Source organism: Sporothrix schenckii (assembly GCF_000961545.1).
Source record: "Sporothrix schenckii 1099-18 chromosome Unknown Cont47, whole genome shotgun sequence".
In the NCBI taxonomy this organism is placed as follows: Eukaryota; Fungi; Ascomycota; class Sordariomycetes; order Ophiostomatales; family Ophiostomataceae; genus Sporothrix; species Sporothrix schenckii.
In genome coordinates, this window is record NW_015971148.1 from 960398 (window position 1) to 2030291 (window position 1069894).

General features: G+C 55.3%; 330 protein-coding genes and 1 non-coding gene across 331 annotated transcripts in view; 190 read left to right on the top strand and 141 right to left on the bottom strand.

Moving 5' to 3' along the window:
• Nucleotides 1-8451: 8451 nt before the first annotated feature.
• On the top strand, nucleotides 8452-9883 carry SPSK_03341 (uncharacterized protein; the record flags this gene model as incomplete). Its single annotated transcript, XM_016730179.1, has 2 exons — nucleotides 8452-9502; nucleotides 9663-9883. 2 exons carry the CDS (start codon nucleotides 8452-8454, stop codon nucleotides 9881-9883), a joined length of 1272 nt encoding a protein of 423 aa, XP_016584899.1.
• A 325-nt stretch (nucleotides 9884-10208) lies between these two features.
• On the bottom strand, nucleotides 10209-10778 carry SPSK_03658 (uncharacterized protein; the record flags this gene model as incomplete). Its single annotated transcript, XM_016730493.1, has 1 exon — nucleotides 10209-10778. One exon carries the CDS (start codon nucleotides 10776-10778, stop codon nucleotides 10209-10211), a length of 570 nt encoding a protein of 189 aa, XP_016584900.1.
• Nucleotides 10779-10780: 2 nt separating this feature from the next.
• On the bottom strand, nucleotides 10781-13981 carry SPSK_02999 (structural maintenance of chromosome 2; the record flags this gene model as incomplete). The annotated part of the gene is made up of 4 exons (XM_016729844.1): nucleotides 10781-13561; nucleotides 13659-13779; nucleotides 13847-13902; nucleotides 13955-13981. The coding sequence occupies 4 exons, from the start codon at nucleotides 13979-13981 to the stop codon at nucleotides 10781-10783; spliced, it is 2985 nt and encodes a 994-aa protein (XP_016584901.1).
• A 612-nt stretch (nucleotides 13982-14593) lies between these two features.
• Nucleotides 14594-16742, top strand: SPSK_03132 (uncharacterized protein; the record flags this gene model as incomplete). Its single annotated transcript, XM_016729973.1, has 2 exons — nucleotides 14594-14982; nucleotides 15053-16742. The coding sequence occupies 2 exons, from the start codon at nucleotides 14594-14596 to the stop codon at nucleotides 16740-16742; spliced, it is 2079 nt and encodes a 692-aa protein (XP_016584902.1).
• A 1029-nt stretch (nucleotides 16743-17771) lies between these two features.
• Nucleotides 17772-18932, top strand: SPSK_03443 (uncharacterized protein; the record flags this gene model as incomplete). Its single annotated transcript, XM_016730281.1, has 2 exons — nucleotides 17772-18222; nucleotides 18280-18932. The coding sequence occupies 2 exons, from the start codon at nucleotides 17772-17774 to the stop codon at nucleotides 18930-18932; spliced, it is 1104 nt and encodes a 367-aa protein (XP_016584903.1).
• An 830-nt stretch (nucleotides 18933-19762) lies between these two features.
• Nucleotides 19763-20129, bottom strand: SPSK_03738 (uncharacterized protein; the record flags this gene model as incomplete). Its single annotated transcript, XM_016730572.1, has 2 exons — nucleotides 19763-19874; nucleotides 19918-20129. 2 exons carry the CDS (start codon nucleotides 20127-20129, stop codon nucleotides 19763-19765), a joined length of 324 nt encoding a protein of 107 aa, XP_016584904.1.
• Nucleotides 20130-20303: 174 nt separating this feature from the next.
• SPSK_03184 (peptidoglycan-binding protein) lies at nucleotides 20304-22235 on the top strand (the record flags this gene model as incomplete). The annotated part of the gene is made up of 1 exon (XM_016730025.1): nucleotides 20304-22235. The coding sequence occupies one exon, from the start codon at nucleotides 20304-20306 to the stop codon at nucleotides 22233-22235; it is 1932 nt and encodes a 643-aa protein (XP_016584905.1).
• Nucleotides 22236-22851: 616 nt separating this feature from the next.
• Nucleotides 22852-24034, top strand: SPSK_03434 (protein arv1; the record flags this gene model as incomplete). Its single annotated transcript, XM_016730272.1, has 2 exons — nucleotides 22852-23094; nucleotides 23165-24034. The coding sequence occupies 2 exons, from the start codon at nucleotides 22852-22854 to the stop codon at nucleotides 24032-24034; spliced, it is 1113 nt and encodes a 370-aa protein (XP_016584906.1).
• Nucleotides 24035-24626: 592 nt separating this feature from the next.
• SPSK_03682 (V-type H+-transporting ATPase subunit H) lies at nucleotides 24627-25116 on the bottom strand (the record flags this gene model as incomplete). The annotated part of the gene is made up of 3 exons (XM_016730517.1): nucleotides 24627-24759; nucleotides 24829-24912; nucleotides 25010-25116. 3 exons carry the CDS (start codon nucleotides 25114-25116, stop codon nucleotides 24627-24629), a joined length of 324 nt encoding a protein of 107 aa, XP_016584907.1.
• A 754-nt stretch (nucleotides 25117-25870) lies between these two features.
• SPSK_03487 (uncharacterized protein) lies at nucleotides 25871-26908 on the bottom strand (the record flags this gene model as incomplete). Its single annotated transcript, XM_016730325.1, has 3 exons — nucleotides 25871-26102; nucleotides 26168-26666; nucleotides 26770-26908. The coding sequence occupies 3 exons, from the start codon at nucleotides 26906-26908 to the stop codon at nucleotides 25871-25873; spliced, it is 870 nt and encodes a 289-aa protein (XP_016584908.1).
• A 1486-nt stretch (nucleotides 26909-28394) lies between these two features.
• Nucleotides 28395-31780, top strand: SPSK_02983 (solute carrier family 25 (mitochondrial carrier protein), member 16; the record flags this gene model as incomplete). The annotated part of the gene is made up of 4 exons (XM_016729828.1): nucleotides 28395-28408; nucleotides 28470-29040; nucleotides 29117-31574; nucleotides 31659-31780. The coding sequence occupies 4 exons, from the start codon at nucleotides 28395-28397 to the stop codon at nucleotides 31778-31780; spliced, it is 3165 nt and encodes a 1054-aa protein (XP_016584909.1).
• Nucleotides 31781-32947: 1167 nt separating this feature from the next.
• On the top strand, nucleotides 32948-33739 carry SPSK_03588 (uncharacterized protein; the record flags this gene model as incomplete). The annotated part of the gene is made up of 1 exon (XM_016730425.1): nucleotides 32948-33739. The coding sequence occupies one exon, from the start codon at nucleotides 32948-32950 to the stop codon at nucleotides 33737-33739; it is 792 nt and encodes a 263-aa protein (XP_016584910.1).
• A 429-nt stretch (nucleotides 33740-34168) lies between these two features.
• Nucleotides 34169-37608, bottom strand: SPSK_02981 (uncharacterized protein; the record flags this gene model as incomplete). Its single annotated transcript, XM_016729826.1, has 3 exons — nucleotides 34169-35101; nucleotides 35181-37107; nucleotides 37193-37608. The coding sequence occupies 3 exons, from the start codon at nucleotides 37606-37608 to the stop codon at nucleotides 34169-34171; spliced, it is 3276 nt and encodes a 1091-aa protein (XP_016584911.1).
• A 2449-nt stretch (nucleotides 37609-40057) lies between these two features.
• On the bottom strand, nucleotides 40058-42155 carry SPSK_03146 (MFS multidrug transporter; the record flags this gene model as incomplete). Its single annotated transcript, XM_016729987.1, has 6 exons — nucleotides 40058-40745; nucleotides 40809-41333; nucleotides 41415-41454; nucleotides 41523-41581; nucleotides 41664-41973; nucleotides 42050-42155. 6 exons carry the CDS (start codon nucleotides 42153-42155, stop codon nucleotides 40058-40060), a joined length of 1728 nt encoding a protein of 575 aa, XP_016584912.1.
• Nucleotides 42156-44459: 2304 nt separating this feature from the next.
• Nucleotides 44460-44749, bottom strand: SPSK_03777 (uncharacterized protein; the record flags this gene model as incomplete). Its single annotated transcript, XM_016730611.1, has 2 exons — nucleotides 44460-44604; nucleotides 44649-44749. The coding sequence occupies 2 exons, from the start codon at nucleotides 44747-44749 to the stop codon at nucleotides 44460-44462; spliced, it is 246 nt and encodes an 81-aa protein (XP_016584913.1).
• A 4741-nt stretch (nucleotides 44750-49490) lies between these two features.
• SPSK_03807 (uncharacterized protein) lies at nucleotides 49491-49733 on the top strand (the record flags this gene model as incomplete). Its single annotated transcript, XM_016730640.1, has 1 exon — nucleotides 49491-49733. One exon carries the CDS (start codon nucleotides 49491-49493, stop codon nucleotides 49731-49733), a length of 243 nt encoding a protein of 80 aa, XP_016584914.1.
• Nucleotides 49734-50181: 448 nt separating this feature from the next.
• On the bottom strand, nucleotides 50182-50424 carry SPSK_10544 (uncharacterized protein; the record flags this gene model as incomplete). Its single annotated transcript, XM_016736917.1, has 1 exon — nucleotides 50182-50424. The coding sequence occupies one exon, from the start codon at nucleotides 50422-50424 to the stop codon at nucleotides 50182-50184; it is 243 nt and encodes an 80-aa protein (XP_016584915.1).
• A 6033-nt stretch (nucleotides 50425-56457) lies between these two features.
• SPSK_03462 (uncharacterized protein) lies at nucleotides 56458-57557 on the top strand (the record flags this gene model as incomplete). Its single annotated transcript, XM_016730300.1, has 4 exons — nucleotides 56458-56621; nucleotides 56753-56868; nucleotides 56932-56953; nucleotides 57017-57557. The coding sequence occupies 4 exons, from the start codon at nucleotides 56458-56460 to the stop codon at nucleotides 57555-57557; spliced, it is 843 nt and encodes a 280-aa protein (XP_016584916.1).
• A 536-nt stretch (nucleotides 57558-58093) lies between these two features.
• SPSK_03381 (uncharacterized protein) lies at nucleotides 58094-59433 on the top strand (the record flags this gene model as incomplete). Its single annotated transcript, XM_016730219.1, has 4 exons — nucleotides 58094-58155; nucleotides 58240-58334; nucleotides 58410-59278; nucleotides 59350-59433. The coding sequence occupies 4 exons, from the start codon at nucleotides 58094-58096 to the stop codon at nucleotides 59431-59433; spliced, it is 1110 nt and encodes a 369-aa protein (XP_016584917.1).
• Nucleotides 59434-59950: 517 nt separating this feature from the next.
• Nucleotides 59951-62603, top strand: SPSK_03051 (uncharacterized protein; the record flags this gene model as incomplete). Its single annotated transcript, XM_016729894.1, has 4 exons — nucleotides 59951-60383; nucleotides 60442-61221; nucleotides 61294-61393; nucleotides 61466-62603. The coding sequence occupies 4 exons, from the start codon at nucleotides 59951-59953 to the stop codon at nucleotides 62601-62603; spliced, it is 2451 nt and encodes an 816-aa protein (XP_016584918.1).
• A 255-nt stretch (nucleotides 62604-62858) lies between these two features.
• SPSK_03294 (GRF zinc finger family protein) lies at nucleotides 62859-64430 on the bottom strand (the record flags this gene model as incomplete). Its single annotated transcript, XM_016730132.1, has 1 exon — nucleotides 62859-64430. The coding sequence occupies one exon, from the start codon at nucleotides 64428-64430 to the stop codon at nucleotides 62859-62861; it is 1572 nt and encodes a 523-aa protein (XP_016584919.1).
• Nucleotides 64431-65014: 584 nt separating this feature from the next.
• SPSK_02986 (origin recognition complex subunit 4) lies at nucleotides 65015-68397 on the top strand (the record flags this gene model as incomplete). The annotated part of the gene is made up of 3 exons (XM_016729831.1): nucleotides 65015-66766; nucleotides 66857-67018; nucleotides 67081-68397. The coding sequence occupies 3 exons, from the start codon at nucleotides 65015-65017 to the stop codon at nucleotides 68395-68397; spliced, it is 3231 nt and encodes a 1076-aa protein (XP_016584920.1).
• Nucleotides 68398-79159: 10762 nt separating this feature from the next.
• SPSK_03789 (uncharacterized protein) lies at nucleotides 79160-79426 on the bottom strand (the record flags this gene model as incomplete). Its single annotated transcript, XM_016730623.1, has 1 exon — nucleotides 79160-79426. The coding sequence occupies one exon, from the start codon at nucleotides 79424-79426 to the stop codon at nucleotides 79160-79162; it is 267 nt and encodes an 88-aa protein (XP_016584921.1).
• A 1071-nt stretch (nucleotides 79427-80497) lies between these two features.
• SPSK_03097 (developmental regulator flbA) lies at nucleotides 80498-82853 on the top strand (the record flags this gene model as incomplete). The annotated part of the gene is made up of 2 exons (XM_016729938.1): nucleotides 80498-81307; nucleotides 81390-82853. The coding sequence occupies 2 exons, from the start codon at nucleotides 80498-80500 to the stop codon at nucleotides 82851-82853; spliced, it is 2274 nt and encodes a 757-aa protein (XP_016584922.1).
• Nucleotides 82854-84077: 1224 nt separating this feature from the next.
• SPSK_03142 (uncharacterized protein) lies at nucleotides 84078-86189 on the bottom strand (the record flags this gene model as incomplete). The annotated part of the gene is made up of 1 exon (XM_016729983.1): nucleotides 84078-86189. The coding sequence occupies one exon, from the start codon at nucleotides 86187-86189 to the stop codon at nucleotides 84078-84080; it is 2112 nt and encodes a 703-aa protein (XP_016584923.1).
• Nucleotides 86190-88054: 1865 nt separating this feature from the next.
• On the bottom strand, nucleotides 88055-89441 carry SPSK_03365 (parafibromin; the record flags this gene model as incomplete). The annotated part of the gene is made up of 2 exons (XM_016730203.1): nucleotides 88055-88735; nucleotides 88842-89441. 2 exons carry the CDS (start codon nucleotides 89439-89441, stop codon nucleotides 88055-88057), a joined length of 1281 nt encoding a protein of 426 aa, XP_016584924.1.
• An 813-nt stretch (nucleotides 89442-90254) lies between these two features.
• On the bottom strand, nucleotides 90255-91766 carry SPSK_03320 (essential nuclear protein 1; the record flags this gene model as incomplete). The annotated part of the gene is made up of 1 exon (XM_016730158.1): nucleotides 90255-91766. One exon carries the CDS (start codon nucleotides 91764-91766, stop codon nucleotides 90255-90257), a length of 1512 nt encoding a protein of 503 aa, XP_016584925.1.
• Nucleotides 91767-92244: 478 nt separating this feature from the next.
• On the top strand, nucleotides 92245-93477 carry SPSK_03421 (uncharacterized protein; the record flags this gene model as incomplete). The annotated part of the gene is made up of 3 exons (XM_016730259.1): nucleotides 92245-92265; nucleotides 92344-92613; nucleotides 92671-93477. 3 exons carry the CDS (start codon nucleotides 92245-92247, stop codon nucleotides 93475-93477), a joined length of 1098 nt encoding a protein of 365 aa, XP_016584926.1.
• A 3589-nt stretch (nucleotides 93478-97066) lies between these two features.
• Nucleotides 97067-97362, bottom strand: SPSK_10543 (uncharacterized protein; the record flags this gene model as incomplete). Its single annotated transcript, XM_016736916.1, has 2 exons — nucleotides 97067-97232; nucleotides 97265-97362. 2 exons carry the CDS (start codon nucleotides 97360-97362, stop codon nucleotides 97067-97069), a joined length of 264 nt encoding a protein of 87 aa, XP_016584927.1.
• Nucleotides 97363-98213: 851 nt separating this feature from the next.
• On the top strand, nucleotides 98214-100081 carry SPSK_03205 (MFS transporter, PHS family, inorganic phosphate transporter; the record flags this gene model as incomplete). Its single annotated transcript, XM_016730046.1, has 3 exons — nucleotides 98214-98594; nucleotides 98683-98861; nucleotides 98914-100081. 3 exons carry the CDS (start codon nucleotides 98214-98216, stop codon nucleotides 100079-100081), a joined length of 1728 nt encoding a protein of 575 aa, XP_016584928.1.
• Nucleotides 100082-101071: 990 nt separating this feature from the next.
• Nucleotides 101072-102220, bottom strand: SPSK_03445 (solute carrier family 25 (mitochondrial carrier protein), member 16; the record flags this gene model as incomplete). Its single annotated transcript, XM_016730283.1, has 1 exon — nucleotides 101072-102220. The coding sequence occupies one exon, from the start codon at nucleotides 102218-102220 to the stop codon at nucleotides 101072-101074; it is 1149 nt and encodes a 382-aa protein (XP_016584929.1).
• Nucleotides 102221-103422: 1202 nt separating this feature from the next.
• SPSK_03441 (MT-a70 family protein) lies at nucleotides 103423-104586 on the top strand (the record flags this gene model as incomplete). The annotated part of the gene is made up of 1 exon (XM_016730279.1): nucleotides 103423-104586. One exon carries the CDS (start codon nucleotides 103423-103425, stop codon nucleotides 104584-104586), a length of 1164 nt encoding a protein of 387 aa, XP_016584930.1.
• Nucleotides 104587-104793: 207 nt separating this feature from the next.
• Nucleotides 104794-105571, bottom strand: SPSK_03595 (mitochondrial ribosomal protein; the record flags this gene model as incomplete). Its single annotated transcript, XM_016730432.1, has 2 exons — nucleotides 104794-105418; nucleotides 105486-105571. 2 exons carry the CDS (start codon nucleotides 105569-105571, stop codon nucleotides 104794-104796), a joined length of 711 nt encoding a protein of 236 aa, XP_016584931.1.
• A 604-nt stretch (nucleotides 105572-106175) lies between these two features.
• SPSK_02951 (uncharacterized protein) lies at nucleotides 106176-110044 on the bottom strand (the record flags this gene model as incomplete). Its single annotated transcript, XM_016729797.1, has 2 exons — nucleotides 106176-109821; nucleotides 109893-110044. The coding sequence occupies 2 exons, from the start codon at nucleotides 110042-110044 to the stop codon at nucleotides 106176-106178; spliced, it is 3798 nt and encodes a 1265-aa protein (XP_016584932.1).
• A 2909-nt stretch (nucleotides 110045-112953) lies between these two features.
• On the top strand, nucleotides 112954-114429 carry SPSK_03329 (salicylate hydroxylase; the record flags this gene model as incomplete). The annotated part of the gene is made up of 1 exon (XM_016730167.1): nucleotides 112954-114429. One exon carries the CDS (start codon nucleotides 112954-112956, stop codon nucleotides 114427-114429), a length of 1476 nt encoding a protein of 491 aa, XP_016584933.1.
• A 343-nt stretch (nucleotides 114430-114772) lies between these two features.
• Nucleotides 114773-115162, bottom strand: SPSK_03727 (uncharacterized protein; the record flags this gene model as incomplete). The annotated part of the gene is made up of 1 exon (XM_016730561.1): nucleotides 114773-115162. The coding sequence occupies one exon, from the start codon at nucleotides 115160-115162 to the stop codon at nucleotides 114773-114775; it is 390 nt and encodes a 129-aa protein (XP_016584934.1).
• Nucleotides 115163-117473: 2311 nt separating this feature from the next.
• SPSK_03757 (uncharacterized protein) lies at nucleotides 117474-117796 on the bottom strand (the record flags this gene model as incomplete). The annotated part of the gene is made up of 2 exons (XM_016730591.1): nucleotides 117474-117563; nucleotides 117602-117796. 2 exons carry the CDS (start codon nucleotides 117794-117796, stop codon nucleotides 117474-117476), a joined length of 285 nt encoding a protein of 94 aa, XP_016584935.1.
• A 174-nt stretch (nucleotides 117797-117970) lies between these two features.
• Nucleotides 117971-118798, top strand: SPSK_03569 (2,5-diamino-6-(ribosylamino)-pyrimidinone 5'-phosphate reductase; the record flags this gene model as incomplete). The annotated part of the gene is made up of 1 exon (XM_016730406.1): nucleotides 117971-118798. The coding sequence occupies one exon, from the start codon at nucleotides 117971-117973 to the stop codon at nucleotides 118796-118798; it is 828 nt and encodes a 275-aa protein (XP_016584936.1).
• A 288-nt stretch (nucleotides 118799-119086) lies between these two features.
• SPSK_03216 (purine-cytosine permease) lies at nucleotides 119087-120910 on the bottom strand (the record flags this gene model as incomplete). Its single annotated transcript, XM_016730057.1, has 4 exons — nucleotides 119087-119783; nucleotides 119866-120264; nucleotides 120336-120503; nucleotides 120576-120910. The coding sequence occupies 4 exons, from the start codon at nucleotides 120908-120910 to the stop codon at nucleotides 119087-119089; spliced, it is 1599 nt and encodes a 532-aa protein (XP_016584937.1).
• A 1411-nt stretch (nucleotides 120911-122321) lies between these two features.
• On the bottom strand, nucleotides 122322-122609 carry SPSK_03779 (uncharacterized protein; the record flags this gene model as incomplete). The annotated part of the gene is made up of 1 exon (XM_016730613.1): nucleotides 122322-122609. The coding sequence occupies one exon, from the start codon at nucleotides 122607-122609 to the stop codon at nucleotides 122322-122324; it is 288 nt and encodes a 95-aa protein (XP_016584938.1).
• Nucleotides 122610-131880: 9271 nt separating this feature from the next.
• SPSK_03310 (uncharacterized protein) lies at nucleotides 131881-133419 on the top strand (the record flags this gene model as incomplete). Its single annotated transcript, XM_016730148.1, has 1 exon — nucleotides 131881-133419. The coding sequence occupies one exon, from the start codon at nucleotides 131881-131883 to the stop codon at nucleotides 133417-133419; it is 1539 nt and encodes a 512-aa protein (XP_016584939.1).
• A 253-nt stretch (nucleotides 133420-133672) lies between these two features.
• On the top strand, nucleotides 133673-134770 carry SPSK_03463 (uncharacterized protein; the record flags this gene model as incomplete). Its single annotated transcript, XM_016730301.1, has 1 exon — nucleotides 133673-134770. One exon carries the CDS (start codon nucleotides 133673-133675, stop codon nucleotides 134768-134770), a length of 1098 nt encoding a protein of 365 aa, XP_016584940.1.
• A 694-nt stretch (nucleotides 134771-135464) lies between these two features.
• On the bottom strand, nucleotides 135465-143935 carry SPSK_02910 (uncharacterized protein; the record flags this gene model as incomplete). The annotated part of the gene is made up of 2 exons (XM_016729758.1): nucleotides 135465-143695; nucleotides 143722-143935. The coding sequence occupies 2 exons, from the start codon at nucleotides 143933-143935 to the stop codon at nucleotides 135465-135467; spliced, it is 8445 nt and encodes a 2814-aa protein (XP_016584941.1).
• A 351-nt stretch (nucleotides 143936-144286) lies between these two features.
• On the bottom strand, nucleotides 144287-144685 carry SPSK_03719 (uncharacterized protein; the record flags this gene model as incomplete). Its single annotated transcript, XM_016730553.1, has 1 exon — nucleotides 144287-144685. One exon carries the CDS (start codon nucleotides 144683-144685, stop codon nucleotides 144287-144289), a length of 399 nt encoding a protein of 132 aa, XP_016584942.1.
• A 4268-nt stretch (nucleotides 144686-148953) lies between these two features.
• Nucleotides 148954-151099, top strand: SPSK_03134 (NADPH-ferrihemoprotein reductase; the record flags this gene model as incomplete). Its single annotated transcript, XM_016729975.1, has 2 exons — nucleotides 148954-151014; nucleotides 151082-151099. 2 exons carry the CDS (start codon nucleotides 148954-148956, stop codon nucleotides 151097-151099), a joined length of 2079 nt encoding a protein of 692 aa, XP_016584943.1.
• Nucleotides 151100-153895: 2796 nt separating this feature from the next.
• On the top strand, nucleotides 153896-156014 carry SPSK_03140 (RNA-binding protein; the record flags this gene model as incomplete). Its single annotated transcript, XM_016729981.1, has 7 exons — nucleotides 153896-154803; nucleotides 154868-154958; nucleotides 155018-155107; nucleotides 155172-155263; nucleotides 155347-155607; nucleotides 155715-155795; nucleotides 155864-156014. The coding sequence occupies 7 exons, from the start codon at nucleotides 153896-153898 to the stop codon at nucleotides 156012-156014; spliced, it is 1674 nt and encodes a 557-aa protein (XP_016584944.1).
• A 583-nt stretch (nucleotides 156015-156597) lies between these two features.
• On the bottom strand, nucleotides 156598-157937 carry SPSK_03382 (RIO kinase 2; the record flags this gene model as incomplete). The annotated part of the gene is made up of 2 exons (XM_016730220.1): nucleotides 156598-157797; nucleotides 157875-157937. 2 exons carry the CDS (start codon nucleotides 157935-157937, stop codon nucleotides 156598-156600), a joined length of 1263 nt encoding a protein of 420 aa, XP_016584945.1.
• An 818-nt stretch (nucleotides 157938-158755) lies between these two features.
• SPSK_03017 (26S proteasome regulatory subunit N1) lies at nucleotides 158756-161732 on the top strand (the record flags this gene model as incomplete). The annotated part of the gene is made up of 4 exons (XM_016729862.1): nucleotides 158756-158906; nucleotides 159017-159084; nucleotides 159176-161647; nucleotides 161706-161732. The coding sequence occupies 4 exons, from the start codon at nucleotides 158756-158758 to the stop codon at nucleotides 161730-161732; spliced, it is 2718 nt and encodes a 905-aa protein (XP_016584946.1).
• Nucleotides 161733-162167: 435 nt separating this feature from the next.
• SPSK_03079 (DNA mismatch repair protein MLH1) lies at nucleotides 162168-164642 on the bottom strand (the record flags this gene model as incomplete). The annotated part of the gene is made up of 3 exons (XM_016729922.1): nucleotides 162168-164234; nucleotides 164309-164488; nucleotides 164547-164642. The coding sequence occupies 3 exons, from the start codon at nucleotides 164640-164642 to the stop codon at nucleotides 162168-162170; spliced, it is 2343 nt and encodes a 780-aa protein (XP_016584947.1).
• A 1277-nt stretch (nucleotides 164643-165919) lies between these two features.
• Nucleotides 165920-168314, bottom strand: SPSK_03089 (c6 zinc finger domain containing protein; the record flags this gene model as incomplete). The annotated part of the gene is made up of 2 exons (XM_016729930.1): nucleotides 165920-167153; nucleotides 167566-168314. The coding sequence occupies 2 exons, from the start codon at nucleotides 168312-168314 to the stop codon at nucleotides 165920-165922; spliced, it is 1983 nt and encodes a 660-aa protein (XP_016584948.1).
• A 9268-nt stretch (nucleotides 168315-177582) lies between these two features.
• Nucleotides 177583-177888, bottom strand: SPSK_03765 (uncharacterized protein; the record flags this gene model as incomplete). Its single annotated transcript, XM_016730599.1, has 1 exon — nucleotides 177583-177888. One exon carries the CDS (start codon nucleotides 177886-177888, stop codon nucleotides 177583-177585), a length of 306 nt encoding a protein of 101 aa, XP_016584949.1.
• A 4113-nt stretch (nucleotides 177889-182001) lies between these two features.
• On the bottom strand, nucleotides 182002-182313 carry SPSK_03762 (uncharacterized protein; the record flags this gene model as incomplete). The annotated part of the gene is made up of 1 exon (XM_016730596.1): nucleotides 182002-182313. The coding sequence occupies one exon, from the start codon at nucleotides 182311-182313 to the stop codon at nucleotides 182002-182004; it is 312 nt and encodes a 103-aa protein (XP_016584950.1).
• Nucleotides 182314-184277: 1964 nt separating this feature from the next.
• On the top strand, nucleotides 184278-184553 carry SPSK_03783 (uncharacterized protein; the record flags this gene model as incomplete). Its single annotated transcript, XM_016730617.1, has 1 exon — nucleotides 184278-184553. The coding sequence occupies one exon, from the start codon at nucleotides 184278-184280 to the stop codon at nucleotides 184551-184553; it is 276 nt and encodes a 91-aa protein (XP_016584951.1).
• Nucleotides 184554-188616: 4063 nt separating this feature from the next.
• On the bottom strand, nucleotides 188617-191709 carry SPSK_03006 (ATP-dependent Lon protease; the record flags this gene model as incomplete). The annotated part of the gene is made up of 2 exons (XM_016729851.1): nucleotides 188617-188874; nucleotides 188968-191709. The coding sequence occupies 2 exons, from the start codon at nucleotides 191707-191709 to the stop codon at nucleotides 188617-188619; spliced, it is 3000 nt and encodes a 999-aa protein (XP_016584952.1).
• Nucleotides 191710-192580: 871 nt separating this feature from the next.
• On the top strand, nucleotides 192581-193559 carry SPSK_03513 (replication factor A2; the record flags this gene model as incomplete). The annotated part of the gene is made up of 3 exons (XM_016730351.1): nucleotides 192581-192584; nucleotides 192638-192747; nucleotides 192819-193559. 3 exons carry the CDS (start codon nucleotides 192581-192583, stop codon nucleotides 193557-193559), a joined length of 855 nt encoding a protein of 284 aa, XP_016584953.1.
• Nucleotides 193560-194014: 455 nt separating this feature from the next.
• On the bottom strand, nucleotides 194015-194891 carry SPSK_03554 (uncharacterized protein; the record flags this gene model as incomplete). Its single annotated transcript, XM_016730392.1, has 2 exons — nucleotides 194015-194200; nucleotides 194259-194891. The coding sequence occupies 2 exons, from the start codon at nucleotides 194889-194891 to the stop codon at nucleotides 194015-194017; spliced, it is 819 nt and encodes a 272-aa protein (XP_016584954.1).
• A 1289-nt stretch (nucleotides 194892-196180) lies between these two features.
• Nucleotides 196181-196537, top strand: SPSK_03741 (uncharacterized protein; the record flags this gene model as incomplete). Its single annotated transcript, XM_016730575.1, has 1 exon — nucleotides 196181-196537. One exon carries the CDS (start codon nucleotides 196181-196183, stop codon nucleotides 196535-196537), a length of 357 nt encoding a protein of 118 aa, XP_016584955.1.
• A 653-nt stretch (nucleotides 196538-197190) lies between these two features.
• On the bottom strand, nucleotides 197191-198276 carry SPSK_03467 (isopentenyl-diphosphate delta-isomerase; the record flags this gene model as incomplete). Its single annotated transcript, XM_016730305.1, has 3 exons — nucleotides 197191-197423; nucleotides 197482-197820; nucleotides 197919-198276. 3 exons carry the CDS (start codon nucleotides 198274-198276, stop codon nucleotides 197191-197193), a joined length of 930 nt encoding a protein of 309 aa, XP_016584956.1.
• A 589-nt stretch (nucleotides 198277-198865) lies between these two features.
• SPSK_02966 (nucleolar pre-ribosomal-associated protein 1) lies at nucleotides 198866-202580 on the top strand (the record flags this gene model as incomplete). The annotated part of the gene is made up of 2 exons (XM_016729812.1): nucleotides 198866-199019; nucleotides 199081-202580. The coding sequence occupies 2 exons, from the start codon at nucleotides 198866-198868 to the stop codon at nucleotides 202578-202580; spliced, it is 3654 nt and encodes a 1217-aa protein (XP_016584957.1).
• Nucleotides 202581-203778: 1198 nt separating this feature from the next.
• On the top strand, nucleotides 203779-204175 carry SPSK_03722 (uncharacterized protein; the record flags this gene model as incomplete). The annotated part of the gene is made up of 2 exons (XM_016730556.1): nucleotides 203779-203876; nucleotides 203947-204175. The coding sequence occupies 2 exons, from the start codon at nucleotides 203779-203781 to the stop codon at nucleotides 204173-204175; spliced, it is 327 nt and encodes a 108-aa protein (XP_016584958.1).
• A 32-nt stretch (nucleotides 204176-204207) lies between these two features.
• SPSK_03013 (uncharacterized protein) lies at nucleotides 204208-207207 on the top strand (the record flags this gene model as incomplete). Its single annotated transcript, XM_016729858.1, has 1 exon — nucleotides 204208-207207. One exon carries the CDS (start codon nucleotides 204208-204210, stop codon nucleotides 207205-207207), a length of 3000 nt encoding a protein of 999 aa, XP_016584959.1.
• A 774-nt stretch (nucleotides 207208-207981) lies between these two features.
• SPSK_03004 (syntaxin-binding protein 1) lies at nucleotides 207982-211100 on the bottom strand (the record flags this gene model as incomplete). The annotated part of the gene is made up of 5 exons (XM_016729849.1): nucleotides 207982-210005; nucleotides 210078-210165; nucleotides 210306-210343; nucleotides 210407-210591; nucleotides 210706-211100. 5 exons carry the CDS (start codon nucleotides 211098-211100, stop codon nucleotides 207982-207984), a joined length of 2730 nt encoding a protein of 909 aa, XP_016584960.1.
• Nucleotides 211101-211456: 356 nt separating this feature from the next.
• On the bottom strand, nucleotides 211457-213626 carry SPSK_03127 (multidrug resistance protein, MATE family; the record flags this gene model as incomplete). The annotated part of the gene is made up of 2 exons (XM_016729968.1): nucleotides 211457-212658; nucleotides 212732-213626. 2 exons carry the CDS (start codon nucleotides 213624-213626, stop codon nucleotides 211457-211459), a joined length of 2097 nt encoding a protein of 698 aa, XP_016584961.1.
• A 1581-nt stretch (nucleotides 213627-215207) lies between these two features.
• On the top strand, nucleotides 215208-216200 carry SPSK_03506 (uncharacterized protein; the record flags this gene model as incomplete). Its single annotated transcript, XM_016730344.1, has 5 exons — nucleotides 215208-215576; nucleotides 215660-215687; nucleotides 215756-215935; nucleotides 215999-216060; nucleotides 216123-216200. The coding sequence occupies 5 exons, from the start codon at nucleotides 215208-215210 to the stop codon at nucleotides 216198-216200; spliced, it is 717 nt and encodes a 238-aa protein (XP_016584962.1).
• A 397-nt stretch (nucleotides 216201-216597) lies between these two features.
• SPSK_03111 (uncharacterized protein) lies at nucleotides 216598-218890 on the bottom strand (the record flags this gene model as incomplete). The annotated part of the gene is made up of 2 exons (XM_016729952.1): nucleotides 216598-217430; nucleotides 217501-218890. The coding sequence occupies 2 exons, from the start codon at nucleotides 218888-218890 to the stop codon at nucleotides 216598-216600; spliced, it is 2223 nt and encodes a 740-aa protein (XP_016584963.1).
• Nucleotides 218891-219539: 649 nt separating this feature from the next.
• On the top strand, nucleotides 219540-220717 carry SPSK_03436 (SWR1-complex protein 5; the record flags this gene model as incomplete). The annotated part of the gene is made up of 2 exons (XM_016730274.1): nucleotides 219540-219859; nucleotides 219922-220717. 2 exons carry the CDS (start codon nucleotides 219540-219542, stop codon nucleotides 220715-220717), a joined length of 1116 nt encoding a protein of 371 aa, XP_016584964.1.
• Nucleotides 220718-221532: 815 nt separating this feature from the next.
• SPSK_03522 (thioredoxin) lies at nucleotides 221533-222493 on the top strand (the record flags this gene model as incomplete). Its single annotated transcript, XM_016730360.1, has 3 exons — nucleotides 221533-221566; nucleotides 221696-221774; nucleotides 221854-222493. The coding sequence occupies 3 exons, from the start codon at nucleotides 221533-221535 to the stop codon at nucleotides 222491-222493; spliced, it is 753 nt and encodes a 250-aa protein (XP_016584965.1).
• A 691-nt stretch (nucleotides 222494-223184) lies between these two features.
• SPSK_02990 (uncharacterized protein) lies at nucleotides 223185-226498 on the bottom strand (the record flags this gene model as incomplete). The annotated part of the gene is made up of 5 exons (XM_016729835.1): nucleotides 223185-224009; nucleotides 224092-224411; nucleotides 224491-225508; nucleotides 225604-225873; nucleotides 225971-226498. The coding sequence occupies 5 exons, from the start codon at nucleotides 226496-226498 to the stop codon at nucleotides 223185-223187; spliced, it is 2961 nt and encodes a 986-aa protein (XP_016584966.1).
• A 3581-nt stretch (nucleotides 226499-230079) lies between these two features.
• On the top strand, nucleotides 230080-230772 carry SPSK_03620 (uncharacterized protein; the record flags this gene model as incomplete). The annotated part of the gene is made up of 1 exon (XM_016730457.1): nucleotides 230080-230772. The coding sequence occupies one exon, from the start codon at nucleotides 230080-230082 to the stop codon at nucleotides 230770-230772; it is 693 nt and encodes a 230-aa protein (XP_016584967.1).
• Nucleotides 230773-231930: 1158 nt separating this feature from the next.
• On the bottom strand, nucleotides 231931-234684 carry SPSK_03039 (uncharacterized protein; the record flags this gene model as incomplete). Its single annotated transcript, XM_016729883.1, has 1 exon — nucleotides 231931-234684. One exon carries the CDS (start codon nucleotides 234682-234684, stop codon nucleotides 231931-231933), a length of 2754 nt encoding a protein of 917 aa, XP_016584968.1.
• Nucleotides 234685-236021: 1337 nt separating this feature from the next.
• SPSK_10529 (pyrimidine nucleotidase) lies at nucleotides 236022-236690 on the top strand (the record flags this gene model as incomplete). The annotated part of the gene is made up of 2 exons (XM_016736906.1): nucleotides 236022-236463; nucleotides 236521-236690. The coding sequence occupies 2 exons, from the start codon at nucleotides 236022-236024 to the stop codon at nucleotides 236688-236690; spliced, it is 612 nt and encodes a 203-aa protein (XP_016584969.1).
• A 284-nt stretch (nucleotides 236691-236974) lies between these two features.
• On the bottom strand, nucleotides 236975-237599 carry SPSK_03641 (mediator of RNA polymerase II transcription subunit 21; the record flags this gene model as incomplete). The annotated part of the gene is made up of 3 exons (XM_016730476.1): nucleotides 236975-237234; nucleotides 237303-237426; nucleotides 237543-237599. The coding sequence occupies 3 exons, from the start codon at nucleotides 237597-237599 to the stop codon at nucleotides 236975-236977; spliced, it is 441 nt and encodes a 146-aa protein (XP_016584970.1).
• Nucleotides 237600-237903: 304 nt separating this feature from the next.
• Nucleotides 237904-238155, bottom strand: SPSK_03800 (uncharacterized protein; the record flags this gene model as incomplete). Its single annotated transcript, XM_016730634.1, has 1 exon — nucleotides 237904-238155. The coding sequence occupies one exon, from the start codon at nucleotides 238153-238155 to the stop codon at nucleotides 237904-237906; it is 252 nt and encodes an 83-aa protein (XP_016584971.1).
• A 311-nt stretch (nucleotides 238156-238466) lies between these two features.
• On the top strand, nucleotides 238467-243084 carry SPSK_02934 (actin cytoskeleton-regulatory complex protein pan1; the record flags this gene model as incomplete). Its single annotated transcript, XM_016729782.1, has 3 exons — nucleotides 238467-239185; nucleotides 239283-241790; nucleotides 241857-243084. The coding sequence occupies 3 exons, from the start codon at nucleotides 238467-238469 to the stop codon at nucleotides 243082-243084; spliced, it is 4455 nt and encodes a 1484-aa protein (XP_016584972.1).
• Nucleotides 243085-250157: 7073 nt separating this feature from the next.
• On the top strand, nucleotides 250158-252701 carry SPSK_03068 (forkhead transcription factor HCM1; the record flags this gene model as incomplete). Its single annotated transcript, XM_016729911.1, has 1 exon — nucleotides 250158-252701. One exon carries the CDS (start codon nucleotides 250158-250160, stop codon nucleotides 252699-252701), a length of 2544 nt encoding a protein of 847 aa, XP_016584973.1.
• A 1219-nt stretch (nucleotides 252702-253920) lies between these two features.
• SPSK_03603 (uncharacterized protein) lies at nucleotides 253921-254684 on the bottom strand (the record flags this gene model as incomplete). The annotated part of the gene is made up of 3 exons (XM_016730440.1): nucleotides 253921-254108; nucleotides 254188-254532; nucleotides 254612-254684. 3 exons carry the CDS (start codon nucleotides 254682-254684, stop codon nucleotides 253921-253923), a joined length of 606 nt encoding a protein of 201 aa, XP_016584974.1.
• A 1055-nt stretch (nucleotides 254685-255739) lies between these two features.
• Nucleotides 255740-257629, top strand: SPSK_03198 (peroxin-3; the record flags this gene model as incomplete). The annotated part of the gene is made up of 3 exons (XM_016730039.1): nucleotides 255740-255897; nucleotides 255986-256389; nucleotides 256467-257629. The coding sequence occupies 3 exons, from the start codon at nucleotides 255740-255742 to the stop codon at nucleotides 257627-257629; spliced, it is 1725 nt and encodes a 574-aa protein (XP_016584975.1).
• A 319-nt stretch (nucleotides 257630-257948) lies between these two features.
• On the bottom strand, nucleotides 257949-258482 carry SPSK_03665 (Sybindin-like family protein; the record flags this gene model as incomplete). Its single annotated transcript, XM_016730500.1, has 2 exons — nucleotides 257949-258373; nucleotides 258446-258482. The coding sequence occupies 2 exons, from the start codon at nucleotides 258480-258482 to the stop codon at nucleotides 257949-257951; spliced, it is 462 nt and encodes a 153-aa protein (XP_016584976.1).
• A 1178-nt stretch (nucleotides 258483-259660) lies between these two features.
• SPSK_03044 (calcium/calmodulin-dependent protein kinase kinase) lies at nucleotides 259661-262356 on the top strand (the record flags this gene model as incomplete). The annotated part of the gene is made up of 7 exons (XM_016729888.1): nucleotides 259661-259863; nucleotides 260245-260323; nucleotides 260392-260541; nucleotides 260601-260997; nucleotides 261078-261490; nucleotides 261561-261698; nucleotides 261760-262356. 7 exons carry the CDS (start codon nucleotides 259661-259663, stop codon nucleotides 262354-262356), a joined length of 1977 nt encoding a protein of 658 aa, XP_016584977.1.
• Nucleotides 262357-270644: 8288 nt separating this feature from the next.
• On the top strand, nucleotides 270645-272530 carry SPSK_03201 (protein-serine/threonineeeee kinase; the record flags this gene model as incomplete). Its single annotated transcript, XM_016730042.1, has 2 exons — nucleotides 270645-272336; nucleotides 272399-272530. The coding sequence occupies 2 exons, from the start codon at nucleotides 270645-270647 to the stop codon at nucleotides 272528-272530; spliced, it is 1824 nt and encodes a 607-aa protein (XP_016584978.1).
• Nucleotides 272531-274100: 1570 nt separating this feature from the next.
• On the bottom strand, nucleotides 274101-275655 carry SPSK_03297 (uncharacterized protein; the record flags this gene model as incomplete). Its single annotated transcript, XM_016730135.1, has 2 exons — nucleotides 274101-275268; nucleotides 275372-275655. The coding sequence occupies 2 exons, from the start codon at nucleotides 275653-275655 to the stop codon at nucleotides 274101-274103; spliced, it is 1452 nt and encodes a 483-aa protein (XP_016584979.1).
• An 8351-nt stretch (nucleotides 275656-284006) lies between these two features.
• SPSK_03796 (uncharacterized protein) lies at nucleotides 284007-284266 on the top strand (the record flags this gene model as incomplete). Its single annotated transcript, XM_016730630.1, has 2 exons — nucleotides 284007-284189; nucleotides 284213-284266. 2 exons carry the CDS (start codon nucleotides 284007-284009, stop codon nucleotides 284264-284266), a joined length of 237 nt encoding a protein of 78 aa, XP_016584980.1.
• A 25-nt stretch (nucleotides 284267-284291) lies between these two features.
• On the top strand, nucleotides 284292-284731 carry SPSK_03699 (DNA-directed RNA polymerases I and III subunit RPAC2; the record flags this gene model as incomplete). Its single annotated transcript, XM_016730534.1, has 3 exons — nucleotides 284292-284389; nucleotides 284473-284549; nucleotides 284613-284731. The coding sequence occupies 3 exons, from the start codon at nucleotides 284292-284294 to the stop codon at nucleotides 284729-284731; spliced, it is 294 nt and encodes a 97-aa protein (XP_016584981.1).
• A 428-nt stretch (nucleotides 284732-285159) lies between these two features.
• Nucleotides 285160-285465, bottom strand: SPSK_03766 (NADH dehydrogenase (ubiquinone) 1 alpha subcomplex 6; the record flags this gene model as incomplete). Its single annotated transcript, XM_016730600.1, has 1 exon — nucleotides 285160-285465. The coding sequence occupies one exon, from the start codon at nucleotides 285463-285465 to the stop codon at nucleotides 285160-285162; it is 306 nt and encodes a 101-aa protein (XP_016584982.1).
• A 184-nt stretch (nucleotides 285466-285649) lies between these two features.
• On the bottom strand, nucleotides 285650-285967 carry SPSK_03759 (uncharacterized protein; the record flags this gene model as incomplete). Its single annotated transcript, XM_016730593.1, has 1 exon — nucleotides 285650-285967. One exon carries the CDS (start codon nucleotides 285965-285967, stop codon nucleotides 285650-285652), a length of 318 nt encoding a protein of 105 aa, XP_016584983.1.
• A 369-nt stretch (nucleotides 285968-286336) lies between these two features.
• Nucleotides 286337-286868, top strand: SPSK_03666 (bud site selection protein 31; the record flags this gene model as incomplete). The annotated part of the gene is made up of 2 exons (XM_016730501.1): nucleotides 286337-286639; nucleotides 286671-286868. The coding sequence occupies 2 exons, from the start codon at nucleotides 286337-286339 to the stop codon at nucleotides 286866-286868; spliced, it is 501 nt and encodes a 166-aa protein (XP_016584984.1).
• A 303-nt stretch (nucleotides 286869-287171) lies between these two features.
• On the bottom strand, nucleotides 287172-288224 carry SPSK_03485 (c2h2 type zinc finger domain containing protein; the record flags this gene model as incomplete). Its single annotated transcript, XM_016730323.1, has 2 exons — nucleotides 287172-287714; nucleotides 287784-288224. 2 exons carry the CDS (start codon nucleotides 288222-288224, stop codon nucleotides 287172-287174), a joined length of 984 nt encoding a protein of 327 aa, XP_016584985.1.
• A 1145-nt stretch (nucleotides 288225-289369) lies between these two features.
• SPSK_03720 (uncharacterized protein) lies at nucleotides 289370-289768 on the bottom strand (the record flags this gene model as incomplete). Its single annotated transcript, XM_016730554.1, has 1 exon — nucleotides 289370-289768. The coding sequence occupies one exon, from the start codon at nucleotides 289766-289768 to the stop codon at nucleotides 289370-289372; it is 399 nt and encodes a 132-aa protein (XP_016584986.1).
• A 207-nt stretch (nucleotides 289769-289975) lies between these two features.
• On the top strand, nucleotides 289976-294007 carry SPSK_02943 (SNF2 family DNA-dependent ATPase; the record flags this gene model as incomplete). Its single annotated transcript, XM_016729790.1, has 3 exons — nucleotides 289976-290018; nucleotides 290243-290923; nucleotides 290997-294007. The coding sequence occupies 3 exons, from the start codon at nucleotides 289976-289978 to the stop codon at nucleotides 294005-294007; spliced, it is 3735 nt and encodes a 1244-aa protein (XP_016584987.1).
• An 889-nt stretch (nucleotides 294008-294896) lies between these two features.
• SPSK_03322 (stearoyl-CoA desaturase (delta-9 desaturase)) lies at nucleotides 294897-296402 on the bottom strand (the record flags this gene model as incomplete). Its single annotated transcript, XM_016730160.1, has 2 exons — nucleotides 294897-296032; nucleotides 296126-296402. The coding sequence occupies 2 exons, from the start codon at nucleotides 296400-296402 to the stop codon at nucleotides 294897-294899; spliced, it is 1413 nt and encodes a 470-aa protein (XP_016584988.1).
• Nucleotides 296403-299682: 3280 nt separating this feature from the next.
• Nucleotides 299683-302864, bottom strand: SPSK_03000 (Protein kinase domain-containing protein; the record flags this gene model as incomplete). Its single annotated transcript, XM_016729845.1, has 2 exons — nucleotides 299683-301533; nucleotides 301602-302864. The coding sequence occupies 2 exons, from the start codon at nucleotides 302862-302864 to the stop codon at nucleotides 299683-299685; spliced, it is 3114 nt and encodes a 1037-aa protein (XP_016584989.1).
• Nucleotides 302865-307077: 4213 nt separating this feature from the next.
• SPSK_02974 (Lon-like ATP-dependent protease) lies at nucleotides 307078-310705 on the bottom strand (the record flags this gene model as incomplete). Its single annotated transcript, XM_016729820.1, has 2 exons — nucleotides 307078-307242; nucleotides 307316-310705. The coding sequence occupies 2 exons, from the start codon at nucleotides 310703-310705 to the stop codon at nucleotides 307078-307080; spliced, it is 3555 nt and encodes a 1184-aa protein (XP_016584990.1).
• A 1407-nt stretch (nucleotides 310706-312112) lies between these two features.
• Nucleotides 312113-312733, top strand: SPSK_03643 (uncharacterized protein; the record flags this gene model as incomplete). The annotated part of the gene is made up of 1 exon (XM_016730478.1): nucleotides 312113-312733. The coding sequence occupies one exon, from the start codon at nucleotides 312113-312115 to the stop codon at nucleotides 312731-312733; it is 621 nt and encodes a 206-aa protein (XP_016584991.1).
• A 328-nt stretch (nucleotides 312734-313061) lies between these two features.
• SPSK_03559 (uncharacterized protein) lies at nucleotides 313062-313919 on the bottom strand (the record flags this gene model as incomplete). Its single annotated transcript, XM_016730397.1, has 1 exon — nucleotides 313062-313919. One exon carries the CDS (start codon nucleotides 313917-313919, stop codon nucleotides 313062-313064), a length of 858 nt encoding a protein of 285 aa, XP_016584992.1.
• A 759-nt stretch (nucleotides 313920-314678) lies between these two features.
• SPSK_03213 (uncharacterized protein) lies at nucleotides 314679-316513 on the bottom strand (the record flags this gene model as incomplete). Its single annotated transcript, XM_016730054.1, has 4 exons — nucleotides 314679-314897; nucleotides 314961-315712; nucleotides 315785-316271; nucleotides 316409-316513. The coding sequence occupies 4 exons, from the start codon at nucleotides 316511-316513 to the stop codon at nucleotides 314679-314681; spliced, it is 1563 nt and encodes a 520-aa protein (XP_016584993.1).
• A 1083-nt stretch (nucleotides 316514-317596) lies between these two features.
• On the bottom strand, nucleotides 317597-319520 carry SPSK_03188 (alpha-glucosidase; the record flags this gene model as incomplete). The annotated part of the gene is made up of 2 exons (XM_016730029.1): nucleotides 317597-318917; nucleotides 318991-319520. 2 exons carry the CDS (start codon nucleotides 319518-319520, stop codon nucleotides 317597-317599), a joined length of 1851 nt encoding a protein of 616 aa, XP_016584994.1.
• Nucleotides 319521-320784: 1264 nt separating this feature from the next.
• Nucleotides 320785-321900, bottom strand: SPSK_03455 (g-patch domain containing protein; the record flags this gene model as incomplete). The annotated part of the gene is made up of 1 exon (XM_016730293.1): nucleotides 320785-321900. The coding sequence occupies one exon, from the start codon at nucleotides 321898-321900 to the stop codon at nucleotides 320785-320787; it is 1116 nt and encodes a 371-aa protein (XP_016584995.1).
• Nucleotides 321901-322808: 908 nt separating this feature from the next.
• Nucleotides 322809-327974, top strand: SPSK_02926 (uncharacterized protein; the record flags this gene model as incomplete). Its single annotated transcript, XM_016729774.1, has 4 exons — nucleotides 322809-322870; nucleotides 322948-323100; nucleotides 323201-326225; nucleotides 326289-327974. The coding sequence occupies 4 exons, from the start codon at nucleotides 322809-322811 to the stop codon at nucleotides 327972-327974; spliced, it is 4926 nt and encodes a 1641-aa protein (XP_016584996.1).
• Nucleotides 327975-328421: 447 nt separating this feature from the next.
• SPSK_03202 (protein MAK11) lies at nucleotides 328422-330302 on the top strand (the record flags this gene model as incomplete). The annotated part of the gene is made up of 1 exon (XM_016730043.1): nucleotides 328422-330302. One exon carries the CDS (start codon nucleotides 328422-328424, stop codon nucleotides 330300-330302), a length of 1881 nt encoding a protein of 626 aa, XP_016584997.1.
• A 1722-nt stretch (nucleotides 330303-332024) lies between these two features.
• SPSK_10546 (uncharacterized protein) lies at nucleotides 332025-332249 on the bottom strand (the record flags this gene model as incomplete). Its single annotated transcript, XM_016736918.1, has 1 exon — nucleotides 332025-332249. One exon carries the CDS (start codon nucleotides 332247-332249, stop codon nucleotides 332025-332027), a length of 225 nt encoding a protein of 74 aa, XP_016584998.1.
• A 267-nt stretch (nucleotides 332250-332516) lies between these two features.
• On the top strand, nucleotides 332517-334000 carry SPSK_03327 (uncharacterized protein; the record flags this gene model as incomplete). Its single annotated transcript, XM_016730165.1, has 2 exons — nucleotides 332517-333515; nucleotides 333581-334000. 2 exons carry the CDS (start codon nucleotides 332517-332519, stop codon nucleotides 333998-334000), a joined length of 1419 nt encoding a protein of 472 aa, XP_016584999.1.
• Nucleotides 334001-334666: 666 nt separating this feature from the next.
• Nucleotides 334667-337607, bottom strand: SPSK_03022 (THO complex subunit 1; the record flags this gene model as incomplete). The annotated part of the gene is made up of 4 exons (XM_016729866.1): nucleotides 334667-335155; nucleotides 335219-336340; nucleotides 336369-337277; nucleotides 337350-337607. 4 exons carry the CDS (start codon nucleotides 337605-337607, stop codon nucleotides 334667-334669), a joined length of 2778 nt encoding a protein of 925 aa, XP_016585000.1.
• A 351-nt stretch (nucleotides 337608-337958) lies between these two features.
• On the top strand, nucleotides 337959-342997 carry SPSK_02928 (intron-binding protein aquarius; the record flags this gene model as incomplete). The annotated part of the gene is made up of 4 exons (XM_016729776.1): nucleotides 337959-338521; nucleotides 338620-339927; nucleotides 339989-342333; nucleotides 342432-342997. 4 exons carry the CDS (start codon nucleotides 337959-337961, stop codon nucleotides 342995-342997), a joined length of 4782 nt encoding a protein of 1593 aa, XP_016585001.1.
• A 2110-nt stretch (nucleotides 342998-345107) lies between these two features.
• On the bottom strand, nucleotides 345108-345776 carry SPSK_10534 (uncharacterized protein; the record flags this gene model as incomplete). Its single annotated transcript, XM_016736910.1, has 1 exon — nucleotides 345108-345776. The coding sequence occupies one exon, from the start codon at nucleotides 345774-345776 to the stop codon at nucleotides 345108-345110; it is 669 nt and encodes a 222-aa protein (XP_016585002.1).
• A 1961-nt stretch (nucleotides 345777-347737) lies between these two features.
• Nucleotides 347738-353265, top strand: SPSK_02921 (translation initiation factor 4G; the record flags this gene model as incomplete). The annotated part of the gene is made up of 3 exons (XM_016729769.1): nucleotides 347738-348424; nucleotides 348510-353068; nucleotides 353166-353265. 3 exons carry the CDS (start codon nucleotides 347738-347740, stop codon nucleotides 353263-353265), a joined length of 5346 nt encoding a protein of 1781 aa, XP_016585003.1.
• Nucleotides 353266-354877: 1612 nt separating this feature from the next.
• SPSK_10504 (DNA polymerase alpha subunit A) lies at nucleotides 354878-359734 on the bottom strand (the record flags this gene model as incomplete). The annotated part of the gene is made up of 4 exons (XM_016736892.1): nucleotides 354878-356749; nucleotides 356817-358126; nucleotides 358199-359261; nucleotides 359306-359734. 4 exons carry the CDS (start codon nucleotides 359732-359734, stop codon nucleotides 354878-354880), a joined length of 4674 nt encoding a protein of 1557 aa, XP_016585004.1.
• Nucleotides 359735-360533: 799 nt separating this feature from the next.
• On the top strand, nucleotides 360534-362837 carry SPSK_03108 (uncharacterized protein; the record flags this gene model as incomplete). Its single annotated transcript, XM_016729949.1, has 1 exon — nucleotides 360534-362837. The coding sequence occupies one exon, from the start codon at nucleotides 360534-360536 to the stop codon at nucleotides 362835-362837; it is 2304 nt and encodes a 767-aa protein (XP_016585005.1).
• A 758-nt stretch (nucleotides 362838-363595) lies between these two features.
• On the top strand, nucleotides 363596-364810 carry SPSK_03426 (uncharacterized protein; the record flags this gene model as incomplete). The annotated part of the gene is made up of 3 exons (XM_016730264.1): nucleotides 363596-363677; nucleotides 363709-363824; nucleotides 363893-364810. The coding sequence occupies 3 exons, from the start codon at nucleotides 363596-363598 to the stop codon at nucleotides 364808-364810; spliced, it is 1116 nt and encodes a 371-aa protein (XP_016585006.1).
• Nucleotides 364811-365683: 873 nt separating this feature from the next.
• SPSK_03567 (coupling of ubiquitin conjugation to ER degradation protein 1) lies at nucleotides 365684-366514 on the top strand (the record flags this gene model as incomplete). Its single annotated transcript, XM_016730405.1, has 2 exons — nucleotides 365684-366025; nucleotides 366119-366514. The coding sequence occupies 2 exons, from the start codon at nucleotides 365684-365686 to the stop codon at nucleotides 366512-366514; spliced, it is 738 nt and encodes a 245-aa protein (XP_016585007.1).
• Nucleotides 366515-367085: 571 nt separating this feature from the next.
• Nucleotides 367086-368158, bottom strand: SPSK_03474 (U2 small nuclear ribonucleoprotein A'; the record flags this gene model as incomplete). Its single annotated transcript, XM_016730312.1, has 4 exons — nucleotides 367086-367334; nucleotides 367400-367795; nucleotides 367858-367898; nucleotides 368080-368158. The coding sequence occupies 4 exons, from the start codon at nucleotides 368156-368158 to the stop codon at nucleotides 367086-367088; spliced, it is 765 nt and encodes a 254-aa protein (XP_016585008.1).
• Nucleotides 368159-368850: 692 nt separating this feature from the next.
• Nucleotides 368851-369666, bottom strand: SPSK_03574 (uncharacterized protein; the record flags this gene model as incomplete). Its single annotated transcript, XM_016730411.1, has 1 exon — nucleotides 368851-369666. One exon carries the CDS (start codon nucleotides 369664-369666, stop codon nucleotides 368851-368853), a length of 816 nt encoding a protein of 271 aa, XP_016585009.1.
• Nucleotides 369667-369712: 46 nt separating this feature from the next.
• SPSK_02998 (homeobox and c2h2 transcription factor) lies at nucleotides 369713-372916 on the bottom strand (the record flags this gene model as incomplete). Its single annotated transcript, XM_016729843.1, has 1 exon — nucleotides 369713-372916. One exon carries the CDS (start codon nucleotides 372914-372916, stop codon nucleotides 369713-369715), a length of 3204 nt encoding a protein of 1067 aa, XP_016585010.1.
• An 861-nt stretch (nucleotides 372917-373777) lies between these two features.
• On the top strand, nucleotides 373778-374083 carry SPSK_03767 (uncharacterized protein; the record flags this gene model as incomplete). The annotated part of the gene is made up of 1 exon (XM_016730601.1): nucleotides 373778-374083. One exon carries the CDS (start codon nucleotides 373778-373780, stop codon nucleotides 374081-374083), a length of 306 nt encoding a protein of 101 aa, XP_016585011.1.
• A 3431-nt stretch (nucleotides 374084-377514) lies between these two features.
• SPSK_03318 (uncharacterized protein) lies at nucleotides 377515-379029 on the top strand (the record flags this gene model as incomplete). Its single annotated transcript, XM_016730156.1, has 2 exons — nucleotides 377515-377755; nucleotides 377819-379029. The coding sequence occupies 2 exons, from the start codon at nucleotides 377515-377517 to the stop codon at nucleotides 379027-379029; spliced, it is 1452 nt and encodes a 483-aa protein (XP_016585012.1).
• A 1473-nt stretch (nucleotides 379030-380502) lies between these two features.
• SPSK_03199 (methylenetetrahydrofolate reductase (NADPH)) lies at nucleotides 380503-382389 on the top strand (the record flags this gene model as incomplete). The annotated part of the gene is made up of 1 exon (XM_016730040.1): nucleotides 380503-382389. One exon carries the CDS (start codon nucleotides 380503-380505, stop codon nucleotides 382387-382389), a length of 1887 nt encoding a protein of 628 aa, XP_016585013.1.
• Nucleotides 382390-383339: 950 nt separating this feature from the next.
• Nucleotides 383340-385845, bottom strand: SPSK_03073 (uncharacterized protein; the record flags this gene model as incomplete). The annotated part of the gene is made up of 3 exons (XM_016729916.1): nucleotides 383340-385507; nucleotides 385573-385703; nucleotides 385772-385845. The coding sequence occupies 3 exons, from the start codon at nucleotides 385843-385845 to the stop codon at nucleotides 383340-383342; spliced, it is 2373 nt and encodes a 790-aa protein (XP_016585014.1).
• Nucleotides 385846-386699: 854 nt separating this feature from the next.
• On the bottom strand, nucleotides 386700-389675 carry SPSK_03018 (elongation factor 2; the record flags this gene model as incomplete). The annotated part of the gene is made up of 3 exons (XM_016729863.1): nucleotides 386700-386717; nucleotides 386813-389321; nucleotides 389668-389675. 3 exons carry the CDS (start codon nucleotides 389673-389675, stop codon nucleotides 386700-386702), a joined length of 2535 nt encoding a protein of 844 aa, XP_016585015.1.
• A 1435-nt stretch (nucleotides 389676-391110) lies between these two features.
• SPSK_02908 (uncharacterized protein) lies at nucleotides 391111-401847 on the bottom strand (the record flags this gene model as incomplete). The annotated part of the gene is made up of 1 exon (XM_016729756.1): nucleotides 391111-401847. The coding sequence occupies one exon, from the start codon at nucleotides 401845-401847 to the stop codon at nucleotides 391111-391113; it is 10737 nt and encodes a 3578-aa protein (XP_016585016.1).
• A 1299-nt stretch (nucleotides 401848-403146) lies between these two features.
• SPSK_03115 (uncharacterized protein) lies at nucleotides 403147-405402 on the top strand (the record flags this gene model as incomplete). The annotated part of the gene is made up of 5 exons (XM_016729956.1): nucleotides 403147-403235; nucleotides 403309-403326; nucleotides 403385-403438; nucleotides 403501-403588; nucleotides 403660-405402. The coding sequence occupies 5 exons, from the start codon at nucleotides 403147-403149 to the stop codon at nucleotides 405400-405402; spliced, it is 1992 nt and encodes a 663-aa protein (XP_016585017.1).
• Nucleotides 405403-411193: 5791 nt separating this feature from the next.
• On the top strand, nucleotides 411194-414577 carry SPSK_02985 (uncharacterized protein; the record flags this gene model as incomplete). The annotated part of the gene is made up of 1 exon (XM_016729830.1): nucleotides 411194-414577. One exon carries the CDS (start codon nucleotides 411194-411196, stop codon nucleotides 414575-414577), a length of 3384 nt encoding a protein of 1127 aa, XP_016585018.1.
• A 911-nt stretch (nucleotides 414578-415488) lies between these two features.
• On the top strand, nucleotides 415489-416409 carry SPSK_03545 (translation initiation factor 3 subunit G; the record flags this gene model as incomplete). Its single annotated transcript, XM_016730383.1, has 1 exon — nucleotides 415489-416409. One exon carries the CDS (start codon nucleotides 415489-415491, stop codon nucleotides 416407-416409), a length of 921 nt encoding a protein of 306 aa, XP_016585019.1.
• Nucleotides 416410-416688: 279 nt separating this feature from the next.
• SPSK_03311 (uncharacterized protein) lies at nucleotides 416689-418227 on the bottom strand (the record flags this gene model as incomplete). Its single annotated transcript, XM_016730149.1, has 1 exon — nucleotides 416689-418227. The coding sequence occupies one exon, from the start codon at nucleotides 418225-418227 to the stop codon at nucleotides 416689-416691; it is 1539 nt and encodes a 512-aa protein (XP_016585020.1).
• Nucleotides 418228-420356: 2129 nt separating this feature from the next.
• SPSK_02993 (phosphatidylethanolamine N-methyltransferase) lies at nucleotides 420357-423599 on the top strand (the record flags this gene model as incomplete). The annotated part of the gene is made up of 3 exons (XM_016729838.1): nucleotides 420357-420543; nucleotides 420717-423499; nucleotides 423570-423599. The coding sequence occupies 3 exons, from the start codon at nucleotides 420357-420359 to the stop codon at nucleotides 423597-423599; spliced, it is 3000 nt and encodes a 999-aa protein (XP_016585021.1).
• Nucleotides 423600-426606: 3007 nt separating this feature from the next.
• SPSK_03005 (glucosyll hydrolase, family 92 protein) lies at nucleotides 426607-429713 on the top strand (the record flags this gene model as incomplete). The annotated part of the gene is made up of 3 exons (XM_016729850.1): nucleotides 426607-426696; nucleotides 426773-427804; nucleotides 427872-429713. 3 exons carry the CDS (start codon nucleotides 426607-426609, stop codon nucleotides 429711-429713), a joined length of 2964 nt encoding a protein of 987 aa, XP_016585022.1.
• Nucleotides 429714-430199: 486 nt separating this feature from the next.
• Nucleotides 430200-431607, top strand: SPSK_03357 (uncharacterized protein; the record flags this gene model as incomplete). The annotated part of the gene is made up of 2 exons (XM_016730195.1): nucleotides 430200-430253; nucleotides 430333-431607. The coding sequence occupies 2 exons, from the start codon at nucleotides 430200-430202 to the stop codon at nucleotides 431605-431607; spliced, it is 1329 nt and encodes a 442-aa protein (XP_016585023.1).
• A 456-nt stretch (nucleotides 431608-432063) lies between these two features.
• Nucleotides 432064-434907, bottom strand: SPSK_03029 (uncharacterized protein; the record flags this gene model as incomplete). Its single annotated transcript, XM_016729873.1, has 3 exons — nucleotides 432064-432148; nucleotides 432222-434633; nucleotides 434876-434907. 3 exons carry the CDS (start codon nucleotides 434905-434907, stop codon nucleotides 432064-432066), a joined length of 2529 nt encoding a protein of 842 aa, XP_016585024.1.
• Nucleotides 434908-436634: 1727 nt separating this feature from the next.
• Nucleotides 436635-438723, top strand: SPSK_03148 (molecular chaperone DnaK; the record flags this gene model as incomplete). Its single annotated transcript, XM_016729989.1, has 2 exons — nucleotides 436635-436661; nucleotides 436729-438723. The coding sequence occupies 2 exons, from the start codon at nucleotides 436635-436637 to the stop codon at nucleotides 438721-438723; spliced, it is 2022 nt and encodes a 673-aa protein (XP_016585025.1).
• A 603-nt stretch (nucleotides 438724-439326) lies between these two features.
• On the top strand, nucleotides 439327-441746 carry SPSK_03084 (uncharacterized protein; the record flags this gene model as incomplete). Its single annotated transcript, XM_016729925.1, has 4 exons — nucleotides 439327-439353; nucleotides 439491-440964; nucleotides 441004-441292; nucleotides 441353-441746. The coding sequence occupies 4 exons, from the start codon at nucleotides 439327-439329 to the stop codon at nucleotides 441744-441746; spliced, it is 2184 nt and encodes a 727-aa protein (XP_016585026.1).
• An 832-nt stretch (nucleotides 441747-442578) lies between these two features.
• Nucleotides 442579-446298, top strand: SPSK_02964 (uncharacterized protein; the record flags this gene model as incomplete). Its single annotated transcript, XM_016729810.1, has 1 exon — nucleotides 442579-446298. The coding sequence occupies one exon, from the start codon at nucleotides 442579-442581 to the stop codon at nucleotides 446296-446298; it is 3720 nt and encodes a 1239-aa protein (XP_016585027.1).
• Nucleotides 446299-446650: 352 nt separating this feature from the next.
• Nucleotides 446651-449594, bottom strand: SPSK_03021 (uncharacterized protein; the record flags this gene model as incomplete). The annotated part of the gene is made up of 2 exons (XM_016729865.1): nucleotides 446651-449119; nucleotides 449190-449594. The coding sequence occupies 2 exons, from the start codon at nucleotides 449592-449594 to the stop codon at nucleotides 446651-446653; spliced, it is 2874 nt and encodes a 957-aa protein (XP_016585028.1).
• Nucleotides 449595-451544: 1950 nt separating this feature from the next.
• Nucleotides 451545-452216, top strand: SPSK_03627 (uncharacterized protein; the record flags this gene model as incomplete). Its single annotated transcript, XM_016730464.1, has 1 exon — nucleotides 451545-452216. The coding sequence occupies one exon, from the start codon at nucleotides 451545-451547 to the stop codon at nucleotides 452214-452216; it is 672 nt and encodes a 223-aa protein (XP_016585029.1).
• A 618-nt stretch (nucleotides 452217-452834) lies between these two features.
• Nucleotides 452835-456871, bottom strand: SPSK_02942 (RhoGAP group protein; the record flags this gene model as incomplete). The annotated part of the gene is made up of 5 exons (XM_016729789.1): nucleotides 452835-452981; nucleotides 453044-453177; nucleotides 453243-455276; nucleotides 455358-456689; nucleotides 456766-456871. The coding sequence occupies 5 exons, from the start codon at nucleotides 456869-456871 to the stop codon at nucleotides 452835-452837; spliced, it is 3753 nt and encodes a 1250-aa protein (XP_016585030.1).
• Nucleotides 456872-457497: 626 nt separating this feature from the next.
• On the top strand, nucleotides 457498-457854 carry SPSK_03742 (uncharacterized protein; the record flags this gene model as incomplete). The annotated part of the gene is made up of 2 exons (XM_016730576.1): nucleotides 457498-457600; nucleotides 457631-457854. 2 exons carry the CDS (start codon nucleotides 457498-457500, stop codon nucleotides 457852-457854), a joined length of 327 nt encoding a protein of 108 aa, XP_016585031.1.
• Nucleotides 457855-460812: 2958 nt separating this feature from the next.
• On the top strand, nucleotides 460813-462022 carry SPSK_03427 (saccharopine dehydrogenase (NAD+, L-lysine forming); the record flags this gene model as incomplete). The annotated part of the gene is made up of 2 exons (XM_016730265.1): nucleotides 460813-460873; nucleotides 460959-462022. The coding sequence occupies 2 exons, from the start codon at nucleotides 460813-460815 to the stop codon at nucleotides 462020-462022; spliced, it is 1125 nt and encodes a 374-aa protein (XP_016585032.1).
• A 1939-nt stretch (nucleotides 462023-463961) lies between these two features.
• SPSK_02969 (HEAT repeat containing protein) lies at nucleotides 463962-467609 on the bottom strand (the record flags this gene model as incomplete). Its single annotated transcript, XM_016729815.1, has 1 exon — nucleotides 463962-467609. The coding sequence occupies one exon, from the start codon at nucleotides 467607-467609 to the stop codon at nucleotides 463962-463964; it is 3648 nt and encodes a 1215-aa protein (XP_016585033.1).
• Nucleotides 467610-467707: 98 nt separating this feature from the next.
• Nucleotides 467708-467980, top strand: SPSK_03786 (uncharacterized protein; the record flags this gene model as incomplete). The annotated part of the gene is made up of 1 exon (XM_016730620.1): nucleotides 467708-467980. The coding sequence occupies one exon, from the start codon at nucleotides 467708-467710 to the stop codon at nucleotides 467978-467980; it is 273 nt and encodes a 90-aa protein (XP_016585034.1).
• A 734-nt stretch (nucleotides 467981-468714) lies between these two features.
• Nucleotides 468715-469647, top strand: SPSK_03534 (PBSP domain protein; the record flags this gene model as incomplete). Its single annotated transcript, XM_016730372.1, has 1 exon — nucleotides 468715-469647. The coding sequence occupies one exon, from the start codon at nucleotides 468715-468717 to the stop codon at nucleotides 469645-469647; it is 933 nt and encodes a 310-aa protein (XP_016585035.1).
• A 396-nt stretch (nucleotides 469648-470043) lies between these two features.
• SPSK_03024 (uncharacterized protein) lies at nucleotides 470044-472974 on the top strand (the record flags this gene model as incomplete). Its single annotated transcript, XM_016729868.1, has 1 exon — nucleotides 470044-472974. The coding sequence occupies one exon, from the start codon at nucleotides 470044-470046 to the stop codon at nucleotides 472972-472974; it is 2931 nt and encodes a 976-aa protein (XP_016585036.1).
• Nucleotides 472975-473222: 248 nt separating this feature from the next.
• Nucleotides 473223-474148, bottom strand: SPSK_03540 (enoyl-CoA hydratase; the record flags this gene model as incomplete). Its single annotated transcript, XM_016730378.1, has 2 exons — nucleotides 473223-473856; nucleotides 473949-474148. The coding sequence occupies 2 exons, from the start codon at nucleotides 474146-474148 to the stop codon at nucleotides 473223-473225; spliced, it is 834 nt and encodes a 277-aa protein (XP_016585037.1).
• A 919-nt stretch (nucleotides 474149-475067) lies between these two features.
• Nucleotides 475068-478889, top strand: SPSK_02954 (uncharacterized protein; the record flags this gene model as incomplete). Its single annotated transcript, XM_016729800.1, has 3 exons — nucleotides 475068-475719; nucleotides 475747-476540; nucleotides 476583-478889. 3 exons carry the CDS (start codon nucleotides 475068-475070, stop codon nucleotides 478887-478889), a joined length of 3753 nt encoding a protein of 1250 aa, XP_016585038.1.
• A 488-nt stretch (nucleotides 478890-479377) lies between these two features.
• On the bottom strand, nucleotides 479378-481858 carry SPSK_03078 (solute carrier family 36 (proton-coupled amino acid transporter); the record flags this gene model as incomplete). Its single annotated transcript, XM_016729921.1, has 1 exon — nucleotides 479378-481858. The coding sequence occupies one exon, from the start codon at nucleotides 481856-481858 to the stop codon at nucleotides 479378-479380; it is 2481 nt and encodes an 826-aa protein (XP_016585039.1).
• Nucleotides 481859-482642: 784 nt separating this feature from the next.
• On the bottom strand, nucleotides 482643-484554 carry SPSK_03192 (major facilitator superfamily MFS-1; the record flags this gene model as incomplete). The annotated part of the gene is made up of 2 exons (XM_016730033.1): nucleotides 482643-482755; nucleotides 482823-484554. 2 exons carry the CDS (start codon nucleotides 484552-484554, stop codon nucleotides 482643-482645), a joined length of 1845 nt encoding a protein of 614 aa, XP_016585040.1.
• A 3762-nt stretch (nucleotides 484555-488316) lies between these two features.
• SPSK_03669 (zinc finger protein) lies at nucleotides 488317-488838 on the top strand (the record flags this gene model as incomplete). Its single annotated transcript, XM_016730504.1, has 3 exons — nucleotides 488317-488321; nucleotides 488413-488456; nucleotides 488519-488838. The coding sequence occupies 3 exons, from the start codon at nucleotides 488317-488319 to the stop codon at nucleotides 488836-488838; spliced, it is 369 nt and encodes a 122-aa protein (XP_016585041.1).
• Nucleotides 488839-489225: 387 nt separating this feature from the next.
• Nucleotides 489226-490420, bottom strand: SPSK_03431 (20S proteasome subunit alpha 4; the record flags this gene model as incomplete). The annotated part of the gene is made up of 3 exons (XM_016730269.1): nucleotides 489226-489580; nucleotides 489667-490186; nucleotides 490390-490420. 3 exons carry the CDS (start codon nucleotides 490418-490420, stop codon nucleotides 489226-489228), a joined length of 906 nt encoding a protein of 301 aa, XP_016585042.1.
• A 783-nt stretch (nucleotides 490421-491203) lies between these two features.
• Nucleotides 491204-492971, top strand: SPSK_03231 (D-lactate dehydrogenase 2, mitochondrial precursor; the record flags this gene model as incomplete). The annotated part of the gene is made up of 2 exons (XM_016730072.1): nucleotides 491204-492850; nucleotides 492939-492971. The coding sequence occupies 2 exons, from the start codon at nucleotides 491204-491206 to the stop codon at nucleotides 492969-492971; spliced, it is 1680 nt and encodes a 559-aa protein (XP_016585043.1).
• A 1290-nt stretch (nucleotides 492972-494261) lies between these two features.
• On the top strand, nucleotides 494262-494537 carry SPSK_03784 (uncharacterized protein; the record flags this gene model as incomplete). Its single annotated transcript, XM_016730618.1, has 1 exon — nucleotides 494262-494537. The coding sequence occupies one exon, from the start codon at nucleotides 494262-494264 to the stop codon at nucleotides 494535-494537; it is 276 nt and encodes a 91-aa protein (XP_016585044.1).
• A 3221-nt stretch (nucleotides 494538-497758) lies between these two features.
• SPSK_03074 (uncharacterized protein) lies at nucleotides 497759-500264 on the top strand (the record flags this gene model as incomplete). The annotated part of the gene is made up of 5 exons (XM_016729917.1): nucleotides 497759-497862; nucleotides 497929-498109; nucleotides 498222-499122; nucleotides 499168-499289; nucleotides 499350-500264. The coding sequence occupies 5 exons, from the start codon at nucleotides 497759-497761 to the stop codon at nucleotides 500262-500264; spliced, it is 2223 nt and encodes a 740-aa protein (XP_016585045.1).
• A 748-nt stretch (nucleotides 500265-501012) lies between these two features.
• SPSK_03281 (uncharacterized protein) lies at nucleotides 501013-502623 on the top strand (the record flags this gene model as incomplete). Its single annotated transcript, XM_016730120.1, has 1 exon — nucleotides 501013-502623. The coding sequence occupies one exon, from the start codon at nucleotides 501013-501015 to the stop codon at nucleotides 502621-502623; it is 1611 nt and encodes a 536-aa protein (XP_016585046.1).
• Nucleotides 502624-505431: 2808 nt separating this feature from the next.
• Nucleotides 505432-508377, top strand: SPSK_03020 (uncharacterized protein; the record flags this gene model as incomplete). Its single annotated transcript, XM_016729864.1, has 1 exon — nucleotides 505432-508377. One exon carries the CDS (start codon nucleotides 505432-505434, stop codon nucleotides 508375-508377), a length of 2946 nt encoding a protein of 981 aa, XP_016585047.1.
• Nucleotides 508378-508984: 607 nt separating this feature from the next.
• SPSK_03065 (uncharacterized protein) lies at nucleotides 508985-511551 on the bottom strand (the record flags this gene model as incomplete). The annotated part of the gene is made up of 3 exons (XM_016729908.1): nucleotides 508985-509161; nucleotides 509227-511123; nucleotides 511187-511551. 3 exons carry the CDS (start codon nucleotides 511549-511551, stop codon nucleotides 508985-508987), a joined length of 2439 nt encoding a protein of 812 aa, XP_016585048.1.
• Nucleotides 511552-513416: 1865 nt separating this feature from the next.
• SPSK_03150 (triacylglycerol lipase) lies at nucleotides 513417-515493 on the top strand (the record flags this gene model as incomplete). Its single annotated transcript, XM_016729991.1, has 2 exons — nucleotides 513417-513638; nucleotides 513712-515493. The coding sequence occupies 2 exons, from the start codon at nucleotides 513417-513419 to the stop codon at nucleotides 515491-515493; spliced, it is 2004 nt and encodes a 667-aa protein (XP_016585049.1).
• Nucleotides 515494-516231: 738 nt separating this feature from the next.
• Nucleotides 516232-519708, top strand: SPSK_02980 (uncharacterized protein; the record flags this gene model as incomplete). Its single annotated transcript, XM_016729825.1, has 1 exon — nucleotides 516232-519708. The coding sequence occupies one exon, from the start codon at nucleotides 516232-516234 to the stop codon at nucleotides 519706-519708; it is 3477 nt and encodes a 1158-aa protein (XP_016585050.1).
• Nucleotides 519709-520341: 633 nt separating this feature from the next.
• Nucleotides 520342-522381, bottom strand: SPSK_03158 (uncharacterized protein; the record flags this gene model as incomplete). Its single annotated transcript, XM_016729999.1, has 1 exon — nucleotides 520342-522381. The coding sequence occupies one exon, from the start codon at nucleotides 522379-522381 to the stop codon at nucleotides 520342-520344; it is 2040 nt and encodes a 679-aa protein (XP_016585051.1).
• A 2217-nt stretch (nucleotides 522382-524598) lies between these two features.
• SPSK_03787 (uncharacterized protein) lies at nucleotides 524599-524871 on the top strand (the record flags this gene model as incomplete). Its single annotated transcript, XM_016730621.1, has 1 exon — nucleotides 524599-524871. The coding sequence occupies one exon, from the start codon at nucleotides 524599-524601 to the stop codon at nucleotides 524869-524871; it is 273 nt and encodes a 90-aa protein (XP_016585052.1).
• Nucleotides 524872-527173: 2302 nt separating this feature from the next.
• On the bottom strand, nucleotides 527174-528414 carry SPSK_03419 (glycoside hydrolase, family 16; the record flags this gene model as incomplete). The annotated part of the gene is made up of 2 exons (XM_016730257.1): nucleotides 527174-527827; nucleotides 527899-528414. 2 exons carry the CDS (start codon nucleotides 528412-528414, stop codon nucleotides 527174-527176), a joined length of 1170 nt encoding a protein of 389 aa, XP_016585053.1.
• A 4670-nt stretch (nucleotides 528415-533084) lies between these two features.
• On the bottom strand, nucleotides 533085-535693 carry SPSK_03058 (C2H2 finger domain protein; the record flags this gene model as incomplete). Its single annotated transcript, XM_016729901.1, has 3 exons — nucleotides 533085-533226; nucleotides 533298-535464; nucleotides 535525-535693. The coding sequence occupies 3 exons, from the start codon at nucleotides 535691-535693 to the stop codon at nucleotides 533085-533087; spliced, it is 2478 nt and encodes an 825-aa protein (XP_016585054.1).
• An 8113-nt stretch (nucleotides 535694-543806) lies between these two features.
• On the top strand, nucleotides 543807-544100 carry SPSK_03771 (uncharacterized protein; the record flags this gene model as incomplete). Its single annotated transcript, XM_016730605.1, has 1 exon — nucleotides 543807-544100. The coding sequence occupies one exon, from the start codon at nucleotides 543807-543809 to the stop codon at nucleotides 544098-544100; it is 294 nt and encodes a 97-aa protein (XP_016585055.1).
• Nucleotides 544101-545678: 1578 nt separating this feature from the next.
• SPSK_03752 (uncharacterized protein) lies at nucleotides 545679-546008 on the top strand (the record flags this gene model as incomplete). Its single annotated transcript, XM_016730586.1, has 1 exon — nucleotides 545679-546008. The coding sequence occupies one exon, from the start codon at nucleotides 545679-545681 to the stop codon at nucleotides 546006-546008; it is 330 nt and encodes a 109-aa protein (XP_016585056.1).
• A 4604-nt stretch (nucleotides 546009-550612) lies between these two features.
• SPSK_02953 (CDC25 protein) lies at nucleotides 550613-554443 on the top strand (the record flags this gene model as incomplete). Its single annotated transcript, XM_016729799.1, has 4 exons — nucleotides 550613-551272; nucleotides 551392-553770; nucleotides 553845-554332; nucleotides 554416-554443. 4 exons carry the CDS (start codon nucleotides 550613-550615, stop codon nucleotides 554441-554443), a joined length of 3555 nt encoding a protein of 1184 aa, XP_016585057.1.
• An 851-nt stretch (nucleotides 554444-555294) lies between these two features.
• On the top strand, nucleotides 555295-556725 carry SPSK_03344 (coiled-coil domain-containing protein 130; the record flags this gene model as incomplete). Its single annotated transcript, XM_016730182.1, has 1 exon — nucleotides 555295-556725. The coding sequence occupies one exon, from the start codon at nucleotides 555295-555297 to the stop codon at nucleotides 556723-556725; it is 1431 nt and encodes a 476-aa protein (XP_016585058.1).
• A 531-nt stretch (nucleotides 556726-557256) lies between these two features.
• Nucleotides 557257-558199, bottom strand: SPSK_03531 (ubiquitin-conjugating enzyme E2 H; the record flags this gene model as incomplete). The annotated part of the gene is made up of 3 exons (XM_016730369.1): nucleotides 557257-557396; nucleotides 557464-557798; nucleotides 558024-558199. 3 exons carry the CDS (start codon nucleotides 558197-558199, stop codon nucleotides 557257-557259), a joined length of 651 nt encoding a protein of 216 aa, XP_016585059.1.
• Nucleotides 558200-558351: 152 nt separating this feature from the next.
• On the top strand, nucleotides 558352-558678 carry SPSK_03753 (uncharacterized protein; the record flags this gene model as incomplete). Its single annotated transcript, XM_016730587.1, has 1 exon — nucleotides 558352-558678. The coding sequence occupies one exon, from the start codon at nucleotides 558352-558354 to the stop codon at nucleotides 558676-558678; it is 327 nt and encodes a 108-aa protein (XP_016585060.1).
• A 1376-nt stretch (nucleotides 558679-560054) lies between these two features.
• Nucleotides 560055-565230, top strand: SPSK_02925 (endoribonuclease Dicer; the record flags this gene model as incomplete). Its single annotated transcript, XM_016729773.1, has 3 exons — nucleotides 560055-560637; nucleotides 560710-563405; nucleotides 563479-565230. The coding sequence occupies 3 exons, from the start codon at nucleotides 560055-560057 to the stop codon at nucleotides 565228-565230; spliced, it is 5031 nt and encodes a 1676-aa protein (XP_016585061.1).
• Nucleotides 565231-565641: 411 nt separating this feature from the next.
• On the bottom strand, nucleotides 565642-566832 carry SPSK_03432 (uncharacterized protein; the record flags this gene model as incomplete). Its single annotated transcript, XM_016730270.1, has 1 exon — nucleotides 565642-566832. One exon carries the CDS (start codon nucleotides 566830-566832, stop codon nucleotides 565642-565644), a length of 1191 nt encoding a protein of 396 aa, XP_016585062.1.
• A 73-nt stretch (nucleotides 566833-566905) lies between these two features.
• Nucleotides 566906-568249, bottom strand: SPSK_03379 (uncharacterized protein; the record flags this gene model as incomplete). The annotated part of the gene is made up of 2 exons (XM_016730217.1): nucleotides 566906-568083; nucleotides 568141-568249. The coding sequence occupies 2 exons, from the start codon at nucleotides 568247-568249 to the stop codon at nucleotides 566906-566908; spliced, it is 1287 nt and encodes a 428-aa protein (XP_016585063.1).
• A 6490-nt stretch (nucleotides 568250-574739) lies between these two features.
• Nucleotides 574740-575259, top strand: SPSK_03670 (uncharacterized protein; the record flags this gene model as incomplete). Its single annotated transcript, XM_016730505.1, has 2 exons — nucleotides 574740-574824; nucleotides 574898-575259. 2 exons carry the CDS (start codon nucleotides 574740-574742, stop codon nucleotides 575257-575259), a joined length of 447 nt encoding a protein of 148 aa, XP_016585064.1.
• A 389-nt stretch (nucleotides 575260-575648) lies between these two features.
• Nucleotides 575649-576452, bottom strand: SPSK_03582 (ubiquitin carboxyl-terminal hydrolase L3; the record flags this gene model as incomplete). Its single annotated transcript, XM_016730419.1, has 1 exon — nucleotides 575649-576452. One exon carries the CDS (start codon nucleotides 576450-576452, stop codon nucleotides 575649-575651), a length of 804 nt encoding a protein of 267 aa, XP_016585065.1.
• Nucleotides 576453-579502: 3050 nt separating this feature from the next.
• Nucleotides 579503-581461, top strand: SPSK_03177 (uncharacterized protein; the record flags this gene model as incomplete). Its single annotated transcript, XM_016730018.1, has 1 exon — nucleotides 579503-581461. The coding sequence occupies one exon, from the start codon at nucleotides 579503-579505 to the stop codon at nucleotides 581459-581461; it is 1959 nt and encodes a 652-aa protein (XP_016585066.1).
• A 5857-nt stretch (nucleotides 581462-587318) lies between these two features.
• On the top strand, nucleotides 587319-588482 carry SPSK_03442 (chitinase; the record flags this gene model as incomplete). Its single annotated transcript, XM_016730280.1, has 2 exons — nucleotides 587319-587492; nucleotides 587580-588482. 2 exons carry the CDS (start codon nucleotides 587319-587321, stop codon nucleotides 588480-588482), a joined length of 1077 nt encoding a protein of 358 aa, XP_016585067.1.
• Nucleotides 588483-591007: 2525 nt separating this feature from the next.
• On the top strand, nucleotides 591008-593807 carry SPSK_03032 (uncharacterized protein; the record flags this gene model as incomplete). The annotated part of the gene is made up of 2 exons (XM_016729876.1): nucleotides 591008-591050; nucleotides 591127-593807. The coding sequence occupies 2 exons, from the start codon at nucleotides 591008-591010 to the stop codon at nucleotides 593805-593807; spliced, it is 2724 nt and encodes a 907-aa protein (XP_016585068.1).
• A 958-nt stretch (nucleotides 593808-594765) lies between these two features.
• Nucleotides 594766-597005, top strand: SPSK_03121 (heat shock 70kDa protein 1/8; the record flags this gene model as incomplete). Its single annotated transcript, XM_016729962.1, has 4 exons — nucleotides 594766-594808; nucleotides 594967-595144; nucleotides 595220-596290; nucleotides 596453-597005. 4 exons carry the CDS (start codon nucleotides 594766-594768, stop codon nucleotides 597003-597005), a joined length of 1845 nt encoding a protein of 614 aa, XP_016585069.1.
• A 547-nt stretch (nucleotides 597006-597552) lies between these two features.
• On the bottom strand, nucleotides 597553-598296 carry SPSK_03606 (uncharacterized protein; the record flags this gene model as incomplete). Its single annotated transcript, XM_016730443.1, has 2 exons — nucleotides 597553-598190; nucleotides 598242-598296. 2 exons carry the CDS (start codon nucleotides 598294-598296, stop codon nucleotides 597553-597555), a joined length of 693 nt encoding a protein of 230 aa, XP_016585070.1.
• Nucleotides 598297-599861: 1565 nt separating this feature from the next.
• On the bottom strand, nucleotides 599862-603421 carry SPSK_10508 (transcription elongation factor SPT5; the record flags this gene model as incomplete). The annotated part of the gene is made up of 2 exons (XM_016736894.1): nucleotides 599862-602867; nucleotides 602942-603421. 2 exons carry the CDS (start codon nucleotides 603419-603421, stop codon nucleotides 599862-599864), a joined length of 3486 nt encoding a protein of 1161 aa, XP_016585071.1.
• Nucleotides 603422-604110: 689 nt separating this feature from the next.
• Nucleotides 604111-604622, top strand: SPSK_03673 (uncharacterized protein; the record flags this gene model as incomplete). Its single annotated transcript, XM_016730508.1, has 2 exons — nucleotides 604111-604177; nucleotides 604240-604622. The coding sequence occupies 2 exons, from the start codon at nucleotides 604111-604113 to the stop codon at nucleotides 604620-604622; spliced, it is 450 nt and encodes a 149-aa protein (XP_016585072.1).
• A 2-nt stretch (nucleotides 604623-604624) lies between these two features.
• SPSK_03761 (uncharacterized protein) lies at nucleotides 604625-604939 on the top strand (the record flags this gene model as incomplete). The annotated part of the gene is made up of 1 exon (XM_016730595.1): nucleotides 604625-604939. The coding sequence occupies one exon, from the start codon at nucleotides 604625-604627 to the stop codon at nucleotides 604937-604939; it is 315 nt and encodes a 104-aa protein (XP_016585073.1).
• A 2197-nt stretch (nucleotides 604940-607136) lies between these two features.
• On the top strand, nucleotides 607137-608649 carry SPSK_03319 (WD repeat-containing protein 68; the record flags this gene model as incomplete). Its single annotated transcript, XM_016730157.1, has 2 exons — nucleotides 607137-607995; nucleotides 608075-608649. The coding sequence occupies 2 exons, from the start codon at nucleotides 607137-607139 to the stop codon at nucleotides 608647-608649; spliced, it is 1434 nt and encodes a 477-aa protein (XP_016585074.1).
• A 290-nt stretch (nucleotides 608650-608939) lies between these two features.
• On the bottom strand, nucleotides 608940-610155 carry SPSK_03424 (NADPH2:quinone reductase; the record flags this gene model as incomplete). Its single annotated transcript, XM_016730262.1, has 2 exons — nucleotides 608940-609875; nucleotides 609940-610155. 2 exons carry the CDS (start codon nucleotides 610153-610155, stop codon nucleotides 608940-608942), a joined length of 1152 nt encoding a protein of 383 aa, XP_016585075.1.
• A 926-nt stretch (nucleotides 610156-611081) lies between these two features.
• SPSK_03249 (pyruvate kinase) lies at nucleotides 611082-612771 on the bottom strand (the record flags this gene model as incomplete). The annotated part of the gene is made up of 2 exons (XM_016730089.1): nucleotides 611082-612249; nucleotides 612356-612771. 2 exons carry the CDS (start codon nucleotides 612769-612771, stop codon nucleotides 611082-611084), a joined length of 1584 nt encoding a protein of 527 aa, XP_016585076.1.
• Nucleotides 612772-614810: 2039 nt separating this feature from the next.
• SPSK_03729 (uncharacterized protein) lies at nucleotides 614811-615191 on the top strand (the record flags this gene model as incomplete). The annotated part of the gene is made up of 2 exons (XM_016730563.1): nucleotides 614811-614944; nucleotides 615047-615191. The coding sequence occupies 2 exons, from the start codon at nucleotides 614811-614813 to the stop codon at nucleotides 615189-615191; spliced, it is 279 nt and encodes a 92-aa protein (XP_016585077.1).
• Nucleotides 615192-616122: 931 nt separating this feature from the next.
• Nucleotides 616123-618423, bottom strand: SPSK_03110 (uncharacterized protein; the record flags this gene model as incomplete). The annotated part of the gene is made up of 1 exon (XM_016729951.1): nucleotides 616123-618423. The coding sequence occupies one exon, from the start codon at nucleotides 618421-618423 to the stop codon at nucleotides 616123-616125; it is 2301 nt and encodes a 766-aa protein (XP_016585078.1).
• A 786-nt stretch (nucleotides 618424-619209) lies between these two features.
• SPSK_02949 (DNA mismatch repair protein MSH6) lies at nucleotides 619210-623094 on the top strand (the record flags this gene model as incomplete). Its single annotated transcript, XM_016729795.1, has 3 exons — nucleotides 619210-619638; nucleotides 619732-619897; nucleotides 619961-623094. 3 exons carry the CDS (start codon nucleotides 619210-619212, stop codon nucleotides 623092-623094), a joined length of 3729 nt encoding a protein of 1242 aa, XP_016585079.1.
• Nucleotides 623095-627507: 4413 nt separating this feature from the next.
• Nucleotides 627508-631137, top strand: SPSK_02973 (uncharacterized protein; the record flags this gene model as incomplete). The annotated part of the gene is made up of 1 exon (XM_016729819.1): nucleotides 627508-631137. The coding sequence occupies one exon, from the start codon at nucleotides 627508-627510 to the stop codon at nucleotides 631135-631137; it is 3630 nt and encodes a 1209-aa protein (XP_016585080.1).
• A 2640-nt stretch (nucleotides 631138-633777) lies between these two features.
• On the top strand, nucleotides 633778-635619 carry SPSK_03212 (Major Facilitator Superfamily protein; the record flags this gene model as incomplete). Its single annotated transcript, XM_016730053.1, has 1 exon — nucleotides 633778-635619. One exon carries the CDS (start codon nucleotides 633778-633780, stop codon nucleotides 635617-635619), a length of 1842 nt encoding a protein of 613 aa, XP_016585081.1.
• Nucleotides 635620-638493: 2874 nt separating this feature from the next.
• SPSK_03479 (uncharacterized protein) lies at nucleotides 638494-639555 on the top strand (the record flags this gene model as incomplete). The annotated part of the gene is made up of 1 exon (XM_016730317.1): nucleotides 638494-639555. The coding sequence occupies one exon, from the start codon at nucleotides 638494-638496 to the stop codon at nucleotides 639553-639555; it is 1062 nt and encodes a 353-aa protein (XP_016585082.1).
• Nucleotides 639556-640211: 656 nt separating this feature from the next.
• SPSK_03659 (uncharacterized protein) lies at nucleotides 640212-640781 on the top strand (the record flags this gene model as incomplete). The annotated part of the gene is made up of 1 exon (XM_016730494.1): nucleotides 640212-640781. One exon carries the CDS (start codon nucleotides 640212-640214, stop codon nucleotides 640779-640781), a length of 570 nt encoding a protein of 189 aa, XP_016585083.1.
• Nucleotides 640782-641132: 351 nt separating this feature from the next.
• Nucleotides 641133-641426, top strand: SPSK_03772 (uncharacterized protein; the record flags this gene model as incomplete). The annotated part of the gene is made up of 1 exon (XM_016730606.1): nucleotides 641133-641426. One exon carries the CDS (start codon nucleotides 641133-641135, stop codon nucleotides 641424-641426), a length of 294 nt encoding a protein of 97 aa, XP_016585084.1.
• Nucleotides 641427-643741: 2315 nt separating this feature from the next.
• On the top strand, nucleotides 643742-645051 carry SPSK_03395 (4-hydroxyphenylpyruvate dioxygenase; the record flags this gene model as incomplete). Its single annotated transcript, XM_016730233.1, has 2 exons — nucleotides 643742-644308; nucleotides 644368-645051. The coding sequence occupies 2 exons, from the start codon at nucleotides 643742-643744 to the stop codon at nucleotides 645049-645051; spliced, it is 1251 nt and encodes a 416-aa protein (XP_016585085.1).
• Nucleotides 645052-647011: 1960 nt separating this feature from the next.
• On the top strand, nucleotides 647012-648095 carry SPSK_03468 (uncharacterized protein; the record flags this gene model as incomplete). The annotated part of the gene is made up of 2 exons (XM_016730306.1): nucleotides 647012-647030; nucleotides 647122-648095. 2 exons carry the CDS (start codon nucleotides 647012-647014, stop codon nucleotides 648093-648095), a joined length of 993 nt encoding a protein of 330 aa, XP_016585086.1.
• A 177-nt stretch (nucleotides 648096-648272) lies between these two features.
• Nucleotides 648273-649583, bottom strand: SPSK_03394 (WD repeat protein; the record flags this gene model as incomplete). Its single annotated transcript, XM_016730232.1, has 1 exon — nucleotides 648273-649583. The coding sequence occupies one exon, from the start codon at nucleotides 649581-649583 to the stop codon at nucleotides 648273-648275; it is 1311 nt and encodes a 436-aa protein (XP_016585087.1).
• A 743-nt stretch (nucleotides 649584-650326) lies between these two features.
• SPSK_10522 (uncharacterized protein) lies at nucleotides 650327-652049 on the top strand (the record flags this gene model as incomplete). Its single annotated transcript, XM_016736901.1, has 3 exons — nucleotides 650327-650625; nucleotides 650699-651896; nucleotides 651918-652049. The coding sequence occupies 3 exons, from the start codon at nucleotides 650327-650329 to the stop codon at nucleotides 652047-652049; spliced, it is 1629 nt and encodes a 542-aa protein (XP_016585088.1).
• Nucleotides 652050-652450: 401 nt separating this feature from the next.
• Nucleotides 652451-652963, top strand: SPSK_03672 (uncharacterized protein; the record flags this gene model as incomplete). Its single annotated transcript, XM_016730507.1, has 1 exon — nucleotides 652451-652963. The coding sequence occupies one exon, from the start codon at nucleotides 652451-652453 to the stop codon at nucleotides 652961-652963; it is 513 nt and encodes a 170-aa protein (XP_016585089.1).
• Nucleotides 652964-653300: 337 nt separating this feature from the next.
• Nucleotides 653301-653694, bottom strand: SPSK_03725 (uncharacterized protein; the record flags this gene model as incomplete). The annotated part of the gene is made up of 2 exons (XM_016730559.1): nucleotides 653301-653425; nucleotides 653532-653694. The coding sequence occupies 2 exons, from the start codon at nucleotides 653692-653694 to the stop codon at nucleotides 653301-653303; spliced, it is 288 nt and encodes a 95-aa protein (XP_016585090.1).
• A 4878-nt stretch (nucleotides 653695-658572) lies between these two features.
• On the top strand, nucleotides 658573-660375 carry SPSK_03222 (nucleobase:cation symporter-2, NCS2 family; the record flags this gene model as incomplete). Its single annotated transcript, XM_016730063.1, has 1 exon — nucleotides 658573-660375. One exon carries the CDS (start codon nucleotides 658573-658575, stop codon nucleotides 660373-660375), a length of 1803 nt encoding a protein of 600 aa, XP_016585091.1.
• A 715-nt stretch (nucleotides 660376-661090) lies between these two features.
• Nucleotides 661091-662089, top strand: SPSK_03500 (uncharacterized protein; the record flags this gene model as incomplete). Its single annotated transcript, XM_016730338.1, has 1 exon — nucleotides 661091-662089. The coding sequence occupies one exon, from the start codon at nucleotides 661091-661093 to the stop codon at nucleotides 662087-662089; it is 999 nt and encodes a 332-aa protein (XP_016585092.1).
• A 1064-nt stretch (nucleotides 662090-663153) lies between these two features.
• SPSK_02959 (uncharacterized protein) lies at nucleotides 663154-666920 on the top strand (the record flags this gene model as incomplete). The annotated part of the gene is made up of 3 exons (XM_016729805.1): nucleotides 663154-664564; nucleotides 664631-664779; nucleotides 664824-666920. The coding sequence occupies 3 exons, from the start codon at nucleotides 663154-663156 to the stop codon at nucleotides 666918-666920; spliced, it is 3657 nt and encodes a 1218-aa protein (XP_016585093.1).
• A 758-nt stretch (nucleotides 666921-667678) lies between these two features.
• Nucleotides 667679-669358, bottom strand: SPSK_03254 (uncharacterized protein; the record flags this gene model as incomplete). The annotated part of the gene is made up of 1 exon (XM_016730094.1): nucleotides 667679-669358. The coding sequence occupies one exon, from the start codon at nucleotides 669356-669358 to the stop codon at nucleotides 667679-667681; it is 1680 nt and encodes a 559-aa protein (XP_016585094.1).
• A 1466-nt stretch (nucleotides 669359-670824) lies between these two features.
• On the bottom strand, nucleotides 670825-672805 carry SPSK_03169 (glucoamylase; the record flags this gene model as incomplete). Its single annotated transcript, XM_016730010.1, has 2 exons — nucleotides 670825-672506; nucleotides 672580-672805. The coding sequence occupies 2 exons, from the start codon at nucleotides 672803-672805 to the stop codon at nucleotides 670825-670827; spliced, it is 1908 nt and encodes a 635-aa protein (XP_016585095.1).
• A 1329-nt stretch (nucleotides 672806-674134) lies between these two features.
• Nucleotides 674135-674725, top strand: SPSK_03651 (uncharacterized protein; the record flags this gene model as incomplete). The annotated part of the gene is made up of 1 exon (XM_016730486.1): nucleotides 674135-674725. The coding sequence occupies one exon, from the start codon at nucleotides 674135-674137 to the stop codon at nucleotides 674723-674725; it is 591 nt and encodes a 196-aa protein (XP_016585096.1).
• A 627-nt stretch (nucleotides 674726-675352) lies between these two features.
• Nucleotides 675353-677206, top strand: SPSK_03210 (alpha-amylase; the record flags this gene model as incomplete). The annotated part of the gene is made up of 1 exon (XM_016730051.1): nucleotides 675353-677206. One exon carries the CDS (start codon nucleotides 675353-675355, stop codon nucleotides 677204-677206), a length of 1854 nt encoding a protein of 617 aa, XP_016585097.1.
• A 193-nt stretch (nucleotides 677207-677399) lies between these two features.
• On the bottom strand, nucleotides 677400-678371 carry SPSK_03519 (short chain dehydrogenase/reductase; the record flags this gene model as incomplete). Its single annotated transcript, XM_016730357.1, has 2 exons — nucleotides 677400-677857; nucleotides 677972-678371. 2 exons carry the CDS (start codon nucleotides 678369-678371, stop codon nucleotides 677400-677402), a joined length of 858 nt encoding a protein of 285 aa, XP_016585098.1.
• A 1158-nt stretch (nucleotides 678372-679529) lies between these two features.
• SPSK_03120 (feruloyl esterase) lies at nucleotides 679530-681779 on the top strand (the record flags this gene model as incomplete). Its single annotated transcript, XM_016729961.1, has 1 exon — nucleotides 679530-681779. One exon carries the CDS (start codon nucleotides 679530-679532, stop codon nucleotides 681777-681779), a length of 2250 nt encoding a protein of 749 aa, XP_016585099.1.
• Nucleotides 681780-682035: 256 nt separating this feature from the next.
• SPSK_03775 (uncharacterized protein) lies at nucleotides 682036-682326 on the top strand (the record flags this gene model as incomplete). The annotated part of the gene is made up of 1 exon (XM_016730609.1): nucleotides 682036-682326. One exon carries the CDS (start codon nucleotides 682036-682038, stop codon nucleotides 682324-682326), a length of 291 nt encoding a protein of 96 aa, XP_016585100.1.
• Nucleotides 682327-683248: 922 nt separating this feature from the next.
• SPSK_03618 (uncharacterized protein) lies at nucleotides 683249-683943 on the bottom strand (the record flags this gene model as incomplete). The annotated part of the gene is made up of 2 exons (XM_016730455.1): nucleotides 683249-683827; nucleotides 683890-683943. 2 exons carry the CDS (start codon nucleotides 683941-683943, stop codon nucleotides 683249-683251), a joined length of 633 nt encoding a protein of 210 aa, XP_016585101.1.
• Nucleotides 683944-685902: 1959 nt separating this feature from the next.
• Nucleotides 685903-686712, top strand: SPSK_03577 (esterase; the record flags this gene model as incomplete). The annotated part of the gene is made up of 1 exon (XM_016730414.1): nucleotides 685903-686712. The coding sequence occupies one exon, from the start codon at nucleotides 685903-685905 to the stop codon at nucleotides 686710-686712; it is 810 nt and encodes a 269-aa protein (XP_016585102.1).
• A 281-nt stretch (nucleotides 686713-686993) lies between these two features.
• Nucleotides 686994-689542, top strand: SPSK_03067 (bacterial alpha-L-rhamnosidase domain protein; the record flags this gene model as incomplete). Its single annotated transcript, XM_016729910.1, has 3 exons — nucleotides 686994-688006; nucleotides 688071-688110; nucleotides 688175-689542. 3 exons carry the CDS (start codon nucleotides 686994-686996, stop codon nucleotides 689540-689542), a joined length of 2421 nt encoding a protein of 806 aa, XP_016585103.1.
• A 203-nt stretch (nucleotides 689543-689745) lies between these two features.
• Nucleotides 689746-691788, bottom strand: SPSK_03157 (Amidase family protein; the record flags this gene model as incomplete). Its single annotated transcript, XM_016729998.1, has 3 exons — nucleotides 689746-691528; nucleotides 691597-691674; nucleotides 691733-691788. The coding sequence occupies 3 exons, from the start codon at nucleotides 691786-691788 to the stop codon at nucleotides 689746-689748; spliced, it is 1917 nt and encodes a 638-aa protein (XP_016585104.1).
• Nucleotides 691789-693617: 1829 nt separating this feature from the next.
• On the top strand, nucleotides 693618-694872 carry SPSK_03412 (uncharacterized protein; the record flags this gene model as incomplete). Its single annotated transcript, XM_016730250.1, has 2 exons — nucleotides 693618-693719; nucleotides 693784-694872. The coding sequence occupies 2 exons, from the start codon at nucleotides 693618-693620 to the stop codon at nucleotides 694870-694872; spliced, it is 1191 nt and encodes a 396-aa protein (XP_016585105.1).
• A 2057-nt stretch (nucleotides 694873-696929) lies between these two features.
• Nucleotides 696930-699860, top strand: SPSK_03025 (C6 transcription factor; the record flags this gene model as incomplete). Its single annotated transcript, XM_016729869.1, has 3 exons — nucleotides 696930-697048; nucleotides 697219-699604; nucleotides 699690-699860. The coding sequence occupies 3 exons, from the start codon at nucleotides 696930-696932 to the stop codon at nucleotides 699858-699860; spliced, it is 2676 nt and encodes an 891-aa protein (XP_016585106.1).
• Nucleotides 699861-702853: 2993 nt separating this feature from the next.
• On the top strand, nucleotides 702854-703828 carry SPSK_03515 (uncharacterized protein; the record flags this gene model as incomplete). The annotated part of the gene is made up of 1 exon (XM_016730353.1): nucleotides 702854-703828. One exon carries the CDS (start codon nucleotides 702854-702856, stop codon nucleotides 703826-703828), a length of 975 nt encoding a protein of 324 aa, XP_016585107.1.
• A 441-nt stretch (nucleotides 703829-704269) lies between these two features.
• Nucleotides 704270-704908, bottom strand: SPSK_03636 (uncharacterized protein; the record flags this gene model as incomplete). Its single annotated transcript, XM_016730471.1, has 1 exon — nucleotides 704270-704908. The coding sequence occupies one exon, from the start codon at nucleotides 704906-704908 to the stop codon at nucleotides 704270-704272; it is 639 nt and encodes a 212-aa protein (XP_016585108.1).
• A 2938-nt stretch (nucleotides 704909-707846) lies between these two features.
• Nucleotides 707847-708092, bottom strand: SPSK_10992 (RTA1 domain protein; the record flags this gene model as incomplete). Its single annotated transcript, XM_016737213.1, has 1 exon — nucleotides 707847-708092. The coding sequence occupies one exon, from the start codon at nucleotides 708090-708092 to the stop codon at nucleotides 707847-707849; it is 246 nt and encodes an 81-aa protein (XP_016585109.1).
• A 37-nt stretch (nucleotides 708093-708129) lies between these two features.
• On the top strand, nucleotides 708130-710055 carry SPSK_03186 (uncharacterized protein; the record flags this gene model as incomplete). Its single annotated transcript, XM_016730027.1, has 1 exon — nucleotides 708130-710055. The coding sequence occupies one exon, from the start codon at nucleotides 708130-708132 to the stop codon at nucleotides 710053-710055; it is 1926 nt and encodes a 641-aa protein (XP_016585110.1).
• A 2214-nt stretch (nucleotides 710056-712269) lies between these two features.
• Nucleotides 712270-713550, top strand: SPSK_03401 (branched-chain amino acid aminotransferase; the record flags this gene model as incomplete). The annotated part of the gene is made up of 1 exon (XM_016730239.1): nucleotides 712270-713550. One exon carries the CDS (start codon nucleotides 712270-712272, stop codon nucleotides 713548-713550), a length of 1281 nt encoding a protein of 426 aa, XP_016585111.1.
• A 740-nt stretch (nucleotides 713551-714290) lies between these two features.
• On the bottom strand, nucleotides 714291-714689 carry SPSK_03721 (NADH:ubiquinone oxidoreductase 11.6kD subunit; the record flags this gene model as incomplete). The annotated part of the gene is made up of 2 exons (XM_016730555.1): nucleotides 714291-714375; nucleotides 714436-714689. The coding sequence occupies 2 exons, from the start codon at nucleotides 714687-714689 to the stop codon at nucleotides 714291-714293; spliced, it is 339 nt and encodes a 112-aa protein (XP_016585112.1).
• A 1216-nt stretch (nucleotides 714690-715905) lies between these two features.
• Nucleotides 715906-717288, top strand: SPSK_03367 (pantetheine-phosphate adenylyltransferase family protein; the record flags this gene model as incomplete). The annotated part of the gene is made up of 1 exon (XM_016730205.1): nucleotides 715906-717288. One exon carries the CDS (start codon nucleotides 715906-715908, stop codon nucleotides 717286-717288), a length of 1383 nt encoding a protein of 460 aa, XP_016585113.1.
• Nucleotides 717289-717799: 511 nt separating this feature from the next.
• SPSK_02975 (DNA replication ATP-dependent helicase Dna2) lies at nucleotides 717800-721400 on the bottom strand (the record flags this gene model as incomplete). The annotated part of the gene is made up of 2 exons (XM_016729821.1): nucleotides 717800-720856; nucleotides 720939-721400. 2 exons carry the CDS (start codon nucleotides 721398-721400, stop codon nucleotides 717800-717802), a joined length of 3519 nt encoding a protein of 1172 aa, XP_016585114.1.
• A 311-nt stretch (nucleotides 721401-721711) lies between these two features.
• On the bottom strand, nucleotides 721712-723833 carry SPSK_03139 (uncharacterized protein; the record flags this gene model as incomplete). Its single annotated transcript, XM_016729980.1, has 2 exons — nucleotides 721712-723754; nucleotides 723819-723833. The coding sequence occupies 2 exons, from the start codon at nucleotides 723831-723833 to the stop codon at nucleotides 721712-721714; spliced, it is 2058 nt and encodes a 685-aa protein (XP_016585115.1).
• Nucleotides 723834-724449: 616 nt separating this feature from the next.
• On the top strand, nucleotides 724450-725715 carry SPSK_03406 (uncharacterized protein; the record flags this gene model as incomplete). The annotated part of the gene is made up of 1 exon (XM_016730244.1): nucleotides 724450-725715. The coding sequence occupies one exon, from the start codon at nucleotides 724450-724452 to the stop codon at nucleotides 725713-725715; it is 1266 nt and encodes a 421-aa protein (XP_016585116.1).
• Nucleotides 725716-726305: 590 nt separating this feature from the next.
• Nucleotides 726306-727280, top strand: SPSK_03516 (2OG-Fe(II) oxygenase family oxidoreductase; the record flags this gene model as incomplete). Its single annotated transcript, XM_016730354.1, has 1 exon — nucleotides 726306-727280. The coding sequence occupies one exon, from the start codon at nucleotides 726306-726308 to the stop codon at nucleotides 727278-727280; it is 975 nt and encodes a 324-aa protein (XP_016585117.1).
• Nucleotides 727281-728683: 1403 nt separating this feature from the next.
• On the top strand, nucleotides 728684-728917 carry SPSK_03810 (uncharacterized protein; the record flags this gene model as incomplete). Its single annotated transcript, XM_016730642.1, has 1 exon — nucleotides 728684-728917. One exon carries the CDS (start codon nucleotides 728684-728686, stop codon nucleotides 728915-728917), a length of 234 nt encoding a protein of 77 aa, XP_016585118.1.
• An 8081-nt stretch (nucleotides 728918-736998) lies between these two features.
• Nucleotides 736999-738183, top strand: SPSK_03433 (uncharacterized protein; the record flags this gene model as incomplete). The annotated part of the gene is made up of 1 exon (XM_016730271.1): nucleotides 736999-738183. The coding sequence occupies one exon, from the start codon at nucleotides 736999-737001 to the stop codon at nucleotides 738181-738183; it is 1185 nt and encodes a 394-aa protein (XP_016585119.1).
• A 2993-nt stretch (nucleotides 738184-741176) lies between these two features.
• Nucleotides 741177-743366, top strand: SPSK_03125 (tyrosinase precursor; the record flags this gene model as incomplete). The annotated part of the gene is made up of 3 exons (XM_016729966.1): nucleotides 741177-741400; nucleotides 741465-741624; nucleotides 741690-743366. 3 exons carry the CDS (start codon nucleotides 741177-741179, stop codon nucleotides 743364-743366), a joined length of 2061 nt encoding a protein of 686 aa, XP_016585120.1.
• A 5896-nt stretch (nucleotides 743367-749262) lies between these two features.
• On the top strand, nucleotides 749263-752251 carry SPSK_03015 (c6 zinc finger domain containing protein; the record flags this gene model as incomplete). Its single annotated transcript, XM_016729860.1, has 2 exons — nucleotides 749263-749660; nucleotides 750310-752251. 2 exons carry the CDS (start codon nucleotides 749263-749265, stop codon nucleotides 752249-752251), a joined length of 2340 nt encoding a protein of 779 aa, XP_016585121.1.
• Nucleotides 752252-755113: 2862 nt separating this feature from the next.
• SPSK_03507 (carbohydrate-binding protein family 6 protein) lies at nucleotides 755114-756106 on the top strand (the record flags this gene model as incomplete). Its single annotated transcript, XM_016730345.1, has 1 exon — nucleotides 755114-756106. One exon carries the CDS (start codon nucleotides 755114-755116, stop codon nucleotides 756104-756106), a length of 993 nt encoding a protein of 330 aa, XP_016585122.1.
• Nucleotides 756107-756514: 408 nt separating this feature from the next.
• SPSK_03052 (mitochondrial ATP-dependent RNA helicase) lies at nucleotides 756515-759155 on the bottom strand (the record flags this gene model as incomplete). The annotated part of the gene is made up of 2 exons (XM_016729895.1): nucleotides 756515-758944; nucleotides 759051-759155. 2 exons carry the CDS (start codon nucleotides 759153-759155, stop codon nucleotides 756515-756517), a joined length of 2535 nt encoding a protein of 844 aa, XP_016585123.1.
• Nucleotides 759156-759773: 618 nt separating this feature from the next.
• Nucleotides 759774-761427, bottom strand: SPSK_03263 (MFS transporter (Mch2); the record flags this gene model as incomplete). Its single annotated transcript, XM_016730103.1, has 4 exons — nucleotides 759774-760351; nucleotides 760419-760731; nucleotides 760963-761213; nucleotides 761268-761427. The coding sequence occupies 4 exons, from the start codon at nucleotides 761425-761427 to the stop codon at nucleotides 759774-759776; spliced, it is 1302 nt and encodes a 433-aa protein (XP_016585124.1).
• A 1674-nt stretch (nucleotides 761428-763101) lies between these two features.
• On the top strand, nucleotides 763102-766137 carry SPSK_03010 (fungal transcriptional regulatory protein; the record flags this gene model as incomplete). The annotated part of the gene is made up of 3 exons (XM_016729855.1): nucleotides 763102-763676; nucleotides 763750-764373; nucleotides 764448-766137. 3 exons carry the CDS (start codon nucleotides 763102-763104, stop codon nucleotides 766135-766137), a joined length of 2889 nt encoding a protein of 962 aa, XP_016585125.1.
• Nucleotides 766138-767417: 1280 nt separating this feature from the next.
• Nucleotides 767418-768963, top strand: SPSK_03305 (glutamate-1-semialdehyde 2,1-aminomutase; the record flags this gene model as incomplete). Its single annotated transcript, XM_016730143.1, has 2 exons — nucleotides 767418-768218; nucleotides 768307-768963. 2 exons carry the CDS (start codon nucleotides 767418-767420, stop codon nucleotides 768961-768963), a joined length of 1458 nt encoding a protein of 485 aa, XP_016585126.1.
• A 2261-nt stretch (nucleotides 768964-771224) lies between these two features.
• Nucleotides 771225-772922, top strand: SPSK_03247 (general amino acid permease AGP3; the record flags this gene model as incomplete). The annotated part of the gene is made up of 1 exon (XM_016730087.1): nucleotides 771225-772922. One exon carries the CDS (start codon nucleotides 771225-771227, stop codon nucleotides 772920-772922), a length of 1698 nt encoding a protein of 565 aa, XP_016585127.1.
• Nucleotides 772923-773351: 429 nt separating this feature from the next.
• SPSK_03715 (uncharacterized protein) lies at nucleotides 773352-773758 on the top strand (the record flags this gene model as incomplete). The annotated part of the gene is made up of 2 exons (XM_016730549.1): nucleotides 773352-773459; nucleotides 773531-773758. The coding sequence occupies 2 exons, from the start codon at nucleotides 773352-773354 to the stop codon at nucleotides 773756-773758; spliced, it is 336 nt and encodes a 111-aa protein (XP_016585128.1).
• Nucleotides 773759-773809: 51 nt separating this feature from the next.
• SPSK_03038 (chloride channel, other eukaryote) lies at nucleotides 773810-776569 on the top strand (the record flags this gene model as incomplete). The annotated part of the gene is made up of 2 exons (XM_016729882.1): nucleotides 773810-774020; nucleotides 774084-776569. The coding sequence occupies 2 exons, from the start codon at nucleotides 773810-773812 to the stop codon at nucleotides 776567-776569; spliced, it is 2697 nt and encodes an 898-aa protein (XP_016585129.1).
• A 535-nt stretch (nucleotides 776570-777104) lies between these two features.
• On the top strand, nucleotides 777105-778844 carry SPSK_03238 (RNase H domain containing protein; the record flags this gene model as incomplete). The annotated part of the gene is made up of 1 exon (XM_016730079.1): nucleotides 777105-778844. The coding sequence occupies one exon, from the start codon at nucleotides 777105-777107 to the stop codon at nucleotides 778842-778844; it is 1740 nt and encodes a 579-aa protein (XP_016585130.1).
• A 1108-nt stretch (nucleotides 778845-779952) lies between these two features.
• Nucleotides 779953-781633, top strand: SPSK_03252 (aromatic-L-amino-acid decarboxylase; the record flags this gene model as incomplete). The annotated part of the gene is made up of 2 exons (XM_016730092.1): nucleotides 779953-780001; nucleotides 780060-781633. 2 exons carry the CDS (start codon nucleotides 779953-779955, stop codon nucleotides 781631-781633), a joined length of 1623 nt encoding a protein of 540 aa, XP_016585131.1.
• A 342-nt stretch (nucleotides 781634-781975) lies between these two features.
• SPSK_02929 (lysophospholipid hydrolase) lies at nucleotides 781976-786913 on the bottom strand (the record flags this gene model as incomplete). Its single annotated transcript, XM_016729777.1, has 3 exons — nucleotides 781976-783339; nucleotides 783581-786504; nucleotides 786579-786913. The coding sequence occupies 3 exons, from the start codon at nucleotides 786911-786913 to the stop codon at nucleotides 781976-781978; spliced, it is 4623 nt and encodes a 1540-aa protein (XP_016585132.1).
• Nucleotides 786914-788061: 1148 nt separating this feature from the next.
• On the top strand, nucleotides 788062-789226 carry SPSK_03440 (translation initiation factor 2 subunit 1; the record flags this gene model as incomplete). Its single annotated transcript, XM_016730278.1, has 3 exons — nucleotides 788062-788092; nucleotides 788153-788639; nucleotides 788746-789226. 3 exons carry the CDS (start codon nucleotides 788062-788064, stop codon nucleotides 789224-789226), a joined length of 999 nt encoding a protein of 332 aa, XP_016585133.1.
• An 803-nt stretch (nucleotides 789227-790029) lies between these two features.
• On the top strand, nucleotides 790030-790747 carry SPSK_03613 (mitochondrial inner membrane protease subunit 2; the record flags this gene model as incomplete). The annotated part of the gene is made up of 2 exons (XM_016730450.1): nucleotides 790030-790373; nucleotides 790450-790747. The coding sequence occupies 2 exons, from the start codon at nucleotides 790030-790032 to the stop codon at nucleotides 790745-790747; spliced, it is 642 nt and encodes a 213-aa protein (XP_016585134.1).
• An 823-nt stretch (nucleotides 790748-791570) lies between these two features.
• Nucleotides 791571-792987, top strand: SPSK_03353 (Mitochondrial carrier protein; the record flags this gene model as incomplete). The annotated part of the gene is made up of 2 exons (XM_016730191.1): nucleotides 791571-791819; nucleotides 791890-792987. 2 exons carry the CDS (start codon nucleotides 791571-791573, stop codon nucleotides 792985-792987), a joined length of 1347 nt encoding a protein of 448 aa, XP_016585135.1.
• A 523-nt stretch (nucleotides 792988-793510) lies between these two features.
• Nucleotides 793511-794107, bottom strand: SPSK_03649 (isochorismatase; the record flags this gene model as incomplete). Its single annotated transcript, XM_016730484.1, has 1 exon — nucleotides 793511-794107. The coding sequence occupies one exon, from the start codon at nucleotides 794105-794107 to the stop codon at nucleotides 793511-793513; it is 597 nt and encodes a 198-aa protein (XP_016585136.1).
• A 1022-nt stretch (nucleotides 794108-795129) lies between these two features.
• SPSK_02971 (uncharacterized protein) lies at nucleotides 795130-798771 on the top strand (the record flags this gene model as incomplete). The annotated part of the gene is made up of 1 exon (XM_016729817.1): nucleotides 795130-798771. The coding sequence occupies one exon, from the start codon at nucleotides 795130-795132 to the stop codon at nucleotides 798769-798771; it is 3642 nt and encodes a 1213-aa protein (XP_016585137.1).
• Nucleotides 798772-800019: 1248 nt separating this feature from the next.
• On the top strand, nucleotides 800020-801681 carry SPSK_03260 (squalene monooxygenase; the record flags this gene model as incomplete). The annotated part of the gene is made up of 1 exon (XM_016730100.1): nucleotides 800020-801681. The coding sequence occupies one exon, from the start codon at nucleotides 800020-800022 to the stop codon at nucleotides 801679-801681; it is 1662 nt and encodes a 553-aa protein (XP_016585138.1).
• Nucleotides 801682-802484: 803 nt separating this feature from the next.
• Nucleotides 802485-804920, bottom strand: SPSK_03083 (uncharacterized protein; the record flags this gene model as incomplete). The annotated part of the gene is made up of 1 exon (XM_016729924.1): nucleotides 802485-804920. The coding sequence occupies one exon, from the start codon at nucleotides 804918-804920 to the stop codon at nucleotides 802485-802487; it is 2436 nt and encodes an 811-aa protein (XP_016585139.1).
• A 275-nt stretch (nucleotides 804921-805195) lies between these two features.
• Nucleotides 805196-805574, bottom strand: SPSK_03731 (uncharacterized protein; the record flags this gene model as incomplete). The annotated part of the gene is made up of 2 exons (XM_016730565.1): nucleotides 805196-805318; nucleotides 805458-805574. 2 exons carry the CDS (start codon nucleotides 805572-805574, stop codon nucleotides 805196-805198), a joined length of 240 nt encoding a protein of 79 aa, XP_016585140.1.
• A 9268-nt stretch (nucleotides 805575-814842) lies between these two features.
• Nucleotides 814843-816156, top strand: SPSK_03391 (uncharacterized protein; the record flags this gene model as incomplete). Its single annotated transcript, XM_016730229.1, has 2 exons — nucleotides 814843-815479; nucleotides 815630-816156. 2 exons carry the CDS (start codon nucleotides 814843-814845, stop codon nucleotides 816154-816156), a joined length of 1164 nt encoding a protein of 387 aa, XP_016585141.1.
• Nucleotides 816157-817177: 1021 nt separating this feature from the next.
• SPSK_03688 (U4/U6 small nuclear ribonucleoprotein SNU13) lies at nucleotides 817178-817654 on the top strand (the record flags this gene model as incomplete). Its single annotated transcript, XM_016730523.1, has 2 exons — nucleotides 817178-817202; nucleotides 817296-817654. 2 exons carry the CDS (start codon nucleotides 817178-817180, stop codon nucleotides 817652-817654), a joined length of 384 nt encoding a protein of 127 aa, XP_016585142.1.
• Nucleotides 817655-818926: 1272 nt separating this feature from the next.
• On the top strand, nucleotides 818927-820264 carry SPSK_03383 (dolichyl-phosphate beta-glucosyltransferase; the record flags this gene model as incomplete). Its single annotated transcript, XM_016730221.1, has 1 exon — nucleotides 818927-820264. The coding sequence occupies one exon, from the start codon at nucleotides 818927-818929 to the stop codon at nucleotides 820262-820264; it is 1338 nt and encodes a 445-aa protein (XP_016585143.1).
• Nucleotides 820265-820475: 211 nt separating this feature from the next.
• SPSK_03071 (AAA family ATPase) lies at nucleotides 820476-822995 on the bottom strand (the record flags this gene model as incomplete). The annotated part of the gene is made up of 1 exon (XM_016729914.1): nucleotides 820476-822995. The coding sequence occupies one exon, from the start codon at nucleotides 822993-822995 to the stop codon at nucleotides 820476-820478; it is 2520 nt and encodes an 839-aa protein (XP_016585144.1).
• A 549-nt stretch (nucleotides 822996-823544) lies between these two features.
• On the top strand, nucleotides 823545-825254 carry SPSK_03244 (uncharacterized protein; the record flags this gene model as incomplete). Its single annotated transcript, XM_016730084.1, has 1 exon — nucleotides 823545-825254. The coding sequence occupies one exon, from the start codon at nucleotides 823545-823547 to the stop codon at nucleotides 825252-825254; it is 1710 nt and encodes a 569-aa protein (XP_016585145.1).
• An 833-nt stretch (nucleotides 825255-826087) lies between these two features.
• On the bottom strand, nucleotides 826088-826877 carry SPSK_03590 (uncharacterized protein; the record flags this gene model as incomplete). Its single annotated transcript, XM_016730427.1, has 3 exons — nucleotides 826088-826425; nucleotides 826494-826761; nucleotides 826806-826877. 3 exons carry the CDS (start codon nucleotides 826875-826877, stop codon nucleotides 826088-826090), a joined length of 678 nt encoding a protein of 225 aa, XP_016585146.1.
• Nucleotides 826878-828735: 1858 nt separating this feature from the next.
• Nucleotides 828736-831112, bottom strand: SPSK_03092 (uncharacterized protein; the record flags this gene model as incomplete). Its single annotated transcript, XM_016729933.1, has 2 exons — nucleotides 828736-830905; nucleotides 831096-831112. 2 exons carry the CDS (start codon nucleotides 831110-831112, stop codon nucleotides 828736-828738), a joined length of 2187 nt encoding a protein of 728 aa, XP_016585147.1.
• Nucleotides 831113-832919: 1807 nt separating this feature from the next.
• Nucleotides 832920-833935, top strand: SPSK_03491 (methylsterol monooxygenase; the record flags this gene model as incomplete). The annotated part of the gene is made up of 2 exons (XM_016730329.1): nucleotides 832920-832930; nucleotides 833008-833935. The coding sequence occupies 2 exons, from the start codon at nucleotides 832920-832922 to the stop codon at nucleotides 833933-833935; spliced, it is 939 nt and encodes a 312-aa protein (XP_016585148.1).
• A 574-nt stretch (nucleotides 833936-834509) lies between these two features.
• Nucleotides 834510-835224, bottom strand: SPSK_03615 (4a-hydroxytetrahydrobiopterin dehydratase; the record flags this gene model as incomplete). Its single annotated transcript, XM_016730452.1, has 3 exons — nucleotides 834510-834791; nucleotides 834897-834959; nucleotides 835033-835224. The coding sequence occupies 3 exons, from the start codon at nucleotides 835222-835224 to the stop codon at nucleotides 834510-834512; spliced, it is 537 nt and encodes a 178-aa protein (XP_016585149.1).
• A 2999-nt stretch (nucleotides 835225-838223) lies between these two features.
• Nucleotides 838224-838535, top strand: SPSK_03763 (uncharacterized protein; the record flags this gene model as incomplete). The annotated part of the gene is made up of 1 exon (XM_016730597.1): nucleotides 838224-838535. The coding sequence occupies one exon, from the start codon at nucleotides 838224-838226 to the stop codon at nucleotides 838533-838535; it is 312 nt and encodes a 103-aa protein (XP_016585150.1).
• Nucleotides 838536-839519: 984 nt separating this feature from the next.
• On the top strand, nucleotides 839520-842360 carry SPSK_03030 (uncharacterized protein; the record flags this gene model as incomplete). Its single annotated transcript, XM_016729874.1, has 6 exons — nucleotides 839520-839565; nucleotides 839611-839739; nucleotides 840109-840407; nucleotides 840729-840753; nucleotides 840832-841514; nucleotides 841584-842360. 6 exons carry the CDS (start codon nucleotides 839520-839522, stop codon nucleotides 842358-842360), a joined length of 1959 nt encoding a protein of 652 aa, XP_016585151.1.
• A 1085-nt stretch (nucleotides 842361-843445) lies between these two features.
• SPSK_03081 (uncharacterized protein) lies at nucleotides 843446-845903 on the bottom strand (the record flags this gene model as incomplete). The annotated part of the gene is made up of 3 exons (XM_016729923.1): nucleotides 843446-843484; nucleotides 843556-845327; nucleotides 845393-845903. The coding sequence occupies 3 exons, from the start codon at nucleotides 845901-845903 to the stop codon at nucleotides 843446-843448; spliced, it is 2322 nt and encodes a 773-aa protein (XP_016585152.1).
• Nucleotides 845904-847899: 1996 nt separating this feature from the next.
• On the top strand, nucleotides 847900-848366 carry SPSK_03692 (profilin; the record flags this gene model as incomplete). Its single annotated transcript, XM_016730527.1, has 2 exons — nucleotides 847900-847998; nucleotides 848076-848366. The coding sequence occupies 2 exons, from the start codon at nucleotides 847900-847902 to the stop codon at nucleotides 848364-848366; spliced, it is 390 nt and encodes a 129-aa protein (XP_016585153.1).
• Nucleotides 848367-849193: 827 nt separating this feature from the next.
• Nucleotides 849194-850121, bottom strand: SPSK_03538 (uncharacterized protein; the record flags this gene model as incomplete). The annotated part of the gene is made up of 3 exons (XM_016730376.1): nucleotides 849194-849490; nucleotides 849872-850065; nucleotides 850091-850121. The coding sequence occupies 3 exons, from the start codon at nucleotides 850119-850121 to the stop codon at nucleotides 849194-849196; spliced, it is 522 nt and encodes a 173-aa protein (XP_016585154.1).
• Nucleotides 850122-851340: 1219 nt separating this feature from the next.
• SPSK_02916 (uncharacterized protein) lies at nucleotides 851341-857466 on the top strand (the record flags this gene model as incomplete). Its single annotated transcript, XM_016729764.1, has 1 exon — nucleotides 851341-857466. One exon carries the CDS (start codon nucleotides 851341-851343, stop codon nucleotides 857464-857466), a length of 6126 nt encoding a protein of 2041 aa, XP_016585155.1.
• A 295-nt stretch (nucleotides 857467-857761) lies between these two features.
• On the top strand, nucleotides 857762-860304 carry SPSK_03069 (uncharacterized protein; the record flags this gene model as incomplete). Its single annotated transcript, XM_016729912.1, has 3 exons — nucleotides 857762-857885; nucleotides 857921-858419; nucleotides 858705-860304. 3 exons carry the CDS (start codon nucleotides 857762-857764, stop codon nucleotides 860302-860304), a joined length of 2223 nt encoding a protein of 740 aa, XP_016585156.1.
• Nucleotides 860305-860925: 621 nt separating this feature from the next.
• SPSK_02977 (uncharacterized protein) lies at nucleotides 860926-864450 on the top strand (the record flags this gene model as incomplete). The annotated part of the gene is made up of 6 exons (XM_016729823.1): nucleotides 860926-861409; nucleotides 861691-862010; nucleotides 862073-862738; nucleotides 863101-863494; nucleotides 863547-863632; nucleotides 863701-864450. The coding sequence occupies 6 exons, from the start codon at nucleotides 860926-860928 to the stop codon at nucleotides 864448-864450; spliced, it is 2700 nt and encodes an 899-aa protein (XP_016585157.1).
• Nucleotides 864451-864682: 232 nt separating this feature from the next.
• SPSK_03461 (peroxin-7) lies at nucleotides 864683-865786 on the bottom strand (the record flags this gene model as incomplete). The annotated part of the gene is made up of 1 exon (XM_016730299.1): nucleotides 864683-865786. One exon carries the CDS (start codon nucleotides 865784-865786, stop codon nucleotides 864683-864685), a length of 1104 nt encoding a protein of 367 aa, XP_016585158.1.
• Nucleotides 865787-869829: 4043 nt separating this feature from the next.
• SPSK_03123 (septin CDC3) lies at nucleotides 869830-872025 on the top strand (the record flags this gene model as incomplete). The annotated part of the gene is made up of 5 exons (XM_016729964.1): nucleotides 869830-870328; nucleotides 870513-870572; nucleotides 870650-870775; nucleotides 870853-871319; nucleotides 871390-872025. The coding sequence occupies 5 exons, from the start codon at nucleotides 869830-869832 to the stop codon at nucleotides 872023-872025; spliced, it is 1788 nt and encodes a 595-aa protein (XP_016585159.1).
• A 1267-nt stretch (nucleotides 872026-873292) lies between these two features.
• Nucleotides 873293-874752, bottom strand: SPSK_03333 (S4 domain containing protein; the record flags this gene model as incomplete). The annotated part of the gene is made up of 3 exons (XM_016730171.1): nucleotides 873293-874036; nucleotides 874136-874606; nucleotides 874708-874752. The coding sequence occupies 3 exons, from the start codon at nucleotides 874750-874752 to the stop codon at nucleotides 873293-873295; spliced, it is 1260 nt and encodes a 419-aa protein (XP_016585160.1).
• A 959-nt stretch (nucleotides 874753-875711) lies between these two features.
• Nucleotides 875712-877052, top strand: SPSK_03380 (lupus La protein; the record flags this gene model as incomplete). The annotated part of the gene is made up of 2 exons (XM_016730218.1): nucleotides 875712-875984; nucleotides 876075-877052. The coding sequence occupies 2 exons, from the start codon at nucleotides 875712-875714 to the stop codon at nucleotides 877050-877052; spliced, it is 1251 nt and encodes a 416-aa protein (XP_016585161.1).
• A 910-nt stretch (nucleotides 877053-877962) lies between these two features.
• Nucleotides 877963-878947, top strand: SPSK_03512 (oxidoreductase, short chain dehydrogenase/reductase family; the record flags this gene model as incomplete). The annotated part of the gene is made up of 2 exons (XM_016730350.1): nucleotides 877963-878020; nucleotides 878085-878947. The coding sequence occupies 2 exons, from the start codon at nucleotides 877963-877965 to the stop codon at nucleotides 878945-878947; spliced, it is 921 nt and encodes a 306-aa protein (XP_016585162.1).
• Nucleotides 878948-881400: 2453 nt separating this feature from the next.
• On the top strand, nucleotides 881401-883404 carry SPSK_03164 (MFS multidrug transporter; the record flags this gene model as incomplete). The annotated part of the gene is made up of 1 exon (XM_016730005.1): nucleotides 881401-883404. One exon carries the CDS (start codon nucleotides 881401-881403, stop codon nucleotides 883402-883404), a length of 2004 nt encoding a protein of 667 aa, XP_016585163.1.
• A 350-nt stretch (nucleotides 883405-883754) lies between these two features.
• Nucleotides 883755-885684, bottom strand: SPSK_03185 (galacturan 1,4-alpha-galacturonidase C; the record flags this gene model as incomplete). The annotated part of the gene is made up of 6 exons (XM_016730026.1): nucleotides 883755-884032; nucleotides 884139-884445; nucleotides 884542-884596; nucleotides 884775-884964; nucleotides 885056-885284; nucleotides 885355-885684. The coding sequence occupies 6 exons, from the start codon at nucleotides 885682-885684 to the stop codon at nucleotides 883755-883757; spliced, it is 1389 nt and encodes a 462-aa protein (XP_016585164.1).
• A 2224-nt stretch (nucleotides 885685-887908) lies between these two features.
• Nucleotides 887909-888983, top strand: SPSK_03470 (uncharacterized protein; the record flags this gene model as incomplete). Its single annotated transcript, XM_016730308.1, has 3 exons — nucleotides 887909-888025; nucleotides 888072-888692; nucleotides 888750-888983. 3 exons carry the CDS (start codon nucleotides 887909-887911, stop codon nucleotides 888981-888983), a joined length of 972 nt encoding a protein of 323 aa, XP_016585165.1.
• A 1674-nt stretch (nucleotides 888984-890657) lies between these two features.
• On the top strand, nucleotides 890658-893798 carry SPSK_03003 (nitrogen assimilation transcription factor nirA; the record flags this gene model as incomplete). The annotated part of the gene is made up of 2 exons (XM_016729848.1): nucleotides 890658-892423; nucleotides 892472-893798. 2 exons carry the CDS (start codon nucleotides 890658-890660, stop codon nucleotides 893796-893798), a joined length of 3093 nt encoding a protein of 1030 aa, XP_016585166.1.
• A 330-nt stretch (nucleotides 893799-894128) lies between these two features.
• Nucleotides 894129-894995, bottom strand: SPSK_03556 (bis(5'-adenosyl)-triphosphatase; the record flags this gene model as incomplete). The annotated part of the gene is made up of 1 exon (XM_016730394.1): nucleotides 894129-894995. One exon carries the CDS (start codon nucleotides 894993-894995, stop codon nucleotides 894129-894131), a length of 867 nt encoding a protein of 288 aa, XP_016585167.1.
• A 922-nt stretch (nucleotides 894996-895917) lies between these two features.
• SPSK_03209 (uncharacterized protein) lies at nucleotides 895918-897776 on the bottom strand (the record flags this gene model as incomplete). The annotated part of the gene is made up of 2 exons (XM_016730050.1): nucleotides 895918-895989; nucleotides 896049-897776. The coding sequence occupies 2 exons, from the start codon at nucleotides 897774-897776 to the stop codon at nucleotides 895918-895920; spliced, it is 1800 nt and encodes a 599-aa protein (XP_016585168.1).
• A 351-nt stretch (nucleotides 897777-898127) lies between these two features.
• On the top strand, nucleotides 898128-898563 carry SPSK_03701 (uncharacterized protein; the record flags this gene model as incomplete). The annotated part of the gene is made up of 2 exons (XM_016730536.1): nucleotides 898128-898349; nucleotides 898375-898563. 2 exons carry the CDS (start codon nucleotides 898128-898130, stop codon nucleotides 898561-898563), a joined length of 411 nt encoding a protein of 136 aa, XP_016585169.1.
• Nucleotides 898564-899234: 671 nt separating this feature from the next.
• On the bottom strand, nucleotides 899235-900289 carry SPSK_03483 (uncharacterized protein; the record flags this gene model as incomplete). Its single annotated transcript, XM_016730321.1, has 2 exons — nucleotides 899235-900130; nucleotides 900214-900289. 2 exons carry the CDS (start codon nucleotides 900287-900289, stop codon nucleotides 899235-899237), a joined length of 972 nt encoding a protein of 323 aa, XP_016585170.1.
• An 816-nt stretch (nucleotides 900290-901105) lies between these two features.
• SPSK_03173 (potassium channel, voltage-dependent transporter) lies at nucleotides 901106-903068 on the bottom strand (the record flags this gene model as incomplete). Its single annotated transcript, XM_016730014.1, has 3 exons — nucleotides 901106-902562; nucleotides 902632-902916; nucleotides 903041-903068. 3 exons carry the CDS (start codon nucleotides 903066-903068, stop codon nucleotides 901106-901108), a joined length of 1770 nt encoding a protein of 589 aa, XP_016585171.1.
• A 2401-nt stretch (nucleotides 903069-905469) lies between these two features.
• On the top strand, nucleotides 905470-906638 carry SPSK_03439 (uncharacterized protein; the record flags this gene model as incomplete). Its single annotated transcript, XM_016730277.1, has 3 exons — nucleotides 905470-905765; nucleotides 905982-906067; nucleotides 906133-906638. The coding sequence occupies 3 exons, from the start codon at nucleotides 905470-905472 to the stop codon at nucleotides 906636-906638; spliced, it is 888 nt and encodes a 295-aa protein (XP_016585172.1).
• A 2892-nt stretch (nucleotides 906639-909530) lies between these two features.
• SPSK_03101 (polycomb protein EED) lies at nucleotides 909531-911874 on the top strand (the record flags this gene model as incomplete). Its single annotated transcript, XM_016729942.1, has 8 exons — nucleotides 909531-909593; nucleotides 909631-909715; nucleotides 909774-909850; nucleotides 909938-910207; nucleotides 910300-910320; nucleotides 910385-910546; nucleotides 910634-910693; nucleotides 910756-911874. The coding sequence occupies 8 exons, from the start codon at nucleotides 909531-909533 to the stop codon at nucleotides 911872-911874; spliced, it is 1857 nt and encodes a 618-aa protein (XP_016585173.1).
• Nucleotides 911875-912163: 289 nt separating this feature from the next.
• SPSK_03331 (uncharacterized protein) lies at nucleotides 912164-913627 on the top strand (the record flags this gene model as incomplete). Its single annotated transcript, XM_016730169.1, has 2 exons — nucleotides 912164-912680; nucleotides 912705-913627. The coding sequence occupies 2 exons, from the start codon at nucleotides 912164-912166 to the stop codon at nucleotides 913625-913627; spliced, it is 1440 nt and encodes a 479-aa protein (XP_016585174.1).
• A 666-nt stretch (nucleotides 913628-914293) lies between these two features.
• Nucleotides 914294-915168, bottom strand: SPSK_03555 (NADH dehydrogenase (ubiquinone) 1 alpha subcomplex 5; the record flags this gene model as incomplete). The annotated part of the gene is made up of 3 exons (XM_016730393.1): nucleotides 914294-914357; nucleotides 914427-914531; nucleotides 914609-915168. The coding sequence occupies 3 exons, from the start codon at nucleotides 915166-915168 to the stop codon at nucleotides 914294-914296; spliced, it is 729 nt and encodes a 242-aa protein (XP_016585175.1).
• Nucleotides 915169-915629: 461 nt separating this feature from the next.
• Nucleotides 915630-917681, bottom strand: SPSK_03153 (U3 small nucleolar RNA-associated protein 3; the record flags this gene model as incomplete). Its single annotated transcript, XM_016729994.1, has 1 exon — nucleotides 915630-917681. The coding sequence occupies one exon, from the start codon at nucleotides 917679-917681 to the stop codon at nucleotides 915630-915632; it is 2052 nt and encodes a 683-aa protein (XP_016585176.1).
• Nucleotides 917682-918471: 790 nt separating this feature from the next.
• SPSK_03758 (uncharacterized protein) lies at nucleotides 918472-918792 on the top strand (the record flags this gene model as incomplete). The annotated part of the gene is made up of 2 exons (XM_016730592.1): nucleotides 918472-918579; nucleotides 918643-918792. 2 exons carry the CDS (start codon nucleotides 918472-918474, stop codon nucleotides 918790-918792), a joined length of 258 nt encoding a protein of 85 aa, XP_016585177.1.
• Nucleotides 918793-918851: 59 nt separating this feature from the next.
• Nucleotides 918852-919673, top strand: SPSK_03570 (3-ketosphinganine reductase; the record flags this gene model as incomplete). Its single annotated transcript, XM_016730407.1, has 1 exon — nucleotides 918852-919673. The coding sequence occupies one exon, from the start codon at nucleotides 918852-918854 to the stop codon at nucleotides 919671-919673; it is 822 nt and encodes a 273-aa protein (XP_016585178.1).
• A 218-nt stretch (nucleotides 919674-919891) lies between these two features.
• Nucleotides 919892-924554, bottom strand: SPSK_02933 (uncharacterized protein; the record flags this gene model as incomplete). The annotated part of the gene is made up of 2 exons (XM_016729781.1): nucleotides 919892-922049; nucleotides 922138-924554. 2 exons carry the CDS (start codon nucleotides 924552-924554, stop codon nucleotides 919892-919894), a joined length of 4575 nt encoding a protein of 1524 aa, XP_016585179.1.
• Nucleotides 924555-925395: 841 nt separating this feature from the next.
• On the top strand, nucleotides 925396-925734 carry SPSK_03750 (uncharacterized protein; the record flags this gene model as incomplete). Its single annotated transcript, XM_016730584.1, has 2 exons — nucleotides 925396-925473; nucleotides 925540-925734. The coding sequence occupies 2 exons, from the start codon at nucleotides 925396-925398 to the stop codon at nucleotides 925732-925734; spliced, it is 273 nt and encodes a 90-aa protein (XP_016585180.1).
• Nucleotides 925735-926302: 568 nt separating this feature from the next.
• Nucleotides 926303-927206, bottom strand: SPSK_03550 (uncharacterized protein; the record flags this gene model as incomplete). The annotated part of the gene is made up of 2 exons (XM_016730388.1): nucleotides 926303-927090; nucleotides 927164-927206. The coding sequence occupies 2 exons, from the start codon at nucleotides 927204-927206 to the stop codon at nucleotides 926303-926305; spliced, it is 831 nt and encodes a 276-aa protein (XP_016585181.1).
• An 886-nt stretch (nucleotides 927207-928092) lies between these two features.
• Nucleotides 928093-928440, top strand: SPSK_03746 (uncharacterized protein; the record flags this gene model as incomplete). The annotated part of the gene is made up of 2 exons (XM_016730580.1): nucleotides 928093-928170; nucleotides 928225-928440. 2 exons carry the CDS (start codon nucleotides 928093-928095, stop codon nucleotides 928438-928440), a joined length of 294 nt encoding a protein of 97 aa, XP_016585182.1.
• Nucleotides 928441-929060: 620 nt separating this feature from the next.
• On the bottom strand, nucleotides 929061-929336 carry SPSK_03785 (uncharacterized protein; the record flags this gene model as incomplete). Its single annotated transcript, XM_016730619.1, has 1 exon — nucleotides 929061-929336. One exon carries the CDS (start codon nucleotides 929334-929336, stop codon nucleotides 929061-929063), a length of 276 nt encoding a protein of 91 aa, XP_016585183.1.
• Nucleotides 929337-934344: 5008 nt separating this feature from the next.
• Nucleotides 934345-935597, top strand: SPSK_03414 (guanine nucleotide binding protein (G protein), alpha, other; the record flags this gene model as incomplete). Its single annotated transcript, XM_016730252.1, has 4 exons — nucleotides 934345-934462; nucleotides 934541-934883; nucleotides 934942-935498; nucleotides 935554-935597. 4 exons carry the CDS (start codon nucleotides 934345-934347, stop codon nucleotides 935595-935597), a joined length of 1062 nt encoding a protein of 353 aa, XP_016585184.1.
• Nucleotides 935598-936865: 1268 nt separating this feature from the next.
• Nucleotides 936866-939056, bottom strand: SPSK_03124 (uncharacterized protein; the record flags this gene model as incomplete). The annotated part of the gene is made up of 2 exons (XM_016729965.1): nucleotides 936866-937638; nucleotides 937691-939056. The coding sequence occupies 2 exons, from the start codon at nucleotides 939054-939056 to the stop codon at nucleotides 936866-936868; spliced, it is 2139 nt and encodes a 712-aa protein (XP_016585185.1).
• A 633-nt stretch (nucleotides 939057-939689) lies between these two features.
• Nucleotides 939690-941176, bottom strand: SPSK_03326 (cell cycle control protein Cdc123; the record flags this gene model as incomplete). Its single annotated transcript, XM_016730164.1, has 2 exons — nucleotides 939690-940983; nucleotides 941049-941176. 2 exons carry the CDS (start codon nucleotides 941174-941176, stop codon nucleotides 939690-939692), a joined length of 1422 nt encoding a protein of 473 aa, XP_016585186.1.
• Nucleotides 941177-941684: 508 nt separating this feature from the next.
• SPSK_03473 (pre-mRNA splicing factor CWC21) lies at nucleotides 941685-942758 on the top strand (the record flags this gene model as incomplete). Its single annotated transcript, XM_016730311.1, has 1 exon — nucleotides 941685-942758. The coding sequence occupies one exon, from the start codon at nucleotides 941685-941687 to the stop codon at nucleotides 942756-942758; it is 1074 nt and encodes a 357-aa protein (XP_016585187.1).
• A 543-nt stretch (nucleotides 942759-943301) lies between these two features.
• SPSK_03299 (Major Facilitator Superfamily protein) lies at nucleotides 943302-944852 on the top strand (the record flags this gene model as incomplete). Its single annotated transcript, XM_016730137.1, has 1 exon — nucleotides 943302-944852. One exon carries the CDS (start codon nucleotides 943302-943304, stop codon nucleotides 944850-944852), a length of 1551 nt encoding a protein of 516 aa, XP_016585188.1.
• Nucleotides 944853-945017: 165 nt separating this feature from the next.
• Nucleotides 945018-945451, bottom strand: SPSK_10539 (uncharacterized protein; the record flags this gene model as incomplete). The annotated part of the gene is made up of 2 exons (XM_016736913.1): nucleotides 945018-945269; nucleotides 945419-945451. 2 exons carry the CDS (start codon nucleotides 945449-945451, stop codon nucleotides 945018-945020), a joined length of 285 nt encoding a protein of 94 aa, XP_016585189.1.
• A 2338-nt stretch (nucleotides 945452-947789) lies between these two features.
• SPSK_03402 (glycosidase crf1) lies at nucleotides 947790-949070 on the bottom strand (the record flags this gene model as incomplete). Its single annotated transcript, XM_016730240.1, has 2 exons — nucleotides 947790-948868; nucleotides 948971-949070. The coding sequence occupies 2 exons, from the start codon at nucleotides 949068-949070 to the stop codon at nucleotides 947790-947792; spliced, it is 1179 nt and encodes a 392-aa protein (XP_016585190.1).
• A 5979-nt stretch (nucleotides 949071-955049) lies between these two features.
• On the bottom strand, nucleotides 955050-955310 carry SPSK_03794 (uncharacterized protein; the record flags this gene model as incomplete). Its single annotated transcript, XM_016730628.1, has 1 exon — nucleotides 955050-955310. The coding sequence occupies one exon, from the start codon at nucleotides 955308-955310 to the stop codon at nucleotides 955050-955052; it is 261 nt and encodes an 86-aa protein (XP_016585191.1).
• Nucleotides 955311-957659: 2349 nt separating this feature from the next.
• SPSK_03274 (MFS transporter) lies at nucleotides 957660-959283 on the top strand (the record flags this gene model as incomplete). Its single annotated transcript, XM_016730114.1, has 2 exons — nucleotides 957660-958535; nucleotides 958621-959283. The coding sequence occupies 2 exons, from the start codon at nucleotides 957660-957662 to the stop codon at nucleotides 959281-959283; spliced, it is 1539 nt and encodes a 512-aa protein (XP_016585192.1).
• Nucleotides 959284-959571: 288 nt separating this feature from the next.
• On the bottom strand, nucleotides 959572-960558 carry SPSK_03510 (uncharacterized protein; the record flags this gene model as incomplete). Its single annotated transcript, XM_016730348.1, has 1 exon — nucleotides 959572-960558. The coding sequence occupies one exon, from the start codon at nucleotides 960556-960558 to the stop codon at nucleotides 959572-959574; it is 987 nt and encodes a 328-aa protein (XP_016585193.1).
• Nucleotides 960559-963411: 2853 nt separating this feature from the next.
• SPSK_03091 (uncharacterized protein) lies at nucleotides 963412-965789 on the top strand (the record flags this gene model as incomplete). The annotated part of the gene is made up of 2 exons (XM_016729932.1): nucleotides 963412-964285; nucleotides 964327-965789. 2 exons carry the CDS (start codon nucleotides 963412-963414, stop codon nucleotides 965787-965789), a joined length of 2337 nt encoding a protein of 778 aa, XP_016585194.1.
• Nucleotides 965790-966083: 294 nt separating this feature from the next.
• On the bottom strand, nucleotides 966084-966966 carry SPSK_03553 (uncharacterized protein; the record flags this gene model as incomplete). The annotated part of the gene is made up of 2 exons (XM_016730391.1): nucleotides 966084-966158; nucleotides 966241-966966. The coding sequence occupies 2 exons, from the start codon at nucleotides 966964-966966 to the stop codon at nucleotides 966084-966086; spliced, it is 801 nt and encodes a 266-aa protein (XP_016585195.1).
• Nucleotides 966967-967592: 626 nt separating this feature from the next.
• On the top strand, nucleotides 967593-967664 carry SPSK_11274. The gene has a single exon. It is a non-coding gene; the product is annotated as a tRNA-Glu (tRNA).
• A 2610-nt stretch (nucleotides 967665-970274) lies between these two features.
• On the top strand, nucleotides 970275-970716 carry SPSK_03698 (uncharacterized protein; the record flags this gene model as incomplete). Its single annotated transcript, XM_016730533.1, has 2 exons — nucleotides 970275-970361; nucleotides 970531-970716. The coding sequence occupies 2 exons, from the start codon at nucleotides 970275-970277 to the stop codon at nucleotides 970714-970716; spliced, it is 273 nt and encodes a 90-aa protein (XP_016585196.1).
• Nucleotides 970717-973176: 2460 nt separating this feature from the next.
• SPSK_03066 (actin-binding protein) lies at nucleotides 973177-975734 on the top strand (the record flags this gene model as incomplete). Its single annotated transcript, XM_016729909.1, has 2 exons — nucleotides 973177-975526; nucleotides 975607-975734. 2 exons carry the CDS (start codon nucleotides 973177-973179, stop codon nucleotides 975732-975734), a joined length of 2478 nt encoding a protein of 825 aa, XP_016585197.1.
• A 1219-nt stretch (nucleotides 975735-976953) lies between these two features.
• Nucleotides 976954-978465, top strand: SPSK_03321 (lactate 2-monooxygenase; the record flags this gene model as incomplete). The annotated part of the gene is made up of 1 exon (XM_016730159.1): nucleotides 976954-978465. The coding sequence occupies one exon, from the start codon at nucleotides 976954-976956 to the stop codon at nucleotides 978463-978465; it is 1512 nt and encodes a 503-aa protein (XP_016585198.1).
• Nucleotides 978466-978720: 255 nt separating this feature from the next.
• On the bottom strand, nucleotides 978721-981461 carry SPSK_03040 (c6 zinc finger domain containing protein; the record flags this gene model as incomplete). The annotated part of the gene is made up of 3 exons (XM_016729884.1): nucleotides 978721-979878; nucleotides 979979-981281; nucleotides 981346-981461. 3 exons carry the CDS (start codon nucleotides 981459-981461, stop codon nucleotides 978721-978723), a joined length of 2577 nt encoding a protein of 858 aa, XP_016585199.1.
• A 2029-nt stretch (nucleotides 981462-983490) lies between these two features.
• On the bottom strand, nucleotides 983491-985596 carry SPSK_03145 (peptidylprolyl isomerase domain and WD repeat-containing protein 1; the record flags this gene model as incomplete). The annotated part of the gene is made up of 1 exon (XM_016729986.1): nucleotides 983491-985596. The coding sequence occupies one exon, from the start codon at nucleotides 985594-985596 to the stop codon at nucleotides 983491-983493; it is 2106 nt and encodes a 701-aa protein (XP_016585200.1).
• Nucleotides 985597-986291: 695 nt separating this feature from the next.
• Nucleotides 986292-987045, top strand: SPSK_03605 (uncharacterized protein; the record flags this gene model as incomplete). The annotated part of the gene is made up of 2 exons (XM_016730442.1): nucleotides 986292-986830; nucleotides 986892-987045. 2 exons carry the CDS (start codon nucleotides 986292-986294, stop codon nucleotides 987043-987045), a joined length of 693 nt encoding a protein of 230 aa, XP_016585201.1.
• Nucleotides 987046-988169: 1124 nt separating this feature from the next.
• SPSK_03396 (3-deoxy-7-phosphoheptulonate synthase) lies at nucleotides 988170-989479 on the top strand (the record flags this gene model as incomplete). Its single annotated transcript, XM_016730234.1, has 3 exons — nucleotides 988170-988175; nucleotides 988281-988338; nucleotides 988425-989479. 3 exons carry the CDS (start codon nucleotides 988170-988172, stop codon nucleotides 989477-989479), a joined length of 1119 nt encoding a protein of 372 aa, XP_016585202.1.
• A 550-nt stretch (nucleotides 989480-990029) lies between these two features.
• SPSK_03370 (uncharacterized protein) lies at nucleotides 990030-991411 on the top strand (the record flags this gene model as incomplete). Its single annotated transcript, XM_016730208.1, has 4 exons — nucleotides 990030-990182; nucleotides 990338-990694; nucleotides 990954-991108; nucleotides 991345-991411. The coding sequence occupies 4 exons, from the start codon at nucleotides 990030-990032 to the stop codon at nucleotides 991409-991411; spliced, it is 732 nt and encodes a 243-aa protein (XP_016585203.1).
• Nucleotides 991412-991427: 16 nt separating this feature from the next.
• Nucleotides 991428-992150, top strand: SPSK_03612 (ubiquinol-cytochrome c reductase cytochrome c1 subunit; the record flags this gene model as incomplete). Its single annotated transcript, XM_016730449.1, has 1 exon — nucleotides 991428-992150. One exon carries the CDS (start codon nucleotides 991428-991430, stop codon nucleotides 992148-992150), a length of 723 nt encoding a protein of 240 aa, XP_016585204.1.
• A 1118-nt stretch (nucleotides 992151-993268) lies between these two features.
• SPSK_03200 (uncharacterized protein) lies at nucleotides 993269-995155 on the top strand (the record flags this gene model as incomplete). Its single annotated transcript, XM_016730041.1, has 1 exon — nucleotides 993269-995155. The coding sequence occupies one exon, from the start codon at nucleotides 993269-993271 to the stop codon at nucleotides 995153-995155; it is 1887 nt and encodes a 628-aa protein (XP_016585205.1).
• A 2002-nt stretch (nucleotides 995156-997157) lies between these two features.
• SPSK_03502 (uncharacterized protein) lies at nucleotides 997158-998153 on the top strand (the record flags this gene model as incomplete). The annotated part of the gene is made up of 2 exons (XM_016730340.1): nucleotides 997158-997455; nucleotides 997519-998153. 2 exons carry the CDS (start codon nucleotides 997158-997160, stop codon nucleotides 998151-998153), a joined length of 933 nt encoding a protein of 310 aa, XP_016585206.1.
• A 930-nt stretch (nucleotides 998154-999083) lies between these two features.
• Nucleotides 999084-1004833, top strand: SPSK_02920 (bloom syndrome protein; the record flags this gene model as incomplete). Its single annotated transcript, XM_016729768.1, has 2 exons — nucleotides 999084-1003355; nucleotides 1003430-1004833. The coding sequence occupies 2 exons, from the start codon at nucleotides 999084-999086 to the stop codon at nucleotides 1004831-1004833; spliced, it is 5676 nt and encodes a 1891-aa protein (XP_016585207.1).
• Nucleotides 1004834-1006031: 1198 nt separating this feature from the next.
• SPSK_02961 (karyogamy protein) lies at nucleotides 1006032-1009778 on the bottom strand (the record flags this gene model as incomplete). Its single annotated transcript, XM_016729807.1, has 1 exon — nucleotides 1006032-1009778. The coding sequence occupies one exon, from the start codon at nucleotides 1009776-1009778 to the stop codon at nucleotides 1006032-1006034; it is 3747 nt and encodes a 1248-aa protein (XP_016585208.1).
• Nucleotides 1009779-1014144: 4366 nt separating this feature from the next.
• On the top strand, nucleotides 1014145-1016058 carry SPSK_03191 (uncharacterized protein; the record flags this gene model as incomplete). Its single annotated transcript, XM_016730032.1, has 1 exon — nucleotides 1014145-1016058. One exon carries the CDS (start codon nucleotides 1014145-1014147, stop codon nucleotides 1016056-1016058), a length of 1914 nt encoding a protein of 637 aa, XP_016585209.1.
• A 618-nt stretch (nucleotides 1016059-1016676) lies between these two features.
• Nucleotides 1016677-1022542, bottom strand: SPSK_02919 (ankyrin repeat protein; the record flags this gene model as incomplete). Its single annotated transcript, XM_016729767.1, has 6 exons — nucleotides 1016677-1018563; nucleotides 1018646-1019027; nucleotides 1019095-1020905; nucleotides 1020964-1021110; nucleotides 1021171-1021235; nucleotides 1021309-1022542. 6 exons carry the CDS (start codon nucleotides 1022540-1022542, stop codon nucleotides 1016677-1016679), a joined length of 5526 nt encoding a protein of 1841 aa, XP_016585210.1.
• Nucleotides 1022543-1024546: 2004 nt separating this feature from the next.
• On the bottom strand, nucleotides 1024547-1025340 carry SPSK_03586 (uncharacterized protein; the record flags this gene model as incomplete). Its single annotated transcript, XM_016730423.1, has 3 exons — nucleotides 1024547-1024621; nucleotides 1024706-1024856; nucleotides 1024943-1025340. 3 exons carry the CDS (start codon nucleotides 1025338-1025340, stop codon nucleotides 1024547-1024549), a joined length of 624 nt encoding a protein of 207 aa, XP_016585211.1.
• A 731-nt stretch (nucleotides 1025341-1026071) lies between these two features.
• Nucleotides 1026072-1026781, top strand: SPSK_03617 (uncharacterized protein; the record flags this gene model as incomplete). The annotated part of the gene is made up of 3 exons (XM_016730454.1): nucleotides 1026072-1026080; nucleotides 1026157-1026233; nucleotides 1026301-1026781. The coding sequence occupies 3 exons, from the start codon at nucleotides 1026072-1026074 to the stop codon at nucleotides 1026779-1026781; spliced, it is 567 nt and encodes a 188-aa protein (XP_016585212.1).
• Nucleotides 1026782-1027184: 403 nt separating this feature from the next.
• On the bottom strand, nucleotides 1027185-1028161 carry SPSK_03514 (uncharacterized protein; the record flags this gene model as incomplete). Its single annotated transcript, XM_016730352.1, has 3 exons — nucleotides 1027185-1027419; nucleotides 1027661-1027941; nucleotides 1028036-1028161. 3 exons carry the CDS (start codon nucleotides 1028159-1028161, stop codon nucleotides 1027185-1027187), a joined length of 642 nt encoding a protein of 213 aa, XP_016585213.1.
• A 3697-nt stretch (nucleotides 1028162-1031858) lies between these two features.
• On the bottom strand, nucleotides 1031859-1032074 carry SPSK_03818 (uncharacterized protein; the record flags this gene model as incomplete). Its single annotated transcript, XM_016730650.1, has 1 exon — nucleotides 1031859-1032074. The coding sequence occupies one exon, from the start codon at nucleotides 1032072-1032074 to the stop codon at nucleotides 1031859-1031861; it is 216 nt and encodes a 71-aa protein (XP_016585214.1).
• A 197-nt stretch (nucleotides 1032075-1032271) lies between these two features.
• On the top strand, nucleotides 1032272-1032757 carry SPSK_10538 (uncharacterized protein; the record flags this gene model as incomplete). The annotated part of the gene is made up of 2 exons (XM_016736912.1): nucleotides 1032272-1032657; nucleotides 1032691-1032757. The coding sequence occupies 2 exons, from the start codon at nucleotides 1032272-1032274 to the stop codon at nucleotides 1032755-1032757; spliced, it is 453 nt and encodes a 150-aa protein (XP_016585215.1).
• A 7214-nt stretch (nucleotides 1032758-1039971) lies between these two features.
• Nucleotides 1039972-1040193, bottom strand: SPSK_03813 (uncharacterized protein; the record flags this gene model as incomplete). The annotated part of the gene is made up of 1 exon (XM_016730645.1): nucleotides 1039972-1040193. One exon carries the CDS (start codon nucleotides 1040191-1040193, stop codon nucleotides 1039972-1039974), a length of 222 nt encoding a protein of 73 aa, XP_016585216.1.
• Nucleotides 1040194-1041287: 1094 nt separating this feature from the next.
• On the top strand, nucleotides 1041288-1043224 carry SPSK_03183 (uncharacterized protein; the record flags this gene model as incomplete). Its single annotated transcript, XM_016730024.1, has 3 exons — nucleotides 1041288-1041942; nucleotides 1041971-1042429; nucleotides 1042551-1043224. 3 exons carry the CDS (start codon nucleotides 1041288-1041290, stop codon nucleotides 1043222-1043224), a joined length of 1788 nt encoding a protein of 595 aa, XP_016585217.1.
• A 1297-nt stretch (nucleotides 1043225-1044521) lies between these two features.
• On the bottom strand, nucleotides 1044522-1045377 carry SPSK_03560 (cytosolic cu zn superoxide dismutase; the record flags this gene model as incomplete). Its single annotated transcript, XM_016730398.1, has 2 exons — nucleotides 1044522-1045220; nucleotides 1045303-1045377. 2 exons carry the CDS (start codon nucleotides 1045375-1045377, stop codon nucleotides 1044522-1044524), a joined length of 774 nt encoding a protein of 257 aa, XP_016585218.1.
• A 3029-nt stretch (nucleotides 1045378-1048406) lies between these two features.
• Nucleotides 1048407-1049041, top strand: SPSK_03637 (oligosaccharyltransferase complex subunit epsilon; the record flags this gene model as incomplete). Its single annotated transcript, XM_016730472.1, has 3 exons — nucleotides 1048407-1048700; nucleotides 1048772-1048829; nucleotides 1048911-1049041. 3 exons carry the CDS (start codon nucleotides 1048407-1048409, stop codon nucleotides 1049039-1049041), a joined length of 483 nt encoding a protein of 160 aa, XP_016585219.1.
• Nucleotides 1049042-1049506: 465 nt separating this feature from the next.
• On the bottom strand, nucleotides 1049507-1050655 carry SPSK_03446 (GRASP55/65 family protein; the record flags this gene model as incomplete). The annotated part of the gene is made up of 1 exon (XM_016730284.1): nucleotides 1049507-1050655. One exon carries the CDS (start codon nucleotides 1050653-1050655, stop codon nucleotides 1049507-1049509), a length of 1149 nt encoding a protein of 382 aa, XP_016585220.1.
• A 669-nt stretch (nucleotides 1050656-1051324) lies between these two features.
• On the top strand, nucleotides 1051325-1052269 carry SPSK_03530 (trimethylguanosine synthase; the record flags this gene model as incomplete). The annotated part of the gene is made up of 1 exon (XM_016730368.1): nucleotides 1051325-1052269. One exon carries the CDS (start codon nucleotides 1051325-1051327, stop codon nucleotides 1052267-1052269), a length of 945 nt encoding a protein of 314 aa, XP_016585221.1.
• A 121-nt stretch (nucleotides 1052270-1052390) lies between these two features.
• SPSK_02917 (protein dopey) lies at nucleotides 1052391-1058491 on the bottom strand (the record flags this gene model as incomplete). The annotated part of the gene is made up of 5 exons (XM_016729765.1): nucleotides 1052391-1053785; nucleotides 1053850-1055372; nucleotides 1055434-1058104; nucleotides 1058182-1058315; nucleotides 1058392-1058491. 5 exons carry the CDS (start codon nucleotides 1058489-1058491, stop codon nucleotides 1052391-1052393), a joined length of 5823 nt encoding a protein of 1940 aa, XP_016585222.1.
• A 778-nt stretch (nucleotides 1058492-1059269) lies between these two features.
• On the top strand, nucleotides 1059270-1061282 carry SPSK_03163 (vacuolar fusion protein mon1; the record flags this gene model as incomplete). The annotated part of the gene is made up of 1 exon (XM_016730004.1): nucleotides 1059270-1061282. The coding sequence occupies one exon, from the start codon at nucleotides 1059270-1059272 to the stop codon at nucleotides 1061280-1061282; it is 2013 nt and encodes a 670-aa protein (XP_016585223.1).
• Nucleotides 1061283-1063392: 2110 nt separating this feature from the next.
• On the top strand, nucleotides 1063393-1064919 carry SPSK_03315 (protein disulfide-isomerase A1; the record flags this gene model as incomplete). The annotated part of the gene is made up of 1 exon (XM_016730153.1): nucleotides 1063393-1064919. One exon carries the CDS (start codon nucleotides 1063393-1063395, stop codon nucleotides 1064917-1064919), a length of 1527 nt encoding a protein of 508 aa, XP_016585224.1.
• A 556-nt stretch (nucleotides 1064920-1065475) lies between these two features.
• SPSK_03773 (uncharacterized protein) lies at nucleotides 1065476-1065769 on the bottom strand (the record flags this gene model as incomplete). The annotated part of the gene is made up of 1 exon (XM_016730607.1): nucleotides 1065476-1065769. One exon carries the CDS (start codon nucleotides 1065767-1065769, stop codon nucleotides 1065476-1065478), a length of 294 nt encoding a protein of 97 aa, XP_016585225.1.
• Nucleotides 1065770-1065803: 34 nt separating this feature from the next.
• Nucleotides 1065804-1066547, top strand: SPSK_03607 (uncharacterized protein; the record flags this gene model as incomplete). The annotated part of the gene is made up of 3 exons (XM_016730444.1): nucleotides 1065804-1065964; nucleotides 1066020-1066125; nucleotides 1066476-1066547. The coding sequence occupies 3 exons, from the start codon at nucleotides 1065804-1065806 to the stop codon at nucleotides 1066545-1066547; spliced, it is 339 nt and encodes a 112-aa protein (XP_016585226.1).
• Nucleotides 1066548-1067041: 494 nt separating this feature from the next.
• Nucleotides 1067042-1068247, top strand: SPSK_10512 (hit finger domain protein; the record flags this gene model as incomplete). Its single annotated transcript, XM_016736896.1, has 1 exon — nucleotides 1067042-1068247. The coding sequence occupies one exon, from the start codon at nucleotides 1067042-1067044 to the stop codon at nucleotides 1068245-1068247; it is 1206 nt and encodes a 401-aa protein (XP_016585227.1).
• Nucleotides 1068248-1068409: 162 nt separating this feature from the next.
• SPSK_10511 (WLM domain-containing protein) overlaps nucleotides 1068410-1069894 on the bottom strand; it is a gene marked incomplete at both ends in the record, with an annotated part of 1733 nt that continues 248 nt past the window's right edge. The window contains one exon of the mRNA XM_016736895.1: nucleotides 1068410-1069894. This exon is cut by the window's right edge and continues 44 nt beyond it. Within this exon, the coding sequence (XP_016585228.1) occupies nucleotides 1068410-1069894 (1485 nt within the window).

The window sequence follows — 1069894 nt, forward strand, 5'->3', positions numbered from 1 at the left end:
AAGTTGGCGGCAAAACATTTAAGCTGGGCTTTTCTTTTTTTTTTTTTTAAAAAAAAAAAAAAAAAAAAGAGAAGAAGAAGAAGTAAGTGCCGCCAGAGTACGACTAAGAGGGGCTACAAGAATCGATGGAAAGTCTGACACGAGACTTGAGCACTTGAGATAGATGTGACGACCATTCCAACGACAAGAACCTCGAACTATTCGTAGCGGCATGGCATCCACGATGTGGAGCGGAAAGAAAAGGAGGACAGGGTGAGAGTGTATTTCTCCATACAGTCATGCAACATTGTTTGAATCCGCCTGAAGGTGTCTTGGTCGGGACTTGTCATGTCACAAAACCGTTTGCTGTTGGAGAAGGTATTCTGTATGTTATGCCAATCAATACGTCGTAGTTTGTGTCTTACATGTCTGACTTGTTCAAACAAGGTAATGCCCGCGAGCTCCAAGATGCGTTCACGGGTCAAAAGACAGAGAAAAAAAAAAGCAAAAAAAAAAAAAAGCAAAAAGCAAAAACGAGGGGTGCTCGGGACCAACAACTGGGTTTGATGTCCCCCTCAGCCACTAGCGGCTAAGCACTGCTGATCCTTGCCGTTCCGTTGGGGTCCTGTCCATTCCATAAGTCCTGCTGGGGGGTTGTTTGGGGGCCTCTATTGAGGCACGGAGTACGACGCCATGGCGAACTTCTCTCGGGAGGACGGGGGGAAGAGAGGCGGGAAGATTGATACGGGGGATACTCGTATTTTATTAGTGGATTACAGAGTGCGAAGTATTTTCACATCGGTACGCACACATTTGTGTTGGTTGTTGTTTTTAAGGGAAAAAATTCAAAGGGTAACGAGAAGAGGAAAGAAAGAAAAATAAAATAGGTCCAAGAGAGTGGGTCTCACATTCGATACATGACCAGCCTCCAAATGCACAAACTTCAAAGGTACAGAAATCGGTGTCAACTTGATGCATATGAAAGCGGCAACGGAATACGGGATAAAGAAAACGGAATACGGGATAAAGAAAACGGAACGCGGGCTTGGAACCCGATGAAGATCCTGTCAGTGAGATATAAAATGTAAAAACGAGAAATTAAACAAACCCAAAACGACAAGAATGTAGCCACCTGATGTCCACGTGTGCGGATACCCAAGTGTGTCCCAGAGACTGGGGTTCCAAGAATTCCAAGACAAGGGTTACGACGCAAGATAGTAAGTCGGAAAAGGGAAAAGGGGTATGAAGTATGCAGAACGCCGAATGTTTTACATACTGGGCAATACGGCGCACAGAGCGAAATAGCTTTAGCTTGTGCTGTTTGGTCTTGGCGATGAGTGTGCGCCGAAGAGTGGAGGAACGAGAGAGAAGCTAGAAAACGAAAGGAGGGCGGAGGTGTCTTCTGTGACAGTTCGAATCGTCCAGTAGACGTCTCATGCAACGTTATTACTCTGTGCTGGGTACCGAACTCTGCTGTTTTTCAATTTCCAGGTATTCTTGGGTCACTTTTGTCACAACGCCGATCCTAGCAAAGAAAGAGACAAGGAAATCAAAATCCAGGTACTACGTAATTACTTTCAGAGTTACCAACTAGAAGACAACGGAATATAGCCGCAAATATGGAAGGCGTTAAATGGTGTTCTAGAAGGGAGGTCCGAGTCGGGACCCCAACGAGTCAGAATGGAGTGGTGCAGTGGTACAGTGGTGTAGAAGATCAAAGCTCGGGTTGGCTCAGAAGAACCTCGGAAAGTGAAATGGTGAGGAAATGATGCACCAAAGCCAGAGGCAGGGCGGAAGCCATCGCGATAACCCGTGCTGGAATGCTGGGGGCCAGAGAAGAAGCAAAGAAACAGACGAACAAAATAATATATCGCAGAAAGATTAGTATCTCTTCTCAGGGGCGACCTACCTTTACCGATCCACGACACTCGATGCCCATGTCGTCTGTGCGCAACACGACCGCTCACTAAAGAAGGCGGCCTGTCGTAAGGCTTGGGGCAGTAGAAAACTAGGCACGAGTCTGGGGTTTGTGCCCTGTATGTGACCTGTATTGTGTCGTTGAGGAAGGATTACCCGAACGACGAACCATGAATGGGAGGTATTGAAAAAGAGCCAAGAGAACGTCTGGCAAATATGAAAAAGGACGTGCGAGGACTCCCGCGTTGTCCCAGGGTTGCAAAACTGCTGCTGCTCAATACATGTGCGGCGTACGTCGCAAGTCGAAAAGCAGCTCAGAAAGTAGTGTTACGCAGCATGGTAGGACTGCAGGACGGGAGATCGGACGGGCGAACCACACGACTGTGAAGACCAGGGGTACGATGTAGGAGACACTGTCTTGCAAAGAAACAAGAATGTGGAGAGGGGTGGTATTGTCGAGAAGTTGGTAATACTGGCTCGATTGGCTATTTTTTGAAAGACTTTATGTACGAAATATACCAACGATTTTTCTTACTTATTCTGAACCAGGGCATTTTTGAAATTTACAATATGCCCGTGATCACGTCTTACTCTTTCATTTTCCGGTGCAGGCTAGACTTCTGAACCTACTTCGTAACAACGTGCTTGGTTTTCAGCTGTATTTAGGACATGGTTCCAGCAGCAGGACACGAAGGAGAGAAGAGCGTGGTGTGGCAGGGGAGGGCAACATACCCATGAAATGGTCGCAATGCGGAAAGGTATGCTTGGAAGGGCACAACACCCTTGCAGAAAAAGAGGCCCCAGTAATAACATGACGGTGTTAATGGATGGGGTGGGGTTTCCGTTTTCAGCGGAGGACGGGATGCCCGGTACTTTCTACGGAGCAATATTCTGTACTTGCGAGGCTGGCTTGGGACCAGTAGAATTGGCATTGCTTTTTCAGGCAATTGCAGAACGTGCAGATGGGTGGTGAAAAAGAAGAAGCCGACGATCAGAAAGATGCAGCTGCACACCAGACCAAGATGAAACCGCCAAAAGGAGGCAATAGGAAAGAAAGGACAAAACAGGAGGTGTTTAGAGGGAAATTCGCGAATGTGGAGTTACAGTATGGAGACGGAGCACGTTAAAGGAAAAAGAAAATGCAGCCAGAAGGAGACAAGGTCAAGAAAACCGACACAAACGGGTGGCTCAAGCGCGAGAAGGGCACTGCTCAGCGTACATATCTCTACGGAGTAAGTCGTCCACATACATGACGGAGTACGGAGTATCACTGCGGTGGAGGGCAGCTTACCAGACTGGCAACAGACTGGCTCCTCAGTTTGTGCGGCACCTCGGCGAAGCTGACAACGGAACATTCCGTGACAAATAGACCAAGGACGCGCAGAGGCAAATATGCATGCATGCAGATGCATATGCAGCTACAAATGCGCACTGGTTTGTTCCCCCCCTTCTTCTTCTCCAATACATCATACAAAAGTTCGAGCATGTCACCCTAGTAAGAAGTTGGGACGAGCATTAAGCATTTTGCGCATTATGTCAAACACCAGGCCAAAGGTATGCATATGCGGAATGGAGCCGGGACGGAGGGCAAGAAAAGGCTATTCTTGGGCATTTATGGATATTAATGGATTGTGACACAGTAGCAGTCAGATGAGGCGACAGATCCGGGCTGGTGAAGCAGGCATGACATTCGTTGGTCCCACATCAGGAACAACAAGACAAAAGACTAAAACGAAGCAAAATGATAAAATGAGACAAAATGCAGGCGGAGGGTTAGGAGCCGTATTTGTCGTAGTCATAAATTGATGTTAAAAACGTCAGTTTAAAAAAACATCAGATGAAATATCGACATTGCATGAAAAATGAGAAATTGCAAACGTGCGCCGCACATCCCTCCCGTAGGCCACGGTCATCGACTAAGTCCTTGGAGCCTGCATTATTTACTCTAGTTGTCAAGGAACAAAGAGGCGTCGAATCAATGCACATCGGAAAGGCCTAAGAAGCAGGGGCGTTGGATAACAGAACGTCGACAAGCTACACAAAAAACGTATCATTTTTTTTTTTTTGGAATAATTGCTTACAAGCTCGGCCCTGCTCCCAAACTAACACTCCCTACGTAAGTCGTACAATTACAAAGTATGACAGCCACTCCGGCCGCCGCTGTTGGCGCTCCTTTTGGCAATGGCTGGAATCCACCGTGACAATGGACCTCTTCCCTTTTCCCCTTTCATCAAAATGAGCAGATCGACGAATGGAGCAATACTGCATATGCTATGGCCGAAACAGGGGACGGCCAGCTAACTGTTGAAAGATTCGACGTCGTGACGTGCTCCAAATTACCTCCGTTTTTGGTCCTTTTCATTTTTTCCGCCTGTCCCACCAGCCACCTCGAAGACCACACTAGCCCACAACTATTCCACCTTGAACCCTTGCAATTGATCTCCGACATGCATACTACGTGCGACTGATTTGTATGCACAACGACGATTCTGTCCAATTTTGTTTTTCTTTCGTCTGGCAGGCCAGTAGTATCTCATTTTTTTTTATTTCACGTGGCACTCACTAATTACGCTAGGGGATGTGCGTTGAACATGTAGATGTCAATGTCGAAGTCGAACGTTTTGGTCAGACTTGTTCTTCCTACAGCAAAATTCTGCACCTCGGGGCAATCACTCGCGTGTTTATGTTGTTTTTTGTCTCGATACTCTCAGCTCCGAAAACTGGCCAACAAATTCGTGTCACGCTCTTGTCCCGCTTTTTGCCTTTTTGTCCGCCTCCTCCTCCTCATCGTTCTTCTTCTCTCGCCTGCAGGCACCCTATCACGTTTGCGCGTCTCAGCCCAAGGATTCTGTCACCGAAAGGACAGAGTTTGCGCCGCGTACAACAATTACCAAGTAGGGAATACGAGGATTCAAAGAACGGTGTACACAAAAGCCACTTACCGTGGTTGCTGTCAGCCTGCAGCACCTTCGCAATGGCCCGTTACGGACTCCGTGCAAGTCGTGGGCCAGTGATCGACATGGGCTTGCAGACAACCGGCAGTCGAAACATACTGATAATGACCGGCTCCGGCTTTGGCGTGATTAAGACTGGTTGACATGTGTGACATACCTGGGCTGGTCCTGCAGTTCTATGTATGTCTTGATTTTACTCGCCGGATTACGCCCATGCAATGCAAGAGTTAGTCTTGTCTCATACTGTGGGGCTCTACGGAGTAATACTGAAAAAAAAAAAATCAAACCAAGCCGACAGGAATGCCACGAAAAGTCTAGGAAGCGGAAAGTACTCCGTACTTCGTAACAGTAGAAAAAGCCGGGGTGGGGTAGGTTAAAGAAAAAAGAACATAAAGATAAAAGAAAGAGGACACAGAACGCCCAAGAGCGTTGGCTGGGGCTGGACCATATTCCCGTGACGGCTCGAGCCGTTACAAGTCTCCTTTTGCAAATGCAAAACGAATCAATGTTACAGTGCACTACATGACGAGATAAATAGAGAATAGACAAATACCAAGTATGTTGCACGACCTAGCCATTCGACTAAGCTAGCCATACTTGACCACAAGCTACCATTTCTTTCTATTGCCTGTCGATGTATAAGAGGATAGGAGATATAAAATATATATATATATATATATATATATATATATATTTAAAAAAAAAGGAAAGGAAAGAAGGAATATGGTTTATGGAGGTCGAACACCTTTTATTGATCTGGAAAACGGACGGTGTCAGTTTCCGGGCCTGTAATAGTGAGTATATCCGGCTTTCCTTATTTTCTTATATCAAGGCAATTAAGCTCACATAACGCCTCCATATATCATACACGTCTCCGCTCTTTGCTTCTTCCGGATTGTGCCACAGGACAGTAAGATGTGTCCAGGATACAGTGCAAGCTTTTTCAGTAAGCTGTCATCCGAGCTGTCCGACCTAAGCCGTACTCAATGAAATTAAGACAGAGAACACGAATACGACCGGCCTCCTTTGGCTTCTTCCTGTAAAATAAGTACAAAACATACATTTCTAGAATCATTACTTCGTAAGGCTGTGGGGTTTGTGGCTGTACCAAGAAATTTTGCCAAGTAATATCAGTCCGGCGTTATTATTATGCAGCCCGTCCCAGACATTTATTCCTGTAGAATAAATAGTATCCGGACAAACGCTGGAAGATCAACACTTAGCTGAGTGCCATAAGAAACATCAAGAGGCGGGGAACAGGGGCTTTTTATTCTCTTCAGCGTTGATACGGAAGAATTTCCCTGGTCTTTGGGATGGGATTGGAAATTGGCACCGATACGACGTAATTATCCCACTGTAACGCTGGCAGCATTTTATGTTTCTTTGGATATGGGACCAACCTGCACTGCGCCCAAAACAGCAAACTTTCGCTAGCATGGCCCAAAGTAATCGACTCAAAATATGTTGTACAGTGGGTGCAGTGCGATGTCGTGGGTGGAAGACAAAGATTCAATCACGATGCTGTAATGCAAAAGGTCGTAATCCGTTTACCGTGATACGCCGGCACTCTAGGTGAATTCCAATGTCACATGGCGCAGAAGGAAAAGGGAGCAAACTGCCGTAGAGGATTTAACTTGAATGGAACATTTTGGCCGGTGCTATCAGGATTCGAAGAAGAGGACGATGTCTGCCGGAGAAAGCGCCATTTGGTATTGACAGAAACTGCAACCCTAAAGGAGCCACATTGTGGCGAACCATGGAACGAGCACACGTGTAACTCCCAGATGCTCAGCGCAATCTTTCTAGACGCCTCCACAAAGTATATGTGTTTATTACGATACGCGTATGTACAGCGCCACGATCCAAACTTGGACGTGAAAGGTGGTATTCGGACTGCCTTGCACGTGTCTCAACAAGACCGCAATATCTGTTTCAATATTAACTCAGCGTGATATATGCCCCTGTTTGGACAATGAAGACAGGTCGTTGGGAACAAATAAGGAAATATGCTGCAATCTTAGCGGAACCCATTCACCGCAATTTTATCCCATCAAAACTGGTCCGTTCATTGCAATCATTCTTTGCCAATACGGGCACCTTTATGGAGTATCGGATGTAATAACAAACCCCTATCCCCATGTCCAATACAAGCCCGCGCAGCAAAGGGATGCGATTCAGCAAAACGAGCGGGAGAACAAGTAAATTTTGTCTCTGGTCCGCCTGTCTCCAAGAATTTTGAAAGAGCCTGTGTAATAACCTGCGGCAGCCCTTCGCGTCTCCTGTACATCCGGCCTTGAGACAAGGCCCTACCAATGCAAAGTCTCTCGCAAAAACCTTTCGCCTGTATAGAGTACATTTTGCACTCTGCGTATTATTAGACAGCCATACGATATAACTCTACTCCGTTCTACTCCGTATCTTGCCAATATGCATGCACCGCGGCAGGTGCCTAACCGGCGGTTGGTTGGGGTTCTCCCCTCGTGGCACGATTGTCGTTTTCCGTGAACCAGGCCACTGTCTTCACGTAGACAATTACCGACAGGAGTCGGGGGAGAACAACACGGCTGGCCGCGGTCCACGGTATATGTATGTCATATAATCAAATAATGTAGAACACGCTATGCAAACCGCGTTCTAAAAAAAGAGTCGCAGGACCTAATTGTGCATAATATTGACCGCCAGTTGTAACCGCATGACTGCCGTTATCGTTGAATATGTCTGTAGTAACGGGACTCCGGAGCGTTTCTATGATTATAAAATCAATGGACATGTCCTACATGCCTTTACTCCTCCCAATTTTAGGCAAAGGAAAAGACAGTGATGTCCTATGATTTATTTTTGTTCCCATTTGCCACGCTTTGTATTATGAGTTCATTCATTTATTTATTTGATTTTATAAGATATTTCACAAAACAATAATGAAAGCAAAGAAAAAACAGTTTCCAGACTATCTCGTAATTTAATCTACCGCTGAATGAGACCAATGAGGTCATGTTCATAAACCTCTGTAAAAAGTGAGTTTGTTATCCGGAGATGTTCAAAATCAGACTGAAAAAGCATTGCAACAATTCAAACCTCAATGTGCCGTTGGCCTGGTTTCTTACGTTTCCCGCCTGCGACGTTGTCCATGTTGGTACATCATACCACAGTAAAAACCTGCACCACGCATCCCAATTGGTGGCCGTATCCCATCCCGCTTCTTTTACTGTTTCCGACCCAAGTGTTTCGTCCGATGTTTTCGAGGCCGCGAACCAAGAAAAGACTGACAAAATGCAAAGAAGAGTCACGTGACACAAACCGTCCCATATTTTGGGCGTGCGTCGTCCGTGTGCTCCTAGAGTGTTTCAACATCAAGCGTTCCAGGAGACAGAGAGTGGGCACAGTGTTTCAAAGATCAAAGGACCTTCGCAATTGGACCATCGACTGAATTCTGGAAGGACATGGTCGCACTCGAGGGCTATTTGTTTCGTAGTATTTGTATCGTGAACGTCAGTTTTCATCGACTTTTTTGCCTTTTTCTATCTCTCTTATTCTTTCGCACGGTTAAATCGTCACGACCTATAAACAGGACGGCACCAAACTCCAAGCGTCAAAAGCAGTCATGGACGAAGCAGACAGCCGCCTTCTCATGGGGCCGGAGCCGTCGGTGTTGGTCTCTGTCTTCCAGGCGCTCTCCGACCCGAACTCGCTGGTTGTGCTGCTGGTCACGCTGTTCGGCTTCTTGCTGCCCATGTTGTGGATTTATCCGCCGGTGGCGCCACGGCCAAGCGACTTTTTGAACGAAACGCACTCCCAGCTGTGTGTGGACGAGGAAAAGGAGGACAAGGAGGGCGAAAAGCGCCAACTACGAAACAACGGCGGCATGGTGCCCCGCATCGACAGCTTGTGGGTGTATCCCGTCAAGTCCTGCCGGGGCATTCAAGTGTCGCGCAGCCGAGTCCTGCCGAGAGGTCTGGAGTTTGACTGGCTTTTCACGTTGGCCCAGCTCGCATCGCCGTTTCCAGCGCGGGCGGGCACTGAGCTTGTTGCCAAGACCAAGACGGGCGGACGTGGCGACGGCAAGGACAACGGCAATGACAACGACAACGATGGAGCCGAGGCAGACGACACGTGGGATGCCATCGACCGGCACCAATTCCCGATGCTCGCCACGCTGCAGGTTGAGCTGTGGCGCCCCGACCTGGCCAAGGTGCGTCGCGCCCAGGCTCGCATGCGTGCCGATGACCGCGCCGAGCGCACCGCCTCCATGAGCGAGCTGTACGTCGTCGTGCGCTACCCGTGGCAGGCCACCGGCTGGGTGGGCCGCTGGGACTGGTTTGCGGCCAAGCTGGCGCGCGGCTGGCGTTCCGTGCCCGAAGTGGAGGTTGTGTTGCCGCTGGCATTGCCTGTTGCGGCCGACAAGGCCGCTGCAAAGTATGGCCACGTGAGAATCGGCGACACCAGAACCCGGGCACTGGACTTATCGGCCGAGCTGCCGCGCTCGTTGCAGCTGTATCTGGGTGTAAGCAACCGGCTGGGCCTGTTCCGTTGTGAGGTCGACCACCCGGTCCGTCTTCGTACCAAGAGCCATCTACGAGCACCTGAGACAAGCACTGCAAACGATGAACAACTACCAGATGCCGCCGGGCGGCAACTATATGCAAATATTGTTGGTATGTTGTCCCTCGCAAAGGCACAACGTGTCCATTATGTGCAGGGAGCAAATAGCCGACTAACATGTTTTCACAGTCCATGGCATGCAAGCAGACGACGAGCAAAGGTACCCTATACCCCACGAAACGATGGTATTTCATATGTGACATATCCTAACAGTTGGTCGTTCTAGTTGGAAGCGTCTTTCATTCAAGCCAACACCAGTCTCAAATCAATTGCTGGACGAAGCCGTATTCGATATCATCCCAGCCTCTGCCACCGAAGGCTTACCAATAGAAGAGCCTTTGGACTTACGCCTGGCGCCCGTGTTTGAGAATCCAGACAAGCCGGAGCTAATGGAATTGACATTGGAGACAGGCATGTCTGTCCAGTGTATCTGACGACTTGGTGGACAGATTATGGCCCGGCTTCATGAAACTACTAATGACAAGCAAGGTCCCATAGAAATAGGTCTCCATATTCCAAAGACGGCGATGAGCATTTCATAATAATTGCATAGTGGATTATCATGAGCAAACGTGGTAAAAACAAATTAAAACTCAGAAAGAAACCATATACAAAAAACACCAGCCCAGCCTGTATCCTATTGTCCGCCCTAAATCACCGGAATGCAACCAAACGCAAGAAGAATGCAGACGCTCATTTTACAGAGCAATCGCCATCACACCCGCCGTCGGCGATGACATCAAGCACCAAGTAAGCCGCCTACCGTAAATCGGCGGGCGTCAGAGCCTGCACCATACTGGTGCCCTCGCTGAACCGTGTCCGGAAGATGCGGTTGGCGTTCTGGAACATGCCGTCCTTCAACGAGACAACGATGAACTGCGAGCCCTTGAAGCGCGTCTTGATCAGACGACCAATATTTTGTGTGTGAGACAGATCCAGCGCAGCGTCCACCTCGTCCAGAATGTACATGGGCGCTGGCTTGAACTGCAGCAGCGCCATGATCAGAGACAGGGCAATCAGCGACCGCTGGCCACCACTGAGCTCCGTCAGGCTTTGCTTCCACACCTTGCCCAGGCACACCTTGACCTCGAGGCCGTCGCTGATTGTCTTGCCCTCGGGCGGGTCCAGCTTGGCAAAGCTGCCGCCGGGCAGCAGCTCAGAGAAGATCTGGCCAAAGTCGGCATTGACCTTGCTCCAGGTCTTGTGCAGCGCCTTTTTCTTGTAATCGTCGAGGCTGATGATGGTCTCTTCAATCTTGCGCTTGTCGCGGATGACCGTTTTCATCATGTGCTTGAGGCCCACCTCTTTCTTCTCAACGCTGTCGATCATGTTCATGACCTTGGGGTTGATCTCTTTTTCATGCCCTGGAACCGCTCCGTCAGGTTGCGTAGCGTCGCTTTGCTCTCGCCAATATTCTGGCGGTGGAAGTCATACGGCGTGCCTGGCCGTCCAAACTTGTCCTTTTCGTCGGCAATCCACTCGTGGTCGGCTTCCATGTCCTCCGCCAGCTTGGTGGCGTTTTGCTTGTCTTTGTGGAAGCGCTCAATGGCGTGACCGAGCTTCTGCAGCTCGAGGCCCTCCTCAGTAATGCGGGCGTTCTTACTCCGGGTTGCCTGGTCGAGAGCGCGCAGCTCGTCATCATAGATGCTGAGCTTGGCCCGCTCGTCTTGCAGCTGGGCCTGCGCGACGTCGTGTAGGTCCTTGACAGATGCCTGCTGCTTGCCCAGCTCGCTCAGCTCCTCCTGCTGGGCCTTCATGGCAAGATCGATCTCTTGGAGTTGTTCGCGGGCGGCCGCAAGATCGCCCGAGGCCTGTTCCGAATCCAGCTGCGCGCCCTGGAGCTCCTTCTGAAGGGCTTTCATCGCGGTTGTGTTCTTTGTGAGCTGGGCCCGGATTTTGTCCAGAGCCGCCTGCAGCTCGACAAGCTTGCCATCCTTGTTGTTGTCGAAGTCCTTCATGTCCTTCTCAATGCGCTTGACGTCGGCGCTGGCCTCAGCTTGCCGTTTCTTGGCCTCGGCGGAGTCTGCCTTCAACTGCACAATCTGCTCCTTCATGTTCTCAACCTCCTGGATGATAGACGACGATGAGTTGCCGCTGATCTGCTCTTGAGCTAGCTTAATTTCGTGGGTCTTCAGATCAAGATCACGCTTGATGTGGCGTGCCTGATCGAGCTTAGTCTTCTCGCGGGCAATCGTAGCCTGCAACTCCGCCAATGTGGACTCGGCCTCCTGCAGCTGGCGGTTGATCTCGTTCAGCTTCTGGAGAGTCACCAGGACGCCGCTTGAGGTCGGCGCACTGCCACCGGACAGCGTGCCAGAGGGATCGTATGCATCACCTTCCAGTGTAATACTCCGCATGCGGACATTCGGATCAAATGTCACCTTCTTGGCAGTTTCTGCGTCGGCGCACACCAGTGTGTTGCCAAACACGTACTCCATGGCGGCAGATACCTCGTTATCATAGCCAACAAGCGACAGAGCCAGGTTGACCTTGCCCGGGGCGATGTTCTGGGCCGTGGCAACGGTTTCCGCTTGCGCCCGGAAGGCAGAGATTTTGTTGAGAGGGATAATCGTGACTCTCTTGCGGAGCTTACCACCCTGCAGAAGCTGGGTACCGGTGACCTCGGTATCCACAACGACATTGTACAGACGGCCACCGGCGCAGATTTCCAAGGCAGTACCGGCGTTGGTGTGCTTCTCGTCCAGTGTGAACAGCTGTGCCACGAGACCCTTGACCTTGGACCGGTCAAATTTGGGCACGGGGTCGGAATAGTTGAAGTCGATGTTGGCAACCTTGCGCTTGAGAGTATCGGATTGTTGCCGCAGGCCACGGATTGTCTGCCGAAGAGTGGACTCCTCCTTGTACATCTCCTCCTCCGCACCGGGGCTGAAACCGAGCTTGCCAAGTTCCTTTTCGAGCTTTTGTGACTGCGACTTGAGGCCCTCAATGTCTTTCAGCAGGCCTGCATTCTGTTCCTTGGCCTTCTTGGCTCGTGGCTCCTCCTCTTTAATGCGCTTCTCGAGATGAGCGACCTTGATTTTGGCTTGCTCTTGCTCGGTGACGGCCGCCGTGACGCGGCTTCTTGCGTCCTGAAGCTGACCCTGATAGCCGTTTTCTTGGCCATCCTTGGAGGCGACACCTGTCTGCAATGTCTGAAGCAGCTCCTCCTTTGTCTCGGCTTCTTGGCTCTGCCTTTCGAGGTCGTCTTTGGCGGCGTCAAACTTGGTGCGAATCTTCTCGAGTGCCTTCGTCTTTTCTTGCAGCGCGGCCTCAAGTTCAGTGACGCTCTTCTCGCCCGCTTTCCGCCGGTCCTGCTCCTCGGCCATGCTGGACCGCTTCAGGTCCATGACGGTGGCGAGACGCACAAGCTCGTTTGAATGCTTCTTCACTGACTCCTCTAGCGCCTGCGCCTTGGCGCCTTTCTTCATCTCCTTCTCGCGCTGCGTCCGAATGCGGTTGGCGTCTTCCTCCAAATGGGAGATCTCGCTTTTGAGGCGCACGGCGGATTCTTCGAGGTCGCTCTGGCGCTGCTTCTTGGCCTCCAAATCGGAAGCCGACTGCTGCAGCTTTTCTTGGCAGCGAACATAGTCGTGTGCGACCACGAGCCGCGTCAGGCGCTCGAGGTCGTTCTGTGTCTGTTGGAAGTCGAGGAAGGCGCGCTTCTCCATGCGCAGTTTCTCAAGTTTCGGTTCAATCTCGTCGCGCAGCAGCTCTGTAATCTCCTGCAGCTTCATCTCCTTCTTGGCCATCGTCTTCAGCGCCTTGTCCCTCCGATCCTCGAACATGCGCGTGCCTGCGGCCTCCTCGATCATGGCGAGAATTTCGACGGCTTTCATATTGAGGACCTTGGTGATGCGTCCCTGCATAATGAGGAAGTTTGGGTTGTTGATGTTGAGCTGAACGGACTGGAAAAGGTTCTGGACCGTCTGCTGCTGCGCACGGTGGCCATTGATTAGGTACTTGGACGTGCCGCCCAGCACGATCTGGCGCGTGACACTGATGGTGGCGTACTCTTCGAAACCGATGGGAGATTTCTTCTTGTCGCGGTTGTCGAAGACGATTGTGACGCTGGCCTTTGTCACACCTGCTTGGCCGCGCTTGTAAATAAGATCCTAGAACGAGACAGATGTTAGTTATGCCATGTCGCAAGGTGCTGCCTGTTTGCTAAGCATGCGCTCCAGCCCTTCGGTTCGCAGTCTCTTCACATACTTGCAGGTTCTGCGCGCGAACCGTCGACATGTTGGTGATACCCAATACGAAGCAAATGGCATCAAGAATATTGGACTTGCCACTGCCGTTCAGTCCCGTGATCGAGTTGAAGCTCTCGTCCCTGTGCAACGAGAACCAGATGTCAGTTTTTGGCCCTTGCCACTACTTCTACCGCCAAATGGACTTACCATCCTGAAATCACCGTTCGGACGGCATACGACTTGAAGCCCTGTTTTGCGACACGCTGGTGTTAGTACAGATGCGTTTTGAATATTCTGGGCAGCGCAGCCACTTACGTCGATAATGACTTCTGTTACTCTCATCGTGGCGGATAGTGTGGGATGCGATCTCAGCGTGCGTGTCGCAGGTGAGGTCTGTCGTGCTGTGTCGTCGTCGTCGGCGGTGTCGGCGCTGGAGAGGTTGGAATCTCAAAAGCGTCACCGCTTTTGCCGATTTTGCGGTGATGTAAACAAGGCTCGCGATTGGTAGGCGCGGGGAACGCGTGTTTGCAAACACGCGGATAGTAGCTGGGGCAACTGCGTTCAGCACCACAACAAGGATTTTACATACTAATCGTATTTTGACACGTGACTACATTTGGCGTCCTAGTCCTCGAAAGATTTGCGTCCGCCCGAAGGGTACTAGCGTTATCGATAAGCTTGATTGCCGCCCGAAAATTTCTGTTACTATTGGTACATCGCATTGCGAAAGACTCGCATGTCGTCCCAATTCTCAGGCTACTTTCCTCGTGTTTTTTTTTCTGCCATCCACGCTTCGTCTTCAAGTTATCGTATTAACGTGCAGCATCGTTTTCGCATTTTGCACTTGACAGATCTCTCAACTTTCCCGAAGCAATTTATATCGGCGTCGAATACAACCCTTCAATCCGTCTGTTTTTCTTCGTCAATACTCTTCACGTCGACCAATTCGACACCATGTTGCGGACCTCGATTTTGCGAGCCGCCCGGCTGCCTCGTGCAGCCTGCGCCTCGAGCGCCTCAATCGTTGCCAGCCTCCGCTCGACGGCCGTGCGTTCTGCGGGCCTGACCCAAACTGCTGCTTTCCAGGGCCGTGTCGTACCGGCGCCGTCCCTTGTTGCTCGGTTCGGCCGCGGTTACTCCACCAGCAACGCGACTGCCGATGCCACGGCAGACGAGACCCAAGAGGACAAGGGCGAGTCGGGCCTGGTCACCAAATTCTCGGACCTGGAGAGAGTCGGTGTTCACAAGAACCTGGTTCGTTCGCTGACCCAGGGCTTGGGCTACGAGACTATGACGAGCGTTCAGTCTATGGCGATGGAGCCTGCTCTTATTGGCAAGGACATGTAATTTCACCGTCTTTCCGCTACATCCATATCTCGTTTACCTCTTTGTCTCTTCTAACACCTAAATCAGTGTTGCACAGGCCAAGACCGGCACAGGAAAGACACTTGCCTTCCTCATTCCCGTTATCCAGCGAATGATTGACAACAACTCCGACCTCGCACATCCCGGCCGCAACCGCCCCACCGCCAGCGACATCCGTGCGATTGTCATGTCGCCGACTCGTGAGCTGGCAGAGCAAATTGGTGCGGAGGCCCGCAAGCTCATCCGAGGTACGGGCATTATAGTGCAGACGGCCGTTGGTGGTACTCAGCGGAATGCCATGTTGCAAAAGACAAGAAGAGAGGGCTGCCACTTGCTTGTGGCGACACCGGGCCGTCTGAATGACCTGCTGTCTTCGGAAGACAGTGGCATCGGCGCGCCCCAGCTGGAGGCGCTGGTACTGGACGAAGCGGACCGCATGCTGGACGTGGGCTTCGAGCGTGAGCTGCGCCAGATTCTACGATACCTGCCGGACCGCAGAAACGTGCCGCGGCAGACACTGCTGTTCTCGGCGACGGTGCCGAAGAATGTGGTGTCGCTGGCGCGCACGTATGTCGACGCGTCGAACTTCCAGTTTGTGCAGACCATCAAGCCCGAGGACGTGCTGACGCACCAAAAGGTGCCGCAGCACATCCTCCCGGTACGTGGCTACGAGAACATGTACCCGACGCTGCTGGAGCTGATTGAGCGGGAGATGGAAGCTGCCAACACGCCGGGTAGCGACCGGATGCCGTTTAAGGCCCTTGTCTTCTTGTCGACGACCAGCATGGTGCAGCTGACGCAGGATGTGTTCTACACTCTGAGTCATGGAAAGGTGAAGCTGCCGAGACAGTACCACATCCACTCCAAGCTAACGCAGCGCGCGCGCACGGATGCCGCCGACCAATTCCGCAATGCGCGGAGCGCGATCTTGTTCTCGTCGGACGTAACGGCGCGTGGCATGGACTTCCCCAATGTGACCCACGTGATTCAGGTCGGCGTCCCGCCCGACCGGGAGCAATACATCCACCGCCTCGGCCGCACGGGCCGTGCTGACAAGGGTGGCCAGGGCTGGCTTATTATTGCCGAAAACGAGATTACGGTGGCGCGCCAAATGCTGACGGACCTGCCCATTCAGCGCGTGTCCGGATTTGATTGTGCAAGCTACGACATGACTGATTACCACGCCAAGAATGGTGAGAATGGCGAGAGCATTGAGGATCGTCCGCGACAGATCGACGTGGTTGCACAGACGATGAAGTCGACGCCTGGGAGCCTTCTCGTGGATGCGTACTTGTCGTATTTAGGCGGCGCCAGCTCTGGACGAAACGTGCAGACAACGTGTGACAACCTCAATGACTGGGTGTACAATGGCTGGGGCTGGAAAGAGCCGCCAGCAATTTCGTCATTTATTGCGACAAAGCGGGGCCTACATCGGGTGCGCGGCTTGAATATCCAGGATAGTCGGTCTTCTAACGAGGTTTCTGGTGGCGACCAGTTTGAGCGACAATTCTCGTCCAGCTTTAACGACTCGCGCGGCGGTTCGTCCGGAAACTTTTCAAACCGTGGCCCGCGCGCCGGCGGTGCTTCGAGATACGATTCGCGTGGTTCGAGAGGCTACGAACGCGGCTCTGGTCGTGGTGGCGACGGCTACCGTGGCTCGTCCGGCCCTTCACGTTCCGGCTACGGCTCAAGAGGGGACAACGGTCGGTTCAATGACTGGTCCAGGGACCGGAGCTAAGCGATGGTTTGGCTTGGAGAAGGGCCTTTGTACGACTATTTGGCTATTGCCTACTTGGCTATTTGCCGTCTGTCGCCTTCAATACTCCTACGACACCACGACGAGGTGAAGATCGGAAATGTGAAGCTGGCGAGCGGCCGAGTGATACCTTTTTTCTCTTGTACATTTAGATTGCATACATTTGGGCCGGTTGAAAAAAGCGGAAAGTACAGGAGACTAGAGCAGCGTCCTTGGGGTTTTGCGTTGGATTTTGGGGCAACGGTTGCTTTTGGTTTCCTTTTGGTTTCCTTTTGTTTGATACTGTCTGCGCTACTCTCGTATTTATGCCTGTCCCTTGATCGTTGACTTGGGGTCCAGGACGAACCATCTCGACTATTTTGTTACCGTTTTGTATGTTACGTTCATAATGGCGTGCATTGTCCTTATCTTCTCCACTTTAGAACACCACTCTGCTCAATAGACCATTCGTTCCTTCCCGCTTTGCTTTGTGTTTCGACGTTGTGCAGAACAGAATAGCACGTGGGATAATGTGTGGTTGACTAATCGGCACCTTCCCGTACATGGCCGACCCACTTCATTTTCACATGCTCGTCTGGCCCTGCGCCCCTCTATAGCACTGAAGAAAGTTTATCGGAGCGAGACCAAAGATACAAAGATAACATTTCAGTCTCGCATTTATCATGCTCGCCCTTCCTCGTTCCTCTTGTTCCTCCCTGTCTCGGATTTTGCCAATGGAATTCGTCCTCCGCCCCGGCCTCATTGGCAGCGCAGTTGGGCATTTCTAACAGCTGTTTTGTTTTGTCTCACCAGCCTGAGCTGTTCAGAGAGAGTTACTTCTCGTTTTCGTTTTCTGCTTCTTTGTCACAGACGCCGACAAAGAAGCGTTTGTGACGCCACGCATCACATCTCGGGTTTGAACAATTTTCTGCATCTCTCGATTTTTGTGTACGATATTCGCTTCTCCACTGATCTCTTGCACGAATCGAATTCCGAATTCTTTTTTTCCGCCACATCGCCTCGATCGTCTTTATGAGTCTTGTCTCCCGCATTTCCGACGTGACCTACCTTACTCAGAATATGGTTCCGTCACCAGCATCCGCACCCGCATCCCCCCCTCCGCCCACCGACGACATGTCGTCTCTTTTGATTGCGGCGCTGCCCACGTCGATCCAGTCGCGCATACCCAAACTTCCGTCACTGCGGCGTACGGTTAGCATGCAGAGCATGTTCTTCCGCTCCGAGTCGACGTCAACAGTAGCGGCACTGCCATCCGACACGCCGTCATCACCTGATCTCTCCTCCATCTCATCGGCTGCTTCCTCGCCGCCACCGTCGCGGCCTTCCACATCGGCAGGACCAAGCAGCAGGCGAGGCAGCACCAAAGACGCGCACGACATGGGCCTTGTCCTGGCGTCGCGGATGCGCCAGAGCCATGTTGAGCCATTGGCGTCTGACGTGAAGTGGAAATATGCACAAAATGGTGCGTCTCTCTCCCAGGTCGACCCCTTTTTAGTACCTCTTCTAACATTATGTTTAGGTTTCCGAAATCTCCAGAATGCTCTTCGTGAAGCGGGCGACCCCGATCGTCTGCCCGAACTCGAACGCCAAATCTACGTCGAGAGCATCGCCTATCTGCTGCGCGGCCTTCCGGACGACCTCCAAGACGCCGAGCTCAGTCAGCTGCGCAGTGCAGCGCCCGAGCGCCTTGTCGGCGTGTCCGGGGTTCCTCTTTCCACCTCTTCCTTATCCGCTGAGCAGCTGCAGCAGCTCCAACAACAATACAACCTCGGCCTGTATGGCTCCGTGCTCCCGCCCGGCACAACATCGCCTCCCGGAGGAGCCCCACAAAAAGCATACTACAAGAAACGCTCCCTGCCGCATATTGCCACGCACTGGCTCGTCACCAAAATCTACGCTCTCATCCTGCTGCTCATCCCCATCGTCACGGACCTAGCGCGCTGGGCCATAGAGATGGAGCGCAAGTACCACATACCGGAAGCCCTGCTGAGCTGTGCGACGGCTGTCGCGCTGATGCTGTACCGCAACTCGATGGAGCTTTATGTCACCGTGTGCAGCCTGGGCGACGGTAGCGTGGGTCGCGCTCTCGACGATGGCAAAGTGTACCTGGCCGACGGCGTCGTGACAGGGTTCCGCGAAGCCGTATTTGACATGGCACGTGCGCAGCGGTGAGGAGAGCCGAAAGACGACCATTGAGTGGAGAGTCGGGATATGGCGTGGCTCAAGGGAGTTTGCTTGACACATTGATTCTGGATTTTCTGGGCGGTTCCTTTGACAAGAACATGCCAGGACACAACTTTACTTGGCGCAATTTGGGTGTTTTGGAATAGAGTATAACAGCGTGTCTTTTTTGGATTGTATCTGACATATTTCTTTTATTTGTCTTTTGAGTCTTTGATTTATACTTTTCCATTGTACGCTTGTTTTGGATATAAATGACAAACGAGAGACGACAAACGACAGACGACAGGTTTCAGGCCATATTAAGAAGAGGATACATATAATATACGACCAAGTCCGATGCAGCAAATGTGGGCAACATTGACAAGATAATTTTGAGAGGGCTTGATAATTGACACTTGAAAAGCGTAAATCAATGACTTCTGACTTGAGGACGTAAGGAACGCGTTCTTCAGCCAGGGACACTACAGTGGATGCAGACGGTTGCTAAACTGACAAGCAAGCTGCAAGGTCCGCTCCACACGCTCTGCCACACTCTGCTTACGATGTCCCACTTTATTTAGCGGTGATACAGGCTCTATGCCGCCACGAAAGCACTGTTCGCACCGGGAGAAGTGTCCTGGACCTAGCATAACTGCTCTGTAGTGCAATCCCCACCACAGGCACATTTTCTAGCATTTGGACAGCGCCGTCAGCTGCCAGCACCAGTAATTTTGTAACCTAGCACCGTATGTGCACATTGCTCTGTGCTTATGTCCTGTTGTTGGTATCACCAAGCTTTCCATCAGCATTTATTGCACCTGCGCCCCTTTTCGTCAGCTTCAACCTTCAACGATTTTGTCGATGCTTGACCCATTCTTGGCCGGAACATCGACCCCCGAGTACAGAATTTCGATATTCCTCAGCACCCAACCGCGCTCGGCCAGCTGGTGCCTGCCCTCCCCTAGTTCAGCGATTTTGCATCGTGTTGACTTACGTCCCGCCGCGTCGATTAAGGATGTTCCCTTCTCGAAGCCAGACTTCGTAGCAGCCAATCCCAAGCTGCTGAGCCGATCGAGGACACCGACAGATCACCCGCCGCGAACTCTCGTCTCCTCCGAGTCTCCGACTTGCATCAGCAACACACCGCGAGCCCTCTTCAGCCGCCGCTCGGCTTGATTCGCCCTCCCTTGCCTCATCGCCTCCCATTGCCTTCTCGATAGCATCAACCACCAGCCAGGCAGCCGACGGATAGACACAATTGATCCAGATGACGGATCCGCTGCTCGCGCTGTGACCAATCCGAGATCCCGGCGATTTCCCGATTGACAACACAATTCGACGCAAGCCGGGACGGCCTAGAATTGCCGCGTCGTCCCGCCAATGTTTTCGTCCTCGGGCGTCAATACGCCCGACGGCGAGGCTGCGGCTGCCCGTCCTCGCAATCGACGGCCAAACGCCGCCGTTGCCACAGGCGGCGCGTCATCCTCTTCGTCGGCTGCATCCATGACCGGCGGTCTTCTGAGTCCCCTGTCCGCCAGTCGATCCTACACCAACCTACACTCTGGTAGCTCAGGGAGCACATTCGGTGGCTTGCAAGCTTCGTCCTCTGCCGCGTCTGCGTGGGTCCCCAATTGGTCCTCCATTCAAGAGTTTGCTACGACGCTGCTGGCCGGGAGCGGGAGCTCTTCTAGCGGCGGTGGCAGCATACCGCGCAGCCGGAGTACTGGCGCTCGATCACCGCAAGGGCGCGGGAATGTCAGCACACGGAAACTGCCTTCTGCATGGGGGCCTGCACCACCAGACAAGAGCTCATCTCCCTCGCGGCCCAGCATACAAGACGTGGCGGCAGGTCAGACCGCCGCACGAGAAGCCGAACTAAAAGCACGGATGACGGCCAGCGTGCTTGAGAGCCATCCCGGTGTGAACGGTGGGCTCGATGTGCGGGGCAAGTTCAAAAAACGCAACTCGGACGAGATCCTGCGTGGTTCGGCTGCTGCGGCTGAGGTGGAGGATTGCCTGGTCTATATCCACCGTGTACAGGCCACGGATACCTACTTTGGCATCATCCTCAAGTACCGATGCAACGAGGACGCCTTCCGGAAAGCCAATGGTCTTTGGTCGCGGGACAATATCCAGATCCGGAAATGGGTCGCTCTCCCTGTCGACGCCTGCGAGATCAAGGGCAGACCTTGCGACGATCCGTCCCTGTTCCCGCAGGGCGTAGACCTAATGGCGTCGACGCCCACGCCGCGCAATGTGCCGCCGCCAGCCTCCCAAGTTAATGGCGTGAGTGATGGCGACTACTTTGGCTCGCCAGCGGCTGGCTCCAGCAAGACATCCGTCACCGGCAAATCAGTGGCGGATGACGTCGTCTCCGAGCCGCCATGGACCCATGTGCGCTGGGTGCGCTTGGACTCCAGCCCACATCCGGTCGAGATTGTCCGCATGTCAAGGACGACTTTTGGTTACTTCCCGCCGCGGCGGAAGAAGAGCATCCACGGCTCCGTTTCGTCTGTCTCCACACCCCGCGCTTCGCTTGACATCTCCCTTAGCAACGCATCTTTGCCGGAACGGCCCCTCGCCGACAGCCCTAACCGCAGCTCGCGCCGGCCTAGTTTGCTCGGCAACCGTGTCGCTCCAGGCACATCCCCTATATCGTCGTCTCCCTCGCGCCATGGACTGGGTCGGACCAGCAGCAACCAGCCAGTCGGAGATCCCCGTCCAGAATGGATGCGGCGGCCTGGTGGTGTCGGCTCGATGAGCAGGAGCGTCCGTGCCCCCGGGCCCGCCCGTGACTCGCTAAACAAGTGGACCACCAAGCATCTGCCAGGGCTCAACATTGAGACGCTGCCGTCCATGTCCGTCATGGGCTCCGAGACAGCGCACTTTGGGTTTGGCGACGACCAGCGGGCCAGCATTGTCGAGAGCTCGTTTGAAGACGGGCGCGACGCGTCCACGGCCGCTGCTTTAAAGGACAACGGCCTCGACAAGGCGGCCGCATCCATCGAGACTTGGCTACGCGGGGCGTTTGCTAAACGGCCTGGAACGCCCGGGTCCGCCGCCGGCACGCCCTCGACATCCTTTGCCGGGCGGATCGGACGCCAGCTCGAAGAGACGCTGGGCGACCTGATCGAGCTAGAGGATGGGCCACGGGAGGACGGCGGCCCTGGGGGAACGGCTACCACAAGTAACTCGGGACAGACGCTGCGGCCAAATGTTTCGACGGGCTGGCGTACCGAAAGCGAGGGTTCCATTCGTGGAAGGAGCGCTGTTGCGGCAGCCGGACGTGCCAAAGGCAAGAAGGACGACTAACATCGTCCTGTCGACTCTCCCGGCTACTACACTATGACGTTATATACACTTTCTTATGTCTTCACTTTTTTTGTTTCTCTTATTTTGCCTCTCCGTTCTTTGGCTACTTTTTTCATGTCTCTAGTCAATCTTTCATGTACCTCTCGTTCTGGCATAGACGGCACCTGATTCAATACCCCCTTTTACAACCACAAGACACCACCTTTATGTGGCTTGCGGCTGTGAGCTTTAACACCAAATAAACTATTTGAAAAGAAAAACTTACTTACTAAAGTCAATTAATGTGAAAGACAGTCTACCACTTGTCGAAGTTGTGTCGAAAGTATGTCGTACTTTGCAGTGAAATATGCGAGGTTCTGCTTAGTAATATCAAGAACTAAATTAATATGGCGTGGGGCGCGATCGACGCTCAGCTCGACAACAACGCCCTTAACAACACTTCCAGGCGGCTTACGGCAACAGCCTGAAACTGACGACGACAACTTCCGGCATCGCGACTCTATACAGACCTAGATTGAACATGGACCTTTGAACTGCCGTCTAGTCGTCTCACGGGCCCGTCGGACTGAACCCCACCCTCCTCATCATACTTCTACCTCCTCGTCTGACCGCCGCGATGCCCATTTGCATCGAGTGCCAGTACCCCGTCCAGACGCTATGGACCGAGTACACGGGCGCCGGCGACAAATCTAGTGGCCACAACATTCGGCTAACTGTCTGTCGCAACTGCGGTCAGTTCTGCGACAAGTATGTCGAGCACGACTTTGTCGTCATCTTCATCGACCTCGTCCTTATCAAGCCCCAGGTCTATCGTCACCTGTTGCACAACACCCTCATGCGCGAAGGCGACCAGTTTGATGTGAGTCTTTTGTTAACCCTTGTTGCCCTTCAAGCTTGTCTCTTGTCTTGTTCGACGCCAACGCGTTTAGCCATCCATTGTCCGCCTCGGCGTCCTTCTACTCCTCTTCGACGTCTACCTGACGTGGGTGCGCATCGAGCGGCAGTCCAACCCCGAAGACGCCATCAGCTTGTTTGGCTCGGCCAAGGGCGGCGGCGGCGCGTCCAGCCCCCTGTCGTCCCCGGCGCCTCCGCCAGCGTCCATCGAAGCAGCTGTGCCCCCCCTCCTCAAAGCACCCGCCGGCGGCGCATTTGCGTCGTCGTTTGCGTCGGCCTCGTCGCTGGCGCTCTCCCTGGCCCCGTCCTCCTTGTCGTCGCTGTCATCCTCATCCTCCGCTGCCTCCTCCTTTCTCCAGAACCCGGCCGACATTGCTGCCTCCGCCGCCGACATTGGCCGCCTGGCCCAGCAGCCCATTGTTTTTCAGTACTTCTTCTACCTCGTCCTCTGCGCCCTCTCGACCCTCGCCTTCCATTTCTCGATCCGCTTTCTCACCTCCTCGCCGCTGTCACCACTCGCCCGCATGCGCATCCTGCCGACCTTCCACCGCCCAAATTCGGTGTCGACGGCGCTGCTCGTCAGCTCATCCACGAAGCTGTTCCCCATTCTCATGGTGATTTGGGAATACGACGTGCCGGCAGCGGCGCGGTCGCTCGGGTGGGCCGTTGTCGTCAACAATATTGAAGCCTTGAAAATCCTGCTCGACTGTGGATACGGCACCGCAGCATTTCTGGCCATGGCCGGGGCGCTGAGTCGATGGGCTATTGGGCGGCTTGTGTTGTGGGTGGTGGGACTCGGTGACGTGGACGGTGCTGGCGCGAGCAGTATGGCCGAAGACGGCAGGGCGCTCTGGGCCGTATTTCGTATGGTCCGCGACTGGGCGGGTAGACTGGCGGTTGGTTAAATCTTGTATGAATGCCATTGGTTGTCGTTCGAGAAAACGGTCGACTATACAAGTTTGCGATAGAGAACCCAGACACAAATGAATAATGAGACTAGTGCAAACCCCATTTCATTTTAAACACCCTTGTACGGCGTGGTCACTTTAGCATCTTGAGTAAGTTTGTTAAGACGACGAAGCGTCTTCTTGTCTATCATATGCAAAACAGAAAAAGACCACGGAGTTCCAGATCCCACCAGATACAATTCTTTACACAAAAGGCCTGACAAATTGGCAACCTCGGTTAGTGCTCGTCCCCGACTGCCCTCCACAAAGCACGTATGATAGAGACTTCCACGCTCTCGTCTTCCAGTCAGGATCTCCTCATTCGTCGTCGCCCCGATATATGTACGTCGCTTGGGAAGCCATGTCATGAGGCGGTTCCGAAAACAAATAAACGCCGGTTGTGGAAAATAGAAAATATGTTATGTGTGGAGTATGATGTGTGATGAGTGATATGGTCCAGTCGGTTTGTAGTATAGCCATTAAAGGACGCTCGAGACGCCTGGCTCGGTGTCGTGCAGCTTCGCGTCTCGTCAGAATTGTCGCATACCGCCTATTCGTGTATGAAGGCAGCCCGCAGGTCGGACCGTCGCGGCTCGATCAGGGGATTCAGTTGTGCCAAAAAGGTAATCGCCCACATTAGATAGCAGCACGAGAACGCCAGGATGAGCGACGAGCGCCAGAGGCTGTTACCATAGGTTAGCTGTCCGATCACGAAAGATCGGATCGCCCAATCGACTTCTGGGTCAACTCACACTTGATTCTCACCCTTGGGTGACAGGAACCACGCGCCCACGCTCATGGCCGCCACAACAAACAGGCCGATAAAGATGCTCCACCTAGACAAGACGGGGAGAACAGAATTCCCTGTGTTAGCCCTCCAGTTCGGCTCGAAAGGTTCCCGTTCACAGTCTCCCCGTTCTGTATGGCCGTCACCCAGCCTCGCCACGGGACGCCTCCGTCCCCATCGCGTCCGCCTCTTCTGCCTCCCCGCGTTCCATTGAATAAGTCAGATAGGGGAAGAGCACCAACCCGTTCGCCATTGTGTCTGTTGTTGCTGCGTGCCGTCGGCCACTTTCGTCGTTCGCTTCGCGCGGCGTTTTTCAGGAGGTCGCTTGGTGTCGAGTCTAAGGATGGAGTGAAGATGAAATCCGCCAAGATAAATTATAGGGGTTTTATAGTAGTATGTGCGCACGTTGATAAGTGTCGTTCAGGTGTGTCGCGGATTCGGTTGCGCGATGTCGTCGATAGATGGAGGCATATACTTTGCTCAGTACGAAGGAAGCTCCAACTAGAATAGATAGGTGCCTGGGACCGGAAGTTCCATTGGCTGCCAGGACAAAACGGCTGCATGTATGCTGAGTCATCTTGTTTGTGCCAGCCTGCGTTAGCGATTAATACCTGACAATCGAGCCGCTAAACCGCTCAGATTGGGGACCTCAATGTGCTCCAAATGTGGACCTAGCACGACCTGCCAGGTGCAACTCCAAACATTTCGATCTGACCACTTTCAACTTCACAGGAAACATACATCCCTACAATATACGACAAACCGCATTGGATAATAATAAAATGGCGTAGCAATGTTCAATCATACATATCTCGTAAAGCTGGCCGCAGATGACTCCTGATATACAATTCCATGTTTTAACTTTTTTTTTGGTCAATTTTGCACTTTTTTCTTTTTGTTTTTGCCTGGAGTGCGGCGGCCTTCGAGTCAAGAAACCAACGGTTCTTGTCCATCTGATGCCATTCCTTTGATTCAGGAATACCAAATGGCTCTCACCGGCAGACCGCTCACACATCCAAGCCATCTACGACGACGCCCTTAGTCCAGGTCCACTGAAGCATTCTGGCCACCTCGTTGGCCGCTTCCTCAGACACAAGGGCGCTGACCGTGTAGAGGGCAGCGTCGATGCCGGAGGAGATGCCTCCGGCAGTAATGACGCGCAGGCCACCGAGGCGCATGGCAGCACGGCGAGCAATGGATTCGCGGCGCGAAGATCCCTTCAGGGAGATGCTTCCCTTTCTGTAATAAAAAAAGAAGTCAGCGTATTGCTTACACAAGCCAACGAACACCAATGCAGCACATACCTTGCGTTGGAAGGACGGCGGGCGTCCGACTTGCGGCGGATGTATGGGTTGTCGTCCTCGTCGCCGAGGTCGAAGCGGAGGTTGTTCACGACGTAGCGCGCGTCTTCAATGACGTCAGTGCGCTCGTCCAAGTTGCGTGTCGCAGCCTGGCTGCACAGGTTCTCAAATGTAGTGAGGTAGTCGGGGTGTGTGGTGGCAGACAGGCCGGCCAGGATGCCCAGGTCGGCCAAAAAGAGGGAGCCGGTGCAGATCGACAGAAGCGTGCGCTCCTGGATGGGATTGGCCTTTTGCAGTTCAGAGAACTTCTGAATGAGGCCCAGAGGTTCGGCCCGCGTCTTGAGGATCTCTGCCGTGTTGCCGCCCACAATGACAAGGATGTCAAAGTCTTCGAGCTGATCGTACGCTTCCTTGAACGAGATTTGCGAGCCAATGACAACATTCTGGCCAGAAAGGACCTTGGGCTCGCCACCGGCGACGGTGATATCAAAGGCCTTGGTATCTAGAGAAGGAGACGGCGCGTTAGCCCAAGGCCACGCAGCCAATTTCCTTCAATGGCATTGACTTTTTGTGGTTTGCCATTGCCGTATCGCCGCATCACTTACCAGGGTCCTTGGCGTCGTGCTGCGCCCAGTTAAAGACCTCAAGCGGGCCGGCAAAGTCAATAAGATCGAACTTGTCCTGCAGGGCGATCAGGACCGAGAGTGGCTCCTGATCAGCCACTGCAGAAGTCTTCGCAGCCATCGTGAATGATTTGTGATGAAAAGAAGTGCTATGTGCAGAGAGTTGGGCAAGAAAAGAAGATGGAGAGAATGAATTCGAACCAAACCAGACGAGCGGGCGGGGTTCCTATTTAAAGGGAGGAAAGCTGCAACAGAGAACGTCGGGAAGGGGGTGAGTGAGGGGGAACAAAGCACATTGGCAAATAGGGGGAACTGTTGCTGAGGAGAAAGGAGCACGCGGACAAACAAAAGAACAGGCGGGCAGGAACGACACGCTCAATTCCCAAAAGAGAGGCAGCTTCGAGGGACTACACGAAGTGACTACATAACACAACTGGCAAGAGCTGCAAGAACTGCAAGAAATGCAAGAAAGGAAAGAGAGCAACAGCTAAGGCCCATGTTGCGTTAGAGACGTGTAGAAAGGGACATCACCAGAGCAGCAGACATATCATAATGGTACCACGTGAGGCCATTTTCTGCTACTTACGACAAGCTCAGTGCCGTTCCTTCTTGTTGCCCATCGGACGCGGGCAAAAGAGCCCGTCACACCATACAGTATGCAGTGTGGTATTACGTATATACGTTGTCGCAAGGTGTCGTGGTATGCGCCTTCCCTCAGTCCACTTCAGTCCACTTCAGTCCACTTCAGTCCACTTCAGTAGGCCAACTGACGGCATGGTCGGTCCTGGACCTGCTGCCGCCACTAACAGGGACAAACTGCAGGAGCCAAGGACGAGTTTCCTGGGGCGACTCCACATGTTGGAAGGTAGCGCTACCTCAACGAAATAGGTTCATCGCGCATGCTGAAAAGTAGCTCATACATCGAACTGGCTCCAGCATGATTATCACGGACGGCAGGCACGACCCACAACACAGTCGTGCGGGGTTGAGCTGCGGTCACCTGCACCTCTGGCCGTTTAGCGTACGATCAGTGAGACGCAGTGAAAGACCTTAATTAAATATAATCGAAAAATAATTCCTAAATTACGCAAGAGCCCGCTTTATTTCTGGGTCCAGTCAGCTCGACGATGTCGCTGTGTCCAGCAAATTACGGCGAATTCATCTGAGACCTCCCGTTTCCGCACGCGACAGACCCAGAACCGGACCCGGACTCACATCCAAGGCTTTCACGTTGCGACCGAGAGACGACGGACAAACGACGGGTCGTTGCATGCCATTCGCGCTCATTCACAACGCTTCCAACCCCTCCTGTCTCGTCTGTCTAGCTTTCTCTTCGACGGAGGCTACCAGCTTTCACCCGCCGTAGACCTCCACCGATGATGCAAGCATAGACTTGGACCGGCTACGGCGGAACTCCATCGACGAGGCATATAGTGCCTGTGGCGGACTCCCCCTGCGTCGGCATTCGGTGGCCTCCGAACTTCCCCGACGAGATAGTAACATTCCACGACAACTGTCACAAGCCTGAAGGACGAGGCTACGCGACATCGACAGAGTGACTAACGACGCTGACTGCAGTCAGAGGATTGTAATCGAAAGCTGTGACTATGTCGTCTTCCGGGTGAGCAGCTCCATTGTGGCTTCAGGACAAATAGATTGAGCAGGTGCTGACAGACCTCCAGCTCGACGCGAGACCTTCACAGGGCCATACAAGCGTCATTGTCCTCACCCAAGCTACCTCTATCCGATGAAGTCATACGTACCCTCGACGCGTACCTCGATAAACACCCTGATCACGACCAGGCCACGTCTGACCGCTTGCACGAGGACCTGCTCACGACCTTTTCGCAGTCTGTGCATAACAAGCAGTCTGTCCACTATGCGTGCTTCCTAGCCATATTACGGCAGCTGCGGCCAGCCATCCGGTCGACGACGTATCTTCTGCAGTGGTGGGAAAAGCTGATTGAGCCTGTGTTTGACCATCTTGGTGACGAGCGAGGCCCTTCTGGCGAGGTGCTGTCTGATGTTGGGCAGTTTTTGTTTCCAGACGACGACGACGCCGACAACGACGAGGGCAACGGTGGTGCCCAGGACACCAACAAAGAGGCTGCGTCGTATGCTCTTGGACTGCGACTACTACAGAGATGGATGGACGTGTACCACATTGTTTTGACTCAGGGATACAGCTCGGGCTGGACCAAGGAGCAGCCCATGCAAGAGGTCCTTCTTCTCTTTGGCAAGAGAAAGCCAAAGGTGCGCTACTGCATTGCTGTCTACGGTGGAATTTGATCGCCCTCTCGCATGTTCGGGTTGGCTAACAGTAACACAGGAATTCTTCCACGTCCTCAACGAATTTTTTGTCCAAAAATTCTACCGTACCCGCTCGATTAGCCTCCTCTCTGAACTAATTCGGAGCCAGCCACCACACCTCTACCTCATCGTCAAGTCGCCGCTGTTCGAGAGCCTCCTACGCTGCCTCCAGAATGACACGTCGACGACCGTTGTGTCCCTGGCATTGACGTGCCTGACGATGTTGCTGCCGAACATGCCAGGCTCCATCGTGCCCTACCTTCCCACCCTCTTCAATATTTACGCACGTATCCTCTTTTGGGACCGGGAACAGCCCGTCGCCGACGACCTCGGAACCATAGCTAGTCCATTGGAGCAGAGCTCTTCCTCCCAAGTTTGGGAGAAGTGCACCTTCACACCGGAGATTGACCGCCTCGCCATCCCACACCTCCTTGGCTACTTCAATATTCTGTACGGGCTGTACCCGCTCAACTTTATGGACTACATCCGCAAACCACAACGCTACCTCCGTCATGCGAACGCCAAAGACACGGATGACGTGGAGGTGCAGCCTTCGGAGATTCGTGACCGGTCTGAAAAGTACCGTCAGTGCCACATGCTGCACCCCAACTTTTATAGCTTGACGATCGAATCGGAGAAAACCGATTTTGGAAGGTGGATGAAGAGCGCCACAGCTGATGTTGTGGCTGAATGTGTCTCTCTGCATATATCGGTCGACGAGCGGCACGCCCTTCGGAATGACAGTATCACACAACGCAACCTGTTGAGGGACCAATTCCCCTCTCTCTCGAACAGAAGCTCGGCCTTACCAGTGGCCAGTGACGTTGCCGACGAGGAGACTGCGCCCAATCAGTTTGTTCCTAATGCGGTACGACATTCCGCATCGACAGGCCTTGCCTCTTTGTCAACAAGCAGCAGAGACCCTTCGGCCATTATGCGGCGAGCGTCGCAAGGCAGCCAACCCTCCGACATTCAAAGGCGGGACAGCACGACCGACAGCCCGACCCTGGGCCCATTGCTCTCAATGACGACGTCGCGTACAGACGTTCAGGATGGGAGCGACTCCACAAGAGCCGCCAAGCTAGGCATCTACCAGAGTCAAGCCAACGACAGCGTGCAGTCGTTGTCGCTGAGTCACCAGGAGTCGATCCCTGAACGGCTCGCATCGCCTTCCAAGGTATCTCTGCGCCAGCCCTCCTTGGCTGCGCCTTCTCCCCTCCACCAGCTGGACAATGTCGACGATGTCGAGGCTGGGAAGAACGCAGAGGCCAGCGAGGACACCCTGATGGAGATGCGTCGGCAAATTCTCTTGTCGAAAAACGACCTGAACTTTGAGCGCTATATGGTCCAGCAGCACCTGGCACACATTGGTGCGCTTCGCCGCAGCAATGTCCGCGAGGCCGTGACGGAGGCCGAGACCCAACGGTTGATTCTCGCCAACCGGACACTGAAGCAGCGCCTCGAAGAGGCTAAGAAGGCCGAGGCGCAGGTCAAAAAGGAAGCCGAAATGAGCCGCAACATGTCGAGAAATTGGGGCGACTCGCTCGCCAGCAAGGTCAAAAAACTGAGCGAGGAGCACAAGGCCTGGAAAGCCGAAGAAGAGAGCCTGCGGCGCGAACTCAAAGTGGCCCAGCAGGAGAGTGCGCGATTGCTTGCGATCGTGTGCGAGATGGAAGTGCGCGAGCTCAAGGCCAAACAAGACATGCAGATGCTCGAGAGCGCCGCGGCGGAGATGAACAAGCTCAAGGAAGAGGTCAAAACAATGGAAGCCGCTAAGCGACAGCGCCAAAAGCTAGAGACGCAACTGGAGCAGACGCAAGACGAGGTGACCCATATGGAGGGCGCGCTGAAACTGCTGCAAATGAAGCTCGAGGCACGCGAGTCTGACCTTGCCCAGACACGGACCTACTACCAACACCAGGTGGTTGCCCTCAGCACCAAGCTCAGCAAGGCCCTGGGTGAAGGAGAAGATCCTGGGAACAGCGTCAACATCTCGGAAACGCGCGCACAGGTCGACAACGCATTGGCGGCCAGCCGAGCAAAGTATATGGACCTGCAGAAGAAGTACGCGTGGCTCATGCGCCGCTACACGCTTCTCGAATCAAAGAGACTTGAGCTCGGCACGAGCCCACCGTACGACGAGCCGAACTACGGCGCGCAGTCTGCCGCCCTATCAGACCCGGAGTTGGACAACACCGGCACACAGCGGTCCCACCCTATCGCCGTGCGCGGCAGCGTCGGTGGTGGCACACATCGGCACCGCCAGCGCGTGGCATCGGACGCCGGCTTGTTCGACGCTCCATCACCGGGAAGTACCTGGCCCGCACAAATGTCGGCCAGCATCGGATCCGCCGTTTCATCGCCAAGCACCGTTGTCAGGCGCCCGTCTACGCCATCAGGGCCCCATCCAAGTGGTGAAGCAAGGGGCGAGTCACCCGGCAGTACGAGCCCACAGGCCGAGAGATACTATGGCAGAGGTATGTGATTACGAATTGAGAGGATTGAGAGATGCGGTTTCTTCACTCCCATCTATACGTCGTATACTAATATCCTTTGTCAAGGCGGTGTCCAGAACACACTTCGCAAAGAGCGCAAGGATAGCAAAAGGAGCGATGAGCCCGGGGACAAGAGGGACAAGAAGCCCAATCTATCAGGTATCCGGGGCATCCGTGGACTTGTATAATAATGGGCGAGAGAAACATGTCCGGGTTTGGTGGGGGTGCAGCGATAGAGCGCCGCGATGCGCAAAATTAGACCAAATCCGACAAAATACCGACGGCACAAGAGATGGATGTTAGGCGTTTCTTGTTTTTGTTTTGTTTACCTTCTTGGACAAGACACCATACACACTCTACAGAATGTCGCATTTTCAAAATGCACGACGATACGATATCAAATTCTTTCTTCTTTTATTTCCTTTCCTTCTTTTCCATTTCTTTTCCATTTTCATTTTTGGTGGCATTTATTTGTTTATTATGTCATCTTCGGTGTCTTTTGACTGTATTCCCATGCTTTCCATCTATTTACACAGCATCGACAGGGATCATGGGTGCGCACAACCAACCGATCACCCCTCACCAATCAGATCTCCACTTTTGCGCAACCTGCAGCTCGTTGCTGCAGCCACGCGCAAAACAACGAATAACCAACCCACCCTGCCCAGCGGGCGCAATCGCTTCGAAGTCCATCGCCCACTCGTCATCATGCAGCCCATGTGTGAGGCTCGGGTGGACAGGACGCGACCACAGGAAGTTCCTCCCACGTTTGCCCTTCGTTAAATCCAAGCGTTCCAGCCAGTGACTCCAACAAAAACTCACCCTTGTAAACATCCCTCACGTTCTTTTGCGACTGCCAAGTCGTTTCTTTTCGTTTTTTATTTCGTTCCAACTGTACGACCCGGCTCTCTCTTTCTCTCGTTTCCTTCTCTTTCTAGGCAGCGCATACGGTTTCGCCCGGGCGAAATCCCAACGGTCGTGCCCGAGACACCAGCCCGCATTCCTTGCGCGGTGATGTTCCTGTCGATCGTGGAGACAAGGGCCTGCCTGGGCCTCACTCTCTCGCTCTCTTCTTGACTCTGGTCTCGGATTAACTCATCCTGTCCCTTCTGTCAAAGCTGGGAGTGTATTCCGTTGAAGACTACAGCATTTGACGTCTCACGGTGCGGTGCATCGTCCCATTTCGTCACACGCCTGGTTTCGTCCTACATGCCAGCTGATTAGCTTCACGATACTTCCCTCGTCGTACCATAATCATTCCGCACCCGCGCAGACGTCTTTTGTTAGGCGCCCTCTCCTTTGGCCGACGACAAACGCCTTTGAAATCATCGGAAACGATTCAACCTTACAAAACCATGGCCCCAGCATTGCGCGCGCCGCGGCCCATGGCGCCCGAAATCAAACGGACCTCACTGCCCAGCATCTCTCACAGCACACCAAAAGACGTGCCACCAAAGCATCTCGAACAACGACATGAGTCTCTCTCGTCAACTCTCTCCACCAACGCTCCGGCCAGCGCCGTCTTGGCGCGGTCGCCCGCCCAGAGCAGCCTAATTCCTGCCATCTATGGGGCCAATGTGTCCGGTCCCACTGCGGGTGTCGTTGTCGGTATCACGCTGGGCGCCGTCGGCGGCTTCTTGCTGCTCATAGCCCTCCTCTATATGATTGTCAACATTGGTAACGGCAGCCCGGGCCGTGGCTTTATGAGCGGCGGCGGTAGCGTCGTCGAGGTTGCATCGAGCTTTGGCGGCGCCTCCAGCTACGTCTCACGCCGTGACGAGCGCCGTGCCCGCCGCCACCGCCATCACAGCGATCGTCGGCGGAGAAGCGGGCGGCGGGAGACTGTGGAGATCCGCAGCAGCCGGGTGCGGCCCGTCATTGTGGATCCGCCAGAACGTGTGCAGCGCGTCGTGGTCGAGGAGGAGCGGATACGGCGGGCCAGCGGCGGGCGGCCCGGCCCGTCCGTCGTGGAGACAGTCGACAGCGACGACGACGAGATTGTTGTTGAGGAAGAGGTGGACGCCCGGCGGCGGCGGCGGTCCAGGGTCGACAGCGATGATGATGACGACGATGAAGTCGTGGTGATTGAGGAGAACTCGTCGGGACCGGGGCGGTCAAGGCGCAAGGTCAGCCGGGCCGGTAGGTAATCCGGATGGCATGGTGTGGGCCAAGTTAATGGAATATGGCGAGTTTGGAGTTTGTTTGCGATGACTGGATCAGGCAGAGGGTTTGCTTTTCTGATATTGATTTTTATCTCGTTCTGTGTACTTCACGTCTTGTTAATTTTTGGCCAACGTCCAACATGTTATTAGTAGACATTTGTCTATGCGATTTTGTACGCGATGAAGGAAACATTTTCCTTTTTTGTTATGTATCTTTCTGTGTTAACAGTGGTTTGTACTTTTTGCATTAAATACTCTACATGAAGAATTCATGTAAAATAGATGTTGCGTCTTTGGAACAAATTAGAAAAGAACAAATAATATACTTCGAAAAATAAAAATAAACCTAAGATGGGGTATCTCCCAAAATACGTCGAAAAACATTAACTTTTCTTACAACACAAATAAAAGCAACTATATGCCACCTGGATTACCGCTGCCGCCGTTGCCGCCCTGCTGACCGCCAAAGAAGAAACCATCAAACAAGTCCAGCTGCTGGCCATCGTTGAAGTCGTGGTGCATACCCTCCCATCCGAAGTTGAGGCCAAAGTCTATTTGCTGGTCACCCATCGGGCCATCCGCCCCACTACCACCAATCAGGGGTCCGGCGCCGTCACCAATGTTGGTGTTGAGGTCCTGGAGGAACTCCATGCCCTGCAGCTCGGCGAATGCCTGACCATTGGGAGTGTAGACGGAGTTGGCCTGCAGCTGTTGTCGTTGCTGTTGCTGTTGCTGTTGTTGCTGCTGCTGCTGGCTGATTGTCGGCGAGGTCAGAATGGTCGACGGGTCGACGGCTGAGCCGTCTGGTGTGCCCAACATATCATAAGAACTAGCGTTGCTCCGTGGAATACTGAGCGCCGTGTCCATCATTGGGAAGCCATCCTGCTCCATCTTGACGCTATTTTGTTGTTGTTGTTGTTGTTGTTGATACTGCCGAAGCTGCTGCTGCTGTTGTTGCTGCTGCTGTTGCCGTTGCTGCTGGTTCCGATGGTGCGATTGGTGGTGATGTTTGTTGGACGATGCGCTCTGTGTATTTGCATTCGGATATACATGAGCACTGTCCCCTGAGCCGGTAGAGGTGGTCGACAAGGCCGTCGTGACCTCGTTTGGTGAAAACCCCCAGTCCAGGCGCTGTCCATCGGCCGCTCCTCTTGACTGCCGCCGGGACTGGTAGGAGTGGAAAGAGGCCGTTTGTGAAAAGCCACCCGTTGAGTTGGCCATCTTGATCGTCGCCTTGGCTGTTCGGTCAAAGGCATCACGGCACGCTTCAGCAGGCGGGCATTTTTCAATCAGATCAGAAAATACCGACGTGGCAGCCAGGATCGTAAAGTCGACCTCATCCATACTCTGTCATAGTCATATCGTTTAGTTTCTAGTATTTTAAAATTATTTCTTTGTGAGAGAGGGAAGGGACGGTGAGGCTTACCAGTCGACTGCGTACAATGGGCGAATGCCAGATTGCATAAAGATACGAAATGCCAGCCATGAACAGGTGGTGTGTCGCCAGGTACGTGTAGTTGACCAGTCCAATCAGATGCAGCTGGCGGTAGAGACGCAGGATCCTCTGGCCGGCCTCGGCGACTTTGAGGTACACGCGTTCTTCGTCCTCGCGCAGCTCTGATTGATAGGCTGTCGGGTTGTTGACCTCTTTGGAGGTGTGGTATTCGCCTTCAAACATGGGCGGGACGCTCAGGCTTTGCCGGTACAGCATAATGATACACTGCCAGTAGTTGAGCTCCAAGAACTCAGTAGAAAAGGCCACGCCATTGTCCGGCTTTGGCGGCATGGTTGTCTTCCACTTGTAGAGGCGGCGGTCGATGTCGATGCGCCACGTCCGGAACGAGTCGAATTTTGCAAGGAATGGCGACGGTAGGTCGGCGTACATGAGCGGGTGGTTCTTTTCAGTCGAGGTAGCCAGGGCCACCTGCGCTTGCCGGTACTGGAGAACCTGTATAATCTCCGATTGCAGAACGCGCAGGTGGAAGTAGTGGTAGGCCACGCGCTTGTAGGTGGGTTCGGAGGGGTCGTGCTCTTTGCGCAAAAAGCCGTTAGGTGTAATGTAACGGTCGTCAAGCAGCGAGGGGAACTCGGTCGTCATGACGAGATCGGAGACACCAAGCGGCCGGCCGACGCAGACGCTGACAAGCCGATCAAACGAGTACGTGCACCACCACAGTCGGCGCCGAAGGTCGCGTACGTATTCCCGACGGCCGCGTTCTCTCGTCAGTGCTTCGTTCGCTGCGGCATTGGAGCCCAGTCCGGCCTCCACATCCTTGCCATCCTCATAGTACAGCCCGAGATCGACAGCGAGCCGCACAGCAACGCCAATAATGTACCAGAGACCAGGCGGGACAGGGCGCAAAAGGGCAAAATTGGCGAGCAGCAAGACTGCTTGCAGCTCTTCTAAGCCGCCTCCGCTGTTGCTCAGACAGGCCTCCAGGTGCACAATGGCGCTGGCATGATACTCCTCCGGCTGGCACTGCTTGAAGCGACTTCCCGTGCCGCCGCAGCTGTTCTCGCCGTCTCTCTCACCGCCCTCACCGTCCGCGTCGTCGTTTTTGCCGTGGTCGCCGACAATGATGCCGCCGCCAATGGCAAACACCATGTTGAGCATGTACAGTTCCTTCGGCCCGCGAACGCGTCCTTCTGTGGCATACGCCAGCTCAAACATTTGCATAAAGTCTTCGCGGTGGAGAACAGGTATCTGGGGGTTGGCGTGCTCAAAGTAGAGGCCGACCAGCTTCCGGCCCAGCTCACGATCAGGGAACACAGCCGGATGGATCGTGGGTTTCGTATGGAGGCCGAAGAACGAGTCGCGCATGGATGTGCCGGCCCCGACTGAGCCGTTGCCCGCAATGGGTTTGTAGGGGCGGATGCTGCCTTTGTCAGAGATGGATTTGTGGTCCGAGACGGACGACTGGACAGCAGCAAAGACGACACGCGCAAAGGACACACCCGTCGCCGCACCCAGATGCCGCGGGTTTGATGTGCCCTGATCCCGGGTCTGATTGGCGCGGGCCACCAGCTTCTGTATCCGGCTGGTAGCCGACGCAGCGCCATTGTCGTCGTCATCATTGTGGAGATCGTCGTGTTGCTGTCTGTTGCCCCGGTTGTCGGACCTGTCCTCGCCGGTACCACCACCGACGTCATGGCCGCCTCCGCTCCTGCTCCGGCCCACGTCCAAGGAGGCGCCGCTCTTTGCTTGGTCCGCAAGCCCGCTGCTGCGGACGGCTTCTGTCGGAGACCGCATGGTGCTTGAATGCTCAAGCTCTTCTGCGGATGGGAAGGCAATCTTGTTCTCCCGCAAGAGAGCCTCTAGCTGCTCGATTCTCGTCTCTAGATAGTAAACATAGCTGTGTGCTGTTAGCAGACCTTCTTCTACATACTCAAAGGAAAGGAAGAGAAAAAATAGCGTCCGCTTCTTATCGGCCAACGTACCTTCGTGGAATCTCTCGTTTTGTAATGGGATCGTATCCTACGCAGGCTACACCGGCCTTCTCGCAACTGACGCAGCTGGGCAACCGCTGGTCGCAACGGTTCTTTCGTAAACGGCACCGGTTGCAGGCGCTGACATTGCGGAAGTTGCTGCTCTGGCTGACCTTCCCTCCGCCGCCAGCACCGCCGCCAGCACTGCCAGAGCGCGCCGCGGCGGTCGTGCTGGTTCCATTGGCGCTGCTGGCCGCAGCGTTCGCGGCGCCGCCGGTAGAGTGATCGTCAATTGGTGATGTTGTGGATGCCTCAGGTACAGTCTCTGCCGTGGGTTCGGGTGAAGGGCGGTTGGGTGAGGCCTGGCGTATCCTCTTCGCGGCTGGCACGGCACTTGGTGATGGAGGCGCGTGGGCCGCCATGGTCATCAAGGCTGCTTGCTATGGGTGCTATAGAGGGAATATCGCGAGTTCTTATATCGTCCCACTTGTTGTAGAAGCACCGTTGAGCAGCAAAAAGCCGCCCTCGAGCTTCGTCGCAAAACGAGGCGCAAAAGAGCCTGAAGGGCGAGATCGGCGCACAGGTAGCACGTTCGTCTCGAGGAACAAGGCAAGTGACAAACAGTAAAACCAGGTCAACGGCACCGTGCTTAACTTCTTGCTATTCTCTTCCGTCGTCGTCGTCGCCGCCGGAGCGCCCTGGCCCCATAGTATGGTTCGCTTTTGGAGTCTCAGTCGCTGCCTTTTGTTCGTAGTGTGCTACTGTTGAGTCGAATGTTTTGTCGTCATTCAAGAATCCGAGTGTTCAGACGACCCCAGCGCAGTGTATTCTGCGGTGGGCGGCAGTTGGGGCGTGTGCGGAAGAGAATGTTCGCTCGTGCGCAGGGCACGGGGCGAGGGTGCTGGGGAAGTTGTAGCGGGCGGCGAGGCTTGGACAAAACTAGCAGCACCGTGGAGAGAAAAAGAGGAGTAGTTGAGGCTGGGATTGTGCCTGCCGTATATGTTCTTGGATTGCTATGACACGAAGTCTTTCCGAGGAAGTGACTACCGAGTATGAAGAGGTGTAGAACGGAAAGGACGATTGCGGAAGGGACCGGGTCTGGGAGAAGGAACGAAGCAGTAACGGTTGAAGTCGTAGAAGCTGCAAGTGCGAGTGAGAACGCGGGGAACCCGATCTAGGAGGCAGGCACACCCACGAGAAAAGATTTACGCGCGAACTGGGAAGGCTGTGGGTGAGAGTTGAAACAGTCCAAGGAAATTAGCAAAAGAAAATGGTAACGATAAGATTAGGACGACCGTTCTCAACTTTACATGCTCCGTACAGCACCGTCCAGAGGCACAGACAAAGAGAGCAAAGGGCGAAAAAGCATCGGGCGATGCGTGAAATAATATGCCCAACTAGGAAAGCGCAAGCGCCTATCTCTCAGCACATTGCGCATCCGCCCGCCTACTATTTCACAGACGGGAATAGGACTTGACTATGGGCTCTCTGCTCTTTATTTGTCTCTCACCTCCAACTCTCTCCTTCTTCTCCATTCGCTTTTTTCTTTTTATCTTCATTCAGTCCTTTGCTTCTCGGTATTTTACTCTCCACTTCTTGTTGCCATGTCGCACGTATTGCCCCCATTTCTGACCCTTGGCGTCTAGGACTTTGTTTTTGCGATAAGAAACGACCGTTTCGACGAATCGGCGGCTGTCATTGCAAATGCTACCCAGGTGAGCTTTTCAGTTCCTCTTCAGGTATTTGCTATCGACGACCTCCGCTTCCCCCACTCTTTTCTTAAACCTAACCCGACAGAGCTTGGCGTGACTGAAGAAGGGTGGGGGAAGCAAGTCTCCAACTGGTCGTACGTACAACAAGGACATACCGGGCTTGTGCATTTTGAGTGAAACAGTACGTTGTCCGACATACGTCGAATGGTTTTTCGATACAGACCGTTGAGGGCGAACATACACGGACCGCGGCCGAAGTGCGGAACTTGACGTCCAGCACCAGCTTGCGCAAAATTCTTGGACGAGACATAAACTGCACGAGATAGGATGTTCCAAAGGCGGGAAAATATCCCCCCCCCCCCCAAAAAAAACAAATATTAAATTAAAACAAAAACAAAAATACGCGGTGCCAATAATGTTACACCGTTGCCTTTCGGGCATCTTAGCAGCTGATTTGTGGAGCGCCAGCAGCCGTGTTCCCATACTGTCGGTATCAAAACATGCCAATGTATTAATATTGAGTGTTTCTACCGTGAGAAACAGTAGATCGATTTGGTGCCACTGCAAGTGGTGTGCAGAATGTGTAGTATTTGGACACGAATGGCATACTATGCAATAAATGGTGCCGTCAACGAAGCCGACTAGAAGTAAACCATATATTCAGCCCGTAGTAATGCTTTAAGAAAAAGCCTGAATAATTGATAGCCCTTTTCCATGGAACAGTGTCTCTTATGTTGACGTGTAGTAAATATTTAATGAAACAAAACATGGCAAATAAAGATCATTGAAGAAAAACGTAACCGCATTAAAGAGCAACCATAGGCCCATGGTTGAACTCTACTGCCAAAGCATTCCCAAGCAGATTGTTCCCGTCAGCTTCCATCGGCGTGTATCTTTGTGGTGTATAGATCCTTTCCAAATCCTGTATCTCTCCCCTAAAATAAACCCATTCAATGTACAAGTGGTATGAGCGCAAATGAAAAACTGTCAACAGTGATAAAGTGGCAGAAAGCATGCACAAAGGGCGTCGTTGGTTTCTCGGTACTCCGTGCATAAATGTAAAGCGTCGCATGGCAAAAATATCAAAGGAAACAAGTCGGAAATGGCAGACAATAGGGGGAATAATCGAAGAAAATCATCGAAACAGACAAATAAAACGAACGTTTCAGTCCTCCTCATGAAGGAGAGCGGTGACCCCCGCCGGCCCCGCGACTGGTTGCAGCAGCGGGAGTGCGGTCTCGACATCGTCCGTCTTCTCCTCCAACAGCTTCTCTGCGGGCATTGTCAACTGCATCGCCACGAATGCTCCCATGATCGCGACACTGCTTGCGCACCACCATGGCAAGCTCGAGAAGCCAGACTCCTGGCCGACAGCGTACAGGAATCCCGAAATAGTCGGACCAAATGCACGGCAGAGGCTGGCGGCTGACGCAGAGACGCCGTTTACTGTTCCCAGCTGAAGAGGATTGGGCGCAAGGTGCATAGTAATGAGGGCGTTGCTCGGGTACGCCAGGGTCGAAAAGGTGCATTTCCAGATGATGACAAGGTATACCGTGGCCATGCGAATGCTGTCGGGAAGCAGGACAAGGTAAGGCGTGACCAGGTACAGCGTGAAGTACGGGATGGCGACAAGCTGGAAGAGACGCAGGGGCCCAATTCGACCAATGACCCATGGGAACAGGAAAGTGTTGGACAAGAGCGAGTAGAAGCCCTGCACAGCCATGACGATGCCAACCGTCTGGTTGTCGAAGCCAAAGCCACCAGAGAACTTGAAGGGAAGATCGATATCGCTGCCGGTGGGCGGTGCTGTGCTGAGGAAGACTGGCAGAAGCTGGTCGAACGTCATTGTGTGGCTGATCAATGTTAGTTAGTGACCGACCGGAAGAGAACCAAGGTTCATGAGAGAAAATACATACAAAGCAAGGATGCCAAACGACATCGTGTTGAGGATGATGGGTCGCGTGAAGATGCTCGATGTCGACAGGGTCTCGGCAGGCTTGGTGGGCTTTGTCGTCGCATCCAAATCAAAGGGATCGAGACTTCCCACGTCCCGCAGGTTTACATCACTGTCGCGGGAAACAAGGCTGGGCGACGCCTCAGTGGTCTGGTAGCCAGGAAGCTGGTCATCGGCATCGATAAGCGGCTCCTCCTCGGCTAGCATCCGAAGCTTCTTGCCTTTGGTAGACTCTTTCCTCCATGACAAGCGGGCGGCGATCTTCTGGCCGAGAATGATGCCACGATCGATCTCGTGCTTCTTGACGGGGTGAGTCTCCTCGAGAAAAAATATACCGGCGAAGAGGCCTATGAAAACGGCGCAGGCGCTGAACAGGTTCGGAAGCAGGTATGGGTATGTGTCCCAGATGCTGCCAGGACGAAAGATGCTTGGATAGAATACGCAGGGTCTGGCAAGGGCGCCTCCGATGGCAGGACCGATCATGGAGCTACGGTAAAATATGTCAGTGTTTTGTTTCTCGGTGTTTGCGGCACCACATAGAGAATGCTCTGCGAGGTGTGCGACTTACCCAATGCACCAAACAGCGGGAATCACAGAGAAAGCGCGGCCTAAATTGGGTATCAGGTTAGGATTTTGTCCATATATTCCTGACTGAAAAAAAAAAGACAGGACATACCATGGTGCTCCTTGACTTTGACAAGCTCACCGACGGTAGTCTGCATGACACCAATGTTGCTGCAAGACAATGGTTAGCCTGAAAAGAGTTCTCCGGAAGACGGGTAAGGCTTGGGTGGAAGCCGTCAGGATGCAAACGTACCCATTGAGAATGCCGCCGAGGGCACGTGCGATGAGCGCGACGGTCAAGTTCGGGGCAAAGCCAAACATAATCACGCTCAAGGCGGTACCAGCGAGACCCGTCATCAGCACAGGCTTGCGCCCGATCCTGTCACTGAGCCGGCCCCAGAAGACGCCGGTGAGAAACTCAGCGAATGTAAACGCTGATGTGACCAGGCCGGCATAAAACGAAATCTGCTTCTCGTCCTCGGTGATGTGGAAATCCTGAATCATAAAGTAGATATATGGGAAGATGCCCATGAATGCAATCGGCTCGCAAAGACGGCACAGCGCTATGTCAAAATAGTTAGGCCACTGGTGACGCAAAAAGTCTCGATGCAAATAGTCTTCTCAGGGTTGGAAACGTACCAAGAACGAACATCTGTCTCTTGGGAAAAGGCGGCAATGGCTTCTTGGGCGCCGAGACGGGAGTCTCCCTCCCGCCGAGAAGAGGGGCGGTCGAGGTTCTCGCCATGGTGAATTTCCTTGCCTGTTTAATAACAGATCGATGTGGTGTCTGGTCGGTGTAAGGTGTAGGCCGTGGAGTGGGCGTCTGTGGATAGGGCGTTTCGAGGTTGAAAGGAAGACAAGAGTGAAATCTTGACAGTTAAGAGAAAGGATGAGACTCTTAATATAATAAAATAGAAGTGGAATAGAATTGGGCACAAGATGAAGCGGCAAACACTGAGGCCTTGCTTCTTGTTGGGTTGCTTGATACGTTAATATGGCAACGAGTCGCAGCCTGACCTATGGTTTTTGTAGGTAGGAAAACACAAACATATGTCAGAGCCGTCGAAAGAAAGTATGTACACCAATGTGTATATTAACATGAAGAAAGAGAATAATTGCGAGTGGGACGAAGGTAAATGAGTTGTAACAGTGACAAGTTTGCAAAGGACAACAGAAGCTTGGACAACTGTCTCAAAGATATGAAGTGGGAAGAATATGAAATGGAATCGTGAGGATTAGGCAATTGTAAAAGAAAACAAACAGGACGGTAAACGATATTAAAAGCCGAGACAGTGGGAAGGAAGGAGGGGAGTGGATATATGGGTTCACATTTTGCGTAGTAACTCGTCAGAAAGGGCTGAGACAAAGGTCACGGACCATATGGAGAGGTCGCTTTCACATTGCAGGGACAAGGCAGGGTTAGATGACTGTGCCTTTGAGAAAAAGAAAAGAAAAGCAAAAGGAGTCCAAGGGGTGAGGACAAAAGGGGGAAAAGAAAGGGGGGTGCGCCGAGGGAGACACGCAAGTCCTTTTTCTCTTTTCTTTTCTTTTTATTTTTGCCTGGCCACTAGTCGGGGAAACAAGCGGTGACAGCCATGACCAACTAGCTCAGACAAAAATGCCAGGGCACCAGATGGTCGATCTTTTGGAAGGTCTAACTGGCAATGGCTCAGCCGGACCCAAGCCAGGAAATAATAAATCAGAAAAATATGCCGCTTTAATGGACCCTCGTTGAAAAGACAAAGTCCGGGGCCTGGGTCCAACAGGCTGGCTCACCCACCCCCGTTGCAATATGGCTTCTGGTACGCTAGCGCGTGCTAGCTCGCTGGCCGTCTCCTGGGATGGACAAGGATGTTCCTCCCAAGACGAAGCCTTTGCATTTCGTGGCGCGGGATACCATTTTGTTTTGTAAAGTGACAGAAAGTATCGTGGACGTCGCGCAATGTATTAGTGTCTCGTTCCCCGAGGCTGCTGACTGCACAAAGTTTGACGGAAAGCTGAGACGCTCGGCCGTGAAATATATTAGAGTGTGCGGTGCGACTGTGGCCTTTTAAAGCGATGACTGCGGTGGCCACCCATAGGCTGTAGCGGACTCTTGCGACCGCACCCTGCTCTCCGATGAAAAATGTCGGGAGATACAAATCGCTCCGCAATATTTGCAGCCACATTCCGTCACGCGCATGGCTGCCGAACTCCTTGCGCTGGTCCACCTTTTCGTCTTACAACAACGGTGGTGTAACAGAGGGACGGATTGGGTATCCGCGGTATGGCTGTGTACCCGTTCTCTTGCGTACACAGCGCTCGTTATTGAGATCATTTTTGTATCCTCCGTCATGTGTGGCATGTCGTAGCAGACTACGGCAGGCTGTCGATTCGAGAAAGGCTCTTCGAGATCTGACTCGCCTTTCTCGCAGACACTTCTGAATACTGTACTGCCATCGAGAGCGACCGGTGTACCGCTCCATTCCGCAGGGCAGGGGAGGTATCTTGCATCGGCCGGTTGACCGCTTGAAGGGTGGTTACATTGCTTTTCCTCGCCTCACCTTCAAATGTGCGCTGTGGTCGGTTGATGCTTTGCCCGTTATCCTGGCAGGCCCTTGCGAGTAGGTCAATCCACCAGGTATGCACCGTGCATGAATTGGGTGCATCCTTACATGTAAGCTGGGCAGCAGCATCGGCCGGAGGTAGGGTTAAGCCACGATGCCAAAGCTATAAACAAAGAGGACATGAGACCGCCTGGTACAACATACGGTCGGAGGAAGCGGCGTTGCAGGGCATTGCGGCGGTAAAGCTTGCATGCAGCTTGCAGGGCAGCTCATGTTGTGTCTATTTTTGTGTCGCCGCTGACCATGGCAGTGTCCACTATCCCGCCTCAACTAATCGTACCTTGCGGAATGTGTCGTATGGATACGTTTAAAACAGGGGTGAAGGCATGTACAGAGAAGTGTCAGCAATGGAGACTCAAATCGGCATACTGGAAGCGTTTCCAGCATATCTCGTGGAAGCAATTCAGTTGGTCCGCGTAGTAGTCGAAGTTGCTGCTCGTATTTCAGTCCTTCTGCAAGTCGCTCGGAACCTTGGCGGTGACGAAGGAACGGGGGTTAATGGGGATGCGGTGAATGCGGTCTGTGTGCGAAGTATTTCCGTTAAGGTCATTTTCTTGGTCAAAGATGGGTCCGCCCTCTCTCGGAGTACTCCGTTTTAAGACGGGAGAAAAAGAAGGCTGGACAGAACATACCTCGCAAAGGTAAAATCGATTCGCTTGCCCCAGGCCTCTTGACTGTCAGTCTCCGTGGGTCTCACTGCCGCAAGCCAGCGCAACGCTGCTCCACAGTACATCGCTTCTGTGTTGCAGTGGAGCCTGCCACGCCAATTCAGTGGACCAAAGCCCTGACCAGCACTTTGACATCGGTGAGGATCACAATGTGAATGACCCTTCGTGTGCGTGTTTGGGCCGCTCGGATGCCATCCCCAAAAGGGTCTAAAAGATAGAAGATGAAAACCACACGGCGATGTGATGGGCCAAACGCGGGGAGATGCAGATTACGGAGTAAAAGGGGAGGACAAACGCTGAAGAGAAATTGTCGCCAAGAAAAGGGGGAAGGGTGAGAGGACTGACAAAAAAGGCCAAGTGTAAACATTTGTTGAAAAGAAGGCGCGACCAATAAGTGCACGGCGTATGTTGTACAGAGTCATTACAATTGAGCAAACCACGCGGAAGGATGCTACCCCTGCGACACAGAGTGCTGATGTGTGTTGCGCCTTCCCTGTTCGTGTGATTGCCAGAAAAGGGAATTATTGTGTACTTCCGACCGGTTCTTTCCTTTGTTGACGCCCAACACAAACTGGAGAAAGCAGCATGGACGACGCACCGCAGCCTGACTCCTGCCTGAAATGCGTACATGAACAGTAGTGATACGAGGTGTGCTGCATTCGCCTTTTCCTTTCCTTTCTTTTTTTCCTTCTTCTTCTTTTTTTTTAAAAAAAAAATAACTAAAAGAAACACTAAAAATCTCTTTCAGTCCAACCTCGTTCAGCAAGACATCACGATCGGCCTATTGCCGACAAGCCGACTGCCACTACCGCCATGTACCACGTGTAAAACGGTCAAGACAGTGACGTAATCAGAGCGACATAACATACGGAACGGCCGCAAGCGACGAGTAGGATGTAGTGGCACTGACTGCGGCGTCTGGTTACAATTGGGTTACAGGTCGGCCACTGATCTATCACAAACACGATCCGCGGCAAGATCCTGACATGGTGGAGGATCGCGAGGAGATACTTTCTTACCAGTACGTCTCTTGGCTAAGCATCCACAGCATTCACGCTGCGACCACACATATCTTACCTACAACTGAATCAAGAACGGCCGCGCTGTGTCATGGACACAAAATCCGCGCGCTGTAGCGACCTGGTTCGGCGTACGGGCGAAACGATGCTGCGTTTCTGTTTTCGAGAAACCAGGTAGGATATGGAGTCCTTTGCATATGCAAAATAAAGGCGGCAATGGGGGGATACGCGGCCGGAGGTTGTAATTCAGGCGGGAAGACTGAGCGTTTGAGGCGTTACCTGTTATTAGACTCCACATGTAAGTGGTCATCGTATCATTGCCAATCCTCTGCGCCTTTACGTCGCCGCTTTTATCGTATCACAAGACATCGGCTTTGCATAAAAATGCCCTTTGAACCTGTCCTCGCAAACGCGGTAACCCAGGGTAAAATGATCGAACTCGCACACCGCCCTCTTTTTCTGCTGAAGGAAAGAAAGGAAACAGGGGGCCGATGTGATTGGAGCTAACGTGTGGCATGGGATTGGACCGGGTTATCGTCGGGAAGACACTGACCTAGCGACAATTCTTTCGAGGGTTCCGGCTGGCATCCCAATGCGGTAATAAGCCTAAGGAATTGATCTCGCTCTAGGAGAACGGCAAGTCGGCACCGCGAGTCGAACGACCCCGGTGCTCCGCGCGACATTTGCGCCCTGGCTCGCCAAGATGTGTTTTAAGACTTGGGAATACGGATATTGTGCTCAAGACTCGTCAGAGACGCCTGTCCGTTGTAATACCGTGAACACGAATCGAACGGAAGAAGGACCGCGCACTCGCTAGTGCTTGCTGGGTTGGGCATCGTGGCAGGCAAGACAAAGGAGAGTACAATGCAGTACGAGTGTTCCATAACACACAGAGAAATTCGCCGATGCAACCGCTTTATCCCAGATAGGTCTAACTAGTTGACCACAAGTCGGTGCGCCATGGATAGCCCCTGTGAGAGAGACCGAGGCACTCTTGGTGGGTCATTGTCGTTAAGACTGCCGGCATTTCTTTGGCGAGTAATATCTCTTTGGCCGGAGAAAGTATGTCGAGGGAGAGAAAGAAACACGCGTTATGTACAGACGTAGCGTGAAACGAGGCTACAGGCCGTAAAATGGAAAGTGGCGGCGGTTAATAGATGGCATGATGAACAACGTGATAATAAAGACCCCTGAGCTTGACGACTTGGACGATGGTGCTGATCGAGAATGGGAAATTCACGGGAATTAACACAGAAAGTATGCTCAGAGGTCCGTGAAGGAAATATCCTTCCGGCCGCTGAGAAGCTGGGAGTGACGAGCATTGTCGACGGCCAACCAAAGATCATAAAACATTGGGCATGTTACCCCATCCCCTCTTCACAGATCACGGCCTACCAATGGCGGTCGCCTTGTAAACACAGTTTTGTCTGTTCAAAATTCCTGGCAAAATATAACATACAAAGGTGTCCAGTCGGACAAGCTCGGAGCCCACGCACAGATATGTAAGACACAACTGAGATATCAAAGCTCAAGCTTGCGCCATTCTCCGCAATGAACAAGGGAGCAAGGACAGGCGTGGGCTCCCCTAGGATGGTGATAAGCACCGGACCCGGTTGCACTTACTTCGGGGCGCATTGCGGTCACATCATGTGAGCACCGCACGGGGAAGATCACGAAAGGTATAGCGAGTATGCCCAAGCTCATCAAACTGTCCACGGTCGTAGCATTTCTCCAAGAGGATGCCCCGTACGGCACCTTGCAGCCCCATCGAACAAGTTCACCTCGTGTTGAGCCCTGTACGCTGACGGCGGCATCAATTCACGTCGCCTCTACGGAATAGGAAGTTAGCCAATGCACGTATCTATACTTAAAATATACGTTTCCATCTTACTCTCCGAAAGCAACGCAGTGACCACGGAAGATCAGGCTGTGCTGCAGCACAGCTCGCTTATTTTTGAGGACCGACCAGGCTGAACATTAAGTACATCGTAAAGAGGGTGGAGGCTTTGCAACGACAGGGCGAACAAAGGCTTTGGGCGCTCTGGTCCAACAGGACGGTAATTACCTATGCCGCTACCATTAAAATCTTCCGTTGCACCTCACCGCAACCTTGCAACAAAGTTGGAAAAGAGGAGACGGGATTTTCATAAAAAGAAAAGACGAGGGATACAGGAGAGGTGACGGCCGAAAGGTGCTGCGCCAACTCAAATCCTCGGCCAATGGACAGTGACCGACCGAGATGGACATAAATCGCTTGTTCACCGCAAAATGAGAACCGTTTTGCGCTCAGTCCAGTCTAACCAACAATCGCCAAGCGCCTCCAGAAGCAAAATGCAAAAAGTAAGTGATATACCCTGTCAGTGGTTGCACTAACTGCTAGCCACCCACCATTTCGTGTCCCTGGCAGGCTGCTAGTGAGAACGGAAGCCCGGGAAACTTTACCTAGTGCCATCTCCCGAACAAAGACGGTGAGCGTTCTGCGTGATCCTGCCAGTCATGTATGTTGGATTCTCCCAAAAGGTTAGGGCCTTTTCGCTAGTCAAACGGGCGGCCGGTACGTCGTGCTGAGAGAAATTATTGTTCCGTCATAGCGCGGGGGGAGCTGTTCCAGAAGAAAGTGGTGGTTGTCTTGTTTCGACGCTTCAGGGGCTGGGAAAGTGGCCTGCACAAAACCAAGAGTGGTGAAGGTTGAGCGTCCTTTCATGGCCATGGCGATGTCTTTAGCAGAATGCTGGACAGGACTGACGGTTGCTCTTCCATCCCAAGCTCTCCCATCTGATGGTTCAGGTTATCCTGTCTGCAGTTCATTGCTCTTTCCTCGTCACATATCTTGGTGTGATAGGGCCCACTTGCGAAAAGGGGGCAAGCCGAATGGCTAGAACCAGGGGCTGCGTCTTAGGCCCAAGAAGGAAACCACATGGATGGGTATGCGCAGGCCATTTAATTCAGCGCAAGGGAAAAGGACACAGACAAGCATACTTGGAAAAGACTCTAATTGTTTTGTTCTCCAAATTATCAATGCGGTGGCAAAAGCATCGCCCCGTTTTCATTGGGCATTTGTCTGTGGAAGGCTTCCGATGGGATGGTTCAGTTTGATGACAAGGGGGCAGCAGGAGCGACCGCCGCGACAGAAGAAAAGAAGGCAAAAGGAAGGAAAGAAGGTGGCGAAAAAAGGGACGAGAAAAGAGGCAGGTTTAGGAGAGGAAAGAAACGACGGCGATACGCGTTCACGCAAGTTACAAAGGCAAGAAACATGCAGGCATGCAGCCATTACGTCGTTCTTTCCCGTCGTTTCGTACTGGGACCACAATGCGAGTTCCGACCTGTCCTTCCCTCACCCAACATGGGAGAGCCCGTCGGTTATTCGTTTTGTTCCTGGTCTGCGGTATGAGAACTAAATTGGAATGGTCACTTCTCGTTTTGGCAAGGTTCTCGCAGGCAAGGCAGGCGCCCCCATCCATGAGACCGCCTTCTGTGTAAGATCGCCACATCCCACATCTCCTGGCGTTACACCACTTGGGAGGGAAGGAACGAACGAACAGCGACAGGAGAGTAGACCGGACGGCCTCCGGATTTTCGTCACCCACGTCCTCCTTGCATCGCCTGTGGACCTGCAAACAAGACAGAAACACGGAACGCGCGACACCCAAGACATCTCCCACTCTGCTTTGCAAAAGGAGCTCCCTGGATTGCCCACTAGCTTGTTCGTGCGTTGCGCAGACTTGAGTCGCCAAAGACAACCTATCCTTTGCTTTACATCATTGCTTTTTGTGTTGTCTCCGAGATCATGGTACAGGCCATGCAAGAAACGAGACAGAACTCCACCAAGTATTTAGTCCCATCGAAGCTAAATGGCCCAGCGACCCCAGAGACAAAGAGACCCAACGACATCCAGCGTGCGAAGCCGGTGACAGGGGTGGCCCCAGTGAACAAGTTGGCTATTACGAGATTGCCGCTCCACCGAAGACATCCGCAGGGGGCTCAGCAGCTCTGGGATACGCCCCGACACGGCGAGTTGAAAGAGGGATAGATCCTCTTTTTTCGTTGTTTCTTGTCTCTGTTACGCCTCGTTTTCCACGTCACCTGGCAAAGGGGTGTGATGTTGGCAAATTAACCAGCGCTGGCTTTTAAGGACAAACGAGGCGAAAGAGGCTATGGGACCCGCAGAGCAAAACCCCGGATGGCTTCCCCGGAAACAAGCACTTGGTATGGCTTTGCTTCAGGCTAGCTATTGGACAGCGCATGGGACAAAATAAGGCGGCAATTACTCCGTCCCTCGGCAAGGTACTCCGTACCACAAGCGCACTTGAAAGACTTCTTTGTGAATGTCTCTGCATGTTACGGAACAGAGCCCGGAGCACGGGGTCACACTGCCAGAACGACAGAGACAAATGCAAAGCCATACGACGTAGGGAGACTCACGATAATCACGACGAGGCTTTGGAGGGAAAACAAGTCATGCTATCCAGTAGACCAGCCTAGCTCAACCTGCGCTCTGCCAGGGCACGCAGTATTGTCTCTCCTCCATTCTCCGTGCTCTTTTCCCTCTCCCGTGTTCGCTGGCAAGCACCCCACGCTGAGTCTTTTCGTGTGGCAAGCATAGCTGCATGCAGCTGCCCAGCGCTACAAGACTGAGGCAAAAGAAGACCGGTCAGCTGCAAGAACCATAGTCCTGGCCGTTCATCGTCCGTTCCGACGTTCAACCGAAGCCTTGTGGGCATACTGACCGGGTGTACTCTCCACACGAATCTGCTCACTGCATGATGCCAAACAGGCATGTGGACAAACGGACCTTGAAACTTTTTATGACACGGCGCAAGAATCATGGCAGATCATGGGCAATAGCCGTGGCATCACCAACATCGGCCAGTATGGAAAGATTTTCACGGGAAAGATGCGGAATTTGGGGTCAATAGTGACGGCACTGGGGCCTTCAATGTTGGATTTTGCTGTCTTCTAACTTCCGATGTTGTGGACTCTCGCATGCCTCGTGGGCTCGAGCGTCTAGAGGCTCGTCACGGGCCGAACGCATTCCAAGGAACTGCCACCTTTTTGCAAATTTCTCAAATTACCCATGGCATACTGCTGCGGTGTTGAACTCGGATTGGACGTCCAAACGATTGATTGTCGGTCCTTCTTTCCCTTCGTGGATAAAGACGAGTGACGGAAAAACGCCGACGTTCGCCATCGACCCAACCCACTTACACGCTCAGAGTGTCACTTGATGGGCGGTGGAGCATCGTCACAAAAATAATTGGCCACGGCTATCATGTCAGCCTCTCTCAACCGGCGGTGTTAACAACCTTGACTCGCTCGCGATTTAACTTTCAAACCCCTTACCATGCGGCAGTCCGGAGCCTTCATTCCGCACAAAAGACCATCTCTCTATCCGAATGGAAGGGTCTTGGCACAACGACGATGATGTGGCTGAGATGACCATCGAGACAGTTGCTGAAGCATACAACCGCCGGTTGGTGTCCAATTCCTTCGCCATAACTCTCTCCACTTCCACCCCATGCATATTTTTTCGTCAGCATCGTCAGATGATGTGTTTCCAAGAGGCGCAGCTAGAGGGTGGCACTTATTTTTATGTTACTGAAAAGAGAAGTCAGTCTTCTTTGCTATTTGCTCTGAGACTGCCACGTCCCTCTCTTGCATGTCGTTATCAGGAAGGAACATCATTGATAACAGCAAAGGGCGAAATGACGAACAACCACCCGGCAGCGTTACATCGTTACAGCAAGTGATGGGTGCATCCGAAGGACCGCATGTCTCCGGCATCGTCCCCTTGTTGGCTGGTGCTCTTCTTGACGTTGGTGCTAAGCCGACATGAGCCAGGTTTGTCGTACCCCGGACATGCAAGCGCTTGCGAGAGTTGGAAAGGGGGGGAGGGGGCAGGATGTGCCACGGGGAATATCGCTTTGTCGTCCAAGATATTGTCTACGATCCTCTGTTCCTCCCCATCTCAAAAATCAGCATCAAGCCGCGACAAGCGACAGCGCGGGGCGTGTGGAACAGAATACGATGTGCTCCGTACATGGCTTGGACTGCGAATATGGCCCGCTTCTTCAAAGACCTGACCAACAGCTGATACGCTGACAGGTATTTTGACTATCCCTTCCTGGCCACCATTGCAGCAGTGGCCGCGATGGGTTCAACCTTGTGATAAGCTTCACACTCGCGACTCGTCCCGAGCCAGCCAATGCAAGATCACGTTTCCGATGTTCTCCACGATTGATACGCAACACTACCCGTCGGCCCGACGTGTCAGCGTGAGCAAGAGTATCTTCAACGCCATTTGAGCGACTCCCCGTCTACCGAACACTTCACTTCTATCGAAATCAATAGTCTTTACGCACATATTATCGGCAACCGACGTGCTGTGTCGTTCACCAACATGGGAACGGTGGGTGTTTCTCTACGATATATTGACCATGGGCACGGTAGAGTCTATCCGTAACTCGTGTAAGTGGTCATAGGTTTGGCCCCAAAAAATCCCTGCCATCGCTTTTCACGACGGAAGGACACTTGTAAGCTACCGGAGCAGTGAAAGTCTCGTCACGCTGTCGGAGCTGTCAAACTTTATCCTCTGCTCAGATTTCCTTCTATATTCCGCGCACAACGCTGAATCTACATTATTCACAGCAGTCCTTTCCAGGGCAACCCGATGCACGAGAGACGGTATCGTGGACCATAACGAATGGTTAAGCGGTACGAAACAGAAAGCTTGAAGGCACATTCCTCCACTATCACGGACGAACAGGCAGCTGAAGTCTGCCAAGGAGCGTTGGCCATCTGTGCTTGGATGCCTCCCTTACAAGATAATGTAGGACACTTCAGTATCATTGGGCAGATCTGTGCAAGAATAACGCATCTGTAAAGGATACTCGCGTCATTAAACATGCGAAAACACACCACAAAAGTCCTAAACGACCATCGTGACAGGGCAGGTACGGACATTTGTTGCCCGGAGCCTCTTGGCGACCCTGTACAGGGTATGAGAAGAGTGAAGGTATGTCCAGGCTTCTCATGAGAACGTAAACTAAGCATCAACAATGTTGACGCATCGTCATGGGTCGCTCTCAGGTGGCAGCCCTACCCCTCCTTTTCGTTCAGACTGTTTTGAGGCCAAATACCAACATACATTCCTCGCTTCTGAGACAGGCAGGTGGCATGCCTCCTCGACAACGATGGGAGACAAGCGGTGTGCCTATTTATTCATTTGCGAACATGGGGACCTTGTCTGCCGCAATGGGAAAGAGAAAAAAAAAGCCACATTCGACCCATCCACTCGCCACTCTTCCCGAGACTACGCTCTTTGACTCGGCATCGGCATCTCATTTCCAAAAGGGGATGTGTGAAAGCATTACAGAGCGACAGTCCTGCTCAAGCGAGGAGTCACCATTTGCAATCACATTTCCCTGCTTCAAAAAGCCAGCCACCAAAAAACATGAAAGAAACCAACAGCAAGAAGTTAAAATAAAGGAACATGGGATGCACCTGGTGTTGCAAAATGGTCCAAATACAAATGCAAACGTGCAAACGGGAGTGGAAAGGAAACACGGGAAGGACATGCAAGGCCGTGTTCCCTTGTCACACCGGTCTTCCCAAGTCCCGCACAGCCGCTTGTGGTTTTGTGCCAGTCCTCTCACATTTCCTCATTATCACAATCTCTTTGATACTGTGAGGTCGCATTGCGATCGCCGGTTTGGCGGTTGGTTCAGAAAGTCTCTCACGTTGCGAAGTGCATTGTACTCTGTACATCTCGGTGCTATTTGACCACCGCTGGCATAGTGTCTCTTTGGTATCACTTATTTCCCTCGTCTCTCAACTCGGCTGCGCACAATATGCGTCGTGATTGATTGGTACTACTTCCTTCTGTTGATTCGCATATGCACGGATCCAACGGACACGGTCAACGGGAGGCTGCAGGGTAAGAGACATGACCTCACAGGTATCACCCTTGGCAGTCACATTTATGGACGTAGAAGCCGCCAGACGAAAAGGACGACCAAATATGGACTCGGAGAGCGGTTTTATGGTACATGTCCGGAAAAAATCAAGTCTTTCTTTGGTTCACGAGGCCCCAGCCGCCGGCCCCCAATGTCGGTCTGCATGGCCCCCAACTGCAGCGGTCCATATACCGGTGAGATGGCATCACTGAGGCAAGTCGGCGTAAGCATGATACGTCTCTGCGTATACGTGAGACGAGACTATTTATTCTCAACAGAAAACACCCCTTCTCTTAATCTTGTGACACTTATTGCACATTAGATGGCATGCACACCACGGACGTTTTATCTGCTTCCTGAATCCTTCCATGGTACATCATCCGGCATTGAAGAATAATAAATCCACAAGTTCTGGGCGTTAGGATGGCGTCCACAACACATGCGGTGACCCCTCGCTTGTGTTCGTCTATAGAGAATATCCTCCGTATTAGTCATTTCGCGCCAGTCTTTCTTTTCATGTGACAGAAGCAGTTTTATTCTTTTCCTGTCCGTGCTTTTTTTCACGGACGTGAACCGGAAGTTGTACGGGAATGGCGTTTACTGAAAACAAGGCGGCTGAGGACGAAGTAAAAGACAAGAAAATAGCCACGAAGACATTGATGACAAGGTGCATGTTTCACTACAGACATATCGTCCTTGTCATATCCTATTCGTACCTGCCAAAATTTGATTCCATTCATTGAGACATGCACTAGTGCCCGAGCTCTATTGGAAAGCGGCGTATTGAAATTGCTTGGCAGGTGCAGCTTGGTTCTTTCACGTCCGGGACAATACCTCCAAAATGTAGTGTTTCTCGGGCGTCCATAAAACGAAATATGAAGCCAGGTAGCGGATAGGTGCGTCGTCAATGTATTACAGCGTAAGCTGCAATATGCAGACGCAAGGGACGAGTGGCCGCCGGAAGCAAAATAGCGCGTCCGCGAGGTGATGCAAATTATGGGACGCTCATGAAAATGTTTTGATTTGATACAATCATATTTGACATGGTGTGCTCATCTGCGTGCTCATCCTGCAGTGAACGCAGGTCAGGCAGGTCTGGTTCGTGGCTGCAGTACAATGTGCCTTTACGGAAACGGCCGTAGCACAGCAGCATGCAGCATGCAGCATATAAAGGGCTGAACAAATAAGGCCAGTTTCGGGAGACATGCAAAACGCAGAAGAAAAGTAGAAACAATACTCCCTGTATCCGACACGCTGCCAACGGCTCCCTTTTGAAGTCTCGCTGTGAAGCAAGGGGGAACGGAAGCGAGCCACATCAGTTTCTCTTCTTGTCATGTTCCTGCCGCCAAATCAGTCTTGTGACCTCAACCCTGCATCTGCCTCGTCTATTTGTCCTTGCATCCGGCTACCCTTTCATGTCCTAGAAGGGACTTATTGTTTGATTATTTTACAGTCATGAACAAGTGGGTGTGCAGCAAAACGGTCAAGAGGCAAAAATGCACAAAAACCCTGACAGGGACTGGTCAGTCGGCCGCAATCTACGGGTCGAGAGACGATGATACAACAATTGAACGCATACAAAATGCACAAGTTGGACACTACTTATTGAATTTCGGCGCCGAAATGGTTGGAAGAGAGAGTGGGCCGCGGTTTCTGCCAACGATATCACGATGTTTTCTATAGTGCTTTTTTTCTTTAAAGTTGGCGTTTTTTTCTCTCTCATTTTTTCCCGGATTCTGCATTCGGCGGTTGGTGTCCGATGATATGGAGCGAGATTGACATAGTGGTCAGGCACTTTTTGTTACGCTCACGATGCACTTCGACTTGCCACACGACGCACTTGCGTTGTTGATAGTCCTGCACAAGTCGGTGGCGGATACAAAAGAGAATTTAGTACAAAGTAAAAAGAGGTGCTGGATATGCCCTCTCGCCCCTGCTGCGTCGTACCTTCCCTCTCTCGTTTCTGTGACAGCAACTGCCCACCTTCCTCGGGAGAGATAAGAAAGAAGGCGATCCAGAGGCAGGAGTCCACAACATCGCCACCGCTCCTCTGCACCTTCCTTGCCTCCATGCACCCCTAATTGCTTACCTGCTTGTCTGTTTGACCGGATGCACCTTCTTGTGTTCCGTGTCGCCATGCCTAGTCTTGCACTTCAAAACAAAATAATCCTGTGCTGTCTCGCTCCTGCAGGCTCCGTTGCGTGCCCGGAACAGTCCCCCGCTGCAGCCTGTCGTGCTTTTCCATACTCTTCCGGCAGGTGCACCAATTAAGGCGCGCTTGTAAACAGTCCAACCTATCTTCTTTCTTTCTATGGTTCATTGGGCTCGTAAGGCTGTTGCTCTGATGTTTCTCTGCTGATCGGACTTACTAAGCGGCTGGCGCAGCTATTGGTGTACGAAAGAAGCAAGAACGACCGAGAAACAAGCTAGGAAGGAAAGTACTGACCAGGCTAGGCGCTGGCTTGCCGGCGCAGCCAGGCACCAAAATCAACTACCTGAAAATCATACCCAGACAAATTGGAGAGCAAGACTTTCATTAGTCGTCCGAGACAGCGCCACGCCCACTCGACAAAGACAAAGCCGCACACGTCATTGTATTTTATCGAATTTCTCGAACTCCCGAACTCTCGAATTTCTACATCCCCTTGCTTGCTTCGCACACCGCAATTGCGATCCCGTCCGTTTCTACATATTCAATACACCCACGCCCAACCCGTTTTGAGCATTCAGGCTTCCAACACGCGCCACTGAGCATCCGACAACGGCCCACGTCCCCCTCCCACACGACATTCTACCCTCATCATGGCGGGTGGTGGAAGAAAGGCGGCCGAGGCCAGCAGCAAAAAGGCCCAGGGCCAGGCCCGCAAGGCCGACGCGGTGGCCCAGAAGGCGGCCGCGGAAGAGGCCCGGAGAGAGGCTGACGAGGCTGCTGAATGGTCCAAGGGCGCCAAAGGTGCCGGCAAGAAGTGAGTTTCTCTCTCTCTCTCTCTCTTTTCTTTATTTCGTATGCCAGGATCATGGGCATGGGGGTGGACACGCGACGGCCCACCGGATAGCACTCCCGCTGGTGTGGCAGCCTTGCAACGACACCTTGCAGCGACATGGAGGGCGAGCAAGGTGGTCTTGGACAGGTACACGAAACGATACGCGCTGTAACGGTTGTTATGGTTGCGCCAGATGGCTGCCGATGTATCGTGCTCTTTTCGTTCGGCTGTCCGTCTCGCGTTGTTTGTCCCCACGTCGTCCGTTGCACGTTGCATCGCTTGATTTGTGCAGACACGTCGGCCCCTACAACACTGTGCCTTTTCTCTTACCTGACGTCGCTTGTTCTTGTCGACTAACCCGTGGACAACCGAACTAGGGAGGCCGAGGCCGCGAAAAAGGCAGAACTAGCCCGCAAAAAGGCCGAGCGCGATACCATGCTCGCTGAGGAAGAGAAGAACACACCCGGCCGCGCCGCCCCAAAGAACGCCAAGTCTGCCACCAAGAAGACGACTGCTGCACCGTCACGAGGACTTGACCTGTCCCAGCTCGGCGACGCCGCCCCGGCGGACAAGAAGCTGACTGCCGTCAGTGCCACCGGCATCGATAACGCCCTCGACGCCCTCTCGCTTGACAGCGCCGGCGCCGGTGGGGCAGGCCCCATTGACCGCCACCCGGAGCGTCGCTTCAAGGCTGCCTTTGCGGCATTTGAGGAGCGCCGGTTGGCCGAAATGGACGCCGACGGCTCGAGCAAGGGCCTGCGCCTGAACCAGCGCAAGGACAAGATCCGCAAGGAGTTTGAAAAGAGCCCAGAGAACCCGTTCAACCAGGTGACGGCGCGGTACGACGCGAACAAGGCGGAGATAGCGCAGATCAAGGACCAGGAGAAGGCCAAGATCGAGAAGCGGTTGGGCGCGTAGGTAGGGTGCGCCTGTGTCGCTGACTGTTTTCTTCGTACGTTGCCTCGGTTTCCGAATATGCTATATTTACCGTCTACGGCTTTGAAAGGTTATAGTCTGGTCCGGGTTTCATATCCTTCCTTTCTACGTGTAAATAGAGTAACTTGAAACAAAATATAAAATGCAAACAAAAACCCAGGCACTGCATTCGATGACATGGTCGACAGCAACGGTACCTATCGATGTGCTGGCCGAGTCGACGACTTCACTCAAGCACCAAGTAGCACCGCCGTGCACTCTAGCCCCTCACCCACTGCCCCTCACTGAGCAGAATGGCCTACGACGCTAGAGCCGAGCTTCAAGCTCAAGTAGACCGGCAGTATTTGGCCACCGCCCAGCTCACCGCCTTCCCTTTTCCGACCGCATCTCACCTTGCTGGGTAGATGTGCATGAAACCGTCGATCTTTTGGAAACACATGTCGTTTGTCGAGCGATCACGACGTGGACGTCTTTTCACTTTCTCATCTTGAGGGAAGCAATATGCTATTCTTACGGCCATGGCCACATCACGATTCACGAGTTTGCCAGCGTTACGGCGGCAGAACCTTTTTGCCGAGTTGTAAGTCTTTCGCCCACGAAATAGCGCCCCTGGGCCGTGCCCCGGTCCCGTTCTATATCGCTGCCGCTGACCACACCGCTGCAGCTCCGGCCTCAAACAAGCATGCCCAGAGGGTGTGTTCATGACGCTGACACCCGGCGACCCGTCTCTATGGTCTGGCGTCATCTTTGTCCGTGACGGTACGTGTCCGCTTCTCTGGGACTTTTATTTTTGTCCAGGCTAGGAACTGAATGAGCTGACAGCTACCTTTGCAGGCCCGTATGCGCCCGCTGTTCTGCGCTTCCAGATCTCCTTTCCCGACTCGTACCCGAGCCTCCCACCGCTCGTGACGTTCGCCACCGACATATTCCACCCGCTCATCACCCCCCTCACAACCTACACCTACACAACCGACATCCAAGACAACGGGACAGTCAGCGCCACGGACGAAGAGCGTCTGCCGCCGGGCGGTTTCAGTCTGCGTCATGGGTTTCCTGCCTGGTTCGGCCGCGGCAACCGCAACAAGCGTCTCAGCGGCCAGCAACAACTTCAATCCCAGGCGCAGTCCCAGAGTCAGAGTCAGGGGCAACCGTCATCCTCACCCTCGTCGTCTCCGCTGCGACCACAGACGCCACCGCGTTCTATGGTGCCCACGGGCAGTGCTCAGAACACACCCACACCGTCGTCGACCGTGTCAGGTGTCTCGCCCTCGGGCGGCACTCGGAGCGGCCAAAGTCAGCGGTCTTCATTTACACCAACACACCCGACCCCCTCGTACCTCCTGACAGAGCCGCCGGCCGGCCCCACCGTGTCCACCTACGACGTCCTGCAGTACATCCGCAGCACCTTTGACGATGCCGATGTCCTCGATGACATCCCCCTCGAGGCCGCCGGCAACCCGGGCGCCTGGAATGCGTGGCGGACGCACCGGCACCAGGCACAGAAGGAAACGGCCAACCGTGACGCAGCCGGCTCTCACGCGGCCACTGCTCAAACGTCACTGCCGCCGCCTCCACCTCCACCGCCCCAGAAACCTGGCGAATGGAACTGGGAGCACGTCTGGGAAGAGCGGGTCAAAAAGGGCATCAATACGAGCCTCTCGGAGCCGGTTCTTTTTGGCAGTGCGGGTGCTGCCGATGACGTGGTAAGGAAAGCAAACCCCCCCTCCCCATCGAAAAAAAGAGAAATTTAGGACAACGTTAGCTGACCCCCTAGATCCGATTCCTGTCCATGGATGACAGTGAAATTGAGGCCGTCAAGGACAACCTGAAACGGACGCTGGGCGCCGAGGTGTCGTGAGAATGGTCGTTCGTACGATTTGTGTTCTCCGGGTTTCACTGTGACGAACTTTCGCTTTCTATTTTCCCAGGCTGGGCGTTGAGGCGGTGGTTCCTTGTAAATGTCAACTATATTATTTACTTTGCAAATTTCTTTGGATTACGTTCATTTCCGTTTGTCCATTTTTGTAAGACAACCCAATGGTTCCAGTCTTGACTCATAGTCGTCCTTTCCACATCTAGAACTCTCGACCCTTGCTGAGATTAGAAGGTCGTCGTCTTACAATTGTATGCGAAGAAGGCGCGACTCTGGCGAAATGCGTTCCTGCTATATCCTGTATTTTTCAAGTGCGAGACACGACAGAAAAGTAAATGTAAACAAACAAAACGCCGCACTTGGGCTTCTCAGCTTTCCAGTCTGCCATAGCACGTGCTATCCTTACGCGTCCTTGGATTTTTGGAGCTGCATCTTGGAATTGATCGTCAATCCTCAAAACGACATTACAAGGCTGTAAATGTCTCTACACTCTTCCGCAGCCATGGACGAAGGCGATAGAGAGCCAGGTCCTCTGCGGATCATCAAACGCACGTCCAATCCGCCAATTCAACCCTCAGCCGGCGACAGTGCCCACGGTTCCGGGTCCGATCACGACCAGCTCTCCAGACGAGCAAGTGCGGCCACAGACGAGAGCATGGACAGCATCCAAGAAGGTTCCGGTGCGTCCCAGCGGTCCCTAAGCATCCCAAAAAAGCGGAGGACCCTGCTTTCGCAGGTAGATGGAGGCGCCAGCCGCTTTTATGCTGCACCTGAGGCCCATGCGGCCGGCATGGCAAGACGCAGGCGCAACGACACGGACAGTTTCGGCTCAGGGAGTGATCACAGTGACATCGGCATGATGAACGGCAGGTCTGAGGCTAGCGGTGGGTTTGCATCTGTCCGGACACAGTATCTGAGAGACGGATATCGAGCAGGTCAGTCCGTTCCAATGTAAAAGTCACTTTGAGTAAGACAGGCCTAACAATCATCAAGAAAAAAACGACTACGGCCTGCGCTCGTTGCGGCCGTCGTCCAGTCATAGTAGCAGCCGTCTTTACGAAGAAGAAGATGCCTTGGACAACTTCCAAAGGATGCGTCTCAGTAGTGAGGCAGTTAGCGTTGGCATAGGCGACGTCCGCCGCGATCAGCAGGGTGATTACGATGCTCAAAGTAAGGGCACGTACAGTCCACATGCTAGTGACGAGTGCTTCATTTGGCCATCGGATAGACCCTACGACTGTGAGAGACGCACGGGAATGCTGCCTGCTTCTTCTGGTAGACACGGCGCATACAACGAGCTTCTGATGCACCCAGGGCTGCATCCTCGCCAGTCTCACCGGCAGCACACGTACGACAGCCGGCCTGTGTCAACCTCGGATATTCTTGCCACCGGTCCTGAACTCTTCCAGCCACAGCCATATACGCGGCCCCGTACTGCAATACCTTTTAACAGCCCCTACAAGAGTCATCGCGCGTCCGAGTCCTTTCACTATCGCCAAGACACATCTCGAAGCCACCATAGCCGCAGACTGAGCCAGGTCAGTGCCAAATCCGAGGTTTGTGGTGAGGTTGACCCACAGATCTTGGTCCCCATCGTCTCAGTCACGCCCGAGTGCAGAACCGTCGAGGGTGATGTGAACAGTTTTTGGGTCGCCATCGAGCTCTTTGCCCACGTCACACAGCCGTTGGACACGGGCTCGTCTCGCGACCACCGTTTTCGACAAGACTACCATCAAGCCTCAACGTCATCGTTTGCCACAGATGACGACCAAGGTGCGTGTCATGTGGATGTCTCTTAGATATGTTCTTTTCTATCAGTGACGTTCTAATGTACATATATACTAGGCCTCTACCGCTTCGGATACATTTCCGATATGGATATAAAGATCGTCTCATCGTACCAAAGCGAGATCCTTGAGGTCATTGGGAAAAGTCCCAGTCTTTTGTAAGGGCCAAGCAAAGACATATGCCAGTTTTGGTACCACTGGTAATGCTAATTATGTGCCCGTAACACTAGGACGCTCCTTCCCGGCTCACGGCGCCTCATGGTGGTCCATATCCATCTTGACATGACAAAGAAGAAGCAGGCAGCAGAATCACAGGAATATCGCCCGCTCTCCCACAGTAATACGTCTGACCAGCTGCTGGAGGACCTGGAGCTCCATCTCGGGTCCACTTCCCAAGAGTACATGCAAATCCAGCTCACGTATTCCCACTCCGGGTTTCCCAAGCGCGACGTTGGCAGAGATCCCATGGATCGTGACGGCGGGTGCGTCGAGGTCCGCACTACTATTGAGACAACGGTGACGGCATTGGTAATGCAGCAGAACTCAGCATCAATGTGGTCGCCGTCCGCCGCACCGCCTGGTGGTAGTCCCTTAGTCGACATCGTTGCTAAGCACTGGGGCCCGGCAGCAGCTAAGGAGATGGCCAAGAGAATTGCTACCTCGATCGAGGTGAGGATGCTACGGCGGACAGACAAAACATTCAGGACCTGGGACACGGCAGCACGCCACACCAATCAGCAATCCCAATCCCCGTCCCAGACATGGCGTCCTAGTACCCCCGAGAACGGCACTCAGGATGGTAGCCTGGACGAAGTGACCCCTCGCGCGGTATCTCATTCTCACCAGCCATCAAACAAGAAGAGCGACCGTCAAGAGGGCGGAAAACGCCCGGCGAGGAATACGTCACTTGGCCAGAGTCAGCAACCGATAATACCTGTGAGAATGCCGAAGAAGGATTACCAGCATACTTCAGACAACGCAGCACAGCGATCCGCGTCATCGTCAATATCCCAGAAGCGAGTTTCTCTCTCGCAGGTCCCGCGATTGTCGGTATCGTCCGCCAACATTCCCACTGACTCCGACCCGCCATCTCCAGGATGTCTTTTGCCACGGTCGAAAAATTCGCGATTGGCGTCAGGTGGTCCAAGGCAGGTAATCCCCGACGCGGCACCCCGCAACATTCGGCGTCTCGTTGGCATGGACACCACACACCTCCAGAATGTGCCCCTTATGCCACCCGACCAAAGTTTGAAGAGTGAGAATTGCGGCGATCGGATGCAGGACCACAGCGGGATTCGCAGCAGCAGCCGCAGCAGTACCATTAGCAAGAGGTCCGGCAAGTGGCCCTGGCCAGGTTGGTTCTCATAGCATGTCTTATTGTTAGGTGATTTGCAGGTTCGACTTGTGAGCTTATTTTTCAAGAAGGCAAGGGTGCTCTGGGCACTAGGACGCCTCGTGTGTATAGTTTTATGACTGGAGAGGCAGCGCTTTGTACCAAATCGTTATGTTGGCGCAATAACGTTGTCCGACTTCGTTGGTCTTTAAGTCGGCTTTTGTTTTGGTCTGTGTTGGTCGGTCGTTCGACTCTCCAAATATACATTTACGTCTCATTCTTTGACCGGGTTAATCTGTGGAACCCATGCTGGCCTTCTCACTCTCTTTATCCTTGAGTTTCCACACAGGGACCCCATCATCGTCAAATTCGGCCCACAGAAAGAACGTGCAACCTTCGCGATCTGGTATGTTGCCCGCATGGCACATCCAAAAGTAGCGACCGTGGTTTTCTAGCTTCCGCTGCACAACACGAAGCACACATGCAATGCCACACTTGCAGCGGGGGATGTAATTGGGGTGGAAATCAGCACGATAATCGCGGTAGGTGACGTTGATGCGCTTGATCCCAGAGATGGGATGCGGGTCAATAGAGGGTGCGGGCGTCACGCAGTGCTTCCACTCCTCTTGCATCTCGGCGTGCATAATGAGCAGAGAGTTGTGTGGCAGGTGGATGCTGATCTGTCCAGCGGCGTCGTCTTCTTTTGCATCCTTTGTGTTCTTTGGGTCTTTGGACGGATCACGGGGCACGATGTGACGCACACGAAACTCGCGCGCTACGCCCAGCGACATGGACCCAATGACGGCCCGCGGGCCCAGATATGTCAGGTGGTCACTGTGCCATCCCACACCCTCCTGCCCGCCGTTATAGCAGTTGACAAATGCCGCATTTGGCCGCCACGGCCGCGGGTTCTGGTAACGCAGCTTGCGGCCGCCCGGATAGTGCGTGGCTATGCGCCGCTGAATGGCCTGATTCACAGCGGCTTCCACCAGCGGTCGCACGCGAGCCATGTGCGGCGTGACCGTGCGGATGTCCGACAGCCGCGAGCCGTTGTAGCGGTATCCGTCGTGAGTGTCCATAGCGAGTACAAATGTTTCGTCATTTGGTTTGTCAAGGGATAACTGCTGGCCCGTTTGATTTTGACCAGTGGGATGGTACCCTCTCTCGTTGCTAGTGATGGCACTGCTGCTGGCTCTCGCCTCTTCCGCCTCAGCTGCCGATTCGAGATAAAGGCAAGACGTGTGTGGACTGGACACGGTCTGGTCAAACAGCTTGAATGTATACGGCGCGCCAAACGTCTTGGCCTCGGCCAGCATCTCGCGCAACAAGTCGTTGGCCACGTCCGGCGGCAAAAAGTTGTGCACCAGCGTGCATGGCGTGTGGGCCTCGATGTCGACCGGGTCGTAGAGGTGCAGCGTGCGGCCACGCCGGGATAGGAGGGTCGTGGCAGGGCCACCGCCTGCCTTTTTCTCAGGTGATGCAGTGTTTGTCTGCGGAACGAAACTGCGCAACGAGGTCTGCTGTCCAACTACGCCCTCCAACTTCAGCTTCTTCTTGTGTCTCCACTTGTCTGGCCGGCTGTGGAATGCATCGACAGCAGCCTCCACGGATCCGTCATGGGCCAACAGTAGCTCGAGGAGCATATCTTGATGAATATCGACACTGCCACTGCCGCCGCCCTCGCCGGCGAGGAGGGAGGCCACTATCGCCAGCTTGACCTCGGTCGACTCGTCGTCTTCATCGACAACCGCAGTCGTCTCTGCTAAGTCTACCCGGCCAATGCATGGCGTCGTCGGGTCCACTGGCGGCGGAGATGGCGATCCCAGCTTCCGTTTTGTCTGTCTTGTCACGAAGGCGTCCATTGTGTCGACATGGTCCCTGTCAAAATGTTGTGACGCGAGAACATTGGAAGACGACAGCGCCGAAAAAGTCTCTTCATAAAAGTGCTTGCCAAATGGCGCCTTGTTTGTCCTTGCAGCCTGATGTGAACCCCACAGGTCACTTTGAAAGCAACGGTGGCGTTTGGAACACGACCCCACACGCCACATTTGACCTCCAATGCATCGGTTGTTCACAAATCACCAAAATCGAAAACGCGAAAGCACGTGACATCAATTAAACCTGAACCCTTGGAACCACTGGCGCCACATTGGTGCACCTGTGCACGTAGCGCTGGCTGTTGGCCCTTGTTTCCCGCACTTGCTAGCGGCTTGCGACGCGCTCACTGGGAAGCTCCTTCCTGTTGGCTTTTGGTTCCAGGTACAAGTGTCAGTTGCTACATTGTCCAATAAACGAAAGACGACCAACAACACCTAACCAACGACCAACAACGACAAACCCCAACTTCATTTGGACCGCAACAAATACGGAGACAACAGAAAATACACGCAGTGGACAGGCAATGCCCCTGTGACGGTCGGCACGCCTAGAGCTAGAGCCTGGAGCCATGTCGGGCGCTATTGGGAGGAAACGGGCGCGGTCCGAAGACGGCAACAACGATGCTGTTGACGAGAATGTGCCCCTGACTGGGACCGTTGAGGCGACAGGCACAGTGAAGCGGCAAAGGTTGGCACACAGTCACTCCACGGCATCGGTCGCGAACCGGACCAGTGCCAGCGACGACGCGGCCCTGTTCCCCGGAGCCAACATTGCCACGACACCCCAGACGCCGAGGACCGTCCACGCCGTGGCATCGGCCATCACCGGTGCCCTGGCTTACGGCGTCGGCAGCCTGGTGGGTGCCAGCAAAGATGCCGGCAAAGCACGCGGTCAGGCGCGCGACCGGCTACTGGCACGGCCGTTTGCGTCCCTGCTACATGAGCGCAACACACGAACGACACAACAAGACGACCTTGACAAGCTCTACGAATTTCCCGACGACGATGGGGGCGATGCGAATGCGTCCAATAGACCAACACGCGCTGCGCTCGAATCCGACGTGGAAGAAAACACGCTCGTCGGATCCGCGTCGCCGACGCCCGACACACCCTCAAAGAAACAACCACAGACGCCGTCCGCAATGAAGACGGCGTCGGCGGCCACAAAGACGGCGACCGACAAGAATAAGAAGAAGAGACGCGACCTCCTGGAGGACCTGGCCATTGACGGCACCGACAAGATGGCGGCCGGGCTCGAGGGAGGCCGTCTATCTCGACGCGACCGGGTGCGCACTACGCCCAAGAACGTGGACCGCGAGATAGGCAACGCGAGCACCCCGAACAGCGCCAGTAAAAGTCGCTCCCGAGGCAAGGCGGTAAATGGAGGTGCGCCAGCAGCAGCATCACCGGCATTGGCTGTGGAGCCGGACGTGGCGCCTGGTGTGGCACTCACGACTACAGAGGCGTCTTCTGCTCCTACATCAACGAGAAGGAGGGCCAGGTCAACAACTGCAGCGAAGGTTTCTTCGACAGCAGACACGCCTCCGAAGCCGCTCGCCTCACCCAGAGAAAAGACAAACAGGACGGCCATGACAGACACAGAAAAAGGAGACGAAGTTACGCCCGCTTCCACCAGACGATCGCGGGCAAAAGCAACACCAGCCAAAACCACTGAAAAGCTAGTACCGAAGCGAGCCTCTAGAGCAAAGAGCACTTCCAAGGAGGCTGCTGGTACAGCGACGAAGGATACCTCGACGAAGCCGCTAGACCAGGTGGTGCAGAACATCCCACAGACGGACAGCGCACCGGCAGAAGGAGGAGACAGCAGTGATGACACCGACGACGACGTCTGTGCCATCTGCAGTAAACCCGATTCGGAACCGCCCAACGAGATTATCTTTTGTGAGACGTGCGATCTCGCCGTGCACCAGCAATGCTACAACGTGCCTGTCATACCAGAGGGCGATTGGTTCTGCAAAAAATGTCTGCGGCAGCAGAACGACGATACTCTGGAGACGGCTGCCGGTAACCAACCGACGGACTCAGTGGGGGAGGAGTCTGCCGCTGACTTAACAGACAAGGACGACGCCGCCGCTGCTGCCGCCGCTCGCGACCTGGCGCCTGACATTGCCAACTTTGAGCACCACCTCGCCAGGATGAAGCGAGTCTTGCTTGGCCGTTGTACGGGCCGCCAGCGTGTTCGGTTGCAGGGCCAGGACGATGCTTACGACAAGGTTTACCAGGTGGTGAAGCAGACGGTTGTGGCTGGCGAGGGCAATTCCATGATGGTTATTGGTGCACGAGGCACGGGCAAGACAACGGTAAGTCCAGTCCCAGTCCATACTAGGGTGAGGGGGCGGGCCTTTCTTTGTTCTTCGCATAATTGAAGAGAAAAACACTGACATGCATAGATGGTGGAGTCTATATTGGGTGCTCTGGCTGCCGAGCACGGCGGCGCCTTCCATGTGGTCCGGCTTAATGGATTTATCCACACCGATGACAAGCTGGCCCTGCGCGAGATCTGGCGGCAGCTCGGAAAAGAAATGGCCGTGGAGGACGATGTCGTTAACAAGGTTAGCCTACACTGGTCCTTACCGCCCTTCCTCGTGGCCCTCCTCCCGTACTAACAGCATAGACAAACAACTACGCGGACACGTTGGCCTCGCTGCTAGCTCTGCTCTCGCACCCCTCCGAGATTCAAGGAGCCGCCATTGGCACTGGGGCCGTGGAAAAGGACGGCGATGGTGCCCCAGACGTGACGTCGACGGCCGTCGTTTTCGTCATGGACGAGTTTGACCGTTTTGCCACGCACGCGCGCCAGACCCTGCTCTACAACCTGTTTGACATTGCCCAGGCCCGCAAAGCACCCATTGCCGTGCTCGGCCTCACCACCAAGATCGACGTCGTGGAGAGCCTCGAAAAGCGTGTCAAGAGCCGGTTCAGCCACCGGTACGTCTACCTGCCGCTCGCGCGCAGCCTGCCCGCGTTTTGGGACATTTGCCGCCACGGTCTTGTGATCGAAGACGACGACGACAAAGACGGCGCCGGGCCCAAGGCAGTGGACATCGCCATGGATGTCGACGAGACAGAGGGCCACGCCGAGTTCCGCCAGTGGTGGAAGCACATGATCGACAGCGTCAAGGACGACGACCATTTCCAGGAGCAGCTCGCCTTCCACTTTTACAGCACAAAGTCTGTCGCGGCCTTCTGGACGACATGCATCATGCCGTTGGCAGCCGTGTCATCGACGGCACCGCGACTCAAGCTCCCCCCCGTGGGCGAGGCCGCACTGAGCGGTGGTGCTGCTGCTGCTGGCAGTGCCTCCTCGACCGATGGCCCCCGCAGTGTCGGCCGGCCGTCTCTGGCTGCGTTGGCTGCGTCGTCCACAAGAAAGATCACAAAGACCACATCTCTGAACGACATCGACCCTCTCCCGCTCGCACCGCCCGACTCCAAACTGCACTTGCTGGCTGCACTCTCGGAACTCGAGCTGTCCCTGCTGATTGCCGCCGCCCGTCTCGACATCGTCCTAAGCACCGACACGGTCAATTTTGCCATGGCCTACGACGAGTACGTCTCCCTCATGGGTCGACAGCGCGTCCAGTCGTCCCTAGCCGGCTCCGGTGTGGGCTCAGGCCGCGGGGTCGGCCGCCCGCCTGGTGGGAGTTCCAGTACCGTCGGTGGCACCGTTGTCGGCGGCGGTGCACGCGTCTGGGGCCGCGGTGTCGCCTCGCGCGCCTGGGAAAGTCTAGCCGCACTGAGTCTGCTAATCCCCGCGGGGATGGGTGCGAGCGCCCGCGCCCGTGGACCCGGCCGGCCCAGCAACGCGCTGGTGACAAGCGGCCTGGAGGGCCGCAGCATGTGGCGGACCGAGGTGGCGCTCGAAGAGATTGCCGCGGCACCCGGTGTCCGGTTAAGTGCTGTGATGGCACGTTGGTGCAAGGAGATTTGATTTTGATTAGAGGCCGCACGGGGAGGATCAGGGCCCATCTTATCACTGCACATGGATGGATCGCGAAGACATAATAAAACCACAAACGATGCGGGTAGAGCTAGCATACAACTATAATGATAAAGAAAATGCACTTGTTCAACGTCTGAATTGCATCCTTTCTGGTCCCAGAGACCGGCATCTATTCATCCGTGTGTAACGGACTACAAACGGTGACTCTTGACAGATGCATGCGGCTGTTTATTTTGTGCATCGTGTTTACATGCCTATGTATTTGCTGCGAGTCTGCACTGCCCTGCATGCAAACGCTCGTGACAGCAGTTTGACATTGCATTTCCGCCGTGGATATGCAGGAGGCTGTTTACGACGAGACGCGATGTTGTGATACGGCAGCCATGCTGTCCTCAGAGGCCCGGGGGTTCTTGATAGGGTGACTCTCCCTATCTCTCACACACACACTGCATCCATTGTTTCTAGCGGAACCCTGTAATTTGATAACAAGGCTAACAATATGCCTTGGCGAGTGATGAATCCAAACAAAAGTCGTCTGAAGACGGTGATCGCCAGGGACGAGATTCTTTCCCGTCTCGTTTCATGTCACATATTGTACATTCACAGCATGAGTGACAATCATGATACAATATCGACCTGTGATAATTCTCCGTGCATGATGCTTCTAGAAGCAATGGACAAAGTGACGGAAGAATCCGAAACGAGGATCTCCGATGCTTATTTTGTGCTCTGTAGGCTAAAGCATCATGGTACTTTTAGGTACAGCGAACAACGACACTTCACAACCGTGAGATACTATGACATGTTAAATACGTCGCATTACGACCTGCGTTGTATGTTGTACATGCACAATGCTTTCTTCGTTCTTTCCAAGTGCAAAATTCTCACTGGTTATCCAATCGGAAGCAAAAGGGGGCAGTGACCTCAACCATGCTCGGCAAATTTTGAAACATGTCGATCGTCATCACTGCGCCAGCCTCGTGGTCTGACGGAACAAGCTAGTAGACCTTCAGGTGGTATGACTGGGCTTGGCCATGATATTCGGCGGGAAATCACCCCCCACGAGCCGACGACCATCTTTCATTTTACTACGGTATACATCGTACCGTTAAAAGAATCGTCGGTTGGATAGGCAGTGTAGGAGGACGACAGAACAGAATGCAAAAGTACATCCGGCATCATTCTGGCACGAAGGCTAGAGGATACATACAAATGGGCCGTTTTTTTATTTGTGGCTTGGCTGCCGGACTCCATAGTCCGATGTCACGTCTCTATTTTTCACCAAATTTCCAAGGGCCAAGGCAGGGCAGAAATAGAATGAGTAAATTGATCCTTTGGATGGAGCAAGGGGGAATGGGCCGCCGTAGAACACATGGAAGGCGGCAGAAGGTGCAAAAAATTGGACCATCAGCAACGGGCCAGATCTGGTCGTTTTGTTTCTCCCTGCCGCCCTGCTCCAGCCCCCAGACCCCATTTTGCCGCCGATTTGTATCGGCTGTGCCATGTGGCAAGCAAGACAAAACATGTCTCTCGTGTATACAAATGTACTTCAGTAGGCGGCGTGTCGTTAAAAACAGTACGGAGTATTTACTCCATACGACGTATTTTGTATTGCGGCATACCTTCTCGTTCATACGGCGTAAGTCTCTTTGATAAAACTACTCTTGAAATGGAAGACCGCACCCAGGCACCCACATGGCTGAAGGTCTGAAATAAGGGAGGGGGGATAAAATTACTGCACAAAATTAGTTCACAATTGAGCAAAATTAGACGACGCATCACGGACTCATTTGTGCACCGTGCTGCCCTCCCCTGTTACGCAGTCGGTCCCATTTTTGGCGCAGCATGCTCCGTATACTTCTCGCTATCACAGACAAGTACAATTTTTTTTGTCTTTTTTTCTTTTCGTTTTATCTTACGTTGCTTAAAGATGAAAAGATAAGGTAAAGAACTGTCACAAATACGACATACAAGACAGTAGACTTGCGGGATGAACTGGTATTATTGCCATTGCCGGCGTGTCATATGCTGCAAGGATAAGGGGATATCACATTTCTGTTTCCTATGTATTCAATTTTCCATATTCCTTCATCCCTTCTACCAGCCGTACCAGAATTATATCCTGACCATCACAAGGACTTTCCATCGGGTTGAAACATGCCAATTTTGGTGATATCTCACGGTACCTGTACACCGCAATTGCACGGAGTTCAATAAATAAACGTGTCATGTGTCATGCTTAGACTTAAAGGAGGCTGTGCAAGCAATGAAAGACTCCGCCCTTCATGACACATCGCAGGACCTTCTTCGACCTCTGACAGAAACGACATTGTGTTTTAATTGTGTCCTAGTCACATTGTCTTGTTCTTTTATCTTGTCTCTTATTATTTTCCTCGTACGACATACTTCGTACAGGAAATGAAGATCCCCGGTAGAGTGGTATTGTCTGGCGTTTGGTTTTCCACGTGGCGGTCCCCACCTTTCCTAGACCAATTTTACTTTTTCTTCTTTTTCTCTTCGTTTCGTTTTCTATTCAGACTTTCCATTCAACCGGGCCTATGGCGTTACTCGGTCATGCCGTTATCAATCTTACTTTCCTACATTTTTGTGGGCTTTGGTGGGCGACTAAAGTCATGTTGCTCGTGGAGGATGTACCAGAGAGACTCAATACAGAAAGTATGATGGACCATGTCCTCCGCGTTTGACTCCGTATCGAAGAAAGGGATGGCGTTTATTGAGTACATGAAATTTGTCAAAAACTATTTTGGCCCGATTCTGAAACCACGCCATCTGGCAACGTGGGAAAACAGGGTCTAAGAGGGAAGCAAATAGGGCATAATACTCCGCTATAGAAAGCAAAATCGAAAAACTCAAATTGCTCTTTTGGTGGAACGGTGGATTCGGGTCGGCTTCTGTCATTCTTCTTTTAATCCTTCTTTCGCCACCTTGCTAGCATACACAGTGTCCAGTATCTTGTACTTGCACTTTGTGTCATTGTGCTCCATAAGCCCCGTCATACAGGTTGCAGGTTTGCATGGTCGCCATGTGAGAAAAAAGTCTGGGCGCCAGTCGTCTTCCCCCTTTACTTTCCATGGGTTGATAGGTGGGAATTCCCGTTAACCGTCTAGCCGGCCATGCGTTGACTGGCGGTTGGGATTCACAGGGACGCATAATTTCAGAGGGCAAGAAGGACCTCTTAAATTGAAATGATTGTTGCACATGGGGAATCTGACACTCCAAACCTCGAAGGCTCTACTGACAGTCTGAACAATTTGACACTCTTTTCCAATGTTACCGTTCACACGCGACGATGTGACGTCGCCCAACCATCAATGCAGTTCTGTGGTACAGCATTTTCGCTTAGGAGGCTCAGCAGCACCACGGCACGTAATATGAGGACGACGTCAGATGCGCAGATGCCTCGTGGCACAGCGTGTGGTATTTTTCCAGTTTTGCTCGGCTCGTCAAACCATGTGGCCGCCCCTCGCGTGGCCGACTTTCCTTTTTGTTTCTGCCCTAAATTACGTCGTATTTACTCGTACATGGCGATGTCTCACCTGTGATGATCTCCTTATTCTGTCCTTGTCTTGGCACCTTCGCATCGTTCCTTTTCTTGTTTCCTGTTTATTCTTCGTATTTACTAATCAACACACTTTGGAATGGATGTGTACCTTTGCGATTGGTTTCTTGTCATTTTGTGTCTCCTTATTTGAAATATTTTTCAAACTCGCTAGGCTTTTTATCTTCTGCGCGTCGATTCCGCCATTTTCTCGTCGCAGCATAAAATGACCAGTCACTTTCCTGTCACCCGGTTACGTACAACTCACATCTGCACAATTGCCTACGACACTGCACGCATTTTGCATTCTGCCATCGTCATTCACTCGTCGGCAGACGGTTTGCTTTTGTATTATGTAATTCGCCGTATTGTCTTGGCCGCACCGACGGGTGGTAACAGAGATAGATAACCATTCGGCCTCCCTATCCGCAACCAGCCTCCTCTGTTCGGGAAGTCGTCATGTTTCTGATGCTTGCTGGCAACCAATGACAGATGCAAGGGCGTTAGAGATCGGTAGGGGGCGGGTTTGTGAGATAAAATAAACAACTCCACGATTTTTAATCTAGAAGCTACAAATAATATCGTATTAAATGCCCCAAAAGAAACGTACGCCAACCAAACTAAAACCAGTTCTAATGCCTTTCGGGTAACCGGCCTGGGCTGGCCCTGGCTGGGCTTTGCCACTATTACTTAAACTAGTGGCTTGTTGAAAGAAGTGTACATTTTGTGGGCGGCTAAGGGGATGATGACCTGCAGCCACAAACCGCAAAGCACGGATGGACAATATCAAACTCGTATGACTAGACGGGTATACACCCACACTGCTACCGTTTTTGACAAGTTTCCATTGCGTATTTTGTTCACAAGACAATAGAATAAAAGGTTAAAACAAAAGGCCACCCCGTGGAAACTAGAATCAAAACGACAGAAAGAGAAAAGGCTACCACGGCAGTAGACTGACACAAAAACCCACCAGCATGCCGTGTCGGCCAGTGTTTGCTACGTCGAGAATCGCCGTAAGAGGTATTTGATAATGTACGCGCGTATTGCCAACGATGGGACAGGCTATTAGATTAGCTCATCTTTTTGGCCGCCGCCAAGTATGGAGTACTCGAGGTCCTTTGTGTCGGATAGACGACCTTGGCAACGGCCACATGGCATCCCGTCCGTATCTAGTTTGGACACTTATTGCTCGCGGCGGCAGGGCCGCGTATTAATATCACAATAACATCCTTACTATTGGTGAATAATAGAAAAGGCAAACAACGATAACTACGCGGAAGGACAAGAGCATTGGTAGCTGTGATCGTTCCGTGCCAAACTGACGCGTTCCGTGGTCGGGCGTCCCGTCCTGTTCTACACAGCTTCCGGGAGTTCCAAGACAATGACTTGATGGTGTTTGGCATCCCGACGGTTTGTTTTTACCAATTAGCTGTGCTCGGACGTCTTGCCATGCGACATATCGACGTTTGGGCCTCTCTGTTTTTGGTACTTGTGTTTCCTCTTTGTGTCCTCTCTACCTTCTTTTTATTTTGGGTTGTATTTCCCCTTTTTATCACTCGTTTTTGTCAGTGCGCGTCTCCTTGCATCCGCGTGGGGACGAAGACACGTCCTGGCTGTTGCGAAGGTTTTGGTTGTGGCGATTTTATTGTATCCGTAAGTCGTTGCGTCTTTTACATTGTGGTGTGTTCACTCTGTCTTCATCAGGCTTTTCTCGTCCTTCCTTCCGCCGTTTCTTGACGTCCCTCTTTCCCTCCGTCGTAGTTTGTATCGTCTCGTTGACTTTTGTCTCACATTCTCTTTGCCCCTATTTTGTTGTCGAATTTTCCGAGTTGTGAACTGGCTTTTCTCTCTTGCTGTTTGAGGTGCGTCACAGAGCCTTAAGCTCTTTCCCTCCATCACTGACCAGATGGCCCGTTCTTTCCAAATCCTAGTCGTACACGGGGTCTACGTGTTAGGTAATTGCTCCGTTTGCCGAAATCCCGGCTGAATTGAAACGCCGCCACGTGCCAACCACGCACAAACAACGTGTCAATGATGGAGGGGATGAAAAAGTGATGCTTGAACGCCGAGGCAGGAGCCAAGGGGGTCGTGCACGATAATGCAGCTGTTGTAATCCCCAAAAAGCAGGAGCTGTTCCATTTACCAATTGCTCTTGCCGTCTAGATTTTGCGTTGCGCACCTGTGTTGTATGTTTTAGTTGTTCTACGTCTGTCCGGCTCCGTCCTCTCTCATCCGGTCTTTCCTTCCTTCCTGGTCACTTGCGTGGGGCCAGGTTGCTGTCCGCGCCAGAAAAGACACCCCAGTCTGAACATCAGCTCCTACAACGGAACCAAAGACACAATATACTCCATACTCGTTGAAAATATCGCTTCTAATGCAACAACAAGGAGACAGTCGGCGGGCCATCTCTATGGAGTCTAAGAGTTGTCTATCCTCTCTTAAATCATAATAGGCGCCTCATAGCTCCTTGGGTTGGAGCCATTAGGGTACCTTCCTAAATGCAGAAGGCTAGCACGCCAAGCCCAACTGACCTAGGCCCGCCTGGAGAGGCCAGGGAACGAGCTTGTGCCCGACCTATTGTGTCGCACTTTCTCTCGTTCTGCAGCGTGTCTAACTGTCTGCGTCCGCTGGTCCATGGTCCATGGTCCTTTTCAGCTCCCGTCTAGTGATTTACCTATTCCCCGTCTTGCCCCTGCTTTCACTGCTTTTTTTTGCACGCTCGCACCTTTTGAGTTCTTCTGTTTCGGGTAGCGAGCGGGGTTTGCAAAGGCAATGCTGCATAATGGACGCCGAGGACCTTCACGAGCGGGAGCGGCGGACCAACTGGTATCGTGGATCCGCAGGTTGTTCCCAGGTGCAGGTCGACTTCGTTTAGTGCCATTAACACTATTGTTTCCCGTTCTCCGCACTTTTACTTGTAGGCACGCATTCGTGATCTTTCGACTCGACGCTGCAATACATGCCCGCCCATGTCTTTCCTTCAGTGTTTGCGGATCTTGCAACAATGAAGAAAGGGGGGAGAGAGAGAGAGAGAGCAGCGTGTTATTTAAGAAAGCGCCTTTATTTGTTCTCACAAAGTTACGATGCGGAGACGACTCTGTGAAGTACGCTGCTCTATGGAGTATTACGTAGCACTGGCCAGGCAATAGTAAACAAACGTGTGCCCCGCCATTTCTTCTCTCGGCCAATGTACCTCGCGGTCGCTCCAACGCACTGGCGCCTATGTAGTAACACGCGATGCATGTCCGGATGCAATGCACTTTTGATGCAACGGGAGCTGTATGTCTCGCCCTTTGAGCTGTGTCCGGTGCCGCTTTATCTACCTTTTCTGCGTTTCTCTCCTTCTGTTTTCTGCTCCGGCCTCCTCTGCATGGCCCCTTCCGAAAACGACAGGAACTACAATAGCTCTCGCGAGTATTTTATTTTCTCTTACCATCCGGTTCTTGCCTTTTTTCCCTTCGCGTTGGTCCTTCCTTCGGATTCGTGTTTTTGAAAATTCTCTAAAATACCAATCCGCCCGCCGCGAAACTTGCTTCTGTTTCTATTTTGCTTTTCTCGTTCTTCTCTCGCTCATTGCCTCCATCTTTCGCCGACGCTCACGGATTTGAATCGCATATTTTCTCCCGACCATATTCTTCGCAATCCTGAATAGTGGTTGGTGCCTGGCGATCTCTCGACCAGAGGACCGTCCCGTGGACCCCTTATCTGTGTTTTCAGCTCATTTCCAGCAATTTGCTGGTCTTAGGAAACACGACATCCCAAAAACGTTTCCCTGTTTTTTTCATTCACAGCTCTCCAAAATTGCTCCCGCTGCTGCCCGTCGACCTCCTCCACAAGCACGCACAAATCAATTCAATTACCGATCCAAATCCCATCGCCAACGACGAGTCTCACGAGCGACTGGAGTCGTTTTTTGCAGCGCCCTTTCCCCCATAGCTCTTCCTTTCTGTTTCAGGCCCAAAGTTCTGCGCGACGTCGTACGCTGTCGATTCAACTGACAAACTGCACATTTGATCCGTCGAGGTGTCTGAACGAGCTTCGAAGTTACATCCACGTCCAATCGAACATCGCTGCTTGTCGCAACTTTCGAGCCGGCTTGCTTGTATGCACACCAGAGCCAGGCGACTAAATTCGAAAGAAGAAAGACAGGGAAAAGGGCAGAGAGCAACGAAACGCACGAAACGCGACAGAGAATCAAACCTTAGTTCGTGTACGGACCACATCTCGACCCTTCCTTGTCGCGCATCCTTGCTCGGTGCATGCACTAGCAACTACTGGACTTGCCCCGCCGCTGTCGTTTTTGCCTCGCCGTTTCACTGGGACAGTTTTGCGGATTGTGTTGCAACTCACAGGTCACTGATCGCAGCCTTGGTGGCTAAAGCTCTCCAAGCGGATCGATTACTCTATACCTCAGCTCCCAAGATCTCGTCCTCGCCTGCCACGAAACGCCAAACATCGAGAAACCAGGGATCGTAGAGCAATCTGTTGGGATCGTGGTCGACGATTACAATCGTCGTTCTGTGCTCGCTACTCGTTGCTCGGTCGGACTGCCGCGTTTTTCGTGTGCCGTCTGTTTCTCAGTGAGTCTGCTTTTCTTACCCAGAATCCGCACGTTCGTGCGCGAGCCGCCGTCCCTTCCCATCATATCATCTTGTTCAGGCACACATCCCTTCCCGTGCCGTTCTAGATTATCCTCCGCCTTTCTGTTTTGCTTTCTTACGGTGTATTGTTATCCTTCCTTTGGTGTTCTGGAAACCATGCGGGGACACGGTTGCTTTGGTTTGGCCTTTCCCCCAATCTCGCCCCGCCCTCATCGCGTGGTTCGCCTGCAGATCTCCTTTGTCGATTTGGTTGGTTTCAACGGCCAGATAAAGTTACCTTGATCAAGCCCGTCGCCTTTAACGCTGGAATCTGTCCCCTTGACTGGTATTAAGGAGAACTTGCTCGACGCCTAGACTCGCAGGTGTTTGGTATTCTGGGATGTCAATCCAATATCAACTGCTGCGCTGATGACACGGGTGTACCTTCTTGCTGCCTCTTTTCGTGAGGAGATAGGGCCACTGGATTTCTCCCGTTATCCCCAAAGAACATTTTATGTCCATGAAGAACTTGACTTTCTATCCCTGCATGTCTTTACCCCTGCATCTCATGACAGTTGCTAGCATACCACGCCTCATAAATCCACTTGATCCTTCTGCACTCTCTGCATCATCCATATCATCGGCACCTTTGTTTGCTGCCCTGGCAAGGAATAGTACTGACAGGTATCTTTCCTGCTGCAGACCAACGAAAGGAGACTTCTACTGTCGTACATTTCCACACTTGCGGAGTGCGCGCTCCGCCGTCTGGTGTCGTCCTGTCAGAATCGACCTGCCGACTCGCATCCATTTCGACCGGCGTCACGTATCTTGAAGACAACTACAAGCAACTGCATGATATAACACGCTGTCCGTACGGAGACAAACCCTCAGCCGAACTGATCGACGTAGCACCGACATATCGCGTCGTCAGTGCGAGACACGAGTCGGCAGTCACTACAAGACGGCCAAGTTAGGTCGCCACCTTCCAAAAGACCGCTTGCGGGGCTACATCGAACGACCAAAAAAGGGCGTACAATTCAAGACCAAGAAGGTGTCCAAACTGGGCCCCAGCCAACCGTCAAGGTATGTCCTTATTTCTCGTTCTCTCTGTCCATCATCCTTACTTCTTTGGGATTTTGACCGTTTGCACATCTGGCGCATCTTGCGTCAAAACACCTCTTTTCACATTTGGCGATTGCTTCAATCCCCCGATCTTGCGTGCGACCACGATAGTGGAGTCAGTATACTGGGACAGGTCGGAGATAGTTACCGACTTTACCGTGGGCGTCGTTTTCTGTGTCTCGTTTTGCACGTTTTTGTTTCGCCCATTTTTTGGGTCGTGATATTTTACCTATTCTGCACCATTTTGCGCCGCTCTTGTTCTGTTGCGTCCATTTGCCCCAGAAAGATTTTTTTTCGTTGTTCATTTCAGCATTTCGCCTCCAGTCGCAGTCTCGGACCATTCAGCCAGTGGCTGGTCTGACAGCGCTTTTGAGTCTCGCGCTCATTTGCTAGTCAGTTTCTTGGGCCCCATTGTTCTCTCACACTGTTCGCCCGCTCCGGAATGATTTCTGCATGCGTGCGGGACATGGGGGGTGGAGACTGTTTGAAGCATTTTATGTTTTTGTGCGGATTGGCTGGGATTTCTGCATTTTGTGGTTATGGTTGCAGAACTGCAGGGGTACTTGTCCTAAAACAGCCTGGCCGGGGGAGGCAGATCCCTGACAGCCACGCGCAGATCTCGCCGGCCACGCTCTTCTCATACCGTGTTTTCCACGAGGTCATCCGCTCCACTCACCATGCTCGCACAAGTATCCTGCTGTACCGGGTACTTGCTTTGTGCTTTCAAGTGCCGGTTTTACAGTGTGACCGCTGTAATACGACCACCTTCCCAGCCACCACCTCCATTCCACCATCACCATCCACACATCCAGCACACGTCCTATCCACATGTCCACAAAACTGCCACACACCGTTGGACACTGCCGCGCATCGTTACTTCGGCTGCCATGTGCAGCGTGAAACAGGCGCGAGATTTCCTCCGATTCGCCTTGTCCACCCCAACGACGCTGAGACGTTTAAATTGTGGTTTTGCTGTCGGCCAGTTGCTGGCGCCTAAGAGAAATTGCCAAAAATTTGTCAATGGCAACAGCAGGATGCACAATGCTACAGTTCGTACGAGCTTTGTTGCGGCTTAAGACATCTAACAAGGACTGCCTTTGCCCTGTGTTTGACCCCATCGGCCTGGCCGTCCGACAAACACCACAACCGGCCGCCTAACAAGGACTGCCGTCATTAGCGTGACCTGACCAGTTGGATAACGCTCGACGAGGTCGCTCCTGGTCGAAGTGGCTTTCTAATTGGCCTTGTCGGCCTGTCTTCTTTTCTCATCTTCCCGTCATTCCATTGCCAGTTCCTTGTCGCCATGCCGCCCTTCCATTTCCTCCTGCACCCAGCGGGTCGGGCACAAAGCTGGGATGTGAGTACTTCACAGCCCTACCTGCCCTGCGGCCGTTATCTCACAGACGATGCTGAAACGCGTTGGGGGCCGTTTTTCACTACATGACGTCTCCCCTCCTCTCTCTACATCTAACGAAATTGCTCCGGCTTAGTGGGCCTTGGAGATTCCGCCACAGCCGGGATGACACTGGGCTATTCTGTCGTCCTCTCCTTGGTATCGTGAATGCCAAGGCGGTGACCAGGTGGCACGGTAGGAGAGAGCGACAACCCGCGATGCTCGCATAACCGCCTGAACCAGACAGGCCTCCTTGTTTCTACTTGCTCGCCGGGTGCCATCGGCGACATGGGTGAATTTCTTCCTGGGCAACTGGCCAGACTGGACTGGGTTGCGTTGGTAGCGTGGAGCGTGCCTCATTGTGCTGTCGCTTTTCCAGAGTTTTGTTGCCGGGAATTATCTGGGAATTGGCACTGCTTGCGCAGAGGCTCGGCATCATTCGGCGCTAGTGGTGACAGCCCAGCGCTCACAGTGCCAGAGTGCTTGCATTTGGGGGCCTGGGGGCCTGGGGCCCTGGGGCCTTGCCCTGCTGCTTCTGAAATACGGAGTGCCAGGCAAACGAAGCTAGTCAAGCCGCTTCTTTCCTAGCGTGCTTTCCCCTTTCACGACTTTATTTGCACACAAAGCCACGCAGAAGTACCAGTACCTCACACGGTACAAGGGGTGGCCATGCACCCCGTTCCACACTTGCCATTCACCCACCAGCCATTACCCCCCAGTTGCACCCAATGCGCTCTGCGTTATGTCGTACCCCGTCCACTGCGACCCAAATGTGCGCCTGCACATGGCGGAGACGTTATCAACCGCCAACTGCCAGACCCAGTGTCGTCAAACTTAAACCTGTGTTGCAGAATGTGGTTTTTGCAGACTCTCCACCACTTCGCGCGCATTCCTCCCCGATTTAGTTCACTAGCGTCTTGGTGCTGTCCACACGCTTGGAGCCGCTCGCACTTTCTCACGCTTCCCACGCCTGCCACGGCTGTATCGACAGTCTTGCCGTGGTCCTCGCGACCTCGCCGCCGCACCAGGTTCTGTCTAATTACCTTGCCAGGCGGAAGGCGCTACGGAACGCGACTATCCTGCACTGTTTCCTTTCCAAACCGCCTTCTTTTCCACCTTTTCGTTCCATGCCTTCCCTCCACATTGTTCCACACCCCCCCTTTCGGTCCTGCTTCTTTCCCCTTTCTTCGTCTTTCTTCTCATCCTCATCTCGTCAGTATTCATTATTGTTTTCTTTCTTTTACTAGTCAACCCCACCACGTCGCCTCCCCCTGGTCCTCATCCACTTCGTCCCGCCCTTCTCACACACTTCTTTGTCGTTTCTCTCACTTCTCGCTCGTTTTGCCTTCTCCTTGGTTTTTACATTAATTCCACTTTTCACTAACGCTTGCCGCCTTCTTGTTTCTTCCTCTTCCCCTTCTCTTTTAATAGATGGCCGCCGTCTCTCATCCATCCCGTTCTGAACCTCTCTCTACCGACAACACTACAAGCACTATCAGCGATACTGCGCCGAGCAAGTTTGCTAGTGAACGAGAAGCCCACAGAGACCTCACGTCCAAGTACCGCTATTCCACGGCGTCCAACTTCACCGTCCCGCAGACTGCGCCCGAAAGCAGAGGCGCCGAAAGCGACATCGCGTCTCTCGCAGCCAACCCAAACGTGGGTGTCACAGCTTCTGCTTCGGGATACCGCCCTCACTACTCCAGCTCACCGTCCATCGTTTCCGTGCAACCTGGTCCTTCCTCCAAGTCGCCGCGCTCCGGCTCCCTGCTTGCGTTTGCTACGGCCGCCATTGACCGGACCCAAACTGCCTTATCCACTGCCGAGCAAAAGATCCGCCCGAGACAGTCGAACGGCCGTCTCTCTGTTGGCGCCGATTCATCTGGTGTTCCTCAGTTCCCTACCTACTACTCGTTGGAACGGTCGCCAACCAACGCATCTGCGTCTACGGCATCTACACCGCAGTCTAGTAGTCAAAACAACGACCACAAGAGCGAAACCCGTCCGCCTCCGACTGTCCTTACCGCGACCAGCAGTGACGACGTATCCCAGTCGGCACCGCTTTCCGGCAAACCTTCGGATCATCCCCAGCACAAGCTCTCTCAGTCCTACGCCAAGCCATACGACCAGGCCGACCCTACTCTCCCGCTCCCCATCCGTCTCCCCAGAACCGACAACAAGATGCATCAAACATCCTCGCGCCTGTTGCGCATGACCGACGACGACCGGCCGTTTACAAAAGTAGGCAACAGACTCATTGTCGATTCTGCCCGGACTCATTGGCTAAATCATATGCTGACAAAAAAACCTTCTCCGTTTATAGGACTTTAAAGATTTGTTTGCGACACTGATTGTTAGCTTGCTGCCATTGTCTGCGCATCGTGTTCGCCTTACCAAGGTCGAGCACACATTCCTGTCCGAAGATGCCATCAACAACCTGGGCTCGCTCAAGTTCTCACAGTCCAATCGAATGCCCGACCCCAAAGACCAGTCCCGCATCGTAACCACCACCACCACCACCACCTTCTCCATGGCCAAGGACATGGCCCGCTCCATATGCCAACGCTTCCTCGAGGCCCGCTTTATTGAGTCTGCCGACGGCAAGTACCAGCAAGTCTACACGATGAAGGGATCCGTGTGGCAGTTGACGCCAAAACGCATTTCCATTCTCGACCGTTTCTGCTCGCGCAACGGAATTCAGCAGAAGCAGGTCGGCGAGCTGATTGGTCACTCCACAGCGCAAATCGTTATCCTCGAGCGCGACAGCCAAACCGACAAGCTCGTGAGCGACCGTGGCACAATCGAGGTCATCTTCCGCCGCTTCATCGGCGTGAATGGCCTTAATGTCAAACAGAGCGTCAACGCTGCCGACTCCGACTCTCTCAGTGACTATCGTGACGGTATGACCGGCGTCAAGATTGCGAGCGAACGCAAGGTGTCGGGCAAGACGTTCAAGGACACCTTCTCCGGCAAGGCTGCCGTTGATTGGCTTATGGACTGTTGCACGACCGTCGACCGCCGTGAGGCCAGCGAGGTCGCCTCGTTGTTTTCTGAGTACGGCCTTATCGAGGCCGTCCAGCACGACCGCATCTTCCAGAGCCAAGTTCCTGGCTCCCACCTCTTCCAACCCACCAAGAACGCCATCTTCCAGCTGACGACCAAAGGCCGCGACCTGTTCAACGGCAATATCTCACGCGGCCGCTCCTCCGAAAGTGACGGCGGGACCGCCCCACGGCCTGGCATTGCCCGTGACTCGAACACCCAGCGCCTGGACAAGATCCTCAACGATGCCGCCCTGCGCCTGCTGTTCCGCGAGAACCTGCGTGAGACCCACTGCGAGGAGAATCTGTCCTTCTACCTGGACGTTGATGACTTTGTCCGCAGCTGCCGCCAGTCGATTCGTCTAGCACAAAAGAACCCCGGTACGACGTCGATGGATGGCATTAAGGAGATAATGGCTCAGGCGTATGGTATCTACAACGCGTTCCTGGCGCCCGGTTCGCCCTGCGAGCTCAACATTGACCATCAGCTGCGCAACAACCTTGCCACCCGCATGACCAAGGCCGTCGGCCAGGATACCGCCATGATCGACACCCTACACGAAGTGACAACCCTATTCGAGGACGCGCAGAACGCGGTCTTTAAGTTGATGGCCAGCGACTCCGTTCCAAAATTCCTGCGCCACCCCAAGTATGAACACACGTTGCGCAACTACGACTTTGACGCCATCGTCATTGGCGGCAACCGCATGCCCGAACGGAGCCAGAGCCGCTCGAACCGCAAATAAGTGTTTTTTTTTCTCTCTTTGAGTGGCAATCTTGCGTCTTGGTTGCCAAAAAAAAAAAACCGTTACCTTACGTCCGTCCCTACGACCTCATGAGATAGCGATCATGTTGCTTTCGTCATCTCTCTTCGTTTCAACACAAATTATACCCTCGACCGTTCGTCCGTCGTTTCTCCAACTATCGTCCGATGCTGTGTCTGACGAGCAGCTTCAGTTTGTCAACTCTGGCCAACAATTTTCGTTCCATTGCTTTCTTACATCCACTCTTTAATTCGATCTGCATATACATGGTTTACCTATCCTACTTTCGTTATATTTCTTCTTTTTTTGCCGCATAGACATGTTTTTATAAGTCCTTCATTCTTGTTTCTTTGTTCTTGCGGTTACCCTACTTGGAGGGCTGGTTTCTGTCTTTTCATCATCTCATTTTCATCTTAATATCTCTGTGGCGTTTAACGGAAATATCCAGCATAGAAAGGGGCGCAGGGAAGGGGGCATTTGCTTCAAAGGAAGGGGAAGCAGTTGGTTCGAGAAGATGACGGAAAGGGTGGCCGGGTGATTAGCGGGTGGTGGAAAAGGATCTAGACAAAAATTCTAAGGATTGGCTCTTCTATGTCAAGTTTCGTGTCTGCATTCTTGTGCCACTCTTCTGCTTCTAGCCTCTGCGACTTGGTTAGGATTCTTTCGTCCCCCTGACCCGCTTCATCTTGAAAATTTAGCGTGTACAATTGGGCCAAGTCGCTGGTTTGACAAGCGGAGAAACAAACACGCCGCTTGACAAGTACACAGCTGCCTGTCACCTATCTAGTCAGCGTTGATTTTATTTTGATCAGTTTCAGAATTCGGGTTTGAAAGTAAAGCGGTTCTCAAGGAGATAGGGGCATCATGAACACATTAGCTACAATATCCAAACCAAAAAAAGAAAAACAATATAAAATTCTCAAATGATTCTGACTGGACCAAAAGCCTTTGCTTATGAGCCACGTACAAATGCTACGTCTCTATGCCTTTCCTCCTGGACGGGGTATATTGAGGTTTCCAAATTCCACATTGTGCCAATACCCATTTTCCCCACGCTGATGCACCAAACACCAAAAATAAAATTATATAAAAAAAACTCAGACCCGAGAAAGAACGGAAAGAAAAGCCAAACCCAAAAACTAGAAAGAAAAAAGAAAGAAAGAAACAAAGAAAAGACAGCAGCACCATTCATTACGGCCTTGAGATTTAGTCCAGATCAACGGCCAGGAAGCGTCTCCGCTGCTGCCAGTCGAATAGAGCCGGCTTGTCCTCGTTGGACGTGGCCGGGGCCAACGTGGCCGCTGCCCCCGCGTCCATATCAGCAAAGACCGTTGGCGAGTAGGGCCCCTTTTGGTTCGGGCCACGGGCGTCCGAGGCCAGGATGGGCGAGTCGACGTAAACGTCTTCGTAGTCGTCCTCGTTGTACACGTAGGGGTTCATGGCGGGATAGTCGACTGTTTGGCCCGGGCGAGTATGTGTCTCCGTAGGAAGGGTAGGTCGGAACGGAGCGAGCATCTGAGCAGCCGGTGTCGGAGCCGGTTTCGCGGCCGGCAGTGTTGGCACCCTCTGGTCTGTGGAGACGCGCCGCTGGCCGCCGATGCGGAGCGGCCGCGGGCACAGACTCAGGTCGTGGAATGGGATGTCAGAAGCAGCGCCAGACACAACGGAGCTGGCGCCGCCGCCGAGAGCAAGACTGGTGGCGTCGCTCCCGGTGCTCCTCCGGCGCGGCTCGCTGGTGGCGACCTCGCGAGCACTGAAGACGAGCGGCGGCAGGAGCTGCTGGTACAGCGAGTGTCGCTGCTCCTTGTCAGCATACAGGCCGCCGCGGCCGGCGTCATCGTTGTCTTTCACAGTGCTAATCTTGGGCAGTTGCATCTGCAGGCGGGTGAGAGGGCTAGCATTCATTTTGAAGCGATCGTATGGCATGGAAGAATGGCTCGACGGCAAGGACGGATTTGGTGACGAAGCCGGGGTAGAGGCGGTGGTGTCGGCAGCCGATGCCGTTGACGAAGACGCTGTCGAGACGCTCTTTGGCACAGAGGAGACCGACAAGGGCGGCGACGATAAAGACGTCGGATCGACGAGTATGTGGTCGTCTGTGGTGGCACCGTCCATCTGCGGGAAGAAAGGGTGGAGGAAACGCTGGTGCTCCTGGTTTTGTTGCTGGCTCTGCAGCTGTGTCTCACGCGCCAGTTGCTGTGAGGAGGAGGGCGGGCCCACGGCAAGAGAAGCAGGGACGCTCTTGCGAGAGATCACAAATGGCAGCTGTGACGGCGCCGGAGTCGGTACTGGTGCTGCTACAGGTGCAGGTGCTGGCGCTGGAAACGGGGCCGGCGTCGGGACTGCGGCAACGTTCGAGTACGATTGGGTATACTGGTGCTGGCGGTGAGGTTGTTGCTGCCGCTGCTGCTGCTCATGTCGTTGATATTGCTCCAGTTGCTGTGGCGTCGGATATTGGCGAAGAGGGAGTGGCTGCTGTTGCGTCGGGGTCTGGGTCTGGGTCTGGTTCTGTCCCTGTGGTTCTGTCTGCAAGGCCGCCTGATTTTGAGCAGGAGGCTGGTGACTTGCCGAATACACCCGGTATGGAGTCGGACGTTGGGCGTGCAATGGTGAGGCCATGGACGCTGGGCGTGGTTTGTCTTTGGACATGGCGGGCACGCTGGCGATAGGTTTGCTGCTATTACCGCTGTTGCTGCCACTGGCCGAGGTCGGCGACGTATTGGACAGGTTGGTTTTGAGTTTCTCGACGACGCCCTCATGCGACTTCTTGAGCGTCTTCTTGACAAACCCGGCCATCAGGCGGTTGCAGCGCAGGTCGACATCCTCGCGAAGGTAGAGGCCGGTGGAGGGTGCGCCAAGAGAAGCGAGTCCCAGCTCCAGGGGCTGCTTGGGCTCGCCAGGCTCTGTGCCGCCAATTGTCCAGCGATCGCGGATGTCAACGCCGAGCGGGGCGCGGCAGTGTGTCTGCATGCCATCAGGCAGTGGGTGGAAGGCGCAGGTGTAGGAAACATTGCCAGGCTTGGTCTTGGCGGATGTGGTATCGGCGGATGCTGGCGAGGAGGCCGACCATGGCATGACGACGGTATCGGTAAGCTGGTACCACGTGCAGTGGGCCTCGTCTGCCTCGGCCTCGGGTGGTGGTGGGATCCGGTGACGGTCTATGATCAAGGGGTTGATGTCAATCATGGTCTCGTAGTCGTGCAGAAAGTCGACGGCGGCTGCTCGGCTGACATTTAGCGGGAGCGGTGTGATGGACGTGAAAACGGTTCGTTTCGACAATGGAGCCGAGAGGCGGTTGGTAGACGTAGGCGATTTCATCGTGGGAGGAGGAAGGAGGGAGAATATAATAAATGTGAGACAAGCAAAACTAAACACAAAAAGTCGTGCAAAATGGGGCGACGATGTTGAAGGTGAGTTGGGATATTGGAAAGATAAAAACAGAAAAGAATCAGGAAGCAAAATAATCACGGACGAGATTGCGAGAAGTGTCAGACAAAGGCGACCAACACACGAGGATGAGAAAACAAGAAAATGGGTCCGCGGAAACTAGTCAACGCAGCCGGGCGAGTGTGACCTTCTTCTCTTTACGTACGAGTTGCGAGGCGATCAAAGTGTGGTACAATATCGAGCGCAGGCGAACAGAGAAATGCATGAGTGATGATATAAATAAAAGAGTGTGTAAGCCGGGTACCTGGGGGCCGTTGGCTCTAAGGTCTGGCTGGGGAAGCCCAAGTTCCCTTCCATTCCGTCTTGGCGTTTTGTTTGTTGTGCCCATGTCCACATTTGGATTGTCTTGGTCGTTTTTCCGTGTACGTTGTATTTTTTTCGTCTTTCGTTTTCTTTTCCTGGTTGATTCGTATTTCTCGTCATCGAAGGCCACATCCGTCCAATGTTTGTAGGCTCGTCTCCACCCTCGCTTAGACAAGGAAGAAAGGACCACGAAGAGCAGCTAAAATAAAATATAATAAATAAAAATACTTTGGAAGCCTCTTGGAATACTTCAGAAGATGTCGTACTGTCGGTTATCTCGACAGCCATTAAGCAAAGGTTGCTGCTTACTTGTTGGCTTGAATGGCATGCATCCATTGCCACTGCACTCTGCTGTTAGTACACTAGCACATACAGTCACGTACTTGCAGTGGCTGACGATCGCAGGAGAAAAGCCCAAATACGAGGCTTAACGTTACCATTTGCACACAAGATACGACGTAAAAGGGGGAAATTGGATCCAAGAGGCCAAAATGGCCGAAATGAGGGAACAAGCGACTGGGGAGGCGAACAAGGAAAGAACGCGGCTGACGAGCGACAATACCTTCCAGACTAGTCGACAAAGAAGGTGCTTGTGAGCTGTTGCCCAAAATAGCAATCATCAGCAGCTAAAAAGTGAAAAAGGTAGGCGCGGGTGGAGTCGCATTGCGCGCCTGCCGCCCGTAGCCCCTGCGGCCAAGAAGGCGCAGCCCGAACATCAGTAAGGCTGTGTCAGCCTCTTCCGCTGTCCCTTCCAAGTGCTCTTTCCATTTCGTCTCAGCCCCGGTCAGTGGCGTTCGAAGGAACGATATATTTTCACAGTTGTGGAAGGCGACACATCATCCAAGCTTTTTATAAGTCACTCCGATTCCACGTATTCTCACGTTTTCCACGTCAACGCATCGGCCAATACACCTCAGCCGGAGCCGCAATGGCATCTCATCTAGCATCGTCTTTGAGTTGCTGTGCAAAATGCACTTGGAGGCTGAAAAGAAAACGTTGTTTAAAGCGAAATTGTCCAAAGAATTAGACCAAAATTCGTCTGGGATAATGAAAAGCACAAACACCGTAGTTGTAAACGTCACATTACGGGCCTTAATAATCCTTGCCAACATCGTCCGTCTCCATATCACGAACCCCGCTGAGCTTAATCAACCGCACACTGCAAAGTATGTACGGAGCCGTAGGGAGGAAACAAAGACGGACACGGGGTCGGTGCAAAGACGAATGAAGACAAGCAGTTGAAATGTTACATACATCGATGCATATGCGCAACATGAAAACAAATTAAATTGTCATAAATCAAACCAAAACCTGAAAGAAGAGCAAACCGCCATATGACTCCGTCCCTTTTTTTGGTCGAAACAATACTCAACATGCACCAAAGCAAAGTCATCCGTTCAAAAATACAGAAAATATAGTCCCCTCCATCCAACCTAAACCAGCGTCGCGCCCGAGTCTCGCGTCCAGCCCTTTTGCCGCATGTTATGCTCAATCGCCTTCCAGATCGACTCTGACACCTCACGGTCACGCCAACGGTTGACGTCCGCGCCTGGTAGATTGGGATCGGTGTACTTGTCAATGGCGCAGTTGAGCACGCGGTGGCCCCAGTCACGAACGCCCGCGGGGACGGGCTCGCCGCGCCAGCCGACGTAGATGCCTTGGACGTGCTTGAAGAGCTCGGTCGGTGTCGTCCACTTGTAGCTCTTGAACTGCCAGGCCTGGCCGGTCGTGAAGACGGCAACGACGCGGTTCCAGTACTCGGGCTTGAAGTGCTCGGGGCCTTCCACGAGGATAAAGCGCAGAGCGCGCGCCGGGTCGATGTCCTTCATCGTGCGGGTCAAGTGCAGCATGGTGGCCGTGGAGCTGTTGTCGGCGGGCGTGTAGCGGCCGGACTCCAAAAAGGACTTGATGTTGGACATGCGCAGCAGGCTGGACGCCGAGGGCGACAGCAGAATGATGGGATCCGGGCGCCGCGTGGGGCCGCTCTTGGGGTTGAGCGGCAGTGCAGCGCCGGGCAGCTTCTTGGCGGCATCGAGGGCACCCGCAGGTGCGGCGCCACCCTGCTGCTTGCGCGACATGAATGGCACGGCCAGCTTTCTCACGTGCGAGAAGTCCTAGAAAAGCGGGGGATGTTAGCGATTCTCCTGTGTTGTGCAGACATGGTGATCTCGGCGCCAGAGGAGCGTGGCGTGGGGACGTGGGGAAGGAGACACGGCGTACCGTTGGCTTGATACCGCGCAGGACCGTATTGTGGTCGCCCGTGCGCCGCTCGCCGCTGTAGATGACCGCCAGGCGCGGGTCGATGAGCGCGCCTCGGCCCGCCCGCGACACAATTGCTGCAGCGCCGGCATCCGTCCGGGCACCGGGCGCCGCACCCGCAGCACCAGCCACACCTGCACCGCCCACGGCCTTGATGTACTCGCTCTCCTCACTCGCGCCCTCCAGCCACGTGATAAGGTCCAGGCGTTCGACAAACGCAAACTTGTGCACCGTTGCCGTCGACCCGACCGTCGCGAGCTCTTCATTGAGGCGCGTGGCGGCCGCATTGTACTCGTGAATGGCCACCTCACGATTGAGCCACGCAAAGTAGATGGACCGCAGGTCGACGGGCACGTCATTGGACACAAAGCGCGTGGGGGCATCGATAGGTACAGCCGTGCGGTCGCCAGCGGCCGCGGCTTCACCGAATTGCAGGAAGCGGGCCTGGGGCAAAGGCGTGGTGGGCGCGTCGCTGGCATCGGTGGCCGTGGGCACGACAGGCGAGCCAGCGGCAATCGCTTGCCGCAGGAAAAGTAACGGATCGATTTCGGCGGTGGCCATTGTGAGGATGGAGGGTGATGCGAAGTCCGATGAAGACGACGTCGCGTCGTCGGAAAAGGGAGGAAAGGAGGACGAAGGTGGCCCGCAGGCCGGACGCTCGCTAGCGAAGGCGCAAGATCGGATCGAGAATCAACAAAGAGTCAGTTGACTGTCGCGAGGGCGCAGATGACCGCGTAAACAAGGTTGTGCGGCGGCGGTTCGTGGAGAGTATTTGAGCTTGACGATGCATCGTGCAACGAAAGCTGTCGTTTGCGCAGGGAGGTCGAGAAAATAGCGTGGCTGTTATCGATAAGATGGCCCACTTTTATCGTTTGCTACTTTCGGGCAACAATAGAAAAGGCATCCAACAATGCGCTCTTCAAGTAGCAAGTGAACTCTACGTTTTTCAAAGTCGGCAGACTATTTTCTTGATGATTAAAGAGTGATATACATATAAGAATTTGTAGAAATAAAGTGGCTGTGTCAAAACTTGTACTTTTAAATAATTAAATCTTTGACTGTCTTTATTAGAATCACGTTAAAAGCCATCCACAATATCCAAACTTTTCATATTGTCTTCAACGATTTGTATGACTTTCAAATAAACCAATTAAAAGCACACACACAAACGAGAATAGCTAAAATGTATTTGAATATATCCATATAAATCATATGTGTCTAGGAACGAAAAATGAATGCCCAACGCCAAGTCCCAAACTTTTTAAAAAATCATGTCTTCTCATTATGCACCCTTGGGTCAAGAGCCAAGGTTAAAAAACACCAAAAGACTACCGGAAAACCTAGACTCGACAGAACCAAACCAAGGGCCCGCCCTCATGCATCGATCAGCATCGTGTCGTCGCCGTCAAAATCGGCGCTCTGCGCCGGCATGGGAATGCCACGACCACGACCGGCCAGCAGCTCGCGTCGGATCTCGGGGCCAATAGCGGCGTGACCATGGGTCAGCAGCAGGTCCAACAGGGCCTCGCGCTGGTCCTCGGTGATGGAGTCGTGGTAGCGCTGGGCAAACAGCAGGAAACTCTGGTGCCAGACGACGGGCGGGACGGCAGAGGCGCGGGCCCGCAGGAAATGAATAACGAGGGCGTCGACGACCTGGTAGGGCAGGGCATAGCGCTTGTCCAGCAGGGCCTTGATGAAGACGCTGATGGCAGACTGGCCCTCGGAGTCGGGCGAGATCTCGGCGGCAATGTCGCACAGGCCCTTGAGGGCGGCACTGGAGTGCAGCACGGGGATGGAGGTGCGCACGAGGGCGGCGCTGATGATCTGGGCCTCGCGCAGCGTCGTGGTGCCCGAGAGCACGAGGGGGAACAGGAAGCCCTTGAAGAAGGCGGCCGGGCGGAACAGCGATTTCTTGAGGGCGGCAAAGAGGTGCACGTTGAGCTTCTTGGTCTCGCGAATGTCGTCGCGCACCCGGTCGAGGATCACCATTTCCATGAAGCGGCGGCCGACCTCGGCCTTGGCGCTCACAAAGATTTTCGTCATCTCGTAGCAGGCATTGGGGGACCACCCCTCGGGCTGCGCAATCTCGAGCAGCGTCTCCCACTGTGGCACCGTCGGGAGGATCTTGAGCGGCTTGGGCAGCTTGCCAGATGTCCAGCGCGACAGCAGGAGGCCGCACTTGCTGTACACCTCGACGACCTTGGGGTTGATGTCGATCTCGCCGTCGTCCTCGCCAAACGCGCCGTGGCCAGCGGGCACGAACTCCATGTTTGAGCCGTCGCCCCGCTGGCCGGCCTCGTGCTCGGCAATCTTGGCCAGGATAATGTCGGCCAGGTTGCGGCTGCCCGCGGCCGTCGTCTCTTCCGCTGCATCACCGTCTTCTTGCGTCTTCTTCTTGTCCGAAATGTGCAGGTCCAGCCCGCTGCTCAATAATGGGTCGTCGTCTCGGTGGCCCCCGACAATCTTGTCGAACGCAGCCAGGTCTTCCGGCTCCAGGTCGCCCTCGCCGCCGTCGTCCAACGCCGTCTTGTCCTCGTCCTCCCAAACGTCGTCGTCGCCAAAGGCGCCGCCGCTGTCAGGCTGCTCGTCGATCTCGGCATCCTCCTCGTCGCCCGGAAATCGTGAGCCAAAGGTAAACGCGTCGGCCTTTTGTGCCCGTGTTGCTGCCTCCTCATCGCCCTCTGTTGCGAGCTCGCGGCCCAGCTGCAAAATGCGCTTAGATGCCTTGGAGTCCACGAAGCCCGGGCCGTCCTCATCATCGCTGCCTCCGTGGGCGCCGCCGCGCTTTGGTGCTTTTTGCTTCAGCAGGCCACGGGCGAGCAAGTCTTCGTCGAGCGGATTGTGGCGGCGGGCCTGGCGCGCGGCCGGCGACACCGCTTTCGGCATGATGTGGAAGTTTGTCAAAGGTACGTTCAGGTGGGGGTTATCGGTCTCTTCCTAAAAAACTGGTGCCGAAAGCATCAATGTCGAGCAGCAAGTAATATTTGATATTTTGAAATTGCCTACTTGGCAGCGAAATTTTGGCGGGACAAATTTGGGCGGTGATGTTGAGTGGGCAAGAAAAAAAATGCACGCTAAAAAGCCTTATCGATAACAGCGACCTCCTAAAAGACTTTTGCCCCGCCACAGCGACGCCACAGCACCTGTTTAAAGGTGCGTCATTGCCCCTCCGGCCCAAAAAGTCTGCTTTGGCCCTGTGAATAGCTTCATGTACGCTGAGAGCACTGTGTTCCAAACCACACGTTTTTATACCCTCGCATTTCGCGCTCTCGTCACCCTCCAAATTTTGATTCAATTTTTTTTGATAATCACACAACTATTCTCGATTGTTTAATATTGACCAAGGTCACTGATTTCTGCCACAATGCCGACGGAGCTGGAAGAGGTGAGTTTGCCATCTTTGATGGGCGTGGATTTTTATTTGTATCTCCGACTCGTCTTCACATCAGAAAAATGCTAACAGGGCCAGCTCGTGGGCTTTATCGGCCACGAAAACCCACAAATAAGACTGCTTGCTACCGAGAACCTGGTGGCTTACTCAACATCACAGCCTTCCATCTTCAAAGTCAACAACCTCGAGCCGATTAGCGAGCTGAAGATTCTGGTGGCAGATCACCCCAAAATCGCAGAACATGCGCTCACAATCCTCATCAACCTGACGGGCGATGCCGACATTTTAACAGATGTGGCTTCAGACGACAAGTTCCTGGAGTTGTTGTTCCTCCTGCTAACAGTATGTTTGCGGCCCGAGCGAAACACGGCCGGACTTTGCTAACGGATGCATTTTTAGAAAAAAGAAGAGGCCAATGCCAACCTATTAGCAATGCTGCTGGCCAATCTGGCCAAATGGGACGGCCTCAAGTCCATCCTCGACCGAAAACAGGACGCGCCAGAGGGCCTCGGCTCCGACGACCGTGTCATCAACCAGGTCATGGACCTTTTTGTCAAGGGCGCCGACGGCAGCTACAACAAGCACGCCGACTACGATTACCTGGCCTACTTCTTCGCTGACCTCGCCAAACACGCCGAGATCCGCCAATACTTTGTCAAGCGCCAGCCCTACGACGACGTGATTCCCTTAACAAAGATCCGCGTCTTTACCGAGCACAAGTCAGACGTGCGCCGCAAGGGCGTTGCCAGCACGATCAAGAACGTCGCCTTTGACATTCCCTCGCACCCGGCCATGTTGGACGAGGACGACATCAACATCCTGCCGTACCTCTTGCTGCCCCTCGCCGGCAACGAGAGCTACGATGAGGACGAGATGCTCGACATGCTGCCGGACCTGCAGCTGCTGCCACCTGACAAGCAGCGCGATCCAGACGCTACCATCTTGCAGACACACGTCGAGACCTTGACGATCTTGACGACGACGCGACCCGGTCGTGAGATGATGCGTGCCGTCAAAGTGTACCCGTTGATCCGCGAGACACACCTACGCGTAGACAATGAGGATTTGCGTGACGCATGCGACCGGCTGGTGCAAGTGCTGGCACGAGATGAGGCGCCCGACGAAAAGGATGACGCCGCAAGTCCCAAGGCGCGCATCACAGAGGTTGAAGACGAGGACGAGGACGAGCGAATAGTCGAGGTGTAGAAACTGGCGAGTGATGAAAAGACGAACAAAAAAAAATAAAGAAACAAAAGGCTCAAGCAAGACGAAAGACTTAAACGACACGTGGCGTACACAAAATGAGATTTGAGTTTTCTTTTTTAGAAAGAAAAAAAGCCACAACAACTTTGCAACGTAGCAACAATGACACATGTTAGCTCGCGCTCACCACATTCTGCACACAACCTGGATCGAAGTGAGCTCGCAATGGAAGCAAAGTCAGACGATTGATGACCGGGAATATGTGGAAAGCACACGACTCGAATGCAGCATGCAACATTGGTCCCGGGCACCTGGCAGACCGGACAGACAAATAAACCGGGGTTCCTCGAGTACGGAATGCGTCGCGCAATGTCGAACCGTCGTCTGTCGTAAGCGTTACCGACGACGTTCGCGGGATAAATTCAAGCCAAGCCACAGCGGGTACAAGTGTACATACTTTGGAGGGCATTTCATATCCGCACACCCACGACTCATGAATTCAGAGTGCCACGACGCTTCATCGATGGGACGAGTGAAGATTTCCGTTTGGCTTCCGTGACCCAGAGCCTCACCCGAGTTTCTGTGACGTTGGCCAAGAGATGAAGGAGACGTGCGTTCTTAACTACGTCCTTTACGGAGGAAGTAATATTTGCATACGACGTATTGTCTCGGGGGAACACGAGGACATCGAACAACCACGATAACCTAGGGCCAAGGGGCTTGGGCTACAAAACAATAGCGAAGCGATCATGCACACGCCCTCATCTATCTCCCCCACCCCACCAGATATACCACGCCTATGCCTACGGGTATGGCTCCATCGCCAAGAAATTGTACGATATATTCCATACGACGTACAGAGCAGAAACGAGAACTGGGGGTGAGGGGGTTGAGATAGGGTAGACTGACCTGAGGATACTCCATCCAGGAGTCTGCACGCTATTTTCAACGAAAAGGCCAGGCCAAGACACACGACCTGGGACCGTTCTTGAAGAGCGACACCGCCTAGCCAAGTGCGACACAATCAAGCTTCGCCGTTACTGTTGACGGGGCGGCGGACATGACCCGTTGCGGCATGGCATGATCGCGACCAGGGGAATTCAAACTTTCCAGAACTCGCCCAAGAGACCATGCCAAGACATAGCCGAGGATGGCCGTTCTTCAACAACCTCCATGCTGCCTTCCAAGAGCTTCCAAGGCCGACCTTTCGAGAGATGGTCGACATACCGTCACAAAAATCTCCCCAAAGGCTACTCTGAAGTTTTCGAAAGGTCGCCCCAACATTTCTGCAGGTATTTCTTTTTTTGCGGTTCGCATGTGGCGTTCGTTGACATGCTGGAGGACGGGCGTCTGGAACGGTCGGTGGCAAGCTGAGTTGGGCTTGTCAGCCGGTCATCGAAGGGAAGGGTCGGAGGCGTGCGAAGGACCTAGCCTGAACGAAAGAAATGAAACTCTCGCAGAAGAAAGGGAATAGATATGTGGGGAATGCAAAGCGACGTCCCAGCCGACACAAAACCCCAAGACCGTCAGTTTAATAAAAAGAGAGAAAAAACGTGGGAGGGTGTTGTCGGATGGCAAGATGACGGTCATGACGACCAAGATGGCTAAGGTAAGGCAAGTTGGAAGCGACCGGATCAAACATAGAGCAGGGATAGAAAAAACATGGAAAGTGGAAATAGGAAGCGAAGGCGTGCCACAAAAAGAGAAACAAAGAGGTTTACAAAGAGGGTTGGAGGACAATAGTAGAACAATGAAAAGTAGAGAAAACAGAAAATGGAAAATATACCACGCCAGAAACGAAAGAGGGTGGGGGATGAAGGTGTTCACAGATAAGCCCAAAAGCAATATTCCAAAAAAGGACAAAAATATAAAATGAGAATAAACTCATTTTATCAATGCGAATTCTCCATCTTCATTTTGGGAAACGACAATTGTTCTGCCAGCCAAAAGTAACATCACGACCGAGATGGCTTGTAGGTAACGAGAGACCACACAAAATAAAAGGCGAACAAAACTTCAATAGAATTGCTCCGTAGGCTCACAAAAGAGTAATAAGATACGCGTCCGCTCCTTTTGTATTGCCAAGACTTGGAATCCAGAACCAGAGGCCAAAGCTGCCGAAGACGAAAAAGTCACAAAAGTTGAGCACGAGAGCAGCTCGTGGATGAATTCGACGGTGTCGTTGGCCAAAGCTGGCCAGGGACGTCAGTGGAGTTGGGGGGATTATCTGGAGAGTTAACAAAGGACCAAACGACGTAGAACAGGCACGCTAGAAAAACCTACACAGTTCTAGACCCATAGAGGAGAAAAGTGTGTGGGTGTCGGCGACCTTTGGGGAGGTTGACGACCCAGAGATGGGGGAAGGGTCGCCAGGGCACGTTTGTGGCGTACGACGTCAGGGAATGACGACTCGGGTGACCGAAGGCACTTGATGCGTTTGGCCATTGCCTCGGAGGGTGCGCTTGTTTTGGCTTTGTCTGCTGGCTACAAGATACATTCGTATGCCTTTTTCGTAATGCTGCAATATTGATGTTGGACGTTCAAAGTGGGCCCGCACTCGGAAAGGCTGAGGTGCCAGGCAACCAATCAGAGGATAGATCTACGAAACGTGCCTTCTCAAGCAACTGCAATTCATCAGATCTAAGGTACCCGCTCCACCCGGATGGTCCGTGCCCGGCCCCTGCTAACACTGGAAGCTACTGAAATTCTGTAAGATGATTGGCCAGACGGGAACGTCCTGCTATTCAATGAGGAAACAGGAGGGAAATCGCGACCGACCAACTCGACGGTTGACTGCCTCATTTAGGGCCCGCCGAAAATGAGCGTCTTTTCTTATTTTAGTGGAATCAGAGGCCTGGCACGCGATGGATACCTCTGCCCCGTTGCCACGAGCTGGATTGGGCATGGCGAGTAGCGAGAAGAAGGGACCCGTCGCGAAGAATGCCATAGCTTCAACGAAGATAACCATTGCAGCGACGTAGTATGTATGCTATCCGAGTCTAGATCCAACGACTTTTAATTCAAGCTCTGCCCTATTCTGACATGGACTGGAGATGTTGCCAAGTCGGGAAAGGGCGCCGGCGGTCGAGGGCGAAATTGACAGGTGAACCGCGCGAGGGGCGAGAACACGGAGGATGAAGAACAGTAAACAAAGGAACAAGAAACTTTCCAAAACCTCATGGGAAACCCTAATTGGCAATGGGGACGACGGAGTCAGCGATAGCAGAGGAGCCAAGACGATCGAAGAATCAGGACGTGAAAGAATAGGTTGGCGAGCGTCTCAAGCAAGGCTTTTCGAAGCCATCTAGGCTCCTTGCCTGGCAGACCTGTGACTGATTCAGATTGCTCCAGCAAACCTTCGTCGTGCTTGCCGTCACGTTTTGTTGCTGTGAGGGGTGCTGGCAGTGACTGATTCTGCCCTGGGATCCTTGGCTCAAGTCGCCCTAGGCCGCTATGAGCAGCAATCGGTCACTGAATGAAGAGAACCGACGCCCTGAGATCGTTCACAAGAAAGGCGCAGCTTGGAAACTATGAAGCACGGCATCCATTTAGATCAGCAGCAGCTTGCAAAAAGTCGAACTTGCAACCAAGTCTAGACGACTTCAGAGTAGAATAATGTCCCTACATGATGGCGTCGATGGCGATGCCAGGCGACGACCATACGGACGAGAGGGGTGTAGATGTAAAATACAATGTGCTGTGGTGCCCAGCGATATTCCAGATCATCCCAGTTGGGGTGTACCGTCGTCCCAGGTTGCCTGTCTATCGTGCGGCTGTTGCTGCTGCATACTGCTCCTGCGGCACTTTTCGCTGGTCACGCATGTGCCTGTCCATGTTCGGTGTAATTTCAATGGAGAGTCCAATGGCGCGCTTCCGCAGTGATTCCATGGTGAATTACGCGTTGCATAAACGCAGCATCAAGTATTGTGAGCAGCGACACGGTGGTTTGACTGCGTTGACTGGTTGACTGGTTGACTTCCTCAAACCAGTCACCGAGCTTGGCAGCCACCCCCTCCCACTCGCGAGCCTCTTTTTCTTGTTGACACGCCCCCTCCCCCTTTCTCCCACAGCTCAATCCCTGCAGACAACCAGGCAAGGCACCCTGTCATAATCACGAGCCTACTTAGTACGTTATAAAGGTTGGGGCGAATTTCGTTACACCTGCAGGAGGGGACGCTATGCGTGGGTGAGTGGGCCTGTCTTTCTTCTTCACAAAGTCTATTTTCTCTCGGTGGTCATGTTTTGCAGTGGCTCTTATTGCTCCTGCTTCTTTCCTCTTTGGGCTCGGTTTACAAGTCAATTGTGGGTACCGTTTTACGTCTCTTTTCGCTTTTGTTTCCTTTTTCTTTCCATTTTGTCTCTGTTTTCGCGTCTTGTCCCTGGTCTCGTGAGGCTTTGCGTTGTGTCGGTACCTCGTGTCAACCTTGAAGCCTGGATCTGGACCTTGGCAGGCTTGTCCCCCCCCCCATCATGCGCCGTTGTACTGTGCATCTTCCTTTTGGTATAAGACGTTGACCATCGTCTTTCATTCCTCACATTCCACCCCCTGCTTCTTTTCGTTATTTCGTTTCTCTTTTCTTTCCTTCCCCGTTCTTTCCAAGGCCGCTTTCTTCACGAATCCCGTCCATCCACTCTGGCACATCTGTGTTTGCGTGTGTGTTGACTGCCTCTTCTTGTTTCTTCTCTTCACTCATTTATTTCTTTTCTTATTTTCACTGCCCCTTCTTCATCGCAACGCAATGGCCGACTACGAGGCCCAGGCTCCTGCCGTTTCGGGCGGCCCCGTCCAGAAGACATCTGGCGGCAACGCAGCCTACCACAACTTCCACAACGACTTCATCCACGTCCAGGACCCCAACGAGCGCCGCCGCCTCGCCCTGGCTGAGATCGACAAGGCCCCCTTCGGCTGGTACCATGTGCGCGCCATCGTTGTTGCCGGTGTCGGTTTCTTCACGGATTCGTACGACATTTTCGCCGTCTCGCTGCTCACCATCATGCTGGGCATCGTCTACTTCCCCGGCGTCGGCGTCATGCCCAACAAGTCGGATACCGCCATCAAGCTGGCCACCTCGGCCGGTACTGTCGTTGGTCAGCTGGGTTTCGGTACTGCTGCTGATTTGGTACGCTCCGCTCCGAGCTCCTTGCTTCTTTTTTCGACTCACTTGTGGCTCGCTTCGATCTATTTTGACCACCACTAACAATGCACAGCTCGGTCGTAAGCGCATGTACGGTCTGGAGCTGATTGTCATCATCTTCGCCACGCTTGCCCAGGCCCTTTCGTCCGGCTCGCCGTCTGTCGACATTATCGGCGTGATTATCTTCTGGCGTGTGTTGATGGGCATCGGCATCGGTGGTGACTACCCCCTGTCGTCCATCATTACTTCAGAGTGAGTTGTGATTGTATTCGTACGAGGACTGTGAACGTCGCTAACAGTTCAGGTTCGCTACTACCAAGTGGAGAGGTGCCATGATGGGCGCTGTCTTCGCCATGCAGGGCCTGGGCCAGCTCACGGCCGCCTTCGTCATGCTGTTTGTCACTCTCGGCTTCAAGGAGTCGCTCAGCACCTCCACCAAGGTCGCCAACTGCACGGGCGTCTGCGCCCTGGCCGTCGACAAGATGTGGCGCACCCTGATCGGCTTCGGCGCCGTCCCTGGCTGCATTGCCCTCTACTACCGGCTGACCATCCCCGAGACGCCCCGCTACACTTTTGACGTTGCCCGCGACGTCGAGAAAGCCGACGAGGACGTCAAGACGTACATAAGCGGCCGCCACGGTGAGGGTGTCGTCGACGAGGTCGCCCGCGCCGCCGCCCACAAGGCTACCGCCGAGAAGCTGGACGTCGGCAAGGCCAGCTGGCGTGACTTCTTCAGCCACTACTCGCAGCTGAAGAACGCCAAGGTCCTCGCCGGCACTGCTCTGTCGTGGTGCTTCCTCGACATTGCCTACTACGGCCTGTCCCTGAACAACGCCACCATCCTGGGCACCATTGGCTACTCCACCTCGGGCACCCACTCCACCTATGAGTACCTCTATAACACCGCCATTGGCAACCTGATTATTGTCCTGGCTGGCGCCGTGCCTGGCTATTGGTTCGCCGTTGCTACCATTGACACGGTCGGCCGCAAGCCCCTGCAGCTCGGTGGCTTCGCCATCCTGACCGTCCTGTTCATTGGCATGGGCTTCGGCTACAAGCACCTGTCCTCGGGCGGCCTGCTGGCCATTTACGTCCTGGCCCAGTTCTTCTTCAACTTCGGCCCCAACACCACCACGTTCATCGTGCCCGGCGAGTGCTTCCCCACTCGCTACCGTTCTACGTCGCACGGTATCTCGGCCGCTTCTGGCAAGATCGGCTCCATCATCGGCCAGGGTGCCATTGCTCCCCTGCGCACCCGTGGCGCCACGTCCACCAACTCGGCCCCTTGGCTCGACCACGTCCTGGAGATCTACGCCCTCTTTATGCTTCTGGGTTGCTTCTCTACTCTGCTGATTCCGGAGACCAAGCGCAAGACGCTCGAGGAGCTGTCGGGCGAGGACCAGGACTACATCCCGGGTCCCAGCCCTGTCATTGAGGGCGGCAACGGCGTCTTCGTCGAGAACAAGCAGTAAAAGGATTCTGGTGGAGAGGAGACGAGGCGAACGGATCAGATGACTAGTACCAAAGAAAAAATAAAGTCAGAAAAAAAAGACACGAATATGAGAAACATGTAAATTTGCTTTTTACCTCCTTTCAGCTATACGGTCAATTTTTCTGTTTTTTTTTGTTCTTTATTATGTTTTGCCCCTGTCTCTCGTTTCCAGGTTTCGTTTCGCTCTCTTACCAAGCATTCCTCCCACACCCCTTCCATGACCAGATCAGACCATCGTGCACATCCCGGACTCCTCTTCACATTCCTTCATTATCTAACTTTTCCTTCTCATTTTGTAATAGCTGCCTTGCCGCACTGTGCACTTTTCTCTCTCTCTTTTTTTACACCCTCAGATATCCAGATCTCTGTTTTTATAATAGCATCATTAGAACCTGGAACGACCAGAAACGAAATGAACATGAAAGTATAGCAATTGCAAGACTTGTACGAAGCAAGAGACGCAAAATGACATTGAATAAAATACAGAGATTTGGAATCCGATACGTGCTAGACTTAAGCTTGTACAATTTTCATTTTCTATCTTGCCGAGTATACCTGTATATCCATTCGTAGTATGTACAACAGCCCCTGAAGGGCCCTTTGAACTTTGTGACTGACGATATAAGATGTCTAGCCAACCGCGCTCCATCTATATATGCTCGCTGTCGTCTTGTGGTCGTACACAAGAGGCGTCACTTTTGTCGACATTCGTCGGTAGGGTGACGTGACGTGGGAAGTGAAGTTTGAACTGTGAAGGAACGATGAGATGAAGATGAGACAGGAAGAAAATCTAAAATCAAGGAAGGTGGGCGGTGAAGATGTGTCGTCCACAGCCGTATGCATGTGATAAAACAAGAACCAGAATAAAGAACACGCTTCCTTCCCAACGTGAACGCCAAATCCATCGCAGAAAATGATTTCCAAAAGACGTCCAACCGCCGCCCACCGGGTACCGCCAATTGCCGGTCCCTTAAATACCAAAGGCCCGTTTTAATCGCTCGTACGTGTAAAACGCCGCGGCCGCCATCGGGACAATCTTGACGTAGCCAATCGTCAGACCCACAAAGAACCCGCGGATGCCGCGCTCCCGCATAATCAGCGACGCCGTCTCACCAATCCGCAGCCGGTGGCCGTCGCCCACCGCACCGCTCACCTGCATGCGCCGCCGGATCACTTCGAGCGGGTATGACGCCGTCTGCGACACCAGACCAGCCACGCCACCCGCCAGCAGCTCGGCCCACGACCGCAGCGGCAGTGGCTTGTCGACCGGTGCGTTGGGCGGCGCGGGCAGTGTCGTGTACTTGGCAAACACGGGCATCCGCAGCACGTCGCCGGCCGTGTCGTGGGTCAAAAAGGACATGCCGGCGTAGGGCAGCATGCCCAGAATGGTGGGCGTGAAGCCGCGGTAAAAGTTGCGCAGCCCGGACCGGGGCAGGGTGGCGGCCACGGCTTCCGTGACACCTGCCGCCACGCCCTCCTTGCTGGCGTTGGTCGCCGCGGTCGCTGCGGCATTCCGGTCGATCGACTGCTCCGTGTAGATGCGCCGGCAGATGGAAGCCAGTGTCGAGTGCCCGTCGCGCCGCGTCTCAAAGGCCAGCCGCACGCGGATCACCTCGAGCGGGTACGTCACAAACACCGACGTCACGCCAGCTAGCGAGCCGCTCAGCAGCCGCCGCAGCGGCGTCTCCTTGTCCTTGTGCGGGATAATAAATGACCGGATCTGCTCGTACGCAATAAACTTGACGGCTGCGTACGGAAATACCCGCAGCAGCGTTGCCGAGTGGCCGCGGTACAGGCCCGTGACGCCGTCCTGCTGGTAGATGATGCGCATGGAGTGTGCAACGCCAGACCAGGAGCCCGAATACTTTGCAAACTGCGGGTTGCTCGCCTGGAACAAGATCTTGACGCGGTCCAGCGGCGCCACGATCGTCTTGGCCACGCTGCCGGCCACACCGCCGGCGACGCCGGACCGCCAGAGGTAGTCGACGCTCTGTTTGTCTAGCGTTTTCCGTTCGCCTGCGTGTGTCGTGGATATGGATACGGGGGTCGACGTGGTCGCCCCGTCGTTTCCGCCGTTGCGGCTCTCGCGCGGCCGGGCCGACTGTGCTATCTCAGACATGGTGGGCGAAGAGAAGCTGGACGGGGCAGTCGGCGCATGGTTCGCGAGGGTTGATGTCATTCCCACGCAAGAATGGAGGGTGTGTGTCGGAGTGGGGGGAGAGAAGGAAGACGACAGAAGTAATGACGTCGAGTCGATTTGACGTCAGAACAGTAAGAAAAACAAGGAGGGACGACAGTCTCGGCCGTGGGTTGTTCGGAGGAAAGAACAGGTTCGTCTGTGGGAAGCAAGGAACGAATCGAGCGGCGTTGATGGTGGCACGCTATATAGTGTCGTTAGACTTGCAAAGATTCGCCGAGCCCTGCGATTTCGATTCGAGGCCTCGCCTTCCCCCGGTATTAGTCCTCTGCACTTGCGCTTCTGCCGTTTGGCGGTTTTAGCGGGCGTGGAGAGGCCTCGCCTTTAGCGGCATCGGTGAGGGTGACTGAACCAAAGGGCGCCGAGGGATTGCTAAACTCACATAATTTGGTGGTAAGACGTAGGGATAGACGGCAAGAAGATGTTCCTTCCTGAAATGATAGCGAAAAGGAGCAACATAAAAAGGGAAGCTTCGAGGCAAGGCGCTGCTTTCGCACCAGGTCGCCGTCTCACTTTTGCGGGAAGCGACGACTCGCACGACTGAGCCGGTGACGATTCTAACTCTACAAAAGCAAGAGCCGCCTGAACTGGGCCAAAAGTATGCATGCGGCAGGCGCAATGGTCATGTGCCCTTCACCCAAACAGCGCCAAAGTGCCCACAAATGGAAAATTTCGCCTTCCACCCTCCATTCTACAGCATTCCGTCACCGAACGTGACCATTTGTGGCACCTCCGTCATCATTCCTTCCCCTAAAATTTTCTGTTAACCCCGGTAAAGTCGCCCGCCTCTCCTTCCGAGCCGACAATTGCCGAGCCACTTTACCACCAATGCTCTTGATGGTAAATGCACAGCAGGAGTGTGCCCAGCTAGAGGTTGGCTGCAGACACGTGAAAGTCACCAGCGACAACCAGACAGGCACAGGCTCAATGTGCCAAAACACACCTGTATTAAGTCGCCCCTATCAACGGCCAACAGTGGTCAACAACGGCAACTTGCCCCCAATTGCAACCCCATATTGGGGCTTCGCCTTACTTCACGTCTTCCCCGGATTCGGAACGCCCTGGATTACTGCTGAGCTTTTATAGGCGTCTCGGCTATCTCACTGCTGCTGGACTGCTGGCTGATGTCGCGCCCATTTTCATCAATCTTGTTTGAGACTGCGGATCGCTCTGTTGTTGTTGTCGACCTGCCAAGGTCCATTGAGGAGGTGCAAGACGTAATCGGTATTGGTGACGGTGATGTCGCTGGTATAGCAAACAGTGGTCGGCAGCAACGCTGCCAACGATTGATTTCGACGCCAGCGCCTACAGAGCCCTTTGATACACCACGAGGCTCGGATACCATCGACTATGCGGCCGGTCGAAGCTTGGCTGGCCAGCTGGCCGAGTTGACGACCCGGGCTTCCGTGGAGAGCGCTCTCCGTGAGCTGAAGACAGCCGCGTTCGACGGCCCGTGGTGTCTTCCGCGTTGCCTCTCAGATCACGCAGTCCAGACAGACGCTAGTGAGGGCCAGCCCGACGACCCGCTCATCCCACCCGGGGCACGTTATCTGGACGGGACTATTGCAGACCGCCGAGACGAGTTCCTCGCCGCTGCGCCCGAGTTCGACGTGATCGTTATGGACCCGCCGTGGCCCAACCGGTCGGCTCGGCGGCGACGGCAGGGCCGCAAGAGAAAGCGCAGTGCACTGGATAAGGGGGAAGATGCAGAAGTACATGGCACCGACAGTGGCTACGACACAGCTTCGGACATGGCCGTTCTGCGGGACATCTTGGGACAGATCCCCGTTGGTGCAAAGCTGGCCCGTAGTGGAATCGTCGCTGTGTGGGTGACCAACAAGCCAGCCTGCGAGGCCCTCCTAACGGACGCCAAGCATGGCCTGTTCCGCACATGGGGGGTCGAGCTGGTGGCGACTTGGACCTGGGTCAAAGTGACCAGCAGCGGCGAGCCCATCGTCGCGATGGACGCGCAGTGGCGCAAGCCGTGGGAGCGTTTGTTGTTGGCTCGACGGCCAGCTGGAAACGGAGGCATCTCATCAACGGCTCTCCCTGCGCATCGTGTGATCGTGGGTGTTCCCGATGTGCACTCGCGCAAGCCGCACCTTAAGCCACTGTTGGCGCCGTTCTTGCCGTCTTTTCCTGCTTCAGAGATTCGTGGACTTGAAATATTTGCACGGAATCTGACGTCCGGTTGGTGGGCATGGGGTAATGAAGTGCTTCTGTTCCAGCACCCGTCATGGTGGACAACAGCTATAGAGCCAGAAGAGGCTGTCGTTGATACCAAATAATAGAGGCGCACACTAGCTAGGCAATAAATATCAAACACCGCACTACCATACCGAAATTATATATGGAATGCTTTTGGAGATCTGTTTGATTTGACATCATACACGGGCAATATGCACTAAAAGACAGAAGCCCTTTTCTAATCCTACATGAACCGTTGTTAATAACCGTTGTTAAATCAAGAAAGAGAGACAAACAGATCCCGCGCCTCATGATCGCTTGATGTCGCTGCTCGCCGGCTTGCTGTCCTCCTCCACAACCGTCTCCCACCGCTCGTCCAGCTCCACGTCGTTGCGCCACTTCCGCTCGCCTGTCACTAGCTCGCGTGCTTGCCGTGCCAGTCCGACCCGGAATGCCGGCACGTGGTCGGCCTCCCCGCGGAGCAAGAACTTGCGCTCGTGCATCATGCGCTGCTGGTCGTCCTCTTGCGCTTTTTGCTGCGCCACCAGCCGCTTGTTCATGTCGTAGTCCCAGTCCTTGCGCGGATCGTCCTCCGTGCCCAGCTGCTCCTTTGTCGGCACGGCCGGCGGCTCTGGGAACGCAAACGGCTTGACCAGCTCCACCATCATGCGCTTGATCGGTTGCGGGCGGTACCACTGGCCCTTGCCAACCGCCACAATGTCTCGTGTATTGTCGTCGTCCTGCATCTCCACGTAGCGGCGCCGCGGGATCTGTGGCGTCAGCCAGGAGCGCACTGCGCGCACCTCCACACCGTATGCGTGGTAGAGGTAGTCGCGTAGGTCGAGCTTGTTGAAGCGCAGCGGCACCTGGAATGTGGCAAAGTATGGCGAGAAGATGCGCCTCGGCGGCAGCATCTTGATAACGTGTGAGGGGCTAGGCATGTGAGTCATGAGCCGGTTGGAATTCGCAATGGCACTCGCAATGGTTTCTCACGACTCACAGGAAGACTTGTTTCTGGCCGACGCGGAAACTCGGTCCGGCCTTGGCGACGGCCTCTGTGGCCGCCGCCGCCGCTTTTGTTGACATTGTATGTGTGTGTTTATGGGTGTAGTGGCATCCAATGGATCCGCGGATGGATGCTCGACGGCGGTAAACAGGTACGTGGGTGTGGGCGTCGTGCGCGTGATGGTCGTTCGACCTGTACCAGACACCCGCGAAAATAGGCGATGTTCAAAAGTTTCTCCTCGAACGACAGATTTAAAAAGTGGACCAAAATCAAGCTTGCCATTGGCCGGAACCAATTCGTGGGGTCACGTGCGCCACCAACGGCCATCTTCAACTCGAAAATACTCGTCGATTTCCAATGCATGCACTGTTTTCAAATGCTAAGATCATAAAAGTTAGAAGAAACGGAATGTGGCGACGATAAAAAGATAAAGTTTAAAAGTTGGGTCGTAAATTTTAAAGGACATTTCTGTAGTTCAAAAGCCGTCCTAGTCGCCATCAGAGGTCGTACGATAGAGTCAAGAAACCAATCAAAATCGACAACCTTCTTAAACAATGCACTTGAATTATGATACGAAACAGTTCTTCATAATCGTTATTTTACGGAGACAAACAGAAAACAGAAATAGGCTAGCTAGACAGAAAAGGAGTAACCAAAGCATAGATATGCCAAACCATTCGCCAATTAGAGATTGATCAGCTCCAGATCGGAAAAGTCGGGCGGCGCGCGGCCGTAGACGACGCGCACTTTGCTGTCGAGTGCCGTGCCTGCATTGCTGATCCAAATGTAGTCGCTGAGGTTGCACGTGTGCCGGATTTCGTCGTCACTGACACCAATGTCGTCCCGGGGAATCCACACTGTTGGCCGGTGTGCGCGCAGCGCCGAGTGCTTGAACGCTTCTTTGACAAGCACGTCGCGCTCCTCGGGTGTCAGGTCTTCGATCTCGTCATTGTACCCGCCATACAAGGCTTCGCCCATGGCGCGCTGCGCTTCCAGATCCTTTTGGCGCCGCTGCTGCCGGTATGCCGCTGACGTGCGCATGCTGTCTTCGGCTTTGCCCAGCGTAGCATAACGGACCTTTTTGCCGCCGCGCGCGGCCCATGTGCCGGCAGTGACGATGCCACGGACCGGGTTAAGTTTGTTGGTCAGGCCAAACGAGTTCTGGGGGCCTTTTTGGCCAATCTTTTTCAGCTCGACATCGTTGCTGTTGCCCTCGGACAGTGCAGCGGCGGCTGTCTTGCTGTCGGCACCGGTCAGCGTGGAAAGCTCGTCGCTGTTCCCTTCTTCGTCGTCTTCGCCGTCCTCGCCACCTGCGGTCAAGCCAAGGCGGCGGTCCTGTGCTCGCTGGAACATCTCGTCGCGCAGCACGGCCTCGTCCTCAAATGTGATAGGGAGATACCGCAGTAGGGGTCCAAAAGACACGTTCAACAGCACCTGGAAGCCCACGGTCAACGCCAGAACGACAATCATTACAATGGCCTGCGGCGCGCAGGCTACGTCCCCGTTTTCATTACGGACGAGGAAGAAGAGGCCGATGAGGCAGAGCTCCATAAAATAGAGGCCGGTAAAGGTCTGGTTGATGGCTCGCGGGTACAGCACGCCACCCGTGTCAATCTTAAAGCGCGTGACGTAAATCATGTTGTAGCGGTAGGCAACCCAGAGGAGCGCAAATGTGATGATAGCAAAAATGGCGATGAGAGGCGCGATGACGGCGTAAACCAAGGCGATACAGGCAAAGTTAGTGTACACCGGGAAGAAGGAGCCCCACGAAATGGTTGGGAGGTCCGTCTGCCGGCGCCACTTGCTGCGGGCTGTGTCGTCCAAAATGCGCGCCAGCACGTACCAGACAAGGAGCACACCGATCTGGAGCAGCGTACCCGAGCTGGTCGACATTGCCTGCAGAATCATGTAGCTGAAAAAGTAGTTGGCGGCTTTGGGCAGATTCTTGGCGAGCGTCTCGGGTATGCCCTGGATGTTGGTCACGGTGTCTTGGAGCGTGGCAATGGCACCGCTCGCAATGGAGACAACCAAGAACACCTGTACGAAGAGGAAGAAAAAGTAGTACATCTGAACATACTCGGCCTTTTGGGATCCCGTCTTGGCGCCTTGGAACTTGGCCAAAAATTCGAGAAGGATGGGCACAAAAGCAAGAAGAAGCGATAGTAGCAGGGCTGGCAGCACACCCGCAACAGCTTTGGCAACATTGTAGGTCACTGCGTTGTTGTCGATAAAGCTCAACCAGGAGTACCTCTTGACCAGCGAGTCGATCTGGGACAGCGACGAAGTGAAGGCGACGGGGAACGCCCACAGAATGGTCATACCAAAGACAATACCGATGACAATAAACGTACGCAACCACTCGTCCCACCAGCGGATGGCCATGTTGTCCCAGATGACGTCGCTGGGCGAGACCTCGACAACGCGGGGCGACATGTGTTTGGGAACGTGGTGGGTGACGCTTTGGCAAGCCATGTGTGCAGCGACCTGGTTGTTGAATTGGATAAACGCCGAGTTCATCTTCGGGTAGCGCTCGTGCTCGTGCTGGTCCTTCTCAATCTCCATGTTGAGGCGCGCCAATTCCTTCCGATAAAAGTAAATGGAGTCGACCTTTTTGTGGATTAGAGGTAGACCGGGCAGCCATCCGGGGGTCCATTCAAACAGGGGCAAGCGATGTGTCGGGCGATCGGACTTTTTGAGCCATTTCGTCCACTCGGCGTTTGCGTCTTCCGCATCGTCGCCGAGGTAAGCAGGGTTCTCGGGCGCGGGATACTCGGCAGGTATCTCGTCGCCACCAAAGAAGGGCATCTGGGCCTTGATCTTGGCCCACTTGGATTTGCTCTTCTTTTCGCCTGTCGTGCCGTTGCCCTTGCCGTCCGTGTCAAATGGAAACTCATCACCTTCGCTGCCTTGTGGGATGGGCGAGGCGTAGGCACCGCTGGGGGGCTTCCAAAACTGCCACCACTTGCTGTTTTCGGTGGCGACCGCATTGTCCCAGTCGGTCACCTTGCGCGTGGTGTTGCCGTACGTACGAGAGTCCATGGTGCGGTTGTGGATGAGAGACACATCCGAGGGCCGCGGGTCCTGGGCCTGGCCTGGAGTATCAGGCTCGGCTGAAGCATCAGACGGCCGTGTTCTGTGGACAGCACGGCTACCGTATCGGGAACTTTGGTCGCGGTTCGCTTCACCCTCGGTACGAGTCCCTGGGAGAGAGGACGGCCCGCCCGGCACGTCGGTCTCCTTGGTACTTTCGCCGACGAACTCAAAGCCACCGGTTCGCTCGAGTTGGTTGTCAACGCCTTGCTGGAAGTTTTTGGCGCCGCCAACGATATCTCGGCCGGCCTTTCCGAAACCACCCTTGAGGCCTTGGCCGACCTTGGCCAGGCCGCTCCCGATAATAGGCACCTTGAAGCCATTGGATTGCTCGCGCTGCAGGTTGTCAGCGTCGTCGTTGTCGGAGCTGTTGCGTTTGCTATCGTCGCCAACGCCATCGACCTGAGGCACATCCTGGTCGCCGCTGCTGACACCTCCCTCGCCCTCGGCCATGCGCTTGGCGCGGATGTCCTCATCGTGCTCACGCTGGGCTCGCTCAGCCTTGGTTTCGTGTTTAGCCTTGCGTTCGGCCCTTTCCTCCTTCTTGCGTTTCTTGAGCTGGTTTTTCTTGGCTTTGCGAATCAGCTCGCTCTCAGCAGACTCAAGGCGCTGGTGGATGTCGTCGCGCTTGTTGATTTTGTCAAGCAGTTTGGTGTAGTCCCGCGTCAACCAGATATTCCTAATACCGCCAGGGAACACATCAAACAGCCCGCGGAGGGCATGGTCGGTCAGCCATTTAGTGGGGATACCCGAAACCAGGACCGTGTTGGCGGAGGCACGCAGACGGTGCTCAGCGCTGGTGAGGTAGTCCTGGCGGATCTTTATATAGATGCGCAGCTCGTTGTAGGCAATAAAACAGACCCAGGCCACGACCAGAACGGCAATAATCAGGTGAGCCCAGCGGCGGTTAGCGTTCACCGGTTTGATGTTGCCCCAAGCAATGGTGTCCAGACCGGCTGGGATGGATGGGTCCGAGGAGTTGATATTGTTACTGCCAAAGGACTGACCAATGCCACCGACATAGTTGATAGGCACGAGAATGGGGATGACGATGCATGCAATGGGAACGAAAATAATGAGTAGGGTTTGTAGGTAACGGAGGAAGAAGTAGGCGTCGAGTCCGCACTTTTTGATGATTTCCCGGTCACGTATGCGGTACAGAGCCATGACAAGGCCCCAAGGACTCGCAGGTGGTGGTTCTGTCCGCTCGCGTTCGGGGACCATAAATGTTTTTGGTTTGCTGTCACGATGTCAGACCAGGGTCATTCAGGAGCAGTGTCAACAGGACTGCAATAAGGTGAGGCTACTTACAAAATGCGGGCCAGCTTATTTCTCAAGAGCAAGAAAAAGCCCATCTGAACGCCGAAAATGACCAGCGACGAGGCCAACGCCGTGAAGAAGGCGACAATGCTGATGCCAGCGGACGTCTGGGCGGTGCCACTGTCGCCATCATTGTCCGACATATTGGTGGTTGCGTCAAGCAGTTAGGAATGGAGACGGACAGAAGAGGAAGAAAAACGAGAGAAGAGGGCAGTTGCTATGCATAAAGATCCTGCCGAAACTCGTGCGACGTCAATAAGCGACGTCGGACAGAAATAGGTCGCGAAAGTCACTGGCTATCGCGGGTGTAAGCACCGCAGGCTGTAGGTAGGCTATTTCTGACACGGAATGGCCATGGAAGCTTTGGATTTGTGACAATGAGCCAGTAGTGATTGCGGGTTGCTCTTTACTCTCCTCTATGAGAGGAAAAGGTTCCTGTCGAGGGTAGAAGTGGCTTGGTGACGGCGGTTGTCAGATGCTGTGAAGAGGTACTCGTGCAGGGTTCCAAAAGATAGGATGTTGTCGTCGTATGTATCGCAGGAGCAAGATAGTTGAGGTGTCATAAATCGGGTCGTGATCGTCTGCGCCTTAGGTATCAAACAAACAGCCAACAAAAGAAAAGGGGGTATAATGCTATGCTAGAAACAATGAATTGTAGAAATGCAAACACAAGATGAAAGGTAACGCAAAGGATCTGCGCAAAATGCGACCACGCGAAGGAAAAGCGAATTGAGTTTTGAGGTGAGAAAGGAGAAGAAAAGCAGAGGAGCAGAAGAGCAGAAGAGCACAAGAGAGGAGAGCAACTTTTGTTTGGGAAAAGGCAAAGCAGAAAAGGCAGAAACCAATGAGACGAAACCGCGCCAAGAGGCCCGCCATTAACGTCACAGATCGCAGGGCAAGTACGCTCTACGACGAGGTGTGCTTCTTTCCTGATGCGCGCGCAAGAAACCTTTTGGCCCGTCCTTTCTACTTTGGGTAAAATGAATGGAGTCGTTCATCGGCGATGTGGGCTGCTCTTGCCGCCACTAAGGGTAAACATGCTTTTTTGTGCTCAGAAGAGACCACTTTCCAAATAGGGACGACGGTATGTCGTATCATGTTGCGTCGTCTATTTTTTTCGAAGAGCATCAGAAAAGAAAAGAAAAACGAGACGACAGGCCTAGACTCTCTGATCGCTGTATGCCGTCCTCAGCCCCTCTCCCTGCATAAAGGCCATGTTTGAGGTGTCCCACGAGTCTTGCTTTTTCGTTCGCTTTCCTGAAAGGCAGCTGAAACCAAAAACCTGGTTTGATCCAGAATGAAGTGCGAATGGCAGCATGTGATTGGCTTGCGGTCCAGTGACGTCGTTTATGTGGTTGGCGGCTGCCGTTAGCGCCAGCGCCCGATTTAGGCCAGGGGCGCCCAGTAGGAGGGGCCCACGGGCCTAGCCTGTACGGTAGATTTAGTGGACAGGGGCAGAGGGCAAGGCTTTGTGCCTGTGAAGGCGCCGAGGCCTCTGGAGGGGGCAAAATTACAGGTCTTGGCCAGGTCTTTGGCTCGCCCACTGGCAATAACGTCAGAGCTCCGGAGTTGAGACTCAGTGGAGGATTGCCACCCACCTTGGAGGGTTGCGCCAAATTTTGGCTGTGAGTTTGACGATCGTCATCCGCACTTTGTTTTCGTCTGTTTTTTTCTGTGCTCTTGATAGATATCGAAGACCTCGTTTAATATCTCCTGAGACGTTTCTCGCTAAATACGGCAGAATGTGTTCAGAAATTAGAGCTGTAGTGCAACAACGGTGGCGTGAACTTCACTCGTATAAAAGACTGTCCTATGCAGAGAGGATATTGCTGATATTGACTCAAGATGTCTCAGTGGTCGCCATCCCGCGCTCGGAATCAACAGCCGACCGATATCGTGCACGACACGTCGTACGACTCAAGTGTAGCTGTTTATATTTTGTACACCGAATGGGTTGTTGCACAGATATGTATGGAGCGAGTTAGGTGAGGCAGGGCCTTTTCGGTGGAAGAGCTTCCAAGCTGCAAATCAGTGAGATCAGGTACTACAGTCTGATCTGCGGCATCCAGATACGCCTCTAGCTGGTGAACCGAATATCCTGCCTGGACACGATATCATGATATCTTGCTCATTCGCGCCTCACAGAGACAATCGCGTGACATATCCGGCCACGCTAAGTAACAGAAAGTTTTCTGTCGGCTTGTTTTCTTTGGTCGTACTAGGTGGTACGTTCTGTAGGCACTATTAGATTCATGTCCAAAACAAAAAGACAAAGGCGTGGCGCGTGGCGTGTGTGCAACTGGACAGCTGTGTGCAACTGGACAGCTTTCCATACGAAACGCCGCCCACATCGGAAGTGCTAGCTGTATATCTGGCGCCATTCCGTTACGGCTTTTGTGTGCGGCGAAATTGTTTCTCCCGAGCTAGAAATCATTCCCGTTGTGACGGGTTGGAGTGGAGGAACTCTGCATAGTCTCTGGTCTAACGAGGCCCCATATTCTCACCCCCGCATTGTGAAGGATCACTTGCACGTCCCTTTAGTCGACGCTTCCATCCTAACAGGTGCCGGCTTTTATCCCGCGAACGCCTGGAAATTGGGGGGACAGCGTCGGCTCTTGAATAGCACAGTGGCTTGGTCAACGGCCCCCATGTCCCCACCATCGGGAGAATACACGAGTTGTCTAACCCATCCTCAATGGACACCGGGAATCATCCTGGGAAGTGAGCCAGAGGGGCCCGATCTTGGCATTGGAGAGGATGTAAAGCGGAGGCATCGGTATACATATATGCGATGACTCCAGTCTCGGTCGTTGTCTGACCGGCCTTTACACTGCATCGTTGAAGTACAGGTTACTATTTGTATTGTCAAGACTGGCTTACAACGTGGACAAGTGAACCCGGGTATATTTGCCGTCTTATTCTTATTCTTGTCAATCTATGCTGTTAATGGGTTTTCGCGTCTGTCACCGACCCTGTTGTACCGTGCCGCCGTCTACTTTGTCACTCTCATTTTCCTTCAACTTGCACAAACACAGCGTCCTTTAGCATTGCAATGGCCTCTCCCTACGACTTGCGGATCGCCATCATTGGCGCCGGCATGGGCGGCCTCGGCTGCGCCCTGTCACTCGCCAAGAAGGGCTTCAAGCACATTGCCGTCTATGAATCGGCCGCCGACCTGGGATTTGTCGGCGCTGGCATCCAAATGGCCCCCAACATGGCCCGCATTCTCGACCGTCTGGGCTGCTGGGCCGACATTGAAAAGGAGGCGACCAACGTGCAAGAAACCAGCATCCGGCAGGGCAGTACGGACAAGGAGCTTGCCCATGTTGACATGAGCGGCATTCGTGCGCTGTACGAGTACCCACACTGTACGGGTCACCGGTCGTCACTGGCAGGCGGCATGTATAAGGCGTGCTTGGCCGAGCCAGCGATCGAGTTTCACTTTTCGACAGCCCTCATCGGCATTGACCAGTTTGAGCCGCGCCCCATTCTTCGGTTGCAGAAGCGGGCGCCAAAGGTCTCGAGCAGAGCGAACGGTTCAAGCAGTGCAAGCAGTGCAAGCGGTGCAAACGGTGCAAACAGTGCAAACGGTGCCAATGGATCGGATATCACCCAGAACGAAGCAGCAGAAGATGCGCCCCCCACGTCCCTCGAGGTCGATGTCCTGCTCGGCGCCGACGGCATCAAATCGCTTACGCGCGACACCATGCTGAGCGTTCTGGGCTTGTCGACCGAAGAGGCCGACACGGGCCAGGCGTCCTACCGCATTATGCTAACGCGCGACCAAATGGAAGCGGCCGGCGACGCCGAGATGATGCAGCTCCTGGACAGCGACTGCGTCGTGCGCTGGATCGGCGAGCGCCGGCACATTATCGCATACCCGGTGGCCGGTAAGACCGTGTACAACCTGTCGAGCGCGCAGCCCGACGTGAACTTTGCGGCGGCACCGTCGGCAACCTACACAACGCGCGGCTCCAAGAGCGCGATGCTCCACGTCTTTGCGGATTTCTGCCCTCTCGTGCAGCGGATGCTCAACATGGTGCCCGAGGGCGAGGTGTGTGAGTGGCGGCTGCGGCAGCACCGGGAGCTGCCGATGTGGGTGCACGGGTCGGTTGCGCTGCTGGGGGACGCATGCCACCCGACGCTGCCACACTTGAGCCAGGGAGCGGCCATGGCCATTGAGGACGGGGCGGTGTTGGCGGAGGTGTTGAGCCGGGTGCAGGTCGGCGATACGGACACCGACACAAGCAGCCGCATCCGCCGCTGCCTGAAGACATACGAACTCCTCCGCAAGGAGCGCACATCGATGCTTGTGGACATGGCGTACCACTCGGGCCGGGCACTGCACCTCGGCGAGGGCGCGGCCCGCGAGGAGCGCGACCGGCAGTTTGCGGCACACCGGGCCGACGGCAAGATGGCGATCCCGGATAAGTGGGCATCGCCGGACGTGCAAAAGATGATTTACTCGTACGACTGCGTGGCCGAAACGAACGAGGAGTTTGACAAGCTGTATGCGACGGTGGTGTAGAATGGCGAAAAAATATTAATTAATTTTGTAGCTGCAGCAAATAGAGCAAACGACGGCAAAGACTATTGCATAACGTGGAAACAAATCCGAAGAACAACAGGAGACATAGAAAGCCGTGAAAAACATAACACCCCTCCAAAACCGGATCCTTTCTTTGGATATATAGTGTCTCTCGGAAGAGACGGATTTTCACAAAATTTCATGTGAACGGAAAGTAAGCAAATGCAGACAACCAGAACGCCGACTGTCAAAATCGTTTCGTCTCTCCCAGCCTCAGCAGGCACCCTCACGATCGGGTTTGCCCGCCCATGTTTGCACACCTCTTCACACAGCCGACGAGCTCTTAGAACAGCAGACAGTCCAGGCAGCAGCAGCAGGCCGCCGTGCCCAAAAGTGCTGTCAGACAGCCGTCGCTCGACGACCGCTGCTGCTGCTGCGGATACCCGCCCTGCTGGTAGTAGCCGGCCGGGGGTTGGCCGTACGGCTGTTGGCCATACGGAGGCTGGCCACCATACGGTTGCTGGCCATAGAGCGGTTGTCCACCGTACTGGGGCTGGCCGCCGTAGGGTCCGTATCCTTGCTGCTGGTTGTTGTAGCCCATCGGGGGGCCCTGCTGGTACGGCGTGTTGTAGTTATTGTAACCGCCGCTGCCACTGCCGGAATTGCCGTAGTAGGCGGCTTGGGGCGGCTGGGGTGAGCCGGGGTAGGCGGGCGGGTTTTCCGGTTTGGCCATTGCGTTGTTGTACGACCTATGGAGTAATACAGAGTAGGATGGCTTTCGTGGTAATTTGGCAGTGGTCGGAGTTGCGCTATGCGCTTTGTGGTTTTAGAGGAGCAAGGGCTTGGATTTCGGCTTTGAACAGTGGGCGCACGCGATTCGACGGACTGACGCGGTGGAATGCGAATGCGATGCGACGGATGCGAAGCGACGCGGAATGCGATTTTGCGTTTGCTTTGGTTTCGAGGGAGCCAGTAAATGAAAGAAGGAGAAAAAAGACTGTAAAGGAGTAAGAGTAGGAGAGAAAATCGAAATCAGAGACAAGAGGGACGGAAAAGGGAAGATCGCTTGGGAGTAATAATGCACCTGTTGCGTCGTCCTTTGAGGCTTGGCCGGAAGGCGCGATTGGGGATGGTTCTTACCATAATTTCTGGGCGTTCTGGGCGCTGTGGCTAGTTAAGCCTCTTTCTACACTTTCTGTGACGGTTTAGGAGTCCGGCTGCAGGGCCAATTTGGGGCGTCTTAGGGGTGGTCAGTGAACACGAACACTAGCCGGTGGCCAAAAACTTCCAAATACGGTAGCGTGTTCCTCAGACATTGGAATCTGACCTGGCTCGGGTCAGCCGACAGGTCCCAAGTTCGCCGTCGGAAACGCTTCATTGACCCGATTTCCCAGCTAAACGACGTTAAACAGCTGTGCCCGGCATGCTGATAGTGGCTGTGTCACGCGTAGAGCATCGTTAATATCACCTTGCAATACAACAAGAGAGGCAGGAGCGACGAGCCAGATTCGTCCGCCAGGGGCATTAGGCCCTACATACTCCTCCGTAATTACCCCGTGTTTGACGTCTGTTGTAGCCCCAACAGCAGGAGCGAGGAGATAGTACAGCCGTTTTTTTTTTTTCAAAAGGAAGGCTCTGTTCATTGTTAATTGTTACAGGCTGCCAATAATCAAAGTAGCGAGGGTTCTGAGTCAGGCACAAGCACAAGTGCCAAAAAAAGAAAGCAAAACAGTTTAAGGAAGAGGCTGTGAGGTAAAGCTTTGTACGAAAAAGACACAATTGTTCGAGACAGCGCAACGGGGCCACACCGTCACCCAACAGCAAGAGTGCCGCGTAATCCAGGTCAGATACATTCCGCCCAAACCGATTACGTCTCAGTCGTTTGATAGCCGGGCCAGTCGTGCTCATAGCCTCGCCAGGCTTCAGCATTTGTCCACATACAAATTGCCGTGGCCGACTTCCGGTCTGTGGCGAAGCGTGTCGGAGCCTTGACTGGGAAGCTTGAAAGCGTGAAGAGCCACTCGTGTCGCCATACTCGTAATTTGATGCAAGAGCTTCCAGTGGGAAATGGCAACAAAGAAAGTTGTGCGAGGCGTGATCTAAGCCGCCATTTTGGTCGACTGCTTACGCAAGTAATACTCTTACAGGCAGCGAAATACAGGTATGCGCTGCTTCGCACGTGATACTTCACGTTGTGTCCACTACTGCGTTCGCCTTTTGCTCAACGTTCTACTTTGCTCCGTTGAAGATTGCCGGCCGGCAACCAGTACCGTCCGTCTGGTCGCTGTCCCTTCCCCGGCTCGCTTGTCGATCCATGCGTGTGTCCGACCATCAAAAGCTGTAACCCTAACGTAGCAGACAAACTGAGCGCTTCTTCCACCCGAGCAAACGACTCACGGCCTCGAATTACGAGAAATCGTGAAGTAAGATGAAGGTTAAGTCTAGTTCTCGTTTACTATGAATACGAGGTTAGATGCAAAGTCAGGACGCTGTTGGTCTATCCCTCCCCAATCTGTCTGCCCATAAGTAACGACAGGACGAGAAATACACAAGAGGCTCACATCCTCATTCGTTAGTCGCTTGTGTGCTGTGAATTGCCTCATCTATCATCTCCCATCTTTCCTCGCCGCAACTCTCGGCTCACTCAACATCGTTGCCAGCCAGGTGGGGTTGTGTTGATGGCAAGTGGGCGTCCTCGCTTCACCCAGAAGACTCCCCAAACTGCGGTGTTCTAGTCGCCAAAGCTGTTTGTAAAGCTCGGTCCACAGAGTAATTACTGTGCCGCTAATTCGCTGGACATGCGCGCCGTAACTTTGCGCGCTAAAGTTCCCGGCAGGCAATTTTGGAGATCCGCTTCGTGCCTGTTTTGCGAGCTTCTTTCCTCTCTCGTTGCCCACACTTCATTCCATTCTTCACCCAATTACCTCTTTTGCCCTCTCGTGTCCGGAACAGAAGACCCTTTTCACTACTGTGTACAACATACTCCGTACACTCGCTATATAAGTTTTACTTTTTATATTTCTATTCCCACCTTCGCTCCTACTTCATTTCTCCTTTTCTCCCCTCGTTCGCTTGGGAAAGTACAGCCGTTCGGTGTAAGCGGACCAAATATCCTCTGCACCAGAGAAGACGTCCTGCTTGACTCGAACTTTCGCTTTCTTTTCACCCTCACATACGCTCGCCTCCTGGGCCCAACAAACTGGCAGATGCAGTCTGTGAGGACTGCTGTGACCTGCAGTTGACGGAGGCTCGGGTGCTCCTTCCTTCCCATTACGGAGCTGCAGACAAAAACAGCAAGAGCAACCAACAGGTTAACCGCCTCGGCCTCTTTCCTTTTGCCGTCGGCTATTGACACGACGCACAACATCCTGCCTGAGACAGACAAAAACAGTCAAATTTCCATCGAGGGCTGTTTTATTTTGTCGTGCCTCGCGTGTTCATTGCTCAACTTCTCTCACGCAATCATTGCTCTTTCACCAAATACGACACACACAGCACACTGCCCCCGCCCTTCCTCCCTCAATCAGCATCTCGTCACACCATGGCAGAGCTGCTTCACTTTCCCGCAGAGGATGGGGCCAAACTGGAGTCCTATCTCCCACCTCGCCAATCTGCCGTCTCGTCACCAGTGGACCGTTCACGTCCATTTGTCACACTGACTTTTGCCACGTCGCTCGACTCGTCCCTGGCACTCGCGCCCGGAGTGCGTACCACGCTGTCTGGGCCCCAGTCCAAGGCCATGACACATTATCTGCGAAGCCGCCATGACGCAATTCTCGTTGGCGTGGGCACCGCCGTGGCCGACGACCCCGGTCTCAACTGCCGCATTGCCGATCATGATACGGGGGCCACTGTCTCGCCCCATCAGCCACGGCCGATTGTCATTGATCCCCACGACCGCTGGCCACTCACGCACGATAGCCGGGTGCTGGCCACACAGCGTCGCGGCCGCGGACTGGCTCCCTTTATTGTGACGGCTGTCCGAAAACCAGACGCTATCAAGAGCGCTCTTCTCGATGCCCACGGCGGCAAGTACATTGTTCTTGGTACCGAGGGCGACGAGGAGAGCTCACCCCGTTTCCGTTGGGGCGATGTGCTTGCCAGCATCGCCAGCAACGGCCTCGATAGCGTCATGATTGAAGGTGGAGGGAGCATCATCAACGACCTGCTGGCCCCGCATAGCAGCCACCTCGTCGATTCTGTCATTGTCACCATCGCCCCGACGTGGCTGGGTCGCGGCGGTGTGGTCGTGTCACCCGACCGGGTCTACGATTCTAACCATCAAGCAACGGCTGCGGCACGGCTCTCGGATGTCAAATGGCAGCCGCTGGGCGACGACATTGTATTGTGTGGCAGGCTACTCAGCTGAACTCTGTCGAAGAACGTTACAAAACGAACAGACAAAGGCCACCCGTTTGGCGTTTGTCGAAAATGCCGCAGCCTTTTCGTTAAAGAAAGTCTCATATTCTTGGTTTGAATGAAGCCGGGAAATAACAATACATTTATCAGATCGTTCGGTCAATTCTTTGACCATCAGATTATCCAGCATGCACAAAGCGTGCACCTGTCGACATCATCTAATCCATCAGTCTCTTTACCTCCTCTCCTCCGATCTACTCTGCCCGACAACCGGACATGATTGTGACGAGCAGTCCAATCACAAATGACCCCGCCACCGGATCTCCAGCCAGCGAAGAGGCAGGTAGCAGAGAGCGGTCACGGCAAACGCAACCTCGAAACCGATGTCGCCCGTGTGCTCAGCAATTGGGCCAGTGTACCAGACCTCGGCCATGCCTGGAACCACGAGACCAAACGACAAAATCGACGCTCCAAGTGCAGCCAGACCTGTCGGCAGCTTTTTGCCCACGTTCCAGATTGCATGGTCATACGTCGAGTAGTCCATCTTGCGGAACACAACAAGCTCTTCGATCAACACCGCAGCGAAACAGCCGGCCCAGTATCCGATGATGGCCAAGAAGTTTGTCAGACTCTCTTCCCACTTCTCTGCAGCCTTAATGGCAAACGGGATCATGATGGCTAGAGTGATGAAAACAAAGACGATGCGGTGGATACGCGCAAAGAAGGGCAGCAGCATCTGCAGGTTCAGCGACACCGAGTACGACGAGATGGCAATATTCCCGACACCGCTGAGGGCAAGAATAACCACGAGGAACTTGCCGAAACCCTTGGCCGGCGTGAGCATCTCGTAGATGACACCACCGACGTTGGACACCTCGTACGCGGCATTCCACGACGGCACATTCGGCACAGCACCGCCAATGGCAGCACCGAGAATCAAAAGTGTGACTGACGGCAGCAGAATTCCAAAATACATGCAGCAGAAGATTTTCAGCCTACGAAGCAAAACGACCTTGGTTAGCATATCCCATCGGACACCCCTTTTATCAAGCGCAACACGACATGGAGAATACATACTTTGAAGCAGACGGGTTGTGGTATGTCGAATAGTCGGACGCAGTGCCACTGAAGGTAATGAAGTAGCCTGCAATGATGCCCGCATACGAAAGCACGTTATAGGCCGTAGCCGGCTCTGTCTCAGACTGCAGATGGAGGTATTTGCCACCGCAACCAACAGCAACGAGAATACCGATGATGTTGGGAATCCACGTCCAGCGCTCAATGAAGTGCAAGGTCCGATAGCCCATGAACGACACGAGCAGACTCACGAGGCAAACTATCACGATACCGACCTTGACACTAACATGGTCCGGGTTCAGTGCGGAGATGGTTTGGCCACCAACAACAGCCGAGATCAGGGTGAAACCCGTCACAGTGGCAGCATTGAGGAGCAACGGGATAAGAGAAATGTATAAGCTGTGTTTATCGGAGCATGGTTAGTTAACGGAGTCTGCGCTGCGACGACTTCGATCCGCGCACGAACGTACCCGAACGAATACCGAGCCTGGATCTGCTGGCGTAGGCCAGTCTGAGAGCCGCCAACACCCAGGAAAGCAGGTGGGATGATGGTCAAGATGGCAAAGAAGAGAATGATGAGAGACGTGTCACGGAGGCTCAGGCCGAAAGTGAGCGTGCCGAGGATACCAGTTGGGAGACTGCGAAACGAATTAGCGACCACTCCAAGACCAACCGGATCGAATTGCCGCGGAAACAGGACAGCAACTTACGGCAGAAGACTCAGCATGCTGGTGAAGAAGATGGTGAAGAGGTTGCTGTATCGAGTGTTCGTGCGGGCTTCGAGCGGAACGGGCTTGATACCATTGTCCTCGAAACCGGCGTCGACCAACCGCTGATACCATGTCGACGACTTCTCAGAGTTTGGGTTGTACACCTCGCCGTCCTTGACCGACAGGATGTGCCCGAACACGCCCCGGCCACCGGTGCCGGTGCGCTGGTGGCTGTCATGCTCGTCGGCCGGGCTATGGTTCTCGAGGGGCGACTGCTTTTCGACGTCTCCGCTGTAGCCGTCCTTCCCCGAGGTATCTCTGTCCGATGTCGACATTTCCGCTGTATTTTCGTCGTCTGCGTATCTGCTTCGACAGCTTCAAGTCTTCCGCTCTTCCCGCAGGTGTGGACTGTCGATGGGAAACGGCGATCCGGACTCCGAGTGCTGGTGCTGATTCAATTGCGAGGCCAGGCGCAGATGACTTGTGCCTCGACGAAATGAGCCGAAGGGTGCGGGTTTTGGTGCTGGTTGCTGGCTAGCGCCGGTACAACGCGCCCTTTTTTTAATCCGGAATTTGGTGAAGGATGGCGTCGCACTTAGTTTCGGACGACGGACGGGCGTCACGTGCAACCGATGCCTCGTTTTGCGATTCTTTGTCAATTCCGCAAACTGGTTCTCGGCTCCTTTCTGTACAAGTTGTGATTGTCTTTCTGCGCGAAGGGCGATTGAGCTTGGAAAATGGAAAGGAGAGAAGGGGGAAAGAGGGCGTGATGGGAAAAGCAAGGCGTGAGACAAGGTGCTGCTTTTGTTCTCCGCTGAGATGCTTGGGGGTCAAATGATTCCTTATACTCTGCTCGCCCGACTTGTCAGTACAAAAAGGATACAAGAACGACAACACAGCAAACCATTGTCGCTTTTCAAGTTCTCGACCGACCTGCGGGTTTGGGGGTGCCGTCGTCCCCCGGTTGGTCCATTGGCCCCTGTTCAGCAACTAGGGTGTGACCCTGGGCGTCAGCCTGTTTCTCTCTTTTAGGACAAAGGACGGAAGGACATGCATGCGCCTGCACGTTTTCGACAGCGAACAGCTCAGTCTTGGCAGTCGCTGCCGACGCGATTAAACAGCTCCCAGACGGGTATAGCTCATGCTCGTGGCACAATCAGCTCAATCGAACTTGCTTTTTTCTTTCAATTATTCTTTTCCTGACCCGTCCCCGATGGCCGGACCTTATTGCTGGTTTCCTGCACATAGCGTCGGTTGTCGACGACCATCAAAACGAAGACGAAAGAAGAGGACGGCTCAGACTTTTACAGCCGCCAGCTTCGTCGTTGTATCTTCTCCCTCACTCAACAGTTTACACGTTTGACTTTCGACGACATGGTATTCAATGTACGAAACGAAGACAGGAGAAAAGGAAATTTGACATTGGGTCAACAATCGAAAGACACTTTGCGAATTAGGCTGGCCCTTGGACAACGACGAACTGCAGCTTAAAATGATTTCAAGAACGACGCCCCTCGTCTACCCTTCTCCCTTGAGCTAGGCCACCCACCTCTGAGGGGAGAATCGAAATGGACAAACGAAAACGAAAAACCGAGCCGGGCAATAGGAAGGCGGGGAAACGTCAGGAAAAAAAGAAAAGGAAAGGAAACTTCTTTTCGTCTATTTTTCTGGCCATCGTCTACGAACGTCACCAAAGGGCCACTTTTCCAGACGGCGTCAATTGCTATTCGTTGTTTTTTGTTGTTTTTAGTCGGCCGGTCGGATTTGAGCAGCGGTCCTCTGTCTCTTGTCGTTTCCTGTCTGTAAAGACGACAAAAGTGCGACTGCGTCCGTATCGTCATCTCCGTGAGAAGTGGTGTGGGAGGCCCCGTCGCTACCGTACTTTTGTGCGTTTAGTAGTGCAAACCCGCGCCCTTTTCGACGACCAGAAACCCACCCACGCACGGATGCTACCCACTGCCAAGTCGCCATTTCCCTCATCCTCACATACTTGCTTCCCATGCGCCCTTCCTTTGCGCAAAACCAGCTGTGCATCTTTTCTCTCATCCTCCCAGCGTGGCTTTTGTGCAACACGAAAAAGTAAGACTACAACACGGCATGGATCGGTCTCAACTTTTCTTCGCCATGCATGCCCTTGTGGACCCCGTTGATACAGGCTGCTAGACCTAAACTTTGCCTTGCACTGTCGATCAATTTGGGATCCAATAAGAAAAGAAAGGAGGTCGGCCCCGAGAGCTCTGGGGACGCCTCGGAGAAGCGCGGGCAAGGTGGAGAACGTCAAGACAAAGGTACTCCGTCAAGGATGTGCAGATACGCCAATGTTCCAATTCGTACGACGTAGCTGAACGATGTATTCCCCCAATGCGAAGATGAAATGTGTGTGTGGGTGGGCAACGGAATTGCCTGGATAGGGAAAAAGGCCTGGCGGGAAGGGTGGAAAGTTGGAAAAGGAGACACACGGGGGGATCGAAAATTTGGCCACCTAGTAGTCGGCCGAAACAAACAGCCACCACGCACAGTGGGTCATACGCCTCTTTTCTCCTCCTATTTCGTCTGTTCAAGCGATCCACAACAGCGAGCGTTGAATCGCGGATGGCTGGTGGTAAGGATTGAGTCAGAAGAGGCATCGTCATTTTCTAATGTGTCGTCAGATACGCGCGCTCTCTCTCTCTTTGACTCGGCTTGTTTTTCTTTTCCTCTTATGGTTAAAGCTCCCTTTTGTCTGTCTAGCAGAAGAAGGGTGAGAAGGTGGTTTTTCCTTTCGGCTTTTCCTTTTTATTTCTTTTATCTATCTAGGGAAGCCATCGGAGTGGGGGTACGGAATAGCGTCGTATGGTTGCACATGGATGGGGTGTGCTCGCATTCTCACACACACACATTGGTTCGGTGCAGAGCGCCAATTGGTCTAATTGGCTCCATTGTTCTCGCTTCTCGCTTCACTGGGAGCCTTCTTCACGTTTTGGTTGTTCCATTGTTTTTTTGGGCAAAGGCATACCAAAACGACCTGGCCTGACGCTTGCATTTGAAATAGGAAGACGCGGACGGGAAGCATCGGCCGCATATGCCAATCTTGCAAAGAGCTGAAGGTCGTATTGATTGCCTGATGCACTTGTTACCCTTGTTCCCTGCCTTTATGGTGTGTGTCCGTGCATTGGTCCGCCGCGTGGGGTTGGCTCAGGCGGCAGACGATGGGTCGGACTGGTGCAGTTGGAGCGCATTGCGAGGACATTGGACGGAGAACGTCCAATAGCAACATATGTCGACATGAAGTTTGCACTAATCAAACGAGCCCCATACAAACAGTGTCATAACATGGGCCGTTTTGCTAAAAATGTGACTTGCTGCGGATTACGACGCACGGAGTACGACATGCATTCAAAATCATCTCGACCAGGGCAAGCCGGAAGGTCGCTTGAAAGAACGAGGACAGCGTAAAGACCAATCAAATGAGAGTCTCGGGCAACAACGCGACTATGGATGGGTTGGCCAATGCCAGCCAATATTTCTTTTCTGGTATGCAAGAACCGAACTTTGTCGTCTCTGCAAGACAACTTCGGGAGCCTGTCAACATGATATTTTCTAATCACCCAGCATTGGTCTAGTTTTCCGCACGCTCTGTACTGAATGTTGAACTCTAAGCACTAACTCAGAAAACGGCAAATTAAAGTGAGAGGCAACAGATGCAGCGGAGCATGTCTTGTGCTTGCTTTGTGCCCTTCTGTTCCCTTTTCGTGTCTCTTGTTTCGCTCCCCAGGAAGACAAAGCGTCAGCTCACATTAGATTCCAACTGACACAAACACTAGCCGTGTCCTCTATACCAAACAAATGGGCAGGCAAATGGGCAGGCAAATGGTGCCGCCAATATGCCATGACTTTAGGGGAATATGACATGCTAGTTTTCTTACAACATTCACCAGATCAGGCTTCAGAGCGTCCAACACTTGGTCTTCTTTACGAAAAAAAAAAACAGGCATGGTCTATCCGCCGGACTGGAAGAATTAAACCGGCCCGAGCCTCGATCCCGACGATACTCAGAGCAGGCATGCCAATTGCCAGTCAACGACGAATTTATTGTACCTTTTACGGGACGATTTCAGACACAAGGAGACAAGTTTTCCCCCACGTATGAGCTCGTGCAGCTGGTAGCAATTTCATCGTACGAAGTAGGATGGATTATCTCAAGGACACAGCCCAGGCGGTGTCGTATTCGCCTGAAATATGTGCTGCTTGCCTGCCGGGTTCAATATTGAGCAGGGATCGAGCGGCAGGCAAAGGGACAAGAAAGTACACAACCGAAAGGCGAGGAAATACCAAAACAAATGGAAACGAAATGGATGGTACCGAATACAAACGTAAATGTCTCACAGATTGCGTTGACCGACATGTCCTGTTGGCATTCTATTTTGCATACGGAGTATGTTGTATTGGGGTCCTTCTTAGGGTATACAACCAGTATGGCGGTAACGGGGCACGTCGCCGCACTCTCCTACCAGCACTTTGCAAAACAACATGTGCCAAGTTGAGGCTCGAATTCTTGCCGTACTCAGATCATCAGAACTTGCATGCCATGCTGCACATGATATTAAATTCACGCTTTCTCACCTCGTCGCTTGAAGGTGTGTAAACTCCTCTAATTTTTATATGGCGCTAGTGTGATGAAAAGAGGACAGAGAGCCGGCATCCATCGCAGCTTTAGAAAGAATTAGGCTTAGCCGAATACTTCCTATTTCTCTCGCCTAGGTCTAGTATGAAGTAATACATATTGTACGATAGTACGGAGTATCGTGTCCTGGTACACTATCGTAGCACGTTCCAAATCTCGAATCCGAGACCCACCTAGATCCTTCGGAGCCGATCCTCGCGCGCTTTACAGGAGTCCGATCAGGGACTACGTTGCACAGAGACAAGGCTGCAGGCGGAACACCCTTTGATATAAAATGCCATTGTTAGCTTTTAAATGAGGCGTATTTGAAGGCGCCTAATCTATGGATGAGAACGTAGGATATGAACTACGTGTGCTTTGTTTATATTCAACGGCGCAAACAATCTGTTGTTATTTCTTCCCGTCCGCGGTCGACAAGCGGTTCTGTTGACAAAATATACATCATCACGATATTTGATGAAGTATCAGGATAACTTCCTTGCTCTTCTACCTACACCTCCATATCTTCATCCCTCTGACTTCGGTCCAGTAGTCGTCCGGTCTACCTATTCTCGACAGCAACGAAAGTTTTTAATGATGACTAGTAGGCCACGGTCAGGAGTCTTTATTAAAGCGGAAGGAAAGTCCCGTCTTCCCGTCACGTTGTTGTTGCACTGCCGGCTGATAGGTCTCACTATTCTGTGCATTCGGTTGCCTTTTCGTGCCTTGTCACAATACGAAGTCTGGGGATTAGGGCTAGTAAGTGTCCTCAGGCTATTCAAGTAGGTGCGATCACAGGGACGATGTACATCTTTTGGTTCACTCTCTCAACATTTTTGACACGGTCTCTCCATGAGGCGATGGTATTGAAGTTGGCAGTACCGGGGTACCACGCATTGTCATTTCTATATTTTCGTCTTTCCTTACAAGCCCAGCTGCCGGGGTCAGGAGCAAACCCGTAGACCTATATCCTGCGCCATCCGTACCTTCCTTTTGAAATAAATGCAAGCATACGAATTCCACAGATAAGGTGTTTCTTTCTGACAGGTGCATCCAAGGTTGTAGAAATAAGCCCATATTTACATGATCCTTTCAAGGAAAAGGGGGTTTTATTTTGTTTTGGCTTCAGTGTGACCGGCAGATACAGGGTGTGTAATTAAGGATAAAAGAAAGAAAAGACATACGACAAGGTACACGGAAGATTCAAGTATACTCATGGGCACCGAAACGCAAGTAGCTGTATGCACGTCTAGCTTCGGGTACTTGCAAGTTACTATAATGGAACGGCCGCAGTTAGCTACGCGGCAGAAATATAGTTTGGTCTTGTGAACAACACGCCGCACAAAACCAAGTAACAACTGCAGTTTTCAGGATTAGCCAACGGCTGATGTTGCAATAGTAATGAGTCAAATTTGGTGCATATAAAACAAAAAATGCCAAGCATCGTTGAGCCAGTCGCAACTATAAACAAGCACAGTATGGGTAGAAATGGATGAAGAATCGGAGCCTATCGCCCAGAATGGAAACATGTTATTTTTTTCTGTCCTCTTTCACTATACAAGAGAGAGTGGAGAAAAAAATATACGACATCCGCCCCATGTACGAGGGATGTCAGCATGGCAACCACCGACACAACGGAACGATACGACTTGCTGGAGCAGGATAATGGACGCCGAGAAATCATGGCCACCGCTCTTTTGGAACGGCAAGAAGCACTCCCCAATCCGTGTTTCTTCCAATGAGAGGCCGTCGTTCTGAGCGCCACCGGCATTTGTTTCTCCAGGCAGCACGTTTTGCCACAGCGTGTGACAATCCTTCTAGCTCATCGATGATGATGCCATAAGGGAATACGACATGAAAGTGTCAAACATTGGTATCAAATCAGGGATCAGAGACGGACTATATAAAGACAATTGGCAGACTAGAAGTGGAAAGTGCGGTGAGGAGTTTTGGTATACTCGTATATTCGCCATACGTCCAGTTCCTGCGGCTTCCCAGCCACTCGGATATCCCGAAACGTTTTTCTGAAGAAGGATGTGCCGTTCGCCATTGACAGGGCAATACTCGAGTGCCGACCAAAGATACGGCAACGGGCAAAGGACCGAGGGCGGAATGGATTTCCGATGGGCGGCTATATAGAGATAGAAAGGGTGCTTTTGTTGATACGGTGCGTGTCTCCGGTCGTGCATTAACCTCTACATCCATCCAATCAAGTATCGAGTGCAGGTCCATGGCCTTGGAAACTCGTCGACGATTACCGGCTTTGGGAGCGGGCGCGGGCGTGTATAAGGTCATGCACACACCGATGTTTATTTGGCCGGCAGGCCGAGATGTTGGTGGCCCCAAAGCAATATTTACCACCCACGCGAGCCAAACATATGTAGACTTTGCATCCCCCGTTCAGCTGGTCACGTCTGTTACTTATTTTCTGACTTATTTCTTTTGTTTTCCGACTCCTTTCCATCCTAGTTGTCAAACCATACGTTGTTCGCGACACTGGTGTCAGCAGAATTCTCAGCAATGACATACAATGAAAATCCATTGACATGCACGTGCCATGGTAATGGGCGGCAACGGAGGCGAAATAAACGCAGCCTCCAACCTACACCATCTCCTCAATGCAACCCTCAGCAAACTCGTGGCCTGCATGCTGTTGGTGCTGGCGAATGAGACTGGCAATTTGCCACTCGGTTTCAGCTGAACGAGGGCCGATTTTTTTTGGGTGCAAAATGCGGCGTTTCTTTCGGCTCCGCAGAGGCCCAGACGAAAATGGTGACGGAATTGACGCCGCAATAGGTTCGGTGACTTTCGTTGTTGATATGACATTTGTATAGATTCTTTGGTCGTTGGCTCATTGTTTATTCGTTTATTTCCTTTTTTGAATTTATTTATTTATTATTAGTATTGTTTTTCCTTCCCAGGCTTCGGCCACTAACGTGCCAGGCCAGGGAGCCAAGGTAGCTTTATGCGCCGCGGCCCACCCTCTCTCGCTAAGACCACTAACACCGACGAAGGGGCCTGGAGAGCAAAGCACGAAAGGAGAGGCTGCAACTGTTGTACGGCGTTTCGCCACTTTGTCAGGAGACGACGGCACGGCACAGGCGGGATATAATCACAAAAAGGACGGGCATGTACAATGTACAAGTTACGTCATATTGTGACAACTTTTCGCGTTGTTCGGACTCGCAATTGCGGCTGGAGAGAGAGAGGCAACAGCGCCTTCCGAGGGCATGCAGAGAGATCAGTGCCAGGCAAGAGCCGCTAAGGAGGCAAAAACGGAGGCGCAGGAGAAAGAATGACCAGGACCGCTTGAGGAAATGTTCCAGAACAAAGCGGAAAGAGCGACGTACTCAGGAGAAGGTAACACACAAAAGAGGCAATAGCGATGGAGCACTGGTACAGGATATCTCAAATGGGAAGGAAGAATCCAGAAATTGCACGTTGCAGGGTACAGGCCGCAGAGGCAAGTGTCTTTTAGCTTTTAGGCAGTTACGACTGAAGACTTGCATGTCAACAATTGGAAACACAAAGAGTGAAGCCTGATACGAGAATATGCAAGATGCATCAAATGCATCCAACAAGCGTCAGACCTAGCGATACGGCCCGTGCCTGGGCTGTTCTGGATCTGCTGTACTCGGCATCGGACCCTACGCTTCCAAATTCTCGACTTCGTATACGGTAGCGCCAGGCTTAACGGAATGTACCGAAGACGCGGAACAGGCAAACTGACACAGAACATTTCAATAGCTACGATGGAGAGACGGGTAATGACGAATAAAGCATAGAACGACAAAGAGAAGGGAGGACTCGGGGCTTGTTAACCCCTGTGGTAAGCCTGACGAGGCGACATCCGCAACGGAGTCGACGCGATCCAACAACGACTCAGGAGGCAGCAACTAAACAGTCAGCTGCACGTCAAAACCTGAAGATTCTACATTTGGCAACAGGCTCGTTAATTAGTGCAGGCGGTGAGTGGTTTGACAGCAGTCCAGGACCTACTAACCGCAAAGGGCCACATGGCCCATGGTCTTTTCTCAGTCGCATGGCAGTGCATCGTATAAACTACGCACCTTCACTTGAACGACGCAGGATCCAGAGCCACGGTACAAGTGTTCAGCCACAATGTCCCACCCTCAGCCCGGACGATGAAGGACTGCTTTGGCGACTACCAATTGCTGTCGCGTGTTCCATTCCACTCAACGCACGGGACAAAAGTGTGGGATGTATTTAGTTCTACTCTGACAGATTTCCACGGAAGAACGCCTAGGCACATTCTGTATCTATGGAGTATGACAGACTTGGCTTCTACCTGTATTACCGCGCCTGTCAAGTCCCGTGTAAGTTGGCTTTCATAAAGGGCGTGTACATATCCGCCACATGTTGTCCGCCCCTATTATTTGATTTCTATTCTTTTCTTTGTTATTCTTCTCCAGCTTCCCTTGTCACACATCAATTTCGTTCCCTCACTGTCTCCTAGAAGGACATCGTATCCTATGGATGTCTGAGGACAGAGTCCATAGAAAAACATCCAATGATGTAACCGCAGTGCGCGCTGGCCAAGTCGGCTAGGCCCCTCTTTCTTTTACGACCTGCCTACTTGTGATCATGATTTTGATTTGGCCACACTCGACAGTCCCAAACTGGTATCTCGCTGTAAAAGATTGCAGCGAGGAAGCGAGACAAAGAAACGAAAGAAGCCCCTTGGACAAATGTACGCGACGACAACGTCCACGTCGACAACTGGTCTGCTTTTATATGTGCGTGAAGGAGGCAAATTTAAGGCAAATATTGTAATAAGGCTGGACGGCCCAGCAGAGCAAGTGACAGCTGCCTACTTACACGACGATGAGCCGCAACTATATAACAAATATGACAAGTACAAGAAACAAGCACAAAAAGAAAAAACAAGCAAGCCGGATTTTGAGTGTCCTAATCCTGGTTTCCACACACCGCTTAGATATACGCCACATCGACCACAACTCCGCACACCGTACCATACCAAGTTCACTTTCCGTCGTTCTCTAGTTCTTGCCCCGATCTTTTAACCTGGTCCTTGAACTGGGTACCTTCCGGATCTTATCACTCCCTTGCCCCTATTGAGACTTTCTTTTTGATTGTTTTAGACATTTGCTTATTTTGTTCTTTTTTTGTTCCTTTTTTTGTTCTTTTCTAGCCTTGGCCAAGCAACTCATCAACCGCTATGCACTGTTCGTGAAACCATTAAAAACCTCGACAAGACTGTTCCTTGAATACTTAGACAAGACATCAGTGGTTTGAAAATCTGGACAACGATAAATAAAACCGGAGTAAGGGTCGAAAGTAAAATAGAGACAAGATACGGTACTGAGCAACGTCGAAACCGGACACAGCAAAACATCATTCGGATATAAGAACACCTTGTCGGACTCCAACAGCGCTGGTGGATGTCCGGCATCAAAAAGAAACAGCTTTGCAAACAAATCTGAGGACGATTTTACTGGAGACGACGTCGACCAAAAAACCAGAACGAACAAAATATCACAGAACTGATACAGCGCTGACCGACCACCTGTGAACAGCCCTCTCGACTCTACAACTCTTCTAGTCATCCCTTCTCTCCTCTATACTCACCTCACCAATCCAATCCTATATACTGTTACCTTTGCCACACTCACTTGTCAATATACCCCTGTGTTTCCGTGCCCTACCAAGCGTGGCCCAACCTCAGTCGACGATCTATTTGGGGACTGTTGGAGTGATTATATTGAAGAGAGCTGCGCCATCAACACGTTCTTGTTTATATATAACGGTTCTTCACACGACTTGCACTCTACACACTCTGGCCGACGCGGCCAGTGGGGCACAAGTACTCGGGAAACAACCTTTGCTTGTTTCTTTGCTCTTGTTGTTGTCGCTACCTCCCTATCAACCATGAACTATACACGCAAACGTAAGTAAGCGCACAACTGTGTGTATTTAGTTTCTGTGCTTTCTCGTCTTTCAACAACCGTTTCGTGACCCTTTGCTCTTTCCTGTTACCCTGTCATCGTTGCCATATCTTAGCATCGCCCTTCCATTCTTCATTTCGTCATTACCCCTACTCCTTCTCCTACAATAATCTCGCTCCTTTCTTCTGCAACTTCCCGGTGATTGACAATTCCTCTTGAAAATTCTAGGCGCACTCTTAGCCTGTGACTTTTGCAGGCACCGGAAGAGGAGATGCGACGGCGAGCGGCCATGCTCAACATGCAGAGAGTCAAATGCAGATTGCCATTACAAGGATCTGCCTATTGAACGGTGAGCCCAAGCCTTTTTATTTTTGTTAAAAAAAAAGATAAAAGATAAAAGTGAGAGAGAGAGAGCGAAAAGAATAAGAGAAAGACACACTTGGCAAGAGGGATGGATGAGTTTGTTGCTCGCTCCTTCCTCGCCTCTGCCCTCCTCTTCGCACCTTCCTCTCCAGCATGCTAGGCCACTTCTTCCTGTTTGTTCGCCTTTGCCTAGCTGCATCCTCCTCCATTTTCTCCATGCTCTACCCATCCTGTCTCACCACCTCCATCTTCACCTCCACCATTCCGCCAAGAGCCGCCATCTGCAAGCCAAACTCCGTGTTCCCCGTGTCCAATCCCCGGGCATAGTCTTTCTTGCGCCGTATCCCGAAGCCTAAAAGCGTCCTTTAGCTACATGTTTTGTTGTCATTTTGATGTCCCTGTTGTCAGCTCTAACACAACATCGACTCCCAGCGTCGAATCACCTTCAACACCAAACGAAGCAGTCGTTGAGCGACTCGGACGGATTGAAGCACTCCTCGAGGAGCAGAGCCAGAAATTGGAACGCTTGTATCTCCGAGGACTGCCATCCTCAAATTTTGACGAGCCTCACCTCAGCCTTTCCTCCAATGTTTCCATCGATGCTTCCGCGACTGGAGCCGAGCCTTCTGAGGTAACAGACGCAAACATATCCTCTACCGGCAGTCTCCCTGTTCCACGACTGCCTATGCACCTGGCACCCGAATTTGCCGCCCATGCTACCACCAGTCACGGTGGTATTACGGCTACAAGGGCGTCGGGCGCGTCGTCAACTTCGCCACCTATGCTAGCGCCTGTTCCGTCGTCCATCCGCGTGAGTCCGCTAGGAGGTATCGATGTATTAAATCGTCCCCAGTACCTGTATCAACAACAGCAACCGCAATTGCAGTCCCAACATCCACAAACCTTCCTCCAACATGCACCCATCGCCTTTCATAGTGCCAGTACGGTCAGCAGCACACCTGCGGCTATGCCCGTATTTGGCTACTCAACTGACACTTCCGCTTTTTCCTCCGGCACCGGTCTCTCCACAGCCGTTACTACCACCACCACAAACGCTTCGCGCGCCCTCTTGGCTGGAACATCTCCGATTGTTGCTACATCCGATGGCTCATCACACAATATCGAGCAGGACCAGCAATTCTTGATTCCTTATGAGCACTCCACTGCGGCAAACACTCTTCTCTCGCTGCCTCTAGTCCGCTTCTTCCTCACATACCAGCAACAACGGAGCAAAATTAACAAGCCAATACGCAAACTAAGCGGCGATAATGGTTCTCGAGAAAGTCCAACCAGGCCCTTTTTCTACACTCGCACTCATTTCTTTGACTTGGAATCAAGCCAGCCTCTGCCGCCCCAGCTCGACCTCGTCTTCAGCCCTGGTGTTGTGCCTGTCATCTTACCACAGGCCGTACTTGCCGCAAGCCATCCATCTGTGCTCGATTCTCTCGCACACAAGTACTTCACTTACGTCCATCCAAGCGCACCCCTCTTCAGCGCCACGCAGTTTCGCCAGTGGTCTTCCAAGGTGTATGAAAGCGGACCTGATGACTCTATCGGAACGGCGATCTGTCTCGTCGTCTGGGCGCTAGGATCGTTGGCGGCTCCGTCATCACCGTCACAATCCTCCACCAGCGCGTCATCTCCCGATCCGGACCAAGTGAAGCAACGGAATAACCAAAATGAGCGTGACGGATTTGCTCTGTCCTTGTTCCAACCAGCACTAAAAATCATCCTGCGCCACGCACTGTGGGAGTTCGGCCCTGCGTCGCTTGATACTTGTCAAGCCCTGCTTCTAGGAGCCTCGTACTTCTCTCATACTGGGAGACCATTGCACAATGCCAGATTTGTGTATTTGGCGGGCCGGCACCTAGTGCGATTGATCGAGGAGTACGTACAACACCGTCACAACTAAGGGAACAAAACTGTTGGCCCTGTACACTGTGCTAATCGCATCGAAACCAGGCATAAACGAGATGGCTATGAACCAGAGGAAGATGGGCATATACTGCTGGTGTTTTGGGTGTGCTTTATTTGGGAGTGGTACGTTGTTTATATGTTGCATGACTATGCTTTTGTCTCTTGTTTTTGGCTGACACACATTGATAAGTGACCGTTCGGCTGAGTTGGATGTTCCAAGAAGTGGCATCGAACCTCTGGCAGAAAATATGCCTCTACCCAGCAGCCACGACCCAAATGATGGCAACGACATGATCTGCTTCGTGGCCGAGATCGCAGCGAGGCGGCTTCTTAATCGCATTCACAGTTCCTTGTACGCAAAAGGCGGCTACGACTCGGCGCAAGAAAGTCTGGCCATACCTGACAACGACAGTGCCACGGGCGGACGAACAACACCTGGAAACAAAAGGAAGCGAGACGAGGTAGACATCAACGCATCCATGGCAGCTTCCAGGCCGGGCATTGGATTCGGGCTTGGTCTCGATCCCAGCAATGCCCATAACACGGACATTGTGAAAATGCTTCCCATCAGCGCCGAGCTTAACCGTCAGCTCGAAGCCTGGTACCAAGCCATGCCAGAGCACATTCGTCCTTCCCTAGATGATGACAACAATGGCAGAAGGAGCAACAGCGGCACCGCTGGGAGCGATCTCTCCTTTACGGACGACTTGAACGAAGGTGTTTCGCCATGGCCAGACAGTCGACAGAGGCATACGTCAAAGCCAGTATACGAGCGCAGCCAGATACTGCGCATACACTACTTTGCTGCCCGACACATCATCCACCGGCCCTTTGTCCTAGCAGCGGCGTGGCAGCAACAGCAACAAATACTGGCCAGTGAACGGCTCGGCGGCGGCAACAGAGAAGGTGCGGATGCAGGCGGCCGTAGCGTGGCCAATGAGGCAAGCAACAGCACGACGCCTCCTTTGCCATCCGTGTTGGCGCCAATCCCACCTCTGCCAACGGCCATTCTCGAAAAATGTGCCATCTGTGTCGACTCCTGTGCCGCCTACTTGGTTTATGTGCTGCCTCTCCTGGAACGCCGTTCGCCGTACCTGTGGTCCTTTTGCCAGAGCAGCATGGCCTGCCTGCTGGTCCTTTTGGTGGCAGACGCCTGCCCAAGTATTGCCGCCAGCCGACCCCTTTCGAGCCAGCTGAGGGCACAGACCATGGACACTGGTTATCTACGCGATCAAATTGCCAGCCGGTTGCGGCGCTGGTCAATACCCGGTTCCAGCTTCGAGGCCGAGTTGCGCATCGTTGAGAGCTTGCCGGTTGGACCAAGTCAAGTTCCTGGTAGCTCCTGAATGGAAGCTTGAATCGAGTGTCAAGGGGGGTCCTTTTTTCGTCTCCTTTCCTTTTTTTTCACTACTCTTTGGGTCAATTTCTCCTCATTTTCTTTTCAATATACGTATACGTATATGTATATATTTAAAAAAGACACCGAAACGAAAAAAAGAGACAGAAAAAAAATAAGACATAGCGATCTGCACATATACTCCCGGTGATTACGGAAATATAAAGTCTTGGTTTGGTTTTCGAAACCACTTATACAATAATGATTTAAAGTGGGCTAGTTGTGAACGGTTCTGGGTTGACTGGTTTGCAGAGCACGCAAAATCATAATTGAAAATAAATGAATAAAGGCAATGAATGTAGGTATAAAACGCCCGTCATATCGACTGCATAAGGTGATATACCAAAGTAAACAAAATATCATGGCCGTGGTAAATGTGGTGGTCAAGATCGGCGCGGTCCTGCGAATGATACAAAGAAACAAAAGGAGCTAAATATGCTGGCCAAAAAACTTGCGTAACAAAAACAATTAAATGGTAGCAAATGAGATAAAATCGCCAACAGCAGATGCCGAGTTGCAACAGCAAGAAAAACTCCATGGCGTCGAAGACCAAAAGGAGAGAAAAAAATGTCGATGATACCAAAAAAAAAACAAGCACAGCCGTGAACAAAACTCCTAAATGAAACCATCTCACGCCATCAAAATCACACCATGTCGTTGCTCGGTTTGCTCTTTGTGAGGTACGAACTGGGTAGCTTGGGCACCTGTGGTGACACGGGGAGCTTGTCCGACCGCAATGGTGGCGGCGGCGAGGCTATACCGCTGGGAACACCATTGCCGTTGTTACTGACACCGACGCCGCTCCCGCCGCTGCCTCCACCACCACTAGACGGACCAGGCGACGTCATCCCGGCAGAGCCTGGCATGCTTGCAAAACCGCCCATACCACCCACGACATCAGAAAGTTTCTCGTCGCGCGACCGACTGCCCGTCAGCCGCCTCATGCGCGAGCGGGTGCTCTGTGCTAGGGGGCGGATCATAGTCTCGAACACACCGCCAGCGCTGTAGTTGCCGTTACCACCCACCCCTCCGCTAAAGGATCCAGCGGAGCCGGCAGAGCCGGCAGAGCCACCGCCACTGGCTCCTCCGCCGACCATCAACCCGCCGTTGTTGCTGGCCACTGGACGGTCATCTTCTACATCCGAGAAGAAAGCGTCTTCGTCATCAGAGGCAAACTCGCGCAGGTACGACGACGAAGCTGCAACGGACGCGATGCCGGACGGAGACACTGAGGCCGGCGCGGATGGAGACGTGATGGACCGGGTATGTAGTGAAGGCCTGGCTGCACTTCCCGGCGGGGGCGGCGCTACATGACTGGTGAAGTTGAAAGCGCCTGGGTTCATTGTGTTGGCCACCGCCGAGTTGTTGGTGCCGTCGCGCGATCCGGGCGGCCGGTCTGCAAATGCATTTTGCAAGTTGTTTGTCGGGTTGGATGCTTCGTGGAGAAGAGGCACAATTTCGTCATAGAGCTGGGCACCCGATGCCACAGCAGCGCCATCCGGGAACGCTTCTGTGATCGTAATGGTCGATGAGCGGCTCTCGCTGGGCGGGCTGGTTCCCATATCGTCGAAGAAGTCATCTAGACTGTCGAGCTTGGTGACGAGATCGCCGGTCACTGACATGTCGCTGCGCACCGCATCGTCGGAAAGCATAGTATCGGTGCGCTCCATCGCCGCGGGGTAGTACATGTAAGGGAACTCCTCAACATGGAATTCCACCTCTGGTGTAGGCGCTGGGGTTTCGGCGGCGACGCCCTCGGTGTTCTGACAGCTGTAAAAGACGGCGTGGATATTGGCGCGTGTTGAGTCCGTCTTCTTTGCCGGTACAGGAATTGCCCAGCCAGACTCTTCTGGAATGCCAAACAAGCTTTGTGTGCGCTCGTACTCTTTGCGGATGGACTTTGATGTTGCACGCGTCATACTCATGCGGATATGATGTTTGTCCATAGATGACCCGGACATGGTCATGATGTTGTCAAGAACCTGGAGGGCTTCCATACAGAAATCGGTGGGGAGCAGGCGCAAGAGTGGCGAAAGGAGGTCGGAGCCGTGGCCAGCAATATCTGGCTGCCTCATATCGGTCTGCGGGATGAACACACAAAGAATTCGCATGGTTTTCAACCGCACCCACGAAATGCTGTTCGTGAGGAAGCCCATCAGCATGGTGACCATCTGGAAGTCGAGGCGCGGCAAGAAGTGCTCTTGGAATGCCGCAAACATCTGCATCGCAAAATCGCCACCATCTTTGTCGTATGTGGAAGATAAGTAGCCGTCCAGCACCATTGCGATGCCGCCGTGACCTTGGGAGAGTGCCAGACCTAGCAACTTCTGTGTCGTCTGGACAATGTCGTCGCTAAGCGTGTTACCTTGCTCCATCTCGTGCAAGAAGCGAGGGAGGTTCGCAACAAGAGCTAGGAACAGGCGGTCATCGTCTCCAATAAGGGCATCACTGGGGAGCCGTACGAGTTTGTCGAGCGTCTTGATTGTGGCATCCAGACAAAGCGAAGAGCGTAAGCCTTTATACAGCAGTGGTTGAAGACCTTCGAACGGCCCATCCCATTTAGTCGGCTGGCCATCCAGGAAGAGGCGCCTTACGCTAGCGGATTGGAAGTCCAACTTGTCCAAGAACAGGTTCAGCATGTCAACGGCTTCGAGGAACTCGCGTTCGTTGATAGACTCGAGGCATGCACAGGTGGTCCAGAAGAGCTGCGGGAACGTCAGAAGCTTGTCGGGATCGAGCTTCGAGATGAGTGTCTTGAGCGTCGTCAAAATCTCCATCGAAAACGTCCGAATCTCGCCATCTTCGTCTGCGATTGTGTTGGACAGCCGGGCGAGCATGTCGGCAAGCATGTACTGGTCAAGGGACGTCAAAATGCAGCGGAATATTTGGAACGATCGGCACGCGAGATGGCGGACCGGACAGGATGTGGCCCACGTTAGCGAAAGACGGCCCCATTGCTCCTTGATGCCGGGATAGGCAATCTCAAACGTTTTGACAACTTCGGAGGTCAAGTGTTCCATGCTCGGGGGTACTTTGCTATCCTGATCGTCTTCCTTGCCATTGCTGTCTTCGTAGCCCCAGACTACCGTTTTGTCATGGCGACGGATCAGCTCTACAAAGCCTTCGATAGCCTTCGCTTCCTCGACCGTCTTGTCATCAATGTTGGAGATAACAAGTTCATGAATGAGATGCACCAGCATTTCGCGTGCCTGCTCCTGCACCAGAGGCGTGTAGTGGTCCCAAAGGACAGTGACCACTTGCAGCAAGATGGGCACGTTTTCGGCGGCTAAGTTGACAGGCGAGACCATCAGGTCCACGAGCAGGATCAAGGACAGCTGGCCCAGTGAGAAACCGGCCTGCTTTGTTCCAACAGGAAGCGCGTCATTGAGGTCGGCACAATAGGGGAACAAGCTGTTCGCGTCCGCTGGTGTAGGCATCGTCTCCCGCTTTTCGTTGGGTACCATTGCCTTGGGGGAAATCTGCAAAAGCAGGAAGTCGATAACCTTCTGCCCTGGGGAGCTGCTCGTGCTGGCCAAGAACACAACGATCTGCTTGGCGTATTCCACAAAGTTCTGCTCTCGTCTTTCGAGGCACAACGCCATTATAAAATCCAAAATCAGGCGCACATTGCCAGGATGGGGTCCGGTGGCAAGTGCTTGCCAAAGAGCCTGCACTTCATTGTGCAAGGCGCCACTCGATTTGATAGTGATCTCCAGCAGGTTGGCAAGAAGAACATAGGACTCGGCCGTCGGGCCGCCGTTGGGGTCGACCTTAAGTTCGATGGACTGGATCCACGGTAGAATGACAGCAATGACGTTCCGTTGTGCGGCCTGCTGCACATCCTTGAAGTAGTATGTGAACTCAGAGAAGATATGGAAAGCAACTTCGGTGTGTTGCTTTGACAGGCGCTCCGAGATCTTGTACTGTGCAAGCTTGTAGACAGCCTTGGTTTTGTCCGAGACGCTAATGTCAAAATCTTGAATCTTTGAGCCACGGCCAACACTCTGGCGTTCCTCGAGCGAACGAAGCATCGAAACCGACTTTGAACGGATCTCGCTCTGTTCGTTGCCAAGCGTAAACAGACACAGACCAAGCAGCCGCCAGAATGGACACGGGTAGTCAGGGTGCTCGAGAAGAACTTGAATGACAACTTCAAAGTAACACTCGAGCACGTTGGCCGACTCGGTAAGGTAACACCGTCCAATGCTGTGTTCCAGCAAGAACGAGTGCTCTTTGTTGTGAACAATAAGGTTCGTTAACGCCTGCCGTCCGATGAGACGCATGCGATCGTTGCCCGACTGGAAAATATCTTCAATCCAGGCAAACATCCGTCGCATGTCGAACTGCAGCGAGGCACCACTTTCCGTGGTAACATTGATGGGCCCCGCACAGAGCGCAGCCATGGCACTCAAGGCGGCCGTCCGCAGATGACGCTTCTCGATCTCCATTGCAGCGGTCAGCGTACTATCCGGTGGTCGATGTTGAACATGCTGGTCAATCACAGAGACTCTGCCGCTTTCGTCGCGCTGGTAGAGCTGGGCTTGGCTCGGCGTGAAACCGCACCAGTCCTCCATGAGCGAGAATGAGGACTTGCGGGCCTCAAAGGTAATCCAGCGAGATGGGTCGCGAGACCGGTTGATCCCTAAATACAGCTCCTCCATGAGGCCACAATAATGGCGTCGTAGCTTTTGGAACTGCATATCATGCTGGACCTCACCGTCCATCAAGAAGAGCTTAATATCCCGGGCCTGGCTCACAAGTTGATTAAGAATCCAATCGTCGTTGTACACCTCTGGAAGTTTCAAAAAATGACTCGTCAGCCGGTAGACATGCGCCGCTTCGGTCCGCAGAGTGTCAAGTTTCTTGTTACGGCGGGGGCTGCTGTTGGTACGTTGGTGGGAACGACCCTTCGCTTCGTCAAAGAGCCGGTACAGGTGACCTTCAAGCTCCTCCAGGAGCGCACGGTAGATGCTGAGATTAATTGCTCCCATACCGGTGACGATGGATTCTCGAACGGACGTTGAAGTCGCAGACAGCAAGGGGTTGAGATACTTGAAAAGGTTCCTCGCCGACACAATCTTATCGGGGTTGGGAGGAGACGACTTTGAACCCTTCCGCCCGTGCTGGTTGGCTCGCGATCCGTTTGGGGGCAGATCACCACCGGAGTCAGGGAGTGTCGAGAAAGCGAAAATGAGATACAGCGTCCACTGTTCGATAAGAAGTTCCGGCTGAGTTGTTGGCGTCTGATTAATATTGTTGAATCGAGGAACGCCCTGGTCGGTTCCTTGGTAAGGACCCCGAACTGGCTCCGACATTACCGTGACCGCTTTGTACATTTGCAGGATACGATTGCAGATCAAGTCACGGCCGATTGTGACAGCGAAAAGGCATCGCTCATTAATCACACGGATTAGGTTCGGGAAGACCTTGAACCACAGAGTGGCATCGTAGGACAAGTCGCTGGCACACAGCTCAATCACGGCGCCCTGGCTACCGCTGTTCTTCAGGCCACGCTGCAACCGACTGCGCTCAGCCACAGTCAAGTACTCGTCATTGAAGTTCATGATCTGGGACGATTCGTTCTCAAGTATGTCAATGACGCGCAAATTGTCCTTGTCATCTGACTGCGGCTTACCAAGAGCCGCGTCGAACTTGGAGATGAGCCGGAGCACAGTGATGGCAAAGTTGCGAACCCTGCGCGACTGCGAGCACAGGAAGAACAACCCGTGGGCCTCGATCTGGTCGACCTCGGCCCAGATGCTGGAGAGATCTAGTTTCATGCCGCGCTTGTCTGCCATGGGGTTTCCGGGCTCTCCTGAGTCGACCGACGTCATGTCCTTGGTCTTGCGCTGAATCTCTTCAATCCAGATCTGGAGAAGCTCGACGTACAGGCGAAGAGTATTCTCAATGTGGTCAGCCCCCAACATGCCGCCATCGGACATGGTGGAATAGCGATCATCAAAATTGAAAATAAAGCGCGAGAATCCCGTGGTGACCGGCTGAGCATGCGACTGGCGCGCAATGGCCTTGAGTGACTGGGCAGAGGACTCGGCAATATTCGGCTGAATGTGCGCTGTGCCCGTGCACAAGAGGTTGATCAAGGAGTTGAAGGGAATGTCTGGTGACAGACACCGAGGCAGAGCCTGGACGGCGACATGGAGAAGCTCATAGAAAGGTTGCTTCTGATCGACCGGGTTCGGGTGCTCATCACGTCTAGCAAAGTTGAAGGTCTCGGCGATGGGCGTTTTTGGACCCGGACTGCTGAATTTCTCGTCCAGCGCAGCCTGCCCTCCAAACGTATTATCGCAAATGATTGTAATCTTTCCAAGAATCTCACAGAAGCGTGCATAGTAGTCACGGACGGTGTCCGTCAGTACATTCGTCGCAACAGGCCTCGAGAACTGATCGTCGAGGCTGTTCGCGCTGGCGGTTGTAGACACAGAAGTGGCTCGTAAGCGAGCACTGGCATTGGCCATCCCGCCGATAAAACCAGCCGAAACAGGCGAGCCGAGTGTAGGTGATGTCGGCATACGGTCGGAGGGAGACGTCGAGTAGCTCTGGGGAAACGGAGGGCGTCCGACCGCGCCACGCTCCAGATCAGAGATGACAGCCAAGAAGGCACGGATGCCGACAACAATCCGATCAGGTTCTAGGTTTTCAACCTTGAGATCGCGGTTGGCAGTGAACAACTCGGCATTGATGAGGGGGAAGATGATTGTCTTGAAGCAGAACTCGGGGTGCTTGAAGCCAATGAATCGGATGATTTGAATTAAGGGGTCAACCACGGCCGTGTCTGCCGCCACTATTGACCGTCTTGTGCTTGGAATAATCAGCTTCAGAACCTCCTCAAGCTTCCGAATGGTACCCGATACAGAATCGGTGGTGCGGTAGAGATACGTCCACACGATACGGGACAAAACTTGGAGCGAAAGAGGTTTCGAAGCACGGTCTTTTAGTCTTGTCTGCAAAGGATACACAAGCTGGAGCCACTGATTGCCGAAGCTGTCTGGTGGCGATGTGCAAAGCATCGTGGCAGTCAGTGGGAACGCACAAGCCCAATGACGGGGCTTGACGAACATCTGGGCCAGACGAGGACTGATGGTACTCAAGACGTCGCCCCATTTGGGCCGGCCGAAGTCGCTGTTGCTTGCATTGGCGGCCACTGGCAAAAGAAGCAAGTCAAAGATCTGGCAAAAGGCAGCCTTGACCTTTTGGCCATGACAGCGACTGTAGAGCTTGCCGAGTGCAACCATAAAGTCGCACGACTGGTCCCATGCGCTGGCTGGCGCAAGTTTTAAGCGCAGGTGCTTCATACCGCCAAGGACCAACTCCATCTTCTCCTCACTGTCGCTGCGGTTGACGAGCACGGGACTGCGAAAGTTGATTTCTTGTTGAGAGCGCTCTAGATCGTTGATGAACCGGTCAGTCACGGTCGCAAAACTGATTTCGCTCATGGCACCGAGCAACTGGGCGAAGAGGCTCCAGTTGGCCATGCGGAGCGGGGATACCATGAGCTGCTCGGCGTCGGCCATCTTCAGCTGGCCAAAGATGATGGCTTCGAGTTTGTCTTCCATTTCCGGGGTGATGGAAGCCAGATTGCTCTGGGTAATCACTTCGAGCAGTACGCGGCACAAGACGTAGATGGACACTGTCGACTTGCGTTCTGCTTGTGCGACAAACTCCTGCTTTGCTGAGAGAGCTGTCGGGTTGGCCAAACTGTTCTCGGCGACGCCGGGCGACGATAGTGTCTGGACCGGTTCGGTGTTTCGCCGTTGTAGAGGCACAGGACCAATCTGGGCGCGAGCCTGCTGCAGTTGACTGCGCGCCTCGTTTGCGGCATCGCTTTTGCTTTTCCGCCAGAGCATCATGATGTCGATAAGCGGCTTGGGCTTCTGCCTGGCAATGTGACCCAGAGCTTCAAGGTGCTGGTCGAAAGCGGCGTCCGCACCTGGGCCGCAGATGCTCTCAATGGAGGGCTCTGAGTCTAGTGGTCCGGCAACGCACTCGTTGAGCTTCTCCTCAGCAATGGAGATGAATGACGTAAAGAGAACATGGAGTGCATATTCGCCAACAGTTTTCTGCTCTTCTTTATGGTGCCTAGAGTGAGATTGGTGGTGGCCATGGTCGTTGCGATACTTCCCACTGTACATGCGCTCGAGTTTCCGTGGTGGCGCATATGCAGAGTTGCCAGCGTCTGCGACAGACGACGTCCGCTCCGGGACAGCCGATCCAGCGATAGCGTTTGGCGCGGGCGTGGGTGCCAGCCCTGACACGGCTGTGGAACCAGACATCGCGGTAGGAGGGCGTGAGCTTTGGTTTGTATTCGGTGTGGGGGCGAGTGTGCCAGAGGGCGGGGCAGATGGTAGGGCAGAGGCGCCCTCGAGGCGAGAAAAAGAGTTTTGAGGGTCGGACGGGCTGGAATTGAACGAGGCACCGGCAGCAGCGATCATCTGCGGGCTCAATGGACTGGACGACGAGCTTGCCAAGCTTCCGTTCCGCGAGTGCTGGATACCATGCACGATGGATGTCTGGCGATGGTGACCATATGCAGCAGCCTTGGGGTCAACAGCCCGTTCAATGATGCCGTTTAAGGCGACGCGAGAGGACGACGTGTGTAGTTGGAAGCCGGTAGAGGATGCAGAGGATGGGGATGTTACAGTTTGTTGTTGCTGTGAAAGCTTTTCGGCACTGGATTCACGGGAATGGGCGACTCGGGAGTGTGTAAGCCGGGGTGCGGTTGTGGGGATTTCCACGGGGCCGGGCCGCAGGGTTCTGTTCCAGTCGTCTTCTTCGTCTTCTTCAACGAGGCGAGACACAGGTGTCGCGGAAAACTTGAGCGGGTTGGGCGCATGCTCTGGCAACGTCTGGGACGGAGCTGTGGACAAAGATAAAATTAGAAACTCGTGGTCAGCGCGGGTAGCCGAGAAATGAGGCAAGAAGCAGATGCAGGCGGCCGCCTGTATCTGGGCGCGTTCGTTCGCCCAGGGGAAGAATAGGAGAAAACAGAAAGGGAGGTATTGAGGGTCAGGGTGTGAAGGAAGGGGCTCTTGGCACCACCCGTTGCCTTTTGCTGTTGCCCTGCAGAATGCGCGGGCTGTGCTATCGCGGAAGGCATGCCGAAGGCTGCGGTTTGACCTTGTACGGCGTGCCTAGATGAAGGGTCTGCGCGCAGTCCTATCGTCGACTGACTGCTGCATACAAATAGATGATAGCAGCCGCGAGCATGCGCCACGCAGTATGCACAAAGCTATACGCAGCATGGAGACCGACAATGGGCACAAATGGCACATCAAGCTCGTCATCCAGTTTCCAGCTTGCTGCCCGGGACGACCTCCTCAGGGTCTTTCTTTTATTCCATGCTGGTCGCACAACAGCTCGAGGCCCACGGCAGCGGGATATATGGATACGTCTGTGGATGTATTTTTATGTAATGGCCGGACGCGCAGAGTCTGGACTCACCCATGTTTCAACCGGCACAGGCTCTCAATTCCCATGTTCCAGCAGCACGCATGCCCCGGTGTTCGCCGTAGCTGCGTTGCTCTGATTCGCTAGTCTTCTTGTACACCGATAATATCGTCGAATTCGAATTGGCCGCACTGGCGGATGCCACGAGGTTGGCCGTACGGATGGAGGTGTCGGAGTCGTCGGGGGGCCGAGTGGACACGCGCAAATAAGATGGGTGAGAGGTAGGATGAAGGTGTCGAGCGTCGAGAAGATGGAACAGGACGATAGAAGAAAGAATGGCAATATGGTCAACCTCGGCGTTGTTGGGCTTGTGTATCTGGACAATCCGGTGGATCGAAAGCAAGGGCTCATTCAGGGAGAGGTGTATACAGCGGCGGTGGCCAATCTGGCGATGGAGCATGGCCACCCAGGCGTGGTTATGATGTGCGTTTCGGTGTCAAAAGGGGCAAGCTAGAAAGAGCCGATAACAACGGGAAACGATGATGTGTTGCGGTGCCTTTGGAGAGAATACTATCCGCTCCTTCTCTTCTTTTGCACCTGCGCCTTTCGAAGAAAAAAAGCGATGGTCGACTTGTTCGCTCTTTCTGCGTTTCCAACCGACGTTGCACGCGTTGCCAGCACGTTGGAACCTGTAAACTCCAATGTTTGAAATCCCTTATGCAGGCACATGTGGCATACTGTCTTAGACAGCCAATGAACGTCAAGGAGGCAGGGCAGAATCTGCTAGTCCCTTGCCAAAACTGGCTATTTGCGGGAGCAAATAGGGGCAAAAAGAAGGCAAGAGCCGTGCTGTGCACACCCTCAACGCGCATGCTTTCCACCACAAATGCCACAGCAAGATTCTCAAGCAGCCGCCCGGGGAGGAAACAACGGCCCAGTGGTCAGGGCCCACGATTGCACTTCAACTTGGCTGCACAGTTTAGCCAACCATAGTTCCCCACTCATACAAGTGCTTCTGGCCAATGATAACGTCGTTTACTGATGGGCAATCAACAACAATCGTTTCTCGCAATGCCGCAATGGCCAATTAATCGTTGACAACAGGCGACAAGAAAGCAACAACTCCAACAGCCAGACTCTCAACTCTAATGGACATATTTGTAGCCGCCTTGCCGCCTGTAAATGGCCTCATCGATGAAAACGTGACCGCTTTGAGCTGTTCACCCATCTTGATCACCGATTATTCACCATTCAATATGTCGAGCGCAAGTCGTATTGAGTTGGGGGAAGGATGGTTCAGTTATACCACCTGGTGCAGGCGGACGGACATCCGAAGCTGGCACGGGGACTTTTGCCGCCTTTGTCTAGTAGACACTCAGCCTTGAGCCCATTATGGAATTTCGCCAGCTACCACACCTTGTGTCATTAAAGTCCGCCAAGGATAGAAACCAGTAAAAACCAGTGCATAATTCAGGTTGAAAGATTATGGCTGTGGGGGAGTTAATTGCGATAGGTCGATGAGGATCTGACGAACATGAGGTTTCCTCTATGGCCGGCCGAATTGCGTCCGCAAAATGACAAGCCTCCATCCGGTATTTAAAACCCGAAAGCTTAGCTGTGGCCAGCATCGACTTGTATTCGCGGAGGCAAACAGAAGTCGGGCCTGCGACACGACGTCAGGTTCCTCTCAGTGTAATGATTTTGCTCCGCCAGTATACAAGATGCCATCGAGCGCGAAACTTGGCTTACAGGAGCATATGTACAAATGACGAGCGATTTGGCGTGTTATAATCCAGCAGGGCAGGGAAGGCCAGGTCATGACCGCCCACGAATACTCGTTCACGCATGATACACAAGCACAGGAACAGATGCAAAACGTCTTGCACGACCGCAAAGGTTGGCATGTGTTTTTTTCTTTTGGAATTTGGTGGCAGATGTTCCACGATGGGCCGGGAGGCTGCTGCTGCCTGTTGATCAATATGATTTCAAGATGCAACGGAAAGACTGAACGGAGGTTGAAGTTCATTGTTAAGCGTTCCGTTCCAACAATTTTACTCCACCGGAGTATGTCGTACAGTCCACCAACCGTCGCAGGGAGGGGATATCTGACATCGATGACGAGACGAGCAGAAACAACGGCAGTTATATTTTGTGCTTTGGGTTGGAGAATGTTACTCCAAAGTACAAACGCTGTGCAATTGAGTCTCCTCGGCGTTCCTGTGCATCGACACGTTTATAACGGGTGAAGCCGTGCATCCGTTTACTGCGACCTAAGCCGCCACACATCTTTAAACCGGCCTGGAAATTGAGTACATAGCCATCTCTGGTCGGTACTCTATGCAAGGCGTGGATACCTAGCAAGTGTGCATTGTGAAAAGTCCAGGAAAACTGGGCTGGATTTTCCGGGGGAAGATGTCTTTACATGCTCTACTTGGGAAAATTACTGGCAAAACATAAAAAGCAAGTCATGGGAGTAGCAGGACTGGCCTAATGAAGCAGAATATCAACAGCTTCTGAATGCTGGATATAGCCCATCGGAGACTCTTGACTTGACGGTATGTTGCTGAGCGGTCTTTGATATGCTGCTTTGTCAGATGCTCCGTTCCGAGAAAAAGACTGACGCCAAACGGCCGGCCAAGAACACACGCGACCAAGGCCTCGGGCGGAAACGCCCACAGAATGAGGGGTTAGCGGCTACAATTGAATGTTGCAAAAAACCCGTGGTAATTAGTTGGTGACGGCATAAATTGTCTCCCTTAGGTCCGTCTTGGATTTGCTTCGTGACTTGTACGGAGAATTAAAATACCCCATGTGGCGAAGGAATTTTGCATCCCCAGATCAACATAGCGTAATTTCGTAAAATACTTGCCCTGGCTGAACCCACGAACAGGATTGTCGACTAGAGAGTGTTCGGAGTCCTGTCCAAAGGGACGAAGCGATTCCGGATCGTGTACTGGCTACCACCAACAGTGCCATTAGCAGACAAGCAGTTGAGGCGACAGGGTCGGCTAGAGACAACGGCAGCAGTGGGCGTTTGTATAACGTTGCCACATACGACACTGCCATAGTGCGGAGACTCTACCAACTGTGGCAGGCAAGTCCCCACAGCCTCGGGCGAGTTCTGCCGATCCTGGCATTTCTTCATGCTAGGCGATGGCCAAAGTGCTCAGCACACCCATTTTCGAGCCTATACCCCGCCGGCTGTCAGTTTAGCGCTACTCTTGTCGCGGGCGAGGAATGTCATGGGTGCCTGTGATTTTTGCTTGCCACCTGCCGCAATAGCACCACCTGGGGAGGATACCATGTATTTATTTATTTTCTCTCGTCTGATATACTTGCAGGTCCGGTTTTCCCGAGTCAGTATTTCATGGCTTTATCTACGGCAACAGTACTCTTACTTTCTAGGAGATTAAAGTCCTGTTAGGACAGTTGGCGTGTCGAAAGGTAATTCAGTCACTGGCATAAATTGGGGGCGTAAGGGGAAGATGTTTGGGCGCCTGTTCGAAGATGCGCCCGATGGACGACGGCGTCATTCGACCCAGGACGTTTTATCTAGGAACTGTTCTCTATGCTTCCTTGGTCTTCCGATGGAAGCGGTTCCAGCTACAAGACATTCCGAACGCCATGATTTTGGCTTGCACCTGCCGTCGTCGTCGGAATGCATTGTATCTGCAAGGCGGCCTTTAAGTGGACAAGGTCGCCGAGAATTGCCTTAGCGCGCTGAGGGCGGAGTTCTGCAAGTTTGTAGTAGTTCACGCTGTTAAGATACTCCGTACATGTAGCTTCTTCCACAGTTTCTGCCTTCAAGAGCCTGCTATCTCCCGACGCACCTTCCGTCCCCGAAATTAGTCCGGCAGCGGAACCACCAGCGCCATGGTCTGTAGTCTTCAGTTCCACGAAGGAATAAGCCCACACTTCCGAAAACCGACCAGAACAGCTCATCAGCTTGTGATTCCCCTAACTATTGGTACCTCCACTCTCCACTTATCAGGGTCATTTTCGCTGTCTCCTTCCAGGCCTGGTTCTACCACCTTCCCCAGCTTCTGTGGTATCCTCTGGCCTGCCTCAGCGTGCTGTTCCTCCTTTTTGCTGCACTTTGGCGAAATTCCACTCCTTCCTTTTTCCAGTTGAAATTCTTTGATTCCTGTGCTTGTCAACATTCCCTCTTTCCCTTTTACCTTCTCTGCATATCCAGCTTCAATTTCTCCTCTAGCCTTCCTTCCTGTTCTCGTACCTTTTGCCTTTTGTCTCGTTCTCATTTTGTCGACGTGGCTGCTTCTGCGCTCAACCCCACCCGCTGGCTTCCCCACGCTCGGTCTCACTTGCCCTTCTCCCCTCTCCTCTCTCTCAAGCTTGCCCAGGCTTTGGGTAAGAGACACAGCGGATCTTCGTATCTAAGGCCAACGTGGTGCTTCTTTCCTTCCCCGTTTCTCAAACTGTTGTCTTGTAGCAACGTTTCGGACGTTATCTCACTCTTTTGGGCAGGCGGTGTAGCACCTTCTTACAGGGGTTGTGCCCATTACGAATACGAATCAGTGGCAGAAGCCCCGTCAATACAGCAAGGGCACTAAAAGTATCGGCAGAAAAAACGGAAACAGGGGCCATATATTTCGCGCCTTTCCGCCATTCCTTTCCCGCTTCTCTCTCGAACCTGGAACTTCTGCACCCTCTTGCTACAATCCGTTCACAGTTTTGCTCGTGGCCGCCACCTGTCCCCGAACCGCAATCATGGCGGAACTCGACACTTTGGACATTGTCGTCCTCTCCCTGATTCTCCTCGGTACTTTGGCCTACTTCACCAAGGGCAAGCTTTGGGGTATCGTCAAAGACCCCTACGGCGGATCGTTCAACAACATCAACTCCGCCAAGGCCGGCAAGACGCGCAACATCGCCGAAGCTCTCGAGGAGTCCAACAAGAACTGCATCATCTTCTATGGCTCGCAGACTGGCACCGCTGAGGACTACGCCTCGCGTCTGGCGAAGGAGGGCAAGAGCCGTTTCGGCCTCGAGACCATGGTCGCCGACCTTGAGGACTTTGACTTTGATGGCCTCGATAGTGTCCCTAGCGATAAGGTCGTCATGTTCGTCCTAGCCACCTACGGTGAGGGCGAGCCGACTGACAACGCTGTTGAGTTCTTCGAGTTCATCACGGCCGAGGACGCCGCTTTCACGCAAGGCGCCGATGTGCCCCTGGCCAACCTGACCTACGTCGGCTTTGGTCTTGGCAACAACACCTATGAGCACTACAACCTGATGATCCGTGCCGTTGACAAGGCTCTCCAGCGCCACGGCGCGACCCGCGTCGGCGAGGCTGGCGAGGGCGACGACGGTGCCGGCACCATGGAGGAGGACTTCCTGGCCTGGAAGGATCCCATGTGGGCTGCTCTTGCTGAGAAGATGGGTCTCGAGGAGCGCGAGGCTGTTTACGAGCCCATCTTCAGCATCACCACCTCGGAAACTCTTACCGCTGACTCCACGGAGGTGTATCTAGGCGAGCCCAACAAGATGCACCTCGAGGGAACTGCCAAAGGCCCCTTCAATGCCCACAACCCGTACATTGCCCCTATTGACGAATCCCACGAGCTCTTCACCGTCAAGGATCGCAACTGCTTGCACATTGAGGTGGACATTAGCGGCTCCAACCTGTCCTACCAGACCGGTGACCACCTGGCTGTTTGGCCCACCAACGCCGGCGTCGAGGTCGACCGTTTCCTCTCTGTCCTTGGCCTCAGTGACAAGCGCCACAGCGTTGTCAACGTCAAGGCTCTGGACCCAACGGCCAAGGTCCCCTTCCCTGCTCCCACGACATACGATGCTATTGTCCGCTACCACATGGAGATCTGCGCCCCTGTCTCGCGTCAGTTCTTGGCCACGCTCGCCGCCTTTGCGCCGGACGAGGCGTCCAAGGCCGAGATGACCAAGCTTGGTGGTGACAAGGATTACTTTGCTGAGAAGATCAACGCGCACCACCTCAACATTGCTGGTGCCCTGGAGACTGTTGGGAAGGGCCAGAAGTGGACCAACATCCCCTTCTCGGCCTTTGTCGAGGGCATCAACAAGCTGCAACCGCGCTACTACTCGATCTCTTCCTCATCGCTCGTGCAACCCAAGAAGATTTCCATCACGGCCGTTGTTGAATCGCAGATCATCCCTGGTCGCGAGGATGCGTTCCGTGGTGTTGCCACCAACTACTTGTTTGCCCTGAAGCAGAAGCAGAATGGCGATCCCAATCCGGAGTCCTACGGCCTGACCTACGAGATCACGGGTCCCCGCAACAAGTATGATGGCATCCACGTCCCTGTCCATGTCCGCCACTCCAACTTCAAGCTGCCTTCCGATCCATCCAAACCCGTCATCCTCATCGGCCCCGGTACCGGTGTTGCTCCCTTCCGTGCCTTCGTCCAGGAGCGGGCTAAGCTGGCTGCGGATGGCGAGACCGTCGGCAAGACCGTGCTCTTCTTTGGCTGCCGGAAACAGAGCGAGGACTTCTTGTACAAGAACGAGTGGGAGGAGTACAAGAAGGTGCTCGGCGACCAGTTTGAGCTCGTCACTGCCTTTTCACGAGAAACGTCCAAGAAGGTCTACGTGCAGCACCGCCTCAAGGAGCGTGCCAAGGAGGTCAACAAGCTTCTGGAGCAGAAGGCGTACATTTACGTGTGCGGTGACGCTGCCAACATGGCCCGCGAGGTGAACGCCGTCCTGGCCCAGATCCTGGCCAGCCAGCGCGGCATCTCGGATGCAAAGGGCGAGGAGATTATCAAGAACATGCGGGCGTCCAACCAATACCAGGTAAGCTTCGCAGTCGCTGCGGCCCTTTCACACTTTCGACCATTGCATTCGCTAACAACTACTACAGGAGGATGTCTGGTCATAAACCAGTTGCAACAAACGACGCCAACGATATGAACAAGCGAAGTTGTACTAGCAAATATTCATTTCTGTGAGCGTGAGCGATAATGAGGCTTGAAAAATAAACGAAAAACGAAACACGACGGGTGCATTGGCCGTGGCCTCTGTCCTCGTTATTTACCTACATTTTTTTAATTGCTGTGCGTTGTCTGGTTCTGGCTGCGCTGCTTTTTTTGGAATACGTGTGCGAATGGCATAGAGGAGTCGGACGGAGCCTTTATTGCTCTATTCTGTTGAGCCACTTTTCTTTTCGTGCGCTCTCGTGGCCTGTCACGTCTTTTTCGAATTATGGTGGGCTTTTGTATATTTTTTGTCTATCACCCTAGGTCATCTGCAGATTTTATGTTTGCCACTACATCATTTGTAGCGGTCTATCATTATTAGACGAAAATGCCAATTTTCATCATACATTTTCACGAGAGCGTTTACCTCGTGAGTGCGATGCTGTTCATACTCTCCCTCTTTTTACGCCAGTCCTTAACGATGCGTATTGCGATGTCATCCTGGGATCCCCGTATTTAAACTCTTGTTTTTCATACACTGTGCCCCCTTACTCGCGTTCTCGCCGGTCCATCGTGTTTGGTATCACCGGGATCTCGGACACACTTTGTTTTCTCGTTGAACATCTGTTAATCCCCGCCTGTTCGGCTTCCTGTATTAACGTTACCCCACAGAGAGGCCAGGCCAGTGACAAAGTCTCTTCTGGGCCACACGCGCCCCAGTCCCGACCTTTTAGTGGAGTCACTTTTCCTCTGGTAATGCGGTCGGGACTTCCCAGGCTCGCTTGACGCCAGACGCAGATAGCCCGCGCTCGCCGACATTTTCACTAGGAAAAGCACAAAAGCGTAGTTGATTCCGACATTCCGATGAAAGCAGGCTGTCGTTCCGGAAATGGTGAGGAAGTATCCAACCCGAAAAAGGACTGCATCGCAGCATTAGAGCTTTTGTCCAAAACATGTGTCTCTTCCTTACAGGCATAATTGTTGGGACGGCGGGATGTGCGTGGGATACATGCAGACAGGTTGTGTGAAGGACATCGTGCTCTGTGTCTTCCGTGTCTGCATGTTGACTTTGCTGGGCTGATCTCTGACTTAAGTTGTGCTTCTCTCTCAGATTTATGTCACTTTGCTCTCACCTTCCTCTCAGATTCTCGTCGGGTGCCCAGAGACCCACTTTTGAGAAACGGGACCCACAAACGAAAGAGCGACCCAAAAACACTCCACAAAGGTTCTATGTGCAAAACAAGCATGCTCTAAGAACATAGGAAGGGACGATGATGGACCACGACGAAATCTGAGAAAGAATCACCGACCTGACGCTTGCAATTTGTTACGTCTACCTATCAACTATGGCGACATTGTCTCTTTCCAACGTCATCTGCATTCATCTCTCTGGCCATATGCTCCTTCCCGTGGTTAAAAACAGAAGTTTGATATGGCAAGCCAAAATTGGAAGCAACGACGGACAATTAAATCTAAACGTGCCAACACGCGAACGCAGTGCGTGGGTAGTCTCATAAACATGATCAAGATCATGGTTCTATTCATTTGGCTTTCCTATTTTTGTTTCGTGTGAACAGTTCGCCACGATAAATTCTCAGAGAGTCACGGCGCAGCTTTTTTTCCTCGTGCATATACCGTGTAGGGGCAATGAGGCGACATTACAATTGCTTTTTTAGGAAAGTGGTTCTTTCCTAGATAGGATATCATAGCATCAACAAGCTACTTCCCCGAACACGGTTCACAGCCCATGGCTCCTTCCATAACCACGACTTATGCCACAGTCACTTTTCATGTTTTGCCTTAAAGTTGAGTGCGCATGTAGAAGCAACCTCCCCCTTTTGTTCAGACGAGAACAAAATCCAACCAATGTCCGGCAAAGTTGCATTTCTGCTCGACCACCCCTGACTTTCATCGGAAGTAGCATCATCCCGAATTACAGCATCTCATACAATTTGTCGCGTGGTAAGTGTCTCTCTCCACCACTGATAATACAGTCAACATCACCGTCGCTACGACTGAGAGCATGACCGTACCAAAATCATCCCCATCGATTGCACTTTCCCTGCGTTTTCTGTCAGCAATATTGCTCTTTCCCATATTGCACCATTTTCTGGTGGTCCCTTCCATTTTACATCCTTCTCACCTTCTTAGGTGTCATTTGCAGCTTCCTTAGCAACCCGTAGCCGGCCACGCCCTCCCAAACACCAATATATTGTTTTCGGGGTCATCCCAACACCTTTACTTCGCCCTCCTTGCCAAAGTTTTCAGATCCGCCTCTCCCTCTCCTTTCCTTTCTCTCCCTTCTCTCACCTTATCGTCTCGTTTTTGCAGCTTCTTCTACCTCTTCGGTTGTTACAACATCACCTCTGACTTCATTTTGTCACTTCGCATTGTCCCCTTTGTATCCCCTTTTGCATCCACCATCTCATTTCCCAAACGCACACGCATCCCATCGTCTTTGGTGTTAGATCCGCCCAATCCAGCTGTTCTGTGTTGCAATTCGTTAGCCACCCGTCTCCCCCTTCGACCATTGATGAAGACAGAATACTTTGCTAATATCAGACTTCACCAGCATTCCACCATATCCCAAGCAGAAGATCAGCAGTGTTTTTCTGAAAGCCTTCGGTCGTGAATACGTTGCACTTGGAAGCCTCAACAAAGTAAGTCTTTATTTGTACTCTACCTCGCTTATTCTGCACTTGCGTCTGACGTTTTCCAAATCCTAACGTCTCTGTCACTTGTAGTATATCGAATACACAATGACCGGCTTTCAGCAGAACACGGATACTGGCATGCAGAATCGCCGGTCTGGTGTGGCATCTGGCTACGTCAACAACACAGGCAGCCAAACCGATGTTGGCTTGCACCCCCACCAGGGTGCTGCTCTTGGATCTGGAATCCAAGCGCCTGATGATGGACTCTCCGCCATGATGGGCCAGTTCTCGGCGCTGAACCTTCCGACTAGTGGCCTTGGTCAACCCGGACCTACCATGCACAGCCTGCCTCCGGGTGCTTTCGTCAATGGTCCTAATGGGAGCATTGTCTTCGCGACGCCTTACCCAGGGTCAATTCATCCACTTCTAGCGGACCATGGGTATGGAGCAGCTGCGTACCCAATGCAATACCCATCGGGTGGGTACGCTCAGACGTATGGCCATGGAGCTATGATGCCTTTCACTCCTGGCCGCCCCATGGCTTACGGAGACCGCATTCCACGTGAACTTCCGGTGCTTGAGAATCGCCGTGGCTCGTATTCAACGTCCGCCACGGAGTCGGCACCTGCTACTCCCTTCTTTGGGCATGCTGTTGAACGCCTCAGTGGCGGGACCCGCGTTGCTTCACTCGAGCGGTCATCGTACACCACTCTGTCGCCCCGTGAAGCAGGCTCGTTCGGCAATGCGAGCATGAAGGTGGTTCCTGATCCGGACGTTGAACGTCTTTTGATGCAAGAGCCACCTATTCCCAAGGCCGTCCCGGCTGTTTGGACCGACCATGTCAAATCTCTTGAGCAGTGCCTCGAGAACCGCATTCAGGGCAACCGCAATGTTTACATTCGTGGCCTGCACCCTACTACTGACGATGGTCTTCTTCTGAAATACACTGAACGTTTTGGGGATGTTGAGCAGTCCAAGGCAATTATCGATACAGCTACTGGGGCCTGTAAAGGGTAAGGGCTCGTCTTTCTACTTTCTCTTTACGTTACAAGTGACTAACTTGTCTGTTTTTCTAAGTTTCGGTTTCGCCAAGTTCAAGGATGTCAAGGACTCCGAGAAATGCATTCGTGGCTTCTACCGTCGCGGGTACGAAGTTGGCTTTGCTCGGGTGAGAATCCATCTGTCACTTGTTTTTGATTGCAAGACTCAGCTGACAATCATAATCAGGAGAGCTTCAATGCCCGCCTAAAGGCTGAGGGTGACGAATCGTCCACCAACTTGTACATTTCGAACCTGCCGAAGGACATCAACGAGAGTGTAAGCTACTATATGCCCTAGCCAAGCGCCCCATTTGGCCTTTCAACTGACAGCAGGTATCCAGACCCTGAGCCAGATATTTGAACCGTTTCACATTGTCTCGAGCAAGATCCTTCGGGACACCATGGGGAATAGTCGTGGTGTCGGCTTTGCGCGGTAAGGCTTCCAGCTCTTTGTTTAATTGCGACACCCATACCTTTACTTTTCGAAATTATTTGGCGTTCTAACGCATTGTGCAGCTTTGAGAGTCGCGATATCTGCGAGCAGGTCATCAAGAACTTTCATGGCATGACGATTGGCCAGGACCACTTCAACATGCAGGTCCGCTATGCGGATACTCCGTCGCAGAAGGAGCTCAAGCGCATCACCTCCGAACGCCGGCAGTATCGTACTAATGAGTACAACATTGGAGCATATGGGACACACGCAGTCGGCATCAACCCGTCAATCTATGCACCTGCTCCTTGGAGTCGTCGTTCCCAAGGAACCAGCGGTCTCAGGTACATTGACTGACTTGGTTGTCGCAGTGTCTTTGGTCTATATATAATTTTTGAAATTTGCCTTTCAACTGGTACTAACACAATCTTATGTCTTATCTTCGCTGCAGCCACACCCTGGTCCGCCACTCTTCAAACCCAGCAATCTCGAGCAACTATTCGAACGGTGGCCAAAACACTGGCGCCCTCTTGTAAGCGGATCCCCTTCTTTTGAAACCATTTCACTTATTTCCCATGCTTGATTGCTGATTGAAATTAGGAGAAAGGCAACAACCGACACAGATGCCGCCTCGTCCGTCGACGGTTCAGGGGACGAGGGCGCCACTGTTGTGGAACGGTCCATTGCTGCTGAAGAGGGCTCCCCGACCCCCAAAGCTGCCCTGAAGAAGGAGGCCATCACTGCTGCCTGAAGCACAAGTACATTGCCTTACACATTGCAGTTCTTTGCTGCAATTCACATCCAAAAGCAGCCTCTCGTTCCTGCTTTTCGCAGTGGCTATAGCTACTCCAAAATTTCATCTTAATGCTCTTTTCTGTAAGTGCTACTGACTCAGAGCATAAACGCAGCTATTGTCATGATTCTAATCATTATTATAACAGTGTCCCCCAGATTTATCTTGTTCAGATGCCTTTCTACGAGTTGAGTTGTATTTATAGAGAGAGACATGGCTCTGCTATGATAGGTGATGCTGTGCCTATAGGCAAATGTGTTATGTTTACGAAAGGGAAGGAGACTGCATCTGTTATGTTACTGTGGCCTTGAATGCCTTTATCTGTTGACGGTTGTTGTTATTTCTCTGCTTGCCACACTTCTGATTTGCTTGACAAAGTTCCTTTTTATTCATGTACCGCCGAACATTTCACATTCTAACACGGGGAGGACGGCCATTGTTCAAAATTACGTGGAGGCACCACGACAGATCATGTATTTTAAAACCGGGGGCACAGCTCATAATAATATTAGAAATTGTTTGTGTCATTAGATCGTGTCCATCATGCTTTTGGATCTAATGATAGATGAGAAGCAGCTACTGTGATGGCGGTAGTCGCTGTTCCTAACCTTGGCACCCCTTCCTCGCCAAGCTGTTTGTCATTGGTATCTTTGCTTTCGTCCTTCTCTTCGTCTTCTTCATATTGGTCTTCCTCCTCGTCTTCTTCTCCGCTTTCATCCTCATCGTCCTCGTCCGCATCAGAAAACTCTGTGTTCTGCTGCTCGAGAATGGCTGCTTCCAGGTCTTTAGACATTTTCTTGGTAAAGCCAGAGGCCTCGACGGCAATATCGATGCGCGTTGCTCCATTCTGGCCAACTGTCGCTCTCGCATCTTTGAAGAAGGGACCTGGCTGCGTTGCAATAAAGTGGAAGCGCCGCTCGAAAAAGCGCTTGACGCAAGCGACATCGCGATCAAAATACATCTCTGCGTTTTTGTGCTCCATGGACACCATCTGCGGAAAATCAATGAGAATGGGAACGACAGCCAGATTTTCTTCAGCACCGTCTGATGTGTCACGCTGTGAATCTGTGGCCGCGGGCTTCTGCTCCTGGATCATGATGTTGAACTCGTTGAAATCGCCGTGAATCAGGCCATGCTGTGCGAGTCGCAGGATCAAGCCAATGAGCTCGGCGTACAGGGCAGCCGGGTCGGGAACGGCCGAGACTTGGCGGAGAGGGAGGGCGTTGTCGACAAAGGACATGACGATGGTGTGCCTTGACTGGGCAAACGGTTCTGGGACGGGGAACCCTTCCTTGCGCAGAGCGTCCAAAAAGGCGTATTCGCGCATGGCCGACAGCCGGGACAAGTACATCCACGACCCACCCTGGCGTCTCTTGAGGTAGTCACGGTTCGACTTGACTGTTCGGAACGAGATGCGGCCCAAACGGTGGATCTTGAGGATGCGCTGTTGCCCAGTCTTGTCGGCCACCATGACAATGTCGCTCTCCTTGCCCACTCCGACACGGTGGCCCACGCTATAGACGATGTCACGCTGCGAGTGCGTATGCATAGCGAGATAGTCGAGGCCGCCGTAGGTCAGGCGGTAGCCGTCGTACTTGGCCTCCTTGATGCGGCCAATAAGACCAGCCTTCGCCAGGGTCGAGATGCTCTTGTGCACGCCGCTGCTGCCGCCTCGTAGCCGGGCAATTTTGTCGATCATGGACGTCGGGACGATTTCGTGGTTCTTGCTTCCCATCTCCACCTGGAACGGGTGTATACAGTTAAAACTCGGTTTCCCAACCGTTGAGCGAAGCAAGACAATGCAGGAGGAAAGCATACCGCTGTAAGGACCCGCCAGTCCTCGGGCGTGAGGTACCGCAAACTCTTGGTATCTAATTTCATGTTGACTGTATACTGGTGTGTATCGTGGAAACTATATTGAGAAACAATAGGACAAAAGAAACACAAACGAATCAACAGAGAAAACTGGGTTCAGATCAACCATTGTTCGCTCGCATCGCAGCGCAAGACGAATTTCTTGACGTCGTACAGATCTTATCGCTGGGTGTAAATTATTTTGCGATAAGATAAAGCCACCCGATAAAAGGTGGAGATCAATCATGGCACGGATTTTAGTCTCTCCGCCTGCCGCTTTAGCAAACTTGGAAGGCTGGTGTGCCAGGCAGGCTGTGGCTGGTTCTGTGGCGTCAGCTTTACCCGCTTTTCTGCTTTGTCGTGCCTCTGTTTTCCGAAGCTGGGGGCTAGGCGGCCAAAGCCTCGCGTAATGTGGTGGAAGCGGTAACGAAGCTAACAGAAGGACGACTTTCGTTTTACCAAGCTCCCTCCCCCTCTCCGCCAGACTCCGTTGTTTCGATTGCCAACCTCACATCATCTACCGTTCCGCTCATCAATACCGGGACGCTTCCAATCCAGCGTACGAATTGGTCGTTTCGACCTATCCACAACTTCATTCAACTTCCCCGCGATCGACCCAAGCTGCACAATAGCAACCTCTGCCTCCACGAGCCCCCCCCAACAACTGTAGCGATAGCTTTTGGCCAACCCCCGTTCCTCTGTGGCCTCCTGCTTCTAGCAGATATAGCAATCCTTAACGTTTGTCCAGTCACAGCCGTGGACATTCGAACGGGCCCGTCAACGAAACTCCCCGATTCTCTATAAAGAGAATTCCAGCAGCGCGACTTCATAAAACAGCTTCCGCTATGGCGAAGGACAACGAGGCGTCCAAGCCCGCTGCCGACAAGGGCAAGGCCAAGGCCGTCGACGCAAAAACTCAAGACGCGGCCAAGGAAAAGGATGGCAAGCCAGTCGCCAATGGAAAGAAAGACGACAAGAACGACGACAAGCCAGACAGTGAGTGTTTGATGTGGTCGTGGACACCCCGCGATGCGATGTGATGTAACTTACCAGACATTGAGCTGGAACTGGACCAATGGAAATTTGCTAACAAATGCGCCGCACAGCCGAGGAGCTCAGCGAAGAGGACCAGCAGCTGAAAAACGAGCTCGACATGCTCGTTGAGCGACTGGGAGTAAGTAAAGAGCATGCTACGACAAAATTCCGAAAACAACGAACCGATGAAAGCGGACCTTTTGGACCGACGCTGACAATCATTACCATAGGAATCCGATACGACGCTCTACAAGCCAGCACTCGAGGCCATGAAGGACTTCATCAAGACGTCGACGTCCTCCATGACCGCCGTACCAAAGCCACTCAAATTCCTGCGCCCACACTACGAAACGATGACCAAGCTCTACGATGAGTGGGCAGCAGGTGACGACAAAACATCGCTCGCTGACGTCCTGTCCGTCATTGGCATGACCTTCTCCGACGAGGACCGCCAAGACACGCTCAAGTACCGCCTGCTCGCCCCGACACAAGACATCGGCTCGTGGGGCCACGAATATGTCCGTCACCTGGCCCTTGAGATCGGCGAGGTGTACGGCCGCCGGATAACGGCCGAGGAGCCCACCAAGGACCTGGTCGATCTGGCCCTGATCCTCGTGCCCCAGTTCCTCAAGAGCAACGCCGAGGCCGACGCGGTCGACCTGATGAGTGAGCTCGAAATCATCGAGGTCCTGCCGCAGTACGTCGACGAAGACACCTACGCTCGCGTCTGCCTCTATATGGTCTCCATGGTCAATCTCCTGACCTACCCGGACAACGAGCAGTTCTTGCGCGTCGCCCACGACATCTACAAGGAGTACGACCAGTACACCCAGGCCATGGTCTTGGCCATCCGCCTCAACGACATGGACATGATCAAGGCCGACTTTGAGCAGGCCGAGGACCCCGCCCTCAAGAAGCAACTCGCTTTCTTGATCGCCCGCCAGCGTATCTGGCTCGACACCCCCGAGATCGACGATATGGACATCAATGAGTGCCTCTGCAACATCCGGTTATCCGAGCACTTCAAGCTGCTTGGCAAGGAGCTCAACATCCTCGACCCCAAGTCCACCGAGGACATCTACAAGAGCCACCTCGAGAGCAACCGCGTGTCCAGCATGACGAACATCGACTCGGCGCGCCAGAACCTTGCCGCTGCCTTTGTCAACGCACTTTCCAACGCCGGCTTCGGCAAGGACAACATGATGCTCGTCGACCAGGACAAGGAGAGCTGGGTCTGGAAGACCAAGGAGGAGGGCATGATGTCCACCGTTGCCTCGCTCGGCACCCTGATGCTGTGGGACATTGAGAACGGCCTCGACAAGATTGACAAGTACACCTACGTCGAGGAGGAGCAGATTCAGGCTGGCGCCATGCTTGCTATCGGCATCATGAGCTCAGGCGTGCGTCTCGACTCGGAGCCCGCCTACGCCCTGCTGGCCGACCCAGAGAAGCTTGAGCACAAGAACCCGCTGATTCGCACCGCTTCCATCATGGGCCTTGGCCTGGCCTACGCCGGCTCAAACAAGGAAGATCTGCTCGAGCGGCTGCTGCCCATGATCAACGACGCCTCGCAGGACATGCAGACGTCTGCCATGGCCGCCCTGGCCTGCGGCCTCATCTTTGTCGGCTCGTCCAACGCCGAGGTCAGCGAGGCCATCGTCACGACTCTTCTCGACGACGACCGCAAGCGCCAGCTGACTGACAAGTGGACGCGCTTCCTGGCCCTCGGCCTTGGTCTACTCTTCTTTGGCCGCCAGGAGGAGGTCGACGTCATCCTGGAGACGCTCAAGGCCGTTGACCACCCGGTTGCCAAGCCGACGGGCGTCCTCGCGGCGACGTGCGCCTGGGCCGGCACGGGTGCCGTGCTCAAGATCCAGGAACTGCTGCACCTGTGCAACGAGCATGTCGAGGACTCGGACGAGAAGAAGGGCGACGAGCTGTTGCAGTCGTACGCCGTGCTCGGTATTGGCCTCATTGCCATGGGCGAGGACGTCGGCCAGGAGATGGTTCTGCGCCACTTTGGCCACCTGATGCACTACGGCGAGCCGAACATCCGCCGCGCGGTTCCGCTGGCCATGGGCCTCGTCAGCCCAAGCAACCCACAGATGAAGGTCTATGACACGCTCTCCCGCTACTCCCATGACAACGACAACGAGGTCGCCCTCAACGCCATCTTTGCCATGGGCCTGCTGGGCGCCGGCACCAACAACGCGCGCCTGGCCCAGCTGCTGCGCCAGCTCGCCAGCTACTACCATCGCGACCAGGAGTCTCTGTTCATGGTGCGCATTGCCCAGGGCCTGCTGCACATGGGCAAGGGCACCCTGTCGCTGAGCCCCTTCCACACCGACCGCCAGATCCTGTCGCGTGTTTCTGCTGCCGGTCTGCTGGCCGTGCTCGTTGCCATGCTCGACGCCAAGCAGTTCATCACCTCCAGTTCGCACTACCTGCTTTACTTCCTCGTCACTGCCATGCACCCTCGCTTCCTCGTCACGCTCGACGAGGACCTCAAGCCGCTGACTGTCAACGTCCGTGTCGGTCAGGCCGTCGATGTGGTCGGCCAGGCCGGCCGGCCGAAGACGATCACGGGCTGGCAGACACAGAGCACACCTGTGCTACTAGCATATGGAGAGCGTGCCGAGCTGGAGGACGAGCAGTACATTAGCCTCAGCAGTACCCTAGAGGGACTTGTCATTCTGAAAAAGGTAGGTGTTTATACTCCCTTCTCTCTCGCACTAGAAACACGATGCTAACGCACTGTAGAACCCGGACTGGGAGAGCGACAAATAGACGACTATATGAAAGTAAAGGAGACGTAAAAAGTACAGGGAGGGTTATTTTTTTGAAGGGCGCTTGTTGGTTGGGCTTACTTCACCACCCGTATGTATCTTTTTGACATCTTTATAAACCACAAAACAAGAACACGACCGACACCTGGCTGAATGCTGTGGGTAAAAGGGATAAGAAGGTCAGGGGTGCATGGCTTCTTCTATTATGGCGGGTAGACAACGTGTGTGTGTCCTTTGTGTGTTTTGCTGTTATGTCTTCACCTCTTGTTATTTCCTCCCATTGCGACGTTTTTTTTTTGTATAACAAATACATCGGCACCCATAATTGCTAAAAATGCATTCCATTGTGTCATGAACTCATGAAATTGTTATCGATAGGCCGAAAGCCAAAACCCGAAAACCGGTAACGTCTTGTCCGCATTGAAAAAGGCCGTCGTCAACACCGCTCAAATACACGATAAAGGCCCTTCAGGTTCGCGACCTCGATAAGGCCAGCCTGCATCAGCGTCGTCGTGCAGATCAACCGTGTCTTGAACGCTGGGAAAAAGACGTGCTCTATAGCATGCTGAACATGCAAGCGCCGCACCCGCGAATCATCGTCGATGCCGTTGTCGTTAACGTCATCGTCGCCGTCCTCGCTATGTTGGGTCTCCTCTTTCCCTTTGCCTTTTTTCAGAGCCTGCTGCTGTTGGTGTCGCTGCCGGTCTTCGTTGACGATTGGCAGCTTCTCAGGCACGTAGAAGCTGGCAAGCTCCTTTAGCAGCGTATCGAAGCACCCCTTTTCGTCATTCCAGCGCACACGTGGGCCCAACCGCAACAGAAACTGCGGCAGTTTGGCCAGCGGTGGCGTGTAGCCTTTGATTAGCAGCGGGATGCTCAACAGCTCGCCTGTTGGCGTCACTTCCAGCGAAAAGTACTCTTGCAGCATCTGACGGCGCTCAATCAGCTGTGTGGCAACGGCCTCGACAGCCTCATCCGCGTCTGGGTGATCAGGGTCTGGATCGTCGCCATCGTCGTCATCGTCGCCGCCGTCACCGTACTTGCCATGCTCGTGCTGGAAAGCCAATCGCAACAGCTGCCGCAGGTCGAGAGGCGGGCTGAACCGGATGACACCGAAATTGCCAAAGTCGTTCAGCCCAATTTGGTAGAAAAGCTCATAACATGCCCGGCCATAGTCCACCAGATACAGCTTGACGCCGCTCTGGATCGCAGCCAACCGCCGGCGCTCGTCGACAATGCCCACAAAACTGTAGCTCTTGAATATCTCGGTGAGCTCTCTGTGCGAGTTTTCCACAACGGCCTCCTTGAGCTCCCGCACACTCTTCAGCCAGTTGACAGTTGCCTCGCGGTCCACCACCTCGTATTGTGCGACACCGGGTGGTAAACCGTCTCCATCGGCACCCTCTGCACCGCTCCGTACAGAGGATCCAGGAGTGGATGGAGACATGTGGACTACTGTCGGTCCAGAAGGTCCAAACATGCTTGTGATTTTCCGCATGTTGGTGTCCGTCCGCACAAGGTTGTTCTCATACAAGCGTGCAGGTGTCTTCTTCGGTGCAGCCGCTTGTGACGTGCCGGACTTCGGCGTTGGTGCCACGCTCCTTGCATCGCTGTTATTGATGCTACGGGAGCCAGCCGTCGGAAGCAGCGTCTGTGTCGAGAAAGTGCGGCTGGTGTCGACTTCGGCAAGCTTCGAGCTAATGTGCTCGCAAATCGCTCGGCTAATCTCGTCCTCATTGAGAAAGTTGACCTCCCGCTTCGTCGGGTGGACGTTGACGTCGACGCGCTGGGGATCGATTTCGAGACTCAGGTACACAAAGGGGTGGCTGTTCTTAGGAAGGTACGCCGAGTAGGTTTCGTCGAGTGCCTTGCGGATATTAGTGGAGTCGACGCTGCGGCCGTTGATGAAAAGAAGCAGGGTCGTGCGCTTCATGCTAAAGTTGGCGTTGGTAGCCCAGCCGCGTGCCTTGAAACCCCACCGGCTGTCGTCTGTCTCGAATGGGAGCAGTTCGCTGGCCACGGCGCCCCCGTACACGTGCCGGATACGGTCCACGGTGCTCGCCGCCGCCTGCACGGAGATGCTCGCAGACGACTCGCCGTGCTTCTTGCATGCAAACGCCACATGGCTACAATGGACAGCGTACCGGCCGAGCATGTCGACAATTTTGTTGTACTCGTCCGAGGTTGACCGGAACGCGCGGCGGCGTGTGGGAACATTGTAGAATAGGTCTTCGACAGTGATCTGGGTGCCCTGGCGGCCCGCAACACGCTTTGGCTCCGTCCCCTGGCCCGGTTTTGGGGGTGCCAGTTTTCCAGCTTCATAGTAGGCCCTCCATGCCGACTCCGAGTCCTTGGTTCGCGTCGTGACCGTCAGGTGCGCAATGTGACTGATGCTCGCCAGTGCCTCGCCTCGGAAACCGTACGTGGCGATAGACTCGAGGTCCTCAAACTTTTGCAGCTTGGACGTCGTGAAGCGCTCACACAAAATAGGTAGATCTTGTTTCTGTTTCGGTTTGTTAGCTGCAAAACAAAACATCCTCTGCCTGTTATGCCCTCGTGCGTGCCCCGCCCACTTACATCAATGCCACAGCCATTGTCAGTGATCTGGAGCAGTTTCAGGCCGCCGTCTTTGACAAGCACCTCGAGCATCGTCGATCCGGCATCGACGGCATTCTCGACTAGCTCCTTCAGGGCGTGGACAGGCGCAATAATGATCTCGCCAGCAGCGATTTTGTTGACCACATTCGGGTCCAATGCCTGTTGTGTCGTCGGTCAGATCTGCCCACGACCAACAAGGGGCAAGACACAAACTTACCTGGATTCGGCGTGGGACGGAGCTGTCCACAGAAACATCGCCTTCGGCCTTCCGTTTGACGCCTCGTGGGGACCCATTACCAGGTGCTATATCCATGCTCGCCAGCACCTCCACCGCAAGATCGAAGTCGTCCAATATGCTTCCCCAGCACCGCAGAATACTCCGTTCTCCAAGTGACGTTCGGTCACGCTCCGAGTAAGATAGAGTGGGTTCGGGAAGCGATGAAGATATCAAGACCAATTTCGGAGGACTCTGGTCAATTTGTCACGCTCAGGTCGCCATAGTATGCCAGTCGCGCCTTCCGCCACTCCAGGTACGCGTAACCGAGATGCCAAATCACGTGTTGAAGAATAGAAAAAGTGGGTATATTGGACCTAAAAGCACTGTAGTACACACAAATAATCAACTAAAATATTACTGTGTGGATAGAGAAGTCCGGCAACAACAATTCAGGAGTAAGGAATACTCATGAACTTTGTTTTACTGCCTTGAAATCGGATTGGTATTCTCCTTTTCTAGATACCTATCATGTATGCACCGGTACTCCCCTATTAATAGAACCCCCGAACTCTTCTACAAACGTCTGTTTTGGACCTCGTAGACTTAAAAATAAAGATACTCATATACTCCCGAAAACGTAAAATTGCATTTGACGTAAGAAACGAAAGGCCATCCACAAGAAATACAAAAAAGAATCGAAAAATATAAGTACATATACATGTATACGTTAATCGAAACGAAAATGAATGCGACCGTCTGCTTTGCCTTGCGAGTCTTTTTTGCTGACTTTGCGCCCTGAACCATGTTATCCCCTCCTTACCCAGATTGGCCCGCCAATACCAGTAACACACATATGCTTTGGATATTGTTGAAACAGATGTAAAAAGTAAGAAAAGCATCCCCCCCTTCCCCGCAAAAGAGGTATATGCCAAGTGATGAGAACAACCAACCCGACCAGACCGAAGCTCAACGTAACAAAAACCAGTCGTTATGGCGACGTCATACAATAAGACACAATCAAATAGGAAACAGAGCAAGAAACAAACAGAAAATGCCGACACCTCATGAATCCACGTCGAGGGAAAATAAAGAGTACTCGAGACTGAGTACTTTGAAAATATTCGCTCATAATAGGGAAAACGTGAAAAAAAAAAAAAAAAAAATACAAACATGGTTGCAGAAAGTGAGAAAAGGAGCCACCGCGATCCGAAAATGCCGCGGCAATAGCATAAACCCCACACGTGTCGTAAAACAAATTGACCTCATCATACATTCGTAGTTCGAGATGGAAAGGAGCTCTTCCCGTTCGTTGTCACCACTGCAGCCGCTGAAAAAAAGTATCCGTCGCAGGTTTGATTCTAGGCATTTCGTATTTAATGCATTCGTCTGAGTGGCTCCGGACCGTCGATCAAGCCGCCAATATCGACTCTTGACTTGTCGTCTCTCGAGGTCGCGGAGCCGTCCATCTGCCTTACCGGGACCGGTCGGTCTCGGATCGGAGGTAGCTGAAAGCTAGGACTGCCTGTTGGCTGTGGCTGGCGATGCGACAAAGGGTGAGAAACTAGCTCGCTGCGAGGTGTCTGATATGACGGCGGGCCCGTAGGATAATCTGTGCGGCCTGGCGAGGGGGCATATGTAGAAGAAACACTGGGGCTCAGACCGGAGAGCATCGGCGACGGGCCACCGGACGGTGTAGGACGGTGCGGTAGAATACCAGAGTCACTCGGCATGCGGGGGCGCCCAGTATCAAAAGTGGCCGAAACAGGCGTGGGCTGCGAGAAAAGTTGGTGCTGTGGTGGTGCCTGCTGCATTGCCTGGTACGCATACGACGAGTGCGGAGAGGGTGTTGGGTGCCCTAGTGGCCGGACCGCAACGTCGAGCACCAAGACAATAAAGTAGATCGAGTCTTGTTTAGCGAGGCCCATGTGTACTGGGACCGTTCTTTGCTGAGCATCTGAGGAGCTGAACGTAAGGTACTCGTGCCAGTCCAAAGCATATCGGGACATATCTTCTGCCGAGAAACCCAGGGACTGTATCACGCGCTCTTCGTCCCGCTTAACAAAAATCGGGGGTAGGTACTGGGGATCTTTGCGTTCGCGTTCATCTTGCATTTGCCGCTGAAGAGAGACCACACGCTCACGTTCCATGGGAGAGATGATGTCCAAGAGGTTGAGGCCTTTGACAGTGTGGCGGCCGATTGCGTCCAGAAAGGCATTGGACGCCTTTGCCAATTCAAGGTCGGTGGTGAGAAAAACAGCTGGTTCAAGTGGACGGGTTGTGATGGAGACAGGAGCAGAGTAGACGTTGGCATCGGAAGCAGAACCACGCTCAATAAACCTTGGAACGATGGGATCAGCAGGTTGTGACTTTAAAACCCTGTAGGAAGCGGTTTGGCCTCGGCGGGTAGAAACAGCGTACCCGGAGCCCAAGGACGCGGACGGTTGTCCGTACAAGGTCGGCACCGGTCTGCGAATTGATGGCTCAGCTGAATGGCCACCCGAGGCTCCTCGCCCAGATAGTTCGTACCTCAAATCTCTCTCCTCACGAAGCCTTGGCCGGCCTCTTTTCTTGTGTTGTACATCGACGCAAGCATCTTCCTTTCCGTTACTAAGGCACCGTGAACACGGTCGTTGGGCTGTTGCAATTTGGTTAGTTCCGAGTCATCTTTCTGGCAATGGCGGGAAGCGAAATTCAAGAATAGCGCCGGAGCAAAGGGAATAGTTTGCAAGGACCCCGGCCTGGTCTGCGAGACGGTTTTTGAGAATGCAAAGCAAAGTCAAACTATCACTTACAATCACATCTATAAAGTACCAAAAGAAGATGTCAGAATACTTCAAATTGAATCAAAAGGAATGAACCCGCGATCAACCACTCCTTTCGGCTACTCGCGTTTGGCTGTAACAATATAGCCCAAAGATTGTAGAAGTAGCCTGAGAAACAAGGTCTACTGAGGTGAAAACGGAAACAAAAACGAGAGAAAATAGGGCACTGTGGTGCAAATATGCGTGGACGTGCTTACCGGAGATGGGCCCTTTTGCAGGGCACGCAAGCTGACGCGACATGCCCTTTCGTCTTTCGTTGTGATTTAGGAGATGAGCTGTCCGGTTGTCCTGGGATCGGAGACGGAATCTGAGCGGGTGCCGAAGCTCGAGGGGAAGACGGGTATCCCTGTTGCATCGATGATGGTCCTGGAAGTGGTGGCAAATACGGCGTATATCCCGACATCGCTGGTGGCCCCTGGAGATGCGTTGGCGGAGGATAGGCAGCGACATGGCCTCCGGACGACGACAACTGCTGGTCTTCTGGGCGCCCGTACGAAGGATACGAATATCGGTCTTGGGGTTCGGAAGCATAAGATCTGGCAGAGGAACCTTGTATCGTATGTGAAAAGGATGGCGGCTGGCGGTGCAGATGCGGTGCATACGACTGGTGAGCCGGGGTTCTGGAGTGTACCCTCATGTCGATGCCGTGGGAAGGAGCCGTCGTCGCAACTCTATTGTAGGCATCGTGACTCGTCCGGTAGCTTCCTTGACTTCGTTCGCCAGCCTCGTGAGTTGGTTTTGGCGGAAGCGGAGGAGACCCTGACATGGGCGGAGAAGGGTAGGCCCTTGCGCGGCTGGCCTGGTCCGACTCTGATCGAGCCCAAGTCAGGTCGATGGATAAGCGTGTCACGTCGGAGAAGACTCGTCGCTGGTTGAGATGGCTTGTCGAAGTGCCGAGGCGAGGCTGTTGACGACGGTGAAGATGGTCCAGCTCTGGAGTTTGCATGGGAGTTGCGCACGCCTCTTACTCTAGATACACAGTGCAGCCGCCAGGATTGTAGATACAACCGAAGATCGTCGAACAGGTAGATGTGGAGGTATAGGTTTCCGACTTAAGTGGTTGCTGTTAACCCAGAAGACGAAGAGGACCGACTTCTATACCCATCGACGATAATAGAAGCGCTCTGTGTTGATGGTGCCAACATGCCCTTCGTGTTCAATGCAGGGTTGGGGCGAGACAATGTGAGGTCCAAGTGTAGGTGGAGGACGTCGTTTAGAAAATGTAAGGTAAAATACGGCAAGAGTTGTCGAGTCGGGAGACAAATCGGTGCTAAATTGGGTAAGGCAACGACCGACTGTTGAATGGTAGTCGTAACGATTGTCGATAGTCGAGAAGGAAGGGAGATAGCTTATTATATCTAAATAAGAAGCAAAGAAGGAAGAGTGCGATTGGTGTGGATGACTTCGGGGAAAATAAAGGAGCGTCATACAGCAGCGCTATTCGATAAAAAAGAAACCTATAGAGCAGCCTGTAGTATGGTCTAAGGACATGGGCAAAGCCAACCCGGGACCTGGCACGACCGAAGGAACTTAGGGAAGCACCGAGTGCTCTATAATAAATGCAAGAATAATGGTGACGGAAATGACAGTTACGAAAATAATAAAAATAAGACGATGGTTGAAGGTTCTGGAGAAGGGGAGCTGTAGACGATGGCAAAAAGCCGTTCCTCCCGCCTTTTCGATGTGTCTGTTGTCAAAAGTCGTCTGTTACTCGTTGTATTTTTCGAGCTGACAGCCGGAGTGGACTGTCATAGGTGAAAGAAAGACAAAGGCACACTGCAACAGCATGGAAAGCTAACAGTGGAAAGGACAAGCAAGTAAGGCAATGGTGAAGACAGGTGGAGGAGGGGTGAAGAGGATAATAAAAAAAGAAGGGGGGTGGAGGGAGGGGAGGGGGAGGTCGGTGGGAGTGGAGGCTTCAAATAGGAGGAGACGGGCAAAAGCTAGATCAAAGCAGAAACAGCAAGCAAGAAGAGAAATGGATTAAGAACCAAGCATCAAGTAAGGTAGCTCTAATGGCAGGCAAGGCGAGACTGCTAATTCAATATCCATGGGGCAGGGGGGAGCTAGTAAAAGGTGAAGTTGGCACGGGTAGCATGCGACTGTTGAGCTCAAGGTTCTTTCGTTTGCTGGGGACGGCGGGCTGTTGTAGAAGTCTGCTAGTCTTATGAACACATGCAAACTCATATGGGTAGGGTGTGAATAGAAGAAAAGGCAGCGAAACCTGGGCTGGAAGAGGGACGATGAAAGAAAGGGGGAGAGATGAATAAGTAGCGTGTTGAAAAGGTAGAGGGCTGCAAGTGCTAAATTCCAGAAAAAAACCCAGACTATAAGGAAAAAGAAAAAATAAAGGAGGGAAGGAATAAAGAAGAGAGCGAGAATGCAAAGGTGGCAATTCAAGACAAAAACGTTTTCACGGAGAGACGGGTGGCGGCTCGTTACTTGTTGTTGGAGAAGTGTGGGTGGCACTGGTGGTTGTCTTGGTTCAGAGCTTGTGTTGGCGCCAGATAAAGTGTCCCGTAGATTTTGTGTCTTCGTTTTGTCTTTTGATTGACTCTGGTGAATAGAAGGGACTGAAAGGGAATGTAGTCAGTCTGGTACCTTTGAAAATGAGAGAGTGACAGACCGGCGAGTGGCTTGTTGGTGGTGGCCAGCGGAGCGGAGGTTGTGCGACTTTAAAAGTCAACGGGAAAGTTGACAAGGGGAGGGGCCTCTGGCCCGTGCAAGGACCGGGGTGATGGTGCTTTGTGTGAACTGCAAGGGTTGACGTTGAAGAAGAGGAGCAAAAGGAAAAGAGCAAACTGAAGAGGCCTAGTACAATATAAAAACATGGCCAGAGACAAGGGGAGGAGGGGTGTAAAAACGAGGGTCTTGACGCTAGCGGGTCTGCTTCTTTGCATCACATCAAACACGCCCCCCCCCCTTGTTTTCATTCTTTACTTCCCCCAAAAGACGGGCGACAAAGTTGAAAGTTTGTTGTATGTACTCCGTCTTGTCGACCACCGCACCTCAACCGTCGCTCTTCCCTCGGTCGCCACCCCTCAAGTTGTGTTCGCGCAGACCCAGACACACGCACACTCACTTAGGCGCAGATGCACCAGATAGTCTCGCTCAATGCCTAGTTCTGCTCTTCGAATTCAATGTTGACCGCTCCGCTGACTTGCACACCTTTTTCGGTAACCTTTTCCGGATATATTTGTCTGCGCGGATAGAGACTCTGAATAGCAGGAAATCCAGATGGCAAGGGTCCGCGCCCGTGAGGATCTTCTTTGTCTTGTGATCCGGGGGTAACCTCTTGCTACGCATTGGCCGGATGGCAAAACTGACAAAGTCGCACACCGCAAAGGCAGTCTCAAGTTTTCCTTCTCTAGAGCACGCAAATTCTCCGCCAGGTTTCAATGTGTTGTCTTCGACCGCAAGGCGTGCAAACAGAGGACGTGGCACCCCTAGACTGGCGAGTACGCAAGACAGCTCGGCGACTAGGCAATAGGCCGACGGGCATTGTGCAAATCGTGGCTGTTGTGGTTTCCATCCGTGTCTTTAAGGTCCGTTGTGTACAGCATGTGTGCGTGTGTTTCTCATATCGGAGGTCGGCAACCGCCAGGCGAGTTTGCTTCCTGATCTCTTATTTTGTGCACCTTGACCCGTATCTGAAATTCGTTTGTTTCGACGGGGGCTATTCATCTGATAGGCACGGATGTGTCTCCAAACGGTGACAATGATTTGCCAAATTCGACGTAGGAGAAGCGTGCTTCACCATGGACCTGCTTTGTCATTTTGTTTCTTTTGTCTCGTCTTTCGTGTCCCCGCACATTTAGGTCAGTCTCGAACTCCGGTTAATCCCCAAGCGTCTTAAATATCTCGGGTACGCAGGCTGTGCCTGATGTGCATGATGCGCGTGATGCGCGTGATGCGCACGATGTGCGTGATGTGCGAAGAGTCTGCAGTCAGCGTTCATATAACCCTAAGAAGAAAAGGAGCAAATGCATTTTAAGACTTTAGCCCGGTGGTTTTGATATGACGATGTATTGGACGACAAACTCAAATTGTAGAAGCTTGTCTCGTGGTAAATACTCATAAGGCACGTACGAGGCGAGAGGCCGAACTTGCATTCTTCGTGTCTTGACAAATTTCTCCCGTGTATCCACTTATGATTTGTTTTTGGTGCTTTTGGAATTGTTTCCCGTGTCTATTTTAGCTCGCTCCTCGCTTTTGCTGCTTGGTTCTCCACGGTTCAGGTTCTAGCATTGCTATGAGCTTGTCAGTGTTGAGGCAACGGTCTTTAATATCCCAGGAACGAGAAGTGGGCTGGATGTGCAGGCAAGTGGGTGGTGCGCGAGGACGAAGTCCCAGCCCAGCGTCGTAAATAAGAGTACGACGTAACAGGTATCGTGCATAATGTATGGCAAAAAATGGCCGGTATTGGGTGGAAAATCGTATGGGGGAAAATCTTAGGGACAAAAGCATGAGGCAGGGGAGGGTGCCCACAAACGCGCAGAGCATTCTCGCGATCATCGAACATGGATAGCATCTCTTGCAGTACGGGGTACCTGACAAGATCACACACCTCGGAAGAGCAATTGGACGGTTAGTGAAGCATTCGGGACAAGGAGAATGGCAAATGGTGAGGCAGGGATGCTTGCCGTATGGGGCTTTCGTATGTGACTCTGTAATGGAGGGAGTGTGCTTTGCAAAAGTACTCTGAATGGAATGGGGTGATACCCAAGTAACAAGCAACTTTGTAACTCGAAGCAGGGACAACGGCTCGCTTTGAAAGCGGTGTACGGGGTACAGGCGCAAGGTAGGCGCTCTCTTGGCCAGGGTGGACTCCAATGTGACATGAGCAGGGAGGTAGGATGAAACGAAGAGCATTGGTGGATGGAGTGTCGTAGTGGTTGAGTTCGGTGGGACGAGAAAAGGCAGATCAGGTAGCCCAAAAGGTTGGCCAGGGCGACAACTGAATGGAACAGCCTGGCCGAAGGCCGAGTAGATGCTATTGACGGACCAAAGCGAGATCATTTGAGGAGCGTAGTATCTCGAAAGCCGGCAGAAGAATTTTTTTAAAAAATAAAAATAAAATAAAAATAAAAATAAAAACAAAAAAAACCCAGAGAAGCCATACAAGGTAGGAAGAGCTGCCAGACCAGGCAACGATATGAGCTCTTACGCGTAGGAGACATGCTTCGTCATTCCGCAACAGGAAGAAAACATTGAGAAGGCTCGGAGGGCCGGATTACCAGGAATACCATTTCATTGCCCCGTATGAGGAGGCCCCTTCCTTACCAGACGAACAGCACTTCCAGGGCAGGCAGGATCCACTAAAAAGGTAGGCGCGATGTGAAGAAGAAACTTGGCAAGGGAAGAAGGGACGAACATATCGTATGTCAAAAAATACAATGTGTCCAAGCTGGAAAGAGCAAGGGGTTTCGAAGTTGCCGCAGACCGGGTGACCTGCAGGTACAGGCTGCACGTACAAAACACACGTACCTTGGTCTGTGCCTGCCGTCACTTTTTTAGTTCCTGCTCCTGCCGAGAGCTAGTTATAGACACCTAGAACTACCGTTACGGAAGGGGGAGTTCTCAGAGAAAATGGCAGGTGTTATGTTGTGCAAAATTCTTGGTTTTGGCTTGCCCAGGGATGTCAGATACCAAAATAGGGTAACTGCAAAAGTACATTGGCAGCCTCCTTTTTTACGGGACCTGTGTGCGACGTACATATTAGCTTCACGTATAGAGTTTATTTCTACAAGAACGGTGTGCTTTTATCTCATCTTTTTCTCGCCCTCTGTCCCACATGCCCTGTCCCAAGTCTGGAGCATATTTTTGTAAGGCAGGAACGAAGCCAGGTCACAACTGTTCCGTCCATCGGAAGTAAGACAGGGAAGACACGACATAACCCCGTGCAAAAACAGACCCTAGCGTTGCAGTCGACCAAGCAAAGAGCTAGGTACGAACCCGACGGCATATCTGCAGCTTGTCATGGGCACGGAGAATGCTGGTGCGCGGGTTCGTTCCCTCCCGGTACGTTGTAGCGTAGCCGTCCCAAGACGTCCCAGAGTTTGGTTTGCTCGTGGGCAATCGGGGCGGCTGCCGATACATACAGAGTACCTAATGTAGATGCGTATCTCATATTATGTACGGCGTACCGTGCTTTTCTTCTCTCCATGACACATATGCAAACTGTTCTTTTTTGGCTGTGCCGCCCGTGGTCGTCGCTTCCTTCTCCGCGTCGGCAAGAAAAGAAGCTCGTGCATGGTGTCCAAGATCCCTGCTCCTTGCACAGCAGGCACGGTTAATACTCCATGCAGATTGCCCCTTTGCACGGCGTTAGGTTGGAGTTTCCGTCTCGTCTTGTCCAAATGGAGAAAGCGTCTCCCCCCCCTGCACGCTAGTCAAAAAGCCATGCTTCAGCTTGCAGCAGTTCATGCTAGCGCACAGCCATTTGCACCTTGCGCCGCTCCATGCATTCTGGCAACCAGCTCTTTTGTGAAAGCTGTCCCAGTAGTTGCGTCCCACTGGCGCGGTTCTTCCTTCTCCGTTTGTGGTACTCTCGTTGAGCGCGTTCAATTGATTGCTCCTTCCCCCCAAGCAAATGGGCTCCTTTTTTGACCCATTGCTGCTTTCCTTTTTCAGTAACCCTCCTGTCCCGTTCGCATCTATTTCTCTTTCGAGTGTCGTACGCGGTATTTATGCATCGTTACTTCACAGCACCGATGCAACTCTCCTGTTTACTTTTCGTTCTTGTTTCTCTTTCGGTATCCCACAGAGTGTAGCAACGCCATGCAAGTCGCCGGGCGCCTAGCCTTGTGTTTGTTCTTCCACACTTCTTCTTTGCTCGTCCCATTTCCTTCTTATTTTCGTTTTGTTCGTCCTCTCCGCGCCGTCGTCCGTGGACGGAATACTGGGTATGAGCTTGGCCGAACTACCAACCAGCTTCCTGAAAGCCAGACAAATTAATCACGGAGACCACACTGTGCGAATACAAGACGGCGCCCAGTGTTGCTGAGACGGGTTGTGGACGATCAACACACTCGTCCCGCTCTTTTCGTGTCTTGTCTAACCTCTGACGCGGCGGTTAACTATCAGACGAAGCATTGGACAAACAATCCAGGTGTCAGAGCCCTAGGGTGTGGCAGATCGTTCTTATCCCCTGTGCTCTGCCGCTTGGCCGCTCTGCCGTCGTGCAGTACCGTGCTCCATGACTCTGGAGTGTCTACGACGGATTCGATTGCCACTGTGTATTCCACCTGACTTTCCCTCATCTCGTGAGAGATCCACCAGGGTCGACCTCTAATGAGAGGACATTTGCGAGCCTCAACTTCGTTACGTATCCCGCAGTTGCATGGCACGTGCGTCTAAGCTTAGTGCCCCAACAGTTCCCCAACAAAGCGCCCACAGACCTGTGCGAGGAAACTCGTCATGCATAAGCTGTCAACGATCCAGAGACAATGCAGGTCCGCCAACGAAGCTGCCCTAGTCGCGTGTTTCGCCTGTCTTCAGCAGTCTCGCCATTTGTCCACTTGGTCCTCCACATGACGGACACTTAGAAATAAGAAACACTGAACAGTCGGTATTGCAAATAGGAACGGGCTATCTACCCCATACTCACGGGCAGAAACCCGTTTTGGTTTTCCATATTTGGCAATTGCAACGCCTTCGTACTTGACTTCCAGCCAGCAGCTTTATTACACTCCTAATTTATAGACACGGCTCAACCTTGAGTAGATCATCCGAACAGTATGGACGGCTGGAAACAGTTGGGTCAGTGGACACCATCAGCCTGATTCCAACACCGGGGCAGCAAGCCATTCCGCCCCGGTGCCCCTTTAATCTCGGCGGCTGTCAAGCTCTATTCAACGGCTTCAAAGACGACAGGTACTCTCCTTGGCTGGAACACGGAAAACCGTCTAGCTTTGGCCCGGATGGCTATGGCAATGAGCTCGCCTGGGATGTATGATCTAGCTCTACGCGAATCATTTTGCATCTGAGGTGCATTTCGATTCTACGCTTCAGCGCTGTTCCCAAATTGGCCTATTACGTCACTCCTCATAGAAACAAGAGAAAGCGAGGGCTTTCATGCCAATTATGTTGAAGAACCGATGAGAGTCGGAAATAAAATTCAAAGGAGCAAATCCAAGAGGCCAAGGCTTTTGCTACAGGGCAGTCTCTATGAACATGCGGATCTCTTACCACCGACCTTTTTGAACTTTTTGAGCGATAAATCAGAAGACTGACTGTGGGTCTCATCCCCATACTTGCTACATGCTAAACGCCATTTAATCTCAAGTCAACAGACAAAAAGCATATCGACAAAATTCCAGGTAAGACTTCTCTGCATGCCATCGTGTCCGACTCGTTTTGGCAGAGTCCCTTGCTTGAGGCTAAAAAGTCAGCGTTAACTGCCCTTTTCATTGTGCCCGCTTTCTGGAACATCACTTTGCATGCACCACACACTTCACTCCGCAATTTTACTGAGCACCCAGAGCAGGCGTGCATATGACGACAAAGCTAACCAAACACCGGAACGGCCCCGGAGATGGGGTGTTTGCATAAACGCAAGGCTCACCTCGTGTGAAAGGTAGAGATGCAAGGAAAGACGGATGACAAAACAAGGACTGTGGGAACTATTTCAAATAAGGGCAAAATGGGAGGGGATGCTGGGGGACAGCGAAACACTGTCGAGTACGAGAGAGATTTCGGCAAAACGAGCAAAAGAAAGGGAGGCGGTACAAATGAAGTGGCAAAGCAGCACGAATCGGAGCGAGATGTAAGTGCACATCCACAAAGGCGGTAGAGCAGGAACGGGAGTGTTCCGAACGCGAAGCATATGTCGTGTTACCACCCCGTTTTACCTTTTGCGAGAGCGTGGATTGTCTCGTGGCAGTCATTTGCGATAATTTTAGCTGGTATCGTGGCCTGTTGGTTTCGTCCGGTTGTCCTATTAGTTTATCACGTATACTGTCCTTATGCTGTTTCTTTTTTTGTCCTTTTCTTATGAATTTTGCACTTCGGCTAGCCTCTTCAATTGCTAACAGCGCTGCAATTAAAGAGTCACTATGCGCTCGGGGTAACATATTCTACAAGTCACTATGGCACAAAGAACGGGGCGAGCAGGGGGATCAGCGCATCGTCGTATCGCTGGACATCTCTGTCGTTGTTAATGCCGCTGGACGAACACCCCCTTTGTGCATATTTGTGCTCTCACACCACGCGACATAACACAGTGCTGCACGGACAGCGACTAATACAACTGGTCAATCGATCGAGACACTGCCAATCTGCCGACAATCACCTGCACATCACACACCAGTTGCTTCGTCTTTTTACGTACCGCGCCGATCGAGTTTAAAATAAACAAGGGAGTACTGTCGGGCTCGACGCAGCGCAAATCAGCAATGGCTCTCGACCGCTCTCTTTTGTTGGTTTTTCTTTTTTTTTTATATGAACAAGCTATTTTATGATGTGAAGCTCTGACGATTTGCAAAGCACAGGCCTTTGCGTTCCTCGTCTCTCGATGCATTCAAGCTATGCATACTTGCAGCACAGCCACCGAGCGTCTCGAATTCAAAACCGCTACCGAAAGTGGATACATTGTTAGAACAAAAAGTACCTTGCTGCTCTTAAGGGCATCACCGTACCTGCCTGCCTCTGATCAGTTCGGATCTGCAAAATCCATACCCGCAAAAAAAGCCTCCACACAGACTCGGTGAAAACACCGGTCTCTCTTCATATGCTTCGATTTCACGACACCGCACAGGCTCGAATCTTCCCAGCATTTGATGAAGTTCGTTTGAGCCGCTCGCATTGTGTCCCGGCCTGGACCAATAGACCGCTTGCTGCAAGAAGAGGGTGCCATGCTATCGAGAGGGGAAGAAAATACACATCACTATGAAGGCAAACTCGCTTAGAGGCCAAACCTGGACCACCCCGGATTTTTAAAACTGTCATCGGCTCTGTTTACCTCTTTTAACAGCATTTCTGACCTAAATCGGGCATTCGTTGCCTTACTTTCGTGTTTCTATCGCACGGCACCACCCACTACTGCAAATGCTCCAAAACGTCACTGTTCATGCATGGATTCGAAATTGCCACGTTTTCGTTCCAATCCAAATTTCCAAGCTCGTTCTGTTATTTTCTCCGACATCCTGTCAACTTTTCTTTTCTTTTTCTTCCTTGCCCCGTCCTGTCCCGGCTCAACCGTAACCACTTCGGTGTCATAAATTGTCATGTTTCCATATGTATACACCCTTACCACATCTCTTCGCCCCCTTTGCCTCGACCCTCACAAAGTTTCGTTCCCTTTTTCGGTTGACGTCCCGTTTCCCGTCCACAGTTGAGTGGCGTGTGCCCCAACAATACCGGCTGATCTTTCCCTTTTCATTTTCATCAAACCCGACCAACCCGCCTATTTTTGCCGTTTTTATGCTTTTAGCCCCCTTCACAAAGCCATACCCTTTTTCGACATCCTCCTTTCCCTTTTTCTTCGTCTCTCCCATCCGCTTTGTTGAAGCATCGTGCATACTCAGGACGGGCAAGAAGTCCCGCCCGAAATTGCAGGATTGGTGATCCTGATGACCCGAGCCAGTATGTCGGCACTCGCAAGGAGAATATGGAGGATGAAAAAAAAAAAAAAAAAAAAAAAAAAGTAACTAGGCGGAGGCAGCGTCCGATATGGAACCTGTACATTTGCTTCTTTCCATTTTTTGAAATGGGAGTTGTTTCTTTGCTGGGCCGTGCTAAGTTGGTACATGACAGCTGTCTTGCGAATTTGCAAGGTTGCGCGGGGTGCTGTCTTAGTCGGCCTGGGGCATTGTCATTGTCTGCCTGAAGCCTGTTTTTCCACTCTTCTGCGAATGCGAATTCGTTGCCTCAAGGAGCCAGGATGAATGGCTTGCAGCATTGCCCACTTGCAACAACCCCATCGCATGCCTGCACTTGACTCAACATTGCATCTCAGAAACGAGTCTACGGAAAAGACGTAGTCAGTCTTGTTTTAAAATGTGGCACAGACATACGTCACCCACGCTCCCCATTGAAGAGGATGCATAATATGCGGCTCTCATCCACATCGAACCCGGCACGCCGTCAGTTGCGACACCCTCGGGCCCATTTACCCTTCGGCTTTGCAATCCCTGACGGCTTCCGTCTGAACTTGTCGGCGAATCATTTTATTGATGGGTCAATATTGACCATCTTTTTTATTGGGTATGTTGGTTGACAGTGCTCGCCCTGTCGCTCTGTGGGCACCCTTTGCGCCGTGCACCTCACCTCGGCTGGGGCTGTCACAATTGAGGGGATTGTGGACGCCTGGGCCACTCTGTGGTCCATTCCCTTGCCAGAATCTGCGGATGGAGCCCCTGGGACCCTGGCCATCACCAGCGTCCCCATTCCGCCTCTGAACGTGGCAATACTCCGTAGACTATTGACGGCTTTAGACTGTAAAAATCAGCCCACAATATGGGCTATCCGACAATGCTCCGCGCCTTGCTTTTACGGCGTACGAAAGGGCGTTCAACTGCCTTTTTTATTTTATTCTATTTTTTAGCAGTTCGCCGTCGTTTGTTTTGCTTTTGTGTTTTTGTTTTTGTTTTTCCTTTTTGTTTTTTATTCCTTTTTCCTTTTTCCTTACGTCCGTCTCCTCTCGTTTAGCGCCGTTAGCTCGTTTAGCACGTTTTAGCTGACTAGCATGTTTTGCTCTGCAAGTAGCCATATGGCTTGGTGGGTACGCCAGGCCTGGCCTCGTCGCTCTCACTCGCTAATTTTCATTCCGGCACCACCTCCGCGGATAGGCGTTTAATAGCGTCCTCCGGATCAGCAAAGTGGGGCCGCCATCGTATTCTTGACACTTTCGCACTCCGCTGAAAGTGCACCGTTCCACGTACCAGAGGACACTCAACACCTCCCTCACGTTGCACCGAGGAGAACAAGAGAGCAGCGAAAGTTCAGCGGGCAGGCAGAGGAAACACAACGAAGAGACAAGCTGGTGTGCGGCGACAATAAGTGCACCCCTGCGCTTCTCATATGGGCAATCAGCTTTCGACACTTTGCCACTGCTGTTGTCTTGTGCGCTTCGTCCCAATTGCCTCAAGTTGGTGGATGGGTTGCCAGCTAGTTACGGTACGAAGTAAACCTAGCTCAACGGTCGGTTTTGTTTTAATCTTCTTTGCCACTTTGTTTCCTGTCATCGAGGAGGAGGCTCAATGTCTCATAGTCATGTTTTTTTATTTCTCCTCTCTTGTCCTCAAGCACTCTTGGTGTTGGCCCGGTCTCTAGATGATTAAAACGAAGGGGCAGCCTTGGCCCAGCCCGGAGCTCTGGGCTCCGGGTGAATCGACACCAATGAAGTGAGCCCGGTCACCGCTATCGGCAAACCTGCCCGGCTTTCTAATGCTTACCTCCAGCCTCCCCCCCCCCCTCTCCAAGTTCCTTCCTTCACTTGTTTGATACTCCTTGAGCCCACGCCGCGTGGGTCGCTCAATACGTATTCATGGGAGACCTGGCAAGAGATCAAGGGGAGACAAGGGAGACATGAAGACAAGAACCTAGATGAAGGCTCTTTTCTTGGGTTCATAGTCTTTGTCCTACGTCGCATTTTCTTTGGATATGCTGTGCCGTGGCAGTATTCGCGGCAACTGGCTCTTAGCGTGCATCTGTCAAGGTACACATACTAATGCTAATAGTATGTCATGTGTCGTAGTGTAAGAAAAACAGAGCGTTGCAACGTTCAATCCTCCCGTCCGCAGGCGCAGCTACACAAAATGACACAGCAAAGCCACTGGCGACCTGAGGTGGATCAAGACCACTTACACAAAACGAGTAGCATTCGCCTCTGCCAGTATGGCTCGCTCTATATATTTTTCTCTTTTTTTCAGTTTTGTGAGCTGCCACGGTATCTTATGCATCGTTGTCAAAAGCAAAGGTAAGATACGAAACAAGCGAGGCTGTTGTGGAAAATCACACGCCCGTTGCGCTGTTGCTTTCTACACTTTTGCTCTTGTTCACTTGTGCTATTCTCAGCCTACATGACAGGGATTGACAAGAACTTGACTGAGTTTGACAAAAAAAGTACCAAGAAAGTAAGGAGGGATATGCTAGTTCGTGGCTCTTTTCCGCTTCCTTGGTCCACTTTTGTTTTTCTTTTTCTTGTTTCGGTCCCGCATTCCCCTCGCGTGGCCGTACTTAGTAGACTACTTTGTTCGTGGCCGGCAACGGATTTTTTAATTGTTTCGTTTTGTCTTGTTCGCTTGTCTCTGTCCTCTTAGCCTCGTAACCACAGTCTCAGCAGAAGCACAAGTTGCATGGCAACTAGGAGTTGTAGGGCGTCTGCTTCCTCGCACATCTGACTTTGCCTCCTAGACTATCCCCACCTCACGGGAGAGAAGAAACCCAGAATATTCCCCCAAACATGCAATAGTTGAAAGCCGAACGTCGGCGAAAGAATCAACTAGGCAAATTTGCGGCGTGGGCAGTTCGGCGAGCGGAGAGGGCGTGAGGGGAAAATGGAGACAAATGAACGGCGAGGAAACGGACTTCTTTTCTACTTTGACCGCGTCTGTTTCCTATTGTATTTTAGTTTCCGTTGTTGGCGGCCCTATGGACGACGGCCATGACCTAGCGTTCGTTCCCGTTTTTCTTTCCTATGTTTGCTCAGTACATCGACAGGGAGCGGAAGAACGCCATGAAGCCAGCAAACCCCGAACGGCGAGCCCCTCGTCTTCGCCCGCGCCAATAATGAGTCCAGCCAAATCACTGGGCCCAGACAGTTGGGTTGCGTGGATTGCCGTGGCCTGTAATTACCTCTTCGGTCCGTCTTCTTTGAGGGACGTCTGTTTTACTGTTTTCTTTGTTGTTGGGGGGAGGCGACTTGCTAAGCATAAGCGAATAAGGCCCGTACTATGACACCAGGGAAAGCACGAAGGAACACCATCCGTGCTTGTGTTTTCAACCTCGGAGCCGCACGGTTGCCACTCCTGCCCCATCACTCCCATGACAGCACGGTTCGAAAGAGGCAGGAGGTGAAAAGGGGGTCAAAATGCATCCGGGCATCGGTGGAGTCCTTCCTCCGCAGCGGCCACCGAGGCCGACAAGGGCGATTGGAGAAACAAAACACACTGCAACAGAGTGGGAATAAGGGAGGGAAAAGTGAGGGAAAGTTTGAAAAATTAGCTGCCGGTGAGCGAAAAGGGGGCTCTTCGTTTACCTAAACTGTGTGGGGAGTGGACAAGGGAAGAAGGGAAGGAAGCTATCATCCCAAGCTCTCTGGATGAAGACGGAAGGAGCGTGAACCCCACAATTGGATAACTGACTTGGGGCGACGTTTAAAACTGACGTCGTTCAGCACGCAAAAGTACTTACTTGTGCGGCATTGACGATAACTAAAAGCGGACAATGTATTGATGTGCCAGCCGTTACCGGCGCTCCCTAGTCCTCTCGTTCTGTTACAAACACAACTCTGCTTTGCAAGATACTCTTTAGTCCCAAGCTCCATTGCTTGTCGCCGCTGCTCCTCACGTTCAAACCGCGAATCTCGACCAGATTTTGTTATCTCCTTTCAACGTTGCACTCTCTGGCCACCTCTACCCACATCAGCGTCGCATCCGTCTGATCCTTCCGTGCTTTTCTCCCTCCAATTTTCACGCCTTGCTAGGCTCCATAAGCCAGGCCAAAAGCAAGACCCGGACAGTTCCAATGGATTTCTGAGCTGCAGCTCCTCTCCTTTCATATGAGTTCTTGCTCCTTCGTCTCACCGGCTCGAGAGCTCCAAGGTCTCCGACACATAGTGAGAACCACTGGGCACAACCGACAAAGGGAGCCCGCTTTCTCCACACAGCATTGGTGCAACGAGGGAGACTGAGGAGAAGTGGGGGTAAAGCAGTGAGGTCTCTGTAACCAGGAGAGGACCAGCCGCCAAAGTTCGCCTGTTGGCGATTACTTTCAACGGCCATCCAAGGTCAATCACCACTGGACCGAACGACTCAGGATGTAGCGACTGTCTCCGCGTCCACTTGCTGTCTCACTTTCTCGCTTGCCCAGGCATCTTGCATCCCTGTCTTTCTAGTTGGTCGTCTTGTTTTTTTTCCACTTCTCTCTGTCCACCTTGCGAGGTTGGCATCCCAGATAGCCCATGCAAACCACAGTGGTGAAGCAGCCCCTTGTCAAATTTCCATTCCATGCTCGCGTACAAGGCAAGGCCAGAAAATATTCCCCCTAACCCCGGTCACTCTTTTTGAGAATGCTCCGGTCGGGAAGCATGCTCCAGTAGCCTCATGCAAGCCACCCGGCCGTGTGTCTTTGTCTGCTATTTTCCATGCTTTTTTTGTCTTGCTTTTTGGAGCTACATCCCTTCATCCTCCTTGGGCTCCTGGACTAATCCCTTTTGTAATCAACTCAAGGCGCATGGACTTTTCGTCGTTGCCATTTTGTCAATCGGACAGCGTAATTACAAAGTATGCTATGTTTCAACCTTGGAAACGATCGAAAAAGCCTTTTCCTCCCGAGGATGCACCATGCGATGTGATGGGATACTGGCTTCAGAATATTTTCGGCATGTGTGAGCGGCTTTGTATCCCATGCACGAGAGGCGCGTTCCAAACCAATATCACACGCATAGCGCGCTCTTACTCGACGCTACTTCCACGTGGGTGTGCCTGGTCCAGATGCATCGCTCAGTTTCTGGCGCATGCGCTCTTTTGGCGGAGCCCCGGGTGTGTTCCCTGTAGGTGCTTTTTGTGTTGTTTTACTGTTTCTTTTTCTCTCCCGTTCCCCGTAAAGGTAAGGACAAAGAGAGGAAGGAGAAAGAAACCGCCACAACGACATGTTACGTGACAAATGCATCATAAAGTCTTGTAGCCTCCCTTACGGACAATACCAACACACCACCCACGCATACCCGCACACACCCACACATACTCGCTAACTCAGACATTCGCACACACGCCATTGCAACGCTGTCCCCATCAAGTACCCACCCTCCCAGAGCATTTTAGTGAAACGCAGAGCGCCAACAGTCTGGTAATTCCTCGTGAAATGGAGACGAAATAGTGGGTTGAGTCAAGGAACCTGGACTGACCTAGTATTACGTATCGAGTGGTGAGGAGAAGTCTCTTAGTTGGGCAAGCAGAGTGCATGTGCTAAATGAAGGCATCCTGCAGCGTGAGCCTGGCTGTGATGTTGTGACAGCTCCTTGCGTCGTATTTATCTTACATGTCTCCATGCACAAAGTTACTAGGGACCAATACCTGCACAGCTATGGAGCACCAGACATGTCCAGAGATGCGTTGCAACGCCGGGACGACTGCTTGGTCTTTTTTATTTCAAACGGACTGAGGGACCCTCCCGAACCCTCGGGTAAATGTCAAAGCTTTTTTTTTTCTTTTCTGGTCTTCTGTCATTCCCTTCCCTGCCAATCAATTCTTGCCGTTCTCCACCCCAGTAGGCAAAGCCAAGGTCGAAAAACAAAGCGAGTCGTCGACGGAGGTCGGACGTGGTCCTCCTTAGCGGGCGACGATCTATTTTGCTAGTGGTCTTCATAAGCGAAAACTTAGGGCTATTTTCCCCACTTGACGTAGGTGACGGCCGCAGTGTCTCTGCCCGCGACACGCTAGACGTCCAGGCAAGGGACTGGGCGATTGATCTTCAAAAACCCTTCTTAATAAATACATGTATTCTCTAACACCGGGCAGGCCCAGAAAGTACTGCAAACCGCAAGGATCGGCAAGCAAACTGGTACGCCAAATCGTGGCGTTTCGATTGATACTATACAAAGAGATGCATATCGACGAAAAAATGTGCAAACAGACATACACAAGAGACACGGACTATATCGACGATATGCGTCGTACACGTATACCCTCGCAGAGAGATGCTGCCCTCTCCCTCGCAGGGCACCTGCAGAGAATGTGCCGTTACCATGCAGGTCGATATGCAGCTTTCCGAGCCCGAGCATGGTCGAGGCCAGACATTCAGCATTGGGACATACCAGATGGAAAGGTGGACACGGCCAAGCCGATACGGTGGGACAGCAGAATATATGACGTACGACAGACGATGCGGCATGCAACGTACAAGCAACTCACAAGCGTGGAGTTTGGCATATGCACGCATCCGTCTGCTGGGACGGGCGGGAATGAGTCTTGTGCACAAGTGGCCATCGGAATGCAACGACTACGAACCCGACGGGGAATAAATCACGTATCCCGAGAGGAAACGCTGCATCTCAAGGACAAGGACAAGTCACGCCAGTGTTTTTGTGCTGTGCTCTCTCGTTGTGGAGATTCTTTATTGTTCTCTTTAGTCATCGTTGTGTGCTTCGTGCATACGGACGAGCTCCACAAGACGCCTGTTGGTCGAATGTAAGACGAAATCAAACCGCCGGCGGGACATGGTCCCTTGCAATGGCATGGAAAACGGACAAAACGCTGCAAGGGAGGCAGGTAGGAGACAAGGAGAAAAGGAGAAAACGGAGAAATGGGGCAAGGGCCACCAGGGCAAAGAGAAAGGAAACAATAAAAATCTTACAGAGGACGATGTACAGAGGGGGCTGGTAATGAGAGACAGCGTGGTCCTTTGAATTTAAAAAGACGTCAGTTGCGTTACATCGTCGCACCGTGGCGCATAGCTCTGGCAGCGCCTGTGGACGTTCAGCCTCTCATTTGGACGCGCACGCGGCTCCACCACAGTCCATCGCTGTCCAGAACTGTCTCTTTTGCCACTGTTGGAAAGAAATTGACAATAATGTCTTGCTTCCTTGCGCCGGCGTGTTTTAAGGTCAGTCGAAAAGACAAACAAAATGGAAATCGCCAAGGGGCTACAGAGTGTGGAAGAGTGCCACAAAGACACAGAGGGGACCGTCAAGACAACACGGTAGGGATGACTGGGGGGCGATGTGTAGTTGGGGAATGACAGGTCCCTTCTGCTATGCCTGTCCCATGTCCATAGCTGCAACCGAAGCACATGCGTCGATACCAGGGTATGCTGTGAGGTGAGGGGAAGGTGACGAGAGAAGAACGTACCAGAGGAATAAGGAACGCCAAAGACAGGCTTTCCTCTTTGAAAAGCAATACAGCAGCGGAAAGAAAGTATGAAGCGACATGGGGTGTATTACGAATACAAAGTATACATGTACGGCGAGAGTTACAGAGGCTAGATGAGATCGATACCACGGAATCCTACGTGTACGTCGAAGCGATGGTTGAGACCCGCGCAAGATGGCTGGCTCAATGTCCACATTGAATGTTCCCCAGGGTCTTGTCATCAGTCCAATTCTCGCCCAGACCACATTGCGACCTGTGCTGGTGCTCCGCTGTATTTGCTTTGTTTTTCGGTACAATTCCCACGACGGCCTCATGGACGGTGTAGCGAGGGAGAAACATGTAAAGTCCGGAGGAAGGGTGGAAGGCGAGTAGGCGATATGGCTGTCGATACTCTCCACCTGAGCAGAGAGACGGGCAGAAAGAATCACGAGAGTTCTCCATGCGTTGTAGCGTTTCTTTCTTAGTGATTAGGCTTACGCAAGCCTCGCAGTGGTATTGCGGTCTTTCGCTGTGTGCCAATTAATCTCATTTTGCCGTCTTTCTGCACTCTGCAGCCATCTATTCTCAGGTTCCGGCGACAGTTACCCGTTTCCCGTGCCGTGGGCCGCTCTGCAGGCAGACATTGCAATACATGACAAGCAAAAATAGGCCGTGGCAGAATGCTTTGCGCTGCAGACATAGTAACGATGCCCACGTACAAAAATTATCTAACCATCAGCCCAATATCGGACGTATTACATATTGCATTGTGTGTGTTGTCGCGACGGAGACGGGATGCACGGGTCGTAGCAAGTCAACAAAAGCAAGATTCAAAGAAAGAAAAAGAGCCTGTAGCAAGTCAGACAGCTTCAACTGAATGAGGATGAGGTAAGGGCATGGAACAATTCGAGAAGGTTCAAAGAAAGGGACAATTCGATGCAAGAGGAATGGAAAGATAGGCAAAACCGGCTGCCAATACTTCGAAACCAGTCTCCTGTCCCGCTCGTCGGACATCCTCGTGGCTATTGTAGCATTATTCCAGGAACTCGCAGCGCTCTAGCGGTACAACGATATAACAAGATTATGCTATTGTGAAACTAGAATATAATGATATGAAAACATATATACTGCTGTACAAATATGGTGCGGCGCCCAAGTTTCCGTCTAGACAGTTGTCTGCCTGGCTGGAGAACGGTCCAGCCAGGCCGCGTGATTCGCCGTGCGGTTTGGGGCTTTGAACCTTGAGGTTTGAGGTTTGAGATGAGGTGCTAGGATCTGACGCATCTTATTGCTATAAATGGAGACGGAGATGGCATATAAATGACAGACGAAGATGGACAAGACATGAATATGGAAGTGGCACGGTAAGCATTAATATGACATGGGATGGAAAAGACGGGATCGGTAGACCGCCCGAGATCGCACCGATAACAAGCCCGATCGACGTCAATGCGTGAGTTGTATACAGTAGCATGGTCAATATGAACATATGAACATATGATATGAGCATATGAGCAATATGTCGACCAGCCCCCCAGGTAACCTTATTTTTTATTTGTCTTGTTTTGCCCCGGAAGAAGGTTCCTGGAAGAGGCCATGTCTCAAGACGCCACGAGGCATGAAATCCAAAGGGTGCACAATGGATTGGACAAGGGACGGCGTACGTATGTACGACGAGATGAAACGGGGTGTGAAATTCAGAAGCAGAAGATGGGAGCATTGGCTGGTTCGAGACAGAGTTTAACGAAAGGGCACAAGATCATGCAGTGGGATGTGAACCAGGGCCAAGACGTCCAAAATCTCTACGGTATGCTGGAGGGCAATAGGCCAAGGAATGCAGATTAAGCGAGACGTTGGGAAATGTGCAGGAGGTCGAAGTGGTAGGAGTGAAAAGAAAGGTACCAAAATGTAAACAATTACACAGCAAAGTCATCGTCGTAACAGATACTCTTCTCCTTCGAAATGAGTATGGAATGGAAATAGAAGGGAAATAGAAGACAATGGCAACGCCGTCGAAGGGACATGGAAAGAAAATAGAATGGCCCCCGGACTCCCCCTTGTTGAGTCCGAGGAGGCAGCGAATTATTATATTTACAGTAACAGCGACAAAGAGGATCTAAATAGCAACGAGCTCGGAGAGGCCTTCAGAGAAGCACATGTAAAGGAGGCAATAGCAAGAGGGCACAAAATTATTATAGAGGCGTAACGGCTCTCAACGGGCGGCATCGGGAGAAATAAAGCCCATCCACACAGCCATCGAAGAGGATAAATAGTAAACAAAGCCGGATGAAGACATAAAGGAAGATAAACAACAATATTTGATACTCATACAGTGACCTTGCCTTGCTCCAACAACATGCTTATATGCTGACAGGACGTCTCTACTTGCCTTCACTTCGCCCCGAAGAAAATACCGTGTCGCAGTAAACGGTATATTGCGTGAGGCAAAAGAGGGAGGGCAATGGAGAGTCAAAAACACGGCTAATGGTACTTTGTGTCACACGGGGACGATGGAAGTCGGAAACAGGGCGTAGGACAAGGACTATGGTCACGATGAGCGTGTCCTATCACGATCACGCTTCAGCTTCCCCTTCTCAGCGTCCCTGACGCCTCCTTGTCACTGTACGTCTCTCCACCAACACCTCTCATCCAACGTTTAAACGAAAGGCAGATGCTCACCGCAGCTGACCACGGAGGCAGCGGAGGGTGACAGTGGCCACCTGGGGAAGAACGCGTGTCACCCTCTCTCGAGTCTTCGCTCTATTTGCGACATGCGCGCCTGTTGCATGTTTGTGCATTTCCGAATACGCATACGCGTACGTCGTATACAACAAAACGAGAAACAGCCGTTGCGACGCCCGTGAGACCACATACAACAGACGGGGCACGAGCCGAGACGATGTGCGGACGGGCAGTGACCCAACAGCGCACCTGGCGACACCTTCGCTTGTGCTAGGGCGTGCAACATCGACACGCCCAACGATGCCGAATTGTTGCACGCGGAGGATGGACAAACGAGAACGAGGAACAACGGGATATAAGAGGAATAATGAGGAATAATGAGAAAGGTTTTTCTAAATAAAAAATAAGTTTAATAGAAAATAAAGCAAGAAAATATAAACAAAGTAAAAGGGTAAATGAAAGGGAAATAAACTTTAAGGAAAAAAAAAACAATTAAAAAGCTACGCTGGATGCTCCCTTAGTCTTAACAAACTCGTATCACTGTCCTCGCTCCTCCTACAGCCGGCTCTCCACTTCTGGGACGTGCTCGGCGCCGGGGAACTGCGCCTCGGGCCAGATGCACCGGATGGCCTGCCAGATGTGGCTCACGTGGATGATTTCGAGGCCGTCCTTGACTTCTTGTGGGAGGTCGCGCACATCCTTGCGGTTCTGTGCTGGCAGCAGGACCGTCTTGACGCCTGCCCGTAGCGCACCGATCAGCTTCTCCTTGATCCCGCCCACCGCCGTGATGCGGCCGCGCAACGTAATTTCGCCCTAAAATGCACGTCAGCAGATGTCCTATGCGAACTGTCGTGTGGCAGTCGTCTGTGACCTGTTGTGTGATGGAGGGTAAGGAAAAGGACCTACCGTCATGGCGATGCTCGGTGGGACGGACCGGCCCGAGAACAGTGACACCAGCGCAACGGCTTGCGCAGCGCCGCTGCTGGGCCCGTCCTTGGGCACGGCGCCCGACGGGCAGTGCACGTGGATGCTGCGCTGCCTCATAATGTCTTCCACGGGGTCCTGCGTCAGGCCCAGCTCGAACGCGTGCGCCTTGACCCACGACAGCGCCACTTCCACGCTCTCCTTGAGCACGTCGCCCAGTTTGCCCGTCAGCTGCACGCGCCCGCTGCCCGGCATGTCCGCCACCTCGATGAACAGGATGCTGCCGTTGCCGCCCGAGCTGTAGGCCACCAGACCCGTCACCAGACCCGGCCGGCTGCTCGTTTCTGCAATCTCGTCCTCGTACTTTTCAATCCCCAGAATCTTCTCCAGGTCATCCACCGTCAGCTGCGGCCGGTACGCCTCCAGGTTGTTGCTGTCCTTGGCCTCCGCGTACTCGACCGCCTTGGCCCGGCACACCGACCCCAGCTCGCGCTCCAGGTTGCGCACGCCCGCCTCGCGCGTGTACGACTCAATCACCTTGGCCACCACCGTCTCGTCCAGCCCCACCTGCGCGTCCGTCAGTCCGTTGACCCGGATCTGCTTCGGCACCAAGTACTGCATCGCAATGTGCTTCTTCTCCAACGTCGTGTAGCCGGGCAGGTGGATCATCTCCATGCGGTCTAACAGCGGCGCCGGAATGGTGTCCAGGCTGTTGGCCGTCGCAATGAACAGCACGCGGCTGAGGTCGTACGGCACCGACAAGTAGTGGTCCTGGAACGTGTAATTTTGTTCCGGGTCCAGCACCTCGAGCATCGCCGCGGACGGGTCGCCGTGGTTGCTGGCCGCCCCGATCTTGTCAATCTCGTCCAACAGGATCACCGGGTTGGCCACGCCCACCTTGCGCAGGCCCTGCATAATCAGGCCCGGCATCGCCGCCACGTATGTGCGCCGGTGGCCACGGATTTCCGCTTCGTCGCGGACGCCGCCCAGCGAGATCCGGTGGAACTTGCGGCCCAGCGACGCCGCCACCGACCGCGCCAAACTCGTCTTGCCCACGCCCGGCGGGCCCACAAGCAGCAAGATGGGCGACCTGTCCGTCATGCGACGTGCGCCGAGCGCCTTCAGCTTCTCGTCGGCCGCTTGCACTTGGGCGCGGGCGGAGGCCGCCTTGGCCTCCTGTTCCTTTTGCTCGTCAGGGCTGGCATCGGCCGGGGCCTCGGGGCCGGCGTCGTTGGTCGGCGCCGCGGCCGTCGCCTTGGCCAGCTCCAGCGCGCGCTGGGCATCGCGCGTCTGCGCCTCGACGTCCTCGTTGATCGACTGCTTGAGGCGCAGCACCGCCATGTACTCGAGCAGCCGCTTCTTGACCTGCTCGAGGCCGTAGTGGTCACCGTCAAGCTGCGCGCGCGCCTTGGCCAGCGTGCCCGGGCCCAGCCGGTCGTCCGTCACCTTCGTCCACGGGATCTCGGCCAGCGTCTCCAGGTAGCTGCGAATGACGCTGTACTCTGCCTGCGCCGGCACCATCTTGCGCAGCCGCTTGAGCTCACGGTCGGCAATCTTGACAGCGTCCGGTGGCAGCTCTGCCGCCTCAAGCTTCTTGGCCAGCTCCTCGACCTCGTCTGGCTCTTGCTGGTCGGCGCTCTGCGGGCCGCCGGGGCCGCCACGGAATCCGTTTCCGCCGCCGAAGCCGCCGCCGCCGCCGCCACCTCCCATACCAGGGCCAAATATGCCGTTGCCATTGCCCAGTCCGTTGGTAGGGATCAAAATGTTGAAAGGCATGCCCTGGCCGTTCTTAGGTTGCGGCAGGCTCTGCTTCAGAGGATCCCAGATGCGGGCGCCGCCGCCACCGTTGTTGTTGTTGTTGTCACCGTTTCCATCCGAATCGATTGTCACTGTCGTGATCTTGACGTTGTTGCGAATGCTGCCTACCTGCCGCTCCAGCAGCTCCACCACACGCGCCACGCGCGTCTTGACGTCGACCTGCGCCAACACCTGCAGTTTCTCGTCGTACGACGCCACCACGATGTTGGTCATGAAGTCGGCCAGCACACCGGCCTCGGCAATCGACTTGTTCAGGATGTACGCGTCCAGGCGCCGCGCCAGCAGCGGCGTGAACCGCGCATGCGGCCGGTCCGGCGCAATGATGGCGGCCACACGCAGCACCTGTGCCAGCTCGCGCGACGCCGCCTTGAGCCGCTGGAACCCTTCGTACAGCGCGGCATCGCCAATGTCGATTTCGTCGGGGCACAGCGTCACTTTGCCCTCAAAGCACGGCTGCTCCTGCGTGAACCGGTCGATGACGACGCGCGAGCGGCCTTCGACGTGCAGCGTAAACTCTCCGGCCGCACGGCCTTCAATCTTGCTGATCTTGGCCACTACGCCGTAGCCAAAAAGGTCGGCCTTGGTCGTCTTGCCCGCCACAAAGCCGGGCATTTTCGTAGCACCAACACTGTTATTGTCTTTGCTGTTCAGCAACCGCTGGCCGCGCGGGCCAACCAGCGGCGAGGCGATGGGAACGCACACCACAGGCACCTCGTTGACAGCCCGAGCGGCACCATCGTTTTCGGCCGGGTCCGCTGCCGCAGCACGGGCGTACATGTTCGCCAGCAGCGCCGGAATGTCCGGACGATCGGCTGTGGCCGGAATTCTCTGCAGGATGCCGGGGAACAGAATCATGCCCTTGGGCAAGGGCAGGATGGGGAGAGCAGGGCTCTGGCTTCGCGCCATCTTGGGCAGATGGGAGTCGGATAGTCGATTGTCACAGAAGGCGAGTATGACAACGTCGGTCAATCGGAAGAATTAGGAAAACGAGGCCCGAGATCAGGCGGCCGAGCGAGATCGTTGATACGATGATGAGAGATATCGAGATGAAGGACGGGTGCGGTCGAAAAGGCAGTAAAGGAGATGGAAGAGAAAAGTAAATAACAAAAGAGAAAAGGACACAAAAGAGACGATGCAATGACGAAGCCGGGCGCTCGTCGGCAGTCGGGGGTCGAAGCTCGTAGAAGCTCGTGATGGCGATACCAACGCTAGCTAGCGGCATCTCCCCAGGCCACACACATGGCGTAGTGCTGTCGGCTTTTGACTTCACGCACAGTGACAAACGGCCTAGACGTGTTTTCTAGCCGAGGCATTGCAACTCTGCCGATAGCTGGGGAAATGACCACTGTAAGGCTAGCGGGCATAGTGGCTAAGTGGCTAGGCCACCCGCCTATGGGGATGCACACGCGACTTCTGGCATTAGTCAGTGGCCCACCGACGTCTAACCGCACTTGCCATTTCCAAGGCCTCTCTGTCTGCCTTTGGAAAGAAGGCGCCACCTGCGACAGATCCGTCGTGGCGGACAGTTCGACCCACTTTACGACCCCTCTACTCGCAGTCACCGCAGCACGGTGGGCTTAATTGCCCCGTCGCGTCTCGCGCTGATTTACGCGTCGTCGCCACTTCGTTCGTCCCCTCGTCACGATCACCACCAAAACACCACAACCATACTATCCTTGCATCTGATTGCCTTTTGTTGATTTCGAGGTACTGGCAGGCAAATTCTGATCCTGTACTTTCCTTTTCTCTCATACATACACGGCAAAAAGCAGTCATAATGGGTGAGTATCGTTCACATACACGGCTGAACGTCAACAATCACTGACAGAAACAGCATCCTACGGAGCATACACAAAACCCGGCTACAGTGCCGATGGCGGCAACACGGGTGGTGGCTTCATGTCCGGCTCTCAGTCGGGTAGCCAGGGCGGCGGCGGCGGACGGGTATGTCATCCTTACCTTTCTCTTCCAGTGCCCCTTCTGGCTGGCTAACACATCTCTCTCCTCTTTGGCAGAACTACAACGAAGACTCCCTGCGACCCGTTACCGTGAAGCAGCTCGTCGAGACCGAAGAGGCCTATCCCGGCGCCGCAGAGTTCACCATTGACGGTGCCGCCATCACACAGCTCACCCTTGTCGGCCAGGTCCGCGCCGTCAACCCCCAGCCCACAAACGTGACCTACCGCATCGACGACGGCACCGGCTCCATTGACGTCAAGAAGTGGGTTGATGCCGACAAGAGCGAGGATGAGGCCGAGGCGCCATTTGCCCTGGACCAGTACGTGCGCGTGTTTGGTCGCCTCAAGCTGTTCAACCAGAAGCGCTACGTTGCCGCGCATTTCCTGCGTGCCGTCGACGACTACAACGAGGTCAGCTACCACGCGCTGGAGAGCACGTATGTGCACCTCAGTTTGACGCGCGGCGCGCCTGGCGGTGCCAACGGCGCCAATGGCTACCACAACAAGGCCGAGGACGGCATGTTTGTCGATCAGGACGCCGGCGGTGCCAGCTATGGTGTAGGCGGTGGTGGTGGTGGCGGCGGCGGCATGGGCGGCCGCAACATGTCGGGCGACGCGCAAAAGGTGTTTAACCTACTGCGAAACATGTCCACAGGGAGCGAGGGTGTCGACATCAACGTTATGAAGAACGAGCTGCACCTCAGTCTTGGCGCAACCATGGCTGCCGTGCAGGAGCTGGTGGACTCGAGCGTCATCTATGCGACAACGGATGACAACACCTTCGCGTTGTTAGAGTAGAGGGCGCATTGTCGTCTTTTCATGTCGGTGGCCCACGGAACAATACTAATGGATCTTTCATGGCGTCAAAATGGGGTTATCGCTTTTCCTTTTGTCATTTCCTGTCGTGTTTCTGCATTTTATTTTCTCTCTCCCATTTCATTCCGCCATTATCTGGAATACTGGATAGGTGGATAATCGGCTTGTTCACGACTATATTTGTGGTAAATAATGAATGACTTTATGGACGATACTATCTATGCTACCTGCGAAATCAGTAAGACGTGATTTGTGATAGGAGACAAAGATGGATCCAACGGTAACAAAATGGAAACGACAACAAACAGGCCGTGAAATATGCAACAGTCTGGAGAGGCCAACGAGCAATTATGAATAATTAAGGGAAGGACGACGAATAAAGACGGCAAATCTTGAACAGTTGCTCGATACTGCTGTGAAGAGTCACCTGAGAACAGCTACTCCTTGTCGAGTTTCGTATTAGGTACCGTCTGAGGCTCGCGGACCATGATCGACAGGCCGACTGGGGCAGGACCGCGGACAAGGGAAATGTCCCGCTTCAGCTCAAACCCGAACCGGCTGTAGTACGAATTGTTGGCAATGGAGCTCGACTCGAGATACACGGGGCGGCTTTCCTGATCAGCCTAGAGAAAGGGAGGAAACAGTGAAAGTTAGCCAGATAATTGCACAATAATTGCAAACAAAATAAGCAAGCAGGAGGGTCACCTTCACGAGCATGTGCTCGAGCAGCTTTCGGGCATAGCCACGGCAGCGTGCCCCAGGCTTCGTCCCCAAGTACAGCAGATAGTAGCTGTTGTCCACAACACCCCGCTGTGCCATGACCTCGACCTTGGAGTGCTCGAGTAGCGGCAGCAATTCGGCGTAGTAGCGCCGGCGACACTCGGTCGAGAGTTGGAAGTGCAGCCGCCACAGGCCACTGCGCAGGATAGTCCAAAAGCCGTCGAGGCTCTTGCCCGGTGGCATCCACAAGGCGACGCCCTCGTAGTCCGGGCCGATGGTGGCGACGACGCCGTTCAGGCAGACGGCAGCCACAATATACGTCATGATGTCGACGTGAAGGCGCCACTTTACCTCCTCGGAGAAACCGGCCGTATCGTCGGAAGTCACGAGGTACAGAGACAGGCCGTCAGCAGCAAAGGCATGGGCCAGCGAGAGGGCGGCCTCACGGCATTCGGACATGCCAATAACACGCACGTTGGTCTCCCACTGGGCAGGGACGAGCGATGCCCGAGCAGGCATCAGTGGCAGAGAAAGCGGCATGGATTTACCAGTAACAGACATGGACGAGGTACTACTACTAATCAACTTCGCCATGATGTCGCTTGTACCCTCCTTTGTTCTTGGCTTTTGTGTGGTGTTGGTGAAGTTGTTCGACAAAGGACACCTAAGTTTGTTAGAATAGCCGCCACGCCGTAAACCTGCGCATCGTAAGTCTCAATGCCTCAGTATAAGTGGCACACTGTTCGGTGACACACCGTGTTCTTTAAGCTATATTTTGTATACTGTCTCCTGTATGGACACGTGAGAGTTGTCTTCTGGAAGTAGGCATAAACCGGCCCGGGTGACGAAGACAGTTGAGGGATGTACGGAATTCAAGAGACATTCGCTTGTCGGTGGCGTAACCGTGAACGGAAGAGGATTGACAAGAAGCAGTGGGCCAGAGATGAAATGCCACGGTCGGGATACGACAGGACAGCTTAAATTGTTAAGATAATTATATCGTAATGGGAAGAGTCAAGTTGGAGTTCAATGTGAATAAGCCGAGTTTTTAGATGGACTACTGGTGCTGTCTCAAATGGTGAAGATCAAAGTCAAGTATAGTTCGATTGTTCAGAAATGTGCATGAAACTTCGTGTGGTCTTGAGTGGGCGAGGGGAAGAAAAGAGAAAAAGGGTACGGATTCAACATTCGAGATGGATAGTATAAATACTACAATATTTGTTGGTCATGCATGCTGTGGAGAGCACCCGCGGAGGAAGAGGATAGTAAGAACGGGCAAATATGGAAAACATACATAGATGCTGTGGCACCGAAGGTGTACAGGACAGGGTGTTGGGGGCAGCATACGTGGGTTACAGGACGTAAACAACGCTCACAACATGTTATGGTTAGGTTATCATTGGCGAAAGAAGTTAAGGTGGCACATACTCCTGCCGACAGTAAAGGCAACAGCGAGAGGAAAGGCCAGGGAGAGAGAGGATAAAGTGGGTTGCGTGGGATGGATGCAGGTCGCTGGATGAGGAACATGGAAAAGAGCACAAGTTGGGAAACAGTGCTGCACGGGTGGTCAGGAGGCCGAGTAGTAGCAACCGAAACGTGCACAACTTCAAAGAACAGTCTGTCATATACACATCTGCACAGGATCTCAAAACTCTCAAAACAAGACCAGACGACCATGTAGAAAAGCCAAGGTAGACAGCATCAGCAGGTCCCTTGACATCTAATGCAAAGGACATTCGGTTTCTTTGTTGCTCGGCACCTTGGAGCCTTCGTCTCACCAACTACTTTGCTCTTGGTTGATTCTTCGTTCATCCTGTCTCCTGCTGTGAACCCGTCTCCTGCAAGGCGTCCGCTGTCTCGCACGTCGAGGGCTGACCAAGACAATGTCCTTCTGGCCAAGCGTCGGTCAGCCAAATTGGAAGCAGGTCGCGTTTGCGATTGGGGGTCATGCAGAGATTAGGGACGTGAAGAGTCCCACACAGGGAGTGAAGGGCTCCAGGACAAAGGAAAGTGTGCGGAGCGTATCTTATAGCTCCTCAGGCAGACAAAGTGCCGACTCCTCTGATCTCTTCCCTTCTCGGGATGTACGACGTTCTGTTGACAAACATTACGGCTTCATTGGCTCGAATAGGATCGAGTATTTCTCGCACATCCAAGACGCAGCCACTCACCGCGCAACAGAGGCGTTCTGCACGTTAACGCACAGTACTCAGGTGACCTTCGGGCTGCAGTCGACTTAACCTTTTATGGTCGTCGTCTCCATCTAGTACAAGGCTCGCCCCGGCTACCCGCAGATACAGGCTGAACAAATGGACAATAAGGGCAACTGGAATCAGACGGACTCGAATAAACACGCCTGGCCCAATGACAGTTTTCGGGGAAAGTCGAATATGCCGAACTGATCAGGAAATGCACGTCTGCTGCAACGTGGTTCCTCTCTTCGCAAGCCAATGCCCCCGTGCATCGTCTTACACCGTGCATGGTTTTTGCTTGGCTGTATGTCTCACAAGGTTCTTTGTGTCCGCCTATCACTTATGCTCGTTTAACGAACCCCCACCCTGCTCACGGCCTTGGCCTGACTGGCCCTGCAACTTCGCCGATAACTGTGTCACCTTTTTGTACCGGAAGCCAGCCAGGGTCCATACGAGTAAGAAGGTTCTTGCACGCGACAAAACATAGTATCCCGTACTGCGAATCTCCCAGTCTGAGACAGAGATTTTGACATGAAAACTAGGTTCCGTATATTATGCTGCCTCCACCCGGTAATGGGCATCGAGTGTCGGCATGGTCCTCTGCTATGCTATGTTACGTCGACTGTACTGAATTCGTTTCGAGACCATCCTTCTTTCACGCTCTTGCGCCTTTGCCTTGCCACACGCTCCTTGTCAATCGCCTACATGCGCCGAATCTCCTGCTCATTCAGGTACTTGTCGAGGCCCGAATCCAAGTGCTTCCACCACTCAAAGAGCATCGAGTCGCAGATGAGCTTAAACCACGGTGTAAATTTGAGCTTGGGATCCTGGAACTGCGCCTTGAGCTCGTCAGGGAGCACGTAGCTCGTGGCCTGCACCTCGTTCTTGTTGACATTGAGGTCGACATTGGCCTTGATGAATAGAATGTAGTCAACTGCGGCGGGTTAGCCTTGGTCACAAAATTGTTTCTGTCCACCTCGAGGGAGACTCACTCTCGTGCTCGCCCCATTTACCGTTGCTGGCCGCCTTGTAGTGTATGCGGGTCAGGAAGCGGAAGTTCTCGATCGGCACCTGTTCCTTCTTGATGCCAAGCTCGTGCTCCAGCTTGCGCTGCGCCGCACGCTTGGCACCCTCGATGGACTCGGGCAGCGTCGAGCCCGTCTCGGTCGACACAGAGAGCGGGTGCGAACAGCACGTGTTGGTCCACATGTCGGGGAACGTGATTTTTTCGGATGCGCGCTGCTGAAGCAGCAGCTTGTTGTCCTCGTTGAAGAGGAAGACTGAGAAGGCGCGGTGCAGCAGGCCCCGGTCAATGTTGGTCATCAGGTGGCCTGTCGATATCGGTTAGCCCAGCATTCTGCGTTACGCTCTCCGTCTCTCTGTGTGAACCGTTCTTGCTCCCGATGCCTCCACTGTGCTTCGCACTTACAAACTTTCTTGCTGGCTTTGCCGATAGGGAGGTCGTTCTCGTCAAGCACGATACACGACTCGTCCATGAGACGGATCTGCTCCTCATCGTGGCCCTCCAGAGCCTCCCCGCTCGTGTCGATGTCAGGGAACAGGCGCAGGATGTTGTCGGCCGTGATGGGCTCGTTGTCCGTGGTGGTCGCGGTCGTAGTGGTCGACATGGTGGAGGTAAATAGAGTCGGCGTCCTGGAAAATCGAAGCTGTGTAGGTCGTTTGCTGGGGACAAGAGGCGCGAACGTGCGCAGACAGGAAATGTGCGATATGGCGGCGCGGGTGCAAAATACGGTGGCGACTTTCGTACTCTGGCGTAGAAAGAGCATACGGCACGAACTTGCCAAATGCGGAGGTAAGGTCACGCAAGGAAAGCTAGGAGACGGGAAGGTGCGTTCGAGTCCGGATCAGACGAGAAAAGACAGAAGCTGGTGTTGTTCTGCCTCTAGATGCTTTGGGCGAAATGGAAAGGAGAATGAGAATGGGTGAATGCAGGTGCGACCGCCTGTTTAATGTTATTATCTGGGTCACAATTAATTGGCCTGGACCCCTCTAACGAGACTAGACAGAGCAGGAACGACCTCTCTCCATTGGCCAATTACACAGGGCCGGAGAGGGAAAGAGTGGGAACATGGTCTTGACGTAGCGCAAGGCAAGACTCTAGCGCCCCGCCGTGCCCCTGTAAGACCCCCAGTCGGTGGGTAAAATTGTTCTCTAGCGGTTGGTCAACAGGCGCTGAACAACGGCGGTCAGGCACGGCAAAACATCTCTCACCGCCAAATTTTCTTTTGGCAGGTCCGATTCTGCCAGTTTTGACGATTTCTGCCAGTATTTTACTTGGCCTCGCGACGACTCTCCAACGGCAGTCTGACGGCCCAACAACCGGACGATCAACAGACCCTCGACCACTGCAACTCAATGGCGAAACGACGACCGTATGCGCCTGACGGCGAGGCCCCGCGAAAACGTCCACGGGTTGTCCACGAGGCACCTACCTTTGAGGAGATTGCGTCGGCGCGGCAGCTAATGCAGCTCCTCGCATTTGACCAAGACCTACAAAAAGCTCGCCATGGTGAGTGTCTGTCTTTGCCATCTTGCTCTCTTCCCAGCTCGTGTCTAACCTGTCGACCTAGGACTTCAATCTTTCAAGGTTCTCCTGGACAAGCTGAATGACCCCGACCACAAGAACCCGGACGATGCAGCCCTGCTCCGGAGCTACCTCGTATCCACACGACCGCGGAACGACAATGCCGGTGCCGAAGACGACGAGGGTGAGACCGACCCCTTGTACCTGCCAGACATTATGGATACATGGGAATTCGCTGCAAGGATGAACAACGACAACGTCATGTCCTCTGTGCCCGTGGTATTGGCTCTGTTGATCCGCTATTTGTCGCATGTGCTGGACATGGCGCCGATTTGTCTCGGCATCTGCCGCACGTTGCTGCGCCGCCGTCAATTGGAGCTGATTGCCCGCAACCTGTCGGCAGATAAGGGCAAAGAGTTTGTCATCTCGCCGACGCTGCGGATGCTACGCGAAGCCATTACGTTTGACGGAGGCGCCATTGCACGGCCGCTCTTCCGCGCCCGCAATTTTACGTACCGGTCGCTCGCACGCAATATGAGCATCAAGTTCCTCGGCGAGGGGGTGGAGGATGTCAAGCGTACGTCGGCGCGCACGAATGCAGTGCGTTTCTTCCTGGCCTCTCTCGCGTTTCTGCATCCCGAGGCCAAGGCCGAGCTGCTGTCTCAGCGCGAGGTGGTGGGCAGTCTGACCAAGACCATCAAGGACGATCCACCGTACCTGGTATATGACATACTCAGCACGCTCCGTGAGCACGTCCTCAAGGACAAGAAACTGCCGCGATCCGCGCGGATCAAGACGTTCAACGCGGCTACACTGATCCGCCTTGCCGGCCTGTATACTTATGCCCACGACGGCATAGCTGGAGCGAAACGTGATGATTCCAGCCACTCGAACAAGCTCTCGGTCTCCGACACAGCACACCAACTCTTACTCCACGTCTGCACATCCTCGAACATCGGCGTCTTGCGCGATCAGACCGGCTACTACCCCCAAGGTGTTGAGCCAAATGCGGGTGCCGCAACTACCACGGTAACCACAGTGTCGTCCTCATCCAACCGTGAGCCTGATGAGGATCTTCAGCTGGATGCTGGTCTGGACCGCATTGTCTGGATGGACAAATTTGCCGACGAGGTGCCCGTGTTCAACTTTGCTCTCGCCGACCTTCTGCCGAACCTGCGGCCGTGGTCGAGCACGCGGCAGAGCGAGTTGCTCATCTCCATCTTTCAGGCAGCACCGGAACTTGTCGCGTGGTACTACATCGAGCGCAAGAACTTCACGTTTGAGCCTAAGATATCGGCGACGTGGGTGGGTTACGCCGCCATGCTCTTCAATACCATCCTCGTCGAAATCCCCGACTATTTTGGTCACAAGTCGGCCTACGCCCGTGTTCCACCTCCGACGTCCGTCACTGTGGACAATATCCTCCCCCGGCCCCTGTCGCAAAAGATTCTGAGCCGGTGCTTAACTCATAAATCCAAGCTGATTCCCTTCTTTGCCATCCGCCTCCTTGCCGTGTCCATGGAGAAGCTGCGGTCGGCGCTGCGTATGCACCGTGAGGCCGCGCAAAAACACCCGCTCGAGTCGCTGTGGACGGAGTCGGAGCGGCGGGTGATTGACGAATTCTGCCGGCGGTGTCCGCCCATGAAGGAGGTAATCAATGCCTACCGTGCAGCCGCGGACAGCGATCTGCTGTACCGCGAGGCCGCTAGCCGCGTTTTGCGCTTGTACTACGAGGTCGTGCCGCAGGTGGCACTTACCTCCAAGTTTGACGTATCCTCCTACCTCTTTGCCGTGATCCGGCAGGTCGATGGGCACAAGGGCTCAGCCGAGGACAAGGTCGTCAAGCTCATGGAACTGGAGAATCTGCTAACTATTGCCGGCTACTCCCCCGGCATGCAGTGGTTCTCCAAGGCCAAGGGCCTGGCCGCGTCCCCATTTGCAGCGTTGCTCAAGGTGTACACTGAGGCCACGGGCGATCTAGCGCTGGACAAGATTCGGGACGTGCTGGACTTTGTGGCACGAGAACAGCAACTGCTATTGTCGGAGCCAACAGGCCAGGCGCGCGCCACCTCGGTAGGCCTAGCCGCTCTCGTCGGTAGTTTAAAGCCCCGTGGAGAGGACAACGACGGCGCAGACGCGGATAACGAGAAGCGCTCCCTACTGACCGACCCCGTCTGGGCGTTTGTGGACAACTGCGTTGTTCGCTGCGCCAACGGCCCGATCAAGTACATTGAGATGATGTACGAGCTCACGGATGGCGTTGCGGCGTTCGACCCTCTCACCATGGCCATTGCCGAGCAGATGAAGTTTGTGGTTGTCAACGCAGATCCCGAGACGAGCCGACAGCTGGCCCAGTTCCTGCGGTATTATCTACAGCTCTGTCGTGGCGACGAAGCAGGCCTGGTACCTATTTGGGCCATGGTCGTGAATGACATGAAGCGGGTTTCAAAGGCGCCAGTCCACCTCGAAGAGACGCTGCGAAAACCCATCCCCAGCACCGTAGTAAACCAGGCGACATTATCCAAATCCAAGGAATCATCCAAACGGACGGGCGCAGGAAACCAGATCAGCAACAGCAACCACAAGGCGGATGATGGGAGAGGTAACCTATTCAATGAGCGCTCGCTTGAGGGCCTGCTCGATATCACCCCCCCCCGCGTCTTTGACTCGTCGGCTCTCTCCAAGTGGGCGACGCGACCGGCAGACGACTTGGTGGACGACGGCCACGCAGCCGCCGTCATTGGCCTGCTCATGGCGGACGACGCCACCGTGCGGCGGGCAGCCCTAGTCAACCTGACCAACATGGCTGCCAGGATCCGCGAATCGACGTACGACGAGAAAGACCAGGTCTGGCTTCTCCTGTCGGAGCTCATCGAGTCGACAAAAGGGTGGATGACCGACAAGGACACGGCCGACAGGCCCGTGCCCAGCCACATTGTGTCCTTTACCTGCCACGCGCTCGACGTACTGCGCAACCCGCTGCACTGCCTCTACGCCAAGGTCAACACATTCCTGACGGCGGGCCCCGTCTGGCGTATGCGCGCCTTCCCGCTCGTCAACGACATCGTCCACGACGGCCCCTCCGAGGACGACTCGTACTATGCGGAGATCAGCTGGCTGCTGTCGTACTTGCTTGACAGCCTTCGCACGCCCGCCGACATTGAATTCTTCCGGTCGCGCCGTCTGTTTGAAGCCATTTTGTCCGTCGCGTCAAACCCATACATGCGCATCCCACTGCGTCGCCAGATACTGCGCATGGTGTGCCGCGTGTCCGACATTGCGGGCGGCAGCACAACGCTTATCACGCGGTCCGGCATTGTGAGTTGGCTGACGGCCCTGGAGGCCACGCAGGCTACGGCGAGCAGTAACAACCGCCAACAGCCGACCAACCGCACATATGGTGTCCCAGCCGGCGTCGAGGTGCCGGACGAAGGCGACGAGGCACGCATCGTCCCGGCGCTGTTGAAGCGGCTATGGGACTCGTGCGACCATGACCGGGTCGAACAGTGGAGCGTGCACGGAGTCCAAGAAAGCATTGGGGTGTAGGATCCGCACAAGTCGTGGTCTGAAAGAGATAGGAGAATTAATTGGTCTCAAGGGAGTTGTTTACTATTGTATTTGCGTTTGAGGGCATATGTCAAGCGATTTATTGTACATCATTGAATAGAGGAACAGGTGGGACTTTTGTACCAAATTAAGGAAGATGAAAAAATATTTTACTCGAACTATCAGAGCACACACCAAAACACGGTCTCGGGGTCGTTCCCAAACCCTTTGAAAAATAACGAACAAAGGGCCACGATACTTAGCTTCATAGATTGTCCTCATTGAAGCCTAGGCAAGCGAATGGAGCAAAGACGACCCACTGTGTGCCGTATTAGCGGCCCTTTCACACCTATCAGTGCCCCGTGGCGCACGTGACGGTGCCCCAAAGGCGAATCAGAGCACGGCCGTCATCAGTGCCTCCTACTTCAGGCTGGGGCGCCTTCTGTTTTGCACATCTCATGACAGCCGCACACAAAGAGACACAAAACACTCGCAAACATCAAACAAACCCTCGCAGCCACGTCCACACAACAACTGCACAAACTCCAAAGCTCACCCAAACCCACGCACTAGATCCGAATTATCGTGTCGGCTCTTCCAGAACGGCGCTTTCGCACGCATCGCTTCAATTGCAGCGCCTACTGCGGCCCCTTCGCGACGCCCTCGAAGCCTCAATTCTCTCTGCGTTTTTACATCGTCGAGTCTGTCGAAGCTGACCGGGGCCTGACAACGAGCTAAGCTTTCGATTCGTGGCCTGCCTTCGACCTCGCGACCGGGCGTGGTGCCTCACCGGCGTCCATTTCCGAAGCGACACCGCTCCAGTCCAGGTTTTTCGAGACCTGCCAACGACCAAACTTGCCATCGCTGATTTGCGTCTTTCGTTGTTTATTTTCTCGACTCCCCGTTCTCATTGTTTACCTCTGTCTCCTGCATTGGACCTCGTATACCGAGCATCGTCTACGTTTCCGACGTTTCGATCTTCTCTGGCCTCACGGCCTCGTCTCGTGGCATCCCGAAAGCTCTACGACCTTCCCCGCCCCTTTCTCGGTCCTCTCACCTTGTCAGGTTTCGAAACCTGCAGATCTTCTTCCCCCGGCAGCTCGAGACTTCTCAGCTGTCCCGTGCTTGATTTCTTTGCCTCTCTGTTATTTCTTTCGCGTCACTCTAGCCGAATGTTCGGTACCCCGCGACCGTGACCATGGCTTCTCGATATACCGCAGAGGCATTGCTCCAGCTTCGTCAATCTCCATTATGTGTCAAGCCGCCCGGCCTGCCTCCCGCAGACCAATGGATGGGGTATGGTCCTCGTTCTTCCTTTATGCATCTTCTTGTCAAGAACCTTCTTGCTAACTCGGCTACATCGTAGACCAGTTCCAGACCCCAACACTCGCGCCCAAACAACAGGCAACCGCCCATTAACTTCAGACCGCGTCAAGTCCAATGAGGGCACCTTCTCCCTCGACCCGGCAAGCCGGCGCCAGACCGGCGACCGGCACAATCCCCGCAACCTCTCCAGTACGCTTATCATGTTCTGCATCGTGTGCTGTGCCCTCAAACCCCCAGCTGACCCGTCTCTTGCGCTCGCGCTCCACTAGACTCTGAAGACATCGTACTCCGCCCCCCTAAAATGAATTTCTCCTCGGCCTCCTCTATCCGTACCCTCGGGAACAAGACCGACGGTGACAGTAAACCGTTTCGGGACTCAGACAGCCGCGACCGCTTTGGTGGACACACGCGTGGCGACCAGTCCGAAGCTTCGTCTAGTTTTCTCAATACGAGCAACTTTGGCGGCGGAAACCTTCGCGGCTCCAACACGCGCGAACCTCGCAACCCCGAGTACCGTCGCCGTGGCGACGCCGACCAAGACAATGACGGTTGGAGCACGGTGAAACCGCGTAAGAGCTTTGGCCACGATGGTGCCGAGCGGTTCCACAGCCGCATGCACAACGGTGGAAGCGGAGGCGCTGGGACGGGCAGTAGTGGCGGTGGAGGTGGAGGCCTGGATCGGTACGGCCGCGACGACCGTAAGCCGAGGGATCGGGACGACAACGACGTCTCAGGACGCGACCGTCCACGCCGCACGTTTGACCGCGACGGGGCCGACGATAACAACGATGGCGCTCGCCGCAACGGTCTTCCAGGTCGCACGCCGTGGAGCAGCAACAACAATAACAACAGCGATGACAGGGGACATAACGACCGCAACGACCGCAACGACCGTACAGGACAACGGGACCGCCTTGATCGGACCCGGAACTGGCGCGAGCGTGACCCCGACAACCAACCCAGCGATAGCTTCCGCGACAACAGGAATCATGACCGGAACGATCGAAACGATCGCAACGACCGCACTGACCGTGGCGGGTACGACCGTCGCTGGGACCGAGACCGGGACCGGGACCGGGACTACTTCAATAACCAGCGTACGGAGCGCGACCCTGAATGGATGGACGAAGAGGCTGCATTTGCCGACGATGTGCCAACTGGCGGTGGAGGCGGCAGTGGGGGAGATCTCGGTGATCTCGCCGACTTTGGCGGTGGTGGCGGCGGCGGTGGCCGCCACACGGCAGAAGATCTGCGTAAATTTATGGCCGCAATGAAAGTCCGTGATGGCGGCGGCCAGAAGAACCCGGACGAACCATCGTCGTCTTCGGCGGCCAACGACGGAAAGAAAACGTGGAGGAGCGAGCCGGCGTCGGCTCCAGTTGTGGACCCTGGCCGAGACCGCTTTTTTGAGCAATTCTCCAAGTCGACCAAGACCGACGACAACAGCCCTTCCGACGCCGATGCGGCGGCAACCAACAAGCACAAAGTGAACAAGGCTTCGAAGTTTACCTCATTCTTCTCATCGCAGAGCCAGACCGAGCCGCCAACGCCCGCCGCTGCACCGCAACCTGCTGCGGCCCAGCCGCCCTCGCAAGGTGGTGGTGGTGTTGGAGGCATTGGTCTCGGCGCGGGCGACGGCGACGGCGCTGGTGGTGCTGGTGGTGGTGGCGCAAACTTGCTTGCCGCACTGACAGCGCCTGCACAACCGCCCAATGCCGCCGAGAAGGAGGCTTTCCAGGTCCTGCTGCAGAAGCTTCATCGTCACACTGGCGGTAGTGCTGGTAGCTCCACAACATCGCCTGCTGCTGCAGCCGGTATCGGTATTGGGACCATTCCGGGACCCAGCAACAATCCAACACCACCTGGAGCCGGTCTCGCCTTCCAGGAATCGCCAAACTCGGCCTCGAACCCATCTCTCCTCCGGGACGGCCGCCAGCGGAGTGGTCTCACTTCCCCTGACCCTCCCTTTCCACAGGGTCAGCCTGGCCAGCCTGGTCAGCCCCATCCTGGCGCGGACCGGCGTAGTGATCCCCGCTTCCTAGGCGGTGCGCCACAGGTTGGGCCTCAACAGAGCCTGCAAGAGCTCCTGATGCAGCGCCAACAACCCATGTCCAGCCAGTCTCCTTCGGGGTCAGCTCGCCCTGAACAGATGCTTCAGGAACTGTTGTTCATGCGCCAGCAGCAGGCAGCCAGCCAGGACGGCCATCCTCGCACGGGCCCGCCAACCGGCGGCCCTGGCGTTTCTGGGCCAAGCATGGGCACACCAAATTCGCAGACCGAGTTCCTTATGAAGCTTATGCAGAGCGGTGGGCCCAGCCCGCGCAGAAACGAGGACTCCGTAATGCGCATACCGCAGCCGCAGAAGCAGGTTAATATCCCATCAGTTCCGGACCGCGAGGCCAAAATGGCCGACTTTGCACGCGAGCGCGAACGGCTCGCCATCCAGCGCCAGCAGCAACAGGATCAGCAGCAGCAGCAGCAGCCGCAGCAACAGCCAATGCGTCCTCCTCAGGGAATGCCGGGAATGTTTGCCGATGAGCAGTTCCATCGCCAGGAGGCCGAGGGCCGGCCACCTCAACAGCCAACTCAGATTCTCCAGCGGCCCCCACCGCCAGGTCTCGAGCATAACATGCACGGGCCTCTTCCGCCGTTCTTGCAACAACAGGGTAGTGGTCGTGCTGATGGTAGTGGCGGTGGTGGTGGTGGAGGCGGCCGCCTGCCTCCTCCGCAAGGCCCGCCTCAGCAGCAACAGCAACAGCAACAGCAAGGGCCGCAGCAGCCCATGATTCCACCTCCTGGCCTAAGCGCGAACCACCCCAACAACCCGCAGAACCGGGCCATGCCCAACATGCCCAACATGCCAAACATGCCCAATATGCCCAATATGCAGGGTATGCCGGGCATGCCCAACATGCAGCATATGCCACCTAACATGCCGCTGAATCTGCCGCCCAACCTGCCTCCGAATATGCCCCCGAACATGCCGCCCAATATGCCACCCTCTATGCTGAACATGCCGCCCAACATGATCAACATGCCTCCCAATATGGCCGGCATGTTCCCGCCGCCGAACTTCTCGCCATCGGGGCCGTTCCCGCCGGACGGCATTCCCTCGGGTCAACCCCGCAACATCCCGCCGCCGCCACCAGGCTTCTTTAACCAGGCTCCGGGACCAGGTGGCTTCATGCCGCCACCTGGCATGAACTTCCAGGGGCCACCCCCCGACGGTGTGCCGTTCCCTTTTAACGATGGCCGCGGCATGCCACCACCGCCTCATGGAATCGGTTACAGAAGGTCATAGAGCTCCCCTTGTAAATGAACCGCGCGTGTGTGTTTATGTACTCTGTGGCAAGCTTTAGGGCTTGGGGCAAGCATGCATTGTCAGGGATTGAGTTTTTGAAACCTTTTATTTATCTGGTCGCCTTGCATCAAAAACTCTCGTGTGCGTGTAAAGTACGACAATAAGAAAGGGGTCCCGTAAATACACATAATGGGACGCCATGGGGAAGTCGTCGAGGCAGGAGTTTCCCAATTTTACCACTATGCAAAGTCCATCGGTCAGCAAATGTTAGCAATGGATGAAGATGAAATAATCACGAGAAATATAAACCTGGCGGCGCCTGATGATAATTTTGCATTCGTGATGTGTCTGAGGATACCATATTCGACATGTTACTTCGTGAAAAAAGTCCAACAACCAGCGACAGTAGAAAGCATCGTTGTCTCGTGCGATTCGTACATTGGTACTTCTTGGCTTGTATTCGATTCGTTAATTTCACAGTTTCAATTAATAATTATATGCTGTTAGAAAGTGCATATTTGCACATAAGTAAAAGCTGTCTCCTTGGAAAATGTATCATGTCGTGGAAAGAAAAGGACATAGTATATGCATGATACAAAAGAGCCACAGAATTTTTGGAACTTGGTATTCAAATTATTAGATCGTGGCGTGTCTTGTATGTGCTAGTTACCACGTTACAAATGAACAATGTCAAGAAAACAAAAGCAAAGCAGCTGCCAGTTCGACGTAATGTCACTAGTGCCTAGCTTTTGATTCTTCTGTCTCTGCTTGTTTTTATTTCTTCAAGCCAAAAATGTTTCGTTTCTTCTTGTCCTTGTCGGCCTTGTGAAGCTTCCCGTCGGAGCCACCGCTTGCGGCCACGGGTGGTGCTGGGGTCCGGCCCACACCGGCACCACCGCCACTGCTGAGCGTCATGGCGCCCATCTGCTGGACAGGAGGGCGAGGTCCACTAGGAATACCCCCGACACCGGCACCACCCACCTGCCGGCGGCCAGCTGCAGCACCACCAGGCGCAGGCCGTTGGCCCTGCGCCGGTGCCTGTTGCTGAGGTGGCGGCGTCGGTGCCTCCCGCTCAAACAAGTGAGCCGGTGCCTTGGGCTTGGGACGGCTCAACGGGATATCGAGCTGCCGGGGGTTGGCTGACAGGTCGCCTATTTGGCGGCAGAACAAATGTGGCGTCAGCATATGGCTGGTTGCCAAGACAATGTCGCGGTTGTGCTTGGCTGACGCTTCGTAGCATGCGCGTGCTTCGGAAAATGTCGCACCGCCGGCCATATAGACAAAGATGCGCTGGCGGTTGTCAGGTACACGGCGGTTCGCATCGGCCCAGCTAGGCTTAGCGGCGCGTAGGGAATTCTGGGCTAGCATGGCGTCTCCGTTGGGATCGAGTGGCGGGTTGACGTAGGGAAAGACGAGTGGATCGAGTTGTCCTCGACACAAGTTGTCCAGTAGTGTGCGGAGCGTAGGGTTGAAGCGGGAGAGGGAGTACTCTTCTTCGTTGCCATTTTGTGCCGGTCCTTTAGGATCCGGCGGGAAGACGGGCGGTTGTGGCTGTACGGTCTCCTTCAGTCCACGCACTGGACGTCCGCCGAGTAGTTCCAGGTTTACAATCGTGTTGAAGAGAGACTTGGGTAGGTTCGAGTGGGCGAGCAGGCGGTTTATGTCCTCTGGGATGACACCGTTGCGGTAGAGAACATACAGCATGATGAGACGCAGGCGATCCTCCGTCGTGATGGACTCATCATCGAGCAGTCGAGCCACCTGGTCCAGGATGTTGCGCGGCTTGCGGTAATCCTCGTCCAGCCCCGTTGCCAGTGTCTGCTCAGCTGATGCGACGTCTGGCAGCTTGTTGTTCTGAAACTTGTTCATGCACTCTTGCGCCATTGTAAGATGTAGAGAATACGCCTCCTTCATCTCCTGGAACTGGGGGAGACCAGCCAACATGTCCCTGATGGCGTTGAGGTTGGTTGCGTCGCCCTTGTCGTTTGTAAAGTGCGGGTTCTGGTCGAGGAACTTCTGGAAGTCGCCCATCAATTTGTCAATAGTGTCCTTCATGTGCCGGTGGCGGTTGTCGACCCAGACAGTATCCTTCTCCTGCAGCTCCATATCTTTCTCCTCTTGACCTGCCTCGCCCTCGTTGAAGGTGACATGAAATGTCGTCTTGTCGCCATCTTTGATGGGTAGCAAGTCGTGGGCCATGGCCTGGTATGTGAATTCGTGGACGAGAGGGGCCATGATATCCATAGACCGGTCAGTGATGACGAGAATGCCGGGTGGCCGGTTGGTTTGTGGCGGGAAGTCGCGGTTCCATCGGGCATAGTCGTCGAGTTGCTGCTGAACGAAGCGCGCCAAGTGCGTGCACAAAACACTGGCCTCGTGTATCGGGTTCTTTGGCCGGTAGTATCGTACTTTCGGATATTCGCCTGCTGCTATACAAACACTGGCAATCTTTTGTGCCAGATCCTCCATATGTTGCCGTACAAGGTCGTTGCAGCCGGGGTGGAAGAGGATGGGGAAGCTCCAGGGGTCACGGAAGGTGACGAGGTGGGACTCGTGCGGGAAGAAGTCGATGGAAAGGACGTCGAAACCGGCAATTTGTTGGCGGGCAGCGGGCGCGCCGTCGATGCGTTGTTGCAACTTGGGATCCAGGACGCTCGTCCACACCAAAAACGCCCGACGGTATCGTTTGCGATCCAGGTCGGCCAGCAAGCAGTCGACGATATGGGGCTGCGGTGAGAGGATGTAGATGGCGTCCATGGTGGGATTCATCTCACGGCGCTCCTCGATGAGCTCAACGTCTGTTTTGGATCTGTTAGCGGCCACGCAATCGTCTCTTTTTCATCCAATTTTCTAGACTGGGGTAGATGTACTGGCAATGTTCTTGTTGAGGATGTCATCTTCCTTGACGACATTGTAAATGATCTTTTTGCTCGTCTCATCGAGCACGAGTACCTTCCACTGTTGTAGGGGTTCCCATATGTTAGCAAAGCCGGTCACACAAAGTCCTAAATCAAGGCCGCTGGTCGGGATGGCCGACGTTGAATCAGGAGATGATTCACAAGGCCGACGAAGATATTTTGTGGAGGGGGGTTGCTCACGTCGCCTCTTGTGATATTCTCGATCGTGTCTATTATCACTGTTTGTAGGAGCCAGTATTAGTGTTGGGTTGACTTAAGAAAGAGTAAAGAAGACTGCGTACCTTGCTCCTGTATCTGGATAATAGAGATACCCATCTTGGGCAGTTGGGCGGCGCGCAACGACGCGGCGTTCAAGTCGGTGAGACGAGCTGGACAGAGCTTTAGGGAGAAGGCAGTTGCGTCGAGGCAAAACAGAGAAAGGCGCTCTAAGGAGAGATTCGAGACGGTGTGGTCCAAACACGCGCTTCTGGATTAAGAGGCAATTCAAGAGGGGATGTTGTGCAATCGTTGGCGGTGAAGGATGGGTTGGAACACTGGTGCAGCTAAGGACGAAGGGAGCAAAGGGGGTTCAGAAACGGACAATTCGAAGGTCGCAGAGAGAGAAGAGGTGTAAGGAGAATACGACGCAACGAAAAACGCAAATCGCGGCTTAGACGGGTGGCAGATGCGTGGTTTCGGTTTTGAGTTTGCGAGAAGCTTTTGTTGAGCGGGGCGCGGTTTCAAGACTGCCTGAAGACGGGGAAGTTGCGCTGGCACAGCAGGAAAGAGAGGGGTGGTGGTTTGTGTGCAGACGGAAGCGGGAAGCGGAAGGCGCGCGACGATAGGGAAGGAACAGACCAGGCCCAGAGTGGTTTCCTGTTTTAGGTTTAGCGGGGCAAGCTTTACTGGGGAAGGAGGCTGATGACGCTGGTCTGGTCCTGACCTGCTACAGGCATAAAATCCAGTGAGGAAGGGTGGAATTGGGGAGTGGAGCATGTGACATCAACCAAAAGCTGCCTCTTGGGGAAAGAGGGGGCGACACAGCCAATGACAATGATGCGTAACTTATACACGAAAGGCAGGATTGATGATAACAAATACGACACGACTACCCTGAGGAAGAAAATGGTCAAAGTTGATGAAATTACATCGCTCAAATGTTGAGAGCACGCTATTATATGACAACCTTTAAACGCCCAAAACAGAAGCAAAGACAGAAATATCAGCAAACCGAAAAACACCATGTTTACAACAAACATTGATGTGTGCTGACGCCGTTTGGCCATCCAAATACAAAGGAAGCTCCAAGCCCGGCGACATCTCATACTTTAAAGCATCGCTGCCACAATCACCTAACCAGACAGATTCCGCTGCTCGGCTTCCTCCACCGCACGGTCCCAGTTGTAGCTGTACAGGTAGGTGTACTCGGCAACCGTGACAAGGAAAAGACCAATACCGACACCGGCCCACAGACCGCGAAGCTCCCATCCGAGAGAAAACGCCGTGGCGAACGAGATTGGTAAAGCCACAATGTAGTAGGCGGCCAGGTTGGCATAGCTGCCGATCTCTTGGCGGCCAACACCACGCAGGAGAGAGCTGGCCACGCACGCTGTGCCGTCAAAGATCTGGAGGACAGCGACGACAGGGATGGCTTGAGCCACAAGCTCAATGACATCCGGTTCGCTGGTAAAGAGACGGGGAACTTGGTAGCGGAAGGCAAAGACCCACAGACAGTTGAAGAGACCGAGGCCCACGCCGGCAGCGGTCGCCACATTAGCACTTGTCTTGGCTGCGATGGGCAGCTTGGCGCCGATGAGGTTGGCAATGCGTGTGGACGCGGCCACGGACATGGGGAAGGGCAGCTGGTAGGTGGTAGATGTGAGGGTGACAAGAATACTCTGGGCGGCCAGCGTGGTGGAGCCAAAGCGGCCAGCGCCGAGGGTCAGGATTTCAAAGGCAAAGAATTCGGCCTCCACCATGATCATGCCCGGCAGAGCCAGCTTGATCATAGGACCCCAGTTGGAGAAAATCCGCCACGTGAAGCCGCCCCAGCACTGCGCGCCATCGACAAAGTAGACATAGAGGAGCAAGAGCAGGGGCATGGTCCATTGCGTGATTACAGCGCTGATAGGGGCGCCAATAAAGCCCAGCTGAAGTTGCCACACGAACAGCCAGTTGAGGAAGATGTTCATGGGCGCCGCAATCAGCAGCACATATGTGTTGGCCGTGAACAGGCCCTGGGCCTGCATGTACCGCTTGGAGCACTCGAAAACGGCGCTGGCGGGCATGCTGATGACCAGGACGCGCAGGTACAGGCCGGCAAGAGCAGCAATCTCCGGCTCCGGAACCAGAGACACAAGAATCTCCTCTGAGAAGAACCAGATGCCGGCGAGCGGGATGCATAGAACAAGAAGGAAGCAGCACATGCGCTGCAGCTGCAAGCCAACGAGGAACTTGTGGCCCGAGCCGTAGGCCTGAGAACAGAGCGTGTCGAGGCATGTAGCGAGGCCCTGACAGGGCGCGTAGAACGTGATGCTGGCGGTCATTGTGGCAACTGGTTTAGGACTGGTCAGTATACTGTGGATGATGTCGGAAGACAGGATAGCCAAGGGCACAACAAAACGTACGACTGACGGCTCCCAACTCGGCCTTGCCAATGTGGCCGACGGCAAAGACACCTGTGATGTTGATGGAATATTGGAGCAAAAATGTGATGATGAGGGACCGCGAGTACACGGCAATCGTCTTGGCTTCGCGCTGCCACGTGGTATGGATCTGGCCGGCGGCCACAGCGGCATTCCACTGCTCGTCCAGGTGGGGCCCCGTTTCGGAACCGTCGAACTCGGGTGCTGACGGCGCAGTTTCGAGAAGTGCTGTCCGCTCATCCGGCAGGCCACCAGCACCGTCTCCCTGTAGCCGCCGCTCCTCCTCGGCCGTGTCCTTTGGCCGACGCGTGCTGAAGACGCTCTTGTACACACGGGTGAACAAACCTGGCTCGCGGCCGTCTGCACCAGCGGCTGTAGAGCTGGATCCTGCGTGACCCGGGCCCGCGGCTGCCGAGACGTGCTTGGGTGGCAGCAGGTGGTTGTCACGGAGGAGGCTGCGTTCCGCCTCGCGAGACTTGAGCTTCTCGACCTTGCTCAGAGCTGGGCCGCTTGTAGGAGCCACGCCGAGGACGGGGCGAGTGTTTCCATACGCGATGGCGCTGGGTCGGCGGTAGAGGTACGGTCCCTTGGAACCGGGGCCGTCGATATCAGAGTCGGTGTCAATATCATCCTGGCTGCCGTCGGCGTAGGGGACAATGCCGGCCGAGTGGTACGAGGCGGGGGCCAAGGCAGCTGCGCGGTTCTCGGCCTCGATTTCGGACGGAGTTAGCTCAGCGATGTCGCGGGCGAGCACTTCCTGGGCCAATGGGGAAGGATCGGCCAGGGAGGCAGCAAAAGACGAGGCGAGGCCGGCAATGGACTCCTGGTGGGCGCCAGGTGTCGGCGAGCCGGTTGGTATCGACCGACTGGGTGTCATTGTGTTCGAGGGGGGAAGGGTTTGTAGTAAATAAGTTGAAGAAGAGCAACAGTGACCCGCGAGGAAAGGGAGGGGGGAAGAAGAGGGTAAATGTCCGATGAGCTCCGTCAACTGTATTCCAAACAGTAGAGGTCGAGGTCATGAGAGGAAGAAAAAAAGAGAGAGACAACACAATATGTGGGATGAAATCAAATCCAAGGAAAACACGGCAGAAAAAATACCCCAATTTTTAAAAAAGCAGTATCGGCGGAAACTAGACTAAGAATCTGCAGAAGGTCAAAAGAAAGGCGTCCAGATGACAGGCGTGACAAAAGTGGCCGAACCCATGCGACGCTGCGAGGCAGGCTGTGTAAGGTCAGCGAGAGACTTGCAGGATGACGGAGTCACACAGCGGGCACGAGAGAAAAAGAAAAATAGTACATTCGTACGACAAACGGAGTGCCGCATAAGGTAAGAAACGAAAAAAAGGCAGTGGGTCACTCGATCGTACTTTCCCTACGTGACTAAATCGCCGCTGCGATGTGCAAGTGCAACCGATAAAGCTTTGAGGAAGCAAGAGCCTGGCCACCGCCCTCCTCGAGTTTGGCGCCGTTCTGGCCGGCGAGGCCTTGTTCGCCGCCGAAGTTTTCTCTCCTTATTTCTTCCTCCTAGACAGCATACCTCGTACTAGCCGTGAGGGTGGCGCTAGCGCGGATTCGCTTGCCCCAAAGGGTTAAAAAAAACGCAAAAAGAGGCGGGAGCTCGGCTTATCTTAAGCCACTACCGAGTTTGTTGTCTGTCGTTCTCTGTAATTACACCGAGGAAAGTGGGCGGTGAACCAGTGGGCTGCATGTTGACAGACAGATGGATGTATATTTTTGCTGGCCATGATGCTGACTTTGAGCATCCCGGTCTACACTTCATTATTGATATGTTTGGGGAGGCTTGCGACGCAGAAGACAGTGCTATCCTTGGGAGGAAAACTGCAGCGTCAGTCGAGCCTTCCCGTTATTGTCTTTGTTGGCTGGAAGCTTTTTGCAGCTAGTTGTGTTAGCGGCCATATCTCGTAGTTTATGCGGCAGAATAACGAGGCTACCAGTCAAAGGAGCAGCTACGTTTCCAAACGAAAGCGCAGTTTTGTCTTTGGATTATTCGACGTTGCTTTGACGTGTTGTCGTGTTGCGCAAAAGTCAATATTACCGTAAACACTGGATACAATACGAAATACTGTCTGCGCCGCATTCTCCTTTAGTCTCTTTACTTGCAGGCCACAAAAAAAAATCGAGGTTGGCAACACAATCGCGCCTTCCCCGCTTCACCCCACGCGGTTGCCGCCATTGGCTGGTTGGACCTCCCTAAAACAGCAAAAGCTCGATTGTACGCCAGAATACCACTGAGCAACTGCCTGAGCCGTTACAGCAAGCACGAGTTCCATAAAGCTCATCAGCGAGTAAGAAGGCGTCATTCCGAGCAGGCTGAACTTCACGTTCCGCTACCCGCTTTCGTCTCGACTCCATCCCGGCCACGAACGAACATCGGAGGAACGCAATACGCCAACGAGACATCCACGTTTCGCCTGTATTTATTCACTTGAACACCGCGATGCCTCTCGAAATGCCCCGTGTCGCACCGCGACGCAAGCAACATGGTCGGCACCACCACGCCCATACGGCCGCAGCCGCGCCGTGGACCGACGTGGAAGACCATGCCCACCGCAACCGAAGAGGCGACAACGAAGACGACGACGACAGCGATGAAAGCTCTGGATACGACGACGACGAGCGGACGCAGCGCACTGACCGCCACGGCCATGGCGATGGCGAAGACGACGACGGTTGCTGCGCACCGTTGGCGGCGATGACGAAACCCGTCGAGGTCGGCGAGCTGGGCTCGTACGGCTATGCCGGCGAGGCAGCTTTTTGGATCTGGCCGTTGTTTGGGCCTCTGCTGTTCGAAAACACAAGTAGTGATGTGCGTGGCGTTTAGTGGCCTTGGGTGGCCTTGGGTGACCTTGATCTAGCCGGTGTGCAAAGTCGCTAACAATTCGGAATTAGGCGCGCGACGGCCTGGCCAACGAACGAAGTATGTTGACGTTGTTGCCATCACTCAAGTCTGCGTGGCGCTTTCCTGAAACTAACACAACAGTATAGCCTTTCTCTCGTACCTCCGCCTTTCCGTGACAATGGCCGTTGTGGCCGTAGCCATTGTCCTGTCGTTCCATCTCAAAAACCAACCGTCACCACTGGAACTGCGGATGGCCCGGCCGCTTGGCATCATCTTCTGGCTCCTTTCGGTTCTGACTCTATTCGTGGGCGTCGCCAACTACATCAGTACGTCTACAACGTGACCGGACGGACGCCCCCAAACACTGGCGGCACAGCTAACACCTCTAGAAACGGTCAACAAATACAGCCGTCGGCAGGCTATCGTCCAGTCCGGCTGGAAGACGCAGTCGGTGCGTGTACCCATTCCTATACGTATCCCTCAGGTTCCCTTACTAATATAGTGTCCCTCCAGATCATGGCTGCCGTGGCGCTCGCCATTCTCGGTTCGTGCGTGACGCTTTTGGTTATAAACCGGATAAGCGAGAACTAAAGCGGCATGTCAGCAGCATGTCGCGAGATTTGTTTCCTATATCTATTGTATTATATCTTATGAATACCTGCTTGCCTTCTTAGCGATACGAATGATTGGATGAAATAAAATCAAAATCAAAATCAAATCAAATAAGTCTATGTTCCTAGATCCGCTCAGTATTCTACCGTTACAGTGTTGCGCAATGAACAAAAAAGAGATGAAGAAAGAAGATAATACAAAATGAATCGGCGAGAGAAGCCAGGGCTGAAAAGCCAGGCTGAAAAGCGAGGGCGGAAAAAGCAAGAAAAGATATCGCCTCCTGACAGATCATCCAGTCATGTATCCTTTTGCTCAAGTAAAGTTAAAAAGAGTGAGATAAAACACAAAGGGAGAGAAATAAAAGTGAGAGAAAACACTAGTCGTCCATGTCGTTACAAAACAGCGTCTCCGGTAGCAGCACGGCCAGCATACCCTCGCTGCAGCCACCCGTAGTGCGGCGGAAGTGCGTCGCGTACTCGATGGACTGGTCGTTGAGTTCGTCTAGCGTGACGGACTTGCCGTCCCATGCCAACAGCGGAAGGTCCGAGAAGGGCGCAAGGCCGGTGGTGTCTCCTGTAGCAGTTCCACCGCGGTGTGGCAGCGCCTCGAGCAGCGTCTTGCTGCCCAGACGCACCTCGTCCGAGCCGGTCCAGTGCGGGTTGCTACCGGCCGCGGCCGCGTCGGCCAGGACGTCCTCTTCGTACTCCTCGGGCGGCTTGTAGAGCTCGTCGTGGACGGTGGCGAGGGCGCTGGCGGTGGTGGAGCTGGGGTAGAGGGTCCAGAAGCCGCGGGCCTGGCAGAGCTGGAGGGCATGTTCGAGCCAGGCGGGGAAGGTTTTGCTGACGCGCTTGACAGGTTGTTCAGCATGAGACTTGGACTCGGGCTCGGCCATGCGTTGGGTCGCGAGCAGCTGGGCGATGAACCGATGCAGATCGGCCCAGCGCTCGCCGAGGAAAAGAACCGCGTTGCTGTTGGGGGCCTGCCAGAGGAACGAGGAGTCGGCGGATGTATCGGCCGAGGTACCGGCCACCGAGGCAGCGGCCGCCTCTGTCGTATCTCCCTTTTTCAATGGTGCTGGCGGCACAAACGGAGTCGAGCCGTCCAAGGCAGTGCGCGGCAGATCGAGGCTGATACCAAAAAGACGCTTGTCCCACTCTTGAAGCAGGGCCGGATTCGAGTAGCGGTACTCGAGCAGGGCATACTTGATGTCTGAGTCCGTTAGACATAGATACGAGGCAACAGGAGATGGACAGAGAAAAGGTTGGAAGGCAGCGCTTACAGTGAAAAAAGTCGGGCGCGAGCTCCGTCTGAGGTGACAGCACGAGCACATGGGAGTCTTGTGGGTGCGTCGGCCAAAACGACTCGAGGAAGCGGACGGAGCTCTCCTCCTCGCTGACACCATGCTTGGGGATGCGGTGGCGCAGCGAAAGCTGCTTCGTGTCCGACGCGTCGGCAAACCCGGCAGGCGGCCAGCGGAACGACTCGAGGAACTCCACGGTCGGCGGGTCTATCTTTTGCGGCAGCTCAATGGTGACGTGGGGAACGGAGCCGCCACCAAAATCAGCGCCGCTCAGCGACTTGAGCAGGCGGATCAGGCTGCCCGAAGCGCCCGGATACGCGTGGATGAGGATGTCGATGCTGATCTTGTTCCAGCTGGACAGAGACGCGCTGTCGAGCTTGGTGAGCCAGGCTAGCCGCTGCGGCGCGCGCTTGGGCAGCTCGATGAGCGTGGTGTGGCTAGACTTGGCGTGGGTTCGCATGCCGGCCTTGAAAAAGGTCTCCTCGGCGTTGGTGCCGTCAATGATAATGGCCTGCGGGTGCATGTAGAGCTGGACATGGGACATGGCGACGTCGACGCCGTTTTCCATGCGCTCATCCGTCGAAATGGAGGCGTACTCGGGCCGTGCATCGTGGAAGAAAATATTGCACGAGGCGTCTATGCCGTGAATCTGCTGCAGAGCAGCAAGGCTGATCTCGCTCTTGCTCATCACCATAAAGTGCACATAGCTGCGCAGCTCGGTGCCCATCTGGCAGGCCAGCGGCAGCAGCGTGGCGATGCTATTCAGACTTCCGGCGGCGAAGAGGACGTTCTTGTTGACCCTGAACGAGCCGTGGGTGCTACTGATCGAGCGGAGGCTGCCGGCGAGCTCAAGGAAGCGCAGCTGGCCGTTGTAATAGCCGACTGCTGGGCTTACGGCAGAGGCGCGCGGCTGGGGAGGGGCTGCATCGGGGGCGACGGGCGCGGATGGCGGGACCTCAGGCGCCTTGAGGTTGCCGAGGCGGTCATTAAAGGGCGGCGCTTGGGCCTTTGGATGCTCCGGCGGCGGCGGCGGCGGACGTGGAGGAGGCGGAGACTTTTGTCGGTCGTGCCCACGTGGCTGTGTCGCGTCCTGGTAAACAGGCCGACGATGGTCGCGAACCGGCAAGTCGCTTGGCAAGTTCTTGACAAATAGGTAGACAGCAAGCAAGGCCAACACGCCGATTGCCAGCCGCTTTAGGAGCTTGCGCGGATGCACACGCACCGAGTGAAGGACAGATGAGGCCCCATGGCCAGAACTACTGCTGCCCGTCCGCGGCCGCAGGTGGTCGTCGTCCTTCTTGCCCATCTCCACGTCGCTGAGGAAGAGCGACTGCACCGTCCCGCGGACGCGGTCCTGTACCGTGGCCATGGCGTGGACGTGGGCGTGTGCTTATGTACTCTGCACGACGTAGGGTTCGTTGAGACAAACGGAGAAATCGCGTCTTTATGTTATGTCGAGGAGTGGGAGCATCGCATTTTGCAGTTACCAGGGCTCAAGGCTGCCTCGCGGCAAAAAGAGAGACGGCCTGGTGAGGATGGTGCCACGCAATCGGAGGTCGACGGGCCGAGTGTCGCGTAGGAGGAGCCAGTGCTGTGCTGGTCGACCCTCCTTTCTGTCGTCGTCGTCGTCGTCGTCGTCGTCGTCGTCGTCGCTCGTGGAAGCAGCTCTGTTGGTTCAGAAAGGGAAAGTGCTTAAGGAAAGCTGGCGTCGAAGACAGGGAAGGCACGGCTCGCGCAGGGGGTTCTTGGCATTGGAAGGGGCAGCTCCGCTTTTGGCACCTGCAAGGAAGGCGCAAGGCTGCAGCACCCATTAGCCTAAAAGTGGGTCGCGCAGCTAGCGGGGATGTGGCGGGTGTGCGCTGAAGCAAAGCGCCTTTCTGACAAACATTTTAATACTCGTATAGAACGCGACGCGGCTGAGCTCCCAAGGCTGTCCTCCAAAAAAAAACTTAACACAACTGCACCACATCACAACCCACCAGCGGACCGACGCCGCCATACCTCCCGCCGACGTTGTCATGGATGACGAAAACTATGCATCGTCCGAAGACTCGGACTTTGCGCCACAGAACGTGCCCGACCACGCATCCGCGGCCGACTCGGACGACGATGACAATGACGACGACGATGATGCCAACGCGACGACGTCCGGCCAGCGGGCAGGAAAGCCCACCAACGGGGATATGGAGGCAGAAGATGCGGGTTTTGAAAACTCGGGCGACGAGGCAATCATCGGCAAAGGCAAGAAGCGGAGGCGGCGAGACAAGGACAGCGACGGCGAAGACGGCGACGGCGGCGTGGGCGGGTTTGTAAAGACACGTAACCAGCGTGCAAATGAGTGAGTACAGCCCCGGCCGTATGATGGAGGTCGCCATGGTTATGGATACTTACAGTGTGTAGGAAAGCAGAACGGCGAGCTGCGGCTGTCCAAGGCCCGGTCACGGTCGATGTCGACGCAATCTTCAGCCAGATGATGGGCGGTGGAGGAAGTAGTGGTTCCGAGGTCAGGGCGCAGCAGCAGCCGGATCTTTCGTCGCTCGCCTCGGCAGCCATGTTTGCAGCAGCAGGTGGGGATCGTAACGACGGCAAAAAGGAAAAGACCGAGACGGAAACGGATGGCAAGGACACGGCGACGACCTCGGGCCGCACAGAAATGATCAAGATCAAGCGCACGTACAACTTTGCCGGCCAGGTGCATACGGAGGAAAAGATTGTCGCACGCGACTCGGCCGAGGCCAAGTTATACCTAGAAGAGGTCGGCGCCGACAATGTCGAGATTGTGGCTGTGAGCAAGGAAGGCGAGAGCGACGGAGGTGACAGCGACAACCAGCCCATGCGCCCGCCACCCCGCAAGGCATTTCGCTCCGTGTTTGAGCCGATCCTGGACCCGTCGCTCGTCCAGGTGGGCGCCCGTACCGATCTCGACCTGGGTCTGGCCGCCCGGCTGCAGGCACGCGAGCGCGCCGCTCTACAGAAGCAGCTGCAGGCTGCCCAGGACCAGGCCAAGAAGCTCACGACGGTGGAGAAGAGCCGTATGGACTGGGCCGGGTTTGTGGATCGCGAGGGTATCCAGGACGAGCTGGCCGTGGCGGGAAAGTCCAAGGGCGCGTTTGTGGACCGGCAACAATTCCTGGCACGGACAGAGATGCGGCGCGAAGAGGAGGCCCGACGTGCGCGCATGGCTGGCAAAGTGTGATGACGGCGGCCGTAGTGTCGTGCGCTCGACCCGCACACGCCTCATAGTACAGCCAGCATGCCCTGCTCACTGCACGCCAACTATGGTGAAATCCCGATTCATGGTCATCACGCCCAGTTGAAGCGGCCTACAGGTCCGCGCCTGGACGTCGTGCCGTCGGCAGCCTTGCTACAGTGGCAGCCGGAGCATCGTGGAGCAAAGAGTACCGCGGTACATTACGAAATGTTCGCTAGTCGGCAAGCGGCCAGTACATACTGCCATATCAGATGCAGCGATATGAGCAAGGCGGCTTTGCTGGTGCTTTGTTCTCGCAACAGCTGCTCAACAGTCCAATGGGATGCTATGAATGCGTTCCAACTGTCCGCCGACACTGGAAGAGCACTGGAAGGGCACACGATATTAAATTTAACTGACAAATCGTCCATAACGTAACAGATAGTAATAAATCTTGTCTAGCCCGAAAATTGTTTTGCCCTGTTAACAATTGAACATCGAACTTTCAAACGACCATGTGAACAAATCCTTACATGCTCCAAAACAGCCCTACTAACGTTGTGCCTCGGCTTTTAATGTGCTGCGGAGCTGGTTCCCCACCCCGCGCTACTACGCACAGCGGCTTAATACCCATCTCCTAAAGAGTTGTTAGAAACAGTGAACATAAAAACATGGGGAAATGTACGATCTACTTTGGAAATAATTCGCATCAGCAACACAGCAAATGATACCTCAGTCTGTCAGCATCTCTCTTTGCGCCATCTCGTTATACCAACTCACCTCGGACACTCCCTCCCGCCTCACAAAACACTGCTACCACAATGGGCGGCCGTATCGACGCGTATCTTGACGTCGGTGAGTCGCATACGCAACACAATCGATCTTCCTCCTAATGTTGCGGCACGACCCCGTTCTTTACTTTGGGGTTGGACTCACAACTGTTAAATCTCACGTCACGTTGGCTAACTCGCACCCCTTGAACAGCGTCATTATACAGCTACGTGGCCTTTCTCTTGCTTGTCAAAGATGCACCTGTCTATGCTGCCAACAACGTAGAGGTCGTGTATGAGATGCCCAAACCTATAAAACCTATAAACCTCCCCCCAAGACACCGACTCACGATGGCTGACCTAACGTTGCAGATATCACCCCATCCTTCTCGGCGCCATTAACAAGGCGACTGGCAACAAACCGCCGTTCTCGCTTCCCGCAAAGGCCGCGTATGGCATGTACGACGTTAGACGGTCTTGTGCCCGGGTCGGTGCGCCCGAGACCCAGGCCCCGCCAGACTTTATGAAGCGCGCCGTCACTGTCTTGGCCCTGCGCGCCCTCCACTACATCCAGAGTCATTATTCGGCCGAGACGTATGTTGCCGCCTTCCACTACCTGTTTTACCGCTTTTGGACGCCCGAGCACGCCGATCTGCGCGACCCAGAGATCCTCAAGGCCGAGCTCCGCGCCGCACCCGCCGGCTTCAACGGCAAGGCCTCGCTCAAAGCCGGCTCCCAGAACAGCAAGCCCTTGTTCACCGCCGCCGACGTCGACGCTATTGTCGCCGGTGCCACATCACAGCCCGCCAAGGACCAGCTGACGGCCGCCACCACGGAGGCGCTCGACCGGGGCGCCTATGGCGCGCCTTGGCTGTGGGTCACCAACGATGCCGGCGATGCGGAGCCCTTTTTTGGCAGCGATCGCTTCCACTTTGTGTACCAGTTCCTCGGTCTGCCGTACCAGGACGTTGTCCTGGTTGATGCGCCGGTAGCGAGAGCAGGCAAGCTGTAAAATCGCGTGTCGTTGGGGGGACAGACGGCGGTTCTTTGGTCATTGTACTGGTATCGAAGCACATTGTAAATGACAACTTTATGCCATCTCTTTCTATTTCCATATATCATACTCTGCACAAATAAAGCACCAACCGAAAGGTCACCATCCAAGTATGCAAAAGTAAACTGTATAGTCTTTGGGGTGTTCGTATCAGAACAAATCTAACCTTCTCTTTTTTGGTATAGAATAGGGATATCATGCGCGTCGCTTCTTTTTTGCTTGAGAGAAATACTCAAGCTGAGAGGGAAAAAAATGGGAAGTACAGATAATGAAAATGACAATGTGCCCAGCAAGACAACCATAATCGCGAGAAAATGATATCACAACTTATAAAAAAATGAGAGTAAAACAAAAGCAATGCATCATCGTCCATCACAAGATCCATATCCATGACCGGAAGAGTTGGGGTATTGCGCGCCAGGGTATATCCAGCCAATGGGGATAGGGGTATTTTCGACTGTTTTTTTGGTTTCCATTTCCCGCGGCGTTCTAGTCGAGAAAATCAACACTCAACACAAAAGCAGCTGAGAACACAACTCGAGAAATAAACAAAAAATATCAAACGGCAGAACGCATATGCGGAAGAGAGCAATGACAACAGAACTGAGAAAAACGTCATCAAAGTTGACAACTTTCACTTTCTCACGGTTTAACGGAAGGCTCCAATGTGACCAGGGTATCCAGAATTGGTCGAGTGAGACGTTGACGGGCGGCCGCTGTCAGCAGACTGCCGCGGGTTGTAGCGAGGTGTGATCTCGCCCGTCTGGGGAATCGTCAGGTTGTGGTGGTCCATGCCATTGCTGAAAGGACGGGTCGGCCAAGGAGACGAGTCGTCATCGGGTAGGTTGACACCGCTGTCGTTCCAAGGGTTGCGGTCCGCATTGAAACTGCGAGTCGATTCGATGCTAATCAAAGATGTCTTGGACGCGTTGGCCGAACCCTTGAAAAGGGAGTGGGACGATTGTGCGCTGTTCTTGCGACGGTCAAGGAACGACGAGATCGACGACATGCTGCCCGGTTTGCGGAGACGGTCAAAGATGGTGTTGCGCTCGCGGGCCACCTCATCGCCAAAAGCGGACTTGGTTGGCGAATCTGTTCCGAGGGTCGTCGGTGCGTGCTGGAGCAGCTTTGAATCAAAGTACTGGAATGATTCTTCAAATGTGTCAGATTTGGGGCGGGGAATCGAGCCCTTGACGACAGTCACCTCGACGTTGGCTGTAGCAAGCTGTGAATAAAGGACCTCGACCGCGTCGCGAAGACCACCTGCATTGTTGCGTGTGAACGTCCACAGCATGGTCACGGTCGGCTCGCCCTCCTCAGTGGTCTCCTCGGTATTCTCCTGAACGGTGACGCCAACCTCATGGTGCTTCTTCAGCTTCGGCACCAATTCGTGTGCATACTCCGGAGACTCTAGATACTTGATCAGGGCGGAGCTCCGCACAAAGACCATCTCATGGTTGTCAGGAACCATTCCCTAATTAAATTCGGTCAGTCAGCATACACATATCAAAAATATGGCTGTAAAAAGTGATATCCGGACGCGAAAAGGAACGTACCAGGAAGTCGTCCACGCAGAGGGGAACCTGCCACTGCGGGCCGGTAACGGTCACTTCATCGCTTGCTTGTTCGGTGCTGGGGAAGCTGATCTTGCAGTTCCATTTCTTCTCAAGAGTCTCAAGCTCCGGCAGTCGCGCAATCAAACGACGGTGGTACAGGCGATCGACGTTGACGATTTGAGACGTAAACTCCGAATCCACTCGATCAACCATCTCCAAAATCTCAGACTTGACAAGCTCAAGATTCTGCGCGTTCCGAGCAGGGGTGCGGCATATCACATTGTCAACGCGCATGTCATCATCTTCTCGGCCAATGCCACCTATGACAGCTGCGTTAGCAAATTAAAGGCATGCATTTTATGCAAACAAGTGCGTGCGAAACGGTGGCTTGTATCTTACCTCGGTCCATAGCGTTAGAGAACTTGACAAAGACAGAATGCTTTTTCATGATGCGCTGGATGTGCTGGCCTCCTATGCCAATAATGCGCTTGTGGTACTGGTCCGGAACATGGAAAGAGATGGACGCGGGCATCTCCTGCTCAACCAGCGAAAGGCCCTGCTTCATCGACTCGTACGATTGAGCATTGACATCAATGTTGAAGTTGTACTCGCCGAAGCTCTCGAATAGGATCTGCACGTTGCTTTGTCCCATGATCTTGTTGATTTTGCCGTTTTTCTTGCCACTGACGAATTCTTTGTGTTCGTTGGCAAGCTCAATCTTGACCTTGATCTGATACGGAAGATGGATCGCAAGCGGGACCATAGAAAGGACATTCAGTGCAGCCTTGACGGCGTCGTCGGAGCCCGTGATACTAAATGCCCAGCCCTGGAACGAGACATCCGCATCGGAGTTGGCACATACTTCCCCCAGGATCGATTGAATTTCAGCGGGATTGGGAATCTGGCGGCTATCCGCTTGAGCAATAGCCCAGAAGCCGCTGTAGAACTGTCCAGCAAGGGCCATCAACTCCCGGGCCGTCCGCTCCGTGTGCAGGTTCTCGGTAGCCTGGATCCGAACGGTGTTTTGTCTCGAGCCGAGGACCGGAAAGAGGATATTAGCCCCATTCGTCTCGGTGATCTTGCGGACTTTGTCCATGCGGCTGAGCAAAATACTGTCGATCTTCTCCGCCGGAACAACAATATCCTTCAAAAAGAGGCGGGTACGGCCCAAGACTTCGTGGATCTTCTTCTTCGCGGCCGAAACGCTGTCTTGGCTCTCGCCCGTAATGAAGATCTCGTTCGGCTCACGCGGGCGGGCGGTCGGGGGCGAATAGCGGAAAACGGTCGAAAACGATGGAGGCATGTAGATGGCAGTACCAGTCGAAGACTCGATCGTCTTGATGTTCTTTCTGTTGCGGCCGCACAGAGGCTGGTGGAAGTTGGTGTCCAACCGCAGTACGTCGTAAACGCGGCCGAGCTGAGTAAAAGGTACAGCGTTAGCTTCTGACACGACATCGGTCCCAGAAAGGGCAATCCAGGGATGGTATAGTAAGCGAGGCTCAAATGACCTACCATTCTGTCAATGTGAATCAACACTCGGGTTTTAGCATGTTCCGATGACAAAATGTCTCCGTAGATAGCCACTCTCCATCGTTGGTCACGCCGGAGCTCGTTGTCACCGTTGAGCCCATCCACGATCGGCGTCAGCTTTGGGCCAAGGAGGAAAATGTCAACGCCGCAAAAGTTTGAGATGTTGTCGAGCGTATCGGTAACGGCTTTCTTCAACGTGCCTTCAATGAGGTCGGCCACCATGTCACCACTGATATCAACGGTCGTACAGCGCTGCAGAGAGAAGGACAACAGTTAGTAACGTGAAACGAAATGTTACTTGTGGTCAATGGCAACTAGATCGGGAATTCGGGGATAGTGGCAAACGTACAAGAGCAAGAGGCGTTTCGTTCAAGATAGTCTCGTGGGCACGGTAGACAGAATCGGGCGCGCCTACCAGGCAGACCGTCGTAACTTGGGACTTGGCATTCTTGGGGACAGAGGTTATAATGTTGGCCTCGATTTCATTCTTGGCAGCAAGCTGGTCGCAGAGGTTTCCCAGGTCCACAAGGTTGTTCGCGTGGACAGGCAGTTCATGGACAGGCACGTCATCCGGGGCACTGTCCGGGTGCGTCCAACGAAGGACTGCATCTTTGGTAGCGTGCAAAATGTCCTCGGTATCGGGGCCGGCCAGGTCGGAAGCAAACGGGACATTGAAGGAGTAGAATACGGGCGTGTTCACGGTCATGCCAACCTGGTTAAGAGACGTCGCCGACGCATTCGCGGCACCCTGGTGGGCCAACTTCTGCAGTGGGTTCATGGCTGGACCGGGCATGTTAGGAGGCCGGTTCGACATGCTAAAGTTGGGGTTTATCCTGTCGGACCAGTGACGCATGTTGAGGTTCGCGAGTTTATTCATATTGAACACGGTACATTCGAACTGAGCAATACGGTATCCGGTGTGTCGTAGAGACGGGCGGGTGGGCGCTTGTAGGCTGTCTGTTATCGTTGGGTGGGCGTTACAGGAGGAGAATGCAGAGACAGACGGCGAATTTTATCGAGTCTCTCAGAAAGATTTCGTAAGGGATCGAAAGGTGTCCGAGTTGTGGATCGATGCGTTTTTCGATGGGTATCTCGAAGGGTATCTCGAAGGGTATCTTGAAGGGTATCTCAAAGGGTATCTCGGAGGGTATCTTGAAAGGAAAGGCAAGAAAAGCGTAGGCAGGTTGTCGAAATCAAAAGGGTCCAAAAAATCCTGTCACGGCTCCGGCCACAACGATCAAAACTCGACACTCGACAAAGCCGAAGTAGTCGAGAGGCGTCCAAAACAGGACCAGAAAGGAACGAGGCAAAAAGAGGGCGTCAAGTGTTTGTATAATACAAGAAAAAAAAGGTCGAAGGAGACCAATCGAGAGGTCCAAGTGCCGCAAGCGGAGTCGTGGAGGGTCGGGACACGGGGTGGCAGGAGAGGGAGGGAAAAGAGAGGGCAAAACAGACCCGTCACGATGTGCAAAGACGAGCCTGATGTCTACCGGGGAAAGGAAGGCACTGAGGTTTGGCAATGGAAAGGATAGGGTATCGTAACGAGTATAAGGAAAGACCGGGCTGGTGAAAGGAACAGTTATCGTCGGCACCTTCCCAGAGAGAGAAGAGAAGGAACGATGGTGCACGAGGAAGGAACTCGAAAGAAAAGGAACGAAAAAGAGGCTAAGTGAGCCGTAAGGAGAGGGAGCAGAGCGCTGATGCAGGGGGGAGCAAGGCCTAGCCAAAAATGACACAATGCACTAATCGAAAGGTCGCAAGGTAGCAGTGAGACAAGGGGGGTAAGTCAACAGAGAGGAAACGGCGGACGAACAAAAAGAAAAAGAACTGAAAATAAGAAATCACGTTCTAGTCACGTCTTGCTATTTTTACAAAAATAATACTTTGATTTATCTCTTTCCGAGAGCCCGGTGGGTGTAGTGAAAATGTACGTGAAAAATAGAAACGCAGCTGCGTGGGGACAGACGGTCTCAGAAGCAAAAATGACAAGAGCTGCAAAGAAGGAAGAAGAGGGAGACAGAAAGACAAGGAATTCATGCACTAGGAAAGGAGAGGTCGAGAAGGGCCGGTAGGCGAAGGCGGCTTTGAGCGAGTGGCAGGCCCAGCTCGGGCTGGAAGTGGACAACTCAGACACCGACAACCCGCCAGCAAGACCTTGAGATTTCAGATCCAATGCCCTGAGAGGTGGGAGGGAGCGGTGGGCTGGAGTGGGCTGGCGCTCCCTGGGTGTGAGTGGGGAAAGGCCAAAAAGGCAGGAACGACACAAGGCGAGTCCACACTACAAAGCTAGACACCCCCATACACATCAAGAAAGTGCGGCGTGATAGGCCTGAAGCCGAGCAAGCGTGACCCCACAAGCGTTAAAAGGTGGTCGTACTTGCCGTTCTCACAACCTTCCTTGGCTGCGTATTAAGGAAAGAGACAAAGGACGAAAGATATGCGGCGTGATCACACCGCAAGAGAAGGAGCAATCAGTCTGGAGGAGATGCACAGAGGCATGTTATCAAGATGCAGCAAAATGCAGCATGATGCAGGAAGATGCCGACAAGCACGCTGTTCATGTCCCGTCCTTCCCACAGCAGACTAGTCCATACCAACCCACCACCATGGAGCACCGCGGAGGAAAACTCGTTCGACACTTGCATGCCCCGACGGTTTTTCCTAACAATAGCATGCGACCTTTCTGCATAATCGTGGTAGCTAGAGGGTTCCTTCTTCAGCGGAAGCATCGGACGAGCAGGAGCGATAGGCGGCACGGAGAAGAGAGCGGGGATTTGAGCTCATCATTTGGCCAGGCAAAGGCCGTCTTGCGGCACTTGTTCTTACTCGCAACGGCATCCAAAGCTGTTTTAGCGCTCCCACAATGTGCTGCAGAGCGGCATTCGGGGGAAACGACCTACGCAGAGTCCCCACAGCATAGCTTTACCATAGGGGCCTCCGCCGCTATGCCATAAAGGTCTGCCCAAAACACAGCCTTAGTACGTCTTAGCAGGCATTACGGGGCTAAAAATCAAGTGTAGGTTTTCTCGTTTTTCTTTCTCGTCACACACTTTTTTGGTGTATTGCGACGTAGGGTTGCTCGATCGAAAACTGGTCAGAGCTTCACACATGTCTCCAGGCATGCTTGGCAGCCCCATTCGTCTGGGTGTCTGGAAAGAAGTGGATAAGCTCCATTTACTTGGTGGGCATTCTCTGCCGGAGTCTTGCGTGGACACATATCTCGAAGCCAAGAGTTGTGTTTTGCTATTTTGCAGGAGAGGCAGGTGATGCCACCCGGGAGTTGCCCGTGATCTTACGTCTCACTGAGGCAGGCTCGCGCTTGTCTATCTAGGATCTGTACACAACATTCCTTCCGGTTTGGCTCAGACGAGTCAAAAGATGACACTTCGTTCCTTCCGTGCCCAATGCTCCGCGTCTTTCCACTAACGTAGCCGACTCGTACGACCGTCTACTCTTGCCCCTACCCAAAGCAAGCACGAGGCAAGAACAAAGCAGCTGCCGCTTACAGTTAATACGTCGCTCACATCACGCTGTTTCTTCCACTCACAAGGCTGCCAAAGCTGTCACGATAGCAAAACTGCTGGGCTTGACGGGCGCTATGACATTCAAACAGCGTGACCAAACAGGATGTGGCATCGCAGCCAGCTGGGGACGAGCATGCCCGGCGGAGCAGCGGGCATGGGTCGTGCAGAATAAAGAATTCCAGACAAAAGAAATAAGGGGCATGCGGATGATCACTCGTATGGACGTGTTTAACTGGCAGACATCTGACAGTAGATACTCAGTGCGGCGTAAAATTCGTCACATAAGGAGACACGGATGTGCCGGTGGAGAAAGGTGGGAGGACGACCTGCCTTGCAGGTCGTTCTCCAGGCACGCTCGAAGCTACTGCATTTGCAATTTAACATGACTGAAAATAGCACCTCATGCAATCAATGCACTGCATATGTCGTATATGGACTATGGATATAGCTAGAACTATGCAATAAGGGTTTGGACAAGATAGCGGACCTATCCACGGATTCTTGCTGAAATCTGAAGGCTATTTCTGCCACGTCAAGCAAAGGACCCGGCCAATATCCAATATCAGTTTCAAGGGCGCGGTCACGCTTTCCAGTCGCGTTGTTGCTGCTGGAACGCGGAAGGATGTAGGAACGAAAGGAAGCAAAGAACGAAGCACAAACCAACAAAGGAAGCAACCTGGATACACGACCATACGATGGTCTTATTTCCAGCTATTCCGGCCATGCCTACAGGAATGATGCACGTCGCAGCTCGCCCCGTAGGCGCGTTGGTGTCTCTGAAATAAGCTGCTTCGTGTTCAGACATCAGATACACAGGCATTACGAATCCAACACGCCGTTCTATGGTTTTGCGGTGATTTCATTGCATGCCTTGGATTTCGTTCAGAGTGTGGTCCATTTGCACTGCCTCAGTCCTCATCTCCACCCGCCAAAAATGGGTAAAAGGCAGGAGAGGAAGAGGTCGCCAACAAGGCCCAAGAGAGGGCAGGAACAGGGGTGGTTCGGTCTTGCTTCTTTCCCGTTCCACGCCAGAAATTACTCCTTTTTTTCAAGAGGCAGGAACGACCACAATGAACGGGACTTTTGCTCCAGAAAGCTTGCCCAGGAGGACAACTACCCCCGTATTACGAAGTGGGGAGCAGTGACGCCCGAGATCGAAACCACGTCTTATTACATCCTCGTCTGTCGCAATGGCCCTGCACAACAGCCGAGCGCGAATGGGGCACATGGAGCCTGCCACGTACTCTTTGTCGACACCCCCAACAGGAACGAGCAGAGCTGCCTCGAATTTGCTCCGGATGCCTGTGGAATGCCTCCGAATCCGGGCCTGGCGTTTCCACCGTCGCGCTCGGCTTCAGATCGAATGCCGGTCATGCTTTTTGCTACTCAGTTCGACCATTCCAGCCAAACACTCTCGAGAGAGGTCGACGCCCAATTTCTGTGCAAACAAAGGTCAGTGGACTCCGTCGAGCTGCTCAATGTGAACGACTACAAGGATCTACGAGCAGAGACAGCACCTGTAGCTGTTGCAACATCTTGCAATCTATCTCACAGCACGCGGCACGGCACAGAAGGTCGATCAATGTTTAGATGGCTTCCCAGCTTCATGAACCGTGTCACGCCGTAGATTCATATATACAAGCTCCAAGAATCGAGAATGGCACAGTTTCGAAAGCGCGATAGAGTCCACTCAATCAACTCGTCGGCTGGACTATGTATGTGCGGTCCATATCAATGACACAAACAATGTCAACGATGGAAGACATTGTTGCTAAACACGTTGCACAACTCGGTGTACTTTGGAGGTTACCTACTCCTCAGAATTCAAAGCTCGGTGCTCGAGCCTACCAGTGTGCCCCCCACTCTGTCGTGCATCTTGCAGTTTTGCCAGACCAGGAGTGTGTCAGCCGGAAACGCGGGGAGACACAGGCCTACTTTGCTTGACGATTGCTAGAAACAGGCTGCATTTAAAACAGAGACTGCCATCGCCAACTCGTCAGTTCACCAATCAATCGACCGTCTGCTGGCGAGCTGAGGATCATGAAGTAGAATCCTTGACAAGAAACGAACCAAGTGACAGAACAGTTCGAAGGAACTCCGGAGCTGTGCATAGCTCTCGCATTGGCGCCTGTGTTTTATTTCGTCCCAGATTTATCACATACCCCCAGGGATCGACAGGGCGTGTCCGGATTTCCTTGTTCGATGCCTGCCCAAAATGTTCAATAAGAAGCATCTGACGAGGGCTGTCTGGGCATATGATACTGAAAATCGTAAAATAATCTGTGGCTATCCACTACAACACGATAAAGTGTCTATCCACGTGCAACCAAGTCCTCCCGATATGTGAACTAAACGGCACTCCTCTTTGTGTAGATAACACGTTGTATGCCTGGCCATTTCCATCTTTGATTCAAACTTCTGCCCCGGGTTTGAAGGAAGTAAAATAATGCCTCTACCTAGTTCCATGTCCATTGCGACAAGTGAACGTAAAGGGCCATGGCGACTACAAAAAATGTGCTCACAATCGGCAGCCTGTGTTCTTTGGGAGAAACCAATAATCTGTAAAATCATAACAGGTAGTTGCAATGGAAATAGAAATCAAAATGCTTTTGTATCTTATTCCCCCAATGCTATTAAATGACAACCGCAAAATGTACTCCGTTTGATGCTCTACTTTGATTGGCCAAATCCAGCCAAATTATGCAAAGATAATAAAGGAAGCAAGACAAGTCACTTGTACCATCGTCAACTTGATCTGATGCCATAGCTCACTAATGGCATCCGCTCACTGGTATGCAGCCCGTTCGTCTGAGTAAGCATACTCTTGAGTAGGCGGGCCACCCATCGCGTACGGGGCTTGCTCCGCGTAGTACGCCGACGCCGGCCCAGGCCGCGCACTGTACTCTCTATGCACAACGACATGAGACTCGGGACGAATGCTGTACTCCCGGACTACTTCATGAGGGCCACGGCGGTCATCAATATAAGCGCCACCTTCCGGCACACCCCGTGCCGGTCCACCATAGATACGAGGCCCATCCTCTGGGCCGCCGGCATACCCTTGGTAAACGGCAGCATCTGGCGGCCGAACACTACCTACCCTTTCCACATATCGGCCCGGCGGCGGTGCTTCGTACCGAGCAGCCTCGGGAGGCCGCACCGTAGACGCCCTGGTTACATAGCCTGGGACCGGCGCTGCCCCCTCCACAATATAGCCCCTCTCAGCCGCAACTGGATACTGTGAGGGGGGAGGACGTGCAGAGAATTCTCGCCGCGGGTAGTCCGCATATTCGCGGGTTACATATTCCGGTTGCGTGACAACCCGTCTAGGAGCCGCAAACATCGGCGACGTTCTCCGATATACAATCTCGTCATCGTCGTAGACAGGCTGTAGTGCCTGAGAGCCATAGCGGTCCTCGTACCGGAGTTGTTGGTGTAAACGTGAAGCTGGACGCTCATAGGCCAAGTTCGGGTCGTACGTGACTGATTCCATTACGGGCTGCTGTGGACGAGGCGGCGGGACCGGTTCATAGTATTCCCGATCAAACTCGTCAACAACAACGCGCTCTCTAGGCGGTGGGGCCATGGCCACCGGTCGCATGTTCGCCCGCCCGGAACCCTCATATTCGCCCGCGGAGTGCACAGGGTAGCCAGACGACTTCTCGACCAGAGTATGCGTCGCCGGCCCAGCAGGACGCACATTTGGATGGGAAGGGCCCGCCGCATACTGACGCGAGGGCGGACCGGCTGCAATCGTCGGCGCGTAACCTGTGTGGGCTTGCCCATAGCCACCCTCAAGGCTCCGCTGTTCTTCGTACCGTTGTAAGCTCGCACGGCGGGTGGCAGCTGCCGCTCTAGGCTGAACATAATGTCCTCTATCAACCCGCTCATAGATAATAGGCACACGAGGGTCCCCTCGTACAGCATGCGGAGGGCCGTAAGACGTGGGTTGCGCAGTTGGACTGTATTCATCCCCCTGTCGACGGTAGACAACATCTCGCGCTGGCGGTCGTGAATCTTGTTTCTGTCGCTTGTGTGGTCGTTGCGCGGGTGGGGCGAGAATCGGCGAGGGAGACTTTGGCTCAAGTTTGATACGCGGTGAAGTCGTGTTGACATCAGCCTTGCGCTTCCCAGCATACTTCTTCTTTCCTTTGCCTTTGTCGGTAGCGCGTCCATCAACATACGGCGAGCTGTCCGGGCTTGACTGAGACGCTTCTCCCCTTCGCAACATGGCCACTTGCGCCGGCGTGCCCTGTGATCCGGACTGACCTCCGGCTGCGGCCAAGGGCAGCTGAGACGCAACAGCCAACGAGGAGATATGCGCTGGTTGGGGAGCTACAGGCGACAAATCGTGTGTCCGAACTAATGGAGAAGATGGCTGAGGGTTGCCAGCAGCCACTCGTAGGTGGGCTGGAGAACTAGAAATGCCACTTCCACCACTTGCAGCCTGAGGCCCTCCAAGAAGCCCGGGCCATGCGGAAAGTGCGGCAACGGCCGCTTGTTGTATCTGTTCAGGTGTTGGGTTCATGGATGGCTGTGGTGGAGCGGCTTGGGTGAGGGATACCGAGTCAAAGTTTGCTCCCAGCAGAGTCGACAGTAGTTCAGCAGGCAGCTGCCCAGACAATTCAGAAGTAGCGGTAGCAAGTTGCTCAGGTGGGACCTGCTGAAGCGCAGCCAGGTCTGGCTGTTGTGCCGGTTGTGGAGAAGATGGGACATAGTCGAGTTCAGGTTCGTAATCGGAGCCCTCCTCCATAGGCATATCGTCGCGGTCGGACTCGGCTGGGACCCGGGAGGTGAGGGCGAATTCGGGTGTGCTGAAGTTGGACGAGTAAAACGTCTGGTCATCCACAGACTCTGCAGCTGCACTTGACGAAGCATTTGCCTTTGGTATTACTGAAGCGCCACCCAGGTTAGTGATAAGACCTTGGGATAGAACTGCCACTGGGGGAGGTGTGAACGTCTTTTCGAGCTCCCGCCCCCTCCGCAGGACGTCGTCCACCAAGAAATCAGCCTGCACCTCTTCCACCTTTGCCTTGCCTCGCAGGTTTGGCGGCTCCCGAAGCAAAGCCTCAAGTCTGGCACGTTGCAGTGGGATCTCCGATAGCGAGATATTACTCGGCGACACAGCACGCACTCCAGAAGCAAAGTCCAGGCCAGAAAGAGGTGCAGTTGCGTCCGTCACATCCAACGACCGGCTGTTCTGCACAAACGCCACGAGATTGTTCCCGGCAATTATACTGTGCGCTTCATGGCCAGCACCATTCACCCGCCCGGCGCCTGTCTCAGCCGTCGGTATTGTAAGTGTATCGTGAGCATGTTTGCTGCTGCCAGGTCGCCGCTCTGCACCGGGAGGGAGCTTCGGACTCGCAGTGCTCGTGGTCGAGGGTACAAGGTGTGGTGGAATCTTGATTCTTGGGTGCTTTCCAGACGTGATGCTCTCGCTCAGCTTTATGATTCTGTTCAACTCCATCATGCGATGCAGATCGTCTTCTGTCATGGACGCGCGAGGGGGCGGGTCCAGTTCCATCTCAATCGACATGGCGGGCAGCCAAGGAGGAACAAATCGGACGGTGTATCAAAAAGACCTTTCAATGGAAGGTATATCGGTCTCGCAGCGCACTACGGCGGCGTGTACCTGTGAGGTCAAGGGCAAGAAAAAGCAAAGAGGGAGAAAAAGGGGGAGCCGGCGACAACAAAAGCCGGCGCCTACCATGCGACGACAACAGACGAAACAAAACGAGATGTCGTTGGCCACATCTTTTTCCGCGCGTCTGACTATTCGCGCGTCAGGCCAAATCAAACGGCGAATAAGCCGCTATGCCAAAGGGACCCAGCGCAGTCTGGCGTGAGGCTGCCGGAGACGAAAGTCAAAATCGCTGGTTGATGGTTGACGGAGATGAATCAAACAAAGCTATGTTTGGACGAAGCGAACTGACAAGCGGCAAAAACTGGCAGGCCCAGCAAAACAAAAAAGTTGCGCAGTCGCGACCCAGCGACTAGTGAAGTGCTGCAGCTACAGCACGGACCACCTGACTACACCAAAATAACGTTGGAGCCGTTTTATCTTATCGCCTTAACAGGCAGTGACGACCGACTTCACTGCATCGAGGCTTGTACTTTCGGTCATGGTTTGACTCACTCGGCAGCTATGGGCGTGTCAGTATATATTACAAAGCAAATACCCGTTATAGTTTTCTATCTATTCGATTTTCTATGTTCTTCATACGACAAAAATCCTGCGGCCTTCTCTATACAAATCAATTTCGAGGACCACAAACGCAATCTTCGTCGTAATTCTTAACGCTCTTGCCTGGTTCGCAACAAACTAAAACTAGCATTCCCCACCCACGTGACACGGTTAACAACGGCTGCTTCCGACATCACAACTCTCAAAGGCCCCGATCTCGCCAGCTTGTCACCATTCCGATAGCTCAGACAAGCAACACGCTGTAGGTCAAGCCAAACGTACGTGTTTGTCATGCTGAAAGCACTCCCTGCTCCTCTTGCTCTGCTTGGTTCAGGGCTCCAACGCTCATTTGCGATACAGAAGACGGCATATTATTGTTGCCGAAAACAGAACCTATACACAAAAGCGACCAGGATGGGTGACGCGACGTCACTGCCGGGCGAGGCCACGGAAGGCGCCTCACGGGCACCGAAAAAGGTCTTATTTTTGTAAGCCGCATTTCACGCGTCCCGAACTGACAAAGCCGACAATGCGACTAACATTGACGCCCGCCTCCAGTGACATTGACAACTGCCTCTACCCAAAAAGCAAGTATCGGACCTTTCGCTCTCACCTATGATTATGATTCTCCCTTGGAAAATTCACACTAACCGCCCTTTGTCTCTTCAGGCGCGAAAGTCCACGACCGCATGGCAAAGCTCATTGACGAGTACTTTGCCAATCATCTGTCTCTACCTTGGGATGAGGCGGTGCGACTGCACAAGGAGTACTACCAGAACTACGGCCTGGCCCTTGAGGGCTTGGTACGGCACCATCAGATCGACCCGCTCGATTACAACGCAAAGGTGGACGATGCGCTGCCGCTGGACGAGATTATCAAGCCAAACCCGGTTCTGAAGCAGCTACTGCAGGACATTGACCGCGACAAGGTACGGCTGTGGCTGTTGACAAATGCATATGTGACGCACGGCCGGCGCGTGGTTCGGCTGCTCGAGATCGAAGAGCACTTTGAAGGCATCACATTCTGCGACTACGGCTCAACACCGCTGTTGTGCAAGCCACACAAGGACATGTTTGCGAAAGCGATGCGCGACGCGGGCATCGAGCGGGTTGAAGATTGTTTCTTTGTCGGTACGCATCATACCTTGCGACACTAGGTTTTGCAAACTGAAACTAACATGCCTATAGACGACTCGTACATTAACTGCAAGGGCGCAAAGGAATTCGGCTGGACGGTGGCCCACCTGGTCGAAGAAGGCGTTACCTCGCCACGAACACCAGCTTCCCAGTTCCAAATCAGCACCCTGAGCGAGCTGCGGACTATCTACCCGCAACTTTTCAAGAGCAGCTCTTCCTAAGACGGCCCAGGAACGAGACAAATCCGTTTATGTGAAGAGCTGCATGCATTTGATTTGTGTGTAATGATAGAGCAACGTGTTATGGTTATTCGTGGCTGCACGCATAGACTTGCCGCGATAGATTAGATCAGAGACCCTACAGGCGGCCCCGCTTGGGAGTTGCTTCTTAATAGAGCATCTGTGTTATGTTTTTAAGAAAAGTTTTCTTTTTCTTGCGTCAATCATCCATGGGGTATCTAGCTTCAAAAGTTTCACTGTCCAATTACATCTCCAATCACCAACCTCTATGGCCGCTTGATACTTCGGATCACGCCGTCCAATTTCGCCAGCATTTCGTCCCGCTCACGTACCGCCTCTTTCCGCTGCACTTCCGCCACTTTTAGTTCTTCCTCCAACTCACGGATCAGCCTCTCTTGGTCTTGTTCTGTATTTTCGAGGCCTGGAAGACTGCCGATGAGGTATTCAATCTGCTGCTCCTTATAGACAAGGTCGCGCGCCAGTTCTTCCTGGCCTTGCCGGAACTCGTCTGTGGGAATTGCCTCGACTAAAGAAAAGAACAAACGAATGTTAGCACAGAATAATCGTCTAACGGATACCATGTAGAGGACAAACCAGTTAACGTCCGAGGCTGGCTCTCAGTCTTCTGCTGCTCCTGGATGATGTCCGTCGGTCCCAGCTTCTCGAGGTTGTGGTGGCGTTCGAGGAAATAGAGGCACGCGAGGAACTGATGCGCAAGCTGGAGGATGAAACGGTCAGTGGCAGCTCGTTTTATTCACATCCTCCCATTCTATTTCGCCTGCTAGGGCTCGCCCATCGCGGTTGTTCTGCGATAAGAGATCGGGTGCAGCATACCTGGTCCACGGCATCCTGCACTTGCGACAAACTGTCGGCCGTCTTAGTTTCTGCCATGGTCGCAGCTGGGGGTCAGGGGCAGCGCGCAGGAATGCAGTGCAGTATTCGTGAGTGAGTCGGAAGTTGACGAGAGGTTGATGCTTTGGCCTTGGTACGACGGACAAAATACGACGTAATTACAGTGCTACATCCCACGCTGAATGCCTCTACAGCGCGCAACCAGACGCCCCAGCATCAAGTACAAAGCGTGTCGTGAAGAGGTAATGTGGCGGTGCTTTGTGGCTTGTGCAAGCTTCAGTGTGGAATTATCGGGTTCCTCAAATTGGGCTAGGCGCTCGCACCTGCCAAAACCACGCAACAATCAGGCCTCCACACCTGTCCCCAGTTGTCCTGCGCCCCTTCCACCTCCTCCAAGCTTTCGCTCTGGCTGCTCCTTCCAGACCTGCCAGTTTGTTCCTACCGTGCCCGCTGCCCAAATTTGGTTGCAGCCCCCCAGCAAAGCTTCGTCATCTCCTTCGCCTTCAGTGTTCACCACCTTCACCCCCATCACCCTCACTCTTTTCTCTTTTGTTTTGCATCGCCATTGCACGCTCTCTGTGTCGTGTGACCCCATTTCCCTCGTTTCCCTCCCCAACCGCTCCCCTTTGCCTTTGCTTGCTCCGCGACCAAGCTGTATTGTCCTCGGGGGGCTTCGCCTACTCCTTTTGCATCTTGGATGTTTTAGCTTTGTTTCTCTCCTTTTCTCACCCATTTCTTTTTTGTCGAGCTTTTTCTCCATTCGCCTACACTTTCTGTTTCTGCTTGCACGTCATTTTCTATCTCGAGCTATCTAATTCCCAATTCTTGAGGGATCCGTCCGTCGTCTCTGCCTCCTGCGATCCTATCGTAACCCGACGCCCCTATCGAGTTGATTCCGAGGCTGCCATGTATTCCAACTCCAACTCATTCCTCGGCGGCGGCGCCGGCCTTCGCCCCGGCCAGCAGCAGCAGCAACCTCTGTATGGCACCGCCTCACCGTTCGGCCATCAACAGCAACAGCCGCAGCAGCAACAGCAACAGGGTCCATTTGCGCCACAACCGACTGGTTTCGGCCAGGCACCCCTACAGTCGCAGTACACAGGATTTCCCGGCGTTCAGCCCCAAGCAACCGGCATGCCCCAGCAGATCCCCGGTCAGCTTCAGTCGCAGTACACCGGATTTCCCGGTGCGGGCGGATTTCAGTCGAGTGCTGCGCCGCCCATGCCTTCGATTCCGGCACAGTTCCAGCAACAGAACCAGCAGCAGCAGCCTCCACTTCCTTCGCTGCCACAACAGTCTTCGAGCCCCTTCTCCTCTGGACCGTCTCAAGGTCTCGCCCCCCCTGCCGTGCCGATGAAGCCCCAGCCGACCGGCTTCCAGGAAATGGCTGCTTCGTTCCAGACCGGCGGTGGTGCCGCAGCCCGCGCATCGGCTGCCCAGTCAGCTAAGCCCTCGTCGAAGATCCCGAATATCCGCCTGTCCTTTATCACAGCCCAAGACCAGGCCAAGTTCGAGACCCTGTTCAAATCTGCAGTCGGCGACGGCCAGACCACGATGAGTGGCGAGAAGGCGCGCGACTTGCTTCTGCGGTCGAGATTAGATGGCGACTCTTTGTCGCAGATCTGGTAGGTCCTTGGCAGAAGGAGATTGGGATGCAGAAGCTCAGTGGAAGCAGTTTTTTGTGCAGCATACTAACTTTGTGTTTTTTGTTTCTTTTCATAGGACTCTTGCCGATACCACCCGCTCCGGACAACTTCATTTTCCCGAGTTTGCGCTCGCAATGTACCTATGCAACCTGAAGCTCACGGGCAAGACGCTTCCCTCGACTCTGCCGGCCAACATCAAGAACGAGGTCTCGAGCATGGTGGACATTATCAACTTCAGCATTGAGGATGACAGCGCCAACGGTGCACAGTCTTCGACCAACGCGCCCGACTTCTCTGGTCGCCAGACAACGGCTTCCCCGCCAGCTATCCAGCATCCGCAGCCGCAGGCTTCGAACTCGCAACTGCTCCAGGCGACGATGACCGGTTTTCCCGGCCAGCAACAGCAGCAGCAGGGCGGCTTCCTCAGCCAGCCGACAGGTTTCCAACCGCAGCCCACTGGTTTCCAGGGTCTCCAACAAAACCCCCAGGCCGCCGGATACAACGGCCCTCGTCCTCCTATGCCGCCAATGCCCACTGGATTTGGCGCGGCGGGCGGTGCTGGCATGGCCGCGCCTTTGAACGCACAACCGACCGGACGGCCTGGTCAGTGGGGTCTGGTCAACACTCCTTCGACAGGCCTGCCGAACATCGATATTCTCCAGGCGCGGATGATGCCGCAGACTGGCCGCGATCAAGGCAACACAGGAAACTTCACGACGGCCGGTCTACAGGGCAACGCACAGATTCCGTGGGCCATCACGAAGGGTGAGAAGACCACCTACGATGCCATTTTCCGTGCTTGGGATGGCATGAACAAGGGTTTCATCGCCGGTAGCCAGGCTATTGAGATCTTCGGCCAGAGCGGACTGGAAAAGCCAGACCTCGAACGTGTGTGGACCCTGGCTGATCATGGCAACAAGGGCCGTCTAAACCTGGATGAGTTTGCGGTCGCCATGCACTTGATCTACCGGAAGCTCAACGGCTACCCTGTTCCCGCACGCCTGCCTGCAGAGCTCGTTCCTCCGTCGACCCGGAACTTCAGCGAGTCGCTCGACACGTTGAAGAATTTGGTCAACCAGGAGTCTGACTATCGCAAGAACTCGGGTGCTGCTCTGCTCCCCCAGAAGACAGGCGTAAGCTACTTAAAGAGCCACTCGTTCCGTGGCAGCGGTGAGGCCTTTGGGTCGAACCGCAAAGACGGTACTGTGTTCAAGAACGATGACGAGGCAGTCAGCTACAAGTCCAGCGCCCGCCGCAGGCTTGGCGGTGGTAACGAGTCGCCTCGGCCCGACTCCCCGTCTTCGGTGACGTCCAACGACGACCTAACGCTGGAGCAGCTGCGCAAGAAGATTCGTGAGAAACAGGTGGTCCTGGACGCTCTCGACTTTAGCGACGAGAAGAACGCTGAGGAGGATGAAATTCTCGACAGAAAGGACCGCCGCGAGGCCGACGAACTTTACCGCCGCATTAGACGTATCCAAGAGGACATAGACAGCCACCCGAACACGTCTTTGGTCAGCACCAGTGGCAACTCGGATGCCGAGCGCCGTACCCTGAAGCGCCAGCTCCAAACGTTCACCGACAAAATTCCCAGCCTTGCGTCCCAGGTCCGCAAGACAGAAAAGGCCATTTCCGACGCTCGCCTTGAGCTTTTCCGTATCAAGGACGCCAAGGCGAACCCGAGCAATGCAGAGCCTATTGTCGGCACTGGCCCCGGCGGTGCCGTGACTGAGTCTGACCGTGTCAAGGCCCGCGCCAAGGCTATGATGCGCCAGCGCACCGCCGCTCTCCGGGGCGAGAAGGTCGAGGCCTCGGACAACGGCGCAGATGCTGCAAGACGTCTGGAGGAGGAGAGCTCCAAGATCCGCAACGAGAAAGAGAACAACGAGCGAATGGTCCAGGACGTCGAAGACAGCGTCCGCGAGTTTGCCTCTGGCATCGAGGATAGCATCAAGGACACGGGCAGCAACTCCACTGCAGAGCACGAGCGCCGCCGTTGGGAGGATGCACTTGGCGTGGAGGATGAGGTCCGTGACTTTATCTTTGACCTCCAGCGCTCCAGCCGCTCGAACCGCATCCGCGCTCAGGACCGTCGCAATGACGCGCTGACAGCGCCTGCAGATGTCGTCCCACACTCGGGCTCCCCTAGCACCTCTCGCGTCGAGAGCCCGGTATCCAGCTCTAGAACGGCAACACCAACTGCGGGTGGCTCGTCCTACTCGGCCTACAAAACGCCTGAGGAGAGGGCCGCCTATATCAAGGAGCAGGCCGCCCAGCGCATGCAGGAGCGGCTTGCTGCTATTGGTATCAACCGCCGTGGCGAGTCGCCTGCGCAAAGGGCAGAGCGTGAGCGGACGGAGCGCGCAGAAAAGGCACGTCTGGCTGACGAGGAGACAGCCCGCCGAGATGCCGAGCGCAAGGCCAGACTAGCCGAGGAGCGGGGCATCCCACCACCGGCTGCTACTGCCGCTCCTGCGGCTGCCGAGACAAAGAGTGCACCACCCCCGCCGGCGGTCCGCAAGGCACCCAAGGTGGAAGAGGAAGAGCGCCTGGAACAACAACAAGCCAAGACCAAGCAGATTGAGTATGTTTTTATGTTCCCTCGGGTTTCTCGAAGGTAATGACTAGTCCAGTTACTAACTGTTTATAGGACCAACGCAAAGGCGGATGAAGACGAGCTGTCAACTGCCGAGCAGCGTCTCAAGGAGCTTGAGGAGCAAGTGCGGCTGGGCAAGATCAAAAAGGAGGAGGAGAAGAAGAAGAAAAAGGCTGCCCTCGCCGAGGCGAAGGAGAAGGAGGCCAAACTCGCTGCACGCCGGGCCGAGATCGACGCGGCCAAGAAGCGCGAGGAGGAGCTTCGGCGCCAACTGGAGTCGATGGACGCCGATTCAGACTCCTCCGATGACGACGAGGGTCCGCAGCAGATCACGCCGCAGGCCTCGACGCCCACGCTTGCCAGCAGTCAAATTAGCAACGACCGCGAGGTCGCGCCTACGGCTGTGGTTCCTCCCGTGCCAACGTCAAACGGCAACGCCACGTCACCTGATGAGACCAAGGCCGAGAGCCGCAACCCGTACTTTAAGATGCTGTCGCAGTCCTCTGGTAGCTCTTCTGTTACCGGCCCCACTACGGTTGTATCTCCGCCTGCGTCTACGGGTCCCGCAAGCGATGCTTCGACCAATCCCTTCCACCGCATGACGGCCAATCCCATTGCGGCCGCCGCCCCTGCTGCCCTTCCTACGGGCCCGGTCTCTCGTAAGCGTGCTGACACGGACGATGGCTGGGGCTCGGATGCGAACGACGATGAAGAGGAGGACTCGGACGACGACGATCGGCCTGGCGGTAAGAGCGCTGCCGAGCTGGCGTCCCGCTTGTTTGGCAGCATGGCGCCTCCTCGGCCGCTGTCGGCTGTGGGTGACAAAAACACGAGCGCCTCGCCTGCTTCTGTGAGCTCACCCACTGTGCCCCCGCCACCTCCTGTGGCTGCGCCCGACGTGCCTCCTCCTGTACCTACTGCCGACGCGCCCGAAGCGCCCGTGTCTGGTGCGCCAGCATTTGCCCCTCCTCCTCCCCCGGTTCCCATCTTTGAAGCTCCGACGGCTCCCCCTCCGCCGCCGCCCCCAGCACCGTCAGCCGATGCTCCGTCTGCTCCGCCTCCACCTCCACCCCCGCCACCACCGCCAGGCGGTGCACCAGGGGGCCCTCCTCCGCCTCCTCCTCCCCCACCGCCAGGCCCTCCTCCGCCGGCAGCAGGTGGTGGCGGGGTGGGTCAGCGCCCAGCTGCTTTCCTGAGCCAGGTCAAGACGGGTATGGCTCTGAAGAAGACGGTGACTGTTGACAAGAGCGCGCCTATGTCGGGCGGTCGCGTCCTGGACTAATCTAGACAATTATGCCGTGTGCGAAGTAGCCCCGCGCCTCCTTCTTCTATCCCTACTAGATCGGGACTGCGCAATAATTCCGATCCTATAGTTGGTGCTTAGTTGGATATCCTCCATGCTATAGGATCCACCGGTCTATCGTGTTTTCGTCCGTTGCCTTTCTTTTTATGTTTTCTGTTTTTGCTTTGCCCGCTTTGTTGAATGAGGGCGTAGTATTTGGCGATGCGTTGTGTGTTCTTTTCGCTTCTTGTTTTTTATCGGAGCTACCGCTTACCCCGGCGACCAGCACCAGCCGAGGAGATACAACAAAGTGAGGGTGGGAAAGAGACTATCGCGGTGGGGGGTTTGCTCGTATCAGTCCTGTTGGCAACACCTTACTGTCTACCCTGCGCACGCCTTTTCTATCTCGCTCACTTTCTACCGTCTGTTTCCCTGTTCATAATTTTCTCGTTAAGTTTGTCAAATAAGTTTTGCCTGATATACATGTCCTCATTAGCCTTCGTTTATCTTTTGTGTTGGATTCTATGCTGGCGTCTTTCGAGAGCCAATCCCCGTCTCAATACGATGTAAACAGACGTGCTGGTGAGCAGTACGATGGGAATATGCTAGGAATGGGTTCAGGGTACGGTGCGTCGGGTGGCTTTACCAACTACACGACCTAATGCCATACTCTCCTTGTCTGTATCGTCGCATGGCATTTGACGGTTTGCGGCCTTGCCTAGTCGTGACGACTTGTTGGTATCGTGAGATAACCATTGGAGAGGTAGTACCTGACGTTTGTGCTCGTAGTACCCGGCGGTTCTTCTGTTTGTCAACTGTATATGGTTATCGTCTGTGTAGTTACGAAAAAAACATATGATTGGCTCACATATGATTGTTGTATTGTAACTTGTGATATATGTTTTTTTTTTGTTTAAAAAAAAATTCCAATAATATAATAAAAATCAATATATTTTTCTTACCATTATTATTCCGCCCATATGAAAGAAACCAGGCCGCATATTGTTCCCATTATGTAGTTCCCTCATGCAAAATCGTGCACAGATATATATAAGAAACAATGCAAATGAGCACCTTAAAACACCACACTGAAAATACGTGCAAACCATGTTTTCAAGATACCGCAACCTTAACGGCCCACCCAATATAAACATGTAAATATATTACCAGTCACCCTAACTCCCGTGGTCAGCAATATAACCCATATGCGGTGCACTATGTTTGTTAAAGCACCGGGCCCGACATTAAGAAAGAGCAACTCAACGGCGCGGTGAAACAGGTAACAACGAGTAGTGACGGAAACACACGAAATATACGTCGTTACGAAACGAAACGAAACAGCGATACCATGGAAGCTGGAAACATGCCACCCCACCGAGACGGACTCACTGAGAATTCAGAGCCTGGATCTGGGCCATGGACGCTTTGCACCTCCGCAGAAAAGAGTACACCAGTCCGTCCCGACTGCAGCCTACTGACCTTCCCTTTGCCGAAAACGTGCATCTTGCTACCCTCGCGTAGTCTGTGCCGAACAAGGCCTCCTGAAACGAAACTTGTATTCCTTCCTGCCACTGCAACAAGCCTCATTACTGCATAACCAGCCAGGAGGAAGCCCACAACCAAGTTCGAGGAGTATGCGAATAGACTCGGTATTCGTCACACGCGCCGACCTTTTTAAGCGGACGAGGCGTCAGGGCGTGTTCCTTGATGCCAACTTCGGCAGGGATCGGCAATGTCACCTCAAGCCCGATTGTGAAAATTTGCTACGAGGTGAATCGTGGGATTGTAGAAAGCCCTCCATACACCGCTACAAAGTCGCTTTCCCTGTAAAATAAATTTCAACCGGCTGGTGTTGCGTGACGCGATCTCGCGATGTACTGGACGCGCCTAGGCCTGCTGGACCCATCTATTTCACAAGCCGACAAACTAAGCCGGACTCGTCGTGTCCCCGTACCTCATCTCTCTTCCAGCTCTCAATCTGTTCTTGTCGGGTGCAAGACCCATTTTTTCACACATGGATCGTCCCTGGCCCTATTAGTGGGCATTCGTGTCTTAAGAGCATGGGGTTGTTTTTCTTGCTGTGCGCTTTCTCGTTTCGTCACTTCCTCGGCGAGCTCGGTTTCCACGAGGGCTGATGACTGGGAGTCGATGGACGAGAGTTTGGTCCAAAGAGGGGAACGACGCCGGTATCGAGAGGGAATAGGGGCCCTCTTCAGCGGCGGCAGCTGATCCTACTCGTCAAGGGGCAGGGTGAGGCATGAACATGCCATTTCGGAGAGTGCTCTTAATGGATGCAAAATGCTCGTCCGCCCTATATTCGTCGTACTCTGTATTATCTCCCCACTCAGCCACTGTACCAGACCAAAGCGGCAGCATAAAGAATGGGACATAAATAAGGTGACCAAGGTGCTCGGCACGTTTGACCGAAAGAAAGAGTCGGGGAGAACGTTGCTCAAAGAAATGTGGCACCAATGGCTGTGCACATTCGGAGCACCCGTGACAAGGGCGAGAAGGACACAAAGTGGTGATGTTCGTGCTGGAATGGAGACTGCTGCTGGCTGCTTTGCTTGAGACATTGGTGAGATTGCGACATTCCGCTCTGACGAACCCCCCGCCCCCCTCTCTGCTGTCTCCTCCATGTTCCTGGCAAAAGTTGCGTGGTCCGATCTCGATGAAAGCCCCCCGTTGTTCGTCGTACGACGTGATTTTGTACGGACTTCTTCGACGCTATTTGACCCGTTTTTTTTTCTTGCCAAGGTGGACTTAGTTAGATACGAATACTTTGTCGGATACACAGAAACAAGTCCTCTGGCGCCGATCGTGATGTCACACATCGCCTTAGCACACCGCGACAGTACACGGGCAGGCAGGGTCAGAGGGTCTAAGAATCGGCGAGATTGGGAAAAGGACCAGCTGAAGAGAAGAAAAGAAGAGCAGGAAATCGGAAATCGACATCTTGCCCAGACCAAGGGCGATCCTTCTCGATGACCAGTCGAAGATTTCCAGTTCACAATTGCTGCTTTCTGGCCCCCGTTTCTGGCCGGGTCGACGGCTCGCCAGGCCAGGCCGCTTTTCAGCGGACAGATAGACTGCCCGTTCGATCGGATCTCCAGGCACTTCGGGCACCGCCTCGTCGATGTTTCAATGCTCTCTGGTCACCCAGAAAGAGCCTCTTAACGTGTGGAACAGATGGAGAGCGGAGGCTGCCTCGGGTCGATTCTGGAACGAGGTCAATTAATTTTCTTAACCAGTCAATCAAGGCCTGACAAACCTTCCCGCCTTGACTCCAAAGGCATGCCGCCCACTTGGTCTCGGCGATGGTATCTGATTCCGATAGACAAGATGCGCCCCCTCTTTTCACTTAATGACCTGCATGCACTTTGTAGGCCCCTCCCCTCTTGTCTCCTTTCATTCGATCGCTGCAGGCGTCAAACTTGTGGCATCGTTGGTGCAAATGAGCCGAGCGTGCGTTGTCTCGTTGTCTATGTGAAGTTTGGTACCCATGTCCGGAAAAAGGCGGCGTGATGGGCGACACCAGGAAAAGCCTGACAAAACGGCTGGTGGGGTTTGTACGTTTTTTTTCTGCGGTGTCGTTTTGAGACCGCGATCCCTGGTCTTATTTGCTCCATAAGCATTTTGGAAGCCTCGCCAGGGAATGCGATGAAGGATTTTCTCGTTCGTTTTTACGGACTACGTCCCTCGCACCTCGCTCTTTCCTGGTCCAACAGCGCTCTTTCCTTCTTGCAAGGCCACACGGAAATTCGACGACTCCTCTACGAAACGAAGGAAAGAGCGGGATATGATCACGTCAATCAATCAGCCAAAAATGCAAAATGCTGATTGACGGATGTATCTGTTTTGAGAGAAACACCTTGGTAGAAGCCCGACAATGACACGAAATCTTGCATTTTGTCGCCTTTTTGTCGCCTTTGGTGGTGGTGGGCGGCGCCGTATTGGAGCCAACAGGAATGCGCCGTTCGTTTCGCAATGCGGACCCCATGTAATATGATTGGCTGACGCGACATTTAAATCAAAACAAACGAGACGCGTCTGGTCGCGTTTCCGCGTTTAGTACAAAACCATCCCCCGCTCGCGGCTCCTACACCACCAATTTTGTCACCCACTTTGACCTCTTTTTCTGCGGCCCAACAGCATTTTGGCCGCAACTTTTGCCTGTCGATTCTGCTTCACGGGCTTTGACCGCCATACGTCCCTTCTTTGCACTGGCACCCACCCTCGCTCCTCGCTTGCACAACGTCCAACCGGTTGCCGCATGATATTGACTTGCAGGTAAGTTGTGGGAGTGTGCTACCTCGTACGGAGTATCCCTATGCTTGGTAGTCTGGCAAAAGCTACTTTTGTAATACTTTGCGCCCCGTTTTCTTCGCATAACGCACAGGCGACACAATGCATTTCCGGTGGCACACGCAGGTGAGGCCAGTGATTTGCAACAGGCCGGGCGGCAAGAGCAGAATCCAGAGGAAAGGGCAGGCGTATCCGAGATGGCCCACAATCCCACCCATGACCATTGCTCGTTCGTCCACGTATTGGTGTCTCCGACCTTCCCTTCCAATCATCCTGCCCCGCTTCCATCAATTCCAAACCATCAGATTGCGTCCTACTTTCCTCTCTCTACTTTGGCCTCCCTGCATTCGCTCGGATCTTGTTTGAGGTCGCGGCCAGTCTTCTCGTTTCTTCTTGTCCCGCCCCACTTGCTTGGGATGCTCCTGCTTGAGGGCGCTTGATCGTCTTGTGGTCTTTGTCACTCGCACGTCGCCTGATTCTCTCATTTATCCTGTTGTAGTTGCTACGCCTCGTTTTGTCATTCTGTAGTGTCGTTCTTTTGCGTCCGTATGCAAACGGCAGGTCACGTAGGACGATACGGTGCATCGGGCAGGTGCATTTGGAGAAACGAGGTCAAGAAATAAGAGAGAGCACCATGGGGGCCAAAGTGGCGGGGAAAGGGGAACGGGCGGCTTTACTTATCACTTCGTAGTGGATGATGCCTTTTTCCTTTCAGTACATCCCATACATGCCTAATTTGGCACTTATGAGACTATCGCCTCCGGCTGAAGAACGGCGCAAGGGAGGGAAAGTGGTCACCGATGTCTTTGATCTTGCCTCCGTCAAGACGCACTTCTAGATTGCGATGGGGCTCGGCGTCTCTGCTGATCGTTCTTACCTTTGCAGTTTTGCTCGTATCCAAGCCCTTACTACACGGCCTGGTCTGGCAATCGTCACCAACTGCCCGAGAAAGAGCCTGCCTCTCGAATCACTGTCTCACCATTAAGGCACCGGCATTTCAGACAAGAGGCGGCTTTGAATGAGGATCGCAACTGCCTTATCATGTCATCACTCGCCTTTGCGCCGTAGTACTAAATTCCTTGGTATTACGCCGTCGACGCGACCGGGCCACAAGCAGCAGCTGGTAGCCTGCAGCTTGCTCGGCCCCGGGAGAGCTTCAGGGACAAGTATCGCCGATGGCGACTGCTTCTGCTCTGGTACTGGCATGCATCTTGACCAGGTCACACGTTCCCCTTTTGGCCAACTGGCGGCACCCAATGTGCATCGTGCCTTCTTTCCGCCGCCGTCATCATGTCCCCGTACTCTGTAACTTGTGCTGCAGTCGCTTGCTTTTGCCCGTCTGCCAGGTCGTTCCTCCGTTTCACCCTCATGGCGCCGGTCGCATATGCCTATTGGCCACTACCACGGTCGATGGAAGAGACCAAAGGTTGGTTTTCCGCAAAACGAGCCGGCAGAAGTTTGGAAGAGTCGTATTAACGGGGGGAAAAGAGAAGCGAGAAGGAAAGACCACTTGCCCAGCCCATGCCGACGTGTCAGCCTGCGCCCCTGCTGTCCAATCCACTGGCCGCAAAACCTGCCCCACACCTCCTTCCCTTGGCCACCCCCCCCCTGCGCGCTCACGTTCCCAACCAAAGAAAGAAGGCAGGCCAGCAAAAAGCAGGAGCAAAATGAGACCTGAAAGAACAGAGGAAGAGACAAAACCTACTTAGCTTGGGTCTCAGGCGGTTGCAGCACTGAACGCCAGCAGTAGAGCTGGGCTGTAGCGGGTGTGCGGATGTTCTGGCCCTGCACACCCTGCGCGGCAACCTACGGACAGAGACGGGGTACCTAAACTGGTCCTATTTTTACCTGTCCATTGAAGGTATCTTACCACCACCAAGGCCGCTCCTTCCCTATCCAACGCCCGACACGTCCATTCCGTGCCCTGTACGTCGTTCCTTCCCTCTCTGCCCAATTCTCCTTTCCCATTTTCTCTCTTTTGTACACTCTTTCCCTCCTTTCACTCCGAATCTCTTACCCCCTCTTTTCCTTCTCTTTTCATCTTTTCTGACTTTTCCTTTTTCACTTTTCACCTCCGCAACCCAGCATCACGACATTTTACGCCTGCACGCATTTTGCTCTGTCACTTCCCCTCGCCTGCTCCTCGAACACGCACTCTACCAGCTCGTTTCGACTCACAGACTGAAGATTACTGTACTCGACGCCTAGCGGTTTTATACGTCACGCCAGGAACACGAAGAAAAGGAACGACCAGAACGCGGACCGTGTCCACCGAAATTTCTCACCGCGCTGCCACTGTCCGTCCTCCTACGCGAAGCCCTGCTTGGCTCGATATACGCAGACCGACTCAAGATTCACATAACCGTGTACGTGGACATCAATCACTCGTCGCTTTTTGTTCGAGTTCTTCGAACGCCAGAAACCTCGACGCGTCCAGACCCGCTATAAGCGTAAGTGCCCTCAGCCTTCTTTTTATGTCACCGAATCTCCATCATTTTCTCCCCTAGATGGCCATTACCCTTTCCGCGGCCGGCTATGCTGCGTTATTTCTTGAAGGTCTTTCGTTTTTCATACTGTCTCTCTTTCACAAAACGAGACTTCTCATTCCCCTTACACACTTGTCCCCTTGCTTTGCCTCGTTTGCCTTCCAGCACATCGAATTAACACGGACTTAATGGACAGCCCTTGGATATCCCACATATCCGGCTTCATCAGCAGCCCCTTTGGACCAACTCCAGTCCCCGACCTTCTTTGACGGAACGGCCGCGATGGCTCTGCCTCCGCGTGCCGACATGTCAGATATGTCAGACCCCATCCAGATTTTTCAGGACAATTTTTTCAACCCGGCTACACCTATGATCAGCCACGCTCCCATGCCATCGGTCTCAAAACCACCGCAACGTCGCATTATGCAGAGCGGCTCATTCCAAAACGGCAACGGGAACACCCCTTTGGGCAACAGTACCGGAAACATCGTCATCAACCCTCCAATGCAGTCCATTATGAGACAATCGCCCTCAAAAATGGGCACTCCTTTGATGTCCACATCGCCCCTGAGCCCTCTCAAGGCCTCCCAGCGCAGCAACCTGAACGCCGTCTCCTTCAACCCGCCCGTGGATCACACAAAGCCCACAGACTCTTTGCAAAAGAAGCAGCCTTTGATGTCTCGCTTCCAGACCGTAGCCCAGAAGCCGGCAACGACAGACGCGAACTCGCTCGTTCCCACAGGCCCGGTCATGGGCTCCTTCGCAATGGGCAAGGAGAACAACTATCCGATCATCTTCCCGGCTCCACCTGGACTCAACCTGTCGATCGAGAACTACTACCAAAAGACCCCCGGCAAGCGCTTGCTTGAGCCAGCACCGATCAAAGACGGACGGCCTCAGAAGAGGGCGCGCCTGGACGAGGAACCGATCCCTCCGCACGATGCGTTCCCGCCCATTATTGACGACGGACTGAAACCTGGCCACAGCTATGCTACGCTCATTGGCATGGCTATTCTTCGTTCCGCCGGCCGGAAACTGACATTGTCACAAATTTACAAATGGATCTCAGACACCTACTCGTTTTACAATCCCCAGGACGCCGGCTGGCAAAACAGCATCCGCCACAACCTGAGCTTGAACAAGGCTTTTGTCAAGCAGGAGCGCCCCAAGGACGACCCGGGCAAGGGCAACTACTGGGCCATCGAGTCCGGCATGGAGCACCTGTTCATGAAGGACAAGACCGTCCGCAAGCCGATGGGCGACAGCCTGCAGGTCATGTCAACCACTGTCATGGAGCCCTCGCTCCCGCAAATGCCTTCTAGCTTCCAGGAGCCTGCTCTCCCGCCACAACTACCGCCCATGCCCATGAGTATGGTCGAGCCGTCGTCTACAGCACCAATGGCCAACACGCACTCCACCAGACAGCCTGAACTGTCTTCGGATGCTACCATCATTGCTTCTGACACTGCCGCGCCGGAGGAACAGCAACTGCCATCAGCCGAGGAGAAGAACACACCGATCAGCACGGCGGATGCAGTGGACATGTCGGCACTCGAATCGTCTCAGTACTCGCCCATCCCTGCTACTGCTCTGCACTCGTCGCCTCCCATCTCCCGGCACATTGAAGCCCACAGCGGAACACCGCCGCCTGTGCCAAGAGCCCTTTTGGCTTCGTCGGCACAGCGGTCGCGGAAGAGGAAGTCTGTTTCGATGGATGATAGTGGTTACATCTCCTCTCTAGAGTCCTCTGCCCTCCGCTCCAACCAGAACGCTCGCCAGCTCCACGAGAGCGGCGACCGGTCAAGAATTAAGCGTGGCCGCGCTGAAGAAGAGATTGCTCGTCTGCGTGCCTCGTCGTACGACAGCCCGACAAAGAACCGGTCTCGTAACGGTTATAACCCTGGCTCTTCCTCGCCTCTTCGTCACGGCCACCGCAACGACAGTGCTTCAAGTCGTATGCCTCCGCCACCACTCACACCTGCTGTGAAGCTCAAGGCGCCAATGAGACCACCTCCATCGGTGTCACCGGGCACCAACCTTCGCATGCACCGCGACAAGGTGCAGAACATGCTGGCATCGCCGCTGCGGAAAATGGCCTCAGCATCCGATGATGTTCCAGTATGGGGCAGCCCATCGGGTTTCGATGAGTCGCTGTACAACTTTACAGACGAGTCAGAATTCACCTTGGACACAAACAACCTGGGCAATACCTTTGAAATTTTCCAGGACGATGCTCTTCCTCACCTCTTCCCTTCTGTGCACAACGGGTCACCAATCAAGGCCAAGGCACCGTCCAGCAAGCGGTCGCGTTTGGACCGGTCCTATTCTGTCAGTGCACTGTCTGATGTTACCAACGCCGCTGCAAGACGCAACATTACATCGGCACCTTTCCTCAAGGTGCCAAACCAGTCGCCTGGTGGCCTGTCGGTTGACACACCCAGCAAGTTCTTTGATGGACTGGGCTCGTCTCCCAGCAAGTTCTTTGAATTGCAATCACCAAGCAAGTTACCACGGAATGGGTCCGGCACTGCTGCCCACTCCCTGGCGGCTGACAATGGCCTTGGCGACGAGAACTCATGGCCTGCTCTGGACGACATCTGTGCCCCAGAGTTCCTCCAAGAGTCGGATGACTTCGCTGGTTTGGACATCCTGCAAGGCTTTGAGAAAATCGGCGCCAACATCCAACCACAGCAACTCGTCTCTGCTCCGCTACAGCCTCGCCTGATGCCGTACCCTCAGCATCAACAACAGCAGCAGGCACCCAGCCGCAGTGGCAAGGGTGCACAGAAGCCCACCTTCGGACGCAGCTTTACTTCAACATTTTAAGAAGTAATGACGTTTCCACTCACGTTTTCTTTGCTATCGATACTATTTTCACGTTCCCTTACACCTATGATTTTTCCTACCCTTTCCTTTATCTCTTGGCAATGATTTATGATGTCTCCGAAGAATATAGCGGTTAGCAGCAATCACGTTACGGCTTCAGGGGTGTTTGGTCTGCGTTTTACTCATACTTTCTACCCTACGTTCATTTGCTATGGTTGTCCCCTTTCCGCTTGTCTTATCTGCAGTATTTTACGCATTTTTTGTTTTTCTTATTCTAGGAGGATGAAGCGCCTCGCGTTGTTTCATTTTTGCACTTGCGAGTTTCCTTTGCCTTATGAGCGTTTACCTGGAAGCCTGGCTTATATTCCCTTACTCTTGTTATTTGCCTGCTTTTGTTTATCTCTTTGTTATGGACAACGGTGTTGGGAGAGTCCCTCGACGTTCTTTTGGGGATGACCCGGGAAATGGCTTGCCGTTTTATTTTTTGCACTTTTATTGACGTTGGGCCTCTTTGCTATTTTAGGAGTTGAACTAGGACAACCAGGGCAGGGATTACAAGATTCGGAAGAACACATCTTGGGGACCACGGGCGTCAAACCGATGCAGATATATGAACGAGCACAACCAACGCTGGCGCCAGCGGTTTTATGGTTTGATTATCAATGAGTTTTTTAATTTTGTTATCACACTGAATGACATACTTGCATGGTGCAGACGGTTTCTTGTTACGTTGTGATATTCGTATTGATCTGTGTAGAGTGAGTATCGGATTGATTCTCTTTACAGAGTGTTGCTCAATGTGTCATGCACATGGTCGCCTTTGCTCCCCGGCAAGAGGTGAGCATCAGTCAATACATAGGGGACATACATAAACACGGAGACAATATGGCCGAGAGAATAAAGATTGCGACTGCAGGCCCAACCTGCCTGGACAGTCTGCTTGTCATAAAGAAGTGCCGTATGGTGATAAAAAAGTACCATGAGACCAAAGAACCAAAGATGCCAATGAAGAAACGCCGACGCCCACCCGGATCGCAAACGCCTGAAAACAAGGTATCTCTATAATATGGGAAGTGCACAGCGCCGTAGGAAAAAACGATGAGAGGGCACGGAGGGCGAGACGTGCTCTTATATACCTGCGAGCTCGCCGCAAGAGCAGAATAGAGGAGAAGTAAGGTGAAAGAGTCCAAGCACAGACAGCCCAAACTGAAGGCATCTATTAGTATATGCCCATCCGTGCTGCCCAGCCGGCCTCTTTCTGGTTGACATTGATCTGGTACGGAAATGGGTTCGACTCGGAGGTGGTGATGGGTGGGATGTGGTCCTTGTTGGCGTTGACGGAGGTGACGATTTTCATGACGGCGGCTAGAAGCGTGGACTCCATGGCCTGGCGGACCTTGGCCCGTTCTGGGCTTGTTAGATGCGACGAACAATTGTGCCGTGATTCAAAGAGGCAAAAAAGGCAAACGGACGCGACTTGACTCACCACTTTCTGTGCGCGGCTCGGCCACGGTGACTTTGACTGTCCAGCTTTCCCAGCACACCTCCTCCTCGCCGCGCATAACATACCACGCCTTGCGGCGGCGCTTCTCGAAGAACTGCACCGAGATCTGGCCGCGGCCGCCCCGGCTGTTGCCGCCGCCGTGGCTGCCGTCGTTGATGCTGGCCGACTTCTCCTCCTCGAGCTGGCGCACGAGCATCTGCGTCCGCTGGTCGATCAGGGTCTCGAGTTCGTTGTCGTCAATGTAGGGCAGCGTCAGGTCGAGGACGTTGCGGGTGCGGGGCATGACGGAGGGGAAGAAGCGGTGGAAGAAGATGGTATGGAGGATGCCTGGAGGCGTTAGAGAGGTGGGATCTCGAGATACAAAGAAAGGACCAACAAATAAACAGCATAGCAGACGGGGTCCTACCCCGGACAACATCTTGGACAGACGACGGATCGACAAAGGCCTCAACGTTGAAGTCAATCGTGCGATGCTCCATGGCGGGAGGAGGACTAAGGACGGGGACAATTGGGGATGCGCTCTCATCTGTCGGCTGCCGGCGAAAGTCACATGTAATTGGTGTTGGAAATAAAACAGAATTGGCAGAGTTTGGTCGAAGAGCTGGGAAGGAACTCTGGACTGAATATCGCAGGAAATCACCGCACGGGGAATTGATGTGGTAATCGATTTTGCGGCAGGAGTGAGGGGTTGAACGCTGATACTGGCTGAGCCGACCGCCTTCCGTTTCCAGCGGCAAATCTGGAGAATGGGGCCAGGTAAGGCCGGTCGGTTTGGGGGGGAAGGAGCAGCCCGCGCGATAGCTGACTATTGACTGGCATGTTGGATACGTAAACGCTGGACGGGAGTCTAGCTCGCTAAGTAGGAAGGAGCATTGGAGAGGGGAATGGCCACTACGCGCGCCATATGACCGCACTGCTTGCCGTATTGAACAGACAAAGAGCAAAGCCGCCACCAAGCGGCGGCAGGTGCAAACCAGCACAGGACGAAATGGGGAAGCTGCGACTGCCTGCGCCCGGTATGGGGTCAAGCCGGATTCGACTTTCTGTGACTGCCAACTCCTTCTCTGCTGTCCACGCTAGACTTTTAGCGCGTGTATTTTGGGGGAAGCAGGTTATGATGGCACCTGCTGGCACCTGCTGACATTGGGACTAGATGCCGCGTGCGTGCCGAGGCAAAGCTGAAGCTCACACGCGGCGCAAACTAATCTATAGGGCACACGTCTTTCTCCGCAGCACTGTAATTATTGCGGTGGCTGGAAACCTGGGCGCGACTGGGGAAGGCACGAGCACACGATTCGGCATTTTGCAACGTGCACCTACATAGAACCTGCCGCGTCCACTGTGAATAATGTGGAGTAGCACGTCGGGTACTACTGAGCTTGCATCTCACCTGCTGTGAGATCATTGCGACCAGCAGCACTTTCTTCTTCCTGCTGCCACTGAACAGCTCACTTCTCACCCGCCATCCCGACAGTCACCTTTCTCGCGCTCCATCCTCGACCTGCGCATCGACTGCGCGCCCATCACACCCAATATGTTTGCAGCCACGCGGCAATGGTTCCGCCGCCATCGCACGCCCATCGCCATCGGCGTCGGCGTCGTAGGCGCCGGTTACGTGGCCACGCAGTATGTGCTGTCGAAGCTCAACGACGCGCGTGAGCGAATGAGTAGCGACCGGATTGCCAAGGAGAAGTGTGTTCCGTCTCGAGTAATCCGTTTTGTAATGCATTGAGAGGGGCCTTGGGGCACTGGTACTGACAACTGCTTTTCTCTTCACTAGTCTTCGGCGCCGTTTCGAGCAGAACCAAGAGGACTGCACATTCACCGTCCTCGCCCTCCTCCCAACCGTCACCACAAACATCCTCGAGTCCATGAACACCGAGGCCATCACATACCAGATCCAGCACATGAAGACAGGGGCCGCAGCTGCAGGCGCTCCGGCACGCAGTCCGCCCAGCATCGCCGATACGCTGGTGACTGAGGACGAGAGCCGCAGCATGATCAGCATGCAGAGCGAGAGCGGCATACACGCGAGCCAAGTTGCGCTGCCAACCCAGGCGCCGACTAGCAACCCGACGACGACGACGACAACAACAGCTCCATCAGCTGGAGAAGCAGCTCAAGAGTTGCCGGCCAAGCAGCGCAAGACCAAGCGCCAGCTCTGGGACGAGCTGACGATTAGCTGTGAGTTTTGAGTTTTGGTGTTTCTTCTTCCACAATCCCCTGGCCGTGACTACCAGCTAACTCCTCGCCCTACGCAGCCATCACCCGTGCATACACCCTCCTCTACACAACCAGCCTCCTTGTCATGCTGACCCGCATCCAACTCAACCTGCTCGGCCGCCGCAGTTACCTTTCCAGCGTCGTTTCCCTCGCCACAGGCAGCGCCCAGGCCACCATCAGCCTTGAAAACAATGACGACGACAACCTCCTGCAACAGCAGCATGCACTTGGCAACAGCACCGACTTTGAGGTTAACCGCAAGTACCTCGCCTTCAGCTGGTGGCTGCTCAACCGCAGCTGGGCGGACCTGGCCCAGCGCGTCGAGACTGCCGTCCGCGCCAGCTTTGGTCACCTGAGCCCGCGAGACTTGGTGTCTCTCGACAACTTTGCCGATTACACGCGCGCGGTGCGCCAGGCCGTTGAGCGGGGCCCGCTTGAGAGCGCCATTCCCTCGCGCTGGCTCTCCCTGGTTCTGCCGCCACCCGGCCTCGAAGACTACGTACTGCGCGAGTCGGGCATCCTGGCCGACAGCGCCGCCGCCACCTTTGAGCATATTGACCGGTCCGAGGCTGAGGCGGCTGCGGAGGCGGACCCGTCCACATCGGACGCCGCGGCGCCGACCAGATCCCAGACTATCCCATCCCCCGATTCCCCCTCACAGGTGGCCGCCCTGCGCCGCATGCTTGATGAGACCGCCGATGTCGTCGAGTCACCGACGTTCTCGCATGTCTTGACCGAGATCTTGGATGCCGGCTTCGCCACGCTCCTCGAGCGCAAGGTTGCCCCAGTCGCTTTCGACTTGCCCCCGTCCGTCGGCGAGGGCAGTATCGAGCTCAACCGCCTGCGCAATGAAAAGGTCGTGCAGTTGCCCAAGATCTTGTCCGTGCTGACGCGCCAGGCCCACGTCATTGGCAGCGGCATGCCCAACGAGTACCTGCACGAGATGGAGGCAGTGCGTGACCTCGAGGCCTTTGCCGCCGTTGTCTACTCGAGCAACTGGGAGAGCGAGATCCACGAGGAAGGGCTGTTGGCCGCGGCCGAAGAGGTGCGGCAGCAAGCCGCCGAGGCTGTGGCTTCGGGCACGTCTGAGGAGAAGTCGGTCCTGACCGGCCAGGCGCAAGTGGATGAGTCGCTCGTTATGGTGGACCCTTCGCAGAGCACACTGGAGAGTGCATGGGAGCGTGCCTTGGACCAGTCGTGAGAACCGAGCGAGCGTCGCATCTGGACAGCATTCATACTTGGTACACTTTCTTGCATATCGTTTCGACATTTTCTTTTTACATCCAGGCAGGCGTACCGCGGGAAGACGTAAGTTGAAAACACATAAAAAAGGGACAAAGGAAGCCACATGTGGATGGATGGATGCATGTTCAAATGAAATGGTCCTTGTCCTTCCTATAATTTTTGAACTTGCATAATGAACAATAAAAACCCAGCCATAGATACCAAGTTAGTTGCATTGCACCTTGCCCTTTGCACACGCTCGCATTCTTCCGGTTCTCCTACCCGCCGGCCCCTGTCTACAATAGCCCCCGCACAAACTGGTCCAGCCCCAACTCAAACAGCTCGTTCTTGACTCCTTCTCCGCCAGCATGCTCGACCGGCGCCAGCGGGTTCTTCACCACGTACTCCACCCAGAGGTTGATGTAGATCTGGTGAAGCACGTTGCGCATGCTGAGCACGCCGCAGTCTGTCAGCATCACAAACCGCAGATTCGCCGGCGTCTCGTAGTAGTGCAGCTTGTACTGCCCCGTCCTGAAACTGATAAAGGCATCGTCGTCCCCACCCAGCTTGCGCACCATGTTGCGCAGCGAGAACACTGTGCCGAAAATCAGCTTGGCATCATCCTTGGACGTGGCCGGGGACACCTGCTGTGGACGGCCGTTGACGCCGAGAGGCAGGAGCGCATCCAGCCAGTGCTTGGTGTAGATGCATTCGGCTGGCGCTTCCAGTTAGTGGGACGCGGGGACACACGAATTTCGAGTTGGGGGCAAAGGGCTACGTAACAGAGACATACTGTGCCGATCAAAAATAAAAAACGAGTAGACCGCCATGGCGACGGCCGCTCCCCCCGCCTGCCCCCTATAGAGCGAGTGCCGTGGGTTTTGTTTGGTTTCTCCAAGGACAAAAAGGGGGGGCGGTCAGAGAAGAGCAACGCCGTCGACAGTGGGTGATGATGTTCTAACGCGAGACCTGTCTGTCGCGTATGAACAGCTCCCAGGCCGTTATGTGTTCGCCGTTGGTTGCCGTGAGGTTGGCAATTCGTCAGGGTTATGGTGAGGATGAGCCGACACGGACCTACGATGGATGTGGATGTGTTCCCAACTTGGTATAACGACCAAGCACGCTAGGTCAAAACCCTCTTACATACATAATATTCTTGTATCCGTATATTGACATCAGAAATCTGCACCTTCAGGATGGGCAGGCCAGATATCAATCCAAAATGAAATGAATTTGATCCTTTGAACGTTAATTAAAGGTCACTTTTTAATATCCCCAAGACTATTCCATGAAAAATTCCGATGATTGGCCGTCCTATGGCTCTTGAAAAATTGTATAGAATGAGCTGCAAGTTCGCCGCTTAACCAGTCCTAGTTCTCGAAGCCCCACTGTCGCTTGACTCGTCAACTCTAATTTAGCACCGAAACGTGCTCTTTCCCCAAAGAAAAAACAGCCTTAAACAACAGACTCGGCGACAGTCCACCAAAGACGTCGTTAACGAACAAAAGGGCGATGTTTATTCGTAAATTCAACTAATTCTTCGTGACTCTCCATCGTATACCCGACTTTTATTGTCTAGCACTCGTGTCTTTAAAGGCATTCTACGGCCACCATTCACAGCAGTGCAGCCTTGCCGTCGCTTGTTTTACAGGGCTGCCTGAGTGTCCTCGAGGGAAGGCGCAAACGGCAGGTTGGACCACACCAAATGTCCCGACAGATCGAAAACCAAAGGTCCAACCCAGCCGCTCTCACTCGCGCGCGCATGCCCTGGTAAGGCTGGGCGCATATTTGGCTTTCCCTCTCCTCCCCTCCGGCGCCCCTGCCTCGTCCGGTCTACTCCTTATTTTATTTTATTTTTAATCGTGCCTGACAGCTCCTTCCGCACCCCACCACTTTTGCCCGTTCTTGCCTTCAGCTTTGTGGCCCCCGCCTACCCCTTTTCTCTCCGTTGTTCGACTATCGCACCGGATTGTCGCAACATAACATAAGAAGAGACACAGAGACAGCAATGCAGCAACCGCCGACCACGCCTCCGGCCAACGCGTCGACCGCCCACGGCGACATCACGACGAGTGGGTCACGGGCATCTACTGGCGACGCACCGTCCTCTGCCCACAGCAACGACCCCGCGTCTACATCGAGCCCCGTCACCTCCAAGCCGTCATCACCAGCCTTCCCCTTTGGCCAGCTTCCCACCAGCCCTGGTTTCCTGTAAGTACATCTTTTACTGCTTGGTATGCCGTTCAATGGAACGACCGTTCCCGCAGCCAGCGGATCTGAAAATAGGAGATAAACCAAGCTTCGTAAGGTCCAAAACAGACGCAGAGCGAGGGCACGGCCAACGGGCTTTCCCGCTTTCTGCGGGGCCGCGTGGCAGTGCAACAAGGTGCCTCTCGACGTCCCTGTCTTAACAAGGAGGAGTAGCCGGTTTCCACCTTTGTTCTTCTCTTCATCCATGTCTTTACCGCTTTATTTCATTATTTGTTGCCCCTGGAACCGACTGCTGGTCTGTGGCTCCTCCTCGCTGCATGCATTAACCGTGACTGACGTGGTCGCTGGCCTGCATTTGGCCGTCTCTGGGTATCCTTCTAGATCGGCTCCCACCTTGCAGTCATACCCAAGCCCTTTGAGACAGCACCGTCGAACGCCTTCTCAACATCGAGAAGTTAAGGTGAGATTTCCTGTCCCCCCACGCAGAACACTCCCGTCATGGGGTCAATACCCCTGCTCACAAGATAGGAAACGCTCAATGCCGTCTCCGAGTTTGCCGATGACGACGAAGATGGCTCCTCCCATCACAAAATCAACCAGTACACTATCAACTTTATGATTGGACGTGGCTCCTATGGCTCTGTGCACGTCGCAACCGACCAATATGGCAAGGAATTTGTAAGTTGTAAGGCGAAAACGAGAGAGAGAGCATTTTCATCCATGTTAACAGGACTAAGGCGGTCAAGGAGTTTTCAAAAGCACGGCTTCGGAAACGGGCCCGCTCCAACCTCATGAAGCAAGGCCCATTCCGTGCTGGGCGGTTTCCTGGCTTAGGCGGCCCGGTTGGTCCTCGCGGCCCATCATCAAGGCTCGAGGGTGAGGCACAGGCAGAGGCCAAAGATGCTCTCTATCTCATCCGTGAGGAGATCGCCATCATGAAAAAGTTAAACCACCCAAATCTGGTCGAGCTGATCGAAGTGCTCGACGACCCCGAGCAAGACTCTCTCTATATGGTACTGGAGATGTGCAAAAAGGGCGTCATCATGGACGTTGGCCTTGGCAAAACAGCCAAACCGTACGATGCGGAAGCTTGCCGGTGCTGGTTCCGTGATTTAATCTTGGGCATTGAATACTGTATGTTTTTTTTTTGGCAAGCAAAGAACTTGTCATTCAGCAATGCTAACCAATGCCCGCCGTGCTCGGCGTGACGCTAGTGCATGCACAAAATATCATTCACAGAGACATCAAGCCAGACAACCTACTCATCACCGACGATGATGTGCTGAAGATTGGCGATTTTGGTGTCTCGGAGATGTTTGAAAAGGCCGACGGCATGCGCACAAGCAAAACAGCCGGATCCCCTGCCTTCTTCCCACCCGAGCTTTGCGTCTCCAATCACGGCGGCGTGGAAGGCCCACCTTGCGACATCTGGTCAATGGGCGTCACTCTGTACTGCCTCCGCTACGGCAAGATACCGTTTGAACAGGAAACCATGGTCGATATTTACGAGGCCATCAACACAGCTGAAGTGAAATTGCCGGAAGATGAAGACGAACAGTTTGTTGACCTCATGGGCAAGATCCTCGAGAAGGACCCTTCCAAAAGGATAACTATGGCTCAGCTAAGAGTACGTTTGCTTTCCATTTCCCCCTTCAGATATAATTATACCCGAATAACCTAACATGCTCGCGAAAAAGGAACACCCTTGGGTTACCCTGAACGGTGATGACCCTCTCCTGAGCACCGAGGAGAACTGTGCCAACCCGATTGAGCCACCTAATGCTCTGGAGCTCAACCACGCGTTTACGCAGAATATGGGGAATCTACTATGTGTCGTACGTATATCTTATGATAACCAAGTTTTGACCGTATCGTTTCTAACTCGCAGCAAAATAGCTGAAAGCCATCCGCAAATTCAAAGGCCTGCTTCGTTCGAGGAACCGGGACCCTAACTTGGCCGTGCCCCCACTCGCCAGCGATGTTGCGGAACTCGGTTCACATGTTTCGTCGATCCGCGTCTCATCCGACCAAGAACGGATGACCGAAGACGAGGTGGCCCGCCTCGTAGAAGAACGAAGAAACAACATTCGGAAAGCAAGTCTCCAGACCAGTCGGCTCCTTGGTACTACGGCTGTCGAGGGACAAAGGGGCGGTTCAACAAGTGCTAGAGACGACACTGACGGTAGAGAGAATGGTACAGGCATTGGTGTCGACCAGCCAACGCTGCTTCTTGGCATCGGAACGGGTGGTGGTGACGAGTTTGGGCCCGACAGGCAGCACGACGAGCCCGAGGACGTCGTATCCGAGTCTCCGACGACGGCCGAATTCGACGTCTACGATCGTGCTTTCCAGTCAGAGGTGGCCCGTATCCAAAGCCAGGGTAGCAAGTCCAAAGTCTACCCCACCAAAGTTCTCGAGAGCATAACCAGAGGCGGCGGTGGCAGCGGAATGGCCGACATCGTGGCACGCCTCATGACGGAGAAACAACAATAATAGGGGCGTGCTTGTTGTAACGATATTCATCGTTTCCCATCTTTAAAATTGTTTTCTATTGAGCTAAGGATATCCGGAGGCAGGCCCTCCCCGGAAGTGGATCACTGGTTTCGATGCGCACTTAGGTGCCTTCGGAGCACGGATGTATAGGTTTTGGAAAGGAAAGGAAACCGTGGGAATACCTCTTCACACCTTTTGTCCGGGCACTTTAGCATTTCCCTGACATATCTTTGGCGAGGCCTTCGAAGATTTGTACAAGTCACGAAAAGTAGCCGCTTGAACACTTATTGAACTCGTTCTTACGTCTTGCGTCGTGCACCTTCTCGCAGGGCTGGGCTCACACTACCTACACATTGCCGCCACACTCTCGCGCACACGTCCAGACACCACGAAACGGGGACACAAATAAAATTCAGACTAGACTCTTGGCTGCATATGAGGTTTGACAGGCTTCATCACCAAAACCGAATCTCAGAGTTTGAAAGCAACAATACGCAGAAGAGCACCAAGGCCAAGCCACTGTTGCGTCTGGCTCGGGCTTAGCCCACCATCCAACCTACAACATCGATATATACCGATTTTTCACGATTAACACAGCAATGGACGTTGCCGCTGACAGAGGGCAAATGCAATCCTACTTCACGGCCCAAGGCGCCAAGTCGCGAAAGCCTCGTCCAAGGCTCCTCCAAGACTCCTGTGGTTCCGAAAATGGCGCCCGATCGGTTTTGGTGACTCAATGGAGTTGAACCAACTGTATTCATGTGCCGGTTACAGAAGATTGATGATGAATATGATATGCTGAGATTTGTATAACACTGAAAAGACCTGTTTAAACCAAGCTTGGGCGAAGGCAAAACAGCGTCTGAGGCCCATAGACGTTCGTTTGTGAATCACTAAACAGAGGCAATCTCTTCACGGTGTTCTAGCCAAACGAAGGAGAAATACAAAAGCAATATGAAGAACGAAACTCGTCTTGGATTTGGCCGCTTCTTGCCGAACCTGTGTTTGGACACAACAAGCAGCGGTGGAACTGTAACCGGAGAACACCAACAAAAAGCAGACGGAATAAATCATAGTAGTTACAGCCAAGAATCTCTCTTGGTGGTCCACTGATACGGCCAACAGCGAATAATGACTAACAAAGGCCAAAAGCAGGTTCGGGATGCTACAATATGGCACGTCGTCCTCCGTACACAAAACCGATGCCAAGTGCCGGTGTAAGTGAGCGGCTGTTGTGACTCTTTTTTCGTCAATCTGTTGTCCCGCCTTTTCCCCAAGAGCCTGTCTTGGTTAATTCTCTCTCGCTCTCTCTCACGCCTCTGTTGTGTCTTTTATTAACCGGCCTTTTGGCTTTTTTTTATATATTTTAATGATTCCGTTCTCGGCCTTGTTTTTACTGCGTTACCAACGAACAAGCTGGCATGCTGGCATGCTGGCATGCAGACATTCGGGTGATCGGCTTGGACAGCAGGGCCAAGAGCTTGACTGGCAGGCGCTGATGTCATAATTAGTACATATGCAACAAGACAACAAGACATTAACTGCCCTGAAACACGACTACCGGCGACCAAACATTCTTTCTTAACCACTGCGGACATTCAATTGGTCGTCTGATCTTGTTTTGCCTGGACCTTTTGAACTGAGCGTGGCGGATAGACAATGATAGGGCATCTCAGCATTTTGTTTTGTAAGCTTTTCTTTTATACGAAAAAGTGACAGCAAAATGACAAAATCTGGTTCAGATTTGCATGCCGATTGTCGATTTTGGCAAGAAAAGATTTGAATCAGGGAAAGGACGAAACGTGTTGGGTTGGAACGCGCAAAGCACTGTCGTCATATCTGACCGACTGGTGCGCTAGCAGGGTATTTTTTGGCCGTCATATGCTCAAAATAGAAAGGGACGATACGATTGACGTTGTCTTTGACTTTGCAGCCCGAAACAAAGGGCGGTGACATGGGTACAAAGAAGTAAAAAAGAAACAGAATACGATAACAAAAGAAAAAGAGAAGGACAAAAGAAGAAAAACGAAAGAAATAAAAAGAAAATATTGCAAAAGAAGTAAATGATCGACACGGTTGATCCTAACTGCAGCCGTGTGCGGCCCGGCCTTGTTCCTTGGTCTAAATGAGTCGAATCCTTAATTGATGCGTTATACATACATCATTTCAAAACCAAAGAAGGAGCTTGTTTGAAGTACGGGAGCTAGAGAGCTTGGTCGTCGGGGATTCTGGTACAGCTACCTCGTTTTTATTTTGACCTGCAGATGAGCTGTTATTCCTACTGCACGTCTATCAGTTCTCAATTCTTTGGTAGGTCTGTGCTGTCTTTCTCATTCATGTACACCGCCAGATGTCGTGGCAGGATCTCCCTCCGAATTTTCCCTTGTTATCTCACAAGCAGACCTTCCAACACGGATGCAAATGGGCGAGGAGGGCAAATGCAAACTGTCAAGCATAAAGTTCGGGCGAGAATGGTAACGAGCCACTCGTCTGCGAACAATCGAGCACGAGGGGAGCAAGTATGTGCGAGACGAGGCGGGACAGATGCCACTTGAGGCTGTAGGATGCAGATTTGCATGTAAATTCAGCTGAATTCTTGTTTTAAATCAAGTGTTACACAACGAGACGGCGGCCCGAGATGCATCTAGAAATATGTACGCACAATGTCAAAACACACTACTGCGCTTATTTCGGGGTTTTTTGAATCCTCTCACTGTGTATGTGAGAGAAGAAAGAAAATAGAAGAGAAACAGGACCACTCGACAACGGAGACGACCACTGTCGACAATTGAATGCTGGCACAACATTCGAAGCGACAACAGTACTTACCAGAGGAGACATCATATTCCAATGAATATATCACACACTTCAGAATTCGACATCTGAATACATTAGTGAACCTGTGTCCTTTCCCCAGCATATGATGGAGCAGCAGACGCATTGGAGTTGCCATCCAGCACCAATCAGCGTCTATCGGTGTCCTGCGATTCTGCAATCCGAGGGTGTGTAGACGGCAGGGAATGTGTCGAACTGTGTAAGTGGTCCGACACAATGGCACAATGGCGACGTATGTTCGACTTGTTTGTCTGGGTAGGGGGTGGAGAACGGGTAAAAAAAAGCACATATGAAAAGGCAATAAAATAAATGTATTTTAATAAATAGTGAGAGTGTCCTGTCGTATGTAGTACGGAGGAGAGTCGCACGTTCGCTCGCATGCTCACAGAGAGGACGGACGCGTGGGACTCTGCAACCCTGCATATTAGTCCACAGCGGGCTTTGGTTACAGTAGTGAATGCATGTAGGGTTATTGTTGTACGAAACATGTTGAGATGGGTTGTAGAAAAAGGGCAGATCTGTAAAATGCCTCATAGAGAGCATCCGATGCACGTACAAAGCGGAGCATACGACAGCATGAGACGAGCAAGCTGGAGAGAAGAGACCCTTCCACTTCGGGCAGTTGATAGCTCGACGTAGGAACGGAGCAGGGGAGGGGGGGACAAGACGGGCACAAGCAAAGTGAGCAAGCCTCAGCACAAAAGAGGGCAAAGGGCAGCCCAGAGGCTGCATGAACAACGTGTACAAAGTAGCATTATCAGGTGTTGTTGGGAATACAAAGCGAAAACAAAAAGGGGTAACGGAGACAATTGTCATATCGAGAAAAATAAAAATCAAGGAAGTGGAAGTAGCCGAAATGAGGCAGAAACGGGAAACAGAACAAGAAGAAGAACCAGACCCAGAATGGCATGGGACGCCAATTCAAGAGAACAGGACGTGTCTTGAATCAGTGAGAGCATCAATCCTGTCTCCTCGACAGCCCGGATAGCAGCTGCCCGCATCTTCAACCGCCTTCCTACCGTTAGCTTTTCTCCTCTTGATTGCCGCTGGCGGTTCCCCGCAAAAACAAGGCCCCTTAACGGCTACGCCAATCCAGCCAGGTTCTCCGTGACATTGAGGCTTCGTCTCGGCATATCAGCGGAGAAGGCGAGGGTGGCAAGAAGACCAGACTAAACGGTTGAACGAGAAGAGACACAAAGCGAGAACGGCAGAGAAGATGCGAAAAGACAAAGGCGGACGAGTGTGGGAACCGACGGGGTATTCGTGAGATTGGACGCAAAGGACAGAGGGGAGGAGGGCAGAACATATGCTGGGTTTTTAACATGCAGGACCGCTTCGGCCTATGAACGTGACTTTGCAGGTGGAGGGAGGCAAGAGGCAAGTGCAGTGCCAAATAAATTCAATGGTGTTCTCGAGCGAGCTCTGTCTCATGCTGATACGACGGCCTCGCCATATACGACGCACAGCAGGTGGATTCCGACATCTAACGACTCTACGCAACCGGAACAGCCCTAGCGAGGACCAGGGAGCCAGGTTGCCGCGGTTCGCTCCTGCTTTTCGTGTCCGCAAAGGGAGAGGTCGCAACTGCAGAGCTGCAGGAAGGTGCAGTGAGGACGTCGAACGGTGAGGTCTTGGCCTTTTGTTCACGGGTAGGCTCCCTCCCGTTTTAGCTCCTTCGCCTTCCTCCTTGGGCCGCCAAGCCAAGTTGCTGTACAGGTAGCATATATTGCGCTGTCTGGCTGTGCTGCCGGTGCAGGTATCCCTGAACATTTGCTGTGGCTCTTTCTGCCTCTTGTCGATTCTTTGTCTATTGTGTTAGTCTACGTCTCTGTTGCTGCTATTGAATTTATCGTTTTATCGTTTTTACTTGACAAAATTGACCTGGGACGCTTCGGTGCCGCCCTCCAGAGCTTATGAAACTCTGATATATCGTTCGTCCGGCGCGCTGGCGCATGTCGGCCGTATTCGAGGCCCCATCAGGATACGTAACCCCTTTGGTCGTCTCTGACGGCGGGCCCATTTGCTTGCATTACTAATATTTGGAAATTCCTGGCGCACACACATCATGCTTGAAGAGACACCACCGCACCTACCTTGATCTAGCCTGGGCTGGAGCAAGTAATGTGCTCCTTGTTACGCTGCATGTTCCCACGCACATGATGAGTCCCGACTTTGGCCAACGGCAAACCTTAGTACGAGAGCAAAAAATAAAATAAAATAAATGCAAGCCACGGAGACTTGTAAGCCCATTTCGCGCAGTGGGAGGCGATGCCCTTGAGCCATTTACTGTTTGGCGCAATTTGTCATCGAGAAGAGCGCCAGAGCAAAGAACGCCCATCCCCTCCTCTCGCTCCTTTCTTATTGCCTCCCATCCACTCAAGTGACTGCCATCGCCCAGCACACACGCTGCAGGGTCTGGAGGGCGTGTTCTTTGAGCCGGGACAACTGCGACAGGCTCGATTGTTGCAGGATGAACTGTCCAGAAGGGAATGTGCAGTGTACAAGTTGTCAAGATTCAGGGCACTGGAGCAAAGAAGGAACAAGTAACAGTAACTGGGAATTCGCTGTAAAACACGCCTTGGTCTTCGCCCTTGTATCGGAACAGCTTCTGCACGCAAATCCACTACCAAAGATGGGCCATTTTAAAAATAAAAAAAGCAGAATCTTCTATATGCTGCTCTGTGTTTGCCTGTTGAAATACCCGTAATAACTTCCGAGTAGAAAAAGGCGAAAGAGGAGCGCTCCTCCCGCCACCAAAGAGCCCGCTGAGTTGGACGAAAGAGCCAAGTGTACCACCACATGAAAGAAACGTCTGCGTTCTTGCCTGAGGAGACAAGACCCTAACCCGCGCGCAAAACTATTCCGTCTAGCTCAGCACGAAAATACCAATCGGCACCCCTCTCGGTCCCCCCAAATCACCCATCAGCGCTTGCCCGCTCTCTCCCAGTGCGTACGTTGAAATTTTGCGACCTCGAGTTTTGTTTAAACATTTACACTTCAGGGTGCTTGCTCCCTCTCACCCTCACTAGTCTTGTTAGTCTCGTTTCGTCCCATCTCTTCTTGCACACTTTCGGTCTTTATTTTTGTCGCTTTCCTGCCTTTTCCGCCGCCTTTTCGCCTTTTTGCTTTGATCGCCGTGGCTGCCAAGTTGCACTTCCACATTCCTCAGCTCTTTCCTTTGTTTCTTCTTCAACCTCCTTCCTCCCACTTCCGTCCCTCTCCTTCCTGTTCTTCTCTTTTGTTGCTGCTGGCAAGACCTTCCTTCCTTCTCTGCCTTGCTCCTTGCAGCGACAGAACCGCAAACTGCAACCGCAACCGCAACCGCAACCGCAAACCGGAGCCGGCCAAGCCAATCGCGACTGCCCCCCTACGGCTTCTCTTTCTCGTTTCTGCAGCCAGTAACACCACCACTTGCCTCGCACTTTCCCTCTTGATCACCTCTTTGGATTGCCATTTTTTTTCTTCGCCTTTTACGTACCCCTTCTCTTTCCTATTTTCGTACCTTCCTGCCCCAGAGGTCGAACGCACACGCCCCTCTCGACCCCCCCAAACTGGTCAGCTACAGTCGTCGCGCTGCACAGGAAACATCTTCCAGTTCCCGACAAACAACTACGCCGATTTGCAAACCACACCACGTCACCACGTCACCACTACAATACGACACCACTGCACCACAATATATACCGCATCGGTAGTACAGTGGTTCCCCGGACGGTTCGCCGTCCACCGCGCCATACCCGCTCAGAGGTAGGTTGACTCCAACTAGCACGGGGCTTGGCACTTCGTTCTTGCCATCTGCCGGCCACCCTCCTCTGTGGTTCCTGCCGTTCGCGTATTTGTTTTTTCAACTCTCAGGAGTTTCCAAATCGTGCCTTCCTTTCCCATGCGTATTGTCCCTTCCTCCTGCCCTTGCCCAATCCATACCCCAATTCCATTTCCTCTCCATTTCTCTCAACCTCCTTTTCCCTCCCCGACTTTGTTTTCCGTTGTCCACTTGTTCTTCTTTTTCTTCGCTGTCCGATATACAAAACACACGCTCCCCTCTACCCTGCCTCGCTTCCGTTTTGAGCCGACAACGACTATCGAACCAACTGGCACTGTTTCGACATTGCTAGAAGATGGTGGTTCTTATTTCGACGCTTTCTTCCGTCGTTGACATCGCGTTCGCCGCTTTTCTTTCACCACCTTTTCCGCCTGTCCACTGTCTGTAACCTTGCACAGCCCGCAGCCGGTCGTCTTTGTCAGCCTGCTCTTCCAAGCTTTACGGCCTTTTTACATATAAAGCAGCAGTGCCCTTTCGCCAAGCCTTATTCATAATCAATTTGCACCCACCGTGTCCCTCTGCTGCATTTGCTCCTTTTGACTTTTGTCACTCTTTCTCTCATCATTTCCATATATCGCACGTACACGAGCCCTTTTTGCTTCTCATTTCCATACATCCTCTGTCCGCTAGCTTATTCAATTCCCTTCAATCGCATCACCATTACCGGCTACAGCCAATAATCATTTCTCTGCCTCTTTTCGTCGGCCTACATTTCGTCCACCATGACTGTCATCGGCCGCCAACAACCGCCACTTCTTCAGGTCATTGGCCTCTAACAAATACTAAATTTCGCCCCCCCTCGCGCTACTCCCAACGCTCAACTCCCCCAACTGTGCCCTTTACAACCACCAAAACCTATCCTACCAAAATTATCACGCCTCTACCCCTCCTGCGCCTGCCAATCCTCGTTTCCCGTTCCTTTTTGCCTCCTGCTCTCTAACCGTGCCCCCAGTCCCCTTTTTTTTTACCGGCTGGCCTTGCATTCCCGTTACAAGCCGTGATCCAACCGTCTCTGACCTATTCCACAGAGTTCCTCCTCCCTCGAAGACTTGCACACTAGTCTGGCTTCAACACGCGCGCTGTGCGCCAGCGATATAAAGTCTCGTGCTGGATAAGGCCTATTTTTCCTCTCTGTTTCTTTGCCCTTTGTATTCGGGGTTATCCAGAACCACATCACTTGTTGTTTTTCTGGCGCAACCAGCCATTTCCATTTGGAGGCAAAATACTATTGACGGGCCAAGCAGAGATGCCCACAAAAAAAGGGTTGTGTCAGTAAACGTATACGGCAACCCAAAAGTACTACCTACTTTTGTCACAAGTTAAATATTGCGATCCGCCTTTGACAGCAACTCGTACGCCACAGTCGCAACCACCGCATATATATCCTTTGTCACGACCACTCGACGAGCGCCTTTGTACTGAGCGCATTTCGTCTTCCTAAAATTCGGACAACTCAAAAAGAAAGGCTGCCTTGACCCTTCAACATTGAGGCGCCTTGAACAACTCTACTCTTTCGGCACGCATTTTTCGACAGCCGCCTGACATCCTTCAATTTCTCACCTGTCAACGGCGGCGCGATACCCTACCAATCTACCACCTTCCCTCCGATCCACCGGCCACTCTATACGTCATGGCTACCACTCCCGCCGAGACGAAGGGCGCAACACCCTCGCAACGGTCGCACTCCTCCTCTATCAAATCCGTGGAACTCCCGCCGAGCCGGTCGCCGAATCTTGCTCCTCAACCAAATGGTGTTGCTGCTCCATCAGAAGCCCATCTCCAACCAGCTAAACCCGCCGAAAAGGCATCTGTGAAGGACCGTATCACGCGCATGTTCTCGCAGCGCTCGCTCGTGAGCCTCGATCCAAGCAACCCCGCCAACCAGCGGAAACAACAGGCACAGCAGACGCAAGCCTCGCCGTCCTCGCAACCTACACAGTCGTCGCAACCGGTCCAGTCTCTGCAACTCCCCGCACAGCTGCAAGCACAAGCATCAGAATCCGCACGCCCATCACAAACCCAGTCGCCCGCTCCACAGTCCCAGTCAAAACAGTCGCTTGATGCGATACAGCACCAACAAGCCCTACTGCAGCTCGCCAAAGACAACCCCGGCCTGTCTGCCTCAAGCACCAACGGTTCGGCACAAGCATCGAGCACCCCAAACAGTGGTACAGCGTCACCTGTCACGCGTTCCCAAGCTCCATCTCGCAAGGGTTCTACCACAGAAAAGATGCCTCACGAAAAGATCGCACATGAAAAGGTCGCCCATGAAAAGGGGCCCACGACGACACCGCCGAAGCCCGCAGCGAAATCAGGCACCCCTGGTCAGTACCAGCGCTTTGTCGTTGACCCGAGCTTCCAGGGCGGCCACGAGCACCACCTCAAGTCCAGCCGGCGCCAGGAAAAGTTGGTGGATATGTTCCGTGGCTTGATTCTTGGCAAGAAGCCTGAGCACCCCGAGGGCGATCTATCCCTCGTGTCCAGCTGGGTCGACAACCTCAAGCAGGAGAAGGACACACTTGCTGCCGACAAAAAGGCGGGCGCCGACAAAAAGCTTGGTACTGTCCAACCCGCATCGACTCTCATTGAAAAATACGGAAAGTGCCAAGAGATTGTTGGTCGCGGTGCCTTTGGTGTCGTACGTATATCGCACAAGAAGCTGGCTGACGGCATGGGCGAGAAGCTGTACGCTGTCAAGGAGTTCAAGCGCCGGCCCGAGGAAAACGAGAAGAAGTACAGCAAGCGCCTTACGGCCGAGTTCTGTATTTCGTCCAGCCTGCGCCACCCGAATGTCATTCACACGCTCGATCTACTCAAGGACTCAAAGGGCGACTACTGCGAGGTCATGGAGTTCTGTGCGGGTGGCGACCTGTACACCTTGGTGCTTGCCGCTGGCAAGCTCGAGGTGCAGGAAGCTGACTGTTTCTTTAAGCAGATGATGCGCGGTGTAGAGTACATGCACGAGATGGGCGTGGCCCACCGCGACTTGAAGCCGGAGAACCTGCTCCTCACAACACACGGCGGTCTAAAGATTACCGATTTCGGCAACGGAGAATGCTTTCGTATGGCGTGGGAAAGTGACGCGCACATGGTGTCGGGCTTGTGCGGCTCTGCCCCTTACATCTCCCCGGAAGAGTACGTCAACAAAGAGTTTGATGCTCGTGCTGTCGACGTATGGGCCTGCGGTGTCATCTACATGGCCATGCGCACCGGCCGGCACCTGTGGCGCCTCGCAAAGAAGGACGACGACGAGTTCTACGCCCGCTACCTTGACGGCCGCCGCGACGAAGAGGGCTATGGCCCAATCGAGTCACTCCATCGTGTAAGTGTTCTCCACACCAGAAACTTTAATGTCAAAGTGGGCCGAATACTAATGCAGCATAGGCCCGGTGCCGTAACGTCATCTACTCCATACTGGACCCCAATCCCACCCGCCGCATCACGGCATCGCAGGTGCTGAAGTCGGAGTGGGGCCGCGAGATCAAACTGTGCAAGGCCGGCGAGGAAGGCTTATAACGCCGATCTTTGCACATCTTACATGGGTCATGGGTGGCTGGTGAGCGGCGGTCGAAGAGAGGGTCAAGGAGACTTGCCGGATGCTGTCAAAAGAACGAAAAATGACCACACCCATCTCTGAAGATCCAAGAGACGGATTTTTTGTCACTTGCTCTCATTACATCCCCTTTCACGCCTCATGTCGAGCGTTGTGAACACGTTCTTTCCTCCCCTTTTCTCTGATATGAGCTTCTTTCCCTCTTCTTAACGATCTCTATTGTATTAGTGGTCTATTAGCCTGGTTTCGGAGGACGTTTTTGCTCTTTACTACACTTTTTATTCTTTTCTTTTTCCTTTCATCAGTTTTGACTGTCGTTTTACGTTTACGCGAAGTACCATTATAGCAGCGGCGTTATGGTGTCCACTCTCATAACAAAGATATTTGATTTTAACATTTTTGTTTTTGCATTTGCATATGCGTTGTCATCTGTCAAGGGCTTGTTTTTAAAGCAGGCCGAACTTTTTTTCTGGGAACTTATCCCCTCCATTTTGGAAAGCATGACCTGTATGTGAGGCCTCCACTTTGAGAAACAATACAAAATACAAATGATATGATCTCAATAATGACCTCAATAATCCGGGTTACCCGTCTATAACTGTTAAGCTAGAGCCTTTGCCATCGTCTTCGAATATGTACTACTGTCTGTAGCTTGCTCAGATTGTACACCATGATCATGGATAGTAAACATCCCAAGTCGTCACAGTGGCTGGTTATAATATTGGCAGGTGGGTGTTTAAGTTCCGTGGGATGTTGAAACTGAAACTAGAATCTAATTGCATTTGAAATGCATTATATTTTGCGTACAGAGCAGCACAGTTGTGCGAAAGAATTACACTCTACAGTTGTTTACGGACCAAAAAGGGAAAAAAAGAAAAAGAACGCAAAAGCCCTTCCACCCATTATTTCGCCAGTTCGAAACAAGCCAAGAGTTGAGGAAAAAGGCACAGAGATGATAGGATAGACAAAGCCAATACAGTATTTGTTGATAAGAAAATGTTTGTCGTTTTGCCAAAAAAAAAGTCATTCATCCACGTAGCAACTGTAGCGTACCACAAAGAGAGAGAAAAACAAATAGCGATTCACAGAAGAGGCCATTTCCCTCCGTTTTCCACCAATTAAGGCACACACAACTTAAACATACACGAGACATTAGTGTTCCCTTTCCACTTCCCAACGTTAAAAAAGGACATGAAATGATCCTGAACCCATCGTCCCCAGTAAACCAAATGAACAGAAAAAAAAGCAGCCAAAAAGGTAGTAAAAGACAGATGTAGAATATAAAGTTGAGAGAAAACAAAGTCCCAAAGATCGTGTTCGGATATAAAAGGCGTCCAAAGTGTAAAAGTAGTTTGCGAATAAGACGAAGTTGAATGCGAAAGATTTAGTTGCCGTTGTGTCGCCTCAAACGCGCAGACCCGAAAACAAAATGAACGCGTGCTACGCTGATCACCGAAGGAAGGCAAACCGCTCAAGAGGTATAAAATTTCCGAAGCACAGTATGCATAACATGTCGCGAGGTAACCCACACGCTTAGGAGTGGAAGAGGTCCCACGCACGCTCGCAGAGTTTGAGGAACTCGTCGCGTTTTGCCCGCTGGGTCTCTGGGCTGTCTCGGCCTTCGCCAAATGGACCGCGGCGCTGGGTGGGGCGGCCCGTCCCAAGCGGCGGGCTTCCGCCGTCTTCGTACTCGGCCCGTGTCCGCCTTCTGCTCGTACTCCGTGTACCACCTTCTGCAGGTCTCGTCGAGGCCGAAGCATAAGCGTGCTGCGGCGAGGGTGGCGTGGGCGGTTGGTGACCGCCATAGTGCACGAGCTTCGGCAGCAGCTCGGGTCTGCCGCCTGCCAGTTCAGCCTGTGCCTCCTCCGCCGAGCGGTATTCTCTTGGCCGACCAGACAGTGGCGGCTGCTGCTGTTGCTGCTGCTGCTGCGACTGCTCCTGTTGCCGCTGCTGTGCGTGTGGTGGCAGCGGCGGGTGTGACATTGGGGGAGGGTGGCTGGGCGAAGTGAGAGGTGCGCGGCCGCTCTGCTGAAGGTAGGTGGCATGGCCACTCGACTCAGGGTGGCCGGAGAGGCCTTGGCCGAACACGTCGGCGATGGGTGGCAGGCGGTTACTTGTCTGGTTGGCGGGAACGTGGTGGATGTGGGAGGTGTTGGACAGCTTCGACGGCTGGTTTGTAATGTGGCGAGTGAGAGGGTGTGGGTTGTGCATGCCGGTGAACGTCTGGCCAAGCGGTGCAGATTGGATGACACGCTCGTGGGCAAAGGTCTCATGAGAGGGAGCAACGATGGAGAGGCCTGGCGGAGCCTTGTTTCGGCGGGACATGCCGGGCGTCTTTGCGGCGAATGGGTTGGCGCTGTCCTTGTTGGAGGTGTCCATTGTGCCGTCGCCCTTGGCGGATTGCTGCTGTAACCGAGCTTCGATAATATGACGCTGCTGCTCACGAACGGTCATACTACGCTGCAGTTGCTCCTTCATCGCGGGATCGTGAGTAACAAATCCAGGTGATAGGCACGCGAGGCCCACCTCCTGGATTCCCAGGCCGTCCCTTGCTGTGAGAGGGCGGCCGGTGCCGGGTGTCGTCGATGTGGCGCCACCTTTCGAGAGGTCAAGCTTTCCTGGCCTGCGTCTGGGAGTTGGTTCGGGGGAGCCAGGCTCTTTCTTCACGACGATCTTTGGTGGCGGAGCAACAGATCGTGTTCTATTGGTAACGTGTCAGTGATCGATATAATCGTACCCCGTTTGTTTGCCTCTATGGCAACGGAGGAGAGTAAGGGGGCAAGGGAACAGAGTAAAACACGTACATGCTGGGAGGTGAAGACTTGTTTGCCGAGGGCTGTGCTGCGCCACGAGGACTGCGGCTGCCCATGCGCTGCAACGGAGCGCCGGATGTAGAGCCGGTGGACGAAGTGCGCTGCGCTGTTGGGGACGAGGATACAGCGGCGACGGCAGCGGCCGAGAGTTCTGTGTTGGACGCAGACGTGCTTCCAGATGAGTTTGTGCCGTTGGCTGCGGACGAGGAGCCGTTGCCGAAGGCTGTTCGGTCGTGAGGTGCCGGAGACGGGGCCATGGCGATAGCGGTACTCATTGTGAGCGTGTGAGAGAGTATCGTGGAGAGAACAAGGCTGACAAAAAAAGACGACGTAGATTCAGAGAATACGAGCCGAGTTACACGCTTGCAGAGAAGCTGGGGCGGACGCGAAAAGCACAAATGGCTCCACTGAAATCGTACTGAGCTCTTCAGGGATGTCCGTTCTCGTTTGTCGTGGAGACACGCCTTATTTTGTTGTGCAGTAGTTAGTTGTGCGGCCGCCAACCCGGATTTTGAGAAGACAGGTAAGAGAAGCCGAAGGGTCCTGAATGAGTTTCTTCGTCTTGTCCTGCTTTTGCGTTCTTCTGTTCGATTGTGTTCAGATTGCGGTGACCAAAGAGTCCCAAAAACTTTTCTTTTGGTTCAGTCGCTTCTGTTTTCCGTTCTTTTTGGAGGGTTGCTTTTTTCTGCGGTTTCGTTTGAAACACAGTCAAAGAACAGACCAAAGGGGGGGTTGGCTGAAATGCTGAAATGAGACGGGCTGCGGGAAAGCGGGTAATGAAGGCCACGGGCTGTATTTCTTTCGTAGATGCTGAATGTGCTTTGGAAAAGTGGGTTTGCAAGCGCTTGCACAGGGCTCGTGCGGCTTCGACGCTGCATAAAACAAGAAAATCGGATTGAGAAGCGAGAGCAAATCCAGAGTGAAATCCTTGGATGTCGGCGTCGTTTTTTGAACTTGTCTGCCGATTCAACTTTGAAAGCGCAGTCGTTGTTGTTGGGAAATTAGACGGTTTAGGTACTTGAGCGAATGTTGGTAGGTGTTGGTCAATAACAAGCGAAGGCACAGGATAAAGTTATGTTGCAAAAGTTGCAAAAGTGCCAAACCGCCAAAACGACGAAACTGCAGTCGTTAATTTGATACGAAGAGCAACCCTTTGCCTGTGTCGGTCTCTTATCCTCGCTATGATGCGGCGAGTATTATATTGGTTTGGTCGTGGGGGGAAAAAGAAAGAAAAGTGCTTGTGCGTGCGTAAGTCGGGCCCTCGATGCTAGATGGGGGCAATGCGGTCAGTTCACATCGCTCTGGGCGTACGCTGGCGGCAAGCAGACCACGTCCACTTGGCGTGCAAGAAACACGGAGACAAAAAGAGACAAAGCTTGTCACGATGGGGAAGAGCAACGTTCGCCAGGTGGAGGAACAGAGTAGCGATCGAGAGAGGCGAGGAAGGCTTACCTGATTCGAAGGCCAGAAGCGAGGGACAGTAAGAAATCAAATGGACAGGAACGACAGTGAGGGCAGATATGCGCTGCAGGAGACGGAAGCGAAAACGTGACTCGGGGCGAAGATCCAAATTGTGAGATGGTGACAAAGACGCAGGAAAAAAAAAGCGATGAGAGACACAAAGAGAAGAGTAGGAAAAAGGAAGAAGAAAGGGAGGATCGTGAGAAGAGAAAGAAAGCGTCTCGGGGAAGAAAAGGGTAGAAGAGCGAAGGAAGAGCACAGGAAGCAGGAAGGTGCGAACAGACAAAAACGAAGCAGGGTCCAAGGCGATTATGAAGGGAGGGGACCTGGGTGAGCGACAGTGATACAAATGCGAATGTGAGACCTTGGCTCGGGGATCCAGTGGTGGTTGTGGTAGTGCATCTAAAGGAAGCGTGTCAAGGGAAGGGGTAGGGTAGGGGGTAGGGGGGAAGGGGTTGAAGGGAAGGAGCGAGCCAGGAGGAGCAGAAAAGGGGGTGAGTGTATCTAAACGGCAGCGTAGTGCTCCTCCGCCTGCCGTATTCTGGCCATGAGCGCAGTCGTGGTTTCCCGTTTTCAGTTCCCCTTGCCTGGAGATGCTTGCCAAGCAAATAAGAATTGCGTGTATTATGGGGAAGGAGCATTTGGTTGTTTGCAACCGTCGTTCAATCTACTCCATACATGCGATATACAACAGCTCGTGCCGATGCGCCTCGAAGGAGAGGACTGGCGGACGGGGCGACGGCGTCCAATCGAAGAGAGATGGGTGGCAGCGGCTCGTTCTTGCCTGCCAAATTATCCGTTTCTTCACACACTCCGTACTCTGTAATACTTTTTGGGGTATCTGCGGTATGTGCCGCGTTTATTCAAAACAGAAGGACGTCGTCGAACCTAGCCGTATATTTGTCGGCGTCGCACTCGCTCCGTTAACTTTGTTTGGCCCACGATGTTTCGCGGTTTCACTCACCAAAGTCGCCACTTGGGTCGCGTTTGGCACCTCTTGGCCTGGTTTGGATCGTTGCTCGTTATCGAGTAGTCTCGTTCTTGCGAATCCGGCGTCTGAGAGAATGCCACCACGGATTTTACCTCCTGTGCCTGGTGCACTAGCGAGTTACAGTGGGCAAGGGGGAGGGCAGTGTGATTGGACAATAGAGATTTGGAAGGGGTGGCACTTGAAAAAGTCGGGAAATTTGGGCACAGGGAGGGAAAAGAAGGGGGTGTGAGAGAACTTTGGGGAGTGGGAAGGGGCCGGGGGCGGCAGAGGGACACTCGTTCGCAAAGGTAGTCTTCAGCGACCTTCTTCCGTAAAGAGAAACCGCGACGGGGCCACCTCTTTGCCTTCTTCCGCTTTTTATTACGAAGTATGTGGTTAGGTTGTTTTACTTTGAGGCAGGGGCAAAACGGCACTCCGTTTCCATTAATACGACAGATTGTTTGGCAAAAGAGCAGGAACGAGTGTTCTACACTCCTTTACTGTGCAGAATAAATTTACGGCGTCCCTGAAAAGGTGACAGCACCACGTCCAATTCAGCAGCAACGGCAGGAACACTCGCGAAGGAAGGTACACATGGTCATACGAATATGGAAACCAGGACAGAAACGGACCAGAACAGGAAACAACAGACGGAGCTTACGACATACGACACAACACAAACAAATGCAAGAACGTCCCCCTTTGCCTTAACCACGCGCAGCCAAAGAGCGCTATGCGGGCGGGCTTTGATTGGACAACCCTGCCGAGATGCTATGTCACTCGGTTTTGTGGCTTCACTTTTGCGGTTCAAAACGACTGCGACTCCTCTCTACCACTCCTTGCTCTTTGCATGCTTTTTCTTGTGCAAAAGTGTGTCCAATGGCAGCCAAACTAAACATCTCACCACGACCCCATTCGACAGTCTGCTCGACTCTACTCCGTATTCATGACGCGGTTTTCAAGCAAACTCGATAGAACGGTGTTGAGATCTTTTCATGGCTCGAAACGCTGCCCACTTGCTACAACCGGCGCAGAAATACAAAGTGCCACACGATCCAACATATATCTCACACATGTAGAGAACAACAACCAGCGAGCTCCCGAGCTCCCCTCTCTGCCTCGTTCGCATACAAATCTGAATGTTGCATGCCGAGGAAACAAATTTCGGGACGACGAACAAACCAATATTGCATGGTGCCACAGCCACACCGTAATTCAAAATGCGAATGCGTGGGCAGCCATCTGCGTCAATGTGACGACATTATCCTGGCGAGCCAAGCCGTGCCAGGCCAGTGCTCAAAAATTCAACCGTTTTGGTATCTTACAGTAGCATGTCTCCGTTTTATACCATGCAGCGAAAAACACCTTGCATCCACCTCCACCGTCGTTCCAGAAATCGTTGTTTCGTGGTATTGAACGATGGCGAAACAGATGTGCAGCGACGAGCCCAGGGTGGAGCGCGCCCATCCAGGATATTCTCAGGATTTCTCGATTCAAAAACAGGTCGTATTAATTGGAGCGACGGTGAGGCTTTGTGGACCATGGGCGCAGCACGTCGTGTCCGGGCTGTCTACTTTGTGCGTTGTCGAAATCGCCTGGACCCTGTGGTTGTGAGATTGAGTGTGGCCTGAGCTGAGCTGGCCATGTGGTGGATTGTTGCTAACTACCAAGGTGAAGAAAGGGAGGTCTTTTTTTGTCTCACGACGCCTTATGGTCTCCCTGCCTCTCTACACAAGACAACTCCTTGCAGTGTGTGCACAGCATAATGGTATTCTTTTCATGGCACAGAGCATAAAAGAGACAGCGCCACCCCACGACAAGGGTCCATTCCATTGTGAGGTGCCGATATTGCAAGGACACACAGCCCTCACCGTACCCAATCCTTAATGTTTCGCTGCTGACATCCACTGAAGCTACCAACTAGGAGAACAGTTGCCTTTTGTTGCTACCTCCTTGGACCCAGAAGCAAATTCGTTGTCTTTTGTGGTCTTCTCGCCCACAGCCCTGCCTTGCGTGCACGCAGTACTTACGTTGTAACAAAATACTGAGTAGCGTGCAGATTGTCAGGCGACTTGCCTATTTCTGACATTCAACCAGGGGTACACAAAGCATAAAACCACACCGTTCCCCAAGAACGTACTTGGGCCGTGCAGTAGTGCCAGCGATATTATGGAGTTTTATTGGGACACTATGGGGCGTTGTAACAAAAGCTTGCACGTTTTCTCTACGGAGTAATGATTCTCATCGCTTTGTACTTTTTTTTCTTGTTCAAACAACTCCACGGAGAAAAGAGACCTGCACGAAAAAAAAAAAATCCAAAATACGATCAAACGAGGCTGTTTATGTCGTCTCGGCGTGCTCTTCGAACAAGACACTTGGGAGCTTGGTACATGTCTCCGAGAACGGAGCACGACCTTCAACAGGATGTAAGATCACTGCGATGGTGCTGGACGGTGGTACATGATGCAACATGCAGAGTGCTGAGCAAAGCCAACCGTAGTTTGTGATCTTTGTTGAATGTTGCTTGCCAATGCCGTGTTTTTTTTTGTTCGCCATCATGCATCCCGCGTTTTCATACGTCTGGATATCTTGCTCTCTCAGTCTGCCATGTCACATCGTATCGGACCCTGGCCATGGACACGGCCACGAGACGGCCATCGTCTGACGACCGAGTCTGGCTCTTTTGCCCACTCGACCCTTTTCATCTCTGGGGCCCTAAACATCCTCTTGTTGAATTAAAGGGACTGGCGGTGCAAGCATATTGAACGTCAGACCCAGAAAGCCGAAACTCCCCAGACGACCCATCGAGACGGCCTATCGAGACGGGGCGATGATAAAGAGGCGACCAGGCTGCGAAAAGGCCCCTCTTCCAGTTTCCAGATCCACTCATGGGCGCCGTTGTTGAGCTTGTTTGTCTTATTTTAGTTTTAATCTTCCCTTTACAAAGTACGTTCTGTGTTCTCCCGCTCCAGGGATCTTGGATGCAACAGAGGGTCAATCGCAGGTAATCTTATCCACCTCCTCCAGCGCACCCTAGGTCGTGTCTCGGTGTGTTTTCTCCTCCGTATCTTGCAGAACGATATTCCGTGCGGCGTCAAGAGTCGTGAGCCGCACCCTTGCACAATTCTCGAATGTTTCGACCAAGTGGCCGCTTTGTATCAGAATCTCGCTGATCGACGCGAACCCTGGGTGCATCCTGGTCTGTTGGCTTTTTTCTCCTCTAGGATCGCCTACAGGGAAGTCTGCTTTTTGACGAAGCTCTGGTTTCTGTATCTCAGCGTTACGGTAGACGATGGTCGCTATTCATTGTTGGTGTCCCCTTCATATTTACCGTCGGGATGGCGGTGCATTGTGATTGTCAGGACGGAATGGCGTTGGTTTGCATCAAACCTTTTCCTTTTTCGCACATTGCGCCTCAGCAGGTATACGATGTATATTATTTATCGCACTGCACAATGGCCTGGAGGGTGTTTAGGCTGGACGACACCGTGACACTGGCGTGGCAAATAAAGAGAAGGTACCGTAAAACCAACCATCGACAAAACAAACCAACAAACCAGCAAAACACAAAGGGACCAAAAGGGATAAGGGATAAAATCACCCGAAGAATGGAAAGCAATATCTGACCCGTCGTTCAGCCGGCTGCTAACAAACAGTCCCAAATGGAGAACCACAACCATGATTGCTGGATGCGTGTCCTCGGAAAGACAATGTGTAACTTCCAGACCGGCCGTTCATTTTCTAATAATAACCATTCTTCGGACCGCGACGTCGTGCAGTGTCTCTCAGTCGCTGTGTGCTCCCGACTCCGCGCAGACTCTTTCATCTGATGAACTGCCACAGCCACCGTCTACCGGCTGTTTGCGTCCTTTCGTGGTGCGCTGTGCTCGACAGTCTGTGTGGATATATACGGAGTGAATATCCTTCGTACGGAATACAGACATTAACGGGCGACGCCGTAGTTGACTCGACAAAACTCATTTTCCTACGACGTATGTAGTCCACTCGACTCGAAACGGGCGCTTTGACTGAAATAAACGAATTATGTAGTAATGCTCTTACGGATGAAAAGATCAAAACATTGCAATGCACAGACAAGGCAAATTTGCACCGTTCCATCCCGTATGGAGTATTTTTATTTCTCTTTTTTTTTTCTTCTCAAGCTTCTTTGGCTGTCTGCCACTTGGACGTTTTCTGCACAAGCCTCTTCCATTGTGAAACGTGGTAGAACCCCTTTCCCCTCCCACCTTTGACGCACCCCTGTCTTGTGTTTGTATCCCATCACACCACCTTTGACATTCGACGTGTCCCGTTTTTAGAGTGAAAAGAAAAAAAAAGGAAGTAATACTGGCGATGACTCCGTTTTGCAGTTTTCAATGTCGAGCATTCCGCGCCGTCTGGATGCCAAAAATTACTGCCTCGCAACTTCAGATATGAATGCTTGGCTACCGGACTACCGGACGCACTCTTCGCAGACAGCGTGTTTCATCTTGGAAAGTTGTCTCCCCATGGTCGGTATTGGCCAACACCCAGAGGCGACCATATCTGTTATTTGTTTGCATTGGCTTTCTCTCCAATGTGTCTTTGTCTTGCCTGCACGTCCTGTATTGCATGGACACCGAGCTCACCCCGGCAATAAAAAAAACATAGTTTTGTGCACCTGACCTCATCGAACGCGCATGAAAATGGTCCCTTTGCATATATTGGGTGTGACAGCATGGCACCAAAGTCAAACACGAGTCTGCGCTGTCTGCAGACTGATGAAAAGAGAAGAAAATATTGGAAGGCGTTGGCCTTACGATGTACATACTTTCTTACAGGTCACCTTCGTTTATTACCTCCGTGGGAGCACAAAGACACGAAATATTACCAACAGGAACAAGCTCGATTTCGTCAATGTGGTGTAAGTCCTCTGTGGCATCCGGCCTTCTTTACATCTACGACGTACTCCGTCGTTGGCGGCGTCTGCTACATCAAAGCCCGGCAGCAGATCCGTTCATGGTGGTCTGAGCTTCGACACCACACGAAGCGTACGACATATGATTGCCGACGGTCCTCTCGCACACCCAAGACCGTCATTCTTACCTTGCAGCTGCAACTAAGCGCCGTGAACCGCCCAACTTGGACATGCCTAGCCTTTTGACGACATTCAACGGTTTTCAATTTTGACCGTAATCTTTTTTTTTTGTAACAAGAAGTTGCGTCGACTTGGACGACATGTGCCGGTCGAAAGCCTTCTTCCGTTTTGTATGCCTTATGTTTTCTTCTTCTTTATCCCGATGTTCCCACGTCGTCCCACCACCTCTTTCTTGTCACCCAATATTGTGGTGGGCCAGTGATGCGAAACTGACAATCACATTACCCTCGGCGCTTGGCCTGGCGGCGCTCTTGCTCCCTATTGGATGGATGCCTGTTGAAGGGGGCACCTGTTCCAACGGCACCCACCAGATGCATAAGCGCGATGCTCTTTAGACCAAGCCGCATGCGACTGTAGCGTCTGGACTTCATCTGGCTTGATATTATGTCGAGCACATGGAAGATGCCCTCCATCTCAGTGCAACGCGCGACGCGACCGGTCGACCGGCCAAGAGCAACAGAAGGAAGAAAATAAGGAAACGGATACCGAGAAGCTTAGGAAGCTCTTAACGGTGGCGTCCATTCAGAGAACTGCCCACACTCGAGCGGTGCGCGGCGACCTGGTCTGGGTGGCAGACCCGGCCGCAGATGGACTGCCGGTGCGCATTGAAGGGTCAGATGTGATGGACAGACACAGGAGTGCAGATGTGCAAGATGTCAACTTGTGAACTGGGCCGTTTTAAGCAACAACTGCAGTACAACGTAGTGGAGAGGCTGAAATCCAGCAAAAGCACACATAAACCTCTACTTTTGCCCTGGAGCCTCCTGAAATTACAGCGCATGGCGTCGCCCTGGGGGCCTCGCCGTGCTGTAATCTTATCTCTAAACAAAAACGCCCCCGCATTAGCGTCGGCTACGTCAGGCCCATTGACGGGTCCCAAAAAAAGTTTATCGCCGCTGCATAAAGAAAAAAAAGTTTATCGTATCGATTGTCAGCAAACGACGAAAACGACAAAGCTCAGCACTCGCAATCGATCACGACACAGCGCAAACTCTACGACCTCCTCATCCCTCTCTGTCCGTAAATCATCCACCTCCCGCACACCATACAAATACGCAATGGCGACACGGTCACGACGGAAGCAGCCGACGGCCGAGGAGGTGCCAGAGGACGCCGAGATGGCCGATGCGTCGGCCGCGGCCCAGGACGAGGTTGCTGCTGAGGAGGAGGGCGCCGAGATTGCCGAGGACGGTGGCGACGACGAGGAAGACGAGGAGGAGGAGACACAGAGAGTACGCCTGGTATGTCAAACCGGATCTGAAAGACGACGAACTGGGAGGAGGAGTACAAGACAGGATGCGTGACAAAGGAGACATGAGCGTGCAATATATATACTAATAAAGATGCAGCTGCCGGGGTCAACACCAACTGCCGCTTCATTCGAGTTTCTCGAGGAGAACCATACGATGGGCAATGCCCTGCGTTTTGTCATTATGAAGAAGTATGAGCCCACCGGCCAAGACGCGAAAGCCCTGTTTCCCTGTTGTTTTATCTACTGAGCACAGCTTGCTAACAAGCTCCCAGCCCCAACGTCGAGTTCTGCGCGTACGCCATTCCTCACCCCTCTGAGGCGAAGATGAACATCCGTATCCAGACCTATGGTAAGATCCTGTGCTGCGCTGCATGTACAACTGACGAGTTGCTATTGACACATCCTTTCTCAGAGGGCACGGCGATTGAGGCCTTAGAAAAGGGTTTGCGTGACCTGCAGGACCTCTGCGACGTTGTTGGCGAGAAGTTCTGGGACGCGCGGAACCAGTATATGGCGGCTACCGAGGCATAGGGATTGGGTGCGTGGAAGATGGCGAGTCCGGCTGCCTCTGCAGTTATAAAACAGGAGCAGCCAGCGGTCGGCGCGGTGCACCAAAATTTTGGGAGTTTATCTTGTGTATGGAGTCGGTCATTTATTACTTTCATCGTTTTATATCTTCAATCATCGACGCTCTTCCTTCTTCTCTTCTGTTTTGTAACCTCCATTGTCAGGACGAGCGTCGTTTTCGACACGCAGACTGTTGCTTGTACACAATGGTGAAATGTTTTGTGAATTTCGTCAGATGCATTCCCTCATGTCTATCCAGCCTCTTTTGTTATTTACAAAAAGAAAAGAGAGGCTTAGCAAAGGCCGTCGCCTGCCCCGTTCACAACCACATCTCGCTCATGCACACGTGTCGCCACCTCCTTTGCAACAACTCTAGTTGCGGCCCTGATCAGTTAGCACTGGCACATCATTTTGTCGTTTTGAGCGAATTGCTGTTCTCTCGGCATCGTCTGTCTTACCTCCAAGAAGCCCTCCATAAAGCTCGACGGGATCTTCGGGCCCTCCTTGAACGACTCCTCCTTGAAATACGACATGATATGGGTCGTCTGGCGCCAAAAGTTCATCGTCTCCTGGTAGTCGGCGTTGTTCTGGAACAGCAGCACATCCACCACCGGCAGTTTGTTGACAAACCGGTGCCGCTCAAACTCCTGCCGGATCCGTGTCCGTAAGGCTGACACCGGCAGCGGCACCGAGTACATTGTCTGGATCTCGGGGGCCTAAAAGTCTCAGCGTATTGTCCGCCATACTGTCCGCTACAAATATACTCTCGTCATCGCCGTCATTCTCGGGTACGTACAGCACGGAGCCATTCTCTGTATGCAGAAAGCACTCTCTTCCTTGCCACGTCCCAATTCGCCGCTGCATTGGAGCATAATGGTCAGTTCACAGGCTTTTCCAAAACCAGAGCCGCAGCGACAGCATCAATTGAACCAGTGGCAGACGCACATTGCCGCGAGACGCGCGCAAACTCTGTGGGGAGAATCGCCATTTCGGAAACTCGAGAGGGGGAAAGGTCGAGGAGGGGGGCCGAGATATCAATTGCGTGCAGAAGCCGACGAGGCGCAGCTTGGTATCGTTCTCCAGGGCCAGGAGAAGAAAATAAGTCGCCGGGCGGTCGTTGGCAGTTGTCGATGGCGAGGTGAGGTACTTCGGGGTCCCGTCATGAGTAGATTTGTCTCTCGTCTCGTAACTGGAGTCCATTCTCGGCTCGCTTTGCTCTTCGTTTCGTACCCGCTAAGTCGGTCACGTGAATGTCACTATCCCCGGATTGTCTTCCGCCTGATTGGCCAAGGCCAGTTGCAATGATGACAAAGCGGAGCAGCTTTCGAACTAACCTAAAATAGAAGTTGGCGACATGCTCTTGCTCTGTTTGCCTTCAACAGTTCCTTTTCGTGGCGGTCCAGCCTTGTTTCGTTAACCCCACACGACATCACGAACTTTTGACCAGCGCAACGCCAATACTTGCACGCCGCCGCAGCCTGACAAAATCTCCTTCGTATTGACTTCCCGCCTCTTTCGTACCTCCGACCAAACAACAATACACTTTTCCCTCCGCACTCCTAGCTCGCCATGCCCGCGATTCGACATGCCTCCAAGCGCAAGCCGCCACCAGATGGCTTCGACGACATCGAGGACGACTTGCTGATCTTTGCCAACAAGATGAAAGACGCGCAGTCCACCCCGACCGATGGCCTGCCAAAGCACCAGGCGCAGTGGCCTATTTTCCAAATTTCCCACCAGCGCAGCCGCTACGTCTACGAGCTGTACTACGAGAAGGAGGCCATCAGCAAGCAGCTGTACGACTGGTTGTTGAAGAACGGCTACGCCGATGCCATGTTGATTGCCAAGTGGAAGAAGCAGGGTTACGAGAAGGTGAGTCTACATCCTTGCCAGAAACAAGTAGGGAGGGCCACGGCCGCATACTAACCTACCCAGCTCTGCTGCCTTCGGTGCGTCCAAACAAAAGAGACCAACTTCAACTCGACATGTATCTGCCGCGTGCCCAAGGCGCAGCTCAAGGAGGACCAAGACATTCAGTGCGTCAGTTGCGGCTGCCGAGGATGCTCTTCGAGTGACTAAGGGACAGGAAGAAGAGGATTGAAAACACGGCGCGTCGGAATACGATTGTGGGCAGCGCGATTCTAATGACAGCATCTACCATGAGCGTTTTGGTTTTGGTTTCTATTTTCTCTGTGTTTTTATGGGCCCTTTCGGCAGTATTGGTGTTTTACTCTTTATGACGGATTAATTTCGAGCTTGATAGAATCCCTTTGTATGATAGTTCACAGCGTGGGAATGCGGGTAAAGATAAAATGGTAATGGTAAATTGATATCCCAACCAATGAAAGTTTTCATCGTAAATCATGTCGTTTCGTTTATGCATCTACCATGAGACCTACGCCGATCATCGCCTCACAAAGCCGGACCTGCCGCCCCGGCCGAACCTCACACTCCGTGGGATAAACGTCATGGAAGACATGGCGCCTGTAAGATCCTCCATATCAACATCTGGCATATCTTTGGGCATTGCCTTGGGCGCCCCTTGCGACCGCCTGTCTCGCTCTGCAGCCACTTTAGTGCCATGGCCCTTCGGCAGAGGCTTTCCCTCGTCCTTGGCATCACTATCGTCGTCATCGTCTTCAGTGCCACCTGAGGCTGGGTTTGGGGCGGCCGCCGATGGAGAAGCTGCCCCCGTTCCGGTCATGTTGATGCTCGCCGTCCTGCGCCGCACAACGTCCTTCTTAGTGACTGTGCCCGTCGACGACTGCCGCCGATGATGGTGCTGCCGGCGCCCGTCATCAACGAGCAGCGACTGGCGGCCGTCGATGCCGTATTGCGTAATGGAGAAGAAAAAGTTGTGCGGGAAGCTGTGTTTGTCGATCAAGTGTCGCCGCCGCTTATCGGACGAGCCGCACTTGCGCTCACAGCCTTCGACAAAGCATGCATACTGTGTGTATGTTAGTGATACAATCCAAGCTTTTCAGGTTTAAGAAGGGATACGTCTAGGGAGACACACCGTATGTTCCCCTTTGTCTCGCTTCACAGCGACAAACGGATTGTGCCACTCGTCGCCGTGTAGCCTGAGGTACAGCGGCGACGGAAAGTTCCGGCGGCACTCGATGCACCGATTGAGGTGCTCCTTGGCATAATGCGCCTCGTATGTGTCGTACGTCGGGAAGTCCATACGTTCTCGGTGCAGCCTGCAGGACATGGCAGCCGACCCGGCCTGCTCGCGGCCTTCGCCAGCAATGATGCTGTCGTCGTTGTCGCTTTCGCCGTCTGGCGACAGCCCGACAATCTTGGCACGCGGCTGGTCCAAGGTCCTTTCAGCACCATGGGAGTAGGGCGCAGGCCTCAACTGTGCGGCACTGCAGGTCTCGTCGCCAATATCAAGGTCCGGCCCTAATGATGGTGGTGAGGACGGCGACGACTCTTCGGGCTCTCGTGAGCGCTTCATACGGCGAGAGCACAGACGAAACTGTCGTTGGCAATACAATACAAATCCTCACACAACACGACTGCCGTCGAGAGGGGATGTTGGGTGCTATGGACTTCCCCTGGTCACCGCTTTTTGCTGTGATTCGCCGCTGTCAACTTTATGCAGATGCACATGCACGCCTACGGTCCTGCTAGTTTCGCGCGTGAAAGAGGTTGGCGTGCTGCCAGGGCGGGGCTGCTTTTGTTCGATTCTGTGGCGTTTCTTATGCCGAAAGAACGTGGACTTATCAGATCCAGTTCATTCCCAGATGCACGCCGCGACGCTGTGATGTCTGAGGAACGGACGTTTGTTTATGTTCAGAACCAATTCGATCACGTGCATTTTAAGGTCCCTTTAGTGCAGTGTGCCCCACCGTGATTCTTCTTTAATGCTCACCTGTCGAAACCAGTCGTGGGGGGCCGCAGGAGGTGGCCTCCGGTGCGGCCAAGGCGACACTGTAGACTGGATGTCGTGTTTTTCTGCGCCGCGTGATCGCTTTAAAGACTTCGTGTAGCTGGGAATAAGTCCCTGGTGGCTGCAAGGCCATTTCGCGAGTGAGCCTCGCCGTGGTAAGACACATGCTGGAATAGGTGGCTGGTCTTTGCTGCTGCCTGTACAACATACTCTATGAGTGTCTTCGCCTCCTTCCTTGTCTAGAACAAGGGCTCGTTTTGTTTTCCAGTTTAATAAGACACCTCGTATCCTGAATACATCGCATATGGATGCCGTCAGTGCCGTCTGTTGTATTGTCACGTGAGACAGTCACTGTCTCCGTTACTCAATACGTGCTGTAAGTGATCGCCTCCACCCACCTGACGTCGCCCTTTCACGCCTTCCCTCCCCTCCTTCCCCCACCGTAGTTCCCTGACCAGCGGCAGTCCCCACTGAGACATTCGGGCGGAAGTCGCGTTTGACTAATTAATTCCTAGCACCATAGCGTGGTCACATGCGTGAAGAGCCTTTTCACGCCGATGACAACCTGCAGGTCTCGTGAGCGCCTATCGATCGGTTGGACCCCATCCTATCTCGCTGACGGCAGGTTCGACAGGTGCGATAAAGCTCACTGCCTGCAGGGACCGGACGACGTCGCCTTCCTTTCACGCCGGCTTTTAGGATCTACCCAACTACCTTTTTCTTTTGGCTTTTGAGACACGCAGCCGCATTGTGATTTTTGCCGATTTTGGCTTTTTGGTTGTTTCTCCTGCTCTCAGCCCCTTTGCACGTCGTTTGGGCTGCTGGCACTCTTCGTCCTGCGGCCCATCTTGGCTTCGTGCCACATTCATATCTCGCTGACCGTCGCATCGATACTCGTGATCTCTCTTCTTTTGCTCCTCCATCGACACGGCTTCTCCTCCTCCTCCGTCCTGTGCCTCTCCTCCATGATACCGCTGCTTCACGCTGCACACTTCTCGTCGTCCACTTGTGCAAGCTAAGACCGTGCGTTGGCTCGGAGCCTGCTTTCCGTCACCGTTCCCCACATTGTGTATCCCATCTCCTCGCCGCATCGCCGACGTCTTGGCCATGTCGTCAGTTTTCTGACACGGCGCCTTTCTTTTCTTGTCTCATCTTCCTGGTACTGCCTTCCTTCTCGCCTGGCGCCTTTCGCTTTCTTCGACTCGGCCAGCACTTGGCCCGCGTCTGCCTTGCACGGCGCATGATCTTCAGTCGTCCGCAAAACGCCGGGCGCGTCCGGCTGAATATAGAGGCACCCAGCCTCCATTTTGCTCACCATGGCATCTTCCAATCAGCCTCCTGATCACCTGAATGACTATGGTTTGTCCCCTTCTGGTCTCTCCTCTTGCCCCACTCGCCTCCGTCTCATACGAACTCCTCTTATCATCAAAGCACACTGCTATCGACGTCATGTCGTCTTGACCATATGTAGACGCCTCACCTAGTACAAGACGCCTATACTACCTCAGACTTACACCTCCCTATACATTTACTCCGACTCTCACTTTGAATAGCACTCCATGCTAACCTCTCGTCTCATAAAGACCTGCAGGCGGTTGACCAAAACGGAGTGCCTCTGCTCAGTAACGGCGCCTTACCTACATGGAACCCGGCTACTCTGCTCGACCCTCAGCGCCATCTCATGTCTACTCCCTCCTTCGCCTCACATCTGCCGCCACCACCGACCTCAACGCCCATGCTTGGCAACCCACTTCAACAAATGGGGGGCATGGACGGTTCTACTCTAGCCTTCAATTTCAACAGCACCAATGACGTCCCCGTTGCGGTTAACGGTTTTGGGGCCGGTGGAGCTGCGCCGGCCGAGCTCGCTTTTCAGTTCACGGGGCCTGCCACCGATGACGGCTACCTTTCGTCGGGTGACCAGATCGCCACAGACCTAGTCAACGGTCACGGCCTGACGGGCTCCAATTTGAGCGGGCCTCCCGCCTATGCTAGCTCTGAAGGTGCTACCAACACACCGCCAAACGGCATGGCAGCCATGCTCGAGCGAAACTTTCACGTTCAGGACCGTAAGGACGTCCCCCAGCCGAAACGTCGCAAGACGCTGACCGGCGAGCCAACGGATATAAAGCCGGTCTTCCAGACGAGCAGCAACGGTATCCTCGCGCAGGGTGTCAAGCAAGAAGAGCAAAAGGCCAAGACTCGTCCTGCTGGAATGGCCGTGGCTGCTGCGAAGCAACCTGTTACAGTTGATCTAACAGACGGTATGTTATTACGGGCGCCCCTTTCGAATACGTTTTATGGCAGCCGTTGAATCCTAACGCATTCTCTCCTCAGGTTCCGAGACCGATTCAAAAGCCCAGGAATCATATGAAGAAGTGTGTTTTGGAGCAGTGCTGGGTGTGACCTTTGACTGCCACCAAGTACCGGCTCCCAAACCCGGTACGCAGGCCATGGGCGGCCCGGCGTACTGGCCAACTGTCAAGATCGTCTTGCGCCGCAAGGTGAACGAAAAGAGCCACGTCATTGATGTGTGCGATCACACGCGCCAGGTAGTCGGAAGCCTTGATCGCAAGGCGGCTGAATGCTTTGTGCCCCTCATGGACATCGCCAAGGTCCACCTCCGGACGGACGCAAAAATTCCCGTCCGCCGTAAGAACGAGGACGAAGTCGTCGGCCAGCCAGTGTCACGGTCGTATAAGATCGACCTAGTGTTGTACGGCGCTCCGTCCTTTGGAAAAGCAATTGGCAAACGCCTCGCCAAGTTTGGCTTCAAGCTGGTGAAGCCGGTCCGCTACGATGCGAATGTCCGCTTGGCAATCCCGCAACAGGACCCAAACATGCTAGCCAATGGAGACGCGAAACCCATGCATGCCGCTGGCTTGCCATCACATGCGGCACAGCAGTATGCATCGACTATGAACAGTACTGCCCGTACGATGGAAGAGGTGCGCTCTGAAGTGCTCCACGTCTTCGACTCCATGGCCAACGCGGAGGACCTTCCCGAGACGGAACCCAGCCCCAGTGTGACGACACAGATGCTACGCCACCAGAAGCAGGGTCTCTACTTCATGATGCACCGCGAACGGCCCATGGCGGCGCAGTCCGGTTCAAAGCTCAGCTCATCCATCTGGCAGAAGAAGACATCGCTCGCCAATCAGACCCTGTACTACAACGTTATCACCGGACAGAACGAGGTCCAGCCGCCCAGCGAGACGCTTGGCGGCATCTTGGCTGATATGATGGGCCTGGGCAAGACGTTGAGCATTTTGTCGCTGGTTGCAAGCACGGGAGCCCAAGCCGAGAAGTGGCACAAGCAGTCGCCCATGCAGCCAAAGGCACCCGAGAGAAAGAAGAAGCCGGGGGCTCCCCAAAACTTTGATGCGCCGACTCCGCAGACCCTTGACCTCACGCGTCTGAAGCGGAATGGAAAGGGCACGCTGCTTGTCTGTCCTCTGAGTACGGTTGCGAACTGGGAAGAGCAGATAAAGCAGCACCTTGCGCCGGACTCGCTCAAGTACCACATCTACCACGGCCAGAACCGTATCAAGGACATTGGCGAGCTCTCTGAGTTTGATCTCGTCATAACAACGTACGGCTCCGTCTCAAGTGAGCTGACATCCAGAAGCCGCGGCAAGTCGGGTCATTATCCTCTCGAGGAGATTGGCTGGTTTCGCGTTGTCCTCGATGAGGCACATATGATCCGTGAGCCATCCACGCTCCAGTTCAAGGCTATTTGCCGTCTACAGGCCAGCCGGCGCTGGGCCGTAACTGGTACGCCGGTACAGAACCGCCTGGAAGACTTGGGGTCGCTGCTGGCCTTTTTGCGCCTCAAGCCTTTTGACGACCGCTCCAAGTTCAACCATTTCATTGTGAACCCGTTCCGTGCCTGTGACCCGAACATTCTGACACGGCTACGCATCTTGGTGGACACAATCACGCTTCGGCGTCTCAAGGACAAGATCGACCTCCCTAAACGCAGCGACGTCATCATCCGCCTGACTTTCTCCGATGAAGAGAGCCGCCTCTACAACTTCTACTCTCGCAACGCAAAGGACCGGCTTCAGGTGCTCACTGGCCACCAGGAGCGCCTGCTGGGCGGCAAGGTGTACATTCACATCTTGCAGGCTATTTTGCGCCTCCGTCTCATCTGTGCACATGGCCGTGAGCTGCTGAGCGAGGACGACCTGAAGCTGATGCAAGGAATGACTCTCGAGTCTGCTATTACCATTGACGAGGACGACGACGCATCCGGCGAGGTGAAGCAGCGGCTTCCCGAGGCGCAAGCTTACGGTATCTATGACTTGCTTGTCAACACGGACTATGACACCTGTGCACATTGCAAGAACAAGCTGGGCTACTCGGACGACACAACGTCGACCGACATTCGCTCCGAAAAGCAGGAAGATGTCATTGGTTACATGACACCCTGTATGCATATTTATTGCCCCAATTGCGTCAAGCACTTTGCCGATAACGAGCGCGGGCTCACCCACAAGAGCAACCGGCCGGGCATCTGCCCAACGTGCAACGCCTCGGTCATGTTTTCGTGTGTCGAAATTCGCCACGACCGCGCGGACGTGGAGCACGACACTCTACCTCACCGGCGTGCTAGCTTTGTGCACGACAAAAAGCCGGTCACGGATGGTACTTACAACGGCAACGGCAACAGCAATGGTAGCCAGGCGCTGCTCCGCAACAGTAGTGGAGCGTCGGGAGCAGCTGGCGATGCACCTTCGCCACCGTCCGGCCATACGGGCAAGACGATTAGCGAAAGCAACTACTCGGGCCCGCACACAAAGACACGCGCCCTCGTCGCGGAGCTGCTGGAGCAGAAGCGCCTCAGCGAAGCAAACCCGGACCAGCCGCCGTACAAATCGGTTGTCTTTTCTGGCTGGACGTCGCATCTCGACCTAATCCAGCTGGCTTTCGACAGTAACAACATCTCGTATTGCCGCCTCGACGGCAAGATGTCGCGCACGGCGCGCACGCAGGCCATGGACACCTTCCGCGACAACCCAGACGTGCAGGTCATCCTGGTCTCCATCATGGCGGGTGGTTTGGGCCTCAACCTGACAACGGCCAACACGGTCTATGTCATGGAGCCGCAGTACAACCCCGCCGCCGAGGCGCAGGCGATTGACCGGGTGCACCGGCTGGGCCAGACGCGCGAAGTGCGGACGGTGCGGTACATTATGAAGGACAGTTTTGAGGAGCGCATGCTGGAGATCCAGAACCGCAAGATCAAAATCTCCAACTTGTCAATGAACCGATCGGACCACCGTGCGGCCAGCTCGACAGATGCTGCACGGCAGCGTCTCGAAGATCTTCGAAGTCTCTTCAAGTAAAGAGGAGGAGACTGTGCATCGGGTGGACGCCATGGGTGGAAGACGCGAGGCGAAATGGATGTGGCAAACACGGTGCTCTCATGAATGGGTTTTGGTATTTTCTGGGTTTGGAGGATAACTGCTTTTATTGGTGTGCAGCCAGTTGATGTTTCGTTGCACCTGGCATCGTGGAGTTGGGGAGCCACTTTGGTTTTCAACGTTTATATATCACGGCAAATGTGCGTACTACGACGTATTGCCATTGCAATTTTCTATTTGTGGTTTTCCTTTACTACTCATTTTTATTCTACATCAGGCTTTGACACACATTGCCGATACCATCGCGATGATTTTTATATTGCAGGCACCTGAACTAGGATAGTAATCCCATAAAATTTATGGCAGCGGCTTCGTCCTTCATGCTGTGCATCGTACATGTATATTACTATTGGACCTCTAAGGCGAGGAAAGGCAAATTGTTTCTAGGAGGTCAATTTTGCCACGAGCGTTGACTTCCACAATGAATGAGATAGGTGATACAATTTGAATCTACCTTAAAGGATAAATGAAAGCGATTTTTTTTTGTCTTCTCGTTCCATTACGCGAACAAAAGTAAAGTAGCGTCTCATCGTGAAAAAGAAAACCCCTGCCTCCCAAAACTCATAATTTATCAGTGTAAAGAAGGAAACGCCTTTGAAATGCATACATGAAGTTAAGAGGGGCCGTTTCGTAGTTTGAGTATTCTCGTATCAACGTGTGTTCGTGACTGCACAAAACAGACCGCCTCCCCTCTCTCCGTTCTGGCCATGCAATCACGAATTGATGCCGACTAGCCAGCGGACCGGCATTGGAAGCTTGGATCGAGACAAAAGAACGAAGCCAGGTCATAGACGATAATCAAGTAGTGCGTCTATGCAGCATGAGCGGTAGCAACCGGCTGGGCAGCACGGGTGACCTGCTCACCGGCACGGACAATGCGGCGACCAGCCGAATCCGTGACGTAAGAGATGTCCTTGCTCTCGTAGTGAGCGCGCTTCCAGATCTCAACCTCGCAGCCGCCGCGGAGGACGCCAACACGCATGGTGGACAGCAAGTTGTGGGCGGCGTTGGAATGGTTATATACACCGCCATTGAAAATTGCCGTGGCATCCTTGCCGATAGCGGACGAGATCAGTGCCTTGCCACCGGGGTGGTCCTTGATAAAGTCGGTGACATCGTGGATGACACCAGCAACGGCGATGAGGGCCTTGCCGTCCTTGGTCTGAGCAACAAAGTCGTCCCAGTCAACAACAGGCAGCTGCTCCAGCGGCGTACCCCAGTCCAGGGTAGCACGCTTCTGGTCGAGCTTCTTCTGGACCTGCTGCAGGCGGCCCTTCTCGATCTCGTTCTGGCGGAACTGCTTCAGGTCGTAGGCGAGACCCAACTGCTTCCACACCCAGATGGTCCACTTCGTCGGGTCGTACTGCCACCACTGAATGGCGTTGCGGTAGTCCGAGGGGAACTCGTGGTGGAAGTTGTGGTAGCCCTCGCCGAGCGTGACAAGAGCCGTGACGACGTGGTCACGCGGCGAGTTGCGGTCGTCGAACGGCTGGTCGCCGAGCCAGTGGGCAAGCGAGTTGACGCAGAAGGTAGCCTGCTGGACAAAAAAGGCACGGAGAAGACCGCCGTAGATGAAGCCACCAACCCAGTCACCCCAGCCGAGGCCGCAAACCAACACAGGGAGGCCAATGGCCATGAAAAGAACCGTCTTGATGTAGTTCTTGTGCTGCCAGACGACGACGGGGTCCTCGTTCAGGTCGGTGATGTCGGTGCGGCCGATGCGCTTGGGGTTCTGCTTCATGACCATCCAGCCGAGATGCGAGTACAGGAGACCCTTGCGGACCGAGTAGGGGTCCTTGTCAGTGTCGGTGTAACGGTGGTGGGCGCGATGGCCACGGGACCACCAGCGGATGGAGCCCTCGACGGAGCCGGCACCGACGGCAGCCAGGTAGATCTTGAGGGGGAGAGTGGCCTTGTAGGAAGAGTGAGCCCAGAGGCGGTGGTATCCTGAGAAATGTCAGCTGCCTGTCATCCTTTGTATCTCCGTGTGCATATATGGATAGAATAGACATATATGGTGTTGTCAGGTTTTATGCTTACCTGCAGTAATACCCAAGCCAGTGTTGAAATAATACACTATAGCGAAAATGAGGGTGTTGCGCCGCAGGGGAACCCAGTATGCAGCAATCATGGCGGCGACGTGAATGAGAAGAATAAACGTGGTGTTCAGCCAGTCAATGTGCTTGTACCAGTTCTTGAGGGTAATGGGCGTCTCGGAGATGTGCGTTTTCCGGATGTCGTACTGCTTGCTCCGAAGAGGCTGAAAGTCGGTGGTGCCATCAACCGTGGCATCGGCCACCTCGATCTTGGCAGACATGGTGATGGATACGTGTGAGAGATGGAGAGAGAAAGCGGCCCGACAGGTTGTGCGGATAGAAAGAGATGCTGATGGTTGTGTTTGACTGTATCGTCAAAGCAACAGTTGCTTCCAGAAACAGCCCCAGCCAGGCGGCCGAAAACAGGAAGTGTTGGGATATCGGTAGACAGAAAAAAGAGTAGGCCGGTCGACTGCTTCCTCTTGTTTTGTTTAGGAGCCGTGAGCGAGCATGTAAAGGAGCATGCAAGCAAAAGAAGGGGACAGAAGAATGAAGAAGAAAAAAATACAAAAAACGAATAACAGGTGGGCTGAAGAGGGAAGCGGAGAGATATGAAGGAAAAGAAAACGGGAAGGATGGCTGGAAGCACTTATATCGGTGGGAAGGAAGGAAACGGAGAAGGCAATATGGATGGGGAAGTAGCTTGGCTGGCAGGTACCACAGGGGCGGGCGGTTGAGCGGTGGGAAGGTGCGAGCGACGCAAGACACAAAAGCTTTGGGGTGCGAGAAGGCGGAAGGGGCAGGTTACTCGGTTGAGTCGACTGCACAACAATGGGGTAGAGCCCTGACAGAGGTATGGTAGGCTTGCATATGGGCAGGCGTTTCCGGTGTGTTTTGCTGGACGTCGGCCTCTTTGGACAGCATTTGGAGCTCGGGGAGTTGCTGGATATTTCCTGGCTATTCTTGGGGCGCGGTGGCGGGATGTTGGGATTTCCTGTTTGGGCCAGTTATTCACACGCCTCCCCTGTGGATCTGTCTGCAGTCCCGTATTGTTACGTCTCTCCTCTCCCTGTTAGCTCACAAAGTATGTTGTAACTACAGTATGTTCCTGTCGTCTTTGGAAGCTGCGAGTGGCAATGAACGGAGGAACGGAAGGTCCATTCGTTTCCTGTTTCCGTGTTGTTGTTTGTTGGTCTCTTGTTTGTTTTGTTGATTGGGCATTTGGGAAGGACCTCCACGATCTTACGATAGGAAGGCGCATAGCACGAGCTCTGTTTGGGTGTGACAAGCACGCTGTCAGATGCTTTCTGACGCATATGCAAGAATGCAATGGCAACTGCTAAGACCTGGTCATTTAACTGTCATGCCTCTGCACCTTCCGCCTGTGAGGCGTGCTTAATGTACAGGCAGGAGCGATCCAGTGTCTTGTTGTTTGTTGGTATGTGTGTTTTGCTTTTCAGTGCTTGGTCGCATCAAGTCGCCCCTGCCCCACGATACGATTGGAGCAATGCCGTCGTTCTCGTTTCCTTCCACCCTCGTTCACTCCAGGATAGCCATCGTTCACATGTGAAATATGAATTTGTTTCTCGGTGCCAATCTTTTGCAGGACAGCGCTGCTGTGCCTAGGGACAAATCCAACGAACAACGTTGGCAACAAAAGGCTGCACTGGAAAGAGCTTGATACAGCTGCCCGTTCAGCACAATTGAATTTTTTTTGTTGGGGTCAAGCGCAGGTGGTGAAATCTGTTGGGAACTAGCAGGCCGGTGGGAGCTTGTGATTGGCCCCAGCGTGTACAGAGGGGCGCCTGTCCAACCCCTGGTGCCCATCGTGAATGCCCCTGTTTAGGTACATGCAAATGCATATAGTTTACTAACACACATATGTACCAACTATGACGCTACCTGACACGCCAACCATGACTTACAAGAGGGGAACAACCGTGTTCTAAAGCAAAACGTTTCTTTGGCTTCACTCATCAGGGAAGGGCAACATGCGTAATACCATACCCACTATGCCATGTTCCAATTAGCTACCACAAATCGCATGCTTCATATGCCGTACACATATGGCATACTTACACAGTCTGTTGTGCAACATACTCCACATGTCTGGCGGTGAAACCTAGGATGCTGTCATCATGTGGCTCCCTTTGACTTAATTGCACTCCCACTCTGTCTACAACGAACGGAATACGCTCGTATCCCTTGGCTTCTCATCGAAAACGTGCTACGGCGTGGTCTTCATCTGACTGGTCTTTCTCTGTTCCTCCTCCGTCACATGCCACAGTGGCTCCGTACGGCCACCGACGTTCCGAATGTGCTTTGCTTCCTTTCGATGCCGGCTGACCAGGTCTGCGGTCTTCCATTCGCAAAGGACGTCCGTCATACGGCATATATGCGTGATGCACTTCCCCATCCACTTGATTCACCCCACCATAGTAGACGCCGCGAGTTTGGCTGATTTGTTGACGATGATGCTTCCACAAAGGATGTGTCGATGAGAGATGTTGGGACGTCCCAGGATGCACTGTTTGCGCTCATAACAACGTCCGACAGTACCTGTTTCCTCTCCGTCTCTGTGCATAATAGCTCGCCGGATGATGCAGTGTATAGCAAGCATTATTTCAGCGTTTCAAAATGCTCCGTACACCGAGCAGACGCCTCCTCCGTTCCTGCCATCATGGTGCTCCGCCCCAACAAACCGCGGTTCCACGCCGGATTGGTGCTATGATTCACGCAATCACTTGCGGACGAGCGCATCGAACAATAGAGATGCATGTTTACGATAGCACAATTCAAACCCTTGCTCTTAATTCCAGGTTATTCTTCAACAAGCTTTTCAGCGACTTCCTTCATTTGCTTTTTGTTGTCTCCACACAATACTGCGTATTGACATGTGACGCTGATACAGAGGCTGACTTCTAGAAAATTGAGAAGAAGACGCGGAAGACACTAGTCTAAATACGGAATGGCCCCTTTGCTTCCCGTTCTGCCGTTTCTCTGGGACCACTCCTCTTGTAACGGCGAGGCTGTACATGCACCCAATTCGTTCACAAGCAGTCTTCACAAACACAGAGCCTCATAGTGCTTGGCCCTGTACGACATACGCTGACTCTCTCGCAAAATGGGAGAGGCGTGCCGGTGTACACTTACTATCATCTAAGCATCCTCAAAATTACAGTCGTGTCGCAGCGACGCACAACTGGTAAATGCTCATGTGGCCAATGTAAGAACGAAGAATCGGGTACTTTGTGTCGTAAATATCGGCCTCATGAAGAAGCCGTGTCCAAATTTAGGTTTCTTGTATGCTGCTATTGTTAGTTTATCCGGAAGAAAAAACACCACCAAAAACTTAATGTCCAAAGATTTATCCAAAAATAAATAGGCCCAAATTATTAACCGGGGAGAAAACTCCAATGAAAAGCAAATCCCAAACGAGCTTCCTGTAAAAACAGAGAAATACAGGAGAAAAAAATCCGATGACCCCATAAAGGGAGGGGGGGTTAACATGTTCCGAAAGCCCAATAAAACGTAATGTGTCCCTTGGTTTGTTCATATTCATTATCGTTCCTGGCATTCGGTCGCAGGAACCGCATCTAGTTCGTTGGCATCATGGCCATCATCGGCATCCCTATCTTCTTCGTCGTGCTCCAAGCTCATGTGGCGGGGGAATGCCTTTTCGTCTTCGTAGACGGCACCGACACCTTTGATCTGATCCGATATTTTGCTGTCAGAGCCGCTCCTTTCCAGGCTGTTTGCAGTATCGAGGGGTACGACCTCGTGTGCAAGAGCCCCGTTCGCAAGACTGTAATGGCACTCGCTGGGACGCTCAGGCGAACTCGGTACAGTCGCGTCCTTGCTCTTGGCGTCGCTGATATTCGAAGCACTTGCCTTGATAACGAGGGGTTGCACGTCTGTCTCGGGGGATGCAGTGTGTGCTGCGCCGTTGTCATCGGCCGGTATATCAACGGCCACGTCATCGGCCGCCTCCTTGTGAACAGTCTCCACAACCTCCAAGTCTGAACTCTCCTTTGTGTCTGCGTCCACCGTGTCATCAGGTACGTCAGCTTCATCCCCCACTTGAACATCTTCGTCTTTCAATTCCGATAAAGCTGGAGGTTCGCTGCTGGGGAGATTGCTCCGGTTTGGCGAGGACTCGGCCTGTTTCACATGGAGCGCATCTGCGGCCGACGTTTGCTGCTCCAGAGACTCCTTTCTGATCCAAGAACCGTCTCGTCGGCCATAGCCAGAATGTGACTTTCTGGGCGGAGACCGGCCTCTTGTAGGGTAGTAGTATGATTCGTTGGAAACACCATTTGAGGGGGAGACATACGTGTGGCCGAAATTGTTTACGTACGCCCAGTCGTTGCTTGGTGTCACATCGCGGATGACCGGTGTCAAACTCGTGAATTTGTCAACGACGAAATCGGGCCGCTCTCTTTCTATAAACTGCCCAGCGATGTCGTCGGCATGGTCGTCGCCGGAGGGTACACTGCCGAGCTCAGCCGCCCTGTTGCGGAACGAGTTGGATCCGTCGTCAACCGATCCCGACGGAGCACTGTGGGCATAAAACGCCGGATGGTGGTGATGCGTCCCATGGACCCAGTCGTCCTCGTAATCACTGTCGTCAAAGTGTGTGCTGGGCCGCGGGAAATATCTGAGAAGTTGAAGAGCTTGCGAGCGTTCCCGAGGATCCTCGGCAAGACAGGTGTCCACAATGCTTCGGTACCATTGTGGCACGCCGACATCGTCGCCCAAGAGCAGAGGTCGCCCATGGGCTTCTGGGTCGTCTTCCTGTGTTGCGAGTGCCCAGAGCACCATGCCCAGCTGATAGAGATCCGACTTGACGCCAATGTACATCGAAATGCGCTGGTCGCTTTGGATCAGAGGGGTGGCCTCAGGTGGCTCCCATCCGACAGGGCACCCACGTCGATTAATGTCAATGATCTTGGCGTTACCATCATAATCAATGACAATGTTCGAAAGAGTGAAGTCGCCCTGAACAAATCCCGCTTCGTGAATCTCAGACAGTCCATGAACGATCTGACGGGCCCATTTCATGCGCGTGTACCAAGGAATTCCGTGGTTGTTTTCATACAGGATGTCAATCAGAGCACCTTGCTCGGCGTAGCTGATGAGAAGGCCGCGGACGCGGTCGTCGTCGCCAATAATGACACCGTACAGCTCGATGACATTTTGGGACCCGCGAAGAAAATTGAGGGCGTTGACCTCATACAAAAACTCGTCAACGGAATCTGGCCCCGGGATCTCTTTCTTGATAAGGACCCGGCCCTCGACACGGACCCTGTATACGAAGCCGGACATGTGAGAGTCAAATTCAACGTCAGACTCCCGAATCTTGCGGCAGCCCAAGTGGTGCACAAATTGGGCCGAAGGGTAGTCAATAATCTCCTAGCACGGTGCGTCAGTAAGAGGTTTCGTATAAAGTAAGATGGGAGAAGATGGGAGCTCGGACGAACAGTAGTATCCTCAACCACGTGCACATGCAGCCGGCCATCAGTCGTCTGCAACTTAAGATTTGTCACGGTGTTGTAAAACTGAATGTCGACCAGGCTCTCGCGGATGGCTTCATAGATCATTTCGTTCTTGTCTCGTTGAAGCTTGGTGTCAAGGAGATCCATCTCGAGTGAGCCGTCTGGAGCGTTGCGGTAGTCGAGGGAGATAGTCACCCGGCGCGTTAGGTCGGGCCGCTGTCGATATGTAACAAAGAATTTCTCGCGTCTGGACTTGTCGCGGAAGTGCATCGACAAGTTGAGAATCCACACATGCTCCAGCTCATAGCGAATGCGGTGCTCGTACTGTGACGAGGTCATAGATGCCGTGTCAATATGAAAGGTCTCTTCATTCTCCTTGGCGATGTTTCCGGCCACAGAGTGTGCGTCCGATGGCCCACAGTCATTGTCGCCTCCTGATGCGGCAGGCTGGGGGGCAGGAGCGGCGTCGCCATGGATCAGACCGTCTCCGCTTGTGACAGCTGTAGTGTCATCTGTTTCAGCTTCACTTATTGGTGGCTGCCCACTAGAAGCCACAGTAGCTGTCAACGAAGGAATTGTGGGAACAGGTGGCACAGCTTCTTCCTGGGGTGCGCCCGTTGCTGGTTTCGCCGCATCGGATATGCCCGGTTTTGGACGGTACGAAACATTGGGTGCGCTGGTGCGAGGGTCTGATAGAATTTGGGAACTCGTGGGCGATGATACGCTCCGCGTCAACCGCCGGTCTGCTGACACACCCCGCCGCTCAGCAGAGGTAGGGATAATCGGCATCAGATTTCCGCGCAGTTCAGATTGCTGTCGAGCAAAAGTCTGCGCACGAGGCAAGCCAGGAACAACATCGCGGTGCGGAGCTCGCCGACTATTGCTAGATGTCTTGGTAGCAATGCCACCGTCCGCATCTGCGGCAGGTGCTTCGGCGTTGGAGCTGCTAGGTAGCTGATCATCGTGGCCGACACCCAGCCCGTCTCGCGCCGGATCTAATGGTCCACTCGTCTCTAGTTTCTGAGCTGTGGGCTCTTGTGCAAATGGTAATACCGCCGGAGAAGCGGACTGTGGCAGCTCAGCAGATGGGCATTGTACCGGCTCTCTCGGGTGAGCACTCGCACTGCGATTCAACAGTCTCTTCCATATGCTTTTTGTGGGAGACGCCGGGGGCACTGATGAAGCCAATGGGGCAGTTCGTAGACTCCCAGCCTGAGGCTCGCTCGGCAGCGAAGTCGGTTGGGCCATGAGGTCGCCGCTGCCAAGCACAGAGGCAAATGGCACTTCTGCTGCCGCCTCAGCAACCGTGAAGCTATGCACGGAGCGGCGTCTGGAAGGCGGCCAGCGTAAAAATCTGGTAACGAAAAGTAAACACTTCAGCACGGATGGCGGATGCGTTGCTATGGTCTGGGCCCGCGGTGAGACGCGGGATGGATGTTTGGCAGTCTGGCAATCGTGTCAGCTAGCGGTCGGTCTAGCAAGTGAGAAACGGTGATGCTGGCAAGTGAAAGATGATGAGAAAGTAGATAAGTTGTGGGAGGGTTGAATATGGAGTAGGGGCGTGCAAGGCCAAATCTTAAGCTCAAAAGACAACAATTGAAGTGAGCTCGGACGAAAGCAAAGTTTAACGAAAATAAACAAAATATTGAAGAGAGAGGCGGCCGGTGGAAGAAGGGCTGGTTGAAGCAGTACATGTGTTACTCCACATAAAACGGCAGCGATAATGGCATTTCCGACTGGTGGTTGGTGATAAGCCAGAAAATCACTGCACGAAAAGCAACCTATAAAGAAGGTCACAAAAGGGGATTAAGGGGCAGCAGCAAGATGCGGTGACCGACAAGTTTTGAAGTGTGCGAAAATGGCGGCGGTGAAAAGGGGGTGTATTATGTGCAGATATATGGGGTCGTCGTAGGTCGCAAAATCGGCAAGGTGCGGTGGACGTTTCCTCGCGTGAAGCGTGCAGCGTGCTTTTACTTTACCGCTCTGTATGGATGTTGACAGGCCCCAAGGTGAGAAGAGAGGTGTTTAGGTATGTCTCTGAGACAGAATCAGAATATAAAGATGTCTGTTGGTCGTTGCAAAACGGCACTGGCAGGTCGCGCCTTTTACCTTGTCGGTGAAAAACAAGACGGCCTCCGTCTTCACAGCTTTTGCTTTTGCTTTTGTTCAATTCGGCTGGCGCGCAGAAAACGGGGTTGACAAAGTGGAAAATCGACAGGGGTATGTGTTCGTGCAGCAGCGCACAGGAGCTTGGGCCTGGTTTTCGCAAACCGGGCGCGAAAAGACTGGAGCTGTTTGCGCCAACTATATCTTTCTTTTGGCTCCCTCTCACACTTTGTCTCGATCGTGTGCTTCAAACTTGTCTCGTGCCTTTCATCCGAGAGCAAGGCAACGGTGTCATTCTGCGAGAACGACAATCAGGCTGGTCGGCCGGCAAGGTAGGGCGTGCACCGCCCGCTCGTACTTTGCAAAATCGACTGGTGCTCGATGACGGATTGCAAAAGGCCGGCCAAACGGCCACGGGTCTCGCCTTGCCTGGTTGTTTGATGCGAAGACCGCCTTGGCTGGGGCCGCTAAGCTGCGGATGCCTGGCGAACAGGACCAACACGACCAGTCGATGTGATAGTCGTGGGAGGGACTGGAAGTGCTCAAACGCGCTTTACCGTCGTATATGTCTCGCTTCGGCCGTGCAAAAGATGGGGCTGCGGGTGCACTGCAGGTGGTGCGTGTACGGAGTACTCCGTACAGGTAATTCGTACCAGAGATCTTGAATCACACTTTGGGCAGAAATGCATTCAAGCCTTTAAGGCAACCAAAAACAAGAGTGATTGGGGAGAAGGGGAGAAGGGCAAGGGGCAATGGGGCCGAAAAATAAGTGACATGCACAGAAACGGGTGTGGTCAAATCGATCAAAAGAGCACGAGAGCAGATATAAATCCCAAAACGTAATATTGGGGGCAGATCGATACGCTCAAAAGCCCAGAAAATGCAGGGCGGATGCGAACCGTGGGGCGTTAGCCAATGTGCCAATGTACCGCGCGAGAGGTGGATGGGTGTGAACCCAAAAAATCGAAAATGGAGATAATGATTAAAAGGTCGGATAGTAAGCGGAGAAAAGGTGAGATGCGAGCGGCGGATTGGCGGACGGGAGTTACAGGAACCCATCAAAGCTCGAGACACGCAGCAGTTGAGGAGGGAGATATCACGGGTGCGAGGAAGAGGTGCTGGCAATGAGAATGTGAAAGTGGAAAGGATTCGAGAGAAGAGGAAGCTAGAAACAGAAAAGGAGTCACGACAATGGCAGCATTAAAATGAGACCGTAAAAGGGAAGGTACGGGGCATTTGCGAACCCATTTCAAATGGCCCATTGAGAATTTGTTAGGTGGGATGTTCTTTCCCCCTTTCCCTCTGCACTTTCCCTTCTTTTCCTGTTTCGCTCGTACTGACCCCATCCTTCCTAGTCCAGTTGCTACAGGAGGCAGGAGCTAACGGAAAGAGGTTGGCAAGAGGCTGGCCAGAAGGAACAATCAACAAGTCGGTCGGCGAAGCGAGAACAGCAAGTGCGATGCAACACCAATTCCTGCGCTTGCCGGGTTCCATTTCTCAATGTAAGATAACCGCAAGTGTACAACATACGGGTACAGGGTACTGTATCTTGCCCGGGACGACGCATGTCGTGACCACACCCGGGACATGGCTGGCCGGGATCCATGTAGGCGCTTGGCTCCATTGCACATTGTCTCGCTCGCCTTCTGCTCGCAAAACACAGTCCGAGGGCGCAAGCAGTCATACGGCATATGGTGTATGACAAAAAGTACGTCGTACGGAGCACAGAGACAACATACTCGCTCGGCCCGCCCCAAATATTTTTTACGCACGAGTTTTTTGCTGGAAAGACGAAAGAGGCTGGGGAGAGGTCATGAAAAATGAGACCAAGGGACAAGGCACAACGGAGCCACAACTAGCAAGAAGCAGGAGACAGGGGGTTGGGGAGGAATGAACCATTTCGTGGTGGTTAAAAGGTGGGGTGGAGCCCGCACACGTGTAAAAGCACCACTGGGGTGATGGCCGCCAGAGAGGGGACAGAACGAGCGCCGTTGCGGCCTTACGATGTATCGTACGGCAATGGCGAGCCCTGCATATTTCGTTGGCGTTGGGGCCCTGAACAACACCTCTTAGGAGACAGCCAAACAGCCTAGCGCCAACGACGCCGCGGCCGCTAGTGCCAGCCAGTCGACGGCAACGAGCGGGCGTAAATGCTGCACCAGCAACCTGGGACACCGGGGTACATGCAACTGGAGGGACAATAGAGTCAAAATTGGGGGCATCCTGCTGCACGTTAAGTACCGCCCCGTACCCGGGAGCGAACCATTATGATCCGCTGTTATTGGCGGACGCTCCCGCTGACAGCGGTGCTTTTAGGAACCAACGACACCCCGCGTCAAGAATGAACAACACAGCAAAACAATGATGCGAGGACACTGGCGAAGCGACAAAGAAGTGTGCCAAGGCGTAACTTCCTCATGACTATTTAAGATCAGGTTTTTAGATATGGACGTCTGGCTGCAGTTGACTCCATTTGTTATGCGCGATTACGGTTGGGCATTTTTTTCTTGAACCCATTTTATGAAAAATTATATTCTGTACAATTGTTTAATGGCCAAAAACACACGATCAAGACCTCGGACTAGTACTTTATAAGTATTGAGCATAATAAAAGTAGTTGCAAGTTGTATGGTCCGCCTGCTGTGCAAGCCCTGCGCTACTTGTCTAAAAGATGCTAGCATCCATGGCCGGTCTTCTGAAGGACTTCTAGAGACAATGCATCATGGCGGATCACGAGAAAGAAAGAAACGAATCTGAGACGAAGAAGTGCATTTTAATGGTACTAGATAAATAAAGTCTTGTACAGGAGTTGTTTTTGTTTCTATTGGTATGTAAGGGGAGAGTCGTCCGTCAAGTTTCGACGAGGCTGTACGGCAGAAAATAAACCGAAAAAGAATTAACATAGAAAAAAAAAAAAATCCAAAATACAATCCCACAAAAATGCCTCGTGCTAGAGCATTTGAAGTTGCTCCCAGCCAGCTACCATTCTGCTGGGCAAATTTAAGTTGAAGAGAGTGGCCGCCCACATGCGGCCTGGATGCACAATATGCAAAAGTACAGATGTGTGGACAAATGGAGATGCCGCCCAATGAAAAATGCCAAGGAAGATGTAAAGAGTTGGAGAGATGCAAAACAGACAAATGCAGCAACATGCTATCCCCTTTCTACACTCCGTCAGGCCTCATCGACCCCAGATCCGTTTCTGCCCCTGGCCCCCAAATTCACTGTCGCTTTACCTACTCTTACACAAGACAGACATAGACCCGCCCCGCACCCCGCTTTTTCGTCTGGTTTCTTTTCTTGTTTCTTTTTTTTTTTTTTTTTTTTTTTTGTCCTTCGTAAAATTTCTCGTCGTTTAGTCTTCCTCGTCCTTCTTGCTCGAGTCTTCATTGCCGTGCAGCTTCTTCCACTCGCAGATCTTGCACTTGTTGGCCTTCTCTCGGTCAACGTCCTTGAAGATGATGCCAAACACGTCCGAGTACCAGCTGACGGGGCGGCCTTCAATGCCTTCCTTGATATTCTGGAATTGTTAGCAGGGAACACCAAAAAATATAGAAGCTTTAAAAAATTCACGGAGAGGGGATATGGCTTACCTCAGGAAGCTCCAGCCAGTCCGACATGTTGTCCTCGGGGAACACAATCATCTTGCAGCCTGCCCGCCGCGCTGCAATCGTCTTCTCACGCAGACCGCCAATGCGCAGCACCTTGCCTGTCAGCGTCAACTCGCCCGTCATGGCCACTGTCGGGTCGATCGGGTGGTCCAACGCCAGCGAGAGCAGCGATGTGGCCATCGTGATACCAGCCGAAGGGCCGTCCTTTTGCACAGCGCCCTCAGGCACGTGCACGTGCAGCTTGGCCTTGTCAAAGAAGTGGTTGTCCGGGAACTCCTGGACCATCATGGCCTTGGCAAAGGAGTAGGCAATCGTAGACGACTCCTTCATCACGGGCTTGATGTTGCCCGTAATCTCAAGCGACGGGCGGCTGCTCGGCCGCAGCGCCGACTGCAGGATCGTCTCCACATACATGGCGGCGCCGCCCATCTGCGTCCACGCCAAACCCATGGTGACGCCGGGCGGCGTGACATCGTACAGGCGGTCTGACGTGAAGACCGGAGGACCCACGTAGTCCTTGAGGTTCTCGCGGCCAATGACGACGTGCACCGACTCGGGCACGTCCAACGGTTTCCGGGGCTTGTCTGTCGTGGTATTGCTTGTCGCCGCCGTGCTGTCCTCGGATGTCTCGGTGGCTGCGGTGGACTCGCTCGTGTCCGATGTTGCGGATGTCGTCGAGCCCGTATCGTCCTCTGAAGCCACGTCGGATGCCGCTATCTCATCGGCAGCGGTGACCGGCTCGGCATCGTCTTTGTCCTTGTTCAGCGCCTCCTGGGCGGCGGCAGCAGCCGGTAATGGCTCGTCACCAAGGTCCTGGACAATCTTGAGGGCCGATTTGCGGTACACCTTTTCAATCTGCTTCTTCAGGTTGCGTACACCCGATTCGCGGCAGTACGACTTGATGAGCTCGTCAATGGCGTCTTGGCTGAGCGTAACATCAGCACCCTTCAGGCCAGCCATCTCCTTCGCGGCAGGTGCCAGGTAGCGCTCGGCAATCGCCATCTTCTCATCTGCAACGTAGCCCGACAGCCGGATAACTTCCATGCGGTCCAGAAGTGGTCTGGGGATCGTGTCGGTCATGTTGGCCGTGCAGACAAACAGAACCTTGGACAGGTCAACCGGCACGTCCATGTAGTGGTCCAGGAAGGAGCTGTTCTGCTCCGGGTCCAAAAGCTCAAGCAGCGCCGAGGACGGGTCGCCCTGGTAGCCCTTGCCGATCTTGTCAATCTCGTCAATCAGGATCAACGGGTTTTCCGTCTGGCACTTTTTCAGCGCCTGGATGACGCGGCCCGGTAGGGCACCGACGTACGTCCGTCTGTGGCCCTTGATCTCGGCGACGTCCGTTAGACCGCCAACGCTGAATCGGTAGTATTGGCGGTTGAGGGCGCGTGCAATAGACTTTCCGATGCTCGTCTTGCCGACACCGGGCGGGCCCACGAAGCATAGGATTTTGCCTTCAACCGTGCCACGGAGCTTGCCAACGGCAATAAACTCCAGGATGCGGTCCTTGACATCTTTAAGGCCATAGTGGTCCTCGTCCAGGACGGTAACGGCATTGTGGATACCAAAGTTCTCGGCGCTCCGCTGGCCCCAGGGAATCTGCGTGAGCCAGTCGAGGTAGTTGCGAGTCACGTTGAACTCGGACGCAGCCGGCTCGAGGTGTGCCAGCTTGTTGATCTCGTCGTCAAAGACCTTGCGGACGGCGTCGGGCATGGCCAGTTTGTCGGCCTTTTCCTTGAACTTTTCCACCAACTTGTCCTTGCCGTCAGACTCAATGCCCAGCTCGCGGCGAATGCCCTTCATCTGCTCCATCAGCCAGTACTCGCGCTGGCGCTTGGTGATCTTGCTCTCAACCTCGCGCGTGATCTTGGACTGCAGCTGGGCGTTCATCAGCTCGTTCTTGAGAACGACGAGCGCCTTTTGCATGCGTTCCTCGACGTTCAAGCTCGACAACACCTCTTGCAGCTCGGCCGGCTCGCCCGCCGACACGGCAGCCGCGAAATCGGCCAGCTTGGCAGGCTCGGCCGTCACATGGCCGGCCGACTGGCTCATGGAGAATGTAGAGATCTGGTCGCGGAACAGGCTGTTCATCTGCGCGACCTCCTTGAAAACGTTGACGATCTCGTTGGTCACGGCGCGGATAACAGGGCTCTTGGCGTCAAACGGCTCCTCGGTGAGGTTCTCAACATTGACGAGGCTCACATTGAATTTGCGCAGGAAGGACGTAGGCTCGTACTGGGCGGTATGTGACTCTTGTTTCTGGACAGCCGGAGCGTCGCTCTTGGGGTTAGCCGTCACAGCGCCTTCTTCAAAGCTGGCCACAACGTCGCCCTTCTTCTCACGCTGCGCCTCCTCGTCAGTTGGTTTCGCAGGAATGGGTTCGGGGACGGGCGCGTCGCCGTCCGCCAGGTCGGTGGATTCGGTCTTGTCGGCGTCCGCGACACTCGCTTCGCTAACACCAGTGCTGCTCCCCGACCCTGGCGGAATGAGGGTCGACAAGCGGATACGGCGGTGTGGGTATAGGATGGCCGTGAGGCCTGTGGCGCCCTCGCCGTGAAGCGGGAACGCGCTGGTGATCTGAGCAAAGACACCCACATCATGGACATCGTCCGCCTTGTGTATTATGTCGTCGTCGGCGTTCTCGTCCTTGAACAAAAAGGCTCCCACGTACGGCTGACCACGCTTGATCATCTCGGTGATGGCGCTGGCAACGTTGGGGTCCTTAATAGTGATAGCCTTGTAAAAGCCAGGGAAGAGTGGTCGCTTCGCGATAGGAATGGCCATCACCTGGGGGTACACCTCGGGTACAACAGGCTTCTGGAGGGCTTTGTCGGCATTCGATTTGCGGCCTTTCTTGCCGCCATCGCTCGATCCGCCATCGCTTCCGGAGGAGCTGCCAGCCGCGCCGCCAGGCGAGGCTGCACTGCTTGGCTTGCCGTCAGAGGAAGATTCCTGGTTGCTGGAAGCCAACTTGGAATCTGACTCGGTCTTGGACGGCTCAACCTCAGAGTCTTTTGCTGCCTCGACCTCGGTCGACTTGCTCTGGTCAGCCTTTTCCTTGTCTCCCTCCTCCTCTTTCGCCTTTTTCTTGGCGTCTTCTTCTGCGTTTCCGGCGGCGTCGAAGAACCCACGCGGCTCCTTTTTTAGCTGGGTGGGCGATGTTGAGAAGGGTGACGCGTTAAGCGACGGCGTCCGGGGGAAAATGAGGAGGGCCGTGGCCTGTGGTGAGAGGCGTGAGGACAATGGCGCAGTAGCTAGCCGTGGTCGGGACCAGGATGAGGGTGCTGTCGAGAGGAGGCGGATGTGAGCAGGCCGGGCGCAGCGAGTCGCAGTGTTGGCTAGGAGGTGCCGCGAGGCATGTTGTCGAAGCATAATGGGCGGTCAATGGGTGGGAGAGTGAGCTCGAGGGCTCGGCTGAGAAATCAAACGGCCACAAGCAGATCCCGTCTGTAGAAAAAGAAAAGGGGAACAGAAGAAACTAAACGAAACTGGTGGATGAATGAAAAAAATCGAGCAAACGAAGAAAGAGGACTTACACCTCCGGGCCGCCGTTCGTACACGCCGTGGACGAGAAGATGGGAACGGTGCTGGTGCTCGAGGCAGAAGGCTGAGTTCGATTGTGGGAAGCACTGGATAGTGCCGTGGAAGTTGAGCGAAGCCGACTTTTTTTCCCGTTTTTGCTGGCCTGAGCCGTGGCGACAGGTCTGGGCTTCCGCTATCGCCGGCAGCCACTGTGAGTGAGCGCTATCGCCTTAATAATACAAACTGAGCTGGAGCCACTGTTAGCCGCCAAGCTCCGAAATGGCGGTGGTTGAACGCAGGCAACTGGCACGCGCGTCCCATGGTGAGGCAAAGAAGCTGGAAAAATGAAGACGACGACGAGTATTTTATTATTTTAACGATTTTGGATGTCAACAGGTCGTTCGATCGTTAGAACAAGACAGGAAGGGGCATCCAGGAGCTCACGTGACCAGAGCGATACCACAGAGCTGGCTACTACAAACAAAACAGCAGCTGAATCCAACATGGTTTTTGATAACCAACATGAAATGACTCCGAGATATTCAGAAAATAGCAGATCGCGAAAACCCGGGGGAAATGAGGCGACCATGAGCCCAGAGAAACAGTTCCTGAGATTCGGCGGAGCCCGCTACGGCGATATCAGTATAACCGAGCGGCTGGAAGCAGCGTCGCTTACTAGGCCGAGAACACCCACTGTGGCAGGCGCGAGGTCATGGTGCGCAAAGTTCGCGGGGAAAGAGCGACGCTTCGATTGGAGCTCTCTACATTGCGCCTGCCCCGCCTGTAAATAGTCTGCACACAAAACCATTGACAAGCTAAAAGAGGAAAGAAGACAAGAGGCAACGACCAACCTCCACTGTGCTGCGTTTTGCGCCTTCCTAACGTCGTTACCGGACGAACGACCACTCATGCTCTCTGTCCAAATGCTAACAGTTCTAGAACGAACTCTCCATGATCTTGCACAACATCCCTGCGGCCTTGGCAGACTGTCAATCATCTCGATTAGAGCCGCGCCAAGGTCACGAACGCCCATCAAACCAGTTTACCTTTGCATCCAGGCCGTTGTCTCAAAGCTCTGCCGTTCTGACATAGATCAAGCGAAAGGGCGGAAAAAATCAAAGGCTGGCAGCAGTTGAAGAGCCAAAAAAATATTATATAATACACAATTGCCCGAGCCTGAAAGCGCCGTGTTTACTGGGCTGCCGCCACTGACAACTTACTTTTTCTTTGTCCTCGCAAACCAACACCACAAACATCATGGCACCCAAAGACAGAGCGGCTGACCTCGATTCGTCCGTTGGTAGGCTGACGATCGACTCGGAGAAGAGCAACTCGGCCGAGGCTGCTAGCAAACCGGCAGCATCAAAACCAAAGGCAGTCGCTGCGGCGATCGCTCAGAAGAAGCAACAGAAAAAGAAGCAGGAGGTGGCCGACTCGTGGGAGGACGAGGAAATATCGTCAGATGACAATGACGACTCTGCACCCACATCTACGCCGCCTACCAAGACACCACCGACCGGCACAACAGCGCCGCCACCCACGCCCAGCACGCCAAGCTATCACAGCTCGTCCTCCAGGCCGACAACGTTTGGCGGCAACACACCACTGTCAGCCAACTGGAACGACTCGGGACCATCCAGCAGTGCTGGCAGCGGCAATGAAGGGCCAGAGCGCCGTCCAGAAAAGACGGATGCCGTGGCACGGCGGCTGATTGCCGGCGCTCTGGGCATCCGTGCACCGCGGATGACCGATGAGCAGAGGGCATACGAAAAGTCGTTGCGAGAGGCCGAGCGTAAACGCCGCGAGGATAGCCGGGCCGCCGAGAAGAAGCAGCAGGAAGAGGCCGACCGCGCCAAGAAAGCCATCTGGGACGACTAGGCGCAGTCTCGTGAGCAAATGGACCGGCAGCGACTTGCGGCACGAAGAGAAGGCCGTTAGGGCGAATGGGGTAGTGCTTTTGGCGTTGGTCGAGCTTCCTAGGGACACACCGGGCCTTGATTATTTTGAGAGAGACGGAAAGGTAGCGGTGGAAATAGGCCTGAGACTGGTAGTCTTGCGATTTTTGTGCCAGCCAGATCCTCGATCCATCTGCGAATGATGCCGGCTGTTTGTTTGCTGTGCACGCTTTCCGCCGCCAGACAGTCCGACACCGTTGCCGGAGAATGATTAGATTATCATAGCGCCAGCTTATGCAATAAACAACCGCTCATGAGTCTTGCTCGGTGGCTGCCGGAAGTGGCTTACCCTGCCAGGTAAGGACAATGTGTGTATAAGCGCCTTCGTACTCGTCGGAAGCGTGACGAAGTGTGACCCCCAATCCAGTCAGACCACAGGTCTTCTCCGCCTGCTGGTTCCAGAGCATTTGTCGCACGTGGCCTGCGCTTGCGCAGTAGATGTAGGCCATGGGCCAGCGGCTGCGCGACAACGCGTCCCGGACGCCCTTTGTGGCCGGCTTCTCGGTCACGAGTATCCCGATGACGGGCAGGCAGCTTCCAGTTCCGTCTCCACCTTCGTGTCCACCTAAACTACCGCTGTCGCCAACGCGTGACCGCCAGCCTACGGGTGCGCCAATGAACGCTCCCTCCAGCTCACGCACGAGGTGCGGGCCGACGCGTTGGCCGGCTCCTGCCTTGCACTGGACGATCGCCCGGAGAGGTTCCTGCGGTAGCTCCGAGGTACTTTTGGGAATGGGTAGCGCCCATGTGCCGAGTAAGTCGATGCCACGATCCGATGCGCCGCCGACACGCCGCAGTGAAAAGCCCAACAGCGCCAGGTGGTCGGCCACAGTGTACTCATAGTGTGTGCCCACATAGGTCGTCGACCCGGTGTCCAGCCCAGCGCGCTCAGCATAGCGGAGAAATGACGACAGGTCGTTGTGCTTTACAGACCGCGGCTGGTCAGGGTAAATAAGCGGCGGCGATGGCGATGCTGTCGATTGAGAGCGCGGAAGCGACTCCCTTACTTTTATGGAGGCCGCTCTTGGTCGGACGCTGGGGAGGAAATGTGTAGATGCTGCTTTGCTGACATGGCAGACGATCCGTTTGTGTCTCCAAGCTGCAGCCATTTCATCTGTAGGTCCTGTTCTGCTTGCGTTGTGAACCGATGTGCAGAGGAGGATGTTTCATACGTCAATTGATGATGCGGGTGTTTGGCGCGTCAAGCTCTCCAAGCTATGGTTAATTTTCGCCTGGATCAGGTACCACTTTACAGGACTCCAAGCACCCCAGGCTGCACATGCTTCACTGGAAAACGTCAACTCCACGCGTTCAAGCCAAATTAACTCGATTTTGAAATTCTTGCTACAGGGTAATTAATCCACCGCCACTTTTCAACCGTCCATTTTTCTATTGTCACCATATCGATTTCGTGTCAATACTGCGTAACCGTTTGCAAATCCACTATCGAAATTATTTGGAAATAATGGCGCACGCGCTGCCCAATGCGCGCAGGCATAATAAGCCTCCCTTCATATCCGTACGCTCTGGCATTCTTTGCTCAGGCTCTGCCTCCACGTTGCCCTTCCACCCTTCGTTTTAGTCTGCGAAGCACAATCGTGCCCGCTCGTACTCCCGCCGCAATTCTGTCCTTTGTTGTTCCTCTCTCCTTGTTGATCCTTGTCTGTTTGCGGGATGAGAAATTCGCGGATGTGTAGCAACGGCATGGCACTTCTGCTGCGGTAATATGTCTACACGTACATTCAAGAGTCTCACATCTCTTGCTGTCCGTCATGTTCGGGAAAGGTCGGGCCCACGATTGAAATACCCACGGGCTTCAAACTTTTTCCCAACCCGAGCTGTCACCCCCCGAAATGCTCGCTGCGTATTTACTGGGCAGTGGCGTACGGGAAGTTGACGGCCTCGGTCTTGGCCCAGGCGGAAAGATCAGCCTTGGTGTGGGCCTCCGCGCCAGAGAGGCCGAACTGCGAGGGTACACCGTTGATGCGGTGGGTCGAGTTGATGTTCTTGACCAGCACAATCTGGAAGCATGTAGCGGAGCCCTGGCGCGACGCAATGGTCGAATAGGCCAAGAAGTACTCCCAAATCTACGAATTGTCAGCGATGTGTCCATATAATAGGAATTGTGCAACAAACACAGGAAAACGTACGCGGAACCAGCGCTTGCCATACTTGGCCTCAATCTTGTCACGGTTGCCGAGCCAGTTGCGGTACCATCTCCAAAGGGTGGCGGAGTAGTGCACGCCAATGGTGTCGATGTCCTTGATCTCGAAGCCGGCACCCTCGAGCTGGTCAACGACCCAGCCCAGGGGTGTCGAGGCGTCGGCGCCCGGGAAGACGTATTTGTTCATGAACAGACCCCAAGTGAAGTCCTCAAACTGCCAGAACTTGCGGAGACCGGCAATCTGGAGGAAGAAGACGCCATCGTCGTCAAGCATGTCGCGGACCTGGCGGGCGAAACCGCCAAAGTGGCGCACACCGACGTGCTCGGCCATCTCGAGACAGGTAATCTTCTTGTACTTGCCCTCGGGGACGGGGATCTCACGGTAGTCCATGCACAGAATCTTGCTTTGCTCCTCAGGGATGCCAACCTCGCGCAGAGCCTTGTTACCCCATGCGGTCTGGTTGCGGCCGAGAGTGATACCGGTGACGTTGGCGCCGTAGTTGACGGAGGCGAAGCGGGCGAGCGTACCCCAGCCGCAGCCAATGTCGAGCAGGGAGTCGCCCTTCTGCAGGTTAATCTTTTCGCAGACAATGGCCAACTTGTTGTCCTGGAGCTGCTCAAGGGACTCCTCGATGGTCGGGTCGGAGATCACACCAGAGGTGTAGATCATGCGCGGGCCGAGGAACCAGGCGTAGAAGTCGTCGCCGCGGTCGTAGTGGTCGCGGACCTGCTCCTCGTCTGGAGTGTGTTAGCAGAGGTAACGACCAGGTTAAGACGGACATGCCAGTAGCAGGAGCGCGCAATACCCACCCTGGCTCTTGGTGTGAAGCAGGAGCTCGGGGATCATGCCGAACAAAAAGTACTTGATCAGGTGCACAGTGAGGTTGAACGAGGCCCAGTCGTGGCGGTACTCCAAGACCTCCAGGGCGTCGCCGTTGAATTCGACGTCGCCGTCAAAGTACATCTCGTGGAACGTCTCCATGGCGATCTTGGTCTTGCCATGGTACTTGGCCTGGTCGGCGGGCTTCTTGAAGGTGAGGTAGTGCTCAATGGGGCGGCCGGGGAGCTTGGCCTTCTCGTTGGCACGAGGGCTAAGCGTCGAGATAAGGATCCAGTAGCTGCCCAGCAGAGGGATGGTGGTAAAGAGGGCGAAGAAGATGATGGTCTTGAGGCCACCACCGAGCTTCCAAGCCAGGTAGGTAGGGACGCCGACAAGGGCCGAGATGATCAGGGTGTACGAGAAGCTCTCGTTGCCGGCGCCGTCGGCGGGAAGGGGGGGATTATTGATGGTGGCAGACTGGAGGGGTCAGTAGAGGTTCGTTTAGAGGCCATTGAGCTTCCTCCTGTTCAACATCTATAGCGATGGCCCAACAGAAGGCCCTTGATGGGTCGGCAGCAAGCATGGAGCTTTTGACGTGCAGCTTCGTCACTCACTTTGGTCGTGGGGACACCGCAGTCTTCGGCCGTCTTAAAGGTGGGAGCCGGGGGCTTCGGAGTTACAATGAACTCGAAGCTCGACTCGCTTCCGGTTTTCGACATGATGGACGAGTGTGCTGCAGGCAATTGTGCAGTCAATTGGCGAACAGAGGGGATGGGGATGAGGTGGGAGGAGGAAGGATAAACCGAAGAAGGAGAAATGCGAAGGAGCAAAAAGAAAGAGCGAGCGGGAAAGAGCAGGTGAGAAAATCGGCGTTGGTGGTTTCCAGTTCCAGATCGACCAAGTGGCCCTGACCGCCTCGCGAGCACGGACATTGGCAGTTAGGGTAGTACGCTTGTGCCGCACCAACACACGCCGCCAAAGGGAAAGAGCTCCAGAAACAGGTCAGGGGTGGCTCTTTCTCTCTTCACCTGGCCGCCCCTGTGGGAAGGTACGGCTTACACACCGTCACAGCCAAAAATGTTGAGCGAAAGGTGGGCAAAAAGCACATAGATGGCCAGGGGTAACAGTTCCCTCTTTGGGCCGTCCTTTGGCCAATTCAGGCCAAAGCTACCCCACCTAGACACCAAGGGGCACACACCCCACTAAAAAAAGTGCTCTCCAAGAAAAGAAGCAGAAGCCAAACTTCACATGCATTTGGCCACTTTTAACCACCACCGAAGACTACCTGCAAAAATATGCACAATTTCTGTGAAGCTGGTTGACAACGACCTATTTGGTGCAAGGGGCCGTGATTGGTGAGTGGGGGTGGGAAGGGGTCGGTATCGAGGCTGGTGCACGGGCTGTAGGGAGGGATCAGAACGGCTTTCTCCTAAACGGTTGCCTGGTGGCTATCTTGGTTGCATGCAAGAGGTTGATTTCGTGTTATTCCGCGAGATCTTGTTCTCGATTTTGGCTTGAGGGAGTTATTTCATGCAAGTAAAAGTGTCTGTTTCTTCGTTTGGGTTTTAGCTAAAATATCTGATATATTTCCTCTAATTTTTTTTTGAAAAAAAAGAGTACATAAGGCAAGGATAAAATAAGTAATACAACAGGCTGATTCGAAACAAAATCTTTGCTTCTTTATTCTACTTCGTGCCTCCTTATACCTTCGTACAATTCTCCCCTTCTCGGAAATCCAAAAAATCCCATCACCCAAGTCCTACTAATGCTCGTATCCAATCTAGTTTTCGCACTTGGTATGTTTATGGTTTCGAGGCCTCCTCTTCCGAAATGTACAGACGACCCTCCCACGGTCTAAGTGTAAATTGCCAGCTCTTGTTGCTGGACTTGCGCTCCACTTCGGTCGTCGCAGTGTCGGTGTAGTTGCCAACCCGAAGCCGGAGGGACCCAATGTCGTCTGCGGGTGGCAGGTTGACGACCTGATTTACACTTGTAAAGTTGAGCACGACGACTGCTGCTTGACCGGTACCAGCCCCGCCAGCTCCCGGCGTGGCCGTCGTCTTGGCGAACACGAATGTCTCTTCGTTTTCAGGTTCGTACAGTCGGAAGTTTCCATAGACAAAGAGATCGGCGTGGGCCTTGCGGAAGCGCAGCATACTCTTCCAGAAGTTGAGCACGGAGTCTGGGTCGCCCTGCTGCCGGGCCACATTGATCTCCGGATACAAGTCGTGCGTGCGCATCCAGGCTTTTTCAGGCTGGTCCGTGAAGCCGGCGGATTTATTAGAAGCATCCCACTGCATTGGGGTGCGCGCGTTGTCACGGCCAAGGATCTGAATGCTGCGCTTGACGTAGTCGATCTCGCGCCGGATGGTCTCCGGATCGCCGGCGAACTTCTCGTGCGCCACCGTGGCCGCCGTGTGGTAAAAGTTGACGCTCTCAATGTCCTTATAGTCCTCGTCAATGGACCACGTGGTGGGCACGTTGATCATGCCAATCTCCTGGCCCTGGTAGATGAAGAGGGTGCCCGTCAGCGCGGCCAGCATCAGAGCCAGCATTTTGGCCGAGTGCACGCGGTGCTCCGGTGCGTCGGATGCAAAGCGCGACACGGAGCGACCCTGGTCGTGGTTCTCGCAAAATGCCGTCGTCCACCCGTCGGTGCCCTCGATGAACTGCTGCCACTTGGCAACAGTGGCCTTGAGCCGCGGCAGCTTCCACTCCTCGAAGCGGTACTTGTCGCTGGCGCCCTGACCAATGTCGACAATGTCAAACTGGAACACCATGCTCAGCTGCTTGTCGGCGGCGCCGACGTACCGAAGCACATGACGCGGGTCCGGCGTGTGTGGGAGCTCGCCGACGGTCAATGTGTCGTACTTGCTAAGCACAACGCGGTTCATCTCGCGCAAGAACTCGTGCATGCGCGGCCCGTTGGCGTACTCGGACCAGGCAGGCTGCTCGAAGACGTCTGCGTTGACGATGGGCGCGTCTTGGAAGCCGACGCGCTTGCTGTACATGTTGACGCAGTCGATGCGGAAGCCGTCGACGCCCTTGTCGAGCCAGAAGCGCATGGCGCTCTCGTAGATGGCATGGCGTGTCTCGGCGTTTTCCCAGTTCAAGTCGGGCATCCTTCGTTGTTAGCCGTGGTTTTCGCCGCGTCATACGGTCTATCCTTCAGAAAAAGGAACAACGAAAGACATACTCTTTTGCAAACAGGTGCAGGTAATACTCCTGGGTGTGCTCGTCCCACTCCCACGTGCTGCCACTGAAATAGCTGCGCCAGTTGGTAGGGGGCAGCCGAGTTCCATCGTCGGCGTACCGAGGCGGCTTCCAGATATACCAGTCCCGCTTCGGATTGTCCTTCGACGACCGCGATTCCTTGAACCATGCATGCTCGGCTGATGTGTGGTTGATGACGAGATCGAGGATCAATCGCATGCCGCGCGCATGACAGGCATCAACGAGTGCTTGCATGTCTTCAATGGTGCCGTACGGCGCGTGTACCGCTTCGTAGTTGGAGATGTCGTAGCCCATATCGATCTGTGGACTCTCAAACATGGGTGACACCCACACGATGTCGACGCCGAGATCCTTGAGGTAGTCGACCTTGCTGAGGATCCCAGCAATGTCGCCCAGGCCGTCGCCATTGCTATCTTTGAAGCTGGCCGGGTAGATCTGATAGGCAGTGCCTTCCTTCCACCAGGCATCGCTCGACGGGGAAGGTGCGGCCATGTTGGGTGTTCACAGAGGTGTCGGCGTACGGCTCGGGTTGTTATGTAAGCGACAATCGAAAACAAGTATTTGAGGAAGGTACGTGAGAGGACCACATGCGATCCAACCGCAGCAGCTTCGTCTTGACTTTCTGGTGGTATTCCGGGAGCTGAACGGACAGGACCGAGCCCGAAATTTATATAGGTTTTGTATTTCTTTCTGCCAATGTTTTGTATGGTATTCTGGGGTAAAAGAGGGTACAACCAGACGATTCACGATCTCGATTGGCGGACAAAACAAAAGATGGGGGTTGTGCATGAAAAGGCAGGTCACCCGAGCCCAGTCTTGCAGCCTGATACATGCTCAGCCCAACTGGCTGTCTTGCCTTGGCTTGGCGGAGCGTGGAGAAAACGTGTACGCATGCGCAAGAGCAGGTAGCGAGGGTGGGTGTCGGCGAATCGGGTGAGTTCGCCCACTTACACCCTTCCCTTGCGCGGGGGAAGGGCCGAGTACGGGGTCCCGCGATCCGGCGGCAATGGGCCAAGACAGCATGTTGGATTCAAACCGGTAGGTTTTAGCGGGCAGTAGAGCAGTTTTAGCCAACTGCGGCACCTGACTGTGCCAGTGTGCCCTTGTGAACTCGCTAAATTTCTCGCTCCAACTGCCAATTTAGAGGCTGTAGTGGCACTGAGACTGCTTATGCGACTGCCGCCGAGCAAATCGACGAACTACGGCAAGTGTAAATACAACATGGTGACATGATGAAAGCCGTAGCTTACCTCCCCATTGGATGTCGTACATGTGGATATTGGCTTGTGAGAACGCATAACTCGGACGGTGCAAAATCCGGGCGCGTTTGTATTCGCTATTCTATGGTCGCTTGGATGCTATAAAAGATAGTGTCGTGGTTCTGTGAGAGTGATGGAAGGTTGCAGTTGGACCTGTACGTGCCCCCACAAGTGTAACAGACGAGAGAATGGCGTTCGAGTCAGCTGTCATGCCTCGTGCGAGCGTCATCGCCCAACGTGACCCGACGGTCGCGTGTTCGTTACATCTGTTTGCTGCGTAGATTCCGGATGGAAGCCAACCGAAAGCAGAACTCGCCAGTAGTAGTCACAAGCCGGACACGTATCGGAAGAAGACCTGTCAAGGTTTCGAGAGCAGACGATTCGTCGGAGTATCCGACTGCCGGGAGCAGTTCACGTAGGTAAAGCAGCCAACATGGCGGAACGGCGCCCCGCCAGCCCCGAGAACTGCATCTTCTGCCCGTTTCGGACGAAGTCTATCACCGATCATGTCGGCTGCGGTGGCGGCTACTGCTGCTGTAGTGGTTTCTGCGATCGTCCCGTTCGCGATCCCGCTCAGCCTTGTAGCTGTCCCGGTAACGCTCCTCCCGCTTCTCTCGACGCTTGTCCTCTTCACGGCGGTAGTCATGCAGCCTCGGGGGTCGTTCCTTTCGGTATCCCGAGCTGCCGCTGGTACCAGACTTGTGGTTCCAGCCGCCGAGATCTTCTGCACCTTTGAGCTCCTTAGCACCCAGGCCCATCTGGTTTGGTCGTCTGACAACCTGCTTGACCTTGGGGCCGCGGTCTTTGCCGTCCCAGCCCATACCGCGCAGGAGCGCAGCGCCAAACTCCTCCACCGGCATCTCCTCGTACTCCTCCAGCGTCGACACGTCTGGTGCGTCATCAAAGTCACGGGCGAAAACGTCATCTTCGGTGACGTTTGCAGACCGTTCGATGACGCGCCGGGTTTTTGTTTTGTCGTCAATTGTTTCGCCCAGCAGTGCCTTGACGGCCGCCTTCTCCGTCTGCGCCTCCTTGTCCCCGGGACCTTCAGGTGTACCCCTCGTTATGTCACGGGTCGGGGTGTCGGCGCGACCGTTCGCCGCTGTGTTGTCCTGTCCAGTTGCCTCGCCTTCCGTTGGTGATGTCGTCTTTGTAATGGTCAGGCCCCACTTTATCGGTTTATCCTGGTCTGCTGGATCAACATCGCTCCGAGTACCATCTCCCGGTGCACTTGTTGATTGCGGTTCCGATGGCCGACCACTGCGTTGGTTGCGCGACCGGGCCTCTTTTTTCCAGTCGCGGTTGGGCTGTCGTTCAATCGTCAATGGTCCGCGCTTGGCAGCTCGTCGATCGTCCCGCTCGCCCTTGGTACTCGTGGCGAGCTCGGCCCCGTTGTCACCAAATGCCGTGATGCGCTCGTGCCGGCCGTGCTTGGGAGCATCCTCCTCTGACTCGGAGTCCGAGTTGCCGCCTAATCCGTGACTCGGCCGCTGCCGCTTCCCCAGGCTAGATGACGGTGGTGGCGGGCGATTTGGCTTTTTGTTTGTAATCGCTGATACACCGCCGAACTTTATTGCGATTCGTGACGCCTCTGGTCGTTCTGGTGCTGACATGGTGGCGTTGCTGTGACTGAGGGGGAAATAGTTGCAGGTAGACGGCTCATTTGGTGGTGGACTGCAATGTGATAAATTACTGTGGAGGGTGGACGAGGCTGTCGATTTACTAGCCACACTGTGGCTTGAGAGAAGTGGTTTTTGTGCTTAGTCATTTTCGTACTTCCAGATTAGTCCTACGCGTATCTTTCCCAAAGCAACCCTCAAAGGCGACCTTTCTCAGCGCCCTGTCGCATAAAACCTGTTAGAGTCAACGACTAGGCCAGGTAGGCTCTAGGCCTGGTGCCTCCCTGGACGACGCTGAGCCGAACCAATGCGCGTCCTGCCGATAACACTATCTGTGCGCAGCCAGCAGCAGAGTCCAACGCTTTCCCTTCCCAATTTCACCCCTTTTCTGAACTTTCCATTTTTTTGGGGATCATCTCTTGTCCTAGCAAAGCGCACTTGCCCAATAATAGTCATCCATCCTGGCGTCCCACTTTTCAATACTGGGGCTCTCAAAGAATAAAGAACAGCAAAAAAAATTCGAAAAAACCCGTCTTTCGCTCCTTTCCTCCAAGGGACAGACGTGAAGAAGGAAGGCGCCACTAGGCTACCAGAACCACCAAACACTGCCTACTGAGGACAATTCATCCTTACCATTTCCCCCGACTAACCCGCTATCTCAAAGTTCACCCCAGACTTACTGCGAAAACGCACCTGAACTTTACGTTCCCAGGCAACTTTTGAAAAATTTATCGCCCCAAAAGCGAAACATCACGAACTCGAATAAAAACAAAAATCGACCCAAAACACACCAACAGAGTCCTTTTCATCATTTTTTATCGCGGCAAACGACTGTGTTGGTTCTTCTCAGCTTGTTTCGACATTTCGTTTCGTCGAAAACGGATGTCGCACCTACTCATGCCATGACTGAGGTCGGACTCGCCGACCGCCTCGAGCTTCTGCGATTAAAGCGGGCAGAATATAGGTACGACCGATTTCATTCGAATGCGCGAATTTTTCTCGTCATTTTGATATCGCTCATGTCGTGCTGATGGTTTTTAGCTCAATCGTGCGATCGCGCAAACGCAAGCTGCGCGAACTTTACGCTGTCGCGACCGATGGCGATGGCGCCCTCAATCTAAACAAATTCGACGTCGACGCGCCGCCATCCACCACCGGCGAAACAAAATTCTTGCTTGACACAGACATCTTACAGTACGTGTCCTCTCGCATATCCCCCGTTGTTTGCATGATTCCGGCACGCGTCGGCCCTGTGCCGCTCCCACGCGCCCACAACTAACACGTCCGTTTGCAGAGGTCGTCCGCTCAGCGACGCGCGCATCCCGACACGACAAAAGCCCGACCTTGAGACGCTCAAGCAGTTCTTTGCATCCGCGTCTGCTCCCTACCTGAAGGAAGCAGGCATTGACACGCGACCCACCGTCGAAAACGGCGCGCCACCGACACCAACAACACAAGATCACGACGCTCCCTCGATCACCCTTCCCGAATCACATCTTGCGTCAACAAGCGGTCGCAATGCCCAGGATGCTCTTGAGAATGCGGCCACACAACGCCGGTCCCCGGTTCAGGGGACACTGCCAGCGTCGGCATCACCAACGGGCGCGGATTCTCAATCCAGGACACCTTTGTTAACTCCCCAGACAACAGCCGGTTTGGCGGCTCTGAACGGCGAGAGGCCAGATGGCATCCCGCACGATGGCAAGGCATCACCCGCCTTGGCAGCAGAGACAGCGACGACCCAACCGGTAGTGAATGGCACGAAGCCAGAAGCACCAACGACACCGACAGCACCCGCAGTTGCGTTTGCGCCACGGGACGAAGATGCGATGGATGTGGACAGCGCGGACGCGAAGCTCGCCAACTCGCCTGACAATGCTACCAACGATGCGGCAAAGGCTGGCGACATTCCCTCGTCGCCTGACTCTATCGCCCAGACGGCCACGACGCCCGCGGTACACGACGTGTCAGTAAACACGAGTCCCGATAACGAGAACGAGTCCTACGCCGAAAGCGACGAAAAGGCCGAACTGCGCAGCAGCCAGGGGAAGACGGAGGATCAGAATCTTGCCGATGGGGCCCGCGACGCTACCGTCGAGGCACAACTGCTCCAGGAATCTGCTGCGGCTGGTGAGAGCCAAGCAGCGACCAGCAGCGAAGCAAACAAGACAAAACCACAAGCACAACCGACAACTCCAGCGGCAGCCACTCAAAGTCCATCGCAGGCTATGGAAGTGGATGAGACGACTGAGGATCCTGCAAAGAAAGAGACTGCGTCGCAGCCAGCGCCAGCACCGGCAACGACGGACGCGACCAGCTCGGCATTGACCAGACCGACAACGGAGTCGAGGCCGTCCGCATTGAACCACATGAACGGCCAGGCGGGCTATGTCAACGGGGCTGCCAGTCCCTCTGTTCTCGCCACTCTCCCGACGCCTAAGCCATCGACCGGCGATGCAAGCGAGAATCTTACCCTCGGCGATCTGGTAGTGGCGGACATTCGGAAGGACAGCAAGAGAAAGGCACCGACGGTCTTGTTCGGCAAGCAGAAGAAGAGCAAGCCCGAGACTACGATCGTCCCGTCCAACCTCGCCAAGTCGGAGAACCTGTTCGCCGAGGACTACTTCACCCCGCTCTTCGTGCAGACGTTTGCGCAAAACTCCAAGTGGCTTAAGAACCTCGATCAGTTAGTGCATCATGCGCGGAAGACCATCTCCAGTGCCGACAGCCAAGCATCGATTTTCGACAACCAATCGTGCAAGATCCTGAAACGCGTCTATCATCTTCAGCAGCAGGATAAATGGTCACTGCGCCAGCCGAAGCGCGCCCAGGAGCCCGTGAGACAAAAGTCGCATTGGGATGTGATGCTGCAGGAGGTGAAGTGGATGCGGACCGATTTTCGGGAAGAACGCAAGTGGAAGCACTCGGCTGCTCGCCGTCTGGCTCTTGCCTGTGCCGAATGGGTCCACGCAACACCCGAGCAACGGAAAGCTCTGCAGGTCGTTGCTAGCATCCCGCCGCGGCGCAGCGCTGAGACGGACGACTTGCAGATGATTGGCAATGCTATGATTGATGCCGCGCACGCGGACGAAGCTCGGGACGCGGCGGCTGGTCTTGACGCAGACGAAGTGGACCTGGTCGATGACGGTGATTTCACGGAAGCTGTTGTTCCGTTTGCGACTACCGTGGCGCCCTCTGCCATTTTCGCCCTGCAAGACGATGCGGTCGTCTTCGAACTCAACCCGTCTGTGTCCTCTGACCGCCTCCTTGCCGAACTGCCCATGTATGGCTCGCCCCTCGAAGTGCCCAAGGCCGACCTGACGTCCAAAGATCAAGATCCAGATGCCGCTTGGCGCCGCCCTGTTGTTCCCGTCAGCAAGTACATTGAGACGCCAATTGTGATTAAGCGGAGACCACTGCTGCAAAAACAGAGCCGATATGCCATTGACGACGAGGACGACGATGACGATGTCGAGGAATTTGTGGACGAGACGCCAGCCGGCGGAGCGACCGACAAGAAAGTGACGCGCAACACAGCTGCAGCTGACAACATTGTCGGGCTGTTCGACCCGAATCTGAAGACGATGCGTGAGCGCTTGCACGCTGGTCACCAGTTTCGCCCTCCGTCTGAATATCCGATGCCGATGCCTGGATTCTATGAGTACCGGCCACCATCGCAATGGACCGTGGCGGACGACGATCAGTTGAAGAAGCTCGTGCGCGAGTACTCGTACAACTGGGCGTTGACGGCGAGCCTTCTTGCCCCCAAGTCGCTCTTTGCGTCAGGAGCCGAGCGGCGCACGGCGTGGGAATGCTTCGAGCGGTGGGTCAGCCTCGAGGGCTTCCCCAGTGATGCATCGCGGTCGCCATACTTCAAGATGTACCAGTCACGGATTGACGGTGCGCAGAAAGCGATCCGCGAGGCGAACGAAAAGGCCGTGGCTGCCGCAGCCGCAGCCACAGCCGCGGCCGCAGCGGCGGCGCAGACCAATGGCAGTGGCGGCTCAGCACCACCGCCCCCGACACCAGTGCAAAGACGTCGACCTACTCTTGCTATGCGGGTAGAGCGTCACCGCAACCAGAGGCATCTGGCGACATTTGAAGCCATGCGGAAGCTCGCGAAGAAGCGTGAGGCCATCCAGCACAAGCAGCAGCAGCAGGCAGCCATTGTGGCTACCCGGAAGTCAAACGAGCCGCCTCAGCAGCGCCCTGCGATGAAGTCACCACGGGAGTACAGCAGAATGCGAGCTGAGCGCGACCAGCGGATGGCTGAACGCCTGGCCGAGTTTACGCAGCGGCAGGCGGAGATGCACCGCAAGGTACGATTTTCATTTCGATGCCCTCTTTTGAAATTGCTTTGGACTTACCTAACATACATATAGAACCAGTTGATGGCTCGCCAGCAGAACCAGGGCATGGCTGTTGCCGGTCCTGGCGTACCGCCTCAAGTCGCGGCACAGATGGCCGCCGCGAACGGCATGGCCATGGCTGCTCGGCCGAACGTGCCCGTTGCGCCGCACGGCGTCCCCATGCGCAACCCGCAGCAGCCGCGGCCGCGGATGCCCATTCAGAGCCCGGCGAACCCCATGCAGGGCCTGCCACACATTGCGATGAACAGCGCTGGCACGCCAGTCCCGATGACGAGCGTGCAACAGGCCCAGCTGCAGCAAGCCCTGCAGGCGCAACAACGCCTCCACATGGCGCAGGCGCAAGCACAGGCTGCGCAGGGTGGCCAGCCGGACATTAACCTTGTCCTGCAGGCTCGGCGCATCCAGGACCAGCAACGGGCCGTTCAGATGCAACAGCAGCAGCAGCAACAGGTGCAGCAACAACACCAAGTGCAGCAGCACCAACAGCATCACCAGCAGCAGCAGCAGCAGCAGCAGCAACAGCAGCAGCAATTGCACCATCTGCAACAACAGATGCACCACCAGCAGTTGCAGCAGCTGCAGATGCAACAACTGGCGCAGCAACAGCAGCATCAGCAGCAACAACCGCAACACGTACTGAACACCCAACAGCACACACCGCTCGCTCAACACGCCCAACTCAGCCAGCAGGGCCAACACTCTCCACACCTCACCCCGCAGCAGCAACACCAACTACAACAACAGCAGATCTTATTGCTGCAGCAACAACATATGCAGCAGCAAGCGCAGCAACAGGCACAGGCACAGTCGCAGACGCCGCAGTCGCAGCAACAGGCTCAGCAGGCCCAGCAGGCCCAGCAGCAACAGCAGCAACAGCAAGCGGCCGCACAGCAGGCGCAAAAGGCCCAACTGGCGCAACAGGGCCAGCCCATGGTGAAGGCGCCGTCTGTGCTCCAAGGCTCGCCGACCGGCATCCGACCGATGAACAACCAGCAAAACTTTATGGCTAACGGCCAGGGCATGGCCGGCCAGTTCAACACCGCCAACGGCGCGCCCATGGGCAGCCCTGTGGGTGTTGGAATGGGCATGGGTGGCCCTATGGCGGCCAACTCGCCCTCGCCGCGCCCAGCGATGCCGGCCCAATCGCCCCTCCCGCCCAACATCATGGCGCAGATTCGCGAGCTGGAGAACGGCTTCCGTGCCAAAAACCCCAGCCTGACTGCAGAGCAAGCTCGTACGATGGCCATCCAGAACTACTCGCAGATTATGATGATGCAGCGTGCTAGCGCCATGCACTCGGCGGCGGGCGGCGGACCGCAGCAGGCACTGGCCGGCACGAGCCCGCGGCAGTACGCGCAGCTGCTCCGAGCCCAACAGGCCCAGCAGGTGCAGCAAGCCGCGTCGGCACAGCACCACGTCTCACAGGCCGCACAACAAGCGCAGGCTGTGCAGGCGGCCCAGGTCGCGCAGATGCAAGCCGCACAAGCGGCTCAGGCTGCCCAGCAAGCACAGCTGCAAGCCCAAACACAGGCTCAGGCTCAGGGCCAGGGCCAGGGCTCGGCCGGATCGCCGTCGAATGTTGCCGCGTCTCCACTGCTTGCCCAGCAACAGCAACAACACCAAGCAGCCCAGCTGGCACGCCAGGCGAATGGCAACAACGCTGTGCCCAATGGCAGCGCCCAGACGCCATCGAGCTAGAACAAGGGTGTCAGCAGGGAGTCTTTTTAGGAAGTTGCCCGGTTAAGCATGAGGCATATCGTGCCTTGTATGTTGTAGTACATTCTTTAGCCACGTACTTGGCTTTTATATTTTTAATCTTTGAAGCGTTTTAATTCCCACCTCGTTTGCCAGCTTGTGATGAACATGAATGTAGTTGAACGGAAATAGTTTGTGTCGTACTGCTGAGGAATGAAGTTCGACGACGGTACATTCAGTATGATGAAATCTCCTTGATTTTATTGACAATGCGATTAGCGATAAGATAAGCGATAAGACTGGAAACCGATAAGAAAAAAATCTTTAGTGGGCACCCAAACGGCAGGAGGCTGTTGCGCTAGGCGGTCCTCCCCAATTTACAGTGAGTTTCGAGCTTTTCTGGTGATTCTTGTCAAGAAAATAACAACCTCATACGATAAATCCTCAACAATGCAAGCACACGCCCCAAAAAACGCCATGAAGAGAAAGCGGGAGGCCAAGGCTTCGGTTGTGGACCCGGAGGTCCCTGCAGCGACCAGACCGAAGACGAAAGCGACGCCGACGTCGACGCCAACAACTTCAAAAACTCCGACTTCCATCCTGAAGAAGAAGTCTTCGCTTAAGAGCACCACCTCTTCTTCTACTGCCGCTGACGTGGCTTCGACCAGACGGAAAGACAAGACGCCGAAAAGTGCGAAGACGACGGCCGTGGCAGCGCCAGCACCCGCTCCAGCAACAGCAACGGCATCCGCCAACTCGGTCGTGGCGCTCGGCGATGCACCGGCAGCGCTCCAGATCGTGGCCGGCTCTTACGACCGCACGCTGCACGGCGTCGTGGCCACGGTGACTCCGGCGGGTGTGAGGTTCACCGACACCTTTTTGTTCAACGCACACTCGTCGGCCATCCGCTGCCTCGCCCTATCGCCGCCGTCGGCACCCATCCCGGGCCAGGGCCAGAAGATCATGCTTGCCACCGGCAGCACCGACGAACGCATCAACATCTACAACCTGTCGGCCCATGCACCGGCCGACGCCTCGGGTCTTGGCGCGTCCGACGAGGAACGGGCCATCATGGCGGCTGTCACCAGCCGGCCAGTCATGCCGATTGCTGAGAACGCCAAGAACCGCGAGCTGGGCACGCTGCTGCACCACGCGTCCTCCATTACCAAGCTCTCGTTCCCGACACGGTCCAAGCTGCTCTCGGCGTCCGAGGACTCGACGATTGCCGTGACGCGCACGCGCGACTGGTCGCTGCTGTCGATGATCAAGGCGCCCGTGCCCAAGGAGGGCATGGGCGGTGGCCTGCGGCGGCCCAGCGGTGACACGGCACCCCCAGGCGGCGCGCCGTCGGGTGTCAACGACTTTGCCGTGCACCCGAGCATGAAGGTCATGATCAGCGTGAGCCGCGGCGAGCGCAGCATGCGGCTGTGGAACCTGGTGACTGGCAAGAAGGCGGGTGTGCTCAACTTTAGCAAGGAGTTGTTGAGAGATCTGGGCGAGGGCCGCTTTGCGACGGGCGAGGGCCGGCAGGTTGTCTGGGGCCGGACGTTTGGCCGTGGGAGTGCAGACGCAGATGCTGATGCCGATGCCGATGCCGATGCCGACGACGAGGACGGGATGGACGAATACGCGATTGGTTTTGACCGTAACGTCGTCGTATTTGGCATGGACAGTCTGCCACGGTGCAAGGTGCTGAGCGACGTACTCACAAAGACGCATGATTTCTGCTACGTGGAGGTTGGAGACGACCCAGATGCGCCCGCCGCGGACAAAGCGGGCCTGTTTTCGCTCCTGGCCGTGGCCACCGAGGACGGACGCATTTTGCTCTGTTCCACGCGCAACGAGGACTTGGTGGCCGCTCCTGCGTCTGCTACGCCAGGCAATGACAAAAAGGCGGCTACGGCTGCTGCTCCGCTGCCCTCGGCACGTCTGATCGGCCAGCTGGGTGGCAACGCGACGGGCGTCACGGGCCGAGTCAAGGCATTCAAGATCCTACCTGTCCTAGAGCCCGTAGATGGGGCCGCCAAGGGCGACAAGAAGAGACTACAAAAGGCCTGGTACGTTGTGTCGGCGACGAGCACGGGCATGCTGCGCGTGTGGAAGATTACGGGCCAGGAGCTGCGCCGCGCCTACAAGAACAGCACGGCCATCAGCGCCAGCGGTAGCCCGTTGGCGGCAAAGCCCAAGCAGCTGGGTACGTTGCTCGGCGCGTACCAGACGCCGGACCGTATCACCTGCGTGGAGGCATTTGTGATGATTCCTCGGCCAGACGGCGTTGAGGACAGTGATGTGGAAGACGATGACGAGGACGAGGAGGAGGACGACGAGTAGAGAAAGATCCGTGGAGAAGCATTTCGGCGTTCGAATTTCATGTTTCATATGTTTCTGTTTTGCTTACTCTTTCTTCATGTTTCATGGCGCCCATATTGATCTTAGTTTGCCTACGTACGTACCCATCAATTTGATAGTTGCTCTGAGACAGGTGTGATATGCGTAAGCACAGAAGCAGCCACGGCGGCCGCCACTGGGGCGACTGAAGGCAAGCAATCATCGTATTTTCAAGGCAATGCCGAGCTCCGGCTCTTGGCGATATCCTTCGGAGTTGCACAGCTTCGCCGAGCTTTCAAAATCAGGGCAGTCGGTTGCGACGATGCATGCAAATACGGGGCGTCTGGGGTGAGAAAGCAGAGAGGCGAAAGGAGATTGCTGCAGGAGTTAAGGCGCGTGGGGTTGCATGCATGATTGCGCAGCTGTATTATGTTCTGCAGAGCGGCTGTATTTTGGGTGAATAAAGTCGACGTTCGGATTCTTGGTGGTGGAGAAGAGGGAAGTAGCATATGTTGTACGAAGCTCCCTACCAAAAGTATCGCCCCACCGCTTTCGTATAACACCGGCAAAACTCCGTGCCCAAAATAATTTGCGTACCGTATTATGTCCCTAAAGCTTAGGCACTATAATCCCTAACAAAAATTTTCTCTAGCGGTAACTTTAGTGAATATCGTGCTAATCTTTAGTGAAATAAGCACTAAATAAATACAGTGCCAAGTATTTTTAAGGCACATTAACGCTTGTACATGTATGTACTAGCGCAGAAAAGGCGGTGGGACAATACTTTTGGTAGGGAGCTTCGTACTCCCTACATCGTAGTCAGGTCATCAGTAGTGGAGGAGTGGGTCCTAATTGTGGCGGATCACATGGGCTGCAAAGTGTACTTCGTACAGACGTTTTGCGCTGTGGTTGTGCTCCTGCTTGTTTCTGTGTCTGCTGCTGATCGGCATTGTCTGGGGAAGGCGCGCGTCCCCATGGTCCACAGGTCGTTTACCAGTAGCGCTACTAAAATCCGGTGAACATTTGACGTGCATTCCTTCTGTCTGAACGTCTTGAGGAAGGAGGGGCTCTTGCTTTTTCTACGACGTAGTGAATATTCATGGCAACAGCAGTCAGCCGGTTGACTTGCCAAGAAAGAGCATGTGACAATAGCCCAACAAACAGCGAGTGGAGGGGAGACATGGGTCTTTCGGTATTATGATGCGGTTAACGGAAGGAGCGGATGCGAAGGAGGGCAAGCCAGGAAGGAGTGTTGGGGCGAAGAGCAAGACAAAATAAAAGCCAGGAAGGTGCGCCTGGCGCGACTGGAAGCGCATTCAGCCTTGGACATTTCTGACAGCTTTTTTGGCTTTCGTTTCTGTCTCGTATGCATCAACCCAGCCGGGACTTGTCTGGAACAGGCAATTTCAAGACTCGCAAGGCAACAATTCGCTAGCTCGTACGCAAAAGTGACTGGCAGATACTTACGTACGACGTACTTCATATGTAGTGTTGAATTGCTGTCCGTAGGCTGGTTGGGCCCTGCCTTCCTGCCGTGGCCCGCTTTTTAGTCCCTCACACAGCTCTTCCTTCCTGGGCGCGCTTCATTCTGTCCCAACCAGCAGGCGCGAACGGTCCGTTTCCTCATATCTGGCGCCTGCAACCATTGCAGTCTTGCCGTGCACTCCTCATTTTTCGCTGCATTTCCCCCCCTCTTTACTCTCGTACTCTTTCTCCTTTTCTTTCTCATTTCTTCATCTCGTTTGTCTCTATTGCATTCTTTGGCATATCCCCCTTCGCATTGCTATTTTGCCTCCCATTGCCGCATTCTGCGAGGGCGTCGCGCGCTTTGCTGGCCACATGCCTGTTTAAGACAGTAGTCTCTGACCTCCTCGCGTCTTCTCGGACGTCCCTTGCGGTGTTTGTCTCGCTTTGTGGTCTCTGTGATTTCTCGATCTCTCCGCATCGCATATTAATTATAGGACTCGTCCTCATATCACGCTCTGGCACTGCTCTGGACGTTTTTCACCTCGTCCTTCGCCCCACGGACTTCGACTCCGACCTCCGTTCATACCTCGCATCAAATACCGACTAACAAAGCTGACGGCATTTCTACAGCGCCCAACGTTTGTTGCGGACCTGCTTCCTCGCGTGAACTATACGAAGTATTTATTGTTTTATACCCGCTATCTTGAACCGTACGGCTCGTTCCCGGCTCCCGCTCCCATACACCTAACCATGTCCACCAACGGCCCTCCGTTGGTCGTCCACCAACCGATCCCACGGCGACCCTTTGTCAAACCCGCCACACCTCCAGAGGATATCTACAGTAGGGATGCCTCGCGACCCGACCGGCGACAGCCGCGGCAGTACACAGAGGCTGCACAGTTTCTTGACCCGCGGCCGCCGACCGACGCCGACACCAACTTAACACCTGGTGGCAGCGAGTCCATCAGTCGTGCCCAGTCGATTATGAACCTCACGTCGTCCACGCTTTTCGGCATCTTCAGCCCGACAACACCCGGCCGCGGCAGTGTGGGAGGCGGCGCCAGCGGCATCTTTGAGTCTAGCACACCTTGGGGCACCGGCGCCGAGACACCAGCGCGTGAGCTGCTCGCGGAGGCGCCCGGAAACGATGACGAAGACGATGCAGAAGGCAAAAACACGAACGCGTCTGCTGCCGAGATTGACGAAGTGCGGAAGGCATCGCAGTCGCTCATGTTGCTGCAGCGTCAGCGGAGGCGCGGGGAGAGCTTTAGTGCCGACGCCGTACCTACCATCAAGCTGCAACCGGCGCCTCTTAGCCGCAGGAAGAGCATCCCCGAAGAGCCCGGACAGTCAACGGGGCCGTCACCGCTGTCCCATATCCTGCTTTTCCTCTCTGTTTTCGCTCGAGCGGTCTTATTGTTCACCCTCGGAATGGGTTACGGCGTTCTCGTGTCCCGTCTGCGCAGCGAGACCCATATCCCGTTTGATGACCTTGGCGAGTCTACGTCTTCGTCGGCGGATACCAGCCCTGCGACCGAGTATGTCGCCAGCTACGATTGGCGCTACCTGGTATCGTGGGGTCTGTCGGGCATTGCGCTTGGCACGCTTCTACCATGGTTCGACGGTGTCTGGGATCGGTCGTTTGGCCGCAATGGTAGAGTGTTGGGCAAGACCCGCACGGCGCCGGATACCGACTGGGCGCTCGTTGTGCGCGGCATTGGTGCCTTTGCTGGTGTTGCATTCGCCATGGTATGTAGTGTCCTATGGTCTCTCTCCCCGTCTCTTTATGCACTGCAGAACTAACATATCCACAGCGCAAACTGCCGTGGACGTCAACGATGCAGGCATCGTTGACCCTCGCTCTAGCGAACCCATTTTTGTGGTACCTCTTGGACCGGTCCAAGTCAGGCCTTCTTCTCGCTGCTGCCTTTGGCGTTGTCGGCTCCGGTGCACTCATGATTTTGAATCTTGATTGGATGCCCAATCCGGGCATGCATTCGAGTCCCTACTATGTTGGCTACGGCGCTGGTGTGGGTGGTGCTTATGGTACCTCCTCCTTCCATCAGAACGGCTCGTCAGCATCCTCTAATGACGGCAGCGGCCTTGATGCTTCTGCATCGGCTGTCACAGCCGAGACCGCTATATGGATGCTCAGCGTGCTCTTCTGCAGCAGCGTGTGCTTTGGTAACATTGGCCGTCGGTTGTTTTTGCACCCGGTCACAACTGGGCGGTGAGATGTCACTCTTGTCCGCGTTATCATACCCCAATATATCGTGCACTCTTTTCTCTTAACGCGCCCTATGACTTTATTCAAACGGTTTGGTTACGGTCTTTTGGTTTACGACCGTTGGTTTACGGAATTTGGTTCTTTCTTTTCCCCTATGTTTGCGTCCGTTTTCTTCTTTCTTTTCCTTCCTATACCAGCGCGTTTGAGATACACTCTTGCGCTCGATCCATCATTTCGTTTCCTTTCCTGCTTACAACACGACGTTCAAACCGCCGTGCAAATCGCTTGCGGTCCTTTTCCTTCTTCTTTTAATAATCATTTTCTTATCACTTTTAGTTTTTTTTTGTCGGCTTTGTTTGGTGGCTTTCTTGGAATGATACCCCGAAAATAGCCAGCATATATTTTGGGAAGCAAATGCTCGATCAACGGTTCTTACCTGCACGTATCAACAAGGTACGAGGAGCAGATATTAGTCGCATTTGAAGAGCGTTTACCAATATGGCTTAGTTCTATATGATAGTTATACGAGCGTGTTTGTTGGCATGTCCAGCAGTGTTCTTTGCAAGTATTGAACTACGTAAGCATTATGAATTGCGATCGCTGATTCTGTAATTTCCCTCTATTGTACATTTCCAACTCCGTTGATAAAAGGATTCTTTATGTGGGATATCAATCACTCCTTGTTTGCCACGGCATTCTCTGGAGCATCGTCGCCTGCATCGGCCATCGAGGCGTCCTCTTCTGCACTCGGCTCAGCTGGCTTGGCCTCGTCGGCCGCCGCGTCGTTTGTGGTCTCGCCACTTTCTTTCGGAGCGGTCTTTTTCTTATCTTCGTCGAACTCGCCTGCATCCGCCTTTGCCTCCTCCACGCCCCCCATCGTCTGGTCTGTATCCGTGGCCTCTTCTCTGCCGTAGACATAGTTTCCAAGCTGCGTCGCTGCGGCTGCCACGTCATCAACGTCTATCGTCTTTGCAAAAGTGGGCTGGCCTTCGCCTCCCAGCTTGTCGAGAACCTCCTTGGCCTCCGCTAGGGCAACCTGTAAGTCAGTGTCGGCCTCGTATGCGCCGGCCGCTTTCAGTAAGGGCTCGATAGCCTCGGTGCCGGTCGGCTTCAGGAAGACGTAGCGAGCAGCAAACGCATTTCCCTGGGCAGCATCGACGCTCTGTATGAGTTAGTACAAAATGCAGAGGAGTGCGAGGTGTTCATGACTCGGCGGGACACATACCTCGTAGTTCATGAGTACCAGGGGAATCTTGCCAGTAGCACAGGCGACGTCGATCTGCTTCCGACGAGAGCCGTACTGATGACCAGCCGACTCGCCGAAGCCGATAAACTCATCGCCGTCGAGAAGCAAGTTGAATGCCTTTGATTCGAGATGCTGGAAGTAGCTCTTGGCACCACCGACTGCAGCTGCTTCCGACTCGGTAGCAGCAGCTGGCGACGGGCGCGTCGTGTACTGGCCAACAGTGCCAAAAACACCCGGGTTCTGCTCGACCAGCGACTTGGCGACTGCTACGGCGATGTCGTCGGCGGCGGCAACAAGGACTACGGCCTGCTTGTCAGACGGCAGCTTGTCGCCGTCGACAGCATCGCCCGTCACGCCATCCGCCTCGGCGTCCAGCTCGTCTTCGTCCTCCTCGAGGAGACTGCCATCGGCCGTCTTAAAGATCAGCCGCACGTCGTTATCATTGTCGATCTTGTCAAATATCGAAAGGTTGGTCTGCCGCACAATCCGGAGCGCGCGCCACGTCTTGCTGGCCTTGCGCTCCTCGGCCAGCTGTTTCGATGCGTCGCTGTCTGGCATCTCAATCTCAAAGTCCTCGTCGGCAATCTCCCGCTCAAAGGCGTCGAGGGCCGACAATTGGGAGCGGCCCGGTTTCTTGAGCTCGGCCAGAGCCTCCTCGGGATCCTCCTCGTCCAAAAAATCAAGCGAGAAGGAGTTCATATTGCCGGTGCTGCGCCGACGGCGCTGGCCAAAAGCGCGCTGGGCGCCCTCCTCGGCGGCAACAAACTCGTCCGCGGAGATGGGGGCTCGCTCGATAGACGGACACGACTCAATCTTCCAGCGGACCCAGTTTTTGTCGCGCGCAAGTATGGTGTCGACCATTCGCAAGAAGTACGGCCCATCACTGTTGCTATTCTTAATATGATCGGTGATGTCGTGCTTCATCTTCGCGGCCCAGGCAGCATCTTCATTGCTGAGCGTCTGGTCAGAGTAAGTGACGGACTTGTTGGGTGCGTTGGTTCCTGCCAGCTTCTCCTTGGCCTTGGGCGACAGGGACAGCAAAAACTCCATGACAATGAGCGCCTGCAACAGGAAATGGCGCCGGAAGGTCAAGTCACTGGTCTGTATCGTATGTCAGTAAAGTAGCAACTTTTATGTGGCCGACGGCCGAGGTTTGACTTGCCTCCAGCTCAAACAGGTCCCGGCTCGTGAGGTACTTGGGGTTGTACGTATCGGCCAGCTCGTCCTGCTCGTCTTCAATGTCCTTCGTATCTTCCCTGGTCCCCTTGGCCTCTTTCAATTCCCTGAGCTCTCTCTCCTCCTTGTCCCGCTTGCGCTTGACGCCCCGCCGTGACTCGTCGAGCTGCCGCTGTTTGCGCGAGTTGTCCTGGCTGCTGATTTGCTGGAAAGTGGCCAAAGTGGCCTCCATGCCGGCCTTGAACTTGCTAAAGTGGTCAGGGTCGAACAGCTTCTTGGGCTGGCTGAAGCTGGTCTGCAGCGACCAGAAGACGGGGTAAAGGGCGGTAAAGTCGGTTCTGGGTTTTTGGTCGGCGGCAGGGCCAGTTGGTGTCGCTGTCGCCGCCTCGTCGACATCCATCTTCTCAGCACCGCCGTCCTCCTCGCCAGTCTTTCCTGCCGGCGTCTCAGCTTCGGCCGTGACGGGCGTCTCGTCGTATGTTGTCACATTTTCGACGTGGTACTCGCCGCGCAGGTTGACCGAGCTCTTGTCGCCCAGCGGGAAGACTTGGAAGAGGAAAATGAATACACGGCCACAAAATGGCGTGTCATCAGCACGCGATAAGCGCCGCAAAAGGTCGTTGCAGCTGCGCAGGATAACAAGCTTTGTACTGTTAAAGTACTTGGCGGTGATGCGCTCGCGGCGCGATTCAAGGTAGTCAAACACCTTGCGGCAGCCTGCTATCGTCTGGCTGTCGAGTAGCTCCTCGACGAGCCAAAACAGCAGCGGCGGGTCGCAGTCCACGTTGTCGGCGAGAATGGCCAGAATGTCAAACAAGTTCCAGACACGCACGAAGTCGGGTGAGTCGATGGACGTAGAGGCCTGGGATGTTAAGAGGCTGATACAATACACAATTGATTTTTTTTTTTTCCAAAAAGGGGACAGGTCACTCACAATGAGCTCGCCAAAGATGTCGCGCGCGGCCGTTTCAACGATCGCATATTGCCGCAGTTTTTTGCCATTCGGATCGTCGAAGCCGGCAAAGATACGCGCGACGTGGCCGTAGATGTCGTCAAAGTCCGACTTGGCCAGCGTCGGCTCGAGCAGTCGGTCCGGCTTGACGGTCTCGGCATGGTCGAGCAGCTCCTGCAGGTACGCGCCGATCGCCTCGACGGCCGGGATACCGTGGCTGTTGATCTCGAGGCCGGGCATCGTGGCCGCGAAAGGAGGGCTACGTCGCTACCGAGCGCGTCCGGAGGGATGTAAGAGAATCTGGTACTATATTTCGACGTTGTGTAAATGTTATCTGGGCGCCAGGCAATCGTGGTCGGCTTGCTGGCGTGCGTGGGCGGTGGCTGTCAGCGTTGATGTTAGATTGTCGAGAAGTTAAAGCAGATTGAAGTGGATCTTCGGAGTACTGTAGTGCAAACACTCCAGAGCTGCTTGAGCTAGCCGTTAGCACCTGCCTATCTGTGTGGTTTGAAGTACGACGAGGCTGGCCAATCAGGACGCCCCATTTCAATTTTCTAGCGCGTTTGAGCCACTTCCCGCCGGACCTCTGCAATGCGACGTAACGCGGCTGCTAGGGAAGGTGCGACCGGTCTCTTTCATTGTCAGTGGCATCTCCAAGTATACGGCAGATCAGAGGGCGAAAAAACCGCCCAAAACGACGACACAACACAACACTCTGGCTACAGACAGTCCGGCAGACGGCACAACAGACCACACGTCGCGCCCACGATCGAACGCGCCCTGTGCAGACACCGCACACGACGTGACACAGGCGGCGTTGCAGCCGCACACCGCGACACGCTTCGATCGACGATCCGAGCACGAGTCCTTCTTCAAGGACCAGTCATGCCTCCGGCCAAGAAGCTTCGGAGCGGCGCGGCCTCCAAGGCCAAGGCCGGTAGCAAAGCGACAGCACCGCTAGCAACCGCGGTGCCCGACGGCGAGTCGGCATTTGCGCGGTTGGCCAAGCTGCACTGGCTCAAGGGCGGCAAATTGCCGGCCAAGGTCAAGGTCAAAAACGACGTGATCAAGGACGGCCTCTGGGCCCCTCTTGAGAAGGATGGCTTTCCGTTCCGTGCACTGTTATCACTAGAGACGCTGCAGACATTGGAGGGGTAGGTCACCATTCGCGGCGTGGTGTACGGGAGTACGGCTGGAAGGGACGCGGCAAAGAGGACAAGTCAAGACGACGATGCTAACTACTCCTTTCCAGATACTTGTGGCCTGGCTACACCGAGGACGCCTCCGACCAGCACGTCCTGCTGATAGTGCTCATCACCAACGCCAAGAAGCGTGAACACCTCGACACATGGGGCGTCTTTACGGACCGCCCGCTGGACTTTGCGTCGTTTTTCCGGCGAACGCTTACTATGAGCCTCGACACGAGCCTCTCGCTCGCCATCCGCTCGCAAATTCTGTACTTTGTGATCCATGCCTTCCAGAGCCTCGACTGCGCCATTGTCCGTAAAGAGTGCGCGCCTCTCGTGTCCATCTCAACGTGGCACAACATTTCCAATGACGCACGCCGCGAAGAGCTGCTCGACCAGACGAACCACCTGCGCAAGGCTTGGCGTGCAGCCGCCAAACGGTTTGACGCTGGCGACGCGGCCACCCAGGCCCGGCTGCGCTTCGACCGTTCGTGGCTGTACTCACTCGTGCTCGACTTCATCGGCGTGCTGTTTGACGAGGCGGGTGCGCAAGACGCCGTGCGCTACTGCGAGCGCTTTGTCGAGTTTTTGTCGGATCTGCAGAGCCAGCTACCCACGCGTCGCTACGTCAATGCGCTCCTACAGGACTTGCATGTGCTGCCTGCGCTCGCCGTGTCTCCCGTCGTCCACGACGAGGCAAATGGTCTCTTGCGCGACATGGCATCGCTGCTCACCCATTACACTTACTTTAGCGTCGACGACCAGACGGGCGCGCAGCTCAGCGAGACCGAGGCGTACGACAAGCACTGCGGGCGCCTTGCAGCCCTGCAGCGCGTCGCGCTCAAGCACTTCAAGGACAAGCTGACCGTGCTGGCGCTTTCCAACTACGGCTCCATCGATAAGCGCGACGAGCTGGCGGGGCTGCTGGCGTCGCTGACCGACAATGAGATTGTGCAGCTTGCAGACCTACTGCACTTGCGCACCGCGTACCCGCCTTCGTGCAAGGTGCAGATCGGGCGTACGTTCTTGGTAGAGGCGCTGCTCGGCACGTTTGAGAAGCGCCCGACGTTCCAGGACGAGGCACGCAACCTGTCCATTTTGCCGACCGAACAGACCCTCTTCGACACGGGCCTGACGCGGTCCGACAGCTACGACGGGTCGCGACCGCTTGCACTGCCCAAGCTCAACCTGCAGTACCTGTCGGTGGGCGACTTCCTTTGGCGCTCGCTCGTTCTCTACCGGTGCGAGTCCTTTTATAGCATTCGCCAAGATATCGAGGCAGCGTTGTTACGGGTCGAGTCTCTGCCAGGAAACGCGGGCGAGACACGTTTCACACGCATCGGCAAGATGGTCATGCCCGTTCAGAAGTTATCGTTAGTTGTCTTGTCATATCCTCCTGTTTCCTTTTACTAATCCTTACTAACATATCTTCAGAATTGCACAAGTTGTACCGCCACTCGTGGGTGACGACAAGCCATCGCTGGTCAAGGCCGAGATTGCCATCGACTTCCGGGGCGTCAAGGACTTTATGCGACGCGAGTGGGAGGCGCTGCGGCCGGACGACACTGTCTTCTTGATCGCCGTAAACACCAACCAGGCTAGGAATGCGGCTATGACTAACAATCGTAACGGCGCTGCACTGACTGCGCAACAACTCGGAATCACGTCCATTCGCACAGCCGAGGTCATGTATCCGATGGAGTCTGAAAACACCCGTGGCCAGGGCTTCCAGCGCCGCGGACGAGGCGGGCGCGGCGGGAGTGGAGGCGGCGGCGGTCGTGCTGGATATGGGCATCGCAGTTTCGTCAGGAAGCTGCAGGTGCGCCTCGACGCCGCTTCGTTTGTAGAGGACACGAGCCAGTCGTCGGACGGCGCACCCGATGTGTATGACAGCTTCAACCTGATTATCCGGAGGCACGGGCGCGAGAACAACTTCAAGCCCGTGCTCGACTCGATCCGCAGTCTCGTGCTGTCCGACGTGCCACTGGCGCCCTGGCTGCACGAGGTGTTCCTGGGCTACGGCGACCCGGCTGCCGCAACCTACAAGCACCTGCCAAACCGGATCAAGAAGGTCGACTTCCGCGACACGTTCCTCAACTGGCATCACCTGATTGAAAGCTTGCCGGGCAAGACAGTCGAGCCGAGCGACGATGTGACTGGCAGTTTTGGCCCGCCGTACGTGCTGGGCCTGGCCGACAAGCCACCAGCCGCCGAGGTGCTGGCGCCCGCCAAACCCCCGTCCAAGAAGCGGCGGCGCGACGCCGAACCAGCGTTGATTGCTGACGTGGAAATGCTCAAGGTGTCAACGTACACGCCGCCCAACAATGGGCCGTACCCCGTCGATGCGCCCAAGCTCAACTCGGTGCGGTTCACGCCAGCACAGACCGAGGCCATCATGTCGGGCGTGCAGCCCGGGCTGACAGTGATTGTCGGTCCGCCTGGCACGGGCAAGACAGATGTGGCCACGCAGATCATCAACACCCTCTACCACAACTTCCCCGAGCAGCGCACACTGCTGGTTGCACACAGCAATCAGGCACTGAACCAGCTGTTTGCCAAAATCGCGGCCCTCGACATTGACCAGCGGCACCTGCTACGGCTTGGTCACGGTGAAGAGGAGCTAAGCATTGAGGGCGCCAGCTTCAGCAAGTACGGCCGTGTCGAGATGTTTTTGGAGAACCGCAACCAGTACTTACAGGAAGTGACGCGGCTGGCGGCAAGCATTGGTGCGCCGGGCGCGCATGGCAACTCGGCCGAGACGGCTGGCTACTTCAACGCGGTGTACATTGAGCCGGCATGGTCCAAATTCAACGACGTGGCCGTGCACACAGACGGCGCGTCGGCGGCCGACATTGTGCAGGCATTCCCGTTCCACAACTACTTTGCGGATGCGCCGCAACCGCTGTTCCCCGAGGACGCCGACCGCGATGCCGTACTGGACATCGCCAACGGCTGCTATCGGCACATTTCCAAGGTATTTACGGAGCTGGCGGACGTGCAGCCGTTTGAGATTTTGCGACGCGACCGTGATAAGGCCAACTACCTTCTCACCAAGGAAGCGCGCATTGTGGCGATGACGTCGACGCACGCGGCGATGCGGCGTGGGGAGATTGCGGCACTCGGGTTCCATTACGACAACGTCGTGGTGGAGGAGGCGGCGCAGATCACAGAAATTGAGGACTTTATCCCCTTGGCGCTGCAAAAGGTCAATGCGACGTCCGGCGAAGTGCCGCTGCAGCGCGTGGTGCTGTGCGGCGACCATCTCCAGAACTCGCCCATCGTGCAGAACCTGGCCTTCCGGCACTATGCTAACCTCGAGCAGTCGCTGTTCTCGCGGCTCGTGCGCCTCGGCGTGCCCACAATTAACCTGGACCAGCAGGGCCGCGCGCGCCCGTCGATTGCCGACCTGTACCGGTGGCGCTACCCGGGGCTCGTGGACCTGCCGCACGTGCAGACGGAACCAGCCTTTTTAACGGCCAACGCGGGCTTCCGCTACGACTACCAGTTTATCAACGTGCCCGACTACCGCGGGCGCGGCGAGTCGGAGCCGTCGCCGCACTTTATCCAGAATCTGGGCGAGGCCGAGTACGCGGTGGCGCTGTTCCAGTACATGCGACTGCTGGGCTACCCGGCCAGCAAGATCACGATTTTGACGACGTATGCCGGCCAGCGGGCGCTGATTCGCGACGTGCTCGAGTTCCGGTGCCGCAAGAGCCCCATTTTCGGCCTGCCCAAGATTCTGACTACGGTCGACCGCTACCAAGGCGAGCAGAACGATTGTACGTAACGCCAGGCTCACTCCAGGGCCCTGCGGTGCCCTTTTATTTACCTGTGTATTTTATTTTATGTTTTAGCCCGATCACTACTAACATTTCAGACATCATCTTGTCCCTCACCCGTACATCCCGCGTGGGCTACCTGCGCGACATCCGCCGCCTGTCTGTGGCGCTGTCGCGTGCGCGCCTGGGTCTGTACATTCTCGGCCGCCGCGAGGTCTTTGAGACCTGCCCCGAATTGCGCGAGGCGTTCCAGATCCTGCTGCAGCGACCCGACAAGCTTGCGCTTGTCACGGGCGAGCTTTGGCCGTCGAAGCGCGTCATTGCCGACGAGAACAAAGCAGCTGCCGGCGGTACGCTGGCCAACGAGGTCACCATGGAAGGACTAGAGCACCTAGGGCAGTACGTCTTTGAGATGACCCAGACGAGGTTGCAGCAGATGCAGGCGGAAGCAGCAAAGACGGCGGCGGCAAATTCTACAGACGGCGATGCGCACGGCCAGGACCCTGAAGGACTTGACGTGCTGCCAGCGCCAGCCCGGGAGGACGACGGCGAGGATATTGTGGCGCTGCCCGGTAGAGACGACGACGACGACGACGATCCCCGCGGTGAAGAAGCCGGCGATGACGACGGGCCGGATCCAGCGCATGGACATGACAAGAACTGAGGGGGGGCCCCGGGGGGATGGAGGAGTTGGGAGTTGTCGTATATAGAAACAGAGTGAGCGAGGCGAGCAGAACTAATTTACTGTCCAACATTATGGTCATTTTTTTTTTCCTTTTTTTTGTTTTGACAAAATTTGTCTTTATTTCTTTACGTCTCTCACTCGTGAGCTGCGTACTCGGAGAGGTTCCGAATAGAGTAATTCACCTCGGCAGCCGCTTGACTGCAGAATGCAGCATTCACGAAATGCGTCACCGATTTAATACGACGGGGGAAGTGTCTGCAGGCCGCTTGCATATTCGCCCTAGCAAAAGCAAACATGACAGAGGACGCCCATAGGGGCAATGTTGTGCTGCGCACAAACTTTTGCTATAAAAAACCCTCTGCAGAAAGGAACAAAAAATAATACCAGAAGAACGAGAAGCTGAAGACGATGCAGCCACCAACGAGCCACACACTTTGTTGCTATACCTACCATTTTTTTCCGAAGTGTTACAATAGCAAGCGATAGCAAGTACGCTGTTTTCGTTCTTCTGTGGCGATTTGGCAAACCAACAGGGTTACAATAAATACAGTAAAAGGGCCGGAAAAGGAAAATGAGAAAAATGAATGCTACCAAACGAACCAACAGTTGCGAAAATACCATTGCTTAGGCAGCAAATGACATTGAACGTCTCGATACGGAGTAATACGGCAAGAATTGCACACAGCATACAGAAAGAGGACGAAGAGTCATGCCGGCTCTACAGCAATACGATTATCTTTTTTTTTGTCTTGTTTACACAGGCCCGGCTCTTCTACCCGCTTTTCTGCCCACACCACACAGTCAATTTATTCCTGCAAACAAACAGAGGTGTTGTCGTAATTAAAAAAGGGAAGAAACCCGGCGAGAAGGAAAGCGGAAGACTACGTGTGTATGTGGGATGAAGCACCGGCTAGAGAATGAGAGAACATTACAAAACAAGAGAGACAAAAATCTAAAGGTGGCTGGAGATTATGGATCTATTGCATCGACGGGACAATGTCCTGGTACTCCGTATTGAATAATTATTGAATCAGCCGCTCCGTTGAGAGAGTCGACAGCCAGCTGTGTCTGGTTCCCCGGATCGACCCCAGCCAAACACAACATGGCAGAGTATAGCCGGAGTGATATTGCATTTAAAACAGAGACGTACGGAGTACCTTTGTTATTTACGTTGTAACTCTGCCATTTGACAGGTGGCTGGCAAGGGAGACGAAAGAGATGAACCAGAAAGCAAACAAGGAACGCGACGCCAAAAAGAAGGATGAAAAAAAAAATTGAAAAAAAGACCAGTACCAATTTGTAGACCATCCCTGCGCCCAAGTCCAGGATGCACAGATGCGATGCATGCACTGCAAGTCAGGAACGCACCGGCGACCGAACCGAGGGAGACTGCCACCCATGATCATACCCAGGGTAAAACACGCAATATCAGACGAACAACATCGAGCCATGAAATCAAGACATGTCAACACATATCAAGACGGGGTGAGACAGTAGGAGATGGTCGAATCTGCGCTGGTCTGTCCCGACAGATGCAATGTCCTGCAGAAGGTACAAGGCACTGGCAGCCGTTTCAAGGGGCGAGATGGGGACCCCAAATAAACGAGGATGAAGGAATTGAAAGAGAAAAGAATAAAATAAAATAAAATGAAATACATAAAACGAAGATAAAAAGAAACTCGGTAACACGGCTATTTTTACTCTTTTAAATCTCCTGTTGTCCACTGAACAGGCTCATCCGTCACCGAAACAAAGGCAGACATGGGACGAACAACCCGTTGTTTGAGCGGCGCATGGTGGAATTAATTCATACACACAAAAAAAAAAAGAATAGAAAAGAAGCCGAATTGTTGCCCAGCGCGCTGTAATTAAAAGTGGTGCGACAGGTCATAAAAGTGGCCTAAACTGCCCTGGAAGAGTCCCCTGCAAGGTTCAGCACTCGGTTAAAGTGGCCTAAATGTGGGCATATTAGCAACGCCCGGAAGGCACACGCGCCACAAACAGGCGCCAGTATCCCCAGACACGAGACACCGAGAAAAGACGAGGCCTTGACATTTTGATACCCAAACGACGAGCCATATGTCGCCTCTCAACTCGGTCTGTCCATTTTAAGATGGAGTCGTAAGAGGACGCGAGAGTACTCCGTACACTCGTTGTGCAGACTGGGTTTTTGCGGGGGGGAAAAAAAATCGACATATCGCAGACGGAACCGCTCTTTCCATTTCGTGTCGCGTTTTCGTCCCACCCGTCGCACTTTCTTCACCCGGCGCACTGACAGGCCTGCACAGTTACAGCGCAGGGGCCCGCCCCCAAGGCATCTCGACGCGCCTCGTCCGGCAGCCCAAACCCAAAACGCGGTTGGCCCCTGTCCGCCTAGCAACCTGGCCCTTTCTGTTCCCTGCTCGTTTCCACACTTTCCTCCTATGCACCCACTGCCATTTTCGCCTTGCTCGTCGCTCTTTCCCTGCTTTTGTTCTTCTCTTCTTCCATTGATCCTTCTCTTGCGTCTGCGGCCGCTGGGCAGTTGCCTCTTCGGTCGTCCTTCGGAATGCACCGCTACTGCACGCTTAAGTGCATGCTGCATTCCTCTGTATCTGTCCCTTGTAAACCGGGATCGTCCCATTTCTCCCATTTCTAATCCATACAGTTTGCTTTCCGCCGCTTCTTGTCTCCTCTCCAGCGTCATGGTAACTCCACCTCTGTCGTGCAGCGTCTGCCTTGTCAAGACCAGCGTCACTCCTCCACAGCGGACATGCATCATGCAAACATGGCCTGCGCACGCTAGATGTTGGCTGCATCACGTCAGAGTTAGTCATGGTCTCGTCCAGAGTAACGGGATGGACACATTGTGTAAGTCGAACGTATGTACGTCGTTCGCTGTCAACCTGTCGGGTTGGTCGGTGGTGAACATCGATGCAGTGTGCCGCGTTTTATCTTGGTCATTCATGGCTATGACGCAGACACAGGAGCTTGTGCGTGTGCTGTTGCCTACAAACGCGGACTTGAACCTCCCAATCTCCAATCTCCATTGAGACTCGTATCTGCCAGTCCTCTAGTCCTCTGGCTTGGTCTGTGGCTGTTCTTCTCTTACAAGAAAGCTCTTGACTAGCGCGGGTTGCAAATCGCACAAACCGATTACCACCTCTCTGAGCTCTGGCTGACTGGTCCGCCCCGAGACAGCTGTTCCCTCTATGACATACTTCGTACAGCGTTAAATTGTAGTCGCGTCACAAAAGGGCCATTCACTTTGTTTTTTCCACCTTCGTTTGCGCCTCGTCGCATTTCTCACATATGCAACTTACAGAGCACGGCGGAGGCCGAGGCTGCAGCTGAAGACACATCGTAGGCTGAAGAGCGATGCTGTGCTGCACTGCGGCCCTGACGAAGAAAGTGAATGATCGAAGCAGTCAGTGAGAGCAGTATATGCTGCTACTGAGAATGGCTGCTTGAATTGACAAACTACACAAAATGTACGAGATTCTCTGATATGCTTGTATCCGCTGGAGGCTACTGCGTAGCACAGTAATAATTGGACGTATTACAGCGCTCGAAAATAGCATTTGCGAATAAGGGAGCCAGGGCCGCACTCGGTATCTCCTTCCTACTAATGTGCGGGTGGAGTGACTTGTTATGTCCGTTCGCGTCCGTCCTTCCTTTCTTGGGCGAACCTAATCGCTTCATGTACACGAGGATTTGCATGGCCCGTGCCCCCATGTGCGCGAGGGACAAAAAATTGGGCATGGGGGGAAGGGGCCTAAAAAATACCTAAATAATCCCCCAAGAATTTAAAAAATAAAAAATAAAAAATTGGACGCCCTGCCAGGTCTGCTGTGTTTGCGCGCTGGCGCGACCCAGCACTATTACCACTCGCCCACCACCTGGACTCGCACCTTCTCCCTCCCCGTCCAGCGATTTTTTGGGTGGAGAACGGGCCACTCGCCTCCCGCCTTCCTCCAAAAAAAATTTGTCCCTTCCCTTTTCTCCTTCTCGTGCCTTCGCCCCTTCTTCGTTTTTTCTTCCCCCTTTCACGACCTCAAGTGAATCCATCACAACTTTATTCCCTCCCCCCCGAGAAGAAACATTATCACAGAACGCAGCTTCGCGCATCTGTGGTATTTTCTTTTCTTTCCCCCAGTCCCTCATTTTCACCTCTTACCCTTTTTTTGCGTTTCTCTTGCGTCCGTTTGTGTACGGGGGCAACGGAAATCCAGCAAAAAAAAACAAAGAGGCCTATTTTGGGATTCTTGAATTTGCGTGGAGGCGCAAATCTTCTTTTCTAGTTTTCGTCATCGACCAGCGCGACGTCCTCGTCTCGTCTTGTTTCTCGTTTCCTTTCGACAGGAAGACAGAACAGCGAACCGACGCCCCGTTCCTCGCCACCGACCTTTTTTTTCGTCGCCGCGACTTTCGTTCATTCTCTGCGCCCCAACCGCGAACTTAATTTTCCGTCACTCTCGACATCCATTCCCTCGACGGTCGAGACACCGCGAAAAGCAACGAGAAGCCCATCCTCTCGCGCTCGCTCGACGTGAACGACTCGGCTCCTTCATCGCACGATCGGCTTCCATCACAAACAATAGCTGAACAGGTACTGGAAGACGCTTGATTGCTTGTTCTTCCTATTTCTGCTTCTTCTTGGTTCTTTGTGTCTGTCTCTTTCGCTCTCGCTCTCGAAACCGCCTTCTCGTCTTGTTCCCCCCAAGTCGTTTCTTTCTCCTTATGACTTCCCCTGCTACCACGCAGAACGTTTCGGCGAACTCCAACGCGACGTCTTCCTCGGCATCCTACGCTTCTGCAGCTGGTGCTTCTGGCAAGGCCGCTGCGACGCCGGTGATTGCGACGGGCTCTTCTTCCCCCGTCGTAGTCGGCTCCTCTTCTCTTCCCACGAACGCGAGCACCAGCAATGCTCGTCCTGCTTCCGTGTCGCCACTAAATGGTAGCGCCGGCAGCAGCAACACACCCACTGCAACTAACGCAAACATGAGCGGAAACGCCGCGCCTTCCCAGGGCGCACCTGCCACTGCCAACGGCAGCAGCAGCAGCAACAACGGCAAGCCGATCACCCCGGCCGTCCCCGCCGTTCTGAACGGCAGCTCTGCCGCCGAACACGCTCGCAAGAGCTCTGTCACCATCAGTGCTACCGGCCCAAGCAGCTTCATTGCTAACGGCGGCTCGTCCGGTGCCGGCGCCAAGGCACCTATCCCCAAGTTTGGCTACGACGAGTCGCCTGCCATTGCGCACTCCACGCCCTCGCAGCCCATTGCCGGCAGCAACCAGCAGATACCCTCCCCGGCCCAGTCGCCCATTCCTATCCCCCAGCCTTCTGCCAGTGGTGGCAGACCCCCATCAGTCATCTCTCAAGATGGTGCTAGCATGAAGTTTGGAAGCTTTGGCGGTGACGGCGACGTATGTAGATTCTGCCCTCGTTTTGTGATGGCTGGGGGCATTATGACTTTTGACCACGCAGACTGACTTTTTTTTTTAAACTCAGCGCCATTTGAAACACGGCAACTTTTCGAACGTCCCCGGTAGCAACCTGCCAGTGGGCAGCCCTTCCGCGCACTACCGCCGCGGCTCGACACACTCGGTCCAGAGCGATATGGGCAACCACGCCGGCAACCACCCGGCCCATGGTAACCACAACAACCACGGTCACCATGGTGGTCCCGGCACCAACCGCGGCGGTTTCCAGCCCGGTGGTGGCCGTGGCGGCCGTGGCTACAACGGCAGCACCCACTACAACAACCAGGCCATGCCCTTCCAGCCCGGCGCGGGCCCCTATCCTCGTGGTCCCTCCGGCGGTGGCCGTGGCGGTATGGCGCCCCAGTTCCAACCACGTGGCGGCATGCACCCCAACTTTGGCCCCAACTCGCCCCAGACCGCAGCCGCTCGCGTCAGCCCCGCTATCCCCCCGGCCGTGCCCAACAACGGCACTCCCCAGATGCAGAACGCCATCCCCGTTCCCGGTGGCTCGCCCTACATGCAGATGCAATACGCTAACACTACGGGTTTCCCGCCCCACTCCAACGTAAATACCGTCCCCTTTCCCCATCATTTTAAATCCAGCCAGCAAGAAGGCAGTGATCAGCAAGGCCAGAACCAGCCGACATACAGAGGTGGAGTCTACAGAAAGAAAGGCGCGCGCGGTGGAGGATTTGGAAGTGAAAGAGGTGGATTTGGAGGGGGCGACAGACGTGGTGACAGACATAATGGTGGTGGAGGTGACAGACACTTCTCCTACCAACCCCGCGCCTTTGATTCTGCGTCCAAGTGTTCAGACTCGCAAAAGCAACAGCAACAGCAGCCGCCGCAGCAGCCGCCGCTGTCGCTTCAACAGCGTCAGCATCAGCAGCAGCAGCAGCAACAGCAGCAGCAACCTCACAAGAAAGAGCATGAGCAACAGCAGCAACAACAGGAATTTAAGAAAGGCAAACCTCGTCGCTACAGCAAGCGTTGGCCGGACGCGGAGCAGCCGAAGGAGCCGCCCATGGAACCCAAGTACTCGTACCGGTTCGCCGCGGCTCCCTTTGTGAGCGCTTTGCATCCCGCAATAGTGACTGAGCAGCAGGGACCAGTGCCCCCGCATTTACCGCCTCCTCGGCGCCATCTTGCCGCCGCTGCCGCCGCCGCCATCAATAACAGCAGCGGCGGCGACAAGAGCTTCAACAGCCTCAACAGCGTCAACGGCATCAGACGCCCCATTGTGAACGACTTGTCGCCTGCCAGTGGCAACTATGAACGCCTGCTAACTACAAAGCAACAGAACTACCCGCCGTACCAGCAACCTGGTCCGCATCAACAGCCGCACCTGCACCAACAGCAGCATGGCCCCAACGGCTCGCCGTATATGGGCTACCCAGGGTATGCCCAGGTAAACCCCTACGTAGGCAACTTTAACCAGCAACCGGGCAACGCGTACAACATGCCGTATATGGGAGGCCAGCAGCAGTTTAACGTGCCTGGTGGCGCCCCGTCTATGTCGCGTACCTCGTCCCAGGCTGCCTCGGAGCGCCCCAACTCGAGCACAGGCCAGGTTCAGACCCCTGTCTCCACGCATGCCGCGCTGGCTGTTCCCGGCGCCCCTGGCAGTGCCCAAAAGACCCCGGCTGGCGCTGCCGGTGCTCAGTTTGTGAAGCCCAAGAAGAACGCCATTGTCATCAAGAATCCCCAGGGCGAGACCCTCGACTTCAACAAGATGGCCCCAGCTTCGCCCGGCCCCAACACCCCGGCTGTGTCGCGCACGCCCCCTGTGCCCGTGTCTGCCACGCCGCCACCGCAGTCCAAACCTGCCACACCTGCTGCTACGCACACGAGAACCGAGAGCGCCTCGGTTGGCAAGTCAGCCGAGCAGCTCCGCAACGAGTTCAAGGAGCAGGTCCGTAAGACGGCCGGCACTCCGACCGAGGCGGACAGCAAGGCTAAGGCTGCCGAGCCTGCCAAGGCTGAGGAGAAGAAGTCCGAGCCTGTCATTGTCTCGTCGACCCCTGCTGTTGTTTCTACTCCTGCCCCTGCCAAGGCGGAGGAGAAGACCACGACCGCACCTGTCGAGAAGGCCGCCGAGGCCGCCAAGACTGCCGAGGTCAAGGAGCCCACCAAGGAGCCCGCTACAGAGCCCGCCAAGGCTGATGCTGCACCCGCCACCCCTGCTGAGGACGAAGAGGACGAGATGGAGCGGATGATCCGTGAGATGGAGGAGGCCGAGGCTAAGCGTGAGGCCGAAGCTGCTGCTTACGAGATCAAGAAGAAGGAGCGCGCCGCCGAGGAGAAGAGGAAGTTGGATGCGGACCGTGCTGCAAACGCTGCGGCCAACGACGAGAAGCTGCGCGAGCAGGAGCGCGAGATGGAGCGCCTCGAGGAGGAGCGTGAGCGCCAGCGGAAACAGAACGAGGCCGCTGCTGCTTCGGGTGGCAAGGTCAAGTCTGTGGCTGAGGTTTTGGCCGAGAAGATCTCTGACATCACCCTGAGTGACCGCAAGGAGTCCGCCGCTGCTTCGTCGACGGATGCCCTGACTAGCAAGCTGGGCGACCTCAAGATCACCGACCGTACTGGCCCCGCTCTGTCGCCGTCGTCGGAGACGTCTGCCGGCAAGCGCGCCAAGCCGTCGGCTCTGAACCTGGCCCCCATCAACACCAAGTCGGTGGAGCCGCCCCAGCCGAGCGCAGCGCTGCAGTCGCTGAAGACGGCTCGCTTCCTGCGCGACCCCACGGCCATCATGTACCCCAAGGGCATCCAGTCTCCCAACCCGGCGCTGAACCCGGCCGTCAACAAGAAGGGCAACTTCAAGTATGACATGGGCTTCCTGCTGCAGTTCAAGGACGTCTTTGTTGAGAAGCCGTCTCTGGACTTTGACCAGCAGGTCAAGCAGCTGATTGGCGACGGCGAGGGCGCGTCGCGCTCGGGCACGCGCACGCCGGCCGGCAGCAACGCAGGCCGCCAGAACTCGCGCACCAATGCCGCTGCCGCGTTCACCTCGACGGGCGCCATGGGATCGTTCAATTCCAAGCCTCTGCCGCCTGGCACGACCTCGGAGCAGCGGTTCGCCATGGCCAGCGGCTCCATGCCGCGCCCCGTGGGCGCCATGTCCTCGTTTGGCCGCCCCGGTGGTTTCCCGGGTCCCAGCAACATGACCCGCACACCCTCGTCGTCCATTGGCGGTGGCATGCCCAACTCGCCGCGCCAGGGCAGCCGGTCCACGCGCGGCAACAGCCGCCAGGCCGGCCACAATGCAAAGGCTGAGGCCCAGGCTGCTAAGACCATGCCTCTGACTCAAGGCATGGAGCTGAAGCCTATCTCGATTTCAGCCTCCGGCTGGAAGCCCACAAGCATCGCCAACCGGGCCCCTGGCGCGGCCGGCGCCGGCGCCTCTGCGCCTGGTGCGACCCCGACCACCATGGACCCCGACATGGTGCAGCGCAAGGTCAAGGCTGCGCTGAACAAGATGACGCCCGAGAAGTTTGACAAGATCTCGGACCAGATCCTGACGATTGCTCTGCAGTCCAAGGACGAGGAGGACGGCCGCACGCTGCGGCAGGTCATCCAGCTGACGTTTGAGAAGGCGACGGACGAGGCGCACTGGGCGCCCATGTACGCGCGTTTCTGCAAGTGCATGCTGGACCGCATGAGCCCCGAGATCCGGGATGTGACGATCAAGGACAAGAAGGGCGACGTTATCAGCGGCGGCACGCTTTTCCGCAAGTACTTGCTGAACCGGTGCCAGCAGGAGTTTGAGCGTGGCTGGAAGGTGGATCTGCCGCAGCCCAAGGAGGGCGAGTCCAAGGAGACGGCCATGCTGTCGGACGAGTACTACGAGGCGGCCGCTGCCAAGCGTCGCGGTTTGGGTCTGGTGCAGTTCATTGGCGAGCTGTACAAGCTGGGCATGTTGACGGAGCGGATTATGCACGAATGTGTCCGCAAGCTGGTGGACTACGAGACGACACCGGACGAGGCGGAGATCGAGTCGCTGTCGAAGCTGCTGCGCACGGTCGGTGCCAACCTCGACGGCACGGACAAGGGCCGCCCGATGATGGACGCGTACTTTGTTAGGATCAAGAATGTCATTGACATCCCCGACCTGCCGAGCCGTCTCAAGTTCATGCTGATGGACGTGGTCGACCTGCGCAACCGCAACTGGGTGTCGACCGAGGCCAACAAGGGCCCCAAGACGCTCGAGGAGGTGCGCCAGGACGCCGAGGCGGACGCCGCCGCCAAGGCCCTCGAGGCCGCGCGCAGCACGAGCCAGCGCGGCGCCGGTGGCCGTCCTGGCCTGGGCCGGGGCGACTCGCGCAACTTCTCGTACAACCAGCCCATCCCCAACCAGGTGGGCATGGACGACCTGCGGCGTCTCAAGGGCTCGGCGAGCCGCATCGCCAGCTCGAGCGTGACCACGCTGGGCCCTACGTCCATGTTTGCGTCCCGTAGCAACAGCGGCCGGCGGAACGTCCCTGGTGGTTCGTTCGGGCGTCCTGGCGACGACTCTGGCCCGGCCTCCCGCACCAGCACGCCCCCGACGCGCCAGGACTCCAACACTGTCTCGCACTCGAACGCTTTTGAGTAAGCTCTTTCTCCACTCCCTCTCTCCCTTTGCTGTGCCTTTTGTGGCTGCGTAAACAGACACAGATACAGATACAGATACTAACCGTCTTCGCAGAGCCCTCGCCAATGTAGACACGGAAAGCCCGGCGTCGCCTCCCTCGACTGCGGCGTCCCCTGCCCTGACCAAGTCCAGCCTCGACAAGGTCAGCAAGTAGGGTAGGCGCTTTTGTTGAGACTGGCTTGACGACCGTCGGCGGACAAGTCAAAGCCGACCAAAATACGCTCCTCTTCTATTTCGACTTTGCTTCGACTTGCTCGACGCGCTCTTTAATACGCTTTTTTTCTTTCCTTTCCGTTTTCTACATGGGTGTCATTTTTATCCTGCATTCCATCCGTCTCTGATGCATAGACCGGCGGGGGCTTCATTTGCGCTTGCGTTTTGCGTTTTGTGTTTTGTGTTTTCCCGCTTTGCGTTTCTGCCTTGTGTCTCATGTCTTGTTTCTTTTGCTGCCTTTTCTCTGTTTGCTCTGCATACAACGGGGTTCTCAAAAAGTGTGCCAAAAAGTTGCCTTTCTGCATGATACCTCCCAAAGATTTCTTATCCGTCTTTCTGATCATAGACACATCTTTTCCCCTTTTGCCTCAAAAACCGCCCACTTTGTTGTTTTGCTCTTGTCGCTCTACCGCTCTACCTCCTTTTCTGCTTCCTCCTCGTTTCTACCATACATTTGGTACCGCCCTCAAGGTAGCCGCACCTCCATGCGCTGTTTTGAGTCGTTGCCGAGGCACTGGTGGTTATTTTTCTGCTGTATTGTCTTGTATTTCTCCCACCGATTTTTCTCCCGCCGAAAGAGCCTTGTTTTTATCTGTGCAATCTTATTTTACCCGTTCCACTATCACGGCAGTGTGTGTGAGGCTGTATGCTTTTGTCTGGTGACTGCTATTTGTCCGTTTCCTGCCCCTTGTGCTGTGGACTGTCCGCTAATGTATGCTCCGTTCTGTATCCAGCGGAAGCTGAACACTACTATACGACAAAAAAAGGCTAAGGTTGTGCCATTTTGTATTCCTCGCGGTTTTCTTTTTAGATTTTTTGAGCTCGTGTTTCTCCTTGCTTTTATTGACTGTGGGACAGATGGAGACTGTCTTCATGATGCCTTGCCTGGCCATGGAGACGAACGAGGCGGCAGACAGTCAGGAAGAAAGGCCAGGCATATGTGCCGTCGGGATTACGGAAGCTGTTCGCTACACAGCGTTCGATCCTCGACCATGTTTCGTGGCCTTGCTCCGATGTCTTGCGTCTTCAAGAGGGGAGGAAAATGTCTGAAAAAGCTATTTCTTTCTTTCTTTTTTTTTTGCGGATGCATTGGGAGTCTGTTGATTGCTTTCTTTTTTTTCTTTCATTTTGCTCTCTTGTACAACCAGGCTCCGCCTCTTCGATTCTGTTTTCAAATTCGCTGTTATGCTCTCGCCTTTGTCTTTTCGCAGTTCACCAGACCAGCCAGATAACAATACACAACTGTTGCAAACACGTTATGAAGAAGGAATGCTGTGGAAGTGAATTTCATGTGGGATGGGAACGAGGGTATAGCCATGGCAGTATATTGTATTGTACCTTTTATTATGTGAAGCCCATTAACAAGAGGATAAAACCAAAAGAACATGGGCATCAGGCAAGTAAGGCCGCTGACGAGACAAAGACAGAAACAAAATCACTCGTCGCACCAAAATGTACACGAAACCGTTGCAGTCATAAGCAAAACAAGAAGGAATGAAAACGGACAGAAAAGACGTCCCGTGCAACACACATACACACACATATGCCTGCCCCTACACCACGTCCCGCTTCACAATGGCCATGGCGCCCGCAGCAAATCCCAGCTTCGCAAACAGCGTGTCCATGGCCACCCACCGCCGGCCGCACTTGTCCAGGTACCGCTCGACCACGGCCTTGACCGTGCCAAAGCGCACGCGGTTGTGCTCCGCCAGCGCCAGGATGCGCTCTTGGTCCGCCAGCGGGACGGTCTTGTTGCTGCCGCCGCCCGCGGCGTTCTTGGCGGCGTCGCGCGCCTTGTCCACGTCAAAGAGGCCGGCAAAGTAGAGCAGCTGGTTGTAAATGTCGCGCTCGCGGACCTCGTAGCGCATGCGGCCGAGACAGTCGCGCGCCAGGCCCTTGGGCCCCAGGCAGCGCGCGCCGTAGACACTCATCTGGCGCGTGCGGTTGCCGCACGAAGCGTCGTCGCACACGAGCCAGCCCTCGTAGTAGCGGGTCGTGGCGACACGCACGGCGTGCTCCATCTGGGCAACCACCGAGAGCGTCGACAGTGTCGTCTCGCACTTTCCACAAGCAATGCCCGCGGGTGTGACCTTCGTCTTGAAAGCCGCCGGGGCCTCTTCGCCCTCGACGGGCGCAGTTGCTGTTGCCGTCGCCGACAGCCCTTCAAACAGGCCCGACGTCTTGCACTTGCGGCAGCGCAGCTGCAGGCGCGTGCAGTCACCAAACCGGATCTCGTCGGGGATCTGCGTCTCGAGCGGGTGGATCTCCAGCTCGCCCGTGCCGTTGGCACCGCTGCTGCCGTTGCCGCCGCCGGCATGGCCGTTGTTGTTGCCGTAGCGCCGCATGTCGAGACCCAGGTTCTCGGCCAGCTGCGCCGTCGACGTGCCCACAACGTTGGCACACAGACGCTCGACGGGCGGGAAGATCTGCTTCGCAATGTACCACTCGACGTCCGGCGACAGGCCCGAGTCCTTCTTGAGGAGGTCGCCGGGGCGGTAGGCGCGTTTGGGCGCCGGTTCCGACGTCGGCGCTTTCTCGCCCGTGGCGATGATGTAGCTGACGACGTCGCCCTTGCGCATCTTCTTGCCGCGGCTCGCCTCACGCAGCGCCACCTGCACTTGTGGCATGCTGTCGGCGTTGGGGTAGTCCGTGGGGTCTTTTCCGAGCTGTGTGAAGATGGTGTACTTGTTGGCCGGCACGCCGTTGGCCGGCGTGTGATCGCCACTGCGCATCTTGGCCGCCATCTCGCGCAGGTACTCGTGCACGCGCGTCACCGACACCTCGGTCTCGTTGCCCGACAGGATCTCGTTGAGGATGCGCGTCGACATCTCCTTGGAGAGTGCGCAGTACTCGCGCCGCCGCATGTCGAGACCCTTGACCTCCATCTTCTCGACATACTTGCCGCCGGACTCGATCAGGTTGATAGCCGCGTACTTTTTCTTCGCCTGCAGCAGGATCCGCCGGAAGATGTTGTCAATGTCAATCTCCAGCAGCTTGTAGCGGTCGTTGACGGCCTTCTTGAATTCCTGGCCCACGCGCAGCGCGCTCTCTACGTTGTCCACGTTGGCATTGATCATGACCGAGTCCGTGTCGCCGTAGATGACCTGCAGCGCTTTGCTCTCGGCAAGCTCCTTGGTGCTGCGCAGAATCTCACGGCCTTTGTACGTGACGAGCACGGCCAGCGGCCGTGCGTAGAAACGCGACTTGGTGTAGCCAAGACAGCCGTACATGGAGTTGGCCGTCAGCTTGAGCGCCAGCTGCCGGATGTCCCATGTGGCCAGCTGCTCGGGGGTCGCCGTCTTGCTCTTCATGAGGCTCTTGACTTGCCGACGCCGCGACACCAGGCCGGCAATCAGCTTGGGCAGGATACCCTGGTCCTGCTCCTTGGGAACCTCCGGCACCGCCTCTTCCTCGCCTTCGGAGGCCTACAAGCAAAACGTTGTTAGTATTTTGGCCCGTCTTTTTGGGGGGGATTTGCAAGTTCTGACGCACCAAGGCAGACCGCTCCACGGTCGTAAAACAAATGTTGTACTCCTGGATAATGGACGGGTACAGCGAGTTGAAGTCCATGACAAGCACAAACTTGTCGTAGAGACCTCGCTCCGGCTCAAACACCAGACCACCCTTGTACTTGTCCTTCTTCTTGCTGCCGGCGCCACCGTCGCCGCCCTCTTCGTTGCCGGGCTCGTCCTCTTCCCGCTGTCGGCCACGGAAGGCTTGCTTGTCAGGGCAGATGTACTTGTTGCGATGGAACTCGTGCAGCAGAATGTACTCGTTGCGCTCGGCGCGTGTGCCCGTCAGCGTGCGCGCCCACGAGTTGCCGGCCAAGTTCGTCAGGACCTTGGTCAACGGCAGGATCTGGACGCGCAGGGCCAGCGCGGCAATAAAGTACGTGTCGGCTTCAATGTGCGCCACATAGTCCAGGAGACCGTTCGGGGTCTTGGCCCACGTGTTGAGCGCGGCCTCGTTGTCAACGTCGCGTCGCTGGTTCTCCTCGCCGCCCAGGTACAGGCTGCACATCTCCGTCAGCGTCCACGACTGGCACTTGAGCATGACCGAGCGGCCAGCGTCGTTTTTCAGGTCGCACAGAAGACGGCCCGAGAGGATCTGGCGCTCTGCAAAAACGTTGCCGCCGACGCGGTTGATGTGGTTTGGCCATTGCTGCCGTCGGAGACGGCCGAGACGCGACCACTGCGGCGTCTTGCACTGGCGCAGGCGGTCAATCAGGACGCTGTAGTCGACGCCCTCGAGCTCGTGACCAATAATAACGTCCGGGTCGACGTTGGCCAGCTGTGCGAGGAAGTACGAGAGAATATCGGCCTCCGTGTTGGCCAAGCGGATGACACCACGCCCGCGCGACTTGGCCAGGGTGTCGAAGCCGACGGGGAACGCCTTGTCTCGGGGCCGGATCACTGTAAATGTGCGGCACGGCAGCTTGTCGGCCGGCGTCGTGTCGCTGAGGGCGACGTTTTCGTAGATGCGGGCGCTGATTGCCATGACCTCCTGCTTCTTCGACTGGGCGTCGTAGATCATGCGCAGGGCAAGGCTCATCAGCGTCAGCGGCGGCACCTCGGGCGCTTCAGCTTCGGCCAGAACGGACACCATGTTCGGGTGCGCAGCCTGGACCTCGAGCTTGCAGTGGGACGCGTTGTTGATAGACGTAAAATCGGCGTCCTCAATCTTGAGCCAGGACGGGCCCATAATGTTCTTCCACAGCGCAAACTGCTCGAACAGAGCCGTGTTGGCGCCGAAGACATGCGAGTACGTCTCGCCGCTGCTGTTGGCCTCGCTCAGTGGGCGGTCTGCGCGTTGTTAATATCTCAAGAGGCGTAACTGCATTACGTGCAAAGGGGTGGAAATGGGGAGCCACGTACTAGAGTAAGGGTAAAGCACTTTGAGGTAGCGGCCCTCTTTAGGGATGCCAGGTAGCTCAAAGGCGTACTTGCGCGTGCAGGGCTTGGAGCGGTGCTGCTTGACGCCGAGCTGGCCCATGAGGCCGTCGACCTCGGCGTACACGTCGCCCATGTTGACGGTCTCGTCGGTCTGGGCGCCGTTGACAAAGCGTGTCTCGCGCGGCAGGAAAAAGAGCTTGCGCTCGACATTGTCGACCTTGACGAAGCAGCTGACGTGCTTCTTGGTCTTCTTGTTGAGGACCTTGCCAAACAGGCACAAGCTGTTGTTGACCTCGGTGTAGTCGGTCCAGAAGAAGTGCAAGCTGCCGTCCTCTTCGATGGCGTCCTTGTAATTGATCTTGCCGCCACTGTGGATGACGGCATCGGCTTGTTGCGGACTGCTCATGACGTTGAGCTTCTGATTGAGGTTGGTCCACGCTGTGGGGTCCACGGCCGCGGCGGTCTCGGGTGCCCGTGATGCGGGCGAGGAGTTGGCTGGTGACGGGTAGGGCGCAGGCGTCTTGAGGACCTTCTTGACGGGCCGTGCTGCTGTCAGGTTCACACTGGCCGCGTTGACAGCGCCGGCGTGGGCCACCTCCATCATGGCATCGTCCTCGTCATCCTCGTTGTCCCTGTCGGCCGTTTTCTCAGCGCTTCCAGCAGCGGTGGCGGCGGCAGGGCGGTCGTGCTCAACGGGAGCTGTGGTAGGCTGCACCTTGCGGCTGGCGACGCGGACAGTCGGGGACGACGGCATTGGATCGCTCATGGGGATATCGTCGCTTGGCGGCACGACATCGCTGTGGATGGTGGGCATCATGTGGTCATCATCGTCGTTGTTGCTGTCGCTGGCCTGGGCTGGCAGTGTGTCGGCAATGCGGACACGCTTTGTCTGCCGTGGTAGGTCAGAGAGCGGCATGGCATCGCTTCGGCTGCGCTGGTCGCTTGGCCGCTTCTTGGGCATGCGCGGCAGGGCGGGCGAGATGTTGGCGTGCACCTCGCCCAGCAAGTTGGACATGAACTCGTCATCCTCCTCTGTTTTTGCAATCTGTGGGCGTGTTAGCAGAGCTTTCTCCCCATCAGCCGTCTGACTGCATTAGCCACACAAAAGGGACTGGCCTTGGACTTGGGCTGGGCTTTGGCGGCGCCCTTGGTAAAGTACTCTGCAATATTGCGGTCCTTGGCATCCCGTTCGGCCTCGTCCTCCTCGCGGGCCTTCTTGCCCCTGCCCTTTGGTCGGCCTACGAGACCGGTGCCGTCGTCTTCGCTGTCGCTCCCGTAGACGTGCGTACGGTCCCATTCCTCGCGGCCGTCGTCGGCATAGCCCTCGCCGTTGTCGTCGACAACAAAGTCGTCCTGGTTCAGACGCTCGCGCACAATGTTCTTGTACTGGTTCTCGTCAACCTCTTCGTAGAGTGCATTGTCGTCGTCGACCTCGTACGAGTCAAAGGCCGTCTTGCCCGACTTGCGCATCGCCCGCAGGCTCTCGAACTTGGAGCGGCGCTCCCTGGCCTTGGACATGATGGGCAGGAGGGCGTCGAGCAGTGGGACGGTGTTGTTGGTGGTATCGTATGCTGTTACTCTTCTTCTCGTATGCTGTCGAGACTTGGCGAGGATATGTAACGTCAAGGTGGTGATAACGAGCGACTAGAACGGCGGCTGGCTGTAACGAACCGACAGGAATAGAGACGAGGAGACAAAGGGAAAACGGGGAAACGGGCTATGGGCCACTCCTGAGTGTCGTTGTCTTGTTGGCAAACAACTCGTCGTGGATTGGTGTTTAGAGGTAAATTGGGGGGGGGGCCCGTTTTGCGGCGGTGGGTGGTGGCCGTGGCGTAAAGTGACAGTGGCCATCACCAGTGGACCTCTCACCCAAGGAAGGAACAGACGGTGACGAGACGCGCTACAACGCGTTCATTGAATCGATTCTGGCAGGGGCCATTTAGCGCGCTTTTGACGCGCGAGTGGGTCGCACCTGCGAGAACGCGCTGTCCGCTCCGTTAGATTTGGTGATAGACACGGTGGTCTGAGCACTGTATGGGGCTTCGACAGGTACGAACAGACCTCTCAAATTTTTGGTGGCTTATCGATAAGGCCAGCTGCACCTTCCACTTGGGACCAGAAAAAGCTTCACTCCACTCGAATTGTTGCACCCTGCAAACATCGCCGATATCCGACAGTCGAAAATACCTCCATTGCGACACACCCCATCATATAGCCCAGCATGTTCATGTGCAGAGCGTGTGCAAGGCGGTGGCGCGGCCCTCTGTTGGCCCCATCTGCCGCGCCCAGACTGGCGGGACGAGCACAACACATACCAATGACATCGTCGTTCTCGACCACAACAGCGTCTTCAACAGCGTCTACAACAGCGACGGCAACCACGATAGCGACCGTGAGGGTCGCGAGGACACTGCGGTCGCAGAATAGGTTCGCCGCGCGCCGTCTTTACACGACGGCAGGGGCACAGGCAAAGGCAGAAGCAGCAACAGGAGCAGCGACAGAAGCAGAAGCAGAGGCGGAAACAAAAACTGGAATAGGCTACGAGCACGGCGAAATCTCGCGGATATTCGACAACGACAAACGAACACGGGGAAGGACTGTCAACAAAAGTGCTGACTGGTTCGAATCAGACGACATTAAAAAAGAAACGTCGGCAAAGGTTAAGGGGGCCGCGGAAAGGCTGAAACTGAACGAGAGGGTCCGACAAAGACTCGCCTACATGCATGACGCGTATGCTATCGCACAGTGCGTGACGGACATGCTGGATAAGAACCGCTATGATGAGGCACTGCACATGACGCGCATGGCCAGCAAGCAGCACAAAGTCACCGTCTGCTGGAACCTGGTGATCGACCACCAGATGCGCAACGACAGGCTGAACGATGCCATCAAGCTGTACAACGAGATGAAGAAGCGCGGCCAGCTGCCCAGCACGACCACGTACACAACCATTTTCCGCGGCTGTGCCCTGTCACGGCACCCCAAGAACGCCGTCCAGCACGCAACGCGGATCTACAACTCGATGCTCAGCAACGAGCGCATCGTGCCCAACCGGATCCACATGAACGCGGTGATCAACGTGTGCGCACGTGCCAAGGACATCGATTCGATGTTCAACATTGCTGCGACGGCCGACAACCGCTCCCGCGTTCCCGACAGCATCACGTACGGCACGCTGCTCAACGGCATGCGCCACGCGACGGTGAAGCCGCACCACCGGCCGAACCAGACCGGCGATTCCGAAGACGCTGTGTTCCTGGAAGCAGAAAAGGCCAGCCTGTCGGTGGCACGGGGACGGGCAGTGTGGGGCGAAGTGGCGAAAAACTGGCACCAAGGCGTGCTCGTCATCGACGAGCAGCTCGTGTGTGCCATGGGCCGCCTGTTGCTGCTGGGCAGCAAGAAGGACAATGATGACATTCTGTCACTCGTGGAGCAGACAATTGGAATTCCGCGGCCTGACAAGGGAAAATCCGGGTTTGATACGGTCAAGCAGTACGGAGAGGAAACGAATGAGGGTGCAGATGCGGACGCGAATGCGAATGCGAATGCGAATGCGAATGCGGAGGCGGATGCGGATGCAAGTGCGTATGCCGTCGCAACCGTGGATCAGCGGCCAGTACTACAGTCAACATCAGACTTTGCCCAGATGGAGAACATGGTCTTGGGGCCAGCCGCGCCGGAAGCCGTAGAGAGTGCCGAGTTCTTCAGCAACCCGGATGCCCCCAGACGGTCAAGCTTCCAGTACGTGCAGCCCGGCAACAACATTCTGTCGGTCATCATCTCGTCCCTGGGCACAACCCGGAAGACGTCGCTGGCGCCGGTCTATTGGCACATCCTGACGGCCCCGCCATACAACGTGCAGCCTGACTCGGAGAACTGGTACCGGCTGCTTCGGACGTTGCGCCGCGGCCATGCCAGCAAGAAGGCGGCCGAGATGATGCAGCGAATCCCGAGTGAGTTCCTGGAGCCCAAGACGTTCCAGGTCGCCATGAGCTGTTGCGCCGCCGACAACCTCAATCCGAACGCCTTTGAATCGGCCGGCCAGATCCTGGACCTCATGGTGCACAAGCTGGTCGAGCCTGACCCGCACACAATGCGGCTGTACCTGCAGACAGCCATCACTTGCAACACCCAGTTCCGCAACGAGACCGACCCCGTGAAGCGCCAGGCGGCCAAGTTTGCGTTTGGGCGGCAGCTCGTGCGCGCGCTGGCCCGGCTGTGGGACCCGTTCCGGCGTGCCAGCAACGTGGTGTCGTACGCCGGCCGCGGGGCCGTGCCGCAGTCGTTGTCGCCGACGCCGGAGGAGAAGAATATGGACCCGCAGATGTACAATGCCCGGCGCGAGCTGATGGCGCTGGCGCGGCAGATGGTGTCGGCGGCGGACATGGTCGTGTCGGAGAACATGGCGGATGAAAAGACGGTCAAGGACCTGCGCGTCAGCCGCAACCTGCTGAACCGGCAGATCACCAGATTCTACGCGAAGCGCGAAGAGATTGAGCCGAACCTGAAGAAGGGCAAACAGCAGTCAAACAACCAGAAAGGCCAGGCGCAGACGAAAAGGGCAGGCAAAAAAAGAGCGGCTGCAAAGAAGAGTATGGAGGCAGAGGTGATTGAGGAGTAGACTGTGGAGGCACTGGATGCGTCGAAGAAGGTGAAGAACGATATTGAAGAAGAGAAGACATTGAAAAGGATGATGCACAGTAGTCCTTTGGCTGAACAAAGAAAACGCTGCCATATTTCACATCTCATTGTATTCATAGTTTCAGACCAGCCATGTACACATAGACATTCCCGGTTACATATTCAACTTGCTAGCATAGAGTGCTGTTGACTTTCTTATAATTTCCTGAGAACCGCCTTGTAAGCATTGGAAACGTTGGAAATGTTAGCGACCGCCTCTGGACGATGTATTAATATTATATGGTGAGCCCTGGGAGAACCATGAAAAAGTGGACCAGGCTGTAGAACGATTAGTGGCGTCGTTAGGCGCTGGACAGCCTGCTGCAGGTGCCCCTGCATAGGCACCGCCGCCCTGTTGGCACAGCTCCTGACCAAGCGCGGTCGACACGTCGTTTGAGCGCGCCCCATTCTTTTTCGCCCACTGCCGTTCTCTTTTCCATTTATTCGTCTCTCTCGTACCTTTAAACACGTCGTTCCAGCTTCGCCCATCACGCCCAACACTATTGCCCAGTCCCCGACGCCTCTCTGATTGTCTCCTGCAATTTCGTAATATCGGCTTCGCGATAAAAAGAAAGCGCAAGCTGCGGTCATCGCGCGCACGCGAGCGAAAGCAAACGACGCTCAAGCTGAAAAGGCCTCATCGAGCAAGCGATCAAACAACCAAACAGCGTCACAACCCAGAACATCGCAGTCGTGACGATGGCGAAAGTAGCAACTGAATTTGAGAAGATCATCAACACTGGTGCGGTCCGGCCTGGCATGCCCTTTTCGTCCCAGCGTCGTCTGGACTGAGTACTGACTTTTCCCATCAGATCGCTCTCGCAAGAAGAACACGGCCCTCGCTGCCAAGATCTTTGGTAAGGACCGCCGGGCCAGCGCCCCGGTCAAGGCCGGTGGTGCCTTGGCCGTCCGTGCTGGCGTACAAAAGGTGTGTCTACCGCCCCCTGTCCTCCCCCAGTGATCCCGTCTGTCTGGTCTTCTCGCTAACTTGTCCAGCGCGTCTCTTCGACTTCCGTGCCGCGCGCCGGCAACATCAACACCGAATGGACTCATGACCTGCACGAAGGCGGCGGCAACGGCAACACTCGCAAGAGCAACGGCAACGCCAAGAACGGCGCGAGCGCGACAACGGGCTCGCTGGCCAGCCGAGTGTCACGGCCGGGCGAAGCACCAAAGGGCGGCAAGGGCAAGCTGGCAAACAACAAGAGCGGCAGTGGCCGGGGAAACGGTGGTGCTGGTACCGTACAGCTTGCAGCATCGACAGCACGCGGCCGCGAGGCGCGCCGTTCGGATAGGATCGCAAATGCACTGAACCGTGCTGACCTGCAGCACCAGTCTGGCACTGCCACGAACGCCGGTGGTGGTCTATCGATCCGCGGCATTGCCGCCGCCGTCAACGAGCCCCTCGTCGTCATGGCTCAGAACTTTGCGCCCGGGACCACGGCCGCGGACATTGAAAGCGCCATGACGCCCGTTGGCGGGCTGGTCAGCAGCTGCCGGATCCTCAAGACGACACCGCTCGTCATTGCCGAGATTGTTTTCGAGAGCCGCGAGGGCGCCGAGCGCGTCATTGAGACGTTCAACAACCAGACCGCCGACGGCCGCATCCTACACGTCTACCCCAAGGCTGTGAATCACAATGTGCTTACGCCGCACAACAACAACACGCCCACGTCCACGCCGGCCGCTCTGTCGCGCCACAAGAGCAGTGGTCAGGTGGTCGATGGTTCGCTGGGCTTTGACGATCCCATGGACACGGATGGCTTCGCCGCGAGCCGCAACAACAACAACAACAATATCAACAACGGCAACCTGAGCGGCCGGCTGTACAGTGACGACCTCGTCGGGTCGCGTCCGCCGAACGGCTCTTCGAAGCCACGACCTAATAAACACGGTCGGCCTGGACGTCGGTAGGCGGTGCCTTGACGGCTGGCCGCCGCTTGGGTCGGAGCCAGCACACAATTTACGGGCCTTCGATTTACGCCCATTAGTTTCTCTCCTTGTTTTACTGACTTGTATTCATCTTCCTTTTCAACCTTGTTTTTCATTTTCTCGTTTCTTCTATGTTTTGTTATCTGATGGGCAAAATGGCAAGTGGATGGGAAAGCGAAAAATACGACACGTAAACAGAATTCCAGAGAGAACAGCGAAACCAAATACCACTGAATGATTTATAGTAATTACTAAAGTACATCGACGCAGTCGTCAAGACACAAGATTTGTAGGAAAGGTGTTGGTGAGAATCCGCCCATCCGAACTGTCGGATAGTTTTACTGCTCCGTGTGTTTTAGTGCGTTGTCAAGTGCTGATCGCCTGCCAGTCGATCGCACGGCGCACGTGCCTTTACATAACCTGCACACAGCTTAGCGGCAACAACCGACCCACGTATCTCGACTTGTCATTGACTGGGCATTGACGCATTCTGTCTTACTTCTCACCTCCGACACACCAGACCAACGACACGCAACGTCAGCTGCGGAAAACAAAGCCTTGCTGCTCTTCCACGCCCTGGATCGTCTATCGATCCACCGTCGGTCCTCACCCTCCGACACGATACGGCTTTCCATCACAGAAGCGCCGATTGCCGAAATTCCGGCGAGCTGCTGCCATCGTTCCGTCGACGCCTCCCTGTTTGCGATTCCATCTCCCAGACGTCTCTGTCCCTGACGGTCTCCTCTTGAACTCTGCTATTTGACTGTTGCCCCTGCGACGAGGGGACGGCAACCCACTATTGTAAAACCGACGCTCCCGCTTCGGAACTGCATCCGCTGCAGCCAACCATCAGCCATGGCCAACGACGAGATCAACGTCCCGTCTCTGGTCCTGATTTTGGTCGTCTCGGGCTTCATTATCCGCCACTTCTTCTTCCGCGGCTCACCACCCACAAACGGCGCACGCGGCTCTTCCGAGGCCGGCGCACGAGGTGCCGCTGCCGCGGGAAGCCAACAGGGCCAGTCGCGAGATCAGCGGCGTGCCGAGGCCCTTGACCGTCGTACCGAGGCGGCTGTCGAGCAAATCCAGCAGATCTTCCCCTATGCCGACCGCCGCGAGGTCTGGTGGGATCTGCGCCGCAACGGCGTTAATGTCGCCGCCACCACCGAGCGCATTCTAGCTGGGCGTCTGGACTCGGTAGGTTACCCCCCACCGAACCCTCTCTTCTCCGTCGAGAATGAATGAGACAGAATGAGACAGAATGAAGTACGATTGTGCTAACTCCTGCAGCCACCTGTGACGTTCCAGCCTCCTACACAGCAACCCCGGCCGAGCAACAACGGCTCACGAACGGGCAGCGCCGCCGCTGCTGGTGCAGCCAGCACGCCTGCCGCCTCCAAGTCTGGCCAGCCGAGTCTGATCCAGCGCTACAATCTCGAGAGCAAGGTCGCCGAGCTGTCTGGAGGCGCCGACGCCGAATCTTCAGAAAAACCCTCTCCGTCCGGCGGCAAGTCCAAGAACTGGAGCACAAACCGCGACGAGCGGCAAACCCTGCTCAAGAAGCGGCGGGACGACATGATTCTCGAGGCACGGCGTAAGATGGAGGCCAAGATTGCGGCCGAGAAGGCAAAGACTGCTGAAGGAGCAGCAGCGGCAGCAACAGGCGGTGATTCGGCGAGCTCATGATGGAAGGAGGGGATGTTGACTCAAAGAATGGAGAAATACCCCGAGTAATGCCTGGAAGGATGTTTGGCGAGGAATCTGTTTAGGAGCACAGTTGTCCGCACCGTTGTCCGCACCGTTGTTCGCATCGTTGTTCGCAGTTTGGATTAGTCGTCGTTTCTCCATGTTTGATTTTCCCAGCTGTACTTTTATGTCTCTATTCTCTTTCTGTTCAGGTTGCATATTGGGAGGTCCGCTTGGGTCGTCGTTTTGCGCTATACGTAACGTGCTTTCATACTGTCGCCTCTGCCAACCGCAATCAAGTTAATGTTGTACACGAACCGCCTTCGGATCAAACATGGTTGTTACGTACATCTTCACACGCTTTTACATCCCTCACTATACGTGTCTGTTATTTGTCGTATTTGTCTTGGTAACGAAGACGACTTTTTTGTGCCCAAGTAAACCAAAAACAAGAATTCTGCAATGGACATCACGCCGTAAAACGCCATTTCCCGTTCGTCCTCCGCTATCAGACGGCAGCAAGGCGTTTGTTGCTTTTGTTGCTTTTATGGCCCCAGTCGCAGTCCCCAGTCTACTCCTCCATAGCATCTCCCGTCGAGATGCCTGCAGGAACACGGCCTTCCTGCAGCTCCTTCTCCAGACGTGCAATCTCGTCGAGACTTGTCGCCGTGCGAATGCGTTCTTGCAACCGCTTGCGCTCGGCGTCCGACAGCTTGATGCGGGACAACTTGGACGGCGCAGCGTCAGAGGTGCCGTTGGTAGCGCCCGTCCGGTTGAGGCCCGACACCACGTCAAACTTTTTGGACTTGACGCCCATGATCTGCGGCGGGTTAGATGTGTACGCGATAAAACGTCACGGAGGCAGCGGATGGGTAGCGGTGGTACCTTTCTTGCCAGCTCCGTCGGCAAAATGTGTGTTCCAAACAGCTCCTCGGCCTTTCTCCGCTCCGCGTCCTTGACCTTTTGGAAGTCAAGGAAGCGCACCGTCGGGCACCGCCAAATCACCCAGTACCGGTACTTTTCGCGCTTCGTCACTGGGTTGTCCAGCAGCACCAGGTGTGTCAGCCGGCCCAGCCGGGCCAGCGGGTCGAGGTCAGACAGCTCCGCCAGCTGGTTGGACGCCAGCGCGAGGGACGTCAGGTTCGGCACGGCGTTGGCGAGGTCGGGCTGGATGGCCGCAATGCGGTTGCGCGCCAGCAGGAGCGTCCGGAGGCGGGGCGTCAATGGGAAGTTGCCGAGCACCTGGATGTCGTTGTCGGTCAAGTCAATGGCATCTTGGGGCTACATGTGAGAGTGTTAGATGGGGCAGCGGTCCAATCAACATGGGAAGTCCAAGTACTTACGCCTGCGGCACCAAGATTCTCAATGGCGACAATTCGGTTTCCTGTCGAGGCCAAGGGGCAAACCCAAATAAAAAGGAATTCGCTATCAACTCTGCTCTTCTGAAACTTGGAAAAAGTGTAGCAACGCAGGGGAAAGCAAAAGAGAGGCGGAGAAACCACAAAAGTCTCACCCCCGGCCCTTCTGCCATCTTCTTTTCAGTCACGCGCCGCAGGGAAACCCACCTCGTAAGTCGAGTTCGCGCTCTTTGAGTGGGTTCAGGTACGACAGCGACCCATGGATCAAGTCGGCCGTCAACCGCATGGTGGCTCGCTTCCTCGAGGATTCGCGCGTGTGTTGTGCTCGTTCGGATCTCTCAAAATACGCCGCGCGCCGTTATTGACGTTGTCGATGTCGAGGAGCGGCGCAGCTCCCAGGCAGCTGTGCGCGGGTTCCAATTAATGCGGGAAAGATATATGTCGTCGTAATCGGAGGATATCGCTGTGATGGCGGTGTCGCGCTCGCTGGTGGCATAAATGTCGTCGCAGGTCGCGTTTGTCGTCTGCGGTCGTCGGTGTGTAGCTGCCTCAAAGTGTAGTTCTTATTTTTTAGAAAGCAGCAGCGACTGGATTTTCTCGCCTTAAACAGCAAGCGCGATAAGGCTTTGGGATTGGCACGTTTTAGCACTGTATAACTACGGTATAACGACACATATTTACCGAGTTTCGTCACAGTGTTCGTCGTTAATTCAACACTGTATACTATACGCAACACCAAAGCACACAGACAAAGGACAATACGTGCTCTGTATATTTATTAGAAAAATGGCGATTGTATCTCCCAGTATCCCGGTATCGTCATAACGCATCTGTAAACAAAATCATCCCATGCAAAAATTATCAAAACTATGCACACATAAGCCGTAGAGCACGTCAACATGTTGCCCCCTCGTGTGCACGCTAGCAAACAAAACAACACGGATATCCAATCCCGCAAAGTCGTTCTAATCCTCAAAATCAGTGTCTGTTTATCAAATCAACGCCTTCTTCGAACTCAAAGTTCATATCTTGAAGCATGTTGTCCAAGTCCTCCTGCGTCACCGAATCCAGGTTCAGGTCGACGTTCATCCCGCCCATGTCCAATGGCATGCCGTTGACATGCTGATGGTTGTTGGCCAGGTTCATCGATGTGGCATCGCCGAGGTTCATGTCAAACACCTCGGGCATCGTCGGCAGCTGTGCCATGCCCTGCAGTGTCTGGCTGGCCGTCAGCATGCCACGAACCATTTCCTTGAACTTGTCCAGCAGCTCCTTGTCGTCGGCCGGCGTGCCGAGCTCCGGCGTGCGCCCAAGAATCTCGCGCGCCTTGGCGCGAAGAGCTTCGTCGTCGGGGAACGGCTGGCCGTTCTGAGCCACGGTCGTTCGCACATAGTCGGTTAGGCCGTTCTCGAGCTCTCGAGAGCAGAACACGGTTGCGGGTTTTGCATAGCGAGTCGTAAACGACTGGAGGAACTTGTTGGCCGTCTCCGACGGCAGCTCGAAATCAATGCCGAGCATGGTCGTGTTTTGCATCTGCGTCGCCGAGATGTGGCTCATCCCACTGCTCGCATCACCAGCCTCGTCTTCCGGAGACGGGAATGGTGCGATCGGCGTCTTGGGGAAACAGTACGGCGGTGCAAATCCAGTACCGCCCTGGGACACGCTCCATGCCGTGAAGTCTGTCGGTAGACCCGGACCGTCCTCGGCCGGCAGGATACCGACATCACGCTTAAATCGCATCAGCCACTCAGCGTTGTCGGCCGCCGTTTGGTTCCATGGATCATCACTGGACATCAAGGTTAACAATTGTACGCTGTCAGGGTATAAAAATACACACAACTCAAGAGCAAGAGGAAGCATACTCGTCGTAGAGGATCCACCGTGCCTGGTGCTGAAGCTCTTCGTCGGTGGGCACATGGCTATTGGGGTTGTTGGGCGACATCACCATGTTAACAAACCGTGTCAGCTCCCGGGCCAGACGGCGGTAGCAATTGGTGTCGTTCAGGAAAAACGGCGACGGCACCAGCATGTTGGCACTGCGGGTTGAGCGCTGTCCTTGGCTACTGCTGTGGGGACTGCCGCTGCTCAAGGAGCCCGAACGGCGGCTTGAGGTGGCGGGTTGTGCCTTGGTAATATGACGGCTCTTGAAGGCCTCCAGCCACTGTGGGTCGTCAGCTGCCGTTTGATTCCAGCCGTCGTCCAGCTCATAGATGATGAGACGCGCCTGCCTCTGCAGGGTAGCATCATCGAGTGTGAGGTCACCCGCTTCGCGCCGCAGTCGCACAAAATCGGCCAGCTCAGCCTCTAGGCGAGAATAATTGTGGATGGTGGCGTCGATGTTGCTGGGTTCGTTCACCGGCCGGCGAGCCTCGTCGGCAATAGCATCGGACCGGGGCAGATGAGCCCGCTTTCGGAATGCGGATAACCATTGCGTGGAGCTCTTGATCATCCGCAGCCAGAACTCCACAACCTTCTTCTCCGTCGTGATGTGCGCTCTGACGGGCTCTCCAGGACCTTCGATCAGCTGTATCTCCATCTTTCGGATAAGGTCACACGCCATCATCTGAAGCTCCGAGTCCATGGGGGTTAAGCCAAGCTGGGATCGGTCTCGGACGAACTCGTGAAGAGCTGTCTCCAAAGGGCACATATCAAATAGCGTGTCCTGGCCTTTGATGCGCAACGATGCCATGCGGCTCTCAGCTGGTGTCCGAATAGGGCTCATGCGTGCTTGCCTCGCGCAGACCTCGTCGCCCATGACAAGATCCCGCAACCACGACGGGTGTTCTTGGTTCGTCATCGCGGTAAGTTCCGCGGCGAAAACAATCCGACAAGCCTCTATCCGCATCTCATCGTCTGTGAACGTCTTGAGCTGGTCTTCCTGGTGCTGGATCCAGTAAGAAAGCTCGCTGCGGAACAGTTCGTAGGCGTTCCTGGGACTGCCAGGAGGCTGCGAGGTTGCACTAAACGGCAAAGGCGAGTTGCGCTCGTCGTGAATGAGGTACGGGGGAATAGAGTTCTCGACCATCTCCAATACAGGCTTGTCGAAACCCCAGTCACCCTTCCAGTCAGCCATTGTGCGACCGGTCTTGAAGTGCTCGGCCAGATGATCGATTCGGAATGTCCACGTGTCCATGGCTATGCCACAGAAACCACACCGGGACCGGATCTCTGGGGTTGCCACCTTCCACTGGTCCATGGACCAGCCCATGAACTTGACGCTGTGGACAAGCTTCAGATGCTGGCGCAAGTGGTCCTTCCGGTAGAAAGTGCGGTCACCTAGCGCACGCTCCTGGCAAGCGGCGAAATTGTGCGACTCGATGTGCTCTGTGTTAGGCTCTACCTTGCCGCAGAACACGCAGCAAACTTGCTTTGTTTCGGGGTGGACGGCAGTGGCACCCTGTGGTGTGCACACCCACCGCTCCAGTGACAGGTGCAGTGACTTCTCGTGTCTCTGCCAGTCGTGTTTTGTCTTGAATGTTTCCGTACAGAACGTACATTGATACGTTTTTAGCGGTGCCACGAGAGAGGTCGGCCCGCTACGGGCATCGGTAAGCTTCGCCGCCTGCCGCATGAGCTTCTTCTCCATTTTTTTCTCTTCCCGGTCACCACCGCTACCACTGCCAACACCGCGGGAGGGCGCCGAACGCCGCCTGCGCCGTCGCCGGCCACGTTCCAGAGAGCTGAAATTGGAGCCAAACGAGTTGCGCGAGGCGTGCGAGTAAGCTGAGGCAAACGAACCGGTGCCACTGGACTGCGACGTGCCCAAACTGCTCGCCGACGATCCGTTGAAAAGGGAGCGTCCCGAGCCGTCGTCAGTAAAGTTAAGACTGAGCGGGCTGTTCAGGCCAGACGAGATAGCCGAAGCCGACGAGGTAATGGCTCGGGCAATATCGCTGACACTCGCAGGTTCGTTCTCGGGCGGTGAGTTCGCCCATCGCTGTAGCGGAATGTTCTCAAATGTCTGTGGGCGCCGATCAAATGGCGAAGGCGTGCCGCTCCGGCGCGGCTGGGGGATGTCAATTGCACCAATTGGAGCATTGGGGCCGGCGTAGGTGTTGCGCACATGCGGAGATGTAGATCGGGTGGTTGGGATTTTGCCGCGGCGGCGCGCATTGGCCAGCCAGTTTGAGATTTGGGTCTTGTTCAGGCCCGTCAGGCGCTGTAGCGATTCCTTCTCATCTTCGGTCGGGTAAGGGTGACGGCTGTGGGTTGACACCCAGTTCTTGAGAATCCGTACAGACTCCCGAGAGAAGCGGGCGCCAAGCTTGGGCTGCGCCGCGGCGAACGGGTTTGGGCTGCTGTTGCCGACAAGATCCGGCAATTCGGTCGCCGACGAGTCGGCCGGAGCCGAGGGGTAGAGCCGTGCGACGGTATCTGCCTCTTCGTCGTGCGGAATGGGGTCCGGGTGGTCGCCCAACGTAGGCCATGGGTTGGTTGGGAACGAGATATCAGTGGGCAAGGGCCCGCTGCAAACGAGTCCAAAACTGCATTCGCACCGCAGAGCCACACAGCTCGTGCAGTAACCTTTGTAGTTACCCTCCTGGATCGTTTTGCATTGGTAACCGCCCAGCTTGCAGTGGACACAAGGCTCGTCAGGAACACCGTACAGCCCGCCAGGCAAAAGGTCGTCGGCTTGGTCAAGAGGCATCGAGTCAGCGGTCGAGTTCAACAGTGACTCGACTGTGGCATCTGTTTCTGTTATGGGGGCGGCAGTGACATCATGACCACCAAGGTCGAGACCGGCAATCATATTGTTGCTCTGCTCGTAGTGCTCGAGCGCCCAGAAGGAGAAATCGTCGGCGTCAGGATTCTCAAACAGCAAAGCAGCCTCTCTGTCATTCATATGCTGGAGTTGAGGAGAGACCAACAGATGCGGAGCATCAAGGGCCTGGTCAGGGAAGAGAGGCTCGCCATCGGGTGGCAGGCAGACCAGGTCGTGGCCGTCCACCATACGCTCTGCAGCGCTTGCAGACGCATCCCAGTTGACAAAGTCATCCATGTTGCCGTCGGGTGAGCCTTCGCACTCTTCGGGGATGACGGGCATACCGCTGCCACAGGGCGCGCGTGTCCAAAGCGGCGGCGAAGAAGGGCAATGCTAAGCCGAAGGTGTAACGAAACGCTAAGAATTGGCAACAGGCCAAGGGCGTATGACAATGAGAAACAAAAAATAATGGGGAGATGTGTCAAAAATGAGTAAGAAATGAGGTAAAAGACAGGCCCAAAAGGCGCTGGGCGGGAAACAATAGATAGTTTGACGAAGGATGCTCGGTTGTCCAAAGCACGCCCTATGGCAAGAGCGAGCGACGTTGGCTGGGGCCGCGAAACAAAATTGTGAACGAGGCAATCGTCCCTTCCTGATTGGGATACAACGGGATGCTCCCACTCCTTGCCTTTTTCACCTGGACATATGATTCCAGTTCGAAACAGAAAAGAGCAGCAAATACACAAACGCAGAAGAACACGATGGGATGGAGAATAATGAAAATAGAAAGAAAAGAAAGATTAGACAGGAATTGAATTACGAGAGAAGTATAGAGAAGTGTACAGCGGAAAAGAACGAAAAAAAGACTACGGGTAATACCTGCCTAGGAGAGATATGCCTGCAAGCAGGAACTACAACCGAAGTGCACATAACAACATACAATGAGAAGGAACCATCGAAAACAGCAGTAGGACCACGGCGAGGCCGTGGTGAGGAGGAAAGAGCGGCTGCTGCTGGTCGGCAAACTAGTCACTGTAGGTGCCTTCTTTCCCCCTCTCTAGTGGCCAGACCAGTACGAGGAAAGAAGGCGGAAGAAGAAAGAGCAAAGAGTGGGTGTGCCAAGAGTGGGGCTCTTGTCTGTGAGGTTGTCAACGAAAGGGCGCGGCGACCCACCCTGGCACTGACATTGAGAATAGAAGGACAATGGAACACACCAAGCGGAACCTCATCTTCGACAGGGTCTTAGCAAGCCACCCGCATGTGCGGATACGTACGCCACAGACTGTGCCCACTGGGCAAGGCTCCTCCGCCGGTTGTGAACAGTGCGAAAGTTCGACAAAGCACCACCAACCAGGAAAGAGCAACAGCGAAGGATGGATTACGCCGACTCGAGGCATCTTAGCGCTGCAGAACGAGCGGTCTGTCCTGGGGTTTTATTTCGCGGAGGAAGGTGCGGTTCAGCGCCGGAATTTGCTAGAGTTGCAGAATAAGTCGGGACTTATTTCGTAAGATACTTCTGTACAAAACCGTCAACTCCTTCCTTGTCCCGCTTTAGGTGCATGTCGTCGATCCTGGCACGCCCTTGGTCGGCCCTTCCTATTTTGACGGCGGGTGGAGATGCCTTTAAAGGCAAAGGCAACTATCGAACGCTCCGGAGACATAAAATACATGGCAAGACACGTTTGGGTCGTGCTTGCCTCGCGCGTGCATTTTACGAATTCTGCCGCCATGTGCCAGTCTTTTGAAATAGACGTGATCATCCCACCACTTTCTACTGAGCACACGACAATTTACTCCCCCAAACGACCGACCACATTCGCTCCGATTTATTGATGCGTCAGCCCGCACTCAGCAACGAAGTTTCCTGCAGGCCAATGCGGCAGCCAGGTATCCGCGTGGAAATGCATCCCCTTCGCTGTCTGTCACGACCTGATCCATCGTCCCCTTCAAATCTCAGTCGGCAACCAGAATTCAACGTGAGATCGTGTGCCAGTTGATTACTTATCCACCCGCAAACCAAACGAGAGAAAAAAAGCAGGCTAGAGCGCCCTGCATCAGGCCGAGGCTTGAAACCCCAGCGTATGCGGTTCCCCATTCTACCGAACTAATCGTCAGCTGAATGGGGCCCCTCTTTAGGGTCCGAAGCCGCAGGCCCGTCTGTGTCCAATGCACACCACCCCAAATCACGAAATTGCAGACAAAGAACGTCAAGCGGACTTTACGAACATTGCATGACATGTAGGCTGGATCTGCGCCGCAATCCAATGGTTCTTCCGTGCGCCGGCTCGCGACCTGGCAAACTCCGAGTGTATGAGTTCCGGCGCTCCTTTTCAAGTGCAAATGGCGGTCTAGACCAGCTTTGCCGCCATAGTTAATGTCTAGAGGCTGCCATGTCCTCCCCTGCTCGATATACCGATATGGACAGGACACAACCTACGGCCAAGATAATACAACATGGCTGCGGCCAACCGCCGCACGCGAAGGCAGACCTGATGGCTTTCCAATAGCGAATATTCTGCCGAACACCAACTACCTCGTGGACGACTTGGCGCTCACACAAGCTGACATGAACCGTTGCGATCGAAAGAAGAGCAAAACTACAAGTGATTCTCCGTCAAAGAATAATTGAAGCACCATGGGCGGTACAATGTTTCACTACAAGGAGTATATTCGCACGCTCTAAACAAGAGATCACTCCATTGTGAGGCTTCTTGTGAAATTGAGCGAAAATTCTCTGAAATCGGATATCAAGACCAAAAATATTGACAGAAGACGAATAAGAAAGGTACAGAAAGAGAAGAGAGAACGACATAAAACAGAGCCAAAGTTGGTTAGTGTCCTTGCAACCACGCCCAGTGGTTCAACCGGCTGTCGAAAGGCTGGAAGCACAAGTTCGAAATATCTCGTCAAATCGACACGGTTGCTGTATGTATGTCGGCGCTGATGCTAGCCGTCGACAGGCATTTTGCGTTACGCGGTGCCGGCTTGAGGGAGCAGCTGCGCAGTGCCTTGCAGCAGACGGTGTTCTTCGTCGTAGACAAAGGGATGAAGCAGGCGCCGCCACGATGCTACTTTTTGATGGATTAGGGGTGGTTCGGAACGGGATGAGCGTGACTCCTCTACAAGGGGCGGAGTTGGAACGTCAAAGAGTAGGGGATGGTCTGTTGCGTCTTCAGAAAGCAGATGCCCCTGCCCCGGGAGTTCATGATACTGGTGGCCGCAGAATCATGCACCTATTTTACGAGAAGCGGCAGACGGGTCTTTCCGAATATGCGAGGGCGGCAACAGACATCACATCCTACTATGAACCATCATATTATGGAGTCTACAGCCTAGCATGGCGACAGTGATAGCGACAGGCCAGCGGAACGAGAAAGAGAAGAAGAGGCTGCTCGTGACTTGACAGCGTGGTGCGCTTGGACAACAAGCATTTTTGACAGGTTTTGCTATATCCCCGGCTGACAATAAACTTATGACACTTCTCTAGGAAACCTTGACCGCGCGTCGTCCCTACTTATCCATTTGCGATGCATGTGGAAACACACAAGAGATAAATGGCAGTCTAGTATTGCCACAAATCACTTAGAGACGCTGTGGCGCCCTTAACATCGAATCAGGAGGTGGTAATAAGCACTGCTACCTCTTGAAAAAAGCCATGTTTTGTCCCAAAAGTCTACTGGAATGGAAGTAGATCAAGCAAGATACCACCTGGTCTCTAGATTCTCTCTCCGTCAACCCCAGACATCGTTCTAGGCCACTTCTCGTTCTCATCGACATTTCGTAAGCCATGCTGCCATGTCCTTCACAGGGATATTAGCATTTTTGTTGCTGTGTGACGTGACTCAGGCAGGCAAAGGTTTAAATGTCGCATATTCCTGCTTCCGCCTTAAAGGTTAGGGACTGCATTGAAAGACGGACAGAAATCAATTGACTATGAACTTGTGGTTATAAAGTGTGTTTGTGACAGAGACGAGTCAGGCCAGTTACGGCTACGAGCTTGAAGAAAAGTGTTCAAATGCCCTACGGAACTTATGCCCCTGCAATCTTCCCAAGCGGGCTAGGTGATGACGAAGCCGAGCAATAAATGCAGAACGGATACAGCACGGAGACAAACAACGCATTTGACATTATGGGTGCTCCCCCGTGACTTGTCAGCCGAAAACTTTGACAAAATCAAGATGGATGATTCGTAAGGAATGCGTCTTACTGCAACCCAGGTGGAATGAGCGTCCCAATCATCATCTTCCCTCAGCCTTGCACCACAGCCTTGCGAACCGACACGATTAAGCTTATTTGCTTAGGAGGTTTTCCCTTGCATTTGACATTTTGGCAATTTGGCAACTGCATTCCAGTTTATAGTTTTTGATTAATCATCACTAACATCAACGGCAAGACTTGTGTTGCCGCCCTTGCTCGGCTACGATACCGCCGTTGGTGTTTCGTATCTCGCTTTCATTTGGGCGGAGTAGCAATGCACGACGGCGGTCGGTGTCAATTCCTTGCCGTCTGCCTTGCGCTGCAACGACTGCACCGATTGGCGCTTGGCGAACTGCAACAAGAGGCAGAGCCGGGAACACCAAAAGAGCCTGACGCGACGATGATGGTTGGACCGTCTTACTTTGCCGTGAAAAGCTGCTAGTGCGGTACTTGTTATACTAACAATATTGTGCCAAATACAATGTACCGACATATCAAACATGCTTAAGTGTTATGCTAGCAGGGGTGCGTCTTTGTTGAAAGTTGATATCAGGCCCTGCGAAACGCCTTCATATTTGAAAGCCAATCTGCCCGCATCGCCATGATGGATTTAAATCGCAGAGCCTCCATGCATGGACTACCATTCTGCTCAGCAAGCTGCAACGCTCATTTCTTCCTTTCCTCACCTTACCTCTAATTTGGCTTATTTCCTCCTGGAGCTCATCCCACCAGCGCGAGTCGCAATGTCGAGATCGGCGCAAGGCTGGACAGCCGTGCCTGCTAAGGAGGATGTGCCACCGGCCGTATCCGCATCCCGGCCCGCAAAGTCAGCACAATCCGCAACATCCACATCTTCGTCAAGTGCCGCCCCAAAGACCCGGCAGCGCATACACAAGCCGCCAGAGCCGCTGAATGTGCCGGACATTGAGGAAGATGCCGCCGAGCGGAAGCGTGTGCTGAATGTGCTGGCACAGAGGCGGTACCGTACGTCGCGCCCTTTTCCTTTTATTCCTCTCTTTTATTGCGTCCGTTGCTAACATTAACAAGGAGAACGGAGGCGACAAAAAAAGGCAGCCAAAGCGGGCGCAGCGGAGCAACCGCCCGAAGTCCCCGTTGGCGATGCAGAGATGACCGATGCGCACGTGGTCGACCTGACGGCGATCGACCCCGCACTCACGGGCAGCAGCAGCAACGACTCGAGCCCCGATGTGGACGAGGCCGCCGCGTTTATGGATCTGCCGGCCGCGTCGTCAGCAGGGTTCATCGAGGACACGGTCACGTCGTGTCCGCTCGCCGACCTTGACTTGTCGGCCGAGAGCATGGCGCTGGCGCCGTTTGAATTCGACCTCAGCCTCAGCACCAGCCTGGCGACCATGGCAGCAGCACGGGCAGCCGAGACGGGCTCGTGGGGCATGGGCACGGGCGCCGTGATCCTTGACGAGGCCGCCGAGGGAGAGCACAACAACGCCATAGTGACCACATCGTCTGCGTCGGCGCCGTCGGCCACACAAATGACCGTCGTCAACCCCCTGTTGACGTTTGGCACCACCGCCAACAGTGCATTCACCGATCTCAGCAGCGTCTCCCTCTGCTCATCGTCCTATGGCATCTCATCCTCGTCCAACTCGTCCGTCACGGACCCCCTCTCGCCCACCTCCTACTACATCCCCGTCACCGAGCTGACGCTGCTACGCGCCGTCATGCGCATCTCGGCGCGCCTCGGCTGTACGGAGGAGATGTGGCAGATTGACGGCCAGTCCCCGTTTGTCGAGAATAGAAAACCAAAGAAAAGCAGCGGCCCAGACGCAAATACCGAAACGTGCCTCTCGCCACGCAACAACGAAGACAGCCTCGCACTGTTGCCGCCCAACTGGCGCCCCACCCGCGTCCAGCGCGCCGTCCCACACCACCCGGCCCTGGACGTCCTGCCGTGGCCCTCGGTCCGCGAAAAGCTCATTGGCCTCTTTAATATGCCCCTCGACGAGCGGCCCCCGATTGCCGCCGACCCTCTCGCCCTCGTTCATCTCATCTACGATCTGGAGGACAGCGCCGAGGGCCTGCGCATCTGGGGCTCCGACCCCTATGACCCCACGAGCTGGGAGGTTGGCCAGCTGGTCTTTGAGCGGTGGTGGTTTGTCTTTGACCGAGACATTATCGAGCAGAGCAACCGCTGGCGTCAGCTGCGCGGTGCGTCACGATTGCGGCCCGTGCGGACAGACACGCGCACCAAGGGCGTCATGGACATGATTTGGGCCTGAGGCAGATTGGTGCATCAAGGAATGGGTGCACAGGAATAACGAAACGAGACACAGGACAGCGAAATGATATTTAAAAACACCACATGTATACTAAGTTATGATTGAAGCCAACGCAAAGAATCAGACCACTCACCCTTGACTCTCAACCTCCACAACCGCTGTGAACTCTGCGCCGACGCTGCGCCCAGGTGACTAGATCCAATCAGGTCGGTAGTAGGTGGAAAAGGTGCGGCGTATAAACGTACTTAATGCCAAATCATCGTCAATTCACCTTCACGTTTTAAAGGGTGCACTGCGGACAAGGCAAGAACAACTTCGACGATCAACACAACTTGGGTAGGCCCGTTTTAGGCCAGCAGCAGGCACGGCCAAGCGTTGTGATTCGCTCGCGCCTTCCCTAAGCCTCTCAACGAACGGAGCAGAAAGTCAACGTAGGCACGTGTGGAAAACAAAACGGCGGTAGCACTTGCCCACATGCTAGGTCGTTCTGTCTTGCTGGTGGGCTCGCTCCACGTTGGCCCCTTCCCTTTTTTCCCCCTGCGTGCTTTCCGGTATTAGCGCACTCGACCCCTCCATCTCGAAAAGGAAAGTCTCCCTAAATCCCAGCAAACAAGCCATTGGCTTCCTCTTTTTACTTCAAAAAAACTTTCGACTTTGCAACTCTCACAGGCCGTTGTTTCTTCCCTGCAACCTCCCCAGTCGTCTTTCTCGCCTCACCGCCTCCGAACTCCTCTCTTTCTCTCTTCCGCTCGGCTTTCGTCCCGTTCTACCTGCCAATTCCTCGTCGGCGGGCCGGCAAGAGAACTGGACCGTTCCGCCCAAGTCCGATTTCCGGCACAAATATGCGTTTGCAGTAAAACCGCAACGGTCGGAATTTCGCAGTTGTCGAGCAAAGCATATCTCCATACCTGACGGTCCTTTTCGTTTTCTGGCACAAGTACGGTTCCAAGTATGTTGCATTGTTTTCCTTTTCCAGTCAGCCCAAAGGCAATCTCAGGGTCCAGACGTCAAAGAAAACGGCCACAGTACGAGTCATCTTTTAGCAGCTGGCTTGCGTGACGTCGTTTTCTTTGGCATCTTCTCCTCCCCCATTTCTGACCCCAAACACGTCCCCAATCACCCCTCCTCTGCACCACGTTGGCCGTCGTACAGACATAGGTGTACAGTTTTGTCCGTCAACCGCCAATTCCATCGGGAGTTTGCATGACCTCCCCGGCATGCACCAGTCTTCTCCGGTCCAGCTCCGATTCGACCTCCGTGGCTTGTCTATGCAACATACCTTTGGTGTCCCTGTTTGTTTCCATTGAGCGCTCCCAATTACGCACTTAATTTATACTTGCATATATATGCCACCGCTTCTCCTGTAGACCCCGCCTTTGGACGTCAGCTAACGTTCACTCTATTGTCTTCAGACCAGGCAGATTTCGTCGGTCGCCTGCTTCCTCACCCCAGCTCCTCTTCCTCTCCGCCACCATGCATATCCGGGACATGATCGTCGAGGCCGAGAAGGACGGTTTGCCGTCCTTCTCCTTCGAATACTTTCCGCCCAAGACCGCCCAGGGTGTCCAAAACCTCTACGAGCGCATGGAACGCATGCACCTCTTCGGTCCCAAGTTCATTGACATCACTTGGGGCGCTGGAGGCCACGTCGCTGAGCTCACCGCCGAAATGGTCACCCAGGCCCAGACGTACTTTGGCCTGGAGACCTGCATGCACCTGACCTGCACCGACATGGGCGAGGCCGCCGTCAACGACGCCCTGCGCCGGGCATACCGCGCAGGCTGTACCAACATCCTCGCCCTGCGTGGAGACCCGCCCCGCGACAAGGAGACCTGGGAGGCCACCGACGGCAACTTCTGCTACGCCCGCGATCTCGTCCGCCACATCTGCAAAACCTACGGCAATCACTTCGACATTGGCGTGGCCGGCTACCCCGAGGGCACCGACGACAACAAGGACGAGGACATGCTGCTCGACCACCTCAAGGAGAAGGTCGATGCCGGTGCTTCGTTTATTGTCACACAAATGTTTTACGACGTCGAGAACTTCTTGCGCTGGCTGGCCCGCGTTCGCGAGCGCGGTATCACCGTCCCCGTCTTGCCCGGCATCATGCCCATTGCGACCTATGCCAGCTTCATGCGCCGCGTCAACCACATGGGCTGCAAGGTCCCCGCGCGGTGGGTGGAAAAACTCGAGCCCGTCAAGAACAACGACGATGCCGTCCGTGAGATCGGCAAGTCCCTGGTCGCACAGCTGTGTCGAGACATCCTTGCAGGAGGCGACGTGAAGCACCTGCACTTTTACACCATGAACTTGGCGCAGGCCACGCGCATGGTCCTCGACGAGCTCGACTGGCTGCCATCCGCCGACCGCCCGCGCCCGCCACCCGCCCTGCCTTGGAAGCAATCCCTGGGCCTGGGTCGCCGCGAGGAGGCCGTGCGCCCCATATTCTGGCGCAACCGCGGAAAGTCGTACGTGTCCCGTACCGCTGACTGGGACGAGTTCCCCAACGGTCGCTGGGGTGATTCGCGGTCGCCTGCTTTCGGCGATCTCGGCAACGCTTACGGCGTTGGTTTGCCAGGAACAAATGCCCAGAACCGCGCAAAATGGGGCGAGCCGCGGTCTATTGCCGATGTTGCTAGCATCTTTGTGCGCTACCTCAAGGGCGAGTTGCAGTCTCTGCCGTGGAGCGAATCACCGCTCACGGGCGAGGCCGACAAGATCCAGCAGGACCTGATCGACCTCAACAAGCACGGTCTCCTTACCATCAACTCGCAGCCCGCGGTCGACAGTGCACCGTCCTCTGACCCCGTGCACGGCTGGGGCCCACCGAACGGCTACGTCTACCAGAAGGCGTATCTCGAGCTTCTGGTCCCGCCCGCCCTCTATGCCGAGGTGATTCAGCGCGTGCAGGCCCACCCGCACCTGACCTACCACGCTGTGACATGGAAGGGTAAGCTGGAGACGAACGCCCCTGGAGATGGCCCCAATGCTGTCACCTGGGGTGTTTTCCCCGGCAAGGAGATTGTGCAGCCTACGATTGTCGAGAGCATCAGCTTCCTCGCCTGGAAGGACGAGGCCTTCCAGCTGGGCGCCGACTGGTCCCGCTGCTTCGAAGCCGGCAGTCCTAGCCGCACCCTCATCCGCGGGATGATGGATGAGTGGCACATTGTCACCATCGTGAACAATGACTTCCACCAGCCGCGGACCATCTTCGAGGTTCTTGCCGGCCTCCAGCTGTCTGACATGGACAAAGAGGTCGAGGCTGAACCTGTTGAAGCTCCGGCAGCCGCCGAGGCAACACCCGTCAAGCCCGTCAAGGACACCGTCGATGCGCAGGCGGCGGCTGTCCCAGCTTAAATATTTATTCTGTCTCTTCGAGTATACTGGATCGTGGCCTTCCAACGACATTCTGCGCTCACCTCTTCTCAACAATCTTTCCTGGCTTTGCTGCATAGCTACAAAATCTTCAACAACACGAGGGAACTACAATTTAACACAGTATCTCTCCTTTTCATTATGGATCTCGCATCACGGCGTTTCGGGCGAGCAACTCTTTAGAGCTTGTCACTTGCGACATTTCAACTTTTTTCCTTTTTTTTCTCTGCTTTTACGATGAAGTTTATTTCTCATCGCCTTTTCTCGTTAACGACTGCGTTGTTCTGGTTCGGCATTGTTCTCGGGGAGCACTTTTTGCAAACAAGGTTTTGCAAATACACAAAAGTACCTTTTTCAACAAAATTGGGGAAACGAAACATTGGCATCTGCATTGATGGGGCACACACAACAAAACTTTTTTAGAAGCTTACGCATAACGACAAAAACTTTTAACATCCGGGAAAAAAGGAACCAAAAACCACGACATTACAAAACATCTCAACGATACCCCATACAACGAGACAAAAGGAGAGCAAGGAGGATGTGGTAAGACAAAGGACCGGTAACAAATGTTACTCGGTGTCTTCAAATCAAACATATCAAACTATCTAGCAGAAATACAAGTGACACATATTACGTCTCTACATACTTGGCTCGTAAATATATTTTGGTACTAATCTTGATGTTTCTGTACAGTTTTGGAATAAAAAAAAAGAGACAACAAACTGAAATAAAACGAAAGTAAGGAATTGGTTTCAAAATGAAAGAAATCGTACATGGAAGAACCATGCGTGAGTCAAAACAGACGGTACTTAGTGATATTAAATATATTATATCCAAAGACGCCTTTGAACGACATTCACTTGCCCATGGGTGCTGCTTACAGCGTATAATCTACGACAGCTGCAAGACGATGCTGATATAGCCTCCATCTAATGTAAGTCCCATTCGCCCTCATCGGCAACGTCAAAGTCCATGTTCTGCCTCTGCAGTCTCGTGCGGTGCCGGCGATCCTCTTCCTCGCGCTGCTCGTCTTTCTCCCGTTCTTCGCCTTCTTCGAGTTCATTCTCCACCTCCATGATAAAGGGGCCATTCCTCTCTGTTCCGTTCCGATCTGTGGTCGTCTGTGCGCCTGCAGCATGGTCGCCGTGGGCAGGGACCGCACCGGCGACCCAGCTGAGCTCGACTGGCTCGTCGATGCCCGGGATCAGCTTGCTGTCTGAGGACGCAGATACGCCGCTGGCACGGGACAGACTGTGAAAGAAGGCCTCGGCGGTGCGGCGGTCGCCAAAGGTAATGGTCGCGTGGTCGTCTGTCGTGTCGATCGCAGAAAAGTCGCCGACGCCCAACAGATGTTGCCGCAGGGCCTCGCTCTTGACGGGATCGGTGAAATCGCAACCGCTGACCGTGACCCGTCGTGGCCGGTTGTCGAGCGAGTAGGCCGCATAGACAAGCGACATGGAGCCTGGCTGGTAGCCGCCGCGGCCGCCGCCTCTGCCGCCACCACGACGGCCCCGCGGGGTATAGCTACCCCGACCCCGACCATAGCCGCCGCCACGTGGTGGTGGTGTCCAAGGCGAATAAGAATGCGACGGCCAATCATCGCCAGACATGGATGGAGACGGTTCGCCCAGGATCGTGTCCGGGTCGATGCCCAACAGTTTGGCCTCGGTCTCGAGCGTCGCGAGCTGTGCGCGGATCAGTTCAGTCTGCAGTGCCTGCGCAGCGGATTTGGATTTCGATGAACCCGGAGACTCGGCCCCACTAGTTCCGTCGTTGTCGTCGTCTTCGCTGGCGGCTTGCTGCGAACCGCCCCGTTTAAGCTTTGCGGACATGTTGGCGACAATCTTTTTTCGCAGTTCAAGCTGCTGGGCGAAATTTCTCTTAAGGCGGTCGTCGATGCTCTGCTGCTGCTCGGCAAGCTCTTCCAGCAGCCGTTTCTTCTCCTCGTGTTCCTTTTGTGCAACTTCTTGTTTTCGCCGAAACTCGTCCATGTCCAACTCCGGCGTTGCCTCTCCGACCTCTCCCTCTTCCTCGCCATAACCAAACTGGTTGAGCGAGGAATGTTGAGGCTTCTCTTCGTCAAAATGCGACACGGTGACGAAGCGGTTGTCGAAAAGCGTCTTGGGCGATGTGACGGCCATGTGGGCCGCCGCGGGCGTGTCAAATACCACCGTAGCCACCCTGTACTGAGGGTCGATCATGACATTGTCAATGTTCCCGAAAGTGGAAAATTGGCTTCGCACATCTTTTTCGTTGAAAAACTCGTCTGGAATACGTTCCACCACAATAGTCGCCTTTCTGTCACCCACTGTCACGTCTCTGACACTCCGGGAAGGCTGCGGTTGCGCCATAGCCAGGCCCATCTGCGCGCCTGCAGGCGTGTGATCGAACCGGCAGTTCACCTTGTTGCAGACACCCTTCTTTTCGAGGTTATGGCATCGGCGCGCACGCTTTTGTTTCTTGGCGCGCTGGCCGCTCGTACCCGAAGCGGCAAAGGCGTTGTAGGATGAGAGCGCAAGCTCCAATTGCTGCTGCATCCGCATGAGGTTCTCAACCAGGTGTTGCGGGACGGGGCCGTTGCCGTAGAAAAAAGGCTGCGGACCATTTGGTGACATACCGGCAGGCACCATCGGAGCATCGGGCTGGAACACGGCCGCTCCGGGGTTGAACGTGCCTGGGGCGGGCGGAATTTGTGGCAATGGCGCTGCTATGTAGCCGCTGTGCGTAGGTACAGGAAAGCCGGGCTGTATTGCAACATCTGCTCCTCCCCGACCACCACCCAAGATGCCTGCGCTGCCATTGCTACGACGCGGCTGCTTGGCTGCCCTGTCACCTGCTCCTCCGGGCAGTGCTGCAGGCAGTGACGACTCATTGTATGTCCGTTTTCTCGAGCCGTTTGCGGGGGGGATCGTCGATCCGGACCCAGCAGGTGGTTGGACGGCGCCATAGCCAGGGCCGGCACCGGCTCGTGGGAGTTGGGTAGTCGGTGCAGGAGGTTGTGGTCGTGGAGCAGGTTTCGTGGACGGCTGTCGGGCACCTGGGAGGAACGACTTCAAGGAAAGTGCTTCGAAGACTTCATCGACAAAAGGTCCAGTCTCTGCAGCACGGGTTAGAAAAGGGCCGGTGCAGCAGAACCAAGCAAGCAGAGAAAACAATGCGTACCGTCTTTCAGAAAGTCATAGAGCTCCGACCGACACATCTCCTTTGCACTGGCTGAGCTCGTGTCGTGCTGGAGAAGGGCCACTACATATTCGGCCAGGATGTCGGCGTCCACATCACTGTCGGTCCGTGATCTGTCGTGGAAACCGCAGTTAGTATTGGTAGAAGCAGGCGGCTTGTGCAATCACAAAGGCCCACGTACGATGCTTGCAACGCCTTTAGGCGCTTCATCAGCCACGTCTTCAGCAACGGCGCATCCTTCGCGTCGAGCACCATCGTTGCGACCGCGATAGCTGTCGTCTCTACTTAGACGACAGCGACAAGCGTCAGTGTGGCGGGTGTGCGAGTCCACATGGGTCGTCGAGCGGTGGTGTTGGGAGGTAGCAGGCGGCCGTGTCGGTTGAGGTTCAGTGTCGGGCTTGAAAAGGGGGTAATTGAAGATGCGATGGCACCATATATAACTTTGGCTGGGCTCTGCGGGAGGAAGGAAACAGGTTGGGAGAGAAGGTGTTGCGTTGCTGGTGGCTCTTTCTAAGACGAGGTAGATAAATTTACAAATGTCGGTGTTAGCCTCTGAGTATAGAAATTCTACAGGTAGCCTTGCAGGGGTATGTTTACGCGTCTGTAGCTTGTGCAGCGCGGCTAGCTACACTAAAGACCCGCTGTAATCGCTGTAGACGTTACCAGCTCCACTAAATTTGCTGAAAATGCCCACACTGTGGTCGCATAGAGTACCCTAGTGCCACACATTGTCACACAAATTTACTCCGAACATGAGACAGAATCGTTATGGACAAAAATCAACCACGTTGGAAATGAAAATTGCAATTTCTTGGGATTACGGTAAAAAAAAAGCATCATATTTGGAATCCAGTACACAGACAAACTATAAACATCATGAAAGCACCCGCTTTCTTTCTTTCCGTTTTTGGACCCATGGTTTCGTTGACGTTTCTTCAGCTGATGCTGGATCGTGTTGTTAATGCGAATAATGATACGATGGCACGCCTCCCACTAACAGGGGATATCGCTGGGCTAAGATGCGGGATATAAGGCGCTGTAAGGAGAGGCATGATGAAACGAGGCAGAGCCACACAGTAATTTGGTGAGAGAGCTGGCGAATGTTCCGTTTACAGCTTGTCGTAGTACTGTACACATTGTTAGTATTCGGCCATCTACTTTTCTTCTTTTTGGGGTGTTTGGGGTGTTTGGGGTGTTTGGGGATGCAAGAAGCAAAACGTACCATGTCGTAAGTCGGGAGCTCGACCTTGAGGTTCTTGCGCTTGCGCATGTCGAGGACGACCTGGCCGACCTTGCTGGTGGGGTCGAGCGGCGAGCCACCGGGCAGGATCTGGTAGTGGTCGAAGACGGACTGGGGGAAAGCCTGGCCACCGGTGGCCTGGCGCAGATCGCCGTTGAAGCCGAAGGACTCCATGACGGGCATGTAGGCCTTGATCGTGAAGAGGGGCGTGCCGGGGCGCTGCTCCTCGTTGAAGACGTGACCTCTGCGGCGGGTCAGGACACCGTACACGCCACCCATGGCCTGCTCGGGCACCTGGATCTCGACCAGGAAGACGGGCTCCAGAAGAGCGGGCTCGGCCAGCAGCAGCGAGGCGAACAGCACACGGCGGGCCGTGGAGATAATCTGGCCACCGCCACGGTGAATGGCATCCGCGTGCAGGGTGACATCCATGATGTTGAAGCGGATCTGGCGCATCGGCTCCTCACCGATGGGACCTTCACGGGTGGCCCACTGGAAACCGGAGACGACAGAGTCCTTGATCTCCTGCAGGTACTGGACGGCCTTGGTCTGGTCGACCAGCAGGTTGGCACCGATGGTGTCGGGACCGAAAGCCCAAATCTTGCGGGCATCGGTGACATCCCAGCCGTAGTTGTCAGCCAGAACACGGCCACGGGCCTTGAAATCGTCACGGGGGCCGATCTTGCCAGCCTCGATCTCATTCGCAAGCTCCTCGTCAATGGGCTCGGCCTCCATGTACAGACGGTTGTGCTTGTTGGGCGACTTGGACAGGGCAGTCATGCTGGACTTGCCAGTGACCGTCTCACGGAACTGGACGACAGGGTCCGAGATGATCAGGGGAACGCCGGCGTGGTCCTCCTCGAGATCCTTGAGGCAAATCTCGAGATGCAGCTCACCGGCACCGGCAACGACGTGCTCACCAGACTCGTTGGTCAGGGTCAGGACGCAGGGGTCAGACTTGGACAGACGCTTCAGACCCTCAACAAGCTTGGGCAGGTCCTGGGCGTTCTTGACCTGGACGGAGCGCTGCACGACGGGCGAGACGGAGAACTTCATGACCTTCAGGTTGTGCGAGGTCTCGCTGGTCGACAGGGTACCCGACTTCAGCAGGAACTGGTCGATGCCGACCAGACCGACAATGTTACCCGCGGGCATGTCGTCAATAGGCTCGACCTTGCCGCCCATCATCAACACGGTACGCTGAATGGCCTTGATGGTCAGGTCCTCCTTCTTGCCGGGCACGTAGTTGGGGCCCTGGATGCGGACACGCAGACCCGAGCGGACGGTACCCGAGAAGACACGACCGAAGGCGTAGAAGCGGCCCTTGTCGGAGGTGGGCACCATCTTGGACACGTACAGCATCAGAGGAGCCTTGGGGTCACAGTCGCGGATACCAATGGCAGCCTCGTCGTCCATAGGACCCTCGTACAGGGTCTCGACACGGTAGCGCTGGGCCGTGACGGGCGAGGGCAGGTGCAGGATCATCATCTCCAGCAGGGAGTCGGCAGCGGGCAGGAAGGTGCGCATGACAGCCTTGAGCAGCTGCTTGCCCTCCTTCTCGCGGTCTTCGACCGCGAGCTTCAGGGACAGCTTCTCCAGGAGGTTGGCGACCTCCTCCTTGCGGAAGTTCATGACGGCCGAGAAGATCTTGAAGATGGGGTCCAGGATGAACTGGTTGAAGGCACGCTCCAGCTGCTTACCCTCGTAGGTGCCATTCTTCGTCCACTTCTTGGTGGCGGGGTTGAAGTAGTTGTCGCCCCACAGACGCTCCATCATCTTGTTGCGGTCAACACCGAACTTCTTGGCGTAACGGACGGCGAACTGGCGGATGGTGAAGGCCCAGCCGTGCAGACCGGAACCGAAGGCAACGGTACCGCGGTCGGGGTAGACCTGAACGTCACCAAGAGCTTCGTCGAGGTAGGTCGAGATGATGACGTTGACGGACTCAATGGTACGCGAGAAGGACTGGTACAGATCCTCCTTGGACACCTGCAGCTCGAGCAGCGCGCGGTCGACCTTGTTGATGATGATGACGGGGCGGATCCGCTCACCCAGGGCCTGACGCAGGACAGTCTCGGTCTGCACGCAGACACCCTCGACGGTGTCGACGACAACAAGGGCACCATCCGTGACGCGGAGGGCAGCAGTGACTTCAGACGAGAAATCAACGTGACCGGGCGAGTCAATGAGGTTGATCAGGAAGTCCTTGCCGTCGGTCTTTTGGCCAACAATGTCCTTGACATCGTCATCATCACCGAGCGTGCCGTACAGGGAAATGGCGGTCGACTTGATGGTGATACCGCGCTCCTGTTCGTCTGCACGAGTGTCGGTGGCGCGAGCGTCACCGGCCTTTGCGGTGGAAATGATACCAGCCTTGGCCAGCAGAGAGTCGGTCAGGGTAGACTTGCCGTGGTCGACGTGGGCAATGACGGACATGTTCCGCACATTGGTCGGCTTGTCCATCAGCTGACGGATCTCGTCGATCGTGAAGCTGGAGGGACAACCATGGTTAGTAATGATGGACTGGATTAATGATGAACATTGGAAATGCTTGGCCTAGAAGCCCGAAGCATCCAAGAACAATCTCGGCATCAAGACATGCCAATAATAACATTCTGCCAGTCTCGTCTTGCATCACGTTCATGTTCTGCCCTCCCTCCCTCACCAAACTGCCGTCGGACGGTAGTTGGGCTTAAGTCCGGGCGGGCAGAAAAGATTTCGTGATGCACAACAAACACGATAACGAGGGCAGAGGATTGGTAAGACCAAGCCTAGTCGTGGAGAATTGGAAAACTTGATGCGATGCAGAGGAGAGGTAAGGGATAGAAGCTACTCACTTCACCATCTTGGCGGTATTGTATCGCGATCACGATATAAACGGTTTCAAAGGGGGTTTGAAGATTGGTATGGTTGAAGGGAAGAAAAAAAAAAGAGGAAACAGAGGGGAGAGAAAAGAGGAGGGAGGGGATGGTAGAAAATAGAGAGTTGGGTAGAGGAGAGGGTGGGTAAGTGCGAAAGGTTTTTTTTAATAGGCGGGGTATTTTTTTTCTGGCGTCTCCATATCTCCTGCCGCACTTAAGTAGTAAGAGTGCTATCCGCTATATCTCGTCCTGCCTCTTTCCTTACACGAAGCTGTTGCTGCGGCAGACAAATAAGATGCACCTATTTTGTCTCGTGGCGGGGCGCTAAAAGGAAAGAGCAGTCACGGATTTTTGGGCTGACAAACTACTTCGTAGCCACGGATTAACAGCACTCAATGCACCATGAGCGCGGGTACTTGTGAGAGCTTTCTTGGTCGCAGGGCAGTGCACCCAGTTACACGATAGGTACGATAAGTGGCGAAAGGGAAGAAAATACAGTCCCTTGAGGTGGCTTTGAGATCGAAATCGAGGCTATTTACGCCGGTGTGTTATTTGGGAGTCACAGAGAAGAGTCAGAAGAGTCAGAAGGAGTCATAACCAGTCGCTCGCGCCTTCCGGATCAAAAAAGTATATTATGACCGCTGCCGACAGGAAGCTACGACCGGGCACACAAACAGTATCAGGATCAGATGCTCGTCTGTAACGACGGAAAAAGGCAAGAATGGCGATTCATGGACGCGTTAGGAAAGCGGGGGCGGGGACTGCACTTGCCGTTCGACTCAGAGTCTCACTTACCCAGCAACTGCGCCAGGGAGGGGTAAGGTAGCAGAGCCTTCCGTGCGCGCGCTGTAAAATTCTTGGTTCAGCAGGCTGCGTGCCGCGTTACAGGCCATCGAACCCCTGTGACGGAATACAGCTTGGTCATGTTCTGGGATGGCAAGGGGGTCCTTTCTTTTTTTGCCCAGGCTCAATTCGCTGTTATGTTGTGCTGCCCATACCTTTCCTGTCAGGGCTAATATGCACGTAAGCCCTGAACGCCACAATTGGACCCACATTGAGCTTCAGCCACAATCAGAGCCCAACATCATTGAAGCTTCCCAAGTGGACGGTACAACAGAATGGGCGCTAACGAAACAAATGCGAATCGCAAGTGTATGCAGTGTAAGCAGAATGTTTGTTGTTTTTGCAGTTCTGGAAGGCAGTAGATGTAGGTAGAATATAAGAAAAATCCAGTAGTATACAGGATCACTCCTTAGGATCGCTCCTTCCAGAAACAGACTCTGAACGCCAAATATGCATCACAAATCAAAACGGCTGTATGTATGCCACCCTATTATTGCCCCCCTTTTTCGTTCTGATGCCGAGAAGCACTTATCAAATACTTCACTATTTTTTTGCCTCCCAATCCCCCGCTACACCTCACGACGTCCCGAGAATCCGAGAATAAGCGTCCTCGACTTCGCCTGCCAGTTCCAGCAAGGAGACAATCACAATTTGGTGTGTCAGGTTTGGCAGACGGTCCCGGTGGAGGCCAATCCATTCCAGCGGCGGTGTCGCTTCGCCCATGTCGCGCAGCTGAGGCGTCTCAATAATGGCCGTCTCCAGTGGATTGTAAAAGTACTTGGACTGCGGCACGTTGACCTCGGCGGTGATCTTGGTTTGCTTGCCGTTCTGGTCGCTCGTCTTGTCGGCTGCCGCCCCGTCGCCATCGCCCCCCAAATCAGTCCCATCAGCGGCGCTGTCGGGTACACCTGTGACACGGATGGCAGCCAGAGGGATTTCGCGGCCGAATGTCTGCTCGAGCGTGCGTGAGTGGTTCGCCCACATGCCGCGGATGTAGCTGATGCGTGAGTAGTTCCAGCCAACCTCGACCTTGCCCTCAAAGGCAGACTTGAAGATGTAGTCGATCTGGCGCGACTCGGGCTGCTGCCAGGTCTGCATGCTGGCCTCGACGCGCGGCACCTTGAGAATCGTGCCTCCGCGTGAGCCGGTGGCGCTCAATACAACATCTTCGACCGACAGCTCGCCGATTGTTTTCGGCGGCCCATCGGGTGTCGTTGTTGTCGTCGGAATGTGTCGGACACCAGCCAAGCCGATGCGAAGCTGGCCGAGTGTCAGTCCGAGGTTGCTGTGGACACGGCCGTTGTCAATACTGGCTGTGAACCGCGCCTGAGCGTTGAGTGCTTCCATTTTGAACACCTGTTGGTCGGCAAAGGTGTTGGGGTAGACGCCGAGGTTGACCGCCCGTAGCGTGACGACAACATCTGTATCCAACGAGATGGGCGACTTGGCAAGGATGCTGTCATCGTCATCACCACCGACAGGCTTGAGAGGCAGGCCGGCCGCATCCGCTGCGGATCCAATAGCCAAAGCAGTCGCCGTCTTCGCTGCACCGCTGAGTACTTTGCCGCCTGCGGCTTCAGATATCGTTTGTGTTGCACTGGCCGATGGCCGCCGGTTGGTGAACTTTTCAATCTCCCTCAGCGACGTCTCATAGTTGGCCTTGCGCTCCTGCACCAGCCGTAGGAAGGCTTGATACAGAGCAACACTCTGTGCAGCAGACGTCGTGGTGCCAAACACCTGAACAGCATCGCCCTCAAAGACTGCGACAAGACGGTCGCCGCGGCCCTGTCCCCGGCGTACATTGTACATCATAAAGTCGAGTGAGCGGACGTCAGCAACAAGGAAGGCTTGGTAGTCAAACGACGCCTTGACTCGCAGTTGACTGAAGCTAATGGAGGCCTGAATCAGCGGTGTCTTGCTCAGGGCCTGTTCGCGCTGTGGCCATTCGATGGAGGTGCGCAGCCGGAAATCCTCGAGCGCCACGAACCCGCTCATGCGGCCCGTACTGTCGACACCGACACGGCGGAAGCCGAGACATAGATTCTGCTCCCAGTCCGAGGTCTTCTTGGACGACACCCAGAAATCCTCAATGGCAAAGACAGACTTTCCGAGCGCTTGGCCCAGGTCCACATTGATCTCCAGCGCTGCGATCAAGATGGAGGCCGTCCACGGGAATGCGGCCGTTGCTGCAACCTGTTGGTACCGCTGCACGAGGTGGACGGTCGGCTGCTGCTGTGACGAGGACGACGCTACTGATGCCGACGTTGTCTCCCTGGCCAAATTGGTAGTCACAATGGGTACACTGTCGCCCTTTTGAAGATCTCGCGGCGTCCAGATTTCGCGGAAGAGGAGGAAATCTTGCACCTGCCGCACATTGATTGAGACCTTCATCGGACTGACTTTGAGCAGTGCGGACACGCCACTCACGCCGCTGACGTGTTTGCTGTTCATCAGGGACAGGACGATCGAGTCAACCTCGAAGCTGCCGGTTGACTCACGCGAGTAGACATGCTGCACTGACGCTTGCAGGCGGCTAATGTTGCCCGAGATAGCCACAAAGTTGCCGTGCTCGACGGTTCGGATTGTGTTCATCGTCAGGTAGACGTCGTCGAAGCTCGTTGTGGCGGCGACACGCGCTATAGGCTGGCAGCTGAGCGAGAACTGCTGCTTGTAGATGCGCAGGCCCAAGTTGAGCTTGAGGCGGCCAAGCATGGCGTTGGAGTTGGCTGCCGACATGAGAATGTTTTCCTCTGGCTTGGACTTTGTCATGGCGGTCGCAATCTCGGCTGTGTCTTGGTCATCATCTTGCGCCAGCTTAGCCACCTGTCCAGAGTTGCTGACAACTTCCTTGATGCTTTGCGTCAGATCCATGACTAAAGGCACAACCGACGGGTAGATGACATTGCTGGATGGGTCGATCTTGACTTCGGCGTACAGCGAAGGGTCACCCTTGCCGCTATCTCGGTACTCCAGCTTCCACGCCAAGCCCGGCGAGCGCAGCGTTGTGCTTCCGCCTGCCTCGTCCGAGTTGAACTGGCCGTATTTCCCGCTAACGCCCGATCGGCGTGCGCGTGCTGTGCTGGCACCGGCACCAGTATTGTCTCTCCCGGACGCACCAAATGTCGTAGCCGAAGGGCCAAATAAATTGCCAGTTGGCGAGGCTTTCTTACCGCCAATGTACACCACCGCACCAGCGAAATCTACATCCACCAACAGCGACTCCAGTCTCTTGTTGCCGAGGATCGGTGGCTTCGCAGGCGACTCTGGAAGCTTAGATGGCGACGACGCACCCGTCTTGGTTCCTGTGGTGCCAGGGAAGCTTGTGGTGGGGTTCCAGCGCCGCGAGACCTGCTGTACATTCTTGATGGACAGCTGGATCGAATCCTTGAGGTGCGCTGCAGGCACGATAAATTCCGAGGTGAGGCGCAGATCCAGGGACTTGCCCACAGCCTGGAAAGCGAAACGGCGTGTCCGCGAGGTAGAAAAGTAGGCAACGTTGAAGATGACCTCCGGCAGCAGTGCCGAGTTAGGTGAGCGAGCTTTTTTGTCTTGTGTCGGTGGCACCAGCTGCAGCTGTAGGTTCTCGATAGTCAAGCGCGCGGAGTTCTTGGTGCGTGTGCCCAGCTCAATGCGACCTAGAAGCAGCACGAGATCTTCCTTGGCCTCGTTCGGTGGTGCCGGTAGATAACGGGATTGTTTGGGTGAGTAGGTGGCAAGCGCACACAGCCAGTTGACCTGGATGTTCCGGATTTCAAAAGTGTACGCAATCGAGGACAAAAAGGACTTTATAATGTCAGGCTCCTCCTCCTCCTCCTCGGGACCACCTTCGGCCGGCTGCTGGTCGTTGATGACGATGCGCGGCTTCGATTGCCGCAGCTTGCGTAGGTATTCCAACTCGCGGGACGTGTCAAGGTCGTTAATCTTGTCGCCCATGTAGCCGAGAACGTCGACGACGGTGGACACCGTGTCGGGCGAGAGGCTCACATCGAAGCCGTCGCTCTTAATGTCAAACGCACGCTTCTCTTTGCCGTCATCGCCCTGCTTGGATGTCGCTGTGATCAGGGCCGCAAAGACCATGCTGCCACAGGAGGCCATCTGTCCTTCCGAGCCTTTAAGAATATCCAAGGCAATGCGGCGCAAATTGAGATAAAATTCCGGATAAGCCAGGACAGGGCCACCGTTTTCAAGCCGGTTCGTCACCTCAAGACGAATGCTGTCGAGGCAGAATGAGAGATGCGCCATGGGCTCCGTATCCGCCTTGAGCGATACATTGCCAAAGATTTCCAGGCCGGCAAACGTCGAGTGCACAGAGTACACTGTGGGCTTGACTTTGGTCTTGGCCGGTGCCACAGGGAGTGCCTGCGATGGTCCGGGTGCGGCAGCTCCGGGTGGCTGGCTGCTGAAGATCTCCTTGACATGCCGCTGGATCACCTTTAATTGCTGCTGCATGTCGGCAACGGTGCTGGCGATTTCCGGTCGATTCAGGGCAGACAACAGGCTGTACACGGCAGCGGCGTCCAGCTGCACCAGCTCCAGTGACGAAAACACAGAGACGGTCTGCTCATGCTCGCCGATGCGCGTGGAGATGCGTCCGTTCGTCGGCGGGATCTGCAAAACTGAAATACTGCGCGCGGAATTGTTCGTGTTCGACGTCACTTGCATATCGTGCGCGTTCTCCTTGACGTCAAAATCAAAGATAATCTCCTTGCCAAAGTTTGCCGCCACAGCGACTCGCGCGACAACACCAGAGATCTTGTACGTCAGCGAGCGCAGCAGCGGTACACTGATGCTATATTGCTCGAGGAACAGTGCCACTTTGAAGCTGAAGGACGACAGACGCTCAGCAATCTTTCCGTTCTCGTCGTCCTTCATGGTCTTTTGCACAGTTGTGGACGACGACGCAGGTGCGGATGCTGTCGGCATGTCGGTCTCCAGGGGGAACAGCTCGCCAAACTGGTAAAGCTGCGCCACCTCGTCTCGAACAAGCAGGTCGAGCGTCTCGAGCAGCGCAAGCGGGTCCCGCTTGATGGCGAAAGAGAAGTTTTGACTGCTAGCCGTGGCCTTGATGGTGTGCTCGTAGCGGTTCTTGGTCGTCTCCATGCAGTGCGCCACAAATACGCCCGGCCGTTGCAGCTGCGACGAGGTGACGAGCTCCGAGTGGCTCTTGACGCGCGACGTGATGGCATCGCAGCTCGTGATAAAGTTGGTGTCGATGATGCGGTTGGCACTGCGACGGACAAGCAGGGACGACTTCATGCCCTCGCTGGCCATGCGTATGTTGAGGTTGATCGTGTCCAGAACCAGCAAGCCATGATCCATGGCGAACACGACGTGAAGCGCGCGCTGTTGGGGAACTGTGCCAGCACCACCGGGTGCGGGTTTGACAGGCAAAGGCTTCGCGCCGCCCTTGCTTACCTTGTCGTCTTTCGCGGGCTCGGTTATGGCCTTGCTCGCAGCGCCGGCTTCCTCGTCAACCGCTGCTTTTTCGGACAACCGCCGCTTGTACAGGCGGATGACATCTTGTGCGAGCTCACAGATTTCCCAGTTGAGCCGAACGGCAGAGTCTGAGCAGAAAATGTTGAGTATCGACGTTACATCGGTTCCTATATCACCTGCGCCCGTCGGGGCAACACCTCCTGTTTTTGCCTTGGGCGGCGCGTTGTTGGCAACCGCTTCGCCGTTCTCGAATCGGACCGTGAGGTCAAAAAAGGTAATTTCGTTTTGCTTCGGCCCGGGGTCCAGAAGAAGCTGCAGCTTCCGGACGCGCACGACGCTCATAAAAGCCAGGATCGGCCGCTTCTCGGCCGCCTTCTTGTACATGTCCACCTTGAGAGAGCCAAACAGCTCCTGCAAGAACAGAGACTGCGTCAGATCGCCGAGGTCCCAGCCGCGCCAGTACTCGAGCTTCGTGATTACCTCGCGTACGGTACCGCCCGGGGGCGCGACAACAAACTGCACCTGGACGGGTTCGACGATTGGTAGTAGTGGAGCCTGGCCAAGACACTCACGCATGAGCTGCTCCCTGGGCTCCTTCTTCATCAGGAACCATACCTGGCGCAGACGCATAGCGAGTTTCCAAGAGTCAAAGGTGCGCAGGTGCTCGTGGGCTGAGCGCAAGATAGCCGAGGGTCGGACGAGGAATCCAGGGTCGGTGACGCCGATGCCCGCAGAAATCAAACGCTGAGCCAGGTGCGGGCGTATGCGGCCGTTGTAGGAGAGCGGCCCCGCAAAAGACTCGGACAGGTCCTCGACGAGAACGCTAGTGCGGTGGATCAGTGAGGCAATGTACTCGATCTTCTCGGAGCTAAGCTGGCCCTCGACGGCACCAATGTCGGCGTCGAGGTAGGCCAGGTCTTTGGTCCCCATGGACACGAGGACGTTCTCGACGCTGGCGACAAAAGCGGCCTGGGGTGTTGAAATAGCGGCGAGGCGCTCGGACGCGGACAGCTCGACAGCGCCCAGGCGCAGCTGGAAGGAGTTGTGCATCTGGCTCTCTTCTGGCCGCATGGCGTCGCGCCAGGTAGTCTTGGCACGCGACATAAAGGTGATGTTGGACACAGAGACATCGTACTGGTCCTGCTCATCACGAACCGCAGAACCAACAGTGCCTGCATTGGAGGACGAGGTGGCGTTGAGGAAGCGCAAGTTGGCGCGCGGTAGTTGGACGACAATGTCCTGGACTTTGCCCTTCATCTTACGCTGCTTGCCCGCGGTGATGATGCCGTCCATGGCGCTCATCTGGACAGCATCCAAGATGTCGTCGGGCTCTTGCGGCAATAGTGCGGAGATGAGGGCCGCAATGTGTTTGGCGGATGTGGGGTTGAAGAAGGCGCTGATGCCGTCGTGGACGCGGATGAGCGTGCTCGCGTGCACCTTGTCGTCGCTGAGGATCTCCGGATCGACGTCATCAAGACCAAAATCGGCGGGGGACATGCCGTCGCCCATGCTGGCGGCACTGCCTGCACCGTCGCCGTTCAAGAACCCATTTTCGGTCCTTGATGTCTCATCGCCACCACCACTCCCACCACCACCACTGCTACTGCTGGCATACTTTGCATCGCACTGGGCGGCGACTTCCGAGACGTCCGGTCTAACGTCTTCCAGGGGAAAATAAGGAGCAATGTATTTACTCGAAAACGCTACTGTGTTGTGGTTGGGGTCATGCTGCGCGCGACGCGACGACGAGGCCGTCTCGTGCTCGGCTGGGGGGCTGTAGAACCCAGAGAAGTGAGTGGAGGACGACCCATTGCGAGTGAAAGAACGCCGCTGATGCTCTCCTGGTGTCTCGATGGACGTCTCTGGCGGAGCATCGCGGTGCGTGTGTGCCGAACTGCGCGGCCGGTAAACACTGCCCTGGCTGCTGGCAGTCGAAGCTGTTGCGGACAAAAACGAACGCTGCGATTGCTGGCGGCGCAGGCGCCGCTTGGATGCAAGAGACGTGCCTCGGGACGAGAGTGAGATGCCGTCGAGCTCGAGATCCTTGGCCGTGACCGGCTGCGGAATGAACGGCACGGGCTGTGCGGGCGGGTCGACTGGGTCAGGAACAAAGGCCGGGTCGAAGTACTGGGGCAGGAGCAAAAACGAGGTGCGCTGGGTGCGCTGGTCCTCGCGACGGATGAGCGCCTGCTGCAGCGTGCGCTCGTTGGTGAAATCAAACTTGCGGCCGACAATGGCAATGCTCAAGCTCGTCTTGACAAACGCGTCGGTGTCGACGGGCGCCTGGGGCCGCGACTTGTGGCGGATGGCGGATTCAGAGTTGACGCAGGAGACTTGAAGGTCCGGAATGGAAATGTCTGCGCGCTTGGAGTAGTGCTGGCGCGCCCAGTCGTTGTAGTTGACGTCGACGCCGTTCTCGAGCGACAGGAGGAAGGCGGCTTCGTCGACGTGCAGCCAGATGTTGACGGACTGGACGTGGACGCGCAAAAAGGTAATGTCGTACATGACGAGGGTGTGGTACGGCACGAGGGCGTTTTCGTCGTCGTCAAACGTAAAGCCAAAGGCCTTGCCGCCGCCCGCCAGTGCCGTCAGGAAATCGGTTGTGCACTCGCCCATGACGGCGCCGACAGACAGGTCCCAGTTGCACTGGTAGGTGGGCTCCGTAGGAGGCAGACCAAAGAGGCGATTGCCGTAGACGTGCAGGCCGTTGACGAACAGTTGGGTGTTGGACAAGGATGCTGGGTCGCGGTCCGCGTGGCTGTTGCTGCTGTCACCATCCTTGTTGCGGCCATCGTCGCCGCAAGAGGCGTCCGTACCGAGCGAGAGGCTGAGGGGCGCCAGAACAACGTCGACGTCCATGTAGTAGTTTGTAAACCGCAGATCGGCGTCGAGGCCCGCGGAGTCGATTTGGACGTGGCGCGCGGCCGAGTAGATGTTGGCCGGCAGCAGAAGCGTGGGATCGTCGGCGTGCACGCTCAGAATGACGTCGAGGTCGTTGGAGACCTTGTGGGGCGGGCGGCTGGCAATCTCAGCGTCCGGGTCGGTCTCCTTGAGACGGAGGTTGTCCTGGTACTCCTCGAGGGTCGTAAAGTGGACATCGTCGCCAAAATAGTTGTCCTTGAGCTTGATAAAATAGCGGACCATGAAGCCGTAGGCAGTAAACCAGGGCCGCTGGCCGGCAATGTTGAGCACCAAGGTGTCGGTGAGGTTGGGCGCGGTGGCCGCGTGGTATTGGTACTTGCCGTCGACACGCAGCATGCTGAGGCGGCCGACCTGCTTGTCGCGGACAAACATGGACTGGGTGTTCCAGGGCGGGACGTGCAGCTCGACGGTGGCCGCGTCGGTGCGCACGTCAAAGGGGATGGCGTTGTCGGGCGGGCGGAACTGGTCGAGCGGGACGCACACGGAGGCCTCGAGCAGCGCGCTGGTCAGGACGATGAAGGTGTTGTCGTCCATGCTGGTGGGGTTGTTGATGATGTTGGCGTCGTTGACATTCAGATACATCTTGACGTTGGGGAGGGCGAGATCGATGTAGTACTGGAAGGGCGTAAACACAAGGTACTCGGCGGGCGGACCGGTGCCCCAGTCGTCAATCAAGTCAGTGAGCAGGTAGACATGGTCACGCAGCAGAAAAAGCTCGAGGTCGTTGCTGGTGATGTGGAAGCGCCACTGGCGCAGGGCGTTCCACTTGAGGGGCGTGGACAGATCGCAGGCGATGCGCAGAGCGCCGGACCGCCACAGAGCTTCTTGGTTGACGCTGCTCGAGATCTCGACACGCGGCAGGTCGAGATCGAGCGTCGCTCGGAACCCTGTGGCCGTTGCGAGCATATCCATAGAATACGAGATGGTGGCGTTGCTGGCGATCTTGATGTCGAGCCAGCCGTACGGCCGCTGGCCCGAGGCAGAGGGCGCCGGCTCGGATTTCTTATACCGGGACCGGTTCTTGCGCTTATCGCGGGCGGAGCGAAACTTGGTGGCCATATCCTTGCCTTTGAAGCGCCAGTTTTTGGACGCCTCGCGGGTGGGGACGCGCAGCGTGACCTCGTCGTCGAGCTCGACGTAGACCTTGAACTGTGTGGGCAGACGCACGGCGCCGACTGGCAGGCGGGGCGCGGGCGTGGCGTCCTTGCTGAGGCCGGGAAAGAAGACGCGCTGCAGCTCGGCGCGCTTGCGGTCAGCCCAGGGCCCGTAGTTGACGGAGCCGCCGCGGATGGAGAGAGATAGGCCCCAGGCGGGCGACGGCTCGTTGCCGTTGACGTCTAAAACGTCCAGAGAGGGCGGCCTCCCAGAGCGCTTTGCACGGCCGGCGTCGTCGCCGGGCGGCAGTCCTGCAATAGCACTGGCCGTGACTTTGCCGGCCGAGTCCCAGTAGAGCGTCAAGAACGCCTCCGGACTCTCGAGGATCGGGTTGAGCATAGCGTACTCGGAGGCCGTCCACCGCGTCTTTTCGTCGCCGCCCGGGCCGTCGAGATACCGGGACAAGCCCTGCCAGTGGACAGAGCCGGGTAAGCGAACAGACGTCGCCGTGGCCGGCGGATCACGAGGATCAGCCGAAGTAAACGATTCGACGGAACTGCGGAAGTAGGGCAGCAGGTTGCGCAGCTGGCTGTAGGCGGAGCGGCGGTAGTGCCGGAAGAACGAGCGCGGCGGCAGGGGCCCGGTGTCGTCGGCGATCTGGCGTTCACGCACGGCTCGGGTCGTCTGGTCTTCACGGTAGTCGTCGTTGTCGCGGATCTCGACAACGGGCTTCTGGAATTGCAGCCGGAAGATCTGGCGATACGGATCAGGGGTCTCGGTGTGCTGGGCGTCGATCTCGCCGGACAGGACCTGGGTCTTGACGACGAGGATGCCCGAAGTGTTCTCGTTGCCCATCACAACAGCCGCTTTGTCACACGTGAAGTGGATAGGGAAGAGCTGGAGGAAAGCCGGCAATGCCTCATTGTTGCTGTCGGCCGCGTCGGCTGCTCTTCGCTGCTCGGCCTCCGATGCGCCAGCTGCGTTCCCATCGCCGTGTCCACCGTCCTCGGACGACGCCGACGCTGACAGAGAGTCAGCGCGGCCAGGTGGACGCTTGCCGCTGCTGTCGCCGGTCCTGCTCTTCATGGCTTCGACAAAGGCCGTCACCTGGTGGCCCAGTCCCAGTCGCTCGCCGTCGTCGCCGTGGCTGGTGTTGTTTCGCCGTTTTCGTAGTTTATGTAGCATTTCATCGCTGTGCAGGGGTTGGTTGGGGTTGATTTCCTCGTACTTTTCGTTTGCATTGTATTCAGCGCTGTGCTTGTTGTCGTCGTTCTCACCCGGGTAGTCATTCATTCCCGTCAAGCCGGCCACAATGCTGTCGTACGCGGCGCTGCGGTTGTACACGTACCACTCGAGGCCGGCCAGCGACACGCTCATGCGACAGGGGATCTTGGATTTGGTCTTCTGGTGCACCTTGCCCTCGTTTGGGTCACTGGAATCCTCCGAGGCGGCAGGGCCCTTGCCGGTCTGTCGTCGCCGCTTGCCCAGGTTAATGTGTCGCACGCGCCGCAGCCAGTAGGCCCAGGTAAGGTGCCCGTTCTGGATGAGGATCGTCTCGTTCTTGCCGTGGTAGCGCAGCCCAACAAAGAAGATACGGCCACCCAGTAGCGAGAACTGCACGGCCTGTACGTCAATGTAGATGCCATAGCGGTGCCATGTCCACGTGCGCAAGGCCCACGAGACAATCGACGCGAACAGGCGGTTGAAGTAGAGGAGGAAGAAGAGGGCCAAAAATGTCGCGACGATGATGTAGGCCAGGAAGACACCGCTGAACCGGCTACCATTGGCCTTGAAGGCACTTCCGGCAAAGGCCACAGCGCGGACATCGACGCTGGGATCGAGGTCACCGTGGAGGCCCATCATGTCAGGACCCCCTTGGGAGGCTATGACTTGGGGCTTCAAATCTCTGCCAGTCGTGACCTCGCTGCTTCGACACGCAGCTTAAACGCCATCACGGGGTGGCAAGCTGCTCATTGTCCGTCGGGTGAGGGGCGGTGGGTGTCGTCGGGTCGTTGGTTCGCTTGTGCGTGAGTTTTGTTTGTGTACGATGCGTCGAGAGCACGTGGAATTCTGAGAGCAACCGTGCAGCCTTGGTCCTTCTTGGTCGGGAGCTTCTATCGGTGATAGCGCGCTGCAATAAGGCTGCGTCGCGATTTAGGGGAAGGAGCAGGCTAATGCACCTGCCGAGCTGCCCATCCCGAAGTTTAGGGGCGTCTCCACAATTCAGTCTGCGATGTGTTTCCGTCGTTCGTGTCGAGTGTGGCATTCCACGTTTGGAAGGAACGATGAACGATCAGGACATAGACTGGTAAGGCTTTTATGTATAGTCTCTGAAGCCGACGGCGTTGTATTGACGGCGGGCTGCGTTTCTTGCTTTGAGAGTGGTATGCAGGAATTTGGTCAGCTCTTCTTTTTATGTGAAAATTATTAATTTATTAATCTTTTTAAAAAAATAAAATAATGTACATCTATTTAACCAAAGAAATCCTCCCAACCAAAACAATAAAAAAACGCAGACTCTGCGGTATGTCAAATACAACTCTTCTCTCTCAGTACTAAGCTCGACAAACGACAAAGCAACGTACAGTTTCTGGAGTACGGTTCTGTGGCCGCGACCTTCAGATAAGAAGAGCTGTCAATTGCTGTAGACCTGTTAGCGCTTAGACATAGCTCCCAATGTGTGCCAAAAACGCCTATCACGCCTTCCCGATAAGGCCTTATCAGCATGACCTAGCCTAACCGCGCTAATGCACCAACAAATTACAGCGCAACACAGCACCATGCAAGTGCTAGAGTCCTGACGTCGTCATTACCGCTCGCCATAGCGGAAGGACGCCGTTACGCAAGCCAGGCTTCCACATCTCGACCGTCAACGCCCACCTCATCGCCATCCGACGTGCTCCGGAGCTCGACCTCCCGCGATCCCTCTGCCCTGTTCCTGTCTCCGACGATGCATGTCGCCGCGTAGACTTGTGCTAAAGCGACCCAGCCGGTGGCCCAGCACGCTTTGTCGGCCCCCTTTCGCCGGTTCCAATTTTCGACTTCATTGGCCCGAAACGCGTCTGATCCGCGATCCGATCGCATCGCCACTGACGGCGACACACCCCAGCATCTTCCATTCTGTCCTTGTTCGGCACCGCGCAATTTCCCACAATCAAAATGGTCGGAGGAACGGGCCAGAAGCTGGCCGAGACGACGGTGATCTTGGCCGGTGCCGCATCGTTGGCCGCGACGCTGATGTCGATCGTGTATGTAGCCAGCTTCCGTATGTCGTGATGTTGGCCCCTCGACTGTCTGCTAATGATTGAATTCGTTCCGCAGGTCCATATGGCTTCAGCTGTACGTGTCTATGCTATTGTCATTTACGTCCTTGCGCTGGCTGTCCTGACACTTCTAGGAAAAACTACCGCAAACCGCTCCTGCAGCGATATGTCGTCCGTATTCTTTTGATGTACGAAACTACCAAATCACCGATACATCTGCATAGCAGCATGCTCATACTGACTCTGACAGGGTCCCCATCTACTCCATATCGTCCTTTTCCAGCATGATATCGACCACCGCCGCCCAATTCCTCGACCCCATCCGAGACATCTACGAGGTTTGTTTTTCGGCTGCTCCCCGTGGCCCATGTCCAACGTCTTTGGTCCCACAAATTCCTGACATTACCAGGCCTTCACCATCTATACATTCTTCCAGCTCCTTATCAACTATCTCGGCGGCGAGCGCTCGCTCATCATAATGACCCATGGCCGTGAACCCATCTCCCACCTGTGGCCCTTGAACCACGTTCTCCCCCCCGTCGACATCTCTGACCCCCACTCCTTCCTCGGCATCAAGCGCGGCATCCTGCAGTATGCCTGGCTCAAACCTCTCCTGGGCATCGCCGCCATCGTCATGAAGGCCACTGGCACCTACCAGGAGGGCTACATTGGTCTCAACTCGGGCTATTTCTGGAGCGGTATCATCTACAACCTCAGCGTCACCGTCAGCCTGTACTCGCTGGGTCTCTTCTGGGTCTGCATGAACAAGGACCTGACGCCCTTCCGGCCCGTGCCCAAGTTTTTGTGTGTCAAGCTCATCATCTTTGCCTCGTACTGGCAGGGCTTTTTGCTTTCCATCCTCGTGTTCCTGGGCGCCCTGCCAGACAACGTCGAGGGCTACACGCCCGACAACCTGGCCGCGGCTATCCAGGACGCCCTGATCTGCATCGAGATGCCCGGTTTTGCCGTGGCCCACTGGTACGCCTTCTCGTGGCAGGACTACGCCGACGACACCGTGTCGGCGGCCCGGCTGCCTGTCAAGTACGCCGTGCGGGACGCGTTTGGCATCCGCGACCTCATTGAAGACTCCAAGCTCACGTTCCGCGGCGACAACTATGCTTACCGTGACTTTGACTCCAACGACAAGATCATGGCCCATGCTGACTCGCGCTCGCGTGTCGCCCGCCTCAAGGCGGGTATGCGCTACGAACGTGGCGGCAAGGGCAAGTACTGGATCCCCAGTCCCAACAAGACGAACAATGCCAACGAACCTGACCCGTACACACCGTTGCTGGGTGGAAACAATAGCGACGGCAGCAGTGGCCGGAAGAACAGCAGCGGCCACGGCAACGGCAACGGCAACGGTGATTATGGAAATGGCAATGCCGGCCCGAGTAGGAGCAACTCGCATTCGCAGACAACCGACGACTATTTCGGCGAGCTGGCGCTCGACGAGGACATGGAGGAGCTGTACGGCAAAGCTCGCAAGCTCGAGTACGGCGATTGGAACTATCCCGTCGTCCCGGCCAACGTCCCGTCCCGGGCTGCCCGGTGGCGAACTACAGCCTTGGGCGGTACCTACGAGCCGGTTCCCGGCTACTACTCGCCTGTGTCCCCTGTGACGCCCGATCTGAGCGGCGGCCCGCGACGAAGCGGCACCAACGCCAGTGGTGGTGCCAGTGGTGGTGGAAGCGACCGTGAATCTGGCCCCGGCAACAGAGGAGACGCAACCCCGGCTGCGCCAGAGGCTATTGTCGTGTCCAAAAAGAAGAAGGGCAAGGGGAAGCAGAAGCAGTCTGGTGCCCTGCCAACGGCCGACAAGACGTCGGACAAGTCGTCGGACAAGACGGCAAGAAAGACCAAGAGCGACCCTGACGTGGTGGCGAAGCCGACGCTAAACACCAGCAGAAGCACAGAAACCACCCCAGCGCCCCCCATCTCACCAAAAGGAGATGTCGGATTGGCGGGCAGTCAGGGCCCGGCCAACGACCAGAGTGCCGCCAGCGACGACAACGAGTCGCTGCGGCTGTGGCGGCGGAATGACGACGAGGACGACAACGCCAGCCCCGTGCTCGAGACGACAACGCCGACCTACAATCTGGAAGGCGATGAGTTTCGGAATGTCTGGGGCGCTGGTCAGCCGGGGCAATAGGCATGAAAAGCGAGGCGAACGTAGGTCGTTCTTCCGTTCGGGAGCCTGGGTTTCCACTGTTTTGCGTTTGATTTTATATGCGCTCTTTTGTATATGGCGAGCGACGCTTTACCATTCTCCGTTTCGATCTGTAGTGATACCTAGTCATCGCCCGTCGTTGAGAGCGCCGAATGTGTTCAGACTCATGTATTGTTTTTGTTCTCAATTTGTTGGTCATTATAAACCATCTATAATACGTGCAAAATGCACATTATCAAGTACGTTTTCGTCGTTTGTTTGCTCTTGTTTATACGTAGAATAGAAACGTTCTGTGCGCAGCTGACAATGCCCACCGAATGCTTTGCCCTCATTGTCAACACAACACGCCCAGAAAGCACAGCAGCCACATCAACATTGATACCACGAGACGCGTCGACGACGACACGAACGCGTCTTTCAATTGCGTCTCCCCTCCTTTTGAGCCCCTCCGAACGGGATGGAGGAGGGGTGGGTGAGCAGGGGCCTCTCTCTTTTCTACCCAAGTACAACGACATATTACTCCGTAGATTGCAGAGCCACGACGCACTGCGACCCAAAAGCAAAACGGGCAACCAAAGGGCCATAAACCGGGAAAATGCCATGGAAGATTGTCCGAGATAGATGGACGAGAGGTCAGTGCTGGCGGGTGTATTGGCCAAGGAGGACACAGACAATATGTCGACTGGCGTCGTTCGTCTTTGGGCCAAGGGACGCAGACCAAGAGGCATCCAGTGACGCCGCTCTCTTGACTCTCCTGGTGAAGCCCCTGTTGAACCGCATCGCCCGTTCCTTTCCTTCCCGCGCGCTGGCCCAACGGGCCCCTACAGCCCCCTACAAACAGAGGATCACCGGTTTTGTTTGCTCATGCGGAAAATCGAAACACAAATGTTTTGTAAACGACTCGCTCTGTATCAAGGGGAACTGTGGCGTATGGAGTATGAAGTATGCTCGTCGCTCAAAACAGCATCATTGCCTGTTCTTGCTACACCTCTAAGCGCCTGCATATGGATTGGGGTTCCCTGGGCCGTCTTTTGGCTTCTTCTCATGACACTGCGCCTCCCTTGACACTGTCATATTTTCGGTGTATTTTTAGATGCACCGATCCTCGAGATATGTGAATGGAAATATCTAACGGGGTGAATTAAAGAACCGACAATCGCAGTTGGCGCACGGACTTTTTGCTCAGCAAATCGCAAAAATGTGTGATCAAATGCGCAGTAGACGGGTGAAAAGACATGTTTGGTCACAGTCGCATTGTGAACACGCTGTCTATTTTGAGTATTCCGTTTGACAAAACGAAATAGCGAAATAACAAAAATAACGATGTTTCCTTTTTGGCAGTGGGCTGTAGGTCTGAATGACCAGTTGGAGGGAAAAGGTCAGCAAGGGTAATTAAAATGGGCACAGAAAAAGGAACTTTTCGACGCTGTTGGATGCGACAGGCGGATGTAATACGTGACATTCAATTTACCAAGTAACAGTAGACAGGTTGGGACACGACTGCCAACATGCCTTGGCAAGGGGAGTAACATTTTCGTGTCATCCTGCGACAAAGTTTACCATTGCCCATGATGTACGACGTACGATGTACAGAGCACGCTGTACGAAATACAGAGCACAATATATGTCGGCGTTGTATATCCGGCATTCTTCTACGCTTTTGATGTCATTCTTCGTACGTCGTATTGAGCAAGGCATTCTTCCATGTCTTCAGACGAACGTATCACGAAATATACGAGATAAATCCCGCTTTTGGGACCTTGGGGCTGCAGTCAGCAGCAATCCTGCAAGAGGAACGAAATTAACATCCTTCAGCAAAATGTGCGCTGGATCTTGTGAGTTCTTCCTTCTCCTATTCCTTTCTCATCAACTTTGCCTTGACGCCTACCTCCTGCCTCCTGTTTCCTGCCTTTCAAAATTGTGTCTTTGCTGTTTCACAATCTGTACGTTTTGGGATACAAAGGTGCACATCAGTGGAACATACTATTTGTGGGACCTTGCTCGGCGATGGGGCGTGAGTGGTAATACATGGTGCCGTGCAAGAACCAGAGAAGAACGGGGAAGACGAGGACAAGGATTAAAGCCCCTACAGGGAAACAAGGAAAACGTAGCAAAACCTCGAGGAATGGATTCATGTTGACAAAAGAGCAAACAGCTGACGGGAGGTGATATAGTTTGGGATGACCAGACTGAAAACTTTTAAAAAACTATGGAGAATTGACGCTGGCACAGATTTTTACACCCGGATAGCAGCTGTCAAAGGTCGTTAGTGATGGACATGAAATCGGACCAACGAGGCGATGATGGGAGGGTCATTGAGTGGACAGGGCGGGGCCGGTGGGCGTGGCAGTCTTCAAAATATCGAGTTAAACGGGGTATTACGACGTTACTGACATTGGTAACGATTAACTGGGTCGCTTCGCGCCTCTCTATTTACTTTCTTTTTCATCAGCGAGACTCCCGAGACATTATGTTGTCGAAATATGCACTGGGTTGTTCGTCTGCTGTTTGTTGAGGTCCGCGATACGATGCTTGCTCTTTGAAATTGTGATGTGATTCCGAAGTCCTTTGCTATACGACGTTATATTATTGTTTTTTTGTCTATCCTGGAGCAACGGCGCAGTAGTTGATCCTGTAGGCTATATTGACGGTATGCTATCGCTACATGCTTTGGGAATGTGAAATTGGCTTACCGGCGCATATACAAGGCAATCTATATCCACACATATGGCCAGTCCGAAAGGGCCGTTGTCCTTATGTCGTCACCAGACGCGACGTGCACTGAGCTATACGGCATCTCGCGTCTGGCAGTGGGCAATGGTTCGTTTGCAAGTCGGCTCAAATGGCATTGCCATAAAACCTGTGGGAAGATGCAAACGCTTGTGTGTCGTACGGTAAGATTGGCGTTGACGCTGTGTACTATATCTCGTATGCCGTATTACACTCTCAGAGTCTCTGTGCAAATGCTCGTCGTCCACAACGGCCGTTGACAGCCAACCAGGGCCTGGTTTGACAATGCCGTCGAGACTGCCAATTCGTCGCTCTGTCCTGTCTCACTGATATGATGTTAACATCGAACAGTTATTGTGCAGTCCGATTCGTTCTCGCCCACTGGTGAGACCATCGCCACCAGCGTCTGCGGCTGCCATTAGCAATTGTCCTCCACATGTCAATGCATGTCTCACCTGTCGTTCGGTGATAACCCCATCCAGACCCTTTGTTGGTGGGCCTTCTCGTGTTGTCTCGCGTGCCCGGCATTCCTTATCAAGGCAACGAACCTGGGATGTCGAGTATTTTCATGTCTTGCATTTCAATATATTTTCGCATTGGTACCGCAGCAGAGCCGGGCAATTCAACCCATCAGGAGATCCAGCTATCCGTCATATCATCCAGGCCATTCACGAAATGCACCAGCTGCCGTGCTTTCTGGTCTGGGGCATTCCTACGGCTCATATGCATGCGACGCTGCCCTGCAGCAATCGATAGTATTTGCTGCTGTTGTTGCTGTAGACTTTTGTTGACATTCAACGTCTCGTTCTTTGTTTTGATTTGGTGATCTCCTCACAACGGACAATTTGCTGCCGCGCACGCTGCATGGCTCGGGTTGCTTAGCAGGACGAGCAAGCACGCCTGCTCGCCTTACCGCTTCTCCCTGAAGTTGTTTGCTTTCCTGCGCGTGCTTCGCTTGTGGCCGCGGAGCGTCATATGCAAGCCAGACGGAATGAAAAACAGGGCGATGCTGCACCTGCACCTCGCTTGCGATGCGCATTGCTCCTGTAGCGCCTTTCGCCTCTATTTTGAGCCTTATGGGACACGCTTTTCCCTTTTTAACATTTGCCCGTTTGTGTCTCTTGCTCCTTCCTTCGTCCAAGAAAAGGCTTTGGCATACCTGGATGCACTTTCCCGTAACTACCAGCCAGTCTTTGTCGTCAAGGGAAAGAGCTGTCTTGTCATACCTGCCTTTGTCCTGTTTATCCTTGTATCTTGTATATATGTGCCTCCTCGTGCTTGCCTTGTCTGCTTTCTGTGCGTCGTGACGCTCTTTCTCTGCCGTGCGCTCCTGCCTCCCAGAGCCTTTTCCCTCGAACGACGGCTAGGCCACTTTACGGTACGGAGACTGGTGCCCTCTATCGCGCCAGCCTCGCACCGTGACGCGACAACGACCTAACATACTGGAGGCATAGGAAACAATACTGACATCATTGCCTTTGGCGCCGACGGTCCTTCCGTCTGGTGATGTTCCCCGTTTCGTCTGTCCTGTTCCAGCCGCGCCTTCCTTCGACGTACGTTTCGGAGCTCCTCGCCATTTGGCACATGCAAATTCCCCTTCATCGCCCACGACACTATCCCACGATAACCTCACCATCATTTCGTATCAGAACCAACAGCACAAGCTAAACATGCCAACCACGGCACCTAGCCAAGGCACACTACCAACAGCACCCGCCTTCAGTTGGCTCACACACCTGAACAACAACAGATAGACCAGAAAACTGACGAGCCCGTCGTACCTGCATCTCCATCGCGTACCCCTGCTTCCTCATTTCCGCCATCGCCACCGTTACAAGCGTCCTAGCGTCGTGGGCCAAGTCCATGGTCAAACTGCCTGGCTGTTTTGCCCTCTGGCCAGACGTTGCAAGACTTGTGAGACTCCCCTGCACACCACCTTCTCTTTTTCCTTCTTCCCCTGTCCAGGTTCCTGCTCGAGGCACGGATACATCTTCCCCACCACTGGACATTGGGAAGTCAAGGACCTTTGGGTTGTCAGCAACACTACCCAGCTTATACACGCTAGCAACAGGCCGCTCGTGAACCTTCAACCGCGGTGGGAGCGCTACGGCATCCTGTCCACGCTTGACCCCTGGCCTAATCCACACCAGCCCACTTCCTAGCGCGCCAAAAACATAAAAAAGCGTAAAAACGCAAAAGCACAGGCCGGGCGCAGGGAGCGAAAAAGACAGAGAACAGGAAGGACAAAGGGGAGCGAAATGCCAGTAAAGACCGCGTCTTGGAGGTCCAAGTCGCCAAACATCGCCAAAACAATAAAAAGAAGCCTTGACAGTGGAGGAGATCAGAAACCGGCGAGCCTAGCCCACACTGCCGGCCGGTCGACTAAAAAAGAAACACAGGGGGTCGAAAAGAAAGAAACAAAGAGAGGACAAATCGAGGGTGAGGCGAAGAGAGGAACGGGAAGGACAAGGGGCGATCCCCTGTCACCTGTGTTTTTTTTTTTGGCGACTGTGGGCTGTGTGGAAGACACATCCGATTCAACGGGGACGGGATCTTTCCACGCGCTTGCAAGCCCCATACTGGGGAAGTTCCTGGGAAAATACTGCTTTACCGTGGAGATACTTCCTAGTCTTGGCTGTTCTTTTCGCCCTGTCATTCTGCCACTTTATTTTCTTCCGGATCTTTCACTCCTACGGTCGTTTGATTTTTTGAGTTTGATTTTTGAAATTGTTTGTTTGTCTGTTTATATTGTACTTGTACGACATATTCGGCGCGTGGTCCTTGTATGATTACAAAACCTAGGAACCTGGAACTTGGAACCTGGAACCTGGCTTACACGGCTCTGGATCGACGACACGTAAGTAAACGACGTGCGGCGAACCGACGCGGCGACTCACACCCGCTCCACGACTCCCGGAAACAACGGAGCCTTTCAAGACAACAACGGTGAAGAAGGGCCACACCGTGGTAGAATCGAGGGCAACGCCTCCACCTCGAGTCCTGGAGACCACGACGCCGATACAGTAGCCTCCTCATTCGCGCCATGTCTGAGGCGGTGCCGAACAATATGACCGCGACCGCAGACGAGGCATCATCAAATGCTTCTACGGTCACGACGCTCGAGGCCTTGCAAAAACAGTCCAGCCACACACGCCGCATGCGACCACCAGTCGTCCTCCACGAAGCAGCCGGTGCCGACGAGCCCCGAGTACCCCTTCGCAGCGGGCCGCGCGAAGGTGGACTGCGCGCCACCAACCCTGAAAAGCTCGCCCACAGAGAGTCGCGCTTGGGTCTGCGCGGTCTGTTTTCAAGACACAAGGCCTCCGGCCAGGACGTGCGTGCCTCCATCGTCGACTTTAGCAGCTGGCCTTATTTTCATACCCCAAGGTCCGAATCGGCACTGCCAAAGAATCCGCATGCTGCATCGTCGTCGCTGTCCGTTGTGCCACAGGAGCCCGAACCGAAGACGGATCTTCCGGTCGCGCCCACGCCTGACCGCTCTACCCCGACGCCGACTCTCCACGGTCAGCAGGCTCCTGTGACCGCCACACAGCCTACCGAGTCGGCAGTGCCATTAATAGGAACACCGAGCACCACCAAGGCCAAGAAGCCCGCTGTCCCGTTGCGCAGCCGGACGCCAATATCCTCGTCACGCGCCGTTCGGGGCTCACTCGCTACCTGGGACCCGCCGCCACTGTTCCAAGCATACCCCCAGGCCATCAAGCACGCCCAGTTGCCAATATGTACTACATCTATCGAGGTCCTCATGCGCCTGCAGGGGAGCGTCGGTGGTGTCGACGCGGCCGCTCGTGAGGCTGACTCACTGGAAGATGGGGTTGAGAAGCTCGCGGAGAAAGCAAAGAGACGACACCGCCGCAACACCTCAGGCTCTTCCATGAAGCTCGACTGGGTGACTAAGATCTACGTCCTCGTCACCTCGGGCTACCTTTTGCAATACTCTGCCGAGGGCTCCTTTGATCGCCTACCGGAGAAGATCCTGCCCATCAGCCGCGACTCGGCCGCGTTTGCAAGCGACCTGATCCCGGGACGCCACTGGGTCCTGCGTGTTAGCTCGTCCATGGACGTCGACGGGTCACAGACAAACGACTCCCGCTCTCTATTTTCCCGCTTGCCCTTCCGCGCCGCCGAGCGTCGGCAAGCCACTACCTTCCTCATGGTATTTGAGAGTGCCGAGGAAATGGAGAGCTGGATTAGCATCCTGCGCCGCGAGATCGAACAGCTGGGCGGCAAGAAGCATCTTTCCGAGACGGGCAAGCCCAAGGCCGAGAACGGCGTCGTCGACCCTCGATTCCAGGTCAACCACCGGACGCTGGTTGTGCGTGACCCGGAGCGCTTTTCCCGGATCCTCAGCCCAAGTGACGTGGCACACATCCCCCGCCGCACGCCAAGAGAGGGAAACCAACATCAACACCTCGAGGCGCCTTCGCCCGCGGCTACTATGTCACTCCCCGACCGCGACCCTCTGAGCGACGACATGTCGACGACCAACAGCATCTACTCACAGGATGGACGCCAGCTCGAGAGTTTGCGGGACAGCGCTGGCAACCGGTTTTCGTACATATCGTCTGGCCAGCGTACGATTGTGACATCCGACAGCTCGTCGCCGCCATGCTCGCCTGTCCGGAACAGCTTCACCAGCAACCACAACGCCCAGACTGACGAACAACAAGGCACGACGGCCACATCCACATCCACACCATCGCCCCCACCACCTCCACCAACACAACCACAACCGGCTCCCGAAAGCCCAGACGCTCGGCCAGCGGTTCGGTTACGGACCAACGCTGCAGCCATCCTCGAACGTAGGCAATCAATGCAGGTCATGACCTCGAGCCAACGCGTGGCGGACATTCATATGCTGCCGACGCAGCTGCCGCCGCCGCAGCCACCGCCGACAGAGGCCCTACCCCGTTTGCCGACTTCGACGTTCTCCATGTCAAAACCTCTTCCTCCACCAGTTCCACTGCGGCGTGAGACGAACTTTAGTCTCTTTGACGCTGCGGCAACCATCCCCAACTTCAGCGTGCCGCATTCGGCATCGAAGCGCTACTCGGCCGTTATGAAAACTTCCGCAGCACCCGGCATGCCCCCGACACAGGACCTGCTTGCACATCCTGTGCCTGACTCTACGCTGGCTGCGGCATTTTCTGCCTTCCCGCTCCCCCCTCGCGAGGCCCCGCCGCGACTACAGCAATCCGCATTCGGCCCGCCAAGTACCAGGAACAGTCGACGGCGGCTGCCCCCGCCGTCCCTGGCCTTCTCACGACCGCTGTCCATTGTCGCGGATCACGCATCGCCGAGTACAACATCGCCGCCGCTACCTGGGGAGGTTGTTGTTTCCAATGCGGCACTGGACGACAACAACCCAAGCAGCCCTGGTTACGGGTCCGATGTGCCCGACACGCCTGCCCTCTTCGATGCCTGGAAGAGCCCAGAGCCCGTGGTTGCAAAGCAGCCCTCCTCACCAACCCGGCCGGTGTCTCGGCGACGCAGTGGATCGTTCTCGTCGCTTTCGCGAAACAGCAACAAGCCAGGCAGCAGCGGCAGCGATAATAGCTATGCCACGGCATCGGAGGTCCCTGTCCGCAACAGCCCCCGTAGACACTTCAGCATGCTCGCGCTGCGCTCGGTCTCTGACTCGGCGTCGGAGCGTATTGAGCCACGGACCGTCGTCGTGCCCAAGCGCGCCTCGATGATTCTGCCCTTGTCCAAGTACAATGCACTGTCGCCAAAGCTGCCAGAGGACGATCCGAGAGACAACTGGACGGCACCGCCACCGCCGCTGGCTGCACCATTGACTGCACCATTGGCTGCACCACTGGTACCGCCACTGGCACCGCCTCCGTCACAGCCCCTGCCCCAACCCCCGTCGCGGCCGCAGTCGCGTGGACAGTCGCAGTCGCGGACAAGCTCTCTGACTCGCCTGCAAAGCCGCTCGCCTGCACGTCCAAGGTCCTCGCATGGCAGCAACGGCAACCGTGGCAGCAGTGACTTTTCTTTCCCGCTGCCTCCTGACAACAAACGGGCGAGCATGTTTGTTCAGCCGAGTGCTGGTGTCGGAGGACGCATCGCCGATGGTCGTCAAACGTCGCGGCCGCTGTCGCTCTATCATGCCACTGCGATGTCGCGGGCTGGCGGCAGTGTCGACACGGGCCGCGGCCGCACGTCGATCAAGCCCGAGCCTCTGGCGACGCTGGCGGTAACTGATGCATCGAACGGGTCGCTCGCGCCACCGGTCATGCACGCACGTGCCCGCTCCACATCGTCCAACGGCGCACTGCACCGCCGCAGCCCGCCGCAGCTGGCCGACGGACCACCGCCCGCGCCGCCACCATCTTGCGCGCTCCCGCCCCTACCTGTAAAGGCGCCCGAACCGGACCCTCGGCGGCGAATTCTGCCGGTCTGATCAGTGTGCTCGCGCCAGAGTACAACACACCCGCACACTCGTCGGCCACATGGCTCTGTCATTCACTTTTTCTCTCATGTTTTGTCTTTCTTTTCTCTCCCTTTTACCCCTTCTATTTCCTATTTCCTTCCTCTTTTCTATCTTCCCCCCTTCCAGTCAACTGGTCACCTTCCAGTCTTTTATATTTCCTTTGTCATCAAGAGGCGCGGTGCACATAAACCGAAAGACTTTGGGTTGCACGGAGTCTATTACTGGGTGTATCGCTTTTGCTGCGCTGTATTATTATTTTTCTTTCCAGTCAGCAGACGACTGTATTATAAGGCTGGGAGCGAACGGCACTATTTTGCCTTTGTGGACGAATCATGCGGCCAACGAACAATCTACATGTTGAATGTAAACAGCACCATTGCCACATTGTGAATGATAATGACAATGCCGACGTCACGACAGCGTTACCGTACGCATTGTGGTGTTGCGGCGGGCGAATCAGCGATAATAGGGACGGTATACGAGGATCTCACCCGTAGCAGTGTGTGCAATTTTGCCCCACTTTAAATAGGGAACCGTCAACAGAGAACCACACAGAATATGGGCCATAAGATTCAGGTACCAGTGCGCCAAATTTTGCTGTTGCGGTACCGCACGACCTGAAAACTTTGCCCCACACTGCCTGGCAGTGGCCAAAAAATTCGACGCAAAAGGCAAGACAAAATCACACACTTTCTGGAAAAAAAGGCCCCACGCAAATCACAACCACAATCCTCACGATCACGACCTACTATCACAACCCACCCGCCCACGACTGCGATCGCGATCCGGACGCCTGTTATCGAAACACACCTGTATTGAAGAATAGGCACAGAACAAAGGCACACCACACACACACACACACGCACGCACACACCGCAACCATGTCGACAGCCGCGCTGCCGAACCGTGCCAAGCACGACTGGGCCGACGACGAGGACATTGACGAGACCGCCGTCAGCACCGAGCTGCCGCCGCCGCAGACTATCAGCAACAAGGATGGCACCAAGACCACCATCAGCTACCGCTTCAACGAGCAGGGCCAAAAGGTCAAGACCACGCGCCGCATCCGCTTCATCACCCACCGCGAGGTCGTCAACCCCCGCGTCGCCAACCGCATGACGCTCTCCAAGTTCGGCCTGTCGGCCAAGGACCCTGCCGGCCCGGCCACCGACACCACCTCCATCGCCGAGAACATCATCTTCCGCCCCAGCTCCAACTGGCGCAAGGACGCCAAGGACGAGGCCAAGGACCCCAACGCCAACGCCCTCAAGGACAAGCTCAAGGACAAGAAGGTCAAGTGCCGTATTTGCAACGGCGAGCATTTCACCGCCCGCTGTCCCTACAAGGACACCATGGCGCCCATCGGCGAGACAACCGGCCCTGCCGACACGGGCGCCGACGACGACGAGGGCGCCGCCTCGCGTGCGGGCGCGGCCGGCGGCGACGGCAAGAAGGGCTCGTACGTGCCCCCCGCGCTGCGGGGCGGTGCGGCGGCCGCGGGGGCGGGCAGCAGCATGGCGGGTGCCGGTGGCAAGTACGGCGAGCGCGACGACTTTGCCACGCTGCGCGTGACGAATGTGTCGGAGCTGGCCGAGGAGCAGGAGCTGCGCGATATGTTCGAGCGGTTCGGCCGGGTAACGCGCGTGTTCCTGGCCAAGGACCGCGACACAGGTCTGGCCAAGGGCTTTGCGTTTGTCAGCTTTGCCGATCGGACGGATGCGGTCAAGGCGTGCGAGAAGATGGACGGCTTTGGTTTCAAGCACCTCATTATACGCGTGGAGTTTGCCAAGAAGGCAACCTAAGGGGAGCGTGGAGATGGGAAGACGCTCTTCGTTTTCCCCTTTGATGCGGAGTCCATGGAGAGAGGAAGTAAAATAAAGGCAAAAGAAGGATCGGGGAAGGGAACGGAAACAAGAAGGGTTTCTACGCATTCCTAACAATGCCATTTGTTTGTTTGTTTGCTTAATCTGTTCTTTTTGATCTTGTAATTCACGAAATTTGACAGGCTATGAAAGAGATTCTCCTTGTTCTATCGACTGTGTACTATTTGTAAGAGACTGCTAGCCTGCCCATGGTGTCTCCTAATACGAAAAGAACCACAGGATGCCGTGGTCGACTTCTTCTTCCTTCCTTTTGCGTAGCCTGCGGCTGGCTGCGCTTCTGGTCCGCGGTCGAGACCGGTACTCGTAATTATCACGCATCCGGGCCGCAGTTCGCGTCGAGACGGAGGCAGGACCCGAAGGCACCATAGTGGAAGCCCGTCGTTTCGTCCTCTGCCTGTTGCTCTGGCCTGTGCCTCTACTTGTAACCGACGCAGAGATGGAAGCCGGCGACGACTCCGGAGCAGATGTCGTTGCGGGAACCCGGTCTGGGACAGTCCGCGCTGTTCCACTGGACCGGCCACTACGCGACGAACTAGCCCCGGACGCCTTGGCACCTGTCTGTCTGTTCGAGCCCGCACGATCTTGGGCCAAGGCATCATCTGCTCGTTTTTTTGCCAATGCTTGCTTCCGATCTCTGTCGTTGTTGCTCACGCTCGCCAGAAGGGGCGTAAACAGCGACCGGTACTGGATACCAAGGCCAGGATACTCTGGAACAGGCCGTGCGCTTTTATTTCTGCTCACAAGACTGGCGGAAGGCGCACTGGTGCTCGTACTGGTCGTTCGGTTGGATCCAATCTCCTTCGCGGCAACATTCTCGACGAGAATATGCGGTGTCAGACGGAGGACATCGACGGAGAGCCTCAGAGCTTCTTGCAGATGATTCTTGGCTTTGCCGTAATGGTCTTTGGCCTCGGCATACAAGGCGCGCGCCTCGGCGGAGCGTCGATAGACATTCTGGCGCTGCTGAAGATGCTGGATCGTGCTGGCAACACTGATGCTGCTGTGATTGCTTCGAATAAGGGACTGGACGTCTCCAACGGAACTTCCTCGGGCTTTGGATGACTGTGACCGTGTCGATCTTGTAAGCTCAGTCGACTGCGCGAGCCGCTCCTTTGGCTTCTGCAAAGAGACCTCTTTTTGGGAGTCGTTCTTCTTGGTTCCGTCCGTGATCTTTATTCTTGCATCTCTCTGCTTTCCTGTCGATCCCGAGGAGCTTCCTGGCGTTGGGACCTGCTTTCGAGTTGACACCTGTTCTGGGTTGGGTGTCTGTTCCCTAGCTCTCGGTTCTTTGGCCAGATTGCCTTTGACATTTTGCTTCTCCGCGGAGCTCTCCGTGTCTCTTTTCTCGACGACGTAGACGGCCGATCCCAGCGAGGGAGTCCTGCTCCCACCATTTGCATCGGAGCCAAACGACACTACCGGCTGCGTTCCGGCGGGCAGCATCTTGCTCGATTTCTTTTCGGTGGCCACACCCTTGATGGGCCCATTGTCTTTCGACCCTTTTCCAGTCGGTTTTGTCTGTTCCACAACCCCAAGATTGGACGATGTCACAGCAGATTTCGGTTGTGAATAGATTGATGGTGGAGGGACTGGCGGCCGAGATGGAGGAGGAGGCGCGCCGGCCACCACTGCCAGCGGTAAAGGAGAAGACGACGTCGGTGGTGCAGGAGAGTGAGGCCGTGGCCGCAGCCTGTTTGGGCGTGGAGGCACGACCGGGGGCTTCGCTTCGCGGACCATGTTGTGATTGTTTCTCCGATATACTCTTGGGAGGCGATTTTGAGCAGAGCTTGAGACCTTTTGCACTTTTCTTCTTCTTTCAACTTTGAAGAGAGAATCGACTGTGAGAGCCTCCTTTTTAACAAAGGTCCCATTCACAACACACACACACACACAAACACACACGCACACGGCCTCCATTTCGTCACCCGTGCCACCGTTCCCACACCTCCATCGGTGTCCCTAGACACACCGGACCACCGACCAGTGCTTACCAAACTCTTGGTTGACGGGTTGTGAGCCAAGCAGAATGGATCAATATATTTTAAGCCAGGCGCCATAAAACATAAAAGACCGCTAGTTGCTTCGCTTACCCAGAAAATGCAGGAAAATAAATATAAACCGTGGAACAGCAAACGCAACGAGATGGAGGTGCGGGCTGTAAAACTATAACAAAGGGCGTAAATAAATACCAGGCACAACGCGTAGGAACCGGGGGCGCACTGAGCAATGTGTGCAATGTCGCGCATCTAGACTCTGCCTGATTCAATGCTGTGCCTCTGCCTAAGCCTCTCTCCAAGAAAGTGACAACAGGCTCCACTGTAGTGTCCCATCATCGGTTGGATATGAGATACAGGCTCAGGGCACTTTCATCCTGAGAGTGCACAGCTGAAGTCTCACTCGATCCATCTGGCCGCCACCCGACGGCAGGAAATGCACCGGTCAAGAAGTAGGATCCAAGTATAGGACTCCAAAACGAAGCCGGTGCTGGTGACGGGCTCATTAAGCAGCTTTGCACGCGAAATTGGACCGGGGAATTTTTCATTGGTGTCGTGCCTCGCGGCCGCTAGGCAAACCTGCTGGCAAAATGCAGGACGTCCGCGGAAGAACAGACAAAACGGAACACAACAAGGTTGGCCAGCAGCGGAAACAGCATGCAATAAGGCAGAGACGGGACGGCGGTGCGCAATGGTGGTGGTGGTGGTGGTGGTTGTTGTGGTGGTAGGCTGTCTGGGCGTATTGCGAAGCGTGTCCGTTTCGAGTCTTGAATGCTGCAAGGTTCGTTTTCCCGAACTGCCGACCATAATTTTCCGACTAGAGGGCCATGGCGTTGTGTCTTCCCTCATACCAGACGCGAATGTTGGCACAAGGCTGTGATGCATTTTGTCACGTATTTATGCAAAAGCCTCCTGCTCCTTGTTTTCGTCAACCCCCCATCCATACGCTCCTGCCTGCCTGGCAAGGCTCGCTAGTCGTTGCGCTTGCCCTGAACGGCACCAGCAACGGCGCTACGATCAGCACGTTAGCCCCCACTGCCACGTCTGGAGGAAGGTGCCACAACGCCCCGCTATCCACACCTTTGCATCAAGCTGCACCCCAAAGCCGAGAAGCTTCGTCCTGCATACGGCTTAGGCTCGTTGGGGACGCGAAATTGCGCACAGAATTTTTTGGCCATTTTTTGCTCTTTTCTCATGTTTTGCCCTGTTCGACTTTGCTGTTTTTGTGGATTGTTTTGTCGCTGTTCCAGCTGTGTGTTGAGTGGGCTGCGAAAATGCATAGTTTTGGGCATGTGACAGTACCCACGCGCGCGTGGCCTCCTTCCCGTCCTTGCCAAGTCAACCTCAACAAAAAACCAACAGGCGGTTCCAAGTCTAAAATCATACGTCGTCAAACGGCAAGAGCTATGGGTGAAGTGCGTTGCAACGGTCAATAACGGCAACCGCGACTGTTCGTCATCTGATCGCAAACCGCCTCTCTGCGTGTGTATCAAGGGCACGTTCTGCATCTGCCGTACTTTGCAGCAATACCCCTCCATTGCTCTTTCTTTTGCGATCGACATCTCCGTTACTACGTCGTGCTTCCTGTTTTCTTGGTTCGACGGTGAGGCACTGGGCTTCTCCTGCCTTCCGCCCCCTTCTGACAGGACCCCACTAAAGCTCAATCCCTTCCTTCCTCACTACTAAAACACAGGGACCCGGTGTTTCCTGCCTCTTATCTACTTTCGCTTCCCTCTATTTTTGCGTACCTCACCGCGCCCTTTCTCACCTCTCTTCGTTCTCTTCTTCATCTCCTCAATTGCTTCGCCAATTCTCCCCGTTGCCGCATCCTCAACCTCCCGCTTGCAGCTCAATCCCGAACCACACCCGACCATGAGCTCTGCCCCAGACGCAGCTCTGGAGCAGCCCGGCCAGCTCCGCCAACGTCATGCCCCTGCCGACGGTCCTGTGGCGGCATCCGTCTCCGCCAAGGGCGACGTGAGCAGCGTTGGCTCGGAGCCGTCTGGCGAGGACGTGTTGAAGCCCAAGAAGACGTACGGCCGGACGCCTGACGGCACAGGTATGTAGCTCGTGCTTTCAGCCCTTGCATCTGTCGTGTTGTGTGTACACCCCACGTTTCCGGGATTACCCCATGTGGAGAGCAATCGTACATGTGGAACATCGAAAACAAAACCAAAGAGAATCTTGTCGCTAACGATGGCACCCGTCGTATTTTTTTTTTTTGCCGCGCAGTCTTCACCGTCCCTACAACCCATGACATGGTGTCGCAGCTGCTCGATCCTCGCCAGCCGAAGAACTTGTCCGACGTCGTGGTGCTCGCCATTCTTGCCCTCCACATTCTCGCCGCGTATCTGCTCCCTGCCGGCCTGAAGCGTCCTGTCTGTGCTGCGCTCTTTTTGTTCTGGCGCGCCTCGTACAACATTGGCATTGGCAGCTTGTTGACCGTGCAGTCCAAATACCGGCTGCTGGTGGCCTGGGCAAAGCGGTGGAAGCTCTTCGAGAATCCGGAAACCGGCAAGAACCCGCGTCCATGGCTCTACCGCCTTCTGAAGTGGGAGCTCGAGGCCAAGATCCCGGAGGACTACGTCTTTGAGAAGGCGCCCATCGAGTATAATACCTGGCTCGTCTTCCGCCGCGTTGTGGACCTCATCTTGATGTGTGATTTTGTGTCGTACTGCTTGTTTGCTATTGTGTCGAGCCACCGCCCCGAAAGTGAGAGCTTTGTTATGGCCGTCGCCCGCTGGGCTGTGGGCATTGCTCTGTTTGGTTTCAACCTCTGGGTAAAACTCGATGCCCACCGTGTCGTCAAGGATTTCGCCTGGTACTGGGGCGACTTCTTCTACCTGGTCGACCAGGAGCTCACCTTTGACGGCGTCTTTGAGATGGCCCCGCATCCCATGTACTCGATTGGTTATGCCGGCTACTACGGCATTTCCATGATGGCTGCCAGCTACGACGTGCTGTTCATTTCCATCGTTGCCCACCTCGCTCAGTTTATCTTCTTGGCCGTTGTCGAGAACCCGCACATTGAGAAGACATACAACCCGCCCACCCCGCGTGCTGCGCGTGCTGATTCTAGCCTCAGCACAGATAGTGCCCATGCCCAGGCGGTGCAGCAGCTCAGACAGCTCCAGGATGCCCAGCAGCAGCCCATTGACTCGACAACGCCGGCCGGCGCCGCCGCGGCAGTCCCCGCAGTCGTTCACGATCTGTGGGGCATGGCGAACCTCGACCTGTTCCGCTCGATCGACTACTCTGTCATTCTCCTTGGCGGCTACCTCTCCTTCCTGACGATCGTGACCCCGAACACACCGCTCTGGCAGGGCCTTTCGCTGTTCCACGCCATCGGTTGGCGCATTTGGTACAACGTCGGCCTTGGCCTCATCCTGCGCCGCCAGTCAAGTGCCAAGTGGTTCACCCGCCATTTCCTCAAGTACGGTGAGAGCGCCGGCGAGGCCTGGCAGCAGTGGAAGGGCATGTACCACATCAGCATGGCCATGTGCCATATGTCGTTCATGATGGCCTGCTGGAAGATGTACTCGCCCCCCGAGAACTGGAATTACGGCTGGGCCATCCTAAAGCACGTGCTGGGCAGCAGCCTTGTGGCTCTGCAGGTGTGGACGGCGTTCAGCATCTACGACGAGCTCGGCGAGTTTGGCTGGTTCTACGGCGATTTCTTCTTTGACAGCACCGGCAAGTTGACGTACAAGTCCATCTACCGGTACCTGAACAACCCGGAGCGCATCATCGGCACAGCCGGCCTGTGGGGCGCTGCCCTGATAACGTGGAGCCGGTCCATCTTTATCCTGGCGCTGATCGGCCACATTCTGACGCTTGGCTTCCTTGCGTATGTTGAGAAGCCGCACATGCAGAAGATCTACGGCCGCAAGCTGCGCTCCGAGGCTGGTCTGACCAAGTTCATCCGCAAGTCTCTGCCGCCGCCGGTCAAGGAGTGGCAGGACAGCGTGGACCGCGTTCTCGACGAGACGCGGCACTTTGTCGAGGAGTTTGTGGACGCCGCGCGGCCCAAACTGGCTGCCGGTGTGTCGACCATTGTGCGTGATACGTCAGCACTCTTCAACAAGTACCCTGCGCGTCTTACAATTACTCGCATTGTCCCTGGCGTGGCTGGCTTCGACCCCAAATACTACTGTCTTGAAATCGAGGGTGAGCAATTGCCATCGCCTATGGTCCAGAGCGGCAGCCGAGAGTCGCACAATGCTGCCGCTGCCTCTTCTTCGATTTCTTCCTCTTCGTCTACTTCTCCGTCTCCTGAGGGTGAGACTAATGCACGCGCATACAACAACGGTAAGACGATCGTACTGCAGTATGGCGCTCCCATCCGCGTGCGCTGGACAGCACCAGCCAATCATTGCAAGAAGGACTGGGTTGGCCTGTATAAGGTGGCGGACGGCCGGTCACGGGAGAAGACCGAGGTGCCGTCTCTTGGCCGTTGGGTGCCGACGACGCCGGGCGTGTTCGACACTGCTATTGACCGGGGCATTCTGTCGTCGGACGAGCCAGTCAAGGGCGGCAAGGCGTCGCCTGATGACCCGGACCTGGTGACGGGCGAGATGGTCTTTGAGGGCGATCAACTGTGGTGGACCTCGGGTGTGTTCGAGTTCCGGTATCACCACGACGGCAGCCACAACGTCATGTCGATTTCACAGCCGTTCGAGGTACGAATCGCCAAGTTCGACGACGACGAAGAAGGCTCTGTCGACATGGGCCTCAGCGGCGGCGGTGGTGGCGGCAAGATCGGTATCTACGCCAAGGCCGTCGAGGAGGCGTTGCTCCCTGTGGTGCAGAACTGCCTGGACCGCGACCCAGACATTGCACCGACGACCGCCGATGACGTGTTTGGTGGGCACGTGGAGCGGGACTCCAAGTATGCGCGACGTGTGGTGTACGCGATCCACCACATGTTTGGTATCGAGTTTGCGCCGGCTGTGGTGCCCGCTGACGGCACGGTGCGCAAACTGGCGTACCGGATATACAACGCCAAACAAGTTCTTGTAAGTGGACCCGCCCTTGTCGCTGTTTGTTACATTTTTACCTTTCCCATGCCAACTGATTTGAATCTAGGCACCGTACAGCATGTCACCGTCGCGGTAAGGCGCGTGACTATGCGTCTTGCCCTGACTGCACCTTCTCGCCCCCATATACTTTCGTCCCCATGCTCTCGCCCCGCCTTTCAACTTGCTCTCCTCTCTTCTCCAGCTTTGCCGCCATCTCTACGGCGATCCTGTTAGCCTTTGTTCTTGTTCCTCTAGAATGATTTTTGCATTTACACCCCCAAAAAGCGATACCATGGCGAACAGAAATTACATACATACGATGGATAGATATTACGTTTTGTGTTCTGTGTTCCCTTTTCTTTTGATATTTTCCTTCTTGTTTTTGATGCGAAGTTCCCGGGTCTTTTCTTGGACCGAGTGGCTGTGGGTTGCGTAGGTTCCGTTCCAACACGGCGCCTACAAATAGCAGATTATCTTTGCATTGATATATTTTGGATCTTGGCCTGCCTCCAAGTCTATCTTTTTCAACATGTCTATTTAGTCTCCTTCTGCAATATTTTGAGAGTGACGCTCTTCCTTGACGTTGACTGTCATACATTGGTAGTTTGGAGGCCTGTGTTGTCGAAGCCGTTTCGCCGCAGTCTCCGGCTTGCCAGGCTCTGCAGCCAACAAACAGAGACACAACGTCGTGTGGCGTTCCTACGTGACTTTATTGGCCGATGACAGCATGGGATGCTGCAGCCAAACACGAGCAACCTTTCTGACTTTTCTTTTCAGCGTCCAGATGCTTCCCAAGAGTCTGGACCGCCAGAGACCACTCTTTCTCCTGCTTCTGCCATTTTAGCCTATCTGGCGCTCCGTAAATAAGTCGCTCAGTGGGTATTGCGTCTCCATCTCCAGAACATGTCCCCAAACCAAAAGCAATTCTGCATTTCCCCAGTATTGATGGCATATTGACTTGACAGAGATCAAGCACCTAATCGAGTATACGACCGGCCTCGCAGGCCGCGCAGAAAACAACGACTTTCCGGCGTTCAGACTTCGATATACACGACATGGAACTGGACAGCCCCCCTCTCTCCACCTTGCTGGTTTTGTGCGCGATGGCGTGCGATGCCTTTCAGAGCAGAGAATGAAAGAGGACACCTTTTCTTGTGTTCGCCTCCTCATTGAAGTCGTACGCCGCGCCTGCCTGATGAGGGCTAGAAATGGTAAAATTAAATGATTCTGTACTATCTCGTATTCTGGTCGCTGTCAGATTCCACGGACAACGAAGGCCAGACAAACCCGAAGCCAAGCCAATGTATCATATTGAGACCCTGGGCCTGATTCTAGAACCATGTCGACTATCTTGCCGCAGGCAAAAGCTTTGTTCGTCGGGCCCCGCCCGTTGCTCGCCGCCGACGCCGCCGCAGAGGGCACCAGAGGCGCAGAGTACTGATTCTTGGTTTATGTCTATGGAGCAGGTGCGCAACTCCCCTTTCAGTTTCTGGCCCACAGAATATCCCCGGATGTATTAGTGGATGTGTTTATTCGTCCAGAACGATCCAACGAAAGCACATGGTAGCGCCACTCACGATGCTCTGTCCGCTTTTGCATTTCTCCCCCACACTTTCGCCGCAGGGGAGAGACGCTTGTCTACTTTGGTCCATTGTCGTGTGCTTCTTGTATATTGCTCGCGTGCATTGAATGTCGTGCTTCCGCCTACCGGAGACGCTCCGTGCGGTCTCGAGCTTGCCGGTCCCTGGTGGCAGGCTGGCCAGTCGTCTTCTCTGTGTCTGATTCCTCATTGGCGGTTCGTCTACGACTCCTATGCCTCATCCATTGCAGCCTTTTGGTCCTAGATAGCTCCTGCAGTACTTCTATTTCCCGTCATATAAATTAAAAAGGCTTGTTTCTTCCTGTTCCCGTCTGCCCCCTCTCGTGGTTCCTTGATCGTCCCCAATCTCTTTTCATTCTTTTATCCTTGAGTGTGCCGGTTTTCATTGTCTCTTTCTCCGCATTACAGGAGAAACCCGTCATATATTCCCTTTATTTTTATTATGTTTGTGCTCATTACCCATACCCCTCTGACAATCCTTGAGAATCATCCAACCCCAAACAGACAAACATAAAAACGAAGGATTCCAAAAGTCTTGGCATTTGGCCCACTTACACCAATACGTCCAAATAGAGTCAAACAGGACAAAATTAACGAAAATGCGTCCAACGAGGCTATAACAAAACGACGAGGCTTGAGAAACATACAAAGCCGTTCTGACCTCGAATATAACTCAACCGAGACAGCGAGAGAAAAAACCTACCCGGCACAATCCTGTGTCGTATCAAAAGCGCTCGCTTTAGGACCGTCCTTTAGTCTGGATTCTTGGGGATCAGACCCTCACTTTGATACCACGATTGCCACAACCGAGCAACATGTCGCCTCGGCAGAACACCTGCTGAGATCTTGGTCCTGGTCTGAACCTGGCATTTGTCGCAGAAAATGATACGGGAAAGAAACTGAATGACGGCGTCGCGCAAAAATGGTTGCAAAAAGAGATTGTTAAGAGACGCATAAAAAGGCAGGCACGACCAAGTAGCACGTGGGCCAATGCGGCCCAGCTCGTGGACCACGCCTTCCCCAGCAAGACAAGACAGCAGCAACCTCTTTCCCACGTCGTGGTCGCTTCTGATCATCGATCGTCGCTTCTTTCCCGCCGCGTGCATTTGCATCGTTCCTTCCGCTGTCAGTTTTCTGAACATTGGTCACTCCTTCCCTCATAGTCTTGGCAGCAGAACATTTCTCCTGACATTTGACATTTGACATTTGACATTTGACTTTCGATTTTCTTTTGTCTCCCGTCTTTTTATCCCTTGTCTTCTGTCCCTTATACCTCCTCGAGCCCACTTACACCGTCATCTTTCTTTTCGTCCCGTGTCACAATGACCTTCCCCAGTTTGATTACCATGTCTCCGGCTTCTTGACAATATGAAGACCGCCACTACTCCTGGCTAAAAAGGGCCAACCTGTCAGTTGAAAAGGGTGCCTTTTGTCCCTTTTTTTTACGTTGTTCCTTTGTAGTTCACGTCGTTTCTTTTTTCCATATCCTCCTCGTCAATCCGCAATGGTCTCGTTATCACGGACTTGTGCCGTTTTCGGGACCATGGCAGGGTTGGCTACGGCAGCCGACCTTGCCAGCTATGTGTTGCCACTGGTGAGTTGTGCCGGGCTTCTCTCTACTTTTCTCCCTTCAGACACACCCCATAACCAAAGCTATTCATGTCCTTTAGATTGGCACAGAGGCCGGCGGAAACACCTTCCCCGGTGTTTCGGAACCCTTTGGCATGGTCAAGCTTGGCCCGGACATGGACACCGGTCCTGATGCCACTGGGTCAAGTTACTCGGGCTATGTCCCAGGTGCCGCCTTTTTTACTGGTTTCAGTATGCTACATGAGAGTGGAACAGGCGGTGCTCCAAAATATGGCGTCGTCTCGCAGATGCCCATCACGGGCATCCCCGTGGAAAATCCGCTCCTGCGTCACGCCGATGCCCGTGGCGCCGTGGCCGACGAAGCCAGTCCGGGCTCCTACAAAGCCACCATGGCCTCGGGTATTGTCGTTGAGCTTGCCGCCTCGTCGCGTGCAGGACTCTACCAATATACATTTCCCAACAGCACCAGCGGCACCAACAGCATTATTGTCGACGTGTCACATTTTTTGCCGGCCCCCGACCGTGCCTACCTGAGCCAGCACTACCTCGGCGGCAACATTTCTGCCTCCGCCAAGCCTGACGGCAGTAGTCTCCAGTACCAAGGCGCCGGCACCTACAACAATGGCTGGAATCTGTCACCCGCTTGGACTGTCTTCTTTTGTGGCTACTTTGATAGCCCGGGCACGGTGCAGACGTTTGTCGGCACCAGCAGCACTGGTAGCACAATACATCAGTTTCCTGCGGCAAGCACCGTGGACACATCACCGAACCGCCTCGGTGCCGTCTTTTCCTTCAATTCGACAAGTACGAACACTGTCACGTCTCGCGTCGGTGTCTCCTTTATGTCAACTGCCCAGGCCTGCAGCAACGTCAACAGCCAAGTGCCGCCGGGCACCAACCGGACGGCCCTGGAGGCACAGACCCGAGCCGCCTGGAATGACCAGGTGCTTAGCAAAATCACGACAACGGATAGAGACAATACCACGCGGCTGCAGCTGTTGTACTCGTCCTTGTACCACATGTTTCTGCTCCCGCAGAACAAGACGGGCGAAAACCCCTTGTGGACCTCGTCGGAGCCCTACTACGACGACGTTTTTACTCTCTGGGATTTGGTAGGTGAAATTTGACAGCTCTTTTTGTCATATGTAAGGTAAAAAAAATAGCCTCTGACGTCGACAGTTTCGCTGTACAACTGCCTTGTTCCACGTTCTCCAGCCGACCATGTACGAAGAGTTCATCCGGTCGCTGGTCGACATCTGGCGCCACGAGGGCTTCATGCCGGACGCCCGCTCGTCGTTTTTCAACGGCGTTACTCAGGGTGGGTCGAACGCCGACAACGTTTTGGCCGATGCCTACGTTAAGGGCGTGCGCGGTAGCATCAATTGGTACGATGCCTATGCTGCCATGGTGACCAACGCCGAGACCGTGCCGGTCAACAACAACGACCCGCGCGACCCGACCGGCTCAACAAAGGAGGGCCGCGGCGCCTTACTGGACTGGCACAACTACGGTTTCATCACGCGGTCCTATGGTCGGTCCGTCACACGTGCGGTCGAGTACTCCGTCAACGACTTTTCGCTTTACCAGGTTGCCTCGGGCCTGGGCAATGCCAAGGACGCCAGCAAGTACCTTGATCGGTCACGCAACTGGCGCAAGCACTGGAACCCATCGGCGGCATCGCTCGGCTTCTCTGGGTTTCTGGTACCACGGACAAAGACCTCATTTATTCAGCAAGATCCTCTCTTATGCGGCGGATGCTACTGGGCAGACGATTGTACGTGCAGCAGTCCCGGTATTCTAGTTGGATTGTGTACTAACTGGGGTGCAGACTACGAGGCTCTTTCGTGGGAGTACTCGTTCAACGCCCATCACGACATGAAGGCTCTTGTTAACTACTCAGGTGGCGACACCACCTTCTCTAACCGACTGGCCATGATGTTTGTCCCTGGCCAGCGGCCCATTGGTTCGGAACAGTTTAACAATACTATCTTCAACCCGGGCAACGAACCCAGCTTCACCACCCCTTACCTCTTCAACTTTGTTGGCCGCCAGGACCTCTCTGTTCAGTACAGCCGTGCTGCTGCCGACACCTACTACCAGCCAACCGCAGGGGGTCTGCCGGGAAACAGCGACGCCGGCGCCATGGAATCATGGGTCCTTTGGTCCATGACCGGCTTGTACCCGATCACCGGACAGACCACGTTCCTTATTGGCTCGCCCTGGTTCCACAACCTCACCATCAGTCTCGGTGGCGGCAAGACCTTGCAAATCACTTCGACCAACGTCACCACCACCACCTCTTCATCACAGGCTATCTTCGTTCAGTCCCTCAAGGTCAACGGCCAACCGTGGAACCGGTCCTGGCTCACCTATGATGACATCTTCGCCAACGGCGGCCGCCTCGATTTTGTCCTCGGCCCCCGGCCCTCCAACTGGTCCACCGATGGCAGTCCGCCGCCCAGCCCGGCTACCGAGGACGTAGTGCCGCCACCGTTGGTGCTACCATCCGTCGTTGAGCAGGACCGCTTTCGTTGGCGCGTTGAGCGGCCGGTGCTGGCGAGTCTGGTTAGTGCTGTGAGCGCTACTCTGGTCATCTCTGCCGTGTACCTCTGCCTTCGGCGTCGCCGCTCGCAGTCGTTGGGCAAGGGCCAAGCACACCAGATACCTACTACGGAGGTACCACCTCCATCACCACCACAAGGAGTGAAGTCTAAGCTTTTAGGATTGCAGCCCCGGATGCTTCAACTGCCAGCGATGGCATTTAAACAGCTGAGACGGGATCCTTTCGGGTCCGCAAGAGCAACCGATGTGGCCGTCAATGAAGCAGCCGTTACAACGGCGCCAGCTGTGAAAGTAATAGCAACGACTGTCTCTGTTCAAGCAATCGATTATTTTAGTGTCTCGGACGGCCAACGGACCGATCGCTGTGACGATGATGCCCCCAAATCCAGGGGCGAGGCTGAGGTAGCATCTCCTGTGGTGCGTCAGCCGGCACATGCGATGGGCCTTGATGCTGTTTGATACGGATTTTTCGGTATATTTTCTCTCTCCTTCTTTCGCACATAGTTGGAAATATATTTATCAGCAGTACATGTCGGATTGAGCGTTTCCTCTTCTCAATTATTTTCTGTTTTAGTTCCTTGCTCTTCGCACTGGAGTTGCGGTCCTTGCTCGAAATCCTCAGCAGTTTGACCGACGCATGAGATACCCATACATTAGACAGTCTTTATCGTTTTCTAGAGCCACAAAATAAATAAACATCAGTCTTTATATTTCGAAATCCAATACTCGTTTGTGCCCGTGCGTTTGTTTTGCACTTGTACTGTATTATTGCGGACGGTGTGGCAGCTGTGCATATAGCGCTCTGAGACCCCGCTAGCCGGTTAACCCCAACTGAGCTTTGGTACTTACACGGCCACATCTCTCAACGTCACGCCGAGCGGAGACGTCCGATCACGCTCCGTGCTTCTTGACAAAGCCAAAACACAATTTTGAGCTCGTTTCAAAATGTCGAACCGTTCTCGCCAGCGCCTGTTCACGGCAGTGCTGCAAACATCCGCTGTTACAGCCAGCCCAGGACCTTTTGGCCGGCGATTGTTCTCCCTGTCCGCTCATCGGAGGGCGGACTTTGCCCATGCAGTGCGTCACGTTCGAGCGTCTGTCGTCTCGTCTTCTTATTGACAATTTGTTGACTGACACGCATGCAAAGGTCATTGGCGGCGGCGTCGTCGGCCTCGCCGTAGCACGTGCCCTGGCGGAGCGGGCAGCAGCGGTCGCGCCTTCCTCGTCTGCATCGCCGGCATCGTCGGTGCTCCTGCTCGAACGCCACAACACCGTCGGTACCGAAACCTCTGCCCGCAACAGTGAGGTCATCCACGCCGGCCTTTACTACGGCGCCGACTCCCTCAAAACCCAGCTCTGCATCCGCGGCCGGCAGCTGCTGTACGCCTTTTGCGACCAGTACGGCGTGGCCCACCGTCGCACCGGCAAGTGGATTGTGGCCCAGACGCCCGGCCAGCGCGCGTCCCTCGAGAGGATCTATGCCTTTGGCCAGGCCTACCACGACCGCGACGCCGTTCCTCTGCGCTGGGTCGGGGCCGCCGAGGCCAAGGCGCGCGAGCCCGCGGTGCGTGCGGAGACGGGCGTGCTCGAGAGCCTGGCGACGGGCATCGTCGACAGCCACGGCCTGATGCAGACGCTGCTGGGGCTGTTTGAGCAGGCAGGCGGCGTGCTGGCACCCGGGTCGTCCGTTGTGAAGATTACGCCGCTGCCGCCGGTCGGCAGTGCCAGTGCCTCCCGGCAGCCAGGCGACGGCGGCTGGCAGCTGCACGTCAAGACGTCGTCGGCGACGGACGCCGAAGAGACAGTCGTGACGGCCGAGACGATTGTCAATGCCGCCGGCCTTGGCGCTGCTGCTGTGCACAACATGATTACGCAGCGAAACGGCGCGGCCGACAAACCAGAGCCCATGACGCTCTACTACGCAAAGGGCAACTACTTTTCCTACGCCCACAGCCAGCCGCGCGTGTCGACGCTCGTGTACCCAGCCCCGGAGCCGGGGCTCGCTGGTCTCGGCACACATCTGACGCTCGATCTGGCCGGCCGTATCCGGTTTGGGCCCGACGTCGAGTGGGTGGACGACCCGACCGACCTGGCTGTCAACGCGCAGCAGCTGCCCCGGGCCATTGAGGCCATCAAGACCTACCTGCCGGGCATCGACCCAGCAGCGCTGCAGCCCGACTATGCCGGTATGCGGCCGAAGCTGGTCAGCGCGGGCCAGGGGGCGGCCGACTTTGTTGTCCGTAGCGAGCCGGGCTACCGTGGTTGGGTCAACTTGCTGGGCATTGAGAGTCCCGGGTTGACGAGCAGTCTGGCGATTGGAGAGATGGTGGAGAAGATGGTCTATTCAAACTGAGGCGGAAAGAGGTATGATGTCGATACGACTGACTCATTCGAGATTATAGTAGATGTATTTTAATGACCTCAATATTTTGGTGACAATAAAACCATAGCCGAGTTGTGACAACAGTGTGGCCTCTGATCATGAAGCGGAACGATACTGACCAACAAAAGAAGAAAATATACAAGGCAAACGAGATATGCAACCAAAAAAAAAGAGATGCCATTCAAAGAAGAAGATCCTGAGGTTAGAATAAACCATAGATGAAACAGACAAAACGCCAGTTTGTGCAGCCTATGTCCCGTGGAAGGGGGCTGTCCCATGTTGCAATCCCCATAGCAAGCAAACCATCAGAAATAAAGAAGCGAGGTGGCAGAAAAGATCGAAAAAGAGCAAACAAAAGAGAATATCAAAAATAGGAAAGAAAGAACCAGAACGCCCCAACGGTGTACCTAACAGAAAACCCCCTCGTTACCGCATCGTCACACTCGGATAGAACATCCGGCTCTTGATGTTGACCCGGAACTCGTAGATGCCACCCTCAGTTCCGACATACCTAGGACGGTTAGGGACTGCAACGAAATGACAAAACAAAAACAAAGAAGAAAGGGGAGGGAACAAAGACTCACAGGATACTCCCATCCTCGCTCCAGGCAAGGCCGGCTGTGTGGCCGTCCTTTTGCTCTGTCGGGCCAGGCTCCCGAGCGCGCCGCGCCGTCGGAATGTTCGAGTCCCACGCCAGCAGGCTCGACGAGTTGAGCACCGTGTCGGGCAGCGGCAGCGGCAGCGCGTTTCGGTTGGCCCGCCGGGTCGAATTCGGTATGCCGCCAAACGCGCGGTTGGTCGTCGTCGCCGCCGTCGCCGGAGTTGTGGCGGCGGGCGGCTGGTCACCGAGCTGGTACGCATGCAGAATATCCATCGTCCGGCTGTTGCTTACGTCGTCTTGACCCCCGATACCGCCGCTGCCGTCGCCGCTGCCCCAGAGCGGATCCCGTTGCCGTGTCGTCGAAGTCGCGGCGTCGCGGGTCGTGAAGGTATTGTCGTCGCTGCCCGAATCGTCGTTTTCGACGCCGGCAGCGAATGCGCTGGCGCGTTGCGCGGCTTGAAGCAGTCCGGTCGGCGCCGGCGCCAGCCAGCGGCGCTCCACATCGGCCGCATCCCGGGCGTTGCGCAAATTCCGCAGGCTGCCGAGAATGTCGTTGACTGCCATGGTCACATTCTCATTCTGCTCGCGCGTCCGTGCGGCGCTCCGGGCGCGGCTGTTGCTGGTGCCGGTCCGGATGTTAATGATACCGCTGGCGGTGTTGCGGGTGCTCGCCAAGCTGCCGCTGCCGCTGCCGCTGGCCATAGCGCTGCTGTTGTCAGCACCCGACGACATGCCTCGCGAGCCCAGTGACGGCCGTGACCGAAGCAGCCACGCCGCCCGGCGTCCAAAGTCGGACGTGTCTCGGTCACGATCCCGGTCGCGCTGATCCCGGCCCAGCAGTGCCTGCTGTTCGCGCAGCAAACGTTGCCGCCGCAGCATGCTCTGCATACTGCGGAGGTTCTGTGCATCGCCGGACGACGTCGGCATGTGGTACCAGTCCAGCGCGTCCCGAATGCGCATGGCTTGCTCGCTCGAGGTCATGTCGTAGTCGTTTGCCGACGGACTGGCGGATTCGTTCAAGGTGTTGCTCATCGTGCTGTCTCCGCCGCCCGCATTGCCAGAGCCGCCAGCGCCCTGCTGACCTGTGCGTCTACGCTGGCGCTCTTCCTCAAACTCGTCGTTGCGGATGACCTCGTTAATGTTCACGTGCTCATAAGCGTCGTCGTCGCACAACTGGAGGATCTGTCGAGACACGAAGCCGTTGCGCACGTCGGCGACACCCACCGACCCGTGGTCCTCGCTCCACGCCAAAAGGTCGTAGGGGCCAGGACAAAAGGACATTTCGCGCACGGCACCCGAGTCCACGTTGGGATTCGACGAGTTGAAGCAGGCCACCAAGCTTGTGTTCGGGTTGGCGAGCGTGCTCGTCTCGTAGACATGGATCACACCGTACTGTGTCGCGACGGCTAGATACCGGCCCGTATTCGAGAAACACGCCGCAAAGCTGCCGCGGTGGACACTGGTGTCGACCCGGCTTTGGCCGCGCAGGTGATGCTTGGCCAGCAGCTTCCACTCGTAGTGCTTTGCCGGCGTCGTCTGTGCCTCGCCGCGGGCGAGACGGTTGGAGCCGCCAATCTGCTTTTCCACGCGCTCGTGGATGTAAAGATACGGGTCATCACTGACGGCCACCAGCAACCGGCCGTCGGGCGAGATGACGGCGCGGTTAACGCAGTCGGGGTATTCCAGCACATCGAGCTCCTCGGCGGTCTCCAAGTTGACAAGCGTGACCTGCTTGTCGTTGTTGGAGAGGGCGGCGATCGGGCACGAGTAGGCGCCCGGCCACAGCGGCACAAAGCTCGACGGGGTCCATATCGTGATGCAGTTGACACGGTCCGTGCCAAACTTTTGGCTCTTGGCCACCAGCCGCGACGGTACGGTTACCAGCAATGCCGCGTCGGTCATGCGCATGTCAAAGTCGTCGTATTCCTCGTCGTCCATTCCCGGTTCGTTGTCATCGTTGTCGCTGTCGTTGTCGTTGTTTTCGTTATTCTCAAGGTCGTGGTTGTGGTCGTGGTCCATGCGGTGTGGGTGCTGGGTCAGCCTGTCCTGGCTGCTCCCCTCGACCGCGCCGCCCCTGCTCTCCGCTGTCGATCCAGCAGCCGCGCCATCGCTGCTCTCCCTGCGTCCCCGTCCTGGTCCGATAGCACTCGGCGACTGGGAGCTAGAAGCGCCCCGCGTCGCATTTACCCGGATGGCGACAAACTCGCCCTCTTCACCTCCACAGCAGACCCAGCCCTGTCGAGCCACGAGGCATCGCGGAGAGAACTCGAGCTCGGCAATCGTTTCCGATTTTCGAGTCGCGGTGTCGAACTCTTGGATGTGCAGGTTTCCGATGCCAGCCGGGAAGTAGACGGTGTCGTTGACGGCGCCAATGAGAGATCGCAGCTGCCAGTGACTAGATAAAGCGCAAGGGTCAGTTTCTACGAACAGACTGTATCGCTGGCTTCCAAAAGCCAGAGGTGACGCACATTGGATTGATGCGGGCACGATAGTGTCGTCTAGGCTCCCGGCAAATCAGGGCTTCGGTCGGATAGCACCTATCGTTTCGCTGAGGTTAGCACAGATGGCTCGATTGCGAGCGGATGGATTATCACCGCCGTCGACGACTCTGTCTGTGGACCATCCCCCAAGACATACGCAGTCTCGTCTTTCACATCCCCCACGGCCATGGCAGTCGAAGTCGTCGGTGGTCAATAGCAGAACAGGGACAAGGTGGTGCGACATCCACCAGCAAAGGAGGAAGCGCAGTTGCGACGGGGGTGGCCCAGATACGGGCCGAGCGAAGAAAGGTAATCGGCAGTCGCAGGATTCGATGGCAACGCGACGCCGCAGCGGCTAATGCGTCCGTGGCACCGGGGGGATGGTGTGGTTCGTGTGGTTGGTGTTGTCGTGATCAAAGTCGACGTTTGAAGGCGCGGATCGTCGTCGATTGTATCACAGCAATCAGGGGCGTCCTCGCAGCGAGAGTCGACGTTGGTCGACCGATTCGTTTGATCTTTGTACAATCAAAGGACAGATGTCGGTGGAAATGAGACGAGGCGCGGCGGTCGTGTGCAGAGGGGGATGCAGTTTGATGACTATGTCTCTCAATTTGCGACGACGATGAATTACAGACGAAAGGCCGCGAGATGACGTTCAGCAAGGAGCCAGCTGTAGTTTCCTTTGCGGAGGCAGCAGGCGCCGTACCGGGCTGCAAAGCGGCACTGTGTGCTCTGTAATTGGCGGGCAGGTGCGCCGCGCTGGCCACTGTGCGAACGGGATAGTGGATCGTGCGCCTTGGCGACGAGGCTGAAATCCCATGAAATCCACCCTACGCTGCTGGGGAAGGCGCTGGCCTGTTTGCGCACTGTATTACACTGTGTTGCAATCAACGCCAAAGCACGAGTTGCAAAGTGTAACAGAACAAGGACGCACCGCGGTATCAACCATCAAGTACAGACATTGCAGCATCAGTGCGTCTCCATCTCTGGGAGCCACGGCGTGCGAGGCATGCGCGAGCAAAACGTTACAGCAGCATTGTCTGCCGGTTTTCGCTCATAGTGAAGGCGGTGAGTTATGTTTCGGTGGGGTGCTCTTTCCCTTCTTTTGGCCTTCCTGTCCTAGCACAGCCCAGCTTTGGCACCTTCCTCCTCCGGCCCGGAACCCCAGCTTAATCTGTATTTTTTTGCGGCCCAGCTCGCTCCTGCTCCAATGGACCTCGGTCGCGAGTAAAAAGCGGCAACAGCTCGGTCTCGGTCTTATTCCTTCCTGCCGCTTTCGACCGCTTGCTCTGGCTGGTCCACGTAAAGCCGACGAGGTCATTGGTAAGCCCTGGTACGGAGTAGTAGAGAGTCACAATGCTGGCTGTTTGTGTGCTTCCTGAGAAGAGCAGCGTGGACACAATCAAGAAAGATAGACATTGTGGGTGTGCTTTGAGCGTCCTTTGGGGGAGCATTTTGCATTCTCAGGCCATCGCTCCTTCCTCACATCCCGCTTAGACCCGGAACATAGTCACGTGTGCTACATTTGGCGAATGCACGTGACCTTTCTACCGCTTTAGGCGTCTGTGGCAACCGGAAAAGTGGAGCTTGTCGCTCTAGCGGGCGACCAGCAGCCAATAGGATTCAGCGCCTGTGACTGGCCCAGCACCTTCTCGAATTTTTCAGAGAGCAGGGGCAATGAAAAAAAGGAAAAGAAGCGGCCGAAAAAAAGCTCTTCCATAAAATCTTCCATCCTCTCTCCAGGTCCCCTCTGCCCACACCATTTCTTCATCATTTTCTCACGTTATACCCCACGGTGCATCTTTTCCCGACTCACCTCTTCTGCGCAGTCTCCTCCGTTGTCGTCCAAGTTGTCTTGAGTGGTCTCTGTTGTATCTTGTTTTTTTCTTTTTTCTTTCTTCTACACATCCGACATCATGTTGGCCGCTCGTTTCTCCAGAGCCGTGAGTACCTTGTCCCATTCTCCCAGCTGCAATTCCGACGACCTGAGCCCTCCGCTAACCGGCACAGCTTCCCCGGGCATCCTCCGTGGCCACACGCCCGGCGGCGATGCGCGCCAGCGCCTTCCGTCCTGCCTTTGCTCGCTTCGAGTCGACCGGCACCGAGGAGAAGGTCAAGGGCGCCGTCATCGGTATCGATCTCGGCACCACCAACTCGGCCGTTGCCATCATGGAGGGCAAGGTCCCCAAGATCATTGAAAACGCCGAGGGTGCCCGCACCACCCCCTCCGTCGTCGCCTTCTCCGAGGACGGCGAGCGGTTAGTCGGTGTCGCGGCCAAGCGCCAGGCCGTCGTCAACCCCGAAAACACCCTGTTCGCCACGAAGCGGTTGATTGGCCGCAAGTTCAAGGACGCCGAGGTCCAGCGTGACCTGAAGGAGGTCCCGTACAAGATTGTCCAGCACACCAACGGCGACGCCTGGGTCGCTGCCCGCGGCAAGAACTACTCGCCCTCGCAAGTCGGCGGCTTTGTTCTGCAGAAGATGAAGGAGACCGCCGAGTCCTACCTCAGCAAGCCCGTCAAGAACGCCGTCGTCACCGTCCCCGCCTACTTCAACGACTCCCAGCGCCAGGCCACCAAGGACGCCGGCCAGATCGCCGGCCTCAACGTCCTGCGCGTCGTCAACGAGCCCACTGCTGCGGCCCTGGCCTACGGTCTGGAGAAGGAGGCCGACCGCGTCATTGCCGTCTACGATCTGGGCGGTGGCACCTTCGATATCTCCGTCCTGGAGATCCAGAGCGGCGTCTTCGAGGTCAAGTCGACCAACGGCGACACCCACCTGGGTGGTGAGGATTTCGACATCACGCTGGTCCGCCACCTGGTTGACCAGTTCAAGAAGGACTCCGGCCTGGACCTGTCGGGCGACCGCATGGCCATCCAGCGCATTCGCGAGGCCGCCGAGAAGGCCAAGATCGAGCTGTCGTCGTCGCAGCAGACCGACATCAACCTGCCCTTCATCACGGCCGACGCCTCGGGCCCCAAGCACATCAACACCAAGCTGACCCGCGCGCAGCTCGAGAAGATGATGGACCCGCTCATCACCCGCACCATTGAGCCCGTGCGCAAGGCCCTCAAGGACGCCAACCTGCAGGCCAAGGACATCCAGGAGGTCATCCTGGTCGGTGGCATGACCCGCATGCCCAAGGTGTCTGAGTCCGTCAAGGGCATCTTCGGCCGCGAGCCCGCCAAGTCGGTCAACCCCGACGAGGCCGTCGCCATCGGCGCCGCCATCCAGGGTGCCGTCCTGTCGGGTGAGGTCACGGACCTGCTGCTGCTGGACGTGACGCCGCTGTCCCTGGGCATCGAGACCCTGGGCGGTGTGTTCACCCGTCTGATCAACCGCAACACCACCATCCCCACCAAGAAGTCGCAAGTCTTTTCGACGGCCGCCGACTTCCAAACTGCCGTGGAGATCAAGGTCTACCAGGGCGAGCGCGAGCTTGTCAAGGACAACAAGCTGCTGGGCAACTTCCAGCTGGTCGGCATCCCGCCGGCCCACCGCGGCGTGCCCCAGATCGAGGTGACGTTTGACATTGACGCCGACTCGATTGTGCACGTGCACGCCAAGGACAAGTCCACGAACAAGGACCAGTCCATCACGATTGCCTCGGGCTCGGGTCTGTCGGACTCGGAGATCCAGCGCATGGTGGACGAGTCGGAGCAGTACGCCGAGCAGGACAAGGTGCGCAAGGACGCCATTGAGGCGTCGAACCGCGCCGACAGCATCCTGACGGACACCGAGAAGGCCCTGACCGACCACGCCGACAAGCTGGACAAGACCGAGTCGGACCAGTTGCGCGAGAAGATCACTGAGCTCCGCGAGTACATCTCCAAGAGCCAGGCCGGCGAGGGCGATGCCACCGCCGAGGACATCAAGGCCAAGGTCGACGAGCTGCAGAACGCCTCGCTGAACCTGCTGGACAAGGTCCACCGCGCCCGCGGCGAGGACCAGCCCCAGGAGGAGCAGAAGCCCGAGGGCGAGAAGAAGGACGAGACCAAGCAGTAAATGTAGGGCGAAACAGCCCGACAGCCAGACAGGACGAGCTCGGCATCGCCAGCGACAACAAATCAAAAAAAGCAAAACAAGTCACAAAAAAACAATTTGGGACGAGGAAACCAAAAAGAAATGATGGGCCTGGGAATCCTTTTTTGAATTTTTAGCGCAATCTGTGGTTTTATAGATTTTCCCCCGATGTTCTTCCATTTCATTTTATCTCCACCATCAAACCTCTCTTCATCTCCGTCAGCTCCACCATCTTTCACATCTCTCTCCATGTATCTCCTCTCTGTACTCTATACATTCATGATTTCATTGTTATACCATTTTGAATCTCGTTTTTCTCTTGAGAGCATATGTTGTGGACGAGTCTCGTGTGGTCTGGATCGACGTTTTGTCTGCCAGACGCACGACACGTTGGGACGGAACGGACAACGAGGTCAGGCACAATAGGCGGGACAACGCGGCGTTTACGAGCATTTAAAACAAAGTTGTTTACGTTTGTTTTATGTTTCTCATTAGGAACAGACAGAGGCAAGACACAAAGTTGAAAAGCCTGGGCAGTGCAGCGCATGCTCTTCTTTCCCTTGTCGTTTTTTACTTTGATCCACCATGTCTAGCAAGCTTGACCGGCTTGCGGTCATCTATTTACATATAAACATAATAGACATATCCCCACTCATTCTTAAGGTACCCGTAAGGATAATGCTTTGCCTTTTCGTGCCGTAGAAATCTGGGGAAAAAAAGTATGTTTTTAATGACGAAGAAAATATAAGAGTCGTAGAAACACAATCATTGTCTTATCTCTTGAAACCGAACCAGCCACGCTTTTGCGGCTGTTCCTGCTGGGTTGGCGGCGCGCCCGAGGCCGCTGGTGCCGCCTGCTGGTTGCTCTCGGTCTTGACAGCTGCTGCAGCACCACTGCCCGCCTTGCTCGGGTAGTCAATGTAGTTCCATGCAATGTCGAGGAAGATGGGCTTGACGGGCACGGCCTGTATCCGCGGCGGGTAGGACACAATGTTGTCGAGGTCGACGGCGCCCGGCGGGTACTCGCCGAGCGTCTCGGACAGGGCCAGCGCGCCGGCCTTGCTGGCCGCAGCGCCACCAGCCGCTGGCTGCTGTTTCTCAATGTCGACCAATGCACGAGTCCGCTGGAGCTCGGCCTGCAGCAGGGCCTGCAGGAAGGCGACGTCGTCGGCCGAGACGTGGATGCTGCGCAGCGGCGAGTCCTGTGTCTGGCCGCTGCCCGTCGCCTTGCGCGCACCACCGGTGGCGGCCTTGGTGAGGACCGGGGCCGCGGCATCCGCCTGGTCGTGGGCGTACTTGACGAGGGCCAGGGCGTTGGCCGCATGGCCGGCCAGCGTGTGCGAGCGGGCAATGGCGAGCGACTTGAGGGCGACAAAGTACTTGGCGGTCGCGTCGAGCTGCTCGGCCAGCTCCACGTCGGCGGCGACACCGGGCAGCTCCTTGACGGTCTCGAGGCTCTGGAGCGTGCCGTCGTAGAGGACAAGCTTCTCCTTGAGGCGCGCCAGCAGGCGACCAGGGGCTTCGGGGCGCGCCACGGCCGGCTTGCCCTTGGCCTTTCTTGTGACGACGGGGGCCGACTGCACGACGGCGCCGTCGTGCGGACCCGTCAGGACACGGTTGCGGCCGATGCGGTCGCTGATCATCTCGTAGTTGGCGGCGGTGCGCGCAATGTACAGGAGCTGCACATTGGGGTCGCTCTGGGGAATGCCCTCGTTGCGCAGGTCGTCGATGGCGGCCTTGGTGGCGTCGACGGCGTCCTGGCTGACGGTCAGCACGTCGTCGTAGGCGGCCGCCTTGTCCTTGGGGGCCATGCGGGCGCCGCCGGCCACCAGCTGCGCCTCGAGGCGTGCCTTGGCCAGGTCCAGCGCGGCCCACGCCGAGGCAATGGCGGCGTCCTCGATCTTGACCTCGTGCGACCGCCACGTCAGCGTGCGCGTCGAGGCCACGACGCCACCCACAGTCCCTGGCGCAGCCGCCTCGAGGCTCTCGATGCCGTCGGCCGTGGCGGCCGTCTTGGGCTGCAAAATGGCCGGGTCGATCTGGTTGACAGAGGCGACGAGCGCAGACGTGTCCGGCGTGGCGGCGACGCTCTTGGCAGACAGGAGGGCCTCGCGTGCGACGATGGGGATGGGCTTGGAGCGCGGCATCTTGAGCTGGTAGGCGGCGTACCGCAGCGACGGCTCAACGGTCTCGGCGAGCAGGTCGCGGAAGATGTCGGCGCGGGTGGGCGAGGCGGATGAGAGGGCACTGTAGATGGCCCAGACGGCGGCGTAGTTGGCCAAGCACAGCTCCCAGGCCTGCTTCTCGAACGCGGCGGCGCCCCGGAGCATGGCGGCATAGGCACGCGCCTCCAGACGGTCAACGTCGCTGGCGCCGCTGGCATCGTCCTGCAGCAGATCCGACAGGCCGGCGGCGTACTTGGCGGCCTTGTCGAGACGCGAGACGATGTGCGAGCGGGTGTGGCCGGTGATGCCTTTTTTGTTGGAGGCATGGGCTGCCTTCATGGCCATGGCCTGGGCGAAAGCGCGCTCGGCCGTGAGCAGTTGGAGTCGTGCGTAGCTGAGCAGTTAGTCAAGAGTCGAACAGCCCCCCTCACCCCCCCAAAAAACAGAGAATACACACCTCACGTCTGCAGCCACCTGCTCGGCCGTGATGTTGTTCGCATTGTGGTTGTATTTGCCCCGATGCCGGGTGGCCACGCGCAGCTTTTTCCGGATATTCAGCAGACGGTGCGCCAGCTGTGTGCGGTAGGTGCTGTAGTCGCCGTACAGCAGGGCCTTGTCTCTGGACGAGACCACAAACTGTGTGATGTCCATGGTGTGGTCGTCCTCTTTGCTATTTCCTCTCTGTCGTCCGCCGTCTTCCTCTCGCCCCTCGTGACAATCGCCAGGCCGGAGCAGAGAGTGAGGCCGTCGGCGTGCGTCCTCGGTCGTCCACAGCGGATCGAGCGTGCGGCTTGTCGTCGTATGGTCTGCGAGGGCGGTGTGGCCGGTCGAGAGTCTTGAGAGACGTGTGCTGTCCCGTTCTCCTATTTTCTATTTTGCTGCTTCCTGTTTGTCGTCTGCCAAATGTGTGGGGTTGATATCGACAGCGTGTAAATTTGCTAGCACCGTTTTTTCCTTTCGTTTGGCAGCAGCGAGTCTCGTGCCCCACCTTCTGAGAACGCTTCTGTGCGCCTGTCGCTCCTGCCCAAAGAGCCCATAATCGCAAAACGACGACGTCCAGTGGGTCGCACCCGCCGTCCGCTAAAGCGTTGCACAGAGGGAAGGCACGGATCATTCATTGGCCGCTCCGGCGCAAAAGCTCCAGTAATTCGTAGCTTGGGCACCTGCCATCAATGCACCTGCCAAGCAGACCATAACATCGGACCACTTTCCCATCGAAAAAATGTTAGTATGAACGTCCATCTGTAGATACTTCCATTCCGCCTGCGAGCCCACCATTTGCCGCCAAACAACACCACAGCCTGACACAACCACACGTTTCGAGCTGGGCTCTACGACAGTCGACTGCGGTGCAGAACAAACCGTGCACCCAGGCAAATCTCTTCGTCTTTCCATTGCCACGCGGAGCTTTATTTATATGCACATGCTAAAGTGAGGCTTCACGTTTTTCGTCGCCAGCAATTCCACGCAGCTTGCTTTTGCTCTGTTGCTCTGCACCGGCTGGGCTTCTCGACCGACCAGCAGACCCAAGTGGCATTGGGCTTCTTCGGAATACGTCTCGACCTGCCCATAATGTGTCCATAGCCTGCTCGCCACCCGACAACCGTCCTCCCATCTCACGGCATACACGCCGCCATCTTGCCACTTTGCCGACGACGGCCGCTTCAACCTGATGCCGCTGCTCGACCGCACAGCGGCGGGGCTGGAGCCGGCCGGGCTCCAGCGGCTGCTGCCCAACGTGTCAAAAGCCAGCGGCACGTCGCCTGGTACCCTGCAGGCCCTGTTGTCACAGCGAGGAATGCACGGATCCGATCCGCGAGACGGCTATTTCGACATGTACACTCCAGAGCTGTCCCAGGTCGAGCCACTCAATGCCTCGGCCTTTTTGCTCGACTTCCTGTACCCAAAGGGCACCTTGACCTTTGTCCGGAGGCTGTCCAGAGCCACAGACCGCCGTGGCCGGGCAGACAGCTCAACCACCGCACCCACATCCACCACGAATCCTACGCAGACCGCAAATTCCCCACGAAAACCAGCACCGATACGACACTTTCGATCCCTCCTCTCCTCCTCTGCGGCGGTATCCGATGGCGCCCAGGTCCAGAGCCATCCAACGGCTGCGGCTGATTACGCTTCTCACAGAGCCGCGGATCTGTTTCGCAGCGACGTTGGCGGTCTGGCTCGGGCACCTCGCGAGGACCAGGGTGCCGTTCTTGTCGACCTGACGCAACTCCTCCAGCTGCGGCCGACAGCCACCGACCACGACGCCTTTGAGCGGGTGTGGGACCTGTACAGCCGGCTGGACGACGGGCCGCAAAAGACGGCGGTGAACCGCGCGGCCCTGCAGTTTCTGACGCCGTCCAAGCGGCCGACGGAAGCACACAGGGTCCTTCGTCTCTTTGAAACGATTGACCCGTCGCAGTGGGACGCCGCCACTGTCGCCGCGGCCATCAACACCCAGCTGCGCCTCCGAAACCGGACGGAAGCTCTCGCCATCTTCCAGCGCAGCACGACCACGGGTGCTTGGGCAGACGGCGCAGCACCCGGGCTCGACCTGCTGATCGCTAATGCACTCAAGACGCTCTCGTGGGACGCCATCTCGGCCGCGTGGAGCGTCTACAAGAAGAAGACCGGGCGGGTCAAGGCCGAGGAGCCGCTGCTCACGGCCGTTGTTGAGCTGCTGGGCCTGCAGGACAAGATGCAGATGTTCGCCGAGTTTATCGATATGGCGGCCCAGAAAACACAGAAGCCGGAGCAGCCAGAGCTCTCAGAGTCGCCTGAACAGCTCGCGGCCCTCGAGCTGGCTGAGCACAACACCGACCCGGCCGAGCGCCTGGACCTCGAGTCCCTCAAAGAGGCATTCAAGGCCATTCTCGAGGCCTCGCTGAACCGCCTCGATCCGGACGCCGCCTTGCCCCTCGTGCGGTCTCTGACAAACCCGCGTGTCCTCGAGAACTTCATCCAGGTCCTCATCAACAACAAGCGCTTCGACTTGGCAGCACAGGCCTATGCGGAGTACCGCGTCATGCCCAAGTTCCGGCCGCACACGTCCACCCTCGCCGACATGGTGCGCCACGTCTACTACCCACACAACGCTCGCGGCATGGAGGAGGTGCTCAAGGACTGGTACAACGCCAAGGGCCGCCTCAGCTTCTGGGGCTACCAAAAGTACCTCGCCTTTTACGCGTCCCGCGGCGACGTCACGTCCGTCTACCGCCTGTGGGACGAGTTCACCACTGTCTATCCCACGGCCATTGCGAGCGCCCAAGACACCTTTGCCCACCTGCTCAAAGTGCACGCCGTGCGCGGCGACCTGGCCCAGGTCGAGCAGGTCTTCGCCGAGACGTCGGACAAGTACAACGTGAAGCCCAACATTATCTGCTGGAACATCCGTCTGCACGTCTATGTCGAGCGCGGCGACTATGCCAAGGCCATGCAGATCTTCGAGGACCTCTGCGAGGCTGTCGCGCCGGACGACTACAGTTTCAGCACCATCATGTCGATTGTCGGCGGCCGCGGCGATCTCGAGCTCGTCTCGGACCTGTATTGGCTGGCCCAGCAGTGCGGCGTGAAAATCACCGAGGCCATCATCGACCCCATTGTCGAGGCCTACTGCCAAAACGAGCGCTACGACGACGCCGAGCGCCTCTGCGTCACCACCACGCGCGACGGCACCGTCGGCAGCAAGCCGTACACGGCGCTCTGGAACACGCTGCTGCACCACCACGCGCTCCGCCACGACCTGGTCGCCGTCAACCGCATCCTCAACGTCATGACCCGCCTCCACGTCAAGTACGACGGCAACACCTACAGCGCCCTGCTCTTTGCCCTGGCGCAGTGCCGCCAGCCCCGCCGCGCCGTCGAGCTTCTGCGCACCGCCCAGGAGGACGGCATCTTCCGTCCCGAGGCGCATCACTACACCCTGCTCATGATGGCCTACATTCGCAGCAAACAGCCCCACCGCGCCCTGCAGGTCAACCGCCTCATGCACCACATGGGCTTCCAGCGCTCCAGCCAGCAGGTCCAGATGGTCATCAAGGCCTTTAGCCAGTGGCAGGACTTCCCCAAGGGCGACGCGCCCGCCGAGGGCGGCCTGAGCGCCACCGAGCGCCGCGATCTGTTTGCCAAGGCGCTGCGCGAGTTCCAGCGCTCGCTCCATGTGCAGGACCGCCGGGACGCGTCCATGCCGTCGCGCGCCAAGGAGGCCGTCGGCCGCGACGCCGCACGCATGCACCTCGGCGCCGTCCGCCGCTTCTCGTTTGTCCTCTTCATGCTGCTGCAGGCGCGCGACTTTGCCGGTGTCGAAGAGGTGATGCAGCTGTACAAGTCCATTGCGCCCGCCGACGAGCACCAGCAGCCCCTGCCGCTGAAGCTGTGCAACGCGCTCATGCTGTCCGACTACTACGAGGGCCGTTTCGACCGCGTCAAGGAGATGTGGCAGAACATCCTGGCCCGCACCCAGGAGGTCAGCCGCCCGCAAACCTTCGAGACGACGCGCCTCGAGTCCATCCTCGGCCACGCCAAGGGTGACCATGTTGCGACTGGCATGCCGGCCGCCCCTGCCGCCCGCCAGGAGTCGAAGGAAGACCGGCCCGTGGTCGCCGGGTTGCGGTACGGCCTAACGGACCCGCTCAAGACCATGCAGCGCCTGTACGCTGCGCAGCGGGACCCGGAGGGGCTGATGAACCTCGTCAACAACGACGCCCTCGCCAATGGCTTCTTGCTCGACAACAAGAACTGGAACCACTATGTGCAGCACCTCGCCCGCCTCGGCCGCACGCGTGAGGCCTTTGCCGTCTGCGAAGAACAGCTCATGGGCCAGTGGAGCGGCTTTGCTCCTCTCCGTGCCCTCCATCGCCTGCGAGGGGATGGGGACGGCAGCCCGTCTGGCAGGAAACAGCAAGCACAACAGCCCCTGTCGTCCTCACTGCCGCAGACACAGGGCAGGGTACCATCGGAATCTCCCGAGGCGCGGGATGCAGTCTCCGACGGCAACGCCGGCACCAACGAACAAGACATGAACAAGACGGGCAGCGCCAGCCCACGCATGTCGCGCCTGAAGCGCATCCGCGAGAGCGCCACCCGCTACAACCGCCCCATGACCTACACCTTCATGGTCCTGGCCAAGGCGTACCTGGAGCTCGAGCAGATGGCCGTGTGGTCGTCGGCCGCCGAGCGGCAGTTCCACGAGCTGGGCGCCAAGAGCCCGCGCACGGTGCATGCGGTGCGGACCATGGTGCGCATGAACTCGCGCATCGAGGGGCGTGTGTTTGGCGGCAGTGACAATGTGGCCACCGACGTGGGCATCTTTCCACCAGCGGACATGGACCCTGCGCCGTCGGAGTCGGCGCAGGATAGTCGACAGCAACTCGCCTCGCAACGCGTCTTATGATATAATATCTCGTCATGAAACGAGTCAACAATAATGAATGAATGGTCTAACAATAGAGTGGGGGAAAATATACTCCTCGTTTGAGGACGCCGGCACATAAATATACAAATGTACATTAACCAAGGTATGTCTCTAAATGGAGAAAACCAGATAGATATTATGATAACCAAATATATATATATATATATATTGAATTGATAGGATTGAGCTGAATTGTAGGGTATATATAATCCTATAAGGCACCTTAAATTTGTCCATCCAAAACGTGAATATACAGGGAATGATAGTGGTGGGAGATGGTCGGTGGATTGTCCCATTCGACAAAAGATTCACCACCGTAGGAAACTTATTTTCAAATGTCAGGGGTTTCCCTGTCGGCCCCCTCAGGAGCCACGTTCTTCTCGACTTCGAGTGACCGCAGGCGTTGCGATAGGAGTCCCTCGCAAGCAGCCGGGCTACCGCTTACGAAAGCGTTTCCGCCATAGCCGATATCGCCTTTACTGAGCTTCTTGTACAGAGGCAAAGCAGGAGACGTGACCGTCGTGGTGCCTGTAGAGCTGCTGCTGCTGCTTTCTTCCATGCTTTTCGAGTTGTGGCTCTTGCCGGTAGTTGTCTGATCCAGACTGTTTGCAGGACCAAATCCAAGTGCTGCAACGGATGGCGAACCCAGTGGCTGGTCAAATCTGACGAAAGGACGACCGCCAATCGCATTGCTTTCAGTCTGGTCGAAAGGCAGCTGACCGACTATACCGTGGTTGGACCAGGAGCGCGAGGACACAGCAGGCTTTGGTAAGGCCGATTGCGTTGGGATGGCGGGCACAAGTGGGTGCTGGACGCCAAACGCGTCAAAGGCTTGCGACATGGCATTGGCAGTGAATGACAAGCCCGAACTGCGCCGTCGGTACGCTTTCTCGGCAGCAAGAGCGGCTCCCGGGCCGTTCCCGCCCACGTGGTAACCACTACCACCGGCAATACCCGCAGGCGGGTGCATCACGCGGATGGGCTTGTAGGGCGAATAGAGGGGCTCAGGAAAGGTCAGTTCGTTTCTCAGCTTCTCTTTTCCGTCCGGTACGCGATTGGCAAAAACAACTCGGATGCTTTTGTAGAGATAGTAGCGCCCACGCGAAGGACAGCAAATATGCAAGTGAATCAGGTACCGCAAAATGGGGCGATCAGATGACGTGTCGCTCGTGGCTGGCAGGTTGTCGATAATCGGACCGGCCGAGTAACTGCGCTGTCGAATGAACGTTTTCGTGCCTGCCTCCATCCCGGTCAAGTCGTAGGGGACCAAGAACAGCTTAACGGCCGTCTTATTCTGGTTTTTGATAATGATTTGAAGTTGGCCCTGTTCTGGAATGCGGTAGGAGCCGCCTGGCGGGACTTTGGGGCCATGCGGACGTCTCTTATGAGAACGAGACGCAGTAGCAGTTGGTTTGTTCGCCTCTGTATCGGATAGATCGAGTCGCTCCACATGCATGTCTTCCATGACAATCTCGTCTCCATTCGGATTGCCCTCCACTGGACGGGCAAGATTGTGGCTTTCTCCCGCATTGGTTGTGCCGTTCGTTCCGCCCTGCTTGAACTGTTCCGGTCGGGTGCGCGAGGCGGTCCGTCGACTGGGCATCATTGCCTTGCGTTTTGATCGTTGCTCGGCGCCTGAATTGGGCAATCCATTCTCGAGGTCGACCATGCCCACATAGGGACTGGGGCCGTCTTCGGCTTTGGACCGGCCGTAGGATGTTGTTGCGTAGCTGTAAAAGACGGCTGAGAATGGAAGCGTGACGTGTGCTGGGCAGCGAAGACCGGGTTTGCACTTGGCTCCCAGGCCCAGAACGCCGATTTGAGCGAGGAAATCAAGCGGCTTCGACGGCGTTGTAGACATACGGCCACGGAGAATGCTCTCTTCGTAAGAGCCAACCATGGACGCATGCTGAAGGGGGGACGAGTCCAAGGTGAACGACGGTCTTCGGGAACGTGAGAGTAGCGGTGTCTGAGGGGTAGATGCGGAGTTGAAAGTCGGAGGGAAATGGTCGATATTGTAGTTGGAGGTCGTAGAAAGTGATCTACGAGGCTGGTGTGCCTGGTAGGGAAGCGTGTTCTCACGGCGTAGGTTTCCTGACAGTGGGCGGGGGTGCGGGTGCGATATGATTGGGACAGAGTAAGGGGATGACTGCAAGTGGCGATTGTGAGAGAATGTCAGCGTATGCCGCCTTGCATTCGCTCTACTGCCAGCGGCTCTCTGTGTCGGGCTACTGCCAAGGGCAATGTCGATGTGGTCCATGGGGAGGCTGCTATCCCCCCCGTCGTCTTCGTCGTAGTTGCTCTGGGACTGCACAAGCGGGCTCGTTGGTGGCATGTAGACAAAGCTAGAGGAGATTGACGACGACGGTGACGGTACATTGGATCGGAACACACCAAGCTCCGCCAGCGCAGACGCAGGAGGAGACCGGTGATCGAACGAAAATGGCGTGTAGTGCCGAGGCGGTGAGGTTGCTACCCAAGGCGAGGGAGAGACGTCTGCCGCAGGTCCTGGCCGGGGTAGTCCGGTAGGGCGGGCTTCCGTTTCTTCAGACGTTCGGGCCTGGCGTCTACTGGACGTGCTCTGAGTGAAATCGCCGCTGTGCAAAGCCGACCGTGGCCGTTCGATATTCAGGCCGTCTTCCAGTCTGGCGGCAGCCTCGGCGTTGTGGTCGTGTGCCTCTAATGGAATCCGTTCAGGGGTGATATCGGCCGCAGGAAGCAGCGTCGTTGACGTTATTATGTCTGCCGATGGAGGCCTGGGACTTTGAGTAGGAGTCCGCTTGTGATACATTGACTCGATCTGCGCGGAAGAGTATTAGCAAAAGGTATCCTGAATCAGGAGCCTGTTGACAGTACAGAGAAACACTCACATGTCGGTTTGGGATCCAAGTCGGGCTCTCGCCTCGCTTGATCCTTTCGATTAGCTCCGCACGATCGGTGACCTGTTCAGAGGCATCTCGACTGGGCGGTGTGCGGGGCGGGGATGGGTCAGCAAAGCCGTGCTGGGCGTCGGAGGCCGGCGAAGGCTGTAAAACAAACGATCGAGGCAGGGGTGACGGAGTGTCAGGGAGCGGGCCTTCGCACAAGTCGGTCCGTATGCTCTCTTCGGACATCCTACGGGACACAAAGGGAGATGTGGGAATGGAGATGGGTTTTGAGGGAGTGCTGACACGTTCGGATTCGGAGGGAGGTGACGGCCGTGGCGGTGGAGACGGTTCCTTTGGAGGAAGCTCGCCGCTTTGGGCGAGTTCCATCGTATCCTCAAACATCGGCATGTTGTCAGGGAGCCCTGGTGGGAGCTCAGACTTCAGGGATCGATTTTGGACGAGAGCGAAGGAGACGAAATAGGCGAGATTCAGCTGCCTGGTAATCCGATCCCCGTCTCCGGCTCAGACGGGGAGGATCAAGCAGTAAAGTCAAACAGATATTGGTGACTGGTGGAAAGATAAGGACAGTGTCTGGTGTGGTGATACTCAGATCATGCTGGAAATCGTTCTGTGAGAAGCTGAGGCGTAGCGAGTTGTCGAGTTAAAAGGCCGTTTGAACACGCGAGGGCAATAGCATATGCCGGAGTGAATGCTTGTGAGAACCACCAGGTTGTATGTGAAGATGAGAGTGAAGATCACGTTTTCGAGCCCAAGCGAAACAGCACAGCGTCCGTTACGGCTATCGATCTTGCAATAAAGGATAGCTCTGCCCGTGGTCCTTTGTCTGTGCAGCCGGTGGTTAGGTGCGGCCTCTACTGTCGGTTGTGCATGGGCAGCTGCGTCTGCATGCAGGTGTATGCAGGGAAAGCCAGCCTAACGAAGCAGCGGTCAACTGTGAACGGCTGTGAATGGCATCGTTGGTGGAGATAATGGCGCCGGACCGGTTTCGGCGTTATGGTCGTTCTGGAGAACGAAAGTGGAGAGCGCTTGGGAGAAAAGGAAGGTCGTTCATGAGACAATGGGCGATGGCCAACGCCTGAAGGGCAATGACGGGATATGCGGGATGCAGTTGAGATAAAAATAAGTAGATGTGAGGAGAGGATGTTATGAAAAGAGAGGAAGAGGGAATAGAAGTAGGACGAGAATTGAGTGGTGTTGCATCGCAGGGGAGTGAGGAAGCAACGACTGGACGGTACGACCTGGACAGGCAGGAGCAGAGGAGGAGGAAGGCCTGGGTTTGTGGCCCACTAGGACTGGTCAAAGAGGAAGGCGTGACGCTCGCTCATCTGCTTTTATTGACGTCAGGGCAAACTGGTTTAGCTTGCGGAGTGGTGCAAGAAGCAGAAGCAAGCCCAACACCGGCAGGAGCAAACTTGGTCATGCGTACAATAAGTACTATGTTTGGGAAGCGACCACCAACTGCCCCAACCGACTCAAATATTGGTTTAACGCCCTCCCGTCAGTCAATCTAAGGAAGGCACGGAGCATGGTTATGCAGAAGCGACTCAAAAGTGGCAACCGCTCCTCAGTCCACTGTCTCTCGTGTGCCCTACTTGCTGTAACGCCACTGCCAGTTGAACAGTGTGACTCAAAGATTTTGCTGGCAAAAGGTGCACGCATCAAAACGGAAAGTGCCCCACAAGCACCCACCCAATTGGCACTGAAACAATTCACTGTTGAGCACTATCTGACCCATTACGAATTACCGCGAGACCGCCCATTAAAAGTCAGTGGGTCTGGCCCCCATTTAAAACACGAAACAAAGATCGGGTTTCTTCATGGCACCACCTTTGAACCTGCTGTGTATGGTGCTGAAAGAAGCCTCAAGCCAAGCCAAAGTACGCTAAACATGCACCTGTACGGTTGGCTCGTTAATAAGGCCCAAAAGGCCTGCAAACACCCCAAGCGAGACGCCACAAAAAGCTGGCCGCCTTTTACTGCCGGTAGAAAGAGGACTGTATAAATAAGATGGGAGTCTAAAATAGTAAATGCGGCCAGGAGACTAAGTTGGGGAGACGAACATAGTGTCGTCGAGAGGAATCCTTCTTGCAGGCAAACTGGCACCTAAAATACGGGACATTGGGCGTTATTTGGGGGCATTGCCGCCAAAGCCGCCTGTGGCAACAGAAGACAGCCCCTAATGGGTGGGACCATACCTATCGATAAGTCCCGTCTTATCGCGACTGCCAAAAAAAAAGTCGCGGAGTGTCTGCACAGCGTGTCCAACGGCACCTGGACATCGACCACCTGCACCCACTCTATTGCAACCACAAGCCTCACCTCACACCCACAAATACAATGGGCAAACGATCCGCCGACGACGCAGGCAGCAGTGCCGCCGCACCCCACAAGGCCAAGCGCTCCCGCACCGGCATCCGCGCCGCGCTGCCCACCTCGGACGATGCCTGGCGCCGGAAGCTCGAGCGTGCCAAGGAGTCCAACGTGATCCGGGCCAAGACGCTGCAGACGTACGCAAAAGTGAAGGCGCGGGCGCTGGCGGCGGAGGATGGAAAGGCAGCATCAAAACAAGTAGCCGGTGAGGAGGAGGCGGCGGCAGTGGCGGCACCCGCATCCATGCACCCTGAGCGTCAAGCACGCATCGACGACACAGAGGAAGCGGGTGGGAGTGGACGGGACGACAAGCCGGCCGAGCGACAGCGTCCACAGCGCGGCCCTGGGGCCCGGCCGGCGAAACGGCCACAGTCCTTCTTCCAGAAAGCCCAAGAGGAGGCGGCACAGAAAAAGGCCGAGGCCGAAGCACGACAGGCGGAGTTTGCGCGCAGGGCAGCTGAGCGTGAAGAGGCGCGGGCGCGGCGGGCACGGCACCAAAAGGCCATGGCCAAGGCACGGCGGGTGGATACACACAAAGGCGGTCGAAACGGCGGCGGTGGCGGAGACAACCAGCGGCGGAAACTCGGTCGCGAAAGTGGAGTGCTGCTCGACCGAGTGCGCAAGATGATGGGGAAATAACGGACTGTCTGGGCACATTTGTTTCTTTCTTGTATACATACTATTTTGCCATTGTTTCTACCTTAGCATAGCACGGATATCAAAAGCGTCAAGGGAATCGTCTAGCAAAGCTCACACAAACTTGCATTTTAAACTATAGTATAGACTTGATCTTTGCAAAGAGAAAAACAGCAAACGGATATCATTAAATGTCCTGTCATTGAACGAAAAAAACAACATGCTTGCCCGCCCTCAAAGGGGAGGCCAAGCGCGAGAAAGCAAAAAGGTGAGCGTGGGGATTGTACACAATAGGGGGCTGTGTACGGTCCAAAGTAACGACCCAGTCCCCTCATCCCAAACAGATTCGTCGTCGTAAACGCTTCGACAAGTCCAATGACGTAGGAAAAGTAGAGGAATAATAGCAAACGTTTCAGAAAGACCAAAAAGGAAACACCAAATGGTCGGCGGGGGGGTCGAAACGATATAAACGGCCCAGAAAAACGCCATGAGGATCTCAAAATCACAAGTGAATCCCAGGAGAATAACACAGTCACAATAAACAAATACACGCTTTTACAATATGTACACGAGCAGGGAGAGTGGGCCGAGTGAGTCGAAAGTGCGGACGTGTGTCGCTCCTCATGCTTCGGAAAAGATGGAGTGGCTGTTCTCAATGACAAACTGGATCGAGAGGTTCTTGGAGTGCATGTCGGACATTTCTCTCTCCAGGTTCTCGGTGTGGAGAATAGTCGGTGCAAACACCACTGCCAAGTTCTTGGGAGGCATCTATCATCAGTTAGAAATGCTTTTTCAGTAGAGGGACCCGGAAATGGCGTCCAGAGACGTACCAAGTTCTCGCGTTCGCGGTTGGCAACACGGGCAAGGTGGAACATGAGGAACTCAAGACAATCGCGGTGCTTGGGTGGCAGCGTGTTGAATGTCCTGCGCAGGTGGGCACAGCGCTCTGTGGTGTCCACAATGTCTGGTTTGTTAGCACGACGCTATTCGTGTGTTTCCTGCATGTCCGGAAAGGCAACTGCAACTTACTGATCGACTCCAGCACACTGTCATATACCTCAAACGTCAACAGCGGGTTGGGCAGCTTGCGGAAGTACTGCTTCAGCACGCTTGTCACCGCTGTGATGTCGAGACCCGGGTCCGAGATATCGTAGTCCTCCTGCTTCTCGAACCCTTCTTGGATCGCCTTGACCTGCGAGTTGCCGCCCGTCTTGCGATAGATGCCCTCGATGTCCATGCCGCGCAGCTCAACTTCCTCGATGCAGCGCGTCACGACACTGGGGATCTGCCGGCGCTCGTAGTCAGCACGCTCGACGAGGTCGGAGCCGAACAGCGTGCTCGGTGACTCCGCCACAGGTGGGCCTTCCTTGTTCATTAGGCTGGCAGCTGTACCAGACTTGGGTACGCCCGACTTCTTGGAGAAGAAGCCAAACCCGCCGTTGGCATTGCCAGGACCGCTCGCGCCACCGGACACTCCACCGGGAATGGGACCGGAAATGGGGCCGCTGATGCCACGGCCGCCGACACCACCGCTGCTACCGGCGCCACCAACACCGCTGCCCGTGGATCCAAAATCACCAGGCCCACGGTTGATCTGCTGCGCCGTCTGGGCGCCAAAGGCAGTCGGCGAGTCGACAGAGGCCACCGTCATGTTGTACGGCAGGCCAATGCTATCGCCCGTCAAGCCCTGGTATGGACCACCCCGCTGCTGCTCGCGGTCGTTTTGGAAGGCGCCGACCGCGCGGTTGACACCCTTGGTCAGGTTCTGGGCCACCGTCTTGGAGCCCTTCTTCCAGTTGAACTTGCGCACTTGGCCCTTGCGGATGTTTACGACCGTCGGACCGGACTCGACAATCGGCTCCTCGCCATCCGTGCCGATCAGCGTGGCGTTGGTCGACGTCTGGATGCTGGCTGTGTCCAGGTTCATCGACGAGATCGAAGGGCCTTTGTGACTGTGGTAGATGCCCAGGCCGTTGGGCGACTTGGCCTGCTCGGGGCCAACCTGGGACTTGAAGCGCTCCTGGATCTGGTGTGTCAGGTCGTTGTTCATGTCAGCCAACTGGGCGTTCTTGGACGACAGCTGTTCGAACTCGAGCAGCGCACGGTCGCGGTTCGCCACCGCCTGGTTCTTCTCCTCGATCAGCGCGTCGCGTTCCGCATGAAGCTGCTCAATCGTCACGGCCATGGTACTTTGCAGCTCGTTCAGCCTCTGCACAAAGTCCTTGATGGCTGAGTCCTCGAGCTCCTTGGCGTCGATGGGTTGCTTCGTCGTCTTGGCGCGCTCGACGTAGCCGGCCAGCGCCTCGAGCTGGCGAATCATAATCTCGGCCTGGGTGTCCAGTACGGAGACTGTGCGCCGCTTCTCCAAAAGCTTCTTGTTGAGGGACTTGAGATCCTTCTCGGCACCAAACTGGCGCTCCAGCTCAGCCACTCTCTGTTCTGAGTTGCGTAGACGACGCTTGAGCAGGGCCGGGTCCTCCTGGGTGGCACCTCCCGACAGCGAGATGGGGCTGCTGATGTCGCGGGCGCCCGAGTCTTCGACAATCGGTGTCTTGGGCCAGCGCGGCGATGCAGTGGCACGGGTGGTCTCGCTGAGACTGCGGTTGTGGCCGCGCGGCGAGATGCCGTTGCCGTGGTTCAGGTTGCTTGATTCGGCGCTGCTGTTGCGGCCGTGCCGGACGGCGTTCGAAACGCGGCGGAGAATGGAAGAGGAGCTCTCATCGGTGCCAAGTATGCGGGCCATGTCTTCGTCCATGCTAAAGTCGCCACCGTTGCTCCAGCGCGGGAGTTTAGGTGACGGGCCCTTGGGAGGCGACTGAGGTTCGCTGCTTGACACGGTGCTGCTGGCCACAGACTCATTGCTCGGTGTGTGAAACGACCCAATCGGGGGAGCAGGGGCAGCGGTTGGTGGGACGGGTGGCGCACGAGGCTGCATGTAGGTGTCACTCAACTTGTGTTCCTGCATAGCGGGGCGAGGAACAGGCGGAGGTGCCAGCGCAGGCTGCGGGATCTCGTCTGCAGGCGATGGCTTGCCGAGGGGACTTGAAATAGGCATGCCATTGACTGGACAGAGATGGGGTGTTAGTATGTTGAATGCAAATAAGAAATGCGAAAGGTATGGGGAAATGACGGTGTTGGTCTTACCAGTACGGGCGGAGGCCGGCAGCTCCTTTCTTGAGATGGGACCTCCACGGACATGCTGGTCGCTGCTCTGGCTCGGCCGGCTGGTGGGGGTTGTCAGGCCGCTCGAATCGGGGTACTCATCGCCGTCCTGCGCCTGCCGCGTGTCTTGCGATGAGCGGCCACCGATGCTCGATGCCGACGTCGAAGCAGGCGGCGACGCCGTGTTCTCCTTGTCCCGCCGAGACGCCTTAGGCGTGTCAAACTCAAGGGCGTTTCCGAGTGAGTTGTTCGCTTGTGAATTAGTCCGCGAGTTTGCCGTTGCTTTCTTGCTCTTAGGCGCCTCCTGCAACTTGAACTCTTCGCCGCGGCCTTTGGACGGCGCGGCGTGCTTGTGGTCTTCGCCGGCGCTGCTGGTGCCGGAAGACAAGACGCTGCGATCCGTTCTCGAGTTCTTTGACAGCTTGCGCGAAAGCAAGTCTTTGGAGGTCGTGCCACTGCTGTCGTAGTCGGGTGTAGCGGTTGAGCCTGGCGGGATAGCCTTCTCCTGGAAGGCGATGTGCGGTGTCGAGGCTTGCGAGTCGCCGCTCTTGCCGTCTGAAAAGTAATCCGACCGCTCCTTTCCCTTCTTGGGGTCGGACAGCGAGTCAGATACAGACCGAGGCGTGGCGGAAAGGCCGGGACTAGGATCGAGGGCCACAGGGATGAAGAAGGACTCGGTATCGCTCGCGCCTAGGTCGACGTTGCCGCCAAATATGGCAGAGCTGCGGTTGTTGCGGTAGTTGGACGGCGGTAGGGTGAGCGAAGGTTTGGAGCCGGTCAAACTGTCTCTCGTGCCGCTGGGCGGGGCATCCGTCGACGAACGTTCTGGAGACCGGTCTGGGCGAATGCTGCTGCTGAGGGACGAGGGTTCGTTTCGTGGGTAGGGCACTCTGGGGCGTGGCGAGAGTTCCGTGGGCGTCTGGGGTGGCAGGGCAGGCAACGACTTGTCTGTGATCATTGGTGAGCCGTCTTTTTCTCGCGCTTTGGCCTGCGCGGCGGCTTTGTGCTTTTTCCGACGACGGGCCATGAGAGACTCGTGGCAGCTCATGCAAAAGATGCCTTGGGACGTGCGAGCATAGCGTAGGTTCTCGATTTTGCGCTTGCAGTTCCGGCAGCGGAAACAGGTAGCACAAAAGGCCTGTTCGCCCGTCAGGATGGCCAAGTCTTCGATTTTGTTGCCACATGCGCTGCAGCTGTACGTGCAGTTGTTGCAGATGAGCGAGCCGTCGCCGAGGAGGAGGAGGTTGGCGTCGGAGTCGAGGAGGGTACCGCAGGAGTTGCAGCGAAAACAGTTGAGATGCCACCTATGGCCGGCTGTCATGGGAGTGGTTAGTTCGTGGTTCAACTATCAGACGAATACGACAAAGACGCTACAGTCGAGTCGACTTACCAAGCTCAAAGGCTTTGCCTTCCTCAAGAATCTCGCCGCAACCCTTGCAGGGGAAGATGTCGTCGGCCTCCATTGTGTTGTCCAGGTATTCGTCTAGGGCCGCCATGATTTATAAGAGGCCGTGGGAGGATAAGGCCCCGCGCGACCCCACAAAGATAGAACGCGGTAGGTAGATGCGATCAGGAATGATGTCGACAGTCGCGACAGAGAGTGGTCGAAACGGCACAGAGCGGCCGTGGAACGACCATGGGAAGACGAACGTGGCGTGCGCAATGATCGATGCTGCCGAAAGAACGGCTTGCGTGTCCGAGATATGACACCCAGAAAGCTGGCTTTGGCGGCACGCGAGATACTGCCCAGAGAAGGATGTCGTAGAGGCAAGAAAGAAGCGACGTTAGGATGGAGGAGAACGAAGAGCAGAGATACGGAGAACTGTGCACGTTGAATGGGTTCGGAAGGGATGATGCGTAGTGAGGCTGAAAACAGCGGCAGTGAGACGGAGGGAGGCGAAAACAAGAGATTCCAAAAAAATGCAGGCCGGGTTCGAGAGCCCAAGGTATAGCCAGCGAAAGAGAAAGAGAAGCAAAAAGAGGCAAAGATGAAACGTCGTAGAGGAAAGAAGACCGCCAGCACAGAACAAAATGAGGCCAGAGCCTTTGCAAAAGAAACAGGAATGAAAGATGGGGTTCCGCCTAAGAAAAAAGAAACGACAAAGCAAGCCACGGGAGGGAAATGCTCGGGGCGCGATGGGACTCTGAGCCGAACCAGTTAGCCGCTATCCGCATGTCGTGGCGCGATGGGAGATGGGGAGCGAGTGAGGAGAAAAAAAAGGATTGTATGTAGAAAGAGAAATTTCGTGATGAAGCGTCGTGGAAAGTCGCGGCGACGTTTCGGGCGAGAAGGGCGCAACGCAGGGTTGGGTGGGCAAGTACGCACACACGCACGGTGGGCGGCGGACGGCAGGAGCGAGGGACAAGGGACGTGGACGAGGACGTGGACGTGGAAGGTGCTGGTGTGGACTCAGACAACGTGCGTGGGCGTGTGGGAAAGTGGGAGTGGAATATGAGGGCAGGCGCGGATGGTGGGTAATCAAGAGAATGGAAGAAGTGGACTGCGGCATGGGCACGATGAGAGAAAGAGCGGTCCAGGGTCGACAGGGTTGGAAAGAGCAACCAGGGGCACACACTAAGAAATTGGACGTTTCGAGAGCATCAACACCGCCAACGCCATCCCCGTTTACAGGTGTAAATTAGCAGGTGGACAGGCACTAGTAAAGAATTACAGTGGACCAGCCCAAGTTCACGGGTGATTCATTGGACCCTAGGGGCGTATACGATACGAACAGACAGTATTACTGGTAATTCAACGGGCGAGGGAGAGAAGACTCTTCTAGCCAGGGGTATTTACGACACAGATTAGCACAAAAGGTCTGGTGGTTCTGGTGGTTGTGGTGGGTTTCACACCAACCACGACTTCTGGGCGCTCCCAGGGCGAATATGGCGGTCTTTTGGGACAAATACGAGCGCAATAGGGTGTTTTGCCAGTGCTAGCGGCCGTTGGGCTGCGGGAGTGCGGACTGCTGTATGGGGCGGTGGTGCAATGGTCGACGGACGGCAAGAGTAGAAATACTGCTTCCGTTCAAGGTTGAAAGGGGGGACGAGGAATGGAGGGGAGAGAGGGGAGAGCGAGACCGATATGGATGGAGCTTGGGAAAGTGAGTTGGGAGGCGATGTGGAGTAAGGCAGGGGTAGCAGCATTTGGAGCCCAAGAAATGTGGTGGTTCAGTACAGATGGCGGTGGGCTTCGTGGATAATCTTCAACAGGTGTCAATACGACGCAGGAGTTTGGCGAGGGTGGACCAGAAGGTGCCGTTTGGGAAGATGCAAAGACATCAACAGACGGGCGGAACAGACAATACTTCACGTCGATGCATGTATGAATTATAGAGTACGATGCTCTATGGATGCTCCGCAGGGCTAGATACATATAAACAGACGACGAAGTTCGGCGGCAGACAACCAGGACAGGCGTGGCCTGGCCAAGTGTTGAATACAGAATTTTTACGCCCAAGTATCTGGGTTACGACAGTTAAGATACGTCTTAGGAGGTCAACAGTTTTGGGTGGCCCATGTCAGGCCCTGGGTGTGAGTGGACAACCGCAACCATTGCAAACCAAGCTAGTCAGAGCAGGGGCTGACAAGAGTGCGTCGTCGAGACATGCAAGAGCAGAGACGAGATTCGGTAGGGATGCAGCACCAAAAGGGCAAAGATGGGCAAAATATGGACAGCACCGCCAAGAGGTACAACAGCGAAATGCAGTGTGACAGGGGTTGGACGAGGACAGAAGAAGGAGAAGAGAAACAGAAACAAAAAATAAAACATAAAAACAAAATCAGAAACAGAAACAGGATCGAGTGGCGGCTATCGGCTTCTATCACCGTGATAGAGGCGAAACGGTTGGCATTATACAGAGGTTGGAAGACGAGAAATAAGAGCAGCACAGTGACAAAAGGGAGACCAAGCAACGCCGGGTACAACAGTATTCCTGGCGTAACCAGACTAACAGGTATCTCCATCCGTCGTACAGTATACAGTTGAATTGGCGACAGCAGATGGGAGACAGGACGCAGGAGACGGAGGCCAGGCCAGGGTTGGAAACTGTACGATGTACGATGCAGCATGCACGAGCAGGAGTCAGTATCTGATTTGCAGGCTACTGTACAACTTGCATGCTGCGAGGAGAAGAGAGAAAAGGGGTAAAATATGGTTCAAGCAGGTACAGATGCGAATACACAACATATAAGGCAGGATATCGAGTACGGTACGGTGCAGGACAGAGAAAACGGGAAGGGAAACGTGATGAGAGGTCGGGATAGAGTCGAGGGCCCGAAACCCCCATGTGGCACGATGCTGCAGAAACAACAAAGGAAACAATAATGGAGAGCCAAGAAATAGAAACAAAACACTAACGTGGCGTGGAGAAGAGGCAGGGAACGAAACGAGAGAAAGGAGGGAAAGGAAAGCTGCAGAGACGAGGCGCGAATATCACGACCGGCCTAGTGTGGATGCAGAACTGGAGAAGGTCGTATTAGCGAGGCAGGCCGTGCGACAGGCGCTGGCGCTGCGCGTTGGATAGGGGTCGTTTGCCGCCAGGGGTGTGGTGGGTGTGGAAGCGGGTGGGTATGCCCTTTTGGATGTGCGCTAGGGAAGGGGGGGGAACAGGCGGGCGTTTCCAAAACAAGCGACCAGCACACGGCCCTGGAGCTGAAGAGCGATGGATCCACAGGCGAGGAATGGGAAGTGGCCAGAGGCAAGAGGCAAGAGGCGGTTTATTTGACAGCCGGAAGGCAGGAACGTCTCCGCAAATTCAACCAGGGCAGGAACAACTGCATTCGTCAGCTCCTCACAGCCGCCCTATCCAGCCTCATGCGTCCGTCAGGCACTCGATGGACGCCATGCTCTACGTCGTACGTGCTCCGTCGTACGCACTCCGTCGCCCGTTGTGTCTTCATCTCTATCTGAATAAATTAGAGTACCTAGCGCCCAGCAGGAAATTGACCTCGTTTATCTGCTGCCAACCGTGTCGGGTGCCAACGCGTAACTGCGGCGCTGCCGGCCCTCCCCATTCCGCGGAACTTGGGCGTCAGAAACAAGAAAACAAGACCGCGGAAGACAGGAATATACACGTACTTTACCCCAACTATGCGTACCGTCGGTGTGCTGAGATGTTAATTGCAACAGGCGGTCGACTGTTGGTGAGTTGTATCACGTGACGCACCTCACAGTTAGGCTTGGAACAGGAACAGGAACAGAAACATGCTGCTTGACCCGCTAGCCCAATGCAGATTAGTCATTTCCTAATTCGGGCTAAGTCCACCTCTGAGGTGTGATTCACCTGCAATTGAGATTTTTTCGAGCTGCGTCGGCTGTGTGTCATACATCACCGCCACTGTTGGCAAAAGCTTCCCGTCTCTTTCTGGTCCAGTTCGTCTTTTTGTTCCTCTCCTTTTTCCAACTAAACACCACATAATCACGTCAACCATCACAATGGCACCGACAATTATTCACCTCAGAGCCGAGACCAAGCCGCTAGAACGCCGTTCGCCGTGTATGTTTTTCCTCTTGCAATTCCCCACCATCGTGCTGGCGTGTGTTCCCTTATCTTTGGCCCGAAGCTCACCATCCGTCTGCAGTGTCGCCGGCATCGGCCAAGGCTCTGCTCGACGCCGGCTACGTGCTGCACATTGAGCGCTCGTCGGACCGCATCTACAAGGACAGCGAGTACGAGGCCGTCGGCGCCGAGATGGTGCCGGCCGGCACTTGGGTCAACGCCCCCACCGACCACATCATCCTCGGCCTCAAGGAAATCACCGACGGCGACACGCCGCTGCCGCACAACTACATCCACTTCCAGCACTGCTTCAAGAAGCAGGACGGCTGGGCCGAGGCCCTCTCGCGCTTCGCGCGCGGCAATGGCCGGCTGTACGATCTCGAGTTCCTCGTCGAGCCGAATGGCCGCCGCGTGGCTGCGTTTGGCTACTGGGCCGGCTACGCCGGCACTGCCATTGCCCTGCTCGCCTGGGCGCACCAGATCCTGCGCCCGGGCACCCCGCAGAGCGCCGTGCCCGTGTTCGACAGCGCCCCGGCGCTGGCCGACCATGTCAAGGCCGCCATGGCGCCAGCCATTGCCGCCAACAAGGGCGAGCTGCCCCGTGCCATTGTCATTGGTGCGCTGGGCCGCTGCGGCAAGGGCGCCCGCGACTTTTGTGTGGCGGCCGGCCTGCCCAAGGAGAACATTCTCGAGTGGGACCTGCCCGAGACCAAGCGGGGCGGCCCCTTTGAGGAGGTGGCCACGTCGGACATTTTCATCAACTGCGTGTATCTGGGCGCGGCGCGCATCCCGCCGTTTGTCACGTTCGAGTCGCTGGCAGCCGCCGGCGCCAACCGCCGGCTGCGTGTCATCTGCGATGTCAGCTGCGACCCCAACAGCGCCAACAACCCGATCCCCCTGTACTCGACCTACAGCTCCTTCACCAGCCCGACGGTGCCCGTTTCGCAGGCCGTCGACGGCCCCGAGCTGCGCGTGATTGCCATTGACCACCTGCCGACGCTGGTGGCCCGCGAGTCGAGCGACGAGTTCTCGCAGCTGCTGCTGCCGAGCCTGCTGACGCTCGACAAGCGCCAGACCGAGGGCGTGTGGACGCGTGCCCAGAAGACCTTTGAGGACCGCGTCAGCGAGCTGCCCAAGAGCAGCTAGATTGTGCAGGAAGAGAACATGTGGGTGGGAAAGGCTCTGAGACACCTCTTCTGAGTTGGATGTTGCCAGTTCGCCCTGTTTCGCTTTGCTTTTGTGGATAGATCAAAAGGATAGAAAGGGGCGGAAACGGAATGACGAGACACGAAAAGTTGGCGTTCAGCCTTGCAACAAATTGCCTGCCAAAGTGTCAGCTACATCAACCGTCACACTCACAACCCAGTAATACGTCGTAAAGCCACCGATGCAGTTGGACAAACGTGACAACAGAGAGGACACAGCCAATTCGACTGTTGCACTCAGACAGCCACAAGTAACAGTGTTTTGTGCGGCCTTCAAGACTCCACAAAGGCGCGTCGCGCGCAAACTATGGCAGGGCTGTCCCTGCAGCCCGCTCGGTGTTTCAGGTAGAGTGGTATTGACCAACGTGTCGCAACTGTGGTTCTTTTTTTGTTATTTGGTGGTTTTTGTTCTTGGGTGGCCTTTGAGTACTTCCGTACATCGTACTCCGTAGTCCTTTTGAGCTGACGCTCCCGCCTTCCTCACTCCGTCCTGGCAGCTTCCTCTTCTGGCCCTGTGCCTGGGCTGCAACACTAGTGCCTGCGCTAGCGGTTGTTCAGCGTACTCAGTGCAAGGGGCTGGAAGGAACCTGAGTGGCTGCTGGCCTGTTTAGTGAACATGGCCAGGGCCCGTCGGACCCCTGGGTCGATCCGCAAAGAGTGGCCCCCCTTTTTGTTTGTCCTCTGGTTCCTGTGTTTGACGACCAACGAGCTTCGTGTTCGCACACATGCTGTTTTCTTTTCCAGAAGCCGACGGATGATCGCCCGTCTCGCCTCGCATTGACTTGATCGGGCAGGAACGGACACGAACAGCCAGGGCCATTCTTTCTGCTGGGAATGACGGGCTTTCGCCTGCGTGATTTTCTCTCCGAAACGGCAGGACATCAGAAGAAAGGAACGGCAGGTGCGGATGGCAATAGACAAACGGGGGAAGGAAGGGGAAGGGGCGAAGACGTCGGGGAAAGAACGAGGCTGACGATGCAATGGAACAACACCCCCCCCCACCCCAGGTATTCAGTAAATACAACATATAAAATCCAGAAGCCCACTTGATCGTCGACAGCATTCTGCGGGATCACCTTTGGCGACCGCTGGTCCGTCAGTGTCTGTTCGCCAGGGCGCGCGGGCCGCCATTGCAACCTTTTTTTTTTTTCCTCCCTTTTGCATTTCACATTTCACTTTGTATTTCCGTTTCCGCAGCCCTGTGTACATACAAAAGCTCCGCAATTCAGCCACTCTGGAATACAACGTAATATAAGATATGTTACAGCAATCTTGAAAGTGTTTCCCCCCAGTCACAACCGTCCGAGAATACGTTGGGATGCGGCAAGTGACCTGAGAGAGACCATCGTACGCGACGTCCATACCCAGAGGAAGCTGTAGCTTGATAGGACATGTCCAATGGAGACTGCATAACCGAGAGGATCTCACGTCGTCCCGAAGAGCGCGGGCAGACGAATTGCAGACGGTGAGCTTTTCTGCATAACGAAGAGGTGCATATAGAAAATAATAAAACAATGACGAAGACTGAAAAGACGACCGAAGGGATGACAAACGGTTTTCTCTCTTTCTGGGAAGGTGTTGTGAAAGCAGAATCTTTTTTAACAAAGTAAAATAGATATTACAATTAGTCACTACAAAAGAAAATGGAACAGAGGTAATCATACGAAATAAATGAAAAGTAAGACGAAGACTAAAAAAAAATGAAAAAAATGAAAAAATAAAAAGAAATCAGGAAAAAAAGACAAAAGAAACAGAAAGAAAATAAAAATACAGGAAACTGGAAACAATGTGGCCCCATGTACACAAAAATATTCCTATTTTTGCAGACAAATAAAAGTACACCTGTCCCGTTTATCAACCCCCCCCCTTGACTGACAGCCTCACACGGACTGCTCCCGTTGTCGTTTCACAATGTAGTATGTAATGAGCGACTTCGGGTCGTCTTTGACACCTCGCAGCGCGCCCCAGAACCGGGCATCGCCTACCCGCTCATGCATGGCGACGCACAGTTGCACCGCGTCCATGCGCACGCCCGACTCGCTGCTCTCGATGCACCGCTGCGCGAGGCCCGACAGCTGTGCCAGCTCCGTGTCTGTCGGGTAAAAGTCCGGGCGCGCGTCCACAAGCACCTTGAGCACGTGGAGGCCCATGCTGAGCGAGTGCGGCGAGGTGATGGCCTTGACCTTGCCGGGAGGCACAGGACCGGCAGCGCCGTGCGGGCCGTCGTTCTGGTCCGTCAGCGCCCGTGTCAGGACCAGCGCAATCTCGGCCGCGTCGCCCAACGTCACCAGCTCGTCCGCCAGCAGCTCCAGCCCGGCCACCATGTGGGCGCGCGCGTCGTACCCGGCCCGCGCCGCGAGCAGGGCCTCGAGGCCGCGCGAGATGTGCGGCTGGAAGTTGTCGCGGGACTTCTTGAGGAGCAGCTTGATCGTCGCCAGGATCTGCGCCTTGACGTCCTGCACCTTTTCGGGCGGCACGTTGGTCACGGGCGACTCGAGGTAGGCAAAGAGGCCGAGCAGCAGAGCGTCGAACCGCTCGTCCGTAAAGAGTGCGGCCGCGCCCGTCTTTGTTGTCATGCCGTTGCTGATGGCCGAGTTGCTGGCCTCCCGGATGATGCCCTGCAATTTGCGGAAGCCGTGCACGTCCAGGGCCTGGGCCTTGACCTTGGCAATGCCGCTGTCGAGTAGCCGCGCGTTCTGCTTTGCCTTTTCCGGTAATGATGGGAACAGAGCGGGCGAGGCAGTGGGCTCCAGCCGTGTTGTGTCGGTGGTTGTCGTCGCGGAAGCAGCGTCAGCAGACATGGTCGACGCTACAGCCAAACCGGCACCCTCGTCCGGCAGCCGGGCCAGGTTGCCCGCGTCTTCGTTGACCGGTCTGTCTTCTAGCACCGTAGGTGCAAAGATTGTCGCCGTGGGAGTGGCCGTGGACTGGTCTTCCGAGAAAGGATCCTCATACACCTTAAGCGGTGGTGACATGACCATGGCACTCAAGGCATCGTCGTCGTCCACGGGGGCGGGACCGGCAGCAGGGGCTGCTTTTCTTGCCGCTGCAGGCTTGGTCGGTGTGGGGGACGTGGGTGTAGCAGAGCGCTCCAGAGGGAGTTCGATTTCGACTTCAGGGGCCTTCTCCATGATTTCTAACTCTGGTTCTGGCTCGGCTTCCGGCACCGGTTCGGGTGCATGCGCGGGCTTGTTGCGAACCCGCGACGGGCTCGTCGAGGCTGGGGGAGCATGCGTCGCCTTATGACCTGCTACACCGCGAACTGCGCCAGGCTTGGGCTTCGCCGGGCTGGTTCGTGGAGACGATGCTGTCGCCGTCGCGCCGGGTCTGTGCGCCCCGCCAGCGGCGGTTTTGGTGACAGGCGGTGCGGCAACTGCGCGAGACGGCGTCAGCAGGTTTGAGTCGCTCGCCGTGGTTTGGTGGCCTGGCCGGGTTCGCGGTCCTGGCACGGCGCCTGGCCCTGTCCGCTTAGGAGAGGCGCCCAGCGTTTTCGGTGTGATCGCCGCCTTGGAGCGCAGCCGCTCTGGAGGACTGGAATGTTCGGCCGACGGATGGTCGTGTGTGCGCACCGAGTACGGGCCCGCCGTGGCCGGCCGCGCATGCAGCTCGGGCCTCCGCCGCGTGGGCCGCACGGGCGCAACTGACAGACCACCTTCGCCGCGCTGACGACCAAACTTGGCCTCTGCCGTCCCTGATGACGGGGCCGCTGACGACGAAGCCGAGGCATTGGATGAGCCGGAGACGGTCCGCACCGGCGAGAAATGAGCCATGGCCGACCCAGGCCGTGCAGGGAGGTGGCGCGATGCCAGCGTTTCTTTCTTCTTGGCTAGCATCGCCTCGCGCAGCGAGGGCTTGGACGCGCCGGTCGTGCTCTTGGAGAAACCCAGGCCAGGACGCGCCTTGTCGGCGGCCGCGCCCTCGGGCTTTTTGGGCGAGTTGGGGTTGTTCGAGTCGTTTTGGAGGAGCTTCTGGGCCGTGCTATCGAGGCCAGTCATGATGACCTCGGCCCGTGCTGGCCAGACGCCGGCAAAGCACCAGTAGGTGGCACGCATACGCTCACGCACGCCGGGGTTGGGGTCCAGCAGGCCCTTCTTGATGCATTTCTCAATCAGGTCCAAGCCGCCCGAGTGCTCCACATGGTTCTTGTGGTGCATCTCCTTGGTGATGATGGTCTTGACCCAGCCCGACGCGTAGGTACGCGGCTGGACATTCTTGTCCTGGCACGCACCCCAGACGTGTTGGAGGATGCGTGTGCTGTATGTGGCTTTGGCGATGATGGCCTCGACGGTGGTGTTTGCCAGCTGCGAGCTGATCTTCTTGGTGCCCGCAGACAGCTTGACAAGCGTCTGCAGCAGAATCTCGACCATGGGGTCGATGCCGGGGCCGAACGTCGTGGCCATGTCCTGAATCAGACTGCAGCCCTCCTTGCACAGACTGGTGCGCAGGGTGACGATGGCCTTGATGATGCCGTCGAGCAGCGCGCGGGCGTTGTTCAAAAAGGCGTCGGCATAGTCGGCAGCGTTTCCGGCCAGAAGACGGCGCAGCCGTGTGACGCTCTCCTCGCGCTTCAGCCAGTTCTGCTCCGTCTCCTTGCCCTCGAACCAGACGTGCATCTCCTTAAAAATGTCGTCGAGCTCGCGCTGCGTGTTGACGTACGCTGGCTCGACGGACTCGGCACGGCTGACGTCGGGCATGGGCGTGATGGGCCGCTCGCTGAGAGACGAGACGCTGGCGGCAAAGCTCGAGGCCGTCGACAGAGGAGCCTGGGGCCGCACGGCGCGTGCGGAGTCGGGGCGCGGGGCAGGCTCCGCCACGGCAGACGACGACGCAGAAGAGGCGCCGGTGGGCGCCAGCTCCTTGACAATGGCCTGTTCAATGGCAGGCCGCACCTTGAAGTTCTTGAGCTGCTTCTTGAGGTCGGTCTTGGCGGCGCTGGGCGCGCCGCGGAACAGCTCGATGACCGTGGCTTTGGCGGCGTCGCGCACCATGCCGTCGGCGTCCTCGAGCAGCTCCATCAGCACAGGGACGTAGGCGCGAAAGGGCAGGCTGTGCTCGTGGTGCATCTGCAACAGCCACTGCATGCTGGTCTCCTTGGCGCGTGGGTTCTTGCCCGTCATGGCGGTGTTGCGCAGCGAGCGCTCGACGTCCATGGGCGCGGCCTGGTACAGCGTGACGAGCGACTGCTGCGCGAGCGAACGGTACTTTTCCTTGACGTCGCCGAGCTTTTCGACGATAAGCGGCAGCGTGCGCGCCGCTTCCTTGGCTAGAAATTTGGGTTCCTGACGGGACAACCGCGTCAGCAGGTGGTTGAGGCCCGTGAAGCCGGCATTGACGAGGGCGGCGTGTTGCGAGGAAGAGGCGGTGCGCAGGGCCTCAAAGAGGACGGGGATCGCATGGTCGGGCACGTTGTGCTGCTTGATGCCCGACTTGGCGGCGGTGACGAGCTGCACCTTGGTCTCAACAGAGGCGTCGGTGCGCAAAACACCCAGAAGCTCGTTGACCTGGTCGAGGGTGATCTTATCGGCCATGGCGGGTAGGTCGAGGACGGTGGAGGCGGGGAGCGCGAAAGGGGGCACGTCGGCGACGCGCGGGTCCGGTATTTGCGGCCGTCAATGCAACGGCGTGAATGGCCCGTCGTGCAGTCGTAGTTGAAACGAGTCGCAAGAATTGGTCGTATCTGGTCGTCGTTGTGTCGTCGTCGAATTTGCTTACTCAATATCAGGATGACTATGACCTGGGATGCGATGCGGCTGCAGGACGCAAACAAACAGGGTTCCTCGCGTCGGCCAACGCACGGCACACACGGCGGTCTGTGGACCACGTTGCGCTTTGGGGGGGTGGGGAGTGGGAGGAATGGAGGGGGGTTGGGCGTGTGCACTCCGTCGTGAGGTGTGGTTGAGGAATGAAGCCTCTGAATATCTCGATAGGGGAGAAAATAGCGTGTGGGTATGATGTGGCTCGACGGGCCACAGGGAAGGAGCCACCCAGATCGCCAAAATTAAAGTGTCCAGAGTGTTTTGCGTCAACAAAGCCAAAACAGGAAACCGCAACTCGGCACATCGCCCTGTGCCTGCACCTGCCTCGCCAAAGCTGTCTTACCCCTATGTTTGGCGGTCCCCGCCACTACCTCGTGTTGGTGGTCTCTCCAGCCGCGTCTGTTGCTGTAGCAAAGTGCGCTAGTGCCCTGAAGTCGCGTTCTGTGGCGTTTTAGCGGCTGGGGCGGGCTTGGCCGCTGGTAAGACACTAGTGGTTGTAGTGGTTGTAGTGGCTACTTCTGACCACTGAAGAGCCCTGTATTTGGGCGATACGGCCCCGCGTTTTGCCATGTCTGAAAGCTCTGGTAGTCAAAGCTGGCAGCCTCTTTCGCCTGGAAAGGGGCTATGGGAGGTGCCTTTTGTAGTCGGTACTTTTAGCGGATGCCCATCGTTGTAAGGCGCTCCTTCTCGCTTACAGAACGTTGCACGATGCCTCAAACGACACGACACAGACAGCGACCAACACAATATATTTAACCATCCAGCCAGAGACACTTGCGGGACCGCACGTTGCTTCTCCGTCCAGTGCCCAGCCAACCCGAATAGCCTGCCCCTTCTTGCAGTTCTCTGCACTCCCAACTCGTCCCCCGCACATCTCATGACGGTCAAACGTGTGCTGGTCAACCGTCCCAAGTCTACTCTCGACGACACGGCGACGATGACGGCTGACAGCGGAAACGAGACGTCTGTGGCATCCAGCACAGCTGCTCCGCCGGCTCCGACGCCGATGCCGCCAGAGGGCAGTTTGAGCGAGGCCGCTGGCAGCCGCGTAGCCGATGCACGGTCCAGCGACAGCGACCGCATCACCGAGCCGCCGGCGTACCCCAAGCCGAAGCTGCGCCTCGAGATCCGGGATGTCAACCACGAGGGTGCCGATGTGTTCCTGGGCGCCGTAAACGTGTCTGCCGTGCTGCAGCAGGCTGTGGGCAACGTGCAGCGCCTGCTGTACGGCCGCAATGCCTGGTACGCTGACCCAGAGACGCACATCACGCCGACCCGCTCCGTCACGGTGATTCTGCGCGACATGGACGGCGTAGCCTACACGACGGGCTCGGAGCTCGACGGCGACCACAAGGAGATCCACTTCAGCTTGCGGTACATTGCGGGCATCCAGCCGCGGAAGCAGCGGGCCACGGCCGAGATTGCCGGCGTGCTGACGCACGAGCTGGTGCACTGCTACCAATGGGACGGCCACGGCACGTGCCCCGGCGGACTGGTCGAAGGCATTGCCGACTGGGTGCGGCTCAAGTGTGCGCTGTCGCCGCCGCACTGGAAGCGCGAGCCTGCGGCGATTGGCCGTTGGGATGGCGGCTACCAGCACACGGCGTACTTTTTGGAGTACTTGGAACGGCGGTTCGGTGACGGCACAGTGCGCCGCATCAACGAGAAGCTGCGGCTGGAGCATTATGATGGCGCCGCCTTCTGGCCGGGACTACTGGGCCACAAAGTCGAGAAACTGTGGGACGATTATGTAGATGCTGTTAAGAACGACCGGCCAGAGGCGACGGGTGTGTCGACGTCTGGGATATAGTAGACGCTACGGCAAAGTGTGAGATGTAGCGAGCGAGATGTAAGACAAATAATATTTTTGCAATATTTTCGAAGTATATGAGGCCATGTTATCTCTTTGGTTGTCTATTTGTCTCAATATATTATAGGACATTGGGATTGTGCCGTGTCGTTAGCCCATAGCGCCTTCCTTGCAAACTACGACCACTAATGTGCGCGGCCCTGCCCTATTGGCCAATCCACTATCCCAACAACCCCCTGGCACCTTCCCGCTGGTGGTGGAGCTGCACACGTATCATCTCACGCCCACAAAACAGTCGACCATCACCGTCTTGCAGCCATTGCATCACCCAACACTCGACGAAGCCGGCCTCATCGCTCTTCCCGCCGCCCATTTCGCCCATTTCCCGACGCCGCGATGGTCGCCGCCGAACCAGACGTCGGTCTTCTGACGTCCTCGGCCCAGATCTTCTCGTCCAAACACACCCTCCCCCAGATCCGCGCCATCCACAAAAGCCTCCATGTCCAGGTCGACGACAAAGCCACCCGCCTGCGAACGCAGGTCGGCGGCTCCTACCGCGAGCTGCTTGGTACGGCCGAGACCATTGTGCAGATGCGCACCGACATGGAGGGCGCCCAGTCCACGCTGGCCGGCATGGGCGGGCGCTGTGGCCGTGCCGTTGTGGGCGGCAAAGTGACGGCGCTGGCCTCTTTTGTCGACCACGAGCAGGAGCAGTCTGCCCTGAGCCTGGCTGCTCGCGCACGGCTGCTCGAGGCCTGTTCGCGCACTGTCGGCCGCCTGCTGTCGCGCTCGAACCCAGACTACAGCGCCGGCCACGCCTCCAAGACGGGCAAATCCGCTCGACAACAACGGAACCACTACCGCCAGCAGCGGCAGCAGCAGCAGCAGTATCAAAGCTGGGGAGAGCGGTTGATGCTGGCGTCCAAAGTTCTTGTGCTGAGCCGGCTCTTGTTGTCTGGCATAAACGACACGAACGGCGACCCGCCCCGCACAATATCAAGATCAAAGCAGGCAGCACTGCAGGACGCCGCCGTGCTCGCGTCCATCGAAGCGTCTAAGCGGTCACTCGGCAGCCTGCGACGGCGGCTCCGAGACATGATTGAAGTTGTTGAGCGTGCGGTCCCTGCGTCCGCCTTGGACAAGTCAACAGCGGCAGCGGACGACGCCGACGAGGTCGAGGACGTTGACGTCGACGACGACAACAACAACAGAATAGGTGGTGGTGCCAACGACGAGGACGAAGACAACGATGGCAGCATTACACGAGAGCAGCGAGACAGACACCATACCGTATCTGCAGCAGCGCCAGCACGAGATGACCTTTTGCGCGCCCTTTGTGCCCACAGCCTGGCCACCACCTCGGGCGCTCGCGATGTCTTGTGGCAGCTCTTACACGTCCGCAGCCAGGCCATGGCACTCGCTTTTGAGATGGACGAAGAAGAGCACCAGAACAACCAACAGAGTGAACCGGGACAGCCGCAGCAGCAGCAGCAGCCGTCGGACCACCGGGCGTCGTGGAAGGCCGACAACGTGCTGCGTGGCCTGGCACTCTACACCAAGACCCTCCTGGACGTGCAGGCCTTGCTGCCGCACCGGCTGCCCGAGGCCCTGCTGGGCCTGAAGCGGCGGGCGCTGCTCGACGACGACGCCCTGCGCCAGGTCGAGGGTCTGCGCCTGGATGTGTATGCCCGCTGGTGCGGCGAGGACGTGCAGTACTTTAAGCCCTACATCCGCCACGACGACCTCGATGCCACCCAGGCCCGTGACATGCTCGCCAAGTGGGCCGAGCGTGGCAGCGAGGTGTTTGTGGCGGGCCTCCAGCGAGCCCTGGAACAGCAGCCACCGGCCGACGCATCGTCTGAAAAGCCGGCACAAGGCACTCCATTGGTGATTCGGCGGTACCTCGACATGCACGCCATTGTGGACCTGCGCACGCGCGTGCTGCAGCTCTGGATCCGCGACAGTAGCAAGGCGCGCGGCTTCGATCCGTCGGAGCTGCTCGACAAGATCCGTGCCGTCTTCAACCAGCAGATGCTGCAGGTGCTCGCCACCAAGGCTGGCAAGCTGCGGCTGGTCGGGTCCGAGGTCGCTGCCACGCTCGCCTCGTGGCAGGACGGTGTGACGGACCGCCACGCGCAGCTGTGGGGCACAAACAGTAGCAGTACCAAGCACGACGACCATCAGGCCATTGACACGGACCTGTCCGAGGGCGCTGTGGCCTTTGTCCGCGACGTCGTCACGCGCCTGCATGGCCGCAGCGATGCTGTCGCCAAGGCTGTTGCCTCGTACGTGACCTGGCGTCATGTCGTCGACGATGTTGCTGCCGTCGTTGACCAGCTGCGGCGGCAGCGCTGGGACAATGACGTGGACGACATTGTCGAGGACGAGGACACGATTGCGCAGCGCCAGCAGCTGTTGAGCAAGGACGACCCACAGACACTGCACGACCGGCTCGAGGCAGCCCTCGACACTGCCTTCCAGGAGCTCAATGCTCAAATCACGACCGAATGGGCGGCTGTCGCCTCGTCCGACGATCTGGCACCGACCACCAAGGGCAACATTGCCATGTACCTCGTGCGCGTGCTGCGCGAGATTCGCAGTCGGCGGCCGGCCACGTCGTCCGCGTCGGCAGCCACAAGACAGCTCGGCTTGGCCATCATCCCCGAACTGCACGCGGCCATTGTCCGCGTCGTTGTTGCCCCGCCGCTGGAGCAGTTTACCCGCACGACGTTGACACGCAAGACGGTGGCCGGTCGCGTTCTCTGGGATGCCATGGGCCAGTCGGCCGCTCTGCCCTCGACCCCGTCGCCTGGTGTCTTCAAATTTTTGCGCGACCTGTCGACCGCCATGGGCACGGCCGGCATGGACCTTTGGAGCCCGGCCGCCGTTGCCCAGCTGAAGCAGCAGGTCTCCCAGCAGCTCGGTGAACAGTGGACCGCGCTGCTGGAGACGGCCGACTACCTCCAGGAGGACAGTGACACGACTCTACAAACGGAAAATCAAAAGGAGGCGAGCGCGGCGTCTGGTGGAGAGAAGCAAGATGCTGCATCCACAACCACATTGTCCACGGACGACCGGAAGGATCTGCTGAAGCAATGGCTCTTTGACGTCGCCTGGCTGCGGTGCAGTCTGGGCAGTGACGCCGGCAAGACAGACAAGACGAAGAAGCGAGGCATGGTCGAACTGGAAGACGCAGTGTTCCGACGCACGGGCCTGCCCGAGGAAGAGTCCAACGACAGTGGCAGCAAGACGCCACGGCAGCGCATCACCAAGGCTGCGCAGGAGTACTGGAAGAAGACGAGCCTACTTTTTGGACTGTTGGCATAGACAAAAAAATAAATAAACGGAGAGCCGCAGACGGAGACACAATCGGTAGTATATGTACAATGAATAAAGAACCAATGATGATACAAGAAAAGAGATTTCAATACAATTCACAACATCCAAGATCCCGATGTGATTGATGGCCATCCAAAATTAGCATTTGCGCTGTACATTTCGTTCTATGAGTCTCTTTGTCTTTTCTTTTCGTTTTTTCTTCTTTTCTTCTTTTTGTTTTCACCGTGACATTAGCTTTACAGTTTGTGCCGCTTCTCGCCCATGGCCAGCTTGCGGAACTCCTCCTGCGGCACGCCGGTCATGAAGCGATCCAGACCGGCAAACACCTCGCTGACGTTCTGGCGGTCCAGCGTCTCGTCGTCGGCGCGGCGTATCAGCCGCTTGATGCCCAACATCGAGTCGCCAATTAGGTGGTCGCCTAGGCGGTCGTCGATCTCGCGGAGCACGCGCTTGTGGAAAGCCGCGTCGGACGCGGCGTCCTCGCCGTCAAAGATGGCATTGACAAAGCCCGTCTGCAGCAGCTCGGCGCTCGAGATGCGCTTGCTCATAATCAGGGCCTCGTTGGCCTTGGAGCGGCCGAGGCGCTGCACAAGACCCAGCGACGCACCGCCCTCGGCGACGAGACCGAGCGAGCTGAAGGGCGTCAGCAAAAAGGTCGAGGGCGTGCAGTAGACAAAGTCGGCGAAACCGACGAGCGCCGCCGACAGGCCGATGGCCGGGCCGTTCAGGCCGACGACCAGGATCTTGGGGTGCGTGTAGAAGGCGCGGGCAATGTTGAGGTTGTTGGCCACAAACGAGCGCAGCCAGTGCTGGTGGGCGTCACGGCCTTGGCCGAGGGGGGTGCCCTCTGCAAGGGAGACGTCGGCGCCGCTATTCTGTTAGCAAATGATTGACCCAGCAAGAGAGGAAAAAAAACATCAAAAATCCCCCCCAAAAAAACCATCACACCGGTATGTACTCACGCGGAAAAGAAGCGGCCGTTGGCCGTCAGAAGAGTGACATAGATGTCGTCGCGCTTGGCAATCTCGCTGAGCTTGACGGCCAGGTCATAGTACTGGCCCAGCGACAGCGCGTTGAGTTTCTTGGCGTTGTCAATGGTCAGGACGGCGACGCGGCCCTCATAGGACACGCGGATGACATCGGGGTCGGCGTTGTCAGACATGGCGGCGATTGGAGACGTAGATGAGACGTTGTGGTTGTAGGAGAAAAAGTGTTGTGAAAGGAAGAAAAAACGACGAGGTGAGGTTGGTGGTTGGCGGATGACGTAAGTGGAAAGAGCCGAGGCACGTGTCAGTCGATCTTTCCGGCGACGATGAGATGCAACGAGACGGGATGAAGGAGGAAGGAACGAGCGCCGCGTCGAGAACTAGCAAGAAGGACGTCTTTTGAAAAGGCTGAGACGCACTAAAAAGACTTGGGCGACGAAAGAGATATATAATGCTGTCGCGCAAGAAGATACTACGGCGTACACCATCCAAAAGAGACTGCCGGACCATGCATTCCATTTGCACGGTCATCGGCTAGAACGTAGAAACTAGACCTGCCCGGGAGCGACTTCCCCAAATGAAAGTTACAGCAAGCGCAAAGTACCGGTCTTATGAATTAGTAGTGCCGAGTGACTTGCGCCACCACGCTGGGAAGGTACAAAGGCAAAAGGTTAGGTACGGTTTGCGGGGAAGGTGCGCCCCAAAGCCAAGAAAGTTGGGGAACAGCTAGATACCTCGGCTGGATCTGGCGCCGCATATGACTAGGCAAGTACGAACGACATCACCGAAACGAGCGAAATGCTATACAATATTCGAAGACCTCCCATGGCATCCGGCTCAAATCCAACAATTATGCCACCCGATATGCTTGCCATTATGTCTTGGTCTTTTCCAACCTTTTTACATTTCCAGCAGAAGCGTTCGCTTCTTGCCTGCTCGTTCGCCTCGAGACATGTGAATAGAGTTAAATGAGTCAAACAAGTCAAATTTGATACTTCTTCTGTAAAATCAACAGCGCCGTATATTCGTTCATTGTGTCGAATGCTTCGGCGGCGACTGCATCTCGAGTGGCTCCATCTTGACTGCCGGCATCGCATGCACGCCCGGGACGGGCGTGGCCAGCACAACCGTCTCCGGGCCGGCCGGGATGCCCTCTTCCGGGCCCATTGGCAGCGCGTCCTCGTCAATGGGCAGACCCAGCAGGCTGCGCAGCACGACGACGGCGCCGGCCTTGCTCATGACCATGTTGGCCTCGTGGCAGTTGGGCGATGCAATGCACTCGAGACAGCCGCGCGCGGCCGCCAGCGCGTCGCCAGCATTGTACAGGCCGCAGGCACAGCTCTCGATGCGCGTCAGGGCCTGCTGCAGCAGCAGGTCGACAAAGTCAAAGGCCTTGGCCGTGATGCCCGTGCCGCCGGCGCCGCCCTTGGCATCGTAGAACGTGAGCCGCGCGGGGCGCTTGCGCTGGGTGACCGGGCGGTTCTGGAACTCCTTCAGGCCGCTCTTGCATTCGGTGCGCACGTCGCCGGGCACGCTGATGACAAAGTTGGGCAGCAGACTCAGCACCGCGTGCTCGGCGGCGTGGATCGCGGCGGCCATGTGCAGGCGCCGCCGCTCGAGCACGGCCAGGCCCGACGCGGGCACGTCCACCCAGGCGCCGCGGCTGTAGCGGACCACCGGCGGGTTGTCCACTTGCACGGCATCCAGGATGCGCTCGCGGCGGTCGACTTTGAAGTAGCCAAAGACGGTCTGTGAGATGCGGATTTTGCCCAAGTACGCGCGCGCCGCGTCCGGGCTGTCGCGCGCCGCCGGACCCCCCTCGCCAATCCGCCGGATCGCCTGCGTCTCAATGGGGTCGATGTCGGTGAAGTCGCGCTGCTGTGTCGTCCAGTCCACGCGCACGCGCTCCACGCGCGCCATGCTCTGGTCCGGGCTGAACTCGCGCACCAGGTACGTCGTGCCCTGGTGCAGGAAGATGGCGCCGTCGTAGAGGGTAAACGTGGCGCGAGACGCCTCCAGCTCTTCCAGCACAATGGGTGGGTTGTGGCCAATGTCCACAATGGCAAAGTGGTCGTCCTCGGTGTCGCGGATCGCCACCAGCTTCCACGGCTGCGGGCGGAAGTGGTCGTGGCAGTGGAAGCAGTCCATCTCGTCGCGCACGAGGCGCTCCGCACAGAGCGCCGCCAGCCCAGGGCCAAAGTATTGCTCGTCGTCCGCGGGGCGGATCGGCATCTCGTACGCGGCGCACTGCACGTGGCCCTCGCGCACCAGCATGTTGGCGAGGTCGACCTGCAGCGAGCCGTGCGGCTGGTCAAACAGCATGTCCGGGTTCTGCATGTAGTACTGGTCCGTCGCAAACGAGTCGCCGACCAGAATCGACAGCGAGTCGCGCCCCCGCCGCCGCCCCGCGCGCCCGCTTTGCTGTCGCAAGTTGGCGATGCTGTAGGGGAAGCCCCACGTCATGACGCAGTCGAGCGAGCCAATGTCGACGCCCAGCTCCAGCGCCGTCGTCGCTACGATGCCCACCAGGCGGCCCGCAAACATGTCTGCCTCGATGCGTCGCCGGTCGTGCGCGGTGTAGCCGCCGCGATAGCCCATGACGCGCGATAGGCACTCGTGGCGTCCGCGCCGCTCCAGTTCCTGCTGGACGGCGCCTACGAGCTTCTCGCACTGTTCGCGCACGCGGCAAAAGGCAATCACGCGCACGCCGCGCAAGATCAGCTCGCAGAACAGCCGCGCGCATTCATAGAGCGCGCTGCCGCGGCCGCTGGCCGGATCGCCCGGCACGCGAAAGGGCGTGTTCCAGCAGAGAAACTCTTTTCGGCCAGACGGCGAGCCGTCATAGTCGACGAGTTGTACGGGCGACGGCTGCTCCGGGTTGTCGCGCTCCCAGTCCATGACGCCAAAGATGGTCTCAAAGTGCTCCCGCGGGTTGGCCACTGTGGCCGAGCACGAGATGAAGCGCACCGAGCGGTTGCCGAGAGTGGCGCACACGCGCCGCAGCCGGCGCATGATGAAGGCCATGTGCGAGCCCATGAGGCCGTTGTAGTAGTGCAGCTCGTCGACCACGACATACCGCAGCCGCTGCAAGAACGAGCGCCAGCGGCTCTCCTGCGGCAGAATGGCGGCGTGCAGCATGTCGGGGTTCGTGAAGATGACGCGCGCCTCCTCGCGAATGCGGTCGCGCTCTTTCCACGGCGTATCGCCGTCGTACGTCTCCACGAGAACGTCGCACAGGTTCGGCATGTATGCCAGGAGGTCGCGCAGGCTGCGCTTCTGGTCTTGGGCGAGCGCCTTGGTTGGGAAGATGTACATGGCGCGCGTGAACGGGTCATCTTCGAGTGCATGGACCACAGGCAGCTGGAAGATGAGCGACTTGCCCGAGCTCGTCGACGTCGACACCACGACGTGGCGGCCCGCGTGCAGCGCGTTAATGGCCTCGGTCTGGTGCACATAGAATTGCGTGATGCCTTTGGCGTTGTACAGCGCGTTGACCATGTCCTGGCTCAGCAGAAAATCCAGGTCGCCGTACACGGGCTCCTGCTCTTCGAACACGCGGTGGCCGTCAGGGACCACCTGTCCCGAGTACCACGAGCTGTTCTTCAGCTCGTCCACAATCTCGGGGATCGTCTTCCGTTCCGCCGGAATCGTCGGCGGGATTCCGTTGTTGCTGTTGTCGTCGCTGTCTGTGTCGCCGTTGTTTCGCGACGGCCGCGCGTCAACAAGACCCTCTTCGGGGCTCGGTACGGGTACAAACGCCTCGGCTTCGCTTTTCAACGACTCGACAGGGTCGGTCGCATCTCTCTCGCCCTCCAGTCCCTCGCACCGGTCCAGAAATGCATTCACGGCCGTCGCAAACCGTCGGTTGCGCTTTTCGATGAGCGCAGCCATCTGCTTCTGTCCGTACATGGGCATCCGCAGCTGCTCGTCCCGCAGCATGCGTGTCGGCTTTGTCGGCTCACCTGTCTTCGGGTTAGCAACCTCCCGCTTGAGGCCCTCGTCGATAAACTCGAAATACAGGACCTCTTTGTGCAGCGGCTGGTCCTGCGTGCCCTGTTCGTCGTAGACGCCTCCGTCTGGCCGCACCTTCATTGCCTCTCGACCTGTGATGCCGCCCACCGACGCGTCGGCTGCCGGGCCCGGGGCTTTCAAATTGTTCCGGGTCCGGCTCGTCGCACCCGTCTTGAAGGTGGTGTCACGTTCTGCACCCTGGATGTCGACCTGCAGCGACAGCTCGTCCACATAGGCAAAGCGGATCGTGCCGGCGGCGTCAGCAGAACTGCTGCCGTTGTTGAAGTGCAGCGACAGGAGCGCCGCCACGGCGGCCACGTCGCTCTCGAGCAGCGGACGGCCCGTGTTGGACTCGACGGCCGTCTTGATCGTCGCAAACGTCGTCAACAGGTGCTTGCGCGTGCAGCAGATGGTGTACACCAGGTTCAGGGCGCGGTGCGTCTTTTCCAGGTCACGGAACCACTCGGGCCAGGCATCGACCTTGCGCGGGGTGGGGCCTTTGTCAGACTGAGTCTCGGCATCGTTACTGTTCTCCTTCTGTGTCGCCGGCTTCCCCTTCGCAGAGGTCTTGCGTTTCGACGCTGGTTTTGCCGTACTGCCTCCGTCGCTGTCGACACTGCCGGGTGTGGGGGCATCCTCGGCCACTGGGGTACCCGCATCTCCAGACACAGCACCCGTCGTATCGGATCGCTTTCGCTTGCTACCTGGTCCGTCCGTTGTGTTTGTTTCGCTCTGTACTTTGGCGAGAATCGTTCGACGTCTCGTTCCGTCTCGTCGTCTGCCGCCGCCACGACCGTCCGCTGTCACCGCGTCGGCCATTGTATGCTAGGCACCTCAAAAACAAGCTCCATTGGACTGCTCGTCTCCGTCGGGTGGGAAGGTGTTGCGACTGTGGGTAGGTGTTGACTTTAAGTTTTGAAGCAGAGGGGGCGTGAAAAAGATCGCGGGGTGGATCGCCACGCGAAAGAACAGCGAGTCCCTTGTCGCGAGCTCACGTGATGCACTTTCCACTTTAATTATGTTGACGTTCAACATCATATTACAACATACATAAGGAACTCATAGGACGCCGTGAAGTCGTATTTGTTGATCAGGATTATTTCTGTGTATGTTATCTTTGTGTTGAAAATATTGTAGGCTTATGGGATATATTTTCGACGTCACAATATAACTGCATTCGTATTTTCATTTCGACTCCCTCGATAGCTAATCGATATCACAGACGACTTGCAATAAACCATCAAACATTTTGGAACGCCCGCTCAATCCCAAAGACGATTTTAAATCCAATACCATCATAGACGCGTATATGCACTGCAACGCTTTTGATCCAAGAAACAATAGCAACCCCGCCCACAGTTCCAATCTAGCAACATAAAGAATACATCCTCAACTCATAACCCGCCCTGCACGGTCACGATCGTTGTGTAAATCATGGCAACGGTGCCGACGGCCATCAGGGCAATGTCCAGGACCCGAAGAAGCGCCGACGACTCGTCCGCCATGCCCCGGTAGTGAAGATACGGCGGGTAGATGAAGAGCAGCGGAACACAGGCCAGCGACCCAATGAGGGCCACAAACCGGTCGAGGTGGCCGGCGCCCAGCACGGCGACGGCACCGCAGGCCACCGTCAGCGCAGTGCGCAGGGCGTTCTTGGCCCACTTGATGCGCGGGTCGCGTTTGCCCGAGCGGTAGTAGACAGCACCGTTGCCAGAAGACGACTTGGTGCGGAAGAGGCGACCGTCGATGATGCGCACGGCGGGGAAGAGCTGCACCGGCATGCCCGCCAGCACGGCAATCGCGTACAGACACTGCACGGTCTGCACGAGGGCGCTGGCGCGGGGGTAGTTGTCAATGACCTCGGTCTTGGTGCCGGTGCCAAACGCTGCGTAGCCCAGCGCGCCGACGGAGATGTACGCCGCCGTGATGATGGCCATGACGACGCCGAGCAGCCAGCGAAACCGCTCGGGGCGGGCCATGGACGACTGGATGGGCAGGATGAGGCCGATGCCCTCAAAGGTAAAGATGGCGGCGCCGATCGTCAGCGCATAGCCCGACGGGTTGAACCACAGATCGACCGTCTCGTGCATGCGCCAGCCGCGCGCCGCAATGGCCGCCACGTCGTACGTGTACATGTACACGAGGCCGATGGCGATGAAGACGTCGCCGAGCAGGGCGGCGGGGCCGAGGCGCGCAATGTCGCGCACGAAACCGAGAGGGATCAGCACGGCCACTTCGAGAGCAATGAAGGCGTTGGTCGACAGGACGCTGTCGTCCACGCCTCCCTCTCCGCCTCCATCAAGGGGGTTGCGGCGCGTGTGGGCGTGCGCCACGGCAGACGCAAACGACGCCAGATTCTCGGCTGCAAAGACAATGCCGGCACACACGAACCCCAGCTGCGAAAGCGCAATGGAGCCCAGGATCAGGCTGCGCATGCGCGGGCCGGCAATGGCCAGGCCAATGTCGCCGTAGCCGCCTCCATACCGTTGGCGGCAGCGCAGCAGCAGCTCGAAGCCGCCCATGGACAGCATGGAGACGATGAGCAGGGTGACCGTCGAGAAGACCATGCCGCCGTTGTTGAAGGCCTTGGGCAGAAACATGATGCCCGTGCCGACAAAGGCCTTGAGCAGCGTGAAAAAGGCCTGGGACAGGCCGGCTTTGGCCTTGCCACTGCCGTCGCCAGCGGCATCGCTGCTCGCCGAGGCCACAACAGCACCAGACGTCCGCCGGCCAAGCAGTGGCTGCCGCTCGTGCGGCCGCCGCCGAAGACCGCCGCCGGCTCCCATCCCACGCTCCACGTCTTCGGTACCTCCTCGTCCCTCTCCTTCTTCTTCTTCTTCTACTTCCTCGTACTCCTCTTCGATCTGCTCCTCGGCACCGCCGTCATCCTCGTCGTCGTCGGACGCTTCCAGGTCTTCGTCGGCAAAATGGCCGTAGAGCTCGAGAAACTCGACAAAGTTGCGCGCAATCGGCATCTTCACGGCACGAAATGCGGAGGCCCGTCGCTCGCGCAGGTGTGTCCGCCGCCGCTGCATCGTCGCCTCGCGTTCCTGCAGCTGGCGCTGCCGGATCTGTTGCAGCACAAAATCGCGGCGGAAACCCTGCGGCGCCAGCAGGTCGCGCACCTGCATCTGGGGCCCGTCTCTGTCGTCGTACCCGCCGTGCTCGCTTCCGTGCTCGCTGCCGTCGCCGTTGGGGCCGCCAGTCACGCTGCTCACTTCACTGGGTGTGTACCGGTCGTGGAACGTCGCGGCTCGTCGGTGGAGTGGTCTGTTGGGGAGCTGTGCGGGCCCTGCGGATGGTTGTTGCGATTGTTGTTGCGATTGTTGCTGCGCTTGTGGTTGCTGCTGCTGCTGCGGTGGCCTCTGTGATGGCTGCGAAGCCGAGGCATGGTCTTGTGCGGGCGAGGCTGTCGTGGAGAGAGACAGCGGAGAGGGTGTCAGGAGCGGCTGACTCTGCAGCACCTGCATCCGCGCCGGTGCCTCGGCCATGCGGAACAGGGACCGGTGAACATCGCCGCCTTGCAGATGCAACGAGGAGATCTCCTCGCGCTGCTCCGCTCCCGCTTCGCCTTCAGCCTCGTCTCTGCCGGACCGTATGGACGCCAATGTGGATGCGGCTGGAGCTAGGGACGGTGTGTTGAGATGCGGTTCCGATGCACCACCACTGGCGCCGCTGTCGCCGCTGGGGTTGCGTCCGCCAGCGGCGGGCCGGTCCTTGTCTGCATATGGCGCAGAGCTCCCCGTTGCCGTCTGCTGCTGGTCCTCCGGGACGAAGTCAGCTGTGTAGCCCTGTGGCAGGTGCTCGGCAAGGGTCCGAGCCGCGTTCTCCTCTCGGGACGAGACGGCGGGCGAGTCCGGTGGCGTTTTTGTCATGGTTCCATGCGTGCTCTAGCGAGTCTTATGAGTCAAGTGTGGTGATCGATGGACGGGAGGAATCGGAGGCGTCGTCGTAGATTGTTGGCTTCGAGGTGGTTGTAGTTTTATTCCCTAACTCGTTTTGTTTGGCCAAAAAACCGTCCACCTCTAAAATAATCTAGATGATCGGATTGGCGTGAAAAACGTGGGAGAGGAGTAAGGCCGATCCAAGCCGTGGAAGAGTGCACGACGGCTCTAGTGCGGAGCTGAGTCCACAGCACTCCCTGCAAAACGAACTGACATCACTGTTCTTTCCGTTGTTGCAGCCGCGAAATACGTGACCCACAGTGCAGCTGCAACTGCCGTTTTAGGAAGGCAAACCACTAAATATGCTTAAAAACAACCTCTCACACAAATGAAGTGGTAGGAGGTCCGCACGTGATTGTCATGCAGTGACAAGAATGCGAATAAAAATATACATCCAAGTTCCAAAATGCAGCATAACATAATAATAGTCACTGCTCAAGCGCTGCGTCAACACAACACGCACTTCTGTCCACCTTCTCTATCAGATCGTAAGACAACCAAGCCTGTGCAGTCGGTAAAAAATAAACAATTGGGAATCGCCAGGAAAGTACTAGATATACAAAAAAATAAAATCGAATCAAAAAATGGAATCGCGGTCGTAAACTGACAGAAAATGGTGTGACGCAAAGGGACTAATGCTACCGATGAAAGAAAAACGTCATAAGGTAACGGCAAAAAAGAGACTTCTGTATGGCATTGCCGGCCCGCAATTGCATTAGAATTGCTGCACGACGTCATCATCCCCCAGAACGTCATTTTGCGCAGCAACGGCGCGACGCGAAGGAACAGGTGCCTCCTCTTCGTTGTGGATAGAGTCATCCAAAAAGACTGATTGGTTAGTATTGGTTATTGAGGGGCCAATGGATAAGCCAAGAGCAGCAAGGGAGATGCATACCGTGCGGTTGGACGAGGAACGCCAGGATGAAGACAAAAGAGAAGACACCGGTCACCAGTACAAACACAGCCTGCGGGTAGCTGCCGACCGTCGCGGCATACAGACCATTGAAAATCATTGGGGCGAAGACGCGTGAGAGTGCGTGGAGGAGGCCGATGGCGCCGAGGAGCTGGCCAACCCGGTCGGGAGAAACATGCTTGGTGAGCGAGGACTGGATCGTAGCAGATCCCAGGCCGCCAAAGGCCGTCACAATGCCGCATAGAACAAATACGGCTGGCTTCCGTGCAAAGATGTAACCGGCCACACCGAGCACGTCCGAGAAGATGGCACTGCGAATGAGGAAAATGTCCAGACGATCGGCGCCTCTGTTGGCCTCGCTCGGCGCCTCGCCCGAGATCCGCCGCTGGCGCGCAGCGGGGCGCACACGGAAAAAGTAGTTGATGACGGGGAAGATGCCCATGAGCACGACAACGCGCACCATGGACACGAGGGAGATGAAGGCGGACGTCTCAAAGTTGCCCCAGTGGAACATGAACTCGGTGTACAGGAGGGTGACGGCGCCCAAGCTCATTGCCGCCGCGAGAAGCAGCGTGTCGATGGTGGCCAAGACAAGCAGGTTCCGCCGTGCGCGTCTTTGGTGGGCGCCGCTGGGAAACAAAATCGTGAGAGGAGCCAGCGGGTTGGACCGCCGCACGCGGAGGATGGTTTTCCGGGCATAGGCCGGCAGCCACGTCTTACGCCCAGACGCCGCCGCTGCTTCATGTGCCAAATCAAGTTCACGGTTTCGAATCGTGTGCAGCTCCTGCTCCTTGGCGTACTTCTCACGAGCGATGTTCTGGCGGCGCGGCGACAGAGACTCGGGAAGGATGAAAATGATGTAGAGGATGAATATGGCATGGCAGCATAGCGTGACATAGAAAATGGACAGCAGCGACCCTGTCCATTCCACTAAGAAGCCCGCAAGCAAGGGGCCGAAGGCCAGGCCAGAGAAGAGGCAGGCGTGCATGTAGCCGAAGGACACGGCGCGCTTGGAAGGCGGCGTGCAGTCGCTGGTGTAGGAGTGGCTGACAACACTGCCGGCGGTAAACGAGCCCGCAAAGCCGTCAATCACCGAAGCCAGAATCAGCCAGTTGTAGTGAATGATGTCGGGGTAGTTGGCCGCCAGGATAGTGATGACCTCGCCAATGAGCCCGCCGGACGATGAAATTACCATGATGGTTTTGCGGCCGTAGCGGTCGGATGCAGCGCCGAGACGAGGCGCTGTGAAGGCGCTCAGCGAGCCGACAATGACGCTGAGGACGAGCGTGAAAGTGGCAACATTCCGCTGCACCTCGGCAATCTGGCACTGCGGGTTGTTGGCGCCAGGCACGACGGGCAGCACATGGAAGCCCTCGTGCTGGCGATCAGCAAAATATTGGCGACAGACCAAATCTATAATCAGATTCAGCTTTGGTACCAACGAGCCACCAAACGCCAGCGTGAACAATGCGTAGGGGCCAATGAGCCAGTAGATGGACGGCCTTTGCGTCCAAGGTAGGCCTGCAAAGTCCTCTCCGCCATCCCAGCTATCTTTCCGGCCACCGATCGATGCCGATGTTGGTGCTGGCTCGGAGTCGACGGTTGCATCGATGTCGGCGCTGAGAAGCGCATCGGTCTCGGCGTGTCCTTCTGCCGGAGAGTAGTTGCTTGGCGACGCTGCTGGCCGGCGCAGCAGGTTTGTTGATTCAGACATCGTCTTGTCCGGTGTTTTACTTCAGCGTCAATGACGTGAGGTGTGAGACGCGATGCGCGGGCTTGTTGACTGCTGCGCCAAAGAATATGACATTTATCGAAGCTGGACGTTTTTGGGTGGTATTGAATTATTGCGTGCGCATACAAGGAGGTGTGCTGTGTCTTGGAGATTGGCAATAAGAGGGCTGCGCCGCGCAGATCGATTGCGAGATATGGTGAAATTGCTGCACTGGCCAAATAAGTGCCGGAGGTTGTCGTCGAGTTCCTTCCGAGCCGATGGGGACACTCGTGCTTTTTAAAACACCTCAGAAAATTGCTTGCTGTACATCATATGCCCTGTTTCAGGACGAAGACAAGCAGACACTGGGGATGGAGAGTCTTACGAGAGAAATGGGGCGGGAAGAGCGAGCCAGGAGACAGACTGGGGTTGACGACAAGCCGGATCAACACCAGCTTTGCGAGCCTGTTCCAGATTGGACGACCCAAAGACCAAGCCTAGGATCCGTGAGGACGGGGTGGTGTCCGCGCGCGCAGTGTTGGCGAAACAAAGGAAACACAGCCAAACGGTAGAGACGGCAAGGAGAATAAAACGGCACCGTGTGAGACGGGATGTGGTGGGTCTTGAATGGGCGAGAAGAGGGATGGATGGACGACACGGGATGGGAGAGAGAGAGATGCGAAGTGGGAGCCGCCCTGGGGCAATTTGTGGAAGCGTAGACGTGGTCAAGAGACGGGGCAAGGTCCGTCCTGATAAGAAACGTACACGTCAGGAAGGAGGAACGAGACAGATTGGTCCGGTAGTGGTTGCCGTTCGAGGTGCGAGCGCGATAGACAAAATGGAAGGTGTGCAATCACCACGCAATCTTTAACCACGGCAGTTCTGGAGCGAGGGCTGTAATACTCCAAATGGAGAAGGCGCTGAAAGGTGAAAAGAGGCAAGCAAAGAAGGCGCGAGGGGAAACGCGCACATGTACGAAATAATGATGGTGGAATTGTGCAAGAACGGACGAACGCCAGCTTGATGGATGGAAAAGGACCCATCGAAGCAGAGGTAGCCAAGATTGCTATCGAAGAGGGCTATGGGGCAGACCATCACAAAAACGAAGACGAAAAGCTATCTGGTTCCCCATTCCGGCACCATCGCATGGTCGGACACATTTCGAGTCCCAGGTCGATGGGAGGAATAGTGTAATGTTAGTGGCGCCTTCCCTCTTTCTGTCTTAGTGTAAATGGGATGGCCAGCCATTAACATTCTTCGGCTCGCTCCTTCCACATTTTGCAGCGTACGCAATGCCTACCCCTGTCCCCTTACGATGCAACCCCCCTGTTGGGCTGGGCCTGACAAAGGACCATTTAGAAAACGGGCTGAATTGCGCCTTCCGCCACCAAAAAGTCGCCGTAGGAAGCCAGCGCATTCACAACAAATGGGAGGAAAGAGCCAACGGAGTCGGCATTAGTGGAAGTCCGTTAGCTGCGGCTGGCCATTTTATTCGTTCTGTGCCTGTCAGCCAGTCCAAACGTTCCACGCGGCATGTCGCCAGAGACCCAACGCTGCAGGCACATTTCACTTGTTGTGTCGTGGCCTAGCCAGCAAGTTCAGACATTCAGTCTTTTCGATTGTTGGGCAATTGGTGCATTGGGCTGCGCATGCACCACTGTAACACTCTGTCGTTCAATTGCCGATTCGGCCCCCGTGCCTTCCCACGTCGTCGTACCACAAAATGTATGACGCAGTGTCGCTGCCGTCATCTTTCTTGACCGAGTAGGGGAGGAGCTATGTAGACCGACGCGCAATGGAAAGAGAGAAGGGCAGGCAAATAAGACAGGCAACCACAAGGGCCCGTTGAGTGTGTCGCCTCTGCGTAGTGTCACGGCGATTCTCCCCTCGACCTAGCCATAATAACAAGCATATTGATGAAACATCTGCCGTTTAAATTCAACCGATATACGACACAAGTAGCGACACTGAATCCTGTGTTGGGCCCAGCGAAGATTCTCGTGCGATGCGGGCACTTCCACAGATGGGGCCCCATTCGAGACTGATAACGAGTCATGACGACAAACTCGTCGAACCTGTTTCTCATGGAGATAGGAGTCCTGATTGAGTCCGTCCCCCGACTTGGCCAGTGAGCGGTTGAACTTGTGTTTTGACATGCAACGGTGCCGAGGCTTGGCTCTAAAGCCGCCGTCTTAATTACTAATTAATATGTTCCTCACCTGTTTCCCCTCACTCGATCGAGACCGTGTCGCCAAGAAAGTGCCCGATCCTAATGAGCAAACGGCCTGCCTTTTGCGAATGCGTACGAGCGCTACTTGACATGAAGCTCTCTGCTTGTCAGTTCGATTCTCTTCCAGTTTGCTGCTTTTAGTGGAATCGGCAGCGACCTACCTGCTAGAGGAGCGAGCTACTTTGAAACGTTGAAGACATGTTGAAGACATGTTATTACCATTTACTATCCAGACTTTCATTCGAGACACTTCATGACGTCAAACCGTTTTGTCTAGAAAACGAAGAACGGATATACCACCGACGACGGATATGTCCCCGTAGCGGCCCAGACTCTCCTGTCGGCATCTTTCTCGGATCCCATTGGCATGAGACGCCGTCCGTCTGGCCTGCGCACAAACTCCCAGAGATGGTGTTCACTCTTGGCATATGTTTATCGAGTCCATTACCACAATCATCAATCTGTCCAATGTTGTCCTGGCCAAGCGCCTACGAGAAACTACATAGCGTTGCGAAGGTACACGAAACCATATTGGGGCCACTTCAACAGTGTCGCATGATGCACCTTTGGACTTTACCATCCAGGCCATTTTGGAGGCAGACGATCTTGACTTTGCCCTCGTCTGCAATTTGGATGTCTGTGAAGTAGGAGGATACACATTGCATCGAATCTCGGCGACGATACAGTGTTACGAGCTGTTTGTGACGCTTCACATATGTATCGGTCTATCACTTTGACGCCCAGTGGGCTCTTTGGCCCCGTTGTTCATAAACCCGCACTGTCCATATCGACGTCGGTGACTGGCAGACGACGACATCCGTCACAGCGAGGCTCATTCGACAGGGTGGTCCTCGCTGGCAGTACCATCAGAGATGGGCATTATGCCTTGAGAGTTGCTTTGCGAGAAGCTTTTTGCCACATGTAAACGATTCGCTTCTCCATGACACCGTCGGGGCAGCCGCCAACGTCAGCCGCAGTGCTCAGCTATACGACGAACGAGACATTTGCAAGGCAGCACGGACGAGGCCTACCGTTGAGAACAGAGTAAGCCATGGAAAGATGATTTCATGCGACCGATATCTAGCTCGCATCGATCTTTGATTATAAAGGGTTGGAGGGATGTGAATCAAGTATAAAGAGACGACTGACATGAATGTTCTCTTGGAATAGCCGACGTAAATTTTACGACTTGTTTCACACTCCAGGGTGGTTGAATGTCAATGTTGATGTTGACGATGTTGACAAAACGGCAGTAAGGCTTTTAGGCTTTGGGTGGCGCGGCTGCAAGACAGTGCACCAAAATCGCCTCCGCACGAACTCACGTGATGGGACTGGCCCCTGAATTCCCGTGCGGCAGCCCATTTTCTAGCGACTTCTAGGCGCAAACGCCGCCTGAGCTTGGTGATTAGCAAAATATCCCCCACCTCCCGACGACGACACGAAAACGTCGACCTTACGAGCCTTTGCGATCTCGCCTACGGCGGTCTTTCTCGAGGTGGTCTTTGTTCACGGAGAACGTATATCGTACCGTCAAGATGTGGTATGTCTGGCTGCTCCGTTAAGACCTTCTGCTGCCGACCGCTCATCGCTCACAGCTACCGCTGACACTCTACTTCGCCCCCCTTCTACAGCAAACACATTCTCAACGCACAGGTCTCCATCCGGTCACCATGCTGTACGTCCGCTCTATCGCTTTTGCTTTTTTTTCCTTTAGTTTCTAGAGTACTGACAGAACAGGCCGCAAGTGGTTTGACTGCAGCGAGTGCCACCAGGAGACCGAGGACCATGCTCTGCTGCAGCGGTTCGAGATGATCTTTGCCTGCAAGAAGTGCAAGAAGTGCTTCCGCAAGGACGCGCGCGAGTTTGAGGACTCGGACGAGTACTGCCCGCACTGCGACAACCACTTTGTTATCGACGCCGTGACGCCCAAGCAGGCCATCACCATTGAGAGCGAGGACGTTCGCGTGGACAACCGCATGATCAAGGACGACCGCATCAAGGCGCAGGACATGCGGACGATCTTCGACCCGGACCTGGACGCAGACCGACTCGGTTAGGGAGGGAGACGTGTAACGGTTGCTGCATTGGTGGACCAGCACGCTGAGGCCAGATATACAAAAGGCTACCACATACCCACGCGTGCGAGGGCGAGCAAAAGCTAGAATAGCATCGCATGGCGTTTTCATGGTTTCATTGACAATTCATTTATAGTGATTTTTGAGGCGAACGACAAGGTGCAAAAGGAAACGAAAGAGAGTATATGATTACATGCTGGTCCAATGGGCGTTGTAGCGGAGGTCCCCATTGTGTTTCCACCCCTGTGCTTCCATGTTCTTTCTTTCGTCCGCGATAATGTTTTGATAATGTTCGCGGCGAGACCAGAACGATAACAGGAAAGCCACGGGATCTATTTTAAGGACAGTTCACGAGCCGTCGACATGTACCTAGTCTGAATCGCCCTGGTCCTCGGCTGCCCCCCGTGTCGGGATAGCGGCGCTGGTCGTGGCCGTGCTGCTGCCGCCGGCACCTGACCGGCCACCCTTCTTCTTGGCCGCCTCCTCCTGCTTCTCCTGCTCGATGCTCTTGACATGGTTCTCAATGTCCTCGACCGGCAGCAGCTCCATAGGCTTGCCCGGTGCCATGATGGCAATCTCAATGTTCTTTGCGCCGGTCTGCACCACTTCCAGTAGCGACTTGATAGCGAGTTGGATCGTCTGCTCACGGTCCATGTCGTCCTTGTAGTTGCGCTCGAGGAATTCGCGCACCGTCTTGCTCGAGCGGCCGATAGCGTTTGCCCGCCTACATGGAATGGTCAGTGTACTGCAAGACGTGCGAGCAGAAAGAAAGAAAGAAAAGAAAGAACTGGGAGGGGGGACAAGACGCACCATGCAGAGTAGATGCCCGAGGGTTCGGTCTGGTAGAGACGCGGGACCTTGCTGCCCTTGTCGAAGCCCACAATCAGTGTGCTGATGCCAAACGGCCGCACACCGCCGCTCTGCGTGTACCGCTGCTGCACACCGGCAATGTATTTGGTAATGTACTCGATGGTGACGGGGTCCTCGACGGTCAGGCGGTGCGACTGGGCCTCTAACCGGGCCTTGTCAAGCAGGATGCGCGCGTCGGCGTTGAGGCCGGCAAAGGCCAGGCAGGCGTGGGTGTCGAGCAGGCCGATCTTGGACGGGGTGATGCGGGTGTCTTGCAGCTTCATGGCGGACCGCTTCTCGCAGCCGAGCACCACAATGTCGCTGCCCTTGACGCCGACGGCGCACGTTCCTGTGTGGTGGACATCTGTCAGCTTGCCGTTTTGCCGTTCGCGACTGTGTGGCCTAGGCACGTCGCCAGCCACGCATCCGGAGGGACAGCCACAATCGTACCTCTCTTTACTGCTTCGCCGGCATATTCGACCTGGAAAACGTGTCCATCGGGACTGACAGAACGTTAGAGTTGTTGAGCGACAAAAGACAGTCTGGAGATCGCGGGGCGGTGTTGCGGGAAAGCGGCCGAAGAAGCACGCATCGTGGATACGCACCTGAAGACTATTGACAGCAAAGAGGGTCAGCATGCATCCCAACCGGCATCTCTATATAATCTCCTTTCTCCAAACATACCAGAAAGAGCTCTGTCGTAACCCGAAGCCATGGCTGTTTAGAGAGGTTGGGGCGGCGGGCGGGAATGGCGAATTGAGACGCGCAGAGGACTCGAGATGCGAAAAGTATGTAGATGTATGGAATTGGTGCCCGGCAGCTGGTTGAATGCCGTCGTTGTGCGTCGTCGAGTGTGGTGATGGGCGAGAATGCGGACGGACGGTGATGTGGCTTGGAGCTTGATGCTGCGCGTTTGAAGGAGGTGCTGACGGTGCTTGCAAGCAGCCAAAACGCCAGGTCCAGCACCAGGCTCCAAAAGCTCTGACGAAGCTGGAAGCCTGTGGTTAAGGGAAGGCGCGGCGACTTTCTCTGATTGGCTAGATTGGGCAGTATGTGGGTCTTTCGTGTACCTCGTCGTGCTTCATGAATAGCCCCACAGTGCATAACCAAGTCACGTGTCGATAGCCCAATTTGGTAAGAAGAGCGGAAGACGATAACGAGGCCGACTACGGCAGCTGCGGCGAATAGTAAAATAGCAGGCCAGAAAAAGGTGCCTGGTAAAGCTCTTGAACAAACAGTTGCATGCAAAGACAGTGGCCCCGAAAACGGGCGAGGAACGAGCGTTTGGCAACCGCGAGCACGTAATTGGATTTTGGAGGTGGCATTGGCATTGTCGGGACTACTTCTTGGCGATTTACTGCTGAAAGGTAGCAACTGGGGCGCAAAATCCTTTCTTTTATTTTCTTTGCTGTTTTTTTTTTTTTTAGGCCTTGCTTCCTCTCGGAAAAACCAACGTCATAGGCAACCTTTATCGATTTTGTGCGCCTGGTTTTCGACTATGGTGTTCAAGGCACAAGTTGGTTCCGTGCTGCGGAAGACAGCCACACCCAAGACTGCTGCGTTACGATCGGCATGCGCCGCACGGAGAGCAACCCCGGCCGGCACGACCTTTGGGAGGGCGGTGGCCGCGGCCCGGGGTTTCTCCACGTCCCCCATCCGGCTATGGCGGCCCACGCAGGCACGGCAAGCCGATATCACGCGCACGTCGGAGCGCTACCCGGACCTGAAGCGCGACTCGCGTTTTGCGGCGCTGACGCGCGAGCACGTCGCCTACTTCAAGGAGCTGCTGGGCGAGAACGGCGTGGTCGACGCCGTGACGGACCCGGCGTCCCAGGACGACGTTGAGCCGTTCAACGGCGACTGGATGCGCAAGTACCGCGGCCACGGCAAGCTGGTGCTCCGGCCCGGCTCGACGGAGGAGGTCAGCAAGGTGCTCAAGTACTGCAACGACCAGCGGCTGGCGGTGGTGCCCCAGGGCGGCAACACGGGCCTCGTGGGCGGCTCCGTGCCCGTCTTCGACGAGGTCGTCCTCAGCACGAGCCGCATGCAGACGATTCGCTCGTTTGACGAGGTCAGCGGCACACTGGTGGTCGACGCGGGCGTCGTGCTCGAGGCCGCCGATGCGTACCTGGCCGAGCGTGGCTACCTGTTCCCGCTGGACTTGGGCGCCAAGGGCTCGTGCCAGATTGGCGGCAACGTGTCGACCAATGCGGGCGGCCTGCGGCTGCTGCGCTACGGCAGTCTGCATGGCACCGTGCTCGGCGTCGAGGCCGTGCTGCCCGACGGCACGGTTGTCGACGACCTGTGCAAGCTGCGCAAGAACAACACGGGCTACGACCTCAAGCAGCTGTTTATCGGTGCCGAGGGCACGCTGGGCATCGTGACCGGAGTGTCCATTGCGTGCCCGCAGCGGCCCGCCGCTGTCAATGTAGCGTTCTTGGGCCTGTCGTCCTACGACCAGGCGCTCAGGGCGTTCCGCGAGGCCAAGGCGCAGCTGTCCGAGATCCTGTCGGCCTTTGAGCTTATGGACGCCGGCAGCCAGCAGATTGTGCGCACGGTGCGGCCCGACGCCCGGCGGCCGCTCGAAGGAGAGCACGACTTTTACTGCCTGATCGAGACGAGCGGCTCCAACGCCGAGCACGACACCGCCAAGCTGGAGGCGTTCCTGGAAGACGTCATGGGCAAGGAGATTGTCGAGGATGGTGTTTTGGCGCAGGACGAGACGCAGGTCAAGGCGCTGTGGACGTGGCGCGAGGGCATCACGGAGTGCCTAGGCCACCTCGGCGGCGTGTACAAGTATGATGTCTCGATCCCACTTCCGGAGCTGTACAAGCTGGTCGACGACACACGTGCGCAGCTCGAGTCCAAGGGCCTGATTGGCGACGGCGACGAGTTCCCGGCGGCGCAGGTCGTTGGCTACGGCCACATGGGCGACGCCAACCTGCATCTGAATATTGCGGTGCGGCGATACGACGAAGCCGTCGAGACAGCGCTGGAGCCGTTTGTCTACGAGTGGATTTCCAAACGGCAAGGCAGCATCAGCGCCGAGCACGGCCTCGGCCTGGCCAAGAAGAAGTACATTGGCTACAGCCGGAATGAGACGATGGTTGGTCTGATGAAGCAGATCAAGAACACGTTTGATCCTGTGAGTGTTTTGCATCCTAGTCTGTTTCTGACTTACTTTGCCCATTTTCCACCAACATCGCTTTGATATCGTATACTGACCAATATAGAACGGCATCATGAACCCGTACAAGTACATCTAGAGGGAGATGAGGCGGTCAAGAACGCAAGAAAGCGGGGACTTGGGTTTGTCTCATGCGAGTGACCTGAGACGGCCGACATTCATGTATGATTCTATCCCCGCGCGACGGACATGGAGACAGAGTCGATAGAAACCGGGACAGTGGAAGAGCGGCAGAAATTGCAAGCGAACAAGAGATCATGAAGCACAACAAAGTGGAACACATATACATCACCTGCACCAGACCGGAGACCGAAAATGAAGAGGGACTAGGCGGAGGCCTCTTCTGTCCAAGTGCTGCACCTCTGTGCATCGTATGTATCTTTTTCACCTTCTTGCAGTGTCTCTATGAGCCACCATGCGTGGTAACATAAGAAACTTCTGCACGTTCCTGAAAAGTCGTAGTTGGTGCTTAATCTTTGTTGCATCGCTTCGGCACCGCGCCGGGCACCCACTGATCCCCTTTGGGTCTTTGGCTGATCAGAGACACGGACCAGATACGAGAGAAACGGGCATCTCCTCCCAATGTTTGATGCAGACGTACGTCGTATTTGTCGCAGTCCACCCGGAAAAAAGACCCACTCCAGCAAAAGCGACAAAGACACAGTCGAGACACGACGGAAATGCATGCAAGGGGGAGCGTAGAGGAGGAATGCGGGTGGCTCGTGCTGGTAGACGAAAGAAGCGTGTATTGGGCTGGTGTCGGGATCTGATGCAACGAGAGCCAGAAATGGTTTTCTTCTTTCCTTTCTTTAATATTAATTTGTCTTCCAAAGTAGACTAGTAATAGAATACCCCTGCCCGTCTAGGAACGGCGTCTTTCTTCTTTGAGGCAAGGACGGTACAAAGGAAGGAAGGGGCAGCCGTATGTATGTTGTACAGTGTCGGAATTATCGTGAGTTTAAGACAGAAAGAGCGAACAGCACCAGTAAAAACCGGGGGCAGGAAATAATATTGGATGTTGCAGCACAGTATTGTGAAGGAGGCATGTTCGAAAGAGGAAAGAGCGCCCTCCCCACTAGAGACTAGTTGGGGGAGGCTAGGAAAGCGCCAATATATGCCAATACAAAGTTCGAGAACCTCTAGTGCCACGGGGAAAGCCGTGGCGGCTGGCCAGACCCCGTTCGTCACTTTTACGACGCTCCAGACCTCTGTTTCCACTGGACAGCACAGCAACAGCTTATCGCTGGTGGTTTGTCCAAGCCGCCGACAAAATGTACGGAGCCGCACAGGGCTGAACAACGAGGAAGGAGCAAGAGGAGCAGCTTTTCTTGGGGCGCATACCCAGGCAGGTGCGAGTAGAAGGCGCGGAATGGATTCGCACGGGAAAGAGCGCCATAGCGAGGAAGGAACGGCTGCAATTGAGCCCATCATTCTGGTCTTGTCGCTCTTGCTTGACAGTGACACTCCACCTGCGGCGATGCACGGCAAGTGCAGCTCGTTCCTTGGGTTTAGCAACGAGAATCGGTCACGATGTGCATACCGAAAAGGCGATATTGCGACGGCTGGGCCAGGAACGGAAATCGAGAACGGTCCAGAGCAAGCGGTTCCCATCAAGCACCTCGCTACCTCCCAATATATGCTGTAGACGTCTCATTTGGCCGTGGGTCAACTGGCAAGGCGGGAAATGTGGCAAGCGTCATCGGCCAATAAATGGCAGATAATATTACTCTGTAATAACAAACCAAACCAGCGGGTCTACTTGCGTAATTTCTACACGTGCCTCTGAGGTGGCCCAGTTGCACGAGCTCGACGTCCTCATTGTACAACATCAATTTCAACAGACTTGTCCTCCTCGCGCGTGCATCGTAATCTCGCGTCCACAGCAAATTCCGGAGACTTGAGCCCGACGCAACTCGCTAACAAGCTGGCTAACTCCAATGAGCACACTACTGTGTATTATTTGGACTGGGGCGCGTCGCGGACAAGCTATGACAACCAGCCACGCTTCCCCCATCAACCTTGGGCTGATCACAACGGACCGTACACAGGCCAGGCAAGGCCCCCTGGTTCGGGCAAACGCCTGCCACGCCATTGCCATGTTGTGCCCATGTCCTGTCCACCTGCCAAACTGTTCCCTGGTACCCAAGGAAAGCAGCGTTCCTTTCACCCCTGCCACCTGCAGCCCTACCGGGTCCTAGTAGTATTACTGGCTAACGCTGCAGCGCGCTGTGTGGCGTGTCTTGCTGTCTAACAAACATCCTCAAGATGGGCTGGAAGGCCCTCTTAGTGCAGCTATGTTCTGCCTCTTGTCCAGATGCATGCTTAATGCGGCCTGTTCTTCGTTTCCCCTCCGGGGTCTGTCATGTAAAAGTACCACGGGTCCTTTTGCTCACCAACTTTTTTTGGCTCCTTTCCAGCCACCTCATGTTTTACCATCAATGCTCCGTCGGCAAACGTCGCGGTGGCCCTCTCCTCACGCTGCCAACGGCACAGTCTGTCTCACCAGTTACCGTTTGGGTGAGCTGAAGGTCGGCTGAAAGTGAAAACTAGAAATAACGAAAATGAAAACAACAGAGGAAATTTCCCAAGGTCGGAACGAAAGTACGTAATTTGCAGGAATCAATAATCATAAAAATATGTGCAAAATTAGTAATGTCAATATCAATTCTCGTCTACTAAGTGCAAGTTCAAAAGTATAAAAAGTAAACAAAATATCATAAAAGAAAGTCTTCCAGTGAGCACAACAGAGTAATAGAGCGTACACTCGATATCCTTCTCGTCACAGAGGCCACTCTCTACCACTTTGTCTACCACTTAGATTGTCTCAGTGGCCCTCAAATCTCGACAGATTCGTGTTTCTCTCGTGCTCTGACGACTTGACTTCTATTCGGTACAATGCAAGCTGGCTGCCTCTTCCTCTCCCTGGCGTTTCCTCCTTTACTCTTCCCTTTGTATATTCGTCTTTATCAGCTTTTACGACAGAGTGTACCGCACAGCTACCGGGCAGGCCATGTAGGAATGTGCAAAAGCTCTCGTCTAGCCGTTCAATATTTATGTTTTAGTTACAGATTAGGGCGCAATGTGGCGCATTGGCGCTGCATGGGCGCTTTCCAGCAAAGCTTTAGGAGCTTCGGTAGCGCGGTCACAGCCACCAGGCTCCGGTCAGACCACGCCTCACAAACAGATGGCCAGCGGCTACGAGCGAAAGCGCCATGGGACATGCATCTACTTGTCATGATAGGCCATGTGGTTATCAGTATTCAAGAAGTATTCCAGAAGTATTCACGAAAATAATTGCTCGTTGCTCCTCTCGTGTTTTATGTCTCGACGGCTCTTTCCCGTTTTTGACTTTCTTGTAGTTTCTTTCTTTTATTTTTTTTGCTTCCGTCTCTTTCCCTTTGTCTCGGTTTATTGTCCCCCATACTGGGTTTGCTCCTTCCGCTCCTTCCACGCCAAGCAGCAGCTGTCGGTCGCTGCTTCTAGCCCATGGTTTCGAGCGATATAAGAGTGCTTCCGTACATTTTTCGAATAATATTCAAATAATCGAAAAACGCTCAGCCCCCTTTCTGCACATTTATTCACAAACTCGAATAGGGTTTCTTCCTTTTACTTTTCTCTCCCTTCTAGCCAAATCAGAACAGAAACTTGCCCTGCCCCGGTTCATCGAACCGAGTTTGGTATACCTGCTGCCAGAACCGCTTTCGCTTCACCCCCCCTTCCCCTATGCAGGCAGCTTTTCGGCTGCTGATACCGATTTCCAAGCACAAAAAAAAAAAAGAAAAGAAAAGAAACACCAGAAGCTTGGCTGAAATGGGAAACGAACTGGTCAATGCTGAAGCCCCCACTGCAAAGACGTGTCTAACAACACTAGCCCGCCTTCCTCTTCGCTTGGGACGCTCTCCCATGCCACGAGAGGAGGTACCTTGGCGTCCTTCTTTATGCTCCTTGTCAGGTTCCATGTGGCTTTTTCTTTTCTCTGTGTGAGTGTGTCTGGCGGCACATCTGTCTTGGGCACACCCCTGTGGCTGACGATTACCTGACCAGATTCGCAGGCAAGATCAAGAAGAGGCCCACACACTCGGTTCGCACACTCGGTTTATTTCCTCCTTAACCATCACCTCATCACAGACACAAACAGACATACCAGGTCCACCCACACACACTCCTTTGCCTTCCCTAGCCCGCCCCTCAGCCCTCTCTTCGGCGTCCCGAACCTGCCCTCAGTCGTATCCTCGTCTCCGTCTCCGCTTCTCCTTCTGGTACAGGTGTTGTATTGTCCTGGAGCATGATCTGGATTCCAGCCTACATTTTACGCGGATCGATTACCGGGCTCGTTCATCCATGGTATATTTTTCTCCATTTATTATTCATACTCCCTACGGAGTAGTGCTCCGCTGCCTTGCTGCCATATTTTACTTCACTGACTTGTTAGCGCCCTCTTGTGACTATTTCCAAAGCACAGAGTGCATACTAAACATCATTTTGACTGTCACACTTTTTCTTGCAAACTCATATATCTTGTCAACACCTTCCTCGTTTTGCTTTGTTGTCCATCCTCTCTGCAGTACGTCTCGAACGAAACCAATACATACTTTGCGTATATGCCTGACTTATTTGAATTTGTCTCTTCAAGAAACATTCTGCTTCTTTCTTCTCTTATCCTCCCAGTTTAATGGTCTCTCTTTACCGGGCAGGTTCCGATCTTGAGGATAAATACTTCGCCACCACCATACCAACCCCTAAACGAAAACAGATACGCAGATACGGGGACGAAAAAAAAGCTTATAAACGGAAAACGGGTTGGCTACCCGCCGGAGCAACTGCCACTGATCCACCGCAGATGTGTCTGTTCTAAATCGACGGCGCATGGGCAGCACGTGGCAGTCGTTGGGAAAAAACGTCGGCAAGGTTGACAGCGTGGACAGTGTCGATGAGCAGCTGCTCACCCGTTTTGTCCCTGCTCTTTTGAGGTTCAGGCTTTCTAAAAACGGCCGGGCGACGAATTTCGAAATACTGTGACACTCCTGTCACACTAGCTCCCCCAGATTTCTCGATATCGACGTCAGCATCCTTCAACTGACAAAACATCAGCAAATTCCCTCCTTGGCGTACACAAACACACACACGCACACACACGCACGTCTCAACATAGTCAACATGGTCGGCGTTCCGGGAAAATTCAAAGGTTGTGAGACCTGCAGATTACGCAGAGTCAAGGTATGACGTGCGGAAGAGAGAGGCGGACTGTTTTCTCCAGATCGTATACTTCATTTTTTGGCACTCCTGTTGTTGCCCTCTTTTCTTGCCTGACTCCTAACATGAACACCAGTGCGACAACACACGCCCCTACTGTAAGAAGTGCCACGATACCGGCCGCGAGTGTGCCGGCTATGACCGTGAGACAGTATTTATTATCGGCACACCTCAAGATGGCGGCCGGTGTTCGTCCCATCCGCCTCGCGTGGTCAAGCCTAAAACGCCAGTCACAACAGCAGTCAACACACCCAGCAACATTGGCAGAAGCAGTACCAGTGTCAGCAGCAGCAGCAGCAGCGGTGCAAAGAGCAGATCCAGCCCCAAGTCACGCTCGAACTCACGGTCGGCTTCCGTGTCGAGGACGACATCCAACTCACCTGCCGCTGCCCTATCACCAACGCCCTCTGTTCCTATTTCTATCCATGAGCAGCAGCGGTACTTATCCGAGTCATTTGCACCCACGCTGTCAGGCATCATGTCACCTGCCAAATTCGACACAGCTGTTATACCCATTGACTCCGCCATGATGACCCAGCGGCCCAACGTAGGTATGCTCAACGGCATCAGCGCGCCCGATTTAGTACTTATCCCACCGTTGCGGTCAGCATGGCATGACTCCCTCTTGGTTGCCAGTGGCGGTATCGTTCACCAGGTGCAGACAGCGGCCCTATATACGCAGTTGCAGTCCATCGTCCGACACAAGGACGACAACGAAACCGATGGCGGTTTTCATCTCTCGCCGTTCCCGGCGTACACGCCGTCCAGTGTACGGCCGCCTAGTGGGGACAGCGAGTTTCATTTATCATCACACTGCATGGTACATTTAGCGACAGGAGACAACCACAGAAATTTCGAGGCGAGACCCGCGGAGAATATTTGCCTTTTTCTCTACGAGGTACGCAGATGGGGCGAAACGGATCCTGACAAATGGAGGGGGTTGTCGTATGGTCTGTGTGCCCTCGAGCTGGATGACAGTAAGCTGACTCTCTGACTCCAGCACAATGCGCCTTTATTATCAGGATTACCGGAACAATGGAAGGATCCGGCCATGCAATCCAGCAGTGTCCGCCGAGCCGGACCTGCTCGATTCGCCACATTTCCAGCGCACCACTCCTTTGCACGGGTCTACCGGCCAAATGCGGTACGTCTGCTACGATGGTGAGAGTTTGGGGCAGTATGAGAAGAGGGACTGACTTGTAAGATTTGGTCCGCACTGATATTCCGACAAAGCACGTTCCTGTCCGATCCCGAGTGGACATCGGCGCCATGGCAGGCCCATCCCAAGTCTGGACTCGACCGCCTCCTCGACATCGCAGCCCTTCTTCCCGCCGTGCTCAGCCGCGCTGACAATGTCACAGCCCACCAGCCTACCTTGGGACGCCGGATGATGGCCCAGGACGTGCTGGCCAACTGCCTCTATGTCGAACGAGTTCTTGAGCAGTGGCACGCCAGTGTCCAGGATCTAGGTATGCGAGGCGGCTCCAGTGTCAACGGGGCTTCTACTATGAGCCGCGCGCCGACCGCCTTGGATGGCAGCGTGGACGGTGGGTTTCAGAACGGCGGAACACGGACCCGGGCCAGCGGCCACGGCGCCATCGGCAATTGGTACTGGATTGCGGACCCAGAACACACGTCAGTGGACGCCCAGATCCCCTTTGCCGACACATTTGCGTTCCGCGACACCGTCACGGCCCTCATGTTCATCTACTATTGGGCGACCCTCGTCCTACTATATCCGTGCGTCGAGAGCCTCTACGAGATCATCTTCCAGCCCGTGCTGGACACCTTTCCGTCTCCCTATCCCAACTTGCCAAGCAACTTACAAATCCCAAACGGCGACCCTTCCGTCTACTACGGCCCCAAGGAGGTACGCGAGCTAGCTGGCAACGTGTGCCGTGGTCTCGATTTTGCATTGTCCACCACTTTACAGCCCGACCTGCTGTCGGCACCTCTCTTTGTGGTAGAGTCCTTTTACCATAAGATGAATGCAACGTCAGGTGATGGAGCACTTGAGCTGCTCTGGTGCGAGTCGTTCCGAAGTCGACTGGCGGGCAAGGGACAGTACATTGCTGATGTGATACAAAACCGGCGATGGGTAGATGTAGGGCAGTTCTAGACGCTAGGTGAGGCCACTGACTATTGGAGGGAAAAGGGGCGCACATACAACCAAACGAATATGAAGCTACCATATAGAACGAGGCTATTCCAACAAGAACAAGACTAATAATAAGTGCTAACTCATCTGTGTACTTCGGTACGTACCGAAAGCGACCGGAACATTGGTGTTTGATGGTATCCGCGGGGCGGCAGCGCTCTGTCCGTTGGTTTGCGTGGACGCTACTAAGTCCCGCGCAGTTGGGACGAGTGTAAGCTATCAGAGGGTGTTGATGATAGTCAACCTTCCCTCATGAGACTCTGGTTCGCTCCTTCCTTCCTTGTCATTTGCGATGATGTCACAAACACAACTCCTTCCTCCGTTATCAGCACCATTCGGCGTATGGGGAAAGAGCAAGTGCTTGCCACTTATTCACTGCACCTTCTCGGCTGACTACTCTTGCTATGTGGGCAGCTTCCTGTGGGTTTCCTGCGTTTACCCCGAAAACACTTCTTTTCTGCGTCTTCTTTTTTGTCGCCCTTCTTTTCTCCAACCTCGTTTTTCTTCCGTGGTAGACGGGCAGAGCTTGCCCACCGGTCCACTCGATTTGGCTTGTATTTCCAACCTACCTTTTCCCCCTAAATTTGTTCGTGACTGCTCCTTGGTGGTATTCTATTACCTCTCAGTTGTGCTGTACCTGATTTTTATACATCTGCTATCCCCATCTCGTCGATCCCGTTCTCCGTCGTTCCCATATCCGGCTTGCACCATGCGAGGAGACAAAGGACGGCGACTATCATTCCGACGGAAATCCAGTGTCGAATCACGAGAGAGTTCGTCTCAGAAAAGCTCAGAGAGTCAACAAAAAGAATCCACTTTGTCCTTGTTCAAAAAGCTCCTTCAACCACACAAAGAATCAAAACGGAAGGTGGTGGAGGTAGAACGTCGGCAGCTGGAAAACAGCGACTGTATGGTGCGGTGGCATGACTTCTGGTCTCACTCTGGGAAACATACGAGCGTTTGGCAGTCTCTTGGAAAGTCCATCGAGGACAGCTCCCACAACCTTGTCCATTCCATCGGCATCGACAAATTCCTCCACTACAAGCCCCCAATATCAACCAACGGCGACAAGGGAAGTCCACGGGAGAACAAGCAGGCTATTCTAAGGAACTGGTTCCGGACGGAGAGCGATAGGACTGCTATGATGCTCAGAGGACTGGCCAGATGGGGGGCCCAGGAGATATCGGGAAACCCTGCCCTTGACGAGCGATACCCGATGATTCTAATTAACGGACTACCTTTTGTTGGCAAGTCGACCGTCGCACGAGAGCTGGCGTATCTTCTGGACGATGGTAACCGACCTGGTCTCGTCACGACACTGCGGGAAGCGGCGTTCAACTTTTTTGGGGACCCATCTCCTCGGCCCTCCAAAGACCGAGCCAGCGCGAGCGCCCACAAGCGTGACAAGCACCACCGGCCCATCGAGGTCTTTGCGGACGGTCGTGCGATCGTCATCGATGTCGAGCACCTGAGCTTGGCTCTTCATGCTGAAAATGGGGAGCACGTGCAGCAACCTGGCGGTGGACATACCAGTCAATCAAGCAAGCCAGATGCGCAAACGGCGAGTTCCGTGGCCAGATATTGCTCGTCGCTCTCCACGTTGGCGCGCAAGAAGCCTAGCAGCGACGCTGCAGACCGCCTTGACCGCGGCCGCCATTCAGCTCTGGAAGAGGGCTTGCTCCACGAGAAGCGCAGCGCGAGTGCTGTCATTTTCACAGAGTACCTGCCAAAGTACAACGGCGAGAGCGGAGAATTTGCGGCAAAAAGCTACCGGACAGCAGCGGACGTGTTTGACCGGCGACTCATCCCCATCTACCTAACATGCAGTGAAGCGGAGCACCAGCGTCGGTTCGAGTGCCGGCAACGGGAGGAGCACCAATACGTCCAAGCAGCTCGGGCCCGCGGTGTGGCGTTTTCCGAGAACCAGATCGCAGCCATGGCGCCTGCGGGACTGCAACAGGCTGCCCATGCCCTGAAGAAGCTGCACTGCGGCGAGGAGGACGTGTACTATTTTTCGAAACCGGCCCACTTTGTGAATCAACAGTTCCAGCTCGGTCCGCGTCCGGTCTTTGGCGAGCCCACTGCGCCTGAGGCATACCAGGGCGTCCGCATCGACTCGACGGGGCTGACAGCCCTGGAGACGGCCATGGTGATCCGCGATTTCATCCACGATGTGCAGCGTGGCGAGCCGGGGACCACGACGCTGCTATGGCCGCCCACGCAGAAGGAGCGTGAAAGGAAATACCTCGAGGAGCTCGAGTCGTGGGTGGTGGTGTCCAGAAACGAAGAGACAAACAGAGGAGTCGAGGCGTCCGAGTGATTTTGCATCAGCGTTTTGGTTTTGGGGTCAACACTGTATTTTGTTTTCGAAGCTGCCTATTTTGTATTTTCTTTGTGCTACATTCAGCTCATTTCGTGTTTTATACCCCTCTTTTTTATTTCTTCTTTCACTTCCATTTGTCTTCTATATCCCGAGTCAGCCATTTCTTTCAGATTTACGGCACTTGGTTTTGCACTTTTCCCTCATTTTGATTTTCTTTCTAAGACGTTCCCTTCAGTTTTTTTGGTCCTTTTCTTGGCTCTTTGTTACTTTCGGAAATGTTGTCGCGCAGGAGCCTGTGACAATAATCGTATGCTACCATCAATGAAAGGGCCACAAGTAAACAAAGAAGCTACCTTGTTGTCCTTTAGGAATCGCCTCAACGTACGACCAGGCGACGAGCGAACTGCTGTACAAATACCGTGTGCTTGGGCTCTCTCGTTCCGTTTACTTGTTTATCATTTTCCTATCCACAGCAAATGCAATATCGGCGAGACTCCGAGCGGACGGCTGCATGGTAGCATCCAGGAACAGGCACTTTACAGCTCTCATTTTCCAGGCTCGCAACACTCATGACGGGCGGCAGGATATGAAGCTAGAGTGCTGTCCCGCGGCCCCGAGCGCGGAGTAGGCGAGTTTCCTGCTACTACCGCACAATTCGTTGCCGGCCCGTCTGCCACTTCAAAGTATTACGAGCAGCTGTTGAGCCTGCCGCTCTGTCTCCTGCCGTGCCGCGACAGCCAAGCTCCACCAAAAAGCAAGCCAACTAGGCGATCCGACTTACACAAGACGAAGAATCACAGATAGTAGCTCTATGCTTTGTACCTGTTTTGTACGATCTTGTTTTCTCGCACCAACACTAAACGAAATCCAGAAATTAGCCATCGATGTAAGAGAAACGGCCATAATCAGGAACCGATTCACGGCAAAGGGGGGAAATGAGCTGAGACATAAAAGAGAGCAACGCAGCTGTTGGGCAGATCCGGAAGCTCAAGCGATCCGGATCACTCTGATAGAAGCAAAGAGAATATGAGATGGTAGGACGATGCGCAATGATCCTCCTCTCTTGGGACGAACGGAGACAACAGACGACATATCCAGTAAAGGATAAAGTACAACGCACTGTTGGATACCTTTTGATGTTTGCAGACCACAGGAGATAAAACACCCTCAAAAGACGAGACGCAGGCTAACAAAACCCCCATTGTATCATTTTCAACCTTCCTTGTACTCGCCACTGGCTCCATTTTGTCATTCCCCTTGCGATCTCAGCCTCGCCCAGAATTCATGCATCCCTCGCCTCCTGGGCTGGATAAACTGATGCAACACTGCCGGGCCGCCTACAGTGGAGAACAACGAGTCTCGAGGACGGTGGCATACGACTTGCAGAGAAAGTAAGGCGACGTGCATCGCGCCATGAACTGAGTTGGTTCCAGTAGACGCCGTGATGCGAGAAGCAGGTGACCCAATTGGCCTGTCCAGCAAGACGTGCCATTCCTTGATGCCCAAGAATGACCAGAAACGAGTCTCCAACCTATCTGGCAAACCAAGAGCCACGTTCTCTCCACTGTATTCAGTATGCTGGATCCTGTAGTGCGAGACCTGCGTTTCCAAACGAAACGATGGCATCGTTGCTGGCCTTGACCCCGAGCCCTGTTCCCACGTCGAGTGCATGAACGAACACAGCGCCAGTTGATCGTCCTCGAGGCCGTTGTCGCCATTCGCGTCAGCCTTCCCTGCTTTTGTGATATTTTCCCTGTCTCCCCCATTCAGGCAGCGTCGAAACGATGGGAAAGGTAAGAGAGAGCAGCGGCTGTCCAGGGAGGAGTGTGCCAGAGTCGAAGGCGAGACACGCCAGGCCATTCGTCAAATCGAGGCGCGGGTCGCACACAAGCGACCGGCATGACCAAAAGACGACCAAAGGACAAAGGGACAAGGGACTCTGCGGTCTGCTCAATGCAGGAAATCCCACAGCCAGAACAATGATGTGCAGCAGGGGACTGGGGCAGGGGACTGGGGCAGGCGCGGCACACTAGATTGAGGCACCGTGTTTCAGGCCTGGCCGCATTTGCGTGAGAGGCGCCCAAAACGGCAAGAGGCAACAATACGGCACAGACAAGGCAGGAAGGCGGACAGGAAGGCGGGCAGGAAGGCGGCAGGAAGGTACGAAGAACTGGATGACAGGACGCATGCAAGACAGACTGGCCCGACGGGAGACGAGAGAAGGACTGTTTCGGCTTTCGTGAGCTGCTGTTCTGTATTTATTTATTTATTTAATATATACAACATAAATAAGCACCTTTCTATTCCTCGACTCTGTGTCCTCGATGTCGATCCCATATAATCCCAGACAGAGCTCTCACACTTGAGCAAAAGCGCTCTTTTGCCCTCCTTTCTCCCGTATTTCACCGCTACCACACTTGCTTCTTCTTCCTCTTTTATTTTTTCATCTGTCTCATTTTTGGTCGATTTCTCTTATTTTTCTGTCTTCGTCCTTCGTCCTTTGTTCGTTTTCGAATTCTTCAACGCATCTCTCTCCGCATCCGCTATTAATAGCGAAGCGTACCAATTTCCAGCGGACTAGCGCCCCCAGTCCAACTGTGGCACTCGTCCGGGCAGGTCCATTCCAGACCCTTCCAGCGGCACAAGTACCGACCGTACCGTTTTTGCGGGGCCCGATACAACCCAAGCCCCTCCATTCCGGCGCGCCACAGGGCCAAACAGGAAGTCGATAACCCGCTGTGTGCAGCCCCGATTACCGCTAACTAGCCCCTATTGCCCCTGTCCACACAGCGCACCTCCCACACAATGGCCTCCATCGCCGCGCCAAGCCTGCCCGGCAACGCTGCTATCGCCGAAGCCAATGAGGCGTTCCCCAGCCTTTGTTTACATGACGAGCAGGAGCACAAGCGCCAGGGGCAGCAAGAACGACCCGTCCAGCACACAGCGCCGTATCACCAACCCTACGAAACCGGCGAAATCGAAGCTGCCCAGCCAGACCAATTCAACTCAGTCGACACAACGCACACGTACCCCGACCATCAGGATCAGCATTACCAGCATTACCAGCATTATCAGGTGCCGCTTGCCCAACACCCCTCCATCCCGTCCAAGCCCAACGACCTCGTCAACCGTCCGTCGTCCGTGTCGCTCGTCTCGGCGGTCTCGACCTTTTCCGCCGCCTCCTTCTCGACCGACGCGGCCGTTCCTGTCCACGTCGACGCCGACTTTGATCCCCGACGTGCCTCGATCATCAGTGCCGCCTCGTCGCTCTCGTCGCTCTCGTCACTCGCCCCGTCCGCGTCTCCGCCGCTCCCCTCGACTGCCGCCGTACCGAGCATCCAGACCGCACCCCAGCACCAGCGTCCGCTGACGCGAAGCCGCCGCAACGCCAAGCAGCTGCATGCCGCCAGGGTCCAACGATCCGCGAGCGTGGCCCTGAACGAGCCCAGCAGCGACAGCAGTGCCTCCAAAGAGCAGGACAGCGACAGCCTCGCCCGCAGAGACACCAACGGCAGCCGCGAAGCCAAAGACTGGGACTGGACCAGCCGTCGAGTCAGCAACACAAGCCCGTCGCCCGCCGACGACGACAAGGAGCAGCAGCAGCAAGGAGGAGGCCTCGCCAGAATGGCCTACGCAGAGCAGCAGCGGTGGATCAAGGTCCAGGAGAAGACGTTTACAAAATGGCTCAACACGAAGCTGCAGGAGCGCGACCTCGAGGTCAAGGACCTGGTCGCTGATCTGAGCGACGGCGTCTTGCTCATCCACCTGCTCGAGTGCCTGTCGAACGAGTCGCTCGGCCGCTACGCCGCCAAGCCCAAGCTGCGCGTCCAGCGCTTTGAGAACGCCAACCTGTCGCTCAACTTTATCAAGTCGCGCGGCATCCAGATGACCAACATTGGCGCCGAAGACGTCGTCGACGGCAACCGCAAGATCATCCTGGGCCTCATCTGGACGCTGATTCTGCGCTTCACCATCAGCGACATCCACGAGGAGGGCATGACGGCCAAGGAGGGCCTGCTGCTGTGGTGCCAGCGCAAGACGGCGTGCTACGACGAGGTCGACGTGCGCGACTTCAGCGCCAGCTGGAACGACGGCCTTGCCTTTTGCGCCCTCCTCGACATCCACCGCCCGGACCTCATCGACTACGACGCCCTCGACAAGAACGACCGCCGCGGCAACATGCAGCTGGCCTTTGACCTGGCGCACCGCGAGATCGGCATCCCCAAGCTGCTCGACGTCGAGGACGTCTGCGACGTGGCCAAGCCCGACGACCGCAGTCTGATGACCTACATTGCCTACTGGTTCCACGCCTTTTCGCAGATGGAAAAGGTCGAGAACGCCGGCCGCCGCGTCGAAAAGTTTGTCAACAACATGCAGGGCGCCTGGGAGATGCAGAGCGCCTACGAGCGCCGCGTGGCCGAGCTGCTGCGCCAGATCCGCGCCCAGGTCGGCGCGTGGCGCGACGCCACCTTTGCCGGCACCTATGCCGACGCCAAGGCCCAGGCCGCCGCCTTTGCCTCGTACAAGCGCGGCCGGAAGCGCGAGTGGGTCGCCGAGAAGAGCGAGCTGGCCACACTGCTGGGCAACATCAAGACCAAGCTCGGCACCTACCGCCTGCGGCCCTACGAGCCGCCCACCGACCTGCGCCTCGAGGTCATGGACCGCGAGTGGGCGGCGCTGGCCACGTCCGAGATGAGCCGCGGCCAGCTGATCAACGAGACCATCCGCGACATCAAGAACAACCTGCGCAAGTCCTTTGCCGACAAGGCCAACGACTTCGCCCTCGCCCTCAACACGGTCCAGCTGGCCATTTCCGGCCTCGAGGGCGACGTGGAGGACCAGCTGCACCACGTGCGCAAGCTGTCCCAGAACCTGCCGCCCCTCGAAAAGTACCTGGCCACCATTGCCGCCGTCGACGCCCAGTGCCAGGAGGCCAACATTGAAGAGAACGACTTCACCACGTACACGTACGACGAGCTGACCTACGAGCTGGGGCTGGTCAAGGCCAGCGTGTCCAAGAAGCTGGCCTTCCTCGAGAACCAGATGGTCGCCCGCAGCATGACCAACCTCACGCCCATCCAGCTCGAGGAGTTTGAGTCGGTGTTCCGCCACTTTGACCGCGACGACAGCAACGCCCTGCAGGAGCTCGAGTTCTCCGCCGCCCTGGCCTCGCTCGGCCTGGTCTTTTCCGAGGACGAGATGCACGAGTACTTTGTCGACGCCGCCAGCACCACCACCGGCAACGGCTCCATCACCATCCACAAGGACCGCGTGTCGTTTGAGCAGTTTATCCGCTTCATGGTCGACGTCACCGAAGACCAAAACACCGCCGAGCAGGTGTTCCAGTCCTTCCGCGAGGTCGCCGACGGCAAGCCCTACGTCACCGAAATGGACCTGCGCCACTCGCTGGTGCCGGACGAGGTCATTGACAAGCTCGTGACCATGATGCCGAGGCACGCCGGGCCCGACCTGGCCGAGGACCGGGGCACGCCGCAGTACGACTACATTACCTTTATGGACAAAATGATGGGCGACCTGGAGCCCTCCGGCGCCTCCTCCTCACCACAAATACCACAGACCCAGCCGCAGCCCGCCTCGGCAACGCCCTCACAAGCATCTACGTTTTCGTCGGCGTCATCGTCGTCACAGCAACAGTACAAGCACAACTCGACCTCGTCGTCCGTCTCGTCGTCCTCCTCCTACTCACTGCCCCCGGCCGGCAGCCAAAGCCCAAAGAAGCCGGTGCACTAGGACGGAAATTTTCTGACGTTCTCGCTCATTGTTGTTGATCATTGACTAGATTGTCTTTACTTTGTGTTGCATGTGCGGTTCTGCTCCGGCGTTTTTTTGTTCTTGTTTTAAACATCTATTTTAGGGCCTGACTTTCGACAACCTTTTTGCTTACAAACTCTCTTGCCTTTTGCTGTTTTTGGTCACGGTACATACTCTCTTCGTTTATCGCATTCTCTCTCTCTTCTTTATTCCATATAATTTGCATTGTTTTCGATATCTTTGGTGCCTCCGTGAGATGACCAGACTCGTTTCGAATTGTTCCAACGTAGTACAGCAGCTTCTATGTACTGAAGTGGCAGATGTTTACATTATACCTAAAATAGACTAGAGCTATCATATTGGCCAATAGAGTAGAATTATGGCCTATGAGACAGAACCGCCCACAAGAGCAGCCAGAGGAAGAAAAGCGTATGAATTAGGTGGTTACCAAAACCCTCCGTATGTCTAGACTAGGTGCAGTGTACAATGACGAAATCACCAACAAGGCGGCCGAAGATCACATGAGTGCCCAATGTAAACGCATGCAAATGACACTGATCTCTCCCGCTCACGTCTCCTATCCTCGTCACTTCTCAAAGGCCCCCAGGTCTTTGAGTGCCGTTGCCAGTCGCCGGTAGTCGCGGAGCAGCTCCATGACTTCGCTGATCCGCAGGTCGGCCGGGTTGTGCAGCTCCATGAACCGCTTGACCGGGGGTGCGATCTGTGGTTTCGGCGGCAGCGCAGCCGCAATATCAGGGAAGGCCTGGAAAGGTTAGCGGTCGTTCTTCTTCTTCTTCGTCTTCCCTCAAAAAATGGAATGGTCCTTACTGTAGCCAGATCGCCGCCGTCGGACTTTTCACCAGTTGCGACCGCCAACGGCGTAGACGATGTCGACGCTGTGCGCCCAAATCCGCGAAAGTTGCCGATGCTCGACAGCCGTGACATGGGATTGAACGAATTGCCCAGGCTGCGGACCGAGTCGAGCAAGGCTGGATTCGTGGCAGCCACCGTGGAAGGCGCATCGTCATCCGCCAGGGCCTTGCGTGAGCTGCGCGAGCTGTCGGCACTCGGGTCACGCGACGTCGCCTTCCGGCCGGCCAGTACGGTCAACATCTTGTCGTCTTTGCCATCTTTGCCGTCTTTGCCGTCTTTTCCGTCTTTGCCGTCTTTGCTGTCCTTGTCCTTGTCTGTGTTGGCTGTAGTGGACATGTTGAGGCTTGAGATTCGTCGATAGACCTTCCGCGGTGGCGGCGGCGTCGTCTGTGGCGTCTTGCCCTGCTGTTGTTGTTGCTTGTCATCGCCGTCGACAGAGGCCTCGTCCTCGCTTACAGGAGGGGGTGTCGTCACCAGCTTGCGTGCGTCGTCGAGCGTCTTGGGCAGCACAACGTCGGCCGTGGCAGCACCGTCGGCGGTTGGCCCGGACACCTGCTGCTGCTGTGGCTGGCCAAGCCGACCAAACAGAAGGCGGTAGCTACCCTCAAGGCTGTTGCCGATTGTCTTGAGACCCTGGTCGGCCGCGTTGAAGGTGTTCATGACCGCATCGCTCGCCGTGCTCAGCGCATGGGCGGGCGTGTTTACTAAGTCACTCAGCCGCCGGTTCCGCAGTTGCACGGCCGCAATAAGGCCCGCCGAGGGCGATGGCGTCGACTTCAGGTTCATGCCCGTCGCCGTCGCTTCGGGGGTGCTGATTTCGGGCGCGCTTGGCGTCGCTGCCGTCGGCACCGGCACCGTCAGGCCTTGCTGAGCAAAGTACGCAGGCGGGAATGTCTCGGTTTTGGGCGTCTCCGCACCCGGGGCTTTGACAGGCCCAGACTGCGCCTCGTCCGCGCGAAGGGTGGATAGGTCCACCGTTTCGAGGAAGCTGATGGACGCCTCGAGGTTGGTCAGACAGTACGCGGCCTCACCCTCCATCTTCTGCTCCCACCGAAACCGCTGAATAAAGTTGAGGTCGCTGACGACGTTGAGCTGCTCCGGTGGCAGCGTAATCAGCGTATAGATCAGCATGGGCATGATCTCGTCGGCCGACGAAGACGGGTGGAAGTGCGCCAACGTGTCCACGATGCTCTTGTGCGCCGCCTTAAGGCGGTTCAGCTTGCCGAGCGGGTAGTGCGTCTGGCCCATCTGGACGAGCTGTTGCCGCGCAGGCTCCAGCCACTCCCGGACCTCCTTGAGTCTTGTGGCCACTGCCTCTGGTGAGGCGGAGGTCGCAACGCCCAGGTCGACGCCGAGGTCGGCCGGGCTGATCCCGACCAGGTCGAGCGCGGCCGTTTTGGAGCGCAGCTTCTCGTCCTGGGCCTCATCCTGGGTGGTTCTGTGCCGGTAGATGCGGTCGTAGATACCTTCGCAGAGCCTCCGCTCCGCAGCCTCTTCCATCAGTCCCCGCTTCTGCTCCAGCACACGTCGTGCACGCTTGCGTTCGGCAATTTCCTCAGACGACAGCATCCGCTGCTCGGACTCGTTTTTGGGTGGCGGCGGTGGTGGTGTACTGGACTTGTCCTTACTGCCAATGGACGCCGCCTTGGCCCGCAGGATGCTGGCAGCGGAGGAGCGGGCGGTGATGGGCGGCGGTGGTGGTGAGCGCTCGCGGTTCTGACGCATAGCCAGGGCGGCAATGTGTGTTGCGATGTGGGTAGACGCGGTGGCATAAAAGTCCTGGAACTTCTGGGAGAGACTGTCGATGTTCGGCGGCGTCGGGTGCACTTTGACCTGCAGAGACTCGATGAAGCTGGAGGAGCGTCAGTAGCTTGTCATGAAATATTTTTGGTAAATGGAGAGCGTAGACACATACCTGTCGGCTAGACCGATCAGCTCAATGGGCAACTCATCCATGTCGACGGAAGCCCGTGGTGGTTCTGGTGAATTGTCATCGGACCCTGCTGCGTCGCCAAACGTGTCGAACTTGTCCTTGCCATTGCCCGATTGAGTTTCTTTGTCTGTCGTTTGTTCGCTCGGCGAGGGGCCGTCGAGGGCACTCGACGGTTGTCTGGAGCTCGATGTGGATGCGGACTTCTTTGTATCTGTCTTGGAAGCCGCCCGGTTGGACCGAAGGGGACTCGGACGATTGCTTGCTGACTTGCCGGCAGCTTTGCCGGCCGCGGCGGCATCTTTTGAGCTAGCCGGCGCCATGGACGTCTCGGTCAAGCTTGAAAACATGGTTAATGGAGTCATTCTCATTGCGGGGAGACTTTTCGTGAGGTGGATAGAAAACAAGAAAAACAGATCAAAAGCCCAGATGAACTAGAGTGATGTAAAACAACGATGGAACCGCCGTGGGATGACACAGCAATTAAGGCATCAGGAAACATTGTTACGAGTGACAGGCCCTAGAAACAAAAGGTGGAGGCGGAAGCCTTCAGACAATGCTGCCAATACGCACCAGATGGCGGACGCATGAAGTCCGTAAGTGATCTTGAAACCAGCAGTAGTCAAGGGGGTTGGAAGTGGAGCTGAAAACAGACTGCACGCAGCGATGGCAGCTGTTGGCGCTGAGCCGCAGTGGCGGGTAATATAATATGGCGGGGAAAGGCGTGACAGAGGAGCGCACAAAACAACCGCGGGCCAGGTCAACAGACACGGGCTGTGTAGAGGTGTACGTCGTTTGCGAGGTAATATAAACGGAGGGGTGAAGGTGGTGTGCGTGTGTGCGAGAAGAGCAAAGCTGGCGTGGACAGAGGCTGGTGCGGAGGAGGCGAAGGACAAGTAAAACACGCGTTGGGCAGGCTATCAGAGCAGGTGAGGGATATAGGAACGGCGTGGTGACGCTGGAGGAAGCAGAAGCACTGATGTAGCTTGAGGCGCCGAAGATGCCGATGTGGTCGAGGAGGAGGATGGGCGGGATGTCGAGGCAGTGAGCAAATAGTCGTCCGACGGAGTCGAGAGGAAAGATACCGCAAGGATGCCGGACGGCTGGGTTACGCCGAATGTTGGCGGCGGCAGAGGAGGCGTGGTCGTCCGAAAGTAAGATATTACGAGGCGATCGTCATCGTTGGAGACGAAGGTCGTTTGCTCTGCAATGTTGTGGAGACAGACGAAAGGCACGCTGCTGAGAATAATAGGCAGGCGCAATTGAGCTTAGCTTGGTCGTGCTTGCCCGCTGTGACACTGGAGGACACTGAGCTGGCAGGCGCGATTCTGGGCTCCGCAGGCAGCTGCGAATGATTAGAGTGCTGATTACACCTGCCCTGTAAATGGTCTTTGCCGTTTGCGAATCGCCCGACTCGCAGCTACTAAATTGGGCAACACCCCGCGGTCATCGGGGTGAATCTGTGTAGTCAGCGCACTAGAGCTCAACTGCACCAACAGCGTCCTGAGAGAGTATCCTGAACGTATCGATCCTGGGATTGAAGTTCAATACGAACAAACAGTACGAAAGAGACTTTTTCATAGTTTTGAACATTAGAAATTTTGACTTGGGCTTGTAAATGCAAGGGTTGAATGAGAAACTGATGATGCTCACGTGTATGGGCCAGTTCGAAGTACCTGTGCGGCAATTTAGTATGCACTGATACCTTTTCATTCTGCCACCCGTTTAGGTTCCTGCCTGGGAAACGAGGCAACGCAGCATTCTCCACCAAAACAGACCCACCACCAATCGCGCCTTCCGCCCCAGCCCAGATGCCGATGCAGCCTGCCTAATCCGCCCTGTGCCTTGCTCCTTATCAGTCAATTCGTCATAGCCCAACAAACGACGCCCACATGACACCCGCTGAGGCGACCCGTACGTTGTAGTCAACAGATCTTCCGCGGCCTGTCACATCTCGCCGTTCTCTCAACACGCTACGACCCCGACTGCGGCCTCGTGTTTCTGGCCTGTGTTTGCATTCTATTCCTGGCCTTTCGTCCTTTCCTTTGTTTACCTCAACGACGCGGCGATCACGGCCGTCCGACTGCATCTCTCATCACGACATCGCCCTCGTCATTTTATCTTTATCTTCGTCTTTTTATCTTCTTTATCATCACCATCTCCCCTTCTCCTGCTCTTCCTCTCGTCTTGCACATCTCGCGCTCTCGCTCTCACAATGTCCCAACAATACCCATCCCGCGGCAAGTCAAAACCGCGGTGTACCTCGGCCGGCCGCGTCACGGCCCAGGTGTTGCTGTCCTTTCTCGCCTTCTCCACGACCTCATTATCTGCCTCTGCCGGCGGCAGCGCCTCCGAGCAGCTCGTTCTGCCTTTACCGCCGGCCGGCCATACCCCTGTGCTCGCTCCCGAGCCTCCAGCGCCGGCTGATCACGTATTTGTATGTTGCCAGCCAGTCGCTCTCCATTTCCCCCCATGCTCTGCGTATCGCTGACCAGCCGTGTTTCGTTCAGACCCTCAGACACATCTATCACCACGGCACACATCGATATCCACGCCTCCACCGAAAGCTCGACATCCTCCAGCGTGATGCCGACGTCTGGCTGGCCGCCGAGGACGGCTATGCACGCCATCGGCTGCCGACTCTGCATGCAAAAAGCCAGGCCGCGCCGCTGCAGCGGCTCGTCGACCGGCACCCGAGCGTCGTCGATCCCATGGTGGCACTCGCCCGCGAGCAGGGCTACGTGACGGTGCTCTCCCCGGACGCGTGGACAGTGGACAGCGTGCCGATGCCCAACGTCACAGACAAAACGACGGTGCTCAACATGGCGTACATGGCCTCGAACGCATACGTCGAGACGCCCGGGCAGCCGGACTGGGACGACGTCGGGCAGCACTTCAACCGCTCGTCTGACTTTGGGTGGGAGGGCGATGGGCTGCGCGGCCACGTGTTTGCGGACGCGACCAACTCGACGATTGTGATTGGCCTCAAAGGCACGTCGCTGGCCGTGTTCGACGGCGAGGGGACGACGACCAACGACAAGGAGAACGACAATCTGTTCTTCAGCTGCTGCTGCGCGCAGCAGGGCCAGTGGACGTACCGGCAGGTCTGCAACTGTGCGACAGGCACCTACGCCTGCAACAACACGTGTGTCCGCAAGGCACTGCAGGAAGAGAACCGCTACTACATGGCGGCGCGCGAGCTCTACGCCAACGTCTCGGCCGAGTACCCGGACGCCAACATTTGGCTGACGGGGCACTCGCTCGGCGGCGCTGTGACGTCGTTTCTCGGCTTGACATACGGCCTGCCCGTCGTCACGTTCCAGGCAGTGCCCGAGGCGCTGGCGGCTGGCCGCTTGGGCCTGCCGGTGCCTCCGGGCGCCGACCCCGACTTCCCCCAGACGCGCGAGCATATAGGGGCGTTCCACTTTGGGCACACGGCGGACCCGATCTACATTGGCACATGCAACGGCGCGACCGCCTCATGCTCGTACGCCGGGTACGCGCTGGAGTCGGCGTGTCACGCGGGCTATGAGTGTGTGTACGACGTGGTGGCCGACAAGGGGTGGCGCGTGGGCGTTGGCACGCACAAGATCCGCACGGTCATCCACGATATCCTCCTGCCGTATGACACGGTGCCTGAGTGCAAGTCGACGCCTGAGTGCCGCGACTGTGCCAACTGGAAGATGTACGAGAGCAACGGCACGGAGAGCACGACGACGTCGACGAGCGCCACGTCGACCAAGACCAAGACCCGCACGCAGACGTGCAAGACGCCGGGCTGGTGGGGCTGTCTGGACGAGACGACGACGACGACGACGGGGATCACCACGACGCGGGACGTGCCGACGACGTCAACGACCACGACGTCGGAGACACGGACCACAACCACGTGCGCCACGCCCGGGCGGTTCTGGGGTTGTCTCGACGAGACCGAGTCGTTATCGACGTCAACGTCGACGTCGACATCTACGTCCATTTCGAGCAAGACGTCGCCCGTCTCCGCAGATCCATCCACGACAAAAACGTCGCCACGGATGAGGCCGTCACCGACCGAGACATCCAGTACCTGCTCGACCCCTGGTCGTTTCTGGGGGTGCTGGGACGAAGCGCCCGCCACGACGTCGACCAGCACGCAGACGAGCACCATCACGCCACCGCCGACGGGACCGACAGCGCCAGTGGCCCCAGTCGTGCCGCCCGTCACCACCACGCCGCCCACCTCTAAACAGCGCTGCCTGCAAAGGAGCTGGCTCGGCTTTTGCAGAGAATGGGGCGTAACGGATGAGCTGTGAGGTTATCTTTGGTGTTTTTTTGTTGTTTGTATTTCATTTTACTATATCATTATTGCTCCCTTTGTCGGCGTTCCTTTCTCGGTTTCAGCCAGTCTTTGCGTCTCAGCTTTTCTTTATTCATATCACACAGCATTCGGGACAATGCCGGCGCAGCAGAGGCAAGCAATGCACCATGACCAAACACTCTGCAAATATATCACTCCATACATAAGAATAGATTTTCTTCCAAGGCTTCTGGCGGATGGTTTTCGTTCTGCTTCGTGTATTTTTTTCTTTTTTTTGTCTCTTCAGGCACGTTTGTCTACTGTGTTTCCTTGTACATTGCGTTTGACCACATTAGTAGGTTGTATATAGTCACGCCATACGGTAGACGACCAGGATCCTTGAATGTATATTTATAGAAAGACTGTTCGCTGTAGGTTCTGTAACGCGTGATAGATTAAAGAACGGCAGCACGATGAGACCGCAAAGTGTAGTGCGCTAGCGACGTATTGGCGGCGAGTTTGGTGGCGACGCGTGACCCGGCTGTCGCTATAAGTCTCCCTGAACGCCGATAAGATAAGACACGGTCTAGGCTCGTGCCCCAAAATTTCTGTGAGCAAAGACGCGACTCAGCGCTGTAGGATGGCTATCTTACTACCGTGAGGCCCCAAGTTTTTCGACATTCAACACCAAGAAAAGAAAGCTTCTCTTTTACACCACCCACAATCGGTCCCCATCACAACCAACATCACGACGATGGCGACCGAAGACGACGGCGTGGCTGCGACCGCCACAGCGGCTACGACAACGGACAAGGTTGTTGATACGGACACCACAAACCACCCACCAGCCTCGCCGTCCGAACTCTCCAGCGCTTCCGATTCGGACGACGACCATTCCAACAACGCCTCCTCCTCGCCGCCCAAGAAGATTGAATGGCTGGCCACGGGACGCGCCAAGCGCGCGACGGCGGGCAACCGCATGAAGAGCCTGATTGCGAGTGTAGCCGCGGCGGCCGGCGGTGATCTGTCGGGGTCGGGGACCGGCGGCGGCCGGGGCACCCCAGAGGACGCCGACGATTTGGAGCTGCTGTTTGCCGACGACGGCGAGGACGCCGGGTGGTCACTGGATGAGGACGGAGAAGATGGCAGCGACGACGGCGACGTTGACGACGGCGACGACGACGACGATGATGCTGGGCGCGGTAACAAGACAGCGGCAAAGACAAAAGGCCGCAGACGACGGCGCGACGACGACGATGCCGAGAACGACGACGAAAACATGGACACGAGCGACGACGACGACGACGACGACGACGACGGCCAAGGGGGCGGGGAGGGTGCCGATGACCTGGCGGGGGAGCGCGAGCTGGAACGCAAAGAGCGCGAGAAGCGCAATGCGGCGCGCAAACGCAAAGCCCAGGCGGCCATCCCGGCCCGCTTCCGCAAAAAAGTGCGCATCGACCAGCCCGAGAAGACTGCGGCCGGTGCGGCCGGTGCAGCCGCGGGCCGTGGTGGCCGCGGTGGCCGCAGACGGGCACCCGGCTCCGTGTCGGCGTCGGGCGGCTCAACACCCACGCCGTCCGCTACACCGACCCCCGGTTTCCCGTCGTCCCAGCCGCCGCCGCCGCGCAAAAAGAAGAAGAGCGAGCGCGCCAGTTGGCTGCCGACGGCTGCCGACATGCCCGTGCGCGCGTCGTCCCGCACCACCACCCGCACCAGCAAGGAACAGCTTTACCAGCAAATGGCGGAGCGCGAGCGCCGCCGCGAGCGGCAGCTGGCCATTATGGCGAAAAAAGCCGCCCGCGACGAGGCCAACAAGAAACCGCCCCTCACACAGGCCGAGCGCCTGGCGGAGGCCGCCATTGTCGAAGAGGCCAACGCCCGCAGCCTCAACACGTGGGAGGAGGCCGAGAAGCAGCGCGAGGCCGAGCGCGCCGCCAAGCTGGCGGCCATGTACAACCGGACGCTCGAGGGGCCCGTCGTAACGTTTTGGAGCGGCATCGTCGAGCTGACGGGCGAGGGCCTGCTGCAGTCGCACGTCGGGCGCATGGTGGCCATGGAGGAGAAGGCGCCGCGCAAGAAGCGGCTGACGGCGGCAGAGAAAGCGGCCGCCGAAGAGAAGGAGAAGGAGGCCAAGGCGGGTGGGCCACCAAACGAGCCAAAAGAGCCAAAAGAGGGTGAACCCCCAAACACAGGCGAGGTGAAAAAGGAAGACGGCGTGCCAGCAAAGGAGATCACAGCAGACACCAACGCGCCAGAGAAACAGCCGCCAGAGGGAACAGACGGTGCACCACCAGCACCAGCACTCGCACCAGCGTCAACGTCAGCGTCAGCGTCAGCCCCAGCGGGAGATGCACAGGCTGCTCAAACACAGTCCAATGCCGTCGCCATACCCAGTGCAGCCCCGGCTGACGGCACTGCGACATCCAGCACCGAAGCAACAGCAACGACAGCACCACCAACGTACTCCGAGGCTGCTTTCCAGCCCATTGGTCTTCCTCCGGCGCCGAGCTCATCCACCACCGGCGTTATGGCGCAACCCGGTACTGCAGACAAGAGTGACCCGGATGTGGCGATGACGGATGCTCCAGTCACAGATGTGCCAACGGCGGACACACCAGCTGCCACCGAAAACACCAAAGTCAGCATGAACGATGCACCGCCAGCATCCGCGGAGGTGACATCCACAGAGGCAGCACCCACGCCGCCGGCTCCGGTCCCACCTCCGACTGTCCCTACATTAACCGGGGGACAACAAGAAGCACCTACACCAACAGCCGTGCCGTGCAATTTGCCTGCTGCCCAACCCCCACAGCCTTCCGATCCCAGTGCAGACGACAAGTCTGTGCCCACGACTGCTCCTGACGAGATTCCTGCTACTGGAGACACGATAGCATCTCCGGCTGGAACGAGCGCACCAACAGCTGAGCCAAAAGCCACGTCACGAGAGACTCAAACGACCCCAACACCCACAGTAACTCTGATAGGCGAGACGTCGTCAGTATCAGCTACCGAACAAGACGCGGTTCAGGATTCGCTGACGGAGGCACCAAAGACTGCACCAGCACAGCCTGTTGTAGAGACTGTGCCATCGGACAGCAATGTGCCGTCCACTGCCTTACGAGCACCAACGCCTGTCGAAAACGCGATGCCGCCGCCGCCGCCACCCAAGTCGGTCACAGGTGCAGTCCCTGCCCAGGACGATGCGCCAGCAACAGCGACAATTGCGCCGGTCGAACCGTCAAAACCAGGCGAGGCAGTTCCGCCACCGGTCGGCGGTGCGTCTGGGGCCGCCGCTGCTGCTCCAGCCGATGCCGCCCCCGCCGATGCCCGTATTACGCGCAGCTGCATCGTCCTCCAAAACTTTGACGAGGACGCCATCGAGGACAAGCAGGTCCAGATGCAGATTCTGTTTGGCCGCCGCATGGCCAAGATTGCCAAGCCTGCGCACGCGCCCATCTGCAGCATCACCGGTCACCCGGCGCGCTACCGCGACGTCGAAACCGGCCTGCCATTCTACAACGCCTTCGCCTACAAGCAGATCCGCAAGCTTGTCAAGGGTGAGCTGCGGTGGAGCCAGCTTGTGGGCGCCTGGGTCGGACCGGGCGGTACCACGGCGACTGCTGCACCGATTCCGGCCGCTGCGGGCGTGCCAGACGGCTTTGTGGACCCGACACAGCTGAAGAAGAGGGAACCCAAGCCGGCGGAGAGTGCCGATGGCAACAAGAAAGATGAGAAGGACGGCGAACGAAAAGACGGACAAAAGACAGAGGGTGGCCAGACAAATGGAGACGGCACCCAGCAGATCCAGGCCAATGGCAAGACAGAGGACAGCAAGCCGGCCGAGACGCCTGCTGCCTCTGCTGCCTCGACTGCTCCTGAAAGCGTCAAAGCCGATCGGGCGAGCACAGCCACCGTCCCTGCGCCAGCCACATTTGCGCCGATGGCTCCTGCCGTCCAAGTTGCTCCCGCTGCCCAGCCGGTACAGATCCCGCCTGCCGCGGCAGCTCATGTGACTCCTACGGCTCCTGCCGCTCCTACGGCTCCTGCCGCTCCTGCCGCTCCTGCGACTACGTCGTCCTCCACAGAAGCTTCCATGCAGAAAGATGTCACTACTCCTGCCCCAGAGACTGCACCTGATCCACCGCCCACTGGTGCCGTGACAGCAGCCCCAGTTGCCTCCATCCCTCCACCTACGGACAGCGAAAGCACAGCGGCTGCGAATGGTTGATTAATGGGGCTCGTCATCTGGTCACGGTGGTTTTGTACGATGATGACCTATTTGTATGATAATGGAAAAGGTCAAATAAAATACCAAAACAACCAAAAGAGCCATAACCATTGCGAAATGAATCAACTCTGTTTGGGTTATGTCCATTATGTCCATATTTGTTTACTAGTGGAATCATTCAGTAATGCCTATAATGTGTTGAATTTCATGAGCCCATGTGCTCGAATCTATCTAATAGCGAAAGCTAATCAAGTATCTAAGGAAATAGGGGCTATGCTAGTTATGGTCCTCCACGTCTAAACTCCGATGTAAACAAAAGAAAGGAAATGAAAAAGGTATAAAAATGTGATCGTGAAACTAACTACAACAAAGACAAAAACGCTTGCGTAAAAAGGGGGCAGATCCACAAGGGCCAGCGCGGTGCTGAAATGCCAAAGAAGAGAAGAAACAGTGGTAAGTAGTATAAATATGTGCAGAACAAGTGAAAAGGTTCTGGGTGTTGGGAGAGGACTGCGGGATGAGGCTAGTAGTGAAGTGACGAGGGGAGATCAGGGTGTGTTATGTGTAGTGGGGCCTTGTGAAGTGTGTTTCGGGGGGGGGTTTGAGTGTGTGTATGTCACGGACATGTATACTCTAGGAGAGAGGAGCAGCACGGCTGCCGGTCAGCTCCTCCACCCAGCCGCTCATCGTGGCCACAGCCGAGGCCACCATGGGCGAGGCACCGGCACTGCCGCCCGCGGTGGCAGCGTAGGTAATGAGCACCACGGCAGCCGTGAGCACGGCACGAACCACCAGCGGACGGATCAGTATGGCTGCCACGGCCGAAGCGGCAGCGGACTTGACGACCGACGAGACGAACGAGGACATGCTGGCCGAGGCCGCCGTCACCGCCGGCGACGACGCGACACGGCTGCAGAACGCGCCGACAGGCTGGGCGATGCGGCGAGGCACGAGCGCCCAGACGGAACGGCCCATGCCACAGATGGCTGCCCACAAGTAGACGAGCGCCTGGTGCAGGAGCAGGGCGAAGCGCTTGGACAGGTCAGGTGCGGCAGTGGCTGCCGGGGCAGGAGGCAGGCCATTCTTGGTCGATATCAGCAGCTGCTGCTGCAGGCCCTTCTCCTGATCCACCGCAGCCTCGGCGGCGTGATCCCGGGCCTGAAGGAGCATCTTCTCGTCGACGTTGACGTCCGGGGCAGCCATGTTGAGGAACGGCGCCATGGTGGCCTGCTGCTGCTGCAAGGCCGTCTCGCTGGGCGGCGGCGAAGGCAGCGAGCGGCGGAAGTGCTGGCGGCCGCCGACGAGCTGGCGACCACGGCGGGCCATGTCGCGCAGGCGGATGGGGTTGGAGCGCGTGGCGTTGGAGGCCACAGCCGCGCCGCTCGCGCCGCCGCCGCCAATGTAGACGGTCAAAACATCGGGGGCACCGCTCGACACGGCACCAGACTGGTCTACACCGCCATTGGGCGCCACATCGTCGTAAGGGAAGGCGTAGCCGCGGCCGTCAAGGTTGGTGGCATGGACAATGCGCGAGTAGTGGTTGGTGACGGGGTTCTGGTAGTAGCTCGAAGGCGCTCCACTGGGCTGGCTGGCGCTGGTCAGCATCGTGCTGCGGTTGAAGGCAGCAGACAGGCGAGCCGTCAGGTTGCCCATCTCAGCTGTGTTGATGGCGTACGGGGCAAAGGCACCCGTGCTGCACGAGAAGATGTCGGCTGTGCTCGGCTTGGGGAACGTGCCCACGCCAGGAAACGTCAGGCCGCCAGAGCTGTCGACCTGGCCGGTGACGGTGCCCCATTGGGCCTGCGTGTCGACAGTGATCGGGGTCGACGTGTAGTGGGACCAGACCTGGTCGACGTAGGCGTCGAAGTAGTTGCGGAACAGCTTGTTGTTGAGGACCAGGCCGTTGTTGGGCGACAGCGCGCGGAGGAATCTGGTGCCCGCCGAGGGCGAGCTGACCTGGACAACCAGCTGGTCCCAGCCAGCACAGTCCACCTTTTGCTGTGCCTGCAGCGCCTCGCACACCAAGTCAAGACCGTTGGAGGGCATGCCCGCAACCGTCTGGACAGGTGTGCCGTCGGTGGATGTCAGCCGCATAGCGACGGGGATGCTGACAAAGTCCACGTAAGAGATGTTGGCGAAGAGCTGGAACGAGTTGAAAGTGAACTCGCTAAAGGCCCACCGCAGGCTGTAGTTGGGGTCGGACGGGTTGGAGACGGAGGGCTCGACCAGAGCGGCGCCCCTGGCGCCACGGTTCAGGCGGAATGTGAGCTCGGCATCCTGGCAGTACCAGATGCGGGCACCAGCCACCTGCGGGATGGTGACCGTCCGGACGCTGCCGGGGCCGCCAATCTGAATGGATACATTGGCCGCCAGAGGCGACAGGTCGGTCGGAGGGTTTTCCGGGTAGTAGGAGCTGACACCGTCGCTCCGAAGGAGCCAGACAGCGTTGTTTTTGTTGATGTCGAGGCCGGTGATGTAAGCATACAACGTGTTTGACGTGGTGTTGTTCTGCAGAGCAATCTTCATGGTCGGCGGCGTGCCCGAAGCCGACACGGGCGTAATCGACGGCGCAAAGGGCCCGTTGGTGCTGGTGGACGTTGAAGTAGGATCCGTGGGCGCCGCCAGGATGCCCGACTCGTTCTGATTACGAATGGAATCGTCAACAGTCGTCATGGTTGCGGTTGGGGTCGGTCCGACGTAAAAACGAATGTGCTGGTTTGGTGTCGTCAGTTGGGTGGATGAAAGGTCTCTCGAGCTATCAATGTCGTCTAAAGAGGCGGCAACACTGACAGATGGTGGTTTGAGAGTGAAAGAGCGAGTGATGAAGAGAGAGAGAGAGAGAACAAAACAAGAAAGAATCAAGTTACTTGAAAGAAGACAGCTCAAGGTCTATTTATCTTCGAAAAGTTCGCCTCGGGCAACAGAAACAGCTGCAAAAGTACGTCGATTTGAAGCAATACGGGATTTTGCCTCCTTCGCCTTTCCTCTCAATGCTACCAGCCACAGATAAATCTGAATTGAGGCTTGCGTGTCTTTTACCAGCTGCTTGGCAGAGAGTGACTGATCGGCCGAAGCGGACTGTCGTGTGTCCTTCCCGTTGTCTGGTATGCTGCTTGGCTGCTGGTGTCGTCAACTGTCGCTAGACAAGAGGTTGGTCGGCGCGATAGGGCGATTTTCACAATGTCAAAAGGCCCTTCGTATGGTCTATGCGGGGAGAATGTCTCGGGTGTCAGCTAATTGGAGGGCTGATGTGCGAGATCGTTCGTAGTATCGACAGAATGTGTGCCTTTGGCGGTGGTGCGGGAAGCTGGAATGCAATATGGCTGGAATGTGACTGGGACAAAATTCCAGGCACGGCTTCACAGCGGACGATATAAGAGGTGGATGGGGTCACAATGGCCCTTCAATAAATCGTCTGGAATGCTTCTAGTGCCGCTAATTAAAAAAGATGGCGATCAAGTGGCCCAGCAAAATCAGATAACGGGCATAAAAACGTGCGTGTGGCAGGAAAAAGAGAGCGTTGCGTGGTCTGAGTTTCCAGAACTGCACGAGCTGAGGTGTTGTCTCGGGAATGGAGATATCGAGTGGGCCGGGAAAATCTCGGAGCCGACGATAAGATAAAAATAGGGCAAAACAGGAAAGAAGGAGAGCAACTTGGACATATGACGACAAAACAGGTAAAACGAGAGGTTCACGACGGGTGTCTTGCAGAGACAACGACGATCAGGGTCTTAGCGATACGCAAGCGTTCGTCGACGAGGCTGAAGCGATTCAGGGTACGTCACCAGGTGACGACCAATGTAAGAGGATATAAAAAGGTAATGTTTAGAAAATGAGTGTCTCAAGTGACAAAAAGGAAGGACTGAATGGAAGTTGGTGAAAGTGATGGTATATGTGCTGAATGTCGTAACGCTTCAATACGGGAGTCGCATGCTCTCTTGATGCTCGAGACAGTCGACGAAAGCTGCTTTGTTATATAGGAAAACGAAAGAGAATCGGTCTATGCTGGCTGTGTCTAAACCTCACTCTGACTTTACCATGCCTGTCCCGGCACGAACAAAGTAAAGGTTCATGATGGCGCAAGCACAGCTGAATAGGGGACGCTGGTCCGGCAGACCCCGGCGAAGGATCACCATTTTGCTCCTGCGTGATGGACATCAACTTCCATCAAGAAGGGCCAGCACCGCAGAAAGACATGACCGCCGTACGTCCAGAGGGCGCAGAACATATGAGACGGCCCAAGGTAAAACGGGTCAAATGAGACACTTGAGAGTGGTATCTTGCGTCTCATGCACTCTCAAAGGACCACGTGGTAGGATTGGCGCTGAAGTGTAGTTCGGCGTCGCTGACAACGTGTGATTGATCCGGGCGATGGATGCGAAGGTGGTAGGGGGGAGAGACGAGACGAAAGAGAAGAGAAAGGCCAAGCCACCCTACCTTCGTGGAAAACTGGTATTGATACAACCTTATTTCGTAGAAAGAAAGAAAAAGCGACCGAGATGAGTTGAGATCATAAAAGGGGGTGGAGGGTGGAGCAGTGTAGATACCAGGGTCTCCTCCGAAAAAGATCGTCGTCAGGATGAAGGATGATGGTCGATGAAAGGTGTCGCGTAGGATTCGGGGAATTGCGCATCGGCTACTACGCATGCCTCTGTTGGCTCGTTAGAGCAGTGCAATTCTGCCTCCCGAGTAGAGGCCTTGCGTTGTCGACAATATCGCGAAATGCTGTCGAATACGTGTCTTTCGATTTTGCCTTGGCCAGTTTCTGCCGTCTTTCTCCCTTTGTAGGGGCTAGAGCACCAGGTAAGGTGACAAGACGGCAAGAAACCATAAAGACGTGGTGGGAGAGGTGACAAGGGATGATGCAGATCTTGCGATACAATCTGAAAGATGTCGACACAAAAAGGAAAGGACAACAGCCAGTCTGCCACTGGAATGTGGAGCCCCAGACAGACAGAGGCGCGACAGCTGATTTGCATGCCGTGGCCGAAAGTGCAAGTGCAATTGGCTATCTTTAGCGTGCAGGCGCAGGCCAACGGCAGCGGCGGTGGCTTCTGGTTCAGGTACCATTTCGGGAAGGCGTGCCATGCTCATAAAAAGAACGGAGATTGGAAGCTGCGATGCAAAGATATTAGCGCCGAGTCATTTACACGTCCCGAATAGGAAAGTGGAAAGCAGAAAATGCCCCAAGGAAGGCGCGATCGCCAAGACGGAGTAGATCATCGTCGCATCGCGGCGCAGTCTTTTCTGCAAACTCTGTTGTTCGGCGGACCCTGAATATGCCGTTATTCCCGTTCATTCGCTTGTATCTGCTCTTCTGCTTGTGATATTTTCACAAGACGTTTGTGACTGTGCCTCTGGTTATGCCCCGGTTGTGTCATGGTTGTTTCGCAGGCTAAGAGAATAAGGTGCCATAAAAACCAAAAACGTATATCATTGACTTGAAAGAGTGCCATCAAGGGATAGATTTACGTCGGCGAGGGACGATGAGGGGCGGGATAAGGCACACGTTGAGCTAAAAAAAGGTAATTAAAAATAAAGTTAGAACAAAAAAAGCTTGATGCAACACAAAAGGGGGATCATGACGATCTTGCAACGTACGACTTTTGAGAAATACCCTACCTACCTCTCCCACATGCAGAGAGACCGAGCGCCTCGAAAGATTCACCGACCGAGACGATCGATGTACCTAACGGAGAAAATGTGAAAATTACCAACGTGGGCGACCTGCTCGCGAAGAAAAGCATGAGCCGCAACATGGGATGATGGGCACCATGAGGACAAACTAGGCCGGGGAAGGCGGACTGGGGTCTAAGCTAAGTGAGGCCGGGGAAAGGCACACTTGGAGTCGAGAGAATGAACTAGTGTCTTTGGTTCCCTTCCCATGTTTGGCCCATTTTTTGTCGGGTTATGGACTCAGGAGATGCTCTGCGGCGCGTGAGGTGATTGGCACACACGCCGTCAAATGTAGCTGTTCCTGAACTTTGCAGGTCATATCGACCCAGTATCTTTATGGAGGGGGGGCAGTTGCTCGTGTGTAGAGTCTCTGTTGTATTTCTGGGGGCCACGAGCATTCGGTAGAATGCAACCCAAACCTGGCACCGTCCCCGAACCACATTCACAATGTATGAAGCGCACTTGTCAACTGCGAACCGGGTTCTCATCGTGCAGAACGGTGTTGCCATGCGTTTTGTTCGTTTTTCATCACGTCGTAGACCGTGACATGTGTCACCCGCCGCTTTTCCCCTCAAGTCATCTCTCGTAAAATCCAATCGGGCCGTGAGAGAAGATGGATGCAGACGGGAGAGGTGTAGAAGAGACAAGAAAGTAAAAATGGTAGAGAAGATTCAGGAAGGTGAAACCTGGGGTCGCACTAGCACGATATTTCGGCCTATTCGTTTGAACTCGAGCCGGCGACGACGACATGGGAAAAGATTGACGAGTGGCAGGCAGGGGTTGTTGAAGTACGAAGCAGTATCGCTTTTAAGTTATCCGCGAGGCTCCGCGGTCCTCTCGGAACAAGCCAGTCAGTTTGCAACTTTGTACGTCGTGCTACTGGCCAACATGGGACAACAAGAGGTAGACGCGGCCAATGACACTACACAGCCTTGTCGAGATTTGAAAGTTCCAACGCATGGTAACTAATAAAGAATATAAAACAAGAAGTGAAAAAGAAGAAGAAAATCATAAAATTCAAAGAGGGACGCAAAGCACAAGTGAACAGAGAAATAGAGGAAAGAGAAAACAAGAAAGAAGGAGAAAGTAAGGAAGTAAGGCACAGCGACACGCGACACAAAGTGATTGATAAGATACTCGCCGAGAGACATTTCCGCCTTGTGACTTGACACTTTGCTGCCATGTTGGATCTGAAGGTGCCGCTCATCATTCTCGCGGAACGTTGCATGCATCTGATTCGGCTTTATTTTTGGGTTTCCGAGAAAAGGGCCTAGGAGGGTAGCCGAAGGTCCGTCCTAGACACACATGTTGCTTTCGGTGTGGAGTTGTCACAACAGCATGAGAATAACGGCCGGCCGCGAGGATGGTTAACCTTTTCTGTGGCATGCTGTCGTGGAAAGGAAATCAGTATTAAAATATAAATCAAGAAAGCGGCCGTACCAAAACGATCCTTGGTAAACGTAGGCAATCACTCGCGCGAGAGACGAGAGAAACCAACCCAACAGACAATTCCAAATAATTGAAAAGAAATAACAAAGTATGTGCAGCCTAGGTTAAATCAAAATGGTGCTCCATCTCTAGCCAAATTAGCCAAGTACCAAATCCCAAAAATTCAAACAAAGAAAGGGTCCCAAACAGAGCCAAGGACCCAAGAAAGAAACAAGAAGAAATGAGAAACTGTAGACGCCCAGCTTTTGTTATATACGCGGATCCTTCGATCTGGCCAGGGAGACCTTTTGTCGGCTTACTGGAAACACCCGCTCCCTGCCAATATCTCGCGCTTCCCGCATTACCATATATTGAGCTCCCAGCCAACAATAGCAAAGACGATGGCAAACACTGGCCAAAGGACAGTCGCTGCAGTTGTTATCCTGCCACTGTTTTTCTGGCCAGAAACTGTCTGGTTGTTGGTCATGTTGTTTTGAGACGTAAAGAACCAACCTGCCGGAGTCGTGTTTGTCGCCGTCGAGTCGGGAATGGTACACACGGCACCCGGTGCGCTGGGATCGCGGCATCGGAGGCTCCAGTCTTGCTGGCGCTGGGGCAAGGACGAATTGAAGTAGGCCTTGACGTACGAGACAGTTGTAACAGCATCTTCCGTCGGTGGTCCGGCCGACCATAGCGGGTTCCCATTGCTCCACTGTTGCAGGACAAGATGGCCTGCGTGGGTCGGTACAGCATCACTGTCCATTTCGGCGAGGAGCTCGCTGTCGGCGTAAAAATAGACGCTGCCCGGTAGAAAATCGATGCGGTACTCGTGGAAGTCTGCGGTGGGGTCGAACGGAAGGTTGACTTTAAGAAAGGTCGGGGTGCCTTGGGCGTCGAATCCATCCTCGGCTGCCTCGCGGGACTGCAGCACAAGGTTGACGGGATACGTGTTGTTGGACGCGTTGTACTCTTTGGACAAAAACTCCATGTCGATCTCTTGCGTGTCGTTGAAATACTAACAGCAACAGATGTCAGTAAGGCACTGACTTACCTGCGCCCATATCCCATTGTCATAGTTATACATACCCAGAAGAACGCGGAACAGGTTCCAGAAACGTTGGTTAGTTTCATGCCTGCACGGAAGCTTCCGTACAGAATATCCGTCCGGTTGGTGTCGATCTCGGACACGGGCACCATACCAGCGACGATATTGGCCTTCACAGTCAAGTCCAAACCCGCAGGTTGGCCGTTCTTGGCTTGCCCATCCTCGACCTGACCGTTCGGGTCCGGTTGTGTCCGCATGTTTTCGATGGCGTACATCTCTCCATAGCTGCCGCGGTCCTTCTCGCTTGTCACATTGAAAGCTTGCCGCACCCAATCGGTGTTTGTCGAAATGTTGTCAAGGTGCGCAAAATCCGTTTCGATCAAGTCGGTAAAGGCCTGCACATCACCGTCGATTACCGTCGAATATCCACACTCACAATCGGCCGCAGCAGGGCAAGCGAATCCGAAAAGCAGGATCCCGCCAACAACGGCGGAGATGGACCACGCACTTCCGGTGAAGCTAGGAAAGGAGAAACGTCGACGAAGAGCCATTGTCATTTTGAAGGAAGGGTCACATCCATAAGAGGTGCTTTCCTACACCTGTGAAGTCTGTTTGTTTGAGGATGTCGTTTTCGTGTATCGATGGCAACCAGATGGAAACGCTCTGCAAGCCCCTGGAATCTGCACGGGGATATCACAAGGCCACGAGCGCGCCCGGACGAGTCTGCTGGATACGGTTGGGCGAATGTCGTTTGTGTCCTCCGTATACGAGGTCGAGGTGCCACAAGCAAAACGCTGAATTAATAGGATGGGTAATTGTGCTGCTGTACCAAATCTAGATAAATCGGATTTGTCCAAGGTTAAGGTGGACTGAGCAACAGTCGGACAGTGGGTAAACGAACGAGATAATGAATGAATGTGCAATAAAATCTCGCTTTTGGGGTTGTGAATGTGCGGGAAACGTGGAGACAAGGAGTGGATGAGTGAATCGCAAACAGTGAACTGCCCAAGCTGAACGAGAGTTAAACACAAGGTGTCTGGGTGGAACACAAATAAGAAACACAGATAACGATCTTGAACGACAGTAACGAAATGTAAGGAAAGATAAAAAGAAGAAAAGTGCAAGAAGAGGGTGGGGAAATAAGAAAGAAGTACGGAGCAGTGAATGACAGACGAGCTGGTGACAAAAGTGAAGGTGAGGAGGACCAAACGGACGAAGTGCTCAAAAAAGCTCCGCCTCGCAAAGCAAAGGAAGGGAAAGCAACGACTGCGCCGCACGAGAAGATACAAGAGAGAAATTCAGCGATGCTATGACAGAGAATAACAAATAATGAAAGCGAAACAGACAGAAGTCTGGACCTGAAGGAGTCAAATGGCACCGAACGATGACGGGTGACGAGGTGGGAAGTAGGGGCGTGAAGGAAAACGGCTGACCGCAGGCCGAAAGGGGGTGAGGCAGATGGTGTCTATTCCTCTCCTTTTCAGTACCCCGTCCGTAGTTGTTTCTCCTCCTTTCCTCTCTGCACTCTGTGGCTCCGTGTTCTGGCCTCTCCCCTTTTGCTGTTTGGCTCGACAGTCGTACAGATTGTGTCACACAGGACTATCGGTTGGTGAGGGCTCAGAAATACGATAGCTGACAGTGGTAAACAACGCCCCCTCAGTCTTGTCGACAAAGGTTCTCATTTAAGTAAACAGAGAGGACGACGGTAAGATCCTGACTCTATCAATGCCGTGCTGGTCAGCTAACATTCACTTGCCCGGAAAGTAAAGTAAAAAAAGCACGCATAAAAACAGCGAAAAGAATGGAGGACACAAGGCCAGCGGAGGTTAGAAGCCGATGGAGGATGCCACTGAGGACTCACTTCAATGTCTTCTTCCAATGCATCAAACGCCACCAACGTGCAAGGGTATTTAGCATCTCCTGCCACGCGATCTGGAAGGATTTCACCAGAGACCAATTGAAAGCAGAACTTGCGGAACAGGATTAGCAATGATACACTCGCAGATAACCTGGATTAATGTTGAGACGGCCAAAAGCGGAGCCTCCGGCCCAGAAGAAGAATAGGCACGGGGGTGTCGAAGAGATCCGGTTTGGGTGTGGATTCGAATGTATCGACGCGTCGGATGAGGGAGTGTCGATAAGGATGTTGGTGACAGGAAACAGGGAGAGGGACTGCGGACGGCCAAGAGGAGACACTTCCAAATAGGGGAGGGGGCAAAACACGATTCGCCGCGTATGAGGAAGGCACGATCTAGAATACGAAGGTCTTTCCCTTTCTGAACACATTACGCACCGGGCCGCTCTTTCCTATTTGAGAGAAAGTAGCTTCGAGGCGCACTGATAGCTGGCAAGGTCCATTTTCGGAAAGAGCAAAGGAGGACGTCGATGCCATGCCCAGTGAAACAGCGATGCTTTTATACGGACCGAATGGACGAGCCAAAGGGACAAGTGGAGGAATCGTGGAGGGCAAACAGCGGCACTCCAAAGCGAGTCTCGGACTGCCTACGACGGGCATCACCATGATCTCTTTTATCTGACATCAAAGAGGAGACGAGGGAAAACGAGATAAGCATTTAGGCCGCGAATACGACAAAAAACACTGCACACCCTCAAAGTAAAATAAAATGAGACACGAGTGCGAAATTGAGCAGGCAAGAGAAAGTAGCACAGACGGAAAAACAAGACGGGTGGCCGCAGATACGTGCGTGAACGTTCTACTGCACCAAATAAGTCGATCTCGCCTATGGTAAGAAATCGGCGAGAGGGAAAATAGAGGCCACGCGGAATTTGAACCTTACTGTCGTACCCAAATGTCGAGGCAGCTTTATTTGGCTCATGCGGCTCACTTGACATGGTCTACTTTTTAGCTCACGCCCTCTCTGATGCTCCTCCGTGATGTGCTTCCAGGCTGGCCAAGAAGAAAGTTGTGCGAATTGAGGCTGGATATAGGAATTTCGTCTCCGGTCACATGGCTTTGGAAGGACCATTCAAAGAGGCACAGTGGAAGAAAAAGAAGGGCGTGTGCGGTAGTAGTTGTGTCCGTTGGTCCCAGTGGCGTGTCTCCCATACTCATTCCACTCCCTCTCTTAAAAGAAAGAAGCAAGACCGAGGGGATGGACAGCGATTGGCTGTGCAGAGTTTGGCATTCGTCAACCATTTTCAATGACGCATTGAGGACGGGCGGGCTCGATTTATATTGCACTTTATTTAGTCGAGTGTCGTATACTGAAGCGTTCCTGGCTCTGATTGCGTTTCCAATTTGACGACACGGGACGGGCGGGTGAGATTAAAGAAAAACCTATTTTTTTTTGTCTTCTTGTCATTCTCATTTTGGCAAAGGAAGGTCGTTTGCATTATTCCGTCTTTGAAGGCGGCTCTCGGTGCTGCATGGCCGTGCACTTTACCCGGGCGTCGATCATCGTTTTGCGTTGGGACAGAAACTGGCGGCGACAAATGTGACGTACGGCGGTATGCTGGACTACATACAGTCCAAGGCGAGCAAACTATATTAATAAAGCTCAACGGTATACGAAATGGCCGATGCATTCTCCAGGGCCTCTTCACAACGGACGCGTAAAAGGGTGCTATGAATAAGCCATAGCATGAGCATAGCACCATAAACAGTGTTGATGCTATGCTATTCGATTGCCTATAATCTCATGCGATTTCACTCTTAACCTTATTTTGATTTTCATCCACACCCTCTATGTCCGGGGAATCTCAGAAGCCAGACGATCGTGAGATGTATTATGCAAATAAGAGGAGAGTGCAATCGTACGAAATTCTCCGAGAACATCATATTCCACCTCTGGCATTGGCGGAACGAGTCGAACCTTGATAGAGTTGACGCAGAGAAAGCGGTGCAGCCCTGGGGATATCAGTTTGAGGAGGGAAGTATGTTTGATTGAATTGCTATGGGATGCTGAAAACGTGGGATAACAGAGTACAAAATAATCACTAGAAACGGTTAAGGAGGACGTGCATGAGGACAAAAGAAACAGAACAAAAACGTAAACATCGCTGGATACTGACTAGACTCGCTCATCGTACTGACTTCCCCTTCTTGTGTACTTTTTGGTTCTGCGACCTATTTTACCTTTTTGTTTTCAACTTTTTTTTGCAAGGCATCACCAACATTGTTTCTTATTGTGCAACAGCGTCTTCACGAAATTCCAAAAAAAACTAATGGAGAAAAGACAAACAAAACTTTGCATAACTAATAACGAGAATGAATCTTGCGGAAAAAGTAAACATAGGAAATGTAACAGAAAGCGACGAATATAAAAGAAGTTGAAAGACAATCTGTATATCGAACAAGGTATCGGGAGGGAGAGAGGTGGGTGATAATGGGACAAGTAGAGAGAAAAGAGTAGTAGAGTGGGTATGAGAAGAACAAGAAAATGAGAAGAGAAGGAGCAGTTGGCATGTTGGTGTTTCTGTGGGAGTGCGGCCAGTAAGACTCGCAAAACACAACGTCCAGCATTAAAACGGAGGCACCTCTCTCTGGCCCCAGGCGGTGAGGATGAGGGAGCATGCCATAGCTAGTAAAACAAGAATGTAAAAAAGACAAAAGAGAGATAAGGAAATTCCTCCATATGGACCAGCCAACAAAAAAAAAGTCCGTGAAGCAGATATTAGTTTTATGTGACGTCTTGTTCTGTTTTTGTGTTGTTCAAAACATGACCCCGTCCTTTTTCTCGATCGCCGAGAAAAGTATAATAAACCAATGTGTGCCCCCAACCCTGCCCTTATATTAGTTGCCAGGTGACCATCGACCCATCCAAATTGTATAGGCCCGCTTGATGCAAAGAAAATGAGAGGAACTGAAAAGCAAAGCGCAGAAGAAACAGCAGACAGAAATCAAAGACCCAAGAACAAAACCAAGCAAGAAAGCAAAAAGCAAAAAGCAAAACGCGATATAGGAAATGTGTGACAAAGGAGATATAAATCGACAAGAGAGCAATAAGAGAAACGTAATATGAAATGAAGAGCAAAACGAGACAGAACAGTGGAAAGGAAAATCCAAAAAAAAGAAAAAGGAAACTTCCACGTGACCGCCGTCTGTCCTTCGCCCGCGCCGAAAATCCTTGGAACCGGTAATGAAATGATTGTGACATAGGAAATGCATTGTGTATAGGGGTGGTAGGAGATGGGCACGAAAAGGTACCCAGCGCCCCAAAACGAGTGTCAAGAAGTGGGTGGCAACGGCGAGGGAAACGACCTCTGATTAGTAGAGAACGCTGTCTTCGTCGGCACCCTGCGAGGTCATGGACGGGGTTGTTGCGCCACTAGAAGCCTCAATGTCGTCCACGTAACCCACGAGGGCCTGAGAGTGAAGTCGGAACGATTCGCCCATGAGTCTCGTGATGCTATTGAAAGTTAGTTCATGTCGTCGAAATCCGAGAAAGGTCTATAAGGGCGCCAAAAAAAGAATACATACCCCCAAACAACAACCTCGTCGAGCATGGAGCCCCAGAGACGTGCGACAATGGAGCTGAGCTGCGTGGCAAACGCCTCCTCCACATCCTGCTCGAACAGCTGGCGGACCTTTTCGTACATCTTCAGCTCGTCCTGGGTCGCTGCCTCTTCGTCGTGTTCCAGACGATACAGCCAAAGACTGAGGATGATCATCAGATCCATGCCGCACAGCGGGTGCTCGATGCTCCAGTTGGTGGGCGAGGTGCGCGCCACCCAGCGGACGCCCTGGGCGACCGCCGTCTCGATGCATTCGTAGCACTCTTGGATGACCTTGAGCATCTCGCCGGAGCGCTTGACCTTGTCGCGGGCGTTGGACATGGCCGCTGCCACCTCGTACGAGTCGTGGTAGCGGAGCGCCTCCTGCACCGTCTTGAGGTCGACCTCGAGACGGGCCCGGGCGCTGCGGCACATGGCGCGGGCGTTGAACGTCAACGGGTGGCCCTTGTGGGGCGCGCTCAGCGGCACCGCCGAGGCCTCGGGCTCGCAGAGCTCGAGGGATTTCTCCCACGTCTCGAGAGCCAGACGAAGCTTGTATTCGGTGACGACATCCTGCAGAGCCTCCGGGCTGCGCTTGTGGTACCAGACCTCGAGGAAGAGGGCGTTGATCATGACGCGAGTCGCAAAGGCACTGTACTTGATCGTCTCGCCCTGGAACAGGTTGTCATGCGCCTCCATAAAGGTGGCCGTCTGCGACGCCTTCAGCTGCTCCTGCCACGCGGCTTCGTCAATCACGTTGAGGTTCCACATCGCCTCCGTGGACGGCAGCTGCAAGTCCTCGAACTCGTTGAAGCCGATGGCCGGCGTGTAGTTGAAGGACATGGTCAGCAGACCGAAGAAGATGTAGACGGCGTAGTAGGTGCGGCGGCAGCCCTCGTCCTCAACCCACTCAGACCGCGTGGGCGCACGGCCCTCACGGCCTTCCTGGCGCAGCTTCAGCTCGTAGCGGTTGCCAGCGACCATGTTGGCGAGAAGGCTCTTGATGGAGCAAGCCCACTCGAGGCCCTTGGGGTCGCCGCTCCAGCTGGCGAAGACCATGTTGAGCAGCGAGCTCTGCATGGTCCACAGCGGGCACTTGCGCGAGCTAAAGTTCTCCTTGTGCTGTAGGAACTGGTTGACCATGACCTTGGAGCCGATGTGCAGAATGTACGCCTGCTCGAGGTCGAAAGCGTACAGGGCGCCGATGGACAGCACCGCAAGCAGAAGCGGGGGCGATGTCTGCGTGGGGCTGAACGACGCCGGGTTCAGGAACGGCAGGTGATGGTGGAACAGGCCGAAGTAGGTCGACAGGTAGCGGTTAATGGACGAGATGTTGGGCACCCGGAAGCCCTCGGGGATGGCATGCTCCGTGTCACCGTTGCGGATGTTGTCCAGAATGACATTGCGTTCGTCGTCGTTGTTGACCTGCGGGACCTTGAAGCCAGCCGGGGTGGGGGGCGGCTCGACCGGCGTGCGTGGACGCTCCGTCTGGTAGACCGATGCAGCGACGGGGGCTTCGAGTGGGTTAGCCTTGTGGGGATCGGCATGGTTCGTCTTGGCGGGGTGCAGGTACATACGATGCATGCTGTGGCCGCTGAGGGAGGGCAGCGGCGTGGCCAGAGGCTGGCTGGCGTTGGCAACGGTAAAGGACGGGGTTTCAAAAGCACCGGATGCGCTGGACGCAATGGAGTGCGACTTGGAGTCGGACTGGGCCATGAACGAGTCCCACTGGGGAATGGCAATGGCGCCGGACGGGTACGTGACGGCGGGCTCCATCATGTTGGCGCCATTCTGGGGGAAAGGCGGGATGCCATTTGCGTTCTCATAGGGACTGCTGCTGGAGGAGCGGGCAGCGGCAGTGGCTTTGTGATGCAAGTCAGCCACAAGCATAGCAGCGGTTTCGACGTCAAAAATACCTTCGCTGCTCGCTTCCAGTTGCTCGATGGCAGCCGTGTCAATGGAGGCGATGGTGGATTTGGACGGGCCGGAGACGGCACGCGCTTTGGCCACACCGCCACCACGACGCTTGCCGTCGCTGTGCAGAGGGACGCCGCCATCCTTGGCGTGGACAGTACGGTCGTGACGAAGGAGAAGATCACGGCGCACAAATGTACTTCTACACTTCATGCACTTGAAGGGTCTCTCTTTGGTATCTAGAGGATGTTAATGGTTGCACGTGTGAAAAAGGCAGATCATCTCCCAAAAGTACTTACGCGAACGTTCGTGACGGCTGCGGTGCTCACTTCTGCTGAATGCGCGGTTGCAGAACTGGCACTTGTACTTCCTCTCCGGGGCGGCGGAGGGTTTCCGAGCGGTTGGGGTTGCGGCGGCCGGCGCGGACGGCGCGGTGGTTGGCATGACGGCTACACTTGCGCCCGGCATGGTTGTCGGCTGCTGTTGCTTGATTGTTTGGCGTTGATTTGTGGAGTGTTATTTTCGTCAGGCGATGGAAGAGTGTGTTCTCTTTCCGTTTGTTTTTACACTTTGCTTTGCTCTGATCTCAACGGACAACGGTTTGACGGCGGACGACGGCGGCGGCGTTGTCGACAATGCAAACGACAACGACGGCGGCAGACAGCAACAACGGCAGTGGGCGACGGGCAAGTGTCGGAAGCCGGAAAATAGTCCCTCTCAGAAACGATAGTTGAAATCGCCCCCCAACACCTCTCTCGCACACGCGCTCCCGTGGGATTTAAAGGGTGTCTTTGGGACTTTGTTGGACGTTGTAGTTCATTTGCAGCGGTATCCGGGTCATAGGAAGAATAGATAGGGGGGTTGGATGGGAGATGGGAGGGGTGTCCTGGCCGGGGCGAAGCTGGAAAAGGGGCAACGATGACTGTGGCCCGGTGAATGTTGGCACGATGCAGATGGCAAGACGGGTCGAGCTACGTGAGAGCAGGACCTGTCTTTGACGAAAAGTTGAAGAAGATGTAGATACGGGTTGGGGATCAGCAGTCAAACAACCGAAGTTTGTGCTGTGGCGAAAAGGACGGTGACAACGAGTTCGATGCGCGCACGCGTTGGAAGAGTGTTGACGAGAAAGTCGAAAGTGGGCGTTGATGATGGAGATGCTGGATTGGAAGGGGAGAGGAGAGAGGAAAGAGGAAGGAACGTAAAAGGGAAGGAGAAGAGGAAGAGGGGTGAATGGGAGGGAATTTTTTCTGGAAGGAGAAATGGAGGGGAGGTGGGAAAGAGCAGCAAGCAAGACAGAGAGGGAGCGGCGTGCGCAAAGGGTGGGTGGAGGGGAATGGCAAGAGCGATGGAGTTGCAGGGCAGGTGGGCTGGTCGGTGTGGGAGGGCGACTCTGGGCGCTCAACTGAGGAACAACGCACAGGGGAGGAGCGAGGGGGGCAACGGTTAGCGGGGGAGTCGTTATTACGGGCTCGCCTTGGGGGAGGAAGCTTTGCTGGGGGCGGCTTGGTGCGAGAGAGGAGGGGGTGTGAGGGGGAGGCGACAAGTTGTCGTAGAATGGCATGAGCAACTGGCAGCGGGGGTCTATGGCCTGGTGGAGGGGCTGCTGTAGCAGGAGCGTCGGACAGATCGAATCATTGACTTCTCAGATCAGAGGAGCCAGTGGACAGTGCGTGACGACCGCCGGACTGTTTTAGGAGTCTCGCCAATACGAATGTGGTGTGTGGGCCTGCTGAAGGGAACTGAGTAACAGATATGCAGTGAGGGTGGCTGGGGTCGGGAGGGCTGGGCGGTTGAATGCCAGTGAAAGTGTGCTAGGGGCGCATTAACAGCGCTGTCATTGCGCTGGGGCGCGCGGTCACTGGCACTATAAGTTGGCTCGATATAGGCCGGTTAGGCCCTGTGTCCAGGGGATGACAGCTAGCAATGTGAGACACTGTGCTCCTTCTCCTTCTGTTGTCCAGCAGAAGGGACTAAAAGGGGAGACTTGCCAAAATCAACCCAGGAAATGGAGACCCACCGTGTCTATTTCGGGACTAGTTCCTTCATTCCGGGAGATTTAAATTGGCCCCGGAAGGTACCTGCTACGAGTCACGCACTCCCTTGTTCCACTATGGCCCCGCCATCCGACATGGCATGGGCACTGGGATGTTCTTCGAATACCTGCCAGCCTGCGACCTGTTAAGAATATTTCCTTCCAAGCCCGCTCTTTCTTTCCCAGGTCGATGGTGGGGTTCACCTGCCACGCAGGGAAAGAGATTGGTGGACTCTGTACTTCATGTACCTCTCCACTTTGTTAGTATACGCCGATACCTCATTTTCCACGTAGATACATCAGCCCGCCAGCACTTTTCCCCGCCTGTCCAAAGCATTTTGTCTTAACGTTCGTCCTCTGTCACTTCATGGTCAGTTTTAATTCCTCTCGCCGGAGCGCGACGCTCCTCAACCAGAGTTCGCAGGAAACGGGAGGCTGTCCCACTGTACTGTCCCTCGGTCGCTGTCGCACATGTTCGCGCCATATTCGTCTTGTAGCGAAGAAGAAGACAAAAAGGCAAAAAAGACAGTAACAACAGAAAAGAAGGAGACGTGTTTTCCGTTTAATTGGTGTCATTTGTTTATTTTGCAGCCTCCACGGGTTCAAAACGGGCCTTTTCTCGATATTGGATTGGTCTACCCGTCCGTCACTCGACTCCTTCCGGGACGCGCAGTACGACGGCTGCGGTTGGAGACAACCCTTTCGTAAGTTGAAGTTTTGTTACAAACGCGAGTCACGAGGGCTCTTACTGGCAAACTGACTGGCGCGTCCCGTTCGTTGTTCAGATCGAAAAGAGTAAAATCAAACGTCGTAGCGTCAGTTGTGGGAACGGGCCATTGACCTTGTCCCGATAGGGAGAGTGAAAGGAGATAGAGAAAGAAAGAATAAGCAAAAGGGGGAAGAGGCAGTCTGTTGTGGGCGCAGCGCACCGGGTGAGAGATGACACTGAAAGGTTCAAGAGAGGCAACAGCGCCAACAGATTATTCCCAGCCAATCCAAAAAGTGAGGCTTGCATAGTTTGTGTGTGAGTGGGCGTCTTTGCCTCAGAACGGACGCCTGATGTCCAATCCCCTCCCTCCCGCGCTGTGAGGTGCATATGGCCACACGAACACCTCCCTGGGTCTGCGAAGAAGACAAAACGCCAGACCAGAGGAGGCGTGCTGGAAACTGCGCCAGAACGAGAATAGCAACCCCACGCATCGGTCACAACCACAACAAGGGAGCTGCAGGAAGCCGAGCCAGTGGAATGCGGCCGCTTGTCCTTTGCATGTCGTGCTTTTGAGTGCGTGCATTTGTTTGGCTGGGAGGCCATGCATGCAAGGAGAAAATAAGGAGACGAAGAAGCAGCAGAATATGTCGTTTGGGCAACAACGTATGAACAAGCAGCGGCGCAAGAACCAATAGTTTCTGGGTCCGGAGGGCGAATTGGCTAAAGCCACTTTTGGTTATTGACCCGGCCCAGGCGGAAGTCGAGGCGGATTTTCCTTTTCCTTTCTACGTTACATGTTCTGTAAGATATGATGCCGCGCATATCTCATGTACTTGTAAGATGCTCCTTCCGTCGAAGCGGCAGGATGCCAGCAACACCTCACGTGCCCCTCATGCCAACGATGCTTCTTCTATTCTCCCGTCCGCTCCGCATCGGGAAACAGCAACAACGTCTAAAGTGAGGGGCAGTTTCAAGGTCGTTTCGATATAAAAAAGAGCCAGCAAGAAAAAGGGCATAAAGGGCACTTGCCGTGTAAGGAGCCGTCAGTCAGTTTATTCAACAACAGGAATAAATACAGTATAAAAACCCATCAACAACTAACACGGCACGAAACATCCCACTTGGTGGCTTTTCTTCGTATTAGTTTTTTCTAAGCTCTGCACTGGCCCTGAAAGTCGCAGGGACGCTGGCCAGGTACTCGAACCGCCAATTTACAGTGGAAAGAGACAACGGTAGCGGAGAAAGAAACAACGTTGGAGGGGTCTAAAGCACAGAAGCAGCAAACGGGTAGCAGAAAACCGCCCTAAGACGGGTTTACCCCTCGCTAACAAGTCAAAGAAAGAAAGAGCAGAGGGTCAGAAGCGAAAAAACTGCAGCGGGTGACCTGCTAGCGGACACGCGGGCGTCTTTGGGGCAACGAGACAGGAGGGGAAGGCGAAAGCGGGGGCATGAATACCGAGGAAAGAAAGCGCGAACAGGGCGAGGCGAAAGCGAGGGGTGACAGCAGGAAAGAGGTAATACGATGCAAGATGGAAGAGGAAAGAGTGCTCAAAAGGGAAAAGAGGAAACCGCAAACTGCGTGACCATAGCACAGCAACAAGTCAAGAAAGAGCGGCTGCAAAATGCAGACAACGACCAACCCCACTTTGTCGCTCCTTCGTCACCCTTTCTGTAAAAGTGTCACTCGTTGCGACCAGCATACCTGTGTAATTAGACAGTGTGCGCTGTTTGCACACTGTATTGTGCGGGTGTGCTGTGCCTTCCTGTTTTGGCGAGGTAAGAGCGAGCAGCGTGGCACGAGGCACTAATTTGATAGTGCAGTCAACTATTGCGGCAGTGGCCGAGGTCGAGCGAATGGTTTTGTTTTCGGCAGGTGCGCGACAACGTCAATCGTCGCGTCAATCGTCGCGTCAAATAGACACACAATCACAGAGCATTATTATCCGTGCAACCCACGAATAACGCCTTTGAGTGTATTGGGTTTTCTATTACACAATTACTGGGCGCAATTTCCAGCAGGTGCAGCGCCCTGGGTGTGCGCCTCGTATTTGACAAAAGCAGCACCGCGTCTTGCACTGCATTCCTTGGTCTGTTCCTGACGGCGCGTTTTAATTTATGCTGTCCGCAGTGTTTGTGAAGCTGTCCATGGCGCAAAGGTTGGAGTATATTGAAGGCGTCCGTACATGCCAGACCGGGTGCACATCCGCAGAGACACGGATGATGAACCATGGACGACAGCAAGGATGGACAAAGCACATCATCACACGCGGACGCACTCAGAGCCAAATAAATATCTGCGTCATGGCCAAAAGTATCCGAGAACAACAACGGGCCAGAGGGGTCAGAAATGCGAAAATCAGGTGGGGTTCGCATCATTTCACTCTTGTCGCGTCTTTTCCACGTCTTTTCCAACTTTTTTACGCCGTACCTCATTTTCTTCTCGATCCCTCCGATCGCCAATTTCCAGCAGTCTTCCCCCAGTCTCTCGTCTTGTCGCTTGCCCTGCTTGACCTGCGTTTCCCACCCGCTCCAACGAGCAGGACACCAAATCGGTACTAAGGTCGCCCGGGGCTGTCTTCCGCTGGCGTTAGGGTGCCGAGAAGAGACAAGTATGCTCCATAATAGAGTGGAAAACACACTCAATATACAGGGGGGGGAGAAGACGAGGGAGGTGCCATTTAAAATCTTGGGACGAGCATGGGTCTAGTTCGGGTGTGGAACAAGGAGCCATGAGAGAGATGACGGAGTGAAAGGGGGAAGAAATCCAGAGAACGACAGTATGTTGTAAGATTACCAAGTACTTGTGCCCCAAACAAGTCTAAGATAAAATAAAATAAAAATACAAAGTGTCTGTGAGACGTGACGCAGATTAAAAGTCGAAGGAGATGAGATCAGGAAGAAAAAGTACCAGACGAGCACCTATATCTCTTACTATGATGTTACAGTGTTGCGTTACCCTGTTGGATTTTATTACAGGAGGTTGGGAAGAACCCGACATTGCGAGGGATGGAGGCAGAAAGTGCTTACTAGGCAATATCTCTCCCTCTTCATTTACAGGTAAAAGAGAACAGATTGGGGCATTTCAGAGCTCCTTTATTCTCGGTTCTAGAAAAAAACAAGCCGGGCGTTAGTGAGGTAAGATATTGGGACATGGATGCAGGACGGCTCGCTGAGCGGACCGCGTCGCAAACATCCTCAACGAACAGCGCGACATGTGTCCACTGTGAAGCAGTTAAAGTTTACGTCGTTCAGAACGCTTGGGGAACGCGACAGCCCGCTGTCGACTGGGAATGTCATGTTCGCGAGCCAACCGAAATGCGGTTTCTGGGGATGCCGGAAATTTGCAGTACAGGGGTTACGTGCAGAGTTTTTCGCGATTAAGACATCTCTCTTTTTTAATATCTCCTGATTTCCTTTCGTTCTTTGGCGTCTCCTTACGCTGGCTATTTTGGGGACCAGACTCCACTCCTCCTTTCGTTTCTTGTTACTTTTGATGTCGTCGTGGCTGTCGCTGTGGTGCGCTCTCAGTTCGCGACGCGAGGCAGGCCCCAATCGATGTCGAAGTCCAGTTGCTATGAGGCGCTCAATCCGCTCACCGCATCATCACCGCCACCTGTTGGCTGAGGCGTAGGGGCGTGGTTTTACCATTGGATACGGATGAGAGACAGCTGCAGGTAGACCAGAAGAAAGAACGAAAACGAGAAGAAAAGAAGCCACACTGTCACTGACTTCATGCTCCCTGGCCACCGAGATGTGCGACGTGCTTCCTTTTTTCTGTTGATCCTGTGTTTGCGTTTGCCACCCCCTATCCTCCCTTTCCACAGCATCGTCAGGAAAGCACCAATCGTCGGGTCCCAGCGTAAAATGAGGACTGGCCAGCGCATCGCCAATACTCGGTGTCTTTTGATGGGCAGCCCGATCTCTCCTTTTGTCTCCTTTCCCACCAAATCCCCTTCTCTGCTTTGGCTCGTCATCATTATGGATACCCTTGCTGTTCACACCCCCTGCTGTAAGATTAGGACTTTCCCACCTGAAGGCGACAAAGTACGACGGCTCCAACGTCAAGAAAGCGAGACGAAAGAGGAAGTACTACTAATCCAAACCCCCTTGGCAATCCCTTTTCCTTGGCCTGGGCAAGAGGCCACCAAGAGGGCCCCAGCACCGTGGCTCCGGGCATCTCCAATCGGCAGCTGGCCAGCTGGGGGCTTGCAATGACTCCGTAACGGACGGCGCGCCAGCGTCTCTGCCCCCCTTTTTGTGATTATTGCTCACGTTATCCGCCTTCCTTTGATTCTATGGGGCCGGTTCGAAACGTTCTTTTCATGGGGCCTTTTCTTCTGTGTGATGCGCATCGATGCTTTCCATGGGTGCCGTCGTTTAAGTGCACATAACTGTCTCGGTCTTTCGGCGTCGCCGCGTTCTCAGCAAACATAGTGACGCAGCTTCTCTTTCGTGGAGTAAACATGGCAGGTCACGACACGCACGCCGAAGTTCAAATGGAGTTATGGAGTATTTCCTCTTTGCTGCCAAAGCAACAAAACTTCAAAAAGGACGCTATAAGAAGCGGTCCGGCCTTAGCGTCTCTATCGCTCTTTCTTTTTGGTCTCTTTCGAGCGGAAAGAGAGCGACAATCAATGGGGCATCATAAAGCGTCCCGCTCCCTTCCCTTCCTTCCTAGGCCCCGAGCCGGCCGCTACCAGGAGGCCCATTGTAGGTTCATAGGCCCGTTTTTCTTTGGGGTCTCATTTTCAGTTTCGGCTATGAATGGCAGGCAGGCCTTCGAAGCCGAAAAAAACGCTACAGCGACCCACTGCATCTCCAGCTTATTAACGGAGGCGTGCAAAGTGGGAATACTTCTGTAGGAATGGGGGATTGGGAAATGGAGACTGACTAAAGTACATGCATACCGTAGTCACTATGGGAACAGAAAGATGAGAAGAGAAAAAGGGTCAAATCGACAAGCAAGAGACGAAAAATCGAAAATGACCAGCTGTTCACCGTCTTTCTTCTCAGCTTGAGCCGTCACGGTACCAGTGGTGTTCTTTCCCATACCAGTTTGCTGTGTCATCGTTGCAGCTGCAGCTGTAGCTGCATGAAGCTCCATAGCTCTCCACAACCACTGCACTTCCGTTCTCCGTATGCTTTCTAACGGCGGTAGTCGCAAAAGTCGGTGAAAGACGGACAACTGAACCCAGCATCATGACCGACGGACTCTCTTGTGCTGCTCTGTTGTTGCCGTTGTCGATTAGTTATCATTTTTTGGCGGCTGATTTGTGCATATTCGTATCGAGAAGTGAGAGAGCTTTTGAAATCGTAGAAAAAGAAGCAAGATCGAGCATCTTTCTTGCAAGTGTCCTTACTACGTAGTGACAGCTGAAAACGCTCCGGAATGCGCCCCCCGTCGCTCATCACCGACATTTCGAGCATCAGCTCCGGTGGGCCAATATGAATCTAGAAAGTCATTTGTGCAAACGTCAAACTCCGTCCTCGGCCTCTGCTTCCTTGCAAAATCGAACCGGCCACACCACTGTGCGCCATACATACCCCGTTCAAGACCCGTCTGAGACCATCTTCTGAGTTTTGCTCGATTGGACTCATGGTATGCGGTGAAGACTCGGAGGGGAGAGAGCTTGGGAAAGCTGAAGAGTGAGAAAACGGGAAGACGCCGGCGTTCTTGAATGTACGGAGTGCTGTCCCGCGGCAACAAGGCCCCCTCCTTTTACGCCGGCCGGCCTTCCGGCGCCCTGCTCGCCTAGGCACACCTGCAGCAAAACCAACCCCTGGTTCCTGCATCTCATGCATGTTGTGTCTAGAACACAGTACGAAATACTCCCGTAATAATGTGCCCTACATATGTTGTACTTGTAAACGTAAAAGACCTGGTGTTGGTCTCTCCCTCCCTCCCAGCCACCCCACGAACGACACCGCCAGAAACTGTTCATGGCCCTCCCACTCCTCCCATGGCCGTGTTCGAGTCGGTCAGGAAGCGCAACAGTGGACTGGATGTTCCGCGTGTGGGCGTTTCTGTACTCCGTGGTCGTCTTTGGCGGGCTCCGGATCCCTTCCAGACCCATCGGCCGGGGCCAAACCAGGCCCACCTTCCGGCACACCGCCTCGAGAGTTTAGTAATGTAGTCTCTTGTAGCAGTTGGGCAGCGAGCTCTTGTACTTATTCATGCGGCTTCCTAGCCGCCTTGGAATGGGGGTGGCCCCGGCTGTAATGAATTCGTGACGAGAAACGCCGAGGTCAAAGACTGACCGATAATTGGCTTTTGCAGAGGTGCACAGCGGCATAGTCGATAGGCCAAATAAATTACATATGTCGAATGCAGATGTGAAAAGTGGTCCAAAGTGGTCGTGAGAACAGTCTATACAACCTGGCAAGACATACTGCGTAAAGGCTTTGTTATTATTGTCCGGGGCGAGATTTGTGGCGTTGAGACTTTCTCTTCTGTGCAGGGCAGGTTTGTGTATTGTCGTATATATGTATCGCGGAGGCAAAATTCATTCCTTATTTTTGTTTTCATATTTGTGAAGCGGCGGGAAATAAAAGAGTGTTTTTGTTGAAAGAAAAAAAACACACACACACAAGAAGACAAAACAGTGACATATATATACATATATAATGAATATTAAGTTAAATCGCCACAATTCGTATTGTTGTCATTTATACATTCATACGAATACATGTACTCCGTACGTCATATCTAATCCCTTGCACACATGCCCACGATAACAGCCCAGAACAACAGCGCTTATACGACTCGACAACCAACGACCCGTAGGTCAATACGCCGGGACTTCAGTGTACGAAGAATGTGGCTCCAAGCCAACAACAAACGTAGCCCTCGTAGTAGGCATAGAGCAGTGATGGAGTTGAAGGCGAAACGAAATGAATCATCCAACACAGGAGCCACGACCGTCATTCGCTGCTCTCCCTCCACCACGATGGACTCGGCCCTTCAACGCCAGATGTGTGGCGGATGTAGCGCAGCCGGATGGACAGGACGCCATACGGCCCGCATGCAGGGCCATTCTCGAAACCAAAGACTCATTTGATAGGCAGCCTGGGCCTCGCGGCCGAGGCCGACCGACTCTGCAACGACACCCAGCATCGATACCATTATATTGACCTCCGTGTTCGCCGGATGGTGGGCATTGATGCTGCTTCGGTGGAAGGGTCGAGCAAGAGAACGGGCATGAACTGGGTCTTTTGCGGTATTTATCGGAACTGGACCTGCAAAAGCTTTTATGAAAGCACCCAAGATACCGAGAAGGTCTCAAAAGCCGTTTCGGTTGCACTCCACCTCGTAGCTGTGATCCTCATTTGTATGATGTGTTCTTGACCGGAGAGCTATCGGTCGTGATCAAGCCACAAAACGGCCTTGAAGTCAACAGTCGGGGAAAGTAGGCAATCGTACATTGGGATCATCTCCGGCCAAATACCCAAACCACGGACGGGTAGCGATTCGCATCGGAGTCGTTGCATCCCCGAAGCATTGTTCAGAGACCGCTCAGCTGGCAAACGGCTTTCTGGCGTGTCATGTGTCGTGAGTCGTGAGTCGAGTTGCCGAACGGGCCTCCTCTGTACCACTTTTCGAACCCTGTTGATGTAGTACGTCTTGCACGTCAACCGCAAAGTGTCAAATGTGGTTATGTGGGTCGTATCGCAGGACCACTCCGAGCTGGACCAACCGTACGAGTATATGATATATGCTTATATATAAACGACAGCAGGACTTTGTGACGCCTGGCGGCAGCAGCAAAGGCCGGCCTACCAAATCAAACGAACGGAGACTGCAACATGGCAACGAATATCGCACAAAATACGAAGCTTGGAAGAGCCCGAAACGTATAATAATATTCTCGTCTGCCGAAGTGGGCCTACCACGCGGCACCCCGAAAAGCACGCCCGAAGCGGTTATGACGCGGCCGGAGAGGGTGGAGTTCGATTATGGTGCCCAGACACCGGGACAAGGCAGCATCCGGTCGCTTGGCGGCGTTGGCCCATCAACTGTGCTTGGCTGCAAAGCCATTCTGTAGAAGCCAAAACGGAAGCGCGGGATATTATTGCTGTTAAGCTGCCTTGCAGTTCCCCAGCCACCGTCTCGTTTGTCTGAACCAGTTCATCGCTACTGACAAATTTGTCTGAGACGTGTAATAGGTGACGTATGATTTTCCACCAAGGAAGAATGTGTTTTGTGATATTCTCCGACGGCTGCTTCTATGCTTGTCATTGCTTTCAAGGGAAATAAGAGGACAGGGATGACGGTCTATGCTCAGGACGGGAAACCTCCTGCACTCGCTGGGCGTTTTGTACAAGGCGAAGCGAGCGACCGACAGACGGTTCGCATGACTCGCGGCCTGCTCTGAGTTTTGATGCGATGAACAGCGCACAGTATTTGGGCTCGTCCGAAGGAGGAGAAGAGGTACCTGGAGCGCTTTGCTTTTTACCAACAAACGGACGGTTGATGTAAAGTGCCGACCTTGCCACACTTCTGCTGTCGGTCACTTTCAACCTCGCATCGTCTCTGATGACACAGTGAACATAACACCTGGCACTTGCTTTTTTTGACTCTGCGGCCTGTCATAAATTTGACCGCGGGCCGCCCATCCGTTGCACAGTGATTTTTGCGGGGAAAATCAGGTCGACATTTCGTGATGTGCCTGCAACCACACATCGAGCAACATCGAGCCTCCCCATGTCCGACTGATGTGCTGTGCCGTTCTTCAGTATTTGATATAAGTGATTGCCCGTCGCATGTGCTTTTCGAGAACCTGACATTGCTTTGAAAAGGCTGAAGGGCTGCTGCTTCGTGACCTGCACAACGTATGGGGCAAATGAGGCCAAAAGGTCCGGGACATTGACTCTTAACGTGAAGCCACTGGTCTATTGGCCATACTTGTCGTTTGACAAGGCATTCGGGAGCGCCAGAAACAGCTGCGTCAGGCCAGGCCATGGGACGTCGCATGCGTGACCGTGCAGGATAGCGGACGGGAAAAGGGAGAATCGGGTAGGGTGCAGCGGTTTGTGGTTGAATGGACTGTTGTCGAATGACGATGCAGGGTAGAGCCAAATAACAAGAACGCCAGACCCTGCAATGCTCCGCACGCCATCTGGTAATCTGGGGAACAAGGAGGACAAAGAACAAAAGAACTCGACAATCGAAGAAAGGAACGAAAGAGGAAAAAAAGGGGCAAATAATTATGATCCACTCGGCGGTTGGAGAACGGCCGAGCCACGCGAGACGGGACGGCCTGGAGAGAAGGTGGTGTGTGGAGAGCACAACATGTAATGCGATACCAAAACGAACACAGGGAGGAGAAGACGAATTACGACACAGAAAATATGTCAAGAAAGTAAAAAAGATAAAATAAAATAAAAATCGAGCATCAGAAGAGCCGAGGAAGCGACCAGAGACAGTGGCAGGCAGCTGAAAGAGGAGACTCAACAGGACAATATGAAATCGAGACGAGCAAATCTCCGTGACCAACTTTCCTGCATGTGGTTCTCCCAATCCCATGTACACATTCTCTGTAATTCCTAATTTGCCATCTGGACTTTCTCCGGTTGGTTAATCCCCTCTTTTCCCTCCTTTTTCTCTTTTTTTCTCCCTCTTGAGTTGCTGTTTTATGCTTGGTGAAACCGGGACGATGTGGGCAACAGGAGCCGGTTAGGACATGTGGGCGGGCGGGCGATAAACCAGACTTGTTCGTCGACGAGACTGGTATAATCATCCATTTCAGCGACGACCTGACATAATACAATTTTTCGCTGTGTCTCTTCACGAGAAAGTGACGTGCCCAAGCGAGCTGGGCAGTGACAGAGAAGACGACTTGGTGGATGGGCGAGTTCAGCCAGATATATCCTGGTCACGGTATATCGAGATAGTCATTTGATTTCAGGAGGCCAGTGCTTGAGTTTCCCATCCTCTTTTGGGGCTTAGTCCTGGAATGACTTGCTTGTTGGGTCTGTGGTTTGTCTGAATGTGTGATTTGCAACACTGTTCGCCAATCCGTCGTGCATGGCACTCCCGCAAGGACGTGCACGCCCAGGCTCGGTGAAGAACTGGACTGGGGCTTGTCAAGAGGAAGATTACTTACTGAATGTCGATGCGAACTTTCATTGTTCACTTCAAGGTCTGAGAACTGGAGACAATGGCGCACTGGCCAATCGCTGGCATTTGGTAGTTGGTGGGCCACTTTCTGTTCTTCGGTTTTGAAGATGCCACTGTGGTACAATTCTGGCTCGGCTCGCGGTCCTCCCCCACCAACCCAACGGGACTGCCAGTCAAGCCAAAAAGCCAGACCAGGCCAGGCGCAATTTGTGCACCAGCAGGAAACGCGAGACGTTCCGGTAGTCCAATTGGAACAAAGAACCTTGATGTTTTCGGACCCTTTCTTTTTGTCTTTCTTTCTCCCTTCTTTTAGCGTTTCTTATGGTCTCACGTTGTTGTTTTGCCATGGCTCTGGTCGCAAAAGGCACATCCGGCGAGTTTTGGCGCATGTCAAGGCCCCCAGTGCTCTACCCCCCGAGATTCGATGCAAAATTGGCCAAGTGCCAGGGTCTGCCAAGCTGTTGGTGCACACAACGTCAGTCGTGTGGATGTCGTCGTGTTTTGCCGTGGCCTGCTCCCTCCTCGTCCAAATCCAGAGCGGCCCTAGAAGCTAAGAGAGGGCCAGCAGACATCCATCTTGGGAGATCAGCGATCTCCAGGAGGGCGGCGAATATGTGTGTGTCTGCATCTGGCGACATTTCTGAGGCCGTGCGTACATGGTGCATTTCATGCTAAGAGAACTAAGCGATCAAAAGGGAAAAGAAGACGAACAGAAGACCTGACAGGCGAGGTCCCGAGCCAATTTGGCGTAGCGCCGGTGAGAAGAAGAACAAAATGAAATGCAGTGGGGGAAAGATGTTCGACGAAATAAACCGGCCGAGAAAGGAGGGGAACAATAGGGGGAGGGAACATTAAGAAGACAAGGAAGGCACGAACAAAAAAATGATAAGACGCATAGAGCAGGGGCCAGGTGAGATTCGCGTGTTTTGCAGGGAAGTTGTCTGCAAGAAGGGAAGGAGCGAGCTGGGCAAGGCCCGCAACGGTCAGACGTGACTGTCGGAAAGTGAAGGGTAAGAGCAACTGCCTTGCCCAAGGGACAGAAAGGGCAGTTGCGATGCGTTGCAAAAGCACGACACATGGAGCAGGACATCTCGAGATTCGAGAATGGGAGGAGCCGCAGACACAACGAGACAGGAAGGAGGCATTGGGCAAACTCGCAACCTCCCTAAATCCCTTTCCCATGTTGGCACACCCCAATTAGCCTGGAAAGGCACCAGAGACAACAGAAACAGCGCCGTACCACAGTATTGCTCACCGAACTGGGCGTTGTCTCTGCCCCTCTGAAACGGCTGGCTAATACCGGCAGCACGGCCTGGCTTGGTCTAGTTGCTCACAAACAACCACCAAACCCACTAAACACACCAGTTTCCGACTCCGCTGATCTTTCTCGTTCCCCATAATACTCCACTAAATCCACCATCCAAGCCCAACTCTCGAACGCTATTGGACCCCTCCTTCTCCTTTCTCTCTCCTGCCCGCACAGAGCGCAACCTTTGAGCCCCCTCTTTCTCTTTTTCCCAAGTAGGTCTTGCCATCTCGCTCCTGCCCTGAGCGAAGCAAGAATCGCCAAAACGACGACCTGGAGCCGAGAGGGGCAGGAACACGACCGACGACGTTGCTTCCTTCCACTTTCCACACGGTCACCCCTTCCGCGAACTGGGTTCGGTGTCACTTTTCTACCTCCTGCCACCTACTTCTACCTTTTCGCTCTGGCAATCACAGGCCACGCCTTCCCCTTCACCTGCTGCGTTGCCGACCTCCGTCTTTCCTTGTCAAAGGACCCGACAACAATCCTTCTAATCCTTTTTTTCAGCGTCCTTTGATCTTGACCCTTTCAAGACTCATAGGGAGCCACCAACAAATCAGAACAGGCGCCGTCTGCCCTCATCAACTCGATCCCTCGATCGACTCTCAGCCTTGCTGTCCACGTCTTTCATCGCTTCGATTCCGAACGGCTCCCATACAGCCTCCACGACGGATCACCGCGCGCCTTTGTCTTCTTCGTCATTGCCAGCTACTATTGTCGTCTTGCCCTCTCGATACAAGACACATATACACACGGCGGAACTGCTGATTCTCAGCTGTCTTGGAACACGGCAAGCGCTCAAAGTGCTATCGCCAGACGAGAACGGTATACTGCAAGGAAGACAAAGGAGTCCATTGCAACGCTGGCATCGTAAATAAAATTGAGAGCAAGAAGTTGATCTGGTTGACATCAGCTTTCTCCGTGGACTCCACATCTTCTCGCCGTCCTTTTACCATTCCATCGCCTTACATCAGTTGCTGCTCCTCAGTCAGATCTTGAATTGCTGTCGAATCGACTCTCCACGACTGCCTACACACCATGCTTATGATTCAAAGCTTGGACTCAGTACTGGTGCACATTCAATAGCAAGACAGCTTCACGAAGCTCCCTAGAGTTTTATTGACGACGGTCGTGCGGTCTTGGAGATTGGCTCGGCCCCCTTTTCCTTTCCTATAATCTATACCACAACCACCCCGAAAACCAAAGCGACCTTACACCTTCACATGAACAACATGGTAGGAACAGCGCCTCCTGGCGCCATGTATGTCCGGGCCCTGTACGATTACGAGGCGGACGATAGAACAAGCTTGAGCTTCCACGAAGGCGACGTCATCCAGGTCATCACACAACTGGAGAGCGGCTGGTGGGATGGGGTTATCAACGGCGTCCGCGGTTGGTTCCCAAGCAACTACTGCCAGCTTATCACCAGCGCCGACGAGCTTCCCGAATCCGAGCAAAATGGCGTCGGTGTGGCCGACCACATCGATGAAGATATGGAGGAGGATGTCTACGAGGAGGGCTACGATGACGAGGACGATGACGACACAGACGACATCACTGGCCTGCCGTTAGAAGGTACGGAGTCGAATACCAGCCGGTCCGGCGCCGATTACTGGATACCACAGGCTACCCCCGACGGCCGCTTATTCTACTACAACACGATGACTGGCGAGAGCTGCATGGAGCTGCCGCTGGAATCGCCCACATCCGCTACCGAAACCGGCCCCCGTGACCGCATGAACATGAATGTTCCCGAGCGCACGCGGCCCCCGCCGGAGATGATGGCGCGAGGACTGACCCAGAACGAGGATGAAGACTCTGAGGCGAACTCGGCGTCCGAAATGGAGGGCGAGTCGATTCTCATGGCGTCCCGTGGGTCTTTGGTAAGAAAATCCTTCCAGCCGTGTTCCCTTTCATCTTGCGATTTTGCTTTGTGCTTGTGCCTTTCTATTTTCTGCCTGCCAGCTGGCACACTCTGCCTTGTATCTAACACTATGCAAAGCCCCGTAACCACCGCTCTTTCCCCAACGATACCCTCTCTCCTACCATCTCCATGGAGTCTATGAACGGCCAGTCACCAACACGTGGCAAGCTCGCATCGGGCCAGCCTGGCGCGGATGGCGTAAACGGAGCCAACGGCAACGGTCTCACGCCTATGATCGCCGCAGCCACGTCCTTCACATCCACAACCTTCAACCTGCCCACTGCTGCGACCATTCCTCGGTCGTTTTTCGACGACGGCAGCACACCACCATTGACTTGGAGTCGCCTCGTGTCCAACATGAAAAAGTCGATCGACCGCTACCGCGATGCCGTCACTTCCAACAACCGCTCGGAATATGTGGCCCGTGCCGAGGACATTTCGGACCACCTGCGCCTTCTTCTTGCCGCCGGTTCTGGAACGACCGACAACCACTCTGGACAACCTTCCATCATCTCGACGAACAAGGCCCTGTACCCCCATTTCAGAGACATGATGTCCAAGTTTTCGAAGCTGGTCATTTCTTCGCACATTGCCGCCGCCGACTGGCCAAATGCGGAATCGGTCCAGAAGTGTCTGCAAGAGGCGGATGGTGTTCTTTCCGGCGTCTTTAGCTATGTGGAGGTTGCCCGACAGCAGCGTGGCGAAGAAATCCCTCGTCTCTTCCCTGGCTTCATTATTGGGAGTGGCACTGGCGGCACCTGGCAAAACAACTCCCTTGGCGCCCGCGACCCCATTGCTTCCAACTTTTTGGACGACGAGGAAGGCGCATCAGAACCTTCGACGGTTTTGGACGGCAAGCTGCTGGAGAGACTGGATGAGCTGAAACGCATGCTTGTGTCTAGCATTCGTGAGCTTGACAAGTACCTGACAATGACTGACAAGGTTGTCACGCCGTTCAAGCACGAGGTGATTGGCAACAACGTTTGCATTGCCGGCGGTAAGGTCCTGGAAATGTTTAAACCGTGGATCGCCATGATCGAGTCGATCGACCTGTCTGTTCTTGGCAACAGTTTCCAGACGCCGCAACTCGCCGACTTTAGCACCAACAAGCAAAGCCTTTACGACAATATTTCCGACCTCCTGCTCGGCTGCCAGGCTGTTGCTGGGCCACTTGCCGATGAATGGGCAGAGGTCCGTGGCGAAGCTCTGGAGAATCGTTTGGAATATGTGCGGCAATGCGACCGTGCGCTCGAGACCAACTCGTCCCACATCGGCTTCTCACTCCAGCTGCTGTCCGAGCAAGTCCAGATCAACATGCAACAAGCTGCCGAATCGCGCCGTGACGACCATAGCACGGCGCGCGAGCCACTGCGCCGGGGCGAGACTATGCCCTACGCGTCGTCGGTCGCATCCACCGCTGTTCCTTCCTCGGCGGGCTCTGTAGCATCGTCGGCGACGCTCAACCACCAACGGACCGAATCGCGCGGCATGGTAACCCGGCCACCAATAATCCAAGCACAATCCTTCAGCGAAGGCAGCGATGCGGCGGCACAGGCATACAGAAAGGGTGGCGACTACTCGAAGCTCAAGAAACTGCTTGGTGAAGACCCGTCACCACAGTCGACTATGGTTGACGACACGCCCGACTTTTTGCGGCCCGATTTCGAAAACGACCTGTCCTGGGACCTCAAGATCCAGCCCCCTCAAGTCAAGGGTGGCTCTCTGCTGGCACTTGTTGAGCAGCTCACACGCCATGACAAGCTGGATTCGAGCTTCAACAACACGTTCCTCCTCACATACCGGTCGTTTACATCAGCACGTGAGCTCTTTGAACTGTTGGTGAAGCGCTTCGGCATCCAGGCACCAGAAGGCCTGACGCAAGCCGAGTTTGAGCAATGGCGCGACCGCAAGCAGAAGCTCATTCGGTTCCGTGTGGTCAACATCATCAAGAACTGGTTCGACAACTTTTGGATGGAGGATGCGTCCCTCGAGGAAACAAAGCAATTAATCCGCGACGTGTATACCTTTGCGCGAGACACGGTCAAGTCGACCGAGACACCGGGTTCGGCGCCACTGATGGCTGTTTTGGACCAGCGGTTGAGTGGCAAGGACACTGGTGCGAGACGCCTGATTCAGACGCTGAACCAGAACACGCCGCCACCGATCATGCCCAAGAACATGAAGAAGCTCAAGTTCCTCGACATTGATGTGACAGAATTCGCCCGCCAGTTGACCATTATCGAATCGCGCCTGTACGGCAAAATCAAGCCTACCGAGTGTCTTAACAAGACATGGCAGAAGAAGGTCGCAGAGGGCGACCCCGAACCGGCACCGAATGTCAAGGCACTCATTCTGCACTCGAACCAGATGACGAACTGGGTCGCCGAGATGATTCTTGCGCAGACAGACGTGAAGAAGCGTGTTGTTGTGATCAAGCACTTTGTTGCTGTTGCAGATGTATGTCCATGGCGTTGGTTCCCTTGTTTTCCCCCGTCTTTTATTTCCCAGGTATACCATGCTAACAAACGTAGAAATGCCGGAACCTCAACAACTTCTCGACATTGACGTCGATTATCTCGGCACTTGGCACCGCACCCATTGCCCGCCTCAAGAGAACATGGGACATTGTGCCGCAGAAAACGCAGGCCATCCTCGAAAGCATGCGCAAACTGATGGCCAGCACAAAGAACTTTGGCGAGTACCGCGAGGCGCTACATGCGGCCAACCCGCCGTGTATCCCCTTCTTTGGTGTTTACCTGACGGATCTTACTTTCATCGAGGACGGTATCCCGTCGATCATCAAGAAGACCAACCTGATCAATTTTGCCAAGCGAGCCAAGACGGCCGAAGTCATCCGCGACATCCAGCAGTACCAAAACGTGGCATACCTGCTGCAACCGGTCGTGGAGCTACAGGACTACATCCTCAGCAACATGCAGGCAGCTGGTGACGTGCACGAGATGTACGACAAGAGTTTGCAGGTGGAGCCTCGTGAGCGCGAAGATGAAAAGATTGTGAGGTACGTTGTTGATCCATCGTGATTGGGCCCGAGGACCCCTACCCCCAATACGTGCTGGGCATGATGCTAACGTTTTGCAACAGAGTGTTGGCCGAATCTGGCTTCCTGTGAGGGAAAGCAACTTGTGAGCTGGGTGTCTCGAGATTCTCGACCCCCTGGTTGCAGCTTCCTGCTGATGGTTAGGGTCTTTCAGGGCCCAAACCTCTGTTCTTCCTTGTCTTACGAGGAAGACAACACACGACTCTACTCGTTGCTGGAGACGGACGAGTGGGGCTTCGAGAGGAGAAAAAAATGTACGCACGAGGGATGTGCAGATATGATGTTTTTATTGATACACATTTAGAGTTTTTGCGATACCAGGATGGTTGGATTGAGTTTGGTTCCTGTATTTCTGTATTTCTGCATTTTTGAGTTCTTCATTCTTGGTTTCTTCTTTTCGCATTTGATTTGACGTCGCTTTTCATCTGTTTCTTGTCTTTGATCATTTTACGGTGACATATTCTATACCGTGAAGGCCTGGCCTCAGCCGCGCCTACTCTCTTTCGAAATGTTCTGCTATTAAGGTCACGTACGGAGGTCATAGGCATGGGATAAGCGATAATATTTATTCATGGTCATCACATTAGGAGCGTCACCATTAATTCGTCGAGTAATGCCAGACCTCGCCTCTACTGTCTGCGAATAGCTGACTAATATTTTTAGCGTCCTTCTATATCACACCTGCTAAATCGAGACCAACCGGCAGCCTAGTCCGCACTTCGTACTGCACTCCATTACAACGGTTATCTTTTAACAGCACCGCATCGACGCGACGCACCACACACAACGGCCACCGCATGGTGCCGGATTGATCGAAACGACCCTAGTTGGTTGGCGAGCGTGTTTCTGCTCGAGACGACGACCGCGACCATCACAACCAACCAGCCAAGCCGGCCGCGACAGCCTCACCCACCACATCCATCATGCAGGGCTTCAACATGGGACGTTACGTCCCGCCCGACCAGGAGGGTGTCGTCTCGGGCAACCGCCTTCTTGGCAACCGTGCGCAAAAGGCCAACGCAGCCGGCGTGCCTGTCGTGCGCTTCGAGATGCCCTTTGCAGTGTGGTGCGACGGCTGTGAGGAGCGCACGATCGGCCGCGACGGCAAGACGCACCCCGTGCTCATCGGCCAGGGCGTCCGCTTCAATGCCGAGAAGCACAAGACGGGCAACTACTATTCGACGCCCATCTTTACGTTCCGCATGCGGCACCCGGCCTGTGGAAAATACATTGCTATTCGCACGGATCCGGCATCAACGTCGTACATTGTAGTCGAAGGGGGCCGGCGGCGGCGCGAGTACAGCGACGATGCAGACGAGGGCGGAGAGTTTCTGGACCCTGCTAGTGCTGCCGCGCGGTCGGCGGCCGCGTTGGCTGGTGTCGAGGGCGGCGATGCGGCCCACGGCAGTAGCAGCGAGCTGGACCGTCTCGACGCGTTTGACCGTCTTGAGCGGACCATTGTCCATCGCGCACCGGCTGCGCCAGGAAGTGCCAGCGACCCGGCACAGGGAGGGCCCATTAGCGGTCTCGATGCCGCTCGCCGCCTTGAGGCTCTGACGCGCAGCAATGCCCGCCAGTGGGACGACCCGTACGAACGCAACCGCGCCCTACGTGCGGCCTTTCGCGTCGGCCGCCATGCGCGCGAACAGGCCGCGGCCGACGACGAGGGCTTGCGGAAGCGGCTGGGCGGACTGAGCGAGGACCTGCACCTGCTGCCGGCGACGGAGGCAGACGCGCGGCATGCGGCGCTCATTGATTTTGGCAGCAAACCGACTGGCAGTGAGACGCCAAGTGCAGTCGCCGACCGGCGGACCCTGGCGCAGCCTCTTTTTGGGAACAATGGAGGCGCCGCAGATGCGAAGAAGCAGCCGCCCGACCGTATCAGCAGTGTATCTGGCAAGCTGGCCCTTGTCAAATCAGCGTCGCTTTCCGCCTTGCCCTCGTCGGCTTCACCCGCATGGGCGTCCTCACGCAACCGGACCTATGCTCCGACCACAGAAGCGGCCAAGCGGCAGCGCTCAATCCGCGACCACCTGGCGTCCACGGTGCTCGCTAACACACGGCTGACGACGGATCCGTTTGTGGCCGCGCTGGCGGGCGGCAGCCAGAGTGACGCAGAAAAGACAAAACCGCCCATAAAAGGGCTCAAGGGCCTCAGGAAGAGTGCCACGGTGGCCGATCTCCGCCAAAGAGCAGAAACAGACTCAAAAACGGCGACAATGACTACACCGGAGCGCCAGCCGCCTCGACTAGGAACAAAGAGGAAGCGTGGCGTGGAGGACGAGGAAGAGAAGGATGCTGAATGCAAGTCGAGCAGATTGGCAACGGCGCTGGTGAGTTACGATTCGGATTAAGGCATGTAGCTCTTGGCTTTACTGGATATAGAACACGTATGATACCCCCAAAATAGACGATTTATTTTTGAAAAACGTCTTTGGTGATTGTAATATGCTCTCCTAAAAGAGGTTAACTATCTCAAGAAACAAAAACCAACACAAAAAACAACGTGCCAAAGACCGTATTGAGAGAGGTGATGCGTAGATAAAATCAAACACAGGACTGCCAAGCGAGGGAATGCAGCGCCGTGAGTTGTCCCGGCGTTGCCTTTCCTGCCTGGGGCTGTATCTGTAACACTTCTGGTTCAACCCTAAAATCCTGCTGGTTCCCAATACCTGTACACATACGCCAGAAATATCAAACAAAGGAGGAATAGCACACAACACAATCAAAATGGAGAACAACAGGGGGTGCGTAAATGTGGAATGGACAGTATGCCGGCAAAACACCTGTTGACCGGAACAAAACAACAAAAAAACCAAAAACACGTCAATATGGGGTATTGGGCAAAGCTCGTCGGACTCGATGTACCGGTGCAGTGAATTTCATTATACGTCATCCATCTGGCCGGCCGGCTCGTCCTCGTCGTCCTCGTCGAAGCTGCCGACCGAGGACATATCGTCGTCGTCTTCCGACTCGGCACCAGCCTCGTCGGCCGCCTCTTTACTAGCATACTTCTGGACATATTCTGGGAAAAAGATGTTAGAAAGCCGTCTCGCTGCGAAATGATAGGTAGGTTTTGTTCCGCGACTCACCTTTCACCTTGATATCGTAGTTCTTGGGTTCCCGCATCAGCAGGGCAGCCGCTTCGCCGTTCAAAGGGTCTGTGGGGTTCGGGTACCGTAGCAGCTGCGGCAGGAACACCTCAAAAATGTTGATCATATCGTACATGGGCGACCACGTCTGGTTGATCACGTCCAAGCAGACGGAGCCCGACAGCTCGTCAATGTTCGGGTGGAAGATGCGATTGACAAACCCGATGCTCGGCGACTTATACGGGTACTGGTCGGGAAGCTCGACATGCACCTTCCAAAGACCGCCTTCAAACGGCGTCTCCGCAGGACCCTTGAATCGGACATAGAACTCTTGCCTAGGTTGGGACGCAGTCGGGTTAGAGAGGCAGATGTGAGACGAAATGAAGGGGGATTATCGACGCTCGTGGCTCACACTAGACGCAGAAACAAGGTTAGCAACTAGGAGCATAGGAACCAAAATCCAGGACTAAAGACGTACTGTTGTCATGCACCAGCGTGACCTCGTAGTCACTCATCAACCTTGGGTAGAATGTTAGTATACCGGAAACATAGCAAAGGACCTAGCAAGGCGCTGGCGGGGAGGGTCGTGCGCACATCCTGTAGCGAAAAACAGGTTCTGGTTAGCAAACGTCAAACAGGACAAAGAAAGAGAGGGCCATATGCGAAGCTGTCGGACGGCCTGAGGGTGCACGAACTTCATGACGTCCGTCTCGATGCGGCGGCGTGGACTACTCATCTCGGCGATTCGGCGGAATAACGGAAGAGCGACGTGTGCGTGTGCGAGCGAGACTGGCTGGTGGACTCTACGGAGGCCGGAAGCGTAAATCGTCGATCGGTTCGTGATCACAGTCGGCGAGGAAGAGGCCGAGGAAGAGGTCGAAGAACAAAATGGTTGAGGAGAAGGCCGACGAGAAGGTCGAGGGAGCAACGCAAAATCGGATGTCGTGGGGAAGTGATTCAGATTACGTCCGTCGACGGAGACATTCCACGAGACAAACGCAATGGGGATTGTGGCTCGAGTCGGGAGGCTGGCGTGGGTGGTGCAGAGAAAGATGCTGGGAGACCAAAAAGTTGAACCAAGTGAACAAATGTGTAGTAGAGGCGTTGGGACACAAAGGTAATGTAGTGAGACGAAGTCCCGCTGGCGAGAGGAAGGACCGGGTGGAGCACCAGGATAAGGCTCGAGGCGATAACGAGGGAAGGGGCGAAGGCTAGCTGGCGTTGTTGGATGATGCCACTCATGCGAGCACTGTACAGCAGGTGCGCTAGTGCATAGTGGGGAGGGGTAGCGAGCGCAGCAGGATAATCACGTTTGAGAGACAGCACTGTGTCCAACTGGCGCGTGGGGCAATTTAGGCAGGAGTGCATCAGCTGGACAGCCTTTTCGGCCATCATTCAGTGGACCCACACCTTCCACATAAGGCAGTCCACGACACCTGTGCGGACACTGTGACAACGCGGCGTTCAATAATCATGCTTGGTGTGGGCTTTGTATGGATGACTCAGGTGGTATTTACAGGATCAAACAACAGGGCGCGGACAATTTCATGCCGACAGTGTCGTTGGTTCATGTTTCGTGGAGCGGTCTTTCCTTTTCTGTTTGGCGATGTTTGCTGTTTGCTCTTTCCGCCAGAACATCAGAATTACGTCATTGCTGTTTCGGACGCGACAAACGGCTACTTCACGACTCGCAGGCTTTGGCAGGTAACGGTGACAAAGTGAAAGGCGGTAGACGGTTGAAAACACGGCAGAGAGAGAATGGCATCTTAGAGGCGGCAAAGTGAGAAGTATGACAGTTTGGGCTGTTGTAATTTAATCGAGAGTAATATAAACAGGCATATTCTCTTCATGTCTTTTGGCAAGAGCGCACAGATGGTGTCGGGTCGCACTTTCTGTCCCAACGACGACACGTGCAAGTCACCGTATGACGGTGCAGCGCATCACCATTCTGCATACGACCCGGTTGTAAAAGACAACACCGGACATCGTGAGCTATCTTGAGGCCAACTACACATTGACTCGGCTCAATATCTTGTCACGTAACTGCGAGCTTCTGCTCACCGCAAAGTGGCGTCCAAAATCATTGGCGTCGCGACGCGGTTGTCACGCAGTTGCTGAAAAGGCAGGTGCGACCGACAGCAGCTTGTTGTCGTTTGCTCCTGCTCACTTCAGCCTCTCACGGCTCTGACAAAGTGACCGCTACCTTCTGACATCCTGCGTCACGATTTTTTCAGTTCACACCAGAAAAGCTTCTGTAAACGAACGACCGCCTCCCATTGAGGCAAAGGGCCGGCCTTCATCGGCCTGCACTCTCGTCTCTCGCCTCCGTGGCCTGCTTCTTCAAACAGTGTTTGACAGGCAGGCCTCTAGTCTTTACTCTCAATTCATATGGTTCCTAGACCGAGCATACCGGCAAGCAGTCACAAAGCACACAAAGCACACAAAGCAGACAGTCTTGCATTCTCTCGATCCCTCTGTCTTGATATTTACAACAGCTGCATAACCACGCCTGTCACTCTACCTGCAGTGAGCCTTCTGCGTTCTCGCCTCCTCAAACGACGCTCTTGGGTCGTACCTACAAACAAGGCGAGATGGCTCCTGCACCGCTGGGCAGTGGCGGCATCGACGATGCCGGGACTTCGGACTTTTCGTTCGCATCGAGCTTCGTCTCTGACCAGCTCGCTCAGTTGGCAATGGCTGGGGCGAAGCCCATGCCGAAGCCGCTGTCGGTCGTCTGCCCCAACATCATAGAAAGTGAGGATGCAGTCACGGCCAAACCGCTGTCGACCAATGCACACCATCCGCTGCCTGCGGATCTTGTGTCAGACGGAACCGCGTCCGGCGACGTTACCGACGACGACGAGGCGAACGGTGATGGGGAGGAGGAGGAGGATCTGCCGGCCTTGGAGCCGGCTGCTGCGCAGGTGGCGTTCAGCCTCTCGCAGAAGAAGCGGGCCGACTACGATGCTTTCGACTCGTGGCTGTCGCAGAATCGAGACAGCATCACCAAGACCACTAAAACGATGGCTGCGGCACTCTGCGACGAGGACAAGACAGCGGCTGCCCTCGTGCGCGAGTTTGAGAGCGCCAAGATTATCGAGAGTCCTCGCGACTACCAGATCGAGCTGTTTGAGAAGGCCAAGCAGAAGAACATCATCGCCGTTCTGGATACTGGTGAGTTGCAGTGTGCTCCGTTTGAATTTACTTTCTCTTGCATATTGGCTGGCCGCTAAATACCACACACAGGCTCCGGAAAGACGCTGATTGCGGCCCTTTTGCTTCGGCATATGATCGAACGCGAGCTTGACGACCGCGAAAACGGACAGCCCCATCGCGTTTCCTTCTTCCTGATCGACAAGGTGGCCCTCGTCTTCCAGCAGCACGCCGTTCTCGAGTGCAACCTCAGCCAGCCCGTCGCCAAGTTTTCGGGCGACAAGTCAGATATGCGTTGGTCGTCCAAGGACTTTTGGGATGCGACACTCCAGGAGCACATGGTGATTGTCTGCACGGCTGACATTCTCCTCAAATGCCTCCACCACTCGTACATTTGCATGGACCAGATCAACCTACTCATCTTTGACGAGGCCCACCACACAAAGAAGAACCACTCGTATGCGCGCATAATCAAGGACTTTTACCCCTTCCGGGACATCACAGAGGGCGGCCGGCGGCCCAAGATCTTTGGCATGACCGCATCGCCTGTCGATGCGCGCACCAATGTCACGCAGGCTGCCCAAGAACTCGAAGCGTTGCTACATAGCGAGATTGCGACAATCGCCCATAACAATCTGCTGCACGAAATTTCCAAGCCCAAGAAGGAGCGCATCGTGCACTACCACACGGCCCTGGTCCAACACGAGTCAAACCTCATGCGGCGGCTCCGGCAGCTCGTGGGCAACCACAAGCTCTTTGCTCGTAACTTCCAGTACGCGGACGCCAACCTCTCGGTGCTGGGGCCTTGGATCATCGACCGCTTCTGGCAGATCCTGTTCCGCACCGAGGAACTCGCCAAACAGGAGGCGAAGGCCGAGATTGAGAGACAGCCCGACGACGAGGGTGCGGGACGGAACCCCCTCAAGCTCGACGGTCTCGGCGACGAGCCCGTGCAGTACAACTCTAATGTGGTAGCTGTGCGGGACGCCAGTCGTTTCGTGGAGCTGTACCGCTTCGTGCCGCCGACTATGGCCCAGTTGTCGAACAAAGTTCAGCGGCTGCACGACGCCCTTTTCGACGTGTTCACGCGGTTCAGCGGCCAGAAGACGCGGTGCATCGTCTTTGTAGAGCAGCGCTACACAGCCACCCTTTTGGCCGACCTGTTCCAGCAGGAGCAAATGAAGATCCCAAACCTTCGGACCGGCGTCTTGGTCGGCGGCGGATCCAAAGACATGGGCAAGAACACGTTCCGCACGCAGCTGCTGACCATCTCCAAGTTCAAGCGTGGCCAGGTCAACTGCCTCTTCGCGACATCCATTGCTGAGGAGGGCCTGGACATTCCGGACTGCAACCTTGTCATCCGCTTCGACCTATACGGTACCATGATCCAGTATATTCAGTCGCGCGGGCGAGCCCGGCACCAGGAGTCGACATACATCCACATGGCCGAGCTCGGCAACGTGGATCACCGCCGCCTGCTCGCGGAGAACAAGGCCAGCGAGAACAAGATGCGCGACTTTTGCAACGCGCTGCCGGAAAACCGCAAGCTGGAGGGAAATGATATTGACATGGACTACTTTTTGCGCGACGAGACAGACCAGCAAGTGTATGTTGTGCCGTCCACCCAGGCGAAGCTGACGTACCGGTCCAGTCTGGTCATCCTGGCCCAGTATGTGTCGACGCTCCCCGAGCCGAGCGAGGGAGTGCCGAAGCCCGAGTACTCTGTGTTTTGCACCGCCGACGGCTTCGTCTGCGAGGTGGTGTTGCCATCGTCTTCGCCCATCCGCCAGGCGACCGGCCGACCCCATAGCCGGAAGCAGGTCGCCAAGTGCGCAGCGGCCTTTGCCATGTGCCTCAAACTGTACGAAAAGAAGTACATTGACAAGCATCTGCACCCCATCTTTGCGTCCCGGCTGCCTGCCATGCGCAACGCGCGGCTGGCCGTCAGCTCCAAGAAGCAGGCCCAGTACACGATGCGCGTCAAGCCCGAGACATGGTCGGTCCTCGGCATGCCGACACAGCTGTATGCTTCGATTCTCTCGCTCACCCAACCGGAGTCCCTGGACCGTCCCTCGCGCCCGCTCGTGTTCTTGTCTCGGCACAAGATGCCTCTGCTCCCCGAGTTCCCCTTGTTCTTTAGCAAAGGCCGGGCCTCGAAGGCCCGCTGCGTCCCCGTGGACATTCCCATGCAGCCTACCCCGAACGAGCTGGAGGCGCTCGCTGCGTATACCCTTCGCGCATTCTATGATGTTTTCAGCAAGGAATACGAGGGCACGTCTAAGGACATGCCGTATTTCATTGCCCCGTACAGCGAGCCCACGCACGACGTCGTGCTGCCGGACAAGAGCACTTGCCCTGATGCACGCTCGATCTTGGACTGGACTAGCATCCACCACGTCGCCGCACAGATTGAGAGGATTACGTGCCAGGGCGACGAGCCCGATTCGTTTTTTGAAAACAAGTTTGTGTCGGACCCCTTTGACGGCTCGCGCAAGTTCTATTTGCGGCAGGTGCGGCGCGATATGTCGGCGCTCGATCCGGTGCCCGAGGGTGCGCCGGCGCCAAAGCACCGCGCTTGGAACCGGCCGGACACGGTGCGCAACATTTTGAACTACAGCGTGAGCCTGTGGTCCAAGTCGCGGGTCAACACGCCGATCCGGCAAGACCAGGTTGTTGTGGAGGCGGATATCGTATACCAGCGCCGCAACCTGCTCGACGAGCGCGTGTTTCTCGACGATTTTGGACCTAGCCGGTGCTTTATTGTCTTGGATACACTTCGTATTTCGCCAGTATGTCATTCCCGCCGCCCCTGCTGGTCGTGTAAGTTGGCTTTTTGTCGTTGTGCTTGTCCTGACTCTGTAGATCCCTGTTGATTCGATTGCCATGATTTTCAATTTGCCGCCCATCATCCACCGCATCGAGTCGACGCTCATTGCGTTGGAGGCCGCGGCCGTGATTGGGTTGCCTAGTATCCACCCCGGCCTCGCACTGGAAGCGTGCACCAAAGACTGTGACGTTTCCGACGACGCGGGCGCGACCGAGACCGCCATTAACTTCCAGGCCGGCATGGGCCGCAACTATGAACGACTCGAACTGTTGGGCGACTCGTTCCTAAAAATGGCCTCTACGATTGCACTCTACACGCTCGCCCCGGACAAGAATGAGTTTGAATACCACGTGGAGCGGATGTGCATGATCTGCAATAAGAACTTGTTCAACAATGCGCTCGAGATAGGGCTTGAGGAGTACATCCGCTCCAAAGAGTTTGACCGTGCTTGGTACCCACCCGTTGTCGATGAGACAGTGAAGTTGGCAGCAGAGGCGGCGGCCAAGACTGGCACACCCGACGAAAACGGCAAAACACCCACCGCACTGCACGGCTTGATTCTCAAGAAAGGAAGAAAGCAGCAAGAGGGTAGCTACCATGCGCTGAGTGACAAGAGCATTGCCGATGTGTGCGAGGCTATGATTGGCGCCGCCTACCTCACCACATACGAGGAGCGCGACTTTGATTTGGCCGTCCAGGCTGTGTCTGTTGTGGCCAAGAGCAAGTTCCACCCCATGAGAACCTACAAGGAGTACTTTGCAGCCTACGTCCTGCCGGAGTGGCAGATCGCGCCCGCCACCGCCGCCCAGGTGCATATGGCCAAAGCCGTGGCGCGTGACGTTGGTTACACCTTTACGTACCCGCGCCTGCTGCGCTGCGCCGTCATGCATCCGTCGTACCCGCGCGTGTACGAGCAGCTGCCGAGCTACCAGCGCCTCGAGTTCCTGGGCGACGCCCTTTTTGACATGGCCGCGGTCGACTACCTTTTCCACAAGTACCCGGACAAGGACCCGCAGTGGCTGACGGAGCACAAGATGGCCATGGTGTCGAACCAGTTCTTGGGGACGCTGAGCGTCACGCTCGGCTTCCACAAGCACCTGTTGTCGTTCACGGGCGACCTACAGAAACAAATCATGGAATACGTGGCCAAGATCGAGGACGCGCGCACGCGCGCCGAGGCCGAGGCTGTCGCCGCCGGCAAGCCCAGCGCCGCGTTTGCGCGCGACTACTGGGTGCACGTCACGCGGCCCATGAAAGTGCTGGCCGACGTGCTCGAGGCCTACATTGGCGCCATCTTTGTCGACTCGGGCTACGACTACTACGGCACCGTGCTGCCGTTTTTCCACCGCCACGTGCTGCCCTACTTTGAGGACATGACGCTCTACGACACATTTGCCAACAAGCACCCCGTTACCTTTGCCGTCAATGTGCTGACGCAGCGCTTCGGCTGCCGTGACTGGCGCGCCGTCGTGCAAGAGACGCCCGACAACGAGGGCGATGGGTGCGTGACGTTTGCGACCAAGGCGGCCGCCGGCTTTCTGGTGCACGGCCGTGTGCTCGGCCACGGTATAGCAGAGAGTGGCCGGTACGCCAAGATTGCGGCTGCCAAGCAGGCTCTGGCGAAGCTGGACAGTCTGGGTGTTGAGGCGTTCCGGGCCCTGACTGGGTGCGACTGTCATGTCGAGGCGGAGGCGGAAACCGTCGCCGAAGTCATGGCCCAGGAAGCTGAGGTCGGTGACGGTGACCGTGCCGCGGCAGCAGCAGCAGCAGCCTCTACTGCAGTGTGAGGAGGAAAGTGGTATGTATTGGGAGAATGGTAATAGGCGGACGATCTGTTGTGCGAAAAGCGATGTGCTGATTTTGAAGAGGAAGACTTATGCGTTGGTTTGGAAGCTGGTACGATTAGGGGACAAGCAAAGCAGCAAAAGCACGAAAAGCAGGAAAAAAGCATGTAAAGCTTATATTCATAATATATCTCTAAAAGGGGGTATAGAAATGGCTAGCTGAACAATAAAGAAGCGGGGCATGAAATCCAATACAAAGGAAATGTTGAGGAATGGGAAAACTCCAAAAGATGTCGTGAAAAGAATAGAAAGTAGGGACATTAAAAGAGTGTAGATGCTTGTCGAAGTCAAGCTGTGTCGTATGTCGTCATAAACCCACCCGCCAGCAAAACGCCAAATACATGCAAGGACATGTCACTCATCGTCGGAGTCGATGGCGTTCTCGTGGTACTCCAAGGCATCCACGACAAGCTCCGGGACGTTCGCAATGTCCAGCGCCGCATCGGAGTCCTCCCCGGTCGCGGTTGTAGGGACTGCCTTCTGGCGCACGGCCTTGACATTGGCCTCCTGGACATTCGCCGTCATCTTGTGGCTCTCGACGCTGACTGCCTTGACTCGGCCACGGCCACCGGTCTGTGAGACTATGCTTATCGTGGAGGCCCGCTTCCTGGATTTGGCATCCTTCCGCAGGCGAATGGCCGTCGCGACATCGACCTTTTCGAACCGCTCCTCCTCAATCACCTGCTCGCCCACGTTGTTTCCGTGGCCGAGGTGGGGCTTTGGGCGAGGGTTGTACATATGACTGTGGCTTCCGAGGGGTCCGTTGCCGTGGTGTGTATGGTTGGTCGTAGACGAGCCCAAGATTGCAGCCATACGTTTTGTCTCCACGCGCTTGGCAGGGCTCGCGGCCGGGCTCAACTCCTCGCGCGAGTGGGTCTTCCGGAGCCCAGTATCAGACGCTCCAGATGAGTGGCGCCTGCGTTGGCCGTGGTTGCTGTGGAGAGACTCGTCGCTCGGTCTTTGCCGCAGATCATGCTTGCCGGCCATCTGGTGCGGTTCGCCGTATGCACGGAGGAAGTCCTCATTGTGCTTCAGGGCAATGAGGCGGGGACTCCGCACCAGAGCAATTGGTGCTGGGACGGCAAAGGCGTCCTCGAGACCAGGCAACTGGGTGCCCATTTTGCCATACCCGCCGCTGAAAAGAAGGTCCTCCTCGCTGCGTTTGGCCTGGCTGGCAATGAACGAGTCGTCGTCGGACGAGACATAGTCGTCAATGTTGAACAGTGGCGACTGGAGAGCGACTAGAGGCTGGCTCTGGCTCGCATCGAGGTTTTGGCCCTGTCCTTTTCCAGCAGCGTCGCCGGTGGATGGTGGCCCAGTAGTGCTCAAATCGATCGAGGTGCTCGTCGTGTGGCGCGACTGGGGGCGCCCGTACGTGGCCAAGCTCGAGCTGGACATTGTTGGGGCCGTTGATGTCATGGACCAATGGCGAATCGAGTTCGTCCGGGGCGTTTGGTCGTCCAGCTCGCCGGATTGGGACTGTGGCCGAGGTGTTGTGTTGCTGTTTGCAGGGGAGTATATCTCGCGAACACTTTCTCTGTTCATGCTGGGAGACCGGCTTGTTTTGATGACTTTCATTTGGGATTAGTATCAATTGTCACACAAATTCAACTGGACGCTACAGGTGCCTCTGCAGTGACTTACAAGGTGATGGGGCTGAATCACGGTTGATCAAGTCATCGTGCCAGTCCTCCTTGAAATTCCGCGCCTGTTCCTTGAGGTGATGCGGCAGGTTGGACAGATCTGGCGCGGTGTTGTGGGACTCAAGGGCTGGCTGCTGTGAACGTCGGACAGAGTGGCTGCTGTGCGCCGTTGCCGGGCGCTTGTTTGATGCTGTGAAAGCTGAGCTCGCCAATGACGCAGAAAGTCGAAACGACGTAGGTTGTGGTGAGAGAATGGGCTGGTTGTTGACTCCAAATCTGGGGCCGCCCTCAGCCTCATCCTGCTCGCTCTCCCATCCTGACACAAGGCCGTTCACTTTTCCATTCAGTAGTCGCTGGCTTTGGAGGGAGGCTTCGATATCAGCGAGGCTCGGGGTGCTGTACGTGCTGGCAGAGGATGCGTATGATGGGCGTTGCAAGGCGCGATTCTTTTCCGGAGACGCAGCAGACAGCCGAGGTGGAGAGTTTCCATGGTCAAGGACAGGCCGGTGCGAAGCATTTATGGGTTTGTACGAGAGTGCTGAGTTGAAGGAGCTTCCCTTCGTGATATGGGGCCCATAGGCACTGTCTTCGTCGCTTTCGTTGAACTTGGCCGAGCGATTCCAAGAAGAGAAAGGGCGGCGCCGATCGACCATGGAAATACGATACGCACTCTTCGGCCGGACTGCATAAAAGGCCTGGACCGGCTGGGAGTCTAGATCGCACCCGTTGACACCGATGTTGCGGTCTGCAACGTCCTCGCCATAGTCCCTTGTTCCCGTAGCCTTGACACGGGTGTGGAAATCGGTCGGCTTGAACTCGGACTGTGCATCCAGGAGATCGACGTAACCTTTCTGGCTGTTGTCGGTTCTTACTGATCTTGCAAGTTTGCTGCTGGAGACCGAGCTCTGCGGTCTGTGTGAGCGTGACTGTGATGGAATAGTCGTCCTGGGCGTGGCCGTTCGACTCGGGATATCGTCGCTTCGGGAGCCCAAAACAACAGAAGCAGGTGCTGCACGATCCACGGAGAACGATGTCTGAGAGAGCGGCGATGAAGGATATTGACGCGGCCTCGTGTCTCTCAAACTTGGACTAGAGGCCGCATGGCTGCCATTGAGATTTGACGAGCTGACATTGGGAGACACGGTCCGCACATCTATTTGGCGTATTAGTAGAAATACAACACCTCATACAAAATAGAGCGTATACATACATCGAACGGGAGACTTTGACGAAACATTCCGCTCATATGTCGGAGCCCGTAGTTGCGGTTGATTCTTGTCAGAGTTGATTTTTCTGGCTAGCAAGGTCATGAAGCCCATGGTAGCGGTTGTTGGCCTGCCATAGGCGGCAGGCTGGCCAAGAGGGCAAGGTCACCGCTGCTCGCCGCTTCACTCGCCGGATCGATGTCACCAGGGAGTCAAGCGCTTCTGTGGGCGAGCGGTTCTAAACGGTGAGAGCTGGAAGGACCTGAGCTCTGGTAGGAAAAGAAATCAAATCGGTGCTGGCCAAATGACGAGAAGCGAACAGAAAAGCTTGCGAAGTCCTGGAAATATATAACGATGACAATTAAAGGTTAAAAAAGAAACAAAAAAAACGAATCCGATAACATGAAGGCAAAAGAGTAAAGCAAGTGTGGGAGGGGGTGGGATAATAAATGGGAACTTATCAAAATGGGTGGGATCAACGACGGAATTGGCTCTTTGGAACACTTACACGCAAGTGCTTCTCCATATGAAAAGGGCATGGCTCTAGCCCCTGCTTAGCAAAAACAGCCGGGAAGCTGACTGGGAAAAAAGAAAGGGCGATTTGAATTAGTAGGCGGGTCGTTTCTTCAGCTACGGAGTAGATTCTGTAAAGGGAGGGAACACTAGCAGACCGAAATGTGGGCAGGGGTAAGGAGAACTTCGAGCGAAGACTGTTGTAAAACGTTGGCGAATCGAAGATGGTGTGCGGCCGAGGGGTCCATTGCAATGCAAGGTGTGTGCTTGCGCTGTTCTACTTCCAAACATTTCGGGCCCAGAGGGGGTGTAAGTCAAAAAGTCCGACCAGGATGCGTTGATTTGTCTCGCAACTGCACCTGTTGAACTTTGTACTGGAGCGAGGCATTTCGGCTATGGCAAAGGCCTCTCGCAGGTGTTGGCATCTGAGAAGAGAATATAACAATCAAACGCAAAGTACAAACGCCGGGCTGTCGATAACAACGGCGGTATGGCCACTGGTTGATGCCCAAGAGAGCGTTTGACGAGCGTTTGTTGTCTCAGTGGCACCCCGGATTCCCACCTCCCTCTGCAACCTCCCCTCGCATGTTCTGTCCTCCATAGAGTGGCTCCAGCTCATGTGGAGCGGCCAGGGCAGTGCAGTGTTGCTCGGTGTATGACGGCATGCTGTGTCGGCGCCAGCCAAAGCGCATGCGCATGCATGCAGATGCGCTCCACACCGGGAAGATTTTCATTTTCTTTCGTTTCCATGTTTGGTTCTCTTCCGTCCTGTCGTATCGCACCGGATCCATCTCGTCGGCGACAAGGACGTGTCTTTTGTGAACAAACGTCGAGGATCCTCGCCCACCGCCTTGACTTGGTCTTTCACCGCTGCTCTTGTTGCTCTTGTTCGCGTCGCAGTTGTGGGAGCACACGGGATGAGTTTCCCGTTCGCGTAAAACCAAACAAAGCATCAGCAAACAAGCAGCCCTTGGCGAGGACAGGAATAGGCGCCATGTTCAACAAGATGGCCTGCCCCTCGCCAAAGGCCATCACAGACTGGGTATAGGATACACACGCTTGTCATCGCGCTCAAGTGCCGCGTGCAAATGTTTCAAGACGACTTGGCACCAAGAGTGCACGTCTCATTTGTCGCTGTACTGAGTGCTGACTCTTCTTTTTTCTCGATGCTAACTGCCTCCCATTGGCGATGCACATGAACGCCAGCTCTGAAGATTGGTATTTTGTAATACAGGGCACATTTCTGTGTCGACGACGCTGTCATAAAGTACTTTTGTTCGATTGCGTCCGGCGTTTCTCTCTCTTCTTTTATTGCCCTTTTGACTTTCTTTGTGCTCTGTCCCAGCCCAACAAGGATTGTAAACAGGGATCACCCTGCTTGGCGCGAGCAGATAAGACGCTCAGGCACCGTATTTTTCTTGTCCTCTTTTTCTCCGTCCCGCTTTTCTTGTAGGCGGCTTAAGATTCTTTCATTTGCGCGTCTCTTTGCCTCAGGGTCTTTCTTTGGTCGAATCGGCAACTCGGAGTCAGGCCGACGACGATACAGAAAGGGGGCACGAGCGTTGCTTTTCGTGTACTTTGCTCGTTTTGGCCAAACCGCTTGCCCGCCATCGCTCTTATGGGAAAGTCGATGACAAGAACTGCGGCCGTGCGGCCACCAACTTGGGTCAGACGACGGCGACACTCTGACTGAAATGGGCCCCAACTGAGACAGGGCGACATGTCGGAGGTTTGTCGAAAACCAGGAACAATGCCGCGTGTGAGGAGACGAGAGACCTGTCGTGGCCCGGTAGAACACAGGTGACGACGATCGTTTGGTGTTTCTGCGCTGAGTGCTTTGTGCACTGACAACCGCAAAATCCTCCGCGTATTACCAAAGAGTGCATGGTCTCTCTCTTGTCTCGTCGCTTTGACATACTTTGACTGAGGCACGGTTAGAGCTGTTTTGCCGTTCGCTCTTGCTAGGACTACGCATCGTGCCTTCCACTTGACTTCCCTCCTCAGCAAACGGGCTCTTTCCCTTTCTTTCACCAGTTCATCTTCTCATGTCGTCTACTGAACATATCCGCGCCTTCCCTGTCCCCTGTCGGCTCCACTTCGTAGGATTTGTCTGCCCCAAATGGGCAATGGCGACCCAGCTGAAAGGTTGGCCGTTCCCAGGAAAAAAAGAAAGCTGAACACTAAATTCCGCTCGATCTTCAGCACTTGTTCCTTTTTGATGTTGTAGGCGAAATTGGAACTGTGACTCGCCGACGAAGAGCGATCCAATGTGCCAACACAAACGTCCTTTGGACGTCGGTTGCCGATGCTCCGAATTGGCTCCGCCCAGATTCATACGGAGTACGTCGTTCTTTCCCTGTACGCAATCAACGTAGCATGCGGGAGGAACAGGGGCTTCCCTCATCCCTGTACACATCCGAGTCTGGCGTGCCAATGGACCTAGAATGGCAGTAATAACTGTGATTTAGGCGCGGCTGTGTCTCGTTCGGGTTGCGACTGCTCTTTTCGTCAAAGCAGTTCTTGCGACTAAGTCAGCAGGAGCGTATTGATATGTTTGCATGGGTCCTTCCTGCTCTGTCTCTGACTTTGCTCCTGGAGCTTAAGACCTCTGTTGGCACTACCTCACTTTGAAACGGCCACTGCTAAACCGGACCTTTGCACCATTGATCAGGTCAAGGTAAACCGGCTCAACTGGGCAAGCAAGGAATAGAATGGGAATAACAAATAAGTGGGTGATACAGGGCTTCGTTGCCAACTATTGTCAGCCCGAATTCGCACTCTTGCACTGTTGTGCTTCCTCCTTCTTTCCTGAAGTAGCCTGCTGGGGATGAAGTGGGCCCCCAAGTACGCTAAGAGTGTTCCGTGTATGCGGTAAGAGCGATGCAGAACCGCCATTGGTTGATAAAAAAAGGGAAGAACAGAGAACGAAGGTAGTCAGGAACGATGTATCTTTTGGATCGAACACACGCTCACTAAAACGAAGATCGTTCAGGGGCATAAAAAGAAAGATCTAGGCAGGCAATGAGGCAATGATGAATTCCATCTCGATGAAGAGGAGCGCGCTAGGAGAACACGAAACCCCGGGGCAAAAGGAACAATTCGAATACTGGAATATTTCTCTTTCCAACAAAAAAGCATTTACTGGAATTTGTAATGTTGACGCCAGAGAAGCAGCGGAGACGGGCGGAGACAGGCGGAGACTCTGCCTTCTAGAAAGAGCTTCCACCCAATCCACTATCGTCTCCTTCCACAACTGGCAGTGGCCATTTTCTACGACGTGTTTTGCGCCTTCCCAACGTTGGCTTCCATACAGAGGGGACTTGAAACTAATACACTCCCCTCAACAGCGCATGGCCAAGTGGTAGTGGCCTGTATGGGGGTTCGTTCCTGCTACGATGTGACTGGACGCGGTGTGCGCTTTCCTCCCGTGCATTGGTGCCACATCTCGAAAAGGCAGGAAGGGAAGGTGTGGCGTTGCTACGCATAGCTCGAAGGGTAGCAAGAGGAACGCCGCGCCAGTTTGGGAAGGACTTCAGCGAAAGACATAAGCAAAACGTCGGTACCATGGCACCTCTCGACGGTCCAGGAAGGACATGCCCGTGTAGACTCAGCTCCATGTCCATGTCCATATTCCCTCCCTGCATCTGCAGGGACAGGGCGAAAGCCACGGCTGAAAAGTGTCCAGTTCTGCTGTGATGCGTGCTGCACCTGTTCCTTTTGACCGTCATCAATTTCGAAGGGAGCATATCAAGTCAACTAAGTCGCCCATCGACGCCCCTTGCCGAGAGCTTAATAGACGAGCGAGAAGAAGCTCGCGATTTCAGTATACCCAATATCAAGCCGTGCCATGGCGGTATTTTTCATGCAAGGGACAAACATCCTGCAGGGTTTCAGCCGCAGCAACCTCTGCTGACCGAGCGGCCCAGCATGAACTGATATTCCCATGCGGGAGACGACAAAGTAGGGACGATGGTCGAACGGCAGACGACCAGACGAGAGCCTGTCTCATCTAGGCTATTGATACGTTCACGACAGCGGCGCGTCTGGGACAAGCTCGTACGTGTGCGCAAAGCGATGTACGTGCGGTTCTCCGTTCCGATCGACTGGGCGGCTGGTCGATAGTATGATCGCCTTTACACCTGTTGATAGAGGCAGATCTGCCGTGGTGGATAAACTGCGAGGGACATAGATGTGAAACGACAACTGAATTGGCAGCGGTACGAAAGGATAGAGCCCCCTTCTTAGAGCTAGTCTACGCGAAAAGAAACAAACGAACAAACGAACAAACAAACGAACAAGCGCAACTCGACATAGACGAGCTTCTTGAAGGTTGATATCAGCGAGTCTCGAACCAAGGCTACGATCCCGTCTGCAATACAACTCTGTCTGACCACCTCGCCGACCCGGTTCGTTAAATTGCACGACATACCGTCCCTAATGCTTCCCAAACGACAAGCTCTCCAAAAGGTCAGGGACTCCACGGTCGGTTCTCCCATCCATCCACTCATGAGCTGGTGCACGAACAGATCCTCAGTGCGACACCACATCGTCATACAGGGGGCTCCTTGGTGTGTTGCATCGCTTGGGCGGTAAACGGACCCTACCCCAGGAAAGGGCGCCCCGAGCATAGCCGTGACCGGTTTTTGTATGTGCACGGTAGGATGGTCACCAGATCCATCCTTTGAACAAAATGTCTCTCTGTTTTGTTTCTTCCCACCAACGGCTCTGCACGTTCAGACATCCTGCCTAGGTTCAGGTCCGTGCTAGTGTGGCAACTACCTCCATGCTTTCGACACTTCGAACCGGTCTGTTCTCTCCCCATTTAAAATTCACTACAGAGACACAAGAGATGGAGAGGCATTCGATCCGCATCTCAAATACACAGGCAGTCGACCAAACCGAATGACCGGTTGAGGGAGACTGACCTTTTGCATGCCGGGCACTCCAAGAAAGCCACAAACGCCGCAAGAAGCTGCACAGGCTTGAGCTACAACCGAGGCAGGTTCCCTGCGAAGAAGAGCGGTCGCCGATATACAGGGAATGGGCGTGCATCTTGTGGAGTACAAGAAGTGGTGAGAAATGGCCGTGTCTGATTGTACTGTGGCGGCCGCCTGCTTGCATATACGTAGCGGCGCGCCCATTCTCCGGCGAGATGGTGGCGACCACGTAACGCCCCGTTGTCCTTTTCTTGCCTTTCCATGCCTCTGGTGCATTTCGATCTCTTGTTGGCCGCTCACCGTATCCCGTACTCCCGTCTTTTTCTCGTCCCGGTGGCTCGTTTTCGCGGGGCAATGCCGTGCCACCATACTGCTGGGTTTCGGGCAGGAGCCGTGTTACGAAGAGTCATGTGGCGCCTGTGCTGCTGACAATTGTCCGTTGTGGGCAGTGTTTCTAGTATGATTCGAGATCAGGAAGTGTGTCCATTGAATCTGCCTGAGATACCAAAGGCCAGGCTCCAGCCATGCGAGAATGATGAACAGACGCTGCTCCTGAACTCCTGAAAGGACCACATGGCGAGGAAAGAGACATAACCATGACTTCAGGAAGGAGCTGATGCCAATGGCTTATGACGCGATGCGAGTTGTCGTTCCGACATCGCGGGCCCTGACGTTCCTGTCAATTTGACGTCGACTTGACTGCCTAATAGAGAATATCTACGTCAACAACGCCCAGAACAGAAGGTTGACAGAAGTCGATGGGAAGGAGAGACTGGCATTGTATAGGAAGGACAACAACAAGGTATGCAAGTAGCAGCTCGCGTTGTTTGTTTACAAGTTATGATTATGCTGGGAAGGAAGCCTTGTCGCAGTGACATCCAAGTTACTGGATCTGCTCAAAAAATGGTTTTCCTTTAGACAAAGGTGCTCTCGACTTGCGTCCTTCATTTACTCTCTTTACCATATGTTCCAGTTATCTCTTCTCGACCTTTTCATTTTCTCACTCGCAGTTCCAGCAGACCTAAAGCGTTACGACTGACCCGCTTACTGGCTCATTTCTCTCGACCGTCTTTCTTTGTTTCTCATTTTGATCTCGGGGCTGCACTCAACCGGTACCATCCTATTACGGGACTACTCGCCAAGCTATCGCCAAGATGAGTTCCATCTCGCAGCTTGACGGCACTTGCTCAGCCACAGGTTGCAACTCCGATGGCCCTTCGGACGAGCCGTGCGACCAGTGTATGCAATTCTGTTGAGCTTGCCACTCTGCCACTCCCTATCATCAGCTGTACCATTCTAACAATCTGTAAAGGCACAGCTGCCGTGCAGGTGCAGCTATCGACCAGCACCCCCGAAAACAAGGCCGTCGTCGACACCAATCTTGAGGCAGTTGCCGAGCCTTCTCCGAAAGAGCCTGAGCCTCTTCCCACAAAGGTCGGAGGTATCTCTGGAGAGCCCGCGGGCAAGAAGCTCAAGACCATCGCGAAACAGCTTATGTTGAAGAAGACAAACTGTGTGTGGCTCTACAATACACTGCACAATCTGCCCCGCTTCTTGTTTATGGTTTCCGTACTAATGTCGTCCAGATTTCGGAACCTCTTGAGCGGCTGCAACGATCCGTTGAGCAAGCAGGGCTTCCGCGTGAGCTCAAGCGTGCGTGCCTTTGAAGCTTGAAACAATGGCGGTAATACTCAATTGGGGAGAGATATGGATAAGACGAGCAAGAGACCAGCAATGGCTGTCATTGTCAGTGCGACTGGGTCTGGTGGGCTGTGTGTCGGAAATGTCATTTCTTCATTTTCATGCATATTCTTGAAAGTCTCGCCACTTTGGCAGAACGAGTTCCTGTACCTAATAAACCGAATATCCCTTGCGCCGCAATAACATCAAGCTGACTCGAGTCCGACCGTGTCCTCATCGATTTTGCTGCAGACATATATTTCCTGTTGTTTTGCTTCCTTGTTCAGACCACACATCCATGTCGTCAGCAAACACATCCCTGGTGCTAAGTTGGTGTCCTTGGTCGCAACATTTGTTCCGTCGTTTGTTTCCTCTGTGCATGTCTAATCCAAGCTAGGTCCAAGAGCCACACAGCTGAAGCGCAAGTCGGCCGACTCGCGGGCCAAGAAGGCCAGCGGACCCCACTCGAGGGCCTTCTCGGACAGCACATCGTCATCGGCGCCGAGCTTGCCGCGTGAGATGGGGCCCTTGCGGCGGCCGTCGAGTTCCCACAACGTACCGTCGGCCGTACGGACAAAGCAGACGTAGTGAAGGTCGATATCGTCACGCGCATCGGGAGCTGCGGTGGCACCGCCCGAAGCCGCCGTATGGTGCGCTTTGGCCAGCGCCTTGTCGGTCTCCAGCAGCCTGGAGCGCGCCGGCGGGTCCAGGTCGACCGCACGCTTCAGCAATGCATCCAGCGGCGTGCCGGCACCCACAAAATCACGCGCGGGGCCGTTGGCTGTCGCGTGCAGCAGGCCCATGACGCCGCACGCGTTGCGGATTGTCTGCCGGAACCAGAGGACCGGCTCTTGGCTGCCGTGGCCCGTGTACACCTCGCGGTCCGCATCCTCGGCCACGCGGTGCTTCTCGTATGCCTCTGAGATTGGGAACACCAGCAGCAGCGCCATGGCCGGCCGCGGCACAAACGCCAGCATGTCGGGCTCCGTCAAGCTAAACACATCGTGCACGGCCAGCGTAGGGGCGACGCCGAGGTTGTGTAGAAGCTCCGTCATCAGCGGGGGGTTGGCCTCGAGCGGAATAAAGGCGTTTGGCGCATCGGGGCGCGTATCCGGCTCGTACGGCTCGGCGGGCACCGCGGGCACCGCGGGCGCAGGGGCGGTAGTCTGTCTGGTCTGGTCGGCCATGACGTCTGTTTTGTCGAGAAAGGCACTGTTTCGGAGATGGAGATGTCGGGACCCAACTAACGTGCTAGGTCGGCTAAAGCTCTAGTCGGGGTATCGATAGAAGATTGAAAGTGCAGATGTGTCTGGTATCGAGTAAGGAATGCTTTGTCGTGGATCTGTTTTTCGAGAATATAGATGGCCGCGTGTGAGGTCTTGGTGATGTTTGGAGGCGGCCGTTTAGCGAGGGTGGGGTTCAAGAAGCTGTTTGTATTGGGCGTAGCGTGGTGTATGACCTCACATTCACAGGGCAGTCATACGGTGAACATACTTACCAAGTATGTGGGCTCGTCAACGGCGCGGAAGCCTAGCCCAGGCCGCCCCAGCTTTTTGGACGTCACGCCGCTGCTCTTTACGCTGTGCTCTTCCCCAATCTTCTCCTTCTTGTTTGTGCATAATAAACTGTGGTCCTTGCTCTTTCCTTTAATGCGCTTCTTATGGAAGAAAAGGCAACCATGAGGGGCAGATTGCAAGGGACACTTTTTGAAAAGGGGCAATCCACGAGGTTAATAAACCCAAACAATCACGACAACCTTCAAACACGAAGCCACTCGCCCAACGTGCCATCTGCATTGCATCTGCAGCCAGCCGTCACTTCAATTCCGGTATGCAGACGTTTTTCAGCATGTGATCTAAGGCGTGACCAAAAAGATGCACCCATCTCCCAGCAAGCGACCAGCACGGACAACCCTCTGATCATGTCAAAAGGAGGCGAAGTTCCTCACTCCGGTTCCATACAAGATACGGCCATGTGCAACCTGGTGGCTGCCGTGTATGTCGTATGCGGCAGCTATTGTACTGTGGCAGAAACCCAAGACGAAAACGCAACACGATAACGCGGTTGAAACAAAGAAACAGGCCTCCTTTCCTCTTGCATTTACGGCCACTGCGTGAACACGCGAAACGCGCAGTGGCCGATATGCCAGGTTGGTACGAAATACTTTGCCAGCCTCTCCCGTGACTGGCCTCCACTTGGCACGGCAAGGAAACGAATCCACCCGTCCGTCAGCAAGAGGGTCCTTTGATTTTGATTTCCGCACCCAAAGATTTCGACTCTGGTAAGGATCTTTTGTGGTCCGAGATGCTCATAGCGAGAGGGCATCGAGGCATCCTTGTTGGCATCCCTGTCAGCAATGTCTCGTAGGGCTTTTTCGGCCGTTGTCGCGCTTTCCACTTCGTTTCTCGCCAAAATAATGTCGCAGCAAAATAGTGGTGCAAGGAATATTTACTTCACATTACAAATCCAGTCGATATCGAGGCAGAGGGCGAACATCTATGTAGCAGACGAGCTCACACACACACACACACACACACCGTCTGTTTCTCTGCGGCTTACCCTTTTGATGTGGCTATTGTCTCGAAGCATAGTATTTTGTTTGTGGCAAGTATTGCGCTACCATACCGACTTTGCGGCGAGTGCTGTATTCTGTACTCCTTACGCAAATGGCCCTTCGCTTCTGCAAAATTGTCCACTCGTATTCTCCCAGCATACGTCCATTCGGGTTGATCGTACTCTGTGTGGGCCGCCGTTTACATCTCGATGAAACACACTGCTTGCCGCCTCTCCTCTCTCCTAATTTGTCTTTCGGCCCCCTGCCACCATATTGCTGATCCGCCCTTCGTGACCAGCCCATGAGGTCGAATTGCAGAAAAAGTTGGAAATGCCGGCTTGGCTCTTGTCGCTGGACATCGTCAACGAGAGTCTTCGGGCTCACAAACGCACAAGCAAAAGCTTAGATATACGAAGCGTGTGTCCAGAGTGTTGTTAGTCGACTTCTTTATTTTTATTTTTCGCCTTCTCAGCCCTAGGAGGCGGGTAGAGCAACAAGCGCACGCAGCCAAGGTCGAACGGACAATCAGCCAAGTGAGCCGCGTTTCCGTCCCATCACCAAGGCCATAGACGCCATGTCGCAAACGCTGGAGCCGCTGGAGACGCTGGTGCTCGGCCAGGCCTTGTTCGATGCTTCGCCCAAAAGTGCCTGCCGCCTGAATTTTATTTTTATCCCACAGGATGGGGGCCACCGAGCTTGCAGCATGTGCGGTGTGGGAGTATTGCAGGAGTGGCTGAGTATTATTCTACTTCGTCTCCTTACAAGTATACTGCATATGTTTGGCCAACTCATTTTGGCAGTCTAAAATGAGGCTGGGTCCTTGTGAAGAGAAAGGCCTGGCAGGCTCGCCAATGGTCCGAACGGCTTCGCGCTAACGATACGACAGATACGTTAAGCACGTTCAAGCGGATCATTTCCGTTATGACCGAGGGAGTTGGCCGGGGCCAAGGAAACACGCCGGTGACACGCTGCGCTGACGGTTTTTCAGCCCCAAAACCTAAATGCCAGGGCCTGTTTGCGAGAAATGGGGATCTGAACGTTTTCGACGAAAGCACTTTCAAACATGCTCCACTACTTTCGTCTACGTGTACACAGATTTGTCCCTTCTTTTTCCACTTTCCCCCAGTCATTGTGAGTCTTGATTTGATTTCTTTCTCCGACCCTGGGCCCCCGGCTAAGACAAGAACAGAAAACAGAAAGGATGTGTCCGTACATAACTCTTTGGCACTCTAACAGTTGAGGGAATCCGACCAAAACATTGTACGATGTTCTCCGTATGTAGTATGCACGCTTCTTGTTTGCCAGGGGTCTGGAGCGATGGGTCCAGGAGTGAGAATTTGGCGCGACTTTGTTGCATGGGAGTGGCCCTGGAAAATAGCCCGGGGCGATGCTTGTCGTGCACATCTATTCGTTGTTGGGTTTGCCGTTTTTGGTCTTCGCCTCTGCTTGTTTCGCTCGTTGCAACCCTACTGTGAGGGTCTGGGCCGGGGCCGGGACCATGGGGTGCAAGGCTGCTCTGTCGAGTATCTTGTACGCCTGTGGGTTGAATCTGAGTTAAAAGGGAGGTGATGCCCATACATCCCATCGGGATGCGTGAAGTTTCGAACCTCGCCTCAAGCGTTTTCTCTTTCCCCCCTCCCTGGCTCCCGTCTGACTCTCGACGAGCTCGCTACTTTCATCATCATGGCTGACACTTTCTACGGCTGGACGCCACCAGATGTAGATGCTGCACTGTTCAACGACTCAAACTGTGGCGTCGCTGCACAATGGCTGTCCGCTTATATCAACTCGCGCTACAACGACACCGACCTGAGCGACCCGCCGCTTATGGCCACGTACCAGTACATCTCAGCGTTGGTTCCGAGCGGCGGCGAGCTGCCGACCTTCGGGCAGGTGGCGCAGTGGCTCGCTGATGGTTCGGCTAATTCGACGCTGTACGAAGCCATGGTGCAGTTTCCCTACGCCTACTGTCCCGCAGAAATGTGTGAGAAGCTCGTGTGGGATGGCGATGGCGACCTGGCGGGTGTTGGTGTCATGGTGGTCTACTACTTGGCGGCAGTCTTTTCCACTCTGTACTTTGTCTTGATTTCGGCGGACCAGTTTGAGCCATTCCGGACCTTTGAGTACCACCACCGGCGCTGGAACTGGTTCGTTGCCGCATTTCACGAGACCGTGCAAGCGTTCCTCGACACTGGCCTCCTCTTTTGCATCGCGATGCTGATAGCCAGCGTCTACCGGCACGGGTCGTCCCGCATGCACCCGGACAAGTCCCACTCCATCTACCAGCTGACCAACGCGACATACATTGGTATTTTCACCATTTTCCCGCCGATGCTGCTGCAGATTGTGTCGCCCAACCGGCGTCGGCGCCGCATCCGCGCGTTTCTGTGGCTTATCGCCGTCGTTTTGGCCGTCGTCCTCACGGCGCTCTACTACAGCCTGGAAACGAATGCAGACAAGGTCCTGAACCTGCTCGACCGCGAATCGGCCGTATCGGACTTCATTTGGGAGCTCAACTGTGAGCCGCTGGATCTGCGGGACGGCCTGGACGACGCCTTGATCACAGCCCTTGTCATTCTGGTTGTCAACTTCTTGCCCTGGGCCTACCACATCTTCGTGCCCCGCAAGGTGCGCCACAGCATCCGCGAGCGCTCCTGCATCGGCCGCCTCAACACGACCAAGCCGGGCCGCCACGGCCGCGACTGGTGGAAGTACGTGTTGACGATTGTGCGCACAACGGACGGCGCCATCTGCTGCTTGATGATGTGGGCGCTGTTGGGCCTCTTCACCAAGTACCGGAGCGCGGTGCTCAGCGTCATGGGCCCCGAGAACGCCAACACGGAGTGGAGTTTCGCACAGGTCTTTGCACTGGCGACGTGGGTGCCGGTGGCGATTGACCTGTGCACAATCTACATTTATGGCGCCAAGGAGGGCCTCGAGGGCAAGGTGTCGGAAAACTTCAAGGTGGTTGCGAACGACAACAACGACCGCAAGAGCTCGGGCGGTGGCGGCGGCGGTGGCATCGATGGCCCCAACGACGTCGACTACAGCAACCTGGACCCGTACCAGATCGTGCCGGCGCAGAACAAAAGCGCTGCGACCAGCCACTACGACGCGGTCAGCAACGACACACAGATGCAGTATGTTGGGTCGGGCGGCCAGTTTACCGACGGCCAGTACAACAACGGGGTGTTTAGCAGCAACGACAACAGCAACAACAGCAACAACATGGTGCCGTACAGCGGCAACACGAGCTACGACACCACACACTATGGTGCCGGCGGTGCGGGCAACGTCGTCGGGCAGTTCGCCCCGCAGCAGTACGCGCCACAGCAATTTGCACCACAGCAGTTCGCGCCACAGCAGTTCACGCCGCAGTACGACCAGAGCATGACCAAGGAGCCCATGGAAGAGGTTCAGCTAATGGGGCAGTATGTGCAGCCGATGCAGGCAGAGCAGCCAATCCAGCAGGTGCAACAAGTGCATCAAGTGCAGCAGGTGCAGCAGGTGCCACCAGAGCAGTACCGCAGCAACACTGTGAGCTCGGTGCAGACGCACAGCAGTGGGCAGAGCACCCAGCCGGTGACGTATGAGTACATGCACCAGGACCCGGCAGCGATGCACGGCGGCGTGCAGCAGTAGAGGGTATGTCGAGTCTTGATGCGTTCGCTGTTAACGGGACGCGTTCGTTTGCGGCAGGCGTTGCCATTATTTTTTGTTTACCTTGAGCCTTTATCTTGTTCATAATACCCCCAAATACACGAGCATCGATGCTTTTGCAACGGACATGGTTGAACGTGACGTGATGTCGACGGATACGACAGCATTCCAGAGACAGCGATGACGCATATAAAAACGACGAGAGAGCTCCCGGGTTCCGTGCGAAATACAGTCAACCAGAACATTTGCTTATTTTTACATTCGATCACGTTTGTACTCGGCCCGGCTCACTCCTTTCCATGACCTCTCCGTCCTTGGTCTCTTCCCGAGATATATTGGCAGTGGTGCTTGTCATGCCATCCGATCCCAGCCACACGGCAGACTCCATAATACGTTGCAACGCTTATCATGAAAATTATGTGCCCTTCACTGCGAGGTCGCCGTGGGAATTCAACGGCCGCGGGTGCCTCTGAAGGTGGTTTTACGTATCACACGGCCTCGCGCTTTGGGCTGTCTACTGCCGGCGGCTGCATCGCCACGAGGCAACACGTTGACAACGTCCACGGCGAGGCTCCGGCTTGGCCAGCAGCAAGAACCAGTCACACTTTTGTCGTCACCCAGACAAGCTGCCAGTAGCCTCGTTCCCCTCCTCTCCTGTCGCCTTCTTGCTTCCTCGTCCTGTCCCTGTGGCATTCTGCCATCGCAAAACCTGGCTGGCCTGGATTGATTCTTTCTGCCATGGCTGCTCGTGTTGATACTGAGTATACGTCGTACGCAGTGCTCGTTTCCCAGGCTTTCGTCCTCCGGTCCTGTCGTTCTATTTCCTATTCTGGTCGAAACCCACGCCCTGTCTTCTGCAGTCTATCTGTATCTAGAAAACACCAACACGCCCGACACCCCTGATGCTGTGTTACTGACACCCATTTGGCGTTTTCTTTCCGAACGTCGTACTCCGCAAACTCTCCCATCTTTATGTCCACTCCTTTTTGTTTTACGCCCCGAGCTCACTTCATCCCTATTTTCCTTTTCCTCTTCATCCACGGCTTCTCGCGCCACCGTCGACAGGCCATTGCTCACCGTGGAACGGTGACGTCCCCTCGACGATCTCAATCAATGCAACGGCAACGACTGGCAGAATATCGAGCCACGAGCCTGTGACCAAAATCCACTGTCTATGTGCCTCTGTGTCTGTTTTGGGTTTGGGTAGGCACTTGTCACCGTTTTGTCTTCCACGTGTACTTTTCTGCTGTATCTGTCTTTCTGTCCTTGTTCCATACCCCTCGCCGTGTACAGAGCCTTGCAGTCCTGTTGAAGGACTGTGTTTTGTTGTCGCCGTAGCTTATCTTTCAGGCCAAGCTCTTTCTCGTTGTATATAGTTGATCGTCACGTTCCACGTCACCGTCGAGAGCCCCCGGCTGCAAAGCATTATCATAAAGACAGAGTATTCCATTATCGATATTATACGTAGTTTGAACAATGATTGTCCGAAGAATAAAGAACGCACTCGGCACCATTACACAGTGCTCGTGCCATGTCTCGTCACACCAATCTCCCGTCACCTAGTCCATCCCACTCTGTAGTTCGTCACACTCACTTTTGTCTCATCACACTGAATCCCAGTTCGTTCCCGTATCGTGAGCAACATCGTGCATGACTCGATGGAGAAATGGTGGCCAAGTCCAACGGATCACGGCGTATTGTTTTTGCGGAGAATGGTGTTTGAACGTCCGTTTCTATTTCTATAATTCATCTTTATTTCATGTTATTTCTTTCTCATTCCCCGTCCTTCACCCCACGCTTCTGCTCACGTGCATACATTCCCCATGGGACAGATTATATCTGTTGACAATGTTGACGACGGATGGAGTGTTGTTTACATCACAGCTTGCAACGCGACTACGACGTGTTGGCATGTGGCGTCGTGTTGGCGTCTTTCTTTTTCTTTTCTTTTATTTTATCTTTTTTTTTGTTGGCGGCGCCGGGCTCGCGATGCTACGTCATGGCGCACCAATCGATCGGGGCGAGCAGCCGAGATGTGTCCGTCCCAACACAAAAAAGGAATGATATAAAATGACAAAATAAAATAAACATAGCATAATAGGAAGGCGGATGCGAGAAATCGTCTCCAAGACAGCGCTATGCCGCCGTCTGGTTTACAAAGCTGATTTTTCTCTACGATGTACAAGACTGCTTCTCCCGTTACGTCGTGCCGTCTCAGTGGCTTGTCCATGCATGCCATCCCGCACTATAAAAGTTGGGGGCCAAAACGGAACACTGTCGAAGAAAAAAGTGAGACAGGTAATAAGAAAAAGAAAAAAAGGAAGAAGAAAAGAAGAAACGAGCGGGGTTGGACCGGCTCAATACAAGAGCATGGGACAGCAAAGGGGCAGACAGGGACTCGGACAGGGACTCGGCGGGGGGTCAGGTCCGACCGGCCCTTTTTTTCTTTCGATTTGCGCCTATGCGCTGTTGCGTCAGAGGTAGGGGAGTGGAAAGTTTTTAGGCGTCAGAATTTTTCTCTCTCTCTCTCTTTATTTTTTTCCCCTTTTTTGCACTACTATTCCTTCTTTCCTTTGCATCGTCGATTTCTTTACTATTGCCGAGAATGTTCTTGATTTCTAAAAGTTGTGTGATGTTTTCGTCCCCGTTTACCTTTGCATCGTTCCTTGAATTTCCCGCAACGATTTGACCCTTTTGTCTTCATCCCACCTCTTTGGCCTCCAAACCGACTAATGCAAAGCTTTGCCAACGCATCGGCGTCCATGCAGCCAATATGCAGCCAGCATGCAAGACGTCTGCAGTAGCAGATGCTGCAGCAAAATTCAAATAAGAATTGGCCCCCAGACCATATCCGTGGCAACCTCCGCGACGTGCATAAGTCGGAGAAATGAAGTGCTCATAGGACGGTTTTGTTTATGTTTTTTTTTCTTTTAATAATAATGAAGAAACAAATAACAGCGCGGCAGCGGCCAACACAGAGATCGTGTATGACAACGAAGCCGTGGTCGGTCATGCCGTGACTCCGCACTGTCCGTGCCTCTGGGTAAACGGTTGGAGAACTCTGAAGGGAAACAGGGAAAAAGAAAATTAAATCACGAATCAAAATCAAAACACATGTGACATCGTGACAACACACCGCGGGAAAATGCCACTGCTCGGCAACTTGACCGAAGACAAGTCTGGGCAACTGGGCCGTAGTTCAAAAAAGGACGAGAGACAAAAAATAGTAGTCTTGAGCCTTGATCTTCCTCCTTTATTTGTTTTAGCTTCTTCTTTTCTTTTTGTCGCTCTCCCTATTTACCACCTCTCGTATTCCCTCTATTCGTCCTTTTCTTCGAGTGGTCGATCCCGCGTGTGCTTGTTGTCGTGTCGTGCCTCGTCGTGTCGTGCCTTGTGTTGTCGTTGGGTGGTGCCAAGTATTCAAGACGCTCTTCCTTTCTCCTTGGACCGCGCTGCCGAACCCGGCCACGACAAACAAACGCGACCCGGCAGGTGCCGCGATGGACGTAGAGCGCGGGACGAGCTGGCCACGGGGCTTTTGTTTTGGCAAATGGTAACACAAGACAAAGCAAAAGATTTATGCACAGGTGGAAGACGTAGGACACAGGGAAGAAGTACTGATTCAAGACGGCTTGGGAACGGGATTTGACCTGGGATCTGCAGTGGAGGAACATGTAGCGGTCAGAGTTTTGCTGGCGGAGAAGATCAATTCGAACGGTTCGACTGAAGAGGCATTTTCCTTTTTTTTTCATCCTTCTTCCTTCATCTGTCTCACCATTCCGTGCCCGATCCACATGCCCCCGATGCCTGCCAGTGGTTTCTTCCCAAACAACGATGGCGTTGTGGATCGCATGGTTCGGGATCACTAGCGACCGTTGGGATGTTGGGACCGTCGAAAAACACACGAGAAACTGCCCGTTAGCGGGATAGCGGGCCTTGGATGGACCAAGTTGAGTTCGTCTTTTGACCACACCTCGCCCTCACCGACAAAACGGACAAGGACAGGGGAGCGAGAGAAAAGGCAAACGACACCAAGAACAAGGGAGACAATCAAGAAAATACGAAACAAAACAGACGTGGTCTTTAGGCAATTCATTCAAGGGGGCCGCAAAGGGTCCGCAGAGGCCCGCAGAGGCCCGCGAACAGCTACAAGCAACAACATGTCACCATGTGGCCATTGCTCACGAGCGGCCTGTCAAAGTCCCATTCACGTTGGCCACGGCAGACGATGCGGCAGGCGGTGTCTCGGCCGCGGGTTGGTATTTGTACAAACAGAAGAGGGACAAGACGCCAAGCGGCGAGACGGCGGCAATGAATGCAACTGCAGCCTGTTCTTGGGCCGTGCGAGCCGAAGGCAGGTGGGCAGAGAAGGCAGAAGGGGGGCAGGGAGAAGGAACGGAAAAAAGACACAAAAAAGAAGCATGGACAAGAGGCACAAAATAAGAGGACAGCCCAAGACGCAGAGCGGGAAAATGACGGAAAGGCTGGCACGGTAGCATCCATGTCGTGTATGCTTCTATGCTTCTCTTTGTTGTATTTGTTTGTGTCCTCGTCGTCATGCAATCTGGCCTGTCCGTTGTTACGTGCATGTGAGGTGCATGCAGCAGAGACTTGGGTTTCTTTGTCTTTTTTTTTTTTTTTTTTTTTTTTTTTAGGCCGCATTGCTTATTTTGTCTTTCCTGTCCTTCTTCTTGCTTTGCTCCGTCTGCGCAATGACATGCAGGGCCCACTACCCCGCCCGTTTACGACGTGGTGCGCGTTAGTGGGTTGGCCGCATCGTGCAGGCGTGAAAGAAAAGATAACCGTTGCTATTTTATGGAGCAATTCCTGTCTTCCTCAGTCCCTGTACTCTGGAAAAAATAAGAATAACCCGAACAAATCAATCCGAACCAAACTTTTCGACCTTTAGCAGTTTGCCACGCGAGGATTGAAAGCTGTCAAACCATGGTGGGTAAAAGTCGATAAAAATCGATAAAAATCGATAAAAAAGAGCAAAAAAAGGGAAATAAAAGAAAATAATAAAACCAATAAACAGAAATAAAAAAGGAGAGAGTGGACAGCTCGCCCTCAACTCAACCTAATGCGCATGACGGACTTGTTGAAATCTCTCACAACGCGAATTGCCAAAGTCCAAAGCTCCACCAGAAGGACGGTCACCAAAACAAAGTCATAAATCAAAGTTTCTTTTAATTATTTATTTACTCTAGTTTTGATCCGTCTCGGTACCTCCACCTCGAGGCGACGTAGGCCCGGCTCCACCGTCTCGTCTCGTCCGCCAGCCGTCCTCGTGCCTTTTGTCTACCAGCCTGCTGTTTGTACCTGTGTGTCCTCGTCCCATTCGTCCAACTTTGTTTCGTATTTCCGGAACGGGCCATTTCCTGTGTAAGTGCTTTTTTCCTCTCTCTTTTTGTTTTTCTCCGTCTTCCCACCCCTCCACGGCCACGAAACATCCACCCCTACCCTTCCCTGTCGTTTGTTTTTTATTTCCTCGTCTCTTCCTCCTGCGTTTTAAACTCTTTCCTTTCTCTTTCTCCGTTTTCTCCTCTCTCTTCCCTGTATTTTTATTTCCTGTTTCTCTTTTTTTAGTCTCAAACACCAACCCCAACGGCCACCATGTGTTGGCACAGCCCCTTGTCCGTCCGTTCCTTTCCTCTCCAGACCTTGCCGTACCGCGGCCTCGGGTAAGGGGACTGCATCTCTGCTCACCGACTGGGTGAGATACAAGGATATACAAGACCTGATTAGAATATAAATACGAATACATACGAATACATACGATAAAGACGCATCACCTTGCATCGATTCCACCTTCTTTCGTCAGACTCCCCAACCGTTCACCATGTCCTCGTCGCGCAGACATCGACCGAGCCGGTCGAACATTATGTTCACCAACGCCGTCTACTTTCCCAACTACGCGGTCTACAACGGCGACACGCCGGCCCAGCTCAACTACAGCTGCATCAGCCTGGTCTACTACGCCTTTGCCAAAGTCACCGAGGCCGGGCATATCATGGTAGGTCTTGGCTTCGAAGCATTTGTTTCTGATTTGTTACCTTTTTTTTCTAAAAAAAAAAAAAAAGACTGACAATGTCGTGTCCAGCTGGGTGATGAATGGGCTGATGCCACGGTCGCTTGTGACGGCGCACGCGGCGCTGTCGGCTCGTTGCTGCACCTCAAACAACAACACCCGCACCTGCAGGTCGTTCTCTCCGTCGGCGGCAACGCCTCCACGCCCTTTTACCCGTCCGTCGCCGCCAGCCCTGTGTTACGAGACAACTTTGCCCGCTCTGCCCTCGGCCTGATCGAAGCCTCGGGCCTCGACGGCATCGACATCAGCTGGACCTTTCCGTCGGATCCCCAGCAGGCCGCCGACTTTGTGTCGCTGCTCGCCCAGATCCGCATGCACTTTGGCGAAGACCGCTACTACCTGACGGCCACGCTGCCCGCCAGCACCAACGACCTGGCCGCCTACGACCTCGTCCAGATCGCCAACTGCGTCGACCTCGTCAACCTCGCCGCCTACGACCTCTACGGCAGCTGGTCCCCCCGCGCCGGCCACCATGCGCAGCTGTATGCGGTCGGCAAGGACGAGCCCTCGGGCGCCTCGTCGGTGCAGTTCCTCATGGCCAACGGCATGCCCGCCAAGAAGATCCTCGTGGGTGTGCCCCTGTACGGCCGTTCCTTTGTCGGGCCCCACACCACGGGTCCCGGCCACAAGTTTGTCAGCGTCGCCCCGGAGGGCAGCGACGGCACATTTGAGTATCGCGACCTCCCGCGCCCGCAAACACGCGAACACGTCGACAAGCGCGTCGTGGCCGCCCAGTGCGTGGGCGGCGACGGCGGCTTTGTCAGCTACGACAACCCGGACACGGTGCGCATCAAGGCCACCTTTTGCAAGCAAAAGTCGCTCGGCGGCATGTTTTACTGGGGCGCCCCGTTTGACAGCAAGGACAGCAAACGGAGTCTCATTGCGACGGGTTTCCGAACGCTTCATGGGTCGTGACGCAGCGGCGGACGAAAGAAAGTATATATCTCAAACAACGGAGCATACGGTGTTGCATTTGGACTGGATAGCATTAGCATTTTTGGATTTGTTTCCTTTTTTTTGCATTTTTTGCATTTTTTTTGCATTTATTCGTCTTTTACAGTACCTACATTACATTGCAACGACATTATGACCACTCTCTTTCTGTTTCATAACACTCCATAGCATTACATATCTTTGCATAGCAGCCATGGCACAATGAGCATATACGGATGGGTGGATTGGGTTATCGCACATCTATCTTTTACGGTTTCTCGTTCATTATTTCCTTATGTTGGGTGGTTGGTCAAATACATGTGCTCTTTTGCTCCTCTTCGTTTTCAGTCCTCTTTGCCTATTTTCCACTTGCGGACATGACAGCTGCGGGATGACGCCATAACCAACCAGCACCCCGAGACACCGGATCTCGCTCAGCGAATCGCTTACTGGAAAGTCTTGTTTTTTGTTGCGTTGAATTTTCAGTATCTTACGATCGTGGCCATTTTCTTGACGATTTTCTTCTTTTCTTCTATTTTATGTACCGCGCCAGGGTCCGTTTGGCAGATCGAAAGACATTCGACGACAGACAAACGAGAATCTGACAACACATCGGCGGTGGCCAGTTGGGAGGGGGAGCTTGATTTTGTTGGCAAGTCGCCGATATGGGCCGACAAAACGCCCCTCGTTTGCCAGGTTCGTTGGCAGGTTGCAGAAAAGGATGCGTCGCGGGATAAATGGGCAGGCAGGCTGGCTTGCACACTTGATCGGGCATATCTGCAGTCATCTCTGCGCTGCGCAATGTCCGTCCAGCTAGCGAGGCTAGCTACGATGTACGAACTGCTACTACGACCCTAGGCAGCCTAGGCAAGCATGTACATGGTGTGCAGCGGGAAGCCTGACGCCGAGAAAGGGAGGGGTGTAGAAACAACAAAAAGAACAAAATAAAAAGTGACGGAGGACATGCGTTGGCAGGAAAATACTTTTCTTTCGGTGCCTGGTTCAACGGCCGATTAATTACCACGTCGGGCAACAAGAGTCTCAGACAGGGTCAATCTTGGGCTTTTGTCTTCCTTGTCCTCTCAGAGCACAGAGCCTTTGCCTTCTTCCTTTTTCCGTCTCACGTCAACGGGCGCAAACCTCGACCGCTCTTTTGAATTATGGTCACAGGACGAACGCTGTCTGCCTGTGCCCTGGAGCGACTACGGACACTACAGGGACTACTGTCGCTAATAGATGCAGCAGGTCGACGGCGTTTGCGTCTGTGTGCGCCTCGCGTCTGCGCGTCTGTGCTTTGAGCGGTGGGTTTGAGGTGGGTGTGGAGAAAAAACGGCTGGGTGAAGACAGGAGAATCGGAAGAAGAGTCGGAAGAAGCAAAGGCGTTTGAGACAAAATCAAAACAATTTCAACTGAAAAGCACCCCAGGCCGCTGTGTCTTCTTATCTCTTCACTTTGCAGAGGAGACCATGTTCTTCTCTGGAATAGAGCTCTTGGATGGACCAGGACCAGCCCCCTTTGACTACTTTAGTAAAAATAAATGAAAATACGGTGAAGACAGGACACGTAAAACAAGGAGCGACGTCGACAACTTGGTGGTGGCTGCAATTTAGCGATTTAGTGTCGGAGTATACCCGCCAAGGACAACTTCCTAAACGGGAAACTTTTAGTTGTTCGTTTGGGGACAAGCAGAGCTGCATCAAAAGAGTACAATGATTCCTGGGATGCGAACATCCTGTGGACTCTTGCTGTATACGGCGACTTAAGAAAGACAGCAGCGATGTTGCACGTTGTTTCTATCTTTCATCATGTATATTGATCTTTAATTTTTTTTTTTAATTACAGCACAAAATAAACTATTCAAATTCAAAACGTAAACAATAACAGCAATAAGCTGGTAATTAGTGGCTACACAGTACTAGATAAATAAAAAAGTAAATTAACTACGCATGAATTATCCTCAGGTGTCCTGAGCCGAACTAAGCCTGCCATAATGTCGTTGTTAGTTGTCAACTGAAGTCAATAACTTACACCGCCGGCCCACGTGATCCACCAGAATTGTGGCGTTCTGGTCCACCGCCTTCCCGTTTCAACATCCACCCCTAAAGCTCTAGCAGTAGGACATACCGTTGGCGGCAGGCGCGAAACACCGTCGTGGCTTCTGTGGTAGGTACGCCATCCGCGCCTCCCGTCCAAGAGCTCCAGACAGCTGCTTCGGACGACACATCAACACATCCACGCATTCTGGCATCACTCTGGCATCATTCTAGTATCTATGACACAAGCAACGCCGGCAATCGCTGACAACTCGCCTTCCTATTCATCCGACGGCCTCGGCTTCTGCTGCCCTCCTGTCGCCCCTGGCACCTTACCCCCATTCCCGACGCCCGGAATCTCCACGCACCCAAGTCCCAAGCAGTGACGCTGGCCTTGATCACAGGCGAGCGGCAGTTGGCGCGGCCTCAAGTTGAAGGGGAAGGGCCAGGGCCCTTTCTGAACAACCGCCCACCATGAGCGGAAGCACAGCGGTCGAGTCGTCGTCGCTCGACGCAGGTGAGTTGCTGCGCGGCCACCACACACCTCATCCAGTACCAAGCTGGGCTAACCTTTTGTTTTTTCTTGACCCCAGCCGACTACGACCCGGCCGACCACCTCAACATGCTCTTCAGCCACCCGTCGACGCTCGGGTCGCTGTCGGCCGTGTCCCGGCGGCTCCGCACCCACAACGCTGACCTGGCCAGCACCATCGCCGCGCTCGAAACGGCCCAGGCTTACGCGCCGAACTCGTCGCTCGACCGCATGCAAACCGCCCAGGCCGAGCTGGCGTCGGTGTTTGCGCGCATCGAGGACGTCCGCCGCCGTGCCGTCCAGACCGAAGAGGACATCACCCACATGACAGCCGACATCAAGCGCCTCGACGGCACAAAACGCAACCTCACCGTGTCCATGACCGCCCTTAAGCGCCTGCAGATGCTCACCACCGCCTACGAGCAGCTGCGCACCCTCGCCCGCAGCCGCCAGTACCGCGAGTGCGCCGGCCTCCTGCAGGCCGTGCTGCAGCTCATGCGCCACTTTAACAGCTACCGGTCCATTGAACAGATCGCCGTGCTGAGCCGCGGCGTCGGCGATCTGCAGCGCGACCTTCTCGAGCAAGTCTGCGAGGACTTTGAGATGGCCTTCACCAAGGGCGAGGTGAGCGCCCGCCGCGGCATGCTCGTCGAGGCGTGCCTGGTCATGGACGCGCTCGGCGACCAGGCCCGCGCACGACTCGTGACGTGGTATGTGAACACCGAGCTGCGCGAGTACCGCCAGGTCTTTCGCGGCAACGACGAGGCCGGCAACCTCGACAACATTGGACGCCGCTACGCCTGGTTCCGCCGCATGATTGCCACCCACGAGGAGGAGCACGCCGCGCTCTTCCCGCCGCACTGGCGCGTCAACGAGACGCTGGCCTCGAGTTTCTGCGACGGCACGCGCGACGACTTCAAAGGCATCTTGGAGAGGAGCATGCGCCGCCCCGACGGCGCCGGCAAGATTGACGTCAACCTGCTGCTGAGCTGCCTTCAAGAAACCCTTGATTTTGAGCAGTGGCTCGAGCGCCGCTTCGCGGCGGCGGCGGCCACCAGCGACAAGCAGCCGCGCGCGAGCATCGACACCCTGAGCTCCGCCGACGAGCGCACGCAGACGTTTATGGGGTCGATATCGGCGGCCTTTGAACCCTATCTGAGCCTCTGGGTCGACTCGCAGGACCGCAGCCTCGCCGCCCTCATCCCGCGCTACCGCAGCCAGAGCCTGGTCGCTGCCGACGAAGAGTTTACGCCCGAGAGCATTGCGCCCTCCGCCCTCGACCTGTTCCACGTCTACAAGGTCACCCTGTCCCAGTGTGCCAAGCTGTCCACGGGCGAGCGGCTTCTGGACCTGTCGAATATCCTGTCCAAATACCTGGACGAGTACGCCCAGCAGGTGCTGCTGCACGCGCTGCGGTTGCCGACACAGGCGCCGCCGGCCGCCGCCACCGCGCACCAGCAGCAGCAGCAGCATGCGGCCCTGCTCGCCGCGGCCGTGGCCGCGCCGCTCCACGACGTCGTGGTGGTGATGAACACGGCGGATTTCTGGAACAAGAACACGACGCAGCTCGAAGAGAACATCCGCAAGCGCATCGACGCCGAGCTGGCCGACCGCGTCGACCTGTCGGCGCAGGCGGACGCCTTCCTGGGCGTCGCCAGCAACGCCGTCCAGGCGCTCGTGCGCAAGGTCGAGGCCGACTGCGAGCCCGCGTGGCGCGAGATGCGCAACACCAACTGGAGCCGCATGGAGGGCGTCAGCGACCACAGCTCCTACGTATCCGAGCTCATCAAGATTGTCGACGAGCGCGCCAAGGCCATCCTGGGCGTCGTCGCCAAGCCCCAGTACGCCCGCGCCTTTTGCGACCACCTCGTCGAGTCGCTGGCGACGGCGTTTCTCACCAACATTGTCCAGTGCCGGCCCGTCTCCGAGGTCGCCGCCGAGCAGATGCTGCTGGACAAGTACACGCTCACAAAGTCCTTTGAGAATCTGCTGGCCCACTTCCACGCGTCGTCGTCCGCCGGCGGCACCCACAGCGCCGCCTCGGCCAGCTTCGCCAAGCGTGTCAGCACCACCATGGGCCGCGTCGACCCCCTGCTCAAGACGCTGCAGGTCCAGCCCTCGCCGCCCGAGGGTCTGGTCCAGGCCTACCTGATCCACGTGGCCGACCGCTCCGACTCCAACTTCCGCAAGATCCTCGACATCAAGGGCGTCCGCAAGCAGGACCAGCCCCACCTTCTCGAGCTCTTTGTCATCCACCGCGACAGCCCCAGCGCCACCGGCCGCCAGCTCGTGGCCAGCTCGGCGTTGTTGACGCCCCTGCTGAACCAGTCCGGCTTTGGCGGCTTTGGCGCCGGCGGCGCAGCATCGTCTCTTCCTGCCGCCGCTGGCACCTCCTCGGCTGTGGGTGTGGGTGGTGCCGCCACGCGCTTCGACGCGACCAGCCTCGGCGAGAAGCTGCTCAACGCCGCCCGCGACGCTGGTTCCAGCTCCGGTCTGGGCCTCGGCATTGTCAGCGGGGCCAACGGGCCCGCCGCCGCTGGCGGCAGCAGTGGCAGTGGCCATGGTCTGACCGTCGCCAGCCCGTCAGACGGCGGGGCCCCTGAAAAGGCCACCATCAACGAAAACCTCAAAAACATTGGCAAGTTTTTCCGCCGCGACATTGGCGGCATCGGCGGTCTGGGCGCCCGCTTTGGTAAGCGGGACATTACGCCCACCGGCCAGAGCGAGGATGGATCTAGGTAGTCTCGGTAGGCATCCGGAACAGCCAGGCGGTGCCTCTGTCGGTTCTTTTTTGTATTGTATCAGTATCCAGCAAGCATAGAGCGTCTGTTTGAAATACCAATGGTTTACGAGATGGCGAAGCGGTCATCGAGGTGGAAGTGTGGCCGTGACGCGATATCACGTGATATGAACTTGTGAATCAGGCACATTGCAACGGCCCAAAGTTGATGCCAGGACAAGCCATTTGACGATCATCAGCGTGTTGTAAGATATCAGTTCTCTAGCCACTCACAAACGCCGACAAAGGCTCGTCGTGGTACTATTTGTGCAGCACTCCGGAATCACGATTGAGATGCAGGTTACGAACTGCTTTTGGCACAATCACGTGCCGCCGCGTCAAGAGCGGTGAGGCACACGGCTGTTGAAATAGTGGTACCCTGGTGAAGCCGTTCGCTCCTGCCATGCTGGACAGGACCCCTGCCAGCCAATCAGCGTCGGATCGTGTCGGCCCATGGCCCGCCATTCGGACCTCAGCGTCTCTCCCAACTAAGAAGGAACATTATTCTGCCGAGCACCGGCAGAAAGCCAGTGGGCGGTCAGGGTGGGCTGGCACAGCAGCGCTCAAACATTTTTTTGCCCCACGTTGCGGGACGAGAAAGCAGAGAAAAAAACTGCTTTAGCTCCAAAAAGACAAAAGAAAAAAAAAAAATTGGAGGCGGCAATGGACATTGGGTTTTGCTGGGCAACAGGCCAAAACAACAGAGAAAAAAAGTTTCTGCTCTCCGCCAACCACCTTTTTGCACCCAGCAGAAACAGCAGAAAGTCTCAATTCCGTCCCCTCCCCCAGGTCCAACTTTTCATTCGGTTGCTTCCTCCCTTTTTCTCACTCTTCTGATTTCTCCCTTCTTTCTCTCCCCTTCACCTCTCTTTTTTTCCTTACTGAATTTCTCATCCAAATTCCTCCCAACCTCAAATCAAGATGGCCGAAGAAGTCTACGACGGTGCGATCGGTATCGATCTGGGTATGTTGTTTTTTGTTCTTGTCGTCGTCGCCACCGCTTTTGTCCCATCGTCGTAATCGACGACCTCAACCTCGTTCTCGATGTCGACGTCTTGGTTGATATCGCTGGCAGGCATCCTCTCCGTCGTCATTCGTCCACATCTAACTCGCTCTCCACAGGCACCACCTACTCGTGCGTTGCCACCTACGAGGGCAGCAATGTCGAGATCATTGCCAACGAGCAGGGTAGCTTCACCACCCCTTCGTTCGTTTCCTTCACCGAGGAGGAGCGCCTGATCGGCGAGGCCGCCAAGAACCAGGCGGCCATGAACCCGGCCAACACGGTCTTCGATGTCAAGTAGGTTCACACTGGATGCGGGTTGGTGGGGTATACTGCTGTCCTGCCATCACATCCGCTAACACGCTGGTTCAGGCGCCTGATCGGCCGGAGATTCGACGACCCGACGGTCAAGAAGGACGTTGAGTCGTGGCCTTTCAAGGTCATCGACGAGGAGGGCAACCCCAAGGTGCAGGTCGAGTACCTGGGCAGCACGCACACGTTCTCGCCGCAGGAGATCTCGGCCATGGTCCTGACCAAGATGAAGGAGATTGCCGAGGTCAAGATCGGCAAGAAGGTCGAGAAGGCTGTCATCACGGTCCCGGCCTACTTCAACGACAACCAGCGCCAGTCGACCAAGGACGCCGGTGCCATTGCGGGCCTCAACGTCCTGCGCATCATCAACGAGCCCACCGCCGCTGCCATTGCCTACGGTCTGGGCTCGGGCAAGTCCGCCAAGGAGCGCAACGTCCTGATCTACGATCTGGGCGGCGGCACGTTCGATGTCTCGCTGCTGAACATCCAGGGCGGCGTCTTCACCGTCAAGGCCACGGCGGGCGACACCCATCTGGGCGGCCAGGACTTTGACACCAACCTGCTCGAGCACTGCAAGAAGGACTTTGCCCGCAAGACGAAGAAGGACCTGGGCAACGACGCCCGCGCCCTGCGCCGTCTGCGCACGGCGTGCGAGCGTGCCAAGCGCACGCTGTCCAGCGGCACCCAGGCCACCATTGAGATCGACTCGCTCTTTGACGGCGAGGACTTCTCGCTGCAGATCACCCGCGCCCGCTTCGAGGAGCTGAACAGCACCGCCTTCAAGGGCACCCTCGACCCCGTCGCCCAGGTCCTCAAGGACGCCGCTATCGAGAAGGGCGCCGTCGACGAGATTGTCCTGGTCGGTGGCTCCACCCGCATCCCCCGCATCCAGAAGCTGCTGAGCGACTTCTTCAACGGCAAGAAGCTCGAGAAGAGCATCAACCCCGACGAGGCCGTCGCCTACGGCGCCGCCGTCCAGGCCGGCATCCTGTCGGGCAAGGCCACCTCGGCCGACACCGCCGACCTGCTGCTGCTCGATGTCGTCCCCCTGTCGCTGGGTGTCGCCATGGAGGGCAACATCTTTGCCCCCGTCGTGCCCCGCGGCACCACCGTGCCTACCCTGAAGAAGCGGTAAGTTCCTGCCTTTCCTATTCCCCCGGATGAGACCCACTTTTATCCAAAATGGCCCACTTTTCTTTTTTGCATCACAGCATCACGAATTTTGGGTTTTTTGCAATTCTGTCGACATTCCCCAGCTCCTTTCGTCGTTGCTAACTGCTTACAAATCAAAAGGTCATTCACTACGGTCTCAGACAACCAGGGACAAGTCAATTTCCCTGTCTATCAAGGCGAGCGCGTCAATTGCGAGGACAACACGTCGCTGGGCGAATTTACGCTGGCGCCGATCCCGCCGATGCGCGCTGGTGAGCCGGCTCTGGAGGTCGTTTTCGAGGTGGACGTCAACGGTATCCTCAAGGTGACGGCCACGGAGAAGACGTCGGGCCGCAGCGCCAACATCACGATCAGCAACTCGGTCGGCAAGCTGTCGTCGACGGAGATTGAGAAGATGATTGGCGAGGCCGAGGAGTTCAAGACCAAGGACGAGGCGTTCAGCAAGCGCTTCGAGGCCAAGCAGCAGCTGGAGTCGTACATTAGCCGCGTCGAGGACATCGTCTCGGACCCGACCCTGTCGCTGAAGCTGCGGCGCGGCCAGAAGGACAAGATCGAGCAGTCCCTGAGCGAGGCCATGGCCCAGCTCGAGATTGAGGACTCGTCCGCCGAGGACCTGAAGAAGAAGGAGCTGGCCCTCAAGAGACTCGTCACCAAGGCCATGTCCCAGCGCTAAGCGCCGGGCTTTTGGAGCCTTTGTTGAGTCGGACGGTGCGTTGGAAGCAGTTGTTGAAAGAAAAAAAAAATGGCAAGAGGCAACAAACAGTGGACCAAAACGAAACGAACTTGGTGTTTTTTTTTTTAGAATGGGAACCAAAATCCACACAAAAACGGAGCCAACTGATTTTTTTTACTAATGGCAAGTACCCAGGCCTGCACGGGAGAGGAAGACCAGAGACCAAGACGGTTGAGGGGCCGTCTGTGCAAAAAGAAAGAAGAAAAAGAGGGAGTCGAAAAAAAAGTTGACCATGACCGGGCACAAACCACGACTGGAAAACATGTATCTTATGTCGGACACGTCTTTTTTTTCTGTCTCATTTTCTTTTATATACGTCGGTGTGGGATATTTATTTGAATTTACACGCCTTACCTGTTGACTCGTGTATTGACGTGATTATATTGAATAATATTTGAATGATACTGGAAATGATACACTTAGATTCGATGTTCGCTTATGAAGATACAGTCTCTTTCCTTAAGAAACAACCAAGTCCAATCCTCCCCTAACACTTCAGAGGTGCCGGGCCGGGCGGCTTGTAGTTTGTGGGGATCGGGTAGTAAATGTTGACCACCAGCCCCGGGTCGGTCGGCTTGTAGACGCCCGGAATCGACTGCAGCCCCGTCGGCACCGACCCGCTGCCGCCCGACACCGTGAGCTGAGCGCACGAAATGTACAGCTGCGCGCCGCCCACGGCACTTGCGCTGTGCAGGCCAATGTGCTCGACCCGCAGCAGATAGTCGCCGCTCGGGATGCACTTGGGAATCGTCACGTCCAGCACGGACTTGCCCTGCGACGGCCACGTCAGGGCCGTGCCCACGGTCGGGTAGTCCTGGTAGATCTTGAACCAGACCGGGCCCGCGCCGGTCATGGACGACGCAGTCTCGCCCTCGGGCGCCTTGGCCATCCAGAACGACAGCGGGCCCGGGTGCGTCACGGACGTGGTGGCGACGTAGCTGAGCTTCTGGCCGGCGGTGACGTTGTATGTCTTGGCGCCCTCGCTGCCGCCGGCCAGCTGGTAGCAGGTCATGGCGGCCGAGGTGACGTCGGTGACGGGCCCGTTGCTCTGGAAGTTGGTCGTCTTGCGAACGTTGACCCAGTCGCCGGTCTTGACGCCGTCGATGATGGTGTTTTTGAAAACATCTGCAATGTTAGCTGCAAGTCCGGTCTCAGGCGCCTACGGTGCTGACGTACAATGGGCCTCTGCGGCGACAGACGCCAGGAGGACGAGGGCTGCGGTGACCTTCATCGTTGCTGCTTCTGCTTCTTGACGAGAAGAAATGCGGAGAAAAGAAGAAAAGAGGATACGGCGACCAGACGACGTCAGATGCAGAGAAGAGAAAGGGGAAACGACGGACAAGAGGTGCGGTTGGACTGATATTTAAATGAGAGGATGCGAGAGGATAAGAGAGTGCTCGGGCTGTGACCAGGATATTTTACATATTGGTGGCTGAATTATGGCCGCTTTCCTCCTCTTGGCCGACCCAGGAAAGAAAATGAAATAAAAGGAGCAAATAAAAAGGCACTATGTGCCGGATACTCTGGATAGGACGGCGTCATGGGACAAACAACAGTTCACCAGAGCTAGACTATATTAACTGTCATCCCCCAGGACTCGAGGTCGGACGTATATAAAAGAAAATGAGACAGAAAAAAAAGACGTGTCCGACATAAGATACATGTTTTCCAGTCGTGGTTTGTGCCCAGTCATGGTCAACTTTTTTTTCGACTCCCTCTTTTCAAGGACTCCGACACCGTGTGAAGGGTTTGAAATCTTTTGCAAATGGTTTGAAGGGGACAGTGCCTCCACGATCCTCCGTGGACCCGTAAAGGAATATGGAGAGTCTGCCACGCACGCGAGAGCCTTGTTTATTTCGCCATGGGGACGGGTGTTGAGCAAATAATAATAAAAATAAGTAAATAAAATACACGGCAGATGGACCGGGGTAAAAAGAAGGGTGCAAAAGAGTGCGCGGGCGCCAGATACTATTGATAACGGATGCCTACTATGGCCGGCTAAAAAGAAACGGAGCAAACTCGATATGTCGATGGGGAACGGGAAGGGAACGAGAGTGCACGCGGTTTCGTGTTGTTTATGTGCGGAAGAGAGTACCGAATAAAGAAGTGTGACCAGAAGATAAAAAAAAAACTTGAAGAGAGGCATGCCCGTCATATATTACCATTTCAAGGAGAGTATTCCTACGTGGGGTGAAGAACTACATAATCCCGGCGTAAATGATGGAAGGCAGCAGAAACAATGCAGTCATAAAGAATGAGCAACCCACAAACGAAAAAAGCCAAGACGAAATTTCGAAATTCGGAACACTGAGTGCGTAATACAATGGGACAAACAATTGGCCATTTGCATAAAGAAAGGTTGTGACAGAGTAGGTAGTTCTATTTTCTATTCAGTTGTTTCGGTGCGTGATGCATTTTGGTGCACCGTTCCTTTTTTTCCTCCTTGAGACGGCACCGCCGTGCCCTTTTGATCGAAGAGGGCAAGTAAATAAGTAAAAAAATAAAGCAATATGAATAAACGCCAGAGCTTTGAGAGAGAAGACAAGGAAAAAAAAAGACGAGGTGATGCAAAAAAAGAGAAGAAAAAGATAAAGTAAAGAAAGAAGAAAGCGGCGAGACCAACAACATAAAAAACGCAACAAAAAAGTAGAGACGCCCACTCAGCATACAAGCCACATTATCCTCCGTTCCGCTATCCCATTCACCAAAACCCATTTTATTGTCCCCTTCCACCCTCCCACCACGCGCGCTGATGCGCTACGCAGTCGTCGGCCACTCGCGTGCCGGCAACGCGCTCTAGTCGTCGTCGGCGTACCGCGGGCCGCTTGCAGCCGGCGTCTCGGGCGCACCGCCATATGCGGCCGGCGTTGGCGCACCGTAGTAGCCGCCCCCAGCAGCGGGCGTCGGCGCACCCGCCGCGGGTGTGGGCGCCGAGTCTGCACCCCAGCCGCCCGCCCAGCCGCCGCCCGGTGTCGGTGCACTGAGAGCCGCACCCGGCGTAGGCGCACTGTAGGCACCGGGCGTCGGCGCGTTGAGCGCCCCGGGTGTCGGCGCACTCAAACCGGCACCAGGCGTCGGCGCATCGTATCCCGCGCCGGCGGAGCCGCTGGCACCCGGTGTGTAGCCCCAGGAGTCGTTGCCGCTCGCGCCGGGCGTGGGTGCGGACACACCGTAGGCCGGCGTCTTGGAGCCCGAGCCCCATGCATCGCTGCTGCTGCCGCCTCCGCTGCCGCTGCCGCCCCATGCAGGTGTCTTGGAACCATGGCCGAAGCCGTCATACGCCGGCGTCTTCGCACCCGAGTTCCAGGCAGGTGTGCGCGAGCCTGAGCCGTACCGGCTGCCGTCGTACGGGTTGACCGTCCGTGAACCATCGGCGGCCCAAGCGGGTGTGCGCGCACCAGCCGCGTCGTTGCGGTTCCATGCCGGTGTGTGTGAAGAAGCTGTCGTCATGTTAGCTGCCGGTGACGAGAACAACAGTGTAATTATACGAGTACAGCAAAATTCAGGAGCTTGGTGTTTTGGAAACTTACCCTTGGCCATGCCCCAGGCCGGCGTCCGGTCGCCTAGACCGCCGGCCGCCGGCGTACGCCCGCCGCTCTCCCATGCCGGTGCAGGCAAGCCGTTTCTGCTGCTGCCGCCGCGACCGAAGCCGCCCGCGGCACCGCCCCGGCCACCGCGGCTGTTGATATCAATGGCACGGCCCGTCAACTTGTCCTTGAAAATCAGGTCGGCCTTGGGCACCGTCACGATCTTGCTCTTGGTGTGCAGCTCCACGCGCGCGTGCAGGTCGGTCGTGTCCTTGACGATGCCCAGCAGGCCCTTGTAGCCGCCGCGGCGGATCGTCACCGTCTGGCCGAGCGCACGGTCACGGCCCATGACGCGCTGCGGCGCCTGCATGCTGCCGGGGCCGCCCCGGCCGTTGCGCTTCAGCGCCGGGTTCATCGTGCTCAGGTCAGGCCCGCCGGCCGTCGCGCTCACACGGCCGCCCTTGGCCGCGACCGTGCTGACATTGCTGGCGCGCGCGACAAACACGCCGGCATCTTCCGTGGTCGAGTTGCTGTGCATAAACAGGTACGAGCGGTGGATGTGGAGGATCTTGCCCTGGCGCTGCATGCCGCCGTACTCCTTGACGACATCGTCGAGGCGGATCTCGGAGCCGTTGCGGTCCGCCGCCACCGCCATCTTGTTCTTGGGCAGCAAGTTGCTAATCTGCGACGGCATAATCGTGCGCTTGTCGCCGTTCTGGTCGAGCGCCACCAGCGACTCCCGGTCGATCTTGATGATGCAGCCGACCGTCGACAGGTCCAGCTGCACGAGGTCCAGCAGCGAGTACTGGCCCAGCGCGCCCTGGCCGCCCGTGTCGCTGGCCTCGCGCAGGTCCTTGCTGAAGACGGTGATTTCCGTGTTGCTCTGGTCCGTCAGCAGCGTGACGCGGTCCTCGTCAATCTTGACCACCATGCCGACGTCGTCGCGGAAGCGGCCGCCAATGACCTTGACGTGGTCGCCCGCGCGGAACCGCTTGCGCAGGCTCTTGGTCGGCGCCTCGATTGTCGTGCCGCGCAGCTCGCCCTCCGTCACGTCAATCGTGACAATGTCGCCCACAATGTTGGCGGCGCGGCCGATGACGCCCTTTTGCTCGCCCTCGTAGACCTCGACGACGTCGCCCGGCACGTACGTCACGTTGGCGTTGCTGTCCTTGAGACTGGCGGCGAGCGCCTTGAGGTCCAGGTTCTCGGTGCCGTCCTCGGCGCCCAGCGCAAACTTGGTCACCTCCTCGAGCGTCGGGTTGACGTCCTTGACGACCAGCATCTGGAGCTTGATGTCCTTGGTCAGGAAGCCGTTCTCAAAGTAGTCGCCGTTGTACGTCCACGTGTTGGGCTGCGTGTGCCCCAGGATGTTCTTGGGCCCGCGCTTGCGCGCCTCGACCTCGCTGAACAGCCGCTGCGGCGGGCGCGGGCCGGGCACGCCGGGGGGCCGCCGCGCCGCCTTACCGCCGTTGGCGCCGCCCTTGACCGCCGCCAGCTGCTCGTCGCGCACGCCGTAGTCGAGGCGCGGAATGAAGCGCACGCGCGCCTCGAGGCCGTTCTCGGTGACGTCGAGCACCTGCGCCAGGTCGCCCGAGTACTTGAGCGGCCGCCGCAGACGCACCCACGCGCCGGGCTCGAGCGTCGGCGTCTTGGTCACGCGGAACAGGTCGGGCATGTCCTTGATCTCGACCAGAATCAGGTTGTTGCGCGGGTACACGTTGAGCATGCCGTCGAGCGCCGTCATAATGTCCGTCTGGCGCAGGGCTTCCACGTAAATGTAGCCCTTCATGACGGACTGCGCGCCGCCGCGCTCAAACGCCGCCGTGATGCCCAGCTCGTCCTTGGTGCCGAGGCGCTCCTCGATGCGCTTCATGATGGAGAAGACCACCTCGCGCTCCTTGCCTTCCTTGCACCGCACGGCCCAGATGCTCGGGTCCTCGACGCTCGGCAGGAGCAGGCGGCGCGGCACGACGGCAGAGTCGCCCAGGCCCTTGGCCGGGCGGCGGTTGCCGTAGCGCTGGCGCAGGATCTCGGCCTGCTTCTCGGCGTCCAGGCTCTGCTCGAGCTCGCGGCGGCGGTCGAGCTCGCGGTGGCGGCGGTCGTCGTTCATGCGGCCGCGCTCCTCGACGTCGTCGGGGTGGGCATTGTCGATGAAGTCTCCTATCTCCTCGCCCTCCTTTTCGTCGTCCTCGCCCTCGTCCTCGTCGTCGACCTCGGCTTCGATATCGAAGAAGGCGGCCCGGCTGTCGCGCTTATGACGCTTGCGGCGGTGCCTCTGGAGACAAAAAACACGTCAGTACTACTTGTTCCGTCATCTGCCGCTTTTGTTGCGCCCAGAGCATGTCTTACCGATGACTGGACATCGTCCTCGTCTTCCTCGTCTTCGTCTTCATCTTCCTCGTCCTCTTCCTCATCCACCTCGTCATCCTCCTCGTCTTCATCGTCGTTGCGACTCCGCTTCTTTTCTCTCACGTCCGCGCCTTCGTCTTCGTCGTCGTTGTCGTTGTCGTCGACGGATCGCCGCCGTGCACCAGGGTCTGCCTTGGCGTCGTCGCCGTCTGCTTTAACGCTGCTTCCATCGTTTTCTTCGTCATCATCGTCCTGCCGGCGGCGTCGCCGCACAGTACTGTCGTCTTCATCTTCGTCGTCGTCATCACCCGCGCGCCGTGACGAGGATCCGTGGCGAGGTGCCGGGCTGGAGCTGCCAGCCTTGGGCTCAACGTCGCCGTCGTTGTCGCCCTCCTCGTCAGACATGTCGGCCGGCGCTGGGTTGAAGTTGTCGTCGTCCGACTCGGAGTCGCCGCCGTAGAGCAAGTCGCGCGTCGACATGGCGATGGCGTCGGTGTGAAAAGAACAGGAAGAAAGAAGAGGTCGAGGTAGAGAGGGTTCTCGGTGGCAACGATGATGCAGAGGAAAACATAAAAACTAAACAAAGCTCAAAAGTGGCGGCAGGGAGAGAAGAAAGTAGCTTGGGAAGAGAGACAAAATGGACCAATGTGGCCACAAAATGGATGAAATGAACAGGGCCGTGTCATCGACGGAAAGGGAAGACAAGGAGCGTCAATAAAGAAAACGGACGCGTCGCCTGATGAAAGCGTCGGCTCGTCCGCTGCTGTTGGCTGTCAGGTTCCTTTCAACGTTCTTTTCCGTGGCTGGCTTTTCGCTGTTCGGTTGCGTTTGTTTCCTCGAATATGAGGTTGCTTCAAAGGCCTGGCCCGCAGCAGGAGCAGACTTTGGCGCGCCCTGCTCGCCTTCCCAGGGACGCTAGCGTAGCTGTTGGTTGCTCCTGCCTCTCGGCTTCGACGAGCGCGGCGCGGCATTAACGTTCTGCCGGGGCATCCGCTAGCCAATTAGAGTGGGTCCGTCGCCAACGAGGAGCTGGCCTATGCATAACTAAGCACAGTTGAAATTTTGCAGCGGCGTTCGGCTCCCAATAGGTGCACCGGTCCGGTGCAAATAAAATTTATTACCTAATATGAAATACGGCTTCTGATTGGCCAGGGACCGGTGCAAATAAAATGCCTTACATAATCGTTTTCATCGCCAACATCATCGCCAACATTATCGCCAAAAGCATCGCCAAAAGTAAATAAAACGTAGTATAAATCACCAAATAAATTATGTGCACCTCGACTACCCTAATCCAGCGGCTGAAACCTCTCACGAAGGCTCTGTAGCCTTGCATCTACTCGCTCCGCATGTGCCATTGCAGCCTGCACCTCCGCTTGAGCCTCTGCGGCGGCGGCCCGCGCAGCTCGTCCAAAACGAGTCCTCCGAGCACGCGGTGTACGGGCCGTCGATGTACGGGAGGTCCGTGTACGCCGCCGGTGCCGTGGTGCACCGCTCTCCGCCTCCGCCCAAGCCGCCCTCTCCTCCTCATCCGCCTCCTCCTGCTCCTGCCATGCCACCTGTGTTAAATACCGCTCCGTTATTTCATCCTGGGTTACCACCGCGATATCGGGAAAAGGCTCTACCGCTGCGTGAGCCGCTGCCTCCGCTCGCGCCACCGTCTCTGCCTCGGCGGCGGTAATAATGGTTATTACCGCCGCCGCCGTCTCCGCCGCCGTCTCCGCCGCCGTCTCCGCCGTTGTCTCCGTTGCCTGTGTTCTCCTTTGGGGGCAATGCCGTGATATTCTTGTGTGTCCCACGGCGCCGCACGCCGTACATTTCGACGGAGCTTTTCGCCGGGCCCGGGCCGTTGTCTCTACCGCTTCAAATGCGCTAGGCTCTCGTCTTGTGCTTGATTGTGGTATCCGTGATGCCGAAAAGGTGGATATTCGTTGTCGTGGTTCTAAAATAACACGGCTTGGCTCCGTACGGGGCCGGCGGAGGTGCCAGTGGGCATGAAAGTCTGTCAAATGTAATACTTGATTATTAGTGATCATCTCTTGAATTTTATGAACGCAAACGAGGCCAAAAGACGCCGAAAAAGAGCCATGACAAGAAGGAAGAGGCTCTCCTTCAGCCTCCTTCTGTCGAATTAATCTCTTTTGTTCATGAACTTTACGTAAAGCTTCATGAGAGACCCAGCCCCGTACGGCATTATAAAATGACCCAGACAGTTCAATAGGTAGCCTGATTTGCTGTTGCGCCTGCGTTGCCTGTAACCCGGTAATTTGATTAACCACGACTCGTTTAATGGCCTACCAAGTATCAAAAAGATCCTTTTGTGAGCTGTGAAGGTAACTCTTTAAAAGAGCATGAATACCTTCAACCCGTGATGTCACGACATTACCAAAGTGACGATGTTGGTCTACCCAGGCCTTCACAAGCTTAGTCTTATATATAAGCCAAGTATTAAAGATATAATCAACTTCGATGGGTTGCCGTGATGCGTACTCTCTTCGGAAGTCTGTTACACGTTGTTGATAGGTGTTTTCGTCTGGTGACTGGATTATTTGATGCCAAAAATTATAGAAACGAAGCCAGGATTCATCATCGTCAAAAGCGGGCTGACAATACCGTAACACCGCTTTATTCGCATGCCAAAGGCAAAGAAGGTGTGTCGATGTTGAAAAGGTCTCTTCAACAGCATTTATACATGCCAAACAACAGTCTGTTAATATAACAGAAGGGAGCTGTATATTATGAATAATAAACATCTCGTTTATTTGGCCTAACACCCAAGAATAGTCAACCTCTGTCTCTCCAGATAAAAAAGCAAAAGCAATACAAAAAGACCGCTGGCACGCATCAACACCGATTATTTCTAATAACGGCATCTTATACCTATTCGTCTTATATGTACAGTCTAATAAAAGAGTGTGTGGATAAAACCTAGTATAATCTAGAGAGTCTGGGTGAGCGAATAAGACAGCAGAGACGTGATCCTCTGAATCTACCATTATACGGCTCCAAAAACCGTCATTTTGAAGCCCAGTCACAAACGCATGTGTAGGGCTAAGGCCTTGGTAACTTTGCCGCCTTATTTCAACAATCTGGTTATAGATATCTTGTCGAGTGGCTAACGTCTGATGTGTGCTTCGAAGTAACGATTGAATCTCTTTCGGGGCCAGTCCTGCATCGACATAACTTGAAATAACGGCTCTTTCAGACGTAGAGATCGCACGGTGGGCAGGGTGCGCCAGAGGGGCTGTAGAAAGGTCATGGTTATGAATAGAGTACTGTTGATCTCGGTGTTTCAATACCCATGTGCCATTAACAGACTCTTTCGCTAGAACCGAGTATTGACAGCCAGTCCGCCTAGACGTGGTCTTCCGTTGCCGTGCTCTTGTTAGGTCTGGAGGAGGGCCAAATCGATCACAGCTATACGTCACGATGGTCCTGTTTGACTTCTCTTTTCTTGACCGTCCTGTAACAAAGGCACAGCCATGCAGCGCCGCCCACGCGTTGATTGACCGGAGTAGGGCTTCTCGTGACTCGTAGACGGCTTCTGGAGGTAGGGCAGGAGGTCGGTCGGGCGGTAGGGAGGCCATTTCGTTGGTGCGTATAATGTTCGTGATGTTTTGAAAAGGCTTCAAAATAATTCAGGAGATGTTTTGCGATTACATAACCAATTTTATTTGCACCGGTCCCTGGCCAATCAGAAGCCGTATTTCATATTAGGTAATAAATTTTATTTGCACCGGACCGGTGCACCTATTGGGAGCCGCGGCGTTCGGCTCTGTTACATAATCACGCCAAGATGCGAATGCCATGCCAGTTGCCAGCAACTGTTCCCTGTAATAACTACCCCACCAAAATAGGAAAGCTTCCTGGTTGACAAAGTGTCGGGCGGCTGCCAGTGAACTGAGTCGACGTCGCATCTTGCGTCTCCACGAACGTATTTTCAGCGACTTGCGACGACCGCGGCAGCCATACTGCGGACTTTGTCGACCGGCTGCTTCTGTTGGGCCACGGGCCAGAGCCCCCCATTCCGGCGACGGACGTTGGCGACGTTTTGATTTAACTCGGGACATTCTTTTGTCAGCATTTTCTCGACGACCATTGCTACGAAACAGCCGTTTGCCATATTCTCGATTCTGGTCGCCATCTTGGCACCTTTTCCCTTCTCTCCTCCCCCCCCCCCCTCACAGCCGCCACGATGAACGCGTCCGTTCCCAACGTGCTGCGGCCGGGCGGCTCCCGCAACACGCCGCTCGGTCTCGCAGACATTCGGCCGCGCGCCGACTCGAGCCTGTCGGACGGGTTTCCTGGTGGCTATGACCAGGCCAACGCCCAGCCGGGCAGCAGCAACTACCTGGCACCGTGGGCGCTGTATGCATTCGACTGGTGCAAGTGGCCATCGACGGGCAACGGCGCCGGCAAGCTGGCCATTGGCAGCTACCTCGAGGACGGGCACAACTTTATCCAGATCCTGGACACGCATGTCAGCCAGGCGCCGGCCGAGTCGTACCAGCCAGGCACGTCCAAGTACCAGCTGGAATTCACCAAGGTGGCCGAGGCCACGCACACGTATCCCGTGACGCGGCTGCTCTGGGAGCCGCCGTCTTCGCAGAAACAGTCCACCGACCTGTTGGCGACGTCGGGCGACCACCTGCGGCTGTGGTCGCTGCCCTCGGACACGCCGACGTCGGCGACCAGCAGCACGATTGGGCGGCGGGACGCGGGCACCACCAAGCTGACGCCGCTGGCGCTGCTGTCCAACTCCAAGACACCCGATCACACGGCGCCGCTGACGTCGCTGGACTGGAACACGGTGTCGCCGAGCCTGATTATCACGTCGAGCATTGATACGACGTGCACCATCTGGGACATTCCGTCGCTCACCGCCAAGACGCAGCTGATTGCGCACGACAAGGAGGTGTACGACGTGCGCTTCTGCGCCGGCAGCATGGACGTGTTTGTCAGCTGCGGCCAGGACGGCAGCGTGCGTATGTTTGACTTGCGTAGTCTGGAGCACAGTACTATCATCTACGAGCCCACAGGCAAGGATGACCGCGGTAGGTGACTTGCCGTCTTATGTTGTCTGGTCACGGTTTTTTTTTTTTTTTTTTTTTGTGCTAACTACGTCGACACCAGATGCCCAAGGCGGTAGGATAAGTCCGACACTCGCCCAGCAGACCATGTCCAACCCGCCGCCGCTGCTGCGCCTGGCCACCTCGCCCCACGACACCCATCTGCTCGCCACGTTCGCCCAAGACTCGGACGTCATTCGCATCCTGGACGTCCGGCAACCTGGCCAGGCCCTGCTCGAGCTGCGCGGCCACGGCGGCTCGGTCAACTGCGTCGAGTGGTCGCCGCACCGTCGCGGGACGCTGGCGTCTGGCGGCGACGACTGCCAGGTGCTCATCTGGGACTTGCTGACCAACAACAGCTCGTTGCTGGCCGGCAGCAGCCTGGGCACCGGGGGCGGCAGCGGCGGCGGCAGCGGCACCATCAGCAGCAACAGCGGCGCCCCCGGTGCTCCTGGGAGCGGTGCGGCGCCGCCTGCGAACGGCGCGACTCCGGCGGAAAACGCGCGGGCACCCGTGGCGGCATGGCAGTGCGACTATGAGGTCGGCAACCTGGGCTGGGTCCCGCGGCTGGCCAACAGTGACGCCGGCGAGTGGCTGGGCGTGAGTGGCGGACGGGGTATCTGGGGTGTGCGTTTCTAAGAGGTCGGACGGCCGAACGTTTTGCATGTACGCGGCAAAAAGGGGTGCGGGCGTTGTATAAGCGCAGCCCGCAATGGGTACCTCGGCGCGTACTTTGTCTTTCCCGCCATTTTCTTTCCCTTTTTTTGTTTTATTCTTAGATCAGAGCCTCTGTGATTTTTTTTTTCTGCCTGAACAACACTTTAAAAGCTGAGAACGGTCGTCAGCGTAGATGTGCATTGTTGTTATCCATGTGCAGTTACATATGTGTACATATAGAGGACGCCAGTGCAAAGGCTACCTGCACCAGCCTACAGTTTCGACGTGCCCGAGTCCTTGTCGTCCACGCCGTCCACATCGACAATGGCCTTGCCCCAGACGCGCCTGTTGGCAATGTCCTGCAGCGCATCCGCCACCGCGCCCAGCCCCCGATACGGCCGATCATAGACCACCGGCTGGATCGTCCCCGCGGCAATGATACCTTCCAGGCCGCGCCAGATCTGCTGGTTCTCGTCTGGGTCCCGCCGCAGCGACTCGCCGTACCGGTAGCCGACGATCGTCGCCTGCTTGAGGAGGACGCGGTTCATGGCCACCTGCTCGAGCGTCGTATCGTCGCGCGCCGCAAATCCCACCACCAACACGCGGCCCCGGTGCGCCAGACACTTGAGACTCTCGCTCACGAGACCGACCGAGTCAAAGACCACGTCGACCCCGCGAGCATCGGGCGTCGCGTCCAGCACACGCGCCCACCACGGCTTGCCCGACGCCGTGTCGGACGTATCAATGACCACGTCGGCGCCACAGCGCTGTGCCACGGTACACTTTTCCGGGCTCGATGCGACGGCAATGACGCGGCAGCGGCCATAGCCGCCATTGGCGGGGACAGCGCGCGCGGCAATCTGGACGGCCATGCAGCCCAAGCCACCGGCGGCGCCGAGCACGAGCACCGTCTCGCCGGCATGCAGCTGGGCGCGCATCACCAGGGCGCCGTAGGACACCGGAAGTGTGGCAGCCATGCCCGCGGCGGCGGCGTAGCTCCAGCCGTGCGGGATCGCGCTGAGTGCAGAGGCAGGGACGGCGATCTGCTCTGCGTAGGCGCCGAGGGACGAGCCGAAGACGCGGTCGCCGAGCTGGAAGGCCGCGCCAGGGCCGGTGCGCGGCGCATACATGACGATGCCGGCGAACTCGAGGCCAAGGGTGAACGGCGGCGTAACATGGCGGCGGTTATTTTGGTGCTTCCCACGGGCCTAGAGGGGAGACAGTGTCAGGTTTGCTGAGGAACCATAGGAGCTGAACAAGACGGGAGCCTACATAGAGAGTGTCGACAAAGTTGACGCCAGCGGCTTTCACCTGCACGACCACCTCGTCCTCTTTGGGCACAGGCGGCGCTACGTCGGAGACGGTGACGTCACCGAGGTTCTCAACTGTTAGACGGAAGACTACAAGACAGGGAGAGCTCTCTGGGGCAACGACGGTATCAACTGGCTCACGGACTTTGAGAAATTCGCGGATCTGGACCGCCTTCATGGTTGCTGTCGTGTGTTGGTCATGGGCGTCATCGTTGTCGGAAGGAATAAAATTCAATAATAAGGAAAGTAACTAAACAGGATCAGAGCCGAAGAGGGACAAGTCAACGGCCACGCGACAAAGGATGTTGACTTTCCGCGGTCGTGGAGTTCGACGTCAGGAAGCTCGGCTATTAATTTCCTCCCCACACATGGCGCAGGGCCCAAGTCACTAACACGGCGACCATCACCGGCTATTCGCGCTACTGACACGCTGTAATACATCGTATCAAAGCGAAATCGCCATGATTCTGCCCACCGCTTTGCATAGCACAAAGACGACTACAGAACACTTACAACAACTTTTCAATTTTGCGCATCTCATATCTAGTCTAAAGGACGGGATCGGTAAGCATGCAAAGAGGCCACGGCGCACACATATATGTATCGCCCGTGGGATGGGCCAGCCTGACTGGACGTGTCGTCCGACAGCAGCGGCAAGGGTTTTTTATGGGTTGTGTTTTGAATAAGAGGTAAACGAAATGCCGGCAGGACATAAGAACATGGGAAACAAGCCAGCACAAAACAGGAAAATAGGAAAATAGGAACAAATGCAAGCCTTTCATCCCACCTCTTGACCCACGCGAGATACCAAACAGAAAATGGCACTTCAAACATGTCAACAGCTTGACGGCATGACAGCATGACAACATAAAAGCCCCGACAATGACAAGGCGAAGGGCACGGCACCATGGCAGCCGCCAGTCGGACATTGGACCGACAATCGGTGTTCGACACGCGATGGAGTGGAAAGGCAACGGCAGTGGCTCGAGAGGCTCGAGCCATGGTGTACACCCTGTCAGGAAAGCACGATGAGGACGGTTCCAGGCGCATTCTCACCGCGGCACATCCCATCAGTGTCTTTCCCATCCGATGTTGATGTTACCTTCACTCCTGGCCAATGCCGAGGTGCTCAACGTCGGCCTTGACGATGCGCAGCGTGTTGGTGTTGCCGACACCGCCCTTCCAGCCCTGCACAACGACCACAGTGTCGCCCTTGGTCAGGACGTTGAGCTCAATGGCACGCTGCACGCCCCACTTGATGCGGCGGTCCACGTCCTCCTGCCAGTTGACCTCCTTGAAGTCAGGCTTGGCCTCCGGGAAGTAGAACGGGTACACACCGCGGTACAGATGGCTGTACCGGGACGCAGACGGCTGGCGCGTCACCATGAAGATGGGGCACACGGGGCGGAACTTGGACAGCAGGCGTGCAGAGTCGCCCGACGTCGACAGAACGATAATGCCGCCGGCGTTCAGGTCCAGCGACGCCCGAACCGCGGCCATGGCGCACGACTCGGCAATGCTGACAGGGCGCTTGACAATCTGGCACAGCTCCTCAAAGTGGCTGACGTACGGGATCGTGTTCTCGGCCTTGAGGCAGGTGTCGCTCATCTCGCGCACCGCCTCCTGGGGGTAGCTGCCCTTGGCCGTCTCACCCGACAGCATGACACAGTCGGCACCGTCCGTGACGGCGTTGCCGACGTCGCTGATCTCGGCGCGCGTCGGGCGGGGGTTCTTGATCATCGACTCCAGCATCTGCGTGGCGCAGATGACAGGCTTGCCGGCCATGTTGCACATGGCGATCAGCTTCTTCTGGGCCGCGAACACCTCGGCGGCGGGGATCTCGATACCCAGGTCACCACGGGCCACCATGACGCCGTCGGTCTCGGCCAGAATCTCGGGGAAGTTGTTCAAGCCCTGGCGGTTCTCGATCTTGGCAATGATCTGGATGTGCTTGCCATCGGGGCCAAGGACCTCGCGGATGTCCTTGATGTCCTGGGCGCGGCGAATAAACGACGCAAACACCATGTCGACGTTGTTCTTCACACCAAACCGCAGATCGTTCTTGTCCTTCTCGGACAGCGCCGGCAGGTCTACATCGGTGTTGGGCAGGTTGACACCCTTCTTGGACGAGATGAAGCCGTTGTTGCGCGCCTTGACCTTGATGGTCTTGTCGTCCACAACCTCCAGCACGTCAAAGGCCAGGACACCGTCGTCCACGTAGATCCTGCGGCCGGGCTTGACGACCTTGGTGATGTTCTTGTAGTCGACGTACCTGTATATTGTGGAGGGTGGGGGTCAGCCAGAGAACTGGTGGGGGTGCGTGACAAAATCGGACGAAGCTGGCGGGGAGGTCCCGCAAGCAGGAATGCATAGCTTACATGTTGGCCGTGTCACAGGCAGTGGCGTACTTGTCATCGGTGGTGAAGTTCATGACAGTGCCGGCGCTCAGTGGGAGGTCCTCGTCGTTCTTGGTGTTGCCAGTGCGGATCTCAGGACCCTTGGTGTCGAGGGCGATAGCAATCTGGCGGCCGGGCTGGCTGGCCTCGGCGGCGCGGGCATTGTCGATGACCGACTGGTGGTACTCGTAGCTGCCGTGAGAGAAGTTCATGCGAACGACGTTCAGGCCGGCCGAGCGCAGGCCGTTGATGGCCTCGACGGAGTTGGTCTTGGGGCCAATCGTGCAGATGATGGACGTCCGGCGGTAGTTCTTCTCAGGCTTGGCATCGGTGTTCAGACTGGCGAGCCAGTCAATGCGGCCGCCAAGCGACAGGTGGTCAAGAGCGCTGGCAACCATGGTTATGTTGGGCGCTTTGAACGGAGCGGAAAAGGGTGTTGATCTTGGTTTGGAAGACGAGAAAAAGGGCAGCGAAAAGAGGCACGACACAGTGGAAAGAGCGTCTTGCCGATTGCTTTTCTATTGGAAAGGGGGAGAGCTTTTGTCAGTCGTTGAACTGCGCAGGACAGGAACAATTGGGACGAATTTTTTTGCTGAGCTTTTTTTACCTTTTTTTCCTTCGTAATTAAGACGACGGCGGAGGGGTCAGCTACTCGCCAAGATCCACACCGCTGCAAGTAGCTAGTTTAGTTACGGGAAGCTGCGTCAAGCAACAAAAGGCCGTTTGGGGTGGGGGGAATTGGAGAATCACAGAATGCTGTTTGAGTTTGGAATAGGAGGCGGGAAAGGAAGATGAAGCAAAAGAGGGAGAAGTGAGGGAAGAAAAGCAGGAGATGCGAAACACGAGGAAAACTAGAATTGAGACAAGGCAGGAAGGCAATTGCCTGTTCAGTAGAGGGATAAAAAAAGCATTGGGGAAAGTGCCTCAAGTTGCAGTGCAATCGCTCTGTCGCACCTTCCCCATCGCTCAATCCCTCGTTGTTGCTATTTCCCCATTCGGTGATTCGCCAGCCCTGCACCGAATTTCTTTTGCACGACGTCCGTGGTCCACAGATTGCAACGGAGCTGTTCACCGTCGCTCCTTCCTCGTCCCGCTCATGATGACAGCCACTCAGCTGTCTTGCTTCACGACACTTGTTCGTTCTTGCCCTGCCAACTGGCTGTTGCCGGGCTCCAGGACTCATGGAGGGAAGGTCCGACCAGCCGCATTTGTTCTGCTGTGTCTCGCTCGCGGCCACTTTTTTGTCTGGGCACTTGCCTCTGAAACCCGTCTTAGGCTTGATAAACAACGGTCCAAGGCGGCGTGGGCCGTTCGCGCCTGCAAAACACGCAGCAACGATTGGACAAATGGCAGGAGCTCGCTGGAAAACGCGGCGAAAATAATAACCCCTCAGTGCCGGCCGCACCTAATCAGGCAAGGCGTGATGGCCAGCGCCTCAATGGTTAGGACCTTTAGCAGTGTGTAACGCGCGATACGATTTGGGTAAGAGCGAGCGCTTGCCAGTCCTCAAAGGTGACTTGTTGAAAAGCACACAAAAGACGCTGAACAGCGCTGCGACCTCTCTTTGAGAAACCAATGTGGAGCATCCGCGAGACACCAACTGTGCACTTAAAACTAACGGTTAGAGTGGTTGGCCTGGTATGAGGGGCATTCTGATAAGACAGGAGGCCAAGGGGAGATAAGGGGGATTGATCAGGAACCAACCTGTTATCGTCGTATCGTCACGTGATACTGCGCCACAGCTCATCGGTCACCGCCACCTTCCCTCCTCAGCCTTTTCTTCGGTTCGGCCACTGTAGGAATGTCTCGTGCCAGTCGGGATAATAGTGGCTGCCTTCCCCTCCTTGGGTTCGCTGCCCGTTCCGATCTCTCCATCCTGCATCGCTCTTCCCCGATCTAAAGCAAGACGCACGCGTACGACTCACCTTTCTTGACCGACAATAGAAGAGGCAGAAAAAAGACAAATCGAGAAGGAACGCACAATCTCCGAAAAGGAAGTAACGCTCGGTATCGCCAATTTGCGAAATCTCCAATCACCAGACAAACCGAAAATACAAATCCTTGTGATCGCACGAGCAACCGCCTCAACTCGCTTGACCGACCTGTTTTCGAATTTTCGAATTTTTGTCCACTCGCCCACCTGCAAAGATGGTGAGTTCCCACACCATGCTGCTGTCGACCCTTTCTTTTTCCTCTTTTTGGCAGATAAGGCAAAGCGCGGATTTGTGTTTCGGCTCTTCCGCCTTTTTGTTTTTTGCTCTGCCGTTCCCGTGTCCGAAAGAGACGTCAAGAAAGCTTGCCTGGAACCTTTTTGCGGTCCTCTCGGGTTCTTCTTCTCTCTCACACTTCTCTTTTCTAGCTCCTCGACTTGCTGACGTTTGGTTTGTGGTCAAAGTTTGGCCGCCTCACCCACTACGCATTCGATGCGGTTCTCAGTATGTTTTGGTCCCGGGTCCGCCCCAGAACCCCAGAGGGAGGAGAGACAAAGCAAAGAAGGCGAGTGGACAGAGTGCTTACCATTTTGACAGTTTCTGCCTTCCTGGCCGGCATGAAGCGCTCGACCGGCTTGACGTAAGCGAAGCGACGACAACTTCCCCTTTTCCGTTTTGCGAAGATCCGTCGAGATCACAGTTGACTAACTTGTGTCCCTCGTCTTTCTGGGGGTCGCACTAGGCCCAGTATCAAGACGGACAAGATTGCTGGCGACAACAAGGAGATGAACAAGTGGATCAACAAGTACCTGGGCGTCGGTGAATGGGTCATGGACCAGTCCGTGGCACTGGCCGGTTCGAGCAGCTGGTTCGAGCGGACACGGTAGATGTCCTTGAGACACATCGTGGGTGGTGGTGGTGCCGGACCTCCGATGACAGATAAAAAAGAACGAACCAAACGACGATAACGATGGAATGCTGGAATGCTTTCTGATGCTCCCTTTTTTTGTACTTCTTCGCCAGGGTTATGTCTGCATTTTTGTTTCCCTTGCTCCTGCATACCGTTTTCTTTCTCTTCTCTCTTCTCTCTATTGAAATTTCCTGGTCGGTTTCGTGTGCCCGTCGTGGCCGGTGTGTTTTATCCCGTCACGGGACTTCCATTCGTCTCTGCTCATACCTTACTTTTTTGACCGAAGCCGCGTGGCCGTGGTTTTCCAATCCCCTCGAATTCTATTTTTTGTTCTCCGTGTATAGGAACTGTGACAATATATTGAAAGCGTAGCGGTTAATGACAACTCTTTCGAAATATATGAAATGTGTGCCTCTTGTGTTCGAAAGAGCTTGGGTGGACACTGATCTTGAAGAAGGCGACAATGTCGTGTGCAACAACGACAAATTAGAGCGGGAAATGCGCATGAGATGAAGAACGAGTGCAGGAATGTTGTTTTCGTCGGGCAGATGGCAAGTGGGTGTGTCATTTGTGGGCGCGTTGCCTTTACCGAGCAGCAGCCGGCGCTGGACCCTTTTTTGTTCTTTTTTGTCACCGTTACTTTCACATGTAAGTCGGCACTAGACACAAAATCCACTGCGGAGTATGACAACGAATCGTCTCAATTTTGCTGATAAGCATTAGTATAGCGAGCCGACTCAACGGCCTCCAACAGTTCTCATTAAAATAAGTATATACCATAATTCCGCTATGAAATCCAAAGATGCCATCCAATGAAGAAATACAAGTCCAAAACTCCATTCCAAATGGTCACAATAATAGACAGTTCATCCTACAAATAAAGCTCGGGATATACCGTCCTGCGACCGCTATGGCTCGTTATCATCGTCTGGGTGCTGTTCTGATAGAAACTCGGGTGGAATCTCGTTCTCGCTGCTATCATCCTTGTCGTTGTGGCGGCTCTGGCTTCCGTTCGCGCTGCTCGATTCTTCGTCATGATCTTGCCCATGCTCTTCCGTAATGAGCAGCCCCGGCGGAACATCGTTGTCGTCGCTCTCCGACGCCGTATGGTAGCCGTCGCGATCATCGCCACCTCTTGCTGCCACAGCCGATCCATCGCTTACAGAGCGGGCCAGCCGGGGCGTAGCCGAGCTGTCCTCGAGGCCGTCCAGGACAAACCCCGGTGGCGTTGCTGACTTTGTCGTGCTCGGCCCAAGAGTGGCAATGAGCTGGCTGTTGTCGGTGCTGGTCCGGTGGTCACCATCATCCTCATCGTCTTCAATATCAAGGCCAGCATCGCGCAGCGACTGTCGCAGCAGATTCCGCGCCTCCTGAAAGGCCTCAAGCTCAGCCCCAATCGCGCAGATGAGTAGATTCCAGCCCTTGTGCTCAGCTTTCTCCACATGGCCACGCAGGCCCTTGATCACCGTCGCCATTGTCTGCAGCTGTGTTCGCATGCGCTCTTCCGGTGTCGGCGTTCTTGTCTTGCCCTTATTGGCGCCAACGTCATCCTCGTCTATGTCGCTCGCCATTTCCCGGCGCAGATTGGCCTCAAAGTCGGACACGAGCCGGACAGCGTCTTGCCAGACTGCGCCACCTTCGTCGAGAGCAGCACGTTCCGACTCGACCTCGGCCTTGCGTCGCCCCAGAAGCCGGACCTCATTCTCCCACCAAAACCGTGCCATTTCGGCTGTGCGTCTCTCGGGGAGAAGGCGTAGGAATTCCAATCCGGCAGATGCATCGATGTCTTCGTTGGTGTCGCCGTCGCCAAGCACATTGTCTCGCTCCTCTAGCCGGATACCGCCCTCTTGCGGGCGTTCGCTGTTCCCAGCATGTGCACCCAACGCGTCGATGTCGAGCGGTTGGATGGGCGGCCGGCGCAGCACTGCCGTCAGCTGTGCGTCCACGTCCTTGAGCGCACCGCGGTAGCCGCTGAGCCCGGACTCACGCTGGTTCACAGCGTCCTCAATGCGTCCCTCCAATGTTCTCTTGCGCTGCCGCAGCATGGTCAGCTGGTCCTCGAGCTCAGTGATCTGTTGGGTGGTGCTGGCATGTGCACTGCGCAAGGTGGCAAGCTCGCGCGTCAATGGCTCGGCGTCATCCGTCTCCAAGAACTGCAGCTCGCGTGCAATGTCGCTGCGGCGACTCGCTAGGCGCCGCAGATGGGCCAGAGCGCGCTTCCGTGCTTGCAGCGCCATCGTAAGCGACTCATCCTCTTCCGCCTTGAGGTCGGCCAGCAGCGAGATGCTGCGGGCGAGCCCTGCGCGCGCAGCCCGCAGGCCCAGCTTGCGTGGCTTGGGCTGGCGAACCGGTATGACGGCACCGGTCGGCGCGGCACGCTCGGTGGGCAGGCGGAGGGACCGGCCGGCAATGGACTCTGCAGTAGGCGTGTTGCTTCTGGTATTGCTTCTGCTGCCTCTGCTACGTCCTCCACCGCCGCTTGAAGGGTCAGGGCTGGGACTCGGGTTCAGCGGTCCGCGGCCCAGTCCCGCCGACAGACCCGACGACTGGACGTCCAAGAAGTGCTGTATCTCTTTTTGGAGGGCACGCTCGCGGCGCTGCAGTATTGTCCATGTAGAGTCGCCGTCAAATTGCGTGCCATCACGTCTGCGCATCCTATTCCCGGCTGCCGTTTGTCGAGGTTCCAAGAGGACCGTGCTTGTTGGAAGCCGAATGGAAGACGCCGCTGTGGCGGTCTCTGCGGCGAGATTGTTTCTGCTGTTGGCGCCACTGTGGCGCCGACCGTATTCAAGGGTGGACCCGCTGCTGCCTTCGACATCACGGAACATGAGAACGGATGTAGCAATGGGCGGCGGCGGACCCGCAAAGAGCGGGGGTTGCGTCGCCTGGCTGGCCGTTCGATCCTCGGCGTAGTCGTAGTCGCGCGGCCGGCGGGATGAAGCCCGCGATGAGGACGGCTGATCTCGGTAAGCATCCCGGTAGGCGAAAGCGACGGACGATGGGCCGGACTTGGCGGGGGGAGATTTGGGGAAGAAGTCGGGTGGTTCAGGATCAGATGCGGAGAAGAGGACAGACTGCGACGGGCGTGGTGAGAGCTGTTCGAGGTCGTACTCGCTTGGCTTGTGGCGCAGCGATTTTGTGTGCAGCGGAAGCACGGGCGAGTCGTCGCGGGAAAGCGAGAAGCGGGAGAGGAAAGACGAGTTCGCCATCTTGGTGTGCGAGTCGGCTTCAAGATAAAAGGTGTGGTCGGAAAAGGGACGCTGAAAATGAAATTGGTGATGTCAAGGTCGATTCTAAACAACACACTTGCATGGACGGGGGGGAGGAACAACAAGCACAGCGGCCGCCGTGTTGTGTCTGGAAATATGTTCTAAAACAACGCCATGCAATAGCAAATGTTGGGTGTCCGCAGAGTGTACGACATAGTATTGTTGTCGTTCATCCAGATGTGCTCAGATGATGCCGTTGCCTGATGCAGGTTGTCTCACAAGAGCACCTGCCCATGTGCCAAAAGCTACACTCCGCACAGGTTGCTGGGCACGGCAGGAGCTCTTGCGGGGCCTGTCCACAGCGGACGCGGGAAAGACCAAGTGGCAGAGGCTGGCCAGGCCCATATTTCATGTGACCAACCGCGAACCTGGTTTAAGTGCTGTCGCCCAGCGCGTTTGGTGGGGCCGAGCTTCACGCGTCGTTTTCTGCTCCGCTCAGGGACTGGGGATCCTCGACCGCGTCGTGTTTCCTCCACCCCTTTGATTTTCCCGACCAGCTGGCACACGACAGGACGAGCTGTGCCGTTGGTGACTTTGTTCTATCCATTCCTTTCAAGACGAGCTGTTCAATCGAGCCAGCTTGCCGTTGTTCCTTCTTTTGCCGTTCTCATTTTCCTCGGATTTCTTGATTCTATTTTCATTCTTTCGTTTCTTCCATTCCCTTCTTCTGATCGTCGTTCGCCGTTTTACACAGAATCCCCTTCACGCCAATCTACCTCCAGCAGCATGGCGGACGCTCGCACGCCGGCACGGCTGCCTACCCGTAAGGCGGTGGCGCCGTCGACCGGCAAGCAACAGAGCATCCTCGGCTTCTTTGCAAAGACACCCTCAACTGTCCGCCCATCGGCATCGAAGCCGCCCCGCAGTGCCACAGCTACCGCCGACGACGACAACGACGGCACGGCTCTCTCCTCGCCCTGCCTGCGTGAGACTAAGGCCAACCCACGTGTGTCCTCTCGTGCCGCCCAGATCACGCCGCTGCCCAGCAGCGATCCTGCCGAGCCATCGAGCTCCCAGGAAAACGCGACCACCCCGTTGGACGCCTCGACCAAGGTACCGAAGACCGACGTCCTCCCGTCTCCATTTACACCTGCTGAGACGGCACAGAAGTCGGCCAACCGTCTTGCAGTCCCGACTAGCAGTCCGACACGCAAGGTAGGTCGAGCGACAGAATTTGGATTTTATATTTTATATTTTATATTTTTCTTATATTTTATTTTGGCTTTGGAACTTCTCTAACCCTCCCAGGCCCGGAAACAAATCAGTTATGCAGAGTCATCCGACGAAGAGGATGATGTCTTTGTGGCTATGAATGCCAACCAACGGCGCCACCGCAATCGCACGCGGACGGTGGCAGACGACGACGAGGACTATGCGTCCGGCGGCGTTGAAGACGTTGCTGCAGATGAGGACGGTGTGTTATATTTGCTTCTGGCTTCTCCAAGGCAAAACCAAAACCAACTGACAACTTTTTCAGATGATATGGCCGATTTTGTCGTATCCGATGAGGAATCGGATGCCCCGTCCAAGGCCAAGAAGCGCAAGCGGCCATCCAAGGCTGACGCGCCCCGAAAACGGCCAACACCTACGCCGACACCCGTCAAGGACGAGAATTACGATGATTTCGACGAGGAGCTCTTCAACGAGGTGCCCTCGACATCCACGGCACAGAAATGGCGCTTCGACCCCGACAATGTGCAGGCATCGGAGCCTAGATCAACCGCAACAGCTTCTGCGCGCACGTCGACTACCGCAGCCTCGACTGCCAAGGCTGGTAAGGAGAAGGCGCACACCAAGGAGCCCGAGGACCGCTACACATGGCTCGCCAACGTCCGCGATATGGACAAGAACGAGCCGGGCCACCCCGACTTCGACAAAGGCACCATCTACATTCCGCCTAATGCGTGGCACAAATTTTCGCCTTTTGAGAAACAGTACTGGGAAATCAAGCAGAAGTTGTATGATACCATCCTCTTCTTCAAGAAGGGCAAGTTCTACGAACTGTACGAGAATGACGCCACAATCGGCCACCAGCTGTTTGACTTCAAAATGACTGATCGCGTCAATATGCGAATGGTCGGTGTGCCCGAGAGCTCGCTCGATATTTGGGTCAATCAGTTCGTCTCCAAGGGCTACAAGGTCGCGCGTGTGGACCAGATGGAGTCCGCCCTCGGCAAGGAGATGCGCGAGCGCGGCGCCTCGTCCGTCCCAAAGAGCAAGCAGGACAAAATCATCCGCCGCGAGCTGGCCTGCGTCCTGACGCGTGGAACGCTTGTTGACGGCAGCATGCTGCAGGACGACATGGCCACCTATTGCGCTGCCATCAAGCAGGGCATGGTCGACGACAAGCCCGTGTTTGGTGTTGCTTTTGTTGACGCTGCCACCGGCCAGTTCTTCTTGTCCGAGTTCGAGGACGACGTCGACCTCACCAAGTTCGAGACGTTTGTCGCCCAGACCGCGCCGCAGGAGCTGCTTCTCGAAAAGTCGCACCTGTCCACCAAGGCTCTGCGCATCCTCAAGAACAACACGACGCCCATGACCATTTGGAACTACCGCAAACCGGGTGCCGAGTTCTGGGACGACGAGATGACGCGACGTGAGCTCGAGAGCGGCGACTACTTTGTCGATGAAGAGGGCACGGCCAAGGCACCCGCCGACTGGCCACAGAAGATGCAAGAGATGCGCGAGAAGCCCTTCCTCATGTCTGCCTTTGGTGCGCTGGTCAACTACCTGCGCGGCCTCAAGCTCGAACGCAACCTGCTGTCCCAGTCCAACTTTGAGTGGTACAATCCCATCCATCGTAACGGCACGTTGATCCTGGACGGCCAGACGCTCATCAACTTGGAGATTTTCGCCAACACCGTCAATGGCGGACCCGAGGGCACGCTCTTCAACCTGCTCAACCGGTGTATCACGCCGTTTGGCAAGCGCCTGTTCCGCAAGTGGGTTTGCCACCCTCTGTGCAACATCCAGAAGATCAACGAGCGTCTCGACGCCGTCGACATGCTCAACGCCGACCGCACCCTACGTGACCAGTTCTCGGCCGAAATGAGCAAGATGCCCGACCTCGAGCGCCTCGGCTCGCGCATCCATGCAGGGGCTGTTCGCCCAGAGGACTTTGTGCGCGTCCTTGAAGGCTACGAGCACATTGAGTACACGACCAGCCTGCTGCGCGCCTTTAGTGGCGGCAACAGCATCGTGGACCAGCTTGTGGCCGCCATGCCAGACCTCAACGAACCGCTTGCGTACTGGAAGACGGCCTTTGACCGCAAGCGCGCCCGTGAGGAGAAGGTTCTGATCCCCGAACGTGGCATCGACGAGGACTTTGACACGTGCTGTGACACGATTGAGCGCATCAAAGGCGACCTGCACACTCTGCTCGACGAGCAAAAGAACATGCTCAAGTGCCGCTCGCTCAAGTTCACCGATGTTGGCAAGGAAATCTACCAAGTCGAAGTGCCCAAGTCGATCAAGGTGCCCAAGACGTGGCGGCAGATGTCGGCCACGAGCGCGGTCAAGCGCTACTACTTTAATGAGCTCACGGATCTGGTGCGCGAGCTGCAGGAGGCCGAGGAGACGCGCCTGCAAATGGTCCGCGAGGTTGCGCTGCGCTTCTGTGCCCGTTTCGATGCCGACGCCGACATCTGGCTCGAGGCGACGCGCATCATTGCCCAGCTCGACTGCCTCATCAGCCTGGCCAAGGCTTCGTCCTCGATGGGCCAGCCGAGCTGCCGGCCCGTGTTCGTGGACGAGGATCGCAGCGTGGTCGAGTTTGAGGAGCTGCGCCACCCGTGCATGATCAACGCCGTCGACGACTTCATTCCCAACGACGTACGCCTCGGTGGTGACGCCGCCAAGATCAATCTGCTGACGGGTGCCAACGCGGCCGGCAAGTCGACCATTTTGAGAATGTCGTGCATTGCCGTCATTATGGCCCAGATCGGATGCTACGTCCCTGCCGTCGCCGCCCGCCTCACGCCCGTCGACCGCATCATGTCGCGCCTCGGCGCCAACGACAACATCTTTGCCGCGCAGTCCACGTTCTTTGTCGAGCTGTCTGAGACCAAGAAGATTCTGAGCGAGGCCACCCCCCGCTCGCTCGTCATTCTGGACGAGCTCGGCCGCGGCACGTCCTCCTACGACGGCGTCGCCGTTGCGCAGGCCGTGCTGCATCACGTTGCCAGCCACATTGGCTGCGTCGGCTTCTTCGCGACGCACTACCACTCGCTGGCCACCGAGTTCGAAAACCACCCGGAAATCCGCGCCAAGCGCATGCAGATCCATGTCGACGACGCCAACCGCCAGGTGACGTTCCTGTACAAGCTCGAAGACGGCGTCGCCGAGGGCTCGTTTGGTATGCACTGCGCGGCCATGTGCGGCATCCCCACCAAGGTCATCACAGATGCCGAGGTGGCCGCACGTGAGTGGGAGCATACGAGTCGCCTCAAGGACAGCTTGGACCGGGCCAAGACGGGCTGCTACATCCCGCTGGGCATCCTGAGCGACGTGGCGGCGCTGCTGCGGCCGGACGGTGAGGCGGCAGGGGCCAACGACAAGGCCATGGATCGGAACAGCGTTGAAGTGCTGCTGCAGGCCATTGAGGCTTTGTAAAAGTATAAGGGAAGTGCTTGCTGTGTTACTAATATGGCGTTTTCTACTCGGCACTCTGTGTCTTTATCATGTGGCGTTAATGGGCCCACAAGAGCGATTTGTTGTTTTATTTACTTTCATGGCGTCCTGCTGTTCATTTTTCGTTGTCTAGCTACAGTGTGTTGTTGAGAGCAGTTGTCCTAAAAGGACTTTTAATGAAGAGCCTTATAAACAGCAAGCATTGGCAGTACCAGTTAAGCTTTGATATCATGACAGATTGTCCATTTTGTAAATTCTCGCGTTACGAAGCATGACCTTGCCTGCTTTGATTGACTGTACTTTTTATGATTCCGCAGTGACTTTTTCTGTTGTGTTTTTGATTTTTTTTAAAAAAAAAAATTTGTAGTAGTATTGAAAATAAGAATGATGATGAAAACGTTCTTAAAATGCTTTTGAATAATTCGCCTCCTCGCTTCGTGCAGGCTCAATAAATCGTGTAGAAATATGCACTAGGCGAAGAGAGTAAAAACAATAATTGCACATAATCAAATAGAATCAAAGCAATTATTCTCCCCACCTAACCGCATGCTGCTTTAAGGCGTCCTGGATGTTCTCAATGAATGCCATGCTTTTTGTATTTTTGTACCCTGAAACTTTCCCAAGGCTGGGGCCCTACTTTTGGCCTAGCCAGCCAGGCCTCCATGACCTCGGTCACCGGTAGTGGGCACGAAAGCCATGCTCGATGGTCAATCTTCGGCAATTCCCGGCAGCGACCGTGCTTCGATATGGAGCAGATCCTCCACAGACTGGGACACCAGGCCAGGACCAGGTCATAGATTTGTCCCAGGCCTGCCCACCGCACACATGGCGAAGAGAAATCGAAGAAGGGGAACCCCTGGAGCCTGGACGAGGGACGGACGATTCCTAGAAATGAAGAGGATTGACGTGGACCGTTCTGTGCCAAGGTGTCAGGGGTGTAGTGACGCGTTTCTCTGTCCCAGCCCAGTCTCGACTTTGATTCTGGCAATGTAATCGCCCGTAATTATGAACTTGTATGACGAAATGCACCGTCTATGTCATGCATATGTATTTACTCCGTCTTGCCACGAGAGTTGAGATGCAACAAGATCGAGCCATTTCCGCCGAATAAAAATCTCTGACGTTTCTGCTTTTCTTCGGGTAAAACGAAGGAACTATTCAAGCCAACATTCCGTGATCGGCTTAACGCGCGAAACATGGCCGCATTGAGGACGGCATAACTGTTTGTTAGTATCAGATTCTTTACCTAAGAGGTACTGGAGGTCTGTAGTTCAGACTATCGTGGGCCACGGCACTGACGATGGAGGATGGACCACTCCATCGCACTTTTTATGACTGCACCATATGAGTCGTTTTTTCCGTCCTTTTGCCCCCAATGCTTCAGCTCAGCACAAAGTTGTGGAATTCAGGAATACTATGAATACATCAAAGTCAATTATAAACCTATTCTAGCATTACGTCAGATGACACCTTCCTTCAATACAATGATGTCGTCTGAGAGCACCTTCCCGTATTGCATCCACTTCCTTCTCTGCCTGGCGCTCTTTGCCGTCATCTTTCTCTAGGTTCACTCTTTCCTTATGTTCATTCTCATTTTGTCTCCTTCCCATTTCAACAGCTAAGTGGGGTCCTGGATGATGCCCCTGGTTGCTTCAGGAAAGGGCCAGTTGCAGAGTGTCGTTTGCTGCCTCGCTCCTTCCCTGTTAGATATGGTAAACCCCTTTCTTTCTTTCCTATCGCCCTGAATTTTCTCACTTACTTTTTATTAGTGGTTGTATCGCCGTTCTCCGTCTGTCGACAACACCGTCACTCGTCCTTCTTCTCGTCCCTTTGCACCATCCACTACTACCCTTACACGATAGCCAAACGGAGATATTCCCAACAAGGGATAACCAACGCCTTAACGCTTGGCGGCGGACGACTGTTCTCTCAGCGGCAACGGCAATGAAAACAAAGCTACAAACTCCATGCACAGACATAGCCAACAGCTGTGTTTTAGACACGATATTACAGACATCATGCCAACACTCTGACTGACAAGCATACTTTGGTGCTCTTGTTGGCAGCTTGTCAATGCCAAGAAAGCTGATAGATCAACAAAGACATTGTCGACCTCGAATTTCTGTCACGGAGATCTTTATTCCAGAGAGACCTCGTCTGCCACGACCAGCTGGAGGATCTGCTGGAACTGAAAAGGGTGAGGTGAGCGGGTGACTGGCATAAGCTGGCTCGGCTACGCCGCTGACCGCCGCGTATGATTACCGGCGCTATCAGAAGGAAGCAAAAGAAAACAACGACACCAAACCGTGGACAAGCAGAAGCCACGAAATGAAAAAGAAAGCAACTGACGACCGGCATTGGCCCGTGAGACATGCCTGATGAGGATGGTCCATTGCAGTGACGAGCCATCAACTCTGGTCGCTTTTTGCTACCCTTCGCTCATGGTACAGTCTGTTATCTGCCCAATGAGCGAGGCTGTCCCCAGCTTGTCGATAATGTGATTTGGACTGCAGGTCGATTACAGCTTTGAATTGGAAAACAGCGACAGGGGCCTCGCATTGGCCAGATCCGCCCATCTCAAGGTCCTTATCGCAAACCACCCCCATAGGCTGCCCTTGTTGAGCACGCTAGACAGGGGTCGCTTCCGTTTTTGCATCCACCGTCATGGGCACTAACACGACATCCCAAGGCATCAATCTCTAGTCCGGTTTGGTAGCTTAATGTGGGGACCTCTGATATGCACCTCACATCCTCTCTCTTATCACGTTGCAAAACATACCATGTACCTTCCTGCAAGTCAACCGCAAATCCCGGCAACACAGGCGAGACATTTACATCTTGTCAGTTGTTTTTAGTTCTTTTGACAACCCCTGCGTCTGGAGTCTGGAGTCCGGAGATGTTGCGATTTTTGCTCGTCGTCATTTTGCTTGACTCTGTTGAAATTTGTTTTTGTTTCTGGCGTTGTAGCTTCTAACGTCATGCGTGCCTCGATCCGCCTCTTTCTGCACTTACTTTTACGAGAATCACAAGTACTAACATAAACTGGTCCCTTCAGAGGCAGATCATGAAAACTTGCCTCATTATTGTCCACTTTTATGTTTGAGACACGCAAGATATCTCTGATTTCACAACACGACATTAAGGCGACATAGCAATGAGAACAGACTTACAGTCTCATAGCAGATATGCTTGTTTGCAGCTCGCTCGTGATCCTGAAAGATCAATCAGATACATATATCTTTCCTTTCCCTTTCTCGCGGCTCGAGTTGTCGAGACACGGACGAGTGACGCGCTATCCAAGTCAACTACCGGTGACCTCAACTGAACTCGGTATCCGCAGCCGGCCGCAGACTCTTTCTAGACTTTAGGGGTATCGATACTCTTGCAGTAGCCACTGCAAGGGGACGCAACCAAGTCAACACAACCCTGTCGACGCGAGTTCCCTGCGAAGCACCTTTTGCGTTTCTGGAAAACCTCTGTGTTCCGTGAAGTAGTGGACAGCCGGCTTTCGTTCCTATTCCTCGAGCTCAGGTGTTGAATTTTCACCACCTATTGGAGTCTGTCCGACCACCAAACTTTGGATTGTGTACGCTGCATCTTTTCAGTACAACGTTTTTTGTACTTGTGGTGCATCGAGAGGTAAGATTTCATTCTCCCAAACCAAGGCAACTCTCATGCTTTTTCATCTCCCCAAAACATTGCTTGTCCATAACGTTGCTTTCTTTTTCCCTCCTTTCATTTTCTTGTCACAACATGCCCACACAAAACAGATTATACGCCCCTTGTCATGGACGCCAGAGCTATTATTGGCCCCTGCCCACACTACCTGATCCATGCTGGACCCAAACAAACGAGTTTGCACTTTTCACCCCCCCAGATGAGACGAGAAGAAGACAAACGCCTCCGTTTATTTACACAGTCTATGTATTTTGCGTCTCCACACACACTTTGACCCTACAAATGTACCCCCCACCATTTCCCTTTTCTCCTTGGGTCACTTGGCTGTGTTTGAGCACACCAATTTACGTGCAAAGTCTTGCAACACTGTATGGTCTCTGAGGCTGATCTCGTCTTGAACCATACAAGCTTCTGTCGTCGCTAAGGTCCCTAACGGTCGTTCTCGAAACTAGCAGTTTCCTTTTATTGTCCTAATTCCGCAACTCGCTTGTCGATCTCTCTTCACTTTCATGCAGTCTGTAGCACATTGCTCATGTCTGGACTGACACTCGCTCACGAGCAACAGCACAGAATCTTCATTTGATACTGATACCGTGTTTAAAGACACAGAAGAGCATCCTTTTCAAAAATTCGCTTCCAACGCGGTTCATCTTCGACAGCACAAACACCACATAGCTGAGAAAGCCGCCCACCGGGGTGCAGCATAACTCGGCCACCATGTCGGGTAGAAGCGCATATGTGCGCAAAAAGATCACGGAGACGAAGGCCAATGAAAAAAATAGCATAGGCCGAGGCCGTGCACGGTCAACAACAAGTTCTGAAGATACGGCTACATTAAGTGACTACAACATGTCCATGCGGCAGAATACGGGAATCGGAACAACAAATGGGCGTTTTCTCAAATTCTCGGAGCCGATCCGTGCCAGCGAGCCGGTGGACTTCAGCCACATGGGTTACGGCCAACCTAGTACGGGCAGTCAGAACGGCAGCAGCGGGGACGACCGGAGAGACGGTGGGCAAGGACCACCGCTGCCGCGGCCACTGGACGATTTCGCCTATGCTCGCGCCCGGCGACCCAACATTCGAACGGAAGACGTTTCGGGCATCGAAAAGTCCGGTTTGCGCTCGGCCGTGGACAAAAAGAGCGACGATGTGCGCCGTGGACTTGTCAAGGCGTTTACTTTCGGCAAAAAGAACAAGAGCAATGATGAGAAAAATGGTAACCAATTCCGACCACCGTCAGCGGCCACCGTTCGGCCGCCCATGGGTAGCAGTATCAACGAGAGCGAACTTGACCTAGCCATCGACGCCCACGACATGGGTCCTCACGACATGGGTCCTCGGGATATGGGTCCTCGTGAGATGGGTAGCAACGTCGGCAGCCTACATCAACAGATACAGCAACAACATCAACAAATGATGATGATGCAGGAGCGACACCGCCACCAGCAGCTACCACAGTCTCCAGTCGACAGTCAACCAGGAGGATGGGATGGAGGGAGCCACCTATCACCTCCCCCGTCTAGTAAACTGCCTCCGCTTCCGCCAGCGTCCAACTCGGTTCCGATCAAGCGCTGGATAGGTTCTGGGCGGCCCGTCCAACGTTGGAACAAGCTGCGCAAAGACCCCGAGCTCTGGGACCCCAATGGTGACGTGCTTGTTTTCTTTGGTTACAAGGGCCAGCAACCGCGCCCTAACCCATCTTTCCGCCTGTCATCACACATCATTGAGGCGACCGAGTCTCGATTTCTCATCACACTTTTACGGGAAGGCTCGACAGAGGAAGACATCCAGCTGCCTCCATCACCTATTGGCGCCCCTCCCATGCTGCAACGGCACATGGCCAGTGGGGGAGGATCTGGGGGGCATCTCGGACCACATAGCCACGGACGCGGTCACGGCCATGGCGGGTACGGCATGGGCCAGCCGACCCCACCAATATCTGAAGATGCTAGCTTGGTTGATGTTGATGGGCAAATTAGCTACGAGATGTACTTTCCGACACCACCCAACATGAACAAGGTCGACCAGCTACGGCACCACATCACAACGAGGAATATTTTTGCGCTCTTGTACCACGCTTCGCTTGTCGGCTTGTCGCTGTACCAGGCGCTTGCGGATCTCCACGCACGGCTAGAAGCGTACATGCCCCCAGAAATGGACAATGTTGGCACAATCATCAACTATCTTGGAGCGCGCGGCATCGACGACATTCGGAATGACCCGGAGAGCGCCATCTCACTTCTAGCTTGGTCCGAGAGCCCAGACGTGCGGTGGGAAGAGGGCTGGCGCGAGAGCTTCCTACACAGCACGGGCATGTACGCAAGCCTCGAGAGCTGTGCCGACTTCAAGAACGTCACTCCGATTACGCGGGCACTCTTGGAGCGAGCCTGCCTGGAGACGCAGCTGCGGGTTCAAGCAGCGGAAGAGCGTCTAGCCGAGTTCCAGTTCGCCGATATGTGGCCACCTGCGCTTGCGACGACGGCCAGCTCCAGCGGCCCCGTCCAACCGAGCCCAGCAAAGGCTGCGGGTGACCGACTGCAAAAGTTCTTGCTGCAACATTACACACGGACGTACGGCCGCTGGCCACCGCTACCGCCATCCCCCACCGCAGCATCGCTGGGCGTGCACGTGGATGCTGAAGACGATATTTGGCTAACACGAACGATAGCTCAGGCCCTCCAGAAGGACTTTGCAGCATTGTACGACTACCTCGTGGATCGCGACATCGTTTGGGACGGCTCCGAGGCGCGGTCGGGTCGCAAGTGGATGCTTGTGTCGCAAAGCGGCAATAAGGCCTTCGAAGCCGACACATTGGATTTGCCGATGACCGACATGCTTGTTGAGTTCGACAACAAGCTGCGCTTCCCGCACATCCCACATCCGTTCCCGCTCGTGCCTGACTCCATCCCACCAAGTGCTCCGTCGTCAGGAAAAGAAAAGGGCAAAAAGGGGGATGCCGCACCGACAGGGACGGGCAATCGGGCTGGCTCCGTCGAGCGGCGCGTGCAGCTCGCCTACACAGTGGCCACGAACATGTTGATTCTGGGCTCAGACTTTAATCAGTCGGACCTGATCGACGCCTTTTCCAAATTTGAAAAGGTTGACCGCGTGGGTGAGGTGGACCCATTGACGGCCCGCCGCGGCCGCTGGGTGCTCATCTACGGCATTCTGCAGACACTTGCCTCTGTGTCAGTCGACGCGCTCAACATGCGCTACCGGGATGGCGTGTCATACCATTTGTCGCCGCGGCTCAAGGGCGCCAAGATGCCACCGTGGCGGACAACAGGTGGTGGTGGTGGACTCGTCGGTTCGAGCGACGAAGCGGCACATGAACTGTCGCACTGCTGGATCGTGCCACGCACGTGGAACATGGGCCATCCAAACAACCACGGCGGCCACAGCTCGGCTCATCAGAGCGGCAATGAGGAGAGTTCGGCCGCCTCCTCAAGTGCATCGGGCAATAACAGTCCTGTTCGGCGGAGCAGCATCATATTTGGCAGTAGCAACAGCAACGCTGGTGGTGGTTTCAACTTCCCGCGACCACCTCCGGCGGACACACTCACAGTCCGCAGCGGTTCATCCGCGGGCTTTCACACTCCACATGGCGGCCGGTCGGTGCGGTCCAGTACTTCACTTGGTCCGTCGAGCAATGCTGGTGGCGATGGTCTCGGCAGCGACTTGGCGCCTCCCTTTGGCGCTTTTGGCACCTACACGCAGTCGTCCCATGGCGGCGCGGCGAGTGTTGTGTCGAGTGCGAGCGCCATGTCCGATCTCTCCAGCAATACGCGACCGCGTAAGGGCAACGGACCCTCGTCCAAGACGGCCACTAGCCGTAGTGGCGTCAATGCAGGCGGTAGCGGCGGCGTCTATGGCGGCGCTAACCCCAACGTCAACATGAGCCTCAACATGGGCATGAGCATTGGTATCCCGACGGTTGAGGAGGCGGGGTGGCCTATGACCCTAAGCAGTGGTGAGGTTGCAGCGAGCAGTGGCAGCGGACGGCGCAACGCTCATGGCGGACCCCCTGTGCTGCCTGGTCTGAAGGGTATCCCCCACATGGCATCGTCTGGCAATGGTGGATTTCTGTTGATGGACGAGTCTCAAGACGAGTCACATAGCAACTACACGACAGACGGAAGCGGTAGCGAGCGGCGGCGGCGGCGGCGTCAAGACAAAGGTGGCCGCGAGGGGCGAGATGGGCGCGAAGACTGGGGAGGAAGCAGCACACGCAGCAAGGCCCGCACGCAGAGGCCACTCATGAACCAGGGCGATGCAGTTGGCAGCGTGGCGCCCGTGATCCGAGACTTTGATGCTCTGGATGTAATTGATGACCACGAGCCGTAGGTACGACGTCGATCATGTAGACGATTGAAGTGAGGACATGGGATTTTTGACGCACTTTGAAAAGCTCTCTGATTTAGCTCCCCTTTCTTTTGTTGTATATCTTAATCGTTTTGATTTCGCCCATTGTTGGGAACAACTTTTACAGCTTTTTGGTTTACACCCTTTGGATATATCTTACTTTCACTTGCTACATTTGGATATTACTGATTTCTAAGAATGTGCGCCGTCACCAATTTCGTACTAACAGTCTCCTTAGCAAAAGTCAAATGCAACAAGACCACCTCGAGCACAACCCGAGCCGACCGCAGGAAGCACCGCATTGTGGCACGACATACAAACGCGAAAGGAAATCGCAAAACGAGCTTTTGCATGCCCCCTGCTCTCACTACAGGCACGCCTTGTTGTTTCCTTGTTGGTCCCCAATCTGTTTCAGCTTCCCATCGCCTTTTCTTTCCCTGTCACATCTTGGCAAGAAGAAGGCTGCTTTTGAGGTCCTCAAGCAAATGGCGAGGTCTTGCGGTGTCTTTCCCAAAGTAGAATTCGGCCGCCAGTTATCGCCCCCAACAGAGCCATCGGGAGTGTCAGCGGTATTTCTGGGCTACCATGCTATTTATTGTTCCTGGTTCTGACCTTTGATTTGCACAGCCCCCGATTCTCGACTGTTCGCCTGGATTTTGCCAGACATGTTTGCCGTCTCGTGCATTGAGGCTTGAGGACAAGCGAGGCCAACGACGAGTCATCGAGACACTCCCGATTCTCGTGTGGCCCAAGGCCCATTTCCGATTTGAGTGAGAGGCCACGAATTTCACGAACTACTCCAACTGCCGCGCTTTTTCTTCCCACAGCTCAGTTGCCTCAAATTGTCTTCTGCACCTTTGCCGATCCACGGTCAGTCGGCCTTTCCAAATTCCCGACAGCCAGGTTTAGTACGACATACTCCGCATTTCGTGTGGGTGGTTCCCAAACTTGGTCTACACTGTCATAGCCTGTCGCATGCTTTCTTTGTGCTGCTGTGCCACACTGTCGCCGATACTGGGTACGTACTGCTGGGGTCCTCCACTAATCGGTCACGATGTCTGGTCATTCTCAAGACTTTGGGCTAGTTCCTTTCTCTCCTTTCGCCCTTTTCGCTCTTCCGTGTCTCGGTTGATACAGCCATGCACGACTTGCACAATGTTATTTTACATTTCGGTGTTCATCGTCCGGTGTTCATCGTCCGGTGTTCATCGTCCGCTGTTCGGCCGTGCTCTGCTGGACAGAATTCAACCGAAATTAGGCGTTCTTGTGGTCTCCTGCTGGAGCATCTTGCGTGGGTCTGGCACGCCCCTACTGCTCATGAATCACGTTGCGGCGTCCGAACACTGACGCTACATTAACACTCAGTCACAGACAGACGCCTTAACAACCCAAACTCGAAAGCAGCAAAGATGGGCGGCGACCATCGTCCGTACTCCTCCTCTGCCGCCGTAGGATTCGTGGTGACCAAAAGACGGTGATAAACCAGAGCCGTCTCCTCATCTCGCATATCTCCTATTTCCCCACACGGTATCCACCCGGATGCCCAGTTGCCGATGTGAATAACTCGTGGTTTTGGGGTCGACTTAGGGTGCTGATGGTTGAGTTGTGCACGAGTGGATACGAATTGTGCAGGACCTGGCCAACGAGTGGACCCTTTTTGTGCACAATTCATAAACCAGACTAACAGAGAACAGTCCACACGAAACGAACGAGGCCAAGCGAGTCCCGTCTGGGCAAACAACCCCGAACTAATACGATTTCAAGCGGCAACAAGATGAAATCAAAACAGCGTCAAAAAGACCCTTTCCCCAACGGCTGCTGTCTGTCTTCAGAAGTCAGTGGGACACTGGGGAGGCGGTTATAGCGGGACAACCTGCCATCATGCCACTGTTTTCACTCTCTCACGTATCTCGGGTGCTGTTGTCGCTCGATTCATGTCCATTTCTCCTGAGAAAATTTTCTGACTCGTCTCATGGCCGTGATGTTTGGGCATTTGTATCGCGGCAGAGACGATGTACCTGGGTGATCCGTTGCTTGGCGAGTTGTTCCATGTTGTTTTCTTTTTCTTTTCCGTCTTTCCCATTCTGTCTTCCTATCCGTTTGTTTCCCCTTTCGTGCTCATATTTATCACCTCCGCCTGCCTTGCACACTGGCCACCGTTCACATCTCGTCATTTCGGCAAGTTCCTGTCCGATGAAAATACCCCGTCCGTACACATCCAGAAACACCTAGCTCGGACTTATTCCCCAGTCCTTTTTTTTTTCTTGGTCTTTGGCACCTTCTGTCATCTTCCCCACCCCAGACTCTTCACTTAATCCGGCCGACAGTACTCGTGGTTTTGAACGTACTTATTCGCGGTGGTCCCCTTTTAGTCCTCCGCGTCCCTTTCCGTCTACTTGACCTCTGTTTTGCCCTTTCCATTGCTTGTTGTGGACCTGCCTTGGTTTTGCCTTTCTTTGTTGTTCCTTTGACGCTGGACATTTGGACATTCGACATTTGTTTTGGATCTCGAGTAACCAGGTACTGGAACCGTTCGTGTACGTTATTAGCCTGCATAGCCTGTTTAGGACTTATATTATTGCGTGCTTACCAGGTCGATTGCTAACAGCCACAGCCTTACCCATGGCTGAAGCAAGAGGTGCCGCCTCGCTGGCGAGTGACGACACAGCAGCGGCGCCACATACATTAGCACAAGCAGAGACTGCGTCGTCGAAATCGAGCAGCGCACTCGACAAAGAGACGGAGGCCGAAAAGGAGACTCGCCAAGATGACGAAAGAGACGAGGAAAAACGCCATGCACGAGAAATACGCGCTCAGGAACTCGAGCAGCAGGCCGTTGACGAAGGCCACGACGCCGACATCCCCTCGAGCATAGGCTATGTCCTGGACGAGCGTGGCGAGGCGAAGCGCCGCAAGTCGATTGCCGACCGGAGCCGCCCGACGACAGCCAAGGGCGCATCCAAAGAGACGGCCTCAGCTGTTGCTGACGCAGACGTGGAAAAGGGCTTGGCCGGTGACGCAAAGCCAGACGGCGACGCAAGCGGACAAGACGAAGAACAAGAGCACGACCCGAATGTGGTCTGGTGGGACGGCCCCGACGACCCTCAGAATCCCTTCAACTGGCCCACCTGGCACAAGGCGCTCAACTGCACGCTCATCAGCGCGCTCACATTCATCACGCCGCTCGCGTCGTCCATCTTTGCGCCGGGCGTGCCGGCCCTCATGGCCGAGTTCCACAGCGACAGCAACGAGCTGGCCGCCTTTGTCGTGTCCGTGTACGTGCTGGGCTTTGCCTTTGGTCCGCTGCTGATTGCGCCGCTGTCGGAGATTTACGGGCGCAACATTGTCTACCACGTCTGCAACGTGTGCTTCATTGCCTTTGTGGTCGGCTGCGCGCTGGCGCCGTCGCTCAACACCCTGATTGCCTTCCGCTTTCTGTCCGGCGTCTTTGGCTCGTGCCCGCTCACCAACGGCGGCGGCTCCATTGCCGACATGGTCTCCCAAGAGCACCGCGGCGCCGCCATGGCCAGCTTCGCCGTCGGCCCGCTGCTGGGCCCCATCATCGGCCCCGTGGCCGGTGGGTTCCTGGCGAGTGCCAAGGGCTGGCGCTGGGTGTTTTGGCTGCTCGTCATCCTCTCGGGCTTTCTGTCGGTCGTCTTCTTCTTCTCCATGCGCGAGACGTACGCGCCGCTGCTGCTCGAGCGCAAGGCCCGCCGTCTGCGCAAGGAGACGGGCAACCCGCTGCTGCGCAGCAAGCTCGATGCCGGGCTCACGTCGGCCGACTACTTTCAGCGCGGCATCTTCCGCCCGCTCAAGATGCTGGCCTTTTCGCCGATTGTGCTCATCTTTGCGCTGTACATGGCCGTTGTCTATGGGTACCTGTACCTCATGTTTACCTCCGTCACCGAAGTCTTCCAGTCCACCTACGGCTTCGGCACCAACACGGTCGGTCTCGTGTATCTGGGCCTCGGCGTGGGCTCCATGGCCGGCATGGTCTTTTTCAGCGCCATGTCCGACCGCTACACGCGGCGCATGGCCGCCAAGGAGGGCCAGGGCATGAAGCCAGAGTACCGCCTGCAGATGCTGCCCCTGGGGGCCGTTCTGCTGCCCATTGGCTTCTTCATTTACGGCTGGACCGCCGAGTACCACAAGCACTGGATCGCGCCCATTCTGGGCATGGTCGTCATTGGCTTTGCCAACCTGGTCATCTTTATGAGCCTGCAGCTGTATCTGGTGGACGCCTTCACCATCTACGCCGCCTCCGCCCTCGCCGCCAACACGGTTGTGCGCTCCATCGCGGGTGCTGTGTTGCCGCTGGCCGGCCTGCAAATGTACGCCAAACTGGGCCTGGGATGGGGCAACAGTCTGCTGGGGTTCATTGCCCTGGCTCTGGTGCCGGCGCCGTTCTTCATCAACAAGTACGGCGAGTACCTGCGCAAGCGCTTTGAGATTAAGGACTTGTAGTGGGCGGGGGAAAAAGCCCATTCCTGTATTGCTATTCCTGCATTACCTAGTTTCTTTTTGACTTTTGGTCCGATTCCATCGTCGTCATGTTCTGCCTTTGATTGCATTGCTTGCGAATATACACCAGATAGACAGCATTGGACATGAAAAAGCATGCATATTGTTTCATCGGCCTTTCGCCAGCTTTTCGTCAGATCCGCGCCGTCTCCTCCAGTGGCAGGCGCCCACACGTCTTATGCCTTGCGCCCCGACCGTCGATCTCTGGACTGAACAAATTCCGGTAAAATAAAATCAAGGGCTGAGTGATGGGCACCAGCAAAATGGGCGATCGCAGCTGATGTGCGACTGTCCTATGCTCTCCAGAGTCGACGGAGAACGAGAAACCAAGAGATCCGGGTCGACAAGTAAAGATGTAAAGATGCTGCACTGAAACATCTGGCAGGATCGTCACCAGTGGAGTCCAACCGAAGAGCAACAATTGAGCAAGGTGTCTCTGCCACGTTTAGTGGATGTCTGTTTTGTTTGCACATCAATGTAAACAGAACACGAAACTTTTGCCAACTCACAATCCCATGATCTGCTTTTTCTGTGGTGGTGACGACGGTCACTTTTTATCGCAGTTGAAAGATGGCCACCACGAAAAAGAACACGTATTTATAGGATAAACAGGACAAGACGGCACATGATGCAAGATGGGAGACCCTGAGGAATAAAGGTAACATAAGAAAAGACGAAATAAGCATTGCAAATATCGGCAGTCGTCATTTCGTCATTTCGTCATTTCCCCAGAAACGTCGCTTCTTTTTGCGCCATTGTCATGCACTTTTCGTCTTGTCCCGCGACCTTGTTCGCTCCTTTCATCTCGACAACACAACGGACTGTCGTTGACCGCCGTCTCAGTCTGTGTCTCGGATCGTGTTTGATCGGTGCCGTGGATGGCTCTTTTGGTTGTTGATCGGCACGTGCCACTCGATTTGTGGCTTGGCGGGGTTTAGGGCATGGCTGAATCCAGCAGAACTCGCTAAAGCTCACTTATACGGGTGCAGCCGCCGCTACTGTAGTCCGCCCACGCAACGGACCCTGTCGCCACTTGCGGCAGGCACTTTGATGACCACCTACCAACTTTCGAAAGCCAGATTTGCTCCCTAACTTATGCTTGTTTTGTTTTTAACCGGATTTTAAACCAGAATTCGACTGTTTTTTTGTATCCGCTGGTCGCTCCTTTCGTTGTCTACCGCCAAGCCAATCGTTCTGGACCGAGAGGGAGGAAATCTTATATGTTATTCGCCCCATTCAAGACGTAGAAGTGTCATATCATAAAGCGACGCAGCGTTATGTCTCAACGTAGTGTACTCGCTTTCCCCATACTAGCACAAAAGCACTACGTGTCGTGTACGATTGTCGCCTTTCAATTGTTCTAGAAGGCCAGCAGGGACTCATTGGGGCTGCTCCAAGCAACTTCTGCAACTGCAACATTAGACGGCGTCTGCGACTTCCGTAGGCGAGGACGGGCCTCTTGCCGATTTATCAACCAAAGCACATCTTGACTCGGCCCCTCTCGCACGCTTTCCCCGTCTTCTGCAACGTCACCTCTTTCGGCTCAACCTTCTCTTGTTTCTCCGGCCCCTGTCATTGTGTCTGCATTGGCCACTTCAAGCACCTCGTCCCCCCCCTCCCCTGCTTGGCGTTCCTGAAACTGACATTAAAAGACAGCAGAGCACGTAATCATCTGACCAAAAGGTGCATGGGTGCCTCTCCAAGAGCCAAGTTCGTTTAAGCCAAGAAATGTGTGAGCTCCGTTTTTTCATACTTTTCGTCTAGGGTTATTATATTTTATTATATTTCTTTCAACTCTTTGTCGGTCATGCTCTGCAGGTTCATATCGATTCAAAGCTTAGTATATGTGCTATGTGTCGGTCTATGACTACAGCCATCGCAGCCACTGTACTGTCCTCGCCTAAATATGCCAAAATCACGTCACAGTAAGCCGCCCGACACGGCAGGACACGCCTCCCCGTTTTCTGATGAGCCGCAATTGCACTCTGCACTCTGCACTCTGCATTCGGCTGTCTCAGTGGTCCTGATCGTGCAGCCTTGGTGTCTGTGGTTTCCGGGTTGTTGGTACAGGCAGTCTGGGCCGTGTTTTAGCCTCACACCCCCTGGGCTGGGCCGCGCTCAGAGAGCCTCACTGAGCCTCTTTGGGTCGCACTGAACCGAATCGGAATGGCAAAGACGCAACATGCATTTCTGCCCCCCTTTGCCATGCTCTTCCGCTGGTCTTCCGATGTCAAAAATCCAAAACCCAAAACCATCCCCCCTCCTTGACACACCCCCCGTTTTCTCTTTTCTTTTCATCCCAAGCGAAGCCCACCAGCGAGATCCCTGACGCTAGTCCAGGCTGCTGGCAGCCGTCAAAACCATCAACAAAAAAAAAAAAAACAGTCCAAAGTCAATCGTATGATCGTCATCCCACGGGGCTGTCGGTAATTCGGCTGTAGCTGCGAAAACGGCCCCTGTCTTTCATTGTCGTGACCCATCCTGTCGTTTCCCTTTTGGGTTTCTCTTTGCCGCCAGCGTCAACTGCCTCGTCCATCATGGCGTTGCGTGAGAAAATCAGATCTGTATATAAAAGGTCATTTACCCGGCCATCTTGTCTGCTCGTCTTTTTTGTTTTGTACCTCGTCTTCCTCAGCAACAACTTCTCTTTCCCTTCAGTCTTTACCATAGTTCTGTGAACTAGTTTCTTTCTCTTCTTAGTCGTTCTTTTCAACTTTTCTTCTATACTTTACACTCTTTCACCGCGAGCCGGTCTCTTCATTCTTTTACGCTTCTCGTTTAGTTTTATTCGTATCGGTTTCCCTTTCCACTCTCAAAATGCACTCCCAGACGTTGTTTGTGGCTGCCCTCGTGGCTGCCGCCGAGGCCCGCTTCGGCGCGGAACAGCGCCCTGTCGCCGCCATCGCCGCCCTCACCAACCGCGGCAAGCCCGGTGATGCCGGCACGCTCTCAGGCCAGGTGCCGGGCGTGTTGCTTGCGGGCGCCAACGCTTGTGCCAAGCTCACCCTGGCCGACACCATCATCACTACCCTGGGCAGCACGCCCGATGTGGTTTCCGCCGCCGCCGCACTCGTGGCCGCCGAGAAGAACTTCAACCCTTTCGCGGTGTCGATCCCTTCGCTGTGCTCCGACGTGACGCTCCCGGTCACCGAGGTCCTGCGCGGCATTGTCCCGCTGATCGACCCGGCTGTCGTCGGCAGCGACATTGAGAACGCCAACTCGGCCTCGTCGCTGCTCAACCCCTTTGCTGCCGGCGGTCTCAGTGTCGCCGACGTTGTTGCCGCCAACGGCTTCACCAACTTTTCGACGCAGGCTGTCGATGGCTCGACGGGTGCCGCTGCCGTGTCGGTCACCGCTGCGTTGGTCACTGCGGCCTCGACCGCCACAGCCTCGGCCGCTGCCACTACCCTGGTGACGTCCGTCGTTGCTGCTTCGGCTTCCTCAGTGGCCTCCGTCGGCGCCGCTGGTGCTGCTTCGTCCACGGGCGCTGCCGGTCCCGTTGTCAACGGCGTGCAGCAGTCGACCATTGCCGGCCTCGACTTCGGCCTGTGCGTGCCCACAATCAAGTTCGAGGCTGGTCTCGACGGCCGCAAGGCCACCGAGTTCACCTTCCAGGCCATCGATCCTCTTGTCAACAAGGGCCAGGAGGAGGCACTGAACCCCAACATCATCACGAAGCGCATCTCGGACCAGCTGACCAACGTGTGCAACGCGAACCAGGCGGCCAAGGATGCGGCCAAGGCGGCCGTGGCGCAGATTTCGGCGCTGGGCACCAAGGACCAGTCGACGGCCGATGCCTGGAACACGGCCCTGGGCTTCGCGGGCACCAACACCAACCCCGACAATGCGCCCCAGCCTGGTCTGGTCGGCCACACCTAAGCGAGCTGATGAACGAATTGTGGCGGCTCGGTGTGAAGCGGGCTCTGGCGTTCGGTTGGTGAGTAAGGGCAGGGCCTGCCGTGTTCTGTACTAGTACTGCGTCTCGCGTCTTGTGCCTCTTTGCGTGGTTTGACGACTTATGCCTCCCGAGTGCTCTGTACTTGTTCCGTTTCCTATGATGACTGGGGATATCGCGTTGACGGGCGTTTTAGTTTCGGCGTTTCTCTGCAGGATTTTTGACTTCTTTCTTTTTTCTTTTTCTTTTTTTTTCTTCTGTCTCTTAGAAATAACAGCAAATGGACGTTCTTTGGACAGATCTCTTGGTCACAAATGCCCTATTCGCGCGACTAACCACGTAAATGAGCCAACCGTCTCTCCTCGGCGTGCTCTCGTGTCCTCGTCTGCTTCTCAATAACGGAGCATACTCTCATCAAGGACGCCTCATCGTACTTTCGGGCGATCGCTGAAACACCGTAGGGTACATTGGGCCCTGTCGCAACGAGCCGCCCTGTGTCATTGCGCTTAACTTTCGGGGAGTCGCGGTATCCGAGAGGCAAGGTAACTTGCGGGTGGCCCTCGCAAGCAGCAAAATAGTTGACGGCACTGGCGTTGGTAGGGAGCAGCAAAATGTCAACAGGTTCGTGCGTGTTGAAACCATGGGGCCGATCGGGCCCACCTTTGATGCCATCCAGTGCACCCTGAACGCCGCCCGCACCAGCGAAATAGGCCGCATTGGTCTTGGCAGCTGCAAAAGCGGCGGAGTCGCGAGTGACGGCCTGGGTCTGCTCAAGACGCTCAATATTGCGGCGAGGAGGGCCGATGTCGTGGACAGCCTCCTCGACGATATTTTCTGCCTCCTCTTCTGTAGTGTCACCTGCCGAGTCGTCTCTCTTTTCGTCTGTCTCCTCATTCTCGCCATATTCCTCCTCCGGCGTCGACTTAATGAATGCGCACAGTGCCTTTACGCCATCAATATGTTGCGGGTTGGCCGTCAGTGCGGCCAAGTATGCCGGCAGCGCATCATGAAACTCGCCTGCCATGTAGTTGGTCTTCTCCACGAGCGACAAGTTCTTGAAGCGGAGGAGGCCCGGCATTGTACAGTCGACGATTGTGACACCCTCTCGGGCCCGCAACGGGGCGACCACGCGGGTTTCGAACGCCTCGAGGATCGCAGACTTGATACCCTGGAGTGCATCACGCGGAATTCCGATTCGGAGAGAGAGTGACGCTTCTTCTTCAACGGCAGTAAGTCTTGGATGAAGTGGTGACTGCAACCGGGCCTCGGGAATCTCGGCCGTCTTGGGATCATGCTCGTCACGGCCCATCATCACATCCAGCATCAGTGCTGCGTCAGCCAAGGTCCGCGTCATCGGGCCCAACGTATCCTGCTGCGGCGAGATAGGAACGACGGCGTCGCGGGACACCAGACCCGTTGTTGGCTTCAGGCCAACAATGTTGTTTTGCGTGGCCGGGCTGATAATGCTGCCGGACGTCTCGGTGCCCACGGCTAGCACGCAGTACCCCATGTCGACGGCCACGGCAGAGCCACTGCTGCTCCCAGAAGGATCCTGTTTGGCATGGTACGCGCCATACGTCTGCCCGCCGCGGGCACTCCAGCCGCTGTCCGACGGTCGAGACCGGAAGTTGGCCCACTCAGAGCAGTTGGTCGTGCCCAGCAGCACGCACCCTGCATCGCGCAGACGAGTGACGGCCAGGTTCTGACGCGCGGGCTTGGCACCCAGAAGGGCCAGCGAGCCGGCCGTGGCTTCGAGTGCCGGCTCCGCAGTGGCGACATTGTCCTTGACGAGCAATGGGACGCCATGGAGAGGACGCATCTTTTTCTTGCGCGCTGGGCCATCCAGGCCAGCTAGTTCCGCGTCGAGTTCTCGCGCAATGTTGAGTGCATTGGGGTTGATCTGCAACACGGCGTGCAGTTCGCTGTCGAAACGAGCAATCTGGTTCAGATGGGCCTGGACGAGCTGCTCTGTCGTAAACGTGGCGGCGGAAAGGCCATCCAGAACCTGTTGGGTCGTAAGAGACTTGAGCGGCGGGATATTGGCAGGTGATGGTCGGGCCAGGACAAGCGGTACAGAGGGCGCGGACCCCGCGGATGTGGCGGCAGACATAATTGAGGAACAAGAGACAGAAAATAGAAAATGAGAGTATGGCAAGCGGGTAGCAGATGCCGTGTGTCCGTTCAAAGTGCTGCCGTAGGCCGAGGCCGTGTGTCGTGCTATGGGCTTATCAGAGGCCGCGATGTCGTGAGAGACAAATATCCGTGCGTCTTACTGGACGACGATGAGCGTCTGACCGTTTGTCGTGATGTTGTGTTCCGTGAAGTGGTGGAAGTGTATGAAAAGTTGGGCTCCAGAGTTTGTTGGAGATGGTGGGTGAGTTGATGTCGTGACCAAGAGGGGTCGAGGTTGTTGAATTGTGAAGGGTCTGTGGCACACCGCCAAAGACAGCTCAGATCAGGCTGTCGTTGTACAGGCAGAGAGGTTGTATCACAAGAGGGAGCAATAAAGGAGGCCGAAACGGGAGGCGAAAAAGGGGAAAAGGGACAAATCGACGGTGGCCCAACAAAAGACAAACTACACGAGGGGGACCGATAAGATCGGCAGGAGACAAAAGAGGAAGGCGTACGTTGCTGTGTACCGTTTATCGTCGGCGCATTGGGAAAGTACCATCCATGGACAGTTGCCATTCAAGCGCAAAATATGCAAGAACATGCTAAATTTGGCGTTCCTGGCGCGGTGCCGCAGAAGGTGCAACCTGAGGGGCAGAACAATACTTTCAGGTATTAGTTGTTTCGGCAGTGGAAATGGGCTTGTCGCACAACATGGCAGGTACGAACGACAAGCGGCGGCAACGCATGGAGGCAGACATGGAGGGAGACACAACGGAAGGTACGGCAGGAATTACAGTGGGTCGCTATGCTGGTAACTACAGCGGGCGTTCCGTTTTATGGGTGGCCTCTTTGTCAGACATGCCAACAATTGAGATGAATTTTGAGACGAACGCCTGGTAAACAAAGCGTTCACAGGATTCATGGCTGTTAATGGCCTGTCAAAATATGCAAGCAGCCTGTGGTACAGTGACTGTTGGTAGATTTTCCACACGTCTATGACTGTGTACCGTAAGATGCATTACACAAAACGGCCGAAGGACGGACGGAATGCGTTGCAGTGAAGTATTTTCACAGCATTGTTTATATACGGGTAGATCTAGTCGTCGTATCATTTATTCTATGGCGAATATCAGGATGCATTCTCCTGTCTTTGATATTTTTAGACATTTCGTTTGGCGACTTGGCAATTTGAATTTCTTTCCTGGATGATATTTTGTACAACATCGTCGTCCTGTTTTCTTTGTATCCATGTAAACCGATTTGTTATATTCAACATGTTGTGTCCAGATTTAATCTCGGCATGATAATTATTCAGCTTAAGCTCAAAGCATAGTTTGATGTACTTCTTACAGAAGTTTTGGCCCATCTTTCCTGCTCCAAGTGCAAACAACCACGGTGCTTGAAGGAAGGTACTGTTTCCATAACGAATGACGGTTGAATGGTCTAACATCTGTACCTTTCCCCGTCTCTTTTCATTTCTTTTTTTTTTTAAAAAAAAAATGAGCATCCACATATTATTCCAGCACCTTCGGCCGCTCTTGCCTAACGCTGCACACCACGTCGGTGCGCCGTCGCGCCTTCCTCATGTAGCCATCCAAGCGATAGCGTAATGGGACATGTTACATGCTTATAGACGGAAGGACAGGCACAACATACCTGCAAGGCAGGAACGATGCAGCATCAATGTCACGGGAACGTGAGCGAGGCAAAAAAGGGGTAAAAGACCGGCTAGCCGAAGGGAACAGAATCATCTGTTCCTGACCACAACGTCCTCTCTACGCTGTGTCACAGAGCAAGTTATCCTTCACCATCCGCGACGAGTTACCCTGACGATATCGCCGTCCAAAGAGGTACGCCCAATCTCGTTGATAGTGTGTTCCGTTAACATCGATGGTGCTTTGCATCCTTGGTTGACATAGGCATATATTCAGAGATGCTCTCTACTTTGATGCTGATTTTCTTTTCCGTTCCACACCTTCTCCTATGAGCTGCTCTCACTATCTTGGTCACCGAGTAGCTCAGACTAACCTATCCCCTCTTCCAGAACCACAAAACAATATGGGTGCCAGACAAGAGCCCCCCTCGTCCAAGACGCCTTGCCGTCTGTCCATCAGCACCTTGTCGCTGGGCCAAAGCTATGCAGGCCACTCGCTGGAGCAACGGCTGGACCAGGCGTCACAACACGGCTACCAGGGCATTGAGCTGTTCTACGATGACCTGGAGTACATCGCCCAGACTCTGCCTCTGGTGCCTCCGTCGTCGTTTACGACAACTGACTCAACCGTTATCCCGACCACGATTCTCATGGCGGCTCCTACGACGGCACCGACCGACAGCCAACTGGTGCGTGCGGCAGCCCTCGTACGGGCCATGTGCGCCACGCGCCGCCTGGCGGTCATCTGCCTGCAGCCCTTTCGCCACTTTGAAGGACTTGTCAGCCGAGACGCGCGTGCCCATCGGCTGGCGGAGCTGCATCTTTGGTGCCGCCTTGCCGGGATTCTGCGGACGGACCTCATTCTCATTCCATCCAATTTTTTGCCGGCCGGCCAGGTGACGGGCGAATTCAAGTTTATTGTGCAGGACCTGCGCGAGGCCGCCGAGATTGCGGCCGCGGCCACGCCACCGGTGCGGCTCTGCTATGAGGCTCTGGCATGGGGCACGCACATTGACACGTGGCAGGCCAGCTGGGGGTCGCCCAGCAGGTCGACCGGCCCAACTTTGGGCTGTGCCTCGACACGTTCAACATTGCCGCGCGCGTCTACGCAGACCCAGCTGTGTCCGGCGGTGTGCAGCCCGAGGGTCCGCAACGGTTGACGGAGTCAGTGAAAGAGCTCGCCGCCGCCGTCAGCGTCGACCGTGTGTTTCTTGTGCAGATCGCCGACGGCGCCCGGCTGGCTGCGCCGCTCGTGCCGGGCCATCCGCTCTACGACGCAGATTCGCCGGCGCGCATGACGTGGTCGCGGCAGCACCGGCTGTTTTATGGCGAAGACGACCGCAGCGGATACCTGCCCGTTGACCAAGTGCTGGCCGCCATTCTGGGCGACCTCGGCTATCGCGGGTGGCTGAGCTTCGAACTCTTCAATCGGCGGACAAGCGGCACAGACGCGAGCGTGCCGGCAGAAATGGCGCGGCGAGGTGCGGCGTCATGGGCCAAACTTGTCGAGGACTTTGGCCTGGAGACGGGCGGCGGGGGCAAAACGGGACCCCAGACGCTCAAGGGAGCCAAAGTTGCAGAGGAGAGCTGTGCGACCAAGAGCAAGGAAGGGGGTGCTGGCGAATCCCTATCAAGCCGCAGTGGCAGTCAGCGCAAGTCGGTGGTGCGGTTGTTGACTCTGTGTGGCCTGTGTCAGCCGGGCAGTGAAGAGTGATGCGGCTAAGAGGAGAGACAAAATGCGTCGTTCTTTTATGGAATGATTATCGCAAGCAATACAAAACGGTGAAGACATGATACGGCATAATATCGACGATGGGATGGCAGTTGCATCACAGAAGTTAGATGTCAGCATTAAAAAATAACACCCCACGTTCGGATGACATTTTATTTTCTCCGCGTTTTGCTTCGGCGTTTTCGTTTCCTCGATGATCCAAGGAAACTGGGGACAGAACAGCAAGTCATCTGTCATTTGGATTCCACACAATGGGGGGTTGGGCCTGGCCAGGGTTGGTTCAAAGTGATGCTATGATGCGGCCTATCGCGGAACTTCCGCCATTGTTCCCGCCTTTCCATACCCACGGCCGTGGCAATTTCTTGGGCTCCATGCCTTGCTCGCTTTGTCTCTTTGTGTCCTTGTGTCTCTGTCTCTCTGTTGGAGACACATGGTATGCTGGAAGCCGGACTGGACAAGGGCCCTGTGTGACGGGTCAGTTGGACAGTATTTTCTCACGAATGTGTACACCGTAGGTCCCGGGAAACATGGACTCAAAAGTTGAAATTGCGAGTATATAACATATTATTCCGAGGGAGGGGATGATGCCAGGGGAGAACGAAAGACGAAAACACACTTGACGTATTCGTGAGCCGAACAAGAAGGAGGATGAACGGAAGGATTCTGCGCCTTCAAACCAGGAAAATGGGACACCGGAAACGACGGGCGGTGTCCAAGGAGATGTACGCAGAAATCAGAAACAAAAATGCAACCTCTTGTCCTTTCTTCCTATCTTTTTTTGTCTTGTTCCAGCTCTTCGTTCACATGCTCCGTTTGATGTAGTATTGAGTCCTTCGCCTGCCCCTCCCCCTCCACGAACCAGAGAACCAAATAAAAAAGGACGCAGACGCACATAATGTCATCTTGGGAGCGGAAAATGCAACGGTAAATTACCACATTGATCGGTGAGTTGATTCCAGTTGTCGAGACTTTGTATTCTCTGTTCATTACGATATTTTGTCAACTTATATGGAGATCGTATGGAATCAACGTAAGAACTGTGTCATGCAAAATGTTTCTGACTAGAAGCAGCACTGATGACATCTGTTTGCTTTAGATCTGCCTCTGTTTCCGTCCCACCCTGCAGCTGTCCCTTCGCAGCCTAGTGCCGGTGGCCCACGGATTCGGCCGGGAGCAGACAATAAACAGACAATTCCATTGTCTGACGTTCTGACGACTGCATTTGTCCCCAGGCGGGTTCCCTGTTGCATCTCTTTAGCAAACAAACGCAATAATGCGACGGTATATGCACAAGCATTTACAGACTACTCCTAGTTGGATCAACAAGAGCGGAGACGCGGCCGACTGGTGTTGGGGTCACAGCTTTGTTTCTCGTTCGGGCAACGCTGTTAGTGAAAAAGAGGAACGGTGTGGGCGAAGCGGAGAATCAAAGGTCAAGACAGGAAAACGATGGCAAGGGTAGTAGTCCGACATGGGAGAAGTCCGTAAGGGCGTGGTAACATGTAATGTGCTCGTCGTCTCCAGTTTTCTTCCGTTTTGTCTTTGCTTCGATTTCTGCACGTCTTTCTTGGATCAATGGGTTTCTGTCCCCCAGAATCCTTCCATTTCAAACTACATCGCCAAGTGTCCCACTGCCGACACGGACCTTTTCCAACTTCCACTTCTCCTCGTTGACTGGGTTTGCCGTTTGTTTCCACAGACACCGCCCTAGTCGCATACTCGATCTCACACTGGATCTCACGTCGAGCAGGTTAGAGTCTCATCGAGTCGCCTGTTTCCTCAATATCCACCCCGGATCGAGCCAAGATCAGCACTACCTCTGAGTGCGTGAAGCCCCGGTGACAATCGTCGTCGACCAACGCGAGGCGGCACTTCCGCCGGGGAACATCAACCTCTCGGTTTGGAAGAAGGAGAGCACACGGTGCTTGACAATCCAGCAATCATGGCGACTGCTATTAAAGGTGCGTGCTTGCGTGCTGTGCCTGTGGACGTGGACGGACTCGAAAGCAAGTTCGCGCCGCATGACCCTCACATATTCACACTCTCCGCCAGAAAATACACCACGCCCGCCGCCGTCGGCGCCTGCACAGCCTTCCCTGCCGTCGCCCTTCAAATCAGCCGCCATGTCGCTCTATCCGCTGAACCACAGCGAGCTCTCCGCCGAGATCGAGCGCCTCGAGTGGAACCACCACAACGTGTATGTCCCCATGTCGGGCAACACCGTCGTCGCGCCCGAGGTCGACGCCTACTTGCAGGGCCTGGTCACGGCCCGCGCAGAGGACCCTGCCTTCACGGGCCGGCCTCCCGTGTCCGTTGCTGACATCGGCACCGGAACCGGTGTCTGGCTCGTGGACCTGGCCAGCTCACTACCACCAACGGCCCGCCTCGACGGATACGACTTCAACACGTCCAAGTTCCGTCCGGCCGCGTCCCGCCCGCCCAATGTGCAGCTGCTCGAGGCCAACGCTGCCGAGCCCTTTGCCGCTGAGCTCCAGGAGCAGTACGACCTCGTGCACGTGCGCCTGCTGGTGCTTGGTCTCAAATCGTCCGACTGGCAGCCCCTCGCCGCCAACCTGCGCACGCTGTTGCGGCCTGGCGGCTACCTGGTGTGGGAGGAGATTGACGTTGAGCACTTTGCCGGGTTTCCGGAAGACTCGGAGCTGGCCGACGCGATGAGGCAGATGCTGCGTTTCTACAAGGCACGCAGCCACCAAGGCGGCAGCGTTGCGTACCCCATCGGGCTGGACACGCTGCTGACGTCCGAGAACTTTGAGGACGCCCGCCAGGATGTGTTCAAGGCGTCTGACTTCTGGGACCACCCGACGCTGTTTGGCACAACAATGACGTCGCTGCACACCATTGCTGCGTCGTACATGCAGGGCATGGTGCACACGGGCGGCTTCGAGGATGTCCAGACCAAGGAGGACGCCGTGCGCAAGTCGGCTGCCGTCAAGGCAGCGCTGGATGCGAAGACGGCCAAGGCAGACTTTTGGTTCTGGCGCACAACGGCCCGGAAGCCGTTGTAGACGAGGTGTTTGTGAGGAGAAATTGTTGGGTCTCATGTCGTTTTGGTATTGGAGTGGCATGTCCGTCTCCTGCATATACATGCATAGACCTTGTATACAATGCATTTTATGACCCTCGTGTTCCTGATCGTGCTTGTTCCCGCTCGCGTACTCATCCCCATCGTACTAGCCGCGTACTCAATCCAGGCCGGGGAATGAGGCACGCTTTACCTGTGGCTTGGCCTTGCGGCCCTTCTTGTTCTTCTTCTTGCGACGCTTCGCCGGCTCACGATCCGAATCGTCGCTGTCCGAATCATCGTCGTCGTCGCTGTTGCTGTCGCTGTCGGCTGCACGCTTTTTGCTGTTCTTGGGCTTGCCCTCGGCATCGCTACCGTCCGCCTCGTCGCCGTCTGTTTCGTCGTCCTCATCGTCATCGTCGTCGTCGCTTCCACCACCAACCCCACCGCCGTTGGCATCCTTGTTCTCCTGCCAGATGCTCACGGTGTGCCCCCCCGACGTGACCAGCCGGCCCAGGCTGTCAAACCCCACAGCCGTCACGCCCTCCACCTCGTCGTGCATCAGCACCTGCCGCACCTCGCGGCTCCGCAGGTCCACTATGCTCACCGTGCCGTCACCCGCGCCCACCACAACCGTCTGCCCGTTGCTCCACGGCACGCTGTCGGGCACCCGCACCACGGCGTCCAGGCTCTCGCCGTCCTTTTGCTTGCGTCCGCCGGCCACGTAGAACCGCTCCTGCTGGTCGTCCCACGCACCCTTGTCCCACAGCGTCAGCACGCCGTCGCCCGTGCCCACGGCTACAACAGGGTTGCCGCGCAGGTTCTTGGGACCCAGCCCCCGCGGGATCATGGTCGAGCAGAGCAGCTCCGTGTCCTGGTCCTCGGACCGCGCGACAATGCCTGCGCGCAGGTCCGTCACGGCCAGCGTGCCGGCGCCAGTGCTGACCCACTGCTTGGGGTACCCCGACGTGCTCTCGGCGGAGGGCGGCAGGGGCGTGATCGAGGTGACGTAGTCGTCGTGCGGCTTGTGTGTGCGGCTGGGCTTCGGCGCCACGGAGCCGTCGGCCTTCAAATCGTAAATGTACAGGCACCCGTCGTCGGTGCCCAGCAGCAGCGTCTGCGGCGACAGGATGTGCATAATGGCAGGCGGGTCGAGACCGCCGTCGTGGCGTGGGGGGATGGCAAACTTGGAAACGACCTTGCCGGTGAGCGGGTCAAAGTGCTTGACGACGGCGTCGGCGCCCGCCGAGTACACCCACTTGCCGTCGACGCTGCACGCCAGGCTGCGGCAGCTGCCCTTGTGGCGCTTGGTCGTCCACAGCGGCTTGATCACGCCGGCCTTCTTGCCATTGTTGCCCGCACCTGCATCGGGCAGCCGGTAGCACTCGACGCGGCCGTTGGAGAGGCCGACGGTCAAGAGTGGCTCGGTCGGGTGCAGCACTTGCGCGAACACATCTGCCGACAGCGGCAGCATGCAAAGGTTTTCGAGCATGTTGGGGGCGGGTAGTGTCGAGGATATATTATTGAGGCGAGGTTGGAGGACTCGAGGGTCAAAAGGACAATATGGTGAGAGGGAAAAAGAAGAAGAAAGGGGAAGAAGAAAAATAAAAAGAAATAAGAGGAAACTGGCAAGAGCAACAACAAGGCAAGAGCTCTGGGCGTGGAGAGCCGCAGAAATTTCATTCGCCAATGGAGAGCATGTGACCCACTTATTCGCTAGCGGTGTCGAACTGGGCAGCCACGATCAGTGAGCTTTATTTTCAGGTACAGCAAGCTACGGCCACGACAAGCGCCAACAGACGGTGCGGGGATCGCCTGTCCCGTTACGGTGTAATACAGTACGACATACAGAAGTAGTACGGCTTACCTTGGGAACGATTGGTTTGTATGGCTGGTATGACATCGTCGTGATTAGAAACGGCCTGAGAACGACGCTCTACAAACGGCAGGCGCTGGCTGACGCGCGCCTTCCCTGTTGGACCGCGGCAGCGTCCCCATAGTGGCGGGCATCCAGGACAACAGGGCAGGAACTTGGTTTGGTGCTGGTCGCGCCTTCCCGACAAGGTGAGACACCGCCCACTTCCCTTCAACTCCAACACGCCCATCTCCAGCTCCAGAGTCGTTCCTTCCATCCAATGTTTCCGATGGTGTGTCGGTGGAGCCAGCCTCCAAAACATCGGGCGCCGTCGCTTTCACTTTCACGCCAACCTACTAGACGCGCGTCTACAAAGCACAATGGAACAAATTACGCGGCACGGAGAGCCCAAGGTGACCTGGGGGGATACGGTGACTGATCGACTGATGCAAACAGAACCAGGACGTCTCGACGACCCTTTTGTTGACGTGGCTGTCGAACCAGCTGCCCACACTCGCCACAGCATCCAAGAAGAAGCATCGCATCGGCCATCTCCTTTCTCACGCGGCACCATCATGTTTCTCAGTTTCTTTGCCGTTTTCCAGGTTCTGGCATTGCTGGCACGCGTGGGATCGGGCAAGGGGGTGCCAGAGCTGCGCAACGTGATGTATCTGACGGGGTGCGTGTTGGCTGCTCTTTTTTTTTTGTCTTTGCCCTTTGTGGGCTTGGTGGCATAGCTGACCCAAACACAGGCAACATCCAAACATGCCGGTGCACTTGGCCGAGCAACAGTCCATCACGCACGTGGCGCTGGCGTTTATGCCGTCGGGCCTGTTCAACCGCGACGACGACAACCGCGACCCGGACCGCCCAGTGGAGTGGCCGCTCTTTACAACGGTCGACGCCACCCGCCGTCTGGTCAGCCCGACCACGAAAGTGCTCGTGGCCATTGGCGGCTGGGGCGACACGGCCGGGTTCGCACGGGCGGCACGCACAGCATCGGGCCGGCGGCGGTTCGCGCGCAATGTGGCGGCCATGGTAGCAGCGACGGGCGCCGACGGCGTGGACGTGGACTGGGAGTACCCCGGCGGCAACGGCGAAGACTACCGGCAGGTGCCCAACGTCGAAAAAGCGTGGGAGATTGGCGCATACCCGCTCCTGCTCGGCGCGATACGGGCGGCCCTGGGCCCGGACAAGTTGCTGACGGCGGCTGTCCCTGGCAAACCAGACGACATGCTGGCGTTTACGGCAGACACGGTCCCCGAGATTCTGGCGAGCGTCGACTTCTTGAACGTCATGACATACGACCTGATGAACCGGCGCGACACGGTGGTGAAGCACCATACGGGTGTGGCGGACAGCCTGGCGGCCGTAGACGCGTACGTGGCGGCCGGGTGCGACGCGTCGCGGATCAACCTGGGGCTGGCGTACTATGTCAAGTACTACCGCACGGAGCATGCGGCGTGCGTGGAGCAGGTGCACAAGACAGGCAGCGCGGTCGGGTGCCCCACGTTGTTGATGGAGGACCCAGACACGGGGGCCGATTTGGGTCGCGCGGGTGCGTTCGCGTGGCACGACAAGGTGCCGGCAGACGTCAAGGACTCGTTCTCGCGGGCGCGGGCGCATGGGCACTACACGGAAGCGGGCGGTGGCGGGTTCGGGTACTGGGACGACGAGGAGGACCTGTGGTGGTCGTTTGACACGGCCGACACGATTGTGCAGCACAAGTTTCCAGAGGTGCTGCAATCGCGGCACCTCGGCGGGGTGTTTGCGTGGGGGCTGGGCGAGGATGGGCCCCAGTTCGACCGGTTTGCGGCGACAGCTCGAGCGTGGAACAAGGTGCGCAACGGCGGGTGGGATGTCGACGTCGGTGGGAGTCCGCAAGACGCGCGCGAGCGTAAGGGTAGCGACAAGACGAGCAAGAAACGCAACGGCAACAGCAACAGCGGCGTGACTCGCGACGAGCTGTAGAACGGATCGTTTCCGGCGCTCGATCGGGTGACGGTGGGCGTGGACAAGCTGGTTGAGAGCGGGCGACAGCTGGTGACGTTTGAGTGCACGTACCGCTCGATTGTGGACGTTATGGCGCGGACATCACGGTGAGAGCATGGGTTTCAACGGGTGGAATACGTGTGTATTGACTGCATATTAAGGCGTCCAAGGTTCTAGGTATTAATGGTAAAGGTAATAAGGGTGGGCAAGGGTAGTCAAAAAGGAACGTCGGGTATCGAGGAATTTAAAAACATGACATGCTCTTTAAGCAGACGCAAAGAGATGAGAGAAAGATAGGGAGTGAAGCAACGCAGCAAACAAGAAACAGACGGCTCAAGCAAATCCAAAGAAATCAACAAATTCATAAATTAAACAGGGTATTCTGAAAAGTAGTTTGCCATCATAATATTTGTTCCCATCTTCCAACAATCGGCTTCCTGTCTGTCGCCGTCCGTCCACCGGTGTTTTGTAAATGTCGTCAGTCAATTTTGCTTTTGCGTACGTCGTCGTTTATGCATTTATACGCGTGCTGCGATGCCGCCCGTCTTGACGGTGTGGCCGCGCGAGCGCAGCGACTCGATGGTGTCCACGACGACCAGGACGCCGAACAGCGCCCACAGAAAGAAGCCAAAGGCAATGGCGGCCTCGAGGGAGCCGCAGTAGTGGTTGCCGCCGCAGTTCACAGGCCCCCCGACGTCGACGGCCAGGGCAATGCTGCCGGCGAACCAGAAGATCATGGTGATCCATTCGAGGGCGAGCGAGGCGAGGCGGTGGAAGACGCGGGTGAAGTAGAGCGGGGTGACGCCGACGTAGAGCAGGACGAGAATGGACCAGATGGCGTTGAAGAGCATAAAGTTGAGGATGGAGGGCGAGGTGGAGTAGCCGTCATGGTCAAAGAAGGAAACGAGGTACGCGGTGAGGCCGAGCTCGATGACGCCAAAGACAATGGCCGCGATGTGGACGATGCCAACGAAGCCGTACGCCATTTTGTCGGTGTTGAGTGTCTGGAGTGGTTGACTGTTTGAGTGTGTTGAGTTGTGCGGAGTTGCGTAGAACAGAAAACGACAAAGAAATCTGGTTGTTAAGTTGCAGACTGTTGATGCGACTGGAGTTGGGAGTGAAGAAAATCAGACACAGAAAAGGGAGCGACACCCAATCTACTTAAATTGTTCGCTACGACGAACGTCCCTCACGTCACTCTCTGTGATTTTCACCGCAAACAAGGCTTTCATTTCGTCACCCTCCTGTTTTGCAGGTTTAGTTGACGTCGTGGGTCGTCCACTGCCGATGACGTGGGTATATGCAGCTTAATTCTGCATGTGGATGTGGTCTGTGCGCCTCTGGCCGCCAAAATAGAGTGGCCTACATCGTGAACACCCATACAGGGGTCACGACACGGCCCAATCCTGCTTTTTGGCGGTCGACAAAGTTGTCGTTATGGAGGGCGGGCTGAACTGCCGCTGGCCAACCGATCGACGGCTTAAAGTCTGCGTTGAGTGTACGGAGCAAAAACTAATTATTGACGACTTACGTTGTCTCGTTGGTCAGTATTTTGATTTCTTTGGTTCCTACGACTTACGGACCTTCCCCTACCTGCCGGCCGTTTCACTCTGTTCTCATCGCATCCAATGAAAAGCAAATCGTAGCCAGTCTCTGAGTCTCTCTTAATTGCCTTGCGGTGTCCTGCAGGGGCTGATGTCAATTTGAGGGCCGGCGGTGAGAATTGACTTTTGGCTGTGAGGTTCGCGATGCCCATCTTTCGTTGTTAGTATCCTGTTAAATGAGGACGACTGCCGACTTTTCGCAGCTCGCAGGAAACGGTGATCAACACGCAAATCGAGATCTAGGGCGGCCTCAGGGCCTGTCTTCCTTCATCTTGTCTGCCTGCCCACATGCATGACCGCCTGCATGAAAACCCAGTAGCAACCCTGGTGGAACCCACGTTGCTGCCTGACGTCATCACACCACTTTTCATGAAAAAACACGAAAACCCAATCCAACCAATTTCCACCCGTGATGCTTAACGAAACGCCACACCATAGAGCAAGAAACGTGGGCATTGTGTGGCGGACGTGTGCAGGCGGGCATGGGTAAATCAATTGCGAAGACATATAGCAGTGTCAAGATCAGTGCCACCGCCCAGATATGCAGATATGAGGACGGTGCATTGGCAGTAGGTGTCAAACAATCTGAACGGGAATGTATGAACGCAAGAAAACAGTCGTGCCACATTTTATGAATGTTGGGATATGAAGTTTAGCAAAATAATAAGTCAGCAAGGTATATTGAGTATAATCAAAAAAGCTCATGTTTAAATAATGGAAGAAATGGGAGTACGGACATTAAATTGATTATTTAAGCAGACCGCGGCCGCCTCTAAGCTGATTGCCCATTGACAAGGATGAAGGGCCATGTCGCTTAGGAGGATGTCGAGCACTTTTGAATTCCGCTTGGTCGAGCTATCTAGAGTATAAGAAAGATGATTTGCTCGCTCCCATTTTTATATTTTCATCTTTCTCGTAACCTTCTATCCTGCTTGTCTCCTCCCAGACAGCTTCATACAGCTTGGGAATTCTGTGCTATTGACACTGGGTATCACTCAAAGGAGGAAGGGGAGCCATGATGACTCACTTTGACAAAGGCGTAACAGGCGGTGTATCTACCTTGGAGGGGGATCTACCCTGTGGATGGCTGGCAAAGAAATTCGGGAAACTCCACAGCTGGACTCGTTTTGTTTCAGACGCCTGAAAATGCCTCCCGCTGACAAGCTCCGGTATTCACCGTTTGCCGAAGCTGAGCTACCAAAGGTGCATATTATAACGGTCAACGACAAAAGGTTCAAAGGTAATTAACGGGCAGCGAATAACAAGGAGGATCACGCTTAAAAGTACGACGGGAAATACGGGGTAGGAGTACACATTCGCACTCTATGCAACTGTGCAACTGTAGTCCGGCATTGTGTTTGGAGGCAGAGATTGGCCCAGAGTTTAAGGTTAGCAGCTAATTCGTAGACTCTTTACTTCTGACATGCCTCGGCTATCGATCTAAGCGCTTTAGTGGGATCAGCAAATATAAATACGTCGTACAGTCATGCAGTATCAACACATGTTTGATCCTGGCAAGCATTTGTTTAAGCAAGTTTATTTGAAGCCCAAAATCGCCTCATATAACAAAGTTCAACCTATATGAAATCATGGTGTTGCAGCTCAAAATATTCCGTGCCGGAGAATACACGGGATCAAATTGTGAGCCAACAATCAAGATTTATGACCATTACGTTGAAATTGCTTAGGATACTGTGTTGGTCGGATCGTAGCCGAGCTTCTCTCCACTTACTACTTCATAGTTGCAATACTTCTATCGTGGCCAATACTCGTAGATGAAAGATAAGACAAATTCACAAATAAGATTATATATCATGACTCGCAAATGTCTTACTTTACCATTGGTAGGCTCAAGAGAGAAATAGAGATGGCAAAACTGAAATGGTAAATGATAAAGCAGCTCTTACCACCCCGTCCCCGGTAGATATCCTCTTAAAGACGGGGGATCACGCGACGTCAGAGGTTAACGATGATGTTTTTCGTCTTGGTCAGCATTTCCATTGTCCATGCTTCGCTATACAATTTACAAACTTCATCCAATCGCGAATATCTGGCAATAGTTGTAAAGACAGTATTTTTGTAGATATCCCAATCACGCAAGTACCAACTCTGGTTGCATATAATAGGGGCAGTATTCGATGCTTTGCAGAATAAGATGGAAACAACAAAATTTGAAAGAATTGGAATGACTCTACATTTGCATCCTTTATTCGTCCTAGTTCTACGTCCACTACATCGAGGGAAGAGTTTCATCTAGGACTTGACTAAAGTCATCAGTCCGGCACGCGACCACGCGCAATTTTCGTTCCGCGGTGCTTCCCGCCGCGAGTGCCGCAGAGAGGAAAGCGTGCACACTGCGCCGTACTACAACGTATTACGCCGTGAGACGACAATAGACGAAGCCTAGCTAACCCCGCGCGCCTGGAAAGGATTGCGAGACTACTCAGACCAATAGGTTGCATTCGGCACCAACCATTTTCGATGCCAACAAAAACCCCTCTCTCTTTTGCAGATCCCACGCAGCTAGAGAACCACTGCTGAGGGGAAGAGGCGGAGGCGGCCAGCGCCGTTATTCGAGCCGCGCAAGCGGCCGGTCCCCGACTGCTATTTTGTCTGCTTTTCTGCGTCGAGGAAACGTGCGCGGCAGGCTGAGGCGGTGATCAATTCTTTTGAGAGGTGTGTGGGAGACGACAGGGGTGATGGGTCGCAGGGACAGCGTTCAGAGGTATGGAGGTGTGGCGAAAGGTCGAGAATGGACGAGACGACATGCATAACGGCGAGGTGCATCTCCAGGCGAAGCTGAGGTAGAAGACAAACCGGGACAATCTCCAATGTTAGCCGGCACCGGCAAGTCCGCCTTATGGCTTATCGGGTGGGTTAAGACAGAGACGCATAAAACGTGGGAGAGGGAACGTGAGAAGAGGAGACATTGAAAAGTGCACTAACACAAGGCACTGAACCGAGCTCCAGATTCCCGTTTTACCAATGGCGACGCCCGGATGTCGCTTGCTTAGCCTTATCTATGGGAACGAGAGTCCACCCAGACGGCTCCACCCTGCTCGTCCAACAGTGGAGGACCACGACGGAGACGATTCAAAGATAGAATCCGTCTTTAATCAATGTATCTTATCTTGGCCCTTTCTGTGGGTGGGCGTTGTCCCAGTTCAGCATGGAGCAACCTGTGGTCCTCTTCTTATCAGTGGTATCTGACCGCAATGGTCTCCATGCTTGTAGTCTCGGCATTTGAGATTCTGCATTCGAGTTCACCTAAAGCGTGTCGTCATTATGTGTTCTATATAAGAGGAAAGAAGAGCATAGCATATATGGCCTTTTCAACACAATATTTTTTTATTGGCAACGCGCATGATAGCCCTCGTCCCTGACTGTCGCTTGCCCACTTTGTTATCAAACCTTGTCGGGGCGAGATGGTTGCAAGACAAGCACAGCACAGAATTATTTCCTCAGGTCACGCGCTGCGTGAATTTCTTGTTGTCGCAGTGCCCATGTTTCGAAGGGTTCACACTTTGCCCTTTGCGTGGGTGTCAGCCAACGTGGACGATTTTGTTTCCGCTCTCCATGTTTCCGTCTTCTCTTTAATCGGGACGTTGTAGTGTTCATCACATTACTCGATCGTATCGAGTCAAGAATATAAATCAAAACGAAAAGAAGCTAGCAGCCCTGGCCGCACCCACACACACCAAAACAGAAAACGAAAGCGACTGAGATGTGGAACCCAGTGCTGCCAACTCACCTGCGGAAGTATGTCGTAGACCCCGACGTTGTTCCTAGACAGCATGCTGGGGCTCAGCTTAAATTTAGAGTCTCTCAGGTAATCATGCCGTGTCTAGTCCCTCTGCAGACAGCCACGCTGAATGAACGACATGGCCGACTTCCGTACCATGTAGCAGGTTATATGGCGCGTTTACGCCAGAGACGGCGATCATCAACTGTATCAAGGCTAGACGGTAAACAAACTCGGCCACCACGCCGTGTGGGAAAGAACAACGACGACCAAGCCACGACGATACTTTTGCGAGAGATGCTTCAAGGTCACTTATACAACGAGGACAGGTGACGGGTGAACAATCTGATAGACTGCAAAACAGTCGATAGCAAAGTCGAAAATACTCCGTTCTCAAAAGGAGAAGTCGGCATCCGGTTTCAATCCATTCTCTCCGGGGCCGTGCTTGTGCAATCCGTTCACCTCCTCCAGCGCGAGGCTGCACCCCATCACCATCTTCTTGTCGTCCTGTTGTTTGCTCCTGCGCTAGCGTTTTGCTCAGTCGTTTGTATGTGTAATTGTTTTGAGTCCGTTTTGACTCTGTAGGCCCCATTCTGTCTGATAGAGAAGTGGAGACCGCCCGTTCTTTCCGTTATGTGTGTGGCAAGTGCGACCCGACTCCCCCCCGGCGCCAGGGCAGTCGCCCCGCAAGTCCAAGCCGTTAGCTTCTTTCGTTTCCTGTGCTTTGGTTTGCTGGTGATAATGACACATGCTTGTGAGAATAAAAACCTTGGCCCTTTGACGCTTGGCCGATCATAAAATCTGGACGTCCTCGCAACGAGACCGAGCACCATCTAGAGTCCCAGCTCAATTCAATCCGTTGCATCCCGGGTTGCCATCGTCATCTTGCGTCGCACATATAAAACACGCTCCTGGCCGCCGCCTCTTGACGAAAGGCGGAAACCGGAAGGCACGACGATCATCTCTCTCATTAACAAGCATCGCTCCTTCCCCGCATCCGTCGGTCCTCGAATCGAGCGCCACGTTCACATATTTACACCCTGATATCCTCGCTTTCCTAATCGGGTCATTCCTCGGTCGTTCCTATCTTCGACTCGTTCTCGCACGTCCCTTTTTCTCTTCTTTCCGGTTCTTCTCGTCTTCTCTTGTCGTCTTCTCTTTCCTTTTCAGATCCTCTTCTTCTCCTTCCCTTTCCTCTTCCTCTTCTCCTCTCCTCTCCTCTTTCTTTTCCCGTCCCCATCCTTCTTTATCCATCACACATCACCAATTTCACCAAACCAACTTCACAATGGATGAAGATCAGGGCCCGTCCCAAATCGCGCCCACCGAGGGCCGCCGCGGTGTCGGCGCAAAGATCAACAGTGCCGCCCGCACCGTCAAGCACACCCTCTTCACACGCGATGGCCTGCTCGGCGACTACGACTATGTATTTCTCTTTCGCCCCAACCTGCCCTTTATGAAGAGGTCCAAAATGGCCTCGCCCTTCTTCGGCCTCCACGACAAAATGCCCGTTGTGCTCGCTGTCTTGCTCGGCCTGCAGCACTCCTTGGCCATGCTGGCTGGTGTCATCACGCCGCCTATCATCATGTCCGGTGCCGCCGGCGGCAACTTGGTCGCCGAGCAGCAGCAGTACCTCGTCTCGACCGCCCTCATTGTTTCCGGCATTCTGTCGCTCGTCCAGATCACCCGCTTCAAGGTCCGCGGCACCCCCTACTACATCGGCACCGGCTTGATCTCGGTCGTCGGCATCTCCTTTGCCATCATCCCCGTCGCCGAGGGCGCCTTCAAGCAGATGTACGCCAACGGCTTCTGCCCGTCTGCCGAGGACGGCACCCCGTTGCCCTGCCCCGATGGCTACGGCGCCCTCCTCGGCACGGCTGCCATCACCGCCCTCATCGAGATCCTCATTTCTTTCATTCCCTCCAAGACCATGCTGCGCATCTTCCCGCCCATCGTCACCGGCCCCACCGTCATGCTCATTGGCATCTCTCTGATTCAGTCGGCCTTCCAGGGCTGGGCAGGCGGCTCGGGTCTCTGCAGCGCCGCCGACCCCATCGACTTTTACAAGCTGTGCCCCGACATCACCGCCCCCCACGCCCTGCCCTGGGGCAGCGCCGAGTATATCGGCCTCGGCTTCTCCGTCTTTGTCAGCATCATTCTGTGCGAGCGTTTCGGCTCGCCCATCATGAAGTCCACCTCGGTCGTCTGGGGCCTGCTTGTCGGCTGCATCATCGCCGCCGCCTGCGGCTACTTTGACCGCTCCGGCATCGACGCGGCCCCCGTCGCCTCGTTTGTGTGGGTCCACACCTTCAAGCTGCAGCTCTACGCCCCGCTCGTCCTGCCCATGCTCGCCGTCTACATCATCTGCGCCTGCGAGGCCATTGGCGACGTGACGGCGTCGTGTGACGTCTCGCGCATCGAGGTGTCGGGCCCCATCTACGAGAGCCGCATCCAGGGCGGCGTCTTGGCGGATGGCCTGAACGGCGTGCTGGCCGCGCTCATGACCATTACCCCCGTCACCACGTTTGCCCAGAACAACGGCGTCATTGCTCTGACGCGCTGCGCCAACCGCAAGGCCGGCTACTGCTGCTGCGCCTTCCTCGTCATCATGGGCGTCTTCTCCAAGTTTGCCGCCGCCCTCGTCGCCATTCCCAGCTCCGTCATTGGCGGCATGACGACCTTTTTGTTCTGCTCCGTCGCCGTCTCCGGTATCGCCATCATCACCCGCGGCGTGCCCTTCAACCGCCGCAACCGCTTCGTTCTGACCGCCGGCCTGGCGCTGGGCTACGGCGCCACCCTCGTGCCCACCTGGTTCTCCAACGTCTTCACCTACACCGGCGGCAACAAGTCGCTCACCTCCTTCCTCGACGCGATCGTCCTCGTCCTCGAGACCGGATTTGCCGTCACCGCCCTCGTCTGCATGCTGCTCAACCTGATCCTGCCCGAGGAGATTGACGATGTGAACGAGAGCCACATCCCTGCGGACATGCCCGAGCCGGAGGTCGTCATTGCCGCCGTCCACCACCCGACCCCTTCGGCCTCGGGCCACAACAATGCCACAGCTACAAAGGGTGACGAGAAGCAGGCCTAGGGCTGGCGAAATTTGCTTTTTGGTTGCTGTTTTTTGTTTCATTTTGCATAGTTTTGATGACATGATTATTTTGAAGAGTTGAGTTCGCAGGTGACCTCCTCTGACATGAACGTTTGTTTAGGTTACTATTGTTCGGCCGTTTTCATTTTATGGGAGATACCTTTTGTGTGAAAATAAGATTTGTGCGTTTTGAACTGGACCTGTTGACCGTTTTGAACTTTCAACTTCATACACATGGTAACTTGCAAGCTTATTATCATCTTTTGTGTACGGTGCACGGAGTCTTTTTGGTGTTACAACACAGCGATCTTAATTTTCACAGGGTTTAATTGGCCTTGGCGCCAATTTTGCGGCGCAAAGGTTAGTTAGAGCCAGGGGACAAGAGCGCTCTGCCTCAAAGGCGCACCATCGTCGTGAGAATACTCGAAAAAAGCCAATGAAGACAGACGTACTGCAATACCTCCTTGTCTTTCTTTTCGACGTTCGATAAGTCCCGGACATTCAGGCAGTCGTCTTTTTCAACAAAGCAAACGTAAGGCTTGGTTCCAATTTACACGCATCCTACGCCAAGATCGTTATTGCCTACCCATACTTGGCGTGTCAGAGCCGACACCTATGTCGGCCAAGCTGTATTTATGACAGTTGTTGTCATTCCCTCGAACGCCCGCCACACTTTAAACTGGAAAACATCTTTGTTCGGAAGTTGACGTACAAAATGCGGCTCTCGCCAATATCAATATCACCAGTGGTGTTGTTCGCCGTCCTCACCGGCCTCGCCGGTCTGGTCGGCACCGCCCAAGCCAGTGTGTCCAACCGCACTGTCCAACCCGTTCAGCCCGCCCAGCCCGTGAACATCACCCTTGCTTACCCACGCAGCGAGGCCTACAACACCTTGGGCCGTATCCCCATTGTCTTCTCCATCTCCAGTCCGCAGTACGCCGTCTTCCTCAACCCTCGCATCGACTTTGCCATTGGCAAGTACGGCGGCGACTATCCATTCGAGGGCCAGTGTCCCGTCTACGCCGACACCCGCAACTTTACCGTTGACCTCTCCAAAGTCAACCTGACGGACCCGGCTACGCCCGACCCCTTGTACATCTACGCCTTTTGGGAGTGCCTTGACTACGAGGTCGGCGAGTGGTACTTTTCCTGGACCGTCCGCACAGGCCGTGCCCCCGAAAATGCCACCGACTTCCAGTACAACAACAACGTCACCGACACGGGCGGGTTTGTGTTTGCCACCGTGCACAGCGGCGGGCGCTCCATGGACCTCGTCGAGAACACGAAGAACACGTCTTGCGACAGTGTGCCCTACGAGCACGACTTTCTCGTCGCGGGCATCGCCGAGGGCTCCTGCAGCGGATCCATCACAGACCGGCCGGGCTGCGCCGTGGTCGCCAACGACACGGGCGCGTCCATGGCGGCCGCTGTGCCCCCGCCTCCGGCCAGCAGCATCTGTGGCGGAAGCATCAGTGCGTCCATTGCCGAGACGATCAACAACACGCCGCGGTTTATGGGCACGTGCCCCGTGCTGCCCATTGCTCACGTCGATTGCCCGCCCTCGTTGACAGTCCAAGACATGGGCACGGCAGCGCTGCCGTCGGCAACCCAGCCTGGAAGCAAATCAGGCGCGGATCCAAGAATGCCGCTAGACGTCCTCGGTACAATGATGGTTGCCATCGTAGCGGTTGCTCTCCGTGAGGCTGTATATTAGGTTAGAGTTGTATGGTACGGTGTACATAATAGACCAAAAGTCTCTAATGTTCGTACATGATCAAATACACATTTATGGACGTGCTTTTCCCTCGAAGTAAGAGTCTGTAAATTGGACACAGTACGTCGTTCATAGCGGCGCCTTTACATGGGTTTCAGCAAATATCCTTCCATCATACCGCTCTGATCATTCATAGTCGTTGATTGTTCAAGTCCTCGAACCACTGATGGTCACCAGTGTCGCCGCGAGTTGCAGGCTCTGTAAGGAGTGACGTTGCCACTATCAGAGGGTTGGGTGCCACTGCGGAGGCTTCGTTAAGGAGGTGTTGATAAGGGGATGGAGAGATGGAGAAAGATTAGAAGCATAGGTGAGAAGAAAATGAGTGTTACAAATACAGGAGCATTGTATCGATGAACCTGTTGCAAACGGAAAGAACAAGAGAGTGCCTTACGTCAACAAACAGAGTCAAGACGGGAAAGAACGACCAGTACGGAGTTCGTGTACCAATTTGACTGCACATATTTCTCGCCCGTGCCTTTCCTTACCGTCCATACATTGGGACACCGATTTGGATATAAAGTCAGAAAAAGAAGAAAGAAAAAGAATATAATAAATACCATGTGGACTTTTAATAATAAAAAGAATCATGTTTGTTGACTTTCAATGTCGACACGTGATTAACCAAATGGGCTGGAAAAAGATAAGTGAAGAGTCAGGGGTGGGCGCAATCGGCGGTTGCGAGAAAGAGCGACCGCGTTCTGCGAAACGCGTCCGTCGAAAGCCGCTCACTTTGGCTTCACAATTCGCTGACCTCACTCTCAACAATTATCCAGCCTCCTTAGCCTCCACTTTGCCCTGCGCCCAACACTGCAACAGGCGTCGCAGGCCTCGCAAAAAACTAAGTCGCATCGCTTTGTCTGCATGCGTTGCACTGCCGTTGGACTGCACTGGCGGCGCCAGCAGCTTGCAGTGTTTAGCTGCAGATTAACAAACAGTCACAGAGAACGGCTGTTCCGACGCCTGTTTCGATGTCTCTACTAACGCCGACCTCTATACACGTCCCGATGCCAGAGTTGCCGCGAACAACTGCCCCAGCGACAGCATCGGCCTCCGCGGGCGTAATGAACAGTGTGCTGCCGGCCTTGAGCGACCGACGTTCCTCGACATCAACCGTCCTCAAACATCCCTCCCCAGTTGCACCAGCCTCTAAACCAGCCACGCTGCCCGCTACCCATCTAGCTGGGCATGCTGTCACAGGGCAATCTCATACAATGGCAACACCAAGTAGTGCAACCTCCACCAGCCCCACACGTCATCGCGTACCTTTGCCTTCTGATGTAGCAAGCAATGCCCCAAGCGGACATGGAGTCGCCCACCCCCCCATGGGCCTGTTCAAACACGCGGCCATACCACATTCCGACGAGCCTCAACAGCCAGAGGCCGCTACCGGCACACGTCCGGCCGTACTGCCACTCAAAGACCCGGCCGCTGAAAAGGAGGTGCATAAGAATCCGCTTCCGCAGAACAAACAGAGCACACTCCGCGTCACAACTGTATCACCGGCTGCACCCCCGGTTCTGGCGTCCTTGACCAAGGCGAGCCCGTCTCCCATATCCCCCAGTGCCATCTTCTTTGGCCTCCAGTCTGGAAGTAATGATCATGCCAGCCCACGCCTCGCATATAAAATGAAGCGAACCGGCCGCCCAGGCATTCTGCCGCCAAATTTAAAGTACTCGACTGGATCGAGGACACCCCCTACGTCGTCGGGCTCGACGCCTACACGCACTCCTACGGACACGCCGCCGAAATCGTTCCGAGACGGCCTTGGTATCAAGACACAGCCACCGCCGCTGCCGCATTCAAGACTGTCTGCGCCCACCGACCCCAACCCGGCTTTTGTTGAGAGTGACCTGGTATCCAATGCATCGAGCCCACCACGTCGTGTAGCTCGACAGCAGAATAATGACACAGAATTCCTGGATGGCCCAACCAATCGGACTGGGGTCAACGGGCTTAGGCGGCGCCGAGAGTCGGCCGTGGAGCTGGCAGAGCCTCCACAGAAACGTGCCAAGACTTCCCACAGCTCTTCTTCCCGATCCAACTCCCGGAGGCCATCGTCAGACTCGGACGGTGTCGTCAAGACTGCACCTACTTTGGCAATCTCGCTCTCCTCGGGCCCGGAGTTCCCAATAACTTCTGAGGTTTTGGTTGACACTGTCAACCCGACAGATTCATCCGACAGTGGCATCGAAGAAGTCAGTGGCCAGGCAGATGTTGCTGACGTTGAAGCAGACAGGGACATCGTCAGCCTGAGTTCCGGGCAAGACTCGGATGCAGGAGGCAGCTCTTCCGATGAGGACGACCTCACCGACTCTGTCGACGTCGGCCCCGAGGACGCTGCTGCCGTGTTGTCGTCTGATTCCCCAGCATCGTACTCGTTTGCGCCCAGCGGCCGGGCTTACAACAAATATATTGGTAACTTGCTGCAATACGAGTTGTCGAACCGCGCTATTGCGTATCGCTAAGACTTTTTTATTTCAGACAAGGACGGAACCGTGCATGGGACAAAAGGAGCTATCATCCCCGATGGCTACGAGCTGTGGCCAAAGCGAACGACGCCGTGGATCTGCCCTGTCCGTACGTGCCGTAAACTCTTTCCAGAACTGGTCAGCATGGGTGGCCATTTTTCGGTACGTTGCAGAATACAGATTTGCTTCTTTTTCGTGGCAACCAGTCAACTGACCGTGTTTGTATTGGTGTCCGGCTCCAGCGAGGGCATCGAGCAACCAATTTGAACGACAATCTGGACGGCACATTGACTGTAGTCAAGCAAGTGTCAACCAAATCCGAACGCCTCGGTGCCCGCGTAGTCTCGCAACAGGCGCCCACAAAGCTTGAACCCCTGGCCAAACCCTTGGTGTCGAAATCAGCTAAGAGAAGTAGGTTTGGCAGAAAAAACGTTTCAGCAACAAAAGCTCACCACAAGGAGACACTCGATAGTGAGGTGGCTGTTTTATCAAACGGTGTCGCCGCGCAGAGACCGCCAACGAAGTCACTCACGGCACCGGTAAAGCGTCCAACAAAGGAGCTTCTGGTGTCTGCGTCTGGCCGGGAGTACACCAAAACCATAGATGGCGACCTTGGTTTTGGTGTACTCTTTCCGGATGGTTACTCTAAGAGCTCTGTTCCGGATATGCCGTGGCTTTGTCCGGTCCGTGACTGTCAACGTGTTTTTCAGAGGATCGTCAACCTCGGGGGACATTTCACACGGAAACACCGGCATACGCTCTTCAATGACAATAGAGACGGCACACTATCCAAAGTTGGCGTCCATGCCCATATGAGAGCATTTGTTGTGTCCACTAACAAGCGACCTGCGTCCGAACTGGGGCCTCTGGCACCGCAGGTACCTGCGGGCGCTCAGGCCAAGGCTGATGCCTTTGCCCTGTCGCACTCTTTGCCATCTAAGCCCCCGAGACCAAGTGTACTTTCCAAAAGCGCGGTCCGAACCGACGGTCCATCCCCGGGACCCGGCGATTTTGCGATTCCGCGTCCGGTCGACCCGCAGGCGACATGGGAGTACCTGCAGTCCTTTCTGGCGCCGGCGCTCCGACGCCCTGCACCGCCCAAATCGGGCTACAGCAGCCTATTTCTGGCGGCCCAGCGCGTGCGCGACATTAAGTGGAACGAGCGGCGTGTTGTGCCCGTGGGCGGACACACGACGGCGAGCATTGTGTCGGCGTTGATCCAAATGAGCGGTGACTGGGTGCCCAATCCGTGCGACTGCTGCCGGTCAGGCCAGGGCCTCTATGACGGCTGCATTATTGCGAGCAGCAAGGGCACGGCGGACATGAATGTGGCCTTTTCCAAGTGTGCCAACTGTGTGGAGCGCAAAATACCGTGCAGCTTGCATCCGATTTTCCGGCCACGGTTCGCCAAGCTGTTTCCGCACCTCAACTACGACGCGGCGTATCGCTATGCGCGGTCGGGCAATTTCGGATTCAGCGAGACCATGGCGGTGTCGCAGCCGCAGCGCTTGAAGGCGGTCACGGCGGGCAATGTGCGCCGTGAGAGGGGGTCGGCGACCGAGGCAGGCGGCGGCGGCGGCGGAGCGGACAGCGGTCCTGACCCGGCGTCGAGTGATGACGAACCTCTGGCGCGTGGGGTGCCCCACCGCGCCGGACAAAAGGCGCGGCCCGCACGAGTGGCCGGTTTCCAGCAGCACGAGCCAAACAAGCTTCGACTCGACGGCCGCGACCGCCGCCGCTCGGGCCGCGTTGCCGGTAAGGAGGTCGACGTGTTGCCAACAGGGCGAACAGCAACGTCGTCGTCGTCATCATTCTCTTCGTCGGCAATGGCTCTGTCCCGACCGCACACGAACACCGCCAGCAGTAGCAGACTCGCGACGACCAGCAGCGACTCGGCGCTGATGGCTGCCGGCAACGTGCAGCCGGGTGGTGCCGACGCACTGGAGATGGAGGACTGGGAGGTGGCGCCCGGACGGGTGCAGAGCAAGGCGCACGAGAACATTGCCTTTTCCAATGCGTACCTGACGTCGAACCAGATGGTCCCGATCGACCACAACATGTCGTACCGTGTGGAGGTAGTGCGGCCGGGGCAGTTGGTGTCGTTCAACGCCGACGAGAGGGCGATGCGGATGTGCATGTTGGCAGCAGGCAAGCTGCGCGTGGTGGTGGGCGAGGACCGCTTTGTCATGGGTCCCAACGGCATGTTTCGGGTCAAGCCAGGCACGTCGTTTGGCGTGGAGAACCGGCAGTACATTGACGCGTATCTGCATATTACGGCGTGGAACAACATTGCAGACGCATAAGCTATTTTGATGGGTGGTCTGAGACAAGGAAGTGGTCCATTGATTGAGAGAATGGAGCTTGAGATATACTCCTTATGGCGTGGCATGGCGTAACGGCGTTTTTTATTTGCAATTTACGACACGTTTCAAGAACTGCAGTTATTTTATTATTTATCAAAATCTGCGTTGTCAACTACCTTTCCCTACTCTGTACTTCACATGCCCGTCAGGACAAGGACCTTGCCCTTGACCTTGCCCTTGACCTTGATCATGGCCTTGTCTATCACGGTGATGTCGGTCATCGTTGTTGAGGTCGATTGAGATCCTCAAGAAGGGGGTGAACGGAGGAATGGGGAGCAAAGGCACCATTGGCCGTCCGGTGCCGAGTCATGTCTGGGGAAGTGTGGAGGAGGGGCGGGCAAGTCGACGCTTGGCGAAGATATGGCGATTGTCTGGCGATTCTCCTGCTTCGATCTTTCGCCTTCCTCCTGCTGTGACTGACGGTTCTCCGTACGCCACTTACGCACAATATGTATGCCTATTTCTGTCATAATCAGAGATGCAATAATGCGAATCAACACCAACACAATCCTAAACGGCAGTCACGACGCGTCAGGAAGGAACGCTTCTAAACGATAGCAAACCATAAGAAGGTAAGAACGAATGGCTTGTTTAGCTGCTCTTTCTGTATTCGACCAATCTGCATTCTAGGCCACAATATGTAGTTTTTTGTCTCAAACCAACGCCAACTATCAAAAACAATCCATTACCATCAATAATCAACGGTCCGAGTTCAGATCAAGAGAGACGAGGGAGCGTATCATGACATCAACGGACATATAGGTCTTCTCGCTCACTGCGCTTATCGTACCATCGCCACTATTGCTGCTTTCATGCAAAACTCCGTCTTCGAACCGACTGTTCAATAGCCCGCCGCCAACATCCTCATCATCCCCATCGTTGTCTCTGTCTCCATCATCGACGTTGTCCCCTGCAACAGTCTGTGTGATTGCCGTCGCTGAATCCGGCTGCCAAAACGGTCGCCGTCCCCGCCGCTCTCGGATCTGCTCAATGGCGTCCTTGCGCACGTCCTCAATGAACCGGTTCAGCAGCGTCTGCTGCTCTTTGAAGCCCGGATGGGCGACACCGCCCACCAGCAGCGGTGGGCCCCATTTGAGATACACCTTGTTGTGGCAGTCCGGAACGACGGGCCGCAGCGGGTGGTGCCGGAAGTACAAGTGACAGCAGTAGCAGGCGGCCTTGCTGCAGCCAATGTAGCGGTCGCCGTTGTCTGCCCAGACCAGTCGCTGGGCATGGAAATGCTCGAGCACCTGAACCTCGGCATGGACGCGCGGTGCTTTGAACGATTCGTCGTCCAGCTGCATCCGCTGAGTGAGCTGGTGCTTCTGCTCCAGCTCCTGGAGGCCGGCTGTGAGCTCGGCGAGCAGCTCCGTGTCGTCGCTTCTGCACATGCGCACGGCAATGCTTTCCAGAAGCGAGCGGTGTGTGGCAGGACCAGCCCCAGATGGACGTGGGAGAGGCCGGTATGGGGCACTATCAACAACCGGCAGCGCTTGAATGTGGAATGGATTGAGTAACAAGTCCTCGACATCCATCACACTGCCGACAAGCCGGGCCGGGACACGGATGTGGTCTGCCAGGCGACCTATGTAATGGTATGCCTTGGAAAAGCACTGGAGGGGCGATTGCGCCGAATGCGGCTGGTCCTGCTGCATCTGTGCAAGCGCCTTGAGTGTCTGCATCTCGGCCGATTTGCGCTTGTCGTACGCCAGACGGCACAAGTCTAGACCGGCACCGACAGCACCGAGCGCGTCAGTCGACTGACTGACGCGCTGCAGCCACCCGGCGAGAGCCTTTTCTTGCCCGGAAAAAGTACCGCCCGCCAAACTCGTTGTGCAGTTGTCGATGGCTTTGCGCAGCAGTGCGCATATCTTTTTGATCTTGGACAGTGCGTAGGCTGTGCAGTATGCGGTGATCTCTTTAGAAGCTGTCTCCAAGAGGGCGGTGCTGCTGTTGCCCGAACTGACAGCAGCATGGACGTCCTTGAGCACGGCCACCAGACGGCGCATTAGGTCTGCCAAGAAGGGCACGATTTTGTTCTGTGGATTCGTGTTGGCCGCGACCCAGTACACCAGGCAGTCCTCCCGTTCTTCAATGCCCAGCGCAGTGCACGCATCGCCTCCCTTGTCGTGCTCGCACAAAAATGCAAGATCATCGCGAAACTGCCGGCGGATGTGCTGTGTTGTGATTGGAGAGGGCAGGGTGGCAGATGCCGTGTGTCCGCCGCGGACGGGATCGAGGGCGTGTAAGAGCTTGAGCGGCTCGTACATTCGATTGATGAGCTTTTCATACGGGCCAGTATGCGCCCTAGGCCCGGCGCCGGCTAGATTCTGCGACGATCCGGACCGGACTCTCCGGGTATTCGTTCTGGGAGGCATAATGGAATTGGTACAAAAAGTTGGCCGATTGAAGAAACAGCAGCAAACTCCATGTCGACATCTATTCCGGACTATATATAGTTGTCGACAAAGAATTTTTTTCGACTGGGACAAGGCTTCCTATCGCCTACATTCAATCGAGTGCAGTCCCTTGACAGCGCCCCGTCGGGTACAGTTGCCCAGAACAGCCCAACCAGATGCCTTGGGGGCCGGAGGCCGAGCTGTAGGAGGGACAGCAAGGGAGGACCAGATAGAAGGCGGCATTTGAACAATAAGCACATTAGGCAGCACAGCAATTTTGCACTTTCATTTTGCACTTTCATGCTTCAGTCAAACCAATCATGAAGTCATCTGTGCCTCCATGGAGCAGCCTTGCCATCAGGTCGTTGCGTTACTGAGAGGATCTCGGTGTTTGGTTCATGACGATCGCTCCTTTTTGAAATAAGCAACAACCGGCGGTGCACCAGGCCTGCAGTTGGCCCAGACACAGAGTCCAGCTGGCATCCAGTTTAACCAGGTCTGCCTACCCCTCGAAGGTGGCCGTTTCGCCGGGCGCCAAATTCGTGTCCGCGGCCACAAGGCTCTGATGTGAGACGAGGGGCATAGGCGTCAGGCCATGCATGCGTTTATGCACAAGCGACATGTGACATGTAGCGCGATTCTGTTAGTATTCGCTCGTTAACAGGCAAATATTCTGCTTCTTTGGCACACCTTCTCACTATTCTCTTCGCGACGTACGAGTGTCCCTGTCTGTCGACGTCTTTTCACTCTTGCAGTTCCTGGTGCTAAGGCTTTTCTGCTTCGTACACATCCCACGTTCTCAAGCAAGTGACCAGCTTACTGCTCTAAGGGCCTTCATATACGAACCGGAGCTGCCTTGGCCAAATATCGTGTTGTTCCCAAAGGTCTACCACTGCAGGTCGATGTGTGACGCGCCCGGGCCGGCCGTACAAGCTGCCACAGATACCTGCCCTAATAGCGCCTTCCCTAGCCTCCTGTTTGTCGCACTACCTTTTTGTTTACTTTTGCCCCTTTTTTATTACAACAATGTCATGTGCTACGCGAAGATTTTCACCTATTGGCTCGTTCACGTCAAAATAACAGAAATTGTTCTGCGACACCGCGACACTGCGGCACACGCATCTCTGTCCATGGCAAGTGAACGAAAAGCACAATATATTGGAAATATGTACAGTCGAAGCGAAGTATCCCAATGACAGACCGTCACGAAGAGAAATGAACAAAAAAAAAGAAAAAGAAAAGCAACGCCAAGACAAGTCGAAAAGAACAGAGAAAACAACGCAAAATAAAAGCAAGCCCTAAGAAACGTAAAAAGGCACGACACAATCTCACCCACCTTTTAATTTTTCCCATCGCTCTCCACCACTCCTCCACACGCCATTATCATCTCCCACATTTATCCTTGTCGGCACATTTTCCCCAATACAAATCCACCCATCCAATGTTCATCGCCAAGTGTCGTTTTCCGTGGCCGTGGCGGTGTTGCAGCCCTTGGGCACAGTGTAGGAGCGATTGGGGTCGCTCTCCCAGACAACAGAGCCGTCGGCCTCCTTGCGGATGTACTTGTACTGGAACGTGGTACCGGCGGGCAGGTTGAGGGTGACGAACCACTTGTGGTCGCTCGACGTGTAGTCGGCCGCGCTCAGGGCAATGGCGCTGCTGGTGTCCCAGTTGCCGAGGACAGAAAGGGAGCCCGTCAAGAAGACGTTCTCGCCGTAGCTCGTGGTGGCGATCTCGTTGAAGGTGACGGCGACAGCCGTCGGGGTGGTACAAGCAGTGGTGGAAGTGGTGGAAGTCGAGGTGGCACCGCCCGTGCCGGACGACGTCGAGGTCGGCGAGGTCGTCGCGGTGCCGCTGGCCAGGCTGGACGGCCACGATCCGACGGCGGCCGTGCTGTACGAGCCAGACACCGACGTCGCAGAGCAGACAGAGGGCACGCTGGAAGCGGACGTCTCGCCCCAGGACGGCGGGACGACGGAGTCGCGGCGCATTTTGGCGGTCAGCAGCGCGGCGTAGGACCAGGTCAGGTCGCGGGCGGACAGCGGCGAGCCGGACGACTTGTCGTACTGCTCTGACATGGACCCGTTGGCCATGGCGTACGTTTCCACGATACTGACGTAGCCGTCGGCGTAAGTCTTGGCAGCAGCAACAATGGAGGCGTAGGCGGCGGACGTGGCGCTATAGGTGCCGACGGCAGCGCTGCTGTAGAGATCCTTGAAGAAGGCGAGCGAGGTGCTGTCGATCGTCAGGGAGCCGATGCGGTTCCAGGTGTACAGGGCGTCGTACAGCTGCTCCGCGGCAGCGAGTGTGGTCAGGTACCAGGGGTTGCCGTTGTAGTACGAGTCCTCGGGATAGCGGCCAACGGCAACAGCAACACCCTCGGCCTTGCCAGAGTTGAGCGCGTAGACAGACCGGAACGAGTCGGTGTAGACCTTGTGGTTGGCAAGAGCGCGCGAGGAGCAGGGCTGGAAGGTGGCGTCGTCGCAGGCGGCGGTCGGGTCAAAGGCGTGGATGCTGGCGAGGACCGTGTTGGCATCCTTACCGGTGCGGCCGCCGCCAAAGTTGGCGTTCATGTAGCTGCCGGTCCAGAAGGACTGCATATAGCACAGAATCTGGGGCGCAATGGCGGTGCAGCTCGGGCACGAGGACCCGACGCGGGTGGCAAAGGCGCTGCCCTCGACCAGAGCGCGGTGCTGGGCGGACACGGTGAAGAAGGACGAGCCGCTGACCTCCTCCCAGAGATCGTAGCCGGTCTGGTTCCAGTACTGGGCGACGTAGGCCAGATCGTTGCGAACGACGGGCCAGACATTGGCCGTAGCATAGCTGGCGTAGCCGTTGTCGAGCAGCCAGTTGCCAAAGCCGACGAGCGCCGTGGCACGCAGGGCAGGGCCGTCACGCTGGGGGCGGCCCCAGGATCCAGTGAAGGCGGTCTCGTCGACGTTGAACTTGGGCTCGCCAAGACCGGAGCCGTCGGACAACTGGCCAGACGGGTTGGAGACGGTCTGGAGAGTCGCCTGGCTGTCGATGTAGTGCGTAATGGCGGACTGGACGCTGGCGTCGCCGTTGCGGAAGACCTCGATAAGCGTCTTCATGACAAGGGCAGCATCACGACTCCACGTGTAGTAGTCTGTAGAGCATGGGGGAGGGATTAATAGGAGGGACAAGTACGTGACCAACAAGGGGAGGCGGCGGTGACATACAGTCGGGGTTGGACGTGCTCGGCGAGGCAATGACAATGCCCGACTTGGCGCTGGCGGCGTACTGGCCAGAACTGCCAATGTTGCTAAGAATGCGTTCGACGGCGACGGCGGCCTCGGAGTCCAGCCAGGTGCCGACGTCGGCGCGGGGGTCAACGCGCGACGGGGCACCTAGGACGGTCCGAGCGAGGGTCAAGGCCGCCACGGCCCAGGAACGGAGGGACGGCATTGCGAGCGTGGGAGCCGAGGAAACGGAAGAGCAGTCAAAGACAAGAAGGCAGCTGAGGGCAAGCAGGAGAAGGGCGCAAAGAGAAACGGGCTTTGCACGGCGGAGGCCAACGACGAGCGTTGGTGGTGCGAGGGGAGCGAATGAAAGTGGTGAGGCGGATGGGGATGGAGAGAATGGGTGGTGAAGCGATCGACCATGGCCGTCTGCCTCCTTTATAGAAATCATGACATCTTGGAACGCTGCTGTTGGCAGGGGGAAGCTGTCAGCTCGTGATGATGCGGGTGGGTTTGACGGGGCTCTTGCCCAATGTGGCAGACGAGTGCACTGCAGGTGCTTTGTAATTTGTGGAGGAAGGTGCGGAGGGCTGTGCGGAGGTGCCGTTGGGAAGGCGCGCGGCAGACGATGCGTGGTCTGTGAGGAAAGAGCACCGGGGGGCAAGTACCGGAGGAAAGATCAATCGTGAGTGCACTGGGCTGATTCACGACATCACGGCACCGAAGACGGGCCTTTCCCCACACGTTCCACACCACCTCGAGGAAAGACCGGCCCTACCAGACTCCGCACTTGCCCTCTGCACTCCGCACTTTGTGGAGAGCAGCGAACGCAGGTCCTGCACTTTCACGTGTTTTGCATCGGACGGAAAGTAGAAAAAGAAAAGAAAAAGAAAAAGAAAAAAAAAATAGACGACAACAAAAGGCACAATGACTGGTACGCCCACCACCCCGCGCGAGCTGCCCCAGATGGAATCTGCCGGCCGTACCGTCAGCACTGGCATCTGCTTGGCCCTGGCTAGCGGTGGAGATTGGTGGTGTGGATGTTGTTATTTTGATTGTATTTCTGTATCTTTGTCACATTTCTTTGCTAAGGAGCATAATGCCTCATGTAATTCGTACTCCGTAGAGTTGTATCTCTACTTTATCCTTGTCCATATTAGCATATATTCTATATGTTCTCGGTCTCCAGACGTGGCCCATGGGGTATTATTCCGTACATTTATTGTTCGTTTACTTTTTTTGCATTTTGTTTCTCTGCTTTCCTAAATCCCTCTTATATTTTCCACTTCGTCCATTGCCGTCCTTCATCATCTACTTCTTTCGGGCCGTTCGTGGACCGATCGAAAAGCAGCAAGACCCCCTGTCTTCTCGTCCGCATTTATCACGGCCCACTCGTCTTTTATCTTGCAGACTGCCAAAGTAGACAAAGCCGTGGAAATAGTCGAAATAGGAATAGGCAAAGTACGTCATGTTGCTCCCTACGCCATTGTCTGTCGATCCCCGATTCATCCCATACGGTCGGCGCTATTGGGCCACCGTCGCTTAGGACCTCCGAATGCTTTGCGTGCAGCGCTCGTTTGCACGTACTCTGCAGTGTGCAGTCCTGACTTATCCCCTCTCGCTAAGCGGTCGACTGCAACTGTCAACGACGCGTCATGCAGCGACTGCCGGCGTCACCGCGGCGCCGAAGTGGCCGATGCAGATGCGGAGGAAGGCTCAGGAGGGTGTCCTGGGGCAGACGCTTCCCCATGTCTCAGGTCCCCAGATCCAAGATTCACACGTGCATGTGGCGTGTGTGCTTCTGTACATCGCATGTCGCATCTTTGTCCCAAATGAGGTTCATCCCGGAGTAGCATCAAGAGATGGCAAAGTACGGCCGGTGCCGTTCACCATTTTGAATATGGTGCTTGAAAACCGCGCACCATTCATATGCAGGGCAAGGAACGACGTGCGCCGTATTCTGTACATGTACGTCGTTCTTCCTTATTCGCACAAAGTCCGAAGTGACCCCAGCCTGCGACGTACATATCCGTCCAAGGGCCGACACTACGAAATGCTGCCGAAGCGATGCGACTCTACAACTGCACATCGCAGTGGCCCCCAACCAAAGAAGCAGGGGCCAAAAGCGAGCCATGGTTCGAAGTAGGCAGAGTGTCATGCAGAGTGCAATCTACAAAGGCGTGGTTTGACCTTTCTTTTTCCTTTGTCTATTTTGTCTATTTATCTGTTTGCGCTGTATGCCGCAAGTCAACCTTCCCTGTATTCTGGCAGACGCCATCACTTGTGCGTGCATAAACTTCGGCCAATTGGGCCTGTCAATAGACCAGTCTCGCCGAGGCGCTGGCGACCGCTTGTGACGATCACATCAGGATTAACCAATGGCCTTGCAATAAGGGAACAATACCCCTGGCCACCTGGTCAGTGCGGCCGATTGCAGACGATCGAGGGACCACAGCGAGCTTTCAGTGGCTTCAGACGACAGCTGTTGACTTGAAACAAAGTTTCGACTGTGGGGCCTGCCGTCCTGTAACCTCCGTCATTTTCTGTACTACATACTGAGTGGTTGTGCCTCGTCTCTTTCTCTTTCCTATTAAGGAGAGGCCTTGGCGGCTATTGTCGACTTACACTACGATGTACTTAATAACCTATAAATCGTATACTGACTTATACTGACATATAGCTCTGTCGTCTTTGGGAATCCACTCCAAAGTCGAAATATCGACTTTGTTTTCCTCTCTCTTCCACATCATCCTTCCACTCCACCCTCATCAACATGAAATTCTCCATTGCGTCCCTTCTCTCGCTCGGTCTCCTCCGTGGCGCGGCTGGCCTGTCGCCGGCCGAATGGCGCCAGCAGTCCATCTATTTTCTGCTGACGGACCGGTTCGCGCGCACCGACCAGAGCACGACGGCGGCGTGCGACACAAGCGCCCGCGTCTACTGCGGCGGCAGCTGGCAGGGCGTAATCAGCCAGCTGGACTACATCCAGGGCATGGGCTTCACGGCGGTGTGGATCACGCCCGTGACGGGGCAGTTCTACGAGGACACGGGCGACGGCACGTCGTACCACGGCTACTGGCAGCAGGACATTTACGCACTCAATCCCAACTACGGGACGGCCGCCGACCTCAAGGCGCTGTCCGACGCGCTGCACGCGCGCGGCATGTACCTGATGGTGGACGTCGTGGCCAACCACATGGGCTACGACGGGGCCGGCACGGGCGTCGACTACAGCGTGTTCACGCCCTTCAACAGCGCGAGCTACTTCCACGCGTACTGCGAGATTTCCAACTACAACGACCAGGCCAATGTCGAGGACTGCTGGCTGGGCGACACCACCGTCTCGCTGCCGGACCTCGACACCACGCTCTCGAGCGTGCAGACGCTGTGGTACGACTGGGTCCGGGGCCTGGTGGCCAACTACACCATCGACGGCCTGCGCATCGACACCGTCAAGCACGTCCAGACGTCCTTCTGGCCCGGGTACAACGACGCAGCCGGCGTCTACTGCGTCGGCGAGGTGTTTGACGGCGATCCGGCCTACACGTGCCCCTACCAGGCGGTGCTGGACGGCGTCCTCAACTACCCGCTGTACTACCCGCTGCTGGCGGCGTTCCAGTCGGCGTCGTCCTCCGGCATCGGCGCCCTCTACAGCATGATCTCCTCCATTGCTGCCGACTGCGCCGACCCGACGCTGCTCGGCAACTTTGTCGAGAACCACGACAACCCGCGCTTCGCGTCCTACACGAGCGACTATGCGCTGGCCCAGAACGCGCTCTCGTTCCTATTCCTGGCCGACGGCATCCCCATCGTCTACGCTGGCCAGGAGCAGCACTACAGCGGCGGCGGCGACCCGGCGAACCGCGAGGCGACGTGGCTGTCGGGCTACGCACAGACATCGACGCTCTACAAGCACATTGCCACCACGAACGCCATCCGCGCGCTGCTCATCAGCGCCTCGTCCGGCAGCTGGGCCACGACGGCCAACAAGGCCGTCTATCAAGACAGCACCACCATCGGCATGGTCAAGGGCGGCGTGCTGACGGTGCTGAGCAATCTGGGCGCGTCGGGCGCGTCGTACACGCTGACGGTGACGGGCACGGGCTTGGCGGCCGGCACCGCGCTCGTCGAGCTGTACTCGTGTGCCACCGCGACGGTCAGCAGCGACGGCAGTGTTGCCGTGCCGATGGCTTCGGGCCAGCCGCGCGTTCTCGTGCCAGCGTCGTGGGTGAGCAGCGGTAGCTTGTGTGGTGGGACGGGCACCAAGACGACGACGACATCGACCACAACCACGTCGAGCTGCACTGCCGCCACGGCCCTCTCTGTCGTTTTTGACGAGCTCGTCGCCACGTCCTATGGCGAAAACGTATTCTTGTCTGGCTCCATCGCGCAGCTCGGCGGCTGGGACCCGTCGAGTGCCGTCGCCCTTAGTGCCAGTGCCTATACGTCGTCCAACCCGCTGTGGGCCGCGACCGTCAGCCTGCCGGTGGGAACGACGTTTCAATACAAGTTTGTCAAGAAGGAGTCGGACGGCAGCGTCGTCTGGGAGAGCGACCCGAACCGGTCGTACACGGTTCCGGCCGGTTGTGCAGGGGGGACTGTGACTGTGTCGACAAGCTGGAGATAGTCTGCATCGGCATGATGTGGGACGGGTCTATTTTCTTTCTTTTGTTCATGTATGACGATTTCTGATTTCATTTCGGGACCTCTTCTTGTAGGTCGTCCGTTCTTGTCTTCTCATGTACTTATTTGTCCAACGTTTGTATATACACACCAGATTGACTGCTTTGCTGCGCACATCGTGGCCGCTAGCGACTCGTCTAGGCATAGCCCAGATTCCAGAAATTGTTAATGTTCGCCTCCGAATCCGCGTCGACAAACTCGGGTGCCGCCCGGAACGTCACGCTCTCGCCGTGAATCTCGGCCACGCCGCCGGACGGCTCGCTCCCTGTCAAAATCTCGTTCACGCCCTTGGTCAGGGTCGTCATCGGCGTCATCTTCATCGCCTTGAAGAGGTCCTTGCTCGGCGCAATGTTCGTCTCGAGCACGGCGGGTGCCAGCCCAAAGATCTCAATGGCCGCCCGTTCGAGCGGCTGTGCCAAGGAGCGCACAAGGCCAATGACGCCGTTCTTGCTGGCGGCATAGATGGGGGCAACGGGGAACGGGTACAGACCGGCATTCGATGCCGTGCAGATAATGCGCCCGCGGGAGGCGGCCGCGCGCAGGCCGTAGACGGTAGGTACGTTTTTCTTCATGTAATGTGTCGCGAGTTTGATGGCTGCAATGTTTATTGTTTATTGTTTCCTTTGTTAGCAAGCTCTGTTACTTTGTTGTGGCGCCGAAACGAGGGCGCTATTCGTCCGCCACGCACGCATCCTCGCCCCGCACGTACTAAAAATGGTGCCGACCAGATTCACATTCAACGTTCGCATCGATGGTTCCGAGGGCTCGCCCGGCTCGTCCTTCATGGCTTCTGCCACCAACGGCGACTCGCCGTTCTCCGAGATGCCCGCGTTGGCCATGACCACGTCGATGCGGCCGCCACACGCGTCGTACACGTGCCGGAACGCCGCCGCCTGGCTGACCCACGAGGCAACGTCGCATTCGACAAACGACACCTGCGTCGAGCCAGAACTGGCCGTCTTCAGCTTGGCAACGGCTTCGCCGCCACTCGTCTTGTTGACATCCAGCACGGCCACGTGCCCGTACTGCTGGTCGACAAAGTAGCGTGCCATGGCCCGGCCGATGCCGCTGGCGCCGCCAGTGACGACGGCAACCCGGGAGGTGTTCATAGGGAGGACGGGGGAGGACGGGGGAGGGAGGTCGTTGGTGGTCGGCCTCTGAGGTTTGCAATAGACGAAATCGAAGTCGATGATGTTTTTCAAACGAAGGAAGAACCAGTGCTGAATGGTAGGATTGGGAGAGGAAGGAGCAAAGGAGCAATTGACAAACAGGGACACGAAACAATTAAAGGAAAGAGCGCAATATGAAAGACGAGGAAGCTGCGAACGGCGATTTTACACAACGGGTCTCTGCTGCTCATGAATGACCTCCTCCACTCCTTTGCTCCAGTGCAGTGTTTTACACCCGTATTCCATCGGTTCGGTTAACATGACTGGTGTTGCCTCCGATGCAGCGACTACAGTGCTAACTTCATCTGCCGTTGGCGCTAGCGACTGTGTAAGTGGTTTTGCGGGGAAGTGGTCACTTTCTCTCAAGGTCACTGTCGTATTTCACATTTGTTTCTATCAAATTCCTTGACGCGTATCCAATAGTAGGCCTGAAAAGAGTAAGTGTGTGAGAATGGGCGTGATATTACAGTATAAAAATGTCTGCTACTGGGCTGCTGTATTAACTGTTTGTTTCCATTTCTGCGTTGTAGTTTGGTCTGGCTGTTGAGCCTTGGAAAATTCAGTTTATACAAAGCTCAGGACTTTCTTTTGTAAATTACCCTCTATTGTCCTGCAGTACGTCAAAAAGCTTATATGACTGCATGCCACATCGTCTCGAAATCAACAGGCCCATATCGACCATTGGTACAGTCTGGCTCAGGCCTCGTGTCGTCAACCTACAACCTTCGTAGCCGTTTAGAAGAAATGGGCCCTCATTACGGTCAACTTGCCAATTCAAAGCATACTCTATTTATTGTCTTAGTTTAGTTACTGCACGGTTACGTTGTCTGGAAGGACACTTCTGTCGCAACAGCGTGCCGCGTCTTATTTCTTTTTTTCAGGCATTTTCGAGACATACGTACCCGGTTTCTGGGTTGCCTGGACCCACGTTTTCGCGGCAGAGATCGCACGGGATGTCGCCTGTGTGTTTGAGTCTCACTTTTGCCGTTTGCTTCTCGTCTCTCCGCTATTCCAGTCGGTGCCTTCCTTCTCTGGCCCTCGTTCAGCTGAACCGCCGCTCCTTCCCCGTTTCCCTTGGATTGCCCCTTCTTTCCCAAAATGGAACACGTTACATTGGCGAGGCAGTCGCGCCTGCAAGCACGACTGTCAGCCGTTACGAGCACGCCGACAGCAGCTTCCTCGCCGTCTCACTCCGCACTTGCCTTATGCAATGCAACGTCTACGCCCATTTCTCGCACCACAAAAGACGCCGGCGATGGCTCAAGCGACGATCGTCAAAACAAGAACCTCGGCGAGGACAAGCACACAGGCTCCACCCCAAGGACCACGCCTCTGCCGTCGACGGCGGGGGCGACGACGTCGCCTGACATGTCCCTCCAACCTCGACGAGAGGCATTGACCATTAAAGGCGACGATGGCCGGTTGCGACGAAAGGGAAACCCGGCGCCAGTGGCTGCTTCGACGACACAACGCGCATTTTTGGTCCTAGGCCTCCCTCTGCGCATCCCACACCGACAGAGCCGGATTCTCCGCATGGCCTTCTTCTCACTGGCGGCCGTCTGGGCCCTGTGGTCACTGCTTTTGCTGTTGTCTGGCCGGCAACAAGCGCTGGCCATTCCAACACCAGGACACAATGACGCCCACCACAGTCACGGCCATGACAGCCACGGCCACGACAGCCACAAATTCTACACGGCCCGTCCGTGCAAGGCGGCCACGTTTGCCAGCGTCCTGCCCAGCTTCGCCGCTATCGAGCGTGTCGACACAGTCGCGGCCAACGGCAACTACGGCGAAGGTGCAGCCGACCTGGGCTTTCCCAGCAACGCCACCCTGCTTCCGCCTCTCTGCGCCGTCACCGTTGCCGTGCACAACGGCTCGTCCAACTATCGTCTCGCCCTTTTCTTGCCAACAGCCACCAACTGGAACGGCCGGCTGATGACGATTGGCAGCTACTCGTTCGCGGGCGGCATCAACTGGCCCAACATGGGCGAGGCGCCGCACTACGGATTTGCGACGCTGGCGACCGACGGTGGACACAACTCGTCGCAGAGCGATCTGGACTGGGCGCCGACGACACCGGCGAAGCTGGCCGACTGGGGCTACCGGGCCTTGCACGGGACGGTCGCTCTCGGCAAGACTTTGGTCGAGACCTACTATAGCGACGCGCGCATCGCGTACTCGTACTACAGTGGATGCTCCACCGGCGGCCGCCAGGGCCTCAAAGAAATCCAAATCAGCCCGGACAGCTTTGACGGCGCGCTTGTGGGCGCGCCGGCCTGGGACACGTCACGGCTGATGCCGTGGCTGACCCGTATTGGCGCCGCAAACTTGCCCGACGACGGCGCCAACCACATTGACCTGCCCGACTTTGCGGTGCTGGCGGCGGCCGCACTGAAGCAGTGCGACCACCTGGATGGGCACAACGACTCCATCATCAGCCGGCCCGAGGCGTGTGTGCTGGACTGGGCACCCATCACCTGTGGCAATGCCGCCGTACCGCCCGGCGAGCCGTGCCTCACGCCGGCTCAGGTCAAGACGGCGCGGTACCTGTATGCAGACGCTTTCACGGCATCGGACGACTTCATCCACAGCGGCTACTCACTGGGGTCGGAGGACCAATGGAACGTCTACCTGGCCTTTGGCGACGCGAGCGACTTTGACACGCGCTACGAGCGCTTCTGGCTTTACAACGACACCACCTGGAATTGGACCCTATACAGCGACCAGGTATTTTACGATTCGCTCCGGCTCAACCTGGGCAATGCGTCGGCCGACGACTACGACATCTCGGCCTACCGCGACCGAGGCGGCAAGGTGCTGATGTACCAGGGGCTAGCAGACGGTGTCATCACGCCACGCATGACCACATATTACTACAATCAGACGATGAAGGCGATGAACTTGACGTTGGCGACGGCGTTGGACAAACGAGACGAGACCAGTGAGACAAGTGACCGCCACCCACACCACAAAGACACAAACCCTCCCATCCAGGACTTCTTCCGCTACATCCAGGTCCCGGGCATGCAGCACTGCTTCGCCTCTCCGGAAGAGGTTGCCGCCCCGTGGATGTTTGCCAGTCCGGGCCAGGCCACCCTCTTGTCCCAGGATTACGGCTTCGGCCCGGGATGGGGCGTCCCCAATCAGCCGGCCAGTGCCGCCCACGACGCTGTCCTGGCCCTCATGGCCTGGGTGGAGAATGCGGTCGCGCCGACGAGTATTGTGGCCAGCGTCTGGAACCCAGACGGAACCGTCAACCGGACCCGTCCACTTTGTGTGTACCCGCAGGAAGCCGTGTACGGCGGAAAGGGGAGTCTTAACGTGGCAGCCAACTGGAGCTGCAAGTGAGAGAAAGCATAGAACAAGAGAGAATCTAAAGATACGTGAATGATAATGATCGGATTCGTTGCTAATGAACATGTATTGGGTTGCTTACATGCTTCGAGAACCTTTGCAGGCGACTGCATATTGTTTCCTCGTCTCCGCTCCGATGCGCCCTCGCATTTAGCCCACAGTCATTGCATAGCTCCGCGTTGCTGACGACCACGAGGTCGAGCTGTGCCCGTCCGAGTAGCCCATCCGGAATTCGTATGTCGTGTGCCCAATGACAGTCTCGACTGTCGCCGTCTCGCCCGCCGGCACATCTGGTATGAGTGTCGTCACAGTCTGTGTCGTAACCATTGTCACCACCGTGGCTGGGATCCACATCGGGTGTGTTACAGACGTCTGTGTGGAGGACCAGACGACGGTGTGTATTGCCGGTATGCCGGTCGTTGCGGGAGCCACTGACTCGACAGCCGTTTCGACGGCCGTGACGGCCGGTCCTGGGTTGGGGTGGGCCGTTACGATGGCCAGGCTGGCCAAGAGCAAGAAGAGGGGACTGCTCAGTGTGTAATGCATAATGAATGTTGACGGGCAATGGCCTGTTGCTTTTATACGAAAACAGCACTGAAAACGGCCGAGGGCAGAGAGAAAATGAAAACTCTTTTGTACGCGCAGAACATCATGAAGATGTCGACGAGACGACACGGAACTTTTAAGCCAATCTCCTACAACTGGGTATCTCTTAATTAAGAGATCCTGCGGTTAAGTGAACGGATATACAAGCAGCGTTATACGTGGTCATTGATGGTCTGTAGTATCCAGGATTGATGAATTTACCCGGTACAACCTGCCTTATTAGGATGCGTAATAGGATGGTCTAGATACCTTGTATTCATCGCCGCTTGTGTACTATTGAATTAGTCGTCTATCGCGTAAGAGAAACTATCGCAATTTAAATTTGGTGTTCCTGGTGACGTTGATGGGGTCGCGAGTGTTGGCATTTTGACACTTGCATTGGCCTTGGAGCTGGCAATCCAGCTATCACAGTTTCTTTGACATTTAAAAGGGCATATTCACATAGTCATCTGCATCACCAAGCATCCTATCAGGTCACCAATGCGGCGACGTCTTCATTGCGATATCTATGAGCATAATCCTCCCAAATGTTCCTTGCAGCGCACTGCCAAATACCACGAAACCAAAAACGCAAAAATAAAAGAACCACACAGCTAAAAATCAACAATAATACAAATATGTCCCACTCACAAAGACTAATCCAAGCCAAAATAGCAAAAAAATTTCGTCAAATCATACTTACATAAAACTTCGTTATATTGCGTCTGCGTCTCCACTAAGAGACGACCGCCGCCACGACACAGGAAACTGGCCTCTGCTGTTTGAAGAGAATCAATGTCCTCTTCTTTTTTCGCATGTTTCATTTCTCACCCATATATCTGACCTTGCGGCTCTGGTCCTCGTCCTTCAATCCCTCCTCAAACGTACATCCGCTGGTGTGAGTGCGAGCTGCGCCGGCTATGGCCGCTTCCACTCCGCGGGCGCGATCCGCCACGGCTGCGGTGGCGGCGCACGGTCGTCGTCTCCGTCACCACACGCCGGTCGTGCTCCTTGCGGCTCATCTTGCCACCGTGCATCCAGGCGAGGACGGCGGTGAAGAAGAAGAAGACAATGTTCATGATGCCCAGGGCAAAGCTGGTCTTGAGCACGGCGCAGGGCGTGTTGGAGCCCAGGACATTGATGCCTTGGCTGGTCAGCGTCAGCAGGCTGCGGGCGTGCTTGAGCCATGCGTTGGTGCTCTCGACGTGGTAACAGTTGGCGTCGGTGATGAAGCGCAGCTGGTAGACAGCGCCAATGAGCGCTCCCACAAACGCGAGGTCGACGAGTGAGACAAAGTGGGAGTTGCTGCTGCTGCGGTGGTAGCTGAAAAGCGTGACAATGGTCCAGACGACGCCGAGAACGGACACGATAAAGAGGACGAGGATGTAGTTGGGGGTGAGTTCGTTTTCGTTGATGTAGGCGTGGATGAACCAGGACAGCATGCCCATGATGGGGATCTACAACAAACAATTAGACGGGAATGACACCACTATGCGACTGTCAAGAATGCAAAACTCACCAGAGTGAGAATCTGTGCAAAGCGCCAAAAGGCGAAGAAGATGGCGAACAACATGGTGACACAGGCCGATGCGGCAAGGCGACGAGCTCACAACGTGTACAGCGCACAAAAAAACGAAATGTCGATTCTGCTACGCAGACCTGCGGGTAGGATGGGATGCGACGCGTGATCCTGCAGCGAGCTGCGACGGGGGTCACACACTCTCAATCGTTGGAACTTGTGGTTCGATGTATTTTGTCCTGTTTTATCTCGTCAACGAAAGGAATGCGGATACGGGGTATTAGACAAGGTTATCGATCGGGCGGGAAGAGGAATGTGCGCCGTTGAGCGGATCGGAATGGCGGGCAGCGAGAGTTGCAGTTGAAGGTGAAGAGTCGACCGTTGGAGGAGTAAAAAGTTGCAGGAGAGAGAGAAGAGGTTGAAGATTTCGAGGTACACAACACTTGACGCCAAGATGACGAAGGTCTATCCACAGTTCCTTCCTGTTTTTGCTCGATAGGGTGGCTGGGAGGGGAAAGAGCGACCCGGATACGGGCGGGAGACGATGGAAGGTGTACAAAGTAAAGTGCGCAAGGTCGCCGCCTCGTTCGCTCCTGCCCCCCAAAACGACCCCAAGGAAGCAAGGAAACGGCCTCGATCCAGCCACCGTCGCACCTTCCCAATATTACGCCTATTATGCAGCCATCTTTGCACCCCGTGACAGTGCCCAATAATACGTGCAGCCTGCGCACTTGGATGCATAAGTGCTTGCAGAAGCTTACACGACGGCCGAGAGGAGGGGGAACTGACGACGCTTTCCGCAAAACGGCAGCATGTTTTGAATCCCACGTGTGCTGGGTCTGCACTTGTCAGTGAACGTTTGGAGGGGTGGCTGGGCTGGCTGGACAACGGCAGGTGGGGATTTTCAGTCGAGACGCTTGGCCAATCAGGTGTGACCGTGTGGGGTTGCCTTTTACGGACGAGGGAAGGTCCGGTCCACAAACAGAAGCCCGACAGAGTGGCCCGTGCATCCGATAAGATAAGCTTGAAGCCTCCAATTCTTCCCGATGACAAACAAACCGACAGCAGATCGGAAAAGCCGACACCAATTGGTCAGTATGGTCAACGGCCGAATTGTCGACGGCACAAGATACCACTGCTCCGGGTGAGCTGCAAACGTACAAGGTGCGGCGGCTGGACGAGATACGGTAGATGTAATAGTACTGCATTTGCGTGTCCAGTTTTTAAAAAATTTACGGCTTTGATTTTGCGTGATTTCTAACTTTTAAAAAAGGATTTTAAATTTTAAAGGAGGGCCGTCAAAAAAATCGGCAAAATAAGCGAAATCCGTCGTTTTATTATGCTTAAAGAATCGACAATTGGATACCGATCCTAACAGCCTTCCTTCCCGATGTTGTTGTGCCGCCACTGACAAACCGTCGGATTTGGAGTTAACGCCGTTGGTACTTCGTAGCAAGGATGACAAAAAAGGAAGTTGGGTTTGGGCAGAATCCCGAAGGATTGACCCATCGACTTACATCATTCGATGGCGTCGGGAATGGCGTTAAACCAGGGGCTTAACGACGGCCTTCGACGATGCCACCAAAAAAGTCTTACCAAATCTCAACGGGAGCTCTAGGACCACCAAAGCACTGCTATGGGGTTCTCGAATTAGCCCTGTCGGAGTTGAGCTTGTCGGAGTTGAGGCAGCAGCTGAGGGTCAAGCAAGACTGGCCGCAAAACTGACAAAGACGGGCGATGTCTGACAAACGGGGGCAGAGATCCATGTGTATGTTGACAATGGTTGAGTTCTTCCCACGGAATTATTTGCCACGGACTTTGCTTATCGACGGGATTCTTTGGTATAAAAGAAGGAGGATGTCGAGGTCGAGCTGAGAACGAAAAGACTCATGTCATCAACACACTCGAGCAGTCTCTCCAACAACATTCCAAACATTCCAAAAATTCAATCAGACACCCCCTTCTCTTCAGATCTTTGCGATCCTCACTATACCTGTCAACCAACCCTTCAACATGGCCTTGTCCGAGTGCTGCGTCAAGGGCTTCGTTTGGGAAGGCACCCCTGAGGGCCGCGTTGGCAAGATCGCAGGCGGCCAATACAATGCCTACATCGCCGGCAAGAACTCTCCTGCTGCCGTCCTCTTCATCCACGACGTCTATGGCTGGGAAAACCCCAACGCCCGTCTCATGGCCGACCACTATGCTCGGCAGACTGGCGTGACCGTCTATGTGCCCGACTTCTTCCGCGGCGAGGTCATCCGCCGCTCCGACCACCCAGAGCTCGCGGACGCCGAGTTCCTGAAGCAGCATGTCCTGCCCTTCGTCGGCCGCCACCCTCGTGACGCCCGCGACAAGGACGTCTTTGCCGTGGCCCGCGCCCTGCGCCGTGAGCACGGCCACGACAGACTCGCCGTAATTGGTTACTGTTATGGCGGCTGGGCCGCGTTGCGTCTGGGCGCCAAGCCCGAGGACCAGCCCGAGGACGAGGACAAGGATGCCAAGCCAATTGAGGGGCCCCTCGTCCACGCCGTGTCCACAGCGCACCCGTCGCTCGCCACCGAGCGGGACCTGGCCGGCGTGGCTGTGCCCCTGCAGATTCTGGCGCCCGAGATCGATCAGCTGTACACGCCGGCCCTGAAGCAGTTCACCTTTGACGTGACGGCCAAAAACGGCATCCCCCTGGACTACCTGCACTTCCCCGGCGTCGCACACGGCAGTCTGATGCGCGGCAACCAGAAGTCCCCCGAAGCGCGCAAGGTTGTGGAGCGCGCACAGTACGCCGCCATCAACTTCTTTAAACTGAACCTGGGCCTTATCCATTAAGTGGACAGTGGGGGGTTAGTATTCTTCCAATCAGCCTAATCCACCATTGGTTTTTGTAGACGCTGTGTTAAGCAGAGGCTAGGAGGGGACGCTATACTGTTCAGTACTTGACGGATAAACGTCCCATGTCTGGATGAATGGCTCGGGGTGAATTGCTAGAGTTCGGTTTTAATTTCTCATATTATCGTCATTTCATTGCGAGACTTGATAAACAAAATAATCAATAAATTCCTTTCAAATACAATTCTAAACTCACTTGGCAAGAACATGACAAAGCTACCATGGTGGTTGGAATCGGTAGCCACGGTTTGTCGAAAGCCTACGTTCTGGTGGCTGTTTTGAGTCAAGTGTTCGGTGTAAAGGCAGACACAAGAAAATGCTGGAAAGATACACCGTGCGACAGTCGCTTTGATGAGACGGCGTTTCCTGGACCGTGGGAGGACAGTATTCTCGCCGCGGCAACACGCACAATCACTCCAAGGTCGGTCGTCGAGACACTGACAAAAACAGTGAACGGTGACCTAATACCGACTTCGCGTGCACCTTACGACCCGACCAAGGTGCCTCTCGTACTCGCCGGCAATGGCTCACAGGTTGTCTTTGATTTCGGGCAAGAGGTCGGTGGTCTGGTGACGTTGATATACACCGTTAGCAGAAATGACGAAATACATATTGGGGGTGACGACGACGACGACGACGACGACGACGCGGAGAACCGGGATCACAGTACGCGCGACGCACCGACATCACGCAAAGCACGCATCGGCCTTGCATTTTCCGAGTCGAGCGACTTCATCGGCCAGTGGTCCGACGCCTCAAACGGCGCATTTCAAGGGCCCGATGGTGCTATTTATGCCGAAATTGATGAACCTGGCGAGACCACTTACACCATGCCAGACGCCTCACTCCGGGGCGGATTCCGGTACCTCACCGTGTTTCTCGAGGCCGACGGTGACGGCAACGCCGGCCTTGTGGCTGCTCTCCACAACGTCACGCTTGACATCGCATTCCAACCCACCTGGCCCAACCTGCGCGCCTACCAGGGCTATTTTGACTGTGACGACCCGCTTCTCAACCGCATTTGGTATGCCGGCGCGTACACGCTGCAGACCAACGCCGTGCCGCCGACGACGGGACGTCATGTGCCCTTTTTGAAAACAGGCTGGGCCAACGACGGCTTGTTGGGACCTGGTCATACCATCTTGGTGGACGGCGCCAAGAGAGACCGCGCTGTGTGGCCCGGCGACATGGGCGTGGCGGTGCCGTCACTGTTTGTGAGCACTGGCGATATGGAGTGAGTCCTACGTGCAGCGGTTGGCAGCCAGAATCGGAGTGCTCCATTCAGCTAATGCCGGTAGGAGCGTCAAGAATGCGCTACAAACCATGTATGACAATCAGGTAAGAGCATAATGTCCTCCAGCCTCCACTTTGTGTATCTTGGACACACTAACAAGGAGGACAGAATCCCGACGGCTCGTTCCCTGAGGCCGGCCCGCCACTGTTGCAACAAGGAAGCGATACGTACCATATGTGGACCATGATCGGGACGTACAATTATGTTTTGTACACCAACGACACGACTTTTCTGGCACGTAACTGGGCAGGCTATCAGCGGGCTATGTCGTTTATCACGGCGAAGCAGGTCCAGGTTGACAGCAAACGGGGGTTGCTGAATGCCACTGGCGTGCGTGACTGGGCCCGACTCAACGTCGGCGGCAACATGACGGAGGCGCAAGTAATTCTGTACCAGACGCTGACGACGGGCACACAGCTGGGAACTTGGCTGGGGACGAATGCAACTGGGAACACGAGCACTGTCTGGGCAGCCGCCGCTGAGCATCTTCGAAACATAACTCTGGCTACCTGCTACGACCCACAGGTCGGCCTTTTCCGCGACAATGCTTTACCCTCCTCGAAAATTTATCCACAGGATGCCAATGCGCTGGCCCTTGCGTTCGGTATGACCAGCAGCAGTGTCACGGCCGTTTCCTACGACGTGGACACATTCTCGGTGAACATTTCCGACAACCTTGTCCGCAACTGGCAATCTGCTGCCAATCCGTATCCCGTTACGCCCGAGCTTCCTGGTCATGTATCGCCGTTTATCTCATCATGGGAGGTTCGCGGTCACTTCCTGGCGCGTGAGACAGACCGCGCCTTAAAACTGGTGCGCTCTGTTTGGGGTGGCTACCTCGATCGGCTCGACGGCAGCCAGAGTTCTTTAGTCGAGGGTCATGTGATAGATCCTGGAAGCGAGGGACTCTCTTTTGGTTATCGATGGAACCGTGGGTACGGCGGCGCACACAATGACACAGCCGTCGCCGCGAGCTATACGAGCCACAGCCACGGCTGGTCGGCCGGACCGACAAGTGCACTCACCGAATTTGTGCTGGGTTTGTCTGTGACGGGCGTTGCAGGATCGACGTGGCAGTTTGCGCCCCAGATGGGCGGTCGTGGCAGCGGGACGAAGGGGATCGGTCGTGCAGAAGGCGGGTTCATCACGCCGCTGGGAAAGTTCCAGGCGAGTTGGGTGTGCAGCTGTTTCGCCAACGGCACTTGTGATGATATTGGGAAGAGCGACAACTCCTTTGAGGCAACGGTAAACACACCACAGAATACGTCGGGCGTCATCATCCTTCCAATTGCTGGAATCGTCGAGAAAGATGCCATGAAAAGTGGAGCTGCCGTTAGAGTGGTTTTAAATAACTTTGTGATACAAAATCCTCAGATAGAAGATGTGGGAAACAGGGGGAAAGACAAAGCGAGCGTGGCTGTTCTGCACGTTCAAGGGGGAAGTAACACTGTAAAGATATCTCGGGTATTAGATTAACACAAAACAGACAACGTTGGAGAAGACCGTCTTTGTCTATGGTCAGCCAAGGCGGGCTTGAACAGTTGGCAACGAACGAAAATAAACAGAAAATCATCGAGAGCAAATAAAAGCAGTTATCTTGCATGGGATATCTCCGACCTCTCATCCGCCAACTGCTTCGGGTATCGTTCGTTTGAATTTCCAAACCGTCGGAGGACAGTTCACTCGCTGGCTTCGGGCTTGGTTTTCTGCGCCGTGCCAATGACGTCCACCCAGTTAGGGGCCCGTACATTGCGTTCCGCCGAGATGACCTCGGCATCCAAGCCGAGCCGCAGCAGGTCTGTCTCAGTGGCCCACTCACTCGTGGCCATAATACCGACCGGCACCTTGCCCACGACGTCGGGGCCGGCGATTGTACCCGCATTTGGCTGGCCCTCAGGAACAGCATAGCCGGCCGGGAAGCTAATCGACGGAAGACCGCAAAAGTTGGCGAGCCAGACATACTCCATGGTGCGGATTGTCGTGTCGCCGTCGCTAATACCCCAGTGGCTTTCGTTGGGGTTTCGGACTGGCCAGCCAGCGCAGCTTGTCGTCGGCGTCATGATGACCATGCCAGGGTATTTGTGCCACAGGTGGGACAGGTGATTGGCAAGCAAGCGGCGTAGTTTTTGAGCAAGCAGGTGGTCCGTGGATGGTGTCGTCCGGCCGAGCGCGAGGAGAATTCGGTTGGCCATGGTCAAGTTGCCGTACTCCGGCAAAAGGCCGGCAGCGTCAGTCAGCACAGTTAAGGCGTGCGCTGTTTGACCCTCGACAAGGTACGGGATCTCAATGTCCACTGTCTCGTAGCCGTGCTCCCGGACCAAGCGGTCAATGTAGCTCAGACAAAGTTCGCGCACAACAGAATCGGCACGCTCGAACCATGCGCGAGGAATGCCCAAAGTGCGCTGCGAAGTCGCGGAAGAATGCGTGACCGATAGCGAAGAGGGATATGACGGTTGGGCACGGTCGAGAAGAACAGATGGCGGTGGCACCGGTGGAAAAATGGACGTAGGGTGTGGCTGGCCGAGGACAGAATAAACAGTCGCCAGTGTTCTCAAATCTCCGGCGAGGGGACCAAGACACGCGCACGTCATGCAGTGATTCTGACCAGGTTTGAAGGATAGGCGACCGTGGGTCGGCTTGAGACCGTACACAGAGCAGAAAGAGGCTGGAATCCGGACGCTTCCGCCGCCGTCACTGCCGAGGGCGAAGGGGATGAGACCGGACGCTACGGCATATCCACAGCCAGACGAACTGCCGCCAGTGTAGTACTTGGGGTTGTAAGGATTCGGTGGTGTGCCGTAGTTGGTGTTGTTACCTGGTGTGTCCAGCCCAAACTCGACCATGTGCAGAGACCCGATAATGACACAGCCGGCCTCTTTTAGCTTGCGGACCGACCAACAATCAATACTTCCGTCTTCGAATTGGTCGCTCGTGTAGTCGTTGACGGAACCGAGGCACGATTTGTACCCATCCATATCGTACTCGTTCTTGACGGCGGTCGGCACGCCGTCGAGAGGGCCGAGGGACTTCTTCTTGCGGTACCGGAGCGTGGAGGCTTCGGCAGCCTTGAGAACGAGCTCCTCTCTCGATTGGAAAAAGGCAACCTGGTGCGGTCCAGGCTCCTCGCCGGCAGAACTTCCCTTTTTACGAATCAGTGGCAACAGGCTCCGAGCCACGTCTGTCGGAGTCAGCTTTCCAGAGAGGTAGAGATTGTGGTAGTCCTCCGCCGTGTAGTATCTTGTAGACGGGTACTTGTCTGCGGCCGGGACGGGAAGAGATGCTGGCAAAGTCAAGTCAAGGCGGCTCTCTTTTGTCCATTCTGGCGCATCGGGGTCCGGCAAAGGCACAATAGTTGGCTCATAAAAGGGCTCGTAGTCTTGAATATCCACAAAGATCTTTCTGAGCGAGCCAAAGCCAGCATTCAACCAGACAAAATGGCGCACAAAGCCGAGCCATTCCATGCTGCAATTGGTTGTCAGTGTCATGTCGTGAACAGTGGAGGTTACACGTACCTCAGCACTGGTCCTTACATGTAGGCGCAGACGACCAGGATCGGGCCCCGAAGCGCGGGATTGGATTTTCGACCATTGAAGTAGGGCACATCCGGGCTTGAAGAGCGTTTAGTACAGATCCCATATCATGATCTTGGTAGGGGCCAAAACATACCCTTTGATCGGCTCCGGGTAGTTGATATAGCCCCGGCGTTTACTGTCGGGATCCATGATAGGTCTAGTTGTTGGCCCTTCACCGGTGGCGGTTAAGGTGCTGAGATTGATGAGAGCTGTCAAAAGGCCACAAACTACTGTAGCAAAATCGAGAGTTGTGAGAAACGAGAGTGGTGGGGGGGAAATGCCACAGAGAGTATCAAAATAAAGAGGGAAGTGGGAAATGGAGGCAGATAAATATCACGCGGTGGAGGCACGCGGTGGAGGCCAGTGGCCGAGCAATTACAGAGCCAATTTCGCAGTAATCCCTGGGCAAGGGGGCAATAGGGACTCTGCTGTGTGAAGAAGAAAAACGAGATGGCGACGATATGAAGGGTTAAAAAAGAGGAGCAAAACGATCCGCAAAAAGATGCACAGAAGAGCTGCAGTTGATTTCCGGCCTCGTATGGCACACGTGTTAAAGAGGGCAGGAACGAACGTGTACTTCGAATATTAGGAAGCAAGCTGGCAGTTTTGGTATGCGCGAGGGGAAGGTGGCTTCGTGCACGTCGTAGCATCGTCCGTTCCTTCCGCTACCGTCAATCTGGTGGAGCAAAGCGATATGGCGCCTGCCCTGTGAGCATACTGTGTCTGCTTGCGGCTCTGGTGAGGCAAGTGCGATCAAGCGGTGACGAGTGACCACCAGTACGAGCATCAAGTGAGCTCCAGTGAAGGTGGACTCCATTGGAGCTTGGTAGCAAAGACATCGGTAGCTGAAAGCTGAGCTTTGAGCTGCGTTCCTTGTTTTACGTTTCCGTTGCAGATCTGCCTATGCAAGCCGCACAAACCAAAGCCCTGGCGCTGTCGTGGAGCGGGTGCCATCTTGGGCCTCTAGAGATTTTGTACTTTTAAACAAGCAGCCATTTTGCTTCATTGCTCTTTCCGTTTGCAACATCGTTCCCTTCTCCGACCGCTACTTGCCGGCTTCCTGGTGCTGTAGAACGCCGGAACAGCCGGCACTGTAACTGTAAGCAGTAATCTTAGCACTGGATGTTCTGTGTCCGCTACTTTGAACACTACACTTAAAGCGCACTGTATGTAATTAAGGCTAGGCTGTTCTCCAGACTGCCGCTTTCACATGCATCCACTTCGGCAGTCTGCTGTTGTCCCAATTCGCGCTCAGGGGTGAAAACAAAGCGGCAGAGGTTCCGAAATGCTGCCTTGAGTGACTGCGACGTAGGAAGGCTGCTGAAAGGAGCCGGTTGTTTTACAAACCCGAATGGCCGACGACTTGGCTGCAGTGACGAAACTGCAGGTAAGGTCTGTTCTCTGCGATGCACTAAAGAAACCCCGCTATGGTTCTGTAGCGACCGTACTCCACTGAGATGGAGACACGCGTTCAACGGTGCGGCTTGTCAACAAATCTAAGCTGCCCCATTTGCAAGACGGTTTAATGTGTGGTATGTTTGTGTTTGGGCGTATTGCCGTATCATTCACCAACAGGGGGCCGAATGACAGGAGTGGATCCAAGAGAGCTGAGGGTGCTGTTTGACGAGCTCCGTTGTTGGTGAGAACAGAACAGGCTACACGTTTGCACGTGACTCTCTGCAAACAAATTAGACAGCCCCCCGCCTAAGCAAACTTCAGCCTTGTGCATCGTCGTCCATACAATATTGCACTTTGCACCAACTGAACCGGATCTTCGTTTGTCAGAGGACACCTGGTTTTTTTACGCCCGCACTCGTCATTATTTTTACCTAGCAGCTTTATTTCGTCAAAATGTCTATTACGCCGACTACACGCGACCAGCACCACGTCCCAGAAACCCCCTAAATACCTGTCTTGCCCAGTCTGACATTTGATACGTGACTGTTTGTGACTGCGTGATCGGATAACTTCCAGGCTCCATGGCTAGACAGAAGAAGCAAAAGAAGAGTCCTCAGGCTCTACCATCTGCACCACCCGAGCTTGTGGAGAAATCGCCTGCCGAACTTCAAGCAGAGCTTGTGGTATGCTGCTCCTGCTCTATTTCCGTTTTCGACAAACTGCAATTTCACGCTGACTTTTGTATAGGAAAAATACAGCGAGTTTTTAGACGAATCGCTCATCATTCTGATTTTCGGCGAGCAGGGCTTTGAAAAGGCAGACAAAGCTCTTGCCTCCCTTGCAGAAAATGTCTTCGCCGAAGAAGCCACCGGTTTCGACTCGAGCGGCCTTCAGGGCATAGCCGCTATCGACGAGACCCAAGACACCTCCGGCGCTTCGTCTTACCACACAACGGCTGAGGACCCGAGCCCGCCGAGCCAAGTGGCGTCCGTATTTGGCAACGGGTCTGGTTCCATGTCCGACTCACAATCCACTCCGCTGTCGCCTGACAGCGGTGCGCTCGACGACTGGCGTGCCGTTGCCAACGACTTGTCCGCCGATGGAACGAGCACGCTCACTGTCCTTCGAGATGCGTTCCCGACGGTGAAGGAATCGGATATTAGGAAAGCCCTCAAGGAAAGCGGCGATGACGTGGACAGGGCATCCGATGTCCTGCTCAACTTGGAGCATCTTATTGAGACAGGCCAGCGTCCCAAAGGGATCGATGCCTTCGCCGTCGACGACGTTGCCGCCGAGTGGAACCAGAACAAGAAGAACAAGAAGCGGGACGCGAACATCGCGTGGCCAAAGAACAGCCACGAGAAACGGCTGCACGTTAACTACAAGCTCGCGCCGGCGGGCTTCGACGGCGTGTATGAAATCGACGACGGGAAAACGCCCGCTCCGAAGCGCGGCTCATCCAAGCCGTTCTGGGACACCACGGCACGCGAACGACGCCAAGGAGATGACGAGCGCGCACTCTATGACAGAATAGTCGACGAACAAAGCAAGGGCGATAATATCGTCGATCTCCACAATGTTCCCGTCAAGCATGGCATTAAGATCGCCCTGGAACGCACCCGCTATTGGTGGGCGCATTTGGGCGAAGACCGCATCCGCAAGGCGCAAGACCACCCGTTTCGCATCGTCACGGGCATCGGGCTGCACAGCCCCGAAGGTTATTCTCGGATGTACAGCGACGTCGAGCGAGCTCTCAAGAACGAGGGCTGGAAGTTCAATGATGGCTATGGCTATTACGATATCAGAGGCAAAGCGGCCAAAGAAAGGACGTCGTAGAGCAGACGAACTTGCTGATCCCGTTAGTGCATACTGACGATATTGACGACGTCATGCGATAAAACGACTTTTGATTTTGCAACCGAGTTGGAGAGCAAACTGGAGCATTGAAATGCGTTGTTTCCAGGGAAGCGAACCAGGGCTTTTTATACCACCAAGCGACACCCTCATAACGCAGCGTTTTGTCTTGTCTTTTCTGTTCTAGGTTTTTTTCCACATGTTATCTGGTCTCGGATTTAAGCAGGACAACATGTAACATGTACCATGCGTCTTTCAGCGAAAACTCGAAGCCATACCAATACAACATACATAAATAAATTCGGGCAGTAAAAAGCTCGGTTTCATCACGTGGACCGCAGGCCAGGCCGCTAACGCCCGATTTGACCCCTATCAGCACTAAAGGTGCAACATTAGAACGAAAAGTGACTCACAGTTTTATTGCGGGGCAATCCTTTTCTGCGGAGTTCTGGATTATTAACACTGCAAAACAGCCAAAAACGGCCAAAAACGGCCCAAAAAAGCGCCGACTGGGCCTGTGCCAACGTCATAACCCTGTTTTTAAGCTTTCGCTGTGACCTGTAACACGGGATGTCCACTGAGCCGCTCCTTCCATTCCCCACCACCACCGCCCAGCGTCGACACCAAAGACAGACTTCCTATTTTGGTCTGAGAGGGCAACGTGGGCCTGGATGCCTTGCGAGCCAAGAGCGCTGGCTACCTGGGTCGTGCTTACCTTTGTCACGGTGCATCGCAGTATCTTGGTTTAACAGTGCGTCGGTGGTAGCGGTCGCGCCTTCTGTGCAAGCCCCTTTTCTGTCAAATCCTCGGCCGAGGAAGCGGTGCATTCCCACTGTTCGCACCTGCCACATGCCATGCCACCCCGTAGGACTTTACGCGCGTCGATGGCTGTGTGATGCGGAGGAAGGAACGCCCAAGATAAGACGACCAGTCAGCACAGCATGACCTAATTATCTGGGCGCTTCCAGGCTGTCGTTCTTTTTCTAGTTGTTGTTAGTGCCATTCTGTCGCTTCCTCGTCTCTTGTCTCCAGTTAAGTCCGACCCTTTGACGTCGTATGGCCGTCGAGACCAAAGAAGAGAGAGGGCGAGACGATCGCAGCTGCCACCGCCAGATCAGAAAAATTCCTTCTTGTTCTTGCCCTTTTTGGTTCTTTCCAATTCTCTTTCGCCTTTTCACCAACTCTCCTTCCTCGTTTTCCATCGTCTTCCGTCAATCGAACTGTTTTCCTTCGTCGATTCTTCGACCCGCCTCTACCGCGCCTTCCTCGACCACCGCTAAAACCAACGACCTCCGATTTCTTCTGAACCCCATCAGCATTGTCGGCATCCTCCCTTCTCAGCATTTCGCACCCTGCATTCCGCATTCCTCTGTTCTATTTGTATTTCTTGGACTTTTTTCGTATTCTTCGCATTCTCCATCCTCCCTTTGCACGCGCAGTCAATTGCGCATCGTTGCATCGTTTGCATCGCATCTTCGTGAGCGCGGGGTCTGGTCTTGACGTTTCATGAGCTGTTCAAACTCACCACATTTGGCCAAGTTAACTTTCTCTCGTCTTCACGACTTCTTTGTTCTTCGCATCGTGCGTTTTGACCCAAGGACATCGCCTTTCTCAATTCTTAACATTTCGACCCCTCGCCGTTACGCTTCCATTTCGCTGCATACCCGGACTGATTCGTCGCGCAAATCCTTGATCCTTGCGCGTAATCAAGACTGCTGTCGATAGGGAAATTGCCCGGGACGACGACGAACGACCTATACGCAGTACTCGAAATACCTTTGGTGTCGCTGGGCGTGCTCTGGGAAGCGAGCTCGCCTAGTTTCTTCAGTCCAAGGCAGAGCTCTCTCGCGTCTGCCTGCCCCGCGCCTGGTTTGGCTTTGCAATATTTTCCAAGAAATATCGCCGAGCAGGCCTCGTTGCATGAGAAACGAGAGACCTTCACACCGCATCAAGTGGAGGTAGAATCCTTTCCGCATAACAAATTTCTCGCGCCTTGACGATATTTCCACCACACCAGACGCACCACCAAACCGGCAATCATGTCTCCCACCTCCCAGTCGACCCCGTCGTCGAGCGGTCGGTCACCCGAAGAGCAGTTCCGGGTTGTGCGCAAGAGAAATCGGGTACCCCTGAGCTGTTACCCGTGCCGAACCAAGAAGTATGTACCCATGTGCTTGATTTGTCTTGCTTTTTTATTTTTATCCTTTGGTGTTGCTGTTCATATTGACTGAATCAATGCTGACCAGATTCTTAGATTGTAAATATATATTTTCCAGTTTATCATGTGTGGCACAGCCAATGTGCCGGAAAGACTAACAGCTAGTGTAGGAAGTGTGATAGAGGTCACCCGTGCAGCAATTGCGTTAAGCGTGATGGCGACAGCGCGTCGACATGCACATACGCGGCGCCCGTGAATCGCAAGAAGAATCAGGCTGCATCAGCAAGTCCAGACGACATGCAAAACCGCATTGACAGACTAGAAAATTTAGTCTTGTCTTTGATGCACACTGGAAACGGAGTGGACGCAGCGACTGCCGCATCTGCAGCAAGCATTGTCCCAGGGGTCAGCGCTGCGACCTCAGTATCACGCACCGACAGTATATCATCAGCACCCAAGGACACGGGCAGCAGCCAGCCACAAGACGATATGGACGATGAGAGCGACGTGGACGATGGACTGGCGACCTCGCTTGGTGTCCTCAAGGTCGACACAGATCGTGGCAAGTCCATGTACATCGGCCAGGAGCACTGGCACACGATTCTGTCCGACATTGCCGAGGTGAAGAACTACTTTGTCATGCACCGCAAAGACCTCGAGAAGAGTTACGAGCGGGTGCTCCAGAGCAAACCCGCCACCGCCAGAGAAGCGCCGACATTCTTACTTGGAGCTGAGCCAACGACGGAGGGTGATCTCCGCGCAGAGCTACCCCCAAAATCGACCGTTCTCACCCTCTGCGGTCGTTACTTCAACTCGATGGACAACGCCGTGAACATCATCCACGCGCCTACTTTCAATGCACAGCTACGCAGCCACTGGCAGAATCCGTCAAAAACGCCAATCATGTGGCTCGGCCTATTATATTCAGTCATGTGCCTGGCCATGCTGAGCTACCACAAGGTAGGCGACGAGCCACCTGAGTGGAAGGGCCACGCTATGGAGCTCGCCTCGCTGTTCCGTGTACGCACGGTCCAGTGTCTTACGACGGCGGACTACACCAAGCCTGTCGAGTACACGGTGGAAACCATGATTCTCTATGTGTTCGGCGAGTACTCCTCCCGCTGGGATGCTGATCTAGGCCTCTGGCTGATCGGCTCTCTGATTACGAGAGTGGCCTTCCGCATGGGATACCACCGGGACGCCAAATGGTTCCCATCCATTACGCCCTTCCAAGCCGAAATGCGCAGAAGGACATGGGCCCTGGTGCGGATGTGCGACGTGATGTTCTCCCACCAAGTGTCGCTGCCCAACATGATCTACGATCACGATTGTGACACGCAGCTCCCACTGAACATTTTCGACGAGGAGTTTGGCCCGAACACCAAAGTGCTCCCACCTTCCCGACCCAACTCGGAGCCCACACCCATTGCCTACATGATTGCCAAGGTGAAGCTGTGTCTGGAGCTGGGTAACATTCTCCAGGCAACGACGCGCGTTGGTAAGCCCGTTCCGTACGAAGAAATTCTCCGGTACGACGCCCGCCTCCGTGAGGTCAAGGAAGAGATTCCCTCTCACCTCAAGCTGCAGCCTCTGGAGGGCTCGCAAGACCCCTTGACTCTCATCATTGCTCGGTTCAACATTGATAGCCTGTACCAGAAGATCATGTGTCTGCTGCATCGCAAATACCTATCTCGGGCGAGACAGAATCCACGGTATGCCCACTCGAGACGGAGCGCGATCGAAGCTTCGATGGAAACACTGCACCACCTGCAAACACTCAACAAAGAGTCGCAGGCCAACGGACGGCTGCGGTCTATCAAGTGGTATGTCGCGTCCATTGCGACCAAGGACTTCCTGTTGCCAGCTATGCTTGTAGCACTGGAAGTTCGGTACGACAACCTGGCCAGCAAGGACGGCCAAGAAGAAGACGGTTTCTGGACGCGCGAACAGCGCGCCGACATGATTAACATGCTCACCACAACCAAAGAAATTTGGCGGCCTTTGGCAGATGGCTCGATGGAGGCCTACAAAGCCTACAACATCATCCGCATCGTCTTGGAGAAGATTGGATCGCCGCCACCGACAGGGCCGCGTCCTACGGAAGCATTTGTGACGTCCGGCATCTGCTCCATCGATCCCCCTTTGGCCGCCAAGTCCACTCCGTCCGACAACTCCGTACAGGTCGACACTCCTCTCACCGATCCGGCCATGGACCAGTCTGACATGATGGCCCCGCTGAACATGATGTCTGGGACGATTCCCGGCTTCGAGAGTGCGTCTACGACGACCTCCCCATCCACCGCTGCCAATACGGCTGCTATCAACACGGCTGCCACCAATTCCATGTTTGGTTCGATGCCGGCGCCTGGTGGAACGGCGTTCGACACCATTGACCCAACGCTCTCGGCAGCCATCGATGGTGGCTTGACGGCGACCGATCTGAATGGAGACATGATGAGCTCCATGGCTGGCTTTAACATGTTCAGCCAGGCGATGGGCAGTGGTGTGCCAAACATTATGGATGACGCCATGGACTTTACGACCAACTTTGACTGGGTAAGCAAGACCTGATTAAATCCGAATATCTTGTTGCCTGCCCCTGCATTTTCTCTCTTGGCCATCGTCGCTAATTTCAGGACAGGATACACTTCAGTCATACGCACAGAGCGGTCCATTTGCCGCTGGCGACCAGACCTTCCAGTTTTTCAGCAGCTCGGATCAGCCTCTTGGAACGAACGTGGCTAGCGACGGCACCGGAAACACCTTTAACTACAGCGGCACCGACATGCCGAGCTCCGGTCCTTCGACGTGAGAGCATTCTTTGATTGGGGGCTATGGTGAACGCCGTGCTACAGACAGCATAGGCAGGGTCACAAGTACTCTAGAGCCCATGGCTGTAGGTTTGTTTGTTATGTCCTTGTTGGCCCAATGGGCTTGATATTTAATTTTGGGTCTTTGGACTGAACTACATTGGTCTGGTTGACCTCGCGAGATACAAAAAAGACACTTGCACCGGACGGTATGCCAAGTGGCACAGGTTTGGCTTTGGGATCATTTATTTTTCACGTTTGCTTTTTTTTTTTTGGAACATCACCCCTAGTGTATTATTGGGAACTCTTGGATTGTTATATATGAGTCAATGGATTATTTGTTACGAGGATTGCACGGTGGGCAATAAAACAGCAGGCCACCACGACGAAATAGCCTTACACTCTCAACTCAACTCAGTTTATAAGCTGCTCACAGCCGATACCAGTCCCATGACCAGACTTTATTCACTGTCGTCTTCGATCCGAGTCTTGGGCCCGACTCTCACAATCTAGCTCATCCTCTACTTTTATATATAGCTCACCTGCGAGCGAGACGGACAAGATGATGCTTGCAGCAAAGCATCTCAACCTTCTTCACCATATGCGTGTCCTGTGCCAAGGACGGGTCATCTGGCAATTCTGCTGCGATTCCCAAAATCATTACTCGACGACACAAGGCATTTGTTCTGTCATTTTTGGTCTCATCTCTCGGGAATAAAACCCACAATTCCGCGGGTCGGCAGCTACCAGTCCGCCTAGCTTTCTACCTTTCCCCTCGCCTCAGCCGTTGACCTCGCCGTATATGGTAGGCTACACTTACCCGCTTCCTCTTTCTGTCATCCCATTTTGTCCAATTTGTGGTTTCAATTTCTATCGGAACATTCACCGTCAGATCCGCTCGCAAGAGCCTGCTCTCCTTGCTTTTCAAGGAATATTAGCAAAGAGTCGTCGATACGACGTCAAGAACAAGGCCTTAGCCAGACAAGGTGATCAGTCCCCGACCTTTCTAGATATTTCTCATTTCTCCCCAGGCAATCCCAAATCCAACCGCCTCTCTCCGCAGTGCATAACTTTGCTTTACTTTCTACCCGTCTTTTCTAACTGTTCAGCCAGAGAGGGACAATCGAGGAAACAATTCGCAATATTACTACACGTGTGCTATCATATCCGAGCAAAATATTCCGGTACCCATTTGTCCGCATTTTGGTCAATGCTTAGCGTGGACGATCGGCCAAAAACATTGTCGACGATCGACGACTACTACCTACTCACGTGGAAGTGCGGCCTGAACCAAAATGACAACGGAGCAAGCAATGATCAGCAGAATATCAAAGGACATTGTGCTGGTTTTGGCAATTCACCTGCTCCTGTTAATATCCAAAGGTTCCATCACTCTCTTCCGTGCACGGTGCACTAGGCAGAGTTCTCTTTTCTAACTCCCGGATTTCCTTTCCACTAACAAAAACTTCCCCAGTTCAGGTCATATATCTGGTCGAGAGAGATTAACCCCACAGCTACGCAATCTCAACCGAAGGGTGCAGCAAAGGGACATGGTGTGGCACAAAGATCATCTAGCCGAGAGGACATCAATTCCGTGTCGGCAGAATGCACATCCCGAACTTATCGACTGCTTGTGTAGTGCCAGTACCAAGCAGAAAATCACAAAGAACCCGTTTCCTCCAGAGCACGTACGTTCCATTTTCTCCCTTGACCATCACGAGCAAGTTCAATGCGAACAACAAGAAGCGATACTAATGCCATGTCTACCCTTTCACGCTTCTGGACATACCCTCGTCGCTGTTGCTAGTAGTATACAGCCTTTTCTCACCACAATCGAGCCGAAGTAACTGCCTGTCTGGTTGCGGCAGGCCAGGTTGCGAGTCCGTATGCAGGCCACCCTCCATGGCCTCCTTCGTGGCACACCCCTTTCACAATCGCTGTCGTTGTTATCGCAACTGCATGTACATTGGAAGCCTGCTCACCGTGCTGAATAGAGCTTTCACATACGGCGTGAGATTGCTTCGTTTGCCTCCCCAAGTTCGATGACTTTCTACTTTCCTTTTATGTTTTGCAGCTGTGCAACGTACAAAACAAATATCGAAAGCACTTCTCCCGCCGGGTACGTACTGGGATGGAAGGCACAGAGGCTTTTAGCCTTCTCTTGTTTTGGTATGTTGCTCCTGCTCTGTCAGTCGTTAACACTCCCTCTATTCCACTCACTTTCTGCCCTAGCCCAGCGATATATTTATCTCGGCAATCTACCACTTATTGACGTCTTGGTTCCTTCCTGTCCCCCTCAATTGTTCCGTCTTGGGCCCAATATGACAGTTGTTGGCTCCGTGCTCCCAAGTTCGACGCAGTTGGCCGCGGGTACTCTCGGCCAACGACGTCAATTAACGTGCCCCTGCCCAGCGGTCTCTTTCTTTTTCTTTTTTACTCCTTTGTATACTTGAACATGCAGCCGAGGGAATGGAGAGGGGGTGCTAGTGACAGGGGCCAGGCAAGCAAGAAAGCAGCTCATCTACAATACTTTGGCCCCGCGATAACTAGGCTGTAGACGTCTTCATCTGGCTGACATCATGCCGATAAACTCGGCATGCTTTCTCCCACCCTGTCTTCCTTTTGGTGTTTTTATTCTGTCCCCTGCCTCTTCCCTTTCTTTTTCCTCATCCTCTCCTGATCCCCCCCCCCCCTCTCTCTCACTGTTCTTCTGTGTGCTTTAATTGTCTGGTTCTCTGCCTCGTCCCGTCGCTTCGGTTTAAAATTCCCCGTTGCAGCCAGTCTTTTCTGCATCTCTCTTTGCCTGCTAGTATCAACTATTTGTGCTGCCTTGATCTGCAGTTTGGTATCAGTGCGGATCAAGCTCAATCCCCGTTGTTGTTTTTTTTCTTTCTTTCCTTTCTTTTTTGAGTGGACTCTCCTCTGGACTCTGCTCTTGGATCCACCATCATTTTGTTACCGGAACTTCTACCATTCCTTTAAAACCACCATCACAATGCGGTGGACCTCATTCACTCTCGGTGCCACCCTGGCACTTTCTGGCACGGTGTACGGCAGCTATGGCTCCAACATGATGCTCGACGGAGCAGTTGGTGGCATGTTCCAACGTCGCGACGCGGGCCAACCGGATGCCGCTTCGGTTCTCGAGGGCCGCCAGGCCGCCGCGGGCCGCTGTGGTGCCGACGGCGGCAACGCCAAGTGCCCGGCAGGCCAGTGCTGCTCGCAGTGGGGCTACTGTGGTGTGGGTGGTGAGTTCTGCAACCCGATTGCACTCTGCCAGTCCGCCTTTGGCTCGTGCCTCGGTGCCTCGCAGTCGGCCACGGCCGCTCCGCCGCCTGTGACGACCACAAAGCCGGCATCCCCCCCGCCCGTGACGACCACGAGTGCGGCTCCTCCGCCGCCCAAGACGACGACGACCCCGGCCAGCCCACCGCCGTCGACCAGCGCGAAGCCGCCGCCACCGGCCTCGACATCGCCCGTGCCGCCCGGCACACTGGTGCCCAGCACCAACGGCATGTGCGGCAACAGCACGACGTGCGCGGGTTCGGGACACGGGTCGTGCTGCAGCCAGTTCTTCTACTGCGGCGACGGCATCGACTTCTGCGGCACGGGCTGCCAGTCCAAGTTTGGACTGTGCTTTGGCGGCGTCGCGCCGCCGGTCTCGTCCGCAAGCAGCGTCGCGGGCGGCAGGCCAACGACGAGCGCCTCGGCCACGCCCAAGCCGAGCGCCACGAGCGCCACAAGCTCTGCGGCCGCCGCGCCACCCGCTTCGTCGACGTCTGCTGCGGCCCTGCCGCCCGGCGTGTCGGTGACGACCGATGGCTCGTGTGGCAATGGCAAGACGTGCAAAGGCTCGACGTTTGGGGAGTGCTGTTCGCAGTTTGGCTTCTGCGGCACGGGCGACCAGTTTTGTCCTGCCATTGTGGCCTGCCAACCGGAATGGGGTCGCTGCGACCCAGCGACGGCCTAGGCAGTATTACGATACTGACGGTTCAGGATTTGCGTGAACATTTTGCAATATAGAGGTGAGGTAACAAGGGGATATGCAGTGGTTGGTATCAAAGAGCAAGGGCGGTTGTTTGAATGGGCTCATCAGCCTAAAGGAAGACAAATATTGTGTGCCACTGTTTATTTACAAGGAATACAAGTCAAGTTTAGGGTAGAGAAGCATCTCTGCAAAGTTTAATGCAATTTGTATTTTCTTTTGATACGGTTTGATATGTTTTGTAATTTCAAGTGCGTCTTTCTAGAAATAAATTCGGCTTTGTAGCAGATGGGAAAAAATAAATGAGACAAATACACCGTCAGGTGTGGAAGAAGTGAAAAAGTGTAGAAGTGAAATAGGTATAAAAATACAACAGAATGAAAATAACGGCAACTGTCTAAAGCAGTGCAATCTCTTGACCACCTCCTATAAGCCAAACGCTTTCTGTGCAGTGTGCCAGTAATCCAGGCGTTCGCTCGTCATGGTGGCACCCACACAGCCCATGTACGCAATGAAGCCGTCGTCCGTGTTTGTTTGCAGCTGGCTGCGGATGCTGGCGCACTGGCTCGACAGGAACCAGGCGCCCGAGCCGAAGTTGTAGTCGTCGACGGTCAGGAGAGCCAGGACGGCGTCTGGGTCACCGTTGGCCGCGGCCACGCCCGATGCCAGCTCGGGGATCGCGGCGGCGTACTCGGCATTGTAGGCAGGGGACTGCATGTTGCTGGTGCCTTTGCCCGCGACCTTGGGGAACTCGGAGTGACGGTAACGGAGCTCGCCCGACTCGACGGCGACGAGGGCAAGGACGGCGGCGATCTCGGGGGCGGTGGTGATGCCCCACTTGGCCATGGCACTGATAAAGTACGGCGCGGCTTGGACGTTGGTGGCGCACTGGTCCGGGTAGTCGACGTTGGCGCACGACAACGACTTGGGCATGACGGAGCCGACGATGGAGGCGGCAGTGGCATCGCGCCGGATGAAGCTGTGCACACCGGTGTCGGGGGTGGGAAGAGCAGCAACAAGGCTGGCGCAGAACGCCGCGAAGACGGCAAGGCGTGAGAAGGTCATATTTGCGTGGCTGTAGGATGTGAGATCAGATGAGGCGAGGCAAAGTGAAAGATGAAAGATGGGCCAAGCGCGAGAAGATGTAGGAATCGAGACTGGGTATCAAAATGCGTTTCCGCGTTCGGAAAATATGTGGTGTAGGTTGCACGGTCGTAGGTCGTAAATATGGGATGCCAAGGTGATGGTGAACAAAGATGGGTGTTCGTGATGTTTGTTCTTTCTGTCTGTCGGTGGCAAAGTGGCCAGCAAATAGGAAGACCAGTGAATAATGAATGGAAAGGACGACCAGCGAAAATTTGAGCAGTGAAGCAAAGAGTGAAAAGGGTGCAACGACGTGCAAAGAACGCTGTTGTTGCGTCAAGCTGGTGAACCAGGTGTTGTATCAAACAAAAATGAAGGGAAGACGGCACGAGACCAGCGTTGAATGAAGTGAATGAGAAGCAGAATGCACAAAGAAGATGACTGAGCTGGCGACAGAAGAGACTGAAGAGAGAAGAAAAGAAAGAAAATACGCAAAGAAGAGCAGACGGCCGAGAATAAGAGGACGAGAGCGAACGGCCATTCAAGGCCAAACGAAACAAAAAGGACGTGCACCTGTCGTCTGTTCCTTTGTCGCCATTCTTTGTCTTTTCCCCGGTAAGGATCGCCAGTGTCGTGTCCTCCTCTCTCTTGCCTGAGTGTGCGCCTTTGTTTCTCTGGTGTGCCTTGCATAGACTTGCAGGCTTTTCTGCGAGGATGTCCTCACCCCTGGCCAGATTGTCCGCAGCAAATGGAGTCCTCAATGCATGACTGACCAGACAGCTGAATGGACGCCCCGTATTACCCGTTTTGGCACCGGCCTGGTCACCCGTGCTATTTTGTGCCGCCTCTCTTTGCTCTGTCCTGCTTTTGTTTCTTTTGTTTCTTTTGTTTCTTTTGTTTCTTTTGTTTCTTTTGTTTCCTTGCTCGTCTCTCTGCCGTCCGTTGTTTGTGCTAAGAAGCCAAGGAAGATGGACGAAACTGAGGAGCTGACGAGACCATAATAGCTCTAAGAAACCAAGGAAACCAGGCGGCGCCAAAGCTCACCGACTCTGCGACTCCTGCCTGTGCCAGACATCAAAACGATGTGGACAGCAAGAGACGAGATGGGGCAGAGATGGGCTAGACAAAGGACGCTGCTCGTATTGTCCGTCAAATAAACAGGTCAGTCGTTGCGCCGCCGTCTCGTCGTCCCTGTCGCCCTCTGCCCATTCACAGGCCGTCGCTCGCCTCCCCACAAACACCGCTTCTCCATCGCTCACCATTCTGCACTGTCTGGTTTCTTGTCGATCATCGTCGACCAACCAGCCCTGCAAGAACAAGCTTTGCGCAGGGGTTGAATGGAGGGAGGCGTTTGTGTCTTTTGCGTGTATGCGGCCTCCCATAGGCCGGCGCTGGTCTCTGTCTTGGGTGGTAGTGCGTTTCAACTTTTATGTCTTGGCCTGCAGACGGCGCGAATGTGTTTCAAAACATTTGCCATCAGCAGCTCCCAGAAGCCCCTCAGCCCCTATTCTTCACAGGCTGCTCTTGCCTACTTACCCCTTTAAGCCACTCCTTCTTAACAAGTTGCTCTGTCGTGCCCAGTAACCCCTGAGTTCTGGCCCCTGAGTGGTCCGTCTTTTAGGGCGTGGTGCCCTGCTAGTGACATGTGGTCAGCGCCTACTGCCTTGTCTTTGGCGCTGTGTTCTGGTGGCCTTCCCGTTTCGGAAAGAGCCGCAAACAGAAGCAATGACAGATGGTTACAAATACTTCGTACGACATACAATAGCAAGGATATCCGCGAGTGTGACATGATAAGAAGGCAATTCGCGAGACGCCGTAAGCTTATTTGGAGTGAATAAAAGACGTATTGTTCGTCGAGTTGATTGTGAGAGTGTTTGCATACTGTTGGCCGTCTCAGTTTTGGCAGGCGGTGAACAGCGGTAGCTCCTTCCCTAGCTTTAAATCGTGACCCCACTCATTTTCCAGCAAAAATAGTCCCAAATGGAACCTTCAAAATTTCACTCTTTTCTTTCCTTTCTTCCATCTTCCTATTTTTTCTGCCTCACGGCAAGCAACGCAAAACCATCACCAAAACTGACAACCTGAGTTTACCTTCAGCCTAGTGACACCTAAGCGAGACAAAAGTGTGCCTTCGACAAGCAATGTTTTATTGGACGACCGCAAACCGAGTCGGGCAGAAAAGAGAAGACGAACGATCACGAGACAATACGCGAATGACGACGCAAAATTGGCCATACGGAAACTCGTAAAGTGACAGCCGATGCCAGGATGCCATGATGCCATCTGCTCGCCCATCTATTGCTTCATCCTGCGTCCAGAATCAATGGTCTTCTGTCACAAAAATGGGGGAAGAAGGCGTCCCCTGGTCTCGGTCGGTCTCTCGTTACGCTCGTCTCTCAGCGGTCTCGTCCTCGACTTGGTATCCTGCCCTTGTCTCGCGCGTCGTTGGGAGTAGCCGAGGCAGGTTGTCATGTCCTTTTTGGTTTTGCTTCTTGCTCCAATACCGCCAGCGTCCCCCACCGGCTTCGGCCGACTGGGGACAACCCTCACAAAGGGGGAGTGCTTTTGTTCTTCACATAAAGTTGACTCTTCCGACGGCTGGCGCAGATCAGACCTTATTCCTCATCCATTCTCGTTTTGAGAACGAGGAGCCTTCTACCCGTTGCTGGGCGCCCGACCGTGACATGAGATCGTTTTGCATCTTGCCTGATCGGTCGGGAATCAGTTGTGGTTACATTCTTGCAACTGTGACAAACTGTGGCAAACGGTGACAATGTTGCGACGATGCGACGATGCCGTGTAAACGATGATGCCATGATTGTGAAAGGACTGGAAATTGTGTGTGAAGCAAAAAAGGCTTGGCAACGCTTGCGAATATGCAGAGTCTATAACCCCAAAATACTGTCCCAATGTCTCTACCCTACAGCAAACTCTCGTACTTGTCGAGGCCCGTCTTGCCTGGCTGCGTCGCCATCATACCATTTGTGTTGTTGCTGTTGTTGGCATTGGCCATGGAGTTCATGGAGTTCATGGAATTCATCCCCATCCGTACCCCGTTCTTGTTATTTGACGACATCATGCTGTTCACACTACCCATACCGCCCATAGTGTTCATAGACCCCATCGAGTTCATGCTACCCAGGCCCGGACGGTTGTAGTTGGGCATGTAGTTGGGCGTCGACGCGGTCGTCGTGGTCGGTGTCATGGACGCCATCGAGCCCATGCCTGGTGGTGGCGGCAGACTAAATCCGGAGCTCGGTGGCTTGGCCGCTGCAGACGATGCACCCGTCACGGGCGGTGGCGACAGGGAGAAGCCGGACGAGGTCGCCGCCGCGGGTGAGCTCCATGCGTTGCCACTGTTCATACTGCCGCTGCCACTGCCGGCGCCCCAGTTGATACCGCTCGTCGTAGCAGGAGGTGACGTCGTGGTGGGCAGCGACGGCGTCATGGCCGACCATGCGGATGCACTGCTGACGGCCGTGCTGCCCGCCGAGGTCGTGGTTGGGTTCATGGGCCGGGCCGGCAGCGCTGTCGAGAACTGTGTCGACGAGGGCGTCATGGCAGCAAAGCTATTGAGGTCCGGCGTCACGGTGCGGAACGCCGGCTGCTGTTGTGGTTTTGGGGCTGGTGGTGCTTGTGCTGTTGTCGGCGTCGGCGTGGGTGTGGACCACGAAAACGCGGGTGCTGCGGAGGCAGCGGCCGACGCAGTGGCCCGTGGTGTCGTGCTTCGGTTACCGCCGAGGTTCGGCGACAGTCGTCTGGCGCTCGCTGCTGGTGTCGCGTCCCAGCCGCCGTCCATCAAAGCATCGCCACCCAGGCCGCCGCCACCTGTCTTGCCCTTGACCAGCCGCTCAAAGTCGTCTTCCACATCGCCGCCGCCGCCGCCGCCGCCGCCGCTGCCACCCCCGACATCAAAGGCGGAACCGCCGATCCCGGCACCAAACGACGAAAATTCGTCCATGAGGGCAGCGTTTCCATTCAAAGAGGAGTGGGCGGCAGCCGCGTCGGCGCCTGACAGTTCCTGCAGCTTGCGCACCTGCTCGTCCTCGACGCGTGACGACAGCGTCTTGATCAGCTTCATAAACGCCTGGAACTGCTTCAGGTTCAAGAGCGGGCCCAGGCTCATGGTCCACAGCACAGGCAAGAGCTCAAACGCGACAAAGTCGGCGTCGACGATGCCCCCAACGACACGCAAGACGTTCAGCGCCTCCATCATCACAGCGGGCTCTTTGGTCTTGATGCCCTTGATCAGTGGCACAATCTTTTCCTGCATGGTGTACTTGTCGAGCGCCGTCGACGTGGACGTGCCGCGCTTGGACTCGCTGCTGCTCAGTCCGTCGAGGCCGTCGCCTCCGCCCAGCTCTGTGCTGTCGGGCGAGCCGCCACACAGAATGACAAATGCCTGCAGACCGCGGATTTTAATAGCCAGGCTGCTCGTTTTGCTAAAGATGGCAGCCACGACGGGGAACAGCTCGTGCTTGATCGTGCTAAAGTCAAGCACGGGGAGCATGGCCGGCACACTGCGCAGCGCCGCGTCAACAACCGCCGGCGTGGGCGAGTCGAGTGCCGTCGCGACGATGGGCAAGACGTCGTCTTTGAATTCCTTGCCGGTCGTGTTGTCTGTGATGATCACCAGCCGGTCCAGCACGACCATGAGGCTTGCATCGCGCGACGGGTCGCGCTCTTGCGGCGTGTTCTTGTGGTTGGCGGTCGCCGCCGCTGCTCCAGGCACCAAAAAGTGCTCCTTGAGACACGGCAGCACGCGGTCGGAAAAGACGCGCTTGGCCGACGGCAGCAGCTCCACAATCCTAAACACATTCTGCAAAATCTGCGGCGCCAGCTCGCGGTCCTTCATCTCGTCGAGCAGAGCAGGCAGCACCTTCTTTTCCATGACCGACTTGGGGAACGACGGCAGCACCTTGTTGAGCCCGCGCATAAACGACGACTTTTCACCGTGCGTCTTGGCCGGAAAGGCGTCCAGGAACCGAATGGTCGACACCAGGATGTTGTCAAAGTACTCGCTCGTCTGGAACTCCTTTGCCGTGAGACGCTGCGCGGGTCGCCGTGCAATCAGGCGCGGCAGCACGTGCACAGCCAGCTCGCGTGGCAGCGGTCGTGACGACAGGTAGTTGTTGGTATTGGAGGGCACACCGCCCGCAGACGCGAAGGCGCGCTTGTACGAGGAGACACTCGCGTGCGCCTCGATGGGTGAACGGTGCGGCGAGTTGTAGAGCGCGACGCACAACAGGCCCAGCGAGAACATGTCGGCCGAGGGCGTCAGGTTGTTGTCGAGCACGAGGTCGGGCGATGCGTAGTCGAGGTTCAGCTGGACCGACTTGGGCAGCCGAGCATCCATGTTGAGGATCTCGTGCACGCTGACGGGCGGAAACGACGCCGACGGCCCTGCGGCGCCAATCTCGGCCGGCCCGCAAAACGCCAGCCCGCTGATCTTCCAGTCCGACTTGGCGTTGACCAGCACGGCGTCGGGCGTCAGGTTGCCGTGCACGAGCCCGGCGTTTTCGTGCAAGAATTCGAGTGCCTTGCCCAGCTGCAGCAGGCCCTTTTGGATCTCGAGCTCGTCAATCTCGATTTCGCGCCGCCGCCGCACGCCGTCGGCGTCTTCTGTGACGTACCGGCTGGCGCGGGACCGCCCGCTGCTGCCGTGTGCGCCCTCCTGCTCGTCCTTTTCTTGCAGCAGGCTGGTCAGCGACGCTGTCACGGCCTCGGTGGCGAATTGCAGCCCGCCGCCGCGCGTGTCCTCGACGGGCTCGACCAGCTCCAGGATGCTTGGGTGCCGTAAACGCGCGAGCGAAGACGCTTCTCGTTTCAGTCGCTCGACCACCTCGTCGGCCGCCTTCTTGAAAGCGGCGGCCCCCGAGCGGCCAAGCGAGCTGGCGTGTGCGTCGAGGGACTTGCGGTCAAAGACAAAGACCGAGTAGGCCTTGCCCGTTGACTTTTTCTTGGCATCGTAGATCTTCCACGGGCCGGCGGCCGAAGTGGGCGTGGCAGCGACGGTATAGCCGCTGTTGATTGTCGACGAGATCGACTTGAAGGCCGAGGTGAACATTGCGGCTGTGAGTGTGTTTTGCGTGTTCGTGTGTCTATGTGAGTCGTCTACTAAAGAAGGGGATGCAAATCAGAGTAGAGATGTTATGATACGGCGCAGTCGACGTGCGGGCCCGTCATGACGGGGGCCGATCGGAGGAGGAGCTGGAAATGTCGGGAACGTATCGTGTGCGATGGTCTGGATCAATCAGGGTAGCTTGCGAGCTAGAGTGCGGCCGTCGTTGTGGTCCGACGACGGCAATCGAAGACGAACGTCGAAATGTCGATCGAAGCTCGGATGATATGGAGGACAGGGGTTAGGCTCTCGGCTGTGTGGAGTGCGACGGGAGAGGCAATTGTTGTTCGAGAACGACAGAGGGCCACTGGGAGAACGAAAGTACGAAGGCTTGCGGCGGCACGGCGGAGTATGTGTCGGGGGAGCTCGAGGCGTGAGGTTACGCGTTGAAAATGCAAAAGTTCAAAGAGCAACGTTGAGGTTGGAGGAGCTGATGAAACTGTGGATCTGGAGACGGGACGAAAGCGTAAGGTGCGAACGTGCTAGTGGGTCGAATTAGGGAAGGAGCATGGCAGAAACGCTGCTACCTAATTTGGGTGCGTGTCTAGGTCGTCGACAGCGTTGGCGTTGAATGTGCACAGTTCTCTGGAACGAGAGAACGAAGAATCTGAAGCAGACCTTTATAAAATCGCAAGAACAATGCTACCAGCTCCAAGTCCCTTCTTTCTTCGCTATGAGCAGTGCTTGATGCGCCTTGCCGTGTCTCGCCGTGCCGCCTGTTTAGTTCCACGTGATGACGCACGTGACCATAAGTCCGACAAGCGCCTAGACCCCTGACTGCCCTGAACCGGCGCACTGGTCCCCTGTATGACTCCGATCAGGCTCCGATGGCCGCTCAAACGGTGGGGAAGAATCGAAAGGCGTGAGAAAAGGAAGCGCAAAAATCCGCACACAGAACATTCGGGGCGAGATATGTTGCTCCGAACGCCAGGCCCCCTCTGACTCCCCCTCAATCTGGTATCTCTTGCTCGTGCCTTCGGTCTCAGACGGCTTGTTGCGGATCAATTGCAGTCGACTCATTCTTAGACCGAGTTTCTTGGCTGCTCTACTTTCGTTTTTTTTTCCTTTTTTTTTTTTCGTATATTAACTTCCCCACGTCGTCTCTCACATTTGTTTCGTCTCCGACCGTCTCTCCCAGACCACAGGACCTCAGACGCTCCGGGCTCTTTCAGACCATCTCCCCTCTTGCCATTTCCTCTCCTCCCTCCTCTTCACATTCACAATGATGCGTCCAGCACTTCGCCGGCTTGGCCGCGCCTCGGCGTCCATCTCTGCCGCCTCGTCGTCCTCAGCTCGGCCATTACTCTCCCGCACCGCCGCCCGGCCGTTTCCACTTCTCCTTCAGCAGAGACCGTACAGCTTCAAGCCGTCTGCAGCCTCGACCTCGCAGCCGCAAGATGTGAACCCGGCCAGCCTCACCATCACCGAGACCACGACGCCTGGTCAGCTCGAAAAGCCCGAGGACCTCGTGTTCGGTCGTGCCTTTTCCGACCACATGCTCACGATGGAGTGGAACAAGGACGACGGCTGGCTGGCGCCGCAGATCACGCCGTACCAGAACCTGTCGCTCGACCCGGCCACGTGTGTGTTCCACTACGCCTTTGAGTGCTTCGAGGGCATGAAGGCCTACAAGGACAGCCAGGGCCGCATCCGCCTCTTCCGGCCGGACAAGAACATGGAGCGCTTCAACAAGTCGGCCGCGCGCATCGCCCTGCCCACCTTCTCGCCGACGGCGCTGATCGAGCTGATTGCCCGCTACGCCAAGCTGGAGTCGCGCTTCATCCCGGCCGAGCGCGGCTACTCGCTGTACCTGCGCCCGACATTGATCGGCACGCAAAAGACGCTCGGTGTCGGCCCGCCCGGCTCCGCCCTGCTCTACTTGATTGCCTCGCCCGTCGGGCCCTACTACCCGACGGGCTTCAAGGCCATCTCGCTCGAGGCGACCGACTATGCCGTGCGCGCGTGGCCCGGCGGCGTCGGCGACAAGAAGCTGGGCGCCAACTACGCGCCGTGCATTGTGCCGCAGCGCGAGGCCATGAGCCGCGGCTTCCAGCAGAACCTGTGGCTGTTTGGCGAGGAGGAGTACATCACCGAGGTCGGCACCATGAACTTTTTCGTGGCGCTGCGCAACAAGGAGACGGGCGCCAAGGAGCTCGTGACGGCGCCGCTGGACGGCACCATCCTGGAGGGCGTGACACGCGACTCGGTGCTGGCGCTGGCGCGCGAGCGCCTGCAGCCCGAGGGCTGGACCGTCTCGGAGCGCAAGTACACGATGCAGGAGCTGGCGACGGCGTCGGCCGAGGGCCGCCTGATTGAGGCCTTTGGCGCGGGCACGGCGGCCATTGTGAGCCCGGTGCGGTCCATCAGCTGGCACGGCCAGCTGGTCGACTGCGGCCTCAAGGACCACGAGGAGTCGGGCGCCGTGACCACGCGCATGAAGAACTGGATCGAGGGCATCCAGTACGGCGAGGAGGAGCACGAGTGGAGCTACCTGTGCGAGTAGTGCGAGCCTGGTTGGTGGCGATGCGATGTGTTGGGATGATCATTTTATAGCGTTCACAGCCACGTTGATAGAGAATGAAAATTTAGTACATGATGAATGTAAAGACAAGTCTCCCTGGGTGAAGACTGTTTTAAGGGTGTAGTCGACAGAACAGAAATAGCCCACCGCGGGGACATGGAGTAACACGGCATAAGCATGGTCGTGTCTCACCCAATTGTGGCTACGTCGGCGAGAGAGCATGATCGAGATATAAACACGGTTGACAATGCACAGCGCGCACAGTTGACATTGATGGCCATGTTGTGAATGCGAAATGTAAATGAGATGATAAAAGACAACATGAAACGTCAAATATACACACGTTGGCAGCCATCCACTGTCGATGGCCACGTCTCTTTCCGACCAGAAATAACAACAGAAAGAAGAAAAGCATAAATATGCAAAGATGCCTCCGAGGGATGAGAAAGGTAGAGAGAGAGAAAGAGAGTAAGATACGGTAAGAGCAAATCTAATCTCATTCGTCGTCTTTCCCCTTGCCCTTTGCCTGTCCTGTTCCAATGGCCCTATTGTCCTCCTCTAAAATGGTTGGTCGGTGTGGAAAACGAAAAGCAGGTTCTAAAGTCTTTGTTTTTGATGTTTGGTTATCGGTTGTCGTCGCGAGCCGCATCGTAACCGCCTCGCAGTTCACAGTCGCCCCGGGCGGTGTCACGTCCGTCTTCACCGTTCCTCTTTGCAGGCTTTTACTTGGCCCGCGGGAACGGGTCCTGCAGGATGCCCTCGGCCTCTAACCGCCGCCGCGCCTCCTCGAGCGCCCAGGTTTGTATCCTAGCAAAAGGGTTAGCGTGTCGCTCGCATTGCGTACGTATCGAGGGCCGGGATACATACGAGGTGTCCGGCTTGAAGGGCACGATGCATGCAAACACCAGCAGGCTACCGCAAAAGCCCCAGAACATGGGCTTCTCCCACCCCTCGTTCTTGTACTTCTCGCCCGGCTTGACGCCAAACAGCCACCCGCCCGGCGGGTCGTACTGCGAGCCGTGGCCGCCCGGTCGCCGGGCCGTGCTGGCAAACGTCCGCCGTGCTGTTCCAGAAGCTGTGGAAGCGACGGCGCGCTTGGCCGCGCCGGCTGCGAACGACATGGTCTATGTATGTGTGTGTCGAAGCGGTTTCAGAACGAATGAACTCGGAGACGCTGTTTTGCCGTCAATGGTCAGACCGTGTGTGCTGCCGGCGTCGATGGGGTTCAAAGTGAGGTGATGAGGGTTTTTCGCTTTTCCGGTGTCGGTGAGCCGGATTGAGGCGTCGGAAAATGTCAAACAACAACGAAGGAGCGGAGATGGTATGCAAGGCGGTCAATTGAATGACTGCAGCGCGGGGAGGGTGTGGTGTTGCGTCGTTGGCAAAGGGGACGTAGCCGTGAAGGGATGGTGGACGCTCAGATGGCTCTGCTTTGCCGAAGAAGAGGAGAAACCAACGAGGCGAGGTAGTCACTTTTGGCGGTGCTCGAAAAAACCGCTATGTTCCTGGCTCTCAGGCTCTGTAGTGCTGAGGGGGCAGGTACGAAGTGCTCCTGCTCGCGGGAATCTTCGGAACCAATGTCGGGCCGGACGTGTCAATCTTGACCCACACGTGATGTCGGCTCCAGCGAATCAGATCAGTTACATTGCCAGCGCGGATGGTCACGTGTGAAGCGAACGACTTCTGCCTCAGGCAGTCTCTACACATATAAACAAGGGTTAGAAAGGAAGAGGCGAGGAGCAGGTTTGGTGTTTTCTGAACACACGAAATACATCCTGTCTGTGAAATGCGAGTCGATCAGATCTTGCGTTTCTGGTTTCCATCTGCAACATACCAGCAGTGACCTGTGTGTTGCGTGGGCTGACACCTCCAAAGCCGGCAAATCGAACCAACCAAATGCAGCCAATCCAACGACTATCCAACTAACAACAGACAGAGTGCGAGCTAACCCCGTCATAGACACCCCTGCGTACCCACTCAGTCCGACCTCCGTTGTCGATCATCGACGAGCAAGCAGCACGAGGCCAGAGACAGCCCGAAGCATCACGCCTCATCCCGCAGCAACGCGAGACGAGATGTCAGAAGGGCAACGCAGCCAAGAAACGACAAGAAAGGACATCCAAACAAGCGCTGAGCAGCCACTGCATACCGTCGGTGGTTATTGTGGCGCGTGCGCTGCACACTCTGCCACGATTTGACCCTTGGCAGTCGCTCATTCCATTGTTCTCCGACTTGCTAGAGGTTGGACTGCTTCCAGTAGTACATCGTCACTTGTCATATACCCTCGTCATTGACATTTCATCGCTACCGCGACACAGTGCAACTAGTACCGCCGCCATGGCGCACAGCAACCTTCCGTCGCTGCTGCTACTGCCGTCGCCACCCGAGCCGGCCAGCCAGGCTGCTCTGGGCGCCGCGTACCGGCCGCCGCTCGAGATGGCCCTGGCCAAGACCAAGAGCGCCGCCCGGGCGACCACGCTCATCGTCGCCGTCGCCTTTCCGTTCGTGGGCGGGCCCTCGCAAGACAGCAAGCGGTTCGCCTGGCCGGATGCCCAGTCGCTTCTGGCCGGCCTGTACAAAATCGTGGCCGTGCTGTGCGAGAAGCTGCACATTGGGACCGACGTGGACGGCGGGCCTGGCTCGGTGGACACGCGCGTGGTGCTGCTGGACCACGACCGCGAGCGGCGGTTCCCCGAATACATGCCCATCATTGAGCCGAACAACACGGTGCTCGTGGACCTTCCCTCGTTCGCCTCGGCGTATCACCCCTGGAACAAGATTTTCTACCCGCAAAGCGAGGCCGGCCTGCACTTGAGCAACCTGTACCTCAAGTTTGCACAGCTGGTGCACAAGACGACCGACGACCAGGTTGTTCCGGTGGACGGCGGCCTGACGCTACGTGTTGGCGCCACCACGACGCGGACGGGGACGTCGTCCGGCCTCACGTCGGGCACCATCACACCGTCGCACATTATCCACATCCCCACGCCCCTGCACAAGACGGTGTGCCTCGGCGGGACGTTTGACTACCTGCACCCGGGGCACAAGCTGCTCTTGACGGCCGGCGCACTGCTGCTGGACGTTCCGCTGCCCATGTCGAGCGGACCGTGCGAGTACATCATCGGCGTCACGGGCGACGAGCTGCTCAAGAACAAAAAGTTCGCCGAGTACGTGCAGCCGTGGGACGAGCGCGCGCGCAACGTCATCAACTTCTTGGCGACCGTCTTGAACCTGTCACGCGACGGCTGGGAGGAGAAGATTGGCCCCGAGATTGACGAAAAGGACGGCGACTTCACGGCCACCTTCCGCAACGAGGCCATTGTTGTGCAGTGTGTGCGCATCCACGACGCGTTTGGGCCGACGGTGGAACGGCAGGACATTACGAGCCTCGTGGTGTCGGGCGAGACGCGGTCGGGCGGCCGGGCCGTCAACGAGAAGCGCGCAGCGCGGGGCTGGCTGCCGCTGGAGACGTTTGTGGTGGACGTGCTGAGTGCGGACGAGGCCGTGGCCGAGATGGCCGCTGCGGCCGGCGAGTCGGCGTCCGGAAGGGAAGCAACCGCAGTCGCCGAGAACTTTGACTCCAAGATCAGCAGTACCGCTATACGGCAGCAGAGAGCCGAGGCCGCGGCCGCGGCGGCCGTGATCGCAACAACCACAGCGGCTGCAGTCGTGGCTACGGCAGAGACTGCGGCGCAGACAGCAGCATCACAGACCGCATGAATGATGAGAAAAGATGCTCAACCCGCAAACACATGTTTGATTTCTTGGCTGTTTTTGACCCAAAATGTTACGCTTACGATTCAACGAAATTGGCACTTCAGTCCTAAGGGAAGACACTACAAAATTGTATATAGTTAATTATGAGCTCAAAATGATACACGACACTGTGACGTTCACAAATGACTCAAGAACTGGGCCAGTCTTGTACGACGTCGTAATGCCTTTCGGCGCGATCAGTGGAGTCTCGTTACAGCGGCTTTAAGCACTCTACTCAATCGACACGGAAGCAGCATGCATCTTTACAGCGGTTTTGTCAACATATGGCCTTGTTTTCCAAAATAAAGCTAATCCAGAGTGAATACACATACTCAAAACCGACAAATGAACGCCATCCAATCCTGTGCTATGCTGACCCGTCCGTTTGATGCTTCTGTCCATGATTTGTTTCCTTTGTCAAGAAGAAATAAAAAAGAAAAAAAAGACACAACACACAATACAGCACCCATCCCAATTATGTCGGATGCTTTCCGCCCATCATGTCATTCAGAATGCCCTGCAGCACGGGCCGTCCTTTCAGCAGGGCCTCTTTATCCCTACCGACCCGCTTGCCGGGCTGCAGAAGCCCTGGTCGGGCGTTTTCTTTGCCGGCGGACGGAACGATGCCCTGGCGACTTGGTGATTTTGCGGTCGCCGGACCGACCTTTTTGAACGGTTTCTGCGCTTGTATCCGCGCCACAGGGTGCGGCGGCATAGACCGCGTCGTCTGGATGTAGTTGTCGTCCTTGCCGGGGAAGCGCGCGCCGCCGCCATAGCCCATCATGCCCTTCTCGGCTCCAAGGGACGCATCCAGAGAGGCCGATGCCGCCTGGGTCGCCGGCAGCTCTTCAAACAGGTGGTTGTCGAGCGCGTCGGCAGGCAGGTCGTAGATCCAGCGGCGCTCTTCCATCAGACGCACAAAGCGCGCCAGCATCTCCTCGCCGGTCTCGCCATTGTGCAAGTCTCTGTCCATCCGCTCCTTTTTATCCTTTTTGTCCCTCTCCACGCGACCAGTGCCCTGGAGCGTGCTGCGGCTGCCGACGACCAGCAGCTTGGTCTTGGCCCGCGTAAACGCCACATTGACGCGGCGCCAGTCCTTGAGCAGATCGCCGATGCTGCAGGACTCGTTGCTGCGCACGAGCGAGAGGACAATGACCTCCTTGTCGCGGCCCTGGAACCGGTCGGCCGTGTGCATTTCAATGTCGCTGCCCCTGGCCTTGACGCCGCGCAGCTGGTGCTTCAGCAGGGCCAGCTGCGAGCGGTAGTGCGTCATCACACCAATCTCCGACGCAGGGATCCCGACCGTCAGCAGCGCCTCGACGAGTTGCGTCACCAGGCGCGCCTCGCACGGGTTGACAATGCGGTTGCCCTTGGCCTCTTCGCGGCTGCCGTCGATCGAATCCGTGTTGACAAAGGCCACGCGCGTCTCCGGCCGCACGAGATCGCGCAGCCAGCAGGCCGCGCTGCTGCCGCCCATGGTGCAAAAGCTGCTGCCGGGCGTCAGGCGCGCCATGGAGCGGGCGTTGTGATGGTGCTGGTGCAGGCGCGCCATGTCGGGCACATGCAGGGTGCGCGTCCGCAGCGCCTCGGTGCCGCACTTGAGGCGCCCCTGGTAGATGAGCGTGTTGCTCAGCGCCATAATGTCTTCGCTCATGCGGTACTGGTGCTCCAGATTCACCACCGAGTCGGGGTGCGTGTCCGACAGCAGCTTGAACAGCGAAATGTCCAGCCCGCCCACGCGCGCCTCCTCGTTCTGCACCAGCGGTGGCAGCTGGTTGTGGTCGCCCACGAGCACAAACGTGCGCGCCATGCGGATGGGGCCCAAGCAGATGGGCAGCGTAATCTGGCTGGCCTCGTCGACAATGCAGTAGTCGAACATGCGCTCGTTGAAGAGGGCATGCCCAATACCCAGGCACGACGTCGCCACGATCGGCGTGTCGTGCCACGCCGCGCGGATGTCTTCGAGGCTCGCCTTGGGCTCGGCTGCCAGGATGGCAAAGTCGCGCACGTCGGGGTGCACCTTGGACGGGGCGCCGAGGCGCAGGATGGGCGTCTGCGCGTGGCGCAGTTTCAGCAAGATGTTGTCGACGGCCGTGTGCGTGTACGAGGTCAGCAGCACGCTCTTGCCCTGGCTGACGAGCGCGCGTATAATGTGTGCAATCGTCGTCGTCTTGCCCGTGCCCGGCATGCCCAGCACGAGGGCGTAGTCCTGGGCGCTCATGACCTTGGCTATGGCGCGCTTCTGGTCAACGTTGAGCGCATCGGTGCCGTCGCCGTCGTCCAGCACGTACTGTGTCGGGGCCGCTTTGAAGCGCGGCGGAACGAGGTCGACAACGAGCTGGCGAATCTCGCGCAGGCCGACGCGGTGGCCCGCCATGATCTGCACAATGTTGTTGCGCACGGTGGACATGCCTTGGCTGAACTCGTCCTTGTCCACGCGGTAGCGGACGGCATGGGCATTGTGGCTGCCGTTGTGGTCGTCGCCCAGCCGCGAGCGCCCGCCATAGTTCTCCTCGATACCGATTCGCTTCCTTGGCCCGGCGCCCGCCTCCATGATCCCCGCAAAGACTTGGTTCGTCTTCTCGTTGAAGCCGTCTTCACGGATGCGGGCGCTGTGTAGGCGGCGGTCGACGGCGACGTCCATGCGCTGCTTGCGAATGGCCATGACAAACCCAATGGCGAGCGCAAAGTGGCCGTCCTCGTCCGACACGACAATGGGGTCACCGACGGCCAGCTGCGAGTCCATAAACGAAAAGCCCGGCGTCGGGTGCTCCTTGACCAATGTGTAGTGGAACCGGTTGACCTTGCTGCTGCCGGCCTCCTCGTACGCGGAGCCCTGCTCAATGATGACGTCGGCAAAGCAGCGCCCGAGCTTCTCGCGCTCGGCGCTGACCATGGTCCACAGCTCGCGGCGGACCTTGAGGCCGACCATTTCCTCTTTGGTGAGCAGGTCGTCCCACTTCAAGAAGAAGTCGCGGTGCTTCGGCGTGAGGTGGCCGACAATCTCGTTGAACTTGTCCCCCATGCCGCTGGTCTCGGCCGTGCCTTCGTCGGCGAGCTTGTGGTAGACGAAGCACGAGGTCTGGGCGAAACAACGGCCGCAGGCGTTGCGATTGCGCAGCATGTCCGGCAACTGGACGCTGCTCTCGCGGGTGTGGCAGGCAAGCTCGTTGCGCTTCATAATCATGTGGCGCAGTTCGTTGCGGATGGCCGGGATGCGCATCATCTGCGAGTTTTCCGTATAGTAAAGAATGCCGTACACAATCTCAATGTCATAGCGGTCGGACAGCAGCAGGTTGTACAGCACGGTCTGTGCCTGGTGCGCCGCCGTGGCGTTGCGGCCCGTCTTGAGCTCAAAGGGCACCGTGAGAGTCTTGCTGTCGCTGCCGACGTTCATGGTGACTTGGACCGTGGCATCGATGTTGCCCTTGAGGCCGTACATGGGCGACCAGACGTGTTCCTCGACATCTAGCAACTTGCTCACACACATGTTGACTTTTTCACCATTGCGGCCTGCAGCATTTGCACCGGGCTGTCAAAGAGTTAGATTGGTCTCTTAACCAATTTCCGCGCCGTATGTCCCTCACATTCACACAGGCACAGGCATGACGTACCTTTGGCTTCGGTGCCACAAAGAGCTCGGCCCAGCACTGCAGCTCGCGGGTGCGGGTTAAGAGATACTCGCGGGCCGTGGGCACATCAAGCTTGACAATGTAGAGATCCTCGAGGTGCTTTTGGATGGCGGAGTCGATGGTAGTGCGTACAAAGGGACCGGTCCACTGGTTGCTCATGAGTGCCTCCTGGAAGATCTCGTGCAGCAGCGTGCCGTAGACGAGGGGCGGGCTGGCGTCGCTGGCCGACTTGACGCGGTCCTTGAGGACGGCACGACGCGTGCAGTCAAAGGATTCGGCAACGTTGGTCGCAGAAACAAGCTGGTCCGGGTGCAGGATGAGCATGCCGTGGTCGTTGTCGACGACGCACATGCCGGTCGCGTCAAACTCGCCAAGGACATGGACGTAGGCCTTGACGGCGGCCGGTGTGTCAAACCAGTCGCCGCGCAGATGCACGGCGCGCATCGAGCCTGACCGGTCACCGTCTGCCTGCACAACGAGTATCTGCAAGTGTCAGTGCGGGTCGGAGGACGCAAGTAGGGTTTTCAGGTGTTGCAGCAAGGCCGGCTACCTTTTCTTGGCATAGCCTCTCTCGCTCGTCATGGTACGACGAAATAAGCACGTTGGTTACGAGATATCGCTGAATGGCCTTGCGCTTGTGGCTGGACTACAAAGAGAGAGAGAGACAGGTCTTAGTATACAGGACACAAGAAAGAACCAAAACAGTCATTCCATCATATCCATATACTCTATCGGGCCATTCTATGAGGGTGGCATCATACGCTTTGTGTATTGGCCCAGGGCGTAAAGGCTGTGGACGCTGGGCCGGCACGGCTGGCTGCTTGGGTGGCAGCAAGTTCAGCGGCCTCGAAATCAAAGTCTTCCCCAAAGTCGTCGCCGCCATACATGTCCTCCATGTCAGCCACTCCTGGTTGGGCTGCAGGCGCAGCGGCAGGCGCCGGCTTGGTGTAGGCGGCATTGGTGTCGACGGTGTCGTCGGCCCGGGGTATTGAGCTTGTGAGGTCAATGGGTTGTTGCTGTTGGTTCTTCTTGGTGGTAGAGTTCTCTGCAGCGGTCACCGCGGTAAATACGTCGTCATCGAGGCCGTCGCCCAGGTCGCCAAACTCGTCCTCAGCACCGGCATCGGCCATTCTTGCGGCAACCACATTCGTTTCCGTGTCGGATCGCTTCGGGGGCGCCAGACTAGCATCGATCTCGGCCAGCATGTCGTCGTCAAAGAGGTTGTCATCAAGGTCGTCAAAGTCGTCAAAGACATCGTCGCCGTAGTCGGACACGTGGTCTTTGGTCTTGGTTTCTGTCATTTTTGTCATTTCTGTTGCGTCCGTTGTTTCTGTTGGTTCAGTGGTGGCAGGCTTGCCGTTGGACTCTGTATCTGGTATACTGGGATCTTTCTCTCGAAAAGACTTGTCGTTGACGGTGAGGGATAGCCGGTGAAGAGACACGGGTGAGGCAGGCCGAACAGGTGGCTCTGCGTCGACCATATCGACCGTATCAACCTGGTCTGCCAGCTCGTCTTCTACCAGTGTCTCTTCTTGCCGTGATGAAGGAGGTGGTGCTGATGCTTGTTGCCGGCTTAGTGGGCGTGATTCTTGTGGTACGGATGGTTGCCGTGGCTGTGGTATCGTCTCGTGTGGGCTTGGTGCAGCAACCAGGTCGTTGCCGTCTGTCTTTCGCCGCTTTGTTGTCGGTGTCGTCAACGTCGTGTTACAGCTCATGGAGCGTCTCAAGCCGGCCGCAGTTCGTGGTGATGGTCCGTTTGCTGCAGGCAGGTTGGCCTGCCGTTCCAGCCCAATTCCCGACGAGTCGGCCCCCGGGGCCAAGCTACGCACAGTCGACCGCCCGACCTCGGTCCGGTGCCGTGCCAGCCCGTTGTGTTTCCGCGGGAAGCGGTCCTCGAGTGCCAGGTTGGCCGCCGTGGCCGAAGCCATCACCTCTTTGAACTTTTGCACATTCTCGGCGACCCTTTTGGAGCGTGAGTTGGTGGGCGACGAGGGCGGGCTGCAGCTGCGCGGACGCTTGGTGCCCTGTTTCTGCTTGGCGGCAGCGACGGCGGCAGCGACAGGAGAGGGATCATGATTCTGGCCGGTCAACCAGGACAGCTTGGCGTCGGGCGAGATGCCGAGAGACTCGCGGATCTTGGGGGTGTCGGGCGTGCCGACGAGCTCCTGCCAAGCAAAGCGCGCCCGGGGTGTGCGGACGTGGATGCTCAAGAACTCGGGCGTGGCAGCAACCGTGGGCGTGATTTTGCTCGGCTGTGTGCTGGGGAGGTCGCCGGTGGCTGAGGCCGTGGCCCCGTTGGTCGTAGCATCCTTGTCATCTTTTGCAATGTCGTTTTCCTTGTCCAAGTGTGGCGGTGCGGATGTTGCTATCGATGCCGCGTCTCCTGGTCGTATCGAGCTGGGTTTTGTTTGGCTTGCTTGTCGCGGCTGGCTCCCCTTCCGGCTGTCTCGCTGGCTATCTCGCTGGCCTGTCTTTTGGCTGGCCTTCTTCGAGGCCGTAGCTGGTGCCATTGCAGCAGCTTGGATCTCGTCAACCTCGACTGCCTGCACGGGGCCTCCTTTCGTGTTGGCTGCGTTGATGACGGACTTGTCGACGTCGACAGACTTCTCTGCAGCCTTCTTCGCTTTCGCCGTCTTGTTTTTCTTCTCACGAAACTGGAACTTCTTCAGCTTGATCTTGGTCGTCTCGGACACCTCAATGGGCGGCGGAGGTGGCGGTGGCAAAGGCGGAGGATATGGAGGAGGATTCGGCCGTGGAGCGTGCGAGATTCGATTCCATGGCCGGTTGCCGTAGTGTTTCTGTCGGTTAGTCTACTCCCCGATGCGTGTGTCGCCCAGTTGAATCTCAAGCCAATCCACTCACATATGGTCTGTTCATGTATGGCAACAAAGCTCGCTGGACAAAGCAGCGGACTCGCCAGGTAGCATTGGATAAAACACGCAACAGTGGCCATCCCTCGGACGGGAGGCTGGATTGGTGGGCCGTGTGAGGTCGGCAGGCGGTAGTGCGTGTTGTGGTGGATGCAGCATGGCGTCTGCTATTCGCCCACGGTGTGATCGTGTGGGCTGCGACTGTGTGGATTGTGCGGCCGTGTGCATTTTGCCGTACAAATATACATCGACCGTGGAACGCGGTTCGACGCGTCCGTGTTGCTAGGGAGCTGTTTGTCGTACCCCACAACGCGTCGATGTCGCGGTGGGTCTTCCTGACACAGACATTGACAGCCGTTGTGTGACCGTGGCTGGTGCTTGTGGCGCGTATACACGTGATGCGAAATGCTTTTGCCGGAGCAGGTAGCTGGACGGGAATGATCTCATCACCCCACTAGCTAATGCCAGCTTTTTAGAGCTCTTTAGTGATCGCCACTTGTTTCTCAGCTTCAACACCTGCGTGCGCATTCGACGCCAACTCCTCTCACACTCACCACCAGCACCTCTTCCAACTCAATTCGAAACGGCTGGCTAGTCTCCAGCTACGGTCACTCCCACCCACAATGGCCAACAACCGCAGCGGAGAGGGACCCGTCGACCTCAATGCCGACCCCAACGCTCTCGGCAGCATCCACGTCAAATCCGTCAAGGAGGCCGCTGCGCTCTCGCAGTACCTCCCCATCCGCTGGGACGAGCTGCCTAAGCTTCCGTTTTATAGCAGGCTGGTCGGCTACGACGACAGCTGGTACCGCGCCACGATTGCCATGTCCGTGATCGGCATGCGCTCGCGTGCCCAGCGCATGCTCAGCCAGGAGGAGGTGCAGATCCTCGCCAACATGACAGCCGGGCTGACAACGACAATGTCCTACGAGTTCCCCGTGATGCTGGGCACCTCCATATTTCTAGAACGCCGCACGCGGCCGACGTTTGGCTTCCCCTTTTACAAGCCGAAAGAAGGGTTCGACCCCAATGTCTTCCCGACCAAGACGTCGCGCCTCATCGAGGGCCCGATGGCACGGACGGCCTGGCACGTGTTCCGCTTCAGTATGTATGCTGCGGCGTCGCACTTTATACTGCGCACGGCCTTCTTTGCGTACGGCACGGTGGCCAACTCGTACGTCTTTGACAGGGACCCGCGGTTGGCGGATTTGCGGACAAGCCTCAAGTCCGCGCTCGCTGCGAAACGAGGTCCAGATTCGATCCTCAAGGTCACAGAGCGCGCCGCAAGCCGTACGGCGGAGGCGCGCGAGGCTCTTGAGAGGCGCGGGCGGGATCGGGAAGCGCAGCAGCGCGGCGTGCTTCCAGACCAGGAGCAGCAGCAGCAGCAGCAGCAGCAACAGCAGCAACAGTACCAGCCATACCAGCAATGCCAGAGTCCGCCACAGCAGCAGCAACAGAAACAACCGCAGACACAAAGCTACGACGACTATAGCACCGACCTCGACGACGACTTTTACGACGACGCTTCGCCCGTGTCACCGGCCGAGCAGCGCCGCAGGAGCGGCTGGAAGCAGCAGCCGACGTCGGGGACGGGCGAAGGCACCGCCTGGGACCGCCTGCGCTCACCGGGACACGCGGGTGAGAAGCCCACGGCCATTTCGCAGGCGCCGCCGGGACAGTACGGCTGGGAGGCGTTGCGCAAGGGCAAATCGCCGCCACAGCCTCCGAGCAAACAGGACAACAGCAACCGGCCGACGACGGGTGACTACACATTCAACGAAGACGAAGAGGAGAAGTCGTATGCGCGCAATCAGGCGCAAAAGGACTTTGACGCCATGCTAGAGAAGGAGCGTCAGGGTGAGAGCGACAGGCCTAGTCGACGGTGGTAGGGAACGGTAGCAGGCCGTTCGGTGTTTGGTGTCTCACAACTCAGTCAATTTGTCGGTCCAGCCAGAGTGCTGGCGACTCATCGTTGTACGGTAAACGTGCCGTTGTATAGCAGAATTGTATGAGTACCGTCAAATGGTTTCACGGGTGGTGCATCCGACCTGTGTAATATTCAAGTGTCTCAAGGGAACATGTAAAGCCGAGAAATCAGCGAAATATCGGCAGCCTCCGCAAACTGATAAGCGCCAAGCCATCACGGCTATTGGCTGGCTGCAGTAGTCGCCTCTCCGCGAGGGGCCGTCTTACACGGATAAGGCTACTTGTACGTCGTTTTATCTTCAACATCGAGCCTTGTGCACGAACGTGAACGAGACGCCAACCACCCGACGCCATCGTAAAATGGTCGCAAGGCCTCTACTAGCACGGGCAGGTTCGGCGTCACAAGCAGTCTTATCTTCCCAAAACGGCACGTGTCGTCGGCGGTGGCCACCACGAGCGCCTCCGCGACTGGGTACAAAAGACCGCGAAGGTCAATCAATTTTATAGGCAAAGGGAAAGGGCACAACTTTCACAATTGTTGGCTCGAAACAAAATGCCTTTCCATATCCCTACCATCGATATTGCGCCGTTCCTGGCGGATCCCACGTCCGAGGCCGCCGCCCAGGTCGTCGCCGACGTACGCACCGCCTGCATGACCACCGGCTTCTTCTCCCTCGTCGGCCATAATGTACCTCGCGACTTGCAGCAGAGACTTCTCGCCGCTTCGGCCAAGTTGTTTGCCCTCCCGCTGGAGACAAAAAAGACACTGCGGCCGCCAACCGGGTCGCCGCTGCTCAACCGCGGCTACGAACTCATCGGCGCTCAAGTGCTGCAGGAAGGTGCCCTGCCCGACCTGAAAGAGGGTTTCTTTATTGGCCAAGACATTCCGTATGGCGATCCCCGTGCCCACAAGCACCCGCTCCTCATGGGCGCCAATGTCTTTCCCGGCGACGCCGATAATTTTGACGAGGCCACGTTGCGCGAGCCGGCCGAGGCATACTACACGGCCGTCCTGCAGCTGGCACGCACCGTACTCGCCGTTCTGGCCCGCGGCCTGCCCTACGGCGACGACGTATTCACCGAGTTCGTGGCCAACGACCCGGTGTGCAACCTGCGCCTGCTGCACTACCCGCCACAGCGCAGCGAGGACGCCCGGCAGCTCGGTGCCGGCGCACACACCGACTTTGGCGCCGTGACGCTTCTCTACCAGGACGGATCAGGCGGCCTCGAGGTGCTGGACGCAGCGACGGGTGACTGGGTGGCGGTGGCGCCCAACGCGGATGCGTACGTGGTCAACGTCGGCGACATGCTGAGCCTCTGGACCAAAAACGTCTACAAGAGCAATGTGCACCGGGTGATCAACCGGGGCTCGATAGACCGCTACTCGATTCCCTTTTTCGTCGACGGCAACCTCGACACAAAACTGGCTCCGTTGGACGGCAGTGCGCCGCTAGATGGCGGCGATGTGCTGACAGCAGAGCAGCACTTGTTGAAGCGGCTGGGCAAGAGCTACAGCATAACGGTATAGAAGTAGTCATGCAGCTTGAATCAGTTTTGTGTTTTTCGTGAGGGGATAAGGTCTCGCATATTTCTGATGAAGATCACCTTTGAAGCCCGTCTTGTGAGAGATGTTGAAAATCACAGGGTTTCGGATACCTGCGAGTCAGTAAATGCAATCTAACTTTCCCACTAAACTTCCGATCCAAAGTGTATTAGTTATCGAATATGAAGTGACACTTTTGCGAATAGTTTCTGCAGGGCAGAAGAAGTGATGCAACATCGGGATGTCCTGGCCGACAACGGACTACATGGATTATTGCCTTTGCCGCTTGTCGCGAGAGTCGTTTGTAATTACCGGAAACGCAGTCGGAGATGCTCCCAGCGCAGAAAAAAGAGGAGAGGTCGTCTTCCGTTGCGTGGTTTCGACCACGTAATGAGAATCAGACTGCCCTGCGATGCCGGCACACGTCACCGTACTTGATCGTGCAAGGGAAACGATAATCAAGAAATTAAAGTGCCGAAAAAATGCCAAACAGCAACTATCCCAGAAAGGGACAAAATTTTGCGAGAGGTCGGTGGCTTGGGTTGATTGGAGAGGAAGAAAAGTCGCAGTTTGGTTGATGTTCAGGGGTATTTTGTCATGTCATATTTTGGGTCGGTCGCTCTTTCTGTACTTTACAATCTTTTCTGCCCAGTCGTTGGTGCCGTCTGTCCAAATGCTCTTCTTGCCCTTTCCGCTTTTTCATTTTTGTCTTCGTTGCCCCTGTTTGGACACTCTCGACTGTCTTCCATTTTAGGAAAGAGCGGGCATGACTCTCTCCAACGATCCCCATTCTCACCTTAACCGTCTCTGCTTCTCTCGCCACCTTTCTGATTTGCCAACCTTTCTCTCGTCGTCCACCCCCACGAGAAGCAAATTATCGTCACTTCACGCCGACGAAGACGCCGTATGCAGGTGCGCGCGCATCCTGAATGGTTGCATTCTTCCGAAGACCTCACCGGCGTGACCAGACCCAAGCTACCCACGTTTTTCATATGTAAATCATCACAGTCGACTCTTCCGTACTCGCATCACACCCTGAGCAACTAGGCCAAGGAATCTTTAACACAGCTGTGAGCCTCCCTTAATCCACCTCGAAAAGGCTAGACGCACATTCCAACCAGGTCAAAGGCGGGCGACACATGCCGCTGCAGTGAGCGGCTTGGTGGCGTCGACAACGTACTTTGCCCAGGGCACATCCTTCTCAAGCTTCTGGCGTTGTGGTTCGTGGCAAACATCCGTGGGGGATACTCAGGAAATTTCGGGAAAGAAGCATCCAGCCTTGAAAATGGCTTTCTTTGGCATTCTAGTTGGGGACCTTGACGGCGACATGAGGGCTGGTTGACGCCGTTCAAAACGGAGGTGAAGTCGATCATCGTGGGATGATCGAGATGTTTACTTCTGCTATCATAAACAGCTTCATCAGCGTCGACCGCTTCCCTTGGGCAGCCCTCATTCATCCCTCGGATGTCAGCTTGACAATCGACAAGTCCACCATTGGCCACTTTCCGTGTATCGACGTTAGTGTTGACCACCAGCCACCATCCGACCTACACCCCAAGCTGTTTCGTCTGGATCCGGCAACCGCACCAGCCAGCGGCATCTCTCTCCGCCCGCTTTGCTAATCCCACACCCTTCTATCACGCTGGCCCTTCGGCTCAGGCTGTGCGTTGAGGCAAACCTCTGGCCAGCGTCCAGTGTCTAAAGTGGCCAAAATCTCCGAACAACACAATGTCTGCCGACACAGTGTCTCTGTCGCGTGACCACCATCGACTTCCGATCTCAGTGTCATCCCAGCCACGATCGCCACCATAGGTCGGATACATGCTCGCTCCTAATCTGTGTTATGCTTTTACTTTCACGGCACACCTACCGATCGACAGATGCAGGATCAGAGGCAGGTGATGCGACTGTACATGTACGCCGCCCGCGAAGATCATGTCGATGTTGTGCATGGCGGGGGTTCAATCGCTGATATGGTCGAGAGCCATCCATGCTCTGCAGCCCTCTCTGTCTCTCGAGTTTGACGCGAGGAGCCAGCACTCGCATGCTTCTCGGAGACTCGCCATGTCCTCCAGCTATCCTTCCTGGCCCCGTCTCTTTGCCACTTTGCCACTCAAGCCAACTCGACCAATACCATCGAGTCTAAGGCAGGTACTCCATGACAAGAACACATTGCAACCTGTTTGACACGACCACGCTGCAACGAATGTACATTCAATACAAAGTATATCAATATTTCGTGCCCATGCCGCGCCTCGGGCCCATCCGTTCTTGTGTGGCAGCCACGAGACCTGTGATATGCCCAAGAAGGGAACAACGACATATACCGGTGTGTTCACGGCTGACCGGTTCATTCTCGTTGGACAGCATTCTTGGGAAAGTCTTGGTTCTCATGCATTGCAGGGTTCGCTTTCATTTCCCTAAAGGCGTGGATGCCGACGTCTGGTGATGTCTTTCTGCAACCAACACGTGTTGCGTGCAGTCTGGCTAGTTGTGGGAGTGCATCGGATGAGGTTTTGGTTGAACCGGGCGTTGTCCTCGTCGTTATGAGAGAACTGACTTTTGCGTATGCAGTCTCACTCAACGTCCGAACCACAAGGCTCAACTTGAAGCTCCTCATGATCCTCACGCGCCTCTCGCTCCTCTTACGTCCCTCGCACCTCATATCCACCCAAGCAACCATCATCAGTACGCCAGCGCATTGCGATACATCCACGCCCCTAGGCAATATTCAGGCAGCCCTCCTCGGGGCCCGACGACCCTCCTGTCGACGACAGAAGCCAAGCCTATAGCGAACCCCTCGTCAGCAGTTCGTACCTTGTACGTCGTAAGTCGTAGCGTCAAGAGGGCAGGTCCAGATTGCGGGGTGCAGGACAAGCGTGCACTTGCGTGCATGAGGGGGATGCCAACCCAAGTGGTGTCCACAAGAGGGAATGGAATGGACGAAGTAGGCAAAATATGAGGGATGGGAGGTAGCGAAGAGGCGGCTGCGCAGTTACGGATACATGGTGCCTTTCGAAGTGCACCACGCTGGACGCAACTGAGACAGGTATAAGGAACAGATGGCCATGACACCACTCTCGTCGGTATAATCGGGAGAAGCTGTTAACAGTTTATTGTCTTCGTGTGCGGTTTCTCCGAGACCAGGCCAGCCTGAAAAGCATACAGAGACAGGGTATTTTCTTGGGTCGGTCGATATCCGATCGTGTCACCGGATGTGGATATATTGAGTATGGTCCTTGTCAGGAGGCCTGAATGAGACACTTTGTAGGATGCACCTGGACTGCGCAAACCCGTTACTATTTCCATCTGGCGAAGTCTGGAATCTGTGACCCTTTTTTCAAAGCGTTGTCGTGTCCCCATTTGAAGCGGACCTGCGGCGCAGCAGTAATAAAAGGACGTTATAAGCATCACGAGATTCGCAAACTTTGAACCCATTGATTGCTCTTAGTTCGTCGGACGCATCCTCCTTTCTCGCCCATCTTCCATAATCCACGAAATCCATCAGCTCTCTTGAACGGCGTCTTTCGAGCGGAAGTAACAAATCTACTACATACGTGGGTGGTTAATGTAAAAAATGCAATGGTGGAGGGGCGGGAAATGGAAAGGGAAAAAGGACATCAGTCAACCTTCTTCATTCCCGGACGTGGGGAAACGAAAATCTGGGGCAGCGCCCCGTAAAGAAAGAGGGGTTGTGCGAGACGCTTGTCGTGACATATGATAATGCGTCTCATGCACAGCGTTGTTGCGTCCTGCCTTGGTCAGACGCGCTTCCGCAATACCAAGAGACTAATGTCGAGAGCGTCTCCTTCACGTTTGATAAATTGCAGCCGCAGTCAATGCCTATTTTGAGAGCGAGTCCTTCAAAGCTTGCAGGATGCAGGATCACAAGAAAAGGAGGGCCGAATTCATGATGAAGGATGGAAACGGAAGTCGACAGCGTCGATCTCGGGCATCATGGTGGATTGGAGAAACGTTTGTCGAATACAGCTGCAGCTGGCCAGCTTTAGCCGGAGGAAGCATAACGAGGATACACAGAAAAGTCAGAAAAGTCGGGGGTAGTATCACCACGAACGAAGTAAAAACAGCCGCCAGGAAATGTAAAAGGAAGTCGGACAACAAAACTCGGCCTGATACGAAGTCGATCGGAGACGTGCAGGAAGGAGCCTAATATTACCACATTCCCCATACATCGATGCATCGACATATGTACATTGTTGACTGGTCCAGGCGTGAATGTGGTTCTCGTCTGATTGTCTTCTTTGTCCTCTTCATGACTCTTGGTCGTTGGCGGCCAGAGTCGTGTTCGATGGCCGTTGTAACCCAATATCGGATAGCCGCGACTTGCGTCGTAACAGTTGGGCACACACGAAGAGTGTCGACAAAAAAGAGTCAAAATCAAACAGTCAGACAATGGATGGATACTGCAAGGAATCACGCGTGAACATAAAGTGGATGGGGATAGATGCGGAGTGAGATGTGTGCAGAGCAACAAAAGCTAGAGCAGCACAACACTGTCATCCTCCACCATTGACACCTTGCTGTGGTTTTTTCTGTTCACTATTTCCATCTCGGCCCGTTCGCGTAACTGTAGCCGACATCTGCCTACCATATGACAAGAAGGGGATGTCTATCTATAAAAAAAAAGTGCAAACGTCAAAAGGGGAAATTATATCGTTGAGAGTCAAATTCGTAGAAAGAGGGGTTTCGGGTGCAGATGGGCTCGCTTCGAGGCCAGTGGAGGCTCAGGCACACGAGACAGTGGTCATCTTCTCCATCCTATCGGATCCCTGTCACATTTGGAACAAAAAAAAAAACACGAAAAGCTCCAAACGGCTGGGAGGCAAAGAGGCCAAAATAGTGTGGGGGTTAGGCCCATTGGAGAGTTGGAGGTGACAGGGATGAGACAGGGAACATAAATCCAAGCAAAATGTGTCTGTGTTTCCGCCTCTCGGTGGTTCGAGCTTTGAATACCTGGTACAGAATACAGAATATCTGAGGACGAAGACATTCGCAATGTTGTAGAACATCGCTTTTTCCTTTCCCTATTTTACCCGTTCTTTGAATTTTTCATTTATTTTTCTTTTGTTCGTCTCGAACTGCCCCTTGCAAGCATGTCTACTGGCTGTACAGATATTGTCACGCGCTCGACAATCCACATAAGTTCTGCTTCTCCATAAAAGAAAATGTACACTATTTGTCGTGGGCCTTCAGTTAATGAACCTATGAGAGGACCAATATTCAAAAAGAAAAGCTTGCAAAAGTAATACGACGTACGATGCCCTGGCTGTCTGTCGCATTGCCTCCACCAATCCCAACATTCCCCGACGCCCCTGTCAGTCTGGAAAACATGTCGTGTGGTAAGAAAAGAGAACCTGACCCCCGCACAGCTCAAGAAAAGTTCGGTGTCTGTGCTCACTACACCCTTTCTGGACAAGATGAGAGGCACGTCAGGCATTGTAACGGTGATACAACGTCTGGACTGGAAGTTTCGTTTTCCGATTTAAGCCCACTGCAATTTTACAGGAAAGTAGGGCACGGCCATCGCACCCAGAAAAGAACCAGAGAAAATATTTAGGGAAACCTCCCAAGCAAGAAAGGGGGCCGGTGTGTGGCAAATCCAGGACCATGACCTTGGGACTGGGATGCCTGAAAATAAGAAACGATTTTTTTATTATTGTTTTTTTTTTAAAAAAAAAAAAAAAGCTCAAATCAAGTACCGACGCAGACTGGGGCTCTGCCTCCTTGTTTGTGACAGGTTTTCTTGAATTTTGCATTTTCTTTTTTCCACCACTGACACGGTTTGTTCCAAAGTCGTGCGACTGTTGTCTTCTTTTGTTTTCGTTGTCCTCCACGGCAAACTCCGACTCGTCTTTAAAAAAGGTGTAAAAAAAGGTTACTGCAGTGGGTAGTTTTGCTACTTTAGCCTTTTGACCTACTGCACTCTATGCATTTCACCCTCCCAAGCTTCGTAGACAGCGAACAAAGGTTCGTCATGGCCGGGGGGGGGTTCTTTTTTCTGTATTTTATTTACAAAACAGAGCAGTCCATCCGTCTCCGGAGATACAACGGGTAACATCAAGAACACCCATCTGATGGTCTCTCGTTTACCGCTGGCGGACCCCTTTTGGGTCATTTGCAGCTGAGGAGCTCCTTGCTTTATGGGGCTGAATGGGACATTTTGACGATCGGACTCGCTGTCGAGAGGCCCAAGAAAACAAAGGTAAGAAAATGGGTGAAAGTGGACAGGAAAAGTACAGGGCGAGTTCCGCGAGTCCATGATATTCATGACTGTTTCCAAACACAATCTGACTCCACAGTCGGAAAGCGTATTTGGGCAAGTAAATAACCAAAAGTGGTCACCAGGCCTCTCATTATTAAAGTAGACGGAACGCCTCGCTATTGTGCGGAGTACATGTAGGACGTATCCGACAGAAGAAAGCGGCCAGGCCACTTAACGATGAGTCGGAATCTTCTCTGGTCTGCTCTTCAAACATTCTCATGGAGAAGCTAGTCCAATACGTAGCGGTAGTGTAAGATACGTTGAGACAAAGGAAATAAAAATAAATAAAGAAAGTAACATCAAGGCCCATGCTAATATCAAAACTCGATGTGGCTTTGACCGGTTCAATAATACATCGGACAACGTACTCGCTCACTGCTTCTATGATTATCTTTTCTTATTTCAGACAAGTATTTGCACGAGTGCCCGAATCCAGACTTCATATTTGTGTTTTTTTCTGCTTCTTCAAGTATGCTTGCTTTTTTCTACTCCGATGTATCACTGTGCCTCCTGTAAGAAGCGGTGTGCAGGGGGCCGTGACAGGCTAACAAAATGACGCCCGGTCCATGCTTTCACGTCGAAAATGCTTCTTCTTGATCGGACAAGGTTGGGCCTTGCGGAACAAAAGTGCCACGTTGTGCTTACACGCCCCATACTTATACGAATTTCAAGTATATACATGACAAGGCTTGTAGAATTAAACTGAACCTTGCATTGTTGACGACCTGATATAGAAGCGTCGTTAAGAATAGCACGATTCTGGGATGGGAGAAAAGGGAAGATAATTCTTCTAGTGATACAACAGAGTACAAGTACTCTACATATAGAAGCCACCAGCGTCCTGTCTATCTTGACCCTGGTTCAAATGCCGGCATCCAGCCCCTGTCCCCAACGTTGTTCATGGGTCTGCGAGTAATGAGAATGGCAGCCTTAGGATGATCTTCTTGTTCCTGCCTTCTTCTCCTTATCCGTCAACTGTGGCCGCGTCTGCCGCATACGTCGTACACATTGCGCACAACCCTGATCGCGTTTTCCTCAACCGATCACCGGGTTGTGTACAAGAGAAAAGAACAAAGACAACGGAAGGCAACGTCTATGCTCCTAGAAGAGAACTGCGAGCTACACATTGTGTAGAAAACAGACCCAACAGTGCCCGTTTGTTTCACGACACAGGCGGTTCTTTCCTATTTCGATAAACGTTGCACTTTCCTTTCTACTTTTTCGGAGCCCTCTTCTGTCTGTTGGCGGCCTCGTTCCTGCCAATTTCGTCACATGGCCATGCCCTGATGGGCTTGGCACACGCGTCTCGGCGGCGTCGGGCAGGCAAACACACGATCCTGCAGGCCTTTCATTCTTTTTCCTTTCCTATTTTGGTCTCTTTTCTTCTTTTTTTCCCCTTCATTTCTTTCGCGTTTTTGTTGATCGTTCCCCAAGCCGTAAAGTACTTGCCTCCCTCTGATCCGTTCCCCTTCCAGGGCTGGTCTTTCCCATTCTCATGGCTTTATTGTGTCCAAGGAAAGAGCCAGAAAACAACAGGCCCAAGAAGAAGGAAAGAGAGAACAGAACAAGTCGAATTTATTTCCCCTCCTGGGCTAGCGTTGGTAACATGACCCATGTTGGTTCCTTCCCAATTCTGCCAAAACAAAAAGCAACACTTATTTCGTGCGTCATCTGCTACTGCCACTATCATCTTTCGTGACACTTCGCTCCTGCATTTTGTTGTTCATTGCTCTTGAAGTTTTCTTCCGATGGTCAATTCCGAAAACAAACCCGTACTTTCCTCCCTCTCCTCCCCTTCCTCCATTTCCCCTCCTCCGTCGATCCGATGTTCCTTTCGCTTTTCCTCTGCCTCCTATTTTGACCATTTCCGCTTCAATTCTATTCCACAACATCTGGGTTCCCACACGCCCCATCGCCTCGCATTGCCCCGGTATTGTCGTCTTCACATCATATGGCCACGCTAACCCCCACACAGAACCACATTAATTCTGTCTTGGGCCTCGCCCCTGTCGCCTCCAATATCCACTCTCCAGAGACCTCTTGGACGGTTCCGCTTCAATGAGACAGACGCAACAAAAGGCTGTCCTGTCCTGCTCGCAGCCAGCTAGACCAATACGAGCTCTGGACTGCACTCCGCCGCCAGCTGCTTCTTTCTGCTCATCGCCTTGCCCGGCGCCGAATGAACACTTCCTCGAAACAACACACCCACTCATTCTACCTAGTCCAACCTCCTTCGCAAAGCCCCAAAATTTTGTCCTCCTGACACACTCTTACACCGGGCTTGCATTTTTGTGTGTTTGTTTTCAGCGCCTTCAAGCACACTCACTCGATAATCTGGCCTGTCATGTCGTCATACGTGCAAAACAACCGAGGACAACCCGGAAGAAAACAGGACGAAAACGAAGGCGAAAGACCAACGAGCAGACGACAAGGTGACCAGTAACAAGAGCCATAGCATCGCCCTCGTCACCGCTTGTCCTTTCTTCCAAGCATCGTGTCCCACAGCTGTCCCTCGTTGTCCGCCATTGCTGCCTCTCCTTTCAACTCTCCTCTGCCACCCCCATTTACACCCCATTTGACCAACTGTACCCCTGGCTTCATCTTGATCACCACCCTCCTTCTTATCCAACGTTGCTTCACCAGCTTGTCTGTTTTAGGCCAAGCTCTGACCCTTCATCGGAGACACTGACGAGTCAAAAACCTCGACATGAATAAAATCACCGAAAAGACACAGGGCAGGAAGAAAATATTGCAAGACTGTCCGCGTGGTTTGCCGATTCATCATCCATCTTGTCCCAAAACCGGCCGGCGTATCCACAGGGCTGGGAGAGAGGTGCGCCAGTGCCACGACCAGGTCTTCGAGGCCTGGCCATGATTTGGGATCCCTTTTTGCAAATCTTGATTTGTTTTATGTCGGACTCTAGTATTTTTTTTTTTTTTCATGATCCTACTGCGCTACTGCGCCTTCGTTTCGATTTCTCTATCGTCTTTTTCTGCCCACTATTCTTCTTTCCACTTCCTAACTCCTTACAAGCACCAGTTATCGACAAGCGTCAGTTGCTGGTTTCGGACTCTTGTTCCATACACCCCCCCCCCCCCTCTCGACTGGCGACACGTCTCTTCTTCCCTCGTTGCTATTTTATTTATGTCTTTCTTTTGTCTACTCAATTTAAACTGCACTACCTTCTACTTCTTCGCTCGTCACTTGCACGAGTAGTCCAAGTATTTATCTTGAACACATCCCCCCATCACTCTCTCTTTGAAACACTCGTCGTCCACTTTCACTTTTCTATCTCCTCCGAGTGCATACGAGATACACATCAATTTTCCAAGAACAAAGCTCTCCGTTCTCCTTTTTCCTCCTCCTCTCATCCCCCTCATCTCCTTACCATCTCTCTTCCATATTCACACGCAAGCATCATGTCACCTCACAACGATGCTCCCTCGCCAGCTGGCAGTTACACAGCTGGCTTTACTCGCTTCGGTCCACGGATCCCGGCTGCGGCAGCATCATCTGGCCTGCGGCTAAGTGGCTTCGTGGACTCAACAGCTGCCAACTCGTCGCCACTCAGCAGCTCCTTTGACAGCCGGTCGTCTCTCGATGATGGCGACGTCGTTGTTGACAACTTCCACACCAGCAAGCGCCGCTTGTTGCCGGGCGTCTACGTCCCCACCATGTGCTTCTTCGACCCAGTCACCGAAAACGTTGACACGGACACCATCGCACAGCACGCTGTGCGTCTTGCACGGACCGGTGTCATGGGCCTGGCCACCCAGGGTTCCAATGGCGAGGCCGTGCACTTGACCCACGCGGAGCGCCGCCTCGTCACGAAGACTACCCGTGTGGCGCTTGACTCGGCTGGATTCGCACACATGCCCATCATTGTGGGTTGCGGAACGCAGAGCACGCGAGAGACCATTGAGCTGTGCCGGGATGCCTGGGCCTCAGGTGGCGATTTCGCCCTGGTGCTGCCACCATCCTACTACGCTCCGCTCTTTGCACCATCGTCACAGACCATTCTGGACTACTTCTGCGCCGTTGCAGACGCGTCGCCGATCCCCTTGCTGATTTACAACTTCCCCGGTGCCGTCAATGGCATGGATCTGTCTTCCGACATTATTGTGAAACTCGCCGCGCACCCCAACATCGTGGGCGTCAAGCTGACGTGCGGCAACACGGGCAAGCTGAACCGAGTGGCCGCGGCGACGCGGAAGATGTTCCCTAAGAAGGAAGGTTCCGGGAGCGATGACGCTCCTGAATTCCTTGTTCTTGGTGGCTCGGCCGACTTCACCGTCCAGACACTGGTTGCTGGTGGCCACGGCATCCTGGCCGGCCTGGCAAACATTGCGCCCAAGGCCTGCGTCAAGACCATCGAACTGTTCAACCAGGGCCGTCTGACTGAGGCTCAGGCCATGCAAGAGACTCTGTCGCAGGGCGACTGGACGGCAATCCAGGGCGGTGTTGTCGGTGTCAAGGCCGGTCTCGAGGCATGGAGCGGGTACGGCGGCTATGCGCGTAGCCCACTGCCGAAGCCCACAGCAGACCAGTCCAAGCAGTGGAAAGAGGGCTTCCGGGACCTGGTGCTGCTGGAGAAGTCTCTGTAGAGCGGACGCTATGGGCGACAAAAAAGCTCGAAAGGGTGAATGATATGACGATTGAAGATATGCAAAGGAGCTTTCACTGCTGCGACCGAAAATTGATGGGATTGAAACGACCACACGATAGACGCGACTTATACAGTTTTGTTTTTTGTACACGAAGGAGTTATCAGGATACAAGAGCCGTCCCGGCTCTCTTGACATTTTTTGTTCTGGCATCATACCATGTTACTTACTTTCTACATTCCTAATATTATTTTGTACAATTTTGGATATGACCTGCTTGCCATCCTCTTTGAAACAAGAACTTTTATTGTCCCCCTTAAACCAATTGCTGCCCTGACAGTCGCTCGATTATCATTGCCATAATAGCCGTCCATTTAAAATGCCATTATCTTTCCTTTGAGAGTCTCTCCTTTCAGTGCATTCTGCACCTCCCTCGACTTGCTTCTGTGCCACGTCCCACAACAGTCGCACAACCGTCGAGTACGAATTGAATCTCTATGCTGGACTCTTCATCGGGCGTGTCCTCCTCTTTTTTTTTCCTTAATTTTGTTTTTCTCGTTCGATTACAACCTTAATATTGTCCCGACCGAACATGGTCGCCGAGACAAGGCGGGAACAGAGCAGTTCGGAAAGATCCAAAGCAAGACAAGGCGGGCACTCCGTTCAATACATTTGCCAGGCCACTGAATAGTTTTCAAAGAGCCTCTGCGCTTGCTTTCTCACCCTCTGGAATTTTTTCTTGGAACCCACTCACTCGCATACGTTCATGCACTGACTCCAGATGAAAGAGAACGAGAAAGCCACAGGTGAGTGCCACGTCTCCTCGGTTCGCCTCTTTTGTACCGTTTTGTCACTTGAAGGTTGCCAACTGTCATCCAATTTGTTGTCGGTGTCCACCGCGTCTGTGGCGTTCTGCAAACGGCGTTTTGTGTTGCTGCTTCCATTCTCTCTGACGATGACCCTCGAGTGCCCTGGAAAAAACTGCCGCCAATGTTCAGCCTCACGGAGAAGGACAAACAATGGTGTACAAACGGAACAAGGAGAGACAATTGCACTCAAAATCCGGCTCTTGTTTCTATTTTGATCGTTCTAGGAACAAAATAGAGAGACAAAGACAAGGACATGGGCGATAATGAGAGACGAAACAACGCACACAGCTTTCCAGGATGACGCCTGCTTTTCTTGTGTGTTCCATACCAGGGGCAGACAACAACAATGCGGCGCGTATCTCTGTCTTCTGTTGTCGCCCGTTCCCGTATCCAAATACGGCGGTCGTACAACGCCAGTTTCACAACATAAAGGTGGGAGAACAACAGAGGCAAGACACAGAAGAAGCTGCAGCATCGAGCACGTTTGTTTTGTCGAGCCCAATAGGGGAATGGTTCGTATTCCAATGTATTTCTCACTTTCCGTTTCCAATTCCCGTCTTGATACTGCACACCGGTCGGCTCGTGTCTTCCAGAGTGCTTCTTTTCATCTTTCCACCATACCTTTGCATGGATATGAGGGAGTAAAAAGAAGACTAAAATGACAGATAATTGTAACTGGTTAGGATAGAAGACATACTTCAAAATAGGCACACTCAAGAGACGAGAGCATTGGAGACTTGGCGTATCTCGCATTCCTTACGTATCGCCTTGTGCTCTTATGTTATGGTTAATTTGTCCTACACCGGGGAGCATATATACAGAGGTAGAGCATTGCAATATGGCGTTTTTATGCGCTGTCCCATATCAAGGCGATGTAAGTTAAGGTCATAGATATACGCCTTCGAGACAGACTCAGTCATGAGACAGACCAGGACAGGTCAGAAACCACAGAGAGGAGACGGAGACAGAAAAAAATCCACGGGCGACGATTTCGACGAGAGAAGGATTGTCGGAAAATAATGCCCCTGATCCGTCCATGCGTATGAGGTTCGAGATTGTTCGAAAGCTTAGAGAGCTTCTAGAACATCCAGTTAAGATCGGCGACTGTTTGTTGACTTTGTCAGTGTCGAGTTACGTCTTTTCAAATCGGCCAATTCCTACATGTTTTGAGCTCTATCTCGCGTAGTCCACTGTCGACCGCCTCCTCCACTATACATATCGACAAATACGCACTTTGTTATGCTCTGGCTTTGTATTCCACACCATTACTAGCTGCAACACCATACAATCTACTACCACCGAAAGCCCCAGTGTGCCGCTGCACATGCTGCGAGTGTGTTGTGCGTAAAGTGTAATGCGGTTGGAAGCAGGACGCAGGACGCAGGAGCACAGCAAGTATGCAGGACACTTCAAAGAGCACAGGAACACATGGAACGGGCCGTCTCCAAGCACAGAGACGCCGTGTTTCTGGTCTCAGTGGCCTCCAGTTGAGCAAGATGGCAGAGTGTTGCCTGGTTTGCGTATTCCTGGGCTGGGTGTAACGAGCCGAAGAGGAGCCTCACTTTTGGAGTTTGGAGAGCCTGTCGTTTGTCTTTGGTGTGTTTTTTTTCGGTGTGTTGCCGTGTGGTCGGTCGTATTGACTCTGTACAATCCCCTTGAAGCCACAACCGGGGTAGTCAATACTGAATAAAGCTTGTATTCCCACTTGTGGTGACACAAGACGGGAATTACAACATGAAGCATGAAAAAAAGCAATTAGACCACCGCTGGAGCTGAACAAACCGGGCTGGAGACATGTAAAGGAAAGACAAACGATGGCTGGAAGTGCTTGTATGCAAAGACGGGCAATATAAATATGCAAAACACTGACAACATATAAAACACATAAATCATATAAATATACAAGTACGCCGTCGACAGTCGTGCCCCTCGAGTTTGTCTTTGGACCAGATGAGCAGATGGAGGGAGAGCTTTGAACGACAAACCGTTCCGCATCTGTCACTCTTTTTTTCCCCATCTTCAATCACCGTCTCTCTCCCATTTCCTCTCTCTCCACGGAACTCTCGTTCATGTCCAACTAACGTGTAACGTGTCGTCCCTTTGCTTGTTGGCCCAACCACCACCATGCGTCTTCTGTCCATCTCCATCTCGTCATTTGGGCGGCCGCTCTTGGCAGTGGCCCTTTCATCCTGGCTGTTGTCTGAGCTTCTGCCAGTGGCGACGGCGCAGTCCTCAACCACGCCTCCGGGCATCGTCGTCGGTGTCTCAAGCGGCATCAACAACAGCACAGGCCAGAGACCCTCACGCATCAACATCAACGACCTCTATTATGAAGCAGGTCCACATTGGTTAGTTGGGAGGGCAACGCTGGCATCGGTGTCGTCGAATGTTGACCGCTGACCGAATCGATAGGGATCTTTACATCCAGGCGTTGGACATGTTCCAGCGGGACGACATGACCGAGATCGAGTCGTACTACCAGATAGCAGGCATCCACGGACTCCCGTTCCTGCCATGGAACGGCGTCAACCAGACCACCGGTGGTGCCAACTCGGGATATTGTCCCCACGGCGTATGTTGTATCTCTCCTCATTCGTCCTTCATTTATACTCCAGCCACGGCCACTGACGTGCACAGCAAACAACCTTCATTAGCTGGCACCGCCCCTACCTCGCCCTCTTTGAACAGATCCTCGCCCGCCACGTCCTCAAGGCCGCCAAGCAGTACCCAGTCGAGACCGTCGACGCCTACACGGCCGCCGCCCAGACGTTCCGCATCCCCTACTGGGACTGGGCCCAGGACGCCAGCCTGCCGCCCGCCGTGGTGGGCCCGACTGTCAATTTTAACGGTCCCGCGGGTCCAGCCACCATGCGCAACCCCCTCGTCAGTTTCCAGTTCCCCAATTTCCCGTTCCATGGCGGCGGCTTCGGCGGGTCGCTGGCGCAGTTTAACGAGACGAAGCGGTGCACGACGGTGTCGGGCGCGGCGGCGGGCGTGAGCGACGAGGACCAGGTGAATAGTGTGATGGGGGTTGACGGCGGACAGTTGCAAGATAAAGTGGTGAGTCGTTCAGCGAGTGGGATCCGGAGCGAAGCGAGGACAAAGAAGCGGGGGACAGAAGCGAGAAACACAGCTAACGTTTCTCTCCAGTATGCCGTCTTTACACACAGCACAACATTCGAGGCAATGGCGACCATGTCCAACGCAGGCGCCAGCTTCGAGGAGCCGCACAATGTGGTGCACAACGACATTGCCTGCTTCTCCGTGGCCGGCCACTCGGGCCACATGGGCGACCTCAACTGGTCGGGCTTCGACCCCATCTTCATGCTGCACCACGCCAACGTTGACCGCCTCTACGCCATGTGGCAGGCCATTAACTTCAACGACCCCGTCTTCACCACCAGTCAGCACGGCAACGCCCTGTACGGCACGCCCAGCGGACCCATGACGGCCAACAGCCCACTGAAGCCGTTCATGGGCCCGTCTGTTGCGGGCGACAGCAGCAGTCCGCTGGTTTTCTATACCAGCAGGTCCGTCGAGGCCATGGCCGTCTTTGGGTACACCTATCCAGAAATCGACGACTGGTCGCTGGCGCCTGCCGACCTGGCCAACTCGGTGCGCAGTTCCGTCAACAACTTGTACGGGCCGCGGGCGAGCGGTGTTGCGGCGAGGAGGAAATCGAAGAGAGAGGCAGCGAGCGCTAGTCGTCTCGGGTGGTGGAAACTGCCGCATATCCGCCGGGCGCGTGCCGCCACGAGCGACAACAAGGGCATCGGCATCGACCCCACCACCGCCGTCACCACTGCCGCCGCCGCCGCATTGCACCCGGCCGCCGTCATCCCCAATGCCCGCGCGCTCAGCACGAATGACTACAGCATCGAAGTCAGCGTCGACCGCACCCAGCTGCCGTTGCCCTGCACCATCGAGCTGCACCTCAATGGCCAAGGTGGCGGCAAAACCAAAGCCGGCCACCACCGCGACACCACCCGCATCGGCAGCACCAGCATCCTGTCCATGCCCCAGACCGGCACCAGCTACTCGGTGACGCCGCTGCGTCGCGCTCTTGTCCACGAGGCCACGCGGCGGACACTGCCTGCAGTCTTCAACAACAACGACGATGTCCTGGCCAGACTCCGCGGCATCAGTGTCGTCATTAAGACGCCCGACGGCCGCGCCGTGCTCGTGTCCTCGGTCCCAAGTCTGAACATAACCGTGCAGCAGCGCAGCTACACACCCATGTCGGCCGACAATCTGTTCCCAAAGTACGGGCCCGTGACATCCTACTCGGTGAAGCCGCTAGATCTGGAGTTGTAGGTGGGTAGGGTGGCGCCGCGGTCTTCGTGAGAAATCCATTTGTTTTTGTTTGTAAATTGAACCTCGTTACCTATGGATTGATCATCGTTCTGCTGTGTTGTATGGTCGTTCCTTTTCTTGTATCCAACGTGTGGTCGTCATTTTCTTTTGTCGATATCGTCATAGGTTGCCGATGATATGCACTAAACTTGTCAAGTAAAACAGAGGGCGGTATGAACTGTTGTATAAATTGCAAGGCTCGTCGTTCTTAAGTACCACTTGGCTGAGGTTGGTTGCCGATTGCCACCGTATCCAGCTTGGATAGATGGTAATATGGATTCAAGTCAGGTTTTGCTGCATCTTCATTGACCTGAGAAATGACACACTGGCAACTAAACTGGACGTAATGGCGATGCCTTCACAGGTTGACGACTCGTGTCTGAACCAAAAATATAATAGAGCAAGTGCACACCGACATCGAGAGAGATCTTTGGGGCTGGTCGACGTTTTGTATTAAGCCTGAACAGGTCCGGCTTAGACAAAAGAGGGGCAGCCAGGGCAGAAGAAAAGAGACAATACCGACGTCGAAGAGAAACCGTCTGAAAAGGGGACACGAGACCTTCTCTAGCCAGCCACGATGCCGAAGAAGTGCACGGGCACGGCATAGCGGACGAGACGAAGCGAGAGCTGGGCTGGGGCACACACGATCTAGCATGTCTTGTCTGCCACGATGTTGGACACAGGCCGTTGGCGGGTACCTACGGTCAGCCAAACCGAAGCATCGTGACCTTCTCCTCTTTCCCCTCACGCACGGCATCTCTCTCGCTCGCCTCCTCTCTTCCTCCCACGTGGAGCCGTACACGCGGGGGTCCCAGGAACAGAATTAGCGTCCACTTGGGAGTGTGCGGCGAAAAACAAAACTAGACAAAGCCGAAAAAAAAAATAGAAACACAAACGAAAGAAAAGCAAGTAAACACACAAGACGCAAGCACGAGACCAGATACACGAACCGGTGTCAATCGGCCGCATCCAGTATTGCCCATTGCTCGGCCATCTGCACAACGTCAACTCACGTGCGTGGTCGTGCATGCCATTCCTGGTCGATGTGCTGTGCCATTGGGCTCAGCAGTGCTCTGCGTCTTTGTCGCCCACCCTCTCGGCCTCGGAGCTCCGTCCCTCTCACCGTCTCGACCGATGCGGCTCGTATCTTATCTCGGGCATGGGAAGATGTTCGTCTTTCTTCTTTGTCATGCCCTTGAGAAATGCTTCATTGACAACTGGGGCCGACTGACAAATCGACTTGCCTCGATAAACTCGACTTGGCAGCGCAATTAAAAAATGGACGTGTCGAGCCAAATGCAGGCCAGGTGGTTCGCCAGAAACCGCAGTCCCCTGCCATTGCATGCGTTTTGCATCTGCAGGACGGGCTGCGAGACCAGTCTTCGACACTTTTTTCGTTCTTTTTTTTTCATTTCTTGTCGAGCCTGAAGTCTGCATTCGGGTGAATGGGCAACGCTGCGTCCGTATCCATCTCGACAACAGCCTCTCTCCCGAAACATTGCCGCAACGGCCACTACTTCGCCCACCAGTCAACAGAATACCTTTCAGTCGGTCCCCCACTGCATAAAATGGGTGTGTTGGCCTTGCTTCACGACTGGAGACCCCACAGTCCCACCGCTACCCCCGTTTTCCCAGTTTTCCCATTTGCCTTTTCTGTTTCCAAGCTGCCCGGCGACAGTGCTGCACTCTAACTGGGCGACAGAAGGAGCACTTGCGTTGGCCCGAACCAGGAATATAATCTTGCCTTCATTCTCTGTTCTGTACAGCGCACCGGTGCACGTTATTCGAGTCAACGTTGCTGATCAGCTCACCTTTCGCTTGTCACGACAGCCGCAGGTATTCTTCCGTGGCTTTTCTGCAAATTCAGGGGTTGTATCTAGTCGCGGACTGCTCCGGTCATGCTTTCATATTCTCGTTCGTGTGTTCTTGTCGTCGTGAAGCGGTATTGTTGCCTCTCGCTGGCAATTTGCGCCCGTATTTTTGACGCATTTTGCTTCTTGTGCACACGACAAATTGGCCCCTGTCGCCTGGAGAATCCACGCCCGTTTTCCCCACCACTGTCTTTCCCTCTTGCACGTGCGCAAGGGCCCGCTATGATGTCAATAAATCTGGTCCATCCAGAAGGCTGCGATTACGGTGCATGACTAGACCCCTCCTTCCCTTTTCTGCGCCGCCGCGTATCGTGCGCTGTGACTCGCTGCGTGCCTTGCGGCTCGCACTTTCCTTACGTTAAATCGTTTGGTTGTCGAAATGGGTCCCGCCTACAGATAAACATGCTGCTGGTGGAAGGAGCCAGGGAGCGAATGCGTCGCTCGCGCATGCCGTCCTTCCTTAGCATTTTATGTGGTAATAGTCCCTGCGTAGTGCCTGCCGTCACAGCGAAGAGCTGACCCGCCCTTTGGGTTGGAAGCGCAGCGATACATCCATTCGTGCATGCGTCCCACACAACATAAAGTACCACGCTAGACCGTGTCATACTTAGGGGCTCCGCTACAGAGCACAACCACGGCCGGGAAATCAGGGTATTCCATTGCCTGCAGGGGCGCAACTGCTTGCAGTTTGTCTACACTTTTGTCTGCACTTGCCTTTGCTGGCATCCCTGGGGGTCATCCCAGGGAAGCTGCTATCCGCAACTTTCCGGACGCAGAATTGTTCGCCATAATGTCGTGCCTCCGGTGCACTGCAAAAGCGTCGCGTGTCCCATGCTGTCCGTACCGGATTCGCGGGCTTAACAGTTTGGTATTTGTTTGGCGGTGCCAGTCTACCCCGGAGTTTAGGTGCTGCAGAACATCTAAACGCGGAGGTAGAGAGCAGCAGAGGTATTACAGAGTAGGGTCACAGCCAAGACTCTTGCCTTTACGCCGTCCAATAAGAGGCCATTCTTTCCCAATTAACGTCAATTTCGGGCTCTTTCCATCGTTTTTGTGACACTGCCAGACAGTTGGCTCTTTCCCCATATTGCCCCTCCGAGCACCCTCCTGGTTTCCTATTATGTATTTCTTGATGTTCACAAAACGCGATAAGACCCGTTTTTCTTTCTTTTCTGTTATGTTTGCTTTTCATCCCTTATCAGTACCAAGACTAACAACGGACGACGGACCCAGACCAGGGGCCCCTGTCGCACCTGCCTCGCTGCCATATCCAGCGTGCGACCAGACTCAGCACAGCCGCGCAAGGAAGGAGTGTTTGCCATCTCAATCAATACTGTGCGTACAGAGTATGTCGCTGGGCATCGATCACGGAAGGTGCCACCAGTGAGCCTGTGTAGTCGTACGGCTGTCTTTTATTATCACGTAATATCTTCTCTTTTTCATAAGGTAGCAGCAAAGGGCACGCTTGCCAAAAAAGGTTGTTGCAAGAACAAAAGACGGGCAGGAAGCCAGCCTCGGATGACTTCCCCAAGAAAGAGGGGACCGGCTACAACTTAGCATCAAAACACAACCACCACATTGTCATCCAAAAGACTTCTGACTACGTTGCATGCAAGAATTATCACGACCCCTGCGACAAACCTCACAGCATCTCCGTCCCCCCGAAACAATCGACGTCGCCCAGATATCTCTCAAGCGTGCAAAACAGCCGCGCTAGCTTCGGGTCTGTTTGTCCACAGGCCCCACACTGACGAAAAAGAGAGAGGCTGCCACGCCCTACAACGACAACCCCAAAAAAAGGTTCAAGGGATGAAACGGGCGGAAAACACGAGAGGCACTCGAGAGGCAGTTTGCAAACCGATGAAAAGCAAGGTACGGCCAGTGTCCCAGTCGACGTCACGAGAGGATCCCCATCGACTGACAACGGTGGTCTGACCCGGCGGATCTGACTCAACTCCAAGATCCGAGGGCGTCACCCACCACTGGCGCGACAGTCCCAGCTGCCATCAAACTTTCCCCAGGACAAAAGGACTAAAGAGAGAAGAGGGCAAAAGGCACCAACACGGCCACTACCCGTTCGCACTACCAGATCTCTGGACCAATCCAAGAACCGGCATCTCGCTTTCTAGATTGCTGGATCTGCTTATTTCTGACAAGTCTGCTCGCCGCCGGCCCTATTTTTTTGTCCTTGTCAACCTGCACTGCACATCTTCATCCCCAAACCTCTTTCTTTCTTACTTCAAGTGTTCCTATTCTGACAAAACCCTCGTTGTCCCTGGGTCTCCAACTGCTTCATCCCCCGTCTTGTACTCCTTTCACACCCCTCTCCCATTGCTCCCCACCTATTGCAGTTTCTACTTCCCATCCGTTACGATATCGCTATCTTGCCTTTTTTTGCTCGTCTCATTTCGGTGGCCGTTGTGCTTTATGTTTTTGCTCGTCTACATCGTCGTTCATTCGTCAGCTCCTTGGCCCGGGTCATCAGCTTCAATGAGTGCGTAGGACACCTTCCCACCAACAAAACACCTCTGCTGTTTGAGACGCATTCCGTTATTCTTTGATATCACCCACAGCCAAATGACGCCGATAAGCCAAGCTTATCTCGTCCTCGCCTCCATCGTCACCTAACTGGCCATCTACTGCCCGCCGTCACTCTTCCTGTTGCCATCGTGTCACCGTCTCTTGGATATTCATCACCAAACGGCATCTTGTCACGGCCTCTTTTATCTCTCTTGTTGGCTCCTACGTCATTCGCACTGTTTCTTGAAGAGACACTTGTCCATTTCAACCGTACATTCACCGTCCCACCCCCGCGCGTGCCTCTTCGTTTTCGGGTCCTCCGTAGCTTTCATCACGACCACGACAAATTGCCATTGGTCAACTTCCTATCTATCCCCACGGGTGAAAGAGGCGAAGGCACATCGCGCAGGAACGTCCCAGGGACGTTTTAAATCGAAGCAGCGACGAGGCCCGATCCAGGTACTCAACGGTGTTCCGCTCACCCGCCATTCGTCCAGCAGAAACGAGAGAGGGCCGCTATCTACAACCTACAAGATCACACACGCCCGTGGGTTCCACAGTGCTCTCATCTCCTCTCACGACAATCCATCAAGTTGCACTGACGCACGGCCACCTTCGCATTAACTCTTGCTCTGGGCCACTCACGTCTCTTGCTTGGCCCAAGGCCCTTATCTCTCACCACCCGGGGTGCGGTGCACGACACAGTAGGCGAGTCAGCGGCAGCTTTCTTTTCTTTTGATCTGTGCAAGTCTTATCATCTGCCGCAAGTGGCTTGGACCACAGGCTGTCCACCTTCTTTCTGGTCTTTCCCATAGGGACAGGTCTACTTGCCTCATTGGGGTCAGAAGAGGCACGCATAGTGCACTTGTGTTCACGGAACCAGCCGCGCCCCCATCTTCTTCATCTTGTTCGATTCAGCAGCCTTTGCTGTCCAGCAAAGCACGTGAAGGTTACGCCCGGCTTCATTGTATTAGGCAGCCGAATGTTACTTGTCCGTTGTACGTGAATACCAGAAGAAAGACTTAGCAGCCTGTACGACATTCAAGCAGGCGAAGAGACACAGAACCAGGGTTTGGGCCCCAAGATTGGAGCACTTCCGTCCCTTATCACTGTTGATCTAGGGTGTATTACTGTCTTCTGCTCTCCTTATCAGTTGGGCTTGGACGCATCGACGCCATCCCCTATCTACACACCCCGTGTCCCATATTCCATCTCATCCAACCCCAACACTCTGGGAGAAGCCACCGTTTTTACAACTGAAGCCTTTGTTCGGGATTGCCTCCAGGCCCCTTTTCAAGAGCACATTTTATTACCCACACCACCTTTACGAACCCCCCCTTCCCTTTACCCCGTCTTGCGCGGACGACATATCGCCGTTCACTTGAGTGCTTCAACGGGGGTAAATCGGCTGTATCTGGGTCTGAGTCCCGCGTATCTTAACGCCTTTGAACTCTTTTACTGGCACCATGTCCAACCCAAGCGCCATGGCCAGGACGGCGCCAATTCCCATTGCTCCAAAACCGTCCTCTTCTTCTACAACTTCCGATACTGTCGGTCGTGCCACAGGCTTCTCTGGTCTGCGCCGCTCTCTACCCCCTAGCCGCCAAGGCAGCATCAACGTCGACTCCTATCCGGCCAGCCTCGCCGGCCTAGACTCGCCGGACTCCGACTCACCCCGGAACAACTACGCCACCATCCCGTGCGAGGCCTGCCAACGACGGAGGATCCGGTGCGTCATGAGCGAAGACGATGACGTATGCATCTCGTGCCAGGTCAACAGCATCGAATGCTCCCACACCGGAAGTCCCCAGCCTCGCAAGAGAAAACTGGGTGGAGATTTAGACGACATCAGTAGCAAACGAGGGTAAGTCAGAAGTGTCTTTGACTATCGAATTTGAACAACTCGTCACCCTCGTCCCACCGTCCTTTTCCACCTCTGCCATTCAGGCAAGGAGGCTCGTGCAAAATCTCATACCGGATTAAGGAATTAAGGAGGGCTTGCCCCTTTCATGTCCCCTTCTTGTGGTCTTGAGAGCAACCCGGCCCCCTTTCACTGAAGAAAACCCCCATTCAATCCCTCGAATGCATCCCCCCCGTCTGCCCCTCCCCCACCCCAGTAGTTTTGTCTTGTATTTGCGAATTCCTCCATATCAAGTACAGAACATGACTCCGCGTGACAGATACGTTTGTTTTATTTTTACAATTTGTGCCACGTCTTCGTATTGCATTTTTTATTTGCAAACGAATTCGCGTTTCCTCTTCAACTCTGTCGTTTTGTGGCTCCGTGCGGTCAGATTTGGCTGCATCTGCGTCCCACCAAAAAACGCGCGCTTTATAGGCGGTTATAGTGGACAGGTGGACACGTCTGTTGGTACAGCGTCGGCGTGGCAGAGTTCTCGTCTTTCGCAATGTCGATGGAGTAGTACAGGATGTATACAGGCTCCTTTATGACGTACGGAACATATATACTGACGATATCCGTTGGCAATTAGATCAGGAAGATATGATAACAGACGGCGTCGCCAACACGGCAGTCTGTCCAGCACCGCCGTGAGCAACTCGCTCATCGAGGACATGGCCAACTTTGGCGACGTGACCATGCTCAAACGCACGCTTGGTCTGCAACAAGACCGTTACTCCCAGTACATTGGGCCGACCACCGACTTTGAGCCCTCACTCATCAATCTCTCTTCTTTTGATCCTCACGATGAGAGTCTGTTGTCGCGTGGCACTCTGCGAAAGGTTAGCGATGTCGAGACGTTCCTGTTGTTACCCGACCAGAACACACCGGGATTCGAGCACATCAACGAAGATATCGACGAGATCGAGCGTATCGTCGCACCAAACGGTCGGCGACTCGTCGATCTCTACTTCCGCGTCGTTCATCCGAGCTTTCCGATCATCCAAAAGACGGTGTTTTACGAAAAGTACGAAAACGCACTTCGCGACATACAACCGGCCCTTCTTGCTGCTATCTATATCCTCGCAATCAACTGGTGGGATCTGGACGAGGAGCTGTCCAACCAGGTCCGCCCCGATGTCCCTGAACTCGAGCGGCTTGTCCGCACCACACTGGCCGACTCGATGTTCCGCCCCAAGCTGTCCACAGTGCAGGCTGGCCTGTTGCTGTCACAGCGGCCCGAGGGTGACCAATGGGCGCCGACAGCCCAGCTGGTGGCGATTGCCCAGGAGCTCGGTCTGCACTTGGACTGCACGAACTGGAAGATCCCGCCCTGGGAACGCGGGTCGCGGAAACGACTTGCGTGGGCGCTGTATATGCAGGACAAATGGGGTGCACTCGTCCACGGCCGACCGTCGCACATTTTTGCCAACAACTGGGCCGTGAAGCAGCTGCTGCCCAACGATTTCCAGGATGTTGAGTGGGACGAAGACGATACGGAGGAGCGCATCGAGATCGAGCGCGGTCGCACGTTGTTTGTGCAAATGGTGCAGCTGACACAGGTCATGGCGGAGATCCTCGATACGTTTTATACGCTGCAGGCGATGGAGAGCGTGACGGCTGCCGGCCCACAGGGCACACAGCTCGTGTTGACACTCGCCAAGCCGATTCAGTTGAAGTTGAAGGAATGGTACTCGGCGCTGCCGGCCGCCGTGCGCATGGACTCGTCGGTGTCCGCAGGCGGATCGACAAACATCAGCGGGCTCCGCCTGTCCAGCATTGGCTACCTCCACTTGGCGTACTTTGCAGCCGAGATTACCCTTCATCGCCGCATCATCCGATCCATGACCTCGCCGGTCGACTCGCAGTCCAGCACACCGCAACTGGCTTCGTCTCCGACTATGCTGTCGAACAGCAGCAGCGCCGCGAATCTGACGGCGAGTATCGGCGGTGCTGAGCCGTACGTGCAGCACATCTGTCGCTCGGCCGCCAAAGCACGCCTCATCTCGGCCATGGATTTTGTCAACCGTCTCACCCCAAGCCATCTACGTGCGTTCTGGTACTTTGCTTCCAAGACCAACTTTGCTCTGATCGGTACCTTTGGTAGTTTGCTGTGGGCCACGTCTCCGGGCCGCGAAGAGGCCGACTGGTATCGCCGGCGGCTAGGCGAGTACCGGTGGACGCTGTCCGTCAGCTCCAAGCCTGGCGAGGGCAAGGGTCTGACCAACTTTGCCATGGGCATGCTCGATATCAGCACCGGCCTGCTTAAGACGCTTCCCGAGAAGCCGAGTTTCAGCCGCAGCACCAGCGTTGTCGATATGGACGCGGCCCGCCGCCAGAGCATCCTGGCTCTGGGTGTCGGCACGGGCGGTCTCGGCAGCGGTGCAACTGGTAGTTCGTTTGGCGGCGGTGGCGGATACGGCAACAGCTTCAGCGGTCTCCACAGCACGGATGCGAGCAACGCGCAAAGCCCCAAGAGCTCTGATGATGATAGCAGCGACGAGGGCGACTACGCCAATTTTGGCCCGTCGGGTATGGCGAACATTGCCGAGTAACCGCGGGCGTGCGTTGGCACTGGCAAATCGTGCGACAACGGCAACGACTACTTCTACAATGATGAAATGAACCACGGCCGTTTTCTTATTTTTCTTTTTCTTTCTTTCTTCTTTTTTGGACAGACACATCTCCATTGGATACAATTTGTGCGGTGCATGTGACTTGTCACGGCTGCCAGGGGAGGAACCTTTATGGTTTTATTGGTTTTATATTGGCATGTTTTCCTTCTCTTTCTATTTGGCGGCTGGATTGTTTTCAAAGATATCCCACGTAGTGTTTCTTGTCACTGGCTTCTGACATTTTTCGTTTCTCTCGATACCAAAAGATGCATAGACAGTTGGGACTCTGGGACTTTGGACTATTTTGTTTTGCTTTGGATATTGACATATTTCACTGTGACTGCTCTGGGCAGTTCTCTCACTTCCGCTCGCTATTACTATTTTCTGCCAATTTTGATATTATTTACTTCTACATATGGAAACCTAGTCAAGTGGTTTCCGAGAAAGGACGGCATCTCAGAATGGATTACACGAATGTTGGGATATGTTAGCTAACCGAGACACCGCAGAAAAATACAGTACCATGCGACTTGAGGCGCGACACGGAAGAACTGGCTCCTCACCACGTCCCGCCCGTTTCTCTCGCCAATAAATCAAAAAGCGTTGCTGTCTGGAATGCCATCATGGCGTAGGATGTAAATGAGCGCCTCCCCAAGCAAACACGACAGAACGGTTGACCACTTTATCGACGGCATTCCTAAATTGTCACCCAAAACCTTGGGAGCGCCTTTTCCCGCCCGCATACGTCTGGACACGGCCTTCACAATTTGCCTTACCCTGCTGTGCAGATACGCGATACATCATTTGCGGCAGAGATGGCCGTTGTGGCGTTTGCTTGTTCTTGCAAGAGTGTTCCGCCTCATCCGCCTTAGGTAGCCTCGTCCACGGGCGTGTCGATCGACGTCGCCGATGAGTTGAAAAGGCATTTCAAGATGCGCAATGATGTGCAGTGGATCTGCACTTGCGCACGTCCCCTGCATTTTTGGGGGGGGGGGGTTGCTTTCTCGACTTTTGCTTTTCTTTGTTTCCGTTTCGTCTCCCTTTGACGAAATGTCGGCGGCCCGCAATGAGTGAGTAGAGTGATTTGCCCCTACCAAAACCACGTTCTATTCTTGGCCCTATTTTTTCTACGCCATCCAATATCGCTTGCTAACAAATCTTAACACTGCTCAGGGGTGCAGCAACACCGGCCAGTCTAAACCATTTGAGAATAACAAAGGCAAGCTCTGCGAGGAAATAATCGTACGACATGGATGCATTTTTTGGCATGAGCCACATCTTACCTCTCCCACTGGCCCAAAGCGTGCCCTTCCGTTGGAAGGCCTCAAGTCGCATTTTGTGTTTCTTTGGTATTGACCTCATTTTAATTTTTGTTAGCCGCATCGCAGGACCGAACTAGCGCAGGAACGCACGCATTGACCGAGTGTGCCCAAGGGAACCTTCTGCGGCCGTTCTGCCCGGCATCCCTTGCGAAAGACGATGGGATCGCGCCTTTTGTAACCTTTCGCCTCAAAGTTTTACTGAAGAACGCAGGGTCCGTATGAGATCGTTATGCTTGTCTTGACCCCTGCAGACGATTGCCCAAGCCCTGGCTCCCTCGTGGCGGAACGGCTGGTGCCTGGCCCCATTCTCGAGATGTGCACGCTCAGTTCCCTCTTCTGGGTCATGTCGGCCGAGCCTGCAGGTCGTATTCTCTTGATCCAAGGTAATGGGCACTCAATTTGCTGCTATGGTTGAGGTGGTCCGTCATCTCCGTGAGCAGAAAATACGAACGGCGCAAAGCACACATACGCCCAGACTCCAGACTCGTCGCGGCGAAACGCGTCTTTCTCCACCTGTGCCGTTGAGCCCATTGGCAAGGGTTTCTGTGCCTGACAGGAGCTGGTGGAAGCATACTTCGTACTGTGTACGAAGTACGTCTGACTTATGCCCAAGCCTTGCATCAATTTCAGGGGTGTCGTGTCATGTGTTATTTGTTTGCCTTGCACCTGCCGGTCGACATGGGGCGAGACGGTCTAGACTTTGCGGTTCCAGACTATCCGACTTACTCGGGCCCCCCTGTCGCATTTTACGCTTTATTGGCGGTTAGTCCCAGGTACAATCAAAGGTCTGGCCAATCGCGTGTGCCACATCTCAGCCGCTGGTGCCCTCAAAGCAGTTAAGAAGGGAAATAGGAGGCTCCTACGACACCCAAAGAGGCAATAATATGGAGAGCGAGGGACGGACGGGACGCGAATGAGGAAAGGGGGAAGCGAAGACTCACCAGCCAGGAACAGGAACCAGAGCAAAAGGCATTGGGGTGTCAGGGCGTGACATGTTGCCAATGCGCGAACCTCCACAGCAAGCCACGGTTCCAGGCCTCTGAAGGGAGAAATGGGAGAGTGGAACAGCACTGGTAGGGACCACGATGCAAGGGCAAGTGGCACGAGAACGTGCGTCCCAACTCCGTCGTGACGAACGACGATGCTGCAGAAGCTCGGGCCGCAGCTGTCGTCTTTCCTTTTCTTCCTGGCTCTCCCCTTCTCTTCCCTTTCGTTTCCCCTGTCTTGCTTCTTCTCTTCCCCGTTGTATATCACACCGTCTCGGCCTCGTCCGTGACATTCACTCTTTTGTATCGTCTCGACTGGTCTTTTCACTTTCGTTCGGGGACCATTTCTTGCTTTCATGTTTTAACACCTACACACAATCACTCTTTCTGTGTGTCTTTAGTCGACTCTGTCGACGTTCCGTTCCTTTTTATTCTCACGCTCCTTTTTTATTTTCTTTGACTCCGGCAACGCCTCCCCGCGCAGACTTACCAAGATGGCGTCAACCTTTCTCTCGCAGGTGCTGGTCCTGCTCGCGGCCCTCGCCTTCCACCAGACCGCCGCCTCCCCGCTCTTCTACCGCTCGATTCTCGCTTCCCGCTCCAGCGTCGGCGTCGTCGGCAACGTCCGCATTCCGACCGGCTACAAGACAACGCTCTTCTCCGACGGATTTGCCGGCACCGCCGGTTCGCTGCCGTCGACCGACCGCTGGACCATCGACACCGGCACCGCCTACCCCGGCGGCTCCTCCCACTGGGGCACCGGCGAGGTCGAGACGTACACCAAGTCTGCGTCCAACCTGCAAATCACATCGTCCGGCACCCTGCTCATCACGCCCGTCAAGACGACGGTGAGCGGCAAGACGACCTGGACGTCGGGCCGCATCGAGACCGTCAAGGCCTGGGACTTTTCGTGCGCCGTCGGCAAGAAGGTGCGCATCGAGTCGCGCCTCAAGCTGGGCGCCAACTCGGCCGCGTCGCAGCTCGGCATCTGGGCCGCCTTCTGGTCGCTGGGCTCCGCCTACCGCGGCAACTACAACAACTGGCCGGCCGTCGGCGAGGTCGACATTCTCGAGTCCATCAACGGCCAGGCCAAGGCGTACCAGACCGTGCACTGCGGCACAGCCAACGGCGGCCCCTGCAAGGAGCCGACGGGCATCTCGAGCACGTACGGCTTCGCGCGCAACGCCTGGTACACGGTGGCGGTCGTCATCGACCGGTCCACGTCCACGTCGGCATCGACCTGGAAGTCGGAGACCATCACGTGGCTGCTCAACGAGAGGGTCGTCTTCACGGTCAAGGCGTCGACCGTCAACAACCAGGCCGCCTGGGTCGCCCTGGCCCAGAACACCAAGTATCTGCTGTTCAACGTGGCCGTCGGCGGCGCGTTCCCGACTGCTGTGGCTGGCACGACGACGCCGACCACCGCCACCGTCGGCGGTACAGGCTCCGGCATGGAGGTCGACTACGTCGCCGTCTTCACGTCATAGGTGCGCGGTGATGCAGGCCGTATTGTTTGTTTGGGGGTTTTTTTTTCAAAAATTTTAGATTTCTCCCTCCACATTTTCTGCTTTCTTCAATACTCCTTTAGACTAATTTTGTATTCTACACGGAGTACCTTACATTTTTTAACAACACCCACTGCAGGCGACCATTTCCTCAGGATATGCTTATCATGTTCCCATTCTTCAGCCGTTGCCATCAAGTTCGAACGCTTCCTAATGTACATTTTTTTCATATCTATTACGACATCCAGTGTTTAAACTGCAAAGTGAAGTGTATCGAAAATGTTGCCCTTTTTTCCGGACGTGCCCAAAGTGCAACGAAATTCCTTGTTGCGTCACACCCAAAACGCCATGAATATCCGGCCATACCAAAAAAAAATTCCAAAAAAAATTCTAGCGACCCACCGCCGACGCCGTGTTCACCGGGCTGGCCGGCGCCTCGTCGCTCGCGACCTCCGCCGCAAACTCCTCGTCGCCGTCCTCCATCAGCAGTCGCTTGTCGCCGTCGTGCTTCTCGCGCCAGTCGGCCATCTTGCGCAGTGTCTCGATGCGCTTCCGGCGCCGCTCGGGCACAAACGTCAGGTTGTCGAGATAGTCCTTGATCTTGGCCTCGACGAGCCCCTTGACGTGGAACGCGAGCTGCTGGCTGCTGAACACGCCCACGTAGCGGTAGCTCAGCCACAGGTACAGCGTAATGGCCTTGTGCAGGGCCTCGGCACCCAGCAGGTACTTGCTGGGGCCGCCCGGATAGTCGTTGGCGTCGGTCACGTCCAAGATCTCGAGGTTGATCTCGGGAATGTCGAGCAACTCGCCGCCGCTGTTTTCGGAGACACAGCGCGCAAATGCCTGCAACACCTCCTTTTGGCCCGGATCGCGCAGCGACGTCGGCGCCGCCATAAAGATGCAGCGGTCGTAAATGGTCATGCGGTAGGGCTGGATGATGTCGGCAACCTCAATCATCTCCTTGGGGCCACACATCTGGAAGAGATCCGACACCTGCGCAAGCTCGCGCATGCGCGTCAGGATGAAGCTGAAGGGCGTGTCCGGCGGGAAGTAGCGCGCAAACTGCTCAATGGCAAACGTCGGAGGCTGGATGCCCGCCCATTGCAGTGGCGGCGCCTCGTCCTGGAACGCTGCCGACACAATCGGCAGGTCCTCGTCTTCGAGCGTCGTCACGAACCCGGGCGCGCCCCATTTCTGCACCGCACCAGCGGCAGGCGTATCGGGAGTCGTGGTGTTGGCGTCGTTGTCCTTGTTCTCGCTGGCCGCATCGCTCTTGATCGCCGCCGCCGCCGTCCGGTACCGGCCCGCACGTCCGCCGATCTGCTTGACCTCGGGCACGGACAGCCGCCGGAAGTTGATGCCGTCGTGCTTGGTGGACGTCTCGAAGATGATGCGCTTGACCTCGAGGTTCAGGCCCATGCCGATGGCGTCACTGGCCACCAAAAAGTCGTAGTCGTTGTCCGGGTCGTTGAACAACGCCGCCTGCTGTGCGCGCGTCTCGGGTGGCAGCGAGCCGTACACAATCGCGCACCGCCGACCCGTGCTGCTCTCGATGCCGGCCTTGAGAGTATGCAGGGCCACACGCGAAAATGACACGACGGCATCGCCCTTGCGCAGATTGCTAAAGTCGCCCTTTAAACTCTCCTTCATCGTCTGCAGCCCGCTGAGGCGCTTGTACCTGTGCACGATGCACTTGTCGCCGATGCGCGCACACAGCGCCTGGATCAGGTCGACCGCGCGCTCCTCGCCGCACAGATGCACCTCGCGCGCCTGCACACCCAGGAACGCCTGCGTCCACGCCCACCCCCGATCCGGGTCGGCGATCATCTGGATCTCGTCAATGACAGCCACATCGACGAGCTTGTTCAGCGGCGTCATTTCGACCGTGCAGCTCTGAAAGTACGTGTCCGCCGCGCCGCCGCCGCCCATGGCCGCGACCCCACTCGCCGGGTCTGCCGGGTCCATGGGCGTGCCGTCGGTGCTGGGAAACCGCTGCTCCTCGCCCGTGATCAGCGCGCAAGGCCGGCCTTTGGCTACGAAGCGCGCATAGATCTCGTGGGCCAGCAGCCGTAACGGACCTGCATAGATGCCCGTCTGCGCGTTTTCGAGCGCCAGCAGCGCGCGGTACGTCTTTCCCGAGTTGGTGGGGCCCACGTGCAGGTGGATGGTGCGCTGCATGGTGCGAGTGGATGGGTACCACTCGTGGGGGAAGCGGAAATCGGCAATGCTTTCTTGCAGCGTGTTGACGGCCGGGGCGAGGCTCGGGCGCAGAATAAAGCTCTGGAAGGCGTAGCGCAGCTCCTTGTGCAGGCCGGCCGTGTCGCCGCGCACAAAGGCGTTGCGCAGGCTCCAGAACAGCGGGTTGTCGAGGCGGCTCACGACGCCGCGGGTGCTGGCCAGCTGCATGCTCTGGGCCAGCGCCGTGCGGAACAGCTTGGCCTGGCGGTCGAGCTCGCCTTGGCTGTGCAGGCCAAACGCGTGCATTTCGCGGTTGTCGGCCGACCAAGGCCCCAGGCTCTTCAACACGTAGCCAAAGCGGCTGTCGACGAGGGCTTCGAATAGGCGGTACTTGCGCGGGTCCCCTTTGAGTGTGACCTGCCGGCTGGCCCGCCCAGTGGGCATAAAGGCTGAAAGGTTCCGGCGGAAGTCGTGTCTGCCTCGATCGTTACCACGTCGTGACCTGGTGTCACTGCTGTCTCTTCTGTCTCTGTTATCTCTACTAGAATCGCTATGTCTTCTCCCAGATCCCTCGTTTCTGTCCATGTCGGCACCATATTCGAGATCGCGTCGTATGCCAGTAATTTCGTGCGGTCGTATTCTCTGTGGACATTCCACACAGTTAGCTGGCTGTCTTGCAGTCGCATTGTCGGATGTTCATTATACAACAACAGCGTCTCGGCTCCGCACAGTTTTCTCCAGTACGTACCGCTGGATGCCTTGTTATTAGTCCGTCGAGAGATGTGCTGTAGGCGCGCACCAGGCGCAGGGCGCAGGGCGACCTCGCCCGCACCGCGTCAAAGAGGGCGTTCATCGCCGGAGGAGCAAAGGAGTGTGTCGGAAGCGGATTTGGTATCCAGTCATGTCGAGTGTCGAGTCGAGTGTCGAGAGACGATCTGGGTGTGTGGAAGAAAGGAGAGTCGTGGAGAATGTTTGTGGACGAGTGTCGTGACTGACTCAATCCACCTTCCTGTTTTGTCGCCTGCTTGTTTTGTCTTTTAACGTGGGAAGTTGCCAGACGTATTGAGTCGTTGGCGAGGAAAGAACGATGCAGTTGAACATTCTGATATTTTTAGTGGGCCTAGGTTGGAGTTCCCGACCACGCCTTGAGACAGTCCTCCAATCACAGGCTGCACACGACAACCGTGTGGGGCAATACTACAGGACGCAACGTCAACTTTCAACGTTAACTTACAACCCTTTTTCGTTGACCATCTTCCAAGCTATCCATGATTTATATTTTATTGATTCTACCGTATTTTTAGGACACTTCTAGGCTGTGTGGTGCTTTACTAATGACTCTCCAAATTTATTAAAGTCTATTACTCTATTTGCAATTAAAAGCCGGTTTATGCTTTCGTTTAGAGTTGTTAAAAAAAAAAAAGAATAAGAAAATACGCTTTCGTGCCAATGTAAGTACTCTATACTCTTTTCAAATCACTTCAGCTTTCTCGCCCACAACGTTCGACTCTCTTCTCTGATAAAGCTTAGCTCCACAGAGGAACATGCTGGACAGCACGAAGAGCGCACCACAGAATCCAATGGAGATGGCGTACGCTTCCGCTCCGTCCTTGTGCAGATGCGTTCGCGCATAGGTCAGCAGTCCAATGGCAGACGGGCTCGAAAAGGCCGCGGACGGAGCCACGACCAGCCAGAACATGGCCAATGCCGAACCCGACCTGGCTGTGCCCACGATTTCGACCGTGACAGGTGCGGCAGCCACCCAGACGGCACCGCCCGTGCAGCCTTGGACGAGAGCAAAGACCGCCATGAGCGCAAAGGAGCGTGCGGGCAGCCACAGGGCCCAACAGGACACACCAGCTGCTATGTTGAGAAGAATAGCCACATTGATGCGGCCGCCAACGTCAAGGAGGAGGCCTGTCAAAGGTCTCCCGACGAGAAGCCCGGCGGCTAACAACGACTGCAGAGCAGCAGCCTGGGTCTGTGAGAGACCGAGGCCGCCACTGGCGTAGGACGCGATGGTATACATGGCGATGCAGTAACTCATGACTAGACGTGTTAGCGGTGGTTGCGATGACGGTTCCACTGGCACATAAAGACGGGGAGGGACGCGTACGTGCTGAGAATCCCCATGTCCAGACCCAGATGTAGCCTGGGTGGTGCAGCCAACGGAGCTGTGGAAGCTCCAATCGGCGGCTGGTGTCCATCGGTCCGCGCCGGAGGAGACAGAGACAAGGGATGAGAACGGCGGCTGAAATGGCGCCATTCACAATGAGGGCCTTTTTCAAGGACAGTGTTTCGATGAGGAGCCTCGTCGTGTTGGACAGGACCAGCCCGCCCAAGCCGGAGCCAGCATTGGCAAGGCCCTGTGCCAGGCCGAGCCGCCGGTCAAACCACTGGACGAGAATGATTTGCGAAGGGAGAAGGATCTATTCTGTTAGTGAGTGCATGGTCTGGGGATGACGAATTATTCGGAGGCACGCACTGCACCGAGGCCTAAACGTGTTAGAAGTATGCTGGGGGGAAACAAAACACTGTAGTCTACAGGAACATTGTATGGCGGCAAACGTACCAATGCTGAAGACAAGGCCTTGGCAAACGAGATAGGCACCAAATGATGTGCAAAGGCCAGCAAGGCATTGGCCAAGAACAACGCATACAATTCCTAGTGTGGAACATGAGTACTCGGCTCCGTTCAGCGGTCTGGCGTATTGGCCGATAGCAGACATACCAAGGACAAAGGGCACGCGGAAGCCGAATTTGTTGATCAGAAAATGCATGAGAGGCGCCGAGAGCAGGGCACCAGCTATCGAAAGTCCGCCGACGAAGCCATAGCGTAGCGGGGTCCCTCCCGGGATGTAGTCATGCTCAATTAGGAACGATACGTAGACCCCAAAGGTTGTATTAATTCCTGTCTAGTGGTTAGCAGTTAGCAGCACAAAGTCGAATAACTGTGGCCACTCACCCCATGATACTGAATACGAGGCTAGGATGGCCCCAACAATGACCGAAGCGTATCCCCCATCGGCTCCCTGGACTGTCTTGTGGTTGTTCTGCTCCGAATCTGAACCTGCATGAGGGAAATCATCTGGATGTGGTTGGGTAGGTGCTTCCGGAACGGCCATAACGATCAAACAAAGAATTATTGGACAAGATAAGAGTTCAAGTGGCCTCGTTGTCGATATGTATTGGCGGGGAGGTAATAAAAAAAGGCGTATTTTGGAATCCTGTCCATGGAAGTGATATAGCAAAACATGAGAACTACAGGCTTCATTCATATAGCATCAAGATAATTGTCTTTTTTGGCAATATCCATTGTATGCCCCTTGCTGGTAGCTATACGCCGTTCACACAGTTTGAAAAAAACTAATGGATTACGATGTGGTAATAATTATCCTCGTGAAGTATTTCCACATATTTTGGATGACATGTCGACAATAATCATGACTGATGAAACTCGATGACGGGCTCCGATTCCTGCGGAGCACGAGCTCGTCGCCGTCTTACATATGGCAGAGCAAAAATGGCACGACGTTCCCGTTGTTTACACACAGCAAATTTGAGCCAAGCCTGCATCGACAAGAAAATGGCCAATATGTGTCACCAAGCCGCCAAGCAGCCGCCGACAGCCGGGCGCTCCGAAGTAGAACCCGGGGCCAGGAGACGGCGATTTAGACAATAAAATCCAAACATGATCCGAGACGACGGACATCCCTTTCTTGTGTTTCGTCTGACACTCTCATGGCGTGTGTAGGCCCTGCTTGTGAAAGACGGCGACTTTATGTTCATCATGAAACGTCATGTTGGAAAACGTCAACTTGCCTCGAGTGGCCAATTTTGTTCACTTACACATTCGATGCATGTATTGGACGCCGTCTACCAGAAGTCCCTGAAGTCCATGTCATCGCCACCTCCCCAAAAACAGTATGAGCTTGGGCCACTATGACGTTAAAAGCAGGCCAACGGCACGTGCAGGACAAGACTATAGTTATATTTTCACTGCGAGTACTATCCTTGGCACTTCAGAGGATTTTATGAATTATCAGACGTTTGCTGGAGACCGGTTTGGTGGCGGCTCGTACCGGCTATTTACACTGTACTATCCTAGTGCACCCGTTGTCGCTACCTCACAAATTTGAAGTCTGACTGTGCACTTAGCCGTACTTTTGTCGGCCTAGTCCTCGGAAAGAAGCTGGTCTTAAAGTGGGTCTCGAGCGCAAAGATAGCTACTCGTTGTCGGTGTTGGAATAAACGCCGTTCTTAAGCAGGAGCGACCAAAGAGGTCCTGGTCGTTCTTTCCCCCATCCCACGCAAAGCACCACCGTGCCACCACACTCAGAAAGAACGCCCATGCTGGTTGCGACCAAACGATATTAGCAAGCCACCTGCTCCTCCTTCTTTCGCGCAATTTGCGGATCATTAACCGCAGCCTCCCCTCGCCATCCTTCGTTCTTTCCCGGGCCTTGGCACCATTTTCTGTCGTACGCTCTTTCCCATCGCGTCTCACTGAACGGCGCAAATCCAGGACGGCGTTTTCCATTCCACTGCCGAATTCGACCGTTCAGCGTGCACACTGCCATCTTATTCCCTGTGGCAAAGAAGGACACAACAAGTGTTCTGGCCTGGCCCAAGCGGCCTGACCCTCCCCAGCCGCGCGGTCCATCCTTGCCTTTGCATAGGGCGGGGGAGAACGGCCGTGACCAGTACTGGGCCGAGCCCGGGGCCAACCTCCTCTGCTCCTTCCCGCCTTTGACGGGCTGACGGGTGCGCGCCTTCCTTGGGTGTGGCGCACCTGCAGCATGACCAGCACCAACAACAACGGCAATAATGGAAGCAGCAACCCCGTGTACTCGCGGGTGCGCGGCAAGCCCCTGCCACAGACGAACATACTGCAAACATCGTCGCAACCACAACAACAACGACAACAAACACCGTCGTCACAGCAGCAAACCATCCACGATGCACGGCAGCCACCGCCGCCGACTACACCACAACTAAGGCCAGGACCACACGAGAGCCACCAGGCACTGCTGCCACGGCCATCGGCCGACAGCCGTCCCCGCGATGGTCGCCGTGAATCCCGTGCCGAGACGGTCGACGACGGTGGCCACGACAACGCCGGTGAGATGCCGCCCCGGACCGACGTCGACGACGATGCAGAGGCTACTGGTGCGGCTGGACCTTCTGGGGGTACAGCAGCGGCCGGGACTGTGGCCGGTGCGGGCACGGCCAAGCCGGTAACAGCCTGCTTCAACTGCCGAGCATTGCGCCAAAAGTGCGATCGGAAGATGCCCTGCTCACGCTGCACCCTGCGTCACCGGCCGTGTCGATACCCGTCGGGCTCCAATCGTGGCCGCAAGCACGGCAACTCGTTGTAGGTCCATGATCTCCCTTTTCCTTGTGGCGTCTTGTCCTTGTCCGCATTGGCTAACCCTTCTCCTCCCCAGCCTTCACAACACAAACTCGGCCACTGTCGATCGTCTTTTGTCCCGCATCGGCGAGACGGCCGAACGCGACCAGGTCGTCGCCGCCCTGCTCAACTTTGCTGGTGCCAACCGCCACACACAGTCCCAGTCCCACCACGATTCGCCCGCCGTGGCGGGGGCTCCCTCCTCGTCTTTATCGCCGTCTTCTCTGGCGTCTCTCGCATCGCCTCCACTGGGCACGCGGCCCTCGACGACTGCCGGTGACGGCAGCATCGCCACGACGACGACCACTGGCTCCAACACCATCAACGCCGCCAACGCCGTCGCCATGGCCGAGCCCGAGTTCCTGGCCTCGCTTGTCTCGCCTCTGCACATCATGGCCGCCGCGATCACTGCCGACACGGCCCCGTACCATCTAAGCCCCAACTCGCCCATGGCGCAGTCGTTCCTGGGCAACAAGGCTCGCAAAAACATCATTGACGAGCGTCTGTCACGCTACTTTGCGACGCAGACGACCCACCAGCGGGACTGGCAGGTGTTGGCCACGCAGCCCATTGATAGCCCTCTGAAACTCGAGACCACTACCTGTGACCCGGTCGCTGCGCGCATCATCGACCAGGACGATGTCGTGTGGTACTTTAAACTGTAGGTGGAGTTTGTTGTTCTCGGCAGATTTCTTGATGGTCTGATACTCGGAATGTTACTAACCCGCTGTGCAGTTTTTTCAAATACCGCAGCCCGCTTGTCGGTCTGCTGGACCCCGTCCTGCACACGCCCGAGTACGTCCGGGCTACCTCATTTGTTCTCTTCTCCGCGCTCTGTGCGCTCGGCTGTGCCGTCTCGGATCGCCCGCGCGACCGCGTCGTCTACCCGGCTTTGCTTTCGCTCGCCGAGGGCAACATGAAGTGGGCCATTGCCGTCTGCGTCAAGTCGCTCGAGACCATCCAGGCCATCATCGTTATGCAGTACTGGGCCCCCGTCAGCCAGCGCCAAGCCGACGATCCGTACTGGCTACGCCTCAGCCACGCCGTCCAGCTCGGCCGCGAGCTCGGCATCCACCGCCCGGCCACCATTGCCGAGCAGGTCAACAACGAGGTGGCCCAGATCCCCGGTGGCGCCACACCCGAGTTTCGTGAGCGCCTGTTTCGCAACTTTGAGCGCACCTGGCTCTACACGTTTATTTCCGACAAGAGCTTTGGAATCATCACAGGCCGCTCCATGGGCGTGGCTTGGAAAGAGATGCCTGCATACGCGTCCGAGTGGTGGCGCAAGCCCATGACAGGGCCCGTCGACCGCATTGTGAGCGGCATCATTGAGATGCGCGGCCTCTTTCTGGCGGCCATGGAGCAGCGCAAGCGCGTTGCCAACACCCTGGCTGCCGTTGAGCAGTGGCATGCTCAGACGTACCGTGTCCTCGAGCAGACCCGCAACGCGCGCTGCGCCCCCTCGCCTCACTGCCCTTATTTGTCGGTTCTCGCCTTTTACATGGACCACAGCATCATGGTGCTCAATGCCCAGGCCCTGCGCGACATGAGCTCCATTGACCTGACCGGCACGTCCCCGGAGCTGCTGCACCTGTCGGCCATGAACGTCGACATTGCCAGCCGCCTGCTTGACACCATGCTGCACGACCCTGTGCTGCTCGAGCTCATGGTCGGGTTCCACAACAACCAATTTATCATGGTTTGCCACGCTGCCACCGAGATTCTGTATGCCATCCAGCGCGGCGGACTCTCGCTTGTGAAAGTCGACCAGGCTGCCTCAAAAGTGCGCGCGATCCCCGGCCACCTGGACCGCATCGCTGCCCGCCTGCCCACGACGTCAGCCGCACACCTGTACGCGAGCCTGTCGGCATTTTTTGTGGCCCAGCTCGACAAGGTTGTGCGCAACAATGCAGAGCGGTATGGCGCGGTTGTTTCCGGCTCCGCTGCTGGCGCCAGCAGCGTCAACAATACCGACGACCGCAGCATGGCCGCCGACTCGGACGACTCGGACGACTCGGACGGTGGCGAGGCAGATGGCGGCGAAGGCACGACTCCGCAACCACTTTTACAGCATCAGACACAACAACAGCAGCAACAACAACAAGCACAGCAGCAGCAAGTACAGCTACAACAGCTCTTGCAGCAGCAGCAACCACAGCAGCAACAGCCACTGCAACCGCAACAGCACAGCTCTACGACCTCATCATCACTGCGCGCCCTCGACCGCGTCATCGAACCCGACCAGGACTCGTTGCTGGCCGACTGGTGGAAGACAGTCGACGGCGGGCTGCTGGACTCGACTACCTGGATGGACATGGGCTTCTTGAGCTCCGAGCAGCCCATCCTGGGATCTTTGTCGGCCACGGGCGGCAACAGTGCCGACGCACCGGACGGTGTCGGTTTCAACCAAAGCATGTTTCAGTAAGTTGGAGGTGGGGATGGGGGAAGGGCGAAGGTACGATAAAGGTTTTACAGAAGCCTACATTAATAATGTGCACGATTGCATTTGTTGTGTGTGATGCGTGATGAAACGCGATGTAGTTTTATTGATATCAAGGTTTCAGAATTGTATTCTGTGGATAATTTGCGAATCCCCGTTTTTGAATCTTGAGTGGACTGCTGTTAGCGATTGCGATGTGAAGTAAATGCCCTTAGAGTTCCTTGCCTCTGCGGTTCTCGGTCAAACGAGCCGATTCTCGGGCCGCTTAGCGGTCCGCTCCTTGCGTTTGAACCCCCGAAATGACTGTCCAGCGGAAGAATTCCGGTGTCACAGTTGTACAACGAGAGAAGAAATGCATAAAATAAAGTATGGCATCACAGTAGATATTGCAAATGAATTCCAAACATGACGGCAGCCAATAGGCGTCATGAACTTATACGATGGTTGCTATCATAGAAAAGATACCAAGCCAGCGAAAAAGAGGGCCAAAGAGGTCCCATCGGACGCCGTTCGCCAAGACGGCGTCTTACCACTACGCTTTTATTCACTTACACGGAGCCAGCGAGAAAGGAACGGCACACAGACGATAAGCTAGGCGAAGACGGCGAATTCACCCCTTCGTCCTCTTTTCTTCTCCCTCGCCTTTGACACCCGCTATTCCTCCCTCTCCTTTCCTGCTCTCACACTCTCACTTGCTCCTTCTGTCCAGTTTGTTATCTCTCGGCCTCGCGTCGTTCTCTATCAAGACACATGCAACCGCCGGGACATTCGCCGTTTTCGTGGTTCCGTTATCAGCAGCGACCAGGGATAACGAGATACCGAACGAGTCACCAACGACAATGTACCCACGAACTGTGTTCCCAGAGGAAAACGGCGGCCCTTCAGTAGCGGCCAAGGACTCGCGATAATACGGAAGGACGACACCACCATGGAAGGTCCCGATAAAACGAACGACCAACAGAAGAGGGCCGACAGGCGCATGAGACTGGAGAACGGTGCTACAGCAACTGACATGTCTCTACCGGTAGCCAAAGCCCAACTGACTGATGGATCTGGTCACTTTGTCGAGATATAATACGGCACATGGATTCCCATATATCTTAAGCTTCCCTTGTTGAGATAACAAGAGGGGCAGCATCCTCAAGGACGATTACCATCATAAAGAACACCGGGACATCATCTGGACGTACCTATTCTTTGCGTTGAGAGTCGCATCAACGATTTTGCCGTTCAGACCACACCAACCCACCCACCACATCACCGATATGGCACCCGGCGCAGTACTCGAGACAGCTGCCGTCATCCCGTCTGTGACGGCAGCCCGACTCAAGACAGACGTCGCCACGGCGACGGTAACCGTCGAGGAGAAGGCGACGCCACTCACGGCCCAAGACGCACTCGATGCTGCGATTCGCCGCTACACGACGGCCAACCCCCGCTCCTACGCACTGCACCAGCTCGCCACCGAGAGCATGCCCGGCGGCAACACACGCACCCAGCTGCACACGTCGCCATTCCCGCTGTGCATGCAGTCCGGCAAGGGTTACCAACTAACGTCCGAGGACGGCGCGACGTACACGGACTTTGTCGGCGAGCTGACGGCGGCCGTTTACGGCCACTCGCACCCGGTTATTGTGGCGTCGCTACTGACGACGGTAACCACCGTGGGCCTCAATCTAGGTGCTACCATTGCGCAGGAGCACGTTCACGCGTCGGCCATGTGCGCCAGGTTCGGCCTGGAGCGCCTGCGGTTCACCAACTGCGGGACGGAGGCCAACCTGCACGCGCTGGCCGGGGCACGAGCGTTCACAGGCAAGCGCAAGGTGGTGGTGTTTGCGGGCGGGTACCACGGAGGTGTGCTCATGTTCGGCGGCGGCCAGCCGGCGGCCAACAATGTGGACCGGGACGACTTTGTGGTGGCGCGCTACAACGACGTGGCCAGTGCGCAGGCGGCGATTGCGCAAGAGGGCGTGGCAGCGGTGCTGGTGGAGGGCATGCAGGGCGGACCCGGTGCGGTGCCAGGTACGCGGGCGTTTCTCACGGGCATTGAGGCAGCCGCAAAGGAGGTGCGTAATCGGCTATAGACTTTGTGCTTGCGGTGCTCGTGATGCTCGTGGTGCTTGTGTCTTGTATCAACTTGCTGACCTGCTCTAGGCTGGTGTTGTCTTCATTCTCGACGAAGTCATGACATCGCGCATGGCACCCGGCGGAATTGCAGAGCTCCACGACCTGCACCCCGACATGAAGACGTTTGGCAAGTACCTGGGCGGTGGCCTGGCCTTCGGTGCTTTTGGCGGCCGTAGCGATATTATGGCGTCGTACGACCCGCGGCCGCAGCCGCAGCCAACGAAAACGAAATCGTCAGCCACAGGTTCGCCAGCCGCACCGTCCCTCACGCACCACGGCACGTTCAACAATAATACGCTCGCCATGTACGTCGGCCACGCCGGCCTGACCGAGGTCTACACGCCCGAGGTGTGCACGGCCTTCAATGCCCAGGGCACCGACCTGCTGCGCCAACTCGCGGCCGTGACGGCTGGCACCAAGATGTGCTTCACGGGCGTGGGCACGGTGCTGGGGTCGCACTTTACGGCGGCCGGCCTGCAGACGATTGAGCGCGAGACGGCCGAGGACTGGACGCTCAAGGAGCTCTTCTGGTTCGAGATGATGGAGGACGGGTTTTGGACGACGCGGCGCGGAAGCATTGCGCTGTGCCTGGGCACACCTGCGAGCGAGCTGCAGCGGTTTGTGGCGTGCGTGGCAGCGTTCCTCAAGCGAAACGCGCCGTTGGTGGCTGTTGATGCCAAATAGACGACAAGACGATGTGTCAAAGTAGCCAGCAGGCCGAGTGAAGTGTCACGAGGATGTACTCGGCCAGGCCGCGATGTCGTGATGCAACCTTGGCCTGATTTCGGGGGATGTCCAGGCTTGGTGCCAATGGATGGCGTTTCCTCTTGTCTGATTTGCTTCTAGTTTTTCTCACCTTGTCCGTTTTGTCGGAAACGAATCGAGTTAGCTGATTGAGTTCTGACATCCTCCTTGTCAGGCAACGAAATGACAACCATCCCCGATCGTCTTCATTTTGGTGCGCAGTGCCTAACCTGTTTCTTTGTGAATCACACGCCCCAACCTGGCCTCGTCAGCGCTGTGCCAGCACGACTGCCGCTGTGGCGTTATTGCTCCATCGACCCCCAGTATGAAGCAATCTCTCGACTGCTCCAACAGGGGCATTCCCTGCGTTTTTGGCTGCTCTTCTATTGGAGGGTCATTCTACTGCCAAGATCGTGCTTGAAGGTCGGCGAAAGGCAAACAACGAAGACACCATCAGGAAAGGGAAATGAGACAAAAGGGGGTTTTTGGAGGTTCGCAAAAGACGCCCCAAAAACAAAACAAAAGATCAAGAAGAAGCTCCAACTTGGCGCCAATGGCACCAATAACGCAGTTCGTGGTGCGTTGCCAAACAGGGTAAGAGCTAGTGAGCCAGCGAAAGCTTAAGGGCGGGAAAGAACCTCCCGACCTGCGACTTCCTGGAACGCGCACCTTCCTGCCAGGTCTCACGCCGCCGCCACTAAAGCGAAAGGCCCCAGCGCATGGGGGTCCCAAAGGCGTCATCGCGCATTTACGTAATACCCTTTGGCCGCCTGCCAAATGGTGCCCTAACGGCCCTAGCCAATGGCAGCAGCCGCTGATGACGAGCTTGACGGGCTGGCCGCTAGGCACGTCCAGACCACCCGAGGGATATGCTTATTGCAATCTTCTGGCATTCGACAAATCAATATTTTACTATTTTGTTGTTATTATCGCTCAGCTATGAATGTATAGACATCTGGTGGCCTCGGCCAGAACATGGCGAGCGCGGGTGTGGAAGGAGCGACCAGGCGCCACGAGCATCATGTGGTGTGGCTTTCAAGCAGTTGACGGGAAGGGTAAGAACGACGGGGGGCGAGCGTGGGGAGTTCTCGTGCAAAGTGGAGCCCTTGCGACCGAGAAGCTGCCGTTGGTTACGGAGCAGTGGTCACCGAATGGCAAGAAGTCTCTGCATCACTCGCGTGCTTGAAGGCAAGAACGATGAACTGGAGGACTAATGCTCTCGAACCAGGCAGGCACGAAACCTTCAAAATGACACATTAGAAACGTAGCAGAAAATCGCACCAAAGGTTGAAAGAAGAACAGAAACCCAACGCCGTCCGACTACTGTCGTACTCCTGGCGCACATGTAAAAGAGGGTCGCTCCCATGGCACCGGACTGGCGTTTTGTTTCCTTGTTTCGATCTGCACTCGACCGTTCGTCTGTTCTTTTGGCCCTTATTTTCTGAGTTTTTTTAATTATTAATTTCTGCGGACACTCTGCCATCTCTTCCTGTCTTTTCTCTTCCTCCTGCCAATCGGTCCCCGATCATCGCTCTCTTCCACGTTTCTTCACCTCCCTTTCGCTTCCTCTCCCTCCTGCTTGATCGCCTTGGTATCGCGCCCGATCTTGGCGCCGCCTGTCTCCTCACAGAACGGATTTTAGCAAGGAGATAACGCTGTGGAAGGCGCCGTCTCGTTCTTTCCGTCCCCCTGCTCTGATAAGAGAATAAGAGAACACCGCCAAATCTCGCCCAAACACACCCAATACCAGCTATCCGCGCTCTCTTTTCGCCCACGGCGTCTCGCTGATACGCGTGCACGCCGTTCGAGCACGCCGTCTGGTGCTTTTTTGACGTGCGGATCTGACGTACCCAGAAGAAGCACGCCTTTGCGACAGCCCAGTGCTCGTATCTTGAACCTTGTCAATTGTGCGTTGGCGCAGGGCAAAGATCGCAGTCAAATCCGTTGAAGGAAAGACCTGCGCTGTGTGCTATAACAGGACTGCCGATCCGGAAGATCAGAGACACAACAGAGATCAGAACTGGAATGTACTGCTGACCTGGGCTTGCACGACGTTTGCGCACGTTTGTTTGGTGACACCGCACTAGACATATTCATTTATCCGAATTCGCTCCTTCCTCCATCTCTACTGCTTGTCCTTATTTTTGTTTCTCGCCTCTCTCTCTCTCTCTCCTGCGTCTGTCTACGCGCCTGGCCTCACCATGGCGTCACACGAACCCACGCCCAGTGGCTACGGCAGCGGGCTGCTCAACGATGACATCGGCATCAACTACCGCGCCCCCGACAAGACGAAGCACGCCGACGCATATGGTGGACATGGCAGCCCCCATGACAAGACGTCCGCCGACGAAGGCTCCGTGGGCGACTTCCAGGCCATCGACCCGCACTCGGGTGTCAAGCGCGGCCTCAAGACGCGCCACCTGAGCATGATGGCCCTCGCCGGCATCATCGGCCCCGGCCTGCTCGTTGGCTCCGGCGGGGCCCTGTCCTCGGGCGGCCCGGCGGCCCTGATTATCGGTTTCGGCGTGATTGGCATCATCGCCTTCAGCATCATGCAGAGCCTGGGCGAGCTGACGACGCTGTACCCCTCGGGCGGCGCCTTTGTCACGCTGGCCGACCGTTTTGTCGACAAGGCCTTTGGCGTCGCCGTGGGCTGGAACTACTTTATCATCTGGTTTGCGGTGCTGTCCAACGAGTACAACACCATCACGAGCATCTTTTCCCTGTGGAGCGACAAGGTGCCCATCTGGGGGTATTTCCTGCTGTTCTGGTCCGCCTTCATGGCCTTCCAGCTGCTCGGCGTCGAGGCCTTTGGCGAGGCCGAGTTCTGGCTGGCGCTGATCAAGCTCGGCGGCCTGGTCGCCTACTTTTTGTTCTCCATCGTCTACGTCAGCGGCGGCATCAAGGGCACGCCCGCCATTGGCGGCGCGTACTGGCACGACCCCGGCGCGTTCCCGCACGGCTTCCGTGGCGTGGCCACCGTCTTTGTGTTCTGCTCGACCTTTTACGCCGGCGTCGAGTCCATCGCCGTCGCCGCCACCGAGACCAAGAACCCGGGCGTCGCCGTGCCGCGGGCGATCCGCCAGGTGTTTTGGCGCATCATCTTCATCTACATGGGCTCCGCCATCTTCTTCGGCCTGACCTGCCCCGCCAACGCCGACGGCCTCGTCAACGGCGCCAGCAAGGCCCTCAAGTCGCCCATGACCATTGCCATCCAGAACGCCGGCTGGCAGTCGGGCGTCAACCTCATCAACGCCTTCATCTTCGTGACCTGCCTGAGCGCCGTCAACTCGAGCATCTACATTGGCAGCCGCACGCTGCTCTTCATGGCCCAGGACCGCAAGGCGCCCAAGTTTTTGGGCTGGACCAGCAAGCGCGGCGTGCCCATCCCGGCCATTGTGCTGACCAATGCCTGCGGCGCGCTGAGCATGATGAACGTCTCGACCGGCGCCAGCAAGGCCTACGGCTACATTGTCAACCTGTCGGGCGTCTCGACGTTCCTGGTCTGGGGTGGCATTTCCTTTACGCACATCCGCTTCCGCTCCGCCTGGAAGGCCCAGGGCCACACCCCCGACGAGCTGCCTTTCCAGTCGCTGGGGTACCCGTACAACGCCTACTTTGGCCTGTTTGCCAACGTCTTCTTGGCCCTGGTCCAGGGCTGGTCGTACCTGTCGCCCTTTGACGCCGGCAACTTTGTCGACGCCTACATCCTGCTGCCCCTCTTTGCTGTCATCTACTTTGGCTACAAGTTCGTCTTCAAGACCCACTTCTGGCGCGCCCGCGAGATGGACCTGGTTACGGGCCGCCGTCGCGATCTCGAGGAGGACAAGGAGGTGGCCCACGGCGACCTGGGTCCCGTGCCCTTGCCCTGGTACAAGCGGCTGTGGAACAACTTCTAAGCGCCAGCGGCCGTTCGACCATAGAGTGGCAGCTTGCCTCCGGGTCCACTGTGCGACGAAGCATTGCCTCATTTGCCTCTGAATAAACGGAATATTTTCTGGGTTGCTTGCATATCGTTGCATGACGTTGTCTTTTGCTTTTCGTTTGGATTTCTTTTGGATTTCTTTTGGATTTTCTTTCTCAATTGCGCGCTTGAATACCCCACTGTCGCCCTTTGGCTGGCATGTTGTATTACGTAGTCTGCCCTTAGTTGAATTGGACCCTGGAGATGCCGCAAGGCATGCTCCTACTGATTTGCATGTCGCGTGGCTGCAGATTGTATCGTGTTCTTCGCAAGATTGTGGTCGTCTATGCCTGTGAATGGAAGTGAATGTGAGAGCTGAGACGCTCGTCTTGGGCGACTTCCTTGTTGGGAAACACTTGTGTAAATGGGACACTGGGACACGTGCACGTGGCTGAGCACAATTTATCACGTGAAACGTGTCCTCCAATTGTGGAGACGCGCAAGTGCCCGGGCGACTACGAAGAGGCGCCAAGTACGAATGGTAATTGCGCTGTAATACAGACGATTAGGCAGCTCCTCCATGCAACACCAAGCTTCCTCTAGCGCACATCGGCCAAGGCCAAGAAAACGCCCAAGAACACGACGCAATCGCATGCCAACGACCCCGTATCCAGCCAAAGCCGGCAACGACAAGACGACGGGGACGCCGGAGACGACAAAACGCAACAGATTGACGAATCTGGACGACCCAAAACAGATGACGAGACAGCGGTAGTATCGGGAGCGGCTGACGAACCATCCACGCGAAGAATCCAAAACATCGACCCTTGAACGGCGCGGCCGTGTCGGTCGACGGAGGGCGCGACACACAGCACACACACAATGGCGTCCCGGTCGTCGTCGTTCCTGTCGTCGACGGCGGTGGGCGTCCGGCGGCCGTCGGTCGGCTCACGCCTGTCGTTTGCCGTCTCGACAGCCGAGCGGGGCGAGAACGGCGAGAACGACGAGGGCGCTCCGGCGGCGGCAGCCGAGCACCAGCGGATCGAGGAGGAGATTGCCGAGATCAAGCGCTACGAAGACTTTACAACAATAGGTGCGTGATTGCTTTCGGCTGCTCGAGGGGTGCCTTTGGACACGGACTGACCAACGACACCAGACTGGGTGCAGGACGCGGCCCGCGAGCATCTGCGGCGCAAGGCCCGGCGACGGCACAATGCCGACCTCTACGACCACGGCCAGGTCGGCTGGCGGCACAGGCTGTACGAGTCGTACGACGCGGCGCAGGGCTGGATCGTAGTGACGCTGATCGGCGTGGCCATTGGCCTCAACGCGGCGTTCCTCAACATCATCACCGAGTGGCTGTCCGACATCAAGCTGGGCTACTGCACGACGGCCTTTTACCTCAACGAGAACTTTTGTTGCTGGGGCGAAGACAACGGCTGCGCCGACTGGCACCGCTGGACGGGCTTTGGGCCGGCCAACTACCTTTTGTACCTGGCCTTTGCGACGGCCTTGGCCTTCACGTCGGCGATCCTCGTCCGCTCCTATGCGCCGTACGCGGCCGGATCCGGCATTTCCGAGATCAAGTGCATCATTGCCGGCTTCACCATGAAGGGCTTCTTGGGGTTCTGGACGCTGGCCATCAAGTCCGTCGCGCTGCCGCTCGCCATCGCGTCAGGCCTGTCGGTCGGCAAGGAAGGCCCCAGCGTGCACTACGCCGTGTGCACGGGCAACGTCATCTCGCGCCTGTTTGCCAAGTACCGCCGCAACGCGTCCAAGACGCGCGAGATCCTGTGTGCCTGCGCCGCGGCCGGCGTCGCCGTGGCCTTTGGCAGCCCCATTGGCGGCGTGCTCTTTTCGCTCGAGGAGATGTCGAGCTACTTCCCCCTCAAGACGCTGTGGCGCAGCTACTTTTGCGCGCTGGTGGCCACGGCCGTGCTGTCGGCGATGAACCCCTTCCGCACGGGCCAGCTGGTCATGTTCCAGGTGCACTACGACCGGTCGTGGCACTTTTTCGAGACGGTCTTTTACGTCATCATCGGCATCTTTGGCGGCTTGTACGGCGCCTTTGTCATCAAATGGAACCTGCGCGTGCAGGCGTTCCGCAAAAAGTACCTGGGCCAGCACGCCGTGCTCGAGGCCACGCTGCTGGCCGCCGCCACGGCCCTGGTGTGCTACCCCAACGTGTTCCTGCGCATCGACATGACGGAGAGCATGGAAATTCTGTTTCTCGAGTGCGAGGGCGCCGAAGACTACCAGGGCTTGTGCGAGGCGTCCAAACGGACGTGGAACATTGCGTCGCTCGTTGTGGCCACGCTGCTTCGCACGTTCCTGGTCATCATCTCGTACGGCTGCAAGGTGCCCGCCGGCATCTTCGTGCCGTCCATGGCCATTGGCGCGTCCTTTGGCCGCACCGTCGGCATCATTGTGCAGGCGTTGCACGACGCGTACCCGTCGAGCGTGTTTTTTGCGGCCTGCGAGCCCGACGTGCCGTGCATCACGCCCGGCACCTATGCCTTTCTGGGCGCCGCCGCTGCGCTCTCCGGCATCATGCATTTGACGGTCTGTGTCGTCGTCATCATGTTTGAGCTGACCGGCGCCCTGACCTACATTCTGCCGACCATGATCGTGGTGGGCGTCACCAAGGCGGTCGGCGACCTCTTTGGAGGGGGCGGCATTGCCGACCGCATGATCTGGTTCAATGGGTTTCCCTTTTTGGACAACAAGGAGGAGCACAACTTTGGCGTGCCGGTGTCGCAGGCCATGAACAGCGACGTCACGGCCTTGCCCGCGGCCGGCATGACGCTGGCCGCCGTCGACCGCCTTCTGGCCCAGGGCCAGTACCAGGGCTACCCGGTTGTCGATGACGCCGAGTCGCGTGTGCTCGTCGGCTACGTGGGCCGCACAGAGCTGCGCTATGCCGTCGACCGGTTCCGGCGCAATGCAGGGCCAGTGAATCCAGACACGCGCTGCGTGTTCCTGCCGCCGTCTGAGCTGGCTGCTGCCGCGGCCTCCACCCACGGCGGACCTGGCACCGCTACCGCTGCTGCCGCCGCCGCCGCCGTGGGCGACGATGCCTTGTTAACGGCGCCCATGACGCCGGCACTGACCGTTGTCCCGAATATAGATATGGCGGCCGTCCGAACCGACGACACCGGCAGACCGGACGGATCGCCAGCACACCCGCCACCGTCGTCGACGGCGGTCGATTTCAGCCGCTACGTGGACCGCACGCCGGTGATGGCCCACCCGCACCTGCCCCTCGAGACCGTCATGGAGCTCTTCCGCAAGATTGGTCCTCGCGTCATCCTCATCGAACACCACGGCAAGCTGGTGGGCCTCGTCACCGTCAAGGACTGTCTCAAGTACCAGTTCAAGGCCGAGGCCGCCGAGAACACACGCACGGCCGGCATCAACGGCACCGACAACGGCAACGGCAACGGCGCCGAGAACCAGCAGGAGCAGCTGTGGCAGGGAATGGTGTGGTTGGCAGGATGGGTGGCCGAGCGCGTGAGCCGCGTCACTGGCGGGCGCATCCGACTGGGCAGCGGCAATGGATACGGCTACAGCGGCGGCGACCACGGCATCCTCGACGGCACAGAAGAGGTCGACGATGAGGGCGTCGAAATGGACGCGCGGTAGAGGCCGGTCATTGTGGCTGATTGCATTTGTTTTTGTGTATAGCGTATTAGTTTTGTCGAGTCCATAGAAGCCCATAGAAGCAATGAGCGACCGTGCTTCAGATGACACGAGCCAATCTTACGCCGAACGACACTTGCTCATAGTGTTTCCGGTTTTCTTGTTGAGCAATTTGAGGTTCATTGCGGGCCCTTAATCTGGGCGGATCGGGCCAGGCCGCTTCTTGGAACCAGGCGGCTCCTGATTGGATTAGGAAGAACGCCCAACAGGTGTGCCACCGCATCGAGCCACAAACCGAGTTACCTGCCGAGACGTTTTGTTGCCTTGTCCGCTTCTTCTGATTTGATGTTGGAGCCGAGACTGCCAACGCCTTGTGCGACGCGGGAGCTTATGAATGAAAACGTGTGTGGACGCCGCATTTGGTTCGTATCAAGAAATAAGATACGATCAGGCAAAACGCAGTACACGAGCAGTGAGTACTGTGCTTATTTAATATGGGCGTATGAAAAGTCGTCAAACGCCGTCTTTTCTGTCCACCATGATTCCCACCATGCTTCCCAGAAAGCGCCCAAAGCGCGAGAAGATCTTCGCGCACGCCGATTTCAACCTCGAAGCATTGCTGTCTCTCGCGACAAAACTTCGAGGCCTGCCGTGTTCATGTACAGCGGACGTCTCGAGGAGACCCAAAATGGGAAGCCAAAATTGGGTTGTGTTTCTTCAATTTGACGATGGGGCCGAATGGGTGTTTCGCTCACCGCGCGCCGGCGCGGACACAATCTACTCGGCTGAATCTGCTTCAAAGATACTGCTTAGTGAAGCCGCCACATTGAGATACATACGGACACACAGTTCGATCCCCGTCCCAGACGTATATTCGTTCAGGTTCGTAATGAAGTCAAGTCCTGCCGGTCACGTTTCTTGGGTGCTGACCAAGCGTTTCAGCGGCTCGTCCGACAATGACATCGGGGTACCATACATTCTCATGAGCAAGGCCTCTGGCCGTTCGCTGTCTGAGTACGACTGGACTGAAGATGCCCTCCACTTGCCAGGGTATCCTCAAATAGTGAAGCTTCTTCCCCTGACCGACGAGAACCGAGAAAAGATTATGAGCCAGCTCGGGTCCATTATGTGTCGTCTCTCTGAGCTTCGTTTCAACAAAATTGGATCCCTGTTCAAAGACAGCGATGGCAATTATTTCGTTGGCGAATGTCTGAGTCCGACGTTGCTCTGGCAGTGGAGGGACCAGCTCGAGGACATGGAGCGAGGTCCGTTCGACGACGAGAGCCAGTACTTCGGCTCTCAGATTTCTGCCATGGTAGAGCATGCCAAGCAGCTTCGAATGAGCCCCCACAGCTTTTTTGCGCCGATTCCTGACCCGCTCGAATATCGCAACTGGTCCGACTATCGCGCAGCAACAGACCTGTGGAATGATTTCTGTGCCCTTGGCGACAAGATAGAGAGCAGTGAAAATAGGCTCTCTTTCTGCATTGCGGGCCAGCTGCTGCGCGACATGATTCCGTCTCTCGCTTCGACAGGCATCCATTTCGCCCTTTCTCACCCCGACCTTCATATCGGTAATTTGTTTGTGGACGACGAGTTTAACATCACGAGTGTCATCGACTGGGGCTCTGCATCGGTCGGCCCTGTCACCGAGCTGCTCATCACGCCAGGGTTCAATGGTTCGTTCACACCACCTCTAGATTCACTTATTGCCGCGTTTAAGACAGGCTTCCAGGAAACGGCGCGGGGACGGAGTGTTGAGCCAGAACAATGGGAGAGAGCAGAGAGAATTCGTCATTTTACTCCCCTTGTCCGAACGTTGTCGACGCAAGACTTGACGCTGTTCCAAAGCCTCTACAAACTCGTGTATGGCAAAGACTTGGACGACATTCGGCGGGACATTCCTCAGCTTTTTTGCCAGCACCGCGAGGAGGAATATGCGAAGCATCTGATGGCTGAACTGCGCGAGGACGAGGAAGAGGACAATGAAGAAGAACAAGAAGAAATGGCTGGACAGGAAACGATGGCAGGCAGAGGAACGGAAGGAAAACGAATAAAAGAAGGAGAGAAGATTGTGAGGAAACGAGAAGAAGGGAAGGCGGATAATGGTGACATGCAGCAAATGTTGACAGCAGTGAGAAAACGGGAGGAGAGAGTGACTGTGAGGTATGCTGTGGCAAGAAAGTTGACGCTGATGTCGGAGAAGAACTCTCAATTTGTAGCTGATAGGAGGTTGTGGCAGTGGATTGGGGACGCACTGGAGACAGTCGATGTGTGAGCCACCGACGTATGTGTGGTATTCGCCGATGTGTTTGGCGCCTATTATTACTTGGGCTGTGAATGTCCAGTTGCCCGTGGAATCGCCAAAATGCATGATGTCGTAGATACCTCACGAGACATCTGCACAACGGTCGTTGAGGCTTTTGCCAACACCGCCTCCATGGTTCAGTGTCGATACTGTACTATGGGCATTTCGCTGTTCTGTGTCTGTTCAGCTGAGGCTGTCCGTACTCATTTGGCAACATAAACCTTTCCCAGTCATATGCCGCGCATTGCTCTTCCCAGGCGCTTTATGGAGTATGAAAGATGCAAGACGAGGCTTGCGCCATTGACCGCGAATATCAACGGCCAGGAATGTGTCGAAATGCATCTCTGACTACCAGAGCATTTTAAGCGCTGCTGCAACACGAGAGGCTTGACGATCAACATGGAGTTCTGGATGAGTTGCTCCGCTCAACATTCGCACGTCCGGTTGAAAGCAATACTGCGGCTGGGCGTGGACTCCGTAGACAACGCCGGTGGTGGGGAGATGAGAGTGAACGCCGACAGTTCAAAGCGACCGGAAAACGAGGCGTTGTCTCCTGTTGTAGACGGCGACTCTGAGCATTAGTTGAGGTGGTGGAAGTTCGGAGAGGTAAGCGAGTCTAAATGGAGGAATTACGATCACGACGACGCTCAGGACTGAGGGAAGGTACGGTTGGTAAGATAGAACAGGGCCTCGGAAAGTGCGCACCCGCTAAAGGAACGGCTGCACCTGCCTTTTGTTGCTCGTTTGGACCTGCCGTACAACATACTATATCGCTCTTTCCCCAGGTACCGCACAACACCCGCGACGTTGGGGTAGAGGGCCGCCTTATAACGAATTAGGAAGGCGACGGTGGCGGGTGGCACCTGTCAACATTTCGGGGAAAAATAGAATTTTAAACTACAGTACACTATAGCGCCAGACTACAGACTACAGCCTCCTTGTCATTGGCGGCCGACGACGGATGTATTTAAACGGCCAACCTGCGAAAGGTCTTCCACCGCATATTGATATCGGCGATCCGATTGTACTCCGTGCTTGGTCGACCCTCATCCCCTCGATTCCCTCAGATCAACACACCATGGATGACAACGCCTTCCGCGAGGCTGCGACGGCCTCCATCGACGAGAGTAAGATCACACGTGGAATGGATTGAGTTTCGGCGCCGAATCCGACTAACATCCCCAGTCATCAAGTACTATGCAAGCCTCGGCGGGCGGCCCGTCGTCTCGACTGTCGAGCCCGGCTACTTGCGCAAGCTGCTGCCCGACGCCGCCCCCGAGCAGGGCGAGGCATGGGACGTCATCCGCCAAGACATCGAGGACAAGATCGTGCCGGGCCTCACCCACTGGCAGTCGCCCAACTTCTTTGCCTTTTTCCCCTGTCCTTCCAGCTACCCGTCCATCCTCGGCGAGCTGTACTCCGCCACCTTTGCTGCCGCCGCCTTCAACTGGATCTGCAGCCCGGCCATCACCGAGCTCGAGACCGTCGTCCTCGACTGGCTCGCCCAGCTGCTCGGCCTGCCAGAGGAGTACCTCTCGACGGGTCCCACGCGCGGTGGCGGCGTCATCCACGGCACCGCCTCCGAGGCCGTCATGACCATGATGACTGCAGCCGCCGACAAGTACCTGCGCGCTGCGCTGGCGGCTGACCACGCCGGCTTCGAGACGCTGTCCGACGAGGAGCAGGAGGACCTGCGCGCCGCTCGCCGCGCCCGCCTCGTTGCTCTCGGCGGCGGCACCGCTCACTCGTCCGCGAAAAAGGCCGCCCAGGTCCTGGGCCTGCGCTACCGGTCGATCCCGGCCCCCGCCGCCAACGGCTATGCCATCAACGGCGACGGCCTGCGCGCGACCCTGGCCAAGGTCCGCGCCGCCGGCCTCGAGCCCTTCTTCCTGAGCACCACCTTTGGCACCACCGACACCTGCGCCGTGGACGACTTTGCCAGCATTGCCGACGTGCTCGATGCCGACCTCGCGGCCCAGGTGGCCGCCGGCCGTGACGCCGCTGCGTCCGACATCTGGGTGCACGTCGACGGTGCGTACGCCGGCTCGGCCCTTGTCGCCCCCGAGACCCGTGCCACCATGTGCCCCGCGCCCCGCGACCCCGCCGACCCCAACTCCGAGCCCACGGGCACAGCTGTCCTGCGCCGCTTCCACAGCTTCAACATGAACATGCACAAGTGGCTGCTGACCAACTTCGACTGCTCCTGCGCCTTTGTGCGCGACCGTCGCTGGCTCGTCGATGCCCTCGGTGCCGACGCCCACTACTACAAGAACGACTACAGCGACGGCGGCCTCGTCACCGACTACCGCGACTGGCAGCTGCCGCTGGGCCGCCGCTTTCGCAGTCTCAAGGCCTGGTTTGTGCTGCGCACCTACGGCGGCGAGGGCCTGCGCGCCTACATTCGGCGGTCCATTTCGCTCGGCGAGCGTTTTGCCGATTCCCTCAAGGCGCGCCCGGACCTGTTTGAGATCCTCACCGGCCCGCAGTTTGCCCTGACCGTGTTCCGCGCCGCCAAGCGCACACCCGACGAGCCGCTCGAGGTGACGTCGGCCCGCACGCGGCGGGTCTGCGAGCTGGTCAACGGTGGCGGCAAGATTTGGGTCACGGGCACGACCCTCGAGGGCAACACCGCCGCCATCCGCGTAATGACCGGTAACTTCTCAACACACCCCGAGCACGTCGACGGTGCGAGCAAAATCTTTGTCGAGACTGCCGAGAAAGTGCTGGCCGAGGAAAAGACCAAGTCGTCCGAAGTTTGAATAAGCAATTCTAAAATATAGAAGGTTAGACAAACATCAGGGTTGCAAAAGAAAGGTGCAAAGGTCTCACATAGAGTCGTACATAGTCACCAATAAATACGCAAATAAATAGCCAAAAAAGAGTCAACAAAACGCCCAGAAAGTCATTTACAAAGTGCGAACAATAAGAATATCCATTTCTCCATGTTCGTTCATGGCCTGTCATTAAAACGGCTGTCGCTGTTGTGTCGAAGGCCTCCTTCCGGCCCGGAACCCAAAACGCCATCAAAGTATCAAAATTGAGGCCTAGAAACAAGATGCAATAAACGAACAGCTCCAAGAGTCTCCGAAGCTCGTGTAAAATCAGATACTCGCTCTCCGAGGCGCCATCGTCCGCCGCAGCGCCTTCTTCTCCTCCGTCTCCTCCATCAACGGAAGACGGCCATCATCACGCAACTTCTGCAGGAAATCCTGTCCATAATGGTAGCCGACTTGCACAATCTCGTCAAACTTTCCAAACTCAAGCGTGCCGTAGTCGTCAATCGGGGGCCGCATGTAGAGACAGCCGGGAAGTGTCTTTGCCCGCTCCAGGGCGTCGACGCTGGACACGTACGCGAGGCGTGCCTGGATCTCGGCCAACGTCGGCGGGTTGGGCGTCGCCGACAGGGGGTTCCACCGGTTGACGAATGCCCAGAACCCCGACAACGTATCACCAAACGCTTGCGGCGTATCGTCGTCCAGTGCGCCCACGTCGACAGCAAAGATGATGTCCGCTCCGAGATTCTTCATGTGGGACACCGTCAGATTGTCAACATAGCCACCGTCCAGCAGCATGTTGCCTTCGTCACACAGCGGCGGCAGCAAGCCCGCTAGAGACATCGAAGCGCGGACGTAGCGCCAGGCGTAGCCGCTTGTATGGAACTCTGCCCGGCTCTTGCTGATGTTCGTCGTGTTGCAGTAGTATTCGAGCCAGAAGTCCTCGATCTGTGCCTTGCCAAACGACTTGTAGATGCCGCGGTTGAACTCGTGGCCGGTCGTGTACGACGCGGACGGGTATGTCAAGTCCAGCGCAAAGCGCCAAACACTCGCCATACGGCCCGCGAACTTCTTGGACAGACCAAAGATGGGTACCACGTCGGCATGCCGGGCGTAGAGGGCACCGACAAATGCGCCCATCGATGTTCCACCAATCATATCAATTGGAATGCCAGCATCCTCCAACGCACGAATGATGCCAATCTGCGCGAGACCGCGAGCACCACCGCCGCCAAGAACCAAGCCAATAGATTTCCCGCAGAGGCGCCGTGCCAGACGATGGAAATCGTCCTTGAATGGGGCATCCGGGGAATAGAAGGGTCTGCGCCGCACCTTTCGGGAGGTGTACTTTTGAATCTCGGCCTGTATGATCTGGACCCTCTCCTTGAGGCTAGGCCCTAGTCGTTTGGGTGGCTGATGAATCGGCACCGCTTGGGAAACGAACGGCATCTGCACGTGATAATGGCCACCATTGATCCACACGCGATTCTTCAACCACGATCGAGTCGTGCCTGAGGCCGAATAGCGCTCCGCGTGGAGGAGCACCAGCAGCTTCCTTGCCGTCGACTTCATGCCCAGCATGAACCGCTCGTATTCGCCAATCTCCGACGAGCCTTCTGCGAGACCAACGAGAAGAATGCAATCAGCTTGTGTGATGCAGGTCTGTGTCCAAGGCGAGTTGACACTGGTGTCTGATGATGGTACCATCACAGTTAGCATGGGAACAGAAACCATAGTTTGCAAGTCAAAAAGGATTCAAGTGAGACAAAATGCAAAGAGTCAGGAAAAAATTAGAGTTTAGTTAGCCATCATCGACGGCCGAAGCTCGCCTATGGGACTGAGTTTCTCTCATCATTCAATGCAGACAGAGTTGGACGCTTCCAGAAAACAGAAAATGCAAAACAAAATGATAACAACGCAAAGTTGTCTTACCTGCAACATAGACGACGAGGCTGTATTTTTCTTCCAGGTCCGCAAGATACTGCGAAAGCCTTAGCTTGCCCATCTTGTTGAAAGCGTGCTTTCCCAAGTGGTTCAGAATGGCGGCTTGGTTGAGCGATGTTGCTCCATTGGGCGTTCCCACTTGGCTAAGGGCATTCATAAGTTTGTCACCAAACTCCACAATTGGAACACCCGCGGTGACGGGAAGGACCGCAACCGTCCGTAAATTGTCAGTGGAGGAGCCCTTCTCGATGGAGTTTGTCGCCTTGCCGTCCATGAGACTGAGGGCGGCATTGGGATTCTCCATGAGATTTCGCATGCGGGACGCAATGATCTTTGAAATCTTGATCGTGATGTTGGGGTGCTCCTGTGCCAGGCTGTTGAACAAAGTCCGGGGAAATTTTACCAGTTCCGTGTCTCGAATGGCATGCAGGGTTCCGGAACGAGAGGATTCGGTGAGCACCTCAAGCTCGCCAACACTCTCGCCCTGGCCGAACTCGGCCAGGACGCCAACCCGCCCCTCCTTCCGGTCATTAACCAAGCGCAACCGGCCGTTAAGAACGATGTAGATGGCCTCGCTTTCTTCATTCTTGTGGAAGATGACTTGGCCGGCATTGACCTGCAACCACTCCAGAGCAAAGTCAATATGCAGGATCAGCCGGGGCAATATATTCGTGAGGCGCTTTGCCATTGTAAGGAGGACAATGGGATACCGGTCCACAATGCGCTCAAGCGACGCGCGAGGCAAGAAGCCAACATACACATCTGTCTTCGCAACGACATCGATGAACGACCGATATGAAGAGACGGTGCCAATGTAACCAGCAAGACCACCAGGTTTAATGAGGCCGACGCTTCGACGAGCTGACTTGGCCTTCTTTCTGCCTGTCGGTTTGGCGGTTCCGTTCTGTGTGCTTGAAGAGGAGGATGTAGACTGAGACTCGGTTGCTTTGGCCGACTGTATGATGTCGCCAGACGTGGGAGCTCCAGCGGGCATGCAGACGTCAAGAAACCCGTCAATGACATAGTAGAGACCAGGATTGCGTTCCCCTTGCTCCACAAGGACTGAGTCCTTGGGGAAAAAGACAATCTCGACCTCATCCAACATATCGTGCGCCAGGCTCTGGACGCTAGGAGGGGTGTTCGCAGTCGCACCGGAGGTCATCGAGTCAGCATCACCATCGGCAGAACCGCCGAACGGATCCATAAATCCAAAGGCATTGGAACTGTAGGTTCTCTGGCGGAAGTTCTCGTACGATCCAAGTCGAGGAGACGCCTCAATCGACTCGGCCTCCCTAGGTGTAGCCGTGCTGGAGTTGAGACCAATGGCTTTGAACATGCACTCGAGGACAGACTCTCGGAAAACATTCTCTTCGTCCAGGCCTTCCCGCGAGTCGATGGACATACGGTTCTGTTTCTGCGTCGCAAAAGGATTGAATGATCTCTGGGCCAGTGGCGACATTGCCAAGTTGGCATCGAGTTGGAAAGGGTCAGAGCCAAATGGTGAATCAGCCAAGGAAGGAAGAGAGTCTGCGGCGAGGTCAACGTTTCCGGAGGTCACACCCAGCGACGTATTAGCGAGAAGATCCCCAGGCTTGTTGCTCGACTGAGAGTTGTGGTCCTGTGGGCGAAGACTGAATGACGTGGCCGAGGAAGAAGGCCGCTGTCGGGCCAGCGAGTGCAGGGCGGCCTCCTTGCGCAGGGTCGTCGTTGATCTCTTGCGGCGACCCGTGGCAGGATTGTGCAGAGCGATGCCCTTGTCTGTCTCGTCTTCGCCGATCCGTTCGCGTTCTCGGTGGAATTTCTCCTTCAGGCGCTCCAAGGCATCTCCACGTAAGAAGTTGGGCAACTGGCGCATGGTGTATTTGATCATGTTTTCTTCCGTCTGCAAGACCTCTTCCGAGAGCCCTAGGTAGTTGTACGCGGTGGCGAGCGTTACACGCTGGAAGCGGGACAAGATCACATGCACGATATGCGATGTGGCTTTGGGGTAGATGCGAATGAGACGGCGGAAGGCGCTTGCTGGAATAATAGCAATCGTCGTGTCCACGGTGGCCCGAGCAATGATATCCGGGTGGACCGAGTTGGTCGCTGTCCGTCGCGGTACCGGTCGTTGGGGGCGAGGAGGGTCGCGAAGAGGATCCAAGGTCATTGGGGGAACACGCGGGAGACGGGAACTAGCCGATTGCTGGGCGGACGCATCTACTGTCTCCATCGGCTCAGCAGTTGTGCCGTCTGTACCATATGCAGACGTCTTTGGAAACGGGGTGTGCGAATCGTGTGATCCCCGGAACTTCGCGCTGGCCGGGGGACGAGGTACGTTTGAACGACCGCCCATGGCAGGGGTCGCTGGTGTGCTGTCGTCTTCAACGCGCAGGTTGATGTCCTCGGTGAAGAGGGACATCAGAGAGAAGAGAGACGACATAGGAGCGCCATTCCGAACCTCTGTGAGGAGCTGGTACCGCTGGTTTCCATGAGCGAGAGGCTCCTCGTCGTCGTCACTCGAGGCGGTCTCCAAGAAGGGTCCGCGGCGTGAGTCGACGTTGGCGTTGTGGTGGTGTCCGTGGCTCGACGACTTGACAAAGATCTCGACTAGCCCGTCGACCACGATACAGAATCCTTTCTCTTCTTCAAGGTCCAGAGTCTCGCCTGCGATGAGCTTCCGCGTCATCATGCTGCGGGTGAGCTCATGGAACACGGGCCGCTCGAGGTAGCCAAAAATCTTAATGGCACTAAGAAACTCGTCCAGGTAGTTTGAGAGGCCCGACTTGATACCCTCCTCGTGCGTGTCAGGAAACAAGTCAATGTCCGGCTCTTTGCGCTGCGGCTCTGGCGGAAGACGCGCGTACATGTTGAGGTAGCGGTACCGCACAAACCAGCTGGCCGTAGAGAAAAAAGCAGCAAAAATAACCATCCTGAACTTGACGTTAGAACACACAGCAATGAAACGGCTCGCAGAGATGAGGAGGAGGGTGAGCAGGGGACGTACAAAGTCGTGGCATTCATAGTCACGGTGAGGGTCGTCGAGAACAGCGTGAAGAGCAGTGTAGGCAGCGAAAACGTGGCCAACTTGATCACGAAATACAAGATGACAGAGACGACATGAAGGATCGACAAGACCAGCCTCGCAAAGAGGCCGACCCACGACCAGGAGCCATGGGTGGCCGCGACATCATGGGCAGTCGAAACCACAGACGACAGGGCCGCCTGCGGACCGCCAGCACCAGCCGACAAGCTTTTTGCCAGGGCGACGCTGAGGGAGGCAGCAGCATCAGCAGCCGTGCTGGTGCCGCTGACAATAGTGGAGGTGTCGAGGGAAACCATCCTTTCGGCTGCAGAGCTCATGCAGCGGGTGAAGAGGTCTGCATTGTGGGTGGGCGGCGCGTCGGGCTCAGGGCCAAAGAGCTACCGTCGAGTTTTATGGCCTCCCGTTGGATGTGCAAGCCGCGTGGGAGGCCAAGCGGTCGACGAGGGGTGGTTGGGAGGGGAACAGTGAGGGGATTAAAGAGGAGCGCGTGTTGTGAAAAAGAGATGAAAGAAGACGAGAGACGGAGGGGAGTGAAGAAGTGACGGATGAAGTGAAAACGGAAGGAGGAGAGGAATGGGAAGCTGTTTGGGGAAAAACTAAGCTTTTCATCTCCCCTGCTCATATGACGCCCGCCGTTGAATCAAAACGGAAAGAGCAGGTGGATCTCGTGAGTTACATAAGCCAGCGAACCTGGATGCTATGGAGCCCCTATGGCCTGTTCCTGACGGCCCTGCTTCGGCTTGCAATTACAAAGGTCGCACCTGCACACATGCCAAAGCCAGCCGCATCCGGGTCGGACTTTCTATTGATCCAGTGCAGGCGCAAAATAAGGGCTACCACGACTCAGTGCCTGCCCAACCCCCACTAGTCGCCTGCTGCATTTGGAAAATACTTTGCCATCGGCACGCTTTGCTATGACTGGAGGCAAGAACGACTCGCAACAGCGCCGTAACTGCTTTGCCAACTGTTTCGCCGCCCTATTGTATAACTCTTTGTGCTCTGCAGCAAATCACTTCTTTCCTTTTCAGTAATTTTGCAGATTTTGCAGCGCAAACTGTACTTTCCGTAGACGTCGCGCCATATAAAGCGCTGGCCCTAGCAGCAGCCAACTGGTCTGGCCTCTGACAGCAAACAAGCTTAGGCTCCATAAACTGCAAAGTCCGACCACTACGCACCCCCAAGGCCAAGACCCAGCACCTTCATTTGCCCCGCCTGTATATTTTTTTTCGCTCCTTTTGTCTTTTGCTCTGCAACGCCACGATCAACCGCGAAGACGAGAACGCCCCTCCAGAGCCACCTCCCAATACAACATCCCGACGTCTCTCGATCGCACCGTTTTTGCCGCATCCACTGTGCCGTCGCAGATCGAATACGCAGATTCTGTCTTATTTTGTTGGCCCCTACACAACGCATATAGGCAGCGGCGACACACCCAACCGCCACGATGTCGTACAGCAACTGCAGATTTTACGAGGGTTCGTTGTCCCCCCTCTGACGTCCTTGACGCCCCGGTCATATCGGCCTCACATGGGCAGGGACGGACTTGCTGGTCGGTGGAACTGGTCGGTGGTACTGGCTTGCTAACAATGGTCGCGCGCGCACAGAGAAGTATCCGGAGATTGACAGCTATGTCATGGTCAACGTGCGCCAGATCGCCGACATGGGCGCGTACGTGAAGCTGCTCGAGTACGACGACATCGACGGCATGATCCTGCTCTCGGAGCTGTCGAGACGGCGAATTCGCAGTATCCAGAAGCTCATCCGCGTGGGCCGCAACGAGTGCGTGGTGGTGCTGCGTGTGGACAAGGAGAAGGGCTACATTGATCTGTCGAAGCGCCGGGTGTCGACGGAGGACGTCAAGAAGTGCGAGGAGCGGTACAACAAGAGCAAGATGGTGCACTCGATCCTGCGGCACGTGGCCGAGAAGACGCTGACGCCAATCGAGTCGCTGTACGAGGCCATTGGCTGGCCGCTGAACAAGCAGTACGGCCACTCCCTGGACGCCTTCAAGCTGTCGATTACGTGAGTCTTGTCTTGGCCCCGACATGGTCCTGGCCTGTGCCAGGCATCCTGCCATAACTCCAAGCCCAAAGGATTTTGTCCGTGGACGTTTGCTAATTGTACACAGCAACCCGGATGTCTGGAAGGACATTACGTTCCCCAGCGCGGTCGTCGAGGAGGAGCTCAAGTCGTACATTGGCAAGCGGTTAACACCGCAGCCGACAAAAGTGCGTGCCGACGTGGAGGTGACGTGTTTCTCGTACGAGGGCATCGAGGCGATCAAGAAGGCGCTGCGCACGGCCGAGGCCGACAACACGGAAGACAACAAGGTCAAGGTGCGGCTAGTATCGCCGCCGCTGTACGTTCTGACGAGCACGTGCCTGGACAAGAACACGGGCATCAGCCGGTTGACAAAGGCGATCGAGGACGTGCGCTCGGTCATTGAGGCGTCGGGCGGCAAGCTGGTGGTCAAGATGGAGCCGAAGGCAGTCACCGAAAGCGACGATGCCGAGCTCCAGGCGCTCATGGAGAAGCGCGAGCGCGAGAACGCCGAGGTCAGCGGCGACGACAGCCAGAGCGAGAGCGACGACCTGCCAGAGGTTGCATGAGGGACGAACACATGACTGTGTTCGTTTCTCGTATGCTTTCTTTGTGTACAACGATTTTCGTCTTGTCCTTCTCTTTTCCTTTGTTTTGAAATTCCCAACAAGCAAAAACGACGATGCATGCACGGAGATGGATACGAAGGAAGATAAAAGTGAGGATCTACAGGGCAATTGGGGACTTACCAACGGGAAAAACTGGTGTTTAGACAAAACTTTCACCATCCGATACGTTTATTTTTTTTATCTGCCTAGTTCTTTCTGCATATCCAGCCCGAGTCTGTTTGCTTTTTGTGGCTGGTTTCATGAAGGGAGCGGGGGCATATCGCCGGACGGGACATGGAAAGGCAACAAGTTCATGGAGATATGAGGGAGCTACAGTATGGCCACCGGTGACGAGGATATGTTGTAAAAGCTGTTTAAGCTGCCGTTGACTTCATTATCCTTTTTACAGGCGAGTCAAATGCGTATCAGGGGCTTTTGACAATGAGGCTTTACTGAGCCGCTCTTTATATAAAGAAAAAATAGCAATAAGAACGAAAACCTGAACATAGCAATCGGAGGTTGGCTTTTTACAGAAGTCGGACGATGTTTGTTCTCGCTGTCGTGGTTGTCGCGTGCTCGTCGATTTGCATGAGTCGGGTTTATGTGGAAAGCGGGGCGTGGTGCTGTGCCTTTTTAGCTCCAGCGAATGCCGTGAAAGGGAATCACCACACCTCACCTCACCTCACCTCACTTCGCAACACCACGTCAGCCCTCCATGACCGGCGTCTTATAGCAGCGCGTGACGTTGTAGATCGACTACCGAAATGGTACTCCGCTCGCTGTGGATGCGCATGCGGACCGGCCGAGCAGCCTTTTCGACGTCGGCACTGGCAGCTGCGTCTGCCTCGACAAAGGAATCAATACCACCGCCGCCGGGCCGGTCGGCTTTTGCGCGCCAGTTTGTGTTCCGCCTGCTCGGCCTGGCGACCTGGCTGCCAGTGGCCATTTGGTTCAATACGACGGTCGCCGAGGTCACGCGCATCGAGGGCCCGTCCATGTACCCCTTCCTCAACAGCCGGTTCAACGAGTCGCTCCAGCGTGACTGGGTGGTGAACCGCAAGCTGTACGCCCAGGAAGGACTGCAGCGGGGCATGATTGTTTTCTTAAAGTGAGCACTCTCCGTTGCTTTGGACTGTCCATGGACACCAATTGCCAATTGCCGACTAACAAAACTACCGAACAAGGAGCCCATATCATCCCGAAGTGGTGTCGGTCAAGCGCATCATTGGCCTCGAAGGCGACGTCGTACAGACGCGCAAGCCGTACCCCACGGCTTACGTGCGCATCCCGGCTGGGCATATGTGGGTAGAAGGCGACGCGGGCGTGGGCAAGAGTCTCGACAGCAACACCTACGGCCCTGTGTCGATTGGCCTGATCACCGGCCAGCTGACGCACGTGCTGCTGCCGTTTGACAAGGCGGGCCGCGTGAAGTGGTGGGAGTATCCCGTTGACGACCGGATATCGGCTACACCGGGATTTTAGATTAGACAGTTTTTGCGACTTGTGCTCGCAACGTTTGCATCACAGACGCTCTTCTGCTTGAAATAGAGCTGCCTTTGGCGTTTTGGGAGTTCACGAATTTAGGCAGCTGGGGCAAACCTGCGGCCTGTAGAATATAAACATCCACTATCTGTCATCCTGTTTAAAGTCCATTGGGGTGTACAAATCATGCAATGAGTGAATAGACAAAAACCTATAACTATACATGCCGTTTTGTGCTTGTTACGTTCGTATATCACGAAGCTCACTGAGGGGCATTTTCTTACATAAGCACACTGCATACTGCACAGGTTTGGCCCAGCCGCTAATCTTTGGTGAGTATGCCCCTGTACTGACGATATTCCAGAACCTTTGCGCCGGCCAGGAACACCAAATGCTAACTGTATTTTGATTGGCGGCGGCACAGAGGCCGGGTCTGTTGGGGCATTTTGGTAGGGCGGGAAGCCAAGGCATTAAAAAACGGCCCTGGAAAAATAAGCAAGAAATAATTCGTACCGAGCACCAAGAAAAAAAATTGGCGACCGTTAGTGGCAAAGGGAAGGCGCACCCGTGCATCCAGGCAGCATCTGCTCCTTCCGCTCCTTCCCTCATCTCTCTGACCGCCTGCCACGCCTCGGACGACCTGTCACGACTTCCACAACCGCTCCTGACACATCCGAGACGCTGCGGTCTACCACCTGTCAATTGTCCGAGCCAACCCGAGCACCGCAGCGCTCACACCACGCGACCGGGTTGTCTAGTCTGTGATACGTCTCTAGAGGCCGGAAGAGAAATATTCTCGGGCACCACCATCAACTCGTTTTTCATGCCCACAGACGGCGCCGTCAGGCTTCCGACGACTGCGCCCGCAAACTCGTCTCGTCAATCACCATCCATTCCAATCGATCTCACCAACACCATTTCCTCCTCGTCTGCACTCGACCATGGATTGCGGCCGGCGACTGGCCAACTGACGGACTCAATCGATGCGCTGGGCCGCTCCCACGCGGCACGACAAGCAACCATGGTCGCAGGTGGCGACGAGGGCCTCGAGGGGCGGCCGCCCTATTTCCATGTAAGATAATGGCTATGATTCTCTCTCGTTTCTCGTTCTGCCTAGATCATGGCTAACAGCGTTGCTCCAGTCCATGCTCGCCGGTGGCCTCGGCGGCACGTTCGGCGACATGCTCATGCACTCCCTCGACACAGTCAAGACACGACAGCAAGGCGATCCCCATGTCCCGCCTAAATACACCTCCCTCGGATCCTCTTACTACACCATCCTGCGCCAGGAGGGCATCCGCCGCGGCCTCTATGGCGGCTGGCTGCCCGCTCTCTTCGGGTCGTTTCCGGGCACCGTCATATTTTTCGGCACCTACGAGTTTAGCAAGCGGCACATGATCGACGCCGGGGTCCAGCCGCACATTGCCTACTTGACCAGCGGCTTTGTTGGCGATCTCGCCGCGTCCGTCGTCTACGTGCCCTCCGAGGTGCTCAAGACACGCCTCCAGCTGCAGGGCCGCTACCAGAACCCATATTTCCACTCGGGGTACAACTACCGCGGCACGCTTGATGCCGCGCGCACAATCGTCCGCTACGAAGGCACTGCGGCGCTGTTCCACGGCTACAAGGCGACCCTGTACCGCGACCTGCCCTTTTCGGCGCTGCAGTTTATGTTCTGGGAGCAGGCCCAGAGCTGGGCCCGCCAGTGGAAGCAGAGCCGCGACATTGGCCTCCCGCTCGACTTTTTCACCGGCGCCGGTGCCGGCGGTCTCGCTGGTGCTATGACGTGTCCTTTGGACGTGGTCAAGACGCGCCTGCAGACCCAGGTCCGGCCAGACGCGCCCAATGGGACAAGCGCTGCCGCTCTGTCTGCGTCCTCTTCCCCCTCCTCTTCATCTTCCGCGTCCCTCAGATCCAGTAACACACCGCCCGATGTGCCCAGCAAGCACACGTCCGAGACGGCCAACAGCCAGCCACCGCCACAAAAACGGCTCATCTCGACGTCGTCGCCGTCCACGCACACTCCGAAGCCCGGCGCCATCCATCTCGAGACGTCGTCCGTCATCAAGGGCCTCAAGTTCATCTACCAGACCGAGGGCATTGGCGGATGGTTCCGCGGCGTCGGTCCGCGCGTAGTATGGACGAGCATCCAAAGTGGGTGCATGCTGCTGCTGTACCAGACCATCCTGCGCCAGCTTGCAGTCATGATGCCCTCGGAAGAGCTGGAGGATATGACATAAAGGGCAGCCACTTTCCTTGCACTGTTGCACGTCACCACGCGGCATCACGACGCCATACCACCACAATACTTATAGAATCGAAGACACACACCTCTTTCATGTACTAATAAATCACGTCTGTTGCACACACAAACGACAAACGACAAAATGGGGATGAGTCGGGCATGGGGCAGGCTCTTTTGGCGTTTGGGGGCATAACACGCCGGTGGCAGGTAGCCTTGTCACTTGGAATGATGTTCATGACATATGGTATCTCCACACACTGCATCACTCACAGCACAAGCACACGGCACATGGCACACGGCAAACGGCAAACTTCATATTCGCAGTATATATTTCCTCCATTGGTTTTGTTTTATTTTTTTGTTATCATAGACAGCAGGTTTCTGGCGAACCGGTCTGCTAGACATAGACGTGACATACCCAAATCTACTCTTTTTATAGAATTCCCCGGCTGCCTTTCAGTCTTTGGCGTCATAATTATTTGTTTCGTCGTTTTCTCACCCATCCTCGGCCCATCCGCTCACGTTCTCGCCACGTCCTTGCTCAGGATAATCGTCGCCGTCGAGTCCGCCAGCTCCGCCAGCGCCACGCGGTTCAACTCCGCCGCCGACACGCCCGGAATGTCTCGCGTTCCCACGGCGTCCGACGGCATCAGGTTCGTGTAGCCCAGCTCCAGCGCCTGCCGCGCCGTCATGGACACACACAGGTGCGTCATGTACCCGACAATCACCAGCTTCTGCCGGCCCAGCTTCTGCAGCTGCTCGTGCAGGTCTGTCTGGCTAAACGACCCCGGCAGCCGCTTGTGCACGACCACCTCGCCCGGCAGCGGCGTCAGCTCCGTAAAGATGTCGCCGAGCGTCGTGCCCGCCACGAAAAACTTGGTGTCGTCCGACGGGTGGTGCACGATGTGCACGATGCTGGCGGGCTTGCCGGTGGACGCCGCGCCGGCGCGGTAGGCCTCGACCAGCTCGTGGATGGCCTTGCGCGTCTGCTCGACGCCGACCGTCTTGAAGCGGCCCTCGGCGTACTCGTTTTGCGCATCGACGATGAGGAGTGTGCTGTCGTGGACGGACGCCGTTGCAGGCGGCTTGCCAATCATTTCAAAAAAGGAAGCCATTATGTGATACGATGAAGATAAAATGGAGATGGCGATAAAGAGAAAAGGTTTGGGTTCTGAATATAGAAGATCAATGCTTGACAAATCGGACGTGGACTGGTCGATGGCCGACTGATTTTCGCAAAGCAAAGGTGACTGGAAGCTCCAAAATCACACTGTGAAAGAACAGAACCGCGCGCATGTCTTACTTTATACCCTCTTAGCTCTGCCTCTGCGTCACTGGTTTCACTTTCACCAGCGTCCACCGGCGTTCTTGTTTTGTCCGACTTATTGATTTGTCGTGCTGTCAAATTCCGGAATCGCCACTGGAAGCGCATCCAAAACGGACAATTTCGCATGGCCCGTTCTTTAGTCGAAAGGCACCACGTGTCGCGTGGTCCGAAAATGAAGCTATTCGGACCAACTTGGATAGCGAAGTCCGCAGCCCGACAGCAATGTGAACGCGGTGAACCCGGTCACGGAAACATCACAACATCACAACACATCGAGCATCGTCTGTTACTAATTCTGGAAAATGATAAGCGTCGTAAGCATGGCAATTGAGCGGAATCCAGTGAACGACATACGTCGTCAAGTATGCACTTATTGAGGTGTATGCGTATACCAGAGAACTTGCTGACTAACACAGCTCAATATTCCTGTGCAAAAAGAAACAATTATGATTGGCCATGGCCCGCCAAAAAGTGGGTACCTCATTCTTTCCCGAGCCGAAGTCGTGCCACAACTAACGGCAACTTTTTTGGCAGTCCACCATCAACACATTCGACCACACCTCGCGAGCTGCCGGACGACGACCATCGACAGCCATTGTTCCTGGCCACGCCATCCAGCATCCTTGACCCGGGAAGCTTACCGTCGTTCCTTTCTTTGCACCTGGGCACGACAAGGCTGTGGTACCGGCAATGGCGTCGTCGCCTGTCCTGTTGTTTGCAATCTAAATTTCTTCCTTTTTTTTTCTGTTTTACCCGCTGTTTTCGTTCACCCCTCATCCGGACTCCCATTTCGATACGACGACCACAAACATGGCACCGCCCGGGCCGCCAATGCCCGTGCCGTCCAAGGCTGCCATCCGCGCCCTGCGTGGCCTCATCCTCGGCACGACCTGCACCCTTGCCCTCGTCACCGAAGACCGCCGTCGCCGCATTAATGCCGCGCGCTCGGCAATCCGCAACGGCGACAGGATCCGGTCTGCCCGGCGGTACCACCCTGGCGGCACTGCGTTTGCCATTGCACTCGAGGAGGAGAGTATCTCGGTCGAGCCGGGTGTGATTCGCTGGCAGCCACCGACACGTCAGGTACGAATCGACAGCGGCCAACATGGATCGACGACGACGAGATCATCTCAGAGATCAGCGATGGACTGGCCAGATGCAGTGGCGGCACCAGCAAGAAAGGAACGGTCGTCCTCCCCGTCGAGACGTACAGCGGCTGCATCTTCAACACAAAATACAGGGGCCACGGCCTCCGGTGCTACGGAATCATCAACGTCACACATACTGTCACCTGCAGTTTCCTCGACACCACCACCATCGTCACCACCAACATCAGCATCACAAACACAAACACAAACACCAGCCGAAACACAAGCACAACCATTTTCACAACCTCCACCAACGACCAAACGCATCCAGCGATCCATCCCATCACTTACCCTCCAAGCAGAGGCATACCGGGCGCGGGCTCGAAAAGGGGGCCGCGTGCACAGAAGCGTCGTCCCCATCGGCCGAGTGAACACTCCCAGTGTTCCCGCGGTAGACCTGTCAGCAGCTATGACCAACCAGGTCAGGGCGCTGGCAAAGCCGCTCAAGACCGAAGCCGAGCTCGAGGCCGCCGTGCGCACGCTGCTCAACACTTGGCCCATCATCGATACTGCCTCTGGGGACCAGACCGTCCTGCGCAAGACATCAGCTGGGCTGTGCCAATCTTGCCAGCAGGCTGGCCGCATGGACCTGGCACAAGCCGTGCTGCAGCTCGCCGTCCAGTTTGGCCAGCTAGACGAGGCCACCTACTTCGCCCACAACCCCTTGCCCGTGGTGCAGTCCCTGGCACCGCTTGATGCCCTACCGGCCGAGCTGGCGGATCCCACCATGGAGGACGCCGACGCAGAGGTACGCCGCGGTGCTTTCGTAAAGCGCCTCGAGGATGCAGCAAGTATATTCCTCCCGACTCTCACAGCGCCGCACGCTGCGGATGTGCCCATCGCCCAACTTGTGGTCGTCGGGAAGCAGTTGCTCGAGTGCGCCTTAGCCGCCCGCCACCACGCGTCGATCCATACCATATACTCGTCGATTGCCAAGTATCCGGGCGACATTACCGAGTTCTCCCAGTGGTACAACACCCAGCTGCAAACGACGGGCGACCAGACGCTCATCGTATCGTCTTTTGTTGCACGCCCGCCCAAGGCCGGCTCCTTGTCCAAGGCGGCGTTCCTCGAGATCGGCGACCGTGTTGTGGAAGCCACACGCCTAAGCCACTACACACACGCCGGCTCTGTACTCGAGACCCTGATTGACCTCCGTGCCCCAACATCATACCGGCTGCGCACAGCATGGGCCACGGACCTGCTGTACGGCCAGTGGCAGAATACCAAGGACTACAGCGAGGTCAAGCGCCTGTTTACCAAACTGGCTGGTCCTCGCCAGTCGGTAACCTACCATGTCGACGGCATCTATCGCGTCATGGTGCAGATTGCGCTCGAGGCAGACAAGCCGACAGAGGCAAAGGCGCTTTTCGACGAGCTGACCGCGCGTCAACCGGCAGCGGCAGACGACATCCGCCTGCTCGGCCTCTTTGCGCTGGCCAAAGCCAAGTCCGGCGACTGGCACGGCGTCCAGGCCGACTTTCAGCAGGCGTCCACAACCGCAGCGTCCAAGGGAGGACTTGCCGCACGCGATACGGAGCGCGTTTTCGTGCCCATTGCGAAAGAGTACGTGCGAACGCACACGATCGGCGAGACGGAGGATTTCCTGAAGCTCTATATTGACGAGGTCGGCGTGCCCATTGGCCGCCACATGGTCACCCTGCTCGCCAACGAGTACGGCGCCCTGCGCGAGGTGCGGTCGTTTATCGCCTGGCTCGACTACTGCGTCCAGGCCGGCTTTGCTGTCGACGCTGCGTTTAGCAACGCCATCCTGCACAACTGCCGCAAGCACTGGAAGTTTGGCTTTCGCGAGCTGCGCACAATGTACCGCAAGCTGCGTCTGCTGAGCCCCAACTTTGAGGACAAGGTGACGCAGACGATTATGACACACGCCGCCGTTTCGGATGCCAAGGCCATTGGGCGTGCCACCAGCATGGCGGTTAAGCACCGCGTCGTCTCGCTCCGGATCAACAACAACAGTAACAACAAAAACAACAGCGCCCTTCATTCGGCGGCAAACATGGCTACCTTGGCCGTGGCTGCCCAGCAACACGGCAACAGCTACACGTCGCCGCTGTCAGCCAGCCGCCACCTCTTGGATGAGCATGACCTGCATGTGGCCATGAAGCAGGCGTTTGCATCCGGCGCGCCGACCAAGGCGGTCCGCATGTACAAGCACGCTGTGCGCGGTGGCTTGCCGCCAAGCGACAAGTGTTTGAAGCTGGCCGTGGCGGCCGCTGTCAAGAGCGACCAGCCCACGTCGACGCCGACGTCCGCATGGCCCACGACAAGAGCGCCCGACTTTGACGTCGCCGTTGACCTCCTCAAGACGGCACACGCGGCCGGCCAAGACATTGACGGTGCCACAGCGCACCTCGCCATCGCCTACATTGACGCGCTGGGCAGCCGTAAAGCCGCCATGGCTGCCAAAACGCGCCAGTCGAACGCCAAAGCCAGCGTCGCCGCCGCCGTCAAGTCAGTGCTGCTGCGGCTCGACGCCTGCGACATCCCAATGACCGACCTCGCGCTCAACCGCGCCGCCTTCCACATGTTCAAGGCCGGCCACATGCCCGGCGCCATTGCCCTCGCCATGTCGGCCGCCAACTCGTCCGTGGGTGGCGGTCGCCCGGGCTACAACGTCTGGAACTTCTCGGTGCTCGTCGCCGCCCACGCGCGCCTAGCCGACGCTGCCGGTATCCGTCTGGCCACCGAGGGCGCGGCTGCCAGCGGCGTCCTGCGCGAGCTCATGGGCTACAAGGTGCTCAAGCAGGCCCGCCGGCGCCTGCTGGCGCGCCAGCTCAAGCTCGAGTGCGAGACCGCCATCCACGGTCCGGGCCACGAGCCGGGCCGTGCAAACATGTCGGCAGACGCCCGCCTAGCCCACGACGACAACCTCCAGGCGTCGCTGGAAGCCGTCGAGGACGCGCTACACCAGGCCCGGACCGCGCGCCAGCAGCTCAGCTCGGAGCGCCGCACGCTCGAGGCGGCTACGATCAGCATCATGCAGCAGGCGGCGCTCGACGCCGGCCATGCGCCCGTTGACTTTGACGAGCACCGGCAGAAGAGGCTTCAGAAGCGGCAGCAGCGGCAGCAGCAACAGCAGCGGCAGCAGCAACAGCAGCAACAGCAGCAACAGCAGCAACAGCAGCAACTACGCCAGAATCAAGACGACACCTCCAGCAGCGCCGGCAGCGTCAGCAGTGGCAGCAGCTGGGACCTGCTTGACATGCCCGTCGACCAGGACGGCCGGCTGATCCACGCGGAGGAGCCAGCGCCGCGCGCCGCCGCAGCGGCCACGTTCTAGCGTGTGGTCGCTACGATCTTCGATTATGTCTTTCTTTATTATTATTTCTTATTGCTTTTTATTTCTTCATGCCGTCAACCTTTCCAATTGCATCAATAGCGGCAGGTGGTTATTAGTAGACTCGCACTGGCTTGGATGTCCATGAACATATAGAGTCGCATCATAAGCGACACGTACATAAAACGAAATAATTCAAAATGAGTGTTACATTCAAGTCCTGTATCCGTCTATGTTTCCGTACGCCTTACGTTCCTCATAGTCTTACGTCATGCGCTGTGTGTAGATTTGCTAGGCACCTTCCCGTACAGTCGCCAAAAGAGCTCCTTCCCCATTGCGATGAGACAGAAAGGGGCAAGAGAAGCCACTCAAGAGACGCAAATTAGTCCCCAGAAAAGGTGGCCTGTAAAGTGGCATGATGGGCAGGAACAACTAAAAAAGGCGGCAGTTTGTTATAAGGTATTGGGGAGCTCTTTCCATGAGTCTCTCGCAAGAACCGTTCAGTCGCAACTTCCCGTTTTAGTGGTCGACAGGGGGGTGTTCTACAAGGGGAAGGCTCGACAAAGCCAAAGTGGCGCGACTCCTATTTTTGGTGGGACGGGGAAGGCAGCCAGGCTAGGGCACATGCCATTTTCTGCGATTCTGGAACGATTTTGGGGAAGGAAGGCGCCGTGGGCTGGCCCCGGAGAAGGAGCCAGGGGACTCGCATCCCTTTTCTGGAGCAGCACTCTAATATTCCCACCACTTTTTTTGTTTCTCGACATCGTCCTACTTTCTCGTCACCACCACCACCACAGCGGCGAATTGATTTTTGTTGCTTTCGAAGGACTCGTCCTGTCCTTACGTGGCAGCTGTGCTCGTTTCTTTTAGGACGTACTTTTTCTTTTCAATTGACTCGTTATCCACTCCTTTTTCCTAATAGAGGCTCAATTGCGCCTTTTCTTTACTTCGTTCTTCTTTTTTTCTTTTTTTCTTCTCTTCTCGTAATTCTTTCCATCTTGCTCCGTTCGCCTCTCACCTTCTCTTCAGCCTTGCTAGAACCGGCTTTAATGCTCTCTTCCGATCCGATCCTCGACCTTCCACCTCACACCCAACGACGATCGAGTCCCGACGGCACGTGAATTATCACCACATCTCATTTTCCGCATCTCAAACTTGTCCTCGACATCCATCCCCCTCCGCCGACCACCACGGTGTTCTGGTGACACAGCCAAGCGACCGCATACACACAGACACATATATATATACAGCATGAGCGCAGACGCAACAGGAGCCGCCGTTGACGCCCGCACGCGCAGCCGCGAGGTCTACCATGAGGCCGATGTCGTCATCGTCGGAGCAGGTGTGCTGGGCTGTGCGCTCGCATATGCGCTCGCCAACCAGGGCCGCAGCGTGCTGCTGCTCGAGCACAACATGCACGAACCCGATCGCATTGTCGGCGAGCTGATGCAGCCGGGCGGCGTTGCATCCCTCCGTCGCCTGGGCCTGGCGGACTGCATCGAGGGCATTGACGCCATCCCCTGCCGCGGCTACCACGTGGTCTACGACGGCGACGACATTGCCATTCCCTACCCACCTGTCGACGGTGACGGTCACGTGCCCATGGATGCGTATGTGCCGGGTAGCGACGAGTACAAGAAGAAGGACAACAAGCGTGGCGACGGCGGCAGAGTGCCCAACGGCCGCAGCTTCCACCACGGCCGCTTCATCATGCAGCTGCGGCGCAAATGTCTCGCCCATCCCAACATCACCGTCTTCGAGACCAAGGCCACGGGCCTAATCCGCGCCCGGCCCCTATCTAACGAGGTGCTAGGCGTGCACGCCGAGACCACAGTGCGCCTCGACGGCTCGCCAATATCCCGCGAGGACGCGGCGGCCGCGGCCAAGAAGGACAAGGAGTCGGGCGCCGCCGTGCCATCATGTCCGACCACCAAGAAGCCCGACTTCTTTTTCGGCCAGCTGACCGTCGTGGCCGACGGCTACAAGTCGGACTTCCGCAGTGAGGTCCTGGACACCAGCCCCATCGTCAAGTCCAAGTTCTATGCGCTGGAGCTCATCGACTGCCCGCTGGAGCCCAAAGGATTCGGCCACGTATTTATCAACTCGTCGGCCTTCCCAATTCTGCTCTACCAGATTGGCTCCCACGAAACCCGCGCCCTCATCGATGTGCCCAACAATCTGCCGGCCGCCTCCGTTGCCAATGGCGGCGTGCGCGGCTACATCCGCAACGTCGTCATTCCCTCGTTGCCCGAGAACGTACACGCCTGCGTCGAGGCCGCGCTGGCCGACGGCAAGATCCCCCGCAGCATGCCCAATTCGTGGCTGCCGCCCGCGCCGCGCTCCGCCATCACCAAGGCGGCCAGCCAGGGCGTCATTTTGCTCGGCGATGCCTACAACATGCGCCACCCGCTGACCGGCGGCGGCATGACGGTCGCGCTCAACGATGCTGTTGTTCTGTCGGGCTTGTTGGCGCCCGACCGCGTGCCCCGGTTCGGCGACCACGCCGCCGTCGCCCGCGCCATGGGCGAATTCCACTGGACGCGCAAGCGCCTCACCTCCATCGTCAACGTTCTGGCCCAGGCCCTCTACTCGCTTTTCGCCGCCAACAGCCGGCCCCTGCGCATGCTGCAGCAGGGCTGCTTCCAGTACTTCCGCCGGGGTTGGGCTGCGCAGCCCATGGGCCTGCTGGGCGGCATCATCCGCAAGCCGCTCGTGCTGGCGTATCACTTTTTCAGCGTCGCCTTCCTGGCCATCTGGCTCAACACCGTCGAGGTCATCACGGGTGGCTCGTCGAGCACCGGCGCGGCCGTGTTGGGACTGGTCAAGCTGCCCCTGGCCATTGCCGACGGCATCCTTGTGCTGTGGACGGCGTGCGTTGTCTTTTTGCCCGTGTTCTGGCGCGAGCTGCGGTAGGAGCCGACGGGTATGGGTATAGACGACGTTGTATTATCATATAGACAAAAAGAATGCTTTGGATCAATAAAAGCGACGAGGGCGTTCTTATTACATACATTCTGCCTTCGCGGCATTTTAATATAATCATACTCACGGGCTTTCATAGGCATTTTTTGGCTTTCACTTGCGTTGCTTTTAGATATGACTTGTGAATTGAGCAACCCCTGGAGGGGATGCCGTATTTTGTAACCCGGTAATATCAAAACAGAACCTAGGATATAGAGTATATAATAACAGAACAAGACGCCCAAAACGAACAAACCCAATGAGGATTTCGTTTAAAACGCAAGATTTTCATCACACGACATCAAATGCATGCTCTTCTTTCCACAACATTCGCACCCGCCCTGCTGTTCTCCTGTCATTTTTGGTCCGGCGCCTCATCACGAGGAGCTACATCCGCTCGCCTGCTTCTGTCCTGGCATACAGCTCGACGCTGCACATCTCCATGCATTTCTGATTCGTTTGTGTGTTCATCTTTGCGTCGCACGCAGCACGCCGTCCTCAATAGAGAAACGGTGCGGATGGGGTCGGTAAAAGAGGTATAATAAAATACAGTCAAAGAATAGAAAAAGAGGCCGTCGGCGTGCTGGAGATAAAAAACGAAGCACAAAGAGACAAAGACTCTGTATGGTATCACCAGCAGGTGCGCATCATAAAAAAAAGCTTACATTGTTGTTCATCAGTTGCAAAACACGCATCGCTCTATTCCTTTCGGCTGGTGAGAAGACAAAAAAACAAACCAACGCCCAGAAGCTCATTCATGCCATGTCGTCGTTCGAGCCAGGGCCGGTAGCTTCCGTGGCGGCTAAGGCTTGCAGGCCTGGCGTTGAGATGTGGATCGAGATTTTCTTGGCTGGTGTGGCCGTGGCGTTTGTGTCGCCGTTTGTATCGGCACTGCTGCCATTGACACCCGTGCTCATCTTGCTGAGGACAGACGTGTTGGCGTTGAGTGAGTTGGATCGGCTGTTGCGGCGCTTGTTCTGCAGCATCATCTTGGCGAGGTCGTCCTCTTCGTCCTCCTCGCGCCGGCGCTTTTCCGACACCCGCTCCGGCGGCGGACCGCTAAGGGCTGTTGTCGAGGAAGTCACGCTCTTCACGGCGGCCGGCTCGATGTTTTCCGTGTCCGAGTTGCCGTTGGCATCGACATCGGCACCATCCTCCTCGCCGCCGTCTGTTGGCGCGGCCGGTACTGATTCTTTGGTGTTCTCGCTGGCAGGCGCTTCGTCAGCGCTTGCATCGGCAGCATCGGCCGCTTCAGGCTCCATAGGGTCGCTGCTGCCCTCGCCGCTCTCATCCAGCTCCTCGTCCGACGGGTAGTCCACGAGCTGCTTAAGAACTGACGATTCGCCGTTGACCTGGTCCTCGTCGGGCGAGCCGAGTGAGTGGTGCAGCTCCTCGTCGTCGTCTTCACCGTTCCAGTACGCCTCTTCCTCTGGGTCCATGGCAATGGAGTCCAGGGACGACAAGTGGGCACCGTCGGGGGCTCGCGACGGGGAGGCGGCGGCAGCGGTCAAGTCACCGTCTTCTTCGCTCGCCGTCCCCAACTGCTCCTGGCTAGCCAGGTGGCCGTTGCTGGCCAAGACCTGGTGGTGCGGGAGCTGCGGTATAAGCTGCGGGTAGCGTCCCGTCAGAAGATCGTTAAAGGTGGTGAGGTAGCTGAGCTTTTCGATGCGGTCTTTGTAGGATGTCACCAGGTGCTTGGTGAGTTCGACGACGTCCTCCTTGACGAAAAAGTCGAAAAAGTCGAGGCATGCGGAGCCCACCAGGTTGTCGCGGGGCAGAACGCGGTCCAGTAGGTCAAAGACGCTCTCAATCAAGCGCTTCTCGATAATGTGGCGTGTGTAGAATTCGTCTCGAGTCGCGACCAGCTGGCGCAGGAAGCGGAGCGCCGTGAGCTGCAGGTGCTTCACCGGGCAGCTCAAGAGCTGCACAAACCGGTGGGCGAGGTTGTGCTGCATCATGAAGAATTTGCACCTGTGATGGTGAGCGCGGACAAAGAAGATGATAATGTCGTACAGGTAGATATAGACGCCCTCGCGGAGAACAGTGAAAACCAGTTCCGTCCTGTTCTCGAGCTCCAGCAGCGGCTTGAACAGCCGCGCGGCAGTTTGCTCGTAAAAATGGCTGAGGAAGACCTCCTGTTGAGGGTCAGCCTGGAGCCTCCGTGTGAGCTGCGGCTCCTTGCCGTTGCCGTTGACGTTGCTCTCGACGGTCACCTGGATCGAAACGGGATCCAGCAGGACTTTGAGCGCGTCGCAGATTTGCGACTTGATGCCGAGATCCACCTCCACGTGCAGCAAGTCCACTAACGTGTCCGTCAGCTGCACGTGGTCTTCGTGCATCTCGCGGTAGATGGTCTGGCGCACCATGTGCGGGTCGTGGTCAATCATAGACACCAGGATGTCGGTGGCGCCGATACGCACAGTGACGTCGGGGTTCCGCAGGCCAAAGTTGATCACGTGGAGCAGGCCGTGCGAGAGAAAGTTGGCGTACAGCGACGAGCGGGCCGACGGCTGCAGATTCTTGATGATCGAGCAGCACTGCTGAATGAAGAAGACGGATTGCTTCTTTCGTGTAATCTTTTCGGTGGGGTCAGTGAAAAAACCAAACAGCTCCTTTAAGAAGGTCGGACTGCTCTGGAGATGCTGCAATATGTCGACCTGGTTGAAGAAGATGAGCGAGTTGAGGACCGAAAACGTCGGGTCGTCCAGCATGCGCGCGAGGACGACGTCCTTGAGGTACTGCAGACGATATGTTTGGTGAATCTTGAGCTGGATTTTCTCGTTGCCAATCTCCACAACCTCCTTGAAGCGGCCCTTGGTAAGCCATTCACGGTGGTTCGCCTTGTGGCTCGGGAAGTCGGGGTCGTACTCGAGGGCACCGACCACGCCCATGTAGCATCCGTCGGACATGGCGTACTCGATGATCGTCGTGTCGTTCATGAGCAGGATGATCTTCACAATGTTGCAGAGGTGGTGGAGGTCGGCAAGGCTCTCGAGCTCTTCGGCAATTTCCACGAGGGGGATGAGCTTGTGGATGTATTCGTCGGAGATGATGCACCTGGACAAGGCGTCGCGGCCGCCAGCCGTTGTGCTCATGATGCGCATGTTGGTCTCGATATTTTCGAGGTTGGCCAGCTCAGCCGGCGGGAGGGTGATTGCCGTGGGAATATCGACGGCGGCTTCGTCAGACATGGCGTCTTCGCCAAGCGGAGCGGCAATGGACTGCTGAACTTCGCTGATGAAGTTCCTGCATGCTCGTCAGCAGCTGCTTTCTCTATGCGTGCCTCGGTACCACAGTAAACCAGTTGGAACGTACCATATCGCAAGGCAACCTTCGGCTTCTTGGAAGCTCAGTGCCATATCGAGACCGGTTGTCGGCTCTGTCCAGACGATAAGCGTGTCTAAAAAGGCGCCAGAGTCAGCAACAAAATGACTTCTCGTCGTATCAGCCGGGGAAAGGAGGACCATCACATGCCTTGCTGTCTCTGGAAGCCATCGTCGTGATGAATGCGCGTGTCGAGGAGCAACCGGTCAGGCGCATCCTCGGACTCCACGACGATGCGTGGTTCGCTCACCTCGCCGTCGTCATTCTAAAAAAGGAAAAAAGAAATGTCAGCATTGGAAAGGTGCCGAACGCAGAGGCCGGCCGGCTGTCGCCATCGGCACGCGACACGGTACACGCGACCGGCCGCAGGCACGATCGGGGAGAGACAAAACACAATCACGTACAGTGACAAAGGCCGAGGAGCAAAACCCGGTGCCACGATCGAACCAGTCATTATTGCGTAGTTCATAGACCTTGACTCGCTTGCGGTCGATCATCTGACGAGGCACGTTTTGTGCCATCATCGAGGTGTCGTGCTGCTCCTCGCCGTCAGTAGAGGGGAGACGGCCGTAGAGAATGTCGTAGTCCTGGTCGAGAGGCAAGAGTTCGGAGTCGACAAGAGTAACCGTCGCCAGCTTTTCGGTAATGGGGCGGAACAATTGCGCGCACGCAATTTTCCTGTCGCACAGCGCGTCAAGACCGGATGGCAAGTCTTGCGCGAAGGCAACGAAACAAAACACACGCAGACTCGTAACAGGGCGTCAAAAGAAAGACGGCCGCCCGATTCGTTCCGAGCACCGATACACAAGAGGCTGGCAAACGGGGGTCGACGAGTGGAGCGTAGTCGATCAATCGGGCGTCCGTGACAAGTTGGACGAAAGTCGGGAGCGATGAGAGACGAATAGTCAATGACAAAAGGACGAGAGGAAGTCGGAACGAATGGACGCTGTCGGCGCTATCACGTCGGAATCGGGCGTGTCCGAGGATGCTTGTCGAGACTCGATTGCGTTTTGCCCGTCGTCGATGCAGGGGACTTGGTGACGGGCACGGCGAGAGGCGAAAGCGAATGAGAATAAGAAAAGCGCGATGCGAGTTGGCGACAGGATGTGGTGAGACCGGGGGAAGGGGAGGGGAAGTCAAGGGGACGAGATACGAAAGAAAGATGTCGCGAGTTTCAGTGGGCCAGGCGCAAAGTCGAGGTCACGAAAATCCGGACGGGACAGGGATGGATGGGTTGGAAGAAAAGGTGACAAACGAGCAGAAGGGGACAATGCCGGGTGGGCCACAAAGAGGGAGGGAATGCAAGGGAACAGGCGACACCTACTTCGTAGGTTTTTTCCCCAGGCCAAGGTTGGCGATCGTAGTGGCGCCAGCGACGCAATGGCCAGCGGCAGTCAAGAGTCTGGCGGGAGTCGGTGGCGCGTGAGGCGAGGCGTGAGGCGAAAAACGACGGAGACTACTTGATTGCGTCGTTTTACGGGGTTTTCCAGGGGTCGTCACACGTGCAGTGGGCTGCGATGATGTGATAGTGCAAGGTGAGGATTTGAGGATTGCGATTCCTGCTTGCTTTTGAGCCGGGCTGGCCTCGTCTCTCTGATATGTCAAACACGTCGCCTGGTGTGAGAATGCAGGTGCACGCGCACGGTTCTCGATAAAACGACGAAACGACAAAAGCGAAAGTTTGTTCGTGGGTTGGGGGGCGTTGGGGGTGCTGGGTTGGGCAGAGCGGCAAGAAAGTGGTGGGTGCCGAGGACCGCACCTGGCCAATTCCATGCAGAGAAGAAGGGACAGCAAGCAGGGGTGGTGGAAAGTAAAAGGGTCCAGAAGGCCACGGAAGAAGAAAAATAGATAATATGTGTGCTAAGACCGTTCACGCAGTGCGCCGGAGCTTGCAGTGCTTTAGCGCTGCCTGACTGGCGTCTTGCACAGTATGAATGCAGGCCTAGCACCACGCGATGCAGGGTGGTGCGGCCCAGACGGCGCGTTGATAAACACTGTTGTGTAGCTTGAATAGGACTCTGAGAAAAAGAAGTCGAAAAATGCTGGCGACGCTTCCGGTTTGGCGATGCAAGCCTAGTCTGTGGGCTGCTCTTTCCTTTTCGAGAGCCCCTCCCCAGAGGACAAGTGCGCATCATACTTTCAGACAGCAGCTCAGTGAATTGCCACGATAGGCAGGACACGCCAAGCATCGGCAAATCAGGCAGGCACAGTTGGGCGCTCCTACCCAGCGCGCGTGCTCGGATTTTGGGGACGGTACAGTGCGCTATGTAGTTCAGCACTGTGTCTGGCCTAAGCATGCGCGTTGCTAGCCGCCCGGCTTGTGTGGGCGCTTCCCTCTTTCGTCCGTTGGGTGTGGGTGGACAAAACGGTAATGCTCCGGCACGGAGCACCACCTCCACGTTCCTCGACTTACAAGCGCAAGACACCAAAACAGCAGGTGCGATTCTCTCCGTCGCGGCTGCCCAATGTCTCACAGAAAACACAACGGCCACCACGCGTTTAACGGCGATCATGAGAGTTGCATGAAACACCTTTCCCGTCTTGCACACAATTGAACTTGTCCTATTGCTCGTCCGTCAACACCGCCGTCCCCCCAATAGCCGATTCCAACGCACAAGTAAATATCAAGAAAAGCCGATTTCGGGCTGTCTCTTCAGCAGAAGCCGGAAAGTAAAAAAAAAAAAAAAATATCTATCAAACCGCGAAAAAAAAACGATAAGTAAGAAATAAAGAATATTGTGCCAACCTCAGTATAGGCTTGGGTGCGAACGGTAGATGCAACCCTTAACGAGGACCACACAGCCCGTACAGACGACTTGATTAGCACCAGTTCTGGAGGATATGAGTTGCCGTGGCTAATCCAATGGCTCGGGTCTCGTCTTTGAAGTTGTGCTTTTCTAATGCGTGTTTGAGATAACAGGAAATAAGCACGGTGGTACTTTCGAGTCTGTGGATGAAGACACATCGGTATGAGCCCGCAGCCGTCTATCGAATATCACTCCTCAAACAACAGCCCTTGGTTGTCACAGCTTTTCGTCTTTCAAAAAACCGGCATTAAAAGATAATCACCGCAATCCAGGATGCTGCAAACGATCCGCTCGGACTATCGCCAAAAACACTCTCGGCACTCTTGGCACGGTAGAACCGCACTCTTATCCACATACCTGTGGCCTTCAGTTACTCGTCATTCGTGACGCCAATCGATGACGCCACCATCATCACGATACATTGAGTTGTTCTTGATATTGAATACAGAAGACGGTGTACCTACTACACCAACAGAGCTTAAGCCTTCACGGTAAGAAGAGTATCCTCCATTATCCTCTGCCTTGCTTTGAGCTTGCTTAAACCAGCAGCGAGAGAGAACCGTATCCGGCTCAGCTGCCCATGAAAACCTACAGGATAGAAGTAAGAGGCTCTCGCCAGTGCCCCAGGTCGGAAGACAAACTACACTGCCAGCCCCTTTCCCTGTTTGATTCCTCCAAATCGCAACATATACCATCTTCTGGTACAACAGGGACATTCTACTATATACACTTCACCATATTGACACAAGTCCAACATTCATATACCTACAAACGTCTTCAACCGAAAGCTGGCGTTCCCGAATGCAGAAAAATTTCACGTCAACATCGCGTCTGGCCAAACAACATCCAGGCCGCACCGAAGCATATAGTAGCCGTTGCAGCTGGTGAGCACACCGGTGTCGATGAACGCCACTCTCGACGGCGTAGTACACTTGACAGCCAGATTTCAGTCTTATCTGTTCCAAGTTTCATCCTGGCATGCTGTTGCTTGTGGACGAAATACCGACAGATCATTGCCTGGTGAGCACCAATGAAGCAACTGACGAAGAACGTCTGGGAAGGTTCTGTCCGAAGGTCAAGCCGCCGTCGGCACCTTGTCGGCTTGTGATGTGTAGATTAACCAAAACAAAGAATGAACATATCGCCGGCCAGTGGTAGGTTGATATTGAAGCACCAAATTTAGGTCACCCAGGTCGTGAATGAAGGCCTATCAGGAGTTTAATGACACACGGGCGTCAGCCTTTCGCATTTCGAGTCACTCGGACCTCACTCGACAAAGAAACATGACCGGGAACGTGGCCGCCTTGATGAGGGCGAGACAGGTCCCTTTGGATGGGCAGGGCCGGGCAACATAATCTGATCGTTCTGCTTGATGTCGGTTTGGCAATGGTGTTAACTCCAATATCAGGGCTGGTGTATGAATTCCAGACATTTAGTTCTGCCCTCTATCTGCAAGCAAAAATATAGATAAGGATGGTCGTATAATTCGGATGGTTGTTGAGGTGGAGGGTAGCTGTATCGAGATTTGGTATGAGAAAATTGACTGTCCGCGCCTCAGTCCAACTTCAGGCACCGACTACCACTTGGACGGGGCGCCGTGCTTGGTTTGATCGGTGGAAATAGTTTGATGATTTCCGATTTAATAGTCTCAATTTATTCGTCGTCTTCATTTTCATGGTATTTTTAATACGTCCATTATAATGTTATTTATACGTGTTATTACTTAGTTTATTCAGATTTTTTTATCAAATTAGGAAATATGATTTTAAATATGATCCTTTTTAATGAAATAAAATAACCAGCAAAACATGATAATATTTCGTTTATTCGACCTTACCTTATAAAATAAATAGATACGTTTGCAGTAGACATGTTCTTTGTATTACTACACATCAATCCATGACAATCTCTGCTATCCGTTATTGCACTTAGGCATTGCGAGCGTTTTCACTCCCATTTCTTAATATTCGAGCCACAAACGATCCTTTGTATGGTAACCCCTTTGTAAGCGTTTTGATTCTCATATGTGTTGTAAGGTAGCTTCTGCGCGCCTGTCCGTTCATTAAGTGTACTTTTTAAACAGCCTCCACTTTTGAATTTGTTTCTTTCACGATACTCTTTTCGACAGCGAAACAACCATGTCCATCCGTGTAAGCTTATGACAACATCTCCCAAGCTTTCATCGCACCTCCTAAAGCTTGGCCTGCCATGGCTAGGGTTAGCCTTGGCATTTGCAACAACCTTGCGGCAAGGCAAGCAACGGCCGGCAATACCAATGCTAGGGCGTCATATCTGTGATGCTCCTCAATCTGCCCAAACTCTTTTGGGCCATCGGTACAGGCCCAGCACGAACCAGTCTTGGCTAGTCCCGCCGCCCGTGCCGAAGTCGTATCGAACGACGAGAGGAGGACTGATGTACGAATTACGTGGCGTGCTTCCTCAGCGCTTTGGTCAATCTGGGAGAGTCATTCCAGAAAAACGGTGTTGTCTTCCTGCTCTGATCCGAAAGCCAAAAAGTGTAGTCAATTGGTTGGAGGAAGAGTCTAGACATGAGCACGAGGGAAAAAATTGAAGGCCCTGTCACACATTATCGCTGCTCAAGTTAAAGTTAATGTGTTCGTAGACTCGGTCACTCGACACCCCCATTCTTTTATCTGACAGGTGAGAACTTTTCCATTTCGGCTGACCGCTTTCGTCGCTGTCGTAAAATCCTAGTTAAGACGGTTCTCGCGATACTCCTCGTTGTTTTTGTCGGAACCCTGCCATTTTATTGACACGTGTTGACTGAAAAAGTAAAAGAGAATGTGATAGGCCAATGCGGCGACCGGACATGAAGTGTCAGGAGCAAGCCTTTTTAGTCACATCATCAAGGTATGGGCCCGGTTAAAGTCACCTTCAAAGAAGAGTCTTTGAACCAAAAAAATAAGACTCAGAAGCAACCATGCAAGTACGTGAGTCCCAAGAACCCACCTCGGAAGGAGACAACTTGAAAGCTACAAGATGTCCGCGCTTCAGCCCGCCAGGTTTCTACGACCTCTCCACAAGCACGACGGCCGGTATTGATGCCTGCGACGCTCTCGTTCCCTGACGTTCGTAATGATGCCGTTTAAATCTATGAAGCTTATGGTAGGATTTGGGACTTAAGACGTTCGTCGTTTTACTCGTTTTTCTCGTCTTCCAATTAAGGCGGCGCTTTTGCCTTATTTCAACACCTGAGATGATGCATTTTGGCTCACTTGGAATGGACGTCAGTGTCAACGTGGGTATGTAAGCCCGAAGGAACAGGCTAATGCAGCTTTAAAGAAACCGGGGAGGGGGCCAAAAGCCATCTCCCAAAACCAGGGTTGTGGTTGTAAGTTGTGTGCAACCAAGGCGAGTAGTAAAGGTGCGAGTGAAAAGGTAGCACGCTGCACCTCTCATCTTGTTTGTTGTACTTGGATAAGTTCATATGAAATGTGCGGGATGTTGCGCCGCAAACCGACTCTCTCGAGCTGGACCATGTCGTCCAGACACATATTTCGTCGGCTCGTGATTCGGCAAACCAATATCACGTTCTTTGTAACGAGACCCATGAGGAAGGAGGACATTGAGAGATAGGGTTTGGCAAAGCACCCTCTGCCCGGATTTCGTCATATACGTGGCACAGCTTTAAGTTGCCCTTCGGGCGGCATGTCACAGATGCCAGCGGGCCTTTTGTCTAGAAAAAGGTGACAAAAGTTAATTAATAGAGGCGAGAATAAGACGGGAGGTCAATATACCCTGCACTTCGTATAACGCAGCTGATAGGCAGCCTGAGATCAGAAACCAATCAGAGCTGCGCTTGCAGATGATCAGTCTGGAGGGATAATGGCGACTCTCGGACACGTTCGTGGCCAGCCTTGTCCAACAAAAGAGGGCTGAATATGAAAACACGAACATAGAGTCTTCAAAAAGACGTATCGGAGGTCCGCAGTGCCCTCTTATACAACATCGAGCCGCGATGAGGCACTGGCGACGGTCGACAAACGGGGATAATGGCAACGACAACGTGCCTCAGTCGAATGCATGGCCTTGTCTACTCAAAAGGACTCAAAATGGTAGGTTGATTCAACCCAGGTCTGTGTTTGGTGATAGGCCTGGAGTGAGAATTTGCGCCGTGGGTGCTGGTTGACAAGTCTCTCTGCAGACATTACGCTCCTATTATTGTCACTAGTCGAATGGATCGGTACTCTGTCACTGACAGGACCTCGGAACGGCGGCAAGAACAAAGTTGGACGTGGACAGAAGGAGGCACGGCAAAGGAAGATCCTCCACCATACGACCATTTGTCGGGGAAGCAGGGCAAAGACGTGACTGCCCTGTGCCGTGTAAGGGAGACCTTATTTCTCTTTCCTTTTTTGTGTTGCCAGTTTGGGCGGACGAGGCAGGTGCTACACGGTTTGGGTTGCGACTTTCCTATTTCGGCCTTGTTCTGTCTGCGGGCACCTTCTTTCCAAATATTTCGAAGTGACGACTTCTGCCACTTCCCGTTATGTCAGTATCTTCGGAGCATTGTTTCCTGTCTCATCTTGAGATTTCTTTTTCTCCTCCTTTGGTCCCTTTTCGCCATTTCTTCTTATCTTTCATTTTTATAGACAGCTCGACATTGTACGCCCGACGCCGCGACCTGCGACAGCCAAAGAAAACAAAATTTGCCCAGCTGTCAATAAATCTCCACCGTTCCGGGTCCCAACCCGACATTATGGCTTCCAGCAAGGTGAAGACAACTCGGAAGCGGACCTCTGCAGCAATACATAAGAAGCAGACAAAAGCCTTGGCAGCCAGTATCAAAATTATTTCGCTCGCCAGCGAAAAGCCGTCTCATTCATCCTATCTACGCCTGTCGGCGTTGCAAAGCGCCTCTTAGCCCCTGCAGAACACGACTAGGATCAGGGAGACTGACGAGGAGATCTCCCAGAGTCAAACAGACAAAGAGTGGCGTTCGTTTTTCGTCTTGTCGTGTCGAGGCCTGTTATCTTGGCGAAAAGCATGTCACCCAACGTACGCCTTTAACTTTTCCACCTTCGTATACCTATACATTGTTCCTCTGTCATCCTAGAGCAACGAGATTTCTGTATCACGCGAATACAGCCACAACAAACCGACGCTCAACTTTTGACCGCCTCCTCATTTTCTCTCGAGCCAAACCGTAGCGGCAAGCTACCCTTGTCGTGCGAGGACAAGGATGTAGGCAATCCGAGGAGGCACAAATACCACGGCATTCTATTTTAGAGACGCCAGAAACCGGGCGTCTCGTAAAATATACGACGACTTTTTGGACGCCACTGGCATGGACGTGACAAACCCCTGAGTGCGACAACAAAGACTGCCACGTCTGGCACAACCGGAAATGTGACGAGAACACTCCGATTAGGGAGCAACACTCACGAAAAGATGGAATCATACATATTGGCCTCGTTTTCATGAAGTCTAGATTTCGACGGATACCGCATAATATCCCGTGCTTTGACAGTTTCTAGCAAAGGACCAGCTGAACGACTTACTCACCCGTCATCCTCCGCCGAAGTCATACGTATAATGCCACGGCCCCCAAACGTGAAACGAAAAAGACGAAAAGCACTGAAATACTTCCGCGAACAGCTTCCCATTTCGAATCTGCAGGCCTTTTGCTTTCAGCTGCTCCGATTTTTCGAGTCTGTTTCGTCTTCTTTGCTCTGAGCCGTGCGCTTGCTTCTTCCAGTGACGATCGCCGAATCTGGATCGTTCTTCCAACCGCGCCCATCTTGTCTCTGTCACTGGTTTGTGTTTCCCCATGTTTCCTTATCAGGTGAGACCTTCCCGCCGCTTCGGTTTAACCTAGCTATACATTGGCTCCATTAAAACTAATCCATCTAGGACATTTCCTGTGTACAGTATGCATTGACCACCGACAGCAAATGGCTGGCACATTATTATCGGAATTTTTGAAATTGTATTTTTGCCAGCCCTTTTTGAGACGGGTTGATCAAAAGCCTGTTTGTCTGTTGCAGTCTCTGTCTAGGCTCGCTAACTGTTTGCAAGAGAGATTGATCCTGGCCTTCGGGACGAGCCGATATTTCTGGCAACGCTGTCGTTCTTCGTAAGTGCACAGACAATCCGGCAATGATTTCGATCCTCGTGGCTACGAAATCTAGATTGTTCCAGTGAAAATGCTTTCTTCCAATGGTTTCTGTTTTATTGTTTCAGAACTCTTCATTTGGTCGGAGTTTGCAGTTAGTTTCTGTTGCCATCATGGTTTCTCAGATCGTCCCTTTTTTCCTTTTCTTTTGCTTATTTTTCTTCTGTTTTTCACAGTCCACTAATGGAGCGAATCAGCCGCAGATGCCCTTCACCCCTGTCCGAGTTTCCGGGAGGAGTCGAGAGACGCCTACCGCTTCTCACACACCCTCACACCGTCCGCCTACGACAACACCAACTCCACCTTACCCCTGTTCCTCCCGGCCAAGTTGAACTTCCAGGACGTTTATTCCCTTTCGCCTCGTAAGCACCCTTGCTTATTTCTTTTTTTTGTATATTTTTAATTCCTTTTTACCTCCAAGGCGTGCTGTATTATTTAAAACCAGAAAAGCTTCCAGTACATGGCCCCATCTCAGCGAGCTCTTTTTGTACTCAGTCCACCTATCTCTTCCTCACGCCTTTCTTTACTCACAAGAACTGTACTGCCTGCGCGCCAGCTTCCTTAAAAGGCTGCAGACGTCCTCATCTCCAATTTTTCCATCAGGTCATTCCTAAACCAGCCTTTTGTCTCAAACAGGTTCCAGAAACAAAGCACAACACCTGATTTTCTTTGTTTCTCTCTCCTGCATTGGGACATTTGAATAGATATCTGCGCGAACACGAACTCTCCACTGTCGCTCTTTTTCTCAACCACGAAAAACCTACTCACCCCATCTCATTGATTCCCCTATATCACTCACCCCCTGTCCTCTTTTACAGAAAGTAACACGCAACCTCACCGATCGCAATGTCTTTTTTCTCTATCGTTAAAAAAGCCCGACAGGCTAAAGAGCAGTCGGTCAGCAAACCCTCCGAAAAGCAACTTGGAAAGCAGAAAGATGAGCTAGCCAAGCCGCGATACGTCCATGTTCCGACACACGCAGCTGCAGACGCCCTTATGGGAGCTCCGGCCGGCTGGATGCGGGACGACGCCGAGCGGATCCGGGAGAACAACATAAAACGCAACGCCAAGCTAGCTGGCCAATTGTTACGGCCACCACGGCCGGCAAGCTCGTCTATAATGAGCCCTCTGCATGTCGACGTGCACGCGGACAGCAGCAGCAAGAAATACGGCCGCCGTCTTGGAAACGCTAGTAGCAGGGCCTCTCTGAGAAGCTCACATACCACTCCGGGTACATCAGCCGCATTCAGCCAGTTGAGCTTGAGTAGTCTGGATGCAGAGCTTGTCCGTGCCCGCATGTCACATCTTGAGGCTTCTCGAAACGGGCCGTACCACTCTCAAAGTGCCCACACGTCGTCAGTATCACAAGCTGTTTCCTCAGAATCATCGACTTCCAGATCCTCGCCTTCTTCATCTCCATCCACGTCACCTTCGACATACTCGGCGGCGTCTTTTGGGCCGCAGAAGAGCTCCACGAACAAAGGTGTGATTTCCAAAATTACCCTCAAGTCGTCTTGAGAGCATTGCACGTCTTCTTTGTACCAATACTGCAGCAACGTCTCTACCGTCATGCTGTATTCAGAAACGACTCCGTACTAACAGTGCGCCACTTATTTTCAACCAATGTACCCAGACGGCAACTTAGGCTACTATGGAGAGACTTGCGGAGAGCACGGCCCTTCAAGCATGGAATCTATCGAGATGAGGGTATTTCCGTCCGGCACAACAAAATCCAAGAGTACCCGCAATTGCAACTCCAACAGCTCCACCTCCATTATGCCCAGCCAGTACGATCTTCCATCAACGGGTATTCAAGAACGCAGGAGGCAACTGAATCCTTATGGACAACATGTTAGGATCGGTGAGCCTAGCATTCCACACATACAGCACCCAGTGGGCCATTCTCGGCTGTCCACAGAGCGCACCCTGGTACCTACCACGATTGGCTCACCCCGTCCCTCACCAGCCCATACGTTCATCGACTCCTGCTCGACTCTGAGTTTGGTTATGGCCGAGACTGCGGCTTCAAAGAATCCGCTGTCAAAATCGGACAACCGCGAAGCCCAGTTAGCGTCTGCCGCAGAAGAGCGAGTCTACTCGACAACAACGTGCCAACTTGAGGAGCCCCTTACAGCATGCCTCCAACCAGTCTCAATTTGAAATTTGATAGTCTTTTCTTTGCCGCTCGTTTTGATATCCTTTGCCCCTTACTTTTCACGTCGTTCCTTCTACTGTCAGGTTCACATTCCGCACCTTGGTCATAAGTTGCATCGCATTGGCAGATGATAATTGGCGTTATATCTGGACGTTACCTTACTAATTATTGGTTATCTTTTTCATTTTGCTCCTGCTGTTTCTGCAGACATGTTGCCATCATATATTCTTTCATTGAATTTGGCGTTTACTATTGGATATTCAGGACAGAGATACAGCTAGATTTGAGCTCGTGGGATATGTACTTATCATGCTGCAGAAATATGTTAGGCACGAAATGGTACTGTCGCTTTCCTAACTACTAAAACGACTGCCGATTCGATTTTTTTTATCCGTCGTTGTACTTGTCCTCGTTCCCATGTTCGGCGAAACATTTCAATATATTTTCTCCTAACATTGCCTGACTGATGACACGACAACTTGCCATCAACTGCACCTGTTTTGGACGCCTTATTTCTGCACATACACCTGGTGAACTATTTCATTTACAAGGGGTGCGGACAGTGGTTTGAGCTCTCAGCAACATACGAATTACATGTTGATGCTTCAAAATTGAGTTTCCTAGTTGGGCGTGTTAGTTGGTGACGGTGTTTTGATTGGCTGTTGCCACGACTTAAGTAAGACCAAAATAGCGGGTACCAAATGAGTACTGCACGTGATTCAACTCGTGCAGTTCACGAATCGCGAAAAAAATCCTGCAGCGCTGGCTTTGAAAGCGGTGAGAGATTCTGCCGAAAAAAGTTCCCGCTCAGCCAAAAAAGTGAAGCTTTTTTCGCTTGCTCTTTTCACACTCTCTCGTCATCACGCAAACGCACTTCTTTCACATTTTCCCGCAACCAACGGCAGTGAACCTCCCACAGGCGAGCCACCAGAAACATCCCCCTTTTTTTTACTCTTTAGCATCAACGTCGTTCAACTTTTTTTTCTCTTTTCTTGTCGTCCCGACGCTCTTTGAACCACCTGAAAAATGTCTGGTAACAAGGAATCTGCTGGTACGTTTCCGTCTCTCAAGCTGCGCGCAATGCCCAGTGCTCAATACACGTCTTTCCCTCCTTCTCTTCGTCATGAACTAACTCCTCTTCCAGCCTGGCCTCTGGCCGACCCTGCCCTCTCGCAGGAGATCCTCGACCTCCTCCAGTCTGCCACCCACTACCGCCAGGCCAAGAAGGGTGCCAACGAGGTCACCAAGGCCCTGAACCGCAACACCTGCGAGATTGCCATTCTCGCCGCGGACGCCAACCCGCTTGCCATCCTGCTGCACATTCCCCTGCTGTGCGAGGACAAGAACACGCCCTACGTGTTTGTGCCGAGCAAGGTCGCTCTGGGCCGCGCTTGCGGCGTCAGCCGCGCCGTGATTGCTGCCAGCATCAGCACCAACGAGGCCAGCGACCTGGCTGGCCCGATCAAGGCCCTCAAGGACAAGGTCGAGCGTCTGGCCATCTAAGTGGCGCGGATGGGGGACGCTTCAGGGCCTGCAAGAGCTCTACCCATCATCCCGTTTCACCACTTCGCCATTACCGCACATTCGTCGCCAAGCACGCGCCGTGGCATCATAAGATACCCATGTCGGACTGCCAGGAGTAGAATAGGACAACAAGAAACTAGGAAAAATAAAGAGAAAATAGAAAGAACGGCCTGGGAGCGCGAGTGTCCGGATTTGTGCCAAGCCGACAGGTGGTCAACTCTCGGACCTTAACCGCCCCAGCGCACTTTTTGCTAATCTTGCGTTTGCCCCTACTGTGACGAGTGTGCGCCCTTATATCTGCATTTGAGTAGCTTGTGTGTCGTAGACAGGGAGACAAATAATACAATATTGAAAGATTTCGATGCTTTGCAGCTCGTAATCTTCCAAGATATCCCTCCGTACGTTGGCGATGCACTGGAGGTTTCGACGTTGACCGTGATCAACGTCGGCCTCGTATGTTACCGTACTCACCTTCTCGTAGAGTACTGTGTCCTCCGTACGATACGTCAACCAATTCACGGCTTTGCCTGTTTGTTGACGAAATCGTCGAAGTCATACGACGTAATCGCGGCACTTAATTACGGTGCGCTTTAGCGCTGTACTGCGAAGTGCTGAGTGCCTGTAAATACAGTGGGGGATCGGCAGGGCGTGGCCACCCAGAACCATGTCCGCACCTTCCCATAATTGGTTCGTATTATTACGCGGAAGGCGCCTGCAAAGTCGCACCATAGCACCTGCCCTAGAGAAGCTGCCACCTTGCTCCAACACAACTCCACGTCTCCTCGTCTCCAAAACGCGGAATAGCTTCTCTCTCCTCTCTTTCGCCAATGCATATTGTCTCGACGAGGGAGACAGGCCAGCACGGTCCACACCCAACCGACTTTCTTTCCTACAAAGTACGAATCTCAAGTTCGTTTCTTTTTCTTAGTGTCCCAGTATCCTACGACCGCGACCTTCTCCTGTATTCTTTGTCCTCGACTCGTTCTCTCCTTTCTGTCACTCTCTCTTCATTTTCAATCCCTCTTCTCCGGCCTTGTTTCTTCTCGCTCTCTCGAGATGCTAGGCCGCTGTTGAGCAGCACGGCCGAGACAATCGTCGACAAGGAAACGATAAGAACGAGGCACAACCCACTCTCGCGACATCACGACCTCGATCCAACGATTCTACAAATCGAGAATGCTATCAACGACGACCGGGGAGTAAACACCACACATACAACTCCCACCCCACGACTTCGCCCCCTCCTCCGCTATGGCCGGCGTCTTTGACCTCGTCGGCTCCCTCCTCGCCGCCCTCTTCTCGATTCCTATCCCGTTGCTGCTCCTGGCCTTTACGACCCTCGTTGCCGTCGCCAGCATCGCCGGCTATCTGCTCCTCTGCCACATTGCGCCCAAGCCAAGACTACCCTTTCCTTCCGAAAAGACCTACCAGACAAGTGCTCCTTCGACCGGCACCGGCAAGGACGCAGCCGTTGTCACACGGCCGCTGCCTTGCTGGTACGACAAGTGGCTAGCAGAGCGGCACCTTGCCGAGACGGCCAAGGACAGCGACAAGAATGCCTACAGCCTCGGCGCCATTGAGCCCGCGGAGGTGGGCTTGACCGTTGTAGTACCCGCCTACAACGAGGCCAAGCGCATCTTGCCCGCCCTCGAGGAGATGGTTGACTACTGCGACAAGCGCTTCGGCCGGCCGAAGCCGTCGACCCAAAGCCGGTCAAAACCGGGCCAGCAGACACGCAGGCCGACGGCCGCACCGAAGCGCAAAAAGGCCCCGTCTGCCGCCGTGCTCTACGACTTTCCCGCCGACCGGGCCGACTCCAACGGCACTGCGTCGACGTCGTCGTCACTCGACACCGAGCTGCCCTCTAGCTACGAGATTCTGATTGTCAACGACGCCAGCAGCGACAACACCGTCCAGGTCGCCCTGGACTTTGCCCGCGACCGCGGCCTGCACGACGTGCTGCGCGTCGTCACCCTTGCCAAGAACCGCGGCAAGGGCGGTGGCGTCACCCACGGCCTGCGCCACGCCCGCGGCGCCTACGTCGTCTTTGCCGACGCCGACGGCGCCTCGCGCTTCAGCGACCTGGACAAGCTGATTGAGGGCTGCGATGTCGTCGTGGACGCGTCCGACCGCGGCGTCGCCATAGGCAGCCGCGCCCATCTCGTCGGTAGCGCCGCCGTCGTGCAGCGGTCGGCGCTGCGCAATTTCCTGATGAAGTCGTTCCACTTTGTCCTGACCATCCTGACGCCCCCCGCCACCTCGCGCATCGGCGACACCCAGTGTGGCTTCAAGCTGTTTAGCCGCAACGCCCTGCCCCACATTGTGCCCTACATGCACACCGAGGGCTGGATCTTTGACATTGAGATGCTCATGCTGGCCGAGTCGGCGCCCGCGACCCCCGTTGTGGCCCACGACGGCAGCATCATTGGCACCAGCGCGGGCATCAAGGTCGCCGAGGTGCCCGTGGGCTGGCACGAGGTCGACGGCAGCAAGATGAACCTGGTCCAAGACAGCATCCGCATGGCCATGGGTCTGACCGTGCTGCGCGCCAGTTGGATGCTGGGCGTGTACCGCCGGCGGTTGACTTGAGACGGGTGCTGAGCGGAATACCGACGAGACAAGTAAGCAATGCTTTATGGGAGACGAACGATGCATGTAAAAAGTGTAGAAATCGTCAAGGTCTTATATATGGGTCATCTATGGTAAACAAAGCGGAATGCCGATGCCTAGGGATATCTATCTAGGAAATAAAATGAGAAAAAAAAAGAAGAAAAAAAAGAAGAAAAAAAAGCCTGCTCTTCTATTTGAAAGACGGCGACCAGCGGGCGAAGTGGTCCAGCATCAGTGGTGTGATCGTCTTGGGCGCCCGCTTGATCTCCGTCAAAAATGCGTCCGTCGTAATGTACTCAGGACCCGTCCCGTTCAGGAACGCCCGGTTGGCGCTCTCGCCCGCTTTCTGGCAGATGCCCAGAATCTCGGCGCCCGACAGCTGCGCCGATTCCCGGCCCAACAGGTCCAAGTCCAAATCGGCACTGACCAGCATGTCCTTGGTCCAGCTGGCAAAGATGGCCCGCCGCGCCGGCTCGTCTGGCGGCGGCACATAAAAGTGCTTGTCAAACCGGCCTGTCCGCAGCAGCGCTGGGTCTAGCGCCTCGGGCCGGTTCGTCGCCGCCACCACCAGCACCTTGTCGAGCGGCTCAAAGCCGTCCAGCTCCGACAGCAGGGCCGGCACCATCTGGGGCCCGCGGCTGGACGACGCGCTGCCGTCACCAAAGTTGGCCCGCCGGCCGCCGAGGGCGTCAATCTCGTCCAGAAAGATGACGGCGGGCGACGCGCGCCGCGCCTTGTCAAACAGCTCGCGGATGCTGCGCTCCGTCTCGCCCACATACTGGTTGAGCAACTCGCCGCCTTTTACCGAGAAGTAGTTGAGCTCGCTCTCCGTGGCCAGCGCCTGTGCCGCCATGGTCTTGGAGCAGCCCGGCGGGCCGTACAGCAAGAAGCCGCGCGCAAACGGCTTGATGCGCGGCCGGTACTTTTCCGGGTGATTCATCATATCCACGCGCTCCCGCAGCGCCATTACGAGGTCGGCCTGGCCGTGGATGTCGTGCCAGTACACCGGCCGCGGCTTGACGTCAATGCCGTCCATGCGGCTGGGACGCACGCGCCTCCGAGCGTCCTTGAAGTCGTCTTCCGTCACGTAAAACGGCTCCTCCCCGTGTGCTTGTGGCAGGGCAGCACCTCCATCGCCGTTGGCAGAAGCCTCATCAATTTGGCCTTCTTTCTTTTCTGTTTCCTCCCTCGCCAGGGCGGCCTTGTGTAGGCGGAATAGGAGCGCCTCGTTCCAGAGCTTCAACAAGTCGTGGCCGTTAAAGGCGTGTGTCTGGTGGCTCAACTCCTTGATCATGCGATCGCCTTGGTCGGGTGGCAACGGCATGTCGAACGAGCGCAAGATGGCCCTGCGGCCAGCAGGGTCGGGGAAGGGGAGCTCGATAACGTGGGACAGGCGGCCAGGCTCCCGCAAATCGGCGGGGATGTCCTTGTGGTAATCCAGACAGGAGACGAGGACGATAAGCTGCGGTACCTGCGGAACTTCCGAGCCAGGCAGGCCTGGAGGCGTGCTCTGTCCGCCATTGTAGACGTTCGAGTCAAGAAAATCGCACAGCGCCTGTATGACCGCTGTGCGGTTATTCCGCTCCTCAATAAGCAGCTTCTGAATGTTGTCAATGGTGACAATACTTGGCCGCTGCTCGTATGCTTTCTGGAACGTCTCCTGGATGGAGGACAACTTGTCGTTTGGCCGGATGGGAAACACTGTGCCCCAGCCAGTCGAGGTGATTCTGTTAAGGAGCATCGTCTTTCCCGTGCCCTTGTCGCCCTGTAGTACCGCCGCACAAGAAAGACCAGTGCGCGGGTAGCTCACGGTCGGGTCAAAGCAAGTCAGGAACCGGTTCAGCTCCTTTACGGCCTTATCCAGACCCTCAATCTGGTCGAGCTTGATGGCTGTCGGTGGTGACGACTGGTTTGCTTCTGCCGGTGGTGTCTGCGGCAGCTTGGATGCTGGTTTAAGTGCTGGTGAGGATGGCACTGTGCGGGACTGTAGTCGTCTTGACGGCGATGCGGTCGGCGAGGCTGTCGCTGCTGCAGCCGAGCGCAATGGCAACGTGGTAGTAAGTGAAGCCTTGGGAGTCTTGGGCGTCTGCGGTAGTGCTGGAGAGGGCATTCCTGCGCGAGAGGAGCCAGCTACATCGGTGAACTGCACGCTCGTCTGATCCATCGTAAACCGGGCCACGCCGTCCGTCCGGCCGTCCACAGCCCTGATGCGGAACGTTCGCTTCGTCCGCCGGTGGTACACGTCGCGAACAACCATGCCAGGGTACACGAGCTCGGCAAGGTCCAGCTGGTCCTCAAGCATGGTAGCCCAGCCGGACAGCTCGATCGCTTGTGTCGACGAGGTCACGGGCGCCAGGCCGTCCCGGTTCGTGATGTCCTCCACGTCCACCTCAGCGGCCGCGGACAGGGTGCGCCCGTCGACGGTGATGCGGCACTTTTCATTCGCGCTGATTCCACAGGCTTCACGAAACGCTTTGGAAACGCGGGCGAGGCCCTTTTTCAACGGCTCAGGCGACGCCCAGAGACTGGCCTCGCGCAACACGGGTTGGCCATCGGTGATGCTGAGGGTCTCGATGGTGCAGAGGCGGTCGTTGTCCAGCGTGCCTGTGAGCTGGAGCAGGTTGTCCTTGCTCACGACAATGCGTGCTGCTGCTTTCGCCGCCGGTTCTTGGTTGAACGAGGCCACGTTGACCTCGATGGATTTGCCCATCGTTTTGTTCTGGGTGAAGGGATGTGGAATGTAAAAAGCAGGAAAGACAATACAGGCAAGAACTGGGACTTCTGCTTTTGGGAATGCCCCTCGCTTCCGTTCCTTCCCCTACGAACCGACCGTGGGATGCTCTTTCCTGTGAAAATTTGTAAATCGGTCGTTCTTTCTCATTCATAGTCAACCACACAGGTCGCTCTTTCCCGGCAGTGTGTTGACTCGTCCTAGGAATTTCTCGAATTTCTTAGGGCGTTATGCGGGTTGTAATAATTTTGCCGCCCGTCACCGCTCCTGCAAACTTGTAAGTGAACCCACTGTGGCCTGGCCTAGCACCTGCGCTGCAAATCTGATTGGGTAGAGCGCTGTAGGCTCACTTTGAACTACATCTCATCACCAAACTCAACTTTCTCGTACACAATCTTTCACAGTATGTCGTCCTTTCGCATTTTGGTCACCACAGTCATAAATTTCCAGCACGAATCTCATAGTTTTTTTTTTCTGCATCCTCACGACCGGGTAGCTGCAGTCACAACCCTCTGTGCTGCGTCCTAAATGCCTTTGGCGCAGCGGTTGGCGCGTGTGCTGCCGCCAAAACAGACAACACCATTACAGTTCAAGCGTCAGCTAGTAGGGTGCGTGTCGAGACCAGCAGCGGAAACAGTACAGGCGGGCCGGACATGGTGTAGCCGGCGACGCACAGGGAGCTGCCGGACATGGGCGAGCGCAACCACGCCGCGCCGGGAGGAGGCGAAGCAGCCGTCGATCTTTGCAGAGCTGTTTCCCGACGAAGCATCATCTTCACGAGAAAACAGAATACCAGACAACACGGAAGAGCAGATCGATGACACAAGAGAACCACAAACTGACGGGAGCGCTATCCCTGAGGACGTACGACAATGGCTGGAGAACGAGAGCGAGGCTGCCGAAGGCGACGAGGACGTCAGGGAAGCAGATGCCGCCCCGGGCACGAACACATCTGCCCAAGCGAAGCCAAAAAAGCGCAAAACAAACCCAACAGTGCTTGTGCTGTCCGGAACGACACCGTCCCTGCTTCCTAGCGACTTCTTCCGCATAGCACCGAGGGCTGCACCAGCGTCGTCCGAGCTAGATGCCGCCGGCAGCAGCCGCCGTTTCGTTGATGGCTGGGCGGCCGGCAACGGCGGCATCTACAAGATTGTGCAGGACCGCGACCCGGCGACGCTCGCTCCACGTGGCCGCTACTTTCTCTACTTTGGCTCGTCCGCCGCGGCCCTGGCGTACTCGCAGGAGGTGCGCGAGCTGCATGTGCTGGCCCGCCGCGCCGTGCAGCAGCCGCAGCGAAACGCCGCCAGCGCCAAACGGCGCCATAAGCGGAAACAGGAGGACCAGGTAGGCTTTGGCGGGGGAAGTAGTATGGGTGGAGGCGCCAGCGGCGGTGGCAGTGTGTATGCGTCACTGGCCGGCAGCATCAGCAGCGGCGGCTCCGGCACGGGCAGCGACGCGTACTTGGCGACGAGCGCCACTCCAGAAGAGGTGGCGGCTCTGCGCAGTTTCTCGCTGCTGGCACCGACGGCGCAGCTCGATCTCGTGATGCAGATGCCGGCAGGTAGCAGCGTCGGTCCCAGCGCGACGTCATCGGCCATTACGCTCTACGACGAGGAAGAGCTGGACGACGTGGCCACCACGACGGCCACCACAAAGGTACTCGTGGTGCTCGAGGACACAAGCTCTAGTGGCGGTGGAGGCGCTGGCCGACAGCACCGTGATGACGGTGACGGTTGGCAGGAGAGCGTCGCTGCTGGCTCGAGCAGCGGCCGCGGCGTCACAACAGTCGACGGCCTGCGCGCCCTCATCGAGGCGGATGGCGTGCGCCGGAACCTGCCGTGGGCGGTCTCCGACGGCCTCAATGGCGTGGTGCCCGTCCAGTGGCTGGTGGCCGAGCAGAAGCGGTTACTACACGATGCTGTCAAGGCAACCAATGCCCGGGCGGCAGCTAAAAGGCGGCGCAAAAAGGCCGAGGCCGAGGTACAGGCAAAACAGAACCCGGGACCACAGCACCCGCCGGTCGCGCTCTGGGCTTCGCGCGTACCCGACCTGGTCACCAAGACGGACCAGATGAACGAGAATGCGCGCTTCTCGCGGTTTGTGGTGGCGTTTGCAGACTCTGTCGAAGCCCGGCGGTTCGTGCGCAACTGGCACCGACGGGCTGTTTCCGTGCCAGGTGCAGGGGGCGCTGCAGCATATGAGCAGACGGCCATCGTGGATACGACTGTGCTGTGGTGAGACTGGGAAGTGTGAGGAACAGCATGGCGTATGTTTCTTATGTTACAAAACGTACGTTGGAGTCACAATCGTAAGACATGTATATAAAAAGTATATAATGTGGATAGAACATCCTACTGACTTGGTTCTCTTGCAACTTGCTTTTCCATGTGCTAAAATAAAAATCACAAAACAATGTATTTTTATGCCGAGATCGAAGGAGAGAGCAATTACATAAAGCTGTGTACTGCATGCAGAACAGACGGTGTGCCACAGACGAGGAAACCGGCAAAGAGTACAGACAAAAATATATATGGAACTTCGATACAATAGGGTAAATGAAAAGACGGACTAACAATGGGCAATTCGAGAGGGAAAATGAAACGATCACAAGAGGCAAGAACAAACAAAGCAAAGAAGAGCAAAGCAAAGCAAAAATGGTACCAAAACTCCGAGAAAAGCCGCCCAGGTATCTGCCATCCCCCATTTGTCCTTCTTCGCGTCGGCTTGTGCAGTGCATCGGCCATGACGACAAAACTCGACCAATGCAGCCCTCGTCCACGTTCCGCGTCTATGTGTCTACTACCGCCATTCTCTTTTCCTCCCTTTTGTTCCTGGGGTGCGCACTTCGTCTCCCTGTCTTGAAACCAGAAACGGCCCGAGGCGAGTGACAATATGTCGTGTGTTTTGTTTTTTTTTCTGTTTTCGCAGGAGAGTGTCTGCCGCTGGTTCGTTTTCGTGTATATCGTCTCTGGTGTGGGGCTTGCTTGTGGACATTAAAATGGTAGAGAAGTTTTTAAAAAAAAAATAGAGGTAAATGAGGTACACGAGGTAAATGACAAAACAAGCGTTTCTTAACAGCACTTGCCGCCAAAGCCACTGTTGTCGCCGTTCTGGCCAGACACGTTGACGCCGGATGCTGGCGTCTGCTCGGTCTTGGCGGTGTCGATGATGCGCGACTTGATGTCGGCCGCCAGGCTGTAGAAGGCCTTGTCGATGTTGATGCCGCTCTTGGCTGAGACCTCGAGGAAGGGGATGCCGAGCTCGTTGGCCAGCTGCTGGCCCTGCTCGGTGGAAATAACGCGCTTCTCTTCCCAGTCGCACTTGTTGCCAATCAGAATCTTGTTGACGCCCTCGGTGGCGTGCTGCTCGACGTTGGAGAACCACGTGCGAATGTCTGCGTTGTTAGGGTCTGTTTGGAAACGAAACGGTGTGTGCGTACATGCGGAGTGGGGGCCAGGGGGGCCATGGTGGACTCACTCTCAAACGACCGTTCGTCGGTCACGTCGTAGACGAGCAGGATGCCCATGGCGCCGCGGTAGTAGGCCGTGGTGATGGTGCGGAAGCGCTCTTGGCCGGCCGTGTCCCAGATCTGCAGCTTGACACGCTTGCCATCGAGCTCGATCGTGCGGATCTTAAAGTCGATGCCGATGGTCGTGATGAAGCTAGGCGTGAAGGAGTCCTCGCTGAAGCGAAGCAAGCAGCACGACTTGCCGACGCCCGAGTCGCCGATGAGGAGCAGCTTGATCTGAAAGAGGCGCAAAAGGTCAGCAGGTCAGCACGCAGTCAAACGAAGAGGGGGGGAGTCTGAGGCGGCGAAGAGGGGCCACGCACGAGAAAGTCGTAATTCCTGTTGCCAGCCATTGTGAAGAGTGTGTTGTCGAGGGCAAAGAAACAGAATCGAAAGACAAAGCAGCCGGGAGGAATACGTGTCGAGCACGAGTTTCGTTCGTGATGGTACAACGCGTGTGTCGTGGCCGCAAAAGAACACACAAGGCGGTGTCGAAGTTCGCTCGTGGGCTTGTTGCGTTTGACGGGTTCCCCTAATTTGGTGCACTTCTAGTCGTATGGCCTGGTGCCTTTCTGTACGAAGCAGTTGTCGAGCACCCTTGCTTCTTTTTCGTTTCTCCTTTATTTGCAGAAGAGTGGAGACAGTACGAAACGTGGAGACTCGTGGACGGGGAGAACGCGGTGACGTGGTGATGTCGGTGTACTAAACATAGACGGGGCGGCTGGCGACAGTGGTGACAAGGGGGCAATGGCGAGAGGTTCACAGGATGAGTCGACAACGACAATTCCAATGCTCAGTTTCGCTCAGGCGACGCAACGTCGTCAGACGCAGCTGTGTCCTATCGTAAAGGCGGTTGATTTCGCTGTTTGGCGCTTGAGAGGGGTGTCAGAGGAGAGGCGGACGAGAGAGATTGGCTGCAGGCGTGGCGGGCGAGAAGAGCAGCGGGCAATGGCTCGTAGTCGTTGTGACAGGCGAAAAGCAGACGTGAGGTCAAAAAGTGGCGATGTATGGAGTTAAGATCTTGGAGGGAAGAACGTGGCAGGTCTGACGAGACGAAAGGGGAAGTAAGAAGGAAGTATGTCTCTGTCTGTCGTTCGCAGTTTACTGCGTATTACTGTGTAGGCTGCTTCCCTTTTTTCGGCCCTGGGTCGTTCCTGCCCTTCCGCTTCGCTTCGCCGTTTCGTTGGCTGGAATGGAAGAACGAGGAAAGAGGGGTGGTTGGCTGGCAATTTACGGCGGAGAGCCTATTCTGTACTATCGACTGCCTACTGAGTACGGGGCCTGCCTGGCACTTGCCCGTTGGCCGACTTTTCATGGCTGACTAGCGTAGCTGAAGCCGGCCAGGCGAGACAAAGGAAGTACCAGGTCCAGCAATATTGGTGCAGAGGGACTTTCGCCAACTGACGCACGTGCTGCCGAAAAAAACGACAGCAAGAACAGGAAGGCGTGGCGCAGCGCTCTTTCCCGACGAGACACGTTCAAAATCGGCGGTGCGAATAGTCGGTGCCTGCTTGACGCCGGAACACGAAGGTTGGGAGTTGGCTACCAGGCGAAGTGACAGGGAAGCGCCTCGCCAGGCTTCTGGATTCTTAGACAGTGCGTGTTAATCTGGAACCGGACGCCTGGAACAGCATGTAGGCCACTCGGGCCCCTGCAGTAATGTGCCTTTTGCCATGTTGTAATCCTGCAGTCGGCAGAAATTGGCCACTGACGGCAGGTGCCCTCCAACGAACCTTCCGCAACAAAGGTTAAGACGTAGATGCTGTCCACGCCACCGCTTTTGCCTCCTTCCAAATGTGAACGAAAGGTTGCACTGCTGTGGACCAATACGCCCAGCCCTCTCAGTCCGCCGGAACGGCCCCATTAGTGCTGTCCGCATTGACTTCCAGCTGAGTGTCGTCATAGCCTGTGTCGTCATTCCTCCACAACCAACCGCCTCCTTTGACTTACAGAGTCCATGTGCATTGCAGTCTCGTGGCATATCTCGCATCCATATGATGATTACGATTCGTATAGAATCGCTGTATTCTCCCATATTCTTACTTCTATGCCTCTATGCCAGAAATCAAATCACAAAACTAAATGTCAAGATGTGTGCTCCGTAAACTATACAGCCAAAAAAACGTAAAATTCTGCTCGTTCCCAGTGCCATGAACCGTTTTCCAATGCTCCTATGACCCTCCGGGATCCATCATGTTGGCCGCCTCACTGTTAACCCAAATACCGCCCATAGGCCCACCGCACACGGTCGAGCGCCAGCCGCTGCTTGTCAACCGTCTTGCCGTTCAGCATCTCATCCACGTCCTCCAGAAACTCCTTTTCAATGTCACCGGGGAACAGACCCACGGCCAAGCTGCGCAGCACATGCACCTCGCAGACCAGTAGACCGCGGTGCTTGTATGACAGGATGCCGTTCATCGTGGCCAGGTCGACGGTGGCATCGCAAAAGATGCGGTCGATGTTGCGCAGCACGCGCACGCACTTCTCGACGCGCTGGCCGCGGCGCAGACCCTTGCGCCCATACAACAGGCCACGGACGTACCGCAACGCGGCAAAGCTGACGAGGACGCCGGGCGTCAAGCCAACAAACCCAAACACGAGCTCTTGGCTCTTGAGCAGCGCGTCAATGCCGCTAATGGCCACCTCAAGGTCGACCTTGGTCTTTTGCACCTGGATGAGCAGCGACCGCACCAGATCGCCACGCACGGCGCCCTGGAACGGCTTCCGCAGGCCGGTTTCGTACGCCCGCAGTACGGGCGTCACATCGCCCTCCCGGACCTTGGCGCGGATCGTCGACAGCTCCACCTCGGTCAGCGCCGACGCGGAGCCCGCCAACTCGGGGCGGTCCACAGCAAACTCGACCACCATCCGCTCGAGACTCTCGCGGTCGGACTGGAGGCTGTCGCGGCTCATAATAGCAATCTCGCTGTTGGAGTCGTGGCGGACGGTACCAATGATTTTCGTGACGGGCTCAATCACCCAGTTGAACCAGAAGTCGCGCACGGTCGAACCAAAGTCGCGGATCCACTGCACAATGTCCTCTTGGCGGTTCGCAACGATGCGCAGCAGCGTCGACGACGATAGCAACAGGATACCGGCCGGCAGCCAGTAGCGCAGCAGCCGAGGCGGGCGCCCATAGTCTTTCACAACCAACTGGAGGTCGCCGACAAGCCCCGGGATGCCCTGGGCCAGCAGTTGGTCGAGGCGCCGGGCCAGGCGCGCAGGCTTGTTGGCGTCGAATTGGTTGGCCGTCAGGATGGGGTCGCCCTGCACGTCATTGAACACCTTGTCCTCAAAGTCCAGCACAGACGACTCGACGGCCAGAACATCCGTGGTGACCTGGTCCATCAGCGACACGCTGCGTTCGACGACGCCCTTCCATCGCCGACCATTGTCGGCCGTAATAGCCTTGAGGTCCGTGCCCTCGTCCAGGTCAAAGCGGAGGCCCTCGTCGATCAGAATGCCGAGCCCGCTGGCAATCAGTTGCCGCAGCCGCTTCAAGCGTTTCTGGTTGTGTCGCGCGTCGACCCGGCACCGTGCAATGGGCGACAGCAGACGCCGCTCGAGACCTGCAAAAGACCGCTGGGCAATGCCCCGGCGCACAATGGCATAGAATTGCTGCCATTGCTGCGTGAGCGAGGCGCTGCCAGACCGGATGGCGCCGAGCGGCGTGTGGGTGGCGGCAGCAAAGCGCGTCCGACTCTCGACGACTACCTGGCTGACCTCCTTGGCCCAGTTCCAGAACCGCAGCGGGGATGTCTGCACCGTGTACAAGCTGAGGCTGCCGTACGAGGACAGGATGTCGTCCCAGTACCAAATGTCGTCGTGCAAGGGTGTGATGCGCTCTAGCAACGTGTTGAGCAGTATACCATACACCTGGACGGTGGCTTTGCTGACCAGGAGCCACTCGACCTCAGCTGCCAACTCGCCTTTGTCGCCCGGACCGTCACCTCCTCCTCCTCCTCTGGGAAGCTGCCCTGGCACAGCACTGCCGGCGCTTGGTGACAGGCTGCCATTCTCCGATTCGCTGCTGCCCTCTTCTGCGCCATCGGTGCCGATCCGCCGGGGGCCGTGGAGGTCGAGATAGCCCTCTTGCTCCTGCTGGCGCTTCTCCTCCTCTTCGATCTCCTTGGCGGTCTGCAGCAACCCGGACTGCTGTAACAGGCCTCGTATGCGGGTTGTGGACAAAATGGGCTGAGAGGACGAGGTCGAACTCAGATTCTTGACAATTTTGAGCAGGTCGTTGACGTACGGCGACGACAGGGCGTCGATGCTAGCCTCGTTTACGGAGCCATCGGTGTTGGCGGCCGCGTCGGTCTCGTAGGACACAAGTGGTCCACGGGTAATTCGGTCAATGTCGGCCTCCCAGGCACGTACGTTGCTACACAGCGGGAGGACAAAGGTCGCGTCACGTTAGCCAAGAGGGTGCTCGGGCAAACAAAAACGAATCAACCATGTGCTCCATAGTCCCAAGTATTGCTTTTGGGGTGTAAAGCTTCAAATTGAATCAAAACGGTTGGTCAATGGCCCCAAGAGGACGGAACTGGGGGAAGGGAGGGACAGGCACGCACTCTACGACAATCGACATGGGGGGCAGACGGCAGCCTGCGTTGGGAGATCCGTCAGGAAAGAATGAAGGAAGACGTAAAAGCACACACAAAGGATAAGGTAGTGTGCTTTGGAGGAGGCGGTGTGTCGTCACGGTTCAAGGCGCAAGGCGTGTCGCGGCAAGCTCCTCAAGCTTGTCCACCAAATCCGTCTGAAAAAGTTAGGTTGCCTGATATGTGGCACAAAATAAGGTGGGCTGCTTTCTCAAGTCCGGATGCCCGACATCCGTTGTGGGGTAGTTCGACGCAGCTTTCTCTGTTTTGGTTGGGTTTGTCCTTCCAAAGTCACGCCAAAAACGGAAGCGCTTCGATCCGGCGGGCGCCCAACTCACAGAATAATCCGATAAGCTCTGCAGGTGGCTATTGATCCTGATGGCTTTTGGTGTGGGTGCGTCTTGTTCTTGTTCGTATTCGGACAGGGGCACAACGCGGGGCGCGCCGGGCGGCCACAGGACAGCTTCGGGTTTTGCAGTGTCCCTCGCTGCACGTCACGTCGAGTTTCTCACGGGCTGAAATCCAGTGGTATTGGTGGCGAGTGTGTGCTGTGTGGAAACATGCGATTCTCGAGTACATACAAATGCCAGTTGAACAACCAACCCCCAATGGACTGGCGTGAACTTTTGGGGGGCTGTAGCGGAGGGAGAGGAATCGTTAGCACTTGACAGTGAAGTTGAGATTAACATTGGCGAAATTTGAGACAAGGGGTGGTGGGAAAAGGAGTCTCTATTACTTCCTGCGTCGTTGATATTCGGAGATGCAGATTCCAGAAAGCAGAAAGACACCAAATACAGCACAGGGAAAGAAGAAGGAGCTACAGCGCCAGAGGAAGGAGCAGGACAGAGCTTGTATTCTGTCGAAACAAAGAAGGGGCGACTTAAAGAACAACCTGCTTTTGGACGGCAGGTGCGATGAGATCTTGGCCAGGTCGCCAGCAATTTCGCCTGGCAGAGAAGGTGGCAGGTGGCAGGGTCAAGCCTCATGCAGGTGCGACCAGCGGCGACTCGCCTAGAACAATGAAAGAAACTTCTGACTGCGACAATCACAAGCCACCAAACTTTGCAAGAATTGCACACTGGCTCCCCCTGGACGAAAAAAAGCGTACTCGCAAAGCTATTTAGTGGGGTTCCTTACACTGTTAAGAGTGTTACAATGAGGATTCCTTGCTCTGTTAAAGTGCTAAAACGGTTTGTGAGTGCGCTTTATTTTGGCCAGATGGAGACTGGGACCACTAAAGCACCAATTTGCCGTTGTTCTGCGTTCTGCCAGGCACAACACAGTTTATCCGTACTGTATAAAACGTGGACCATACTGTGCGTGGCGAGCCCCACGCCGTTGCAACTGCAGCATGTGATTGGCCCGGGACACGGATCGCAGTTGCTCGACATGGGCTCATTCACTCAACAATTCCATCCACCCGCTCTACACTGGCCCACCGCCTTCCTCGTTTGCCTGGTGATTTTTGACCCCTGGATGGAAAGAGCCAAAAGAGGGAGGCGACTGACGGGCCATTGGGGAAAATAAAATAAAACGCCTTCGCAAGCGCATCTCCTTCTCGATTGACCCTTTTCCAGAGCCATTCTCTTCGCGGAACACAATCTGGGGCGTGTCTCTTCTTCGTTTCCCCTATTGCCAGTTATCTCTCCGGCTGTCTCTCCTTGTGTCGTCCTTTTCTGTTTTTGGTTTTGCATATCTCGTTTTAATTGATCCCGCGCTGCCCATTGCTTGGGACTCTCGACTTTTCTTTTCGACCAGCCCCTTTTGTTCAGCACTGCATCACGCCCACCAAACATGGCTTCACTGTATGTGCTCTTGCACCCGGTTTGGCATCTGACTGTGACGCGCTTCTTGCCACCGTGCTGACATTGTCTCTCCATAGTCTTTCTAACGCGACGTTCGCCAACGGCACGTTTGCTGGTATCGCCAGCGGCGCCAACGACCTCTATGGCGTCTTCGAGGAGGTGTCCAAGTACAATGTGCAGCTCAACATTGCCGAGCGCCTGTGGGCGTCGTGGTACCTCTGGATGCAGAACGACGTTCTCGCGACGGGCATTCTCAGCTTCATCATGCACGAGACGGTGTACTTTGGCCGCTCGCTGCCCTGGATCATCCTCGACTCGATCCCGTACTTCAACCAGTGGAAGATTCAGAACCAGAAGGTGCCGACCGCCAAGGAGCAGTTTGACTGCGCCGCGCTTGTTCTTTTGAGCCACTTCACAGTCGAGCTGCCGCAGATCTGGCTGTTCCACCCCGTCGCGACCTACTTTGGCATGGAGTTTGGCGTGCCGTTCCCCCCGGCGTGGAAGATTGCCATGCAGGTGGCCATCTTCTTCGTGATGGAGGACGCCTGGCACTACTGGTTCCACCGCGCGCTGCACTATGGCCCCCTATACCGCTCGATCCACAAGCTGCACCACACGTACTCCGCGCCGTTTGGTCTGGCGGCCGAGTACGCGTCGCCCATTGAGGTCATGCTGCTGGGCATGGGCATTGTGGGCTCACCCATCATCTGGGTGTCGCTGTCCGGCGACCTGCACCTGGTGACCATGTACATCTGGATCATCCTGCGCCTCTTCCAGGCGATTGACGCGCACAGCGGCTACGACTTTCCCTGGTCGCTGCGCCATATTCTGCCCTTCTGGGCGGGCGCCGACCACCACGACCTGCACCACGAGAAGTTCATTGGCAACTACGCGTCGAGCTTCCGCTGGTGGGACTTCTGCCTCGACACCGAAGCTGGCCTCGAGGCCAGCAAGAAGCGTCGCGAGAGGAAGCTCGCCCAGCTCAAAGCGAAGAAGGCGCAGTAAAGATGGGTGTGCATTTTGTTCCTGCTACCGCAAGCAGCAGCCAGCTAATCCATCTGTTATGCGACGCGCCGCCAAGGCAACTGTCGATCGCCAATCACCGACCGGCTTCGACCAAGGCGTACGCTACTTTGGCTAACACGTCCCTCGACGACGGTTTGTTGACTCCCTACGTCACAACCAGTGTCTAGCCACTCATACGTTTACCCAGAAACTGTAACAGTGTTCTTGGTTGGACGCTTTCCTCATTTCATTTCTTTCTATGCGGGCGTTTGGGCGGGCGCTCGGATGCGTATGGGATCATCAAAAGCCCTGCATTTTGCTCTTTTTCAAATGTCCATATTGCCGTCGACGGGTAAGGGAAGGGTTCATAAGTGGCGACCCTTCGCCACACCGTTTTACTCATTCATCTATGCATCAAGACACACAACGATAGACTTAATATTTTTAATTGACTTTAGAAGAGGCAAAGATCTTTTTTTTTATTCATGAATTCGCGTGAGTGACGAAAGCCGTGTTCCTATGCCCGAATATGATTCCACCGTACGTCTTACAGCACCACACCGATCAGTCCTCTTCAGCTGCGCGTGGTGCAGTCACAGCTGGCTACGCCTGCCGCGCTGTCGGCCAGGCTTGAGAGTGTGTCCGCCGCGTTGTCCACCGAGGTCGGCTCTGCAGTGGTTGCATTGGCCGGCTTCGCCTCCTTCGCTTCCGGAGCGGGTGCCTCAGCCACTTCGCCAAAGGCGCGGGCGAGCTCGTCGCACAGCACGGCCAGTTCAGTGTCCTCGACAGTCAGGCCAGGAGCCAAACCAGGGCCAGGGTTATGGGTCGTCCACCGGATGAACGTCGTGTTGTAGACCTGTTGTAGGGAGCCGAAGTCAATACAAAAAGTACATGTGTCCATATCGTGTCCATATCGTGTCCATATCCATATGGAAATGAAACACGGCGAGCTAGATCTTACATTCGACCACTCCGGATGGTGATTCTTGAGCTTGGACTGCAGTGCCACGGCCGTCATAAAGTCCTGAAACTGAGTTAGCCAGTGCCAGTGCATATTATAGTGATCACGGGGGAGTAGGTTTCATCTGATTATCTACCCAAGTCTTGGTAAAGTTCTTAAACTTAAAGGAGCGCTCGATGCCCAGGCCATTGGCCGTCACGGCCCACCGGCCAGCACCAGGCGACTGTGCCGCGCCATCGACCGCAACCAACGTCTCCAGTGCCGTCCGGACCGCGGTCTCGTCGGCTTCCGTCTTGCCCACGATCTGGGGATGCCGTGCACCTGTCATGATCTTCGCTGTGATCGAAAAGGCCCGGGTTTGTGGCAAGGGATTGTGTGATACGACGTCTAGGCAAGTGGGCCGTGTGGCCACAGTGCAACCCGAGTAAACAGGAGCACTTAATACAGCTAAGGACGTGATCCGTCCGACTCTTGAAGATGGCGACGATGGCAGTGCAACGCGCTTGGTGACAGCCCGGCACGAACCACGAAGCATTGGGTCGGGGGGAGTGAGGGGTGGATACGAGTTCGTGTGCGAAGGACAGAATAGGAAAATGGTTACCTGCAACCGGAGAGGTCTCCAATAGCAGACGACAAGCAAGCTTGGCGAGGTGAGGGTAATCGTACACTGCTGATGCCACTCCTGAGCGTATCAGCGTATCTGATTCTGTGGTCCAGTTTCGTCCGATTGTCGTCGTTACTAGAGCTTTTGTGTGATAGGCGGGAGGACTCAATGTTGCTCGGTGTATATTGGCCGGCTCAGTGTTGCGCGGACGGCTGTCGTCGACTTGAACCTGTCTGATTACGTCAAGATGCACGTTGGCTTTGTGAGAATGGCTAGCTACCAGTTAAGCACACTAAAATCCACGCGATAGAGGGTGTGAGCCACCCGAGCCACCATTCTGTGGAGAGCTACAGGGGGCTCGTCACCACTAACCACAATTTTCAGGTCGCCATCGCACTGTATTAAGACTCCAGTGGCGACCACTAAGACGCTCACCACCTCACATCAGTAAACTGGCAACCACTCTTCAGTGCAAAGCCAGTGCAGTCTCATCGCTTTTGCGCATTCCCCTTCTCATTATATCTTACTTGTGACAGTGTTCATATTGAGCGTCTCAAGTTGTTTGGAGGAGTACAATTCAAGACCACCACCACTGTCGACGAGTGACAGACACAGATGAGATACTAGAAATCAGTTGTATGAGACTATCGTGACAAACGAAGCCAGAAAATAACAGTGCAAATGCATAGACGAGATCATGTCGTTACTTGCGAGGTACTATGCTCAGTTGATGCCGCCGTATGTCTTTTATTTGGTATCAACGCCGTGGTGGCATTAACGCCGTGGTGGTACATGCGCCGTGTACTTATGCCAAATCAAATATACACACAACGGCCGTCGGGCGAATGCACAGCGCAGCAAACAAAACTGATAAGTTTTAAAGTAGCTGATGGACGGTACTACCCGGGACGAGCATACGATATTGATGGGTCTCTCACATTTATGTATGAGCGTGATTCTTACCTCTCCTACCTGTCGACAGTCACGCCACGGCACCACGGTATCTCAAATGGGTTTACATACGTAGTACGTTGACGTATATGGCCGTCTTTGGCACATAGTCTTTGATGACATCCATGCCAAACAGCGTTGTTCCGTGGTGTATCAAGGGGGCAGCGTTTGTTCTAACAACGTGTTATGCGCACTCGCTCGTCGGGGTATTGCGAACCCGTACGGATAAAATGACCAAGACGACAAAATAAGAATCATTTTTAAACACAGCAGTTGAATGACCCAAGCTAGTCAAAGTAACAAGGCCCCAATCTTTGCATGCTAGACTAGACATAACGGCATACGATCACTTTGAGTGGATTAGATGACACCGCCGCCGCCGCCATTTCCGCCGTTGCGGTCGGTCCAGTAACTCAACACCGAAACCTCCATATGAGTGACTGACGTCCTATTTTTATGTTTGAGAAGTTGCGTTTTCAGATACGCCGCATCGTGAACGACAAGGCATGACGGTGCTGGTTCTGTTACCGTTCACTAATCAGTTCCTACGGCGAGCTGCCTAACGGTCCCATGGCCCTCCTCCTGTGAACCGACCATAGCTTACAAATACTACGAAACCCTGCAGGAAATGGACGGCAAATACGAATCGTACTCCGATAAGATATTGTGGTTGCAAGTTGAAAGCTGTGGGTGTTTGATTTCAACTGCAGTATGCAAGTTGTTGGACGTAAAAGACGGGAACGCAGAGCCCCCGGCGACGGGGACCGGCGGCCGCGCTGACCTCTGGACGCCGGCCTGGCCAATGACACGCCCTACGACAGTTTCTTACACCAGGTATGGTATCCGTCTCTCATATCGTGGGCTTCCCAGCGTCTCTCCTCCCAAACGTCCCGACTCTCTCGGTGTCGACCCACAACAGATACCTCCTCATCTGCATCAGCAGGAAAGGTAGTTTGAACAATGTGTGTCGTATTCGCGTGAAGATTGTGAGAACCTAGTGTATATCTTCCAGTCTCATGTCATTGGCGACGGCACAATATGTTGACACCATTATATTCTAGGGCTCTGATACTGTGATTGCTAATGTGACCCAATACAGGTAAGCAGCCCTGTAGCATGGCAGGTCTTTCAGAGTGACCCGTAGCATAATTTGATTCTTTATGTTGAATACGAGCTGCGCCGAATGGCCTACTCTGCTTCTTTCAAGCGGCCGAACACAAAGCTACAAACATTCTAGAACGCTAGAGTTGAAGGGTACTTGACTTGGCCATAAAAATAAAAGAGCTGCTGGATGTCCGTCGTGAAAAGTGAGGAGTCAGAGCTCACCTCAGACACTGTCGTTTACTGAAAACGAATAAAATTAATTCAAAAACAAGTGCATAAATATTGACGTGCATGTCACGTGCCCTTGTGGTCGTTTCCCGCCTCGTAGGCGTCTGAAAACAACCGCCTGGACGCTTGGCGTGCCCGAGCGGAAGGCGAAGAGTTTACGTAATATATTAGTTGTTTCAAAGACCCACTTATAGATGGCGTTGCTTACGTATTCCCACGCCACAAAAAGCACACACCATGCACCATCATGACCAAGAAATATGACGCGAGACCGCAAGGTCATCCAAAAAGTGGCAATCTCAAGGCGGGAACTTTTTTGAAAAGGGTCCTGGTCCCCTCTCCCTCGTACGGCTTGGCGTGTACGACATTATTGCACTATCCAGCGTGGGATCCAGTAACGGATGCCTGCCACCGTCTACACTTTTGATTTCCTATTGCCAATGTCGTATTGTCCGTATGGATCCTGGACCCTCTCCTGCTTATGGCCGCTTGTCGTGGACCTTGCGCGTAACTCGCTCTGCAGTGTTCACTGCCTGTGCTTGTCAATAAACGTCGTCGACGGCCAAATTGGGAAACTGGACAAGACAAAAGTGGAACTGCCGACGTTTCCGACACGAGGGAAGAAGGAAGGAGGGAAGGAAGGGGGGAAGGAAGCAGCGTATGAGAAATCCGGACGGAATGAGGAATGGGGATTGAGGAATGCAGACGGAGGACAGAGGAATTGCAGCACTACGACGTTCAATGCGCTGTGATACAATTGGACGCCCACTGACAAGAGGTTGTTTGGGCTGACAAATCATGCGACAACACCAAACGCCGCCCGGCCGCTCAGCAAAATAACGCGTCTGCCTTCTCTTCAGTTTCTCCACAGGTGCTTTCGGCTTCTTTCTTGCCAATCCATTTTTGGCATCTCATTTTTGTTTCCGTGCTCCGAGCACAACTCCGCTGCCCCTTCTTCTTTACCCACTCCGTTTCATGCTGACTGAGCCTGGGATGTTTTGGCCCATGATGACTTTGTTCTGACTACACACACCCGAAGTATCGGCCCAAAACGAGCAACACACCAACAAACGTCGACGCCATAGTGACGCCAATCCCAGAACGTCAGTAGTCTCTCGCGTCGGAGACATCCAGACCGAGACGACATTGAGAGGGAGCGAGAGCGTGAGCGGCCTCTGGCATCCATCGGTGTTGCTTTTTGCCGCAGATTTCTGACGGGCTGGTCGTTGGGTGCCCAGAAGAGCTGACGAGGGAAAAAACGACCGCCGTCATCCGGTGTTCTTCCCTCGGAGCTCAGTCATTCGCATTCGGGTAGGTAAGCAAAACACTGTCGTCTGCCTCACCATCACCGATCACAAATGGAAGCAGCCATAAACCAAAAAGCAACGACGAAAAATACGCTGCTTTATAACGGGGTGTGCTTTCATTCACTTTGAGCATACCACCGTGGGCCGATGCCCAGCCACGCGATTTGGATCCCCCCGTTTTCCCCCTTCCGCCGCTCCGTCTCTGTAGCCTCTGTAATTTCCTCGATAATCTGGCGCGTCCGCTGTTTTTTTTTTTTTTGGTGCCCAGCCATTTTTCGCGTCACGAGGAGAGACACTTACCTTTGGCCCCTCTCTTTCCAGAACCGCAGGCCAATTTGGCCACGCCCCAAAATACTTGACTCACGCCCTGACTTTGGCTGAGTCAGAACAGTTTACAGAAACATCTTGGCCAATCGAACACATCTCAAGATGGCCAAAAGGAGACGCGCCGCCAACGCCTCGGCATCCAGTAAGGGTAAGTCATCGTTATTTTGTTGATTGCTTTTGCTGTCTTTTGCAGTCGTTTGCCCGCGACTACAATTGCTGTTGTACTCTCTGCCCTCCGTCGTCTACGTCCCTGCCTTCGCAATGCTGCAGACGCCAAAAATAGACAGAAAGGCGTGCCCCAGTGGCATCGAAATCCGAGAAAGTATGACCAGACCAGCGAAGCTTTGTCATGTTTCGGCTTTCCGCTTGCGTTATGTTAAATGTTAGGTGACGGGCCTAACGCTACTCTCCGCATGCTCCCGCGCTTGATTCCATTACCCACGCACCACAGCATCCTACACGTATCTTACATGTACTACGTACGGAGACAATATCGTCTCGTCCGCGGCAGGCGAATTCCGATTCCGCGGCGCAGTTTTCATCTCGTCTCTCCTCCACCTAATTTTCTTACCTAATTACACGCAGGCCCGGCACTTTGCAAGCGTACAAGTCGCTCGGTCGCTTGCATGTCCTCCGTTTTGTCTGCATCTCGAGAGGGGAGCTGATTAGAATAGTCGCTGTTGCTGTCAAGGTGTCAGCCCATACGCCCTCCGGCGGCCGCCGCGCGCTCCTGCCATGACATACCTGTGCACTGCTCCTGTGACTCGTTTGATGAGAAAGAACAGAAAAAGGAAGGCAGCTGTGTACGACGACCGTACCCCGTACCTGCCTCCTCTCTTGCCCCCATCGTTTTCTCTTGCCTTGTTTGTCTCACGCTTCATTCCAACGGCCGCTTTCACACCCTGGTCCACCCGTCCCGGGAACTTCCCAAATACAGTGGCCTCAGTGCTCGTACTCACGCTAGTGCGGCTGGCGCTACTTTTCTTGTTGGTACGGAGTGGCTATTGCCTCCGCCGTGTTTAAAAGCACCCGCGTGTCCCCTTCCAACTGTGATTACGAAATCGCCTTCCTTACCTCATCTCCCCCAATTTTCCAACTTACACCCGCTCTTTCTAATCCCGGCCTATACCACCACGCTGCCCATCTGCGCCTTCCTCCTCTTTTTTACTCTTGCGCCTCTCGCTTTCCCATTTTATCTGCTTTGCTTTCCCAATCTTTTTTTTCGGTTCCTTCTCTGGCTTAAATCGTCCTGCTGCTCCTTCTCCATTTATCTCCGCAACAACATCCGACTGTTTTGATTCATTTGTGCAGGACGGAACCTCCCACTTTTCCTTCTGTTTGTACGCCGTAACTGCAACCCTTTTCTTCCCACCAAACAAACATACACCACTACCCTGCATATGACACACATGAGCACACCGCTTGCTCGACGCTCACACTCCTCTGACTAACACGCGTGCCGCTTTCGTCTTGTCAGAAAACGTGACACCCGCCTTGTCGTCCACCGTTGACGATATCAACGCCGCAGCCAATCTTTCGGATCCACAGAGACACGTCGACGCAGCCTATGCAAACAGCGGCGCAAACGCGCAGACAGCCGTCAAGCTCGAGCACGACCTCCAGCCAGCAGACGACGGTTTTATCGACAGCAACAGCAGCTTTGCGCACACCGCGTCTACTGCGTTGCTAGCTGCACATCACGCCGACGTCAACACCGACGTCAACACCAACGTCAACACCAACATCTACGGCGCCGCGCTGGGCTCGTCTGACCCTGACGCCCACATCGATCCTGACTTGAGGCCGCCGTTGTCTCCGTATTCTTTGTCGCGCGCCTTGTATCCTACCGCCACAATGTCGGCCGCCCCTCAGTCTGCCGCGCCCGCTGCTCCGGTCGCATCGCCGCAGCAAGCGCCTGCGCCCATTCCGCAGCAACAGCAGCCGTCATCTCACACAGCCCCGGTGCCTTTGGCGCCGCAACAGTCTCTGTCACCCGCCGGCTCCCAGGAGCACACCGAAGTCATTACGGACGGCCGCAAGGGCCCCCGGCGCGAGCTGTCCACCAGCAAGCGCGCTGCGCAAAACCGCGCCGCTCAAGTCAGTCCAGTCACCTTGCGTTAAGACCTGAAATGAAAGCGGGAAAAACTCTGCTAACTCCCCATCCAGAGGGCCTTCCGCCAGCGTAAAGAGGGCTACATCAAGAAGCTCGAGCAGCAGGTGCAGGACTTTGGCGAAATGGAAACCCAGTTCAAGATTATCCAATCGGAAAACTACGCCCTGCGGGAGTATATCATCCACCTACAGTCGCGCCTCTTGGACGCCAAGGCTGAGCTGCCCCAACCGCCTGCGAACCTGAACCTCGCCGGGCCCGGCATGCCACCTATCCTGGGCATCGGTCCGTCGCCGGCCCTTGCTGCGCAGCAGCAGCAGCAGCAGCAGCACGAGCAGCAGGCACAGATCCAGCGCCAACAACAGCTGCACCTGCAACAACAGCAGCCACTGGCGCAGCAGGAGCCGCCATCACAATACCCGGATCCGCCGCAGCCCCAGCAGCAACAGCAGGTGCGCGCGCCGTCACCAGCTGCACACCCTGCCGCCACGCCCACTGCGGCACAGGCTGTCGCTGCGGCTGCTGCGGCCGCTGCTGCTGCGGCCGACACCTCATCGCGCGAAGCCAACACCGTCGCTGGCTCAGACTCCAAAAACGACTCGTCCCTTGCGCGCGTGGCCCAGGCTGTCGCCCAGCTCGGCAACAACGGCAACACCCCGGCCACCGCCATGGATACCAGCCGCGACGACCCTGCTAACGGCATCAAGGCCGACAACAACACCAACGGCAACGGCAACGGCAACGGCAACGACGCCGGCGAGCCCATGGACACGTCCGAGGAGGCTATCAGCCAGAAGCTGCAGAAGCTGTCGGAGCCTGTCTTGTCCATGTAAAAATGGGCCGAGTACGGTACCTCGGGCGCACGGTTCACCACTGTCGCTTTCTTTGCGGCCTTCACTTCGCTTCTTGCGCACACTCTTCCTTTAACCTTTTATTCTATTTTTTATTCTATTCTTTTTCTTTTTTTACATAACCCTTGTTTCCGATAATTTTTGCTTCTGTTCTGCTTTATCCTCTTTGTGGTTCCTAACGGGTGTTTGCTATTATGCTATTTTTTTTTCTTGTGTTTCTAGTCCTTGTTCGGTTATGTCTCTGTTGCTGTCTGTCGTCAATACCGTTCTGGCTTGTTCGCTCTCCCCGACGGGTGGGAGGTGGAAGAAAAGAGGCCCGTCCTAGTTTTTTGTTTATGTTTTTCTTTTTCACACTTGGGTTCGCGGCGTTCAGAAAAAGATGCTTTTTATTGCTCTTCACGTGTCGCTGCTTTTTTAGTCGTTTTAAAATGCGTACAACTAGGACTCTGTCTCCTATTTATTCTCTACCTTCTTTGCATGCCGACGTGGGACAGTGCTCGTGTACTCATCGTTGCTTACACCTGGTGTGTATTTCGACTTACATAATCTGGTGTATAGTGTTGGTTTCCATGACTATCTGTTTGCTTATTATTTTGGTGTGGCTCGGTAGATTTGTTTTATATATTTCATGTCCCGTCGACATAAATTGCCTGTTTAGTTTTCTTTACTTTAGCTTTGTGTCTACCTCCTCACTGCCTAATTCAGGCCGGCATATGTTACTATGACTGTCGTGAGGAAGTGTTTTCATTCCAATTAAGCCATTCTTCGACCTAGACGAATCGACCTAGACCGACAACGACATCACTTCAAGAGGACAAAATGTGAGATATGAAATTCCTTATTGCAGTCCAAATCCCCCTCGCCACAAAAAAATAATCAAATCATCAGATAACGCCTTGCTGCCACTGCATTGCTTATATTGATTTTGGTTCCTGCAGACCCTTTATTGCTTTCTTTTGCAACAATGCGTGTCACCTCTTTCGCCCTTGGGGCCTCGTTTGCACCTTTACCTCTGTTTCTGTTTCTGTCTTGGCTTCCACGTCGGTCGTTGCTTACACCTGCGTCTCCTAACTCGTCGAAGTGAATGCATTTCCTTGGTCGTGTTCCTGTGTGCATGTTTAGCAAAACGATCTCGCTCTATATCGTAGCAGCACGTGAGACAAGACAGCCGACTCACCTTGATGTACTCGGGACCCTTCTCTTGGTACTCCTCCCGGGTCACAGCAGCCTGGCGCCATGCCGACGACCCGGCCCACTCGGCCGCTCCCCGCCAGGCATCCGTCAGAGGATCTTTGGCGCGGCGCAGCTGCAGTGGCGCACCCGCCGGCAGCAAAGCCTGCAGCCCCGCGTGCAGCCGCTCGTCAAAGTTCTGGAACAGCGTCAGGCCGCCCGTCAAGAACACGTCGCGCAAAAAGTCGTTGCGGTCGATCCCGACCAAGCCCGTCAGGCGCTGCGTCAGGATGTCGCCCGCAATCTCCACGAGACCGGCCTGGTCGATGCCGGCAATGGCGCTCGGCTGGAACAGCACCTCGGGCACACGGATGCGCTCGACGTTGAGATGGATCTGGTGGCGCTCGGCCGGGCTGTCCGGGTCAAACGGACGCGGGCCACGCTCAAATGCGTGCAGCATCTTCTTGCTCCAGTCGTCCTGCGCTTCGCGCGTGTGCTCGTACGTAAAGTCCGGGTCGTACTGCAGCAGCAGCTCCTCGAGCCCTTTCAGCTGCACGTCGGGGTTCTCCTCGCGCTCCTCGTCGTCGCTGTCGTCGCGGTTGACGGCAATGTCGCGGTACACGCCCCAGTCGGCATCGTCGGCACCAAAATCGTCGTCGTCGCCACCGCCGCCGCCGCGCCGCCGCTTGCGCCCCGTAGCCGTCGTGCCGCCCGACGGCGCGTCGCTCGCCAGATTGGCAATGTTCTTCATGCGAATGTACGAGGCCAGGTTCTTGCGGTTGCCCATGTCCTTGGACAGCCGCTCGCGCTCCTTGATTTTGGCGAGCGTCTCGAGATGCGCCTGGCGCTTCTCTTCGAGCCAGTTCTCAAAGTCGTTGGTGCGCCGCTCCTCCTCGAGCCGCGCCTCCTCGGCCACACGGGCCTTTTCGGCCTCCTTTTCGGCCTTGGCGCGTGCGCGCGCGTCGTGGTTCGACTTGAGCAGCCGCTGCTGGCGCTTGGCCTTGAGCTGGGCCTCGTCGAGCTGGTCGTCGGGCACCTCGAGCAGCGAGAAGTCGGGGGCCTCGGCCTCTTCTTCCGGGTCGTTGCCCAGATCCTTTTGCCGCGCGCGGCGGAGGGCCTTTTCGAGCTCCTTGATCTGGCGCTCGAGCGCGGCCTCGTCCTTCACCTCGGCCTCGTCGAGCAGGCGCTTGGTCTCCTTTTTGGGGCTCTCGGCAATTTGCGTCTGGATGCTCTTGTAGTACTCGAGCTCCTGCTCCTTCTTGAGGAGCCGCTCCAGGCGCATCTTGACGGCCTGCTCCTGCAGCCGGCGGCCGCTCTCCTTCTTGCGCTCGGCAATCTTGGCGAGCTCCTCCTCGGTCTTTTGCACGACAATCTCTTCTGTGTAGGGGAACTGGATGATGCGCTCGCGGTCTTCGAGGCCGGTCCAGTCCAGGATGCCGCGCAGCTCGTTGTCGTAGTCCTTGGAGACGTAGCAAAAGTCCTTGAGCCAGTATTCCGCCTGCGACTGGTGCAATTTGAGGTTGTTGCTCAGATAATCGCGGTACTTGAGGCGCACAAGCCGCAGGAGGTAGTCCGCGGCATGTGAGCCACCCCAATTTAAGCGGATAGCTTGGGACAGGACTGCCTTGGAGTTGTAGACGGGGATGACGTGGGTGGCGCTATAGGACGACGAGACGACGAGGCCGGTGTCGCCCTTGTTGTGACGGTAGGAGAAGAGGGAGTCGATGCCGTAGGCGAGGGACGGGGCGCCGTAGCATTCAAAAACGATTTCGGTCATGGCTGTAGGAGCAACGTGTTAGCAAGCTGAAGACAAACAAAAGCCGAACAAAATGGTCCGTACGCACTCTTTCTTGAATAGGGGAAGTTGGCCACGGCCTCGGTGAGGACAATAGGGACGTCGACGGCGCCAGTGGTGCTACCGTTCAAGCCCAGCTTGACAAAGGTGTAGTCGAGAATGTGCTCCATCACGTCCCAATTCGCCACGATGCCCGTGCCGGCTTCAAAGGCGTTCCGCATGTGGCCGCGGGCGGCTGTGTCGGCGTAGCAGTCGGAGCCCACAAACGAAAACGTCTTGCCGAGCTTGCGGTCGCGGTATTTGGCCATGGTCGGTGGGATAGTGAAGCGCGGGTCCTTCTCAAACGACCAGCCGGCGCGGACGGCGGATGAGCCGTTGTCGATCACAATGGCTGCATCGCCGTCCGAGCGCTTCTTGGCGGCCTCATAGCCGTCAGACCTTGGCTCCACAAAGTCCTCGAGGGCGACGTCCTTGACCGGATAGATTGTCGGCTCTGGCAGCAGCTTCCAGGCTTCGCGCCGCGGAATGGGCTCCACGACGTCGATGGCCGTCGGCGCCATGGTGGGTAGTAGAAGAAGGGAGAGGTGCTTTGGACGCCGCGAAGTGGCTTCGCCAGAGTCGTGTTGCGAGCTGAGTTGTGGGCGACAGAAAAGTCACCGTGAAGCTGCAGCCGATGTCGTCGATTCGCGACTTCGCCGTACGCGACGGCAGCAATTGCGGCAGTTGGCGCGGCGGGATGACACACTAAAGCTCGAAAATATGCCTTCGAGATACGTGCCACGCCGAAAAGTCGCGTCGGTTTCTCGGAGTGGGATGGAGGAGAGACAGAACGTCTCGTTTCTGGCCTCTCGACTCTTTCCTGATGTTTGAGGGAGACCGATGAGCAGGGCGTTCCTGCCGCTAAATGAGCGCCACATATATTACATAATACATATACACTAGCCACACTTTACTATTGAAGCTCCAACAGCTTAGAACAGGCCTTCGAACATCGCGACTGCAACAAAAACAAGCATGTATGTTTCAAGCACGAACTATGGCGTGACCTGTTATCGACGTCTAATTGGATTTTTAGACGACAGGATAAAGAGATCTCTGAAGCATCGGCTTGCGAAGGCGTTTCCAACTTTGGCACGTGATCGTAAGTGTCTCTGCGAACCCAGGACGGACCATAGAGCCGCATGTGTGAGATGCAGATGGTCAAGCCGTAATGCGTTTCAGGTTCTCAAATGATCCCGCCGTCAGATCGGCCGCCGCGTGGCCGGGTGTGATGCTGCACTGTTGTGTTGGCAGAGACACGCTTTTCTCAACGCGTACCAGTTCCTTCCCAGCTTCTCTCCTACGTCGTAATTACAGCGCAAATGATGTGTAAGCGGGGCTTGGCGGGGTATAGGCATTCGCCTGCACAGAGCTCAAACTCAGTGTCGGAAGGAACGACCCTGCTTTACTCCCATCCCAGCTCTGCGTAACCAGTGAAACCGCCTGAACTGCAGAAGTATCACAAAGAAAAAGATGCCTTAGTCACAATCATGAAACAAAAGAGCAACACAGCAGCCATGAACACGCCTGCTTCTGGCTGACCGCCTGAAGCTTGACCAGCTCGCCCCAGCGGCCGGAGCTTGGTCGTTAGCGGGGCGGTGTTCTTTCCTCTACAGCTCGGCTGCCTGGAGCTTGCCTCCTGCTTTCCCTGGCGTTGAGTGTTACAGTGGGTACAGTACCCCTCCTTCGGCAGGTGTTCTTGGGGGTGCTCGATGCGCCTTCCTGCAGTGGTTTCGTTACTGGGGCCTGCCGGTCCGATAATAATCGCCAGCACTGTTGGTCTTAATCCTTGTGCTGTACGTCTTATTTTCCCATCCCACTTCCCATTCATTTCCCCTTTCTGTACTCTGTCGGCTCCCTCTCTCCCACAAACGCCCTCTCAAACGAGCAAACGTCACACGTCTGTTTTGCCTTACTACGTCCTCTTCACCCAGGATTGCATTGCGCCCTGAACTGTACGTTTTCCGCAGCGTCGCATCTTCGCACCGCTCTCTCAACTCCCTGACCGCCCTCCGAAGCCGTAAGATGCATCAGTTTCCCCATCGACGACTCGCCTGTGACATTGCAGATACTTATTGTTTATTTGTGCAGATTCTCGAAACCGCTCCCGTCATCGTATCTCCTTACTGAGATAGCCAACAAGCAACGAGACACGCCACGTATCGCACACACTCTCTCTTTACACACGTTCACCATGTCTTGGCAAGGTCAGTTGAGAACGCCCCTGGTCCTGCATTTGTTTGGCTGCTCGTCTGAAGCGGATTTGGAACGGTTTGGCTGACCCTGATGGTATAGGTTACATTGACTCGAGGTAAACACCTGCTCCTCCGCGCTTCTGATTTTGACGACACGAACGATCCGGCCGAACGGCTGTCTTGATTCCGCCATCTCGAACCTCTACCTGTGGTGGTGTTTGGGCAGGTCATAGCCGGGGCGTGGTCGGATCGCGGGGCAAACCAGCGGCGGTGAAGGCGACAATGATGGAAACAGATACGATAAGATCCGAAGCTAACGCACATGCAACCCTCTAGCCTGGTTGGCAGCGGTCACATTGATGAGGCCGCCATCATTAGCGCCGCCGGTGACAGCGTCTGGGCGACCTCGCCCAAGTTTTCTGTATGCAGCAACCTTTCTTTTCGCCTCGATAATACGTACTGTGCGACCGGCTAACACGTTTCTTTCTCTCTCTGCAGCTCAAGCCTGAGGAGCTGAAGGCGATTGCTGCCATCTTCGAGGCCAACAGCCAGCCCGTGATCGACAAGGCCTATAGCGAGGGCCTGCACGTTGCCGGCGAGAAGTACGTTGCCACGATTGTCAGCGCCGAGGACAACATTGCGATGATCCGGAAGGGCAAGACCGGTGTCGCCATTGCCAAGACGAAGCAGGCGATTGTTGTCGGCCACTACGGTGAGAACGCACAGGCGAACAACGCGCGGGCAACTGTCGAGGCCCTGGCCGACTACCTCCGCACACAGGGATACTAAAGCGGTGGACGAGGTTGATGTAGTGGACGAGAAACAGGGAGACAGAGAGACGGTAGAGAGATGCGCATTTTGACTAGGCCTAGACAAAAGGCTTCGTTTAGTTTGGATGAATTAGGTCGCCACGTACATAAAATGCGAAGCGACAAGAGCCATAGTACGATAGATTTGGTGGCAGATTGCACGCTGGTCGGCGCCTACGGTGATGTGAAGCGAACGAATCCATGATATCAGACAATTGGAGCGGGCATGTGGCGGAGGACAAGATCCGTTGATGTATATGTTTGATTCACACAACTTTTACCACGAAGTGCCGATTATTGGATTAAAAAGAGAGACTATTCAAAGATCCCAAAACTTGACAGATTAAGCTTGTGGCTGCCCCATGTCGCCTAAAAAAGTAGTAAGACGAAAATCACAACGAGAAAGGGTATTTTGCACACTGGTTTGAAACCACTCTCCGTCCGCTGTCTTCGTATCTTGTTTCCCTTCCAGCCCAACGCCGAATAAAATGTGTTCTTGGTTCCTGCTGTTTCACCCTTGGGGTACTATATAGTCGTGCACAAGACGCCTTAATACCAAAATATGAAGCAATACACCACGGACCAGGTGGTGGGTAGCCCATAAAGCCACCCGTCATCACCCGTCCGTCCCACCCATCATTTTTGTTTGTGTATGTTTTTTTGTCCCGGCAAATATGCACGTGTTGGTTGCCAATGACGGTCGAGATCAACTGCTGGGAAATCGAGGTCGAAGACTGCACGTCGTACGTGACGTCACACAAGTATTCATTTTCTCTTTAACGGTACGTCGCCTGCGAGCGGCCGCGCTCACACCGGCAGGTCCGTGTTGCGCCGGCCGATTCCTGCGCGATCCACGGCCACGCCAATGTACGGTCCCACCACGGGCGCGTTCCGTGCAAAGGCGGCAATGGTGCCCAGGAAGTCGCCAAAGAGGACCATGATGCCGTACAGCTCGACGCAGAAGCCGATCAGCGGCCACCGCAGCAGAATCAGGAGAAGGCCACCAAAGAAGGCGGCAGTGCCCTTGGCCTTTTGCTTGCGCGCGAAGAAGAGGAGCGTCTTGGCCGGGCCGATGATGATGGTGAGGCCGATGAGGAAGAGAATCTGTCAAAAGGGAGCGAGACGGTTAGAAACTAAGGCGCCTATCGAAGAGTGCCAGGCGGGAGGTACATGTCGCCGTGCGCTTTGCGCGTCACGGGCCTGGAACGGCTTCGCTTACATTGCCCATAGCGAGCCTGGAGAAAACAACACAACATCAGTAACGGGCTCAAAACAAAATGAAGAGACTGCGAGGCTGCGATAAGCAACACAGTCGACGGGGAACTAGAATGCTCACATGGCCCGGTCAAAGAAGAGCATGACGCCACCGATGAGGAAGAAGCCACCTAGAAGAACGAGTTAGAGGTTGCTCACCAACGGACAACAGGGGAGAACTCGGCCGTTCTGCCTGGTCAAGGTATCGGATCGGGCGCTTCATGAACGTACCACCGGAGCAGAAAGCCACTCCGACTTCTGCAAGTTGGGGAAAAGTGTCACGTTAGCATAATTGTCTGGCACAGCGGATGCGGCCGTCACGGCAGCACCTGGCGCACGAGCTGGAGCTTGCGACCAGCTCCACGGAGCTGGAAGAGCCTCTTTTTCGCGTGTCGCAAAAGCTCCTGCGCCAGGGCTTTCTGGCCCTGGAGGGTAGCTTGGAGGACGCACTCTGGGAGTCTGTCAGCCACATGGAAGGCATGGTCGCGGATATCGTGACAGCGGGGAGCGGGAGAAGCTGAGCGGAGAGACGAGTCGAGGGAGAGCGCTGAAGCTGTTCGTTTGTTGCTCGAAGTCGTTGGTGAAGCTGCTCAGACGTATTTTTGGGAGTGGGGGAATAGAATACGAAATAAGGGTCGCAGTCTGCGCCGTTGAAACAGGAAGGAGAGATCGGTGGTTGTTAATTTAGGTTGCGCACTCCAAAAGGGGAATCCGGTCCAGGGTTTGTTGGGAAAGGTTTCGATCCGATCAAGAAGGAGCGACCAAAGCGGAAAGCATGTGGATGAGGACGAGGCAAGAACACAAGATAAAGCGGCGGATGCGACTGCCCAGAAAACACGTCTCCTTTCGAAGCCCCCTTGAAAGCCCCTGTCGTGTACCGCGTATCACTAACTTACTCGTATTAGCGGCGTGTGGCTCGAGGGTTTGGGACACGCATCTTACGTCGTTTTAACACCGCGTAAAGAGGGATGGGTGTGCCCAGCCAGCCAACGTCGTTTTGAACTGGACGGTGGTTTCCACGCGGCTCCACTGCTAAAATAGACGCTTTGTGTGCTGCCATTGGCTGTTTGTGTCGAGGCCCGATCTGGAAAGAGCAACCCAGCTCACCGAGCTTACCGGACCAGAAGCGGCAGTTGCACCAAATCCTGGTCATGGAAACCGGAGAATGCACCAAAGCGCAGAGTAATGAGACGTCTGCTTCTTGAAACAGACGTCGTACAGACCGTGGCCGTTTTCACTTGCACGATAAGAAGCAGATGAAGCACAAACAAATTGACAGCGGTGCCATTATGAAAGCTCCCCTCGCACTGCAGTACGACGTGTTGTAGCGGCAGGCGCGACCCGGCCATGCGCTAACTCGCCCACTGCGCCTGCCCTTTCCGCCAGCTTTGTCATCCCGAATGACTCCCCCGCTATTCAGGCAGGAAGATACTGGCGGTGATAACAACAAACACAGCATTGTGATACAAATTGGGTTGAAAAGGGCATCATAATAGAGAGCTTGTTTCAAGCACATTTGGGCCTGCGCTGCTTATGTCCAGTCTCTTTCCCCTCGTTTCTTGCAAATTCATTTTGTGTCCAGTTGCAAGCGACAAGCAACTTGAGAGCGCATATAGACACTCCATTATCCCGCCTCTCCACGAATACCCTCACATCGCATCTCATACCATTCTCTCAAAGACCCGTCTCACATTCTCATGATGGCGTCAATATCACCAAGCTCTGCCGAGGAGCAGTGGAGACAGCAGCTGGCGGCCATGAAGGACGCCGTGGCAGCTCTCAAGCTCCCTCCCACATCAGACGTCAGCGACCTGGACGACCAGTACGACGACTCGGACGACACAGACGACAGCGACGGCTACTACAGCTCGGCCAGTGGTGGTGCTGGCCAGGATATTTGGGACTTTATCTCTGACGAAGAGCTCGAGGAGCTTGGTCTGGCACCGAGTGACGTCGGCGGTATAGGCCGTGGCGGCGGCAGCACCGCCGGCGGTGCGATGTCTTTTCCTTCGTCGTCATCCTCCTCCTCCTACACACCCGCCTGGCTTTCTACAAAATGCCTGGCCATGGCCTCGCGAAGCAGCCAAGCGGCCGCACCGATACCACCGGACGTGCTGCAGGAACAGATTATGGACGTGCTGCAGTCGTCCCGGCCAGAAGAGGAGCTGCAGTCGCAGCTGACGGACCTGGTGGGCTTTGACGACCTGGACTTTGTCATTGAGCTACTCGCCCACCGCGACGAAATCGTGGCGGCAGCCCTGGCAGAAGACGCGGCACCACCACCAGCAGCAAGTCACAACGGGCCGTCGGTCGGTGGCTCGCGGCTCTTGACAAAGGCGCAGCGCGAGGAGCAGCTGCGCCAGAAAGATTTCGAGCACAAGACGGCCGTCCTCAACGCCGCATCGGCCAAAGAGGCCGAGTACCCACACGTCTACAAGGCCTACCACGCCGGCAACAGCCTGAGCGTGACGGGCAAGCGCTATGCGCTGCCTGCGGGCAGCACGGTGGCTGAGAAGGAAAAGTATACCGAGTACTACATCCCCGCCGGCAGCAAAGGCACGCTGGGTCCTGGGCAGAGCCTGGTCAAGATCAGCGACCTCGACGGGCTGTGTCGGGGCACGTTCAAGGGCTACACGACCCTGAACCGCATGCAGAGCCTGGTGTACCCGGTGGCGTACAAAACGAGCGAGAACATGCTGATCTGCGCGCCCACGGGTGCCGGCAAAACAGACGCAGCCATGCTTACGATCCTGCACACCATCGGGCAATACGCGCTGCCCAGTCCCGTGGACGACGCTGCTGTGGACGATTTTGCGGTGGACGGCGAGGACTTCAAGATCGTCTACGTCGCACCCATGAAGGCGCTGGCCGCCGAGATTACCGAGAAGCTGGGCAAGCGGCTGGCGTGGCTCGGCATCCAAGTCCGCGAGTACACGGGCGACATGCAGCTGACCAAGGCCGAGATCGTGCGCACGCAGATCATCGTGACGACCCCTGAGAAGTGGGATGTCGTCACACGCCGCGGCGTCGGCGACACGGAGCTCGTGCAGAAGGTGCGCCTGCTGATCATCGACGAAGTGCACATGCTGCACGACGAGCGCGGTGCCGTCCTCGAGTCGCTGGTGGCGCGGACCGAGCGCCAGGTCGAGAGCACGCAGTCGCTGATCCGCGTTGTCGGCCTCAGCGCCACGCTGCCCAACTACATTGACGTCGCCGACTTTCTCAAAGTCAACCGCTACGCGGGTCTCTTTTATTTCGACGCCTCGTTTCGTCCCGTGCCCCTGCAGCAGCACTTTATCGGCGTCAAAGGCAAGGCGGGCAGCAAGGAAGGCAAGGAGAACCTCGACACGGTCGCCTTCGAAAAGGCACGGGACATGCTCGAGCAGGGCCACCAGATCATGGTCTTTGTGCACTCGCGGCGCGACACCATGGCCACCGCCAAGATGCTGCACGAAAAGGCCACAGACGAGATGTGCCTCGACCTGTTCGACCCCAGCACCCATCCGCGCTACGAGGCCGCCGTGGCGTCCATGAAGACGTCTAAGGCCCGCGAGATCCGCGACCTGCTGCCCAAGGGCCTGGGCATCCACCACGCCGGCATGGCCCGGTCCGACCGCAACCTCATGGAGCGCCTGTTCGGCGAGGGCGTGCTCAAGGTCCTGTGCTGTACGGCGACCCTCGCGTGGGGCGTCAACTTGCCCGCGGCCGCCGTCATCATCAAAGGCACGCAGGTGTACAGCGCCCAGGACGGCAAGTTTGTCGACCTCGGCATCCTCGACGTGCTCCAGATCTTTGGCCGTGCTGGCCGTCCGCAGTTTGAGGACACGGGCATCGGCATGATCTGCACCTCCCACAACAAGCTGACGCACTACCTGACGGCCGTGACCGAGCAGCTGCCCATCGAGTCGCGCTTCTCGGCCAAGCTCGTCGACAACCTGAATGCCGAGATCGCACTCGGCACCGTCACCTCCATTCCCGAGGCCGTGCAGTGGATCGGCTACTCGTACCTCTTTGTGCGCATGCGCCGCAACCCCATGGCCTACGGCATCGACTGGGCCGAGTTCGCGCAGGATCCCATGCTCGTGCAGCGCCGTCGCCAGCTGGCTGTCCAGGCGGCGCGCACGCTGCAGCAGAGCCAGATGATTATTTACAACGAGGCGACCGAAGAGCTGCGCAGCAAGGACGTTGGGCGCATTGCCAGCCAGTTTTACATCTTGCACTCGAGCATCCAGATTTTCAACACCATGATGCGCCAGCACGCCACCGAGGCCGACGTGCTGCAGATGATCGCCAAGAGCAGCGAGTTTGACAACATCTCGTCGCGCGACAGCGAGAACAAGGAGCTGTCCAAGCTCAAGGACACGGGCACGGTCTGCGACGTGGGCGGCACCATTGACTCCCCACAGACCAAGACCAACATCCTCCTGCAGTCGTACATCTCCAAAGTCCAGCCGGACGACTTTGCCCTGGGCAACGACCTCAACTACGTCGCCCAGCAGTCCGCACGCATCTGTCGGGCGCTTTTTATGATTGCGCTCAACCGCCGCTGGGGGCACCAGTGCCTTGTGCTGTTGTCTCTCTCGAAATCGATTGAGCGCCGCGTGTGGCCCTTTGAGCACCCGCTGAGCCAGTTCGAGCTGCCCCGGCCGGTCCTCGCGCAGTTGGACGAGAAGGGCACGGTGGCGTCCATCGAGTCGCTGCGCGACATGGAGCCCGGCGAAATTGGCAGCCTGGTGCGCAACCACGGCGCCGGCAACAAGATCTCGCGCATCCTCAGCAGCTTTCCGACACTGACCGTCGAGGCCGAGATTGCGCCCCTCAACCGCGACGTCCTGCGCATCAAGCTCTACCTCTACCCAGATTTCCGCTGGAACGACCAGACCCACGGCACGTCCGAATCGTACTACATCTGGGTCGAGAACTCGGAGACCTCGGAGATCTACCACCACGAGTACTTTGTGCTGAGCCGCCGCAAGCTGCACGACGACCACGAGATGAACTTTACCATCCCGCTGTCCGACCCGCTGCCCGACCAGATCTACGTGCGCGCCGTGTCCGACCGCTGGCTGGGCGCCGAGACTGTCACGCCCGTCTCGTTCCAGCACCTGATTCGTCCGGACACGGAAAGCGTGTACACGGACCTGCTGGACCTGCAGCCGCTGCCCATCTCTGCGCTCAAGAACCCGGTGCTGGAGGACATTTATGCGCAGCGCTTCCAGTACTTCAACCCCATGCAGACGCAAATCTTTCACACGCTGTACCACACGCCCGCCAACGTGCTTCTGGGCTCGCCGACGGGAAGCGGCAAGACCGTGGCGGCCGAGCTGGCCATGTGGTGGGCCTTTCGCGAGCGGCCCGGCTCCAAGGTCGTGTACATTGCGCCCATGAAGGCGCTGGTGCGCGAGCGCATCAAGGACTGGGGCGGGCGCCTGGCCGGTCCGGCCGGCCTCAAGCTGGTCGAGCTGACGGGTGACAACACGCCGGACACGCGCACGATTCAGGACGCCGACATTATCATCACGACGCCCGAGAAGTGGGACGGCATCTCGCGCAGCTGGCAGACGCGTAACTACGTGCGGAAAGTCAGCCTTGTGATTATCGATGAGATTCACCTGCTGGCCGGCGACCGTGGCCCGATTCTCGAGATCATCGTGTCGCGCATGAACTACATTGCGGCCTCGACCAAGGTGCCTGTGCGGCTGCTGGGCATGTCGACGGCCTGCGCCAACGCAACCGACCTGGCCAACTGGCTGGGCGTCAAACAGAGCCAGGGTGCGCTCTTCAACTTCCGCCACTCGGTGCGGCCCGTCCCGCTCGAGCTCTACATTGACGGGTTTCCCGACATGCGCGGGTTTTGCCCGCTGATGCAGGCGATGAACCGCCCGTCGTTCCTGGCCATCAAGAACCACAGCCCGGACAAGCCGGTGATTGTCTTCGTTCCGTCGCGCCGACAGACCCGTCTGACAGCCAAGGACCTCGTCAACTTCTGTGGCATGGAAGACAACCCGCGCCGCTTCCTGCACATGGATGAGGACGATCTGCAGGCAAACCTGGCACGCGTCAAAGACGACGCGCTGCGCGAGGCCATTAGCTTTGGCATCGGCCTGCACCACGCCGGCCTCGTCGAGTCGGATCGGCAGCTCTCGGAGGAGCTGTTCTTGCACAACAAGATCCAGATTCTCGTGGCGACGAGCACGCTGGCATGGGGCGTCAACCTGCCGGCGCACCTGGTGATTGTCAAGGGCACGCAGTTCTTTGACGCCAAGATCGAGGGCTACAAGGACATGGACCTGACGGACGTGCTGCAGATGCTGGGTCGGGCGGGCCGGCCGCAGTTTGACAACTCGGGCGTGGCGCGCATCTTTACGCAGGACGCCAAGAAGGACTTTTACAAGCACTTTCTGCATACGGGCTTCCCCGTCGAGTCGTCGCTGCACACGGTGCTGGACAACCACTTGTGCGCCGAGGTGTCGGCCGAGACGATTGTCAGCAAACAGGACGCGCTCGACTACCTGACGTGGACCTTCTTCTTCCGGCGGCTGCACAAGAACCCGTCGTACTACGGACTGGACATTCTGCCCGAGGAGCAGCAGGACAACGGCGGCATGACGGCACAGCACTTGGCCAACGAGTTCATGGTGGACATGGTGGACAAGGCCCTGAACGACCTGGCCACGTCCAAGTGCGTCGAGGTGTACCCCAACGGGGACGTGGACCCGACGCCGCTCGGCAAGATTATGAGCTACTACTATCTCTCGCACAAGACGATCCGGCACCTGGTGCGGCACGCCAAGGCGCGCGCCTCGTTCCTGGACGTGCTCTCGTGGATGTGCCACGCGACGGAGTACGACGAGCTGCCCGTGCGGCACAACGAGGACCTGGTGAATGCGGAGCTGTCGGCCAACCTGACGTTCCCCGGCACGTCGTTTGGGCTGCCCATGTGGGATCCGCACGTCAAGTCGTTCTTGTTGCTGCAGGCGCACATGTCGCGCATCACGCTGCCGATCACGGATTACGTGGGCGACCAGACGAGCGTGCTGGACCAGGCGATCCGCATCATGCAGGCGTCGATTGACGTGCTGGCCGAGCTCAACCACTTGTCGAGCTGCCTCGAGATGATTACGCTGCTGCAGTGCGTCAAGTCGGCCGTCTGGCCCACAGACCCGCCGGTCGCGATCCTGCCGGGCGTTGACGGCGACGCCGCCGAGGCGTACGGCAAATCCAAGGGTGCGTCCGCGCGCTTGCAGGCCGTCAGTGCCATGACGGAGGCGCAGAAGAGGCAGCTCAGCAAGTCGCTGCAGGTGCCTGCGAGCCGTGTGAACCAGTTCAACCGTGCCGTGTCCTTGCTGCCCAACGTACAGGTATCGGTCAGCCCCGTGACATCGTCGTCTGTGACAATCAACTTGAAGCGGCTCAACGCGCTGGTCGACCGCGAGGCCCGCATGTACGCACCCAAGTTCCCCAAACCGCAGACGGAAGGGTTCTTTGCCATTGTGGGTGACCTGGCGCGCGACGAGGTCTATGCCATCAAGCGGGTTGGTTGGAGCTCCGGCCCTGGTCGCAGCGGTGGTGGTGCCGGAGACGGAGGCGGACGCGGGAGCCGTGGAGGTCGCGGTGGTGGCCAGTCCTCTGGCGGTGGTGCCCCCGGTGGATCGCAGCCTACAGCACGGGCAGTGGTGCAGCTGCCCGAGACGGTTGCCCAAACCGGCAAGGTGGACGTGCTCATTGTGAGCGACGGCTATGTGGGCCTCGAGTACCGCGTGCTGGGCGTAGAAGTGCCCAAGGCACCCGTTGTCGACGGCATCGACAAAGAAAAGGGCCAGTAAGCCGTCGGTTTAACAACAATAAACATAAACACATCTGGTGCATTGTTAGAAAAGACGATAGAACGTACATATTGGGCATATCATTGAAATATTTCAAAGCGAGTCAGCCTTCCAACACACACTTACAGACAATACGGTGCGCGCCGAGATGCTTCCTGTGTCTGCTTTCGATGGCTTCAGCCACTCTTCAGTCGCTCGTCACTCCCCTTCTTGGGGACGCAGGTACTTGTCGAGATCCTTGTTGCTCATAATCTGCTCCCGCAGGCGATCGTGCCGTCGTCGGCGATCTTCTTCCATGGCACGCAGCTGCTTGCGCGTATGCTTGCGGTTGCGTGTCGGCGGCGGCGCCGATGCTGCCGAGCCAGACGAGCGGGACCGAGATGCTGACGACGACGGCGTCGGGCCGTTACCGAGGGCTTGTCTGTCTGGCCGCAGTTTTGCATCGATCGGATAGGGCATGCCCTGCTGGTCGGCGCCGAGGCCCCTGCCACTATCTGGGTCCCAGCCCTGGGCGCTCATTATGGCGAGGCCCAAACGGCCGCGGTTGACCGAAGACGGTGGCTTAGAGTGGTCGAGAGCCACCTGATGGACGAGGCAGGTCTCGTGGTGATGGGCGGCGGCCGCCGAGGGCGTTGTCAAGGGGAGGCGGCACACGTCGCAGGCGGGTGTTGTGGGGTCGGTGGTGGAGGTCTCGACCGTCTTCGCAACCGACTCGGCACTCCCTTCTCTCTTTTCCGTCTGTCCTATGACGATGCTGAGATAGAGATCAGAGACGGCACCGCCGGGAAGAGCGCCGGTTGGTCCGCTGCCTTTTGTCTGTGGCGCCTCGCCGGCCCGAACAAATGCGACGCGCTGTCGGTGCAGGCCCGTGCCAAAGCCGGGCAGACGGTGGAGTGGCGTGTCCGAGGCGCCGTCTTCGTTGAGTCCGCCATTGTGGTCTGTCGTACTTTGGTGTCTGTGTGCCATTTTTTTTGTTTGGCTGTATTGTACGAGTAGTGTAGATGTGTTTGTTTGGAGAAACGGAAGGCGGTTGAGATGCACTCGCATACGTTCAAAATCAGGCAGGCGCGAGTTTGCCACAGCCTTGGGCCCCACACTTATACATGTGCAGACTTCAGATGGAAAGTGCGCTGGGTGTCGTCATGCTTCAGGGGCAGCTTCCTTATCTTATCGGCAGCTGTAGCCAATGAAAGCCGCCCATGCCCTGAATTCCATTCCACTAAACATGCTATTAAAAGCCACTTTAGCGACCGCGCCTGCCTCGACTGCCACGACATCTTCTTCGACCCCCTTTCCAAGGCCCACGACTTTCGACCTCAATACGTCCCACAAGATCGTCGTCTCCCAGAGTCTCGCACACGTCTCCCGTCTCCCACCATGCCTCTCGACTTTATAACGAACGCGTATCTCTATGGGCTGCCAGAATGGTTCCCCGAGCCCGAGACGCTGGTCAAGTTCTTCGGCACGCTCGGCGTGCTCGTGGGCACCAAGGTGTACTGCAGCGGCGCGTCCAATCGGTCGGACCGCAGCATGCACGGCCGCGTCGTGATGATCACGGGCGGCACGTCGGGCGTGGGTGCAGCCGTGGCGCTCGACCTGGCCAAGCGCGGCGCCCATATCGTGCTTCTGACCCAACAACCGTCGTCCGATCCGTTTGTGGTGGACTATGTCGAAGAGCTGCGCGAGCTCGCGGGCCACCAGCTTATTTACGCGGAGCAGGTCGACTTGACGTCCCTGCACAGCATCCGCACGTTTGCTACGCAGTGGATCGACAACTTGCCGGTGCGGCGGCTGGACATGATCATACTGTGCGCGGCGGTGGCTGGCGTGGCGCAGACGCACGAACGCACGGGCAAGGCGCTGGCGCCGGCACGCGGCGTGACGACGGCGGACGGGATTGAGCGAGCGTGGATGGTCAACTACCTGGCCAACTTCCATCTGCTGGGCATCCTGAGCCCCGCGCTGCGGTCGCAGCCGTTTGATCGCGACGTGCGGATCATTATCACGACGTGCTCGTCCTACATTGGCTCGCCGCCATTGATTGCGGCTCCTGGCAGCACCGCATCCACGACAGCAAGCGCTCGAGGCAGCAAGAAAAAGGCAGCCAAGGCGGGGACAGCGGCCTCTACGACGCCGGACGGCGTCGACATCCCCGACTGGTCCCCGGCGCGCGCGTACGCGCGCAGCAAGCTCGCGCTTATGGTGTTTGCACGCTCCTTCCAGAAGCACGTCGACGCACACAAGCGGCCGGACAACCTACCAGGCAATGTGCGCGTGCTGGTGGTCGACCCGGGCATGTCGCGCACGCCCGGGTTCCGCCACTGGCTGACGGGGGGGTCGCTGCTGTGGCTCGTGCTGGGTTATGTGCTGCTGTACCCGCTGTGGTGGCTGTTTATTAAGAGCGCCGACGACGGCGCACAGTCGATTTTGTATGCGGCCATGGACGGCGAGCTGCGGCGCATGCGCGACTTTGGCACCGCGGGCGACGCGCTGGCGGACGACGCGGCCCGGGACCCGCTGGCGCACAAGATCATCAAGGAGTGCCGGGTCATGGACACGGCGCGGCGCGACGTCGAGGACGAGACCGTGGCCAAGGCGCTGTGGCAGGACAGTGATCTGCTGGTGGAAGAAACGGAAAAGCGAGCCGCCGAGCGGCGCCAGCGGGAGAAGGAGGCCGCCAAAGAGGCTGCCGAGAACGAGGAGCGCGTGCGCAAGGAGACACATCAAGTCAACGAAATCGAGGCGCTGGTGAGCGCGATCAAGAAGGGCAAAGAGCGGGAGAAGGAGAAGGAAGCGGCGGCGAAGAAGGGCGACAAGAAGTCGAAACGAAAGGCATAAGGGGGGTGAGGCTCGGCTTGCTTTTGGTTTTTTTTGTTTGGCATCGTATCTATTTGGCATCTACGGACGTACACGGCGTGGGATTGCGTTTGCTTGATATGGGCATGGACCTGGATTTGTATGGCGCACAAAAGACACATAGAAGCATGGAATAATGCATAGATTTGTTGCGATGACGAGACTCACTGTACGAAATACATGCTGTAGCTAATAACGAATGCCATTTAGCGCACTGCTCATTGCCTGGCGGCGCCTGCCCAGCCCGGACCGAGGCGCCAGAACTCGCAACTGGCACCCCGCTTAGCGGCCTTTCCACGTGAAAAATGACGACAGCGGCGGCAGCGACGCCTATACAAACCCCATATTTTTGACAGCTGCGAAATCTCACAACGCCAAACCAAAACTTCGAATCGACAACGCAAACACGGCGACTGCACTCCGGCACAACCCTTTCGACGCCCTTCGACACTGAGTCCGCCGTCACCAACACTGTCCTCCATGATCTGAGCTCGTCACTTCGCCGTCCATATACGGCCTGTCCCTTTCGCCGCTGCTTCGGCCTGTCCTTTGTCATCTGTGTTTCTCCGGTTCCGCTGCTGGCTCTGCATACAAAGCTCCCCCATGGCCCCGGCTGCACCTCCTACACTGCCGATAGCAGGGGCGCTTTCCTTCTCCGACGTCTCGGCCGACTACGCCATCCCTCGAGCCATCCTGGCACCACATCTCCTGCCCCCTTCGCGACAGCAGCCAACGCAGCACCGTCAAGTGCCTCCACCGCCAGCGATGCACAACCCGTCTGTCCTCCATCCTGTCTTTTTTACCGAGAATCTGCAGCGGCGGAGGTCCTTTGGCCAGCCAGCCGTGCCAGTCGCCGTCCCACCCGTGCCCGCGCCCGTGCCCGCGCCTCGCCACATCCACAACCCTCACCAGGCGCCCTTTATGCCATCTGCACCGTACCAAGCGCACCCTGCGGCCTTTCCACTTGCACCGCCGGCACCCCCGTTGCCGCACGCGAGCAGTCCGGTCGCCCACGGCTACATCTATCGCGAGAACACGACCTGGCCAATAGCACAACGAGCTCGTCCAGTCGGTGTCGGCACTGGGAGTAAGCTGTAACAGTGGTGAGGCGACCACAGAGGATGCGTGGACGAGACGAAACATGGGCGGCAGGTTTATCTCTGTATGCATACGTCGCATTGCTCGAGGCGTGCTTGCTTTTACAGCACTGTCATGATCTAAACATAATCTAATGGTATTATGAGGCATCCAAGAACACCTCCATTCCACTACTCGTAATTTCTGTGTGTCGTATAACGCCGTAGTGCAAGTGGCACGTGCTGTAGTCCGCGTTTCACAGCCTGTAACAGCACCCCCTTCAGCGCCCAGCGCCACGCCACAAGCCTTGCCCTAGTGCAACCTTGTTGGGGAAGGCGCGGTGGCAGTTCGTCATCGACCACTGGTACCTGCCGCTTGCCAACACAAACATCATCACTTCCCCTTGGCCTCACAACTTGTCCATCTGCTCATCACGCCAACGATATATCCACAGACACTTCACGTCGGCGTGGCTGGCATCCGACGTTACCGCGACGCACCAAATTTGCCCAGCGATTGACTGCAGAACATACGCCCATTCGCGCCCACGCACACACCCATCTCCCGGCCGTCAGTATGACGTCCTCCGCGCCGACGACGCCGCTGCTTTAGTATGTCCTCTATCTGTTGCTTTCTCTCTCTCTCTCTGTCTCTCGCTCCGCTCCTCTAACAGTCTAGTGCGTGCGTCGCCCACAATACCACAATCCTCGCCGAGTGCATCGCTTCCGCCTCCAGCCAAACCTCTGCCCTCGCCTCCCTCGTCCTGCCCAAGATCGACCACAAGACACCACAGAAATTGACATTCACGCACGGCTCCAACCACATCCACTATGTCGCCGAGGCGCCCAACCCGGACGATGCCGACAGCACGGCCAGCAGCGCCGGCGGCCTGACGTTCTTGGTCGTCGCCGAGGGCAGCCTCGGCCGCCGCATCCCCTTTGCGTTTCTCGTTGCCGTCCGCTCCCAGTTCTTTGCCGACTTCCCGCCCGCCCACACCGACTTTTCCGACCTGCCCAACTACGGCTGCGCCTCCTTTAACGGCACCCTCAAGGCCCTGCTCGTCCAGTTTGGCACGTCGTCCGAGGAGGACGCCCTGTCGTCCGTCCACCGCGACATGGACGACGTCCGCGGCATCATGGGCCGCAACATCGAGTCCCTGCTGGAGCGCGGCGAGCGCATCGACCTGCTGGTGGACCAGACCGACCGCCTGGGCGGCAGCGCCCGCGACTTCCGTGTGCGCAGCCGCGGCCTGAAGCGGCAAATGTGGTGGAAGAACGTCAAGCTCATGGGCCTTATGGGACTGGTGTTTGTGCTGGTGCTGTTGACCATTGTCCTGTCGGTGAAGTCGTAAGCACGGCCCGGTCTACGAGCCCACGGCTTACTGCTGGCAATCGTGTCTCGACGGCCCGTTGTTTTATCTCTTGTATCGCTACTGTTCGCCCTTCATTTGTTGCTCGTTCTTTCGTTTGTCGGGGTTTCATGGCATAGTTTCAATTTCCCGTTTCCTCTCTCGTTTTTCTTTGTCAACCAGATGGTACTTTACTTTACCGTTTTCGATTTTATACCAGTCAATACCAAGGCAAATCTGCCGGAGAATGCTCTTTACTTGTACATCGTCTCTTGTCCAGAACAAAACAGGATCCGTCAAGATGGCTCCAAGACATTGGCAATTCCAATTGTTCAGCGCTAAATTGCCTACAGAATGACGTTTTAGCGGTCGTGCTTCCCGTAAACCGCGCCAGTAATGAATACCACGCCAGCACGCGTCGCACTAACCGCGCCTCAGCCTATGAAATAGAAAGTGCACCTCCCAACTCAACCCAAAACGACATCGGTCGGACTCGACATCACCACGTGGACGACGCCATACTGACCAGCCGAGCCATCTATCCTGGCACAGTGGCACTCTTTGCGTCACTACACGATTCATTGCGATCCTCGCACATACGACGTTCTTGTCCATCGCCTCCTCCGCCTCTTGCTGCCGGCCCATTCCCTACGTCTTGTTACTTTATTATTTTTATCGCCAACATGCCGTACAACACAACGGCCATTCCACCTCGGAAAGAGCCTACGGGCCAGACCCAGCTGCCGCGTACGTGCCGTGCCATCATTTCGTGCCACGGCCTCGTCGCTAACGTCTCCAGTCTCGAGAGTCCGCAAGATCATTGCCCTCGACCCGGATGTGTCCATCTGCTCTAGTAATGCAGCCTTTGTCATCACACTGGCGACCGTACGTGCTGTCGATACGACCCGCCTGGCCTCGTCTCTCGACGCCCCTTGACTGCTAATGCCCCCCAGGAACTCTTCATTCAGTACATCTCCTCCGAGGCCGAGAACATGGTCAAGCTCGACCGCAAACCCCGCCGCAACGTCCAGTACCGCGACCTCGCCAACGCCGTCAACCGCGTCGACCGCCTCGAGTTTCTCGAGGACACCGTCCCCGTCACCGTTCCCTTTGGCCGCATCAAGCGCGACGCGGCTGCCGCGCAGGCGAAGCTGCGTAGCGGCGGCACCGTCGGCGGCGACACGACCGGCACAGGACCCAAAGGCCGGGGACGTGCAGCTGGCGGTGGTGGTGAGTCTGCTACTGGCGGAGGCGGCGGTTCGCGGAGCAAGGCCCGGTCATCGACGGGCGGTGCACCACCCACGGCCATCTCGGCCCTGATGGCCAATGGTGAGCCGGCAAGCGGCGGCGGCAGCGGCCCAGGCAAGAAGCGGCAGCAGGTGCTGTCCTTTAGCATTCTCAACGGCGACGACGAACACGACGACGACACCCACACCCACACCGACAAGAACAACAACAACCACGGCGGTCGCGCGGGGCTGACATTCCGCTCAGCGGCGCCCTCGTCCGGCGTGGCCGCCGCCGCCGCTCTGGCGCAAGCGGCGGCCGCGTCGGGCGCCGTGCAGGACGACTCGGGGCCCGACGCCCAGCTGGAGCAAGACATGCAGCGGGCACGCGACGACGGCAGCGGACAGGGAGACGTGTCGCGGCGAGACGGCACGGCACGCCTCATCGGGGCCGATGTCGACATGCTGGACAGCTAGTTTGGCGGGATGCGATGGCGTGTATTTGTTGTTTTTGGTTGTACGAAAATACCTTGTTGTATCCAAACTAAATTATAAACTTGTATAAATGCGTGATGCCCGTGTGTGCTGTATGATATTGCAAGGCAAAGAAAGCCCAGTGCCATGTCACCCTTTTATCTTGCCGTAAAAACGCCAGTACGCCCTACATCGGATGCCCTTCCATGTCAACGACGGCGCTCTCGTCATCCATCTACATCCTCCGGTGTATTAATGCGTTTGCATCCCAGAGCAACACGCGCTCGTCCCAGCCGGTCGACGCCACCCAGCCGCCCTCGCCAAACAGCGACCAGTCCACACCTGTCGTGAACTCTGTGTGCCGGTTCATCACGCCCAGCTCCGTGCCCATCCGCACGGGCATCTGCTGCTGCGACGGCGGCGGGGCCGGCGGCGGCGGCGATCCGTCCGTCCATACCCGCACCGTCATGTCGTAGCTTGCGCTCAGCAGAATGTCGTGCGCATGCGGGCTCCACGCCAGCCGCCGCACCGCAAACTCGTGGCCCATCATGTACGACAGCGCGCCGCCCGCCGGGTTGCGGATGTCGAACGTCCGGATCACCTTGTCCACGCCGCCCGTCGCAACCACGGTGTCGTTGTACTTGTTCCAGTCGTGCGTGAGGATCTCCGCGGGTGCGCCGCCCATCGCGCCGGGCGGGGGGACGCCGCCGTTGGCGAGGTGCGGCAGGTGGCCCGCGTGCGTCGGCGGCGCGTGCACCGGCACCGTGGCGACGAGGTGGTACTTGGCCGAGACCGGCGTGCGCAGGTCGAAGATGCGCAGGTGTGAGTCGCTCGAGGCCGCCGAGACGATCGCCGGGTTGGACGGGCAGTAGGCGGCCGAGTAGGTGCAGGTGCCAATCGGCAGCGTGCGCAGCGCCTGGTTGCGCGTCGGCGACCACAGCTTGACGGTGCCGTCCCACGAGCTCGTGAGGAACGAGTCCTTGGTGACGGGGCTCCATGACACCGACAGCGCCTCGCGCTTGTGCTCGTGGAAGTTCATCACGGGGAAGTTGTCCACCGACAGGTCAAACAGCTTGAGCGATCCGTCGCCGCAGGCCACCAGCAGCTGGTTCTCGTTGATCTCGGACCACGCCACGTCAAACTGCGAGTCGTTGGTGTCCCATACTTTGCCAATCTGCGCGCCCGCCGCCGTCAGCTCCAGCACAAACAGTTTGCCGTTGCCGATGATGCCAAAATTGGCCGACGACGCCACGGCCACGCGCGAGTCGTAGTACGGCGAGTATTGCACGGCGTACGGGTTGTACCCGGGCGTGCGGAACTCGAGCATGGGAGCGGCCATGATGGAAAGAGGAGAGGGGGCGAGGAGCGGCGTATTCGGTTGAGAGGGGCAGACGTGGCTGGCTGGATGCAGCCGTGCGGGCGGAGGAACAAAATGGTGGTCGCTACCGATGACGCTTTCCAGCGAAGGGGAGCTTCCTGCCGTTTACGCCAGGGAGGTCGGGTCCCTCGTTCTTGCCGTTTCGGCGTTCTCACGATGAGTCGTTGCTGCCGAATGTGCGCTTCGTCTGTTAATTGTCGGCAGGTGCAATGCAGATTGCTAGCGAACGTTGAGCTGGAAGGCGGTCATGAGCAAACCAAAGCAACAAGTACATGTCGCCAAACATCTTTCTGTGGGGTTTGGCGCCGTTTTGGCACTCTTTCTTCGCTGGCTGCTGAAATTCCGGCGCTGCAGATACCTCGGCTTAAGTGCGGAAGAGCTATGACTTACTTTGCTACGGGAGCGAATGCTACACACCAAAAACGGCAAGCCCACTAAAGTCACGTTCTCGCAACTGTTCCTTCCCCAGACTTCCCGCAGGCGAACAATTTGCAGTTGAGCTCCCACGCTCAGAATTGGAAAGCGCGAATGACGATGGCCAGCATCTCATCGACTTTGACTTACATAAACAGAGTCACCCAATGCGTTTCTCACTCTTCACGTATACTCAGTATACTTAAATATCGGGTCACAGGCCTCGCCCCGTGATAATGCGCCCCATGCGCGGTCTCGAGGGCTGACCGGGATCGCCAGCCTTGCAAACGCAATATGAAACCACGATACGTGTAATCTGTACGATGTACCTGGCTAAACGATCCAAACAGGGAAGATGTAACTACGACATTGGTAACACCCATATGGATGATTATGAGAGTAGATACCATGTGGGCTGGTCTGAGGCCTGTGTGACCGGAAAAACTTGAGTTTCAGCAGGGCCTGTGCCTTATATCAACGTCTCTTCGGGATAATTGCCTGCCTGCAGACCGTGGCCTGTCATGTTTCAATAAGTGCCCAGATCCCAGTGATCTGGCTTGTTTTGACTTTTCACCAATACGGAATGTGCGCTTACTGCACAAACATCTCAGGCCTATATTACAATTTACGGGCATCGCGCTGCAATCACTGTTGTCGTCTCACCTGCTCACCGGGCTTTGTATGACAATACGCACTTAAAGAAGAGCGAGAAAGCGAGAAGCAAACTCCAAATGGATCGTGCGTCGTACATTGTATGTGGAACGCGCAGCTTGGCCGAATGGGGCCTGCCCGTGGACAATCCTCATTACGAAAGAGTTTAATATCCTTTCCGCGCTGGTGGGCAGCAAGACCCAAACGGCTGGGGTTGGTGGTATAATGTTGACCTGCCCCGATTTCAGAGGAGAGGCTCGCTGGCACGGCTTGTAATGACAACCACGGCCTGTTCTGTAGAGAGACGAAGCGACGGCACAGGAAAATAAATAAAAACTAAACTTCAATGAGGCTTGCCGACCGCGTTGTGGGACCTGTGGTGCTTGGGCACAGGTAGCCTTTGGTTCCATAGCATGTCTCTCAATTAACAGGGATTGGGAGGATGCAAGGGGACGATGGGCTGCACGTGACAACGAAGTACATGAAAATCCCAGCAAGGAGATGAGCTACGATGCACAGCATGCAGTAGCCCATGTATGCACTCTCACGGCGCGCCAGTGGTGCGTGTGCTGCGTCAATCTTGTCAGCATATGGCATCGTGAGGGCTGGCCTCCTTCTTGGTCATCTCACGGCCACAGCTGGGCTCAACCGGCGATGGTCCGCTCGTTTTCGGTCGGCAGAACGAGGGATCAAAGCTGAACAACAACGATCGATGTGCTGCAAGGTGAGCTGCAGGCTGTTCGCCCCTTTTCCTAGCGACGTCTAAATACCGTGTGTGCAGATGTCTCCACACAGTGTCCAAAGCCCCATGGATTCAACGTGTCCGCCTCTGGTTTGAGCTCTCGCAGAAGCCAGGAGACAACGCTCCGTTTGTCGCAGACACCAAAGAATTGAAGCAATTGGCCAGGTAAAGTGCGCACTCGTTGTGACGAGACAACGGCAGCAGCATCTGTCACTGCGGCGGCGCAGGTATTACAATCTACTTATCCAGCTTCGAGCAAACGAGGGAGCACGGAGTAGAAACAGGTCATGCGCTGCATATCACACGATGTAACTTTTGTGTCTAGAATACGAGACTGGCGAGACTGGCCAATGTCATTCCCTCCGGCCCATGAAGCCTTCCAATACTTTTGAAAGAAGGTTTGACGTTCAGCGGGTCCTAGAAACGAAACGAAACATCTTTCACCTACGCCATTCCTCCCCAATCTGTCCACCGTTAAAAACATTTTCCTTGAATCGTGCGGTCCATCGCATAGTCGTACGTAGAACAGTGCGCGCTCAGGTCCTGCCCGCTGTCGTGGTCAACCAAGTACACTAGCGTGAGATCTGTGCTTCGGGAACCTGGGCCAGCCAATGACAAGCTCTGTATAGTGGGGCTAACCCCCGTTCTTAGCGTCCTTTCCTTATTTGCTTCCCTGGCGAGTCCCAGCCCACCACAGCCAGCCATAGGCCAGAATGGCAGCTACGCAGAACACGTCCCCACACGCTGGCCGCTCCCCCTTTCTCCTTGGGCTGCACCTGCCTCACGGCTCAGTCGTGGTTCCTTTTATTTTTTTGGTGCTAAAGCACGAACCCCTTTTTCGCATCGCCAGGGGGGGCAATCCCGCCCAACGGTCAGTCAATCCAAGGACTGCCAACTCTGTCCCCAAAAGGAACGTTTGTGCTACTACGCGAGTGTGTCCCCTGCCATGACTGTCCCCAAAAGTTCCCCCAGTCTTTTCGCTCCCCGTTTTCGCCATTGTGTCCCCTCTGGCCTGCTCCTTCTTTCCATTTGCTGTCCACCTAGCCCCTTTTTTCTTTCTCGCAATTTCCCTTTCTAGAAGGCATCGGCCTCGTTTCTCTCCCCTAATCCAATTCTTTTTGGAACTTTCGCTGCTATCCCTCCCCTTCCTTCGCTCTTTCCCACTTCCCTTCAGAACACACCACATCTCACGATCCTTCTTCCCGTTCTCTCGTTTCCTCGAGAGCTTCGACCGACCGTCGTCACAAACTGCGCGACGTCTCCCCGGAACCTCGAACCGTTCAACTTCTTTCTTCTCAATTTGCCGATAGTTTTATTTTAATCTCGTCCGTTGTTAGGTAGGTTTGTACCAGTGATCCTCGCCCTTGCCACCAGGACACCCCCTTTTTTATGCGGAAGACGACGGTGGACAAAGAAACGGCAGGAGCCAATGAAAGAGACATGGCAAGATGTGCATCGACGCTGCGCCTGCCTCGAGCAATTCCACCGTGCAGTGTCTCTGGACGCCCACTCGCAGCTTCTCTTTTCTTTGCTGGCCATTCTTTGGCGGTGTCCTCGCAATCTTGACAGAGCCGCTCCCCTTGGTCCTGCCGTTTCACAACTCCTCCGGTCTTTCTTCCCTGGGCAACGTGACAGGCGCCTGCCTTTTCTGCCATCCCCTATTTACCAACCTACACGTCGATTTTCATTCATCGAGCGCATCGCGTTGTCGCCAAAAGTGAAAAGTGCTAACCAAGGCACCGTCTTTTCTCTCCCATTTAGGATCCTTCTTTCCTCGTTCGTGCACTTGTGCCTTCCGTACATTCCAAAATTCCGACCTGGTCTAGCCTCTTAGGTTGTCAAAAATGGGTAAGAACTACTGCTTTCCACCTGTCGAATTGCCCGATATGTGCCGTGCTTTTCCTCGTTCATGCTCTTGCCTCGTGCTTGGATCGTGGCTGCCTATGACGAGCAGCGCTTTTCCGGACGCTCGCAGTTGCTTCGTCTTGTTTTTAGCGGTAAACAACACATCGCCACCTTGCGAGCTTTCGTCGACCATTGAAGCTTCTTGGCCAACCACTCTTCAACAAACAAGTCAAATTCGCCTGCTCCAAGCTCACTTGCTCGGTCGACCGCTTGTCTCATCTTGACGTGGCGACCCATCAAACCCGATACACCCAGTCTCCTTTGCTCACGGCTCGTCCCACGACGCGAAATCATGCATTTCGACCTCGGCAGCCACATGAGACCCCGTTCTCGCAGTGCACAGCTGGAAAAGGCCCTTACTAGCGTCGCAAGCATGGGATCCATGTCTCTCACAGACAGCAAACGCTCACGCGCTCCGCTGGTCGCCCCGCAGCCAGCCGCTCCTCTCTCGGAGAACAACAATATGGCCAATGCCGGGGGCAGCCTCCGGAGCACCGCTCGTGGCAAGCGTACTTCCGCGCAAATGGTCCGCTTTGACGAGGAGCCGCCCAAGCTACTGCCCGCCATTCCAATATCCTACGATGAGCTCTATGCCGGCCCTGAATCCGCTGTCGATGACGAAGCTGAAGCTCCCGAGATCGAGAATGCGAATGAGCCTGAAGACGCCAAGGTGGTGGATGAAAATCTCGAAAACGACGGCGAACAGAAGGGCGTCGAGGACGACAAGGAGAACGTCAATGAAAACGTCAACGAAAACGAAGACGAGACTCCAGAACCTCTGGATTTGACTAGTTAGATGCTGTCCTTGTCCCCTCTGCGTCCCCTCGGCTGCGCTCATCCTTGCCTCGTCGGCCCTCCAATTTTCTGGACCCTGGAAGCATAGCTATAATCGAAGCACTGCACAGACGGCGTTCTCGTGATACACTACACTTTACATTGAAAGAATTGTGGCTAACATTGTGTTTTCCCTTTCAGATCCGAACGGCTCTATCCCTGCCCCTCCCGAGGCCGTCGCGCCCCAAGCTCCCCCGAATGGTAAGCTACTTCGTGATTTTCTGTCCTTTTTGGAACTTGTGTGACTTCAAAACGTGTAAGCTAACAAATTCTCACAGCGCTGAGCGAGCCTCATAACATTGTTCGGCGGAAACTCACGGGCTACGTTGGCTTTGCGAACCTGCCCAACCAGTGGCACCGCAAGAGTGTCCGCAAGGGCTTCAACTTCAATGTTATGGTCGTTGGTAGGTTGCTCACTCTTTAAGGGTTTTTTTTTAAAAAAAAATCTTCCTTTCGTGGCATCACTGACTCGTTGGTTCAGGTGAATCGGGTCTCGGCAAGTCTACTCTGGTCAACACCCTGTTCAACACCTCCCTGTACCCCCCCAAGGAGCGCAAGGGCCCCAGCCTGGACATCATTCCCAAGACCGTGACGATTCAGTCCATCAGCGCCGACATTGAGGAGGCCGGTGTTCGCCTTCGCCTGACCGTTGTCGACACCCCGGGCTTCGGCGACTTCGTTAACAACGACGAGTCGTGGCGCCCGATTGTCGACAACATCGAGCAGCGTTTTGACGCCTACCTCGATGCCGAGAACAAGGTCAACCGGATGAACATTGTCGACAACCGTATCCATGCTTGCGTTTTCTTCATCCAGCCGACCGGCCACTCCCTGAAGCCCCTGGATATCGAGGTCATGAAGCGCCTGCACACCAAGGTCAACCTGATCCCGGTCATTGCCAAGTCGGACACTCTGACCGACGAGGAGATTACTGCTTTCAAGCGCCGCGTAAGTGACTTGGTGTTCTTGCTTATGGTTTTACCTCGATGGCAAAGGCCGTTCGCTAACTGTCCTCCAGATTCTCGCCGACATTCAGTACCACAAGGTCCAGATCTTCGAGGGCCCCCGCTACGAGCTTGACGACGAGGAGACGATTGCGGAGAACAACGAGATTCTGTCCAAGGTTCCCTTCGCCGTTGTTGGTGCGACTAACGAGATCACCAACGCCGATGGCCGCAAGGTCCGTGGTCGTCGCTACCCATGGGGTGTCATTGAGGTCGACAACGAAGAGCACTGTGACTTTGTCAAGCTGCGCCAGATGCTCATCCGCACGCACATGGAGGAGCTCAAGGAGAACACCAACAACATCCTCTACGAGAACTACCGCACCGACAAGCTCCTGCAGATGGGCGTCTCGCAGGACCCGAGCGTGTTCAAGGAGGTCAATCCCGCTGTGAAGCAGGAGGAGGAGCGTGCCCTGCACGACCAGAAGCTGGCCAAGATGGAGGCCGAGATGAAGCTTGTCTTCCAGCAGAAGGTCTCCGAGAAGGAGTCCAAGCTCAAGCAGAGCGAGGAGGAGCTGTATGCTCGTCATCGCGAGATGAAGGACCAGCTCGAGCGCCAACGCCAGGAGTTGGAAGAGAAGAAGTCGCGCCTCGAGAGTGGCCGTCCCCTGGAGAAGGAGGGCAAGAGAAAGGGCTTCTCCCTGCGTTAAACCAGCAGCGACCACGTTTCTTTCGACGGTGCTTTTGCAACTCTGCGATACCACACGGCCCACCGCTCGGGTCTATCCGGCGCGACAGCGGCACGGCGCATGCGCACTTGTCACTATTCTTGTCTCTTATTTCTTGCGCTACTTTTATCTCCTCTACGATCCTATGTCTCGGTATACGCGACGCCCACCGCCGTCGCGATACGGTACCATCCCGCCGCTATTCTTTTGTCTTCATATTATGTCATCAGATTCCCTTTTATTTCCAAGCCTCCTTGTTATTTCTTTTGTGTCTTTTTGTTCTTTTGTTCTTTTGTGTTCTTCTTAATCACATTTCTAATTCACGAGAACAAAAATCCACCTTTTCCCTGTGTTTTATTGGCGGTGTGCAGCAAAATTGTTTTCGCAGAGTAACGGTTATGGAGAGGATGGGCAATGGAAAGAAAAGGAATTATCAACACTTTTTGTTATCTCGCCGTTTTTCTGTTCAAACGCGCCCTGTGGACTGGGAAGTCATCTGTGTGCCTCGACTGACCCGAAGAGCGGTTGATGACTGCCTCTGCTGATGCTCTCCTGATTTCCCACCTTTTGTAATAATGTCGGGATCGGGACTGCTGTCAGCGGGCAGGCCATAAACCAGCTGTCTGGACGGGACGTGCCATGCGTTTGCCGACTGTCTTTTGATTGTCTTTATTGTTGTTCTGGAGTTCTGTGGCTGTCACCAAAAGATATACCTTTGCTCGTACGAGGGATGCTAAGGCTAGGCTTCGTCGGATTGTGTTTGTGTCTTTTGAGTTGGACCGTAGAGAGGTCAGACTACAATATCACCTTTATTTTCTCTGTATATCCCATGCAATTCTTGAAGGAGGTTGTGGTCTTGGCACTCAAGGCACTCTATGTACGTCGTATTGCGTGGAGGCTTTTTTTTTTTTTTTTTTTGACTTTCGTGCTTTGCTCTGCCGTGTATGTCCTCATTTGCTTTTTGTTTATCATCTTATTTCCTCAGTTTGCCTCCTTACCCATAACATAATCTTACAAAACTACTTGCATTAACGTATGTCATCCGGGCGCTTCACCGTTAATGGCTTATCGAATGACGAACAATGTGAATCAGAGAGTGTTATTCTATGTTACAGTGGCATGCATGTATGCGTAAAGACTTTTTGTGTTGCGGGAGATACTATTTACACAAGCTGTAGAAAGCGGAAGAGAACGACAACAGAAAAAGGAGGACTCCGTATTCGACGAAGCTAACTGTGTTGTAGCCCCTCTAGCCTCGCCGCAGGTACCAGTTGAAGGCCAGCTGGGAGATCTCCGGAGGGAAGGGGGTCGGCACCTCGGAGTAACCGGGACGGCAGACTGGGTGGCGCAGGTAGACGGCGGCGCAGATGTTCTGGTTGACTTCGAGGTAGCGCGGGATGAAAGCAAAGGCCCGCATAAAAGGCCGTGGGCGCCAGGGCGTGGCATACGGTTTGGAGAGATCGACAGGGTTTTCGGCCTCCTCAGCCAGGAGCTTCTTGAAACGCTTGCGCTCGTTGTCCGTCAGCTGCGGCACATTCGGGTCCTCGTTGTGGCTGTTTGTGATTTCCAGCTTGTTCAGCATGTTTGTCAGGCTGTCGGCCAGGGGCGTGTTGGGCGGGGGCCTTCTGGACTGGTCGTTGGGCGTACGGTAAGCCGCCTTCAAGAGCCTTGCGAGGACCGGCCACGTTTTCTTGGCCGTCTTTGTCTGTTCGAGCGCTTCCTGGATTTTTAACGTCAAGCGGCCAGAGCTGTCTTCGGTGATCCAGTCGGAGTCTTTGTCGCCCTCTGCGGCCGCCACCTCGGCCGGGGCTGTCTCAGCTTCTGCCGTGGCTTCTGCAGCTGTTTCTGCCTCCTTGGCCGCGCCAACTACACCCAGGTTTCTGGCCCGCCTCGCCTTCCGTGAGCTCTTCTTCATACCTGTGCCGAACAGCACGTGGTCGACATCGACCTGGAACATGTCGCCGGGGTTCAGCAGATAACCAGGGTAGATCATCTACGGACGGAGTTAGCGGGGCAACCACCAGACATTACACAACAGTGACACAACAGTGACACAACCCCTAAGCACCTTCCCACCAGCTTCCTCACATACCTTCTTGCCGTTCACCGTGACGGCACCGTGCACGACAAACTGGCGCGCCTGGCGGGCACTGCTGGCAAACATGGCGCGGAAAATGGCAATGTCCAGACGGCGCTCCATGGGCGCAAACGCCATCTGCATGTACGGCGTCGTCCGCTGGGTGACCTGGTTCGTGCCGGCTTCCGGGTCGAGTTGTGCTTTCCCGAGGGCCGGGTCCGTCGCGCGGCCTCGACCGCGACCGGCGGCCTGCTCGGAACCGTCAAAGCGGGCCATGTAGCGCGGGTCGAAGTTGGTGACGGACTGCAGGCGGCGGCTGAACATGCGCTCCCACTTGCCCTCCTTGATGTGCTCGCCGTGGTAGCCGCGGGTCAGGGCCTTGGCCGCCCATTTTTGCTGGAAAAAGGTGCGCCCGAGGGACGGCAGCTGCGGGTAGTTGGCTTGCATGTTGAAGAGGTTGTATTTGTTCCAGTTTTGCCGCAGGCGCTGTGCTGTTGTTAGCGAGGTCTGTTTTGTCTCGTTGACGTCGGCTACCGGACGTCCCTCCCGTCTCCCATCCCCCGTTTCCTGCTTCCATTGCAACTTACCACGCGCCGCAGGCTGTGGTACCGGAAGGATCGTCTAGTCTTCATGGTGACGGCGATTTGGCGGATCAATTGGCCGTTGCCTTGAGTCGGTCAGTCCCCAATAGCACCGTCACCGTGCTCGTATTCGTTTGAGGGAGATCGTCGATCGGTCTGTCAGCAAGTGGTCGTGGTGGCGCTGGTGCGAACGTCACTCCTGTTTTGTCGTGTGCAGTTCCTAGTCCTCGCTGGTCGGACGACACTCACAAAGCTCACGCCTCCTGGATGCTAGAAGAAAAATGTGCATTCCGCGAATCACAACGCTAGCGTGGAGCGCGGCATGACTTCGGGAGTGCACGTGACCGCGTACGGCCAACAAGTCGACCATTCCCCCAATCTCCCGTCTGAATATTCGATCAATCGACACACCACTTCTTTGACACATGCATGGCTCTGTTTACATGTTGCGTCGGTGTACAAACAATGCGGCCGTGGCCGTTGACGGGCGTCACTGTCGTCGCAGGAGGTGGCCACCCATTGAATGACTCGCACGTGACTCTTTGACAAAAATATGCAAGGCGTAGTTGCTCGCCGGATGGGTCATCTCCACTGGTACGTCGTGCCTGCCATGGCCTGTCAGCCGTGCAATTGGCCTATGCCCCACTAAGCCATGCACTTGAGTCGCTCAATGCACCTTCGCTCCTGCACTTGCAGCATCAACGCATGCAGAGAAACGGTCCCGCATTTAAAAACCAGCCGCTAAGTTTTTTTATTTTTTACTTTTTTTTCTTTTGCAGCTACTCGTCCGCTTTGTCTGCGTCGCGTTTCTTCACCTTGCTTTTAACTTTTCCTTTCCGCGCTCTCGTCTTGCCTCTGTCTTCGTCTCTTCGTTTGTACCAAAAGAATTCTCCGTCTACCGTCCGCTGTTCGTCCCAATTCTCGCACGAGCATCGCTCCGCGCATAATCCTCAGCATCTGCAACCACTTTTTCTGCTCCAACCGCCGCAAGCACACACACACAATCAACAATGAGCGACGCACCAGCAGCGCCCGTCGAGGCTGTCGAGGTCCCGGCCGTCGAGACTTCGGCCGTTGAGGTGTCGGCTGAAGAGACTGCGGCTCCCACTGCCGCCGAGGAGACGCCCGCAGAGACTGCTCCGGCCGCTCCTGCCGAGACCACCACAGATGCTCCTGCCGAGACTGGCGCAAAGGCTGCCGACGGCAAGAGCACCAAGAACAGCAGCAAGTTCGACCCCAGCGTGCTGCCCGAGTCCGAGGATCACTCGGCCATCCAAACCCAGGTGAGTCAACAGCAATCGATCCCCGGCACCACCCACTCAACCCCCTCACCCCCTCAACCCGCCTCCATCCGCTAAACCATCCTTCTCCAGGTCCACTTCTACTTCAGCGATAGCAACCTGCCGACGGACAAGTTCCTGTGGGAACTGACGGGCGGCGCCGAGAACAAGCCGGTGGAGCTTAAGAAGATCTGCCAGTTTGGCCGCATGCGTCGCTTCAAGTCGTACGAGACCGTGGTCGCTGCTCTGCGTGACAGCAAGTTCCTCACCGTCAGCGGCCCTGCCGGCGCCGAGGTCGTCGTGCGCAAGAATGCCTACAACCCAGACCGTCCCCGCAGCAAGATCGACGCCGCTACCGTCTACGTCAAGGGCTTTGGCGACGAGGAGCCTTCGACGCAGTTCGACCTCGAGGCCTTCTTCACAAAGTACGGCACCGTCAACGCCGTGCGCCTGCGCCGCACCGCCGACAACCTGTTCAAGGGCTCCGTCTTTGTCGAGTTCCAGGACCCCGAGCAGGCCGAGGCCTTTCTCAAGCTCGAGCCCAAGCCGCTGTGGCGCGACCAGGAGCTCAAGATCATGTCCAAGCCCGCCTACGTCGCCGAAAAGTCCCAGCTGATCCGCGAGGGCAAGATCGAGCCCAACACCAACAGCGCGCCGCGCTTCTTTGAGGGCCGTGTCCTGGGCGGCAAGCGTGGTGGCGGTGGCTTCCGCGGCCGCGGTAACGGCCACCACCACGGTGGCGACAAGAACGACTGGAAGAAGCGCCGCGACGACGACCGCAAGAACGGTTTCCGCGGCGGCCGCGGCGGCCGTGGCGGTCGCGGTGGCCGCGGTGGCCGCGGTGGCAACAACTGGAACAACAACAAGGAGCGCAGCAACGAGCGCAACGACGAGCGTGCGGCGGCTGCTACGCCTGCCGCTGCCGCCAACACCACAAACGGCGGCAAGCCGGTGATCCACGCGACCAACGAGAAGGGCGAGGTCGTCGACGCCGCTAACGGCAACAAGCGCGCCCGCGAGGACGACGGCGCGGCGCCGCCCGCCAAGAAGGTCGATGCCAAGGAGGCATGAGCACGACCTGGTGCCTGCAGTGCGCCGTTCCTTCTTGGTTGATTTTCCCCCTGTTTTTTCTGTATTTGTGTACTCGTCAGTTGTGTGCTAGACCGGCTGTGTTGTCATCTTCTTTTTCCATTTTGTATTGCACCTGCCGACATGAATTTTGGTACCACATCCTGTTTTGTTTTTCGTTCTTTTTTTTGGCATATTCTTGCTGTGTTTGTGTTCGGATCATTCGGCGTTTAGGAACCTTTTAAAACGAGACAGGGAAAGAATCAAAGTGAGAAAAGCAAAAAGAGATAGCATTACATGCCCCCGATACGACATATCGGGCGCGGCAAACAATTAAACAGACAAACAAGATACCACTTGCCGAACAAAGGTCACGATTCAAAGCCGACTCGATGCGCACTTGTATTCGTGCCGTGCGCCGCTCCGTCGGCCCATTCCGGTGGATGTAGTCGGTCCGCAGACCGAGTCCAACGTCTGCTGACGCCATTCACATGCGCCGGCATCTGTTAACGGGATCGACCGCTCTGATGTTTTTCGAAGCAAATCCCGCGATGCTGAAAAATCCACTGAATACAAGCCTCATCATTTGACCTTTTGCGCAGACACAAGATGCAGACTAATTTACGACGAACGCATTGTGTAGTTCGAATTTTGGTGGCTCTGGCCCCATCAACTAGATCGAGCAATTCATGCAGGCGGGCGTACTTTTCCGGCGCCTTTTTGCGCCGTTCCCAGCGCTTTACGAGGAGAGACTGGCGTCAGTGCTGCAGCACATCCGCCTTCGAGTCAAGATCAATAAGCATGGCAAACTATAAAGCTCTCTGCTGCCCAATGGCCAGCATGTTTGATTGACCTATTTGCCCACGTTCCTCTCCATACTCATCTCCTGAATGCTCACCGAAACTTCCTCAAAATGCTGGCCGTTGACGACAAGAGCCTCCCCGAAGCCCTCAAGGCGATGCCACACTCGGGTCCGTTCTCGTAGAGCTGGCGATTTCTCCCAATAATCAAATGGATCACTGCTAACACATTCAGGCCTGCTGGTGACACCCCACGCCCACCACGACACCTATGATGCCATCAGCCCCAAGAACATCGACCTCGCCGGTAAGGCTGTGCTGATCACGGGCGCCTCGCGCGGCATTGGCCGTCACATTGCCATTTCCTACGCACGGGCCGGTGCCTCGCAGATTGCCATTGCCGCCCGCGGCGATTCAAAGGAGACGGAGGCGGCTGTCCTCGCTGCGGCCGCGGCTGCCGGCAGACCAGCCCCTACACTCCTGGCTATCCCCCTCGACACCACCGATGTAGCCTCGGTCGACGCCGCCGTCGCCACACTCACCAAAGCGTTTGGCCGTCTCGACATCCTCGTCAACAACGCCGGCGTCCTCGAGCCCGTCAACCTGCTCGGCGACAGCGACCCACTCGCCTGGTGGCGCACCTTTGAGGTCAACATCAAGGGCGTGTACCTGGTCAGCCGCGCCGTGCTGCCTCTGTTGTTTTCGTCGCCCGACGGCAGCCGCACAATTGTCAACCTGACCAGCATCGGCGGCCTTCTGGTCTTGCCCACCATGAGCGGCTACAACACGTCCAAGCTCGCCGTCTGCCGCCTCACCGAGTACCTGGCCGCGGAGTACGCCGACAAGCAGCTCGTCGCCATGGCCGTGCACCCTGGCGGCGTCGCCTCCGACATGAGCCTGAGCCTGCCCAAGGTGTACCACGCCAACATCACCGAGACGCCCGCGCTTGTCAGCGACTCGATTGTGTACCTGACGCGCAGCCCACAGCTGTGGCTGGCCGGGCGGTATGTCAGCGTGCAATGGGACCTCACGGAGCTGGAGGCCCAAAAGGACGAAATTGTGCAGAAGGATCTGTTGAAGAGCAAGCTGGCCGTGTAGATGTAAGAGCGAGCGTCATGTCCGGATACAGACCAGAGACTGCGCCTGACTGTGAGGCCGATACAAACATGGTTGACCGCGGTCAGAGCACAGGGTCAGATACGTAGACTCGGGCGACTACGATTCGACCCCGACGGCTAAGCTATAGACGAAGACGACTAAATGTGAGCTTGGCGGCGTCCAAAATGTAATTATTTTCGAATTTCGATTCTCAGTCAGACTTTGTGGTTTTCCGGGTCCAGATAATACCTTATTCGAACAGTCAAACATCGAGTGTTTGCTTCATACCAAAGCATCGCCTCGCAAGGCAATGTACACATACTAAAACTGGCTGGCTCTTGTATGCGCCTCGTCTGTAATCCATTGCGTTTCGCTGTGTTTTTTGTGCGCGAAGGCCCGACGTCGGAATATCGGGGCTGATATCTCACTTTTAATTTCGTACGTTGCATTTTAAAGTACCTGTTGAAGGTCGTCAAACATGAATGTCCCGTTGATTTACATGGTTCTTACGAATGTACCACACCGAAAGCCACATGGGAACGGGGGCGGAGTTTATCGTTCTTCGTATAGCAAGTTACTGCGGTCACCAATCGCCGGTGCAGCCTATAGCCGGCCGCCAAGGCCGTCTTCGGGACCGTGTCGCCTTCATGGGACTGTGGGAGTATGACGTACTCACTGCATAGGCAGTCTGCAAAGTCTTGTTATCTCGAGGTGTTTTCGCCTGTCTGCTAATCTCCAGCTACTTTCCATTCCTTTTCTTCTTACTGTAGGACGGACTAATACAGCCCACAACACAAGCATCAGTGATCTTGTCGTGTGGAGACAGTCGGCAACTCAAAGCTCCGATCTCCACTAAAAACACAACTCTAAAAGGCCACTGGTTCCCGTTCTTTTTGAATAGCTGCTTGTTCAACTTCCGGCTCCTTTCCTCGTCCATTCTTCCTTGCCTCTTCCAGGCCCATTTCTTTCTGCACAAGGCTTCTCCTACCTTATCGGATACCGTATGCGAATCCAGGGGAGCAACGTATTGCACCGATGGGACGAAAGAGTTTAGGAAAATAAAAGTGTTTGGTGATTAGGGGGAAAGGAGCTAGCGGGTCAGATACCCGCTTCTAACAACTCTCAGGCTGCGCAAATATACTCCGTAAATACACTCCGTAAATCCGACTGGAGAGTTGTGCAAGCAAACGACATCAATGGCCATGATCCTCCTTGCGATGATCGCTGGCCCACCCACCACTTGCTCCTTCCCATGCGAGTGATGCTTTGCTATGCGTCCTGTTGCGGAGCGTCAAAGTACAAAAAGGGAAGGAGTGTTCCTAGAAAGAGGCGCATGCTCAATCCTGGAGAAGGCGCGTCCGATAAAAGGACCTTGAGGGGAATGATACCACTAGATACTTCCCCTAAGCTGCCGTTTTTCAAAACCGACATTCGCTAGGGGGAAAGCACGTCCTGTGACGTCTACGCCCTGGGCGGACGCCTTTCACGCTTTGCCACTTCGGTTCGGTAACTGTCCTCGTGGAGTCAGGAGAGCAGGCTCGAGTCAGTGCCTCCTCGTTCTCCTCTTTTAGTAAATTTGAGTTTTCTCACGGCCATTGTCCACTCAGGTCCTGTCGTTTTGTTTTTTTTGTCCATTTTTTAGGTAGTTCGCCGCGGTGTGGGGCCTGCCGAATCGGCATGCTTTTGCCGGTTCCTAGCACATCAGCAGCTTCCTGGTTTGGAGTTCGGCCGTTTCCACAATGCAGGTCGTTGGGAAGGATCGAACAAGGAAAACAGGAAAGGAAGGAGCGCAACGAAAGAAAAGGAAGTAACGATTGCGGATGACTGCTTTCCTTGCAAATATCCCACCCACAGCATCCATAATTTTGCTTTCCCCTTTTCTGGTACTCTGGAGAGCATTTTGCAGTTTCTTCGCTCTTCGCCTTCAACAGTCAGCCCGTCCATACCGGCAGACGTTTGGCGGACTTTCGCAGTACCTCCCTCCAGGCCTAATTCCTTTTTATTTTCCTTGATTATCCAGTAGCTCTCTTACTTCCTTCGTCGGCTCCGTGACGCTTTCAACGTCGTATTTGACTTTGCCATTCGCCTCTCCTCCAGTCTCAGTCACCGTTACGCCTCCACACCATTTTCTATTATATCTTGAATTAATTCATCATAGATATCTGCGCTTCACACGCCCTCTTTCTTTGCATCTTATCCCATTCCTTTTTATCCTGGACATCTTTTCTTTTTTCAAACCAAAACACAGCGAGTTCCTTCCTGCATCGTATCCTCGCCTCTAATCTGCCTTCAAAAAGCAACAGCAACACAATCAGAAACACGGACGGAAGATCGGCGTTGCTTATTTAAAACAAAAAATCTACCCAGCGATCTGTTGACGAGCCACGATTGCTTCCAGAACGGTTCTAGGATCGTCTCGTTTAGGACGTCAACTTTAGAATCTCACACCTTCCATGGCCTCACCACCAGAGGCGTCGGGCGCCTCAGCTTTGTCAAGCGACCCATCCCACAAGACAGACTTGGCGTCATCCTCAGTACCCGCAGTTTCTTCATTAGAAAACGTCGACGGTGGCGCCAATGAGAAAAAGGAAAAGTTCCTAGAAACCGGCGACGCGGCCTCCCCCCACGAATCCGACGACAGCAGCGACGATGACAGTAGCAGCAGTAGCAACGGCAGCCGCTACCGTGCCAAAGAAACCCAGGCTAGTAACAAAAAGTCCCGGTCCCGTTCCATTATCTCGCGCTCATTATCTCGAACCCGGTCTCGAACCCGGTCACGGACGCACTCCGTAGCCGACGGCACAGCACCCGTCACACGGACAGTCTCTGAAGTCCGCGGCGGCGTCTATTTCACTCGCGACGTTGAGATTGACGGAATCGAGCGGGAGGAAGAGGGCGAGCGTGCCGGCCTGTCGCATTCGAATGCTGGAGGCAATATTGACGTCGAAAAGGGTGCCGGTAACGACGGCAGCAACCTCAGCCCGGGCGGCGGCGGCGGTGCAGAAAAGAGCGGCGGCGGTGCGGGCGGTGGTGCTGGTGATGATGCAGACCCCAACTTGGTCAAGTGGGAGGGACCCGATGACCCGGAGAACCCCAAGAACTGGACCATTAGCAGAAAATGGGCGGCCGTCTTTGTCGTCAGTCTCTTCACCTTCATCTCGCCCGTGTCGTCCAGCATGGTTGCACCTGCCCTGCCGGATATTGGCCGCGAGCTCGACATCACCAGCTCCGTCGAGCAGCTGTTGACGCTGTCCATCTTTATTCTGGCGTATGCCGTCGGTCCGTTGTTCCTCGGCCCCCTGAGTGAGCTGTACGGCCGCGTCATTGTCCTGCAGCTCAGCAACCTGCTGTACTTCTTCTTCAACCTCGGCTGCGGCCTGGCCAAGACCCGCGGACAGATGATTGCCTTCCGCTTCCTGTCGGGCTTTGGCGGTTCAGCTCCGCTCGCCATCGGTGGTGGCGTTCTTGCCGATCTCTTCACCGCTGAGCAGCGTGGCCGCGCTCTCTCCATGTACTCGCTGGCACCACTCTTGGGCCCGGCCGTGGGACCTATCGCCGGTGCCTTTATTGCCCAGAACACCAGCTGGCGCTGGGTCTTTTACTCTACCACCATTGCGGACGGCATCATTCAGTTTGCCGGACTGTTCTTCTTGCGCGAGACGTTTGCGCCGGTTTTGCTGACGTGGAAGCGCAACCGCCTTCGCAAGGAGACGGGCAACGACGCACTCTATACGGCGTTTGACGAGGCGCGTGCTGGCGGCGTCTGGCACACCCTGCGTATCGCACTCATCCGGCCCTTCATCATGGTGAGCTCCCAGCTTATCATCCAAGTCCTTGCCTTGTATATGATGTACCTTTACGGCATCATGTACCTGGTCCTGGCGACCTTCCCGTCCCTGTGGACAGAGGTCTACCACGAACGCCAGGGCATCGCGGGTCTCAACTACATCGCGCTGGGCGTGGGCTTGTCCGCGGGCGCCCAGGTCATGGCTCCGTTGCAAGACCGCGTCTATGCATACCTCAAGCGGCGGTATAATGTGTCTGTCGGCCGCCCCGAGTTCCGTGTGCCCATCATGGTCCCCGGCTCAATCCTTGTCCCCGCGGGCCTCTTGATTTTTGGCTGGACGGCCGAGTACAAGACCCACTGGATCGGACCCAACATTGGCGCCGCCTTGTTGGCCAGCGGCGTCATCATCGGCTTCCAGTGCATCCAGGGCTACCTTGTCGACACGTACACGCGGTATGCGGCCAGCGCTGTGGGCGCTACGACTGTTCTGCGCTCGATTGCCGGTTTTGGCTTTCCCCTCTTTGCCCCGAACCTATACTCCAGCCTCGGCTACGGCAAGGGCAACACCGTTCTGGCGGCCATTGGCATTGCTGTCGGATGGCCGGCACCGTTTCTGCTTTGGAAATATGGGCCATATCTGCGGGCAAAGAAGTCCAGCTTCCAGGGTTAAATTGATTTTCAAAATTCCCTAATATTAAAAGCTGAAGGGTGTGTGAAAGAAAGAATAACAGCAAGCGAGCTGATGAATCTTTGTCACATATTGGTTTCGTTTTCGAAAGTCACTTGCAATGTGAGGCGTGGTTGGGTAGAATTTGTTAGACGGCGGGAAACAAACAGTGTGTAAAATAATAATCGCAGAATAATACCATTTTAATGTTAATAGAATAAGAAGCACCTGCACGAAATAGGACGAATGTCCGAGACGAGAAAATCAAAACAGGTAGGCCTGGTCGTTGAGGAACAGTAAATCCAGTAGCCGACAGTGAACAGCCACAAAAGGCGTTCAGGTCATCGCCAACATCAACATCCCTTACCAATCATCCCATGGATAGCTCCAGGCGATACGTACTTGCACTCGCCCTGGGCACCCACAGCCGAGAGGTTCGGGGCGGGCTGAAGGGCAATATCCCGAAAGTCGATGTTATAACAAGGCTGCCGAGTTGAGCACGATATCCGAGCAGTCCGATTGTTGCTGGTGTTGATTTCGGCAGAGCGACTGTTTTTGGCATTTAATGTCCCCGTGAAGTTGCGAAACGCGATGTTGCTTATTAGTATATTGGATGTTCCTGGGTACGATCCTAGGCACGACACATTAGATGAGTCCCGGTTATGTCAATATGGAGAGAAGTCCGTGATGCAGGAGTGGACATAGCCTCGCTCTTCTCCGTCTGTCCATGTTCCTACCATTGTTTCCGCTGTCTTGATCGATAGCGGGGCCACTGCCTGCGCCGTCGAGGTGGAAATTAGCAAAGACCACGTTGGTCACGCTTCCTCGGCCACCGCCGTTCGGCTTTCCAGCGCTTTCATAACTTCCACGCGGCTGAAAGACGGTCTCGCCCACCCAGGTCTTGATGTAGGCTGAGTTGTGCATGTCGCTGTTTCGAGCAATGAGGCGGACATCTGTGACGACCACATTGGCAACAGATGAGTCTTCCTCCGGATATTGGCCAAGGCTTCCAATGGCCACGCCATTGCCTCCGTGTATTGTCAACTGCACAATGCCATGTCAGATACGGATGAGCCTCTGCGCACATTCTGGAGTGCGTGTACGACCGAACACAAGGGAGCAGATGAAGGGCTGCCTCACATTCTGATAGTAGATGTTGAAGGACCTTGGTTTGATTGCAATTGCATCATCGCCTCTAGAGGATTGCCATTGTCAGCGAACAACGCCTAAGCCAACATATATACAATACATGTAACAGTCGTCACGGTACCCTTGAGGCTCTGTTAGCTCGACTGTCTGCCAGCAAAAGAAGCAGACACAAGCGCGGGTCAACGGCAGAAATAAAAACAAACTGGAGTGTTCTCCACACTCACGTACCTTGATAAACAAAATTGGTCAGGGCTACGTTGTGTGCGTCCATGGTATCGAAACCGTCTGTGTTCTGAACCCAGTTCTTGCCTGGTGGAGCTGTCGTTGCGGTGTTGTTCACGTAAATGTCATCGAACCATAGATTGCTGCCATTCATCACATTGATGCTCCACAGAGGCGACTGGACCACAGAGACTAAGTTGTTAGACAAGCAGATGAGGGATGATCGACAGCCATCAGACCACTGGTTGCTCTTTCAAAGCTTTCCGGAATAGCGATCACTTACAGTGCCGGACAACCACGTCGCTGACGTTCCAAAGGACAAATGGCATTGGACGGCCAACCTGTGTGACGCCCTGTTCGACCGCATACCAGCTGTCTCCTCCGCCATCGATGCCGCCTGTCCCGTGTCCGTTTATTGATATTCTTTCGCCAGAGAGTACGAAGCCAGCTTGATGGTTTTGGAAGGCAATGGGATACCCATTGGCACGCCAGTACGTGAGGTTGGTGGAGAACTGTAGTACACGGTCAATACTGGGAGAGCCCCTCCGTGACCATATGGCCTGGATCCGGAAGAGTGCTCACCTCCCATACACCATGCCAGTGCACGGTTACGTCCTTGACAACTAGGTTGAGGCGAGAGGCTATGGTGTACCTCGCGCCCTTGGGAAAAACGACCGTGCCGCCGCCATCGCAGTCAGCAAACGCCTGTAGGATCTGAGGAACGTCATCCACAACAACAGCACCGAAGCCAGTGGTTTCGGCCTGCTGCCGGATCGGCGTGACAACACAAACTCTGCCATCTGCAGCAGGGCTTCGTGGCTGGAGCATCGCCAAAGGATGCAGACCTGAGGCCATTACGCCTAGAGGAAGCATCGTTGCTATCACAACTGCTGACGCAAGCATCGTGACCATCGTTCGTAGGGCTTGCACGGCGATCGTCAGACTTTCTGGTCACGAAAGAAAAATAATCTCATACCCCAGATTCTGTCCCAGTGGAGAGGTGCTTTTCGATCAAAGCAATGCAAGGCCAGTACCAGGCAATATCAAGCCGCTCGCCAAGCCACCGCCATCCCGTCGTCTTCCATCCACCTCTCGCTGTCGCTACATCTCTGACCTCGGACTTTTGTAGTCTCACTGCTACGAGAAACGGAGAGGATGAGAAGGGAGAAGGGAAGAAGTATGTAGAACAAATCTTGTACAGGTTAAGCTTCTCCACCTCACGGGATTTGAAGTGGTTTGCTCCTTCCCATCAGTATAGCCAATGTTTATTTCTCCGTCAAGGCACACGTGCCTCTCAATGCATTGTAACGCGACGCCCCCAAATTTGGGGATTTGGTTAATTCAAGTGGTCAAAACCCCACACAAAACCAACCGCTGCCGCCTGTGTGTGGTTTCAATGTGCCCACCACCTTCGTACCTGCCGAGCAACAACAGTACACACCTAGGCCACGCCGTAGCACCTTCCGTCTCAACGCTGCTGTTGCGGCGTTCATACTTGCCAGCTGCGACTGCCGTGGAACTGGAGAAACTCTACCTCTGTAGGCCCTTCGAGGTAATCATCCCGTCGTGCCTTCCCTGCGCATCATATTTTGGGGCTCCGTGGCTTGCTCTCCTCAAAGGTATTATTTGTGGGAAGGCGCGGTTTCCATGCGGCTGTCCCGTTCAAGAAGGAGAGACACACCAAGGCGATCCACCAAAGCCAAAGTACCCCTTGTCTCTTTTCTGTCTCTCATTCTCTGTCACCCAACCAACTTGTCTTCGTTTTAAACCTCTTCCATCTTGCTTCCCCATTGTATATCATACCGAGGCCGTCTAAGAAGCTCCGACACTGTCGTCCGTCTCAACCTCTGTACCACAAGTCCCAGGTCCAACGTTCTTCAACTCATATCCTTGTCGCCGCCCAGTCACGGAGTATTCCGTTCCTCCAAGACTCGAGACCAGCATCGAAATAGGCTCAAGTCGTGGCGATCTGGCGATCTGGCGATTTGTCAGGTTAACCTTTACGCTTTCATTGGCCATTGATACTCTCGGGGCACCGCTTTTGCTACCGAACCTACGATGTCCCAGTAGCGGTTGCACACTTTCAGGTTCAGGTAAGAAGCCTCATCCGTCTCTTATTCCCTTCTCGTCCATAATTTTCGACGCCCGTGGCTGCACAACATCATCGCCCGCTGGGCCCACGTATTCTTTGCCTCCTGCCTGGGCATCTACCACAGCGAAAGAATGTAAAGGAATAGGTGCCCAAGGCCAAAATGGGGTGACCGTAGGTATGGCTCAGTGAAAGAAAAGAATAAAGAAGATAGGAATTTAAGTATGCTTAAGTTCTCAAGACTTTCGCTTAGGCGACCGTTCTACGATACGTGGCCGCCTACGAAAGGATTCTTATATATTCCTTTTAAGTGAAGTTTGCAGAGTTTTTGCAGAGTTTTCTTAGTTCCGTCGCTCGTCGCTCTAAGGCGCGTCAGCGACAATGGAACTTGTTCCTTTTCGCCTTATGTACGATCGGAACTCTGATTGAGCTTTTGACCTACCTCGGCTACTTGGGTAAGTTTGATAGGCGAATACTTGCCGAATCTCTTTCTCCCTTACATTATCCCCCCCTTTCAATAATATCGTCCCGATATTTGAAAAAGGTCAAGGCTTCATTTGCCCTTGAGTCTGCGACGGGACTGAGACCAAGAGCCCATGCATCTGCATCAGAGCAGTGGCGTAGCTTGCGCATCAGAGCCATCGCGTAGCAGTTACAGGGTCCTACGTGGAGAAAACCTTGGTAAGTGCGCGTGCCCCTCCCCTTATAGTCGGCGACCCGACGACTTGGAGTCGTAGATGGATCGTAGTCAATATAAGGGATTTGTTGTGAACATACCGGATGCGGTAGTATTCAGAAGTGACTATAAGGTTAGGCGAGAGTGAGGTTAAAGAACGACGAAGGCTAGGCGAAGGCCTTACGACCGGCCAGGCGATAGGTATAAATACTCCTCGCGCCCCCCTACCTTACCTCCGCCAACTCTCCCTCTTACACACCACGTATCGACAATTCGGCGCCGGTGTGGCGCCTTTTCTAACCTCGTTAAACCACAACAACACCACTTTCGTCGTCTTTCACTCGTTAACAACACTTACATCCGTCGCAACCATGGCCCCGGGTGCCCTCTCCATCGACGGGGAGTTTAGTAAGGAAGAGGTGACCGCCGCCGTCACTTTTAATGAGGCTGCGGGCTGGCAACTGAAGCCTGGCCGTGACGACAAGGGTGTAAGTACTGAAAACAGTTTCTAGTTCGGCGATAAACTAACGAGAGGCAGGCGCCGTGTCTTCGTTGCGTGGCCCGGTCCGGCCAGGACATTACGGTCAAGTACCCGTGTGTACGGGCCACTGGGAAGGAGATTTGCGTTGGGTGTTCGGTGGAAGGCAAGAGTTGCCACCCAGTGAGTCTCAGACCCGTCTCCGATTGTTCGCCGTTATACTGACTGTCTCTTGCCAGATCCCAAGCGACTTGCGCGGGCTGTGTCAGCTCGTCTGGAACTCTCAACAAGACCTGCGATCGAAGTACGATGCATATAAGAACCAAAGCGGAACCATAACCAGCGAAGTTAAGGCGAAAGAGCTCGCTCTGCTCTACGCCAAGATTCTACTGGCGTCGGACACGCTTCGGCGTGCCACCGGCGTCTCGTCGGCTTCCTCCCCAAAGGTAAAGGATAGAGTTATTTATAAGGCGGTCGAGCCCGCCGTCCCCGACGTCGTGATAAATAACAGACTACTTCGCTTACAATGCCTCCTTACGTTGTCGTCAACCAGTCTTAACCTGTTCTCAGACGAGTATAAGTCGGAGGTCAAGGACCTCCTCAAACAAACTCGCCTCGTCAGCAAGTCCACTCCTACCCAAGAGTGGACCGACGCAGGAAGAGCTCTTGCTCGCCTCGTAAGTTTCGTCTCCTCATCTCCGATCGGTCTGCGACTTGCTTCTGACTATGTGTAGAAGAATAACAGTGCTCCGTGCGATAATTCGCGGCGGTTCGTGCAGGAGTTTATGAACGGCACCTTCGGCGTCTACGACGCTACGAAGGCGGTTAAACGACTGGTCGCAGTTCATGACCACATCGAAACCGGCCCTGCGTCTGTCCTTCAGTTCCCCGCTCCTCCCATTCCCAGTGGGAAGGGGACTCGGGCCGCTCGGCCCGGTCAGGCTGCGCCGTCCCGTCGTAAGTCTTAGGTTTGTAGGAGGTTGGCCGGCGCTGGGTAAGCAACTGGCAAGGAGTTTAGGTGTTTGGAGTTTGAGTTTAAGGAGGATTAGAGTATTGCCTGGTAGTGGCGACAGATTAGCGACAGGTAGTCGACTGGAGCAAGCCGTAAGGCTTAGCTGTGATGCATTTGCGATGATTTATTTGTTTATTTCGAAGATTTTAACCATAGTTTGAATCAGAGTCGTCTCTTTATCGGTTATCCGTCGCCACGTAATCTTCCCACTTCTTGTGCCTGTGTGTAGCCTTTTTAAGGTAACGAGAGAGAATAGCCTTTGTATTTTCAAGATTTTGCGTTGACTCCCACGTATTGTACCCAGCCGGCCAGCCTTTCCATTTCACAAGGTATTCGATCGTAGATCGATCGCCTCTGTGGGTAACGATATCCTCTACTTCCCATTCCTCTTGCTCTTCAACAAGTTCAGGCAGTGGCATTGAAGACTGGTAGGCGACTTCACTGCGATCCGACCACGGTTCTATGAGTGAAACTGGGAACACGTGGAGACGTGCGTACTTTGTAGGCATTCGTCGCGTTCTTCGAGACCGTCGGTTTGGGTGGGGTCGGCTTTTTCTCGCCATCTGATCCGTCGGGCCAAACTCGTGGTCGTGGTGAATAGGCTGTTCCAGCTGAAGACCCGGGACTACCAAGCCTGACCACCCGGCCTGGGCTGGGCCTCTCTCAATCAGCGTACCGCCCTGGGCACAAAGCAAAGTCCTTTGATCTCGGCTCTTGTCCCCACCATACCAGCAGACCAGCCCGCATGTGTTGCACCCTTCCCCTCCCCTTGCCCAGGCCCCATTACGTTTTTATTCACAAACAAGTGTGCTTCGACCGCCGCTTTTCTCTCTCAGATATGTATTCGCGAAACGATGTGGGTGTGTGGCTGCGCTCTTTTACTGACCAGGCATCTATGTATTGTTAAAAGTGAAGCACGACCTTTTTCCACTCCCGGTACCCGCGCGAATTCTCGTACGACATACGACGTACTTTTCCGACTTTTGCGCATCTCGAGGCTTTTTCTCGAGAATCGACTCTTCACCGTCAACAAGCACTCACAAAAAAATCTCAAAAACGCTGCTGCTCTCCTGCTCTTCTAAGACCTACTACTTTGTGTTTGGCAACCGACAGCGCCGGACGGCACCTTCAGCTCTCTGCGCTAACTCTGTCAGCCTTTATCGAACTCTCATTGGCCTCTCGTCGGCAACACTCTTGCACCAAACAGGCCACTTGAAATAAGTCGGCAAGTCGGTGGCTGTCTGAGAGGCTTATCTATTACCAATCGTACACTGTGAGACATTGTGGCTCTGGATACGTCAATTTCTCGCTTTTGTTCGCAAACATTGTTTTATTGGCAATATCATCATCCCAATACAATACCCCGGCTTTGAGGGACCCAGATTCTCGGTTCCCATTTGAACACTTTCAGCATTCCGGTTTGTCTACTCTTCAACGCCACAGCACTCTGCCATTTGAGCACCCCCCTTGTTTCACTTTTTTCTTGTCTTCTTTCGACATCGCACCACCAGCCCTTATGCATGCAAGTTTCTGCAGGTTTGCGGTCTTGACTCCGTTGTTGGTCGGCCGCGTTTAGCTTTGAGTTTTCGATCTTGTCCGTCGTCCAGCGTACTCTCCTCCTTGTGACGCCATGGGCGCCAACGACCCCCGACCTGCCTACGGACAAACGACAGCGCCGCTCCCGATTTCCAACTTCAACCCTGCAGTTCCACCATCCGCAATGCCCTCCGCCTCAGCCGCGCCTCTCTCGGCCGTCTCCTCACAGGGCGGGCCGGCGTCGGCACCATCGACTGGAGGATCGGCGGCCACACCGAAGAAAAAGTCGCGGCGCAATACTGACCCTGCAGCGCAAAAGCGACGGTGCGTCAGCACGGCCTGTGTCGCATGCCGGAAGAGGAAGTCCAAGTGCGACGGCGCACTGCCGAGCTGCGCGGCTTGCGCCAGCGTCTATTGTACCGAGTGCGTGTACGACCCGAACTCGGACCATCGGCGGAAAGGCGTCTATCGTGAGAAAGTGGACAGCATGAAAGCACAAAACTCGACCTTGCAAATCCTCATTGAGTCGATCCTCAATGCTGATGAGGATGATGTGCTTGCCATTGTGAGAAAGATTCGCACGTGTGACAGCCTCGATGCGGTGGCCGAGTCGATCATGAAGGACGACCAAAACAACAACGGAGACGGCGGAGATGACGCCAGCACCGTGTCAGACAATGCGACAGTCGACCCAGACCAATCAGCGGAAGGCGAGATCGAACTAGCCAGGAAGATGGGTGAATTGCGTCTTGAAAACGGCTCTGTTCGCTTCATCGGCGGCACCTCCCACTTAATATATATTGGCGACTCTCTAGGTGACAACGACGTTGTCTCGAGCCCCGAAAACAGCGCCGAGGGCGCTTCGGCAGCCGAGGGCGAATCTCAGTTCGAGTCACCGTATACCACGACCGAGGAGGCCATCAACAGCTGGACGAACGTCACCGCCGACACTTCGTTGATCATCCATTTGATGAATATGTACTTCAACTGGCACTACACATACTTCACCACCCTCTCCAAAAGCCTCTTTTACCGCGACTTTCTTCGAGGCCGGCCACTGGTGCCGCCAAAGCGTACCGTCTATTGCACATCGCTCCTTGTCAACGCCATGCTCGCCCTGGGCTGCCATTTCACCGGTGCCGTCGGGGCCTTTGCCATCCCTGGAGACAGCCGTACGAAGGGCGACCACTTCTTCGCGGAGGCGAAGCGCCTCATCGTCGAGAACGACGAATACGAAAAGCCGAAGCTTGCCACTGTGCAAGCCTTGGCTCTAATGTCGGTCCGCGAAGCTGGTTGTGCTCGTGAAGCCAAGGGGTGGGTATACAGCGGCATGAGTTTCCGCATGGCCCAGGACATTGGCCTCAATTTCGACTCCAGCCCCAGTACGGGCTCGTCAATAGGGGCTGCCGAACACGATGGTCATCACCAGATGGACGACAGTGAGATCGATGCGCGCCGCATCACTTTTTGGGGCTGCTTCCTATTCGACAAGGCGTGGTCCAACTATCTCGGCCGCTTGCCCCAGCTTCCAAAGAACTCGTACAGCGTGCCCAAGTATGATGTCTTCCCCGACGAGGATGCGGAGCCTTGGTCACCTTTCACCGACTCTGGCTTTGACGTATCGCTTCGGCAGCCATCCCGGACCCGCGCCATTGGTCTGCACCTATCTAAGCTGTGCGAGATCAGCAGCGATCTGCTCCTCTTCTTCTACCACCCGAATCACATCGGCCGTTCCAACGGCAAGGCAGTCGAGCTTAAGAAGCTCAGCGAACTGCACCGTCGTCTGGAGGACTGGCGCCGCGAACTCCCTGTTGAATTCGAGCCTAAAGAGGGACAGCTTCCGAATGTGCTGTTAACACAGTAAGTTGGTGCCATTGCTACCGGAGACATTCTGCCCAAAAATAAAAGATATGCTGCTTACGCGCATTCTAGCATGTTCTTCCATCTCCAGTACATTCATCTTTTCCGCCCCTTTCTCAAGTACACCCCGAAAGCGTCACCGCTGCCAGCACATGTATCTCCCCGGCGTATCTGCACGTCAAATGCCAGTGCCATCTCCAAGCTGATGCGCCTGTACAAAAAGGTTTACAACCTTCGCCAGATCTGCAACATTGCTGTTTACATGATCCACTCCGCCTGCACCATTCATCTACTTAACCTCCCCGAGAAAACAGCCAAGCGCAACATCATTCACGGTGTCAAGCAGCTCGAAGAGATGGCTGAGGACTGGCTCTGTGCCCGCCGCACTCTCAGTATCATCAGTGTCCTCGCACGCAAGTGGGGTGTCGAGCTGCCCGAAGAGGCCTCTCAGGTCTTACAGCGCTCTGATGAGAAGTACGGCACCTTCAGCACGGCCGATGTCCCGTCTCCAAACCTGTCTGTGGGCTCCGCCGTTGGTCCCCATGGGTCCGGCAACTCGCCACAGCACATCCAAGCCTTTGGAAGCGCAAACGTGGAAGGTGGTGGCGATACCTCTCCCTCGGCAGCTGCGCACAATGCGGCAGTGAAGTCGGAGCAGCTTGTCGCTGGTAGCCTGGCCATCACGGCCATGCCGGGTCTGCTGGAGCAATTCTCTCAGCAGTCACCGACGTACCAGGATTTTTCAACACCGGGTGTCACACCAGAGTACCTCAGCGGCCTCCCAAAGGCGAACTCTCCCATAACCGGCGCCGTCGCTCCTGTTTCGAAGCAGCCATCGTATTCGCAGAGCACGGCCGGCCCTTCTGCCGGGCCGTCGGCTGTATCTGTAGGCGGTTCTGTGCCCAATGTTAGTACCTGGTCTATGGACCCTGCTGTCACGCAGTCCATGCAGGGCTATGAACATGCACAATTGGCATACCATCAGCCGACGTCGCAGCCGGACATGCCGTCCAACATGTACGGTGTCGACGGGCAGGACTGGTTCTTGAAAGAGGGCGTCAGCTGGCAGCACAACTTTGAGACGTGGGGCTTCCCCCAGCAACGACAGCAAGGGCCCGCGTCCCCAACCAACCCGCAGCAGCAGCAGCAACAACAACAACAGCAGCAGCAATCAGATCGTGTACGGCAAGCACACCCGCAACAGCAAATGTCGCGGTCGCGTAACCACACCCCGACGAGCACGGAAAACAACAGCACGCCCATCTCGGACAGCAGTTTGTTTATGTTTCGAGGCCCGCATGGCTCCGATCTCGATATGACTTTTGACGGTCTAGCTACGACGGGCGGAAACGTGGATGGACTTGGGCCTGTCTAGATGCTCGGTCTTGCGGGCGGATATGATTGTACGTTTTGGGCTTGCATATGCTCGTACTTTTGCACGAATATATGTATATATATATGAAATCCGCGGAGACATGCCGCGAATTTAGATTATTTACAGGATTCTGTTTTTGGAAATACCGGCAGTAGGATGTCGCATGGCGTACCCGATTGGAGTTATTGCCGAGTTTACTATACTTTTGATGGATGCGTTGACTTTTTGAATATCTATGGCATTAAGAATTGTATCACGCTTTCAAATATCAACAAATGTCAAGATATGCTTGGTGCTTCCTTCTATTCTATACTACAGCCTCGGGCGCAGTCACCGGCCCAGCACGTTGGTCAGTGCCTTGCGGAACTCAGCCGCTTCCGCCTCCATCTCTGCCATGGTGCGCGCCTGGCGGTTGCTGTCCTCAATCTTGGGGAACTTGCCGCCGGGTTGTGGCCGGTCACCAAAGTGCGATGCATGCGCCGCCGCCAGCGCAGCGTCCCATTGCTGCCCGCCCACGTTGCCCGGCTCGTCGGCCATCTTCTCGTAGAGCTCGTCCGCCTCTGTCAAGGCGATCTTGGCCGTGGCGCCCCGGATGCGCGGCAGCACGTGCACGTGCACATGCGGCACCGTCTGCCCAGCCTCGGGCCCGTCCTGGATGGCAATGTTGAAGCTGCCCTTGTGGACCGCCTCCGTGTCGTGGGCGCGTGATGGCGTCTCGTCGAAGTAGTAGGCGGCCAGCATGCGCTGGACGACCTGCACCGAGGCAAGCAGGTCGAGGGCCTCGGCGGCGTCCAGGTCGGTCAGGCGGCGGTGCGGCTTCTTGGGGCAGACGAGGACATGCCCCGGCATGAGGGGCTTGATGTTGACAATGGCAAACGAGTACTCGGTCGAGTAAAAGACCTGGGTGGAGACGTCAAACGGCCCGAAGAGGATCGTCTCGGACGGTGCTGCTGAGGCCGACATGGTGCGGTCGGAGATGCGGACGGAAGTGCGGGCGGAAGTGCGCAAGGCTGTGACCAGCAACGACGATGTGGGCACAAAAGGCCGAGACGTACGCAGTTGTGAGTGGACGGTGGAGCACGGGCGAGGTGAGTGGGATGCAGATGTGATTGAGCGGACAGGGGCAGCTGCTGTTCTGGTAGTTGTTGTCGTTGTTTTGGTCGTTGTTTTGGCCAGACGCAGACAGGTGCGGTTCATTGTTCTTTCACAGGGCCGGGGAAAAGACAGAGTCAACTACTTGTTGGCGACAAAAGACGAGCGCGGAAATGCTACAAATGTTTGGTCAAGTGCCCTGAATTCGCGTCGACAGCGAGAAATGGTAACGTGAGCGTTTGCCAAGGAGATGGCATGGCCCATTTTACGTCGGTGATGCGCTCCCAGCCGCGCCAAACTACGTCACATATGGGGTTATCTGGGGCTCCGCCGGCGCATTTAGGCGGGGCAAAGAGTAAATACATCGTTATTATGTCGGGGCCGATTTGGAGTGGAATTTTGGCAACATGAATGTAGCCGTCGTATATTCACGTGACACAGACACACTCATGGTTGTTATGAGCTTCGTGACGCATGAATCGGTAATTCAATGATCCAATGAGGCAGTCATGATATTATTCTTTTAGTGTGTTACTTTTTTTGTTATGTCCAGATTTCTTTTGAGAATAGAAGACATTCTCTATTGGTGTTTTATCCGATTTATTTGATGGTTTTATGTTTTATATATCTCAGGTTTTGATATTATTTTTATTTATATGTTTAACCAGCCTTACATCCTCATCCCACACGAGGCTGGGATGGATCAGAACTGGACATACAAAAGAAATTAAACGTAAGAATAAACAGCAAGATATACGCGTTTCAAAAATCAAGAACACCCGTTCCTATAGGATCAACCTCGCCTTTTCCCAGACACCCGTCCACTGTGTGTTGCATTCGCAATGCACAAAACGTTGCCACGAGCTTCGTCCCGTCTTTGCACGCCTTTTTCCGTTTTATAACAAGAAACCCCGGCGTGGCCGTCCAGGGCACACGAACAAAAAATAGCAGAAATAACAACAAAAAAAAATGAAGTGAAGTGAGGGCAACAAACCAATATCTGACGAGGACCGACTACGAAACTTCCTCAGTCGCCACGCAGCTCCTTCTGGATACCCTCCAGGGCAGCAATCAAAGCTTTGGCGTTGGGAATGCTCATCTGCGATGGGGTTAGCAGGATGTTTGCCGAGTTGCATAAACAGGGGAAATGAAATTCACCTTGGCCTGCATGCTGACGGGCTTCGCTTCGCTGCCTTCAAAGGCCGTAAAGAGCACCGTCGTAGCCTTGAGCGTCTGGCGCTCCTTGAACTCGGTCGACGGCAGCACGGCCGTGTTGAGGATGACACGGTGCGTTGAGTCTTGCCGCATAATTAGCCGGACCACAGTGCGCCGCGGGAGGGCGGCGGCGCCGGTTTTTGTCTTGCCGTTGGTCTCCGAGACAGCCGCCTCAGCGGCTTCCTTGTTCTCTTCGTCCCCGCCGAGCGTCGACGCGTCAAAAGAAGCGGGGATAACGCTGCCATCGCGGTCAAACTCAACGCAGTGCTCGGGCACGTTGATCTTCAGCATGCCGGCGCCGCGCTCCTTCCAGCCGCCCAGATCCTTGTCGAGGTAGTACATGCGTGCGCGGACCTGTAATAATGTGGCCTCGCCGGCCTCGCCGTCGTCCACCGCCACTCGTTGCAGCTTTTGCTTCTTCTTGTCGGCGTCTGTTCCAGCCTTGGTCGGCTGATCCTCAGCAGCATCGTCGCCGTCGCCACCGCCGCTCTCGTCCTTGTCCTCGTCGCCGTTCTCGTCTTCTTCTGCTGCCGAGTCCTCATCGTCGCTTTCCTCAGCGTCGTCGCTCTCGGGCGCACCGAACGGTCGCGCCGGCTTGTCGCTAGTAAAGGCTGTGCCAGGCTTGGCAAAGCTGGTGAGTCCACCCGAGCTAGAGAGGGCCGCGCCAAAGGCACTTCTAGCACCACCGGCTGTAGACGCGTTGCCTCCGAACCCGCTGCTGAGACCGCTCCCAAAGCCGCCACCGAAGCTGCTCGTAGCCCCAGACGAACCGGCCGCAGCAGCACTGCCAAATGCGCTGCCGAACACTCCACCACTCGAAGCAGCCTTCGAAGAAGGCAGACCGGCAAACGGAGACGCCGTACTGCTGCCACCGAAGCTTAATGTAGGCGGCGAGGCCAATGCTGGTGCGGCAGGCTTCGTTGTTGAGGCGGATGTCGAGGCAGTTGTAGTCACGGGGGAAGCAGAGGCACCGCCCAGCGCGCCAAAGGGCGAGGCCGAGCCCGAGGACGAGCCGAACAAAGAGGGTTTGCCAGACGCACCTCCCGCGAGGTTGCCAAAGGGTGACGCAGTACTGGTTAGTTTGGCAAAGCCAGACGACGCAAAGGCGGCGGTGGAGGTAGAAGAGGCCGGAGCAGAAGCAGCAGAAGCAGCAGAAGCAGCAGAAGCAGCAGAAGCGGCAGGCTTGTCTTCCTTAGAGAGGGTGCCTGACGAAGAGGTTTCGGCAGACTCTCCGTCGCGCAGACGCTTCTTCTCGGGCTCGTTTGCACGTGGAGCATCGCCATTGGGGGCATCTAGAGAGGCGGTACCGGCTGCAACCGCCTTTCTGGCCTCCGCGTCACTTCTCTGTTCGTCCTTGTTTTTCTTCTTACCCTCGGTGGCCTTGCCGTCGTCGTCGTCGTCGTTGTCGAGCTCGTCGTGGGCACGCTTCTTTTTGGGAGACGACACCTGTTCCTTGAGGGCGTCGTGTTTGTCGGGCGTGGTCGCTCGCCGTGAGCTGGTGCTGTTGTCATTGTCTTTGCTGTCGTCGTCGTTGTTGTCGTCGACATTCGCATCCTCTCGCTCTGAGATCACTGTGTGCCTGAGCTCTTCCCGTGCCGACTTGGTTGCCGCATCCTCCTTAGGAGACCCGGCGCCAGAGGGCACTGCGGACGCCGGATCGGTGTCTGTCATGATTCGGCGGTCGTGCGGGTATTGTGTATGCACGTGTATGCGGTAAGAGTTTGTTCGTGTTTCCTGTTCCCCGAGGTCCGTTCGATTTCTTTGTTCACGTCGCGAATGGCTCCAAGGCGTCGTTTTTTCTTGGGCCTTTTTGTGGTGTGGCGGTTGCCGAGCAAGCGGGTCGTGCAGAGGCGCTTTGGCTGGCTGTCGTCGAGGCTCGCGTGTATGCAAATTTTCAGTGCCGACTGCAGATGCAAGACATATGCAGGCTTGTTTGGTCAAGGGGCTGGATCTGCCTCTGTTTGTTGTGTTGTATAGATTAAAGGTTGCGGGGGTTTGTCTTCAAAGAGCGAGCCCGAAACAATGGATGGAGAAATGCCCAAATGCGGCTGTTCCCAGAGATACGCAGCCGAGGCGGGAAAACAAATGAGCTACTGGCTGCAGGCTGTACCAGGCGAGGGTGCGGGATCAGGTTGGCGAGCTGGGTTGGGGTGTGTCGTGCAGGCGGGAGACGACGAGACAAAAAGGGAGAAAGAAAAGATTCGACGGCTCGATGTCAATATATTGCAATGGGGGATACGATATGTGAGACGGTTGACCAAAACGGCAGGACGGGGAGGGGATTGAGGTTGCTGAAAGTTTGGGAAGGAGCGACACAAATGCGCGAGCAGGCGAGGAGGGGCGACTGCTGCGTTTTGGTTGCTCAGTGGCTAGTGCGGGTCTGGGTTTTGCAGGGGAAGTGCGCTGTAGTGGGGCAGGTGCGACTCCCACTGACAAGCTGGAAGCGCGTGAGAGGTGAAGGAAAGAGCCAACGAAGGACCTATGCCAGCATGGCAGGTGCGATTCAGTAAATGGACAGCTTAGTAACGAAAATACCGAAATTAAAAAAATAAACAGTTAAATAATATTAACACACCCACAAATTACATTGGTACAGGAATACTGCACGATGCTGGGACAGCTCGTTTGCTGCGCAGTCTGCGGAGATTTGTTGGATGGCGATGCGCTGACAAGACGAGGCTGGACTAAACCAATTTAACATTTGACGGTAGTTGGTTGGCTGTCGTTGACTGTCGTTGACTGGGGGTCGGCAATATATGCGCATAATTGCGACGTAGTAATGGGTTTCTCATTTTATTTGTTCGCCATTGTGGACATGGACCGCCATTAAAGCACGCTGAGCATCGCGAACGAATCAAGTACTTGTAGTTGCTTCTTTACTCTACCGGGACATCTTACAAAAAAAAGCAGACAGCGCCCGTTAAAGATACCGTGAACCAGTGCCCAATTACCAAGGAGATAGAAGATGGCCGTGTGATACAGGCGGAAATTTAAAACAAAAAAGAAACATGGAAAATATCAGACAACGCGGTAGGTCGCTTGCTGTCCCTCGCTCGATTCTAACGTCCTCCTCTTTTCAGCTGTTGTCGACCCCCATCATACTGCTCGCTGTTTCAACAATCGACACGCCTAGCTGATGAAGCACAGGCAGCCCAGGCCCAGGTAAAAGACAAATAACGGGTATACGGCAATGCCCACGCGGTTCTTGACCACGCCGCTGCCCCCCAGGATGCTCACACCCGCTGCCATGGCCCACACCACCAGCACCAGGTACACGGGAATGCGCGCCACCGTCGGCAGGCTCAGCGCCGAGAGCAGCGCCGCGATCACAAGCGGGAACAGTGTGTAGCCGATGATGCAGACGCTCTGTGCAAAGGAAATGTTGCCGCCGAGCAGCTTGATCTGCAGCGTCACAACGGCCTCGCCGATCCAGACCATGGCAAAGACGCCCGAAAACACGAGCTCGCGCTGCTTCTCGCGCGCGTTGAAGCTCAGGAGCATGCTGAGCAGCAGGCAGAAGACGAGGGGGCCCCACAGGTCCCAGTCGCGCAGTCCAGGGGTCATGTTGCTCTGGCGCAGCAGAGACTCTGGGTCGAGCATGCGGCCGGCCAGGCCGGCCAGCTCGTCGCGCGTGCCGGCCAGGCCTGCGTTGCGCAGCGTCGCATAGGCACCACGGAGGACGCCACCGCCACTGCCGCCACTGCCGCCATTGCCGTCGGCGTCAAACATGGAGCCGCCAAAGAGGTACCGCGGGTACAGGACCTCGCGCATCTTGGCCCAGACGGCAAGCAGGTCCCGGCGTAGGGTCGCCCACACGCTCTCGTCGATGGTGTTGGTGGGTGCCGAGCGGTCTTCGCCAGGGATTTGGGAGGTCAGGTAATTTCCGCTGGTGGAGCGGCCGAAGCTGCCAGAGCCAGAACCGCTGCTGGGGCCTGCTGTTGAGGAAGAGCCGATGTTGCCGCGCAAGGGAGCTCGTGACGAGGACGCCTCGGGCGCCAAGGGGTCGTCAAGGTCATCGAGGTCGGCTGGAGTAGAGCACTGTTAGAGAGGTACGACTAAAAAATGTGCAGAGTAGAGAACGGGGAGGAGGGCGAGAAGGGTGATGTACCATCATCCGGATCGATGAGGTCGTCGTCTTCGATTTGCGGCGCAGGGCCATAGTCTTTGCGGTTGACGGACGCCATCGCGTGCAGTCACTCGTATACGTGCTAGGTGGTAAGAACAAGGAAAGAACTATGTCGGAAGAGAGGTAGCCCGTTTAATCGGCTTATGTAGGGAGTGGTCGCTGGTGATAGGCGTGCTCGAGAAACTGCGTAGTTACTGAAAGCGACGATGTGTTGCGATGGTGGAAAAGGGTGAACGGATTCAGAAGGAGGCCAGCTTGCCCTGGTGGACCTCATTGGCCAACATAAGTGCGATTTGGGGCTGCCGCGTCCGCGCCTTTGCCCCACAATTACTCTGTGGACGCCAACCTCTACGGAGAAATTACAGGCACCAGCATTTCAATAACACGCTCACACTCTATTTTCACCGACTTTCGACGCCTTACGAATTGATGGGACCTTCTGTAAGGTGCAGCGAATAGTGCAACGTCACACGTTACGTACCTTACAATCTGACCTACAAACGGAGAGTCTTATAAAATCAACCAAAATCGATTTCAGCTATCAAAAGTATCTGGGAAAAGACTCTGAGGTCAGGCCCGAGCCTTGGTGGGTATATTGTGCTGTCGCTATGCTGTTATTTGCGTTGAATATTGACAAAAAAAAAACCACCCCCGCGTCATCTGATGTAATTTCGACCAAGACGACGCAACCGTGAGAGCACTGGTTAGCTAGATAAGTGGAAATGACAAGAAAGGAAACATAATAATGTAAACGGAAACCGAAATGTCGAAAAGACGTTGTCAAAAACGGAGTGCCGGAATGCCGAAATAGAAAGGTTGCGAGGATGACAACCACGACTCATGATCTTCATGTTGTGACGAATTCAGTTTAGCGTCACCCGAAATGGCGATCCTGCGTCGAGCCGGTCGTGGTCGCGGAAGGACCTTGTGCAACTGGTGATCCGTATGACGGCGGCTGGTAACCGGTGCCTCTCGAAGTTGTATGCCGTCGGAACGGTGCATTGGGACTAGACGAGCTTGGTGGGAAGGACGAACTGTAGTTTTGAGGCAGTTGTTGGAGGTTTCGAGCAGTTTGGGGTTGCTCCATAAGAGCCGCCGTTGTTTCTGGGGAGTGAGTATAGCCCCAGTTCGAGCCAGTGGACGGCAGCAGCATCGACTGGTAGCCACATGAGTTGCTCACGATGCTGCTCCTGACTGGATCAAGGGCACTATGGCTGGCATCGGCCGGTACTCGCCTTGCTGTATAGGTGCGTGGTTGGCTCGTCGCTTCGTTCTCGGGAGCTTTTCCTTTGTTCTGCTTGGAAAAGGTAGCGGTGTTCGTGTTGTCATTGGTTGACCCATGTCTGGTTTGTTGACAGCCTGGTCGTGAGCCAGAAGTCGGTCGTGCCTCGCCGGACGGCAGGCCTCGGCCATACGCAGCCAAGGCTGGGTTGATGCCGACGACGCCCCATGCAAATACGGCCACATCGCGTATCGACCCCATAAGGGTGTCCAGTGGCGGCCCGCCGGCATCCTTTACGTTCTGTCGTAGGGGCATGTACTGCCGCAGTAAGGGGGCCCGAAATGTATACAAAGATTCCTTTGGAAAATGTGGCTGGATGGGCTGCTGGCCCCAGGGCGCGGCAAAAAGCCCGTCGCCGTAGTCGGGGGCCACCAATGGGGGATGCGCTGGTGGGATTGGCGGTCGCGCTTTTCTAAGAATGACCACGAGGCCGTCAGACGTGCAGGAGACCACGGCTTCCAGTTCGATCGAAGGCAGCCTTCCTGGCGAGTCGGATGTCGTAGCCTCAGACACAAGGGGCACAGAGGGCAAAGAGAAGTGTGCGTCATCGTCTACCTCGACTTTGATGTTGATTGCGTTAGCTTCATCCACATCCATGTCACTTGTCGCGCTTCCGGACATGGCCATTTCTGCGTCCTCGGCCAAGGCGGTATTGTTCACGTTGCTGTTGCCGTTGGCCATGCTTTCGGCTAGCTCGTCGTCCTCTCGTGGATCCTGGAAGAAAAAGCGTAGGTACGCAATAGAGTCGTTTGCTTTTGCGCTCTCGAGGCACTCGATCGCCTCGGATAAGCAGCTTTCCTGGATGCATCGGTAGAAACCTTTGTTTTTGATTTCGTGTGGCCGTAAGCCAAGGACGGTAGAAATGGACGTAGTGGCGAACATGACTGTGAGATTCCGTGTGAAGCGATTCAAAATCAAAGCGGCCCTTGGCTCTCGCTCCATTGGTGGCACTTTGAATTTTGGCGATAGGTGTTCCAGCATATGGTACCGTGGATCGCGTGGTGAACATGAGAATATGCGCCGGATTTGGGGAGCCTCAATGGCTCGTCCTAGCTGTGTTAGTAGTCACTCTTGATAGGGTAAAGTATTATTGACTACAAGTGGAAATAACAACGCACTCTCGCTCTTTGCGTTTCGCCGGTAGATGCTTATGGAGGCCACCAATACGTCATGGACAACGGTGAAGCAGCACTCGCAGCCAACCCAGCGCCCATCACGGGACAATATGCGGGCATAATGAAGCACGGCAGCCTTGTCCAGGAGCACGCCCCGGCTGACGACGGAGCGTGCAGAAGGTACCTCTTCGGGGTGAAAGAAGTCAAAGCATGACTTGCCCTGAACCTCGGCCAGTTGGTAGCCTAAAATGTCGACGATGGACTCGGACGCAAATAGAATGTTGGCATCTGGGCTGAGGTCTTTGTGACGGCGAAGGGGAAAAAAACAAGAGACGGCATGTCAGTACATCCCGTCATCTATCAGATATACCAATACCATAATAGCGGAATACTCGGAACAGAGGGGACTCACTGTGAATCGTCATAAATGTTTGTTCCATGGCAGGAACCGGCGACGTCGACCAGTGACGCCAAGTACACAACTGCAGAGCAATATTGTTTTACTCGTTAGGGCAATGGCGTCTTAAGTCATCCCGGCCTATGCCATGCGGCACAAAACGAGAGGAAGGTAAAAGAACCCAGAATAGACCGGCGTGCTAGTGATGGTTCGTGACGAATCTTCAATAAGGCGGAAAAGAAAAAACGAAATCGCGCAGAATGCACAAATGCAAGAATGCACGAATGCACAAACGCTCAGACAGGATAATCTTTGGAGGAGGAAGAGAAGAAATATCTAAGCTTCTGGTTCAAGAACATCGGGAGGCAAAACGTCAAGCAACGGGTAGCACGTACGGCGTAATTAGTGGGCAAGGAGATGGAACCGAAAATGGCCCCTGTTCCGAGAGAAAGAGTAAAAGAACGTGGTCAGAAATGATCGACTGAACGCCGGTTAGACTAAAGTAGCCCTGCAGCACGCGATGTGAGAGACCGTGACAAGAGACGAGGAAGCTGCCTGCAAGAAGCCGTTTTCCGAACACAGAAGATGGCAGAATAGCTGACAGAAAAAGCCAATGGCCAAAGAAATGAAAAGCTGCGGGGAGTGGGTGACGACCAAGCAGTTGGTGATGAACGGTCGGGTGCCAACGTTATGCCAGGCCGCTGGTTGGGACAACCCAAGTGGCATGCGAAGGCATGGGTTGTGAGTGGATAACTGGCCGAGCGAGTTGTGAGCTTTTTGATTTGTGGCATGTGAGCTGCCAGCTGTGGCTGTTGCGGCCGTGTTCGTTTCTTTCGGTGCGAAAGCAGCGATACACGAGAGACACAGAGCGTAACGGACACGAAAGAAACGACGCTGGAGGAGGCTGCACTGCAAAAACAGCGACTTTGCGCGAGCCGAAGGGTAACACAGACCCCGTCGGACGGGACCAGATACCTGGTCTCGGCCGTTGCAAAGAATGAGAATGGAGTGAATGGAGCAGAGTGAACGGTTATCACCCAGGCAAGGGAGGACCTGAAGGAGAAAGGATGAGCAAACAAGAGAATGAGGTAGCGATGAAATAACGAAGAAATGGGCCAGCAACAGGAAGAATAGGCAAATGTCGGGCCTGGCACAAATGGACAGGAAAAGAAATGAGAGACACAAAGACACGAAAAGCCGAAAAGACGAAGACACACAGGTAGAAATCATACCACCACGGAGATGAGGCTGTGAAGCAAAAGAAGAAGAGCTTCGAAGCTGTGGCAGGCCGTCAAGGTGTTGTTACCTGTGGCCCCCAACCTTTGGTTTGCTGGTAGCGACGTTGCGTTGCGTTCAACGGGCAGTCGTGTTTTGTTGTGTTGCGTTGCGTCGCCAATGACGGGGATTTGACTTTGGGATGGTGTATGGCGTACTCCGTGGGTGTACGAGTGTGAAGGGCGGCGGAGAAGGTGTGGGTGAGTGTGGGAAATGTCCTTGGGGCTGAAACTGGCTTTGAATTGGCTGAAATGAGCGAATGTCCAGAAATAGCGAGTGTCACTCAAGTGGCCCTGGCGTGGACGAGGCCGGCTGCATCGGCTTGTTGAAGCTAAAATTGCTTTTTTTGTTTTCTGGAAGTGTAGTCTTGTTTTGGCCGCCTCTTTTTGGCCGCCTCTTTCTCGAGATTTCAAAAACCCTCCTTGCCGTTTCCTAAAGCTCTGTTGTCGAATGCTCTTTCCCTGCCTTCCGCTCGAGACACCTGGTTCGAAGAAGAGGGAAAGAGCAAAGGATGATCAGAACATCAGAAGAACATAAGAAGGAACAAGGGGAAGCACGTCGTGCTGAGTATTGCTTTGTCTACGTAACACTCCTTCATTACTAGCTACGTGAAAGGTTTCACTGCATGGTTTTCGTGCGGCGGTTTGCAGTAGGTGGTCAAACTGGTCAAGCTGACCCTTAAGAAACGCAAGTTTCATCAGAAGGAAGCTACACATCAAAATACAAAATGCTCCTTCCCTCGACATCAGACCACATCCAAGGGGAGTCTGTTGGTGTTGATAAAGCTAGCGGTACATTTGCATGCTTTAGCGACTTGGACTAACGGGAAGGAGCGGGGTGCTTACTCTGTAAGGCAGGCTCAACGGAGGATAGGGCAGCGAAAGGGGAACAAGAGCGGAGGTGGTGTCAAGAAGGGAAACTAAAGGAAAATAACACGGGGAGCTTGGACGACTAATGCAAGTAGCTAGGCTTTGCTGGAGTCTCCATGTGTTCGAACTTGTAAGTTTCCTCCCAGGACTCGGAGACAAGCGATTGCAGCAGGTTTGCATGGCGTCTGGGCGGAGTGAACAAGCCAGTCGATTTTGCTTTGTACATATACAAGGCCGTGCCAAGGGGCGGTGAGGTCGGGATGACGGGGGAGGAGAGGTTGGCAGGCGCGACCTGTAGCAATGTCAGAAAGAACCACTCTTAAACAGGGAAGCTGCACATGGGACATGGGCCAATACTATGCAAGCCAGCCGCAACCGCTGGGTAAGATGGCGAGGAGGGGACGCGATACACAGTTTATTCTGCTGACAGATGGCAGGAGCAACCCTCGCTGTCGAAATGTTCCGAATGGGGCAATTGAGTCAATAACTACTGAGTACGGAGGTGTGCAGTCCAAGCAGGAAAGCGCGAACGAGATGAGAAGATACGTCAGAACCAGAAGCCACGCGTCGCAGAGAGAAAAGAAGAAGCCTACTTCGTATGCTATACGTTCGTACAGGCGTCGAATATCGTGTCTTCCCCCAATTCGAACTAGAGTGGTAATACGCCGTGAACCGACCTCCCGACGTTGATATCCATTCCATTTAGCTCAGGGTACCCAGAGACGGAACTGGACCAAGTTTCAGGGCGGGGAGTGTTGTTCTTTTTCCGTGTGTTTTTGTGTGTATTGTATGGTGTGTGCTGAAAAGGAAAGATCCCGCGCACCTGGTTCAGACGGGCAGTGGGGCGGAATGAGAAAACGAAAGAGGTTGCAGGACGAGCAAGGGTCAAAGTTGGAAGGTGCGTTCAGGTCACCGAACATCGTATTCCGTACTGCGTCGTACATTTACTTGTATAAAATGCAGTTTCGAATACTCAGTCAACGGACGGGAAGGCAGTCGCCGTGCACTTCTTGAGGGGAGGAGCCGTCTTTCTCCAGATCCAAAATACGGGAGACTCACAACAAGCCGCCTTTGGCATCCGGTTTTCAACCCATGGCAGTTTACGTCGATACCACGGCCCTTTCCACGTTCTCCCGGGCCAAATGCTTACGCGTTTGAATCCGAAAGACGAGCACAGAAATTGCAAAGGATTCCAAATGAACGCTGGTCGTGGGAGGGGCCGCATGCGAGCCACCGTGTCTCAGTCCAAAGGCCAAGGTTATGCAGCACCTCGCTTTCTTGCTTCTGGGCTGGATGGTTTGTCTGGCTTGGCGCTTCTCCCTTCATATTCGACATTCAATGCAAAAGACGGAGGGCTGTGGATTGGTTACCTGGCGGCCGGAACGCCTCTGCGGGCCCATGTTGCATTCGGCCGCCCCCCGACGTATTTGCAGGTTTTCAGCTCCAACATTAAAGAGGAAGGAGAGTAGCATTGGAACTGGGCAGGTGCATGTGCATCCCGACGTGGAGAGAGTATGTTGTATGCCACCAACGGAATGGAAAAGGGTCCAAGCCGGACTGATTAAACTTGCCCACTGTCCGACAGCGGACGAGTTGGGTAAGAACATCGATCTGGTTTGCTGCCCGGCTTTGGCAGTCTTTTTTACGTCTGTTTTGGGCCGGCGGTCTTGGACTTGGATTTACTCTTACATGCCACAAGCGTAGCCTGTCTATATCTGCGTGTCTGGATATATTAACATCTTGGTGCCTCAATGTCGTCAGACGCCCATCGCCCTTATTTTCGTATCTGGTACGGAGTACGTTGTAATTGCTCTGTATATCAAAACGCACCATCGTGGCTGCCACTCAAAACACGCCGAACCACACTTCAACCAGGGCGGTGTCTGCTGGAACAAGGCGCCCCCGGCAGTACTTTCATATGATGTGGTTGTCTGAAGAATCAAAAGGATAAAGGGATAAAGGGATGAGGGCCAAAGGACGCTAAATGCCCCCCGCTAGGTGCCTTTTGGTTGGGTCCTAATTTAAGGTGGTCGATCATGTCTGTTCGGCGTCCATTTTTACCGGACGCCCAGGCTCTCTCCCTTCACCCTAGCATACCTCCCCCTGCTCGCCAGGCACTATGCTGGTCAGGTGGCAAGCCTGTTTGGAAGTCTCATTGGAGGTCCGATTCATGAGGCTAGCGTATAATAAACATGCATGTAAAAGCACTGCGAGGTACGACGCTCGAAAGTTGCGCTATCCTGGGGCTTCGTTGTTCAGGTGTGATTACGACTTTCAAATATTCCGTATTCCAACGTGGCGGTAGCTGCATCCTGTTTGGCCCACGACTAATTAGTACGAGCTCAGATGGCAACTTTATGCGCAGGATATTGCAGTTTGGAAGTGTTTTGTTCTCCGCCCGTTACCTTGGTGGCTGATTTCGAACCTGTGGCACCAAGTATGTCTTACTCTTCTTCTTCTTTGTCGTCTCCCTCTTGGGTTTTATTCTTTTTTTCCTCATTCCATTTTTTCAAGGTACGCAGAGAAGGACGTCGTACGCATTAGGAATGTGTCCATGTGCAACTTGGGAAAACGGTACGTTCCGTGTTTGGTTTGGCTGCGGTTATCAATGACGACCTCCGCGCTCATCAGGAAGAAGAAAGGTGGGCAAAGATGGGGCGGCGAGTAACAGCAGGTTGTTTTTGCAATGATCTTGGGTTTTCGAATCTTTGTTCGTTGACAGTTTGTGGACCTCTTTCCGCGTTTATGAAATGTGTGCAAGTATACCAGTCCATGTGAGGAATTCAAACAGGCCAATTTGTTCTAGGCTCACAGAGGCATGCGCTTGGCACTGGACAAGGTCACTGCCAAAAAGAGGAGCAACAAGAAGAGAAGAAAGTGGAATTCGCTTCATGCCGCATGCACGACTACGAGGCATGCATGAGAGACAAGACGACGGACAAGGCAAAGCAAGACCGTGGATCCATTGACGAGACGGGGGATGTCAAGGATAGGAAATACGCAGGCAAGTGTGATGGTATACCGAAAACAAGTACAAAAGAACAAACTCCGTGCATGCAAGAATCTAAGCCTGTCTTGTTTCCTTGTTTCTTCTTCGTTCCACATCCTACACTTGCCACACTTGCCCATCTTCATTGATCCCTCTTTGCTTTTGCCTTGCCACTGCATTACGGAACCGCACTCGCGAGGTCCTTCTCAGCCCTGATGGATCTCCTTCCACGATTTCCCGCCGGCTTTCCGCCGGCTTTTCCGCTGTTCACTCTAGCTGAACAGACAAGACACAAAAGGTGTGTTGCTCGGTCCCCACTGGTTTTGGTCGACCGACGCAGCTCGCAAAATCATGTTTCTTTCATGGATCGTTGTCCAAGCCAGCCGGACCAGAAGCTCACAATCTAGAAGCTGTCAACGACAGTCAGTAATTTCCTGCCACCAGGAGTTATATGCCAGACACGTCCGCGGAGAAGAAAGAAGAACTCAAAACAGCCAAGAGAAGCCCAACGTATTCCGTAATGACAACGTAATTCCGACTTTTTGGCTTCTGGGCCTTCTGGGGTCTTTCCTTGCTAGGGGATTGGCCTGTACGCGGCAGGATTTCTTCTCCCTAGTCGTTTAAACCCTTGCAGCAATCATTCTCGGCGGTGTCTGTGCTGTGGTCCCCTTTTGTTCCTTTTCGTTTCTTTTTCTTCTCCCCTGAAACCAGTACTTTTGGGCGTTCCTTAATTGCCAATATTGCCTTAGCGCCGGGGCGGGTCTTTACTGGGCCCTTTCGCAGGGACCAAAAGGTGCTCCAAGAGGGGTGCTAGACATTGACACAACAAGAAGAGGTTTGTCTGTTGGGACGTGACAGCAGGCGCCAAACCAAGCGAAGCTGAGTCCAAGCTCCGAGCTGACCAGCGCTTGCCCCGCCTTTTTGCGTAAGACACCGTTTGGAACGACAAACTGCCATATTGTGTGTTGTATTTCGTATTTTGTACTCTCCTGCCAAATTGTGTGCTATTCTCACTGCTGTCTGCTTTTCACTTTGCTACTTGGCAAGTACGACCCATACGGATTGTTCGGCTTCTGCACCCGTTTGCACCTTCCACGGGCCCTAAGCAAGGCCCACTGTCCTGTCCAGCCCCATTACACTCACTCACTCCCTTCCTGACCCCGTCCAGCAAAGGCCAGCGTGGGCGCACTGCTCCTTCCTTGTGGAGTCTTTTCTTCTGGGTTTTAGGAGTCCCTGCCAGAACGAGGTGATTTGTGCTTGCCTTTTTCAGCTGCAGGCGGGGACGAACCGCCATGGGGGGGAAAGAGCAACTGGGGCCAACCGAAAAACATAAAGAGGAAACTGCAACAACGCAGGGCGGGCGTGACTGACCATGGCACCTGCAGTGCCGTCTGAGTGGGACATGCCGCGGCTGCGGTATTCGCTCAATTTCGAGGTAGGGGCCTCGCCTGTCGTTTTGCCTACTCCACAAGTCAGCCAAGCTGGCCGTTGGCTTACACGATGTTATCACGCTGCAGGATACCAAGAGCAATGCCGAAGATGCCAACTCGGACACAGGTACGGCGGACCGTCTGCCATTCAAATGCGCTTGGTCAACAGCTACTAAAAGACACAGAGTTCTTTGATGTCAAGTTTTATCCTTACAACCCGCCAGGCAGCAATCCGGTATTTGCTGCCGTGAGCAAACGACATGTAAGTATGCCATGACGACGAAATACGGATGTGTCGAGATGTCTGCGTCACGTTGGTATTAGAGTTTGAGTCGCCAACTTTCTTCAGATATTCGTCTGCCGACTCATACAGACCAAGGACACAAATCCCTGTGAGATCATCCGCGTGATCCGCGATGAAGATGTATGTTGCCCACCGGGAACTAGGACGAGCTTCTGGTGTTCCCCCCAGTCCACTGCTAATGACAACCAGGAGGGTGCTTTGAACTGCTCATGTACATGGGCACTAGATCCGGAGACCGAGCGGGCATTGCTCTGTGTCGCCGGCCGCGATGCCAAAGTCAAGGTCTACAATATACACGACGGCGAGGCAGTGACCGTATGTACACATCCGCAGTCTGCTCCGTGGCCCCTCTGACATCCATTGTTGCTGAAGCTGTTGACTAACCAGTTTGTACTTGTGTACGGTAGTCTTTTGTTGGCCATGGAGGAGTATGTACCCTACCACGGGCCTGTGTTGACTTTTCTAGACAAGGAAGGTCGCTGACACTGTTAGGAAATCAACGATCTTGCTACGTCGCCAACCAACCCCCATCTCATCGTATCAGCCTCGGATGACACGACTGTCCGGTTATGGAGCCTTGATCCTGTCCACAAGAAGCAGCCCTGTGTGTGTCTGCTCGGCGGCGAAGGCCATTCGTGGAATCTGCTGAGCGTGGTATGTCTTTTTATGTGGTTGACAGTGCTACGCAGCTTTGATTGCTATCTCTTTGCTAATGGATGTTCTCTTGTTCCTCGCGTATAGGCGTTCCACGACACCGGTCGCTATGTCATATCGGCAGGGCATGATCAAGTCATCAATCTTGTGAGTTGCAAACGGAATGGAAAGCCAATTTACCTCAGGCCTCGGTACTGACCTCACCCTAGTGGACACTGCCTGATATCCCAAACGAGCATGTCGAGGTCCCCATCATTGTCCACTTCCCGCACTTTTCAACCTCCGAGATCCACACCGGGCTTATCGACTGCGTCGCCTTTTACGGCGACCTCATCCTCTCTCGCGCCTGCTTGGAGGACGTCATTGTCCTTTGGCGCATCGAGGGTTTTGATTCCACGGCCGAGCCACCCTCACCTGAGCAAGCCCCTTCCAACCAGGACACCACCAAGCTCACGCGCTCCGCCTTCCACGTGCCACTTATCACGTCACCGTCGGCCGTTGCGTCCGCCAATGCCAACGCGGTGGCCAGCACCACGCCTCAGTACACCCGGCTCCTGCAGCTGCACACGCCCGGGTGCGGGCCCCAGTTCTTTATGCGGTTTGGTCTCTTCAACGTCGCGGGACACCACCCAATGCTGGCCTTTTGCAATGCCTCCGCCAAGATTTTTTTTTGGGACTTTACGTGTTTCAGCGCCTACCGGCAGTTTATGACGGCCAACTATCGGCGCGAGCGCCTGGGGGCACGGCCAGGCGGGGCCGAGCTGGATGAGGGGCCGGTACCACGCCCGCCGTGGATGCGGATTGTCGTGCCTAGGAAGCGACCTATAGGAAACGGCGGGAACACCAACAGCAGCGGTACGATCGGCACCAACAACCCAGGAGGACGTCGGCTTAGAGACGCCGCCAACGGTCCGGGACTGCTGGGTGCCGTGGCTCGGGACGGCGACGGCAGCGACCGCGAGTCGTCTGTCGTGTCTGGTGCGCAGGGTGTCCCAGGCGCAGCGTCTGCTGCCACACCAACGGCGACCAGCAGCACCAGTGCCGGTGCCACGCCAAAAGGCAGAAGTGCCGTCGGCTACCGCCTGAGCGACCTCTACAACCAGGAGACGTTGGACGACTGGAACAGCAAGTACAACGCCAACGACCCACACGTGCTCGTCAAAGCCCACAAGGCAGAGACCACCAAGGGCTTGTCAGCCGTCGGACGACAGGCGGCCTGGAGTCCTGAGGGCGAGTGGTGTGTGGTTGTGGGCAGCAACAGCCGCGTGATGATCCTGCAGCGGTGGGCGAACAGCGACCCCAGCCACCCTGTCGATGAGGCCGAGTAGGCCGTGGATTGTGTTATGAACGATGTGACGGCCCGGGATGATAAGAGTAAAAGATGCAGCAACGATTCTACATTTGATTTTTTTCAAGAACAAAACAGCATGGAATACCATATTTTTATTTTTAATCGTTTCCAAGTAACTAAGCGCCATTGGGTATCAAATTATGCAGAAGGGACAAAGGAAGGGAAAAAACAGAAATGAAAAAATCCGAAAAGGTATCATGGAAGCCTCCGACACGCTGCTACTGACTCCGAAAAGGCAGGGAACTAAAGGTCGGCCTGTTCATACCATGGCCGACCGTGTCGTCGTCCTCCTCCTCGCTACTACTATGGTGGCCATGGACGTCGCCTCCACCCCGCGCCAGACTTTGAATGTACGCATCCACCACCGTATCCGGCACACCTCCACGCTTGTGCTGCCGCCCGGACTGCACATCTCGGTCCACTTCGAGCAGCCGCGCAAAGCGAGCACGCGCACGCGACTGTTCTTGGGCACGGACGCGCTCGCCCTCTTGCGTCTCCGGCTGCGTTCGTGGCGGCGTTACAATGGCCAGGTCGCCCATATAGAGCGCCACCATGCCGCGCAGCCGCAGCATTTCTGGACTTGTGGCATACGGCGGGCCGGCCATGACGGCATCCATGCGGCGGGCCAGGTCGTGGAGCTGCTCGAGCGCGGCATGCCGGATGTCTTCGCGTGCCAGCCGGTCGGGATGGTTGCGCCGACGGCGACGCCTGTGGCCATCGCTGTCGTTGCTGTTTGCGTCTGGACTGTCGCTGTCCTGGTTGGCGTCCGCGTCCGAGTTCGACGTCGAATCTGAAGCGTCTTCAGAGCGGCTGCCATCCTCGCCGTCGCCGTGCGCCGCCCTTTCTCTCGTCTCTCTCTTCTTCCGTCTCTGCTTCGCCTTGGCATCCAGGCGCTCATTCGCCAGCTGCACCTCTGTGTGGATGTTGTACAGCTCGGTGCCGGCCAGTGCCGGCCAAAACGTCAGCGCGTTCACGGACCGTGGAAACAGCCGGTTGTAAGGGTGCTGCTGGATCAGGTCCTCGTAGAAAGCACGAACAGGCGGCATATTGGCCGCCGAGCCCCAGCGACGGGGACGTCCCTTGTCGCCTTCGTCTTCGCCCTCCCGCATGAGAAGCTCGGCGCCCATGGCCCACATGTCGTTCTTGCGCAGATCCACGCGCCGGCCCTTGACGTCGGTGCGCAAAAGCAGCCCAAATGCGCGCTTGGCCCGAGCCAGCCCAATCGGCGCCGCCAGTTGGCCTGCTTCGCCCGTGGCCGTCGACACGCCCGGCAGCGTGCCGTGCGCGGCCTCCTGCAGTCCCCGCTGCACGATTGTCGCCAGCACGCCGACGTTGTGGTCGTAGGCACGCTGCATGCGGAGTGCATTGCGGCGGCGGCGGGCCTCACGACGACGGAGCCGGCGCTGCTTGACGGCAAGGCGTGCTGCGTTTTCAGCTGGATCGCCGCCTCCGCCGCCGCCGCCGCCACCACCACCGTCGTCGTCGTCCTCTGTCGTGTCGTACAGGCCCGCATCGGAATGGATGGAGCCATTTTCGTTTTCAGTATCATTGTCCGAGTCTGTGTCAATGTCGTCCTCGTCGTCGCTGCCGTCGCCTTCGAACCCGAATCCAGATCCAAACCCATGCTTGTCTTTGTCCGCCTTGGCATCGTCCACTGCGTCGCCACCGACACCATCCGGCAGCGGCCGGTGGGGGAAACCTTCGACATAGTCGGACGGCAGACGATCTGAGTGGGTCAGGCCGGCGACGACGAGCTGTCGCCGCGCAGACGGGCCGTAGCTGTGCGGATCAATGGCATCGCGCGGCAGATGGGAGACGACGCTGGACGCCACCGACGCCGACCGGACTGAGCGCTTGCGCTTTCGGATGTTGGTGAGCGTGGGTGGCTCAATATACGACATTGCGAGGCCGATGGTCTTGGGGCAGTGAAAAAGCCATTACATGGTTGGAAGTATAATGTTTCGCTTCTATGTAAAGTTTTTGGTGAAGTGAGTGTTGGAGGCCCCACTCTAAATTGTATGGCTGGTTCGTAGAGTACGTTGTACGGTCTAGCATTCACAGCATTTAGAACCACCGATTATTCGTCTACGTAATCGTCAAGAACACGCAGACAGTTGTTCCTCTTGATATGCTGTAAATGTTTGATTGGGAAATCACAAAATATATACACAGCCTCCTCTGTAGTTGTACACCAGTCACCCTCTCAGCGCTCTTTTTTGTCCTTGGACTCGACTCGTCGTTTGGATGCACCTGTAGTAATGGAGTACTTCCTTGCCGGCCGTGCAGCAGGTTCCAAGCCTGAATCGTGAATTTTTGCGTTCTTACGTTCTTCGTCGGATATATCTCGCGCCATTTCGCTCGTCTCACCCCTTGTCTGGGCCCGGCAAAGCCGTCCTCTATGACTTGCGCTCAAAGTACTTCCACTGGCCCTCGGCGGGCTTCTCCTCTAGGCTCTCCCAACTGATTTGTTAGCAGGCGTCCATAAAACAGGCACACAGAATACCCACGTCGGCATCTTGCAATACTTACACCTTGGCCTTGATCATCACGTCAACGAGTCTGGCCTCGCCTTCAGCGACGTGGATGACCTCCTCGATCAGGCCGGCGCCGATCTTGGCCTCAACTTCCTCGATCCTAGAAGTATTTTGGTTAGCATGCCGTTCCATTTGTTTCTTGTTTCTTTCCCTCTCCTTCCCTCCTACTATACGTACTGATCCGCCGTCAGCTGCGGCTCTGGCTCCCACGTCACCGACGAGACCTCCTCGAGCGATTGCCGCGACGCCGACAGCGCCTGGTCCGCACGCTCCTCCAGCGTGCGCACGCCCTCGCGCTCGGCGCCCTCGTTCTGCTCGCCGTCCCACTCCTTGAGCCGCTGGTCCACGGCGTCCGGCACGTCCTGGATGATAAAGGTGCGGCCGTTCTTCTCCACGCGCCACGTCGCCTCGCCGTCCACGCCCAGCTTCGCCACGCTGCCAAAGTGCTCCGGGTTCTCAGCCACCGTCTTCTGTGCCCGTGCCAGCCACGCGTCGTAGCCCTCGGGCTTCACGGACTGCACAATCGCCATCCGGTGCTTGGTGATGGCCTCGACCGACTGCCGGTACACCGACTGCTCCGGCGCCGCCTTTAGCTTGTCGAGTGTCGTCGAGTACAGGAACAGAAGCGTCGACCGCGGCGTGTCGTGCGTGTAGAGGCCTGCGAGACCCGTCTGGGCGCCATTCTGGAGATACCGGCCCGGCTTGACGCCGGCCAGCAGGCGGAGGGATGTGCGCATTATGGGGCGGGGGCGGGCGTGGAAAGGGAAAACGAGGGGAGAAAAAAGGACACTCGATGTTCTTGTCTGCGCTTCGTCGAATCGGGTGTCCGCTGCAGCGATCCAATTGACCTCGTGTCGGCTCGGGGAAATGCGTCGTCGTTTGGGCGACTGGGGAGGATTTTGAGCTCAATTGTGGTCGCGGGCCCGGAAAACGGTAGTGCGAGCGGAAAGAATTGGCGTTTTCGTAATTCCTGTCACGTGGTTGGTTGTTTCCAGTGAATGATGACTAAATCATTCCACTTGGACAACCTCACCTCACTTTCTCTCCACTCACTCACTTCTGTCGACCAAAACGCAGGCAGGCCATCTTTGAGGAACGCCAGAATTTACAATTAATGGTGATGCTATGCAAACCCTCTATGATGACAAAATAGCACAAAGTCAATCACACGCTTTTTCCCGCCGCCGCCTACCGCCCCCTAGTCCAGCTTGATACTCCGGATCAGACCCGTGCTGATACCCGTGCGCTCGCCCTGGTAGTTGTCGCGGTCGACGGGCTTGTAGACGGCGCGCATGCTGGCCAGCTGCTTTTTCTTCTTCTCAAACTTGACGCGCTTCTTGACACGCGGGTTGTTCTTCTTCTCCTTGAGCGTCTTGTGGCTCAGGCCCTTGTTCTTCTCAATCTCCCACGTCAGCTGCCGCCGGCCGTCTTGGTCGAGCGACGTCTCGGGCAGGATGCGGTCGAGCTTGCCGGCCTCCATGGCTGCCTTGCGCGCCGCCTTGACGCCCATCTTTGCCTCGTGCGCCTTGACGATGCTGTTGTAGTACGCCAGGCTGGCCTCCTTGTCGGCCTCGTTGTCGTCTTCGTTGTCGTCTTCGTCGCTGCCTTGGTCGCTGCCGCCAAGCTCCTCGCCGGGCTGGATCGGCGCCTGGCCGCGTTTCGCCGCTGCGGCCTCGAGACGTGCCTGGCGGTCACGGAAGCGCTCACGGTAGGGAATGTCGGCGTCGCCGCCGGCCTGTCCGCTAGCGCCCGCGCGCAGGTTCGATTTTTGCATGATCTGCGACGTGTAGTAGCCGAGCGATTTCTTCCGCTTGAGCTTCTCCTCGGCCGTCCGCGCATCCAGGGCCTCCTCCTCGCCCAGGTCCGAGAGGCCATCGTTGCTGTCGTCGTCACCGCCGCGTGGTGCCGCGGCAGAAGCCTTCTTCGCCTTCTTGGGCTTCTTGTTCAGCAGCTCCGACAGGTCGGCCATGGACGCCTCGAGTTCTTGTGACGCGCCAGTGGCCCTGCTCTGCTTCTTCTTGGCCTTGCCGGCCTTATCCGTCTTGTCCGCCTTGTCCGTCTTTGCCGTCTTGCTGGTCTTGGCCTTCTTCTTGGTCTTGTCGACCGTCGCCTCAGCTGCTGCGGCCCGCTCTTGCGCCGCCTTCTCTTCCATCGCTCTCTCCACGGCCAGCGCCGCCGCCGCCGCCACCTTCCTAGCCTTCGCTGCCCGCCGCGCCTGCAGATTCTTGACGCGCTCCCACGTCGCGCGCGTGTCGACTAGGTATTGCATGACCTCGTGGTCGTGCAGCTCGTCGGCATCCATGATGTAGCGGCTGCCGCTCGGGTTGTCGCGTGAGGGAGACATGAACAACGAGAGGTACATGCAGATGGTGGCCACATAGCACGACAGCGCACGGAACTGCACCACCTCAAGCGACTCGCTGGGCTTGCCTTCGGCCAGCGCTTTGTACTCGTGCATCAGCGGCTCCAGCTCGACAAAGTCGTCGCACAGCGGGTCAAACTCGGGGTAGTAGTCTTTGAGAAACTTGGCCTTTTCCTCGGGCGTCATGGAGTCGATCTCCTCCTTGTTGGTCTTGGTTGTCAGCGTCACCGTGGGGCCGTCACCGGCAGCTGCTGCTGCGGTTGCGACAGCGCCCGGTGTTGTATCCGTCTTCTTCTCGGTCCATTCGTCCATGTCGAAAAAGTCCGACGCCTTCATCCGCGACAGCTGTTTCTTCTGCAATCGCCGTGCCTCGGCCTCCTCCTCCAGCGCATTGGCCTCGGTCTCAATCATCTCGCCGTCGTAGTACTCCTCCTTGGAGGTACCCCACCAGCCCTGGTCGCCATCCTCGTCGTCGCCAGTCTTTTTCGACGTGCCGTTGTCGTCGTCATCGTCGTCGTCACCCCGTCGTGCAGCCGCCGCCGCCGCTTTTGCCTTCTTTGCTGCGGCTTTCTTGGCCTTCGTCTTCTGCTTCCGGCGATCGCTCGCGTCCTGCTGGAACGCTTCGTTCTCCGAGTCGTCCGAGTCCTGGCCGAGCACCTCGTCCTCCGACAGCTCTAAGAAATCATCTTCCTGCTGCTCCAGCCGCTGGCGCTTGGTGCCTTTCTCGTCGCCCAGCAGAATCTTATCCTTGTCGAGAAAGTACTCCTCTTGCTCGTCGGCAATGTCTTCGTATGTCGTGATGGGCCCGAGCCGAGCATCTTTCGCGTCGTAGTCGCGGGGCCCTGAAGGTGCCTCGGCCACACGGCTGGCCTTTCTCTTCTTTGCCATTGTGCAGTAGTGGTCTGTGAGAGGTAAGGGGAGGGAAGGTCGGGAGGAGAAAAGCGTTTCGGCGGTAGACGTTGAAGTAAACAGCGTCAACGGTAGGCGCAGAAGATGAGATTTTGCTGGGTCGATGTCCCTACTAGGCGCAAGTAACTTTTTCTGCCAGATAAGAAAATTATTTCGCCTTATCGACTGGACCCATAAAAATGGGGGCCGTTTAGTTTAGGTGATCCTGTCAGCTGATCCTCACTGGCAACAAAACGTGGGCTCAGGGGATACAGCCTTAACAGCTGAGCGACCCTCACCTTAGCGCATTGCCAGCTAAACAGGTCCTAAACTGCACTGTAGTCGCCCCTAATTACAGCACCATCCGTCGCAAGTAATACGATATGGAATCACTTGCGGATCGACTACCAAGCACGCGTCCAAGATGCATGCTAGGATAGGCACTGTCCTTGAGCCTCAATCCATCACCCTGAACTGCGGAGGAAGTCTCAACCAATGTGAGACTGCTTGCAGTTTGACGCCGCACTTCTCACACATTCCGTGCACTTTTGGCCAGCGATATTGTCACTGGAGCTCTGGCGGCCCCACTTTTAATTACAGAACGTTCCTTCCAGTTAGTGAACCTACCACTGCTCCTGCCTGCCAGCGACATTGGGGGCTTATTAGGGAGTTTTCGAAAGACGTCAAGCGCCTGCGATGTTTGTCCTGGACATATAGAGAACGCTCACTTCTCACCCCTTTGTCCTTACTATCCCGTTTAAAGAACGACCGGCGGAGACGCAACTCGGACATGCCCAGCTCACTTGCTCTCACATCTGCAGGCATTGTCGGAGCTTCTGCCTTAGCCGCTACAACCATGGGCCTTTTTGGAGGAAACCAGATGCCGGTCGACGGCAAGGTGCGTTTTTACGTTTCGCAAACGAGACCACATGATTTTGGCTGACATGTCTTTTTTCCTCAGACCGTCCTGATCACCGGCGCCTCTGAGGGCATGGGCCGTTCGGCCGCCCGTCTGCTGGCCGCGCAGGGCGCCAACGTTATTGTTGTGGCCCGGAACGTCGAGCGCCTGACCGAGACCGTGGCCGAGATCAAGGTAGGTCCCCGTGGGTGATGGATGTTGATGAAAGACGGAGAATCCAAATCCACGCATCCTGCCGTTATAATGCCCCCATGCTGACCGTATGCCACAAGGCCGCTGCCAAATCCAGCACCCAGCGCTTCCACTACATCTCGGCCGACGTCGCCGTGCCCAACTACGCGCCGGCCGTCATCCGGGACGCCCTGGCCTGGAACGAGGACAAGCCCATTGACATTGTGTGGTGCGTCGCCGGCATGTCCACGCCGATGCTGTGGGCCGAGGAGACCCCCGAGGTCGCCTTTGGCGCCGGCCGCCGCGCCATGGATGTCAACTACTGGGGCGCCGCCGAGATGGCCCACGCCATCCTGCGCGAGTGGCTGCGGCCCGCGGCCGGGCCCTACAAGGAGCCGCGCCACCTCATCTTCACAGCGTCCGTGCTCGCGCTGTACCCCGTCGCCGGCTATGCGACCTACACGCCGACCAAGTGGGCGCTGCGCGGCCTCGCCGACACGCTGACGCAGGAGGTCATGCTGTACGAGCAGACCAACCCGGTGCGCGTGTCCGTTGTGTTCCCCGGCACGATCCTGAGCCCCGGCTTTGCGCGCGAGACCCAGACAAAGCCCGACGTGACGATCCACCTGGAAAAGGACGACCCGCAGTTCACGCCGGACGAGGTGGCCGCCAAGGCCATCAAGGGCCTGCAGCGCGGCGACCACTTTGTGACGGTGTCGATGCTGGGCGAAGTGATGCGCTGGGGCGTGCTGGGTGGCGCGCCGCGCAACGGGCTCCTGGACATGCTGGGCGCGTACCTCATGGCGCTCATTATGCCCTTGATTTTGTGGTGGTTCCACGGCGAGATCAAGTCGTGGGGCAAGAAGAACGGCCACCCGGCCACCTACAAGAAGAAGATATAGGCCTGGGTGGTGTGGCGTGACGTCTTTTGTTATAGCAACGTTTTTCTTTTCATCATAATTACTAGCGGCTCTGCAATACTGCATAAAAACGAGGACACAGCACGGCGTGTCCATAAGAAGAAGGAGCAAAACCTGTTTCCTGGCGTACAATGCGAAACCAAAATCTCAAATGTCTCTTATATGCATGAGTATATATACAAAGTATGCCCTCTTCCGCCTTACACACCCTTCCACTTGCCAAACTGCAGCCACCTGCGGTACAGGTCCTTGAAGAGTGCTCTTCCGCTGGCATCGACGGCGTCGTTGAGCAGTCGTCGCGTCCCGTCGGGGGTGATGGCCAGCACCGAGAACAGGCCCGGCTCGAGCGCCTCGCGCACGCCACGCGACAGCACGGCGCCGTCGATTTGCAGCTTGATGTACGTCATCAGCACAAGGTACATGTGCTGGCCGGCCGAGCGTTTTGCCGCATCCGTCGCAGAGTGCAGTGGCGCCGCCGGTATGCCTGTACTGCCTTTACGCGACGTTATCATGGTCACCGCCGCCGTCGACGGCTCGCAAATCAGCTCCAACAGACGGGAAAAGCGCTTGGCCTGCGCTGCCCAGGACACGGCGACGCTGTTTTTCGCGCTGTTCCGGCTGGTGCTGGTACTGTGGCCGGACTTGTGCTTTAGCTCATCTTGGTGACCGGCCGCCAGGCGGGCCAACAGTGCCTGCAGAGTGCCGACCAGCAGATGAAACCGGCCCTCCAGCCGGACACGGTGGCGCTTGAGGACGGCCTCGACGAGCTGGCACGCACCGTCGAACGCAACAATCGACGCCCGCACCATGTCGTTGTTGCCGAGAGCAGTGCCCGCACGCTTCAGGCCCACGACAGACGCCGCGGCACCCAGTGTCGCATCGACGTTCCACTGGCCCATGGCACCGGCGGCCTTGTCATCCATCAGCAGTGTGCGGATGGTCTGGGCGACGAGTTTGCACTCGGTGACACTGCTAGCGCGTGGCAGTCTCAGGGCCAGCTTGCTGTGGATGGCACCAAAGTGGAAGCCATCAGGGGTCTTTGCCGCGGCGGCGCCGGGAGTCTCAAAGAGGCGGACGAGCAGGTACTGGATCGCGAGGAGTTGGCCGATAGTCGACGAAGACGAAGACGAAAACGACGACGTCTCGTGATCGTCCTTCGCGTCCAGGGCGTCGATCAGTTCTGCCGTGTAGGACAGAAGCGATTCTTGGTCGTAGTCTGCCGTCTCGCCGGCGAGGTAGTCCCGGATCAGGTCGCCATCCAGAAGGACCGATGCAGCTGTGACAGCGGTGGTCGTGTTGGCAGCAACCGAGACAGCCTCGCCATTGTCGCCGCCCAAGAAGAGGCCCTGAAAGCGGACGTCACGAGCTGGCCGGCTCTCTTGACCACGAGTATACCGGGCAATGAATGCCTTCCACTTCCAGCCAATCTTCTGGTGGTTGGCACACAGCGCATCTGCCGATTTCGTGGCCTTCTTGATGACGGAGCTGAACTTCTTAAGCTCGACAAGCTCCGCCTGGATGTCGCCAGCCATGGCGGCGTCAAAAGTGAGCAGCAGCTGCAGCGGCAGATGGCTGGATTGGTCGGTGGTGGCATCGACTGTCCCCGTCATAGCCACGTCTTCCTCGTCTTTGCTCTCCAGCTGGTTGAGAAGCTGCTTGACGACAATCGATGCGAGCTGCTCCTTCGTCTTCTGTAGCTGTGCGGATCCATCTGCCACAACGTCCTTGAGGGCCACCAGCTTAGCACCGTACAGAACGAGCTGCAGATTGGTGGGGATCGTTTTGGAAATGACGCAGTCGTCTTTGTATGCCGGCGATTTTATAACAGCCCTGGCTACCTGTCGGAAGCGGTCGTAGACCCCAAGAGCCGACGCGGCATCCACGTTCTCCACGGTAGCGGCAACTGTCTCGCCGAAGTAGACAAGACGGTCAAATATGATCTCGCCAAAGGCTCGTTCGTGCGTGACTTTGGTCAGGAGGTCGAGGGCCAGGACGATCTCCTCCACGGTCCAGGACACAGCTGGTTTCCTGGACGGCGGCCGTAAAGGCAGCAAGGTGGCCACAATACGTTCTCGCTGGGACCGAGAGAGAAGGTGAGACGGGGTTTGCAACAAGGTGAGGGTAGTTTCTCTCAGGCCAGAGCTACGCTTGCCAGCGGCCTCTTCGAGACGCTTGACCTGGGCCTCTGTGGTGTTGCTCGTGACCTTCTGGTTCTGCAGATTTGTGACATTGTTGTAGACCAGTGTCGAGGGCGTGTTGGCGGCCAGTGTTGTATCGTTTTGTACGGTCAGGCCAGTCTGCCATGCCAGCAGAGCATCGAGGAAGGCAGACGGCTCGTCACTGCACTTGACCATTTCACTGGGATAAATAGTTAGCATCTATATAACGATGGGTGGCGAGAGGCACGATCCAAGGGCACCCCTCTCCCGCAAAAAAAAATACGTACTCAATAAATCGTGAAGAGCCACATAGCATCCACGTCAAATATGTCGCCCCAGCGGCCGTCTTTGTGTCGAACGAACCGCCAAACGACCTGGCAGCCCCGTTGACAGCCGTCGTCTGGCGTCCAACCTCCTGCAGAATCTCCATTCGGCTCTGGCTATCCTTCACCAGAACCGACAGCTCCTCCTGGAAAGGAGTGAAAAATGCCCACGTCATCTCACGGGCCGCCTGCTCGCTCTTGGCGTCAAACTTGACAGCCATCCACAGCGAAAAGCTGCATACAAGCGCCTCGAACTTGTCCTCGGTCAGCACAGATGCACTCTTGTTTTTGCTGCTACTGGCCGCGAGGCTCTTCAAAGATGCCTTGACGGCTGTCCAGATGCGCTCGGCATCCGAGAATCCCACCCAGGCGAGAGTCCGGCGCACCAGGCGCCACTGGATGGCAAGAATCTCAGGTGGCAGCGTGGATGAGGACGAGGACAGTTCGAGGCTCAGGATGGTATCAAGCATCTTGGTATGAACTGCGTCTTCAAACTCTTCGCTGCGGATGCCGGCACTGAGGGCATCAAAGATGACGAGGCGAGCCACCGCCTCCGCAGTCGCCGTGTCCTTGCCTCCACCGCTGCTAGACGAATTCTCGACCTCAGCAATCGCTGACAACAGCTGCTCCTTGGACAGGGCAGTTGGCATGGTGTCGGCCACCGCCGCCCGAAGGTCCTTGGCCAGCCAGGCATTCTGTACCGCTTGTGCCGTACCGTTGGCGAGGTACAGAGAAATGATGCCGGCTCGCCAACGTGTGACGAACCCGGAAAGGTTGCGGCTTCCGGCAAAGCCTCGGGCCAGCGAGATCAGGAAAGCGGAGGCGAACCGTGCATCGGCCGCCGACTGCGGCGCGGTCGACGGCGTGCTCAGCTGCTCGAGAGCGGCGTTGAGCAAGCTGGTGCTCTTGTCTGCCAGGAGGAACGCGTCGGCATCGCAGCGTGCAATGGATGCCAGTAGCCTCCAATCGGTGGCTGGTGCCGATTTCGGTAGGTCGTTTTGAAGTGCACATTTCTGGCACACCTGCTGAAGACTGTCGATAGACGGTGCCATGCTGTGTTGTGCGGCCATGTCGAGCAGGCCAGCCAGTGCTGTGTTCTTGCGCTCAGCAGACAGGACACTGGTGGCCATAAGCGGCTCCCGGATCGTCTCAAAGACGGTCTGCAGCCAGAGTTCGTTGTCCTTGCTGCTCGTGCCGCTCCCGGCCAGGAGGCGCGGTGCGTTGAGCGCCAAGTAGAAAAAGGTGGTGGCCCGCACGATGTAATCGTCAGCGTCGGTCTTCGCGGCGGAGTTGGACGTCGCAATCGATAAAGCGTTGACGTCCTTCAGGTTCACGAACAACGACCGAGCCGTGAGCACAAGGTTGTTTGTGAAGAAGCGCAAAAGGCCGGCAGTCCAGCGACGCTGCAATGCAGGGTCCAGAAGGTGCGCAGATCTGGTAGTGGTAGTGGTAGTGGTAGTGGTAGTGGACGGCACAACATCAAGCAGACGGCCAAGCAGAGTGAGGCCATCAAGCGACAACCGGCCTGCGACGTCAAAAGCGTCGTTGGGGCCCTGTAGACGCAGCTCCCATAGCGTCGAGAAGGTGGACATCCACGAGGCCTGGCCATCGATGGGTGTTGATGTACTCGACTTGCTGTCGTCGCCAGAGTCCCGACCGCTACCATCAACTCCTTCTTCAGTCGTCAGAGCCAGCCTGCATATCTTCAAAAGAGGTTCGAGCAGGGCGTTGGCGTCGGACGCCGGCACGTTGAAAAAGGACTTGATGTGCTCAGCTCCCATGTGATCGTACGGCGACAAAATGGAGGCAGACGAGGAGGCGCTCGCAGCCGTGCTGTCGTGGCCATCGTCCAGACGAGTCAGAAGAACACGCAGGGCCTCGAACAGAGCGCCAGCCGAGACGACGCAATTCTGCAGCTCTCGCAGCGAGGCCAGGTCGAACCGGGCGTCCTGTGACCGTTTCCGCTTGAGAGAGCTTTGGGCAGACGAAGACGACGCTGCATTCGGTGTTGCCAGATCCTTTGCGGTCTGCTGCAGGACAGAAAGAAAACGGCGGTCGGCGAGCGACTTGGCCAGCGAGAAGAGCGGGATGCGGCCAAAGATGCACGCCAGGATGCGCCATGTGAGGGGCCACCGACGCAGGGTCTCGGTCTCGGGGCTGACGGGGCCGGAGCTTGACGAGTGCATGTTCTTGAGAAGCCACCTGAGGGCAACCTCTTCGGAGGCATGGAAGCGGCCGGCGGCGGATGTGGATGTGGATGTGGTTGTGGATGCGGATGTGGCAGCCAGGGCGTCCCAGAGACGCTGCAGCTTGGAGACCACCGTCTCGGGGCCGCTCTGGTCCAACGACCGGGCAGCTTTGAGGAGAGCCTCCTCAGCCATGGCAGCTGTTCAGCAGAAAGAGAGAGTCGTCGAGGTGAAGGGCGAGAGGTGAAGGCGAGCGAAGCGTAAGATTATCACGACTCTATTCCATGCGGGAACGGCTGGCAAGGCACCAATTCGCTCTTGGCAAGCTAACAACAGCAGCTTTGGCCAAGCGGTAGGTTGTGTGGCGTCGTGATCGTGGTGCCGTGTGGACTGACGATGTTGTTTGGCCAAAATATGAAAGGGGGCGTTTCCTATGTTGGGTTTCCTCTCTTCATGCGTCTCTACGCAGTGGCTCGCATCGCTCCTTCTGATAGCAGAAAAAAAGTTATGCCAAAGGAATTCTGCCGGTTTTGGTCCTGCAGCGGCGACGAAGCTAACCTGCACTTTGTTTCACCGCCTTTGTACTTTGTACCTTCTCCCCTCTGGGTCCCATTCCTTCCCTACAAAAAACTTGTTAGCCGGTTTAGTCCGCGTCTGCGCGGAAAACACGAAATCGGCCTGCCCGCTCGCTGCGCTAATAGTTTCCCTGTGTCGCAAACAGCTCCAGCACTCTGTCTCGTCACGTTTGTCTCCATTGGCACAACATCCGTTTGATCTTTGCCCTCTGCCCATTGTCATCCATCGCAACCTCCATCACACCACCTACGTCCATCGACATCCATTTCCAACAGCGACTGCATCAACGTTTGTCTGCCCATTGAATTGGTTCTGCTGACAGCTTGCTGGCGGATTGCTGACCTGTTTTGCTTTGTCCAGCGCATCGTTTCCGTTCATGACATTGAACTGATCCCGGTTTCCGGCTACCTCGACTACTTTACAGACTCCTCCCTTCCTCTCTTCCTCCCCTTTACACACCATGTCCGACGCATCGGCTCCGGCACCATCACAGCGGGTGGTCGCGCGCCCCGTCAGCGAGGCGCTGCTGAATGAGAAGGTGGGATGCCCATGAGCTCCGTGTGGGAGTTTCTCTGTCTGTAAACTCCTTACTAACTGACAGCAGTGGGACCACTGCCTGTCCAACCTGGTGATCAAGTCGGGCCTCGGCCTGGGTTTCGGCGTGGTGTTCTCGGTGCTGCTGTTCAAGCGGCGAGCGTGGCCGGCCGTCGTGGGCCTCGGCTTTGGCGCGGGTCGGGCGTACGAGGAGTGCAACTGGACGCTGAAGCAGGCGGCCAAGGACATCCGGACGCAGGCGTAAGGATTTACGAGGAGGCTTTGCTTAACCCGGAGCTGGGGCAGAGAGCAGCTCTGCATGTAAAACAGCGAGACGAAAAGTAGTACCGGTATGATGATGGCAGAGAGGATGTCACACCCTCTTCTCTTTCAGACACCGCTCACTTTTCTCGATTGTACAAGCCCACCGCGTACCTTTGTATCATCCATTTAATAACTTTGTTACATTTTATTTGTCTTATCTAGCTATACAGGAGACGGACGGAACAGAATAGAAGGCACCCGTTTACATTTATACAAAGGAACAGATTCATGAAAATGAGATCTATGTAAACAATATAACTACATGTTGCAAAAGCGCCCGACCGCGGGGCCGATCCAGTGCATGACAGCCCAGGAGTAGCTGCTTTGTATCGGAGCTTTAAACCCCGGCTTTTGTCCTGGACGTTATCCACAATTGTGTCCAAGGAAATATCCCAAGAGAAATAGGGAAAATAGACGGAAAAGATTGCCAGTATATAAAAATGGCGCACGCCCAATAACACCACGTAGCGACCCAACAACGCTTACGGTTGCCCACACACCAGGCAAGCTCACATGATCGTACAGCAGTTCTTGAGCAACCGCGGCAAGCACTTGACCACGGCCTGCTCGATCTGCTGCTCCATCTGGTCGTTGTTGTTGTTGTTGTAGTTCTGGTGCTGGTTCTGGTGGTGCTGCTGGTAGTGCGGTTGTTGCTGCTGCTGGTACGGGTACTGGTTGCCGTGCGCCGCGCCGGCGTAGCTGTTCTGAGGCTGGCTCGGGTAGCCGCCGCCGCCGCCGCCACCACCATGGTAGCCGCCCAGGTGGCCCGACGGCTGCGGCGGCAGCGGCGGCGCGCCGTCGACGGCACCGCCCTGCAGGTTCACGTAGATGCGGCCTTCGTTCGGCTCGGTGGCATACTGCAGGCCGAGCTCGCGGCACAGCTGCTCGACGGCCGGCTTGATCTTCTGGATGTGGTTCACGCTGTGGTTGCCACGGCCGACAATGACGTGCAGGTGGTTCTGGCCCTGGGACTGGGCAGCCCGGATGCGGTCCGTCAGGATGCGCTCGGCCTCTTCGACAAACTGGCCGTGCAGGTCAATGGTGTCGGCGGCGACGCGGCCGACGGCGTTGTTCTCCCGAAAAATATAGTCGGACGCCTGGCGGTTGTACATGTCCATCTGCGCGGCGTGCTTCTTGCCCTCTTCCGACAGGGCCTTGGCGCCGGCGCCGTCGCCCTTTTGGTAGGCTTGGTGGGAGCGGTCCATGCAGGACGAGCGCTTGCCTGCCTCCTTGCGGGCGAGGTCGCGGAGACGGTCATACTCGGCCTCGGCGTCATTGCCGGCGCTGTGGTTGAATGCTGACTTGTTAGCAAGAGGTGCACGGCTGAGAGAGAGCGAGAGAGAAAGAGAGCAAATGGGGGCGAGACGTACACCGCTCGCCGAGATGGGTCATGTGAATGGCAGAGGAAGCCATGGCGACGTCGGAGCGCAGGAGGGCGTCACGGGGTGAACTGTGGTGCGCGGGGCGAGGGAAGGCGGCGCGTCAAGTTGCGACAAGCAGGCGCGATGGACACTGAGAGGATGAGGTCAGAGCCAGAGTCGCCAAGCGGAAATTGCGACCGTAGGGTAGCACACACAAAGCCCGGGGGAAGGCGCGGTTCGGGGCGAGGAAGTTGCGAGGCGGGCACGAGGCTCGAGGAAGGAAGACAGGTTGAGGCGGCAGAAAAAAATGGTGGTGAAGCCGCGTTGCTTTTAGTGAGGAAGGTACGATCTGTCGCCAAAGCGCCAGTACGATCTACGGGAACATCAACAGACGACGCACAGTCGTTAGTTCATTTTCGTTTGCGCGCCGGTTTGCGAAATCCTTTTTGCAGTTCCTGAGAGACCAAGTGGATTTTTACAGATGAGGTACGGTTGGTTGCTTTGAGCGTCCAATGGCAGTCTGCACTAGCATAAACCACTGCAATCCGCCAGCAGTCCGTGATTTAGTGGCCGATGGGCGATGCGACGAGCAGAAGAAGAAGCAACGAAAACGGGAAATTGGGCTAGGCAAGCTGAAAAGCGCGAAGTGTAAGTGGGAAATGCCGGTGTCAGAGAATGAGATGACAGGTGCAAAAGATACCGAGTAATTCAGAAGATGATTGAAAAACACTAGCGCAGCGCCGAACCCAATTCCACTTGGTGCTCCGCGTTGCCGAAAAGAGCAGGATCGGCGGCAAGTATCGAAAAGGCAACCGCACCAGGCTGGCGTACCTGCCGCTGGAGTGGCCATGGCACATACATTGTATTTGTGTTACGATGCAAATCGACCACCGAGATGCACATGAAATAATACGACATATGCGTATATATATTTGGATATGGGCCTGGGAGCACACGATGCGTTCTGGTTATACGTCGGTGGCTGCTCTGTGCGCCACGGCGGTCCCACGACGGTGGTGTGGGAGGACAGGTTGGGAGGACAAATGTAGAGACAACGAAACTGACACCAGAAAAGAGCTGGAGAGCCGCAGAAGAACAGCCGACGAACAGCATCGGCGGACAACATCCAATGGACACCAATGCTCTCTAACACGACAGGTGGATGGCTGCACATGGCGGATGTCGTTGTCGGTGAGGCTCTCCCCGTCCAGTCTCAGCCATTGGTGGCAAGGTATGGTGGTATTTGCATCTTGATACGGCGTACGACTATGGACGGCTGTGGGTGACCGGGTATCCCGCCTAGAAGAAAAGAAGCAAAGATAAACATAAGAACAGAGAAGCATAGGACGAAGCGGGTGAAATATGACAATGAAATATGACAATATGCGGGCAGCCGCTTCCCGAGTTGCCCAAAGCCGGTCAGCGGGCTGGAAGTGTTCTGCAGCAGAACTTTGGTTGCGGGTGGCATCCAGAGTACGTCGTAGGCCATGCATATTGCGGGTGAAAACCAGTCATGTTTATTTCATTTTGGCTGCCCTGGGTTGGGAAGATTTGTGGCGTCGTGATCGTGGTCTCGATGTCCAAGGCTGTGAGAAAAACTCCAGAGAGTGCAAGATAGTGCAAACAAGGGAGACAGTGGCAGTGTCTATTTCTCTGTTCGAAATTTGTCCGAATAACAGATACAACCCTGACAATAGCAAAACGACAAGACGCAAGGAGCATCGTGAGGAAGGGGAAAGGAAGGCCTGTCAGGGGCATGCGGTACTTCATCCTTCCAGAACTGTTCACCTCATGTCCAAGGATCCTTCCTCCATATTCAGGAACCACAGAAACTGCCCCAGGCATGCAATTCAGGACAGGGCACAGGCTAACAAGCTGCACTGGCCAGGCACAATTTGATCCTGATTCACTGATTCTTCTGCATGTGCCTGTTAGATGCAACGTCGACGCACTCCCAGAGATACGACGTAATAGCGGGGGCTATAAAGTGCATAAGACTGTCCACATTGTCGTTTTCTCTGCAATCTGATGAGCCGCCGTGAGTTTTATGACCATGCCACTTTTGTGTTGAAGGCTTGCACCCGTTTTCTGGAGAGCCTTCACCTTCAGCCTTCACCTCGTACATGTGGCACATTACCAAGCATGCCCCCACCGCATCGTACTTGGCACGCACAAAACACATTTCGTTTTTGACCAGGATCAAGAAACGTGATGCATCAGTCCGTCATTTCAGAAGAGGCATAAGATCCATGAGGTTGACAGTTTATGCCCTGTGTAAGAGGCAAGGGAGCACTCTCAACGCCAAGGTGAACTCCACCCAAAGCGTACGGAGAGCACCCCTTTCCAATCGTGGGCTTCTTTACCTCTGTTCTGTGGGTTTACTCCGCCACGACGTCCAGCGATGAGGAAACTAACCGACTGTGGTCCCAATATCAGAGGCTTGTTGTTTCGTGACAAGACAATACAAATGGGGTGAGAGGTAGCGCCGTGAAGCAAAAGAACTTTGGGGAAGCAAAGGGTGGATTTCTTCTTCCCTTCGTCTTTCAGACTTCAGCGTTCAAAGAAATAACAGACAAGCTACCGGTCCAGCCCGGCCGTTCGGGGCGGATTGAGTGCTGGGTCTGCTGGTTCGTCTTGCTGTCGGCGTCCAACACCCACAATCTGCCGTCGAACGACCGCTTTCAGAGGACGCTATGCCGAAAGTTGAACTAAAAGAAGGGGGGACAAAGGTGGCGAGAACCCAGAAGAAGAAGAAAAACTGACTTTGTCCACGGAGTGGGTTCGCTGGCCACATGGCCATGGCCGGGGATTTCGTTAGATTTGAGGCCCTCCCTCATCCCGTTAGGCAAAGATGCATTTCGCTTGGAGTCCTGCCGGTGTCCGCAATGTGCCGACGTTGGCATTGCCCCTCCCCCCCCCGGGATAATGTGCTGTGCTGAGCTGTGTCACAGTGTCACAGGGCATTCCTGATCTTGAAGAATACGACGTAGGTCCTTGCCCAACCTTTGGAACCATCCGTCTTGTCAATTGGTCATCTCATCATCTCGTCATCTCATAATCTTAACCGGTCGTTTTTCACTACTCGGGAAAGACGATCACGTCGGGATCCGCATTGAACCTGGCTGTGTGACGAGCGGAGAAATATGACAAAAGAGACGTGCGACGAGACAAGGGGGAAGGAAAGGGTCGCGCCTCTTTTCATGAGGCTTACATAAAGTACTGTCCGAGGGAAGAATTCCAAACAGGATGGATTCCGTACAGAGCCGGACCAGTCAACTGTAGCAATGGGCGCGCCCAGCCGATATCCGGAATAATAGTGGGAAACTCCTCGTCAGTGATTACGAAGTAGACGCTCGCTGTCCTGCAAGATTGTCTGCAGTCTCCAAAAATAAGGTCCGCACTGCGGCTAAAACAGGCTGTTTCAACCATGAGGGTGTGGTGGCAGTAGCGCTGCAAAAAGAAAGACAGGAGTAGGAGGAAACTCTGTATTATGCGCAGTAGCGTGTGGAGGCTGGGTGCCGAAAGGTGAGATAAAATGGAGTAAGAACAAGAAGAGTGACAAAAGAAAACACAATGCCGCTGGGAAAATCAATGACTGATATTCAGGGGAAAGACGATGGTCGACCGCATCCAAAATAGCACCCCGAGCCCGGTTGGTAGCAACATGACCAGACGGGAGGAGACGAGACGATGATATGAAACTGACGGACAAGAGTGCGAGGTACGTCGCAACGCGTACGACATACGACATATAGCTGTGCCAAGGGCCTCGTTCATCGGCCACCGTCTGCGGCCTGGTTTGGGTGAACATATAGAATGCGTCGTCGTCATTGTAAGATCACAGTGCCGGCCGTCTTGGTCGTTGTCGTCAATGAACCGCCATCAATGCACCGTCGACAGCCTCGTCTCATTATCGACAGCTTAACGGAAATTCGGCTGTCACATCAAACAATGTTTCTGTTCGTCCACCATGCATCCACTTGACTGCAGCAAAGGCGAGATGTCGTCTGGGGCCCGGCAGAGTTGTCTCGATGTCCTCTCCATGCTTTAAAGGTGCTGTGAAAACTGCGGCATACTCCGGAAGTAGTACGCTGGTTCGCTGCGCTTGTTCGAACATGCGCTGGGTGCATACCCCTGTATTTGTCTCACAATATTGCCGAGAGACCTGTGCTCGAACAGCTCGAAAAACGGCCAGCGCGAGACATTTCAAACCTAAATGGGTAACGATGTCGAAAGGATAAGCCAAAAAGGCTACCAGAAGAGATGCCAGAAGAGGTGAGGAAGGGCATGCACCTCGGTGGAGCCTTGTCTTGGTTGTCTCTCTTGACAGCCAGCAAGCGAGACGAAGTATACAAATAGTGTGCGAGGCAAGGCTCTCCTTATTGTGGGTTCTGGGCGTTCGTTCGCGTCGTCTCTTTCTGCTTTTCAGCTTTTGAGGTTTTCAGCGTTTTTCGGCAGCGTCAGGCATTTTCTTCTTTGGCATCAACACTGGTCGTCCAGCACTCACCGCTGCCAGCCGCATCTGGGCTCCTGTCGCCGCCTTGCCTCATTTGTCGTTTTCGATGGCGATACTTCTCCATACCTCGCGCCCCCGCATCATTCCCTCCTTCCTCCTGCTCAAACATACCCCATTATCCGGTCTCCGTATTGCCTTTTTTGTTTCGATCGACAGTCGCCCGCTTGCCTTTTCTTGGTCCTCTGTGCGGCTGGATGAGCGGCCAGGCGGCTTGTGCGCAAAAACAAAGTGGGAGAATATGGAATAATCAGGACACCAAGACGGCAACAAATGGCCAAACTGGGCACCCGCGACCCCAAATAGAGACAAGAGCCGTCACGAAAGCAAGATGTGCCGCCTCCAAGCACAGGTCATGCCGCCGGGGTGCAACGGACACCTTTTTCACCTCCTCGTCATGCTGTGAACGATTACCAATTGGGAACTGAAGTGTCGTGAGAAAAGTGCTTGCGAGCCAACCAGGTGTCGATTGGCCGCAGGCTCTGTGTGTGCCTGTTGTTCCTGTTGCTCTTCTGTTCTGTTCTGTGCTGTGTTTTGGTGTGTCTTGGAGTCCATCAAAGGTCAGAGCGTCGGGACACCCTGCGCAAGTCACGTCGCCTCCTGTCGCTCTTTCTGGCCGCTATGTCTTTTGCTTCTTGCCTTCTTCTGCTCTCTCTTTGGTCGCCCGGTTGCTACTTCCATTCTCAGTCTGCGTTCGTCTACATCCTGCCGTACAAGCGCATTGTTCTTGCCATTAATGCTCCCGTCCTCCAGAATTTCCAGATTCGCTCGTCGTTTTTCTCCTTTGCTCTTTCCTTTTTTTCTACCACCCGGGGCCAAATGTACATGCATGCTCGTGCTACGCTTCACAGCCTGCCACACCTCTTCTCCCATCGATTGCCGGCTGGGGGCCTGACTTTCTGGGTAATATTCCCCTGGTCTTTCGTTTCGCCTAGTGCCGAGCCTGTGCATGCATTGATTTTGCTGCTCTTTTCCTCACAGGGCCTGTCCATCTCTAAAATAGCGGCCCTAAGGTATGGAGCAAGGGGGATCCACTTGCTCCTTCTGGCCCTGGCTAAGTATCTCGCGCTAGTCCCCTGCTCCCAGGACAGAAAGAGCCAATCACAAAACGGCCCGTTAAGGACAGAGCATCGAAGGGTTCGTCGTCAGATCAATGAATACTACTTACTTCACGTACGCCCATCAAAACTCCTGATCTCTATGTTGTATGCCAGAATGCGATAGCTGGCCACTCGCTGTGCGTCACCGTCGCCCTCTTTTCGCTGCATCATGCGAAGGTATGCCTGCGCCATTGTAACGAGAATAAGGAGCTCGAAAGAACGACAGGCACCTTGTAGGCCGCAGCAGGTGTAATCCGGCCCTTTTGCACCTTCCACTCGCTCATCCTTCTATCCACCTAAAATTTAGCGCATTAGAGTCTCGTTGCATTGTGCTGCTGCCCTGACTCGCCATGACGAGCCTTCCGTCACCCCCCCCCCCCCCCTTCCCCCTCGAAGCAGTCCCCGAATTTATCTGTAAGTCGTAAGGTGGCTCCCCCCTTTTTGCTTTTTACCGGCAAGCCCGCTGGCCACCCCGTTCCTTCCCCATCTCAATACCCATTTTTGTGATTGCCCATTTACTGCTTTCCTGCCGGTCGCACCTGCCCAGCTGTCTGGGGCTGCTGCAATTGTCGATACAGGTACCCATCCATCGTCAGCTTCCCTGTCGCTCATCTTTCCCGCCACCACTCAATAATCTCCTTCTCCTCGCCCCTCGGGCCCTGTCTCCTCATTCCTTCCGTCGCCCTCCATTTCTTCCCTCCTCTGGTCTTTCCATCTCACCACGATTGCAACCCCCAGCACTTACCCTTCCAGCGCTCGTTCCCCCCAACCTCTTTTCTCACTAGTCGCATTTCGTCTCTCTCCTCTCCTCACTGCTCTCTCCTGTCGGACCCATTCCCTTATTTTATTTCCTTAGCTTACTTTGGGGTGGTACTTTCCTCGCCCACTCGGATTTTGCTCCTGTCCTTTTTCCTCCCCCTTTTTCCTGATCCCGCCGATTTTCGACCCTTTCAACATCGCGACACCTCGACCGCTTTTTTCTTCTTTGCAACTACGCCTTTCGTTACCGTCGAGCTTCTTTTCGCCGTGAGGTTTTCTTTTGCTGGACAATACCCCAATACACGGCCGATTCGACGGGTAAGTTTTCGCTTTGATGTTTTCTCTTCGTTTTGTGTGGTTTGTCCTTTTGTCGCCTCTCGATCTGGCCCGACGCTCTCGACGCGATCATCAAATACCGATTCCGACAATCAAGTGTCACGCCTGGGGCCTGTTCATTTCATCCCTTTCTACACTCTCCGGATTGAGCTTCTCATTTGAAGCATACCAATTTACGATGCCGGTCTACTGGCGCTGTCGTCTATTGTCGACCTACTATTGTCGTCTTTGTCCCGCCAATGCTCTCTAGCACGACACTCGCCTACAATCGCCACCACTTTTCAACCTTTCCTGTTTCCCGACTCGCGTGACAGCTGCAACAAAACAAATATCATCCTGTGCCGAAATGCTAACCATGAGTCAATCCAATAGAACCACGACTGCTGTCTTTTCACGAGAAAACGGCCGGTTAACCAGATTGTTTTGTCACCCTTTTTACGAAACCGTTTTCGAGCTCCCGTGCGAGTCACCAATCAACCAAGATGGGTTGCGGAATGAGTGTGGAGGAGAAGGAGGGCAAGGCCCGGAACGAGGAGATTGAGAACCAGCTCAAGCGCGACCGGATGCAGCAGCGGAACGAGATCAAGATGCTTCTTCTAGGTATGTCACGGCGTCTCTCTAGGGAGAAATGATTGCGGGGGTGCCCCAAAACGAATGTGTTCTGACAAAATAATCCAGGTGCTGGTGAATCCGGAAAGTCGACCATTCTGAAGCAGATGAAGCTGATCCACGAGGGCGGCTACTCACGCGACGAGCGTGAGTCGTTCAAGGAGATCATCTACAGCAACACCGTCCAGTCCATGCGCGTCATCCTCGAGGCCATGGAGTCTCTGGAGCTCCCGCTGGAGGACCAGCGCATGGAGTACCACGTCCAGACCATCTTTATGCAACCCGCCCAGATCGAGGGCGAGGTCCTGCCGCCTGAGGTTGGCAATGCCATTGAGGCTCTGTGGAAGGACCGCGGTGTGCAGGAGTGTTTCAAGCGCTCGCGCGAGTACCAGCTCAACGATTCGGCTAGATAGTGAGTGTCTGCTCGCCTTCCACCTTTTGTCTCAACTTTATAGACTAACAAACAAAAGCTACTTCGACAACATTGCTCGCATTGCTGCGCCCGACTACATGCCCGACGACCAGGACGTCCTGCGGTCGCGTGTCAAGACGACCGGTATCACCGAGACGACCTTTATTATCGGCGACCTCACTTACCGCATGTTCGACGTCGGTGGCCAGCGGTCGGAGCGGAAGAAGTGGATTCACTGCTTCGAGAACGTCACGACAATTCTGTTCCTCGTCGCTATTTCCGAGTACGACCAGCTTCTGTTCGAGGACGAGACGGTCAACCGTATGCAGGAGGCGCTTACCTTGTTCGATTCCATTTGCAACTCGCGGTGGTTCATCAAGACGTCTATCATTCTGTTCCTGAACAAGATCGACCGGTTCAAGGAGAAGTTGCCCATCTCCCCCATGAAGAACTACTTCCCCGACTACGAGGGAGGTGATGACTACGCCGCCGCTTGCGACTACATCCTGAACCGCTTCGTCAACCTCAACCAGCACGAGAGCAAGCAGATCTACACACACTTCACCTGCGCTACCGACACAACACAAATTCGCTTCGTCATGGCGGCTGTTAATGGTGAGTATTGGTCTTATTGAGCGCGCGGTGCATCCAAGGTACTAACTCGCAATAGATATCATCATTCAGGAGAACTTGCGTCTATGTGGTCTTATCTAAACACATCAGCGTCTACTTGCTTTTTCCTTTGTCGTCTTCCAACAGTCCTCCTATATACCCGAACGACAGTGCACGAAATGGGATCCTGCTGATCGAATTGAGGTTGCATGCACGCATATTCACAGTGCTGCTGCACGAAATTCCTTCCTCGATAACAGCCTATCGACTTTTCGACTCCTTTCCCTTGCCTCACTCGAATCAATTCGGATCGACTTGCATTGAAACGAACCGACTCGACAACGGCGGCTACCAATCTCATTTAGCGCCCTAGTTGTTCTATTACCGCCACATCATCAATCTTTACGACAACAAGCTTTGAACGTCTATTTTCCTCTTATATTCTCTTTTTTGTTCTGTTATCTCGCTTCTTTTGCCATGTTACAATCTAGTATCTCGTTATTTTTTGTTCCGGCGGTCTTCGGTTCTCTGTTTGCTATTTGCTGTTATTTTACTATACTTGTCGTGTTCTTGTGTGTTGGTTCGGTCCGCCGTTCCCCAGGTACAACGAACTGTTGCGGACCACACCACCGTAACGGGTTTTGAGGTGCCTTGAGGATGGGATGGAACGAGAAGGGGTTGACCGTGTGCCGAGCAGCTTGCTACTGTTGGGTGCAACTGTCCTGTCTAACTTTGTACTACAAAAAGAGAAGAGTTTCCTTTACTCCCAGCCGGAACGGGACGCGGGATGTTCTGAACGAGAAACGAGTTCCGGTGAGACACGGGAGCTCCTGTGTCGTCATCCTCTTTCTCCTCTGGCAATGTTCCGTTTTTTTCCATTTTACTCTTTCCTTTCCCTACTTGTTCATTATTTTTCTCTCTCATTTTCTCGCATTTTTCAGGCTGCAAAATGGGCAAGGGAAGGCTCGATATCTTGTTTAATATGACAATACTTTTCAAATCAGTTTGCTCCTACAATGTGTGACATCATGTGGCATGTTCATTCCCAAACAATCACTTTGCGTATGTCAGCAATAGAGATAGGTATAGAAGTAGGTTATACAACAGCAATGATGTTCGTAGTCTATTATGTACAATATTTCTGTGCATACGAAAAATAACCTTTTTGTCCTGGATATCAATGTTTCTCCCGTAGAAAAACTCCGCGTGAAACCCAGCCTCCCAAACCATGATAAAAGCCCCAGTCCCGTTTACACTAGCCACCATCAGTCTGCGTGCTCCCTCTTTTAGTACTGTCAAAACAACACTTCGTGTGCGTGACTGTCCCGTGAATTATATTATAGCCCAGCTTTATGGAAAGGCAGAGGTTTCTATTCGGCCACGTCAGGCCCTGTGCCATCTTTGTTGCTACTGGACGCAGCGTCGCCTTTTGCCGCCGATGCACCATCACGCACAACAACAGAAGCAGCAGAGCCATCAGAAGGGGCACTGCCTGCCGCCCCTGCTGTTGTCGCCGCCGAGGCGCCTTCTCCATAGCGGACAATGGCCAGCGCCAGCTGCTTTGCGGCAATCTCCACAAGCATCAGATCACGTCCCCGCTGGTCGGCATTGCGCACCTCGGCCAGCGCCTGGTTGATGACGAGGCTGACGAGCGGAGCAGCGTCTGCGGTCGCCGTTGCCGCTGCCGCCGTTCTTTCGTGGCCACCCGGGCTGCTACTGAGAAGCGCGGAGACGAGGTCCAGATTCAACGGTGAGGGCAGGGAACCGTCACCGCTACGACTGGCACCACTTGTCCCGTTCGTTGCTGCCGCAACGCCGGGAAAATGGCCGCCGTTGCTTAACTGCTGGACGGCCACAGCCGCAGCGGCAGCGGCAGCGGCTGCCTGCTGGGCCGGGGCAGCATGCGGTTGGAGCTGTTGGAGCTGCTGGTGTTGCTGGTGCTGCTGCTGTGCAGAAAAGGGGTGGTGTACGTTGGTGCCACCTCCCAATGGCGAGCCGACCGTGTAGGCTCCGGCCGCCGCCGCCAGTTGCGGATCCAATGCGCTCGGCATACTGGCGGAAGGTGACGGCGCAACTCCGCCGCTGACGGATGGCCGCGATGGGTGGCCATGGAGGTGGCCCTGCAGCGGTGTCGCTTTCGTTTCTGTAGAGTTAGAAGTCTGTTTGTACAAACGTGGAAAAGGGGCAGCGCCTACCATGAAATGAACAGCGCGCGCCCGAGGCGTTGAACCAGCAGTTGGCACAGCTGCCACACATCTGCCCATCGACGACGACACACGCAGTCCAGGGCCCGTGGCCCTTGTGGCAGTTCTTGCAGGGCACAGCAACCTCCGCGCCGGAAATGTGCGCAAAGAGGGCCTCGACATTGCTGCGGCGGCCCAGGTTCAGCTGCTGGTCGGGGCGGCGCTGCTGGGCCGGACGCAGGCCGACCTCGCGCGACAGGCGCTTTGCGAGTGCGCTCTCGACGACAAGATGGTCGTAACCCGAGTCGCGTGCCAGATCTGCGGTGCTGGATCGTGCTGGCGCTGGTGCTGACGCCGTAGGCGCGGCAGGGTCGTGTTTTGGTGCTTCTACTGGTTCAGTCGCTTCTTGTCCCGACACTGTGTCCAACGCAGTATTCTCAGCCGTAGATGGCAGACTGTGCTGGGAGTGCTGTGGGTGCTGGGCGTCGGACATCTGTGCATCCGGCACCTGTGTCGGCGAGCTGTAGTCGGCCGTTCGGGCATGGAGCTGGTGATCGATTGTGTGGTTCTGTCCCGACGTCGCCAGATGCGAGGCCGACGCCACTGCCGCCGCTGCCGCCGCCGCCGCTGCAGCCGCAGACAGGTCCATGTCGATTCCGTGGCCATGGCTGTTGCCATTGGATGTTGTCGCGTTGGACGTCGGCTGCCCTGCCCCTTCGATCGTTCTCGGCGGCATACCAGCGCCGTTCTCTCCTGTGTAGCTGTTGACAGCGTCGCCGACCATCTCACTCATCTCTGCCTCGTTGATGTCGCCACTGTGGCCACCACTGGCACCACTGGCACCACGGTTCTCGCCGCCGCCGTGTACGTCAAGCATGTCGCTATCGGCGCTTCCTCGGCCAGGTTTGCCGCTGTTGTCGTCTCGATCTCGATCTCGATCTCGATCCTCCTCGTGATCGCCGTCGGCTGTGTCGTCGTCGGTAGTATGCGCCTGGCCGTGGTCTGGATTGTAAAATGGCCCGTCTTGTATTAATGACTGGGCCTGTACTGGGGAGAGGTGGTCTGCTGTTTCGGTTTCTGTGGGTGCTGCTGTCCCATGCTGTTCTTGGCCCTGCGGTTGTCTTTGCTGTCGCTGTCGGTCCTCAAATAGTCCTCGCTCCTGCAGCTGCATGTCGAACGCCTGCTCAAAAGCAAGTTCCCGGCGATCGGCCGCCGTGAACGAGGGAGCAGCGCCGCTGTGGCTGCTGTTGCCGCCGCTTCTGCCACTGACCGCGCGCCTCGTCGTCGTATTCGTTGTCGACGTCGGCGGCGCTGCTGCTGGCGGTTTTGTGACTTTGCTTGGACGCCCACCGCGCGGAAAGCGGATGATGCCCGTCATCTTGGCTGTCAATGCGCTTGTCCCGAGTCGCAGCGCAGCTCAATGGAAGGGCAAACAAAAGACAACGGGAATGCGACGCTATGCGCTTGCGATTCTGCAACGGGAGTCGTGAGAGTTGAGAGTTGTTGGGTAGTCAAATGGTTGTCGTTGACGTCGATGTTGATAGAAGGAGCAGGGAAGTGGCAAGCAGCTGGCAGGCAGCTGGCCGCTCCTTTGGGGCTGTTTTTTGCGGGTAGGAACTAAGCAAAGTCGGCAAAAAGGCGGAGTCGAGGGAAGGAACCACAGTGCTGCTGGGATGCGCCTTCCAGCACGAATTCGTCAATGGCGGTCACCCTTAATAGTGGGTCCGCTTTGCCCGCCAACCGACGACCAGCCCTGGTCTCCAAGTCGTCGCCAAAACACACTACCAGCTTCTGACAAGGCTCACTCACACGATCAGCACAAACGTCGTACATCAGGGCTCGACGCACACCTCGGCAGTGTCTACCCTGGCCATACAACCAATAGAGTACCTGCACCTATCAACGTCGATACACAATTCACGAAAAGGAAGGCCATGATATATCGCTCTATACAACTCCATTTACCACACTCTGCTGCTCCTTGTCCGCTCTTCTGTTGACATCGCCTCTGCTACCGCCTCTGCTCCCGGCTCTGGACAATCTCCTGCCACTGTTGTGCAAACTCGCGCAAGCCGCCCTCGCCGGCCATGCTCGCGTCCACAACTTCTTTGGGCAGCTTGTGGGCCGAGTACGGCGCCGAGCTAAAGTTCATGGCCGCCGGATCGTCCTCGTCGACGAGCCGCAGCTCAGTGTTGTAGTCGTCGTCGTTGTCGTCGTCGTCGTCGTCGACGCCGCTATCGTCCTCCGTCTCGTCATCCGCAGCCTCGCCGTCGACACCGTCGCCCTGGTCGCCGTCTTGGTCCTCGTCCGCCACGCCGCTGTCGCCCACGATGCCCAGGAACGGCGTCGGGATCTTGAGCTCCAGCAGCTCCTTCCAGTCAAACAGCAGCGTGTCCGTGCGCGGGGCCCACGGGTTGATGTCGATGAGGCGCGCGTACGACAGGCGGCCGTTGGGGTTGGGCGCGTCGGCCTCGTTGTCGCCGACGTCGCCGACGTCGTGGCCGCGCTTCTCGGGGATGTAAATGTCAAAGACAAAGTTGCCCGAGGGGAAGGTGAACTGCAGCTTGCTGTGGAAGAGCGTCTTGGTGCGCTCGAGGATGGTGCTGCGCAGGCCCTCGAGGTAGGGGTAGTACTTGAGGTCGCGGGGCGTGACGGCGACGAGGTTGCGCTGCTTGACAAAGCAGCGGAACTCGAGGGCCGTGTGGATGTCAAAGTAGGCGCGGAGCACCAAGACCGGGTGGAAGCCGAGGGCTGACGATGACGTGGGTGTGGACGCAGATGCGGATGCGGATCGAGACGGGCCGGACGTGGTTGGCGTCGTCCCGTCAAAGGCGTGCTCGAGGTCGTGGCTGACGAAGTTGGAGCTCTTGAGCATAAAGTAAATGTCGTCGGGGGTGCGGCACTTCATTGTGTTCTTCTGCTCCATCAGCTCGGCCGCGTCCTTGGGCGCGCTCCAGTTCAGCTTGGGCGCCACAACGCCGCCCAGCGCCGCAATCTCGTCCTTGATCCGCTGGTGCAGCTCTGGGAAGCGCTTGTTGGGCGGCAGCCTCACAACAGGCGGCGCATTGTCGTCGTCGTCGTCGCTGTCGTCGGCGTCCAGAAACACGTCGTACTTTTCCTCGTCGGCTGACTTGTAGTGCCGCATAGTAGGGTTTGAGGGCTCCCAATCGTCTTCGTCGTCTTCATCCTTGCCCTTGGGCGCCCCATGGCTCTCGTCGCTCAGGATGATGCTGTCTTCGCGAAGGTACTCGATAAACTCGGCTGGCAGCGGGATGATGCGTGACTTGATGCACACCTTGCGGTATCTGTCTGGTCAGTGCCTGAGTGCCACCAAATGTCCCACGCCGTCCGTGGTCGTGGCTGCACTCACTTTGGGAACCAGTAGTCGTATGAACAGTAGAGAATGTGGTCGCGACTGACGGGCGGAAAACGGATCTCTTCGGCAGCCTCGTCGCTGGCGGCGGTCGCCGGCTGTGGTGCTGAGTGGAATTCGGGCATTGCAAGGTGTGTGGAAATCGCCGTAATCCGGTGTATGAAACTGTGTATGCAAATCGTCGAGATCGTGAATGTAGTTTGTGAATGGTGTCCGTGAACAAAAAGTCTAGTCGTCAACGACGCTGAAGTCTTATATTGAAGCTAAACTTGGGAGGGGCGAAAATTGTGCGTCAACCCCACAGGCTGCTGGCGCATGCTGCAGTTACACTGTTACAGGGCACCTGCTGAGAGTTACAGGCACCTTCCAGCCGTGTTTTTTTCTGCCGGGAGAATGCACCAGAGCCTTGCCGCAGTCGCCACACCGCCTTCTAGAGCGAGGCTAGAGGAAAGCAGCGACCATCACGCCTAGCCCACCAGTTGAACCTGCTGAACGGAAGTAACTTGCAGTCGACATAGAGCTTATCACCGTTTTTCAGCCTCACCTTTTTGGGGACATCCAACCGCCCTCGCCCACATCCATCACCCACTCTCCTTGTTGGCTTCTCCTCCGGCACCAACACCCAACACCAACATGTCCGACAACGTCGGCCTCTCCACGCCGCGCGGCAGTGGCACCTCCGGCTACGTCCAGCGCAACCGCGCCTTCATCCGCCCGCGCGACAACGCCTATGGAGGGCCACACGGCAACAACCCCCGCGACCTGTTGGCCAGCCAGCAGGCCAGCCGCCTCCGCCAACCCGACCAGGGCATCCTGGAGCACGACCGCAAGCGCGCCATCGAGGTCCGCGTGTTTGCCTTGCGTGACGAGCTCGAGGAGGAGGGCAAGCTCGACGAGGATGCCATTGACGAGCGCTGCGACGCCCTGCGGAAGAAGCTGACAGACGAGGCGGAGCGGGGCAGCAATGGAGGCCGCAACGACCACAGCAACAACAACAATAACAACGGCGGCGGGCCCCAGCGGTTCAAGGCCCACCAGGTCCACGAGCAGGCACGTGCCAAGATTGTCGAGAGCGAACGTCTGCGCCGGGCCCTGCGCATCAACAAAGACTACCAGGAGGGCGCTCACTGGCGGAGAAAGGAGGAGAAGCAGCAGCAGCAGCAGCAGCAGCAGCAGCAACAACAACAGCAGCAGGCCCAGAAGCGCAAGGTGGATGACGACATTGCGGCGGGTGGTGCTGCCGCGCACGACAAGAGACGGCGGTACAGCGACGACAGCCGCGACGGCTACGAGAGCTACGACGATGGCGAGGTGGGCGCAGGACGGTCGGGCCGCCGGGCGTCGCCACCTCTCAAAAGCGTCGAGGACGATGGCAGCGACGGCCAGCAGAGACGACGCAAGGACAGCGGCCGGGGCGGCCGGTACCAAGACAGACAGCCGGAAGGCCGCCGGCGGGACGACTACAGTGACATGAGCGAGGGCGAAGTGTCGGAGGACAGCAGAGGCCGAGGGACGGGGCCAGCACGGGGTCGGGCGCCGCGCGACAGCCGGTCACCACGCAGCGCGAGTCGCAGTCATAGTCGCAGCCTCAGCCGGAGCCGAAGCCGGAGTCGTGGCCGCAGCCAGAGTGACAGCAGCCGCAGCCCAAGCCGAAGCCGCAGCCGCAGTCCTGTCCGCCGTCGGAGTCGCAGCGACAGCCGTGACTGACGGGAGACAAGTGCGGGCGTTTTCTTGGTTTTTTGAGGCGTTTGTGGCGCAACATGGCTATTTCCGTAGTAAAAAAATGGTATTTTCTTTTCTATCTCGAAATAACGATTATTATGACTTGTGCAAGACGATCCATCTAGCTCTTTGGTGGTCCTGGTCTCTCCTTGGATCTCCTACATTTGCTGTCGCAGACGCTGCGAAAACGTTCAGGCCGCTTCCCCTGTTTCTTTCTGGTCGTGTCTCCTTCTCCTCCTTTGCCCAGTTCCCTTCCGTTCCCGCGTCTCGTTTATTTTATTTTCAATTTTTGACAACGTGCGCAGTTTGTGTTTTGAGTGTTCATCTACATTTTTCTCACTATACTTGGAGTACTCTCGTTTCCGGGTAATTGGCAAAGGCCAACCACGCAAGAAAAAGGAAAGAAGAGACAGCTTCATAACAGAAGACAAAAGCGTTTGGCATTTCACACCGTCTCATCGTCTTGCAATTCCACAGTCAATTTCGTCGCCCAGATACAGGTCACTACAAGCTTGCAGAACCTCGAAAATGGACATTTACAAGGCCAACCTCACGGGCCTCGTCGGCCTCTGTGCCGCATTGTACGCTGGGCAACAGTTTTGGCAGAGCCCAGCCGAGCAGGACACACAGGACGACAGCAACACGTCCACGGGCGACTCGAAGAGCACCGGCTCCGCCAAGCAAGAAAAGAAGGCCCTGCGGGCCAAAAAGGCGAGAGAGGGCCGCGAAGCGGCGGCGGCAGCACACGCCGCCCGGGCGTCGGATTTTTTGTCCGTCTATGCCCTCGTTATGGCCGCCGACTGGCTCCAGGGACCTTTTCTCTACTCGCTGTACACCGACGAGCACCATGTTTCGCCAACCCGCGTTCCCTTGCTGTTCGCCACGGGGTTTGTGGCCGGCGGCGTGAGCGCATCTGTGGTGGGCGGCATGGCAGACCAGCACGGACGCAAGCGGGCATGCTTGGTGTTCTGCGGCACCTACGCAGCGTCGTGCGCATTAACAGTGCTGTCGGCGTCGCTTCCAGTGCTGCTGATGGGACGCGTGCTCGGTGGTGTGAGCACGAGCCTGCTGTTCAGTGTGTTTGAGAGCTGGATGGTGACGGACTTTTGGGAGAATGAGAAGTTTGGGGCGGCAAATATCACCACCGCCATCGACATCGACAATGATCGCGCCGCCGGCGCAGACGCCGACGACAAGAAAGAAAAGGACGAGTCCGAGCGGCAGGCGTCGGCTCGACTGTCGCATACGTTTGGCCGCATGGGTACGCTCAACAGCCTTGCAGCGATTGCCAGCGGCGTGTTCAGCGAGTTGGTGGTGGCCGCGACGGGTACGCGCAAGGCCCCGTTTGTGGCGAGTGCAGTGTTGCTGGGCATCGCGGCATGGCGGATCGTAGGCGCATGGGAGGAGAACTTTGGCGAGGCGGCCACAAAAGACCGAGCGGACGGCGGCGGGCGCGTGCTGGCGGTGCTGCGGGATCCGGTGGTGCTGGTGCTGGGACTGGCGTCGACGCTTTTTGAGGGCTCCATGTATCTGTTTGTCTTTTTCTGGACGCCGGCCTTGAAGCAAGCAGCAGAGTCGTCCTCGTCCGCATCCTCGTCCACTTCCTCGTCCCCATCCTCACCGTCCCTCCCTTATGGCATCATCTTTGCCAGCTTCATGGCCGCCGCCATGGCCGCAACGCTCGCATTCAACGTCATCACAGCCCAGCTGCGGCTCATGCGATGTGCCACATTGCTGCTGGCTCTGCTGGGGGCCGCCGAGGTCGTCTTCTACCTGCTGTCATCGTCCTCCTCTAGCCTCTCGGAGCAGTCTGTCTTCTGGCTGTTTTGCCTTTTCGAAGCGTGTGTCGGCACCTACTGGCCGTGTATGGGCTTCCTCAAGGGCCAGCTTGTGCCCGACGGCGCACGGGCGCAAGTGTATGCGTTGCTGCGGGTGCCGCTCAACGTGTTTGTCGTGGCTGCGCTTCTTCTGACGCGTGACGGCACCTATGCGGCGGTTTTTGGTGTGTGCTCGACGTTGCTGCTGGCGGCTATTGCCGGCGTAGTGGCCATGATGCTGAATGAGCCGGATCTGCCATGAAAGATCTTGTATACAAACGGGGTGAAGGGTGAAAGGTTGCGGAGACAAAGGTAGCAATCTAACGTTGTGCAACATTTGCTGAAAGAAATGAGATTAAAATGAAAACACGCTGTCGTACCGGTCCAAATCATTCCTCGTGTTGCCGTCGTTCGCCCTTTTGACCCTCTACGCGGTCTCGAGCGTGCCAATCACGGGTTCCAACAGCACCGGCAGCAGGTCGGCCGCACTGGCGCCAAAGGCCGGGCATTCCGGATCGGCAAAGTCACCTTGCGGAGCATAGTCGCAGAGGTGTTCACGTTTGCCGCCACCACTTCGACCGCGGTCCACGTTGACACACCGCATGCCAAACAGCGAGCCATGCAGCCGGCGCAGGCTCGCCGGCGGGTGGTTGGCGCGCAGACTCAGTCCGTCCACTTTCTGTGTTCTTTCTGGTCAGGCATCTCTCGTTCTGCGGGTTTGGTTGGAGCTTGGCATGCGATGCATGGTCGAATGAATGATCCTACAGTTTGTCCGGCTCAGCAGATTGGTGAAAGATGTGGAGTGGGATACGGAGACATTCCTCTCACGGTGGTAGGTAACCATTTCCCTTCGAACCCCATTGCTCTTTCTTTATATACGTATTTATTTTATTTTGTCTTTCGGTCTCGCCTTCCTAATTGTGCTGTTGCCTTGTTCTGCCTATTGGTGCCTGTCGTGCCTGCCCTGTCTTCCATGCGCGGCCGGCCTTTCTTTTCGGCAAAGAGCCAGTAGGAATGGTTCTTTCCATAAGGGTCATTATTTATGCTACAGCATATATTGACATGGCCCAAGAAAATGTACTCCTTTTGTCGTCTTTACATGAGATGATTTTCAGTCTCTCAGCAATCGACCAAATCCGAAAGATTAACCTGGGGGTTGTTTAGGGCGCGTGAGAGGTAACAGTAGCCGGTGTCGGTGTATCTACGTTTTATCTTTTTGATATAATAATATCGACGGTTATAAAACTCCACTTGTGATTGTAAGTTTAAATAGACTGCATTTGTACAGCATTGGATTTCTATTTTTGTATTGTATTCATACATATATTTTTATTATTCTGTTTTTGTTCCCCTTGGTCGCCGTTAATATATACATATACATATACATACACATATATACATATATGTTTAAAGAAAATAATCCAGACACCGTAGCATCCCGAGGCAGCAATAGATATACTATGAGACTCTTTACACATGTATTCATAGATTAAGAGCATATTTGTTTCTTTTACATTTATCGTGACATACATAAGCCAACTTGCAACTTCGTCAAACGCATGTTGTGTTACTTTGACGCCAGTTCCTTTGTACTTTGTCAGCCACAACCTTCGCTTTCTACTTGGATACGTTGAAGTTTTATTGATTAAGGAAATGTTTGTACGACAGACGATCTGATTACTCCGTATTCCACACACCCTCGGAATGGCTCCGACCGTTGACTAAACGCAATTCAATTCGACGGTTGACCTTTGGCAGTGGGCAACACGCCATCCGTCTTAAGCGAAAGCCGTACGGAGCGACATGGCAATATATTTCCGCTTTCACTTGTGCGTCTTGACCGGGTATTGGGAGTGGCTGTCAGCTACGCCAATCCACGCGATCGTCCACACTTTCAGCAGCTACTGACTCCGCTAGACGGGACATTCATTTTTTTTTTGGTGCTTAAATTTTGCCTTTTTTACATAGCGAACCAGTAAATTGTATGTTGTACTGGCATGAGACTATCAACGATTGTCCTCCACGAACGCAACTCAGGCGGCAACGGACGGCAGCATGCGAGCGATCTCGCCTAAAGCAAACGAGCTCCAAGATTATGAGAAAGAGAGAGACAAATGGAAAAACACACCCCCACCTCAAACAAAAGCCGTTAAAAGGCGTGCGCAACGTAAAATTGCAATTGGAATGCCCGTGCGGAGTCATTGCCAGTCGGGACAAGTCCCATTGCATGTTTAATTTCCCGTGTTTTTGTTCCTTCAAGTCGTCGACAGGGATCGGCAGGGACCCTGCACGCATTGCAAACCCACTCACTCTATTTGTTATTATGTGTACAAACATATTTTGTACATGTACTGCTTTGTGTGCATGGGTTATGGCGTGTGTACCTGAGCGTGGCGTTCTTTTCGTCCCGGTTTATTAGCTTTCTATATCGGGGGTAGCGCTGCAAAGGTAGGCGAGGGACAAAATGTAGTCATAGAAATGCAAAAAGCACGACAGGTGAGGCTCTTGTTACGACTTATCGTAATTTCAATGGGGTGCGCAAATTAACAATGTTCAAGAAAACCAAGAAAGCCCAAGAGTTGGCAAGAACGCCTAGAGAGCCTGCGAACCACCCTCACACCATCCTAGGGACACCCGAGAAAACCACCTAAAAGGGCCAAGGCGTGAGCGAGCCTGGTATTTTCTAGGCAATGACCACCGGTTGTTTCGTAGCCTGGTTTTTGTGTACTTCTTGCTGGCACATTCTTGGGCTATCGTTTCCACTACCATCAAGCAAAAGTTCTTGATGACAGATACTATGGTCTTGGCATGGGAAGGGGTTTGTCTCAAAACAAAACAAGAAGGTACGCCGTAATGAAGATGAAAAGAGTCGAATTAGAACGTCAATATGTATTAAAAAAAAGAAAGAAACCGACGATTGTCATGATTATTCACTCCATTAGTCGGTTCACTTGTTCTTTTCTGTCATTCGTTTGAACGCCAACAAATCGCCAAACATGATTCCTTTGGCAAACCATGAGACAGGTAAAATATGAGTAAACAAAAAAAAGGTATATAATATATAAAAAAAAGATCATCCAAAAACGAACACGGGGTTCGTCCCCTGTATCTTATCTACAACAACAATACTCTTCTCCGTGACAAACTCCTCCACATTATTCTGTCCGCAAACAAAACGACTCCACTCATTGCTCCCTGCTTACAGAAGAGCAAAGGCAGCGACCATGGCAGCAGCAGCGCCGAAGATGTTGACAGCGACCTTGGCGACGCCGTTGGTGTTGACGGTCGTGGCGGAGGGGGTGGGGCTGGTCTGGGAGTGGGTGGTGGCCGTGGTGGTCTTGTTGCCGGAGCCGACAGCGGTGGTCGGGACCAGAGTGGTGGCGGTGGTGTGGGCCTTGGTGGTGGACTCCTTGGTTGACGACGAGGTGGTGGACTCCTTGGTCGAAGTCGAGGTAGTCGAAGCCTTGGTCGAGGTGGTCGACGCCTTGGTCGAGGTCTTGGAGGTGGTGGTCTCGGTGGAGTTGTTGTCGCCGTCCGTGCTACCGCCAGTGTTGACCTTGATGCTGCTGTAGGTGCCGCTGGTATCGGTGTACGTGTACGAGGAAGCGCCCGAGACGCCGTTGGAGCGGTCCGTCACCGTGATGCTCTTGTAGTAAGCAACGTAGGGGGCGCCAGAGCCGGGGCCGAAGGGAGTGCGGCCACCAGCCCACTCGGCGGTGCCGTCGGGCTGCGAGGCTCCTCCGGCATCCCAGGTGCCGAGCTTGATCTGCATGGGGGTCTGGGGGTAGGTGGTGCCGCCCTTGGCGTCGTTGTAGGTCAGGGTGCGGACAACGGCGCCGTCAATCGACCACGTCAGGGCCTCGGGGGTCCAATCCAGAGTGTAGTTGTGGAACTCGGACTGCGGGTTGCTGACCGGCGAAGTGCCACCACGGTCGTAGCTCGAGGTGTCGCCCTTGGAGAAGTAGTTGGTCTGAACTTGGGCGGTGTCACCGCCCAGCCACTCCCAGTCGACCTCGTCCAGGTCGTCGGACTGCAGGACGAATGAGGTGACAATACCAGTGCCAGGGGCAACCTGGATGACGGCCTCGACGGTACCGAAGAACAGGTACTTGGTGGACGTGATGGTGGGAGCGTTGGTGTCGGCGGCGATGCTAAATTCGGCGCCCTTCGACGGGTCGTAGTTCAGGTCGGTGCCGTCGGCAAGTTTGAAGTACTTGCTGGCGCCCTTGGTGAAGTCAATATTGACGACGCCGCCGAAGGCAGGGTCGTCCGGGCACTCTGGAGGTTGTTAGTACGACGAAACAAACTAGAAGGAGACTGTGCAAGATTTGCATAAGTACGGAAAGCCGGCGGAAAAGCCGCAACTGAATTAGAACATACTCTGGCCCTTGACAGGGTTGCACAGAGACGAGGTCTGAGCAGTGGCCATGCTGGCCGACAGCAGGACGACCGCGGAGGTCGAGATGAGCTTGGAAAGCATGTTGACGATTGTTGTTGTGGTTGTAGATATTAAAGCTCGACGAGCATATAGGTAACGAGGGCCAGAAGTAAGAAAAAAAAAAGGAGCAAAAAACAGACAAGGGAAAACAGTAGGATACAAGCGAGTGTATGTATGTCGAACGAGTGACTGAGAAGAAGAATGAGCAAAAAGGAAAATATCCAAAAGCGAAGCTGGAGAGCAAAATAATAAGACGAAGAAAAGGAGAGAGGAAAAAAGGGGAGGGAAGAGAAGAAGTAGAAAAGGAAAGAGAAGGATGGGGCTGAGGCATGCTGAGGATGGGGTAGGAATATATGTGGTTTCTGGTAGGGCCCTAAAGCAGACCAAGGGAGGGGGGTGGCTCTGTTGCCTCTTGAGCCAAAAATCTTTGTTGCCTTCATCTCGCCTGGAGCTCCACCTGCAGGTGCAGGCCCCTCGAGCCTTCCTCCCCAAAACCATAGAAACCCGTCAACCTGCCTGTCCATCACGAGAAACATGCAGGCGCGCGCCCCTTCTTTGGAACCTTTACGAGTGAGACGGGCAGGTACGAGGCACTAGCTCCACACCCCTGCTCAGGAGGGTCCAGCCAAGGCAAATGGATGGGGCGCATCTTATGAGCAGCGTTGGCAGACTAGTGTGGTAGCGCTGGCGGCCCCCAGAGGAAAGAGGGATGAAAAAGAGAGAAAGAGAGGGAGCGTACAGGGTAAGTGAGGCCGACCGAGAGGGAAGGCGCATCCAACAGGTACGCAACTGTTTTTGCAGGAGCCTGTTTGTTGCACGACAGCAGTCATAAAGTCTTGCGGGGACCGTGTCCGTTTCTGGAAGTCAGTGCCATGTTGGTGTTTGGTCGTTGGATCTTGTACTGTGTGTATGGCTTTAAATTTTGTTTCTTTGCTTCCAGGGGCGTCAACGACGTACCCTCGTACGAAATCGTGCAGCACATCGTAAATCGTGCAGCACATCGTAAATCGTGCGCCTGTAGGTGGTGGCGCAGAGACACAAAAACAGCTGCGACAACTTGACAGATACCAAAGTTGACAAAGAGCACAAACGTCACCGTATTACTCTGTTGAAAGGTGCTGCTGATGGGAGAAACATTTGTGCTATTTTGGCCCTGGAACCCGGTTGAAACCGGCGCTGGGGCTTGGACGGCGCGACTGGAATGGATCGTCTCTCATGGCAAGAAGCGAAAGGGCACAATGGCATAAACACAAGAGGAAAACACGTCTTTGGGCACCACGATGTGCGGAGTAGCTTTCCCATATTTTTGCCCATTTGTCCATTGCCCATAATTGTCCGTTTTTTAACCCATTTTTTTTGCACTCTGGGCTTGTTTTCTCTTGTCCATTCTGAAACTATTGAGCCGCCAGTGAGCACGACAACGAGCGGCGTGGTTGACTAACGCGATCACGAGGCGAGTTTCTGTGGTGCGCGTTGCTAATAATATCCAGGCCGCAGAAGACCGTCCGTACTTTTCCTTTCGCAGCTCTTTTGCCGATTCATTGTCGCGTGAAAAAACCAGGTACGCGGTCGTTGGAAAACGGCCAACCCGGCGCGGGTTCTTTGCAGGCGATTTTCAGGCACTGCCCCCCGTTGACTGGCCGAAGCGGTTAAGCGGTTGCCCGCCAACCGTCGCCAAAGGGCCCCTAAAGTTCTGTTAGGGTCCCTCTAAGGCCTTCCCTGTTAATAGCGCCAAGGTAGAGCGACATGCTGGTTCTGGCTCCTTTGCTGAATAAGTATCAGCCGGTTTGGCAGTGGATTTGTCAACAGAGCCAAGCCTGTTGGCCACCTTGTTGCATTCTCGTCGAATTTTGTTACGGAAAGACAGACGAAGGAAACAAACAAACAAACAAACAAACAAGCGTATGCCTGGTTGAGCTTCTGAGCGATGTACTTTGTAAGATAGCAGGAAAGTTTGAAAGGCTCTCCACCTCACTAAAAGTTGAAAGAAAGCATGGTATGTTTTCAGCCGCTTGGTACTATTCGGTGGAGAGGTATTCTGTACGGCGTATTTCAGTTCAGGGAGGTCTAAAGGTTCACAGTGAAACGGGGCTGTCTTTGTGCCTCAGCACACCAAACGAACAAATGCAAGCACCCCTTCAGGGGCTGAGATCCACTTCCCACGGACGCGATGGCCCAAAGCGGTCTAGGCTTTTCGGGCCATACGGGGAGACATTCGAATACGAGGCCGGATGCAAAGACAAGAAACAAACAGCCCGCATTTGTTGACTCTTTGACTTTTTTGTTCGTGATTATGCAAACATAGCCTCGTTTCGTGTTCTTTGAGACGGAGTAAAAAGAAGGCTCAAAAATGTGGTATGTAGGATGACGGCAATCAAAGGATAGGCCGGAAAATAACTGTTGGGGTAATGGGCAGAGAGTGGAAACGGGCGGAAAACGTGTGGGAGAAGGATCTCATTTTGAAAACGAGTCCTTTACTAATTACAGGTCTCATGCGCCAGTCGGTGCCGAGAATACGGGGTGATGCACTCTCATATGTGGGAGCCAAGTGACAGTATGACCTACATCGTATATTACTGCGTCGCCATGTACGAGGATGTTGGTGAGAGATCGCCGTGCGGTTTGGTTGATGGTCAGTGGGAATTCAGCGTGTCTCGGGGCTCCAATTTCCCGTGAAGGCTCGGCGTCAATAAAACCTCGTGAGCTGCAAAGAGGATCCTAACCAAAGAAAACCAGGGTAATTCGTAGACTGAGACCGAGACCTGTCTCGGGGGCTGGGCGCTAAACCCAGAGCAGGGCAAATGGAAACATTTCCTCTTGTTGCAACGAGCCAACCAGGTGTGAGAAGAGGACATTAGAGGACGGGCTCGTGAAGAGGGACTTGAGAGGAGAAAAGTAAGGTGGCCGGAGAGCAGAAGCGTGGAAGGCGGGAACATACAATTCGTACAAGCACACAGAGTACAAACAATGCGAAACATGCACTGCCCGTTTTGCTTTGGCGCTTTACTTTGCCGCCTCGTTTTTGTGGGCAGGAACCGAAGTTTTGCATCTGCACACAGACACACACAGAGCAGAAACATTCGCACCAAAGATGCCCAAAATGTTATATCCCCGAAGGATCCTCTGTACTTCCCGTACTGGTAAATCTCTTGGCATTTTCTTTTGCTCTGGGTCCTGGGGTACTTGAGTTTTTGGACTAGAGTCTTGGGCTGGTCGAATGGATCTGAGGAACCGCCATGGACGGTGGACTACTTGAGTACTTCGTATGCTATGGCCACCCCCTAATTTCCCGAATTGGATAGCTTTGCGGCTGTTTTATTATGCCGCTCTCCTGCAGGTAGCGCTCATTGATCCGCCCAGAAGGAGCCTTACGGGCGATACTCTCTCAGGGACGGTCGTTGACAGCGCACTTGATGTCGACTGTCCATTCTGCTTCGCTAGAAGGCTTTCGTGACATTCTCGGAGAAAGGTGTCGCCAGCTTGCCAAGGGAAAACCAGGAGAGCCTCGACGAACCCACACAAGGCACGTTCCAGCAGTCTTGGCGATGGATTTCAAACAGGAGACAAGAAGAAGGGGTGGCGAGTGCCCACTGGAGAGGGGGCAAAGGGGGGCTACAGCCTGCAACACTGTGTATGTCAGCACACCGATGCTCTGGTCGTGCTTGAGTGGTTGAAGCCAAGTGGAGGATGTTGCAGGCTTGCCAGGATTTCAGGTTGAAAAGGGCGCTGTTTTCAACGTTGACTGGACAGCCAAGGCGTTTACGGTCGCTGTTGGACAGGAGACAGCGGGACTTTTAATGCGCTACGGGACATAAGCTAAACCAGTGATGTAATGAATTGTCACAGCGTCCTAGCGTTTCCTCCGGCGTCGAGGGACGGCTGGGACGAGGCCGGACGGAGGCGCACATCGAATGCATGAATTTCGAGGTGGAAAACGATCAGTGACACCACAACACAACATGGTTGGCGGTGGCTGTGTTACGGCGGATCTGGCAGGCCTGGCGAATAAGCTTTTGCGAAAATGCCCGTCGAGATCGACGTCGATCAACGTGCAGTGAGGCGAGGCACAAGCACGGCCAACATCAGAAGCCATATCCTGCAAGATGCTCGCCCGAGAGAAGGACGTGGGGATGTGAAGATGTGAGGGGTGTGGACGGCAACGTTGCTTGTTGGGAGTGCTCAAATTGTTGTCTTGGTGCAAAGGCGTTGTTTGCCTCACTGCCTCCCGTCATGAGCTTGAGGTAGATGAGTTAGAAGTGGCAGTGGCAGAAGTGGCTGGACATGTGACTGGTTGGGAGGTACAAGACGTGAACGTGAACCGAATCGGGAAAGAGAGAGATAGAAGGAGAGGCTCAGGGATATTGCCCAAATAGGCAGTAGTCCAGGACGATTCTCGAACGATTCGGATACGAACACAGATGGCAGGAGTGACACAAAGAACGGGCCGAGCTGAGGGGACGCCAGCGTGGACGAACACAAGAGGCAAGAGCCGTATGCGTCGCTTCCTTTTTCCGTGCTTCGTTCCTCTTCCCATTTTTTCTCGTCAGTTGTGCCGGGAAACCAGACTTCGTCAACCAAAGTCATCGCAAATGGTAGAAAGAGCATCATTCGAAAACAAAGAAAACCGAAAATCACACCAAAAAACCGCCACTCTAAATATAGACCCGGAGCTACCGCACGTTCGGCCGTTTGGCCTAGGCCCTGAAGGCGCTGCCACGCCGGCCTTGGCCGTTTTACAGCCTTAATTTTTTTCTTTTTGTCTTTTTCACGTCTTTGCCCACTTTCTTTCTTTGTTCTCCTCACTCTTATGACGTGAGCCACCGGTAGCGACCGAAGCGCTTGTCTCTTCTCGTCATTCTCGTTTCTACCATCGTCGCCACGTCATAAGGCAGAGTGAGAGTCGAGACATGAGCGGAGGAAGAGAATGGCCGAGACAAGATGCCGCCATCCTACCAAATCGCATACCACCGTGTCGTGGGGGCTGACTGCTGACGGCCTGCTGCATACGACGGTCAAGAAGACGAAGATTGGCTGGATTTATGCACAGCTCTACACCAAACTCCGCCTTTTGCGTTGGCTATGCTGCGTTGCATAGCGACTTCGCATCTGACCCAGGTCATAAACAAGTGAGGTTGGGTAGCAGGGTCGGCGGTCCTGGTGAAAATAATGAATGAGAACCTGAAAGGTCGACGGAAAAGAACGAGAAGAATAAAGATTAACGTTCGATGTACGTCGTGCTATTGCTAACGCTAAGCTTAGACAAAGTCGACAAGGCTACATCCACGCAAGCACGAACACACTACACCCACACACATCACCTGTTGGCCATGTCCACGTGTATGCTAAAGTGCCTGCTGGCGTGGACATTTCGCGTCCTCTCGTGTGCTTGCCTACCATGTGGCATGACCGTGTGAAATGTGTTTTCCACGAGCTTTGTGATCTGTGCTCAGTTCTCTGGTGCGTTTGTGGAGGGTGATGATGCGACGATGCGATATCGCAACAACAATTACACCCCAAGTACATCCTCGTGCACTGTGGACGGATATCACGCAACATATATCTAAGCCATTGTGCAGGATCTTCTGGCATCTGGGTAGTCGGGCAATGTGCTCAAGTTGTTTCATCAATATGGCACGCTCCCAGAGCGTGCTCTCCTTTGGTCGCCCTTCTTGCTCAACTTGAGTTTTCCGCCGAACCATTTGTTTTCTCGGATAATCTGACTTGTTGACCACTTGTCTGCTCGTATCCTAGTGATACGCGAGCAGATGCATGCCCTACAACACGCCAAAGCACACACGGCTGACGATATACGGGCCATGCACCTCTTTCGGAGTGAGTGCGAGCTTACGAAGATCGTGAATTTGAAAGAAAAAGAGCTTGAACCGGAGACACGGAGGAAACATGTGGGAGCAGAGTTCTCGGAGCTTACGAGCCGAGACGGAAGACGGGACCCGACATATCCGCTCTTCGAAGCGGCTTCTTGCACGGAGGTCATGGCCAAGGCGGTTGCCACACCCGCAATCAAGCTCCCTCGCCAATCTCCGCGCCTCCGCCTTCCACATCTGCCCTGCCAACTCGGACAGCCTTGGCGTGCGTTCCCGGCCCCGGATCGGTCGGGTCGAGGCCTTGAGCCGATCTCCAACACGTCGTGTGTGCAGGACAGGCGGCGATCGTATTTTTGTGCACGTGGAGAGTCACTACGACGTACACGTGCCATTGAACAGGATGTCTGCTCGTGTTGCAAGACACACGCTGACCGTTGCGAGAGGTCCTGGCTTGCATCGTTCTCAATGTAAGAGCCATCGCACAGCCACACCGTCAAACTGTGCAAGACGGTACCCGGTCGGAAGAGATCTTGTTCGCTCATCCCCCCTCTCTCTTGGTGACCGACCATAACGCGAGCCAGTCGTTGTCGAGCATGTCTTCCAACGACGTGTCGAGCTCGTATGTCCGTTTCCTGCGAGAATGGGACTCTGTAGCAGCCGTTGACCGTCGATTGGATCTTCTCCCATGCTTTGTCCTCCTCCCGAGTGCTCCGTACCCCTTACCCGGGTCTCCGCATTATCCCGTATCACGGCACGTCGCCGCCCGATGATCCACCGGGACAACATTTATGCCCTTAGTCTTTCATAACGGTTCCGCAACGAACGCTCCCATGCCCGTGTATTTGTGTATAGGCGCAGGTTCCTGGAGAGACAGTCTGTGCGAGCCCAGCCCCTGCTGTATGTTGTCAATGAAGCCCGAAAGAACCCGAAAGATCAAACGGCTGTTGTCAGCGAGTTTCCTCCAATCGCTTGATTTTAAAATGCAAAGCTTTGTAACGACCCAATTGCCGTGGAATGGGGCTCGGAGAACGACCACCGAGAGCACATCCCACGTTCTATTTGTGGCCGATTCGTCCCATTAAACTACGCGTCGTCTATCCATCGGGTTTCTCTTTCGAGCCTAGCGGGCTAGTTGGATCTCTTGGTGGCGGCCAATGCCTTGCTTTCCCCGCAAAAATAGCGGCCTTGCAGCACACGACCGAGAGGGAAGCCCACTCGCTAACAGCGCATTTTCCGCAAGATGTCTTCCTTATTTGTTTCTAGCGCCACATCTCTATGAAGAACGACGTCAACAGTAAAAAAGTGCACCAAAGGAGTTCAAATCCAAAAACAAAGACCAACGAGTGAGATTTCTACGGGGCACAGTAGGCGATTACAAACTTCACTGGGAAAATGCAGACGAGTGCCAAATTAGGGAGAAGAGAAAGAAAGAAAGAAAGAAAAAAGGAAAGGAATACGACGTTCTGCAGGCAAAAGAACCGACGATCGTAAGATCTCACGGACTGGTCGTTTCCTCCAGGCATTGTCATGATAGAACAGGTCGCCGCCAAATATGTGTCTCGCACACGGGCAGACGGGCAGACGGGGTACTCCCTCACTCCGTACGTCGTGATTCGTACATGTACGCCGTACTCCGCGAATCCACGCTCGACCAGTCTTGTCTCCGCCCTTGGGACGATCTCTGTTGCCCCCGCAAGAGTGAGGGGGACCAAAAGATGAAAAACAAGTAAACGGCGTGTCGATCGTTGCTCCGTATGATCGTTATGTCCCGCATGTCGGCTGAAGTTTCTTCTGTTCCCAACTTCGCCTCCAGTCACCTCCATCTTCCTCTCCTCTATCTTCTCCCCGTGCCCCCCTTTGATAGCCTTCCATATTCGTCACGAAGTGAGAGCGTTTTTCTTTTTCCTGTGGGGATGTAACCTGCCCTCCACAAGTCGTGATTACTTGGTACTGAGCGGCATCTCGTAGAGATGTGCCACTATGCCCACGGCATGGTCACGTTGTAGATGCCACCCTTCCGTCATTCTCTCCTTCGTTCCTTCCTAAATTTCCCGCGATTGCCAACCGTTGTCAGACTGCCGGTCGCTCTTTCCTCGCTCTTGATCCGCTCTCCAGCCCCGTGCTCTGTAGTTTTTCTTCTTCTCTGGGACATCTCCAGATTCCCCATCCCCTCTCCGCATCGACGCTCACCGTCTCCATTGTCCCCATCTGCAGACTGTCTAGTCCCCGCTGGCGTACTTTTGTGACCTGCGCTTCTTCGACTTGTCAGGCCCTCCCCTCTCCTCTCTTACTGCCTCTTCCCTGCCACGCACGCCCACATACTTCGTAATGTTTTGCCCTCCTCGTTCCTGATCTGCAAAAAGGGCCAACAAATCGCCGTCCGTGAGATGGACGATGCCATGGCGTTGCACCCACAGACTGTCGCCTTTGATTATTATAACAGAGTCCCCTCCCCCGAACCCTTGTCGTGCTTGAGCTCTGCACCCTTGGCACGCAAGGCAAGTCTGGAGATCAGAAGACTGTTGCACTGCGATATTTAGTTTCAACTCTCCCTTTTCCAGTTCTTTTTCTCGTTCTCTTTTCTCGTCTCCTTTTTGTATTTTCTCTTTGGTTGTCCTTTCTTCCACTTCTTGCTCGTTACATCCGGCACTGCTCCTTTTGGCCGACGGTCTTTCAAATAAGCTTTTACCCCAAGCTTCCTGCAGTCGCCAAGCTCGCCAAGCCCGGCACTCTCTCCAATCTAGCTACCCTTCTCGCCTCAACCCCTGCCGCCACATCGCTGTCACTGCCAAATACCGCGGCCATAATGCAGAAGCCGGCCGACGCTCAAATCGAGAACGGCGCCGATGTCGAGCGCGTCGCGACGGCCGTAGACGGTCCCGCCGCCCCCGTCGTCCCCGAAGGCTACCGCGCCGTCGATATCGACCCGGCCATTGAGAAGCGACTGCTGCGCAAAATTGACAGCGTGCTCGTCACCTTGGTCTTCGTCAGCTACCTGCTCGGCTTCCTCGACCGCTCCAACATTGGCAACGCCCAGACGGCCGGCATGGGCAAAGCCCTGGGCTTTGACGACGCGCAGTACCAGTGGCTGCTGACCATCTTCTATATCCCCTACATCATCTTCGAGTGGGCCGCCATCTTTTGGAAGATCGTCCCGCCGCACATTTGGGCCGGCGTCACCGTCCTCACCTGGGGCATCGCCTCCACCCTGCAGGCCACCGCCTTCAACTGGGCCGGCCTCATGGTCTGTCGTTGGTTCCTCGCCATGGCCGAGGCCGCTTTCAGCCCCGGCGTGCCCTACCTGCTCTCCTTCTTCTACAAGAGAAACGAGCTCGGCTTCCGCTGCGGCATCTTTCTGTCGGCCGCGCCGCTGGCCACCACCTTTGCCGGTGCCCTCGCCTACGGCATCACCTCCGGCCACTCGTCGCTGGCCAACTGGCGCCTGCTGTTTTTGGTCGAGGGTCTGCCCACCATTGTCATGGCCGTTGTCATTTTCTTCACCTTGCCCGACTCCCCCGACACCGCCCGCTTCTTAACCGAAGAAGAGCGCGTGGTCGCCCGCGCCCGCACTATCATGCAGACGGGCCAGGAGGGCACGGAGCGTCTCGGCATGAGCGGCATCAGCGTTCGCGCCATCCTTGATACCTTCCGCCAGCCGCAGACTCTTGTTATGCCCTTGATGGTGAGTTCCAGCCTTGTCCTTCTCACAGTTTTTCTTTTCTTTTCTTTTCTTTTCTTTTTTTTGGTCTGCTGACACCTCCCCCCAGTACTTCTCCTGCAACGTTTCCTTTGCGTCGCTGCCCGTCTTCCTTCCCGCCATCCTGACCACCATGGGCTTCACCAGCATCGATGCCCAGGGGCTCACTGCACCGCCCTATTTCCTCTCGTTCCTTGTCTGCATCGGAACCACCTACCTGGCCGACCGCGTTGGCCAGCGCGGCCTCATCATTGCTGCTCTCTCCATCATGGGTGGCGTCGGCTATATCTTGCTCGCCACCGTCCACACCGTCGCCGTTCGCTACCTGGGCGTCTTTTTGGCCGCTGCCGGCGTCTTCCCCGCCATTGCCAACATCTTGCCGTGGGTCCTCAACAACCAGGGCACCGACACCAAGCGCGGCGTCGGCATCGCCATGCTCAACATCATTGGCCAGTGCGGCCCCATCCTGGGCACCCGCGTCTTCCCTGTCAAGGAGCAGCCGTACTATGTCAAGGGCATGGCCATCTGCGCCGCCTTTATGTTCTTCAACGCCTTCCTCGCGCTCTGCCTGCGCCAGTACTTTGTCGCCCAGAACCGCAAGCTGGAGCGCGCCGAGGCTGCGTCCGCTGAGGCTGTCCAGCAGGAGCAGACGGGCCACCCCGAGAAGGGCAATGCTCTGGCCCATGTTCAGACCGAGATTGAAGGCACGTTCGGTTACCGCTACTTCCTGTGAGCTGAGAAGTGAGAGGTTCGGGTTAGTAGCAAGATTTGCAGTGTATCAAGGCGAAGACAAAGAAAGAAGCGCATATACAAAACAAGTTTTTATAGCTTTAGAGCAGAAAGACGGAAGGACGCGAAAGAATATACGTGCGAATCAATAAACAATAAATTATCGCAGGAGAAGAGCCACACTGAAAACCAGATATTAAGGATGTCAAAAAGGCACGAACAGCAATGGACGGAATGGCTGCCAAATACAAACGGCAACCAAAAAGAGAAAAGAAAAGAAAAAAACAGAACCTCAATAGATAATGTCCCGCACGTGTAGCATCACACTCGTGTGGTGGCCATATCGAGGAAACGCACTGTCTTGCGCTGCTACATCCACCAGCAGTCGCTCCTCGGATGCCGCCATCTTTGCCAGTTCCCACCACGCCGGATAGAACCCGCACTGGCCCCAGCCAAGCACCCCCACAATCTCGGGTACACCGCCCCCGGACGGTCCCGTCCTGCGAACAAGAAAGTTGCCGAGGCTGAGGTTGGCATGTTGCAGGGGATAGGTTCCTCCCGAACTTGTGGAGACCGTGGACAGCTGGTCGATCATGCGGCTGACAAGATCGATGCGGGCAGCGCCTGTGCCCCGGCGTTGGAGTGCCACGCCGACCGAAGCAATAAATGCTGCTTCGGTGGCAAACGGTCCACGCTCCATGGGTTGCCAGATGTGGTCAAACAGCTCGTCCTGGACGCCAGTGGGCAGGTCGCCTCCAGCTCCATGAAAAGTGCATCGAGCACTCCAGGCTTCATCAATGCTGTTGTCGCAGTTCTTGGCATCGGTGTCGTCCGAGATCTGGCAAAAGTCGACGGCTTGTATACACCGCCCAGTTGTTTTGAGAAGAGCCCGACGCAGCGTCTGCACGGAGTCTACAAACATCTGCATCTCGCCGGTACTCCACTCGCAAGCCGCCTCATCCGCTCCAATGCCATCGATGTACTCCATCAGCATACAAAAGCGGTCAATCCCAGCAGCACTGCGAAGCTGCCGTACCCCGTACACGCGCGGAACCGGTATGCTTGGAGTGGTCTGCCGGATGTAGGCGAGTATGCGTGCCTCATAAAAAATGCTCCGGTGTGGCGATACTTTGATCACGCGATTGCTGCCAAATCTGTAGCTGATGCACTGTCGCCGTCCAGACGCACCAGGGAGCTCCTCAAGGGCCTCTATATCGGACAACGTAATATTTTGGAAATTGGTCGTCGGTGTTGGAGTCACGCTCCCTTCCCTGGACATATTGCTGAGATCTGTGCTGGTCGTGCAGCCAGAGCCATTCAAGGAAAGCATAACCTGGACGTCGAGATGTGGAAGCCATGTGCCACGTGGTGTATGTTCTGCAGAAGTTGTGCCACATATGGATGCATTGCGAGTGTCGTTATCGTCTGAGAGGTGCCCATTTCGATTATACAGTATAGAGGTGCTTGTTGCATAGGATGCGGACGATGATGGCGAAGAATGAGGAGAAGATGCAAACTCAGGTGTCATGGGTGGAGATGCCGGCGAGAACGAAGAATCACCGACAGCCCAGCTGTCATCCGCTAGGACATTTTGTGATAAATGCATTTCCCGTACCAATCGTGTCGTGTATGGTGTCGGCTTCCTGGTACTTATGTGGCTTAGCATGAACTAGGGCGTGCGAGGACGATTTCGAGAAGAAATAAAACAAAAGAAACCTTCTCTGAGATTGTGAATATAAGTATAAACAGTTGGACGGGAGAGGGAAGACAAAGAAGAATCGCATCGTACGTTCTGCCCCTTCCATCTTTAAGTACTTTTCGTGTCCTATACTCTCACGTCCGTTTTCTTTTCCCCATTCGTATCAGTCCCCTTTCTGGAACCAACGTGCACTGCAGCGAGGGCTACCACGCGGCTGAAGACACGGCACCAAGACACCAACAAAGAGACACACGAACGAGACATTCGTAGCGATACTCATCTGCAAGGAACAGAGAAGTGGCGGCTATGCTGCAAAGCCAATCAAAGTCATTTCCACGTTTTTTGAGTGAAGGTAGCAAACACACTTCGCGACGTGAGACGGCCCAAAACGGCCGGTTCAGGAAAAGTGAGAAAATGTGGTGGTAGTAATGAAGGTCCGCAGTACAGCCGCGAAGCATTGGTACTTTGCATGCTGGATAACCGTAAAGCAACACCAACCCATGAGCCCGGTCGATGGCACAAAATAGGTTGTTTATGGTAAATATGTATTAGCCGGCCGCTTGCTAATGGCCTTCTCTACCCTCTACCTACAACATGAAGTCGTAGCAAGTAAGCACGTGAGAGGGTCGTTTTCGATACGAGAGCAGTTCTAAGGGCCATGCAGCCATGTAATTCGAAGGATGGGACCGTTTTGAGCAGCAAAACGCCCGTGTCGTGCTTCTGGTTTGTTGCTCCTCCGGAGACCTGAGGTTCCGAGTTTAGCTTCACATATCCCACGTGGTTATAAGACCTCGTGGTTTCTTCGGAAAGGCTTGCCTTGACGGATGGAACACTGAGATCTGACAATTTCGATTAGCCTAATGGACCAAAGGCGTCTATTGTATATGCTGGGTTAGAGACGATGATGAGTGGAGCAAGGGACAATATTTTGCTTGGCAGTTCCAACATGTATAGATGGTTGACAACATCTCGGACCGGATTATAGTGAGGGCATTCTGAGAGCCGTCAGCCCTTTCACTGAGAAAAACGCGGTTGTCGTGTTTCTGATACAAGAAGCGGACCCTCGCCGGTTACTTCTATTCATGGCCGCACGTTATGGATCTTGCGGGTAGTCGGCCATGAGGCGGTATCCCATCGTGACCGACGGCTTTTAAGTGAGCGCGACCGACATCATGGTGAGTTTGCTTGATGGAGACGATATTTCTCGTCCGGTTAGATGACTTTGTTTCGTCTGTTTTGAAATAAAAAAATATCGTGCAGCCGCAAGCAGGGAACATCGTGCGAACAACAGGATCTCACAGGATCTCGCGGGATCCCATAGGATCCGCATAATATGAAGAAATGGCCTGGAGGTAGGGCGACCTGTGGAGAGTGCAATAAGGCGCCAAGCCGCCGGGATTGAATGCGCCTGAAAAGATGGGATGAAACTTGAGTCGGGCATTAGATACAGATATTCGAATCTGCGGCCTGTTGTCAGCAGGCGTCGGAGACCGGAGTCATGGATTCGGTGACCTGCAAAGGTTTCATCTGGAAGCATTTAAAGAGCAGGAAACAAAACTAAGCGTTGTTTGGTACGACCCATGTTTGTTGTGCGAGAGTCATTTTTAGCCGTAATTTTCAGGGGTCTGATCATGTGCGATTAAGAGCAGGTCGATCGTGTTTGTTATCGTGGAAGACTGGGGGAGAGTGGATGGTAGCAGCTGGAAAAAACGAAGAAGATGTAAAGGGAGACAGAGCTAAAACAGAAAACAAAGAGGTGTTTGTCGTATTTTCTATAAGTTCGATGGGGAAGCCACGAGGCGTGTAAGAAGACGAGAAATTGCCAAATTGGGAAGGGCTGAACAGTGCCAGCAGGCACGAAGGTCGCGTGCTATTCGTACAATTCCGGAAACCGCAGCCGTCCCCTTTGCACAGGTTGGGAAAGTGCAGACCGCAAAGAAGTTGTGAAGAGAAAGGGCACTGCAGGTGCAAATGGCAAGCTGCTTCCTTCCTTTGGCTGGCCCGCTTTTCCGCATTCAGCCAACCACATGGCGCAGTTGCACCACGCGTAGGCCGCAGGTCCTGATCTCTAGGCACTTATTCCAATCGCTCATGTGCACTCGCACTCGACGCCGTTCTTTGCGCGTCGCACGGAGTACAGATCTTGTCGTACATGTTTTCCATGACAGTGAACGACTGCGGGCCGCTAGCATCCACCAAGGGAGTCACCAAGAGGACCCTTGCGCGTTGTCTCCGTGGTCGATCTATCTGCTCTTTCGACGTTTTGTCTTGTTGACGTCGGCCTTTCGACCTTTTCAGCCTCTGTCACGACTGGAGGACACAGCTATTCCATCTCTGCGTAAGCACGAGCTATACCAGCAGCTGCGGCACATTAGCAGAGCCCTAATGTGACGACACCTCACAAATGACGAACTGAAGCCGATAGCAACTTCGATGGCGAACGGAGCACACACGTCGGGGCGGCACTACACGGACGATGATACAATACACAACGGCAGCCTGGGCGATGGCCAGAGCGACAATTCTACGGAGATGACACCACATCTGCCGAGCCAGGGCTTGACGGCAGAGCAAAGCGAGCATTTATTAGGCGGCAGCAGACATGAGAACCTCATCGACGACGACGAGGGCGGCGATAATCTACATGTCAAAGAATACGGCGACCTAAGTGACGTGCGCCCGCGGCCACGACGAGAAGCGTGGTGGAGGACATGCATCTTTTTATGTGCCGTCCTCGCGAGTACACTGTCGCTACTACTGCTCGTCAAGATTGCATTCTTTGATGGCGCTGCCGTTCGACCAGAACAGACAGAGCAAACAGAGCACGCAGAATATACCGAATTGGCAATGACCTCGGTCGTTCCAGTGCCAGAGGTTGTGGCGACGACTGCACCAACCCCTGCAACAACGACGGAGCCCGTCGGCTATGAGGCGACGGAGACGCCCTCATTCCGCCGGCCCGAGTCGGACTACGTCCTGGACAGAAACTGGGACTACAACGCGCCTCCAACTGTCCGCGAGTACAACTGGGTCGTGCAGAACATCGAGGCCAACCCGGACGGCATCTTCCGGACGATGATCACCATCAATGGGCAGTTCCCCGGCGAGCTGATCCGCTGCAACGAGGGAGACACAATTGTGGTGAACGTGGAGAACAAGGCTGCCAACGCCACGGCCATCCACTGGCACGGACTCTTCCAGAACGGCACGAACCACATGGACGGCACACCAGGCGCTACCCAATGCCCCATTGCCCCCGGGCGCTCGTTTCGCTACGAGTTCACTGTTAGAGGACAGTCCGGAACGTGTACGTACAAACACTCTGAAGATGCAATACCTGCATTGTAGCGTGCCCAACTGACGAGCCAGACTTCTATCACGGCCATCAAGGCGCAGAATCCCTCGACGGGTTGATTGGCCCCATGGTGATCCACTCACGCGATGAGCGAAAGAACCAGGTGCTACCGTACGATACAGACCGCGTGGTTCTTGTACAGGACTGGTACCACGACCTGTCGAGCGGCCTCCTGAAGGAAGCGCTCGCACCGGGCAGTGAATCGCCTCCGCTGCCCAACGGCGCCCTCGTTAACGGCGCCAATGTGGTCAATTGTGACGCGTATCCCGACCGGCGCTGTGACAACTCTACCGGCGCGCGTGTGCCGGCACTCGATCTTGAAGCGGGCGCCAGCCACCGCCTGCGCTTCATCAACATTGGTGGATTCGCCTGGTTCGAGGTCAGTCTCGACCGTCACCTAAGCCTGCCGGTCACAGAAGTCGACGGGGTCGACGTCGCGCCTGTACTCGAGAAAACGCTTCTCATTGCGCCGGGCCAACGGTACAGCGTGGTCCTTACGACCAACGAGACAAGCACGCCGGACCGCGCCTACTGGCTGCGCGCCCGCATCGCCACGCACTGCTTCTCCGAGTACACGCTGGCTGGCAAGGACAACCCACAGGCATTGGCTATTGTACGCTACACGGATATCGGCGACAGCCGCCACAAACAACAGCAGCTCGACCCGGCCCGTATTCCGACAACGAACAGTGACAGCGGCGACTACATTGTCCTCTGCCAGGACATGAACACACGCAAGCCCCCAAACGTCTACCATCCTGTACCTGCCGTTCCCGCGCCCGCATACGCCGACCATTCCTACTACATCCGTCTCAACATCGAGATCCACGACCATCAGCTGCAGCGGGGCTACCTCAACGAGTCATCGTACCGACCCAACCTGCTGTCGCCTGCGCTGCACCGTGCCGTGGATGGCTTACATGAAGGAAACACTTCGTACATAGGCGCCGACGGCGCAGGCACGCTCGCTGCCTTTGACACGCGCTCGGAACTGGTGCTGGCGCACAAGGACGTCAAGGTCATTGATCTCATCATCCAGAACTTTGATGAGGGCAGCCACCCGCTGCACCTGCACGGGCATGAAATGTTCGTACTGGGATCAGGACACGGCTACTTTCCGGGCTATGCAGCGCTAGGCCTGAAACCAGAGGGCAAGGGACTTTTGAACCCGCAGAATGCGAGCGTCATTGCCAGTCCAGTTCGGCGTGACGTCGTATCTGTCGAGGGGTTCGGATGGACCATACTGCGCGTGGTCGTGGACAACCCGGGCGTGTGGAAGTTCCACTGCCACATGATTTGGCACGGGGACGGCGGCATGGGCATGTTGCTACTGTCGCGGACGGACGTGCTGCGGGACATTGTGATACCCGAGGCAAACCGGGCCCTCTGCGAGGCGAGCACCGCCGAGCTGGAGTCGGGTGGAGCGCCCAAGGACAGCCTATGGTCGGGGCGGTAATTCAGCATCACTGCATGTAAAACAATGTTAAGACATAGAAAGCATTAATGAAATAAATAATGACAAATGCAGATTGCTAAGGGACAAAAAGGTAAAAGCAAGATAACAATCCCAAATCCCATGGTTTTCCTTGCCGTCATCCTATGCATGATTATAGAACGATGGAAAAGGAGAAAGAATAAAACTGAACGGCATGATACAACACTGCTACTGCACACTGTACCCCCCTTTCCGTTTGTATTGCATTGGTCGTGCGGACGTGTTTGTTTCGTTTGACTGTCGCCTCTCGGTCACTTATGCCGCCGTTGCGCTGGGCTTGACGCTGAACTCGGTGAAGAAGTCCTTGTCGCTCTCGAGCTCTTCCTTGATCTGGTGAGGGGGTTAGCAACGGTCAAAGAAACACAAGACAGGACAACTGACACGTAGCATGGGGGAGGGCGAGAGGACTCACAATGTCCAGACCACCGACCAGCTCGCCGCGCATCCACAGCTGCGGGTACGTCGGCCAGTCGGCAAACTCCTTGAGGCCCTGCCGCACCTCGTCGTCGGCCAGGATGTTGAAGAACCCGTACTTGACGCCGTGCTCACGCAGGATGGCCACCAGCCGCCGGGAGAAACCGCACTGCGGATCGCCCGGCGTGCCCTTCATGAACAGCATCACGGGCGCCGCCTTGACCAGGTCGCCCAGCCGCTTGAACAGCTCCTCCTTTTGCTGTGCCGGGTCGGGCGTCGCCGCCGCAATGGGAGCTATTGCCGCGCCGGCACCGCTCGACTGTGCCTGCCCCGCTGCCGCTGCCGCTGGCGACGCCGATGTGCCGCCCGCCGCCCCTCCCTTGGCGTGCTGCTCAATGGCGGCGCGCACCTTGAGGGCGCTGCTGCCGCTGACCGTCTCGAGAACCTGGCCGTTGCGCAGGAGCACGAGGAACGGCACGGCAGTGACATCATACTGCTCACTGACGTCGCTCAGGTCCTCGGCGTTGAGCGAGACCCACGACGTCGTCGGCGGCGTGGGTGTCGGCGGGTATTCGTCGGCCAGGGCCTGCAGGACGGTGGCCATTTGGGCGCAGGGGGCGGCCCAGGGCGCATGGAACGAGGCGACGAGGAGGGTGGACGGGTCGAGGGCGCGCAGGTGCGCGTCCCACTCGTCGACGGACTTGATCTCCTGGATAGTCGACATTGTGGATGTGGAGGCGGGAAGATCGTGTGGAAGGAGGAAGAGGGTCGAAAGGGATATATCAAAAGAGTGTCGAGGCTGAGGTGATGTCGAGACGGAGGTCGAGATGATGTCGAGAAGATGTGATGTCGAAAAGTTAAAAAGTTATCGAGGCCGGAATCGATTACAAAACAAGGCTGTGCGTTGGCCGTGAGAAACGGGCGGTTGTGTTGTCACTGTCTAGGGTTCAACGGGCACCCGCTGACATATTGGATTTCGCGCTCCGATGTACGGCTGTGGTGGTGCTATGGCAGGCCAAAAAAAAGGCAGAAAGAAAAAACAAAGAAAAGAAAATGGGTCCGGAAAATGCCGACCATAGTATTGTGAATTGGCTGTGGTCTGCTGGAAGGAGTGAGTTTTAGTGAGCGCAAAGCAGGAACTGCCCCGCGGCCGACGGCGAGAGTCAGACGAGCACTGTTGTCCCATTGGCGGAGGCGGTCTTGCATCATTTGGAGCAGTGGTTGTCTTCCGTTTTGCGCCTGGCCATGCCACAATGACGAATTAGAGAAAGAGCGACCGGCGGAGTCTCATGTGCACCTTCCCTTCTTGTATAAGTCTAAGTCAATTTATTCCATTGTAATCCAATCACATCCGATATGGTGTAATGGTCAACATCCGACGCTCTCACCGTCGAGCTCGGGGTTCGATTCCCCGTATCGGAGCTTTCAGCTTATGATTTTTTTTTTTTTAACTTTTTTGTCTTCTTGTAAAGTTGTCTTACGATGAATTTTTATTTTACCATCAGAGCTGTCAATTACATGCCCTTTTAAATTGTCCACTTTAATATTTTGGACGACATACGCTTCATATTTTAAAAATCGGCTGTGTCAATACAAAACCAATGTCTTAATTTTGCTAGTCAGAGTCCGATAAGCGACAAGACTTTTGCTCCCGGCGAACTAAAGTCCTCAAGGTCCGCCTATGCAATACGGCCTTCTTTCACTGGCCGGTCTGCTGTCATTAACCTTTTTGAAGGCTAGACTATTTATAACCGCAATGGAGAACGCAGATTGCCAAGAAGTGCCTTTGGTAGAATCAGGGGCTGTGTGCAATCTGTGGCGCGCACACGCTTCGTGCCGCAGCCCATGATGCAACAAGGCAGGCATGAAGATCGGCTACGGAGGGAACGGATGATGCCGCTGGTAGTGCAAACTGGCTTCTTGGCAAAAGCGACCCTTGTGCAAGGCGGTCAGAATATTGTTCTTGACTTTTACCATCGATAGTATGTAAGCATTCGGGTATTTTACTCCGTATGCAATATGCTCTGTTTGTGTAATTCGTCATGGCCTTTTGCAAGTATGGGGTATTTGTTGAGTTGGCGTTTCTTATTTGCTCTGCCGCACACCGTCCGTCTTTCAATAGCCATAGTATCATCAACAGAAGCGTCTAGACGGGCGGCGTAGCTCGTCTGTTGTCTCTCTCCGGTCAGAGGCGCCTATCGTTTCGTTTCGTGTTCCTGGTTGCCCTATGGTTCGGCTGCGGTGCTAATTTTGCTTTGGCGCTCCTGACAAGAATGTATAGATTTCCACTAACCAGGCGATATGCGCCGGATATGGGTCGTCTGTTGCAGTCAAAGAGAAGGATTCTGAAAATAGGATTGAATACGGGAGGGCCGGAACAGCTGTATTGACACAGGAACAGCAGGGCCGTAGCACTCACCGTGCCCTGGAGAATTAGAAACTCGAGATGTGTCAGATCAAGCGCCCGGGAAAATCAGGATCAGCAGCCAGCGAAAGCCAGGCCCAGGCCAAGCCAAGACCGCATCGGCAGCCAAAGTCGTGGCTTTCTCGCTTTCTCGCCAGATGACAGCGCAGATGCAGGGCCATGTCAACGACTCTGTCGAGTCTGGTTGCTTTTCATCTCCTCTTGTTCTCTCCTAAAACAGGATCAACTGTATCGAAACCCAGACCAGTTGCAGCCGGAGTGCGCGTCGTAATAATACGCATGGGCGCTTGGCCTGCCCGGTGGAGGCCCTGGGGCCTTATTTTGGAAACTCGAGAACATTATTGTGGAGTGTTAGCGTGCACTGAAGGTAAGGGGGCCCGTAACATCACGCGGGTTTCTCACTCAACACGTAAGCCATAGAGGGTAAAGTTATAATGAGCGCAGAGAGGGTGTTGCGTTGAACTGTAAAAATGAAGAATACGAGAGGCTACTTCTCGTAGACGTTTGAGCCCAAGTGGTTTTGATCACATGGAAGGACGTCCAATTCTCCCAGGCCGTCGTTCTTGCCTCCGACACTACGAATTACCAGTCCGATCGAGCTACAACACGCAAACCAGTTCCTGCCGTCTTTCTTGCCACTAAACATGGCACTAACGCGCCAGCGCCAGCAAAGGAGGCCGCCACTAGCACGAGAGCGTCGTAGTATTTGGTAGCAACTCCTGTATTGACGACGCCTCTCTGCGGCAGAGCCCAAACGAGCAAGGAAAGAGCGCTAGGTCCAGGCCAGCTCCTGCCACCAGGTCCACTAGACTCCATCCATTCTCAACCCAACGCCGAACAGCATCACCAAAACCACGCCAGCGCCAGTGGACGCGTCTGCGCCGTCGTGGGCTCCCGAAATCCCCCTCAGAACTGCTGGTGACCTCAATGTATCGGAGCAGAGTTTTATTTTGCCTTTGGTTTTTTTTTTTTGGCTTTTGCCCTCTTGGATCGCCGTTCCGCCTTTCCCATTTCTGCTATTCTGCTTGTCCGTCTCGTGGGTCGATGCCGGCACTATTCGTACTGTACTCCACTGTCAGGCCCCGGTTTAAAGAAATTTAGAGGGTAAATGTGCAATAAGAGGATTCGCAGTGGGATCGGAAAGAGCCCGGAAATGGTCTGAGCCTGCAGAGAAAGCAAAGCCACAACGGTTGCTCCTTCTCTTGCACTCGCAGGTCGACTACCCCATGCAGCAGACGCCACACACCACTATATTTCGCGAGCCCGCCTCCCCCTTGATAGCAGCCTCTTTCGTTCCTGCCGCTGTTGGTGCCCTGCCCTTTTTTACATTCGACGTGCGGAGTTTGTTGTATTCCGTACAGTGGCACACCCTGAGGAGACTGAAGACTGGGTCATCCTAACCCCCGACTGCCCCGACCACGAGCATTAAAACCATTCCAGCCCCTTTGCTCTCTTCCTTCCGCAGTACTCCTCTTTTTTCCTCTCCTGCGACAAAAAGCGAAATCTCTTTTTTGTTAACAACAAAACCGGCGACGTTTCTTGCATCCATCGTCCATCACCACCACATACAAAAGCATTCCCTTCGTTTTCTTCAAAAAAACAGCAAAATGTCGAACCAAGGGTACTACAACCAGGGCCCCCCCCAGCACTACGGTGGCCCGCCGCCCCAGGGCTATCCCCAATACCCTCAGCAGGTAAGGCTGTTTCGCACCCACACCCCCATTGTCCCTCGTATTTCGCACTGCAGGGCCCTCCTATCACCCGGCGATGGTCGCACGAATCCGTCCCTCTTGTCAACATGCCACAGATCGTCGACGAGGAAACCGCTGGGAAGACCACATAACGCTAACTTTTGCTTCATAGGCGTACGGTGGTCAACCACAAGGCTACTACCCTCCCCAGGGCGGCATGCAGTACCAGCAGGCGCCGCCGCCCCAGAAGCAGGGCGGTGGTGACGGCTGCCTCAAGGCCTGCTTGGGTGCCGCTCTGTGCTGCTGCATTTGCGACGAGTCCATGGACTGCTGTCTCGACTGCTGCGCGCTGTGTTAAAGAACGTAACGGGACGAGGGCGAAGCAATGTGAGGACAAAGGTCCATCGGACCTGGGCCGGCGATGAACCAAACGGCTGTGATGTATCGTTACCTTGTTCTTTTTTTTGTTTCCACAATCCCAATTCGAGCCGGCCACCCATACAAAAGCACGACACACATGGGCTTGCGAAACCTACCTCGACTCGGCGCCCTGTTGCGGCGTCTTCTCGACCCAGCTCACAGCAAGGACAGGACAGACAGACCAGCGACAGCGACGACAAAGGCAGCGGTGGACGAGCTCGTGCATGGCCGAGCGCGGAGTGGTGGTGGACGGTCGACAAGCGGGCGGGCGGTACTGAGAACGCGTTTTTACTTCTGTGCCTACTGTTATTTGCGTTGGTTGTTTCCCAATCTTTTGCTTTTTGTCTTTATCTCGCATGAGGTCTTCCTATTTCCTATGTACTTCTTGCCCGTTCTTATTTCTTCTAACGTCGTCTCTTTTGTGTTCCCTTTAATTACTTGCTCATTGTGTGCTCTCAAGAGATCTTTTGTCCTTTGCGACTGAGTGTCTCTACGCGCCCTTTTCCATGTCTTGCCAAGCATTTTGCTCAGTTTTTGCCGTTTGTTTGTTCCAAGCGCGTATGCTTGTTGCCTCTTGCATACAAAACATCAACTCGGTAATATCTGCTCAGCCACCGCATTGTATCTACAAAATATAATTCATTTGTACCAAGTCGACCATCAACAATGACCGGATGCTCAACTTGCTACCATCACTGGCTCCCGCCCTACTTCACTCTCGCTTGTTGACACCGGCTATATCCATCCAAATAGGAAGATGACCGGTTCCTTCCCTTCATATTTACATACGTCCCATTCGCTCACGAACGCCGGCTGTTTTGAGCCAGGCTCTTTGTTTGCCATTGCTGCATACAGAAAACTGCCAGCCCATCAGAGCCCCCTTTGTCCATAATCCGTCTTCACACGTCGTCGTCGGCATCTCCGACAGTGCGCCGGATGTTTTCATTTCGCTGCACATATGTATGCCCAGGTTGCACATTGTCACCCATTGCTGGCCCTGGTGATTCCGGAGTGAGATTTACAGCCCGTTGCCAAAGTAGATGTCTGCCAAGAGGCTACGAAAATGACCGACTCACATTGCGGGCCGCCCAGAGGAAAGGTTTCCAAGAGAAAGCCAGCACCTTTTAGGCCTCTGCAGAGAATACAGGATGCTCTGGCACACTTGTGTCTGCAAATGATAGGCAGAATGAGGTAGAGATGCGCCGTGTACCGTGTGAAGTGAAAAGGCTATGCGCCACACTGTAAGTCCCATCGTAACAACGAGACGGGGGACAGTGAAAAGCTTTAGGCTGCCTCTTGCACGCCTCTCGGCCTCGCCTTCCCAAGTCTCAATTGATCGCAGCTCGGCGCAGTTTGCCACTATTTCCAGCTCGCGACTGTTGTACCTTGCCAGGGGTGCCAGGCTGCCGAGTTAATTGTCGATGAAAGGACACGAATGCCTGCCAGCCAATGGGTTTTCATGGCTGCCTCTCCATATTCCGCTGCCTTGACGTAGTTGGGCCACCACGCACCCTCGCACCACAGCCCAGCCATACGTCTTGCGCGGCTCGTGGCAAGAGCCCCGCCTTTTTGTTCTGGCGCTCATTCCATCAATGTCGGCTCGACACTTCCCTACCCCACCACAGCAAAGGCACAGCCTCTGCTGCAAGAAGCTGGCCCTCCCTGCTTCCTTCCTTGTCTTTCGTTCTCTATTATGAGAATATAAAGCTCGCTAGGGCCGTCATAGCAGTGTACAGAAAGAGAAAGAGCTGCCCTATGCATTGGAACCCACCACTCTCGTCAGGGCCCCATTGCGCAGTGTGTGTCGCCGTTGGAAGGTCCGATTGTCTCGTTTGCACCTTCCATCGTTACAGAACATTGAGCACGACAAAAAAGAGATAGGAAAGATCCAAGCAGCTCTTCCCTTGTTCTCGTCCCGTCTTGCTGCTCATCGCAGCTCTGCCTCCTGCATTCCCCAATAACAGACGTTCGTGACGCCTCAGCTGGCATCTTTTGAGTTTTGGTCTGTCAGATCGGTTCTCGCGTCAACCTGTCACCCTCACCTCTGACTGCCCTTTTAGTGCGCTCTAGCTTGCTTTCCACCTGTTCCGGGCGCCATTTTGCTGTGCTGCCCCCCTTTTAGCTCCTCTCCATACCTCAACCAGCCTCCCCCCTCCTTTCGTTACCTTGATTTCCCCTCTCTTTTGTTCCATACATCTTCTGCTTGTTCCTGTATCTCGGTGTTGTCTGTCGTCCCTGTTGCTTCATTCAACTCCTTTTCCTTCCGTTCTCTCCCTCCCCCATTCTCCCCGCTCCCCCCTCACTCTCCTGGTGAGCGGATCGACGACCTACCACCTGTTACTCGTTCCTGCGAGCGTCGAACAACACCACATACACATCCCTCGACAAACCGCGCGCCATGACCTCGCTCAACCTTTCCATCAACGGGCCCTCCATCCGGAGCAGCTACGACTCTGTCATCAAGGCACCCAATTCGACCTCCAGCTCCCCCACCGACGTTCGTTGGGCCCTCTTTTCTGTCCAGGCACCCCTCGCCAATGCCTTCCAAGACTCGGGCAACAAAGAGAGCGTCCTCAAGGTCGACGGCACCGGGTCCGGTGAGCTTGACGAGCTCATTGAAGACTTCAGCGAAGGCCGCATCCAGTTTGCGTTTGTCCGCGTCAAGGATCCCAACTCCGGCCTGCCCAAAAATGTTCTCATTGCTTGGTGCGGTGGCGGCGTCCCCGAGCGCACAAAGGGCTATTTCACGAGCCACCTCGCTGCCGTGTCCAAGGTCCTCCACGGCTACCACGTCCAGATCACCGCCCGCTCCCAAGACGACCTCGAGATCGACAGCATCATGAAGAAGGTTTCCGACGCCTCCGGGGCCAAATACTCGGCCGGCAGTTCCGGCGATGCCGGGCCCCGCGCCGCACCGCCCCCGCTGGCCAAGAAGCCCGTGTTTGGCCCGACCAGCAGCTCGTCCGCAGCCCATGCGCCACTCGTTGCCGCCCGCAACCGGCGGCAGGAAAATGTCGACGCCGACGGCTGGGGTGACGACGCCCCGCCCGTCACCCGTACCCAGATTGAGAAGGTCGAGTCCGCATACAAGCCTGTCAAGGTCAACATGGCGGAGCTCACCAAGCAGAGCCAGCCCCAGCCCCCTCGGGCTGGTGGTGGTGGCGCTGCTGCAAGCCACAGCAACGACAATCCTGACGTCATTGGCGGCGGGTACAAGCCTGTCGGCAAGGTCGACATTGCTGCCATCCGCGCCGCCGCAAAAGTATCCCGCGACGACCGCCCGACCATTGTAAAGGGCGCCTACGAGCCTGTTGGTAAGGTGGACATTGCTGCCATTCGTGCCAAGGCCCAGCGCCCGACCGACGACGACAGCAGCGCCCGCCCCTCGCCCCCTCCTCCCTCTGCGCCGGCCGACGACGAGCCGGAGCCACCCAAGAGCCTCGCCGCCCGCACCGCAATGCTCACGCCGTCCGAATCCGATCGCCTGACCTCCCTTCCTAAGCCCAAGATAGCCAATAGATTCGGCGGCGCCCCTGCCTTCTCCGGTACGAAGGCTCCGATTCCCGGCAGCGGCAGCCTCGGCCTTGGCGCGCCCCGTCCCCCCAAGCCCCCTCCGGTTGGCTCGGCCAGCCGCACATTCGCCGACCAGGGCGGTAAAACGCCCGCACAGATCTGGGCGGAGAAGAAGGCCCAAGGAGGTTCCGGTGCTGCGAACCTAGCACCGTCCGGTGTCACATCCCCGCCTCAGGTGGTGTCGCCTCTGGGTGCACAGAAGAGCGGTGGCGAGTGGAAGAGCGGGTACAAGGGCAAAAGCTGGGGCGCTGTGCAGACGACCAACTTTGGCCGTGGGGGTGCCGTTACCGAGCAGCGCACTGGTGGGTCGGTGGACGCCAAGTCCCAGGACGAGCCGCCCAGCTCGCCTGGTGGTGGCGTCTCGGCGCTGCGAGACCGCTTCAAGGGTGCCCAGCCCATGGGCCAGCCGGCTCCTTCGGCCCCCGCTATTCCTACGCACACTGGCGACAACAGCAGCCGTGGCTTCGACAACAACAACGATGATGATGACGACTCGGCCCCGCCCCCGCCTATTCCCTCTGCCTCCCGGCCTCCTGGTGCCTTCCAGCTGCCTGGCTTGCCATCACGGCCACCGCCGCCGACGGACGAAGACGAGGAGGAAGAGGAGTCCCACGAGCGTGAACAGTCGCCTGTCCGCCTGGCCGTCCCTGTTGCTCGTGCGCAGGAACCGGAGCCAGAGCCAGAGCCCGAGCCCGAGCAAGAAGAGGAGCCTGCGCCCCCCGTCCCCGTCGCACCACGGCCTGTTCCCCCGCCGGTGCACGACGAGCCCGAACCGGAGCCTGAGCCGGCGTATGAGCCCGAACCTGAACCGGCTGCTGCCCATGCTGGCGGTTCCGGCGGCAGTGGCCAGCGTGCGCTGGTCCAGTACGACTACGAAAAGGCCGAGGACAACGAGATTGAGCTGGTCGAGGGCCAGTACGTCACCAACATTGAACAGGTCGACGAGGATTGGTGGATGGGCACCAACGAGCACGGCGAGACTGGTCTGTTCCCTAGCAACTACGTCGAGCTCGTGGACGACGACGCGGCTCCTGCCCATCACGACCCCACACCTGCAACGGCGACGCACGTCCCACCGCCGCCACCAGCCGAGGAGCCGGAGCACGAGGAAACGGGCGGCAAGAACCTGCCGTGGGCCTATGCCCAGTACGACTACGAGGCTGGCGAAGACAATGGTAGGTCGCGTCACACATGTCCAACTACGCTATCTGAATGCAAAAGTATCAAGGTTGCAAATGCTAACAACCCGCTGCAGAGCTGAGCTTCCCTGAAGGCGCCAAGGTGACGGACATTGAGTTCCCCGACGACGACTGGTGGTTTGGCCACTACCAGGGCCAGTCGGGTCTCTTCCCGTCCAACTATGTCGAGCTGCAGCAGCACTAGACACGACGACAGGTGGAGTCGAAGGTGGATGCTCGATGGGGCAAGGGTTGTCTTAACGTCTTGCCGCGCAGCGGCCACACTTTGCTTTTCTTTTGTATGCATGCTTCGATCGCAGCTTGACATGATTTTGCCTTTTCTACACGTCGGAGATGGGGGACACTGGCTTCTGCTTCTTCTCTTTCCTATTGTTACGCGTTTATTATCTGTCAAACATTGTTTCTTTTGTCAAAATTTCATTTCGACCGGTCAATTTTTTTTTTGTTTGCTCTCTTCTTCGTTCCGGAACCATTTGAATGGAGAATGCTTTGTTGTAGACAGACGACTTATGGTGAGGGAAGGCTTGGTGGCTTAAAAAGGTGACTCTGTGGATGGGTTATTTGACAATTAAACTCGGTTTGTTTTGAAGACGAGCTGTCTTAAAATGCGCTGAACAGTTTTCATTTCGTGAATGTGTCATTTTTCAAGTGCAATTTTTATATAACGGAATACATAAACCGTTTTTTTAAACAAAGGTTTAACGATAGGAAATGGACGAACCGCCTATCCCCTTCCACAACAGAAAAGAAAAGAAAAACAACCTTGTGCCTTATATTTGTCGGTTATTCCCCCAGTTGAGATGCACTGTTGCTCCATTATCAAAGAAAGTCTTAATTTAGAGGCAACACTGTCTAGTGCCAAAGCAAGCAAGCCGAGGCTTCCCTGTCCAACAGCTTGTGATTCATCACACTAGAGCACAGAGCTCTCGTTGTAATCGCTGCCCCGTTCCTTCCCCGCAAAATAGCGCTTCGAGATGAGGCGAATTGGTCCACAGAAGCTGTTTTTGGGAAGAAGTAAAAGTTGGCCCGGCGGACCACGGAGAAGGAGCAACCACGGAGTTTCTGTAGTCGGATCCCACAGTAGTAAAACTGTGGAGACTCGGCCATGTTGCTTTTAGAAGACTGAAGATCTGTAGACCCGTATCTGTGATGTAGATTGTACAACACTCTTTTCGTCGATACAATACAGCGGGACCTCGAAACTGTATCTCTTGAAGACCGCTGTTTACATCTATTTACTTCGACGGGTTGTACTCTGCCGTCCTAGTACGACAGTAAGCCAGAGCTCGAGTCTCTCCGGAACGCCCAATCAAAGAACTAAACGAACCAAAAGGGTCAAAAGCGCCAAACAAGCACCCAGCACAACACATATCACGGACCACAAAACACGGACAAGTGCCAAAATGGGCAAAGACACAAGGCATTCGGCCGGCACGCCGCATCCGCCGCAGCCGCCCATCCGCGACCCCCCGTACGCCGACTACCTCTACGACATCTACCGCTCCCGTCTGCTTGCCAGCCAACTGCCGGTCGCCACCACGGACCCCTATGCGCTGGAAGACGAGGCCCGTCGGGTCATGTCGAGCGAGGTGAAGCCCAACGAAGACGGCGAGGGTGCCATTCCTGCCCGGCCTGCTGCCTTTGGCTACATCGCGGGCGGTGCCGGCGCTGGCACGACTGTCGAAGCCAACCGCCGCGCGCTCGACCACGTTGCCCTCGTCCCGCGCATGATGCGTCCCGGAAAGGTAAAGGCAGGCACCGATGCAGCGACGGCATCGCTGCGTGACCTGCGCGTGCGCCTCTTTGGTGGACCCGGTCGTGGCCCGCCGGTGGATCTGGCCAGCCCTGTCGTCATGGCGCCCGTCGGCGTCCAGTGCGCCTACCACCCCGACCGCGAGGTGGGCGTTGCTGGTGCCTGCGCCGAGGTGGGCGTGCCCTTTTCCATCAGCACGGCGTCGTCGTCCAGCATCGAAGAAATCAAGGCGAGCCTTGACGACATGTGCGTCGAGGACAGCGCCGGCAGTCCGGCACCCGCACCTTGGTACCAGCTGTACTGGCCCCAGGACGACGCCATCACGGCCTCGCTGCTGCAGCGTGCCCGCGCTGCCGGCTGCCGCGTGCTGCTGGTGACCGTCGACACGTTTACCATTGCGTGGCGGCCGACGGACCTGGACGCCGGGTACCTGCCGTTCATCACGACCAACGAGGGCAACGCCATTGGCTTCAGTGATCCCGTCTTCCGGAAGAAACTGGCCGAGGGCGAGCCGGGCGCAGAGGACGAGGAAGGCGATGGCGATGGCGAGAGCGAGCCCGCCACTCCCGAAAACAACGCGCTGGCTGCTTCGCTGCGCTGGACGAGCGAGGTGTTCCCCCGTCGTGCGCGTCCCTGGTCTGACCTGGCCACACTGCGCCGCCTCTGGGGCGACGACGGCGCCATCTTGATCAAGGGCGTACAGCATCCAGACGACGCGCTCCTGGCTCGCCAGTACGGCGCTGACGGTGTGGTTGTGAGCAACCACGGCGGGCGGCAGGTGGACGGCGCTGTGGGGTCGCTCGAGATGCTGCCCGAGGTGGTGGCCGCTGTGCGGGCAGCCGAGGCGCGGGATGCCGGCGAGGCGGAGCGGAACGGCACTGGTCCGCTGCAGCCGGCGCCCTTTACAATTCTGTTCGACTCGGGCATCCGAACAGGATCCGATGTGATCAAGGCGCTGTGCTTGGGCGCACAGGCCGTACTAGTGGGCCGTCCCGTGATGTACGGCCTGGGCATCGCCGGCCGCGACGGTGCAAAACATGTCCTGGCGGGTTTGCTGGCGGACCTGGACCAGACGATGAACTTGATCGGGTGTGCGACCATTGCCGACCTGGGGCCATTTATGCTTCGAAAAGGCGGTGCTGCGGTCAAGGCATTGCTCTAGTTGGGAGGGTTTGGCTGTGTATTGACAAAATGAAAGTGCACTCAAGAAATAAAGAAAAAGAAGAAGAAGAAGACAGAGCCGCCCGTTGTGCGGGCTCCTTTTAGATCCGTTGCCTACCAACCTGTCCCGTGTAGAAACTCCAACTATCTTGTCGTCGTATTTTGGCCGCAACCTGACGCCAATATTTCACGCGCATTTATCATTTGTGACGTTTCGTTGCTCGTAAAATGCATTACAAAACCAACCACGAAACGCCTACCCAATAAACTCCGTCGTGAGAAGTGTTTCCCACGGCTTGCCCGTACCCCAGGCCTTTTGCATCAAGGCCCGCGCCCGGGTCACCTGCATCATGCCCGTCCCCTCCACGCTCAGCATGCGGTTCAGCAGGTTCTTGCGTGTGCCGTCGTCGAGACACTCGCAACCCGCCGTGAACAGCGGGAACAGCAGGCAGTTCTCGGCTGTCCCGCCAAAGCTCACGCGGTCAATGCAGTCAATGATTTGCTGCACGGGGCGCTGCACGTCAGGGTGGTCTGTTGGCTTGCCGAGAACACGGCGCTGCAGCTGCACAAGAGCTGCCCAATGGTAGGCCTCGTTGGTCGCCGTCATCTCGTCGCGGTCCCAGCGGACGGCGTCGCCGGACTGGTGCAAGTGAGCACATGGCCGCGGCCTCTGGACCATGCTGTCGCGCACATCGACCTCGAGCGACTCGACGCTCATCTTGATCTGTGTGCTGGGGACCCACGCGTTCGCGTCCTTGCGCGTAATCCTCAAGCGGTCGGGCTCGTGCCGACGGACGAGCTCGGCAATCTGCGACAGGACATATATGCAGCGGGTGGTGAAGCCCATGATGCAGTCGATTTCGTCGTCGTCCTGCGGGTCGTAGACTTTGTAGTCCAAGATCCAGGCGGGTGTGGCATCGGTGGGCCCACCGCTTAATCCGCCCAAGACGTCAATGTACGCAAACCAACTCCAGAGGAAGGAGCACACTTGGCCTTCCAGCGAGCTATGGTGGTCGACCCGGAGGCCCTCCGGACGCGTGGCGATCAGCTCGCGTGCCAGCATCAGATGCCTCTGCCAAGGGATGTTGTAGCCGAATGCCGTCGGGGACACAATGGCGAGTGACGCAAGCATAATAGCCGTCGCGACATTAGCGTTCGATATTTTTTGCTTGTGGTCGTCCAAGGCCTGGCGGAGGGCAGGAAAGATGTCCTGTACCCACAAAGCGATGCGCATAACGGGTTCCGTCTGTTCTAGAATGCGTGCACGGTGGGAAGCCGAGTAGGCAAGCAGTAGGCTGAGAAGGTTGTCGTTGTTGATTGCCATTTGTGGGAGGATCGTACGGAACGGATTAGACTGTGGATCGTCATGTGGCACGAGAACCCGAGCAGTGTTGTTGATAAAGTGGTGGAAGTACTGGCAGAATTAGCAAAGATACATGGAGAAGAAAACACACACACACACACACACACAACAAAAAAAGACAAAAAAAAGCCATGGCTTTCAGAACACGTACCAACATGTTCATAGGGTTCTCTGTCAGTTTCGGGGGCAGTGTGCCGAGCGCGCGAGGAATTCGGACAGACACAGGCGTGCTGTAGTATCCTCCCGACTCGTGGCCGGGCTTGTGTTGGCGTTCTGTGGCGTTGGTCTTGCTAGACTTGGGGCCACTTCGTACCCCCGACAAGGCGTTGGCGTCGTCGTTTTTCCCGAGATCCAGGTCTAGGAAACCAGCATCGATGCCGTAGTAACAGCTGGAGCGGTAGTGGTGATGGTTATCGTTATGCTGAGGGTCACGTTTGCTGTCTTCAGGTCTGGCTGTCTCAGCGGGTGGCGCTGGTGGGTTCGGGATGGGTGACGTCGTCGATGCCGGCGGTGTACCTGCCGCAGAGTTCGGGCCAAGAGGCCCGGAGAGCAGCGAGTTGACGCTAAGACGACGGAAGTCGCTCGTTGCTTGTAAGTGCAAAAGACTGTTGTTTGAATGGGGCGACGTCTTGCCTTGCTGTCCGTCTTCGTGGGCCCGAGGTGAGGAGCCATCGACAGTTGGCTTGGGTGTAAAGCCACGCGGCGGGGCGAACTGCCGTGGAGAAGGAGCGGAAAGGGAGCCAGAGCCCGTAGAAGGAGACAAAGGCCAAGTCCATGCGAAATCGCGTTCGCTGGCGTCTGAATCGATCCGCTGTCGCTTTGAGTGCCGCGGTCGAGCATCGCCGGAGTCGGCTGGCGACGCGCTCTCTGGCGCGTCTGGTGCAGACAACGGCTGTGACGTCGGTTGAGGCGCTACTGGTAAGAGCATCCGCGCTCCGTCAGGCGACTGGTGTGGAGGTGCAAGAGCCTCCTGCCCGCCCTTGGAGGCAACGCTTTTCAGTGGCTTCACGGGCCGTCGCGCGGCAAATTGCGACACGGCAGGCGACGTTGGCGAAATGGCCATGTTTGTCAGAATCTGGAACTGGCCGGCGGCGCTGCCTTTGGAGGTAGATGGCCGGCTCGGTCGTGCTGGCGCTCCCGGTCCACCTTGCGCTGGGCCGGTCGCCTGGAACGATCCGACGCTCAGGGTCGGCTGGGCCCCATTTGCAGTCAAGGCAGAAGCCGGCGGGGCGGCGGTTGGGCCCAGTTGGAACTGCGTTTCGAGTTGGGACTGTGGCAGCGGAGGCGGCGGCGGGGCGCGCTCGTCGCCCGAAGTAGGGTCGTCGAAGTCGTCATCGCCGTCCATCAGGGATCCGGCATCAAGATGGACAGCCTTAAGTTGCGGCCGCTTGGTTCGGCGGCCATCCCAGTTGAGGCGGATGCCGTAGTCGCACTGGTAGCCGCCTTTGAGACATCTAAGCAATCTGTTAGCCAGGGCCCAGCACCCGGGAAGGGAACGGAAAGAGGGCCACGTCGTACTTGGAGCAGCTCGGGCGCTCTTCGGTGCACTTGACTTTCCGTGCTTTGCAGGACCAGCAGCCGCTCCTGCTGCGGCTCTTCGGTTCGCGGCCGTCGGGTTTCTTGGGCCGCGGCATGGTTGCGTGTGTTTGGATGGTGGAAAAGGTTTGGTAGTTCGATCGTCGGTGTGGACGGTGCTCCGTGTGCCGGAGGAGGTCGCAGTCACTAGACACAGGCGCACGGGCGTCAGCGGTCCGATCAGCGGACCGGATTGGAAACAGATGGCAGCGCTGCCGCAGCCGTGGCTAGGCCGAGCGTAGTTGTTACCATCCGGATCCCGTGGTCGGTGCCAGAAGCGTGGGGACGTGGTGATGGCAGTTGTCGCTTCTTCAATCGGCTGCTATGCCTTAAGCTCAATTGCGCAAGTTCGTAATCTTCCCCGCGCGAGATGTGCTGCGGTCTGGGTTAGGTGTTCTCCGTTACCGGATCGCTGTTGGCTCACGGTCGGGGTCGTTGGAAGAGGGCCGTTAATCTTTCAGATTGTTGTCTAGGGAGTATTGCTGTCGTCTCGGTAGTTGATTTTATGCTTTGCGAGTGGCCGAAAAGAGACATAAAGCAGAAAGATAGTGACCCAGTCAGAATCCCGAGATAATCGATTGATTGCCTTAGGGCGAACCTGTAAAGCGACTAAAGCGCCGCCCCGTTGGTTGACGTTAGCTCCAACAGTGACGGCGCCGTTTCTTGACGTAGAGCTGTTGTTGTGAGGGGAATGTTTTGAATGTACTATATCAGGAGACAGCGACGGGGCGCCTTGGGCTGACAGCTCCAATGGCCAGGATATCTCAGTGGGACGTGCGTGCGAGTGGCCGCTTGTTGGCCCTGGTCGTTCGGTTTCTTTGGCTGGAGAGTTGGTGATGATTTTGAGCTAGAGGACTGGATGCATGGTTTTCTTGCGTAACCTCTCATGCATTTCAAGTGCTTTGTTTAGGAAGGTGCGACTTTCTTCTACGGAAGGGGCGGAGGAGGAGCGTTCTTGCTCTTTTTTTTATAATATCGTTCTCTTTGCTGGGGAACCGTTACTACGCGCTTGCTCTTTCCTGGAGTTTGGTCTGGTCGTTCCTTCTAAATTTGATATGACAGATCCAACGGAAAGAACGGTAAAGCAGAACGCAGCCTCGACCTTTTCGGAGCATTATCAGCTACAATCGCGGATGCTGTGTGTTCTCGGACCTTGTGAATTCGTTTCTCCCTAAGTTAAGAGAGAGTCTTGTCTTCTCCATAGAGGTTTTTACCATCAGTGTCCAGTTAGAAAAGGCGTCAGTGAGAGCGAACGGCAGCTCGAGAGAGTGGAGACCGCCCTCTTGCCGTTGGCGTTCCTGGCGTGGGTTGCAGCTGCCTGCACATGAAGAAAGACATACAGCACCTGCTTTCATGCAGGTTGAAATAGAAGCACAGAGGAAAGAACGCACCAACGGTAAGACCCCGCTGGGAAGGTACGGGAATCGACGGAATACAATGCATCTGCTACGCTGTATCTTCCACGGGCATCTCGGCACATTTTTTGGATCAAAGGAAGAAGGCAGAGGCTTTACTGCAACTTGGAGCAGGTCCAGACGAGCCGCTTACCCACGATAACAAAATCTGGGGGCTGGAAGCTAATGTGCGACGAAAGGCACTGCAGCAGAACCATCTGGGAATCACAGATTTTGTTGACGGTAACAAGAAAAGCACCGTGCGTACGTCGGAATACAATGGCGACGCAAGGAATATTACAGTCGCATAAAGGTTTGCTTAGGTTCCTGCTTGCTCTCTGTTCCGGAGTATCGATGCGTATTTTCGCGTGTTTTCGTGCAGCCGCAACGCACCATTGTTGTTGTTCGTCGACTCTTGCAGACTGCTAGTTCCTGCGGCATTGTCGGCGCGTTATGGCGTATATTGGCCTTGGGGACACGACCGTACTACGTCTGAAACGGTGGGAGGTTGACACGGTCGAGGCGCAAGACCCCGGACAATGTGACGCAGGGCGTGCAGACAGGGCCGCAGCCACGGCCACGGACGCGGTACGCAGCGGCATATGGGATGCGTTTAGATTTCAGATGTCAGCTTTCAACTTGCAAATGTCGCTTTCGTATTATGGCATCGCGTGTCTATCTTTTCTCTCGTGTCCTATTGGATGTCGATGCTAAGGATCTTGATGTCTTCTTCGGGCCGCTCTTTGAACGTGCGTGTGTTCTCAATGCGATGCACCACGTCCGTACCCTGGTGGACGCGGCCAAAGATTGTGTGCTTGTTGTCAAGCCAGGGCTGCGTTGTTAGTATGCGTCGGCAGACACGAAACAAAACAGAAGAGACGAAGAGAACAAAGGGGGGGAGACGGGGGTGACGCACTGTCTTCACCGTGGTGATAAAAAACTGGCTGCCGTTGGTGTTCGGCCCTGCATTGGCCATACTGACGGTGTACGGCTTGTCATGCTTGAGCGAGCTGAACTCGTCCTCAAACGTATGGCCCCAGATGCTGTCGCCGCCGGTGCCGTCGCCCATGGGGTCACCGCCCTGGATCATGAACTGGCGGATGACGCGGTGGAAGATGGTGTTGTTGTAGTAGCCGCGGCGGGCGTGCGTCACAAAGTTCTCGACCGCCTTGGGCGCCGAGCCAGGGAACAGCCGGATGTGGATGTCTCCATGCGTCGTGTGCATAATGGCGTTGGTGCCAGACGCGGCGTCCTTGTTGTCCGCGGCGCCCTGCTTCTTGCTGCCCTTGCCCTGGCCAGTCACTGTGGGCCTCTCGTTCAAAATGTCACGGGCGTTGCCCTTGGGGATGTCCACCTGGTTGGTGAACATATAGAAGCGGGCCTTGCCGACAGCCGTGGCGACCAAGATGGGATCGCGCACTTCCGATTCCTGCAGCAGCGGATTGCTCGACGCGGCCATGGCCACCGTGGTGACGCCCTTCTTCTGCGGCTGGCCCTGGTAGAGCGCCAGCTGCAGCGGACGGATGTGCTCGTCGGCGCCGTACAGCTTGACGACCTGGTTCGTAAATGTGTTGACGACCTTGATGCCGAGCATGGAGCCGTACAGCAAGAAATGGCCAGACTCGTCAAAGACCACATTGGCCTTGTTGCGCAGCGCGTCCGACTCGAGCTCGTGCTCGGCGGCCAGGCGGCGACCAAACTCCACCGCGTCCAGCTGGCGCAGCGCCGTGCCGGCCTGCTGCATGTCCTCGAGGGTGCGCAGCGACTCGTCGTAGGTGCGGGTCAGCTTGCCCGTGGCAAAGTCAAAGAGACGCACTTTGCGGTCGGGCATGCTGAGTGTGGCGAACTGCTGTCCCGTGGGCGAGAGGGCGAGCGCCGTCGGCACGGTTTTGTTCTTCTTGAACTCAAATAGGCTCGTTGAGCTCTTGAGGCGAAAGACGTTGTCGGGCTTCTCGTACGTGCCGTTGGGACGCCAGTACTCGACCATGCCGCCGCTGTCCGATGACACGACGCAGTCGTAGGGTTCGTTGTACGCCATGAGCGTGACGGGGGTGCGGTGCATGGATTTGATGGTGTGGATAGGCTTCTGAGGAGCGACGTCGTCGGCAACAGTAACATCGGTCGGCTTCTTGGACGTCGCGGCTGCTGCCTCGCCCCGCCCGTCGTAGATGTGGATAGAGGACGACTTCGCGTCCGTCACCGCCAGAAGAGGCAGCGACGCGCCGCGCCGGTGCACCCAGCAAATGCAGCGGGGCACAAGGTCGATGGCGATCATGGACAGAAGGTCGAACGTCGCCACGTCGAAGATCTTGATCGTGGAGTCGGTGGCACCAGCCGACGCAAAGCTGCGGCCGTCGCGGCTGGCCGACACGGACGCAATGGGGCCTTGGTGCGCGCTGAACTGCTTGACAAACTCAATGCCTTCGGCCACCTTTTTCCAGAATTTAACGACGCCGTCGACAGACGTCGTGATCAGGAAATCGGTCCCCGGCGTGAGCGTCAGGAACGACAGCTGCTCCTTGTGCATGAGCGACTTGGAGTAGCGTTGCGACGCCGGCAGCGCCGACACAAACAGCTTCTCATGCTTCAGGACGCGCCGCTTCTTCTTGGGCGCGGCCGCAGCTGCGGTAGCTGACGGCAGCTGCGGGCCCATGTCATCATCAGAGTCCGAGTCGGAGTCGGAACCGGAACCTGACTCGGAGCCCGAGCCGTCTTCTGCGCTGCCCTCGCGCTCCGCAAACTCGGCATGGCTGCGCTTGTTCGGCTTTCCGTCGGCGCCGCCCGTCGGTGTGTCGGCCATGTCGGGCAGAAGGGAGCGAGGAGGAGGTACGGGGTCGGGGAGGGATGATGGGCGTCGTGGTCGAGGCTGTTGTCAGTGCTGAGGTCGAAGAGCAGACGTTGAAATTTCTTAGGCCAGCTGTGCCTGCCTTTGTTTGGTTTTGGCGCGGGAGGTGCACTGCAGCCTCTAGTACCTTTCTGACTGTTGGAAGGTCTCTTTTAGCGGAGAGGCTCGCTAGCTCTCAGGCCCTCGGGGCCTTTCAGCCTTCAATATTGAGCCACGCAGTCTTATAAGCTTGACTTGCAAACGCTCATTATGGTCAGATCTCCTGATATCGAATCTGACTTTCCATTCAGATCATGACACTACTTAGCTGAATAGCTGCATTCGCGTGTTTAAATGCCGAGGCTGCCTCCTCTGTCAGGCACAAGACACGTTTTGAGTGGATCGGTAGAGGCCGGTATGATGTCAGGGCGCTTTTTAGCGGTAATACTGCAGCGCTTGGCCAGCTAAGTTAGCATGTCGTAATTCCGACAAAGCGTGGCAGCCTCTCTTCAACACCCGCCTTCCTCTTCCACGCTTCTCCCTTCCTTCCCTCTTTCCTTTTCCCATCTTCCCTCTTCGCACCCAGGAAGCGATTTTGCTCTCTTCAGCCCCAACGACAAAGCCTCACACGCCTTTCTTCCTATTCGACCGCACCCACACCGGCCGCCGACATGGATCCCTACCACCCGCTCCAGCGCCTGGCCTCGCCGGCGCGTTCGGCCTCGTTCGTCCTGCACCTTGCTGGCATCTGCTCGTTCCTGGCTTCGTTTGCCTACTTGCGCATGTTCCCGCAGCTGCCCGCAGACAGCTTCGGCGGCGACTTTCAATTCCTGACGATTCTCGGTCTGACCCTCTCGCTCGCCACGTTCGCCGTCGGCTACGCCGCCGACTTGTCGCTGTCGCGGCAGCTGTTCGATGCTAAGAACTTCCTGGCTGTCTGCGTCGCGCCTCTCGAGGTGCTCATCAGCGTTCTCTACTGGACCCTCTGCACCATCGACCGCGACCTCGTGTACCCGCCGGATGCGGATATCGCGCTGCCGCTGCTGCCCGACGTAGGCTTCCACCTGGCGCCAGCACTGTTCCTGACGGCCGACCTGTTGCTGTTCAGCCCACCATGGACGATCCGCTTGCAGGAGGCGTTGATTCTGAGCTTGTGTATTGCCTTCTTCTACTGGGCGTGGATTGAGTACTGCTTTAGTTTTAACGGATAGTGAGTCGCGACGTTTTCTGACACATGCCTTCCTGCTTCGGCCATTGCTAATGTCTCCCAGCTATCCGTATCCCATCTTTCAGATGCTCACGACGCAGCAGCGCGTCTTCTTGTTTGCTTTCTCGGCCGTTCTCATGACTGGCAGCACTGTCCTTCTCAAGCGGCTATACCACATCCTCAACGGTGGCACTCCGTCGGGTTCAAAGGAGGACTGAGGGCCGGAGGCGAACAGCCGACGGACGGAAACCCAACATATGATCTAAAGCGGACTCCTGTAAGGGACACATGGTCATCCGACGTCTACGATAGAGCGTACCACCACCGCACGGACACAGTATACACACCCAGGATAGGATACAGGGTACGGCATACACAAATCGAGAGATGTCCGTGCCAAGACGAGTAGTTGTGAGGGAAGAAATACCAGGATATGTCAGAGAATCAAAATAGACAAGCAAAATAGATACCCACAAAGATCAATATAAGAACAGCAAATCACACCCACAGACCCCCTCTTGCGACCCCTCCGTGCAGATCAAATCAGAAAGAGCTGAAAGAACCACTCAACCATCTTCAACTGAAAACATGTATTGTTGGCGAGTATTGTCTCAAGTCGTTGTGGCCGTACACGGCTGCAAAGACAAGCCTGGAAGGCTGCACGTGTCAATGACAACACCCGGGTGGCGGCTGTAATTGGCTAGGTTCATGGAAAGCCACAGTGCTGTGTTGTGGCCCACAGCGACCTACCCCTGTCCTCTCAACCCCACCCTAGAAAAGCTGCATTTTATTTTGCATTTATTTCTGCGCATATTTTAATATTTTAATTCCAGCCCGCCCGCACAGCGTTGACTCACGCCTAAATCGGACGAACAGAAACGACATGAAAATGACAAGAGGACGACAAGGCGTATGACCTTGGACTCCTCGGCGTCCTGCGCGTGGCGACTCGTAGACCCCAATTGACCTATCACCCCTCCAAGTCGAACCCAAAAAATATGAAAATAAAAAAAGGGAAAAAAGGCCGGAGCCAATCCTGCGCACAGGTTTCTTTGATGTTCTTTTTGGCCCTCTTTTAACAAGCTGTGACTCTCTCGCCTTACCGTCTTTCCCGTATATGAACATTTTTTGACATTTGACAACTTGTCTTGTTGTACTCCTCTGTTCTTCTTTCTTCTATGATTGCATTGAAGTGTGAATAGAACAGGTACTCTTGCTTCTCTGTTCCTTCCTATTTTAGATCAGCCCGCCACTGCTCCGACGCCGCGCCGAAATATTTTGTTCACCGGCCTGCTATTACGCCTTTCGTCTGCGCCCGTTCTACATTACGGTACTTCTCGCCATGTCTGTAAGTAACGGATGTTCGCTGGCGTTTACGCTGAGCCATCAGCTGCCACCATGACAGGTATTGGCTCTCGACTTGGAAGCTCTCTCGCTGACCTGATGCCGCCAGTCCTTCTACATTGAGAACAAGAACGTGGGCAACCGCGAGGAGAGCGAAGATTGGAGAAGTACTTGGCCCCGGCTCCTGTTGCTGTATTTCGTCTCGTCGTGTGTCCTTCGTTCAAAGTCTAATTGCGTGCGTTCCGTCGTCTAGTTCGCGGATACAACCCCCTCACGCCGCCCGATCTGCTCCAGCACGAGATCAAGCAGACTCCTGTGTCCAAGAAGACTGTTGTCGAGGGCCGCAAGGAGGTCGAGGCCGTCGTCAATGGCCGCGATGCCAACGGCCGCCTGCTCGTCATCATCGGGCCCTGCTCCATCCACGACCCGGAGGCCGCCCTCGCCTACTGCGACATGCTCCTTGCTGAGAAGGAGAAGCACAAGAACGAGCTCCTGATCGTCATGCGCTCGTACCTCGAGAAGCCCCGCACCACCGTTGGCTGGAAGGGCCTGATCAACGACCCGGACATTGACAACAGCTTCCAGATCAACAAGGGCCTGCGGCTGTCGCGCCAGCTCTTTGTCGACCTCACGAGCAAGGGCATGCCCATTGCGAGCGAGATGCTCGACACCATCTCGCCGCAGTTCCTGGCCGATCTGCTGTCCGTCGGCGCCGTCGGCGCCCGCACCACCGAGAGCCAGCTGCACCGCGAGCTGGCCAGCGGCCTGAGTTTCCCTGTCGGCTTCAAGAACGGCACGGACGGTTCGCTGGGCGTTGCCATTGACGCCATTGGCGCCGTCAAGCACCCGCACCACTTCCTGTCGGTCACGAAGCCGGGTGTCGTGTCGATTGTGGGCACCGTCGGCAACGAGGACTGCTTCGTGATCCTGCGCGGCGGCACCAAGGGCACCAACTACGACGCGGCGAGCATTGCCGACGCCAAGGCGGCGCTGAACAAGGCCGGCCTGCCCCAGCGGCTCATGGTCGACTGCAGCCACGGCAACTCGCTCAAGAACCACAAGAACCAGCCCAAGGTCGCGGCCGACCTGGCGGGCCAGATTGCCGGAGGCGAGCATGCCATCATGGGCGTCATGATCGAGAGCAACATCAACGAAGGCAACCAGAAGGTTCCCAAGGAGGGCAAGGCTGGCCTCAAGTACGGCGTCAGCATCACAGATGCGTGCATACACTGGGACGACACCGTCGACGTGCTCAGCACTCTGGCAAATGCTGTGAAGCAGCGTAGAGAGGCTGCCAAGTCAGCGTAAGGTGGGACGAGGAGGGCATCTCGTTGCTGTTGTTGAACTTGCTGCTGCCGTGTCTTTATTGGCGTTAGGGAAAACAGTGGGAGGATCTGGTTTAAAAGCTTTTCATTGTAATTTTGTGCATTTTATAGAATCAAACACCGCATGCACTATCGTCCCCCTTTGTTAGCAAAGGCAGCCCGTGGAATTTTGCACAACCGAAACAATACACAACTTGGTGATAGCTCTTGAAAACGGTGGTGTCAACAAGCTCAAATCGCGGCAAAAGTCGGCGCTTGTGCTCTATAACGGGGCACTCATTTTGTTGGCAGTAGCACCCTGGCCCCCCACAGCTTCGCTAAAAGCCGGGGCGTGCTTTCCACCGTATCACTATCAAACGGAGTGGACCGTTTCGATTCGGCGCTCTGTGATGCTCCGTTTTGAGATTGCATGCCGCTTGAAAGCTTCACAATTCTAAGCACAGAGGCTATTTTTGTGAGGAGGCCACAGTAGATTCGGTCACTTAGTGGTAATGAGGTAAATAGAGCCCTGAAGTAGCTCGATGAAGCTATCAATGAATATGATGCAAATGAAGGACGCACATTTGAATGGAGATAAACGGTATCGAAACGGGAATCCGAAATCATTTGGAAAGAACTCCTCGACGCCTGAGGCAGCATGTTTTGGTGCACCATGCTCCATTCCAGGCTCCTCGATTGGGTGCCGGGTGAATATTGTGGGGGAATTTTCGTCTGGTTTTCGCGCTGGTGAGCGATTAACTGCCCCTTTGCCCGAACACTTCTAACGGATTCACGTGCACGCCCTCGTGACAGCACTAATGCCGGATGGACCAATGAGCGCCGGGCTAAACCGGAATTACAGGGCATTTGTGGAAGGAGTTGGGTGCCAGCTTCCCGTTTCCTCGCTCTGCCCGCTGTCCACCGCAAGCAATTTTCGAAAAATCCTTTGGCTTCTGAGAGCAATCCACCACCACCCACACAACACCACCTCTCTCACACCCGTCGACCGTCGTCACCCTCTTCCCTGTTGTGCTTGTCGCCCTTGAGAGACCCATTGGCAAACGTTGCGATTGCCATCGACGACACACTCAACCCGGGACACCTCCCCCCTCTCCTCTCCCGTTCTCTTCCGTCGACGAGAAAGTCTACTTCGCCCAACATGTTCGCAAGGTCCAGCCTGCGGTCCACGCGGGCGTTTTCCGGCATCAATGTCACCAAGGTCAGCCTGTGCCCAATTGCCCTCGCTGCCGGGGCAAGCTGGGGAGAAATGTTGTTGCCGGTCTGGGTTGTTGGACGGATCGATTGGCCACGGGCGGGATGGCATCTCGACGCGTCCCGATTTTGCACCTCCTCGACGGCCAATTGACCGAAGGAACACACCCACCTACCGACACGACTACTTTCCCGGCTTGCTGAACCCCGGCATGGACTTATTTTGTTCGTTCTTGTCAAGTGAACACCTCATTAACATCAAACAGCGCGCCGCTTCTACGAGCTCCGGTGCCGCCGAGGCCTCGCCCCTGCGCCTGAACATCGCTGCCGCCGCGTCCACTGCCGTCGCCATCGGCTCGGCTGCCTGGTACTACCACCTTTACGGCCCTGTTGCCCAGGCGGCGACGCCGGCAGAAGAGGGGTAAGTTTATGCTTGTTTATGTTGGCGCATTGCGGAGGCACAGGACGACATCGTCTTCCGAAGGGATATTCGGCCACGTGCCGATCGTACCTCATCGACAGCCAATGGGCGTCATATGGCATCGGGGTGTGGTGCCATGTACCGTTCATGGTTGTCTTCCAATATTACCTCGGCGCTGTGCTGTTGTCAGAGTCGAATATCGACAAATTCGAGAACATGTGCTAACAATGCGTTAGTCTCCACCCCGCCAAGTACCCCTGGGTCCACGAGCAGATGTTCAAGACCTTTGACCACCAGGCGTGAGTTCTTCCCCGTTGCCATGTCCTCCCATTGCGCTCAGCTGCAGCGCACTAACTTCGCTTACCGCAGTCTGCGCCGTGGTTTCCAGGTCTACCGCGAAGTCTGTGCCGCCTGCCACTCGCTCAACCGTATTCCCTTCCGCACTCTGGTCGGCTCCGTCCTGACCGTCGACGAGGCCAAGGCTTTGGCTGAGGAGAACGAGTACGACGCCGAGCCCAACGACCAGGGTATCATCGAGAAGCGTCCCGGCAAGCTGTCGGACTACCTGCCCGACCCGTACCCGAACGAGGAGGCCTCGCGTTTCGCCAACGCCGGTGCCCTGCCGCCTGATCTGTCGCTGATTGTCAAGGCTCGCCACGGTGGCTGCAACTACATCTTCTCGCTGCTGACTGGCTACCCCGAGGAGGCTCCCGCAGGTGCCCAGGTTGGTGCTGGCCTCAACTTCAACCCCTACTTCCCCGGCACCGGCATCGCCATGGCCCGTGTCCTGTTCGACGGCCTCGTTGAGTACGAGGACGGTACCCCGGCTTCGACGTCTCAGATGGCCAAGGATGTCGTCGAGTTCCTGAACTGGGCGGCCGAGCCCGAGATGGACGACCGGAAAAAGATGGGCATGAAGGTGCTTGTTGTGACGTCGGCTCTGTTCGCCCTCAGCGTTTGGGTCAAGCGGTACAAGTGGGCCTGGCTGAAGTCGCGGAAGATCGTCTACGACCCTCCCAAGGGCTCGTCGGGTGGTCACTAAGGGGTGACTGCGTCCTCCTTTGATGACAGGGTCAGACGAAAAGCGACGTCACCACAACACACGAACATAAAACACAACTCTCTCCCGCTCTCTCTCTCTCTCTCGACACGAGACTATATTTGACAGGGGCGATATTATATACACAGCAAAAGAAAAGACTTATCTGCATGCAAAGTCATAAAAACGATACAAGAACGGTGGTTGGCGACGGGGCGGAAACCTAGAGCGCGACATTATTTCGGTGGTGGGGAGAGGATTCTTTGTCTTTCTCGGAAGAACTCCTGTCCCCTTGCTTTCTTTGGTTTTTTCCTTAATTTTACTCTATTTCTTGATTTTGCGAATGGTTCGCTGAACTTGGGGCTGGTAGACGGTAGAGGAACGCCCTGGATGTTGGCGAGAGGGAAGATTGAGAGCGATGGAACTAGGACGGGGATGTCTTTTTCTTTGTTTTTCTCCAACCTATTCCGTTGCTCTCTTCTGCCTCGAACTGTGTATCTTTACTCTAAAAGGAGAAGAAACCATTTAACATCATTTACCAAAAGGCGCGTAGGAACACATGAATTATCGGTGGCGGGCCGAAGACGATACAACGACGTGAGACATGACCTGGCGTAGAATCATACATCTTTTTATGTTCGTTTAAAACTCTTTCAGTAGTATAAATGATTTTATTGATTTGCAAGTTCTGCGAAGTTGGCCTTCATTGAAGTATGTTTATATGATCAAGCAATAATTATTTAAATTTCGCCAAAAAAAGCAAAATGTTTTTGTTTTTGTTTTGTTTTTGTTTTTTTTTTAAAAAAAAAATTAAAAAATACCTGTATTAATCTAACGATTCAAAACGGCAACTGTTATATCAATGGCAACGAATATGAGAGCAAAAGATGCTGGTGCTTTGGTGGTGACTTGAGGTCTGGCCTTGTCCAAAACTGTAGCAGCCCACTAATATTGGAAGGTTCCTGCCTGTTTTGGGCTTCCGCCAGCGACTTCCGTACGCGGTCCAAGGCCTGACTTGGATAAACAAACAGCCTGCAAACTTCGCCTTCTCCAGATTCCTGCCACAGCCAACAAAACAACGAAATGATTTATCACGATTGAAAGTTCTGACCACGGACGGAATGGAGGGTGCATCCGCATCGGTTGTTGACGATCCAGGATTGACATCTGCGTCGCCCTCGCCGTTTAATCTCGACGCAGCCAACGACCTGCTGGCAGCGTTTAACGTTGATGATCCTGAATCACGAGCCTTTCTGGCCGGCCTGCTCGCCTCGGGGACGGTGCCACCCGAAGAAGTCGAGCTTCTCGAAGGAATCAATGGGGTCGGCGGAGGGAAGACGGCGGGCCGGAGCTCAAAATCACGGCCAGAATTGGGATCGGAGCCACCATCGACATCGGCATCGCCTTCTCCAACCCCTTCTCCAAGCAAACGGCCGCGAAAGCAACAGCCACAACAAGGTCGGACAGTTGAAAAATTCGGCAGGGAGAAGAAACCAGGAAAACGTCGTGGAAGGGACACTTTCGCGGTCGGTCTGAAGACCAGTGTTTCGCCGTTCTTTGCAGACGATGCGTCGTTGTCAGGCGATAGCACTGAAGAAGAAGTGAAGGGGGAGGAGGGCTATAGAGATACTAGGGGTCTGGAAGCGGCTCAAGAACAGCCAGGTTTGCCAACCGCGACATTCACAAGAACCTTGGTCATTTGCACGAAAAGGACCGTCGTGGGCGGACATGCAGAGCCGATAACGATGACGCCGTCGCGGACCAAGGATATGCAGTCAACTGAGGCGGCAAAGGAAGCAAAAGCAGCAAAAGTCAAACCACATCAATCAAGGAGACCGTCACCGAGCAAGACGTCAAATAGTGAGCCGCAGTCATTGGCACGACCAACATCTCCAGTGTGCTTGTCTCCCGTCTCGTCAGCCTTGCTGAGCACACCGAAGCGGAAGCGAGAAACGACATCCTGCTTTTTTACACCTCCTTCGTCACACCACCGGTGGCGACGAGAAGAAGGCGACAGCAGCTGCAGTGAAGATGACCTTCCGTCATATTCCCCCGACGCTTCTTCACCAGTACCCGTTGCTGTACCGAAAAAAACGAAGAAGCCCGCCCGCCCTCGCCGTGGAACGGTCTCGGCCCTGCCGTTCCCGCGCCTCGACGCGCCTCACTTTGGACTGGTGCAGGAACAGCTCTCGGCCGACCCATTTTGGCACATGATTGCGCTTGTCTTTTTGACACGCGTGTCTGGACATGTTTCGCTGCCGGTGTTCTGGGCCCTCAAGGCCCAGTTCTCCTCTCCACAAGCGCTCGTTGACGCCGACCCCCGTGACCTTATGGCTATGGTGCGACACCTGGGTATGGCGACGGTGCGGTGCACAGCCATCCAGAGGTACGCACGCGGTTGGCTAAAGCGCCCACCACAGCCGGGCGTTTGCACTACGGTCAGGAACTATCCGACACCGCCAGAAGGGTACCCCGAAGAGCCTGGGCGGACTAGTCAGCGTCAGAAACCGGAGACTGGGCGTCCTCTTGGTTCACAGTGGGAGATTGGCCACCTGACCCAGGGCACATATGCGGTCGATTCGTGGCGGATCTTTTGCCGGGACGTGTTGCTGGGTCGGTCCAATGATTGGAAGGGTGACGATGGCGGGTGTATGTCTGGGCAACGCCGGCGGGAGGAGGACGAAGATGACATTACGTCCGAAGGCCCATCCGAGTCAGGCTGGGATGCTGGGCGAAAGTTCTCTCCAAAGTCTGGCGAACCTTTCCAGCCCGAGTGGATGCGGGTGCTGCCGCGAGACAAGGAGCTGCGAGCATGTCTGCGGTGGATGTGGATGCGGGAGGGGTGGGACTGGGACCCACGAACGGGAGAGCGGACGGTGCTGAAGGAAGATCTTCGACAGGCGGTGGACGAAGGCCGCGTGGCATACGATACCAAGGGACAATTGCAGATTGTCGAGGGAGACGCCAAGCGGGAAAATAAGCGGGAGAGGCTGGATGTGATTTTATGAGGACAAATTACGACAATGTACGACTGGATGGAACTACCACGAGATATGAAATGTGCATATTTACTTTGGATCCATGATAATAATACGTAAGTAAATATGGCGCTTTTATCTACTTCCGCGCTTACTCCGTACAGACTCTAGCTGAAGTCCTGATTGGGAAGGCGCACCCAGCCAGCCAGAATCCCACACCGCTGACAATAGACGCTGGTTGTCTCGAGACATGCGTTACGTAGATGTGTCCTTGGGCCGAAAGTCTTGGCTGCAGTGAGCCGCGAGCCTGTTGTCGTCGATGCATTTCCCATTTCCTTCTTTTATCGGGATCCTTTTCGAAGGAACGTTTTCCGACCTCTTCCCGTATCTTTCGGGACGTGCATGCCGGGTTCGTCCAGAGACAAGTTGGCATTATTTTGTGCTGTCCATCTGTTGCTCTCGAGGCTTTGTAAAGCAACAACCGTCGAACCGTTGCCAAGTTTGCCTCCTCGGTTGTCTGCGGTTTACTAGATTTTGGTGCTCCGCGACGTTTGTAGGTTCTCGTGTTAAAACGGCAGTCGGCCCAAAACGGCAGTCGGAGGCTGAAGAAACAGCCAATCAGAGTTCTCTACTTAGACCCACGCCGGCCCGGTCCCACCATATACCCTTCTCTTCGCTCCCCCCAAGCGACACCAACGGCCCCAGCAGCCGCGACCGCCGGCCGGCGATCCACATTTGTGCCGTTGGGTAGCCGTTCCGGGCACGACTCTTCCGTGCCTCGCCGATTTTTTTTTCGATTTCCCCCCCCGCTCCCTCAGCATGGCTGGGAAAATATCTGCCCACCTCCCTTCCTCCCCCCTCGTCCGTTGGATATCAGTGCCTTCTCCCATTCCGCCGTAGTGGATTCTCTTGCAGGCGTATTGGACACACATCCCGGCACACTGCCAAATGTGTTTTTCTTTTTCCCGTTAGTTTTCGTCTTCTCCTGCAGACTGTGACAGAAAAAGTCTGCTTATCTTGTGGCTGCATCCGCCATGTGTCTGCATCCTCCCAAACGGGTCGTTGACGTTCAAACCCGGTCCAACCAGATAACACGGCAAGACACCGACTTTTCACAGTCTGTTTTCGTTTTCGTTTTTGTTATCGTTTGCTTCACGTTTCTTTCGTGATTGCACTCTACGATGCATTGTCTCCGGATAACAGTCGAGTCGTCTTGGCGCCCGTTCGGGAGCGTACTTTCCTTTCTCGTCTTGGCCTTGGCCTGGGCTGCCCCTTCTCCGCGGTCTAGTAGAGCCTTCGAGTCATGTAGTTCTGTAGCCGATCGAGCGATCCAAATGGCCAACCCAGCAAAGCATTGCATCCACCTTGTGCGCCGCCGAGAGCCGCACGCTCTCGCCACCTGGACGTTGTAACAGTCCTCTATTTTCGTGTCAACGATGTCAGAGGCACGAGCATGAAGCCATCCATCAGCGAGTATTGTAGAGCTACGCGGCTCGCCCCTTTTCTCCTCCGTCGTCGTTACCCATTCTCCCCTAGAGTCACTACCAGGCGTTAACGTTTGCCTCCACAACAAGGCCGCTGAGGCCGCTCTGGCTACGGGTTGGCGCCGCCGACCACCGTCATTAAACGCCGTGTTCTTGGACGGCTTGAGCTAGTTTGCGTTGCTTTTGCTGTTTTTTTTCTTGGCCCCTTGGTTCTATAGTCCATATTTAGCTGTCACGATGCGCCCCGTCTCCTTTTTTTGCCTCGCCTTGTTTTGTTTGTATGCCTTATCATCGTCTTCTGATTATTTTTGTTTTTATTTTCCTTGTGTCTTTGATTTCATATCTCTGCCGACTCTCACTGGGATCGTCACACCACAACACTTTCTTCAAGATCCCTCCAAAATAATAATCAAATCTAAACGGCCACCCATTCTTCTTGCCGTCGACGCCGTCTCCCTTGATCTATTCACCGTTTTGTACCGTCTCGTGAGGTGCACGACTTCGGCATTTCTGTCATCATCGTCCCTTTGATTACGACCACCGTCATCATGGCAGATACACAATCATCCACGGCGGACCAGCTGTTCATTCGTCCCACTCAGACATCCCACACCGATTCGCAGCCCTCCTCTTGCGAAGACACGCAGCATCAGATGGACTCGCAGAAGGAAAAAGATTCTACGAGAAACCATGTACTTCCGACGACGTCAAAACCATCAACATCATCACCTGCAGAGAGCACCGGGTCAGAACATGCTGTCTGGAGCCATCTGATGGCCACCGTCCGGCCAACGCTGCTGGCTGAAATCGAACTCATCCTTCTTACCATCTTCACCGGCATGCAAGGTAAGCCAAGGCCGTGGTTACCAGGCACCCTGACTCTTTCGAAGACTAACACCACTGTCACAGATGCCGTCTCCTTCCCCGACTACCACTGCTTCGCCTCCAACCAGACCGGCAACACCGTCTTCCTCATGCTCGCCCTTGTGCTGCCGCACCTCAACGGCGAAATGTTCTTCACTGCCAACATCGGCGCCGCCCTCGGCTTCTTTTTGGCCGGCGGCTGGCTCACGGGCCAGCTTAGCCACATCATCGGTCCCCGCAACCGCCTCTGGCTGATTGCTTGCAACTTTTGGCAATCCGTCCTCGTCTTTGGTGCTGGCGCCATCCAGCATGTGTATGGCATCGATATGGTGGGCAGCCGCACCATCGCCGTCATCAGCCTGCTGGCTTTCGCATCCGGCAGCCAGGTCGTCCAGTCTCGCTCGCTGGCCATGACCGAGATCAGCACCGCCATGGCCACCGCTGCCTGGGTCGACTTGCTGATCGACCCTAAACTGTTTGTTCTCTCCAACCGCCCGCGCACCCGCCGCGTCGTCTTTCTCTTTGCCCTCGTCGTCGGTGCCCTTCTCGGCGCCGCCATCTACCGTACGGTCGGCTCGTCCGTGGCCATTCTCGTGTCGGCGGGCGGTAAGATGCTGGTGGCGATCATGTACCTTTTTAACGAGGCCGAGAAGCCCAAGGAGGAGGACTCGACCGTGTAAGGGTGGTCTCGTTTTCCCTCTTCGTCCCCCCGCCCCTGCCTCTCACGCCCTTCCCCCCCCCTTTACTCGTCTTTTATTTGTTTCCTTTTGCTGCAAAAGCGTTGCGATTGATTCCGAGCATTTCAATAATTTTGAGCGTTTTACACTTCTGTTTCTTCAAAAGAAACCTTTCCCTATGAGATGATAACATGACCGAAACCTGGCAATGAGTTTCAAAACTAGCGATGCATTTACAGATAGACACTTGGAACTTTAATCAATAGCTGAAGCTGTCTCAATTAGCTGCAAAAACACAAACACAAAAATACAAAATTACCAGTCGTTCCTTCCTTGTGACTTGCTTTCGCATCGTGCCTGACGTGACTTCTTATTTCATCGTTTCTTTGTAGCTTCCTATTTCGAATATTTAGGATTAGAACAGAAGTCGCGGCTCCAAAAAACACTCTACATTGGCAGGGACCGCCTGAAGGCAACCATTTTAGCGGGGCTTTTTTATGGGCGAGAAGGCGCGACACAACAACTAAAGCGGGACCACCTGACTACGCGACTGGCACAGCTTGACGCGCTCTACGCGGTCCGGAGAAACACCGTGCTGCGTCCTCCACCGCCGCCACATGCAGGGCAAGTGCAATGCACAGCCGGAGGCGAACCAAGACACACACCTCAGGCAAGTGCAACCGCCCAAATTGACACTCGGAAAGCAACAGCGACGTCCAGCAACACGCCCCAGGTTTAGATCCTGTCAAATCTCGACATCCAATCCCTCTCCCCTATTCTCTGCCTCATCGTCTTTGCGTATAGTAACTCACCACGCACACGCCCTTAGACACCCATACACACCCGCATACACGCTGGCACCAACGCTTTCTTCGAGGGCTTCCTCATGTCGGGCGGCAGTCACTGGGACGGCTGTTCCTCGACCCCGGCCCCATGACGCTCAACAACTTGTCTGAACAGCTTCCTTGGCTCTTGCGGAACCCAAACTCGACTCGTCCTGCGGGATTCCCAACCTCACTGTCCTCCGCCTCGTCGGCTGCGGCGTCGTCTCTGGCGCGGCCCGCCGCGGCGTCTTCTACGGCCGTGTCGACCACCACGCCGATAGTCCACTCGCCCACTACAGCTGCCTTGATATCAACGTTCCGGAAAGAGCCTGCTTTGTCCAACAACAGCCACAACAGCAGCAATACGACCGCCGTAGCAGCTACGCCGCGCACCTCGAACGCGACCGGCGCATTAACGCCTGCTCTCACCGGCACGACGCTCTACCCGTCCATGCGTTCGACACTGATCGCCAACTCCGATGTTCGTGACAGTCATTCGCCAGACGCCACCCTTCGAAACAAAGCAGCGAGCAGAGCTGCAAGACAACAACCACCGCCACCGCCGCCTTTTCCCTCGGCCCATATCATATCTACCACAGACAGCACAATGGGATCCAGCACGCCTAGCAGGAGACTGCAGCAGCCGCAGCAGCCGCTGCAGCCGCAGCAGCCGCTGCAGCCGCAGCAGCCACCATTGCCACCACTGTCCCGCCTCGTGCCACCAGCCATAGCTCGACAAATGTCTACACCCTCACGCAACAAGACGGCAGCTAGCGGTCCACCCGGCACGGCCAAGACTCCAAGTCGGGCGACACCAGCTGTACCCTCGTCACACACCCGGCGGTCCAAGACGCCCATTGCTCCGTCTCCGTACGCACTCGACTTTGGCTCTGACCTCGACCCTGACGACTTTGATTCCATTGTCGACCTGACCACGGACGACAACACGCCATCATCTTCGTCCCCTCATGCTGCACCGCGCGAAGATGTTCCGTTATGGCGGGAGGATTATGCTTCGAGGCCGGAGCCACGCTCAACTGCAAAACGTGGCAAGAAACGCAAGAGCGCTGACGTGAACGGGTCGCCCGAGAAGGCCACGCCGACGGCAAAACGAAAGGCACGTGTGGAGGAGCGGCAACGGAGCAGGGCAGTCGAAGACGAGGACGAGGACGACGACTCGGGCAGCATAGGTGATTTCCCAGATGTGAACGACCTCGTTAGCATGGTGTCGTCATCACCCATTCGGAACCGCCAAACACCAGCCAAAGCACCGGGTAGGACACCGGCGAAAACACCTGCAAAATCACTGGTGCCGACAAAAACACCGAGAAGATCACCGGTGCCGCCCGTTGAGGAAAGCCTGCTGCCCTTACAAACGTCCGTTACGCCGCAGAAGAAGCAGAAACGCGATTCTACACGCAGCGACATTGTCATGGACTCGGAAGACGAATTCGTGACACCGCCCACTCGAAACGCGTCGTTTGTGACCTGTCCGAACGACTCAGTGATGCAAAATGGGAACGGCGACGAGATTGACGAGGAGGACGACAACAATGGCCCCCCATCACCACACTCACCTACCCTCCGAACCGCACAACGCATGGCCGACACGCCTCACAAAAACCCATCTTTGGACCGTGGAACAAAAACGCCTTCGGGGCCGAGACCTCTTGTGGCTGAGACGGAGCCCGAACCCGAAGCGGAAGAGGAAGATGTTACAATGGATAGCAATGTGCACACCCAGCAACCTCCTGTTCTGGCAACAGCACCGGCTCCACAGTCTGAACCGGAACCTGCTCTCGAGCAGTCTGGCCAAGACACCGACGAAGGTATGGCAGCAACGCAGCGACCGGGTGTCTTGGCCTACTGGCCCGCTCTGCGTTATAAGCAGCATGGTCTAGAGGAAAGACTCCGCCTTAATACAATGGAGTACACCAAAGCTCTTCGCGAGAAGTGGTCACCGGAAAAGCGCATGAAGATCAAGGGAGACAAGGAACCTCTCTTGAAGGAGAAGCAGGCGCTCGACAATCTTGTCAATGAGTTCAGGTCGTATGCGACCTTGTACAATGACCAAGAGGCCTTGCTCCACACCATCACCGAAGCCTATCAAAGCCACCAAGACACCGAAGAGGAAGAGGCCCGTCTCGACCAACTGACGGCCGAGCTTCAAGACTGCGAAGAAACACTCCGGGGACGACTGTCTGCTGCCTCGATCGACCCATCCAGCTGCCCAGCTGACTTTGCAGCCGGCAGCCCGAACGATCGAGTGATCGTGCCAGCAACCCAGCACCCAGAGGGTTACGTGGCCCCAAATATGTCTCGGAACAATGCAACGACACCCGTGACGCCCTCGCAAGTTGTCCTGCAGACCCAGATGCCGCCGCCGCGACAGCCACCACATCAGCAACCGCGCCAAACCCGTGACGTCGAAATCTTCCGCCCTCCGCCGCCACCTCCCATGTCTCGACAGCCACCCAACCACATTATGCCAGACTCCTTTGATGATGACGATTTGTTCAACGGCGTGGAAAACGTACCGCCGATGCTCACCTCAAACTACAATGCAGGTCCCTCTCGACCGCAGCAAGGTCGAGGCCCTGACTTGTTTAGTGATTTTAGCGACGATGTGGAGATGCTCCAGGTGGCCGAACATTTTGAGATGCAGCACTCGTCCAGTGCTGAGACGACCTCAAGACGACCAACGCCCGCTCGCCAAACACTGGCACCGACGTCTGGCAATGCGGGCCCACCTCCCAGAGAACTCTCTCGAGGCGCAAAGAAGTCAGCCGCTCTTATTCCTCGGGCGAGTCAAAAAGCTTCCATGCCTCCCGAGTTGATGCGCTTTGGCTGGTCCGAAGATGTCCGGCGGGCCCTCAAAGACCGCTTCCGCATGTCTGGTTTCCGCCACAACCAGCTCGAGGCCATCAATGCCACCCTGTCCGGCAAGGATGCATTCGTCCTCATGCCCACAGGAGGCGGCAAGTCTCTTTGCTACCAACTGCCCGCGGTCGTTGGCAGTGGCAAGACGCGCGGTGTCACGATTGTGATTAGTCCCCTGCTGAGTTTGATGCAAGACCAGGTCGACCACTTGGCCAACCTCAACATTGCGGCCAACTCGTTTAACGGCAGCATGCCAGCGCCCGCACGCCAATTTATCATGGACCTGTTCCACAAGGAGAACCCTGAGCACTATTTGCAGCTCCTTTATGTGACGCCCGAGATGGTCAACAACAACCAGCGGTTCATCAACTGCCTGGGTACACTGTACCGGAACAAGAAGTTTGCACGCATTGTCATCGACGAGGCGCATTGTGTGAGCCAATGGGGCCATGACTTCCGACCCGACTACAAGGCCCTGGGCCGCGTCCGACGCCAGTTCCCCGAGGTGCCCGTTATGGCTCTGACGGCAACGGCAACGCCCAACGTCATTGTCGACATCCAGCACAACCTGAGCATTGGCAACTGCCAGGTCTTTTCGCAGAGTTTCAACCGGCCCAATCTCTACTACGAGGTCCGCGTCAAAGGTTCGGGCTGCATCGACAACATGGCCGAGATGATCAGGACCGACTACAACGGCCAGACGGGCATCGTGTACACGCTTTCGCAAAAGTCTACGGAGAGCATTGCCAAGAAACTCTGCGACAAATATGGCATCTCGGCCCACTATTACCACGCCGGCATGCCCGCCGAAGACAAGGTCCGCATCCAGCGAGACTGGCAGCGGGGCGTCATCAAAGTTGTCGTGGCCACCATCGCGTTTGGTATGGGCATCGACAAGCCAGACGTGCGCTTTGTGGTTCACTACTACCTCCCCAAGAGTCTCGAAGGTTACTACCAGGAGACGGGTCGTGCCGGCCGTGACGGTCAGCAGTCGAATTGCTACCTGTACTTTGGCTACGGTGACATCAAGAACCTGCGCAAGTTTATCACTGACTCGGACGGCAGTGAGGAGCAGAAGCAGCGCCAGCGGGAGATGCTGAACCGCATGGTCGACTTTTGCGAGAACCAGCGTGACTGCCGCCGCACTGAAATTCTGCGCTACTTTGGCGAGAGCTTCGACGCGGCCGAGTGCAAGAAGACGTGCGACAACTGCAAGAGCGACAGCAAGTTCAATCTCACCGACGTCACCAAGTATGCCGTGGCGGCGCTGCGTATCGTCGAGGCCTTCAAGCTTGCCACCCTGGTCCAATGCGCTGAGGCTCTCATGGGCAGCAAGAGACTGCCAGAAGACCATCAAGAGCAGTTGGGGGATATCTATGGCATTGCCAAGCACCTGAAGAAGCAGGACGTTCACATGATGATCTACCGGCTTCTCGCCGAGAACGCTCTGCGGGAAGTAAACAAAGTCAATCGGATGGATTTGGCCATTCAGTATTTTGAAGTACGATTCCCTTCCCTCCTGCCGTGACCGAATTTTGGTTCTCGAAACGAACACATCTAACATTATCCCTCTAGCTTGGTTCTTGTGCGGACGATTTCTTCCATGGCAGGAAGAAGCTTCAGGTCGTAATTAAGGTTAACGACATTGCGGCCGCTGTGACAGCAAAACCGAAGACGAAGAAGGCCGCCGCCAAGGCCGACGACAGTGCGACGACGAAGGCAACTAAGAGAACAAAAGCAACCGCGAAGAGCAAGGCAGCAGCTGGCTCGTCAACGGCCGGAGCAGCTGCCAAAAAGAAGCGCAAGACGCCGGCGGCCGTTCTCGACGAAGCCGGTGTTGAGGACGATGAAAACGACGGTGATACCGACTTTGAAAGTTTTGATGGCCCTGTGCACCGAAATGGCTACGCTCGGGACAACTTCGTGGTTTCGGATAATGAGGAAGACGTCATCATTGACGAAAACGATGACGACGCTTTCGAAGCACTGCCGCCAAGACGGCCAGTCGCAGCATCAAAGGTGCGCCAGGTGCAGCAGCTCCAGCAATACGCTTATCAGGACACCGGCCAGAGCCGGCCGGCAAGAAAGAGCCAAAGAACCCAGCGGCAACGGCGTCTTGAGGAGCTGGGCGGGCCTATTGCGCGCGACTCACGACTGACAGAGGCAAACATTGACCCGATCCATGCCGACATCATCGCCCACTTTGCCGACGAAGCCCGGCGGCTTGAGGAGAAGATTCGCAACGAAAAGGGTCTGCGCATTCTCTTTACGGAGCGGCAACTGCGTGAAATGGCCATTTGTTGGACCGACACCCTGGACAAGATGCGGCGCATCCCGGGCATTGATCCGGACCACGTGCGTCGGTACGGCAACAAGTTTTTGCCTTTGATCAAGCGGAACTTCTCAATGTACCAGGAGATGATGGGCGCGGGTGCCGAGGAGGAAGGCGATGTGGAAGACGATGGTGCCGGCTACGACAGCCCTGTTCTGGGCCCTGTGACTGCAGCACGACGAGGTGGCGGCGGAGCGCCTGCCAAGGCACCCTCGCAAGCCGACCTCGATGCCGTTGTCGACCTGATCAGCTCTGATGAAAGCGATGACGATGACGGCCCTGGCGCTGGCGGCAACGACAATGGGTATGAAGGCGGCGGCATCATTTCGACATCATCGCATACAGCCGATACGTGGCGCTCCCAACTCGAAGCACTACAGAGCCAGCCACCCACCAAGGGAAGCCGAGGCGAAGGCCGGAGCGGCGGCGGCTCGCGCAAATTCAGCAAGGGCGGACGCAAGACATTTATGCGCCGTGGCGGCAGCCGCAGTGGCAGTGGCAGCTACTCTCGCGGCAGCCGAGCGGCCAGCGGCGGCGGTGGTACCAGCAGCGCCGGCGTGCTGAAGCGCAAGTCAGCAGCATCGTCGGGCGGTGCAAGCAGCAGTCGAGGAAGTGGTGGGAGTGGAATCGGGATGATGCCGTTGTGATTTTGCGATTCTGTGTGACAAGAATCCGTCTTCTTTTCTTGTCTTCTTGCCAGTGCATATTTTGTTATTTGTTTGCATTAGAGGACCATGTATGCTGTACAGCTTTTCATCAACGGAGTTTACTGTTTTGCTATTCCCATTTACCGCGTTTACTATTCACGACAGCAAAGGCGTCTGCATAACGGGAGCGGCAACATCGCACAAACGGTCAGTGGAAGGAGAGACGAAAGCGCTGTCCTTTTTCATTACGATTATATCAAAGTCAAACTACATCAATTTTTTCTTCATTCAAAACAAAGTCGCAGGCATCAAATCACTGTAACGAGGGATATTCTTGTTGTTACAATTTTTATTTTTATAAAAAAGTGGTTGGCGGAGCTGCTATGCCTTTCTTAGTCTACTTTCCCTTCTTTTCCTCTCATCGCCCGCCCACGGGCCATACAACAGCCGAACCTCGTGCCTGGGCTCTTCTTCTGGTATATCTTACACGACAAGTAGAAAAGGCTTTGTAAGAAAAAGGTATAAAAAAAGAGATGGGATGGATCGTCGTGAATAAAGACAAATCATTGCAGGAGACGTCTTAATTAGGTGAATGCACAAATCAGTCGAACGCTCGCTCGAGAGAACAATACATATGCTGTGCTGCGCTGTTGCTTGTGCTACATGAGCCATTAGATTCGTTCCTGTGCGTTCATCCGTTTTCTTCGGTTCCTTTTTGAAAACTGTCGTCCTTGTTCCCTTCCCATGAGAATTCATTTTCACAAAGGAAAAGTCAGAATTATAGAAATAGACGGCAAAAAGAAGAAAGAGACGAGTAAAGAAAGGAGGTAACCGCCAGGGCTTTGCAAAACCAAGAGAACGAGAATAGCAGCTAGAAAAGGGTGAGATTTGTGTGATCTGTTGGTATCCGGCAACCCAAAACAAAACAGACAGAAGACAGAAAATGATAAACGAGAAAGAGAAAAGAGCAAAAGAAGCGGAGTTGCGTCTGGTTTGTATGGAGAAAAAAAAATCAAAAAATCAAAGACTCGCTTGCACGCGCGTCGCAAAAAAAGAAGAAAAAAATAGCAGAAAATCAGCGACAAAAAAAGGCCAAAAAAATTAAAGTAGGTAGATGGTAAAAGCGAGTGGTCGTTTGCGTATGGGGAGAGTGAGGAAAGGAGTCATTGGAGGCGAGAAGCGCGTGATGAGTTGGCACTTATGGTCTCCACTTAGGTTTTCCATTGGGCTTCGGCTCGACGGGTTTTTTGCGCATAGCAAATCGTGCGCCAGCTACGGCCTGAGGCGACTCACGCCCAGAGACGGTGCCCTCTCTTGGACGCGGCGCAGGAAGCAAGCTGTTTCTCCTGGAGGCCGCCATGGAACTAGCAGGCCGTTGAGGCGTCACGTTGGGGGAGGACGGCTGGTGGACCGAGGGCGGCTGCATTGATGCGCGACGATTGGATGTAGCCGGCGGCGCGCTTGAGTGAGCAGCCAGGCGCGGCGGACGGTAGGGCGGTGCATCGCGGAACCCAGGTGGGTCGTGAGACGGCGAGCCATCAGCCTGTGCAGCAGGCGACGACACACCTCTGCTGAGCGGACTGCGCATGGGCAGCCGAGAACTGAGGCTGGATGTTGACCGCGGCGTGCCCGTGACCGATCTCCGCGTTGCACTGGGCGGCGTTTTCGCGTACGGGCTCGGCGTCGTAAGGCTCATCGGCTTGAAGTTGTGGCCGGTATCGATGCCGGTCGTGGACGTGTTCCACCGGGGCCGGTTATCCAATATAGAAGGTGCTCGCGGAGGCTGCCCGGACACGCGTTTGCTGACAGGAGTCACAGAACCCTCGCGGCCCGGAGAGGACACTGAACTGCCACCACCAGGACCAAATGAGCTTGAGAAACGAGATAGCGGTTTTCGGGCCTGGGCAGCACCGAGAGTCACTGATGACGAGACAGAGCGTCGGGCAGCAGGCTGTGGAAGGTGGGTTCCACCCAGATTTGAGCGGCGGCGGTTGTTGGTCGGCGTTCCATTCACGTCCGCCAGCTTGGCTGCCAGACGCTTGCTGCTGCTGTTATCCAAGCCGAGGGTCGACATGATGACGGATGACGGCGGCGAGCTCTGCGGCGTATCGCGGCCACTACCAATGGTCGACCGGTCGTTGGAAAGCATGCTGGAGATGGAGTCACGAAGCTGCTGGTTCCGTTGCTCGTCAGAATGCAGCTCTTCAATCGCCACGTTGATCTCGTGCATCTGGTCCCGCAGTTCATCCCACTGGCTTTGCAGCTCCACGTGCAGACGCAAAATCTCGCCGTTCAGGGTGAGGCGGTCCTTGACACCCTTGTCAATAATCGCAAGAACACGCTCAATGGCGGGGCCGTAGTGTGTCTTCTTGGTTTCGTAGCTCTCGATCTTCTTGACCATAACAGGCTGGTTTGTGAGGTGCAAGCCCATATCCAGAGCCTCCTTAAGCCTGGCCACACTGCGCTCCACGGACTCGTACATCTTCTGAGCTTGCCGGGCGGCGCCGCGGAAGACAGTCACCCAGCGGTCCTCGCCAAGTTCCTTGCGCAGCGACTCTGCATCCTTCTCCAGCTTCTTGTACGTGCCGTCGAGGCCAGCGCGGCGCATTTCGAGCTCCTCGCAAGCCGTGGGGAAACATGACGAGGCCCGTGTTTCGAACACCGAGAGGCGCATGGGCAAGAAATCCAAAGAGGCGCGCAGCGGCTGCATACGGGCGAACAAGGCTAGCAGACTCGAGTCATCCTGGGAAATCGTCGGCGTGGTACTTTGCGCCTCGGGCGAGGCCGGCGTGAGAGGGAAGATGGACAGGCTGTTGCGGTTGTTGGCAGACGAGGTTCTCGACAGGGCGACGTTCGGCGACAGCTGTTGTTTGTTCTGGGTTTCTTCGACAATCGTCTCCAGGTCACCAATGTCGACGCCGCCGCCCTCTGCAAGAGATCGGTGGCGTCGTTCCTCCATCTCAAACACGAGACGACTCAGTTCCTCCATTTCATTCTGGATGTCGCCCAGGACCATGCTCCAGAGCTCCTCCCACTCCATGGCAATCTCGACCTGCGCCTTGACGCTCTGGAGCGCGCTGCGCATGCGACCCCACTCCTCCATGATGGACTCCATCTGGTAGACGGCGCGTTGTAACTCGTCGCGCGTCACGTTGGCAATGTCGGGGCGGCACTGCAGTGATTCGATGGCACCAACGTAGACGTTGATCAGCTCCTCGAAGCGAAGGATTGCGTTCTCCACTTCCTCCAAACCCTCGCGGCCACCGGCTGCTGCCCACTCCACATCGTCGTCGCTGTCAAGGCCCTCGATCACTTCTGATGCTTTGGAGATCCAGTTGCGAATTTGTTCAGCAGCACCGATGAGAGCGCGGGACGCGGCCTGGGCGGTGGGAATGGCAGAAACCTTGCTGGATAGTGACTCTGCGTCGGGCAGCTGCAACGATGTCAGCTGCGCGAGCTGATTGGCAAAGGAGACACGCGATAAGGTGTAGATAGAACCCGGTCGCTGCAGGCCCAGCGGGTTGAAGTAGGAGGTGGCATCAGGATTGAAGTCGGATTGCGACGGCGTCTCTGGTGCCGCCGCCTGCTGCTGCTGTTGTTGTTGTGTGAGAGGAGGGGTATCTTTTGCGGGAAGAGGTGGCGGGATGTCGGGACTGGCGATCCGGACGGACGCGTTTGAAGAGGGATTGGCAGTTGAGTCGCGCTCGATGTGCTGTTGGCGCGTGTCGAGCTGAACCTTGGTGCCGTTCCCATTGGTATGGTCAGGCAAGCGATACTTGTTTGTGTCCATATCGAGCGGCTGAGTTGGCGCGATTTCGGGGAGAAAAGACGATGCTGGCGAGTGAGAGGCCGTATCGGCGTTGCTCCCGTCCGGCTCCGTTACGACAACAATTGCGGTCGCCGACGTTGTGGTCGAATCAAAATACGGATCGGCGTCGTCCGCGTCGGGCTTTTGTTTACCGTGTCCTGTAGCGAGATTGGCGACAGACGCGGGGAGACGGGCGACAGCCGCACCGGCGCCCTTCCACGGACGGCCGCGCCGCTCGATAACAAGCTGTGACGAACCGGCCTGATGGTTCTGGTCGATCTGGCGAATCTGATCTTCGGGAAGGCGACCAATACGTTCGGGGTGATTGGAAGAGGCCGGCCCTGGTGGCTGGGAATTTTTTCGCGTAGTCGTACCAAATCCAAGAGCCTTGAGCCGGGCCGCGAGGCCAGGCGACGGCTTGCGAGGCTGGGGATGCTGGACGGGAGTGGTCGACGACGCGGACGACGCGGTCGAAGACACGCGAGGACGGCTGGACTCTGGGAAATCGCCGGCGCGATTGGCGCTATTGGGCGAGAGGTCTTCGGTCGGTGTTGCGGCAAATCCGACGCGACGTGCTGGGCGCAAGGGCGAGGACGAAGGCGTGAGCAATGTGGGTTGCGCCAGCGATGCTGGCGATTGTGTCTCTGGTGGAATGTGAGGTTTGAGAGAGGTGGATGAGGCGGCTGAGTCGACGGGAGCGACTACGTGGGTGTCGGTGTCGGGCATTCGTTGGTGGTTGAAATTGAGACGAGCGAGATCGCTGGGTATTTCGGCAAAGGTTAGTACGGAAGAAGTCGCACCGCCATCGCAGGTGCTGCTGCTGCTGCTGCTGCTGCTTCTGTTGTGGCGGTCAGAGAGCGTCTGAGCAAGGACAGGAAATGCAGAAGATGGACGCTGTGATTGGGATTGGCTGGGGTTGTCGGTCTGCAGGTGGAGGTGGCCGCCTTCACCTAGGGTGGCAGGCAGAGAATTGCTGCTGGGGACAGCTGTCACAAAAGGCGCAGAAGCCGCAGAAGTGGCTGCATCTGCAGGCCTGGATGCAGGGTGCTGGAACGGGACGGTGCTGCAGCTGGGTCCGTACTCGTACACGTCGCCGACGGGAACGCCAGGAGCAGAGGCGACAAAGGTGGTTGTCATTTAACCAGGACGAGCCGAGCCACTTTTCGTGGAGGGAATTGATCCGCCCTCGCCTGTTTGGCAGCTTCTCCTATTTTTGCCCGCAGCGCGTGGACTGTGAATTGTGCCAATGGCGGGAAAGGGGGCTGGCTTGTGCGATGCTTTTGGCAGATATTTTGGATCTTCCTTTTTCTGATCCTACTCGTGGTGCGCAGCAGATCTTGGTGCGTCTTGTGCGTCGTGAGCGTCGTATTGTGCGTCACTTCGTAGGATCGAGAGAACGTCTTTGTCCGTGGTTCACTGGCTTTTGCAGCGCGTCGGTGGAGTTGGGTAGCGATTTTCGTTGGGGGCTGTTCAATCGGGTTCCTCTTATCCTCTTTCTCTCTCTTGTTTGGCGGCTGCCTGTCCGTTGGGCTTTGGAATGCAGGCAGGTCGCTGCATGTGCAAATCGCTAGTCCGCGCTGGGCAGGCAGGATAAGCGGCGTAGAAACCTGCTGGAAAATTGTCAAGAAAGCTGGCGAGATGGCCGTTGTTTTGGTGGTTTTGGAGAGTTCGTTGGACCGTCAATCAAAAGCTAGTGTTCTGGCACGGCGGGCGGTTGAGGTTTGAGTGGACAGTGCAGTAGCAAGACGCAAGAAAATGGAGAAAGCAGGGGCGTTGTATGGGTTTGCGTGTGGCCAACAGGATGCGTGGGCGTGGTACCGCGGACTTGGGCAAGGAGAACGAGAAAGGTTGGAAGTGAGGTCAAAACGCGGGAGAAAAAGACGACGCGATGAGAAACAGAGATGGAAAACGCGAAAAAGACAGAACAGGAAATAGGCAAAAGAGCTCTTTCCGAGACGGGCAAATTTTAGTCAGGACGAGCAACGGGAAAGAGCAATGGGGGCGAAGGGCGTATCTGTGCAAAGGAGAAAAAAGGGAAAGAAGCACAGCAAACGCAATGCGCGAGAAGGAGCGCCCGAGACAAACAGTCCACACAAGCAGGGAAGTATATCCTTATTAAATCACATACAAAAGTCAAAAAAGGAAAGGGGGAGGAGAGAAAAGACGTCCCTTTGGAAATAAAATTGTCTACGACAGTACAGAAGGTGCACCGCTTGCTGGTCTTCGCGGCAGGCGGATTGGCGCAATGAGCTGCCCCGGGGTAGAAACGACTTGCAGCGGGGAGTCGTGATTGATTGGGAGCGTCACCTTTGCAGTTGTCAACTGACACCAGTCGCGGTTGCCGTGAATTGAGTCTGTGCGGACGGTAGGTGGCAAGAGACAACCAACTCATATTGGCGTAGAGAGGCAACAGCGATCCTCATCAAGACATGCATCAACAACAATAACAACCACAGCAACAGCAACGCTGGCTGTTACGCAGATATGGATCGAGGCAGCCCGCATGCATAGTATTATTACAGCGACACAAGTACGACATAAGGACCGAGGACTATGAAGGCAATAGAGAAGGGAGGGAGGGTCTTGGCCGGTTCTTAGCACAAGTCAAGTGCAGAAGAACAGCAACGCTGGACCTCATGGAAGGGAGAAATGAGAGATACGACGTACACAAGGACCACGAGGACAAAGTGACCAAGGGGTTCGCAAAAGACGGCGGACTGAACGAATGCGGCTTCGCCTGACATCCACTCACTTTCTCATCTCTGCAATCTCTTTTGCGAACAGACGCTCGTCCCGGCACTGCAACCGCCCCCCACTCTCTCGTTTCTTGGGACGAGCCTATTATTTCTATGAGTGCGACGTTGTGGCTCCGTACTCTGGTTCTACGGAGTGCCAGTGAGGAACAAAGGAAGCACAGACCAGCATCAAAGTTTGGAACGAGCTCAATACATGTACGGAGTACATGTACGCCTTCGCTCCAACCCGTCGAACGCCCAAGCCCCCGACAGAACGTGTCCGCAAACACCTGCAATTTCCTTCTAGGCCTGGCATACAACCCGTCCAGGCTCCGCAGGGAACCGTGCCGATCAAGTCCGCTGCGTGAGACAGAGGACAGCCAAGTCCAAAAAGTGGCGACTGTTTTGATGAAAGGGATCTCTTTGGGTCTAGGGGCAGGTTCTCACGCCGTGGCAGCCGAGTGGCATGGGAAGGAAGAGACACAGCAATGCTGGTACGAAGTACGAAATACACCCTTAATTGGCAGACAGATGACATTCTTTCCCTTTCTTTTGATGACTGTCCTGTCCCACACATTTTCTGTCAACTCCCGCTCTCCCTTTCCTTCCCCCGTTCTGGAACATGTGTGCCGTGTCGCAGTGCATAAAGTTGCCGGCCAGCTTCACACAGAATCGAAACAGGACAGTCCTCGTGGCCAGTGCCGGCTTTCAACGCCATGCACGCCTGCACGCATGCACGCACATGCAGGTACGGATTCTGGCAAGACACACACCCTTTCACGCTGCCGGCAGCCAATGTGATCCAATTTGTTCCCAGAGGGTATTAATATCCTACTTATCGAACTGGCCGCGATATATGTCGTATGCGTATGTTATACGTTGTGTACCGTGGCCCCTATACATATCAACGAACAGTGTCTATTCTCGTAGTGCATATTGCCGGCTGGCCTCAGCTGAGCTCTCCGTTTCGGAAGTCCTTCCGCAAGCCTGGGATGCTACCATGTGCCCAAGCTTTGTCCACAGCTTGTATTCGCATGCCAGCTTTCATTGTGACACCTGCTGTCGAGGGTTAGTTTGAGGACTCTCCTTCACAGTGTCGTCCATCGTTGAGAACTTTTACTTCAACTGGGAAATGCCATTTCCGCCACTACGTCTCCGCGGGAACGACAGCTTGTGCCACTTCTTGTGTCCTGCCTATCCAAAAACAGCAGACACCAGACAGCCAGGAACATTGAGTGCAATGTAATTTGTTGGCAGGAAGAGGTCGCCTTGCACTTGTGACTTTATGACCGCCAGCAGCAGCCAACTGCCAGAGCCTGTGATAGTCGCACGGTATGCACTGAATTTGCTTCTCTTCATTTGGTTTAGCGTGTCGTTTTAGGCCCACCTGTTCTCCACGGAACTGGGCGCTCTGTGCCGCGGCTACTCATTAGCGGGCGACTAGCGCGCTGTTTAGACAGGAACGGCCGCTGGAAGGCGCACCGAAGGCGTTTGTACGTACGATGTTAGGTGCGACAGTGCTTTGTATCTTTCCTGCTTACTTAGCGTATGAAATACAACATACCAGTTAATTACCAACTGCCTGTTGCCCTGCAATCCCCCGTTTCTCCAGCAATTCCCACCAGATTCCTCAACAAGTATTCTAACCAAGCTGTCAACACCCACTAATAGCCGTCGGCCAGCGCCTTCCAGCGCAGTCAGCCTTCGCCAACCGGAACAGCACTGCTCAAACAAACCCCTGACATGGCGTCACAAGTAAAGAAGGTGGGCGCCCAGTTAGGAAGGCATCGCCAGTGCATGGCTCTGTCGTCGCACCTTCCTCGCCAATCGTTGTGTTTTTGTTGTTGTTGTCCCACTGTCTTGTTCTTAATTCCCTTCCTTCCCCAGACAGCCATCCTCTCTTTCCTATCATATCGGCACCAGTTGCGCTTCACTTCCCTCCTTTTGCATCGTCAACTTTCTACATCTCGCTCTGTAGCTCTGACAACGTTCTGTCCTTGGCTTTCGAACACGGCCCCATACCTTGCTGGTGCAATTTTAGCTAGCACTATCTCACCAACATCCTACGAGTACTCCGTGCAAGCACAGTGGCCTGGCCAGTCATTCGTCACGGATCTTTTCCAGAGTCAACAAAAGACAGCAGAGTGAACTACGAAGTACGTCGACAATCATCCGGATCGTCAAACAACAGATACTGAACGAGATATATCTTACGTTGTACGGTTGGAACCGAAATAGAAAGAAGACAAAGAACAGGGTCGCGGACTCATACATCGTAATACCCTGCAAACAACAAGAGGGAAAGCACGAAAAGCCAACCCCAGAACCACATACGGAGCTCATTTTAATTACGGAGCACGCCTGCACGCCTGCGCGCCCACGCACCACGCCTCTCTACTTTACACGAACCCATCCTGCCCCTCGCCACCGTTGCATTCGGGTCCTGGTTCCCCTTTTCCTAAAGCTCGCTCGCCGCCTATCCATACGGGGCACGCCGCTAGATACTGATTCTTCTCGCGTCTCTCGTCTTTCGCGTTTTCTGCCGAAAGCCGCCTTTCCCTCTTTCGAGCTTCACTTTGAGCTTTGCTTTGTACCTTGTCGACGACGTACACTACGACGTACACGGTCTGAGTGCCTCCTCTCCCTTCTGCATATAGCCATACCGATACACAATTCCAGGGCGCCATAAACTGCCCCCTTCTGTTCCAGCAGAACCTCACGTCTTTGGTTCTTTACGCTCCACGTTGCACGACGTGCCGTCGTTCGCCATGGCCACCCCGGCGCCACCGACCATCTGCCGGCCCTCGTCGCCGTCGCCTGATACCGTCCCAACGCTCGCTATCAAGCAGGACGGGGCGGCAGAGGCACTGCGCTCTCTATCGACTGCCTCGTCCATGTCCCACGGATCCGCCACCACGGACGCTTCTTCGCTTCTGTCCAGCGGTTTCGGGACCCGTGATTCTCTCGGCAGCGATGCCTCGTCCTCTGCCTTTAGCCGCCACTCGTCGGGAAGCTATTCGGCCATGTCGTTGTCCGCCTCCCCCGCGTCCAACCCCAATCGCCTCTCCGTGGCGAGCACAATCACATCCAGCTCAAATACCACCGCAAGTGGCAACCCGGGAGAACAGCGGGCCACCAAACGCCGCGGGTACATGCGGCCACAAGGCACCGACTTTGCTGCCAGTGCCCGCTCGCGCGAGAGCGTGCTGAGCCTCGGCAGCATTGCCCACTTGCAGCACTACTTTGCCCGAACAGGGCTGCTCGACCTCAAGGGCCAGCTCGAGAGGAAGCGTCGCGGGGGCAAGGCCCGGACGCTTGACCTGTCACAGTTGGAAGGCACAACCAGCTACCTGACCCCTCGGGCCCAGTCCATGCTCATCCAGCCGTCGGATGGCTCCACTGGTGGGCTCGCCGCCCAGTCGGACGTCGACTCGTCGTACGCATCCATGGGAAGCAGCCCCGATCTTGGTGCACACGGCGGCGCGAACCACGGCATGATAGTGGAGTCGCCCGTTGAAGAAACCTTCAGCGACGACTGGTACCCCGAGGACTTTGAAGGGGCCGACCCGGCTGTGATGCTGCCGCCGACTGTCAGCACCTACATGTACCGCGAGAAGCCACTGCCGAAGCCGCCCACCCTCATGGAGCTGCGGACTGACCTCAAAAACTCGCTCGACAGTGCGTCCAAGGCGCTTGCCGAAGCACGGGAGGCCAAGACCAATGCAAACGCGCCTGCCACGCCAGTCTCTTCTGCGCCGTCGTCACCAGCCAGACAGCCAAACGCCGAGACCGCCCAAGCCAAGGCCGCCGCAACAAGCTGGTACGAGATTCAGGGCATGCACATCCTCGATGTCATTACTTTGGCCATCCGCGCTGCAAAAGTGTACTATACGAGCCACGAGAACCCTGACCGTCTCGATGCTATCAAGTCGGAGCGCGAGGTGCGTTCGGAGCTGCTGGCCGTCATGGACGTCCTGAAGCGCATGGCCACACGCAACTTTTCGGGCGGCGTTCGCACCGAAGAGATCCGCGCCATGGACTCTTGGATCAGCAGTCTGTATGCCATGCTAGACCGTGAGGACGCCATGGTGGCAGCAGAGCAGGCGGAGCAGGCCAGCTGGACCTGGCTGAAAGATGCCGACTGGCCTGCAGATGCCGCCACCGACCCGGCCCGTGCTTACGCACGGGAGCGCGCCTTTTTGCAGTCGATCCTCGCCAGTGGATCCGCACCCGAAGACAAGATTGACACCGTTCTGCCCGAGTGGACGCCGATGGACCGAAGCAGTGCTGCGCCTGCGCTTGCCACCTCTGCAGACGACGCCACGCCGACGACTCCGACGACGCCAACTACGCCGACGATGCCCGCGGCACCAACGCCTTTTCTGCAGCATATGCAGAACGGGGTGTGTTTGATCCAGCTGCACAACTGCGCTGTGCGCAAGTCACGGCGGCGTTTCGGTGCCATCCCCACCTTCCATGCCGACACACAAAAGCCTTACCGCGCCGCCGACAACCTTCGCTACTGGGTCAAGGCGGCCGAGCTGCGGTGGGAGGTGTTCTTCAAGATCGACGCTCTGGCGGTCGCCTGCAGCAGCCGGCCAGACGTCTGGCCTGTTTTTGAAGATGCAATTTACCAGTGGTGCCGAAAAGTGCGCGAAGAGATTGCGTCCGAGGTTGTTTAGAGGAGCCTCGCCGCTACAGATTTGTCTCAATTACAGCCGCCTTTCTTGTTGTGCTGTATTTTTTTGCATATTTTCAAACATAGCCTGCATTTCCTCTTTTCTTTTTCTTTTCCACCCATCCTTCTTACTACTTTTCTACGGGATTACACTTCTATATGAATCTGTCGCCCGACACATTTATACCCTATTCTTTTTTGTTCCTTTTCACGTTATTTACTTACCATCTCGGCATATTCCCTGGCGTTTCTACCCTATTACTTTCTTCACTTTCATATCCTTCATATTACAAGCCAGCCAAACGCATGAGCGAGCCACTCATTTTGTATGCCGTTTTTGGATGTCTCTTTTTGTCTTTTCTTCTCTTCTTGACCCCTATTTCCAATTACACCTTTTCTTGGTACATATATTTTGACTGCTTCTTGTCATGTTTGTGCTTTTTTTTTTCTTTTCTGGTACCTGGTACCTTTATTTTTTTACCATTCTGTGAAAAAGCACTAAACCAGACTGACCCACGACCAAATAGCCAAATACGCATATAATGAATATTTAAACTTGAACTACGTATAAATCAGAATCTGCCAAGAACCAAATGTGACTGTTAAATATCAAAACAACAAATTACAAAAGTTTGGCGATCAGCGCATCAACTTCGGCGTCACTACGGCCCTCCTCCTTGTCCTTGTTCGGAGTCCGCCACGTGGTATGCAAGGTAAGTGTACTGTAAGGGTGGAAGGCCAGATGCATCGGGTCGACTTTCTCAGTGCGACCGCCATTCTGTCCGCTCAGGCCGCTCTTGCCCTCCTCTGTGTCCGATGCCGGCTGCACGAGTTTCACCGGATACCGCTGGTTCTGGTACCCGTGGCCGACCCGCCTGGCCACGTCGTTGGCTTCGTGAAGGCTGACCAGTCGGCGCTTGCCCTTCTCGCCTCGAAGGAACCTGTTCACCGCAGCCAAGGTCTCTTCAGCCCGCTTCAACGCCTCGGGCTTGTTCGTCGTGATGCGCGTCGGTAAGGGCGCCTGCTCGCGGCCCTCGTACACCATTGTTGTAAACTCCTCGGCCTTCTTCGAGGGCCACTTGTTCACCGTGAGATCGAACATTCTGATATTCTCGGGCCGCTCTTTGACAAACGATGCCAAGAACATGTCTTGGGTGACCTCGAGCGGCGTTGCACCAACCGCGTTCTCGCGGTATAAGAGGCTGATGGCAAGCTGGCGCGGGATGGCTTCGAGCAGCGCCAACATAAAGTTGGGGTTCTTTTGCTTCCGGGCGAGCATGTGCAACACCGTATCGCCTGCACTGTCAATGATATTCAATTCGCGGCCACCCGAGCGCGAGAGGAGAAGACGCATCACGGCAATCACCTCTTCATCGCTTCCGTAGCCGTTGGCGGGGCCGTATTGAACATTGTACCCGCTCGATAGCGTCCGCTCCAGCCACGCATGTAGGGGCGTGCGGCTCTCGCTCCAAGAGGCGTGGTGGGTGCGCTCGCAGAACATGCCGTCAACGGCGTCCTTGTCCAGAATGTCCAACAGCCTCTTGAGCTCCGGCGCCTTGGGGCTCTCAAAGAGGGCCACGTGTAGCAAGTTCGCGTATGTCGTCTCATGGCGTTTGGACTGGTCGGCGCCACTATCAACAAGGATCTTAACGGCTTCAAGACGGCCGAACCTCACAGCCGATAAAAGGGGCGTCATGCGGTCCTCGCCTCCAGCCGAGATGCTGTCGGGAGCGACTTTGAGGAGATACTTGATGACGGGGAGAGCTTTCTGAGCGTCGGGACATTTCATGGCATTGTTGAGTGCAAGGTCACCTTGACTCCAGGTCAGTATCACGGTAATCATTAAAAGGAGAGGAGTATTAAGTGAATGAGAGAACGCACCGTTCTTCGTCAGCCAGCGCGAAATGGCACCCTCGAAGCCACCAGGCGCTTGGCTCAGGTGTGTCAGGCGCTTGTCGTCCCGCGCAGCCTTGGATGCGGTGAACTCGAGGTAGCACCGCAAAGGAGCATCGCTGAGGAACCACTCGACGGATTCCAGACAGCCCGCCTCTGCGGCGAACAGGAGGGGCGAATCTGTCATGCCAGTCGAGCGCGTCACCGTCTTGCGCCCGGCCTCGGCCCAGTCGCTCCGCTTCTTACCATAGACCGTCAGGCCCTGGTAGTACTCGGGCGGCTCCTCAATCTTGATGCCTGAGTCCTTCACCATCTCCTCGAGGGGAAGGCCGGCGCCGGTGCGTTTGATCACCTCGGCTAGCATCTCGACGCGACCACTGGCCACGGCCGCACGGAAGTCGCTGATGGGAAAGTTGTAGTAGCTGCTGTGGGAGTTGCCCTCCTTCTTCTGGGTAGCAAAGTGGGTGGCAGTATCGAGGAGGAACTCGAAGCCCCGCCGGTCGTTCTGCTGGAAGACAAACTCAAACAGCGATCCACTGGAAATCTTGTAGTCGGTAACCTTACCGTCTCGAACGGTATATGTTGCGACAGACTTAGCCAGCAGGTCAAGTGGTGTCTAGGTTCGTGTGGGTTAGAGACAAAGGGAAAGGCTAAACAAAGGCCTTGCGTAACAGAAAATGGAAGGCGGCGCAACTTACAACTGTGCCCTTAACCTGCATATTCACCTCGCCAATGTTGTCAATGGTGAACTGGTCGTTGTCGACAATGATGCGGTACGGGCCGGTCTCGTCCTCTTCGTACTCGCTGTCGCTGTTCATGTCGGTGTCCTCGTCGCCCATCTCTTCTTTCATCTCGTAGCTGACCATCTGCTTCACATCCGAGGAGTACTGCGCCTGGGCAATTTCCAGAATGGCTGTAGCGACCTTGTAGTGGCCGCGCAGGAAAGCCAGAGAGAAGGCGTTGTTTCTCTGTGCGTCGTTGACGGTGATAGTCAGAGGCTTCTGGGTCTTGTTCTCACCCCAGCTACCAAGCGTGAGCTGCTTAATGGTAGCCAAGTCGCCGTTCCAGGCAGCCTCGAATCTATTTAGAGTCAGTAATGTCGGAATCGAAAAGTGAAAAACAAGCATCGGGGATGAGGGGACCATACAGCTGGACATAGCCACAACGGCGGCTATAGGTGACATCATCGACGCCGAAAAACTCTGGCGTAAACTCGTAGTTGTAGTCCTTGGTGGACTCGACCGGTGGGACCTTGTTCTCGTAGGCCTGCGGTTGGCGAGTTGTTTCCAGTATCTTGGCCTCGATCTTCTCCAAGGTCGCAATCATATCCTTGATGGCAGCCTTCTTCTTCTCCTCACCACCGAGCTGGGGGACCTTTGCGAGACCATCGTCATGCTTCTTGATACTGTTGGCCACATCCTTCATGGTCTTCCTCAGGTCGCACAGTGCTGCCACGTACATCCAACTATCCTTGGACAAGGTGGCCAAAAACTTTTCAGGGTTTCCAGACACCTCGAGGAGCGTGCTCTGCTCGGGAGGTTCGTTCTTGTAGCCGCGAAGAGCTTCCAGGGAACCGCGGACAAGGTCCAGTGCATTATCGATGTTTGCAAACCGGGACATCATCAACGGGTGGAGGCCTTTGGTGTGTCCGTCCTTGGTCTTGGTGTCCGGGTCCGCGCCGCGTTCGAGAAGCTCGAGGGCAATCTTCGGATTGGACGACCGTAGAGCGACAATCAAAGGCTGCTCGAAGGACCTGTTAAAGGTTTTGTTGTTCTCTTCAAAAGAGCTGAGATAGTTGCCAAAGGCAGTCGATGTCTTCGCATACTTGAGCCAGGTATCAAAGTCGACCTGAGGCGGGACACCATTATCAAGCAGCTTGAGAGCCATACGGACATTGCCCAACGCAATGGCGCACAGCAGAGGGCTGGCCGAATACCAGGCAGTCTGGAAGGAGAGGCTATTCATGGCAACGGGGGCGCCTGTCTTGTCGAGATCCATCAGCAGCTGCACAAGATCCACATCGGTATGTTCAACATATCTGTGGAAAGCCGTGATGCCGTTGAGGTCGGCCTGTGCGCAAGTCGCGCCTAGACTGAGTAGCGTGGCGGTCATGGACTTGGCCTTGTCGATAGGGAGAGCCAAGCCAAGGGCCAGAGTAAGGATGGCCGAGGAGGGCTGCTGGTTGTAGGAGTTGAGCAGCTTGACGGGTAGCAGAACATCGGCGCCGTACTCCTGGCAGAGCAGCTTCACGACCTCCTCATGGCCGTTGATGATGGCAAAGTGGAGGGCGGAGCAGGGGCGGTCCCATGCAATGACGTTGACGTCGTAAAAGTCGGGTTCATCGTCGGCGTCGTTCAGCGCAGCGTCGCCACCAAGGTCCTGCTTGTCCTTGCTCTTGACCTTGACAAAGGAGGCGGTGGTTACGGAGTGTACGCCGTCGTCAGACATCTCGTCGTCGATGAGCTCGCCATCAGAGTTGTCATCGTCCATGTCTTCATCCTCCTCCGAATCGGTGTGCTCGCCCTCAGACTCTTCGCCCTTCCTCATCTTCTTCTCGGCGTCAGCAGCCAGTTTGGCCTTGCGGCGCTGGTCCTGCTTTTCTTCTTCTTCGGCCTCGTTCTCAGTGCTCTTGTCCATGAGGATCTTGACGATCTCGACACTACCACGCTGAGCCGCCAGATGGAGAGCAGTTCTGCCGTCAGCGACGCGGGAAATGAGCCGAGCACCGTCATCAACCAGTTTCTTGACAATGGCAGGGCTGGACGTCATGACGGCCAGGTGGAGGGGTGTGCGGCCGGTGTGGTCGCGTCTGTTGGGGTCCACGCCATCCTGAGCCAGCCAGTCCTCGACATGCTCCAGGTCGCCGTCAATGATGGCCTGGCAGAGACGGGCTGTGTTGCCAACATAGGCCATCTCGGTCCAGTCATTGTCTGTCAAGGGATTGAAAGACCCGATTTGCTATGAGAGGTTAGTGTGAGTGATGACAATATGTCCGTTTCTGCGGTTGGAAGCGTACCTGCCGGCCTGGGTCATCGGTCACGAAAGAGATCTTGCCAGAGATGTACGTCTTGCTTTCCTCCTCTGCAACCTCCTTCTCCCTGTCTGTCTGCGGCTTGGGGCAGAAACAGCAGCAGTCTTCCATAACATCCTCAGCACGACCGAACTGCGGTAGTCAGCACATGCGTGTCAGGCGCAGTCTATCGCCCTGCAAAGTCTCACTCACAAAGGCGGGGTGCCTGTGAAGGTAGACCTCACGGTCCTTCTTCTGATTCCACTCTGCGTTCAAAACTGGATGAGGTCAATCGAACGGTTCGCAAGCAGTTGGTACTGGTACTGGCTGTAGCATATGGTCAAAACTCACGAAGATCGCGCGTGTAGCACAGCTTCTCGATGCGCTTCGCATGGTACTTTCGGCCATACGGAAGGACAAATGTATCATAGTTGTTGACGTCGTCCGGAGTGACCCATTCGGCGACCTCGTCCTCGTGCTGGTCCTTGATATTGCCTAGTTTGCCGTGGAGATAGTGGGAATTGTACAGTGGCGGGCGGCCACGCTCCTGGCGGCGCTTCGTGGCATATGACTGGCGCGAATCAGCTGTGGGTAGACGCTCCAGCACAAGAAGACGTGCCAGGCCGAGCGTGCGGTTGAAGCTGCGCTCAAAGATTGTCGGGTCGACGCGTGAGCGGTCGAGGTCGCCCCAGAACACCTCAAAGTTGCGGTGGCTGTACTTGGATAGACGGTTCTCGTACGACGGGCTGCGGCGTGTCAGATCGATATGGTTGATCTGGGTCATGTACGACTGCAGGGCACGCGGCGTGCAGTAGACCTGTTTGCCATCGTAGGCGGCACAAGAGCTGTCAATGTCGAAACCAGTCAGGATTTCGGACACGGACTTGTAAATGCGCAGGACAATCTGCACGTGGCGAGTCGGGTACTCGCTGCAGATGGTGATGGCGTGTTTGGTGCGGACCGTGGTCGTCTCGGCCAAGATGGAGTCGCGGATGGCGGCCTCGATCTCCTTGATCTTCTCGATAGCCTGCTCTTCCGTCAGGCCGTAGAGGAACAGATCGACGTCGGACGCCGGGCAGAATTTTTCGTGGTAGTACTCGCGCAGCGACCGACGAGACTTGCTGAACTCGTCCGGCACGGGCAGCAGGCAGTTGACGACGGACGAGCCGGCAGCCACGACATTCTCCCAACCAATGTCGGCTAGCGACGACTCGGAGAAGACCTCAAAGTTGCCCTGGAAGGCCTCAATAGACGGCACAACAGCTGGGGAGCCGTTGGCCCTGCGGTTCTCTTTGGGCAGAGGCATGATGTACTTGGCCTTCAGGTCTTCCGGCTCGGCATCCGTATCACGGGCCCGAATCTGCAGCTTGGGCGTGTCCTCCGTGAAGAGCGGCAGCACATTGACATGCGGGTCCACGAGCGCCGGGTAGCCGGGCTCTTGGGCATACAGCTCGCGCACTCTGGCCTCATATTTGCGGTAAGGCTCAAACAGCTCTGTCATGGGCTTGTCTGGGTGCTGCTCAAGATAGCTCGGTAGCTCGGCATGCGGCGCCGGGATGGGCGGCAGCTGAAGGAACGGCATCATGCTTGATTTTAGAGGAGAGGAATGGAAGTGTCTGATGATAGAATGTGCAAGGAAGTGCGGAGGCAAAGGCAAGGACGTTTGTTTGATATTTGATAAGAAAGCAGCTCTTGAACGGCAATGTCAGCAAAACAGACTGCAAATGCAAATAAGAAGTGAACGAGGTGGTCCGAGGAGCGGGGAAGAGGTAGACGAAGACAAAGAAGCTGTTGTTTTTTATGTAGATGTATTTTTTTATTTATATTTCAAAAAAAAAAAAGAATGCGAGCCAATTGGGGACAAGAAACACAAAAGTATGATGAGAGACAAGACTCTGGCGCAATGCCGCGTGGTAGAAAGAAGCAAATAATTTGGTCAAGATGTTGTAAAGATGTTTGAACTCACCGATGACAGTGTGCACCAAGACACAACAGGAATTGAGCTGGCGGCCAGGACAAATATATACTTCTCATGAATGTCAACGGTGTCGATGCAGCGGATCGAACCCTCTTCTGAGCCGTGAAATCCTGGGAAGAGGGGACGCTGCAGCCTACAGATATTGTGAGGATGGAAAAGGGGAAGCGAGGCGAGGCCGTGAGATTAAGACGACAAGCGGTCAGAATGGATCCCGGCAAAGATGAAGAAAAGGAGCTAAAGTAGGGGGGAGAAAGGACATGTGTAGTTCGTACGATGTTGACTATGTTGGCATTTGCACTTTCCCTCTTTGCCATCTGATTTCTTCGACTATCGTCTCGGAGCCGTTAGGCAGATCAAGGCCTGGGCGGAAAGAGCACCCCACCACTCCCAGCTTGAAAGCGATCCTTCAGGAGCTTTCATCGTGAAAGGGGAAAGCGCGGCTAGCTGAACTTTCAAGAAGGAACAGCCAATATTCTTTACTTTTTTTTCTTCTTTTTTTTTCTTTGTCTTTGTCTTGTGTAGAATGTGCCATATGAAGGACTCGCGTCGCACTTTCCTCTTGTGTTTGTTCACGAAACAGCACCTCACCACTTCCTTCCACATTCCGGCTGCCGATTTACAGGAGGTCTGCTGCCTGTGCCCCGGTGTTGGAACAGCATCACGTGCAGGCAGCAGTCTAGAAACGGCATGCCCAATTGGCTCAAATTGGATAAGTTGTGCGACATTTCGAAAGTGCTATACGACGCTGTTCAAAGGAAGACCATGATGATGTGAATTCGTACGGCTGTGGAACCAGCAGGATGTTAACAACGCGCAGCGTGGCTCTGGTTCCTTTCTTAGCTCATTTCGTTTCGCGCGGCGCGGAGGCGGCGCCTCGGCGGCTGATTGGATCTTTAGAACGAATTGGCCTGTCAGAGGCTGGGGCTTTCAGGCACTGTAGGCAGCAGAGGTGGAGCCTCGACACCAAAGCGTCACATCGTCGTCACATCGTCGTAGACGTTGTCGAACTTGTGCGTGGGGAGTGGAGGCAACGGTGGAATATACCTCGCGAGTTTGGACGACGACACGTCCAAGCTGTGGCTTTGGTGGAGATACAGAGGAGAGCAAATGCCAGTAGCGTTCAGTGTCATGGACACTTTACAGTCCATTCTTTGTAAGGCACAACATGGGTGCATTTTTGCCCGACTAGGCGTCGATGGTGGCGGCGACGACGGGATACATCTATTTGTAAATATACAGCTGCCAAAAAGGAGACAGGACAAAACACCGATGCCCGACAACAGACAAACGGCATGCGGATGAATAGCATGCAAGATGAAAACCATGACAAAGAGAAAACAGAAAAACAGAACGCAAAACAGGCAAAGCAAAGCAAAATATGGGAGGTAGTAACCGCGGACACGATGGCACGGATCCACCGAAGAAATCAAATGAGGAGCCGGGCTTTCAGGCCATGCGACCTCTGTGTGGGATGGTCTCCATGGGAGGGCGTCGAGGGTGCTCTCAACTGTTCGGATAGTCCCGGCCCCGATCCCGGTCCCGACCCCAATTCCATCCTGATCCAGGAGGCTCTCTCCGACTCCAGCTTTATATACACACACGCATGGGTCGTTACAGCGCAATCGCTCCTCGTCGGTTTTCGCGTAGGTGCAGCAGGCCTTGGAGACCGCAGAACACAAGGAAGCCCTGGAGAGATGGGTGAGTTAGCAGCGTTTCAGCCAACGGGAGATGGCGAGATGCGGCTGGAGGCGGAAACGAAAAACAACATACGGCATAGACCAGCACGGCAACAAAGATCGTGGCAGCGACCTCGGGGCCGTTCTCGGGATCGTCGACGCCACCGACCATCTCATGGTGGTTGGCCCGGAAGAGCAGGCCCATGATTGACAGAATCAGGATGGCGAAAATGGAGATGACGACGCTGGGCAGTTAGCATCATCCGCGTTTCGCGACCAGGTTTCGTTTTCCTGCAGCTTCTTCCACTCTCGCGCAGCAAGAGAAACTCACCAGGACCATGCCTGAATCGCGCCCACGAGCGGCTTCATGATGAAAATTGTGTCGGAGACGGGCGGCTGGGCGTGGAGGGACGGTGCCTGGTAGGCGGCGTAGTTGGACGCAGACGACGCGGCGGCGGCGGACGACGTGCGCTGGTAGAGCCCTTGCCGGCTGCTGATGCTGCTGCTGGTGCCGTGGGCGGCGGATCGGTCGGCTCGGGCGGGTCGATCGCGTAGTTCGATGCCGCTGTTCATCAACGAGGTCGGGGGTTGTGTGCCCGTCGAGGACTGTCTCTGTCTCTGGCTCTGTCTCTGCTGTGGGAAGCCGGCGGTTCCAGAATGTGACGTCGAGGTCGATGGCGACGAAAATGGCGCTGTGTTGTTCTGCGGTGTCTGCCGGCGACGTTGCATGAGGAATGAAAACGAGACGGGCAAAAGAACGCAGCAGTCGATCTCGCAATACGAAGGAACTCAGTAGCGCTTGCTGTCGGCGGGCTGGGTCGTCTTGGTGTGGCAATAGTGCGCTGCTTCTCCAGTTGCAAACGGCGCTTGTGGCCGGAGCTCTCCTCAGTAACGCCAGCTGTAGCAAGAAGGCTGCCACTGGTGCATTTGGCTTCAAGTGCATAAACAGGCGGGTTTGGCGCCTAGATTATCAGGCCCCAGTTCTAGCTGTGTACACGTGACCTCGCTTATAATGGCGTATTTTAGGTGGTGGACGTAATTACCTGAGGAGCTCGCAAAATTATGGCGGGAAGGCGCCTTAGAGCTGCAAGTTAGCGTAATTGCCGTGTTGTGACGTTTTGTGAAGTGGTGATGCTTCATTGTGCTTTCTTCTCTTTTCTGCAGTGAAGCACCCCAACGAAACACAGCTCACTCTCAATAAGGCTATATCAACCCTCTGGCCGTGATCGGGTTACGCAGGCCACCCGCTGTCGAGAGTGTACGGTCTCATGCCGCCCTGACGGTTTTCAGCCGGAGCCAATACTCGACGCCATTGCACCGGTTAATCGCGATTTCTACCGAGAGAGTGGTCTCAGGAGGCTTCGTCTCTTGATCATCTACCCATTTCCACCTGGCCTCTCATACCTTTTTTACTTCTATTTTTGGGTTGTATTTACTACTCTTCGGCCGAATTGTGCACAATGTTTGAGGTGTGTCTCCGTGTCATATCCCCTGACTGCTATGCGTTGTGATATTTCCGGTCGGGGCCTCGGCTGACTCTCCTAGGCACTGTATCCGCACCCCGAGGACCGGCTACAGCTACGGCTGCACCGTGCCCGGTCGGTGATCCTGACCTCGGAAGAGTGCGTTTGCGTGCTCACCACGTTACACCGCGCATGATTCATGAAAACGAGCTGCTGACATTGCCAGACTTGTGGAGATCCGTGCTGCCCAGCGCACGTTCGAGGGTGCCTACATGCGCACGGCGCTGTCGCAGTTCTCCTTTGCGCTCGTTGTGCTCAAGATCTTTACTGCCGAGTTCTATGCCATTGGCGCGCTCTTTGCTGTCTACGGCGCGGCTGTCATGCTCGTTGCCATCTACCGCCGGTACGAGGGCAACCGGCAGTTTTTCAGCACCCAGGAGGAGGCCAAGGAGGAGGACAACAGCCATGGCGACTACTACGACGAGACGGTCGACGGCGAGCAGCCGGGCCAAGCAAGCACAACAGGCGCGGCCCACCTCTTCCAGCAGCCGCACATGACGCACTCCGGCCACCGCAGCACAGTCTACACGCGCATGGTCACGAAGAAGAAGTTCCGCACGAGCGGCAACAGCGTGGCCATGTTGAGCTTGTTGAGCATTTCTGCGTACATTACGTTGATTGTGCTGCTGTGGCGGTTGCAGGACTGAGGAGGCACGTAGTCAGAGTGTGGAGACAAAGTGCCACCAGACCGTGGGCAAAAGTATGACGTTATGACCTTGTATGATACTTGAGACAGAATACGACTTGCATTCTCAGCGTGCGAAGCAACACGCAATGCATTGTTGATACAGTTGTTACACATACACGCTGGTGCAGTGCGGCATCCAGTGATCGCAATGTGGCCTCGGAGTTATAAAGAGTTGATTGGAAAACTCTTATGTTGTGTTTGTTTCTATGCTTCTTCGTCTTGGGCGCTCTTGTTCTTTGCAATACAAATCACTAACAGATGACTCTTTTTTTTCATCGTTGGTTGGCTACGTTTCCAAGTGTTTCTATACTTTTCACCTGCACGTCTATATCCTGATGCTATGACGTTTCATCATGTGTATGTCATGGTGCGTCGTCTCCTTCGCATCTACCCAAAATGGACAAGTCATGTATGCGGTGCCGTAGACCGGCTTCAGTTGGATCCTCCTTCTCGTGTTGCAGCCATCCATTTTCGGCATCTCTCGTCACTTTTAGGCGCTTCGAGCAAAGGAGAGCAAGCAGAAAACCAAAAATAGAAGCACGAAGCGAGGTAAACTCGTTTTCCGAGTGCAGAATAACGCTCCCGATGCCGGAGACCCTGTGAGGGGGGAGAAGGAGGTTGGTGTGACTGGCTGTCAGTCTACTGTGAGGCATCTCGCGCGTAGTGTACGCAGTGTGTAGGTCTTACGCACGCTGTTAGGAACACTGTGAATGTGAGGCAGTCGTGCTTTGACGCCTATGATATATCATACGCTTCGCCAACTATAACCCTCCGTAGGCCACAACCTTGGCCGAGTGTGTTTTTTCGCAAGGGAACGTGAGAAGTGAGAAATGCTCACCGTGGAACACAATGTTTCGAGGCCTCCTTCTGCTTTGATGCTGTCCCGTTTAGCGTTTTGCGGGCTCGACCGCCAGGTTCCAACGAGCCCAGGCGCCATAGCCTCTGTGCGAGCCATATCTCGGCATTGCTTGTTTTCGAGTGTTTCTCCTTGATTTTGTCCAGTTGATCTAGCGACTGACTGACCTGCTGAGCACTTTGCACCTTGGCTGGCAGGTCTGTCCACCATGCAGGGGCGACTGAACACACCCACTCTTTGTCCTGACCATACGCGCCCTTCGCCTATTGGGCACGCAACTGGGAGTTTCAATAAGAGGGGAAGGCCTGTCCGTAAGAGAGGCGACAGGGAAACGAGTGTATGGGGGGGAGGGCACACCGAGCTCTGACTGGTGAACTGTGGAAGAGAAGAGGGGAAATGCACGGAGAACTGGTCGAGGTACAACCATGGTTCCGCATCGCGAGGGCCGCATCCTCCGGAACCGCCAGAACCAAGGCTGGGCATTCTCTTTTGCCCTCCCACTATGTATTTATTTTATTTTGCCCAGCGTTCGAGGCAAGGACCGGACGTGAGATCGCCGGCATCCGTTCTGCAACCCCATTTTTGGTCTTTCCAGCTGGCCGTTCCTCCTGGTGGTGCTCGCTTTTTGCCCTGCACGTCTGCTTAGTGATGCTTAGATGCTTATTTTGGGGGCAGACGCGATGTGTCTGGGCTGTTCTAGACTGCGGGCGAGAAAGAGTGGCGTTGCTCATCGTTTGTCGGAGACTGAAGTTGTGTAGGTCTGGGTCTCGATGCTTTTGTCGTCCTTTCTTCTGTCGTCCTTGTTTTCGTCATTTTTTTCTTGGGAATTGATGATAAAACAGAAACCTACAACAAAAAAAAGAAGAAGAAGAACCCAGCTCCCTGAACTCATACGTCCCTTTTTCAGATATGGTACGGCGACTACCGAGGCCCGAGATGAGCAAAGGATCCCGATGCGCGGCTGATCCGGCCGGCAGTCGACAAGGCCGTGTGGAGGAGCGGGATATATTGGGGCAGGGATGTGAACAAGAAGGTAAATTATACGGGGGCAAAAGACATGCAGAGCCTCATCCGCATTGTACGAGGAATTTGAATTTAGTTCTTGTCGTGCGTTCTGTGTTGACCGTAGGCAGAGACCAGTTGTGAAACCGTCGCGCAAAAAGGCGAGTTTTGAGTTGTGCATTCTGAAGACAAGCCACGTTGTATGAATAGTACAATGGCTTGACCGGTTATGCGTATATAAGTAAGGATATATGTCCACCTAGTCGAGTCGTTCGAGTTGAGTGTGCACACCAGCACATTATTACCTCACACGACTCAATAACTGTCAAGAAAATGCACACCGCTCGAGTTGATACAGCCAAAAACAACGAAATCCAAGGAAAATCAAGGATGTCTGGTGGTTCTCGTGTGAAGAGACGTCGATCAGAAGCAGGCGAGTCGACGATCTGCAGTCTGAAAGCAGCCTGGATACGTTCAAGTCTGGTTGCCTTTCGTCTGGTGTCTCTGACACGGGTATCTTGCCAAATCATTCATGTTGCCGACACAAGAGATCTTCTGTGATCATGCAGCGGAATTTGAAGACAAGGCCCTCTTTTTATTTTGCAAATAATATAACTGAAAACCCCAAGCTGCGCATCATCCGTGAAATCACAAGACTCGACTTGAGATGAACGCCTTCACATGTGTTACAGTTTAGGAGAGCACTGGTTTTCTTGATCTGACGGTGTCCCAGACACTGGTCGATCGTTCGTGTGCAGGTTGATTTATTTATTTATTTCAGCCCCTCCGACACAAGCTGTCATGCCCTTGTCAAAACCTCCAGAACTCCAGGCCGCGGCAGATGGCCGGTCCGTCCATGAACCGAGCACTGCAATCTGTGAACTGGCCTCGGATGGCCAGGTTTGGGTAAAGCCGTCGGCAATGAGCCGAGACGTTTATCATGGCTTTTGGGCTCGACGTGTTTGGGAGGCTCTCGGCATCCAAGCCGTTTAAACAAAATACGATGACCACAAATGGTGAATTGGGGATGTCCTAGGCGATAAATCTTGTCACTGGAAGGATACATTTGAGTATACACTTTTCTTTTTTTTTTTTTAAAAAAAAAAGTAAGAGACAAAATGACAGCGCTGAAATGCCCATCGATGATTGTCGTATTCATCACTGGACTATCTTGACCTCACAGAGACAGCCGATTCACCTACCTTCATAAAAAAAGGAGGGTGGAGCCGATAGAAGTTACGGAATACAAGCTTCATAATTCGTACAGCGTCGCAGAGTCGGATGATGGGCAGTCCGGTGGAGAAGACTGGCGCTCACCGGTATGGACACCCCCCTGGTCGTATTGACGAGTGAGAGACCGAGATGGCAAGGATTCACCCTGGCCCCAGCAGGCCAGATAAAACGAGGACAGCGGAGTAATAATTCTAAAATTTATCCTACGGAGCAGCGAACCGACCAGGACGAACAGCCGGCTCCACGATGGCTGAGAAAGGGAGAATGAGAATGCTGATGTGCAGTGTCATTGGCAGGCCTCGCCAAGGAGCCCTGTCGCTGGATGGCAGGCAAGCATGGACCAGGCCTGGAGCGCGCGTTGCACAGACGTCAGTGCGGGTAAACCAAAGTGACAGGTCGGAGGCAGATCGATGTGTGGGCGCGTTGACCGTTTTGCTCTTCTTATTCTTCTTCTTCTGCGAAGTTTCTTTTTTGGCCTGTGAGCACTTCAATTTATTCAGTCCACCCACCATAGCCGCCGGCTCGAAATATAGCCCTCAGGAGAAACCGTCCTGGCTACCGAAAACAAAGTGCAGGCGGCGCGTGTGTGGCTCGTCTGCGGCGTCTTAATCTATATGACATCTTATTTTTGGTATTTCTCAAAGCTGCTCTCCTCCGTCTCCTCCTCTTTATTGCCTCGCCAACGTTCCGTCTCCAACACGTGCGTATAAATTGCCGCCTGTTTCAACCAAGGCCCGGACGCGGGCTGTCTTTCGGTGCTTCTCACAATCTGCCTGAACCTAAAGGGTGTGCGAGTTTGGCCGAGAAACGTAAAGGTTGGACATAAATGGGTATCAAATGTGTTTGGATGCAATAGGCGCGTAGGATGTTGATAGAATTATATAGCTACGGAGGTAAAAAATATATGGTGACTGGCAATGGCAGTTGGTCGCAGAAACGAATGATTGACGATGTCTGGGCCAAGCTTGATACTGCTGTTGTTAGCTGTCCTCGATGTGCTTGCTGAATATTGTTTTTTTTTTTCCTTTTCTTTTTTTCTTTCCTTCACTAGCACGCAACCGCACGGTAACCTATACACAAAGGAAAGCAACGTCCGTGGGCAAGTACACATGCGCCCAGCACGTGGAAAGGACGCATGGACACCGGCGGGAAGTAATGGGCGATAACGGGCGTGCTTTCATCACACTTGTCCCTCGTCATTTGCCTCTATCATCAACAATCGACATGTCGACACCTCACACGGCAGGCGCCCCGAACAGTTTCAAGACGGGTCCCCAGCACTGACCATCCAAGTTCGACATGTCGACAGAGAAGAGATGTGGCCATGCCAGAACAGTCTTCTCCAGGCGAGTTGGTGATACACAGCGAGACCATCAAACGACGGGCGCATAAACCAGAGAAGACGGCCAAATACGACCTGCTTCGTATGTCGTATGTCGTAGGCGTACGGAGTAATTTGACATCGATAAGACGCTCGAGCATAAGTACCCACAAAGTCCGCCGAAAAGAGTGGAATTCAACAGACCCCCTGCTCCGACGTCCGACGAGGGGGAAGCGTTCGTGAACAAGGCACTGCAGCATCCCTGTCGTGGATCAATCTTGATCCACTCGGAAGAGGTGTCTTAACTTTGATTTTGTTCTTTTTTCTTTCGTCCTCCTTCTTTTCGGCTTCTCTTCTTCTTCACGTACTTCTACCTCGTTTCACCCTTCATCCATTTTTGCCTGTTGTGCTGCATTTGAAACTGCATAAACAGAACAAGACGTGCTCCATACGAACGCAATAGTTCATCCTATCTTTTTAAGACGGGGCAAGACCAAGCACCTAGCTTACAACGGTCTTTCTGTGTGTGTGCGTTTTATCGCAATGTCAACGGTTCGTCTGTTAACGACTAGTCATATTACCTCCGTAGTCCGTACCCCGTCATTCTGCCTCTTTGACATTTCTTCAAATAGCCTGGTCCTTGTCTGTTTTGCCACATTGCCAATCATTCCATGCGACGCATTCTGGCGAGGTACAGATGACAGATGTCTCGAGGTGTGTGGTTCCCTTATTTGGCGCGTCTTTGTCTGCAATTTCTCCGACCTTACCTCGTAGCCAAAGTACTGCATTGCGACGCACGACGTATGTCGTACCATTGTTCGCCATTCGCCAGAGGAGCATGTTCGTTGCAACGTCTTCGGACCAACCGCTGGCGGAGTTGCCCGTCGGGACCGGCGAGAGACCCTTTTGAGCACAGACCGAGTGGTCGCGAAGAAAAGAGGGAACGTAATGATGATCATCAGAAAGGGGGTAGGACAAAAAAAATTAAAGAGAAAAAGAGAAAAAGAGAAAAGAATACTGGCTTTTTGATCAACCCAATGCTCTCGACCACGTCGTATTGTCCTCCCCGGACGGCAATCGATGCAACAGAAAGTCTGGAGAGACACGGCAGCCCCAGACATCGGCAGCGGGAGGTCATGAGGGGAGAAGAGGCAGAAGGGCGAAGGGCCCTAGACGTGAAAGAAGCGACGAACCGTTGTCAAATCCTGGTCGACTTGAAGCCCTCCCCTGTGGTTCCCGCCGTCCCTCTCCACGTTTTGTGCAGTCCGTTCCTCCAACATCTCGTCTTCCACGACTTATTTTTTTCAACATTCTCGCCACCCGTCATCTATGCCGCTCTCAGCGATCCCTCCTTCTCCCTCGTCACCCTCTGTGCCTCTTTCCCTTCCACCTCGTCACGAACCGTCCGCGGCCGCGAACCACGGTAAGACGCTTGGGAAAGGTAAGAAAGAGACAGCATTCGGAAAGAAAAGAATGCACATGGGAAAGAGGCGCAGAAAGGGAGAGTTTCGTTGCTCCCGTGATCGTCCTGGGACGCTATTCCAAGCAGAAATTTTTTTTTTTAAAAAAAAAAAACCTATCAGACTGCTCAGCCGAGCGTCATGTAAAATACCCTCTTTCTATTTTCATGTTTTCATCTTTCACGTCGGCTCACTTCTTATCATGCCCGTCATATGCCGGCCAAGTCGGCGCCATGCTCCCGTTCTGTGCGTGCAATCTATTTTTACCATTTTACCATGAAAGATGGCAACGTCAACAAACAAGTTGGGATTGGAGCGACGTACGCAATGACCTATTTTTGCTTGGTGTTGCTTGGTGTTGCTTTTTTTGGCTGTTTATTTTTGTCTTTTTGGCATCTACCGGGGCGATGTCGGCAGCGAAAAGCGACGAAACAGTGTCTACGACGCCAGAACGTCCCTTTTGTTCTGGAAAGGCGAAAGTCCACCTCCATACTGCGTACGACGAACCTGCATGTCGTTGACCATGATGACCAATGCACTGGATCTCTTTTTTTATAAAAAAAAGAGAGACAAAAAGGAGTGACCGAAAGTTGGGGGGACTGTGGATGCGAGATGGGGAGATGGGGGCGCACAAGAGGGCTGCTGTTGACATGCAGGGTTACTTTACTCCCACTCTCCCACGCCGTTGCCCACACGCACCAACAGACAAAAGCAACACAAAGCAGGACACCCCGGCGGCTATTTGTGTGAATCGTGCAACCTGTCCGTCATCGATTTTGTGCCTGCCTATTGTGAGACAGGAAAATGTTCTTTGTAATAGTCAATGCATAGTTCGCGAATTTAGGAGACCCTGGCACCCATGTCGACTGATTGTGCAGCGCAGAGGAACTGCCTTATTGACGACTGGCCTGTGTTGCCCCTACAGGGGACCAAACCAACGGTCAAAACAGGCGTTGAAACAAATCCTGCAAGGAGTGCTGGTTGTGGGCCATTATGCATAGTAGTGAGTAGGATGACCTTTTAGAACAAAATAGAAGTTTGGTGTGTCTGCACTATCGGACATTCAGGGTCTCTTTTGCTACGTTGTTTGGCTGGGTTTGGGAACTGACGGGAAAACTAGAAGCTGTTGTCGGGAAAAGACAAAACACAGCAATCTATTCGTGTGTTTATTATAGTGAAAGCCGAGAGTATACCGTCCCCTGGAATGGCCATCGCTACCTTACAGAAAGACGTGACCAGAATAGAATGCAAACAGCTTCTTTTGCCTACAGTTTTAGGCTCGCCCTGAAGACGTGCTTCTCGTGAGATTGCACAAAATAAACAATGTCAAAGTGTGGAAACGAGCTGGCAAAATCTCGGTGTAATTTGGTCATTGTTTTTTCTTTTTTTTTTTTTTTTTGCTGCCACCAGCGTCGTACGATACATCCAATCTCTGGCTGTTTTCTTGCATCCTCTTCCCTCTCTTCCCTCCTTTCCGCATTGTCCACGTCGCCCATGCTCGACCCTAGATCCCTGTCTGTGGCCAACGGTCAACAACCAGAACCAGCCCCGTCAAGCCACGGTCAGCCCAGTTTATGCCAGTCTCCTGTCAGTCTGTGTCTGCGTCTGTGCTGTGTCTTTTCCCTGCTTGTTACTGGCCTGTTGCTGCTATGACTGCCTGTTCTTGTGACTTTGACCTCATACCGGAGTTGGAGGCTCTGTGATCCGGTGTCATGCTCGTAAAACCGCCAATGCCAGCAAGAAGCCATCGCCCTGTGACGTTTTCGCCGTTGGCTGCTGGCTGCTGGTCGCTGGCGGCTTTGGTCGCGACCCTGTCGATGCATGCCGCAATACAACGTGTTGTGTCCGGAGCATGGAGTACTTCTCGATTGCTACTACCCAGTATTCTGTAAGCACTGCACTCTTTTGGCTGATTCGGTCATTCTCATCAAAAAGAGGCTCCTGGGATTGCATTTGATTTGCCAATCCCCATTTTCAAATCACCAACAGCCGGAGAAATGCGCCTTCTTCCCATAATCAATATACGACGTACACACCCTAACAAAGGCGAAGAGTATTATATACTCTTCTATTAATGGAGCTGAAGCTATCAATTCGGACTCGTGAAGTGTTCCATATTAGCCTTTGTTTTTTTGAAACCTTTTTTTGGTCTCTCTATTTCTTCTTTTGCTCGTCTTCAAGCACAGAGCATGTGACACGACATCACGCGAACAGACCTGATCGACTTTTGCTCAACACAATGCAACAGCAGCAATTGCGTCCGAACAGGTGGTGTTTTACGTCTTTTTTCAGTGCGACGTAGGACTTTCTCTTGTGCTTCTCTCCGGTACGGTTACTTCCACTACCCACACCTTCTAGAAGACTGCCAAATTGCCATTCCTTATCAGTCGGGCTCGCACTCAACGCCGTTCCGCCCATATATTGACTCCATATTAACGGTAGTTAATGGACAGCTTCTCGATATTCAAAAGTGCAATGCACAGCACTTGTCACGGAGCCTTTCACATTAAAAAAAAATCAAAATCAAAGTCAAAATCAAAATCAAACATCCAAATCTGCACGGTGTGAGAATTGCGTCGCTTCGCACGACAGGCGTGTAGAGCCTATTCTGGCTGGAGGCTTCAACAATGCAGAATGGGATGATTTGTTGCTACCAACTTTGCTTCCTTATTTTTATTTTCATCCTTTTTTTTGTTTTTTATCTTCCTCGCCTTTAGCCGAGACAGCAACTTTGAAAGGTTTCAATGACAACGTCCAAACATGAGACAATGCACCAGACACTGACAAATTATGCAGTGCATATCCGGAGTAGATGAGGCTATTAATACGGAGTAACGAGTAAGTACACTGCAGAAATGCATTCACGATACAAGGGGAATGATCGACAACGGAGTTGCCCTTCTCTTTTTGTCTTCTGTTTTTTTCTTCTTTTTTTCGTCTTTTTTTCATCTTTCATCCATCCTGCTTTGTCGATTTCTTTGCCATCTTTCCGACCGGCTATATCTTGGGTCAGAAGCTTTGAGGGGTTCTAGAAGGAAAAAATCATGCCAGGATGCTGTTTCTGTTGCTTTTTTTGCTTTCTTCCTTTTTGCCTTCTTCTCACCAAGTCCCCTGTCAGCTGCCCGTGTAGTGCGACTCAGAATCAGCAAGTCTTCAGGCAATGCTACCAAAATAAGCCTGTTCGGGCCATAATTAACCGTTTGGGACAAAACGCAGAACATGCACAAAAATCCCTGTGACACATGAAGATGTTCGGCTCGTTCTGGCCGTTGCCTTTGATTTCGGCTTCCATGTTTCTTTTTTGTCTTCCTTTTTGCTTCTCTGTGACTTCCATATGACTTCGTATTTCAACGTCTTGTCCGTCTCCGACCGCCTCCCCTGCTTGCGCACGCACATTTTCTTTTCAACCCTGGACTCAGGGTCGCCGGAATCTCCGAGGTGGCTCAGGGTCTCTCAAGGTCGCTGTGTTCTTCCCCTGTCCCAAGAAAGCCAGACTACGCAGATGTGGCGTCTGTACTTCGTACCTCCGTAGTCTCCGTACTCATTACACTTTTGTAAGCAATGTTAAATAAATGTATTTCGTACAAGCACCCCGTAATCCATCGTACATGGTTTACACAAATGCCGACTGCTGCAGGTGTACAACATACCTGCATTACAAAACAACGAGAGAAAATACAACACCAAGAAACGCCATACAGCGTCATCCGTCGTCAATGGCTGAATTGTGGTAGAATGCGACAATTCGCACACAACGAATGTCAGTTTCAGCCGCCGCCCTGCCAAATGCACGTGTGAACAGGTGGTCAATGTCTTTTCCTGCATTGCATTGCGCATGCATTGTGGCTTCGGGTGTTGCTCGCTTCAGTTGGGGGTTTTCTTGTTTTATTTTCTTTTTTTTTTAAAAAAAAATCGTTTTCGTTTTCGTTTTCTTCCCTTTCCATTTATCCTACAATCTCTAATTCGTCCCATCTAAGGAGCACTGTGAATACAATTCGAAAGTAGAGCTTAGACGAGCCACGGAAAAACAAAAGCCACAAAGGACGCAAGAGCATCGCAAAAAGCCGCGAAACGCAATCGCCTGTTCCCATAGTGCTTTCTATATCGCGTGGCTGAGTGGTCGGCCGCCATGTCGTGACTTGGTATTCCCTCCCTTGTCTTCTGTCTTAACTCTAAACCTTCTTTTCTTCCTTCTTTCCGTCCCCTACCTCTCTGCCGTCTGGCTGTCTCCCGCCCTGGTTTCTCGGGATTGGCCATGTGCCACAGCCGTGTTTGTTTACACTCCTGAAGAGAGACGCGACGAAAAAAGACTTGACGAAAAAGACTCGACGAAGAGAGATAATGAAATAGGAAAGATATCGAGTAAAAGTGACAAAATGACACAATATGGAAGGGATATAGCTCACCATCCCTGACGTAACTGAGGCTTTTTTTTTTTCAAGCCCTCGTTACCAACTAGCATCACACTCGTGCAATCGGTCCATCTGGATTGGCCGAGAAAACAACGCAGGCCTAGGTAGAATGAAGAAACGATAAGAGAAACAACAGGGACAACGGAAAACGACGCCTTCCAGTGAAGCCAATCATTACTACTCTTTTTTTTTCTTAAAAAAAAGGCACGTAAACATTGACATATGACCCTCACTGCACTATTCGCCATATTCAAACAATCTATAGCGTTCTGTCAAGCTACTCCAACATCCCTGTCCTTTTTGGTCTTCAGCCCCCTAGTCCTCTCGCTCTTGCGGCTAACGGCTGGGCGAGTCGAAGGGCCGTACCTAGCGCAGACAGGTGAAAGAAAAGACAAAACATACGAGGCAACATGGTTGACAGGGTCGACAGGGCGGTCCAACTAAAAATGCCGTTGGTGATTGTATCGTCCTCTGTAAGTTCTCACGACGTACCGTTGTACCTGCCTGAGCCCAAGGCCTGCCTACGTACTCTTGAAACACGACAGGGCAATACGCAACCTTGGTGGCTGTCGACGTGGGGAGCCAAACGACGAGAAACGCTGGCCAGGGCGTCGAGGCCAGCGGGCTTGGAATCGGGAACCACGTTACTTTTCCTTTCTCTCTCTCTTCTTTTTTTTTTTTCCCCATATATTCCATATTATATCGCCTTGCAACAGGACAAAAGTCAATGTTTCATTTTTCCATGTACTGCAACAACTGCCTTCTGCAGCACTTCGTCACAACCACACGCCCCTAGTCGCCGCCACTATTGACACACCCTCTGTTTGCTTCATCGTCCTCCTCAACATCCCTACCCTATGCCCTACCGTATTCTCTCGAATCACCTGCTAGTCGGAACTCGATCCGAGTGGGAAAAGAAAAATGTGCGTGGAATCCATACCGAACATCGTGGAGCAAGAGAATTAAACTCGAAAACCAAATACGCAAGACGAGGAAAACAAACATGCAAAAGGGAACAACAAAGCCGTTTCAGATGACAAGAAAAAAAGAAGGCTGAGAAGCCGGCGCCTGAATTAGGCGAGCAGCACGACAGACACAACAACCCAACATGCTGTGCTTCCCGAGTTTGAGTTTGAGTTCGAGTTCGCTCTTCTTTCTGTCTTCTAAATCTCCCTTGACCTCCTCCTTTTCCCCTCAGAATGAACCGGTATCTTGTGGTCTTGGATCTCGCCTCGTCTCCTGATCCCTTCTCCCTGCCAACTCGCCCCCGAGCCCATTCAAAGTGGCCAACCAGCTGCCTCTCCTTTGTTTCGCAATACGTCGTACTCCGTACTCCCTACCAGCTTGCCTGGAACTCCGGAGCATTACGTGCCTTGCTGCCCAAACAGGCGGTTGAACCAGACATTGACATGTGTTCAGGCCTCTTTTTTTCTTTCTTTTCTTTCTGTTCTATGCATTTTTAACCTTCTTTGTATTCTTTTTTTCTGCTCTCACACGTGTTGCTACCTCGCTTTTCCCCTCGACCGCCCAGCTTGCTGCTCATATGCCGTGCCCCTCATATTCCATTCCCCACGGCATCTCCAATTCACCCTTGTCTTAAGCCCCAGAGACAAGAAGACAGATCGGGAAGACTCCTTTCCCATTCTCCCCAAAGAGGAAAATACGACTTCCCCAACTGGAACTTAAAATAAAAACTACGACACCGACGAGAGGCAAGACTGGCAGACTCAGATGTAGACTCCCGAGGCGTGTTCCCGTCCGGCACCAACAAACGCATCTTTTGCCAAAAATAAACAACATAAAAATAAACGTAGAAAGTGGTCTCCAGCAAAGGGAGACCCTTTACTCATGGTAAACAGTGTGCCCAATTTTAGTCTCACCATCAATCTTTTTTTTACATGTCTTGTTGCTCGTTTATTTCTTCATGGTCCCCAGCTGCCGTGATCGCTGGCAACGTTGAGAACCATAGCCTCAAATATGAGGACAGCAGGGGACTGTCTTGATCTACTTGGCTTCATTTTTTCATTCTTCTCTTCCTTCTTAAGCTCACTTTTTAAGTATTTGCATTTATTTTCGATGGCTACTGCCCCAGCTCGCTCTCACCTTATTCCATACAGACACCCCCTCCCTCCCCTTACACCCCTGCCTTCCACGCCCCCTAAAATCCTCTCCCAGGCGAAAGTTCATCGTTCTGTATCTGCCACCCGCCAGGTCGAGCCAGAACCGGCAGTAACAGTACCCTCGTAAAAGTCGACCTGCCAGTGATGCTTACGGAGTATTATGTCGTACATGCGTGTGAATTCAGGCCGACTGCCTGTCAGATCCCCTGCCTGTGACAGCATTTCGCATCTCTCTCCGCTGTTCTGCTCTGTATTGCTGTATTCTGTATTCCCATTCTATTATTATCGCCTTATATTTTCTATTGCCCGTCGTTTTGTCTGCATCGTTTCTCACACCCCTCGCCCTGCTCACAATACCGTTGGCCAGTCTTTTTTGTTCTGCGACTGGAAATGCCCCGTAAGCTTCCTTTACAAGCCAGCAGCGTTTCTCTCTTTACCCTTTTTCTGGTTGGGTTTTGTGCTGTTTTTGCCTTTTTTTCTTAAAAAAAAAAAGGAATTGTTAAACTCCTCTTTTCCCACTGCCAGTGGCGCCTTCCTATTGTACATGTACGAAAGAACTCTGGATGCGTTGATTCCTTCCATTTTACCTCTGCACCCATTGCTCTTTCCTCGCTTGTTAATGGCCGGCCCGCCTGCCTCTTTGCCTCATTGCCCATTCACCCTGTCTTCACCCCAATAGCAGCTCTCTTTATTGCCCATTACTCTTGTTTACGACCTCTCAGTGCTCTTTGTTCCCTCGAAATTTTTATTGCTCACGCCTCTCTTTTTCTCTTGGACCTCCTTCTGCTGCTTTTATTTTCTTTTGGGCACCATTCAACCACCCAAACCCCATCGTTGGCTCTGGGGAGACGATCCACGCGCCTGTGGCCATCGTTCCTGCCTCTCCTGCGGTCCTAGCCCATCGCACATCGCACCTTCCTGCTCTCGAGCGCACCGCGTCCCTTCCTCGCTCGCCCACTTCCACCATTATTTACTGCATCTACGTCCTGTCACCATTTATTTCACATCTCTTTTTTTCCCCCGGCTCTTGATCTTCTCATCCACCATCCCTGCCCAAACCTGCCCATTCTCCACACTCTCCAGGCTCGACGCATCTTTGCTTTTTGCCCCCTCGGCCTTTCCTTGCCTTTCTTCCAGATAGCTGCTTTCGGCCCCCATATTTTCCTTTCTCGGCTGCACTCAACACCCTGATACCGGGTGTCGTCAATCATCGGCCGAGCAAAGGGGGACACTGGTCTCCTGCTTTCTGGGCCCAAGCAATCTATCTGGCTCTTATCCTTGTTTCTCGACTCTCGAATTCTCAACTTACGCCAGGCTTGTCTGGCTTTTCTGGCTCTTGTGGCTCTTTTGGATCTTCTGGCTCTTCTGGATCGTTCGGCTCGTCTGGTCTTGACTTGTCGGAGCACCGCTGTTACAGCTTCACATGCAGCATTATTACCCTGTCCTCCTATTGATGGAACCGACTGGGGGCTATATCACACAACGAATTCATAAGACTGTCTAATACGTGCATCTCTTTTTTCTTCCTCATCTCTTTTCGTACCCTCCTCCCTTTCTTTTTGTACAGGTACTCCAGTCCTCTTTATATTTATTCCATTCGCCATCTTGTCCGCCCATCTTGTCTCTGGTTTCTTGCTTTATCAATTTTTCTTCTCTCTTTCTCTCATATATTCTTCTTTTATCTTTCCTTTTCTCCTCTATCCATCTTCCGTTCATCCTTGCCATTGCATCTCCGCCTTTTGACTCGACCTACTCAATATAATTCTGACCCCAACTCCTCTTTACTTGTCTTTTTCCTTTATTTCTTTTTTCTTTTACTCGTCTCGTCTCTCTTCTATATTTTCCCTTACTCTTTCTTTTTCTTGTTGTTTTCCTTTTTCTTCTCCCTCCCTTCTCCTTCTCTCGGCCTGTTCTGCTCTTCCTTTTCCTTTCCTTTTCCCTTTCCTTTTGCATCGTCCACCATCTCCTCGCTCAAACACAACAAGCACCCTCTCGCCTCGCAACCTTTCACCTTTCTTTTTCCATCCACTGTAAGTTGTCAACAAGAGTTGCATTCCGTTCATGGCCGACGTCGCCCCTCCTCCTCTCCAAGAAAGACTGGACTTTTGGGGATCCGGCACTACAACCGTTGCATATCCTGTGGCATCGTCCTCATCCTCGCCTCCAGATCTATCCTACTCCTCGTCCTCGTCGTCCACCTCTCCCTTCTCACCCTTTTCCGCCACCTTCTCCCCCACATCGCCCTTTTCTTCTACCTTCGACCCGTACGCCTCGTACGCTCCCTTCTCCCCCACCACAGCCTCCGCCACCTCGGCCGTCACAATGACCGACATTATGTCCTACCAATACCCTGCGCCGCCCGCCAGCGGCGGCAGCACTACCCACATGGCCCTCTCGCCTGCCGGCTACCACGTGTCCATGGCCGCCGCAGATTACGCCAACGGGCTCCCCCAGACCTCCTCTTCCTCAGGACTCGGCCAAGAACCGCACTCGTCTCCCCGCGAACGCCGCGATTCCTTGTCAAAGAGTAGTACTGTGAATATGAAGCTGAAGCGATCCGTGTCCACCCCAGTTGTTGCACCTCAGCAAGCACAAGACGCAAATATGAGCATGGCTCAGCAACAGGGCCTCTCGCAGCCCGATCACGCGGCAATCAGCTTGGCCGCTGAGAAGAGAAGAAACAAACTTGGCTATCACAGGACGTCGGTAGCATGTGGTAAGTCCATGGAGAGGTGGAGGAGCAGGAGAAAAGAAAAAGGAATTCAAAGAGTACGCGGGGAGGAAAGGAACTAACCAGCTAGGCCACTGCCGGCGCCGCAAGATACGGTGCATTCCCTCACCCGCCGACATCCAAGGCCGCTGTGTCAACTGCATCCGTCTCAAGAAAGAATGCAGCTTCTACCCAGTCGACCAGCAGCCGCCACCAGACACCCGCAAAAACTCCACGTCACGCTCTTCGGTAGGCCACCACCATCACCATCTTTCATCAGCAGCAGCATCAGCCGCATCCGCTTCAGGCTCTGCACCACTCATGCCCGCACCTACACAACTACCACTGCCTTCGCTGGCAAACCTCCCGAACCCCGACCCTCGCGGCCGACCGCAGCAGAACACTCAACCGCTGACCATGCCTTCGATCCAGACTATGGCACCCCCGTCCATGAAGCCGTCCGGTGGGGAGCCGTTTTCACCTGACCCGAAACGTAAGTACCAGGTCAACAAGTGTCAAACAAGTTGAAAATGAAGAACAGAAAAGTGAAAAATGAACATGAAAAAAGAAAAAAAAATGAAGTCGAGGTAGTGACGCGGTACTAACAGACTCAGTGTCTGGAAGGCAGTCTTTTGATTACTCCCATGGCGGCATGACAAACTGGATGTCTGCAGATGCCAGTCCCAGCTCGTCGAAACCAGGCGACCTCAACGCTTCATGGCGATCTTATCCTCAGGAATCGCCCATCACACCGGCCTTTTCGCCATACACCACCCACGCCGCACCGCCTTCGGCCACCTGGACATCTGATGCCACGGGACGCGGCGGCGATGACCTCGGCTGGTCGTACCCTCCACCACCGCCACGCTCACTGTCCTTTGGTTCGGACACTATGGGCAGCCACCACGGCCAGCACCAGCAACAGTCCTACCCGTCCATCTCGCAAATGACCAGCGGACACCACTCTCACAGCAGCAATGGCGGCCACCGCTCCTCATCCTCGTCTTACGATCGCAAGTCCAGTGCCGCCGCTGCGGCCGCTGCGATGTCCGACTTGTACCAATCACCCACGACCATTCCGGGTGTCGACAGCATTCCAGGAACAACCCTGGACCACCACGTGTCACTCTCAGCCGGTGCCGTGGGCACGACCGCCTACGCCAACTGGCAACAGCCCTATTCATACAGCAAAGACGGCTCGGATGCGTACGTCGGCTGGGGCGACCACAGCGGAACACCAGCAAGCGAGGGTCATGCTGCAACAAGCATGTACTATACTGGGCGGTAAATGATTATTACAATGAACGATACGGCACGGCGGCGAATGGAATGGGACAGGGAGAAACAGCGAGATGCCAGTTGACCAACGACCAAACTTCGAAAAGGGGCTGCAGGACGGGACGGCAAGCAAATCCACCCCGCATGGAGGATCCCCCAGATCTCGGCCGTTGGTGTGGTTCAACAATAAATAAAGGGCAACCTTGGACTTAAAAAAGAACTACGCTAAACAATTATTGGAAATCGGGCACCGAGCGCAAAATCAAATGCATCGATGCACAGCATTCATGGAGAACGGACGGGAAAAAAAGACTACGGGATACACCAAAAATAAAACGGCGGGACAGACCACGAGAACTGGAGTAGGCGGCATATTTAGGAAACTCTCATCTCGCATCTCAGACGGAAAGGGCGGACAACAAAAAAAGCGATAATACGGCCGGTGCACTCAAGAAAGAGGGACGACCCACTGTATCGATGAACAAACTCGACAACCGCATTTAGACTGGGATAGCATGGGATTCATGGGACTCAACAAGAAGAGACAAAACACCAACAAAAGCCGAGAGAAACGGGGCCTGAAGATGGCATGGCGCTATGAGATTTAAATCCGGGATTTACGGTTATTTTTTGACATTATTTGGTTGACCTGTCTTCATCTTGACTTATTTTGCATTTCGGACGTTTTGTGTTTCGTTTTCTGTTCTATTTTCAAATTTTGTTATTTTATTCTGTTTCTTGTACTTGTTTTTTGTTATTCTTTATTTATTTTGTTGTATAGCTTTTCTCTTCTCTTTTTCGAGCCCTCTTTCTTTTCTTTTTGGACCTTATGTTATTGGGCGGGACTAGATTTGGAAGACATGCGAGACTCTTCAAGGCGACAAACCTGGAGCAAGCTGGAAACTAACAAAAAAACCTGTTTATATTTTACTGTCTATATTTTGTTCCAATAGTTTTTGGTCTTTGGTTTTCCAACAGCTGCATTTACATATTCCTCTTTTCAGCTAATATTGTTCACTTCCCGGTCCAATTTTGCTTTGCTGCAACACAGCTCATCTTCACTTTTCATATTTTGCTGCTTCCTGATTTCGTATTTGTTGATTATTGTTCGATTAAACTTTGTCTGAAATTATGTCGATATTATCTTCTTTGTTGCCTGTCCAGGTTCAACGAGTTCCTTGCTCTTCTAAAACAGTCCCAAACTGGCGTTGCCAAAATCAAACAAGGAGCGCAATAAAAAAGGTGAGCAAGACCCGGTTCCTCCTCATTACTATGCCTACGCCTCCCATCACGGTCATCTAACCAACTTAAAGAGCTAGGACGATGGCAGCCAACACGCCGAGAGCACCGACACCCAGAGCAGCCGCGCCAGCGGAATGGCCGCTAGCAGCCGACACGGTCACACGCGACGATGGCTCGTTAGAGGGCGAGCCAGCACCAGAGCCGGTGCGGGTGCCGGTCGGTGCGGGCGTTGTGCGGTTGGCCGGGGTCAGCGTAGCCTCCGCCACGGTGAAGTTGGCACAGGTAATGCGCGTGGTGTTGGCAAAGTGCAACACAATGCTGCGGTTGCCAATGAACGACTCGCTGCTGGAATCCAACGACGAGTACAGGTCGTGGTAGGTGGCGGTGTAGGGATCCAACGAGATGTTGCCGTACTTGCCGCTCAAGTCGCCGACCTGGCAGGTCTCCTTGAGGTTGGGGTCGCAGGGCGGCTGGTCTTTGCGGTCGAAGGGGTCGAGGTGGCCAAGAGTGCCGGAGCAATTGCCGTTGGGCGGGACAGGATGGGTGTGGACGTGGTACATGAAGGGTCCACCTGTGCTGGGCAGGTGGGAAATGTTCACGTGGTAGGTGACGCCGACGCCGCCGGGGCCGGCTTCCGCCGATACGCTGCCCACGAAGTTGCCACCGTCTGGGAAAGCGCCGGCAGCAAAGGCGGAGCTCGGCAGGGTGGCAATGTACGTGACATTCGAGGGGTTGTTGTTTGTAACAGTTGCGTTTCCGCGGGACTGTGGAGGGAGGGATGGCTGTTAGTGGACGGCAATGGACAGACTAACAATATGTTGGGTCGAGGACAGCACATCTACATACACCAGTGTGAGGGCCAGAAGCATCCTGGGCCATGACGCTGGCCGCCGAGGCCACGAGAAGAGTCGAGACACGCATTTTGGGAAAAGGGTGGTAGGACGGCGTGAAGTGGTACGGGGAGGTGAATCTGGGAGAGAGTGGGCGAGAACGTGTGAGAGCTGCAGGATAAGAGACGAGAAGGAGTGGCAGCACGGCAGGAGGACGCAGCGCTGTCTTATAGTTGAGACCTCGGGGCGTGGTGTGACAAAAGAGTCTACGGAATGGGTACGAAATAGAACGTCTGAGAGAGGGGACAAAGAGTACCGGTTGGTTGTGGCGACGAGAATACGAGCTTGAGTGAAAATTGGCGTGCCAGTGACGAGGTCGTGCAGGCACAAACAAACAACAGATGGGGACAAACAGACCGGGCGCAAAGAGATACGGGACGGAGACGTGGACACGGCAGCACAAAGATGGCACGCAGACCAAGACCAGCGGCATGAGAGACGCCCAGAGACAGCCCAAGGAGGCCTGACGAAATAGATTAAAGACAGCAGCAGTGTGAGCGGGACGACATCAATGGGCACTCTATGGCGGCCGGTACGTTCACAGCCAAAAGACACAACAAGACACGAAAGACAAGACGCTTGTCAGTGACGACGTGCATGACGGCAGTCCGTCTGGGTCTCTCTGGTAGGCGAGGTGCCTCTTTGGGTGTCTCTGTAGGCGTCCTCTGGGGTGTTTCAAGGCAACGGTCTGTCACTAGAAATTAGATGAACAAACAAGGCGAGCACCAACGACGACAGCTCCGAAGCCCCGTGGCAGACCGACGCAGATTGCGATTAGATTGGTTGTCTTGGTGCGGGGGGCGGCAGATTAGGGCAAGCCAAGGGGCCAAGGGCGTGGCAACTCGATGTACCTGCATCGACGCGCGTGGAAGCCGAGCTTGTCTGGCCTTGGAGTCGGGTCATTGCCCGGGCAGGACTTTCGACGAGCCATCCGAAATAAGACCGACTCTAATTGGGTCGGGCACAAACAAAGGAGAGAGAAAAAGGTACGAGAGGCACAAAAGGCACAAAAGGCACTGGAATGTAGGAGGCAGAGGATACGGTGGAAATATACAAAGGACGAGTGACAAAGGACGAGAACGAACGAGCACAGGGCCAAGATCGACATGGGCATATCACGGAGCACTATCGCTTGGCGTTTTGTTCTGTAGACGACGTGAGTTTTGTATTCTTGGACTATTTTGATTGCTGGATTTATTTGATTCTTGGATTCTTGGATTCTTGGATTCTTGGATTGTTATTGACTTTTTCGATATAGGCTCCGTCCCGTCCCAGAGGACAAGCGCTGCAAGGCGGGTCCGACGCCACTCTTGGCCCCAAGCCACACACGTTCGTTGCCCTGTCGGCCCACAGTGGCAACACACGCCACTGTATTCTGTAATTACCTATTCAGTAAATCGTACCTGCTACCGCCTTGGGCTCTTTTTGGTGGCGCGGGCAATCGACATCGGACATGCATATTCACAGAACGCTGGAATCTTGCGTGTGCGGAGTACAGATAGCACAATTCACTTTTGCGGGCGGGTGGCCCTTCCGGTCCTTGGCCTCGTCCAATTTTGGCCCTTTGTTGTTCACCAGTGCATGTTGGGACACACGATGGCGGCTCGTCGAAATTTAAATTAGCCAGTAATTACACGGCGAGGACAATGGAAATATACATTCACCTGTTCACCTGGACGCAAATTTGTCCATCAATGCGAGACCATGGTGAGCAAAACCGGACAAGGAAATGAGAAGGCCACTGGAAGTACTTTCGTACCCCGTGCTCCGCTTGTGCGCTGCAATTATAATACAATAACTGCACAGCCGTCAGACAACCGAGCCCAAACATCTCCGTGGCGGACGACGCAGTTCTGCACCGGAAAGGCAACGGGCAATGGCTTTCGCATACATAGGCTGGGCTTTGCAAGGTGTTTGCTTCATCCCCCCTTTGTACATGCAGGGAGAGGACCAAGCGATCCGGGCGCGTGAGGCGAGCGAAGATGGAAGCATCGGTACTTTGTGTGAATGATGCATCGTCTTTGTTGGCCATGCAGTCGCCCTGGTGTTTCTTTCCTTGTCGAGTTCTTCTGTTGTTTACCCGAAATTCAAGGACTAGTGTTCATTTATTTCTTGCACGGCCATGTCGAGAAACAACACTTCATGTTGCTTCCTTGGACATGTCTCGCCGAGCAGAAACACAAAACAGGGACATCAAAACACTTCAGCAGTTCGTTCAACGCACCACTTTCCAACAATTGTCCGCTTTGACCACCTCGCCAGGCTTTGGCGAGCATTGGCGAATTCTATTCATCCCGTTGGCATAATTTAGCGGGTAAAAGGGCGATCAAGGCAGGGGATGCAAACAAGGCAATGAGGCTGATGTCCAACGTGGCCGTTGGGTGTGAAAGTAACGACTTGACAAACGACAGCTTCAGGCCCAACGTCACTGAGACGCATTATTAGTGAAGGAAGTTAACTTTGTGTGATGAGTGAAGGTCAAGGGAAGCCAACAGTGAGAGAAGCAAACGACCATGAAGCATGCTTTTGTTGCCAGTCTCACGATGTGTTTATTTCATCAGTTTGTCTCTCAAAAGGGTTTTCTATTTTCAATTCATTCTCTCTTATTTAATCGTATTTTGTATGAGTTTCAATTGTCAGTATCATTCACTTTCTCTATGACTTTCTCTATAACTTTCTCCATCGACTCTCTCCACCGACTCACTCTCATGATATTCCAGGCTCATTTTCACTCACTTTTAAAAGTCAAAGCCAGACGTCTTCACAATGACCCACAATTCACGTGACGCTACGAGCGGCGCTCTCACCCCCCACAAACCCAAGAAGGCTGCGTGTCCTGTCCTCTAACCAGGCCTTGTGCTAGCGCCACAGGTGGGTGTACGCGTGCTGTTGCTGAAAGGGAGCTTCCAGCTTCGTGGCCTTGGCCGGGATTGGACGTCGTCTCGACACCTTGACACATTGACGATTTCGACGACACATTGACAACAACATCTAGACCGCGCCCATCGCAATACTCGAAATCCAATTGCGCTACAGCACTCCGTCGCCCACAGTCTCACAATGGCTAGGCGCAGCGCGACACCCTCGGCGGCGGCGACCGGTTCGTCGACCTCTGTCCCGACGACATCGACGACGACGACACCTGTTGCCGTCCCAGCGGCCAAGCCCGCGGCCTCGAGCTCGTCCTCCTCCTCCTCCGGCTCTGGCAATGCCCTGCAGAACGTCGTCGACAACCTGCTGTCGCACTACCAAAAGGCGACGCCCCAGCGGACAAAGCTGCTGGACGCCTTTATGGCCTTTTTGGTCGCCGTCGGCGTACTGCAGTTTGTCTACTGCGTCTTGGCCGGCAACTACGTATGTGAAGGGCCCAAGGAGCTGGGACGTCGTGTCAATGCACGGTTCGGAGACACAGCTAACAAATGCAGCCATTCAACGCCTTCCTCTCCGGTTTCTCGTCGACCGTCGGCCAGTTTGTCCTGACGGGTACGTTTGCCTCTCTGCTTACATACTCTAAAACACGGTGCAAGCGACTCTACAAACACGTACTAACAACTCCCTGTCTAGCATCCCTCCGCATCCAGACGACGGAGGCCAACAAGTCCGACTTCCCCGCCGTCTCGCCCGAGAGAGCGTTTGCCGACTATGTCGTGTGCAGCCTGATACTGCACTTCTTCTGCGTCAACTTTATCAACTAAGGCAAGCGGTGTGGGGCCGATGAGCGGCAAGAAACAGGGCAAGGCCGGACGGCAGATACAACAAGATGCGCTGCAGAAATGGGTCAGGAGCCGCGAGAGAGCGGGAGAGAGAGAGAAGGGGAGGGCGTAGTCAGGCGAGGTTTTTGTGGATGCGAGTGTGCTTCAAATGAAAAGTCACCCAACAGCGGTGCTGCAAAAAACTGGCGTCTTCTCTTTTTGTATTTATTCCTTGTGCTCGTGCGTTTGTGTTTTCGTACTTTGTCAACCTTCATAACGAATGTCTGTTTCCTTGCGTCGACAGTACTTGTCACTTGATTACCTTGTGTTTCGCACGTGTCTGTTTCCTTGCCGTATCTTTCTAGTATTGTATTTAGATCCCATCCGTGATATAAGATAGTCGTACACACTCATAACCTGCTGTACTCCGTTCCTCGGCGTTCAAGGTACCAATCCCACTCCAGCTCCCTAGCTCTCGTCCGTTGCTACCTCCTTGGGCGTGCCAGCTCGTGGCGGACCACCCTTGGGCGGCGGCGCCACGGGCGTAATGGACCGGCTCGGCGCACCATCCAGCTGCTGGCTCTTCGCCTCCTCCTCCTTGAAGTAGTCGTCCACAGACAGGCCTGCTGCGTTGCCGCCCGTGTTGAGATGCCGGTCTTTCTTCTTCGAGCGGGTTGCTGTTCCGCCCGGCGCACTGCCCCCTGCCCCTGCACTGCCAGCAAGTGGTGGTGGCGGCGGGGGTGACACGAGCTGTGCCGGGACCAAAAAGTTGTCGGCCGCCGGTGGTGGTCCTCCGTTCGCGCTGCTTGCTGGTGCTTCGGCTCCGGCAAAGGTCGCCGCCGTCGGTGTCGTCGCCGCCTGCTCGAACAAGTCGCCTGCCGCCACCGCTCCGCTGGGTGCTCCTGCATGCAGGTGGTACTGGTGCTTCTCGTTGTCGCCGTCAAACATGGTCTCGCCCGGCCCCGACACGGGCTCGCTCAGGGGCGCCGGCAGCCGGTGCAGCGCCCCATAGCCCAGCACGCACCCCAGCGCGCCGTCGCCGCCCCAGTCGCGGCTCGGCTGGATCGATACCTCGCGCGTCACGTCGTACTCGTTGTTGTACACCCACAGCCGCAGCGGTCGTCCAATGTGGTCCTCCACCAGCTCGCTCAGCCCGCTCTCGCCGTGCAGCACGCCCTCGGGCGTCCCCAGGATGTAGTCGCTGTAGGGCAGCAGACCAGCCGCCTCGGCGGGCGACCGCGCGGGCACGTCCAGGACGTGCCAGATGTTGGACACGACGGCCAGCGGCGTCCACTGCAGCGACAGTCCCAACGACGCCGTGTCGTAGGGCACGGGGACGTGCATCGTCCGCGTGCGCTGGCCCTTGGCGCTCCAGAGGCCCAGCGTCACGGTGCCGCCCGCGCAGTTGCGCACCTCCTGCGCAAACAGCATCGGGTCCGAGTCGTCAATCATGCGGCCGTTGATGCCCACGATGAAGTCGAACCAGGGCTCGATTGTGAGCTTCAGGTTGGTGTTGCGCAGCACCTGGAAGCCAAACGTGCCGTGCGTGGCCTCCTTGTCCGCGGCCGGCCCGTCACCGTCCAGCCGCGAGATGAAGCGGTTGAGTGCATTGAACATGCTGTCCCTGTGTTTTGTTTGCGGCCGTGGTGTCTTGCGTTTGTCTGTGTGGTGGAGAGGGCGTCAAAGGGTGGTTGGCGTTGGATTGTGGGTTTCTTTTCGTTTGCGTTTGCGTTTGCGTTTGCGTGTGCGTTTTGCGTATTGGGTGCTGAGTGTTGTTTGCTGGTACTTTGGTCTTACTCTTCAGATGCTGTTGTTGTAGCTGACGTCGCGGCTGCATTGGACAGCTTGCTGCTTCCCTCCGTCCTTCTACTTATTGCTTACTCGCTGGCGAATCAGCGTTCCGCATTGCTCAAGAGCTGGCCTGCTGTATTGGGGAATAAAGTGGAGCCACGCACCCTAATGTTGGAAGGCGCTACGAGGCCGCCTAGCCTCGCGAAAAATCTCAATCTAGGAAGCATCGACAGCCAACGTCACATCAACATCCACATCACACAATGCCACGGCTTGCACTTCTTCGCCTGAGGTAGCGTGGACAGACGGAATTTATTGCAATTGTGCTTGGCCATGTTTGGCGTCTTTTAGCGATCGCATTCAACATTCCGCTCTCACATGTTACTAGATATAATCTCACTTTAAGCCAGCCTCGTCTCAATCTCATCCGTTTTATTTTGTTCCCTTTTTGCATCAAACTTTTCTCTGCCTATGAGCACACGGGAAACGGCGGCCATGGTCCAGGTTGCTCCAGACCTGCCCATCACGGACAACTGCCACCACTACACCCGCCTCGAAGACGTCCCCTGGGATATTCACAAATACTGGAAGAACCGCTTCAAGATCTTCCCCAACTACAACGATGGCATCTTCCTGACCGACGACGCCTGGTTCGGTGTCACGCCGGAGCCCGTGGCGCGCAAGATTGCCGAGGATATGCCGCTGCCCGTCTTTCCCGACGACTCTTTTCGAGGAACAGACTACGGTGCAGCCGCGCCCGCCACAACCATCGTCGACATGTTTGCGGGCGCCGGCGGCAACACCATTGCCTTTGCGCTCTGGGGCTACTTTGACCGCATCATCAGCATCGAGCGCGACGCAGATACGCTGGCCTGTGCTCAGGAGAATGCCCGTATTTCGGGCGTGGCTGAGGGCGTCATTACGTGGGTGCTCGGTGACTGTTTTGAAGTGTTGAAGGAGCTGTTGGGAGGACGGATGGCCGGCGACCGCATCGGAGACACCACCGCCCTCACCGACGTCGACATCGACATACCCATAGATGGTGCAGTTGAGTCCCTTGACCCCCACAACACCGTCCTCTTTGCATCGCCCCCGTGGGGCGGTGTCAGCTACACATCCCAGGCCGTGTTCGACCTCTCGACCATGGAACCCTACAACCTCCAGGCGCTGCACGACGCCTGCTACCCCTTACCACATGCGCTCTACCTGCCCCGGACAAGTGATCTGCAGCAGCTGGCGGACGTGTTTCCAAAAAGGAAGGCCGCAGACGTGAAGGGAGATGGACCTGCGGATGGCGAGAACCCGCCTCCCGAGCCCAAGCTCGACGTTGTCCAGTATTGCATGCATGGCTTCAGCAAGGCCCTTGTGGCCTACTACCCAGCCGATGAGGAGGCGCTGCGGCGTCTGGTCCAGACACAGGAGAAGAAGCTGTTGGAGTGAGCGTCCTTGCATACTTCGGTTGCGTAATTTTTGCGTGAATTTTGGTTATATTGCCCTTTTTCGTCATTTATATCATACCTGCATATATACCCAATTACGAGTTCCCTTTTTTGGTCTTACATTACAACGCCTTAACAATGGGCCGCTCGTCAAACAGGTCCTTGAGCACTCCGTCCACGCACCCCTCCGTGTCCAAAGGTGCCATTGTGTACGTCGACTCGAACGCGTAGATGCTCAGTTGGCTGAAGAACGGCCGCAACACCTTGGACACCAGCTCGTCTTTGCGCTCGAGGCTGACCTCGTCGCTGAGGCCGCCTGCCGCGGCCGCGCCCAAAAGTGGCCGCTTCAGCGTGTTGTTCGTGGCCAGCGCCGTCGCCGACTCGAGACCCACGCCCGAGTTGATGTGGTGGCTAAACATCATCGCCGAGCCCAGTTCCTCGGACAGCTCGTCTGCCAGTGCCACTGGCTGGTACATTGCCGACCGGTACACGGCATCAATCGTGTCCGTCACAAAGAGCCACTCGCGCAGCTGGAAGTCGTCGGGCGCCACGCACACCAGCAGATCCAGCAGCTTGCACGCCTGCAGCAGCGACGCATTGTTGTATGTGTCGGCGGCCGTGCTGTTGTCCGGCGCCACAATCGACGCAATCGCCGCGTGCAGCTCCGAATCCACCAGCGGCCACAGCCCCGCTAGGTGCACGGCACTCGTCCGCAGCACCAGCGCCCGCAGCACAAGGTACACCTCTGCGCGCGTCGTCGACGACGGCGACGACGTGGCCGACGCGCCCAGCAGCTCCACCAGCTTCTCTGTAATGGTCGGCAGGTCGGACACGAACGCATCCGCCGCCCCCGCGAGAATCAGCAGCGCCACGCGCCGCAGCGTCAGCTGCGTGCGCCGGTCAGCCTCGAGACGTGCCGACGTGGCGCCGACGCCGAACACGATACCCGCCGTCGTTGGCGCCGTGAGCCGGCTGAGAAGCTCCGGCATGCGCTCCTTGTCGTTGACGGACCATTGCCGCAGCAGCGTCAGCCAGTCGCTGCGCACGAGCGGCAGGCTGGTCGCAAAGAAGCGCGCGTCGTTGAACGCGTCCGACACGTCCTTTTTCCAGCCCTTTTGGTTGTTGGGCAGCCGCGACAGCTCTTGCAGCAGCACCAGCGTTGTCCGGGACATGGTCTCAGGGAACGACTTGGCGCGGATGGTCGGGACGATGACACTGCTTGAGATGGTCGTCGCCGCCGACTGCACGCGGTCGTTCTCCATCAGAATTTTAGGCAGGTTCGGCACAATCGATGACAGGATGCCCACAACGTCGTCCGCACGCTCAGACGGGCTACCGTAATCCGCTGTCACGAGTACGGACGGGGGCGACGGTTGTGCGTGGCCCGACACCTTGCTAGTGCCGCCGGCCTCAACAGAAGCTGTCCCGCGGTCAAGCTGAGGACCGGACGCCGCTCCATCGGGGAATGTGATGGGGCGCGTCGTAAATAGTGCAGTCAGCAGGCGGAGGAACATGTCCTGTTATGTCAGTATATGGTACGGTAGATCTCGAACTTAAAAGAAGCATTCAAAGACAACTCACCCCCAGTTCGCGCCGCATCTTGCGCTGTTCGCCAAAGTTGGTGTTGTCCACCTTTTCGCCGAGAATGGCCGCAAATTCGAGGAGACACGGCAGAGACTGCCGGTGCGGGAACGGGTTGCCCAGCAGGTCCTTGAGGAAGATGGTGCAGTCCTGCCAAATCTCGTCCATCACATCGTCCTCGAGCGACCGTGCGTAGTCCACAAGGAAGACAACAATATCCGTATCTTGCAGCGAGATGGTAAGCGTTGATTTGCGGGCAGGATCGAGCGCTGTGGGATTGGTGCGGCTATAGATGGAGTTGAAAATGGCCGGGATCGAGTGCCGTGGTCGCGAGGCATCAAGGGTTAGAAGCAGGTCGAACACATCGGTGTATTGCTTGCCGCTGTTCGAGAGCTTGGACGCCACCGCTGTCGTCTGTTCGCCCGCACTGGCGCCGCTCTGCCCAACCAGTGCGCTCCGCCAAATGTCTATGGCCGTCTCCAGGCACTCGAGCGTCTCGGCGCGGAACAGGTGCTCCAACAGTCGCCGGGCACGGTTGCGCACCCGCATCGATGTGTAACTAAACGATGCGGCCGACGTCATATCCAGAGCCGCCGCCGAGGAACTGCCGCTCTTGCCCCACGACCAGATCCGGAAGCAGATGCGCACGGCGTCCTGGAAGGCCAGCAGCACCGTCAAACGGTCGTTGGCCGTGGAACTGCGGGTCTGTGGGGCATCCGATGCGAAGATGTTGCCAAAGAAACTTTGCGGCTGGTCAGGGCTCTTGACAGACTGCACCCGCGCCTCTTCGGCTAGCAACCTCTGGTGGCCTGTCGCCAAAATTTGCTCGAGGGCATTGAGGAGCGAGATGAGTGTTGTCTCAGGCGCGTCTGTGTCGGCTCGGACTGCAGGTCGTGGGTTACGGAACGTCTCCTGGAGATCGGAGAAGGTGGCACCGACCTGTGCACATAGCGTTTCCACAAGTGGAATCAGGACCTGGAATATGGAATCGGTATAGAATGGTAGGCAAATCGACAGGAACCCAACCCAGCTGTCCAGGACTGCACGGCTGCTGGGTGCACTCAGACCGGCCTGAATGCACTTCAATAAGGAGGCCGGCGGCGGGAGAATGACGTCGGATACCTCCTCGGTCGGCGGCGAGACCATTTTGGAGATGTCGCCACCACTAACCTTGCGCTTTTCGCTGTTGGGTGACGCCGGCTGCTCGACGGGCGTGACATCGCGAAGTTTGAGGGCTGGAGGGAGGACGTCTAGCAAAAGTGTCTGGATGTACGGGTCAGGTCCCTGCAAAGCCTCGGCGAGGCGCTCAAGGAGCTCGTCTTCTAGGTGCAGTTTGGAGAGAGCCGTGGCGTGGGGGCTGAGGAGGATTTGGTGGAGAGCGGAGAGGGCAAAACGGCACAGCTGGGCATCGCGCTGGTCGGTCAACGGCTCACCGTCTTGGGAGACTTCGGCGGGAACGATGCACTTCATGCAGACATGAACAAAGAACTCCTGGTAGGTCACTTCAGTGTCTTCGGATTTGACTGCGACTGACGTTAGTATCACGCAGGCTACCATACGCAGCAACGTCACATTTTGACTTACTGAGATCACTGGCGCTCTCTCGCAGAAGGTCCAGCGAGATTGTCCGCCGCGCAAGAACAGCCCACAATGTCTCGGGTGCCCACTTGAAAATGTTGGAGAGTGTTCGTAGGTAGTAGAGGCACATGTCCGTGTCGATTATGTCGGTGTCGCGGGCCGAAGACTCAGTCTTGTTGCCGACACTTTTCTTTTCTGGTCTGCTGCGCAGGATGCCCAGGTCCAAAAACTTTTTTGCCAGGATAAGGAAAAGCCGATCTAGTCCCACTAGAGACGTCAACCACGTCTTGACGGCCATGAACAGCTGCGTCCGCTCATCGAGAAGAGCGTCCAGCATCAGGAGAAGAGGGCGGGTCAGCATCACGTCGTAGTGGTCGACGCCAGCAAGCCGGGGGAACGACCGCAGACTCGAGCTGGGTGTCTTGGGTGTCTTGGGTGTCCGCCGGTCGGACGCGCTCGGGTTGCTGTCCTGCAGAGTGTGAAGCCACAACACACCAAAGTTGCGACCGGGGTCGGCGTTGCGGCTTGCAAAGGCGCCCTTGACATCTGTCCGTATCATGAGCTCAGCGATTGCGGCTTCAATATCCCGGTTTGTCGTGCCTAGTGCCGTCTGGAGGAGCCACAGGTTGCGCACGGTTTCGACGTGGTACTTGGGCTCGGTCGCGCTCAAGAACTTCCAGGCGCGGGCAACGAGTGGCGGCACGATGGCCGACAGGTCGTTTGTGGAGATGCGTTCGCTCAGGTGGAGGTCGATGGAGATGGTGAGGATGGAGGAAAAGGTGGCGAAGGTAGTGGCGTCGCCGTCCCGCACCAGACGGCCGTGAAGTGCGGAGAGGAGGTCGGACACGTTGAATGGTGTCTTGAGTGGGATCTTGTCGAGGAGGACGAGCAGAATGCGGCTCTTGAGCGGCAGGTCGATGTCGGCCGCGCCGTCCAGAGATTGGCAGCCGATGCTGCATGCTCTCTGCAGGAGCAGATCGGCTACCGCCTGCGGAGCGTAGGGCGGCGTTGCCGTGTCCAGATTTCCCTGGTCGTTGACGTAGAAGTCACGGATCTTCTTGAGAAGCTCAGCGTTCGGCAAGCTAGACTGTGTCTTGTGCTTGACAACCGATTTGCCGTCATCCTTGTCTCCGGATGAGACGAATGCGCGCTCGGGCACAATATCCAAGAGATCGGCCGCAATACTGAGCGCCTCTATGGTGATCTCAGGCGTCGTCTCGGTCTCGGCCGACGATGTCCGGTTTTCTATGTCCTCGAGCATGCACAGGATGGAGAGTGCTGACAATGGGGCGTGAATGGTTGTCATCTCCTCCTCGCGGACATTAAAGTGCCCCAAAATAAACTTGACAAGGGCCAACTTGTCTGCTCGATCAGCCGCCGAGAGGTTGCCACCAGGGCCAATGGCCTGGGCCACTAGGCTGAGCATCTCGCCATAGATAAGGCCGCTCTCGACACCGTCAAAGAAGACACTCGCACTGCGAAGCACCTCGTTGAAATCGGCTTTGGAAGCGGCCTCGGCCTTGAACTTGCGCACACTGTCAACAATCGGAAGGAACACCTCGGGCACGACAAGCCCGCCGATTTCCCATCGGTCCATAAGCGATAGACATATACGGTAGGGTCGTGCGCGCTCGGCAGGCGTGCTGCCAGGATTCGAATGAACCATACTCAGCAAAGCGCGCGTCAAGGGATGCAGCCCATGCTCCTCGAAGTAGCTCGTCTTCTGTGTGAACGCAGAGCCTGCGTTGCGACTCTCTGGCACCGACGGGGACTCGGCTTCCCGTTCGGCGTCGCCGTTCGCTGGCGTTGGCCCCAGAAGCCAGGCCGTCAGGCGTCGGTTCAGGCTCATTTCGCGCCGCGTGACAACACCACATGCCGCACGCATTAACAGCTCGAGGTCGGCCGGCTTGACGCGAGACTGCAACACTGCAGCATGCAGCGGGAGGTGCGCTACGAGGAGGTCGAGGAAGCCACGCTGGATCAGCAGCTGCTCGTCGGCCAGGCCGGCTGTAAAGCACCGCAAAAGCAGGCCTGGCTCAGGCGATGTGATGATCTCCGACAGCTTGGACATTAGTTGGGCGTCGGCCGTGGATGCTTTTGTCGCGGCATCTTTACCATTAGACATGGCTTGGCCGAGCTTGGGCAGGTAGCGTGTGAGGTAGGCCAGGGCGCCGGGCCGCCGGCTCTGGCTGGTGATGGTAGCCAGAAAGAAGCACTGCCAGAAAAAGTCGTCGCCTGTAGCGTGCTCTGGTGTGAGCTCTTCGCTGTCAAGTGGCCGCACACCGGTCTTGAAGCGGTTCAGCAGTTTGAGTGCGCGGTCAAAATCCTCCGCCGTTTCGTCCTCAAGCGCTGGCAGCAACGCAAGGATGAGCGCCTTGAGAGCCGGCCGTAGTGAGCGTGGTTCGACGTCAAGAAAGTGGCGCTCGAGCAGGTCAAAGAAGTGTGCGCGGACCGAGAGCGAGGCGAAGGAGAGCGTTGGCGCGAGGCCGGGCAGGTAGAGCGGCATGTCGCGGGACAGGCCGTCGGTGCCGACGATGGAGAAAACAAGATTGTAGACCTCGAGCGCCTTCTGGTGGACGCCGGAGGGGAGAGACGGGTTGAGGCATTGTGAGAGCCGCTTGGCGACAACAGCCTTGGCCGGGATCGTAGTGATGGAAGCTTGCCGCGACTGCAGGGCCTATACGACGCATTAATATGCAGGACAACGGCAAATTAACAGTACCACTTCAAGCCCCATGAAAGAAACCGACAAACCTTGAGCAGACGGTTTAAAAACGAAATGTAGTCGGCCCATTCCTGGAGGGCCGTCTCAAACAAGGAGAGAGCACGGTCGACGCCGGTGGCATACTTGCGGAAAGCCTTGTCGCGCGTCAGGGGCTCATCTGGACCTAAAGACATGTTAGTAACGGCTGCAGCAGCTTCCGAACGCCTCGACCACAACAGGATCACCACGACATTACGCACCTGCGCCCAGCTGGTTCCGCCATTGACGCGGCGCAGGGGAGTCACGTCCAGAGCTCTCTGGTGACATGGACCGTCGGCCCGATGACAGCTCCGGAGCCATGGCGATAGGGGCCCCGTTCGAAAGAGAGGAAACTGGAGAATGCGCTCGAAGAGTTAGGCGTCGTGGATTGGCAGCGTGTCGTCCTTAGAAGCTGGCATGACGGACGTGTCGTCGTGAGGGCGTGAGAGTCGTGCGAGGGGCCGAAGATGGCTGGAAAGGGCAAGGCGACGTTGAAGCCAACTGGCAGAATCGTGGTCGTGGCTTCCCAAAGGGGGAGGGAGCTTGCAAGGTGTGGTCCCCTGAGAAGGTGCAACAAGGCGCCACAGCAGGCAAGGGCGACGCAGCTGACGGTGCCCCGAAGGCGGTGTGTCTTGTGGTCTCTGTTGCCTGAGGTGACGGCCTTTTAGCGCTGTCGCATAGGGCAGGCCTGAAAGTAGCGGCTGCCTGGCGCTTGTATGCCGTAATTCACCATAACATCCCCATAATCCCAGCTGGCGCGCTGGTGGCTCCTTCCCCTCATTTTCACCTTCCACCGCAGCTTATCTTATCGTAAACCCAGCAGGCACTTGTAGTTGTTTATAGGGCCTCTGCATGTGCGACAAATAACGTCACACACCACAAGTCTGTCTTCCTTACTGGAACCTCATTTTCTGCCGCATCTATCCAACAACGCACGCGACCAAACCACGTCCACAGTTGTCCTTCCCCACGCATACGGGCGCATCCGACATGGGATTTACGGTACATTTATAGCGCATACTCATCGTCGCTTTTGTTGGGGTGCGATGACAGCTAAGGAAAGGCTCAAAGAAGCTGAAGCTGAAGCCGAAGGATCATCATGGCCGAACCCAACAAGGGCAAGGCAGCGCCTCCAGTCACAGCACCGACGACAGCTTTCGATAGATCTCCAAAACAACCATCCACGCAGTCGTCCTCGTCTCCACCGCCCCTCCCACCGCGACGTCCCTCCAGCGCTGATGGCTCACCACGACGACTTGAGTCGGCCCAGCTGCAGGCCAAGCCGACGACGGCCGTCTCCTCAATCGATATCCAGACCCTCTCTTTCCCCGACGGCTCGCGCGGCACCTTTTCGACGCCGGGCATGCGCGCCGTGTCAACTACCGCCTCGTCCTCGACCTCTCCCAACCTGTCTTTACGATCCAAACAACAGCACCGGCGAGCCGCCAGTAGCAGTGGTGGGATTGGCAGTATCGGCGATGTGTCTGAAGTCCCGGCCGATGCCGTGAGCGTTATGAGCTTTGCGCCGACCATGCGGCCGCCGGGCGACCTGGCGAGCCTTGCCGTGGGCGACTTTCACCGAAAGAGCCGGGCCTGGACCCTGCTTAGGACGCAGGCCACAAGCGTGCAACCGTTTGAAAGCACGCGTATTGCCCGTGTACCCTACTCGTTGGCTGATTTTGACAAGGAGTTTGAGGAGCTGCACGACGGCGACGAGAGCGACAGTGGAGGGGGCGAGTCGGGCGACGGCGACGGCGCCGGCGGCGAACACAAACACGAAATACCTAGTGAGGAAGTGCGGTTGGCCGCTTGGAAGGCCAAACTGAAGCACTACATGATCCTGTCGTCGGCGGGCAAGCCCATTTGGAGCCGCCACGGCGACCTGAGCCTGATCAACTCGTACATGGGCGTGATCCAGACAATCATCTCGTTCTACGAGGGCGCCGACAACCCGCTGCAAGGGTTCACGGCAGGCAACGCGCGCTTTGTCATTGTCATTGAGGGCCCTCTCTACCTTTTGGCAATCAGTCGCTTGGGCGAGAGCGATGCCCAGCTTCGTGAGCAGCTGCGGGCTTTGTACATGCAAATTCTCTCGACCTTGACGCTGCCTACACTCACGCGCATCTTCGCCAACCGGCCATCCACTGATCTGCGCAAACCACTGCAAGGCACCGAAGGTCTGCTGGCGTCGCTCGCCGATAGCTTCACAAAGGGCTCGCCGTCGGCCATGCTGGGCGCGCTCGAGTGCCTGCGGCTGCGCAAGTCTCAACGCGCATCGATCACAAGCACATTTCTCAGACAGCGGACGGAAAAGCTGCTGTACGGGTTGATTGTCGCGGGCGGCAAGCTCGTCAGTGTGATCCGGCCACGCAAGCACTCATTACACCCGAGTGATCTGCAACTCATTTTCAATATGCTCTTTGAGTCAGGTGGCATCAAGGCTGGCGGCGGCGAAAACTGGATCCCCCTGTGCTTGCCGGCCTTTAACAACAGTGGCTACCTCTATATGTACGTTAACTTTTTCGATGCCGAGGGTGGTGAAGCGGATGCAAAACCGATTGTGTCTTCCCCTACACCTACATCGGACAACGAAAGCATTGCCATCATCTTGATCAGCGCCGACAAGGAAAGCTTTTTCGAACTCAAGGAAATGCGCGACAAGGTGGCACAAAACATGGCCAAGAACGGGGGCCTGGCCCTGATAAGCGACGCCGTCGCAGCCGGTCGGCCAAAGGTAGCCGACATTGTAAAGCGACCGGGGACGGCCGTGCAGATCCACCATTTCTTGTACAAGTCACGCGCCAACGTGCAGTTTGCCATGTCCGCTGAAGAATCGCACGAGTCCCAAACACGAGAAGCCCGCCGCCGGCTCATGACCGTGTACCACCAGCTGCACGCCGCCGTGCACGCGCGCCACGCCCACCTCAAGATTTTGCACTGCGTGGGCGAGGACGCCACAAGTCTGGTGTGGGTGACGCCCGTCTTTGAGTTTTACTGCGTGGCCGGGCCGAATGCGTCGCGCGCCGTGGTCACACAAGATGCCAACCGCATCGTCCAGTGGGCGAAGCGGGAGGAAGAGCGGTTGTTTATTATCGGCGGTGGCGTCTTTTAGAAGAAGACTTGGGGTAGCGGCGGCGGCGGCGGCGGCGGCGGCGGCGGAGCCCACACCAATGGCGGCCACGTCTTTTACGACGGTGCCGTTGGCCGCCAATGGGGCGGCGGTTCCGATGACAGGACTGACGGTCGAGGCAGCCTGTTCAAGCGGTGGCGTGCGGCTCGTCAGCGGCGACGATCTAGTGTGACAGATGTCCCTGGGCGGGCTTGGCCTGATGAGTGAGGTTCGTCGGACGGCCAGTTGAATACAATACCGAGTACATTTATACGGCGCAATACCGGGTTTTTGTTGCATATAGTTAGTTCAGCACATACTATTTCATGACTCTGGATGAGAGATTTGCTAGTGGTAAAGGTGATGCTGTTTTGGGGATGAACGGCATCTGAGGGAACGGTCTTCGTCGTGTCAGTGTATTTTGCATTGATTTGGTGAAGATGGATCCTTGACAACCACCTCGACCTTCTTTACCGTGTTCCACAACCCGTTTGTCCTTTCTTATTTTATATTTTATCCCCAAGCACTTCCTCTCCAAAAGTATGCGTAAACAACCTGACAAGGAGCACGTAATTTGAGCATTACGAGTGGCATATTTTGGCTTGTGAATTCGATGCCGTCCGCTGCTCACATCGCTCTTAACGCCATTTGGAAGTCATCCTCAAAAGTGAAAGCTGTCCTTCAGACTCCAAAATTCAAGTCCCAAGGTAGCTCATATAGATATAGATTAAATACTTACAGAGAGGATGCACGCGGCTCAACAGACAGGCAATTTGGTCAAATTGCTCGCATGAGGTCCACCGGCGCGGCGAAATGCTCCGTATTAATAAATGTCTGACGCCGGAGCATATGAGGTTGGTCTCATGCTTGCTGGCCTCTCCAAGAGCTGTCTGCGACGTCGTGAGGACAAGGTTAGGCCCGGCGAAGGCCGGCGAGACAAGGTTAGCTTCTTCTGTCACCATTGCCGGTTTCTTCAGCAGTCGAAAGTTGCCGCATTTGTTCATCGATTTTTCATACCATTGTCAGATTCTTTGTAGACAAGATGCAGGTACCGCCCAACTGAAAGTTTTAAGTTGCAATGTAGCGTTTTGGTACATTTCGCATACAGTCGGTACTTAGGGGCCGGTGCCACCACCCCTTGCCTCCGCCCTGTTTGGCTTAGGCCAGGCCTGGCGTGGGCGACCTTACCCGCTTTATCAGCCTTCCCATAGTGTTGGCGTCTCTGTTGCATGGCCAAAAGGGAGTGGGGCAGGAACCCAGCAGGGATGGTGTCCCAAGCCGCGCCACCCAAGTGAACTGAACACCTGTCGTCTTCTCCGTTTTGGTTCCCCTGGAGCCCCAGATTAGAAATACACGCGAACCGAAGCCGCTCGCTCCTGCCAAACAACGACTCTTGCGCGAGGAATACGGGTCGCAAAGAGAATAACATCTGGAAGGAGCAATGACGGCCGTGGTAAATAAGGTAGACAAATGGAAAGTGGACAGAAAAGTCCGGAAGGAGCATCTTTGGATCGCCTACTAATCCGACAGGACCTCAGGACCTACTGCGTGGGTTGGCAAGTGCGCCTATGTACTGCGTACGTTCAGCAAGGAACGATGAAAACGAGACACGATCGCCAAGATTGCGTAAAAAGGGGAAGCTTTCCTTGTTAGCGCCCGTTTTGGTGTGGCACCGCCTGTGGCCCAGTCAACTAACTCCTTGAGTGATTGTTCCCTCCAAGTGACAGGAAACAGAAGGGACACCTTGCCCCCGGCCCTTGTAGTACGCCTTGAGCGGTCCTACGCCATACTTAACTTCTCCACGTCCGCAACTTTCCACCCTGTTTTTATCCTCCTTCATCCCAACCTTGTTCTTTACTTTCTCTTTTCTATTCACTGCTTTCTTTGTGATTCGCATTTCTATTGCTTCTCGTTCTTTCTTTCCACAAACGTGAGTTTCGCTTATTTTCTATTCCTGTATTTCTTGCTTTGCTCTGGATGACCTCACTCCGCTTGTCCCGGCGATGCTCTGATCCATCTCCCCAGCCTCGAGGATTTACGTCGCATCTGCATCCACACTGCTCACCTACCTCGGCTACTTGCTAACCAGATCCAGCACAACCACACAGACACAATGAAGTACTCCAAGTCTTTGATAATGGCCCTTGTGGCCTTCGGCTCGACCCTCGTCGCCGGTGCCGACGTCTCAGACGTTCACCAACTCAAGACCGACACCTTTGAGGAGTTTGTCAAGAGCAACGAGATTGTCCTTGCCGAGTTCTTTGCCCCGTGGTGCGGCCACTGCAAGGCTCTGGCTCCCGAGTACGAGGAGGCTGCCACGACCCTCAAAGAGAAGAACATCAAGCTGGCCAAGATCGACTGCACAGAGGAGGCCGACCTCTGCCAACAGTACGGTGTCGAAGGCTACCCGACACTCAAGATCTTCCGCGGCACCGACAACATCAGCGCCTACAAGGGCCAGCGCAAGGCTGCTGCCATTACTTCGTACATGATCAAGCAGTCGCTGCCCGCCGTCTCGACCGTCACCAAGGACAACCTCGACGAGTTCAAGAAGGCCGACAAGGTCGTCCTGGTCGCCTACCTCAAGGCCGATGACAAGGCCTCCAACGAGACCTTCACCAAGGTCGCCGAGAAGCTCCGCGACAACTACCCCTTCGGTGCCAGCAGCGATGCTGAGCTCGCCGAGGCTGAGGGCATCACCGTGCCGTCCATCGTCCTGTACAAGGACTTTGACGATGGCAAGGCTGTCTTCTCCGAGAAGTTTGACGACGCGGCGATTGAGAAGTTCGCCAAGACGGCCGCCACCCCGCTGATCGGCGAGGTCGGCCCCGAGACATACTCCGACTACATGTCGGCAGGCATCCCCCTGGCGTACATCTTTGCCGAGACCGCCGAGGAGCGCAAGGAGCTGGCTGATGAGTTGAAGCCCATTGCCGAGGCTCACCGTGGTGTCGTCAACTTCGCGACGATTGACGCCAAGGCTTTCGGTGCGCACGCCGGCAACCTGAACCTGCCCACGGACAAGTTCCCCTCGTTCGCCATCCAGGAGACGGTCAAGAACCAGAAGTTCCCCTTTGACATTGAGGCCAAGATCACCAAGGACGCGATCAAGAAGTTTGTCGACGACTTTGTCGCCGGCAAGGTCGAGCCCAGCATCAAGTCGGAGCCGATCCCCGAGAAGCAGGAGGGTGTTACCATTGTTGTGGCCAAGAACTACAACGACATTGTCCTGGACGACACCAAGGATGTCCTGCTCGAATTCTACGCACCGTGGTGCGGTCACTGCAAGGCCCTGGCGCCCAAGTACGACGACCTGGCTGCGCAGTACGCTGCGTCCGAGTTCAAGGACAAGGTCGTCATTGCCAAGGTGGACGCCACGGCCAACGATGTGCCGGACGAGATCCAGGGCTTCCCGACCATCAAGCTGTTCCCCGCTGGCAGCAAGGACGAGCCCATCACCTACTCGGGCTCGCGCACGGTCGAGGATCTGATCAAGTTCATCAAGGACAACGGCAAGTACGAGGCCGAGCCCGGCCCGGTCGCCGAGGATGACGTTTCGGAGAGCAGCGCGACGTCGGCTTCTTCGTCGACCAAGACGGAGGAGGCGAAGGAGGAGAAGAGCAAGCACGACGAGCTGTAGATTCGCTCCCAGCCGATTCTGCGACGACGTGTTTGTTTTCTTGTTTGCTTCCTATTCCCCCCTGTACGATGTTCTACGAAAAAGTTTAAGAGACCCTTACATTCGAAAACTATGCAATTGTAACACAACAAAAATGAAACACGACGACCACCTCTGGCGTGGGAGATGGTCTGTTACGACAGAATGGGAGGAGGAGGAGCGGCTCAGGTTCATTTTGCCTCGTCAAGCATTGTTATTAAAATTGTTTGTTCATGTCTGTGTCCCGGACCAGAGAGAAAGAAACGAGAAGATACAATTTGGGTTATCTTAGTTCTCCCGTGTTGTTCTTAATTTATGCGTTTTGAATTCAATCTAGACTGCGTTTGTCTGTTTGTCTAAGGAGGCGACAGGGCGTATGTTTTTACTCCTAAATTTTCGAGTCAAATTATGCTGCTCGATGCAGTATGTCGTTCCGTCGTAATTACTTTGAATTGTGTCTTGTTTTTGCCGTAGATACTGCGTGCACGAAATACTACATATTCTGCCGACTTACACCGCCCAGTTCAGGAAACACACGCTATAGCGTAAGGAACAGGCGCTGGCTGAGCTTCCTGGCCTTTCCCGCGACAGTGAGCGAGCTAAATCCAATGTTTGCCGTTCTGAACCGAACGTCGACTTCGAACACGCAACCAACACCCACACAACCGATTTCGAAGCCACGCGGCCCGACGACAGCGACGACACAGTAGCTTTTCTTGCCGCGCTTACTTGACTTGCCAACGCATCCGATTGCTTCCTTCATTGCGCTGCGCCGCGCCAACTTGTCGTCGGACGGACCACTCCTCACGATTTTCGGTCTTGGAACTTCCATCTTCTTCAATCTTACTATCCTCCCACCCAACACCATGGCTTCAAGAACAATGCTCCTGCGCTCCGTGTCGCGCGCGACTACGTCGCCTGTCTCGATCGCCTCTGCGACACCGGCGCGTAGCTTTCAGACCTCAGCCCGGCGGCTGGCCGAGGCACCGCTGACTGCACGCAAGCCAGTCGGCGCGTTCCGTGGAGGGTAAGCTCGCTCCCGGTGCCATGCTCGCTCTGGCCTACGAATGCTAACGGTGCAGTCTCTTCGGCTTCCTTCTCGGCGCGACGCTGACGGGTGCGGGCGTGTACTACTACGTGCTCACGGAATACAAAGCGTCCAACGACCAGCTGACGGAAGACATTTACGTGCGTGCCTGCATATAAGACTTTCCCTCTCTGTCAATCGTCTCGTTTTTGGTCCCCGTCTTTGCCCTACTTTTGCAGTCTATTTTGCGATTCGGCTCCTCTCCTCCTTCTCCATTCTCGGAATACCGGACTCCAAGCGGAACCCTCCTGGAAATCAAGTGGTTTGGTCTTCCTCGTTTCTCTCCTTTCTCTCCTCCGAATTCCTCATATACACCGCGCATTGCCCTGTGGCGTAAAGTCTCCTACTGCGAGTTCCTACAGAATCTCCCCCTCTCCTTGTCCGATCGTCGTCCTTCATCCTTGGTCACTCTCCGTTTGTTATTCCCGGCTAACCGTATTCCTCTCAACAGACCCTGCAAAGGGCCACGCAGCAGCTCAGCACCCACCTGGCGACGCTCGAGGACAAGGTCCAGAAGAAATGAGACTACCTCTCGGCTTGTAGGAACGGACTTGGTTACGTACAGCAACGCCTTGGTATCACGAATGCGGCTGTGGTCTAATTTTGGCGGTCAAGGGCTCGTCCAAGCAGATTGTGCATGGGATGGCAAAGCGAGCGCAAGGCTATCGTCTTAGACGTCTGTATAGTACTATTTTCATTCAAAAATATTCTGCATTTACATGAGTTTCCTGCATGTCTGAGTGAAATTGTCGAGCGTACATTTTATTATGTATTTTACGTTGTAGGCGGAAGGGCGACCTCTAGCCTCAGCGAATTAGCAGCTGTTTAGTCGCCACTCCACAGCGCTGATCAAGTACGCGGCTGACCACAATAAACGGAAGGGACCACCTATAAATTTCCAGACTATGACTTCTACCCCAAATTTATCTCTCTCACCAACAACGACGACTTTTTGACGACAAATCTCCATCCTCTTCACCCTTACCCGACGACTCGACCCGTCCCACGAACGCGCCCATGGACAACTTCGGCGTCGTCGAGATCGCCAGCCAACGCCGCGCTGTGGCGCCCGGCTGGGCCTACGTGCCGGAAAACAGCAGCCGCAATATACCGCCAGGGATGGCTGCCACCATGGCCGCCGCCGGTGCAAACTATACAGGCGGCGGTGCCTTTGGCGCAGCAGCAGCCGGTGCAGCCGGTGCAGGAGCAGGTGCGGCCGGCGGCGGTGTGGCTAAGAACTCACGCAAGCGCTCGACACGCAACCAAGGCGGCGCCGCTGCCGGCGGCGCAGGCTCGTCTGTCGCGCTCTTTTCGCATCTTACGTCGCGCCAGGAAGCCAAGCTACGCAAGGAGCTCGAGCTTCTAGACCGTGATGGCGGTTCGGCAGCTGGAAGCAGTGGTGGGCGTGACAACCAGATCCCGGTCCCGGCCAAGGCGGTCAAGGCGCAGAACAAGTACACGCCGAATGTGCGCAAGATCCTGGCGTCGCAAAAGTCGTTTGCCAACCATCTCGACGACTTCAACGCGCTCACGGCGCTGCACGAGGCGAACCCACACCTGTATCATAACCACAATCACAACCATAGCCACGGACACAACAGCGACACACCGAGCGGCGGGCGCGGCGCCGCGGCATCAGGGGCGGTTGCGACCGCCACGCCAAGCAAGAACAGCAGCAGCAGCAGCAGGCGGCCGGCGGCAAAAAAGGACACAAAGAAAGACACAAGACGCGGCGGCTCGGCAGCAGCACGGCGGTCCACCTCGGCGGCAACCCCAACACCCTCGTCCGCTGACACGCCGATGGCCGATGCTCCAGGAACACCCGACGCGGCGGGCCATGCAGACGGTATGGCTGCGCAGGAGGCCGCACAACAGACGACCCGTCCCGCCTCCTCTATACTCCTCCCTTACACAGGACCCCGGCCGCCTGCACATCCCCTCGACAACGACCCGCTCCTTGTCAGCAATATGCCGCCACTGCCCACGGACGACGAGCTGCGCAGCCTCGTGCAAGGTCCGCCACTGACGTACCCCGAAGCGCGTGCCGACTTTGTCGACGACAACGACGATGGCAGCACCGGACGGCGCTACCCGACGCGCGTGTTTTGCGAGATCTGCGGCTACTGGGGCCGCGTCAAGTGCACAAAGTGCGGCACGCCCGTGTGTGCCCTGGACTGTCTGGAGCTGCACCGGGACGAGTGCATGACGCGGTATGGGCTGTAGGGATAGGTTGTGTGCAGACGGGACGATGGTCACATTTTCATGGCGTTTGGGACACACATTGTAGGCAGTTGAAAAAACGAGATACCCATAGCATTTGTCAGAGCCTCTATATAACAGAACCCGTTTACCGGATTCAACTTCTTTTGTCGCTCGTTTATCGTATCACATTCCTTTCCGCTGCCCACAGACTCCACATACGCCACAGTCGCCAGCATTGAGGAACCGCACGCCTTGGCTCTGTCGACACGTGGCGCTCTGGCAGTGCCATGCACCCGGGACGGCATCGGCATGCAAAACATGACCGCACACGGTGCACGTAATGGCCTGTTCACTGTTGGCAAAGCTACACACTGGGCAGGCTCCAGTTGCGAGCGGAGTAGCAGGCGGGGCGGCAGGTGTTGATGTTGGCGATGGCCGCGTCACCGTGGCGCGGCCTACGTGCGGAATCTGAGAGAAGGGTACTTCCTGTCGCTCGTCCTTGGCCGTCTCTTGTTTCGGAGTCTTGCTTGGTATGCGAGATGCGGACGCTGCTGCAGCCGTGGACGATGTGGGCTGCGGTTTGCTTTGAGATTTCGCCACCTTCTGCGCGTTGTCGCTACCGCCCCAACGACCCGCTTGCAGCAGCTCTCGCAATTCTCGTTTGGCATCAGAGTCGTCTTCTCCGTCTTCGCCCTCACACACGCGCACCATGCTGCCTCCGCTGCCGTCTAGCATCCGTTTGCCGTCAATGTCGACGGCGTCCGGGCCGGCAAGGGTTGGCTGGTCGGGATCCGCTTCATATTCCACCACGTCACTATCACCGTCGCTGTCCGTTGCGACGTCCATTTCGTATCCGTCTTCTTCTCGTTTGATCGCCTCGATCTCGTCCACGTTTTCCGCCACTGCCTCCTCTTTCTTTGCCGTTGCGTTCTGCTCAAACCGGGCCAAGGCTGCGGCTGCCCGCAACTCGCGGCCACGTTTGCTGACAGCCACACGCGGTTTTGTGGCCAGCCGTTTCTGCTCCGTCTTTGTCGTTCCTGCAAGGGTTCTTGCTGTCGTCTCCTTTTGCATGCCCACTTTACCACTACCAACACTCAGAGTCGTCTGTTTGCCCAAAGCTGGAGCCTTGCTTGGACTGCTACTCCCCGTTCCCCGCGCATCTAGCTTCGCCCGCTCCTCCAGGTCGTCGCCCAGCGCCACCCCGTTCACGCCAAACTTGCGTCGTATGCGCCGGTCCTCGCGCTCTCGGTACGTGAGTGTCGGCTTGACTTTGCGCTTGCGGCCCCTGCGTGACTGGTACGTTCCGCCGCAGAGGTGCTCGAGCAGCACGCCATCGTCACCGCCGTCCCCCGGCAGCGCCACATTGCGCTCATACATTGGGGGCCCCCCATCGGCCGCCGTGCCCAGCTTGGCGCCTCGGCCCCAGATGCCCTCGCCCACGTACCGGTCCGCCCACAGTCGCCGCATCTGCGCTGCAAAGGCGTCCCGGACGCTCCAAAACGCACGCGAGTGGTTCATCTGCCGGCAGTGCGCGAGCTCGTGCATCATGACCATCTGGACGTACTGGAAGGGCAGCCAACGGCGGGATCCGTGAGCCTTGAGCACGAGCTGAATGACCTCCCCGGCGTTGAAGTTGCGCCCGACAAACTCGCGGTTGGGTTCGTACTC